Source organism: Schistocerca gregaria, chromosome 2 (assembly GCF_023897955.1).
Source record: "Schistocerca gregaria isolate iqSchGreg1 chromosome 2, iqSchGreg1.2, whole genome shotgun sequence".
NCBI lineage: Eukaryota > Metazoa > Arthropoda > Insecta > Orthoptera > Acrididae > Schistocerca > Schistocerca gregaria.
In genome coordinates this window covers 461,806,088-462,959,520 of record NC_064921.1, presented here as the reverse complement: position 1 = coordinate 462,959,520, position 1,153,433 = coordinate 461,806,088, and positions in this window count along the sequence as shown.

The following is a 1,153,433-nucleotide window of genomic DNA, read 5'->3' as shown; positions in this document are numbered from 1 at the left end:
GAAAATTGTCACTAAATGGCGCCACTATCAAATACAGATAGACTTTTACCACCAAAGATCCAACTGAGAGCTGGCAGAGAACTGTAAAACTTTGGTGCATCAGTGCTCAAAGTAACCGCTGTGATCAAAGCATATCCTGTTCACGCCATTCTGTTTGGCTATTTCCCTCTCTGCGCTTGGCTATGAAAATTCAAACAAAATTTTCCCTGGAATCACTAATTAAGCTTTTCTGCCATTAGTCTTTGAAGCAGACTGAAGTTGCTCCTAATCTCATCTTCTCCTAACGTTTGTAGTTTTGCATTAATGATGGATAAAACAATATGATAATAAGATTAGGGCAGGGAAGAGGATTTCGAATAGAGCTAAATATCTCTCTTGTGGAGCTACGGCCATAAGACAACTGCCAATCAGTGAAGTTGACGCGGAGATTTATTCGATAGGTGGACCTGTTTATTTTGTTTAGTAGTGCAGTTCGTCTGACTATGTTACTATTGTGTTACGTTAACTTTATTCTGCTTTCCAGCTGTGTTGCATGCAGGAATTTCGAGCATTTGTTCGCTAAACGTGATTTAAGAAAGAATGCTTAAAATTTATATATCTTTTGTTTTTCCCCGTTGCCTTAATTCACACTTACTGATCTTCTGTATTTGATAGAATGAATGTTGATCCATGTAAATTTGTACATTAACAAGAATTAATATTTGCGGCCTTTAGATTTCTTTACTGTTAACATCGCGCCTTACAGTACCACATGTCGAATTTCTTACTCAATCTTGTTTCTGCACTGCAGCTTACACCTTAAAAAGTTAATGACGTTGCGGTTCTTTTAACATCGTTCATTCAACAGTCAAAAGTAAAAAAGTGCAGTAAATTCACGTCTAACGTAAGCGGCCTTGGACAGGAATTTAAAGTTGGTTTATTTTTGCTTTTCAGCTCCATCATCTCCAGCTGATTTAATGAGTAACTTTAGCGTAACAGGTACTCCCTGCAGCAGTTTAGTTTAAATGCAGACACTTCCGCTCTGTGTTCGCTACTGGGCCGTAGTTTTTTAGCCGCAGCTCCACAACGGTGTTTTTCCTATCTGTGGTTATCTGAAGACTTCGGCTGAAGATGACTAGGAAACTCGTTGTAACGTTGCTAAGATACTGCCACTCAGCTTATGTCCTGAGAGTTCATTAACGAAATTCGTCGAGAGATCCTGAATTCTCATATAGCACGCTTCTGTAAGGACGAGGTTCACAGCAACTTCGAGATGCTTCAAAAACTACGAAACAAGAAGGCGAGGTTGCTCAGCAGAGTAACCTTCTTCCGAAGAGTCGGTGTAAAGAGTTGACGTCGCTGTTTGGTGCCATGCAACATCCCATCGACAGACCTACACCAAAAACATTCTACGGCGTGACAGTCCGGCCTTGGTACCAGAGGACGTCCGTGTTGCGAGGCTAGAACTTGAGAAAACTCTACGAACTCTGCTCGACTGCCTCATGCATCGTGTCCAGAGTCTCGTCCAGCACTAGAGAGTAGGCTTACAGAAACACCTTCCAGCCGGTGAGCTCTCTAAATGTTGCAAAACATTTGCAGCATGTTTCACCGGCTTCGAGAGCCTGCAGAAAGTCAGCTCTAGCAATACGAGGATCATCATCAACTGTACGGGGAAGGATCTGAATAACGTGGCGTGCTGTCAAAAAGTCTGGATTTTGCACCAGTTACAGGAATATTACCTATAATGAAGCAATCCATCCGTAGGCTACCCTCTGATATTGTTGAAGAAGTGGAGGGTCATCGACAACACCAAATACCGAAGACTACCGTTTCGGCGGCAGAAGCCACGGCAATGCAGGCCGTCTGCGGTTACGACGACCTGGTGGCCCCAGAAGCCGGCAAAGGCGATACGACGGAGTCGTTAAAATCAGCTAATTACCAGCAAATATTGGCAAATTACAACGGAGTGGAGAAAGATTCTTTACTACCTGTGACGCAGAAGGTTATTTCACTCCTCAAAACCTCACACTTAGACAAGGGAACAGTCAGAACGCTTTACCCCAGGGCAATGGTGTCGCCACGTCTCAGTGGCCTTCCGAAAATACACAAAGGTGGAGTCCAATTCCGTTCTATAGTGAAAACAATAAATTCTCCAACACAGGCCATAGCCAGACTTCTGTAACAGCTGCAGAAACCTCTCGTGCAGTTACCACACCATGTAAGAACCTCCACAAAACTTGTGAAAGTGCTCCAAGAGATGAGCCTGGACGAGATTGATCTGCTAGTCATCTTTTACGTCACACCTCTCTTCCCAAGTGTGCCATTGGAAACCTACTACATTACTAGATGGTCACTTCTGTAAGGATGCGGTCAAACTGTTCCAACGCGCACTTGGTACCACATACCATGCCTGATGATGACACGTAGCAAACAGACTGAAACGTTGGTACTAGATGATACTGTGTTTCAGTTGATATCCCGAGAAGATTTCATAATTGAGATTTGATTAATTTGCAAGTTACATGGGGTGGACACAAAATTGGATATGTTACTTTCAATTTTCTTTTTAAATACAATTATAGGAAACTTTATCTTAACGCACACTCCATGTCAGGTCCGGTTTTACTTCTTTTTTTTTTTTTTTTTTTTTTTAATTGACACATGTTCAATAAATGTTATCGCATAGTACTACAATTTCCGCTAAATTTTCACCACCAGATTTACCTCTCATGTCACGGTGGAGATACCTCTTGATCTGTATATCGTACAGAGGCTTATTTATGGCTCACAAAACTTGCGTAATACCACTGTAGAGAATCTGGTATAAAATATAATCGCTGTCAAGGAACAAAAGTTGTCTAGTCGGTCCGACCAATCACGTTTGTCTATATCAGTGTTGGTGTTACGACTTAGGCGTTTATCTGTACATTTAGCTACCTTGGAATTAGATGGCCATGTTCGACCGTCATACGTCGATCAGTTAGTCAAAGGATTCAGTTTCGGTGGATGATCAGTGTAACCTCGGTGGAGCCCTTTCTGTTATTTGACACAAGAAGTGTATACACAGGCGCAGAGTTCCACACTTTTCTCTGTGTCATCTGTTCGACACACACACTAAGCTACACATTGCACCCACTGATAAAAAGCAAATCGAGGGGGTTGGAACAATGGTACAGCAGTGGACTAGTATTCGGGAACACGGCGATTCAAATCTTCGTCCGGCATTATAAACTTTTGTTTCTCATATTTTTCTTCAATTGATTAAGTAAAATGCCAGAATGTTTCGTTATAAAAGGACACTGCTGTTTCCATCCCCCAACCTTTTCCGATCCAAGATTGTACTCCTGCTCTACTAATCTTGTCACCGATAAGACGGTCATCTTTCTTCATTATAATCTACAACACTAAGACGTAATACTTATCAATGTGTAGAAAGAAAATGATCTTGCCTGATACGGTATTCGAAGGGACCCTAATGCTGATATCATAATAGTACCACACGACGTTATCTGTCTTGCTGGATATTAATTTTCCACACAGAGAAGGGAGGTATATGCACTAAATTAAAGTGCAAGTCAGCCGGCCGCGGTGGTCTCGCGGTTCTAGGCGCGCAGTCCGGAACCGTGCGACTGCTACGGTCGCAGTTTCGAATCCTGCCTCGGGCATGGATGTGTGTGATGTCCTTAGGTTAGTTAGGTTTAAGTAGTTCTAAGTTCTAGTGGGGAGATATCTCCTACACTGGCCGTACACCTCTGGTGATCGTCGAGGGGACACTGAATAGTGCATTCCCTTTGCTGTAAAAGATGCTTTAAACGCAGAACGTGACAGGTTACAGACTCAATGGCTTCTAAGAGCAACTCCATCGAGTTAGTGAGCGTAGCCAGGAAGCCCATACGATTTTGATTTTAAGATGATCACACATAGACAGAAAGTACTAGACATGTAGTACGAGACATGTACCCCATGCCACACTTAGAAAGGTAGTCATCCAAGTTGGCAAGCAGTATTTTTTAAAGTAAACTTTGTGCTTGCATATGACCACAGCAGTTGAGTCCCATAGTGCTCGGAGCCATTTGAACCAACTAAAGTGCAAGTCAAGTAAGTAACATTTCACACCGCAGGGCAATGTACGCTGTTTTGACACCTAAAGTACTCTGTGAATATTGGAAAGTAGGGCACAGGTAACGACTGAGGTGAAGCTGCCATATCAGGTACTGAGGATATCTCAGTTGGTAAGGGCTTTGCTCACAAAAGGCAAAATTCCGGACCTGAGTCACAGTTCAGGAAACAGTTTTCATCTCCCAGAAATCTCCGCTGTAGAGTGTAATGATTACTACGGGAAACAATCCCTTTAAGATATAGGTGAGCCATTTCGCCACTATGTTCTTTATCCCAGGAGCGTTCGCCCAGTACAGTACGCTGGAGAACTGCTCCCGAAGTTCGTAAAGTAGGACACAGGTAATGACAGAATCGTGCGATAAGAAATGCTCATGGTTACTGTTGACCTGTATCGAGAACGAATGGAAACTGGCTAGATCATTGGTACATGAAATCTCTGCAGCGCAGTAGTATCTGGCTATGACGTGCTGTCGACAAACAGAAACGACAGGGACACTCCTTGCCCCGCTGTGGCGTCCGTGAAGGCAGCCTCTCGCTCGCTGATACGGAAGCACCTGCGGGTGCTTGTAGTGCTGGTCGCCAGGGGGCAGGCCGAGCGGCGGGGGACGCCGTGTAATGACGTAAAGGGGAGGCTCCGGTGGCGGCGCGGCGCGGCACGGCGCTCTATCTTGGAAATTAATTTTCTTGTCCCCGCTGGCTGCTGCTCCTTTCAAGTGTTGAAACTTGGATAAGCTCCCGACAGCGGCGGTTGGCGTGGAAACATAATACAGCCGGCCTCGGGGCGAGATCAGCCGGTGAGGCGGGGCGTGGCGGGCGAGCTGAGGCGTCTGCCGCCGCGACGCCTCCCGACGCCACCAGCTCAGATATGGCCCCAAACGTGCTCGCTGTAGTGACGCCGCTGCTACCTCTGCTGACATTTTGGCTGAGGGTACTGCAGCTGCTATAGTCCAATGGCATCCTGTCCTGTTCGTGCCGAATCCAATCTGCATTGCCAGTGCACGGTAAAGTGAGCATATACACTCCACTTATTAAAATTACCTGTCATGGAAGGATTGTTAATAACGAAATTTTACTTACTGTACCTATACAACACATGCAGTGGAGTTCATCCTTCCTATAAAGGGGCTATTCCCAATGTATGGTCCAATACGTCGCGAAATGGAAAGACAATGAGACCCTGGCAAAGCTGTGCGGTGTCTCTAGCATCCCTGTCGATTGCGTAACGTCGCTCTTTTCAGTTCTGAGAATAAAGTGAGCCCATAAAGAGGCCTAGAACAAAAGTCTCTCTCGCCATGTATGGGTGACCGCTGCTAGATTTCGCCTGATTTCATGCAACCCCACATAACATAAACCGCATGCATTTCGTCCTTCATCACAATTCTCGACAGCACACCTAACGCCAATGAAGACGCCCCAACAGCGTTTTTGATTGGAAATGTTTGATCACCCGCATATAGCTCGGACTTGGCTTCCTCTGATGTTCATCTTTCTTCGCATGAACCGTTGGTTATGAAGACAACATTTCAGAGCAGACAACTAACTGCAAACCAGGATAGAGAAGTGAGGGAAGCACAGGCAGCTTCCTCCTGTAACGAGGGAAAGGGAAAGTTGATACAACGCTACGACAGATGTCTAAGTTGGAGCGGCGACTAAGTGCAGAAACAGCTGGAAAATGTAACAAACAAAATTGTCATTTACTGCCTGGAAAGATTATCCGTGGCGATAAAACCGCATACCTATCAAACGTGTGAAGGTGGCGGTGGAAAAAAAAAGCATAGCTGACGGCGTACGAATTCCCAGGCTTTATTCATTCAGTATTTAAGAGCACTTAGTGTCTTGTAACCTAGGTTCCACATAATTTCAAACCCTTACGAAACATTTTCCCACTGACAACCAACCACATAATAATGAATAGAAAAATGACTATCGTTTACTACTTTTTCGCTGTTCACCCCGTAGAACTGGCGGATGAGCCATGTCGTTTTAATTTATTACGTCTTTACTATTAACTGTGTTCACAACAAAATTTCGCAGACAGTATCCAAATATACCTGCAAAATTGCATAACTGTGCGGCATAATGGTTCAGGAGGTATGACGTCATCAAGACTGAGCTGTGTGAAAACGAAACTGCAGAACGAAAATCGCTAGACATACAGGTAAATATGTGTACAAATATCTCTGAAATATGTTAGACATATGTGGCGCATGCGTACTCTGGCAAAGCCCCAAGTAGAAAACTCCTTCTAAACCCTTGGATCGATTTCAACTAAACTTGGTATACATATTATTTACAATCTGGAAAGAAACATTTTGCGGGTAAGAAACACCAGCCTACTATTGGGGTGGTGATTATAACTTGGTGATGTGTCAGAGTGTGGAGAGGTGGAGGTGGATAGAGATAGAGAGGAGGAGGAGGGGGGTGGCGGAAGATGAGATTAGCTTATAGAGGATGAGGAGATGAACTTAGAAGGCAGAAGAGGAGATGAAATCGGAGAAGGGCAAGAGGAGGTGTGCTTGGAGAGGGGACAGGAGATGGACTTAGAGGAGTGAAGGAGGTAATGGACAAAGAGGTCTGGAGGAGCAAATGGACAGACGTAGGAAGGAGAATCAGATGTACAGAGAGCGGGCGAGGACAATATGGACAGAGAGTGTGGAGAAGAGTCGAGGAACCAGCAGAAGGACGGGAGTAGTTGGACTGAGGGAGGAGCAGGTGTACAGACGGGGATGAGGAGGTAGACTAAGAGAAGATTGGAATAATCACATATCTAAGAAACGCTAGGTGCTCAGCTAGTACACTGAAAAGTTTATATGTGATTACCGGATACAGAATTTGAGAATCGTAGCCCACATAACAGTCAGTACTGTCATGATATATGACTTAAACGTCACTCGGCAATGAATCGAACTGAGCACGGACTGCAGAAATAGGTCCGTCGTCCACTTCAGTGCTGTACCAGAATCATCAACCGTAGTGTGTGGTGAGTGGCTACCCTGTGGGTGTCTGGCAACCCTTAACCAGATAGGTGAGTAGTCTGGAAAGGGTATTGCCAAGGGTAACAGACTGTGTGAATCGAGATAGGCCAGAAGAACACGGGCAACAGGCGGCAAAACGTTATCTCGTTGGAAGAAAACGTCACGGAGACCACAAAGGTAGTGTACTGCCATTGGTCTTGACACGTCAGGGATATAACGCTTTTGGAGAAAAACATTTTGTCTATGGAGTGCGTGATTGATTCTTTTGTAAATTTTTTTGTTTATTTTTAGATGCAATCACATGTTTATGTCACAGTCATTGCCGGTTTCGGTCATACAATGACCATCTTCAGATTCTAAAACAATACAAAAGAAATTTCATATTAAAACCTAAAAATAAGTGCAATATTTAGCCATGCTTATTAGTAATCTAACTTACTTTATGCGAAACACATATAGTTCATACCTAAGTTGGCATACACTGAACACACATATAGTTCATACCTAAGTTGGCATACACTGAATACAGGTTCATGCGTTGTCAAACTAGCTATAACATGTAAAACACAGGTCTTATATAGATATAAAAACTTTGTTAGATTTTGTTCACTCTCTTTGCGTCCTCTGTAAGATAGCTTTAATTTTTCAAAAGCCTAAAATACACAAATTTACTATTAATATTTAGGTCTATAACACCATGTTCAGACTAACTGAAATTTTAGGTGAGACACCATTGCAACAGCAGTAACCGATCTTATAACTACGCCAGACACTTGTTGTCTTATATAGGCGTTGCCGATCGCAACGCCATATTTTACCTGTTTACGTATCTGTGTATTTGAATACGCATGCCTATACCTGTTTCTTTAGTCTATACTTCATAGTGTAACATTACAGAACGAAACCATTAAACAGAAATTACTGAGTGCGACTTCCGGCAGTCCGGAAAAACTTAGATATTAAACATAGAGAGAGAGAGAGAGAGAGAGAGAGAGAGAGAGAGAGAGAGAGAGGGATGGAGACTACAGTCGTGTGTTTGCATTGCGTCTGCGTGAGTGTGTGTTTTGCGTGTGTGTGTGTGTGTAGGGGGGGGGGGGGGGTACATACATATACATCTATATGAATGTTTGTATAAACAGAAACTGGTAGCCGATCAGCCATTGCCTTGGTGTACGGTAATCGTCGTGCCCAATAGTTGCATATGGTATTCAGGTAGATATGACTTTTGTGACATTTCAGCTTGCATTTTAGAATGGTCACAAAGCCATAATCCTGATTTTGTGAAATAAATGAATAGTAATTTATGGTATGATGTGGGAATTACTTTCTAAATGTTTGCACATTTAGCGATATTGCCGTGAGCTTGTGGTTATGCTTGTACCCGCGAACTCGTGTACTCGCTTCCCTTCCTGAACGAGCCGAATCTACTTGTACCCGACAACAGACTCGAGTGACGAGGAGGCTGCAGCAGAGAAAAGTGAGTCGAGACTACAAGCACACAGAGACGGCCAGATCTTAGATGAAGTCATAGGACGCACGGCCGAGTTTTTGTGATCTACTTGACGTGAGTGCCTGGCACCGATTCTACACCATCTGCAACGCGGGTGACTAGTATTACATCCAGTGAGCTTACACTACTGTTCATTAAAATTGCTGCACCAAGAAGAAATCCAGATGACAAACGGGTATTCATTGTACAAATATATTATACTAGAACTGACATGTGTTTACCTTTTAACGCAAATTGGGTGCATAGATCCTGAGAAATCAGTACCCAGAACAACCACCTCTGGCCGTAATAACGGCCTTGATACGCCTGGACATTGAGTCAAACAGAGCTTGGATGTCGTTTACAGGTACAGCTGTCTATGCAGCTTCAACACGATACCACAGTTCATCAACAGCAGTGACTGGCATATTGGTGACGAGCCAGTTTCTCGGCCATCATTGCCCAGACGTTTTCAGTTGGTGAGAGATCTGGAGAATGTGCTGGCCAGCGCAGCAGTCGAACATTTTCTGTATCCAGAAAGGCCCGTACAGAACCTGCAACATGCGGACGAGCAGTATCCTGTTGAAATGTAGCGTTTCGCGGGGATGGAATGAAGAGTAGAGCCACGTCGTAACACATCTGAAATGTAGCGCCCACTGTTCAAAGTGCCGTCAATGCGAATAAGAGGTGACCGTGACGTGTAACCAATGGCACCCCATACCATCACGCCGAGTGATACGCCAGTATGGCGATGAGGAATACACGCTTCCAATGTGCGTTCACCGCGATGTCGCCAAACACGGATGCGACCATCATGATGCTGTAAACAGAACCTGGAATCATCCGAAAAAATGACGTTTTGCCATTCAAGCAGCCAGTTTCGTCGTTGAGTACACCATCGCAGGCGCTCCTGTCTGTGATGCAGCGTCAAGGGTAACCTCAGCCATGGTCTCCGAGCTGTTAGTCCGTGCTGCTGCAAACGTCGTCGAACTGTTCGTGCAGATGGTTGTTGTTTTGAAAACGTCTCCATCAGTGGACTCAGGGATCAAGACGTGGCTGCACGATCCGTTACAGCTATGCTTATAAGATGCCTGTCATCTCGACTGCTAGTGATACGAGGCCGTTGGGATCCAGCACGGCGTTCCGTATTACCCTCCTGAACCCACCGATTCCATATTCTGCTAACGGTCGTTGGAACTCGACCAACGCGAGCAGCATTGTCGCGATACGATAAACCGCAATCGTGATAGGCTACAATCCGACCTTTATCAATGTCGGAAACGTAATGGTGCGCATTTTTGCTCCTTACACGAGTAATCACAACAACGTTTCACCAGGCAACGCCAGTCAACTGCTGTTTGTGTATGAGAAATAGGTTGGAAGCTCTCCTCATGTCAGCACGTTGTAGGTGTCGCCACCGGCGCCAACCTTGTGTGAATGCTCTGAAAAGCTAATCATTTGCATATCACATCATCTTCTTCCTGTAGGTTAAATTTCGCGCCTTTAGCACGTCATCTTCGTGGTGCAGCAATTTCAATAGCCAGTAGTGTATTATACCAAGCGGATAATTTTTGTAAGAACATGTAAATTTCTCACAAACGTCCGCTAGATGGACTTCGTTTCTTTCTGATAGTGATGGATAGGCTGGAAGCAGCGGCGTGCGAGATTCTGCCGTCTTCCGCTCGCCATCTTCAGGCTCAGCGACGCGGCGGCCTCCCTACGTGACGTGGGTGCGCTACTCGCCAACTTGTGCATTATCTACGTCTCAGCGGCGTCCTCCTGCCAATTTATCGCCCAAAGGCATTGCCCAACATAAAACTTTCCATCGCCGAATTCTTTCGCCCGCCCTTTCCTTCCTTCTTTTTCCAACCCAGCCTCAATTTATCTCCCCACTCCATCATCCTTTTTTTTGTAAAAGTTGTGCATCCCTTCTTGAAAACGCGTCGACGGTGCATGGGAGCAAACTAAGGCTCACTATTCTCTACACGTATCTCCAATTCTCACGTTGCGCCTCTCTAGTTTGAAAGTGGGGTGGAAGCACAGGTCGTTTTCTTCTCGGGACAAGGTGGAGCTGCCAACAGAAGCAGGACGGGGGTGTAAGTCTGAACACAGAAGTCACCTGACTTTGCAGCGCTTCTTAAACTTTTCTTATTCCTCAGAAAATACAGTCGATCAAGTAAGCTGGCAAGGAAAAGGATTACGTGTGAGAGTTTCACAGCAGGCGTCGTTGTGAATTTCCTTGTCTGTGTCAAGCCCTCTAGTGGAGAATATCCCACATGCTATAGCTGTTACCAGGCAGACAGACCTGCTGTTGAGGCAATGAATATTGTGGTCTACAATGTGTACGAGAAGTTCCAGTATGTCTCTTGATTCTGTTCAGTTGGGGAAATAAGAGTTTAAGAGTTGTTTTATTGGCAGGGGAACTCGGGACGGAGTGGGATGCTTAATGTCTAGCTATTTTTCTAAAATATAAGAGGAAAAGAAGAGACCTGTTTAAGGTAAAGAGATAGCTTGCATTATACCTCAACATATATTACTTGAAAATCAATTAAAAATGTATGTTACGTATTTTTTACATTTATTTCGAAGAAACGCTTGCCGGCGGGGCAGAACTGAATAAGGCAATTTCTTGTGAAATTATTGTATAAACGATGAAATTATTGGGAACGTAATCTTAAAACTAAGACACAAAGTTGTTTAATGAACAATTTAGATTAAGAAATTGTTATCTACGAAAACATCACCAGCAATAAGAAATAATTTCATTCTCATTTCAAAAATTGTACAGTTATTTTTAATGCTACTGATGCTATTACTTTTGAATCCCACCGCCCATGCGACAGATGTATTATCTGCTCTGCGAATATTCAACATAGGATGCCTCTTAATAAATCTTATAACCCAGCTCTGCCCAGGCAGACAAGTGTCTTTGTCAAGTCTGTGTTGTAAGCCATTTATTTCTGTTTGTTGATAGGCTAGTGATCTGAAAAGGAGATGTTTTATCGATGTACTAAAAGTCCATTACTTCAGTTATGCTACCAGCTTGTCGTTTTGTTCCAAAACGAACATAGTTTTGAATTTCCCATCTGGTTTGTCAGCTCTCTCGTTAGGATTGTCCTTAGCTTTACGAACGTATTTTTTTTTACGTTTATTTGGGCACGTTAAACTCGTTAGATGACTTTAATACTCCCATTTCAGAATGTACAATCGCTCAAACAGTCATTTTACTAATTTAATGTCTAACTGCTGGCATACACTCTTCCACTCTACACCGTCTAGAAAAGCAAGGAAATAAAAGAGATACATAATTTGAAACCTACTTGCATCAAAAAACGTATAGTGAATGATAAGCAGTTTAAGATTACATGTTATATAAGGGCGTTCAAAGATAGTCGCAGTGGAGAGATCAATTTGTGATACAAGCGTATGCTGTCGTCTCTCGATTTATTGACCAGTCTCTTGTGAAATCCGTTCGCTAAGGAGTAGCTGAACTCCGAGTAACGAAATAAGCAGTACGTGACCAATTTAGAGAAAAATTTGAAAAGTAAAGTATTTAGATCGATGTCTGTGAATGAATTATCTTGGAAGACATGCAACAGCCAATTACAGCCCGCCGTGTTTTCGTGCTTTGTTGGCACAGTTTCCAAATGCAGTGCGTCGCACAACCTTATTTGTTAATTAATATGCGATATATCGCATTTCACTTAGGTGTAACATGGTATTATGGCCTGAGGAAACTACCCATTAGGCTATGCCTATAGAATGCGCCTCATGGGCCTTAATGTCATCATGATGCCTTATCGGATCATATCTACTTGAAGATTATCTGAAAGGAAATTCTTGTTGGAACAGGTTTCATACGTGGTAAATACCTCAACTCAAAGAAGAGGAAATCATGAATCATTTGTTGTCACTATAGGGCTCTTTGATGCACAATTTCTGGGCCGGTGGTTCAGCAACATTTCCAGCTCCAGAGAAATGACACTCTCGAAGCTCTGTCCTTACCATTTCAGACATTTCGATATCGGGAACAATCAAGTGCCATATGGTTCTACGTCGCTACAAGAGAAATGAAGAATTGCGCTGAAGTATTGAGGAAGTGTTTCGAAATGCTTATCAAGATGTCAACGAGGACAAAGAGACACGCAAATACGTGTGTAAAGCACGATGTTGTACTTACAGATATGATAGATCTATAATTTTTATATGTAAGTACTGCAATATGTGATACAGGCCTACTGTTTTGACCTAGAGGTACTGTGACTTTTCGGACAAGTGCCCAACGTTACAGAAGTGTCTTGCGAGAAAAGACCAGAGACGCTAATAACAGCACATATCGTAAGATACAGACTAGGAATGTATTTGAAATTGTGCACTCATATCATAACAGTGAAGAAAATTGGAAAAACGAGATTAGAGAAAAATAAACTGCCAGATCTTTGTCTGTACTGTCACTAGTGTCCAAAGTTAATTCAACCAAGAAATTTAAACATATTTCCCAAACGGGTTGTCGAAAAGGCTACAAAAAGAGACAGAACTTAACCTCCTAAAGATAGTTGACCAGAAGCTCCTGAAACACGGCCTTAGATGTTTTTTAAACAAGTAACAAAACTTGGAATATTTTGAACAACAAAACACTTCGTAGAGGATTTGGTTACCATTATCTGTTATACATGCTTTGCGGTGATGTGTTGATCCTAGAGCTTTAGGCCAATCAATCAACTAGTAAGAAAGAAGAGTAGTTCTGAGACATTTAACACAGCTCTGTGCTTTTCACCTCCCCATTGCATCCCGTGAATGATTCATAGGCTCAAGAAGTGGAGGTCTTATTAGTCACTATATACAGTGGATATATTGAGCTGCAGTCAATTAACCTGCTGGAAAAGAATAATGCACACGGATGTTAGCATTGACAAAGATGGCGACTGTATCGCATGCATCCCTGAAGAGTAGTTCTTTTGGTTGAAGCAGCACTGCTCTTTATTTCTGGGTGCTGATAATATATCTCCGACCATCAAAGATTATGTTTTGTCTCCCCTTACACTCGATCAAATCATTTACACCACACCCCCACACCCCAAACCCCTCCCGTCGTTGAGCTGATATCTTCCCACGAGTCCTTTTTATGAAGATGGCACCTATTTACTTCAGTAATTCACCTGTCAAGAACAACTTGTTCTGCCCTTTCATTGTTCAATTCAGATGTTGCTGACTGAACAGCGAAATGTTCTGTCTATGCACTGTCTTGAGCAGCCCTACCTTCTTGGGGATCAAGAGATAGAGACTAATTACCGTGAGGCTTCTGCACACAGTTTGTCAGGAAACTACATCCCCTAACTCAGACGTTTTCTTCCAGACGTAATTGGATTTCGCCTTGCAGTTAAACCCGCCTCCGTAGCCGAGGTCGCTAAAGCGCGCCTGTTTCAGTGGAGCATGGCTCGATGGGAATTGGGCGAACTTTAGAGGTGCAAGAAATTTTTATCTCTAGTTTTTAGTTGGCTGGAAAGGTGAGGAAGGGTAGAGATAATGGCGTAAAATTCGTGATCAACAGACTTAGTGGCCATGTCCTTGGCTAAAATACAAACCTGCAGTAAGTGTGAACTGTTAATAAGGATCCGTGCATTGAACGCTGACGATAATGTAGGCAGCTCCTTGCTGCTCTCCGAGAGGAGTAGGCTATGTGCCGACACCGCATTTCATCTCAACCGCTTCCATTCATCCATTTCAAACCGCCATAACAGTACAGTGCACAAGCGCTCGTCACAGTCACCCACACTTCAGATATACACCACTGATCCTTCGTAACTGGTTAAAGCAAGGCAACGGCCAACCTACATACAATCGGATCTTGCCCAGGACGGCAGTGGGCCTCCAGAAGCTCATTTCCTATACATGAGAGTTGTTAACTTGAAATTAAGGCCTGGTATCACTCTTAATGTCAAACGTTTACTCACTGTCTACCATGAAGTACGACAGAATAGTATGAGAAATCCCTGTGGCCCACGGCAGTCCCGATAACAAAAAATCAACACCCTCGTGTTACATTCTACGCTTTTAAGGCTACTATCTTGCAAGATGATTAAGGAAAATGACTGTTAATGGTCCCATCGACGGTTAGGTCGTAGCTATGCGATTATATTGAGGTTCGTACGATTATATATTCATTATGCGAAAGAAGTTTCCCCTCTAAGTAGCAGTTTATAGCACGCCATTGACACATTAGATGGATAGAAAAAAGGTGCAATTATTTTCCGTTCTCAAGAAGGTCGTGAACAAGAGGCACATAATTATAGTCATATTAGCCTTTTATCCAAGGCTTCGCACGTGTGCGCCCCTCTCCTCTCTATATCTACTTCTTCCTTCCTGTATCAGTCCAATTCATCCCCCCACCTTTATTTGTCTATCTCCTCCTCCTCACTCTATCTCTTCATCTCATCCTCTCCCTCATTTTTCCCATTTCTTCCACCCTCCCTCTCTGATCATATCTTCCTCCCCCTTCCCTCTAATCATATCCTGCCTCCTCTCTCATTTCATTTCCAGCCACACCCCTAATCATCCAATTCTACCTGCCCACTATCCCTTTGCCACTTCCACCTGCCTCAGACCTCTCCCCTTTCCCCCTGTCTCTGTCCATTTCCTCCTCCCCTCCCTCTGTCCATGCCCTCTATCCATCTCAACCATTCCCAAGCCATACTCATCGACACAGGTAGCCCATGTAATACAGTTTAATATAGCAAGCCGATACTACTGCCACAATATGCCTGTCATGCTGGGCTGGCTACACATCAGGGACTTGAAAAATCATTTATTTGTCCCTGGCATACAGGCCACCACGCAATGCTGGTCGACAATACTCTAACACAAGGACCCAGAAAACCATTTCTCGCTTCTGACATTTAGGCTGCCTTTACACTGATAGTGTACCCACTTAGCACATCTCAAGTGTAAGGCAGTCCAAATGCCACGGGCTGGAAATACATGTTTGTCGTTAACTCTGCTCCTATTAACGCTAGGAGGCCATAAACCTTAAATTGCTGACACTCGTGAGACCTGCTGTTTCTATGCCAAATTGAAATTGATTCAGGGGTTTGGGGCGAGTTCTTGTATACATATATATATATCGCTGATGTCGTTCTGTAGTTAATTGTCCAACAAGATTTGTGCTTGTGTAATTACAGAGTATCTGAAGAGCTTCTGCAACCCAGCAACGTTCCTTCAGCAATTCTCATATGGAATATTTTCCTCCAGAACCTTCCCCAGAATTGATCAAAGTGACTTGTTGATAACAACAACGTACTCTTATCTGGAAGAAACGAAGTTGATCTCTCTACCAAGATAACAAGATAACTTGATTTAAGTTTTATTTGTTTTCATAATCAGATACATGTGAATGAAGGGATGTTCCTTTCAGTGGTACCATACTAAGACCCATGTTTCATTCTGTATAAATTAAACACGTGTCCTGTGTCTGATGAGCTAATTGCTGACAGTTCCTTCACCTCAAGCCTTTCTTACCCTAACATATTACTGATGAAGTCAGAACAACGGAAGGAAATCTCCACTGTCATGGCCTCAGCCAGGCCAATGAAATCCAACCGAGCGCCTTGTCATCCTCAACAAATGGCTTCATCTGTGGAGTGGAGACATGTGGAGTCAGCACACAGCTCTTCTGTCCATTGTCGGCTTTGCAGACATGGGAACCGCTACTCCTCCTTCAGGCAGCTCATCGTTTGGCATCACTGGACTGAATGTGTCCAATTGCAGACCTCCGACCAAGGAAAAATCCCCGGCAACACCAGTCGCTGAACCTGAGTGCTCTGCATGGCAGTCAGCTATGTAAGTGGACTAAGTCACAACAAGGCTCTATTAAAAACAGTAATCAACTAAATAATAATTTAAAAATGTGTTATTATGCATTGACCATTTTGAAAACACAGCGAAGTTCCAAATAAATATATAATCTGACAACACAGAGTACCGCAGAACGCATTCTCAGAACGAGAATGAACTGAGAAAGTCTACGACTTAAATCCCTGTGATGAAAGACTGCGATTCGCGGAAGCGAAAGGTAAGACGTACACTTTTCGCAGAAGATGGAAGACTGGATTAAATTCTCGCCACACAAAGACGAACGAACCTCGAAATGAAAATTCTCGGCACCGGTGGAACGGTTTTCAGCGGAATCGGGAGCAGTAATGAGGTGATACGTCTCCGCCGTACGTGTATGCGCCGTGACATTGATTCCAATCAAAATTTGACCCGGACGGCAGGCGCCTCAGATTAGGGGGATTTGTCCCGCTGTCTGCACGCCGATGGAGTCATCCCTCTGCTGGCGCCTGACGAGGGAGCGCAGGCACGAAACGTCGCAGCTCACCAGGTTCTAGTCTCGCGTCGTCGCGAAAAGGAGCATCGCTCTTCCAGTAGTACCTAAAGCATCGGTCTTTGGAGGATAGTTATAACAACACTACTCAAACAGCATTTATGTTTATTTTCATAAAGCTAAAAGATGAGCACTTGTTGGTTTTTACGAATTAATACACAAAGAAACCTGCTACGGCATCCATTATCTCGAGTAGAGATTAAAATCACGTGATATTAATTATTGACTCACGTAGGTAGCCATAAAAGACAGGGTAAACACGAAATCCATTGATAAATTTGGGATGCTGTCAGAGGATATTTTATGAGAATTTTGGTACATACGATCCGTGTTCTCCGGTGGCCAAAAGACTTCTGTTTGTCTCTATGCCATTCAAAAGTTTCGAAACAGGTATTTCCAAAGGACGTTACGTGAAAGCTTGTACAGTCACTCGCTCTGTCTAAGCTCCATTGTCGCTATATAATCTATCAAAGCGGGAATAGTGGAAGCTCTAGACGGTTACAGATAACCATGAACACCTATGTGCGTTGCATCTGCGACATCTGTTTATCTAACCGTTTCAGTTGTCCATACGCTCAGTTATGACATTTGTGGTCGCGGCAGTTAGTGATTACCATACGCTGTGTCATATTCACTGGATCGCCAGTGCGTATGCAGCATATCTGTCGAAAACAACCGTTGTGGATTGGTGCGCCAACGGATTCTGCCACTTGATGATATCGCACGTCCCCATGTCGCCAATGTCGTAACGCAGACGTTACGCCAACTGAAGTGGGAGACACTGGAACACTCGTGCTCAAGTTCTAATCTCTCCTTATGCGTTTATCACGTATTCGGTCCCTTAGAAAAGGCCTGGTGGATGGTCTACGATTCTTTTCGGACAAGAATGTGCAGTGGACTATTAAAGGCTTCTTCACGCATCAGAACACCGCGTTTTACGAAACGGTGTTTTCAGCCTGATGCGTCTGTGGGATAACTGCTTGAACGCTCTGTGTTTTAGCCTTATTGACATACCGGTTCTGGACTGCACGGCCTCTACAAGCGGAAACTTTTTGATCGCACCTTACTCATGAAACCTCTCTTAAAGCATGAGTTGTATAGAACGTAATGCAAGAAATGTAGAGTTCCTGGCTGGATACGAAAGAGGTCCTGAAGGTAACAGACTTGCCAGGATAACATAATAAATATGATATACTGAGTAGCTAAAATCATTATGGTCGCCTGCTTAACAGCGTGTTCGGATATCTTTCGAACACAAAACACCAGAGATTCTGCGTGCTGTGGATAAGACAAATCCTTGACAGGTTTCCCGAGGTAAGTGGCACAACATGTCTGCGCATATGTCACGCAATTTCCGTAAATTACGGGCAGGTGTTTTACTGACCGCGGAACTGGCACCCGATAGCATCCCCAATGTGTTTGATATGGTTCAAATCAGGCGCCTGTGTTGAGAAATTCACTGTCAAGCTCCTCCCGTCACTGTAGCACCATTCTGACCTTGTGGTGCGTATAGTTATCCTGTTGGAAGAATCCATCGCCGTCACGAAAGATACCGAGAATGAAGGGAAGTAGGTGGTCCGCAATAACATTCACGCAGTCCACAGCTCTCATGACACTTTCAATTACTGCCACAGATACCGTGAAAGTCCAGGTGTACGTCTTCCACAGCATAACACTGCCCTATCAGCCGGCGTCCGTGGCGCCGTAAATGCGTTCGCCTGAACGACAGCATATTCGGACGCGGCCATAGGCATGTTAGTACAAGAAATGTGATTCAACCGATCAGATGATACATTTCCATTGGTCTACGGTCCAGTATCGATATTCCCGTGCTCACTGAAATCGTAACTGACAACTGGGTTAACATCGGATCATGTAGGAGTCGTCTGTTACGCAGGCCTGTGTCCAACAATGAGAGCTGAACGGTGAGCTCAGAGATTTTTATAACAATACCAGAAATATACGCTATCGTGAGATCTGCTACAGATCTCCGTCTATTATGCTTAACTACTCGGGTCAGTTTCCGACCTCCACCTATTATATTGAATGACGGACGTCTGAAATACCTTCCCCCGTACATGTAGTTTCACTTTCCATAGATGCTCAATAAAGTAACACCCGAGCAGCGACTAGCTTCGCCGCCATCGGGATGCTCTCTCCCAGATCGCTTGTGTCAGTGAATTTTCGGCCCGTAACTTCGCTACAATGATTTCCCATTCGTCTCTGCTCCAATTAGTATAGTGTCCGTACCGCACCACGCACACACCAGGCCACCAGATGCAGTTCAGAGTCGCGGTCGGCAGTGTTTTGCCTCATCGATGTAATTGGGTGTGTCACGTGGCTCCAATGTCCTCACACCTCCTTGTGACCGTCAGCGTGACAGTGCAGAGCTGATGGGTAAGGCGCACAATATCAGCGCATTTAATTCCAGACGTGTTGTGCATGAGTGCTCTTCTAAACCCAGGGCTTCTCGTTTGCTATCGCATCAAGGTATACGATGCGTTCATCGATTCGGTGGTTACCACCGCCGCAGAGTTAGCTGCTGTGAAGGACTTTGTGTTGACTAACGCCACACACCATACGTCACAGGGAATGGAAATTAGTATGCGTGCCGGAATACCATTGCTGGGATTCAGAAGAGCGGATTAAGGTAGCTTGGACTGATAAGTCCCGGTGCTAGCTGATACAGGCTCGTGGGCGTTGAACACGTGATGTGATTCACCTAGCTTGACAACAGATCTCTGCTCAAGCAGATTGCGCAATTATTCTAATCAGGAAGACGTTTGTGTAGGATGAGACAGTACTGCGATACATCGTCTCTCACAGTCGAACACACTATCACTTAACGCCATTTCGTTCATTCACCTACTGTATTCCGCAGATGACGTACACGTTCAGCAGAACTATGCACTACTACGTCACTTCCGATTTGTGTCTGTATGATCTGAGAAACCCTCGACGGATACCAGATTAACTGCGTCAGCCACCTGTAGTCCGATTAATATTTCTTGATAGTTGACGTGCGTAACTTACTGCTACAGTGTTGCCACATTTGCTAGCAGCTACCACTCGGCTATACGCGAGACCAAAACTCGGCGGGTCACTTCACAATGTAATGTTAATGTACAACGCGGAGCGATGCTGGAAGCACTCTTCGCGAGGTTAAGAAGAAATTCGAGATGCTCTGTCGACAGGTGATTTTAAATGACCAATAACAGAATTGCGGCAGACGACGCGTTTTGTAGCCCTGAGTCTAAACACGTGTCTGAATTTAACCAGAACCTCTTGATGTATGCGATTTAACCGAGAAAACGGCGGTCAACAATCTCAGGCAGAACTAACACCACAACCGCTTTGTTCACTACGATTAAACCTAACGTCTACAAGCAAACTCCAAACAGAAAAATTGCAGTTTCAGCGCTAAAAGCAAACTGTAATTTCTAGCTGTCATCGGTTCCCTGAAACTATCCTCACGCTGGCAACACGAGTTGTCAGGTAGCCAACCAAAGAACAGTCCTGGTTGCCACCTGGTTGCACAATAATGGTTAGACTGGCTGATTCCAAACGAAAACAAGATGATAGGAAGAAAAATAAGAGCAAAATAAAAATACCAATGCGATCTTGAATACTATGCTGCAAAGTACTAGAAGAAATACGTTTAAACCAATTAATTGAATAAAAATAATAATCAAAGCCCTTTGCTTTGATTTATAAATAAAGAAAATTGGTAAATTTGTTGAGATTCGAATCTACGAGCTTCTACACGTCCGGGTTTATATGCTAAGCACTGTGCTACACCACTACACTGCGTGCGGTTCATATATTTGTACCTCCGGTGACCCAGTCGCAACAATGAATTGCACCCTTCTAAAATTCGGCTGCACACAATGTCGTGCGAAGCTATATACTGTAATACGATCTCTTTGATTATAATAACTGTATATGCGACGCTGAATGTCTTCTTGTGCGGAAGGATTCGGCAGTGTCTCGCAAGTGCTGTGCATGAGACATATATTTCTTTATCATAGTTGTATGAGCGCTTATGTATGTATGTGTGTGTGTGTGTGTGTGTGTGTGTGTGTGTGTGTGTGTGTGTGTGTGTGATTTAATATTATTTTGGGTGTGGTTATTATGCGTGATAAAATGCGAAATAAAAGGGCCCGACCCAGTTTCGGGATCCAAGCGCATCAAGAAAGAAAGCTGGACAAGGAATTGAAAGTGAACTGACAAATGGTGGCAGTTTGGCAACGTAGAACGGTTCAGATGTGATGCTGAGTGTTCTTGAAGGAGGACGTCAGCTACAACGCCTACAGAGTCAACGGCTAAGTAATTTTAAAAGGACTATAGTTAGCTTCATCTTAATTATACTGAGAACCACGATGAGACCACTGGACGAGATTGTTATTTGATCAATCTCCGGGAGTCGACTGTTGTGGTTGAGCTATCATGAATCAGTATGGTTTCTCATTGAGTTCCACTATAATAACACTTCAGCACAAGACGTATGGACGCTTGAACACTTTACACGAAAATTATAAAACGTAATCTCAGTGTTACAGGTACACTTTGTAGGTCGCAGTTACTCACTAGATGTCACTAATGGCCTTCAAGTTTATGAATATAGAGAAGCACCTTTCACGACCGCTGATGTAGTTTGTGGAACATTTTTGGTTGCCACAAAATGTCATGGACTTCATATAATTAATATTGCAACGATTTTCCTAACAATACGCTTACTTCGACATTCTTATCAGTTTTCACCAAGACACCAGAAAGATCCGCCCCTATAAAAGGAGGCGAGTAGTATTGTGTTGTTAGAAGAGAGGCAGTTGTAGAAGAATTGGTAGGTCAGGAGAGACAAGTGATTTCCAGCGTCGACCAGTCATTGAAGGAGAGAAGCAAGACCAGGGTTTATCGTCCCGCCGACATCGAGGTCATTAGTGGCGGCGCTGGTCATTGGATGTTACCTTACCTAAGAAAAAAATCGATCAGGGACACTTAAACGCTTCTAAAGCGGCACTAGCCGACACCGTTGGTTATGTGCAAACACAATGACACAACCAACCACAGTTAATCGACGACCGTACAGACCTCATATACTGACGCACAGCATTGCCGACTAATGGTCGAGCATTGCGAAGGGCAGTTGTGAGAAAACCGCATGAAATTAGCGGAAGACATTACTCGTGAGTTCCGAAGTGCTTCCAGTGGTCAAGCTAATAGAATGACTACCTCTAGAGACTTAAAAATAATGGATTACAATGGTTGAGGAACTCCTTGTAAGCCATACATTTCTATAGTTAGTGCTATGCGGTGCTTGAGGCGGTGTAAAGAGCTAAGCCACTGCACAGTGAGTGACTGGAAACGAGTAACTTGGTGTTATATATCACGCTATAACCTGTGATAATCCGATGGAATGCTTTCGGTTATGCGAATGTCTACACTACATCACCTAACAACGTGGATAGTGCCGAAAGTGAAGTACGGAAGAGATGGTGCTTCGATATGAGGGTATTTTTCATGGTTAGGAGGTAGTCCCCGAATTATCCTTAAGAAAAAGTTATGTCAGAATGATGAGAACACATTTTACATTATTGTGTGCTGTGTACCCCCAGGGGAAAAATACGGAGACGAAGGTTAGCTATGTGGGTGCAACCTGTCATAAGGCAAGAACTATGAGGCGAAGGTCTGAGCACGCCGGCCGGTGTGGCCGTGCGGTTCTAGACGCTCCAGACTGGAACCGCGTGACCGCTACGGTCGCAGGTTCGAATACTGCCTCGCGCATGGATGTGTGTGATGTCCTTAGGTTAGTTAGGTTTAAGTAGTTCTAAGTTCTAGGGGACTTATAACCACAGATGTTAAGTCCCATAGTGCTCAGAGCCATTTGAACCATTTGGTCTGTGCACAATAACATTCTCGAAATGGACTGGCCTACTCACAGTCCCGACTTGATCCCTCTGGAACACCTTTGGGATGAGTTAGGACGTCGACTTCGCTCCATACCCCAGCGCCCAACATTAATACCTTCCATGGTTTCGGCTGTTGAGGAAGAATGGCCTGCCTTTTCCCCAAGGACAGACAGCTCACTGAAAGTGTCCCCATCAGATATCAAGCTGTCATAAAGACAAAGTGTGCTCATGCTCTATATTAATGCCCACTACTAGGTGTCCGGTTCTTCTGATCAGACAGCGTATTTAAAGCAATTATTATGAATTTTACTGACACAATGAGGCTTCATGAACCTATCGCAAGTAGCCTCATCCCAGCTAACTGTCCCTGCTTTCTCTTGAGTAACTGCCTTGAAATTTTTCGCTCTCCACCAATGAACGTGACGTGTGACTGGTAGTGACAGTATTGGGAAAGTTCCTGAGAGTCTGTATCCTTAATGTTCAGTTGACATGTCTGTCGATTGGAGTGCTCAGGAGGAGAAGAATATTTCTGCTGTTGGTCGAAACTGCAAGCCTTTCGGGTAACATGTTATAGGAGACTGTCACTTCGTGAGCGTCATGAATGTGCTGCTTTCGTACACACTGACATCTAGCGTTGATTGTTGTGTTCTTACTGCTAGCAATGCGGAAAATTGAAAAATGTTAAATAGTATCACACAATAGTAAGCCACGATATATAAACTCTGCAAGTTTAGAAAGTCGTAGTTCAACAATATTATGACTTTGACCAAGTGTAACTGTTTTACTGAAGCTACAATATACACTCCTGGAAATGGAAAAAAGAACATATTGACACCGGCGTGTCAGACCCACCATACTTGCTCCGGACACTGCGAGAGGGCTGTACAAGCAATGATCACACGCACGGCACAGCGGACACACCAGGAACCGCGGTGTTGGCCGTCGAATGGCGCTAGCTGCGCAGCATTTGTGCACCGCCGCCGTCAGTGTCAGCCAGTTTGCCGTGGCATACGGAGCTCCATCGCAGTCTTTAACACTGGTAGCATGCCGCGACAGCGTGGACGTCAACCGTATGTGCAGTTGACGGACTTTGAGCGAGGGCGTATAGTGGGCATGCGGGAGGCCGGGTGGACGTACCGCCGAATTGCTCAACACGTGGGGCGTGAGGTCTCCACAGTACATCGATGTTGTCGCCAGTGGTCGGCGGAAGGTGCACGTGCCCGTCGACCTGGGACCGGACCGCAGCGACGCACGGATGCACGCCAAGACCGTAGGATCCTACGCAGTGCCATAGGGGACCTCACCACCACTTCCCAGCAAATTAGGGACACTGTTGCTCCTGGGGTATCGGCGAGGACCATTCGCAACCGTCTCCATGAAGCTGGGCTACGGTCCCGCACACCGTTAGGCCGTCTTTCCGCTCACGCCCCAAGATTGTGCAGCCCGCCTCCAGTGGTGTCGCGACAGGCGTGAATGGAGGGACGAATGGAGACGTGTCGTCTTCAGCGATGAGAGTCGCTTCTGCCTTGGTGCCAATGATGGTCGTATGCGTGTTTGGCGCCGTGCAGGTGAGCGCCACAATCAGGACTGCATACGACCGAGGCACACAGGGCCAACACCCGGCATCATGGTGTGGGGAGCGATCTCCTACACTGGCCGTACACCTCTGGTGATCGTCGAGGGGACACTGAATAGTGCATGGTACATCCAAACCGTCATCGAACCCATCTTTCTACCATTCCTAGACCGGCAGGGGAACTTGCTGTTCCAACAGGACAATGCACGTCCACATGTATCCCGTGCCACCCAACGTGCTCTAGAAGGTGTAAGTCAACTACCCTGGCCAGCAAGATCTCCGGATCTGTCCCCCATTGAGCATGTTTGGGACTGGATGAAGCGTCGTCTCACGCGGTCTGCACGTCCAGCACGAACGCTGGTCCAACTGAGGTGCCAGGTGGAAATGGCATGGCAAGCCGTTCCACAGGACTACATCCAGCATCTCTACAATCGTCTCCATGGGAGAATAGCAGCCTGCATTGCTGCGAAAGGTGGATATACACTGTACTAGTGCCGACATTGTGCATGCTCTGTTGCCTGTGTCCATGTGCCTGTGGTTCTGTCAGTGTGATCATGTGATGTATCTGACCCCAGGAATGTGTCAATAAAGTTTCCCCTTCCTGGGACAATGAATTCACGGTGTTCTTATTTCAATTTCCAGGAGTGTATTTGTTATTTTCTTTGATTCGACTGTTTGTTACAGTACCCACAATCGTTTTTATACTTTTCTGATGATTTTGTTACCGCATTTCAAATGGTTGTACGTATTCAACAAATGCAACGCAGTTTCCTGAAGCCATAGGTATTCGTTACACAACGATAACTGTTATCGCGAAACAATTAAAACGCACGTTCTTTTAAGTGCCTAAAATTGTTGGGCTATTTTGTGATAACGCTGTTCCAGCCTCAATAATACGAGTATATAGAGTAAGTACATATGGAGACGAAGTCTCTAGCTGAAAGTGGTGTCGTAGCACATAACACAAATGTAGGTGGCCCCGGTCTTGGAGTAAAAAAGGTTATGGAATAATGGATGGCGTAAAGTTCCTGAATTTCAGACCATATACTAGTGACCTAAGTTCAATCTTATACCTCTTCGCAGAGTTAGGTTAATAAGAAAGCTACGATAACAGAGCCACCTCTGCATGCTGAAGTTCTCCGAAAACTGCAAACACTTTTTACTTGTGCTTAAGAGGGTACGTTATCAAAATTTAGTTTAGGACATAAATTTCTTGTAATACGTATTTCATGGCCTATTAGGGGTGATGAGATGCTATAAATCTGCCGGCAGCGTGGTTCTCTGCGTGATGCGTTGGAGCCCAGGACATTACAGGGAGATTAATGTCTCTGTTGGTTGGGCGTCAGGCGCCGATGTAAGGAGTTCGCACGCACTTTCACTATCTGTCCTATTAACCCCTTCAAGCGCTCAGGCTACAATATCAAAGCCAAAATTTCCAGGACAAAAGATCCAAGTGGGAAATACGGATCAGAGTGAGAGTCCAGAAAACATTTGTATGAAAATGTTACGTCAAAAATAACACTGGTAATTACTGCACAAACAGCTCTGTCCACGACCATGCAACAACAGCCTTTTCTACCAAGGAATAAAACTGTACAATAAATTACCAAATGGTTCAAATAGCTTTGAGCACTATGGGACTTGACTTCTGAGGTCACCGGTCCCCTCGAACTTAGAACTACTTAAACCTAACTAACCTAAGGACATCACACACATCTATGTCCGAGGTAGGATTCGAACCTGATACCGTAGCGGAAGCGCGGTTCCATACTAGCGCCTAGAACCGCTCGGCCTCTCTGGCCGGCCAAAATTACCAAAGAGTTTAAAGAAATTGCAAAAATACACATATTTAAAAAGGCAGCTAAAAAGTACCTGTTATGCAATATATTTTACACATTGAAGCGTTACTTAGCTAAAACAGAGTTAATAACAATCAGAAAATGGCCAGAGATCACCAATATGTGTGTGTGTGTGTGTGTGTGTGTGTGTGTGTGTGTGTGTGTGTGTGTGTATGTAGTGAGTGAAGTGTTATAAAACAATGTGGGTATAGTGTGTGCAGTGACTGATAGTGAGATATGAGTGAACAATGGGGCATTACATTATTTAATACGTTATTTGTAAAACAGTATTGTATACCAGGAGTAAATCTAATGATTATCTCTAACTAGAAGTCTGTAAATATATGTGTATATGAATTAGCTTATTTTAAATTGATCTAAATTTGCAAATATTTTGACATGTCCTATATCCTTGTAAAAAGAGATCTACGGCTGAATAAAGCTACTATTACTACTACTACTACTACGTCTAGAGTACGGCATCAGATGTGTTCTGTTGCAAATTTTTAAATATACTAAAATAGTACTCCTTTCTGAGTCAGTCACTCACAGCAAGCAATCAAGCCGTGTATCAGTAATAACAATTAACCCATTCCTAATGTAAGGAGAAGCCGAAAAGTAAATGGGCATTTGAGAAAATTAAGATTTATTATAATGATAAATAACTGAAACATGTATCATGTTTCTGCACAACTTCCCTGCATTTCAATGCATTTTGTCCAACGTTTCCCAAGATCTTTGATTTCGTTGGAAAAAAATTTTTTTGATTGTACGTGTAACCAATTTTGTACCACACAAATGACTCCTCTATCGGATGCACGTCGCTCGGCCAACTGCAGCCGACTGCAGACCGACACTTAAGAGACATCCAACACAAATCGACATCGAGAGACAGGCACTGTCATATGGTACTCGCGGCGTACACGCTGAAATTAAATGTAAATAATACGTCTTTTGTAGTGGTCGTCGCTCTACTGCAGTGTCAGACGTTACGAATAAATAGGAAAACAGTAGAACATCTGTGTAGGGCCATGTATTCACATACACTGTCACTTGGCTGAATGTTTATAAGGCTCTGTGGCATCACTCAAACACAGCCAAATCGTCACACTAGCTGTATATCTCGAACAAAGTTGACGTATGTCCTCACTTCGGTGACGGTTAAAACGATTCCGCCCCCGGGTGGGCTCGAACCACCAACCCTGAGAGCTTCCTTCAATCGTCCAAGCTCTGGAAATCGCTTGGTGCTAGATCTAGACTGTATAGCGGGTTTTCCAGCAATTCCAATCCCAACTCTTTGCTTTGTTTTGGTAGTCCGTTTGGTAGAATGTGGGCTAGCGTTATCTTGCTGCTGGATAACGACTTTTCGCAGTTTTCCGAGACGCTTGGGTCTGATTACAGGTTTCAGATTAGTTAGCAGCACATCACACTAGTACACACTGCTCACAGTTTCGCCTCTTGGGGTAAAATGAACGGCTCCCACACCTTCCATGTCCCAGTATAGTGTCAGCATAAAATTACTAGCTAATGATTGCATTTGAATTTCTTAACTTCTGGTGATGATGAATGTTTCCAAACCATGTTCGTAGCCTTAGTTTCTGGTTCGTGATGATGCACTCACGTTTCGTCTGCATTAACAATCTGCTGTAAAAATCCAGCTCCCTTGCCGTGATAAAGGGCCAAACTTTTACGGGAGATATCCATCCTTTGCGCCTTATCCGTCGCTGAGAATTCTTTCGGTACCATTTAGCTACTCACCTTGCACACACTTTCCGAAAATTAGCCTGTAGTGTAAGAAGGAATACGCTGAATTATAACTGGTATGTAAAGTATTGACTATTTCGTCCACCGTGATTCGTCTGTTTTCCATCATCACTTCATAAGTGACTTCCAAATTATCCTCAATTATTGACGTCGATGGCCTTTCCGATCTTTTCCCGACACACAAAGAAGTTCTTCTCGGTCTGAAGGGTTCTGTTCATTCGCAGATCTTGCTTCGCGATAAACAGCTGTCACCATACTGCACTTGCATTCGGCGTAAAATTTCCGCAGTTTTAATACCGTCCCCAAACAAAAAGCGAATCACTGCCCTCGCTTCGTCCTTGGTGCAGATCCGCAATGGAGCTGACATGTTTCACGGTTTACGACAGTAAAACGTGTAACGTGGGAGTAAGAGTGAATGACGCGTTGTATAAAATTGTTGTAGATGACAATACTTCAGCCCTGGATACTAGCAGTGTTACCAGTCCCCACGGGAAGAAATTCCAAAAGTCAAAAAAATGTTTAAAATGTCTTAAAGTTCTAGGGACTTAAATTCTGAGGTCATCAGTTCCCTAGAACATAGAACTACTTAAAACTAACTAACCTAAGGACATCACACACATCCATGCCCGTAGCGGTCGCGCATTTCCAGACTGTAGCGCCTAGAACCGCTCGACCACTCAGGCCGGCTTTCGAAAGTTCCTTGTCTCTTTACTATTTGACTTTCCCGTATATATATTTTGCAGGACACAGTAGGCGAAAATTCTCGCTGGCGAAAAGCAAAAACATTAATGAACATGGAGGTAACTCAAGCAGCTCACTTAAAAGTAATCCGTCCTATGCAAGACATGCGTAGAGGTTGTGTGTATGTACATTAATCAGACTCAGTTTTTAAGTTTATTAAAGTTATGACATTAATTTATTGGCGACGTGTTTAGGTACACTACTGCTCATCATTAGGCACCACAGACACAGTCATAAGTATTATCTGTGTAACTGACAATATTAATTAGGTTATCACTAATTTATTTTATTTTATATGGCCTTTATTAGGTCTAGAATATATACACGCCATCTTGCGTCATGCTTATAATCCATTTTAATATTCTTGCCAACAACTTTTGTATATGTTACCATTGCCAGTTTTCCAAGTCACTGACATGTGTCTAAGTACCATTGTACTAACAAGGGAACCTCCCCATCGCACCCCCCTCAGATTTAGTTATAAGTTGGCACAGTGGACAGGCCTTGGAAAACTGAACACAGATCGATCGAGGAAACAGGAAGAAGTTGTGTGGAACTATGAAAAAAATAAGCAAAATATACAAACTTTGCGATTCCTTACAGTTCGGAAAATATTCATTGACCTTGTTATTGAAGTCGCGAGCTGTATGTGCTGGATTCATATTGCCCACGGAATACATCTCTCGTATTTAATGCACTCTCGTCCAAAGTAGCGAACAGTCAACTGCTAGCCAGGGAGCCTCGTTAGCAGAAATACTCTCCCTTCCGTGCGCTGTAGTCGACTGACGTCGTGTGTTTCGATGTTTGTTTAGGTGTAGCGTCCCCATACTACGGCGCAGTTACCTCGCATCGGACGGACGGACGGACAGATAATAATTGTCTGAAAATAAAAAGTTAAACTTTTTACTCGAGAGAAGACTTGAACCAATGACCTCTCATTCTGCAGCTGCTCACGCTGACCACGGGACCATGGCTCCTGAGCTCTTGAGCACATACTCTCCTTGATGTTGCGTATGTTGCGCGTGGACTACTCAGTTTGTATATTTTGCTTATTTTTTTCATAGTTCCACACAACTTCTTCCTGTTTTCTCAATTAATCTGTGTTCAATTTTTCAAGGCCTGTCCACTGTGCCAACTTATAACTAAATCTGAGGGGAGTGCGATGGGGAAGTTCCCTTGTAAGAAGACTGCTTACGACGAAAGATTTTGTTCGTCTTACTAGACATAAAGTTCACATTCCTCAGATTAACACGCCATTTCGCATCCTAAAACCAATATTATCACCGTTCCTGTAAGCAGTGGATTAAATAATAGATCGTATTTTTTGCCAGAAGACGCAAACTCTTTCACATGACACAGAAAAGTACCTTAGAATCGAGGGCACATGCCCTGACAACCCACAGCCAGTGGAAAATTACGCGGTAGGATCATCAGCAAAGCTATAAAGAAAACACTTGTACTTGACAGCACACATTGTACCAAGAAATGCAACCTAAACACTTTTCCGTATTTATATATAACGAGGTTTATCTCCTGGCCACACAATAAATTAGAGATACCTTGCTTGCTTCATAGTATTAGTAACATAAATAATACATTATATGGCAAAAAAGACGATGTCCCTCGAAGGAGTTATGCAAATTGGTCACAATTTGATATTCATATAGGCATCGACGGAAAAGCAAAACTGTAAACTTTGGAGGCCAATGGATGAATGCATGACGCTGCAGCTCACTTTCAATCGATCTTACACGTGTTCGACTGGGTTCAGGTTCGAGTAACAGGTAGGCCCGGTATTTAGGTGATTCTAGCATCCTGAAGGAACGTGTTCATGAGAACAACACAATGAGCGCGTGAGTTATGACCCATAAAGATGAAACTGTTACCAAAATTTTGGCGGCACTGTTGCACAATTAGTTGCAGAATCTCGTTAGTGTTCTGTAGAGAAATGAGTTTGCCTACAACAACCACGAGAGGTGTACGGTGGCCCCAACTAATTCCACCCAAGAACATCATTCCAGTATCATCTTGTTGCAAATGGTGAGCATAACGCCGGATTGCTTCGACATTACCGGGTTGTCTCCAGACACGTTGTCTTCGTTTATCAGGGTACAAAAAGATCCGAGTTTAGTCCATGAACAACGTCTGAGGCCAATTCTGGAGCGTCCATTCTGCATGATTTCTATCCCACCTGTAGGGGAGCCCATGGTGTTGTAGTGTGCACCATGATGCTCGCTATGGAAATAGAGAATGGACTTTCGTATCGTGCAATCTTCTCCTAACAGTTTGAAGCAATACCTGACGTCGTGTGTCTCCTTCGAACGCCGAATTCACTTCTGGAGCATCCAGCTCACAGTTAATTTGACTCAAAAGTGATGGATGGCGATCATCCTGTGTACTCGCCGAACGTGGACGGTCTGTGAGGTGTTAAGTGCTTAACTCTGCCCGTCAACTGGAACAAATTCCATGTCCGCACCACATTACTTTGACACCGGTGCACACGTTGACCAACTTCCCCGGTTCACAAGCTTCTGTGCGTAACTTGATGATGCGAACCCGAACATTGGTCACGACTGTCGTTTGTGGTGTGATGGATGTTCATTCTACTGTTCCACACATACCTCCAGTGGGTCCCGACTTTCAAATCAAATGCTGCAGTCCATTCGAGTGTGGAGTTCTACCAGTACAAACCATTAAGGGTTACCGCATGCATGCATGTATCTAAACAACGTCTGGGGTGACCGTCCGATAGGTACAGGAACGGCCATAATAGCAACACTCCTGTACGACATACCGCGATGATGCCACACTTTTGTTGATGTGTGTATTACACAGCCACACAATCTTGACTGTAAGTACTCTAGTGATTTTCAATAGATGTGGGTTTCTGAAATATTTGTATGAAGGCTAGATAATGCATTTACAAAGGGAACACAGAAGTCAGATAGTACAATGCGGACACGTTTCTAAAAGAACAAACAAAACAGATACGTCTGACAGTTTTTTTCACATATAAAGGATGTCATCTCCAATGTCTTATAAACAGTTTGGTGATCTAAACAAGACATTTTATGAATTAACATTGCTCGTAATTTTTCCACGTACTGTAATAATGAAGAAATTGCGCAGTTAACTTAAAGGAAACTTCCAACATTTTTGATAGTATTGGAATGCGCTGTTAAAGAGTATCATAGTAATATGACACATTTTAAAGTTGAGAGTGAATTCCCCGTTTACAACGGAAGTGGAGGAACTGTCACAAATGTGAAGGTCAAACCTCTCGACTCAGCGCAGATTCGATGCCACTACGTGATGATTATACGCCAAATAAGGTGAACCAGATGTCTTGACATCCGATAATTGTCGTATTGGTATATGTAGGAGTTAACACTGTTATGAAACTTAACTTCCTGACGTATTAAAACAGAGGGCAAGGGCAGCCTCGGAGGAGTTGCTGTCAGATTAAGAGCTGAGCCGGGCAGTCAACCGATCCTGGCATTTCGCGCATGGGTTTCAGTTTAATCTGTCAAGAATTTTAAAAACTCCATTTTCCACCGTGCCTCGACAGACATTTAAGCTACCATCATTAACCAGTCTACGTCGACTAACCCGAGGGCAGGACTCAAGCAAAACACAAATCAGCTAAGGTTGTGTCATTGATTAGATCCTTTAGCGCAAAATGAAATAAATTGGCGACAATAGCATACGATTAAACAAAAACTTTGAGGTCGCAAGGTACATGCACATACTTACAGAACTGTTTAACTAAGGACAGTCTCTTGGAGAATTGGGGAACACATTCTATGTTCACATGATGCGACCTTTATCGAAGCCGAAATCGACATAGATTCCGTAAACAAAGATCTTGTGAAACGAAGCCCTCCCTGTTCGTGCATGAGATCCAGAGGGATGCAGATGACTGCGACCAGGTTGGTGCCCTGTTCTTTGAGAGGTTCTTGCTCCTAGACAGTTTCATGTTCCGTGTCACTATCTCCAGCAGTCAGCACGAAGTAATGGTCTCAGAATCAACAGACTCTAACGGAAACCGATCACCCTTTCTAAGAAATAAAGTTAATATATACGATCTAGAGAATTTTTATTATAAAAAAATTAATACTACCTTACGACTGCTGTTATATGCGAGAACCACGATTCAAAAGGTTTTAAATTCTTTATGAACCTATAATGAATGACAGAACTGTTTTCCGACACTGTATTTTAAGTTATTTAATGTAATGAGTATAATTAATAAATTACCGATTATAACTACGACATGCCTGTTAATCGCTTTATTATTGGTTGACAGCAGGCTGTTTTCCTAGTCACATTTCTCATCACTGCGATAGTAGACAACACTGTGATGTTATTAAAACAATTATTTGACGTTAAGTCTATAGTAAGCACGACGCAAATATTTACCATTTTTGTATTTGTCTGTTTGAGAACGTCATAGGAAATTAATTGGCAATCAAAGGACGTTGTGCCAATATTTCGAAATAATGAGGTTTTTCGGCTAAATTAATTTCATACAGGCGCAGTAAATAATACCAGAAGTGTCTTCTTTATCCTTTGTTTGCTTTTGCTTCAACTTTTTTTCTGTGGCTCTATACCAAATTTGGAAGCCAAATATGGTTCTATTGTCGAAGTAGTTTAAATTCGAGCATATTTATGCGTCCAAGTGATCGGATTGAATACGCTGTTAAAATACGCATTCTAGAATAAAACAGAAATCATTATCGCTTGGAACCTTAAGGCAGCTGTTTCATTAAACAAATATTGCGAGCTAGTTTTCCCTAACTGGGCTACGAATACTACGGAATGTTGGAAGGCTGTTACTGTACTTGCTTGCACAGACCAGACCACATAAATGGTTTCGAACTCAGCTTCCTCGTGACTCCTTCCCTGTCAAGCGGACGAGACATCGAGACGCAGTGAAGGACCATTACGCTCATTTTGTATCCCGCCTGGGAGACGGTGCGAGGGTAGGAACTGGAAAAGGTAATACATGTAGGTACTGCAAGAACGTGTTTTACTGGTGCAAAAACAAGGTGATAAACGATTACATAACTTTATACGTAGGTGCGATGCTGAAGCGAAGTGTCCTGGCTGGCTGCACCTGATCAAATGGCGAGAAGCAGTCGCGGAGCTCGTGGACTTCGACAGCACCGGCTAGAGGGCGCTGTCGTCGGTGTCTCTCGTAGTGCCAACTTAAGAGACTATTCCGTGGCGTCGTTGTTATCGATACCATAGCTCACTCACCCTAGTGTCCGTTCTGGCAACAGGAAAGTTGTGGTACTCTAATGAAATCGAGTGGAACTTCAAAAATTCCTAATTTGAGCTACCACATCAAGCGTACGCTCCCTTTTCTGAAGACTGGCTATGTACGGGACATCATAGTAACATTCATATCCACCACGTTACGTAGAAGCATTTTTAAACATGCTGATCAAAGGCGCTGCGATGATGATATGAAACGTTAGCTGACAGTTATCGCGCTGTTCAGACAAATGTCTCAGCAGTAGTTCTGATTGTGAGTTCTATGCCATGCCATCGTACACGTTATCTACTAATTTCTTTTCATGTCAAAAATGCTTCAAGCCAAGCGTGAAATTAGAACAATCTATGCGCTTAAATGGGCAGTGTCTTGAAAGGAGGATATAAGATTAACATCAACAAAAGCAAAACGATGATAATGGAATGTAGTCGAATTAAGTCGGTTGATGCTGAGGGAATTAGATTAGGAAATGAGACACTTAAAGTAGTAAAGGAGTTTTGCTATTTGGGGAGCAAAATAACTGACGATGGTCAAAGTAGAGATGATATGAAATGTATACTGGCAATGTCAAGGAAAGCGTTTCTGAAGAAGAAGAATTTGTTAACATCGAGTATAGATTTAAGTGTCAGGAAGTCGTTTCTGTATGTATTTGTACGGACTGTAGCCATGTATGGAAGTGAAACATGGACGATAAATAGTTTGAACAAGAAGAAAATAGAATCTTTCGAAATCTGGTGCTGCAGAAGAATGCTGAAGATTAGATGGGTAGATCACATAACTAATGAGGAGGTATTGAATAGAATTGCGGAGAAGAGAGGTTTATGGCACAACTTGAGAAGAAGAAGGAACCGGTTGGTAGGACATGTTCTGAGGCATTATGGGATCACAAATTTAGCATTGGAGGGCAGCGTGGAGGGGAAAAATCGTAGAGGGAGACGAAGAGATGAATACACTAAGCAGATTCAGAACGATGTAGGTTGAAGTAAGCACTGTGAGATGTAGAAGCTTGCACAGAATAGAGTAGCATAGATAGCTGCATCAAACCAGTCTCAGGGCTGAAGACCACAACAACACAACAAGATGCACTAAAATTATCAATCCTACTTGTTAAGCGTCCGAGATTGATGAATGATAATCGAGAATCGGTCAAACAGGCGCCTTGTTAGCCACTTCCTTCTTGGATGAGTTACGTTTCTTTAAGTCTCTTCCTATGAATCTCAGGCTGGCATGTGGTTTTCGTACTGTTTGCTTTATGGGGTCAGTCCACTTAAGGTCGCTCCGGGTAGTTACTCCCAGATATTTTATGGTAAATACTATTTTCAGCAATTTTTTATTAGTAGAATAGTTTTGCAGTAGTGGATTTTTTTCCTATGAATGGACAATATATTTCATTTACTTACGTTCGTGTTGAATTGATGGAGCCTGCAAATCGATACTGTCTTCTGACGTAACTGCTTCCTTACAAACAACCGCATCGTCTGCGAACAGTCTTAAAGACCTTCCAACGTTTCTACTAGATCAACTGTATACACTGAAAACAGTAACGGCCCTATCACACTTCCTTGGGGTACTCCGGAAATTACCTTTACATCTGTCGATGTCCGCATTCTTAACTGAATGGTAACGTGCTTGCCTCCCATGAAGCGGGCCCGGCTTCGATTCCCGTCTGTGTTGCTCATTTTCTTCGTCCGTTAACTGGGTGTTGTGTTGTCCTCATCATGGTATCATAATCATCGACGTGCAAGTCGCCCAATGTGGCGTCACATTAAATAAGAGTTGCTACAAGGAGGCCAAACCCGGATGGGACATTCTTGCCAACAGTGCGATAGGATCATTTCATCTGTACAAGGAAGTCTTGAATCCAGTCGCAAATCTGGTCCGATACACAGCGAAATCGTATTCCTCTTTCACTAAACGGCACTGCGGGACGGGCTCAATTGTCATCCCTAAGTCAAAGAACACGACATCAAAATGAACGCCGTTGTTTAAAGTGCTATGGATCTCATGGAGGAACAGAGCGAGATGAGTTTCAGAAACTCTGTGTTTGCGTATTCCATGTTGATTTTTATAGAGATTTTCGCTCACTAAAACCGTCATAATTCGTGAGCGTAAAATACGTTCCATAATTTTACAATTGGCTGACGTCAACAATACCTATATATACTATAAAAATAGGTGTACCTGTTTGTGTGTGTGTGTGTGTGTGTGTGTGTGTGTGTGTGTGTGTGTGTGTGTGTATGTGTGTTCCACATCTCCTCCTAAAGCACTGGACCGATTTCAATCTAATTTGGTATAGATATGCCTTAGTGTTAGGTGACAATCGCTCTGGAGATAAGAATTACCTCCCTATCAAAGAACAGGGTTGGGGCTGGAAAAGAAGCATAGCCCGCAATGCTTGAATTCTCAGATTTTATTCAGCAAATATTTGAGAACGACAGCATTTAGCTACTCCTAAGAGTTGTACACTTAATTTCGAATATTTACTAAGTTTTTTCTTGGTAACAATCTCTAAAAAATGATGAAAGGAAAAAAGTTTATCGTTTATTATTTTCCCGCTATAACTGCAATAAAAGTACCATGTGAGGCATAACATAACTTACTACTTCTTCCTACTAACTGTATTCGCAACACGTTTTACACGCAGTGTGCACGTGTATCACTGAAGGTAATTGCAAAATTATATCATTTTGTGATACATAGTTCAGTAGAAATGACGTCATAAGTACACTCCTGGAAATTGAAATAAGAACACCGTGAATTCATTGTCCCAGGAAAGGGAAACTTTATTGAGACATTCCTGGGGTCAGATACATCACATGATCTCACTGACAGAACCACAGGCACATAGACACAGGCAACAGAGCATGCACAATGTCGGCACTAGTACATTGTATATCCACCTTTCGCAGCAATGCAGGCTGCTATTCTCCCATGGAGACGATTGTAGAGATGCTGGATGTAGTCCTGTGGAACGGCTTGCCATGCCATTTCCACCTGGCGCCTCAGTTGGACCAGCGTTCGTGCTGGACATGCTCAATGGGGGACAGATCCGGAGATCTTGCTGGCCAGGGTAGTTGACTTACACCTTCTAGAGCACGTTGGGTGGCACGGGATACATGCGGACGTGCATTGTCCTGTTGGAACAGCAAGTTCCCCTGCCGGTCTAGGAATGGTAGAACGATGGGTTCGATGACGGTTTGGATGTACCGTGCACTATTCAGTGCCCCTCGACGATCACCAGAGGTGTACGGCCAGTGTAGGAGATCGCTCCCCACACCATGATGCCGGGTGTTGGCCCTGTGTGCCTCGGTCGTATGCAGTCCTGATTGTGGCGCTCACCTGCACGGCGCCAAACACGCATACGACCATCATTGGCACCAAGGCAGAAGCGACTCTCATCGCTGAAGACGACACGTCTCCATTCGTCCCTCCATTCATGCCTGTCGCGACACCACTGGAGGCGGGCTGCACGATGTTGGGGCGTGAGCGGAAGACGGCCTAACGGTGTGCGGGACCGTAGCCCAGCTTCATGGAGACGGTTGCGAATGGTCCTCGCCGATATCCCAGCAGCAACAGTGTCCCTAATTTGCTGGGAAGTGGCGGTGCGGTCCCCTACGGCACTGCGTAGGATCCTACGGTCTTGGCGTGCATCCGTGCGTCGCTGCGGTCCGGTCCCAGGTCGACGGGCACGTGCACCTTCCGCCGACCACTGGCGACAACATAGATGTACTGTGGAGACCTCACGCCCCACGTGTTGAGCAATTCGGCGGTACGTCCACCCGGCCTCCCGCATTCCCACTATACGCCCTGGCTCAAAGTCCGTCAACTGCACATACGGTTCACGTCCACGCTGTCGCGGCATGCTACCAGTGTTAAAGACTGCGATGGAGCTCCGTATGCCACGGCAAACTGGCTGACACTGACGGCGGCGCCATTCGACGGCCAACACCGCGGTTACTGGTGTGTCCGCTGTGCCGTGCGTGTGATCATTGCTTGTACAGCCCTCTCGCAGTGTCCGGAGCAAGTATGGCGGGTCTGACACACCGGTGTCAATGTGTTCTTTTTTCCATTTCCAGGAGTGTATTAACCACAAAGCCAGACGCGGCGTGCTACGGTCGTGAACGCACAGATAGATATAAATAAATATCTGGTTAAGGCCGGGTTTCTCCTCTAATAGGCCTATAATTATGTGCATCTGTACTACGACCCTTCTTAAAAACTGGTATTACCTGCGCTTTTTTCCAGTCGCTAGGTATCTTTTATTGCTCCAGTGGTCTAAGATAGACTGCTGCCAGAAAGGGAGCAACGGGAGTGGAATCTGTTCGTCTCAGCATTCAGTTACTGGGGTAACTCGGTCCATATTTCATCAGTAAATCAGTTTCGAGAAGACACACATACTGATGACCCACAACACCGTTCCCACTGCCCAACACGTGGCTTAATAAGTTCTGGTAGCGTTGGGAGGGGACAGGTGATGCTGGGAGGATAGTATAATGGACAGTCGAATGAAAACTGGACAGATGGACAGAAAGTATGTCAGTAAACATTTCATAATTAAATACTGTATCGCCATTTATGTCACTGTAAGACAAGACGGTCAGTAACTTCATGGAAAAATGTTCCTGGTCCGCTAGGGAACTATGATTGTAGCCAGATGTGCACCTTTGCGTCCGAAGCAGGTCTACGGCCACGAATGTCTTTCTTCGTGGTTCCAAAAATACCGAAATCGAATGGAGAGAAATCAGGACGTTATTGAGGGTGTGTAAGGGCTTCCCAGCGAAACTTCTGCAGCGTAGTCGAAACAACCTTGACAAGATGTGAGCCAGCCTTCGATGTGCCACTGGTTAGAAGCATTGCAACTATCAATTGGTGTTCAAGGTTTTCCATCCATTGATGGACTATATAGTCTGCGAATTTCATGAACTTTCATTCGCTGGGCATTTCCTCCATTATTATACTGCACGCGTCATGAACACTGGTTAAAGATGTGCCTCTGCAGAAGCACATATGCGACAAAACTGTCGGTCTTCCTCTCTATCCCTGAATTTCTCCTTTAATCTGAGTCATTCTATTTTCGTCTACGGACGTTTCTTGCACAGAAAATTGCATCCGGAAAGGGACGTTTTGGGTAACACTGCTTTCATAGCTTTAACTGAAGCTATAACAAAGTCTAACATTGCAGTTTTCGGTGACAACACTGCAACTTTCTTTCTTTTTCTATTTTTTTTAATGTCGTTTGCGTGTATTTTGACTTTTGCTTGGTACCAAAGAAAATAAAACAGTATAACAACTGTCATAACTCTCCCGTAAGATCAGTTCCACTTTCTCACAGGATTTTCTATACTTCAATACAACCGATCATCAGGATTATTCTGTCATGAACAGACCCACCTTCAATTTACAAAAAAACTATTACCTTCAGATAATTCCAACATGTCTTCGCTCAGCTCAATCTCCGAACTAGTGCCAGCGTTCCGGGTCGTCCCAGTAGCTTTCCTTCGTGCTTTACACAATGCATTTTAGGAGTTCTCATAACGTGGCACATTTGCAACGTAATCTAAACCTTTAGTCTAGAATCGTAAATCCTCTTTTAAAGTGTGAGAACAGGAATCCCCTCTGCCAGCCGCGGTGGCCGAGCGGTTCTAGGCGCTTCAGTCTGGAACCGCGCAATTGCTACCGTCGCAGGTTGGAATCCTGCCTCGGCCATGGATGTGTGTGATGTCTTTAGGTTAGCTAGGTTTAAGTAGTTCTAAGTTCTAGGGGACTGATGACACCACATGTTAAGCCCCATAGTGCTCAGAGCCATTTGAACCATTTTTGACTCCCTTCTTGTAGATATGCATTCGTTTCTTAATTTTCGCATCCGCTGTGTGGGAAAGAAAGTTCCTCTTCATCCATTATTCTGCCATTTGCTAGTTATAAACAGCTTGGGCACTTAGTCCGTTCTACACTCACTCTAAACCAATTCGTACACTGATCACTGCACCCGATAGCGATGACCGTCTTTAAGAAGACACGAATTCCTTTCCATAGTTGTAATTATTTTCGTTACCTACAGAGTAAATCAGCAGTGTAGGAGACTCATGTCGGAAAACCAACTGTGGAAATCTGATTAGTCGGAAGACCCATGGTTTTTGCTGCATCTGCAAAGTGTTCCGAAACACAACGGTCGGAAAGCCAGATCAAATGTCGGATCCTGGTACGCTGTCATCCAAACGACTAGTGTGGTCAGGGGGAAAAAAAAAGAAATGATCGTATGGCACTGTTGGCCGGGATGTCCCATTCGGCGCCCACACTGGGCGACTTAAGGCTGTTGATGAGGATGAAATGATGAAGCGGACAACACAACACCCCGTCCACGGGAGGATAAAAATCTCAGTGCCGGCCGGCAATCAAACAAGGGCCCAGTGCATGGGAGGCAAGCACGTTACCACCCAGCCAACCAGGCGACCACTGGGTCAGTGAAAGCTCTACTCAGTCACAGAGCCCGACTTGTGTAAAAGTGTACGTAGAATTGAGTAAGATGTTCCTGAAGCTCGAAAAGAACAACAACGGGAAACACAACGCGAAGAAAGATGTTGAGGAATGCCCTGATAATAGAAGATGAGACCATTTGGTTTAGCGTACTTCATTTTTGAGGAAGAAATTGGGGAACATTTTATAAAAGCAAAAAACAATTATAACTTCTCTAACAGATTATCGAGGAAAATAAATGTAGTAGTTGCAGGGAAGTGGGAGGATTGATGTTTCAGATAGTACAAGAGGGAGAAAAAGAAGCAGAAGAAGAAGAAAAAGAAAGGAAGAGAAGTATTCGTTTACATGTCACTGTATACTTTGCTGTTCTCCTCGAGCTTTGCAGGACAGTAAGGCATTAAAAAAAACGAGACAGAGTTTTCTGCAGCTGAAACTAAATTTAAAATGCGCAGTCTGACGTTCCCCAAAATTATTAATCTTCAGACAGTTTCAGTCTAATCGTTTGATAATATACGGGTACATGGTTTCAATAAATTAGGAAAAACACGTAAAAAACTGTGTGAGCTTTACTGATTCTCAGCTATTACAATTGGAGAAAACTTTTCTTCGTTTCATGAGACATAGGGATACTCTCAGTGCGACAGCATACTAATGATGCAATACAGTGGGAGTGACGATAGGCTAATGAGCGAAAATTTCATGTTATGGGTAGACATAATTAACATAGCCTGCTATCAAGAATAGCAGCATTTCAACGTCAGTGTAAATTGGGTTGTAAAGAGATCGTGTTTCTATTCGCTTATCTCGTTTCCCCTCTCATTTCCCAGAGCTAAGCATCTTGCAGTTCGTTTCACAGTTCATTTTCTTCTTTTACGACCTTCAAAATGTTACGTTCTTCCCCTTGTATATCATCATTAAACTCATCTAGCAGCTGTGGCTTTTCATCAGCGCAGCGCTTAATAACGTGTTTTCTCACTTAATACTTTTTACAGTTCCTTCACTTCGTTAACGCTTAATGAAATATTAAAGGCCCCGTAGTATTCTCCTCATTTAATCTCGTATTTTGTTATGTGTTTGAAGCATGGAGGAAAAGCATCCCTAACTTACTCTTACTGCGCTAAAAGGAAAGTGTAAGCATGACTGCGCAATTTAACAGAGTCCTATCTTCATGTATCCCTCATGGTAACTAATTGTCATAGCATTTTCACACATACACTGATTACGTGGAATATTAAAACTTCATAAAAATATAGTGATTAAATTAGAAATCAGACAAGAAGAACATAGTTTATTATATTATGATAAAACTGCGGATGTTAACTTCCTTAATTATAAAAAAAGGCAACCAACTTCATCATAAAATTCTTCATTTTAGGTGCAGCTATATCTAAAAGACCAAGTGACGAAACTGCATACACACAGTGTAACGAAGGGTTCCATTTCATCATCAAAGAAGTAAAAAAAATAAAGATGTTCCAAACTTAGCATCACAATAACAAAAAATACGCCTTGGTTTACATTAAAGCTACAGAGACGTATGCAGTACAATAAAGCAGCTGCTTTAGTTGGAACCCAATACGAACTCTTTAGATATGCAAAATGCAGTTAGTCGATATCATTATCGTCATGGACTCTTGGATTGGTCTGGAAATTCAGAACACCAGAATATGCACTCCTAATTTAGAAGGTATGTACCTGCACTTTTTGTACTATACGTAATCAGCTAGTGTGAATGCAAACATAAACGTGCCTCGTCGAATTGGCAGATATCTCCACACACATTCTCACGCAAATTCCCAGCTCAAAAAAGCGAAATCCCTCTGGTTTCTTTAGACAAATAAGTCTAGACGCCGCAGTACAGCCATAGCCTGCTTCGTGTGCCATGCACATCGTACTCACATAAACCTGCAACTGAAAATGATTCACTGAATGACCAGTTTGCATTTTTCTTGCTTTTACTATCAACTCCAGCAAGTGGATAAGTTACCTTGCCTGCATTGTGTCCATGTAGAGGAGTGCTAAAATCGATGTATTGTTACATTTTAACGAAGTCACGTTTATGAGAATGGTGTACAGTGATACGTTTCTGAAAATGTCTTGACGATAATAATTGGATTAACGAATAAAAAAACAGGATGCTGACTGAAAAAGACCTACTATATCTTCGTAGCAAACAAGATTACTAACAGGAAATCATGCTGGTTAATGTCCGCAGAGTTGATAAACAATATTTGTTTCAGCCACTTCCTATTTTGTTTCTGGACAAAATGTTATTTGTGTTGGCCAAGATAAACCGGGAACCCTGTGCATGTTTTCTATTAATTGGATGAAGTACCTTTCATAACGGCATTCGACATCTCGTTAAAATAAGTGTACACTGGCTTGCCACACCTCAAAGTTCACAGTGATACTTACAGCATAAGTAGTTGAGTAACACTCTGAATGTGAAGCGGACATCTAGCAGTAAAGTGGAGCTTGATATCCCTTTCCTAGAGAGCATAACTCTTATTGGGTTGAAGCTAGCTTGAGCAGGTGCCCTTCATATTTAGCACAAGTGTAGGATATTTTTCAGAGTTGGAGGTCAACACTTGCCGTATTGTACATGGTGTACTCCAGTTATCCAGGATATGTCGATACCGAAATATAAAGTTAAGGACGAACTGTATTCTTCTAATGAGACTCATCAAGTAGAGAACTTGAGACACATCAGTGTTCCAGGCGGGAACTTCATACGCAGAGCAAGAATTCTGCAAATACTTTGGTAAATGCAATATTGCAATCTCGCCTATAAGAAGAGTAATATTTTTGTTTCTTATTTCCTACCTAGCGAGGTGGCGCACTGGTTGGACTTGCATTCGGGAGGACGACGGTTCAAACCCGTCTCCGGCCATCCTGATTTAGGTTTACCTTGATTTCCCTAAATCGCTTCAGGCAAATTCCCGGATAGTTCCTTTGAAACGGCACGGCCCATTTCCTCCCCTAATCCGAATGTGTGCTCCGTCTCTAATGACATTGTTGTCGACGGGGTGTTAAACACTAGTCTTCTCTTCTATTATTTCCTATTTTTCTAAGGGAAATATGATTTTCTAAATTAAAGTTTCAACGGACCTCACTTAAATCAAATCTTGTTGTTATATCCTGGAGGTGCTCTGCTAGCATAAGGTATGAATATTTGAATTAGTTTACCTAAACTAAACTCCGTCCGAACAGGCCTTAGAAAGCCCAATGGTACTGACCGGCCATCGTGTCATCCTCATCCCACAGGCATCAATGGAAGCCGATATGGAGGGACATGTGGTCATCACACCGCTCTCCCGGCTGCATGTCGCTTTACGAGGCCGGAGCCACTACACCTCAATCAAGTAGCCCCTCAGTTCGTCTCACAAAGGCGGAGTGCACCCAGCTTGCCAACAGCGAGAAAACGAGAGATAATTTGTTTGAGAAAAACCGATGTAGTTCTTTCCTCGTGTTGTGAGTCAGATACTGAGAGACTGACGCACAGTCAGACACCAATTCACTTTTAGTTCGGGTATGATGGACTGCACTTAACTTTTACATATTTTAGATATTTTGGAAGACCAGTACAAAATCTAGCTTGTGAATACGCGACCGATTACCCACAGGAAATAATAGTAGAACTAAAAACATCAAATGAACTAGTCAGTACAGTTGAAGCTTCAGGAATGATCTGCAGAGGCAAAAACAAAAGAGGGACAGAGGAGGCAACATGATGGTAAGCCAGCGTACATGGACTGCTCCAGCGCGCTACACAGAAAAATCAAGGTCACATTTCTTTCTGTTTCGTACTGAGTAGCGCCTTGCTTTCGGTTTGAGGTAAATAGAGGCAACGTGTTTACTTTCGCTGAAGAAGATAAAGTGTTCCGTGTGCCTTCGAAAACAATTAGATGTTTCAATTTCTTCCTCTTCGCTGTTTGATTGAAATTAAATTTTCACGCCCTTCCCCGTTCCTAAAATTTTGCCACTCGAGGTGGCCACCTTGTCTTGCCTCATGGAACACACGGCCATGCTGTTCACCTGTTGTAAAGTGGCTTGCAGAGCATAGATGTAGTTGTAGGTGTAGACGTTTATTAATTAAACTTAACCAGCTAATTAAGATTTCCGACGCAGTATGGGGTAGCGTAATTGGCAGTTTGCGATGCCAAACTACAACGACGGCAGCCCAGTGGGAAGGCTTTTGAAGCCAATTACGGGTGAGACGGTCCGGGCGCCGACGGCTCCGCAGAAGCCTCCGGTCGCCGTTGCTCGGGCCGCGGCGTCGCGTCGTGACTGGACCCCTCCGGTCGTGAGTCACGACCACCGCCTGGCTGCCCCTCCTCCCTCCTGCCCTCCCCTCCTCCCACGCAGCGCGGATCGCGCGCTGGCTGCAGCCGGCCTCGTGTCGTTCACCCGGATGCTGACCGCCAGACGCGCTCTTGCAGCGCCGCTCGCCAGCCGGCTATTAACGGCCGCGGTAGCCAGCGGTCGCGGAAGGAGAAATTCGCAGGCCAGCTCTCCGCCGTATCGCAACGTGCCAATCTGCTCAGGTTTCTCTGCCCGTTTTCACTAGTATTCTCGCGGAAGAAGCGGACGATTAACTAGTAAAGAATACAAACGAAACAAATTACTGGTTAATTACGGAATGTGTAGGAACGGAAGGGTTTTACGTTCAGTGGCGAGCAGATCGTTAGAGACAGAGCACAAGTTTACCAGAGATTAGGGCACGGAGTTGCAAGAAATTGGCAATGGTCTTCCTCTCAAAGAAACAATCCCAGCATAGCTAATGTGATTTAGAGAAAGAACAGAAAGCCTGTCTAAGTGAATAGATACGGTTCTGAACTCCACCCCTGCTGAACCGAAGTGCAAACTTCCTCAGTTTTCATTTCCTTTTGTAACACCCAGACGTACTGTTTCAGTTTAATTCCCTACATAGTCCTAATATTAAATTACATACACTTTCGGTTCTGTGCAACAACTGTTGAACTCTCTGCATGGAATTCCTCTGACTGATGTTTCAGTCACTCAAGAGTAGAACTTTGGACATTTCATAGATTTGAAGATGTTGAGAAACTATCAGTTTTATAAACTGCAGAAATACACCATTATCAACAGATGTCACGTCGAGGGCCGCACGGTGTGGCCGAGAGGTTCTTGCCGCTTCAGTCTGGAACCGCGCGACCGCTACTGTCACAGGTTCGAATCCTGCCTCGGGCATGGATGTGTGTGATGTTCTTACGTTAGTTAAGTTTAAGTAGTTCTCAGTTCTAGGGGACTGATGACCTCAATTTTAAGTCTCATAGTGCTCAGACCCATTTGAACCACTTTGTCACATCAAGTTGATACGAAAGTTTTCAGAAAAGCTATCGCACTAAGGTTCCAACATTATGGTGGACAATTTGTGGCTGTGCATCGTCGTGATCTGCAGGAGATGCCAGCTCTTCGCTTCCCTGACTCCCAATTACATTTCAGAGTTTCTATAGTGTTTGATGAGCCTCCACGAATTGCGAGCTGTAGTTTACAAGGTTAAAAGGAAACAGATTCTGAGTGATAGTTTTTTTTCCGTTATTGTCATTTCATTCTCCCCACCCCACACTGGCGGGGACCTGTCAGCGGAGTTTAGTCGCCGCTCTTAGACCATATGAGAGTACAAAGTTTAAAACACATAAAACTGGACACGTTCGTTGACGAAGTGAATGTTTTAGATAATAAACAGACATAGATTCGGTTTCATAATTCGGAATATAATGGATGGATTTGTTGAATAAGTAAAATACTGGATCAAATGGTTCAAATTACTCTGAGTACTATGGGACTTAGCATCTGACGTCATCAGTCCCCTAGAACTTAGAACTACTCAATCGTAACTAACCTAAGGACATCACAAACATCCATTGCCCGAGGCAGGATTCGAACCTGCGACCGTAGCGGTTGCGCGGTTCCAGATTGAAGCGCCTAGAACCGCTCGGCCAGTAAAACACTGATACAGATCAAATCTCTAATGAATGATCCACAAAAGATGAAAGACAGAGTGTCAGTTGCATCAGTTAAGAAAGTAAGGAGACGATATGTTGACTGATTAAAACAAAGACATATACGAGTGAACTGATCTATGGGCTTAGAATTTCAGGAAGAGGGGTATCATGGGAAAATAACAGTCTGGGTACTGCGTAAGAGGATGTTTGCGTGGGCAGATATTTGGAGGAGGCATTCAAGAGAGTGAAGAGGAATGCCGTTACGGACGAAGCCTAAGTAATAATTATTCCATCTTGATTTTAACTGTAGCAATGACTTTCGCCCATTCGAGATTGACTCTAAGAATGGGCTCACTATCAGACGAGAAGTGATCCAGTTAAAGTGTTATATACAGGGTGGATCTGATCAAACTCGCTACTTGTGCCAGTGTAAACGGAAAACTAAAGTACGGGTATTTTATGTATTTGCTATTTTCTTTTAGTCTTTTATGTATATAAAGAAACAGACCGAATATTGTACGTGAACTGGCATGAATATAGCGGAAGATATTTGAACATAATTTCAAATGTATTAGTAAAATTTAAGAATTATGCTATTAAACGGGAAAAGAAACCTACATATAATATCTATATAAAAACAACAATAATAATAACGTAAAAAGGTCTACATACTACCATTTTACCGTCTGGCGCACAGATATCTGTTTATTCGGAATCCAGAATATGCACGCTACTGGCCCATTGCACTGTGCAGCACTGGTAGATGACACTTTTTGCATTTTGTAATTCTGGGCTACATCACTGAACAAAACTACACTACCCATCACTACACTACTGTACTTAGTATCAGAACCAAGTTGGTTGCCAGCCACTGTGGCCGAGCGGTTCTAGGAAATTCAGTCTGGAACCAAGCTGCTGCTACGGTCGCAGGTTCTAATTCTGCCTGGTTCATGGATGTGTGTGATGTCCTTAGGTTAGTTAGATTTAAGTAGTTCTAAGTCTAGGGGACTGATGAGCTCAGATGTTAAGTTCCGCAGTGCTTAGAGCCATCTGAACCATCTGAGCGAAGTTTGTTTCCACACTTGTCTGGATGGTTAGCCCCAGGTGCGCTGAGAATCAGCTCAAGATTCACAGGGGCTGCGCTGCTGTACCACCTACGGGGTAGAGATTGGAAGATGGCTGTCAGGGTCTCAGGAAACCCTTGTTTGTCCTCCCCGAGGGTTATCCCCTCACTGCTTCCAGAAGGTTGTTGTAGATGGATGTTCTGCCGTGGCGGGTCTCGTTATCCTGGTGTATGACCTCTTCTTGGTTGTCTCTCAGCCGTGAGGCCTTGCCGTTGATAAATTTGGTACCTTAGCTGTCAGTTCCTCTTCCCTATTATGTTATAGACTGTTGCATTTTCAAATGCTATTTGTCTTGGTCTGTAACATCTTGTCTAATAGCACATTTCCAGACGACGTGATCCAGGGTGCCTACTGCTCCATATTCACCGACAGGTAGTGTACAGCACCCTTTGTCGGAAGGAAGTATGTAATTCTTGTTCTTTCTTTTTTTGTTACGAAGTCCCTGGAAGGTTCTCCTCGCTGTTTCCATCCTGTACCAGAGTTCTTGCCATCTCTATCAATGAATGTTTTTATTGCCTTATTCGATACGGCTCTTTTGCCCAGTATCTCCTTTAAGTTATAATATTTGCTCTTTTAAGCCAGTATTGTGCACCTCTCTTTCCTACTGCTAGGTCTAGAGGTAGCGTGCCTAATATCACCAGTAGCGCCTCATTCTGTTCTGTTCCATACGCACGTATCCGGCGCAGGAGCACACTCCCCTGTGCTCGCTGTAGTGCCTATACTGGCTTACCTTTCTGGCTCTATGAGACCTAACACTGACCCGTAGCCCTGGATAGCGAGCAAGAATGCGTTGTTGTACTTCCTTATTGCACTTGTAAGATGCATGAGACAGGCGAAATACCCTCAGACTTCAAGAAGAATATAATTATCCCAATCCCAAAGAAAGCAGGTGTTGACAGTTGTGAAAATTACCGAACTATCAGTGTAATAAGTCACAGCTGAAAAATACTAACGCGAATTCTTTACAGACGAATGGAAAAACTGATAGAAGCCGACCTCTGGGAAGATCAGTTTGGATTCCGTAGAAATGCTGGAACACGTGAGGCAATACTGACCCTACGACTTATCTTAGAAGAAAGATTAAGGAAAGGCAAACAACTTGTCTACCATTTGTAGACTCAGAGAAAGCTTTTGACGGTGTTGATTGGAATACTCTCTTTCAAATTCTGAAGGTGGCAGAGGTAAAATACAGAGAGCGAAAGGCTATTTACAATTTGTACAGAAAGGAGATTGTAGTTATAAGAGTCAAAGGGTATGAAAGGGAAGGAGTGAGTGGGAAGGGAGTGAGACAGGGTTGTAGCCTAATCTCGGTGTTATTCAATCTGTATATTGAGCAAGCAATAAAGGAAGCAAAAGAAAAGTTCGGGTTAGGTATTAAAATCGTTGGAGAAGAAATAAAAACTTTGGGGTTCGCCGATGACATTGTAATTCTGTCAGAGACACAAAAGACATGGAAGAGCAGTTGAACGGAATGGACGGTGTCTTGAAAGGAGAGTATAAGATGAACGTCAACAATAGCAAAACGAGGATAATGTAATGAAGTTGAATTAAGTTGGGTGATGCTGAGGGAAGTAGATTAGGAAATGAGACACTTAAAGTAGTAAGGGAGTTTTGCTATTTTGGGAGCAAAATAACTGATGATGGTCGAAGCAGAGAGGATATAAAATGTTGACTGGCAATGGCAAGGAAAGTGTTCCAAAAGAAGAAGAATCTGTTAACATCGAGTATAGTTTTAAATGTCAGGAAGTCGTTTCTTAAAGTATTTGTATGGAGTGTAGCCATGTATGGAAGTGAAACGAGGACGATAAATACCTTAGACAAGTAGAGAATAGAAGCTTTCGAAATGTGGTGCTACAGAATAATGCTGAAGATTAGATGAGTAGATCACATAACTAATGAGGAGATATTGAATAGAATTGGGGAGAAGAGGAGTTTGTGTCACAACTTGACAAGAAGAAGGGACCGGTTGGTAGGACATGTTCTGAGGCATCAAGGGATCACTATTTTGGCATTTGAGGGCACCGTGGAGAGTAAAAACCGTAGATGGAGACCAAGAGATGAATACACTAAGCAGATTCAGAAGGATGCAGGTTGCAGTAAGTACTGGGAGGTGAAGAAGCTTGCACAGGATAGAGTAGCATGGAGAGCTGCATCAAACCAGTCTCAGAACTGAAGACAACAACAACAACAACATTGTACTTATAGGCACCGGAAATTTTCTCTGGCCAGTTGTTAATATTCTGTTTTGGACCTTAATGCATATCCGGCAGACGGTTCCTACATGTGCACGAAAGTTTTACCTTTCGTGGATGTTAATCTCCAGGTACCTATACTCTCCTTTTCTTTTCACGGATTGGTGATTTATTCTGATATCTAGTTCTTGATAACGTTCCTTTTAGTAACGTATAAAGTGTTTCGTGTGTTGTTGTCGTTAGTTTGCTTTCTATGCACCAGATGCTTAGTGTTTCTAGAACTACCCTACAGTTTTCCTCTAATTTAGCACTTGTGTTATGAGATACTGTAATTATCAGACTGTCTGCGTAGGCGATGCCACCTCTAATGTTTGTTATACTCTGAATATGTGCCAGTAATGGCTCGATACTAAAATACCAGAACTCTGGACCACAAACAGAACCCAATGGGCAGCCTTTGGTGACGTATTTCACAAGTTTATTTGGAGGACGTTCTAATTCCATCTGCCTGTCTATGCAATAGTCTCGTGGACGGTTGTAGAAACGCCAGGAGCAGTCCATCCGTTTAAGTCTTTTGAACAGGGCAGGCCACCACAAATTGTCAAACGCTACAGCTATATCAATCATTATGCTTACAATATACTTGTCCTCTGAAGTCTCCCAGTACTCACCCCGTGATTTATCACATACTCGGTGGATTTTTCTTTACTGAAACCGTATTGTAGGACACTCGTGCCAGCTAACTGTCTTTGGTCTCTCAAGTGGCAGCGCAGAAGCATTTCAGGTATTTTGGACAAAGCATTCACCAAACAAATAGTTCTGTAAGATTTCGATTCTCTTGGGTCTTTGTCTTCCCCTTTCTTTAATGCAATAGTATTCCAGATCGTCTAGATTCTGGGCACCCTACCCTGCAAAAGACATTCCTCACGCTGAAGTCAAACAATAAGTCCTAGTCAAGTATCGTTAAGTTACTATTCCTCTGTATTTGCGTACACCTATGGAATGCAATGCTACTATCCCTTAGTGTGTGGTTTAATCCTCAACCACAAAATAACTAAACGACTTCGCATGAACACGTCTCTTCACATGGACCATCCAACGGAGAATTCCCCAAAAGTATTGAAAAACGATTCACCTACAAAAAGTATCTATTAAGCAGCACAACACATGGTTAATCACACATAGGAAAAAATAATCTCTCACTTCAATAAATCGGAGCTTTTCCTATACCTGGCGAGTCTACGTTCTACGAAAAGCGGCGAAATAATCGTTTTCTACACAAGCCAACGATCTTCTCAAAACATCTTTCTAAATGACTTAGAACTGCTTTGAACATGCTTGAGTTGTATCCCCATCGCAGAGTAATTGAAGTATCTATCTTATCACACTCCTGACATAATCTCTCTCGAGGCTCACTACTCGAACACTACTCGGATGCTACTACTGAAATTCTGAAAGGAAAAGCCAGAACCCTTCTCTGCGAACAAACATTTCACGGTATATCTGTCTTAAACAATAAGTGTTTCTTCTTAGCATCGCCGGAAAACGTTCGAAGTGGAGAGCTGTATCGTAATTGTTATACCGTATATTTGCCGTATGCTGCAATTCAGCAGTCAGCTGGGTGTTTCAAACCGGCTGACATAACAGAACACACCTTTTCTCGACCATCAGGTGTCACATATCTACAACATTTTAACACAAAAATATAGGAAAACTATATAAACAATTTAACAAACTCTTGATACTCCTAACTCATAAAAATCGATAGTGATTTGAGGCGATACAAACAAATGACGCACTTTTTTTTTTACATCTGAAGACGATTTGGCACATTACACCCTTCATTTCTGACAATGCACTCTTAAATAATAGTCCTTTTAATTAGAAAGAACGCGATAATTATAAATTTTCTGGCAGCTAAATTCGTGTTTACTAAGTGCATCATTGCATTATGACTAAGTCACAACTTTATTTTGATTCTCTGAGATGGTGTGGGTTTTGGTTTCAAATCTAAGACAATTTTTTTGCAGGGCTTCTAACCTTAGTTACTCATTTGGTGTACTTTTAAAATGATCAACAGGTAGCGAAGAATACACAACTAAAAGAGTTCAAAACACTTTTGTAAGTCTTAGATCTAGGCTACTTTATTGTCTCTTCCTATTGATACAATAACCTTTTATAGACATACGTGTAGAGTAACATGTATTTTCGCTCTCATGGACTGACAAAACGCGAACACTCTGCTTTCTAAGTCTCACTATAATACTGCTTATGGTAAATTTAAAGCCTTAATGTTCTCAAGAAGGAGGTATAATAAGCCTTGTAATGTATCTGAGCTACAGAAGTTTGGTCTCTTGCTCACTCGAAATCAGTGAAACCTTTAATCAGGTCTAGTTGGTCTTGTGCAACTGTTAAACAACTTTGTTTCTATCACTTCCTCTCTGACAAAACCATCTAAATTGTATGGAAATCTTGCGGCAAAAATGTCAGACCCCACTTTCTTCGTGCTCTACGAAACCTATAATTTAACAAACTCACTTGCTTACTTTCTCCAAGGACAAATGTGAGAGAAATCAGAGTCATTCATCATCAGAGTTCTGAAAATAATACAAGCAGTTTTAATGAAAAGAAGTGTCCCTCTGCAGTTTTCAAATTGTGTCAGCATTCATTCTACTTCTGGCTTTCTAGGAGAGTTGGCTTAGGCTTGCCAAGCGCAGTATCAGAGATTATTTGTACTACTTGACGATCTGTGTAACAGTAGATGCCATTAAACAGTCAGTGAGGAAGGAAGAAACATAAAGCCGTAACGTCACGTTCAACAAGAGAGGCAACTAGAGAAGGGGCACATCCTCCGACTGAATAATGGCGACTCAGAAATTCCAGTGTGGCGTTTGTTTAACACACCATCCAAGCATATGCATTATGTGGCTCAGGGAAACCTGGGGAAATGCAATTCTGAATGGCTGGAGGTGGATTTGGAGTTCAAGCCTCATGAACACAAGTCCATTGCCTGAATTACTGGCACTTTGCTCGGGTACTAATAATTGCTTAGTTTCTGTAACGAGACGTTGATACAATGAGCGCACGAGCTGATAACGCTTCAGATACATAGTTCAAAATTTTGGTTCAAGTTGTTCAAATGGCTATAAGCACTATAGGACTTAACATCTGAGGTCATCAGTCCCCTTAAACCTAACTAATCTAAGGACATCAATCACAACCATGCCCGAGGAAGGATTCGAACCTGCGACCGTAGCTACAGCACGGTTCCGGACTGATGCGCCTAGAACCGCTCGGCCACAGCGGCCGGCCCAAACTTTTGGGACTGGATGCGATGTCATATGTATGAAAAAATCTTATCATTAATAATTAAGAGTATTTGCTACAAGGGAAGTTCAATAAGTAATGCAATACTTTTTTTCTGAAATTGGATTTGGGGTTTTATCCAGGATTGAGATGGACAACATTATTCCCTACTCATTTGGCTACAAAATCCTATTTTTCGAGATAATCTCCGTTCGATATGGTGGAATTACATCACCTCAATCTGAGGGCCCATGTACCCCTATCGAACCACTCTAATGCTCGACGTCGGAGCCAATGTCATGCTATAACAATAACATTCCCATCATCCACGTACTGTTCCCCGCAGAGTGCATCCTTCATTGGACCAAACAGGTGGAAGTCGGAATATACGAGATCAGAGCTGTAGGGTAGATGAGGAAGAACAGTCCAGTGAAGTCCTGTAAGTTCCTCTCTGGTGCGCAGACTTGTATGAGGCCTTGGGTTGTCATGGATAAGGAGAAGCTCGTGTGCATTTCGGTGGCGACGAACAGACTGAAACTGTTTGTTCAGTTTCCTGAGGGTAGCACAATACGTTTCAGAGTCGATCGCACCATGAGGGAGGACATAAAACAGAATGAGCACTCCAGCGTCTCAGAGATCGAACGGGTTTGCGAACCTTGTTGCGATGATGACAGACACCTCACCCAACGACTCAACGTGCTTTTGTTCTCTGCCAGGTCTCCGTGGACATTCTGCAAGCGCCTAGGAATATCTACGGTGCTCTGTTTTTTCCACCAAAAGAAACCCAATGATAGCTCTCTGCTTGGAAAGCACCTCCGTTAAAGGCGCCATTTCGAGCGCTATGTGTAGCGCTGCCATCTTTCGGAACTTCGTGAAACTATAGGGGCTGAAGCGGGAAGTTTCCGCGATGTCCCACAACAACTTCTACATTTGTTCAACAGAAACTGGAAGAGAAAAATATGTGTTGCATTAGTTATTGAAAACCCTTTGTATATGTTATGTTACATGTTGATGAGACATTCCTTCAAGACAGTGGCAATGTGTTTCCTTGTTAAGACCCTATCTATTCTTCTACTGCTGCCTCTCTCACGAGGCAAGCATGAACCAACTTAGCTGCACATAAAAGCCCCGTCCGTGGGATCCAGAATTAACTCATATCCATCAAAATTTTTCAAACTTTAAATGGTGCCCGCCTCGAGCCAAAATTCTTTTTTGGGCACAACCTCCATGATATATACAGTGCGGCGCCTGGGGGAAGTATTAAAATAGTTTCTCCGACATGCATCAAGCGAACTGGGAGAGCAGGCGGAAGAAAGAAGGCGCCTGGACGAGGAGTGGGGGAGGCGGTGGAAATAAAAGATTTAATGGGTAGCGCGGCAGTTGGCGGAATATTGCAGTTGGGGCGGCGCCAAGGCAATATACAAGGTGTAACACTTGGACGGAAGGTTCCCGAGTTAACCTAGCGGGCTGGCCCGGGCGCGGCTGAAATACGGGGGCCAAGTTGGCCCGCCAGGCCCGCAGCAGACGGTAGACGGTAGCCGCCGCCGTATACGGCCGTGGGACGGAGTTTGTTTGAGCTCTGGCTTCCAGCGGCGTCAGCGGAACAGGGTCCGCACTGCGCTCCACGTCACTCCTTACCCGCCGAGAGAGGCGTGCTGCCCACCTGGAATGCTCTACGTAGCCAATAGTACCCTGTCACACATTGCTCTGTGTTAATTCACACGCCAGCCAATACTGTGCAGCTTGAGCTGCTGTTACAGCTACGTCGAGACTATACCCACTAATCTCTGTTACGCTGAAGATGCAGTTTGTTTCCATTGTTTGTCTGCTCCGATTAATAGAAACGAGCTTTTAACGTTTCTGTCTCTTCCAGTCGAGATAACTTTATTGTCATGCGGTGCGTCTTACATATTGTCTCAGGGACCTGACCTCACAAGAAAAGTATTGTTGGTGTTTGCGCCCAAGGAAAGCTACGACGTGTCAGTTTGTACACAGTAGTACAGTTCGCCGCGCGGAGTGGCCCCACGGTTAGAGGCGCCATGTCACGGTTTGCGTGGCCCTTCCCACCGGAGGTTCGAGTCTTCCGTCGTGCATGGGTGTGTGTGTTGTTCTTAGCATAAGTTAGTTTAAGTGGTTTGTAAGTCTAGCGACCGATGACCTTAGCAGTTTAGTCCCTTAGGAATTCACACACGTTTGAACATTTGGCTGACATGGTGCAGCAGACCATAGTACACCCTGATTGGTTGCACTGGTACAGCCAGTGCACTAAGACGTATTATTTCAATACTATTTATTGATTAAAAACACGTCAATGAGACATTTGCAAAAAGGTGTAGGTGCCTGAATGTTCCCGTTCTTCCAAAGTAGATGCAGTAAATGTTCCAGAATTCGAATCAAGAAGAGCTGCCGACATGAGCATCTTAGGAACTGATATCATCCGTCCAGAGAAGCAGCTATATATATAATTGGGATTCTTTCCAGAAAGTAAGTGATACGTGTTCAAAGTTTGGGTAAATACAGGGTGAGTCACCTAACATGACCGCTGGATATATTTCGTAAACCACATCAAATACTGACGAACCAATTCCACAGACCGAACGTGAGGAGAGGGGCTAGTGTAATTGGTTAATACAAACCATAAAAAATGCACGGAAGTATGTTTTTTAACACAAATCTACGTTTTTTTTAAATGGAACCACGTTAGTTTTGTTAGCACATCTGAACATATAAACAAATACGTAATCAGTGCCGTTTGTTGCATTGTAAAATGTTAATTACATCCGGAGATATTGTAACCTAAAGTTGTCGCTTGAGTACCACTCCTCCGCTGTTCGATCGTGTGTATCGGAGAGCACCGAATTACGTAGGGATCCAAAGGGAACGGTGATGGACCTTAGGTACAGAAGAGACTGGAACAGTACATTACGTCCACATGCTAACAGCTTTTTATTGGTCTTTTTCACTGACGCACATGTTCATTACCATGAGGGGTGAGGTACACGTACACATGTGGTTTCCGTTTTCAGTTACGGAGTGGAATAGAATGTGTCCCGACATGTCAGGCCAATAAATGTTCAATGTGGTGCCCATCATTTTCTGCACACAATTGTAATCTCTGGCGTAATGAATGTCGTACACGCCACAGTACATCTGGTGTAATGTCGTCGCAGGCTACCACAATACGTTTTTTCATATCCTCTGGGGTTGTAGGCACATCACGGTACACATTCTTCTTTAAGGTACCCCGCAGAAAGAAGTCCAGAGATTTAAGATCAGGAGAACGGGCTGGCCAATTTATGTGTCTTCCACGTCATATGAAACGCCCGTCGAACATCCTGTCAAGTGTCAGCCTAGTGTTAATTGCGGAATGTGCAGGTGCACCATCATGCTGACACCAAATACGTCGACGCGTTTCCAGTGGGACATTTTCGAGCAACGTTGGCAGATCATTCTGCAGAAACGCGATGTATGTTGCAGCTGTTTGGGCCCCTGCAATGAAGTGAGGACCAATGTGGTGGTCGCCAATGATTCCGCGCCATACATTTACAGTCCACGGTCGCTGTCGCTCGACCTGTCTGAGCCAGCGAGGATTGTTCACGGACCAGTAATGCATGTTCCGTAGATTCACTGCCCTGTGGTTTGTGAAACCCACTTCATCGGTAAACAGGTAGAACTGTAACGCATTCTCTGTTAATGCCCATTGACAGAACTGCACTCGATGATTAAAGTCATCACCATGTAAATGCTGATGTAGCGACACATGAAACGGGTGAAAGCGGTGACGATGCAGTATGCGCATCACACTACTTTGACTCAGTCCACCGGCTCTCGCAATGTCCCGTGTACTCATGTGTGGGTTCATGGCAACAGCAGCTAACACATCAACTGCACCCGCTTCTCCTGTGACGGGCCTGTTACGGACCCGTTTGCGTGCTACGACAATACCTGTTGCATACAGTTGGCGGTATTTGTTTTGCAATGTGCGGCACGTTGGATGCTCTCCGTCCGGGTTCCGTTCTGCATACACCTTGCAGACTTCAGCTGCATTTCGTCGACACTCGCCATAGATGAGTATCATCTCCGCCTTTTCAGAGTTCGAATACACCATGGTCACAGTTCCTCCAACACTACACTATCACAGACATCTGGTTACACGGTGTACTAGTTGGTCTGCGTGCGGAGACGAATGCAGAATAACAATAGCAGCAAGCGCTACATGCGGACACTGCGACAGCAAGACCATACCACAACAGTGAACTACAGCCACACTCGTAAACACGGTCGTCGTCGTAAACATGTCCCTGCAGATGCTGCTCGCCGACCGTGGCCCGTGTTTGTTACAACACGCAACTGAACGTCGGAGGTTTCAAGCATCAACTTTAGGTTACAATATCTCCGAATGTAATTAACATTTTACAAATATATCCAGCGGTAATGTTAGGTGACTCACCCTGTATAGAGGGTGGTCCATTGATAGAAACAGGGCCAAATATCTCACGAAATAAGCAGCAAACAAAAAAACTACAAAGAACGAAACTCATCTAGCTTGAAGGGGGAAACCAGATGGCGTTATGGTTGGCCCGCTAGATGGCGCTGCCATAGGTCAAACAGATATCAACTGCGTTTGTTTAAATGGGGACCCCCATTTTTATTATTTATTCGTGTAGTACGTTCAGAAAAGAGAATGTTTTAGTTTTTCGCTTTGTTAAACAAAGGTGCGTGATTAGTTCAATACTGATTCTCATAAATTCCACCTCGGACCACAGTGAATCATCGAATTCCCTCAACAGCTCCACATGCAGCTCTAGGTCGTCTTGGTGTTCTTTTCTGGGGCAGTATTATTCAGTTCGTCCCCTGTGTTTACTTTTTCTCTGCTCGAGTTATAAGCCCCTTTCTGAGGATGAGTCCGATACATTTACAGATTCTGTATGAAGGGAAAATCTAAATGGTCTGATTTGTTTCTGATACTTACAATTTTTAGGTATTTATATTTATTCAAATTTTTGTTCCATAACGGGCAAAATGTTGACACTTATATTAAGTTACAACTTATCCTTAATTAACTGAATGAAATGTATTTCATATACGAGATGAAAATGATGGTGACTCATGTGTAACCAACACTACCCAGTACCATTGTTTGAAAGCCAGAAATAATGAGACCGGTATTGTTTTTCTTCAAAGTAATTTAACTTTGCTTTACATTCTAAAACTTCTGACTATAGTGATGACTCAAGTCCAACGGTGACTAAGTAGTATGGGTTCTTACTTTACACCAATGAATTTGAAGCAGATCTAAAAATCGCGATACTTGATCGGAACAGGTAGATGTAAGGTAGTCTTTTTCTCCTGTCGTTGCTGGAAAAATGACTGTTTTAAAATGAAATATTACTTGGCTCATATGAACTATTTTGTAAGCTAATGTTAGTGATAATATTATTATTAGTGCGAACTGTATACCTCAGTACAGCTACTGCCATCCACCATGTTCCTAATGGTTTCAGTGATTTTCCTTAATGTGTGACGCTACTGCCAGCTGCTTTTCAGGCCTATCGGTTCAACGGTTTCACGCTCTTCTTCGATACGTTTCCTAAAAATGACAGTGGTACCAAACCTCACCGTGTTTCACCTGCCAAGACGCGTCCTGCAGATAACGCGGGAGCTGTACATACTACAACGATGCAGCTAATTCTGAAAGTCCAGTATTATATAATTGAAGAAGTTCCTCTTTCCCAAATATGGACAGTATTACAGTTATTTTACAAACATCGTTCATTGCGTTTCATTGCCTATCTAGTAAAATACTAATTCTTACACGCTCTCTCCGGTAAAGTAAGAATACAGCATATTCTGTAAATAAGCACAATTTCTAAAAGCGACAGAAACCTGTCGTTTAACTTATTTTGAAATAGTTTGTCCTCGAAGGTCGTAATAGGGTTACAGGGTTATTATTGTCGAAAATATTGACATGACTGTCCCTAGAAACGGATACCGAAAAGAAATGGTACTTGTTTCCAGTCTCTCTGTGAGCCTCAATGAAGAAATTGACTCTTTTTGTAATGAAGAGAAGTGAGATAAACTTTGTGCTCGTTAGGTAACGGAAAATGCAACGAAGTAAGTGTTCTGTCAACGGGTGTCCTCTACTACCGCATACGAAGTATCCATCAAGTACTCGGCACACGGGCATTACATTCGAATGTCGATATTGAGCGTGCCAAATTTGTGACATTATAGCGTCGAAAAACCAAGTTGGGGGCAACATCAAATATGAAAAATATTCTGAACGTGCATTTGAACGTGGACCAATGAGATGGAAGAACACCACCCTGGATCACATGCACGGGTCCCTTTTCAGTGCAGAGTGTCGAGACGCCATATTGCCTTTATGTTATAACTTGCTTTCTACGAATGTATGTCGTTTGAAGGCACCAGAAAATTGATCTACCGGAGACCCCTCGTTTATTGGTACGTTTTGTTGTGTTAAAATTACGGGAACGTCGTATTGGAGGTTAAATTATTTTCGGACTGAAACTTGCATGTAGTTTCGAGGCTAAGGGACATTGAAGATCCATCAGAAACACATTTTTCTTCGTAATATTTTCTATAATTAAATGTCAGTAGTGAGATACCTGCGACTGAAGCCTTCAGGAGGAAGTAACAAAAAAAAAAATGGTTCAAATGGCTCTGAGCACTATGCGACTTAACTTCTGAGGTCATCAGTCGCCTAGAACTTAGAACTAATTAAACCTAACTAACCTAAGGACAGCACACACATCCATGCCCGAGGCAGGATTCGAACCTGCGACCGTAGCGGTCGCTCGGTTCCAGACTAGAACCGCACTGCCACTCCGGCCGGCAGAAAGTAACAGAAGACAATATCGTACGCTACGGAAGTTCAGTTTAGCGTAATGACTGGAGATGTAGCGTCACATAGAGATGTATGATATGTTGCAGGGTCGTGTGTCAGGACATCCACAACTTATTACTCATCTTTACCTTTTCTAAGAGACTTTCTTATTAAGTGAATGCAAGTTTATTCCATGACATCCGATATTTGTAAATATAAGTGCGCTCTCCCTCACTCGCTACTTAAGGGGGTAGGATGTCAAACGGGCCGGCATGGAGCAGGAGAGGCGCCACATGACATTTTATTTTCTACTGTCTATACTTTTACAAATAAATTCATAAAATGAATTTTATCCATAGTGGATGCTGTCGAACTCCGTGACTGTTCCTTTATGGGGTTGTAGAAAAATATCCGCTACCAGTCACAATAAAAGGTTGTTTATGGGTCACACGACCGGTTTCAGGCTTGCGCCCATCTTCAGGTGTTTATACATTCATGCACATGTTTGTTCCATTGGAGATCACTGTATAAATATAAAAAAAATATTTGCTAGTGACTACACAGATACAAATGGAACAATTGTAAGTGGTAAACCAGCATTTAACGAAAATATATCTAACTTACAAAAAGATGAAGCACCATTATTACAGTTATGCTGTGGTGATAATTTTGCCACTTAGTTACACACTTATAGTCATTTTCACGTCCATATATCGGTTTTACCAAGTATAGCTCCATATTACACTATCATGATGTGTACTCGTGAAATACACTATGTTTACATACACACATGTGGGCTGTGGTCAAAGAACTTAGATGTAGCAGGTGTAAAGATGTTGCTCACACCGGTCGTGTGACGAATAAACAACCTTTTATTGTGACTGGTAGCGGATATTTTTCTACAACCTCAAATTCATAAAACTTTGTCAGCCTGACCAGGAAGGATTCAGGATTCACACTCATAGCAGTGGAAGTGCAAAAATACTTTTTAGATATGAAATTTCATCATTTTTTTCACTTACTGTTGGCTGCATTTGTTGCTATAGGTACATTTTTCTTCAAAAGTAAGAGAGATTCTTTGATAAATTTTGCACAGCATACAAACCATACTTACAAATGAATGAAACTAGAATTTTTCAAATCTACTAAAAACTGTGGTAAAATTTGAGATAATTCACTTAAAATCAGATTTTTTCTAAACATAAAGTTTAAAACGTAACACCTCATTCATTTTTTCATAAATTAAATAAATTCTGGAGTTTCATACACCTGTAAATATGGTTTGTAAGCTGTGCAAAATTCATCGAAGAATATCTCTTACTTGTGAAGAAAAGTGTACTTTTAGCAACAAATGCAGCCAATAATAAGTGAAAAAACGATGAAACTTCGCATAAAAAATATTTTATTGCGTGTTTGGGCTTCCCCCGCTATGAGTGTGAATCCTCAATCTTTCCTGGTCATGCTGACCAAGTTCCATGAATTTATTTGTAAAAGTATAGACAGTGGAAATTAAAATGTCCTGTGCTGCCTCTCCTGCTCCAAGTCCGCCAGTTTGTCGTCCTACCCCCCTAAAGTAGCTCCCACTACTTGCAGTAAGTTATTTTGCATTTTCTTGTTTAATCGGTTATTTCTCATGTTCTAAAGATTCTGGTGAACGGAAGCAATGATCAAAGAAGAATAACCCAACGGTTTTACTAAAAATTAAGAATGATGAAGAAATTTTTATCTGATATAAAGACTGTTGTAAATTTGAGTAGCATCATTTGCAATGGTATTTTTGAAAGCTGACATCTTTACTGGTAGTGTATGGAATTTCTCTTTCCGACTTACAACATGTTCGTGGATGTTGGGTAACCATGTAAGCGACAGACAGAACCACAAGAATACATATGAGAGAGAGGAACTGTGTTTTTTAATAGCAATCTTACGGCCGGCCATCCCGTAAACAAAGTGTGTGATTTGTAACCCAAACACAGCCGACAAGTGCCGTTGGAGTGCACTGCGATCGGTTGCACCCCTTTCAGACACGCGCACTCTACGCACAAGCCGTATCGTTTCAGAGCGTTCACCATCATGCTGAACTCGGCCCGTCAACATTAATGTTCGAATCCACGACCCTTGTGCTGGCGGCTTAAGAAAATCTGAATAATAATTAAATGTTACAGCTTCTATATTATCTACTGCTATTCAAATAACTTTAGGTAATAAACGAATAAAGCTGCCAAAGCTTATAAAACATTACCACCAGTGTATGCGGTCGTTGAAAAGGTTTTTATGTTTGCTGTTTTGTAAAGCTAACTTCCACTCGTTCATCATGCACGCACGCGTTGAAAGGTGCAGTTCTTAACCGCACATAGTGCGTTATTCATATATTGTGTCTGCTATATGATGTACATCGTGGTGGACATCGTAATAAGCGTCTTGGTTCCTCCCATGCAGAAATCAGTCCCTGTACCTCATAACAAAAAATGGCTCTGAGCACTGTGGGACTTAACATCTTAGGTCATCAGTCCCCTAGAACTTAGAACTAGTTAAACCTAACTAACCTAAGGACATCACACACATCCATGCCCGAGGCAGGATTCGAACCTGCCACCGTAGCAGTCGCGCGGTTCCGGACTGCGCGCCTAGAACCGCGAGACCACCGCGGCCGGCACCTCATAACAGATAGCATATCTAAACGTACTAGATTCTAGAGACTACGCTGTTGGTATTTTGTGCATTGGAATTGCCATCAGTCGTCCTTATCATGTATGTAATTTAACGAAATCTCATGTGGAATGTCGATGTACAAGTCTTCTACTGATTATAAAGAAAATGTGCAGTAAAATAATATCGATGTCAGGGGATCTGAAAACCGCTATTATTATTATATTATTTCTTAGACGCCGATATTATAAGTCTATAAAACCTCTCGCTAGTAACTAACAAAAACCACAGATGTGAAAGGAGTGTTGAAACGGTCGAACAGTACTGCCACATGATAGTGTCCACTGCAAGTGCATGTTCTTATTATAAAATGCTAATAAGCACAAAGCGACCGTCTCATTGGCCCACGTAGTCTAACACCGTAACGAATGATAAACTTCTATCTCTGTTCCAGTCTTCCGCATGTGCGGAATTTGTCTACGGAATAAGAAGTGCGGTCAGGAAACAGCTTTGCTGTTTTCTTAACCACGAGTGACTTGCTAGCCAGAGGGATGCGCTGATCTTGTCACAAAGCCAGGTGGCGGTCTCTCTTGGTCGCTGCTGCGTTGTGGCGAGCCTCCAGGCCGCTAGTTCACTGGGCAGCCGCCGTGAGGCGCTACAATACGTTCTGCACACTTGGAACATTGTTGGCAAGAGAAGAGGAGCCAGCACAGAGCGAAAATCGTTGCAAAGCTGATTCCCTCGTCGTTACGAAATTTCTTTTCCTTTGGTGTACTTTGATAACAGTCTGTAGATTCAAAATAATCCGTATATTTCCCATGTCTCCTCAGCGCGCTAGGTCTTTTCATAAGCACCGTTACCCCGGCTGAAAGACACTGTAGTAGCTCTACTTGTATGTTGGCTAAAGTAAACATTAAAGCCATCATTACGAACTACTACCTAGAAATCAGATAAGTTACACACAAGTCGTGATGCCATATGAATCTTGATTTAAAAGTCAACTAACGATCAGACGAATATATAACGTGACAGTACCTGTTCCACGGCTGTCGAATGTCTATCAAATTGTATAAAGGTGTGATGAAAATAACTGAAACCGAATGACCCTTGCAAATATCTGTTGACCTTTTCAGACATGTTAATATTCACGGGGAATACGAAACGTACATGAATTACTGAAACTACAATGAATGTGTCTGGCCCTTATACACAGCAAGTGGACTCGTAGGAAAGTAGGAAGGGACACAGGTTTACGGCAGAAAACGTGTCTCAAATTTAAATCCATAGACGACTGAAAGCTGAGTGCGGTGATGATTACATCGAGATCAGTAATGTGTGACGTTGGGTTGTTTGTGCTCTTAATGAGATAAACAGTGGTACTAAATGAACAGGTACGACAGAGCTCGTAGTGGACGACAAAACTTTAAGATCGAGGACTTAATTTTCATAGTTATGAAGCGTGCAGGCACAAGTGAGGTTGTCGCTCTGTTAAGAAAGTCAAACATTCTACGGTGACAGAACTACAATCTGGTCTCTCGCTGGAAGAAATGTGTTCTTCGCCAGGATGCCTGTCGAGGAATAAATATGTAGACAAGAAGAATAACGATGTGGAATGTTAATAAAGTTTGTTTTATTCAATAATCTTTAAGAGCTTTCACGTAAAAATATTTTAAGGAATTACTTTCCAGCACGCCCTAGGATCTCCAGGAAGTCGTTTGGAATCAGAATTTAATTTAAATAAGTTTTAATTCTCCTTTTGACAACAGACAGTCTACCTGCTCCATTCTGATGTTACAGCAAGCAACTAAAAATGTCTCCCTGCTCCCTGACTGCTGTTAGATGGATGGTGTGTACAACTCAGGCGGTGCGTCTTTCTATTCTCCGCCATTTTAGGGCTCACATAATACAAATGCTCCACCCTATGAAAATGTGTATTCACTGCTGTAGCGCATGTTGTTCCACGATACTTCTAGATATTTCCACTCATTACTGAGTATATTAGGCAATATATATTACTTCACTAGTATTCTGTGAGCCTAATGAGTGTACAGATAAAAGTATATTTATTTATTTTTGAGGCAATCAGTCCTATGACTGGTTTTATGTGGTAAGCCACGATTTCCTTTCCCGTGCCAACCTCTTCATATCCGAGTAGCAGTAAGACCATGTGTCATTTAATTATTTATTAGATGTGTTTTACTCTCTGTCTGCCCCTACAGTTTTGCCCCTCTACAGCTGTTTCTTGTACCATGGGGGTTTTCCGCTGCTTTCTTAAGACGTATCCTATGATCCTGTCCTTCCTTGTTGTCAATATTTTGCACGAGTTCCATTATTTATTGCTTCCGCTGGCAACCTCCTTATTCCCTATCTTAAAACTTTATCTAATTTTCAACATCCGTTACTAGCACTTAATCTCAAACGCTTCTACTTTATTCCTCTCAGTTTTCCCACATTCTTTACCATACAATGCAGTGCTCCAGACGCACGTTAGCAGGCCTATGTTTTATACTAACAGACTTCTCTTGGTGAGAAATGCATTTTTGCTTGTGCTCTTCTGTTTTTTATGTCCTCGTTGCTTTGTTCTTCGTGTGTTATTTTGATTCCAAGGTAGCAGGACTCCTTACCTTCGTCTGCCTCGTGGTCCCCTATTTTCATGTTAAGTTTAATGCTAATCTAATTTCTGTTACTCCTCCTTTCTTTTATCTGTCTTCGATGTACTCTCTGTCCATTTTATGTACTCATTACACTATTCTTTCCATCCAGTGTGCCCTGTAAATGTTCTTCACCCTCGCTGAGGATAGCAACTTCACCAGTGAATCTTATCATGGACATCCTTCCACAATGAATTTTAACCCAACACTTGAACCTTTTATCTCCGTCATTGCTTGTTCCTTGAGCTATTGCGGAACAATAGGGGCAAAAGTCGACATCCCTGTTTCATACCCGTTTCAATACAAGTGCTTCGTTCTTGGGCTTCCATTCCGATCATTGCCTCATGGTTCTTATGTCTTTCCCTATATCTTACTCCCATTTTTCTAAAAATATGAAACATTTTGCACCATTTTACATGCTTTTTCCAGGTAAACAAAACCGATCAGCGTGTCCTGATTTTTCTTCAGTCTTGCTGCCATTATCAATTGCAACGTCATAACTGCCTCTGTAGTGCCCTTAGCTTTCAGAAAGCCTAAATGATCGTCATCTAAAGCTCCTCAATTTTCTTTCCCGTTCTTCTTCAGTATATTATACCTGTGGAACAGCTGGATACATGAGCTGTGAAGCTGATCGTTCAGTAGTTCTCGCTCTCTTCAACTCTTGTTACCTTCACTTGTGTTGACGATATTTTTTCGAAAGTCTGATGGTATATCGCCTATCTCATCGATTCCACACGCTAACTTGAATAGTCACTACAGAGCCACTTCCTCCAAATGATTTTAGAAATTCCGAAGTAGTGTTATCTACCTCCTCTGCCTAATTTGACTGTGAGTCTTCCCAAGCTATAGAAGTCTAATACTAGCTACCAAATGTCTTACATATCGACTCCAATTTCTTTCTCAATGACGTCATCATACAAGTTCTTCCTCTCCACCTGAGATACACGTTATGCAAACGTTTAGAACATACTCTCTCTCTTGCATGTACGATTAACTCTACACGAAATACATAGGGCATACAGATTCCATCCCCATGAGGGGGGAGGCGGATGACTAACAGACTGATGATCTTAGACGTTTGATCTCTTCATACCATTAATCAACAGAAGCAGCTGCTGCAGTTGTAGACGTAGTTATTCCCCGGCATGTCCGCCGAAACCCAACGACACCGCAATAACGCGCAGTCGTGAATTATCGGAATACATCTGCTTTAATATCAGATCTCCGTGCGCTCAGCTACTGCCTTGAGTGGACGGTCGCAAGTTGAATCTTCAGTAAGGCTCATTTCAAGTGTTGTTTTAACGATTACGGCAGGTAAAATATTTGCTGCTAATGACTCACCATATGCATCAGGAGGGTGACAGAAAATGAGTGCCTTGGAGGTGCAGGGATCAACCTTCTATGGAATGTGTGTATTAATTACCCTTCACAAAATAGGCATCGTCGGTATTCAAGAAATGTTCAAAACAAATTATCCACTTAGATCATGATCACAAAAGTTCGCACCATCAAACACGAAGATGAGTTCCTTGGAAATTACAAACCATCCAGGACGATCAGCTAAGTATCCTCTCTTAAAGAATGGATATATAATCATGCTGGTGTAATGGGATGATAACTGATGGAATGTGACGGCATGCAGCCGCATGCGAAACAGTCTGTCATGGAGCTTTCGTCAATCTCGCTATCCTTTAAGGCGTAGCTGCAGATAGTGCGATAATATGTGTTATAGGTACGGAAAAAAAGAAACATCCAGAGACTGAATTTGTCCATCGGTTCCACGTAGTGTGAACTGCAACGTCACGCAGGAGGAATAGTGTCCTCTAAAGGAGAATGATTTTTATACGCAGACCAGATATTAAGGAAAAGCAAGTTATTTTGACCAGCTATTAGCCAAAAGCAGTGCGCATACCATAGTTTCAGTTCTGTTATCTCATTTTCCCATTCTTATTTGATGTGACTTAAATATTCCATGCTGCCCTTCCAAGATTGCGCACACGAGAAAGAATCATAGGAGGCAGAGCACGTCCAGCTTCTCGCAGTACAATACATAAATTTCTAACCAATGTACCATCAAGATAAACAGTCGGAACAATTGTATACGAATGCGTTAAGGCACTGATGTTAGTTGATCTTAATGCAACTCCCTTGGTACCTCTAATTTGCAGGGTTCCACTCATATACATTTCCACTTGAAATCCCGATTGGTCGGAGTTGAAAACAAATTCCCTACTGAACGGTTGGATAAATTTGTTTCATCTCCTCTACAAATTTTCGGACCGCCTCCGTAGTTTTCTGTTCATATTCAAATTGACTCGTGGTTTGAAATTAAGTTATCTTACATTTTCCAGTTCTGTGGCACTGTTTGATGTAACGCAACAATCTACTGCTTCCCTTGAAATCACTGTAATCTATGTCGCCCGCAAATTTGATGTGCATACCGTAGTAGGTCATAATCACACACATCCTGAAAATTGTACCTAGCATCTTCGAAACGAGCAAACACCAGTTTTTGTTAAAAGTTCGCCGTGTCCGCCCTTGAATGTCCGTATTCTTTCTTATGCACTCCACCGTCATATTGCTGTGAACTTACACGAAATTTGTCCTTTTTTTTTTTTGCTGTGATGCGGGTGATCTTTTATGTACGTAATTACGTTTAGTGTCCGCTTCTGGGTTTGTCCTTTACTACGTTTCAGTAGAGACAGTATTTGTGGCTGCCTATCCGACGAGGATGATGAACTATACAACTCGACACATGTTTCAGTATCACTTTCCCTTGTGAAGGATGTATCGACATCATTGTGCTCCTGATGTACATTGTCCAAAGAGTCGAGCGTACATGACGACTCCATTTATTCCACTGACTCATATTGCAGAAATGCCAGAATTTAATCTGCCACTTTTTCCTCACTCTGCGAAATTCCTTGTGTTCCTTTCTGAGGAAATGTCCACTTCGGCAACTGTTTTTTTGCAGATATAATGCAGTTTTCGATTTGTTTGTCGCTACCATTCCTCTGCCTAGTATCAGCACCACTAATACTGTGCAGTGTTGTGAGTTACCCGTCGACTGAGCAGTTCAACTGCGCTCCGTAGCCTCCTGCTGTACTCACCATTGGACATAGAGAGCGTGTATAGGAAGAGAGTGGCCATAGGTGAAATTGCCCGTGATTGGCTGATTAGCTTTGGCAGAAAAATGGCGCCAAACGTCTCTCGCGCTTCATAAGTTCGCCGTGCTTTTGAGTTGAATTGAAGTTCAGAGGAATTTTGGAAACGATTAAAAGGTATTTGAATTATTGAGAGACTTGTTATGCGTTGTGCATGCATGTTAGATATAGTTTTATATCATTTTTAATACGTAATTAGCGTTTGAGATCTCAAAAACGAGTTTAAATAATGAAGCGTTTTGTGATGAAGCAGGTAGGCCTACATATTTGAAGTAAACGTGCTAGTAATTGTACAGTATTGTTTTTGACATCTGTAATTCGTTCTGCAGACGTTCGTAAACTATGCCAGGTTGTGCTGCATTTTGTTGTTCCAATAGTGGCGAAATTGGATTTCGCGTGTTAGCATTTCCCCGCAGGGAAAAAAGACGAAAGCAGTGGGCAGTATCAGTCAACAGGGCTGACATAAATCAAACAGGAGCCTTGTGGAAACCAACCAAGTACTCTTATCCATGCGAAGTAAGTCGTTTTTGCTTTTTACTACATATAAAACAACTTGCAATATACATAGTTAAATTTGAAAACAGGCCTGTAAATTGCCTGTGTGAAAATTATTATAACATATTATTCTTATAAACAAAGGCATTTAACGAATGATTTCGCCATATTGTCTTGTGCTTTTGATTCGGTGAGTGTGTACTCCACTACTCCACTACTGGCCATTCAAAAGTCCCACCCGCAGTTTGGCAGAAAAATGGCCGCCGTATCGTCCGGTTGGCCACTCTCTCCCTATACAGGCTTCTCTATTAGACACCTCCAGTACCGACCCCTGTTGCCATTAGCAGCCAATAGTATTGTTGCATGGTAGACAATATGTGAGGCGTCGAATGCCGTAACTACGAGTGTCATTGACCTTCCACGATTTCGCACTCAAGGGGATCTTTGGTGGATGCAGCTGCATTAAAATAGGTTTCCGGCGTGGCGCAAACGACAGGGAAGCAGTCGCCTATTAATAGTAGGATCGCGGGAGAGCCATTTGAGGGAGGTAGCTTACCTGTGTGGCCGGCCTGCAGGGTAATTAAGACGGAGCGCTGGCGGTATTGGAAGCAGGCGGGTCGGATGCGGCGCGCAGCAGAGGCGGCTGCCTGCGGGCGACAGCCGTCACCGGCCGTGGACCGGCCGTCAGCGCGCCGCCGTAATTAACGGACGGACACTGTGGCGGCCCGACAAAGGCCGCACTGTCCGCTGTCGCGGTCGCCGCTGCGCCGTTTCCACCTTCCGCTGATTTTGACACTGTGGGGCTGGATGTCGGGTACGTTGTACGAGAGCTACCGGACCGTACAGTGGATCCAAAATTAATTTTCGGAAGTTCTGTGTCGGTGTAGAAATCCATACCATCTGCCTACTGTGCTGTCTTATCAAGCGACACTGTCCAACAATTTTTCTCTCATCTGAACAACGTGGAGGAAACCTCCGTTCCCACCAGGGCAAAATCCCTTCTGTCCCACTTCATCGTGCAGCTACTTTCTCCAAGTTCTTCTCAATAGCAGCAACCCGACTCTGGATTAACCTCCCGCATAATACTTTGAGGTGACCAAAGTCGTGGGACAGCGATATCCACATACACAGATGACGGTAGTGTTATGCAAACGAGGTATTATACGACGGTGCACTGTCGGAGCAGTCATTTTACACAGATGAGTCACGTGAAGTCTCGAAGTGCTCCGCCTCTCAAATCCACCGTTGTTCGATTAGAACGTACACAAAGATAGTAGGAGTAATCCACTACATTACAGCCCCATATCGTTAACGTCGATATGCAGCAGGATTTTGGAACATATATTGTGTTCAAAACACTATTAATTACCTCGAAGAAAACTGTCATTGATACACAGTCAATATGGGTTTGGAAAACATCGTTCCTGTGAAACACAACTAGCTCTTTATTCACATGAAGTGCTATAGACAAGGGATTTCAGATCGATTCCGTATTTCTGGATTTCTGGAAGGCTTTTGACACTGTACTACACAAGTGGCTTGTAGTGAAATTCTGTGCTTATGGAATATCGTCTCAGTTATGTCACTGGATTTATAATTTCCTGTCAGAGAGGTCACAGTTCGTAGTAATTGACGGAAAGTCATCGAGTAAAACACAAGTAGTTACTGGCGTTCGAAAAGGTAGTGTTATAGGCCCTTTGCTGTTCCTGATGTATATAAACGATTTGGGAGACAATCTCAGCAGCCGTCTTAGGTTGTTGGCAGATGACGCTGTCTTTTAACGACTAATAAATTCATCGGAACATCAAAACAAATTGCAAAACGATTCAGAAAAGATATCTGAGTGGTGCGAAAATTGATAATTGACCCTAAATAACGAAGAGTGTGAGGTCATCCACATGAGCGCTAAAAGGAATTCGTTAAACTTCGGTTACACGATAAATTGGTCTGATCTAAAAGCCGTAATTTCAACTAAATACCTAGGTATTACAATCACGAACAACTTAAATTAAGTGTAAAGGTCGTGTGACTAGGGCCTCCCACCGGGTAGACCATTCACCGGGTTCAAGGCTTTCGATTTGACTCTACTTCGGCGACTTGCGCGTCGATGGGGATGAAATGATGATTAGGACAACACAACACCCAGTCCCTGAGCGGAAAAAATCTCCGACCCAACCAGGAATCGAACCTAGGCCCTTAGGATTGACAGTCTGTCGCGCTGACCACTCATCTACCGGTGGCGGACACAACTGAAATTGGAACACATAGAAAATGTTGTAGGGAAGGCTAACCAAAGACTGCGTTTTATTGGCAGGACACTTAGAAAATGTAACAGATCTACTAAGGAGATTGCCTACACTACGCCTGTACCTCCTCTTTTAGAATACTGCTGCGCGGTGTGGGATCCTTACCAGACAGAACTGACCGAGTACATAGAAAAAGTTCAGAGAAGGGCAGCACGTTTTGTATTATCGAAAAATATAGAAGAGAGGGTCACAGAAATGATAAAGGATTTGGGCTGGACATCATAAAAAGAAAGGCGTTCTTCGTTGCGACGGAATCTTCTCACTAAATTCTAATCACCAACTTTCTCCTCAGAATACAAAATTATTTTGTTGACACTGGCCTATATAGGGAGACACGATCACCACGATAAAATAAGGGAAATCAGAACTCGTACGGAAAGATACAGGTGTTCTTTCTTTCGGCGCGCTATACGAGATTGGAATCACAGAGAATTGTGAAGGTGGTTCGATGAACCCTCTGCCCACCACTTAAATGTGATTTGCAGAGTATCCATGTAGATGTAGATGTAGACGTCTCCTTGAACCGAATTGTTCCCTGTACGTACACTGAATTCATTCTCCCCACTGCAAGTCCACACACTTCTTGTGCAGCAATGGAAACCGTTCGACAGAGTGCTGGTCAGTGATGTATTTGGCAGGAAGTCAACAACCATCCCTCCGTATACTAGTTTTACAACATCATCCAATCGTTAGAGATCCACGCTGGCATTTCTTAGAAAATTGAAAGTTTCTCTCCCACTCTTTGGTCAATTTTATATTTCAGGCAATGTGGCACCTCCACGTATGCACTTCTGGAAAATTAACAGCTAGACTTCCCTTAATGTGCTATTTGTTTAGGTTAGCCAATGAGAAGCCTCTTACAGCACTCTAGCCTCGAGGTCATCCACCTCAACCAAAGTCTTGACAGAGTGGTGACCCTGCTCTAGAAGGGAAAAGAATTTCTGTTCACAACATAGGCCAGCCGCTTCTCATGGAACTTATGCTCTTTATGTATCACCGACTGGTCTTCACGTACTCTTACTGGAAAGAGAGTTCTCGGGACAAAACAAATTTCCATTGAAGTTTGGTTTGCCTGGATGCTCCATTCGTGAAAACTTCAACTCTCTCTGATTTCAGGTGTTCAGCATACCACGTTACCTAGTAAGCCTGGACCAGTGTCCTGTAGAGTGCAAAGCAATATGCGATAAACGGTAGAAAGATTTTTGTCTGTCTCCAGGCCTGACAACCCCGTGATAAGCAGCTAATACCAACTGGTAGCAGTTGATACAGTTTGCACTGTCCTTTGAAACCGCGGCCCACAGCCCACATGGGTTCAGTCCTTACACTGGATCACTGTCCTGGCCTGTCTCACTTGACTTGTGGGCACTCAGCTGAGCTACAGGGAAAATTACACGTAAAACCTCCACCAGTAAAGAAGAGGAGTTAATAAACAGGCAAACGGCTTTTGATGGCACACACTGACGCTATTCCTTACGGTCGTTAACTATATCATTAAGTTGTGGGAATTAAGTTCAAATACTAATTCTTATAAATTAGATTATGATTAGCACATGACATGAGCCAGTCTGGAGATAAAATGCCAAGTATCACAACGGTGACGTCCAAAATTACTGTAGTGCATAAATGTTAAGACTGCAAGTAACATAAGCACAAATCAGCACAAAGGAATAGAGCAGGTAGAATGAAACCGTAATAAATGAATTTAATAAGTGTCTCCGTTGCTTACGATGTGAGGATGTTGTCCACTATGTATTCAGTAGGACTCACCCGAAAAGGTGTCCAGGGTCTTACGAAACTGTGCTATCACGTTCGATAATGCAAGGGCACTGAAAACCGTTCTCGGATTTTCTCGAATATGATGTTAATACCGATGAAATTTATTTTGTTGTGTTCGTATATATTGCACAAAAACACAATACTGTTGTCAGCTTTATCCCTGCGAAATATTCTAGAGTATACCGGTTTTTAAAGTTACAGTCTTACGGAAGTTTCATTCTAATTGTGTACCTGAATATTTGGGAGAGATTTTTTTCATTGTTTTCTGATTATTATCAATGAAACTTCATCTAAAAATATTCAAATGGTATCCATCACCTACATTGCGAGACTGACAGTGTTATACGCAGTGTAATAAATTTTTGGAGTTTGAAGTATGGTTGAGTCGATGCGATTCCAAACGACTACCAAAAACTAAATTTACTAACAAAGAAATAGAGGGGCTGGCCAGTACTTACCTCAGCTCAGTACAGCCGATAGAAACACAAAAAACAACCGAAAATTTAAGTTCCTAGCTTTCGGAATAAATGTTCCTTCATCAGGGAGGAGAGAGGGGAAGGAAAGGAAAGAAGGGAAAGTGGATTTAGTTACTCACAACCCAGGTTATGAAGCAACAACCTGTTGCTTCATAATCTGGGTTGTGAGTAACTAAATCCACTTTCCCTTCTTTCCTTTCTTTCCCCTCTCTCCTCCCTGATGAAGGAAATTCTGCACTAAAATTCAGGACCATGCTAGATTTGAAACTTCCTGGCAGATTAAAACGGGGCGTGAGTCGTGCTTGGATAGCTCAGTACGTAGAGCACTTGCCCGCGAAAGGTAAAGGTCACGAGTTCGAGTCTCGGTCCGGCACACAGTTTTAATCTGCCACGAAGTTTCATATCAGCGCACACTCCGCTGCAGAGTGAAAATCTCATTCTGGAAACATGCCCCAGGCTGTGGCTAAGCCATGTCCCCGCAATATCCTTTCTTTCAGGAGTGCTAGTTCTGCAAGGTTCGCAGGAGAGCTTCTGTAAAGTTTGGATGGTAGGAGACGAGGAACTGGCAGAAGCACAGCTGTGAGGACAGGGCGTGAGTCGCGCTTGGGTAGCTCAGTTGGTAGAGCACTTGCCTGTGAAAGGCAAAGATTCCGAGTTCGAGTCTCGGTCCGGCACACAGTTTTAATCTCCCACGAAGTTTCATATCAGCGCACACTCCGCTGCAGAGTGAAAATCTCATTCCATGCTAGACGTGTTAGTGCACCAACTCTCTACACTCATTGCGCCGTTCAGTTTGAGCAACAGACCTCTGCCTCCTAGGCAGCAGAGAGAGAGAGAGAGATAGAGAGAGAGAGAGAGAGAGAGAAAGAGAGAATGAGAGACAGGGGTGTCGCAGAGTGCGGCCGCCTCCCTGCTGCCCGGCGGGATCGCAGGCAGGCGGATCGGATCAGGGCAGAGGCCGGTGGCGGGTCGCGCGCTGTGTAAACGCCGGACACGAGAGGCAATCCGTGTCGGCGGGCCGCATCGATCCTCCGAGGCTGTGCCCTGCCCTGCTCGGCGCTGGACACCCTACTGGCTGTCGCAGGCGCCTGCACGCCCTTCAGCCTGGGGCCGCCTGTGATACACGCGGGCCCTAAAATACCACACCACAAGTGGGCTTAATACGGAATTAACCACTCGATATTGCGAGACGTGGAGCGGCCAGTACTGTGTTTTCAGCCGAGAAAGGATAAAGTAGAATGGATCGGTCAGGAGAGTTCATTGACTTAGAACGCCAACTAGTCATTGGAGGGCATCTAATCAACAAATCCATCACGGGTATTTCCGTCATGCTACAGGGGCCCAAGTAGACTGTTCGTCATGTGATCGTAAAGTGGAAACGTGAAGGTACATCCACAGCTATGCGAAGGCAAGATAGTACGGCTTTAGAGGGCATCGATCCTGCGAAACGCAACTCGCCCTTTTCTCACATGATATCTTGCGAACCATGGATGAAGGGTATCAGACGGATGCCATATTCCTTGACTTCCGGAAAGCGTTTGACTTGGTGCCCCACTGCAGACTCCTAAGGTACGAGCATGTGGGATTGGTTCCCAAGTATGTGAGTGGCTCGAAGACTTCTTAAGTAATGGAACCGAGTACGTTGTCCTCGATGGTGGGTGTTCACCGGAGGTGAGGGTATCATCTGGAGTGCCCCAGGGAAGTGTGGTAGGTCCGCTGTTGTTTTCTATCTACATAAATGACCTTTTGGATAGGGTGGATAGCAATGTACAGCTGTTTGCTGATGATGTTGTGGTGTGCGGGAAGGTGAAGGGGGCTACAAGATGACTTGCACAGGATTTGTGAATGGTGTAAAGGATGGCAGGTAGCTCTAAATATAGATAAATGTAAATTAATGCAGATGAATAGGAAAAAGAATCCCGTAATGTTCGAATACTCCATTAGTAGTATAGCGCTTGACAATGCAGAGCTATATGAAGTGGGAGAAGCATGTAATGGCAGTTGTGGGAAAGGCGGGTAGTCGTCTTCGGTTCATTGGTAGAGTTTTGGGAATATGTGGTTCATCTGTAAAGGAGACCGCTTATAAAACACTAATACGACCTATTCTTGAGTGCTGCTCGAGTGTTTGGGATCCCCGTCACGTCGGACTGAGGTAGGACATAGAAGCAATTCAGCGGCGGGCTGCCAGATTTGTTACTGGTAGGTTTGATCATCACGTGTGTGTTACGTAAATGCTTCAGGAACTCGGTTGGGGGTCTTTGGAGGAAATGAGGCGTTATTTTCGTGAATCGCTACTGAGAAAATTTAGAGAACTAGTATTTGAGGCTGACTGCAGTACAGTTTTACTGCCGCCAACTTATATTTCGCGGAAAGACCACAAAGATAAGATAAGAGAGATTAGGGCTCTTACAGAGGCATATAGGTAGTCATTTTTCCGTCGTTCTGTTTGGGAGTGGAACACGGAGAGAAGATGCTAGTTGTGGTACCCTCCGCCAGGCACCGTATGGTGCATTGCGAAGTATGTATGTACATGTAGATGTAGTATCATCTACTGACGGACAGGGGCTTCGATGATTTCGGTGAGTAGTTATAAAAAGCCGCGTGGGAACAGTCTGTTCCAAAAGTGCTACAGTCTACAAACTCAATAACTGTGCGTAGGGAGTTCAAAAGAACGGTGAGCAGTGTAGAGCAGCTCCTCATAAGCCACAGCAGTTAGTGTTGTTACAATAGACTGCAAAATATAAGATATCAGACATCATCGAAACCTAATTTCACTAAGTGTCAACAAATGATATCATAACATATGCAGATGATGTGATGATAGAGGACGAAAATGAACAGAAATCGGTAGAATAGCCAAACACCTGGCAGAGATTGAATGAAGAAGAAGGAATGGAAGTAAACTTATTAGAAAGTAATGAAACTCAGAAGAAAAATTTAAAAAATGAAGGATCTAACTTGCAGTGCATAAATTATTAAATAGATGCTTTCAAGTGCCTAGGAAGTGAATTAACTAAGAAAGGAAACATCGGGGATGAAATTTCGGATAGAATAGAAAATTGTTCGAAATTTTATTATTGCGTATCGAATATAACTAGAACTGGAAAATATCTATCAAGCCAAAGATCATGATGCACAAGTAATACTGTCGGCCAATTTTGACTTATGGATCAAAATTTTGGACTAGGACAAAGAACAATCTGAGCAGAATACAAGCAAGGGAGATGCGCTATCTACGAGGAATCCTTGGTAAGACGAGAATGAAATAATACGAAACACTCTGATGATTAAGCCCCTAACTGAAACTATGGAGAGTAATAGGCTTATATTGTTTGCCATGTTAAGAGAACGTGACCAGGAAGACTTCCGAGAAGAGCCCTAGATGGACAGAATTTGGACGAAGACCAATTGGAATACAACGAACAAGATGGACAGTCAGATGAAGGATGATGTTACACCAAAATTTGCTTCGCATATGTCTGTTACTAAAGAAAATCTGTTTCCTACGGGAAAAGTGAGAACGACTGACTAACGATGCTTTTAAGCAAAAGTAAGTAACTGTTGAAGCACATTGCTGGTACTGTTCAGTTGGCACAACTCCAAAGAAGATTTTAAGTCGATCGAAACGCATGTCTTCAACACAATAATTGATATTCTGCCACCTTAATTTTAATTGGTGTAGCGTAACCAGTGGAAAGCTGAAAATTTCTGTAATGGACTAGCATCTAGGAGACTGAGGTTAACGTGTAAACAGAGTTAATAATAGATTAAATGAACATAGCTAAATATTATTTTACTAAAATTAAACACCTTTCAGGCCACTGGAAATGCCACACAGGAAATACTGAAACGTCCCCTTAGAAAACTTAATGAATTACTATGCAGATAAACCTCTTACATTATGTGATTTTCAAACAGCTGTGTAAAACTTAACGTACTCTGACATTTCTCTCTTTGCTAATTCTGATCATCACTAAACTGACACACAATATTTTCAGAGCAACGCAATCTGACTTTCAATAATCCTTACAAAAAAATGGCCCTGACTAACAATAACCTACACCTTTCATGAATTACTTACCTCACAAAAATCTTCGTTACTCGAACTACTGCAATACAGCGAGCGCCAATTTTGCCAGCTAAATAAAAGATTCTAACTATTGAAAGCACTAACTACTGATAGGCATAGTTAGCAAATAAAAGATTTTGGTAGAAAATAAACAATATGTTTACCTTCATAGTGTTCAAAAGTTATATACACTCCTGGAAATAGAAAAAAGAACACATTGACACCGGTCTGTCAGACCCACCATACTTGCTCCGGACACTGCGAGAGGGCTGTACAAGCAATGATCACACGCACGGCACAGCGGACACACCAGGAACCGCGGTGTTGGCCGTCGAATGGCGCTGGCTGCGCAGCATTTGTGCACCGCCGCCGTCAGTGTCAGCCAGTCTGCCGTGGCATACGGAGCTCCATCGCAGTCTTTAACACTGGTAGCATGCCACGACAGCGTGGACATGAACCGTATGTGCAGTTGACGGACTTTGAGTGAGGGCGTATAGTGGGCATGCGGGAGGCCGGGTGGACGTACCGCCGAATTGCTCGAGGGGACACTGAATAGTGCACGGTACATCCAAACCGTCATCGAACCCATCATTCTACCATTCCTAGACCGGCAAGGGAACTTGCTGTTCCAACAGGACAATGCACATCCGCATGTATCCCGTGCCACCCAACGCGCTCTAGAAGGTGTAAGTCAACTACCCTGGCCAGCAAGATCTCCCGATGTGTCCCCCATTGAGCATGTTTGGGACTGGATGAAGCGTCGTCTCACGTGGTCTGCACATGCAGCACGAACGCTGGTCCAACTGAGGCGCCTGGTGGAAATGGCATGGCAAGCCGTTCCACAGGACTACATCCAGCATCTCTACGATCGTCTCCATGGGAGAATAGCAGCCTGCATTGCTGCGAAAGGTGGATATACACTGTACTAGTGCCGACATTCTGCATGCTCTGTTGCCTGTGTCTATGTGCCTGTGGTTCTGTCAGTGTGATCATGTGATGTATCTGACCCCAGGAATGTGTCAATAAAGTTTCCCCTTCCTGGGACAATGAATTCACGGTGTTCTTATTTCAATTTCCAGTAGTGTATATCAGATCATGACATCCAGTCTTACAAATTTCCAGATCGTCCGCTCTCAAAACTCTGTCATGTCTCTCCCCACATCCACCACTGCTGGCGGCCCACCTCCAACTGCACAGCGCTACGTGCTGTTCACATCTAGCTTCCCTACACTACAATAACAAACATTGCAACAATGCCGACCAGCCTCAGACTACACAAGCACAGTCAGTAATTTGCATACAGAGCGCTATGTAGCGTTACCAACATAACAACCTAAACAACCTACTTACAACACAAGAGAAAATACGTATTATAAATCATTGCCTTTAATATAGACGTTAGAAAATAATTTTATGTTCTTGTTACTGGTGAAGTTGTCAGCTGATCACGTGCAGCTGAGAATTATATGTTTTCTTCAGTTATCACGTACTATTTCATAAGGTAATGAGAATAAAATATGTAGTTCATACTTGACATTAAAAAAGTCGTGTCCATTGATTGTATGGTTACATACCCCAGGCCAGTTTGTTTTTATTGAGATAATATTCTCTCATGAATACTTTTTGTTAGATCCAATTCACGTTCCCGACCAAGGCGTTCGGCAAGTTTCCGTGCAGAGGAAAGTAAATGCCAAAATTGGAAATTCACTAGAAAATATTCCGAATGGGAATTTCTTTTGTTCGTGTCCGATAGAGCAGAAGGGGGCTGTCATTTGTTTCACAAAACACTTTCCTCACTAACTTATTTTGAAGGATCAATGTGGGAAAAATCTCCGAGCAGCCCTGTGAAGATCTGTCTGTGTTTTATTGATGCGTGCCGCCAGAGAGGTCCCCCGGCTTTCCCTCGCCGTCGGCTTGTGAAATCCTGCGCGAAAACTACCCCGAGTTCGTCGTTAATAATTGAGAGACAGTTAAGAAGGTGAGGCGGCCTTAAACATTCAACTCGCTGCCTTGGCAACCTTAAGAATGCATTACATGTCTACAGAGCAGCGTCAAGTATTAATGCTGAAAACACAGTTCTGAATCTTTAAACAGGATCTGCTTAAGTGAATCACAACCTTCCTCACGCTGAATTTACCTGCACCAGCATTTCCGTGACGACATTTTCAACTTTCCCTCATTGCGCAGATCACGTTTTGAAGTTTGTTGTGCTTAAGCGCTGATGCAACTTGCGCTAAAGTGCACTTCATAGAGATTGATTTATCAGGCTGATCTAGGTCGGCTCAGTCTGGAAAAGGTGGAAAAGTAATCTCCCGGTGTCTGATGGTTACGACGTAACACATTTATACTCGTAATTGACAGTTCAAAATAATTAAGGAATTACAGTCGTCTGTCAAGTCTATGAGAAAGGAGTAAGTGATAATTTTTTCCAATATTTACCTAAAAAAAAAAAGTGTGAGCTTCGCAAAACAAACATTTAATATTAAAGTAGAGTGAACACTTTCAATATTTTATGAACGATTCCGACACAGTTATCGGATAGTATCTCGGACGAAAAGTGCACATACTTATATTCCAAATCTCATTTGACGAAATACTCTGATGTACTATTTCCCTAAAGATAATTTATAAATGTGGTATTTAAGTCATGTGTTAAGACTTACATTTGCAAATCAGGAAGGTGAGATAGATGAGTCATTTTATCCTTGTTTCTCTAAGAGTCTATAGATAAAATCTACATTACCAAACGTCTAATCTGATTCACTGCATCCATTTGCAGTTGTAGGTTGCACATCTAACTTCTTCCGAGGACAAAAATAATTTGGTTTTCAATATTTCATTGTTGATCAAATTTAAAATGCTATAATAACATATTCACTGAGAGATATCGTCTTGTGTTGAAGGTTTAACACAGTAACGTAAGTTTTACAATTAGAAACAGTGTAAATGTCTGGAAGTAGCGTAACTCACCAAACGCAGACACCCAGTCTTTATTACCCAGTGTTTGAGAATGAGAGCACTTGGTGATCTGCAACAAGCTTTACAAATACTTTCAGACTTTAAAGAGACTCTGTCCTCTGCCCCTTTCCCCAACAAAATGATGGAGGAAAGGAGGTCGACCTCCTACTACATTTTCTCTGTTCATGCAGTAAAACGGCCGCATCAGCTATGACGTTTGATTTTATTACTTCCTTGTTTCCAATCCCTTTCAGACAGAATTCGCATACACCACCGAGAGTACCTGCGAAATTATAACACTGCGCGACACATAGCTCAGGAGATATGGCTTTATAAACATTTAAGTGCGTGCAAAACCAGCTTTTGCTTATAACAGAGCACAAATTACCCTGACTGTTCTCATCCATTGTTGTCAAGAGCGCACTTAGCGACTTCCAGCATAATTTCAAATCATTTCCAAATTTCTTCTCACTTACACACTTAGTGACAAAATATACATATGAACTGATTTGTAAACTAACCAGAAGGTAGAAGCTGTTTTATGCGAGGGAGTTTGATTCTTTAAGGACTCGAGGGTTAACAGACTGTAACTAACCTACTAACATGCAACATATCAATGTAATGTTGCACTTTAAAGAAATAAAGTATTAACTATAATGATACAGATTTCCCTAACCGTTACGCTTATAGTCAAAATTAAACGAACGATTTGGTAAGCCAGCGTCCTTCTAAAACAGAAAATAGCTCACGCAAAAGAGACACAAAATTTTACGCGCCGTTATGATACATGTACAGAGACGCACAATCGTTAGTTTGAGCAGCTGCTATGAACTTAAAATATTTCTGTAAGACAGGAGTTTTAACGTCAAGAAAAACAAAAATATTCATTTCTGACTGTTAGTTTAATACTTCCAAAGTACTCACATCTGAAGAGCCTCAGGTAAAACAGAATAAAAATTGTTTTAAATTACGGAGTAGTGTTTGTTTTAGAACGTATCAAGGTCATTTACCGGTAAAACCCAGAATTGTGTACAATACTAGTTTCAAGTTTCACGACTCTGTAGATTATAGAAACATAAGCTCCTGATAGAACAACTCCGTGTGATAGACAGTTACGACCAGCAGACTCACAAGAATCGTAAATGAGGTATTATTTGGCAGAAAGTTGAAGATTTGCTTGAAACAACATGTGTTAACATACGTACATTACTTACAGAAGTATATTTCCAAAGTAGAGGTGCTGTGTTGTCGTACATTATTCTATTATTCGTCAACAAAGTGCAAATGTAGTCTTTGAGAGAAATAATTAAAACACGTGGAACAGTATGTACACTCGACGAGGGCAAAATGTGGACACGTCACATCATTTTTGGCATACCCGCACTGTTGTAGTCCAATATGGAACATCACTCAGACCTTTTCCAGGAGTTGCTCCATTGCGCCGTATCTTAACCACTTCACTTAAACTCTAAACCTGCCCTTCGACGACAAATAAGGGAAGAACATGCAACAGCAGAGTCTTCTATATTATGAGATTAAACTCTGTAAGCACTGCATTTGTTAACATATAAGGTTGTTACAAACAGTCTGCAAAGTTTGTAAGGGTATTGCAGTTAAGATTCTGCTGAGAAGTAACTGTTAAGAAAAGGATTCGATACAGTGCGCCGTTTCCGACCTACTTAGCATTGAAGTTAGCCAATCAGGTGTTTGCACACGTAAATTCAAACATTTGCACTTTCTAAAATGTGGTAATGCACCGATGTTTGTGGGTCCGTGAGTTACGACTTGTTAAAAAGCGTAAAACCACCTCAAATTTGCCGTTGCTAGGTAAGCAAAAGCTATGTTTGTTTGGTTTGAGGAAACCAAGCAAAGAATACGTTTGGTGACACTGTTTGTGGCAGGGTATTAGAATCTGCCCACGCGACTACCTCATCTGCTAACTTCAATGCTAAATACCCAGTTTTTTTCTCAACATTTATATCTAAGTGCAAACTCCGGAAGAACGCTGTTACAAGTTTTTAAGACTGTTTCTGACCACCCTGTCAATTGTTTCGAACAAGTTCTTAGCTTTTTGCGAAATATCACCTCGTGTACGATTCTTGTGTCTCTGCTCGTCACACTGTCTCTTACACTGTGTTCTTTCCTTATCAACTTGAGCATATGTCTTTAGAGTCGTTAATTTATAATCATCGATTGTACACAAATGCATAACGTCACAAATAAGTGAACATAATGGATGTTATAACAGGCACATTTCCTCTTCTTGAAATTTTTTCTTTTTTTTTTTTTGTATTCGATTTTAGCTGTTCGGGCTGTGGTATTGAAAGGAGGCGTTCTTTGCGTGAATCGCTGCTGAGGAAATTTAGAGAACCAGCATTTGAGGCTGACTGCAGTACATTTTTACTACCACCAACTTATATTTCGCGGAAAGACCACAAAGATAAGATAAGAGAGATTAGGCCTCGTACAGAGGCATATAGGCAGTCTTTTTTCCCTCGTTCTGTTTGGGAGTGGAACACGGAGAGAAGACGCTAGTTGTGGAACGAGGTACCCTCCGCCACGCAGCGTATGGTGGCTTGCTGAGTATGTATGTAGATGGAGATGGAGATGTATTCGTCTTGTCGGGGAATTATCTCCTAGCACCTTCATTACTTTGATCCTAAGGATTTACGACATATCGTGTAATACTTCCGTTTAATGATAGTACACAAGAAGCAAGTATTTTCCTACATGGCTAATGCTTCTAGCTCTACCTACTTATATAGCGAAGCAACTATTTTTTATGAATTGAATATCTAATGAAGTTATAGAGCCCCTGTAAAGACATATACAGTGTCATAATGCTCGTTAATTCTGCAGCGAACAATTTCTCAGACTGAAGCAAAGAATGTGCTAAATTGGAAGTCCAAAGCTGAAGACACAGAGTGAACTAGTTTTCCCCGGTTTGCCTCTAGGACAGCGAGTAACGAAGCGCATCTTGCGCTGTGTCACAAATCTCAAACTTTACAGTTTGCCATAGTACCCGCATTTTTATGCGAAAACCTATGTTACCAAGCATGACACACATACGGTAACAATAAGTTTCAAATCTGTTTCTGTCTATCCTGATGTATGTTTTCCGTGATTTCCACATACAAATAGCGTGATCGTTCCTGGCACAAACCCATACGCGATTTCCCTAATCTTATATGACCGGATTAATATTTCGTGTCAAATATACACATTGTTTCACAGTAACATTACTTCATTCCTTTAGGAAACTGAAATAATGATATCCCGCCAGAAAGGAAGTTATAATACACTTACAATTACAGTTGGAGCACTGATTACCTTTTCTACACCGTCGAAGATGTCTAACGGCTTAAAAAATGTTTTTGTCTCTAGGCAGTAAATGTGCTGTCTACGGTAGTTGCAAAAGGGAATTCATGGAGCATACTGCGTCAGCTTTGCTCCCTTGTTAAGAACTTAGGGTAAACATTATAGACGTTGTTGGATCTGACAGTTACGTAGCGATGGGACGATTAGCAAATGACAGGAGGAGGTGGAGGATCGCATCATACCAGTCAATACTTGTGACTTAAAAATAAAATATGTTTACTGACGCATGTGGAAAGCCTAAACATTTAAACAGTAGAAGGCAGTGATGGTGAAGATTTTAAAGTACACTGATGGTGCGAGGATTGAATAATAAACATAATTTTTTAAATATGTATCTGTAATTATACTTCTCAAAGGCATAATACGAAAAGGGAGAGAGAAAGAAATTTATTTGTTTGTCTCAGACATCACCCTCTTAGCCACAAAGAAGAGACCTACTCTTAGGTGCTGCAAGGTACCTTTGGCAATTCGCGATTATTAATAGACATGCAAATGATGATGTATCACAAATTACATTTGTAGCGTAGTCACCATAGTATAGAACAGAAGTTCCAAACCTGTAGGTCTCCCACCCACAGAGGGACGAAGAGGTGAGAGATTTACAGGAGGTGCTCAGACAGCTCTGAAAAAAGCAGAAACATGCGGTCAGGTAATTCAAAAATTTTATATTCTTATTACAGTTAGTTATTGTATCTTTTTGTAGAGCGTCACGAAGTTACTGATGACATAATGCGTTCTTCAGTCTGCGCTCTGCATTCTTAACTGAATATTGCGAGTGTACTCTGTAGTAGTAAATAGTGTTCTTGTTGCTTTTGTACGCTGAGTGAAAATGTCTGATGAAAGAAGATTGCATACTGAAGAATATATTAAATATGGATTCACGTTAATTGCAAATGACAATGTACAACTGCCACAATGTGTTGCGTGTCATAAACCATGAGTAATAACTCATTCCAGCCTGTGCGTCTCGCAAATCGTCTCGCAACAGCTCACTCGATATTGAGAAATAGACCGAAAGCATATTTTGTTGGAAAACTGAATTCTTAAAATGCATGGAACTGGCCTCTGCTGGGATCTTTCAGCTGGAAAATGAGAATGTTACTGAAGCACCATATGAACTATCTCTCTAAACAGCAGAAAACAAGAAACCTCATACTATTGGTGAGACGTCAATGTACGTGCACTTCCTGATGAAATAAAGAGGATGCGACTGACCTGAAATGTGATTCCAGGTATCAGAGATGAGTTTCAGTAAATGTGGTTCGAAGAATTTTGTGCCAGTTTCCTTTCAGTTTATCCAGGAGTGGTAAATAAAGCCTTACAGTTCTCTTACATACCTTTGTGAGACTGGATTATCGACACAAATCATAAAGAAAACTAAAGACTGTAGTCGTCTTAACGTGGAGAGTGACCTTAAATGTACCTTGACTAGTTTTAAACTAGACGTTCAGTAGCTACTTACAGAAAAACAATTTGAACCGTGTAATTGATGTACTGAATTTTTCTTGTGACTTTCATCGCATAAAATAGTGTTAGATGTGAAATGTGTTCTTCAAGTGAAAACAATATTACTTGGTATTTGAGTAAGATATAAAGACATTCCTCTTTCGGCTACCGAGTCCTTTGGAACATCATAGTCTTCTATTACTCTACATTTGATAACCCTCTTTTAATAAAGTTTTGACTGCAGATTATTGTCAAATTAAGTTTTTCGAAATAAGCAAAATAAATTAATTAATTAATTAAATACACATAGGGAGCATGAGATATTCTAGGGTTGTATAGGGGAACGCCAAGTAAAAAGGATTAGGAACTACTTATGTAGAGATTCAGTTGCGCCAACTGTCTGCACCCTGACGGTGGGTCCCTCGCAAGCCGCAACACGCCACGCCAGACGGCAGCACCGACTGCTGCTGAAAACTGGCAGCTGGTGTGGGCATGCTGCGGAGAGCGTTCCGCAGTAGCTCAGATCTTATAAGACGATAAGAGTTCCCGCGGGCAGCAACGCCGCGCCGCGCCGCGCCGTCCCTTGACGAACTATTCTCTGAGAGTTCCCACGCCTGCCAACTTCGGCGAATAACACTTCACTTTTCGCTACTATCGATCTCGCACTCGGTCGATTCAAAGGGAGGCATCAGATGCTGTTCAGAGACTTCTGGTCACCGGCCGAAGCTAAGAAGCAAGGCGAGAGCTGTGGCACACATCTCGCCTACATTCTAATGTCTTCGTTGGATTTCTATTACCACATTCTGATTCATTAAAACTTTTTATTTGTCACATTTTAGCCTGTTTCCTATACGGGCGTGCTGAAAAGTAATGCCTCAGAATTTTTATGTGAAAACTCTTAAAGCGTTTTTAATAAAACGTATGTCACTAACATTCTACAAATAAAATGGTTCAGATGGCTCTGAGCACTATGGGACTTAACATATGAGGTCATCAGTTCCCTAGAACGTAGAACTACTTAAACCTAACTAACCTAAGGACATCACACACTGCCATGACCGAGGCAGGGATTCGAACCTGCGACGGTAGCTGCAGGGCGGTTCAGCACCGCTCGGCCACAGCAGCCGGCAACATTCTACATCTTCATTCTTGAAGTCTACATATTTATTTCTTAAAATCGTCACCCTGGCGACGAACACGTTTCTCGCAACGAGAGTCCAGTTTGTTTATGCCCTCGCTCCAGAATGATTGATTTTGTTGATGCAGCCATAATATCACCTCCGCTTGCATCATCGGTATCAAACTGAAACCAACGACGGAGTACTTCGAGTTTTGGAACCAGATGACATTCGGATGGTGCCAAGCCGGGACTCTATGGATTGTTGCAGGTGTCACAGCGCTTGTGCATGGTATGGTACTTTCCTACCGAAAGAGAGGGTGCTCAGTGTGTGGACGAACTCTTTCAATTCGAAACTCGATTCAACACTCTCTTCCTCACGCAACGACGTAATTACGTTACACGCTACAATTTGGAGCCATCCAGCGGCAGAGGGCTGCAAATGTGTAGACATGAAGAACAATGATGTAGAATGGATTGGAATGGATTGTTGGATTGTTTTGGGGCAGGAGAGCAAACAGAGAGGTCATCGGTCTCATCGGATTAGAAGGGAAGTACGGGGAAGGAAGTCATACGTGCCCTTTCAAAGGAACCAACCCGGCATTTGCCTGGAGCGATTTAGAGAAATCACGAAAAACCCAAATCAGGATGGCGGGACACGGGATTGAACCGTCGCCCTCCCGAATGCGAATCCAGTGTGCTAGCCACTACGCCACCTAGCTCGGTGTAGAATGATAATAATGTTTGTTTTATTTAAAAACATTTAGACAGTTTTCTCATAATAAATACGGAGACATTTCTTTTCAGCACGCCTTCGTATAATTCAGTCTCTGTATTCATCCGTGCTTCAGGTGCGGTTTCAGGGGTCGGTTGTGAGAGGGAAGCAAGATGTGACATTTTGTCACTGTCTCTGTCCCCTTCCCTGTCTCCTACCTCAGACAGAAGTCGTCGTCACCTACTCGGTCAATGCGCCAGAGATTAGCATGGTGCTCATAATAATAATATAAGATATATGCTTGAACATAAAATTATAAATCACGTAATAACAACAAAACATGTAAAAGATTTGAAATAATAATAATAATAATACTAATAATTTGTTTACATAAGTGCTTACTACTAATCGTTCTTTTTAACTTGGTCCCTATGCGAAGAATTCTTGGAATGAAAACTTGCAATCATCTCGTAGCGCATTGGCTGCTGGGACAAGTCCCTTCTCCTTCTCTCATGGTAGCCAGCTTACAGCTCATAAAAGAAATGAACATGTAATGGGTCAATGCGTCGCAAAAATAATACAAAAGTTGTTGATGAGCCTCTAGAAGGACCACATCAAGTCTTTTCGCTTGTTTTTTGTTTTTGTTTTTTTTTTTTTAATAATGGTAATAACTGCTACGCGTAACACCACACATCAGTCAACCTTATTTTTACAAACTTACTGTTGCGGAGTACAATGTTGGTGTGTACCTAAGACTGGCAACAAATGTAAACATTCCGGAATAGCACGAAGTCGACCAAATTCCACCGAGCAGAGAGGGGCTAAGTTAAGGCGTGCGATTAGAACATGGCTTTAATATTCAGTAACTATAACAGCGCTATATTCTCAGAACTCAACTCTAACGTCATAATTTACACAGCACAAAAATCAGTCTTTCACTAACACTGCGACTATGAGAACCTTTTTGAAGCCTATGGGCATGTGATGTGTGGCGTCGAATGGGCAGAATTCGTTTACTTTTTCAGTCGTTGCTCGTTACACCGGAGAAATTAATTTTTTCATGTTTTACTTTTTAATTTGTTTTTACTTTGTAAGCATGTTTCTCTCTCCATATTATCTGGCGCACCTTCCTGCTTTTGGTTGGTTCTACATGCGGACTCACGAACCGTATCATTTTGGTTGCTGGTAGCAGTTAACGGTCAGACTGTGAACGTGCGCCATCACCTGGCTGGAACGTCCTCTGCAGGCGGTCAGACTGTAAGCCTATACATAAGCACATGCCTTCACTCAAGCAAATGAGAAGTGTGCTATGTCGACCATGGCTTTTAATTTCTAGACTCTCTAGCCATTCTTGAGACTCTTATTATTCGTTTTACTTTATTCTCTGAAATTTAGCTAAAGAATTTGGAAATTTGTATATGTAAAAATATAAATGCCTCTATAGTTGTTTCTGGATGGGGTCGGGGCCTTTAGGGAGTTCATAACACTTATGACGAATTCCGTGCCTTGGATGCCACCCTCCGTACCCCATATAACTACCATAAACAGTTCATATTATTTTCTTACATCAGCAACTGATCGCCGTATATTTACAACTGTGTTAATATAATAATACTTGCGACCATTACAGCCTTTTCTATCACTATTTAAGACTACATCCACGAGCACAACTAACTATATCTTCTACTAGTACTGCTACTACTACAACTACTACCACCACTGCGACTCTTGCACCATTACCAATTTCGCTACTGTGCACTATACGCAGCTGAGCTACGTTATAAACAGTAAAAACATTTTCATGTTCACATTTTCGCGACTTAATAACTGGCTGTTAAATTATCCCATCGTTCGACAAAGTATTAAAAACCTTCAGAATACTATTCTTGCAGCAGCGTTCGCATTTAATGAATGACTTCTGGGGATATAATAATTTTATTTGGTTCCTTAATTTGGCAACCCACAAGATCGATGTGTACTGGTGTTAGCGAAATACCTATAGAGGAGGAAACGATGTGCCACCACAATTTCCATTAAGCACAGTTCTGAACATACACAAACGAATTTCGGCACGAACGTGCTGTGCGGCTAGTCTATGGGCTCGCACTTCACTTATAGTGAAGTCCAGTCGGGTACACACTCTTGGCATAACTGCCATCTCGGTCTGACTGCAGGTCATCAATCATTGGCAGCGGAACACTATGTCGGCTATCTTTCATGCGACATGTATAGGTGCGGAATTTAAAACGATATGCCGTACTATGGCGTTTACGACTTATTTATACACTCACTCTCGTATTTCTGCGTGTTTCTTGTGAAGCTACAGTACTCGCTTCGACTTTTTAAACCCGCAGACAGCCCCAATACGACTGCGGCCGCAAATACGCGATTGGCAGAGACGTGGATCGGCGAGAAAAAAGAATGCTTCAATTGAATCTGCGGTTATGTTGTCTGTCCACGGATGTATATCGACGTATCGTTATAACTTGGACTATAAATGGACGCCGGCCGGTGTGGCTGAGCGGTTCTAGGCGCTGCAGTCTGGAACCGCGCGACCGCTGCGGTCTCAGGTTCGAATCCTGCCTCGGGCATGGATAAGTGTGATGTCCGTAGATTAGTTACGTTTAATTAGTTCTAAGTTATATGGGACTGATGACCTCAGATGTTAAGTCTCATAGTGCTCAGAGCCATTTGAACCATTTTTTGTAAATGGACTGTTACAGGAAGTTCGGATTCCATTTTGCTGTCCAGGCTGTAGTCCCTATTTTCTTAACTTTTACCAAAAGATTTCAGCTGCTTATTTCAACGCTGAGACGATGGCATCTTCAAATAAGTAGTTTATCTGAAGCCGACGCATACAGAATTATAATTACGTGCAAATAGTTTCCACCACCTTTCGTTGGTGATGTGTGCCCTTAGAACATCACCAAGTACAAAATTTAAAAAAAAATTTCGCGCTTGTCGAAGACAGTTGCACCTTTGCGATCTGTCTAAGATGACCTGATTGATACTCTACAAGGCTAGAATTCACAAGATGGCCTGGTAGTGAACCTTTCGTACATCTGGTGGACGACTCCTACAGTCCATGAAAGAGTGACGGAACACCGCAGCTACACGCGGCTGTTACAATCCAATAAATCGGCTTTTACAGAACACTGCATAGACAGCGGTCATTCTATGTGGTATGAGTATGTCTAAATTCTAGAGTCAGCTACATCTTTTTTTAGATTCGGTGCTGAAAGGAGAAGTTGAAATTCGTTTGCCTCAGAATTTAAAGGATAGAGATATCTGTTTCAGCCCGGACAAATCATGGGATCCGGTTCTTTCTTTAATAGGCTCCCATAGACGTTGCTACAGCGCAGCTGATAACTATACATCAATATACTAGCGTGAGACGATTGCATAATCACAGATTCAATTTATGCATACTTCTTTGCCGCCGACCAACGTCCGTGGCGTTTCTGTGTCTGTAATGTGGCGAGGTCCGTGCATTTATTTAAAAGGACGGAGTGGGAATTGTAGTTTCAATTTGTGTGCTCATTCTGAAGATACATGAATTTTATGCGACCGCAATAGTAGGAGATGTAATAAGGTTTATGCGTCTGGTTGGTTCAAATGGCTCTGAGCACTATGGGAGTTAACATCTTAGGTCATCAGTCCCCTAGAACTTAGAACTACTTAAACCTAAGGACATCACACACATCCATGCCCAAGGCAGGATTCGAACCTGCGACCGTAGCAGTCGCGCGGTTTATGCGTCTGCACACTCGAAATTTAGTGGACGGTGATGTCAAGGATATCTTGGGAGCCACATTTAACGAGGCAGTGCATCGCTCGTCTGACAGTGTGCGCACTCTGCCGGTTTCTTGGGCGTTGTGGAAGGCGGTGCAATGGAATCTGTCTCTGCCGTAGTGCTCTGCCTTCCTAATCGTAGGGTACGACGCGCCTTTTAAGAGGTGTCATCATTGCTGCTCACCGCGTCCTGACCGACGCCGCTGTGATCTTGGCGGAAGCGATGGTCCAGCCTGCTATTGAGTTTCGGTCCTTACGTTATAGTTACGTCAGCAAAGCACTCGCTTCTAGCTGTCTTCCTGCCGCGGCTGTTGACATCAGTCGGAACATCGCGTGGTACAGTGTATGAAACTTGATTTTGAATGATAGCATGTTGTGCTACCCGACCCTTTGTTGCAAATTGCGATAGCTTCCGTGATCTACCATGCAGCCTAACAATGCAGTGCGTCCACGATGTAAAATAGTCCATATACAGGGCGTATCTCCTAACAACCGTCAGGCGCATTTAGTCGAGTTTTTCAGCATAATTTGCAATTTCGTTTTCGCATTGTGTATCCTTTGTAAAAGTAAATCCAAAATGTCTGTCGACCTGCTTTAAATGTTACAGTTTTTTCTAATCTACATTTTCTATAAATTTCATAAATTAAGGACTACCGCCATGCATTCTGTCTAAATGTTCCGGCTAATCTCATGAATTATTGTAAGAAATTTGATACTGTTTTCCCTATGACATAGTCTGATTCACGAGAAAGGTTTTTATTACCGATAGCTATTGATGAGTGCATAATATTTGTATTTTTATCTGTTCCATATTTAATTATTTAATCGGTTTCTGGAGTGACAGCTCGTGGCAATGATGTGAAGCGGGAGCCAGTGAGCTACATACGGCGTGGTATATGCTGGGAAAAACAGTAAAGAAACTGCCGCCACTAATGCAGAAATCAGTGAAGCTTGATCAGAACCGCCAGGAGTTGTAGATTAATGTGACCCACCGAGTTTGTTTGCATTTTTCTGTCTCTATGTGCAGCCTAATCGGAGGAACTAGTGTTGCAATTTTTTATAGGTTTCCACTAACAGTCTGATCCACATAAAAGCTTTGCGTATAAGTGTAGATATTATAAACAATACGTTCGACTGTAGATACTTAGTACTAAAGATACTATAGATACTTAGTACTACCGATGCTAGCATCTAACTAAAGTGGATTTTCCAACGTCATCGCCTCTATGTTAAGTGTTTCCCTAAGAACAGGTACGTTTGTTTGGAGTCTATATTTTCCTAGACTGAGATCAAACCTCGTTCTACTCAAAATACCCACTGCAGATTTCTCAATATTCCCACGATACATTTACGGGTCTTGCTAATGACCTCGTGTACCGTCATTTCTTCGGATCACTGTATAATTTTAAGCTGCTGTCATTTCCCTCAGTTCAATAGATGGCATACCTGGCTGAACTAAAAAAGCCCGGAGACTGAAGTCCTAATTGTCGGATTAACATCCAATATACCGAACAGGCTTACGTCAAGATACTGCTCTACAAAAGAGGGCCATACTTCAGCGTCTCATTGCAGTTAATGATAAAAATGATAATGTAAATAAATAATAAGATCAGTAATAATATGAATAACAAGTAAAAAATATCCGTAGTAGGATCCATTCGGGATACCATGGAAAAATCAAACGGGGATATTAATCCTTTTCTGCCGGTTATCATTCAAGAATATTACACTTTGCTGTCCCACTGGCCTTAAGACATAAGACGCATTGTCAGATTACTAGACATAAACAAAATTAACCCTATGTTACACCGGTAATATTGTTGACTATTTTTCGTTCCCTGTCGCAGAGACAAGTTATCATGTATCAGCTAAGAAGGAAGGGCTGTAGTTGAAACACACGTGTTGTGCACTGTGATACTAGATAAATACTGACGTAGAAACAAAACTGAAATGTCTCCTGCACATTATGCCCGACTAGAACATGAAATGAGAAAAGTGATAGTAAATGCTACAAAATTAACGGTCACAGATCAATACTATTAGGTAATTGTTTTGTCTTGTGTTGTCACTCACGTACGGCTACACTCTACAGCCGAAATTTATTTATGGATTCTTCTGTTTCTGGAATGCATTCACCGAACTCAGGAACAAAATAAACGTGGTTTCTCGTACTACTAAGGTATTATTTTCGGTGGCCTCTCATTTCAATTGTTTTTCGACTTAACTGCGACCTTACTCTGTGAGCAGTTTTACCAACAATGGACTTACTGAGTGACTGGGTGCACAGTTTCCTACTCGCGTGTTTTACGCTTCGCCTAAATGAAAAAACTGCGGACCTTTCTACGCAGTCTCACAGAAACGAAGTGAGTGTACGATCGTGTTATCACGATAAAACCGAGGAGCCTCCAGCACCAGCCATAGGGGACTAAAGAAGTTCTTACGTAAGCCGAAACTTGTAAATAAACAAATATTATTGCGATATCGACTGTTGATTTTAACTTAAATATAGCATCAGATGCTGCTCTCCATAGACTATGTTGAATAAATTTATGAACGAAGTGAAAAATGTTTTTAGTGGCAGACTAAACGAATGCAGGCATGTGGCTTCAAACAAGCCGTATACTGACGGCAACTATCTCCAACTGAACATATTTAGTACGTACACAGTTTTGCAGTATCAGTCTACTTTAGAGGAAGACCTCATAGACCACATCTAGTAAAACTGACAATCATACAAACATCCAGAACTTATGGTAATGTATGACACAAACAACAAAACAGAGTTGCAAGGAAAAGGTTCGACAGTTACAGCGAATCAATTATAGTAGTTTATAATTATGAGAATTAGCAGAGATACAAGTTCGGCTCATGGGAAGTATTGCGTTATTGATTATGTATTCAGCAGTTAAGATTTCCGGGCATATTTTAAACTTGAAGAGCTACTCTCTTGGCGGTACCCAGCTGCACACGATTAGATACGTGTCGATTGGAAGCAGTGCTAATTTATGTACATGCTCAGTAATGATATAATTACGTGGTTATCTCATGGCTGACTAATGGCCGCCAATAATGCGGTTTATTGTGAGGAAATTACAGCCCAGCCACATGCGGTAAGGGCTAGAGCATCCGTTGTACACTCGCTATACGTGAAACGTGTGATTATTGATGAGCGTAAATAGCAATACGTGGTGTTCTAATTATTCACGACTCTGAAAATTTGTTGTAGCTGAAGAAAAGTTTTAAATAGTGATATTGGGAAGGGAAGGACCAAATATAATAGAAAAGACGAAATTGCGGCACCGTTTGCACAAAAGATTTGCATCACTAACGACTTGTATCTTGCGTAGGAACATCAGCAAAGTAAAACAATATCTTGATGGTGGTGAAGTCCCATACTCCTTGACGGAGCGTAGGGGGCGACGCCAGAGACCCGCACCGCTGTACTAGGCAAGGACCTAGCTGAGGTGGTTTTCCATCGCCTTCCTCCGACAATATCTTGATGGTTAGAATAAATCTGAAAATTTAGTGCAGTAACGTCTTTGATACATGGGCTGGGCAAAGAAAATGGAAGTACCATAACCGCAACACATTATGTCTAATAACATGGAAGAAAATCGTTGAGATTCAAAACAGCTTGCACTCGTCTCAGTACAGACAAATACAAGAACCGCATAGTTTTCAAGGGAATTATTACTGCAAAAAATTAACGCCTTCAAATAGTAGGGATGAAGGCGAATAAAGATGACACACCTGGCTCTCGAAAGTTGACGACAAGGTCCCGACGTTATTGAGATCTGGTGACCGTGGCGAGCAGGGGAAATGCAACAATTCACCTTCGTTCTCCCAAAACCAGTCATGGACGATGCGAGCTGTGTGAACAAGGGTCCAGTCATCTTGAAACTAACTTCGACCAGAGGACGGTTCTGATGAGACAGAATGGTCACATTATCTTTGGCAGTAATGTGACTTAGCAGAGTAACCGAGGACCCAAACCCCGAAATTTTTCACTCTAGGGATGTAAACCCAGACAGAAATTGAAAACGCTGTAAAACAAGAATCAACCGACCAAACGACATTCTTCCTTTGCTCCAGAGCGCATGTTTTGTGGCTTCGATACTACATCACCGGTTAGTGCTTCTGGAACACAAGATCGCCCAGCGATTCTCTGCTTATGGAGATCCCTTCGTTTTGTTTCGGTGTAGACAGAGTGTGCGAGTCCGACGTTCAGATCTGTGTTGATTTTGCGACTGTCATTCTCTTATTGTTGGCCACAATCCTCTTCAAAGACTGTCCATCACGGTCAGTCAAGACACAATTTCGTTCACGCTGTCACTTAGCGAATGATGTTTTACCGATTCCCCTGTACGGTGTATAAATGTTCGATACTGTGACTCTTGAAACGCTAAACACATGGGCTGTCTTGTTTATGGAAGCAGCCGCTATAAGAGCACCGACAACGTGCTCAGGCTCGTATGCACTGAAGTCCGTACTAATGCACTCACAACAACATAGAACAGTGTTCTGGCCACCACTAACACTTGCAAAGTAATTGGCACATTGCACACGTACCGTTAGTGGTCAAATACAACAGTGCAGTCTGCAGGCTTTGGCAGCATCTTCATTTATGCGCAACCATTCGCTCGGGGTTTCCATGTTCTGTCCACCCCTGTAGTTACTGACTGTTAGTAAACGCAAGTAAAGTTCAGGTATGTACTAGAGACTCTTAACGATAGACTGCGCAAGTGTTTATACAATTGTAGAATGGAACTGCGGAGACCTCAGTGTGGGAAGATGATTTCGTTTCAGTGCTGTTGAGACTTCCCCATGTCTTACAGTCATCGTGCGGATGTTAATGAGAGCCGTCAGATCTCAATAGGGCTGCAAACCTTAAATTTTTTGAAAACTTAAAATTTTGCTCCTCAGAAAGCCTAAAATGATAAAACTGCATGCGAATCATATTTGGGATCAGCCAACTAACACAAATTTGTAGGGACCTCAGGTGGTATGGTCGACCCCCCACCCCCCTCCCCCCGCTATGCTTCCGGTATTCGGGAGGGGGAGCCGCCGTCAGATCGAATCCGCCCGCCGGATTAACGACGAGGGCCGGTGTGTCGACCAGCCTGGGTCTGGTTTTTATGCTCTTCCCGATATCCGACTAGGTGGAGACCGGGCTGGTACGCATGTAACGTCTCAGTTACATTATGTGAAAACATCACAATCTTTCACATCGAATAATAACGGATGCAGACGGATGGAGCCTCACCAAATTTAAAATAACGAAGGGTGGCAGTAGAAGGGGAGGGGGAGGCGTCGACGACAGGAAGACTGCCCTCTACCACTAGCATTGTCGTAACACAGGACAACAAGGCCATGAAAGAGAAGAAGAAGGTGAAATGGAGTGACCACATGCGCTCAGTAGTAGGCAAAGCCCGTGGGGGACTTCAGTTCATTTGTAGCACAACACGTAAACGCAATGACTGTACAGATCAGATGGCTTGGCAAACACTCGTACGACCCGTCGTATATATTGCTGAAGTATATGGGAGTCAGTTAGGACTAACACGGGATATAAAGTCAATACGAATAAGGGAATAAGGGCAGCAAGGATGGTCGCAGTTTCCTTTAAACCATTGGAGAGCATCACGAAGGTACTCAAAGACCTGAACTGGCTGGCGCATGTAAATACACACGAACCATCCTGTGAAAGCTCACTTCCGTTTCAAGAACCAGTATTCAGTGTGAAATCTAGGAAAGTGCATAATACACTCCTGGGAATGGAAAAAAGAACACATTGACACCGGTGTGTCAGACCCACCATACTTGCTCCGGACACTGCGAGAGGGCTGTACAAGCAATGACCACACGCACGCCACAGCGGACACACCAGAAACCGCGGTGTTGGCCGTCGAATGGCGCTAGCTGCGCAGCATTTGTGCACCGCCGCCGTCAGTGTCAGCCAGTTTGCCGTGGCATACGGAGCTCCATCGCAGTCTTTAACACTGGTAGCATGCCGCGACAGCGTGGACGTGAACCGTATGTGCAGTTGACGGACTTTGAGCGAGGGCGTATAGTGGGCATGCGGGAGGCCGGGTGGACGTACCGCCGAATTGCTCAACACGTGGGGCGTGAGGTCTCCACAGTACATCGATGTTGTCGCCAGTGGTCGGCGGAAGGTGCACGTGCCCGTCGACCTGGGACCGGACCGCAGCGACGCACGGATGCACGCCAAGACCGTAGGATCCTACGCAGTGCCGTAGGGGACCGCACCGCCACTTCCCAGCAAATTAGGGACACTGTTGCTCCTGGGGTATCGGCGAGGACCATTCGCAACCGTCTCCTCGAAGCTGGGCTACGGTCCCGCACACCGTTAGGCCGTCTTCCGCTCACGTCCCAACATCGTGCAGCCCGCCTCCAGTGGTGTCGCGACAGGCGTGAATGGAGGGACGAATGGAGACGTGTCGTCTTCAGCGATGAGAGTCGCTTCTGCCTTGGTGCCAATGATGGTCGTATGCGTGTTTGGCGCCGTGCAGGTGAGCGCCACAATCAGGACTGCATATGACCGAGGCAGTCAGGGCCAACACCCGGCATCATGGTGTGGGGAGCGATCTCCTACACTGGCCGTACACCTCTGGTGATCGTCGAGGGGACACTGAATAGTGCACGGTACATCCAAACCGTCATCGAACCCATCGTTCTACCATTCCTAGACCGGCAAGGGAACTTGCTGTTCCAACAGGACAATGCACGTCCGCATGTATCCCGTGCCACCCAACGTGCTCTAGAAGGTGTAAGTCAACTACCCTGGCCAGCAAGATCTCCGGATCTGTCCCCCATTGAGCATGTTTGGGACTGGATGAAGCGTCGTCTCACGCGGTCTGCACGTCCAGCACGAACGCTGGTCCAACTGAGGCGCCAGGTGGAAATGGCATGGCAAGCCGTTCCACAGGACTACATCCAGCATCTCTACGATCGTCTCCATGGGAGAATAGCAGCCTGCATTGCTGCGAAAGGTGGATATACACTGTACTAGTGTCGACATTGTGCATGCTCTGTTGCCTGTGTCTATGTGCCTGTGGTTCTGTCAGTGTGATCATGTGATGTATCTGACCCCAGGAATGTGTCAATAAAGTTTCCCCTTCCTGGGACAATGAATTCACGGTGTTCTTATTTCAATTTCCAGGAGTGTATAACCATCTCCGAATTGCTTCTGAAGGGACTGTTAAAATAACGTTAGAGCCATTACAGCGGACGCAGAGGCATTCAAACAATCATTCCTATCGCGTTACATACGCTAATGGATCAAGATGAAACCCTAATGCAGTATACAACTGAAAGTACTCTCTACCAGGCATTCACAGTTGTGTTCGGAGTGTAGACGCCGACGGACACAGTTGTTTCACGTGTAGATGCGGAAGTGTCCCCATATGTCATCCTGACACAGGTCTTCCAGTACAAAGAACGTGACATGCTTGACTAGGATCAACAGGCCATCTTTTCGGAGACACACCGCTTCTGTCTTGCGGCCTTCCTACAATTCACGTTATGATTTCTTCACATTGATTATTAGAGTTGGGTAAACGATGCTTGTCGCCGTCGAACGGGCGCGAAATTTCCTGATACGCATCAGTGGCTTTTTATAATGTACTAACTTTTTTGGACGGACTCATGCAGCCTTCTCAATAATGTAATGTCGATTATGATAACACCACACCCAGTCCCCGTGCGGAGTAAATCTCCGACACGGCCGGGAATCGAACCAGGGCCTCGCCGGTCAGCAATCCGCCGCGCTGACCGCGCAGCTACTGAGGCAGACCGCGTCACGGATTTCAATACGGCATGGGGCGCTTCCAGAACAATTACGTCACACGTCACTCTCACAGCACAAGCGGAAACGATAAGTGGATAACTACGAACTAGGCTCAACAAGATGCTATCGCTTTGTTTAAAAGTCGACATATTTGGAGAAGACTGGAGAGAACAGCATTATTTCCTGCTCCTGGATTAAAGCATTTAAACAAACTTGGCAGTATACATGCAACTCCATTCCTTAAATGTTGTTATGTGGGTTTATGCAGAACAGAAAATAGATGATTTTTTTAAATCTTATGGGACTTAACTGCTAAGGTCATCAATCCCTAAACTTACACACTACTTAACCTAAATTATCCCAAGGACAAACACACACACCCATGCCCGAGGGAGGACTCTAACCTCCTCCGGGACCAGCCGCACAGTACATGACTGCAGCGCCTAAGACCGCTCGGCTAATCCCGAGCGGCAATAGATATTTATGATACAGTAAATTATATATTGGGCACGCATATATAATGAAAAATTATTCCGGTTTCGTTATATTTCACGTCCTGAAATTTTAAAGGTGAAAAGTCGTCGTTCCAAAATATTTCATGTCTGTGAATGCTGCACAAGAAAAAAAAAAATTCATATGGTTACTTGGGTCTGTCGTACACTAAATGCTTTGTAAATGAACGTTTCGCTACCTTTTCATACAGTAGAACGCGTTACAGTTTTAATTAGTTCGAAAACATGCTGCCAATAGTTGGGCGAAACATGAAGCAAGAATATAAATTATGAATTAAAAGCGTAGCAAACGAAAAAAAAAATCTGGAGAACTAAACAGCCCTAATGTAGATCTAGCACCATGAGACGTCAATAGAACGTAGGATAATCGAAAAATCAAGTGGTTCCCGAGATGTCACGTGCTGTGACGTGTATCTCTCGAGCCGTTCTAGTCGTGCTCAAACGCAATACCACTGTGCACCCTGTATCACCTCTTCTTCCTGCGGCATGGACTAACTGATAAACAGCGTGGTCAGAAACAATCAGTAAAGCTTGTAAGGATGTTGCAGAGCAGTGTAAGCTGAGAAAAAATTATAAAGAAAAAAATTAAATACGTTGTGCCATCTCCGAGTTAATTAGCACTGAAGTTAGCCAATTAGACTGTTGTGCGCGCAAATCCAAGCAGCCATCCAATTACCGTCAGTTGTTCTCAATGGGTAGACAATAGCGCACGAGAGTGTTCAGCCTTTGGCTGGGGTTCGATCCTTACTTCCGTACCATTTCGAATAGTTGTATCGCTCTCTTCTTCAGTTTTATAAAACCAAACGAAGAACACATTTGGCGACACCGTCTCTGGAAGGCCGCTTCGTGCGCGCGCAATGCGACTGATTGGTTAACTTCAATACTAATTAACTCTGAAACGACGCAACGTATCAAATTTTATTCTTAAGCGTTATTTGTCAGGCACAGCCAACACTGCAACACCCTTAGAAGCTTTTCGGACTGTGCCTTGGTTGACGAGACATCCGCAGATGAGCAGTTCAGATGTAAAAGATTTATTGCTTCAATCACGCCCGTTTCGAGCGATTTTAAGCCCATCTTCAAGTAAAATAGGAACGATGGGGCATGTGGCTGCCGCACACTGGACTCCAGGCTGCGAGATGATGACAGCCGCACGTGAAGGCGACGTACGCTATGACCTGGACTTAGAAGGCTGCCGCCTTCTCTGTAGAATAGATGGTGAAGCACGCAACGAGCAGCAGGTACTTTCAGAGTGTTTCACTCCATTTCCATACCACATCATTCTTCAGATGGCCAATATTTTCAGTTGCTAGAATATTTTGTTCAGTAGCATGCCGTCTGCTCCTGTTATAGGCTCAAGCAGATGGCAATTTGTTTTGTTGTGGCTCATATAGTTTTCCAGGACGATGTAGAATGTATGTTTTTTAAATGCAAACAGATAACTTATTGTAAATAAATAACTGTGGCATTGATATGCACACTGTTGCAACTGAAAGAAAATATGAAAACCTACAGAGCCCTCTAACAAATTTCCCTTAAGTCTCGGTACGCTGTCTCGGGCGAAGGATACTACAGAATTTTGCGAAGTAATGAATATTTCGGCAGCCGTGCATTGAAGGAAACAAATGCGTCATTTTGAGGTGTTGAACGGAAGTCTTATTTACTCGTCCCGTGTGCTTCGCGAACACGCAAATGCATTTTGTTATTACAAGCGCGTTCACCCATTCCTCTTTCTGAGTTGAGCATCGCCGGTCGCAGTGGATGAGCGGTTCTAGGCGCTTCAGTCCGGAACCACTTGGCTGCTACGATCGCAGGTTCGAATCCAGCCTGGGGCATCGATGTGTGTGATGTCTTTAGGTTAGTTCGGTTTACGTAGCTCTGAATCAAAGGGACTGATCACCTCATATGTTAAGTCCCATAATTCTTAGAGCCATTTGAACCATTTTGAAGTTAAGTATCAAAGAGAAGCGTAACGTTACAAAATTCCATTATGCTCGCTGCACGAGAATTTCACAATAACTGACTACCAATTGTGTGCTCTCGTGATTACCGGAGTTGATTCACTGTAGACATGTCACGGCGATTTTCTCTGTTAGCCCCCGGTCAGAACATCGATCGAAGCACACACTTCGGGTTGGCAAAAGTAGTAATATAAAATGCCTCTTGGCTCTGCTTGGTATCAGCGTGACAGACTTACAAGTTGCATCGGTGCCCATATCAGCACAAGGGATGGCCAAACCTCACACTGAGCAGCAACTTTACTCCTTCTTTCTTTTCGTTGAAATCGTTATGACCGTCTTGATGGCTTCGATTTTGTTATCTTTATGCACAATATTTATTCCATTGACAACAGAAGAATTTTGTGTTGTTTCACAGGTCATGACAGTCACAATATTTCTACTTCTTATCTACTTGATACAGGAATGTTTCTGTTCATTATAGGAGATACTTAAAGTATAACATCGAAGATGACTATTTAGTTTACTACAAATTACATTGTACGAAGTCATAAAGCAGAAAACAGTTGTCTAAAATGAAATCATGTAACATAGTAACATAATTCCAGAAATGAAAATAAGAACAGGGAGGTACGTTATTCTATTACATTCGCATTAACTCACAACACTCAGTGCAAGTTTCAAAGCCACGTCAGTTGAACAGCAGAGATGCTGTGTACATCTCCAAATACATCGTTATAGGGACTAGAATCTCGCTATTTGTTTTTGATTTGTTCTTCGCATGCATTCACTCACCTCATCCCGCTCTCTCAGCTGTCACGTAGGAGTAATGAGAGCTGCTGGTTGGTGATTCAGCTTAATGGGTGGTGACAAAAGTTCAGGGTCGGTCAGCAGTTTACTAGTAATAACTTTTTCTAAAATATGCTTCCTTACATATCTCCACAGGATTTAAGTATGTTCTAGAATAATACGAGAGCAGAAACAGCCTTTTCAGTTGATGATTTCAAAACGAAAACTTATGTTTCGAAAGTTCAGTTTTGAGTTCTGTTTCTTCGTTACCCTATCTATCACTAGGTGGAATATATTGTCTGTCATGTCGCTGTTAATCCGAAGACGAGCGAGATTGCTCAGTAAAAAACATCATTCAGTTGTTATGTGTTATTTTACCGTAAACCATTTCAGGCGAATACTGCAGTGAATCCTAACATGCTCGTTTTCAGCGAATATGAGAACGTTGACTCAAGTATCAGTTCAGACACACTTTTTTTAAACATACAATCGTTCTTTAACGTCACTGTTAGTTGTAACTTTCGTTTTTTCTCCAGTCAGAGGTAGCTTTAATAAAAGTTAAATTTTAATAGATAATGGAAGTGAGACTTCACAGACCCGCCAGGGTAGCCGAGCGCGCCAACGCTCTGCTTCCAGGACTCGGGTAGGCTCACGAGCCGCGGATCGAATCCTCCCGGCGGATTAACGACGTGGGCCGGTGCGCTGGACAGCCTGGATGTGTTTTTAGGCGGTTTTCCACATACCACTAGGTGAATACCAGGCTGGTCCCCACTTTCCGCCTCAGCTACACGTGTCGCGGACACTTGAAACACGTCCGCATTATTTCACGATTTACACTAGACACAGACAGTTGGGGTGCTCTGATTCCGTCCTGGGGGGTACGGAGTGGCAGTCGAAAGGGCATCCGGCCATCCCTAATGCTAACATTGCCAATTCCGTTGTAACCACGCCGACCCTGCGATCGCTGCGGGACTCTGGCGTACGCGAAAGAAAAGAAAAGGAAGTGAGACTTAAGTAATATCCTTTTTTTCTTTCAAAAATGCAGAAAATCATTTAGAGGCCTAGGTTCCTAATTTTCTTTCAGTGGGTTTCGTCTGAGGAATTTTATAATGGTGTGCCTCAAAAAAAAAGTACCATAAGAGTTGAAGTTTATACCTGATGAGCATCATTTCCGACTGCGTTTCATTAGGTCCAACTTCATTACACTACTTCTCTGACCTCTCAACTCACAAATATTCCCTTCAACTTTTCGAAGCTAAGAAGTAATGAAAAAAGAGAGGAGCCAGTGTATAGAGGGATGAGTCGACCCGTTCAGGCGGTCGACTGTCCCCGCTCTGCCGGCTGGTATCGATCGCGTCCCCGACTAGCACGCCGCGTACCACGGGGACCCATAAATCGCCCCCATGCACCGCCTGTCCAAACTGGCCCGCCCCTCCCTCTCTCCCTCCCACATGGAAGTCTGCAGGTACTCCGACTGGTGGCTTCCCTTTGTCCTCTGCTGCCTACCTTCTAAAGGTTTTGTTAACCCAAAGACTACGTCATTCTTCCCCATAAAGATAGTGAAAATGACGCGTCTGATATTTTTCTGCATGAAGACATTCGATTTCGGAACAGAGCCGAACCAAGCTATAGTCGTTCTTCAGTCTTTAGTGGTACACAATCACCGCCTATGCTAATTGAAAAGCTGACTATTTCCTGAAACTTTATGAAGACATCATCTTCGTACATTTAAAATGTTTCAATGCTGGAACTCTTATGTCGTACTAAGTGATAATTCCAATGAAGAAGAATCAAATGATGTAAGTTATGTCTTTATAATTATCAGTGTCATTAGTTCGCTTTAAGATTTGAGTAAAAGTACCAAGAGAAAGATTCCATCTCTTAAGCTCTTGCCATAGATCCAGGCGTCTGCTTCATCTATACATATTATAAAAATGTTTGTATTTTTGTATCATTGTATGAATGTGGCACATCACCTCCGAAACCGCTGGATCTATTTCAACCAAACTTTGTGCATATGTTTCTTACTAATTGGAAAGAAATACTTTGGGATAAGAACAAGCAACCTTATATTGCAGTGGACGTGATAATGTGAAAAGAAAAAGGGCGAAGAAGAGGTGGACAGACTGAGAGGGAGAAGGAAAAGACGGGCACAGATAGGGGAAAGGACGAGAGGGATACAGCTGGAGATGGACAGAAAGAGGAAAGAGGAGGAAATGGACAGAGAGAGGGAGAGGAGGAAATGGACAGAGAAGGGAAAGAGGAGGAAATGGATAGAGGGGTGGAAGGAGGAGATAGAGAAAAGAAAGATTGAGGAGGTGCATAGAGAATGAAGGGAGGAGGAGATAGCCATAGAGAGGATGGAGGAGAAGATGGACAGAGAGAGTGAGAATGAGGAGATGGACTTAAAAAGGAAAATGAAGGAGATGGATAGAGAGAGGGGCGATGAGAAGGTGGATGGAGAGAGGGGAGAGGAGGAGAAGTGCATAGAGAGGGGTAGCAGATGGACAGAGTGACAGGACGGGAGCAGGACAGAGAGAGAGGCAGGAGGAGATGGACTGAAGTGGCAGGCGCAGATAAAATGGGGAAGAAGCAGATGCATAGAGAGAGGGGTAAGGAGCAGATGGATGGAGGGAGAAGGGGTAGCGGAAGGACAGAGAGAGGATGAGGACAAGATGGACAGAGAATGAGGGAAGAAATACGTCAATAGAGAGATTGATGAGGAGCAGATGGGCTTTGACAATGGGAGATGCAGATGGGCAGAGAAAGAGAGAAGGAAGAGATAGACTAATAAAACTGGAATAAGTATGTAGCTGCGCAGTACCAGATACTCATCTCGTAGACTATAAATGGAGCATAATCTTTGTATTTACATCAGATATTGTTAGCAATGCGTTCGGTGTTGGAGTGTTGGACACGTTAGTTTTCAGTTCCATATCGTTATTGCTGGAAGATACAGAATGGTATGAAAGAGTCGTTCCACAAAACTTCTGAACTGACTGCTACTGCAAGAGAGCTATGGCATCTATCATAATGGCGAAATACTAAGGTTTTACTTAATATTTGGTACCATTTCGTCAAAAAGTTATTATTTTCTCATTGTTCTTCCACTTTCCAGCAGTGATACAATTACTATCTAACTATCACTACTCACATTACGTGCTCATCGTTTACCGGCATATATACAAATCTGTCCATCATAAATTTCAAACGACCTGTTCTCACTCTTTGCTTTTAGCAATGTTGATATAATAAGGGTCTGTCTCCCTGTATTTAACACAGATATTGGCAAAATATCAACGTTATGGTGGTTGTTAACTATATTGTATGCCAGATATTTTTCGGTGGAAAATTTCATCAAACTGAGTTTGAAAACGAAATCACTATTGCGTTTTCTCGAAGAAAGCTGCATAGAGAAGAGAGGAAATTAAGTCTGAGAACTCAAGATCGAAAGAACAGCGACGATGAGGAAGCATCTGCAAGCATAGTTTCTAAGTATCTGCTATGATTCCCACTGCTGATGTAAACACTATAGCAAATGCTGTTGCTATATTATGAACGATCAGCCAGTTCTTAATGTTTTGTGTTAAATTCGAGACACTACTCTTCATCACCACTCAAATCTTTAAAAACAAAAATGTATTTCCCTGAGTGTCTCGCTGCGTAAAAGGGAGGCAAGATACACCTTTTCTCACATAACTCATCCACTCATTTTTCTGGTTCATATATAAAATGTCCAATACTGGAACAGCGAACATTCATAATTAGACCGTACCATTATTTCACACACAACTTCCCGAATGGAGTCTGTTTCGCTATGTTGTAATATTCGTATGCAGTATTTTCATTGTAATACATATTACAGGCTAAGAGACCAGTAACTCCAGATGTCGATGTTCAACCGTCCCAAATGCTAAGATCTTTCTTTTTTGTCGCCTGGCTGAAAATCGTCCGTTGCAACCAGTTAAAACAGGGTCGACACACGGCTACGAAAGATCTTTTTATTTCCCTCTTTGATATGTGACGTAGAGCGAACTAGTAACTCCTGAATTGTTAAATCGAAACCTTTTGATATTACCCTGCTCTTAAAATTATTAGAAAATCCAGATCCAGTCCGTGGACTGGAAGTTGCAGTCCTGTGATGTCCACAGGGAAAAGTCTCGGTGTTGCAATGAAACGTCACAGTCAACAGTAACACAAAAGTCTCCTTGGTAACAGCACTGCTTATTGTCACTCAATACACCAGGCCTATTCCTTATCAAATGCTTTCTGCTGTTTTCTCAAGCAACTGTTAAGCTTTCGCTGATACGTAAACACTTCCTAACCCTTTGATACGTCAAATGTTTGTCGGTTACCACCGACAATGTAGTACAAACATTACCTACTCCTTAAGTATGATCGTCCCGTGTCCCTTCCACACCGGCTTCCATGTCTACATCTACACTTCACATATCAATATGAAGTGTTTGGCAGAGGATACCTCGTGCTGATTCGTATTATAAAATTTCTTTCTCTCCTATTCATGAATGTTGAGTGGAAGGAACGACTGTTTGCATGCGCTATTACGTGATCAACTTTATATGCACGTTCTCTATGGCATCGATACGTAGGGGGTCTTGAAGGATTCTGCGAGGGTAGGTGACCGGATAACAATGTGCAAGGATTAAATAATTAATAGGAATTTTGAAAGCAGACTTTGATTTGTTAATCAAAGAGGGACGTCAATTAGCGCCTCTTGATTCAGAATTTACGAGCATGTGGACCCCGTTGTCTTCGTTGTGTATGTGGCATGGAGCGCGAGACTTGGAAGTGAGCAGATCTGCAAAATTTCATTTAAATTCAAACGGTAGACTTCCAAACATTGGTTCCTCATCAAAACTTCATTTACTAAGTCTCCCCTGTAACCCGTAGAGACGTACCATAAGAACTGTGGAAGACCATGGATATGTGTGTGAACTGCATGACATGCGTACACGGATGGAAAGCTAGTATACAACCAAATATTTTGTCATGAGACTGGTTAATGATCGGGTACAAATTGTATCGTTATGCATGAAGGAATCCAATTTCCTGCAAAAATTTGCTTTTGACGGAAATTTCCAACTCGTAGGTAATTAAATTACAAAAGAATACAACCAAATATCGTCTTGCAAAATGCAGGGTAATATGCTCTCACTTCGCATATAAAGTTGTTAAGCAAATTTTCCTACTAATTAATTACTTCTGAATTAACTGTTGTTGAAATTTCCGGGTTGTGTGGGAGAGATACGTAAAACTTTTCCGTTCCTAACATTTTCGAAGGTGCTCCTTGCTGTGCTGACTTCTGTCGACTGAAAATGTTCATTTTTTTTTTAACTGACAGCGCAGATGTCGGAGAGCGACATAAGCACAGTGAAAAAGGGGTGTGATCATCAAAGATAATCCTTGTGAGAGACAGAACTTAAGTATGGATGATCGTCCGTCAAAGATAAAATTATTTATTGATTCTGTAGAGCAACTGTTCATGGCTTCTTTTCTTTTCTGTTAAAATTATCCCTATATCTATATATTGCGATAGCTTCTCTATAAAGCCGTGTATAATAGCTCGTCGTGGCAGATAAGGAATGGAAATTGTAAATATGGGGATAGTATTAACAGAAACAAGAAGCCATGAAACTTAATAATACATGCACCATTGCTCTATAGAATCAGTAGATACGTTTCATCTCTGACAGACAGTCAGTGCCTAAGATTTGTCTCTGACAAGATTGTTTTCTGTCGGTCACGGGTAAGCGTCGATCACTTTCCAGTTTAACAGTATATAAGTCGCTCTCCGAAGTACGGCCCGTTATTCGGCAAGCCTCAGCAGAACAAAGATCACATCTCAAGAGGTCCAACGCGACTGTGGACGAAATCATTAGTAAAGGGAAGGTTTCGAGGACCACAATCGTGCAAAATGGTATACTTACCAGCTGCTTATATACCCTATCGTGACAGCCTTCATTTTCTGAATTAAGACTCAAGCGCATCATTATCTTAAAGCATTTTAAAAGTATTGTGGCTGCTTGCGTTATTTTCACCGACAATCTGTGACGGCCTCGAGGATTTCGAGATGCAGGATGGACAAAGGAACATTTTCTTTTAGTAATTTTTGAGAATATCTCTCGGGGAGAACAGTGATCTGGCAAAATTTACTTTAAAAATGAATGCAAACGCTCTCGACTGCAAGAACATTTATTTTGTTGCAACCAGTTTCGGTCAGTTTTTAACGTCCTCAGGCCCTGATAACATGACGGCAAACGGTGGCAGTGAATGAAGCGGGTGTGACGAACGTCAAGGGGAGTTATAACACCCGCTCTATTCATCGCCACTGCCAACCATCGTGTCATGACGGTCTGCGCACGGAGGGAAACTAATGAAACTGGTTCCCACAAAATAAATATTTTTGCTGTCGATATTGTTTGTATCCATTTTTAAAGTACTTTTTTTTATTGCCATTACCTCCATAATCTCTGCAAGTAATATGTCTGAAACACGAACGGCACGTTTAACGGCCGTAACGTAGTGCTGCGAGCACGTATTCCTCTTTGTTATTCGATGGAGCAAGGCCGTTACGCTTTAGTAGCAGCGCCGGACGCCATTGCCGCCACTGTGTGACGTAAGGAGGAGCCGTACGGGAGCTCCCTGAGTGCGCGCGCAACTTAGTTAGCTGTGTTGATAGCGGCGCCAGGCGGCGCCACGCTGATTACACAAGGCATCTGCGCGCGGCCGATACTGTAATCTGCACGCCAATTTGCATCGGGCCGGCCGGCGTGGCTGCTGCTGCCGGGCGCGGCTTAGCGCCGCCCCGCTCGGCCCCGGGCTGCCCGCTCCTGTGTCCCGCGACGTCCAGATGTCCCCGGCACGCGCTCGCGGCGGGCTAATAACCTCATTATTGCTGCATAATGGGGCTTACACGGCTCGCACAGGCGCAGCCACCACCATCGGCCGTTATGGCTGCCCACTGGACGTGACGCACCTGCCGAGAGCTGCGATACGGCCCTAACTGCTACTGCATGCTCTTTCAGTCTAAATACAAGAAAATGGGAGCTACTCTCGGACTAAAGCCCATCCCACGTTGCCTGCTTTCAAAGTGTGTTATGCACAGTGCACTATATTTATACTTAGACTAGGAGAGTACCAGGTACATTTTTATATGTCTCCTATTAGTCCACCTCCTCCTTCACCCTCCTCTCTGTCCATCTGCTCATTCACCCCCTTTCTCTCCGTCTCCTCTTTCCCCTCGCTGTGTCCACATACTCCACTACACACCCCAATCTCCGTCCATCGCCTCCAGCCCCTCTCTCTGTTCATACCGTTCTCCCTCCTCTCTGGCCATCTGCTTCTCTCCTCTCTCCCTTTTCAAACCCTCACTTTTGTTCCTCTGTCCATCTCCTCCTCGCACCTTTCGCTGTTCATCACCTGCTTTCTCTTTCTCTGTTCATTTCTTCCTCCCCCTCTGTCTGTCAAACTCCTCTTCTCCATTCTTTCTCCGTATCTCTTGCACCCTCTGCTTCTGTCCAACTCCTCCTCTCCATTCTCCGTCCATCACCTACTTCACCCCTCTCTCTGTCCAGTTCCCCTTATCCTCTCTCCCTGTCCATCTTCTCCTGTCCCCTATCTGCGGCCATCTCCTTTTCCCCGTCGCTGCCTGCCCATCTCTTCCTCCACCCCTCTCTCTCCCTCCATATTATTACGCTCACACCAATAGGAGGCTGGTGCTCTCCACAATATTTCATTCCTGATTATAACTAACATGTGCACCACATTTAGTTGAAATCGTTCCAGAGATTTAAGGATCAGCTTTTTACTTGTGTGATAACGGCCTTGCCGCAGTGGATACTCCGGTTACCATGAGATCAGCGAAGTTAAGCGCTGTCGAGCGTGGTCGGCACTTGGAGGGGTGACCATCCAGGCCGCCATGCGTTGTTGCCATTTTCCGGGGTGCACTCAGCCTCGTGTTGCCAATTGAGGAGCTACTCGACCGAATAGTAGCGGCTTCGGTCAAGAATACCATCATAACGACCGGGAGAGCAGTGAGCTGACTCACGCCCCTCCTATCTGCATCTTCCACTGAGGATGACACGGCGGTCGGATGGTCCCGGTAGGCCACTCGTGGACTGAGGACGGAGTACTTTTTTTACCTGTGTCTTTGCCCATGTACGCACATATCAAATATATTTAACATATTTCTCACGTATCTTTAAAAAATTCCGCCAGTATCACTAGCGAATTTCACCCTGCAGATTGATTTTCAAGCAGTTCAACGCCTGTGACGTCGTATCTTCTGAACTAAATTTGTGCTAAATACAGTCAGTAGAAAGGAAGTAATACGAAATTGAAACGTCTTACATGATGCCTCAGGTTTTCACACATTTCAATATTTGACATCATATTTGGCAAACTGTGTCGTTCTGTGGTATATTTTTGTCGGTACATTAAGCGGCAGATGTGGATAACGTCTGCAAACACTGTTACGAGTAGAGCCCACAGCAACGAAGTAATAAATTCAAATGTCAAGAATGATGCGGTTGTTTTTCACGCATTTCCGTTTTTATGACGTCTTATCTCCTGAGCTACTTGCTGTACAATGTCACAATTTTTCTGGTACATTCAGTTATATGCCTACATATTGTCTGCAAAATATACCGCGAATTCAGTGACTGGTAAAGGATTAATAAATTAAAACATCATGCTTTTATCGGCAGCTTCTTGAAACATTCAGAGTTTGTGCTCCGTCTCTAATGACCTCTACGTCGACGGGACATTAATGTTTCTTTCTTCCTTCTTTCTTTTATTCTAATTATAAAGTTGACAATCCTGAAGAAGTGATTGGTGCGCCATCTCGAAAACTAGTGCCTTGTTGGGAGTAATTGACGTGGCTGGACACACCCAAACACGTTCGCTTTCCGGACAAACTCCTGCGTGCTCTTGGTTGACTGGGTGCTGTTTTATGGCGTTGTACTGCAACGGTGCCTTTGCGACCAATGGTCATGTGGAAAGCATTTTTTTTTCCTTTCTGAATTTATATTATATTTACTAGAAACAGGAGTGCACAACATTTGTGAACGCACAGCAAAGATGACTATATCCCGAAAAACAATATAACGTTAAAAATCGAAGCAATTTCCACCCCACACTACTAAAGAAGTCAGGCAGACGCTCCTAACGTACGAAAAACAAATACCTTAAAAACTTTCAGCATTAAATATCTTCTTCCGTTGTAAAACGTTCCACCTTTTTGTCAACGTTTACGATGTCCAATTGGAACCTTTCCACGTCAGTGCGTAATTACAGCTGACCTTGTGTTGGTACCTGAATTCTTTCCCTAGGTTCTTTGGCGGCTTTATTTATCTGAGTGACCTGACTATCAATTCTGGCGATCCCTTCTTCCATCTGGATTTCAACCTGTTGAATCTGTGTCTTAATCTCTTGTCTCAATTCCTGATTATCCTGTTTCAATTCCTGACAGTGTTTCGTCATCTGTGTATTAATATCCTGATTCTGTTTCGCTATTTGTGTCGTTATACTATCGTTCATTTTTGTAACATCTCCATGATCGCGTCCTGTCCTGTAACACTACCTTCTGGTGAGCTGTGTGTTTTCGATCTATTGTTTTCTACTCGGTCACTTACGTCGTTTACTGGACTGTGCTGTGACGTTTCTAAGTTCGATAATTGCAACAATCCGTGCTGTCTTCTGTTCTCCCTGTGTTGCTCTTTATGTTGAGGACTAGCTGCGTTTGTCGTTGAACCATTTCGTGGCAGGTACAGTTGCGTCTGTCACGGCGCTCGTAACTCCACAGAATTGTGTGCCTGTTGCTGAGGCATATTTAGAATGTGTACAAGAGGTTCGACGTATTCTAAATGTTCCCCCTGTTCCTCATTGCCTACTTCTCTTTGAACGTTTAACTGCCGGTTCATTGACTGTATTAACGCATATTCCGTCTCTGAAAATGAGACAAACAAACGAGTTTCCTGAACTCGTTCCGCTGCTAATTTTTGCCATTTCCTGCGTGGGCTGTCTATTTCTGGCTCAGAATGTGCTCTACACGGAATTTCGTATTCTGAAAATTTGGTGGTCTCGTCCCTTCGATTCCCATCTGTCTGATCTGTCTCACTTCTATCCAGATCTACCTGAGCCTGCTGATTCTGCAGTTGGCCGACTATCCTATCCTTCGGTTCACCGTCTGTCCTATTCTCAACAAGCTCGTTTACTTGCTGTTTATCTGGTTGATTCTCCTCCATCTCGTCTACTTGCTGTCTATCACGTAACCTTTTGGCTTGCGCTCTCGTTAATGTGGAAGTTTTTTCAACACACCACAACCCGATATACAAAACTGTACGACCACAAACCAGTTGGTTAAACCAACAACAACAACGTCATGAATTCTCGGCTACTGTTCTGTCTGCTTTGCTACAGACTCCAATATTCACCTGTGCGCTGGCAAAGGGCTTAAAAATGTTACTTCTTAATTCTAACTTATTTGATATGTGTCACTCAGCGTCTCTGCGTCACTCTGCGTCTGTGCCCATCCCCTGAAAATCCTATTCCCTAAGAGCTACTCAAAAATCGTAAAAATCCAAAAAAATTTCCAACACAATAACACAAGACCTTTATGCTACAATTCTGCTTTCCTCGCCACTTGTATCTATTCTGATCCTAAATCTTTGCAAATAACTCTTTGAGACATGAAAGAAAATTTTTAAAAGTGGTAATGCACTCTAAAATAAATTTTTTTCTCCAATCAACTAAATTTCTGTTTTTTTCAAAAAAGTTATAATTATTTGCTTCTCGTTTAACTTAACATTGTATAAATATCAACAAACTTTCTGTAACGCCCAAAAAAAATTTTTTTGACTGAGATTGCAACCTGCCATACCTAACTATCATCTATCACGTATTATGACACTGTCCTATCTTTGTAACCTACGTATCTTACGTATCCTGGCAGGCTCGCCATTTTGTGTCAGTGTGTGCGTGTTATGCTGAAGAGCTGTGCAATGGATTGATCTGACAAATACTCTTTGGCTCCTGCAAGAAGCGATTTCCACCCCACACTACTGCAGAAGTCAGACACATGCTCGTAACGTACCAAAAAGAAATGCCTGAAAAGCTTTTAGCAATAAATATCTTCTGGAGTCGTCTGCTGAAAGGGAAAGACACAAAAATATTATATTTTCTTACGTAACTAGTGGGATACTTGGACACTAGAGTGTTGCTAGTTAGTGTAAGATAAACATTAAACAAACGAAAGATATTATTTAGTGCAAAATGTAAGAAAATCAAGTGAAACTTTTATTTATAAACTGATACACAAATTTCCGGGTTCCTTTCAGAACAGTAGGTTCCTCTTGTGGATAGGAATCCTGTTAATGACATTTATACACAAAGTGTGGGAAAGCATCTTTATCCCTTCTCTTTAAGAATGTTATTTACTGGACAGAATGGCTGAGAGCCTCGCCTAGTCAACTTGAATAATTATCTGATTGAATTTTTCTAAGTACGGTCGAGACTGAAGCGTGAGAAATGTAATGGAGTGACGTGAATGAAGTATGTTATTTCTAATGGAGGAAAGATGGGGCTCGCCTACGCTGTAGCGCACAATACTGTGAGCTGCGATGACTGCTGCCTGCGTCGTTCGCCGCTGACAAATAACAACTCTATCTCTTTCTATCTGGATTGACCTTCGCCAATCAAACTCTCACTACGCCTTGACGAAGTCAAGGACTCTTATCTGCCCCCTAGTCTAACTATTGACGTGGTACACTAGTCAGATAACCAGTCCACGCCAATCCCGCTCAATGTTCACTTGCAGGCGCTAACCAATACTCTGTCTGTGTTCACACCGCACATTGTCACGGCCAACACAGTGAACAAACGCTTAATTGCGAGTGACTCAGTATAAAGTAGCACTCCGATTCGCTAGCAACAGTGGTGCTCTCTCAGTGCAGTACTGAGTAGAGACTTTCTTCCTAGCTCTCTGCGTAAAGGCACGAGCGCACCCGCTCCCACTGTGTGTTCCTGCTAGAAGAGCGTCACTGGAACCACTTCCCCCCTCACAAAAAGTGGAAGGGTATATCATCCGCTGCCTTTCCCTCACTCCTCCAGCTAATTGCGTCAGAAATAGTCCACCAATCAGCATTACTCTTACAAACGAGAAAATGGCTAAGCCGACCAATCTGGGAATATACAGCATCTGCATTAGATGCTTACTGTCCACTTGTGAGAACTCTGAAACTGCGCACTAAGGCCGTCACAAGAAATGCGAATGCTGGGGCTCTCCCAAACAATACAGCAGGTTTTGCTTTTAAGGTGAACACGCAGGTCATTATCCCATTTCTCTGGCAAACACTGTTTTGGTCCGTGGGCTGCCGGCCAGTCAGCGCAGCTGCGTGCTAACTCACCCTCCTGTGGCTGTCGTCATGTCTCGAATGTTTGTGTCCGTCAACCTCGACTTTTTAATCTTCTTGTGCACTTGCGATCTATTTATTACATTTGCATACCGATTAAATGGAAATATGTAAAATTGACTCTACTCTATCGAGGTTGGGCTCGAATGAAACGTCTCGACTTACAGAATACGATGGTGAGGTTGAAATATGTAAGAAATGATCAGGATACCACGCCACCTTACAGTTTCATGCACAAATTTTTTGACCCTGGCACTGTATGTTAATGTAAACGACGTAACGGTAGCCTTTTGATGGCAAACTGTGTGGCCATTATTAAGTGGAAATATTTGTTACCAAGTTGCCTTTCTTTGTCTTATATCCATTTTCTACCAAAAATAAGTACAGGAAGAAATTTTGTTACAGACATTTTGGTTAGTAAGCAAAGAATCGCACTGTGGAGTCAAAGTGTGTGAATTTTGTTTCAGCCCTCCCCTTCTTCTTCTTCTTATTCTTCTCTCTCTCTCTGTCTCTCTGTCCCTCTGTCTCTTTCTCTCCCTCTCTATGTGTGTGTGTGTGTGTGTGTGTGTGTGTGTGTGTGTGTGTGGGAGGTGGGGGGAGGACATGGGGGTTGAGTGTTCGCGCATGTGCGTTGTGTGTGTGAGGACAAAAATTCGTGCACTCTTACGCCACAGTGCGTTTATATACACAGTTGTCAGAAACAGTGTGAAAAGCTTGTAAGGGTGTTGCAGAGTAAGTTGTGCAGAGAAATAATTGTTAAGAATAATATTCGATAAGTGGTGCCGTTCACGATTTAACTAGCATTGAAGTTAGTCAGACATGCCGTTGCGCATGCAAATTCAAGCGGCCCGCTAGAGACGGTGTCGTCAAACGTGGACTTCGTTCTGTTTCCTATGACCGAACAAGAGAGCGATACAAAAAACCCAAACAAGAGAGCGATACAAAAACTGGACATAGGGCGTTAGTAAGGAATGAACCCCAGCGAAAAGCTGAGCAGTCTCATGCGTTATCATCCACGCTATAACAGCAATTGACACTAATTGTATGCGGTAAGCCGCTTGAATTTGCGAGCAAAACTGCCTGAGTGGCTAGTTTCAGCTCTAATTAACTCTGAAAAGGTGCAACGAATTTTGTTCTCAACAATTATTCCTCAGCGCAACCTACGCTGTAATATCCTTACACCAATGTAGCGTTAGAACACCAAAGGAGGGTACCGCAAAATAAAGAGAGAAATAAAAACAGAATGATGTAATAATCTTTATACCACGCAATTCTATATGGATGGTGCCGATGAGTATATCATTGTTTTTCGTTTGACAGATATTTCTGTTTGTTTCAGGTACGTAAAGTGTTTGCGAGTTCTCTGCAATCACCATAACCCACTACAACGCAGTCAGCATCAGGTAAGGAATGCCTCATTATATTTCCTCTGACCCTCCGCCGCGATTCTTCACGTAGATTCTTGATTTCAGTGAATAGTAATGCAGTAATTTCCTGATTCACTGTTGCTCAGTTGGTATTATTTTTGTGTCCAAGCGGAGCTGACACGGTGAGAAAACTATACACTTATCTTCCAACGTTAATTCCATGAAGTTTTAACTATTGTAGGACATAATTTACTGTCTCAGCGCTACTCTAACATAAAATAAGTTCTTAACTTAAAATATAATTTTCCCTGAGAGTTCTCAAAAACTCAATTTAGTTAATCGCTATTCATATTGTCACTGTTTTTAGTCTTTGTATCCTTTTCACGTTACATTTTTATTTTCTGTGTGCAGACACGTAATTTCTGCCACGTTTATTGATAAAAAATTGTGATGCCCGTCTCCAGTGCAACGTCCCATACGATACACCCTTGCGAGTGGATTACTGATACCAGACTGATTTTTAAGTCTAGATCACTATGTAAGGCGTTAATGTATAGACGGGTAACAACAGCTACACAATCCTTGTACCTACATCTCAAACGCCTAAAGTCTGTGTCACTTTCAAGCAATATTTCTGTGGTATAGAGCACTCTTAAGAGAGTTCCTGACGGATTAAAGCTGTGTGCCACACCGAGACGCGAACTGGTAGAGCACTTGCCCCTGAAAGGCAAAGGTCCCGAGCTCGAGTCTCGCCCCGGCACACAGTTTTAATCTGTCAGGAAGTTTCCTGTCAGCGCACACTCCGCTGCAGAGGGAAAATCCCGTTATGGCACTGTTAAGAGGTCTGCGAGAAGCAATTCTATGTGATATATTTCTGTTTATGACCTCTAGTTACAAAGTTGTTGTGTTTTAGAGTTATCAGAATTAGCGTATGATTAACCAGACAGTTCAATAAATTATGGAGCATCTCAACATAAGCAGTAGTAGTTTCAGGGATCCTTAGTTCGTTACAGACTGTGCCTGAACCCGGAATAAAAAAAATACAAAAGAAATACTTTGTGAATTGGCAGTTCAATCTTAAGACAAGACTGGGGACATTTGTCTTTATATATTTATAGTGCCAGACAGATCTTCACAATTTTTCTGTTAAAAGTCCGATTCCTTAGGTCCGTAGAGAAGAAATTTTTATGAAGATAGTAAGGCCATTACATTAGGGGATGAATATTTTCTATAGGATAATAATACTTGGCCACTATATCTAATTTCATGCTCGAGTAATTTTAACGTCAAACTATAATTATCAGGGATTGAGTTCTGTTTATTGGGTAGGGAATGTTAGCCCATGGATTATTGTTGCTATCAGTCCTGCTCCCAGTGATTTATCAGGCGGATGGCATCGTGCCTTAAATTAAGCACACGCAATATCGGCTTTGTCTGAGTACGACGTAAAGGAATGATGGGCACTATCTTTTGAAGCCTTGTCATTTCTGTCGCACTTGGCCAAATCTTCGTAACTTTATGATGAATGAAGAAATAATTGTTAGTGTCTCCATGAAAACTGAATATCTGCTTAGAGGAACCAACCTGTTACTCGCTTACTGTGATTTGGGATACTCATATAAAAGAAAAAGTCTGTCTCCATGAAAACTGAATATCTGCTTAGAGGAACCAACCTGTTACTCGCTTACTGTGATTTGGGATACTCATATAAAAGAAAAAGTCTCGGTGAATGGCCGGATATTCAAACACCATAGCGATTTTGCCTTTCGTAGCGAATAAGTGTAACACTGTTTTAGGCACCCGTCATAGGTTTATTCATTTGAGATGCTTTACAGGTGGGCTAGGTCTTTTTCCTTTTCTGATGTTACACGATTGGCTTCTTCCTTCAATTCGTGATGCAATTGATCAGAAGTATGGTATGTATGGTACCAATAGCTTACAAAGTACTGGTTTCAGGCCAATCTTGTAACGACGGATCTTTATGATCAGAGAAACATGGGGTGGGATCTGGTCCCTACCACTCGACTCGCTGAAACGTCAACCACGACGTAATTTCATTCTGAGTATAACAGTTGTTCTTACTGTCGGCCACCAATCTCTGTGCGTAATTATGGCATAATCCATTGACAAATGTTAATGCTGTGTTGAAAATCGATTTTCCCCATCCCTTACGCACTGTACACAATAGGAATAAACAAATGCTTCTCGGTGGGATGTTTTTCCAAATAAGTACTTCACGGTCACGTTCAAAGGTCATTGTTGATAAATCTTGTACCACGCTTCCTCAAATTGTACCGCTCGAGCAATTTTTGTCCAAAAATGGTTCAAATGACTCTGAGCACTACGGGACTTAATATCTGAGGTCATCAGTCCCCTAGAACTTAGAACTACTTAAACGTAACTAACTTAAGAACATAACACACATCCATGCCCGAGGCAGGATTCGAATCTGCGACCGTAGCAGTCGAGCGGTTCCGGACTGAAAAATTTTTGACCAAAACCTTGGCCAACTATCTGTGACGTACACAACCTACTGTAATGAAATTTTCCCATTTAGTGAGATTTTTGGTGACAATACTCGCCCTCGTACTGCCAACGGACTGAAGAATTTTTGACTAGAACTTTGGCCAACTGTCTGTGACGTACACAACCTACGGTAGTGAAATTTTCCCATTTAGTGAGATTTTTGGTGACATTACTCGCCCTCGTACTGCCAACCGCCTTGTTGAAGAGGGGGGATAATCGGACAGAGATTCATGGCACCCTCAGCCGAACGCGTATTAAAGTTGGTGCGTAGGATTTGTGAGACTGAAGACATGTCATCCGACTTTCAGAAAATGTCATCTACATAATTCCGAAGACAACAGTATGTAAGTAAAAGAAATATCGCAGAATCAGGTAAGGGTTTATGCTTCCAAGTTGTTGACAGGAATAACAGATAGAAGAATGGAAAGGAAAACTGAAAATCTCTTATGTGACTATCAGTTTGGCATTAGGAACGGTAAAGACACTAAAGAGGCAACCCTGCGTTGCGCTTGCTAACGGAAGAACGACATAAGAAAAATCAAGATAGTTTGTAAGGATTTGTCGACATAAGAACCTTTGAAGGTATGTTGATGTTTCTTACGTCATTCTTCCATTAGCAAGCTGAAATTCAGGAGTAAGCTATAGGAGCATACGCGAAATACACAATATGTACAAGAATGAAAAGGCAACATTTAGACTGGAGGATCAAGAACTAAATGCTCGTATTAAAAACTGGTAAGACTGGACTGCACTCTTTCATTTCTGATGTTCACTCTGTAATGACGGAAATGAAAGAACGGTTCAAGAGCGGCAGTAAATTTCAAAGTGAAAAATGTCAACGGTAAAATTGGTTCTTAACAATGCTATCGTCAGTGAAACCGAGGAAAATTGAGGACTTCAGGTTAAGTGGTAATCTAAGGAAAAGAAATTCACACAGGAGAGGAACCCATGGCGGACAGCATAAAAACAGTCAGAGAACTAATAACCAAAAAAAAAAAGTCCGCTGCAGAACTTGTATATGGACTTTGTTTGCGCTGGTGGAACTCGAAAATATGCTGCCCCATGCTATAAGTATTTTATGTCTAAAAATTTCTGCAAGGCATACTGTTGCATGTTCAACAAATAGTCGAATGTTAAAAATGGTTAACTCAACTGTAGACACACCAAAGAGGATCGTGCTTTTTTTGTTTTATTTATTTATTTATTTATTTATTTATTTTTTAAGACAGCGCTGTCAACCTTGCTGAGGCAGGTAATTGTTTGTTAAGAAACATAGAGTGTTTACAGGCACTTGCCCTACACGCATCGCTCTTTCAATACTTTGTACCGACTGAAATATCCATATCCGACCACTGGTTTCATTCCAGAACACGCAGTTTAGTATCATAGCTTACTGCTTAACTTTGCCGGAAGATGTTTGACAAACATTGTATAACACTTCGGCTCCAGTGTTTGAAGTGGTTTAGCACGTTAGTCATTGAAACATTTGAGACAATTATTTTAACAGCTGTCTCACGAAGTGCTCAAATAATGTTGGGATTAAACGACGTGTGAATAACCTGCTTAGTTGCACAACAGAAGAAAAGACTTTTATTAAAAGTTTTTTTGCTACCCGTCACACACAATGGGGTTACGCGCTCACAACATGCATCAGACACAGTAAAAAGTTAATTAAAAGAACAGCACTCTGACTGCTTTAACTGATGAGTAAATTCTTGCAGAGGGGCTGGTGCACATTATGTACCCTAATATACGGACTAAAAACTGAGTTAGCTCTAATCCTTATACTTAAGCAGTTTTTTCATCAACATCACGAAGAATGTATACACTATTATTTTACTGTAAAAACTGCAAGAAACCTTTAAATTTTATACAAAATGTACAGTAAAAAAATTAAAATTCGTGCAAGTTCTCTCTCTTCCGCAGTGAACCATGTGGTGGTTCTATGAGAGACAAATTGCCTGTCAAAATCGAGATTACATCAGAAACAATGTTCTCACAGAATTCTTGTCCTCGCAAATTAGATACAGAAACATGCAGGAGCATCCAAGGAAACATTTCAGATTTAGTATCGCTTATTGAAGGTTATAATGCCCTGACAGGAACAGAAAGTCGCTTAAAACCTAAAGTGAATAGCAACGAAACCCTAATGGTAAATATAGATCAGTCACCAATGGTGGCAGCGTATTTATTGCAGTAAATAACACGATAATATTTTGCGAGGCTCTCACAGATCCTGAATATGATTTACTCTGGATGAAATTAAGCATGAAAGGTCTGCAATCGGATGCTTTTCGAGAGTCTATGTCAGAAGCAGTAGTGGTAGAGCGCTACAGAGAGAATTTACATAATATCGTTAGTAATTTTCCTGGTCATGCCGTTGTAATAGTGGACGCCACCAACAACCCAGTTATGGATTGAGAGAGTCAAACAAGCAAAAAGAGTGCCAGACACAGGGAACTTCCTCGCAGATTAAAGCTGTGTGCCGGACCGAGACTCGAACTCGGGACCTTTTCCTTCCGCGAGCAAGTGCTCTAGTTTGGAAGGTAGGGGACGAGATGCTGCAGAAGTGAAGCTGTGAGGACGGGGCGTGAGTCGTGCCTGCTTTGCTCAGATGGTGAGCACTCACCCGCGATAGGCAAAGTCACGAATTCTAGTCTCGGTCTGGCACACAGTTTTAATCTGTCAGGAAGTTTCACATTCACTACTTTATGACTACACTACTGATGATAATTTTCTGTAAATAGTATCTACGATAGAATATCTAGAAGTATTTATTCAGAGCAACTTAAAGTGGAATGACCACGTAAAACAAATACTAGTAAGAAAAGCAGATGTCAGAATTAGATTCAGAGGAAGAATCACAAGAAAATGTAACTCATCCGCGAGGTATGTGGTTTAGAAGGAACTTCTTCAACCGATTGTTGAATAGTGTTCATCAATCTGGGATCCTTGCCAGTTAGGACTGATAGAAGAGATAGAGAAGATCCAATGAAATTTCGTCACAATATCGTTTACGTGGCGCGAGAGCAGAACAGAAATGCTCAACAACCTACAATAGCAGACGTTGCAAGAGAGGTGACGACAGGGAGAAAATTCGAGAAGTAAAAGAAACAATACAGAGGCGTACCAGCAATCATTATTTCCAAGAGCCATTCAGAAGCGGGATATGTTAGTGGTAGCAGAAGTAACATTCGCCACAGACTGTTAGGAGTGTTGCGGAGTATGATGTAGATGTAGATCACGAATAGCAAAGAAAACCCCACACATAAAGAGATAAACAGAATGATAGTGTACGAGAGAAACGTGATCCAAGAACCCCACGTATTACTTTCAAAAGAGAAAATGAATATTGGTTGACTTGTACCATTCAAAGTAAACCAGGTGTAATTCATAACGACGTCACCAAATAATGCTTCACGAGTAACACCAAAGTTCTGTCAACAAATCCACTTACATACAGTATCAGGTATTTAATAATTATAACATGATCAGAGCCATCACTGGTATTCCATCGGATACATCCCAACTCTAGACGACACAGAGTTCGTTCAGATACAGCATTCCATGCGCCACAGAAGGCAGATCGATAGTTCGCATGTTTCTGTCTCTCTTCCAGGAAAACAAGTAGAGTGGTTGCCGCACTATCAAATGACGATAGTGACACTACGCGATATCGAAAAAGAGATGGCTAATGGACCTTGTTAGATTAAAAGTATACGGTGGAAGGAATGGAACGGAATGATCCCACATTGTGCAAGAACATGTTCGTCCTGTATTTCAGAATAAGAGCAATTGGTCACTTCCAGAAACCTTTACATGTAATTTAAAACCTCTCTCTCGCTGGCACCCCCCCTCACAAAATGATGAAAGATGAATAGTTCGTCGCTCACTACACTTTCACTGTTCATGAAGTAAATCTTCAGTATCAGATATTACATTTTAAATTATAATTTATTTACTGCCGACTCTACTGGGTGCAGAGACTATCTACACTACTGGCCATTAAAATTGCTACACCACGAAGATGACGTGCTATAGACGCGAATTTTAACCGACACGCCGGTGGCGACACCTACAACATGCTGACACGAGGAAAGTTTCCAACCGATTTCTCATACACAAACAGCAGTTGACCGGCGTTGCCTGGTGAAACGTTGTTGTGATGCCTGGTATGAGGAGGAGAAATGCGTACCATCACGTTTACGACTTTGATAAAGATCGGATTGTAGCCCTTCGCGATTGCGGTTTATCGTATCGCGACATTGCTGCTCTCGTTGGTCGAGATCCAATGACTGTTAGCAGAATATGGAATCGATGGGTTCAGGAGGGTAATGCGGAACGCTGTGCTGCATCCAAACGGTCTCGTATCACTAGCAGTCGGGATGACAGGCATCTTATCCGAATGGCTGTAACGGATCGAGCAGCCACGTCTCGATCCCTGAGTCAACAGATGGAGGCGTTTGCAAGACAACACCCATCTACACGAACAGTTCGACGACAGTTTGCAGCAGCGTGGACTATCAGGTCGGAGACCATGGCTGCGATTACCCTTGACGCTGCATCACAGACAGGAGCGCCTGTGATGGTATACTCAACGACGAACCTGGGTGCACGAATGGCATAACGTCATTTTTTTGGTTGAATCCAGGTTCTGTTTACAACATCTTGATGGTCGCTTCCGTGTTTTTCGACATCGAGGTGAACGCACACTGGAAGCGTGTATTCGTCATCACCATACTGGCGTATCATCCGGTGTGATGGTATGGGGTGCCATTAGTTACACGTCTCGGTCACCTCTTGTTCGCATTGACGACATTTTGAACAGTGGACGTTACATTTCAGATGTTTTGCGACCCGTGGCTCTACCCTTCATTCGATCCCTGCGAAATCCTACATTTCATCAGGATAATGCACGACCGCATGTTGCAGGTGGTGTACGGGTCTTTCTGGATACAGAATATGTTCGACTGCTGCCGTGGCCAGCTCATTCTACAGATGTCTCACCAACTGAAAGCGTCTGGTCAATGGTGTCCGAGCAACTGGCTCGTCACAATACCCCAATCACTACTCTTGATGAATTGTGGTATCTTGTTGAAGCTGCATGGGCAGCTGTACCAGTACACTCTATCCAAGCTCCGTTTGACTCAATGCCCAGCCGTATCAAGGCCGTTATTACGGCCAGAGGTGTTTGTTCTGGGTACTGATTTCTCAGGATCTATTCACCCAACTTGCGGGAAAATGTAGTCACATGTCATTTCTGGTGTAATATATATGTCCAATGAACACCCGTTTATCATCTGCATTTCTTCTTGGTGTAGCAATTTTAATGGCCAGTAGTGTACATTTATCACTGAATGTAACTACGAAATTATATCCACGTAGTGCTTGACGGAGAGTACCCTGCACCACCACTAGTCGTTTCCTATCCCACTCGCAAATGTAGCCAGGGGAAAACGAATCTCTGTATACCTGAGTACGAGCCGTAATTTCTGTTATCTTTGTGATACTTAGGCGAAGTGTATGCTTTCAGCAGTATAATCATTTTGCAGTCACCGGTTTTCTAAATTTTCAAAAGAGTGTTCATCGACTTTCCTACTGTGGTTCCCATTTCAGTTCCCGAAGCATCTTCGGAACGCTCGCAACTTGTTCGAACCTGCCGGGAACAAATTTAGTAGTCCGATTTTGAATTATTTCTATGACTTCCTTTATTCGCCTTCCTCACTACAATCCTTTCATGCTTGTTCCATTTGATACAACTTACGGCAATTTTAATGGCCAGTAGTGTACTTCAGAGATGCAAATTACGAGCATAAATCCATTTTTCATCGATCTCGACTAGAAACTTCAACTAACGTCAAACAGTGAACACATTAACTCATTTGTAATGTTATCTGCCATGACAAGCTGTTCGATTCTTTAAAGGATCTGGGATTTAACAGTATTTTCTGCTCCTCCTGAAGCAACCTATACAGCGATGAAAGACTCTTTGTAGCTGAAGCAGCATTATGAGTAACAAGTGGACACAGTGAAACAGAAGCAGTTACTCTTACACGGCTCGGGACGGGAGGCGAGGTGTGGCACAAGTTACCCGGCGAGACGGCTCTCTGCTGTGCGTCGCGTGCACGCGCGCCAGAGAGGCTGCCGCTGCCGGCTGCCGCTTCTGCTGCTACGAGCGGCTCCCGACACGGCGGCATTGATTACCGCGGCTTACCGGCGCGGCCTTTTGCCACTGCCCGCCGTAATGTAATTCCGCTTTTCGGGGCGGGCGCTTTGATCAGCGCTAAACGCCGCTTGCAAATCGGGCAGGTGAGGGCCGGGCGGCCCTCCATAAACACAGCAGGCAGCGCCGCGCCGAGCCGCTCCACTCTGCTGCCCCGTCTCACTAGGCTGCCCTTACTACGGGCCGTCCACACCTTGCAGGCTCTGCGCTGCTCACTCCTTAACATTAAAATTACACAGCTTTTTGTCCGATCTAAATTCACTGCTGACGTGAAGAGGCAAAACTTGTCGCGTGATCTCCACAGCACACCCTTTTTACTTTATATGTAGTTTATGTGGCATAATACTTTAATTAATTTTATATTGCTTATTGTTGCGAGCACGACAAAAAACGACTCTGACCACTATGGGACTTAACTTCTGAGGTCATCAGGCCCCTATAACTCAGAACTACTTAAACCTAACTAACCTAAGGACATCACACACAAGCATGCCCGAGGCAGGATTCGAACCTGCGACCGTAGCGGTCACGTGGTTCCAGACTGTTGCGTCTAGAACCGCTCGGCCACACCGGCCGGGGAACAGAAAGGGTCCCAACACACTAATCTTCTGAACACCCGATATGACTTCTACATTTGTCGGCTGCCCTCCATCCAATATAAAGTGTTCGTCTTCCCAACCAAAAATCCTCAATCGAGTCACAAATTTTGCATAATACCCCATACGATTGTACTGGGTCAAATGCTTTTAAAGGAGATAGTAATACTGTACATAACTAACTGTCTTGATTCAAGACTTTCAGGATATCTTGTGATAAAAGTACGAGTTGGGTTTCACATGAAAGATGTTTCCGAAATCCACGCTGCTTGACATGAAGGAGGTCATTCAGTTCGAGACACCTCATGGCTACAGAAGAAAACGGTCCTTACATTAGAAGTAATTACGTGCAAGTACATAACCTAGCAAGTGTTCCTGTTTTTCTTTCATTTCAGTATGAAAATCTCTAAAAAGGAAATACTATGCAGCAATTTTCAATCCGAAATGAAAAAAAATAAAGAAGACGTTATTGTTTTCGGAAGAAAATCTGAATAAATCAAATTATGGAATGCCACCAGTACAAAATAACTAACAATGACATCGGTATCCATACACATTTTGAAAAGGGTGTACGTATGTGTGTATGTACACTATGTAAACAAAAGTACCCGGACACCTGGCTGAAAATGACTTACAAGTTAGTGGCGCCCTCCACCGGTAATACTGGAATTCAGTATAGTGTTGACGTACCCTTAGCCTTGATGACAACTTCCACTCTCACAGCCATACGTTCAATCAGGTGCTGGAAGGATTCTTGGGGATTGGCAGCCCGTTCATCACGGAATACTCCACTGATGTCGGTCGGTGAGGCCAACCACGAAGTAGGTGTTCCAAAACATCCCAAAGGCGTTCTTTAGGTTTCAGGTCTGGACTGTGTGCAGGCCAGTCCATTACAGGGATGTTATTGTCGTATAACCACTCCATCACAGGCCGTGCAACATCAACAGATGTTCGATCGTGGTGAAAGACGCATTCGCCATCCTCAAATTGTTCCACAACAGTGGGAAGCAAGAAGGTGCTTAAAACATCAATGTAGGCCTGTGCTGTGATAGTGCCACGCAAAACACCAAGTGGTGCAAGCCTCCTCTATGAATAACACGACCACACCGCCTCCGAATTTTACGGTTGGCACTACACACGCTGGCAGATGATGTTCACCGGGCATTCGCCATACCCATACCCTGCCACACTGTGTACCGTCACTCCACGCAACATTTTCCCACTGTTCAATCGTCCAATCTTTACGCTCCTTACACCAAGCGAGGTGTCGCTTGGCATTTATCGGCGTGAGTGGACCTAGGGATGTTTAGGAGTTTGGAAATTTCGCGTACAAGCGTATGACACAAGTGACACCCAGTCACCTGACCACGTTCGAAGTCCGTGAGTTCCGCGGAGCGCCCCATTCTGCTCTCTCACGATGTCTAACGACTAATGAGGTCGCTGATATGGAGTCCCTGGCAGTAGACGGCAGCACAATGCACCAAATATGAAAAACGTATGTTTTGGGGGGTGTTCGGATACTTTTGATCATATAGTGTATGTAAGCTCCACATCTGCTCTTAAACCACTGGACGAGTTTCAATCAAAGTTGGTACATATATAACTTACTGTCACGCGACAATCGCTGTGGGGGTAAGAACCACTTACATATTAATGGCCGGCGGGTGATATGGCGTCATGAGCAGTGAGATGTGTGAAAGACTGCCGCATAGTGCTCGTCGTTTAACTGTTTTATTTCGTTGCTACTACATTCATTCGCAATAAATTTTGTAGACAGTGTCCACATATGCCTCTGAATATTTCTGCAAAATTATAACACTGTACACATCATAGTTCATGAGATAGGGTGTCATAAGCAATAAGAACAAAACTAGACGCTATTTGGCACGGGCGTGGACGCACATTTACACATAAATATCTTGTCAACGCCGTGTTTCTCCTATAGGAATAATATAGCTCTCTCATTTTTCTAAACATTGTTGTGCCCTTAACTTTCAATACAGGTAAATAAACCCCGTAAGGATGTAATATTTTCAATCTCAATTATGTAACATCTTCCAGAACCTTTAGATATTCGCATATGCTAATGTGGTTAACTCCAAATTATCAGTCCTTTTAAAGTGTAAACCGCTGTAGACCAGACTCATATGGACGTCCACAATAACTTAATAGGCACAAAATGTTTAAAAATACCACTAAAATTGCATATAAAGTGCTGAGCCAAGCATTGGTAACTCTCAAAATTTCTACAAGCACACTAGCAAAGTGATGCTATACTTATGTGTAGTTATTAATTATTTGCACAACTTCTGTTGATTACATTCCTTAAATTCCTTTATGAATTAGTTTTTGTATTTGCAGTATACCCTTCTCCGTCACATTTCCCCAGATCTCTTTTTATGGAGGTGGACTCTACTGTTAAGAGGGGAGGCTACTGAGGCCGGAGACAATTAACATACATGATTTCTGAACAGGTAGAGCAGCGCCATTTTGTAAAATAATTGTCACTGCAATTCCTATGGTAATTGCTGCCTTGGGTGAAACGTCGTCTTTACGAATTTACTGGTAGTTTATAATATGATGCGGTCCTACCTGTATGTCCAGAAAACATTTGTGTTGTTGATGTCTTATACGATTAATCATACAACTTTAAAGGTTGTCAATTTAGCTAAACACCTTGAGGTTACAACTATGAACAACTTAAGTAGGAATCCCAAGTAGAAAATGTAGTGGCAAAGGGCAATCAAAGATTGTATTTTAGAAGAAATCTACTGCGTACAACACGCTTCTCCGTCCTCTTATGGCGTGTTTCTGAGCTTACTAGACGCGATTTATAACGGCATCATCTACCAAAATTTAAATAGCATAAATGAGCGTTTAATCAAGAGGTGACCTAATGTTGTTATGCTACAGTGCGTAAACTTAAGCGCAGTATTCAACAGCTTCCTTTCCAGTGGGCCCGGAGATTGCATGAGATCGAAGAACGACGCGTTTCGAGTACAAGTTTTTTTGATGCACCACTTATTTATTTACTCATAGTAATAAAAGTTACACGATGAGCTCGTTTCCCCGTTCTGCCGTTATCAAGTGTACCTGTGAAGCTGATACAATAGGTATAATATTGTCCCTCACGCCTACGTTAGTCTCTGTCTACATATGGCACATTACACTTACGTCTTAAGTGGTATGGAATCTTCGAGTGTAAATGTCGCTTGTCTTTTTGTTATGATATGATTACGTTACTTACAAGTTTATTTTTATTATTTGATCTTGAAGAGCTATTTTTGACAGCTTTTGGACAGTTTCGGCTCCAGCGATCCTATATGTCTTCAATGGGGCTTTTATTTCGTGGAAAGCCCGTGATTAGGTTTACTTTTTCAGATATACTGCTTTTGTGGCTTTTATATTACTTGTAGCTGTTCCATTGTTTTGTGTTTATTGTGATAATTTACCGCCTTTCTTTCCCAAAGTCAATAAAATTTTCAAGGAAATGGAAATTCACACTCACACAGAAAAATACCCATGAGACATCGTCTATGAACAGAGGAACTTTAAATATGTAAAAGGCAGCGAAAATTTTTTTGGCGGTATAAAAGGAAAAGAGTGAATTATCGCGATAAACACGAAACATTAAAACACTTATGATTTATGTAAAAACCAAAAAATACTGTCTCTGAAAAGTTAAATGCAATCACTTTCTCCGGAATAGTAATTCCATTTTAAACATATTTCATCTTTGGGTTTGAAACGTCCTCTTTGAACAATTATACAAGACTGTGCTTAAACTGAAACACAATATTTTTGGCGCAACGCAATCTGACTTCCAAAAATCCCTACGAAAGAATGGCCCTGACTAACATTAACGTATACGTTTCACAAATCACTTACCTTACAAAAATCTTCGTTACTCAAGCTACAGAAATACAGCGAGCGCCACTACTGCCAGCTAAATAAAAGATTCAAACTACTGAAGGCACTAACTACTGATAGGCATAGTTAGCAAATGAAAGATTTTAATACAGAACAAACAATGTATTTACCTTAATAGTCATAATATATATAGCAGTTCATGACATCCAGTCTTACAAATTTCAAAACTCCGCCATCTCTCTCCCCACGTCCATCACTTCTGGTGGCTCACCTCCAATTGCCCAACGCTACGCGCTGTTAGCATCCAGCTGCCGCTGCCCAACACTACAATGGCAGACGACAATGCTAACCAGCCACAGACTGCACACAGCACAACCAGTGATTTTCCTACAGAGCGCTACGTGACGTTACCAATAAAAAAACCTAAACAGCCTACTTACATAGCCCCCATGCTCCCCACAAAAAAATTTTACAAATTGTTTTGGGCAGTGGCCAATACAGATTTGAAAAAAATTTTCATAATTCCAATAACAAAGATAGGAAATGCACACACTTAGTGATACAATGTTGGTCAAAAGCTAAAAATTTCTCACAGTCCATAAAGACAGTCCTGATCGTTCATCACAGTAAAATTGTAGTGGTTTTTTGCTTTCTCAAAGTCTGAGCAGTAAAAGACAATGCACATAGAAGTAGTGGATTTCCATGCAGTCTTGAAGAAGTAGTGTTGTCCTTCCAATGGAAAGGCAGTGCTGACTATTGACATGCAGACAGGTAATGGGCCACAACAGAGCAAACCCACAGCGGAGTCAGTCGAAGTTTTGAAGAATATTGGTAGGTAGGTCATCACAGAGCAGACCCACTGTAGTCCTAGTAGAGATTATGGTATTGGTGGTCCACCAGAGGTGCAGACCCACTGCACTCCTTGTAGAAATAATGGTATTCGAGGGCCATCAAAGATGCAGATCCACTGTAGTCCTTGTAGAGATGGCTAGCAGCCATCTGTTGTGACTGTGCAGGTGCACAATCACCATCGAAGAGTCTTGCGGACAATATGGCAAGTCCATAAACCACCACTTGTGTACTCACAACGTTTTTGGAATTAGAACCAGCAATGCTGTTAACCAGTCCCTTGCTGAATTATGAACACACGTGCAAACACTATGAGTCCCTTCTTCTCACATATTGTCCATATACTATGGCCAACAGAAATGTGTGCAGTGAAATGTAACTTACAAGTTACTTAAGTTGATGAACTGGAGTCAATTACAATTTTATAACATAAGAATACAATAACAAAGGTACAAAATATATCATTAAAGAACATAATAGTACAGATAACATTTGCAGTAATACAGGCCTTACAAAAGAATCGAAATAACATATACATCAGTGTTAGAGTACATACATAAAAGATCAGAATAACTTTTGAAACATCAGCTTCACATATGAGCAACAAAACAGAACAGATAAATAATGTCTAAACATCTTTACAAAGTAAATAACATAGTATTAAGAAAAATTCTACAACATAACTCTTATCAGCTAAACACATAAAGACAGGAAAAACACAAATAAACAAGGGTACACAAACACATAGCAGAATAACACAAGAGGAAAGTGCAGGGTTTGTTTTCAGTGTAACATTTGGTACTGCAGTCCAACCCAAAACTTCATTCCATAGATCGTCCCTCTTATTTCAACATTTGCTCCAGCCCAAAAAAAAAAAAAAAATAAAAAAATAAAAAAAAAAAAATCCAAGCATGCTTTCTCTATTCTGTTCACATCCTCTTTCAAAAATAGTTTTTCTCCACTGTACACTACTTTTTTGGCCAAACCATTTTCTTATATCTTTTCAATGCGTTTCTTCCAATTCGTCATAACTTGTTCTCTTATATGGCCTACCCCATCTTAAGCTATCTTAAATCTACTGAGCTCAGATGCTAAACTAAGGGACGAGGCAATGCAGCAGCACAAAACAATTAACACAAACAGCAATGACAAAAATGGAAATTGTCAAAGCAAGCAGCAAATGCAATAACTTTTATCTAAACATGACACAGCTCAAGCAGAAAAAATATTACAGTAAAAATGGCCATGTTTAATTTCTATATCACATCTTAACACTAGAGTGACGCATCACAAAAAGAAAGTTACCAAGTCGTTAAAAAAATTAATTATACAATTCCTGTGAGGGGAAATGTCTATTTGTGTTCCTCCTTTTTTGCGAAAGTACATCATAAAATTATTCTTTACTGGGTCTGTAGACAGAAAATAGTTATATTAGTATATGTATTAAATTTTATTTTAACCAATGCTGCAGTGCAGCTAGAAACTAGACATCAAACAAAATGAATAAATAAATACATAAAGCAAGCCATGTGGCATTTCTCTCAACTAGCAAGACAATAGCCATGAAATGTTTCTCATCGTTTCATTAGGCATTTTAGTAAATATCATAAATTAAGAGTTCCACAGTATAATCATGTTTTCAAGTTTGAGGGTGTCGTATTTACGATGCTTTCTACAAATGAATGTCAATAGCGAGGATAATGGCCCCTTTTTTTTTTCGCCACCTGTGACTCTGAAAGGCACACATTAATGGCTTTTTTCCAGGCGTCTGTCGTGCAGCTGGGTGCCCACGACGCATTACGTGCAGGTGGTCACTTAACTTTCTTACCAAAATATTTACGACAGCAGTTTCCGCTACAGTGACAGTATCATATACAAATATTTCACAGGTCAAGAATTTGCTTTACAAATCTGTAGAAAAAAAATCCTATTGATATAACAGTGTCCAAAAAATTTTCGTCGGCATTGAAATACATTCACACATTTACATACATTTCATAACTCTTAAAGTAAAATTCTTGATTTCCAACAACCCTTTTCACAAACCAGAGTCCCTAACCACTACTCATTAGTCCTTACCTTATTCGTTGACACTTCTTCAATATTTCATCATAACAGATACGTAACATAATCAAATAACTCATATAGCATCAGCTTATTCATCATAAGCATACCGCAACAGCATAATACAAATAGTCATCGTAATAATAACATCATAACACCTCAGGCAACTCTCAAAATTATCGTAGCTTCCTCCAATAATTTCAAAACCTAAAAAAAAATTTCTGCTCATGTCAAAAGTGTCATCTGCCTCAAACGTACTTTAAAAATCATGATCCCATACCAAATACATCATTCAAAGCTCTCATAGTATCACAATGGTTCTGAAAAAATATGAACATTTCACGAAGTACAGACAAAATACAATTTCGTAAGTGTGAAGTTATCCAACCGTGTAATTACGTAAACATCTGTCACTGACGTAGTAAAAACAATGTTTGTCTCTCTTAGTTAAATGATCAGATAGCCATGTAATTTATGTGTTAGAGAAATATGGTACCGATGTGTAAAGTTGTATAAGCAAATACCATATTAGCTAGGGCTCCTTGTGCTTGCCAGACACATGGTACACAACGTAGGCGTATACCCGCCTGAGGATTAATGTAATTATACCCTCAGGTGTTACAGATTACAGCAATGGAATGAAATGTATCATGAAAAACTTTCTTTGTAATTCAAAAATCTTGAAAAATAAATGGCTTAAGTACAAAATTAATCTCTCAAATGCGTGTCCTGTAGCGCTAAATGTGCGTCTTGCTGTAAAATAATTCTGTGGAAGTGTCGTAGTTATCGTCCTCTGTAAGCAAAGTTCTGCTGAAGTCAATATACTTACCTCATCATAAACGAAAGTGAAATGCTTTGCGTATAGATATCGTAGTTATTACGTACCTTACCGTGATCAAGAAAGTACTATAATGTAACGTATTGTTGTGCTACGGAAAAGGCTATCTCATTGTAGCTATACCACTAAAGTTACTACTAAAACATGTTTTGCTTTCCAGAATAATTCAGAAAAAATGTGCAGATATAAAACAGATACAGCGCAAAAGCAATAATATAAGTTGTGACACTCATTAGTAGCATCGTGATATAATCGTGTTGCTGTCAAATAAACTAACCACTGCGTCATTTGGTATCTCACAGAAAGTACTTTAAATCCAGAATGTATTTTCTAGTAAACCAAAATGTTGCATTAAAATCTCATTAGCAGTACCAGTATGTAAGCCTTATAGTCCTTACATAATCGTGCAACTAACAAGCAAGAATGTACACACACAATAACACTGTGTCGTCTGTTCACTATAACAATGCATTCGTAAATACTATCTAAATATGTTCCCAAGGTTCAAGACTGGATAGTAAACATCAAAACATTGTTGCGTGTTAACAGTTTCTAAGTCTGACAAAGCATACTAGTACCGTGAAGTGAAAAATTTTATGGCAAAGACAAAGTTAAAAAGCAGATTATCTTTCAATAAACGGTTTTACATGTGAAATGTGGTGTAAACCTTTACTCGTCCTAGTACGCAGAGTTTCAACTTCAACGCAATTATCATGTTGCATACGTCGGATTCTGTAAGGTCCATTGTAGACTAGAAAGAATTTATGACTCAAGTGTTTCTTCTTATGTGACAATGAATGAGCTTTAATGAGAACTTTCTGACCAATATATAACTTCGTTGCATTTGCTTTACTGTTTAGTTTTCTCCTTTTGTCTGCTGCAGATTTTATAGTTTTAATAGCCAACTCAATTATGTTTTTGTGTCGAAGTTTACTTGTATTCGGGAAAGGTACAAGCTCTCTGATTCTGTTCGGTGGTTCTTCATTCTTCAGTACAAGAGTAGGTGGTAAAGCAGTGGAGTCATGGGGCATTTCATTCAGCACGTTTTGAAATAAGTGTAAATATCTGTCCCAATGCTGATGCTTTCTGTGACAATAAAGTCTGCAAAGCTTATTGATTTCTTTCATAATCCGTTCAGGCGGGTTACAATGTGGTGAGTACAATGAAATAAAAACAGGTTTGATTTTATGGTTCAGAAGCATGCGTGACCAAACAGCAGATCTGAATAGCGGTCCGTTATCTGAAATGACTTTACTAACGTGTCCAACTTCCCGTAAGAAATTTTTAACAAAGGCGTTGGATACAGACCGTCTAGTAGCTTTACGTAACTGAGTGAAAGAAACAAATTTTGAAGTAATTTCAACAGCGACTAGAACGTACGAAAATCCATTCGATGTTCTGACAAGTGGTCCCAAGAAATCAACAGCAGAAATTCTTTTAATTTAGAAGGAATGATAGGAAACAACGGAGCACGATGTGAGATAGTAGATGGTTTCGCCTTTTGACAAAGTTTACAAATAGACAAGACTCTTCGAATTCTCTTTTCCATATTGTTAAAATAACAAGTCGTCCGAAGAATATGACAACATTTTCGTGGGGCAAAAAGTGCATAACTGAAATGAATGTACCAAATGAGCTTATTAACAAAATCGTCTGGAATGCAAAGTACCCATAGCTTGTCATCAACAGTGCAGCGTTTGAACAGTATGTTGTGTCTAACCAATAATAATGCCGAATCTGTGTGTGTGTCTTTTCATGCAATTTGCTTTTGATGTCTTTCCAAATCGGATCTTTATCTTGTTCATGAGCAATGTCCTTTAAAGATGTGGATATGAAGTTTTCAAAGGTGACTTTCTGAATGTAAAGAGTACTGAAATTTTTCTCGAGGTTGTCTTCTGTGTTACTTTTCTCAAGCCCAGCCGGTGCGCGTGACAGTGCGTCCGCAACAAAGTTCTCCTTGCCGGGAATGTAGACTATTGTGAATTGGAATTCTTGCAGAAACAGTGCCCAACGTTTTAACCTGTCATGATTTAATTTTGAAGACATAATCAAAAAAAGCAGTAAAACATTAATTGGCAAGATCACGCATAACATGAAAAAAAAAACAAGCGATATTTACGCTCCAAAATGCTATATGGAGCACGTCATACCAGCTAAGACGTAAGCTTAAGATGCCACATGTAGTGTAGACTAAGATAGACGTAAGAACAATATTATACTATTAAGCCATATTTACTGGTACTTTTGATAATGGTGAAACGCAGACACGAACTCGTCGAGTAACTTGTATCACTGCGAGGAAAAAAAACATAGTACAATAAAAATCTTGTACTTAAAGTAAAATACGTGTGTGGCAACTAACAGTGATTTACTCTAACTTGAAAAGAATGAAAGTAAATTTACTCAGCAACTAAACAAGAATGAAGATGCACTCTTATAGTCGTCGTCTACCTTTATTCGACCGTGCAAAAACTAGGATCAAGAAAATTCAATAAATGTCGCTGTTTGACGTTAAACGTAGTTTCTGCAAGTATACAGAATCAATGTTGTGGAATATTAGTTATACGTGCACCCAGAAACGCTCTAAGTTGACGTGTCTAACCCATGCGACAGCCACAAGTAACAGAACGTCAGTTGTCAATTTCAAGTAGAATGCGTTGACTTGCACGCGTCCGCGAATGGAACTTCGTCAGACGTTACGGAATCTCCGAGACGAGGACGAGAAACGAAAGCTTCACTGTGTAGTACTAACCGACCCCATTCTTGGTCAGATCGTCCCACAAATTTATTTTATGGTAGTGGACTGTACAGTTCGCTCAGAAATAGTCGAATCCGGAATGATTGTAATGGTAGCGGCAAATCTTGCACAGAATTGACGTCCGATGGCACCTCTGTGGAAACAGCATTCCTAAAGTTATTCAGCCGTCTTTTTGCTTTCTAATCCTGAAAACAAACTCCACGCCGCAAACAGAGTGCCGTGCGCGTGGCCGAAGTGCTGAGCTGTCCTCTGCATTCCAGAGGCGAGAGATGAGGGCGTCGGAGGTGGCAGGGGCCACCGCCCAGTCAAGTGGGGTCAAGTGAGCCGACGGGCCGAAAACACCTCCGGATGTGACGTGGCCGCCGATGTGAATTCTGCACAGGACTTCCGGAGGAAAGCTTACACAGTTTGCAAGTAAAGTTCTCTTACCCCTCTGTCCTAAGCTGTACTACACGGTCCAACCACATTAATGTGGCCCCACGCACGTTTGACGTCAACGTGCAGTAACCAATCACAATCGCCAGGTGGCAGCGCTAGCAATAGAGGGTATGAAAAGCATGTCTGGAAGACAGAGGAAACAGTCCAGGCGTTGTCGTAATGCGAAGACGGAGCGATTAACCTAACGTCCATAAGGGCACGATCATATACGTTCAGGATAAGGATTAAAGCACTTCCGAAACTGCTAATTTGTAAGCTGCCGTGATTAATGTATGCCGTGCATGGCAAAATGGCTCTACCCAAAACCGGCGCCTGGGCAACAGTGGTGCACAACTGCCCACAGATGACAGGGGAGAACCACTGCTGAGGAGGTTTTTACGGGCGAATTGACGTGCAACTGTCGAACAGCTGATCGCCCAGATGAGAGAAAGATCTCTAACAGTGTCTTCTCAAAGACCATACAGCGAACGTTGCAGCATATGGGCATTCGCAGCTGGTGCCTGGCTCATGCACCCTTGCTGACTACAGTTCATCGTCGCCGAAGGACAGTCTTTTCACGCCAATACCGCAACAAGACGTGCATTGAGTTGGGGACAGGTGGCCTTTCCAGATGCATCACTCATTTTGTATTCCATCGGGCACGTCCTGCTTGAAACGTCTGAAAGCAAACACCATACAGCAGTTATGGTCTGGGGAATATTTTCGTAGCATTCCCTCGGTGATATCATCATTCTGGAAGGCATAATCGATCAATACAAGTGAGCTTCTATCCTTGGGTACCATGGCCATTCCTACATGCAGTTCGTTTTCCCTCTGCGCGATGGCATCTACCAGCAGGACAATGCATCGTGTCACACATCTCGCAGTGTACATTCGTGGTTCGAAGAGCACCAGGATGAGTTTATCGTACCCCGCTGGCTACTAGACTATGCGGATTTAAGCTCAATCAAAAATATGTGGAACCACTTCGATCAGCCTGTTCGCGCTAACATTTCTCAACCAGGAACCTAGTGCAGACGACCACGGCACTCGAGTCGTCATGACCCTACGTCCCTTTCAATACATTTCAGAATCTTATTGACTTCCTGCACCCGTCTCGCAGCTGTATAGGCTGCAAAAAATGCTCAATCAGGCATCTGAGATGTGCTCATATTAATGTGACTGGACAGCGTACTTGCTAAGTGCTAACATAGGCTGGGTGACTCAGCAGAATTGCCAACTACTAGTGCAGATGAATTTCCTTGGCACAGGGGAGGTTGCTACTGTTACTGTCGAGGACTTTCGGCCAGACTCCACACTCAGCGAAGGCAATGTGTTGCGCAATAGACGCAGGTAGTGAGTACCCCGTGGCAAGATGTTGCCTAAAAACGGGCATACCAAGCACTGTGAGAGATATCTTAGTGGAGCAAATGCAGACTTTGACAGAGCTGAAAAACTGAAGAATGAATTCTTGCAAAATATAGTGGGACAACTGCTCATACCAGCCAGTGGTTGAGCGTTAATCATGTTAATACCAGCTTCATTCATCCATAACCTGCCACGGGCCATACCTCACACATTTCCTGTGTGTAGGCCTCGTTCAGGTGGCTGGTTGTGCCTATGGAGAGAGAGAGAGAGAGAGAGAGAGAGAGAGAGAGAGAGACCAGAACACATACTATGACAGCAGAAAACAAGTACTAATAAAGGCTAGGTGTTGCAATAGATCTGCTAACTACTGACTCAGGTGAATCCTATACCACAGGTGTGTAAGGTATGGAAGATTACTAACCTCTTCATTATACAGGAGACAACAACGCATATATACAGATCTAGTAGAAATCTAAAGAACTACAAACAGTAAAACTGTAAATGGAATTATAATTAAACGTGACGTGATTGTCATCGGAGAGTTACGATAAAAACTTTATATTAGACTCTAAGGGAAATGTAGAAGTGGAGGACAGCATGCGGTGCCGTCTAGAGTTTAGGAAAGAATTGAACCTAGCCTGGATGTAGGACGACGCAGAAGGCTCAAAGTATTGCAAAACGTCTCGCCCCAGTACGGCGAGTAGTAGCAGATCGGATAGTGGCTGCACAGGAACCAGAGACTCAATCAGAGTCCCTCTCACGGACTCGCTCCTGGATAGCATCCACTGTGGCAATCTACAAATCTAAATTCTTTCCTAATTTCGTATCTTTTTAATAAAAACTTTTTTCATTTTGAGCGTGTAGTTTCCAAACGCACAAGACTGATGAATTTCGCCGGAGTTCTGTTTCTAAATGAAAGGTTTCGGATATGTGGATTGAACAAGATGGTCCATTTCCATGGCTGACACAATCCCCTAACCTCACACCCTTCCTGGTGTACCGAACCAAGGTTAGAGACCTACAGTACTTGAAGGCAAGCTTTCGCAGTGCACTGGAACATCTCGCCATGAGGTCTGGAATCGTACGTGGAGAGAATTCGAATTACGACTAGACGTTATCGATGCCACTAAGGTTCAAATGGCTCTGAGCACTAAGGGACTTAACATCTGAGGTCATCAGTCCCCTAGAACTTGAAACTACTTCAACCGAACTTACCTGAGGACGTCACACACATCCATTCCCGAGGCAGGATTCGAACCTGTGACAGTAGCAGTTGCGCAGTTCCCGACTCAAGCGCCTAGAACCGCTCGATCACATCGGCCGGCTTGCCAGTAAGGGAGCACACATTGATACGTATGAATGAGAAAACAAAACTTCCTGCCTGCCTGGATGTGTGTGATGTCCTAAAGTTAGTTAGGTTTAAGTAGTTCTAAGTTCTAGCGGACTAATGACCACAGCAATTGAGTCCCATAGTGCTCAGAGCCATTTGAACCATTTTGAACCTTGGTTGAAAACAATTTGTCAATATGTAGTATAGTTTTAAAGATATTAAAGTTTTAATTTCTAAAGATAATTTATGGACACCCTGTAGCTATAGTTAATCTGTGAAAACGCTTCACTCATTTATAATAACCATGCACTTGCTGAGATGGTCAAAGGCAGCTGTCGTCTTTAACTCTGCGTACTGACAACGCACTTTGCAGCCTCTGTAGGCCTTCTCCACGTACCTCTAACCCTAGCCAGGCCACAGATTCGTCGAGGTCGACGCTGACCACGAGCGCGCTCGCCGAGCCCTCACCGCAGTTGTCTAAATTTACCGAGAGAGGGAGAACCGCGGGCCCGCGCTGCACGTTTGCCTGCGCGGCTCTCTTGGGCGTCCTGGCGACCCCCGTGAACCGCAAATAACGCGCCACCCGCCACCCGCCGCCGTGGCGCTGTTGACACAAGGCGTGGCCTGGCCGACAGTGGGCGGCACCCCGCCCCGGCCAACACCCCCTCCTCCCCCTGTCCCTTCACCCCAACGACCTTTCCTGGCTCGGCGTCCACCGATTAGCCTAATAGCCACGGAAAGGGCCGCCGTATTGACGCCACGCGACCCGGAGGGCCATTTGTGACCCTCCCGCGAAAATACGTCGTTCCGGAGAACGTGGCCATCGCCGCCAGGGGCCGGCCGCCCACGGGCTCGCTACACTGTCTTGCACTCTCTCTCTCCCTACCTCCCTCCCTCCCTCTCACAGTGACGCCAACTTTCATGAGCAGAAGTTACACTCCGATAAGGACGTTCCTATAGCATATTCGATACGGTAGCTGGTATTGACAACAGTACATAGGACTGCTTCAATAGTATACAAGATGTGTCCAAAAAGTAAATGGAATTTTGTCACATCGGGTGACTTTTCGCGGATTATGCTGTAGTATACAAAGCTTAACTTACACAAATGTGATGTATTGCGAGTACATAGAAAGAAGGAATCTTTATTGTACGATTATATGAAAGCGGAACAAAAACTGGTGGCAGTTACTTCTGTAAAATATCTGGGAGTGTGCGTACGGAACGGTTTGAAGTGAAATGATCATATAAAATTAATTGTTTGTAAGGCGGGTGCCGGGCTGAGATTCATTGGGAGAGTCCTTAGAAAATGTAGTCCATCAACAAAGGAGGTGGCTTACAAAACAAAAACAAAAATGGCTCTGAGCACTATGGGACTCAACTGCTGTGGTTATTAGTCCCCTAGAACTTAGAACTACTTAAACCTAACTAACCTAAGGACATCACACACATACATGCCCGAGGCAGGATTCGAACCTGCGACCGTAGCAGTCGCACGGTTCCGGACTGCGCGCCTAGAACCGCGAGACCACCGCGGCCGGCGCTCTGAGCAATAGGGGACTTAACATCATCAGTCTCCTAGAGCTTAGAACTATTTAAACCTAACTAACCTAAGGACATCACACACAACCATGCCCGAGGCAGGATTCGAACCTGCGATCGTAGCAGTCTCGCGGTTCCGGACTGACGTATCTAGAACGGCTTGGCCACAGCGGCCGGCGCTTACAAAACACTCGTTCGACCTATACTTGAGCAATGCTCATCAGTGTGGGATCTGTACCAGATCGGGTTGACAGAGGAGATAGAGAAGATCCAAAGAAGAGCGGCGCGTTTCGTCACAGGGTTATTTGGTAAGTGTGATAGCGTTACGGAGATGTTAAGCAACCTCAAGAGGCAGACTCTGCAAGAGAGGCGCCCTGCATCGCGGTGTAGCTTGCTGTCCAGGTTTCGAAAGGGTGCGTTTCTGGATGACGTATCGAATATATTGTTTCCCCCTACTTATACCTCCCGAAGAGGTCACGAATGTAAAATTAGAGAGATTCGAGTGCGCACGGAGGCCTTCCGGCAGTCGTTCTTCCCGCTAACCATACGCGACTGGAACAGGAAAGGGAGGTAATGACAGTGGCACGTAAAGTGCCTTCCGCCACACCGTTGGGTGGCTTGCAGAGTATAAATGTAGATGTAGACTTTTTCGTTTTTCTTTTGGTATACATATTTTTGGCAGAATCAATATCGACTCTGCAGCGGAGCATGCACTGATATGAAACTTTCTGGAAGGTTAAAATCGGTTGCGAATCATTAACTCGAACCGGACACCTTGACTTTTCGCAGCTCTACCAGCTGAGCTAGCCGAGCACGACTCTCGTCCCCTTGTCATGGTTTTACTTCAACCAGTATCTCAAGGTAACTATTCCAGTTTCGAGTCTCGGTCTGACATACAGTTGTCATCTGCCTGTGCCTGGAAGTTTCATATCTTTATAGCCATATTCCATATTTAGTCTGTTGCCAGCTGTCAAAATGGTTTATGCATTTTGGTAGTATCGACAGTAATTAATGCATAAAAATGAATCAGATTATTTGTATTAAATTTTGATATAAGAACGAAAAAAGGGCAGCAAACGTTTGGAATGTTACATATTGCTTTGTATGCTAGGAGTAAATCGTCGGATCGTCTGTGAAGTCGCGCGGAATTACACTAGCAGCCACGGGTTGAACACACGCCCTCTCAGCGACGTGCACCCCGCGAGATAACTACCCGATGTAATGCTCCACAGATCTAATCCATGGTTATAAGTTAACGCGACCAATAACAACATGAGCTTACTGTTTTTAACCAAATGTTTCAAAAAGTCGCCTAAAACCCAACAGCCGGCCTGGGTGGCCGAGCGGTTCTAGACGCTACAGTCTGGAATTGCGCGACCGCTACGGTCGCAGCTTCAAATCCTGCCTCGGGCATCGATATGTGTGATGTCCTTAGGTTGGTTAGGTTTAAGTAGTTCTAAGTTCTAGGGGACTGATGACCTTAGACGTTAAGTCCCATAGTGCTCAGAGCCATCTGAACCACTTGAAAAACCGAACAATACCCAAGTATATTTAGTTATGAAATTTTCACTAACACGGCATTATTGGACGAAAGTGATTACCGTCGCAAGAAATTATTCTTTTAAAACTGTGTTTGAACTTTTCTTGTAGTATTAGAAACACAATTAAATAACATTTATAATTCGAGAAAAAACTTGACCCTACTGTAAAATTAATTATTTAAATAATGAAAAACTGTAGCAGTTACTTATTCTTTCTTTCTGATCACAACGCATTTCGAGAATTTATTCACATTTTAAGGTGATGTTATTTACATAAATATTTTTTGCAATGTTCTGATGTGCGATTTTCTTCGTCTCTTGCACTCTGGTTGTCGTTTTGAGGTTACATTGCACCACAATGAGCAACGACAAAACATGTTCATTGACGAACTAGACAGGGAATCGATTAAATATATATTGGCTGCACATTGTTAATATACGGACGTTTTGAGAGATATATACTTTTCCTATTGATTTATTGTTAGATATTCTGTGGATCAACAAGCTAACAGCCTGCTTACTCCCCTTAGAGAAAGAACTGAAAGGAAAACGATGCACGTTCAAGTTGCCGATAACCGCATTGCTAACAATGGTAACTGCATGTAAGTGGCACAATAAAAGGTGTCCGACGAGTTCATCGTTCGGTTTCGTCACATTTCGGATTTGTTCGGAACACTTCATGTCGGCTTCCCTGTTTTCTTCATTTCTACAAACGCCAGCGAACTAGCAGTTGTGGTGCCAAGACTGCTCGGTGAAATTAAACATTGCACTTTCTCTTGGTAATGCCGAGTGCCGATTACGTCAGCATTTTCCCCCACACGTTTCCGCGCACTGCAAAGACAAAACTACTCATTTAGATTTTTGTTCATTGTTTTCAGTAATTGTTTTTGAAGAATTCAGATGCGAAGAAATAAGACACTAGTTGACATAAAAACCGTTTTTAACGCAACTGGTGTGCTATTTCTTCACATCGGAAATCTTGTAATTACATTCACACAGCCACCCCCCAGTGCAATAGGACTCCTTCTTTGTGCCTCTCATAGTTGCTTCACACAGTCAAGGAGAAAGACTGTACTCGATGAAAGCTCAAAAAGTAATGAGACACCTTCAAACGGTGAAAGTAAAATTATCTTCTACTACAATTTGAAGAGAACAATTTCAAATATCTACCGAAATTCCGAGAAAAATACTATAATATAAAATAAAAATTTCCGCACTCGATATTGCCATTTACATATCGACGTACCGTCGTATCCAAAACAAATCCGATATATATCGACAACTTTGGGAAAAAATATCGATATATCGTTATTTTATAAGCGGCCCTAGTGTGCACTAGGATTGCAGGCGTTGTAATTGCAAACAAACAAAATGTTAATTAAGCAGCTTTAGTTTCCGAAGTATTAATTATTAATTGATTTATTTAGCGCTTGGCAGTACATGAAAATGGCGCTATAGACATAACAGACAGCAGCTACACAACAGTATCAAAGAATTAAGAATTTTCTCCGACCATACAGACTTGAAAGTAATTATGTCCCAGCATCAACACATCCTATCCGTTCTGGCGCCGATGCAGATACCTTCAGAAAGTTTCCCTCACAACAGCGCAAATGACAGTCGCTGGGAGACGCTGTATGGACTCTCTTGGGGCTCCGGAGCCACAGTCCTGAGATGTTATTTTTCCCCATTTGTGGTGGAACCTGCGCACTAGCCATGTCCAGTGCGTACCCGGTTTAGTGCTGTCTGCTGTCTTCGGTTGAATTCAGTTGAGGTTGTTATTATACACCCATTGTTGAAGCGGTTCGATTTTTTTTTAAATTCCAAATATGCATTCATTGATCTTTCGACTTGTGCTCGTGATTTTGTAGTAGTTCATCTGGACGTAGCTGTAGGCTTAGAGTTTTAACCATTTTTGTGAATCTCTGTAGTAGTGCCTATTTTCGATGCATCTCTGGAGGCACAAGTCACACACCACCGGAAGCTCTAATACGAAGTTGTGTATATGATGGTCGCAGCGATCAGTCTCATTGTGGTGTTCAGTTATATATCAGCAAGGTTGGAATGATGGTTAGTACTACATATTACACTGGGTGCTTCAGGCAATTGATATATTTTAGAAAAAATCGCCCAAGAAGAGCAACTGAAGCCTGTCAAGACAGGTAAGGCCACATGAATTGACGGGATACCAGTTCGATTCTACATAGAGTGAGTGAGAGACTTAGCCTCTCTTCTTGCAGAAGTATACCGTAGGTCCTCAAGAGAACGAAGTGCTCCTGGTGATTAGAGAAATACACACGTCATTCCTGTTTTCAAGAAATGTCGTCTAACAGACGCACAAAACTCTAGTCCTTCGTCTCTTGACGTCGGTCAATTGCTGAATTATAAAATATATTTTACAGGATCCTCGCGTATTACGACATTTCTGGAGGTCAAAAATCTCCTCCGTGGGAGTCAACATGGGTGCCGAAAATAAATATCGGGTGAAATCCAGCAAGTTCTGTTCGTCCAGGAGACACAGGAAGTGATACACACCGCCCCCCAGACAGATGTGTTCTTGACTTGCGTAAGGCACTCGGTACAGTTTCGATTGCTGCCTAATCAACAAAATACGAGCTTAGGGAATATCGAATCAATTGTGTGAGTGGACTGAAGGGTTTTCTAGTAAATAGAATAAAGCACGAAATTCTCAACGGAGATAAGTCTTCAGGCGTGAAACTGACTTCGAGAGTACCACAAAGGAAGTGTTATAGGTACACAAATTGTCGTAATATACAGCAGGGTCGTGAGAAGCAGTCTCAGAAGCTTATAAAGGTGAGGAAGAGGAGGTTAACATGAGAAATAATTGTTAAGAAAATAATTCGGTACGTTACGCAGTTTCGGAGTTCTTTAGCATTTGAGTTAGCCAATCAGGTCGTTGCGAGCGCGAATCCAAGCACTTGCACGCGATAAAATGCGGTAATACACAGACGTATGTCGGTACGTGATCTACCACTTTTTTAAATGCTCATTACCAGGTAAATAAACGTAAAAGTCGTGTGGCTAAGGCCTCCCATCGGGTAGACCGTTCGTCGGGTGCAGGCCTTTCGAGTTGACGCCACCTCGGCGACCTGCGCGTCGATGGGGATGAAATGATGATGATTACGACAACACAACACCCAGTCCCTGATCGGAGAAAATCTCCAACCCAGCCGGGAATCGAACCCGAAGCCTTAGGATTGACATTCTGTCGTGCTGACCACTCCGCTACCGGGACGGGCCATTACCAGGTAAAACGTGTCTTTTTGAGGAATGATAAATTTAAAATAAGTCTGTGCCACGCTGCCCGCATTAGCGCGCAACGACCTGCTTCAATGCTAAATAGCTCGTAATCGACGCAACGCATCGAATTTCTTTCGTAACAATTATTTCTCAGCACAACATTCTCCCCAGCTCCCTTACAAGCTCTTCAGATTGTTTCTGACCGTCCTGTATATAAATGACATACTTGACAACATCGAAAGTTCCATGAGGCTTTTCGCCGGCCGCGGTGGTCTCGCGGTTCTAGGCGCGCAGTCCGGAACCGTGCGACTGCTACGGTCGCAGGTTCGAATCCTGCCTCGGGCATGGATGTGTGTGATGTCCTTAGGTTAGTTAGGTTTAAGTAGTTCTAAGTTCTAGGGGACTAATGACCACAGCAGTTGAGTCCCATAGTGCTCAGAGCCATTTGAACCATCCATGAGGCTTTTAGTTGGATGGTGCTGTTGTATACAGAGAACTCGCTTCGTTTGACAATTGTCGCGGAATGAAGGAAGACCTGCAGATGATCGATGCTTGGTGCTGAGAGTAGAAATTCGTCATCAGCATAAACAAATGTAACAAATTGCGTATACATAGACATAAATACATGTTACTGTATGAGTACATGACTGCGGAACAGTCACTGGGCGCTACAATCTGGAGCCGAGCGACCGCCACGGTCGCAGGTTCGAATCCTGCCTCGGGCATGGATGTGTGTAATGTCCTTAGTTTAGTTAGGTTTAATTAGTTCTAAGTTCTAGGCGACTGATGACCTCAGAAATTAAGTCGCATAGTGCTCAGAGCCATTTGAACCAAAGGCAGATGCCAGATTAAGAATGTTTGGAAGAATCCTCAGAAAATGAAGTCCAAGAAAGAAGGTAACTTACTAAAACATCGTTCGACCGGCACTTGAACATTGTTCGTCCGTGAGGATTTGTACCTGATGGGACTGATAGAGGAAGTAGAGAAAATCCAAAGAAGAGCACCACGTTTCGTTACGTGTTCATTTTGATACCACGATGGCCTCACAGAGATTATCAAATTCCGCCAGTGGCAGACGCTGCAAGAGAGGTGTTCTGCATCACACTGTGGTTTCCTGTTAAAATTCCAAGTTCCAAGTCCTCCTACGTAAATCTCGCCACAAGATCGTGAAAGTAAAATTAGAGAGACTCGAACCCACACGGAGGCTTTCAGTCAATCGTTCTTCCTGCAAATTCAACGCGACTGGAGCACGAAATGGGGGAAGAGACAGTGGTGTAGGAAAAACCTTTCGCCGTACACCGCAGGGTGGTTTGCAGAGTGTAGATGTAGGTGCAAAAGTAGTTCTGAGAGATATTCGTACTTTCACACTGGCAGTAGCGGAGCACATTAGCTCTCTCCGGACGTTGTGGCTGCCACGGGGCGCGGTGATGGGCAGTGCCGGTTTGGGGTGCGGCCTTGCGGCAGTGTCTGGCGGAAGGCGAGCTGCAGGCCGCCCGCAGCGCCGCGCAATCAAGCCGGCATTGAGCAGTGATTCGGCGGCGCGGCGCTGCGCCCCGGCTGGCTGCCGCCTCCCTGGCCGGCCTTCCACAGCGGGGTCGGACGGCGGCGTAATCAGAGAGGACGGCGCGCCGCCTCCCGCCTCCCGCCTCCCGCCTCCGCCTCCGCCTCCCGCCACTCAGCCTGAGTGCCCACCCCCGCCCCCACGTCGCCCCTCGCCCCTGGCTCCGGAGCCGATCGCAGAGCCGCGCCCGATCGCTCGTGAGGCCCGATCCACTCGCTGCCCCCGGCTTCTTTCAGCGTCGCTCCACTCCCATAACGGCGGACGCACCGCCGCTCCGCACTTCTTCGCCGCATCGGGCCACCTGCCGGCGCCAATTTTTCCTTTGCTGGACCATTACAGGATGAGCATCCTCGAGGGGGAGTGTGTATTACCCCAAGCCAAGCGCCGTAGGGGATGATGCCTGCAGTTCTTCTGCGAAAACACAAAGTAGAAGAGACAGTCATAGGGCTTTAATAACTATATCGAAAAAATGTTATAGCCTACAAATATTGTTTGTTTTGATATGTTGTTGTTGTTGTTGTTGTGGTCTTCAGTCCTGAGACTGGTTTGATGCAGCTCTCCGAGCTACTCTATCCTGTGCAAGCTTCTTCATCTCCCAGTAACTACTGCAACCTACATCTTTCTGAATCTGCTTAGTGTATCCATCTCTTGGTCTCCCTCTACGATTTGTACCCTCCACGCTGCCCTCCAGGACTAAATTGGTGATCCCTCGATGTCTCACAACTTGTCCTACCAACCGATCCCTTCTTCTAGTCAAGTTGTGCCGCAACCTCCTCTTCTCCCCAATCCTATTCAATACCTCCTCATTAGTTATGCGATCTACCCATCTAATCTTCAGCATTCTTCTGTAGCACCACATTTCGAAAGCTTCTATTCTCTTCTTGTCTAAACTATTTATCGTCCACGTTTCACTTCCATACATGGCTACACTCCATACAAATACTTTTAGAAACGACTTCCTGACATTTAAATCTATACTCGATGTCAACAAATTTTTCTTCTTCAGAAACGTTTTCCTTGCCATTTCCAGTCTACATTTTGTACCCTCTCTACTTCGACCATCATCAGCTATTTTGCTCCCCAAATAGCAAAACTCCTTTACTACTTTAAGTGTCTCATTTCCTAATCTAATTCCCTCAGCATCACCCGAGTTAATTCGACTACATCCCATTATCCTCCTTTTGCTTTTGTTGATGTTCATCTTATATCCTCCTTTCAAGACACTGTCCATTCCGTTCAGCTGCTCTTCCATGTACTTTGCTGTCACAGACGGAATTGCAATGCCATCGGCGAACCTCAAAGCTTTTATTTCTTCTCCATGGATTTTAATACCTACTCCGAACTTTTCTTTTGTTTCCTTTATTGCTTGCTCAATATACAGATTGAATAACATCGGGGATAGGCTACAACCCTGTCTCACCCCCTTCCCAACCACTGCTTCCCTTTCATACCCCTCGACTCTTATATCTGCCATCTTCTTTCTGTACAAACTGTAAATAGCACTTCGCTCCCTGTATTTTACCCGTGCCACCTTCAGAATTTGAAAGAGAGTATTCCAGTCAGCATTCTCAAAAGCTTTCTCCAAGTCTACAAATGCTAGGAACGTAGGTTTGCCTTTCCTCAATCTTGCATCTAAGATAAGGCGTAAGGTCAGTATTGCCTCACGTGTTCCAACATTTCTACGGAATCCAAGCTGGTCTTCCCTGATTTCGACTTCTACCAGTTTTTCCATACGTCTGTAAAGAATTCGCGTTAGTATTTTTCAGCTGTGACTTATTAAACAGAAAGTTCGCATATTTTTCACAACTGTCAACACTTGCTTTCTTTGGGTTTGGAATTGTTATATTCTTCTTGAAATCTGAGGGTATTTCGCCTGTCTCATACATCTTGCTCAACAGATGGTAGAGTTTTGTCAACACTGGCTCTCGGTTGTCTACTCCGGGGGGCCTTGTTTCGACTTAGAACTTTCAGAGCTCTGTCAAACTCTTCACACAGTATCATATCTCCCATTTCATCTTCATCTACCTCCTCTTCCATTTCCATAATATTGTCCTCAAGAACACCGCCCCTATATAGACCCTCTATATACTCCTTCGATCTTTCTGCTTTCCTTTCTTTGCTTAGAACTGGGTTTCCTCAAAGCTCTTGATAATTATTCCATTCCAAGGTACTCTGTTACCTATAATTTAATCACAGGCTGTGGCTCCCTGGTTGCAGGTAAGGATACCCCTGTTCCAAGTAAGCATCGTCGTAGCCGGTGACAAGCGCAGTCACACACTGACCAACGTCACACCGATTCTGGTTCTTTAGGTGGCGAGACAACCCACGGCTGCGTTTCTCTCTCGTGTTCTTACGATGGCTGCGCATATGGTGTTGGTCGTTCCACTTCCGCAGCTTTCATCTCAGGTACCACTGCTGCTCTGCTTCTTGATCTTCTGTCGCAACCTCTGGTAGTGCAGTGAAATGAAATGCCTTGTGACTAGGGCCTCCCGTCGTGTAGACCGTTCGCCAGGTGCAAGTCTTTCAATCTGACGCCACTTCGGCGACTTGCGCATGGATGAGGATGAAATGATGATGATTAGGACAACACAACAGCCAGTCCCTAGGCAGAGAAAATCTTCGACCCAGCCAGGAATCGAACCCGGGCCCTTAAGATGGGCACTCTTTCACGCTGATCACTGAGCTACCGGGGGAGGACTGGTAGTGCAGTAGAGGAGGGTTAAGTTCATGAGATAACACTCTATCCGAGCCTTTCGTGAAATAGCGTCAGCAATGTTGTCCAGTATCTGCAGTTCTCTGTTGAAAGGCATTATCTCCCTGACATCGATTCTTCCGTTCCGATTCAGTTGATGCCGATCAGTATAAGAAACATCGGCATGCGGCAGACATATCCCAGATACTATGTTCTCGCGTGCCTTCTGCACCACAGGCCTACTCCGAGATCTACCATCTACCAGCGCGATGCCAGTTGCCGGCATAGAGTCCATGACCAGTCACGAAGTGAGTCAGGGCTCTTGAGCGATTCAGGTGCTTCATTCCCTGGCTCCGTTTTATATGAGGAGAAAGGTGCTCCTCGCTGTTTGAGCATCGTTCTATCGTTTCTGCTATAGACTGCGGAGCTGATTTTGAATCATCTGCTTGCTTGTGTCTGTGCTCCAGTTAAATTCAGCACTTCATGATATTGTTCTGTCTTCAGCTAATATTTCGCCTTTGTTTTAGTACCTGGATAGTGAGTGGACACATTCCAAGTGTTATTTACAAAGCCTCAACTAACACAGCGACAAAACCTCCCGTCAACCGAAGAAGTGTTTCACACTGTACCCTGTTAGCTATCCAGGCTGGTGTTACGAGCAAAAGTTTGTGGGCCCAAGTACCAGCACACTACCCCATGATCGCAGTAAAGATAGCATTATGATACATTTTTGTTGTTTGTATTGGCAGCTTTTAATCGTAACTGATGAGAATAATAATTTTTTTTCAGCGTGTTTCTGGCTCTCTTGCTCATTTCTTCAATATGTGCACCATAATTTTGTCGTTCATCCAAGAAGGCTTATAAGTACCTGGTAACAGATTTTTTTCTTGTTTTTCTTCTTGCTTCTGGAGCTTCCCTCGACAAGGACAAAAGCCACTACTCCTACGACCTCTTCATTAACCTGTGCCTTTCCTAAAATCGGGTCGAGTACTAGATCCCAAAACATCGCCGCTAAATGATTCCTGCTGGTAGCCTTGTGAAATTTCTTTTATTGGGTTCTTTCCTAAGCACGAAAAGTTAATATCTTGCATTCGTGATCATAATGAAATTTCCTCGCCACAATACAGCAGCACGCCGCTAGAGAAGTGTAGACAAGCAGTGGGGTTTGCAATTTTATTTTGACTCCTGTACCGGCGACTTACGGTACTGTGACGCTCTAATTTAACAGGTATCAGCACTTCATACATGTACCTGATGGAAAGGACGTATTAATTACGTAACTTTATATTTTGGAGATGATAATTAAAATTTTCTGAGTACCCACTCATATAAAGTCTGCCGTTTGTGCTGTCAAGCCATTAATTACAAACGCTGCACTACAGTAATTATCTATCATTAAAGAGCTTAATTCGGTGAAGGGCCTGGAACATAGTTATTTATTATTACGATGTTGCATGCACCTAGCAGAAGCACTCCCTTCTGAGGCAGGTAGTCCAGCTTTCTCTGTGCTTTCGCATGTTGACAATAAATGTGCTTTCAGTGTGACGTGTTAGATGTCGTTGACGACCCCACTCTCATAACTGGTATTTGCTTTCGGATTCTGTGAGATAATATCTATAGACCAGAATGGATAGTGTCGATGCTGTAAGAAGAACAGAAATAAAATTGAAGTAAGGCTACTCGAATGTACTGGAACTCTAATCAAACAGCTCTAAGGAGGGGCGAATCCAGGGTAGAGATTGCGAAAAATTGTCCGTTGACCTGAAGCGTTTGTATATTACCACTTACTTCAATTGTTTATCGTATTTTTCGTCGCAAAAAGCCAGATTTAATGCTGTTGGAAAAATTGAAAAAAGTTCATCATTTTTAAGTTGAGTTACGATTGCGGGGGATTTTCCAGCACTGGTCCCCGGTGTCTGCTCGGGCGGGAGGACGGTCGAACGATCGATTGTCCCCACCCTCGATCTGCTTATGACTCTGAGGCAGTAAGGTTTGGAAACGAGGCCCCGAAAGTAGTAAACCAGTTATTTTATTCTGGCATAAAAATAACTGATGACAGCAGAAATACAAGGGGTATAAAATGTACACTGACAATACCAAGGAAAGCATTTCTGCAAAATAGAAATATCTCAACATGCAGTATAGTTTCCCTGAAAGTATTTCTTTGGAAGGTAACGTGGTACACAAGCGAAACGTGAGATACAAGCTTCCGCATTTAAAAGTAATTTTCCACTCGACTGCATTTATTATTCAAATTATTTGCGACAGCTTTCGAAGCCTAGAATGGCTCCTCCATTAGCCACTTATGAACAGTTACGAAAATGATACGCAGCCCCTAATATATCTTGCTATTGTACCACACCGTTACACAGTGTGGTAAATATATGCTTCGATTGAATCTGATTTTGAGCCTCGGCAGATAAATGAATTTCAGTGACATAAACAATAACTTCCAAAAATTGTGGCTTCAATTTGGGATGCTAGACTACAACTAGTAAAACTCAACCTCACTTCAAGTTTTCTATGTAGGCAATGGATACTCTTCTCTCCATCTGGTATAAATCAGCTCAAGCTAAGAAAAGTTGAGATGGCGCTCAACGAAGAGCTCTCGCTGATCACCGACAGTCTGAAAGCTATTCTCGCCGATACTATCTGTTACCAGAACGTAGTCGCCCAGTCGACCGTTCGACAGGAGGTAACTGCCGAAAAATAGAGTAGGTTGTGTTCCAATTCGCCAAAGGGTTAAATCAAGAAACAGCCTCTTCAGACCAACCGAGAACAACGAACACCAAATTCAGTTACAAGTGAATAATCGATGGACTGCAGCATCAGAATACTTAGCCTCTGTCCATCAAGAAGATGAGAAATCTAGGGATCGCTTACTACAATACAGAAAAGAACAACAAAATCTAGAGTACATATTCTTGAATACGGATGCCAAGTACCGTGTAAGCTGTGAAAGTTATCGAGAATATCAGGTCAGCAACTCGTAACACATTTTCCCATATGTTGTCGTTCCAGGCTAATCTAGTCTGTTAGATGATGCAGTCTGTTTTGTAAAACTTTCCTTTTTTTTTTTTTTTTGAGTAATTGAGTGCGACAACTGGTTTCTTGACCAAGTTCACTCTTGCCTATTCTTCCTCCGCAGTTCTCTTCATTTCCATATAACAGCATAACTTGAACCTGCTTACGGTAATAAGGCTTCGGTCTCCCCTCTACAATTTTCAATTCTTACTTCCCTCTGCTTCCGTGAGGAACCAAATTATCGTTCCTTTATGCACCAAAGTACGTCGTACCAACGTTGCCTTCCTTTTCAGGCCATTTTGGTAACCTTTTTTCTCCCCAGTTCAATTCATAACCTCCTGGTGGTAATATCATCTACCTTTCTTCCTCCTTGAAGTTTATGTCGTTCAGATTTTAACTGTGTAAAACTCTAACCTCGACAGAACCACCGCCAGGTAAGACTTCCTAACACTCATACTGACATTCTAAGCTAAGAAATTTCTGTTTTTCAGAAATGTTTTTCCTGTTAATCCAAGTCCTCAGTTCATAACTTCTCTGCTTCGGCCATCGACAGTTACTTTGCTGCTCAAATAGTCAAACTCGTCTTCAATTTTTAGTGCCCTATTCCACAACTTAAGAAAAAGCTTTGGAGCTACCTGATTTAATTCTCCTGCATTCCGTTACACTTCTTTTACTTTTGTAGGTATTCATTCTACAACAGCTACTGATCACACTATCTACTCCGTTCAGCTGATCTTTCAAAATTTTTGCTGTCTCCGACATATTTACAATGTGATCGACAGACCTTGGACTTCTAATTTGTTCTTCCTCTACTTTAATTTGCTTTCCAAATGCCTTCTTAGTCACCTTCACTGTCTTCAGAATGTACAGAAAGAATAAAATTCGGGCAGAACTACAATTCTGTGTCACTTCCTTCTCAACTTATGCTTCCTTTACGTATACGACTCTTGTACACGGTCCAATCACATTAAAATGATCATTACCTATCTTAGAAATTACCGTGCAATAACCACACACAGACAGCAGGTGGAAGCACCAACTCTGGAGCACATGTAAAGCGCGTCGGGAGGATGAGGAAAACAGTGCAATTGATGTCGTAATGCGGAAATGGAGCGATTAATCTGACTTACAATTGGGCATGATCACTGTCTTTGGTATCGATGGTGGAAGCACCTGAGCAATAGCTGCGAAGATGTGTACGGACGAACAGACTTGCATCTGTTGAGCAACTAACCACCCACATGAACTAAGTGGCTACCAACAGTATTTTCTCAACGACTTTCCAGCGAACGTTGTTGCTTATGAGCCTCCGTCGCAGGCCCATGAGTCATGCACCCCTGCTGACTGCTGGAATTTTCACGCCAGTACCTCACCTGGATGTGCACTGAATTGTAACAGGTTACCATTTTAGATGACAGATGGTTGTTGGCGTCTACAGCATGAAACGTCTGAAAGCAAACTCCTTGCAATAATCGCCGGAGAGGTAAAGGCTGGAGGATGGAGCGTAATGTTCTGGAGAACGTTTCCAAGGCATTTCCTGAGTGATCTACTTATTCTGGAAGACACAATGGATCACCACAAGTATGTATCTATCTTTGTGGACCATGTCCACCGCTACATGTAGTTTGTTCCTCCTCAGCACGATAACGTCTAAAAGCAAGGCAGGGCAACGTGTCACACAGCTTTCAGTGTTCGTGCGTGGTTTGAAGAGGATCAAGGTGAGTTTACCGCACACCCCTGGCTACCAGACTCCCCACATTCAAACCCAATCGAGAATCTATGGGACCACCTCGATCAGTCTGCTCGCGCCATGGATCATCACCCGAGAAATCTAGCGGAGCTGGCCATCGCAGTGAAGTCGGCATTTCTCCACATCACTGTCGGTACCTTCCAGAATCTCACTGACACTGTCACTGCCCGCGTCGCAGCTGCCCGAGTTGCAAATGGTGGTTATTCAGACTTTTGACAGGTAGTCACGTTTCACTGAGGCAATAAAAGCCGTGGTGCACCTCCTAATGTCCTGTCGGACAACCTTTTGCCCTGGAATAGCAGCAAATCGACGTAGCATCGTCTCAACCAGTCGCTGGAAATCCTCTTCAGAAATATTGAGCTATGCTGCCCCTACAGCCGCCATAATCGCCGAAAGTGCTGCGGGTGCAGGATCTAATGCACGAACCGACCTCTCGACTATGTCCCACAAATGTTCGATAGGATTCATGACGGACGATCTGGGTGGCCAAATCATTCGTTCGAACTGTCCAGAATGTTCTCCAAAGCAGTCGCGAAGAATTGTGGTCCGGTGACATAGAGCATTGTCATCCGTAAGAATTTCATTGTCATTTGGGAATATGTAGTCCATGAAAGATTGCAACTGATCTCCAAGTAACCTATCATAACCATTTCCAGTAACTGGCCAGTTCAGCTGGACCAGGGGATCAAGTCCATTCCATGTAAATAGCCCCACACCACTATGTAGCCACCAACAGTTTGCAAAGTGCTTTGTTTACACTAGAGTCCTCGTCTTTGTGAGGTCTGCGCCACACTCTCACCATACCATTATTCTTAGCTACTAAACCAGAGACTGGAGACGGTTTTCCAGTTGTCTAGTGTCCAATCGATATCGTCACACGCCCAGGAGAGGCATTGCAGGGGATGTTGTGTTGTTAGCAAAGGCATTCGCGCCGGTCGTCTGCTGCGAGCCGATCAACGCCAAATTTCGTGAAATTTCCTGACGGATACGTTCGTCGTACCTCCCACATTGATTTCAGTGGTTATTTCAAGCAGTATTGCTTGCCTTTTAGCACTGACAACTCTTTCCAAACGCCGCTGCCCACGCTTAAGTGATGGCCATCTGCCTTTGCATTGTCCATGGCTGTAGATAACACCTGAATTTGGTATTCTCATTGACATTTTGGATCTCTAAATACCGAATTCCCTTACTATTTCCGATATGGAATATCCTATGCGTCTAGTTCCAGTTACCATTCCGCGTTCAAAGTCTGTTAATTCGCCGTGCGGCCGTAATCACGTCCGAATCTTTTCACATGCATAACCTGAGTAGAAATGACAGTTCCGCTAATGCAGTACCCTTTTATACCTTGTGTATTCGATACTATCATCATCTGTGTACGTGCACATCACTATACCACGATTTAGTGAACTCTGTGTAATGTGACTGGACAGCGGAAATACAGTCTGCTTGGTGAATAAGTTGTAGAAAGCCTTCTGCTGCCGATATTTTATGTTTGCCACCTTCAGAATTTCAAAGAGTGCATTCCGGTGTACATCTGCGTTGTAGGTGTTTGGAAGTGTAGAACAGTTCAGTTGCCATAACTTATACTTTCTTCATATTGTTTAATCCGTGAAGTTATTTTTCTGACACGAATAAAACATTGATTTTGAAATGAGCAGTAAAATGCATAAAAGAAAATAATCACAGTGTCCTTCTAACATTCGTAACAAATTGTTAAAATTATACTCCATGTAAACGAGATAATGTATTTCCGAATTCCTTTGAAGTACGCAGTTTCGGACTCACCATCATCTGTTTTTCTTTTGTGCTTTTGGTCTGGTTGACTGCTTCGTGACCGGATTTTCGCGCTCAGTCAATTAACATTTCCGTTGAAACTTTAGTTGTAACAGGTCCATGACTAAGGAATTTATTGCTAGCGCACTCGAGCAGATCTAATTTCGATGGATTGCTCACGCACTGCCTGCGATATGTGAGCTATAAGAGAATCTCAGACCAGAGAACAGTGTTGGCTGCAGTAGGAACTATGTGGCAGTAGGAGTAAGTAGTACCTAGCAGTCGTGTGTATGAAGTTGGCTGGGCCGGTAGTGGGGAGCGATGGCGGTGTCTGAGCGATGTGGTATAAGGTAAAAGCAGCCTCGCGCATATGTAATGCTGTTATATCAAGTACCATGTAAATGTTTTTCAAAAAATATCTCTAAGTAATAATCTTTCTTGTAAAAATTAAGTTTTGACAATCATTCATCTCAATTTAAATAATTTACTAATTTCTCCAGTCCATGGTCATCCCGATTATTGTAAAAGAAAAATCAGTTGTCCCTTTTTACACATGACAAATATAATGGCCAGCATTACACTGGAATGGGCCAGAAAAATTTCCTATAGGAGCAGATATATACGCGTCATCCGGCGACTTCATTGAGGTAAGATTTTTCAATTTATACATTGTATTATTGCTAGGTTACGGAATTTGTGTTGCCAGGCTACACAAAATATGAATGTTATCTACATCTACATCTACTTGGCTACTCTGCAATTCACATTTAAATGCTTGGCAGAGGGTTCATCAAACCACAATCATACTATCTCTCCACCATTCCACTCCCGAACAGCGCGCGGGAAAAAAGAACACCTAAATCTTTCTGTTCGAGCTCTGATTTCTCTTATTTTATTTTGATGATCATTCCTACCTATGTATGTTGGGCTCAACAAAATATTTTCGCATTCGGAAGAGAAAGATGGTTACTGAAAATTCGTAAATAGATCACGCCGCGACAAAAAACGTCTTTGCATTAATGATTTCCATCGCAACCCGCGCATCATATCTGCCACACTCTCTCTCCTATTACGTGGTAATACTAAACGAGCTGCCCTTTTTTGCACCCTTTCGATGTTTTCCGTCAACCACACCTGGTAAGGATCCCACATCGCTCAGCAATATTCTAACAGAGGATGAACGAGTGTAGTGTAAGCTGTCTCTTTAGTGGACTTGTTGCAGCTTCTAAGTCTCCTGCAAATGAAACGCAACCTTTGGCTCGCCTTCCCCACAATATTATCTTTGTGGTCTTTCCAACTGAAGTTGTTCGTAGTTTTAACACCCAGGTACATAGTTGAATGGACAGCCTTGAGAATTGTACTATTTGTCGAGTAATCGAATTCCAACGGATTTCTTTTGGAACTCACGTCGATCAACTCACACTTTACGTTATTTAGCGTCAACTGCCACTTGCCACACCATTCAGCAATCTTTTCTAAATAGCTTTGCAACTGGTACTGGTCTTCGGATGACCTTACTAGACGGTAAATTACAGCATCATCTGCGAACAACCTAAGAGAACTGCTCAGATTGTCACCCAGGTCATTTATATAGATCAAGAACAGTAGAGGTCCCAGGACGCTTCCCTGGGGAACACCTGATATCACTTCAGTTTTACTCGATTATTTGCCGTCTATTACTACGAACTGCAACCTTCCTGACAGTAAATCACGAATCCAGTCGCACAACTTAGACGATACCCCATAGGCCCGCAGCTTGATTAGAAGTCGCTTGTGAGGAACCGTGTCAAAAGCTTTCCGGAAATCTAGATATACGGAATCAACCTGAGATCCCCTGTCGATAGCGGCCATTACTCCGCGCGAATAAAGAGTTAGCTGCGTTGCACAAGAACGATATTTTCTGAAACCATGCTGTTTACGTATCAATAGATCGTTTCCTTCGAGATGATTCGTAATGTTTGAATACAGTATATGCTCCAAAACCCTACTTCAAACCGACGTTAATGATACAGTTCTGTAGTTAGATTGATTACTCCTACTATCCTTCTTCAACACTGGTGCGACCTGCGCAATTTTCCAATCTGTAGGTACAGATCTATCGATCGGTATACAATCTGGACCTGAAGACTTGCCAGTATGAAGCGATTTGAGTTGCTTCGCAACCCCTAAGGTATCTACTTCTAATAAACTCATGATAACAGCTGTTCGTGTTTCAAATTCTGGAGTATTCCATTTGTCTTCCCTGGTGAAGAAAATTCGGAAAACTGCGTTCAATAACTCCGCTTTAGCGGCACAGTCGTCGGTAACAGTACCATCGGCACTGTGCAGCGAAGGTATTGATAATTATTTTATCACTTGGTAGGTTCCACAGTGGTTATGAACCATCCGCGACCCACTACTCGCGAGTTCAGTCCAGCCGATGCCACACAGTAATTACGAAAGCGCAGCGCGGATCAGTTTCCTCCGCCCCGTGGGGACACAGCTTAAGTCTCGTGGACGTCGGTGACCCACTGGGGAGAAATAGACACGAGCGCTCCCGACTGCCGCAGTAAACCTCGGGAGCCGGAGGCGTACGTGCCTCGGCGCCGTGGAGGCGGGTCCCCCTCTGCCGAGGACGGCGCGAGCTGGAAGGCCAGCGTCGCTCCGGCGCAGCCCGGCCGCAAATCTCGACAATCAGCCGGGCGGCCAAGCAATCCACTTAGGCGTCGCCGGCCACGGGGGCGGCCGGAGGCGACTGGAGGCGGCTGGGGGTAGGCGCGGGCGCTGGCGGCAATCAGGCCGGCATTGAGCCGCGTGCGTGCCGCGTCGTCCACCCCCGCCGCCCCCGCCGCGGGCTTGTAATCACTGGCCAGCTGCCCCTGCAAAGAGCGCCCGCTTTGTGCGTCGCTGCACGCTCGATTGCTCCGCCCGCCACCGCCGCCGCCGCCACTGACGCCGCCGTCGTGTGTCTCTGCCGCATCCTGTACTGCCGTCCGCACGAGCTCTCTCTCCGTCACAGCTGCCACAGAGCAACACTCATGTCGCCAGTGGACGAACTAGAAAAAAAAAAAAATCCGTACCACTTCTGAGAGTAATAAATTTAAACCATATTTATTTATTTAATCGTATAGTAATTTTATACAATATACAGCTCATATAAAGCAAATGTTTTTATACAATGTACATATGATATTAGACAAGATTAAACCTTAAGGTCCGTATTTTTCAACCAGTTAATTAAGCTGGGTGTGAGAGTGAACAAGTCATTAGGAATTCCAGGGTATGAATGAATTGCGCAGCGTTGGACTAAGTGTTCAATTGTCTGCTCTTCTTGATTACATTCACACATTGGTGAACTGATCCAGCCCCATTTGTACCTGAAGTACCTACAACAACCATGTCCAGTCCTTAACCTGTTGAGGCGGCACAAAGGTTCCTCGGTAGGTGAAAACCTTTTGGCTTATTTGTGGGATCAAGGTGATGGGCTCTTGTTCCCAATGTTTTTGTTGACCATTCATGCTTCCAGCTTTCATTTACATCAAAACCATCCGCGATGCGTTGTCCTGCAGTAACACTTGCTGGTCTTCTTGATCGCAAGCGTTGCTGTGGCGGATGGCAGAATTCCTGGTACAGTGGTAGAGAGGGTGATGCAGAGATCTTCTTGGCCTCCCTCAGTAGAGCTTGTTTCCGCCTTAAGTGAGGTGGAGGGATGTGACTCAATACAGGTAACCAGTGGCATGGGGTTGATTTGATGGAACCAGTAATGCAGCGTATTGTGTCGTTAAGTTTTGCGTCTACCTTCAAAACATGTAAACTTTCCAACCAGACAGGTGCACAGTACTTGATGCCAGTTAAACGCAGACAGTCAGCAGGTGTTCCACAGGTGGTACCACTGAGTTTATGTAGTATGTCGTAGGTGATATACAACATGCGCGGAAACATAACTAATCAAACCATAGGTTGGTATCAACAGAAATGCCTGGAAATAAAACCACCGAAACGCTTTTTCCGTCATCTGCTTGTCGTCAGGGGAACACCAGCAAAATGTAATAGGACAGCTCGTGTTCTGTATAAGGTGACGGAAATCATGGGTTAGCGATATGCACACATTCAGATGACGATGGTGTCACGTACACAAGATATAAAAGGAGGGTGCATTGCCGGATTTGTCGCTTTTACTCACCCGATTGGGTTGAAAAAGCGGTCTACGTGACTAAGGCCATACGACGTGAAAGAGCTAGCTTTGAACACGGAAGGATAGTTGGAGTTAGACACGTGAGACATCCCATTTCGGAAATCGTAAGAGAATGCAGTATACCGCGATCCACAGTGTCAAGAGCGTGCCGTGGATGCCAAATTTCAGGCATTACCCCGCACCACGGACAACTCTGTGGCCGACTGCCGTCACTTAACTACCGTGACCAGCGTCTTTAGCGCAGAGCTGTCAGTGGTAACAGACAAGCAACACTGCCTGAAATAACTGCAGAAATCAATGTGGGACGTGCAATGAACGTATCTTATAGGACAGTGTGGCGAAATTTGCCTTTTAATGGCGTTGGTAGCAGACGACTGATGCGAGTGCCTTTGCAAACAGCACGACATAGCTTGTAGCGCCCCTCCTGCATTCGTGACCTTAACGGCTGGACCCTAGGCGACTGGTAAAACTTCACCAGGTCAGACGAGTCCCGAGTTCAGTTGGTAAGGACTGATGATAGGGTTCGAGTATGGCTCAGACCCCACGAAGCCATGGACCTAAGTTGTCAACAAGGCACTGTGCAAGTTGGTGGTGCTCCATAACGGTGTTGGCTGTGTTTACATGGAATGGACTGAATCTTCTGGTCCAACTGAACCAATCATTGACTGTAAATGTTTGTGCTACCTGGAGACAATCTTCAGCCATTCACGGACTTTATGTTCCCAAACTACGACGCGCCATTTCGCTGCGCCACGATTGTTCGCTGTGGTCTGAAGAACATTCGGGACAGTTCGGGCGAATGATATGGCCACCCAGATCGGCCGAAATCCAATCCGATCGAATATCTGTGGGGCAAAGCAAGAGATCAGTGTGTGCACAAAATCCTGCACAGGCAAAACTATAGTGATTATGGACGGCTACATAAGCAGCATGGCTCAATACTTCTGCCGGGGCTTCCAACAACTTCGTGAGTCCATGTCACGTCGAGTTACTGCAAGCATCCGGGCGAAAGGAGGTTGTCAACGCGAAAGGTGACCCCACTGTTGTTACGTTTCGAAATTGTCACCGCTGTGGTACGGGAACGGCATAGTGCCACATCACAGCTGCACGCAGTTGTTGCATTACGGCCTTGATTTTTAGTGGACTAGTCCATTGTGTTTGTCCAACTGTTGACATGGAGGCAATCAAAGAATAGCAGAGATGTGTGGTTCGTTTTCTGATGGCTGAGGGTGCTGGAGTACTCGAAATTCAACGTTGCATGTTCGCTGTGCACGGTGAACACCGCGTGTTCCTGACATGTGTGCAAGAGTGGCAGAGGAGACTCTGGGAAAGTGCACATCACGGCTAGATGATCCGCGCCCACGACTATCCCGTCGATCCATTATGTGATGGGGCAGTTTCCATGGCCTCACAAGGGGATATTTACGAATTACGGAGGTGGAAATTCGTGTTCGGATCGGTATTAGACACTGTTCCGTGCATGCCACCGCCAAATAACACTTGCATTACTGAAAAATCTGCGCGATCTGGGGGGGCAGTGGGACAGAAGATGTACAGAATGGCGTCCAGTTTGAACCAACTGGTACATTACCACGAGGAAGGGCATCGGTTTCTTCCCCGTGTTTCCATAGGGGATGAAACGGGGACTTACCGCTTACAGCCAGAGGGCAAATGGCAAAGCTAGTAGTGGAAACATCCCTAATCTCCCCTTCCAAAGACATCAAAAACTGTTCACACAAACTGCAGTAATATCGTGATGTCCTTCTTCTTAAAACGCGTGACCGAGTAATCTCTGTCACAGATTCTCTGAATTTCTTTCTAACATTCACGGTGTGTTTCCAATATTACAGAGAACTATCCAGCGCCAAATACTGCGAAAGAAATTACCGTCATTAATACTGAAAGTAGAAACGCCCCGTAGACAGCTTGGCCATCAAAAACAGAGCACAAGCCCCGATTACGAAAGGATGGCGAAAGAAATCGGCCGTGGTCTTTTCAAAGGAACCATCATAGCATTTGCTGGGCCGACTTAGGAAAATCACCGAAAACCTAAATCTGGATGGTCGGACGGTAATATGAACCACCGTCTTCCAGATTTCGAGTCCTATGTGCTGACCTCTGCGCAAACCTCGCTCGATCATTAATACTGGGTAGACAAAGAGAGGTTCTGTCGTACCATTCTTTAACAGGAGAAATTGTGAACATTGAAGTCATGACATGAAATCCGTACAGAATTAATACATGAAGTTACAGATCACATGTCCACTCTCCTTACCAACAGTGCTAGCAAAATAATGTGTGAATTAATATCACAGACCCTCCTCCATTTCTAATAGAAATGTAACATTGACCACAAAAAATTAAACATTGAACCTGCGACGGTACTACACCGCGAACTGCCGAAATAATTTAGGCAAAGACAAAGAAGAAGAAGAAGAAGACGAAGGAGAACGTAGCATAAGTATGACAAGAAATAATACTGTGAAAGTAAAGCTAATTAAATCATCTTCCACTGAAAATATTTGTACATGAATAATTCTCGCCACCGTCACGCTTTTGAAGATAAAGGTAACAGAATAATACCAGATGGTAGTCACGCAACGCTTATTGTGACATATGGTAGCTAGGCCGGACATTTATATAGTCTGGATTTAGTTCCGAGAATAGAAGAAAGAGAATCAGAGTAACTTTGTAGCAGACAGAAAATGTATGCCACAACAAGGCTCCAAACCGTAATATTTGCTTTCGCTGGCAAATGTTCAACAGATTTATGTATCCAGGCATGATACAAGACCATCGTTCATGGCTTTACACGCACCTGTACCTCTTTCTCCTACCCAACAAACGTCGCAGAAGCTCTCCTTCAAGGTATGCATTTGTCCACGAAAAACAAATACTACGTTTTTGAGTCCTGTTGCGGCATACATTCTTAATCTGCCAGGAATTTTCTCATCAGAGCGCACTCCGCTGCGGAGTGAAAATTTATTCTTGAATATATAAGTACACTGAATATGGTGTTTGGCAGACGAAGTAGTACAAAACAGGTACAGCTCTTCTCTCGGTACGTGATCACCTCCAACTATAGCGTCTCTTTCACGACGCTAAATCTACTGTAGAGAGACGCAGACAGCCGATAGGCGATAAGTAACACGGAGAGCAACGCGCCCACACCAGTCGTTAATGAGACAGATGTTCCAATTAAAGAGCCCGCCGGAATCAGTCACAATGATGAACGTTGCACAGCAGATCCGTTAAAGGTGTTACCGGCGACAGCAGCGGTCTGCCCTTCTCACCAAGTGCGCTGGTTCTCTCCTGAAACCTCTGCGTAGGCCATCAAGAGGAACAAAACGAGTTAAATTAGCGCTCACACGATTGTGTATCACGCCGACCTCTGAACTTTAAAGGTCAGAACTGCAAAACGAACGGTCAAACACGTTCATTACGCTAATCTGTAAATTACCGATCATTTATAGTGACTATTGATCAGGGCTTTGCATCATTACTTAAAAAATACGCTGCTTGTTGGAGTTCGGGGAAGATGCTTTATGTGGCAATGTAATATATACTACAATACAGACCAGCCAGTATAGTAGGATTATTTTTGTGACCCACTGTGATCGCACCTATATCTTTGAAATAACTATCAGTGAAAACAACTAACACACTGGCACTGATCCACTGATAATAACTAACAGTTGACAGCAAGAAAAAAGCATTAAGTATGTTACGTATTGAACGCTATGTGAAACCCATCTTACGACTGAAGGAGGAGACATCACCTGTGTGCACGTCTTATGTAACAAACAAATTAATAAGAGAACAGATGATCGATTTAGTTGTACACTACAGTTCCTATTCGCATTACGTTGATATTATGTTTAAGTTCTTTAAAAGGTGGCTAGTTACTAGTTTTCACAGGTTTGAGCTTACAGATTATAAACTATGCAAAATATCAGTCACTTTAAATAATTGCAAATGACTGAAAATCATATTCTCTTCAAGTAGTGGAGCTGAGGGACGGAGAGGAAGCAAGCTGAAAAGTGATGTCCACTGGATGTTAGTTTTCTGTGGCTGATGTGTTCTCGTTGTAGTTGATGATGGTGGAAGCAGTTGTAGAGTGCTATAGTGGTGATGAAGCACTATTATGCTACCAGTAAACATCGATCTTTAAACTATGGAACTCCCAAGCGTCAAAGACCTTCAGACCTTTCATTACTTCAAAAACGAGGTAGTATGTTAAATATTTGACGTCAAGCATGAGAGAGCGAAAGAGTTTATAAAAGTTCTGAAATAATATTTAAAGTTTGTTGGTAGTCGCTAAGTGCTCTGATTATCAAACATTGGATGAGGACAGTGAGGCTAAAATGCTCTCCGTTTTAACCAAAAGCTAGTTTATCAGCAGTGCGGGGTAGCCACGCATTCTGAGGCGCCTAGTCACGGTCCGTGAGGCTCCCACCGTCTGAGGTTCGAGTCCTCCGTCGGGCATGGATGTGTGTGTTGTCCATAGCTTAAGTTAGTTTAAGATAGATAAGATCTTACCACAAATTTCCAATTTTTTGGTTCTTCAGGCACGTTAGTGTTTAGATAACTATCTCTAACTGCGTGTCGTACAGTGATGTAATTCTGCAGGTACAGTCAATATTATGCACGATCTCCCAGGAGAATTTTTCAACGTTTATAGATGTGACAGGAACTATCATTCGAACCAAAGAAGTTTAGTAAACATGGGATCTAAAATGCATATCTTAAGAGCTATGAGCACTTGTTCATCTTCGCTACTGTGGAAAACGTGTCTTGTACTGAACAAGTGCTCTTAAGGTATCTATTTTAGACTCGATGTTTACTTGAAATTTTTTCTTGTTTCGATCCATACTTCCTCCTACAGAAAATGGAAAGCAAAGAGTTTGCAGTAGTAAAGATTTGTTTCACAGCAACTAAGATGGAAAAGATCTCATAGCTCTTAACGTATGCATTTTACAGCCCATGTATAGAATAACTTTTTGCTTCGAATGATTGTTCCTGTCATATCCCCAAATACTGGCCTTCTCCTAGGACACCATGTGTTGAATACTGTTGGTGGTACAGTATATATTAAAAAAGTGACAAACTGAAACGTCACGCCGGATACTGAAGTTTCACAGCTTGAGTAGCGAAAACGCAATAAGGGATATTGTGAGAGAGGAGAAGGCGGCGGGCGGGGGGGGGGGGGGGGGGGGGGGGGGGGCGAGAAAGGTTTAGTACAGATTTGAAATCATGCATACAGTTTTTTGGAAGACACTAAGCGCTTTCATTCTCAAATACTGGGTGTATATAGTCTCGACAACTCGCGCGCTGTGAGTTATGCTCCCTCAAAAACGGAAGAAAAATTAAGAGTTTAACGTCCCGTTGGCATAAGGTCATTACTGATGTATGCTGCCTCAAAACATATACACAGTATCTTACGGTTATATCTGTCTTACTAGAATAAGATTATATCTCCTAATGAGTACATTATGGTAGTATTTTAATTTTTTTAATTCGAACAATAATCATATGAAACACTGAAAATTAAATTTTTGTTGCTTCTGGAAGCTATTTGGTACGCAGCCTGCTACTGGAATAGTGCACATTGAACTATGTGCCGGGTTTGCCCGTTAGTGATACGGATCAGTGTTTCTAGATTGTCACAGCCTTGTTGTTCCATGTCTTCATCTATGCGCTCTCAGCCTACTGTAAACGAAACATTACACTGCTGTCAGTAGATACATCTCAGCACGCTGCTGCTCACTGCCGAGGCTGAAGAACTACGCAAATTGTCAGGGTTAGCTCGTTTACAATCTCCTATGGCTATAGATTCTGCTAACACCGATATGTGCGAAAATGGTGGCTGTGGTGTGTTTGAAAACAGAGTAATGCCTCGTAGCTCACATCAAAGTTCGTGCTAAGGCGGTGTATATAGAACAGAGATTGGCTAAACTGATTTTGAATGCATATTATAAGCTTCAAGCACCCTGTAATTGCATGTTCTGCTTCATATGGGGATCCGGAATATAAGAGCCTAAAACACACACTTTAATTAAAGACATGTAGAAAGAGTCAAATTAAACTTACGTGCTAATTTCAATTCTCATTACAAAACATATCACACGCAAAGATTCATTATTTAGAATCTTAGGAAAACTGACAAAGTATTGAGAAATTGCTCTATAAACATTATACAGGGTTTAAACGATAACTATTCAGAACGAAGCACATGCTTCTAGCTGAAGTCGACTCTACCAATTTGATATAAGACACTTATGACACGTCAAATTCTCCTACAAAAACTACTTAAGCTATAGTGAATGCCTACCGCATGAGAGTTTTAATATCCTCTCGCATTCTAACGCCACCAGCTTAATCGTGCACTTACGAACTGTAAAATTAATGTCTATGTAGCTTTTAGCTTACAATTTTGCGAAATTTTCCACCGTAAAATTAGCAGTTAAGTCGTTTTCATTCTTAGGCATTCTTACAACGAGACGACTGTCTTTGTGTTACATTTGCGTGGGACTCTAAACGTAATTAGTTTTCCATAGCTTGTTCAAGTGTCTTGAAATTTTATAATCCACATAGTAAAGGTTAACTTACTGACGTTAATAAAAGCCAGTGGCATAACAGGACAATAGGATATTAAATAATTATCTTACTATCAGTTATTCATCTTGAGCTGACTGTCCACAGCTCGTGCTCGTGCGGTAGCGTTCTCGCCTTCCGCGCCCGGGTTCCCGGATTCAATTCCTGGCGGGGTCAGGGATTTTCTCTGCCTCGTGATGACTGATGACCATAGATGTTAAGTCCCATAGTGCTCAGAGCCATTTGAACCATTTTTGAGCTGACTACTGCAAACCAACGTCTTGTTACATAATTGCTTAAGTTCCAATAGGACACGCGCGCTAATACAAATTTAATTATGTATATGGACATTTCATCCACCGCGGACTCGTGAATCTCGAGATTTTTGCCTGTTGTCAATATAGATATTGGCAAGATATCGGTCCAAGTATTTTCAGGAGTTTTAAGAATGTTTCAGTTTCAAGTCTGAAGTTTAATTTTTTGCATAACTTCGCATTTGCTGTTGTAATTCATGTCAAAAATGGGCATTAACAGACGGACACAGTGATAATATTCGGATAAGAAATGACAAATATTAAAACTCTTAGCCAATGGGCGTTTATGTCAGTGTTGGCAGGGGGATCTGACGTCACGTTTGCCGACATTGTGACGGAAGTTTGTGTCGGAACACTCTCCTATTGTAAGATCCTACTCGCGAATAGTCGGATCTTGTCCCAACTAAGGTTGCACAACTTTGCCTCCTATGATGTTGTCGTTCAAAAATGATTCAAATGGCTCTGATCACTTTGGGACTTAACATCTGAGTTCATCAGTCCCATAGAACTTAGAACTACTTAAACCTAACTAACGTAAGGACATCACAGACATGCATGCCCGAGGCAGGATTCAAACCTGCGACCGTAGCGGTCTCGCGGTTCCTGACTGAAGTGCTTAGAACCGCTCGGCCCGTCCGGCCGGCGATGTTATCGTTCATGCTCCTTGCTGACACATAATTGTCAGATGTGCATGTAGCCTGGCTGCTAATAAGCATTCCCGATCGCATTAATGTGCGTAATAATTATCATAAACACGTGAAGGAAATGCACGCATGCGTTACAATGTGATGCAATGCTGTGGCCCCATCTCCGACAAACGTCGGATCAGATACTTTCCTTCCTCACTTAAAAAGAACCTGTCTTTTCGAATTCTGTAATCATTTTCTCCACACCCTTGGCAGACATCGGAGCAATGTCTTTCGTTATACCCCTGAGAGTTCTGCAGAGCTACTGGCGCACAGTCAACGGTCTAGTAAGAGAGCTCTACCAGAAGCACGCGAACCTTCATAGAGACAGTCATGCTGGGGTGTCTGCTGGTGAGCTTATTCTGACGCTTACAGCACCATCTATTGATCAATTTTTTTTATGTTCCGTGACATTTACTAATTCGTCAATAATATACTGGTCGAATTTTACGTCGTTGTGACCAGTGGTTCTCTTTCTAAAGCGTTTTGAAACTGAAACTTTAATTATGGATGCCATGTGAATTTCAACGTGATGCATCTACCCATCCCTAGGAAAAAACGGACGTAAAAGTTGGACAGATACACAAACGGACAATAAAGCGTCCCTACATGCGTTCTGTTATTACCGACTGAGGTACGTACCGCCATAATCTCGCGTGGCATACAAGCGCTGTAGCTTTGTTGGGTTTTAAAGAGCAATCGAAGTTGTTTCCCGAGTTGACGGACAGCAAGTGTCTTGTTGCAAATTGTTCGTCCCGACTTCTCCTACACTACTGTCGGACTTTGGAAATGGTTTATATCGTTTATACACTACTGGAAATTAAAATTGATATACCAAGAAGAAATGCAGATGATAAACGTGTATTCATTGGACAAATATATTACACTACAACTAACATGTGATTACATTTTCACGCAATTTGTGTGCACAGATAGTGAGAAATAATTACCCAGAACAACCACCTATGGCCGTAATAACGGCCTCGATACGCCTGGGCATTGAGTCAAACAGAGCTCGGATGGCGTGTACAGGTACAGCTGCCCATGCAGCATCAACACAATACCACAGTTCATCAAGAGTAGTGACTGGCGTATTGTGACGAGCCAGTTGCTCGGCCACCATTGACCAGACGTTTCCAATTGGTGAGAGATCTGGAGAATGTGCTGGCCAGGGCAGCAGTCGAATATTTTCTGTATCCAGAAATATCCGTACAGGACCTGGAATATGCGGTCGTGCATTATCCTGCTGAAATGTAGGGTTTCGAAGGGATCAAATGAAGGGTAGAGCCACGAGTCGTAACACATCTGAAATGTAACGTCCACTGTTCAAAGTGCCGCCAATGAGAACAAGAGGTGACCGAGACGTGTAACCAAATGGCACCCAGTACCATCACGCCGGGTGATACGCCAGCATGGCGATGATGAATGAACGCTTCCAATGCGCGTTCACCGCTATGCCGCCAAACACGGATGCGACCTTCATGATGCTGTAAATAGAATCTGGATTCCTCCGAAAAAATGACGTTTTGCCATTCGTGCACCCAGGTTCGTCGTTCAGTAAACCATCGCACGCGCTCCTGCCTGTGATGCAGAGTCATGGGTAACCGCAGCCATGGTCTCCGAGCTGACAGTCCATGCTGCTGCAAACGCGCCCAACTGTTCGTGCAGATGATTGTTGTCTTGCAAACGTCCACATCTCTTGATTCAGGGATCGAGACATGGCTACACGATCCGTTACAGCCATGCGGACCGACTGCTAGAGATACGAGGCCGTTGGGATCCAGCACGGCGTTCCGTATTACCCTCCTGAACCCACCGATTCCATATTCTGCTAACAGTCATTGTATCTCGACCAACGCAAGCAGCAATGTCGCGATACGATAAACCGCAGTCGCTATAGGCTACAATCCGACCTTTATCAAAGTCAGAAACGTGATGGTACGCATTTCTCTTGCTTGCACGAGGCATCACAACAACGTTTCACCAGGCAACGCCGGTCAACTGCTGTTTGTGTATGAGAAATCGGTTGGAAACTTTCCTCATGTCAGCACATTGTAGGTGTCGGCACCGGCGCTAACCTTGAGTGAATGCTCTGAAAAGCTAATAATTTGCATATCACAGTATCTTCTTCCTGTCGGTTAAATTTCGCGTCTGTAGCACGTCATCTTCGGGGTGCATACTCGGTTTGCACGCAGTACTCGAAACACGAAAACGCTACTGCCATACGTAACAAGGAGCGGTGTGAGCCCCTGCACGCAGCCGGGAACTGTCAAGCGTCACCTGAAGAAGTACGTCAACAAAAAGCCGGGTGTCGTGCGGGGCCAGTGTGGGGCGGGTCAGCAGTCCATAATGGCTGGTGTTGCGACTGCCGTCGGTTCGCCGGTCGCGTTGAGGGCCGACACGAGTGCGCCGGCGGCGGCGGCGGCGGCGGCAAGAAGTCTGCTGTGCGCTGCCGGAGGCCTCCCACGCGGCACCCCATTAATCTCCGCCGCCCCCACCCGGATCGAACTCAGACATACGCTTCTTGCGGCCCGCGGGCCTTGCGGCGCGTCTAGGCTTTCCTGTACTTTGGCGATCCGCGTTCCAGCGCTGCCGGACAAATGACTGCACACAACGTCAAAGTGGGACTCCAGTGGGTTGGAGCAACCACTGCTGCATGGCCCTGTGCCTTTGATAACTTTTACTTGCGGCTTTTTTCAACGACTGTGGAAGAAGAATTCGCTCAAGCACATATCGTACAATACGCAAGTGCTGAGTGGTATTGACAAGGGTTTTCAGATCGATTCCGTATTCCTGGATTTCAGGAAGGCTTTTCACACTGTACCACAGCAGCGGCTCCTAGTGCAATTGCGTGCTTGTGAAATATCGTCTCAGTTATGTGACTGGATTTGCGATTTCCTGTCAGAGAGGTCAAAGTTCGTAGTAATTTACGGAATGTCATCGAGTAAAACAGAAGTGATTTCTTCTTGATGCGCCAGCCGCGGTGGTCTCGCGGTTCTAGGCGCGCAGTCCGGAACCGTGCGGCTGCTACGGTCGCAGGTTCGAATCCTGCCTTGGGCATGGATGTGTGTGATGTCCTTAGGTTAGTTAGGTTTAAGTAGTTCTAAGTTCTAGGGGACTGATGACCACCGCTGTTAAGTACCATAGTGCTCAGAGCCATTTGAACCAATCTTCTTGATGCAATAACTTACCAACAGCCGTACGATTTGTAGAAGTTTATTTTGCTTTATGATCTTCTATGTGGTACCAGTTTCGGCATTACATTCATGCCATCTTCAGGCCTCACTCGTCATAGTCGCAAAATCGCTATGCACTGAAGGAACCATATAACCGGATCCGTGAATCAACAACTCTTGGTGACCAGGCCTGGTCACCAAGAGCTGTTGCAGGACGATCGATTCACGATTTCCATTCTATATAAATCGGACGTTGCAGTCTAAATTTCTTGTAAGCAAGTCCGATCAGTGTTATTTCTAGAAAGTGAAACAGACTGTGATCAGCTTAACGCCCCCATCTGACTCACGGATCACCATCAACAGTTCACTTGCCGTCACTTCATGAGACACTGTCGGAATACATGACAATGTTGACATCAGGAGCACGACAAAGAAAAGCAGGTCGTAAGTACAGTTTTGAATAAATTCACACATTTTGGGGGCCAAAAGATAACTATTCCGTTTCCTGGTTTCGTAGTGGTCAGGACACTATTACCCCCGTGTCGAGCGCCACCGCATGTGCATGCGATAGCGACCTCAGGTACGGAGGCAGGTAATCTAAACCTAGCCAATGCTCCGTCTCTAGCCATCTCGCTTCCGACTGTACGCTCAACTATAATCTTCGTTTTACACTTTCAATGCAATACAACTGATCGTTTACGTCTAGCAAGACACTCCTGAAGCAGTATCCAGATGAGATGTTCAGATGTGTGTGAAATCTTCTGGGACTTAACTGCTAAGGTCATCAGTCCCTAAGCTTACACGCTACTTAACCTAAATTATCCTAAGGACAAACACACACACACCCATGACCGAGGGAGGACTCGAACATCCGCCGGGACCAGCCGCACAGCCCATGGTCTGCAGCGCCTTAGACCGCTCGGCTAATTCCGCGCGGCAAAGCGGTATCCTATCCATGACATTCGAATCTCGGTGGATCCGTAGTTACTATTCGCAAAGAGTTGAAGAAAAGGTGCCTGCGGGAGCGGTGGATAAGAAAAACCTGTACAATTTGTCGGCTGAAGTCGCTCTTTGATGTCTTCCAGCGATTCAGGTCAAACAACATTAATTAGCTAGAATTGGACGAAGGATAGAGAAGGAAAATGGTTATGTCATTTTCAAAGAATCCCCGACATTTCTCTTAAGCGATGCAGGTGAACCATAAGGACGTCAGAGGTCTACGCCACCCACAAGCACTTTCCAGTAGAATCTAAATGGACGTTTCTGAACGTATTGTGTAACAGCTTACTGCTCAATAGATACTGCGCATTATGGACGGCGTCAGCGATAATGGAAACTTTCGAGAAATAATTAATTTGAAACCAGCAAAGGTCGCATTAAAAAAATGAGCGAACTGACCAGTGTTTTAAATAAATTTGTGTTCATGCTTGGTTTCTGGGAATCTTCAGGTATTATATCTGCACTCATTGTGGTTACAACACTTGTTTCTTAAACATTCCCCTCACACTTTTTATGTATTCCGTGCATTTATTTTTAATTCCAGTCTTAAGTATAACACAAAATAATTTCCTGATCTTTGCCACTACTTGAAATCATCTCATTTTTTATTCCATAATAATGTTTTTTCTCTAATTTACTCTCTCTCTCTCTCTCTCTCTCTCTCGCTCGCTCTCCCTCCCTCCCTCCCACCCTCCCTCCCTCCCTCTCTTTTGCTGTTGCGGGTTCTCTTTCTCTGCACAATTACTTTCTTGTTTATATCACTGCCGTCGCTTTTATAGTTAATAGATTTTTACGTCTAGTGCTTTCGATTGCGTCCATACGATCTTCATAATACTTTCCCCCATTCAGGTTTTTTTTTACTGTCTACCGGAAGGTGTTATATCAACCATATATGTGCTGATGATTCTTTGCCTGTTGAAACGTCCCCTTAAAAAATTATAAAAGACTGTGCTTAAATTGACACACAATATTTTTTTAGCGCAACACAATATGACTTTCAGTAATCCCTACAAAAGAATGGCCCTGACTAACATTAACCTATACCTTTCACAAATCACTTACCTCACAAAAATCTTCGTTACTCGAACTACTGCAATACAGAGGGCGCTACTACTGCCAGCTAAATAAAAGATTCAAACTACTGAAGGCACTAACGGACGATCTGGACGTGTGTCCTTCAGAAACAGTAAATCTGTGATATTGGATATCATGAACTGATATATATATATATATATATATATATATATATATATATATATATATATATATATCACTTTTGAACACTATTAAGGCCAACACATTGTTAGTTCTCTATCAAAATCTTTCATTTGCTAACTATGCCTATCAGCAGTTACTGCCTTCAGTAGTTTGAATCTTCTATTTAGCTGGCAGTAGTGGCGCTCTCTGTATTGCAGTAGTTCGAGTAACGAAGGCACTAACTACTGATAAGCATAGTTAGCAAATGAAAGATTTTGATAGAGAACAAACAACATATTTACCTTAATAGTGTTCAAAAGTATATATAATCAGTTCATGATATCCAATATTACAAATTTATTCCACTTATAACTTCGTACCTTGAACAGTAAAACTAAATGCGGTCTAATGTCATCCAACAAATAAAATTCTACGATACTTCAAACCCTGATCTCAGCACTGTTACCCAAATTCCACTGCGTTGCATTCCCGAAATGCTCTCGAGACATATTTCAAGACACCGTGAAAAATTAATTAGCAGCACAATAAGAAAAATCAGGTATTAGTTTGTAACAAAACAGAATCACTGTACACCTCCAGTTTCGTTTTTCATCACATTTTGTTTTGTAGGGAATAATTTATGTTCCAATAAAGGCTACGGTATAATTGTTCTCTTGACCGTATTAACAGTTGTGTTTAACAGTATCTCTTCTTCTTTCGCTTGTCTAGAGTCGAAAATTTTCCATCGTTAGAACGTCTCCGGGTCTTTTGTTATGTTTGTTTCTACTGTACTTTCACCACAATTTATAAACATCTGGAAGACACCGCCAAAAGAAATTTAGACTACACAGCTTCTGAACACTAGTTAGTAAAATGCACACCAATATTTTTGGAGACAGTTAGACGACAGAGTGAAAAAAGTGTGCTGCAAATTTCACATATTGATAAACTGTTTCTGTTGTAAATTTTTTTCTGAAACTGTTTCATGTCCGTTATGTCCCAAGTCTTCCATTTCCATTTGACTTGTAGTAAAATACTATTTGGCCTCTATACCAAATTTCTAAGTGCTTCACAATTCTTGTCGCGGCCAGACACAGAAAGGCAGTAACCTATGGCTCGTCCTACCAGTGGCAAAATGAGAAAGCTCTCCTAGCAGGAACTTTGTAAACTTAGAATAGGAAACTTGCCCAGTTCTTATTATTTTTCATCTGCTGCCATTTACAAAGACCTGCCAACTAGTGTTTCCACAACACTAAATTGTACGTAATACGTAATACGAAGCCAGTACTACGACCTAGGCAGCGATGGCTTGACACCCAGTACAAAGATCTCAAGATGTTATCAGACCTGGATCCTGGTTAGGCACAAGATCGGAAAAAAATGGGGACAGAGACCCAAAATTGATGCCGAACAAACGCTGAGAAAGGAGAGGAAGACGTAATATGAAGCTTATTTGATTTCTAATTTTTTAATGAATTTGCAGTTTTAGACACTTGGAAACTCCAAACTAAAATTAAGAACGAGAATACTTAAAAATAACGTTTTGTGTTTTAAAAAGATAGGAAAACAAAAAGATCGGAAATTGTTTAGATTTATAGAAAGCCACTACCTATGCTGTCCAGTTTCAGTTGTTCCTAGCTGTAATCCCCAAGTATTTAGTTGAACTGACAGCCTTTAGATTTGCCTGACTTAACGTGTGACTGAAATGTAGCGGATTCCTTTTAGCATTCATGTGGACCACCTCCACTTTTCATTGCTTAGGGTCGGATGGCAGTTTCTGAGACACACAGACATTTTGTCTAAATCATTTTAAAACTAGTTTTGATCTTTTGATGATTTAATAGACGGTAAATGACAGCATCATCTGCAAACAATCCAAGAGAGCTCATCAGTTTGTCTCCTAACTATTTATATAGATTATAATATAGTATTATGTAGATATAATCTTAGTTCTTTAGTTAACCGTTCATGCATTAAGCATAATACTTAAATGATTCCATTATTACTGTAATGGAAAACGTTGTACACCTACGTCTTCGAACGCTGTGAATAGACTGAGGGACTATTAACCAAGTACTAATGTCATTTTTGGCTTGAAATGGCTCTGAGCACAATGGGACTGAACTTCTGAGGTCATCAGTCCCCTAGAACTTAGAACTACTTAAACCTAACTAATTTAAGGACTTCACACACATCCATGCCCGAGGCGGGATTCGAACCTGCGACCGTAGCGGTCTCGCGGTTCCAGACTGTAGCGCCTAGAACCGCACGGCCACTCTGGCCGGTAAATGTCATCTTTAAATCGCAATATTGTCATCATTATTTTACGCTGTAGACAGCCGCCGCGTCCACAAAGACTTCCTTCTTGGCGAATAATTGTACTTTTTCTGAATATTAATATCTGCAGACATTTTTCTTTCTGATCCTCTGCACATTATTCTCCTTCCACGGTGTTAAGTTTATCATCACGTGGCTATCTCTCTGTGATGAAGACAGAAGAAGGAGAATAAGGGTGAGTGTTGCAGGTAGCGGAGGCACGTGTCAGGTACGGCGAGCGCAGAGCTTGAATGGTATTCACTAAATGTCCGGTCCAGTCCAGGCGAATAACGCGCTTCCTCGCTGTGAAGTCAGATGGAGCGATGAAATGAACCGGCAGCGGCAGCGGCGCATTCGAGTCCGCGGGAATCGCTTGCCGCCACTCGGTGACGTCAAAGCCGACACGTCACACTTGATCAAAGAGCGGCGGCGCACAAAGGGAATCCCATCCGATACCAGCTACGGCTCAATTATCGCCGCTTTTTTACGAGCGCCGTCCCCACCCCGCCGATCTTCATCACGGAAACGCGGCCGGCGCGCTGCGGCATTTAAAACGCGTCGCAGAAAGAGCACGTTCCCCCGCTGATCGGAACCGAAAACCGGCGCCCGCCTGCGCAATCTGGTTGCGACAATCTGTCCCAAACTGGCCGCCCGCGGCAAGCTGCTGAAAAACAGGTCAAACACAAATATTCCGCGAGCAACTATCGTTAAATAAACTTTCATTAAATAGAGCGATGTTAAGTGCATCCTTAGGCGTAATACGTAACTATACGCTTCCTGTTATGGTGATGATGTGTTCACTACCATCACCAACACTACGAACATCATCATCATTACCATCATCAAGTGATAAAATACTTATTTCAATTGACGAAATAATTTTATGTAGCCGGCCGATGTGGCCGAGCGGTTCTAGGCGCTTCAATCTGGAACTGCGCGACCGCTACTGTCATAGATTCGAATCTTGCCGCGCGCATAGATGTGTGTGATGTCCTTAGGTTAGTTAGGTTTAAGTAGTTCTACGTTCTAGGGGACTGATGACCTCAGATGTTAAGTTCCATAGAGTTAAGAGCCATATGAATCATTTGAATTTTATCTATCACTACATTACTCCCTTCGAGAGAAACTGTTCATCACATACCTGTTATGAAATGTAGGATATAAGGCAAGAAATTAAAAAGAGTCAATTACAATAGCGTATGAAGGCGGCTGAATATACCGGGTGGTTATAATTAAACTTTCCCTGTTTATCACGTCATAATAAAGAAACTAATTTCCGTACGATTACGAAACTTGGTAGCATTAATGAAGAGGACATGGGGAAGAGAAATAATGCAATATTAATTCATTCGAAACACTTTTAATTTGCTGTTACAAAAAGGGCTCAATATGGCGTCCATCAGTGTCCAGAAGAGTCTGAAAGCGCTAAATTGCATTCTGCACGGCAGAACGAAGAATGTCTATAGCTATGCTGCGTACCTCTCTTGATATGCTGGGCATCAGTTCAGCACACGTGTGAATGTTCCCCATGTAAATCTGTCCAGATTGCCCCACGGCCAGAAATCACAGGGAGTGAGGTCAGGTGGTCGTGCCGGCCAAGCATTTGGAAACGACCGGCTGGTAATTCGATAGTTTCCAAAGGTAGTTTAGTGGGTGGAGTATGTGAGGAACCCGTAGCCTCCATTGCATTAATGCTCCTAATTGAGAAAAAGTAATTATTGTTTAGTTACACAGTGTAATCAATGTTAGATTCCTATCAAATTGAGAGAATAGTAATGATCTTTTAAAAATAGTATAGTTTCGTGACTCAAACAGAATCGAATCGTATAGTTTTTACCCCTCAGAGAACTCCATTTTACCCCTCAGGGGTCAATTACCCCTGGTTGGGAGGCACTGACCTAGTGAGATGAGGAAACGCGTAAAAGCTACATCCAAGCTGGTCGTTAATCCTACGGGCGGATTCGATCTCGGGCCATAAGCGGTGCTTTAACAATCACGGCTATCCCAATGGGTAACGGTAACAAATAAGTCTAGCGCGATGTTCATTTTATCGATGTGTAGTAACAGGAACAATAAACCGGTATCCGAGCAACGACAGCACTTCCTTGGCTTGCGCTGACTGCTGCCGCCATGCAGCAGTGCTGCTCACTCGCTGCTGGAATATCAATTATTACTCGGGTTTACTTCCTCTGTTAGGTACGTACTGATAAAATGAATATCGCATTGGAACCGGCCTCGATGGCCGAGCGGTTCTAGGCGCTTCAGTCCGGAACCGCGCAACTGCTATGTTCACAGATTCGTATCCTGCTTCGGGCATGGATGTGTGTGCTGTCATTAGGTTGGTTAGGTTTAAGTAGTTCTACGTTCCAGGGGACTGATGACCTCAGATGTTGAGTCCCATAGTACTCAGAGTGATTTGAACTATTTGAACATCGCATTGGACTAATATGGAAACCGTTATATCGAATGGACATGTAAAATTTCATTAAAAAAACACTTTGTTTGTAGCTGTAAGGAAATTAACTCATTATTTGGACACTGCGCTTTGCATGAAAGGCCTGATGAACCGAATTTGGCTGCATTGATTCCAGCTATTCATAACGAAAACGAAAACGCCAGAGAAAGTGCGTCTGACAACTGGTAGGAGAGACACCCGATACATACAGGATGTCCATATTAGAAGTATACCCGAACACATGCTTACAAAGAAAAAACTCGACATTTTATGTTGTTGGCAATCGAAAGAGACATTCTCCAAGCTGTGATCGTCTCCATCTCATGAATTTCGCTAAGTAACAATGTATACCCGTCTCTACAGGTTGGTGAACGGTGCAGAAGCTGAAGAAACGAAAGAAAATTTGTGTCACAGCCGGGATTTGAACCTTGGTCTTTTCTTTACTTCACAGATACGCTAACCGTTACATCACTGAAGCAACATGACTAACAGAGCTGTACGGACTACTGTAGTCCAATGTCCTCCCTAACAAACTTCAGTTCCACAGATGCTTCCCGACCTCATTTTCCAGCATGATGGCACCGCCCCACCTCCTTCATCATGGGGATGCTACCACGTTTCTTCATAAGACGCTTCCTGAGTGTTAGGTCGGATATGGAACGTCCCATTGCCTGGCGCCCTCGCTCTCCCGAAGTTATTCCGCTGGATGTCAGTGCAAGGGCGCTTAACAAGAAATTTGTTTACGGAAGCAGTGATTTGAAATGTGGATTTGAGACAACGGATCTACGCCATAGTACAGGCCATAACTTCTGTCATCCTTATTAACGTGTGGTGAGAGGTGGCGCACCATTTAAATATCTGTCGAGCTACAGTGGAGTCCACATCGAACTATACCAAGACGCAAAAAATTGTGTTGATCTGATGGAATAGCATTTTTCTTGAGACACATGAGTCTCAACTACATCTTCAATAATGGCAGAATCTGAAGAAAGGAATGAAAATTTGTGTCACAGTCGGGATTTGAAGCCGTGTCTTTTACTTACTTGGCAGATACGCTAACCGTTACATCACTGAAGCTGTATGCCTAAGAGAGCTGTACGGACTACTGTAGTTCAATGTCCTCCCTAACAAACTTCAGTTTACACCTTCAGATCATTTTCCCCTTTTAAAAGCTTCTGTATTACCGAGGCTACTGGAATAGCACCCCAGCTTTGTACGTAATGGGGAAATCAGGCCTTTACCTCAGTCATAAGTGATCTTTTGATGCGTGGTGTGTGTACTGTAAGACCTTCGGTACACACACCATCAGATTATTTGACTCGTCGCTCTAACGAAGTAGGCGAGTGTCAGCAATATGTCTCGTGGTCTTATTATGGCGTGTTTATCTTCTGCCGATAGGTCAGACGATAGAAATGCCACTTGCACGCTTAGAGTAGCAGATTGACGGTGACCAACTTTAAACAGAACTTGATTAATTTTCACACACATTTAATAAAATAATAAAAAGCATAAACCTTACTTAACTTGATTCTGTATGCTATTCACAATTGACAATCTGAAGTGCTTTGGTCTACATCTACATCTACATCCACATCTACATCCATACTCCGCAAGCCACCTGACTTTGTGTGGCGGAGGGTCTTGGTACGTTAGTCTTATTCTCACATATCTCTGATACTTTACAAATTGTCTATACATTTATCTTGATGGCTGTGTACAGAAGTATGATAATATTACTAGGCGCAGACTGAAACTTGACTACAGACTAATGCAGACTGACTAATCGCAGGTCTGTGCACTAGTTATAATACCTCGCGCGTTCAGATATCACTGCGCGAGTGTGATCCGCGAGGAGAAAAGGTTCTACGTTAGCAGCAATCTCATTGGCTGCATTACATGTTAATACGCGGATCGGCGGAAGCAGAATGTGGTCCGTCTCTAAGAAAGCGCCATCTCGTAGTGCGGAGACGGACGAGCGCTGCGCCTGCGCTGTTGTGCTTAGCGGGGCGCGCGCTATTGGGAAAGTTGTGTACGCGCTGACTACGCGGAACTATGTACACAACAGGAGGCTATTGGACTAGAGTAGTCCATGGAGCTGTGTTAGTCATGCTGCTGTGGGGATGTAAGCAATTGAACATCTACGTAAAGGCGGGAGACTTGGGTTCAAATCCCGGCGGTGGCTCAAATTTTAATTCATATCTTCAGCATGTATCATTATGAATAAAACTGTTTGAGCTCCTGTGTGCAATGTTTGACAAATAAAGTTATAAGCTCTAATAGGTACCGAAACGTAAACAAACGGTTTTGTATAGCTCTAGCCCAGACATCCTTAGTTGTGGAAGAGGGTGCCTTTTAAAGACCTGAAGGGTAGTGCATTGTAATGTTTCATCGTTACGGAAAAGTGTGTGAGTGTGAGCGCAAAGTGGAACGCAGTCCTACTTTATGAGGTGAGTCACGTGAGCAGCAGATGGGTGGGGAGCTGGGAAGCAGGCAGGGCGGTGACGTGAGGACACTGTAGGCGAGCAGGCGGTCCGGCGCTTTTACGGCCGCCGCAGCGGGGCAGCCTGCGCGTTCCCTCGGAGAAGCACCTCTCTCCTCCCCACCCCCCTCTCTTCCTCCCTAAGAGGCCTTCCTTCTGCCGCCGGCCCAAAATAATTAACTGTTAAATATTAGAGCGAGTCTCGGCGCCACCTCTCGGGGTTTTATGTGCCGCGGAGGGCGGCCGGCGAACGAAGGAACGATCTCGGCCCTAAGTGATGGCCCCGCCCCCCACAGCACACCGGCGCTGGATTTAAGCCCCGCAATTAAACCGGCCGGCCGTAAGGAAAGAAAACGGATTTCGCTGCTTATCTGCGCCGCCTTCAGCGCCTGCCGCCGCCCCCGCGACGCCCTAACCCCGAGCGCCCCGCTGCTCTCTTAAGGGCGGCGTCCGCGACTGCAGGGAGCGGGAAATAACGTTTGTTCCCCAAACCTGACGGTGGAGCGCTAATTTTCGAGAAACGCCGCGGGCAACAGCAACCCGTATGATCAATTACTGCATAACTTCATTGGAATGTATTACCTACGATGATGTAATTTTCCTACAAAATCTTTCAAGGGCAAACTAGAACGCCCGTAAAGAGTTTAACACTACGTCACCAGAGCTTCCACCGACACACAAAATAAACACAGACAACACTGAAGTGTAAATAATGTTACCTCGCTAATAAATGTAAGGGTGGTAGGGTTGGGCATTCAACATACATCTACACAGGCTGAGAGTGGTATACGTGAGTACATTGTGATCATTGGTACCCTTAACATGTACCCACGTCAGTCTGTTACTATTTTTCCTCTGTGTCGAATAGTCTTCTCACAAAAACATCACATAATTTACTACATGATATTTTAATGTTTTCTGCATAGTCATAACTACATCCAATACGTGCACTACACCCATCAGTATAGTTAATCCGTGTCGAGTCCACGCGTCCACACTTCTCTACCTGACCTACTACCCGGCGGACTATATGCTTGGCGGTATTAACCAACCTAAAAACATAGTACTCATTATAGCTATAGTTATTAGTCTGGAGATGAAACAAATACTGGTGCAATGCTATTCAGTAAACTCTCCTCAGTCATAAATAGAAATACCTGCACTTACACACTTAGCGCCCTATATGCAGAGGGAATCAATTCCCACTTCCACTGGGTTTTATGCAACCTGGAACACCTTCAAATACCACATGCAAGATTTACATATTCTCTCGCTCGCTTCACGCAAACTATTAGTCCTAGATAAATAATAAACAGGACCTTTTTGGAGTAAATTTGATAAACATAAATTAGGTTCTGGTATGTGTTATCCCTACAGGTCGTCTTTTTCGAATTATTTAAGGAAAATGTACAAAAGTTACCACCAAAGGCGTTTTTCTTGAATGACTCCACAATCGTGGCCTCCAGCAAAACCCTATCCCAGTACAAAATTTAAATACATTAACTTCCCTACAACAAGATCTTATGGTTTTTTTCTATAGCACTAACACTTTGTACATAACGAGCTAGAAAATATGAACAACTTGCGTATAGTATTTGAAGGCGTCGCAGGCTGTATAAAATCCAACGGTAGTGGGAGCTTAATCACTCTGTTTGGGTGTAAACGATAAAAACTTACAACGTACCACTGTGATGTAGGGAAAGTAAGAACGAACATTTTGATACGAGACACTTGTAGCTGACCAGGCCAGGAAAAAACACTAATAGGTCTGCAAAAGCCGCTTTAGCTACAGCGCATGTATGGCGCGAGAGATTCTGGAATATCCTCTCGATCGCTTAAATGTGTGATCACAAACTGTAAAATTGACTTTCGTATAAATTTACCTCACAGTTTCATGAAAATTTAACAGCGTAAAAATTAACAATTAATTTGTTTTGTTCCTCTAGCCCTCTAACTACGAGACTACTGTGCATGTAAGAGTTAAGTTTACATCGATTTAAAAACGTAATTACTTTTTTTATAACGAGTTGAAAATTCTTTTTCTTTTATCAGCATCACAGGGAAAGTTAACTTACTAATGTTAATGAAAGCTAGTGGCAGAAGGGGGCGAGAGGGTATTAAAAATTTCACGCTTTCCCCACTACTTCTTCTACGCCAATGTTGTACGTTGTGGACAGTTATCGTTCTACTCTCTGCACTTCCAAGGACCGTTAATAGCAGAAAGAGGATTTTTCTATCGGCGACATATTCTTCGGCTTCACAGGCAGTCATCCTAGCTTCGTTTGTCTGATAAGTAAAGTGAAACTGGAGTTAATAAGAAAACAGAAAGCACTAGGTACCCAAGTGAATTTTCTATACAAGAATATTCAAAGTAATTCCAGAATTCGCTGTCCACCAAATGTGAAAGTCCTCTCACGCTAGAGGCACAAGGATTGTCATAAAGTACCACGGTTGATACTGACGTAATTATTTGTGGACACTACGTCAACCATATTTAGACTAATCCGGAAGATGGGAAGGACATGGCAATCAAACGTAGTGCACGTAATCATTAAAGACTGCATTCATACTGTTCCATAAAAGAAGGGATTCGTAGGCAAGCGAAAAAGACAGTTTCGGCTGGCTTAAGAGAAGGATCGCTGTACCAGCGTCGCCACAGAACGAGTTTGGTCTCAGGTAGAAAAGGAGAATATATCCTGACTGTCTCTATAGAAAATTCTTCAATAATAATGTTTGATAGTTCTGAGAAGTTACGGAATATAATCTAGGGAAAAGTGAGTACGCTGAGTACGCCTTCACTGAGGATGTAATAGATACATATTAAAGTTATCAGAAGCCAGAAGAGATATATATCGTAGTAAATTGCTTACTTGAATATGGACACAATTATCAAGGTGTGTAGAATATGTTTCAACCCTAAGTGCCCGCTTAATGAAATCATTTAATAAAACCAAGCATTTATCTATACTCCCTCTCATCTCCGAAGAATTTACTGAAATACCACCCGTCAGAACACTGATGCTGGACTTTAACTCCACATTCAGGCGCAACGTAGTGATTCCACAGCTAAAACTGCGGGGTAACTATATCTTCACATGTCAGTGAACAGTGCTTGGGGAAGAGGAAGGGAATGGACACCATAGCAATCGTATCGATTATTTTAACTATTGCATTCTCGTAATGTGGAGAGAAAAATGACTATCTATATATACTCGTGTGTTCCGTAATCTACATTATCTTATTATTTCAAGACTCCTACACGAAACATGAGTTGATGGCAGCAGAAAGATCTCATACTCTTCTTCGAATACAGTTTACCTAAATCTAGCCAAACGGGTTTCGTAACAACAACGTTGGGTTTCTTGCAGGGATCCGATTTGAGTTGCACGAGTATTTCTGACACACACTCATTTGGCCTGTACCTTCCTGTTACGCGCTCAGCAGTGCATCTTTGGATTTATTCTTTTCTTTGTGCCCCTGGAAGCAGCTTATTGTAGATCGCAACAGCAACTCACGGTGCCTAGCCACTGGAAAAACAACTCAGCTTTTTCTCGTTATCAGGAAGAGCCGTTGGACAGATGAACGTAAATACACTCCTGGAAATTGAAATAAGAACACCGTGAATTCATTGTCCCAGGAACGGGAAACTTTATTGACACATTCCTGGGGTCAGATACATCACATGATCACACTGACAGAACCACAGGCACAGAGACACAGGCAACAGAGCATGCACAATGTCGGCACTAGTACAGTGTATATCCACCTTTCGCAGCAATGCAGGCTGCTATTCTCCCATGGAGACGATCGTAGAGATGCTGGATGTAGTCCTGAGGAACGGCTTGCCATGCCATTTCCACCTGGCGCCTCAGTTGGACCAGCGTTCGTGCTGGACGTGCAGACCGCGTGAGACGACGCTTCATCCAGTCCCAAACATGCTCAATGGGGGACAGATCCGGAGATCTTGCTGGCCAGGGTAGTTGACTTACACCTTCTAGAGCACGTTGGGTGGCACGGGATACATGCGGACGTGCATTGTCCCGTTGGAACAGCAAGTTCCCTTGCCGGTCTAGGAATGGTAGAACGATGGGTTCGATGACGGTTTGGATGTACCATGCACTATTCAGTGTCCCCTCGACGATCACCAGAGGTGTACGGCCAGTGTAGGAGATCGCTCCCCACACCATGATGCCGGGTGTTGGCCCTGTGTGCCTCGGTCGTATCCAGTCCTGATTGTGGCGCTCACCTGCACGGCGCCAAACACGCATACGACCATCATTGGCACCAAGGCAGAAGCGACTCTCATCGCTGAAGACGACACGTCTCCATTCGTCCCTCCATTCACGCCTGTCGCGACACCACTGGAGGCGGGCTGCACGATGTTGGGGCGTGAGCGGAAGACGGCCTAACGGTGTGCGCGACCGTAGCCCAGCTTCATGGAGACGGTTGCGAATGGTCCTCGCCGATACCCCAGGAGCAACAGTGTCCCTAATTTGCTGGGAAGTGGCGGTGCGACCCCTACGGCACTGCGTAGGATCCTACGGTCTTGGCGTGCATCCGTGCGTCGCTGCGGTCCGGTCCCAGGTCGACGGGCACGTGCACCTTCCGCCGACCACTGGCGACAACATCGATGTACTGTGGAGACCTCACGCCCCACGTGTTGAGCAAATTCGGCGGTACGTCCACCCGGCCTCACGCATGCCCACTATACGCCCTCGCTCAAAGTCCGTCAACTGCACATACGGTTCACGTCCACGCTGTCGCGGCATGCTACCAGTGTTTAAAACTGCGATGGAGCTCCGTATGCCACGGCAAACTGGCTGACACTGACGGCGGCGGTGCACAAATGCTGCGCAGCTAGCGCCATTCGACGGCCAACACCGCGGTTCCTGGTGTGTCCGCTGTGCCGTGCGTGTGATCATTGCTTGTACAGCCCTCTCGCAGTGTCCGGAGCAAGTATGGTGGGTCTGACACACCGGTGTCAATGTGTTCTTTTTTCCATTTCCAGGAGTGTATATGCCAATATCGTTGACTTCAGTCTGTTGTAGAACTATGGAACTTGTTTTATGCTTAAGAATTATGACGTTTTTGGAGAACGAAAATCTCCTTTATAAAAATCAACTATGATTCCGAAAACAGAGATCTTGCGAAACTCAGTTCGCTCTTTTCCGCCGTGGCATCGATGGCTCTGCAGACATCGGCGCTCAGGTTGGTGCCGTGCTTCTTGACTTCAGGAAGGCATTTGACACCGTCCAGCACTGTCGTTTGGTTAAAAAAATACGAGCCATCAAGTATCGGACCAGATTTGCTACTCGATTCAAGAGTTCCTTGCAAATAAATCTCAGCATGTCGCTCTTAACTGAACAGAACTGACAGACGTAGGTGTAATCCAATAAGTGCCCCAATGAGCTGTTATAGGACCTTTATTGTATACAACGTGCTATATGACTGCCGGTTGTTGTATTCTGGTTCTTTATATATTTTTAATTTATATTGAACCTGTGTTACCATCTCCTCGCGTTACGTTAGAGAATTTTCCTTGACTTTGCGTCCTGGCTGCTAATATACCAGGCCCATAAGAAAAGGTATCTTACGTGATTAATTTGGTAAACAAATTAATTATTTCAGAAATGCGCGCAACGGACACTGGTGCGAGTTTCTCTAAGGTAACACGTTCTGGGGTGGTTGTTCTTAAGGCCGTCACTATAGCAGCTGGTAGCCTCTTTAAATTCACATTGCATTATTTCTTTCATTAACTTTAGAAAATCGAACTGAATAAGGTACATCCTACACATTTCGTGTGTCAGGTGTCTGGGGAAATATTTCTAAACTAAAATGCTGACTCTCATTTAATAGATTTATGTTCTATTTTTGATGAAAACTTTAGAAGCCGACACATTACAATTTTTCTTTAGCTACAAATCTTGTCTGAATCAGCGTTACCTCTCATGGGTAGGACAATGACAAAACGAAAACGTGTAAGTAGGCTGTTTAGGTTTTTTTATTGGTAACGCCGCCGCCACGTAGCGCTATGTATGAAAATCCCTGGCTGTGCCGTGTGCAGCCTGTGGCTGGTTGGCATTGTTGTAATACTCGCCATTGTAGTGTTGGGCAGCGGCAGCTGGATGCTAACAGCGCGTAGCGTTGCGCAGTTGGTGGTGAGCCGCCAGCAGTGGTCGACGTGGGTAGAGAGATGGCGGAGTTTTGAAATTTGTAAGATTTGGTGTCATGAACTGATATATATATTATGACTATAAAGGTAAATACATTGTTTGTTCTCTATTAAAATCTTTCATTTGCTAACTATACCTATCAGTAGTTAGTGACTTCCGTAGTCTGAATCTTTTATTTAGCTGGCAGTAGGGGTGCTCGCTGTATTGCAGTAGTTCGAGTAACGAAGATTTTTGGTGAGGTAAGTGATTTGTGAAATGTATAGGTTAATGTTAATCAGGGCCATTCTTTCGTAGGGATTTTTGGAAGTCAGATTGCGTTGCGCTAAAAATATTGTGTGTCAGTTTAAGCACAGTCGTGTTATAATTTTTCTAAGGGGACGTTTCAAACGCTACACGAGTAATTTCATATATGACACATAATTTCATAATAACACAAAAAATATATGACATAATTTCATAATAACACAGAAAATACATAAGTGGGCCACACCGTCTTTAACGGGAAAATCGTCATTCATTCTTTAAGACTCACTTATCGTCATGCATGAATTACACCACTAGGAAATTTAAGGTACGCCACTGCTGAAGGTAGATAACCTCTATCAGAGAAAAAATTCTAGACAAAAATAATGTACTATTGGCGCCAAAATGAAGTGCGAACTGAACTCACAAAGAAAGTACCATAAATAATTAAATTTCGCGACAGAAATTTCTCGATCTACCATCCGATACGAAATCTGCACTCATTGAGCTAAAAGTAAAGCTTATAACTCGGGAAATAGCTACATGAACTGATGGTTCCTGTTGCATGCTCACCACCACAAAGCAAAATGTCACAAACACATTTCAGACAAAACTATTACAAGGAAATTAAAACCGTAACCTGTGTTGATGAAGGTATGTTGAATGTGTGCTATGAGCATACCCTGTCGTGAATTTTTAGCCATATTACCTTATTTCTATCTCACCAAATCTGCGAGCTGCTGTGCTCCCGCGTCCGGTCCGTCTCATGGCTGGCCCCACGGTGCTCTCCACGTGCCAAAATCCGACCAACATTCCTATTCAGACGCGGTAGTGGGGAGACTCACCTCACCCCCGCACCAACTTTGTAACCTACCCTCGTGGCTGTTTTCATCTTTGCGTGCTGCTCTGCCCTACCTGCCGTTATTCTTGTAATGTTGGCAATGACTGCTATTCCCTTAAACTGTTCCCTTTGATCCATGCTCCCGCTACATTTGACTTCCATTATACCCATGCACACTCATACAGGATGAAACAAGAAGTATACATTTAAACGGCGTGTGACGTCTATGTGAAATGATGAAAAGAAATAAACAAATGCGTCAAATATTCCTTTCACCCAGCGAAGTATTGAAGCTGCTAGCAATCAAAGAAAAACTTATATCTCGATATAGAAAACATAATTACTTCCTACTGTAACCTCAGGCAAAACGAAAGTAACGCCTCAAAGGTATATGAATGACCTAGTGAAAAACCGTTCTCAGATGACTCTGTTGTGTATAACAAATTAACAATGCCAGAAGGCGTAGAATTGAAGAATACGGAGAATAGATGAATGGAGCAGTCTCTGGAAGTTTATTCCGAACGTGAATAAGTGTAACATAGTGCGCATACATAGGAAAAGAAATCCACTACTGTGCAGCTACGCTATTGATAATAGACTGCTGGAAACAGTATCTACCATAAGATGTCTAGGAGTAACTATCCAGGGCGACCTTAAGTGGAATAGCCACACAAAACGAATAGTAGGAAAAGCAGATGCCAGACTGAGATTCGTAGGTAAAATCTTAAGAAAATGTAAATCGTCCGCAAAAGAAGTGGCTTCTAGGGCACGTGTTCGACCCACTGTTGAGTACTGATCATCAGTCCGGGATCCTTAGCAGGCAGAACCGATAGGAGAGATAGAAATATCCAAAAAAGAGCGGCGCGCTTCGTCACGAGATCGTTTGGTCGGCACGGACACGCATTGGCTGACTCTATAAGAGGGGCGTTGTGCATCAGCGACAGACTTACTGTTGAAATTTCGAGAGAGCACTTTCCAGGAAGAGACAGAAAGCATGTTTCTTCCTCTCTTATAGATTTTGCGAAATGACGACGATGGGAAAATTCGAGAAATTTGATTTAATGCAGAAGCTTGCCCACAATGATTTTTCCCACGCACCATTCGCGAGTGGGACAGGGAAAGGGGGGAAGATTCATATGGCTCTGAGCACTATGGGACTCATCTGCTGTGGTCATTAGTCCCCTAGAACTTAGAACTACTTAAACCTAACTAACCTAAGGACACCACACACATCCATGCCCGAGTCAGGATTCGAACCTGCGACCGTAGCGGTCGCGCTGTAGCGCCTAGAACTGCTCGGCCACACCGGCCGGCGACGGGGAGAGGGGGAGGGGGGGTACAATTAGTGATAACAGTAGTCTCCTCCGCCATACATTATTGGTGCTTTGCGTAGTATGGTTCAAGTGGCTGTGAGCACTATGGGACTTAACATCTATGGTCATCAGTTCCCCTGGAACTTAGAACTACTTAAACCTAACTAACCTAAGGACTTTACACAACACCCAGCCATCACGAGGCAGAGAAAATCCCTGACCCCGCCGGGAATCGAACCCGGGAACCCGGGCGCGGGAAGCGAGAACGCTACCGCACGATCACGAGATGCGGGCTGCGTAGTATGATTTAGTTGTAGATATAGAGGAGCCGACCAATATTTCCCTATCGCTCGCGAAAAGACTTCGAAGGTAAAATTAGAAAGATTTGCTCTCATCCGCAGTCTTTCCAGTACATCCTCTTCGCACGCGCCATTAGCGCCGCCTGTAACGGGAAGACATGGAAGTGACAGCAGTTCACGAAGTACCATCGCCACATACGTCAAAGTGGCTTAGAGGCAGACGTAGATGTGGACCGGAATAAGAGCACCAACGTGGTCGGGCTCGCTAGGCTGACCCGGACACCCAGCGCGGTGGCAGGAGCCGCGTGCAGCGGTGTCGGCGCAGACTCGCGCGGCGCGCGTGACGCACGGCCGTGCATTCCTGCAGCCGGCACGGTTCGGCTAGGCTCTCGCTTTCGCGTCCTTCTGCACGCGCCGCTTTTTGCTCGCAGCGCGTTCGCGATGCGCCGGGGCTCCGCTGCGAACATAGCATGCTCCGCGTTCTGCCCGCTCTGCACTCGTAGTCAACATTCCGCAGGGAAATACTTCAAGTCGCAAGTATCTGAGGCGTGTCCGTGTGTGTATGCGTGCGTGTGCGTGCGCGGATGTGTGGAGAGGGTGGACTGGAGGGGCAGAGGCAAGCCACGAGGCTACTGCTCCACCGCGATAGTCTGTATGAAATGAGATGCTCTGAAATAGGGTTTCTGTTCTTGAAGTGGGACTTGAAGTCGTAGTGACAAGAAATAATTATCTAAACCTGAAGGGCACATTATCTACGCAATTCTTCCTTTAACCACTTTTATTTCCTAAATAAAATGTAGTTAAATTAATTGATCTGAGATATTCGTGAGGACGCCAGATTAAGAACGTTTTACCAGTAGACTTTGGATAAAAAAAGGTATATCTCTGAGCTGTGTCCAGGCAGACGTCACCGACAGTGAGTCGTGAGTTGCGACTGAGGGGGCAGTATGGAGATAAAAGGCAATGTTGCCTCGTATAATGCACACTATTGACCATTAAAATCGCTACACCAAGAAGAAATGCAGACGATAAGCGGGGAATTCATTGGACAAGTTTATTATAGTAGAACTGACATGTGTTTACATTTTCACGCAATTTGGGTGCATAGATCATGAGAAATCAGTACCCAGAACTACAAACTCTGGCCGTAATAGCGGCCTTGATTCGCCTGGGCATTGAGTCAAACAGAGCTTGGATGGCGTGTACAGGTACAGCTGCCCATGCAGCTTCAACACAATACCACAGTTCATCAAGAGTAGTGACTGGCGTATTGTGACGAGCCAGTTGCTTGGCCACCATTGACCAGACGTTTTCAGTTGGTGAGAGATCTGGAGAATGTGCTGGCCAGGGCAGCAGTCGAACATTTTCTCTATCCAGAAAGGCCCGTACAGGACCTGCAACATGAGGTCGTGCATTATCATGCTGAAATGTAGGGTTTCGCAGGGGTCGAATGAAGGGTCGAGCCACGGAACGTAACACATCTGAAATGTAACGTCCACTGTTCAAAGTGCCGTCAATGCGAACAAGAGGTGACCGAGACGTGTAACCAATGGCACCCCATATCATCACGTCGGGTGATACGCCAGTATGGCGATGACGATTACACACTTCCAATGTGCGTTCACCGCGATGTCGCCAAACACGGATGCAACCATCATGATGCTGTTAACAGAACCTGAATTCATCCGAAAAAATGACGTTTTGCCATTCTTTGCACCCAGGTTCGTCGTTGAGTATACCATCGCGGGCGCTCCTGTCTGTGATGGAGCGTCAAGGGTAACCGCAGCCATGGTCTCCGAGCTGATGGTCCATGCTGCTGCAAACGTCGTTGAACTGTTCGTGCAATTGGTTGTATTCTTACAAACGTGCCCATCTGTTGACTCAGGGACCGAGAGATGGCTACACAATCCATTACTGCCATGCGGATAAGATGCCTGTCATCTCGAGTGCTAGTGATACGAGGCCGTTGGGATCCAGCACGGTGTTCCGTATTACTCTCCTGAATCTACCGATTCCATATTCTGCTAACAGTCATTGGATCTCGACCAACGTAAGCAGCAATGTCGCGATACGATAAACCGCAATCAAAGTCGGAAACGTGATGGTACGCGTTTCTCCTTCTTATACGAGGCATCACAACAACGTTTCACCAGGCAACGTCGGTCAACTGCTGTTTGTGTATGAGAAATCGGTTGGAAACTTTCCTCATGTCAGCACGTTGTAGGAGTCGCAACCAGCGCCAACCTTTTCTGAATGCTCTGAAAACCTAATCATTTGTATATCAGAGCATCTTCTTCCTGTCGGTTAAATTTCGCGTCTGCAGCACGTCATCTTCGTGGTGCAGCAATTTTAATGGCAAGTAGTGTATAATTGCAGTTGTGCGTTCTGTCCTGAATTTAAAGTTAAATGTGTACACTTCCATGACTGGAAACAATAAGTGAGTTACAGAAGAGAAAACTGCGTATCAGTTTCAAGTTATGGCCCAAAAGAGCCTTACAGAAAAAGAATTCTGCAACAAGGAAATGAAGTCCATATAACTGAACGGTGAACGAACTTCTACCCAGTATCTGGCGAACGATTAATACGTCTTCGCCTCGTAGACAAAATAAGAAATACAAGGTACTGTAAGTAATTAGCAAAACTTATAACGATAGAGAACAGTTCTGTATTTTTTTTAAATGCTATGTAACAAGCCGGTGTAATTAAGCTGCGTTTGGAAACTAAAAATCTAGTATTATAGGACTATATCCACAGGTATCACAACAGCTAATTCAACACTCGCATTTATATAATTAAATAACATCTCTTTATTACTCATTTTTTATAATTCAATTATATTTTTATCGTAACCTGCTAGAGTTTCTCTCCCTTGACCGCTGGCAGAAGCTATTAAATTACGCAGGTGAATTCCTAAAAAACAATAAAAGCTCCATTCAGCCTTTATTAAAAACCTGATTTACTAAAAAGCACTAGTGCCATTACCGGTTTCCAACCAACGCGATCATCATCAAACAACTGTTCACGTTTAAAATTACATTTAGTATATAGGGCTATACTTATTAACATTAAAAAAAAAACGAAGTAATTTTTAAAGAAATGTTGGGGGCGCAAATGTCGGGAAATACCGCAAAAGTGAATGACAGATGTTGTACACGTGACGCCACCAGATTACGTACTTCGCCACACGTGCACCTGTGGAGCCTATCGGTCTGTCACGCCTAATCGTCCCTATGCAAGTCCAGTACTCACGTCGGTGTGTCTCCGGGCCTGCATGCGCGACTTCAGCGCGTCGGGCTCACGGCTCGAGTCTTGCGTCTGGCAGGAATTTGTTTGCTGGTCTCGCGGTCTAAACTGGTTAATTGTGACTTACAGTGCAACAAAAACCTACTGTATTGCGCCACAAGTAATTAAGTATACGATTTAAACCTGCATAGCTACGACTAAATGATCTACGTGTTATTTACTAAATCAAGTCTCCAAAAGAAAAAGGAATGGAAAGAGGGCATTAACACAAAATGATAACGGGTTTTGCTTGTTCATAGCGAGGACATCAGTTTTGTAGCGTCTTTATCTACAACAGATCACATTTACATAACGTGTTCGAAAACAAAGGAGCCTAGCAGAGCGATGAGTAGCACTGCCCCTACCGGCGAGAGTAGGATCGACTAACCCAGTCGTTGCACGTGTCTCAAGTTACGTCATCTAGTGACGTCACATCTCCAATATCGAGGCCCACGAGAAAGACATGCCGTGGCACGTACGTTTACAGCGCGTGACACTGCAGGCTTTACGAGTGCCAGCTGTCTCCTGCGACGGGTGCGAGTAACTGTTCTTGACTGAGTGTTTCAACGCATCCGAGTTCTCGAAAGTACACGACAGAATTGAAACCTTTAGTGGGTATCTTTACAATTAAACTTTGATTTCCCGTGGACCTTGCAGGGAGCCGAGTGTTCACGAAGTGTGGCGGACAACCCGACTAGTATGACGTCACAAGTTCGTTGCACGGCTCGTATATCTCGTTGGCCCCGTACAACACTTTTCACCCATTTTTGGGGTATTTCCCCACATTTACGACCCCGTGTGTCTTATATTAAATTACTAGTTCCAGCGTCACCTACGCCGCTTCTGGGTGTCTTAAACGTTCGTAAGAATCATCCTGAAGGCTGCATACGAGAAGTTGGCTGTTTTTTGATGCAGCGAAAGTTCCTTGTGGTGGGGTGCTGGGCAGTAAAATAACTACGCAAAAAAAGGATTATTTTATACTGAACAAGATCAGAGTGAATAACTTTCTAAGCTAATAACTGAGTTAGTTTTTCCTTGTTTCAATCGAATCTCTTGCGTGTTTTTGTAGCACTGTTGAAGAAACTCATATTTAGCTTAATATAAACCAAGGTTCAACACTTTCTTGAACTCTGAAGATGCAGATAGTGTTAATATTACCACAAACATCTACAAATTTTGGTCACAGGTACGTCTGTATACAAAAAATGGCAGTACAAAGACAAAACTTTACCGAAGAATTTGTCTCTCAGAAAATTTACAACATGTACATAAAGGTTAGAATAGGAAGTTCTTAGTGCATAAAAGTTTCAGTGAATGCAATATGCAGGGGGTGAACAAAAATATGGAAACACCAAAAACACAATGCATTACAATGCCTAACACGGTCTAGAAAAACCATTGTCCTTCAAAATACCAGCCAGCCATCTTGGAGTGGATACATAGGGGTCCTGCATCGTTGTCAAGGGAATCTTACATCATTCGTCCTGTACAGTAGTAGCAAGTTCGTGTAAGAATGATGGATAGCTATCACGCATACTTCTTTCAAAGCAGACCACAAAAGCTCAATAATATTTATATCTGTTGACTGTGGTGGTCGGGTTGGTGCCACAATTCATCCTCGTGTTCTCAAAAGCAAGTCCCGGACGTCACGCGCTCTGTAAACAAGGCCCCTTCGTCTTGGAACACAGCTTCACTATTGGGGAACAAACGCGTACCATTGGATCGACCTGATCAGCAAAATATGACGTAGTCTTTGACAGTAACGAGACCTCGCGGAGTGACAATGGAATATCACTATATGGCCGCCGAATCATTATCGAACGCCCTCCATATTTCACTCTTAGGGCATTAACTCGGCCAGAAGTTGCGAATAGTGTGAAACAAGACTCACCCGACGAAATGACTTTCTACCGTTGCTGCATAGTCCAGGTTTCGTGATTTCGACACCATATTTTCACAGTATGAGCTTTTGTATCAATACTTGAAGGTTTTATAATTCCAACTCTCCCTGCAGTTGGCAGCTTATGGAGCTCCCTTTGTGTTGTTTTAGTTCTGACAGGATTCACAAGACCGACCTTCAGTTCTGCAATGACTTTCGCAGCTGCCGTCCACTTATTTTCCGTTGCGGTCCTCTTCACTAACAGCCTGGCACTGTCACTCAACACACACTTTCGTTTGCGTTGTGGCTTTGCTGATGACATTTTTCTGCTTTCACTGAATGCACTATAACCCTTTGATATGGTAAACTACGTGATCGAAACTATCTGGACATCTCGCTGAAAATGACACAAGTTCGTGACTCGATCCACCGGTAATGCTGAAATTCAATATGGTGTTGGGTCTTCCTTAGCCTTGATGACAGCTTCCACTCTCGCAGCTATACGTTCAATCAGGTGCTGGAAGGTTTCTTGGGGAATGGCAGTCCATTCTTCATGGGGTACTGCACTCAGGAGAGGTCTCGATGTCGGTCGGTGAGGCCTGGCACGAAGTCGGCGTTCCAATACATCCCAAAGATGTGCTATAGGATTCAGGTCAGGACTGTGTGCAGACCAGTCCATTACAGGGATGTTATTGTCGTGTAACCACTTCGCCACTGGCCGTGCATTATGAACAGGTTCTCGATCGTGTTGAAAGATGCAGTCGCCATCTCCGAAATGCTCTTTAACAGTGGGAAGCAAGAATGTGCTTAAAACATCAATGTAGGCCTGTTCTGTGATAGCGCCACGCGAAACAACAAGAGCAGCAAGACCCCTCCATGGAAAACATGACCACACCATAACACCACCGCCTCCAAATGTTACTGTTGGCACTACATACGCTGGCAGATGACGTTCACTGGGAATTTACCATACCCACACCCTACCACCTGAGTGCCGCACTGTGTACCGTGATTCGCCACTCCACACAACGTTTTTCCACTGTTCAATCGTCCAATTTTTACGCTCCAGCCAGCCTGGGTGGCCGTGACGTTCTAGGCGCTGCAGTCTTTAACAGCGTGACCGCTATGGTCGCAGGTTCGAATCTTGCCTCCAGCATGGATGTGTGTGATGTCCTCAGGTTAGCTAGCTGTAAGTAGTTCTACGTTGTAGGGGACTGATGACCTCAGAAGTTAAGTCCCATAGTGCTCAGAGCCATTTGACCCATTTTTTACGCTCCTTACACCAAGCGAGTCGTCGTTTGGCATTTACTGGCGTGATGTGTGGATTATGAGCAGTCACTCGACCATGAAATCGAAGTTTTCTCACTTCCCACCTAACTTTCATAGTACTTGCAGTGGATCCTGATGCAGTTTGGAATTTCTGTGGGACGGTTTGGATAGATGTCTGCCTATTACACATTACGACCCTCTTCAACCGTCAGCGGTCTCTGTGAGCCAACAGACGAGGGCGGCCTGTACGCTTTTGTGCTGTACGTGTCCCTTCACGTTTCCATTTCACTATCACATCGGATAAGTGGACCTAGTGATGTTTAGGGGCTTAGAAATCTCGCGTACAGACGTATGACACAAGTGACAGCCAATTACCTTACCACGTTCGAGATCCGTGAGTTCCGCGGAGCGCCCCATTCTGCTCTCTCACTGAGGTCGCTGACATGGAGTATCTGGCAGTAGGTGGCAGCACAATTCACCCAATATGAAACACGTACTTTTTGGGGGGTGTCCGGATACTTTTGATCACAGTGTACCTCAAGAAACACCAAACACTTCGGCTGCCTTTGTTACCACCAATTCTCCCACGTTCTAAATCACTTAGCTTCGACATGATGCATCACACAACTCAGAACACCGTTACTAACACGACTTACACTTCAAAGGTATTGAGAACATTACACAGGTTCCGCTCGTGGTCAACCTGTAGGTATGGCTAGGATCTGCATTTTTGTTCAAGCATGCATTTCTCGCTGTTTTCCGGACTTTTGTCCAGCATCTGTGAATGTGTGTGTGTGTGGTGTGTGTGTGTGTGCTTAATGTAAATGGTGCAATATCTTGTCCCATTTTACGTCGAAGTTTGCGTAGTGCTTCAGCAGAAAGTAAAATTAGACAAAAACCATCTGTGCCAAATGCAGAAAGACCTGAAAAATATGCCTGCAAATGATACTTCTACATGTAAGGTGAAATCTGACGAACATGTAGTAGATAAAAGCGTTTTTAGATTTACTGCTTTAAATTCTGAAACAATCCAAAATTGAGACTATTTGTTTCAATGTGAGTAAAACAAAATTTACCTGATAAAATAAATATCTAGACGGATCTAGACGGATTTGAAATATCGTAAATAATTAAACTTACGTAGGAGCACAAGAGCCAATACTGATCCTAGAATTACCTTCGAAGATAATCAGCAGGAAACCAAACCTACCTTTATAGCACTTGTAGATCCAGTCAAAGTTTCTGACAGTGTTGACTGAACTACACTACCTAATGTTAAAGGTAGCAGGCATAGAATTTGGGGAGCGAAATGTGTTTGCAACTTGTTCAGGAATAAGACTGCAGTTAATATTAGTGGACGGACATGAAAGGAAGGCAATGATTTAGAAGGAAGTAAGACAGTTTTGTACCCTCCCCTTCAGTATTTTTCACCCTTGAACAAGCAGTTAAAGCAACCAAGGAGAATTCTGGGAAGGGAACTAACGTTTAGGAAGAAGAAATAAAAAATGGATGGTTTGCCGTTGACATTGTAATTTTGTCAACGGTGGCAATGCACTTTCAAGATCTACTGAACGGTATGGATAGTGTCTTGAAAAAGACTTTATAACGTGAACTTCAACAAAAGTAAAACAATGATACTGGAATGTAGTGGAATTAAATCAGGCGATGCTGACTGAATTAGATTAGGAATTGAGACACTAAAATCAGATGCTGAATTTTGCTGTTTGTGAATGTAGCGTCGGACGGAGGAGAAACGCGTACGACGGCCAGTTCACACAAGAAAAGAATAGGAGCTTGAGAAGTGTGGTGCTATAGAAGGGTGTAGAATATGAAATGGGTAGTTACAATAACTAGTGAGGAGAGGCTTATGGAAAAGATTTGTTGCACTAGTAAAATACTTAAAGGAACTCGTTAACTTGGTAATGGAAGGATGTGTGGAAGTAAAAACAGTAGACGGAGGTAAAGGATCGATTACGGTAAGTTGGTTCAGTTGGTTGTAATTTTGCTGTAATTGTACAAACATGAAGAAACATGCATAGAATATACTATCGTAGAAAGCTGCATCAAACCACGGAAGAACACCTCACTTCAGTTTCTTTTGTAACAAACTTTTCGATCCCGAAGCACAAATAGACTTAGATCATATGTTGCTAATGAAAAGAGACGTATAAGGTAAAATATACGCAGTTTTAGTAGTTGCCAAAACGGGTTTCAAATAGGGCTGTTTGTAGAATGTCGATATATTTCCAAGAAATATCGATATATATCGGCGATATTCTTTAATATCGAGAGCCGATACTTTTATTTTATATTGTATCTATTTGCTATTTTCGGAAAATATTTGAAATTGTTCTTTTGAAACTGTAGTTGAACACTACTTTACTTTCACTGTGTGGAGAATTCTTACAACTTTTTGAGCTTTCGTCATGACCTCTCTCTCTCTCATCGTGTCAAACAAGTATAGGTGACACAAAGAAGTCCGATTGCACTGGGGAGTGACGGTGTGGTCGGAATAACTGGATTCCCGATGTGAAGAAATAGCACACCTGTTGCGTTAAAAAAATTAACCCAACTAGTGTGCTATTTGTCTGCAACAGCGTTGTTCAAACAGTTGTTGAAAATCATGAACAAAAATCTAAATTCCAAGAGTGGTCTTTGGGGTGGCTGGAGACGTGTGAGGGGAAATGCTGATGTAATCGGAGCTACCAACAGAAACTGCAACGTTCACCTTCACCATGCACATTTGACACAACAACTGCTAGGTCACTGAAGTTTACAGAAATGGACAAAACAGGAAAGTCGACTTGAACTGCTCCGGACAATTCCGATACGTGAGGAAACCGAAAGACGGACTCCTGTCATTGTGCCACTTCCATGCAGTTACCACTGATAGCAAAGTGATTATAGCCAAGCGAGAATGTGCGTAGTTTTCCTTTCAATTCTTGCTCTAAGGGGAATAAGCAGACTGCTAGCTTGTTGATGTACAAAATATGTACTAATAAATCAATGCGTAGATATACAGCTCCAAAACCGGCATTATGTTTATAATGTGCAGCCGATATTTTTATAAGCTGGTACGTCGATCTTTTTGCATCGATATATCGGTATGCTTTTAATGTTCACGATAAATCGATAGCTGATTAGATACGTTTATAAATCGATATATCGGATTCTCGATATTTTTCAGAAATATCAACAGTCCTACGTTTGAAATATACTAAATAATAATGCAGCAGCTACGGCCACACAGATGAAGAATGTAGTGAAACCGTCGCCAGTGTATTTCGCAGGTTGCTGCCCCCCCTCTGACTGACTGTTGCGAGAAGTTATTCTTGCCGCAGACTGACAACACAGCGGTAGCAGCTGTTCAGGGCGGGCGTGATTTGGCTGCAGTGACGCGGCAGTCGGGCGACGACGGAAGGCGCGTGCCTGCGCAGCGCCGCCCAGATGAATGTCTTTCAATTTCGGCTCCTGGGAGGCGGCAGTACGTGCGCTACGCACCGTCCGCCCTCCCGTTGCCTTGGAAACGCACCGCGGTGGAAATGGCCAGAGCGCTGGCGCTGCAGGCTTATTCGAGCGCGCGGCGCGGCGAGGAATGTGTTTTTCATGTCTCGGCTGGCGCGTGTTTTCATATCGCTCCGCCGTTTACCGTCTTTCGCCAGCCGTTAATTCCGAAATGCCGGAAGCCGGCTGGCTTCGCAATTCCCATATCGACGCGTCATAGCATCGTGAGGAAACGCCTCACACGCGACCTGCCGTGTTTCTGTCCGCATCGAGCTACCTAATACACATTCGCATTTCGAACTTTTTTCTGCCACCTTTTAGCTTATTCATACTAGTGTTTCCCGTAATGCGAGCAGCACTACCCATAAATGGGGTTTCTCCGTGAATAAAGGCGGCTTACTGTCCTTCACTACTTCGCTCCATACCTCAATTTCCTTTCCCTGGTCCCTCCCTTTCCGTTCTTCTCCATCCACCTTCATTTCTGTTGCTCCCAATCACTTTGTCTTTCCCACTACGTACTCCAGTTCTCCCCTCTCGTTCTCCCTACTTGTATCTCTCGACTGGGTGAGTTGCTGCAGCGGTTAAGACACTGGTCTAGAATGTGAGAGGATGCTGATTCAGATCCCTTAACGGTCATCCATATTTAGGTTTTTCATTCACTGAAAAATCCAGGATGGAATGTAACAATGTTATGAAAAGCATGATACTCACTATATGGTGGAGACCCTGAGTCGCAGCATCAGCATCTCCGCTAGATACTGAGTAGCAACTAATATTTAGGTTTTTGTGGGTCGTTTCTTTGGAAAAGAACAGGACCTACATTCTTCTTCCCATTCTTTCTCCATTCCGAGCATGTGTGGCGACTCTTAACGACCCTAACCGTCATCCCACCTCCTTCTCTCGCTCCTTCACTCTTTCCTGTTACTTCTGTTTTCATATAGAGAGTGTGTGAGAGTGAGATAGAAATAGACGAGAGGGGAGAGGGCATGGAGAGGGGGAGAGCGAAAGAGCGACAAGAGGAGGCAAAATAAGAGAGAGAGAGAGAGAGAGAGAGAGAGAGAAAGAAGATACATACCAGCACTTGGTGCAATAAGTAAAGTATGTAACGGTGGAATACGAATTAGGAATCATTATGTAGGCGATATAGGCAAGTAATGAAGGAACAGAGTGACGCAAATAACTTTGAGAAAGGACAGATTGTTATGCTCCAGCGCATGGGAACGAGCATAAACCGGTGAACCTGGCTGGCTGTTCGCGTACTTCCGGCGTAAGCTCTGTGGAAAGTGGAGGATCCACAAGTAGGTGACAAGGTGTTTGGCTCTGCACCTCATCACAGAACTCGGTAACTGGAGGCTTGCTCGCTCTGAAAAGTATGATGGGTGGCGAATATGTAGCACGTCTTATATGGATCGTGGCGAACGTGTGCCACATTTGACGACACTTTACAGTACTGGTGCAGTAATTGCAGTGCACATTGCTGAACAATGGGCTGCACGGGAGCCGATCTGTATTTCACACATATTTAACATATTTCACAGATGTTTGTACCCATCTTTCATTTGTATCTCTAGCTAATTTCGCCCTGCAATTTCTTTTTCAATCAGCTCCAAGTTTATGATGTCGTAGCCACTGAACCACGTAACTTACAATTATACAATTTTGTAGGTACATCCAATGGTATATAAAGATACTGTCTACCAAAGTTGTTGCGAGTAGAGTTAGTAGTAAAGAAGTAATAAACTAAAATATCCCTCATTATGGGGCAATTTTTCATGAATCTCAGTGTTTATGACGTCATACCTTCTGAAAATGGTTCAATTGGCTCTGAGCACTATGGGACTTAACTACTGAGGTTATCAGTCCCCTAGAACGTAGAACTACTTAAACCTAACTAACCTAAGGACATCACACACATCCATGCCCTAGGCAGGATTCGAACCTGCGACCGTAGCGGTCCACGGTTCCAGACTGTAGCGCCTAGAACCGCTGGGCCACTCCGGCCGGCCCATATCGTCTGAACCATGTGTCGTACAGTGATATATCTCTGCAAGAAAATTCAGTGATATATGTAAATACTGTTTAAGAAAGGTGTTGCTAATATAATCGGTGGCAAAGACGTAATAAATTAAAAGATCCTACCTGTTGCGGCAGTTTTACTGCATGAACAGAGGAAATGTAGTTAACGATGAACTGTTTTTCTTTTCGTCATAATGTGGGGAGTTTTAATGATCTTAAGTCTCGTAAATGTTTGAAATTATGTGTAAACTTACTTGTAAGCCGTTAGGTGGACTCATTCTCAATACTGGATGAATAAACTCTGGCTATTGGAGCGTCGTGAGTTACGGCTCTTTCTCAACTGCACCTCTTCGAGAGATAGATTCCTCTTACCTTCACAGTAGTTGTTTCCAGACAATAAGTGGTATGTGTACCAACTTTGATTGAAATCGATCCACTGGTGTAAGAGGGCATGTGGAACGTACGAGTATATACGGATACTTTTGTAATATCATTGGACATATTTGTGTTTTTATGAATGAAAGGCAGAGGGGGGAGGAGGGGAAGAATTGGAGTGACAACAAGGAAACGAAAGGAGACTACCTATTTCTCTGCACCACTTATCAGTAATATCCATAGTACAAACTGCTGCCCTGCAGTGAAGACAGCTGACGCTATAAATATGATTTTTTCCACCGTGAACAAACTCTAGAGATTGATCGATCAGAGGATATGGAACAAAAATGGTCTACGAACTTATGTCTGGAAATGTATGGCTTCCATGTTAGAGAGCATTTATTCAATCATTCATTGTTACAGAGACTGCGGTCTAATGCACGATGTACCATGCAGACACAGTTACGGTATATGTTGAAAATTATTTCCATGTGCCTCAACGCATGCGTCTCACACGTTCACATCGAGCAGGCTGCATCCGAACCGTGCAAAGGCAGCATGGATACGCTACTGCAGTGTTTTTACATCTGAAACGGGCTCTGAATACATGATACTTCTGAGGTGACCCCATAACCAGAAACCGCACAGGTTGAGGTCCTGTAACGGAGCAGGCCATGCATCTGGACCCTGTTGTCCGATCTATCGACCAGGGAAGACACGATTGAGATGCGTCCGGACGTTAAAGGCGATGTGGGCTGAAGCACCATAATGTAGCAGCTACATAACACTTCGCATCATCAATGGCACTTTTTCCAGCAGGGGAGACAAAGTAACCCGCAAGAAACGCCGATAGTTCCGGTCTGCTAGGCCTGTTAGATCGGAGGAAGACTGGTGCCAAAATACGGTCACCAGTTACCACTGGCAACACATTTCGGCTGCACCGATACTGGTGATTCGCTTGATTCGCTGTCACCATACGAAGGGGGTTCTGCATACCATCCGTCAGATGACTGTTATGAAACTTGAAGATACCACTCAGCGTGCAGGTGGCCTCATCTGAGATGGATAACACGAATCCTGGAACGGTGGCTGCCTAGTGAAGAGACCAGTGACAAAACTGCTCCCTATGCGGAAAGTCTGCACACGCTATGAGTGATAAGGGTAGTTAACGACTGTCGTGGAAAATGTTCCACACCGTCGTCTGACTTATCCAGTACTGGCGGGCCAGTTGCCTGGTACTGACACGGCGTTCGCCTTCCTCAGTGTTAGTCACATTTTCCTCCAAGCCTGCTGTCAGAACATTTTGAGTACTTTGTTTATGATTTCCTGCTTCCTGAAACGACCCTGTGTCAGACAAACAGCGAAACATTGTTGCAAAGATTGAATTAAATTGTTGTTGTCGGGGGAGATAGGTTTCCTTGCTGCCGCTGCCCGCCATATGCTTTTCCGTAAGTAAACACCATGTCGGTGAACTCTCGATTCGAGTAAGGAACCATTGTGTACAACGCAATATCATATCCACTGCAAATTGAGTTAGCAAGACAAGTGAATCGGACACATTACCAATTACTGTGACAGAAAGGGGTGCTGGGGCACGAAGTATGAGGAACAGCTAACAAAAGAAACCTGAAGGAAGGGGAAATAAGCGTAAGGATAGCAATGAGAGAAGCGTTCAATAATTTTGAAAGTAAACTGTGTCAACCGACCTGAGTACAAACCCTAAGAGATTTTGGAAGTATGTAAAATCAGTAAGTGGGTCAAAATCATCTATTCATTCTTTCAGTGAGCACACCAGCAACGAAACAGAAGATAACAGAGAAAAGGCCGAAATACTGAATCCGGCCTTGTCTCACCGAGGAAGATCGTAGCACTATCCCTCCTTTCAATCGTCTTGCAAACGTCGAAATAGCAGATATTGAGATAACCGATCGCGGAATTGAAAATCAGCTACAATCACTTAGTAGTGAAAAGGCTTCGGGACAAGACGAGATACCAATAAGATTCTATAAAGATTATGCGAAACTACTTGCTCCCCTTCTAGCAGTAATTTAGCGTAGATCGCTTGAGAAACGAAAGGTACCTAATGACTGGAAGAAAGGGCAAGTCATTCCCGTTTTTAAGAAGGGCCATAAGGCAGATCCACACAGTTATAGACCTATATCGTTAACGTCACTCTGTTGTAGAATTATGGAACATATTTTGTGTTCAAGAATTATGACGTTCTTGGACAATGAACATCACTTCTATAAAAAACAACATGGATTGCGCAAACAGAGATCCTGCGAAACTCAGCTAGCTCTGTTCCACCATGAGATCCACAGCGCAGTGGACAACGGCGCCCATGTTGATGCCGTGTTCCTCGATTTCAGTAAAGCAATTGATACCAACGGCGTTGCCATTTAATGAAAAAAATATGAGCTTACGGAGTATCGGAGCAGACCTGTCATTGGATTCAAGATTTTCTTGCAGACAGAGCTCAACACGTCGGTCTTAACGGAACTAAATCTACAGATGTAAAGGGAATATCCGGCATACCACAGAGAAGTGTGATAGGACCGTTGTTGTTCATGATATATATAAATAAAGATCTAACAGGAAGCGTCAGATACTCTTTAGGGCTATACGCATATCATGCAGTTGTTTATACCAAAATAGGAACTCCAGAACATTGTAAGAATTTGCAGAACGACCTGCAGAGAATTGGTGAATGGTACAGACTCTGGCAGTTGACCTTGAACGTAAATAAATGTAGCATATTGCACATAGGAAAGAAATCCACTACTGTACAGCTACACTATTGGTGACAAGCAGTTGGAGACAGCGCCTGCCGTAAAACATATAGGCGTAAATATCCAGAGTGATCTTAAGTGGAATGACCATAAAAACAGGTAGTGAGAAAAGCAGACATAAGACTCTCATTCACAGGAAGAATGTTAAGGAAATGTAACTCATCGACGAAAGAAGTGGCTTATAAGGCCCTTGTTCTCCCGATTCTTGAGTATTGTTCATCTACTTGTGATCCCTATCAGGTAGGACTGATAGAGGAGACAGAGAACATCCATCGAAGAGCGGCGCGTTTCGTCACGGGATCGTTTAGCTGGCGAGAGATCGTTTCGGAGATGCTAAACAAACTCCACTAGCAGACTTTACACAGAGGCGTTGTGCATCACGGAGAGATTTACTATTGAAATTTCGGGACAGCACTTTTCAAGAGGAGTCAGACAACATATTATTTCCGCCCACATACAACTCGCGTATTGACCATGAGGCTATAATTCGAGAAATTAGAGCCAATACAGAGGCTTACCGACAATCATTCTTCCCACGCACTGTTCGCGAGTGAAACAGGATTGGAAGGATCAGATAGTGGTACCGAAAGTATCCACCACCACACAACATTAGGTGGCTTGTGTAGTATGATGCAGATGTAGATGAACAGCACCACCCTCTAGGAGGAAACCTTGGATACTGCAGCTGTGACTGCATGGTATAGCGCGTATTAGACTGCAGTCTCTGTAACAAAGTATGACTCAATAAATGATCTCTAGCATGGAAACCATGCATTCCTGGACATAAGTTCATTAGACATGTTTTGTTCTGCATCCTCTCATCGACCAGTCCCTAGAGTTTGGACAGGATGGAAAAAATCACCCTGTATAATCAGCGTTGATTCGTGTGCCCTAGATCTTGCGTAAAATTTATCAATCAGAGAAGCTTGAGGACAGAATGAACGAAAATGACCATTGAACTGTACCGCCTCTCCAAACAAGTGTGCTAAATCCGCCAGAAGGCACGTTATAGCGGTGTGACGCAGACTACAGTCGCGAAACGTCTGTCGGCCGAGGGCAGCCGCGGCGGCTGCATTGTCGACGCGCGTGCCATGTCAGATGCCGGCCAGTCTTCGGAAAGACCACACTCCGCGAGAGGCTCGCTGCCACCAGAGGGGATCAGCGCGCCCGGAGCGTCCCACCGGGCATTCTCGAGCCGGCCTCTGCTCCCCTGCTGTCACGTTCAGCCTCCGGCTCGTGTTGTGGCATGTTCAGCGAGAGGTCGCCGACGCCCTGAGACCAAGTGCAATCCCAGACCGGCCAAATGAACAGTGGAAAAGAGGAAAGGTCATCAGCCACTGTGAATGCTCGTATGATCTACTCATGAGTGATAATTGTGTTACTTTCGTAGGAAACGAGTAATTGCTCATTAGCCCGCACGTGATTCGAAGGTAAATGACAGCACTGTGTTAGAACCATGAAGTCTAATCCTATTTTAACTTTCATTGTAAGCTGTAGTCAACGGATTTTGAAATAATGTTTTTTTTTTTCTTAGGCAGAAAAGACAGTAACTAAGATAGAATTCCCAAAGCAGTACTCTCCAACTTATACAAAAATCTGTTTCACATAAAAATACATATTTTTGTGAAACTTTATGTAAATATATATTTTCAATTATTTTACTAAAAGCACATAATTTGTCACTTTTATTTGTTATAATTTTTAAATTTTACAAAACATTTCGTGCGTTGGCATATTATGAGAATGCAATTTGAATGAACTTCATTCATTTCCATACTGTGTTGTGCTTGACCTCCACTACCTCGTTAACTGAAAGGGAAATCCCTTGTTTGTGATGTGGACGGCTGACGTAATTGACACAACACTCTTCTCTTCAGTCATTGCTCACCTCTTGCTTCAATGTGAGCATTTGTAAGGAACGGTACCGCAAGTGAAGTGATTTTCGATGTAATGCCGAAAGTCAGGTGAAGTGTTTGCTCTCGTTTGCAACAATATGTTGCTGATTTCAGTGGCATCTTTGAAAGCGTCAGAAGAATTCTAATCTGTCAAATATTTGGGACATCAGGCATCCAAAAATAGAGACTGTTAAAGAGAAATTTGATAATGTGTTCGAGGAAAGCGATGGATTTCATACCATGTATAAAATTGCCTGGATTATGGAAGGGGAAGTAGACATTGGTGAAATCGAAAATATATGTACCAGTGACTTTGCTTTGATAAAATATGGAAGCATATCATCATGAGATGTTTAAAGAACCTTTTCTAGTATTATGCACTGTTTCATGAAATCCGACATCGTTTTGAAATGCAAAACCTCGAGAATATTTCGTGGTTCACTGCAACAGCAAGTGGTTTCAGTGCACCACTGCGTCAGTTTGATTGGTGAGTGATTTTTTGGAAGAAGTATTTACAGTGTAATACTGAAACAAAAATTTGTTTTCTATTTTATGCATACTTCTTATATTTTTCGTACATAAAAATAAAGACTTTTGCACATAGAAATCCGTTCGCTAGTGATGAGAGTATAGTCTTCTGGTAAGATTTTACAAGGGAAGCTCAATGTCCTGAAAACCATGGATCGAGGCAGGCAGGTGGATACGGTATTTCTTGATTTCTTAAACGGATCTGACTCAGTACCATGCCAATGCATGTTATCGAAAGTGTGATAGTACGGGGTAGAGAGCGAAATTTCTGGCTGGTTTGAAAATTTCTTGGTAAAGAGGATCCAGCATGTGATCTTGGATGGAGACTCATTATCGCATGTAGACGTAACTTCCGTCGTATCCCACGGAAATGTGTTGGGACCCTTGTTGTTCATGTGGCGTATTAGTGCTGTGACAGATATTTTTAATAGTAACCTCAGCGTTTTCGCTGATGATCCAGTTATTTGTAATGGAACGTTTAGTTAGATCGTTACAAGATTTCGAAGTGGTGCAGATATTAGCTGGTTGTTTCATATGTCCAATCATGCAAAACTGTGAACTTCACGAAAGGAAGAAAAGTAATATCCTGTGACTAAAATATCAATGAGTCATAGCTGACATCACTTAGCTCATACTGATACTTAGATGAAACAGTTCGTGGAGATATGAAGTGGAAAGTATTGCACACGTTTAGTCGTAGGTGATTGGTTCAAATGGCTCTGAGCACTATGGGACTCAACTGCTGTGGTCATTAGTCCCCTAGAACTTAGAACTACTTAAACCTAACTAACCTGAGGACATCACACACATCCATGCCCGAAGCAGGATTCGAACCTGCGACCGTAGCAGTCGCACGGTTCCGGACTGCGCGACTAGAACCGCGAGACCACCGCGGCTGGCAGTCGTAGGTGAAGCAGATGTAACTCTACACAAGAGATTGCATACAACACTAGTACAGTCTGTCTTCAAATATTTCTGAAGTGTGTGGGGCTAATTCAAATTAGATACAATAGATGAAATTGAACCCATTCAATGAAGGACAGAACGAATGGTAACAGATTTGTTTGGGCAATGTGAGATCGTCACGTGGATACTGGAAAACCTAATCTGATTGACGCCCAAAGTTAGATGATAATTACACCGAGAAAACCCCTACTTACCAAGTTACAAAAACGAGTATTGTGTGAGGAAGCATGCAGTGTTGGAGGGCGTGATGAAATGTAATGCCTTCTAAATTTGTCTATGAAGACTCACCTTTTTAAATAAAACAAAAGTTATTAACATTCTACATTTTTATTATTCATACTTACACTTTTCCTTTTCAACATGGTCAATCTGTAGGCGAACACATTTCTGCCAACCAGAAACCAGTTTGTTGATACCGTTACTGTACTTCGTTGACGGAGCAATAACCTCGCATCTCTTTGCACCATTTCATCACAATCGCAGTTAAGTCCTCGAAGGTGTTCTTCAAGTTATGGAAACAAGTGAAATTCGGGTGGGGCCATGTCAGCAGTGTATGGGGGATGATCGACGTCACTAAACCCAGAGGGTCGAATTCTTGCTAATGTTGCAGCGCTCGTGTGTGGTTTGACATTGTCACGCTGCGCTGAAGGAGAGAGTGTTCTTTGTGATAACGAACTCTTCGAACTGTAAACTCGATTACAACACGCTGTTTCTCACACATCGACGTAGTTACGTTACATATGGCCATGTTACACGCTCCAAATCGGAATCTTCTAGCGGCAGAGGGCTGCAAATATGTAGAGGATAAAGGTGTAGAATGTTAATTATGTTTGTCTTATTTTACAGTTTTCGTGCAAAAATATCGGAGTCATTCCTTTTCAGGATGCCCCCACACTATAGTACCCTGCATATCGCTCCCGTAGGGACCTTAAGTGCGAGATTAAGGTAATTACCCGACTGCACAACAGCTATTCTCCTCGCTTCCTACACGAGAATGGAACGGGAAGAAACTACAATACATGGAACAGTAGTAAATACCCTCTTGCATGCATTTCGCTGTGATTTTCATTGTGTAGACGTAAATGGAATTGAAGATGCACAGCGATAAAGACATTACTTGAACTCGATTTGGCAGGGTGGAGTCTTTTGCAGCTAGACTCAGACATGTCTCACCAGTACAACGATGTAGTATTTCGACATTTCGTTGGCCGTTCAGAGAATGAGGAAATGTCGTCTTAAGTCCATCATATGGTCGACTAAAAATAAACGCTCCATGAAAGAGCTGAAAAAAAAATGCCTTAATTGCACAGCGAAATCTAATCTTATCTGCACTGTAATTTACTGCAGTTTACAGCTACATCCGGCGCTCCAGTTTCCAGACTATCGATCCAAAGAACACAAAGAGCAGTTTGTCCCTGCGTCAAACATCTGGTAGTATGTGCTTCTTTAAAACAGTGGAAAGAAGGACCCTTCATTGCAGAGACTTCACTATCCCCTTAGACCATGACTTAATTGAGGAATGTGCTCACCTCAGTCAAAGATTTCAGTCTGATTATTGACTTACGGCCCAGTTTCGTGTAGAAAGGAAAGTAATCAAAGCAATCAGTGTACCATCCTGGGAGAAAAGTTTGGTGGTTATCGAGTTTTGGAGTGGATGACCATCATGTTGAATGGACATATTCAGTTTCACATCGTTGTTCCAAAACGTTCAAATGTGTGTGAAATCTTATGGGACATAACTGCTAAGGTCATCAGTCTCTAAGCTTATACACTACTTAACCTAAATTATCCTAAGAACAAAACACATACACCCAAGCCAGAGGGAGGACTCGAACCTCCGACCGAACCAGCCGTCACATCGTTGTTGGTGGGCGAAGGAAACTGTAAATGTCCAGATGTACAGAGGCAAAGTACTACAGCCCGTCATTAGGTTTTAACGTTCGTCATCACAGAGCAAAACTTTGATTTTTGTTCACGTATATCCCGTATCTGGTAGTACAGTTTGTCAAATGGGTTCCTAACTTCGTTATAGCCATCCCTGTTCCTACAACTATGTATATTTTAGTTACAAGTGCGGAGATAAGCTTCCCTAAGTAAGCATTATTAAAAAGAATAGTTCTCTTCTTTAAGTGAGAGCTCAGCGCCTCTACCTGCATTGCAGTGGGTCCGGGTTCGTTTTACAGATAGTGTCGGATATTTTCTCCGTCCAGGCACTGGGTGCCGTGTTGTACTCATCATAATTTCATCATTATTGGCACCACAGTCGCTCAATGTGGTGTCAACTGAAAGGACAACACGGCGGCCGAATTTCCCCACTTGGGGTTTCACGGGTATAAAAGTGATACGATCACTTCATTCCAATAAAAATTTAGCACGGAATCCTAAACAACACAAATATACTTACTAAACTTGTGACGTCGCAATTGTGTTATGTATGCAAAAAACAGTGTTCCCATATAGAAATATTTATATTTTCCATATAGAAGACAGGCATTGAAGACTGGAAGGGGGAAGCATTGAAAAATGAGAGGTAACCGGATCTCCAAAATACGTCCAGCTATATTTATTGAAACAGAGTGTTGTTTTCGGTGGGAAGAATTAAGCCTGGCAATTTTGACACAGTACCCAAATGTTTTCGGAAGTGTGGATCGCCTCCCCGTCGACAGTATTTTCGTGTCCCGAGGTCTGACGTACAGTAATGAACAACGATGTGATTCGGTTTCACTGTTCCAAAATCTGGTCTTCATTGTATGTTTTCGTGGGATTGCAGTGGCGATAGAAAATAAATCCTTACGGGAAGGGGAAATCTGGTTTAAATGCAAGCGCTATTCAGTTTTTTTAAATCCAAAACGAGCATTGTTAATGCATTATTTTTTTTTTTAGAACGAAACAAAATGTTGATTTAGAGCTTTAATGTTTCGGCCGACAGCGGTAATATACGTCGCCGAATTAGCTTTATGATTTCCCCCGAGGCCTGTTCGGCTCTGGGCATTATCGGATTGTTCGGCTACCACTGCGCTCCCAAACGCTCGCGCAGTTCCACACTTCTCAGAGCTATCGCAGCGCTCTGAGTAATTGAATTGCTTCGCCGAATTTTCTCGCGCGATCTGTGACCAGAGCGGTGACCCCCAGTTCGCCACGGAGTACGTGTTTGACGAGTACCACCTGTAGCTGTACGGACGCCCTTGTGGTCACAGTTACCTGACCTGGCCACTGAAGAGGCTCATTAAGTGCCCTCTGAAGATGTGAACTTCGGTATCTGCCTCAACAATTCCGTTTCAGATTTTCTGCCATAAGACGTAGTGGAAGTCTATCCTTGCCAGTCTCCTGCTATCACACAAATTTATTTCCCTTTTCTTTCCTGTGACAAGTCTGCTATAGAGGCCACTCAGCATAGCGGCCATAGATGGCGCTACAGTTAGTTTATAATAACATTATCGCATAACCAAGATATGTTTAAGTTTTTAATTAAACACTTCTTAGGTGTTCTGTTAAATTTGCACACTTTTATTTTATAAGTGTATTACTTATAGGTTTCCAACGTCTTCAGTTCTGCCAAAAGTCTGAATTACTTAAAATCGATATTTGGATTCCCTTTATTTTGTTTTAGGTAATCAAATTTAAAAGTCGCTCTTTCATTGATTGTGCGGTTGGTTTTTAGGCGTGCACGCTGTATTAGGTTAATTTCGACTCGAGAGATCTTACTTGGTGTATCGCATTTGATAATGGTTTTATTGTTTTCCTGGCTATTAGTTAATTATTTCTGAAGTAACTAATTTATTCTTGGAAAAATTTCTCTCTATTTTTCCTTACAAGCAACTTTACTTGTCTGTGTGATTACTGGCAGCAATCTTCCAATATTTTTTATACTTTTCTGCGTATGCATTTAAGAGCACGCCCATGTGTATGTGTGTTAGTGTGTATGTGTGTGTTTGTGTGTATGTGTGTGTTTGTGTGTTCACTAGAACTCATTTCTCTACAGATTATTTCTTTTTGAGTTATCAGACGATCTGAGTATGCCTGGTTAGGTGTAAGAGAGGGCCCGAAGGCCCTAATCTTGCCAGGTAAAATATATGCATAAATAAATAAAAATAAATAAATAAATTTGATACGATCCGCAACGAATCCCTCTCCTGTACCAACCTACGCTCTCAATTATTTGCCGAATGTATTCCAATCTCTGTCTTCTACAATTTTTTCCGTCTAAATCTCCCTTTACTATCGTGGAAGTTATTCCCAGATTTCGTGACGTATGTCCTATCATCCTGTGCGTTCTTCTAGTTAGTGTTTTCCCTACATAGTCTTTTCTTTGCTGATTCTGCAGAGAACCTCTTCGATTCTTTCCTTATCAGATATTCTAATTTTCAACATTCTTCAGTAGCAGCACATCTCAAGCGCTTCGATTCTCTTCTGTTCCGGTTTTCCCACAGACCTGTTTCACTACCAGACAATGCTGTGCTGCAAATGTACGTTCTCAGGAATTTCTTCCTCAAATTATGGTCTATGTTTGATACTAGTAGACTTCTGTTGTAGAGGAATGATAGGATATAATATCATGGTTGAGATAAAAATGGTATGAACTGAAGGCAAGGATGATCAAATGGTTCAAATCGCTTCTCAGCACTATGCGACTTAACTTCTTTGGTCATCAGTCACCTAGAACTTAGAACTAAATAAACCTAACTAACCGAAGGATATCCTTGCCCGAGGCAGGATTCGAACCTGCGACCGTAGCGCTCCCTCGGCTCCAGACTGTAGCGCTAGAACCGCCCGGCCACTCCGGCCGGCGAAGGATGATCGCAATCGCTTGCGAGGGTATGGGTGGTATCTTTCGGTCACATGTTGAGTAGCTACTATTTTTTAAGTCTGACTTCGAGAATATATGTTTGCATCCCAATGTTAACGTAGATGCTGCGACAAGATTAAACACAAATGTCATTCGCTAACAGTGCTGCACTCTTAAAACATGTTGTGCGTAATATATCATTCTGACACACTTCACGTCTGCCTGTATCAACCAAAAGTCTACAGGCGTCAAAATCCTATATCTGTTCCATGCTACGAAAACAGGAATTTTATACAAAAGAATCTGTAAACCTAAGACATTGTAAATAGCCTGTTTGTATGCTGGTAGCGCTATGGGCTGTGTTAATATCGCTGAAAGTGCCCTGCGCCCTCGGCAAGAGATTCTGTGGTTGGACGAACTACCAGTTAGCGAGTGGATACAGAAGTGTATGGATATGTTATTCGTAGTGGAGATTCTGTGTTGGTAAGACATGCACTGTAAAGTGAGATGAAACTTCTTATAAGAAAAGATGCAAGGAAAGGTATTATAATGAATGAATGATTGATAATGTTTGGGTAAAAGAATTATTGACAACTATATAATTTTTGGAACTGGATGTCATATGAATAAGGTAAAATTTTCTAAATACATTCTTTGCTCTACAATAAATCTTTCTTTTGCTAACCATATGCGTCCTGGTGGTCAGTTATAGTCTATAGTAGTTAGAATTCTTTTATTTAGCTGGCTGTTGTTGCTACTTGCTGTTATTGCTGTAGTTAGTTTTATGAAGATTTTCTGTGAGTGACTTATCAAAACGAATGGGATTTGTAGTATCGGGATTCTTGATTGAAATGAGTTTAGGCAATTGACAGAGTTGGAGGTAGTTTCATACTTCTCTAATTTCAACTTTTTTTTGGATTTGTGTTATTGTTAGGATTTCTTGCAGTCCAGGGGTATTCATTTGTGTTAATTATTGTAAGTCATGTTGTGAATGTATAGAAGTCATATTCGGTTGGGCTTGTATATTGTGGGTAGTAAATAAATAGATTAAGTTTGAGTTGTCTTTGTCAGGGAAAAGTTTGAAGATCAGTGTGTAGTAAATAAATAATTAAAGACTGAGTTTCAATAGGATACCTTTTATTAGTCCCAAAATATAAACAGAACATGTTCTCAAACTACAAAGAAAGAATCAGTACCTTGACGGTGTAAAGTAGTGCTGCCAAAAATTTAGAGAATATGTGGAAAGATGGAAGGTGGGCAGATTGTATTTACTAACGAAAACTTCTTGGGCGCCCATCCGAGTGTCGGATGATCAAACTTTTTACGTGAAGATGGAGATCTGTGTGGGTTTCTTTCGGTACACTGCATTTCCTAGGCAACCATATGCTTTTCTTTTTATTAGAATGACTAAAAATGACAGACATTAGTTCAGTCCTAGCTCTGCATGTCTTGGTCAAGACCATTTAGGTGCTCCAGGAACCAGTTCAGGGCCTCTCTGTCATGTTCCCACACAACAGATGTGTCAGTGACGTAACGGAAGAAGTGTTTAGGTTAGATCGTGCAGTTTTGAGTTCCATTTCGCCAAAGTGCTCCGTAAAGACATCAGCAATCACAGAGCCAAGTAACGAGCACGTGGCTACTTAATCAGCTTACGATGGACCTCCCCCACACATTTGAAACAGGCTGTGGTGAGTACATGTCCAATTAGCTTCACTGTTGGCTCAAAAATCAATCAGCTGTCATCATCCACCAGAGGGGTACACTGTTCTAACGACTCCAGCCACTCCTGACAATGACGGCTGAGTTGCTACACCTTACAGTTGTGTGACCTGCATTGAAGAAAACGAATAATACAGCCAAAAAAATGGTTCAAATGGCTCTGAGCACTATGGAACGTAACAGCTGTGGTCATCAGCCCCCTAGAACTTAGAACTACTTAAACCTAACTAACCTAAGGACATCACACACATCCATGCCCGAGGCAGGATTCGAACCTGCGAGCGTATCGGTTGCGCTGTTCCGGACTGAAGCGCATAGAACCGCTCGACCACCACGGCCGGCAGTAATACAACCGTATGCAAAGAAGAGTTAGGGAAAGTAGACGAGACACTCTCCTTTATCACCTTCATTGAGCTACCTTCAACCAAAATTACTAGAATCGTCGGAAAAACGTCAAGGCCATCTTTGTACTACCATAAAATACGAAAGATGTGCTTTTGTCTGCAAAGGACAAACTGCTACATCAAAAATCCAATACATACAGGATCCCTTACAAGTGTGTCTTCCACTACAGTGGTCGAACATAGCGCTGCATCTCGCAACCGAGGTCGACGAGAAAGACAGGCGACAGCGCGAAGTCACAGCACGTGAAACTGTATGTCTTAAGAGCGCCGACAGCGTCTCCGGCGGGGAGCTAGTAACTACTTCAGATGAGTTTGCTCGTGTAAATGCATCCATGCTCTCGACTGCACACAACAATGTTAAGACCTCCAGTGGATAACTTTCATTGACAAAGTGATCTCCTGTGGGCCCTGTTCGGAGCCTAGCGTTCGCGAAGCGTGGCGGGCAAGCCGACTATTGTGACGTCACCAGTTCATTACGGGACCCGTATTTCTCGTGGGCCCGCTCGCGACACATTAGATGCGTACGTCTGGGCCAGTACATAAAGCTAAGTATGCAACGGCAGAACACAGCCTCATTCAGGGACGCACATTCCACTTAGAGAAAACGAATGAGTTGTACCGAGCTTGTGGCTTTTGGGAGAGCATTATTAAATAAACAGCTGAGATAATTCCTCACGACGATCTCATAAATAGAGACGACGGATACCAGCTAACGTCGGAATGGAGCCCTGCACTAGCAGCTGTAGGCCGACACCGTGCCCGCCACTTAACGTGGTATGGGATGGGGGGGGGGGGGGGGGGGGGGGTGAGGGGGCCGCCGCTCGTGTACATACCAGTAAACCCACGATTCCTTACAGAACTGAGTTCCCATGTATAAAGCATCTCCAAACTTCTGATTACACATGAGTTAATGCGACAGAAATTTGACCGTTAAGCGTGCAATCGAGGAAAAAAAATTAAGAAAAAGTTTGAAATTATGTTTAAAGTGTGTTGGAAGTCACTAAATGCTCTCATTATCGAACACTGGACGAATATAGTCTAGGTAATTTGCGCTAAGTTGTAAGTAAACACTAGTTTTTCACGCTTCTCACTGTTTATAATGCCATATCCCCTGAATTGGTACAATGAAATAACCTTACAGGTACAGTCAATGGTATATTTGGATACTGTCTGCAAAACTTGTTGCGAATAGAGTTATTAGTAAAGAAGTAATAAATTGAAACTTAATGCCTGATGCTGAAGTTCGACTGCATGAGCAGCGAAAACGTGCTAAGCGATAAACTTTTTTTTTTCCTTTCGTCATTTTTGGGGGCTGTTAGCGAGAAAAAGTTTCGTAAAGTTTGAAAAATATGTGACAAGTACGTTGGAAGTCACTAAGTGCTCTATTTCCGAATACTGGATGAATATAGCCTAGGTATTTGCGCGCCGTGAGTTCCGCTGCCTCGAAACATGCATCATACGCAGTTTCTAATTGCAGTACTCTCCTTGTTCTGTTACACCTGTAACATAAGATTATACATCTTAATGGGTTATCATAGTTGCATTTTTAATTTTTAAATGCCGTCAATAATTATATGAAACATTGAAAAACAAATTTTTGTTGCCGTTTATGACCAATCTGCCTCCGCGAGTAATGTGCGTATGGGACGCCCACGTAATCCCGAAACTTCACAAGAAGATGATGAAAGTGACGATCATCGAAACGTCAAGGAATTTCAATGCATACATCTGGCTGGTGGGGCGGAGATTCTCGTATACGCCGGGAAAGTCTAATTTAACATGTAATCTGTATTTATTGTGCATGTACCGTGACAGAGAAAATGGACCTTAATTAAGTTCAAATGTTGCTTAATTTTGAGCACATTTGCTAAACACAAGTACAATGACTTCTAGTGGACGTTTATTTATATTTCTTTGCTGCTGGTCAGTATAATTTTCATCTTACTACTGCCATACTTTCAACGCACGCAGTGTCAACACACCACCTTCCTGAAACTTTTTCAAAAACTCTGCTTCAGCATACACTGGAACTGAAAGTGCTCCCTCTTTTAACATAATTATGTTTAAAATATGTCGGAGACACGAAGAACCTCTTGCTACATATGCTGTACAATGAAATCACGTGCTGAATTTCTTCATCTTAGACTGAATGAAGTAACAAAAATTTATTGAGCAACACTGAAGCGATGTATAATGTGTTTTAAACTGGAAAACTTGTTTAAAAGACAGGCTGGACTATACACCTTCTGTAGTGCTACTGAAAGAGGGGTCTCTATCACAGGTGTAACTGAGGCTACTGAATGAAACCAGTTCCTATACAGATTGTCCGTCCTATACTCTCAGTTTAACAATGCACTATCTGCTACTACGTCCGCCTTAAGACACAGTTCTTGTCATGATAACATGTGCGTGCTCGTAGTTTCATTCTCCGTTTAACAATAGACAAAGCACTACTACTAAGTGAACCTTGGACACAGTTCTTGACGTAAAAGCATGTAGTTGCTCTAATTTGCACTATCACGTTAACTCGCATATCGCATCATCCCTATGGTAACGAAAATAAGAAGTCAGTAACCATGCTGAAAGTTCAACGATGTTAGTATTTCACTCAATACTGCCCAGTTTACCAACATTCAGTAATTTAAAGTTTGGCCTTTCCACTGCGTAGCACGGCACGCGAAATCTTGTAGCCAATCGGAAGAAAGAGGCAAAATTCTTTAAGATCTCCTAACTTTCCAGGAAAGCTGTATACACTAAACTTCAATTATTTTTCGCAGAACATGCATCCTAACGAAACGAAATTACAGTATTTTTACCGTAATACCTAAAAACAGTTCCACACGCTACTAGGTCTGAATTACGACTTGTCGAGACGAGCGCGCTCAAAAAAGTCTCCCTTCCAGAACGCGCTAAATCTATTCTGTTTGGCTGGAACATACTGTAGCCAGTCAACTTCATAGTTTTTTCGGGGACAACACGGTAATTCCTCTCCTTGACCAATCCTCATATCCTCATTTCCGAATTTACTTTAATCAAGTTTCAAACGCTCTATTTTCGTATAGTAACTAAATTGAAAAAAAAACTCATCTTTTCTAGTCTTAAGGACAGTGGTAAGGACGTGCCTCTGTTACCGTTACAGTGATTACTTTACAGTAAGCACATCGTACCGTGCATGTGGCTTATTTCTCGATTACACAATATGATTTACACGTACTGTTAACTATGGCTGGAAGGCCTGTATGAGGCGTACGACAATTTTTTAATGATTTCTATTGTTATTCTAGAAAAGCTGATAGGTCGCAAGAAGTAGACACTAGCTATTAATGGAACTCCTTCATTTTAAAAACGCGTTTCTGGAGTGGCCCGTCATCAAGTGTCCTGCCAATTTAAAAACACATTTTTACAGTACAAATGTGAACACATGCAGAATCGTATTTGTATAGGCACAATAGTTTGTAACTGAAGTTTAATTTTTTTTTACAGAAATACGTTCCACAATGCAATATCACTTCAATGGTGTCACAAAGAAGTCTTTCAGCTTATAATACGCGAAGTTACTATTTTTGATATAAGAACAGAAATATTGATATGACATAGAAAGCTAGCGGGCGAATGAATACAGCAGCTCTCAATACCGCATAAGTAACGTCGCTTACGCTGGATGGCGTGTGTGTGGTAACGATGCAGCCCGCCACTATATCACATTTAGTAAGATTTATTTTGCAATAGGAATAGATATTTGTTCATATTTTAAACTGGTGTGTATTTCATGTCAACATATAGGCAAAGTAAAGCATGTTTGAGACTAATGGTAAAAGATAAAAAATTAAAGTAAAAAGATTAAACCCACGCTTGAAATCTCAGTTACAAAGTAACTTGGTTTTATTTCACATTATGTTTACGTCACTCTGACGGAATATTGAATGAAATAAATAATGACACATACAGAAAATAATACCTAATGTCTGAAAACTGAAAACATTACGTTACTTATACTGTCATAAACCAATTACGGTTCGCATTTAAATACGATGTGTAACAGTCAGTGCATAAAGAAATGCCCCAATCACATACGCTTCAGCCCAGCAAAATTAGAGACCCTCAGTCCAAGTCCGTTACTAGTGACGATGACTTCTTGACCAGGAATGTTTTCCTTCTTCTTTATTTCAAAGACTGAGAATGAATATAGCAAAAACATTAAAGATTTTATTTTTTCGTTAGGAACAGTTATTGGGAAGAATCCTAAAAAAAAGCAATCCGAAAACAATGGAAGTAGGTTACAGTACACTTGTTCTCCCACTGCTTGAATATTGCTCACCAGCGTGGGATCCATACCAGATAGGGTTGATAGAAGAGATAGAAAAGATACAACGGAGAGCAGCGCGCTTCATTACAGGATCATTTAGTAATCGCGAAAGCGTTACGGAGATGATACATAAACTCCAGTGGAAGACTCTGCAGGAGAGACGCTCAGTAGCTCGGTACGGGCTTTTGTTGAAGTTTCGAGAACATACTTTCACCAAGGAGTCAAGCAATATATTGCTCCCTCCTACGTATATCTCGCGAAGAGACCATGAGGATAAAATCAGAGAGAATAGAGCCCACACAGAGGCATACCGACAATCTTTCTTTCCACGAACAATACGAGACTGGAATAGAAGGGAGAACCGATAGAGGTACTCAAAGTACCCTCCGCCATACACCGTCAGGTGGCTTGCGGAGTATGAATGTAGATGTAGATGGGGGTGCACCTTACGTTCATCATATGCAGGCCAGCTTCTTTAAATGTAAATATCAGTCTGCCGTCGCATTTGTGTGGGAGTAATGATAGGTCTGGACGTACCTTCAGCCTTCTCTGGATCGTCCCGGATACTGAACGACTAGAAGAGGAAAGAGTTTAGTATTGAAATACCTGTTATTCCGGACGTTATATATACACTAAGAATAGTCACCCTACAGTAGAGATGCCTGTCGCTAGCCCCACACAACCAGTATGTTTTACGTCGGCGATAACTACAGATAAAATCCATTCCAGGAAGGTGATGGCCTTTCAGTGGCAACCTCTCTCGCCTTCGTTGTACAGCCTTTTGACGCGGCTGGCTCACGTATCCTTACGCAGCACACGCTCAACGACAGGGCTTAATACCTGTGTCAAGCCTTTCTTGAGAGCGAAGATTACTAATCTTTCTCATCAGGGAGGGGAGAGAACTACTTGTAACGTGAGTCTAGAATGCTCTTTGGCATACCATAAGACACAGTGTCTATAGAACAGATCACAAGGATTAATTTTATCAATCTCCATTTTATTTAAGCCATTCTAACACATTATAAACAATTGTAAATGTCAATCAATGCAGTAGTACACTTGCACAGTTAGCATTAGATATGCACACACATAAGAAAGTTCATAAACGGTATAATTATAACTTTAAATTTATTTGGTGCTGTGATACATTTCTGCGAGATAAATCTGAACAGTTTGGGTTCAATAAAAAGTGGCACTTGAAATTGATGCCTTATTTACCTTCGTTTCTGTTAGAGTCCTTTTCAGCACATTGGTAATGAAACATAACTGCTTCGTTTCCCACTTGGAACATCATCATTAGACCTATAGGATTATGATGTATAAACTAAAGTAAGAACTGACTCCATGCAGAAAACCAATGCGAGAGTCGATAGATTTTTAGTAATAATTCAAAATCTGTCGCTGAACCAATTCTTACTCTTATAAAACAATAAAATTATTTTGAAATGAATGATTTTGGCCTGAAAAAGCATAGGAGCAATTATTCATTCACGTTACTACATCAGTATGTAATCACTGGGCGAATACCTGCAAAACGGAGGCTCCCTTCCATATTTCAGATGGATATGTGCTAATGAATTATGATGTAAAATGTTAAATGAAAGAATGAAAAAAATTAATTACTGGTGTCTGTGGCTGACAGTTTCATAAGAGATGAGGTATATGCAGTTATGTTGAAATAATGACAGGTTCGGTAAAATAAGCAGCTCATTGTATAGCAACAATACGCGACGTATTTTGAATTTTCTTGCTACTTTAAGGTGAAATGAAAAGAAGACTTGACAGATTTACAGAGGGTACTAGGCGCCTGTCTGACGTCAACAAGCCGAGTTCAGAAGTAATGAAAACGTACCGCTATGCAGACTTTTCATTACGACTATTGTAAGTAAAGGAGCTTCACTTAAATGGGTGTGATAGAAGTGAAACAAAGTTGGCATTGTAGGGCAAAATGATTACGCCAGATGAAGAGTTTATCTACTTTCACACAATTAGCCAAATATTTTAATGGAGCGGTTGATATCTGAGTCACGCTTTACGAGAATATACACTTAAAAGCGAAGAACTCCAGATGTCATTTAAATATATAATTATGTAAGCGAAGATAAGGTACGTAAAGAACTAGACAAGATCAGGATTAAAATGAAATAAATGAAATTTTTGAAAGGCATGCTTGAAGATAAGTTGTCTGCTAGAAGCAAAAATTTTATACAAGAACTTAAAACAGAATCATTTGTTAGTGAAATGCGAGTAAATAACAGAAGATGATGTGAACACAAGTAAAGGATACCTTGATATAGGGTACTAACACTACCCATGAATTGTACTTAAAATGAAATAAATGGAAAGCAATGGGCTCGGAAACAAACAGGAGGGGAAATAGGAGGATGGGGGATAGGGCGACGAAACATATTTTACGAAACCAGGAGGTTAATGGTTCTGAAAGAGGCCAAAAAGGGTTATTACAGTTTCACAAGAAATAATTCAAAACTACAATCTCTTAGGTAAATCAGTTCCAAACCCTCTTTTTGGAAGTATTTTACAAACACTAAGAGAAAACCGCTGACTTGGAACAACATTACATATGATGCTCTAACATGTATCCCTGCCGTCTGACCTATAGTGATCCTTACTTCATCCATGAAACTCCAATCACACGCTATGTTACACAAAATATAGCCTTAGAAAGGTCAGCGAATGAAGTTTTCATGAACGTCAATAAATGGTTCCTAGCTGAATCTCTGTCACCAAACCTTGAAAAAAACTTACGATATGCAACTCAGAACTTGTGAAAGTTTCCTACCATTATGTCCCTAAAATATGACGGCAAGCAGATAGAAGAAGTCGACAGTGTTAAATTCTTCGAAATACAGCTCGATAACAAATTTAACTGGGAGGAGCATACCATAGAACTGCTGAAGCGCTAAACAAATCTATATTTGCTATGCGAATGTTGCCAAGCATAGGTGATATAAATATTTAAAAAGAGCTTGCGTACTATGCTTACTTTCATTCCATAATGTCATACGGGATTATTTTCTGTGATAATTCATCAAGCCAAGCTATAGTTTTCCTAGCCCAAAAATTGCTATAAGAATTATTTGTGGTGTGAAATCAAGAACGCCCTCCAGAAGCCTATTAAGTAACTGTGTACTACGTATTGCTTCCCAATTTATTCATTCCTTACTGAAATTTCGTCAATTAAGTATAAAAGTTAATAAAACATACGTGATCCTTCGGCTACATGTCACTACTTTCTCACCGCTTGGAGCGCTAGTGTCGCTATATCTATCAAACGGTAACTATTTCCGCAACAGAGTGTGTAATGACCTTACATATTAGAATGTGACTGAACCACAAATCACTGAAATCACCATCACTCATCACTGAAAAACTACAAAAGGCAAATCAGAAAACAGAAAGACTGATAGAACTTTACTGGCAGGGCGAAGAATATGCCTCGGGAATGAGATTGTTTGTATTATTATTGTATTAGTCATGGCACTAATGTTGAAGCCTGTAATTTGACGTGCGTAAAAACTACCTCGGAATAGATTAACAGTGTGGACGGGACAGTCGCACCACCGGACGCCTAGTAACGGTCTTTTTAATATTCTTTCACTCAGAAAAATACAGCTCCAGTTTGTTTGCAGAACGGGGGTGTCTTCATTCAGAAGCCGCAATCACGCCGCTTCTTCCTTCGCACCTCATCTCCTCGAATCAAGCGCGACCGTACACACAGACAAACCGGTGGCATTTAACGTAAGTTTGCGTCAGGGAGATTGTTATTCTCCGCGGCTGCCTTCCGTTTTGTACTGATTCCCGTCCCGGACCTCATCCGTGCACTTACGGCCCCTGGGGAAATCTGCAGCAGCAACTTGCGTTCCTTTATCCCTCTGCAGCGCGTCGCTTCCCACTAATGGACTATTCCCGCTTCCGGAACGCCACGGGCGGACGTCAATGAAGCCTCTCGCTAAATAAGTTTCTGTGTGGCGAATAAAAATGAATAGCCTTCTTTTGTGTAAAGTCGTATGAAAATTTTATAACGCTTCGATAATGTTATTATTCAAAAGCAGGGGGATAATCTCGCTAAACAGCTGCTCGAGCGAACAACCTTGGGGCCCGTACGTCGTTTTCTTTTTTGAGAGCGATGTTAATTATGCAGAATAAATATGAATTTCACATCAGCCCTCTGCTAGCTGTTCATCCTCAGGGTCTATTCTGACTGACTGTAGTGTTTGTGTTACAGTAGCCAGCCCGCATCTACGCAGTTCTTAATAATAATACTAACAACATAACAGGAGGCGCACATTTTCTTTCGTTGTAAACCAGACAACATATATTCTTTAGGAACAACTCAAAAATATGTAAATGAAGTATGATCGTTATGCAGTAATCGTAGCATCTTGAAGAGGATATTCACCAAGGTTTAAATATCACTTCGAAAAAATAAACTTGTTTGTTATTTTTTGTTTGTTTATAGGTATTTTGGAGAGGCTGTACCATACTGCCGAGACGCCAAATTAAACCAATGCAATCCATGTCGGCGTGAGAACATCAATGTGTACACCTAAGTCTAAAATATAATTACTATTTTTTGTGAGATGATAGTTAAAACTTTATGCGAGGGTCGCTCAGTAAGTAATATAATACGTTTTTCTGAAAAATTTAGGATCAAATACATCATATTATTCCTCACCTTTTTGGCTACAAAAAACACAACCTCCGTTCAATGTGGCGACCTTACTCAACACCGACTCAAAGGAAGGCCTCGGCGCCTCTTGGTAACGTCACGTTAGCTAGGCACGGCGAACGCCACGTCTGTTGCAGGCAGAAACGCCTGGGCGTTTTGGATTCTGCAGTTTTATTTAGATGAAAGATTTTCTTACCATCGTAAAGCTACAAATGAAGATCATAAGTTCTGTATTACTGAATCCTGTCGAAACAAACGTAGATCAATATGAGAAGATGCTTTGCCCCATTGCAAGATTCGGAAATTTTACATTCAAATAACTATATTTACTTGATCTATTTTGTTATCGAAACTTACCCCAACCCCCATTACAATTAACTCGTTTCTTTTATTTATTTATTTATTTACTTTCGTTTGACATCGTTACTGGAAATGTGAACTAATTTACATGTGTAAATGTCCAACTGTTGCCAGTGATTAGATTACAGTAGTTTTCAACGAAAGGAATTCTAAACAGGGAACAAAATAGCTTCATACATCGAAAATACTGCTGAGCTTAAACTTTTTTAAACATGCACATTAGAAAAGATAAATATTCCCCTCTTGCAACTGAAAGGAGAAACTTTATAGGATCTTCTTCTGTCCCCCACCCCCTCCCCTAACGCGTACAATCGCAAGATATTTCATTAACATTCAGTGCTCCTCACCCCATAGTCAACCGAGATACCAGAAGAAAAGCACCAATATGTTCACAGTTGCTTGTAAAAGCAACCCAGTACAAACGTAACTTCCTCAGATTTACAAATAAGATAAAGAAGCACGAATTCTGTTGCTGCTGGACCAAGAAGTTGTTTTTGTATGTCAATCCTTAAAATAGGTGGAAATTTAAGTTCAGGAGTACGTTATTAGTTAAGAAGTGTAATGAATTGCACAATTAATTGATTGCAGGAATCTCTCAGAACAATGTGTGTTGACCAACTACCGCCAGTAGTTTCACATTTTCCTCTGTCAGAGAGGGAGACTCCACCATTATGAGTATGCCTGCAACAGACCTGGCGTTCGCCGTGCCTAGCTGACGTGACGTCACCAAGAGACGCCGAGGCCTTCCTTTGAGTCGGTGTTGCCTTACTCCATCTTACTGAAATGGGATTATGCCAGCATGGCGCCACTCGATGTCCGACCCAAAGTGTTGCTGTATCAACAACCTATCCATCATCAGAGTGCATCCTTCATTGAGCTGGATAGACGGAAGTCGGAAGTTGGTTGTAAGTTGGATGCGGAATGGAGAAGTTCGTTTCCATTTTTATGGCGGCGAACGAGCTGCAGTCGTTTCTTCAATTTTCTGAGGGTAGCGCAATACACTTCCGAGTCGATCGTTGTGCCATGACGAGGATATCAAGTAGAATAACCCCTTCGAGCCCCAGGAGACCATTTCCGTGAATATATTGCCTGAGGATGCCGCTTTGAACCTTTCCTTCGGAGGAGAAGTTGTGTGGCACCCCTCCATGGACTGCCGCTTTGTTTCCGGCTGTAAGTGATGAACCTATGTTTCATCGCCCGTGACGATGTTCGACATAAAATTGTCACACTCAGCCTTGTAACGCACAAGCAATTCCTAACAAATGGTGCTTCGTAGCTCTTTATGGTCTTCTGTTAGCCTGTGAGGAACCCAGAGACCACACACCTCTAAGTATCCCAACTGGGGGACGAGTGTGTCAGCACTAGAAACAGAGACCTCCAGTTGAGCAACGTGATGTTTGACTGTGACCACCTCGAATGAGGGTGTCCGCACGTTCCAACATTGCAGGAGTCACGGCAGTGTGCGGTCGACCGACACGCGGGACATCTGACATGGTAACAGACGACTCGCCCAACGACTCACTGTTCTTTCTTTAACTGATTGGTCTCTATAGGCATTGGCAAGCGCACGTTAATATCTGCTATGAAATGATTTTCCGCCAGTAGAAACTCAGTGACTGTTCTCCGCTTGGAATGCAACTCCGTTACACACGCCACTCTGAGGGCTACGTAAAGCTAGGCCACCTATCGGAAAACATGAAACTACAGGGGCTGAAGAGGAAATATTCCGCAATCTTCCGCAACAAAGTCCGCACTCTTTTAACCGAAACTGGCCGAGAAAAAAATGTGTTGCATTACTTACTGAACGCCCATCGTGACTAGGCCTACACTCGTGGAAAAGAACCAAATTAAAACCGCTGAAGATACCATCGCACGATTTAAATTCCCATCCTGGCCAATCACATATCGCTTTTTGTGATTCTCCTGCAGCTCTCCAGTAAAATATAGGGATGGTTCCTCTGAAAGACATCTTTCTCGATTTCGTTCCTCAATCCACACTTGGGTCCCGTCTCCAATGACATCATAGTCAAAAATGGTTCAAATGGGACTCAACTGCTGAGGTCATAAGTCTCCTAGAACTTAGAACTACTTAAACCTAACTAACCTAAGGACAACACACACATCCGTGCCCGAGGCAGGATTCGAACCTCCGACCGTATCGGTCGCGCGGCTCCGGACTGTAGCGCCAGAACCGCTAGGCCACCAGCGGCCGGCGGCATCATAGTCGACGTCACTTCTTCTCTCTCTATAATATTTCTCTGGAGTGTAGAACGTATCAGAATACTGAATCATTGTTCTGGCCACTCCTACAAGTGGCTTTCCACAAAAAATGGAGTTCGTCAAGGGACGTTACAACAGTGCGCCAGACCAACTTTTACACACTTTCTTTATCCGTGAGCGGAAACAAAGTTTTTATCAAGTCGGAAGCGCAGAGGAATGTTTGTTGTTGTTGTGGTCTTCCGTCCAGAGACTGGTTTGATGCATCTCTCCGTGCTACTCTATCCTGTGCAAAAAAAAAAAAAAAAAAAAAAAAATGGCTCTGAGTACTATGGGACTTAACATCTGTGGTCATCAGTCCCCTAGAACTTAGAACTACTTAAACCTAACTAACCTAAGGACATCACACACATCCATGCCCGAGGCAGGATTCGAACCTGCGACCGTAGCAGTCGCGCGGTTCCGGACTGAGCGCCTTAACCGCGAGACCACCGCGCCCGGCTATCCTGTGCAAGATTCTTCATCTCGCAATACCTTCTGCAACCTACATCCTTCTGGATCTGTTTGGTGTATTCATCTCTTGATCTCCCTCAACGATTTTTACCCTCCACACTGCTCTCCAATGCTAAATTTATGATCCCTTGATGCCTCAGAAGATGTCCTACCAACCGATCCCTTCTTCTAGTCAAGTTGTGCCACAAGCTCCTCATCTCCCCAGTCCTATTCAATACCTCCTCGTTAGTTATGTGATCTATCCATCTAATCTTCAGCATTCTTCTGTAGCACCACATTTCGAAAGCTTCTGTTCTCTTCTTGTCTAAACTATTTATCGTCCACGTTTCACTTTCATACGTGGCTACACTCCACAAAAATACTTTAAGAAACGACTTCCTGACACTTAACTCTACACTCGATGTTAACAAATTTCTCTTCTTAAGAAATACTTCCCTTGCCATTGCCAGTCTATATTTTATATCCTCTCTACATCGACCATCATCAGTTATTTTTCTCCCCAAATAGCGAAACTCATTTACTACTTTAAGCCTCTTATTTCCTAATCTAATTCCCTCAGCATCACCCGATTTAATTCGACTACATTCCATTATTCTCGTTTTGCTTTTGTTGATGTTCTTATTATGTCCTCCTTTCAAGACCCTGTCCATTCCGTTCAGCTGCTCTTCCAAGTCCTTTGCTCTCTCTGACAGAATTACAATGTCATCGATGAACCTCAAAGTTTTTATTTCTTCTCCATGGATTTTAATTCCTACTCCAAATTTTTCTTTTTGTTTCCTTTACTGCTTGCTCAGTATACAGATTGAATAACACCGGTTAGAGGCTACAAACCTGTCTCACTGCGTTCCCAACCACTGCTTCCCTTTCATGCCCCTCGACTCTTATAACTGCCATCTGGTTTCTGTACAAATTGTAAATAGCCTTTCGCTACCTGTATTTTACCCCTGCTACCTTCAGATGATGTTTATTAACAATAATTTAAGATGAAATTGTACTGGCTATCACTTGCGAATCACGAGGGAGCTGTTTTGTGACATAAAGTCCGATTCAAATTACATGACAGTTGACGTCTGTCACTTGTCGCTACAGTGTTGCCATATCGGCTGCCATTCGGTTAAAGGCGGCACGCAAACATAGCGGGTCATTTCACAAGTGCTGAAGTCCTGTTCATGTGACGCGGCTGCTGACAGGTATGGCGGGAACGCGAGATACTCTGTGCCCACCGCTGATATTAAGTGACCAGCGACTGAACTGCGGCAGACGAGTTTTGTAGCCCTGAATTTCTGCTCGTGTCGCAACCAGACCGCAGCCACCTGATGCGCAACGTATCCGAGAAAACGGCGGTCAGCAACCTGCTGCAGGAATATTAGTCTCGCTTGCATGTTCACTGCGTTTTAAGCTGACTTTTAAGAGCCAACTCAAGACAGAAAAATTACCTTTTCAGCTCTAAATACGAACTTAAAGTTCTCGCTTTCATCGGTTACCTGAAACTATGTTCACACGAGCTGATGCGACACAGCTGAGCAGTCCTGGTCTGCACTCGGCTATGCAAGTCATAGGCGACAGAAATAAAGAATGAGAGGAAGATAAAGTAAGTACCGTTTGAAAAGACAATACGATGGTGAAAATCATGTGACAAAATATTAAAAATGAAAGTTACATTCAAACCAATTAACTGAAAATAATAATGATCACAGTCACTTTGATATAGCTTTCAAACAAAAAATATATATATCATCTGACAAGATTTGAAACCACGACCTTAAACGTGACAGGACAGGCTACTTAACCTTCGCGCTATGGCCCAATTCTGCCGTATCGCCTTGTATTCATTCCTCTACAGAACAGGTTGTAACAATGAGTTGCTGCTTTCAAAAATTTCGGTCATATGCAATGTCGTACGACGCTTAGCTACTGTAGGCCGATTTCTGTGTCGCTAATAATCGAATTTGAGAGCCGAAACGCGTCCTTTGCGAAAGGATCGAGTAGTGTTTGGCTTATGCCGTGTACAGAACGTGCGTATTTAGTTACCATCGTTTTGTGTTTGTGCGTATGTTTCGTTCTTGGTATGATCATCATGTCTGATGAAATGCGAAATGAAAGGGCCTATCCTAGGATTCGGGATCCAAACACATCAAGGCAAAAGGCCAGACAAGGAACTGGAAGTGAAACGACCACTTGTTGTGGCAGTCTGGTAAATTCAGACGTGACGTGGGGAGCGCTGATTGGAGGAAGATAGCTCCAGTGCTTGAAGTCTCAAGTATCAGGTAATTTTCATCTGTTGAATGTACCTACACCTTTCGGTCAAGAAGATGTAGACCTGCAATTATCACAGTGGTTCCTGCTGACGATACGTTTAACAAACTCAGCCACCACGCCAGTCTGCCCTCTGTAGGTACATAGCTGTTACGAGCAAATAACATCAGTTCCCTTCCTTTCCATCCTCTACATCCAATCATGTGACGAATTTAATTTACGCTCATCTGAAGGAACAACAGGGCAAGACTAAAGAGAGAATGTAGATGTTAAACGGCATTGCCCATTTCGTGTTACATTTTTACATTAATGAAGGTCACATGGAAATTAGCACCGAAACGTTGGTTCACCATATTCTAGTTTGATTTGGCTTATAACCCAGAATTGTATGAAAGCTGACTCCAGTCATGAACCCCTACCAATGTAATCTTTAATTTGTACAAGTGCTCGACAATCACCGTGGATTACTCCTAAATGTTTCTTCTTGCATATGGATATTCTGGTTGTTCTTATACAAGGAGATGTGATAGTACTGAAGGCCTCTGTACCAACTTAGCTCTGGGTGTTGTGTGCTGTCCTTAGGTTAGTTAGGTTTAAGTAGTTCTAAGTTCTAGGGGACTGATGACCATAGATGTTACGTCCCATAGTGCTCAGAGCCAACTTAGCTGTTTTGTGCAATGCTGTAAGGGCTTTTTTGCGCGATACTCGTTGATGTTATATGGCCCTATTTTTCTGCATTGTCTTACAGTTTGTCATCGTACGCACGTGGCTACTTCGAGTAACTAACATAGTGAGCATAAATAACAAGTCGCCCTGAACCGTACCATAATATTACAGAAAATGTGAGAACTGTAGCCATTCTTTCATAACAACAGCTGACATAAGCTGATAAAAAAGTCTCGGGCCATGTGTTTCATTTGTCTGAAGAAAAGTAAAATCACAGAAATGAAGCAACAGATATCGTATCAAGTACCGAAGCAACGAGTGGAGGTTCGCATTGGATTAGAGAATATCGTCAGATCGAACTAGAGTAAGTCTTATATCCAGCTTTAGTCAATACCTATGGCTTCCTACCTTCGTGTCATGTGGTCCTGATCACTCCACAGAAGCAGAACTCTACCAACAAACTTTCAGATGTTCTTCAGGGATGCCTTTTGAGTATTTTGGTATAAAGGACTCAGGGTCTTCGGCGGCTCGTTACGCTGAAATAATGTAATTATGAGTTATTTGATTTGTTACCGCAATCACCCTTGTTTCTGCGAAAATACGTTCACAATAGTGAAGAAGCCTGTAACACGCAATAACTCGAACGTTGGACGTAAAACACAAAGCAGTGTGAGAACCCTCACACGACGGAGAAGTACTGCGATTTCGTTCCCGTCTGTGTCGCTCATACATTGCATTGACTTAACCCAAACACAAGGTGTATATAGCCAACTTCTTCAGTAAACCTATCAATAGTACAGGATCTTACAACTAGTAACGTACAACAACACATAAAGAAAAACAAACCCTAGACAGAATACAATACTGACTTCAAGCTTGAGGTCGAAGAGAAACGTGGGCGCTATTATTACCAGCAGCAAGAGCGGTGGGTGGATATTACAATTTTATTTACAAACAGGACACATTGAGCATACCGTCGACGTTCGCACTGTTGTATACTATCTTCAGTACATTCAGATACGTAGATAATCGGGAAAAGGAACCAAAGGAAATGTGGAGTTCTACTTTCTCGCTGTATATTGTCCGTCATTCTTCCTTTAATCTAGTTTTGATACCACGAGTAAACAGGTACCACGTTGGGAAATGATATCAGTGTAACACAGAAAAGAATACACTGAAGTCACTTAGCATGCGACAGTTGCAAATCTCTTGGTCTTAGCGACTCCACCAAGCGTTTGATGCACAACAAATCAACTCCTTTCAGGATAAAGAGTGTGTCGTGTTTACCAGACACAACCATAGCCAGAGTCACATCACAAGTCAGCGCCCCTGCGGACCAAGGACATTAACGCACCAGACAAAAACATGGCAACTGCCAGGAGACACCACGGTAATACGCCGTAACGGCGCCTCTAATCTTAGTTCGACAAGAAAGAGAATGCAAAAGTATCCTGCGGTAGTCCTTTCGCAATAACTACTCATTAATGGTTAGATCACACAGACCTACCTAATGGAAGGGATGTTGATCTACAGCTACATCTACACGTAGGTCTACAACTATATTACAATCCGCAAGCCACCTAACGACATGTGGCAGAGTGTGCTGCTGGTACCACTCAACTGATCCACCCTTCACTGTCCCACTGCGAATGGCGCGAGAGAAGAATGATTGTAGGTAAGTGTATGCATTGGCTCTCGTCGTGTTCTTTTCGCGAGTTCTGTGAGTAATTAATGCGTTGTTGGACACTTCGCGCTAAGTGTTCCTCGAAATTTCAATAGTAAAGCTCTCTGTGATGCAAAATGGCCCTCTTATAACGTATGCCACTGGAGTTTGTTGAACAAAAGTGTAACGCTCTCGCGCCGACGAAGCGATCCCGTGACGAAACTCGCCGCTCTTCATTGGATAGTCTCTATCAGTCCTACTTGGTAAGGGTACCAGACTGATGAACAGTACTCAAGAAACAGAACAAGCGCCTTGTAAGCCACTTCATTTGTAGATGAGTTACCTTTCCTTAAGTTTCTTCCTATGAATCTCAGTCCGGAGTCTGCTTTTCCTATTATTTGTTTTATGCGATCATTCCTTTTAAGGTCGTTCTGGAGAGTTGCCCCTAGATATTTTACGGTATATACTGCTTTCCTATCTACACGCAGTATGTTATATTTATTTACATTCTCTGTCAGCTGCCAGATCCTACACTATTCCCCAGTCCTCTGGAGGTCATACTATCTACTGCTGTTGCTACTTTCTTATAGACAATCGGATCGTCTGCGAACAGTCTTCAAGTGCTTCCGTAGTACTGTACTAAATCACTTTATCACCTGAAGACATAAAGTCTGTAAATAAAACCGCGATCATGTCATGGCATTTTGCTTCTGAAGGTTCGTCTTGATCGCATTAATTGTATAATTCACAACAGCCTGTTTCGGCCATTGCCATCTTCGTAGCTGTTACAAGCAAAATTCGAGTGGTGTAACCAACTAAGTTTAGTTAGCTGAAGCAAAGTCTACACCAGGCCTAGTGTGACACAAAAGAACTACTAGCACAATAAACAGCTAAGAATAACAGCAGCAATGTTTTTGTTTTTGTACGCAGCTCGTGATCTAGTGGCTAGCATTGCTACCTCTGTATAACGGAGTCCAAGGTTCGATTCCCGGCTGGGTTGTGGATTTTCTCTGCCAGGGGACTGGGTGTTTCTGCTGTTCCTATCATTCCATCATCATTCGCGTAAATGGCTAGATTGGACTGTGTATAGATTCGGAATTTGTACGGGCGATGATGACTGCGCAGTTGAGCGCCCCCCACACCAAACATCATCATCATCGTGTTTTTCTGTTTGTTACAGATCTGAAGGTGGCAATGGCCGACACTGGTAATTGTGAACGGTACAATTTATATGGTCAACATGGACCTTTACAAATATAGCATTAGATGATTTGTATACATTGCAAACAGTAACGGTCCTTTTTCCCTGTTCGTAATAGTCCCAGTGATATTTTCTGGGATTAAGATTGGATTATTTAGCGATACACACGAGGAGCGATTGGGCCAGTGATATTTTCTGGGATTAAGATTGGATTATTTAGCAATACACACGAGGAGTGATGGGTTCGTAAGTGTTTGTCAGTGCCTGAACGGATGTCAAACACAACTGTTGCCTTGTTGGAAGGAGCCGGTGTCTAATACGTACTTCTCGTGCAGTTCTAGAAGAAAGGGCAACATTTCCTCATCCACAATATTGAAATAGACAGCCTGGTTAATGTTCATAATAACATTAATAAATTGGTCCAAGTCACGATACGGAAAACACCCCCCTCCCCAAAAAAACATCACAGAACCACTTTCGGCCTCACCTCAATTTCACCCTCCACACACTGCTGGTTAAATGCTTCGTTGGGCCGGCAGCGTACTCCGCGCGTCCCTGCATTTGGAAAGCGACAAACTAGAATCTCGTTGGGAAACATTACAGCCCTACAGTCAGCCACTGCCAGATTCTGTGCCATTTGTCCCAGTGAAGGTGGGCACCATTGTGTGTCGTGGCATTTAGCGAGGTACCTCTCTCCAAATATCCGATGCACGCAGTTCTCTTCCGAATGTTTATTTGTAAACAGTTTGAGACAAACCTATATCCTGTGAGAGCAGCAGTTTGAAACCCATTTTCATTCGCTGTGTGGCACTCGTTGCCAATCCTTGTCAATTATGATACGGGGATGAGTCCATAAATAATTCGCAGACTAGGATAAAGACACCAGAATCGCGTGTACCAGTCTGAAATTTATTTTCCTTTTCAACATACTCTCCTCGCAACCTTAAACACTTACCCCATAGCTCGACAAAGCAATAAAAGCCTGCAACGTGGACTTTTCGTTACAGCTTTCGCATCTTATTAGTGACTTCTCGTGATACGATAAGCTGACACGGGGAAACAATGTGCCAACACCCGACAGCCAGGGCGGCCGGGACGCCCCTTGTGTGAGGTTTTCTTTTGTTTCTTTGTGCTTTCCTGGATTCTGGCATCCAATTCAGCAATAATCTAACAATACACGGGATGCATTTTGCTATGGGTGTGCTCTGCAGACAGTCCCTCGGTTCACGAAAATCGCATTATTCTTTTCGGGTACACACTCGTAGCACGCCTCCCATGTTGGTCTGGCTGCAGATCATTAAACACTGATCCAGAACTCCAGTATACCGATAACCTTCCACGTGACATATGTTGCCACCTTCTAGATACGTATAGGCGCGAAATTTAAAACGATACGGCATATTCGGGCTTGTGCCAGTTATTTATTGACTCACCGTCGTGTTTTTACAGTCACTGTTTCCACGGCATCTTGCAAACAACGGATGTAAGTCAACAACTAGATTCCGTGGTTGTGAACAGAATCGTCAAGGAGTCGCGGCCTGGAGATGTACAGGATTAGTCCCGTGATACTCCGTACCGTGCCGCTTACTTTGCAACTGAACACACAGTTCCTGCAGATTAGCGGGAGGTGGTGGTGGTGGACTCCTGATAGCATTATACGTGGCATCCAACACATTCTCGATCAAGGAAAGATCGGGCGATGCTGCTGGCCATTACAACAGTATCCACAACTGCAAGAGACGCTCGGGATGTGATATCGGTGTGAGGACAAGCGTTGTCGTGTTGAAATAGGGCACAGGTGTGAGAGTCACCGATCACTACTTCTTCACCTATTGTGAGGCTGTCATGCAGCACCCTATTAACACTAACACTGAACGAGCACCATAAGATGTTCTCCACACCATCACACAAGGCTGGCGGGACGTGTGAAGGGAAATCACAAACAGCTCCTTGCGACGTGTCCTCTGCACCTCAAGACACGGAAGCAGTGGTTGTCGCCTTCCACGGCAGAAGCGAGAGTCGTCACTGAAATTGATCCGCTGCCAGTCTGCAGGTAACCACGTGCGTCGATGCTGATACAAGGCAAAACAGGTACGACGCTCTTGTGGTGTGAGTGGCACGTGTTGTAATGGTCGGCGTACGGCTAGCCCTGTGTCATGCAACCGATGTTGCACAGAACTCTGGAGAGCCCGCTGAATGGTCGTTACTGTGGCAGTTGGATCTGTTCTCAAGTGGCGGACTATTCGTCGGATCTCCATCCTTCAGCTACTTGTCGGGTGTCCAGACCCTAAATCGCGTGTAGGCGCACGTACTTTATGCACTGTCTCCAACAACGGGCAAAGGCACAATACGGGAACAGGACCATTCAGCCTCCAGCAGGCTGACGATACGGCCCTTCTCGAACTCGTCTAGGTTGGCAACCCACTGTCCAAAGACTCGCCTGGGCATAGCGCTTGTCCACGTGATGCTCTAATGGTGCTACCCGCTTTCGTAGCGGCCGATCCGGCTGTTTTGGCCCACTTATGCTGACCGGCTGAAGTGACGTCACGGCCCCATCCACGCTCACCGAGTGTGTTGCCGATCGTGCAAACGGATTAGCTGGTGGTGTGCAGCACACCTACCCATTTGCAGTGGATCTATCTGGTCCTTCTTGGTGCATTTCTTAATCTAAACAATCTTTAAATATCTCATTTAAGATCTGGCCCTTTTGGGTGCATTTGCCGACGGGTGTGGCAGTGCGGTTCTAGGCGCTCCAGTCTGGAACCGCGTGACCGCTACGGTCTCAGGTTCGAATCCTGCCTCGGGCATGGATGGGTGTGACGTCCTTAGGTTAGTTAGGTTTAAGTAGTTCTAAGTTCTAGGGGACTGATGTCCACAGAAGTTAGTCCCAGAGTGCTCAGAGCCTTTTTTTTTTTGGGGTGCATTTCTTAATCCAAACAATCTTTAAACATCTCATTTAAGAGATTTTACTGAAACTTAATCGTGGAAGTTCTGAAAACAACCAACTTATCCCTTGCCATTTTCACAGTCACACAGTTCACTGGTAATATTAGGTCTACAACTTTGCATCCACAGGTTTGCAATGAATGGCACTAGCGGCAAGTGGTGGTGCACATTGTAGGCCGTAAGTGCCACATAATAAGCTTAAAAATTTTTAAACACAACAGCACCAAAATACTAGTCGAGTTGTTATCATAAAGTTATACTCGACTGAATATATCAAGTGAAGAGCCGTTTCTCGATATTGGCGGGAAGGTTTAATTTTCTGCTTTAACATGAAGAAATCTGCTGCTCAGGCATATAAAATGCTGGATAGGACCTTGGTGAGGTACCATTTAGTGACAGAACGTGCAAATAATGATTTAAACGCTTGAAGATCGGTGATTTTGACATCGAAGACCGCCATGGCGCTGGAAGAGAGAAAGTTTCTGAAGCTACAAAAAACCGACGGAAACGGTCACAGGAGATCGTTATCAAAAGTAAATGGTGCATTTGAGCCCAGCACTGAAGAATAAACGGTCACAAAACAGCGACATACATGAAAAGGTGATTTTGCAGAGTGACAGTACTCGACCCCAACAGGAAAAACCAGTCAAAACATTCTTGGAAATGATGAAATGGGAAGTCCTGCCCAACCGGCTGTATTCTTCAGTCACTGCTCCCTCTGAGTACCACCTTTTTTGACAAATCGCACATGACCAGCATGGCCAGTTCTTCCGGTCATATAAACCAATCTAAAATGGGATCGATTCGTAGAGACGTCTAGTCCTTTCACCACGGGGTTCGTATGCTGCCAGAAAGAAAGGAGGAACTAGTGGCCAGCGATCGCAAATAGTATGAATCATAATTTTTTAAAATTTTTGACAATTGGACCTCGAACATCCGAGGAAACGGAGTAAGCAAAGTTGGCTCTGGCTCTGGGCGCTATGGGACTTAACTTCTAAGGTCATCAGTCCCCTAGAGCTTAGAACTTCTTAAACCTAACTAACCTAAGGACATCACACACATCCATGCCCGAGGCAGGATTGTAACCTGCGACCGTAGCGGTCACGCGGTTCCAGACTGTAGCTCCTAGAACCGCACGGCCACACCGGCCGGCTAGCAAAGTTGTAGACCTAATATGTACACTCTGCTACTCGCTGTACAGTGGCTTGCCAAGTATAGATGTAGATAGAGATGAAATGAGTGAAAAAGAGACTAGATTCCTTTCGTTGGTATCTAGTTAGTTCGAAATCGACCTTCATCTAGTGTGTTCCATGCTCCAGAGTGTACGGCAGTCGTTTTCAAGAAAACGAATAATTATGAGAGCACCCGACATTGCGGCGACCGCTGTAGCCGCGTGCTCCATTCACCGCCAACGCACCTCCGCCTGCGGTGCGCTGCTGGCTAGGAGGGAACAGCGCAGCGGATTCCGGGAAGCCGCGCCGGTTTTCCGGTCGTGCGCCGGCTGCCGGCCCGGCCGCGCCGGGTTAATGCGTTTGACGCGCTTTTCCCGACCCCTGGCCTTTTGCGAGGCTACGCGTCGCCGAATAATTGGCAGTCCTGCTCGTGATTCCTGCGGTCGTACGTCCCTCCCTCACTCCCATCCCCTCCCACACCCACGCTTTGCGCGCCATCCGTTCGTCCTGCCCTACACTCGGGGACCAAATTCAATTGCCGTGGCTGCACCGGTGGCAGGGTTTAGCTCTGAGGGGAAAAAATAATAAAGTGAAAGAATCAGATTCCCTCTACGTTTCTGGGGCACACAACATCACGAAATTCATTTTCCTACAGCCCGCGCGAAGGTCTGCTGTTTTAATATTGTGTGGACAACTCTGCCAGCTAGTGTGCAACTGCATTAATAAGTAAGTCACAACTAAAAAATCGTGCTGCAGTCACCACTATGGCACGTCCGTCCCTCAGTTTGGGTACAGTCTTCTGTGAAAGGAGCAGCAGTATTCCACTGCATCAAATTCGATGCAATTATTACTGTGTATATACTTCTGGCTTTAGAAGTTTATTTTTAAAATCATGTATTCGACAGTCCTGATCGTCATCACATTATTTAATTTCATGACCGATTCAACACGTTCGGTGCCCCCGCCCCGCCAGGCGTGTTAGCTCGGGGAACGGCAGGTGGTCGATGCCACGCCTAGCGTGTTCTGACTATGGCGCCATATAGCCTATGTTTTATTCTGGGAAAAAATACTGGGGGGGGGGGGGGGGGTAAGAACCAGCAACCTCGTATTGGGATGGAGGTGATAACACGAAGATAGAAAGTCGAGGGCAAGAGATGGTCAGACTGAGAGGGGGCAGGAAATGGACGGAGAGAGGAATGCGGAAGTGTATGACAGAGAGATACAGAGGATAAAATCGGCAGAGAAAGGGAAGGTGATCTGAGGAGGACAGGAAGAGACAGGCTGTGAGAGGGGGAAGATATGATGGACATAAAGAGGGGAGGAACAGATGAGCGGTGAGAGGGGAAGGAGAAGATGAACAGAGAGAGTAGGACGAGGAGATAGAAGGGATGAGGAGATATAGGTGGCAACAGGAGATCGATTTAGAGAGGATGAGGATATGCACGCAGTGAGGAGGAGGCAATGGACAGAGTTGGTCAGGTGACTGACAGCATAGGGGAGCTATGTAGGAATTTTGCGAAAGAGGATTGGGCAGTGACAGTGGGTGGAGCAAGGAACAATCTTGATAGGGACGGGGAATACGATGTAGGTGGTGACCTGTTAAAGATAGCTACTCAGACTGGTGGCACTAATGTGCATTTCACGCAGACGTTTCAGCGTCATGATCGGCCTCATCTTAGTGCGACTGTTAGACGCGTAGTATGGGGCTGGAGAAGGCACTGATGCAGAGGGTATGGGTCACATTTCAGTGATGCCAGTTGAGTCGGTCAAATGGCCAAATGGCTCTGAGAACTATGCGACTTAACTTCTAAGGTCATCAGTCGCCTAGAACTTAGAACTACTTAAACCTGACTAACCTAAGGACATCACACACATCCATGCCCGAGGCAGGATTCGAACCTGCGACCGTAGCGGTCGCTCGGTTCCAGACTGTAGCGCCCAAACCGCTCGGCCACTCCGGCTGGTCAGTTGAGTCGGTCATTAGATCGCGTTTCACTAGGCATGGTTTGCACCTCAATAGATATGGAAAGGGGAGGCTGGCAAAACTTACAGGTGACAGTGTAGTGGGTGGTTGTGGGATCACGGATGGAAAATTTCCTGTAGTAGTTAGTGTTAGAGCTGCACCTTTTGTAGATCGAAGTTAGCTGACAGTATACCTGCTTAAAGGAAGTCCCTCTAACTAAGGGCTCACCTTCAGAGGACGTCATGTTTCCAAGTAGAGAAGGAATTAGCATATTTCATCAAAATATAAGAGGCATTAGAGATAAAGTTTGTGAACTGCTTATAGATGTTGACTCTGAAATTGTGTTATATCGGAGCACCACTTAAATAATTTCACAGTTCAGAGGCTTCCTTTACCAGAACACAGTTTAACTGACTATGTTTCAAGCAGCGGGGTGGAGGAGTGGCCATGTACATAGAAAACGGTATTCCATTGGAGTCCATAAACGTATCACAGCACTGCACTGAACAGATATTTGAATTTTGTGCAGGGGCAGCTGAATTTAGTGAAAGTAAACTTCTAATTGTTGTTGTTTATAGGTCCTCTAACTCTGACTTCAGAGCATTTCTGCTCAAGCTAGAGAGGGTTCTTGATTCATTTTATAGGAGGTACCAGAAATAAGTTACTTCAATATAAATTTTGTATATGATGGTGCAAGAAAAGGATGTTGGTAGATCTCGTAAATTCATATGATCTGATGCAGGCTGTGTCTTTTCCTACTATGGTGCAGGGGAACAGTAGCACAGCCATAGACAATATTTTTGTTCATTCTTCGTTACTGGATAGACATTCTATTAGTAAAAGGATGAATGGTCTTACAGACCATGATGCATAAATTTTAACACTAAAAGGCTTTTGAACTCAAACGAATGTCACATCTAATTACAAACTATGTAGGAAAGTTAATCCAACAGCAATAACGAGTTTTTTAAACCTCGTCAAGGAACAAGAGTGGCAGAATGTTTATAGTGCCGATAACATAGATGAAAAATGTAATGCTTTCCTTAACACATTTATCATGCTCGTTGAGAACTGATTTCCATTAGAACGTTCTAAACGGGGTACTACCAGCAAAGGGCAGCCCAGATGGCTGACTAGTGGTATAAGGGCATCATGTAGAACAAAGCGGGAATTGTATCAACATGTTAAAACTAGCCATAATCAAGCTACAGTAGCCCATTGCAAACAATACTGTAAGATGCTTAAAAATGTTATTAGTAAGGCGAAGAGTATATGGTATGCAAATAGAATAATTAATTCACAGTATAAAATTAAAACCATATGGTCAGTTATGAAGTAAGTGTCTGGTCAGCAGGACAAGGTCGACGATATCAAGCCAGTTCGTAAAAAATATTTCTGTTACTGATAAATGTGATATATTTACAGTATTTAACAATCATTTTCTGAGCATTGCTGGTAAATTAAATAAAAATTTAGTTTCTACAGGGAATTACATAACTATCTTGGCAAATGTCTTTCCGAGACTGATGTCTGAAATACTCCTCTGTGATACAGACAAGGGGGAGATTGAGTCAATAATTAAATCACTGAAGACTAAGGACTCTCATGGTTATGATGGAGTGCCTAGCAGGATATTAAAGTTCAGTGCTGCCCATGTTAGCCCTGTGTTTAACCATATTTGTAATTTTTCCTTTAGGAATGGTCAGTTTCCTGAACGATTAAAGTACTCAGTAGTAAAGCCGCTTTACAAAAAGGGAGAAAGAGGTAATGTAGGCAATTTTAGACCTATTTCTATGCCATCAGTGTTTGCTAAAGTTCATTTTATATCACATAATTTGCTATCAAATATATAATTCGGCTTTAGAAGTCGTTTAACAACTGAAAATCTATATTCTCTTTTCTCTGTAAGATAGTGGATGGAGTGAGCAAAAGGTTTCGAATGATAGGCATATTTTTTTTTATTTAACAAAGGCGTTTGATTGTTTTGATCATAAAATATTGCTCCAGAATTTGGATCATTACTGAATACGGAGAGTAGCTCACAATGGTTCACCTCTTACTTTAGCAACAGACAGCAAAAGGTCATTTTCACAGCGATGAGAATGACTGTGATGTGGGGTACTGTCAAGTGGGGGGGGGGGGGGGGGGGGTGCCCCAGGGATCAGTGTTGGGGCCGCTCCTGCTCCTTATTTATATAAATGATATGCCCTCTAGTATTATGGGTAACTCTAAAATATTTCTGTTTGCTGATGACACTAGCTTGGTAGTAAAGGATGTTGTGTACAACATTGACTCGGTTTCAAATAGTGCAGTTCATACGATCTACATCTACATCTACATCTACATCCATACTCCGCAAGCCACCTGACGGTGTGTGGCGGAGGGTACCCTGAGTACCTCTATCGTTTCTCTCTTCTATTCCAGTCTCGTATTGTACGTGGAAAGAAGGATTGTCGGTATGCTTCTGTGTGGGCTCTAATCTCTCTGATTTTATCCTCATGGTCTCTTCGCGAGATATACGTAGGAGGGAGCAATATACTGCTTGACTCTACGGTGAAGGTATGTTCTCGAAACTTTAACAAAAGCCCGTACCGAGCTACTGAGCGTCTCTCCTGCAAAGTCTTCCACTGGAGTTTATCTATCATCTCCGTAACGCTTTCGCGATCATGGCTTGTAGAAAATAAACTAAAGCTAAATCACAGTAAGACTCAGTTTTTACAGTTTCTAACATACAATTCAACCAAACCTGACATCTTAATTTCACGGAATGTGCATATGATTAGTGAAACTGAACAGTTCAAATTTCTAGGCGTTGAGATAGTTAGTAAACTGTTGTGGAAATCCCACGTTCAGGATCTTGTTCAAAGACTTAATATTGTCATTTTTACTATTCGAACGGTATCTGATGAGAGTGATCGTTCGACACTAAAATAACTCTACTTTGATTATTCTCATTCGCTTATGTCGTATGGTATTATATTTTGGGGTAACTCTTCCCATTCCAAATAGATAGTTTTGGCTCAGAAACGCGCGGTTCGGGCAATAAGTGGTGTGATTTCACAAACCTCAATATGTTTGTATTCCTTACTGTCATTTCTTGATAACAATATTAGCTTATTCCCAAGAATAAGGAGCTTTCACTCAGTTAATACTCGATAGAAGTCAAACCTACATTTGGATCGGACTTCTTTAACACTTGTGCAGAAAGGTGTGCAGTATTCTGCTGCCTCCATTTTCAATAAGCTAAACTAGAATTCAAAAATCTTAGCAGTAATCCAAGCGATTTAAATCGAAACTGAAGAGCTTCCTCGTGTTTTGTCATTCTGTCTATTCTGTCGGGGAGTTCCTTCAAAAATTAAGCTGACTCTTGTTGTAGTGTTGATTGCGTTTACTTGCCAAACTTATGGCATCACTTTTTTCGGGTTCATAAACATCTTATTTTTATCTGTTATTTCCTTTATATAGTAACTTCATGTACTGAAACGTTCCATGACCTTGGAGATTTGCTCCTCAATTTGGTCTTACGGAACTTAACGTTTAAATAAAGAAAGAAAGAAACAAATGGGGAGACGGGATTGAGATAGCGGAGCCAGAGAAGGTGGACAGAGAGAGGGGTGAGAGAAGGAGATGGGCAGAGAGGAAGCAGAGGAGGGGGACAGAGAGATTAATGTTTCCTCATACATATGTCTCGCGAATTGATCACGACGAAAAAATCAGCGAATTAGAGCTGATAGAAAAGTTTATCGGCAGTTGCTGTTTCTATCCACCATTCACCATGAAAACAGGGAAGGGAGAAAAGAATGCTCAGGTTTCTTGCTGAGTATCGTTATAGATCTAGATGCAGAAAGGAATAGTTTTGGAACTAAACTTTCGAATCCGTATTCGTTTCCAAAGAGATTATCTCTTTGTGATGACGCTTGCTTGTGTGAGCAGTTGAGTCTTTCACAGTACTTGCGGTACTCTTCATCCAGCGATTACAAGCCCTGTAAGCCAAACGCTGCTTCAACAAGTCTTTTACTGCCCCGTCGATCCAGAGTGAAAGATACAGCTAGGTTATGCTCTACTGCCTCGCCGACGCAGTCTTGCTCTCTAAAGCTCTTTTTATGCAGTTCTCCTTCGATGACTTCAGAAGACCTTGCCTGTCTGCATTTGCTTTTGGGTATATCCTATTCATTCGTCATATCGTATACAGTCGAAACTGAAAATACTTTAGGTAGCATGTATGAGTCCATTAACGAGGGAGCCACACATTATCGGAGGAATTCGACACACACTGCCATCGCGTACACCAGCTACACGCCCTGCTGTGCTAGCCCTCCGCCGTGCAACACTAATAAAAAAATTCATGCACACTCTAAATTAAATCATATTTGTCACTGTCGCCGCGTGATTAAGTTGTAATGGCCTAATCTACTATTCAGATGAGTTTGGATGTACCACGATCAGCATTATTTTTTTAAATTCCAATACAGATGGTGGGTGCCCTGCACTCTTTTTTGTGAGGGGTAACGTGGGAGGGGTGGCTTTTATTGCGGCAGCAGACTGCACGCTCTGATTTACGTACCGGTGCACATTATGGCGGGCGCACCGTCAGTTGTTAATAACTTTTATATGTATCGCGGCTCCGGAACGCCGAACTTTATTTACTACCCTGCAGGCGGATGGAGCCACCCCACCTAGCGCTGCCTGTTCCGGCGTAGTGATTTTCTCAATTGTCGCTGCGAAATCAAAGCTCGTCGAAACAAGATTTCAAGTTAATTCCGTAAGCGGCCTTTTACTGCGGGAATAAAGCGTGCCGCTAACGCTTTTACAACGCATGCCGATTGCCGCGGCTGTCGAGAAATGCGCTTTTATGTCCTGCTGCGTAATTACGCGTTCTCCACTGTTTGACGCGGCACCGCTGCGACCAATACTCGACGTGGCTCACTCGGCGCACGTTTTCCGAAGATACTTTCATAACGCAGTTACTGCCCATATGCTCAATTGCTTATATTCTGGGCTGACAAACGATACCGACAACATTTATTGATAATATTATTAATCCACCTACACGCTCCATCGCGGGGCTTGTTAAATTAGTTCCCAGGAAGTAGTAACAGTATATGACGATAATAGCTCTATTAATATGGTTTATCGGTCAGTAATTTCCCCACAAATAGTTTATCCGTTTATTGAGATATTCGCTGCTAAATATCTGTAGCACATAAGCCGCGGGTCGGTAAACGCCTTCCTGATGACACAGTTTGAAGCAGTAGACATGCGTGCTTATGTTCCATATCTCCTGTCGTCATAGTGGGGAGTACTACGTTATTCTGAAGTAAAAAAATCTAAGGAGTTTTTAAATTTCGCGGTTAACAAACCGTTAATGCAGGGGACTCGCACAAACATACTGTCGTTTGATCATGAAGCAAACTCCCGTATAGACGACTTAGAAATGAACATCCCTGGCATAGAGAAACAAGTGAAAGAGTTGAAAATAAGTCAGTCACCATGTCCGGAAGGAATTTCAGTTCCGTTTTACACAGAGTATTCTACGGCATTGGTTCCTTACTTGTCTTTCATTTATCGCGTGTCTCTTGACCAGAGCCACGTCCCAAGCGCCTGCAAATCAGAGCAAGTAGCTCCTGTACATAAGAAGGGTAAAAAAAACGGACCTGTGAAATTACAGACCAATAGTCTTAACTCTTGTTTGCTGCAGAATTCTTGAACATATTCTGAGTTCGAATATAACAAATTTCCTTGAGACCGAGAAGCTTATGTCCACGAATCAACACGGTTTTAAAAAGCATCGCTCCTGAGAAACTCAGCTTGCCCTTTTCTTACACGATATACTGCGAACTATAGATGAAGAACAGCCGGCAGATACCATATTTCTAGATTTTACGAAAGCATTTGACACAGTGCACATTGCAGGCTGTTAAAGAACAAAAGATTTGGTGGACAGGTTGGGCAGCAATCTGCAGTTGTTTGCTGATGATGCGGTAAGCTGTCGAAAGTGAACGACTTTTGGAGGATACACGATGATATACAAAATTCGTAGTTGGTGTGATGAATGCCATCTGGCTGTAGATATAGAAAAATGTAAGTTAATGCGGATGAGTAGGAAAAACGAAATCGAAATGTTGAAATACAGCATTAGTAGTATCCTGCTTGACACAGTAAAGTCGTTTAAATATCTGTGCGTAACGTTGCATATCGATATAAAATGGAACAAACATGTGAGGACTTTAGTGAAAGGGAATGGCAGGCTTCGATTTATTGAGAGAATGCTGGGACAGTGTGGTTCATCTGTAAAGGAGACCGCATATAGGACGTTGATGTGACCTATTATTGATTACAGCTCTAGTGTTTTGGATCCACACGAGGTCGGATGAAAGGAAGTTATCGAAGCCATGTAGAAGCGGGCTGCTGGATTTGTTACTGGTGTATTCGAACAACTCGCAAGTATCGCCGACATGCTTCGAGTATTCAAGTGGTAATCCCTAGAGGAAAGGTGACGTTCCTTTCGAAAAACACTTCTGAGAAAATGTAGAGAACCGGCATTTGAAGCTGTCTGCAAAATGATTCTACTGCCGCCAACAAACATTTCCCGTTAAAGACTACGAAGATACGAGAAATTACTGCTCGTACGGACGCATGTTGTTTTTGCCTCGCTCTATTTGTGAATGGAATAGGAAAAGAAATGACTAGCAGCTGTACTGGGAACTCATCGCCCCGCATCACATAGTGACTTGTGGAGTATGTGTGTAGCTGTAGATGCACAGACACAGTCTGTACTCCTTTATTTAGCATGCACCATTATTGGAAGTCTGGGAAAATAATTACTGTAATGGTAATTCTTCTGAGCAATTGCGGTCAGGGTTTAATTAAGCCGCAGTATACTTCATGAGTTTGGCATCTCCTTCTAATTTCACAGTCATCATTATCATCATCATAATCATTATCACTGACTCAACAAACTCCTGTGAACCTTGGCCTTGTAGAGAAGATTTTTCCATTCTTCCCCGTTTAGTGCCGAACTCCTCCAGTTTTTATTCCAGTTCTCCTTATGTCCTCTCTGATATCTTCCTCCCACCTTAGCTTTGGTCTTCCTAATCTCGTGGTTCCTTCTGGTGGTGCGCTGAATATCTACTTAATCATTCCTTCGTTTTCTCCTGGTACATTTCCTGCCCATTCCAGCCTTTAATGTTAGCGTAGCTGAAAATGTCTGGTTCAGTATGCAGATCATATAATTCATATTTGCCTCTCGTCCTCCATACGCCATATTCTTCCACTGTCTCAAGAATTTTGTCTCAAGAACTTTCTTTCAAATATGACCTATTGCCTTCCATTAAATTTCGTTAATGTCCATGTTACACCACCGGCCTCACTAAAACTTTGTACATCATAACTTTAGTTTTCCTGAACATCAACTTCGATTTCAGGTATTTTCTGTGGCCACGGTAGCACCTGTTGGCAGAAAATATTCGTTTTTGGATTTCGGAGGTGACATTGTTCTTACAGTTTAATTGCGATTCAATATAAATGAAACTACACAAGACATCAAACTTACGAGAACCAATTTCTATGGACGTGGGCTCGTTTGTATAATCTTTCTTAGTTACAGGCATATACTTAGTTTTCCCTTTTTTTATCTGTAAGTTCATCTTTCTAGCAGCTCTTTCAATACTTGTAGATGCTTCTTTCACTGTTCTTGGCGTTCTTGCAATCATATCAATATCATCTGCTTATACCAGCATCTGAACTGATACACACGTGAAGTCTCTTTGGTATTGATATCTGCATCTGTTACAACCTTCTCCAAGGTGGGATAATGCGTCATCCAGTCTCACTCCATTTTTTGTGATCACATAGTCAGCATTTCAATCAGATTCGATGTCTTTTCCTTAGTCTCTTTCACTAAGTGAATCCATTGCTGTATACAGCACTCTCCTGCCAATACTGTCGCAGGCCGATCTTAAGTCTATAAAGAGGCAATATGTATCAATCCCAAATTATTTTCATTTTTATAGTATTTGCCATACCGTGAAGATTTGTAAAACAGTAGTACTTCTCTGATGAAACGCACATTGATGGTCACCAATAGCGTTTTCAACATAGAGTGTAAGCCTATTAAAAAGTATGTTGGCGAATATTTTATATGCCGTATGTAATAGGCAAATTCCCCTGTACTTAGAGCACATCATAGTATCACCTTTTTGTGTATTGGGCCTATGATACCTATACTTCAATCAGACACTTTCATCTATCCAAATATTAACTATAAGATTGTGGAAATGTTCGACAAATTTCTTTCCTGCATTTTTGATGAGCTCTTCTTGTATTAGATCCACTCCTGGGGCCTTATTATTCTTCAGTTTTTCGTTGCCTGCCTTCACTTCCTCTTTCTAGCATCATCTGGCTATATTTTCCCTATTGTCTAGAACTTGAGGGTTTGTGGCCAGTTGTGTGGTCTGCATACTATCACTACAGTGGAGCTGTGAAAGTAGCTCACGTAGATTTAATGATTTAGCCCAGGACACTGACGCATAGTTTCCCGATGACGAATTTTACGGCACAACTCCTTCTTCCACTCAGGACGAAGTAAGAAAATACCATTTACATCGTGATTCATACCGACTATCCGGCATAGGATGCGTAAACCACCTCGTCTGTTAAATGTGTCAACTATGCCTTTTGATGTTCATGTCTCATCATTGTGTGGATTTCGTTGTGCTTTACATATGACAATTCATTGGTGACATCCACATGTAAGATAGTTTTGGCAGTCAGCTACGTCTTGCTTGGAAAATAGAAGCAAAGCACTTGCTGAATGCCACCAAAAAACAACCTGAATATGTTCAACATATTTGCCTTTGAAGAGCTGCAGGAAATGTGTGTATTAAAATATGAACTGAGAGACACACGTAGTGCCTTTTGTACAACTTAACGTGAGTGATTTACTTCCGCTGAGCGTGGTTAACGATCTCCATATTTCCTATTACATCGCTGACTCCAGAAATAATGTCACGTCCGCAGGCCAGAAATGAAACGACAAGAAAGCTTGGTTTCATGGCTTTCAAAACTTGTGATGGATGTAGAAAAGTAAGATACAAGCAGAAAATTTTTCTTATCTGTATATCGCTAACTGTTCGCAGCTCACAAAAAAGGAAAAAATTACATAAACCAAAAGACGTAAATAATGGTTTTAAGTGAAGTAAGCAAGCTATGAATACTGCCGCGGGCTTTGTTTGTGTTTCATCTGTTTGGTTTCCTTGATATTTCCAGATCTTCACTGCTATTGCTCACTACATTGTGTAAGCTGAACAACGTTAATGATAACAGCAACAGTTTCAAGTAGATGTTATACAGGTAGGTGGCGCAGCGTTTCTGCGCACCAGAGTCACAAGTTATTCATTGTCAAAAATACGTACGAGGTGGTCTGCTTTTGTTTGTCTACCGCTATACACCAACTGAGACCAGAAATACTACGGGCGTCAGCAGTCCAATAAATTTCCTTTAGAAATATTTTTTAAGCGCCACACACCTAGTCAGCAACATTTCTCTGAGGCTCTGTTAAGGGGTCCGTTTTCTGGAATTTCTTCTGTCAGTGGTCTTCTGTAATTGAGTTTAGGAGAACTCTGAGATGGTCTATTCAACTAGGGCACGGCCATTTCTTCCCCCACACGCTGCTAACAAACTCATTGTTGACAGGTTAACATTTCTTCCTCGCATAAGCACTACCGTAATTAAACAGTTGCCGGACATGCATAGCAACTCGGGGGAAAAAATTTACGTTTGCCCTGCTTTTCTTCGGGCATTGATTTGTATACAACGTGTCCTCATTCACTAGCAAAGAACCGCGCTGTTCCTTTTTCTTCCTTTTTTCAGGTATCTTCTATAAAAACGAAAGATTGAAGTTAGATAGCCGATGGAAGTGAAGCCTTTCCGTGCGTGCGCCACTGAATACCAGCGGTATTGGCTACCGTAATCAGAAACTACATCTCCCGTTCTCGGGACGGAATCACGAGAATGGATTCGTTTTTGTGCTGACGTACAGAACACAATTCATTTTCTGTTCGCGAGACGAGCACATTTTTCTCATAACAGCAATATTTCTTTATTTCTGGTTGTGTACTCCCATTGTCGTCTTCAAGACTCCAGCTGGTCAGAAGAAAATTTTGCTGACTTCAGCTTAATGAAATATCATGATGACGAAATCGTAGACAATTCAATCACTTGGTGAAATGGTAGAAAATGTTTGGAAGTGAGTGTGAATTATAGCTGCAGTGTGTTCGCACACTGTAAAATCCATCGAAATTGCCATCATTTGAATAATAAGCGGCTGCGTAGTATCTATGTTATTTCACATCCTTCCTTCTTGTAATACTATGAACCACCTGTTAACTACACTACTGGCCATTAAAATTGCTACACCACGAAGACGACGTGCTACAGACGCGAAATTTAACCGACAGGAAGAAGATGCTGTGATATGCAAATGATTAGCTTTTCATAGCATTCACAAAAGGTTGGTGCCGGTGGCTACCCCTACAACGTGCTGACATGAGGAAAGATTCCAACCGATTTCCCATACACAAACAGCAGTTGATCGGCGTTGCCTGGTGAAACGTTGTTGTGATGCTTCGTGTAAGGAGGAGAAATGCGTACCATCACGTTTCCAACTTTGATAGAGGTCGGATTGTAGCATATCGCTATTGCGGTTTATCGTATCGCGACATTGCTGCTCGCGTTGGTCGAGATACAATGACTGTTAGCAGAATATGGAATCTGTGGGTTCAGGAGGGTAATACGGAACGCCGTGCTGGATCCCAACGGCCTCGTATCACTAGCAGTCGAGATGACAGGCATCTTATCCGCATGGCTGTAACGGATCGTGCAGCCACGTCTCGATCCCTGAGCCAACAGCCGCAGACGTTTGCAAGACAACAATCATCTACACGAACAGTTCGACGACGTTTGCAGCAGCATGGACTATCACCTCGGAGACCATGGCTGCGGTTACCCTTGACGCTGCATCACAGACAGGAGCGCCTGCGATGGTGTACTCAACAACGAACCTGGGAGCAAGAATGGGAACACGTCATTTTTCGGATGAATCCAGGTTCTGTTTACAGCATCATGATGGTCGAATCCGTGTTTGGTGACATCACGGTGAACGCACATTGCAAGCGTTTATTCGTCATCACTATACTGGCGTATCACCCGGCGTGATGTTATGGGGTTCCATTGGTTACACGTCTCCGTTACCTCTTGTTCGCATTGACGGCACTTTAAACAGTGGACGCTACATTACAGATGTTTTACGACCCGTTACTCTACCCTTCATTTGATCCCTGCCAAACCCTACATTTCAGCAGGATAATGCACGACCGCATGTTGCAGATCTGGTATGGGCCTTTCTGGATACAGAAAATGTTCGACTGCTGCCCTGGCCAGCACACTCTCCAGATCAATCACCAACTGAAAAGGACTGGTCAATGGTAAGCCGAGCAACTGGCTTGTCACGGTACGCCAGTCACTACTCTTGATGAACTGTGATATCGTGTTGAAGCTTTATGGGCAGCCTTACCTGTACACGCCATCCAAGCTCTGTTTAACTCAAAGCCCAGGCGCATCAAGGCCGTTATTATGGCCAGAGGTGGTTGTTCTGGGTACTGATTTCTCATTATCTATGCACCTAAATTGCGTGAAAAAGTAATCATATGTCAGTTCTTGTATAATATATTTTTCCAATGAATAGCCGTTTACTAACTTGAATTTCTTCTTGGTGTAAAAATTTTAATGGTCAGTAGTGTACTTTCTAGTAGTTATTGTACAGAAATGAACGATGTCACATTACATTACAACTCTCTGACACATAACTATGATGTTTTAATGTATACCTTGCTTAGATGATAGCTTCCTGTCGATTTTATAAATTGTTCAAGTAACGTAAGTTGCACGAAGAGGTCTAGTTTCTTTCCTTTTAACTTTGGGATGAGGTAAAGTCATAGCGTCGTTTACGTCATTTACTACGTATCTGTTCTGACCTTTTGTCAAGATTTTCGTAGTGTCTGCCAGTCCTCTGTAACGTGCAGGGAGAGTCCTTTGCTGTTTAAAGAAGGAGATACGTCTTCAATGTGAAATCGTCCGATGTGTTTCGTTACTGGAGTGTTTGATTCCTGATCTAAGAGAGAAAGAATGTTGAATGTATCTGAGTCAGGAATGACCAGAGGTAGGTACAAATTTTCCTTTATCTAAGTAGACAATGGATGCTTTATGTTTTAAATGGAATCAGTTACAAACATGTACCTGGCTTTCACTACAGCAAATCAATACGGTCAACAATTTTAAAAATTGTGACGTGTTGCTGTGCCCAGTAGAGGTGTTATGTCGAAATGTAAGTTTGCTCTTGCCGAAACATTGTAGTAGATAACACCTGACATCTACATCCTTCTACCGTTATTTTGACTCACAAATCCCTCACCTGTACATTAAAACATTCCGGCTCCTCCAAAATTTTGCAAATTCTTGGAAATTCTTAATAGATGTAAACTGCGATTCGCTTTTCGCTGTCTTCTCCAACTCACATCCACTGCCAGCTCATGCATTTCCCACAGCTTCACTACCTATAGCGCCTTAGAACACGGTAAGGAAACCGGGGCACTCAGTCACACCACTTCGTCTCCTACACTCTCATCTCAGGTCCACACAACCCGTACACCATTATCACTCGTATGTAACCTCTCACTGACCTTCGTTCCTTCTGCAATTATTTCCACCAAAATATCGGACAGCTCTCTTTTCGCAACATTGAATGAGTTCCGACGTACACTGCCGGAAAAAAGAATTAGTATATCTACACAGATGATGTCGATTTTGATCTGATGACACTGATGACAGCATATGTCACCTGGGGAAGGCAGATGTACTGATAATGATTTCAGCGTAGTCCGCCAGCAAGTAGCGCAGTGGCATAGCTACCAGAGCGCCATCTGGGTCAAATCTTTAAGGGGAGAAGGACGTCAAATGGGTCGACTTGGAGCAGGACAGACACCACAGGTCATTTTAATTTCCACTGTCTATACTTTTACAAATAAATTCATGGAACTTGGTCAGCATGACCAGGAAAGATTGAGGATTCACACTCATAGCGGGGGAAGCCCAAACACGCAATAAAATATTTTTTATGAGAAGTTTCATCGTTTTTCACTTATTATTGGCTGCATTTGTTGCTAAAAGTACACTTTTCTTCACAAGTAAGAGATATTCTTCGATGAATTTTGCACAGCTTACAAACCATATTTACAGGTGTATGAAACTCCAGAATTTATTTAATTTATGAAAAAATGAATGAGCTGTTACATTTTAAACTTCATGCTTAGACAGATCTCAAATTTTGTAGTTAATTATCTCAGTTTTTACCACATTTTTTAGTAGATTTGGAAAATTCTAGAGTTTCATACACTAATAAGTACGGTTTTTATGCTGTGCAAAATTCATCGCAGAATCTCTGTTACCTATAGCAAAGAATGCGCCTAACAGAAAGTGAAAAATTATGAAATTTCGCATGCAAGTAAAAAACATTTTGTTGTGTTTTTGCGCTACCACTGGTATGAGTGTGAATCCTGAATCTTTCCTGGTCATGCTGACAAAGTTTTATGAATTTATTTGTAAAAGTGTAGACAGCGGAAATTAAAATGTCCTGTGGTGCCTCTCGTGCTCCAAGTCGGCCTGTTCGACGTCCTACCACCCTTAAAAGGGAATGCTAACAGCTAGAGCACTCAATGTGTCCCAGAAGTGAGAAGGAAGCAGACAACCACGCCAAAGAGACGTCCTTCCTACAACCAATTGAGCGAATTTGAAAAGGATCAAACTGTGGCCTTCCGAATGGGGAAGGAGGGCGGGCGGTCCTTCCCGAGAACTGCCACACAGGTTTGACTTTATGCGTCTGTTGTGCAACGTTGGTGGTATTGGTGGTCACGTGAACGTTCTCACACCCGCAGACGAGGTTCTGGACGCTCACGCAGCGCAGACGCCCATCAGGTTCGTCGTGTTGTAAGAAAAGCAGTGGCAGCTCGTACAGCTACCACAGCACAGATAAGAGGGCCTGTGAGACCAGACGTGTCAACACAAACCGTTGCGAACCGGTTAGTTGCAGTGGGATTACGGGCACGCACACCTCTAGCCCGTCTTCCACTCGCGCCAGAGCATCGAGGTGCACGCCTCACTGGTTCCGTCAGAGGATCACTTGGGAGATGGAATGGCTCGCCGTGGTCTTGAGCGACGAAAGCAGATTCTGCGTACACGCAAGTGATTGTTGTCTGGGCATACAATGTAGAGCTGGTGAGCGCCGTCTCGTAGTGTGCATTCGTGCAAGACACACTGGCCCATACCCCAGGCCGTCTGGTCAGGGGTGCGATAAGCTACCACTATCGTTCACCTTCGGTTTTTGGAAGTAACTCTAACCAGCGCTCGGTGTGTGCAGAACCTTATTAGACAAGTTCTATCGCTTTTCTTGCAACAAGAAAGTGATACGTTGTTCCAAAAGGATAATTTTCGCCAACACTGCACGCGAAATTTACCGTGCTCTGCTAACGAGAAGAAACTTCACTGGGCAGCATGATGTCCAGACTTGTCTCCAATCGAGCACATGTTGGGTATGATGCCACGAGAAGTGATTCTTGCGACTCCTCAACCAACAACTCTCACAGAACTACGTGAACAGGTCGATCAGGCGGAGCATAACATGTCACAAGACAAATTAGCAGTGTGTTCGATCTGCTGGGTGCCAGAATCGGCGCCTGCGTTGACATGCTTGGGTATTATACCACGTACTATTATGGGTGTTTTAGCATAGGGTGAGACCTGATACGTCAGAACCGCTTGTGCTGTCGATCTGTAAACGCAATCATTACATGTACTCCATATGCAACTGCAACAATAAATCTTGAGTGAACTCGAAACTTCTAAAAGCGTGTACTTCTTTTTTGTGGCAGTGTATGTCCATCGCACCAGCTGTGACTCCATCCCACTAACATCCTAGCGTAGTTGCTAAGTAAATATCGCACTGTTTCGGCCCATATCTCCTCACACTTACTCACTCACTGGTCATACCGGACACGAGAGTCCATTAACGCAGCAAAGTATTTTCGCCATCTGTCCCTGTCTTGGGCTATTTCCTTCCATTCACCTTCAATACCTAGGCTCCTCAGATCAGCCTTCACATTGTCCTCCCATCTACTCCTCGGTCTCGGTCTCCCCACAGGACGTTTTCCCTCTAAGTGCCCTACCAGTACTCTGCGCGCTGCCCTGCCTACATGCATTCGAGCTATCCGCAGCCTACGTGATTTAATAATACTGATTATGTCAGAGCTTGTACAGAGTTCGTGAACCTCTTCGTTATGCAGTTTTCGCCACTCTCCACTAATGTTTTTTCTTTTTCTTTTTTTTTTGTTTTTTGCTCCGAAAATTTTCCTCAGTATTTTGTTTTCAAATACTCGAAAAGGCTTTTCATTTTGCACAGTGGGGGACCAAGTCTCACACCCATACAGCATAACTGGTAGAATAATAGTTTTGTATATTCTAATCTTTAAACTCCTAGACAATATCCGTGATGAAAGTATTCTATTCAGTGAGAAGTAGCACGCACTTCCCGCCAGTAATCTCATTTCTCGAAGTGTTGTCCACGCCTAGATACTTAAATGTGTTCACTTTTTCAAACTGGATGTCTCCAACTCTTAACATTTCATAATCTACTGTTGTTGGCATTCTAGTAGTAACCAGGTATTTAGTTTTGTCTTCACTTATCCTTAGACTTACATCTTCACTAGCCTTGATTAACGCATTTGCATTTGCTGTTACAGATTTTTCCTATCGCTAATGATGTTTAAATCATCAGCATACCCAAAAATCTTAATATTTCCATTTAACTCCACACCCTCTGAATTATCTGCTGTCATTCGTACAATATATTCTAGGACTAAATTAAAAAGTAGCGGAGATAGGGCATCTCTCTGCTTAAGTCTGTTCTTTATTACAAATTCTTCTGACTCCAATTTCCCTACGCGTACTCTACCTTTTGTCTTTTTCAAACTCGCTTCTATAAGTCTAACATACTTCTTTGGTATTCCAAGTTCCAAAAGAATTATGTTAAATTTTGATCGCAATACTGAATCATATGCTTTTGTAAAATCTATTAAAAGATTATGAACTGGTTTATTGTATTTCCATTTCTTTTCCAAAATCTGACGCAGGGTAAATATTTGGTCTATAGTTGATCTGTTCCTCCGAAAGCCAGCTTGGTAATCCCCCACAATTTCATCTGAAATGGTGTAAACCTGCTTAACAGAATATTCGAGAAAATTTTGGAACATACTGGTAATAGCGATATCCCTCTATAATTATTACAATCCATTTTTCGCCCTTCTTAAAAATTGGGATCAGAATCGACTCTTGCCACTCTTCAGGTATCATCTCTGAGTTCCATATTTTAGTTATCACTTTGTGAACTACTTCCACCAATTTCTGTCCTCCATTTTTAACTAATTCTGCAGTTATGCAACCTGATCCTGGTGCTTTATGGTTTTTCAATTTGTTGATTGCGTCTCTTACTTCCTTTAAAGTTGGCTGAGGTATCTGGCGTTCTGCTGTAAGTATTTCGTACGCCTGCTCATTTCCTGCTTCCTGGTGTACATTTAATAGATGTTCAAAATATGCCCTCCATTTACTTAACATAGCACTGGTGTCTGTCAGTATTCCCCCGGCATCCCCTCGACTTGCGTTTGTCCTAGAACCCCTTCCTATACCCATTTATTTTTCATAATGTTTTTTGTTTTACTGTTTGTTTCCATTTTTTAAAATTTGATTGTTCAAATATTCCCTCTTCTTTGCCCATAGCCTACGGCCAACTTCCCTTCTCATTTTCAAGAACTCCTCTCGTTGTCTGTCTCCCATTCTCTCTCAAACTAATCGCGCTTTTCTTCTTTCCTCTACCAATTGCTTGCATTCCTCATCAAACCACGGTTTCCTCCTGTTCTTGTTAATTGTACCTATTGTGACCTTCGCTGACCCCTTGACATCATTCCTCACAGTGATCCACTGTTTATTTACAGCCTTGGCTTGATCTTTGTGTGTCCTGAGAGCATCAAACGTATTTGAAATTTCTATCATCTACCTTCTTCTAAGGTTTTCATCATTTAGCTTGTCAGTGTCGAACCTAACAACTTCTGCATTGTGACACCTTGATGTTGCTGTAGATAGCCGTTGGTGAACTTCGGCAACTACAAAAAGATGATCAGAACCGCAGTCTGCTCCCCTGAAAGTCCTAACATTTTCTAAGGTAGTGTGGCATCTCCGATCTACAAGAGCATGATCAATTTGGTTTCGGGTGTGTCCATCGGGAGAGACCCAAGTTGATCTTTGAATGTCCTTCCTTTTGAAATATGTGCTCTCAACAATCATGTCTTTTGAAACAGCAAAATTAACCACCCTTGTGCCATTATCATTCGAAGTGTTATGGAAACTTTCTTTCCCAATTGCATGCCGGAATGATTCCTCCTTCCCTATCTTCGCATTAAAATCACCTATGATTAATTTTGTATCGTACGAGGAGAACTCATCCCACAGTTGATCTAGTTCTTCATAAAATCCGTCTTTAACAACCTCTTCAGTGTTCTCAGTTGGTGAGTGAACATTAATTACTACTAATCTATTCCACCTGCCGGACAACACTATAACTGATAGTCGGTCACTAATGAACCTTATATCTCTGATTGCGTGAAGCACTTTTCTCTGTACTGCGAAACTTGTTCCGAAACTGTGAGCTTCCGCACCTCCATAGAAAAATGTATAGTTACCCCTCTTTATGCTACCCTCCCCCTGCCACCGAGTTTCTTCAATAGCTGTAATGTCTACATCGTACCTATCTAATTCGTCTAGTAATGTCTGGAACGTTCCTGGCCTGTTCAAACTTTTAACGTTCCATGTTCCCAACCTGAAAGTTGTTTTCGGCCTGAATCTCTTCGAAGTAGGTTCCGCCCGGATATCCGAATGGGAACCTGGTTTACCTCCGGAAAATTTTACTTCAAAGGGACCCATGATCATTAATGTTGCTGATTCCTGATGAATAGACTTGACAGTAAGAGAAGAAGAATCAGATATGCTTCATCACGCCATCGCCTGCTCCCCACCGGCTGTCCGCGACTGCTTATTTTTTGTATTCGCAGCTCCCCTTCATATCTGAAGGCCGTATCCCCTATCCGCAACCTGGGGACGCGCTGTGCCGTGGTGTTAGGCGCCCACGAGACAGGCATCTATCTCCTTGTCAGGCTATTCAGTATTTTATGTCTCTATCACTATTAACAAAAAAAAATGGTTCAAATGGCTCTGAGCACTATAGGACTGAACTTCTGAGGTCATCAGTGCCCTATAACTTACAACTACTTAGACCTAACTAACCTAAGGACACCACACACATCCATGCCCGAGGCAGGATTCGAACCTGCGACCGTAGCGGTCGCGTGGTTCCAGACTGTAGCGCCTAGAACCGCTCACTATAAACATCTCTTCGTCTCTGTCACATATACGATTCTTTTTCATATGTCATAAAAACCATCGTTGTAGGAATTCCACAGCAGCATCGACATCGTGATAACAACACGACCCTGTTTCGCTAAACGTATCTTGAGAAATAAAATTCTCCGTTTTCTCCATTACTATTTTCAATGGAGAGCCACATTCATTTAGTGGAAGTCCTTTTACAACATGATGACGTGACTCAACACTCGGAAACCTTCCACGTCAACATTAAGGCGTTCAGAGTGGGAACGAGGACATATTCGCCACCTAATACACAGCACATTTCGCGCACGACGTGCGCCGGATGTTGGCCACTGAAGAAACGCTGCAGGATGGAAGAAGCCGGGAGGCTGCTATCTGCGGCTCGTGCGGCGAGACGTGAGCGCTGAGCAGCCCAATAACGCTGCCTGACAGCACCGCCGCCGCCGCCATCAAGAAGCCGCCAACTCGGGATATGAGCGCCGCGCCGGCTGCTAACACCCGTCGGATGACCGCAGATAACTTCCCAATATCGGCCCACAATATATCGCCCTTCCGCGTCGCGGCGCAGCGCTCCTCTTGGGCATCCGGAAACCAAGGAGAGGGTGGCAGTGGGAGGGGGAGGGGGAGAGTCGGTTGGGTTGCGGGGGCGACCACTGCCGCGGAGCCCAAGAGAGAGAGAAGACGCCAGCCCGGCCAGTATCGAACTTGTTTTTAAATGGAAAGTTCACCGGACCGCATGGGACTTCCAAAGCTCTCCGACGGCTGCAACACACACACACACAAACACACACACACACACACACACACACACACACGTGCGCGCACATCTGGTCTGGCACCGAGGCTGTCATTCTGGTGTGGCACCGAGGCTGTCGTTGAATAATTTATGTAACTGGCGGAACTAATACCCGAAAATTAAATACTGATAGGGACGGAACGCAGTTAGGAATCACTCACACAGCCACCTGCGTCACTGCAAATAATCCTCGATTTTCGTTTCGCTCCGCGATAAATAAGCTGCTTCCTCGTCTTCATGTCACCTCCCATGTGTCATCATAAGGGAAGTTCTCCCATACTGGTTGTTTAATTCCAGCTTATTGCCTCAACTGCTGTCCTCGACACATAAACAATGTTTCGAGAAATTAAATCTTTCCCAGCTATAGATGACTTATATTTTGGTGTGATTAATCTCCATGGATATAGCCTTAGGCGGAGTCAACTGTATTTCATTAACATATAGTAAATGGTTAACGCATTTGGTTCTCTTGTTGATGGTGTATACTAAGGTGACTGAAGTCAAGAGATAATGATATGCACATATACAGATCGCTGTAGTATTGCGTACACAAGATATATTGGTGGAGCTATTATTTGTACTCAGCTGATTCACTGAACTTTTTTCCAATGTAATTATCATCGCACGGCGGGAATTAACAGACTATGAGCGCTGAATGACAGTTGGAGCTAGACTCATGACACATTCCGTTTCGAAAATCGTTAGAGAATTCAATATGCCGAGATTCCCGTGTCAATAGTTCGACGAGAATACCAAATTTCAGTGTCTTGAAAGGAGGATTTAAGATAAACATCAACAAAAGCAAAACGAGGATAATGGAATGTAGTCGAATTGCGTCGGGTGATGCTGCGGGAATTAGATTAGGAAATGAGAGGCTTAAAGTAGTAAATGAGTTTTGATAACTTATGATGGTGGAAGTAGAGAGGATATAAAATGTAGACTGGCAATGGCAAGGAAAGCGTTTCTGAAGAAGAAAAATTTGTTAACATCGAGTATGGATTTAAGTGCCAGGAAGTCGTTTCTGAAAGTATTAGTACGGAGTCGTAGCCATGTAAGGAAGTGAAACATGGGCGATAAATAGTTTGGGCAAGAAGAGAATAGAAGCTTTCGAAATGTGGTGCTACAGAAGAATGATGAAGATTAGATGGGTAGATCACGTAACTAATGAGGAGTTATTGAATAGAATTGGGGAGAACAGGAGTTTGTGGCACAACTTGATTAGAAGAAGTGATCGGTTTGTAGGACATGTTCTGAGGCATCAAGTCATCACCAATTTAGTACTGGAGGGCAGCGTAGAGGGTAAAAATCGCAGAGGGAGACCAACAGATGAATACACTAAGCAGATTCAGAAGGATGTAGGCTGCAGTACGTACTGGGAGATGAAGCAGCTTGCACAGGATAGAGTAGCATGGAGAGCTGCAACAAACCAGGCTCAGGACTGAAGACCACAACATCAACAACCAAATTTCAGGCGTTCACTCTCACAACGGACAAGTCAGAGTCCGGCTGCCCTCACTTAACGACCAAGAGCAGCAGCGTTTGTGTAGAGTTGTCAGTGATAACATAAAGGCAACATTGCGTGAAATAACTGCAGTAATGAGAGTGGGTCGTACAACTAACATGTCCGTTACGACAGTGCGGCGAAATGTGGCGTTCATGGGCTAATGCAGCAGGCGACCGACGCGAGCGTTTTTATTAACATCACCACCTCCCCTGCAGCATCTCTCCTTTGCTCATGGCCGTACCGCTTGGATCACAGACGGCTGAAAAACCGGTGCCCGGTCAAATGAGGTGATTACAGAGATCGAGTGTGGCGTACACCCCACGAAGCCATGAACTCAAGTTGTCAACAAGGCAATGTGCGAGCTGAAGGTGGCTCCGTGCTCGTATGGACTCTGTTCACATGGAATGGACTGAGTCCTCTTTTCCAACTGAACCGGTCATTGACTGGAAATGGGCACGTTCGGCTTCTTGGAGACCGTTAGCAGCCGTTAGTGGACTTCATGTTCCCAAACAGCGATGGTATTTTTATGGATAGCAGTGCGCCATGTCACTGGGCCACAATTTTTGGCGATTGCTTTGAAGAATATTCTAGACTGTTCGAACAAATGATTTGGCACCGAGGTCGCCCCTCATGATTCCCATTCAATAATTATGGATCATAATCGAGGGGTCTTTTGGTGCACAAAATCCTACGCGGGCAACCCCTTCGCAATTATGAACAGCTATAGAGGCAGCATGGATCAGTATTTCTGCAGGTTATCCCCAACAACTTCTTGAGTCCATGTCACTTTGAGTTGCTAGACTACGTCGGGCAAAAGTAGATCCGACACGATATTATAAGACATCCCATGACTTTTGGCACCTCAGTACATAGTTCACAATACCGATTTCGAAATAATGTGGCAGTCTAATCTAAATGAAAATCTGGACGTACATAAACTGATGCAAAACGGAACCACTTAAAAAGCCAGTAGTGCACCAGCAAGCATAAAATATGACAGTACTTCCGTGTAACACATATGAAGGCCAAACATACACATAGTAAACCAGACGTTCTGTAAGCACGAATTTTTGGTTATATTGTATCTGGCCCATTTCGGGTACAAACAAAAGCTGGCATATTTTCGATATGGTTGCATTTTACATCGCTTTATGCAATTCAATATTTCCGACCAGTTGTAGTGCCACAAGCACGTATGAATATGAAATTGTATAATTTCGAAATATATCCAGTGAACTGAATACAATGAATAAAACAGCTGACTAGAGTATCCAGTAACAGTCTAGTAACAGATTTTTGACAAAGAAGACAACACCACTCACAAATATATGACAGCAATGAAAACTACGAGGGTCAGTCAAAAAGTAATGCCTCCTATTTTTTTTTCTACGTTTAATTGTCAGGAAATTTAAATGCAATTTCATAGGTTGAAAACCACAACATTGAGGATCATTTTGTCATTTTTCAATGTAATCTCCGCCCATCTCTACAGTTTTGGTCCATCTTTGAACAAGGGCATGTATCCCAGCACGGTAAAAATCACAGCTCTGCTTCCTAAGCCATTGACGCACGGATGTTTTGACGGCCTCCTCATCTTCAAAATGAATCCCACGATGAGCTTCTTTTAGTGGCCCGAACAGATGGAAGTCTGATGGTGCCAGGTCAGGGCTGTATGGGGGATGAGGCAAAACTTCCCATCCAATTTTGACAATCTCGTCAGAGGTGTGACGACTGGTGTGTGGTCTTGCATTGTCATGCAAAAGAAGAACATCTGCCATTGATTTTGTTGGGCGAACTCACTGAAGACGTGCTTTAAGTTTTTTGAGGGTTGTGACGTATTGAACAGAATTTATTGTGCATCCCTGCTCCAAAAAATCAACCAGAATCACACCCTCTGTATTCCAGAAAACTGTTGCCATAACTTTCCCTGCCGATCGCACAGTTTTGAATTTTTTCTTCCTCGGCGAGCTTGTGTGACGCCACTCCATTGACTGCCTCTTTGATTCGGGTTCAAAAAAATGCACCCATGTTTCGTCCCCGGTCACAATTTTTTTCAGAAACTCATCTCCCTCCAAACGGAAGCGCTGCAAGTGTTGGGAGGCTATTGTTTTCCTTGCCTCTTTATTCTGATCGGTTAACATTCTTGGAACCCACCGTGCACAAACTTTTGAGTACCCCAATTGTTTAATAATCGTGATCACACTGCCTTTACTAAGAGAAATAATGCGACACACTTCATCTGCAGTCACCCGACGGTCACCACGAATGATGTCATCAACTTGCTGAATGTTGTGTGGAGTCACTGCACTCACCGGCCTGCCGCTCCGCTTTTCGTCAGTCAACGGTGTTTGCCCTTCAGCTTCCTTACAACGACGAACCCATCGTCTAACAGTGCTGACATCCACTGTCACAACACCATACACCTTCTTCAGTCTTTCATGAATGCGTATGGGCGTTTCACCTTCTGCATTCAAGAATTCAATCACACAACGCTGTCTCAAACGAACATCGATGTCGGCCATCTTACAAACTTCTGCTGTGCTGCCACCTGTTGACACAGAAAGTTACTACTGCAGTGGATTGCAGAAGAAGGTTTGAGGAATGGCGCCAAATTCAAATTTTTCACTTAACTTAATTTTTTTAAGTAGAAAAAAAATGGGAGGCATTACTTTTTGACCGACCCTCGTATTTCGAGGTGATGCAGTATGATAGGCTATCTTGCATTTCTATTAATTTTTATGTCAGTATGAGATTTGTACGTCCGCCTTCTTACAACCACTTCTCTTTTTCTCCTAAAACTAGTTTAGACAATATCTCGTGGTCATCAGTAGGTTTTCTTTTATTGTATTGACATTAAATGTAGAATTATGGCATAGAAAGATAGATTAATTTTTAGTTTTATTGATACAGGTTTTCCTGGCATTCAATACGATACTTTTTACTTTCACATTTGTTACATACCTTAGAAGTCTATTATACGTTCCCCATACAGCAGTCCTTTCTAATTAATGAAATGTTGCTACGATTTTACATTACTTCTATGTACCAAAACTTGAAATTACGGCTATAGTGCGAAGATTTGGTAAATCTTAAGAGCGCAGACTATATATTAATTGACTTTTTGTCTCAACTTTATCATGTGACTTCCTCGCAACATTTCTAAATCAAGTGATCTAGACATTCTCCACTACGTTTTATAGAAGAGAAAAGTGTGTGCAAATTTGTCTCGCATACCGGGACTAAAGAACAAAAATAACGACACGTGGACGCCTGCCGCGATTTTACTGAAATGCAAATTACGGTCAGGTCTTTCCTAGAAAAAAATCATGACTGGTGACGGGACTAGCCTACAACAAAACGATAAAGTGCAGAAAGTCACATGAAGGGCCAATACTTTGACAACATAACCGACACCGAAGGTACTGTGAAGCGCGAGTTGAACAACGTCTTAAAGAAATGCTTTACTGACAGTTTCATATGGTTGTGTGAACGTTGTGAGCATTGTACTCCAGTGGTTGGAGAATATCTACAACAAATGAGGCATTAAAACCGCAATCTTCTCTTATCTCTGAAAGGTAAGGTAGTGATATTGGACGCTGGGGTCTAGAGCGAAGAAGACGTTCGAACTCACCCCAAAGGCGTTCACTGCTTTGAATCGAAAACCTTGTCAGGCCAATACATTCCAGGAATGTTACTGTCCACAGACCATTGCCCCGCAGATGCTGCTTTATAACAAGGTGCACTGCCGTGTTGATACATAGAATTGTCTCCGCAATGTTCCTCTAGTGTACGCAGTACACAGTGCCGTAAAGTACGTTCATAACCTTCCGCCTTTAGGACTGTCATAACCACAAAAATTATCTCATCACTACCTCCTCCGTACATCACTATTGGCACTGCACATCTTCAAACCCGTCCATCGCAATGCAATAGAGTATGGCGCAAGCCATCATTTCAAATGACTGAATTCCAGTCATTCATCGTCCAACGGAAACTGCTTACACGACCTTAAGTATCGCTTCGCATTAACTACAAAACGTGGGACTTCCGAGGAGCCGCTCGGCCACTGTACCCTATCGTTTTTAACTGTCTAAGCAGAGCCATTGACCTAGCCGGACTGCTAGTAGCGTTTAAGAAATTATGAGTGATTTCTTCCTCTGATTTCGTGCGTTTCTTTATAACTACCTTGTGCAGTACTCAGCGGCCCCTGTTCATCAGTGTGTCAGGCCCGCCTGGTCTCGCTGAAGCCATGGTTGGTCCTTCCCGTTTCCATTTCACAATCGCAGCTGCAACACTCAACACGGGCAGCTTTAGAAGGGTTGAAATGTCCCTGGTGAATTTGCTACGTAAGTGCCATGCAATGACTAGTTCACGATCGAAGACACTGACTCTAATGACAGACCTACTCTGCTGTTACTGACTCGATACTGATAACAAAACGCTCCCTTCCTCCCTTTATACTGGCGGGACCACCTCTAGTGACATCAGGTGGTCAGTTCCAAATAACAGAGACGCAGTGAGATAATACACAGAGGATCCAGCTGCACCTACTGCAAGTAGGCTGTTTAGGTTTTTATGTTGGTAACGCCACGTAGAGCTCTGTATAAAAATCACTGACTGTGCTGTGTGCCATCTGTGGCTCGTTGGCATTGTTGGAATATTCGCTATTGTAGTGTTGGGCAGTTAGAGGTGAGCCGCCAGTAGTGGTGGATGTAGTGACTGACATTCCAGAGAGAGCGGACGATCTGGTCGTGTGTCCATCAGAAAAAGGAAATTTGTAAGACTGGATGTCATGAACTGATATATATATATATATATATATATATATATATATATATATATATATATATATATATATATATACTTGAACATTATTAAGTTAAATTCATTGTTTGTTCGCTATCAAAATCTTTCAAGTGCTAACTGTGCCTATCAGTAGTTAGTGCCTTCAGTAGTTACAATCTTTTATTTAGCTGGCAGTATTTGCGCTCGCTGTATTGCAGTAGATCGAGTAACGAATATTTTTGTGAGGTAAGTGATTCATGAAAGGGATAGGTTATTGTTAGTCAGAGCCATTCTTTTGGAGGGATTATTGAAAGTAAGATTGCGTTGCGCTAAAAAATATTGTTTGTCAGTTTAGTGTTGATCAGAATAAGTAAAGAGAGAAATGTCTGAGTACGATCAGTTTTGCTCAGCTGTTTGAAAATCAAATAAAGTAAGAGGTTTTCCAGCACTGTCATTTATAAATTTTTCCAAGGGGATGTTTCACTACCTATATGCAACCCGCAATGTTACATCTGGATATCAAAAAACATGTGCGAGAGATTCGTATCCTCTGGCTCTCGACACACTGAATGTTAGTCCTACAAAAAAAATAAACAGGAAATTTTTTTAGGAAATTTATTGTAGTCAAATTTTGTACTGGGGTACGTTTTCACTAGAGCCCATAGTTTGCGAGTTATTCAAGAAAGACGTTCAAAATGAATTTCGAATGGACCCCACTGCCACACTCAGCCCCCACCGGTCAAAAGTTCTATTATGTCAAGACACAAAGGAATTACAGACACTGGATGCAAGTGGGATTTGATTTAAGTCTATCGGGAAAGTTGAAAATTTGTGTCGGACTCGGAACCGAACCCGGTATTTTGGTTACTAGGTGGATGTTCTGACCACAAATCTGTCCGAGCACAGCGGTTATCCTAATGGCATGGACTATCCTAGCACACATTCTGCCAACTTATGCACATACTACCAATATTGTGCCCCTTATCTGTCATCCTCACAACTCACCGCATTTAGTCGACTCCCCTAAGGGACTGGGCATGGTGAGCATGCGCACTGAAGAGATCTTGGCCGTCCTCACCTCCACAATTTATATGTGTCGTCTAACCTTCCCGACTTGTCCGGATGGTGCAATGGTAAACGCGTCTGCCTAGTAAGTAAGAGACCTAGGTTTGAATCCCAGTACTGCACAGATTTTCAACTTTTCCCATTGATTACAATCAACGCCCATACGCAGCCAATGTTTGTACTTCCTTTGTGTCTCACTTCATAGTTGCTCTTGAATAAAAAACAGTGTCTTTTCTTTCGAACAGACGCCATATACATATATATTCTAGTATGCCTTCATGGCAGCCCTTCCCACCTCTGTACAAAAAATTGAGACTGTAGGAATTATTTCTCACATTCGATCTTTTTTCGTCTTCATTGGCTGGCCTTATTATGCCGCCGGCTTAGTCGAAAACTTGCAAATTGTAAAAGTGACACTAGTGTACATTAAACCTAACAATGTTGTGCATTTTAACAGCAGTTGTATTCGTTCTGACTACGGAACTACTTTGCCTGTAAGGGTTCAGTTTGGATCAAATTGATGACGTAATTGGTTTTAGCGTATCGTTTGTAAAAGTCGTTCTTCTTTCATTGTCCTCACGGGCATGTATAAGTAAACAATGTTAACGAAACAGACACTTATACTGGAGATGTAACAGCCTTATCAACAGAGACCAAAAAAGATCGGAAATCACTAATAGTTCGTGAAATCGGTAATTTTTGTATAGTGGTAGGAGGGAGTGCAACGACCAACATACTAGAAATTCTGACTGGTGAGGGATAAGTGTGCTTCTGAACGTCAGTTTTGTACGTTTTCTCCAGTAACTCAGAAACCTTGGCCACCAGCGGAAACGTACCCCGGTACAAAATTTAACTATATTAAATTTGCTACAAAAGGATCCTCCTTATTTTTTGTGTAGGGCTAATAGTTTGCGCGTAGAAAGCGAGAAAATACGAAAATTCGCGCTTGGTTCCTTAAGGCCATATGTAATATAGTGGTTTGCCTAAAACGATGTCGGTAGGTGCAGCTGATTCAAAATGGTTCAAATGGATCTGAACACTATGAGATTTAACTTCTGAGGTTATCAGTCCCCTAGAACTACTTAAACCTAACTAACCTAAGGACATCACACACATCCTTGCCCGAGGCAGGATTCGAACCTGCTACCGTAGGAGTCGCGCGGCGCGGTTCCAGGCTGTAGCTCCTAGAACCACTCGGCCACACAGGCCGGCGGGCAGCTGGTAGATGAACAATCATAGTAGCTCATCAGTGATCATGAAAAGCGAACAGCCGCAACGGTTATTTTGTGAGTAGTACCTTAAATCAAAGTGAGAGCAGTTCCATTATTATGATACAAAATTGAACTTCCAAAACCAAGTCATTGTGTTTGGAAGACAGAAGCCAATTCCTTTCTCTCATCTCTTACTGTTAGTTACTTAATTTGGTTTATGCTTTCATACGACATCTTCATTTGTATGAACTGAAAAAGTAAGACTCGTGAATTCGTTGCCGGAATGCCTTTTCATTGGGAAGTGTGTATCGCTGCGCGGCCGGCTATGCCCTCGTTCGTATTCGGTGCCGGTAGCGCTGCCTTTTCCACCCCCGGCTGACCACCCTAATTCGAGTTAATCAGAACGAATTAGACGCCGCGCGCCGGCGGATTCGTAAAAAGGAAGGTGGCGGCTGGCGGGGGCGCCAGCACAATGGCGCACCCCCTCCCCGTGGGCCTCTCAGGGTGCATTAGCCGGCGCCCGTATCCGCCTGCCTGCTCGTATTGCCAGCCCGAGTTCGGCACTTCGGGCGAGAGCCTCTCGCTTTGAAAACACAAAATGCAACTCTCTTCTGTTCACCTACACAGCTCTCGCGCCGACCGAACGACCATTCTCGTCGAGAGGCGCGGAAACAAGCAATGCACAATGTTGCCTTTCCTGCACCACTGTAGCGTGCGCTCGTCTTTCTCCGGCACGCGTAAATGTTTCTCTCCGCAGCCGTCCTCAGAGTGGAAGCGCTCGGTACTTGGCGTAATTGTTCCAACGCGTCAGCGTCATCAGACGAGGGGTTACTGCATTAAGCCGCGGCGTTTCAAACTAACGCAGGCATACACAGTACTAAGATCTCATGGGGCGATATCGTGAAGTTCTTATTATGATTCGTAAATTACGATGTTATATCAATGAAATTTTGTTAGTGTTGTCAGTGATCACCTCAGAGCATTACTGATTTTTTCCCCATGTAGTGCAAGAATGGACAGTTGTAGATGGAAAAAATGTGGCTCTAATGGTGACAAAGTTCCTGCATTTGAAGGTTAGAAGTGTGGTGTCACCCCCAGACACCGCACTTGCTAGGTGGTAGCCTTTAAATCGGCCGCGGTCCGTTAGTATACGTCGGACCTGCGTGTCGCCACTATCAGTGATTGCAGACGGAGCGCCGCCACGCGGCAGGTCTAGTCTACAGAGACTCCCTAGCACTCGCCCCAGTTGTACAGCCGGCTTTGCTAGCGATGGTTCACTGTTTACGTACGCTCTCATTTGCAGAGACGACAGTTTAACCTAGGCTTCAGCTACGTCATTTGCTACGACCTAGAAAGGCGCCATATTCTTAAAGAATGTATTCTGAACAGATAATATTGTGACTCATGTACCGTCAAGAGCGACGTTCATCATTAATGGATTAAAGTTAAGTATCAAACTAATTACGTCCGCTTTCTGAATTCTAATTCATTTTCATGTTCCAGCCCTCACGTCAGTATAGTTCTTGCCTCCTCACGCCAGCCTGCGTGAGCTAAAACGCGTGCATTTCGGCCTCCACTAGTAACTCGGTGTTGGCTCTTCTGCCAACACAACAAGAAGTGCTCAGGCAATCCATGTTGGGAATGATGGGATGTCGGCTGTTTATGGAAATGACTGTCCATCTTATGATGCTGTTGTGAGATGGAAAAGGAATTTCCAAACTGATTACATGTCCCTGACAAGGCAAACCAAGTGCAAAAATCAGCTAATAAAGTCATGCTCTCAGTTTTTTGGGACTATCGTGGAGACATCCTTATAAATTACCCTGCCAAGGGTAACCATCACTGGCACATACCCACAGAAATATTCTGTACAAGTTACCAGAAGCCCTGATTAAGGAACGCCGCGGTTTGCCTCCCAGAGGCATTCGTCTTTCGTCTGACACTGCAACGGCTGCAATGAGTTGCAGTTGAATGAACGAGGGCATCATATTTTGAGATCATGTAGCATTCTCCCAATCTCGTACCAGCTGATTCCTCTTGTTCCCAGAAATAAATAATCCGTTGAGGGGTCGCCGATTTGACAACGTAGATGACGTCACTAATGAAGTGGAAGATTGGTATAAGACAAAATCTTCAGACTTGTACAGTCAAGGCACTCGAAAGATCAAAAAACACTAGAAAAATGTATAAATCTGGTTGGTGACTACGTAGAGAAGAATTACTAACACAAAATTAACGCAACTCTCTATTACAATCTTTAAGGATGATAATTAGACATTTTCGGTACCTCATCCCACTAACCAATTTGCCACGCCTTGCTCTCCCAATGTTTAGGTTAAGAACACACATATTCGGATTTGCTGAAACATTCTTTATCGAATTGAAGAGGGAGTTTGAAAAAGCTTCGCCCTGTTTCGCAAGACTACATCCTCTACCCGAATGGAAATAGAAACCTGGAGTGAATTTTAAAGTCACGCACCGAAACTCAAACTTTATTTTGACACCAGTTATAAGCTGACGGTTCATATGGTTGCCGGTAGAGGTCTCTCTCTCTCTCTCTCTCTCTCTCTCTCTCTCTCTCTATCTATCTATCTATCTCTCTCTCTCTCACTCTCACTCGTTCATTGCCTAAAAAGCGGCGAGAGGATATAGCAATAATCCAGCGATAGAAGGTGTTCAGTGTTTTCTGATTCAACAGGAGAAATTCAGAAGCGTGAGTTTCGTCGCAGTGGGAGGAAAGAAGATTAGGGTTTAACGTCTCGTCGACGTCGAAGTCAGGTTTCGAGAGGGTGCGTTTCTGGATGAGGTATCGAATATATTGCTTCCCCCAACTTATATCTCCCGAGGAGATCACGAATGTAAAATTAGAGAGATTCGAGCGCGCACGGAGGCTTTCCGGCAGTCGTTCTTCCCGCGAACCATACGCGACTGGAACAGGAAAGGAGTGGCACGTAAAGTTTCCTCCGCCACACACCGTTGAGGGGCTTGCGGAGTATAAATGCAGATGTAGATGTATAAGGATGGGGAAGGAAAGCAGCCATGTCCTTTCAAAGGAAGCGTACCGACATTTGGGGAAATAACGGAAAACTCAAATTTGGGTGATTATTCTCAAAATAAAACATTTGTAGCCGTATTTTCAAGTTAAAATTGATCCCAAGTCACAATCTCCATCCATGTAGAAGAAATTGTGTTCTAATGGTTCAAATGGCTCTGAGCACTATGGGACTTAACACCTATGGTCATCAGACCCCTAGAACTTAGAACTACTTAAACCTAACTAACCTAAGGACAGCACACAACATCCAGCCATCACGAGGCAGAGAAAATCCCTACCCCGCCGGGAATCGAACCCGGGAACCCGGGCATGGGAAGCGAGAACGCTACCGCACGACCACAAGATGAGGGCAAATAGCGTTCTAAAATCGAATGAATCTTCTTGAAACTATACAGAATACCCGGACATTGCAGCTCGCTCTGCGGCTAGATGAGCTATCGGACGCCAACCGCTCTGCATCGGTAACAGTCTGCAGAGCTTCCCACGTCTCTTGAAGGGTGCGTGGGAGAGGAGTCTCCGTGACCGCGGTGGTCAAACAGGTACTCATCTGGCTTAATATCAGTGGAACAAGGGTGCCACGAAGGTGCCTGATGTCTCCATAGTGTTCATCCATCTATTATATGAGTCTTCTAGATATATGGAAGGTAGGTTACCTCGCTGAAAACTTCCATTTTCCTGTCGATGATAATATCGCAATTTGTTCAAAGTTGTCTCCAAGGATGGATATGCAATGATGAGCTTTGGTCACTTGATTTGACGCAAAAAACTTCTTCCCAGTATATACGGAGTCCCCAAATTGTTATTTCAGTATTTGTGATAGTTCCATAGCTTTCTTTCTTCCTTCATCGCCATGGACTACGGTATTTCTGATCGTGAACCCGAGTGGCTGCTCTTGCTGCAACTGCTGCCACGTTACGTCAGTCGATCTTAACCACATAGCGATATTGTTAGTTTACGTAGAATCGTAAGTATTGAATCGGTGCGTCACTGTTATTGATTACGCATGTGCTACTTGTGAATAGTTCAATATCTTATTTGATAACGCTGACTAAAGTAGGTAATATTAAGCATAACGGCGTAGCGGTAATGTCACACGTCTTCCATTCGGGAGGCACTGCGGGTCACATCTCCAGAGGCCATCCCAATATAGGTTTACCAGCGGTTTCACTAATACACTGAAGGTGAATGCCGGGATGGTTGCTCTCGAAAATTGCCCGGCCCATTTCATGCTTCATCCTTGTCCAGTCCGACCATTTCATCCATCTGTAATGGCCTCGTCGTCGACGGGACGTTAAAATCTGATCTTCATCTTGAAGTAGGTCTGCCGGAAACGTCCATCTGTTAGCATACTCAATACAAGGTGGCAACGGTGCCTTCCAATCTGCTGCGCTTAAATTCCGCTGTTCACATTCATTTTGTGATAAAAGATTTTGTATAAAATATAGAAACATGTTGTGCATGTCACTGGGTAGGGGCAGGTTCAAAATTTTTACACAGCTGCGCTGTTGTTTGTTTGTAGCAACATGGCGACTACATCACAAGAGAATTAATTTTGTGTTCTGGAATTGGCGTGGAGTCAATCCATTGTTCAAGAGCAACGTGCATTCTGCCCTCGATTCGGCAAGAATCCCCCTCTGTACGGACATGTTTATGACTGGCATACAAAATTCTTGGAAGTCGGTTGCACTGCAAAGAGGAGAACACTGGTCGGTGACGCACGTCTCATGGAAATGTCGACGGTGTCCAAGATGCGTTCACTTGCAGCTCTCGGAAATCCGCAAGGAATTCGGCTTCGTCAAACAACGGTGTGGCGTGTTCTGAATCGACGTCTGCATATGCAAACCTTACAAGTTGCAGTTAAGCAACTGCATCCCGCCGACCGTAACAGAAGTTACGAATTTTGTATTTCAGTCCTCTAGGATATGACAGAGAAAAATTTTTGCAGTTGACTCACATTTTCGGTAGACTTAACGTTTCATCTGTCGGGTAAAGTAAACTGCTACAATGTAAGAATTTGAGGGTCACAAAACCCTGGCGTCGTTGTCGAACATGAATGACGCTCACCGAAACTGAATGTGCTTCGTGCCGTTTCTGTTCACGAAGTTGGAAAGTGCGACAGGAATGCCATATAAGGACTTGCTGCAAAATTGGCTGTTTCCTCAACTTCACGAAGATTCCACTAATTTCATTTTTATGCATGACGGCGCCCCGCCTCACTTTCACCTTTGTGGAGCGGCGTTACATTAACAACACCATTCAACAACGTTGTGTTGCGAGAGGTGGACGAAAAGATGTTGTTCATTGTGTTTGCCCTCCTTGGTCACCAGACCTCACACCTTGCAATTTTCTTCTGTGTGGTCTTTGTCCCACCTACGGTAGCTACTCTTCAGGAGCTGAAAAATCGAATTGTTGTAGCTGTCAATTCAATAAACACCGACCTGTTGATTGGTGTGTGAAATGAACCATTTCGAAGTTTCGCGAGTAACTCATAGTGCTCATGTTGTGTATATGGTACCCACCGATGAGCCAAAGCATTATGACCGCCTGTTTACTTTTCAAAGGCAGCGGTTCTCCTTGGCATGGATTCTAAAAGTCCTTTCCAAAAGTATGTGGAACCAGATGTCTGCTCACAGGCCACTAAATTCTCACAAATTACGGGACGGTCGTTTGTGGGCACATAGCTGGGGCGATATCTGTCCCAGTGGGTACAGGTCAGGGGCGTTTACTGACCGAGACAACGGCTTGAGTTCACTATCATGTACTTCAAACCACTGCTGCACGATTCTGGCGTTGTGTCGCGGAGTGCTATGCTGCTGAAAGATATCAACGCCTTCAGAGAAGACTTCAACCATGAAGGGTTGCAGAAGGTGCTCAAAAACGTTCACGTAGTTGATTGCTGTCACGGTGTCTTCTAGTGCAACCAAAGGCCCCACAGAAGCCTACCTCAATGTACCTTATAGCATAATTCTGCTCTCACCGGCCTACATATGCTGCGCGGTGTACGTTTCAAGCGGCCATTCGCTGGATGATGGCGTTTAAGGACCCAAACTTCGACGTGGCGTAATAAGAAATGCGATTTATTTGACAGGTGACACGTTTCTGTTGATCAACGGTGAAAACTCGGTGATGCTGTGCCCACTGCAATCATAAGTGACTATTTCGTACGGTCTACACAGGAACACGTAGGGGTCTTCTGATGGGGAGTTCCATGTTCAACAGTGGCCTTTCAGCAGTGAGCTCGGAAACACTTGTGGCTACACCAGCTTTGAACGCTGTCGTCAGATCTGCCACAGATCTGTGACCTGTGGGTTATTACACCATACTTCAACCACTTTCCATAGGTGCTCACGACAGTAGTACACCAACCGGTTTCGCCGTTTCGGAGACTCTCGATTCCAACCGCAGCGGCACAACACGGTCCTTTGTCAAAACCGCTTAAATCAGTGGATTTCCACATTAGCAGTCCATTCCTTCGCTATAATGACTGCCCATTCGTCCCTCGCCCACTTACAGTCGTTCCTTAGTGCGTCACGCGTCCGTAACACCACTAGGAGGCATTCACCTTCGCGGTAGGCAGTGGTTACAATTAGAGCTCTTTTTTACATGCCATACCGATATCTTTCCAGAAGATGTCGATGCTACATCTACATCTACATTTATACTCCGCAAGTCACCCAACGGTGTGTGGCGGAGGACACTTTACGTGCCACTGTCATTACCTCCCTTTCCTGTTCCAGCCGCGTATGGTTAGCGGGAAGAACGACTGCCGGAAGGCCTCCGTGCGCACTCGAATCTCTCTAATTTTACATTCGTGATCTCCTCGGGAGGTATAAGTAGGGGGAAGCAATATATTCGATACGTCATCCAGAAACGCACCCTCTCGAAACCTGGACAGCAATCTACACCACGATGCAGAGCGCCTCTCTTGCAGAGTCTGCCACTTGAGTTTGCTAAACATCTCCGTAACGCTACCACGCTTACCAAATAGCCCTGTGACGAAACGCGCCGCTCTTCTTTGGATCTTCTCTATCTGCTCCGTCAACCCGACCTGGCACAGATCCCATACTGATGACCCATACTCAAATATAGGTCGAACAAGTGTTTTGTAAGCCACTTCCTTTGTTGATGGATCACATTTTCTAAGGACTCTCCCAATGAATCTCAACCTGGTACGCGCCTTACCAACAATTAATTTTATATGATAATTCCACTTCAAATCGTTCCGCACGCATACTCCCAGATGTTTTACCGAAGTAACTGCTACAAGCGTTTGTTCCTTTATCATCATAATCATACAATAAAGGATCCTTCTTTCTATGTATTCGCAATACATTACATTTGTTTATGTTAAGGGTCAGTTGCCACTCCCTGCACCAAGTGCCTATCCGTTGCAGATCTTCCTGCATTTCGCTGCAATTTTCTAATGCTGCAACTTCTCTGTATACTACAGCCGCATGGAACTTCCGACAGTATCTACTAGGACATATCGATGTATCGGTATCAAAATGACAATATCGAGCGTCAATATTTTTATTTTATATTTTTTCGAAATTTTCGGTAAATATTTGAAATAGTTCTTTTGAAATTGCAGTAGAACAAAATCTTAGTTTCCTTGTGTGAAAGGGGCTTACTACTTTTAAGCTTTCATCTCACTCAGTCTTTCTCTTTGAGTGTGTGGAGCAAGTGTAGACTGCACAAAGAAGAAGTCCGATTGCACTGAGGCGTACCGGTGTGAATGGAATAACAATATTTCCGATTGAAGAAATAGCACACGAGTTGAGTGATGAAATAGCACACCAGTTGCGTTAAAAACAGTTTTTGAACACAGTTAGTGTGCTATTTCTTCACCGGTCTTTGCAATGGGCAGAAACATGCGAGGATAAATACTGACGTAATAGGCGCTCGGCGCTACTAACAGAAACTGCGACATCTGACTTCAACATGCAATTTTGACACAACAGCTGCCAGGTCGCTAGCGTTTGCAAAATTAAACAACAGGGAAGTCGACATTAAGTGTTCCGAACAAATCAGATATGTGACGAAACTGAAAGACGTACCCATCGGACACCATTTACATGAAGTGACCATTACTAGCAAGCCGGTTATCGATAAGTTCACCATTTTCCTTTCAATTCCTGCTCTGAAGAAGTAAGCAGGCTGATGTACCGAATATCTAATAATAAATCAACACTTAAATATACCAGATGGCAGTTATATGAGTCGAGGGGCATGAAAGGGATGCAGTGGTTGGGAAGGGAGTGAGGCAGGGTTGTGGCCTCTCCCCGATGTTATTCAGTCTGTATATTGAGCAAGCAGCAAAGTAAACAAAAGAAAAATTTGGAGTAAGTATTAAAATCCAGGGATAAGAAATAAAAACTTTGAGGTTCGTCGATGACATTGTAATTCTGTCAGAGACAGCAAAGGACTTGGAAGAGCAGTTGAACGGAATGGACAGTGTCTTGAAAGGAGGATATAAGATGAACATCAACAAAGGCAAAATGAGGATAATGGGATGTAGTCGAATTGCGTCGGGTGATACTGCGGGAATTAGATTAGGAAATGAGAGGCTTAAAGTAGTAAATGAGTTTTGATATTTGGGGAGCAAAATAACTTATGATGGTCGAAGTAGAGAGGATATAAAATATAGACTGGCAATGGCAAGGCAAGTATTTCTGAAGAAGAGAAATTTGTTAACATCGAGTATACATTTAAGTGTCAGGAAGTCGTTTCTGAAAGTATTTGTATGGAGTGTAGCCATGTATGGAAGTGAAACATGGACAATAAATAGTTTGGACAAGAAGAGAATAGAAGCTTTCGAAATGTGGTGCTACAGAAGAATGTTGAAGATTAGGTGGGTAGATCACATAACTAATGAGGAGGTATTGTATAGGATTGGGGAGAAGAGAAGTTTGTGGCACAAGTTGACTAGAAGAATGGATCGATTGGTAGGACATCTTCTGAGATCACAAATTTAGCATTGGAGGGCAGCGTGGAGGGTAAGAGGGAGACCAAGAGATGAATACACTAAGCAGATTCAGAAAGATGTAGGTTGCAGTAGGTACTGGGAGATGAAGGAGCTTGCACAGGATAGAGTATCATGGAGAGCTGTATCAAACCAGTCTCAGGACTGAAGACCACAACAACTTAAATATACGGCTCTAAAAGCGGCAGCATGTTTACAACGTGCATCCGATATTTTTATAGCCCAGAATGTCGATATTTCTTCCGTCGATACATCGATATTCCGATGTTTACGATTCTCCGATTTCCGATGACGTTTTTAAATATCGATACATCGGAAACCCGATATTTCTAAAAATATCAACAATTGTGGTTATAATGTTTTGGATTATCAGTGTAGTGCCTGTGCGAACATAAAACTTTGTATCTTACTGTGTCCAGTGACAATCGCACTGTGTTCTGTTTTTCATAATTCGTCTGTAATAAAGAACTGAAATCTGTTCTTTCCTTTGGATTCGCTCTGTCGAATGCAGTAGGGATTCCATCGGTTGGCCAAGTTAGTTTTTTCGTAGAAGGTGTCTAGAAATGTACTGATTGCGAGCAAGGTCCCGTGAAGCGGCAGGCAGTCGCAGCGCGGTTTTTGCGAGTGTGCAGCTGTGCAGCGGCAGGTGGATGGTTGCAAACGGACGGCAGCTCGGCGCGGGGCGGCGTCGCTTTGTCGCGGGCGGACGCTCTAACTACCCGCGTGATCGGCGCAATTTTTCCGGAGCCGCCGGCGCAGCACGGGGACTGGCTAGCAGTTATTTACCGCGGTGTCCGCCCAAAGGCAGAAAGGGAGCCGCGCCGCTTGTCACGCAGTCAATCAAGGGCGGCTCCGACTGTGCAACCGGGAAAGAGAGAGGAAGAGAGCAGCAGCCAAACAAAACGTGGAATGAGACAGGGATAAGAGGGGGATGGGTGGCGACTGTTGGAGGAGTTCAGTGAAGGGGGTGGGGGTGGGGGTGGGGGGGAAGGGGGTGGGGAGGCGGCGTGGAGACTGCGTATCTCTCAACAGTCGCAACAAATGATCCGTAGCGAGGCCGGTCCTTCTTTTTAGTCTGCTACGTAGCTCAGCGCTCATTCATCCTCCTAATTTGTTTGGTAACAAAGAAAGACAGGTTAATGGCTGCGTCCAAAAGACGACTTTCCTTCTCTTTTCACCATGAGTTCACGCGCAGTTTCCGCTGTTAACATTACACTAATTACAACTCGCAACGAAAAGCATCATTACAGCCCCTCCATTAAATTTAGACTGGTCAGTGTACCCGAACTTTTTTTCTTCGCGTTCTCAATGGTTTCACTGATGGAGGTCGTACGCTAAAAGACGATTCTTTAGTAGGCTGCTTCATTAAAAGCAGCGCTGCGCTAATAGTCATATGAATACAACACTTCTAACAATAACCGAATAATATTAATTTCCATTTCGGCCACACGGACGTGATATAACGATAGGCCAATCGAGAGGCAAACGACAGTGATGTGTGTTACCGTACTGCGCGGTTGAAGCCTGGTGAGCAGTCAGAATATCACGTTAAGGCTGGTTTAGAAACATACTGGTTACTAGCGATTTAATAGCAATATTTTCCTCATCTTTAGTAGAAGAAACTATCGCCACTTCTTCTTAGTCTCCTTCTTTCGTCATGGTCTAGGTCATTGGCCTGTTCCCTCTTACAGGTATCCAGCCATCATTTTCTTGGTCTTCCTATGGATCTTATGCCTAAAGGTCTGAAATTTGAGGCTTGTTTCGGTAGTCTTGAAAGTGGCATTCTTTGTAGACTTGTCGCTAGCTTTCCTGACTCTACGTGATCTTCTCATTTATAGCATATATCGGAAACTCTGCTCTCATGTTTTCGTTTCTTTATCTACTTAACCTTGTGCAGTCCTTTACTCTTCTTGGAAATTTCATTTCTGGCGCTTGGATTCTACTTTCTTGCTTCTTAGTACTTGTCCAAGTTTCACTTCGAGATATCAATGTGGAAGTGGCCATTACCTAATGAAACTTTAATTTTTTGTCTTTTCTTACTTTATTTCTCAATGTTCTATTCGTAGTTCCGCATATAATTTGATATTTCTGTAGTTTGTTGACTTGGTTTCTAGGTGTGTCTTCTGATATAGCATGGTTAGGCTTTATTCTTATTTTCTACCTCTAAACAGGTTTTCTATCACCTCTGCTATCTGTTGAGGTATCCTTGTCATGTAATATGTGCCTAAAGATTTACTTATCTACATTTTGTTTCATGTGTTAACTGTCGTTGAAATGGAAAATATTCAAGAAGGTTATTACGTAAACGATTGTATTCCTGTCACACATACCTGCAGTCGGTAGACCTTTACCTACATTGTACATGTCGATTCCGTTATTTAAACACATAAACACATGCTCTTTCACATATACTAGGCTAGTTTTTTCTGGAGATATAAATTGTCTGACAGAAAAAGACATGGTCGGATGTCAATGTAACTGCGTACATGTTCACACTAGAGGCAGGTACGTTGCAATTCTTTATTATGACACGTAGAATGGCCACCAGGGTGCATTGCTGTTGTTCATGTTTATCATTGTTATGTAAGGAGTGTAAACAGCGTCAGGTATTGGGAAATCGCTGTGATTGGCATGAAGATGGGTCAGATAGAATTATCGCCACCTCACAGAGTTTGAAATGGACGTGTGTGTCTCAATTTAACCGGCTGGTCACATCGTGCAATATCTAAATTTGTGTAGTTTTCGGATGTGCAAGTGGCTCGATGTTTGACTACATGAGACGTAACGCCAAGCACAGTCGCCGGCCGGGGTGGCAGAGCGGTTCTAGGCGCTACAGTCTGGAACCGCGTGACCGCTACGGCCGCAGGTTCGAATCCTGCCTCGGGCATGGATGCGTGTGATGTCCTTCGGATAGTTAGATTTAAGTAGTTCTAATTTCTAGGGGACTGATGACCTCAGAAGTTAAGTCCCATATTGCTCAGAGCCATTTGAACCATTTGAGGGAAGCACAGCCGTCGTCAAGGTATCGGTCAATCACTTCCGATCACTGTATGGGAGGATTGCCTTACTGAGGATCTGGCGCATGGTAATCATTTCACATCTACGCCTGGCATCCGAGAAAGAGTAATGGAGCACTTACAGCATTTTGTGTCTTCCCGCACCATTCACTGGAGACTAGCAGCAGTAGGAGTAGGAAATTACCGTCTGCTGTATAAGCTTCCACTGACACAACAACACATTCGGCTACATTTGGAGTGAAAGCATTGAACTCTGATGAACGGTGTCGCACAGCGTTCTGCGATGAATCGCGGTTCTGCGATGACCATCGTCAGTGAGTATGGTGACGACGTCGAGGTAGGTCCATTCTTCCAATTGTTTCGAGAGGCAAGCGGTGGTATGAGGAGCCATCAGGGGTGACTTTAGGTCATCTCTGGTAGTGATTGAGGGTACTCTGACGGGACAACGATACGTCACGGAAATACTACTTCCTCATATTACGTCTCATGCGACAGCATCGTGGTCACATATTTCAACAGCACAATGCTCGTCCATCTGGGCACATGTCCCTATGAACTGTCTGGTCTGCAAACAAACTAGTAGGTGGGGCAACCACAGCTATGAGTATTCATATTGGGTATTAAAAACCACTTCATCTGTATTTGACACTTTATTACTTTACCACTACCGGTTTCGTGGCGCTAAAAGTCACATCTGCAGGTGAGCATATGATTACAACATCAAAGCGGAAAAGCTCTGAATCTTTTTTCCTATCATTCGTTGTCCGTCAAAACATAACACCGCTAAAAGACGGTATGTCATGGATTAAAAGCTGACAGATTCCAATATAGTGGATGGGTCCGAACAAACCGTACTATAGTGATCGCTTCTCCGATCTATATGGAACCAAGCAGAGGGGACGCGGCCGCGTACTCTGGAAATTTTTAATTCATGACATACCGTCTTTTAGCGGTGTTTTGTTTTGACGGACAACGAATGTTGGGAGAAAAGATCCCGAGCTTTTTCCATTCCAATGTTTTAATCATTTGTTAATCGGAATATTTGGATATTAGCGTCACTAAACAGGTCGAGGTACAGTAATAAAGGACCAAATGCAGCTGAAGCGGTTATTAACACCCAAGATGTCTGCTTGATGTTGAGTATATTTTGAAAAGTCAGTGCCTCACCTGAGCTGCGCACAGGCATTTGGTGCCACATACGTCTGGAACCGAATCGAGTTCTTGTCGAAGGAAATAAACTGCTAGAAAGAGGAGTCATTTACACGTAATACAACCGTGGGGAGTGGTAGGGTGGGAGAAGGGAAGTGACGTGTTAACGTAATGTGAAATTATCCCTATGGGTTTCTTCGGTATGGGGTTGTAAGGGGAAAAAGGATAATATAGAAGTTTTCGAAGACGGCGATTACGCGCTAACCTTACATACCCTTTCCTCCAACCATATCGTCATCTTTTCCCAGTATTGTTTAGCTGGAAGAGTTTTCATTCATGTTCTTTCTACATAACTCACTATATCAGGTCGAGGACACCTATACATTCTCTCTATATTTGCCACTGTTATTGCTGTTATTATTTTCGTTACTGTTCTTGCTATCATCACTATTAGTGACATCAGCAACTGCAGTGGTACAAGTACTGGCAGTATTAACTTTGTTAGTTCATTGTCATTATTATTTACACACGTTGCCACTTCAGATATTAAAACCATTTTATTACTATTGTAAAGTGGTCTAAATATACCTCGTCCTCCAAAAATCCCAGTGGACTCTTGCCGTCGTGACTAAGGCGATCTTTCTTACTGTAAGGAAAGTTCATAAAGTTACTCTCTCAGGAAACTTTGATGTTAGAAAGGTACTGTATCTGTGAAACCCTCGTCCAATGTTAGAGAGGAGGAGGAGGAGGAGGAGGAGGAGGAGGAGATTAGTGTTTAACGTCCCATCGACAACGAGGTCATTAGAGACGGAGCGCAAGCTCGGGAGAGAGAAGCATGGGGAAGGATACCGGCCGTGCTCTTTTAAAGGAACCATCCCGGCATTTGCCTGAAGCGATTTCGGGAAATCACGGAAAACCTAAATCCGGATGGCCGGAGACGGGATTGAACCGTCGTCCCACCGAATGCGAGTCCAGTGTGCTGTTAGAGAGGACCTGAAGGCCTTAATCAGATCAGGTTTGATGCATGAATACACAAAATAAATAAATTAATATCGTATGCGGTTGCTGGGTAGAATAGTAACAGCACTGATAACAATGGACCCGAAAGGGTGGATGTTGTGATAGGATTGTGGTAGGAAGAGGCTGCATTTCAAGCTCAAATGTGAAATACGTGTAACAATCTCAACAAAAATTACTTACCACCTGGTAAACACTCGGAGTAAAACTTGTTTTACCCCAGGGGGATAGCAAATTATTGTGAAGGCCCATCTTAGTGTCATATCTAAAGGCGTTTATGGTGGTTGGTGCGAGACTTCTCTGTTGTTTCATTACTACGAGTGTGATAGGAATGTAATGGGGACGAGGACATACAAGTATGGAAACGAGCAAAGTCGCGTATTAACCCAGTCCACAGAGTCGTTTGTCTGTATGGTAGACGAGCGCAGCACTAAGCAGGAAGCCCGGAGAGTTCCTCAGCGCTCGGCGGATGGCGCCGCAGCAGGGCCCCGGTGTCAGGTGGCAGGCCGCCCCCGCTGCCGCCCCGGTGCCGCCCTCGCTGCCGCTGCCCCAGGCGCAGGCGAGAGATCCGTTCCAGTTAATGTGGCCGGGCTGGGCTGGGCCCGTACGGCTCTCTTTTACTGCCGCGCTCTAAGTGGTAAATCCTGTTGCAAGATTCAGAGTGCAGTCCGCGGGATCCACTCCTAAAAGCGGCCGCACCGTGCCGTCTCCCCAGAAAGGCCATTTTGCTTTGTGCGTGAGAGGGTCATTGCTATTTCATGGCGCGGCGCCGCGCCGCTGCCCCCACTATTAGACGAGTCCGCCCGGCTGCGGCCGCGCCTGTCCCGGGCGGCCACTTAAATTTGCGGCGAATTTCATCCCGACGCGCGCGGACGTTCTCTCTGCCGTTGGGACTCTATGGACGGGAAAATTGTGATATTGCCAGCTCGCAGGAGGACATTTCGCCGACGCCGCTTATCGATGTCGCGGCCTTTTCATCGATCTCCACAGCCCTAAGGAGCCACACCCAACAGGAACGAGAAATACTGCTTGTTACCCATAATGCCAGTCACTACCGTTATCCAGAAAATAAGTGTCCGTTTGACTGTAATAATTGCCTGGAAACATTGTCTTAAAGTTGTTTCAGTCTTTCAGATAATTCCAAGCATCTTTATTCCTTCTTTGTCTGATCCTTGTCCCGTTGTTACGCACGGTGGGCCATGGGTAATCGGATGTGGCATGGTAAGTTTAAGGGGTGGCCGTATGCCCTTCCTGCCGCCACCCCATACCCCTCAGTAAGGAATTAGTGTACTACAGCTGTCTGTGTCGAATGTAAGCCATGGAATAGTGAAAATGTGTTGCAAATGTCTGCGAGTCGTGTAACTGAGGCGGAACGTGGGGACCAGCCCGGTATTCACCTGTAGGGATGTAGAAAACCGCCTAAAAACCACATCCAGGCTGGCCGGCACACCGGCCCTACGTCGTTAACCAGCCTGGCGGATTCGATCCGGGGCCGGCGCGCCTACCCGAGTCCAGGAAGCAGCGCGTTAGCGCTCTCGGCTACCGTGGCGGGTAGTTAATTCCAAGCATATTCACCCAATATTCACAAACTTTCTGCACAGTAAGATGGACTTTGGTATCTACATATCATAGGATCTGCCAAATGAGAATGGAATCAAAGAGTGCAATCGTTTGCACTTCCTCGTTAGTAAGAAGGTGCATACTAGATACAAATTTATTCAGATATAATGTTGATGTTGTTCTTGTTGCCTTCATACTGAACACTCTCCTTGCTATACTATCTTGTGCAAGCTTCCTCATCTCCGCGTATATACTGCAATGTGCAAGGGCTATTCTTTTATTAAGGTCCGACCGGTTGCGAAATAGAAACCACAGAGAACCCCAAAAATACAGTCGCCAATCCTACTTATACACTAGTCATGGAGTTGTACCAACTTTCCGCCATTTCTCTACGCTGGTCTGCAGCTACTTGTCTAAGCCAAAATGTTGTGTTGATAGCCAGCGGTTCATCGGAGCAGAGATGAAACTCAGATGGAGTTGTATGGTGGATGATCAAACACTTGCAAGCGAAACCGCTGCAGGAACGTCTTAATTGCCCCTGCAGCGTGCGGCAGAGAATAGTCATGAAGAAGGAAATGCATCACAGTTACATTATGTGGGCTGCACGAAAGAAGGCGAAACTCCTAAGCAAGCACTTAACACTTGGTGGGAGTCACTATTTTCGAGGCTTCTTTACGTATTCCTTGTGCATGAAGAATTGAAAAGAGCGACGTGACGTGATCGACTGGCGTGCCAGAGACGCTGCCCAACATATCTGGGAAAACGATGTCTGATTTTCACTGCGGTTTCCATTTCGCGATGGATCGGACGTTAATAAACAAATAGCCCTCGTAAATTCATTTGAACCTGTTTTCTATCATCAGTTCTTAGTCACTATCTACAATTTTTACGCCACACTTCCTTCCGTCACCAAATTGATGAGCCTTTTCAAAAACAGACATAATGTCTGCAGGGATACCGCAATCACCTTTATATACACGGTTACTTATAATCCATCTCGATTGCAAAAATGTTTATTCACATGAGTAGTTTCTGTTCCTCTAGAAGCATCTTAAGATCTGCAATTTCGGTTACAGGAGTAATCCGTCCACACTCAGAAACCTTCACATCGTGCGTCACATTCAACAGAATGTGACGCAGCGTGTGAAAGTTGCTGAGTGTGGACGAATTACTCCTATAACGGAAATTGTAGATCTGAAGATGTTTCTAGAGAAACAGAAACCGCTCATGTGAATAAACATTTTTGCAATCAAGACAGACTATAAGTAACAGTGATGAGTCTTTGATGCCTTCCATTCTTCTAGTAAAGTTGTGCCACAACTTTCATTCTCCCCCTGTTCGACTCATTGCCTTCTCATTAGTTATTTGATCAACCCATCTAATTTTCAACATTCTTCTGCAGCACCACATTTCGAAAACTTATAATCTTTTCTCGTCTGCACTACTTATCGCCCGCCTTTCACTTTTGTACAAGGCTACACTCGACACAAATGCTTGCTGACTACACTTCCTTATTCTTGTAATCAATGTTAACAAATTTCCTGCTTTCCTTGCCATTGAGAGTCTGCAGTTTGCATCCCCTCTACTTCATCCATCGTCAGTTACTTCGCTACCCAAACAGCAAAACTCATCTGCCACCCTCAGCATCGCCTGACTTAACTGAACTGCATTCAATTATCCTTGTTTTACGTTTGCAGATATTCATCTTATGACGTCTTTTCAAGACAACATCCACTCTTTCCAGCTACTCTTCGAAGTCCTTCGCCCTCTCTGACAGAAGTGGAGCACCGTTGGCAGACCAAAGGACTTTTCACATCCTGTACTTAAACTTTAATTCCCTTTCCAGGTTTCTCTTTCGTTTGCTTCACTGCTTGCTCAGTGTACAGACTGAGTAACATTGGGGGAGGTTATGCTCTTGCCCCACTACATTTCCAACTATTGCTACCCTTACATGCCCTCGTGATTGGAGAGTGAAGATAAATTTTCGCTCCCAGTATTTTACGTCTGCTGCCTTCAGAATTTCAAACAGTGTATTCCAATCTACATTGTCAAAACATTCCTCTGATTTTTCAAATGCTGTAAATGTAGATCTGCCTTATGATGGAAATTAGTGGGAGTGCGTCGACGTCTACATAATTGCTTGTGAAACACTTCCTCAGAAGATTTAGCGTATATTGTGTTGAGTGCAGAAAGAGTATTCTCATCAATCTGTCCTCCATTTTCGCCGAGCTTCTTGCACTGCTTGCTGCTTTCGGAACAGATATAACTGCCAGAAGACAGTTACGAAACCGTAAGTTGACAGTTCCCCATAATACTCTATGGCACCTGTTTTACAAGGTTGTCATTAATAATTCATAGCCACTCAGAGTGTTCTTCGTAATTGGCATTGGCGACCTTCAGAAATTAACTGCAAAATTGTTCCACAATAAGCCTGATAATGTCATGTGATCCATAGTCGAGAAGGACTTAACATTCAGCTTTGATATGCGCTATGTTACGTCGAATCAAAGACTTTCGAACAGACACTTCTTCGCAGTTGGAGAAAATGAGATCAGAAAGGCCAATTTAACTCTCCAATGCAAAGTTGTATTTGTATTCAAATGTGTTTATAGGAGCCAGGTATATTTATCACTACATGGAAAATACGAAAATTTGATTTAAAATATTTCTTGATATTTCGGGCTTGCAGCAGGTCATGTTGATATCTTGCTACGATATTTCGGCTGACAAATATTCAGCCACCTTCAGGGGAGTTCTTCTACTAAAAACAGCTGAATAGTCTGCTGAAATGTTATGGCAAGATTTCATCCGGCTGTAAGCCCGAAATCTAATGCAATATTCGTTACATCTGGAAACTTAAAGGATCACGTGGAGGTCAAATTCTTGTAGGGGCTATATATGAAAAAGATTTACGGTGTAAAATGGTTCAAATGGCTCTAAGCACTACGGGACTTGGCATCTGAGGTCATCAGTCCCCCTAGACTTAGAACTACTGAAACCTAACTAACCTAAGGACATCACACACATCCATGCCGGAGGCAGGATTCGAACCTGCGACAGTAGCAGCAGGGCGGTTCCGGACTGAAGCGCCTAGAACCGCTCGGTCAGAGCGGCCGGCGCATTTGCAAAGTAAAGCAATAGCAAGGCTGATACATTCATTGCACGTAAAATACAGCTCTTTTGCATTTATTATCGTTCCTTAGTATATCTGGAACACCTTAGATAGCTGAGCGTGTTAACGCACCTCTTCCAGGATTCAAACCCGCCTACCTGGATGTGGTTTCTAGGCGATTTCCTACATCCAACTAGTTTAATACTGAGCTGAAATCCATAACCTGCCTCGTACAAGTTACGCAAACGTTTGTAAAACGTTCTCACATTTTCTCATGACCATTTTTCTAGATGCATACAGACGGAATACACAGATTCCGTTTCTTGTGGAGTGGTTGCATCCAGCCACCAACTGTCACTAACAATGCAAAATCCCATACAACAATGCCGACCCAGCAGAGCGAAGGAGAAAGGTAAGGGAGACTAATGAAAACAAGATTTTTATATCTGCGGATGGCCTATAATGGCTGAGACCGATAATCGAAAACACAGGGTGTTGAGGGCATAGGTACAAACGTAGTGATGGTGTTTTAATATGTACCCAATTCGTGTGTTAGTTGTTTTTTCTCTGCCCTAATTGTCTTCCTTCAAACACAACGCATAATTTACTAAGTGATGTTTTCTGCATGGTCGTAACTGCATCACAAAGTGGAATACGCCTGTCATTATAGCCATCCATTTTGCAACCACGTGACCATACTTAAATACCGGACCTGCTGCCCAGGAGAAAGTAAACCACTAACCAACCTAAACACATACAACTCGTAGTAGTTACAATTTTTAATTTGCAGTGAAGAAAATGGCGATGAAATAACGTTCAGCACACTGACCTCAGTCCTCATCTTAAATACCTGCTCTGGTATCCTATCCCGTAAATAAAATACACTATGTGGGCAAAAGTGTGCGTTCAGCCCAAAAAACTTAAGTTTTTTAATATTAGCTGCATTGTGCTGGCACCGACTGCCAGGTACTCCATATCAGAAACCTCAGTAGTCATTAGACATCGTGAAGGAGCTGAATGGGGCCCTCCGCGTAACTCACGGCCTGTACTGAAATCTTATGCACCTTCTTGCTTCCCTTTGTTGGAGAGAAATTCGGGGATGGCGCTTGCATTTTTCAGTACGATCGAGCACCTGTTCATAATCCACGGCCTGTGGTGGAGCGGTTTCACAGCAATAACATCCATGTAATGGACTGGCCTGCACAGAGTCCTGGCCTGAATCCTGTAGCACACCTACGGGATGTTTTGGACCGTTGACTTCGTGCCAGGCCTCACCGACCGACATCGACAGCTCTCCTCAGTGCAGCACTCCGTAAAGAATGGGCTGCCATTCCCCAAGAAACGTTCCAGCACCTGATTGATTGTATGCCTGCGTGCGTGGAAGCTGTTATCAAGGCTAAGGGTGGGCCAACACCATATTGAATTCCAGCATTACCGATGGAGGGAGCCACGAACGTGTAAGCCATTTTCAGCCAGGTGTCTGGATACTTTCGGTCACATAGTGTATAGTTATGAGTGTCGTGTGCTTTTCGACGTGCCCACTGCGCCCGTTTTATTTGGTGTGCATGTAAGTGCTTGCAAACAAACCTCCAGCAGTTTGTCCTCTTGCAACATCGGCCGAACGGGAGAGTCGACGCGTGCATCCCGCTTCCTAATTTAGCCTGCAGTGGTTTCAGTTTATGCACGAGACGAGTGCCACAGAGGGATTCAGAATATCGCTAACAATAAGAGACGTGAGGAGGGGGGAAGAGAATATCTAACAGATGGGCCAGCTGTGATAAGGGAGGAAAGTAATAGTTACACACATCCTAATCACGTTCTTCTTGCCACGGAATACTTGACCGAATTATGAGAAGCTGAGACTTTCTAAAGATTTCTTGTGGTACGCTGACAGCACTTTAACAACGTAATATGCTGGTGTGCAGTTGTCATAACGACGTTAATGGCATTCATGTCTAGAGACGACGTTGCCTTTCCAGGTGAATGTTAGAAAGATCTGAAGACATGTAGAACTGAATGAAGACAATACTGAGCACAAAGTGTGGGCTAGGGATAAATGAACTGAAACGAGTGGGTGAAGAGCAGTGGCAAAGAGAACAGATCCTTCCTAATTATAGGGAGAATGGTGAAAGGGTTTAAACCACTCGAACAGCTGTGAACCTGTAAACTGAATGAATTCATTCGTGCTGTCTATCTGACACACACACACACACACACACACACACACACACAGACACACACACACAAATAAATGAATGACACACTAACAAATGCAAAAACATATTACACAAATGCAATGAGAACAAGGAAATTAGTTGTTAAGTTGACAATACTTCGAACGTCACAAGTATATATACATCAAAACAAGGAACGCTCCGCAAAACGTAATTGTAAACATATGATTGGGATTTTCGTTTTATAGAGCGAAACGACTTTTTCTTGATCAATATGTTCATCAAAAGGACGTTTCAATCTATAAAACGAATATCGATACACTTGCTGCAGAAAATGTTTACATCATCAAACTTTTGATCCAAAAATGAACTGAAAATATTGAAATGTGTAAGTTCAACCAAAAAAACGTTGAAATGTGTACCAAGACCTAAATAACCAAGACAGTCAGTGCAAAATCTTTAATTTCTATGCAATATGTACGCATGCAACACGTCCCTTAATCTGCAAGTTAAAGAGAAACGAACAAGCAAAAAGCCTCAGTAAATCAACTTCGCTTTTTCGCTTCAGTCGTTTTTACAAATCTTATTTTCCATAAGTCTGAAAATAAATTAACAGTGTTTTATTTGTAAATAACTTACAGTGAGTCAGCTAGGTGAAACGAAACCTATAAGATGACAAAGAAAACGCGCTTATTAATGTTAGTATTGGCTAAGTACCAAATTACAGTTCGTTAGTTAAAGTTTCTGGCATCGCGAGGTCATCATAATTTATGTCAGCGCATCTGTGTACCAGAATGCACAGAGGGCTTTTACTACAGCAAGCATATGTTACGAACGAGCTACTTAAATTTCAACAGTGGCAGTCAGAGGTATGTGGTAATGCGTATACACAGTCGGTGAAACGTTGAAACACCTGGACGAGGTCGCAGTGTGAAGTTTTTACAGCTGCAGGTGGCGCCAGAGTAGTCTGGACGTACGGCAGCGTGTTGCGGCAGCATAAAGTTAGTGTGCGTGTGTGTGGAGACAGGTGGTGCCCGGAGGTGCGTGCCACGGCCTGGGCTGGGCGCTGCCTCAGACTAACGGCGCCCACCCCCAGACTAATGGTGACGCTCCGCAGACAAACTCCCAGCCACCGCCATCAACTCAGCCCGAGAGCCACCGCCAGAGCCACGCTTCCCTGCTGTACGTGATCCTACGGCGTACTCTTCCGGGATTCATCGACACCATCCAACCCTTCTGGAAGAAAATGAACCAGCGTTGGAGGTGATGCTCTCATGCTGTTGCGAAGTTTTTAACCGAATGGTTTGATTGTTGACTGATCACTTGGTTATTTCCTCTCCACAGTACATCCATTCTAAAGCTAATTATTCAGATGTTAAACTATTTTTGACTTTTGAAGACTGTAATCGTAGTGAAAGGCTATTTCCAACTTGTATAGACAAGTAGGTCACAGTTCTGAGAGTCGAAGTACATAAATAGGAGACATTTATGTTAGGGACTGCGACAGGATTGTAGTCTGCCCCCAACGTTTTTAGATTTTCAGCTGAGCAAGCAGAGAGAAGAGGGTTGCAGATGAGATTATACTTCTGTCAGTGACGAGCAGCTGAACGACATCCATAGGCCTACTCGGAAAGCGGCTAAAGATGAATGTCAACGAAAGTTTAACGGGAAAAACGAAGTGCAGCGTAATTACATCAGGTGATGCTGATGGAATCGCATAATTTTTTTTTTTTGAAAAATAGAAGTATTTCTTGCATCTACTGCATCCATACTGGGGAAAACACCTCACTGTATGTGCTGCCTTTCCCCTGTTTAATTCACGATGGCCGGGTGGGAAGAACGTTTGTCGATAAAACTCCGGATGAGCTGTAACTTCTCTGATTTTATTCATCGTGGTAGTAATTTCGCGATAAATATGTGCGAGGTAGTAATATGTTGCCTGCCTGAGGTAGTAACATATTGCCCAACTGTTCCTCAAACGTATACCCTCAGCAACTAAAAAGTAAACTTCTCCGCGATACCCAACGCCTCCCTGACACTGCAGTTTGTTGTCTTTCTAACGCTCACTCCCTCTGAACGATCCTATGACTAAACGTGCTTCCATTAATTGTATTTGATAAGTTGCTTCGTTAGTAAACTTACATCTACATCTACGTGGATGCACTGCAAATCACACCTAAGCGTCTGGCAAAGGATTCATCGAACCACCTTCACAACAATTCTCTATTATTCCAATCTCGAACAGCTCGCGGAAAAAAAACGAGCACCTTTAACTTTTCATGCGAGCTCTAATTTCGCTTACCTTACTTTGATGATCATTCCTCCCTATGTAGGTGCGCTTCACAAAATATTTTCGTATTCGGAGGGGAAAACGGTGATTGAAATTTCGTGAAATCCTGTATCACGTAAGTGACACTCTTTCCCCTATTTCTCGATAACACAAAACATGATGATCTTATTTGAGCTTTCTCGGTGTACTCCATTAACCCTATCTAGTAAGTATCCCAGACCACGCAGCAGCACTCCAAAAGAAAACGGACAGGCGTAGTGTAGCCAATCTATTTAGGACATCTTTTGCATTTTCTAAGTGTACTGCCAATAAAATGTAATCTTTGGTTTAGCTTCCCCACAACATTTTCTACTTGTTCATTCCAATTTCTCCATTGAATTATATTGCCTAAAGATTGTGTCAGTGGTTTCTCTACTGTCTATATTACGTACCAATTCCACTTCGGATCTCCTCGGAAGGTTACGACTAGGTGTTTTACGGTAGTTACTGTTTCCAGTGATTTGTCTCCAATAGTGTATCGCTCTCTGGAGGACCTCTTCGCCCGCTCATACGCAGTACTTTGTATTTATGGACGTTCTCGGTCAACCGCCAGTCCCGGCAGCAACCATCGATCCCCTTCAAGTTTTCCTGCGGCGCACTACATTCTTCCGAGTTTGCAATTCTCCAGCGAGAACAGCAAAGACAAGGAAAATTCTCACGAACGCTCTAACGGTATCCAGTAGAACGTTAATACAATTTTTGGACACTAGCGGCTCTGTAATACTCCGTAATGTTACTCTTGAAATTACTTTCAATTTTGACGATTTTGTTCCGTTTGCAACAAGCTGTTGAGTTTTATCTGTAAGGAAGTCCACAGTCCGATCACAGAGTTGCATCGATACTCGTTAAGTTTGTAACTTGTTCACTAAAGGAATGTGCCGAATTGTATCGAACGCCTGCCGGAAGTCAAAGAACGTATCGGCCTGAGTGTCTTTTTAGAAAATAAATGTAGCTGTATATAAGCCTTTTCTGAAAGTACACTCCTGGAAATGGAAAAAAGAACACATTGACACCGGTGTGTCAGACCCACCATACTTGCTCCGGACACTGCGAGAGGGCTGTACAAGCAATGATCACACGCACGGCACAGCGGACACACCAGGAACCGCGGTGTTGGCCGTCGAATGGCGCTAGCTGCGCAGCATTTGTGCACCGCCGCCGTCAGTGTCAGCCAGTTTGCCGTGGCATACGGAGCTCCATCGCAGTCTTTAACACTGGTAGCTTGCCGTGGCAGCGTGAACATGAACCGTATGTGCAGTTGACGGACTTTGAGCGAGGGCTTATAGTGGGCATGCGGGAGGCCGGGTGGACGTACCGCCGAATTGCTCAACATGTGGGGCGTGAGGTCTCCACAGTACATCGATGTTGTCGCCAGTGGTCGGCGGAAGGTGCACGTGCCCGTCGACCTGGGACCGGACCGCAGCGACGCACGGATGCACGCCAAGACCGTAGGATCCTACGCAGTGCCGTAGAGGACCTCATCGCCACTTCCCAGCAAATTAGGGACACTGTTGCTCCTGGGGTATCGGCGAGGACCATTCGCAACCGTCTCCATGAAGCTGGGCTACGGTCCCGCACACCGTTAGGCCGTCTTCCGCTCACGCCCCAACATCGTGCAGCCCGCCTCCAGTGGTGTCGCGACAGGCGTGAATGGAGGGACGAATGGAGACGTGTCGTCTTCAGCGATGAGAGTCGCTTCTGCCTTGGTGCCAATGATGGTCGTATGCGTGTTTGGCGCCGTGCAGGTGAGCGCCACAATCAGGACTGCATACGACCTAGGCACACAGGGCCAACACCCGGCATCATGGTGTGGGGAGCGATCTCCTACACTGGCCGTACACGTCTGGTGATCGTCGAGGGGACACTGAATAGTGCACGGTACATCCAAACCGTCATCGAACATATCGTTCTACCATTCCTAGACCGGCAAGGGAACTTGCTGTTCCAACAGGAAAATGCACGTCCGCATGTATCCCGTGCCACCCAACGTGCTCTAGATGGTGTAAGTCAACTACCCTGGCCAGCAAGATCTCCGGATCTGTCCCCCATTGAGCATGTTTGGGACTGGATGAAGCGTCGTCTCACGCGGTCTGCACGTCCAGCACGAACGCTGGTCCAACTGAGGCGCCAGGTGGAAATGGCATGGCAAGCCGTTCCACAGGACTACATCCAGCATCTCTACGATCGTCTCCATGGGAGGATAGCAGCCTGCATTGCTGCGAAAGGTGGATATACACTGTACTAGTGCCGACATTGTGCATGCTCTGTTGCCTGTGTCTATGTGCCTGTGGTTCTGTCAGTGTGATCATGTGATGTATCTGACCCCAGGAATGTGTCAATAAAGTTTCCCCTTCCTGGGACAATGAATTCACGGTGTTATTTCAATTTCCAGGAGTGTATTTTTGTGGTGTTGAGCAATGCATGGAAATGAAACGTGAGCGAAGAGTACCCAAGAATGGAACAGATGCTTTCGAAATGTTGTGGGACAGAGGAATTTTTAAACATAGCACCAACTGGACTTTCACCTAATGAATAGACGCAGCAGTTGTTCGACTATTATTTAATCAAACAATAATTCATCCTTCCGCCTGTTCATGCGCAATACGTTACCTTTCTTTACGTCGAAGACCAACAGCTAATACCTGTACCGAGTGTAGGTCCACTGCAGATTTTCCTTATCAGTACAGTTTCCTATAGTCGCGCCTTTTCTGTGTACATCTGCGTCATTCGTGAACAGCGTCAAGAAGCTGACGACGTTTACCAGTAGCTTACTTGCAATACAATTAACTGTAATAATCGTGTGCAGCACCCTCGGTGTGCACCCAAAGCTACTTTTACGCCCCGAAAATTCTGTATGCTGCGCTCAGCTTGCAAAAAACTATTCAGTGGCCGAAACGCCCACGGAAGGCCGGCCTGCGTCGTCAAACAGCCCACAATTTCCGCCGGATCTAATTTTCCGTAACTGCGCGTGGCCGGCGAACAGCGCTCTCCCCGGCGCTACGCACGCTTCACACCTGATCACGGGCTGCTCTTAAGGCCGTTTTAATTTCCCAACTCACGCTTCTCCCCCCCTTCCCCCCCTCCCCATACCCCGTTCCACCACGTCGTACGTGGTGCTGCATGCCGCACCGCCCCCGACCGCGGCCGGTACGCAGGGAGCGCATCAGATGCGACGCGGCTGGCTACTGCCGGCTTAGTCCCCAAACAAGTCCTTAATCCTCTTTAAAGCGGCAGCTACGGCTCGCTGCCCTCCGCCTTACCTGCTTATAGCCAAGCGAGCAGTTAATACTGCGACAGGGAGGGCGCTACGGGCGTCCCCATCACTAGCGAGCCACGCAAACTGCGACGGACGGCAGTTCCCAACGAACGCCCACTGCCATTGGCTACGCATTCGACCTCGTCGTTATGCAATCACAATTACTCTCAATGCAGCTCGCCATTACCCCGACGGTGTCTCAGAGTGCCGTTTTCCGAGCGCGTATCACTGGCCTATTATGTTCTTGTTGGCGTGGAGAGTGCAAAAGGACTACAAACTATTACATACATCGGCTCTCTTCGCCTTAACCGTAAAACGCCCTAAAGATATCCACGGTATTTCAATATGCATGCAAGGAGATACCTATGTCTACATCTAAATCTACATCCATACTCCGCAAGCCACCTGACGGTGTGTCGCGGAGGGTACCTTGAGTATCCTTATCGGTTCTCCCTTCTATTCCAGTCTCGTATTGCTCGTGGAAAGAAGCATTGTCGGTATGCTTCTGTATGGGCTCTAATCTCTCTGATTTTATCCTCATGGTCTCTTCGCGAGATATACGTAGGAGGGAGCAATATACTGCTTGACTCTTCGGTGAAGGTATGTTCTCGAAACTTCAACAAAAGCCCGTACCGAGCTACTGAGCGTCTCTGCTGCAGAGTCTTCCACTGGAGTTTATCTATCATCTCAGTAACACTTTCGCGATTACTAAATGATCCTGTAACGAAGCTCACTGCTCTCCGTTGGATCTTCTCTATCTCTTCTATCAACCCTATCTGGTACGGATCCTACACTGCTGAGCAGTATTCAAGCAGTGGGCGAACAAGCGTACTGTAACCTACTTCCTTTGTTTTCGGATTGCATTTCCTTAGGATTCTTCCAATGAATCTCAGTCTGGTATCTGCTTTACCGACGATCAACAATATATGATCATTCCATTTTAAATGACTCCTAATGCGTACTCTCAGATAATTTATGGAATTAACTGCTTCCAGTTGCTGACCTGCTATTTTGTACCTAAATGATAAGGGATCTTTTTTTCTATGTATTCGCAGCACATTACACTTGTCTACATTGAGATTCAATTGCCATTCCCTGCACAATGCGTCAATTCGCTGCAGATCCTCCTGCATTTCAGTAGAATTTTCCATTGTAACAACCTCTCGGTACACCACAGCATCATCCGCAAAAAGCCTCAGTGAACTTCCGATGTCATCCACAAGGTCATTTATGTATATTGTGAATAGCAACGGTCCTGTGACACTCCCCTGCGGCACACCTGAAACCACTTTTACTTCGGAAGACTTTTCTCCATTGAGAATGACATGCTGCGTTCTCAGTATGTCAGAATAATTCACGCACACTAATCGGTACCTTCAGGCGGAGAGCCACCACCACCCAGCTCAAAAGTATTCTATTCTGCATACGTTAACTGCCTGAGCCTACCCGATAAGCGATGAAAATAACATCAAAGAGAATTAAGGGAGCTACAACACACATTTCGTGCCAACGGCTATGATGACAACATCATGAGAATGATAGCTGAAACCAAAGGGAACAGAACACGAGAAGAAGGCAAAGAAGAGAAGCTTCCGCTGGTACACTTACCATATGTAAAAGGCGTCAGTGAACGGCTAGGCAACGTCCTCCGCCGACGAGGTTTCAAACCGATTTTTCGAAGCAGTCACAGGATCCACGAAATGAAAGGTTCCACCAAGGATGTAGTCAACAATCTTAACACTGCAGGTGTTTACGAACTACGTATGAGTGCGGAGCTGCCTACATAGGAGAAACAGGGAGACCTGTCAGCTTACGAGTAGCAGAGCACGAACGCTATTTACGATTACAACAACATAATAAATCGGCCATAGCGGAACACCACCGTGACTGTGGACAACCTATCAGGTTCGATGAAGCCGGAGGACTGGCGACAGAATCGTGGATGCGAGAACACAAAATACGGGAGGCGATCGAAATTATTAAGCAGCCTGACAACATCAACAGAGAAGATGGCTACAAACTCCCGGCGTCCTGGCTGCCGGCCATCCCAGTCCAACGGGCCGCGAGCGGTCGCGGGGCAGAAGCTACACGGGACACTGACGTATCTGTACAATTAGCTGTAGAGCAACTGGCAGTCCACTTCCACGCACACCAGGAGGAATACTTGCCGACCAGAAGCCGAACGCTGATTGGCGCACAGCTACCAATCGTTGACGACGTGGACATCCACGAATAGCTTCTTTCCTTCCATCTTCCCTTACGTCATGACTAGCCAATCATATTAGAGGGTCAATTAAAAGTTTTACAACAGTGACGTCAGACATCCATAGTCTGTAATAAATAGAAGCACCTAGCTCCATGAAAAACCAGTCGTGTCCTGAGAAGGCAGTTGCAATTCGGCCGAAACGTCGGTTTTAGTTTGTAAGTTTTTAGCAATGACGCGGCATAATACCCAGAAGAGTTTTAATCACTATGACACCGGCCGCGGAAGCCTACGTTCTTATATTTATTTATTATTTGCTTTTTTCACAGATGACCTGCACCATCGAAGGTGCTGCAGGACGTGTTTCTCATTTTACAAAGACTGCGAGACCTCGGTTGACAAGTGTGTTGCTAATAATCTACGCAGATTCCCGATTAGATGAAATCTTCTAACATTTTGATTCGAATCAGTCGTCTACTAAATTAGTATTCCTGCAGCTTGGAGCTACAGTCAGGCATTGCTGTATATTGATACATATTAAATAAGACATTAATCATTAGCATACACCTTCACGTTGGTTCACACGGTTCAAATGGCTCTGAGCACTATGGGACTTAACATCTGTGGTCATCAGTCCCCTAGAACTTAGAACTAGTTAGACAGGATTCGAACCTGCGACCGTAGTGGTCGCGCGGTTCCAGAGTGAAGCGCCTAGAACCGCTCGGCCACAGTGGCCGGCCCTTCACGTTGGACTGGTATCTAATTGAGAATTATGATATTGAACCAAATAAACAAAATTCTATTACAAAAAGATTAAATGTATGTATTGGGATTATTGATATCTACAAGGGGCGTTTAGTAAGCAATGCCACACTTAAAAAAAATGCAGTATGTACTGTAGGACATCGTGGAATATTCCCGCTTCAGCCCCTATTGTTTCATGAGGTTCCGATAGGTGGCGGCGCTTTATATAGCCTTCAAAATGGCATCTGTAACAGAGGCACGCTCCGAACAGACAGGTGCCATTGAGTTCCTTTTTGTGGAAAACCAGAGCGTCATAGATATTCGCAGGCGCTTACTGAGTGTCTACGGAGACCTGGCAGCGAGCAAAAGCACAGTGAGTCGTTGGGCTACGAGTGTGTCAATGTCGCAGCACGGTCGTGCAAACCTGTCCCATCTCCCGCGTGCCGTACAACAACACACACCTGCGCCACTCTCAGGGAATCGAAGAAACGATTTCTGCGTGTTTCTCTACTCGAATATACAAACTATCTTGTACATATACATACATACTCCGATAGCCACCGAGCGGTGTGTGGCGGAGGGCACAATTGGCGCCAAAGTTATATCCCCCCCCCCTTCCTCACCCACCCACCCCCGCCCACTGCTCCATTCACGCATCGCGCGTGCGAAAAACGACTGTCTGAACGCCACAGTACGAGCTCTAATTTCCTTTATCTTTGAATGGTGATCATTGCGCGATTTGAAAGTTGGAGGTAATAATATATGTTCTACATCCTGGGTGAAGATCGGATTTCGGAATTTAGTGAGTAGCAGATAATGGAATGATCACATGGGTTCAGTCACAGGTAATGCAGGCCACAGACTTAAATTCATTGGTAAGATACTGGGGAATACAATCAGTCTACGAAAGACATTGCTTACTAAAGACTTGAGCGATCTATCATGAAATACTGCTGAAGTGTGTGAGACCCATACCAAATAACCCTAATATAGTGTATTGGACTTATACAGAACAGGGTAGCGGGAAGGAGCAAACGATCCTATCACTCACACGAGAGCGTCACGGAAGGGCTGTACCACAAGATCTGTCAGACGCTTCTGCATTTACAGCTCCACTCCGTAAGCCACCTTAAAGAGTGTGGGGGAAGGTACCTCTGTTACCAGTATCATAATTCTCTTCCCTTCTTCCATTCGCTAATGGATGGGAAAAGTGACAGCTTGTAAACGTCGAGTTCTAATACCGCTGATTCTCCTACTGTGGAAATTTAGCGAGGTATGCAGGATGATTCAGTGATGCTACTGTGAAATTTCATTGATTATGGAGAAGGGTAAATTTATCAAATGGTTCAGATGGCTCTGAGCACTATGCGACTTAACTTCTGAGGTCATCCGTCGCCTAGAACTTAGAACTAATTAAACCTAACTAACCTAAGGACATCACACACATCAATGCCCGAGGCAGGATTCGAACCTGCTACCGTAGCGGTCGCTCGGCTCCAGACTGTAGCGCATAGAACAGCACTGCCACTCCGGCCAGCCGGTAAATTTATGAATTAGAGGTAAGCGACCATGGTCCGCAAACGACACAGTCGAAAACTGTAGGCGAAAATCGTTCTGATAACTCTGCACTTCTACTGCAAGCTCTTTGCTTTACATATTTTAGGCGAACGTAATAGGGACCAAAACAAGAAAAAATTGTCTAGAAATCATGGACTCTAAAATTAAAAATTTTAAAGCTATGTTGACGTGTTCAGTAGAAGAGGTATATTTCACAGCAGTGATGATGAGCAAGTACTCATAGCTCTTAACGTATGCACCGGAAGACGTGCTCGTAGCTCTTAAGGTATACTTTTAAGAGCCCACATTTACTAGTTGTTTCTTTTTTTTTCCAGATGATCATTCCTGTAACAGCCCTAAATACTGACTGTCACCCTGTATAGGCAGTCTCTTCCCTTGGCGCGCAGTCGTCATGCTCGCTTCTCTAGAAGATCTGTCATATTCTAATACTATTCTTTAAACAGATGTAAATTGTATCCAGCAGTGATGGGAGTGCTCCCTGTGCTTATGTGTGTACATAAGCTATGAGCACTTGTTCACCTTCTCTGTTGCGAAACACACCTCTTCCTCTTCTACTGAACAAATACTCATAGCTCTTAAGATATGTACTTTAGGCCCCATGTTTACTCTACATTTTTCTCTTTTTCTGGTCCGTGCTACCTCGTCCCAAAGCATGGAAAACAAAGAGCTCGTAGAAGAGGTACACTCTCAGAGACGTCAGAAGGATTTTACTCTTCTCCACCACGGCAGAAAGTTTGTAACAGCATCACAGAATCACCCGGTATATGGGAGGAGGTAGCTCATTGCCCGACTTTTCTTCGAATGTGCGCTCTCCGCATTTCAATAATAACTCTTTCTGTGATCTTCAGCGCCTGTCTTGTAGGGACTGCCGCTGGAGTTTATTCAGTATATGTGTAACGATATCGAGCTTACTAAAGGAATCTGTGACGAAACGTGCCTCATTTGGTTGCCTGTCTGCAGGCGCGAGACATCTTGTGGGCAGAGGGTTATCAATGAAACTTAAAGACAGCACAACATACACGTACAAATTTTAATTTCGAGCGACGTTTTTTTTTTTCAAAATCACAGAAATTAAAATCACAGTGGAAATCCGATGAAACGTTGCTCAGAAGTGTCGCACTTTTCAGTTCCGAGCTCACACCTAGCGTGTAAAGATGCCTAGAACAACAGAGTCTCCTTCCAAATGTGAAGTGCTTAGTTTCATTCGATATCTTCTTACTGAGGGGTTCCACCTGATCTTATGCAGCCGACATAGTGCAATTGTCATATGGGATAGCAAAGTGCGTCAACAATTTAGGACGTACAAACGTTCATAATATAGGTTTTCTGGGAATAAGTTGAGCACCAACCAACGATCTTACTCAGCGAGTGGGTCGATTCGAGAAAATAGTCTACCAATTTATAATGAGAACAAGCGAAGAGACACGTTGCCATCAGACAGTGTCCGCCTTCATGACAATGCTATACCACATACCGCGGATGCAACAAAAACGCTACTGCAACGTTTTCAATTGGAAGTATTTGATCACCGACAACACCTCCCGGGCATGGCTCCGTGTGATTTTGATCTCTTTGCCAGCAGCATGAACCGCTTACTATGACAACAGCGTTTTGCCACAGACTACTGCCGCATACCAGCGTAGAGAATTGGCGGAAAGCACAGGCAGCTGTCTTCTATGACGAGGGTATTCGAAAGTTGGCAACACTTACGCCAAATTTGGAAGTCGGAGTAGTGACTTTGTACAGAATCTGCTGCAACCTTGTCCAACAGCCTTGCTACAGTGGTAGTATTCCTGTCAGATCAGCGAAGTTAAGCGCTGTCGAACTTTGTTAGCCTTTGGGCGGGTGACTGACAGGGTCTGCAGAGAGCTGTTGGCAAGTGGGATGCATTCAGCCCATGTGAGGACTCTTGAGGAAGTGCGTGACTAAGAAGTAGAGGCTCCGTCACGAAAACTGACAATTATCGGGAGAGTGGTGTGCTGACCACATGCCATTCAAATCAACATGCAGTGACCGTTATCGGCTGACGCTGACACTGTGGTCGGTCGACACCGAGACCTGTTCCGACAGAGTCTCTAGTTCACCCCGGAGGTGCAGCTAAATGTTTAAAATAAACCTTTTTTTACTGTGGTTTCCATTTCACACCATTAACAGGCTTCCCTTTACCAGTGAGACGGTGATACATAACAATAACATGTAGAAAACTCCCAACAGTTCGCTGATAACCTATTGTAGGGCACATGCATTCTAATGGTAGTCAAAGAGTTAATCAGTCGTTGTTGATGAGCCCCCTATGTGAATAAAGTGGGAAGAAATCCTAACATTTGGTATATAGTACCCACTGCCGTGATCACCACAGTGGTTTGCAGAACATAGCTGTAGACGTAGATGGAGAGCATATGACCTACATCGTCGCGAGCGGCTTTTCCAAATAGGACCCTGAGAGAAAGTGGGTGTTCTGTAATCAGCCTGGGTAGCTGATTTCGAGGACACAGCGGGATGGTTCCCCCACCACCCCTCCTACACGGCAGACTGCGCGACGGGCGCTGAATGGCTGATGAAATGGCAGCTGCTAGCTGCACTGCCTTTCTCCGGGCAAAAGAGCGGTAAGCCGGGAGCACCGCGGAGTTTCCATTCCCAAACAGCGGTCATCCGGAAGAGTTCTCCGCGACGCCCACTTAGCCTAATTGTCGCCTGCCGCCTCGAAAATTCGAGCCGAGGTGGCGGGCAGTGTCCGGTAGCCCTCCCGGACCGGGCGAGGGGGCGTAACCCGGCCCACCCCTAAAGCTTCCACCCCCGCCGCCGCCGCCGCCGCCGCTCCCACGCCTCCGGAAAGCCCGAGTTTCGCGGGCGCGCGCGCTTACTGGCGAAACTCCGCCGTGGAGCACAGCAAAATAAAACTTTTGTCTGTCGCCGACGGAGTTTCCCCGCCGCGTGGCGCCGCATATAAAGCTCTCTCGTTGTCGCGGTCTCTCTTCTCTCCTCTCCTCTCCTCTCCCCTGCCCTACTCTCCCCTTCGCCGCCGTTCCTCGCCCCCTCCCCTTCCCCTATGCCAGCCCGTTACGGACCGTTAGGCCCGGCGCGACTTTGCGCGGGCCAAATGACTCTCCGCCCCCATCTCAGTGTCCCGGCCACCGCTGAAGCCGCCGCTACCCCCGGAGCCGCCAACGCAGCGGCCAACGCGGCCGCCTCTAGCCGTGCAGTCGGATTTTCGCGAAAATTGGTTCCGGAGCGCGCGCTCGCCGGCCGACGCCTTTGAAGGCTTATGCGCGATTTCTCCCACAGGCCGAGCGCGCTCGGACGGCAGCACAAAACTTTTTCTTAGCGGCGCCGCCGGAGAGGCCGACTGTACCCCTCCACCCCTCACCCTCCCCACCTCCCCTCTTGTCCCCCCGCCCCTCAACCCCCACCGCTTTGCTAAGCCATGCTGCCTCCTTATCCTCTCTCTTTTGATGTGCGATTTTGGGGGGCAGATGAAAAAGGAAAAAATTAAAAATTTTAAAATCTGTTACAAGTTATCCATGCTGCTTTATCAGCACCACCAAGCCTGGAGGAAAAGGGAGGTTTTTTCTGTAGACAGCTCATTTTCCACGGATATACTCGACAAACTGTAAACCTACGAGGTATTATCAACGTCAAATGATGTACCAACTGCCTCTTTCTTCATAAAAGCGCCTCAACAGTGTGTTATTGCCGTACACAAAACTCTGCGGAAATGAGAGAGAGGTTTCATAACTGACGACTTTGTACGTAAATGCTTTGTACAACAGACAGCAGCGTTTAACTCTCTGAGTCTCTCAGAATCGAGGAGTGTACCAGGATTTATGAGAACAACAGAGCACTTCGAGTGTTAATTCGCAACACATCTAAGAAAAAGAGGAGAAACCGCAGCATGACAGAAAGAGTATACATAACTTTTAAAGGCAGAGGAAGGCGTCAGATGGAACTGTTCACCACCATGATAGCCGCGCGGGGTTAGCCGAGCTGTCTAGGCCGCTGCAGTCATGGACTGTGCGGCTAGTCCCTGCGGAGGTTCGAGTCCTCCCTCGGGCATGGGTGTGTGTGTTCGTCCGTGAGATAATTTAGGTTAAGTAGTGTGTAAGCTTAGGGACTGATGACCTTAGCAGTTAAGTTCCATGAGATTTCACACACATTTCAACATTTTATACCACCACGATACCTCTCTAATTTGTACTAAAAATGCAAGATGCTTACTTTCGTAACTTGAGAGGACTCCCATGAGAAACGAATAATCGCATGAAAGTCATACTTTGTGGAAAATTTGTAAGGACATTTGGAAGAAAAATAACGAATAAACCATGGGAAAAACAGATTTTAACTTCCACGCTAGAGGGTAACTTTCCTTAAATGCGTATCCCTTTTACTTTCCGATATACAAACGTTGATCCATGTGACGTCCATCTGCATCCAAGAGAGCCTGGAACTTCACTACAGATACCATTCCACAATCATTCCAGCACTCTCCTAGTGGGGGACCACGTAATGTTCAGCTGTCACGACGCAGCTCATGCACTGCCTGAAGGTCGCACACTGCTTCCAGCATTCTCAGCCGTGACAACAGTAACTTCTTCGGCAGTTTGAGGCGCAAATGGCTATCTGTCTTTCCCAGTAGCAGTTCCCAAATCGCTTGTCAGTGCGAATCTCTGGGTCGTGTTCTTAACGCCAGTGCGGAAAGTGGACCTCTCCGTATTCCTTTAGTGCGTAGATACTCGCGAGTGGTACTACTGCTGTTGTTTTGATAAAACAGCTTTACGAATAAAGTCCTGCTCACCTTGTCCAGACTCATGTTGACTGTCTGCAACTGTAATACACGCTGATGCCTGTGTTTCATGCCAACGTCGCCGTACCAGTACCGGCGCCTAACAGCAGATCGTGACACTAACGCTACTAACAACACAAATGTAGCCACGTATATTTTGAATATCATTCCTGTAAAGTTGGGTGACGACACGGTAAATAGTTTTTCGTCTAGTATGGTTGGTCACTTGTAACCACCCTGTACACAAAGACAGTGACGGGCCTACGGGGTTTGAATGCTGAGACTGGAAAACAGGAATTACGTTGAAATTATGCGACAGAAAAAGCAAAGAGTAAATGATTGATTCTGTTATCATAAGTAATAGAGAGTCAGCAGTTACCTTCTTCATTTTTATCATCATCGTCATCAAGTCCAGTAGATGCTGATTTAATTTATTTCTGGATTGTCAGTAAAATGCTTAAAAAAGAATTTTTCGCTTCTATGGTCATTTTGCCCCCATGAAATCATCAATAAACGTTATTTCTTATTGAGGTTCATTGGATATTTTTGAAAGAGAAAATACTTATTCAGTTCCTAAAACAGGAACAACGAGATCATTTACATCTTGTTCGCCTCAAACCAAGCAAGATCCGCCTAATGAAGTTATTGTGTCGACATCTCTAAGTTTAGCGCTCCTTACAATTGACTGACTGTGTTCAGCGTCTGCTTGTATGCAGTTTGTCTGTCCTATATAAAGACTTCGTTCGGGTGTTTTTGTACAGTGTCTCGCAGATTCATATGCCATAAGCAGCTTTGGCTCACCCATTAGCCAATACGTGTACATTGTGTGATAAACGACTAACACAGAGCAACAATGCAGTTCAAAAACGAGTGCAGAGTGGAAGTTCTGCTTCAAATAGAATAATAAGAAAAAACCAAAGTAAATTTTCCAAGAAGTATAGTATAAAATAGTAAAATTTATCCCCAAGCGTGTCTAAAACACTACAATCCTTAAAACATAAAAACAATGAGTTACCACAATGTTCAGAAAAAATTTCGCACAACCTACGATTTATTTTGCCGTTACTGATTTCTTGTATGAGCTCATCTTTACACTCACCATTACCTCAAAAATTTTTTTGGCTTAAGAGTGACAAGTTTTGATGATTGAAGTCCAATGCTTCTTGACAGAGCGTAGGGAAACGAGGGAGAACCGTATCGCCGTACTAGGCAAGATCCTAGTATAGATGATTTTCCCTCTCCTTCCTTCGACCGTAATGGGGATGAATAATGATGAACAGGACTCAACAACACCCAGTCATCTCGGAGCAGGTGAAAATCGATGACCGCGCCTAGAATCGAAATCGAGACCCCGTGCTCGGGAAGCGAGAACGCTACCGCGAGACCACGAGCTGCGGACTTCTGGCGATTAGGTCAAATGAATACGTGTCATGAACAGTAATAAAAAGAACACATATGGAAGAGGTGCCAGTCTCGACGATTTGAGTACGAGACATTAAACATATACAGTTTGTAGAAACATAATACCTTTTCCACTGTAGTCTGAAACGGGAAGCTAAGTCATTAACGTGGCGAAATTGTGACGTCGTCCTGATTTCAGTGTACCCATTGCACGCAGTATTCATCAGATGGGCTGTTTCGCAAGAATAAACCTAAAATATTCGTCAAAAGAAGTATTTTATGCCCTTCTCCCTTGATACTGTCACCCAGTCAACATACAGTATGCCAGGGTGCCCAGACGCTTTCAGCTGGAAGGATAGGGACCCAAGAGCATATACACGGTGTAACGGCTATAAGTGCAGTTTTAAAGCGAAGTTTTAAAGAAGCTCGAAATTTAGTGAAAACTCCAATGCGAGATGCTTTTAATACTTTCCACAACCAAACTCTGTCTTGAAATCCAGAGGACGGCTACCTTTGTGATGTCCAAAATATGAAAGATGTTGAAAACTGCTGTATGATAAAAGTCATCATTTCGATTGTGATATGCCTGTCTTCGAGCACCAGGGCCTCAATTCCCTTGCAAATCCCGTTTCTTTACAGGGTGATGAATTACGACTTCCATCTTCGTCATTCAGACTTGTAAGACGACACTGGAAACTTCAGTGAGATCTGTACGCTGTGGCATATGATGGCGTTTCCTTGCCACGTTCCTTCACCAACACAGTATGGAATCTTCCAGCGCTGTTTCCCTTCAAATGCAGAAACGATAACCGGACGATTCTTTATCAACGAATGACGTCATTTCAGTTTGGCCCCTCAAGCGGCGAGCAGGGTTCTGAGGTGCGAACGATTTCATTGTGTACCAAGGCAGCAAGCACTTTGGTAACAAACAATGTTTTATTTGCTAGTCTGTACTGTTTCGGAAGTCATGAACAATTTAATATTGTGATTAACACGAGTATTTCATAAATATTAATTCACCTGATGGATTTAGGCTACAGTTATCTGTGTAAAACAAACTCTTCTACCGTCTAGCATTGGCTGGATGGACGTAACTTTTCAAAATGGTAGTTTAACTGAATTTTGATACAACATAAATTCTTTTGCTGGTACTTGACACAGTTTTGGAATCAGCCAAAGGAGTAAGTCCCCCATAAACCTATTAACCTGTTATGATCTTTAGTCGTTACAGACTCTCAGTTCATGGTAGCAAAATGAATCCTAAAACAATGTGTCAGAAAGATGGTATGTTATCCATGGAATCAGCAGGCAAATCAGAAATTTAGTGCCGTTTTTATAAACATGTCTTATGTATAACTTAATAAAGTTACTTATCATCATTATGCGTTAGTGTCAAATGGTATATTCCTGGTGGCCATGGTGGACTTTGTTAAATGATTGATGATGGACTATGAAATTAACTCCAGAATGCTAAATTATCCTATCTTAGCACAGAAAAGGGGAATATGTTCACGGCAGAGCTAGGGATGTTAACGGATTCAACTAGCTTTTCAACTTATCTGGCAGCTTCAAAGACATTTAAATTAAAATGGCTTGCGTATTTGTGCTTTTTTACTTGTTAGTATTAGTACCCATATCATGTAATATAATGTATCATGGCAAGCAAAGTAACATGGTGCATGATGTCATTCTCCTAATGAAAAATCCAGCACTAGAAATTTCATGCCCCCAGAAACAACTATTTTAGCTCTACACGTACTCTCTTCAACCACATGATATTATATATTGTTTCCTATGGCTGGCATATCTCCTGGATTTTGGGCACATGGTATGGGACAACAACCTGTAAATTGCAAGATGCAGCTGCGCCGACACCTTGCATCTAAGAGAGTTCACTGCACTGGGGAAGAAGGGTAAACTTGTAAAAAATTGTGAATATGTCAAGAGGTTTTGATTTAAATGTCCCTGAAGCTGCTAGATAAGCCGAAAAGCTAGTTCTCTTTTTTCCCATCCCTAACTCCACCGAGGACATATTCACCTTTTTTGTGCTGTGGTAGAAGCAGTGTACATTCTGGTTATCCACTTTTACGTGACCATAATTTTGACATTAAACCACGATAGCATGATAACCGATGAAGGTTTTTGTCGACTCGGGCGACAACTTATCCGGTACAGGCTAATTCTATTGTCTTTCAAACCACGTTGTTTGTATCGCTGCAGCGGATAAAGCTTTCACTGAACAACAGGAAAACCATTAATTACATGTATTTCTCTACCTTCATACAAAATTTGGACCTACTCGCACAACTTTCAATTACAAAAGTGGCACACGTAAAAAGACCTCACAAAGAATGTGTTTTTTTGCACATAAAACCCGAATGAAACTATGCTTTTCGAAAGCAATTTTTCAGTTTTATAGTAAAAATGCACTTCTTATTTGTTTGAATTACTTTGCACCATTAACGCGTTTCCAGCTCACGTAAGAATGATTTTTATGTTCTACATTTAGCTATACTTTAAACCATTGTATTTGTTCCGATTCGCACAAACTATAGAAGAAGTGGCGCACTTCAAAAATCTCCCAGAGAAACTTTTTTTTTTTTTACTTAGCCGTAAGATCACAACTGTGTACGTGCAAATAGGGCCATTTGCTTTGCTGAACATTAATTCCACATTAATTTCAGATCAATTAATATCTCTTGCAAAACTGGTTACACAATATACAAAATACCTGGGCGCCAACTAGGGTTCGTTGTTCAAACCTTTCTTAATACAGGCTGTATCAAAAAGTATCATGCGATTTGGCACGTCTACATTTCTGAAACTAATAAACATATGAAATGAATTTTGTTTCTTGATGATCGGGAAACTCAAAAAGTTTTTCATACATTTTCATAGGTGTTCAGTATGCCCTCTTGAGATGCACGGCTTAAGTCAATGAGGTATTCGAATTGTTGCCACACTGCAGCAAGCATGTGTTCAGTTGCGGCTTCCACAGCTGCCGTTATGCGATGTCTAAGTTCATTCACTGTTGTTGGTAACGGAGGCATATTAACGGAGTCTTTTATAAACTTTCACAAGAAATAATCGCACATAGACAGGTGCGGTGACCTTGGAAGCCAGTAATGTAAGGCTGAACCATTCGGTCCAGTGCAACCGATCCATCGTTCAGTAATCCTTTGGTTTAAAAATTCCCACACTTCCAGATATCAACGTGGCGGTGCCCCATCCTGCTGGTAAATGAAGTCATTAGTATCAGTCTGCAACAGTGGGACAATACATTTCTCAAGCGTACCGAGATATGTGCTTTCTATAACAGTGTTCTCGGCGAAGAAAAATGGGCCATACATCTTTTCCGTGAACCTGCACAAAACATATTAAATTTTGGAGAATCCCTGTCATGTTGTACAACTTCATGCGGTTATTCCGTACCCCATATTCTCACATTATGATGGTTCACCTTTCCATTTAAATGGAATCTTGCCTCTTTCACTCAACACTAAGCGTCGAAGAAATCTATCATCCCCCATCTTGACCGGAACTGTCCCCTTGACGAATACCTTACAGTTGCTGAATTTTGTACTGTTATATGTGTAAACGTCGACGCAACACAGACATCGGGGGAATGTAGAGCTGTCGAGCTGCACGGCGAACGGATTTCTGCGGACTCCTTGTGAAACTTTGGCGGATGCTTTCGACGTCTGTGTTAGACACTCGGGGACGACCCGGCGGTTTTCCTCTACACCAACAGCCTGTTGCTCAGAATTGTTCACGCCCTCGTCTACTGCTCTATGCTGTAGGACGATCTACACCATATCTAGTACGAAAATCACTCTGAACACTTTTTTTTCACTTGGCGCCCTGATTTTACGACCCACCACCTAACTGCTTAAGGGGCGTCTTTGTTGACCACTTAGCCGCTGCGATCGGTATATGGGCGCTGATATGGCTGAACCTCCACACCGGTTCCCGCATCCGATCGCACCATTGCCCGTGTCCCGCCACGTGGAGAAGGGTCATAGTTGATCGTGTTTTGTTTTTGTCTCTTATTTTGTTTCCTTTTACTTGGTTATCTTTGTTTGCTATTTGTCTTTCTTTTCTTTTCTTTATGGCAGCTTTCCCAAACCGTTTAACAAAAATTTACATGAAGTTTAAATTTTGAAAAAGAAATACAAAAGTATAGATTAGAATGAAGAAGAGGAAAGAACAGTTATTACTGATCCGATCCGCGCAAAACGCAGAACACAAAACACTTTGTGTTGTCCCGACTACATTTCTACTGAAACTGTGTGCGCACGCTACTGCTACCTCAAGAGAACCATGCAAAACTCGAGAGTTTGCTCTTTCCAACAGTACGTTATTCACGCTCATATCTCAAATAACGTAATAGTTATGATTTTTTATAAAGAAACGAACGACTGTTTTTGATAAACCCTGTATACTGTAACATAGCTACAGTAAGACAGATGCTTGAATGACTATACGAATGGCCGCTGCTCCAGGTTAAACCAAAAACTTTTCACCGCATGTTCCTAGCTCAAATAGGAACGTAGCACAAAGAACCCACCCACCCCCTTTCGTTTTTCCTCTCCTGCCTCCTTGTTTTCCCCCACATCTGTTTAGGCCCCCCCCCCCTACGCTCCCCATCTGCCCTCGGTTGTGGTGTGTCATCTTTGTGCCGACATTTTAGTGCAGTGTTTACAGTGAGTGTTCAGCGTTGTGTGTATTTTCCGAAGTGCTGCGAACGGACATCATACTGTCACTGGGTGTGATTTTTATATCTCTTGCGAACAGACTGTCGCCATGTTCTTTAATTGTCTGTCAACTATGTCTGCTCCCTGTGTATTTTATTAGCTTTGCCAACACTTTGCTTTCTGTTTCAACTTTCCACAATTTTCCACCGTTTTACAATTTAAGTCACCGTTTTGTCGCTGCTTTTATTATTTCTTATCTTCTTCTTACGTTTTAGAAAGTCTGTAGGCTGCAGAGCAGCGTAATAAGCTGCTGCCAGCCCGCCCTCCTTGGGGGGAAATCGAAATTCAATAAAAGAAAAAAAAGAAGAATCGCCGAACGGCTGTTCTGTGGATGTCCGCTTCAAACATATTTGTTGCATCGCTTCCGCTGTGTAACAATTACATATTACCAGTATAGGGAAGTGTAAAAGAGTGTATTCCTAGAGGCCGTGATCGGCTTTGTTCAATAATTGATAGTGGACTATAAAATTGAATGATAGGATACAATACATCTTTGTTCAGCGAACATTCAGAAAAACCGGTCTTCGTGTATGTGTTTCCTCTGCGGCGGATAGCTGACACGTGTGGTCCTCCTAACAGACGTCGCCAATCTTCCGCCGGCCCGCGCACCCACGCGCGTAAGCAGGCGTCGCGGTGACGCAGCGCCGCGGCGCGCAGCGCGGCAGCCGCACGCAATTACTCGTTCCAATTAACGCGCCGGCCTGGACGGCGCTGTTTTATGCCGTGCGCGCCTCTCGTCCGTGGCAACGAATTTCTGTACGCAAAATGCCGCAGCTAAATTAAGTGAATTTCCCTCTCTGTGCTTTCCCCGCATAATAATTACGTTCCTAACACTCCTGTAAATCAACTAGGGCGATTTTGAATAGTTTCGCCAACACAATCGGAAAATCGAGCATTGCCATTGTTTTCCGCAGCCGGTTGTATCCGTAAATTACAAAAAACAAAATTATAATTTTGTACGTGGTGTACCAAAACCTTTCGATTTGTCTCTCACAATTTGTATGTTGGCGTGATGTCGCTTAGGACTCGCCTACTGGGACCTCGGATTTCGTGGTGTGTGCACAAGATCGAGTTAATAGCTTAAATTTAAAAGGTGGTTACTATCACGCATATTTTTTGTATGTGTCCTGTCAGTTCTTTCGTTATACCCAGTGGGTAAAATTAAACTTTCCATATTTAACACGTTATAATACGGAAACTAATTACCGTACGAGCACCACACATGGTAGCCTTAATGTCAAGGACATCTCCCTCCCTGCTCCCGAACAGGCCATGAACGACCAACGGTACCGACCGGCCGCCGTGTCATCCTCACCCCACAGGCGTCACTGTATGCAGATATGGAGGGGCATGTGGTCAGCACACCGCTCTCCCAGCCGTATGTCAGTTTCAGAGACCGGAGCCGCTACTTCTCAATCAAGTAGCTCCTCAGTTTGCCTCACAAGGGCTGAGTGCACCCCGCTTGTCAACAGCGCTCGGCAGACCGGTTGGTCACCCATCCAGGTACTAGCCCAGCCCGACAGCGCGTAACATCGGTGATCTAACGGGAACAGGTATTACCAGTACGGCAAGGCCGTTGGCATTGTCAAGGAGATGGGGAAGAGAAATAATGCAGAATCAACTCAGTTGTAACACTTTCAATGTGCTGCTACGATACTTAATGCCATTACACAATGACACCATCACTGTTACAAAAGGGGCTCAATGTGGCGCCCATCAGTGTCCAGAAGAGTCTGAAATCGCAGCATTGCATTCTGCACAGCAGAAAAAACAGTATCTGCTCGTAAGCTGGCTACCGCTCTTGATATGCTGCGCATCAAATCAGCACATGTGTGAATGTTCCCCTGGTAAATCCTGACCTTCAGGTGGACCCATAACCAGAAATCAGAGGGAGTAAAATCAGGTGATCGTGCCTGCTCAGCATTTCGAAACGATCGGCTGATAATTCTTTCGTTTTCAAATGTGTTTCGGAGAAGCAGGTGAACTTCACGAGCGATGTGCAGTGGGGCCTCATCTTGCATGAAAATTTTTCAGTCCAACGCGTCTCTCTCCCGTAGGGTGGGCATGACATGCTGGCGAAGAATATCGCAGTAACGCTCGCCAGTCACACTGCACGACTTTCCTCCTTGAGCGCCATCCTGTTAAGGCGGGTGCCAGGTTAAGATTTATTTGGAAAGTCCTTAGAAAATGTAGTCCATCAACAAAGGAGGTGGCTTACAAAACACTCTTTCGACCTGTACTTGAGTATTGCTCATCACTGTGGGATCCGTACCAGATCGGGTTGACAGGGGAGATAGAGAAGATCCAAAGAAGAACGGCGCGTTTCGTCACAGGGTTATTTCGTAAGCGTGATAGCATTTCGGAGATGTTTAGTAAACTCAAGTGGCAACTCTGCAAGAGAGGCGCTCTGCATCGCGGTGTAGCTTGCTGTCCATGTTTCGAGAGGGTGCGTTTGTGGATGAGGTATCGAATATAATGCTTCCCCCTACTTATACCTCCCAAGGAAATCACTAATGAAAATTAGAGAGATTTGAGTGTGCACAGAGGCTTTCCAGCAGTAGTTCTTCCCGCGAACCATACGCGACTGGAACAGGAGAGGGAGGTAATGACAGTGGTACGTAAAGTGCCCTCAGCCACACACCGTTGGGTGGCTTGCAGAGTATAAATGTAGATGCAGCTGTAAAAAAGGAAATGGGCCAATGATGAACGTAGCCGTGAAGCCACACCATACGGTGACACGTTCACCATTTAGAGGAACTTCACGCACAGTGACTGAAGGTGAATATCCTCACACCTGGCAGTTCTGTGTGTTCGCCTCACCCGTCAGAGAAAAATTAACGTCGTCTGTCTACAGGATGGTCCAGGTCAAGGAATCGTCAAGTTTAATCCTTGCGAGGAAGTGGAGAGCGAAGTCAGCAAGTCGTTTTGCGTCCTGTGGTGCAAGCTGCTGTGCGATATGGATCTTGTACGGGTGCAACTTGAGGATGGTTCGAAGCACCTTCCGTACAGTGGACCACGGCATTCTCAACTGTCGTGACACAGCAGGTGCACTGCCTGACGATCGGGAATTGAGATCAGCGCTGTCTGCCATAGCTATAGCGATTTCCTCAACCACCTGTGTTGCAACCGATCGTCGGCATCTTCCCGGATCGACGCCCAGTTCTCCAGCTGATTCGAACTCCATCAAGCTCTTCACAGCAAGTGGACAAAGAGGACTCTCCCGTAATCCTTTCTGCCGGCGATATTCTCAAAGTGCAGCTCCAGCCTTATTGTTGTTTTGATAATAGATCTTCACCAATATTGCCCTGCTCCTTTTCTCCAAGCTCATATTTACATGTCAACTGGTAGGGTGTGAGACTATGAATCACGATGACTGATCACGGCACCTAGTGGCCATAGCTGGAACTGGACGATGGCGCTGTGATGCATGGAAATCATGCACCCCATACTCTGGGCATTGATGCTACCAGGTATGGTACTCGTACGGTAATTATTTTCTGTGTTATAACGTTTTAAAAAGGGAAAGTTTAACTATAAACAATCTGTACGTAAGTATATGCGCCTTCACGCTATCAATGATCATTCTGTACAGATGATCTCTTCGTCCGACCTCTTAACGGAATCTGTGTTTGGCTGCGAGCTGTAATGGTAATGCACAGGGGACCCTACGTATGTAGTGATCGACAAATTGGGAATTTGGGTTGAACTAGAAGTGAGCTCAGATAGCGAACCATTTAAGGTGAGTACACCCGTATAGAGGGTAATCCGCGTTCGAGTCCCAATCGGGCACAAATTTTCACATGTCGCATTTGAATTTTTTTCAATGTGCCATTGCAGCTGTCAGAATCTCAATTGCGTCACGCGTATTTCTTTTCAAGCAAGTTTCACTGAGATAAACAAGTTTCTTTTCAAAACTGATTGTTGAATTAAACGTCATAGTCAATAGTCAAGTCTTTTTGTGTCCAAATAGCATATCTACTTACTGTATAACCTAATAGTTATTATTGTTTTTAATCAGACCTTTAATATGTTTAATTTAGGAAGTAGATCAGTTACAGTATGAGGGAAATTGGTATCCTCGTGGAGAGAATCGTTTTACTGGGCGAAGGGCAGACTTTTAGGAATTTATTTAGTGACCAGTTTTTATTATCTAATATACGTCCGCCTGACAGATCCAGGAAACAAAGAGGCGAGTTTAGCGCTTTGAAGTCTCTCTCTGAATGATCCAGACGGAGTGAAACAAGGGGAGAAGACCATGCTGCCATTGTCAGGACACTACCTGAGACCATCAAGTCAACCAGTGACCCCAAGCAGTTCCGTCTGTTACTCTGTATTACCAGTTGATCACAGACAACGATATACTGCTCAGAATCCTAAAAGGTAGCTTCCATGATAACCACGCTGTTTCGTTACCTAAATCCCTCGCACCATCCAACCTACTAGAGTTAGATCTTAGAAACATTAGACTACTAAATGTTAAAAGAACAGAAAGGCTATTCAGGGTGTCCAAAAAATGTTGTGACGAACTTAGAGATGTTGTAGATGACGTCTTGAGCAAAAAATCGAAGATAGGAACCGGTTCCGAAAGCGTCATCTAACGATGCTGCAGAGTGTCAAAGTTACAGGTCACTACACTACCCCATCGGCAGCAAACATGACTTTGTACACTGACGGGCGGTAGGCGGAACCTCTCGCAATGTCTATGGTAGTCATTGATCGCGAATAATTCCCACAATCGCCATTGGGGAAGATGGAGGTAGCTGCTCCGTAAACAATCCTCGTTCCCTATAAATGTGTTGCCTTGGTGGATGACACTTTTGGTCACGTATTTCCACCTGCGATTAATTTTTCTCCTGTACACCGAAAAACGTTGGAGATTTTAGAGGGTACCAGTCACGTAATGCCAGGCACCGGCAACTTCTTATCCTCGATTTTTTCCTCAAGACACCGTAGATAATCCCTCGAAGTTTGTCACAATATTTCTGTGACATCCTGTATGAGCCACCGTTTGTTCACAACGAGGAAGCGGGAAAGACAGAACTAATCTGGATAGACAAAAAGGCTCGCCGACGTCACTCTCCGCTAGTGACCATCTCAGGCGTTCTACTTAGAGAAGTGGCGAGTACAGCAAACCGATGGATCCCGCCTGTCACAGCTACGGCCTTCAGTAGCAGCTGATGAGAAACTGATAACAAACTTTCCGTAATTGCTTTATAGATGAGTGGATAGGACCAGAGGCCCTAATTTGAGTGTGTATGTACGTGCACTTCAGAGAAGGCGGCATTTTCTATATTTCTGCTATCATCTGAAATTGGCTACATTCTTGTGCCGTCGGATAAATAACAGGAATTGTGAGTTTCCTAAGCAGGTTGGCGTGAATTTTCTGAGCCGTGCTTGGCTCATGTTAGTGCCATCTTTTATTTCACATCTTGTTTTTACCGTACGGCCGCCTAGTCATTTTAATTTCAATTACTGTCACTGAATTTCTCTCTCGCCTGCCCGTGAGTGGCAGCAGCAGCGCGTATCGATATTAGCCCTGCCGTATTATCTTTGCTGGACGGCTATTACTTCCCGGTCATCGTGTGTCTTGAAGGGAGATCGCACCTGGAGCAGTTGGAGTTGGAACGCGCCAGAAGTTCAGTCGGGACGTAGCATTAGTCTGGGACGGAGCGCTAGGGAGGCGCGGACAGCCAGTACTCGCCGACCTTTCACGACACAGGATGAACTGTCTGACAGCCGGAGATGGCAGCGAGATCGACCGTTGGTCGGTCGTTCAGTTGGTCCCCTCTTTGGGGGACGTGTGTTTGGTCTTTTGACCGTTTCTGGGCCTCGTCACTGGGTCATCCTGTTGGACGTGGCTCGGCTCCTTCTTGTGCTGAGACGTCGTGGACAATGGGCAAGAGCTACAGAGTTACCTCTGCATGACTGGGTCCGAGCCAGTGAGCCCAGATCGCCGTGTCTCCCAGTTCCCGACGGACATGGAGATGAGTCGGGTTGGAGCTGCAGTGAGCTCCGGATAGTCAAGACTCGATCGACCGTTGCTGACACACGTGGTTTGCATGGCAACGACCTTGGTTGTCTGGCGGTAGTCTGTTCAGACGAAGTGTGTTTCGTCACCGACCGTCTTTCGGTTTGGTGTGTGTGTCCGCCTGTGATTTTTTCGAGTTGTACATCAGTGATTTGATTTACTAGTGTTCGAGTTTCTTGTGACAGTGTTTCGTGGAACACTATGTACCCTGTGTCAGTTCGACTGAGCAATGCTTTAAATGCTGTAATGCTGTCTGCGTAATGCAGTAGCGAGTGAGTGTTTTCTTACCGTGCTGGTGCTGTCCGCCATGGGGTGTAGTTTCACAGCCGTTGCGAAATTTATGTGTCCGTGGTTATTGTGCCTTGACTTATTAATACACCAATATTTGCAGACGAGAGTTACTGGTCTGCCGGCCGGAGTGGCCGTGCGGTTCTAGGCGCTACAGTCTGGAGCCGGGAGACCGCTACGGTCGCAGGTCCGGATCTTGCCTCGGGCATGGATGTTTGTGATGTCCTAAGGTTAATTAGGTTTAATTAGTTCCAAGTTCTAGGCGACTGATGACCTCAGAATTTAAGTCGCATAGTGCTCAGAGCCATTTGAACCATTTTCTTGTTACTGGTCTCTTCGCTTCGCTGGCATTTTGGTTGTAGTGCCGTTGGTCTGGTGACCGAAATCACATGGTTGGTTGGTTCGTCGGCTGTCTGTCGGTTGGGTTGCCTTCATATTAAGAGACTGTTGGTCAGTCTGTCTGTCGCACCTAAACGGGTGTTGGTGTTACTATTTCAGGCCGACCCTTGGAAACTTCAGAGCGCCGTCCCGTGACGGTTACACAGTAACTTCCCAGCTTGAGTTTTAGTGTTTCGGTTAATGTGTGGCCTTCAGCCGAGTTTTAATATATCCTGAATTAATGTTCTTGTCTTGTCCTTAAGGCATAAGATTGTTATTTTTTGTATGGGGCTTTCTCCCGAATTTTACATGAAACCTTTTAAGGCTTTAAGCCGTTAAATTATTGTGCTGATGTGTGGCCTTCAGCCGAGTTTAATATCTCTTAAGCTGATGGTCCTAAGATTGTCATGCTTTGCTATGGGGCCTTCAGCCGAATTTGCTTGAAATGTTTTAAGATAAAGCCTTCTGCAGTGTGATTGAAACACTTTTTATTGCTTAATATGCGATCTCCAGCCGAGTTTAGTTTAAATTAAAGTGGTAAGGTCTTCAGCCTGTTTAGATTAAATATATAGAAAATATTTTGGGTTAAAGTTTCGGAAGAACCTTTTTGCTTATGCCTTGCGTTTTGCGTTTTGAGTGTGGCCATCAGCCAATCTAAAGTTAGTTAAAGGCGGTCGATTGAGGTTTTGAGTGTTTTGAATTCTTGTGTAATATGGTGTGTAGACAAATAAAGTTTGTATGTTGAGTGCAACTGACAGGAACTCATTTTGGCCCCTTTCCACAATCTAATCCGCTCTGTCCTGCTAGCGCAGGCATTTCATTATCATTTCGGTAATATTTTTTTCCAGTGCTTGACAGCCGACAATACACTGTGGTTGTCACCAATAGGCTACCGTACTGCACAAGCATTGTCCTGTTGAAAAATGGCAACACGATACCCAATGGCTCCCCACTCCATGACGCTAGGAGTAACGCTGTCGTGCCTCTCGAAAACATTGGAAGAATATGACATCTCCCCAGGTGGCCGCCATATTCGTGGACGGTGGTCATCTGTGCTGGAGCGAAACTACAGTTCATCGCTGAGCACAATGCGATGCCATTCGCCATCAGTCTAGGCTTCCTGTTAATAGGACCACTGCATGCGCAGCCGTTCGTATTGTGATCCCACATGAGTACGCTGCTTCTGGGTCTCCTTCGTGGTGATTACAAAACATCTAATGCTGTTGATGGCTCTTGACAGCAAACCAGACGTATCCGAAAACAAATCGCCAGAATACGAAATTCCATGATGATATTCGTCTTGTATGAGTAAATTTTATTACCACAAAAGAAAACTTTTTAGCTGCTACATGTGTGCTATTGAGTCGTATGGTAGTGTGTATTGTTTATTACGGACGGAAATCCCCCGGATTTGGACAAACATCTTGCATTAAAGAGAGCTCACTGCGCTGGGGAAGTAGGGTTAGTTGGCAAAAAGTATTTTGTAATAAAATACTGCAATTGGTACTTTGCATCAGCTAGATGTGCGCTCTACCAAAACTACGGTTCTGTGGTTTTGATACACAAAATAAATTACGCAGTAACAGGAATGGTTACGGATAGTATTGGTAGGGAAAGAAACACAGACGAAAGTATGACGTCTGATATGTTTTTGTTATGCTTTTTTTTTAGGAAATTGCATTTTACAAAGCTATGTAATAAATTTGTATTTTTTGTTTTTAGTACAGCATCCCTCTGTTTTACATTACAGATCACCAATTTTTGAATAAAACCAGAATTACACATTGAAAATTTCTGTTGTGCTACAAATACTGTTTATTTTTAAGTAATTACTGTGGTAGATAACTACGTAGAACAAAAATGTTCCATAGGTCATGTGGCCCTTTATATAGCCTCACTCAGTTTCAAGACAGTTCACCGCTTCTGATTCTTAGAGGAATTTTGTAAGACACTGATCCCACACGCAAACAAAGAGATCGAAATGACGTAACGCCAGATAGGAATGCAGCACTCCTGAAATACAGGAAATGATGTGGACTAAGTAACGCTACTAGGAAGCCTACCACAGTCTACGCTTCCTTACGATAATATACCGTAGTCGTCGGTAATTTCACAACTCTACCAGCTGCATATTTACAGTGGCAGCTTCCTGTCGCTACCTTAACGCAAGTGACACACATAACTTTATTAAATAATTAACTGTCACCCTTAGACTTTAATTTTTTTTTCCTACGAGGCACTCTTGCTCAGATGTTCGACTTTGCTTTCTGACAGTGTAAGGTAGTACTTACTACTTATTCATCAGTTTCGGAGGCACAGTGTTTTCTTATCGGTCGTTGGAAGATATGCTACGAAACTATCTTCTCGTATTTCGTACGCTATTTTTGTCAGCCGCGCGGGATTAGCCGAGCGGTCTCAGGCGCTGCAGTCATGGACTGTGCGGCTGGTCCCGGCGGTGGTTCGAGTCCTCCCTCGGGCATGGGTGTGTGTGTTTGTCATTAGGATAATTTAGGTTAAGTAGTGTGTAAGCTTAGGGACTGATGACCTTAGCAGTTAAGTCCAATAAGATTTGACACACATTTGAACATTTTTTTTTTTTTTGATTTTCGTCTACGTCAGTCATGGATGCAGCCTCAAATCATACAATAATTTTGTGATAAACGGAATATTATTGGTAAAGAGAGGGCTATTAAACTCGATACGATCCTCTGTCTCCGTCATAAAAATTACATCTATTTTGATGTAGGAATTTGACATAATGTTACACTTACATGTGAATAATATTATTAATCTCATCAGGCTTTTTTTTCAAAAAAATTAACAGTTGTGGCCCATTATAGACACCAAGAAAAGTTAATGCAATGCAAACTCTGAGAATTTTTCTCTCCTTTCTACACATTTCACGACGGCCATACGCGACCGAACTGACGGCTGCAAAAAAAAAAAAAAAAAAAAAAAAAATGAAAATGTGTGTGACTTCCTATGGGAACAAACTGCTAAGGTCATCGGTCCCTAGACTAACACACTATTTGAACTAACTTATACTAAGAACAACACACACACACCCATGCGCGAGGGAGGACTCAAATCTCCGGTGGGAGGGGTCATGTCAGTCATTTTCCTTTTCATCTTTGGGAAATTTCGTTTCGAGTCTATTTATTTGCAACGTTGGATAGATGAGGTGGATTTCAGCCAGTTTTACATAACCCAGCTTGGATAGTACGAACACCGACCCAAAATAAAGAATGAAATTTTCTCTATGCAAAGCCTATCCATGTAACTTTCAGTTGAACGTGGTATACCTGTAGAATGGATTTCTTTACGAAAAGCCCCTCAAGAGAACAATAATTTTTCACTGCCATAAGAGGGAAGAGCAAACGTCTCCTAATCTCGACTTCCTTGCAAGATACAAAATACGGTTATTTTTAAATTTGTTTTTACTACGTCACATACATTTGCTAAGAAAGTGCTGTTTTGCAATATTAAAATAGTTTCCAAGACTGAACTTGCCATTTTTCACTAACAATGTATTTCTTTCCTCTTTTCAATTTTGTGACCTCACAATATTAAGCAGCCCTGAGAAGCTATCTTTTGAGATGGTTGGAAGGATTTATTTTCCAGATCATTTGAGATTTAGCAAATTTAAACGGCAATCTGTTCTATCTAAGAAAATAAAAAGTTGGCATGGTTTAGTGAATTGCTTTTACTCACTTATGTTACAGTTAAGTTGTGTCGTCTTTGCGTCAGATGTGCCGCCGACCTGTGACATCTTGTTTGCCGTCAAGGCCAGAACATTACTCTGTTATTAGATCCTTAGTGGAGGGGTGACCAAGAGTAAATTCTGGCAACAATTTACGTTGGACAAATAGATTAAGCTTACAGAATATGTCTTTATAGAACACGCTGTTCTTTAATATGTTCACGACTTTTATACATACACCTCGCTGGTTACGATTTATCATTTCCAAGTTAAGCATTGACTTCTCCATCACAATTTATATGTCTACAGTTTTTCTTCATGGAGCATGTTTTATATAACGATTCTTTTGCGTAGTGCATTGACAAAATTCACCAGTTATAAATCTTTAAACAAAAATATTAATAAAGTGTTAAAGACTCACAGCCAAGAAACTGAAAATATTTTGGAAAGGGAAAGAGAAAGAGAAGGAAACAAGAAAAGAATGAATTATCATCTAACATTCAAGTTAATCACCGTCTCTAGGGAAAAAATGTATGATAATAATGGATTTAAGACTAATTTATGTGTTTGAAAACATATGCTCGAATATAAATATTTTTTCCGAACATTCGTGTATGGCTCTGTGTATCTACCCATACTACGCTCAAATTTTAAAGAGTAAATAAGCAAGGACAGTTTTAATTCAAGTGTGCGATACGACACTATATTGTCGCAAATGGAATCCAAGAACATCAGTATGATTCGGATCTGTCGTTGCAGATATGTTATCTGATGAAAAGAATGAAAAAACAAGGTTTCCAAGACATCCACGCATGGATGAAGGACACTGCATAATAGACCATTAAACAGCCATTGGAAATAGTATCATTAAGATTAATTTCCGTAGTTGCTGCATTCAGTTATCTGCTGAGGAGAAATGAATAAAAGTGTGATATGTAACTGGGATTAAAAGTAGCTACAAACACGCTTAGTGGCACCAACTTATCAATGAAGTACAACAGCCCATGCCACTTCAGGTTAAGTATAGCAACGCAATAAGAATTCGCTTTAGTTTATATGACTCACATAAACAATAAAACCTTCTTTTCGAAACGTTACATATTCGGTTATTGCTACGAATTTCACATCTTTATTATCTCTCAGGAACCGAAGAAATTTAATCCCAAGAATCACAGGTATAACTTTAATGTAACTACATGGTGCACGGCTGATGTTATATGGTAAGGCGCTATTCCGAAAAAAAAAAAAAACTGAAAGAGCTTGGTGTTCGTTGTTCGACTGTTGTGTTTCATGCTGCCTTCGATTCTTACACACTCGCGCTCCAGTTCCCACAGTAAGGTATTATTCTGGATTTGTTGCAAATTCAACTGGCTCCTGATCGGATTATGGAACAACGGGGCGACTTTGGGGACTTACCGTATACTGCAGTAATCTGCTGTTATCGCTCGCAGATTCAGCAGCAGTGTACTATCGATACCCGTCCTCGCAATACACCTCTGCGCGTTTTATATGAACGAAAATCATAGCGCCGATATTATATATCTGCAATACAGCTACATAAATGACGTTAAGATGTAGTGACCAATATTATATATGGGGTGATACGCTCTTTCTAGTCTCAGTGTCAGAGCTTAAAGACAGCGAATAAAAATTTGAATTTATCCCCTTACCGAAAGTGTAAACGAGAAGCAAAAACTTCACAGACTTCGTCGCATAAAAATAACTGGTGTTTGCACCGACTTATATTCCCTGGCTTTCTAAGTGTTCAGCGCTGTTGGAAAGGTCTCCAATAAATTTCAACATTCCAGTGTGACGTTACTAAGGACCACCATTGAGCCAGCATTTTACAACAAGTCAGATACATAATGCCATGCAGGTATGTTAGAGTTTGCAGGCCATTGAAGGGAGAAAAGATTATTGCTGTGCTCTAGACAGTTCCTTCGTACATCATGCATAACAATTTTTTGCAGTACCTAATATTTCGCAAATAAACTTTTGTCTGGAGAAACGGTAAATTTCTGAAATTTTTTGACACACCCGTTAAATGAGATATTGTTCAGCTCGAAGGAGATTGTATCATCATGCTATAAATGGCAATTAATTTAGGACTGCTTTAGAAAGACCATAAAAGAACTGATCTTAATACACTGCCGACGTAGAGGTTATTAAAGAGAACGAACGATTGGGGACTAGACAATTATGATGGCGGAAATCAAACTTAATCTCTCCCTAGATACTATCTTAGTATTTGCCTCAAATGGTTTACTGAAAGTACAGAAAACGTGTCTGGATGACTGGAGTGGGATTTGAGCTGTACTCCTTCGTATTAGGTATCCATCGTCTGAACGTCTGGGCCACCTCGTTCGTTGCAAAAAGAAACCACCCACTAAGGAAATTTATAGAGAAATGCTTCATTGCAGTTGTGAGGAATAACTGCGTGAGAATTTATTTTGCTCTCTATAGCGGGTTGTATGATGTAATGAAACTTCATGGTACGGAATTCTAAACAGACCCGTCCTTTCGTGGGTAACACAAAATGAACTACACGAGTAGCTTCACACTCCGGGATAAAATATTCAGTCTGTTAGTAGTTTCCTCTCACAGTTTCACGTTCACTTTGATGTCTCATATTATGGGTACACCCGTATAGACAAATATTTTTAAGACCCTCTGCCGCGTTGCATACGAGCTTCGAAACTATGCTTTGATATACCATTACAACACGGAGGCTTGATGTGTGGTTGTTAAAAAAGGTATCCACTGGAAGAAATAGAAACTTTACAGTTTTAAGGATAGTAGAAAATGGGATACCATTGTTCTTGCAGACCTGTCTTTCGCTTTGAAACTGTGCAGTGTTCCTTTGCATTATTTCTCATAAGTACATCCTGTTTCATTTACCGTGTTTCATCAACGAGAGTCTGTATCGACTATCCTGTGACATTTTGTCAGGTTACTGGGCCACGTTTATTGTTTTGCAGATTTTCCGTTTCCATTGTTATGGAAGAAACTCATATTCATAAAACCACTCATTTGGCTTAACTGCATCTCAGTGCGAAAAAATACTGGTTCTTCAGTAATTGGGTGGTTAAAGATTCATAATTTTAAGTCAGCACTTGACTCATAAAAAATTGTTGGCATCCCTTCTGATACAATGTCGGCAATTACTTGCGCAAACAAAACATCTAGAGTGTCACTACGCCATTCTCCGCGTTACCTTTACCCTACAAGCTCTAGAGAAGGGACGAATGCACGAGAACGTCCGAGGAGTTTGCGAAGTGGAAGCAGAAGCAGTCAGAAGCAGCAGAGCAGCTCCTTATTCATGCTCACACATCTCATTCGTTATGAGCACAGGTCCCGAGAGGGAAGGGTCTAAGTTCTGATCATGATAAAGCAGAAAGCTCTAGTACGTCAGGGAGTTTCAGTGAGGTATATTTTCTTTAAAGCAGCTGAGTAGACCACGTTTCAGGCCTTCCCGTCTGAATTGGTTATCAGGAACCGAATGTGGTGCAACGAGTCGGTTGGCAGCCACTAGCACAGTGTGAGAGGTATTGAGTGTGATGTCGAAAAACAGCAACTATAAATTTGTGTTATATGACTGTATGGTTAGAGTAGATCTAAAATGTATACCATGAACGAGTAAAAATTGATTACACAGGATAACATTATCTTTGACTTAAACTATTCCATTGTCATTCATCTAAAACGTCGTTAGGAGGAAACAATTACCTCACAAACAGAAAGTGCGAACGGAAGACCACAAACCTGAATTCCAAAAACAGACTCTGAATCAGAATTACAATCTGAAACTTTTCGCAGATTACGTGATCACTGCAAGGCAATACTATTTGATAAAACTGTAGTACTGAGCAGTTAGATGGAGAGGGCGGAGAAAATTTGTACTTATGCACTTCACGAAAGATTAAAATGCAAACATTAAAAGGGTGTAAATAAGTACCTTATAAAAACAATGTTTAAGGATTGGAAGAAGAGGATCTAGTACCTACAGTTGTACGTAAGGAAAACGGAGGGCTTTGGTTTAATATTGGATACTGAGACGAAAGAGATTGCTTCCAAAACACCACTACGTCCTATTCTGTGATACTGCACAAGTGTGTGGATCCGTATCAAATGAGGCTAGAAAGGGATAAAACCGGGAATATTGAAAGAAGTGTGGTACGAATAGTCACACGATTAATTGATTGGAGAAACAGTATAAAAAGATACTGGAAAAACTTAATTAATGGACACGCGAACAAATACTCTATATACAGTGAGAATGTTATGATCACCTAATATCGAAATAAACCCTCCAAGGCGATAGCAGCGTCATCTGGCGAGGAATGACTACTAATCAGACACACGCACGATTCATCTACATCTACATCTACATCCATACTCCGCAAGCCACCTGACGGTGTGTGGAGGAGGGTAGCTTGAGTACCTCTATCGGTTCTCCCTTCTATTCCAGTCTCGTATTGTTCGTGGAAAGAAGGATTGTCGGTATGCCTCTGTGTTGGCTCTAATCTCTCTGATTTTATCCTCATGGTCTCTTCGGGAGATAAACGTAGGAAGGAGCAATATACTGCTTGACGCCTCGGTGAAGGTATGTTCTCGAAACTTCAACAAAAGCCCGTATCGAGCTACTGAGCGTCTCTCCTGCAAAGTCTTCCACTGGAGTTTATCTATCATCTCCGTAACGCTTTCGCGATTACTAAATGATTCTGTAACGAAGCGCGCTGCTCTCCGTTAGATCTTCTCTATCTCTTCTATCAACCCTATCTGGTACGGATCCTACACCGCTGAGCAGTATTCAAGCCGTGGGCGAACAAGCGTACTGTAACCTACTTCCTTCGTTCTCGGATTGCATTTCCTTAGGATTCTTCCAATGAATCTCAGTCTGGCATCTGCTTTACCGACGAGCAACTTTATATGATCATTCCATTTTAAATCATTCATAATGCCTACTCCCAGATAATTTATGGAATTAACTGCTTCCATTTGCTGTCCTGTTATATTGTAGCTAAATGATATGGGATCTTTTTTCTATGTATTCGCAGCACATTACACTTGTCTACATTGAGATTCAACTGCCATTCGCATGCCTCAATTCGCTGCAGATCATCCTGCATTTCAGTACAATTTTCCATTATTACAACCTCTCGAAATACCACAGGATCATCCGCAAAAAGCCTCAGTGATCTTCCGATGTTATCCACTAGGTCATTTATGTATATTGTGAATAGCAACGGTCCTACGACACTCCCCTGCGGCACACCTGAAATCACGCTTACTTCGGAAGACTTCTCTCCATTGAGAATATCATGCTGCGTTCTGTTATCTAGGAACTCTTCAATCCAATCACACAATTTCTCTTACTTTGTCCGTTAAACGACTGTGAGCTGTATCGAACGGCTTGCGGAAGTCAAGAAACAAGGCATCTACCTGGGAACCCGTGTCTATGGCCCTCTGAGTCTCGTGGACGAATAGCGCGAGCTGGGTTTTACACGACCGTCTCTTTCGAAACCCATGCTGATTCCTACAGAGTAGGTTTCTAGTTTCACGTAATATCAGTGAGCGTGCTGTCCATGTGTAGAATGGGGAAGGCGGGCGATCTATCTGAATTGGACCGAGGGCAGATTGTGTTGGCCCGGAGGAGCATTTCGGAAGCTGCACGACTTGCTTGGTGTTCGAGGAGTGCTGGGTGAGTGTCTTCAGCAAGTGGCTAAACCTAGGTGAAACCAAGTCATGACGTCGTGGTGTTGGGCGGCCACGCCTCATTACAGGTGTCGGTCGTCGTAGGCTGGGCAGACTGGTAAAACATGACGGGCGACGAAACGTGGCTGCGCTAACATCACACTTTAGTCTGGGCAGAGTATATGTGTGCCTGAACACACAGTGCATCGAACACTGCTGACGATGGGCCTCTGCAGCCAACGACACATGCCTGTGCCAGTGTTAAAACCGTGACATCAGCTACTACGACTTAAATGGGCACTTGACCATCGGAACTGGACCTTGACCCAGTGGCAGAGCATTGCGTGGTCTGATGAATCCCGATACCTTCTTCATCATGCCGACGGGAGATTGCGAATCCGTCGTCATCCGGGAGAACACCTAGACGGAGAGAAGTTGGCGGCGGCTCCATTATGCTCTGGGGAATATTGACGTGGGCATCCATGGGTCCAGTGAAGCTAGTGCAAGACAACCATGACGGCCAAGCTGTATCGTAGACTGGTTGCAGACACGACGATCATGTTTCCCGACGGCAGTGGCGTTTCTCGACATGGACAAGTCACTAGGGCAGGAGGGTGACGGAGTGATTCGAGGTACCCTGTGGCCAGTTCCAGTTATGTTCTGGCCGCCCATCTCTCCAGGTCTGAACCCGATCGAACACAAGTGGGATGAGACTGCACGTGGCGTCAGAGGTCATCACCCTCCTTCCCAGAATTTAGGGGAATTAGGTGACTTGCAGGTGTGGTGCCAACTCCCTCCAGCTTCCACGGCACAACACCTCACGGAAACCTATATAGTGAGCTTTCGGCCCTCAACACTGAATAGTGAATAGAACGTGAGAATAAAATGAGGCTGATAACTGCTCCCACAGAGACGTACAAGAAATCGTACTTGCGAATAAAAAAATGTCTAACTTAGGTGTCAGAAAGGTTTTTTCTGAAAGTATTTGTTTTGCAGTGTATCTTATATGGATGTGAAACGTGGCCGATAGGCAATGAGACAAGAATAGAAGAGAAGCTTTTGGAGCGTCTTGTTACGGAAGATCTTGAAGATTTTCTGGTGCCGGCCACTGTGGCCGAGCGGTTCTAGGCGCTTCCGTCCGGAACCGCGCTGCTGCTACGGTCTCAGGTTCGAATCCTGCCTCGGGCATGGATGTATGTGATGTCCTTATGTTAGTTAGGTTTAAGTAGTTCTAAGTTCTAGGGGACTAATGACCACAGCAGTTGAGTCCCATTGTGTTTATAGCCATTTGAACCACTTGATTAGCTGGTTAGATGGAATAAACTACTAAAGTGCCACTGAAAAGGACAGAGGAGAAAAGAGCTTAATGGCATAACTTGATTACAAGAAGGGATAGGTTGACAAGAACCAAAGAATAGTTTATTGGGTTACGGAGAGAAATGTAGAAGTAACGAGTGTAAAGGGTGAGCAACGTTTGAGTACAAAAGCAGGTGCAAATGGGTATATGGTACTGTAGTTATGCCGACACGAAAAGACTTTAACAATTTAGAATTACATGGAGAGCTGCTTCGAACCAGTCTCTGGACTGATTATTACAATATAAGAATGACAAGAGAAATATTTAGTGTTGGCAGCTTTCATGAACGTTAGGAACCGTAACTGTGCATTATAAGACGCATTTCCTAAAGACAAGAGAGGTAACTTAGAGAAATTCGAATTTGCTCCCCGCTCCATCACTCATCAGCTGCTAACAGAAGAAAAAGGGGTGGCGAGTTGGGTGGGAACTCGGATGTCCTTTACCCTCCTCAGCAAATGTTCGCAAGAGGTCACCTACATTTTTAACGTGGCACAAATGCGGACGACCTGAGTAATACATAATATCGTATAAGAATAATAATTAGTTTACAACGGTACGCATGCTACATCTCATTATCATAACATCAAGAAATTGCAGTGTAGATAAATAAAGCTTTTGTAAAGCATTCGCCGAAAATGTGAGGAGACCATGTGTGATGCAATTAATATTTGTAATAGTAACAAACTCTGACAACATATGCAAATATACAGGGTGGTCGGAAATTCCGGTTACAAACTTCTAGGACATGTGCAGGGTAGTGATTACATAACATTTTGAATAGTAACCCAAGTCCGGAAACGTATCGTTTCCGTTCTACGACAGTTTCAATGCAGATGATTATTTAATCCACACCCACGTGAGGAATGTACTTAGGTATGAACCGGTACATTTGTTGCAATCCATTAGAAAAGAATACTGACTCGTTCCCTTATTAATTACGCATTTGCACTACAACTTACACGTTATGGTTTACATTAGTCGACAACAACAAGAACCCAGCCGCAACGTACCGATGCAATACAACAGCGGCTCGATGTAGCAATAACCAACGTTGTTATACCCACATTGTAGCTCCGAAGTATGTTCTGGTACACTCTCTCCATCCCGTCTGGTATCTCTTCAGTGTCTTTGGCAGCGGGCAGAACTCGTGCCAGCAGATCTTCCTCTGTCTCTACAGGTGTCTCATAAATTAGGCTCTTCATACGACCCCACAAGAAGTAGTCCATAGGCGTTAAATCCGGCGACAGTGGCGGCCACGCGGTTGGACCACCACGGCCTATCTATCTTTCACCATACCGTCTGTTGAGATGTCTCCGGACAGCCACTGAAAAGTGAGGTGGTGCTCCACCACGCTGAAACCACATTTCCTGACGGACATTCAATGGCACAGCTTCCAAGAACGGGTCGATTACGTGTCGTAGGAAGACTAAGTATGCGGGACCCGAGAGCTCGGATGGAAGGAGGTATGGTCCAATGACATGACCGTCCAGAATACCTGCCCACACGTTAATTGCAAATCTGTCTTGAAATCCCTGAACATGCGTGGTATGAGGGTTTCAGTCCGCCCAGACATGGCTATTTCGAGCATGCAGAACACAATCCTTTGTGAACCTACATTCATCTGTGAAGAGAACTCGACGTTGAAACAGGGGAGAGTCGATGCAACTGTGCAGGAACCATGTGCAGAAGGCGACACGTTGTGGAAAGTCTGCTGGACCCATAGAGTGTACCGTTTTTAAGTGGTACGGATGCAATTGTTGCTCATGCAGAGTGTTCAAGACGGGGCTGTGACTAACAGCCATCGCACGTGCAATTGTTCGCGAACTCGTTGACGGGCTATCTTCAATGCGACGCGGTACACCTTCTTCAAATTCGGGAGTTCGGCGTCGCCGTGGAGCACCACAGTCCTGCCTCCTCACGGTGAAGGTATCCGTTTCTCGTAGCCGTTGTCTAACTTGGGCAAATAGTATGTGCGATGGAGTGTGACGGTGTGGAAAACGTTCGTGATACAGCCAACTAGCAGCTCTTCCGTTACCTCCAGCTTCGCCGTACACAAGGAGCATGTCTGTGTATTCCGCAGACGTGTACTGCACCATGTTTCCTCTGTCGGTGATGCACAGGTATTGAATCGGTCTCACAGCAAAGCGCGGACAGTAAGTGACATCTGGGGATCGTTTGACGTAGTACACGTCATCGTGTCTACCCTGTTGCATACCAGGACAGAGAACTCTGAGATGTTTCCCGTGCCCTAAGCAGTCGTTGATGAGGTACACATCCGAATTAAAACTATCGTAGAACGGAAACGATACGATTCCGGACATGGGTTCCTATTCAAAATGTTCTGTACTCACAATCCTCTCTACATCTCCTAGACGTTTGTAAGGGGAATTTCCGACCACCATACATATTCTCATAAGAGATAAGAGACGTTGGATGCGTTTTCGCTGCTGTTTCTGCAGATATTTGCAGTTTCGCTTCTGCAATGTGTAGCAGAATTATTTCTCGGTCCAAACAAATTATTTATAAAGTGGAATGTTACATATCAATCTCGAAGTGGTGTAGTGCGATATTTGTTTTATTGGTATGTATTAAAAGAGTCAGCAGAACAAGAAGAAAGCACTCCAACAGCGACTGAGCAGCGCTGCTGCACGGCGGCAGCAGTCAGCGCGAGTCAGGGCGTTGATGTCCCTGCCGGGGTACCGGAAAAAAATGTGTGTGAAGTCTTATGGGACTTAACTGCTAAGGTCATCAGTCCCTAAGCTTACACACTACTTAACCTAAATTATCCTAAGGACAAACACACACACCCATGTCCGAGGGAGGACTCGAACCTGCGCCGAGACCAGCCGCACAGTCCACGACTGCAGCGGCCCAGACCGCTCGGCTAATCAGGCGCGGGGGGTACCGGCTATTCTTCTTGTTTCACTGCTCTTATTAATATATATCGACAAAACAAATATTGCACTAGACTAATTTGGGACAGCTCTATCAAATGTGCACGTTAAATTCCGCTGTAAAAATCGTTATGTTTGTAACGGGAAACAAACCGACGTTTTCCGTCTAAACAGGGTGTGGGACGAATGACGTGACGAGCAATATTTGCTTGAGCTGGCTGCACCTACACATAACTGAAACAAAATTGGAAATACCTTCCGAAACAGCAGAATGCGTCTGACGACTCTTACGAGGGACACAACTTCCTTTGTCGGTAGTCGGCTCTACACATGGACTCACAAACCGTTTCGGATTTGTTGCCGAGGGCGTGTATGGTCAGTCTGGGAATGTTCTCTTTTACGTGACAGGAACGATACAGGTCATGTTGGTTCAAATGGCTCTGAACACTATGGGACTTAACTGCTGAGGTCATCAGTCCCCTAGAACTTAGAACTAGTTAAACCTGTCTAACCTAAGGACATCACACACATCCATGCCCGAGGAGGGATTCGAACCTGCGACCGTAGCAGTCGCGCGGTTCCAAAATATAGAGCCTAGAACCGCTCGATCACCCCGGCCGGCCAGATCAGGCCTTCAGCCCATCCAGGAGGGTAGATCATCACATGCACATCTGAAAAGTATTTTGTGCTAATCGCAGTTTCTGATTTGTAGAATTCCTTGCTGTTTTGGATGCTTTTATGCCGCTTTATTCTTCGAAATTTAGCTTGAAATTTAAAAATTCATAGAATGTGAAAACGTATAAGGGGTGGGGAGGGTCAAGAGCTGTTCCGTCCCTCGGGTCCGCGCCTGAAGTCTTGTACTATGCGTCATCTGTCACACACTTGACTCGTCGGTGGCTAATTGAGTTAAAACGTTCCTACTCTACTTCCCCCGCTTGCTCGCTCTGTTTACGGGCAGGAAGCTTCTCGCGTGGCATCCCCACTCGTCGCGCGTGAGTTGGTACGCGTACCGGTATGAGAGGAACGCGGCGCGTGCGCAAGGTTGGCCAGACTGCTTGGCGCCGTGGCCTTGGGCTGCAGTAGGAGTGCAGCGTGGCGCGCGTGCAGAGTGCATCGCCAGGAGACGCGCTGACGTCAGCGGTCCGCGGTCCGGTGGCCGCGTGGCCGGCTGGCCTTGGAGCGCCCGCCAGGTTCAAGAGCCGCAGCCGGCTGCAGCCTCCGCCTGTTGCCACGTCCCTCGGCTGCACCCGCGCCAGCGTTGTCGGAGCGCTCCCCACCTGCCACACGGTCGCCTGTCTCGTGCACACGCTTGCACAGCCAAACGTTGGTTCTACTGACGACGTTCCGCTTGCACGTTGGCACCACCGATGTTTGTTTATTTGTGTGACAGATCTTGCAGTACTTTTTGTAGAGGTTCTTCGCTTAGTTTGATTGAACATGACAGCTCTAACCCACACTCGTGAACAAAACTTTAGAACGAAACTATCTTTCGCTTGATGTGTCACTGCAAAGTAACGTGATTCCGCGGAAACTTTGACCATATGCAGAAAGAACTGCTGAAGTATAGTACAGAAAGAAATACGCAATGAGACGGACAGATTTAATACTTTTATTGAAACAATAACTACACAGAAGTCAACTGGACATTAAAAAAACGGAGGACATAGCTCTTGAAAGATTGTTTGATCACCAAGGATGGCGGCGTATGGTTTTGCAACGTGCTCCCATGCTGACTACAAGGTTGGTAAGTTCTCATGCTACGGTGTTCCACTGCTCCCCCAGTACTGTTGGCCGTGCAAAAAAATGAATTCAGGGCCGAAAGGACCCCTCAAAAGACGCAGTGGGGGAGGAGTACAGTGTCACAACAACATCGACCAGAGAGCGTACCGTGTCCAAGGACATAGAGATCAGTACGGCTGTGCAACATTGTGCTTCCCACACAATAACACCTGGAGAACCAAAACGATCATGTTCGAGAATGTTCCAGCGTACATTAAGCGTTCCTTTCTATTGCCATATGAGGGTACGTCCAGTACCATTATACAGACTGAATCTGCTCTCATACGAGAGGAGCACGTGACCCACTCTTTGCTGATCTAGTCCCTAATTTCTTAGCACCATCATAGTCGATGTTGCCGATTTGTAACTGTCAACGGAATACAACGTACTAGTCCTCTGGCAAAAGAATCACCCTCATGCAGTCCCCATGTCACTGTCGAGGGTGAGACTGAGTGCCTTGCAGTCCTGTTAAATATGCTTGCAATTGCACTCTCTGTTTGACGATGTACCCTTACTGCGTGTTGCACAATGCGGCGGTCACTTGCTGCTGTAATTGACCGTGGTCGACTGTCTCCTCTCCTTCAGGGAACAGTGCCTGTGATTCGGAACGCTCCCTGTGCACGTGAAACAACGCTGTTTGCAACACCAAACTCCTGGCCTCCACTCGTCACACTTAGTCCTTCTCCCAGTTTTCCGCTGATTATTCTCCGTAAGAAGCGAAATGTTATTTCTGGGTCATGTTCTAATGAAGAACACCAGCACAGTGCACCGTAGCTGCTCGCTGACTGACACACACTGTCTTTTCCCGTTCCTTCAACTACATCGAGTTCCGAGGTAGCCCCATTTGACTCTAATAGTGATGTTGACCTCACGGTATGTGACGTCAGTCTTTCCGGCCACGACTGGAAGACCTCTGACAAACATGAGCCTGTGCTTTCATTCATTTCCACTGAATAGTTAACACGTAAGTTACCTTATCTACGCAGCCATTACGTTTTGCAGAGCAGTGTAGATTTTCAATTCACTGTGCCACCTGTTTTCCATTTCCTCCTTGGACTCCTTTACTACCGTCATCCTCCTCAGTAACTGATTGGTCTACTTGTTATATGGATATACCAGTACGGCGACGTATGTTAGAATCTCTTTCGGGACTTGAGAATGTTGGTTGTCTTTCAGATCTCGAATTGGTTATTTCAAATATACATCAAAATTACAGAACACGCACAGTGCGATTTGAATGAGCTTACATTTTAGGACCTCCACTATGTGATCAAAAGTATCCAGACACCTCCAAAAACATACGTTTTTTATTAGGTGCATTATGCTGCCAACTCCTGCCAGGTACGCCATATCAGCGACCCCAATAGTAATTAGACATCGTGTGAGAGCTGAATGGGGCGCTCCGCCGAATTCACGGATATCGAACGTGGTCATGTGACTGGGTGTCACCTGCGTAATGCGTCTGTACGCGAGATCTCCACACTCCTAAACATCGCTAGGTCCACTCTTTCCGATGTGATAGTCAAGTGGAAACGTGAAGAGACACGTGCAGCACAAAAGCGTACAGGCCGACCTCGTCTGTTGACTGACGGACACCGCCGACAGTTGAAGAGGGTCGCAATGTGTAGTAGCCAGACATCTATTCAGACCATCCCATACGAATTACAAACTGCATCAGGATACATTGCAAGTACTATGGCAGTTAGGCTGGGGGTGAGGAAACTTGCATTTGATGGTCGAGTGGCTGCTCATAAGCCACACATCACGCCTGTAAATGCCAAACGTCGCCTCGCTTATTGTAAGGAGCGTAAGCATTGGACGATTGAGCAGTGAAAAAACGGTTGTGTCGAGTGGCGAATCACGGTCCAGAACGTTACGATCCGATGGCATGGTGTGGGTATTGCGACTGCCCGGTGAAAGTCATCTTCCAGCGTGTGTAGTGCCAACAGTAAAATTCGGAGGCTGTGGTCTTATGCTGTGGTCGTGTTTTTCACGGATGGGTTTTGCACCCCTTGTAGTTTTGCGTGGCACTATCACAGCACAGGCCTACATTGATGTGTTAAGCACCTTCTTGTTTCGCACTGTTGAAGAGCAATTCGGGGATGGCTATTGCATCTTTCAATACGATCGAGCATCTGTTCACGGTGCACGGCCTGTGGCGGTGTGGTTTCACAACAATAATATCCCTGTAATGGCCTGTCACAGAGTCCTGACGAGAATCTTATAGAACGCCTTTGGGATGTTTCGGATCGCTGACTTCGTTCCAGGCCTCACCGACCGACATCGATAGCTCTCCTCAGTGCAGCACTCCGTGAAGAATGGGCTGCCATTGCCCAAGAAACGTTCCAGCACCTGATTGAACGTAGGCCTCCGAGAGTGGGAGCTATCATCAAGGCTAAGGGTGGGCCAACACCATACTGAATTGCAGCATTACCAATGGAGGGCGCCACCGACTTGTAAGTCATTTTCAGCCAAGTGTCCGGATACTTTTGATCAAATAGTGTATCTCGGCTGACACAGGTATTAACATGGTTGGAACAGTTGAAAAAGAATATTTTGTCCCGAGAAAATAACTCTACGAGTATCCAATATGGCGACAGTGGCTTCTTAAATTGCACGTCTGAAGTAGGCCTACAGACGTTTAAGTAACACGATCACATGAAACTTAAAGTATATGAAATGCGGTACTGCAGAACGCTTCAAAAATGATAAATTACAATGTGAAGAGTTACTGACAGATATAGGGGAGAGACGAGGTCTATAGAAGTTCTTATCGAAAGAAGCTTTGTGTTAATGGGTACCTTTATAATTTTGTTTATGATTCCTCTAGTGGAGTGTCACTATACACTGGCACGAAGATTTCAATGCGTACCAGAACGGCAGACCTGTACGTGAAAATAAACAAACATTGCTTATGTAACCAAAGTTTTCGGAGGTTACAGTTAATACTTTATGACTACATATCGTAATACTGAACAGGCCTGTGAGCCGCTCGGGATAAAAACTGCTGCGGCGAGCCTCTCCTAAGCATTTGGTGAGTTACATTGGTATGCAACAGTGTCGTCCCGCGGAGTACTAAGCACACCTTTGCGCTCTCCAGAAAAACCGATAGCAGGTGGGTTGCACCAAACGAGTCACCAGCCACCCTCGTAATCAACATACGGCCCACTTCTGAGAAGAATGTGCATGACAACAGTGCACCAGTCGGACGCTTATGCGTTGTGATGTAATCCAGAACAGAGTCATACACCTCCTGGTAAAAGCGTTATCATTATTGCAGTTACCGAGCGAGGTGGCGCAGTGGTAGCACACTGGGCTCGCATTCGGGAGGACGACGGTTCAATCCTGCTTCCGGCCATCCTGATTTAGGTTTTCCGTGATTTCCCTAAATCGCTTCAGGCAAATGCTGGGATGGTTCCTTTGAAAGGGCACGGCCGACTTCCTTCCCTAATCCAATGAGACCGATGACCTCACTGTTTGGTCTCTTCCCCCAAAACAATCCAATCCAATCCAATCCATTATTGCAGTTGCGTAAGCATTTTGTGACTGACGTTATAACACGCAAGTGGAATAAATGCGAGGGGCATTCACTAAGTTCTGCATCATATTTTTTTCTCTGCCAGTTTCGGTTTAAAAAATGCAAAATTTCTTTTTGAACATCGTCGAATATTCTCGCTTCAGTCTCTACACTTTCATGTAGTTCCGACAGGTGGCAGCGTTATAAGTAGTCTTGAAAATGGCATTTGTAACGGAGGTGTATTCCAAGCAGAGAGCTGTTATTGAGTGGTGTTTGGCAGAAAATCATAGCATCGCAGGTATTCATATGCGCTTGCAGGACGTCTGCGGAGACTTAGCAGCGAATAAAAATACGGTGAGTAGCTCGGCGAGGCGTCTGCCACATCGTAACAAGGTCGCACAAAAACTGTCCGATATCCCCTCCGCTGGCCGGCCGCACACCGCGGTGACTCCTGCAGTATTGCAACGTGCCTTCGCTCTCATTCGAGGTGATCGACGGATCACGATGAAACCCCTCGCTACTTAAATGGATGTCTCTGCTGATGCTGCTGACACACTCGTCTATCAGTTGGGATACTAGGAGGTGTGTGAACGCTGGCTTCCTCGCCGCCTAACAGAAGACCATAAGATGCAACGAAGGGCCGTCTGTGCAGAACTGCATGGCGTTATGAGGCTGATGATGACAGTTTTTTGTCGAACATTGTCACAGGTGATGGAACATAGGTTCATCGCTTTGAACCGGAAACAAAACAGCAATCCACGGAGTGGTGCCACACCACCTCTCCTCCGAAAAAAAAAAGAAAGGTTCATAGCTGCACCCTCAGCCGATAAAGTCATGAGCCATGGCGACCATATTGTGGGACACTGAAGAAGCTATTCTGTTTGATGTCCTCTGCCGTAATGCAACGATCAACTCTGAAGTTTATTGTGCTACCCTGAGGACATTAAACGAATGGCTTCAGCGTGTTCGTCGCAATAAAAGTACAAACTGACTTCTCTTTCTCTTTAATGACAAGTCACACAAGTCTGTGCAACCGACAGGAGCTCACAAAACTTCAGTGAACTGTTCTTCCTTATCCACCCAACAGCTGGCGTTGCACACTTTCCGACTTCCATCTCCTCGACCCAGTGACACACACACTACGCGAGAAGCAGTACGTGGATGATGTGTATGTTGTTCATACAACGAGACGTTGGCTTTGACGTCAACCAATACAGTGGTACTGCGCGAGCATACAGCCGCTTTCATAAGGTGGCGTAACGTCGTCGCATTGAACCTAGGTTACGTTGATAAAAAAAAAAAAGGTTTTATAGCTGAGAGAATGGGGAATGATATGGTGTATTGTAATCCTGGATAAAACTGACCTGCTTTCAGAAAAAAGTGTTGCATTTCTTATTCAGTGTCCGTCGTATGTTAAATAATCATATCTTTCCAGTCCACTCATGCTTTAAGAATAACAAGTAACATTCTTCATTTGTGTTCCCATGGTATCGGTAGTAAATAGTTTATTAATTACGATACCGTGCACGCAACTGCTGAAAAACTGTTTCCTTTCGTCACGATACACGTTTCATCATATTCTGTAAACCATAGTGACACGGGAAGGGCAGTGGGCGAGGCCGTTCTCTTCTGTTCTTTGCTAACAATCAGGTATCTACGTAAGCATTTCACAGGAATTTACACCTCGCAAGGCAAGAAGTTTCTGTAGACCCTGATTTAGGGTAACTATGCCTTATAATCAGTACTCTCATGACCTAGAAATTAATTTTCAATAATGGCCTCTTCCGATTTTCATCTACTTCCAAAAATTAAGAAGCACCTTTAAGGACGTCACTAGTAGTAACGAAGGGTTGCAAACAGAGGTGAAGTTGTGGCCCCATCAATAAAATCAAACCTTCTACAGTGAGAGCCTAACAAACAGGTCTCTCATTGAGACAAATGTGCTCCTGGCTAGGGTGACAGTGTTGAGGAATAAACATGGAGGCATGATGAATAAAGATATAGAATCTTAATAAAGTTCATTTTATTTAAAATGCTTTAAGAGATTTTACATTAAATATTCGGAGGCATAACATTTCAGCACTCTCTCATAAAAAATCGTTCAAATGGCTCTGAACACTATGGGACTTAAGAGCTATCGCCATCAGTCCCCTAGAACTTAGAACTACCTACACCTAACTAACCTAAGTACATCAAACAACACCCAGTCATACTCTCTCATATCTTTTCTAATGTTTGTATAAGCAATTGAAATGTAATGAACTGATGTTCCATTCGAAAAAAAGAGCTCTACGTACAGACCGATACCATCCCGACCGACGTCTCACAGTTGGCGACGGAAGGGCACGTTTCCGACAGACACCGCGAGAACTCGGCGGATCCATTGACATGCGCTCTTTGGGCCGCTCCTTCAGCGGCTCTGACTTAGAGCGCCCCTGACACCGCGGTACAGGATGGCAGGCAACAGCTGCTCGGCCTAGTCTCATTCGCAGGCATCGACTGGTGACAGCCGCTTCCATAGCAGCTTCAACGTTAGCCACTTCGTTAGCCGACGCATCGCAGTTTCTTCATTAGCAGCATCCACGAGGGACAGTTAGAGATCAGCAGCCACTGCATTTCAGTTGGCGGTATTATTTTAGTAGCAGCCGCTAGGACCAAAAGTGTTACTTGTGTTTGTCTATTCTGACGAAGACTGATTATTTTGTACGTCCCCCTTTGCTTAGGACACATCAGTGTGATTACACTTGTGGATGATCATGTGTAAGGAAACACAAAAATTCTTTGTATTTGTACTTGTCTTGAGGTAGCGCCGAAGTGCGGATTTTCCCGTACGACCATTTCATGAATGTGACCGAGCGAGGTGGCGCAGTGTATAGCAAGCACACTGGACTCGCATTCCGAAGGACCACCGTTCAATCCCGCGTCCAAAAAATGGTTCAAATGGCTCTAAGCACTACGGGACTTAACATCTGAGGCCATCAGACCCCTAGACGTAAACCTAAATAACCTAAGGACAGCACACACATCCATGCCCGAGGCAGGTTCAAACCTGCGACCGTAGCAGCAGCTCGGTTCCGGAAAGAAGCGCCTAGAACCGCTCGGCCACAGCGGCCGCCTCCCGCGTCCGACCATCCTGATTTGGGTTTTGCGGGATTTCCCTAAATCGCTCCAGGTAAACGCTGGGATGGTCCCTTTGAAAGGGCGCGGCCGACTTCCTTCCCCATCCTTCCCTAATCCAATGAGACAGAAGACATCGCTGTTTGGTCTCCTCCCCCAAACAACCCAACCACAATACGAGTTGTTCGATTGTTCGTCGAGCGAACCGAGTATGCAGGATACCTAGACACAACACTCTCCATCTTCCCTTACGACAACAGCTGTTACTCCACTCTGTAGCCCACCTCTCTTTACCGTTGTGTACGAAGTAGTAAATAACACGTCAGTCATGGACACAGTACCCAAGAAGTGGTGCTGACAAGCAGCGTGGCTTGCCTGGCCACTGTGTACGCACCTTTACACGTACGAACTACGTAACTCACTTCAGGACAGTCGCAGAGTAAACTGAGTCCCATTCTAGTGAGTAGCTTGGATGCCGCACACGAGCTGAGATCACCTGTGTCTGTGACGTCAGCTAATCTGTTCAGCACCGCGTGGCAGCAACAGCGCGGGCCGGGTCGACGGCGTTTCCCCGGCAACCGGCCCGCCGTGCCGTTATCAGCGGAGCCCGCCGCGCCGCGTTATCGCCGCCCCCGCAGGCTGCACGTGGACGGCGGCCGCCCACGCCGCCCCACGCGCCACGCCGCGCCGCACCCGCCGCAGCCACACTAATCGATAGCCGGCGGCCATATGGGAGCCGGCCCGCCCTGCCGGCCACCGGCGGCCGGAATGCGCTCAGGCACGCGGCAAATGCGCCGCCTGCGGTGCGGCCCGGTGTGGCGTGGCGTGGCGTGGCGTGCTGTGGTGCGCTGCCGCCGCTGTGCCGGGCTTCGCGCTGTCCCCACTGGCCGCAGCACACCGGGCCTCCCTGCTGCTGCTGTCTGGCTAGTTCACTCCGGCCACCTGCCACTGTCTGTGGCTGCTTGCACTTCCTCTCAGCCACTCCGTAAATCACTTGCCTGACACCCTATCAAACAAGTACCACCTCAGCGGATGCACTGTGTGTGGTGCTCGGAATATGCCCCATAGTTATCACGATCAAATACAGAGCTGCAAGGTACTGGTTAAAGGTGGGGAGACTAGATAAGGTACACACAATAACCGGTGTGCCGATAGAAACGATACATCACCTTAAAAGTTGGCGTTTGGATACATGGCGAGGTGAGTGGGATGTAAGTGATAAGGGACGTAGACTACACGACTTCCTCCCTGACATAAGGGAGCGGTTGAGAATGAGACATATCGATCCCAGCCGCGGTATGGTACATTTCTTAACTGGGCACGGACCTAATCCCACGCACTTACACCGCGTGAGTCTGAGACAGACACCTACATTCACATGCGAGGAAGAAGGTTCCCCAGAACATACTGTCTTTTTTCTGCGGACAATACGCGAACAATAGACATACACTAAGATTACACAGATACAGACATAGATATATACACAGCAATAAGAGACGAAGAACAATGGGCACAATTAAACGCACTGACAAACAGTATTTCAAAAACAACACATGAAGAGTTACAAGCCGACACGACATTACAGACATGCCTATGTGCAGCGTAACAACAAGCTCCAGAGAGTGGACAGCGATACCCACAGTGACAGCGAAAACAGTGACAATGAGGAGGAACGGGGGGAGGAAGCTGAGGTGCGACAGTAAATAAGCAGAAGTGCTGGCGATCTAGCCAGGAAAACACCAAATGCTGTTCATGGATGGCCACCTAAAGTAGTTAATACATAGGATTAGTAATATATAGGATAAGCAACATTATTTGTCTACTAATAACCATTTGTGTGTGTGTGTGTGTGTGTGTGAGAGAGAGAGAGAGAGAGAGAGAGAGAGAGAGAGAGAGAGAGAGAGAGACTGGCGGTCAACGGCTCGAAGAAACCATTCCGAGGTATTCATCGTCAGTCACATTCGGTGAAGGTACTAACAAATCTCTCCTCTATCCGATCTTCTTTTTATATTCTTCTTAAAAAGCAACAAAATTTTATTTATATTTCAACCTTAAATTATAGTTATTTTGAAATGTATCATTTTTTGTAAATGTTGTAGATAAAACAAAAGAAAAAAAACTGTAAAAAAGATGAAAAACGAAGATTGTAAGATGTACGACCTGTTTTAAACATCAGGTAACAGGTCTATAATTTGGCAGTAAATAAAATAAAAATGTCCAGAGTTTCGTCTATTGTCTCACATTTTCAGACACACACGGTCACAGTTAGGCAGAAAGCAGTCATAATGAGGCCTTTATATGAAATAGAGGATGGGGGAAGGGGGTGGGGGGGGGGTGGACGATGGCCTTTGTAGTCTGGTCTCTTCAACCCCCACCAACCAACCAGAGGATGGGGGAGGAAAACCAAAGGATGGGTGGGAACTCGTCGCTTCCAACTGCACGGGGTATTCTGGTAGTGCAACGGTGAAAGGTGATGCTCTGCTTCTCTGCTTCTCCAGAGCAGTTGCCTTAACCGCCTCCGCCACCCTGACACACTTTCCTTTCGTACCAAATTCTCAACTTATCGTATTCTGCAATGCAGCGTCCTTCGTCCATTAACCCCGTAGGAGCTAAGACTATAGTGCATCCACAATGAAACAAACGTCAAAGAGCCGTTGCACTCTAACATAGATGTATACACGGCGAAAATTATGTAAACCGACAAACTATGGGAAGTTGTAAGGTATACCAAAACAAATGTATTTCTCCAATATCATACACTGATGCGACAAAGAAACTGGTATAAGAGATATGTAAACAGGCAGAATACGCCGCTGCGGTCGGCAACGCATATATAAGACAACAAGTTTCTGGCGCAGCTCTTAGATAGATTACTGCTGCTACAATGGCAGGTTATCAAGATCTAAGTGAGTTTGAACGTGGTGTTATAGTCGGCGTACGATAGGATCCAGCATCTCCGAGGTAGCGACGAAATGCGGATTTTCCCGTACGAACATTTCACGAGTGTACTGAAAATATCAGGAATCCGGCAAAACATCAAAGCTCCGACATCGCAGTGGCCGGTAAAAGATCCTGCAAGAACGAGACCAGCGAGCCGGCCGGAGTGGCCGAGCGGTTCTAGGCCCTCCATTCTGGAACCGCGTGACCACTACGGTCGCAGGTTCGAATCCTGCCTCGGGCATAGATGTGTGGATGTCCTTAGGCTAGTTAGGGTTAAGTAGTTCTAAGTTCTAGGGGACTGATGACCTTACAAGTTAAGTCCAATAGTGTTCAGAGCCATTTGAGACCAACGACGACTGAAAAGAATCGTTCAGTATGACAGAAGTGCAACCCTTAGGCAGATTGCTGCAGATTTCAGTGCTGGGCCATCAGCAAGTGTCAGCGTGCGAACCATTCAACGAAACATCATCAATATGAGCTTTTGGAGCCGAAGGCCCACTCTTAGACCCTTGATGACGGGAAGACACAAACCTTTACGCCTTGCCTGGGCCTGTAAACACCGGTATGGAGTTGTTGATGATTGGAAACATGCTGCCTGGTCGGACGAGTTTCGTTTCAAATTTCATCGACCGGATGGACATGTACGGGTATGGAGACAACCTCATGAACCCAGGAGTCTTCAAGCTAGTGTGGGTCGTGTGCAGTTGGCGTGATTTGGTATCCCTGATACGTGTAGATACGACTCTGGCAGATGACACGTACTTAAGCATCCTGTCTGATCACCTGCATCCTTTCAAGTCCATTGTGCATTGCGACGGATTTGGGCAATTCCAACAGGAAGTGCGACATTCCACACGACCGGAATTGCTAGAGTGCCTCTGCTCATCTTAAACACTTCCGCTGGCCAACAGACTCCCTAGACATGAACATTATTGAGCATATCTGGTATGTTTTGCATCGTCCTGTTCAGAAGAGATCTCCACCACCCTGGTACTCTTACGGATTTATGGATAGCCCTGCACGATTCGTGGAGACAGTTCCCTCCAGCAGTACTTCAGACTTTAATCAAGTTCATTCAACGTCGTGTTGCGGCGCTTCTGCGTTCTCGCGAGGACCCTACACGATAATAGACAGGTGTAACAGTTACTATGGCTCTTCAGTGTACATTGCTGTAAGGATTTTTTAAACAGGTAGAGGGTGGAAATTAACTAAACTAAAATAGTCTGGGAGGTTACGTGGGACAATGAAAACACTTTCTAACCTGTTTTACTGTGAGGATAAAAAGTAACACAAAGAAGTTTTAATTCTTTATATCCAAGAGACAAGACATTAACAGCACACAATTACTTCATTTACAGTAGTGGTTCAAAAATGACACCGTTAATTTGTAAAAAGATGCTAAACCGGTCGGTCATGTTCTGTATAACATGGTCAAAGACTGCAAGAGTGTCGTTAATTTCTATTGTTGCTAGTGCTATCAGCGCAACCGGATCCTCTTCTACTTCAACTGGGGTTTTGTAAACAAGGTTACGCACCCGTCCTCACACAAAAAAGTCCAGAGGGGTCAAATGAGAGGTTCTAGCAGACCATGGTATTGTATTGAACTGGGGACCTAGAAACGTCGGAGAGGCCTCGTCCCCCCCCCCCCCCCCCCCCCCCCGTAGCCTCAGTGGTATACACAACCCCACAACAGGCTACAGCAGTCCACTCACACAAGCGCTACCCCACACCGACCCAGGGTTATTGTGCGGTTCGGCCCGCAGTGGACCGCCCCGGAACGTCACACCACACGAGTGTAACCCCAATGTTTGCGTGATAGAGTAATTATGGTGTACGTGGAGACAATGTTTGTGCAGTAGTCGAAGACATAGGCGGAATAAGGTGAAACAGTCCGCATTCCCCGAGGCAAATGGAAAGCCGCCTTAAAAACCACCCGCAGACTGGCCGGCACACCGGACCTCGACACTAATTCCCCGAGCGGATTCGTGCCGGGGACCGGCACGCCTCCCTGCCCGGAGAGCAGTGAGTTAGACTGCACAACTAACCGGGCGGACCGCAGGCCATGGTACAGGACATCTCTACCAATCCATTTCTTTGGAAACCGTCGGTTCAAGAAGCGGCGCACAGGACGACTGAAACGTGTCGACTCCGCGTCATGACGGAACCACATGAGCTGTCTTTTAGCGAGTGGCACGTCATCCAAAAACTTTGGCAATACTCTGGCGAGGAAATTCTAGTAATGCCTGTTGCTGTTACTTAATCGCCTATTTTGGTGATATGGCCTAATTAAACAGGCACCAGCAGCATCTGCCAACACATTCACGTAGAAACGCAACTGATGAGCGCGAGTAAATGTGGCACGCGGATTAACCTTACTCAAACATGGTCGAATGTTGCTTCATCTGTAAACAGCACAGAGGTCGGAACTGTAGGACGCATTTCACACTGTCCCACCGCGCGGGATTAGCCGGGCGGTATAAGTCGCTGCAGTCATGGACTGTGCGGCTGGTCCCGGCGGAGGTTCGAGTCCTCCCTCGGGCATGGGTGTGGGTGTTTGTTCTTAGGATAATTTAGGTTAAGTAGTGTGTAGGCTTAGGGACTTAGGACTTAAGCAGTGAAGTCGCATAAGATTTCACACAGATTTGAACATTTGAGCACAAATACCACTGCGAAAACTGTGCTTTGAGTCGATAATCATCTCATTTCAGATTGTGCACACGCTGTAAGTCAAATGCGTTAATAATTCCTCATGTAGGATGTTTTTTACATTCGTTTGGTCGTCCTGATGTTATGCGCTATTGCACGTGACGAGAGAGATTACTCCCTCGATCGGACTATTTAACGCTCACAGATAATTGTGACGCTAGAGAAAAATTTTGATTTTGTTGTTCCATCCAACCTCCAAAAGATTGCTAGTTAAATAATTTTCACCCTCTATATTTGGTGGTGTCTGTTTTGTCAGACATGTCCGACAGAAGACACACCTCTCGACTGTATGTAATTATGCCAACCTACCTACCTAAGCAAGTGCCACGAAGGATGGAGGAAAGCAACCTTGATGATAAGCTCACAGAGCATTAGGGAACGCTGACTCGAATGAAACTGAAGGGGTCGGCCAAAAACTGTTAATCCACGATATCATAATTTTAAGTTAGTGAACGTTATGTTCTGGTAAACGTTCAGCAGTCATTTAAAATACGGGGTGAATGGATGTCAATGGTAAGATTCGTTGATGACACTCCTGTTAGCAGCACAAATTCAGAAGGACTTCTTGAATGGAATAAACATGCCAATGTTTGGCCCAGTGGTCTAGCCGTAAAGAGCGTACGGTAGAACGAATCCAGGTTGGACCACGAAAATTTTCAGTCTGCCTTTACTCTAATTTTCAGTTCTCAACGATGTGAGGAGACGCCACGAACGACAGGTGATTCTGCTTCCACACTACACTGTAGATCCCCTTTCCATATTTGGAGCCGGCCGGAGTGGCCGTGCGGTTCTAGGCGCTACAGTCTGGAGCCGATCGACCGCTACGGTCGCAGGTTCGAATCCTGCCTCGGGCATGGATGTGTGTGATGTCCTTAGGTTAGTTAGGTTTAATTAGTTCTAAGTTGTAGGCGACTGATGACCTCAGAAGTTAAGTCGCATAGTGCTCAGAGCCATTTGATCCACCCCTATTTGGATAACAGGGTAAGAATAGGGACACGCAATTCACAGAAGTAGCGCCCGACGGAAAGTCTTGCATTCGGCCATTGACCACCCACAGTTATTATAACAGACTAGTGATCACAGAATATTAATTCAGAGGAGAGTGAACAAACTGACGAGGAGTATCAGAGATGAGATTAGTTATAAACTTAGCTTCAAGCTCACGGACCACAACGTAGACATAGTAAACGATTTCTGCTACCTCGGAAGCTAAAAATACGCGATGGGCAAACCAAAGAGTACATAAAGAGCAAACTAGCGAAAGAAAGAGGACATTCCTTGCCAAAAGAAGTTTACTTGGATCAAGTGTCGGCCTTAATTTCAGGAAGAGGTATCCGAGACTCTACTTTTGGAGCACTGTGTCGTAAAATGCGAAAAATGAAGAAGAAAAGAATCGAAGCGTTTCAGATGTGGTGCTGTGGCAGAATGTTGAAAATTAGGTAAAGATAAAAAATGAGAGGGTTCTCCACAGAACTGGGGAGCAGAGCAAGATATGGGAAATAATGCCAAGAAGAAGCGGTGTGTGATAGGACATGTGATATGACATCAAAGAATAACTTCCATTGTACTTGAGGGAATTGTAGAGAGTAAAGGCTGCAGTAGATGGCAAAGATTAAAACATGTTCAACAAATAATTGAAAGAGATAGAATACAACTGTCCCTTTGGGATGAAGAGGTTGATATAGGATAGGGCATTGTGATGGGTTGCATAAAACCAGAAAAAGATTGGTGAACGAAAATAAAAAATAAAAACTCAAATACAGCAGTATAAAAAGGATAAAATAAAATAGTTAATACTAGACAGCTTTTTACAGCGGTCCAAATGAATTTATTTGTTACCAGCATGTGGTGCAGTAGCAGACACAACAGATACCTTGAGGAGACTTATCTTTTGTAAAGTGACGGTTGGCAATTGCTTCTGCCGACACCCTCGATTTTCCAAATAACCGTGGGTCGGAAATATACCGTTGTAGAGCTGCGGTCATCATTAACACATTCACGCGAACATGTACCAACGCTGGCTCATATTATTTCCATTTATTGCGCAGCTTGTACCACGGGTGGCTCATCCTATACTCTACGTATTAGGCTACCAGCAATGCAGCCACGAATGATGCATTAGCTATCAGCATGGGACAATGAAGGGATGTGAATACAGTTCCGTGTAACACATCAACGACAGAGCTTTCTGAACAAATGAAATGTCACATACTTTGTGATTAATGAAGTAGAAAGTTATTACATGTGATCTTTCCTTGTTTTAAAAGAATGGACTTATGTCACTATCAAAGTAAAAGGTCAATATTTTTAAATAGTAGCCTAGGACGTTTGAATACGCGCGCTATCCGATGACGCGAAAAACAAGGCTCAGATCTGGTGTGAACTTGTTAAACGACAGCTAATCGGCGACGAGAGTGCACAAGTGTCTACATTCAAACTAACATGTCGCAGTCAATTATGCTAAAGGGAGCTGAAGATAATGTTTCCAGCTGAACAAACAAATCTGTACTTCATACATCGAAAAAAGGTCCCTATCAGTCGGAAATACTGCTGCGAGCTTTCAACTCCAGGCACAGAAAGCTGCTGGGAAAAGCAGTAATCATCTGAAGGGCTGCGACAACGCAGATATGTTGCCACAGAGACATTTACAAAATCGAATTCTGTGACCGGTTGAGGCAGAGGACCGCAGCAACTGTGCCAAGTCCGTTTTAATTGTCTAGACTCTTCGTTCCCTAACTCGGTATAGCTCTCAATGTAATTTGGACAGCAGGACAGCAAGTAATAATTTGCCTTGAGGTAGAAAGACAATTAATGTTGCGTTACTCTTCAGGAACGTACGCTTTCGAAATTTCAACTGCAAACCTTGAAACTTTTTCATTAAAAATTTTACTTAAGGTGGTGAGTGAAACTGAATGCAATTGAACCTACTTTCTCTCTACTTATTCTTACTGACCCACAATATTCTAGCGCAATGCATTCTGACTGCTCAAAAAAAGGATAACCTGACTTCAAATAATTAATTCAAAAGAATGGCTCAAAAAATGGTTCAAATGGCTCTGAGCACTATGGGACTTTACATCTCTGGTCATCAGTCCCCTAGAACTTAGAACTACTTAAATATAACTAACCTAAGGACATCACACAACACCCAGCCTTCACGAGGCAGAGAAAATCCCTGACTCCGCCGGGAATGGAACCCGGGAACCCGTGAGTGGGAAGCGAAAACGCTACCGCACGACCACGAGATGCGGGAAAAAGAATCGCCCTGACTAAAAAGAAATCCTAACAATAACATGTACATTTCATTAAGCGCTTACCTCATAAAAATCTTCATTAAGCGAACTACTGCAATACAGCGAGCGTCTATACTGCCACCTAAGTAAAAGATTCTAACTACTAAAGCCACTAACTACTAATAGTCATGTGGTTAGCAAAGAAAATATTTGGTTACAAACCAAATAATTCATTTTTTGCCTTAATAGTGTGACATCCAGTGCTGACACAAATATAGTCATTGAAATCTAGTATAAAGGTATACAGGGTGTTACAAAAAGGTACGGCCAAACTTTCAGGAAACATTCCTCACACACAAATAAAGAAAAGATGTCATGTGGATATGTGTCCGGAAAGGCTTAAGTTACATGTTAGAGCTCATTTTAGTTTCGTCAGTATGTACTGTACGTTATCATGATTTCATACGAGATACTCTACCTGTGCTGCTAGAACATGTGCCCTTACAAGTATGACACAACATGTGGTTCATGCGCGATGGAGCTCCTGCACATTTCAGTCGAAGTGTTCGTACGCTTCTCAACAACAGATTCGGTGACCGATGGATTGGTAGAGGCGGACCAATTCCACGGCCTCCACGCTCTCCTGACCGCAACCCTATTGACTTTCATTTATGGGGGCATTTGAAAGCTCTTGTCTACGCAACCCCGGTACCAAATGTAGAGACTCTTCGTGCTCGTATTGTGGACGGCTGTGATACAATACGCCATTCTCCAGGGCTGCATCAGCGCATCAGGGATTCCAAGCGACGGAGGGTGGATGCATGTATCCTCTCAAACGGGGGACATTTTGAACATTTCCTGTAACAAAGTGTTTGAAGTCACGCTGGTACGTTCTGTTGCTGAGTGTTTCCATTCCATGATTAATGTGATTTGAAGAGAAGTAATAAAATGAGCTCTAACATGGAAAGTAAGCGTTTCCGGACTCAAGTCCACATGACATATTTTTTTTCTTTGTGTGTGAGGAATGTTTCCTGAAAGTTTGGCCGCACCTTTTTGTAACACCCTGTATAATCATGAATAATATTCAATTTCCAAGTCGACCATGTACAGATCGTTAGCCTACGCTAACACTTCAGACCTCTACCCTCCGCTGGCCGCGGTGGTCTCGCGGTTCTAGGCGCGCAGTCCCGAACCGTGCGACCGCTACGGTCGCAGGTTCGAATCCTAACTTGGGCATGGATGTGTGTGATGTCCTTAGGTTAGGTGGGTTTAAGTAGTTCTAAGTTCTAGGGGACTAATGACCACAGCAGTTGAGTCCCATAGTGCTCAGAGCCATTCGAACCATTTTAACCTCTACCCTCCATCAATACTAACTTCTTACATCTAACATTCATCACTGCTGGCCGTTCACCTCCAACCGCCCAACAGTACTTCCATCACTGCTGGCGACTAACTTCCAACTGCCCAACACTACTGGCGATTAACTTCCAACTTCCAATTTCAACCAGCAACAGAGTCTCTTACAAAAAAAGCGCAGTTAGAGATCCAATGGAAAGCGCTACACAGCGTTGCCAACACATAAGCAGCCCACTTACAGCCTCTCCGTGATACATTACGCCTCCCTTGTACTGTCTGCCCCTGGAATTTGTTCAGCTCATATATAACGCTCTCGTGTTTACTGTAAGTGAAGTACAGTCTAGTCGTATTGGAAATGTAGCTGGATGACCCCAAGGGGTAGATTAATCTCCGGAGTCGGGAAGAGTTTTATTCTGCATGGACAATGACCCTTTTTCAAGCGGATGAATGAGAACTGAGGCGCGTGTGTGTTTGTAGAGGGTAACTGAGCGTAATGCTACCGTGTAAAGTGTGGTGTTATAATTTTTGATGTATGGTGACGATGGAAGGAAGGAAAGGGGTGAAACCCGGTTCCGGCTCATAGCATACTGGTACAAAGTGGGCCGCTAAGGTTAACGTCCCCATCCGACAGACGGAACTTCATTAGTAGTGTCATGAGACACTGTGGAGAGGTTTGGAATGTAATCCAGGACATTGCCACAAAGTCTGACGATCAGTTCTCTTCCCTTTGCCGACTAAATATTGGCAGCGAAAATTTGATCCACCACCAGGAACGAAACAGCTTACCTCCGGGTAGAGGGCAACTCCACAGACGTTAGTTATAGAGGCAGGTCTTGCTGAATGATCCGTGACGAGACGCACCGCTCTATATGGAGCAGGGATTCCATATGAAATGAGAAAATAATGCTGGTCGTAAGCGAAATAGGGCAATGTGATAAACGGGAAGCAAATTAATATTAGTGATTCAGGTGAAGATTGGCTATCAGAATTATAGGACTTAGCTTCTGAGGTCATCAGTCCCCTAGAACTTAGAACTACTTAAACCTAACTAACCTAAGAACGCCATACACACCCATGCCCAAGGCAGGATTCGAATCTGCGACCGTAGCGGTTGCACGGTTTCCGACTGTAGTGCCTAGAACCACTCGGCCACTCCGGCCGACATTCAAGGGAAGAGATTGTAATATAAAGTTATTAGGAGATGACAGTGTGATTGAGAGCGAGTCAAAGAATTAAGGAAGGCAATAGCACTTGAATAGCAATAAACGACAGCTTGTCGTATCAAATGTTTTAACTTACTACAAATAATCTGGAAATAATCCACATATACGCAGTCCGTTGTGACAGTTCTATTGTAACCATAGTGAATAGCGCGCGTATGGATTAGAACTGTTAAGGCTGAGATGTCCGCCTTCATAGCTAAGGAATCAGGACCATGAGAGGATCCCAGGTTCGATTCCCGGCCGGGTCTGACATTTTCGCTGTTCGGGGACTGGCTGTTGTGTCGCCTTTATCGTAATTTCATCTTCATCGACACGCGAGTCGTCAAAGTGGCCTCAACTAAAAAGAATTGCACCAGGAGAGTGGTCTACCCAACAGTTGGCCACAGTCACAGGCACATTTCATTTTCTCGGGATTGAGTTTTCATTCTTGCCAAATAAAAGGTGACATTATTACTTATCACACCTTTTCTGGATTACAGTCTGCAGACCATTTCTCTTACAACTGATCATTTTAATTAATACGACTAATGATCAAAATGCATTGAAGTCGAAAAAAGGGCAGGCGCTAGACACACTGTAAAAGCTTTTAAACCTTCCACACAAATAAATCCAGGTTAATTTAATTAAATCTGCAACCGATGAAATTCTTGAAATATAATTCCAGAGAGGGAGCAGAAGGTACCCAAAGTGGCACGTGGCAAAGCTGCAAGATTTAAAACACAACTGCACGCTACGTGTGTGTATCGCTATGGCACAATTAGTTTTTCGTTTCATGCAGAGAATAATGACAATTAGTGTTGTCCGTAATTTCATATTGCCTTTCTTAATCAATGCTGAAATCTCTACTTGTAAACGATCACTGCAGCTTGTGGAACTACTAACATGTTTGCCCCTAGCGCATATCCTAACCTGCGTAGGAGTTGCGCTGAGAATTTCCATACATTAGGGGGCGTGCCACAGCCTTACTTACTCTCTTTTCTTCTTCCACTGCTGACATCCCATTGTTTCAACAAATTAGTTGTTTGCAGCTTACCTGGAACAATAAGTACTCAGTCGTATTCGTCTCAATTTTTTTTCGGCGATTAACCTGCCTTGTTGCATTAACAAGACTTCTCCATACAAGCAGAATGTAACAGAGAAAAATCTGAGAAACTAATGATGATACTTCAAACGCGTACTATCTTGGAGTACTTATAACGAATCAGCGGGACCTAACGTGAAGTCCTGCTTTGCTCAAATTGAGTGTACTACATACATTCTTGTCATCATAAAACGTTTTTTCTGACTTATGTGGCGTTACAGTGTAGATACAATGACGAGAGGTCTCCCACACTCATTACGTTATTGGAACGAAATGAGATGTTTTGTACCCTCTTAAATGGACATGAGGCTGTTTGCAGAGTAAGCACGTAGATGTAGGTGTACCAACGCAACGCAATCTATGAGCAATTACATCACCGTCGACCAGATCGTTAAAGTCTTCACTACCTAAAAATTTTGGAAGTACACATGACGAATAATACATTTAAAAAATAATTAATCATAAAGTAGAAAAGCCCATCTGTCTAACAATACATCGTCAGTACACGTAGATCCCTCTCTAGATTGTTGCACACATGACAAAATGGTAGATATCGAAACAGCCCACAGAAGGGTAGAGAAACAATTAAAATCGCTCAAAAGAGGAGAGGCCGCTGGACCTGATGGGATACCAGTTCGATTTTACACAGAGTACGCGAAGGAGCTTGCCCCCCTTCTTGCAGCGAGGTACCGTAGGTCTCTAGAAGAGAGTAGCGTTCCAAAGGGTTGGAAAAAGGCACAGGTCATCCCCGTTTCCAAGAAGGGACGTCGAACAGATGTGCATAACTATAGAGCTATATCTCTAACGTCGATCAGTTGTAGAATTTTGGAACACGTATTATATTCGAGTATAATGACTTTTCTGGAGACTAGAAACCTACTCTGTAGGAATCAGCATGGGTTTCGAAAAATACGATCGTGTGAAACCCAGCTCGCGCTATTCGTCCACGAGACTCAGAGGGCCATAGACACGGGTTCCCAGGTAGATGCCGTGTTTCTTGACTTCCGCAAGGCGTTCGATACAGTTCCCCACAGTCGTTTAATGAACAAAGTAAGAGGATATGGACTATCAGACCAATTGTGTGATTGTATTGAGGAGTTCCTAGATAACAGAAGGCAGCATCTCATTCTCAATGGAGAGAAGTCTCCCGAAGTAAGAGTGATTTCAGGAGTGCCGCAAGGGACTGTCGTAGGACCGTTGCTATTCACAATATACATAAATGACCTTGTGGATAACGTCGGAAGTTCACTAGGGCTTATTGCGGATGATGCTCTAGTATATCGAGAGATTGTAACAATGGAAAATTGTACTGAAATGCAGGAAGATGTGCAACGAATTGACGCATGGTGCAGGGAATGGCAATTGAATTTCAATGTAGACAAGTGTAAATTGCTGCGAGTACATAGAAAAAGATCCTTTATCATTTAGCTACAATATAGCAGGTCAGCAACTGGAAGTAGTTAATTCCATAAATTATCTGGGAGTAGGCATTAGGAGTGATCGTCGGTAAAGCAGATGCCATACTGAGATTCATTGGAAGAACCTAAGGAAATGCAAACCGAAAACAAAGGAAGTAGATTACAGTACACTTGTTCCCCCACTGCTTGAATATTGCTCAGCAGTGTGGGATCCGTACCAGATAGGGTTGATAGAAGAGATAGAGAAGATCCAACGGAGAGCATTGCGCTTCGTTACGGGATCATTTAGTAATCGCGAAAGCGTTACGGAGATGATAGATAAACTCCGGTGGAAGACTTTGCAGGAGAGACGCTCAGTAGCTCGTTACGGGCTTTTGTTGAAGTTTCGAGAACATAACTTCACCGAGGAGTCAAGCAGTATATTGCTCCCTCCTACGTATATCTCGCGAATAGACCATGAGGATAAAATCAGAGAGATTAGAGCCCACACAGAGGCATACCGACAATCTTTCTTTCCACGAACAATACGAGACTGGAATAGAAGGGAAAACCGATAGAGGTACTCAAAGTACCCTCAGCCACACACCGTCAGGTGGCTTGCGGAGTAGGGATGTAGATGTAGATACATACTAATCTTGTTTCGTACACTACTTTTTACCGGCGATTGTTCGAAATAAAGCCAAACTTGATCACGACGACCTCTAAGACGATGTGTCAAGTATACAAATACTTTTCCACAATCATACGCACGCACACACACACACACACACACACACACACACACACACACACACACACACACACCTAGTTCCTGGAAGCCGTCAACAAACGTCCACAGCTACGATCGTGTTAATGGCGTAGTACATAAGAGTTCGTCTGGAGGTGAGAAAAGTCATGGCATATCTCCTAATGTTGTGGCAGACGTCCTTTTGTCCGGCATACTGTAGCATTTCGACGTGGCGTGGAATCTACACGTCGCTGGAAGTCCCCTGCAGAAATACTGAGCCATGCTGCCTCCATAGCCACTCCGTCCATAATTGCGGAAGCATTGGCGATGTAGAATTTTGTGGACGACCTGACCTCTCGATTCTGTCCCATAAATGTTCGATGGGTTCCATGTCGGGTGATCTGTGTGATCAAATCATTTGCTTTAATTTTCCAGAACATTCATCAAACCAATCGGGAACAGTTGTGGCTGTTTACATGGCGCATCGCCATCCGCAAAAATTTCATCTTCGGGCAAGTGAAGTCCATGAATGGCTGCAAATGGTCTCCAAGTAAACGAACATACCCATGTCCATTCAACGACAGGTGCAGCTAGACCAGAGAAACCAGTCAATTTCGTGTAAACACAGCCCACACCATTGTGGAGTCACCACCAACTTGCACAGTGCCTTTTTGATAACTTCGGTCCATGCTTTGTGGGTGTGCGCCACGCTCGAACCCTGTCATCAACTCTTACCAACTGAAATCGCGACTCGTCAGACCGCGCCACTGTTTTCCAATTGTCTAGGCTCCAATCAATATGGTGAAGAACCCAGGAAAGGTGCCGCAGGTGATGTCGTGCTGTTACCGAAGGCACTCGGTCCTCTGATGCCATATTTCCATAACGCCAAATTTCGCCACTCTCTCCTGACGAATACTTTTGTCGTCGTCCGATACCCATTTTGGCGGTTATTTCACGCACTGTTGTTTGTCTGTTAGCTCTGGGAACTCAACGCAAACGCCACAGCACTCTCTTATTGAGTTAAGGACGTTGGTCAATGTCTTCTCCGTAGTGAGAAGTAATGCCTGACCTTCACTATTTTCGGCACGCTCTTGACACCGTGGATTTCGGAACACTGAATTCCCTAATGATTTCCGAAATGGAATGTCCCATGCGCTTAGCTCCACCTACCATTCCGTGGTCAAAGTGTGTTATTCCCCTCGTGCGGCCATAATTACGTCGGAAATCATTTCACAGGAATCACCTGAATACAAATGACAGCTCTGCCAATGCCTTGTCCTTTATTACCTTGTGCAAGCGATAATTCCACCTTCTGTATATATTCATCTCCCTGTGTCATGACTTTCGCCACCTCTGTGTACTATAAATGTGTTCTGAATGGCCATTGACATGGATCTGGAGCACCGTGCCCAGTTTATCTGTGACCAAGCCATTCGTTGAAAAGATCGTGTGCTTCCTGAAAATTGGTCAAGTAAAGCACTTGCCATCCCCCTAGTGTTAAACATCGGAGTACTTTTCCCGGAGAGATCCTAAAGGAAGTTATGCTGAGTTTCCTATTTGCCAATTGGTGATTAGATTTCTTCTGCCGATGGGGTCGGCAGCGTCCTTAGCTGCTTGTGACTTTTGGAAAGTGGTTGTAATAAATGAGGTACAAAATACGATAAGTTTAGATAAACTGTCAGCTACAGTTAGTTCGAATGTAATAACTTGCCTCCAACTTTTGCAAAAATTATTGTTCATGGGGCGTTAAATGAGAAATGCTATACTTTCTTTTCTGAAAGTAGACTGGTTTTATTTAGGATTACGATACACCGCATTATTCCCCACTAATTTGGGTGAAAACCATATTCTTCGACTTAATCCCCATTCAGCGTGACAGCCCTCCGCCGCCTTGCTGTGAAGGTCTGTAAGCCCATATGATACCAGTCTACTGTGCGACGTTGGTGGCAGCGTCTTGCTACATCAATAAGCTCCCCATCATCATGTATTGCTTCCCCACGGATTCATCCTTCATTAGACCAAACAGATGAACTCGGATGGTGCGAGACCCAGGCATTAGGGTCATAGGGTGGATGAGGGAGAACAGTCCAGGGAAATTTTCTGAGCTCCTCTTAGGTGTACAGGTTTGCTTGAGGACTTTCGTTGTCATGTAGAAGTTCGTTCGCATTTGTGCGGTGACGAACACGCTGAAGTCATTTCTTCAGTTTCCCGAAGGGGTGTTCTGCCGGCTGGCATTAGGGTGATCGGTCAGATTTGCGCGACTTTTTTGCGATGAAGACGGACGCTTCGCCCAACGACTCACCGGGCTTTTGTTCACTGTCAGGTCTCTGTAGAAATTCTGCAAGTGCCTATGAATATCTGCGGATGCTCTGGTTTTCCACCAAAAGAATCTCAATGACAGCTGTCTGCTTGGAATGAAGATCCGTATGGGACACCATTTTGAAGGTTAGGCATAGCGCCGCCATCTGTAGGCACTTCATGAAACTATAGAGGCTGAAGCGGGGATATTCCACGACGTTCCCCAAGAAATTTCACATTTTTGTCAACCGAAATTGTCCGAGAAAGAACTGTGTTGCATTACTTATTCAACGCGCCTCATGTTTACTACAGGAAACTGCCATATAAGCGGTGACCATTTGAATTCTCGTGATTAGAAGCTGCCATTATGCTGAGTGCATACCGTCTCATCAATCCCACGAATGTTTAAACAACTTTCCTCGTGAGATTGTTCCCGCACCAGCGATACTTCTTCTACAAGACTGAGCTGCGGAATAACCATCACCAGGTTAGTCCACGCAAACAAATCTCGCGAAGGACTTTCCTAGAAATTTATCCGAGCAAGAAACTAACAACTAATACCCTGCTTGTCGACTCCCTTCTGAGAATACCTTCGATCGCTTGGTCGTAACCCGTCTACGAAAATCATCCATTCATCGATGGGCTTATTGCTGCCTCCTGGTCAATAAGCGCACTTTACAAGCAAAAGACACATGTAGCCTTAACAGTCAAATAAAGACCTGTTTCATCATCGTCGTGTCAGAGCTCACACCAGCCTTCTTGTAATTTCCATACCGATTACACTACTCAACTGTTCGGATATTTAAGTTATACTATGCAGGTCATAAAAGGTATAAGCGCCGATATTTTAACGGGTGGTACCGTAGTATGTGCTCACATCAAAGTGTTGGTTGTTTTTCCTCTGTGTCGTACAGTCTTCCCACAAACATGTCACAAACTTTACGACCTAATTGCTTCTGCGTGGCCGTACTTAGGCTATGATATGGACTGCACCTAACGATATAGACTAACCGTTTCCCGTCCAGGCTCCTACACTTCAACAACCGATCTGCTGCCCAGGGAAATAAGTATTAATGATCGTTTTAAACAGTAGCGCTATTAACAAAATGACTGCAGTATATACCATATTTTCATTATGTTTGACGATGCTGAGCTGATTTTGAGTCTATCTTTTGACGATACCACTATGGCTAAATTATATTAGGACATATTTTTAAAACAGATGTGGAGATGGTCATTTCTACCGAAACTGATGTTCTGGCGTTCTAACAAGTTTGTGATCATAGACGGAAATAAATTTGGTCCTAGCATCAACAATTATTAGTCTTTAAATGAAGTAATATTTTCTACTACACTGTAGTCAGTCACAAATAAAAATATCGACACGTATGCCTGATACATTGTATATTCTGAATTACCTAACACAGTCACAACATGAATTTTCACGCAACTAATGCAGCCGAAGGAACTTCTGTTGTGCACATATCAAAGCCCACTGCATGACTATATCTACCGGGTGATCAAAAAGTCAGTATAAATTTGAAAACTTAATAAACCACGGAATAATGTGGATAGAGAGGTAAAAATTGACACACATGCTTGGAATGACATGGGGTTTTATTAGAACCACTCCAGATTGCTTGACGCGTGGAAGATCTCTTACGCTCGTCGTTTGGTGATGATCGTGTGCTGAGCCGCCACTTTCGTCATGCTTGGCCTCCCAGGTTCCCAGACCTCAGTCCGTGAGATTATTGGCTTCGGGGTTATCTGAAGTCGCAAGTGTATCGTGATCGACCGACATCTCTAGGGATGCTGAAAGACAACATCCGACGCCAATGCCTCACCATAACTTCGGACATGCTTTACAGTGGTGTTCACAACATTATTCCTCGACTACATCTATTGTTGAAGAATCATGATGGACATATTGAGCATTTCCTGTAAAGAACATCATCTTTACTTTGTCTTACTTTGTAATTCTAATTATTGCTGTACTGATCAGATGAAGCGCCATCTGTCGGACTTTTTTTAACGTTTGTATTTTTTTTTTGGTTCTAATGAAACCCCATGTCATTCGAAGCATGTGTGTCAATTTGTACCTCTCTATCTACATTACTCTGTGATTTATTCAGTTTTCGAATTTATACTGACTTTTTGATCATCCGGTACTTTATGGCGACCCTCAAGGGCAACTTAGTGCTAGCTTTGAAACAAACTGAACATCGTAACCTACATGGTTGGTGAGGATGCAGAGACAGCGGCCACGTATTTGGTAATCCGCGGCTGTGCTGGACAGTACCAGAGCAGACGGTGTACACAGGAGGAGGCTGTTGTCAGCTCCAGAGGCCCCCTCGAGCGGCGAACCGGGGAAGCGCATCTCTCGGCGCCGCTAGCCTCCGCTTGTTTCGCTCCTGATGAATGGCGCTATTGTTCAGCCCCAGTAATCACAAAATCCCTGATAAGGGCCTACGCCGCCGAAATACTGACGCCGCCGCCGCCTCCACTGCGCTTCCGTCTTCCTATATCGCTTCTCGCCCTAGCTCTCTCTCTCTCTCTCTCTCTCTCTCCCTGTGTGTCCTTTGCAGAGGCACACACACTCCCTAGAGGAGCGAAGAGAGAGAGAGAGAGAGAGTTTAACCGCAGCTAAGGCGATGGCCTCGAGTGCGGAGTGGGTTAGCCCTGCTCTCCGCCAGCAGTAATCTGGTGCGGGCCACCGCTTCTTCCTCTTTGGTGATCCGTTTCCAGCCTTCTCGCACCCCTAACGCCTCCTCCCCCCCCCCCCCCCCCAAACCCATTCACGTCCTTTCTCTCTCCCTCCCTCCCCCCCCCTCTCTCTCTCTCTCTCTCTCTCCGAATCCCCTTCCGCTACCCTAGTTCCAAGAGAGCACTTTTGTTTTCCAAGGAGAGATTTCTCGCCGGCCATTGTAATGAATCTTATATCGGGAGTGGCTACCCTGTTGCGGTACCACGTCAGCGGGTAATGTGTTAGGAAGTGCATCTCCGGCTTAGGAGTAGCTCTCGTAGAGGTGAAATAGCGCAGATAAGAGGACAGTGCCTTGTGCGGGAGAGCTGGTGTCTTTTATCGGCGCGGGTAACCTGTCCACAACACGAGCTCTTCTTAAATTACGCAGCTTCACGCTCTCCAGGTTTCTACGCAACCACTGCGTCCTACAAGGGTAACGCTACATACTCTTCGACGAACCACCTAGGCACAAGGTGTGCACCTTCCAGCTTTGAACCTTATCGAAAATGATAACGTTGATCCTCCAGTCAGCATTGATGTATGTAACTCAGGAGTATAGGATTTATCACAACTGTGTGCAAAAGTGTAGTGCGCCTCCTTGTCCACAGTCACTATTTACCAAGAAAAACTCTCAATTTTGAATTCTAGAGTGTGGATACCACCAGCAATAAAAACTTTCTACTGTTAATAGACGTTTGCTGAATTCTTTCTTACAAGAAACGCATCTTCTCCAGTGGCTCATTACAAACTAATTGCATTTGAGCAGTGAGTAATTAGACTGTATTCCTTATTTCTTGGTTGATCCAAGTGCTTGTTTTGGCACACTTTAAGATTCACTCACATGTAAAAAGAAAATACTTAACTTTCTTGGCTCCAGTTTACGTCATACCGGACAACAGACGTCGAATTCAGTGCAAAGTTACATTCTTCAAAGTGATGTATTATAGATGTTGACAGTAATCTTCTTGAAAGAAGACTGAACTTCAGTTGAATACTTGGTCTTATTTCACAGCTACTCATTTCATAGGGTGAAAACCGTTTACTATCACATATTTCTACGAATGTATTAGTATTGAACATGTAGGTTACGATGGCGTGATGAAAAGTAATACCTCTGAATTTTTTATTCTGTACTCAGTATCGCTTGAGATATTACGTGTCATTCACATTACTAGGTCGACTTTCCAACTTTTCCGACTCAACTTGCAGGCCTCTGTGCTAGAGGGCACTGTTTTGTAGCATTTAATACGGCGATATCTAAAGTAATTATGTCGGGTGCGAGACTGGGAACCATGAACTGCTGGAGGAAGCTGTTGCACTAACTTCATCAGTGTCATGTAGGAAGTCATCAGGTATAACTTTAGTTCTCATCTCGTTATAGGTAAGCGAACTCTGATGGGAAATTGGTAGACAACGGACATGCTGCGTCCTCATCCACAAAGTCATTTTTCGTTGCGGCGAAATCTTCTCACGAAATTTCAAACCCAGCTTTCTGCTCCGAAAGCGAAAATGTTTTGTTGACACCAAACTATAAATGAGAAACGATCAACATAAAAAAATAATAAAAGTCAGAGCTCGCACAGAAAGATGTAGGTGTTCGTTTCTTCCACGCGCTGTCCGAGATTAAAATAATAGAGAATTATTGTGAAGGTGATTCGATGAATCTTCTGCCAGCACTTCAGTGTGATTTGCAGAGTACACATGTAGATGAAGATACAGATTCAAATATATTATGCTTCCTGCGGCAGTATCGTGGTGTCTTTTCTGAACAGGAAAACGCTCTCTCACACATGGCACGTATCTCTATGAACTGTCTGCGAGATGTAGAGATTTTACCGTGACCACCAACTTCACCGATGCATGAGGTATCATCTCCGACGTCAGCTGCGTCTTATTGCCAGTGTCCAAGATAAGAAGGACCAGTGACAAGACTTGTGGGCCATTTTATCTCCGGAGAGGATACAACAGTTTTCTGAGTCTCGTCCAACCGCATAAGACCAGAGGAAATGCAACTTCACATTGACAAGTGGGCTGATGCCGTCAATTTTTTCCTTTTCTTATTTTTTTTGTAAATTTGACTCGATTTTGTAATCATGGAAATAACATAATGTACTTTCTTAACCCGTGAACTTTTGTTTCGTCTACGCCCCTATCCTCCTCTTCCCCCCAAGCACTCTATATTACGTGCTTCACTTTTCTTGTCAAGTACTGCATATTGACTTATTATACCAGATGATTCTGAAAGGAAAATACATTTAAATTGTTTATTGCAGACAAAGTATGCAAAATAGAAGAGCGTTATGCATGTCAGTGACTAGACAAAGGTTCAAAGTTTTAACACTGATGCGCTGTTGTTTGTTTCTACTAACGTGGCGACTACTCCAGAAGAGCAATCATTTTGTGTACTGGAATTTGCGCGCAGTGAATCCATTATTGAAGTGCAACTTGCACTCCACCGCCGATTCAGCAGGAAGCCGCCTCAGCACAAGTAGATTTATGACCTGCGTACAAAATGCTAGGAATGTGGTTGGATATAGAAAGGGAAGAGCACTGGTAGGCCACGCATGTCTGCTGAAAACGTCGACCGTATCCTTGTTGCGTTTACCCAGAGTCGTCGGAAGGCCACACGATAGGCAGGCCAGGAACGTCAACTTACTCAAAGAAAGTTTTGCCGCGTTTTGAAACGATGCCTACATATAAAGCCTTACAAGTTGTAGTTACTGCAGCACCTGGGTGCCGACGACCGTAACAGGACGTACGAAGTTTGCATTTCAATTTTCCGGGATAAAGTAGAAGATATTTTTTTCAGAACAACTCATCATCCTGGACGAATCGACATTTCATCTATTGGGTGAAGTAGACCGCTATGATGTAAGAATTTGGGGATCACAAAATCGCCCAAGGCAAAGTACCTAGTGACTGGCTGAAAGAGCAGGTGACTCGTGAATATAAGGAGCGTAAAAGAATGGATCCGCAACATTACAGACCAAAATGTCCCTCACGTCGGTTGGTGCAGAATCCTGGAACACATTTACACTTCGAATATAATAAATTTTCTTGTGCGCGAAAAGCTTATGTCCACGAGTCAGCACGGTTTTCGAAAGCATCGCTCGTGAGAAACTTAGCTTGACCTTTTCACGCATGATATACTGTGTACTATGCATGAATCGCAAAAGATATATTACATATTTGCAGATTTCTAGGAAGCACTTGTCACGGTGAAGCATTGCAAGCTGTTGATGAATGTACGAGCATATACAATAGGTTCACAGATAGGTGAGTGGCTCGGAGACTTTTGAAGTTATAAAATGCCGTATGTTGTTCTCGTAGCGAGTGTTCATCAGAAATTAGTATATAGTCTGGAGTGCCCGAGGGAAGTGTTATGGATCCGCTGTTACCCTCTCTACAAAATGGTTCAAATGGCTCTAAGCACTATGGGACTTAACATCTGTGGTCACCAGTCCCCTAGACTTAGAACTACTTAAACCTAACTAACCTAAGGACATCACACACCTCCATGCCCGAGGCAGGATTCGAAACTGCGACCGTAGCAGCAGCGCGGTTCCGTACTGAAGTGCCTAGAACCGGTCGGCCACAGCGGCCAGCACTCTCTGTACACGTAAATAATTTGGTGGACAGGGTGGGTAGCAGTATGTGGTTCTTTGCTGATGATACTGTTGTGACACCTGTCGAAGTTGTGTGACTGTAGGGGAAACAAGCAGACTTTGACAAAATTCCCAGTTTGTGCGATGAACGGCAGCTACCTCTGAATTTAGAAAAATGTAAGTTAATGCCAATGGGTAGGAAAAACAAACCCGTAATGTTAGAATACAGCATTGGTAGTTTCCTCCTTGACACAACCACGTCGTTCAAATATCTGGGCGTAATGTTGTAAAGTGATATGAAGTGAAACGAGCATGCGAGGACTGTGATAGGGAAGACAAATGGTCCCTCCGGTTTATTAGAAGAATTTTAGGAAATGGCGGTGAAGGAGACCACATACAGGACGATGATGCGATCTGTGCTTGAGTACTGCTCAAGTATTTGGGATCCGTACATGGTCTCATTAAAGGAAGACATCGAAGCAATTCAGAGACCGGTTGCTAACTTTGTTGCCGATTGCATCGGATAATTCGCAGGTGCTCTGAAGTGCTTTGGGAGCAAAAGTGTAATCCAACGAGGGAAGGCGATGTTATTTTCCAGGAACACTACTGACAAAATTTAGAGAAACAAAATTCTAAGCTGACTGCCAGACGAGTCTACTGCCGAGAACGTACATTGTGCGTAAGGACCACGAAGATAATATACGAGAAATTACGGTTCGTGCTGAGGCATTTTGACAGTCATTTTTCGCCAGCCGCTGTGGTCGAGTGGTTCTAGGCGCTTCAGTCTGCAACTGCGCGACCGCTACGGTCGCAGGTTCGAATCCTGGCTCCGGAATTCACGTGTGTGATGTCATTAGGTTAGTTAGGTTTAAGTAGTTCTAAGTTCTAGGGGACTGAGAGCCACTGAACCCTTTGAGTCATTTGTCCGTCGCTCCATGAGCAGGGGGAACAAGAGGGAAAAGACTAGTAGTGATACAGAGTACATTCCGCCACGCGCCGTTCGGTGGCTTGCGGAGCGTCGATGAAGATGTAGAGACTCGCCGAAATTGAATGTATTTTGTGCCGTTTCTGTTCACAAACATCACGTATCCTTCTTATTGGCAGAAGAAACTTACAGGAATGTCATACCCTAACAAGATTTAAAATAGTCTGTTTCCTCAATTTCAGGCAGATTTAATAGATTTCATTTTTGTGCATGGCAGCGCCCCGCCTTAGTTTTACGTTGAGCTTCGGCCTTATCTTAACAACACCGTCCCACAACATTGGATTGGAATAGGTGGACAACAAGCTCTTGCTCACTGCTTTTGGCCTCATAGGTCACCAGACCTCACAGACTGGTATTTTCTTTCTCTGTGCGGATAGATAATGGCTACGGTCTTCCCGCAGTGGATACACCGGTTCCCGCGAGATCACCGAAATCAAGCGCTGTTGAGCGTGGTCGGCACTTGGATTTGTGAGCATCCAGGCCGCCATGCGCTATTGCCATTTCTCAGGGTGCACTCTTCCTCGTGATGCCAATTGAGGACCTACTCGACCGAATAGTAGCGGCTTCGGTCAAGAATACCATCAGAACGACCGGGAGAGCGGTGTGCTGACTCCACGCCCCTCCTATGCGCATCCTCTACTGAGGATGACACGGCGGTCGGATGGTCCCGGTAGGCCACTCGTGGCCTGCAGACGGAGTGCTGTGGGGATAGATAACAGACCGTGTCTTTGTCCCACCTACTCTTAAAGAGCTGAGAAATCGAATTGTCGAAGCTGTCGATTCAATAAACGGGGACTTACTGATTCGTGTGTGGAATGAATTGGCCTACTATGTCGATGGTTCACGAGCAACGTTTGATGGTCTTGCTGAGTGAGTGGTATAGTGTCTGAGCGAACATAAAACTTTGAATCTTCTTCTAGCCAGTGACATGCGCAATGTCTTCCTGTCTTTCATAGTTTGTCTGTAACAAACAACTTAAATCTGTTCTTTTTTTTAATAACCCCGATGTTATTCAATCTGTATATTGAGCAAGCTGTAAAGGAAAGAAAAGAAAAATTCGGAGTAGGTATTAAAATTCATGGAGAAGAAGTAAAAACATTGAGGTTCGCCGATGACATTGTAATTCTGTCAGAGACGGCAAAGGACTTGAAAGAGCAGTTGAACGGAATGGACAGTGTCTTGAAAGGAGGATATAAGATGAACATCAACAAAAGCAAAACGAGGATAATGGAATGTAGTCGAATTAAATCGGGTGATGCTGAGGGAATTAGATTAGGAAATGAGACACTTAAAGTAGTAAAGGAGTTTTGCTATTTAGGAAGTAAAATAACTGATGATGGTCGAAGTAGAGAGGATATAAAATGTAGACTGGCAATGGCAAGGAAAGCGTTTCTGAAGAAGAGAAATTTGTTAACATCGAATATAGATTTATGTATCAGGAAGTCGTTTCTGAAAGTATCTGTTTGTTGTGTAGCCATGTATGGAAGTGAAACATGGACGATAACTAGTTTGGACAAGAAGAGAATAGAAGCTTTCGAAATGTGGTGCTACAGAAGAATACTGAAGATAAGGTGGATAGATCACGTAACTAATGAGGAGGTATTGAATAGGATTGGGGAGAAGAGAAGTTTGTGGCACAACTTGACTAGAAGAAGGGGTCGATTGGTAGGACATGTTTTGAGGCATCAAGGGATCACAAATTTAGCATTGGAGGGCAGCGTGGAGGGTAAAAATCGTAGAGGGAGACCGAGAGATGAGTACACTAAGCAGATTCAGAAAGATGTAGGCTGCAGTAGGTACTGGGAGATGAAGCAGCTTGCACAGGATAGAGTAGCATGGAGAGCTGCATGAAACCAGTGTCAGGACTGAAGACAACAACAACAACCCAGTTTGCGTATGCTTCTTTTCCTGATGCGTTGCTGCGCCCGCCCGGTAAAGTGATCGGCCGGCACTGTGTCGGACGCGCTGTGATCGGCAGCGCAAGAGGCGCCCCAGCGTCCGCCGGCGGCTGCCGCGGGCGCGTCGATCCGCGGCGTGCAATGCGCCGCGCCGGCCGCGAGTTAATTATGTGCGTGCAGCGCTGGTCGGCTGGCCACTCGACCGGCCAGGCACAGTGGCTGCCGCTGCCGCTGCGGCTGCTGCTGCGGCCTGGACAGAACGCGTAATTACGCAGCCGGCGGAAGAGCAGGTGGCTCCGTGTCGACCACTCGCCGCTGTAAAATGCGGCCTCCTGGCACACTTGCCGGGAGAGAGCGAGGCGGCACAAGTGTCCACTCATAACCTGGAGGGGGCGCCTCGCAATACACGATTGGCCAGCCTATGCTCCGGCAGTGGCACACTGCGGATATCTGGTCTTCAGCAATACCAGACTGTTCAGCACCTGTCATTGTACACTACTGGCCATTAAAATTGCTACACCACGAAGATGACGTGCTACAGACGCGAAATGTAACCGACAGGAAGAAAATGCTGTGATATGCAAATGATTAGCTTTTCAGAGCATTCACACAAGGTTGCCGCCGTTGGGACTTCCTACAACGTACTGGCATGAGAAAAATTTCCAACCGATTTCTCATACACAAACAGCAGTTGACCGGCGTTGCCTGGCGAAACGTTGTTGTGATGCCTCGTGTAAGGTGGAGAAATGCTTACCATCACGTTTCCGACTTACATAAAGGTCGGATTGTAGCCTATCCGATTGCGGTTTATCGTATCGCAACATTGCTGCTCGCGATGGTCGAGATCCAATGACTGTTACCAGAATATGGAATCGGTGGGTAATATGGAACGCCGTGCTGGATCCCAACGGCCTCGTATCACAAGCAGCCGAGATGACAGGCATCTTATCCGCACGGGTGTAACGGATCGTGCAGCCACGTCCCGATCCCTGAGTCAACAGATGGGGATGCTTGCAAGACAACAACCATCTGTACGAACAGTTCGACGATGTTTGCAGCAGCATGGACTATCAGCTCGGAGACCATGGCTGCGGTTACCCTTGACACTGCATCATAGACAGGAGCGCCGGCCATGGTTACTCAACGACGAACCTGGGTGCACGAATGGCAAAACGTCATTTTTTGGGGATGATTCCAGGTTCTATTTACAGCATCATGATGGTCGCATCCGTGTTTGGCGACATCGCGGTGAACGCAAATTGGAAGCGTGTATTCGTCATCAACATACTGGTGTATCACCCGGCGTGATGGTATGGGATGCCATGGTTACACGTCTCGGTCACCTCTTGTTCGGATTGACGGTACTTTGAACAAAGGACGTTACATTTCAAATGTGTTACGACCCGTGGCTCTACCCTTCATTCGATTCCTGCGAAACCCTTCATTTCAGCAGGATAATGCACGACCGCGTGTTGCAGGTCCTGTACGGGCCTTTCTGGATACAGAAAATGTTCGACTGCTGCCCTTGCCAGCACATTCTCCATATCTCTCACCAATTGAAAACGTCTGGTCAATGGTGGCCGAGCAACTGGCTCGTCACAATACGCCAGTCACTACTCCTGATGAACTGTGGTATCGTGTTGGAGCTGCAAGCTCTGTTTGACAAAATGCCCAGGCGTATCAAGGCCGTTATTATGGCTGGGTACTGATTTCTGAGGATCTATGCACCCAAATTATGTGAAAATGTAATCAAATGTAAATTCCAGTATAATATATTTGTCCAATGCATCTGCATTTCTTCTTGGTGTAACAATTTTAATGGCCAGTAGTGTAGCTACATCCAGCACGTAAGTCTATACTACAGTTTATACCGGCGTTTTAGTAAGCAGACGCAGACTTTTCTTTTTATACACTGAAGCGCAAAAAAATTTGTTATAAGCATGCGTATTCAAATACAAAGATATGTAAACAGGTAGAATACGGCGCTGCGGTCGTCAACGCCTGTGTAAGACAACGCGTGTCTGACGCTGTTGTTAAATTGGATACTCCTACTACAGTGGTAGTTTACCAAGATAGAAGTACGTTTGAACGTGGTGTTATAGTCGGCGCACGACAAATGGGACACATCATCTCCGAGGTAGCGATGAAGTATTTTTCCGTACGACGATTTCACGAGTGTAGTGTGAAAATCAAGAATTCGGTATACCATCAAAATACCGATATCTCTGCGGCCGGAAAAGGTCCTGCAAGAACGGGACCAACGACGACTGAAGAGAATCGTTCAACCTGACAGAAGTGCAACCCTTTCGCAAATTGCTGCAGATTTCAATACTGGGCCATCAACAAGTGTCAGCGTGCGAACCATTCAAAGAAACATCACCGGGGGCCAACAATTAAGATCGATGTTATGCGCCGCAAAGAATGATTTTAAATAATCTCGAATCAGCGGGCAAAGCAGAGAATAACAGAGCAGGAGTATATCTTAATTTGTAAATGAAATTTTTCTTGGATACTTAATATACAAGGCACAATAGTGTTTCAAACATGGACTGCAGTATGTGTGACTTTGTACACGTACGTTTGTAAAATATAGGGGAGTGACTATTGCCACCAAGAATAATTCAGAAGGTATGATAATAGATGAAAAGTTTGTGGGGAAAATGTTGCGTGGGATAACTGGGACCAAAATATGAGGTTAGTTTTTTGTTGCTATGTGGAATCGCGTCAGATATACGAAGGTCAACTTTATAGTCTGGTACTTATTTATAGTTTGGTACTTATTTCCTGATAGCGGCTATTGAGACGAATCCAATGATGTGTCACATTAAAGCCTTTGAAGGTCAACGAAGGTCCAAAAAGGCCATGAGTGTCCGTTTACAGAAGGTGTTCGAAGTGATTACCATTGGTATCAATGCAGTGCAGCAATTTTTTAATCATGGATTCAGTGGTATTCGTATCACCTCCTTAAAGTCAGTACCGCCATTAGAATGTTGTTTATTTACAGTGTTACATTTACACTTACACAAACATGATTTCGGTTTCAAAGTGGCATTATCAAGTGTTTCCTGATAGGCAGGTTAGACAATAACAGTGAAATACATAACAAGTGATACAGCCATATAAGAATCCATATTTGTAATGCTTACTTACAAGTCGCATTAAAATATATTCTCTAAGACTCGATATTTCTGGCAGAGCCTACTGCTTTGTTTCATTACTGAGTACACCATCTTGACTGAATGACAGTTGGCTAAGTGTCAAATTGTCTCGGTCAAAGAAATTCCTGTTGCAAGCAGGTGACTTTGTTTTAAACTTTGGACTCAATGTCTGGTAGGATAGGAAAGGTTAGGATCAATTTATTTTCTTTGGTAGTTGTTACCTCTTTGCAGTACCTGTTTATCTTAGTATACAATGAAGTTGCCTGCTCATAAACATCAACAGTAACAAAGCTTTTTATAATGTTCGCTGCATTCATAAATATAGCAGTCCAGCTAGTCACTGACATTGTTAAAAGTACATTTTAGTAGGTAAATATACGGCTTTGTACTTGAAATTAACACATGGCCAACTCTAAGTGGTGTAATTTTGCCTCAATTCAGAATTAATACAATACAGTGCAATTACTTGTCCTACTCACTCATTAATTAACCAGTGAGGTTTGAAACGATATTTATTATGTACTTATCAGCAGGCATGTAAATCCTGTTATATGGTGTACAACATTAGTGAGGAGGAAGTGCAAATAACACAGGTATGTGAAACAGATCTTGTACATAATACCATTTAAGCAACTAAAAGAATCAAAAGACTTCATGTTAAACAGGACATTTAAATTTAACATACGTTAATATAAAGAGTAGGGATATCACTTCGGCACTTATCGAAGCACGTGCTCTGATAATTCTCTCTCGTATATCGTGCTATAGTAAATATTCGCCGAATACGGCGTAGCCATCTAACGTGCCATTGACGTGTAGACTCCATTCGACGGTTTCGCAATACAACACTAATAGGAACGGTACGACTAGTATCGTCGAGTCAAGCTAATGTGAATGATGTATTCCTTCGAAGAACAAGTCGCTATGCTTCTCATTTACAGAGAATGCCACGAAATTCAGTGAGAGCTAGAGACTTACACGCTGAAAGATATTCTCAACGTACTCACCCTACATGTCATACATTTAAATATGTGTGTGATAAATTGAGAAAAAGTTGATCTTTAACGCATCGGAAACATATCCGGCCGGCAAAGGAAAGTTACTAACGGGAAAACGGAAATCGGTAGTCTTGCCACTGTGGTTCGAGATCCTTGTGTTAGTATGCGTGAAATCGCAAGGGAATATGGCTTGAGCCAGAGTAGTGTTGTTCGTGTTCTGCATCGCCATAAATATAATCCTTGCCATATCAGTCTCCGCCAAGAATTAACTGGTACAGATTGTATATGTCGCATTGAGCTCTGCCGATGGGCTCAACTTCAGATTCAGAGGGATGACACATTTATGAATTTGATTTCATTTACTGACGAGGCTACATTCACGAACCATGGAAATGTTAATTTGTATAACGTGCATTGTTGGGCAACAAATATCCATATTGGCTGCGGCACGTTATACACCAAAAACCGTGGTAGGTGAATGTATGGTGAGGGATCCTGGAGGACAGAATTATAGGCCCCTATTTCATCGAAAGAAATCGTAATCGTAGGAAGTACACCACATTCCCGCAAGAAACATTAGGTCTGTTATTGGAAGAAATACTTTCAGGAACAAGTAACAGAACCGGGTGTCAACACGTTGGGTGTCCGGCACACTTTTCGCTGATGGCTAGAAAAAAAATGTTCAAATAGATGTGAATTCCTAAGGCACCAAACTCCTGAGGTCGTCGGTCCCTCGACTTATGCACTACTTAAACTAACTTATCTTAAGAACAGCACACACACCCGTGCCCGAGGGAGGGATGGCTAGAAATGAACTGCAGAGACAATTCCCGAATCGTTGGATTGGACGCGGAGGAGATTTGTCGTGTCCGGCTCATGCGTCAGATTTGACGCCTCTGGATTTTCTCTTGTGGGGATTCGTAAAAGACATTGTTTAAAAAGACGTTCCAACTACATCAGAAGATATGATAGAGAGAACTGGCAGAGCATGTGCTTCGATAAGTGCCGAAGTAATAAGGAATACCATTCACTCCATGATAAGAAGATTGCAGTACTGCATTGATACCATTGGTCATCACTTCGAAAACCTTCTGTAAATGGACGTTCATGCCACCTTTTATACCTTCGTTGACCTTCATTGGATTCGTCTCGATAGCCGCTATCAGAAAATAAGTACCAAACTATAATATTCCATTTTAAAAAACAAAGTTAACCTTCATATCACTGACTCGACCCCACCTAGCAACAAAAATCGAACGCCATATTATGGGCCCAGTTGTCCCATGCATCTTTTGTTCCACAAACTTTTCACCTCCTATCATACTTCCGGAGCTATTCTTGGCGACAATAGTTAGTGACTCACCCTGTATTCCACAAATGTACGTCTACATAAGCACACATACTGCAGTCGTTGTTAGAAACACTAACATGCCTTGTAAATTAAGTATCCTATAAAAATTACATTTACAAATTAAGTTATACTCCTGATCTGTTCTTCTCTGCTTTGCCCGTAGATTCGCAATTATTCAAATCATTCTTAATTGTGCGACCCATATCGCAAAATGTATCGTTTGACGCGTCATTAACAGACTGACGTAATCCACCCTAATGACTTGGCTCGGCTCGTACTTTTGACGGGAGCGGAAGGTGCACGAAGTGGTTCATCTGAATATCGTTATTCCAAAGGACAGCACAGTGGGCTCGGGTTCTTCGAGAAGGACTACAGCACGAGAACATCGTATGGTTTTCCGACTGACTGTGCCGAACTGATAGATGACAATGGCTGAAATCCGGGCAGAGGCTGCAAGCAGAATGGCACCGCTAGCCGTTGTGAACAGATTACGGGAATCTGGGCTGAGCTCTCGTTTTAACGCCATACCAAAGACAACAGAGCTTGCTCTGTGTAAAACAGAGTCAACTGTGACACTGAGGTACATTCTGTGGTGTTCAGCGAATAGTCTTGCTTTTATTTTAGTTGTGACCAGATAGATGTCAAAGTGGCTTTGGATGACACGACAAAAGGGCACAAGAGGCAGCAATTTTCGATACCCGTACCTCTCCGACTTGTCGAATCATGGTGTGGCGAACTGTTCGACAGAACAAGACTGATTTGAGGCTAGAATGGTAAATTCTGCACTCATATAGTTTGTGACCAGAGTAACAAATGATATATTCTAGAAGGACAGTGTAATATCTCTGACTTCATACTACACTGAAAACGCCTCAAATGTGCAAATTCTGATTGCTCTACACTGTCTGCAGAATTCTCAGCCATACGAGTAGACAATGTCTGTGATATCAGCCTGCAGCTGATGCAACATGTGTTCCAGGCAAGGCAATAAATTCCTTAAGATACAATTTGGAGGCTGTTTGCTTTCATACTACAAAGAATGCAAGAATATATTCGTTCCTGAGGCGGCCACACCTCATACTTACGTTGATGATGACATCTGTTCCGAACGCAATGAAAATTATATATTTAATACCCGCAGCGACGCACATACAGTTTCAGAAATGTAGGTCTGGTGCTTCATAGTTCAACACATTTGGTTTCAATCACTTCATTTTAGATAGGACAATGTATAAAACCAATCTATAGTTTGAAATTAAATTTATCCCAATAGTATTTTTGTCTAATAGGGAGTAATGCGTTTACTAAGTTTAGTTGGACTTTTCCGTGGCGTCAAGAGTTATGTTTTCATCTCACATGTTTCTCTCCCCTGCTCTTGTTACGAGGGCCTCTTTCGGAGTCCTAATCCTACAGAAAGATCGGCCACAGTAGCAAGAAAAACTTTGAATAGCAATTTATTTATACTCTGTAATTTGTTATCAGTTGTACAAAAGGGTAATAACACTGACTGTGTCTCTTTTAGATCCGCTATTCTGACGGAGAAAATACCATCTATTTAATAAAAGTCAGTGATTGTTATACTTTTAGAATATTCCACGGAAGGGAATTTTAGTAGTGTATTCAGATTTTTGAATTTATCATCCTTTACCTGAACCGTCGTCTCCTCACATCTAAATTAACTTAGTTTTCTTTTTTTTTTTTTTTTTTTGTAGAGGCTAGAGTTGTTTACCATTTTTGAGTAAGTCCACGAGCGTGAACCTGCTTGTAAAGGGTTAAAAGTGCCAAGAAACTTCTATTATCTGCTTATACAAATTTCAATCTCCTTCTCTGATTCACATTTAATAATCGTTAAGCTGAGAAATTATTCACGTACTCCCACAACGTTTAATTTAAGGTCCACTTCTACTGCACGAGTACATTAATAACTTGCCCGCCCAGCTAGCCGTGCGATCGAATGCGCTGCTTCCTGAGCGGGAAGGCGTGCCGGTCCATGGCACAAATCCACCCGGCGGATTAGGGTGTAGGTCTGGTATGCCAACCGGCCTGTGGATGGTTTTTAATTCGATTTTCCGTTTACCTCGGCGAATGCGGCCTGGTTCCCGTTATTCCTCCCCAGTTACACTATGTCGGCGATTGCTGCGCAAACCCCGTTTCCACGTACGAATACGCCATAATTATTCTACCACGCAAACAATTGGTGTTACACTCGTCTGGTATGAGATGTTCCCGGGATATTCACTGGGGGTCGCACCGCACGGTAACCCTGGGTTCCGTGTGGGGAGGCGGTGGGGTGAGTGGAGTTTGGTGGCCTGTTGTACGATTGTGAACCACTGAGGGCTGTGGCGAGACGAAGCGTCTCCGTCGTTTCTAGGTCCCCGGTTTAATAAATACGTACATACATATTAATGACTAACTGATTTCAAACATAAGTAGAAAGATTATTTTCTCCAGATGACACAGTTATTATAAGCAATGCTAAACATCACGAACACAGGAATTAATATAATTTCACTTTATGCCCTGCTCTTAATGAAGTCTCCGAAGAGTGTCGCTTCTTATTAGCAAATGATTTTTCTATCATACCGACTAGAAAACTCAAACAGAAAGCTCTTTGTCTCCCGTTAACTGAATTCTGTCGCATGGAGCAAATGAAAAGAACGTTTAGTTTCAATAACAAACGGGTCGCACGACTTTGCAGAGTTAGGAGAGTGACTTCAGAGAATCTTTGGTCTTCAGAAGACGAAGAAGTTAAAAATTATATCCCAGTGTTCGATAGGAGACCCTGTAAATAATTCAAAACTTTCAAATGTGTGTGAAATCTTAAGGGACTTAACTGCTAAGGTCATCAGTCCCTAAGCTTACGCACTACTTAACCTAAATTATCCTAAGGACAAACAAACACACCCATGGCCGAGGGAGGACTCGAACCGCTCGCAAGATCAGCCGCACAGTCCATGACTACTTACACACTGGTGGTGTGGCAACTGTCATCTTAGGAAAACTGGACAGGAAGAGAAATGATTAGCAAATAAGTTAACACAGTAAACAGAAGATTTACTTAAATTATTTTTGTTCACACGTATTAAGACTCATTGCAAATAATGGAGCAAGAAATTAAGTCCAGCTCTCTGTGTCAAAAAGGAAGAGGCTCTCAACTAAAGCACAAACGACGCTGTTGAAGCCATGACTGGGCGGCGTTTGCGTAGCGTGACGCCGCGAACTGGCTCCGAGCGCGCGTGGGTGGGTGGCTGCCCTCTGCCGTCCTATATCACGGTGGCAGAGGGCGCTCGTAGACCAGAGCGCCGGCCGAGACGACCGAGCGGTTGTAGGCGCTACAGTCTGGAACCGCGCGGCTGCTACGGTCGCAGGTTCGAATCCTGCCTCGGGCATGGATGTGTGTGGTGTCTTTAGGTTAGTTAGGTTTAAGTAGTTCTAAGTTCTAGGGGACTGTTGACATCAGAAGTTAACTCCCATAGTGCTCACAGCCATTTGAACCATTTCGTAGTCCAGAGCTGCTTCAGGTGTGGCTCTGCGGGTGTGCACCATTGTGTCCGCTGCACCCCGCACGACCGCTATCGGAATCGGACAGGAAATTGCAACTTCCTGGCAGATTAAAACTGTGTGCCGGGCCGAGATTCGAATTTGGGGCCTTTGCTTTTGCCCGCGAAAGGCAAAGGTCCCGAGTTCGAGTTCCGGCCAGGCACACAGTTTTAATCTGCCAGGAAATTTCATATCGGCGCACAGTCCGCTGCAGAGTGAAAAATCTCATTCAGGAAATTGCAAATCAGCTCCCAACTTTAAAACGTCCGTGGAGTGGGATCGGTATGTAATACTACAGTTTTAATCATCGCCTTGACAAAATATAGGTTCGTAAATAAATTCTTGTATACTTAAAGGCATACACGTCTGCAGTTATGACAGATTGAGATACCGCATTACATCCTAAAATTCCGACTTCATCTATGGACTGCACCAGTTTGGTTTTTGTCCTTACAACGTAGTGCGATCTTTTCGAGCTGTACCACTTCATGTTTTGTTTTCGAAGCGGTAATGTATGTAGTGAATACTCTTAGTAGTAAATTGGCCCACAGTGTCGGCTGAGGCGGCAGCCAGGTTGCAGAAAGCGGCGAGTGGCAGTGGGGCCTTTAATTGCCGGCTTGTATTGACGGGTAGGCCGAGAACGGCCGGCCCTGAGGGACAGCAGCGGCGGCAGAGCGTCAGCGGCCGTCAGCTGCCGACCCAGCGCGGCACCCGCGGCGTCGCGTCGCCGGGATTAATTATTCGGGGCCCGAGCCGGCACCGGGCAGCCGCCACCGGCCGGCCGCCATCGGCCACGCTAATTTCGGCGCTGAAAAATGAATGAGCAGCGGCGCCGTGGCCGCCGGGGGCCGCGCGCTGCGAGTGCAGCCGGTCAGCTGGCTGTGACTCACGCCGCCGCGCCGCCTCTCATGCATTATGGCCGCGCCGCGGCAGCCAGCGCGTGACGCGTGTCCTGACACACACGGCTCCCGTCTCTGCCGCCTATCGCTCACCCCTCCTGCACTCCTTTTTCTCTTTACCCTCAACATGCGACAAGAGTCACGTCACTACTGCATGGGATGTGGTAGGGGACGGGTTGCGTAAACCTTCAGTTAGTACCTCTGCAACAGTACTTCGTAACATTGTTCTGTAATGGCAGTGTCAAGAATGACACGAACTACCGTAGGCTACCGTAGACTGCCATAAGTAACCGTAGGGTAGAGTAGTTTTCCTAGTAGCTTTGGTCAATTAAAATAAAAAATGGTTCAAATGGCTCTAAGCACAGTGGGACTTAACATCTGAGGTCATCAGTCCCATAAGAACTACTTAAACCTACCTACCCTAAGGATACCACACACGTCCATACCCGACGTAGGATTCGATACTGCGACCGTAGCAGTGACGCGGCTCCGGACCGAAGCGCCTAGAACCGCTCGGTCACAGCGGCCGGCCCAGTTAAGACCGTGACTGCTTTACATGTAAGTTCGGCGTGTCCTACACCTACTGAGCGTCACCTCATTTCGAGCGCTTTGTTTTCCGTATGCAATCAGTGTCTTACTAGATTTCTCTAGAAACCGTAAGCTGTGAAGCGTCTAGATTCTGAGTGAGGATGAAAAGTTCCCTTTGGAAAATTATAATTTACTGTGTTGATAAACCTCTTATGTTATTTGATTTCCAAACAGCTGAGCAAAACTTAATGCGCAACTCAATCTGACTTTCAATAATCCCTACAAAAGAATGGCCCTGACTAACAATGACTTATATCTTTCATTAATCACTTACTTCACAAAAATCTTCCTTATTGGAACTACTGAAATACACCGAGCGCCAATAGTGCCACCTAAATGAAAGATTCAAACTACTGGAGGCATAGTTAGCAAATGAAAAATTTTGATAGAGAACAAACATTGTATTTACCTCAATAGTGTTCAAAAGTCATAATATATATATATATCAGTTCATGACATCTAGTCTTACAAATTTCCTTTTTCTGACGAACACACGTCCAGATCGTCCGCTCTCAAAACTCTATCTCACTCCCCACATCGACCACTAGAGTGGATAATGCTGCAGCCTATCATAGTGACACGTAGCTATGTCTCTAAATGGAAAGGAAGGGGTGACAGCCATTTTTGATTGATTTGGAGTGCGACTTGTAAGTGGACGTTTTTTCTTCACCTTCCCATTTTTTCTATAACTTTTGGTGAATTTAAATTCAGAGTAAGCTGTGAATTCTTAATTGTAAGCCTTGAATGACATGTCATCTTAAATGGCATGTCACTTACTATATGTTAGTTAATGGTTGAAATGGCTCTGAGCACTATGGGACTTAACATCTACGGTCATCAGTCCCCTAGAACTTAGAACTACTTAAACCTAACTAACCTAAGGACAACACACAACACCCAGCCATCAAGAGACAGAGAAAATCCCTGACCCCCCGGGAATCGAACTCGGGAACCAGTGTTAGTTTAAATCGATGAGTTATTATGCTCCATATGCTGAAACGTGCTCTGTGGGTTGCAATACAAACAGTTTCCCAACTATTTATTCCTTTTTTTTCATGTTTTCTGAGATGGTGTGAACTTACATTAGAAAGACTGATAACAAAAGTTGGATGTTAAATCAGTTAAAATGGCAGTTTCAGAGGTTTTATATTCTGAAACTGGCGTTTTAAAAGCACTTTAGGTGATTAACATACCCAAAATAACGTTAGAAACATACGTTCGTAAAGCTAAGAATAATTTCGACTACAGATCTGAGAAATCCAATGGGAAATTTAAAAATGTGCTCACCGCAAAACAAAAAGAAAGAACCGGTATCGCACCTGAAGTCAATGCAGAGCAGATATTTTAGTCGAACGATAAAAGTCTCATTGCCAGATCATTAGCCTATCAGTCAGCAGAGAGAAATGGCTTATCACACAAATTTGGCAAACGAAATTCTCTAGTTGGGCTGGGCAGTGTTGTCGGATTTGTTATTAGACAGGCAGCACAACATGTTAATTGACAAAACGGGTAAAACATCTGGTTCACGTGCGTTGGTATTCAGTAAAGCAACAACAACAGTAACTTGGTATTCATCTTACTGTGCATTTTTTCAAAACAACATTAAAACATTTGTTTCATTGTTTGCGGTTTTTAAAGATTACACACTCCTTAATTTAAATTGCTCATTAGTCAATTTCACGTCTTAGTTTAAAGATGGTATTTCAGCTCAAATGGCTCTGAGCACTATGGGACTTACCTTCTGAGGTCATCAGTCTCCTAGAACTTAGAACTACCTCAACCAAACTAACCTAAGGACATCACACACATCCATGCGCGAGGCAGGATTCGAACCTGCGACCGTAGCGGTCGATCGGCTGCAGACTGTAGCGCCTAGAACAGCTTGGCCACTCCGGCCGGCCTACCGGAAGAGAAAAATTGTAAAAGCACATAGTGATTAACCTGAAACAAGTTACACAATATGTTGGGTGCAGTACATACTGGTAGCAAAATCTTAAGACAGGACAAGAAATGGACAACGGTAAACAAGACAGAAGACTGACAACGTAAAAAGAAAACAAAACCAAGTGAGTTTCTAAATCTACCTCGTGTTTCTGCTGATGGTGTCGCGTTCTGAGCATTTCGAGCAAATGTCAGCCGATGTATTTTTGGGCTCGTCACGTCTTACTTTACGAGAGCCTTTTACGCCTCCTCCGCGTCGACAGACTCGTATCCCACATTAGACATTTACATTTGCAACTCGGCATATGAGAAGAAGAGGCGCGTGACGTGTGGCCAGATAACAGAAATGTAGGTCAGCCCTAAGGGGCAACAGTTTCTTCTGGGCGGCGGCGGCTATAAAAAGCTGGCAGGTAGCAGGTTCGGATTTAGTCGTCGTGACGGAGCGCCGCCGGTGTGAAACTTGTCGGGTCGTTAGGCGGCTCGGGACGGGACGAGTCTCCGGCGATAAGCTAGCCTGCGCCGCCCCACACTGGCTTTATGGGGCCACCGTGGGCGGCGCCGATGCGGCCGGAGCACGCGACGCCAGACCGAAAGGTCACGGAGCCCAGGCCTACCAACTCGTAGGCAGACAACCTGATACAAGCGTGCAAACCTGCATTCTGTTGCTGGGTCGACTAAACCTACCCGCAACGGGTATCAGGTTTCGCGCGTGGCGTAATGATGTGACGTGAGCGACGGTCGTACCTGCACTGAGATAGAACAAAGTTCTAACAATCGTTACTTTGTTTCTGTATTGTTCTTTTTGGAATTTAAGCAGCGGTGACGGGCTTGACCTGTAGCGCATCCCCAGGTCTAGGTCAGATTGGAAGATAAAACTTTTATTGTAAGTTCGAGAACTCAATGAATGAGAAAAGCTGGTTTCTACGTATACATCTACTCTCTGGAAGCATGGTAAAAATGTAAATGTTGTGTGACTAGGGCCTCCCATCGGGTAGACCGTTCGCCGGGTGCAAGCCTTTCGAGTTGACGCCACTTCAGTGACTTGCGCATTGATGTGGATGAAACGATGATTATTAGGACAACACAACACCCAGCCCGAGAGCGGAGAAAAGCTCCGACCCAGCCGGGAATCCAACCCGAGCCCTTTGGATTGACATTCTGTCACGCTAACCACATTTTTTTGCAATAACAAACATAAACTGCTTCTTCCAGATTTTTTCTAAAAGACGATGATTTTTATAAAATAAAATATTTCTGAGAAACGTAAATAAGTTGACTTTTTTGTACATAATTGTATAACAATAACCAACATAAACTGCTTCTATCAGTTTTCTATATATAAATCGGTGACCTTTAAAAATAAAATATTTCTGGAAAACGTAAATAAGTGGACTTCTTGTTTCCATAATAGTGAAAGAAGATCCTGCTTCTCTCAGTACAAAACAATAACGGACCACGTTCATCTTCTTGGGCGCGTACCTCGCTAATCCCGTTATACCTCGCGTTGTTGTCGGGTACGTCTTCACGTGTGATGGTAGATCTCCTCCACTGTCCTGGTCCTTTCTTGTTCTGATACTTACAGGCAATAATTACATTCTCCTACCCCGAACACCCCAACTGGGTGGGGGATGAAGCAAGGCACTTCCTAAAAAATTAGCATAATATGTTCGGTATCTCGGATGTCTCATAAGCTGTGAGTCATGTTTTGTAGTACGGCCCAAAAGTCGAGTACATTCTTACTGCCCTCTCGGAAAAGATAAAGAACAGTCAAACCTCGAATCAAAGTCGCTGCGTTTGTCTTTGTTCGGGGATAATAGGTCATATCTGGGAGAAGTAGTTATATTGCTTGCGGCACCACCCGAAGGAGGAAGGCGATCATTTCCACTCAGCCACCGTGGGCGGACAATTGTTATGGTGTGTGGTGGAGAGTATTTTTTATACCACTGTCACCTCCCTCTCTCTCCCCCTCCCATACCTGTTCCAGTCCGAATGATCCGCGGCAAAAAAGGTTATTTGATTAGGCTCTGTGTGAGCTGAAATCTCTTTAATTTAGCTTTTGTGGTCTTTTCGCTACACTTACGTAGGAGGAAGCAATATACTGGTTGACTCTTCTAGGAAAGAGTGCTCTCGGGAGCACCTCCGTCACTCGCTTGCGCTTGCTAAATAAATCTGTCACGAAACGTACTGCTCTTCTTTGGATTTTCCCTATTTCCTCGATCAAACCTAACTGCTACGGATACCAGAGTGACGATTAATATTAAAGTATTGGTTTGTAAGCTGCTTCCTTAACAGGTGGACCTTATTTCATGAGGATTCTTTCAACGAATCTCAGTCTGACATCAGCCTTATCTGCGATTAGTTGTATGTGGTCGTTCCAGTTCATATCGCGCTATAAGCATTCTACATCTACATCTATATCAATACTCTGCAAACAACATTCAAGTGCCTGGCAGAGGGTTAATAGGACCATCTTCACAATTATCTATTACTCCATTCTCGTATAGCACACAGAAACAGAAAGAATGAACACCTATATCTTTCCGCATGATTTCCCTTATTTTACCGTGGTGATCGTTTCTTCCTATGTGGGTCGGTGTCAACAAAATATTTTCGCATTCGGAGGTGAAAGTTGGTGATTGGAATTTCATGAGAACATTCCGTTGCAAAGAAAACCGCCATTCTTTTAATGATTTCCGGCCCAAATCCTGTATTATTTCTGTGACACTCTCTCCCATATTTCGCGACAGTACAAAACGTGCTGCCTTTCTTTGAACTTTTTCGATGTACTTCGTCAATCCTATCTGGTAAGGATCCCACATGGCGCAGCAGTATTCTAAAAGAGGACGGACAATCGCAGTGTAGACAGTCTCCTTAGTAGGTCTGTTACATTTTCTGAGTGTCCTCCTAATAAAACACGGTCTTTGGTTAGCCTTTCCCACAACATTTTCTATGTGTTCCTTCCGATTTAAGTTGTTCCTAATTGTAACACCTAGGTATTTAGTTGAATTTACGGCTTTTAGATTAGACTGATTTATCGAGTAACCGAAGTTTAACGAGTTCCTTTTAGCATTTATGTGGATGACCTCACACTTTTCGTTATTTAGGGTCAACTGACACTTTTCGCACCATTCAGATATCTTTTCTAAATCGATTTGCAGTTTTGCAATTTCTCCCAGATACTTAATAGATGTGTATAACTGCTTCCAAAAATTATTTTGCAAGTGTGTGATCGCACAATAAGGATTCTTTCTGCTTCTTTATACGCAGAACATTAATTTTTTTATGTTCAGTTGAGCTACCAGCTCCTGCCCCAAACTTGGATCCACTGCTGGTCTTCCCGCATTTCGCTACACTTTTATACCGTTGTGACTTCTGTATAAATAAAAAAAAACATCATCGCAAAAGTTTAATGGAAGATCCGTCCTCACACTCTAAGTCATTGTCACAAACACACACACACAAACATGACATGCTGTTTTCTTTATGTTAGGAAATCTTCAGTCCAATTATACATCGGGTATGACATTGCGTACGTTCGTGTATTGTTCATTAGACGGCAATGTATCGAAAGCTTTTTTTATTACAGGAGGTATCTTAAAAAAAAAGTGGTTCAAATGGCTCTGAGCACCATGGGACTTAACATCTATGATCATCAGTCCCCTAGAACTTAGAACTACTTAAACCTAACTAACCTAAGGACAACACACACAGCCATGCCCGAGGCAGGATTCGAATCTGCGACTGTAGCAGTCACGCGGTTCCGGACTGAGCGCCTTAACCGCGAGACCACCGCGGCCGGCCGGGTATCTTAAGCTTACTGCATTCCGATGAGCGCTTTTGATGACTTTGTGATCGAAACGTCCTGTAGTAAAGAAAGGTTGAACAGTTTCACCTTATTGGCCCATGAGGTTGTCGTCCTGCTACCGGAATCTCGTTGCTTACGCGCTCCCATTTCCAGCTCTTCTCTTAATGTGAGCAGCCGTAAATCTTTCGACAACATGCCTCCCTGGTAGCTCGTTATAAATTCACTTTTGTACGGCCTGTGACGCTACAGACACTGCACTTCGCTGGCTAAATCTAAATACGCAGGAGGCTAGTTGAGTCGAGTTTTGGACGCGGAATAGCGCATCCCTCCTGAAGGCTGGTAGGTGGTTTTAGGGCACGTGCTCACGGATTTAGGGTTTGTTCGCCACCAGTGCGAGGCTCTAAAATATATCGTGGCCGTGAGTGTTCGATTTTTTCAGATCTGGAGTTTCAGCATGTCAAGCTTTAGTACATACTAGAGACAAATCACAAGAAATAATTTGTAATTAATGTAACTTTGCGGACTCACTGAGCTTGGACTAATTTTTCTCAGAACAGATTTGTGAACTCTACATCCGATTCCTGCATGAAACCCCTATCCGTCTCCAACAAAAAAATCTTCAAATGTGTGTGAAATCTTAAGGGACTTAACTGCTAAGGTCATCAGTCCCTAAGCTTACACACTACTTACCCTAAATCATCGTAAGGACGAACACACACACGGCCATGCCCGAGGGGGGACTCGAACCTCCGCCAGGACCAGCCGCACAGTCCATGACTGTAGCATTCCACACTGCTCGGCTAATCCCTCGCGGCCCGTCTCCAGCACTGGTTAACTGTGAGCTGCTTAACGGTTTTGCTCTGAACACTGCAGTCAGTAGTAACTAACAACTTGGCCTAATATATGGAGATCATGATGCGAACTTTTTTCCATTAGTGTATAAAATGTAAATCTCGTATGATTTGGGCCTCCTGTAGGGTAGATCGTTCGCCGGGTGCAAGTCTTCCTAGTTGCACGTCGATGGGGATAAAATGATGATGATTAGGACAAGACAACACCCAGTACGTTAGCGGAGAAAGTCTCCGACCCAGCCGGAAATCGAACCCGGGCCCTTAGGCTTGACATTCTGTCACGCTGACCACGTTTTTGTTATTTCATATGTTTTTTCTTTAAAATTTAATTGTTTTTTTATATTTAAATGATTTAGGTATTCAAACAGAACAAAAAATAGATCTACACGGATTTTTTTTTCTTTTTTTGTGTTTTTTATTTTTAGCAGACGCTCTATCCATCTTTCTTAACTTTTTTGTTTTGAATCGGGATAGCGGACTGGTCCACTCAGCTACCGGGGGCTGACCATTAGTGTATGATGACATATTAATGTTATCGGCATGTGGCAGTAGAACTTAAATTTAATTTGAGGAGTCACACGCAAAAGTAAATATTTCTAAGAAGGTGGACGTTGTCCTCAAAACGAACTGTGCCACTTCACTTTGATGAAGCAAGATCACAGATATGTCTTAGCTCAAGCGCACCTGTACAAAGAGTTTCCGAAAACATGTGGGACGATGTTTGTGAATTGTGGATGCAGAGAACCCAATTCATGATCAGGCATTGATAGTATTCACCACATGCGAAACTGCTGCCTGGAATTCTGTAAGGATGAGTAATAGAGCCACTTTTATTCACACAGTAGTACCTATTTATATTTTGTCACCGAAGCTGTAGACCTCAAGTATTCCCGAATCCTTAACGTTCTTGAAATAAGGTTTTCCACAACCCATTGTTTACAAAGAACTATACTGCTGTATGGTCAACTCTTGCAATCATTTTTCCGGTCGACATTATTAAGCAAATATGTATTTTTTAAGTCAAATTATGTACTGTTGCTAATCATTGGAGAGTCATTGAAAAACTGAGTCTCCTGATATAATGCTTCTAAAGTTCTATGGTCAGACGTTTGGTAAAGAGATGGAGATATGGTGAATGTGACGAACAAGCGTGACAGACAGATCACAGTCACTAGATTTCCTTATTCCCTGAAATATCGCAGAGAGGTTGGAGATTTAATAAAGTGAATTGGCAGACACTCATATGATCTAGAATTGTATGTCATCACCTCTCCTGTCCCTGCTGGGAAAAAACAGCTGATGAAATTTTCCATTGCGTAGCTACCACGGAGATCGTCTTCATCTCGAACATGGCCGTGGTCATTAACAGTGTAGACAGACATTCTTTGAAATTAAATATTTCAATTAAATTCTACCTGATCTTTTGATCATTCACAGTTAAAAAATTTAGTACAGTCTGCAGAAAGTGGATCTTTACGATTTACTGGTTTACTTTGTTTTAGCTTGGAACATAGCTTTGTATGCTGTGTTAGTAATTTTTTAGTCATCAGTCTTCTAACTGATTTGATGCAGCCCACAACTAATTTTTCATGTGCCAACCTTTTCATTTCAGAGCAGCATACATCCTCAATTGTTAGTAGGCCTATATACTGTCAATTTATGAGAATTAACTCTAGGTACAAATATAAAAATAACGTCGAACAAGTGCTTTGTGTGTGTTTGTGTTTGTGTGTGTGTGTGTGTGTGTGTGTGTGTGTGTGTGTGTGTTTGCTTAGTGTGCACTGTCAGATTTTTGAGCTGAAAGTGTATGAAAGTTGATTTGCTTTCCCTATTTTCTTTCATTCATCTACTATAGTATCGTTTTTAGAGTAACGTACCAGCGAGGAAAAACGTGTTTGTTGCACAAAAGGGTGTGATACGGATAATGTGCAGAGTGCAGTCTAGAGCCTCTTGTGGACAGCACTTTATAGAGTTAAGCACACTGGCAACAGTCTCACAGTATATTTACTCCTTTACGAATTCTGCTGTCAACAGTCAATCACAGCTTGAAAACAATATTAACATAATACCAAAAGGAGAAACGACTCATATTACCCGTCACTCATCCTTGGTGTGGCATAGAAAGGCGTTAGCTACTCAGCCATAAAAAGCTCTGACCACCTATCAGTAACATTAAGAATTTGATGGATAATATAATGAATTTCCAACCCAAACTGAAATAGTATTGTTCTGAAAAATCATTATATTCCGCAGAATAATTTCTGAAAGCACCATGAAAAGCTTTTCCATAAACTGATACAAGTCACAAAATTTTGTTGACTGTCTTACATTATTTAATAAGGCATCATGTTTCGAGGTACAAACCTCATCTTCAGGCTCCAGTGGACACTCAAAAAACATTTAATGAAAGCACGTATGGATATCAATGTTCGTTGCTGCGGTCATACTGTGGAGAAAGAGAAGGATGAGACCTACTATGAGCTAAATTAAAACAAGCCTTGATTTGACTGCCATTTTTTTTCTACTGCATGTTAGACTTGCCTATGATAAAACGTTTTCAGTGTCCTTTGCAAGTTTATAAAGAGTGTTTAACAATATTCAAGAAGCCATACCTATGGAAGCAACTGAACACACCAAAAGAAACCATCCATTTCATATGAACAAAGTGAACGAGTATTTAAAATTCTTTATGTGAACGGCAGACCAACAAACGAACTGATTATTCACACACCAGGTTTTCGTTCTCTTCCTGCTCGGAATGACAAAACACATACCAAGACCGCACAGAAAATCTTTAAGATATACGTGTACTTCTGTTAAATGTGGTTTTGTATTGGCATTTTAGTCTGATGATGAGGTTTATACCTCAAACATGTTGCTTAGTTAAATAATTTAAGTGAATGATACCGTTCTCGGAAAAATGTTTTCTTATTTTCGAAACAGTCACGGTCGATTAGTAGTCAGTATAGCTTTAAATTGTGTAATAACATAATTTTGTGATTTTAAGTGTGTGTTTAAGAGAGAGAGAAATAACACAGTTAAGTACTCGTATAAATACGTTGGTCGTTCAATAAGTAATGCCCCACATTTTCTAAAAAACTATTAATATACATAGACAGACGTCCACGTTGGTGCTTCACATTTGATGCTTGTTCTGTCCGCCGGTGAAGTTTCGAACCGTTCTGGCAGATGGCAGAGCCATGCTACAGCGTCAAACTGGAGTCTACATACGACTCACGTTACAAGCAGCGTGCTGTTATTGAATTCTTGTGTGCAGAAAAAAAAAACCTTGGTGAACATCCATAAACATTTGCTAGCAGTGTATGGCGTTGCTACAGTTGACAGGAGTAGAGTTGGGCAATGGGTAAAGAAAGTTACAGGCTCAGTAAATGCAGAAATGGAGCTCCATAGTCAGCCACGCTCGGTACGTCCTGTCACAGCCACTGTTCCAGACATGCTGAATCGTGCGGGTGCCATTATTCGTGCCGACCAGTGCATCGCAACTCAACGATTGGCTCTGCAGTTGTCGGTCAGCATTGGATGTGCGTCTGCAATGATCGAGATTGTCGGATATTCACAGAGGTGCTCAAGATGGGTTTCACGAATGTTCACAGCGGACCACAAGATTTAAAGAAACACCATTTCATACGATTTGTTGGAGGCCTTTCTGTCAAGAATCGTTACGGGGGCCGAAAGCTGGGTGCATCACTTTGCGCCGGAAATGGCTTTTACCATCAGGGAATACATGCTCTTCCACAACGTTGGCACACGGCCATAGAACATTGTGAAGACTACGTAGAAAAATGAGATATGGACAAGACATGTAGATGTATGTTGTCACCAAATTCTGACAACAGTAAGTATATTCTGAGAAAAAATGTGGGGAATTATTTATTGAACGACCCTCATAGCTGGATGCATGAAGGAAAAAAATACACTCAGAAATGCCATAAATAATCATGGCGTGTTTTCCGCTGAGAAGATATGCTGTAACTGTGAAACAGACTCGTTCCGTGTCATAGCAAGAGGTCGCTGTTATGGTCCACGGAATACGCAAATAACTAGCTAGCAATGCGCGGTTGTGAGGGTGTGTGTGTGTCGGGGCGGGGGGGGGGGATTCAGAAATGTAGAGGAACGGCAGGCACTACGCTAGGCGTCGTTCCGGTCCGAATTGCGACTGCCTCGCCGCCTCTGTCTAGATACCACAGCAGCGCAGAGTGTTCTCTCTTTTTTCAAAACAAACCGAGGGACGTCAAAGACGAAATAAAACGTTGACACCCGGAGCTCGGAACCATCACAGAAAGTGCAATCGCCGAGCTCTTTGACCAGGACACTTCCAAGCTGCCCTCGCCGAGATGTGCGGCGTGATAGATCTGCCGGCGCAGACAATGGACCCACTCGCCGACGTGACCGCGATCTGGGCCGAACGACGCCGAGGCCCGGCTGTTGTTGTTGCGAGCAGTCGACGGGAAAGAAAGTAGGATAAGAGCCAGAGACAGCCGAGTGCGAAGAGTTTCTCATAAAAAAAGGAAGAAGGAGGAGGAGGGGCGGTAGACGGCGCGGAGGGGGATGCCGGGAGGGGTTGGAGAGGAAGCGAGGAGAATCTGGACTGGCTCATTGTCCGCCGGCTCACCGGGGTGCCGGTGGCAGAGCGAGCAAACAAACAAACCTGTCCCCTCCTCACAGCGCACCGTGCTGGTACCACGACTCGAAGCTCGGACCGCGGACAGGGACGAGTCGCTGTGTGAGCACCGGCCTGTGGGAAATCACACGGCTCACCGCCGTGCCCGTTTGCAATGCAAATCACCGGCTGAAGACCTCCTCACGTTCCTACCTATAGCCCTGCTTCAACTCTGCTCTTCCACCCCCACTACCGCCCTGCCCACGTCACCCTCTGTCTCTCTCCCACTGCCTGCGCGTATTTCGGCTTTCCCTTTTAAATTTCCATAAACCTCTCGGCGGTCGCTCCGCCCTGCGTGACCCTACGGTTCTCTCCCTTTCCCTACAAGCCAGCCTTTATATTTTAATTGCGCGCCGAGCAGTATCTTCAGATCCACTCACGTAGCGGCGAGAGCGCTCGCGTTTGCGGTCCTCTCCGGTATTGTGTGTTTATACTTTTTAATTCCCTTCGCTTTCCGTCGTAATGGAACGTTTCTGTTTCAGATGGTAATAGTATGCAGATTAGATAAGCGGCGTGTATCGGGAGTGCAGCCCGTCCGACGGGTAAAAGAAAAAAAAAGCCTCCCTCCTCCGTCGGCTCAGCCGGCCTCTATAGGCCGGAACGGTGCGAGCAACTTTTTTTTATTCCGCCAGAACTTCCTAATCATTGCGCTGTCATCCCGACACAGAAACGGCCGCGATATTCATATTAGTCTCGGATAAGCATTTAATTGCTTCGTGAACTAGCGACAGATCGAGTTTGAGAGACTACAGCCGAAGGCAAACGACCGAAGCAGGGATGAAACGCAAGCCCTTGTAGCAAGCGTTATTACCTTCTACATTCTGAAACGATGTCAATATGTCTCATATTATGAAGCGCTTATTTCAAGTATTAATTGTGCACCTGCCACAGCATTCGTCGACAATATCTAGAGGATAGGAAATCAAAAAGAGTGACAACACAGTCTAGATCTATTTCTCTTCTCTGCAAACCAATAGGAAGTACGTAACTGACGGTAGTGCTCGTTGTACGAGTTACCAGGGCTTCTGCCCGCTCCATTTGTGAATAGAAGACGCGATTAGTGATTGCTTCAACGCCCCTGTGTACGCTGTAATTACTCCAACTTTGTCTTCACGATCACTACAAGACCTTAGGAACTTTCAGTACATTCTTAGACAGGTCACTTGTAGCTGGTTCTTGAAACTTTTTCAGTAGCTTTTACGGGATAGTTTACTTCTTTCTGTCTTCAAGCTTCTACAAATTCAGTTTCTTTCTTCTTCATCTTTCTGACACTCTCCCACTGGTCAAACACACATGTCATCAGTTGGGCGTTCCTTCTCTGTATACGTTCAATATTTCCTGTAAATTCTCTTTGGTACAGGTCCCACACACTTAGGTAATATTCTAGGACTAGTCGCAAAAGTGTTTTGTAATTAATTTCCTTTGTAGACTGATAGCATTCTCCTAGTATGCAATCATGAACCGGAGTCTGCTACCTGATTTACGTGCGACTGAACCTGTTTGATCGTTCTATTTCATTTTTTTTTTTTTTTTTTTTTTACAAATTCCTCTTCACTTCATTTCACTAACTTTTTCATCAACACGCCAGACATAACACGGACTACAATTTTTACCTCTATAGTATCTTAAGATATGTCGTGAGGCCAGTAGTACACAGTGATTCGTTGGTATCAGTTCCCAACAGTACTAGTTAGTACATTCAGATAAATGCCGAAACGTAGCCGAAGACGGTTCAAGGTATTACTAACAAGCTTTTGTTCCTGTAGAGTTCAAATTTCCGCCTTTTTATTGTTTTCTACTAATTTTTAGCAGTATAACGCTGATTAATAAACCGACTTCATTACCTAAAATTGATGTGTCAGATTATTGTTCAGGTGCTAGAATAAACAGTTCAGCAGCAAGGAAAGTAAAAAAAAAATGTTAATGCCGCAGTTCTTAATATGTCAGTAGCACATTTTCAATATGAAAAAAGTCTGTAAACTCTTGGAGTCGTGCATTTCACAAAGGAGAATAAACTGACATTCACGCCCACCCCCTCACACTGGCACATGTGCATTTTTCCGTCACGTAATTCACTGAAAATGCGTTTTGCTTGGTAAAGGTCAAATATTATTAGGATATCTGCAAATCTTGTAATTTATAGTCACTGATTTTGGGAAACTCTATTTTATTGACGTGTCACAAACGTTCCTTAGCACGAGATAGAGTTTGATTGAACTAGAATTTCATACAAATAGATAGACTGTTAATATCTAATAAAACCGCTCAAAACATCTTCAAAGCGTTAAACAGACACTAACAACAATATATTTTCTATTAAAAAGAGGAGGCGCGAAAGCCAATTTTTTAGGGGAGGAGGAAGAGGAGGGTCGCGTCGATTGTTAAGAAAATTTGCCACAATACATATAACGAAGTTTTCTGTAGTGTAATAATTGGGTTTCATGTTCATTTCCTTCTGCTTCGTGGTGCCCGTAGATTGGGTTCAGTTTTAATTTCTTTCCTGTTGTTGAATAGACGGCTCGTGTAGCAAAATTTGTTTCATTTAAATTTTGCAAAGCTCCTGTAACGATAGTAGCTTAATTATATTAACAGTAATAGCTTCGGATTAAGTTCTGGTTACCCTAAACGTCGTCTTACGAACCTCGAAGAAGTGGTTGACTTGAAGCTGAGATTTTGAACAGCAGCATAAAATGCAAAAGATGCTTTTTTGTTACCGTTGAAATTTACTTGTCACTTAAATCGCAGACTTCAAGTCATGATTACGTTTGAGGAAGTTTCTGCTGTTCGTACTACGCTTATATACGCCAATATTAAGTGAACACCCACCATAAGCTACTGACCCACCATAAGCTACTGATAAATAACGGACAAACCATTTTTAACTCATTAGTAAACTCTGTTTCGTTTTGGCGTTTTCGACGTTAAATTATTTTTATGAAAAGTAAAAATAATGGCAAATGTCGACTCGCAATTACGTGGACTGTGTAATTTCTGGAGGTGCAATCTATACCTTAATCGAAATATCCAAAAACTGAAATAAATGTGTTCTTATCTCCTATGCGACATGCTACAGATAATTCTGTGAAAGTATATCTAAAAGAAAAATAAAACATTAAAATTATTAAGACCCGTAACAAAAAATGAGATTGGCAGCAGTGAGTATAACAGAAGAGATATTTTTGTTACCAAATTGTCTCTAGGCGCTTCAGTCCGGAACCACACGGTTGCTACGGTCGCAGGTTCGAATCCTTCCTCGGGCATAGATGTTTTTGATGTCCTTAGGTTTAAGTAGTTCTAAGTCTAGGGGACGGATGACCTCCGATGTTAAGTCCCGTAGTGCCTAGAGCCATTTGAACCATTTTTGAACCAAATTGTCACTTCAGCAGAGTCTTTTCTACTGTCTCTCTTACTACGTATCGACACTTCTAAAACATTATCAGTACGTCGGGGCAAAATAGAAAAATGTTTGAGATGCAGAGACCACAGTCGCTATCAAAGCGAGGATACAGGTAATCCTATCTTTAAGCATCATAAAATAAGAAAGTTATGAAATTAATGTAGAAAAGAAACATTTGTCTGTGGGAGGTTTGTTCCGAGCTTCGTTCTGAAACATTGAGAAAAGCTCATCTTATAAATAACGTACGCTTTCTGAGGAAAGTGATATTAGCTCAAATGAGAAACAGAATTAGATTACACGTTTCCTACGTAATACGAAACCAGCAATAAATATTGTTATTGAATCAAACCAAACTCGGAGGACCGCTTCAGTTTGTATATACCAGATATCTCATTTTTGAAAGAATAACTGTAGAGAAGAAAGAAACGCAACTATAAGAAAAATAAACATATACATTTAAAAAAGCAGGAACTGACCGAATTTGCTTTAACGCAACTATCAGAAAAATGAAAATCTGCATTAAAAAAACAGGAACTGGCGAAATTTGCTTTAAATTTACGGTTTCTTCTCGACATAAAACTAAAATCTCAAGCATAAGCCAGGAAAAGAATAAAGCATGATGCTCTACGCTATTACAGAAAATTAGGGTTTGCCTAAAAATCCACGAGTAGCAAATATCACTGCTGTTTTAAGCGAAGCAAGATTTAAAATATAGCTTTGAAAATTTGGTACATTTCAAATTACTGCATACGTCGCTGTTGCTTAAAATTTCTGTAGATCTGATATCATCTGACAAGTTAAAACGGATCCCCTGACCAAGATTGGAACCTGCATGTGTCAAAAAGTGAGAGTTCCTTTCTTTTTTCATATGAGTTTAACAATTATTATTAAACCCACTCCATAAGCAAACAAGATAACAATGAATATTAAGCTATAACGCCGTGACTACGGATGCTTTTCTCTACAGTCAGCGCCTGCTGTGTATTTTAAGAAACGCGTCGTCATCTGTAGCGGCGATATACACTCAGCACCTGTTGCTGAGTCGAGAATAGCTCCGCGTATCTTCTCTTTTTTATGCCACCGGCTACGAGTTCCTTCCTGTTAACGAGCTATTTATGCTCGATGTTATTGGTGCCACATCAAATTAAAGTACGCAGCTGCTTGCAGTTTCGGCAGGATCTAATGAACTGCAGATGCCGTCTAGTTTTTCGGGTAATACGTCGGTGTTACCCCGTCGCCCGGGCCACACATCTCGCACGTTCCTGAGTATCGCGCCCTCTTCTGTGGAGAATATGGAGAACACAACCTCCTCGTGTAGTGCACGTATCAATCTCGACGGAAATGGATACATATGGCACGGCATGAGATTAAAGGGACATTACTCGCTGGATGAAAAGTAAACAAATTAATGATTCCAGAATGTGATTTTCACTCTGCAGCGGAGTGTGCGCTGATATGAAACTTCCTGTCAGATTAAAACTGTGTGCCGGACCGAGACTCTAACTCGGGACCTTTGCCTTTCAGGGGAAGTGGTAGAGTACTTGCCCGCGAAAGGCAAAGGTCCCGAGTTCGAGTCTCGGTCCGGCACACAGTTTTAATCTGACAGGAAGTTTTAAATTAATGACTGTTTCCGTGCAATTTGTTTCATGGTCAACACGGGAAGTTAGCTTTTGGTTAGGATAATATACAAACAGACGGGTAGTGAATATACTAACAATACCATACTTGTCACATCTCATATTAACAAAAAGATCAAACCACAGTACCTCTCAGCAATTTAAAGTAGCTTTATGAGGAAATAATACTGATAACATTATGTCTATCGCCATTTCCGTAATAGATTTTATAATATGAGTATGTGTATTAGTTTCAGGCAAGTGAAACATATATTTATCACGGTAGAAGATATTCTTCATGTGTTTACGAGTGGTGTACAGACGTTAGGCTGTCCTTCCAGTTGCCCAGCTCCAAGGTCTCTAAATGCTGCAGTAGTAAATGATGAGCCGGCTGGGGTGGCCAAGCGGTTAAAGGCGCTACAGTCTGGAACCGCGATACCGCTACGGTCGCATGTTCGAATCCTGCCTCGGGCATGGATGTGTGTGATGTCGTTAAGTTAGTTAGGTTTAAGTAGTTCTAAGTTCTAGAGGACTGATGACTTCAGATGTTAAGTCGCATAGTGCTCAGAGCCATTTGAACCAGTAAATGATGAAGGGCAACTTCGAGGTGGGGAAGAATGGAAACAAAGTCTATTACCTCTCCTAAGGAAAGATCCGTGTCGGGTGACTTAGGAGGAACCTGAATACTTAATTTACAATGAGTCGGACTGGCAGTTAGCTATGATGCCCAAGCACACTATCGTTCCTGGTGTCTGTAGTCTCGGGAGAGCATTGCCTTTTCGTCTTTTCGCAAAGAGACAGAGGCACAGAGAGAGAGGGGGGAAGGGAGAGAGAGAGAGAGAGAGAGAGAGAGAGAGAGAGAGAGAGAGAGAGAGAGAGCAAGGAAGTGGTGTCCTGGTTGACAAGCGTCACACAGACACTCTCTCTCTCTCTCTCTCTCTCTCTCTCTCACACACACACACACACACACACACACAATTCTGTCAATTATGGAGATACGAACGTGGGGATTATACCCACTCCCCGAACGGAGAAAATCTACGACTCGGCCGGTTGTCGAACTCGAGCCCCTTGGGTTATGGATAACACTGGTTTTATTGTATCTTGAGTACATGAAAAAGTATCTACATCGTCCTAATGTTAAACCCGAGAACCTGCACATACAACCTGCACATCGCACGTGATGTACACATTGTCCTTTAAGATTTGGTTTCAGTCGCGTAAACAAAAATATACTGATTCATATTGCATCCTATCAACCTTAGAATAAATACTTCGAGGCACTATTTGATCCAACGGTGCTACGCCCCAACTCGTAGTTGTTCACTCCATGAGCCGACCTCGCAGATTTGATTATCTACACGTTTTTGTTTTGGAGACGACTGAAACTCACCCTACAATCCGGCTGCGATAAGAGATTTTTCTTTAGGGGGGGGGGAGGGGGGGTTGTTTTGGGAGAGGAGACCAGACAGCGAGGTCATTGGTCTCACCGGATTAGGGTAGGACGGGAAAGGAAGTCAGCCGTGCCCTTTCAAAGGAACCATCCCGACATTTGCCTGGAGCGATTTAGGGAAATCACGGAAAACCTAAATCAGGTTGGCCGGATACGGGATTGAACCGTCGTCCTCCGGAATGCGAGTCCAGTGTGCTAACCACTGCGCCACCTCGCTCGGTAGACATCTTTGGATCAGCAGAATGCGTAAGGGTAAGATTCGATTCTTCATAGCGGTATCCGTGTTTATAAACTAGTACAAATTTTAGTCAATTTAGAGAAAATGCTGATTATTTTATTCAAGGGATCTGGCGGTCTCACGGAGGGAGCACTAGACTGTCACTCTAGTCCCTCCTCGACGGCCCTGACTCCGCTCAGCCTGCTGTCAAGATGACTACCGGAGACTTTTCCCGGGAGTAAAAGGCAACCGGTGCGAAGGGCCGATTACCCCTCTTCTTCCTTGTGCCGCGGCAGATACGAAGTCTGCACTCTACCTGCAGTCGGGCCAAATCTCCGGCCATTGGCTTGCGCCACAGACTTTGCTTTAACTTCATTATTTTACACAGGTAAGATAAGTGTGGCGGATAAAATCTGCTGGAGACCAATTGACGAATTCAGTAAACAGGTTAAAATGGATGTGAGTCGCTGTAGTTATTCAGAAGCGTACACAGGACGGAGTATCGTGGAGTCTTGCATCAAACCACCGCTCTGACAACAGCAACAACAGGTCAACTTCATGTTGAGTATACAACTGCCCTGTTTCTTTGTACTTGTGTTCACTCTCTCTCTCTCTCACACACACACACAAAGGCACACATGTGTATGGGTAAAGATTTTATTTTATTTTATTTTATTTTTGTGCGGGAGATGTGTTGACTCCTGTGCGGAGCAGTTTTGGTTCAGTGGCTTCCCCTTCTTAATTGAAGCCAAATGGCACAGCCGTTGCCCTGGCAGGACGCAGTGGAGCTTCGCCCACGGCCATGGCCCCGCCCCGCAGCGCCCTCTCGCTCCTCTGCGCCCAGCGCTGGAGAGAGGAGGCCGTCTCTCGCCCGAGCCCGGCCGGCAGCGACAAATTCGCGCGCACGTAATTTGACGCAGCACACTGGCGCGGCCTCCGCGGAGAGAATTATTTTTCCTCGCGGATCGCGCTGGAACCTTTTCTGGCTGGAGAAATTAATTTTGCCGGTGCGCCGGATCGCGTTTAATCTCCCGTCGCGGCGCGCCCGGCAGCACCGCCGGGACCTGCGCTTGCTACAGACGCGCTGCGCTCTCTGGCGAACTACCTGCTCGCTCTCTAACGTTAGTGGCGACGGCGCGTGCGCGCGCGCACACACACACGCGAACACACACACACACACACACACACACACACACATACACACACAAAGATTAGTGCAGGGTAATGGAGAGGACGGTTCTCTTTGCACCCTTAAATACCCTTCTTCTTTGGAAACTCAGTACCAAAAAGAATCGACAGGAGGCACTCCAGTTTTCTCTGTCATTTGCCTCTTAGTTAATCTGCTAGTAACTCCGTACATTCTGAATGTTATCAAGCACTCCAGCCCCTCTTCACGCTCTTCTACCTCTCTTTCATGCAATCTTCCCTTCTGTGAATCTTCGTTGCCGATAATTTATTTTTAATAAGTCTGCCAGCTGAGATCTTTCTCATTTTATAATTTCCACACGTTAATTATTCTCTGCTACTTCTGGAAGTACTCCCACATTTCTCCTCCTTTCACCCTATTTTTCCCACATACGCATTTCAAACATGGTCATGTACTTTTCCTCTCTCCTTTCGACTGTCCGTGATACAACTACAAAAGAAGTAAAAATTCTGTCAGTCAGATATTCAAATATTTTGGTCCTAAGTTAGCTATTGTTAATTTTTTGTTATTCTTTCCTATATACTGTTATCGGTTCTGGACGAGGATTTGCCTACGACTACGGTGACTTCCTGAAGAAGAGTAATTTATTAACATCGAGTATAGATTTAAGTGTCAGGAAGTCGTTTCTGAAAGTATTTTTATGGAGTGTAGCCGTGTATGGAAGTGAAACATGGACGTTAAATAGTTTGGACAAGAAGAGAGTAGAAGCTTTCGAAATGTGGTGCTACAGAAGAATGCTGAAGATTAGATGGGTAGATCACATAACTAATGAGGAGGTATTGCATAGAATTGGGGAGAAGAGGAGTTTGTGGCACAACTTGACAAGATGAAGGGACCGGTTGGTAGGACATGTTCTGAGGCATCAAGGGATCACAAATTTAGCATTGGAGGGCAACGTGGAGGGTAAAAATCGTAGAGGGAGACCAAGAGATGAATACACAAAGGAGATTCAGAAGGATGTAGGTTGCAGTAGGTACTGGGAGATGAAGAAGCTTGCACAGGACAGGATAGCACGGAGAGCTGCATCAAACCAGTCTCAGGACTGAAGACTACAACAACAACAACAGTGACTTCATATAAACTATATGATAAAAAGCATTCGGACACCTATCACTGGACATAACTCATCTTAAAGGTGTTCCAATGCTTTCAGATTGGGACAAAATGCAAACCTGTCGATTTAAGGAGTGTTATCATCCACAAATTGCCTCGCATTTGCTGCTTTATAACAAGGTGCATTGTCGTGCTTATACAGAACTGTTCCCCTACTGGGAGCCGTACACAGTGCTGTAAAATATGTGCATATTCCTCCAAATTCAGTATTTAGTGTTTTCTTAAGCGCAATCTAACTATGATAAAGATCCCCATATCGTAGCACCACCTCATTTGTACTGACGGCAGTTAATGTTCTCCACCAATTCGCCCAACCAAACCCTCCCATCAGTTTTCCATGGGGTATCATGTGATTCATCACTCCGTATCACTCGTCTCCAGCCATACACTGCCCTATAGCGTTGCTCTTTATACCATCTCAAACCCCGCTCAGCACTTACCTCACAATAGTGTGGCTGTATTTCTTATGCGACACTCTTCGATCACTGCATCCAAGTCACTGTGCTAGCTGGACTACTGGTAGCAGTTTGGAGCTAACGAGGAATTTGTTCCGTTGAGTTCGTCAGATTTTTTACAGTGACACTGCTCACTACTAAAAATGGCTCTGAGCACTATGGGACTCAACTGCTGAGGTCATAAGTCCTCTAGACCTTAGAACTACTTAAACCTAACTAACCTAAGGACATCACACACAGCCATGCCCGAGGCAGCATTCGAACCTGCGACCGTAGCGGTCGCGCGGTTCCAGACTGTAGCGCCTAGAACCGCTCGGCCACACCGACTGGCCTGCTCAGTACTCTGGACGGTCTCTGTCCGTAAGTACGGGGCGTCTGCTTGGCCTTGGTTTGGCTGTTGGTGCTCCTTCCTGTTTCCACTTCACAGTCACATCGCCAACAGTCGACCCGAGCAGCTTCAGAAGGGCTGAAATATCGCTGAAGGATCTGTAACTCAGGGACAATCCAATTACTAGTCCAAGTTCGAAGGCGCTGCGCTCTCCTGGCTGACCCACTACTCCGTTGCTGCTTCTCCTCTGATAACACAGTACTCCTCGCCTCTCTTTATTCTGGCGACTTCGCCTCTTGTTATGACAGATGGTCACTTCCGTATTACAAGGAGTGTCGGAAAACTTTTGAACGTATAGTGTACGTTTACATGTATATTTCGCTATTCCGCGAATCATTTGCAAGGTTTCTAGATTTTTGCTGGTATTCGATGAGAATGACGTGAGTTCTCTTCTTATTAGATGATTCGCGTTTCTTCAGTGGATAAGTTTTCACACATAAGCCTTTAATAGAGGATATGTTTGGCCACAGAGCTTCAGATTACAAGGTATGTGGTGTTTGGCTGTCAGCAGTATTGTCGTCGCCTGTGTAGCGTTCGAGAGCATTAAGTGAGAGAGTCTGGTGTTGGTCACGCTGCTGAGCAGTCTGGGGATAACTAGCAGGATACAGAGATGCAAGCGTAGAGGACTTTGAGTTTCGCCGGCCGCGGTGGTCTCGCGGTTCTAGGCGCTCAGTCCGGAACCGTGCGACTGCTACGGTCGCAGGTTCGAATCCTGCCTCGGGCATGGATGTGTGTGATGTCCTTAGGTTAGTTACGTTTAAGTAGTTCTAAGTTCTAGGGGACTAACGACCACAGCAGTTGAGTCCCATAGTGCTCAGAGCCATTTGAACCATTTTTGTTGAGTTTCGGAGAAAATGGTCTTGTAAACATTGATTTTAGAAGTGTCAATATATTCAAGCAAAGTTATCGCTACATTGCTTGCTCATATGTAATTTATTATGAGCTTCTGAAAGGCAAACTTTCAATATGATTTTCCTTTTATTGTTTCGGGGCAGTTATTTTGATTGTCGAGACGAGAGTAAACAAAATTATCTGCTCACATGGCTTGGACTCGGATATACAGATTTACCACTCCTTTGCCATTTCAATACGTGTGATACTTTTGCAAGAAGTGAGTTTTGTAAAAATTGTTGTAATTGATAAAAGTCAGTTTTATAATACAGCTCTCAGTAAGTTCAGTTTCTTTCACCGTCCCCCCATTAAAATTTTCTTCTGCAATCATGTCTCCGCATTGCACATGTCGCAACACACTTGTTCATAACTTAAAGTACGATGTGTTTCAAGATTTTCTTTAGCTGGTTTGCTGCAGCACCTCATCTTGTCTTTCGCCAGTTTCGAGCAAACCGATTTTCCGTTTCCACAAGGTAAGTCACGAAAGTTTCTTGGAACCGTTTTAACATTATGATCAAGACGCTTTAAGATTATTTACAGTCAAGCATTTCATTTCAAATTATCAGCAGGTTAAGTTCAGCGGAAGTTTAGTTCAGATCTCACTGCTTTTGTCAGACATGTTAAGTCGCACAGTGCAGTGTTACACGTTCTCGCGTGTGTCATTTATCGTTAGGAATTTTGCTCAGTCAGCTTTACTCTAATAGAAGTATTTTGGACATTTCTTCTTTCAAAGTTCTATTTATAATTTTGCGCAGGGTTTTTACTCTGTACGTTGGAAGTGTAATACACATAGTGTGGCGTCATGCATTGTAGTGCTGTTCACTGCACTGCACTATACAGAATTCCACAGGATAGTTCCTTTAGTATACGGTTTCAAGTCTACTATTTTACATTTCTTTTTTGGTAAAAAAATAACTGTTGCTAGACTCTTGTAGGAACGTACGCTGTGGTGCACAACGCCTCTCTTGTATTCAGTGTTACTGTCTTTAACCAGGAAAGACAGAAAGACCGAACAACAGTGGAAGGAAAAAGGAAACAGCGCCGTACGGCTCTAGGTGTGGACGCTGGCCGCGTGCCCAGATCGCAATCTGCCGCCCCGGAGAAGCCGCCGTGCTAATTCCGGGAGTGGGCGGCATTGGTGGGCGGCGGGGGCGGCGCGCCGCGGAGTGTGACCGGAATAACGCGCAGGTGGGGTCTGGCAGCTGAAGCGAGGCGCGGCCAGTGTGGTCAGCGCGGTGGGGACTGTTGTGCGCATGCGCACCGGCTGTAGATTACCCCCACTTGGCCAAAGAATTCACGTCTTAGTGTCACACTAATGAGGTATTTCACACCTACGTAACACTGCAACGGAGAGCTGGCCTCAGATGAGATACCACTTCTGCTTGGCTGGACCGTGAAGCTTCTGTTCTACTTCTTCACTTATGCGGCGAGTTACACGGATTTCATTTAAAAATTACACAAAACACTTCCATCCCTTAATCGCATAGTACTCGCGCACTGACGGCTCCATAAAAATCTAATTATTTATATAGACTGTTGATCTGTTCCGGTAGCCGAGGCTCTTGAAGATTTTTGCCAGTTACCGCATTGACACTGACAAGATATAGGACTTTGAGACTGTTGTAATTTCAAGTTTGAAGTCGCATAACAAATGAAACGAGAAATATTTTTTGTATGATGTAATTAGAGACTACCAATATTCTGACTTTTTTTCCTTTATTTGTGTTATGAAACCTTTCTTCATGCCAAATCTCCGCCCCTGGTAGCTGAGTGGTCAGTGCGACGGAATGTCATATCTAACGGCTCAGGTTCGATACCCGGCTTGGTCAGACATTTTCTCCTCTCAGGGACTGGGTTTTGTGTTATCCTAATCATCATCATTTCATCCCCATCGACACGCAAGCCGCGTATGTGGCGTCAACGCTAAAGACATGCACCCGGCTAACGGTCTACCCGACGGGACGCCCTGGTCACACGACATTTCCATTTTTCTTGCCAAATTTGAGATTTTACATCAAGGGGAAGTACCCTACAAGTTTTAATGAGTGAGTTTGCTACCATCAAAATATCTGACACAGGTGGCCCTAGTTTTTTAATTGCACTGTCTTAGGAGCTTAACATTTTTACACCACCAAAGGAATATAGACCTCAGTATGTGACATAAATTTCCACTCGATACGTCCTCCCGTTTCGAGAAAAATGGATTTTAACTGACAGATGGTCGTACAGAGAGTCTGATAACTAATGGAAAAACATTTCGCATCATATAATTACAAATTAACAATTTCCAAATTTTTCCTTCGTTGTAGTGTGAAATCTGTCATGATTCTAGGTCAACGGGAAGTATACTGTCGGTTTTGATGGCTGAGTTTGCGATTATCAGAATATGTTACGTGAACAGCCCTATATTTTGATCGCATTAACTAAGAAGCTTAACTTCTTTATCGCCTAGGGGCCGAAGACCTTAATATATGGCGTAAATTTCAACTTGATATCTCTACGCATTCCTCACAAAAAGGGTTTTGAACAGTCGAGCTGACAGACGTACAACAAAATGATCCTACAAGAGCTCCGTTTTTACCGAGTGTGGTACGGAATCCTAAGAATTAAAACAGCAAAAGTAGAAATGCAAAGAGCAAATTTCAACAATGATACAATAGTTTAAATCTCATCTTCATACGATGTCTCCTAATTGTGAAGTTTGTCTCACCAACGTGCTACCGTTAATGCATTTATCGTGATTCCAACTTGTGTATGCAACAACAACTCCCACCATCGAACCGTGCCGGGCTTATGATGATATGCCGTTTTTGCTAGTCTCCCCAAAATTCGTATCACTGATGGAGACCCTTGTCTAGTGGTTTCATACCAGGTGTCATTTTACGAATGTAACCAATGAGGTGAGAGTGGTGTTCCTGGTAGTTGTGGTAGTAACAATGTAATGACTGCTGTGGGTAGCAGTGATGGTAATCATTGCAAGTAACGTAATTATTACTTTATGCGATAATCAACTACCCTAATGCTATGTTTAAGATAATGCCCTACTTACCTAGGTGAAAGGCTACAACCGTAAATTAATAAAAAGCTATGTGCGGGAATAGAATGTAAAAGCACGACTTTTTAATCTATGCCATATGGTATCAGGGATATATGTACGTACCAAATATGTTACGGGACTGTTACGAACAATGTAACACCGATGATGTTTCACACTGCATTTCAGAGATGAACCCTTTGACACAAACAGTAACTTAAGCTTTTGATGTGTGATTGCCACAGAAAAAACGCACGGAGTGTTTGTAAACCGCAAACACAAACAGAAATCTCAAAGGACGATGGAAACAGTATAACTGTTGGATCGCCGAAATCGCCTTGAGGTCTAATGAAATTAAAAATAGCCGCCAGCTATGTTTTCATTGAAATACGAAACCGATATTCGCACCAAAGAACATGCGTTCCGTATGTTACTTAGTGATTGAGTATATAAAATTTTATTTGTTTATCGATATTTATTTCTTTTCCCTCAGTTTCAGCGAAACTACTTGAGTATCTTATCAAAGGGATTTTCATTGAAAATACAGTTCAAGTCGCAATGTTCAGCTAACTATTAGTGAATCCAACTCAATTATTTAAAAGATGCTGAAACGTTTTCGACAAGCTTATTGCCCTCCATTTCCCAAACTACCCATTATCTAACAAGATGTTGTTATTCGAGAACCCGTTTGTTACATTGAAGCGTCTCCTCAGACCCCGTGGAGCTATGGTGGTAGCATCATTTGCCCTCCAGTGTATTACCAGAAATACAACAAACGAAAGCCAATTGGTTGACGGATGTCTTGGGAAGAGGATGGCATAAATTACAGCGAAAACGTCTGGAAACACTGAAATTCGCTTGAAACTGACAATTTGGACGGTACTTCAAATTTGAAATTTTGTGAATTTTTCACTGCCGGAAGTACTACGTGCGCTCTATATGTAGCGTTGTCTACAAAGGATATTCGCAACTTCAAAGGCCGAAGCTACGGTCAAGCTTTATATTTACGTGAAAAGTAGATCACGTATCCAAAGAGAAAATACAATACTAGTAGTACTTCTAACACAAACAATTACAGATTAAAAATCACTCCCACTCTAACGACCAACATTAAAATGCACTTCAACACGTGGAAACATAGCCCACAGTTCTTCACTTTTACGATGAAAGAGAGCATCAACACTTGCCTTGTGAACAAACATATGCACCTCAAAACTCTTAAGAGTGATTCGTGTCATCAACTAAGAGGAAGAAGAAGAAGGCCGCTCGAATGATTGTTATGGAAGTGTATTTGTGGTACGAGTGACCTGTCCAGTCGCGAAGTAATTCAATGCTCTGATAGAAACCGTTTCGATACTCAGAGGACCTATTAGCTTCTATAAACCCGAGAAATCTATTTCTAACGTACAGAGGTATTTTTGCAGTACTGTTTATGGAAACAACGTGATTTCAACGAAGCAAACATTTACAGCGGTGAAACTATTTCACTTTGACGATCTGAAAAAGCAAAGACTGTGAATTCTTCCTATCACCGATTTCGTCCAAATTTATGCAATACACATATACACGTTTCGCCAGAAATGTAAGTGGAGTTCCAGATGACGAAGTGTTCAGAATAATGGTTTTTTTTTTTTTCACGGGTCAGACAACAGTTGGTGCAGCGGAAATAGTGCAGAACGGGAGTCCGAGCGTTGCGAAATGGTGACACTAAGCGTTTTTTTATTTTTTTTTATTTTCAGTTTTCACGTTACTTACACAGCACATAAACCGAGGTAATACTTCTTATAGTGTATTTAACATGATGAAACCCTATGTTTAAGGGAACAAATTACTTCTCTTAACTGACTCGTAGGGAGGACAAATATATTCGTAATTACACGATGAAATATTTCAAGACGAAGAAGGATTGCCACCGTGACTATTAAAATGATTTCCTTCTTAAATACACTCTGTTAATGCAACCCTGCGATGTCTAATATTATGGTCAACCAAAGAATTTGATCAAAAAGCTTCGTCGAGAGACGAAAAGATCACATCAAGCGTTAGCGTGGTTTCCTGCTAAACTGGCGATCGAGAGAACTTTTTATGAATGTAAACTGAGTTTGTTGTTGTATAGAATCTTCAATATAGCCATGTAATTGAAAAAAATCGGCATTTACAGCTTGTACAAGATGCCGAGATCGTTATTTATTCCCATGATTTCACGATGCATATCACCCCGACACATGTAAATCATCGACTGTAACATAATTAAAGCTATTTTATATGCGAAGTTCTCGTCTACGACTAAAACCGTTCCTGGGTATTTATTTACAATCTCAAATTTTCCTTTTTTGGAAATATTGATAAATACAATGTACTGACCTTCATTTATCTGCAGAGCAAAACTTTAAAAAAATTTGCAAAGCGATTCGACCCCACGACCCTCGATTTACAGTTACCTAATCTTTCCGCTGCACCAGTCACTGTGTGGAAACTGCTGAAGGTAAAGGGCTTATTTCTCGCGCAACCCTCGCCAAAAACGCTGTTTGTCTAAACGCTTGGTTATCTGGATCTATTACTTCTGTCACGTTCATTTCTGGCTAAGCCCTGTATATAACATAGATTTGGAGGAAATCGGTGCGGTGATGATGAGTAGGCGGGGTTCCCTTGTAAGTCAGTCTTAGTTACGATAGGAAATGAACAATCGTACCAGTTAAAACACTATTCATTACCCTTAAAAGAGCACACTGATCACCCTGAAACTCTTTAGAGGGTGTCTATCTGATACCAGGCGGTCTTGTGTTTCGCCACAGCTCACGTACTTCTTGACATGGGTGTGGTTTGTATGTGTCAGTCGGCTGTATGGAAACCCTGCAGTAAGACCCACCGACTTGGAGATATGGCAGATTGGCAGACGGAAACTGTCGTGTTGGAATGTGCCAGTGAACAGAGAACGAAGTAGGCCGTGTTGTTGCCATATCAAGGTGTACCGGAACATGCTACGGGTACCAACCACGCGAATAGGAGCTGCAGCAACATCCAGCACACCGAGAAGTCAGCGACTCGAGTAGTCCGCACAATGCACTAATGCTATACCGACTTAATACAGCAGGGGTCAGCCACTCGCTTTTTCGCTCATTTGCTCCGCCTTCTCATGACGCCACTTTGGTTTGTAGCGGGGCTGTGCGTAGCTCACATCCTCTTGCCTCATCTTCACAATTAGTGAGGGCAACAATCGGTCCTAGGGTACTCATCTGTTTTGTCACTGATTGTGCATAAAAAAAGTTGCAAATGCAATCTAGTGACACGCATTTTACTTTTCTGTTTCAGGTAAGTGCAGCTTCCTTTCGAAGTTCCAGTAAGTGAGCAGCAATTTGGTGGCTGTAAGTTGGTGAGTACTGTCGCAATTATTACCATTTACATTCAATTAAGTCAATATCATTGAATTTGTTGCCTTCGTTTGCCTTTACGAATCAATCAACTATCCATAATTTAATTATTGTAGACACACCCTGAAATACTGGTGTGTAAAATTTAAGAACGAGGTTAAGTTTCGCATGGTATGTTACTGCCAAGTAATGTAGTTGGATGAAATTTACACCGTACATAAGAAGAACTGCTACACTACAGCACACAAGGTACCAGAAGGAAATATGCAATGAGAATGAGCGTGGTTTTAGAAAGCATCGCTCGTGCGAAACTCAGCTTACCCTTTCCTCACATGATATACCACTAACTGAGGATGAAAGGCAACATGCAGATTCCATATTTCTAAATTTTCGAAAGCATTTCACACGGTGCCCCATTCCAATTGTCAACGAAATATGAGCATTGGAATAAGGTCACAGACATCTGAGTGCCTTGAAGACTTCTTGAATAATAGAGCCCAGTATGTTGTCCTCGACGGCGAATGTTCATCAAAGAGTACCGTAAGGAGTGCCCATTGAAGCGTGATAGGACCGCTGTTGATCTCTATATACATAAATGATTTAGCAAACAGGTTTGGCTGCAATCTGCAGTTGTTTGCTTATGATACTGTGGCGTACAGTAAGGTGTCGAAGTTGAGTGACTGTAGGAATACACAAGACGACTTAGACACAATTTCTGGTTGGTGGAATGAATGGCAGCCACCTCTGAATGTAGAAGTAGGAAGGACAAACCTTTAATGTTCGGTTACAGTATTACTAGTGTCCCGCTTGACACAGTCTAGTCGTTTAAATATCTGGGTGTAACGTTTCAAAGCGATATGAAATGGAACGAGCATATGAGAACTGTGGTACGAAAGGTGAATGGTCGACTTTGGTCTACTGGAAGAATTTTAGGAAATAGTGCTTCACCTGTAAAGGAGATCGCGCACAGGACGCTGGTGTGACCTATTCTTGAGTACTGCTAGAGCGTTTGGGATCCGTACCGGGTCGGATTAAAGGAAGGCCTCGAAGTAATTCAAGAGCTCGCTACTAGATATGTTACCGGTAGGTTCGAACAACGCGGGAGCTTTACGGAGATGCTTGGAGAACTCAAATAGGAATCCCTGAAGGAAAGCTATCGTTCGTTTTGAAAAGTGCTTTTGAAAAAATTTAGAAAACTGGCATTTGAAGCTGACTGCCGAAAGATTCTACCACCTTCAACATACATTGCGCTTAAGGACCACGAAAAAAAAAAAAAAAAGATTCGAGAAATTAGAGCTCATAAAGAGGCATATAGATACTCATTTTTCCCTCGCTCAGTTTGATAGTGGAACAGGAAAAGGAAAAGAAATGACTAGTAGTTGGACAGGGTACCCTCCGCTACATACCGTACTGTGTCTTGTGGAGTATCTATATAGATGTAGATGAACAGAAAGAACATTTTTGTTCAAAGAGAATCGCTGATATATATGACGATCCCTTGGACGTTGTAAAAGGAGGAACGTGGTTCTTAACAGGATGTGTGATCACCAGAGACGGAAGTGCATGCTCTCCAACGGACCCCACGCTGACCACAGGGTTGTGATATAACGTTCCATTCCTCCACCACCACGGATGAAAACTTTCGGCTGGTCCTTGGCGTATGTGAATGTAGTGCAATACGTCTCTCCAACGCATTCCACACGTGGTCATTGAGATTAGAGACTGGGGCGGGGCTGGGGGGAAGGGGGGGGGGGACAGCAGATCAGTCCTTTAGCCAAATAACCTCCCATTCAAAGAACTGCTCCACTTGCCCTGTTGCACACGTTCGCGCATTATCATTCACGAAAAAAAAAGTCAGGATCGAATGCATTCCTGAAGGTGCAAAGTGTCACAATAACGTTGATCGGTCTTAATGTACCATAGTCAAAGATGTGTAGGTCAGTAAGCCCACATTATGAGTCCCCGTGGTATAACACAAGAACCACCAAAATGATCATGCTCGACGATGCAGGACGTACACTCGTATCGCGAGATGTTGAAACGGGTATTGCACTTAGGAAGCCGGCCGCGGTGGTCTAGCGGTTCTAGGCGCGCAGTCCGGAACCGCGCGACTGCTACGGTCGCAGGTTCGAATCCTGCCTCGGGCATGGATGTGTGTGATGTCCTTAGGTTAGTTAGGTTTAAGTAGTTCTAAGTCCTAGGGGACTGATGACCACAGATGTTAAGTCCCATAGTGCTCAGAGCCATTTGAACCATTTGAACTTAGGAATACTGTCGCTTTCGTAAAAGATAAAGGGCGATGAAAGGAAGACTAGATTTAACGCCCCTTCGACATTGAGGTCATTAGAGATGGAGCACAAGGCAGGATTGTGTCAAAGATGGAGAAGGGTATAGGCCATGCGCTTTCAAAGGAACTGTCCCGGCATTTGCCTGGAGCCGTTTAGGGAAATCACGGAAAACCTAAATCTGGATGGCCGGACGCGGAATTGAACCGGAGTCCTCCTGAGTGCGAGTTCATTGTACTAACCAATGCGCCACATCACTCGCTGTCTCTTTAGTGGTCCAGGTGTTATGCTGTTGCCGGGAATCTTGGTATAAATGTGTCTTTCCATTGGTCTCGTTGCGTATATCTTTCAAGTGACTATTGTACTGTACTGTAGAAGTTCTTTCCTTGTATGATGAAGGTTTCATCGAGCTATGGTACTTGGCAGAGACGCATCACGTGGCAGTTACTTTCGTTCTCTGCACCAGTGTAATTTACAGGACACTCGCGTGATACGGCACCATCGATCCTGGCTAAAATATCAAAGGAGCCCAGCTGCTGCCCTCTGGAGCCTGTCATTTTATCATTCACTAAAACACTTAAACCTACTAATTTTTGCTTTGCTTGCAAAAAACACACTACGTCTTTGTTCTTCATATTCACCATGGCAACGAACACACTTCTTACAACGAGAGACCAGTTTATTGATAACCCCACTGTAGAATATTTGCTGATGGGTCAACAACCCTACCTCTGCTTGCAGCGCTTAATCACTGTCGACGTGAAGTCCTCGAAGATGTTTGGAAACAGATGAAAACCGGATGGGACTAATCGAGACTGCATGGAGGATTAACAAAGATGGCGAACCTACGGCGTCAAATTCCTGCAGATGTGTCTGCGCTCGTATGTAATCTGGCGTCGTCGGCAGGTGGAGGAGGTGCTTCGTGTGTGGACGGACTCTTCTAATACGTGGTTTCGAATTGTGGAGGGTCTCTCCCGCACCGGCATATGTTACACGCTACAATTCAGAGAGCTCTAGCGGCAGAGGGTTGTCACTTGCGTCGGAGAAGAGGAAACGTCTGCCGAATATGAAAGACTTGTAACGCCTCATCTGATGTTGAGGACATGAGGACATAATAAAAGATTCATAGGCTTTACTTTTCAGCATGCCTCATGACTGTGGTGATGGCAATTGTGCTTCAGTGATTCAGTGGCTAGTCTATTACTTTTAAATTATATTACTTTTTCATTTTGTTTATATTATTTTAATATTCTTATTATATATATATATATATTTGACCGAAACAACAGACAAATAGGCAGTCATTACTTCTAGTCGTTAAAGATAATGCAAAGAATAGAGTGAGAAAAACTGTTAGCTTCTGTGGATTAACGTTTAATTCCTCCACACAGGTATTTTGTCTAGTATTTCGCTTGATTCCTTGTCACATCTGCAACTGGCTCCTACGTGGTTCTAGAGGATTGATAGAGAGTCGTAGGCACCGTATTGATGATACCCTGAGTGCTAACGGAACGCGACTCCTTGTTTGGCCTAGCGGTCAGCCCTAACGTAGTTCTTCACGTTTTGCGGTACCATTAGACTAACAAGAACGGGTGCTTATATCCGTAATCGCAGAACGCTGGCAAAATGCTAGTTCCGGAGCTACTACTGCGGATGAAGAGTAAGCGCCCACCAAGACATGCCCATTTTGTTTCTCTTCAGCCAAATGACACCAAGGATACATGGACAGCCTCCTCGGGCTTCTACTGCTAAAGCAACTTTTCTTGTTTTCTCGGAAGATCTGTGAAAAATTGCACAACGAGACATGGAGCAGATTTCTTTCGATATATTACTATAATAGTGATACCGTAGGGATGAAAAAACGGTTCAAATGGCTCTGAGCACTATGGGACTTAACATCTAAGGTTATCAGTCGGCTGGAACTTAGATCTGCTTAAACCTAACTAACCTAAGGACACCACAAACATCCATGCCCGAGGCAGGATTCGAACCTGGGACCGTAGCGGTCGCGCGGTTTCAGACTGAAATGATTAGAACCCCTCGGCCACTCCGGCCGGCCGTAGGGATGAGAATATTGTTTCTAGAAGCTTTTGGGAGGCGACTCCCCGCAAGTGTAGTGAGAGTAGAAAAGAGGGATAGAGAGACACGGTTTGATATATAAGTGGATGGATTGCTGTTTCTGTGGGGAAGTGGGGGACAGGGGGTTAGTGACGTTTGGGAGACGTTTGTTGTCAACAAGCGAGAGCTATAATAGAAATAAGTGAGGATATGTAGCACATGGTAAGTGGGAGGGGCATTGCAGCCTTGATCAAAGGAAAGGACATGGAATGATAGTGCTGTAAAGGGTAATACGGGTAGAGGTCTACCAGGATTTCTGGGTTAGGAAGACGAAGCACGTTGAAGCTGGCGTGGAATCCAATACGAAGAGAGTGGTGGAGGTGGCTGGGGAGACAAACGGGTTTCGATCTTCGAGTTAGCAGGATGTGTAGGATTTGTGGAAATGTTCGAGGAAGAATTTGAGGAGAGGAGGGAATTCTGACTGCTGGTAGAGGGTACTTGTAGCTGAGGGAAGACGGATACAGAAGGTGAGGCGAAGGGCGTGATTGTCTAGGACGTCTAAGGAGTGCCAATGTTTTAGGGGAGCAGGAATCCAAGCTAAGCTGGGGAAAGTGACAAAGGATCAGATGAAACGGAAGAATGTAATTCCCACGTGCGACCTGCTAGCCGTTTTAGTAACTTGAGTCTACTGTGTGAATTTTGGTAGTTGGTTAGTTGATGGGGCTCTAGATCAGCTTGCAATCAACGTTTGGTTCAATATATTTCACTGTATGTGAGGTGTTGTTACGGAAGGTGAGATGAAAACGAGGAAATGGGGAAGTCGGAAGTCCTACACACACCAATAAAAGATTTGCAACACCCCGATATGTCGTCCAGGTGTCTTGCTGTTATGACTGTTTCTGCACCGATCGGTAAGTCACCGTTGACGTTGTGTGTAGGCATACGCACAGTTACCATGAGCGCCACCTACGGGTAGAAAGCCGCGCGCGATTGGATTGCAGCATTTGAGTTGAACGTGAAGAAAGAGTACGAACACACTGGAGGCGTCTGTGAAACAGTGGAGTGAACATCCATCATGTCACGTAGGACAATAGCGACTAATGATCGGGTCCGCAACATCACGTCATCCGGAGATGGCTAGTGTGCCGGGGAAGTTGTCAGACGTGTGGACCGAAGGCAAAGTTATGTGTTGTGGACACACTATCTGTGGTGTTAAACAGGGAGATGCATTGTCACCATTGTTGTTCAGTATACCACTGAACGAAGTAAGTGATCAGGCAGCGGAGAGCAAGAAACGAGGAAATGGGAATACCAAAGACCCATGTGGGGAACAAAATGGACAACACGGTCCATGTGGACTGCCGAGTCTTTGCAGAGGACATAGCAATATTAAGTGAGACAGAAGAAGACGCAAAGACACAACTCGACAACTTATGTAAGGTAGCCAGAAAGGTGGGACTGAGGATCGCCTATTACAAGACAAAGACATTAAACACCACTGCAGACTGGGAAACACCGGAAGGCACTGTGAAAATGGTGGACGAATTTAAATATCTGGAAGAATTTATAGCAGGAAGAAACAGGAGCAAGGAGAGAATAACAGAGAGGATAAAGAAGATGAGGTCAGCCTTCTGTATGACGATGTGATATATCCTGCTGAGAGGACGACACTAGGAAGAAATGGGGCAGAACAATTAGAGAAAGAAGAGTGAAAAATACTGAGAAAAATACAAGGTACCAAAAGAGGTGGAGAGAGGTGGATGCGAAGACCTGGGGAAGAATTGTACCGGAACATGAGAACAATATCAGAGGAAATCAAACTCAAAAGGGCAAGGTTTGCTGGTCATGTAGTTAGGATGAGTATGGACAGAATGACGAAGAGAGTGTGGGTGGGAAACAACAGGGAGGACAAGGGGAAAGATGGGAACCAAGTGGGTTGTTGAACTTCGGAAGGACTGGTTGGAATTGGTGATGAAGGTCGAAGGAAAGGAAAATTGAAGGAACAAATACACACCGACCAATGTGCTGGAGATTAACGACAGAAAAAAATACAGGAAAAGATTAGTGTGTCATCAGTGAAGCCGACAGGAAAAAAGGACTCTGAAGATCTCGGAAGAATAGCGGGAGAGAGGAAGAGAAAGAATGAAGAGGTTCTGGGAGAAGAATAGGAAAATGCAGTCCACGAAGGGGCTGTCCATAACGCAAGAAGAAGAAGAAGAAAGGCCGTCCAAGTTCGGCAGATGCAGAAGATGATTGATATCTACGACCTTTGAGTCAAAGTACTCTTGGGCTGAGTGCTCCAGGACCTCAGTTATCGCATCATATTATTACTAGACGATTTCACGAGTCCCGACAACAAAGGTGAGCACTACGTCATACATCGCAACACGATGGACTCAATTACACATGGCCAAGACACCGTGCTGAATCGACGCCCCAAGAACCGCCGTCGAGTATTGTTTACGGTCGAAACTCGGAACTGTTTGCACCCTGATAATCGCGGATAGGATGCTGGGGACAAGTCGACAATATCGAACGCCTCCAAATCGTACAAACAAGGTGATGGTGAACTCCTAGGGCGGGATTACATGGGACGACAGTACGCCTCCCGTGGTTGTTGACAGCAGTTTCACTGCTGTACGGAACAGACACGAGATTCTCCAACCAATAGTGGGGCCGTATCGCCAACATTTTGATGAGAATTTGACCTTGAGGGTTGATAACTCACGCGCTTATCGTGCTGTTCTCGTGAACAGATTCCTTCACCACGCTAGGATAATGAGAAAGGAGTGGCCTGCCTTTTTTCAGGACGTGAACCCAAACGAAAGTGTGTGGGATCGATTGAGAAGAACTGTTTTGGAAATCGCCAACGACTAAGTGCTCTGCGCAAATCATGCAGAATCGCCATTAAAGGGTTAGGCAGTTTGAATGATGTCATCGATTGTATATCACGACGGATTTAAGCGCATATCTGAGAGGCGGACGTTTCACCACAGTACTGACGTTGCTCAGGTGTGCTGTGAAAAACCCTCTACGCGAAACAGGCGATTTTGTCGTTACATAAATGTTTTTGTGATTACTGATTGGGACACATTGAATGCCTCAGAGCCAATTTTTGTGCTCTGTGTGTGAATTCACGAGCATTTCGTTCTCATTTAAATATATTCAGGAATTGTGAAACGAACCCTGTCGTCCAGGACCATGTGCCGCGAGGAGTGTACATAGCCACGAGATGGGGAAATTTCACAGGCTTGTATTATGCTGGATGTGGCCTAAGCACTGCAGTGTGTGAGCGAGACAGACGAGAACCTACGTCACAGGGAAACCCCGTAGACGCCGTCTGTGGTCAGGGAGACATATCAGTGTTAAATATGGTCGCCCTAAGATCGGCCATAAAGGGAAACATTAATGAAATTTATTTAATTGTGTAGTAATTCAGGGAATAAAACGACAATAATTTTAATCTACCATCCTTCATTAATTTTCATGGTGATCTCAATAAAACGTGAATATTATTGATATCTATAATAGTTTAGGATTTACTGTAAAAGTGAAATTAACAAGTTTTGTAAAAAAAGACCTGAATGCCATAATCTGAACTCTTTGGTCGATCTTAACGAACATCATTTCATACAGAAGCACATCATTAAAATGACAAACTCTGTAAATATCAACTCCGTAAGTTTATTTATTTAAAAGATACAGTAAACTTAAATTATCAGTATATTCAGTAAAGCATCGGATCATCGTTTCCTCCACACAAAACACACTGAACGATGACAGCATGACATCTTATTGAATCCTCAGGTAACAGAATATTTGTTGTAAAGTTTAGTGCATAATAGTTACTCTTGTTCTTTATTTATGTATCTGAAAGCACATTAGTGCAAGACTACTGGCCGTGACATTCAAAGTTAAGAAGGAAATTTTATTGGTTTCAAGTAAAATAATTTAACGTTAATTATTTAAGGGATATCATTGTTACTTTAATTAGAACGTGAAAGTTCTCAAGCTTTGATTATTTAAATACCTTAAAATGTAAAATAATATAGAATAAGCTGTAGCCAATCAGATGGACGATTTCAGGAAAGGGAGCTGCCCTAGTCAGTTGAGCGAAGATATTCGGCGCGCGGGAAACGCTGTCGGAGACGGTCAGAGGGACAGTGCTGGTGTAGACGCAAAAGCGGACAGTTGAGTTCTGGTCTAGACACGAAAGGGTACATTGCTGTTGGAGACGTGAAAGCGGACGGTCGGCCTTTAGGTAGCTAGGAAGTGAAACGACATATAAAACTTCGCGGGGCTTAGTCTCTGAGCGGTGAGCAGCCGTGCGCCCGGTGCGAACTCTAACTTTTCGCGAAGATAATGAGGTGGACTATTGGACTGCTAATGCGCCATGAAGTTGTCAGTGACCGAACTGTGTCAGATGGATATCCGCTCGAGTGTAACAGTAATTCTAAATACAACCACTTTCGCTATTAGTTTGCTTTGTGAATAAGCATTATTTTAACCAAATCGAAACTGTGTGGGCTACATCATTTATGGGTCGTTAATTTAGTTCCCTATATTATTACTACTGTTATTATATGTTATATTAACTTCGTGTTTCGCAAACTTGCCATCAGCCAGACAATTTAACCAAAGGGTCACAAGTGCCTAATTTAGGGCTTGTAGTGCGACTCGTGCGGTTCAACCCCAAGACATTTCGACGGAGAGGAACCGCATATGAGCCCTAGCGTTTATCAGATGACCGGCTGGAGTGGCCGTGCGGCTCTAGGAGCCGAGCGACCGCTACGGTCGCAGGTTCGAATCCTGCCTCGGGCATGGATGTGTGTGATGTCCTTGGGTTAGTTAGGTTTAATTAGTTCTAAGTTCTAGGCGACTGAAGACCTCAGAAGTTAAGTGCTCAGACCCATTTATGGGAAGTCAGCTCGCATATGCCACGAACTTCAAAACAAAGGCGGTCGTATAAAACTTTTCTTGGTGTGTGCTTGATTATTGTCGGGAGCTTAGACTGAACTTTTAGTAACGGTATCACGTGTTAAGCCAAGACGCGAACTTATCGAGGTGGATCTGAAGGAACCATTGTAAAGGTTGGAGTGTCGTGTACGGAGAGGAATGCACCAGTAGCTGTTAACTATAAATCGTTTAGGCTGACAGGAAGTAAGTGTAGGAAGACGGTTCCGGGACGATGTGGATCGTCACAGGCCGCAGCTACAGTTACCGTTGCCAAGCTGTACGTCTTCATCGGAGCTGCTGCAATCGCGCGGGTCCGCAGTTGCCGGTCAGGAATATAGAACTGCAAAGCTGTGGCTGCGGCTGCTGCTACGACCGCCGTACGTCTGCCGTATCGGGTGCCGCTATCTGCCGCAATTACTTGTTAATTATGGGAGGCGGCGGCGGCGGCGGCGGCTGCGGCGTATCGCAGGTCGCGTTTTGTCCGGCCAGGACGGCGCGGCGCCGCCCGTTCTTGCGCCGTGCTGCTGCTGCGTGCCTCGGCCAGCCCGCTATTAATCCCGGCGGCGCCGGCTTATCTGTCCGCGGGAGCCTCGCACGGCCTTCGTCTTCCGCTCGCCGTGCTGCCGCCGCCGCTGCGTTATTTAAGGCCGTGGGCGATATGTTACTTGTTCTCTAACACGCTACGTCGGCCAGCAAGCTGCCGTCGCATGGTGCCTCTGTTACCAGTAAAGTGTGGCCATCTTAGTTACGTCGACACGCGCGCTGTTGCTTTCACAGCAGAAACGGAATTGGCCTCTTTAGACTACAGCTCGTAAACATTGTCGACTGGTAACTGACACAGAAGTGGTTAAGGACAAACTGATGGAACAGTACCCTAGCCAGGATTTTCTTAAACAGTATTCTGCGGAACTATGGTGCTTCAAGGAGATCGCTCGAGATTTCTTCAAAATTAAATATTTTTTTTCATTACATTCAAGAAAATAACTAAAAAATACAAATTAGACGTTGTACGAAATTAAAACACTAAATAATAATTTTTTGAAAGAAAAACAGTCAAATGTTTTGAGATATTGTCTGTCAAAACGTGAGAAATAAAACAGATTAGGGAAATTTGCGACGCCTTTAAATGACGCTCGAAATCACGTGCAACAAGTGACACTGCACAGTCTACATAATCCGCCAGACAAATATCCTCCACTACTCTTTCAGATCCTGTGACTGTATTAAACGTTTCACTTCAATTCTTAATTGGCAGATCATGATTTCGGGTATCACTCAAAGGCATGTCAAATATTCATGTACACTATTTTATTTCTTTCTGTTAGAAAATCATTTCAAAAAATATTTGACGGTTCTTTTTTTTTCAAATTCGTTTACCTATTTTTTGATTCCCAGTTAAATATCTCGGCAATGTAACTTCTTTTGCGCAAAATACCCAGAACTTGAAGAGATGAACTTTTTGAACATTTACATAGCTTGCAGAAGTTGTCGGTGAAATATTACAGTTTTATCTCAAATCACTAATTATATTTTCATAATTTCCTCGATTACTTTCAAGCAATTATATATTTTTTTTTCCAAAACTAGACCCATTTGTTCATTTATCACTTTTGTTTGGTAATGAAAATTCAGAGAAGATAATTCCCTCAAAAAACTAAATAAATTTTCTTAATTACCCTGATTACTTTAGAGCAATTAAAACTTTATTTGCAAAACTAGAGTTCACGCTCGTCAATGTGCTACCCAATTCATCTCTGTTCCACTCTTCCATTGACTACGAAAATTCTGACAAAAACTCGTAGTCTAATTTCTACGGATTCTTGTTCCCGCTCTGCTCAAACCGTTGACCAAATACTAATCCTCTGTTCCATTCACTGATCTGGATATTCGGTACGCATGCGACACCGACTGCGAATAAGACAAAGCCAATAAAAAATGCCGTTTTAGAAGAGAACGAGGTTTAAACAGAAGAGACATTTACTGAAGGTGATATTCAGGACCTGAAAAAATTGAACGAAGCTTTCAATTAATATTTCTGTTTTGATGAACAGCTTATTAAAGATAGAAATGAGGTTTAAATTAAAAACCCATTTAATGTCAGAGCAGAGTTTTCGATAATGTCAGCAGAAGAATAAAAAATTTTCATTAAACTGACGTCTGATTCGCCGTTGGAACAAAAATTTAAATTAGTGCCCTTATCGGAAATCAGCTGTAATTCAAAAGATGGCTATCCTCAATTATTGCAAAAGGATGTGTCCGTACTACCATTTGCCACTATTTATATATGCGAAACGTTCTTCACAGCTTATGTGTCGACAAAAAATGTATACCATAACAGGCCTGATGCTGAAGTACATAAAGACTAGTTAGCATAAGTGTGTCTGAGAGACTAAGAACCATCTCATTAAAATTTAATAGTCCAGATTCATTATGTTATTCAAAATTTAAATTACTTGAAGAACTTTTGGGTTAATTGTGAAATCACTTTTTGAAGAAAATAAATGTTATATGAAATAACTCCCCCCCCCCCATGAACCATGGACCTTGCGGTTGGTGGAGAGGCTTGCGTGCCTCAGCGATACAGATAGCCGTACCGTAGGTTCAACCACAACGGAGGGGTATCTGTTGAGAGGCCAAACAAACATGTGGTTCCTGAAGAGGGGCAGCAGTCATTTCAGTAGTTGTAGGGGCAACAGTCTGGATGATTGACTGATCTGGCCTTAACCAAAACGGCGTTGCTGTGCTGGTACTGCGAACGGCTGAAAGCAAGGGGAAACTACTGCCGTAATTTTTCCCGAGGGCATGCAGCTTTACTGTATGATTAAATGATTATGGCGTCCTCTTGGGTAAAATATTCCGGAGGTAAAATAGTCCCCCATTCGGATCTCCGGGCGGGGACTACTCAAGAGGATGTCGTTATCAGGAGAAAGAAAACTGGCGTTCTACGGATCGGAGTGGAATGTCAGATACCTTAATCGGGCAGGTAGGTTAGAAAATTAAAAAAGGGAAATTGATAGGTTAAAGTTAGATATAGTGGGAATTAGTGAAGTTCTGTGGCAGGAGGAACAAGACTTCTCGTCAGGTGATTACAGGGTTATAAACACAAAATCAAATAGGGGTAATGCAGGAGTAGGTTTAATAATGAATAGGAAAATAGGAATGCGGGTAAGCTACTACAAACAGCATAGTGAACGCATTATTGTGGCCAAGATAGATACGAAGCCCACACCTACTACAGTAGTACAAGTTTATATGCCAACTAGCTCTGCAGATGACTAAGAAATTGAAGAAATGTATTATCAAATAAAAGAAATTATTCAGATAGTGAAGGGAGATGAAAATTTAACAGTCATGGGTGACTGGAATTCGGCAGTAGGAAAAGGCAGAGAAGGAAACGTAGTAGGTGAATATGGACTGGGGCAAAGAAATGAAAGAGGAAGCCGCCTGGTAGAATTTTGCACAGAGCACAACTTAATCAAAGGTAACACTTGGTTCAAGAATCATAAAAGAAGGCTATATACATGAAAGAAGCCTGGAGATACTGACAGGTTTCAGATAGATTATATGGTCTCGCGGTTCTAGGCGCGCAGTCCGGAACCGTGCGAGTGCTACGGTCGCAGGTTAGAATCCTGCTTCGGGCATTTGTGTGTGTGATGTCCTTAGGTTAGTTAGGTTTAAGTAGTTCTAAGTTCTAGAGGACTAATGACCATAGCAGTTGAGTCCCATAGTGCTCAGAGCCTTTTTTTTTTTAGATAGATTATGTAATGGTAAGACAGAGATTTAGGAACCAGGTTTTAAATTGTAAGACATTTCCAGGGGCAGATGTGGACTCTGACCACAATTTATTGGTTATGACCTGTAGATTAAAACTGAAGAAACTGCAAAAAGGTGGGAATTTAAGGAGATGGGACATGGATAAACTAAAAGAACCAGAGGTTGTACAGAGTTTCAGGGAGAGCATGAGGGAGCAATTGACAGGAATGGGGGAAAGAAATACAGTAGACGAAGAATGGGTAGCTTTGAGGGATGAAGTAGTTAAGTCAGCAGACGATCAAGTAGGTAAAAAGACGAGGGCTAGTAGAAATCCTTGGGTAACAGAAGAAATATTGAATTTAATTGATGAAAGGAGAAAATATAAAAATGCAATAAATGAAGCAGGCAAAAATGAATACAGACGTCTCAAAAATGAGATCGACAAGAAGTGAAAATGGCTAAGCAGGGATGGCTAGAAGACAAATGTAAGGATGTAGAGGCTTATCTCACTAGGGGTAAGATAGATACTGCCTACAGGAAAATTAAAGAGACCTTTGGAGATAAGAGAACCACTTGTATGAACATCGAGAGCTCAGACGGAAACCCAGTTCTAAGCAAAGAAGGGAAAGCAGAAAGGTGGAAGGAGTATATAGAGGGTCTATACAAGGGCGATGTACTTGAGGACAATATTATAGAAATGGAAGAAGATGTAGATGAAGATGAAATGGGAGGTATGATACTGCGTGAATAGTTTTACAGGGCACTGAAAGACCTGAGTCGAAAACAATGCATTTATTGCAAGCTGCAAAACAAACCAACAATTCGACGATTGAAGTGGACATAAAAAAGGCTTCAACTTACTGAGAAGACAAAGAAACAGTGTTCTAGGCGACATTCTAGTGAGACCTGTTACTATCAATAAACCGGTGTAAACACCTTGTGGTTGTTGTTGCTCTCGACACTGCTGTGATCTTCCGTGTATTCAAAGTCCAGTATGATGCAGTTCTTGCCTCTGGCCACCTAGCGTTTCCATAGTATCTATAACTCATTGTGTCTGTGGATGTTCCAATAAAAGGGATAGTCGAAGTTTCGATTACCGCCTTGAAAAATTCAAACTGTGACCATGAAATGTGCTTATTTGTGTAATAGCTCAGAAACCAGGAGTTACTTCTGCATTTATTTAAGGCCTACTAATCCATCTCCTCTTCCCTCCTCTACCCTGCCCCCCCCATATCTTCTTCCCCCTCTCTATCTCCTCCTCCCGCTACTTCCCATTCATCCCGCGAATTCAAAACATCTCCTTCCCCTTCCGTCTCTCTGTCCATCACCTCCTTCCTGCTCTCACGGTCCATATTCTCCTCTCCCTCTCTCTGTCCATTTCCTCCCACCACCCAAACTGTACAATCTCTCTGTCGATCTGCTCCATTTTGTTTCTGATCACCTTCACCTCCACTCCGTCCTTCTAGTTCATCATCGCTTTATCACCCACATTTCGTCCTCAGTTGGAAGCTGGTGGCTTTTACACCCCAACGTATTTGTTTCCAGAAAACAAGTAATATGTATACCAAGTTCGCCTGAAATAGATCTAGGGACACAGAGATTTGGAAAATATGCTTCTGTACATACTTGGGTGAATGAAAATATCGAAACCCCCCCCCCCCTCCACCCAAAAAAAAACACAACACATTACCATGCCCAAAACCTTGTAGGACAACTGTTGGCGTTTAAAGCATCCTCCGGTTGTCTCAAAAAGGATGAATACAGGTTCTGTATGCTTTTCAAGGGAACGTTATGTCATTCTTCCTGAAAAAGAGAAGCAAGTTCAGGTAACGATAATAAAGGAGGGTAACGATCAGGCGATTTTTTTCGGAAGTGGACTACAAAGTCTCAATAATACTGAGATGGTGTGACAGTGGAGGCGAGGAGGGATCCAACATTTCATCCTCGTGCTTCAAAACCGGTCCCGGACGATTCGAAGTGAGTTAACAAGGGCCTCTTGGAACACAGCATCACCACTGGGGAACAAAAATTGTGCCATGGGACGCTTCTGCTGCACCTGGCCAGCCAAAATGCTCGCCTAATCGTTGGCGGGTACGTGAATTTGCGGAGTAACCACGGGCTCTCTTGGAATACCAAAACGTGGCTGCCCAAACCATACCCCAAACCACCCCAAGTTTCACTCTTGGCATGTAAACTCTGGCAGAAGTTGGAAACAATGCATGAAGACTCATCCAACCAAACGACTTTATTCCATTATTTCACAGCCTAAGTTTCATGGCTTCAGCACCACTTTTTTCTGTTCCTTAACATTTGCATCACTGATGAGTTGATTTCTTTTCTTTCCTTTTTCTTTAATTAGGAAACCCAGTCAGTTCGCTCTGCAGTTCTGTGTTTACAGAGCCCCCTTCTTGTTGTTTTGGTGCTGACAATATTCGCGATTACGACGTTTAGTTTTGGAGTGACTTTTAAAGCTGTCGTCCTCTTATGTTACGACACAGTCCTCTTCAATGACTTTCGATCACGATCATTCAACACACACTTTTCGTCAGCGCCCTGTCTTAGCGGATGGTGTCTCCCCACTTTTTCTGTATGCGGTACAAATCTTTAACATGGTGCCTCTTGAAACACCGATCACTTCGGCTACCTCGGCTGCGGAATCACCCACCGTTCGAACACCAACAATTTTCCCGCATTTGAATCACTTAGCTCCTGCATACTGCATCACAGCTACGCAGAACACTGTTCGACCACGACTGACATCTGCAACGGACAGTGGATATTGCACAGGTGCCGTTCATGGTAAAACACAACAGCACAACCTGCAGGCTTGGCTTATAGCTGCATTTATGTTTAAGCATGCATTTATCGTGGTGTTTCCGTATTTTTGTCGAATATAACATAATTTTGGCATCCGAAACACCTATAAACATCAAGGACGTTCCTCACATTTCGGGAGTCATCTGAATTTTTTTTATTGGGAATGACTTCAAGTGAGGATATCGACTACTGTCAAAACTATTAATGCTGTGTGGTAAATTATATTGACCAAGAACAACTGGAAGGAAAACAGAGTTTTTATGTGGGGTCAAAGTTTTCAAACTCATTAACTGACTGCAAATCTTCATATAGCAGATACTTTGAGTCATTCCATTACTGCCCCACGAAAAGACGGCGTTTCCATGGCAGATGTTTACAGATCTCAATTTCGTTGGTCTAAATTCTAACGCAATTGGTTCTTTAGAAAATCAGATGTATGAGGGCATGCCGAAAAGTAATGCCTCCTAATTTTTTATTTTGTTCTTAATGTCAGCTGAGGTATTACTTGTGACTTATTCGGCCGATTTTCCCGCTTTTCTGAAGCAAGTTGCAAACCCTCTGCCACAAGAGGGCCCCAAATCGAACGCTCGACAGGGCGGTGTGTAACGTTTGCATGTTGGTGGATGAGAAACAGCGTCTCCATAGAAGAATGAAAGCTGTGTACGGTGACGAATGTATCCACATCAGTAACGTGTGTCGTTTGGTTGTTCGTCCTCTTAGTGATGGACGATGGTGGTGCTGACCTCAAAGTGCGTGACAGAGCTCGAAGTGGACGACCGCGCACGGCAGCTCAATGCAACAGAGAAAACTGTCGGATAACACAGACACAGCTGTCAGGGAAGTATGGCGTATCGTGAGAGCACGCGCAGGCTATCATTGCAGAACTGCACTACAGAAAACTGTGTGAATGGTGGGTTCCACTAAAGCGCACTCCTAACATCAAATAGAGGAGATTGGACATCTGTCAACATTTTCTCTTGCGTTTTGAGCGTCGGGGTGATGGATTCCTTAACAGTATTGTGAAAGGTGATTAAAGCTGGATTCACCACTTTGACCTCTTAAATAAGAGAGCATCAACGGTGTTTAGCATCCGCGCGGGATTAGCCGAGCGGTCTGGCCGCTGCAGTCATGGGCTGTGCGGCTGGTCCCGGCGGAGGTTCGAGTCCTCCCTCGGGCATGGGTGCGTGTGGTTGTCCTTAGGATAATTTAGGTTAGGTAGTGTGTAAGCTTAGGGACTGATGACCTCAGCAGTTAAGTCCCTTAAGATTTCACACACATTTGAACATTCTTTTTTGAGTTCCGCCACAAGGGATCACCGACGCCAAAAAGTTCATGACCATGGCATCAGCAGGCAAAGTCATGCTCTAAGTGTTCTATGATGTTCAACGTGTGGTGCATTTGGAATTAACGCCTAAAGGCACCTCATAAACTCTTCAAGGTACTTCACACATAGAGCATTTTTTCCTTCAGCGTGACAGTGTCATATCACACACGAACGCCATGACACCTGCAACAATCCGACGCCTTGGGTTCAGTGTCGGCGAGCATCCTCTCTACAGTGCAGACTGGGTCTTCATTTTAGTTAGCGATGATGCGATGCAAACAGAACTTAAGTTGTAGCTCTGTCAACAAAGTCAAATATTCTACACCGGTCGCGGTGGTCTCGCGGTTCTAGGCGCTCAGTCCGGAACCGCGAGACAGCTACGGTCGCAGGTTCGAATCCTGCCTCGGGCATGGGTGTGTGTGATGTCCTTAGGTTAGTTAGGTTTAAGTAGTTCTAGGTTCTAGGGGACTGATGACCACAGATGTTACGTTCCATCGTGTTCAGAGCCATTCAAATATTATACAGTGACGGTCTCAGCAATCTTGTCTCTCATTGGGAGAAATATATCTGTCGTCAGTGTAACTATGTGAAGGACTAAATTTGTAACTTGAAGAACAAAGATGTAGAATGTTAATAACGATTCTTTTATTTAAAAGCCTTTACGTGTTTTCACATAAAAAAATTATGAAGCTTTACTTTTTCAACACGCCCTCGTAAGTTAGCTGAGATATTTATTTTCGAAAAACGTCCTTTTTTTCCACGAAAATGTTTCGGGCTGTTTGCTGGAAGAGTGGTACCTGTCGACAATGGATTGACAAAAAATTAGAAAAATATGTTATTTCTAATTACAGACCTCAGTTAGTACACGAATTCTGTAAGAGATCGCCTATTCATCTGTAAGTCACACTCTAACTCCCGAGGGTGTCTTCAGCTTGGTTTCCGTCAGACCATAACACCATACACTGAAGAGCCAAAGAAGCTGGTACACCTGTCTAATACCGTGTAGAGTTCCAGTGAGCACGCAGAAGTGCCGCAACACGGCGTGGCATGGACTCGATCAATGTCTGAAGTAGAGCTGGAGGGAACTGATACCATGAATCCTACAGGGCTAACCATAAATCCGTAAGAGTACGAGTGGGTGGAGATCTCTTCTGACCGGCACGTAGCAAGGCATCCAAGATATGCTCAATAATGCTCGTATCTATGGAGTTAGGTGGCGAGCGAAAGAGTTTATACTGAGAAGAGCGTTCCTGGAGCCACTCTGTAGCAATTATGGACGTGTAGGGTGTGTCATTTTCCTTGTGCAATTGCCCAAGTCCTTCGGAATGCACAATGGACATGAATGTATGCAGATGATCAGACAGGATGATTACGTACGTCTCACCTGTCAGAGTCGTATCGAGGCGCATCATGGTCCTACATCACTCCAACTGCACACGCCCCACACCATTACAGAGCCTCGACCAGATTGAACAGTCACCTATTGACATGCAGGGCCCATGGATTCATGAGGTTGTCTCCATACCCGTACACGTCCATTTGCTCGATACAATTTAAACTTAGACTCGTCCGACTAGGTAACACTTTTCCAGTCTTCAACAGTCCAACGTCGGCATTGAAGGACCAAGGCGAGGCGTAAAGTTTTGTGTCGTGCAGTCATCGAAGGTACACGAGTGGGCCTTCAGCTCCTAAAGCCCATATCGACGCTGTTTCGTTGAATGGTTCTCACACTGACACTTGATAATAGCCCAGCAGGGTGATATGCAGCAATTTGCGGAAGGGTTGCACTTCTGTCACGTTGAACGGTTATCTTCAGTCGTCGTTGGTACCGTTCTCGCAAGATCTTTTTCCGGCCGCAGTGATAGCTGACATTTGATGTTTTACCGGATTTGTGATATTCACGGTGCACTCGTGAAATGGTCGTACAGGAAAATCCCCACTTCATCGCTGCCTCGGAGATGCTGTGTCCCATCGCTCAGGCGCTGCCTGGTACATCACGTTCAAACTCACTTAAATCTTGATAATCTGCTATTGTAGCAGCAGTAACCGATCTAACAACTGCACCAGACACTTGTTGCCTTGTATATGTGTTGCCGACCGCTGTTCCATATTCTGTCTGTTTGAATATCCCTGTATTGGAATAAGCGTGCCTATAGTAGTTTCTTCGGCGCTTCAGTGTATTATCGACCGCTACATGTTCTTCTAACGTAACGCACCGTTCAAATTGTTTCATACGCTTAACTCCTGTATCCGCCATTAAAGCATTTGCACTTTCGTAATCTTAATTATCGTCCCCCCAGAAAGCAAAATTGTGATATCTTTTTCCCTGCTTAATATGTGTCCTACCGTCACGATATTGTACAACACAATTTACGCCCCGTGAATATATGCTGCTTAAAGAATTTATAATTGATTTCACCTTAAAAATAACTGCTTCCTGTGAAATGTCTCACTGGATATAGGCAATGTCTTTTCTTTCACTTACACTCACACACGGTCTTGCGTTGTGCTTCTTATAGAATATAATTCGTTAACAGAATGAATAAACTGCACGTACAGCTTCAAGGACTCTGATATTGTATCTTAAAATTCTGTTATTGCTCGAGGCGAATTACGTTATCGAAAAGTCAGTTTTTATCCGAAAGCGGTTTATACGAGTGGCTCTAATCGGATTACGTGACCAAGCCAGCTGCCACCAAACGTTAAAAATACCAACGGCCTTTAGGTTTTTCCGTTCGAACAGACTTCATAAAATGAGAGAGAGGGGAATCCTGCTGTAAACGGGTGCGGAATAAGAGGGCTGAAATACAACGACTGTAGGACCGGAGGAGATAAGATAAAACTAATTCTGACGTTAAAATGGCTCTAGTCTAAAAACAAGTTGCAACGTGCTTCGCTCTCTCCTTCGTCGTACGCTTTCATCTGGCACCGAAACTGTGAGAATTAAGCAACAAAGTTCTTCTCTCAGTAACTAGTAGTGCATTTCAAAATTAAAGTCTATATAATTTCAGCGCTGCTTTCACGCATTTACAATACCAGGAATAATTTTCAACGCCATTTGTATGTGTGTTAACAACAAAAATAACAACAATACCATCCTTTTTGTATCCACTGTTGTGTAAAGGACATAGACAGGTTTTTCCACGTTTTACAATCTTCCTTTATATGATTCATGTGTTTTTGTACTTTCGTTCATGATTTCTAGCTTTACGTGATTAAAATTAGTTGTATGTTTTGTGCAGTTGAGAATAAATTTAATTCGTGTATTGTCTATTATGAAGAGTTTTTCTGATTTTTGTCTCCTTTTTTGTGAGTTAGAATAATTACTTGGTGCCTCTTTGGTGAATCCTCTTCGTCCACAGGCATTCTTTAAATGGTTTAGCACGCACGTCTGATGTCTCTTTCTTAATGATACAAATTTCTGCGTTTATGATTCAGATCTTGAGCTAAACAAACATTTAATGAAATATTCGAATGCTTGTACATATTTCTGTTGTTGTTGATTATCTAGCCACCCGCCGTGCCATACGATGAAATAATTCTACCCAATACAAAGAACTATTTTGTTTTTATTTGTACTCGTATTCTTTTTGGTTGTTCCTTTTACTAAATTTTCTTTGTATTTTTTCACATCATCTCAAAGATATTTTCTTACAGAGTTGTTTAAAACAGCATTTTCTATCATGCTCCTATTAACGGTCACTTGAACGTTTCACTTTGTCTTTATTATTTGCCTTCTTTGAATCGACATTGTATTTTCTTCTAGTTTTTTTTTCACACGTACAACTTATTTTGCTGTGCGCCTAAGTACTTTTGTTAAATAATTGCCTCTTTCTTCTATATCGGTACAAGTTTAATTTCTGATATTCTGAACTTTATGCTTAATTTCATCTGATGTATGTCCCAATTCTTAACGAAATTTTTACAATCACTATTTCTGGTTTGTGTGTGTGTGTGTGTGTGTGTGTGTGTGTGTGTGTGTGTGTGTGTGTGAGTGAGTGAGTGAGTGTGTGTGTGAGTGTGTGTGTGTGTGTGAGAGAGAGAGAAAGATGGACGTTTTTCTTAATAGCTACGTACGAGTCTTTGGTCTGCATCTTACGAGTGTCAGGTCATTTAGAATTATAAAATACCTTAAGATCGTTAAATCCCATATAAATTCTTCGGTTGTTTATAAAATGGACTCATTTCCGTTCTTAATTCCAATTTATTATTCGTGACAGTACTTCATATTTTATAAATTTTGTGCATATTCCATAACTTAGCCGAATCTCTTTGCATTTGAGAAAGTCTGTTTCAATTTAAGTCTAGTTATAACACAGTTTAGATGATTTCAAAATTAATGTTGGTGGAGCAGTGAAATTGATATTGAGTATAATTAGTATCTGAATACTACTAATAAATCTCATGTTGGTGCATTAACAAAGCTTTTTAGCTCAATGAACAATCTTGTACTGATAAGCGTTCTTTTTTCGTTTTTAGCTTACCACCATTTCTTAGTGCTGGCTTTAGTGGATTTAAACACGTTGGAAAGCTGTTTGAGTTAGTGCAACATTTTCTTCGGAAACATGATGGCGGTCAGGGCTCTTTCCTTTACATACACATCCTGTGTCGACAGACTGCCGATATCATCCTTGAATGTTCCGTTCTTTCAGTGGATCAGTTTGGAACCTCAATCTGAAACTTCCTAGCACTGTAATTACGGAACTACACTTCGCAAAATTGAGAACGGAGGACGATTTCTGCTGCGGAGTAACAGTGTTGCAGCTGGTGACGGTAATGAAGCGAACAGAACACACCGACATCACTTGACAATGTACGTTCCTCTAATCAGCCAACGGTGCCGCAGCGATTTATAGTTTCGATAACAAAATACGAAGGCTATCCACAAAGTATATTACGTTTTGGAATTAAAAATAAATAAAGTATTGGAAAATTTTTTATTATATACAGATGAAAGCCACACTTAAATACTACTTTTCTACATAGTTGTCATTTAAATTAAGGCACTTATCGTAGCGATGGACGAGCTTGGAAATTCCTTCGTCGTAAAATTCGGTCGCTTGCGCCTTCAACCACGTGGTTACCTCTTCTTGAAGCTGTGCGTCATCAGCAAAAAGGTTCCTTGCCAACCACTTCTTCATTGCTGGGAATAAGTGGAAGTCGCTCGGTGCCAGGTAGGGACTGTACGGCGGATGAGGAAACAACTCCCACTTAAAAGATTCGAGAACTTCACGAGTGGCATTTGCCGTGTGGGCCCGGGCGTTGTCGTGAGTCAGAAACTTTCCCCTGCGCTTGTTTTGTATTGCTCTTCTGAGGTTGAATTTTACGACGAAGGAATTTCCAAGCTCGTCCATCGTTACGATAAGTGCCTTAATTGAAATGCCAACTGTGTAGAAAAGTAGTATTTAAGTGTGGCTTTCATCTGTATATAATAAAAAAAATTCCAATACTTTATTTATTTTTAATTCCAAAACGTAATGTACTTTGTGGATAGCCCTCGTACATTGTAGTTCGCATATTCCATTTGAAACACCCTGCATATTCCTTGATTTTCCTAAATAATTGTAGAGAATGCCGGAAGAGTGCTCTAGCAAGGTTTCTGTGTATTCCTTTACTCACAATCAGACATCTAACACAAAATCTATACCAGTCATATTTTTTTCTGTAGAACAAGGCCCCGGGAGTAGACAACATTCCATTAGAACTACTGACAGTCTTAAGAGAGCCAGTCCTGACAAAACTCTACTATCTGCTGAGCAAAATGTATGAGACAGGCGAAAAACCCTCAGACTTCAAGAAGAATATAATAATTCCAATCCCAAAGAAAGCAGGCGTTGACATATGTGAAAATTACCGAACTATCATTTTAATAACTCACAGCTGCAAGATACTAACGCGAATTCAGTACAGCGGGATGGAAAAACTGGTAGAAGCCGACCTTGGGGAAGATCAGTTTGGATTCCGTAAAATTATGGGAATACGTGAGGCAATACTGACCCTACGACTTATCTTAGAAGCTAGATTAAGAAAAGGCAAAAATACGTTTCTGGCATTTGTAGACTTGGAGAAAGCTATTCAATCTGTATATTGAGCAAGCAATAAAGGAAGCAAAAGAAAAATTCGAAGTAGGTATTAAAATCCATGGAGAAGAATTAAAAACTTTAAGGTTCGCCGATGACATTGTAATTCTGTCAGAGACAGCAAAGGACTTGGTAGAGCAGTTGAACGGAATGGACAGTGTCTTGAAGGGAGGATATAAGATGAACATCAACAAAAGCAAAACGAGGATAATGGAATGTAGTCGAATTAAGTTGGGTGATGCTGAGGGAATTAGATTTGGAAATGAGACACTTAAAGTTGTAAAGGAGTTTTGCTATTTGGGGAACTAAATAACTGATGATGGTCGAAGTAGAGAGGATATAAAATGTAGACTGGCAATGGCAAGGAAAGCGTTTCTGAAGAAGAGAAATTTGTTAACATCGAGTATAGATTTAAGTGTCAGGAAGTCGTTTCTGAAAGTATTTGTATGGAGTGTAACCATGTATGGAAGTTAAACATGGACGATAAATAGTTTAGACAAGAAGAGAATAGAAGCTTTTGAAATATGGTGCTACAGAAGAACGCTGAAGATTAGATGGGTAGATCTAGTAACTAATCAGGAAGTATTGAATAGGATTGGGGAGAAGAGGAGTTTGTGGCACAACTTGACAAGAAGAAGGGATTGGTTAGTAGGACATGTTCTGAGGCATCAAGGGATCACCAATTTAGTATTGTAGGGCAGCGTGGAGGGTAAAAATCGTAAAGGGAGACCAAGAGATGAGTACACTAAACAGATTCAGAAGGATGTAGGCTGCAGTAAGTAGTGGGAGATGAAGAAGCTTGCACAGGATTGAGTAGCATGGAGAGCTGCATCAAACCAGTCTCAGGACTGAAAACCACAACAACAACAGTCAATACATGAATGGATATCTATACTTAAGATTAATGAGACGCAAAGAACCGTTGAATGATTTTTGCTACCTGCGCAAGTTCTACTAGGTCGAGACACTCTTACTAGTATCTACGAAGGTTTGAACTTAAATAGTGGCACCTTCTTATTCACAACCGATACAAAAGAGTTACATATTTCCACCTGTTACTGTCCTTCAAAGCAGCCGCCAGCGTTGTGTAGAGGCCGTTGCCAGCGACGTGGAAGGCGCAGTATACCGTTGGCAGAGCCTTTTCTGTTGATGGTGCGAATGGAGCGGTCTACTGCTTGTCGAATCTCTGGAACAGTTCTGAAGCGAATGCCACGAAGTGGTTCCTTCATCTTCGGAATCAAATCAAAGTCACAAGGATTTAAGTCGAATTACTGTTCATTTTCGAAGCATCACCTGTGATCAGCTTTTCGAAAGAAGCAACGACACTTCCTCCGCAACTCACCAATCATTTTGCACGACAATGCGTGGGCACATACAGCGCAAGCTGTGGCTGCTCTGTTCGCTCAGTGGGACGGGGAAGTGCTGTACCATCCACCATACTCCCGGGTATGAAGTCCTTGTGATTTTTATTTTATTCCGAAGATGAAGGAACCACTTCGTGGCATTCGCTTCAGAACTGTTCCAGAGATTCGACAGGCAGTAGACCGCTCGATTCGCGTATTGAGAGTGAATCGAAGAAAGTCGAAAGTAATGAGAATTGGGAGATCAGGATGCTTTTGCAGAAATTTTTGTCACAGAGAAACAACCCATCCGGGCTATATGAAGAGATACCTGATAAATTAGAGTTTGGAGCTCAGTTTTTTTCGGAGTTATATATGCCAGAAGGCACTTCATTGCATGGATTACAAAACTTTTACTAGGTGAGACGTTGTGCAGTTTTGTTTGTTTGTTTGTTTGTTTTATTAGTGTCTCACTGACCAGAGTTTAGCAGTGCCTTCTTATTGGCAGGGTATTCTTTTGCGCAGAAAACGGGCCCCTCCATTCACATCGTTGAATCCGCTGAGAGACAGATTCATATCCGAGTTTGTGTTGTAACAAGCTATTTGTCTCTCGCAGGTCCCAACCGGTACAGATATCACATCATCCAAAAGGTTTGCGAGTCCGGAAGGCGTCTTTCAGAATACAGAAAATCCATTATACATCCGGTCAAGTCTCCGTAGGGACTACAGAATGAAACATCAACATCTGCCTTAAGGAGCACAAGAGCAATTGTCATCCAGGCAAGACAGATACATCTGCAGTAGCAGACCATGTTCTTGGACCAGGGAACCACCAAATTCATTCCTCTGATACTACGGTTTTATCAAGATGTAATCATTATTATGCAAAGATCTCGCTGAGAGACCATAGAAATTGAAAAGCACAAAGGTAACTTTAACAGAACAGGAGAAGGACTGAAATTAGACAAGTGCGAAATAAAACAGACAGCACCAACTCTTCCGCACTATAAGCTCCATAACATAGCTAGGCTCCGCGATCTTAGGTAGCCGTCTCATGTCGTCATGGACCGAGCATTCTGCTTACTGACCTAGTTTGAGCCTTAACTGTCTTCCGAGTCGTTAAACCTCTTGATGATGCCTCTAGTGCTGGAAGACGAGGCGATAGGCAGAAGAGTATCTCCTGGACCACCGCCCAAAGGCCACAAAAAATTACTAAAACGCAACTACCGGACATGAAAGGGTGTATTGTGGGATCAATTCGGAAAGCGTTACTTTACTATGCCAAACACTCAGTTGCAGAAATAAATGGGAAATTTATCTGGGCTAAGGTTGTTTCCGTAGATGCAGTTCAGAATCAAGCGAAGATTACGGCGACTGACAGACTGCAAAGCAGCACTGGAGGCCAGCGCCTCTAGCAGACGATCATATCACACAGTGATTCCTGATACCGAACCTCTTGCAACGCGCTTCAAAGGACTGACGCCGCACCGGCTGAGAGCGACAAGTGACGCTCGTCACCTGTTACTGCCCGCAGTTGCACTTGAGCGCAGGCACGCAGGAGCGGTCTGTTAATTACGCGAGGCGCCGTGACAGCCGAATCGGTCGTCCGTCTCTGTGACCCGTTGTCGTGTGTGAATGTTACCCCACACCAGTATTCGAAACGCAATGACGTTGCGAGAGACAGATTAAGGGTGAACAGTAGAGTACTCTGTCATTAGCTTCTGCCCTCCTGCATTTAGATAACTTTCTAGCATTAATTGCTTCTGCTGTTGAGTTCATTAACTCTTGCCCAAGTCGTTGCGTTCCACTTGTAAGTTGCTCGGCTTGATGGAGAGTATTTTTATCGGCCTTATACATTTTTATCGCTCTTATACAACAGACAAAGGGTGGAGAGGAGTTGAGCTAAAATGTTTTATCATCTGCCTGTGCTCCAGCGCCCACAATAAATCCCGCAACGTGTGCACATCTGTCCATTGAGCTTGGACTGTAACTCGATAGCGTGCTAGGAGCTGTTTGTCCGGAAGCGCGCTGCTGCTACGGTCGCAGGTTCGAATCCTGCCTCGGGCATGGGTGTGTGTGATGTCCTTAGGTTGGTTAGGTTTAAGTAGTTCTAAGTCTAGGGGACTGATGACCTCATATGTTAAGTCCAATAGTGCGTAGAGCCATTTTTTTAGGAGCTGTTCGAGAGTGGACTACTAGCACTTGCTGGCAACGTTTCGTTTCACTTTCGTTAACAGGATAAACGCTCCGCCTCTCTTCACATTGAACCATCACACCTACCAACACTAAACAGCAAAATCTAGTACATGTGAAACGCAGACCCACCGAAATAGTAATGTTTATGAGTATCGAGAAGCCAGTAACCCCCATAACTGAATGTGGGATGGTGATGTGTTATGTGGTAAGACTGTCGTCTGAGTCACGAGTACAGAAAAACAGCGACGACACATCCTGCAGGAAAATGTCGTCCGTCGCGTGTCAGGAAATGTGCACTGCTGTCGCCCACTTGTTGGGCTCTGTTAGCGCAAATGAAAATACAGCTGCACGACACGATACATGACACTCAGTAACAGCCTCTACATATTTTGTAATGATATGGACATTTGGAGAGCAGTTAAACAGTGAGGTAGGAATTTTGTTATATTAGTAATTTCATGCATGAGGGCGCGCTGGAAAGTAATGCCTCCGAATTTTTTATTCTGTTCTCAGTAACGGTTGAGGTATTACATTTCACGTGTATTACTTGTCCAACTTCCACGTATCGCTGACTGAGGTTACAACCATCTGCTGCTAGAGGGCTCCGAATTATATAGTGCAACGTAGCCACACTCAGCTCATACAGGGTGTTTCAAAAATGACCGGTATATTTGAAACGGCAATAAAAACTAAACGAGCAGCGATAGAAATACACCGTTTGTTGCAATATGCTTGGGACAACAGTACATTTTCAGGCGGACAAACTTTCGAAATTACAGTAGTTACAATTTTCAACAACAGATGGCGCTGCAAGTGATGTGAAAGAGAGAGAAGACAACGCAGTCTGTGGGTGCGCCATTCTGTACGTCGTCTTTCTGCTGTAAGCGTGTGCTGTTCACAACGTGCAAGTGTGCTGTGTACAACAAGGTTTATTCCTTAGAACAGAGGATTTTTCTGTTGTTGGAATTCCACCGCCTAGAACACAGTGTTGTTGCAACAAGACGAAGTTTTCAGCGGAGGTTTAATGTAACCAAAGGACCGAAAAGCGATACAATAAAGGATCTGTTTGAAAAATTTCAACGGACTGGGAACGTGACGGATGATCGTGCTGGAAAGGTAGGGCGACCGCGTACGGCAACCACAGAGGGCAACGCGCAGCTAGTGCAGCAGGTGATCCAACACCGGCCTCGGGTTTCCGTTCGCCGTGTTGCAGCTGCGGTCCAAATGACGCCAACGTCCACGTATCGTCTCATGCGCCAGAGTTTACACCCCTATCCATACAAAATTCAAACGCGGTAACCCCTCAGCTCCACTACCATTGCTGCACGAGAGACATTCGCTAACGATATAGTGCACAGGATTGATGACGGCGATATGCATGTGGGCAGCATTTGGTTTACTGACGAAGCTTATTTTTACCTGGACGGCTTCGTCAATAAACAGAACTGGCACATATGGGGAACCGAAAAGCCCCATGTTGCAATCCCATCGTCCCTGCATCCTCAAAAAGTACTGGTCTGGGCCGCCATTTCTTCCAAAGGAATCATTGGCCCATTTTTCAGATCCGAAACGATTACTGCATCACGCTATCTGGACATTATTCGTGAATTTGTGGCGGTACAAACTGCCTTAGACGACACTGCGAACACCTCGTGGTTTATGCAAGATGGTGCCCGGCCACATCGTACGGCCGACGTCTTTAATTTCCTGAATGAATATTTCGATGATCGTGTGATTGCTTTGGGCTATCCGAAATATACACGAGGCGGCGTGGATTGGCCTCCCTATTCGCCAGACATGAACCCCTGTGACTTCTTTCTGTGGGGACACTTGAAAGACCAGGTGTACCGCCAGAATACAGAAACAATTGAACAGCTGAAGCAGTACATCTCATCTGCATGTGAAGCCATTCCGCCAGACACGTTATCAAAGGTTTCGGGTAATTTCATTCAGAGACTACGCCATATTATTGCTACGCATGGTGGATATGTGGAAAATATCGTACTATAGAGTTTCCCAGACCGCAGCGCCATCTGTTGTTGACAATTGTAACTACTGTAATTTCGAAAGTTTGTCTGCCTGAAAATGTACTGTTGTCCCAAGCATATTACAACAAACGGTGTATTTCTATCGCTGCTCGTTTAGCTTGTATTGCCGTTTCAAATATACCGGTCATTTTTGAAACACCCTGTAAATTAAGTATAATTGTAGAATGTGATGCCACACAACGTGGCACTACACAAAACTGGAGGTAATAGCATAGGTACATAGGGAACACACATGACACAGACCTGTAAGTCCACGGTATTGATGATGAGTTGAGAAAACCGACTCCAAACACATGTGCTACAAAACGCCATGTTTCCTGCCCATGTACCCCGACATCAATATGGGATATGATGACCATGCACACTTGCACAGGCCACACAACGGGTTGTGTTCTGGATCAGGTGGTCGAACAGCTGCTGGGGCATAGCCTCCCATTCTTGGACCAGTGCCTGTCGGAGCTCCTGAAGTGTGCTAGGGGTTTGAAGAAGTGCCGCGCTACGTCGACTGAGAGCATTCCAAACGTGCTCCATGCGGTTTAGGTCTGGATAACAGACAGGCCACTCCATTCGCCTGATATCTTCTGTTTCTAGGTACTCCTCTACGATGTCAGCTTGATGGCGCCATGCGTTATCATCCATCAGGAGGAAGGTGGTACCAACTGCACCCCTGAAAAGGCGGACATACTGGTGCAAAATGACTTCTCGATACACCTGACCTGTTACAGTTCCTCTGTCAAAGACATGCAGAGGTGTGCGTGCACCAATCATAATCCCAACTCACACCATCCAACCACGACCACCATACAGGTCTGTTTCAAGGACATTAAGGGGTTGGTATCTGCTTCCTGGTTCACACCAGATAAAAACCTGGCGAGAATCACTGTTCAGACTATGCCTGGACTCGTCTCGTGAACATAACCTGGGACCACTGTTCCAATGGCTATGTACCGTGATCTTTACACCAGGCTTTACGGGCTCTTCAGCGGCCGGGGATCAGTGGAATACACCTTGCAGTGTCCGGGCGGATAAACCATGTCTGTTCAGTCGTCTGTATACTGTGTGTACGGAGACAACTGTTCCAGTAGCTGCGTTAAGGCCCCGAGCAAGGTTTTCTTCAGTACTCCGTGGCCGTCTGCGGGCACTGACGGTGAGATATCGGTCCTCTTGTGTTGTTGTACGCTGTGGACGTCCCGTACTGTAGCGCCTGGACACGTTCCCTATCTGCTGGAATCGTTGCCATAATCTTGAGATCACACTTCGTGGCACACGGAGGGCCCGTGCTACGGCCTGCTGTGTTTGACCAGTCTCCAGTGGCCCTAGTATTCTACCCTTCATAAAGTAATCAATATGTGGTGTTCTTTGAGTCATTTTCAACACACAGTCACCATTAGCACGTCTGGAAACTTCTGCACACTTACTCGCTTCACCGCACTCTGACTCTGCGTATGTAGACTGCTGCCAGCGCCACCGGGCGACGACCGCAGGTCAAACGCACCGCATGGTCATACCCCGAGATGATTTTAACTCGCAAACCGCCCACCAGAGCGTTTTTTCATCATGTATCAGCATTATCCTTAATTTATGAGCATGAGTGTATGACGGTGGATAAGAAACAGCGTATTGTAAGCGATTTTCTAACCGCAGAAAACATTCCTCCACCTGAAATCCATCAAAGAATGAAAGGTGTGTACAGTGATGAATGTATCGACGTCAGTAATCTGCGATGTTGGGTTGTTCGTGTTCGTAATAAAGAAAACGGTTGTGCTAACCTCAAAGTGCGTAACAGAGCCCGGAGTGGACGATCGTTTACGGCAACCGACGAGACTCATGTGAACTCATCAGAAAAATCGACGGATAACAAAGACGCAACTCTCAGGTAAGTGTCGCATTTTGTAACAAGAGCGATTACAGTCCGTCACTGTAGAACTGCAGCACACAAACTGTGTGCACGATGGGTGCATCGAATGCTCGCTCCTGACGTGAGACAGAGGAGATTTCGCATCTGTCAACAATTTCTTTTGGATTTCGAGCGTGAGGGTGATGGTTTCCATAATAACATCGAGACAGGTGATGAAAGCTGGGTTCACCATTTTGATCCCGAAAACAAAAGTGCATCAACGGATTTCTACCACAAAGGATCGCCGAGTCCAAAAACACGTTTAAGATCGTGCCTTCAGCAGGCAAAGTCATACTCTTAGTGTTGTGGGATGTTCAAGGTGTGGTGCATTTCGAATTTGTGCCTAAGGCACCACCGTCCAGTCTCCAAGATAGTGCGAGACGCTCACATAACTGAAAGCACGAATTCGAAGAGTTGGCCCAGATGTGGAGTGTGGAGCACCGTCTTCCTCAGTTCGACAGTGCTAGACCACACACGAGCGTTGTGACACCTGTGACAAACAAACGCTTTCACTGTCAACGATCGTCCTTTCTACAGTCCCCACTTGGCGCCATTCGATTTTCATCTATTTCCAGATCTTGAAGAAGATCTTCGAGGAATTCACTTTGATAGTGTTGAAGCGATCCAAGGAGTGGTGATGTTGTAGCTCCGTCAACGAAGTCAAACAACCCACTGTGACTGTATCAACGAACTGGTGTTTCGTTGAGAGAAATGTGTTTGGCGATTTCTTTGAGAAATAAATATGGAGACACGAATGATAAAGATATAGAGTGTTAAAAACGTTCGTCTTATTTAAAAAGCCTGACGGGTTTTCACATAACAAATTCAGAGACATTACTTTTCATCACGGCTTCGTAACTTCATTACAGTCGGAAGATCCGTGTGCATTGATCAGTACTTCAGATACATAAGGAAACATTACCAGAGATCATAGAAGTTGACCATGTAAGCAACCTAATAAATAGTCTAAATCGAAAAATATATGTTTCAGTATGATCATGAAAGCTATAAAAACAGAAAAGAATTAGGCAAAGTCATTCCATCAAGTAATACATCTCTACGTGGAAATGAGCTAATAATCAGGTAAATTTCGCTCCAGAAGGCTCAGCAGGATCATATCACCTTGAGAGTCGTACAGAAACACATCTAATCAACGGGAAACTGTACCAGTGTGCTTTTATTCCTCAGTCAGACTGATAACGGACCAAGTTCTCCTATCTGCGATTTATTACCTTCATTATTTACTTAAGCCAATAGTTAACTTACCTGTATTTACATATATCGGAGAATACACTGATAAGCCAGAGCATTGTGGCCACAAACCCACTTTTGATATAAACTTGTCGAGGAGATAGCAGCCTCACCTGGCGAGAAGTGACTACTAGTTTGGCATACGAACGCTACATGTATTACCATTGAGCGTGCTGTCCGTGCGTAGAATGGAGAAGGCGCGTCTGAGTTTGATTGAGGGAGATTGTGAGCCCGGTGGCTCGGCACGAGCATTTTGAAACCTCGCGACTTGTCGTGTGTTCGAGGAGTGCAATGGTGAGTATGTTTAACACGTGGCGAAACCAAGAAGAAAACACGTCCAGACATCTTGCGGTTGGGTGGCCACCCCTCATAACAGACGTCGGACGTAGCGGTCTGTCCGACCGGTGTGGCCGTGCGGTTCTAGGCGCTGCAGTCTGGAACCGCGTGACCGCTCCGGTCGCAGGTTCGAATCCTGCCTTGGGCATGGATGTGTATGATGTCTTTAGGTTAGTTAGGTTTAAGTAGTTTTAAGTTCTAGGGGACTGATGACCACAGATGTTAAGTCCCATAGTGCTCAGAACCATTTTGATAATGAAGATAACGTACAAAGAGCAATACGTTTATTAGGTAAGGTTTGCTAACAGTACTATTTGACGATTTCAGAAAAGAAGACAAAATCAATGCCTTTCAAAGTGAAATATGCTGTGGGGACAAAAATTGTGATCAACGATAGGACAGATGATACATTTTAATGGGTTTGGTTGTGAGTACGACGAAGTCGTAGAGAAGACATTAGCGAAGACTTGGAGTATATACAGAGCAATGAATATATGTCTAAAAAGTAAAATGGGGAATGAAGAAAGATTGAAAAGTTTAAGACAACGGCAGTTCCAGTGCTTGTTTATGGGAGTGAATCGTGAGTTATAAGTAAACGTCAAGAAAGTCAAAGTACAACCAATGGAAATAAGATTTATAAGAGCAGTTAGTATATGAACAAGAGCCGACAGATTTTGAAATTAGGAAATTAGGAAAGAGCTTAATATATTTAACATCCTCAACAAAACACAAGGAAATGGGAGAAACGGTTACCTCTCCAGATATAAGACACTCGGCAGAAGAAGTCAACGGTGTTACTCTCTTTTTCTTTCTTAGTTGGACAATGAATTAGAGTATACTTTTTGAAATGGAAATATTTTCTGACTCTTAGCTGTGAGGTCATAAATGGAAGTTAGTGAAATGCTTTTACGGCAGGCTGCCGAGCAGACACCATCAGACATATCAGAAATAAACTTTCTATGAAATTTAATAGCAAATATTCTAAGCTGTATTTTCTTCTCAGTGGAAAAATTTGTCACCTTTCTGCTGCGATGGACGTCTCAAGTACAGCAGTCGTAGAGGTGGTTAACTGTTGATCGTGTCGCCTAAGGAAAGAAACTCATATTTCGATGTGCTGGGAATAACTGTTTATCAAGTAAATAGACAGGCACTGTAATTCATTTCACGTTATTTATATTAACCCAAAACCCAATTTGTTAACAAAACTGTTACAGTAGGAGCAACGATAAAATGTTTGCGTCCTCTCTTCAGCAAGACACACCACAGACTCCTCCCTTTCTGCCGACTTAAAAAGAAGAAGTGACAGCCACATGTCTCTCATCTAACAGCATCTTTGCTGCAGCGCATCGCTTCTTTTTTATGTTACGTAAGCCTTTTTAGAAACTTCCATTACATGGCCTAGTACTTGAAGTGAAGAACATGATGACCATTTCTAAATCTAGAACATAATAATTATTTTCCGAGAGCTACGCCAGTAGGAAGTTGAGCAGATCCCAACTCGCGTCTCAGATCCAAGAGCCTAGAGTCTCCCAACCATCGCCAACTGGCAACAACCAAAAGTTGCATTTTCCCCCTCCTGGAAGCGAGTGGGAGCCGCGTTTATACGCGTTCGGTTAGCGGCGAGCACAGGAGTGCCGCAATGCGCCGAGATATCGCTGGAACAGACGGACGGGTGTTTAATCGCGTATATGTAAAATTAATCGCTTTTGTGTGGCGGGAGCCTGATTTATTCGCCGCCGGAATCCCCTACATCATTCCGGCCGGAGCCGTTCTGTTACAAATGCAGTTATCAGCTAATACAGGCGCTCCACTTTTAATCACATTTGCCGGAGGAGAGGCGGCGCGCAGCTGTCTCCCCGCTTCCGGCTGCTCTTGGCGGAGCCCGTGCAGTGCTGCGATGCACCACACCCCACCTAACCTCACTCCTAGCTACAGAACCTGCCTCGTTTCGCTTTAATTGCTCTGGACAAAAGTCACAGTACTGCAAGCCTTATTAACTCAACTTTTTTTCAGCTTAAATTCTCATTTACTTGTTCCATCCATTTCATTTCATGTTTTTCTCATTACTATTAGTTTGCTACATAAGGTCGTAGCCGTTTTGTTTTGCATGTTGGTATTCCCGTTGATACGCGTGTATTTATCGATTGTCATATTTTATGTGTAGTACATTGTGGTATCGACAATTACGATGCCACGGTGTAGGTGCAAGTTCGTAGGTTGGCACTACGACACCGACGACAGCGCCATCTAGCCGGCGCGGTTAGCTCTATCAGCGCCGCTGTAGATTCTATCCACTTGATTCTGAGGAGACGACCTAGCACATTGTTTCTATTTCATAGTGGGGAGGCACTACTTGTAACTTTGTAACCTGATGTACAGCTTCGAACCTACGTGCTCATCTCCGCCAAAGTTAAGTACATAGTGAAACCATTTTGATTTGCAGTACCAAGTGTGCTACCTCACCTGCCCCTCCTAGCTTCCTACATTCGGCTGTCCTCAGTTTTCAGGAGCAGACTCACGCGTCGCCTATCCAGGCGGAATACAAAATACACTGTTGCTGTTCGAGTTTACGTATTGTCATACTGTCATCTAGAAATAGTGAGTGTAGCTGTGGACGCTATAAAATGCAGTGCCAAGTGGAGAAATCAGAGCATTTCTGACATGTTCTTCTGTTTGAGTTCACGAGAAAAAAAGCACTCTGTCTTCAGACCACGAGTGGCCTACCGGGACCATCCGACCGCCGTGTCATCCTCGGTGGAGGATGCGGACAGGAGGGGCGTGGTGTCAGCACACCGCTCTCCCGACCGAAGCCGCTATTACTCGGTCGAGTAGCTCCTCAATTGGCATCACGAGGCTCAGTGCATCCCGGTAAATGGCAACAGCGCATGGCGGCCCGGATGGTCACCCATCCGAGTGCCGACCGCGCCCGACAGCGCTTAACTTCGTTGATCTCACGGGAACCGGTGTATCCACTGCTGCAAGGCCGTTGCCACGAGTTCGATAGAAGAGTGACAAAAACGGAGGCAGCAAGAAACATTTGCACCGCGTGAAGGCATAATGCTACTGGACAGAGCAAAGCAACAAAACGGTTGTTGTAAGCAGGATCATTTTGACATTAGTGACACTCGACGTTCTGGAAGATCTTCGAGGTTTGATGAATATCGTTTACTCGCATAAATCTACAATGATCCCCGTCACTGTACTCGACGACCGGCAAATGTGATAAAGTGTGATCATTCCACCATCGTGCGACATTTGCACGCTATGGGAAAGGTTGAGAAAGACGGTATATGGTAGAGCGTGCTGTAAGCCAAAATAACCAAAATCAGTGCGTGGGCACATGTGCATCTCTACTTGCTTGTAGTCAATTGCCTTCTAAACAGTACCAACCATTCCTATCCTTTATCGTTACTGGTGACAAAAAAGGGCGTTTATATACTAACGAAAAGAAAGGAATGGTTTAGCCTAAACAAAGCAGCAACTCTCCGTACAAAAGCTTATGCGCAACCACAAAAGATAATATTATGTATGTGGTAGAACAGCGACGGTGTGGTGTACTAGTAACTATTTCCCCAATGTGTAACCATCACTGTTGACATTTATTGCCAACAACTGAGACGTCTTGCAGACGCAGTCCAAGAACAACGACCAGGAAGACTACGTGAAGTGATGCTACTCCACGGTAACGCCCGCCCGAATTCTGCTAGACGGACAAAAACCACTGTGCAGGAGTTATGGTGGGAAGTCATTCCGCACCCACCTTACTCACCGCCTCTTGCGCCGTCCGATTTTCAACTTTCCGCTCCTTATAGAATACCCCTCACGGAAGTTTCTTTCCGGATGCTCCGAACGTTCCTCGACGAGTTCTTCGCCTCAAAGCCACGTGATTTTCCCAGTTGCGGAATCAAAAAGTTATCCCAGCGTTGGCAGACTGTTCTAAATAGCTAAAGAGAACATGTCATTGACGACTAAAGTCTCTTTGATGTGTATCTGTTGTGTTTCTTAAAGGAAAAGCTCTACGAACTTACACCTCATTCCAGTAGCTCTACTTTCTGTATCAGTCCGAGCGGTAGAGCCAGAAACGTATTGTGTATCCTATGGAAAATACATTTGCCCGTGTGTTTATCGACATTTATAAGAAAATGGTTCAAATGGCTCTGAGCACTATGGGACTTAACATCTGAGGTCATCAGTCCCTTAGGTTAGTTAGGTTTAAGTAGTTCTAAGTTCTCGGGGACTGATGACCACAGATGTTAAGTCCCATAGTGCTCAGAGCCATTTGAACCATCATCAGTCCCCTGGAACGTAGAACCACTTAAACCTAACTAACTAAAGGACATCACACACATCCATGCCCGAAGAAGGAGTCAAACCTGATACATTTTAATTGAAAGTCGCTTGCCCGGTGTCGGAATGTCCAAAGGAACCTTTCATCGTAAATTAATATAACACAGGCACTGTAATGTCGTATTTATCCGCCGACTCCGTGCAAGTGACTTTCAAGTACAATGTCTCCCCTATACGGGTATATACATAATGGATGTACGAGTACAGTTTGTAAACACATGACTGACGACATATGGAAGTTTTGGTCAGGCCGTCACTCTTGCTTGAATAGCCAAACGGTAAGGACCTCTCGTGATAAGTGGAAACCAGGTTCGAGGCCCGGTCGGTCACAAGTTTTCGTTGTCATCATTCCATTTTACAGGTGATAGTTGTCCATATTCGATACTGCGAATTCATTTAATGTATCCAGAATTAGATTTTCACTCTGCAGTGGATTGTGCGCTCATATGGAACTTCCTGGCAGATTAAAACTGTGTGCCGGACCGAGACTCGAACTGGGGACCTTTGCCTTTCGCGGGCAAGTGCTCTACCAACTGAGCTACCCAAGCACGACTCACGCCCCGTCCTCACAGCTCTACTTCTGCCAGTACCTCGCCTCCTACCTTCCAAACGTTTCAGAAGCTCTCCTGCGAACCTTGCAGAACTAGCTCTCCTGAAAGAAAGGATATTGCGGAGACATGGCTTAGCCACAGTCTGGGGGATGTTTCCAGAATGAGATTTTCACTCTGTAGTGGAGTGTGCGCTGATACGAAACTTCCTGGCAGATTAAAACTGTGTGCCGGACCAAGACTCGAACTCGGGAGTTCGCCTTTCGCGGGCAAGTGCTAGAGTGGTAGAGCACTTGCCCGCGAAAGGCAGAGATCCAGAGTTCGAGTCTCGGTCCGGCACACTGTTTTAATCTGCCATGAAGTTTCACACTAAATGTATTTCGTAAGAGCTGTAGTATCCGCAGTGCCTGTTCCTACGGACATACATGTTCGTAGGAGCTTTGCATCGTAAATCGGAGTAACACAGGCATTTCAATATCGTACCCTGTGTTTTGTTTCAAGGGGAGTAAAAAAAATATTACATTCTTTCACGCAGAAAACCTTTAAAATCAGGAGGAAGGTATAAAGCGTACAATGAAATCGATCTGTTGTTCTGAAACTTTCTTAATTGGCGACGGAGAAGGCCGAGTGATATAGTGTTCTTATCCAGACGGAATCTTGCTTGTTAGAGAGGCAGACTGTTCGGTACAGGCGCGCCGATACAATAAAAGGGCTGCTGTTGTTGATGCTGCTGCTGCTGCAGCAGTTCCAGCGCCGCGGCTTCGCCATGTATCGGGCAGAGGGGCAGTTTCTTTTTGAAGAGGAATGCCGGACCGCGCTGCGCTGCAGTGGAGACGTGCAGTGAACGCGGGGGCAGACAAATGCCCGTATCTCTCTGCGTGTGGCGCCTGCTAAGCCGTCCCTTGTGGAAGAAGCTCGCCTCTGCAGAGGGACCGTCGCCTGTCTTTGGGCCCGGACGGTGGGCGATGGGCGCTGCAAAGAATTACTGCGGCGGCCGGGACAGAGAAGCGAGACGGACCCAGCTTACGTGGCCAGAATACCGCGCGGCCGCTGCGGATATCAGCTGTGGGGGGCCGGCAGAAGCCGTCGTTCGCGGTGCGGTGGCTAGAAAGAGAGCCGCTCCCTAAGAAAGGCACAGAAGTGGAATGACGGCCAGCATACACAACGAAAACGATGTCGTTAATGGTATCTTTAAAGAACCATATAATTTCCATATTGGCAACAAAACACTGAAATGACAGGGGCATGGGATAACGATATCCGCATAAATGGGGGAGTATCGCGTTCGAGGTATGAAGAGCAGTGCATTGGTGGGGCTGTCATTTGCGCTCGGATGGTTCTTGTCAGAAAGTTTCCTGCGTGATTATTACCGCATAAACGGGAGTTAACAGACGTTGAGGGCGGAATGGTGGGACACTCCATTTCGGAAGTCGTTAGGGAACTTAATATTCCGAAATCCACAGTGTCACGAATGTGCCGAGAATATCAAATATCAGGTGCTACCTCTCACCATGGACATCGCAGTGACCGAGGGCCATCACATAACGACCGAGAGCGATGGCGTCTGCGTAGATTTGTCAGTGCTAGCAGACAAACAATACTGCGTGAAATAACCTAAAAAATAAATGAGTGATATGCGACGAGAGGATGCGTTTGGAGATTGAGGCCAAATTTGACGTTAATGGGCTATGGCATAATAGATATAGATATAAAAAGCAACCTAGTACTGTCAAAAAGGGTATTCCTGGCCAAGAGATGTTTAGTAGTAACTGATAAAGGCTTTAATTTGAGGAAGAAATTTATGGGAATGTACATCTGAAGCACAGCATTATAGGAAGTGAAACACGGACTGTTGAAATAGTGGAAAAAATGAGAACCGAAGCCTTTGATATGAGCTGCTACAGAAAAATGTTGAAAATTAGGTAGATTGAAAAGGTGAGGAATGATGAGGTTCTCCGCAGAATAGACGAGGAAAAAATGTATGGAGAGAACTGACAAGATGAAGGGACGGGCTGGTAGGACACCTGTAAGGTAATCAGGGAATAACGGTCGTGGTGCTAGAGCGAGCTGTAGAGAGAAATAATTGTAGGGAAAGGCAGAGATTGGAATACATCCAGCAAATAACTGAAGATGTAGGTTACAAGTGCCACTCTGAGATGGAAATATTGACACAGGGGAGGAAATCGTGGCGGGCCGCGTCAAACAAGTGAGAAAACTGATGACCCAGACAAAAAGGTTTTAAATATTCCCTAGTAGTAGTATAACGCGTTTTCCATCATTTAAGGATCGTTAATTCACGGGTAATCTTAAATTTAAAAAACGGTACTGATGTGGCGCGGGGCGCTATCCCGTGGTCTTGTTTAGAGCGCGCGCTGCAATCGATTATAGTTAGCTGTTCTGGTGCGGGTGGCGCTCCGGTGGTGATTTGCTGTTACATCGCTGGCGTGTGTTTGCAGGGGCCGGCGGAAAGCGAGAGTGTAGTCGGTTTCCGGGTGTTGCAAAATATGTTCAAATGTGTGTAAAATCTTATGGGTCTTAACTTCTAAGGTCATCAGTCCCTAAGCTTACACACTACTTAACCTAAATTATCCTAAGGACAAACACACGCACCCATGCCCGAGGGAGGACTCGAACTTCTGACGGGACCAGGCGCACAGTCCATGACTGCAGCGTCCGAGACCGCTCGGCTAATCCCGCGAGGCCCGGGTATTGCGTGAAGTTTACTCTGCCTGGCCTGCTGTTGACTAGCGCTAAGGTTGTTGTGCCTCGCAATATGAGCAGAGTGGTCTGGGGGCGGAGTCGACTCGCCGCTGTGCTGGGCATGCGGTGGTGATTAATTGGAGCCGGCGTACTTGTTGTGCCTGCCTGCCTGTCTGATGTGGAGGTCCGGTGGCGTCCTGTGTGATACTCTGGCCCGGAGAAAATCTTGGAGTCGTCTGCCAGGTTAGGGTGTGAGGTCGGTTGGCTAGTCAGATTTTCCGCTGGAAGCTCCAGCAGCGGTTCCTAAACTTCATTCTGATGTGGGACGGCCTTGTTGGAAGTTTTTGCTGTGCGTGTGTGGCACGTTACGATATTTGTTGGCACTAATTTATTTGCTCAACTGGATTATCTTTTAGTTATCCAGCTGAGTGGGTCGTTGCCCACCCGTTCTGCTCAGTGTTACCTTTGGTAGTGCCTGTTTGTTCCTTTTTGAAGGAATTCACGTAGATGGTTCCTGTTACCTGCCCGGAGTTGCATTCATGTATGGTCTATTTGGCATTTGATGTGTTAGGTAAATTCTGCCTGAAAAAAGGCAGTTTTGGACAGTGTATAGTGAATTACTACTGCTTGGTATATGTGGTCTTCTGGAACCTGAACAACACGATATCGTCAACTTGGTTTGTGTAGCAGCATTTAGTGGTATGTTCTGTATTTTTATCTCACTGTGATACTATTAACTTGGTGGAATAGTCGCGTTTGGTGTCGTTCAGGCACTTCTAAAACTGTGGTTTGCTTATTCATGTGCATTTGGCTTTTATTGTTTAGTTTTAAGAAGCGAGAATTGTTTATTACGATCTGTGTGGGTTGGCATCCGGCACTTGTTAAGAGCGTCCGAGTTAACGGCGCCGTGGTTATCATGTGCTGTCGGGATATTATATTGTTCATTAATTTTTAAATTTTATCTTGTGTTGATATTATCTGTCGAGTGTTACAGAACATAACCAAGGTGCGTAAGTGATAGGCAGTTGTGGGAGGCATGTCGGGGAGCTCTCAGCGGTTTATTTCGGGGGCCGTTTCTAGTCGGAAGGGTGCGAAATGTTGAGAGCTCGCTCGTGTGTGATTGCGTTGGGAGTTGCCCTTGCCCTTTGGTTGTATCAAATTATTATTTTGTTATTATATTTATTGGTTGTGTGTTTCGCCTCCTTGATTTTCTGGTGCCGGCCGGAGTGGCCTTGCGGTTCTAGGCGCTACAGTCTGGAACCGAGCGACCGCTGCGGTCGCAAGTTCGAATCTTGCGTCGGGCATGGATGTGTGTGATGTCCTTAGGTTAGTTAGGTTTAAGTAGTTCTAAGTTCTAGGGGACTGATGACCTCAGATGTTAAGTCCCATAATGCTCAGAGCCATTTGAAACCATTTTTTAACCATTTGTTAAGTTCTGTAAGTTATATGCATTTTTTGTTATGTAAAAGGGTTTAGTATGGCAGTGTAATAAATTGTGTACAGCGTCTGCTGTTTGGATATTATTGGGTGGAAATCCTGGGATATTTGTCCTATAAATCACACATTCCAGTTACCATGTAAAAGACCGCTTCCTCGTACATCCTTTTCAGCTCCGCTATTGGATCTGACTACCTCCGAACCGAACGCCAGGAGCCGTAGCTTTCGAGCAGGCCAGGCTACGGGAAGGGAACCAGAACTGGGAGAAAGGCTGCAACGGCGAATGAAGAATATGAAAAAAAGTCCCTATGAGAACCTAGCCGCGTTATAGAGCACTCTCCGAAATTGGGCGATCCACTGGGTACATAGTGTTCGACATAGCCCCCCGGTCGGCCGCTGTTAAGTGACGTAACGTGAGGAGGAGGGCCACATTCCGAGGGCGTCCCGCTCGCTCGAGGGGACGGCGGAGCGCCGCAGCCTCGCAACGACCTCCGTGACGTCACCAGGCCAGGCAGTACAATATTCTCGCACGGCCTCCTGCGCCGGCAATTGCGCCGCCCGGCCGCCGCCACTGAATTTTAATTTAATGGTACGCGAGCGCCGCCCCCGCCGCCTCCGCCGCCAGCACGCCCACCCGTTGCCGACTCAACGGCCTTAAAAGTGCGGAGGGGCAGCGGGCCGACTTCCTCGCGGACGGTCCCCGTAATTTCCTCCTTCCCATCCTCGCCCTTCTTTTTCTGTTCAGAGGGCGGGAGCGGTGTGGGAAGAGGGGGGGGGGGGGGAAGAGGGGGGGGGCGGAGGCGTCGGCGACGGCATCGGTAACGGAGTCGGTGCGAGCAGCGGACCGCGGCGGACGACGATGCCTTCTGCTGCGCTCGCGACACAGGCAAGCACACCAGCTCTCGGGTTAAATTGGAAATGTCAATTTAAGTGCCGCTTGCTCTCCGCAAGGAGACAGCGTAAAATATTCACGACGCCGACGGGAAAGGAGTGCCGGCACCCGCGCGCTCCCTTGCAGTAGGGGGCTGGCGGTTTGTTTTTTCTGAGAAGTGAGGCCGAGTCGGCGGCTGGGGCCTCTGTGTCCGCCCTGGGCTGCGCGCAGACCGCCGCGCCTCCCCTGCCTGCTCAGCAGACGCGACAGACCAGCGGCAGCGCGCTCCAGACATTCTTACTCGACAGCGAATTCGCCGCATCCCAAGTCGTCACGCCAATTAGCGTCATCGGATCTGGAATACTACCAGGACACAGAACCAAACATCTAAGAGAACCGTAGTAACACCAAATCAGGTTCTGAACTTGTAGGAAACAAGCTTTGATGAGAGTCTGTCTTTAACTCAAAGCAACAGTAGAATCGAGTTTCCAGCCGCGTCGAGTAATTAAAATTACACGGGCTTTGTGTCATGCACTCCTTTATTTGTTCAAGTCTACAATAAACCAACAGTTGTTGTTGTTGTTGTTGTTGTGGTCTTCAGTCCTGAGACCGGTTTGATGCAGCTCTCCATGCTACTCTATCCTGTGCAAGCTGTTTCATCTCCCAGTACGTACTGCAGCCTACATCCTTGTGAATCTGCTTAGTGTATTCATCTCTTGGTCTTCCTCTACGATTTTTACCCTCCACACTGCCCTCCAAAGCTAAATTGGTGATCCCTTGATGCCTCAGAACATGTCCTACCAACCGGCCCCTTCTTCTAGTCAAGTTGTGCCACAAACTCCCCTTCTCCCCAATCCTATTCCATACCTCCTCATTAGTTATGTGATCTACCCATCTAATCTTCAGCATTCTTCTGTAGCACCACATTTCCAAAGCTTCTATTCTCTTCTTGTCTAAACTACACTCCTGGAAATTGAAATAAGAACACCGGGAATTCATTGTCCCAGGAAGGGGAAACTTTATTGACACATTCCTGCGGTCAGATACATCACATGATCACACTGACAGAACCACAGGCACATAGACACAGGCAACAGAGCGTGCACAATGTCGGCACTAGTACAGTGTATATCCACCTTTCGCAGCAATGCAGGCTGCTATTCTCCCATGGAGACGATCGTAGAGATGTTGGATGTAGTCCTGTGGAACAGCTTGCCATGCCATTTCTACCTGGCGCCTCAGTTGGACCAGCGTTCGTGCTGGACGTGCAGACCGCGTGAGACGACGCTTCATCCAGTCCCAAACATCCTCAACGGGGGACAGATCCGGAGATCTTGCTGGCCAGGGTAGTTGACTTACACCTTCTAGAGCACGTTGGGTGGCACGGGATACATGCGGACGTGCATTGTCCTGTTGGAACAGCAAGTTCCCTTGCCGGTCTAGGAATGGTAGAACGATGGGTTCGATGACGGTTTGGATGTACCGTGCACTATTCAGTGTCCCCTCGACGATCACCATAGGTGTACGGCCAGTGTAGGAGATCGCTCCCCACACCATGATGCCGGGTGTTGGCCCTGTGTGCCTCGGTCGAATGCAGTCCTGATTGTGGCGCTCACCTGCACGGCGTCAAACACGCATACGACCATCATTGGCACCAAGGCAGAAGCGACTCTCATCGCTGAAGACGACACGTCTCCATTCGTCCCTCCATTCACGCCTGTCGCGACACCACTGGAGGCGGGCTGCACGATGTTGGGGCGTGAGCGGAAGACGGCCTAACGGTGTGCGGGACCGTAGACGGTTGCGGTTCATGGAGACGGTTGCGAATGGTCCTCGCCGATACCCCAGGAGCAACAGTGTCCCTAATTTGCTGGGAGGTGGCGGTGCGGTCCCCTACGGCACTGCGTAGGATCCTACGGTCTTGGCGTGCATTCGTGCGTCGCTGCGGTCCGGTCCCAGGTCGACGGGCACGTGCACCTTCCGCCGACCACTGGCGACAACATCGATGTACTGTGGAGACCTCACGCCGCACGTGTTGAGCAATTCGGCGGTACGTCCACCCGGCCTCCCGCATGCCCACTATACGCCCTCGCTCAAAGTCCGTCAACTGCACATACGGTTCACGTCCACGCTGTCGCGGCATGATACCAGTGTTAAAGACTGCGATGGAGCTCCGTATGCCACGGCAACCTGGCTGACATTGACGGCGGCGGTGCACAAATGTTGCGCAGCTAGCGCCATTCGACGGCCAACACCGCGGTTCCTGGTGTGTCTGCTGTGCCGTGCGTGTGAGCATTGCTTGTACAGCCCTCTCGCAGTGTGCGGAGCAAGTATGGTGGGTCTGACACACCGGTGTCAATGTGTTCTTTTTTCCATTTCCAGGAGTGTATTTATCGTCCATGTTTCACTTCCAAACATAGCTACACTCCATACAAATATGTTCAGAAACGACTTCCTGACACTTAAATCTATAGTCGATGTTAACAAATTTCTCTTCTTCAGAAGCGCTTTCCTTGTCATTGCCAGTCTACAGTTTATATCCTCTCTACTTCGACCATCATCAGTTATTTCGTTCGCCATTTAGCAAAACCCCTTTACTACTTTAAGTGTCTCATTTCCTAACTCCCTCAGCATCACCCGACTTAATTCTACTACATTCCATTATCCTTGTTTTGCTTTTGTTGATGTTCATCTTATATCCTCCTTTCAAGACACTGTCCATTCCGTGCAACTGCTCTTCCAAGTCCTTTGCTGTCTGACAGAATTACAATGTCATCGGCGAACCTCAAAGTTTTTATGTCATCTCCATGGATTTTAATACCTACTCCGAACTTTTCTTTTGTTTCCTTTACTGCTTGCTCAATATACATATTGAATAGTATCGGGGAGATGCTGCTACCCTGTCTCACTCCCTTCCCAACCACTGCTTCCCTTACATGTCCATCGAATCTTATAACTGCCATCTGCTTTCTGTACAAATTGTAAGTAGCCTTTCGCTTACCCCTGTCACCTTCAGAATTTGAAAGAGAGTATTCCAGTCAACATTGTCAAAAGCTTTCTCTAAGTCTACAAATGTTTAGAAACGTAGGTTTGCCTTTCCTTAATCTTTCTTCTAAGATAAGTCGTAGGGTCTGAAACTAATTAGTGGGTCCTATTAATATACACACAGGTGGAGGATGTTAAAATTCCTACAGAAATGTTGATACAAGTAATAATATTACGTGATTTTCGTTATTTCTAAGAATTACATCTACTGTCTGCAGCGTTACAGGTTGTGCCCGTAAATATACAAACCTATCAAAATCTATCGGCCGATGCCCATCGACCTAATCTCAGTTGGCGTGCCTCTGGTGTCGGGCTGGCCAGTAAAACTTTATCCATCTCTGCAGCCTTCTGAAAACATAACTTCAAAAATATATACTTCCTACCCTGAATCTAATTCTACGCTACTACTAAATTAAGTGATGTTGTCAAATTCATGATAATCGTCGCACCTTCCTTCTCAAAGGGCAGATGAGACCTAGGCACATCTTCCATATACCACTGTTGATCGTTTTCCCGTAATAATTCTCTCAAGTTCTTTCCTGAAATTTTTCTAAAATAATTTCTTTATTCAAATAAATTTATTAAACAGCCCAGTACCTTACTCATTAGTGGGTCCAAACTCTACATATACATTACAATTACTGCAGCTACATTATTTACTACAGGTTGTGTGTTATGTTATTACTCCAGTATAGGCGTCTCTTGATTATGTTGTTATTATTGGCCGGCCTGGGTGGCCGAGCGGTTCTAGGCGCTACAGTCTGGAACCGCGCGATCGCTTCGGTCGCAGTTTCGAATACTGCCTCGGGCATAGATGTGTATGATGCCCTTAGGTTATTCTAAGTTGTAGGGGACTGATGACCTCAGAAGTTAAATCACACAGTACTCAGAGCAATTTGTTGTTGTTGTTATTATTGATTCTACTTGTTACTGTGACTTGCTGAGCTACTTACAAGGTCAATACATTGACGCCTGTCTCTGATTCTATACTACGTTGTGCAAATACTTTAAGTAGTCCACACTACCTGCAGCGTTCCAGGTGTGCCATTATGATATACAAACCTACATTAACGGCCGTGCCCACCGAGCTAATCCCAGTGGACATGCCTCTGGCACCAGACTGGCCCAATATCTTGAATTCTCTGAAATTTCATACTAATAGTTTATCCGGTCTTAACCTTCATCTAACCTAAAATTCTTATTACTACTGTCATATTTGCTGCTTTGTCATCATCGGTGATTTAAGCACCCTTCTCCTAAACCCGAGACGTGGCGGATCCCAGCCGTGAGGCGGCTAGCTAAGTCCACGTCACGGCGGAATAGGAAATGTGCATGGAGACTAGATTGGTTTGCTATCCTAATTATGGTTGTTCCTTTTTAACGCCCTTAGGACTTTACCTGAGATTTCGTTTGAGAGTTCATTAAGAATATGCAATGTGTCCTGCTCCTCAGCAAATGGTGCGCGTCACGAGTGGGTAATTATTGCCTTAGTTGTGATGCAGAGTCATCGATAAGGGGCACTCGTACACTACATGGTCTGGATAGCCCTCCATGGTGCCACAGTCACACGATGGTGTAGCCCGCTTCCCGAACCGGCATAGATTTTCCAGATACGGTTCATGTCCAGTAAGAAATGGAAGCAGTCGTCTGGTTGGTGTGAAATATCTGAGCTGCAGGCCCTCCCTGATATTCGGCAGCAACTAATAAGTTCTGCGCTTAGGTTCATCCCCATTCCACCGCCCCTGCCATAGATCCACATCTTTCGATTTCGGTTTTGTTTCCTTCGTGGACTCCTTTATTTTAACTATTTTCTCTCTTTTTCCTTTCTTTACTCAGTACCAAGCTGTCTGCTCCCTGATCTTTATATCAAACGGACAGAGTCCCATTAACATTAACAGTACCCCCCCCCCCTCCCAGGAGATGTTCTATATGACCCTACGAAGCGCAACAGCATATTCCGCTGCACCCTTCTCACGGCCATGGCAGGCATGACCCTCGTGAGCATGTGTGCCCAGACTCCCGAACCGTGCCCTATGATTGATGTTAGGATGCTGTTATCGTACAGCTTCATCAGGTCCACTAGTCGGTCGAAACGTATATGGCCAATTCCAATCAGGTTATTAAGTGTTTCCAGCGACCTCTGTGTCACGGTGTCAATGTGTGTCTCCTAGTTCCACCTCTCGTCGACGACTGCTCCGAAGTATCGGGCCTCGCGGCACCGAAGAACTGTTGAGTCGTCTATTCTGACTGGGATTTCTGATAAGTTGTCCTTTCAGTAGTAGGTAAGTGGACTACCTGGGTCCTATCGCCATCTTTTGCTCTGCAGCACCATGCGTCAAGATTGACATGGCCCTTTCCAACCAGCAGGAGGAGGTCGTCTGCGTAGGCTGTCACATCTAGCACCTCATCACTATTCTTCAAGCTGTCCAGAGGAGGTTCCATGTTGACATCCCAAAAGAGTGGTCCCAGGAGGGCTTAGTCGACAAAAAGCTAATTTCCTGACAAAAAGAATGCGAGTCAATCTGAAACATTAGAAAATAAGGTTTTAATGAAGATCTTCAGATCTAGAACGGCAAGCAACATTTTAACGATAAATACGTTTCCCCTTCGGGTAGAAAATATTTTTAGAGCTTTGATTTCTGACCTAACGAGGAACTCACATTTCTCACTGACGATGTATAATAATCATTCTTTTACAGTGTAATATATATAATTGAAATAGTTGAAAGGTGCATCGAAAGAACTCATAATATTTATTTACGTCCCTGCTTTTTTCTGGACGATCCTATAGGCCATTAAAAGTTTCCGATAGCTATTCGCTTCAATTCTAAATTCACATTTTCTCTCAGACAGACAACCTCTGCACAGCAGATCAGAGCAAAAGATAGCAATTTCAGCCGTAGTGCTTTTACTGGCGTCGTGCCCTGACGATAGGGACGAAAGGGAATTCATGCGGACAGACCCCTTCTTTAGCATCAGTCAGCATCGGAAGCACAATCGTACGCCAATTGCAGAATTAGCTCGTTTCCAGTGGGTAGCGATGCCCTAATTATTCGACGTTTGTTTTTTTTCTCGTTTTCTATACGGTGAACAGTAATCAGCTCCACATTCAGGGTATACTTTTTGCGCTTTCACGTTGCGAGGGCGGACGATATCTCTACTTTTTTTAACCATTTTAGAAGCAAATATTCCACAGAAAGTGCGATGAAAGGCGCAGGCCATCTCCCTCCGTCCAGTTTCAGTTCAGTCACCCACACAGATCGAAATAATGGCGCGAATATTCCAGCTTTAAATCATTGGAGGTACAGCAACGTCGTACTTCATTTTAAATGATTTCAAACAGTATTTAGTCTCTTCTGAACGTAGTTAACAAATTATTAGAACTTCACGAGTGCAGAATAACCTTTCATATCTTCATCTCATGAGATTAAAATCGGATATTTCACAGGATTTTATTTTTCCACTGTCGATCTTCAAAGCCGAGTGTTTTTGAAACATAAATTTCCTGCCATTTTTAACACAAGTATATGAATTTCTTCCTTACTTCATTAGTTGTCCTCTGTAACACATACGTCTGATGATGAGTTCGAATAGTGCAACGGTTAAAGTACTGTTTTGTATTTGGAAGAGTCGGATTAGAATCGTTGATGGACCATCCTGATTGTGATGCCGATATGAGTTTCTGTATCTCCGATTCTTATTCCAACGGAATAACGTCCAGTTTCATCTCCCACGCTGGTACATCTTAGTTTTTGTTCTGTCTTTAATGATCTCTTTGTCACCTGGAGGAAGTTTTTATGCTAATACCTCTTTTCCACTTTTGTGATAAATTTTATGTATGGCGTAAAAGAAAAGAATACAGGGCATCATACTGACTGAGGACACTCGGAGGTTAAACTGATTGTGGGTGTCAAAGTTGTGACTCAAATGTATGACACAGTAAGCACGGATAACCAATCCAGAAACTGCCAGTGCACTGCAATATAAACAGTAGAATTAATAGTAGGACCACGGCAAATCTCTCAACTTACAAATACGTAGAGTCCTATGACTAAATGAATATACTCTGCGAATGTGTAATACAGAAATCAAAAATGTCATTACTCCAAAATCTGGCGTATTTTAATTTGAATTATGAATACTTTTCACTTTCAGATAACTTATTAATATTTGAGATCAATTTCAGTGTGAGAATTGGAGATTTTTCATTATTTGTGTATCAAGTAACCAACAATGTCTATCTGTTTTGGCAGGTAAGGTCGAATGAACACTGGGCCAAGATGACGACCAGTACCCAAGTATTTTGTGGCATTCCCAGGCTGAGGGATACAAGCTGCATAAAGAGATACTGCTTAGTTTCTCGGTCAGGACGCCAGTGGGAATGGTACGATTACCCCGTACTCAGAAATAGTGCTACCTGTTTGTTTTTGTTACCGCTCGACAGTTTTGGCAAACGACACATTACTTGGGCTATATGGCATCGCTTTCACTATTAGGAGTTTTTGAGCGCAATACTGAGTTACAGTGAAGAAATAATTGTGAAATCTATGAAAGCCTAAGAAGGCTTAATGGCACTCACTTACGTATCAGGAGCTGTGTACGAAGCCGAGGCTGTCGCCAGTGCCGCAGGCTTTCACCTGGCTGTACTCGGACGTAGCTGACGTCACTCCTAACCGATGAGATACTGCTTTTGGGCTTTGTTAATTACAGTTCATGCTTTTGATAGTAGCTTGATGCCTCCTCTATGCACTCTGCTAACTTATTTTTCGACTAGTAATTCCAGCTCTTTCCAAATTATGGAAGGCATCGAAAGCAACGAGGCCCCAATCAAACCATAACTGTGTATTTAAACCCGTCGGAAGCTCAGAGATATTTTGGGGATAATTTTCGTAGAATGATTAGAACCAACGCATTCAGGTTACCGTGAACAAGAACTTGGCTGTTTCATTGGTAATAATCAACTGATGACCTTTCTTTTATATCTTAATAGTGAATATGGTGTTAACACTTCCGCCATCCATGATGAAAACACCCCTGTTCACAGATTTGCATGCATACGTTCGTGGCGTTGCACGAGCACTCAGGTACTTCGAATCGCCCACTAAATTACCCGATCTTAATCCCATAGCAAATGTCGGATACTATTTAGCATTCTGGATGAACAGTTGGAATCAACATCCCAGCAATGTAGTTGCTCCACTGGATATACTCATCGATAAGTGGCGTCCTAGCCGTATTTTTACCGTTATTAAGGCGAGAACCAGTGTTACACCGAAATTAGCGAGACGTCGGCTAGGGTGTTAGATGTTTGACCGTCAAAAATATGCAATAGCCAGTATCGGTTCGCTGGTCCCTTGTAGGTTTAGTATATGAAGCAAGCTCTTAGCCTCGTTTTGAGGGCGGATGTCATGCAAAGTATTATGACAACTGTCCACCGCGACGTTGGATCTCGCCTGGTGGCGCTGTGGACACGTGACGCGGTAACGAAAGTATGTAAACAGAGCAGACACGGATGGGGCATCACACTAGCGAAGATGTGGACTGCAAATGGGAAAATCCATGGGATAAGTGACTTTGACAAAGCACAAACTATTATTACGCAGAGCCTGTGAACGAATACCTCGAAAACGGAGAAGTTGGTCGAATATTCACCTGCTACTGTAGTGATCATCTACAAAAAGAGGTGGAAGGACAGTGAAACTGTCACTATCCGCTAAATGGTAGGATCTCCACGACTCTTCACAGAACGTGAGGTTCGGAGGCCTGTCTGTTCTGTAAATTAGGGTAGATAATGACTTGTGACATCTCTGCCGAATGCAGGTGCACGCACAAGTGTTTCGGAGCACACCGTTCATCGTACATCGTTGAACACGGAGCTCCGCAGCATGTCCTCATGTTGACCCAAAGACTTCGCCAGTTAACACTGCAGTGGTCACAGCACCATTCGGATTTGACCGTCGATCAATGGAAATGTCGGCTCTGGGTGAATCACATTTTCGCGACGGTCGTCTCCACAAATGCCGTCGTCGAGGTGAACCGCGGCTCGGAAAGTGCAGCGAGCCACGGGTGCAGGCTGCTGGGAGCAGTATTATGCTATGGGATACATTTTTCTCCGCTTGCATGGGACCTGTGGTAGTGATTGAAGATACACTGAGAGCTGTGAACCGCCTGCATTTATCCATGCTTGATATCTTCCCTGACAGCGATGTCGTCTTTCAGCAGTATAACTGACCATGACTCGATGTCAGAACCGTGCTGCAGTGATATGAGGAGCAATATAGTGTACTCACATTGATTTCTCGGCGACCAAATTGTCTACTGTAAGTCCAATGGAGCCCACCTGGGTCGCTATCGGGCACCATAATCGCGGACGCACATCAGTGGGCCTTTATTTACGCGATTTACATGACCTGTGCATAGACATCTAAGGCCCTATACCACCACAAACCTACCACCAAACTGTCGAACCACTGATAAGTAGAACAGTGACGTATTTAAATCTAAAGACGGACAAACATGCTATTAAGCAGGTGGTCATAATGTTTTGACTCATCAGTATCTGTATAAATAAAGCATTACAACCAGAGCTTTGGTTGGATAACGCTTAGCGAGATTAAACGGCTTGTAAGGCAAACAACCGCGCTCGACGTTAAGGCTATGACTGGAAAGGATATATCTTTACATTACCCGATAGAAAGACTGAGGCATCGAGAAGGGAAGATACGATGTCATTGTAACTTCGTGCACGCACACACAATCGGTCGCTCTCTAAAAAAAAAAAGATTACAGGTGCATTTCTCTCTGACAGGTTAAATGGCCACCACAGCGCTTTATTGTTGTTGCCTGATATATAAGGGGCTTGAAGAGTATCAGATGTTGATTGATCACTCTGATAGACATAGAGATGCCCCAAACTCGTGCAAGGCAGCCTTATCAGCAGCTGACAGTTTGAAAGGAGTCCCGTTGTGTGTCTCCAGCTCCATTTTGCCGGCTGATCGAGTCTTGCGGTATTCAGATTTATGGGGTATTCGGCTGTGACAGCTGCCTGATGTTGGACAGCGTGCGAACGTGAAGAGATGGCATACTCGTCTTCACAATTCTGGTAGCCCATGCTTGACCTCTACGAGGGATAATCACTGTGTTGTGTACCAAGAATATCGCAATCCTTCACATCTACGCCTGCCATCCAAGAACAACTAATAGACTCCCTACAAAATTTTGTGTGCTCCGCCGCCATTGGTCGGGAACTGGGAGTAGCCGGACTATGGAAATCCTGCCCCTTGTACAGGCTGCCGTTAACGCGATGTCTTCGGATCGGTGTCGTCAGCGGGATGCATGGACTGCTATCGAATAGTATTGCTTTGTGTTCCATTGAATCGCGACTCTGCGCTACCCCGGATAATCATCTCGGCGAATACGGAGGTGAACTGGGAGCAGTCTCATTCTAGTAGTGGTCTGGAGAGGCACAGCGATGGCACTCTTTCGTCACAGTATTGGGAGCCATCGACTGTAGCTTCAGGTCACAGGTAGCAGCAGCTGTGTTACGAACATTCTGCGTCCACAAGTGTTACCTCTCAAGTGCCAGTATCGTGACTCAATTTTTCAACAGTTCGGGGCTTGGCGTGAACTGTTTGCCTCATGTTGAGGTACATCTGTGGCTAGCAAGATCCCCAGATCTGTCCTCATCAGAACATGCGTAGGACCAGATCAGTCGTCAACTCTATCCCGGTCCGAGGTATGAAGGATAAGTTACAACGGTTGTAGGCAAGTTTGCCTCGAGAGACAATACAGCAGTTCTGTGACACCATTTCCAGCAGAATTAATGCCTGCTTCCAGACTAGATTGGATGCAACGTCACAGTAATAAACTGGCTCGTAATACTATTTTCTTTTTTTTTTTAATTTGACTCATTTCAGCGATCACTGAAGTAATGTCGTATACGAGGGTTGCCCAGAAAGTAATGCACCGCATTTTTTGCTCAGCCGAAAACAATGCTACAACTGCTAAACGTTACGTATGTGTTATTCGAACTCTCCTGAGTGAAGCTGCCAAGTTTCCGTCACTTACGACGGATAGTGTAGCTACAGGGCAGTCCCAAATGGCATCTGTAGGTGATGTAAATTACAAGCAACGTACCGTCATTGGATTTCTCACTGCGGAGAATATTCACAAACGCCTGTGCAAAGTCTATGGAGCATCTGCTGTGGACATCTGTACAGTTAGTTGCTGGGCACGGAGGGTGAGGCCATCAGATGGCGGTTCGGCGGAGCTTAACGACTTGCAGCGGTCAGGGAGACCATCCACGGCTGTCACACCTGACATGTTGCAGCAACCTGATGTTGTCATGCATCTCTTAATCAGCAAAGGAAGTGTGAATCCAATTATCCGCACTCTTGGATATTCAAAAAGTGTGTGCAAGATGGATCCCACGGTGTTCAAGGGTGGATCACAAATCGTACAGAAAAAACATTTGACTTGATTTGTTGCAGCCGGCTGGAGTGGCCGAGCGGTTCTAGGAGATACAGTCTGGAACCGTGCGACCGCTACGGTCGCAGGTTCGAATCCTGCCTCGGGCATGGATGTATGTGATGTCCTTTGGTTATTTAGGTTTAAGTATGTCTAAGTTCTATGGGACTGATGACCAAAGCAGTTAAGTCACATAGTGCTCAGAGCCATTTAAACCATTTGATTTGTTGCAACGTTTTGAAGCTGAGGGGGAATCCTTCTTTCCCGGATTGTGACAGGTGATGAAACGTGGGTTGACCATTATGAGCTGAAACAAAATGACAGTCGATGGAATGGCGCCATTCCAACTCTCCACAGAAGAAAAAATTCTAAGCAATTACTTCCGCCAGTAAGGTCATGACACCCGCGTTCTGGGACTGTGAAAGTGAGATTCTCACTGACGTGATGCCCAGAGGCGGGACCATTAAGTCAGAAGCATTTGTCGACACATTAACAAAACTCAGAATGCGCTTCCGGCGGCTTGGCGCCACTGCAACCCAGGAGATGTTGCGCTACAACACGATAACGCTAGGCTCAACACAAGTCTGAGGACTGCTGAACACACCGCAAAACAGAATTGGGCAGTGTTACCTCATCCACCCTACAGCTCTGACCTAGCCCCTCGGACTTCCACCTGTTTGGGCCATTACAGGATGCCATTCGTGGAAGACATTTTGAGGGCGACTAGGAGTTAAGCACTGGCTCCGCCACTTTACAAGGGCTGGTACCGACATGACATACACGCTCTTGTTTCAAGCTGGAGGAAGACCATAAGACGGAATAGAGATTAAATGGAAAAATAGGAGGTGTAGATAACACATCGTTCTTGTTTGTAGTTCTCATTATGTTCAATAAAGCATTGTTGAAGAAAAAATGCGATGTATTACTTTCTGGGCAGCCCTTGTACCGTCTCGACCTGTGCAGTTTAATTCCATTTTCTCTTCTCTTTCTGTGTGCTTCATTTTTTGTCACGAAGTGCATTCAGAGCACAGCGGGAGGAGCTGTTACAAAGAAATCAGCATACACTCATTCGATTCTCCTTAGATACACTACTGGCCATTAAAATTGCTACACCACGAAGATGACGTGCTACAGATGCGAAATTTAACCGACAGGAAGAAGATGCGGTGATATCCAAATGATTAGCTTTTCAGAGCATTCACACAAAGTTGGCGTCGGTGGCGACACTTACAACGAGCTGACATGAGGAAAGTTTCCAACCGATTTCTCATACACAAACAGCAGTTGACCGGCGTTGCTTGGTGACGTTGTTATGATGCCTCGTGTAAGGAGGACAAATGTGTACCATCTCGTCTCCGACTTTGATAAAGGTCGGATTGTAGCCTATCGCGATTGCGGTTTATCGTATCACGACATTGCTGCTCGCTTTGGTCGAGATCCAATGACTGTTAGCAGAATATGGTATCTCTGGGTTCATGAGGGTAAAACGGAACGCCGTGCTGGATCCCAACGGCCTCGTATAACTAGCAGCCGAGATGACAGGCATCTTATCCGCATGACTGTAACGGATCATGCAGCCTCGTCTCGATCGCTGAGTCAACAGATGGGGACGTTTGCAGGACAACAACCATCTGCACGAACAGTTCGACGACGTTTGCAGCAGCATGGACTATCAGCTAGGGGACCATCGCCGCGGTTACCCTTGAGAGTGCATCACAGACAGGAGCGCCTGCGATGGTGTACTCAACGACGAACCTGGGTGCACGAATGGCAAAACGTCATTTTTTCGGATGAATCCAGGTTCTGTTTACAACATCATGATGGTCGCATCCGTGTTTGGCGACATAGCGGTGAACGCACATTGGAAGCATGTATTCGTCATCGCCATACTGGCGTGATGGTATGGGGTGCCGTTGGTTACACGTCTCGGTCACCTTCGCATTGACGGCACTTTGAACAGTGGACGTTACATTTCAGATGTGTTACGACCCGTGGCTCTACCTTCATTCGATCCCTGAAAAACACTACTTTTCAGCAGGATAATGCTCGACCGCATGTTGCAGGTCCTGTATGGGCCTTTCTGGATACAGAAGATGTTCGATTGCTGCCCTGGTCAGTACATTCTGCGTCACAATACTCGAGTCACTACTCTTGATGAACTGTGGTATCGTGTTGAATCTGCATGGTCATCTGTACCTTTACACGCCATCCAAGCTCTGTTTGACTCAATGCCCAGGCGTATCAAGGCCGTTATTACAGCCAGAGGTGGTTGTTCTGGGTACTGATTTCTCAGGATCTATGCACCCAAACTGCTTGAAAACGTAATCACATGCCAGTTGTAGTATAATATATTTGTCCAGTGAATACCTGTTTGTCATCTGCATGTCTTCTTGATGTAGCAATTTTAGTGGCCAGTAGTCTATTTATATTCTATGTATATGTTTTGGTTTCCCTTCGTCGTGACTGTGCAGTTGACACTTCCTTTATTCGATGACTAAATACTGAAGACGGCGGTCAGCAGATTAGTCCCGGGCGCGTCGTTCGCTCAACAGCTGGCAGCGACCACTGTAAGCCCAGAGAGTGAGTGGGCGGCGCGGCTTCGCGCAGGAGGGGAGCTGTTAATCTCTCGTAATCACCGCTTCCTCGCGCGACACACGGACGCCGCGGCGGCGTGATCGACCGTATCAATAATTTGGCGCGTTCGGCGGGCAAGTATCAATCAAGCGCGTGGGCGCGGCCAGCCGGCCCGGCCTCGCGGCCGCCGCCTCGCCCTCTCCAGCGCCGGCCGCCTGGAGCACACGGCCGCGCAAGGAGCTGATGGATACCCCGCTTATCGGCCATCACTGCCTAATGTGGCTCCCCGCAGCCGGGATTAATCGGTTTCGTCGACGCCAGTCGTAATTCCTACAAACGACGGCGTTTTGTACGTGCCCGGGGGTAATGACCGGAGTACGTAGTGTGCACTATTGCGTGTGTTGACTGCTGCAGAAGTATGTGTTTTGCTCGCCGACATGTGGCGCTATTTACTTCTGCCACCAGACCTCTTGCCATTAAATAAGACTGTGACGTATTGAGCTATTTTGGCTTCACTATCAGCAAGAGACCAATAGCTACATTACAACCAATCACGTAACATATTGCACCATTTCGAAGCTTTGTTGCCACCGAAGAAAAAGGAATTCGGAGTGCCTCTACAGCTGTACCCGTAAAGGTACCATAAAAAGCGTACCATATTCATGTCGCCCACTCCGGTTCCATCCGCGACTGGCACGAGAGAGTAAAGATGGTCAGCGACACTTTCTGGGAATCCTTCTGAAGTTACTGCTGTGTTTGATATTTGTGATCAATATCTTTTCGTCACTTACAAGAACTAGGGCTCTTGGGACTATGAGACTAAACCTCTCTAAGATTTGTAGGGCCTTCCTTGTAACGTAGCTCAGTGGAGTTTGCTCAAATGGTTCAAATGGCTCTGAGCACAATGGGGCTTAACATCTGAGGCCATCAGTCCCCTAGAACTTAGAACTACTTAAACCTAACTAATCTAAGGACATCACACACGTCCATGCCCGAGGCAGGATTGGAACCTGCGTCCATAGCGGCGGCGCGGTTCCAGACTGAAGCGCCTAGAACCGCTCGGGCACACCGGGCGGCCGGGGTTTGTTATTCGTTGTTTGTGACACGTTAGCGCTAATCAAACAAACCCATGAGAATTCACGAGGCTGTTCCTTTTATTCTTCGTGATCTCTTCCCGTAACTCAACTTGGATTGGGTTCTGTACCAAATAAATAGTGTCTCTAAACTACGTTTGTATTAACTACTTTTTCTTGTCATGCGCCTGGTATCTTCATTCAACAGGATATTCATGTACTGTTCCACAGTAAATTGCTCCTACATACTGAACAATTGGGATCGATCGTGAAGTCAAAACATGTCAAGTGTTGCAACATCTTCTATCTATCGTGTTTACCTATGCTTGGAGCCAGTACGAGTATTTGCTCCAGTCACTGATCTTATGCAGCATATTACATTTTAATTGTCCAATGTAGCGATGCAAGTGCTCTGTTCATTTTCAGTTTTTTTTGGGGGGGGGGGGGGGCATTAGTTTTATTTATCGTCAACTACTGTAATTACAAAAAAAAATCCCATTTTGCGGATGAGATTAATGTTAGTGGCACGGATTGTTCTGTTGGTTTAAAAGCGTAAATACTAGCTTAAGATAGATGTGAATCACACGACACAAAGCCTGGATTAATTTCGATAAAAATGTAAACTTCCGTTTCCTTCCCTACATATTGTCTTGTATGTTAGTGTCTGTTTGTCTTCAACCTGTGATGATGGCATTGGGCTCTTTTATTACTTACAAAACAAAGCTCACTCATACGCGTCAGCTCTCATGCCTTTCAGTACCAAATTCGCAAATATTCTGCAGTGTTCCTCACACTCTGCGTAACCGGGACGTCTAAGCCTCGACACTGTTCCATGTCACCCAGAATCCGTAACACCAATTCATGACGCCACATAACCATAGCGACTGCCCGAGACAAGAACACTCGTGTGTTGTCGATGCGGTTAATGTTTGTGGTATCGGGGTAATGTTGACTGTCAGTAGATAAGTGCTTACTCTGCGATGAGTGTTGACTATTTCGCTTTTGCTGATGATCATGGATGTAACTCACAGCACTTGTTTGGCAAAATACAGAAATTTTCAGCTTCCACAGCCTTGCCGTTAACTGCAGCACACTGAATTCCTTTAGACTTATCCAGGCTGAAGAGCATTTACTCCTGAAAATGTTTTCTCCGAGTGTGACGAAATGCTTAGTTCACGTTATCGATCTTGGTGCTTGTTACACTTTATAGACGATTGTTTGAGGGAGTTAGGACAGCCGACGCCATCGGAGTTAGTAAGGTCTGTATGCTAAACAGGACAAACATGGCTGGTTTTGAGTTGGTTATCCGCGATTTTTTATTGTTGTTGTAAAACTGCTATGAAATTTTTAAGGGCTGAGTGGATGAAATATACTCACAATTGCGAGATCACGGTCGCACATTTATCGAAATGAACCGTAGAGTTCCATTTTCCTCCGTTGTCGCTGACGTGTCCTTACTCGTTCAAATCAACTGCCTCTACACACTGAGATATGCTGAAGCGTGTGAGTGACCGAAAGAGAGAGAGAGAGAGAGAGAGAGAGAGAGAGAGAGAGAGAGAGAGTGTCAGGGAGGGGGAAGGAGAGAGGGAGGAAGAGGGAAAGACAAACCAACACGCCTGAGAACCGTTCTAGACAAATTACGGACATACAAATATCACTGCGAGAAGACCTACCGAAAGATTGCTACCAGGAAAAATTTAAACAGACTTCCGATGAGCGCCACACCCTACACTGTGCTTCATGCCGGCGTGACACTTAAATCTCGCAAAGGATTTTTTAGTAATGAACTAAATGAGCCCCAGAAGGACTACTCTGCCTCCTGCCTCGCAAGAGATGCCCAGGGGCAATACATAACATCTGAAGAATACTGAATCTCATTAGGAAGCGTGGAGCGGCAGTCAAAACAAATGTAATGAAGTGGGATCTCATGGACGAAGCAGGCCACAAATGCTGTTGTGGTGAAGTCCAGAACATGGAAAATCTTCTGCAATGGCCTAACTGCCCCAAGAGGTATATCCTGGACGATCTATGGCTTTACCAGAAAGTCGCAATGCATTTGGACCAATACTACACAAAAAACTTTAAAATAAATTTTCCAGAAACGCAAGTATCAAGCAAGTCATCACCATATCTTCCCGTTATTCCGACAGGACATCCATGACAGAATTTACGTGCGGTACCTCGTTTCTTCTGCACATCTCAGCGAATTTCCCACCTCTGCGTGCGTCGAAATATTTCTCGTAAGAGAAATTTATGGCAGCCAAAGACCTGGAAAATCATGCACCAGTCAAATCCTGTTCCTCAGAGAACACAGAGAGGAAGGCTTTAAAAACAAGCAAATAAGAGACGTACCTCTAGTAAACTTAAGTTCCGCATATGACACCGTCCATCAAGAGCGCTCACGAAAAAAAGTCTACAACACATTTATGGACCGTCAATCTCCTCTCCTTATTATTGGAGACCATTTCTCACAACCATACAAAAGCGTAGGTACCATCATCAGTCTATAAAATTTCGTTTGTGTGTCCTTATTTATTTTGTTGTTACATGTTCTGTTTATAGTGCCAGGTAGCAGTCGGAATTTATTTAATTTATTTATTTATTTCAGATATCTTCAGCATCATCGTGGAAAATCAACACCCTAGACAGTTAGAATTTTTTATTCTGCCTAATTATATTATTGTCAGTTACTATCTTTGAACCATCTAGAAACTTTTAGTTGAAATTCACCACTGCTTCACAGCTGTTAAAGGATATCGCGCGAGGGATTAGCCGAGCGGTCTAGGCGCTGCAAACATGGACTGTGCAGCTGGTCCCGTCGGAGGTTCGATTCCTCCCTCGGGCATGGGTGTGTATCTGTTTGTCCTTAGGTTAATTTAGGTTAAGTAGTTTGTAAGCTTAGGGACTGATGACCTTAGCATTAAAGTTCCATACGATTTCTCACACATTTTTTGAAAGGATATCGGTAGCTTCTAGTTCACAACTGAAGAGCTGAGACCTGCCCAATTGCACATAGGCCTCCTTGCTTGTAAGTTACACCTTACTAACAGCAAATAAAATTATTTTCAAAATTGTGCCGCTGATTCTTAAATATTTTATACTGTTCTATGAGTTATTTATAGCTACGTCAAAGTGGAGATTCAAAACGTACGTTGATAGGGATGCCCTTGTCTTGTTCACTGGGACACGGAATAAAAATGGTTCAAATGGCTCAGAGCACTAAGGGACTTAACTTCTGATGTCTTCAGAACTTAGAACTACTTAAACCTAAGTAACCTAAGGACATCACACACATCCATGCCCGAGGCAGCATTCGAACCTGCGATCATTGCGGTCGCGCGGTTCCAAACTGTAGCGCCTAGAACCGCTCTGCCACTCCGGCCAGCACTGAATAAAATGCTGTGAAAATGCAAGTCTTTAAAATCATTTAGAGTGTTAACCATCCAGTATTTTATCTTGTTTGCAATGGCTGATTGAAACTTAACCTAAAAACCTGAATAACGATCGCATTGGTTCAGCTTGCTGCGGAGTGTTTGTCAAATGTATTCAAATCCTTGAAATCGACCGCTGTCAAGCGGACACGAACATATTGATTGTTCAAATGGCTCTGAGCACTATGGGACTCAACTGCTGTGGTCATCAGTCCCCTAGAACTTAGAACTACTTAAACCTAACTAACCTAAGAACATCACACACATCCATGCCCGAGGCAGGATTCGAACCTGCGACCGTAGCCATCTCACTGTTCCGGACTGCGCGCCTAGAACCGCGAGACCACCTAGGCCGGCGAACATGTTGATGAATAAATTTCAGACGTCAGCAAACGTGGATCTCCGATAGCATGTGACAAGAAAGTCACTGCTGTTGCGACAAACATTTCATCCGACAGCTACCTGTCACCTACACCCAGTCCTAATTCCTCGTTTTTGCTGCTCGCCTCTGCTTCTCGTTTCACCCACCGCAAATTAGTCGTCAAGCCCCGCGTTTGGGATGATGCTCGGTAACTGCAAAATTACTTGTCGCGTCGGCCGCAGGCGTGAAAGACAAGAGGATGGCGCCAGTGGTGTCGGGGGTGTGGCGGCGGCGGGTCACGCGCCTCGGCTCGCCCGCGACGTGTGTGCGTAACGCAATCAGACGACGTCTGCTGCCGGCGTGATTGATACGGCAATCTGTGGGCGCAGCGGACGGTGACATTGGCTGCGCGCCCTTCGTTTATCTGAACGCCGACAGCCGCGCCGCCCCGGGGCTGCGCCGGCCGCAGGCTTTCCGTCCGACAGGTGATAACGGGGGCGGCTTCCACAGTGGAGGGGGGCGGCAGGGCGCAGCGCGACAGCTGCCGCGCGTCAGCGGCCGCCGGCGACCAGCCGCTGTTATCTGCCGCCGATACGGTCCAGGGGCCACGGCCCTCGCCCGTCCGTGGCAAGCTCGGCAAGCAGCGACCGAAATAACATTTTGATATCACATAACTGCACAGTGCCCGGCCATCGCTTTTAATTTCCCCTTATAACATAGTAATTTTCCTTTCAGGGACAAGGAGAAATTTTGTCAGCATGATAACGAAATACACTGGCGCATCAAAGAAACTCGTTGTGGTGTGCGTACTGTAAGACCTTCGGTACACACACCATCAGATTATTTGATTTGTCGCTCTAACGAAGTAGGCGAGTGTCAGCAATGTGTCTCGTGGTTTTATCGTGGCGTGTTTATCTTCTGCCGTTACGTCAGACGATAGAAATGCCACTTGCACGCTTAGAGTAGCAGATTGACGGTGACCAACTTTAAACAGAACTTGATTAATTTTCACACACATTTATTAATATAATAAAAAGCATAGATATTACGTAACTTGATTCTGAATGCTGTTTACAATTGACAATCTGAAGTTCCTTTGTCTTGGTACGTTAATCTTATTCTCACATATCTCTGATACTTGAGAAAGTGTCTATACATTTCTCTTCATGGCTATGTGCAGGAATATGATAATCTTATTAGGCACAGACTGAACCTTGACTATAGACTGGTACAGACAAATGCACACCAATGCAGACTGACTAATTGGAGGTCTGTACACTCGTTACAATATCTCGCGCGTTCAGGTATCACTGCGCGAGGGTGATCCGCGAGGAGAAAAGGTTCTACGTTAGCAGCAATCTCATTGGCTGCGTTACATATTAATACGCGGATCGGCGGAAGCAGAATTTGGTCCGTCTCTAAGAGAGTGCCATCTCGTAGTGCGGAGACGGACGAGTGCTGCGCTTGCGCTGTTGTGCTTAGCGGGGCGCCCTCCATTGGGAAAGTTGTGTACGCGCTGACTACGCGGAACTATGTACACAACACTCGTAGAGGCATGCGTATTCAAATACAGAGATACGTAAACAGGCAGAAAACGGCGCTGCGGTCAGCAACGCCTTTAAAAAAAACAGCAAGTGTCTGGCGCAGTTCAAAAAAATGACTCTGAGCACTATGGGACTTAACATCTATGGTCATCAGTCCCCTAGAACTTAGAAATACTTGAACCTAACTAACCTAAGGACATCACACAACACCCAGCCATCACGAGGCAGAGAAAATCCCTGACCCCGCCGGGAATTGAACCAGGGAACCCGGGCGTAGGAAGCGAGAACGCTACCGCTCTGGTGCAGTTGTTACATCGGTTACTGCTGCTACAATGACAGGTAATCAAGATTTAAGTGAGTTTCAACGTGGTGCTATAGTCGGTGCACCAAGCATGGGGCACAGCGTCTCCGAGATAGCGATAAAGTGGGGATTTTCCCGTACGACCATTTCAGAAATGTACCGTGAATATCAGGAATTCGGAGAAACATCAAATCTCCGACATGGATGCTGTGGTGGTTAGTTCACCCTAACAAGCCAATTGCTGTTGAGCAGGAGAGCCGGGCCACATAAGCAACATTCACAGTTTATAACAACACTTTATTAACTTTTCTATGGCCAAATAAAAGTTTATCTTCAAACATTCAAAATCCTTACAATCACGGGCAACCGCCCTATTCAAACAACGACATTAATCTTTAAACAAGCATTAAATGACTTGCAATTAATTAAACTCTATACACAGTAAAGCTCCCAAAAGGAGACTTCAATAATGAGATAAAGTTTAACCAATAATGGATATTACAATTTTTTTGTCACAAAAGAAAATACCAACAGATACACCCCTTCGTGACACATTTTCAAAACAGGTAACGTCACATAGGCACGGGCAAATTCAAGTAGCAGAGGGAGGGCCCACTGGATATAAACCAGAGGCGGCTACAACCAGAACCCACAGCAAGCGGGCGAGCAGCAAGCGGGCGAGCGGGCACACAGTACACTACAACACACAAATCTTTTATAAAATCCTTTACGGATCCAAATCAGGGCCGCATGACTCGATTCGGGTAATGTGTCCGAGTCCATTTCCCACACTACAAGCCAGGTTCGGTCTTGCAAACGTGTCAAACACACCAAAACCTCTGCGTCGTGACCTGGCCTGCTCAACCACCCTCGCCTCCGATTCTCACGCGCCGTGCGGCTCTTCAGCTGTCCCCTCTCTAGCCCCCACGCCCTTCGCGGCCAAAAGCCACGTCAAACGGCCGAGCCCAAAGACCACACCAAGCCGATCCGATCGATCAATCGATACGAGCCGGCACAGCTCAGATGCAGCCGGAAAAAATCCTGCAAGAACGGGACCAACGACGACAGAAGAGAATCGTTCAACGCGGGAGAATTGCAACCATTCCTCAAATTGCTGCAGATTTCAATGCTGGGCCATCAATAAGCGTGAGCGTGCGAACCTTTCAACGAAACATCATCGATATGGGCTTTCGGAGCCCGATGACCCACTCGTGTACCCTTGATTACTCCACGACACAAAGTTTTACGTCTTACCTGAGCCCGTCAACACCGACATTGGATTGTTGATGACTGGAATCTTGCTGTCTGGTCGGACGAGTCTCGTTTCGAATTGTATCGAGCGGATGGATCTGTACGGGTTTGGAGACAACCTCGTAAATACATAGACCCTGCCTATCAGCATGGGGGCTGTTCAAGCTGGTGGAGGGTCTGTAATGATGTGGGACATGTGCAGTTGGAGTGGTTTGGGGCCCAGATACGTCTACATACGACTGTGACGGGTGAAATACGTAAGCATCCTGTCTTGTCATTTACGTCCATTATATACATTGTGCATTCCGATGGACTTGGGCTATTCCAGCAGGACAATGCGACACCCCACGCGTCCAGAATAGTTACAGAGTGCCTCCAGGAATACTCTTCTGAGTTTAAACACTACTGCTCGTCACCAAACTCCCCAGACCTGAACATTATTGAGCATATCTGGAATACCTTGCAACGTGGTGTTCAGAAGAGATCTCCACCCCCTCGTACTCTCAGGGGTGTATGAACAGCCCTGCAGGATTCATGGCGTCAGTTCCCTTCAGCACTACTTGAGACCTTAGTCGAGTCCATGCCACGCCGTGTTCTGGCAGTTTGGCACTTCTGCGTGCTGGCGAGGGCCCTTTACGATATCAGGCAGGGGACGTAGTTTCTTTTGTTGTTCAGTGTACTATATTTATTAGATCAGAATCGCTATTAGCACTGCGTGCATAAAGTAAGTATGGGATCCAACATAAATTGTACCACGAAGTAAACCCCTTATCACAGTAGTAGTCGCTCTAATGAAGGTGGCGTGCTTGTGTGCTTACAAGTAACCTCATCACAGTTATGCCATTATCCCTAAATTCGGAAAGATTTTCAGGGGGAACAATAATTTGATTTATGTACCGGTATAGCGGTTATAAGATATGTTCCAGTGTACTTTAATATGCACACACGTCGTTATACCGGTTGTTTTTTCTCTGCATCGAACAGTCTTTTCACAAACACCTCACAGAATTTACGACCTGATGTTTTCTGCACGCTCGTAACTTCACCAGTAAGTGGACTGGCTAAAAATGGTTCAAATGGCTCTGAGCACTATGGGACTCAACTCATGTGGTCATCAGTCCCCTAGAACTTAACTAACCTAAGGAAATCACACACATCCATGCTCGAGGCAGGATTCGAACCTGCGACCGTAGCGGTCAAGCGGATCCGGACTGCGCGCCTAGAACCGCTGGACCACCGCGGCCGGCAGTAAGTGGACTACCCATGCCAGTGCTGGCCAACCGTTTTGCGTCCATGCAGACCCTCTTCAGCATCTGACCTGTTGGCCAGGTGAAAGTAAACATTAACGGCTGGCCATTTGTACTCAGGGATACCACTCAGTATAAAAACATATGTCTTGTAGTAGCTATGACTGTCAGTCTGCAGATGAAATCAATCCTGACAGAATGTTTTTCAGAACACCGTCTTCAGTCATCAATAGAACTATCTGCACTTATACCTATTACACCCAGTATTTCGTGTAGCTATTGACCAAATTCAAAAATTTAAAGAGGTGACATAATCCTCACGTTACGGGATATAAATTTATGTTAAAATTGAAGGCAATAAGACAAATATTACAGTTAGATACGGTGTGTGTGTTTATGTTGAGAGAGAGTAAATGGCGGTGCGCAAATACCCGGACTTTATTCATTCAGTATTTCAGAATGAGACCAAAAAGTGATTTCCACCAAAGTTTACACATAATTTCACCTCTTTACGAAACTTTTTGTCGCTGACAACCTCCATAACCTGATCAAATAAGAAAGTTTATGGCTTATTACATTTTCGCTATTCTTAAGCATTTGATAGGACTTTTTAATTTATTACTTCTTTACTGCAGGCTCTATTCGAAATACAGTTTGCACGTAGTATCCACATACAGCACCGAATGGACCTGAAAATTTTTATCGTTGCACGACATGTAGATCAGAAGATACGATGTCATAAACACTGAGATGCCTGCAAAACTAGCTTCTTGTTTCAAACTGAGAGCAAATTTCCCAGACTATATTCAACCTGTGTTTCTTAGTGAGAGAAATTACGGACTTCCAACAATCTTAAAACATAATTTCAAATCTTTTCTAAATTTTTCCTCACTTACATGCTTTTTTGCTTTTCCTTGTGCCTTCTTCCAGCTTCGGCGTTGGGCCGGCATTGTTATTAATGGATTTGGCTTGGCTAGGTGCCAGTCAGACATTCACCTAGTGTGATGTGGGAAACCGCCTAAAAACCACATACCGACTGTTCGGCACACCGACCCTCATCGTTAATCCAGCAACACGCACGGTTATCATTTATTGCAGTAATGAGCAAGGTAAATTCTCATTTTCTGTTTTTAAGGTGAAAAGGTGTGGCACTGCAATAAAATGTACGAACCTAGTCTCAGGCATGGTTATCCATAGTAACATTTCAGTCTGAACTGGTGTTACTCAAATTATAGTTCAGGCTAAGTATTCATAAGCGCATTGGTATTCGGCGTTGAATCTCCCATAATCACTCGTTGGCAAATACCAGAGTCCATTCCACATATCCGGCAAGGTGCCAATATAATAAGTGTTTTGAGTACAAATTATGACCCAGGACTGTAGGTAAAGAAATTTAGTTTTCTGTTCTCAAAGTGAAAGTTTTGTGTTTGCAGAAGAGCTAACACCGTGTTACGAGTGGAGGCCGAAATGCAGGCGTTCTAGCTCACGCAAGGCTGGCGTGAGGAGGGAAGAACTATACTGACGTGAGGTCTGAAACATGACAAGGAATGAGAATTCAGAAAGCGGACGTAATTAGTTTGATACTTAACTTTAATCCATTCATGATGAACGTCGCTCTTGACGGTACATGATTCACAATATTATCTGTTCAGAATACATGCTTGAACAAAGTACTTATAGTAACTGAATATGGCGCATTGCTAGGTCGAAGCAAATGACGTACATGAAGGCTATGTTAAACTGTCGTCTCTGCAAATGAGAGCGTATGTAGAAAGTGAACCATCGCTAGCAAAGTCGGCTGTACAACTGGGGCGTGTGCTAGGGAGTCTCTCTAGACCTGCCGTGTGGCGGCGCTCGGTCTGCAATCACTGATAGTGGCGACACGCGGGTCCGACGTATACTAACGGACCACGGCCGATTTAAGGGCTACTACCTAGCAAGTGTGGTGTCTGGCGGTGACACCACAGAAAGAATATGAACTAATGATCTTTCGCATCCAGCTAAAGATGGTCGGGCTCTAATGTTAAACACATTGCATGACCACGTTTTCTGAACAATCGAGAGGGAAGGGAATGTATTATCATGATCATTATCAGGAAATATAGTAAGCTACACTATACGGCAGATAACGACACATATACCACTTTGGGGAAATTACACGTGAGTAATGTTAAACCTCTTGAAAAATAAACGGCTGGAAAAATTTGATGAACGTGTAAAGTACGAAACGAAAAAGTCTTACAGGAATAATTATATACCAAAGTGAATGAAAAGCACGTACCAGAACAGCTTGTAGGTGTGTTACGGTTTGTGGGACTACATGCTATGCGAGTCGAAAGAGTATTAGATGTGAACAGCATGCGGACGGTATGCGGGAACGAATTACATGTCACTGGAAGGCAGAAATGAAGTGCGATATTACTGCAGTGATCGTTAGAACGTGATAGTTTTGTTTTATAGTACCATTAAAAAGGTGATAACTTTGTAGGTGAAAAGAACGGTGAAAACTGCCACAGCAGGGCTGGTTCCACTGAGAGGCCAGATTAGTGGCGGCAGTACGGGGGCGAAGAGAAACTGCGTGGTGTGGTGTGGCGCTGCCCCGGGCAGGTGCCTCCACAGTGCCAGGCGGTCGCAGCCATTAATCTTCGCGCCCCTGGAGTATCGTATCTCGTCACACTATTGTGAGCTCCTCCGCTATGAAAGGCGCTTCGATCAAAAGTGTCCAAAGTCGCTTACACGGCGACAGGACGTCCGCATGCACCATGCCTGAAGCGACAGAAATTTCGGGACACCGGACAACCTTCATCACTCATTCTTTCGTTTATTATTTTTTCTGTAAATAACAGCGTTTCTGCTATTCAAAACTTAAATTATTTTTCTTTTTCTAATTTCTTATTTTGTGTAAAAATGCACAGTCACGCGGTGGTAACATTAAATAAAATGTTCTCCTGTTTCCAGCAGCGTCAAAATGCCATGAGATTTCGACCAAGCACACCTTGGAAATTATCAAGTGGAATGACTACTAACGGGCTGCTATATACCCTTATGTCCTCTATCCGCCGTCTGTGACGTCACCGGTGCTCAAGGCATCGCCATATGTGGACATATCTTGACTCCGAGTTCGCTGCACCCCCTTTAACCTTGGCATCACCGTATCCCACATAGTGCTGAGTTCCAGACCGCTGTCTGTATTAACGGTATTACCTAGAATCTTTATTCCTATGGTTTCTTTAATTACACAGTCCAAGAACAGGTTTCGTGAAATCTGATCTGGTGACCGCCTCCAGAGCATGCTAGGCTACAGTGGATTTTTCGGGATAATTCATGCGACGAAACCTCTCATGGTCCTTCCTACATTGTTTTTCATTGTTTCTCCGACGTAAAATTGACCAAAATTGTAAGGTGTCTTGTAGACTCTAGGTGTTCTAAGACCTTACTGCAACTTTAAGTGGTTTCAATGACTATTGAATTTTTATCGGACGCCTGAAGATCGATTTCATTTTCTGTCTTTTTAGCAGGCCGCATATCTTGCCGCACGCGGAGCCACAGAACGGCATAGAACAAGTTTTTTCCTGCTTTTTTTCATCATTCTTGCTCGAGATCATTTTATTTATTTGGTGAACGTTGTAGTCGTTATTTCTTAAGACGTTGTTTATGATGAAGACATTGTGGGTTGTCTTGTCGACAAGTGCAAATTATGGAATACGCGTACTACGATACGAAAATTTGCGTGCTGCTGGACGGAGATACTGGAATTTCCCCCGCGACGCAACTTCGACTATAATACGAGGTGTGTTCCGAAAGTAAGATCCGATCGGCCGCGAAATGGAAACCACAGTGAAAATGAAAATTGTTTTATTTGCAGTAGTTAGCCACACCTTCCAACAAAATCTCTACACAGTTGCCGCTCCGTCTGAGACATTTGTCGTAGCGTTGTACCAACTTTCCAAAACCCACATCTTAGATGGCGGCCGCCTGCACTTTTCGACGATTCCCTATGCTGACCTGCAGTTCGTTGTCTGTGCAAAAACATTGACTACATAGCCAGCGGTTCATATCATTAGAGATGAAAATCAGGCGAAGCTGTATGGAGGGCGGTCAAACACTTCCCATCAAAAACCCTTCTGGGGCGTCCTCATTGACTTTGCACAGTTGCGACAGACAACTGTCATGTAGAAGGAAATGCATGACAGTTGTATGGGCTGCATCAAATGAGGCGAAATCTCCCACGGGCATTCATACTTGGCGGTTGACCCTGTTTTCTAGGCATTTTTAAGTGCTCACTGTGCGCTCAGTATTGAAAAGACAGACGTGACACGATCAACGGGCACACTAGACACACTGTCCAACATATCTATGCAAAGCTTTATCGGATTTTCACTATGGTTTCCGTTTCGCGACCAATCGGACCTTACTTTCGGAATACGCGTCGTAGCAACAGAAAAAAGCATCTCAGCTTCTCAAGAACTCGTCGTTGGAACATGATAGGGTCAAGAATCTTCTCCCTCATGCATAGAGGCCACCTTCTGTTTGTGCTGCATCGATTTACGAGGATGAGACCCCCTTTCACTGGTTTGAGTGTAGCCCTGTTTATAAAGCACTATTATCTGCTTCTTCTTCTAGTTCACAACCAATTAGTTTCACTTCATCCTCTCTGGACCGATTAATAGTAAGGACATAGCTTAAACTAAATTATCATCCCGTTAAACTAATCGCGGACGATGGAGTTGTGTGTATGGAGATTGCAATGCTATAAGACTGCAGCAAAATGCTGGAACACCTGCAGAGGATTAATTAGCTATTGGTGCAGCTGTAGCTGACCCTAAAAGTAAGTAGGCTAAATGTAATGGATCGCACGTCAGTAGGCAAAGAGATCCATTAGTGTTAGATTACACAACTGGAGATAAGTAACTATAATCAGTAACAACCGTAATATATCTGGGAGTAATGGCCCGGTGCGACCTAAAGTGAACTGAATAGTTGCAGCAAAATCAGACACCCGAATGAGAGTCATTGGAAGGATCTTAACGTACTTTGACCCAATATTGTATTCACCGAAGTAACATCAAGTACCCCCTTAACCCATGAACTTACATTTCACGTTGTCCTCCCCTTGCTGGTGCTTCACTGTTACCTGTTAAGCACTGTGATTCATCGATAAAAGCGGTGGCTTGAAAAACAGTCGTTGAATTGATTCCTCGGTTTGTTCTTCAGTATGAGAACCCCAACGGAAGGGTTATTGAGGGCTACAGAGAAGAATCTAAGAGAGAAATGTTTGAGCACTTATTTGATAGGCGTTAAGAAGATGCATAACAAACTCCAGGGCAGACGTTATGACAGAGGCGTTGTGCAGCACGGAGGATCTACAGTTAAAATCCAGAGCTCCTACATTCCAGAAAGACCCTGGCAACATGATTACTTCTTCCCAAATACAATTCGCGAAATTCCCTAAACGATAAAATCGAAGAAATTATAATTCATATGAAGGCTTACACACAGTCGTGTTTCCCACATGGGACAGGGAACTGGATACTTACTGTGATACCAGAAATAGGTTTCGCCACACACTGTAAACGTACTGGTGGAAATCACCAACTTTCCAGAGGTATTTGGTTGTTTAGCGACAGTAGCATGAAAAAAATTCGAGAGTGGATTAATAAAAAACAGAGAAACGTTAATACGCTGATTTTAATACTCAATATATTTTATATAATTTCCTCAACTTGACTGTAACGATCTTATAACTATTTGAAACTGTCAGAAGTTATTCTTTGGGTTATTACTCAACTGGCTTTAATGTCGGTTACGTCGTCAAAGCATTGAACCTTCATGTTAATTTCTGCATTGTGTAGTTTTATGATTTTCATATTGATAACTCAAAGTCGTGTCTAAACCGTGAAATTTACTTTCAAAACTTGTTCTAAAAATTTACTTTATCTACTAACGATTTATCAAGAAGATTAACATATTTAATCACACTATGTGAGCGTGGAAGTAGTGGGTAACTGATGAAAACAAATTAGCTTTCAACAAATGGAAATTTTATTCCTAAAAACCCTTTCTTTTCTTTAAAAAAAAAAGACAGATTTAAAAATTATAATCAGAAAGCCCCCTCTAAATGTCAAGTTACAATTTATTCAAAGACAGAAATAACAATTTTTTTTAATTTTTTGTGGGCAGTATGAGCTTTCGGGCTGAGAAGCTTGCCGCTCCCTTTTAACACTGCCGTAGTCACGACCGCTCACAACAACCTCTGAAAGACTACACTGGTGCAAATCTGCAACACACCAAATTACTTTAAACTAAAAATTTTAACAACTCACACAAACACATAAACTATGCACCCCGTAGGAGGGATGCATTTAAAATAATTACTTGCCACGGAAAGTGCAACTTGTTTTTAAATGAAAAGTCTTACGGTAGTAGGGTGGCAACTTTATATACTAAAATGACCATTTAAATAAAAACCCATGAAATGCAGTCTCACATAAAATATTCAAACATGATCTATATTATGCAAATACCACCTCTCAAGATGATAGGCAAGATAAAAACATATTTCAGGAATTCGGCCTTTACACCTTATGCAATAAATTCGTTAACATCGAATCCGACAAATATGACAGAGGCAGCTATCAACGTATGGCAGATTGACAGGGGGATTACTGAACAACCCGAATCGCAGATTGCTCTAACTCGCCCCTACTACACAAGAGAAAAACGGACCACCCAAATCATAAATAACCACCTTTCCGCGGGCAAACGGAGAAGAATGGTGGGACGACCCCAAAACAAAGCGGCTGGTGACTTCACCAAGAAAACAAGTAGAATTTAGCAAGTAAATGAAACAACGTATCTCCAATCACTTAACTTCTAATAAACTGCGATTCCTGGCAAAGACCTGGCGCAGCAGCCCCAAAACGCTCTTCCGAACCGTCCGCTGCCACCCACTTCAACGGACGCAGGAAGGCGCGCCGATCTCCCGTCTCACGGCGTCTCAGTTCGCACCGGTCAACCCGATGTCGTGGTTTGACTCCTGTTGCTCTCGTGTCGACCGCGAAGCCACTACCCCTTTCTATAAGGCGCGGCCCACTGGACTCGCGTGGTGACCTCACATGCACCGACGCTCAAGGCGGACAAGTCATCTCGTGTCCCAGTGCGCGACCGACCAACCGATCGATCCAACCGCCAATGACCGTTGCCGAGCAAACTCCAGCAGACTGGCGGCCTAACGCATACTAACACTCCGGACGACAGACAGACACTGACTGCCCCACACTGACCCGGCTGACCAACCGACCAGATTCCCCTCTTGACCAGCTCAACTCTCCTTAGCGAGCTCATAGCGCCCCTTAAATGCACGTCAATGTCTTACCTTCTTCCTTTCACTCAGAGGGAGACACCAAAGCTGCGACTGCCACAGCGGCGCCACCCCAGAAACGAAGGGCGACTGCTTTACACTACGCACTGCGGCGCACTCTTCAAAACAGCAAATTTTACCACGGCTCATTGTCACCCGTGACGATTTTTTCCAGAAAGGAGTTGTCCACATTTTGCGTTCCAGTCAAATCGCAGCAGGTGTCCACTCGTCGTTACTTTCTGTTCAGCAGTCAAGGTGTGCGACACAAACTTTGCACACACTTTTCCATTCTTCAGAAAACTCTGGACAATGTCTTGCATCCTTCCTTTAGAGACGTTCATCTCGTTGTCCTGTGCGATAAGTGACACAGTAACGCTGACAGATTATCTCAGCACGTTCACTACTTCACACTACCTGTTCACAAACTCACATACCTTGTTCACAGTTGTTAGTTCATGCTGCCACCGCAGTCACTGTGCTGACGCCGCTCGCACGACAGGAATAAAACCAGTCTAAGAACTTTCTGGATAGACGGTGTATACTTTGGAGGGTTTGGTTGGCCGTACTCGCTAGGGAAAGCACGGTTTCGTTGACGTCCGCTCCACAACGCATTAAAAAAAATGGTTCAAATGGCTCTGAGCACTATGGGACTTAACATCTATGGTCATCAGCCTCCTAGAACTTAGAACTACTTAAACCTAACTAACCTAAGGACAACACACAACACCCAGCCATCCCGGGAATCGAACCCGGGAACCCGGGCGCGGGAAGCGAGAACGCTACCGCACGACCACGAGATGCGGGCCCACAACGCATTGACCGCCATCAAAACCAAGTACTTCCGCATCCATTCCAGGATAAACTGATAACCTTTCAAACTCACGGTTTCACAACATGGTTTAAGTGAGCCATTTTGTCTTCCATAAACGCTAGTAGCCCCAAACCATTACTGTATCCTTTCGATGTCTCACGGAGGATACACATTTATAATCAACAGAAAGACTGTGGTGACAGCAGAAACACAGACTTTGTAAACAAACCACAGTCTAGAAGTAGTGTAGTTTGTTGCTCTGATCAGTTTCAGCCAAGTTGGGCCACTTTAAAAACCTAAACTCTGGAAAGAGTGAAAGGTGTCACCAGCATCAGCTGATGTATGTCGTCAAAACGCAAGCGCACCATCTGGTTCCGGTGGCAGCTGTCACGCTTTCCAAGGTTTAGATTTGAACATGGTGTAGCTCCGCTACAACTGGTCATAGCAAATAAATAATACTTTTTGTATATTATGATCTCTGGGTGAAATCAGGGAACTGAAGTCACTTATTATGTGAATATGTAGAGCTGCTATTCTAAATATTGAGCACACTCTTGGCTCAGGAGCTACATGAATGAGAAGTGAATGCGTTGAAGTAAGCTGGCAACGGCTGGAAAACCCGTGCGCTAACCCATGCATTTCCATACCGCGTCCGAATAACTCCGTTTGCACACGGCAGCTGATCATTGTCGCTTGGTCCTTAAGGCCTGAAAACTCAGACTTCTAAATATAAAATCTCAAAAAGTGTACCTTCGTACGAGCTCTGATTTTTCTTAATTTTGTAGTTATGTAGGAGTCGACAAAGTATTTAGGAGTTGAGTTTGGAAAGTTGATGATTTTAATTTCCATAGAAGACCTCATCAGAACGGAAAACGCCGCCCTTTAATGACTGACTCAGCTAGGTTACCATATCCGTGACACTCTCCCCTCTGTTTCACGGTAACAGAAAACTAGGAGCCCTTCTTTGAATATTATCGATGTCCTCCATCATTTCTATCTGGTGACGATCCCATTCCGCGCAGTAATACTCCACAAGAGGACCGACAAACGTATAGAGAACAGAAATGAGCTCCGCATACTCGCATTAAACTCGCCAGAAAGTACTGTGACGTCATCTCCGAACTGGCCGACTCCGTGTGTCCGTAAACTCGACTTGTGAGTCTCCGCCGCAGCCCTCTCTCCAGCCTTTTGCCGCGTGCAAAGGGACTCGACTCGCTCAGAGAAGAGATCGACTGCACCTGCTCGCAAGTATAACCGCGGACTCGCGGCATTCCCACTACTTAAGCAACCGTTTTGAAAGAAACGCATATTACTATTACTTTGTTTATCACAATGATGATAGCAGCTTTATAGGCATTGTCAGGTGCAAATTGAAACGTCACAAAATGTCACATGTGACTAAGTGACAGAAGCAAGTTATAACGACTGATCATTTAGGAACGAATATTGTTTTGTTTGTACATACGTTTATAGATAAAACTTTTTCGAAGAGTGCTGTAAACTTATTTTTAATATCTATTCAGAGAACGTGTAATAATTACGGTGACATCTGCATACTTTCAAGGTGTCACCGAGTCTGTGACGAATGTAACAGACAGCATGACATGGTGATGAAATGCAATCTCTAAATGGTGATTAATTATTAATACAAATTACAGAAATGAATGGTAGGCTATACAACTCGCTTTTAGCCTATAAATGCAATTTACAATGACTAAATGAATACAAAAATAGTGCGATTTTTTGTAGCGGGGATTTCTATGTGCCCAGTTTTATTTTGAGGCAGCACATAGGTTTTCTCATGGTGGAGGTGGAATAAACAAGAATACGAACATTTTGTTTGCATTGCATGAAATTTGTATGTATTTCGTCTGAAGCGTGGACTATAGCGTGAGACTTATTTCAGATAGCACACGTCCTCTAAAGGCAGACATTTGTAGTTTCGTACATTGCATCAATTAATTTTCGTCTTACAACCTCATCAGTCTCACAAAATATAGATACGTTAAATGACATCTGATCCTGACAGACGGTCATTTCACCTTATCAGTGTCCGCAGCTCGTGATCTAGTGGCTAGCGTTGCTGTCTCTAGATCACATGGCCCCAGGTTTGATTCCCGGCCGGGTTGAGGATTTTCTCTGACCGGGCACTGGGTGTTTGTGTTGTCCTCATCATTTCATCATCGTCATCACCATCATCAAAATCATCATCATCATTCGTGACAGACGCTAGATTGTACTGTGTAAACAAACTGGACTGTGTAAGAATTGGCCTGATGACCACGCAGTTGAGTGCCCCGCAAAACCAAACATCATCATCATCGCCTTATCAGTGCTACTTCACAGCAACAAGATCGTATTCTCGTCTTCTGTAGTAACAATAAGTCACGGCTAGCCTCCCCCTCCAGTTCGCTTCAGTAACAATGACCGGCCGAAGAAGAAGCAACCGCAGCGCCAAAGTTCTCAGACTGGTCATACTCGCTGAACTGCAGCGGGAACGAAGGAAGCCCTTGATGTAGCTCAGGAGAAAGACAGGCCGTGGAGCGTACGGCACAAGACGTGGCACTGCAGGTCTTACGAATGCCAGCAGCCGTCTCCGATGGAGAACGAGTAACTATTTCGTACAACTTTAATCATTCTTGATTGTTTGCTTAAATAGAAGCAAGTTCCCGATGGCATACGACAAAATTAAAATCTTTAGGGGGAACTTTTTCAATTAAATTTTCATATCCCACCAGCCCAGCACGGAGCCGAGCGTTCACGAAGTGTGACGCTCAAGCCGACTTGTGTGAAGTCATAACTTCGTTGCAAGTCCCGTACAATCTATAGGCCCTGGCCAATTAGCACTGATGTAACTGCGAGTCCTTGATTTGTCAAGTACGAAAACTGCAACATTTGACTGGTACAAGCTCCGTTTCTGATGTCTATATGCTTAATCCATCGGCACGCAGGACGAGTTAGCTGATGTAAGCTCTGCGCTCTGCGATATTTGAGCTTTCACTTCCTGATATTTCACGTGGTAGAGCCATATCATCACGAGAAAATTGCCGACCGCGGTGGTTTCGCGGTTCTAGGCGCGCAGTCCGGAACCGTGAGACTGCTACGGTCGCAGGTTCGAATCCTGCCTCGGGCATGGATGTGTGTGATGACCTTAGGTTAGTTAGGTTTATGTTGTTCTTAGTTCTAGGGGACTGATGACCACAGCAGTTGAGTCCCATAGTGCTCAGAGCCATTTGAACCATTTTTTTAGAAACATAAAATTATTTCTGCGATATTTCGGCGACGTGTCACATAGAGTGGAACCAGTAGGAAACAAAAACTCTCCTAACATCACAGGCAAAAAGGTTGAGACCTGCGCCCGCAGCTCGTGGTCGTGCGGTAGACTTCTCGCTTCCCACGCCCGGGTTCCCGGGTTCGATTCCCGGCGAGGTCGGGGATTTTCTCTGCCTCGTGATGACTGGGTGTTATGTGATGTCGTTAGGTTAGTTAGGTTTAAGAAGCTCTAAGTTCTAGGGGACTGATGACCATAGATGTTAAGTCCCATAGTGCTCAGAACCATTTTTTTTCTTTTACACCTGCAGTGTATTCAGAAGATACTCATATTCGGTGGGTTTTGTGTTATACCTTACACCTCATGATTATTGCATGTTTCTAAGTACCAGCGCGTTGAGTGTCTCGAGAACGAATCGTTATTAGCACGGTTTGTTGTAATAAAACTACGGGAACGTCGTGTTAGTGGTTAAAGAATTTTCCTATTTAGTTAACATCGCGTTGTAACTCGCTTGTTACGTGAGAAAGCCATTAAAGATTCATGAAAGACGTATCGTTCTTGTTAGGATTTGTTATAATTAAACGTAAATTAATAACATATTGGCACTAAAGCCAACATAAGACTATAAGATAAAATGCAAAGTCTGTTATAAAGAAGCTCTAACCTACCGTAGTGTTTCGAAGCATCATGTGATAGTGCAGAGGTTGAGTCGGTATAGAGTTCAGTTCCGATTACATATCATTATTTTCATTCAGTTTCAAGTTTTCCAAAAGACTGTGGGACATCCTTACAAAATAAATACAAATAATTTCTGTACTACTAAACATTACGTAAATACAACTGTGTTCTCTACAAGATGTGAATTTGTTCGATTTGGTTAATTTTTATAATCTGATGTCCTCACTGACACGGACATGTATCGTTCTTTTTTGTCTTACTACATGTTCACGAACACTGAATTTTTTATTTATGTATACGACGGATAGAATGACACGGCTAGCATATCGACAACGGAGGAAATTAGCGTTTTAATAGAGCTAACGTGGGCATTTTAGCCGGCCGAAGTGGACGAGCGGTTCTAGGCGCTTCAGTCTGGAACCGCACGACTGCTACGGTCGCAGGTTCGAATCCTGCCTCGGGCATTGATGTGTGTGTTGTCCTTAGTTTAGTTAGGTTTAAGTAGTTCTAAGTTCTAGAGGACTGCTGATCTCAGATTAAGTCCCATATGGACAGGGCCTTTTTTTGGGGGGGGGGGGGGGATTTTACTCGCGTCCACTTTCTTGGACAAGCTCTATGGTTTGCGGGCCAAATAAAGCCGACAACTGCCGCTGGAGAGTGCTCAGAGCGCAAAATCACGCTAACCAGCTCGTCCCGTGTGCGACTGCACTGTCTCTCGTGACGTTGGACATCTCGTCTGCGTGCACGTATACGTTAGCTGTCTCGTCCCGTGTGCCGACGGCTTTAGAGAACGATCTCTTTGGTAGACCTGTTGCTTCTTCTACGTTTTCTGTGAATAAAATGAAGTATTTGCTTCACCTTCCTCACAGCATTCCTCCAGAGGATAAACCAAGCGATCAGTCAGGTCAACAGTGCCATTGAATATCAATGGGTGCTGTGCACATTACAAGTTATCGTCAGCTAGACTGCCGCAGGTCCACCGAGCACAGGTCTGCTCGCAGTATTAGCCAGCCAGCAGTCTGCGACGGCACAGTAGCGCTTGTGTTTTGATGCGCGCCGCTCGTTTGTCTCCGTCAGTGGACGCCTGGAGAGTGTCCTTCCTGGACGTGCAGAGTACGTGGCCAGCCGATCCGGCTTTTATTTCGCGCTGCTGTCACGCTTGTCAGCTCGAGGAGCAGCGCTCGCCTCCAGGGGGGAGGGAGGGAGATGCTGCACAAAAGGGTTCACTTCAGAAAAGGGGTGGAGGGGCGAGGGAGGAGGATGAGGGGGAGGGGGTGTGGCCACCACCGACGCTCCGACGCCAGATGCGGCCTGCTGGAAATATCTTTTATATCACATTTGCGCTGATGTCAGAGTTTCTCATAAAAATTACAGCGGCGGATGCCAGTGGTAACGGCTGCCGGCCGGGGAGCGGACAAAGAGCGCCTGGCGCAGCGGGCCGCGTTTATTTGTCTTGGCCGGACGATACGGGGTGCCGCGCCGGCCATTGTGCACACTCCAGCTACGCACGCGTGCCTCTGCACACACACGCACGCACGCGTGCGCTTTCTCCACCCGCAGACAATGTGTCTGCGCTGAGGCTGGGCCGCCACCACACTTCACAGCTGCCCTTACATTTTGACAGCAGCCGAGTGAGGCGTCCACTAGGTAGTAAAACTCCCCGAGTTTCTGTGGTTTTGTCACCGGCCGCTCACTCGCTACCACTCTAGAAATTGTTGCTTTCAATTACTTTTTAGCACGCTACATTCTATTCCAAGATCAACTGAGTCACTGCTGAGTATAGAAACAGCGGGTTTTGTGTAATATCAGTGGAAGTGGAGCAAAATTTTCGCTGTGCACAGAGGTTCTATCAATATAGGTGTATTTTCTCAGGTACGCTATATGATGAAAAGTATGCAGTACAAGATTAACCACCAGATCTCACGAGACGCGGGCCGCCAGTATAAATGGAGACAGGGAGTACTGTGTTGTCTGTGGAGAAGCATTAACAGCAGAGTGGGTCGGCCAGTAGCGCTCAGTGACTTGGACGTCGAGTAGTCATTGGAGGTGAACCGGGTTATCGGGGACATGGTCAGTCCGGGGGCAATCTGCAATGTTTGATAACTGAAGAACATTTCACGAGTTAAAAAAGCACTTTTTGGATGTTCGGTTTCGACGTCATTATCGAAGCTTACGCTTTTGAATTTGTACAACATATTATCCAACAGCTTCACAAGTGGTCTCGCACAGTATATATACAGCCCCCTACCATGAGAATCACTACATATCAGCATGTCGAATGTAAAATTATTATGTACAAACATACACTATTGGGCATTAAAATTGCTACACCAAGAAGAACAGATGATAAACGGATGCCGGCCGATGTGGCCGAGCGGTTCTAGGCGCTTCAGACTGGAACTGCGCGACTGCTACGGTGGCAGGTTCGAATACTGCCTCGGGCATTGGTGTATGTGATGTCCTTAGGTTAGTTAGGTTTAAGGAGTTCTAGGTTCTAGGGGACTGAAGACCTCATAAGTTAAGTCCCATAGTTCTCAGAGCCATTTGAACCATTTGATAAACGGATATTCATTGGACAAATGTATTATACTAGAGTTGACATGTGATTACATTTTCACGCAATTTAGGTGCATAGATCCTGAGAAATCACTACCCAGAACAACCACCTCTGGCCGTAATAACGTCCTTGATACGCCTGGGCATTGAGTCAAACAGAGCTTGGATGGAGTGTACAGGTACAGCTGAACATGCAGCTTCAACACGATACCACAGTTCATCAATAGTAGTGGTTTTATAAAATTGCATTAAGTCAATGGAAGGAATCACTTTTGAGCTTCAGACTATTACCAGTAGTCCAGAAAGTAGAAAGGCTGTGCAGAGGGGCGAAAAAAAGGGATACGGCGGTCGAGCAGCTCCTCATAGGCCACATGTTTCTAGTAAGTGGTAAACGACGCTTGTAGTGATGTGTAGAGATTGATGGCTGGAAACAAGTTACTTGAATGGTGGATCACACTGTACCTTGTGCCAGTCAGATAGAAGGAGAAGGTCTCAGGTTTTGCAAATGCCTGGATACCCTTACCTGCCATCACGTGCAGCCTAAAAAATGCTGTACTGAGGAGGTAGTGTTCCGATACGGGGTATTTTGCGTGGTTATGGAGTGGTTCCCTAATGTACTTAAGAAAACGCTAAATACTGAAGGACATGAACACATCCTGCAGCTTTGAGTACTGCATAGAGTAGAGGAACAATTCGGGGTCGATGACTGTTTGGATCAGGGACCCTATCATGACGTAGAAACTGTGAGACAAGGGATTGTGGACAGTAACAACCTGGAAGGACTGGCCTACCCCGAGTCTCGACCAGACCAACTTCACTCCAGACCCCAGCGTCCAACGTGACAACTTTCTCTGGTTACGGCTATTGAGGAAGACTGGGCTGTGTAGCGGCACTACCGTTTGGGGTAGGAAAAAAATGCTGAGCCTGCAAGCTACAGCCAGGCGCAGGCCTGGTTACAGTGAGTTACGCTCACCAGCAGTTGCGAAGTAAAATAGAGGCCACAGGGGCGTAGAACGGCCGGGAAAAGTACACGCAGCAGTTTGCATGGCGCAAGTCACAGGCAGAAGGGGCCCACTGGCCAACCTAAGTGTTATGAGTGACGCTGACATGCGGTCTGTAGCCAGTCAGCAGCAGCCCGCTCCACAGCTCGCTACCACGGACAGTCGTCTTGGCTCCCAACAGGCACCAGAGACATCCAGGTCAAGGCCCACAGATTCAGCTGCCGGATATCAGATGCTTGTTGTCACCGTGACCCAAGCCATGCCGGCGAGGACGCACATTGTAGGCCATATTGCAGTTGGCAGTGGGCATCACTGAGGCAGAGCAGGATGAATGGTGCTGATTCGGCTGCCGGCACAGCCCTGACTTCATCATATCACTTCGGCTGTACAAGGCCGACACATTAGCAGAGCTCTTGACCAGTCTCAGGGGTGGCGCCCTCAGCATTGCAGGACCTGGTGATGAAGACTGTTGGAAACAATAAATCACTTGGGAATCTCAGATGAGTCTTTACATGGTGCCTTCTACTTCTTCCCGCTACAACTGCCAGTCCTCTGCAGACACTGAGACCTCTCACTGAAAGTGACGCCAGCAGAGCTCAAGACGTTGTAAAGGCGAAGGGTAAACACACACCATATTAATGTCCTCTACCAGGTAGTAGATGTAACTCTGATTGAGAGCATTACACGTTATCTCGCTTCTCTCCTTAGAATTCTTCACTCACATAGGCTTATGGTTATTTCTCTTCACCGTAACATCATAGAAGGGAAAATAATGATGGGATGTGGAGCAGGTGAGGGACTTTTTATACACTAAATTCCCCTTTCGCTTTAAACGTGTGCAACTCCCAGTGATCTTATGTTGTGCCACGACCACAAACAAAGCACATGGCTAGACGCTGCGTGTTGTAGGCATGCACTTTAGTTTCGGTTTCGCACAGCCAGCTCTTTGTGGCTCTCTCCCATATTGGTGAAGCAAATAAGCTATTCGTTCACGTCCCCAGTCACACTTCACACTATTTCAAACATTGTATGCAAGGAATCTTTATAAATCCATACAAATTATTAAAATGGGTGTATGTACAGGGTCTTTCAAAAATGACCGGTGTATTTGAAACGGCAATACAAACTAAACGAGCAGCGATAGAAATACACCGTTTGTTGCAAGGTGTTGGATTTGCCTGACACCTTACAAATATGCTTGGGACAAAAGTACATTTTCAGGCAGACAAACTTTCGAAATTACAGTAGTTACAATTGTCAACAACAGATGGCGCTGCGGTCTGGGAAACTCTATAGTACGATATTTTCCACATATCCACCATGCGTAGCAATAATATGGCGTAGTCTCTGAATGAAATTACTCGAAACCTTTGACAACGTGTCTGGCGGAATGGCTTCACATGCAGATGAGATGTACTGCTTCAGCTGTTCAATTGTTTCTGGATTCTGGCGGTACACCTGGTCTTTCAAGTGTTCCCACAGAACGAAGTCACAGGGGTTCATGTCTGGCGAATAGGGAGGCCAATCCACGCCGCCTCCTGTATGTTTCGGATAGCCCAAAGCAATCACACGATCATCGAAATATTCATTCAGGAAATTAAAGACTTGCAGTATGGCCAGGCCAATTTTTACTGACATATTCATTCCTTCTCCACAGGCAAGGTGAAGATAAGATCTCCATTTTAATTGTCCTTCATGCATTAAGGTTCAAATGGCTCTGAGCACTATGGGACTCAACTGCTGTGGTCATTAGTCCCCTAGAACTTAGAACTACTTAAACCTAACTAACCTAAGGACACCACACACATCCATGCCCGAGGCAGGATTCGAACCTGCGACCGTAGCAGTCGCACGGTCTTCATGCATTAAGCGCTCTAACAGTTCGTCTCTGAAATACTGCACGACCCACCCCTTCCTGTACCACTATGCTTATCTCTGGATTGAGCTGTACTTGAGGACGTACTCAAATTTTATCGTCCGTCGGAATATGGTTTAGAAAACGGTTCTTACACCACATCAGTAGCTTGTCGAGTCGAAACCCATGCCACGGTTTGTTTGATCTACTGGAATACAACCGCAACAATCCGCGAAATGAATTTTTGACATGTAGTTGTTTGCAGAAGATGCAAATTGCCGACGCCCAAAAAAGTAGATATTTTCCATTTCTGTAAGACTATTATGTATAATTTCGGTTTTTCCCCCTTTAGTGAGCAGAATAATGTTGGTACATTGCGAACTCCAGATTAGTAGTTAAAGAATGACCAGGTAGCGGTTGCTCGGGCCGGGGTCAGGTTGAGCCACGGACGGCACACGTGCACACTCTCAGGGCGGCCACCGTGTGTGCCTGAGTGGTTGCGTGACTGCCGCGGCCGTCTGGGCCGCCTCGGCGGGTAGAGGTCACCCCATCAATCCAGGCAGGCCGGCGCTTATCTCTGTGCTGCGACAAGCACGCGGCCGCTCCGGCAGACTCACCTCCTGGCGATCTTCACATCTGCCCCACCAACACGCGGCTCCCAAAGGCTACGGGCACCTGTTTGCATCCCTTTTGTAATTATCAAAGTGCCACTCTCCCTCTCCAATTGTCTGCGGTGTAACACTCGTCTATTTCTACAGCCATACACCGCAACCAACCTTACAGTGAGTGACGTATGGTGTATGGCGGTCACTGTGTGTACCACTACCGCTCTTCCCTTCCTTTGTTTGAAAGAAGAACGAGTGTTGGTAACCCTCCCTGCTTTCCTTCTTGGTCTTTTCGCAACATATACGTAGGAGAGAGTAATACGAGGGCTGTTCAATCCGTACTACAACACTTTTTTTTCTCGGCCACTCTCGGTTGAAAAAACGCCGAATATGTTGTGGGACGTCGTGAAATATTCACACTTTAGTTCCTACAGTTTCATAAAGTTCCGATAGATGGCGGCGCTATACGATACGTTCAAAATGGCGTCTGTAAAGAAGGTGAGTTCGAAGCAGACGGGTGTCATTGAATTTCTTTTGGCGGCAAACCAGAGTATTGCAGAAATCCATAATCGCTTGCAGAATGTCTACGGAGACCTGACAGTGAACAGAAGCACGGTGAGTCGTTGGACAAGGCGTGTGTCATCATCGCAACAAGGTCGCGCTAAGCTATCCGATCTCTCGCATGCCCAGTGTCCGCAAACAGCTGTAACTCCTGCAGTGTTGGAACAAGTAGCCGACGGTTCACAATCAAACATCTCGCTACCCAACTTATCGTCTCTGTTGGTAGTGATGACACACTCATCCGCCCGTTGGGGTGCTCAAAGGTGTGTTCCCACTGCGTTTCTCCGCCACCTAATAGAAGACAATAATGAGCAACGAAGGACCATATGTGTGGAATTGCTGGTGTGTTACAAGGCCTATCGTGACAATTTTTTGTAGAACATCATCACAGATGATGAAACATGGGTTCACCACTTCAAACCGGTAACAAAACGGCAATCCATGGAGTGGCTCAACACCAACTGTCAACTGCTAAAGTTAGGTCTTCTGAGAATTACAAGCATACTGAACTATCAATCGAACGACGGTTTTGTAAGGTACTTTTTTCTTGAGTGGACTACACTTCCTGGGGGTCTTTCCAAATAATCTCAGTCCGTAATCTGCCATTCCTAAGATTGTGGTCTTTCCACTTTAAATCGCTCTGAACACATATCCTTCTGAATAGGCCTCGGAAATTCCAACGCTACCGACCGACCGCCGTGTGATTCTCAGTACATAGACGTCTTGAATGCGATTATGGAGAGTCATCTGATCAGCACACCGTTTTCATGACCGGAGCCGTTGCTTCTCAGTCAAGTAGCCGCTCAATGGCCTCAAAAGGGCTGAATGCACCCCGCTTGTCAACAGCGCTTGCAGTCCCGCACGGTCACCCATCCAAGTGTTTGCCAAGCCAGACAGCGCTTAACTTAGATGTTCAGACGGGAACCGGTGTTATTAGTGCACCAAGGCCGTTGGCCTGAGCACATAGTCCCAGATATTTAATGCGTGCGACGGGTTTCCGCCTATTTCTCCGTAATACGTTACATTTGTTCATGTTGATGGCCAACTGCTCCAAGAGTAGATCTTCTGCGGGTCTTCCCGCACTTCAGTTTTCTGGCGTTGCAGCTTCTGTGTATGCAATATCAATATCCGCCAACAGCCTTACGGAGCTTCCGATATTATCCGCTGTGTTATTTGTAAATGTTGTAAACATAAATTGTCTTATAAATCTCCCTTGGATATACCCGAAGCTACTTTTACGTCTGAAGATTTCTCTCCGTTAACGACGACATTCTGTGTTTTATTTGCTTGGAATTCTTCAGTACAGTCGCAAATATTATCTGATATGACATACGCTCGTATTGTACTCATTAGGCAACAGCGCGGAACTTTATACAACGTCTTCTGGAAGTCAAGCAACACACTGTGAATCCGGGCGCCGGCATCTAATACCTCTTCGGAATCGCGGCCGAACAGGGTGATCTCTGTTTTATATCATCGTTGGTTGCGGAATCAAAGCTGATCCCTATAGAGTAGGGTTTTTTTATTTTTAGAAAGGTCATACTATGCACAAGTAGTAGCTGTTTTAAATTTTCAACTCTCTGACATCACCCATCCAAGTGTTTGCCAAGCCCGACAGCACTTAATTTCGATGATCTGATGAGAACCGATGTTATCACTACACCAACACCGTCGTTCGGTTGGTCGTCTCATAGGGCGACGTATATTTGGTCCTTTCACCGTTTCCGGGCCTGGGCAGTCGATCGGTTGGCATGGAGCAGAAAGGAAGTCTCCGTCCTGCGTACTCTGGCCGGGCCAGCTAGCGGTGTGCACGCGCGGTTGAAGTGTAAGATGCTGCTTGCGAGTGCCACGAAGTTCGTCGCCCACCAATCTTGGACATGGAAGTTGAGTCCTCAATTAACCTACTATTGAGCCTCAACTGCTTGCATTTCTTCGTTTCATCCTGGTTGTCGCTTTTGGGACATTCCCTCGAGCAACAACGTGTGTGTATTCAAGTCGGCTAAGATTCCAGCCATCTTCTTGTGTAGTTAACTTAATTTATTCTCTGTTACCGAAGTTGACCAATGGTATCTTCCGCTTTGTGGCCGTTGACGTTCCGGTTGCCTGCCCTGCTCGTTGACATAGTTTTCGGCAGTGTATTTTCCTCGTGGTATTGTTGCCGTCCAGGACGGCGTGTAGTTTGACAGCTGAGGTGTTGTTGGTCTTGTGGGCGCCAATATTCTGTCTCGTTGTATTGATATCGTGTGGTCGTTTAAGTGGTTTCGTGGAACAGAACTGATTTTGTTGATTGGTCTGTTGGCGGTCTGTCGGTTGGGCTGCCTTGAGATTAAGAAGTCGTAGGACAGGTTGCCTGTCTCACCTAAACGGGCGTTAGTGTTACAGTCTCAGGCTGACCCTTGGAAACTTCTGAGCGCCGTTCCTTGTGTGCTACATAGTAATTTCCCTGTTTGGGTTTTAGTTATTTGGTTGATGTGTGGCCTTCAGGCGTGTATCAATCTCTCTTAACTTAACCTTCTTGTCGTGCGCTTAAGGCATGAGATTATTATTCTTTTATATGAGGCCTTCAGGCTGTTTAGATTGAAGATTTAGAAAATATTTTTGCGTGAAACCTCCAGAAGAACCCTGTATTTCAGTTCCTTGCTTAGGCCTTGTGTCTTGGATTTTGAGTGTGGCCTTCAGCCGATCTAAAGTTAACCAATGGGGACCAATTAAAGTTTTAAGTGTTTTGCATCCTTGATGTAATATTGCGTATTTATGAATAAAGTTTGTATGTTGAGTGCAACTGACAGCAACTTATTATGGCCCCTTTCCACAACTTAGTCCGCTCTGACCTGATAGCCCAAGCATTTCAATCCTTTTTCGGTTGAACATGCGTTCCGAAAATGGCTCAACGAGTTACTAGTTTCAGAAGCACGTGATTTCAGCAGTCGCGGAATCGAAAAGTGGGCGCACCGCTGGCTGACTGTTGTAAACAATGAAGAAGATTATACTACTGGTATTGTATTGTATTCTATGTTAACCGGGGACCTAGAAACGACGGAGAGGCTCCGTCCCCGCCTCAAGCGCAGTGGTCCGCAACCCCACGACGACTACCGCAGTCCACTTCACCCCTCCGCCTCCCCACACCGAACCCAGGGTTATTGTGTGGTTCGGCCCCCGGCGGACCCCCCAGGGAACGTCTCACACCAGACGAGTGTAACCCCTATGTTTGCTTGGTGGAGTAATGGTGGTGTACGCGTACGTGGAGAACTTGTTTGCGCAACAATCGCCGACATAGTGTAACTGAGGCGAAATAAGGGGAACCAGCCAGCATTCACCGAGGCAGATAAAAAAACGCCTAAAAACCATCCACAGACTGGCCGGTTCACCGTACCTCGACACAAATCCTCCGGGCGGATTCGTGCCGGGGACCAGGCTCTCCTTCCCGCCCGGAAATACTACTGGTAACTAGCCAGCCCGGTTGGCCGTGCGGTCTAACGCACGGCTTTCCGGGCAGGAAGGAGCGCCTGGTTCCCGGCACGAATAGGCCCGGAGGATTTGTGTCGAGGTACGGTGAACCGGCCAGTCTGTGGATGGTTTTTAGGCGTTTTTCTATCTGCCTCGGTGAATGCTGGCTGGTTCCCCTTATTTCGCCTCAGTTACACTATGTCGGCGATTGTTGCGCAAACAAGTTCTCCACGTACGCGTACACCACCATTACTCTACCACACAAACATAGGGGTTACACTCGTCTGGTGTGAGTCGTTCCCTGGGGGGGGGGGGGGGGGGGGGGGGGTCCACCGGGGACCGAACCACACCATAACCCTGGGTTCGGTGTGGGGAGGCGGAGGGGTGAAGTGGACTGCGGTAGCCGTCGTGGGGTTGTGGACCACTGCGGTTGCGGCGGGAGCAGAGCCTCTCCGTCGTTTCTAGGTCTCTGGTTACAATACAATACAATACAATATTGATAACTAAAATTTGTTTTAGGTATATCTGTTGTTTTTGCTAAACTTACAGAAAAATGCTAAGAACTTACGCACCACGTAATATTTTGTCTAAGCGCTGTACGTCCTATGCCTACGTGGCCCGTCACTTGCAGACATTTGTATGTGGAAATGAACACGCGAGCGCAGACGATATTAGCAGGAAGAATCGGCGGCAGCAACCGTGTGGCGGGGGCAGGTGCGGCGGTGGCAAATAAGCGGCTTTGCCGGCGCCCATTAGCCTCCGTGGGCGCGTGTCCGCCCTGCGCCGGTCGCGGCCTCCTAATGCTATTAAGCGGCTACGTGCGCCGAGGCGCACCAGGCAGCCAAATATAGCCGCGCCGCCCATAAGTTGCGGCTGTGCGCCACAGTAGTCACAGCCTCCGACAGGCAGTCCGCTCTGTGGGCGGGGTCCTTCGTGGGCGCCGTCGCGGCAGAGGGCGTAACCACCGTATCAATCCGGCATTGGAGGGCGACAGTCTGTAGTCTGCACAGTCAACCACTAGCTGTTATCTAAAGCAGGGAAGTCCAACCCAACCCACGGCCCAAAGCACGTATCTGCGCGGCCCAAAAAAGTGACCACCTATCACACGATCGGCAAACAGTAACAAATTGTGGACTCACCGCAAGGCACCACACTTGCTAGGTTGTAGGCTTCAAATCGGCCGCGGTCCGTCAGTACACATCTGACCCGCGAGTCGCCACTGTCGACGCTAGCAGACCGAGCGCCGCCACTCGGCTTGTCTTACGAGACAAGCTAGCGCACTGCCCAGTACTACAGCCGACTTTGATACGAATGATTGACTTGTTATAGATTCAGAGATTTCATTAGCAGAGACGCTAGTTAGAATAGCCTTCAGCTAAGTTGTAGCTACGACCTAGCCAGGCGCCACACACAGTGTGTCCATTGACAATTGATCTATATTTGTGAAGCAATCAGAATTGCAAAGAAGTATTCGCAGTTCAGTCTATAATTGCATTTGTAAATATTATTGTGCAAAGTCAAGATCGACGTTCACCGCTGAGGCTGAATTAAAGCTAAGTATTTAATTGTATTCCTGTCTACAACTTTTAATCACCAAATATGTTCCAGATACATCCCGTCAAGTATAGTTCATTTATCCTCACGTCAGCCTACGTGATCAACGCGTGTAATAATGGCCACCCCTTATGATCAGACTAAGAGTCAAATTGCGTGACAGCCTGGTCACCCTTTTTCCACGAAGCCCATAGTTCCGCCTCATACATAACATAAATAAAATAAAATAAATAAAATAAAATGAAATAAAATAAAAACACTTGTCTGTAGTTGATAACAGTATTTGAATATTTGCAATTTGAATCTCCCACCACACGGTGCTGTTCTCTCAATGGTCCCTTCTCTTATTTTTTTTCGCTGCAGTTATTCTTATTGTGAAGTTATGAGTAGCTCAGAAATACATGTCTTCTTCCAGTGTTATCTAGTCAAGCTAAAAGATTGGACGACCCTGATGTAAAGAGTACGCTTCCAATGCAGCCTCGCTGCTGCCACATCGGTACTCGCTGGTAGCACAGCATCTAGGTTTTCTGCCAGGAACATTTACCCTACAGTTGTCACAAAGCTAGTTGTGTGGACTGCTTGCAGTGTGTGAAGCGAAACAACTGTGTTCTGTGCATCATCTGACGACGATAATAGTCGTTCCGTCACGCCAAAAGTGTGGTTATTGGCAATGAGAATGAAGAAGGCGTGTGGACGCATATTTTGTATATAGATCGTCCACACTTCAGATAGCTTAATCAGCCCTAAAAACAGATCAGAAGTTATCCACAGATCTTTTTTAAACAGTTACTAATGTCGTAAGAAAATTCTCAGTTTGTCTTAAATATTATTGAACCAGAACTGCTTGATATTTCAAGAATCGACCGAAAATTACTAGCATAATTTGTCTTGAAGTTGTACAATGTGAAGCACCCACTGCCATGCACTTCACTGAAGTTGCAGAGTGTGCATTTTGATGAAAATATAAAAGCAAATCTATGGACTCCCAGCAACCGCGAAAAGAGATGCAGTGAAACACAGCACTGCTAAACTGATCTTCAACAGTCAATCGTATGTCAGGTTTTAGGAGTGATCGTTGCTCCACGCATAAAGCGACTAGGGTAAGCATCACTGCTGCTGGTTAAATGCACGAGTCAGACTCGGTGGATTTGTTTCGTCTCCGCCGGGGCTTGCGGCTAGCAGCTACGAAACAGATGGTAGGACACGTACCTCCTAAGGGTGTCTTTATGCTGCTCTCTCACTGCTCAAGGGTACATTTATGCTGCCACCTCGCCTGCATGTTCCGGCGATGATGAAACAGTGAGTCTTAACAGAACAATGGCCGCTCACTCTGATGCACGCTAAGTTTCTTGTCAGACAATGATATCAATCTGGTTTGTGTTTGGTGCTACGAGTGGCTGCTTGAAGGGTATTCCAGAAGCGCCGTTGTTCAGAGAAATGCACCTCACTTACGCACTTTTTCACAAAGAATACGTCTACATCTACATCTACACCTGCAAACTGCAATTAGTTTAATCTTGTCTTCTCTATCAGTGTAAGGGCCATATTGTCTTATATTTCTTGACACTGGTAGCCTACTTAAAACGACACATACTTTTCGTTTTTCTTCAAGGATCTGCCAACTCAGGTTTTTCTACATATAGATCTTCCAAAATAGATACGTGTTTCAAAGTTTTACTGGCCTTCAGAGTAGTCAGCGACATTGTGTGTAACCCGTTCTCTGTATGTTGTTCATTTTTTAAACAGAACCTACGACCAGCTTAGAGACAGAAGTGATGACACTTTCTGCAGGACCTGACCATCATCTTGCAGGACAATGCTCAAGGACGTACGTACAGTGCAAGTTGGCACTGATTTGTTTGACTGATGGGGCTGCTAAGTGCTGTACCACCTACTGCTTTCCCCTGACTTAGGCCCTCGTAAGTTCAACTCGATTTGTAATTGAAGGAAACACTTCACGGTATTCGCTCAGAACTGCTACAAATTCGTCGGGTAATAGAGCGCGCTGCTCGAACTGTCAACACAACTGGCACTACTAAGAGTATCCTATGACTTCCACATCGCTGGCAACGGGTTATGCACAATGCTGGAGACTACCATCGTAGTTACGTTACACACCGGCATGGTTACCCGCTACTTCTTTGCTTTATCCGTCCTTCTAAAATCTAAGCAAGTATCTGCTACTGCTCTGTCTTGAGGAATAAATTGATTCCACATGAAATTTAGGTGAAAGATGGTATCGGTGAAGTACAAAGAAGAGCAGGGAGAATGATCACAGACGTTTTCGTCTAGCGGGTGAGTGTCACAGGAAGTTTAAGAAATTGTAACCAGCAAGCTCGTACATTAAGACGACTAGTACTTTGAGAACGCTTGGAACTAGTTTTCAGGGCTTTATAAATGTTTTATAGCCAACTCATTGACATTAAACTTTGAAAAGATTCACTACATGCAATTCAGAACCTGTAAGAGGTTTCCACCCAGCATATGCATAAAGTAGGAAGAAGAGCAGATAGAAGACGTTGACAGTCTTAAATTACTGGGATTACAACTTGATAATAAATTCAGTTGGGAGGAGCACACCACAGAACTTCAGAAACGCCTTAACAAATCTGTATTTGCAGTTCGAGTGTTAGCAGACATAGGCGACATAAAAGTGAAAAAGCTTGCATACTTTGCCTACTTTCATTCCATATCATACGAGAGCGTGTAGGTATTTCTACATTCTGTTAACGAAAATATACTTCAACAAAATGGTAACGCCGGCCGGGGTGGCCGACCGGTTCTAGGCGCTACAGTCTGGATTCGCACGACCGCTACTGTCGCAGGTTCGAATCCTGCCTCGGTCATGGATGTGTGTGATGTCCTTAGGTTAGTTAGGTTTAAGTAGTTCTAAGTTCTAGGGTACTGATGACTTCAGAAGTTAAGAGCCATAGTGCTCAGAGCCATTTGAGCCAAAATGGTACCATGTGGTTGTATAGAACTGTTCAAGTCTCAAGCATGTGTGATTTATATATGCAGACTGAAGCGACGAATGAAAATTTCTACGGAGGCCGGGATTCGAACCCAGATCTTCTGTTCACTAGGCAGATGCACTGACCACTACACCACCATGGCACAATTCCACGGATTATCACGGCATGCCTTCCTCATCAGTGGGAATTCCCATTCAAGCCTCAGCCTATTTGGTACTCATCCTATACTCGAACAGCTTTGCAGTGGCTCTCCAACTGCATTCGAATGGGAACTCGGATCGATGGGGGAGGTATGCTAGGTTAGTCCGTGCAGCTGTGCAAAGGAAGTGTGCCAGGATGGCGTAGTGGTTAACCCGTCTGCTTAGTGAGCACGGGACCCTGGTTCGAATCCCAGGCTTGTTAATAACTTTCATTCGTCGCTTCAGATTGCTTGTATACATCGAAAATATACTTATTGTACAATAACCATTGGCCTGTGTCAATCATTTCTGATATTTTATGCAGGTATAAATATTGATGTGGATCCATTTTTCCAATAAATCTTGATTATTCAGAACAGCACGTCCTGTCAATAAACGTGTGTGGTCCTCGAAGAACCATTAAAGAGATAATCGAGACGTCAACCGCAGTACGCTTCTAGCGTGGGCGTTTCCAGCGAGCAGCAGCGAATATTCGGCCCGCTTTTCCGGGCGCGCACAGCTCTTGGTGCGGGCTTCCGTCCTGTCACAGAGCACAAAGAGGAGGTTAATGACGCGGCGGAGCGTGGCTCGTCGGGACCACAAGAATCCCGCTGGTGAGTTTAGTGTTTCACGCGCGAACAATACGTTTATCAAAACGGGGGCGTTACAGAACCAAACGGGCGGGACAATATTTTTGTGTCGCCATGTTGCGTGGGCCATAAATCAAAGGCGATAGTGAACACGAGCACCAGTGTTTGGAATAATTTCACGCCGCTGCCAGCGCTCTGTTTGAACGAACAGTTGTCCGACATGGGTGCTTGTTAGCGGGCACAAAACAAATGCGGGGCATCGAAATTTTAATTAAACGACACGGCCGTCAACATGTCCCGCGAAACCTCTATCATGGCAAACACAAGTGGCTGGACATGTGTTGCGATACAGAACAGCCATCCGGTTGCTTTCCCAAGACTCTTCTTTCGTTTCTTAACGAGCAATGCAAGTAGATGTGATGTAAGGTACGGTAAGGTAATTTCGCAGTGTAGGTAATTTTTCAGTATTTTCCTATAAGTTAGTTCTAATGATCCCATTCAGTGTAGTGTTTCCTAGTTTTTCCAGCAATTGGCATGGCAACGTATTCTCGAAAAGCACTACAGCTGCGCTCTAGGGCGGTCGAAAGATGAGCTGAAGAATCAAGTTACTGTTCTGTGGCACATTTCGTTCATAATTGTGAATCCATTTTAGGTCTGCTGTAAGCAAACAGTACATTTCATTTAAACACAACAGGTACATTGAGACATATGGTGATTAATAAATGATTTGATTCATGTATTTTGTGTAATATGTGACGAAAAGTACGCTACGAAGTCAACGCGTCATGGCAATCGGACTCCATCTTGGGTTACTAGTTGGGACAACTGGCAACATTGCTCTTACATCAGGTCTAATCCTTTCTAAAAGACTTTTACAGCAAATATTATTGGAGGCAGCCGGCCTCGGTGGCCGAGCGGTTCTGGGCGATTCAGTCTGGAACCGTACGACTGCTACGGTCGCAGGTTCGAAACCTGCCTCGGGCATGGATGTGTGTGATGTCCTTAGGTTAGTTAGGTTTAAGTAGTTCTAAGTTCTAGGGGAGTGATGACCTCATAAGTTAAGTCCCATAGTGCTCAGATCCATTGGAACCATTATTGGAGGTAAGTATTTCACACAGATAACTGATGTGAAGAAAAAACAGATGCGGCATGGACACACTGCTCTTTTTGCTTCATACCGCACCATGACATTTGCATAAAACAGCCTATTAAGAAAATTGTCTACCCGTGTGACAATAATTGTTGTGAACATTCAAGCTCTGAAGGTGAGGACTGATGCAGTAGGGTGAATGAAACTTTGTGTGGCGAAGTCACCTTACTGCTACTGAAGAATAACCTCACCTATTGCACAATTACCTTCCTGTGTATGGTTCAACGTTTTGTGCAGTTATGAACAGTGAAATGATAAGAAGAGTGTAATAGATTTATAAAATGCGGCTCACATTTGTAGTTACTTCGTACAATTAATTGCAACATTTTTTGTTATTTTGTTCTAATAAAACAAACATTTCTATAAATACCTTACCCTAAATTTTGGTGCTGGTCAGGTGCTTATTCAGGACATTCTGATAATTCGTAGCAAATTCCAAAATATTTTATTGCCGGATAAGTTTCAGGGCACCAAAGCATCATCTAACATATTTCGCGTTCTCTTCACTATCACCTGTAGCATAACATAGTTGAACGCCGAGTTTCATGTTCTTACGTAGCGACATATCTGTCTCGAAAAGACGTGAGACTTCAAATGCATTTAAGCGCATGGTAAACACTGTATGGACATTGTCCAAGCTCCTGGAAGCACTGATGTGGAGAATAATGTACGACAAGATTAAAAATCTCATGTCAAGTAAGTATCATAGCTTAAAAATTATTGCTTCCTATCGTATATGAAGAATGGTTCCTGATCTTTCCGAGTGGTTTTAAACTGTTCTAATACCTGAAAGAAAAGAAAATTTCTATTGAGCAGCTTAAAACAGCGCATTGTTTGGTTACAAGAGAAATAAAAATCACTGTACGTAACTACTTAAGTATAAAACATCTATTTTAGGCTTCTTAGGCCCTCATCAGGTTAACACTCAACAGTTAACAATTACGGAGTGTTTCAAAAAGAATATACGTATTACAATATGTTATATTCTCAAAACTATCGATCGCTGCGCCACTGCTCGATTATTGGAGGAACGAATGCGTTCTCTAGTTTACATTCATTGCCGCTAGATGCTGGTTATCTTCTGTTTGCTAGGTTATCGTAATATGTCGCAAAATGAGTACCCCACAGCAAAAATCATTTTGCGTACTGGAGTTTGTGAAGTTTAATTCCGTGATTATGGAGCAAAAGCGTTTCAGGCTGAGGTACCAAACTGATGTTACTATGCATGGAACATTCGCAAATGCTATCGACAGTTTGTAGACACAGGATGCCTTCGTAAAGGAAAGAGTCCTTCCCACTCTCGTGTTTAAAGCGAAATATCGCACGAATTCAAAACGCTTTCCAACTTAGTACTGCAAAATCAACTCGTCGTGCCACTCGGCAGATACAATTGCCTCCAATAGCTAATTTGCGTGTCTTCAGACGTCGGTTGGCTGTGGAGCCGTACTAGATACAGCTGCTATAGTATTTACGTCATGATGACAAATGCGTGCGGCATTTCCTGACAACGCTTCAGAATGCAGTTGACAACGATAACAGTTTCGCACAAAGCATTGTGTTCTGTGATGAAGCGACTTTCAATGTTAGCGGCAAAGTAAACAAACAGTGTTCGAATTTGCGGCCTAACCAACGTGCGCGCACTGAAAATGTGCGATATCCACCCAAATTCCTCGTGTTTTGTGCGTTATCCCACTCATGTATTTACGGCCGCTTCGTCTTTGATCGAAAAATATTTAACGGTCAGCACTACTTTGCTATGTTACAAAAATAGTTGTTACCGAGACTGAACGAGAACAGCTTCACTTTTCAACAAGAAGGGGCATCACCTCACTGTGATCACAAAACGCGTGAATATCTGAGCCATTGGACTGGTCGTCAAACAGCTGCCGATTTAGCACCTTCCAGCTGGATCCACGGTCGCAAGATGTGAAATAATGGTTCAAATGGCTCTGAGCACTATGGGACTTAACATTTGAGGTCATCAGTCCCCTAGACTAAGAACTACTTAAATCTAACTAACCTAAGGACATCACACACATCCATTCCCTAAGCAGGATTCGAACCTGCGACCGTAGCAGCAGCGCGGCTCCGGACTGAAGCGCCTAGAACCGCTCGGCCCTCTGTCAGCTTTCGTGACCGGAGCTGCTCCACTTGCCTCACAGGGGCTGAGTGCACCTCCCTTTCCAAGTGCGCCTGGCAGGCCAGGCGGTCACCCATACAAGTGCCAGCCAAGCCCGACACCGCTTAACATTGGCGATCCGACGGGAACTGATGTTAGCACTGCGGCAAAGGTGAGGTAAAGTAAGCCGATCAGTCTTGCTGTGATTTTTAGGCGGCTTCCCACATCGAAGTAGATAAGACCTTGGCTGGTAACAAAGACCGCCCCAGATACACGGTAATAAACGTTTAAGAAATGCTCTCACGACTGAAGGTGAGATTTACTCGAGACACAGAGATATTCTTGTTCGGGGGGAGTGGTGGTGTCACTGAAGACATGTGACTGGCCCCTATCACTAACATTGCGAAATACTTTCGCATCTGCGACAGTACACTTACGTCAGCTGCTTGCGATGCATGAAAATTTATGCTGGACTAGAACTTGAACGCGGATGTTCCGCTTATCGCAAGCGGTTGTCTTAACCGCTTCGGATATCCGAGAACGCCTCCAATACTGATCCAAACTTCCACTTTCAGTCCGGATCCAAGTGCCGGTCCGGCACAAATTTTCATGTGTCGCAGACAGCTGGCGTTAGTGCATGCTTGCAGAAAGCGTATCTATTTCACAACGTTCACCAAGGCTGAAGTCGTCAATGACAGTGTCTGAAGAACATACTGTTGTGGATACAGAGGGGTCCCAAAAAATGTATCCACTGTTTAAAAGTCCATAGCTGTCAAACTAATTGTCCGAGTTGTCTCATCTTTGGTGGTGTAATAGCTTGTAGTTCCGGCAATCGCCACACAAGCTTTGTACATCCCACGATTGCTACACGCAAAGAATGAGGACGACCCAGATCGTAGAATGGAGTACTGCGAGTGGTTTACTAACATGGTGCGCAACGATGAAGAGTTTGCAGAGATTATTGTGTGGTCTGATGTGGCACAGTTGAAACTCAGTGGTACAGTAAATCGCCACAATTACGTCTACTGGGCCGCCGAAAATCCGAAAGTCCATGTAGACGAAGCCGTGAAATTTCCAGTAGAAAATGTGTGGCATGGGTTGTCTTACCGGGGCTTGTTTGGGCCATTCTTCTTTGACGGCACAGTTACCGATCAGAAGAATCAGACATCCATTTTACCTGCCATCCGAGAAATGTTCAAATGTGTGTGAAATCTTATGGTACTTAACTGCTAAGGTCATCAGTCCCTAAGCTTACACACTACTTAAGCTAAATTATCCTAAGGACAAACACACACACCCATGCCCGACGGGGGACTCGAACCTCCGCCGGGATCAGCCGTACTTTCAACAAGGTGGTGCCCCAGCTCACTACCAAAATCGTGTTAAGGCGTATCTCGACGAAAATCTATCACGAAGATGGATAGGCCGTTGAGGTGCTGTGGAGTATCCACCATTTTCCCCACACCTAACTCCTCTGGACTTTTACCTGTGGGGAACACTAAAGGACGTCGTTTATTGACAAAAGCCACGCACATTGGACGAACTTCGAGAATCCATCGTGCATTCATGTGCAAATATCCAACTGAAAACGTTGCAGTCAGCAGCTCGTGCAGCAGTTCGGCGGCATCGTTTGTGTGTGGATGTTAATGGTGACCATTTCGAACACCTACAGTGATATCTTTAAGTTGGACTTTAAGCTACAGTTTCACCAAAAATGAGACAACTCCGTCAATTTGTTTGCAAGTTATGGACTTTTAAACAGTGGATACATTTTTTTGCACCCCGCTGTATACAGGGTGTTACAAAAACTTTCAGGAAACATTCCTCACACACAAATTAAGAAAATATGTTATGTGGAAATGTGTCCGGAAACGCTTACTTTCCATGTTAGAGCTCATTTTATTACTTCTCTTCAGATCACATTAATCATGGAATGGAAACACTCAGCAACAGAACGTACCAGCGTGACTTCAAACACTTTGTTACAGGAAATGTTAAAAATTTCCCCTTTTAGAGAGGATACATGCATCCGCCCTCCGTCGCATGGAATCCCTGATGCGCTGATGCAGCCCTGGAGAACGGCGTCTTGTATCACAGCCGTCCACAATACGAGCAGTAAGAGTCTCTACATTTGGTACCGGGGTTGCGTAGACAAGAGCTTTCAAATTACCCTATTAATGAAAGTCAAGAGGGTTGAGGTCAGGAGAGCGTGGAGGCTGTGGAATTGGTCCGCCTCTACCAATCTATCGGTCACCGAATCTGTTGTTGAGAATCGTACGAACACTTCGACAGAAATTTGCAGGAGCTCCATCGTGCATGAACCACATGTTGTGTCGTACTTGTAAAGGCACATGTTCTAGCAGCACAGGTAGAGTATCCCGTATGAAATCATGATAACGTGCTCAAATGAGCGTAGGTGGAACATGGGGCCGAATCAAGCCATCACCAACAATGCCTGCCCAAACGTTCACAGAAAATCTCTGTTGATGACGTGATTGCACAATTGCGTACGGATTTTCGTCAGCCCATACATGTTGATTGTGATGACGTTGGAATGCAGCCTCATCCGTAAAGAGAACATTTGCACTGAAATGAGGATTGACACATTATTGGATGAACCATTCGCAGAAGTGTACCCGTGGAGGGTAATCAGTTGCTGATAGTGCCTGCACACGCTGTACATGGTACGGAAACAACTGGTTCTCCCGTAGCACTCTCCATACAGTGACGTGGTCAACGTTACCTTGTACAGCAGCAATTTCTCTGGCGCTGACATTAGGGTTATCGTCAACTGCACGAAGAATTGCCTCGTCCATTAGAGGTGTCCTCGTCGTTCTAGGTCTTCCCCTGTCGCGAGTCATAGGCTGGAATGTTCCGTGCTCCGTAAGACGCCGATCAATTGCTTCGAACGTCTTCCTGTCGGGACACCTTCGTTCAGGAGATCTGTCTCGATACAAACGTACTGCGCCACGGCTATTGCCCCGTGCTAGTCCACACATCAAGTGGGCATCTGCCAACTCCGCATTTGTAAACATTGCACTGACTGCAAAACCACGTTCGTGATGAACACTAACCTGTTGATGCTACGTACTGATGTGCTTGATGCTAGTACTGTAGGGCAATGAGTCGCATGTCAACACAAGCACCGAAGTCAACATTACCTTCCTTCAATTGGGCCAACTGGTGGTGAATCGACGAAGTACAGTACATACTGACGAAACTAAAATGAGCTCTAACATGGAAATTAAGCGTTTCCGGACACATGTCCACATAACATCATTTCTTTATTTGTGTGTGAGGAATGTTTCCTTCAAGTTTGGCCGTACCTTTTTGTAACACCCTTCATAGACACTGTACAAATACAGGCACTGTGACCATGAATGAGATATCAGAATCATGCCTCAATACATATAACAAAACGACGCGTAGAGAAACTGGAGGAAAAAACAAGAATGACGAACAAGAACTGCATCGAGATGCTTTGATAAATTGATGTCTGGCCACTGACCTTCAAATGGAAGAGACCCTATGTGTAACGTCTGCTTGTAACTGCTCCGCACAAGTACGTCGCACACAGCTACTGCAGCCCCTTTAAGGGGTAGCGGTGAGACCAGTCGGCCACCGCACGGCAGAAAAACAGCGAGGATCGGCGGCCTGTTGTCAGGCAGCGAGCAGCCAGCCATGCGTGACCTCTGGCAGGGTTATGCAGGGCAGACGGAGCGCTGGATAGGGTAGGGAGAGCTCGCGAACGAGGGGGGCGGGGTGGTGCGGGCGGTTGTTAATGGCATAAGATGCGTCCGGAGTTTCTTATACGCGCTGCCGAGGCGGCGGGGTCATTAAGTTCTCATTAAACGCGCGGTCCATTCTTCAGGGAGCGCCGGAATGCGCCGCCTCGGCCGCCGCAGCTCTGGGGGCGGTGGAGGCGGTGGAGGCGGTGGAGGCGGCGGCAGTGGCGGCGGCGGCGGCGGCGGCGGGCAGCGCAGCTTTGCTTATTACGCGCGCCGCCCATTCGTCTCACTTAGCGCCGCTCCGCTGCAGTTCCCCCGGAGCTTATTCGCTTTCTGCTCGCCGTCCACGTGATGCGTGGGGCGCCCGCTAAGTCGCTCCACTCTTTTCCCGTAAGTCGGCACTTTTTTTTCTCTCTGTCTCTCTCTTCTGGGCCCTCAATTCACGCTGCAGTCAGATAAAGCTCCCACTGGTGGGCGGTACTGTGCCTGCAGGATTGGCCGCCATGTTAGAGATCCTGTAGCACTCTCAGAAATTAACGAGATAGATGCCAAGAGTGCTGTTTGCCTTCCCGCAAGTCGACATGTTAACAAGCTCTCGTGAAGTACTCGCGTGTAGTACACAACACCGTCGAAGCCATAACGCTCCGTCGTCGATATGCAGCTAACACCCAAACCGCCAGATGTCAGACCCTCAAATTGGCACCGAACTTTGTATATCGATAGAGTGTCAATCAAATCTCGGATTTAGTTCGCACTATGTGCTGTCGTCCGGGCCGGCCGGTGTGGCCGTGCGGTTCTAGGCGCTTCATTGTGGAACACCGCGTGGCCGCTACGGTCGCAGGTTCGAATCCTGCCTCGGACCTGGATGTGTGTGATATCCTTAGGTTAGTTAGGTTTAAGTAGTTCTAAGTTCTAGGGGACTGATGACCACAGATGTTAAGTCTCATAGTGCTCAGAGCCATTTGAACCATTTTGCTGTCGTCCGGCAGAAATGGCGTAAACGGCACTTAAAAACTACGGATCACAGGAAAAGCATAATTGTGAGTAACAAATACATGTCGTTCTTTGGGGAAGTTGGTTTAGTGTTAATCGTCCTTTCAAGGGTTGTGTGCTCATACCACAATGACAACAATTTCTTTCTCTGTGGTGGTGGTGGTTAGTGTTTAACGTCCCGTCGACAACGACGTCATTAGAGACGGAGCGCAAGCTCGGATTAGGGAAGGATTGGGAAGGAAATCGGCCGTGCCCTTTCAAAGGAACCATCCCGGCATTTGCCTGAAACGATTTAGGGAAATCACGGAAAACCTAAATCAGGATGGCTGGATACGGGATTGAACCGTCGTCCTCCCGAATGCGAGTCCAGTGTGCTAACCACTGCGCCACCTCGCTCGGTTCCTTTCTCTGTATTATGCGTGAAAGTGTTATATGCGACTATTAATCCTTCCACACCTGTGATACAATTGTTTCTTTATTCTAGCGTTCCGTTTGCTTATATTTATTCTGTGAAACTACAAACGCACTAACTGCTTCGGCACAAATAGTCTCTGGTCTGTCGCACGTGTCCGACAGAACAACACACGTATCTGTACAAATATACGCTTCAGGTTTGCTGCTTTCAACTAATGAAGCGACAGCAGAGTGCCAAAAGAACATTGTCACAAACACCGAAAAGTCCTTTTACGTGTCAGGAAAACCAGAACACCGATTTAGTTCGTGCTGTATGCAGTCGTCCATTGGAACATGCATAAACGGTAATTAAAAGTAATAGCAGAACTACAGAGAACAGGAAAGGCGTATCAGTGAATGATAATTCTGTGCCGCGCGGGATTAGCCGAGAGGTCAGGGGCGCTGCAGTCATGGACTGTGCGGCTGGTCCCGGCAGCGGTTCGAGTCCTCACTCGGGCATGGTTGTGTGCGTGTTTGTCATTATTATAATTTAGGTTAAGTAGTGTGTAAGCTTAGGGACTGATGACCAGTTCAGTCACATAAGATTTCACACACATTTGAACATTTTTTCTTATAATTTTGTAGATACCGCGTTGGTGAGTTAGCAGTCAGTACGGTAGCTTAGTGTTTTCGGTCACAATGTAGGCCCCTCTCTGTAATAAAAAAACTGAACGAACAGATCCATGATGAGCTTGAACACGTCTCATGAAACGTCCACCCGTATAAATGCAACGAATAATATAAGATTTGTTGATAAAGAAAAATATAGAAAAAAACTCAGTAGAGCGTTAAGTCGTCGCACAACAGGTCCTGTTCAAACAATGGCTCTGAGCACTATGGTACAACTTCTGAGGTCATCAGTCCCCTAGAACTTAGAACTACTTAAACCTAACTGACCGAAGGACATCACACATATCCATGCCCGAGGCAGGATTCGAACCTGCGACCGTAGCGGTCGCGCCGTTCCAGACTGTAGCGCCTAGAACCGCTCGGCCACCCTGGCCGGCAAAGGTACTGTGTTCATACACCACTGATGACGACTTATTTTAACTGAATCTGTTGTATGGGAGAACATTTTCCGGCGGAAGTACAGCTGTGAGGACGGGTCGTGAGTCGTGCTTGGATAGCTCAGTTGGTAGCCGGCACGGTAGCTGTGCGTGTTCGGTCAGAGAGCTCGCTGTTCTGTATTTAAAAAAACTGAGTGAAAGGATCAACAAAGAACTTCAGCGGATGTCATGTGACGTCCACTACGACAAAAAAAGAAATATGGTATGTAGAGCACTTGCCCGCGAAAGGCAAAAGCCCCGAGTTCAAGTCTCGGTGTGGCATAAAGTTTCTATCTGCCAGGTAGTTTCATATCAACGCACACTCCGCTACAAATGTGAAAATTTCATTCTGGAAATACTGTAGTTATTGGAACACTAATTATTAAACTATACAGAAATATTTCTTATTACCCATATTGTGTAATAAACATTTATTTACCTTGAGATATTTATCTTTCAGTGTTTTCTAAATCTCTTCAATCATTTCTGGAGTTATTTTGGTTAATGTGTGCTGCCCTGTTCGAGTGCTGTGTTGTAAACTAGTGTAGCTCTCTCCTGTTTCAAGCAATCGCAACGTTACGATGAGCCTGTCTTCTACACATATAGCATTTTTCAAGTGAGTATTCTGTTTCGTAATATGAGAGGCCTCTTTACTGAGCATTACTGAAATACACTCTCATCTACTCGTAAGAAATTTACATTACACTTGATGTCTTTCACTTGCAGCTTTCGTCACAGAGCTTCACCCAAGTATGTTTCCTTTTTCGACGCCGCTACTCTTCCCAAACGCACACAGTGTAACTGTGGTACAAGTACTGCACCTCATAATAACAAGTTCTTACTGTCCACCATCTTAAAATTTGACGAAAAATACACTACTGGCCATTAAAATTGCTACACCACGCACATGATGTGCTACAGACGCGAAATATAACCGACAGGAAGTAGGTGCTGCGATATGCAAATGATTTGCTTTTCAGAGCATGCACCCAAGGTTGGCGCCGGTGGCGACACCCACAACGTGCTGACGTGAGGAAAGTTTCCTACCGATTTCTCATACACAAGCAGCAGTTGACCGGCGTTGCCTGGTGAAACGTTGTTGTGATGCCTCGTGTAAGGAGGAGAAATGCGTACCATCACGTTTCTGGCTTTGATAAAGGTCGGATTGTAGCCTATCGCGATTGCGGTTTATCGTATCGCGACATTGCTGCTCTCGTTGGCCGACATCCAATGACTGTTAGCAGAATATGGAATTGGTGGGTTCAGGAGGGTAATACGGAACGCCGTGCTACATCTCAACGGCCTCGTATGACTAGCAGTCGGAATGACAGACATCTTATCCGCATGGCTGTATCGGATCGTGCAGCCACGTCTCGATCCCTGAGTCAACAGATGGGGACGTTTGCAAGACAACAATCATCTGCACGAACAGTTCGATGACGTTTGCAGCAGCATGGACTATCGGCTCGGACACCATGATGCGGTTACAGACAGGAGCGTCTGCGATGGTGTACTCAATGACGAATCTCGGTGAAGGAATGGCAAAACGTCAATTTTTCGGATGATTTCAGGTTCTGTTTACAGCATCATGATGGTGGCATCGGCGTTTGGCGACATCGCGGTGAACGCACATTGGAAGCGTGTATCCGTGATCGCCATATTGGCGTATCACCTCCGTGATGGTATGGGGTGGTATTGGTTACACGTCTCGGTCACCTCTTGTTCGCATTGACGGCACTTGGAACAGTGCACGTTACATTTCAGATGTGTTACGACCCGTGGCTCTACCCTCATTCGATCCCTTCGAAACCCTACATTTCAGGAGGATAATGCACGACCGCATCTTGCTGGTCTTGTACGGGCCTTTCTGGATGCAGAAAATGTTCGACTGCTGCCCTGCCCAGGACATTCTCCAGATCTGACGAATTGAAAACGTGTGGTCTATGGTGGTCGAGCAACTGGCTCGTCGCAATACGCCAGTCACAACTCTTGATGATGTGTGGTATCGTGTTGAAGCTGCATGTTCAGTTGTACCTGTATACGCCATCCAAGCTCTGTTCGACTTAATGCCTAGGAGTATCCAGGCCGTTATTACGGCCAGAGGTGGTTGTTCTGGGTACTGATTTCTCATGAACTATGCACTCAAACTGCGTGAAAATATAATCACATGTCAGTTCTAGTATAATATATTTGTCCAATTAATACCCATTTATCATTTGCATTTCTTCCTGGTGTAGCAATTTTAATGACCAGTAGCGTATGATGTCTGTGTAATACCCCTTTTATGCGCCGCGTTATGGATCTCTGTCAAAGATATTTGAGGAGTATTTGATCATAGTTCTTTATCAAAGAAATAAGGTATTGTAGTACCGGCCTTAGTCTATACTGTCAGTAGTAGTCCACATAGTGGTACAGTTGCGGCCGTGTGGATAACATAAGTTTGTAAATTATTTGACACGTTTGTGGACGTACCGTTGGATGCAGAGGAATAGGTATGATACGTAAACGTATGAGCGAATGGTAATATTGATTGCCCTCCTCCCCTCGGATGTAATTATGTAAACCGTTTTATTATACGTCTCGAACTAATAAAGCAGGATGTCTAAATAATGAAGAACTGAAACTGGGCGTACTCGCGTAGATAACACACAAAAGGACTTGCACGTTTCATGCTTTCTTCCCGCAGTTTCGCTTGTAGAAAGCGCGTGTTAGTATTATTGCGGTAGCACTGATTCACTGGAAGGATACAGCAAAATGTGGGAGGATGTGGTAGTGTTCCGGTGGCGCAGGGGTTAGCCGCAGCTGCCGCTGGCTAGTAGTTTGATACAGGCGGGCAGCAGCCGTGCTGGCTCATACGGCTGCACCCAGCACAGCACACAGAAGACAGGGCGGAGTAGATGCCGGTGTCGCTGCGGCGGTATTGCGGCGACAGCTGGTCGCGGCAAACAAGGAGCGCGCCGAGCAAGACAGTCGGTCAGCCGTGGACACTGGCTGGTAAAGCAACCTGCTGCTGCCGACTCACAAGAGGCTTGGACCAATGCGTGGGCTGCGGAAAGGCCTTTAACTGCCAAACAAGCACATCCACCTAATGCGGTGTTAGATGCAACACGTGTGGCTTAGTAATTACCTTGTGTCTGTGTCCCAAACATCTGGGTCTCAAGATATACAAAAGTAGGACTTTCAAAAAACGAAAGGTTGTTGTCTGGAAACATTTATGCGAACAGTATGACACTCATTTTGGTACTTCTCAATATACATGACGAAAACTACGGGATACCTCCGAATATCGTGTCGGACGTCATTCTTGTCGGTGTATTGCAGCCGCTCGACCTGACATGCACTCGAAAAGTCCTTGGAAGTCCCCTGAACCATGTCCCCTGAATCGTACTGCCTCTATAGCCACCCATAATTCTAAAAGTGTTGCCGGAATAGGATTTTGTGCACGAATGGACATCTCGATTATGTCCGACAAATGTTCGATGGGATTAATGTCGGGCGATCTGGGTCGCCAAATTATCCTCTCGAACTGTCCAGAAGGTTCTTCAAACCAATTCTGAACAGCTGTGACCTGGTGACATTGCGCATTGTGATCCATAAAAATTCCATCGTTGTTTGGGAACATAAATTCCGTTATTGGCTGAAACTGGTCTCCATGTAGCCGAACAGGGCAATTTCCAGTCAATGATCGGTTCAATTGGGCCGCAGAAAGCAGTCCATTCTATGTGATCACGGCTCATACCGTTATGGAGCCACCAACAGCTTGCAGAGTGCCTTCTTGACAACTTGGGTCATTGGATTCGTGGAGTCTCTTACGAAAGAAAATCGGGACTCATGTGACCAGGCCAAGGTATTTCTGTCGTCTAGGGTCCAACAGATATTGTCTGGAGCCCAGGATAGGCGTTGCAGGCGATGTGGTGCTGCTTGCGAAGACACTCGCGTCGATCGTCTGCTGCCATAGCCCATTACCGCCAAATTTCGCCGCACTGTCAAACTGTATTTGTTTGGCGCATCTCCCACATGAATTTCTTTGATTATTTCACGCTGTGTTGCTTGTGTCCGCTGCTCGTGGTCTCGCGGAAGCGTTCTCGCTTCCCGAGCATGGGGTCCCGGTTCAAAAATGGTTCAAATGGCTCTGAGCACTGTGGGACTCAACTGCTGTGGTCATCAGTCCGGGTCAGGGATTTCTCTGCCTCGAGATGATTGTGTGTTGTTGTGTCATCATCATCATTCATCCTCATTACGGTCGTAGGAAGGCAACGGCAAACCACCTCCACTAGGACCTTGCCCAGTACGGCGGTGCGGGTCTCTCGCATCGTTCCCCTTACGCTCTGTCACTGGGTATGGGACTTCATTATCATCATCATCGTGGAGCTTGTCTGATTGCACTAAGAACTCTACACAAACGCCGATGCTCTCACCCGCTGCGTTGTCCGTGGTGAGAGATAATGCCTGAAATATGGTATTTTCGGCACACTCTTGACACTGTGAATATAGGAATATTGAAATCCCTATGTGCGGTTGGTCCTGGTGGAGGTTAGAGTCCTCTCTCGGGCATGGGTGTGTGTGTCTGTCCTTAGGATAATTTGGTTGTGTAGTGTGTAAGCATAGGAACTGATGACCTTAGCAGTTAAGTCCCACAAGATTTCACACACATTTGAACATTTTTATTGAATTCCCCAACAATTTCCGAAATGGGATGTCCCATATCTTTAGCTCCAACTACAATTTCGTATTCAAAGTCTGTTAATTCCCGTCTTGCGGCCGTAATCAAGTCGGAAAGCTGTTCACATCAGTCACCTGAGTACAAATGTCTTTGCCAATGCGCTGCCTTTTTAAATATATGTACGTGATATTACCGCCTTCTGCATATGTGATTATCCAGTTACTTTCCTCACCTCACTGTGTGACATTCATATTTATCATCGAAAAGTAAAACACATGAGTCACCTACTAAAACAAACAACTGAACATTAAATACACTCCTGGAAATTGAAATAAGAACACCGTGAATTCATTGTCCCAGGAAGGGGAAACTTTATTGACACATTCCTGGGGTCAGATACATCACATGATCACACTGACAGAACCACAGGCACATAGACACAGGCAACAGAGCATGCACAATGTCGGCACTAGTACAGTGTATATCCACCTTTCGCAGCAATGCAGGCTGCTATTCTCCCATGGAGACGATCGTAGAGATGCTGGATGTAGTCCTGTGGAACGGCTTGCCATGCCATTTCCACCTGGCGCCTCAGTTGGACCAGCGTTCGTGCTGGACGTGCAGACCGCGTGAGACGACGCTTTATCCAGTCCCAAACATGCTCAATGGGGGACAGATCCGGAGATCTTGCTGGCCAGGGTAGTTGACTTACACCTTCTAGAGCACGTTGGGTGGCACGGGATACATGCGGACGTGCATTGTCCTGTTGGAACAGCAAGTTCCCTTGCCGGTCTAGGAATGGTAGAGCGATGGGTCCGATGACGGTTTGGATGTACCGTGCACTATTCAGTGTCCCCTCGACGATCACCAGAGGTGTACGGCCAGTGTAGGAGATCGCTCCCCACACCATGATGCCGGGTGTTGGACATGTGTGCCTCGGTCGTATGCAGTCCTGATTGTGGCGCTCACCTGCACGGCGCCAAACACGCATACGACCATCATTGGCACCAAGGCAGAATCGACTCTCATCGCTGAAGACGACACGTCTCCATTCGTCCCTCCATTCACGCCTGTCGCAACACCACTGGAGCCGGGCTGCACGATGTTGGGGCGTGAGCGGAAGACGGCCTAACGGTGTGCGGGACCGTAGCCCAGCTTCATGGAGACGGTTGCGAATGGTCCTCGCCGATACCCCAGGAGCAACAGTGTCCCTAATTTGCTGGGAAGTGGCGGTGCGGTCCCCTACGGCACTGCGTAGGATCCTACGGTCTTGGCGTGCATCCGTGCGTCGCTGCTGTCCGGTCCCAGGTCGACGGGCACGTGCACCTTCCGCCGACCACTGGCGACAACATCGATGTGCTGTGGAGACCTCACGCCCCACGTGTTGAGCAATTCGGCGGTACGTCCACCCGGCCTCCCGCATGCCCACTATACGCCCTCGCTCAAAGTCCGTCAACTGCACATACGGTTCACGTCCACGCTGTCGCGGCATGCTACCAGTGTTAAAGACTGCGATGGAGGTCCGTATGCCACGGCAAACTGGCTGACACTGACGGCGGCGGTGCACAAATGCTGCGCAGCTAGCGCCATTCGACGGCCAACACCGCGGTTCCTGGTGTGTCCGCTGTGCCGTGCGTGTGGTCATTGCTTGTACAGTCCTCTCGCAGTGTCCGGAGCAAGTATGGTGGGTCTAACACATCGGTGTCAATGTTTTCTTTTTTCCATTTCCAGGAGTGTACTTAGACAAGGGCGTTTTAATTGTGGACTCTAACCTTGGTGCAAGTGGGTGAACACAATAAATGGTAAGTGATGCAGATAATATACAGAGTCTGTAAGCGTAGTTAGCAAATTATTAGGACAACACGGAAAAATAGTGACACTTACAGCGTGACAGTTACAGTATTATAAGAAATAACATCGTCATAACTTCTGAACGGTATGCGTTAGGACATTTAAACTGCACTGTTGACCGCGGGGCATAGTGGTAACTATAAGCGCTGTGGTCTAGCGACGATGTCCACTTTCATGGGTTCGTCAATAAGCAAAAATAGCGCATTTGGAGGACAGAGAACCCGCATTTCTCAATCAAGAAATCTCTACACGATCAAGGGGTGACTGTGTGGTATGCAGTATCCAGTGACGGAATAATCGGTGCGATATTTGTAGATGGCACAGTGACTACCGAATAGTAGGTGAAGATTTAGGAAGATGATATCATCACCATTATCCAAAGTGACCCTGATTTCGACAAGATGTCGTCCATGCAACACGGTGCTCGCCCCCATCGAAGTAGGAGTGTGTTTGATGTTCTGGAGGAGCACATTGGGGACTGCTTTCTGGCTCTGAGGTAGCCAGAGGCCACTGGCATGGGCCTGGATTGGCCACCATATTCTCCTGATGTGAACACATGCGACTCCTTTTCTAGGGCTATATTAAAGACGAGGTGTACGGCAATAACCAGAAAGCCATTGCTGACCTGAAAACAGCCATTCAGGAAGTCATCGACAGCGTCGATCTTCCGACTCTTCAGCAGGTCATGTAGAATTTCGCTATTCGTCTGCGCCACATCATCGCCAATGATGGCAGGCACGTAGAACATGTCATAACTTAAATCTCAATATCTGTAGTGACGTTTACATGTTGAATAAAGTTGCGAACGCCGTAGTTTGTAACTAATTTAGGTTTTTTTCATATAGTTTAATAATTGTCACCCTATAAATAAAGATGTTACACAATCTCATACAGCAGTTTTGTCAAATTAAGACATGGTTGGATACCTTTCTTGTTATATGAAATAAATTGTTGATAGTGTACAGCAACCAGGCACAAATTAGTTTTAGGTTACTTTATTTAAAAAGTACCATTACCGGTTTCCAATTTTTCTCAATTCACCACCGAATGGTTTTTCATGCTTTCATTAAAACAGGTTTTACATTGGTTTGCTTTGAGTTGCACTAGGATGAACAATAATTCACAATTATAAAGTGTAACCAAATGCTGCGCTACATATTTGTGTTGGAATGCAACTTACATGAAATGTCTACCTGGTGCATTTATTCTTGCAGTTTTCTTGCAATGAAATACATTGTCAACGATGTTTGTATTTTCACAGTCGCAAACGTTACACTACATTGTAAACCAAACATCATTGAGAATATATTTCACTGCAAGAAAACTGCAAGAAAAAATGCGGCAGATAGACATTGATGTAAGCGGACTTTGAACACAAAAATGTAGCACAGCTATTTGGTTACACTTTTATAATTGTTTATCGTAGGACACCTCACAGAAAACCAATGTATAATTTGTTTTGAAGAAAGCATTAAGAAAACCGTCTCGTAATGAACTGTGAAAAATTCTAAGCTGATTATGATACTTTTTAAATAAAGTAACATAAAATAAATTTGTGGCTGGTTGCTGTACACCATCAAAAATTTAATCTCCTACTGATTTCGACTTTTGCAATTTTCAACCAATAGTGCTCTAGGGCGGGAGGGCAGGCAGAAAATCTCTCCTATTCTATTGTACTATTTCGAAATAGGTCAGTGAGATGACAGACACATAGGTACGGCCGAGAAACTACACGCTCTAAGAAAATTAACAGTAAGAACCAATCGGAACCTTGGGTTCTGAAATTCAAACTGAATGTTATTTTGCGGCATCGCCCGTGATGTATCGAAGATTCACTCTCTAGCCTCTGGTAAACGATACCTGGTTAGAGATTCCTCACTTTTCTAAAAATCGTCTGTGAATAATGCTGTGTTTTCTCGATAGAAGAAAAGCTATCCCATGTCCTGCGCTGAGAGCGTGAGATGGGTCGACACGAATACCGGCCTGCCTACCTGAGACAGCAAATTCGCCTCGGACTCTCAACATTTTTATGCTAGCCAGCGCCTCTTACCTTAGACTAGGCAGCTCGTAAGCTCCCAGCCGTGCTGTTCTTTTACCAAACTAAAAATAGAAGTGAAAAGAGGCAATAAAGGGGACGTGAACTTGAGCTACTGAAACTTGATTGCAGTTATTACGCTGTGTCAGTGATCGACTACTTGAGCAAGGGAAATGAGCGTAAAAATGTTCTAAAATTTGATGCGTGGCAGTTTGAGAGTAAACTGATCACCTAACGAAATGTAAGAGGTGGCATGGCTACGATGAATCTTTAATACTGAGACAACGTACAAGGCGTGGTACCAGGTGAGCAGCAAGAAGGGGCTAGCGCTCAGTGTGAAGTAAGACTTTTTGACAGCCTGCTGAGCAACCGACCGTACTCTAACGGCTAGCGAGGGGAGCACGCTCGGGTGCCAAAGTGGCAGGTCTTTAGCCAAGACGTTCGAGAACATTCTAGGAGGTTCTGGAAAGATTTCGGTCATTATGAAGATCTTCGTAAGAGTCAGAAGAAAGCAAAATTCCGAGAGAAACGTATCCAAAAAGTGGCTGAACAATCATTGAATGAGCTATCAGCGTACAGGGCCAAGTCAATCGGTGCCATGGGTCAGAAGGTGTCGGTACCTTGAGTGAAGCTGCGAACGATAGAGAGTAAGCAGTAACCAGGAAGCAGTACCACAGCCGAATCTGTAGTCACTATAGAGTGAGCTTGTGAGGCTGATATTGTAATAACAGGGAAAAGTCTGTGCACATTCGAGGGAGGACAACTGAGTTTCCAATAAGTATTTACGAACAGTTATTATCTTAAGTTTCCTTTTTGTTAGAAAAGAACGTTTACGATGAGTTGGTCTGTAGTAGCAGCAACAAGTAACAGTTTATACTTTCTGTGTGTGACAATACAAAGAGGAAAAAGCGATGTCTTGTACTTTTCTCCCATTATGGCTAACGTATTTTATTGTGAATTATCCAATCTAGTTGAAAGCAGAGAGCTCGCTTCGGATAGCGAAAGGTAAAACTCAGCAACCAGGAGATGCTCGAAAAGAAACAAAAATGGTTCAAATCGCTCTGAGCACTATGGGACTTAACATGTATGGTCATCGGTCCCCTACAACTTATAACTACTTAAACCTAACTAATCTAAGGACAGCACACAACACCCAGTCATCACGAGGCAGAGAAAATCCCTGATCCCTCCGGGAATCGAACCCGGGAACCCGGGCGTGGGAAGCGAGAACGCTACCGCACGACCACGAGCTGCGGACTGCTCGAAAGGACTATCATATAAAATGGTAGGTTATATTCGTTGATATTCAAAGTCATAAAGCCACTGTAAGACACTTTGAAAGATGTCCTGCAGGATGAATTAATAATTGAAAGACGTCTGCTGTGGGGGAACTATGTGGATATCATGGAAGAGTGAGTTAAATGAAAGTAGTCTGCAACTGTGTCGGAAAGAACCCATTATCCTATTGTTGCTACATTTTAACTAATGATCCTGGAGAGTATTTCATTGATTAACAGTGAATACACTCCACTTGCAGATTTGATGGCTCCAGCCCCGAAAAGACAGCTCTGAAACTGATGGCAGTGTGTGACCCCAAAGAATATACTGTCGCAAATAGAAAGTTGACAGCTTGCTGATTAAATAGAAAATTTCGTCCTCGGTAGACGTACAGACGCCAAAGGTGTTTACCAAAACTGTGGAAAGAGTTAAGACGTTTTCGAAAAATATCAGGATATTTGAGGGAGGAATGAGCATTTTGCTGGTACTTCTAAGGCTAACATCTCTGAGACGCAGATCTTTCTGGTGTACTTGAGACGAGAGTGGGGGACTCGTGTGGAAAATTTTCTCTCTTCTGATAGGTCAAACAGATATGCACGAGTCTTAATTGGCTGACGCGAGTTTTTGGCGGAATGATTCTTGTTGAGACGCCAGAGTTAGAGAAACGTCAAAGTAGGAAGTACATCTGGTTTTGGAAACTGGCGTAGAGAACATTTTGTTCTAGAGGGCGTTACAGAGAACAGTAGAGAGAACATTCATTCGATGTCAGATATCGATGGAGGGCAACTGGCTGCGTTCGAGATCCGAGGCAGCAGCCAGAATGTAAGTATTTACTCAGCAGTGTTGGGATTTAAGTGTGATCGGTGTTGTGTGAAGTTTAGGAAACTTTCGACCAATTAGAGTCGTTTCACAGCCGTAGTCTTGATTTTTAACTTTTCATTCCAGTTCTTTCGCGTTTCGGGTCGCAACGGATGTTACAGTGGATCTTCAGTTACCACTGAATTGCTTGTTAACTCGCCTGGTGAACATATTAATTCTGGTGCATGTCTAACCTCTCCTTAATACCATAGATAAGGAATTTATTTCCGCCACATCATTTGAGGTCTATTCAGTCGCGATCTCTGCGTGTAGTGCCGCTTTTACACTGAGTTTCCAACTACCTTGCGAACGAACCATAGCCTACGTGCATTACTTGTAACTGAGAAAGTTCAATACTTCACGTATTTCCACTTACTTTGGATGAAGACATTCATGATGTTTATATTTTCCCATGTATGTAGATCTTTGCAGAATAAATGTATGGTAATCGAATTCTTCTTGATATGATTTCGGTTATTTAACTGATCTCACGTCATTTGAATATAGATTAACCCAGGCCATCAGCCATACTTAATTGTGAGGGGCGTTCTTTCTTATGACAATATCGTGGTGCAAATCCTCTTTAAATAACAGACAGCTGACAGATAGTTTCAGCAGTGACATAAACGCACAATTCTTCTATTATTTATTGACACAGTTAAACTACGTGTCTTGCTCATATGTTGTCCACAGCAGGTGGTCCGGAATATCTTGTGTATAAGAAAATCGTCTGGTTTTCTAGTATATCCCCTTTAATGTGCCTGTTCTGGAAGGAGAAAAATGCGTTTTTACTGTTATAACTCAAGTAGCCACGTTCACTTTAGGTTGCCAACCTTTGGTTTTTATGACACGCAATGTTTCAATACCACTAGACATTTTTCTTATGGAAGAAATTTGTAGGTTTTATTTAATGACAACTACAATAATACAACATATGTCCTAAACTGGATTAAAGAAAAATTATAACTATACGCGACCTATAACTGTTAACAGTAATAATAAGTGAAACGGTTAGATATGAAGGCACACAAATTAAGTGAAGCAACTGCGAAATATATATACATAGTACTATAGGAATTTATACAATTTAGTTTGAAGAGACTGTCAAAAAAACTGATATATGTGCAGGTGTGCTTTCCGCCTGAGTTACTCGTTTCTCTTTGTACATTGTACCTTAGCAAGCCCCCAGAGAAATTTGGTTAGGAAGGGAGGAAGGCGGAGTAGGTTCGTCGTCCCGTCGATGCCGAGAGACGTCGTTAGAAACGGAGCACAAGGTGGGAAAAGAAAATTGCATGTATTCTTTCCAATTGTACCACACTGTCATTCGCCTGAGGCAATTTATAGAAAATACCGAAAATCCAGATCACTGTGTGCGGGGATTCGAACACAGATACTCATAATGCGTATCCAGTGTGATAGGTGATTTTATTTGCAATTTCCCATAAGATTTCTTAATGTAGTTTGAAGCTCAACGTCTATTTTGTTTATGCCTCTAGTGCCCTATTTCGAGTACCGACCTCTCCACGTCAACGCCGATCTGATTTTTTCCCCTTTCCTGTTGTTTCATTCCATCGCCTCATACGGGCGGTGGTTGGGCTGTCAGCGGATACTCGGAGGTGTTCATGATGGAAGAGTAGGGCTAGAACTTTTATAAGTTGATGGAGGATTCCGTCGAGGGCAGGCGCAATGCAAGACTAGGATCCATACGGAACGACAGAAGGAGGAAGAAACGGAAGTCCAAGCCACATTTGCATAGCGGAAGAGCCACATTTGCATAGCGGAAGAAGGATCGGATCTGGGATTTGTAGGTGCGGAGGATCGTGGAAAGGTGCAATCCCCATGTTCAGCCGTTTAGTTTATTTTACCTATCTGATTGTCTATCGTTGGTTTCATACAGAAAGGTAGAGTCCAGTGCATGTCTTGTTATAAAATCGAACAATTCTCAACTTAGATTAATACAGTTTTGTTGTTTCATTAATTGACAGGATATTTTCCAATGATTACTAACTACATTTATATAGATGCAAGTGCTGGTGCCAAAAGTTTGCTCGAATCCAGCAGTAAAGATGTAGTCTCTCACTGCCTGCAGTAGCTGTTCAGACATCGCCGTTAAAACTAGACTTTCGCAACTTTTCTCTGTGATTTTACTGAAGTGACATAAAAGATGCCTGTTCTCCTATAAATACCTACGTATCATAGATATTTACACACCAAATAGTAATGAAAGGAAACTGTTTTAATTTAAGTGTAGTAATCAACACTAAGTAACCTCCCTTATGGTCATCTGTCCGTGAGTTTTTTGTTTAAGCAGCACTTCCGCTTCAGCATGAGATTACTACTTTTGTCTCGTACTTTGCTCTAGATTTATTTAAGGTCTATTAGACCGCAGGTGGATCCCTGTGGCCTTTGGTAACGCATCTGGCTATCTTCGACAGCCCAACATCCAACTCAACAGCCCATCGGTGCAGAAGTCCACCAAACTTTTGAAAAGCCATTGATTGGTTTGGAGATCTCATAACCTGGCGAACACCGCAGGTTCCTAGAGAATGAAACAGATTATCAAAAAAATGAATGTCGCATATCTGCATTTGTTGAGATCTTCCCGTTCTGATGTTTGAAGTTTGTTGAAGATTATAACAACTATGAATAAAATCGACATGTTATTGTTAATGGTGTGAACTTCAATCCAAATACTGGATTGATGTAGCTGTATGCGCTAGCCTCTTCATCTCCCAATAATTGACAATAACAATGTATTGACAATAACAAACATTTTTTAGACGACCATGAAGTCTTTCATATTACATTTATTCATTTTCTCTATGTGGTAGTGTTGCGAAGACCACTGAAAACGGCGGTATTTCGTTGCAGCAGACATTAAACCCCTAAGATTTCCATGTTACTTAGCAGTATTATGGTATAGTAACAGGAGTAATAAAGCCCCAACAGACACTCAGATGAGAAACACACTTGATTTATCTGTTTCAGGTACGTGCACTTGTCTTCCCATGAACGATTATGTGATCATCATATGGCCGTATTGGGGTGAGTTCAAACTATCAATAGTTTAGATATCAGAATTGTTTTTAATGCTTTCTTCTGTGATTATTCCCCAACTCTATATATATAAGCAGCTGATGTGAAGTTCGTCCTCCACCATTCAGAACTTTTTGCACATCTAAATAATTGAAGATGTCGTCATTTCTTTCTGTTTCCGTCTTTCCTTGGTTGCTTTAAAATTCGTGGAGGTATGTTCCCTCTATGCAACTAATCGAAGGCAGCTCGTTAACTGCCAAGCACGTTTCACTTCTTTTATTTGTGATGCATCTACAGTGGCCTGTAATACATGTTTCTTTTTATACGTATAATAAACATATTATGTAGTAGTTATCATATGTTGCTGCTTCACATTCTGTCGTGTTTTGCTCCTGTTTTGTGTGTGTGTGTGTTTTTTTTTTTTTTTTAGGTTACAATCAACTCTTTCACATCACTAAATTTGTGCTACGAAAGCTGATTCTAACCTAAAAAACAAGAACAAAACACGACAGAACGTAAAATAGGAACATACTGTAACTACAACATAATAAGTTTATTATATGTAGAGGCCGCTGAAGATGCTTCACAAATAAAGGAAGTGCAACTCTAATGGAAATAAACAAACTGTCTACAATTAGTTGTATAGACGGAACATACCTCCACGAATTGAAGATGTATTTGCATGATAAGCTGTCATGCACTTTGATCAAAACGTTAGTGAATCAGAGGTTCCTGTCAAGGAGCTAAGAAAGACCTTGACAAAGAGCCTTAAGTGTAACTTTGAAACATTGATGTCGACTCTTCCGTTTCGAAAACCGTGTGGGAAATAGAAACCGAAATACAGACAGTTGACGGACTTTTATGCATAAATTTCCGTTTCTCTCCCACATGATCACATTACTGTTATGTAGAGCTGACTTACCACCAAATGGACAAAGTTGCAGCAACTATATTATTACCATAGCTTTTCCTACAATGTAGCACAGCACGTCTTTATATTTCGTTCAAGCACTGAATGGCTTCAGCTCTTAGCTGCGATCTTCAAAAATGGTTCAAACGGCTCTAAGTACTACTAGACTTAGAAGTACTTAAACCTAACTAACCTAAGGACATCACACACATCCATGCCCGAGGCAGGATTCGAACCTACGACCGTAGCAGCAGCGCGGTTCTGGACTGAAGCGCCTAGAACCGCTCGGTCACAACGGCGGGCTTTTCGTTACTGGCAACATATTCCAGGATGATGTTTTGTGAAAAAAACTTTGCCACTTGACTGTCACAACAAATTACTCCATTTTTCGATGCGGTACGGAGATTTCAATAGGGCATGACTTGCTTTCAGATTATATTTTGTAAAAGAACCAGAAAATAATCTTCAATAGCTTTCAAAGAGCTACAATCCTCGACCCTATAATCTTATTTAGTTAGGACATTAAAAAAAATGGTTCAAATGGCTCTAAGCACTATGGGACTTAACATCTGAGGTCATCAGTCCCCTAGACTTAGAATTACTTAAAACTAACTGACCTAAGGACATCACACACATCCACGCCCGAGGCAGGATTCGAACCTGCGACCGTAGCACCAGCGCGGTTCTGGACGGAAGCGCCTAGTAGAGCTCGGCCACAGTGGCCGGCCTGTGTTCTTCAATCACTAACTCACTCATCATAAAACTGACAGAGAAGTAACTGGAATATTCAGAAATCAGTGCTATTGTGTGAAACTATACATATTTATTTAAAAAAAGTTTTAATTATAAAGTTTGCGAGTATCAAAATATGTGACATGAGTGGACGTATCTTTTGGTTGCATTGACTAAGAAGCTTAAATATTTTACGTACCCACGGTACCGTAGACCGTGGTATTAGACACAAATTTCAACTTTATACCTTTACTCAGCCCTGCGAGAAAGGCGTCTTAACAGACGAACCGACAGACGACAAACCAAGTGATAGTATCAGGGTCCTGTTTTTACAGACTGTTATGCAGAACCGCAAAATTTAAAAAAGGTACAATTTTTGGTGCTAATTATGCATTACTCAGTCAGTCGCTGCTTATATTCGAACAGCAGATGCATCAAAAAATTTATCACTTATTCGTTTTTTTGTGTTAGTTGTGTGAGGGGCACCTTCACTTTTAACCAGCTATCCATTGTTTTCTTGCGGCAGTCACTTTGTTGGGTGGAGTACGAAGGCACAAAGAGCTCTAAGACAATCCATAATTCCAAAGAAACAGTTTCCTGGCGAGCCTGTTAGTTCACGGGCCATTGTAGATACCCTCTCACCTCTCCGCCACTTAATTCTTCTGCAAAACGGACGTTTAACTTTACAGCTGCAGTAATAACCTTGCGGAGCGGCGGTCTCTTTCCTTCTCATCCCAGTTAAATGTCATTTTGCCTTTCCCACATTCACCAACTGCACATTAAGTCCTCTGACCACATAAAAACTGATGAAAAATTGCACATAATTAGACCCAAGGTTTGGGTGGACGTGAATAAAATTGAAGAACGCAGAATGAAGGTAGCCTTTTGTCTTAAAGAATTTAATTTTCTTTTACTTCTTGCCATAATTGTTTCTTTATGATGATGGTCCTACCTCTTCATTTTCCTTTCATAAATGAAAAGCAGTTGCTGCTGATGCTGTTTCGTCTCTTAGGAGTAGAAGTAACTGTAAAGGGTTTTGTAATGTTCTTCCGGTCGTCTCCGTCACAAACTACCTCAGTACTTTGCAAGTCATAATATGCACGGCACTGCCGCAGTCTTAACAAGAATGTGGTCAGAATGGTGCATAGCCAAAGCAGTAAATCAAGTAACTTACGAGGTCGCATAGATACAGAGATGAAATCCCCTTCTCCTCCTGTCAGCCTTTTGAGTAGCGCTACTCACCACTAGTATCCAGCATTTTAGCACGCTTCTTGTGTTGTTTCTCAGCTAAAGAAAGACTCCCCCTATAACGACGTCTTACCTTGACTTCTTCTTTCTATCAAATACACTGTCATAAACTGGAAAATGAACATAATTAAATACGTGTTCAAGTTACCATTGCGTTGGATCTGACGTTGTTGTTATTGTCTTCAGCCAAAAGACTGATTTGATGCAGCTCTCCACGCTACGCTATTCTATACAAGCCTCTTCATCTCCGAATAACTATTACATCATTCAACCGTTTGGACCTGCCTATTCTATTTAACTCTTGGTGTCCCTCTTCAATTCTCACGCCCCCCCTCCCCCCCCCCCTCCCACACACACACACTTCTCTCCAACACTAAACTAGAGATATTTTGACTTGTCATGAAGTGTCCCATCAACCGATCTCTTCCTTTAATCAAGTTGTGCCACAAATCTCTTTTCTCCCCATTTCTGTTCCGTACTTTCTCATTGGTTAAATGATGCACCCACCTAATTGTAAACGTTCTTCAGTAGTACCGCATTTCAAAAGGCTCAGTTCTCTGCTTGTCTCAACTTTTCGTTGTCCACGTTCCACTTCCATACAATGCTACACTCCAGGAAAATAACTACAGGAATGACTTTCTAATACTTAAATTTATGCTCGCTGTCAACGAGTTTCTATTCTTCAGAAATGCTTTTCTTGCCATTGCCAGGCTACATTTTATATCGTCTCTACTTTGCCCATCATTATTTATTTTACTGCCCAAACAGCAAAAGCCATCTACTGCTTTTAGTGTCTCGTCTCCTAAGCTAGTTCCTCCAGCATCAACCGATTTAACTCGACTACATTCTATAATCCTTGTTTTGCTTTTGTTCATATTAATCTTATATCCTCCTTTCAAGACACTATCCATTCCGTTAGACTGCTCTTCCAAGTTCTCTGCTGTCTTTGACAGAGTTACAATGTCATCGGAACACCTTAAGGTTTTCATTTCTTCTCCCTGAACTTCAGCCCGCGTCTCGTGGTTGTGCGGTAGCGTTCTCGCTTCCCACGCCCGGGTTCCCAGGTTCGATCCCCGGCGGGGTCAGGGATTTTCTCTGCCTCGTGATGGATGGGTGTTGTGTGATGTCCTTAGGTTTGTTAGGTTTCAGTAGTTCTAAGTTCTAGGGGACTGATGACCTCAGATGTTAAATCCCATAGTGCTCAGAGCCATTTCAACCATTTTGCACAAACAACACTGCAGATATGCCACAACCATTTCTCACTCCCTTCTCAACCACACCTTCCATTGCTTGCTCCTCGACTCTCACAACTGCTGTACAAGCTGTAAATAGTCTTTTGCTCCTTGTATTTTATCCCTCTTTCCCTCAGAATGTTAAAGAGTATATTCCCGTCAATATCGTCAGAAGCTTTCTGTAAATTTACAAATGCCGTAACCTTAGGTTCGCTTTTCCTTAATCTGTCTTCTAAGAGAAGTATGGTCAGTATCAACTAGCGTGTTCCTATTTTTCTGCGGGATCCAATCTGAGCTTCTCTAATGTCGGTTTCTACAAGTTTTTCCATTCTTCTGTAAATTGTTCGCGTTGGAATTTTGCTGTTTTAACTTATTAAACTGTTAGTTCGGTAATATTCACACCTGTAAGCACCTGCTTTCTTTGTAAATGGAATTATTGGATCTGATATAATTCAGTTAAGGCAGAAATGTAAGTCACCGTTCTACTTACAGTTCAGGTACCACTTTCTGAACAAGAGATCACTGAGACAGAGTCAGTTGTATCTGACGTATTGAAAGAATGGTATGCTATTTCGAGCATCGCACTGGATTTATTAACTTTGGAAAGAAAATAAATATGAGTAGCGTGCGTTGGCGACGTGGTAGTTGGAAACGGACCCCGACCTCCGACACCAGAAGGATGAGAAAGGAAATAGCATGCATCGTTTTCAAGGAACTGTCCCACCGCCTGCTCTGAGCGATTTAGAGAAACGCCGGAAGAATCTAAATCTTTCACGTAGGAATGGGATTTCAACCGCCTTCACTCTGAAGACGAATCCGATGTCTTGCCACCATGCCGCCTCACTCGGTCTACAAAATTAGGTAATGTACGTAGACGGGGACAATAGTTACCATTAATTGGCTTTCGGAGAAATCACACTGCGAATGTGCGGGTTGCTGGACGGTCTTTCCAAAAATCTACCAAGTACTTTGAATATAAGATTGCAGCTGTACGTCACTTTTGTTCCTGTTAATTCAGAAAAGATACTCATGCTGAACGTCCCACTACCCGACACAAGCGGAATCCCAATTCAAAGTTGGAGCGCCGCATCAGAGGAGCAGTCATCAACGCCTGAACAGCGAATGTGTCTCAGACCAGCACCAATGTTTTACCCTATGTACTGGCTAGATACACGAGGATTCCTGGAGGGCAATATAGCATCAAAGCTTCACATTAAAACCATAACCGAGCGGTCCCAATCAAGCACTGCAGGGAAAGAGGTGCCGGAGGGACGAATTACGCAAATTTGATTTTAACACTAAAAGAACAGTGGATTCAGGGATGATCGTTGACGCGTCCTTTTTTTTTCGTCTTGTTGCCTCTCGTAGGCTTGTACCAAGGGAGCAAGGGGACGATGTTGTTAGGTGGCCAGTATCCTCTTTCTATTACACAAACTGCACACGTATGTTAACTGGGTTCTTTACTCCTAAGAGCAACGTTAGCCTCACTATTGGTGAAGTGAAAGTCCGCGATGTGCACAATTCTGGTCGCCATGTGCTGGCTGGAGGCTGTGACTGAAACTCCGACTCGGACTCGGTGACTCACTCAATGACAAACTGGAACTCCTGGGCGTGACAGACTGGCTCGGTGCGACAGATTGGCCCTCTGGTCAGTGGCCAAGAGGGCGTTGGCAGCACGTTTCCTGCGAGTCTGTCGTTGGCCTCTATCGACCTTCTTGTATCCTCTATGCCACATAGAGTGCTGCCGCCAGCTTACGCCAGCACACGTCCCATATCGATCGCTGTGGTAGCATTTACTGAAGTGAATTAGGCAACAATTTACAGTACCAAATTTGGGTATAATGGTGTGACAAAGCATAGGCACCAGTCCTCTGTGGTGTTTCTTGAAGAAAATGGACAGTTCAAAATACAGAGAGAATATTTCCAGTCCATATATATATATATATATATATATATATATATATATATATATATATATATATATATATATATATATATATATTCAGATAGTGAAGGTAGATGAAAATTTAATAGTCATGGGTGACTGGAATTCGAGTGTAGGAAAAGGGAGAGAAGGAAACGTAGTAGGTGAATATGGACTGGGACAAAGAAATGAAAGAGGAAGCCGCCTGGTAGAATTTTGCACAGAGCACAACTTAATCATAGGTAACACTTGGTTCAAGAATCATAAAAGAAGGCTGTATACATGGAAGAACCCTGGAGATACTAAAAGGTATCAGATAGATTATATAATGGTGAGACAGAGATTTAGGAACCAGGTTTTAAATTCTAAGACATTTCCAGGGGCAGATGTGGACTCTGACCACAATCTATTGGTTATGACCTGTAGATTAAAACTGAAGAAACTGCAAAAAGGTGGGAATTTATGGAGATGGGACCTGGATAAACTGAAAGAACCAGAGGTTGTACAGAGTTTCAGGGAGAGCATGAGGGAGCAATTGACAGGAATGGGGGAAAGAAATACAGTAGAAGAAGAGTGGGTAGCTTTGAGGGATGAAGTAGTGAAGGCAGCAGAGGATCAAGTAGGTAAAAAGACGAGGTTTAGTAGAAATCCTTGGGTGACAGACGAAATATTGAATTTAATTGATGAAAGGAGAAAATATAAAAATGCAGTAAATGAAGCAAGCAAAAAGGAATACAGACGTCTCAAAAATGAGATCGACAGGAAGTGCAAAATGGCTAAGCAGGGATGGCTAGAGGACAAATGTAAGGATGTAGAGGCTTATCTCACTAGGGGTAAGATAGATACTGCCTACAGGAAAATTAAAGATACCTTTGGAGATAGGAGAACCACTTGTATGAACATCAAGAGCTCGGAAGGAAAGCCAGTTCTAAGGAAAGAAGATAAAGCAGAAAGGTGGAGGAGTATATAGAGGGTCTATACAAGGGCGATATACTTGAGGACAATATTATGGAATTGGAAGAGGATGTAGATGAAGATGATATGGGAGATTCGATACTGCGTGTAGAGTTTGACAGAGCACTGAAAGACCTGAGTCGAAACAAGACCCCCGGAGTAGACAACATTCCATTGGAACTACTGACGGCCTCGGGAGAGCCAGTCCTTACAAAACTCTACCATCTGGTGCGCAAGATGTATGAGACAGGCGAAATACCCTCAGACTTCAAGAAGAATATAATAATTCCAATCCCAAAGAAAGCAGGTGTTGACAGATGTGAAAATTACCGAACTATCAGTATAATAAATCACAGCTGCAAAATACTAACACGAATTCTTTACAGACGAATGGAAAAACTAGTAGAAGCTGACATCGGGGAAGATCAGTTTGGCTTCCGTAGAAACGTTGGAACACGTGAGGCAATACTGACCCTACGACTTATCTTACAAGAAAGATTAAGGACTTAGAGAAAGCTTTTGACAATGTTGACTGGAAGACTCTCCTTCAAATTCTGAAGGTGACAGGGGTAAAATACAGGGAACGAAAGGCTATTTACAATTTGTACAGAAACCAGATGGTAGTTATAAGAGTCGAGGGGCATGAAATCGAAGCAGTGGTTGGGAAGGGAGTGAGACAGGGTTGTAGCCTCTCCCCGATATTATTCAATCTGTATATTGAGCAAGCAGTAAAGGAAACAAAAGAAAAATTTGGAGTAGGTATTAAAATCCATGGAGAAGAAATAAAAACTTTGAGGTTCGCCCATGACATCGTAATTCTGTCAGAGACAGCAAAGGACTTGGAAGAGCAGTTGAACGGAATGGATAGTGTCTTGAAAGGAGGATATAAAATGAACATCAACAAAAGCAAAACGAGGATAATGGAATGTAGTCGAATTAAGTCGTATGATGTTGAGGGTATTAGATTAGGAAATGAGACACTTAATAGTGGACAATCTGGATACCAAAGCACGCCCTCGAATTGTCTAGAAGGTTCTTCAAACCACTTGCAAACAGTTATGGTCCGGGAACGTAGTGCTTTGGCGTCCATAAGAATGCCATCGTTGTTAGTGAACATTAAGTCCACGAATTGCTGCAAAAGGTCTCCTAGTAGCTGAAGAGACCAGAGGACCTAACAATCACTTCATTACGTATCCACCATCTGCTTGCACAGTGCCTTGTCGGTAACTTAAGTCCAACGATTCGTGGGATTTGCGCCACAATCGAAACCTGCCATCAGCTCTTACCAACTGAAATCGGGACTCATCTGACTAGGCCGCGATTTTCCAGTCGTCTAGGGTCCAACGCTATAGTTATGAGTCCAAGAGAAGGACTGCAGGTGATGTCGTGCAGTCAGCAAAGGCACTCGCACAGCTCGTCTGTTGCCATAGCCCATTAACCCCAAATCTTGCCGCACTCTCCTAACGGACACGTTCGTCGTACGTCCCACTCTGATTTTTGCAGTTATTTCACGCAAGGTTGCTACGCAAACGTCGCTGCTCTCAGTCGTCAAGTGAAGGCCATCGTCCACAGCGTTGTCCATGGTGAGAGTAATGCCTGGAGTTTGGTATTCTCGGCACTTTCTAGACACTGTGGCTCTAGGAGTATTGAACTCCCTTACTATGTACGCAATGGGCTGTCCCATGCCTCTAGCTCCAGCTACCATTCAAAGTCTGTTACTTCCCATCGTACGGCATAATCACGCCAGGAACCTTTCCACACGAATCACCTGAGAACAAATGGCAGAACCGCCAATGCTCTGCCCTTTTATACCTTGTATACGTGATACTACTGCCACCTGCTGTCCCATGACTTTCGTCATCTCGGTGTATCCCCCAGTGGTGAAGATCTTAGTCCACGGTACAGTCTTAGTGAGACCTTTATACAACCGTCGGTGGCAAATGGCTGATGATGTTGGTGGTGATGGTGATAGTGATGTGGATGGTGGTCTCATAAGATCACACGGAACACTTCTGAGATCATCTATACGCACTATCGTTGCAATGTATTGTAGCTAGACGAGGTTATACGACAAACTGACATTTCTAGGTATATTTTACTGAGAAACTGACATTATTTCCAAACGTTGCTGACCATTTTAGTATGATTACATACGATGTACAACCTTCATATTGTATAGCCAGCCGCTATGACCGAGCGGTTCTAGGCGCTTGAGTCCAGAACTGAGCTGCTGCTACGGTTGCAGGTTCGAATCTTGCCTCGGGCGGCTTAGGGCCATAATGTATGAAAAATTTAACTCGTCTGGGACGCTTCTGAATGGAATCTAAAATCAGCTATCTAGATTTTTGTGTTGTTACTCCTATCGGAAAAGAGAACGTGCAGGAAGACAGTTTAGAACGAAACAACAGTAGTGGATTCGACAGGAGAGACCTTCTCTGCGCTCTTTCAACAATCGCTTCCCCCTGAAGTGTGGCAGAAACAGTTTCCTTCAGAAAGTAAAAAAATAGAGGTAGAGCGCAAGTTCGTAATATCAAAGTGGAAGGAAATCTGATGTATCATTTTCAAAGGACCCATTCCGGAATTATGGTTAATGGATCTGGAGAAACTACTGAAAACTTAGATCTGGATGCCCAGAGGAAAGCATGACACTAGCAGAATCTTGGGTGTTATACGTAGCGGAAATTCAGTGATGGTATAATTATCACAAAACAATGTTGTTGTTCTTTTCTTCAGTCCTGAGACTGGTTTGATGCAGCTCTCCATGCTACTCTATCCTGTGCAAGCTTCTTCATCTCCCAGTACCTACTGCAACCTACATCCTTCAGAATCTGCTTAGTGTATTCATCTCTTGGTCTCCCTCTACGATTTTTACCCTCCACGCTGCTCTCCAATGCTACATTTGTGATCCGTTGATGCCTCAAAACATGTCCTACCAACCGATCCCTTCTTCTAGTCAAGTTGTGCCACAAACTTCTCTTCTCCCAATTCTATTCAATACCTCCTCATCAGTTACGTGATCTATCCACCTTATCTTAAGCATTCTTCTGTACCACCACATTTCGAAAGCTTCTATTCTCTTCTTGTCCAAACTAGTTATCGTCCATGTTTCACTTCCATACATGGCTACATTCCAAACAAATACTTTCAGAAACGACCTCCTGTTACATAAATCTATATTCGATGTTAACAAATTTCTCTTCTTCAGAAACGCTTTCCTTGCCATTGCCAGTCTACATTTTATATCCTCTCTACTTCGACCATCATTAGTTATTTTACTTCCTAAATAGCAAAACTCCTTTACTACTTTAAGTGTCTCATTCACAAAACAATGTAGATATAAAGAAATTAAACTAGACTATTGATTTCGTTTATAAGGAGTCGTTGGGCAACCATTACAACCTGGAAGTTGCACAGCTCATGCCATGTCATTACGTCTGTGCGGTATGAGACTACTGATTTTGATTATTAGGAGTCACTGGCCAACCTGGAAGTTGCACAGCGAATGTCATTTCTTTACATTAGACTTAAGTTTCAGTACATCGAATTTGTGTCTTTTTTTCACAGAACGCCGAAGCTTTCTTCGCTCTTCCCTGGCACACTCATTTCAAACCGTCTGCGATAAGGCTATTGCTAAATGGTGTGAAGTTGTTGAGTGAAATACGGAATCGGATTTGAATTAAGGTGTCCGTTGGTAGTTGAGAGACACACTTTCAGTTCAGCTTAACTGTTCAAACGAAATGAAAAGAAATTGTTTTTCATGACTGTGCTCATTGTAAAAGTTTCGTTGCTGCTCCTTGCTATATAATATTTTGTAATTCGTTTGTTAGCCTCTATGGAAATAATTAAGTGCTTTCGTCCATTGTTCTTAGACCCCTTTGACACAGGTTCGTAATCTTCCAGTTTGCCTCGACAATGGGGCAAATACTTTCTCCGCAGATATTTGGCGACAATTTTTCTTCAATTCTAGCCTGATTATTCTTTCATTAACTCTCTCACAACATTTAATGTCCTTTGACCGTCTTTTGTGAATTATTACGCCGAGTCCTTTTTCGACTCCCTCGTCCTGAGCTCTCCCCTGCAGGAGGGAATGTAGTTGTTAATTGTCTCATTTCCTCTTTGTTTATTCTTTCTGTACAAAAGGACAGTAGTATTTATTTTCACTCTGCCTCTATTTCATGTCGCGAAATCCATATTCTGTTCACTTTTGCCGTTTCCGACTAATCCAACGCTTCAATGCTCCATTTTCGCAAATGATTTATTCACTCAGTTTATAATCCTGAGAGTCAAGACAGAGAAATTGTCAGATAACAATTTTGCTCTCTCTCTTTGTTCTACGCCTCATTCAATGGTCCTGTATTTTTTCAGTGCGTTGGTCACTTCAAAGTTTTGCCCATATGCCAGTTATTACTGAACAAATACAAAATTTACTATGTCCAGTACATCCTCGATGTCGTATTTTAAAATCTAATTATTTTAATAACTTAAGATAAAACAGAAGTTCATTTTCTTTGAACGGAACATTTTCTGTTACTTTTACGCTAAAATAGAGTCGTCCGTCAAAGATACGATCAAAAAAAAGTACAGTGAAAGGTTGATGTTTCTTGTTGAGCGACTTACATCATTTTCCGGAAGGAGATTTTCCGTCTACCACGCAGATATCCTATCAAATAAAAGTTGTAAGCATCCCACGTCTCTTATTATCTTGCTTTTCATTATAGTAAATGTCACTAAAACCAGTTTTTATATTTATTTTACCTGACAAATTTTATAATCACCTGCGCTACTGGTCTACTGTCACATCTTTTTCTAATGTTCTGAGTCATAAGTCATCAACTTACATCGCTTCATACACTAACACTTGACTTTTGGTGCTATACCACCAGTTTACTGTGTTCTACATTTCAAATTAGTAAGATCTGGATGTCTTGCGTACCCCCCATCAGGTTTTATTTCCTTCTGGTGAGAGTTTTTCCTGTTATTTTTTTTCCTTCACAGTTAATAAAATCATTTTGGCCATAAACACGCGGTGAAATGGATTTTCCACGTAACGTCAACAGTTCGCACCTCGGCTTAGTGGTCATCTTGATGGCTGCTCATGACTTTGATTAATCGCACGTGTCATCTCACTACTGACTGATGAGAAATGTCGTAGTGAATTACAGGGCTACTATAAATATAAATCATTATAAAAATCATTCATTCGTTTTCATGGTTCCGAAATACTACATTTACAAACGATTGACGCATGAATCCAACCATAGACTCATGCCTTTGCAATGTGCCCACTAGTTGGCGTTACGAGTGCATTGCCTCCACAAAATGGTGACAAAAAATAAAAAGTTTTTGTTTGTAGGAATATGTGAGATGTCTTTAGATTACAACAATGCAGGTTTCATTCAGAAGCAGTTATGGAAAAGAACCAGCATGAAAATGGAGTATTAGGCGTTAGTGTTGACAATTTAAGAGGCACTGGTTTTCTTTACAAATATTGTAAACAGAAAAGCACCGCTCAACCAAGTATGTCAGAATCAACGGTGGAGAGCGTGGGGGAAAGTTTTCTACGCTGTAATGTTTAGGTTTCTATTGGTGCCAGTGTGACATTCTGGGTCTCGGCAGTGGACAGTGCAAATTGCCTACTGCACTTACGTTCTCAACATTAAATCGTTATACAAGTTAGTGTACACGTTGTACAACATTAAAACAACAAATTACTAGTTACAACAATTGAAACTCTCTATTACCTCAACACTGTGGTAAATACAAATGAGAGAAATTCTCGTTAATCATTAGTGATGCAAATAAAGTAAATTTCTTACATCACCCATTAAATGGTCCATGTAAGGGACCTGTTCTTCAAGGGAACCCCACAACAGTGAGAGCGCAGTGTAGCTGTGCAAAAGAAGCCGGACATATTTATTTGACAATTAGTATCGCCTCACCAGGTCTGTTGTAAGATGGACGAGAATACTATCCTAAGCCTTAGTCTACGAGTTTATTTTCTCAAGTTAGTATCACAATTAAATGATTTACAATTACTTACTTGAACCAAAATGTGAGTGTCAATTTCTTCAATAACAAGGCGAATTGCTTACTTGATCCCTATGTAAAGTGTTATGTATCTCAAAATGAGTTTAACAAAGTGAATCCCACAACCGCCTACACGTTGATGCACGCAAAATACGGTAAATGACTGCTTGAGTGAAGCTCAACTGGTACAGAAGGAACTGTTTACGATTGGCAGGTACCTCAAATTAAGTGGAAGATAGTAACGGAACCGCGAATGGCTTTCTAGATCTGTGCAGCAAAAAAAAAAAAAAAAAAAAAAAAAAAAAAAAAAAAAAAAAAAAAAAAAAAAAAAAAAATGTTGACCCAAATATGTGAAATCACTGAAGAAGCTGTACAAGGTGCAAAATAGACCTCACAAATTGCACAAATTGTGAGCTGTGCAGAGCAAAGGCGGGGCTGATACTGAAAACAACACTCACTCAAGGCTCTGCAAAGTACGTCGGGGCTGCGAGACAGGGCGCCTCTCTCCGGATGCGACCTCACACCATGCGTCCCCACACCGTTTCTCTCTCTCTCTTTCTCTCTCTCTCTGTCCCTTCTCTGCAATCCCCTCCTCTACCAGAAACCCATGTATTGAATTTGAGCATTCACGACTTTCGCCACAATGACGAGCAAGAATTTCCCTGAATACGTAGGGGAAGCGTGTTAAAACTTCTGCACCATCGCATACCGTATGTCCATTAACTAACCAGAGGTCGGTACACTGCACTTGTCGTGTCGCCACTCACTTGCGTAGACATTCCCGTCACAGTGAAGATGCATCTCAATGGCTGACAACATCCGGAGTGTGAGATTCGGAAACGTTCCTACGTTTGAGACCGCACAATGGCGGATCCGTGTGTTTGCATCGGCCTACAGGATACGCAGAGTACCCAAGAGACTTCCGGTCGATATGATCTAATTTCCAGGGCCCATGCCGACGCCTAGACAATAAAACAAGCCAGCTTTCAGCCAAGCAGTTCTGAGAACCCACAGTCCAACGGGGGTTTGTAAACCGTCCCAAATTCAAGGTGCCAAGACCTCCCAGACTTCTTTCAACAAATCCGCTTGCGTGCATGAGGGAAGAAAAATTCAAAAATCTTACTCCCGAAGCCACTAGCTCTGTATTTTCGCGCAGCAAAGTTACTAAAATACTGCTACGAGATTTACAATTAAGGCCAAAGCGATATGCGAATTTACTGTCACAGCTCAGTCCAAAAAAGTCCACCGTCCGTACTAGCCAAGAACTAGGAATACCTCAGCAAAAGATTTGGAAGATTTTATGATAGCGGTTACGTCTGAAAATCTTGCAACAGTTAAAACCTAAACATTATGGCCGGTGTGTTCAATTTTGCATCACAGTGCAGGAAGCAATTGAGGGTGACAGGGGACTAATGACCACAGCAGTTGAGTCCCATAGTGCTCAGAGCCATTTTGAGGATGACATTTCGCCTTCAAGCCGATATTCAGGGCCGAAACAACCTTCCATTTGTATGGATAAGTTAGATTCTGCAAAGTGAGAGTGTGGAGCACTGAAAATCCTCGTAAACTGTGGCGCATTAAAGTGCAATGTATGTCACGGATAAAGCTGTATAGGTCTGTATTTTATTTCTTTCTATTTTATTTTCCTGTGGGAAGATTGTGATGCGTACCTCTAAACTTTGATATACTGCAGTTCTGATGGTTTCCGTAACTGCCAGCTGACTCCTAGAATTCCCCATCATTGGAGCATCGATGTTCGTCGCTACCTAAAGGACGGAGTTCCGCATCGCTGGACTGCGCATAGTGTTAAAGATGAGGTGGTTTGTAGCATTGGCATCCCCAGGTCGCCAGACTCAACTTAGCTTTGAGCGTTGTTCCTGTGGGAGTATATTAAGGACCTCGTTCACGTACCATCTCATCCAAGAACGTTGGGACAATTCAGATAACAAATCAGTGAATCTGTGATGACCATCGACAGCATGCTGCTACGTAAGGTATGCAACGAAATTCACTACCGCTTGCACGTGTGTCGTGTGACCTGAGAGGCACTCACAGAACATTTGTAGAAGTGCAAAATGCAAAAGTGGTGAACTTAAGATTATATGCACACATCAGTGATGTCTGTATGTATAATATTTCAAAAAATACAGAACTTTGAAAACGAATGAATCATTTGTGGTAGCCCTGTACACTCACGCAGGTGCGTAACGTCACACATATTTTTTATATATGATACCCTAGTGCAGGGTTTCCTAAACTGTGTTCCTCGGAACACTGGTGTTCCGTGGGAAGTGAATAAGTTTTCGAGGAAAAAGTTTTCTATTTTCCACATTTTGAATATACTAACGACTTATAATTTTATTATGATTTTTATGTTTTTAGTCACTCAAAGATAAAAGATATTTTCATCTTTTCAAAATAATGTATTAACCTTGAAAACAATCAAGGTGTTGCATCAGAGTACCAGGATTCTTAAAGTGCTCGTTCAGAGGGAAAGTTTGGGAACCTCTGCCCTAGCTCTCTGTACCTTGCTGCTAAACCTCACTTCTATCAGTAGAGAGACCTACTCTATAGTAAGTCGAAATAACGACCTCTGCTGAATGTATTTTCTACGACGAGGACGAAACGATGCCTTGATCTAATATTTTACCAATGCCTAATGGGCCGAAAAGCTTGAATACCTGTGGCACTTAAATCCGTGCTAGTCTTCGTTTTGTGATTCTCTCTTGTACCTTTATATCGCTACTACTTTTCTTAATAATATTTATAGATGAACTTTTTCAACCGACGACTGTGACTCCACAATACGTATCAGTGACGTATCTCCCACTGTTCGCATATCATCTCTATGCATTGCCACTAGTTTCAGAAACATGTTCTTCAAATCTGAACCAACATTTGACCCTGTCTTTTTTTTCTCTGTCTCTTCTACTTGGCCTGTTTCCCTACAATACACTATGTCTCAATTCTACAATTTCTCTATCACATCTTCAACAATTTTGCTGTCAATTTTTTTTTAATTTCTGGATCCAGCTTTTTGTTGGGAAGGAATGAAAATGATTAAGAAGTGAGGACACCCGGTTAATCTGCACCATAGTTTTCTCGACAATGACCTTCGAGGACAATTCGGGCAGTTGATGCACGATGCCTGCAAAATCCCGACACAATCTTCAGCAGCGTACGGGAGATTTGAGAGCAGAGGGATGGAACGGACAGCAACTTACGTTAGTTCCGTGGAAAGGGGAACGGTATATGTAACGACGCACAATATCTTACAAAAATATACTTCAAACTACTTAAAAAGTGTATCTACTAAACAGCAAACAAATTAATGCTTTTACTTTGGAATAATTACGTGGTAGTTAAAATGAACTTAAGTGACGTAGTATAGTTCGTACGACATTTGTTTATTTTATTTTTCTGAAAGACAGACTAAGTTCAGACACATACAAATAATTTCTATATTCGTAGTTTAAGATCATTTTAAAAAAGTGCTGGTGATACGAAAAGAAACATAGCGCAGTTAACGTACACATCTGGAAGCTTTCAGAAACCGGAATAATTTCGCATTTTCAATTTCAAGGAAAACAGCGGCAGAATAAGTTTCAAAGTTCACGACAAACGCCTGTGGGTACGCACACTACTGTTCCATGTCCGTAACATGTTCTGAGTTTTATTAAACTGATATCGAGTTGTATGTATGCAGACTGGAATGACGAATGAAAATTTGGACCTAGGTCGGGATTCGAACCCGAGTCTCCTGCTCACCCTGTGACAGTGACTTTGCACAACTGTACAGACTACGCTACCACACCTCCCTCCTCATTCCAGATTCCCATTCACGCCTCAGCCCACCTGGTATTCCCGCTATATTCGAACAGCATTGCATAGTCTCTCCAAATGTATTGGTATAGCATTCAGTCAAGTCAAAGGTGCTATAATCAAATGAAACTATATACGAGTAGTTGCGGAGACCTCTTCAACTCTCAAACAACTATGATGTAAACATGCAGAGTGGAGTGACGAATGAATATTTTTGTATCAAGGACAGGATTCGAACCCAGGGCTCCCGCTCACTGGGAAGATGCGCTGAACACTACGCCACCATAAACAGACTACCCTATCAAGCCTCCCTCATCACTCCAGACTCCCATTGATGCCTTAGCTCAAGTGGTTTTCCCTCTAACCTTGAACAGCACTTCAAAGGCTCTCTGAATTGATATGTCATTTTTTATGAACAATGTTTGTGGAAACGGGAAATGGAGGCATTGTCTTTCCTACCTGCCCGCGCCGCTTGCTGTGTATGACCTCGGCATTCTACTACATGTTGGTTATTTCCATGAACGTCTCTTCAGAGTCTACACAAAATTTGATCGTTTCAATTCACAAAAACTCGTTAAACAATCTGATTATTCTACACAAATTGAGCACTTGCCCAGTCACGCCTAATGTAACAGTTCAGCACACAACAGTGAATTCGCAGAAGAAATACGATTTGGAGAAGAAAAGTAGCTGCATTCTTCGCTGGGACAGACGAATAATTGTCGAGACTAAGGTGCAGATTTATGGAGAGCCGGGAGGAGCGAGATTATTGGGGCAAATTACTGGCCCTGCGGATAGGGTTGTGTGTTCTCGTTATAAGCTAATGCAGTTCCCGGGGAGCAGCCGATGCATCACGGCCGGCGGAGTAGACCGAGATGAGCGAGCGAGCGCCTGCCTTCCCCTCCCCCTCTTCCCCCCACCCCACCTAACCCTCCTCCCTCTGCTGCGTTCTCGCCTCGAGCCCGGCTATAGACTGATACATTGCAAAATCAATTTCACGGTGGCTGCCCATTGAGATAAAAACATTGTGCAATTACGGCGGGAAGAGGGCGCGCGAGCGTTCTCTCATTTCATGCAGCAGAAGCAGAAGCGATGGTACTGCCTTGGTGGGCGGATGGGGGGAGGAGGATAGAGAGAGATTCTCGTCATGCCCGCGCCCACACGCACACGCGCACACACACACACACACACACACACACACACACACACACACAGAAAGAGAGAGAGAGGAAACACTTTCTGGAACGACGAAAGACCTACATTGTCGAACACCATTTTGTGTTCGCCAAAACGGAGAAATAAAAGACAGTCGACTCTAACTTTCAAGTAAAGGACTGCTACGCCTTGTCTCTTTTCTTTTTCTTCTTCAGGTCCTGCTCGTACTTTTCCTCCTTCCCTCCCTTCTCTTGCTCCGCCTCCTACTTTTACTGCTGCAACGAAGTTGCTCTTTTCGGATTAAGTGTAACTGAACTGATATTCTGAAATACTTGTTAATAAAGGGCACCACAGCTATGCTTCAGATATCTTTGTTACGCCACAACCGATTTCGTAGTAAATGAACAATCTTCAGGTGACACAGGAAGTTCGTCGATACTCTTCGTCGGTTATCCTCACAAGTGCTGGTCTCATGAGGCATACATCTCTTATCATTACAAAAACATTAACAGGTGCACTCTGGAATTCGAAGAGCACACTGAAACTGTTGTGATTAGGCGAAACTGCTTTGGCCCGGCAACGAATGCGAGTTCATTGATTGCTCTGAGAGAAGGCTCACCCAACAAGAAGACATGAAATATTAGTTCACTTTATTAAGGTCATGAAGAAAGGATTTACTTAACTTTGCCATACTTGTTTGTCACATGAGTACTGGGTCATTTACAACTGTTATGCACCAGCAAAGCATCTCTTGATGCTCTAATCAACAAACTTTTCTCTTGCAGTACTATGTTCAACTTAGTACTAGTTCATCACAAATTTTAACACTTCGTTGGTCCTATATGATGATGCTGTCTCCGTCACATGAAGTCAAAAACTGGGCAAAGCACTTCACAGCTCGACAGTACATTGACCTCAGGGTGAGGGCGCTGCTGTTGTCATAGGACAGGTGTGGTCTGCAGGAGCACCTCTCTTACGTCGTTGCACAATGCAGCGACTCCTCGATAACGTCTGTGGCATCGATTCGTGTTGCCAATTTGGTCTGGTAGCGCTATCTCTGTACGACACGATAGAAGCGCTTCGCGGACTGCACAACCGTCAGTGCATGCAGAGAACATAACAACCTACTGTGCTGTACTGCACTGATTATACTCAGTGTGTTCTTAGAGTTCCTGAATGTGCTTCCTACCGCTTGATATGGTGATTAGACATGAGTCATGAGACCGGCACATTTCTGCCACTGTATGAGGATTAATTACGAAGACTGTTGATGAACTGTCGGTTAGGTGTTCATGTACGTATGACTCAAAAATACCTTTACAAACTTTGGTAACATGTCCCTTACACTAACACAACAAAAGGTATTTAGTAATCACAGACTTTAAGTTGCATACCTTAAGACCTATGAGCACTTGGTCAGTAGAAGGGATGTGTCCCACAGTATCCGAGATAAACACGTGCTAATAGCTCTTAAGATACGATTTTTTTTAACAAAGTTTGTAAAAGTGTTTTTGAAATCGGTCGTTGCGTAGCAAGTGAACCTAAAATACAGCTGTGATCGTTTTTACTAATATTAAGTTATGAACGTGTAGAGCACAACACGGACAATATTATTCTAAAAAAATGTTTAGCGGCCTCGGTATATGTACAGACAGTCTAATTGAAAAACCTACCATAAAAACTCTTCTGGAATAGTCTATAGAGAGACATGGTGACAATTTCCGCCTCGAATAAAATATTCCTGCAGAGCAATGACACATCTTACTATTAATACTACAGATTAAGGCCTATGATTCCTTATGAAGCTTACCGTCCTGTTAGCGAGTTGGACTAATACAGCACAGGCAGTATTGTCTAACGAAATATGCATATGCGTAACACCCATCAGAACACACAAGTGCGTATGAGGTAACACAAAGAAATGATTAAAGAACTCGCCCACTCACACAATCATTTCACTACGGCTCTCATCAATCATACTCTCAAGCATCGCGGTTATAAAACGTCGTACACTCAATCAATCCATTTGAACAAAGGTGGTTACCAGCAATGCTATTATTTAATTTTCTATATAAATAGCTCCACCGTGCGGTGCAGAACAAAATATTTTTACAGATTTCATAAATTTAAAAATTGCATTTAATTTTCTCTAGAAAAACTGTTTAATCTAGTATGTTTTACTAATAGCTTTAACTTTTTAGAACAAAGGAAATGCGTACTTGATGCACTGGGTATATCGACTTATGAGTAAACATGATTCACTTTCTTTTTAAATTAATCCTTCCTACTATTTCCAGTACACGAATCAAGTAGGGATTGTAAATTCATTTACAAAAAAATTCTTAGTAACATACTAAGATGGCCTATTAAATCTTTTTTTTAAAAATCAACAGTACTTTGTCATTGCTATATATGTTACACTTACATCCATGGTTTTTAGTCTAATTTCAATCTGTGTCATAAATATTTATGAAAATAAGACTGGTAGTTTACATTTTGCAGTTAAGACATTAATTATATGCCAAAAACTTTTTCTTTAATGAAGTAGGAACTATAATAAAAATTACACGCAGTTCATTTTTCAGAAATACGGAACACAGTACCACATGTAAGATTATCTGGCTCGTACCCCACCAGTTTAATTATGTAAAACTAGAAACATTAGAAGTAACTGCGTGCTTACTTCCATACATCTTATGATTACAAATGTCCAAAGCCAAGTAACTAAGTATGTATCTATATGAAGGTTTAAATCAAATAAGACTGAATGCGCTTCAGTTACGAGGACGTTCTGAAAAGCAATGCCTCGGAATTTCTTGTGTGAGTACCGTTGAAGATTTTTAAATAAAAGAAATGTTATCAGCACACTACAGCTTTATGCTTCACGTCTACGTATTTACAGCCCTCTTCTGTTAGAACACTCCGAATTACAGCGTGTAACATGGCGGCGAATAACATAACTATGTGGTACGCGTGAAATAGTGTGCTGTAGTCGTGTTTTGAATTCGAAGAGTTCGTCAAGACATGGAATTCCCTTTGTTATAGCATGACAATGCCAGAAAACAAACGTGCTCTGCTACTCTGCAAAAATCCGACGCCCTGGATTCACCGTCGTCGATCATCCTGCAGACAGCCTCAACGTGGCCCCATCCAATTTTCATCTCCCCTCAGAACATAAAGAACACCTTCAAGAACTTCATTTTTATGGTGATGAAGCAGTGCAAGCAGAGATGAGGTTGTGGTTTTGTCAACGAAGTCAAACATTCTACGTTGGTGGCATTAAACAAACTGGTTTCTCGTCGGAACAAATGCGTTAGTCGCCACGATGACTATATTGAGAAATAAATACGCGGGCTTGAAGAATAAAAATGTAGTATGTTAATAACGTTTGTTTTATTTAAAAAAGTTTAAGAGTTTTCACGTAAAAATTTCAGAAGCATTACTTTTCAGCATATTTCGTATTTATAACGAAAGAGTCTGTTGTATACTTTGAAACGTTACGTAGGCGAATACCTGTAAAGAACAGTCATAGTGAAGCGTATTTTATAGACTGATCTCATTAACAGCTATCCTGATAGTTATCATTCGTATCATTTACAGTAAAACGTTTTTTGGGAAAATACAGATATTTACAACTGTTCTCAATTCTCTTTTTCCTCAATAAGTAAAATTACGCTCAAAACATAAATATAAACTCTCTGTTATAGGCAGCTGAAATGGGGTAAAATTTTCCAATAATTTGCTTTGAGAGGCGTTTAAAATAAGTTAACGTCGGTATGTATTGTTAGCTGATTTTGAAGCTACAACGATTTCAAACGAAAGCGCTGGACCCGTACGCTCGGGACATTAATTAAATCATTTGTACCACATAATCTGTTTTAATTACAGAATAGAGAATAACAAATTACGCAGGGGCTGAGTGACTGCACTACTCGACGTCCAGTCGTTACCTTGCCAGCCAGTAATTGGATAATTTGTTTCAAATATATACTTAATTAGTAAATAGCCTACAAATCGACAGTCCAGAGAATGCACAGAATTTTTCGTAAAAGCGAGTGTAATCAGTGGATCTGGACTGATCGAACGCCTTCCAATGAAACTTTCATTCGGAAATTCATATTGTTATTACTATGTTCAAGACAGGCAAGCTTTATCCGTGATATAGCGCACATGACTCTACAAACGAGGTCACTAATTCACTTCTTGTGGGCTGGAATTAGATCAAAATAGAACTCTTTCGAATCCTCGTGTGGGAAGAAAATTGGTCTAGAAAAGAAAAGAGGAGAGGTGTTGGCGCAAAGCTCCTGATCAACAAACTGTGCGTTATTGACAGTTATTGAATCCCAAATTAACTCTTCCTTATCTGTTTGAATGAAGGCATATTGACTACGTTGTCAATGGAAGGAGAAGTTATCTTCGGCAGCTGTCTTAGAGCCACTCTTCGAACTTATCAATAGCACTTATCAAAAGCACTCCACAAGCACCTTGTCATATGCCTATCATTTTTTGAAGTAGATAGAAGTATTAGCCTAGTAAACCAAACAGCGATCTCTATATGCACTTATTACTTGTTTACTTGTCTCGATGCAAGTCCTCTTTTACAATTGTTTATAGCTGAGTCGACTTCAATTGACCCCTGACATTTGCAGAGGGATGGGAGCAGTAGCTTCGCCGGCCTCCCTCAACCAATAACGTATCTCCATTTTGTAGACGTGCCTATGGCAACTCCTGAGTGTTTTCACAGTTCCCCAGAGGGCTACTGTTTTCGCCTGCACACTTTACCATTTCACAGTTGAAAGTTGGTAACAGCGTTGCAAGCTGCCAAGGATCTTCTTACGCCGTCTCGACTGTAGGATGTATCAAAAAGGACTTTATAGCTTTGAAAATCCGTACAGACTTATTTATGTGATTTACAGACTTAGTCTTGATGTTATCTTCAAGGAAAATAGATCAAGCTTTGATGGCCTGGGAATTCCTAAACGCACGCTTTCCACGAACTGGTTGGCCGAGATACGTCAACTGCACGGCCTTCCGGTTCTCTTGAATTGACACCTCTTGATTTTTTCTTTTGGGGAATCATCAAGACTACCTTCTTCATGAATGCGCAGAGCTACAATCTACCTCGCAATTGAACAAGTGATGATTCACATGCTGCAGCGAGTTTGGCAAGAAATAACCTTCAGATCGAATGTGAGTCACATAACCAATGGAAGTCAGCTTTATCCCGTTTCGGTAAACGGCAAAAAAACCTTTATCTATTTTTCTTTCTAATCACACCAGAACCACATCTGTAGATTAAATGAATAAATGATATGACTCTTCAAACTTATAAAGTCTTTTTCTTTTGCTCGCTTAGCTTAAGTTTATCACTTCGCAAAGAGGCACATTTTAACTGTTAATGAGCCTTTGAACATGTGGTAACTGACGAAGACACAGATGTCAGTGCTTTACCGCACGTTATCACAAGCAAGTGCTTGAATTTGCGAGCACACAGCCTGATCGGCGAACTTCATTGGTAACTACCTCGGAAAAATGCACAAGACATCGAAATTTTCTTAACAATTACTTCCCGTTAGAGCCTCTCCCCCGCAACGCCCTAACAAGCTTTTCAGACAGTTTCTGGGCGCCCCGCATTTATGGTATGTGCTGCGCGTTGCTCAACAATAAGACGGGCAGCGTGGTGAAGGTAACAGCTGACAGGTCCTATTGTTTTTATTGTTACTTCATTCCCTGATATGACGTGGCTGTTCTTCTGCCCAAAGCATTTACAATATTTTCTAAAAAAAGCAATAATACACATAGGGCCTTTCCTTAACTATTAAGAATGGAGGTCTATAATGAAGATTTTAGGGTAAAGATTATTGTTTTTGAATTCTTTTGACGGAAATGGAAAGTGTTCATCGTAAAGCGCCAGTCGATAGACATCAAAATTTGAGAGAATGTTTAGGATGTAATGATTTTTATACAATTAAACTTCAATTTCATTCATAACTGATGTCTATTCATCGACATCAAAGCGACGAATGAACCGCACGTGTTTGAATACGCTCTAATCTTCGTTGTTTCATCAGAGAGAACTATCTCCGAATGTCGTCTTGAGGAACTTCTCTTTGTGCAGGAAAGACATGCCGTATCAGTTGAAGAATGTAGCTACTCGGAGGCTGGTGCGGCAGTACGCGTCTTCCCATCGCACCCCAGATGTTCCTTATGGTTTACAAACATAGGACCAGCCAGGCCAGTCAAGGATGCATATATTCCTAAAATTGTTTGTAGTTTGAACTGCAATTTGCGGTCTTGCATTACTATGCGGTAACGGCATTTGGTACCCTGGCCATGACAGGAATGACTAAAGAGTTTATTATTCTTGCCACAGAATTTCAAAAGTATTTCTACCGTCACATCCAGTGGTTCCCCACATCAAAACTGAAGAGGTACGGGTCGTGAGAATCGTTGCATTCTTAGACGTTTCAACAGTTCGTCCAGCTTCGATCAGAGGGCCACAAAAAGAAGCAAGACTCATCAATGAACAGCAAATACTCTGGCTCTACGCCGTTCAACTCTCTGTTATTTGAGCCGCATAGCAACTCTGGACTTCAATGTAGCTTCCAACAATTCTTTTTCGACCGCTCATGGTGATACTACCCGAAACGTGTCCGCCTGCTTAAGTGGGTGGTCACGAGCTCGCCTACCATGCAAGTGGTCCCGGGTTCGATTCCTGGCCGCGTTGGAGAACTGAGTGTTGTGTTGTAGTCATCATCATTTCATCCTCGTCACCGGCGCTTAAGTAGCCCAATGTGGTGTCGAATGAAACAAGACTTGCACTCGACGGCCGAACTTCCCCCGAAAAGGGGCCTCCCGGCCAACGATGCCATACGTTCTTTTCCATCTACCCGTAACCCCAGCCCGTATTTTAGCGGCTGTCATTCATTATTCCTCACAGCCTGTCGAACAATTCTATGATCTTTTCATAGTCATTCTGCAACGACCCGCACGTACTACTATTGTCACTGTATTGCTGGATCCACCTCTACCACCAATCGTTGTCCTACAGTGAACTATCTTTGCCGTCTTTCAGTATGACACGCTCACACCATTCTTCACATGTAAGGACGACTTTTTTCCGCGCTGAAAATATTGAAAACAAATTTACGTACGAAACATACCGCACAGGTACGGTAATACTGAAGCTTCACATTCGTATCGTTCAATCAAGCTGTTTGTGATTTAAGGCAGACACAGATCTGAGCAAGGGAACCTTTCTAACGTGGCTGGCTCACATCGCCTCTTGTGCAACACGAGGATACGGGATCGAGCCTAAGTCCCACGCATGAGCGTCACTATACCGATGAACTGTATTACTATGTACACTCCGCTGTAGACTGAGAGATACTCTCTGACTGGCTGCTCTAAGAGGATTCAGTTATTAGTTGTTACCATCCTGGTCGGGCTAGCGATACTTTAAAAACACATGCTCAATATAGAAACGTAAACAAAGATTTTGAAACCCACACCGGAGCTCAAACCTGGGACCTTCACCTCTCGCGAGCAGGTGCTCTACCAAATGAGCTATCCAAGCACGACTGAACGACCCGCCCTGACCGCATACCTTCCTCTGCTTTCTCATCTCCTGCGTTCCAGACTTCACAGTTCTGTTGTAGACTTTGAGGGACTAGCATTGCTGAATGAAAGTATATTGCCGAAAGACGGTCAAGCCACAGCAATCGAAGAGGGTACAAGAAAAGACTTTCTTCTTCAAAACATACATTTTCTTTAATTAAAGAAAGCTAGAAAGAAGAACATCCTTAACACAGTCGTGTGTTGTATTGTGTGTGTACATTTTTATATTTTGAGCGTAGGTTTTTCGAACAATGGAAGAAGTCCGGTATTGCACAAACGTTAGTCTGTTTTTCAATCGAAGCTTTGTTTTTTATTTATTAATTGCTTCTTACATTCAAACCTATCAGCTATCACTGATTAAAAGGATTTCCAATTATATCAGAGTAAAACGACCCTCTTCCGACATCCATTTTAGGGCACACATTTTTGAATTTATTACCAGTTTGAGGTATTCACCAACATACAATTATACAACAACATATAAATTGTTAGCTTTTCACTTGTTTGTTCAAAATGGCTCTGAGCACTATCGGACTTGACATCTGTGGTCATCAGTCCCCTAGACGTTAGAACTACTTAAACCTAAGTAACCTAAGAACATCACACACATCCATGCCCGATGCAGGATTCGAACTTGCGACCGTAGCGGTCACGCGGTTGCAGACTGAAGCGTCTAGAACCGCACGGCCACACTGGCCGGCTTTCATTTGTTTGTATTAAAGTCAATGAACTCACTTCCTTCATTAATTTCAGTACCCATAATTGATGTATTCTTGTACTCTAAACCTAGCTATGACGTCATATGTGCTCCTGATTCTATATATTCGAGAACAAGGGTATTATAAAGTTTTATGAGGTAATTATATCTTAGATTGCTCTGTACGGTTACTCCGGGACATCTTACTGTTGTTAATTTTTCCAGTGATTTGTCTCCAATAGCGTAATAGAGCACTTCAGTACCAAGGCGCAGGCAGGCAGTGACCAAGTCTTACGAGCGCCAATAAAAATTCACTCACGTTTTCGCATTGCGCTTGCGCTGAAAGAGCATGTGATTCGCTGCATCAGTGGTTAGGTCATCACATTGATAGTAGGTTGTGTGCAGTATGCCGATTTTATGTAACATCGTATGTCAATGGACGCTATTATTTTCCTTGATTTACTGGACTTGTCAAACCGCGGCTGCCTCGGTATGAACTGCTGTAAACTTGCGTAGCTTTTTTTTTCGCTATGAGAGGACCGCTAGTTGTTTTATTTTTAGGAGGCAATCGGAGTATGGGAGTTTTACGTCCACGTGTCTTCCACTCAAAATTGCCTCTTTCACTAGTCGATTTGCTGTCTCCTAGGATTTAGCACATTTTACTCACAAGTAAATTAATGTTGTTTTGGATTATCCCATGGTTCGACTCCCATTTCTAACCTAATATCATTTTTTATCCAACCATACCCCTCCAGCCTGTCTTGCGAGGCAACATTGCGCCGAGATTTCTGTTTTGCGGGCGCATCTTACTTAATATTTCGCCAGGACGGCGACTCTCGCTGCTGCAGGCAGGGGCAGAAGGTGATGGGAGGCGTTGCTGGCATTTCGTCCAAATGTCAGCGCGGCCCACGGCTGTAAGGCCGTGGCGAGCATTGGGGCGGCCTGCCCTCGCCCGCGGGACTGCGCCCCCTCAAAATGCCGCCTCCGACAGCGCCTCTCACGTGACTGCCCCACTTCCGATCATGGCGGCAGCCAGCAGTTGTCAAATCAGAGGCAGAACCACTGCTAAATAACGAGTTCACTGCTCGCATTCTCCATCCTGCTTCGTTATACGAGAGCGAAGAGAAACTTTCACGGTCTTACAGCAAAACAATGCATTCGTTAGGTCAAAAATGTACGTTCTTTCCGACGTAGCCAAATTTCAGTCCACTGGGCTTCGTCCGGAGTTTTTCCTCTGAGTAGATTCTACTTCTGAAAAGTGGTTCTCGAAGGTCTCCATAACTTTCCGCTTTAAACCAAACACAAATTGACTTACAAAACGGACCTTATGCACTGGCGTTCTTCTATTTATTTCATACTTACAGGATTTTAAACTTATTGTTTAGACATGAATTGAATAAAGTGCTTCGGCCGGAGTGGCCGAGCGGTTCTAGCCGCTACAGTCTGGAACCGCGTGACCGCTGCGGACGCAGGTTCGAATCCTGCCTCGGGCATGGATGTGTCTGATGTCCTTAGGCTAGTTAGGTTTAAGTAGTTCTATGTTCTAGGGGACTGATGACCTCAGCAATTAAGTCCTATAGTGCTCAGAGCCATTTGAACCATTTGAATAAAGTGGTAAGTAGAATTCTCAACAATTACGTAGCAGTGTCTAGCTAAGTTTGAATCGGTGGAAGATGTATCACTATATCGTGAGTGGTTCCACCAGATGCGATGAATTTTCGAAAAGAGAAGAACCATAGTCTTACGTGATTGTACGGCAACCTTATTAATTACATGGTATGCAGGAGACGTTTAGACTCAACAAAGTAACTCAAATTTTACATCGAACTTGAATTCTATAAAGCATACGAAACGTAACATAAATAAGATAAAAATTAACAAAATCTGCATTTGTGAAAGAAAAAGAGTAACTGTTAGCAAAACACTGTAGCTGTTAGAAAGTATAAGCTTCTTTAAAGTGACGCTGTATTTATTTCCTTCAAGTTACAAATGTAGACTAGAAAATTTAAAAACAATGCACCATTCTTGGACTGAAATTCTTAAATATGATACGGCTCATCCAAAATATGATGCACATGTGATATTGTTCTGTACATCAAAGATAGAAGAATGAGGTCTTAAAAATGAGATAGAGAAAACAAAAAACTATAGATATGTCTAACTGGGATTTTTATGTGAGCGATACTTCTAAGTTATTTATGGCATGAAACGCACGTCAGAAATAACTATAGAAATTTATTTAACTGCTTTTCGTATTTTCATCACTATAAAATTAACCAGCATTTGGTAGAAACAGTTTACAATTATGCTTAATATATTCACACGATCACGGAAATTAGAGGTACGTGAAAGACAATCATTATCTTATAGTCTTTCATGGACAGCAGTGGAACTGTTACACATTGGTTACTTCTTTGATATTTCCCATTCCAATAGCAAACCAAGCATTTGGAAATTTCCCTAACATATCGTTTTTATTGATAGGAGACATGTCTCTTCACTTAACTGAAAAACTATTTTGTCCTTGTGCACAAACTGTAGAAACATAACTTTTAAGTCATTTTCCAATATTTTTTGTACGCTGCTGGCATATCTGTAACTGCATGAATTACTTTTCCCCCCTCGACATCTAGCCAAACTTTCATCTCGTCCGCCCATATATGCTTGGTCTGTCATTATAATATTATCCAGTGTGGATTCTCCAAAGAATTTGCCATTATCCATGTTGCCATCATTCTTCCAAGATATTTCATAATCAGACTCCTCAATTTCCTTCTTTTTTGTACACTTGTCACAGTTTTAGTCACAGACACAGCTTTCTGGCTCTCCAGGTTTTGGCCAACTCCTTTTTTGTTTGAAGGCTTTTCTTTTTCAGCGATCCGTTTACTGCTGGAGAGGTGGTCTCTGGCGGTTGAGCTGCTGACATATGAAAAGGACGGCAACCCATGGTATACTGCTGTGTGGCTAGGGATGGAACGTAGGCGACAGTGTATCGCTTTTGCGAATCAAGTGTGTCATATTTTGGAATGGAGCGTATCACATTTAAAGAATTTATCTACTGCTTGATAGTGATCTCCATATAATTAATGTGATTGTAATGAATATTTCAGCAAAGATAAAAGTTTTGTGTGTATGTAACACAAATTTGATGGTTACACAGTCATTACTTGAGTAATTTCTAGAGTTATATGCACCATTATTTCCAGTCTGAAAGTGGCATTGGTCGAAATAATTTCTACCGCAAAAGTGCAGTTTCTAATGGAAAAACGAATTATGAGTAACTGTTCCTAAACAAGTGCATCATAACTAATAGAAGGAACATTTGTGACAAGCATGTTTTCTTTTTTATGAGCGTACTGGGTGTATCATTCTTTGGGAAGTTATGCCTATACCAGTATTAGGAGACCTTACACTACTAGATGAGAACACAATAGAAATTGGGTAATATGTTAAGAATAATATTTCATAATCAAGGAAAAGGATAAAATGTAATGCAACTGGAATGGGGCAAACTGTCAGAAACCAGAACTAATGAGCCCCACGTACTCAATACCTTTATCCATATTCCATACATCTATCATTTGTGAATACTTGCTGTAATGATGATTATGTGAACGTTGCCTTCAGACACACTGATTAATGTGTCATGGGCAGTTAAAAAACAACAATGGTGATCCATTTATAACAGGGCATAACGTTTTATACACAGGTACTCAGAAGATGAGAAGATGATTTAGAAAAGAAATGTGAATAGCATAGTGATTTTGTGATCGTAAAGTTGCTGCTTTGAATACCACTATTGGTAACACTCTTTCTTCTAGCTTTCATTTAAATTCCATTTTTCTTAACAAATGGGAATGCTAATTAACAAATTTTGACCCATAACTTTGTAATAAAAGTAACATATTTTACTTATATGTATATTTTAAAGCTGAATCTCTAGAAATAATAAAGGACCATACTTTGTATTTGAGATTTTCCATTTCTTCACCAAATTTTGACTTCTCTTGGATACTGACACTCCCGTGTTGTAACTAATTAAAATAAAAAGAAGTTATTTGAATTAAAAGTGCTTCAATATTAGTAAATCAACACTCAGACTTCTTCATAAAAATATAATTTATGTAAACGTTAAATTAATGATGGAACTAGTGAATTCACGATCACAAGATTGCTACACTACACACTCAGCTACAGACAAATATTTTAATAAGTTATGGAAGTTTTACGCTTAACAGAGCTCTGAAAACTAGACAAGGACGATTTCTCGAGTTCTTTTGTTTTGTTTTAGGGACTTTATGTCTGGGACTGCCCTTAAAATTTTATGAAAAAAACCGAAAAGGATCTTTGTGTAAGGTCCCCGAGTTAGTTACGACAAACATAGGAAAGCAAAGGAAGCTGATTAATTGAAGACACTTGTTCAGCAAAATAAAAGGGTACAGATCAGTAAATAGATTTCAGAGGCCCAGGAAAATGGAATCCGACAACTCGTTCATAATGGGAGAAAGATGACTGACGCAAAAGTAATTCTGTGAAAACTCAAAGGGAGTGTTATACATGTGCTGTTGATTACAACTAAGTACTTGATTTGTTGAATAATATTGGAAACTCCATAATGATAATTGATGGAAGGACTGGTCTTGCAAGTCAATAAAACTAATGTTTTGCACATAAACTGACGAAGAGATCCTTTTCTGTTTGATTATGCTTCTGAGAGACAAATCGTTGCAAAAATGAACAATAATAAGCTATCTAGGAATAACCATCTGGAGGACCTAAAGTCACATAACTTCATAAAACTGGTCATATGAGAAGCAGAAGATAGCTTGAGATTCGTTGGGAGAATCCTAATGAAATATAGCTCTTCGACAAAAGAAGTGGCTTGCATAAGTGTGGTTGAGTCCGTTGTTCCTTTCATATTGAAGTCACTATAAACTTTCGTTGCAATAATTTGTTCAGGAAGATGTTTAAATTAAAGAAGAAGCCCACTATTAGTCGTTTTTAGTTACAAATTATTATTAATCACTTTGCTTCTTGACACCAATTGTTAATGAACGAAAGTAATAACTATTACAAAAAAATTGATCAATTGCGTTAGACACTCCATCGAAGATTAAAACAGTTTCAGTACTTGGTTAATAATTTTGCTTGTAATTGTCACGTCGGTATTGCGCCTTCGACATCCAATCCGAAATGTTAATCGATTCTTCCCCTCACTCCTGCGACAGCCCTATCCCATTCAATCCTATCTCCGTTACAGTCGCATTCAAACTTAGGTGGAGTCACTTCACCTGGCTGTCTCTAACTGCATTCCACACAGTGGTAATGTGGACAACATGCAAAGGTCAACAGCAACTACGCATATGCCTTTCATGCAGTGTTCAGAGAAGTGCAATACTCTTCTGAACAGTTCCTTTGCCTTGCTATACTTTATATTTTAACAGCTACATCAAAGGGGCCCTGAGATTGGGGGAATATTCAAACATTCGTTTACATATAAATAATTTCAGTCACCTGTGAATTAATAAAAATGTTAGGTGATATCTGAAGTTTCTGAGGATATGGTCACCATACGTACCTTCCTGCTGAAAACAATAAGAGATTTTATTTAAAACTGAATATTCTTTACAAAAGTATATGATAACTCAACTTTTAAAGATGAGGACAACTTACGCTCTGAACTTGACGCAACACGGTAAAAGAACATGAAAACTGAATGAAATTAAACTTTAAGGAATTTGGAATTGTAAACACAATATGCAATGTCCTATTTAGAAGTCTGTCTCTGCTAACTTAACAAGCAATACAGCAATATAAAACCGAGCGAGGTGGCGCAGTGGTTAGCACACTGGACTCGCATTCGGGAGGACGACGGTTCAATCCCGCGCCCAGCCATCCAGATTTAGGTTTTCCATGATTTCCCTAAATTGTTCCAGGCAAATGCCGGGATGGTTCCTTTAAAAGGGCATGGCCAGCTTCCTTCCCCGTCCTTCCCTAATCCGATGAGACCGATGACTTCGCAGTTTGGTCTCTTCCCCCCAAATAACCCAACCAACTCAACAATATAAAAAACCAATAGGAAATTAAAATTTTGAGAATCTTCATGACATTATTTTCATTTCTTTATTTTGATTAAATATTCTTGGCTGATGAGGTGTTGATACTTCTGAATTATCCACAACAGTTGTAATGTTACAGGTTCCAGGCATTCTGTCTCGTAACTTCTCATATCAGATATTTTTATAAGCTTTCATTTATGTGCGTGGGTATGTAATTTGATGCATCATACTAATAAAGCAGGAAACAAGAGAAATGGAATGAGTAAAACACCTAACTATACAAAGTACTTACATAGTATATAATAACTTTTAATAACTATGAATATTCAAATCTGAAATATAAGAAACAAATATAACAGAAATTGTTAACAGAAGTATCACAAAAACTGTTAATAAATCTCAGAACAACGACAAACACAATAAAATTCCTACCACAGGTCAGAACTGAAATTTGAAGTTCTTAATCTGGTATGAGGAGATTGCAGCTATGTCCATAACTTGTAGTCATCACCGTCTGTAACAAGCGTAATTGGTGGTGACTAGACCAGTTTTTTCAAGTTCCAGATATGTGGAATTTTCCTCAAGCCTTCCTGGTTCATAGAGCGTGCACTTACACAACATCTGGATAGCGAAGGTCTGGCAGTCGTAAAGTCCCCCAGTATACTCCAATGCCTTCTCTCATACTTTCAAGTTTATTGGGAAAATAGTGAGTTTGCACTTACACTGTTTGCTGCACGAAGAATGTCTTCAACTTTGTATTCACAGTTTGTCATTTGAACCTGGAGTGTACTGCTTTCTCTACATTTTTAATTTCGATCACTTCTTTACCGATGGAGAAAGGTAAAATCTTCATGTTTCTGTAATAATGTCACTACATTCCTTATTGAAAATATCTGTAGTGGTGCACAATGCCGTTGACCCATGTAGTACATTATTTAGCACTTCCTGAAAGTTTAAAGTCCTAAGCATTCTGAGACTTGTGGTAATACAGTCGATACATTTGCTTTAATTCCTTCTTCACTTGTTTAGCTGGCTTTGATGCAGAAGATACAAAGCAGTATAACTGTATTTCATACCATGTCTAATAAGTGTTTGTTTCCATATTTGTAATATAAATTGTAGTCCATTATTAACAGTACTTCATTCACATGGCCTACACTTAGCTGTTGTATTTCACTTAGGAGCGAAACCTGTAAATCTTGAAAGCATTTTCACAGGCAAAAACTCGTTATCCAGCGTTTGTTCGTGGTAACGACCCAATATATCCACTGCTGCTAGTGCTTTAAGTTTTCTTTGTAGATTCGAATACACTGGAGCTCTGAATGGCATATTTGTTACTTCAGTTGAGTGACTTTCTTCACACACTGAAGGAACTCATCTCATTAATTGATCCATGTTGTTGAAATGTCAGGAGTCCTCTAATTCTCTGTACATTTTTTAGATTCAAAACAAACACAATTAACACTGTTATGTCGTATGAGCTGATTGATGAAGTCCTCAAGTACACAAAGAAACCAACATGTATGTGATGGGTTATGTCTATAGAACTGGATGTCGTTTGTCACAGCACAGTATTCTCTAACCTTCACCTGAGGTAATATCACTCCGATTCTTCTTAACCCTAAAAGTTTACACCTCTGAAACTGTCGCATTAATTGTACGCTAGGGTTACAGCGGTCCTCAGTTATTGTCTGGAGAAACTGTCAAAATATAGAATATGTTATAATGAAATCGGCCTCTCATATATCAAACGCATTGTATTTCAACTCTCTCGTTTATTTTTTCAATCAATATTAATATTAACGCACGCAAAATGCGAGACAGAGGAAACCTCATGGAAGCTTTTCAATGATGTTCAAATGTTCAAATGTGTGTGAAATGTTATGGGAGTTAACTGCTAAAGTCATCAGTCCCTAATCTTACACACTACTTAACCTAAATTATCCTAAGGACAAACACACATACTCATGCCCGAGGGAGGACTCGAACCTCCGCCGAGACCAGCCGCACAGTCTATGGTTTTCAATTATGAAACTTGAAAATGATTTGGATCTAAAGGCGTTAACTGCGCTTTTAAATTAGACGAAATAAACATATTACACAATTTTTTGGAATGTTCTCAGTTATTCATAGATTCCTACATTTATGATTTCTACTCTCTTGAAACATAGACTACAACGTTATCCGCAACTGGTCGGCCTCTTCTATTACGGTCAGCTGTATTCCGACAATGACCATTCTTATCGTGGACGACTGTCATTTCTTCATCACTGCCTGGCGATTCGGCAGACTGATCAGTTTCGGCATTATCCATAACTGCTGCAGGAGGATCAGCTTCAGAATCACTATTATCAGGACAGTCAAAATTAGTTCAAATAGCTCTGATCACTATGGGACTTAACATCTGTGGTCATCAGTCCCCTAGAACTTAGAACTATTAAACCTAACTAACCTAAGGACATCACACACATCCATGCCCAAGGCAGGATTCGAACCTGCGACCGTAGCGGTCACGCGGTTCCACGCTGGAGCGCCTAGAACCGCACGGCCAGGACAGTCACCTAACGTCACTTTCACGACTGATCTCTTCTAGCAGACCATCCCGTTTACCATATTCCGCTAGTAAAATATCATTTCTGTGTGCCATTTTCACATAAATGTTCTTGATAATCAGCGGCAGAATTGTTACACAATGTGTACTCCAGGTCACAGTGATCCTTTAAAAAAAATCTGTAAAATCAGTTAAACAATAATGTCTGAGAACTTGGAACATTTGTCGTTTACTAGGTCTCACTCAGTGCTGAATTTACATTGTTGGCAGCAGGCTGAGTACGTGCGGTGGTGCATGCACAGTACCAATTGAAAACTTTTGGATCAGACTGACACTAGTGTACACATTTTTTAGGGTTCAGTACGGGGAGAGGGGAGGCAGCTTTGGTTCCTCTGCCACCACCTCGCTATGGTGCAGTTTGGCAGTAGCGGCTGCAGGGAAGACACGTGGCGACATCGCGGCGTGAGTAATGCGCCGGGTCGCGGCCCAGCCCGGCCACGTGGCAGGCGCGTGATGGAGTGCTGACAAACACGCCGGCCAGGCACAATTAATGGCGGCCGCGATGGACGTTGAAAATTTTATTGATCTGCTGATACGGAGTGGGTGGTGGACGCGGCGAACCGAGGCGGTGTGCGCCGACGAGTGGCCGGCGCTGTCTGATGTGGAGGGCAGCGGCGCCGGCGCTGACAGCAAAACTGGAGGGCATCCTGTAACGGATGCTACACAAGCGGCTGCACTATTACATGACTCTCTTCCAGTGTTTCATCATGACAATAAAAAAATTCATTGACAGGTACAGGGACCATCTCATACTGTGTTTAGCGTACTGGGTACTACAAGAGTTGTAAAACTACGATAGGTTACCGTAGGCAATCATACACAAGGGTAAACTATGGTAGTTTCCTTAGTGGCTTTGATCAGTTACGATCGTAAGCGCGTTACATGTACGATAGGCATGTTCCATACCTATCAGGCGTCACCTCATTTCGATCGCTTTGTTTGCATATGCGATCAGTGTGTTAGTGAACACTGTTTACGGCAAAATTGAACTTATCAATGTTCAGTTCACATTTTACCCGAAAATTGTTGATTTGTAACGTGGAAAATTGGGACGTTGTAGTTAATATAAGAAACAAAGTACAGATTTATCATATGGGGCTGAAAAAAATAAAAAAAGACGCTCCATTTTTTTGACTTAGCAGCGTAATGGGGCCCCTTAGGAACATGGCTGCTAAGGAGTGGAAGAAGACAGTGTGCATACCATGTACATATCGGGGGTAGTCGTTGCCGGTGTGGAAAGGCTACTTCCGGATGCCGTGAAGAGTACAGGGTGCAGCCAACTGCAGGCGGTGCCTCATGGTACCAATGACGTATGTCGCTTTGGATCGGAGGGATTCTCTCTGGTTTCGGACGGCTAGTGGAAATGGTAAAGACTGACGGTCTAGCTTGCAAGATTAAGGCGGAGCTCACCATCTGCAGCTTCGTCGATAGAACCGACTGTGGTCCTTTAGTGCAGAGCCGAGTGGAGGGATTGAATCAGAGGCTCAGGCGACTCTGTGACCGTGTAGGCTGCAGATTCCTTGACTGGCGCCATTAGCTTCTGGGTTTCCGGGTTTCGCTTAATATGTCAGGAGTCAACTACACACAGGAAGCGGCTACACGGGTAGCGGGGGCTGTGTGGAAGGGCGTTGGCGGTTTTTTTTAGGTTAGAGGGCCTCAGTGAACCACAAAAAGGGGCGTCCGTCTAAAAGGGGGCAGGTAAAACACAGTAAGTTACTCGTAGAAACGATCGGCATTGTAGTTGTAAATCGTCGTAGCTGTGTTGGGAAAGAACCAGAGCTCCAAGCCCTAATAAAAAGCACTGAAGCTCAAATAGTTATAGATACAGAAAGTTGGCTAAAGCTGGAAATAAGTTCTGCAGAAATTTTTTCAAACGATCTAGCAGTGTTCAGAAAGGATAGTTTAAATGCAATTGGTGGTGGAGTATTTATAGCTGTCAGAAGTAGTTTGCCTTGTAGTGAAATTGAGTTTAAATATATTACTTCTTTAATACTAATTCTATTCGCAACGTATTTCGCATACAGTGTCCACATATATCGCAGAACGTATCTACTTATTGAAGACCCTCGCGGTTTCCCGTGATTTTCCTGCATCTTTGAAGGGGAATGATGAGACGGTTCTTTGAAAGGACGCTGCCTATATTCTTTCACATTCTTCCCCAATCCCAGGTTGTGCTCTGTTTGTAATGACCTCGCCGCTGATGCGGCGTCGAACTTTAATAATCGATTTTCTATCTTCAGTTACAGATCTAACGTCCAGACATGTATCGCATAACGTCGACTGCACATCATTTCAGTCTTTTTAACTATTTTCATTCAGTTCTTAGTGATAATACCAAGTCATTAAAGAAAAAAAACAATTATAAACTTAATTTTACGCCCTGGTTATAAAGAGGGATAAAATTGGGTCAAGCATAATAAAAGGTAGAGGATAAAAATTGACCAGTTTGCCAGTGAGCTCTGGCTACTGCTGCGGGCCTCAGCCAGCTGAGAGCACCCACTCGCTCTGCTTGCTCCAAAGCTACTACATGTGTACGCAGCATATTGCCGCTCATTAGCATATTGCCCGTGTTGTACCTGTAATAACATCCCGCTACGGGTGATTCTGTTAGTACATGGCAAACACGCGCCAATATCAAGCGACAGAAGAAAATTGCCAAATGAGGTACTTCTCAAAAAATTAACTGTCACCTCACCTGCTGAGTAAATACAGCGTTATAATTAAGCACATTTCTGACAGTTAGAAGACGGAAAATGGGCAGGGGGCTCAAATAAGGAGATACAACATAATTTGAGCAGAAGAACACTTCTAGCTCCTGATAAACAGACTCAGAGTTGCAATTAATATTACCTTTACGACGATTAAAGTCTTTCTTGCCTCCAGGAGAAAAGAAAGGAAGATATTTCACAGGGTGTCACTGGTTATACTATAAGTTGTACATAAGTGGATTGCACAGTAAAAAATGGTTCTGAGCACTATGGGACTTAACATCTATGGTCATCAGTCCCCTAGTACTTAGAACTACTTAAACCTAACTAACCTACGGACATCACACAACACCCAGTCATCACGAGGCAGAGAAAATCCCTGACCCCGGCGAGAATCGAACCCGAGAACCCGGGCGTGGGAAGCGAGAACGCTACCGCACGATCACGAGCTGCGGACAATTCCACAGTTAAATAAAAGCCTTAGAGACCAACGATTGACCAACACCGTTGGTGCCACTTTCGGTCTTCAAAACAGCTCAGACCCTCCCAAGGTTCCACGAAGTTCAATGTAATCTATGGTTGAGTTGTACAATATCTCCCCCCCCCCCCTTCCTTACGTTTAGGACAAATTTTTTTTATTCAGTTACATTTTTTTTAAATTAGAGAGTTGTGGGGTTCAGAAAAGAAATATGATTTTATCCTTAAGCTCTTCTAAACAAATTCCCAAATGTCTAGAAGAGTGATTATGTGAATTTTGGAGAACGCAGTCCCATAATTCAGGGTGGGCAAATTAAAGTGGCCTGGAGAACAGAGTTCCAGGGTACAAAGAAACACAGCAGAGGAAATCAAATACAGTACTAACCTGTTTACATCAGACGTTGAAAGTGACCACCATTCATTTCTTGGCACTTCTGGGTCGTGATCAGCAAGTTGCTGAAGGCGGATCGGAGTTGGATTGCTGTGATTGCTGCAGTCTCATTCGTAATGTTCTGGTTCAGTTCTTGAAGACTATGAGGGTTGTTGTGATACAGAAATGACCCTTGGATGCCTTCCAACACAAAGTAGTCGCACTCTGACAGGTCAGGCGTCCTAGATGGCCAGCTAGGGTCCAATCAGACTGACCTCTGCTAACAATTATGTAGGCCTGAAGATTGTGTAAATGTGCTCCAAGGTTCGGCCAGCTGTACAGGCAGTTGCTCCGTCCTGTTGGAAGTAACTGTAGGTCTCTTCCTTCTCCGTTAATGCCGCCACAGATGGTTTCAAAATGTTGGCATGTAACGCACCGAAGTACGAACCACTTTTACTTGCACCATCTTGTACAATGGATGACTGCGCCGTTGGACGAACATTGAAACCCGGAGCGTTCCCATTAGCTATCCCTGTCACCTTCCCAGCAGTGGATTATAATGAGTACTCAGAACGACGATATGAGCACACAAATAAACTCTACCAAGGTACACAGTCGTCTGAATTACGTGCGTACTCTGTTTTTCTCCACACATAAATGTGTCCTGAGCTAGCGAAGAGCTTAACACTACGGATAAAATCTTCTCGACTCCCATCTGGTTCGCTACGTTCAAATTCCGTGACATTTCGATGAATGTAACTCTCATTATCTTCTGGCGAAGTGTCCAGATTATGCGGGCGTCCCACATGCAGTGAAGAGCCAAAGAAACTGCTGCACCTGCCTAATATCGTATAGGGCACACGTGAGCACGCAGAAGTGCTGCAACACGACGTGGCTTGGACTCGACTAATGTCTCAAGTAGAGATCGAGGGAACTGACACCATGAATCTTGCAGAGCTGTCCCTAAATCCGTAAGAGTCCGAGAAGGTGGAGGTCTCTTCTGAACAGCACGGTGCTATGCTCAATGATGTTCATTTCTGGAGAGTTTGGTGGCCAGCAGAAGTGTTTAGAACAGTGTTCCTGGAGCAAAACTGTAGCAGTTCTGGACGTGTGGAGCGTCGCATTATCCTGCTGGAATTGCCCAAGTCAATCGCAATGCACAGTGGAAGTGAATGGGTGTACGTGATCAAACAGGATGTTTATGTACGTGTCACCTGTCAGAGCCACATCTACGCGAACTAGGTGTCCCATATCATGCTAACTGCACACACACCACAACATTACAGAGGTTCCACCAGCTTGAACAGACCCGTGCTTACGTGCAGCGTCCATGGATTCATGAGGTTGTTTCCATACCCATACACTTCGATCCGCTCTATGCAATTTTGAACGAGAGTCGTCCGACCAGACAACATGTTTCCTGTCATCAATAGTCCAATATCGATATTCTTGGGCCCATGCGAGGCGTAAAGCTTTGTGCTGTACGTTCAAGGTTTCAAGAGTGGGCCTTTGGCTCCAAAAGTCAATATAGATGATGTTTCGTAGAATGGTTCGCACGTGACACTTGCTGATGGCCCAGCATTGAAATCTGCAGCAGTTTGCGGAAGGGTTGCACTTCTGTCATGTTGAACGATTCTCTTCAGTCGTCGTTGGCCCCATTCAGCAGGATCTTTTTCCAGACGCATCGATGTCAAGGATTTGATGTTTGACCGGTTTCCGGATATTCTCGGTTCTCTCGTGAAATGGGCGTACAGGAAAATTCCCACTTCATCGCTACCTGCCTAGTACCACGTGCGCCGACTATAACACCACATTCAGACTCACTTACATCTTGATAAATTGGCATTATAGGAGCAGAAAGCGATCTAAAAACTGCGCCAGAGACTTGTTGTCTTATGTAGGCGTTGCCGGCCGCAGCGCCGAATTCTGCCTGTTTATGTATCTCGGTATTTGAATATGCTTGACTGTACCAGTTTCTTTGCCGCTTCAGTGTATATACCTTACCGGTGGCCCGACTCTCCCCACCCGTTTCCTCAGGCGCGGTGTTGAGCTACTTCATGTTATACCCTTTTCACCTCTGAACCAGTAATCGTGCTAGTGGAGTTGGTTGGTCGGTTGATTCGCGGAGGAGGGGGGCGGGGTGGGGGTGGGAGGGGCCAAACAGCATGGTCATCGGTCCCATCGGATTAGGGAAGGATGGGAAAGGAAGTCGGCCGAGTCCCTTTAAAGAAGGCATCCCGGCATTTACCTAAGGCGATTTAGATTAATTACGGAAAAGCTAAATCAGGATGGCCGGAAGCGGGTTTGAACCATCGCCTTCACAAATGCGAGACCATAGTGCCTACCACAGCACCACCTCGCTAGGTACTTGTGGAGTCTGAAAGACCACGGCACTTGTAATTTGTAATATTTCGCACTTCAAGTGGAAGACATCATTAGGAAGTAGAAGCACCGGAGACCAGGTGATGCTTGATCTTCTGAAGTAGCTTCTTTTTCTTATATAAATTCATATAGTTTGTCAATATAACCTTTTCCTTCAACTTTTTTTTCGAAGTTCTCGCATAATTCTTTAATTTAAGTTTGTGTTCTGCAGGCAAATACACAAATCGGTAGCCACTTTGCTGGCAAAGGACTTGTTATTGTTTACTTATTAATCATTTTGCCTAACCAGACTAGGACCTTAATGTCTTCTCTTATACCTGACCAACAGCAACACACACCATGGATATTTTAAAACATTCCCAGTAATAATAATCATAGCTGACACCAATAATAATAATAATAATAATAGAAAAGGGCATTTTTAATGATGTGCATCAGCTTAACACATTTGAAGCCATGTTTAAAATGTTCAGAAGCGGAATGGATAAAGGAAAAGGAGAGGACTGAAATTTAAGTCGCCGATAAGTGGTAGCGAAAAGTTGTGGGGGAGGGGAACTGATGAGAGTGAGCTGCACAGAGTATGGGAGAGATGGATAGTGTGAAGGAGGTGACTCATTCTGAAGTTTAGATGGAATTAAAATTTCTCTGATATTTTGAGGAACATTGTTCCGTAGTCAGAAAGTGGTTTAGAGTCATGGCATTGTTATGTGATGGTACAGAAAGTAGTTTTCTTTGTTGAGAACGAGTCTTTCTGCTATGCTTTTCAGATAGTAGCTCAAGAGTTGAAGACAAATAAGAAGTAGTGCAGTTGTAACGTATCTTTCATATATGGCAGATAACAGTAAGATAATATTTCAATTTTGTTACATATACACAATGCCTGAATAAAGGACTGCCTCCGGAAAGACAAGCTACAAATACGACGGCACGATCTGGTTAGTAATATTACAAACATCGACATACAATCAAACTTTCTACCTTATTGAATTACCGTCATTTGCATTCGTACACCATCGCATATCATGACCTTTCGATGTGGCTATTTAGCGTCATCTATAATTGAAGTCTTGTTAACCGTGAAAATACTATACTGACTTCCAAGTAAGAAGTTGGTAATGAATAATAATTCAGACTTCGTAAAAATAGACCTGCAGGTTCGACTTGCGGAGAATAAAATACCCAAACGACACGACGCGATAAGCAATCGGTCATCTGACTTCAAACAATGTGCGCACAGTTTCCTGATACATCTACCTGATTAATATAAGATCGACAAAAAGAAATCAAACCGCTAGTAACAAAATTTCTGTACAATAACTGCAGACCCTACTATACATGAATAAAATTCTTTCTATTTGATGAATCACATACTACGCAGGTAATCCGTATCTCCTAATCCATTGAGTGAGTAGCTGGAAGAGGACGTCTCTGTTTTGTGACGTAAGAGTATTTTACAGATTGATGGTCCTTCTTAAAAATGATGAAAAACTTCTTATATGATACGCTTCACAGTGTTCGAGAAGAGTAAGCATAGAGTATATTAGCCTCTATGCTTATCTGTACTTGTTGTTGTGGTCTTCAGTCCTGAGACTGGTTTGGTGCAGCTCTCCATGCCACTCTATCCTGTGCAAGCTTATTCATCTCCCAGTACCGACTGCAGCCTACATTCTTCTGAATGTGCTTAGTGTATTCATCTCTTGACCAAGAGATGATTTTTACCCTCCACGCTGCCCTCCAATACTAAACTGGTGATCCGTCGATGTCTCAGAACATGTCCTACCAACCGATCCCTTCTTCTGGTCAAGTTGTGCCACAATTTCCTCTTCTCCCCAATTCTATTCAATACCTCCTCATTAGTTATGTGATCTACCCATTTAATCTTCAGCAGTCTTCTGTAGCACCACGTTAAAGCTGCATGCCCTCGAGAAAAATTACGGCTTAGTTTCCCCTTGGTTTCAGCCGTTCGCAGTACCAGAACAGCAAGGCCATGTTGGTTAGTGTTACAAGGCCTTAGCTATGATAATTGTTCGAAGACTGATGAGATACCGTCGAAAAGGCTTACGTCACAGATGTATCGCACACAAGGATACATCGCCGGTTGCAGCCTGGCAACTATCCTATTCAGTGTTCCATTACCTGTATCGGTACATTTTTTTTCATCCTCTGTTATGTTTTCGGATGAAATTTTCAAACGAGCTCCTTATGCCCTTTTTGTCAGTGTACTGAGCGAGGTAGCGCGGGGGACCTGCACTCAGGAACACGACGCTTCAAATCCCCGTCCGGCCATGCCGATTTTGCTTTTCCGGAGTTTCCCTTCACTGCTTGAGGCAAACGCCGGGATTATTCTTTTGAAAGGGCACAGCCGATTTTCTTCCCCATCCTTCCTTAATCCGAGCTTGTGCTTCATCTCTAATGACTTCATTGTTGACGGGACGTTAAACCTTGATCTTCCTTTCTTCCTGGCCTATACAGTAGCTCTAGATGTTCCTGGTAACTTCTGAACTGTTGCACCAGCAATTTGGGGTCCAACGGTTTGATTTCGGTGGCAGTATGCAAAGCATGACATTATTTTATTTATTCATTTATTTCACCTTTTCATATTCGGGCCTTCTGGCACTCTCTCACATGCGACCACTGTTTTAGGAGTACAATACTTTTGGCATAAGGTAATTTGAATAATTATGATAAATGATAATAATATGCTAGTGATATATTGTTTGTAACCTGAGAATCAACAGCAATAATGCTTGTGCTGAACTACTACGGCGGTTGCTAATAATTCATATTCTTTTATAACTGCAAAGGTGTTTTGATGAATAGATGGAAATGAAATATTTTCTATATTACACTACAAACATAGTTTTTTTTCGTTCTGATAGAAAATTGCCAAAATGAATACCAGGGTAATGCCAGGTTTGTCAGTTAGTTCTAATGATAAATGTCATTAACGCGCCTAGTGATAGCATCAGTATGTCTAGGAGAAAAGTAGGAGGTTCACTGTTTCCACAGGATGTCGTGTTGCAACAAACCTGAAGTGATCACCTGTGTCCTTTCTGTTCAGTACACTTTCTCATTTTCCAGCTCCACTCACCGCTTCTTACCACAAATGCGTGAGTTTTGAAGGTAGCTAAAGGTTTCAGATCGTGGTTTACTTTAATCGTCGTTATTTTTTTCTTGGTTTTTTAGTATTGATTACGATATTAGCACATTTTTTATCACAGTATAGTTTGTACGGGTATAATGGACACAAACCCCATTTGGGGATCGGTCTAAAATTTTGAGGTTTCAAAAATGTTCTGCAGTGCATAAAAATAAGAGATTTTCGTACTATCTTGATATAAATGAATAGTGCCAAGCAAAAATTTTTCAAAAAGAATAATATTTTATGGCTTAAGATATTAAACGCAACCTCATATCTACACCTACATGACTGGTCTGCAAGTCACTGTCGGCCGCTGTGACCGAGCGGTTCTAGGCGTTTCAACCCGGAACCGCGCTGCTGCTATGGTCGCAGGTTCGAATCCTGCCTCGGGCATGGATGTGTGTGATGTCCTTAGGTTAGTCAGGTTTAAGTAGTTCTAAGTTCTAGGGGACTAATGACCACAGCAGTTGAGTCCCATAGTACTCAGAGCCATTCGAACTTTTTTTTTTTTTTTTTTGGACTGATGACCTCAGATTTTAAGTCCCATAGCGCTTCTAGCCATTTGATTTTTGCAAGTCACTCGTAAGTGCCTGCCACTGGCGTACTGGCAACTAAAGATATTTCAAGATTATGGTAGAAGATGAAACAAAACGTGTCTTCTGAGTTGAAAATCAAGCTCCGGAACCGTGATGTTTATACCAAAGTGCTTGAATAGATCCACTGTAGATGAGATTTTTTTCCTATTCCTTCATTCATTTGCAGTGTCCGCTACCGAATACCTGATAGCGTATCACCCACCCACTTAGTACACCAGAACATACATTTCTGGAACAATGGTCTGCGGATAATGCTGATAACAGTGCAGTCGACATTCGCGGGCGCCGTGTAGAGCTGGTCGGGCCCTCAGGCTCTGCAAGGCGGCATGAAAATTCGCAGCGGTAATCTCTTCTCCAAACAACAACAGCTCGCAGCTTATCTGAATTATCGGCGCTATCATCGGGGCAGCCCGCCCGCTCGCCTCTTCCACAGGTAATCCCCTGAAATTAGTTTCGGCGAAAATGTGCTCAGCGGATACGGAGCAGATAGGCGGGAGCCTGCGATCTGGCCGGGGTTCTCGGCGGAAGCTCACGTATCGATACCTCAGCTGTCGACAAAAACACACGCTTCGGTGTAGGAGTGGGGGAGGTGGGTTGGAGGAGATACGGTATGCTTCTATTATCACGTTAATATGCTCTGCAGATAATCATTTTGTCATCAGTTCTCGCCCCGATCAGTTTCTCTTGCCATTCTCCTAGCCCTTAAACTAGAATATCTGTCGATACACTAGGTCTTACTACTTCTTAAGAAATGGTAACAGCAGGATAAGTACTAGTCTAAAATGGTTAAAATGGCTCTGAGCACTATGGGACTTAACATCTTAGGTCATCAGTGCCCTAGAACTTATAACTTCTTAAACCTAACTAACCTAAGGACATCACACACATCCATGCCCGAGGCAGGATTCGAACCTGCGACCGTAGCAGTCGCGTGGTTCCGGACTGAGCGCCTAGAACCGCGAGACCACCGCGACCGGCAAGTACTAGTTTAACAGAACCGCAAGTAGAGAGACAAATCGCTTCCGTCGAAACAAATAGAGTAGATTGGGGGAAGACCCCAACTTAAGGCTTGGAGTGTCAGAACGTTAGATGGAATGGGATGTTTAGATTCGACGCTAAATTGGTGTTGACGGAGGAGCCTTTTCTGTGTGTAGGTCAGCTGGTATTATGCTACCATTTTTTTTTAATTTTTTGTGTATGGTGTAGCTTAGGCATCTCACCCGAGCATCAGAGTGAGAAGGCAGTTATATCGGAAGCAGAATACAGCGCTAGTTTTTTTTATTTATAATACAATACTTAACTCGGAAAACAAATTTAATAGATTACAAAGACGAAAATATAAACGAAATGTATAAATGGGTTTAGGAAACTAAAAAATATCATCATTGCTTCCACATGAAATCAGAGCTTTACAATAATTGCATAAGTTTTCTTCTTGTGTACAGATTTCATACAACCACCTTTTGTACATGACAGACTGAGTCCAGTGGTTCATTTTTATTGTAGTAGTGCATGGCACATTGAGCACAATACCCATATGATTGGCTAATCCTAGATGACCTTGCAGTAGAGTTCTTGCTTTTGGACCTAATTCGCTGTGAGCTAGCTCTTGCCTCTTCAATTCGACTGTGTACTGTCACAACTTGAGCTGTTTTCTTTCTGCCCTTAGATGATAACGGATGCAAGACAGGCACAGTCGTAATGACTTCAGAGGATGTTTCTTGCATCGGGTCATTTTCAGTCTCTGCTTCAAGTGTGCCGTTGTCTGTCTGTGGGATAAGACCCCGACCAGAGTCGTCTGCTGTCGAGTTTATCATCATTCCTGTCTACCTCAACCGCAGCAACCATGTCAGAAATTTGAAGTTTCCTCTGGGATTAGTCCTGGGTTGAAAGGGTACAAGCCACAAGTTTCCAAACACAGATTGAGCAATGGATGGAACTGCAGATTTCTTTCAGGCTTCTCTGAGGAATGGCGGGAACAGTACACTTGAGACATTACGCCCAGTCTGAGGCAATGTCTAATTGCACATTTCCCTGTGGAAAGTTTATTTTTACCGATTAGAAAACATACTTATCAAGAGACTGAAGATAGTGCATTAAATAAGGAGATAAACAAATCAAGATCACATCATTACCCGTAGCAAGCTGTAGCAATATCAGGATTAATAGAGTGTAGTCTATGCCCATAGAGAACCATTATTCTTTTTCGTTTCCTGTTGCATCTATCTCATGAATATTACGGAGCTGACATACCCTGATTTCTCATTCATAAAAATGAGCCGATCTGACATACATCTCAGGCTTCTTTCTTATACCCCCTCCCCCTCCATCCTTTCTGTTTAGATGACGAACAGTTGAATGATGATAAAGAAGTTGCCAGGAGAATAACTGCATAATTACATGAGATAGAACAGAATTTAGCTGTAAGAAGGAGCTGATTACATTGAACATTAGTTTAACGCTTTTTCTTTCTTTCATTTTTTTTTTAATGAACACACCGCCATTTGACTGTATTGCTGTATTTTTGTTACGAGCCAGGTTTCAGCGTTTTATGTCACTTTCAAGTGACTGAGTTCATGTCAACATAATTGGAGAACTGTTTAGTAACACGTGGGAGGAAGGGGCGTTGTGAGAGTCTGTGGTGAAGCGGAGTAGTTGTAAGCATTGTCACGAGGAAGAAAAAGTGTCAGAAAGGAAGACACGAGAAGGACCACGACTACAGTTCAACAGTTAGTAATACAAAATACATGCTCAACAATATATTCCGAAACGAAGATACATCCGAGAGACAAGGATAAATCAGAACGAAAATTGCAGGTAATCAAGCAACGTCTGAAAATTCAAAGACAAGTGTCCCTGAAAATGTCGTTGCGGCTTACATGCGTTTGATACCGTTCTACACTGCCATTTATTGGGTAAAACACGAGCTTACCGCGTATCGCACCTGTTTTGTAGCGAAACCCAGAGTTTCCTTAATGACACAATTAAAACATTGCTCTTCGAGGGACAAAATTTACAGATGAAGAGGTAGGTTCTGGAGTATTAGAAGGAACGATGCTAGGACCGTACCTGATTACAATGTTTATAAATGATGTTCTAGATAAAGTCTGAAGCTCCATTAGTCCGTCGAAGACTGTACAATAGTCTGTAAGTAGCTAAATCGCCAGGAGACAGCAGCGAATTTCAGGAACACATCCAGAGAATCGCTAATTGGTACCAGCAGTCTCAGCTAATCATGAATGTAAATAAATGTGATGTACTGCACACAAATAGACAAAATAATTCACTACTGTTTGGTTAGACTATGGGAAGAAATCAGTGGAAGCACTACCTACCGTAAAATATATTGGGAGTAACCACATGGGACGACATAGAGCAGATTGAAACATAACATAGTCCAATAAAACTAGATACCAGGCCGAGGTCCATTGGAACAATGTAATTCATCTACGAAAAACGCGGCTAACAAAACACTTGTTCGACGGATTTTTGAGTACTGCTCATCGCAGTCTGGGACTCTTACTTCGAGGATTAATAAGTGATTGAGATCCAAGGAAGAGCGCTGCATTTCTTCGGGGGACTATAATACATTTCAAAAGCCACATTAGAAAAATCGCATGAGTTTCATACATATGTGTACACGCTGTCTCGAACCACTTTACTATTACAGTACTTTCCACGAATTTTTATTATCTCGGAGTAAATCTTGTTGAAAAATCTGCATGGAAACACATCACCTACGATTTCCTTTGTTCCGGAACTGACTGTCGGCTTTTCAGTATCATCAAGACGTTGCGAAACATTTATTACTTGTAGTGTGAGAGTCAAGGGATGTGTAATCAGAACTGCAAGGGAAATATTCCAAAAATTCTTCCCTGACGATAAAGTGAAGGAAAAAATCACGCCGGCCGAGGTGGCCGAGCGGTTCTAGGCGCTACAGTCTGGAACCGCGCAACCGCTACGGTCGCAGGTTCGAATCCTGCCTCGGGCATGGGTGTGTGTGATGTCCTTAGGTTAGTTCTGTTTAAGTAGTTCTAAGTTGTAGGGGACCGATGACCTCAGAAGTTAAGTCCGATAGCGCTTAGAGCCATTTGAACCATTTTTGAAAAAATCATAACGCCAAAAAATATTTATTATAGAGTAATAAAATACATTTGTTCAGGTAATACATTTATGTGATTAACGTTTGAAGATCATAGAGTAATGTAAGATCGAGATAAGCCATTGCAAATGTGAAATGCTGGTACATTAATAACCGGTGTAATTGCCACTACGTTGATGAAAGCATGAAAACGTGAGTGCTATTTGTTATGCAGGTGCCGTATGTCAGTCTGTGGGATAGTGTTCCACTTGGTCGGTCGATATAGGGACGGTTCATGCCGTTTGTGGATCACACTGGAGTTGTCATCCGATGATGCCCCATTGGTCCTCGATTGGAGGCAGATTTGGGGATCGAGCGGAGCCAAGATGAAATGTCGACACTCTGTAGAGCATGTAGGGTTACGTCAGCGGTATTGACCGAGCGTTATCCTCTTGAGAAACACCTCCTCTAATGATGTTCATGAATGGCAGAAAAACAGGCCGAATCAGCAGGCTGAGATATAGTTTTGCAGCCAAGGTGTGTGGCATAATCATGAGAACGCTCCTGCTGTCACACGATGTCGCATCCCGCACCATAACTCCAGGTGTCCCGCAAACACACAGGTTTGGTGCAGGTCGTCAAGTAAGCTGCGGCCATCGCTGACACCGAGAGAGAACCAGCTTTATCAGAAAACACAACAGACGTCCACCCTGCCTTCCAATGAGCTTTTGCTTGACACCACTGAAGCCGTGTTTTGTCAGTGATTTGGAATCAGTGGAATACACGCTACAGGGCGTCTGGCTGCAAGCTGTGCATAAAATAATCGATTTCTAATAGTTCGTTGTGTCACTATGGTGTCAATTGCTGGTGAAACTGCTCCTGCAGGCGCAGTACGTTGCACCAGAGCCATACACCGGAAACGATGGTCTCCCCTCTTTGTAGTGCCACTTGGCCGTCCGAAGCCCGGTCTTCTTGTCATCGTACATTCTCGTAACCACGGCGGCCAGCAATCATGCACAGTGGTTACATTCCTGCCAAATCTTTCTACAGTATCGCAGAAAGAGCATCCAGATTTACGTAAACGTATTAACAGCCTCCTTCAAACTGAGTGAGGTGCCTATAATGGCATCTTTTTCGTCTCAAAGGTCATCTTGACTAACATTAACTCGCCACGTCCAGTCTCAAACGTAACCAACGCTCGCAACTGTTACAGCGGTTAGTTAAACCAAACTTTATTTGTATCCTCATAGTGGCACTAATAGCGCCACTCTTAGGCGACTAACACAAAATCCGAGTAAACAACGTCTTTCATATTAGAAACATGCCTATCAACTTTCGTTCATGTCACACAGCTCCTTCTTAGTATTGCATTTTTTTTCCATCAGTGTATGTATCGCCTGTGTAATATAAACCACAGGATGTCCATACGCATTGACATGGAAATAAAAGGGGGTCTCAAATTTGCATTGTGTCAACCCTTTTTTTTTTTAAATGACAGTAGGTCTCACATTTTGTTGACGTTCTCAACCTTATGTAATACATCAAAATTACACAATGCTGTGATTGACTGTACAATTGGTTTCGTTTGGACATTTTCGACTTTAGTGAAAGGGAATGATGTGACAGCCTGTACTATTAACTGACTTTCGTGGAAGAAACCAACATTTTATCGCCGATTTCGAGCAAAGAAAAAAAGATACCCTCTTCGTTTTTCCAGCTGTTTTAACTCGCTATCTCAAATTCGACAGCAAGGAACTAAGTTACCCGCCCACAGACGATCTATGCACTCAAGCTGAGTTCTGTCGTACATTCTATCCTGTCGCTCTGCTCTTTTTTGAAATCTCTAGTATTTCTTGTAGTGATATAAATAGTAAATATTTACCCATTACATTGAAGTCTTTCATTTTTGGCTTCTACCCTAAAAAATTTGCACAAATAATATGTGGCATACGTCAAAGAATGAGAAACAAAAACTGAAGATGAGTTTATGAACTGGAATCTGTCGTGTAAAACACTAAATAAACCCGTTTCATCACTAGTGTTATATGAGTTTTACATCAGTTACATTCCGCAGCTTCGTTAACAAAGGAATAAATATTGCGAATTTATTTTTGGCCTCTTGTTTACACTGTTGATGGCCTGATATTTCGGGGACAAACGCTCTAATTAATCCTTTGTGGGAGCGACTCCGGCGTTTACACTCGTCGTGTAGCAGCTGCCTTTAATTATATCCGCAAAGGCGGCGTGGAAGGCCGGACTAGAGGGCGGGAAAGGCAGATCTCCGCGTAATTTGCATTTCCGGACCAACTTCGGCTCTTTTTTAATCTCGCATAAGGCGTAGGTTAATTAAAAATACTTCGAGCAATTTATAAAGTCTTACGGCGCCGAAAATATCACCGCACTTGATGATGACTAGGGTCGCTCTACTGTGTCTGCGTGAAGGTTTGCGGGTAGTTATGGGGATCAACGTACTTTCGACATTATTCTCATGGTACAGCCCACTGCAGCCGTTTTTGTTAGGCATATACCTCTCCCTTTCCTAGCGTTTATATCGTATTATGGGGTCCGCTGTTTCACTGATCTGTCAAATTTATTTAATTGTAATTTTTATCGCGGTACCTTTCCCGTGTCGCACAATCATCAGTAAAGATGAGAAAGGAAAGTCATGTTTCCCATCTGCCTGTGAATCGTGTAAACTTTGCTCTGTCTGCTATCGTGCTTTAGCTGTTTGAGTGTCGTTGTTTTTAAGGCGGAGAATGCATACTAGAACACCATTCGCCGAAACGAGCGAGGACAACCGCTTAACCCCTCTCAGTCCGGCCGGCATGCGAGACCAACGGACGTTCAACAGCCGCACGGTCCCGCACCGTGTCCATTCACCTTCTGGACTTTCGAGCCCGAGCGATGCACGTTAAGTTACACGAGCAAAAAAAAAATGTTCAAATGTGTGTGAAATCTTATGGGACTTAACTGCTGAGGTCATCAGTCCCTAAGCTTACACACTACTTAACCTAAATTAGCCTAAGGACAAACACGCACACCCATGCCCGAGGGAGGACTCGAACCTCCGCCGGGACCTATACGAGCAAGATGATTGCGAGTTTTATACCCGTTAGTAATTTCCTGGACCTGCCAAAGTTAGTTCTAGTTTCTACAGGTGAAGACGTATCCAAATCTGAAGTGGAACGCCGTCTGTGTGGAAACGCAAACTTTCACGGCAAATTTCACGGACGAAATCTTCTCAGATTATCAACCAAGTGGTGACTGTGATATGAAGCAAAGTTTCAACTGGTTTTCTACCTGTTATCTTCACACGTAACCGGAAGAAAAGGCGTAGTAATCTCGTTGACACATTACTTCAGGCGGTCGCTGCCTCTAACCCGATAATTCGAAAATAACACAGGCCAACGAAAATTTTTTTTGAAAAGCTTTTTTACTTTGATAACTGATCTTTATAGATTTTTATGAGCTAAATCCAGATATAGCCTTACTTTTTATATCACCCATAGTTATCGAGCAATATGCTTTTTATTATATAATATAAAAATCCTACGCTATACAGTAAACGGAGAAATTCAAAAATGGTTCAAATGGCTCTGAGCACTATGGGACTTAACTACTCTGGTCATCAGTCCCCTAGAACTTAGAACTACTTAAACCTAACTAACCTAAGGACATCACATACATCCATGCCCGAGGCAGGATTGGAACCTGCGACCGTAGCAGTCACGCGTTTCCGGACTGCGCGCCTAGAACCGCTAGACCACCGCGGCCGGCACGGAGAAATTAATGAAAACTTTGTTACAACATAAGCATGGTTTGTATTTACAGTAAACTACTTAAAACAATGACATGTGTTAATAGAGGTTTCATTTGTCATTTGGAATTGGTCTGTATTTCCTTTCTCATTTTTCTTTGAAGCTTCTTGTGTAGCTTTTTCTATGATGAGTCGCTTGCTTCACTTCTCGGTGAAGTGACCAACAGCAGTCCCTCATCATGTCTGTGTTCCAGAGGCCTTGGTAGCGTTTTCTCATCACTTTAATTTCCTAGTGGAAACGCTCTCCTTGCTCCTCACTAACATCCCCAGAATTGTCCGGGAAGTAATCAAGGTGACTGTTCAAAAAGTGAACTTTCAGGCTCATTAAACATCCTAAAGTTTTAAACTTCTTTACCATTGTAGCTATAATAGAAACATATTCTGGGTCTTTTTCATGTCCTAAGAATTTTGTAACGACTTGCTTGAATGATACCCATACTTCTTTCTCATTTAAAGTCATTGTGGATTCAAAGTAAACATCAAACATTAATTTCCTAATGTCAGGTCCGACAAAGACACCTTCTTTTAGTTTAGCTTTTGAAAGATGTGGAAACTTTTGGCAGAGATACTTAAAACATGGTCCATCTTTAGGAAAAGCTTTTACAGTTGGTTGGGTTATTTGGGGGAAGAGACCAAACTGCGAGGTCATCGGTCTCATCGGATTAGGGAAGGATGGGGAAGGAAGTCGGCCGCGCCCTGTCAAAGGAACCATCCCGGCATTTGCCTGGAGCGATTTAGGGACATCACGGAAAACCTAAATCAGGATGGCCGGACGTGGGACTGAACCATCGCCCTCCCGAATGCGAGTCCAGTGTGCTAACCACTGCGCCACCTCGCTCGGTGGAAATTTGGTAAAGCCACCTTGCTGACCAAGGAGCATGCATGTTATTTTTAGATCGCCTCGTATCACCCAATCATGAACAGAATAGCCTATTTTACTTAGCACTATTTGTAGGTTTTCATAACTTTCTTTCAAATGTACAGAATGTCCAACAGGTACAGATGCAAACATGTTACCATTTTGTAACAAAACCGTCTTTAAACTAGTTTTGGATGAATCAACATACAGCCTCTAGTCTCCTTTTTTGTATTCAATACCAAACTCATTCATCAGACCGGGAATGTCTGAGCGGTACACCAAATCACCTTCTTGTTGAAAAAACTTGGAAAATTCTGCTCTCTCTTTCTATACATGTATATGCTGGTTCCAACTGCCAATAAATTATTTTCTTTTAATCTACAGCCAAGCAATTCAGCTTTTTCTTTCGTTAAGCCCAGATCCCTCAGCAAATCATTAAGCTTGGTCTGAATAAACGATTTTGCTTCTAGACTTTCTGTATTATAATGAAATTCATCATCTTGTTCATGTAAACCAGAATGTACATCAGGAACTACTTCTTATGGAATAGAATTGAAATCATCTAGTTGTCCAGGAACCGGCAAATCTACACCATGCCCTACTGGTCGCACGCCGGACGAAAGGTTAGTGTAGCTTATTACCTTCTTGTTTTTAGAATTATGACCAGTAATATCAACAATGAAATAGTAGCAATCATCGGAATGATTTCTTGACTCCTTCCATATCACAGGAACAGCAAATCTAAAAGCTTTTTTCTTCTTTTTTTGGACCATTTTCTCAGATCTTCAACACACATCAAGATTTATCTTGATCACCAAGTTTAGATCCGAAGTATGATAAATAAATTCAGCTGATATGAACACGCTGGAGCACATCTTGGACCCTATCGGAAACCAGATAAGCGCCCACGAGCCAACGGCCCATAATTCGGGGGAATTGATTGACCTGTGTGTCAGGTGACGCATACGTCCTAAAACCTACTAAGAACCTGACGAATAAATGACATCCATAATCGCTGATTATAGCTTGTAGAAACGTATATCCACAGATATGTCTGTGAAAATACACAATTTTAATTACTGTTGTGTTAAAAAATAAGGGACAGGGTCAGTGATACGGTTTTTGAAATCATCATAATTATCTGTTATAATTCCTGTTGTTATTATTATTGTTTTGTTGTTTATGTGTTTTAAATTACGGGAAATGAGGGCTAGTATGGTCCACTTAAGTAAAATTCGTATAAAACTTTGTTGTTGTTTTGAAATATGGTATGGCTGCAAAAATCCTTTACTTGAACAGTTGTTTTGATGTATCTGGTGTTAAAAAAGATTACTAACCGGAACGACAGACAACAACTCTCTGACTTACAATTCGAGATGTTAAGAAAGTGTCTGGTAATATGGGCGTTACAATAAAATATAAGTTTTTAAATAAATACAAACGAATTAATCTGTTCACATATGAAAAGTACAATGTAACCCAAATAACAGATGGTTAGAAAACCTTTCAGCTTGTCTTAGAATGAAAATGACAATCACATTAAACTTGTTTAACGAGGGTTTCTGTAACACCGTTCTGGAAGCTTCTTTATGAAGTGTTGACAGAAATCTCTACCTGCCAAGTCCTACTCCTTATTAAAAATGTGAGACAGTTTTAAATTTTATGCCAAACTTAAAGCCAATTTTTGAAACTCAGTCTTTAACCTGGAAGCTAAATCTCTCACGTGTGCTGTAGGCATTTATTTGTTATTTTCCTCAAACGTTTGTTTGGAAAACACGATCCGAGTGCCACAGATATCTGCTGATGCTGTACAATAATTTTAATCTCCTTGTCATTTTAGTTCTAGCAACATTAAAAAGTCCGGCAGCAGACCTTTCAGTCATTTCGCCTTACAAAACATTTGAAACCTCTTGTCTCACTGTCGTTTATGACGCTTCTCTTTGAACTTTGGCATCGAGACCAGGAAATAAAAGAAACTTTGCTTATATGAACAACACCACCCGACTTTGGTATGGCCCAGACTACCCGAATGACACTGCACATTAAAACATACCAGAAACAGAGACTAGCTTCGTTGAGCGGAATTTCATTAGTACGATACAATCTACTTACATATTACAACTAGCATGAGAATTTTACTTCCTGTGCTTTAAGGGTGTAAGCCGATGCTGATAATTACACAGTTCGCCGGCTTCCACCATCAGACTAATAAAATTTACTTGTGGCACAAACTTGATAGCTACGTCATTTAAGTTCTAGAAAACGGCAGAGTGGTGTTTGCGCTTCATTCCAATCACTGCATGCGTTCGCTTTTACGCGGAAAATCCGATAAACACAAAAAGACCCCATTCTACCCGCCGGCCCATACAGACCGCCTGATCCTCGTCTGTTATTACCCATTAGGTACGGAGCACCGTTTTATTGGCTTCACTACACAGTTCTCTTCAGGATGAGTGTGATATTGACGTCCACAAGAGCTTAACATGTTGAGTTTCCCTTCTCCCGTGTTTTTGCACTGTTACATGTGCATCCTGTTTCGTTCGTAGTAGCAGTTCCTTACGTATGAGGTTAATGTTTCTTTTATAGTAGCAGAGGTAGTTTATACAATTGGCGTGACCAATATGAAGGCTGTTAGAGGACAATCAACATATTAGACTCTTAATTTCAGTGTCTGACTCATGTTTGTGTATCATAAACGACGTTTTTGTGTGGAATCAGTAAATCTGTCAGAGTCTCTCTTGTATAGGAGGTGTGGCTGTAAAATAGTGGGAACATTGCCGTAAAATAATTTATTTCAAAAACATTCATATTTAGCTAGTGTCACCCTCAACATACTCCTCTCTTCTAGCCGTAAAACCCTCCCTGTTAATTTTCCATTAATGGAAACGGTGTTGGAACTCTTTCTCTGTGAGCTGCTTGATAACGTGGGCCGGCTTTTCTTTTACCGCTTCAACGGACTGACATCTTGTTTCTCTTAATGCAGATTCGAGCTTGAGGAATAGATAAAAGTCACATGGTGATAGGTCAGGAGAATGAGGTGGGTGTGCTAACATTTTACAGAAAATGCGGTATAAGCCGGTGCGTTGTCTTGACGCAGAACCAATGCCTTGTTCTTCCACAATTGGGTTCGTTTGTTTTTTCCTTACTTTTTTTTCACGGAGTTCAGCAAGGACCTCAAGTAAGTAAATAATGTTAGTTAATAGTTTGACCTTCAGGAAACTAGTGAACATACACAATTGAATGACATCGAAAAAAGTCATCATCGCTTTGAATCTTGTGTTGTCCATTCGTGCTGTTCTACGCTGTGGGTAAAGTTCGCCCCTCCCAGTGCTGGGACTAGAGCTTAGGTTCTGGATCCTAAGTGAATAACTAAGATCCGCTACATGTTATCACTCTTTCCAAGAAATTATTATCATTTTCAATGGTGTACACAGTGTCAGTAAAAATATTTTCGCAAGCTACTTTTGTTCGATGATATTCGGCACCTGTTTCGCACGCACTTTTCTCGTGTTAAACTGGTTACGTATATTTTGCCTTACACATTCTTCGTCAATTCCTCCAGTTTCAGCAATCGATCCTATACTCAACGGACTGTCTGATCGAACCAGATTATCTACTTTTTCGACATTTTCATCCGTCTGTGATGCTTAAGGAGTACCGTGAGTGACTCATCTTCAACATCTTTTCGGGCTCCTTGGAAACACTCAAACCACTCAGATGCAGGCGAAACTTATAAACGATCTTCAACATACAGTTCTTTTAGTAAAAGATAGGTTACAGCAGCAGTTCTTCAAAGTTTTATTTGAAACTTCACGATAATTTGTTGCTCTATTATTACATATCAGTTTTCCGGAAAAACAAATTAACAGATCTTCCACAAACGAAGGCCACAACTATTGGTCTACGGACACCAGACTGCATTAGACTGAGAAGACTTCACGCTTGTCAGCTATTGGTCGTTCATCTTTGGCTCATGCGAACTTACTCTGTAACAGTATGAGTCCCGCTATTTTATAGCCACACCTTGTATATTTAAAAGTGCACAAATTACAGCTTGTTACATTGCGAAGAGCAGTGCGTTAATGCTATTCAGCACTGTGGTGATTCGTCGGATGTTAGAGGAATAAACAATTCAACTAGCCTTTGACAGTGTGTGTTGAGTGACTTCAACTTTAACGCGATTTCATTGACACCCATATTGTGGAAATGCTCCACAGATAATTTGAAAAATCAATTGCAGGAATTACAGAAGAAATTTTCAATTATAAATATGATGGGCTATGTTACGCTAAAATATGGTCATGATCTGCCCCTACGTTCTTACACTTCAGGCCATTAAAATTGCTACATCAATAAGAAATGCAGATGATAAACGGGTATTCATTGGAGGAATATATTGTGCTAGAACTGAAGTGTGATTACATTTTCACGCAACTTGGGTGCATAGATCCTGAGAAATCAGTACCCAGAACAACCACCCCTGGCAGTAATACAGAGCTTGGATGGTGTGTTCAGGTTCAGCTGCCCATGCAGCTTCAACACGATACCACGGTTCATCAAGAGCAGTGACTGGCGTATTGTGACGAGCCAGTTACTCGACCAGACGTTTTCAGTTGGTGAGAGATCTGGAGCGTGCAACATGGAGTCGTGCATTATCCTGCTGAAATATAGGGCTTCGCAGAGATCGAATGAAGGGTACAAAAAAAAAAGTGTGTGAAATCTTATGGGACTTAACTGCCAAGGTCATCAGTCCCTAAGCTTACACACTACTTAACCTAAATTATCCTAAGGACAAACACACACACCCATGCCCGAGGGAGGACTCGAACCTCCGCCAGGAACAGCTGCACAGTCCATGTCTGCAGCGCCCAAGACCGATCGGCTAACACCGCGCGGCAATGTAGGGTAGAGACACGGGTCGTAGCACATCTGAAATGTAACGTCCACTTCATAGTGCCGTCAATGCGAACAGGTGGTGACTGAGACGTGTAACCAATGGCACCCCATACCATCACGCCGGGTGATACGCCAGTATGGCGATGACGAATACACGATTCAAATGTGCGTTCACCACGATGTCGCCAAACACGGATGGGACCATCATGATGCTGTAAACAGAACCTTGATTCATCCGAAAAAATGACGTTTGGCCATTCGTGCACCCAGGGTCGTCGCTGAGTACACTATCGCAGGCGCTCCTGTCTATGATTGATGCAGCGTCAAGGGTAACCGCAGGCATGTTCTCCGAGCTGATAGTCCATGCTGCTGCAAATTTCGTCCAACTGTTCGTGCAGATGGTTGTCGTGTTACAAACGTCCCCATCTGTTGAGTCAGGGATCGAGACGTGGCTGCACGATCCGTTACAGCCATGCCTGTCATCTCTACTGCTATTGATACGAGGCCGTTGGGATCCAGCAAGGCGTTCCGTATTACCCTCCTGTACCCACGGATTCCATATTCTGCTAACAGTCATTGGATCTCGATCAACGCGAGCAGCAATGTCGCGATACGATAAACCGCAATCGCGATAGGCTACAATCCGACCTTTATCAAAGTCGGAAACGTGATGGTACGCATTTCTCCTCTTTCCACGAGGCATCAAAACAACGTTTCACCAGCAACGCCGGTCAACTGGTGCTTGTCTATGAGAAATCGGTTGGAAACTTTCCTCATGTGAGCGCTTTGTAGGAGTCGCCACCGGCGCCAACCTTGTATGAATGCTCTGAAAAGCAAATCATTTGCATATCACAGCATCTTCTTCCTGTCGGTTAAATTTCGAGTGCTACACGTCATCTTCCTGGTGTAGAAATTTTAATGGCCGGCAGTGTAGTTCGGTCGAACTTCAGCAGACGAAACTTCCAGCCAGATGCCAGCCTACCATTAGGTCTCTTGCATACCGAATTGATTAATGTAGTTTATATGATTTTAATATCTGCAGTTGTGGATAATGGTTATGCCGATAGCGGCATTCCCAATGTAGATTTCGTTTCTCTTGCTTGTGCAGAAGTCTAAGAACAGAGAAGCGTTTTGAATTTTACGTATGAATTTACCTTTGTTAATGACTGCTATCTCCTTTGGACAAGAACTAGTCGACAGGGTTGTGTAGGAGGTTGGAGCCCGAAGCATTCAGGCGGCGTACGGAGTTGCTCGCTTGCGCCACCTCCCGGCTGCAGCTGTCTGCGCGCCGCGCCACGGCGTGTCGGCTTAGCGGCTGACGGCATTCGTGAACGATGTGACACGCGCCGCGACCCCAGGCCCCCCTACACCGGGATAAACTGCGCCGGAGATGTCGCTGACGTGGCATAAACCTATTATGGACGGGTTTTTCGCTATATTAAACTTGATCTTACAGAACGGCGAGGGGAAATGCCGCGAGGAACGAAGGGGGAGACATTCGCGAGGGCGTCGAGTGTGAGGAGGCGAACTATGCAACACGCCTGGCGCGCCGACAGTGCGGTACAATTTCCGAACGACGTACGGCGTACAAATCGATCAGCAGTTGCTCGGCGACTGTCCTGTAGTACCGAACACAGCTAGACAGCCTCACTTGACACTAGGACCGCGGCTGGGTCACTTGTGATGCATTCCTTAATTCATTGGCCACTATTTTGTGTTAATGAATTTTTATGTCACCATACAAAATAAGATAATAAATTATCATATTTAACCTTAACCTTAAAAGAGAAAAAAATCTAGATTCATTTAGAACCGCGGAAGGAACTATTCTGATCCCAGTCCTGCATGTTCGTTTTCAGATCATTTGCTCAACAAATACACTTTTGTGTCACTACCTGATGACGTTGCAGTTCTCCAGTACTGCAGGGAGGGAGACGAGGTTGAAGCACGACTGTACGTGAACGCAAGTATCGCACATTTTTTTACGAAATACGGTGCTTGTAGTGAATTCTAACTATATAAATAGTGTAGATGCAGACTGAAGCGATGAATGAAAATTTGTACTAAGGCCAGGATTCTAATCGAGGTCTCTTGTTCACTAGACAGACGCGCCAAGCAGTGCTTCACCGTGGCACAGTGGCATAACACAACGGTACGGACTACTCTTACACGCTTCCCTCCTCGACCCTGATTGCACTATGCTCTACAGCCTATAAGCTCCCTTCCCCTTGGAGATTATATGGGTTAATTAATGATTATTATGTTACAGTCCTCTTGTTGTAGTTGACCGTGTATATCGAGACTTCGTTCACTGATAAATGCAATGGTATGGTACAAATGATGGAGACACATTAAGAACTGGTAAAATTTAATTTATTTCCTTTATCACACTGCACAAACATAAATACTCTATTATTCAAACTGGGTCCCACTACTGTTAAACATAGAGATAAATCCTTCGCTACGCAACCGCCTTTGGCTCACGCAGCCTACACCCTCCACAACGTCTCAACATCTGCCTCTACTTGCGACTCTCTGCACCACTGGGCATTGTCGCCCTCTAAAGAACAACCACTTACAGATACCACACACCAGTACCCTCACAAGCTCACTGGTATTCCAAAACACTCGAACGGCCCTGCAGACGCTCTGCAGCTGTAATCGCATAGCACGTTAGCTTTGAATGAAAGGAGGGATCCTGCCTGAAATCGTATGTTTTAATCTAATGAAACTATGTGGTACCAGAGGTGTTATCAGGTATCAAACATATATGATGCGTATATTCATCATAGATATCTGTGACTTTATAAGGTCTCTGGAACCAAATAATTTCATTTAATTAAATAGCATACAAGTTTATTATGGCAAAACGTCTAAAAACAGAAGAGGACATTTTAAATGGCGTGAATGAAATTTTGACTCACGAACCTAAGGGTGAGCAACTGGAATTTTCATCTGTGGAAAAACTGCCACAAACTGTACTTTCAGATTGTTCATCAAAAAATAATGTTAAACCACATCATGGTTTATTGATTACCGATGAAGAAGGTATGTGTGTTTCTGTATTTATTTTATAACTGTTTATCTGTCTGCTGCACAGACATATTTTTCAATTGCAACGATTATGTTTATACTTCGGTGTAACCATACTTGAATGGGATAAAAAACATCGCAGGTGACAATATTTTCTCCTCCCTGTCTGTCTCGGAAACCTTGAAAGCAAATGATACAAGCATTGAGGGTTGAGGGAAGCAGGTAAATACCAGTGTCTAGCAATAAAGCAACAAGAGATTGTTGTTGGAGAAGAAAGATACGACACTGACTGTTTTTAGGGAAAGAGCAGCTATGAATGTCCTGATTCTCCGTACTGTGCATGCTTATGTGAAAACTGAGGCCGGTTTGAAAAAGAAGCTGGATACAGTTACATTTTATAGTTGCTGAAAATATGGAATGGACGTGATCGACGAAGTGGCTCGTAAATACTTAGTCAAAGCACCGCCCTGACTTTGGCCTGTTCAGACATTTTACAACTTGTTTGATTTGCTTAGGAAGACTGCGCCGCTCCCGAAGATATGCCTGAGTGACAAGAGAAGCTAATACATTCCCTTGTAGAGTCTGACTGCGCTGGAAACAAATCATTTGTAAAGTGTCAAAGGTGTAAAAAAACATGTCTGCAGTTAATGCACATCAAACTACTATTATTTGAGCTTATTATGTGATGCCGGCCCATAAAGACACCCAGCAAAGATGAGTACGTTTTCTTAATAATATTCGGTAATTTGAAACGAGAGAATTTATTTTTGTTGATTTTATAATAAAATGTCAAACACTTTTAAGACATATATTCATTGTTAGCCCCAATATCCCACTGACGCAGGATAAAAAGGTAAAGATACTGAGTCATAAGTAAGCCAGCCGCGGTTTAAGATACGACGAAATTTCAGCGGTTCTAGTGTTAACCTGTATCGAACGAGGCAACGCAGTGGTTTTACCCGTCCGGCCACGCAGATTTAAGTCTTCCCTGGTTTCACGAAACCGCTTTAAGTGAATTTTGTGAAAGGTCCTTGCAAAAGACAACGGGGGGGGGGGGGGGGGGGGGGGGGAGAGCGGGGGATTTCCTGCCCGATTCACGTATTCACGTCCAGGTCGACCACGTGCACGTGTCCCATTTCCAATTTCCATCTGTAATAATCTCGTCATCGACGGAACGTTTTGAGCTTCAGCATGAACTTTTCTGGATTACTCCCTCTTTTTTCCCTGTGATAGGAGACACCCTTCGGCTCCGTTTTATTAACACTCTTCATGAGCAGTGCAGCTGCCTCAACTATGGCTGCCTACAAGACGTACTTTTAACTTGTCGCTTTAATCATGTTGTCGGCGAGCGCGTTAGCCTCAGGTAAGAGTTTGTACGCTGCAGTAGTTTTAAGTTAACAGCAAATATAACAAGAGTCTCAGTTTTGGCTGCTCTTGTTAAGAGCAAGCTAAAATAGAATAACAGCGATACTCAGTTTTCAGAAAAATAGATGTTTGACTCAGATCCATTGTAAAGTCTTAGAATGTGTTCTTCTTAAACGAACGACGTTGGTTACCGAAGGTTTATCGAAGGTAGGAGGCTTTTTTTAATCAAAATACACTTGGTTGATAGTAACTGCTGCATAATATGGAATAGTGCTATACACTGTGAGTGTTAATAATTCTGACAAAGCTGTAGTTCATGTTACATGTTAGATATTAAACACTCTTTCAAGGACTCACTTCCGTAGCTCTGTTGCTTGAATGTTCCCTCTGTTATCATCGAATATCATCAGATATTGCCCACATTTCCCTGGTTGCTGGAATACACAGTAGGGATGACATGGTGTGTTTGTCGTTGCGAACCACAACGCTGACGTCACAGGCGACAGTACCACCGCTCAGTAGCCCACTACTTTCATAAACTGTTGTCCTGTCACTGCGTTTCTGAGTGTTTTCAGTGTATACACTGTTATTTAGGTGTACGTGGTATTTTATCAGTGATTGATGATCAAGTGCAGAATTACGCTACAGCTATTAATGTATGAATGGGTCTAAGACTATATTTTGAAATGTTTTCAGTGAAAGATGTGAAAGATGACGGTTTTTGTGTGGTCACGAGTTGTATTAACCACAGCAAACAATGAAAAAAGCTATGAGTTAAGTTTAGTATACTTCACTAGAATAACGAAACGAAACGAGAATAAATGAATGCTTGTAAACGTGCCGGTTCATTTACAGCTGATAATGATTGAGTGTGCTGGATACATTTTGGTGATCCGTATTATGAAAGGTATTTGAAAAGTGAACAGTTGACTCTTCTTCTGAAACGAAACTCGAAGAGTGATACTGTTCCAACTGTATGTCACCTGTCTTCTAGTGTTTTTAGGGGGCAGTAACGAGCCCGATAATGACAGAATAATTCAGGGAAAAAACGAATTTATCCTACTGAAACAAAAGCAATTTAGCAGGTAAATGTATCACCAACTAATCAACAAACTAGAAGTAGGGAGAACATTAACTGTGAAGACAACCAACAATGTTAATGCGACAATAAGTGTTTGTGACAAGAATTCGAAAACACGGAAAAACAAAAAAAATTAATGTAAAAAGATACACATTTACAAAGGCGCCTCTATCGGTTTAATGCTGAGGTACTTAATCTAAAACATTATCGCAAAGTAGTTGAGGGTTCTTTCTCAGACTGTCAAAAACAAGTAATAGATGTCCGTTGGAGGCATTGTCCCTGCATTTCACCAATAATGGAAAAAGTAGCCTATATAAATTTTAGAAAACAAACCATCTTTTGTATATTTCATAACCAAAGTTTGGTACAAAGAAAAACTTTCAAAAAAGGCAAACTTATGTTTTATGTCAGCAGTAAATAAGTTAGTAATAGTAATACGCTATAACACGAAAAATTCCTATTGAATTAACAATTGTGTAAATGTTAAACATATGTGTGCAGTTTGCCTGTAAGGTTCTGTGCGGTGCGGTGCGTTGAGGCGAAAGGATCAGCGATGACGTCACCGTTCACAGCACATCTGCGACTGATACTTGCAATGCATTCCAGTAACCTTTCATGTTTCCTGTATTGTGATAATGTTGCGTACCTTACCGGGAGAGTGATGATGGTGATGTTTGGTTTGTGGAGCGCTCAACTGAACGGTCATGAGCGCCCGTACAGAGTCCCAATTTTGTACATAGTCCAATTTTTACACAACCCAGTCCAGCCACTGCACGAATGATGATAATGATGATGAGACGATGAGGAGAGCGCAAACACCCAGTCCGTAGGCAATGAAAGTCCCCAACCCAGGCCGGAATCGAACCAGTGATTTACAGGCAGCTTACCAGGACACTGCCACTCCGACCTCAGTTCTCGACGTCGCGCTGGCTACAGCTACAGACACACACAAATAACACCACTGACCCTTAGGCGGTTCTCCACCCGCGCTACTAGAGTTTACCAGAGATGGGACAATCTGCAGGAAAAAAAAGAAGGAGGGAGGCCGTATTAAAGTATCCCGAGGGAGCACCTGGTCCCGCGCGTTGCGTGCGCAGTTGCAGCTGCCGAGGAAATTTTCGCGGAGTCTGCACGGGCGGAGCGGCCAACAAACTTCTCGAAATTAGTTAATTAAACTGTATTCTTACGCAGATATCTGCGCCGGTTTAATTAAAATGGGACGGCAGGCTGGCAGGCGCAACAGCGCAGCCAGTGGCTCCCCGATATGACCACCAGCTTGCGCGCGGGCCGTCTTACAGGGCTACCAACCTCCTGCACACAAACATTTCTCTAGGCCTGCTCCACTCTCGACAAACAACGGTGCTTTTCCTATAGCACAAAATAATGTTGGCATCATTTTACCGACTCAACACAACAACTTGCAGTAAATAATTTCGATATTGGAAAAACTTTTGAAAAGAACAAAATTTATGGTACGTTCAAGAACTCATTCTCCAGCACGGCACACTGTTTTAATTACTCCCAAATGTAAGGCACATCAAGTACAAAAAATGTCAGGTGCGAGTTGACACGCGCACTGGGATAACAATTTAATCATGTATGCAGACAGTTCTTTCATTTCGGGAATCCAGAACCTCGACGATTTTTGCCTGTTATGGACATTGATAGTGGCAAGACATTGGCTTCAGGGGTACCAGGTCCTTCGAGGATGTTTTAATTTCAAGTCAGAAGTCAGACAACAAATGACAAAAGAAATATTTTTTCGTGTGATATAATTACGAATTAATAATTTTCTAATCTTTTCCTTCATTTGTGTTGTGAAATCTTTCTGCTTGCCAAATTTTATTATTCTATATCAAAGGGAAGTACCTAATGAGTGAATTTGGAAATATCAAAATACGTGACATAAATGACCGTACGTTTCGTTTGGACTGACTTAGAAATTTCACTTGTTTATATCACCAAGGGACTGCACACCTGGATACGTGACATAGATTCCAACTTGATGGGTGTATGCGTACCTGAGAAATAGGGTATTGGGAAGTTGGACCGACAAACAGTCAGACGAACAACAACGCGAACTTATAAGGTTTCGTTTCTACCAGACGAGGTACGAAACCCTAACAAGATCAGAATAACACAGCTATTAAAAAACGTGTAGGCATTATTCACCTGGAGCACAAACATAGCTTTTCTTCAATCAGTGCTTCGCAGTGAAGGAATTTGTTTGTTGCAGCATAGTCACATTCTGATGTACTACATTCTCCACAGAGGTTGATTCAAGTTCGATTACCAGTGTTGTGATAGTTATAAATTTGATCCACCAAGGAAATCGTAGAGATAACCTAGACATGGCTTGGGGAGCATGACCTACTTAAGTGGACTTTGAGGCTGAGAACTGCTGAACTGACACGTCTTCCATTCACGGATTATACTACTTCCTCTGATTTTTATTGCTTTCTTGGTCGTAGTTCATCGCCTCTTTTCGAGGTCGTTTTACAGCAATCATTGCTCCTTTCATAGAATGACGTTACTCTTTGCAGCTATTTACAGTCGTAGCTAATAGTCGCGTGTGTAGTTAATACTGGACGCTCCCATCCTCTAGACCTGGTGACCTAGTGGAGCCGACACGGTAGCTCAGCATGTTCCACCAGGGAACTAACCACGCTCGGTAAGAAAAAAACGGTGAAGTCTTCATTGATGGAATCTGAGACATGTCATATGACATCCGCTCATAACTCATCAAGAAAAAACGACGAATAAAAAAATAGAAATAGGGAAAGATGACGAAAAATAGTCTAGACTGCAACCTTGTAAACCTAAAAGTCGCGGGATCGAATCTCAGTCGGACCATGGAATATTTTATTCTACCTTTAATCTAGCCTGAACCTCTCAAGGATATGAAAGTTCGACGACGCGTGAACGGAATTTCATGTCTCCCGGTTGGGGTACACAGGAGGGTTAGGGACACGCAAGTCGCCGATGTGGTGTCCAACGGATAGATTGCACAAGGCCTTTTAGGCACAAAGAACTTTTTGTAGTCGTGAACTGAGCTTAGCACCATTGTTTTCGCCACCTGTAATTTTGAGAGGCATTTCTAAATGCTTATGCTTCATTGTTGTACGTCACTATTAAAATCTTCCGTATTTTGAAAAGAACTAACCAGGTTTCAAATTTTCATTATTTATACTCAAATCAAAACAACTTTTGCATCACCCCGGTTCATAGAACTCCTGAAGATAGACATTGACTGTGGATATTGTATCACATACACAGTCCCTTTGACTGTTTGGAGATATCACTAAACCCGCCCAAAGACGTAAACAACCATGCATGAGCAGTGCCTAGACGGAGGGGGTCCGATAGCTGGACACATCCAATCAATCCACCAGAAAGGAGGTACACTGTTCGTCTTGTCTGTAGTTCAACCATGCCTAGACGGTCAATACCGCGGTTCGATCACGTCCTCATTGTTACTTTGTCCCAGGAAGGTCTCTGAGAACAAGGGAAGTGCCCAGGCTTCTCGAAGTGAGCCAAAGCGATGTTGTTCGGACAAGGATGAGATACAGAAAGACAGGAACTGTCGATGACATGCCTCGCTCAGGCCGCCCAAGGGCTACTACTGTAGTGGATGACCGCCATCTACGGATTATGGCTCGGAGGAACCCTGATAGCAACGTCAGCATGTTGTATAGTGCTTTTCGTGCAGCCACAGGACGTCGTGTTACAACTCAAACTGTGAGCAATAGGCTGTATGATGCGCAGCTTCACTCCCGACGTCCATGGCGAGGTCCATCTTTGCAACGACGACACCATGCAAGGCGGTACAGATGGGTCAAACAACATGCTGAATGGACCGTACAGGATTGGCATCACGCCCTCTTCACCGATGAGTGTCGCATATGCCTTCAACCAAACAACCGTCTGAGACACGTTTGGAGGCAACCCGATCAGGATGAACCCCTTAGACACACTGTCCAGAGAGTGCAGCAAGGTGGAAGTTCACTGTTGCTTTGGGGTGGCATTATGTGAGGCCGATGTACGCCGCTGGTGGTCATGGAAGACGTCGTAACGGCTGTACGATACGTGAATGCCATCCTCCGACCGATAGCGCAACATGTTAGCGACGCATTCGTCTTCGTGGACGACAATTCGCGCTCCCATCGTGCACATCTTCAGGATAACGACATCGCTCGACTAGAGTGGCCAGCATTTTCTCCAGACATGAACCCTATCGAACATGCCTGGGACATATCGGAAAGGGCTGTTTATGGACGATGTGACCCACTAACCACTCTGAGGGATCTACGCCGAATGGCCGTTGAGGGGTGGTACAATCTGGTTCAACAGTGCCTTGTTGAACTTGTGGATAGTACGCCACGACGAATACAGGCATGCACCAATGCAAGAGGACTTGTTACTGGGTATCAGAGGTGCCGCTGTGTACAACAATCTGAACCACCAGCTCTGGTCTCGCTGTATGGTGATACAACATGCAATGTGTGGTATTCATGAACAGTAAAAAGGGCGGAAAAGATGTTTATGTTCATCTCTATACCAGTTTTCTGTACAGGTTCCGGAACTCTCGAAACCGAGATGATGGAAAACTTTTTTGATGTATGTAAAATTTAATTAACCGTATACTCCAAATTATCTAAATTAGATTATAGGCTCGAGGTTTGTAACTCATTGACAGCTATTGAAGATGATTTCCTGTTTGTTCTACAAAAGGTAATCTGAAAGCAAAGCCGCGCGGGATTAGCCGTGCGGTCTCAGGCGCTGCAGTCATGGACTGTGCGGCTGATCCTGGCTGAGGTTCGAGTCCTCCCTCGGGCATGGGTGTGTGTGTTTGTCATTAGGATAATTTAGGTTAAGTAGCTAGTAAGCTTAGGGACTGATGACCTTAGCAGTTAAGCCCATAAGATTTCACACACATTTGAACATTTTTTGAAAGCACGTTGCTACGGAAAGACTCACACACACACACACACACACACACACACACACACACAAACAAACACAAACACACACACATACAGTACCAGTCCTGCAGCCATTTTGCACGAAGACATGGCTTATTGACATCTCCGTACCGCATCTAAAAATGGAGTTATTTGTTGTGACAGTAAAGTGGCAAAGTTTGTTTCACAAAACCTCATCCTGGAATATGTTGCCAGTAACGAAAACTTTCGAGTTCAAAATAAATTCAAGTTGGTCGAAGGAAGATGGAAGAGAATCGTTGAGGGTTGCTCTAAATTGTGAAAATATGTCCTTTAGGTTGGTTCAACAAAGATTGTGAATTAGTATTTAAGAAGTGTTACAAGCGCACTGTGGACTCGCGATGGGACTTGGATGCCTACCTTTTCAGAACAGCGTCGTTCGCATACACCGTTCTTGCAACAGAAATATCCGAGTATATCTCAAAGGACGCCTCAGAACTCTTCTACATCCTTCTACAAATGACTAGGTTAACTAGCAACCTACGCTTCGAACAGCGATGGTCTGGCTGCAAGGAAATGCGATGATCTCGCTCGCGTCGGATGTACTGCGTTTCACTTCAAAGCGACAACGAGGACAACAACATCACACGTACAAGACACGTCCAACTACTTCATTTGCCGTTAACGCTCCCTCACTATCACAGCAGTCATTTCCTGATGCGCTGTTCGTGGATGTAAACTTTTAGACATATCTTTTGATGCGTTTGAGCAAATACTCTCTAACTGTTTCTAAAGCTAACGGAAGATTAGAAGGACGACAATTTTATTAGAAGACGAAGTTGTACAGCAACTATTAAAAATTAACGAAAGGGAGTCGGAGCAGAAATCGATCTTGAACGTCGCAAGATTGGGTCCAGTATCTTACTGTGAGGAATATCGCACAGAATGGGATTTACTAGTGGCCTGGAATGTATTTTGTGTCAGAGAGCCCTGTCGTTAACAGGAAACAGCATCGACGTTTTCCGCAACACACTGCGCGACGTGGGAAGTTTGCCAACCGCGCATCCGCGCTGCGGTGATGTGTTTGCACCGTGCCAGGGCTGACAACATGATTGATGGGCTGCAAGCGCGACACACGGATTCAAACAGATCAGGCAATGCCGGTTTCTTGTTCCAGTGTCTCCGCTCATACGTCAGCGTCCCTACACGTGCCCTGCCTCTTCTGCAAGCAAATTCTGTACCAGATTCATTTGCATGCTTTTAGTCTAATAGGCACACCGTGTCATACGTCCCTTGCTACTTCTGTCTGTGGACTAAATCGACAAGCGGAGTAGTAGCAAGCCGTACTGTTCTGCGCTAAGACAGATGGGAAACTGTGTCCTGCAATACGTGAAGCAGAATGGCCCGTTGACCATTTAAGTCCCTCTGTTCACACACAGGCTTATACGAGATGGCCAGTGATTACTAATATTTCAGGATTTCCCACGGAAAATAGAAGCGTGGGTAATCAGAATGCGGCTTGCAATCTACTCCTTTAGAATACGCGTTCAGTGCGTTAACAGTTTCACCCCTTCGCTTGGAAACATCAAGCATAACAGCATCAGACAGCACGTGTAAGTCACCCAAAACAGTACGGCTGCAACGACATAAGTATCTCAAATACATAAGTGGGGATAACAGCTCGCTGGAGACAATTTGACTGATAAATTTATGTTTTTAATTTCTAATAAGTAAATGAATAATACCCAACGCAAAATACATGTTGTAAAGAACACAGGAAAGAGGTTGAACTTGGGTAAAACTCGCAAGTTAGCGCCGTGTTGATGCGACAAGTGAATTGCTGAATTGGTCTCATTAGCGACTGTACTACAAATACTTTTCCCACTCCTCTTTGTCTTTAAGCTCCTGGGCTGGCTCCTGGCAATATAGTTTAACATATACTGCCGGTACATAATACGCTCCACTGCAAGTAATGCAGGCATTGCCAATATTTTATTAGTCGCCGCTTAATGCAATAAATATCTGATAGTATATTTTTATATGTACGTCAGCTCTGTTTAACAATAGAGACCGACAGCGAGAGAGAAACGGAGAGGGAGACAGAGAGAGAGAGAGAGAGAGAGAGAGAGAGAGAGAGAGAGAGAGAGAGAGTAAGCTTTTCATCTATTTACAAATTTCGGTTCTTCTTTGATAACAAGTAAAAAAGACTCTGCAGCGGAGATGTATATTGCTCAAGTGAAGGTCTAATCGATTTGCAAAATAAATGAACGTAAAATTATGAGATAAACATAGTACAGTCGTTCAGTTCCGAGACCAGGCGCATATTCACCGCGGTATGCTAACGTCCCGGTAAGAGACAGTTGAGTGCATGCACTTCAAGGAGAATTACGGTTGTTCTGCAGTACTGAAGATGATCCGAGGTATCTCGACAGGATCATAAACGGAGAAGAAACATGGTGTTTCCAGTGCGATCTGCAACTGGGGCCACAATCCTCCACCTGGAAAACGCCAACATCGCTACGACGGAAAAAACCGTGACAAGACAGGTCAAAAGGTGAAAGTGATGCTTGAAATGCTTTTTATTATCACTCTATTTACTTATTCAAATGGAATTGTTGACATGTTGTACCCAGAAGGTCCAACAGTAAAGAAAACCTTCTGTAAGCAAATCCTTGAGCATTTAGACGATTCATTTCGTTGTAAGCATATTGAGCTTTGGTGTGGGAAGAATTGGCTGTTTATGCACGACAACACTCCTACGCGTCGCTCTGTCCTCATCTTAGAGGGACTTGTAAGGATATGGTCACCGTTACGGCATATGCTCCGCACTCACCTAACCTCGCACCATGTGGTTTTTGTCTCTTTCCCCACTGAAAGCACTCCTACGTGTGCGTAGATCTCATTCGACCGAAGAGATCGTGACTGCCACAAGAGAAGACGTAGGGGGGCTTTCCTTCCATCATGTTTCAGCCGTGCGTCTACCAGCTGTACTGAGTTTACAGTCGTGCTTAACGGACAGCGGCGAGTGTTTTGATTGAGGATGGGGATTTGTTTACGTGAAAACCATGGTCGTATGGAGTAAAGGTCACAAGCCAATTTAAAAAAATCGTAGTGTTACGCGGCATCTTGTGAGGGATACGGGTCCTTGAGGGTGCCCACTCTCCAGTTGTCAGTCTCAAAACTTAATGGCTGTAGTAGAATAGCACTACTTTCAAAACCATGGAAGAAGACATGTTGCCTTACATCACAGCCGGTGCAGTTAATGATATTGAAGCTTGAAAAAATTCGGCGTAAATGAAAGAGAACATTAAGAAATCAGCATTGGTGCAAATTTCGTGTGAGATTTGTTACAAGAATGTGACTGAACTGCCTATAAAGTGCTGCTCATTAAGAAATATACCTCCTGCAGTCTTTCTCAGGGCTCTAATAAGCTGAAGCAGGCAGTAACATTCCAAAGAAATGATAAAGTTACTGTAACTCTGGGAAGATATTCCTGTTTCTCTGTTCCACAGGCAGCTTTCTTTGTTGATCCATGCACGTGATTTTCGGTCAGCCCATATTATAAAGAAAAACAGTAGAGAGACGAAAGGACACTGACGATTTCTACCTTCGAAATTAGCTGCGAGTGCGAATTGTTCGCCTTAAGATGTGACCAAACCTACTGCAAAGGCACCATGCTACTGTCCATATCAACACACGGCTTCAGCAGTTGCGTATTTAGTGTGACTTTAGTCTGGAGATAACCGTTGCACTGAAGTGACAAAAATTCAGGGATGCCTTCTGATTCCGTGTCAGACTAGTTTTTCCGAGCGTAGCGCAGCAACTCGGACGTGGCATGGACTCAACAAGGCATCGAAAATCCCTTGCAGAAATATTAGGCCACGCTGCCTCTATAGCCGTCCATAATTGTAAAAGTGCTGTCGTTGCATGATTTTGTGCACGGAGTGATCTCTCGTTTACGTCCCAAAATGTTGGATGGGATTCACGTCGGGCAGTCCGAGTGACCGACCCATTATTTCGAACTGTCGAGAATGTTCCTCAAACCAATTGCGAACTATTACGGTCCGGTGACAAGGCGCATTGTCATCCTCAAAAATTCCATGGTTGTCTGGGACCGTGACGTTCAAGAATGGCTGCAAATGGTCTCCAAGTAGCCGAACATCCAGAGGACACGGTCCATTCAATGTAAATACAGCCCAGACCATTATGGAGCCGCCACAAGGTTTCACAGTGCCTTGTTGACAAATTGGAAAAAATGGCTATGAGCACTATGGGACTTAACATCTGAGGTCATCAGTCCCCTAGAACTTAGAACTACTTAAACATAAGGACATCACACACATACATGTCCGAGGCACGATTCGAACCTGCGACCGTAGCGGTCGCGTGGTTCCTGACTGAAGCGCCTAGAATCGCTCGGCCACTACGGCCGGCGACAACTTGGATCCATGGCTTCGTGGGGTCTGCGCCACATTCTAATCCTACTGTCTGCTCTTACCTACTGAAATCAGGACTCGTCTGATCAAGCCAAGGTTTCCCGATCGTCTATCGTCCTACCGATATGGTCACGAGCCGAAGAGAAGCGCTGCAGGCCAAGTCCTGCTGTTACCAAAGGCAATGGCGTCAGTCGACTAAAGCCGTAGCCCATTAACGTCAAATTTTGCCGTACTATCCTAAAGGATACGTTCGTCGTAAGCCCCACATTGATTTCTGATCTTATTTCACTCAGCAGTTTATACTAGCAGTTGAGTTTTCTCATTTTGAGAAGACAGAAGGAGCGATCTGTTTTACTTGCTAAAAACATTCAAAAACCAAGATCACATAAATTTCTTACTTTAAAAAATCGATTTCGAGGGACTTTGTTGTCACCTTCAGGTCTGTGACAAAGTGTATGTGCATGGGACATGTCTCACAGCATGAGTTGAAACGTAATATCTGAGATAAAAATTTTAGCGTGGCATTACAGAAAACGGAAGTGGAATTGTATATTTTCATATTTTCAGAAATCTTTTTATTATGAAACGTGCTCATTTTAAGTTGAATCCCACGCCACCTCATCATGTAGACGATGTCTGTCGAAATCGGTTGTTTTAAACAAAGAAATGTTTATGCAATCTTGGCTTTGGAGTGTTCCTAGTAAATTTCATACAGTGTTGCTTGTCTTTTAGCACTGACAACGCAACCCAAACGTCACTGGTCTCGGTCGTTAAGTGAAAGCCGTCGGCGTCTACGTTTTCATGGTAAGAGTTAATGTCTGAACTTTGGTATTCTCGGTACACTCTTAACACTGTAGATTGTGGAATACTGAACTCTCTAACGATTCCGAAATGTGTCTAGCTCCAACTAGTATTCCGCCTTCAGTATCTGTTAATTCCCGCCATGCATCCATAATCATGTCGGAAGCCATTTCACATTGATGAGCTGAGTACAAATGACAGCTCCGCCAATGCGCTGCCATTTTATACCTTGTGCACGCGGTACCACCGCCATCTGTATACGTGCATAATGTTATCCTACGACTTTTGTCACTTCGTTGTATACCAAGGGAGAAGGTGGGAAACTTGCGAATGAGGACGTGCTGAGAATAGCTTGCTGGATAACGGTTTCCGGAAACTGGAAGGATATCTGCCACTTGGTGCGGGACGGGTGCTCTGCGAACGCTGGACACCGAAAATTCAAACCGTTCTCAGAAATGTTTGCCAAATCGTCTCGCGACTGTTGGGCTCTTTGTGGAACCAAGGTGGCTGTGGAAACTCTGAGGCTATTTTGCAAAGATAAAGCGAAGATCCCTCGGCGGTTGCCAAACGTGAGACACAGCCAAGTTAAGCCGTTCTCGGAAGTGTTTGTCACGACGCATTGCGACTCCCGGAGTTGTTACGGATCTTTAGAAGTTCTGGGAACTCCGAGGCTATTTTATAAACCGAGAATGGAAGCGTGTCTTTAGCTGCCATTGACTGTAATATCTGTCGCCCCCAGGCAACAGTTATATCCTAAAATTTCTCTGGCAGAAACAGAAGAGGCAGTGACGTTGTAGGGAACTGAGTGACCAATGATAGCTCGTCGGTGTTATTGTTTATGAGACAGACACTCGAAAGAGGGCAGAGGCTAGAAAAAGAATTATGAATTGGATCTTTCGTAAAGCGAACTGGCTCAAGACGAAATGGCTATGGGACTTAACTGCTGTGGTCATCAGTCCCCTAGACCTACTTAAACCTAACTAAACTAAGGACATCACACACATCCATGCCCGAGGCAGGATTCAAACCTGCGACCGTAGCGGTCGCGCGGTTCGGGACTGTAGCGCATAGAACCGCACGGCCACGCCGCCCTGCCGAGGCTAGAATTTGTGTGTCGGGATACAGGAGCGAAAAGAGTAGAGAAGCCAGCGGGTGCTTTTGTGCTTTTCCTGGGTCAGGGCCGGCAGTGTAATTGTAAAGTGATGACAGTGCATTGGGAGGCAGCCCGGAGAACGAGAGGGTAGTCCAGCAAGGAGTGATGAGAATGGAGAGGCGCAGCAGACGTTCTGTAGTTCTATTTATGGATGGAAGCATGTAATTATGATTCATCGAAGATTGGGGGATACGTAGTTTGTGAATTTTACTAGCTGTCAGGAAGGACTGGTTCTGTCTAATGGAGTAACGGGGGCTACGTTACACCTTATTTGTGACAGTGTAAAGACGGAACATTTATTAGACAGTATAAATACAGAGACTAGATGAAGCCGTACTTGTCAGAACATAAAAGAATCGAAATGTTTATTAAAGTATGTAAACAGAACCCTTTTCATTTTCAATTTATGTTTCTGGGTTTCTTTAACAGTTAGCCTCTCCACCCGGAAGTGTTTTTATATTCTATGTGTCGTCGATTCTTTTTAAGTGTCCGACGTAATCTTTGTGTGATGATAGGGTATGATTTTATAGAGTGCCTGTATTTTGGCACTGATTTCCCTATGGTTCGACGATCCTTATGAACGGGCGAACGGTCTTCGCGACTGTCAGATAGTCCAATGGTTCCCGTGTAGAGTGGTTAGCTTTGTGTCGCGCGTGCATATTTTATAGTGATGATGGCGACCCAAAACAATTAGAATTATCAGTACTTGGAGAATTTGTATTAAATGCTGCCTAGAACAGTGAACCCAATTTAAGTAGCATACTTAAGGGAAGGAACACTGAACAGTAACTGTAAAAAAAATATTTTGCGTATGGGTAAGGTAACGTTTTAGTCATCGTCACCATTCTAATTTCCCGATCAGCTCAGACATTTACCTAAAATTTATCTGAAAATATCGCTTCGGCCCACTTCCATTTTTCCCGCTCACGGTGTTCACTATGCTACTCCAGTATCTGAAAACGATAGTGGGAGACCGCAGAAAGACTTTCAGTAATACAGTATTGTGCAGTAGTGGTAAAAAAATATTTGGGTGGTGGGGGATAGAGTGGGAGCCTTAATCGTAATGTAGTTCGAGCAGCAGAATAGCTTATGTTTGCCTCTTTGCCTATTTGACTACGAAGAGAGAGGTCTTAACGATATACTGGACACTTTCCACATTCTCTGCCGTTCCTATATGCTTCCGATCTTCTGGCAATAGCCTGTTTATTCAGCATAAAGACCACACCTGTGCTAATTCAATTGCACTCACAAACGCATTCACCCATCTCAAGAGAGTCGATTAGCATTCGGCGATCTCAATGACTCAGGTGACACCTTATTCCCCATACTTACTAATACAGTACGACATTCGGTTATCTGAGTTTCACACAGCGACTTCAGATAACTATTTAGAGACTTTCTGCTGCAGCGTTTTCTTGATCGTGCTCGCTGAAAACGTTGTTGTGTGTGCAGCTATAACAGAACGTTAAAACCGAGCGCCACTGTGCAGTGAGTAAGACGGTCCGCATTCCTGTTCAAATCCCCATCCGTCATCCAACTACAGACTTCCTGCAGTTTTCCTAAATATCCCAAGGAAAATAATGGAACTGTTCATCTGAAAAGGGCAAAGACACTTCCTTATCAGTCTTTCCAAATCAAAGCTTATGTTGCATTTATGGTGACCCTGCACTCATTTAATTATTTATTTCATTAACTACACAGGGTAACCCTGCGCCTTGAAATACAAGGTGGGTCAGATGCTTCTGAATCGAACACCAAAGACTTCTCATTATTAAAATGTTATCGATATACTGTTGTTAATGCTTTTTTAAATAATGCAAAGAACATAACATATGAAAATTTCTCTGGGGTTACAGAGAATTGAATGTTTAACAATTGTTGAGTGGGTCTATATAATACATTTCTGCCTATTTGATGAGAATATAATTTATATAATGCAAATGACAAAGAAACGAAAAGTAATACAATAAGTGTAGTGAAAATAAAATACAATATGTAGAGGGAAGCGATATACTATATGTATGTAAAATAGTCTACGCAGCTTGATGATTACTAATAACCTATTTCCGCCTTCTTCAAGCGAGAAGATCTCCGTAGAACCTTGAGCTATTTGTGTTTATATATTTTTATTTTGTTTGTGAATATTGATATATTACTTGGAGTGTTGCGTGTCAGGGCACTACATGCTATTCAGCACTACATACTATTCAGAAGTTGTTTGCTTGTCTTATTGTTGGTAGCTGTGGTAAATTCTGTGTGATACCTTAGATACATACACCTGGTACTATGTAGATTAAATATATACTATATACAGAAAAAAGCATTTGATACATAAAATTCAATGAGTGTAGCTTTAAATAAAGAGAAAAATATGCTTCTGTCTACACATAATAAGACGAATAATACATCATTGCTTGTGTGTAGTATACTTTAAACAATATGGAATGTGTCGCTGGGGAGGAGGAGCCTCGGAACAAAAGCCTTCTCCTTCCTAGCGACGTTACTTTAGTAATAGAGTCTAAGTATGTGGTGTCGGTGTTTCTCTGTTTTATGACTGTTACTGCCTTTTGTGTTGTGTGCGATTCTGGTATGGCCTGCAGAGTCATGTGTTGTTGGTTTGGGTTTTTTAAGTGTTGATCCCTTCGGAGTCATGTTCACTTAGTGTGTTGGTTCCTTCTTCGGTTTCGGAATCTGTGGTCGTGCTTGTGTCCCTCCATGTGGTTTGTTGTGTTGTTCGTTCCTGTGTACACCTCCTTCCATATGGGTTGTGGCGCTTCCATTCTTCATGCAGTATGTTCGATACAAATCAGCTACACTATTGATTGTGTTCTAATCATAGGTATTACGTATTATTCTGACGATGTCACTGTCGTTCTGTATAGGTCTCGCGTGCGCAAGCGTGTTCCATAGCTGTGTGACATGTTCTGGTACTGTACTGGACGGGGCATTAAAACCCAATCGTCTCTCCCTTGCCTGGTGCCCTTTGCTGGCAAATGCAAACAGAAATAGCCGTCAGGATCGTGCCGAGCAGAGGTGCGGTGGAGAGGATCTTTTTAAGCATGAAAGCACCGAGGAAACATTATTCGCAGTGTTATGTTTATTAATCCGAAATACAGAATTGTCTTCCTGGCAGCTTTGTCGGGAGGCGGCGGACGGCCCCTGGCGGAAATAGGAGGTCTGTATCTGCACAGCAGTAGTGTTGCGTAAAGGACAGCTCGGGTCGCAGCCGTAACCGACGTTGCCCGCGGAGGACGGCGATGGATAGCAGTCCCGCGAGCTGATCTCCGGAACGCTCTCGTTGATTCGCGCGCCTAGCAGACTTCCCTCATTGTCGCCTGCAGGATCTAGGCGAGCAGCAGAACACAGATTAAGAAAGACGTTGTATTGCTGGCACTTTCTGTGCGCTCTTCTGCCGTGGACGTAGAACTGACATCAGGTTTACGAGTTTTCTCGTATAGACAGCTCTCCTAGTGGCTTCAGACTTTGGTAGCTACGTCTTCCAGACTCTATTTTCTCTTGCATCAGTGGCTATAAATATACTGTTGCGTTGTAACTAAGACATCTATTACACACCGCTCTGTCACCAGTATGACGGCATCTGTCTGTTGCCATGATGTCATTGCGTTCCATTTGTAGACTTCAGCGCTCGTGGTGGTGGTGTGTTGGGGCTTATGGGCGCTCAACATCGAGGTCATCAGCGCTCTGACACACATTAAAAGGAACGAATGTGGAGAGACCTAAGAAAAGTAAAGCACACACTCAAAGAAAGCAGGAAAAGAAGGAAAATGCTACATAAGAAAGTAAAACCTAAGGAAAGGGGAAACATAGCAACAAGAATGTCACAGGAAATTGTTATTGGCTGGCTACCTACATAAAATATGGGCGAGCGTGTCACACAGTCAGCAAATTAAAATCCTCTCCCTAAAATCTTTGTAAAAACATTTGACATGACACAAAACTTTAAAACTTGAGCCACATTCGTCCGAGTGTTGCCTAAGAGAGATAGCAGGTCCGCTGGCAAGTCAGCCGCGGCCCGCTGGTCAGAAAATAAAACGCAATTCAATAAAACGTGGCGCACTGTGACCTGGACCCCGCAAGCACCACACATTGGAGTGCCCCCTCGCCGGAGCAGGAATCCGTCGATGGGGCTGAAAGGAAGTACACCACACACGCGTTGTTTTTTTTTTTGTCATCTGTCTACTAACTGGTTTGATGCGGCCCGCCACGAATCCCTTTCCTGTGATAACCTCTTCATCTCAGAGTAGCACTTGCAACCTACGTCCTCAATTATTTGCTTGACGTATTCCAATCTCTGTCTTCCTCTACAGTTTTTGCCCTCTACAGCTCCCTCTAGTACCATGGAAGTCATTCCCTCATGTCTTAGCAGATGTTCCATCATCCTGTACCTTCTCCTTCTCAGTGTTTTCCACATATTCCTTTCCTCTCAGATTCTGCGTAGAACCTCCTCATTCCTTACCTTATCAGTCCACCTAATTTTCAACATTCGTCTATAGCACCACATCTAAAATGCTTCAGTTCTCTTCTGTCCCGGTTTTCCCATAGTCCATGTTTCACTACCATACAATGCTGTACTCCAAACGTATATCCTCAGAAATTTCTTCCTCAAATTAAGGCCGGTATTTGATATTAGTAGACTTCTCTTGGCCAGAAATGCCTTTTTTGCCATAGCGAGTCTGCCTTTTATGTCTTCCTTGCTCCGTCCGTCATTGGTTATTTTACTGCCTAGGTAGCAGAATTCCTTAACTTCATTGACTTCGTGACCATCAATCCAATCCTGATGTTAAGTTTCTCGCTGTTCTCATTTCTACTACTTCTCATTACCTTCGTCTTTCTCCGATTTACTCTCAAACCATACTATGTACTCATTAGACTGTTCATTCCGTTCAGCAGATCATTTAATTCTTCATCACTTTCACTCAGGATAGCAATGTCATCAGCGAATCGTATCATTGTTATCCTTTCACCTTGTATTTTAATTCCACTCCTGAACCTTTCTTTTATTTCCATCATTGCTTCCTCGATGTACAGATTGAAGAGTAGGGGCGAAAGGCTACAGCCTTGTCTTACACCCTTCTTAATACGAGCAATTCGTTCTTGCTCGTCCACTCTTATTATTCCCTCTTGGTTGTTGTACATATTGTATATGACCCGTCTCTCCCTATAGCTTACCCCTACTTTTTTCAGTATCTCGAACAGCTTGCACCATTTTATATTGTCGAACGCTTTTTCCAGGTCGACAAATCCTATGAACGTTTCTTGATTTTTCTTTAGCCTTGCTTCCATTATTAGCCGTTACGTCAGAATTGCCTCTCTCGTGCCTTTACTTTTCCTAAAGCCAAACTGATCGTCACCTAGCGCATTCTCAATTTTCTTTTCCATTCTTCTGTATATTATTCTTGTAAGCAGCTTCGATGCATAAGCTGTTAAGCTGATTGTGCGATAATTCTCGCTCTTGTCAGCTCTTGCCGTCTTCGGAATTGTGTGGATGATGCTTTTCCGAAAGTCAGATGGTATGTCGCCAGACTCATATATTCTACACACCAACGTGAATAGTCGTTTTGATGGTATGTTATCTATCCCTTCTGCGTTATTTGACGGTAAGTCCTCCAAAGCTCTTTTAAATCCCGATTCTAATACTGTATCCCCTATCTCTTCTAAATTGACTCCTGTTTCTTCTTCTATCACATCAGACAAATCTTCATCCTCATAGAGGCTTTCAATGTATTCTTTCCACCTATCTGCTCTCTCCTCTGCATTTAACTGTGGAATTCCCGTTGCACTCTTAACGTTACCACCGTTGCTTTTAATGTCACCAAAGGTTGTTTTGACTTTCCTGTATGCTGAGTCTGTCCTTCCGACAATCATATCTTTTTCGATGTCTTCACATTTTTGCTGCAGCCATTTCGTCTTAGCTTCCCTGCACTTCCTATTTATTTCATTCCTCAGCGACGGGCTACGCAACCCGCAAACCATCTTACGCAATCTTGGCAGCGGGCCAGCGGTGGACCTATCGCTCAGGCGTACGCGCGCCCTGGTAAGGCTCCCCGCTGGCAGCGCCAAATATTCTAAGTCCGATTCAAGGCCACCCGTTATCCGACGTCTGTATAAGCGAGCGACCGCAGCGCAGTGGCTTAGTCGCGCTGCTGCTGCTGCTGCACAGGCAACTGCATTGTACGCTGCCAACATGCCTTACAGGAGATATCGTCGTCGTTCCAGACAGACAGTCTACAAAACAGTTGAGAACATCGAATTTGCTACAACATCCGGAGATAAGAAGAGTCGTATACCACTGAAATCTGTGGCTGCTCAAGCTTTGCTGGACGGACCTTCTGTGTTTTGTGGTTGTCGCCTTAATTTTAGTCTAGATATTAATGATTCATTTGATCATGGTAATGGATGATTTTCAGTAGCTATTGTACGTGGAGGTACAGGAGTACCTAATGTTGGTGAACTTGAAAGTTTTGTTGATAGAGTATAAGACTGACAAACAGCGTACGTGCTTATCTAGTGAGGCTAGTATGCGCGTACAGGATAACACGATCCGGAAAACAACTGAGCAACCAACAGAATCCCCTTGTTTCGACCCATCCGTAAAAACAGCTACATAGTCGTGGTGCTCAGATAAAATGGCAGAAAATGCTGCATTAAAAACGGTGGCAGGAGTGCAATCTGTCTTGTACTGCAATAAATCTAAAATCACTCCGGGCCTCTTCAGTAACCAGGGTGGCAGGCGGTTAAAACCCTGGATTTGGGGTTGTACAGACTCCACACCGAGGGACTCTAGTACACGTTACACACGGATCCCAAACGGCAACGTAGCCCGGGGACGGTGGGAAAAAAGGCGGTCCAGAGGTGGATGGGCAACAAGATGGCGAGCAGGCGAGCTGGGAGCTGCAAGAAACTTACAAGCCTGGCGCACCAGCAGGAGCTGCCGCCGGATGGTAAGTGGCGGTTCCCCAGCCTCAGCACAGAGGCTGGGTATGGGACTGGTCCGATAAGCAGCCGTGGCCAGTCGAATCCCAGCATGGTGAACAGCGTCAAGGATCTGCAAATAAGAAGGCCACGCTGACCCATATACTGTGCACCCATAGTCCAACCGTGAACGCACAAAAGCTCGGTAAAACTGAAGGAGACGCACCCTGTCCGCTCCCCAAGACCTGTGGCTGAGGCACTTAAGGATGTTGAGTGCCTTCAGGGTTCTGGCTTTCAAGTCACGTAGGTGTGACAGCCATGACAACCTGGAGTCAAAAATTAGGCCCAGAAACCGCACTGTGTCTCTAAAATGTAGGACAGTATCCCCCATATGCAAGGCAGGCAAAGTAAAAAGATGACGAGAACGATTAAAATGAACACAAACACACTTACCGGCAGAAAAACGAAAACCCGTCTTTGCAGCCCACTTCTCTAACCGCCGCACTGTTAGGTGCAACTGACGGCTCATGGTTGCAACACTGGAGGAGGAACAGAAAACAGCAAAGTCGTCCACAAATAAGGAGCACTGTACTGGACTCCTCACTGTAGCCCGCTTGTCGTAATCGCTCAACATCTGGGCGTTCTGCCGGTCATTGACTGAGTTGGCTTGGCTTGTAGAGTCATCAATGAAGAACCAGTGATACTATTTTGAGGTACAACAATTGCAACTTGACAGCTAACGGACATACTGTTGCCACAGATCTGTTGTTAACCAGCAAACTAGGCGTGGGGACCATTGCAGGAAGAAGAGCCCTAGAAGGAATCCGTGAAGGATGTCTCTGACAATGAACTAACCTCACAGAAAAAAAAATAGTCACCCACTGAAAAGAGCACACTCTTAGCTATCGAGCGATGTAAATGGTGTGAAACTGGTACCAGGCCGTCTTGCAACCTTTCAATGCTAACGTACGCCACGGCAGTGACGTGGTGTCTTTGTGCCAGTCGGTTGTGTGAAATCAGCGCACTAAGCTGGGTCGACGTGGAGAAGTGACAGAATGGAAGAAAGAAGCTGTCGTGTCTGGACGTGCCCTTTTGCACACCTTCAATTAAGTTGTCCGATTTGTTGGTGCATCAATGCCAACTGTGCAACGTGTCTACAAGGAAAGATTTACCACTTGCATCCATGTAATATGACACAAGAATGGAAGAATGGTGGTAGGAAAAAGGTTCTAAGGAGTGTCACCCATTGTGAATTACAAACGGTTTTAAACACCACAGGACGTGCTCCTATCGTGCAGGTTCATTACAATCAGTTTCGGAGCGAACCTCTGGAAGGGAAGTGTGTGCAATGGACATGGTACTTCGCCGAAGGACATTGCAAACAGCGTTACTGAAAGCTACACAGTTTTAGTGGAACCGGGCTGTAGCTGGCTGGTGGCATGCGATGTGGTCCGATGAGTCGCGACTTCGTCTGCTTTGTCAAATGATTCAAGACGATGAGTGCACCAACGGCCCTATGACATTTTCAGCCCAAAGTGTATGGAAGTTGTTGTTAGGTTCAAAGGTGGTTCTGCGATATTTTTGGAGTGTTTTCTGTTTCATGACCCTGATCCATGTATTCAGGTTACCGTGAACACGAACCAGATTACTTATTTCTACACTCCTGGAAATTGAAATAAGAACACCGTAAATTCATTGTCCCAGGAAGGGGAAACTTTATTGACACATTCCTGGAGTCAGATACATCACATGATCACACTGACAGAACCACAGGCACATAGACACAGGCAACAGAGCATGCACAATGTCGGCACTGGTACAGTGTATATCCACCTTTCGCAGCAATGCAGGCTGCTATTCTCCCATGGAGACGATCGTAGAGATGCTGGATGTAGTCCTGTGGAACGGCTTGCCATGCCATTTCCACCTGGCGCCTCAGTTGGACCAGCGTTCGTGCTGGACGTGCAGACCGCGTGAGACTACCCTTCATCCAGTCCCAAACATGCTCAATGGGGGACAGATCCGGAGATCTTGCTGGCCAGGGTAGTTGACTTACACCTTCTAGAGCACGTTGGGTGGCACGGGATACATGCGGACGTGCATTGGCCTGTTGGAACAGCAAGTTCCCTTGCCGGTCTAGGAATGGTAGAACGATGGGTTCGATGACGGTTTGGATGTACCCTGCACTATTCAGTGTCCCCTCGACCATCACCAGAGGTGTACGGCCAGTGTAGGAGATCGCTCCCCACACCATGATGCCGGGTGTTGGCCCTGTGTGCCTCGGTCGTATGCAGTCCTGATTGTGGCGCTCACCTGCAGGGTGCCAAACATGCATACGACCATCATTGGCACCAAGGCAGAAGCGACTCTCATCGCTAAAGACGACACGTCTCCATTCGTCCCTCCATTCACGCCTGTCGCGACACCACTGGAGGCGGGCTGCACGATGTTGGGGCGTGAGCGGAAGATGGCCTAACGGTGTGCGGGACCGTAGCCCATCGTCATGTAGACGGTTGCGAATGGTCCTCGCCGATACCCCAGGAGCAACAGTGTCCCTAATTTGCTGGCAAGTGGTGGTGCGGTCCCCTACGGCACTGCGTAGGATCCTACGGTCTTGGCGTGCATCCGTGTGTCGCTGCGGTCCGGTCCCAGGTCGACGGGCACGTGCACCTTCCGCCGACCATTGGCGACAACAGCGATGTACTGTGGAGACCTCACGCCCCACGTGTTGAGCAATTCGGCGGTACGTCCACCCGTCAACTGCACATACGGTTCACGTCCACGCTGTCGCGGCATGCTCCACTGCGGTGGAGCTCCGTATGCCACGGCAAACTGAGCGACACTGACGGCGGCGGTGCACAAATGCTGCGCAGCTAGCGCCATTCGACGTCTAACACCGCGGTTCCTGGTGTGTCCGCTGTGCCGTGCGTGTGATCATTGCTTGTACAGCCCTCTCGCAGTGTCCGGAGCAAGTATGGTGGGTCTGACACACAGGTGTCAATGTGTTCTTTTTTCCATTTCCAGGAGTGTAGATAGGCGGTGACCAGTGCATGCCTCTTCTACAACTTGATGAAGCGAGGGCTGTTGACATCCCATCTTCCAGGATTACAACAGTCCTGTTGATAGGGGCGAACGCTTATGTCCCAGGTTTGATGGCCAGTCAGGCACCCTATCGATTCTCGACAGGCCAGCTAAGTCACCTGATATTAGTCACGCAGACAACGTGTGTGACTATTTGTGACAGTGGATGGAACCTAACAGTCACGGTCACCACCATCTGGTAGGTCTACGGGACCAAACCGCAGACGAGCGATTCAGCTGGATACGAGGTACCTCAACAAACTTGTCGGCTCTCTTCCTCATACAATTTAAGCCATTATCGAGGATAGAGTCTGTATTACACGGTACTGCCGCGATGTCCCTTGAGCTTGACAATTTTTTTTTTCCGGTATGCCAGTCAACCTGTTACTGGAGTTTAGAATGACAGAGTAGCGCAAAAAATGCTAGGTAGGGCACAAGTGCTACACAGTTTCGTTTTTATCACAGTGAGAACTGCTATTACGGTACTATTCATATGTACCTACAGGGCCTCAGAGCCGACTGCACAAAAACTGTAATACATATACAAAATAGACACAATCAGTAGACAGAGCACCTCTCCAAGTTTTTAACTCCAGATGGGCACCGTCTGTGATGTGGAAAACGTGAATACATGTATGCAGTTCATAGAAATACGAGGACTACTACAAAAGTAAGGTCCGATAGGTCCCGAAATGGACAGTGAAAATTCGATGAAGCTTTGCACAGATGAGTTGGGCAGGTATCTGTTATGTCCGTCGATCGCGTCACATCGCTCTTATTAGTTCTGAGCCCATAGCGAGCCCATTAGGACCCCTGGATCAAAAGTGTCTCCTGCCCGGTATGGATGTCCGCTGCGAGGTTTCGCCTGATTTCATGCTGCCACACATAAAGTGTCTGTCAAGCATTTTCCTCTTCATGAAAGTTCTCGGCCGCACACTGCAGAGACAAAGAGGATGCCCCTGCAGCGTTTTCCATGGAAATTGTTTGATCACCCAACTTGTAAAAAAAAAAAAATAAAAATGGTTTAAATCGCTCTGATCACTATTGGCCTTAACATCTGTGGTCATGAGTCACCTAGAACTTAGAACTACTTAAACCTAATCAACCTAATGACATCACACACATCCATTCCTGAGGCAGGATTCGAACCTGCGACCGTAGTGGTCACGCGGTTTCAGACTGAAGCGCCTAGAACAGCACGGCCACACCAGCCGGATCCCACCTTACAGCCAGAAAATACTTCCTCTAATGTTCATCTATTCCCACATGAAAATCTGCCTAGGAAGATAACATTTGACACAGACAACCAAATCCAAGCCAACGTAGAGAAGTGGTGGAAGGGTAGACGGCTGTCTTCAATGGCGAGGACATAGGAAAGTTGGTACAATGCTGCGACAAATGTGGAGGTCGCAGCGGCGACTACGTAGAAAAGCAGATGGAGGATGTAGGAAACTCTTCCAAATGAAACATTTTTGATTTTCGCAGCCTTTCAATTTCCGGAAATAACATACGCTACTTTGCGAACGGCCCTCGTAGCTCCGTCTGCTGCCTGCGAAGACGCAACGACAGCAACCCACTTTGGGAATGTGTTATCTGGGTCGAAATTTCCTGGTAGATTAAAACTGTGTACCGGACCGAGACTCGAACTCGGGACCTTGTCCTTTCGCTGGCAAGTGCTCTACCAAAAGAGCTACCGAAGCACGACTCACGCCCCGTCCTCACAGCTTTAATTCCGCCAGTACCTCGTCTCCTACCTTCCAAACTTCACAGAAGTTCTCCTGCGAACCATGCAGAACTAGCACTCCTGGAAGAAAGGATATTGCGGAGACGTGGCTTAGCCACAGCTTAGGGGATGTTTCTAGAATGAAATTTTCACTCTACAGCGGAGAGTGCGCTGATATGAAACTTCCTGGCAGATTAAAACTGTGTGCCGGACCGAGACTCGAAATCGGGATCTTTGCCTTTCGCGGGCAAGTGCTCCATCAACTGAGCTACCCAAGCACGACTCACGCCCCGTCCTCACTGGGTTGCCTATCTGGAGGCACGGACAAAATCGAGGCTGCAAAATGGACTCTTCCACACAGCCCAGCCACATTAATGTGACCACTACGTTAGAGGTCAACGTGCAACAGCCACGTACATACGGCAGGTGGCAGCAGTAGCAGTGCGTGGTATATAAAGAGAGTTTAGAGAGCACGGAAAACAGTGCAGTCGTTGTCGTAATGTGGGAATGGAGCGATTTATCTGACGTCAAAAAGGAGATGATCACTGGCTTTCGGGTCAAGAATGGAAGCATTTCTCAGAAATTGGTTCGTTTGCAAGGAATTCGGGTGCCGCTGTGGTTAAAGCATACACTGCATAACAAAATGGTAATATCCAAAACCGGAGCCGAGGCAACAGTAGTGCACCACTGGCCATCGACTATAGGGATGTACAAGGACTGAAGAGGTGTGTAGGGGCGAATAGACGTGCAGCTGACATCCCAGATGAACCAAGGGGCTACCAATAGAGTCTTCTCATCGACCATTCAGCGAAAGTTGCTCCGTTTGGGCCACCACAGCGGCAGCCAGTTTCATGCAGCCACGATGACTGCTGTTCATGGGTAACGAAGGCTCGGATTTGGATGCCAGTACTTCAACTGGACGTCCGCTGAGTGGCGACAGGTGGCATTTTAAAATGAATCACTTTTTATGATCCCTCGAACAAATGATCTTTCGCGCGAACGGCCAAACAACAATCGCCAGGACTGACCAGGCCGGACGAGGGAGGGATCCGGTCTGGGGAATGTGTTCTTGGCAGTCTCTGGGTAATCTCGTCATTCTGCAAGGCGCAGTGGATCAACACAAGTACGCATCTACCCTTGAGGACCGTGTCCGCTCCCACATTCAGTACGGTTTTCCCTGGTACGATGGTATCTACTAGCAGGATAATGCAACGAGCTACGCAGCTCGCATTGTATGCGAAGGGTTCGAAGAGTACTAGGATGAGTTTACAGTGTGGTAGGTCCGCTGTTGTTTTCTATCTACATAAATGATCTTTTGGATAGGGTGGATAGCAATGTGCGGCTGTTTGCTGATGATGCTGTGGTGTACGGGAAGGTGTCGTCACTGAGTGACTGTAGGAGGATACAAGATGACTTGGACAGGATTTGTGATTTGTGTAAAGAATGGCAGATAACTCTAAATATAGATAAATGCAAATTAATGTAGATGAATAGGAAAAAGAATGCTGTAATGTTTGAATACTCCATTAGTAGTGTAGCGCTTTACACGGTCACGTCGATTAAATATTTGGGCGTAACATTGCAGAGCGATATGAAGTGGGACAAGCATGTAATGGCAGTTGTGGGGAAGGTGGATAGTCGTCTTCGGTTCATTGGTAGAATTTTGGGAATATGTGGTTCATCTGTAAAGGAGACCGCGTATAAAACACTAACACGACCTATTCTTGAGTACTGCTCGAGCGTTTGGGATCCCATCAGGTCGGATTGAGGGAGGACATACAAGCAATTCAGACGCGGGCTGCTAGATTTGTTACTGGTGGGTTTGATCATCACACGAGTGTTACGGAAATGCTTCAGGAACTCGGGTGGGAGTCTCTAGAGGAAAGGAAGCGTTCTCTTCGTCAATCGCTTCTGAGGGAATTTAGAGACCCAGCATTTGAAGCTGACTGCAGTACACTTTTACTGCCGCCAACTTTCATTTCGCGGAAAGAGCACGAAGATGAGATAAGAGAGATTGGGGCTCGTACAGAGACATATAGGCAGTCATTTTTCCCTCGTTCTGTTTGGGAGTGGAACAGGAAGAGGAGATGCTAGTTGTGGTACGAGGTACCCTCCACCACGCACCGTATGGTGGATTGCGGAGTATGTATGTAGATGTAGATGTAGATACTCACATGGACACCATAGCTTCAATCGAGGATGTGTGGGACCATCTCGATTGCCTGTCAGTGGCTTCCAGAAGCGCACTGACGCTCTTGCTGCACGTCCGAGCTGAAATTGTGGGTTATCAGCCTTTTTACTGGTAGTCAAATTTATGAGAGCTGACCGATGTACTGACGAGCGTGCCTTCTAGTGGTGCACATTACGAATACAATCTTAGAGAAATGTTCTAACCAGCACTATGCGTCTTACTCTGTATGTCTTGTAGTTTCCGCGCAGATGTCCTCTGAATCCCCGGAGATATTTACGAATAACCACGTATAACTGACTCCTGAGGCAGTGTCACTAGGGCCAATTTACAAGCGACGGTGCTTCAGACCATTTTGAAGGTCAGAAAAAAAGATGTCGGTTGCATTGTTAGCTACTCGACGGTGTGTACTGTCGTTGTTGGACAACGCGTGGAGTGGTGCAGGATGTGTCGGGCTGTGAGCGCCGGCAGTGCAGTGTCGGAGCGACGCGAGAACACGCCGGCTTACTTCCGGACGCGTGTGAGCCGCGCTGATAGCGGTGTCGTGTTTGCCCCGGGAACACCGCCGTCCGTCACAGCGGGCGGCGCCACACGCACTCGCGGGCGCTAATTGGTGGCGACCGTCCGCTTAATGATTAAAGCGTGTCAAGTGCTGCGACAGCCGCCGCCGCGCCGACCAATAAAACGCCGCCGTTTTGAGGACAATCTGAATCCGCATTACGCCCCGCCCCGCGCCCGGTTTGAGAACCGCCGCCTGCGCGTCCTCACCCTCTCTCGTTGCTGGGAGGGCCTCATTACAGCAGGCCGCCCCTGCCCTCAGCGAGGCTGCTCACTTTTCAACGTGGAAACCTCGGCTGGAACGTCCTGAGCTCGTTTACTTCTATATCTGCGTAGAAAAGAAATCTACATATTCTCTCGCACGGCCAGGAGCTAGAGATCGTTACACGCTGCGATACTGAAACTTCCTCTCAAATAATGTGTTACAATGATGCTATAATTATGACATAGCAAGAAAATCGGCCCCGCAAAATAAAAATTTGTTAGCACAGAATATTAGCATTAGAATGTCTTTTCTACACGTAGAAGTACAGAGCGAGCCAGAAGTTACGTTGATCTCGTCTCCCTTCCTAACGGCTGAGAGATGTTTAGCATTTTGGAGGAATGCATGTTGACACGTCCCATCACCATAGAAGACTGAATGGTTGTGGCTGTCAAGCTTCCTCTGTACGCAAAAGAACAAAGATGGCGTCATTCTTGCGACTTACCACTGCACAGCAGCTGAGAGCAAGAAATAGTTGTTTCCTGTGGGTAAATGTTTATGTAGGGTTTAATAAAGATACTCTACAAGAATACTGAGCTAGGTGGCGCAGTGGTTAGCACACTGGACTCGCATTCGGGAGGACTATGGTTCAATCCCGCGTCCGGAAATCCTGATTTAGGTTTTCCGTGATTGTCCTAATTCGCTTCAGGCAAATGCCGGGATGGTTCCTTTGAAAGGGCACGGCCGAATTCTTCCCCATCCTTCCCTAATCGGATGAGACCGATGACTCGCTGTTTGGTCTCCTCTCCCAAAGAAACCAACCAATCTACAAGAATATTAGTTTTCGTATTTCCTATCAAGTCAAAAATCCCAAAGAAAGGCTTCCATGTACATATATAGGAAGTGGCTAGTCGGGTGACGTTGAAAAGTAGTAGAAAGTCTACTTTTGTATGAAATAATGGAGCTTACATCAGCGTTATCCATTTTACGTATTAAATTATTCTCGTGACGTCACAATAAGAGACTTCTGTACAACGCAGTACAGCTGCGATGCGTCCAACTGGCTGATAGCATTATGATCAGTGCCGGCGCTGTGAACGAGTGGGGAGAGCGATGCTTGTGTGGAGGGGGCAGGGGTGGCGGGGGTGGCCTTATTTATAAAAAAGTGCTAATGTTGATCTCAATGATACCCAGAATTACCGTTGTGCAAGTGACCAGATGCTATGATGGCAGAATTATTGGAACGACCTTGATGGTACGGAACCGAGCGAGGTGGCGCAGTGGGTAGCACACTGGACTCGCATTCGGGAGGACGACGGTTCAATCCCGTCTCGGACCATCCTGATTTAGGTTTTCCGTGATTTCCCTAAATCGTTTCAGGCAAATGCCAGGATGGGTCCTTTGAAAAGGGCACGGCCGATTTCCTTCCCAATCCTTCCCTAACCCGAGCTTGCGCTCCGTCTCTAATGACGTCGTTGTCGACGGGACGTTAAACACTAACCACCGCCACCACCTTGATGGTACGTAAGCGCTGATGCTAATGTCACAGACATATGACAAGCGCGAATGCCTGAGAACCGGTTGTCATGACCTTGGAGATTTAAAAAAAAGTACTAGCAGATGCTGAGTCAGCGCCTTCCACCAGAACATACTCTGACCCATTAGTACTCTAAATTTAAAAAAATTCAAGTTTTTATTAATGTACTTACTATGTACACACTCTGAATATTTTCTCGTAAATACATGGTCGTAATGTCGTCCATATGATACAACACAGGCCTCAGCCCTTTTCTTGCTGTTAGCTGCTACCTTTTTGATCGTCGCCACACTAATGCGGGATGTTTCGTCTTCGATGTTGTGTTTCAGCTGGTCGACAATGTGAGGGTTCTTGCTGTAGACGCTATGCTTCAGATGTCTCCAGAGAAAAAATCTAGGGGGAGATTAATCTGGGGATCTTTTTTTTTTACTTTTTCCAATGGAGTTTCCCTACTACAAAGGGCCAAGACACAACAATAATGGAATCTAAAAGACCGGAAAAGTGTTTACAAAGGACACACTCTTGTTGTATGTGAATGATTCAAGTCGTCGAAGAAGTCTGTACGCTTTCGAGCAGGACGAGTTGAATAGCGGTGTGACGTTCTAAGAATATTTTAATTACGTATAACTTGGTCATTTGGTAGACGTAACACGTACGAAGAACGTTGAGGGGCGGGTATGCAAAGACCTTCTGCAACAACGGGGCATGCATCGAGAACGGGATGTCAGAGCTTTGATCTTTCCTACATGCAAAGTTTTCTGATCTTTTAAAGCCTCATTAGGATGAATGTTGACACAGCTCTTTCTGCTGGACTGTTCAAATACGATGATATTTGTACTTATTGATCAATTTACCTGTGAAATCAAGCATTTTTCTTCTCAATTTTCGTGGAAAATAATTGAAATTAGAGATCTAAGCCTAAATAATTTGGAGAATTGTAAGAGGACCTTGTGGTGTAAACCCGAAGTGTGACTTTTGTCAAGTGAAAACTCTATGAGTTCAATCCGTCGTGAGTAGAAACTTGCATGGGTGAAGGGCCAAGCCATAATGTGTCTCTGAATATAAGATAATAAAGTCGAAATCGTCCATGACTTGTTTATGTATTTTCTTTGCAGGTAACAAATCTCATAACAGCATGTAAACTTTAAGAGCTCTTTTTGCTAGAAGCTAAGAAGCAATGTATATCAGTCATTAAGATCTCCAAATAAAAGTTCTAACTTGTGGTCAATTTCTCTTAACTAGAAACCTGCGGGCGGGGGGTTGGTCAGTCCGTAATGGCTCTGCAGGTGAAACTGTAAAGCCGGTACCGTTCACGAACTGTGTGTGTGCTTTTTTCTGAGTACTGAGCTACATATGTTATTTTTAATGACATTCAATAAAACATTGTCTTAATTGTTTAACAGAATTTACAGTTTTCCTATAATTTCATTGACGATCAGAGTCAACGTATGGTAAGGAAATAAAATGCAAATAGACCCTTTCAGGAAACACTCCCTCCCCTCCTTTCCGTGCTCTAGCCCACACGTTAACGACAGTATAGGGCGTAATAATGGTGGAGAGACGGCTGCGGATTGCAAACAGCTTGCCCCCTGCTGGTAGCGGCGAGGGGTAGGCAGATGGGAAGGCAGCAAGGTTCCCCAACGAGCAGTTCCCGCGAATGAGTGCCGCCGGAGACAGCTACGGGAGTGTGACACCGGCCCTTATTGTCTCGGCCTCCGTCCCCATACAGTGGAAGCGAGACCGGGGAGCGAGCTAACAGCCTGCGTGGCCAGCTCCGGTGTTTGGGTAGGGTTCAGCCCCTTACACCTGTAGTCGGACACAAAAGTCTGACGTTATCTCACGTTTCTGGACAACGAAGGCTTTTTCTTATGTTACTCGTTTCCCCGAAGGTAGCTGAATTCTAATAACTGAAAAAAAATTCATCAGAAGAATAATCGTCACTCTTCTACGTAGCGACAAGGACAATTTATTTTCGTCTACACAAACTACAGTATTTTGCTTATCCTGCGTGGCATCCTATCCACGATTTCTTCTTTTTACATTAAACCCCAGAAGGCTCCAGTACCTCATCGAGGTTTCTCTTAGCACAGCACAATTCGCTCTTCGCTTTGTTCGAGGTCATTCCGTCTGCTTGGACTTTTCCCAAAATGATAACCCTCTCCCCTTTAGACACACACTACTGGCCATTAAACTTGCTACACCACGAAGACATGCAGATGAGAAACGGGTATTCATTGGACAAATATATTATACTAAGACTGACATGTGACTACATTTTCACGCAATTTGGTTGCATAGATCCTGAGAAATCAGTACCCAGAACAACCATCTCTTGCCGTAATAACGGCCTTGATACGCCTGGGCATTGAGTCAAACAGAGCTTGGATGGCGTGTACAGGTACAGGTGCCCATGCAGCTTCAACACGATACCACAGTTCATCAACAGTAGTGACTGGCGTATTGTGACAAAACAGTTGCTCGGCCACCGTTGACCAGGCGTTTTCAGTTGGTGAGAGATCTGGAGAATGTGCTGACCAGGGCAGCAGTCGAACATTTTCTGTATCCAGAAAGGCCTGTACATAACCTACAACATAGGTCGTGCATTATCCTGCTGAAATGTAGGGTGTCGCAGGGATCGAATGAAGGGTAGAGCCACGGGTCGTAACACATCTGAAATGTAACGTCCACTGTTCAAAGTGCCGTCAATGCGAACAAGAGGTGACCGCGACGTGTAACCAAATGACACCCCATACCATCACGCTTCCAATGTGCGTACACCGCGATGTCGCCAAACACGGAAGCGACCATCATGATGCTGTAAACAGAACCTGGATTCATCCGAAAAAATGACGTTTTGTAATTCGGGCACCCAGGTTCGTCGTTGAGTACACCATCGCAGGTGGTCCTATCTGTGATGCAGTGTCAGGGGTAACTGCAGCCATGGTCTCCGAGCTGATAGTCCATGCTGCTGCAAACGTCGTCGAACTGATCGTGCAGATGGTTGTTGTCTTGCAAACGTCCCCATCTGTCGACTAGGGGATCGAGACGTGGCTGCACGATCCGTTACAGCCATGCGGATAAGATACCTGTCATCTCGACTGCTAGTAATACGAGGCCGTTGGGATCCAGCACGGCTTTCTGTATTACCCTCCTGAACCCACCGATTCCATGTTCTGCTAACAGTCATTGGATCTCGACCAACGCGAGCAGCAATGTTGCGATACGATAAACCGCAATCGCGATAGGCTGCAGTCCGACCTTTATCAAAGTCGGAAACGTGATGGTACCCATTTCTCCTCGTTACACTAGGTATCACAACGTTTCACCAGGCAACGCCGGTCAACTGCTGTTTGTGTATGAGAAATCGGTTAGAAACTTTCCTCATGTCAGCACGTTGTAGGTGTCGCCGCCGGCGCCAACCTTGTGTGAATGCTCTGAAAAGCTAATCATTTGCATATCACAGCATCTCCTTCCTGTCGATTAAATTTCACGTCTGTAGCACGTTATCTTCGTGGCGTAGCAGTTTTAATGGCCAGTAGTGTACATTACCCTGCCACATTAACATCAGCACCTGTCAAAAGGCCGAATAACCATCTTTTACAGAGCGTACCACTGCGAGACAAGCAGGAAGAGGGTCAGTGGGATTCTGGAAGGTACCGATAGGTAAGAGGAGCAATGCCGATTCCAGTGCCGTGTCGGTAGCATTCTAGGTTGAGGATCCATGCCGAGAACAACGCTATCGAGATGGTCCAACAGATTCTCGATTAGGCTTAAATCCAGGAAGCCAGGGGAGTACGATAAATTCATACTGGTGCTCTTCAAACCACCTACATAACATTGCTGACTACGTGACACGTTGCGTCGTCTTGGTCTTAGATACCATCGTGCTGAGGGAAAAAAAACTTCATGTAGGGGTGGACATTGTTCCAAAGGATGGATACCTAATTGTGTTGATCCACTGTGCCTTCCAGAATGACCACATCATCGACGGAATGCCACGAAATAACTCTCCAGAAAGAATGCACCCTCCTACGGCCTGCACACTTCCAACGATTAAAGCACGGTGCTTGCTATCAGATGTTTCACGCCATTGGAGCGTAAAACGTGATTCATCTGAAAACAGCACCTGTCGTCACTCAGTGAGCGTCCAGTTTCGGTATTGTCGTGTAAATTCGAGCCTTGGCCACCGATGAAGGCAGTCAGCATGGGTGGATGAACCAGGCGCCCATGCGCAGCAACGATCGCTGAATGGCCTTTGAGGAGACACTGTTGGTAGCCACGTGGTTCATCTGGGTGGTCAGCTGTCAACAGCCACGTGGTTCATCTGGGTAGTCTGCTGTCAACAGCTGCACCTGTATTCGCCTGGACACACCTCCATAGCCGAAGTTCGCCCGTGCTATCTATGGCACATGGTGTACGACAGTTGTCTCAGACCCGGGGCTGGATAGTGCCCTTTTGCCGTGCACATTTTGGATTAATTACAGGAGAATGCAAACATTTTAGAAAACCTAGCCGTCTCGGTAATGCTTCCGCCCTTGGGAGGACAGCTGATGAGCATTTGGACATCAGATAAATCGCTCCGTTTCAGCATTAATGCAACGACTGCATTGGTTCAAATGGGTCAAATGGCTCTGAGCACTATGGGACTTAACTGCTGAGGTCATCAGTCCACTAGAACTTAGAACTACTTAAACCTAACAAACCTAAGGACATCACACACATCCATGCCCGAGGCAGGATTCGAACCTGTGACCGTAGTGGTCGCGCGGTTCCAGACTGTAACGCCTAGAACAGCTCGGCCACCCCGGCCGGCCGACTGCATTGTTTTCCGCGTCCTTCCACCGTTAATTCTGCCACCTACTGTCTGTGAGTGTTAAACGTTGGCCTCGAATATAGGTGGTGACAACATTAATGTGACTGGACCGTATTTTTCTCTTGTAGCCTTCCAAAACTGTTAATTTTCTTCGGCATACAAGAGAAAAATAATCTGCAGATTGTAATTAGTGTCGAAATCAGTCATCCAATAAGGCAAAAAAACAATGCATTCATAGGATACAAAGCGAGTCTACGCAACGGCAACCTCCATATATACATAGGCATGCATATTCAAATACAGAGAGATATATAAACAGGCAGAGTACAGCGCTGCGGGCGACAACGCCTACGTAACACAAGTTATCTATGGTCATCAGTCCCCTAGAACTTAGAACTACTTAAACCTAACTAACCTAAGGACATCACACAACACCCAGTCATCACGAGGCAGAGAAAATCCCTGACCCCGCCGGGAATCGAACCCGGGAACCCGGTCGCGGGAAGCGGGAATGCTACCGCACGACCACGAGCTGGGGACATAACACAAGTGTCTGGCACTGTTGTTAGATCGCTTACTGCTGCTACAACGGCAGGTAATCAAGATTTAAGTGGGTTTGCACGCGATTTCATAGTCGGCGCACTAGCGATGGGACACAGCATCTCCAAGGTACCAATGAAGTGGGGATTTTCCAGTACGACCATTTTATGAGTGGACCGTGAATATCAAGAATACGGTAAATTATCAAATCTTCGACGTCGCTGTGGCCGGAAAAATAGATCCTGCAAGAACGGGACGAACGACGACCGAAGATAATCGTTCAACATGACGGAAGTGCAACCCCTCCGCATATTGCTGCAGATTTTAATGCTGGGTCATCAGCAAGTGTCAGCGTGCCAACCATTCAACGGAACATCATGGATGTGGGCTTTCGGAACTGAAGGCCCACTCGTGTACGCTTGATGACCGCAAAGCTTTACGCCTGGCCTGAGCCCTTCAACACCGACATTGGACTGTTCATGAGTCTAAACATGTTTAATGGTCGGACGACTCTCGTTTCAAATTGCATCGAGCGGATGGACGTGTACCGGTATGGATCCGTGGATTCTGCATGCCAGCAGGGGACTTTTCAAGCTGGTGGAGACTCTGTAACAGTGTGGGGCGTGTGCAATTGGAGTGATAGGGGACCCCTGATATATCTAGATACGACTCTGACAGGTGACACGTACTTAAACATCCTGTCTGATCACCTGCATCCATTCATGTCCATTGAGCAATACGACGGATTTGGGCAATTCCAGGAGGACATTGCGACAACCCACTCGTCCAGAATTTGCTACAGACTGACTCCAGAAACACTCTTCTGGTTTTAAACACTACCGCTGGCCACCAAACTCCAAAATAAGGATATTATTGGACATATCTGGGATTCCTTGCAAGTGCTGTTCAGAAGAATTTTCTACCCCCTCGTACTCTTATGGATTTATGTACAGTCCTGCAGGATTCATGGTGTCACTTCCCTCCAGCACTACTTCAGACTTTAGTCGAGTCCATGCCATGTCGTATTGTGGCACTTTTGCACGCTCGCAGGGTCCCTACATAATACTGGGCAGGGGTACCAGTTTCCCAGGTTCTTCAGTGAATATGGGATGGTCAGAAATAGTGTGCTTGTAACGGTGCTGCAAAGTAGGTTCTTCTGAGAATTAATTGTGAAGAAAAAAATGTGATACGTTGCACGGTTTGCGAGTTAATTAGCATTCAAGTTACCCCATCAGACCTTAGCGCACGCAGTATCAAGAGCCCTTCAAATATAATTAGTTGTTCTGGTGACATAAATGAGTGCGCAAGAGACTGCTCAGCCGCTGGTCCGGTTCCAACCTTACTACCTTGCCATATCTATTACTATCTCATTCTCTCGTACTGTTTGACGAAACCAGACGAAGAATTCATTTGGCTATACAATCCCTCGAAGCCTGCTTGTATTTTTTGAGTGCAAAGACCTGATTGGCTAATTTCTGCGGTAATTAAATCGTGAATGGCGCGAGGTAGCAAATGTTTTCCTTAGCAATTATTTCTGAACACATCCCACCCTACAACATCCTTACAACGTTTTCACACCGCTATTGACCATACCGCATATATAGGGTGTGCCACCTTACTATGTCATCTCACGTATTTCCGAAATGAAACAAAACATGAAAAATGCTATTGGCGAGGGATGCAACGATGCGAGAGTCTCACAAAGAATGGGGTGGAATGCATGATCCATAGAGGTCAGCGAACACTACTTTCAACATAACGTCAGGTTTTCTAAATTGCACATGTATGTTTTACTACAGAAATGAAAACTAGAGGTACAATTAGTAATGGCAGACATGGTTTCACAGTTATGAAACTCACACATTCTGAAATAAGAGACTTTAAAGGACAGCAACGGCGCCGTTCTTTCTGCCATAAATGCGCAGGCGAGTGTTGCCATTACTATGCTGGTGGCTGCTGATCACGTAATGGGCAGGAATGCACAGTCCATAAAAGTCGACTAACATTAATCTCAAGACAAAGTTAAGTTGTTTAAATGACTTATGTATCTTTTTTTTTCTACAGAAATGAAAATTAGAGGTTTAGTGATAAGAGGTTTTAGTATCCTAGGTGGCATGGAGCCCACAGAAACATCAAGTTTGTGCATGACGTCCAGCACGGAAAACGCGCTCATATATAACCCATAACGTCAGGTCTGATGAACATGCATCAACTCAACAGTTGTTCGAAGCGTCCACCATTTGCATCCTTAGACTGGTGTAGGCGGTAAGCAGGGCAGTGTTGCACAGACTGTAATGTTTCCACAGACAGTACCGCACACTCAGCGGTAATATCTTGTTGCATATCCTCTGGCATCGTTCTGAGTTCGTTGTACAGACACTCTTTCACAGCATCCGGAAGAAAGTAGTGTAACGGTGTCACGTCGGGGACCGGTCAGGCCATCTTACAGGACCTCTTCCTCCTATCCACTTATCTGGAGACATTGCATCCGAAACTTCGGTGGAAACACGTGCATAGGGTGCTGGAACCACACTGATAGACGGATTTCCACTCCCAAGTTCGCCATGGGCAGAGTGTCTTGCAGAAAAGATACGTATAGCCGTCCGCTTAATGTTCAGTGATAAAAACGGGGACCTAAAAAACGAGAATCGATAATGCCGCAGCAAACGTTGACGTCCCACTGTTGTTGATGAGCAAGCGTGCCAAGTCAGTGGGGATTTTGCACGGACCAGCAGTGCACGTTGCGCATATTCACGTGACCACGATCTGTGAAAGAAGCCTCATCCGTAAACAGTGTTTCTCTAAGGAAGTCAGCATGACCTTGCGACAACTGAAGTGCAAAATGACCGAATTAATTGCGGGATTCTAAGTTCAAATGGATCTGAGCACTATGGGACTTAACATCTGAGGTCATTAGTCCCCTAGAACTTAGAACTACTTAAACCTGACTAACCTAAGGACATCACACACATCCATGCTCGAGGCAGGATTCGAACCTGGGGCAGTAGCGGTCGCGCGGTTCCAGACTGAAACACCTAGAACCGCTCGGCCACACCGGCCGGCCTGGATTCAAAGTCATTCCCTTACAGTTCTCACTGGAGTGAGATATGATGCAGGTGAAACGTATGATTATGCAAAATTGTCCGTACACCACTATGGCGTATTCCAGAACCGCGTAAAATCTATTGTGCGATCATCTCAGGATTGTGCACTACAGCAGCCAGAATAGCAATTTCGTTGTCACTGTTGTATGTGCGTTGACGGTTTCTCGGTGCCCGGCTACCTGGTTCCATGAGAATTTTGCACATGTTGCAAATGGTACGACGTGAAGGATGCCGTCGATCTGGGTAGCTTCACCGTACATAAACATTGTATCTAGTTTGACTTCATTACTAAAGATCGTCATATCGACGACAGCAAATGCCACAAGCAGCATCAAAACAGGAAATCACCTTCCGAAACGCACATGAAATACCTCACAGTGTATTTTCCTGTTTGACACCGACAGCAGTACAGGAGGCCCGAGCAGGAGACACTAATAGTCTGAACAAAAAAAAAATCAAATGGCTCCAAGCACTACGAGACATAACATCTGACGTCCTCAGTCCCCTAGATTTAGAACTACTTAAACCTAACTAACCTATAGACACCACACACATCCATGCTCGCGTCAGGATTCGAACCTGCGACCGTAGCTGGAGCGCGGTTCCGGACTGAAGCGCCTAGTCTGAACAGTTTAGACAGAACGTGCCTCCTGATAATGGCCTATTTACAGTAGGTTGCAAGACAGTACAGGCAAGCCTTGCAATGCGCATTATGGCAGAAACCGTTGTCATCCTTTAAAGTCTAATATTTCAGGAAACATAAAGTTCAGAACAGTGAAACCAAGTCTCCCATCACTAATTGCCCCTCTCGTTTTCATTTTCATAGAAAAAACATACATGTCCCATTTAAGAAAGTGTTGAAGATGATGTTAGTTGTCCTTTATGAATCATACATTGGTACCCATTATATAAGAATCTAACGAAAATGCGTCGCAGCCCATTGGCGTTTTTTACATTTGTTTCTTTTCGGAAATACATAAGGTGGCAGGGTTAGGTGAGAAGCCCTGCATGTATCCAACAGGATGCATAAATGTCACCTATTGCCCACACATGGTAGTTTTGGACAAAACTAGAAGAGATAGTCGAAAATTATAGGTCTGTAAGACATTACCTGTTGAGATATGGGCCATTTTCCCGGTGATGAGTAACATATAGCATTCTGCGGTGTAGGTCGTCTCAAGAGATGGCATAATAAATCACCATAATGAGCAAGTGTGGGCAGATGAAAATCCTCGAGCAATCATGGATCTGACACATAAGCATCCTTTCGTTATCAATGCATGGGCAGGAATTGTGACTGAGACACTTTACCAAACAGATAACAGGTGTGGTGTATCACCGATTTCTGCTCCATAGAGTACCAGCGCTGTTGTAGCACGTTACGCTTGCAGAAATACAACGACTGTCACGGAATAGTACATCATCGCAACGTTCATGGGCGATGGATTGGTAGAGGAAGTCCGCTGACATGGCCTCCCTGTTCACAGTATCTGAACCCGTCTGATTTCTGGTTACAGGGACATTTAAAGGCGTTGGTTTACGCCCAACCCGTCGACAATGGGCAACCGTTACAGGATTTTAAAAAAAAGTTCGATTGTGTGTGAAATCTTATGGGACTTAACTGCTAAGGTCATCAGTCCCTAAGCTTACATACTACTTAACCTAAATTATCCTAAGGAGAAACACACACATCCACGCCCGAGGGAGGACTCGAACCTCCGCCGGGACCAGCCGCACAGTCTATGACTGCAGCGCCTGAGACCGCTCGGATAATCCCGCGCGGCTTTACAGGATCAGTGTATGTGATGCTATATGAATGGAGCCAGAGTTATTCGGAGCGCATGATTCACTGCGATGAAGGGTTAAAGCATGTGTGGACAATACATGGTAATCACCCGCTGCACTGCTCAAAGTGTCTGCTTCCATGTGACAGACAGATGGAGATAAGGGCGGCAGATTAGCCAATATCTCAACAAAGTATTGATTTCCTGACATATAAATATATAAATTTTTCTTCTGTACCACCTCCTGCAGAACTAAGTGATTCTTTTTTTAAAAAAAAAAAAAAAAAAAAACATCACGTCATGGAGAATAACTTTTGCCAGAAGAAAAATGTTCTCTGCCGCTTCCATTGACACTGTTGTTGTTCTCTTCAGTCCTGAGACTGCTTTGATGCAGCTCTCCATGCTACTCTATCCTGTGCAAGCTGCTTCATCTCCCAGTACCTACTGCAGCCTACATCCTTCTGAATCTGCTTAGTGTACTCATCTCTCGGTCTCCCTCTACGATTTTTACCCTCCACGCTGCCCTCCAATGCTAAATTTGTGATCCCTTGATGCCTCAAAATATGTCCTACCAACCGATCCCTTCTTCTAGTCAAGTTGTGCCACAAACTTCTCTTCTCCCCAATCCTATTCAATACCTCCTCATTAGTTACGTGCTCTATCCACCTTATCTTCAGTATTCTTCTGTAGCACCACATTTCGAAAGCTTCTATTCTCTTCTTGTCCGAACTAGTTATCGTCCATGTTTCACTTCCATACATGGCTACACTCCAAACAAATACTTTCAGAAACGACTTCCTGATACATAAATCTATATTCGATGTTAACAAATTTCTCTTCTTCAGAAACGCTTTCCTTGCCATTGCCAGTCTACATTTTATATCCTCTCTACTTCGACCATCATCAGTTATTTTACTTCCTAAATAGCAAAACTCCTTTACTACTTTAAGTGTCTCATTTCCTAATCTAATTCCCTCAGCATCACCCTACTTAATTTGACTACATTCCATTATCCTCGTTTTGCTTTTGTTAATGTTCATCTTATATCCTCCTTTCAAGACACTGTCCATTCCGTTCAACTGCTCTTCCAAGTCCTTTGCCGTCTCTGACAGAATTACAATGTCATCGGCGAACCTCAAAGTTTTTATTTCGTCTCCATGAATTTTAATACCTACTCCAAATTTTTCTTTTGTTTCCTTTACTGCTTGCTCAATATACAGATTGAATAACATCGGGGAGAGGCTACAACCCTGTCTCACTCCTTTCCCAACCACTGCTTCCCTTTCATGCCCCTCGACTCTTATGACTGCCATCTGGTTTCTGTACAAATTATAAATAGCCTTTCGCTCCCTGTATTTTACCCCTGCCACCTTTAGAATTTGAAAGAGTGTATTCCAGTCAACATTATCAAAAGCTTTCTCTAAGTCTACAAATGCTAGAAACGTAGGTTTGCCTTTTCTTAATCTTTCTTCTAAGATAAGTCGTAAGGTCAGTATTGCCTCACGTGTTCCAACATTTCTACGGAATCCAAACTGATCCTCCCCGAGGTCTGCATCTACCAGTTTTTCCATTCGTCTGTAAAGAATTCGCGTTAGTATTTTGCAGCCGTGGCTTATTAAACTGATAGTTCGGTAATTTTCACATCTGTCAGCACCTGCTTTCTTTGGGATTGGAATTATTATATTCTTCTTGAAGTCTGAGGGTATTTCGCCTGTCTCATACATCTTGCTGACCAGCTGGTAGAGTTTTGTCAGGACTGGTTGTCCCAAGGCCGTCAGTAGTTCTAATGGAATGTTGTCTACTCCGGGGGCCTTGTTTCGACTCAGGTCTTTCAGTGCTCTGTCAAACTCTTCACGCAGTATCGTATCTCCCATTTCGTCTTCATCTACATCCTCTTCCATTTCCATAATATTGTCCTCAAGTACATCACCCTTGTATAAACCTTCTATATACTCCTTCCACCTTTCTGCCTTCCCTTCTTTGCTTAGAACTGGGCTGCCATCTGAGCTCCTGATATTCATACACGTGATTCTCTTCTTTCCAAAGGTCTCTTTAATTTTCCTGTAGGCAGTATCTATCTTACCCCTAATGAGATAAGCTTCCACATCCTTACATTTGTCCTCTAGCCATCCTTGTTTAGCCATTTTGCACTTCCTGTCAATCTCATTTTTGAGACGTTTGTATTCCTTTTTGCCTGCTTCATTTACTGCATTTTTATATTTTCTCCTTTCATCAATTAATTTCAATATTTCTTCTGTTACCCAAGGATTTCTAGCAGCCCTCGTCTTTGTACCTACTTTATCCTCTGCTGCCTTCACTACTACATCCCTCAGAGCTACCCATTCTTCTTCTACTGTATTTCTTTCCCCTATTCCTGTCAATTGTTCCCTTATGCTCTCCCTGAAACTCTGTACAACCTCTGGTTCTTTCAGTTTATCCAGGTCCCATCTCCTTAATTTCCCACATTTTTGCAGTTTCTTCAGTTTTAATCTACAGGTCATAACCAATAGATTGTGGTCAGAGTCCACATCTGCCGCTGGAAATGTCTTACAACTTAAAATCTGGTTCCTAAATCTGTGTCCTACCATTATATAATCTATCTGATACCTTTTAGTATCTCCAGGGTTCTTCCACGTATACAACCTTCTTTCATGATTCTTAAACCAAGTGTTAGCTATGATTAAGTTGTGCTCTGTGCAAAATTCTACTAGGCGGCTTCCTCTTTCATTTCTTAGCCCCAATCCATATTCACCTACTATGTTTCCTTCTCTCCCTTTTCCTACACTCGAATTCCAGTCACCCATTACTATTAAATTTTCGTCTCCCTTCACTATCTGAATAATTTCTTTTATTTCATCGTACATTTCTTCAATTTCTTCATCATCTGCAGAGCTAGTTGGCATATAAACTTGTACTACTGTAGTAGGTGTGGGCTTCGTATCTATCTTGGCCACAATAATGCGTTCACTATGCTGTTTGTAGTAGCTTACCCGCATTCCTATTTTCCTATTCATTATTAAACCTACTCCTGCATTACCCCTATTTGATTTTGTGTTTATAACCCTGTAGTCACCTAACCAGAAGTCTTGTTCCTCCTGCCACCGAACTTCACTAATTTCCACTATATCTAACTTTAACCTATCCATTTCCCTTTTTAAATTTTCTAACCTACCTGCCCGATTAAGGGATCTGACATTCCACGCTCCGATCCGTAGAACGCCAGTTTTCTTTCTCCTGATAACGACATCCTCCTGAGTAGTCCCCGCCCGGAGATCCGAATGGGGGACTATTTTACCTCCGGAATATTTTACCCAAGAGGATGTCATCATCATTTAATCATAGTGTAAAACTGCATGTCCTCGGGAAAAATTACGGCTGTAGTTTCCCCTTGCTTTCAGCCGTTCGCAGTACCAGCACAGCAAGGCCGTTTTGGTTAATGTTGCAAGGCCAGATCAGTCAATCATCCAGACTGTTGCCCCTGCAACTACTGAAAAGGCTGCTGCCCCTCTTCAGGAACCATACGTTTGTCTGGCCTCTCAACAGATACCCCTCCGTTGTGGTTGCACCTACGGTACGGCCATCTGTATCTCTGAGGCACGCAAGCCTCCCCACCAACGGCAAGGTCCATGGTTCATGGGGGGAGGCCATTGACACTAGACGTCCGTTTATATTCGTTATGCCCCTGAGAAGCTGTGGGACATAGGCACTTGGCGGTGTGTGTTTGCTTCGTGCACTGCCTGTAATCTGGTCATCTGTTCCGTATGAAAGGGGGTACACGAGCAAAATTAAAGTTCTTGATTCCCTTCAAAAACATCTTCCTCCGCTTGGTTACATCTACCCTTAAGGTTCATTGCTGAAACACTCTATCAGTTTATTGGGGCAGTTAGTGTCGTTTACGTTAGTGAAGAAGCTCTCGTAGTCGATATCGACATAACATTTTATGGTTTCGAAAAGCCATTATAAGCGCGTCGAAACACCGGCTTTTGTTTAATGTTTGTTACATGTTACAGTGTGAAGTGGTGTTCAGCTAAACACGATTTCGTCTACGTTGCGATGTCATACAGTCACCAGTTGACTTACACACGTCGTTGTTTATACGTGCGTGCCGAAACAGTCGGTCTTATATTTCCATTACCAACAATTATTGCTAAAACGTACCTTCGCAGAATCGTTAAATTATCATTTTGACGTTACAGACGTCTGACAGTATTCAACAGTATGGAATTTTTTATGAAAGACTCTAGAACACGTATAAGTTAAATATGGTTACTCTGCACTAATTCAGCTCGATCTTATTTATGTAATTAGAGATATCAAAACAGCTACTAGTACTGATCGAGTTTTTGGCAGAACAAGTACTAATCTTTTGCCTTACAGCCCCGGGGTTTTAGAGCTGGTTGATGTACCGTACACAGTTTCAGCGAAACCGAATTTTCATGTGAAGTGACTTGTTTGGAGCTACGAATAATCTGCTCCGGTTGTTTGCTTGTCCAACGTTATGTACACAATATGCATCGGCAGCGAGAGAAATGACATGTTTTTCTGCACCCTTTCCTCTCACTGGAATCCATTTGCTCATTAAAGCCCACTCGTTAAAACACGGGCTGATAGTAGCCCCTTCCAGGAACAAATGAACAGAAATCGAACCTCTGTATGACAGTTAACGGCGGCTGTCCTGGCACATCCGCCATTACCAGCTGAAATTTGGACCGGAAATCTGCTCACTAGACAACGTACCATTACACCGTTTCATGTGTCACAGGCAAAGCGAATCGCTGGATGAATTATTATTCTGCCAGATAGCCGTTCTCTAACGCATAACGGCAGCAACGATTGTTGTCAAACAAACACATACACACACACACACACACACACACACACACGCACGCATACACTCTACGCCATAGATCCTGGTTTACTGCGGCGAAACCAGTAGACAAAACATTGTAAGCGAACAGGAAGTGTGAGTAAAAACGCCCCCAGTCACGATTTGTACGTATTTTATTTAATCACACGATGTATATCGGACATTCTCGGTACATCGTCAAGTCTAAATTGTATTAGAAAATAATCTTTAGTTCTGCTCTTTGTTCCTTTTATGAGAAGGTTAAATTTTAAGTTTTGTATTTCGTGAAACATCTGTTGAAAATATGGTGAAAAACAGCAGGAATACCAGTGAAAAACATTCCAAACAATGAAGGAAGAACATAATCAAGCTTTTCACGCCATCAAACGTTGGTTTATCTTTCTGTCGTCGCACATCACTGCACTAAAGGCACACATTCGTTTATACATTTTAAAAACAATTCATAGATGCAGTTTAACATGACTCGATCAAAGATGGAGCTCACCACGTAGTGTCAGTGATCTCATTATTAATTAAACTGACATATGAAATAAATAAATCTGAAATAAATCTTCAGAATTACTAAAATAACTATGGACAGCGGAATCTGTCGTTCATTTAACATAGATTTTGTGGAGGCATATTTCCAGTGATCCTAACAGACCCCAGATCTGTTAGAACAACTGGATATATGCCTCCATAAAATGAAAAAGCCTGAATCTATGTCAAATTCACAGACAAATTTCGCCAGATATAGTTATTTTAGTGATTATAAATTTTTTTTGTTTTTATCAGGTCTTGCTTCCCTTAGCAGTAAGTAAATTACCGTAATTATCTCTTCCACTTTCATTCTTTTGAACCGAAAATAGTTGTCACCGAATGCCTCTTCAATCTAAAATCTTCTATTCACTTGAATTTTATTCTGGCCTTACAGTTTGTCACGCTTCACTCGGCCTCCCAGTTGCTGGGAAGGGAGCTTGTATCGACACAAATTATGCTGCGTAAGATTATTCGGGCTCGTCAGTGTTGGGCGACACTCCTTTTCCACACAAATACTGTTCGGATGAAGTGAACGGTGTTGCCAAGTTATTTTTATGCTATTAAAAACAACCATGGAGGTAACACAGTGGACACAATAAACGAATGAAAGAGATGAGTTAAAGGCAAACATATTCTCAAAACATGACTCCTACGTCCCGTCCTATGTCTCTTCTATGTACTTTTCATTTAGTCTTTTAAGTCTCTTTGAGAGCATTCACTAATATTCTTGTGTGACTCGGGTTTTCTCAACAGACTTCTCCTCTCGCTGGCAGCGTTTAATAATGTCCACTTCAAAGCGTAACTTCGTGTTTCACAGACATATGAAGTTTGAAAAACATTTAGGCTGTATTATAGAACTATGGCGTACCTACTTGGCTTTATTACGAATCCATCGAAGACGCACTGAATGCCTGCTAAACTGGGTAAAATCTTTGAACCATAATGATCAAATTACGTACAATGTAAAAGCGCAAAACGCATGAGAAGAAATAATGAAACAGAACATCGCGGAAGTGATTTTTTATTAGGAAGTTACCGTCAGCCCCTCTTCCCCGTCCCTTCCCCCCTCACTTCCTGTCCGCTGTTGTGGCCGAGTGGTTCTAGGCGCTACAGTCTGGAACCGCGCGACCTCTAGGGTCGCAGGTTCGAATCCTACCTCGGGCATGGATGTGTGTGATGTCCTTAGGTTCGTTAGGTTTAAGTAGTTCTACGTTCTAGGGGACAGATGAGCTCAGAAGTTAAATCCCATAGTGCTCAGAGCCATTTGAACCAACCCTCACTTACCACACTGTCATTTGAATCTCCGATTCAGTTCAAGCAGTAGATATTTCGACTTTTGCGAATTTCACATTTTATTTCCTGCAGCGTTCATTTCATGTCGAACCAGTTGGCTTTACGAAAGATCCAACATTCATAATTATACACTGATCTTGGCAAACGGTTAGTATTTGCCCTTTGTACAAAGCACATCCGCCGTAGGCGGTATTACATGATCATGTCAGTCAGATTTCGTTCATCAAAATCGATGTTTTTGGAAAGCCTGCAAATGTCATTCATGATTTAAATAATAAAAAACTGCACGTTACTTAGTTTTTCATACACAGTACAACGTGTTAGGAGAATTTATTATCATTTTCGAGTGCTTTTGTTTACTTGAGCATTTTTTTAATGATGTGTGCATGTTCGATTTTCTGTCCCTCTTGCACTGTAGTTGTCTTTTTGAGGTTATAAAGCATTGTGCCTCCTCCATTACACAGAATATGACACACACGCAAGTCATCTACTTATACTGCGCAATCCAGCGTACGGTGCATGGCAGCGGGTACCCTGTACCTCTACTAGTCAATTCCTCCCTTATTCCACTCGCAAATAGAGCGAAGGAAAGACGAGTATTTGCCTCCTTACGAGACCTAATTAAAAAGATAGACGGGTTAAGAAATGATAGGATCAAAGAGTTAATGAAGGTGGAACCATTACGAGAAATAAAGGTTGACATGGTATGGACACGTTAAGAGAATGAAGGAGAAGAGGATACCCAGGAGGATACACGAGATGAAACTGGAAGGAAGGAGACCAAGAGGAAGACCGGGAGACAGATGACTGAAAGGAGTAGAGGAATGCGTCCAGAAGAAAGGAGAAGACTGGACCAAGGTGAAGGCGGAAAGATGGTGGCAAGACAGAAGACGATGGAGAGACCTGTGTTGCATACAGACCCGCCAGAGGCTGGAAACTGACCATGATGATGATGATGATGATGATGATGATGATGATGAGTCCTAATCGGCCTAACCTTATCTTCGTTGCCCTGAAGCAAAATGATTGTTGGCGGTAGTAGAATCGTTCTACAGTTAGCTTCAAATGTCCGTTCTCTAAATTTTCTCAATAGTGTTCACCGACAAGAACGCAGCCTTCCAACCAGGGATTCCCGTTTGAGTTCCGGAAGAAACTCAGTTAACACGTGCATGTTCTTCCGACCTAGTGGTAACAAATCTAGCAGCCAACCTTTAACTGCTTCGATGTCTTTCTTTAATCCGACTTGGTACGCAGTATGCAGTCCTCTGAGTCCTATACACAGTCTAATTTACAGATGAACCGCACTTTCCCAAAATTCTCCCATCTTTGCGCCCGTGACAATGTCAAGCAGGAACTACTATATCCGAATATTAGGGTTAGTTTTTACAACCCATATTCATATTTTGTCACATTTAGAGCCAACTGCCATTCGTCTCACATGAACAAGAACTTTTGTCTAACTCATGACTCCTCCTACAGTCACTCAACTCCGACACCTTCCACTACATTTCCATATCATCAGTAAACAACCGCTGATTCTTGCCAACCCTGTCCGCCAGATGTTGTTGTTGTTGTTGTGGTCTTCAGTCCTGAGACTGGTTTGATGCAGCTCTCCATGCTACTCTATCCTGTGCAAGCTTCTTCATCTCCCAGTACCTACTGCAACCTACATCCTTCTGAATCTGCTTAGTGTATTCATCTCTTGGTCTCCCTCTACGATTTTTACCCTCTACGCTGCCCTCCAATGCAAAATTGGTGATCCCTTGATGCCTCAGAACATGTCCTACCAACCGATCCCTTCTTCTTGTCAAGTTGTGCCACAAACTTCTCTTCTCCCCAATCCTATTCAATACTTCCTCATTAGTTATGTGATCCTCCCATCTAATCTTCAGCATTCATCTGTAGCACCACATTTCGAAAGCTTTTATTCTCTTCTTCTCCAAACTATTTATCGCCCATGTTTCACTTCCATACATGGCTACACTCCATACAAATACTTTCAGAAACGACTTCCTGGCACTTAAATCTATACTCGATGTTAACAAATTTCTCTTCTTCAGAAACGCTTTCCTTGCCATTGCCAGTCTACATTTTATATCCTCTCTACTTCGACCATCATCAGTAATTTTGCTCCCCAAATAGCAAAACTCCTTAACTACTTTAAGTGTCTCATTTCCTAATTTAATTCCCTCAGCACCGCCTCATTTATTCGACTACATTCCATTATCCTCGTTTTGCTTTTGTTGATGTTCATCTTATACCCTCCTTTCAAGACACTATCTATTACGTTCAACTGCTCTTCCCAGTCCTTTGCTGTCTCTGACAGAATTACGATGTCATCGGCGAACCTCAAAGTTTTTATTTCTTCTCCATGGATTTTAATACCTACTCAGAATTTTTCTTTTGTTTCCTTCACTGCTTGCTCAATATACAGATTGAATAACATCGGGGAGGGACTACAACCCTGTCTCACTCCCTTCCCAACCACTGCTTCCCTTTCCTGTCCCTCAACTCTTATAACTGCCATCTGGTTTCTGTACAAATTGTAAATAGCCTTTCGCTTCCTGTATTTTACCCCTGCCATCTTTAGAATTGGAAAGAGAGTATTCCTTTCAACGTTGTCAAAAGCTTTCTCTAAGTCTACAAATGTTAGAAACGTAGGTTTGCCCTTCCTTAATCTAGCCTCTAAGATAAGTCGTAGGGTCAGTATTGCCTCACGCGTTCCAACATTTCTACGGAATCCAAACTGATCTTCCCCGAGGTCGGCTTCTACTAGTTTTTCCATTCCGCCAGATAGAAGATAGTATCGGTCCTGCCACACCTCACTGGGGCCCTCTTCACGATACTCTCGTATCTAGCATCTGATGAACACTCGCCGGCGAGTTCTATTACTTAAGAAGTCTCCGAGCTAATCGCATGTCTAGAAACATTTCCCATCCACTCGTACCTTCGTTAACAGTCCGCTCTGGACTACCGCATCAAATGCTTTTCTGAAATCTAGGATTACAGAATCTACCTGTTGCCCTCCATCCACAGCACGAGCTATGCTGATTCGTGGACATTAGCTTTTCCATCTAAGAAAAAATTATTATGTTCGAACTTACATGCTCCGTCTTATGGACCAAGTGTAACGCCGAGACAACATGAAGAGTCACAGCGTAATGCTTTTTTATCACATTCACTTGATGGCACACGCTGCACTGCCTGTTCCGGCAGCCACATTATCCTCGGGTGTTCGACATCTCGATGTCCAGTAGGCTTGTAGTTCGTGGCGATTCTAGATAGACGACATCAGTGCGCTCTCTCTAAATGGATACACCAGTTGACTTTTTTCGATTTTGCCTCCCCAATCGAAAATCTGTAGCTCTTGTCTTATTTCTCTCTTTGGTATGTTATTCCACCAGTGTGTAGCCTTTGACTACCCTGAGAAATGTCATCTCAGGTGACGCAATTTTCCATGTATCTGTCTTCGAGAGTACCCACATTTGACCCTTCCATATAATATCAGCCGTACCACCATTGATTTATGAAACATTAGTTTAATTTCCTTTCTGACTATATATTTCAGGGTTCTATGAACTGCCTTTTTTTTAATTTACTGATTAATGGCTTTTGGGCATCATTCATAGAGCCAGCCTCAGACCCATAAAAAACAACCATTATTCTTCAAACTTAAGTCAAACTGACACATTTACTACATTATAATGTAAAAATATTCTCTTTCACTGTTTTCTTATTTGACCCTCTATTATAAAATCGTGTAGGAGCTTATACACTTAACTCTTTCGTTGCTAAAGAGTTTTAATTTTTGTCGGTAAAGGATATCTTCTCCGCCTCGTGATGACTGGGTGTTGTGTGGTGTCCTTAGGCTAGTTCGGTTTAAGTAGTTCTAAGTTCTAGGGGACTGATGACCATAGATGTTAAGTCCCATAGTGCTCAGAGCCATTTGAACCATTTTTTTTTTTTTGGTAAAGGATATCAATAAATCGTCACATGCTATATTAGTTTCTTGATACCTTCTGTGTCAGCCGAAGAAAGTGTGATTAAAATGATCCTCAGTGCCGCGTTCACAAGAAGCTGATGTGATCATGTTAAGGCGGTAGAGATGTCACCGAAATCTCTCGTGATTGAATCGAAGTTGTGCCATTCTCTTTATAAAGTTTCTACTGGCGCCAGGGATGTGATGGGAGATTAAGTACCACTGCTGCATAATGTTTCCCTTTAATTCTTTAATTTTATGAAACGACTGAAGGTTTTCATTCCATCAGGTCGTGACTGTCGTTCTTGTGGTATGAAGAAGTCGCCGGTTGGCACTTTATCATAGTTCACTGAACCATTGTATACGGCTTTCTTGGCCAGAGTATATACTTTGTAATTCCCTTTATTCCGCTGTGCGCCTTCACCCACAAAGTGATGGTCATCTTATTTAGGCGGAAAAGCTCCTGACCTGCTACTATAATGCAGCATATTAGATAATTTTTGGTAGTTGACAACTCAACATACATTTTTTTTAATTTATAAAATGTTTTTTCTATGTCGATATCTATTTTTGGGGATATTTCACATCCAACATAGTTAAAGATGGATGCTTTTTTGCCATTTATCTCAATTTTCGAACCGTTCCCCGGAAAAGCCATAACTTTTGATTTGTGTGGAGATACTGTCAGTCTATATTCCTCTTCTATATTTCTTAACATGTATAGAACCCTCTGTGAACTATATTTTGCACAATTATCTGTTTCACAATAACAACGTGATCTGTGCGATATTTCCCAGCCCGTAGTAATTTTCTACTCAGACTGTAGGCAGAAGCTGACGCCACCTAACTGCAGAAACGAACTTAATTGCATGTCACGATGCCCCAAGCACTTAAGCCTGAAGCAAATGCAAAACACCATCACACAACAGTCGAAGCGCTCTCCCTTCGAAGAATTTAGCTCCTCAATGATCTAGTTATCACAACAAACGTCTTATTTCTTTTTTTATATATATAGTCTTGTGACTGGTTTGATCTGGCCCGCCACGAATTCCTCTTCTGCACTAACGTCTTCATCTCCAAGTGGCAGTTGCACCCTACGTCCTCGTTGGTGTATTCAAGTCTCTGTCTTCCCCTACAGTTTTTGCCGTCCACAGCTCCCTCTAGTACCATAGAAGTCATTCGCTGATATCGTATCACATGTCCTATTACGCTATCCCTTCTGCTTGTCAGTGTTTTTTGTACGTTCCTTTCTCCACCCAATCTTTGGAGAACCTCTTCATTCTTTAACTTATAACTCCACCTCATTTTCAACATTCTTCTGTGGCACCACATCTTAAATGCTTCGATTCTCTTCTGTTCCGGGTTTCCCATTGTCCATGATACATTGCCATACAACGCTGTACTCCAAACATAAATTCTCAGAAATTACTTCCTCGTTGTACGGCCTATGTTTGATACCAATAAATTTCTCTTGGCCAGGGATGTCCTCTTTGCCGGTGGTCTGCTTTTTATGTCATCTACGCTGCGTCCGTAATGGGTTATTTTGCTTCCAAAGTAGCAGAATTCAAAAGCTTCATTTACTTTATTACCACTAATTTTGATGTTATGTTTTTCTCTATTCTCTGCTACATCTCATTAACTTTGTCTTTTCCCGTTTTATTCTCTAGCCATATTCTGTACTTGTAAGTTTGTTCATACCACTCAAGATATCCAGTAATTCTTCTTCAAATTCACTTAGGATAGTTGTGTCATCAGCGAATCTTACCATTGTTATCCTTTCGCCCTGAATTTTAATCCCGCTCTTTGAGTTTTCTTTTCTATCTATCGCTTGAGTCTTTTCCCGCAGTTACGCAGGGTGAACCATCGTTAATCGGATTTGGCATGGTAATGTTTAAGGGGTGGACGGTTGCCCTTCCAGCTGCCACCCCGTACCCACAGGACTGAATTAGTACACCCCAACTGTCTGCGTCGAGTGTAATCCATGGAATAGTGCGAAAGTGTTCAGATGTCTGCGAGCCGTGTAACTGAGGCGGAACATGGGGACCAGCCCAGTATTCACCTAGCAGGAAGTGGAAAACTGCCTAAAAACCACATCCAGGCCTGCAGGCACATCGGCCCTCGTTAATCCGCCGGGCGGATTCGATCCGGGGTCGGCGCGCCTGCCCCAGTTCAGGAATAAGAGCGTTAGCGCTCTCGGCTACCCTGGCAGGTTTTAAACAAAAATGGTTCAAATGGCTCTGAGCACTATGGGACTTAACATCTGTGGTCATCAGTCCCCTAGAACTTAGGAATACTTAAACCTAACTAACCTAAGGACACCACGCACATCCATGCCCGAGGCAGGATTCGAACCTGCGACCATAGCAGTCGTGCGGTTCCAGACTGAGCGCCTAGAACCGCTAGACCACCACGGCCGGCGGCGGGTTTAATGTTTTCTTTTATTTCAGTTATTATTTCTTCGACCTAAACATTGAACTGTATTGGCGAAAGATTGCATCCCTGTCTCATACCCTTTTGAATCCGAGCCCTTCGTTCTCCCTATCTTGTTGCCCCTTGGTTTTTGTACGTATTGTATATAACCCTCTTCCCCTATAGCTTACTCCAGTTTCTCCCAGAACTGCCAACAAATTGTGTAGCTACCATTTGACACTGTCGAACGCTTTTTCGACCTCTACAAATTCTGTCAAAGTGTCTTAATTTTTTCCCCGTCTTGTTTCCATTACCAAACGCAATGTCAGAACTGCCTGTATAGGGCTTTTGCGTTTTCTTAAAAAAAAAAAAAAAAAGAAAAAAAAGAGTTCAAAAGGCTCTGAGCACTATGGAACTTAACATCTGAAGTCATCAGTCCCCTAGAACTTAGAACTACTTAAACCTAACTAAGATAAGGACACCACAAACATACATGCCCGAGGCAGGATTCGAAGCTGCGACCGGACCAGTCGCGCGGTTCCAGACAGTAGCGCCTAGAACCGCTCCGCCACACCGGCCGGCTGCGTTTTCTTAAGAGAGAGTGGTCGTCATCTAAGTGATCCTCTGCTTCCTTTACCGTTCTTCTGTGTATTACTCTTGTCAGCAGCTTGCATGCACGAGGTGTTCAGCTAACTGTGCGAAAGTCTTCGCACTTACCTGCTCTTGCTAACTTCAGAATATAGTGGATGATATTGTCCGATAGTCTGATGATACGTTGCCAGCCTCATAGCCAGAAGGTGACACAGATAGAAATTCGTTGAACTTGGTATATGATGAAGGATGTAAGCGATGATGAAAGAAGAAAAACAAGTAGACTCATTTTTCTCTAAATTACTGTTGAAAGGAAGAACAGTACAGAAACGAATGATGTTAGAGGAGTTCATTTTAATCGTGCTCATCATCTCTGACACTGCACAGTGCAGTTCGGTGACGCCTCGGCCCTTCGCGAGGGCCCTGCTCCTCAGTCGTCACCCCGCACCACACGGCAGGGGCAGCAGCGGGCTCTGTGCAGTCTGCCCTGCTCTGCGCCGTGTTCCGTCCCGTGCCCCGACGGCTGCTGGGGAGCACAAACAGCGCGCCATGGCGGCGCCGCCGCCCACCCCCTCGTGTCGCGGCGGCCAACTTCTCCCGGCCGACCGCAGCCCGGCGCCGTTCCGGCTCGTTATTCACACGGGGTGGGCAATGCTTCACCCAGCCACCAGCGGCCGCCGCCCTCCAGTTCCTTCCACAGGCAATCGACCACACCGAACCCCACCAGAAGACTGCTGGACGCCGCTCGTAGCGTATGCTAGCTCTCGTAATTACTGTGCAATTCGGACCGATTCATAAGTTTTGCAAATTTTTCCTAGACTCTAATTCCCTGTTGACTATTGCGTCATAAAAAGGGAACGAAAGAAAAAGGTTTGAAAAAACTTTTTATAGCCAAGATCACATTATTTTTACTATTGACGATCACTTTCTACAGTACAAACTGATCAGTAATATAACGCATTTACACTATTGGCACATTAAAATTGCTACACCACGAAGATGACGTGCTACAGACGCGAAATTTAACCGACAGGAAGAAGATGCTGTGATATGTAAATGATTAGCTTTTCAGATCACTCACACACGTTTGGCGCCGGTGGCGACACCTACAACGTTCTGCCATGAGGAAAGTTTACAACCGACTTCTGATACAAAAACAGCAGTTGACCGGAGTTGCCTGGTGAAACGTAGTGGTGATGCCTCGTGTAAGGAGGAGAAATGAGTACCATCACGTTTCCGACTTTAATAAAGGTCAGATTGTAGCCTATCGCGATTGCAGTTTATCGTATCGCGACTTTGCTGTTCGCGTTGGTCGACATCCAATGACTGTTAGCAGAATATGGAATCGGTGGGGTTCAGGAGGGTAATATGGAACGCCGTGCTGGATCCCAACGGCCTCGTATCACTAGCAGTCGATTGACAGGCATCTTATCCGCATGGCTGTAACGGATCGTTCAGCCACGTCTCGATCCCTGAGTCAACAGATGCGGACGTTTGCAAGACAACAACCATCTGCCCGAACAGTTCGACGACGTTTGCAGCAGCATGGACTACCAGCTCGGAGACCACGGCTGCGATTACCCTTGACGCTGCATCACAGACAGGAGCGCCTGCGGTGGTGTACTCAACGACCAACCTGGGTGCACGAATGGCAAAACGTCATTTTTTCGGATGAATCCAGGTTCTACTTACAGCATAATGACGGTAGCATCCGTGTTTGGCGACATCGCGGTGAACGTGCGTTGGAAGAGTGTATTCGTCGTCGCCATACTGGCGTATCACCCGGCGTGATGGTATGGGGTACCATTGGTTACGCGTCTCGGTCACCTCTTGTTCGCACTGACGGCACTTTGAACAGTGGCCGTTACATTTCAGATGTGTTACAACCTGTGGCTCTATCCTTCACTCGATCCGTGCGAAACCCTACATTTCAGCAGGATAATGCACGACCGCATGTTGCAGGTCCTGCACGGGGCAATCTGAATACAGAAAATGTTCGACTGCTGCGCTGGCCAGCACAATCTCAAGATCTCTCACCAACTGAAAACGTCTGGTCAATGGTAGCCGAGCAACTGGCTCGTCACAATACGCCAGTCACTACTCTTGATGAACTGTGGTATCATGTTGAAGCTGCATGGGCACCTGTACACGCCATCGAAGCTGTGTTTGACTAAATGCCCAGGCGTATCATGACCGTTATTACGGCCAGAGGTGGTTGTTCTGGGTACTGATTTCTCAGGATCTATGCACCCAAATTGCGTGAAAATGTAACCACATGTCAGTTCTAGTATAATATATTTGTCCAATGAATACCCGTTTATCATCTGCATTTCTTCTTGGTGTAGCAATTTTAATGGCCAGTAGTGTACATAATATACATTTTCCAGCATGAGTTGCGAAAAAAATTTTGTTTGACATTAAAAGCGAGGAAATGGAAAACGTACATTTTCAGATCATCAAAAAGTTTTTAATTATAAATCGTCTTTCGATGTGAATTTATCACTCGTGCGATATCGTGACTATGGTCAAGAATATACTGCTCGTTATACACAGGCCTGTCAAAAGTAAAACGATGTACAGATGTAAAGCACCTTGCTCAAATCGGCATGTTCACGCTAACGTAACGCACTGACACTTCTAAGTTCTTACATTGCGCGACATATAATGTAAATTTGTAAAATTGTTACGTTTACGTGGCATGTTGTACACATCGAGGATACAGCTCACCCGAAGTATACGGTGCAACTGGATAGCAGCGGCAAAAATAAGACTTGCACATAGTTGCAGGCACTATAGATATCTTAAAATCAGAACGTAAATTACTTTCTTTTTACATATTTTTTGTGAATAGTAATTTAACATTGTAACACAGAAAAAAAACGCACACGCACATGCACGCACGCAGACATCACCACCGCTACTACCACCAGAGACACATGGGGCAAATGAAAGGGACAGGAAATCTTACCTTGAATCGTCGCAGGGAGTACATTACTTTGTTTCTAATCAAACTTTCGACTTCCACTTCGTCATTTACTGTCATAATCTTCTCATTTTCTGTATCTGATTCACCCAATTTGATGCATGGTTTCTTTTAGTTTTTACCTGTCTGTATATTGTTTTTCTCCTCCTAGTAACTTTCAGTATCGAATTAACTATTTACGGAATTAATATTCCAATATGTAATACTACTCCATACCTTCTTTCGACAACGGTTCTCCACAGATTTATTTTTCAATTTATTATTTCCAATTCTTCTCATATTTTTACTTCACCTCTCCGTTTATTACACATTATCAAAAATAAAAAAATTAAAAAAAGGTCAAATGGCTCTGAGCACTATGAGACTTAACATCGGAGGTCATCAGTCCCCTAGAACTTAGAACTACTTAAACCTAACTAAGACAAGGATATCACACACATCTATGCCCGAGGCAGAGTTTGAACCTGCGACCGTAGCAGTCGCGCGGTTGCGGACTGAAGTGCCTAGAACCGCCAGGCCACCGCGGCCGGTACACACTATCAATTGGTGATTTATATTGATATAAAATGTAACTGGTCGCTTTTTTAAAAAAAGTCTGGATCTGATTTATTATACAGTTAATTAGATATCAAGCCGTTGCAGGTTCATCATGAGGGGGAGGTGCTGCAGAAGCGTCATCTTGGCCACGTGCAGCTAGACACCGTGGCAGTGGCACTGCACTGTCCTGTTGTGCAGTCAGAGGTGAACACATTCCGCTTTTAACCTGTCCATGTTTGCCCGTTAGCCCGCGCCCGTACCCGCGCATTAGCAGCAGAACGGGCAGGCTACTATACTTTCACCAGCCAGAGTGGCCGAGCGGTTCTAGGCGCTGCAGTCTGGAACCGCTCGACCACTACGGTTGCAGGGTCGAATCCTGCCTCGGGTATGGATGTGTGTGATGTCCTTAGGTTAGTTACGTTTATGTAGTTCTAAGTTCTAGGGGCCTTATGACCTCAGCAGTTGAGTCCCTAGTGTTCAGAGCCATTTGAAACATTTTTACTATACTTTCATCAAAAATAAGCAATGGCAAACCTAAGCAGGTTACTGGAGTCCTGCTAGTCTCCCCGGCCTCCCGCGGTGCTATGCTACGTAGAAGTTTATTCTGCACGCTGTCATTGTAGTGTTACGAGTAGGATTCGGAAGTTGATGAAAATACTCTAGTATCAAAACACGGGGCTCAATGAAACGTGTCCTCTTTTTCTTGTTCAGCATATTTCGGGCTTATTTATTTATTTCAAGATGAATAGTTTTCTCTGAAACTCCAGCCTCTTTCGACTTGTACTGGTCTTTATCAGTTCGAACCATCATCAGGTCGCGTCTTGTGCATGTTTTATGTGGTAATGAGAACCACTTCTGAAATTCGAAATCCTTTGCACTAAGAACCTGAGATGTCTGTTGTACCGCAAAATCAACTAAAGTAGGTTTTCTAAACCGAGTTTCTCTAATCTTAGTGTGTTCAAGCCAAATATGACGCCAGTTATATCAGTTTTAATTACTTTTTCCGGGACGTGTATTTCGGGTTCGCTAAATTCATTCTAAGTGGCCAAAATAGTCTATTAGAAATTCTCCAAATACATTTTAGCAATCACGAAGTATGTTTTTCTTATTATGTTAATCAAAAATGTACATGTCTGTAATAAGAAACTTTTGCCTCGTACTAAGTTTTCTATAGCACTACGTTGCAGATCATCAGAAAGTGGTTTGTAATATCCACTGTCCCACATTTTTCCTATTTCAGTCAATGTTTTCTCTACATTTAGGAAGACTATATACTGCTTAATGACTTCAAATCCTTAGAACACATTTCCACACACCTGTCGGCCACAGAGTCTTTCTCCTCTTTCAGAATATTTATGGATTGATGAAACCGCTGGTAAAATTTACAAACATGTCGTAACATACTCGAGGTTTCCGCTTGAGTCTTTAGTAACTTTTTACATAATTTACATTGCTAAACACCTACCGATTTATTTGAAGCTGCCTTATAAACACACGACCATATTTCCCCGCTGTACTTGCGCTCTGCTTCGTGACTCGTATACATTCCTCAGTTCTTAATTTCTCCTCAGTTTCGATTAAGTTTTGTTTGCTTATTTTGTTGCTTCCACTTTATGCATAAATGAGCTGCAGTGAAACTCGGTAAGCAAACTTATTCGTTGTTAGTCACGTTCAACTGATAGTACAACCTGTTGTGAGGTGCAGCAGGCTGAACAGGTCCCGGGAAGATTGGGAGGCTAGCGGACGCCCAAGGTAAGCTGCATTAGCCACTGTACTTCAGTACACTTGTACTCTTGTGAAACTTCCTGGCAGAATAAAACTGTGAGCCGGACCGAGACTCGAACTCGTGACCTTTGACTTTCTTGGGCAAGAGTTCTGCCATTTGAGCTTGCCAGGAAAGGCTCAGAAGGTGTTCTCACAGCTTTAATTCAGCCAGTACTCTCGTGTCTCCGTTGCGGCAGGTTGATCTTCTGTAACGGTTGCGGCTAAGATAGGGATAGGCAAGCCGGAAGAGGAATTTCTTCACCTCTGGGTATGTAAGACAATCTCATTCTGATAATAGACATTTTGCCATCTCCCTCACTTACACACATGTGTTACACACACGCACACACACACACACACACACACACACTCACTCTCTCTCTCACACACACACACACACGCAGAGAGAGAGAGAGAGAGAGAGAGAGAGAGAGGGAGAGAGGGAGAGAGGGAGAGAGGGAGAGAGAGAGAGAGAGACAGACGCGCGCGACGCTGTGTGTGTGTGTGTGTGTGTGTGTGTGTGTGTGTGTGTGTGTGTGTGTGTGTATAACACATTAGCCATCTAGGTGTCTATTCTCGAAACTTTTAAAGCATGCAATCCTGTTGGTGGTTCTGTCTGCACTTTCCCATTTTTTCAACTAGTAAAAAGCCCCGAACAATTTACTTTACTGCAGTATCTCAGTAAATATTTCTCAATATGAATAAACGTTGCATCTACAAAACAGAGTTAGAAAAAAAGCTTCTCCTTCGTTTTAGATTTTCCCCTTCATTTTAATTCTATTAAGTCGGCTTTTTGTGTGAGATTTCAAAGAATACTGAGTCATAATAATGAGAAACTGTGTTTTTTTTTTTTACATAAGGCTACGACAGACACTGGCGTATTTGTAGATTCTCACAATTTGTCACCAAAAATATATTTCGTAAACCAAATAGATTGGTGCACGTAACGCTTGGCTTTGAATGCTCTGCCTTCCTAAACGCAAGGAGCGAGCGCGGCAACGACGGGATCCCGTTCGAGTGACAAGGCATCCGGGAGAATTTTGCGCCGGGGCGGGACACCTTGACAACGCGAAGTCCGTTTGACGCCTGTCCTGTTATCGCGCGCAGCGGCCGACAGGCACCACTCGAGTACAGAATGGAAATCTGCAGCCCCGCGCCCCGGCTCAAATCTGTCTGCTGACGCGCGCCTTTCACTGATCCCGCGTCCTGTGTCGAGTTCGTGACAGCGCGAAATAGCATTCTACGCAACAGAAACCTGCAGAGTGCAAGTGGGAAAAAGAGTCGAAAGGATTTAAAATTTCATCGACTGTCGGATCATTAAAACAGGAGTTTATTTGAGCAAGGATGGAGACAGAATTCTTCCCTCTTATTACCAAAATATCTATTGTAGAATTGGACAGCAGTGATTTAGAGAAACCGTGGAGAACCTGAAGAATAACGTTCGGACAGAGGATTGAATTTTACTGTTCCAAAGTGTGAGTCCACTGCCCAAACCACCGTGGAGGGTCAACGCTGTTAGCTTAATCTAGATCAGTAACTAATGAGGTTTACATTGAGATTTTTAGGAATGTCCACAGAATTATGTGATAAAAAGAAGATGACTGAATAGTTTGAGATACGATGATAGATGAAGATTTTGGAAATTTGTGGTAAGGTCTTATATGGGACCAAACCGCTGAGGTCATCGGTCCCTGAGCTTACGCTCTACTTAATCTAACTTATTCTGACTTACGCTAAAGACATCACACACAACCATGCTAGAAGGAGGACTCGAACCTCCAACGGTGTAGCCGCGCAGACCGTGACAAGATGCCTGAGACCGCACGGCTACCCCGCTCGCTGCCTATATAAGATGCTAAACAGTAAGTGAACTATAAAATAAGAAATGAGAAGATTCTCAGCAGAGCCGGTGAGGAGACGGACATATGAAATTTGTGGTAAACTCACTGACGAGAAGAAGGGAGAGTGGTAGGACATTTGTTGGACATCAGAGGTAACTTTCTGGTAGTAGATGGAACCATACGTGACAAAACCTGTAGTCTAAGAGTTATATCAGAACAAATGCAACAAATCATTGACAATGTTGGGAATAGTTGATATTCCGATAGGAAGAGATTTGCACAGGAATAGAAATGGTGGCAGGGCATACCAAGCCATTCAGAAGATGCCGGCGCGGTAGCTCAGCGTGTTCGGTCAGAGGGTAACGTGCGCTCTGTAATAAAAAAAACTGAGTTAACTGATCAACAACGAACTTAAATGGATGTCTTACGACGTCCGCCCCGAACAGTTGAAGCGAAAAAAAAATAAATTTGACGAACTCCACGTTAATCTCGAAAACGGTTTATCAAATTGGGCCAATGCAGTTATCAGTCACGGTGCTACTGATACGAGCAAAGTATCATTGCATACAAATGTCGAACGATTTCGGCAGACGTTTGACTTACTAAAGTTAACGGAAAGTCTCTTTCGCTGTGGATAAGTGCAGCATGATGACCAAAAATAAAAGAAATAACTCCACTACCCAATTACAACATTACTCGTAAAATTTTGGGGCGTTTCACATAATGTAAATAGCGATAATACTGCAAAACGAATGAAATGATGTGTACTCGTAGTTTCGGTAGGTGCGAAAGTGGACGGAAAACATATTTGTAGGCAGCCATAGGTCTCTTACATCTCATTATACCTGGACTCCTATAACAAAGAGATCGATACTGTAGCATATTTTAGTGATGTTATCGGTTCGTCGTCAACCACGGACATGGTACGTCTGCAGCGGCAACAGACGTGCAGTTCCGTACTGAATATTTCCACGCGTTCTGTGTTAACGTGCAGCATTGTATTCGCTTGTTAGCATCGTAATAGCCTTATTACTTTTCTGATTACTTTCGCTGATATCATTTGACATTCCGTTTGGTGAAATAAACACGCCACGCAGAGAAACAAAGATCACAACGAAAATGAATCACAAATGTTACGTTGTCGGACACAATGGTCTTCTAACTAAGGTACTCGGAACCTGCGCTTGTAAAATTTTTATAGTGATTGGACAACAGTGAACTGAATCTAAGATGTGGCGAAGCACATTCTCTGATTGGTTGTTGCTATGATAGCCATCCTGTGAGCAACAAATTTACAATGTAGTTGTCATAATGATATGGGTATAGTGGGTTACACCGTTTCCTAAAATGTTGGGAGCACATATCGGATATGCCTAACAGCAGAGACCTTTGAAGAGATTCCTAACAAGGATCGTTGAAGCTCAGACACCCCAAACTAAAGTGTAATAGAAAATCGAGTTTTCGGAACAAAGGCGAAATTGCTCCCGCTCATCCGTGCCGGGTCAATTTACAGAACTGCTGTTCGAGGTATCCCGGCTAACAGCTGTCTCTACTGTATACTGTCCATTCAAAGAATTCCGAGACTGATCGTATTCCGGCGTATAAGCTACGTCAGCACAGTAACTACGTTGGCCTCTTGAACTAATGACAGTAAACAACATATGTGCCTTCGGAGAGTCAACTGTGACCAGGCACTGTTACGCGCTGGAGGTCATGCCGAAGTGTGTCAAAGTTGCTGTGTCTCAAATCGCAACTGAACCCCGTCACTAATTCACTTGTTCAAGACATTCTCTAGAATGTTTTGAAGAAGAGATAAGTATGCGCAAAGTTTGTCCCTCACGCCTTGAATAACGAACAAAAACAACGATGCGTGGACGCTCCCGCAACTTGACTGAAATGCAAACCGCGAACAGTTCTTTTGTGAAAGAATCGTCGCGAGTGACGAGAGTTGGTGTTGCGAAACTACCACAAAACGAAAAACTGCAGAAATTCATATAGGACTACAGGCTCAAAGTTTTGACGACATAACCGACAATCAAGCCAGTGTACCACGCCAGTTTAACAACATACCAAAGAAAGACTTTGCTGACCGTTTTACCTGGTTATGTGAGCATTCTGTGCGTTGTACGTAAGTGGGGTCTGGGTGGGTGGCGGTATTATGTAGAAACACGTGAAGCGTTAAAACCACCATTTTAGCTTTACTTTATTTTTTTTAAAAAATCCAGCTACGAAAGTTTTTGGTCTGACGGGGTATGTCTCCAGTGGAGCTGAGAAGACTACGGTGCGGGTGTTGGAAGACATGTATACACTTTTTTCTCTCACTCAGTGCGTGAACGGAGCAGGTAGCCGGCTTTTGTGGCCGTGCGGTTGTAGGCGCTTCAGTCTGGAACCGCGTGAGCCCTACGGTCGCAGGTTCGCATCCTGCCTCGGGCATGGATGTGTGTGATGTCCTTAGGTTAGTTAGGTTTAAGTAGTTCTAAGTTCTAGGCGACTGATGACCACAGATGTTAAGTCCCATAGTGCTCAGAGCCATTTGAACCATTTTTTGGAGCAGGTCAGTCAGTGCCTATTACTAATTCAAAGTTACTTAAGTCAAGTTCTATACCGTACCTTGAAGAGCATGACGGATGTCTGTCACCAACTATTTTTCGTTTTAAATCATCTTTCTACGTGTTCATGCCGATCCAACTGTTTGTGTAAAGTGATAGTCGCACTTTTCATCGACTGACAACAGAATCAGTTACCTCGGCATAATAAAGGGCAGCTGTCGATATGGTCGCTGGCGCCAGACATTCACGCATGTAACTTAACACCGAGGTACAAAACCGCTTTGGGCATCGGGAAAAAGAACCATGAAATGCACATAGAACAGGAGCTCTTTGGCGGAACCCCAGAGTGGATTTGGCAGCCACAGGTGTGTAGTGCTATAAATCGTTTCACAACTCTTCCTTATTACAGGATAATTGTTCATATTTGGGACAACACGAATTTTTGTAAATAAGGTGTCGCTATACGCTGAATGTTTATGGCTGAGAGCACTATTGGACTTAACAGCTGAGGTCATCAGGCCTTCAAAAACTATGCTCAAGATTTTCATATCCCCTCTCTCGCTATGAGCAAATTATGAGTCCTATAGAAAAAATGAACAGGACATTCTTGTAGAAAATTTAATGTAGACAAATTTTGTCCTGGGATACGTTTCCTTAGAGACCACAGTTTTCAAATTACCCAATGAAACAGATTTTAGGATCATTTTTGTACGTGTTTCTTTAATAATTCGTAGACTGCGGCCTCTAGCGAAAACCTATCCCAGTAAAAAATTTAACTATATTAAATTTCCTACAAAAAGATTGTGTTCATTTCTCCTGTATGACTAATGGTTTGCACATTGCGATGAGAGAGTATAAAAATTTTACCTGTGGCTATTGAAGGCATTATGGGCTGCAAAAAAACCAATGGATAGGGGCAGCTGAATCACCCTATATATCTTTAGATTGACTGTGGACAAAACGTCCGATATAATAATAATGAATTATGCATGAAACTAGCTATTTTGTTTAGTAGTGTGTAAGTAGATTTTAGACTGAGAATGAAGAGGAAAGGTTTGAGGACCGCTTTTGAATTTAAAAGGACTAATTTTAACTTACAGTGATTGGTTAAACACATGAACTTATTTTCTACTTCTGCTTTTCTGCTACTGCTATATGTCTGACCTTTATTCTGATATGAAATGTAGGTCTGTGTTCATTCTGGAGGTTGTCTTGAACACTGCAGTGCTATAATTGCCTTAGTTTTGTTTCCTCTGGTATGCACTTGCTTTCCCCAATCTTAGATGTGACTTATCTGGGTAAAGGAAGACTCCACACGAAGGTATTTTTCTCATTAACAAATCATTGTGCAAGGTGAAAGGAACAATAGGTGATGGAAAAACATCTCAAGATCGATTTGGGACCTTTAGATTTGAATCTTGGCAGCTAACTTCTGAGTCACGCCAATTGACTCAGTCAATTAGGCCTACATACTGAAAGCCATCGGCTATTTATGTTCTGCATGAGTACGCGAGGTGGTTCAAGTGGCTCTGAGCACTATGGAACTTAACACATGAGGTCATCAGTCCCCAAGAACTTAGAACTACTTAAACCTAACTAAACTAAGGACATCACACACATCCATGCACGAGGCAGGATTCGAACCTGCGACCGTAGCAGTCGCGCGGTTCCGGACTGAAGCGCTTAGAACCGCTCGGCCACCGCGGCCGGCGCTGAATGTTTATTAATATCCAGTTGCGTAGTTTGTATGTATGTGTTTGTCTGCAATGTGTGTTGAACAACGTGGCCGCACAAGTATTGTGATTATTAAATAAACGCATTTCGTATACAAATGTCCGAGTTCCGGCATATTTTATTTCGATTCCCCCTCTCACTACATTTCCAGTTCATCGCACAGCCTGTTTTTCTGTCTTAGGTAAAAATCAGATTCACGAAACTATTTTACAGGAATCCGCAGCGTCACATGTTGGTATATTTCAGAGCGAGCCACTCAGTCCTGCACCTTGGTGCATAAATGCATGCATGAGTCTTTGGCGCCAGTGATAATATCGTAAGATTCCTATCCTGCTACTCAGTTAGCTGATTGTGTGGACAGGATGTGAAAGATAACACTTGAAACGGTTAATGTAAATGGGAATAGTGCCACGAAAGCCAAGATGGATACTTTTCAACCATTCCATTGATCCACGCTAGGCCCAATACATCAGTGTTTTCTTCGCGTCGTTTCAGTGTCAAAGCTCATACGAAAGAATGCTATCATTTCAATTAAATCTGTGTGCAATAATAATGTGTTTCGTGCAGATCGTAGTCTGCAGCTGCACACGCTCTGAAGGAGTTTTGCTTAAAGAGCAGTTACCTCGCGTGTTTGCTGGAGAACCAAGTGATGGTTTGACAGCTACACTGTGCCGTTCTCTACATGGGGTACCTTCGCTGTGCACTCCCTCTGCAACACGTATTACGTGTCACCCGGCCGCAGTGGCACTTCGGGCATATATGACCGCTGGTGTCGCAGCCATTTCGCAGCCGCCCGTTAAATTTATGGCGCATCAAATGGGAAATGGCGGCAGTAGCCTAGACAGCGGTAGTGGTCTCCATTATTGGAGTCCAAAAATGTAACCCAACCAATTCCGTTACCAGAAATTGATTTCGTCTGAGAGTTTAGCATAAGCAGGGTTCTCCGATGGTTGCACAGTGCGTAGTAAAGTCCATGTAAATGTATTTCTAGTTCACAGTCTATCATCACGTTTTCTTTTTGATTTTCTAGTTTTTTATCCCTTCCGTAAGGCACTTATTTGAAGAGTACACGCATTGCATGTCTGCTCATTGACGCTCCTAATATAAAACTGAGAGATTCTTGTACTCACAGAACTTAGTAGCAGCACAGAAGCTTAGATTGTGCGTCTGCATTAGGTATTACTCATTGATACACTTGCTCGTACAATGTAATAAGTAGAGCACCTGCATTGGTGGGTCATAAACTGTCTGACGGATTAACTTAGGGCTAATGGACCCCTACTGGATTCCTATCGTTGTAAATGACGCGACCTGTTTCCCAATCTGATTTCGTGCTACGCCTCTAATGACATCGTCAACGGGACGTGAAAGCCTAAATTTCTTTGGTTTTTTGTTTCATAGTATGAACCTCCACCCATAGACAACATTTTTACTAAACGTACATAAATACGAGAAGAGGAAGAAGAAGTGCCCATTACTTTCCACTGCAGTAGCAAATAATATTGCAATACAAACGAAATCATGAGTTCACCTGCCTTACTCGTATTACGTGGAGTAGTCGTATGCCGAAATTATGGAGAAGATGAACGACCTTACACAGATATCTTCGGAAGCAAGACGTCGTTGTTTCAGGGAATTGTTGGGGAAGTCCAGCACACAAAAACTCGAGGAAAACTGTGAAATTTGTACTGCATAACGTTATATGTTGCCGGCCAGGGTGGCCGAGCGGTTCTAGGCGGTCTGGAACCGCGCGACTTCTACGATCGCAGGTTCGAATCCTGCCTCGGGCATTGATGGGTGTGATGTCCTTAGGTTAGCTATGTTTAAGTAGTTCTAAGTTCTAGAGAACTGATGACCTCATAAGTTAAGTCCCATAGTGCTCAGAGCATTTTGAAACATTGTTGTTACATGTTCTGGAAAATTCGCAATAGCTAGATAAGGATGATACCGTAGTGTTCAGATTGCTAGTGGAGCAGGAAAGGATGCTTCGAAGAACAGAAAAGAAATGTTCTCCGCTGAGTACTGTGCAATGACCTTCGCTATACACATAAATGATTTTTTTTTAAATTTTATTAATGTGAATAATGAAAGATGGTCATAGATCATGGCATGTATCCTTTCTAGAGCCTGAGTTACAAGAAAATTTGTGTATTTTCTTATCTTACAATCGAAAAGTACTGACCTACTCTACTGGATGTATACGCACCTTGATTCATTATTTACACGATCGGATGAATTTCATAGTGCATATTCTTACTGCAATGTAGAAATGCGCAATATTTTGAAGAATCTATAATTATGATGTCTGATGAGCAGTACTAAGATAACTGTTATATCCTTTTAATTTCGTGTTAAGATAATTTTAATGATTTTCTATTGTCTTACTTTTGTCGTATTTCGGCACTTTCGGCTGTATTTCCTGCGTCCTACATTTTGTTGCAACTGAAACGGTATTATCTGGCCAAATTTCGCTAGCGTGATTCTGAAGGATTAAGATGAACCTTGTTATCTGCTTTGAGACTTATAACGTAACACCATGTTACATGCGCATTTTCATGGCTTAAAATTTCTTAAAGTGTTTTACAAATACTTAAGCAAATGACTTCATAATATTTTATCCATTTAATTAGTTCAAAATGTTCACATGTGTGTAAAATCTTATAGGACTTAACTGCTAAGGTCATCAGTCCCTAAGCTTACACACTACTTAGCCTAAGTTATACTAAGGACAAGCACACATACCCATGCCCGAGGGAGGACTCGAACCTCCGGCAGGACCAGCCGCACTGTCCATGACTGCAGCATTTAATTAGTAATTTCATGAATTTACGTATCTGTAGGCAATTCGCTCACAAAATACTTCTCTTGCATGTCACTTCTTTTGCTTTCGGACAGAGCTTCGAATCCGGACTCTTGCCTTTTACATGCAGCTCTCTAGCTAATAGGTCTGTCACGGTGTGACTCATGGCCCAACGTAGGTAGTGTAAGGCATTCTTGCTCGCAGACGTTTCTTTTGTGTCCTATACCTGTCTTTAAAATTCGGAAGAAAAGGGAGAATGGCAGACTGAGGCTTTTAGTCGAGACTTGAATGAGGCGGTGTTCGGCTCAGTCGACTTGCCCCCGCAAGGCAAACGTCGAACTTCGAGTTCGGTCAGGGCGCGCCCAGTCTGAAGCCATCAGGAACACCGAGCGAGGTGGCGCAGTGGTTAGATACTGGACTCGCATTCGGGAGGACGACGGTTCAATCCCGCGTCCGGCCATCCTGATTTAGGTTTTCTGTGATTGCCCTAAATCACTCCAGGCAAATGCTGGGATGGTTCCTCTGAAAGGGCACGGCCGCCTTCCTTCCCCATCCTTCCCTAATCCGATGAGACCGATGACCTCGCTGTCTGGTCTCCTTCTCCAAAACAACCTCCCCCCCCCCGGTCAGCAACAGCAGAGGCAGCCTTTAATGGGCTTCCGCCCAGTGCCAGTGTTGTCTGCTGTTGCTGCCGTGGGCACCAGCATTACCGCTTCCTGTCCAGTCCAACTTCAGGTCGTACTTGCAGACGTAGTTAACCTTGACCTCTCGCTTAATCACTGGGATTATGGTCACTAAATTGACAGAGATGAAGGACGGGTGGGAAGATGACAATGCTACGTAAAGAATAAATGTAGTCAGACTCAAATAGATATACAAGGTGCATTACAAAGAATCATCCAATTTGGCATGTCTGTATTTCTGAAACTAATAAACATGTACAATGAATTTTGTTTTTTGATGAACGGGAAACTCTGAAAGGTTTTTTCACACATTTTCATAGGTGTTCAATATGCCCCCCTTGAGAAGCACAGCATATGTCAATGAGGTATTTCAAATTGTTCCCAAACTGCACCGAGCATGTCTTGATCTACAGGTTCCACAGCTACTGTTATGCAACGACTCGGTTCATTCATTCCTGGTAACGGAGGCGCAGAAGCTGTCTCTTATAATCCACCACAAGAAATAATTACATACAGTCAGATCCGGTGACCTTGGAAACCACTAATGTAATGCTCAATCATATGGTCCAGTGCGAGCGATCCATCGTTCAGTAACCCTTCGATTTAAAAATTCCCGCATTTCCGGCAATGCCCCATCCTGTTGGTCTCCAACTGCGGAAAAAGAAAGTTCTCAAGCGTATCGAGATATGTGCTTCTTGTAACAATGTTCTCGGCAATGAAAAATGGACCATCAACCTTTTCCCGTGAAACTGCACAAAACACATTAAAGTTTGGAGAGTTTCTTTCATGTTGTACAACTTCATGTCATTGTTTCGTACCTGATATTCTCACTTTATGACTGTTCACGTTTACATTTAAACTGAATGTTGCCTCGTCAGTAATCCTAAGCGTGGGAGAAAACTTGTCATCTTCCATCTTGCCAAGTATGAAATTACATAACTCCACACGCTGCTGTTCGTCACCTTCCCAAAGAGCTTGCAGCAGCTGACTCTTGTATGGTTTCATGTGTGAACGTCGACGCAACACACGCCAGACGCACAATTGGACATGCTGTGCTGCCGAGCTGCACGGCGAACGGATTTCTGCGGACCCCTTGTGAAACTATGGTGTTTGCGTTGGACGTCTGTATCAGACTCTGTGGAACGGCCCGGCGATATGCCTTTAAGCAGACAATCTGTTTCTCGCAATTTTTCGTGCCATCACCTTATGCTCTGTGCTGTAGGAGGCTCTACAGCATACCTAGTACGTAAGTAACGCTGAACAGTTAATACTGACCCGCACTGCGCAAAACGTAGGACACAAAACGCTTTTTGTTGCCCCGACAGCCCAGTTTTGGGCACACACTGCTGCTACCTACTTGGAACCAAGTAAGACTCGGCAGTTTTCCCTTTCCAAGAGTATGTTGTTCACGCACATATATCTAAGAACATAATAGTTATGATTTTTTGTAATCGGATGATTCCTTTTGATGCACCCTTTACATTGAACGAAGCCCTGAGTAACACACACTGTTATCTCACTTTATCAGTTAACAAGATAACACTGAAATGAGTGGCAAAGTTTGCTTAAGCTTTCTAAATTTAACAGACTATGGAAGTGGCAGTCACTGTTAGATCGACAGGCCTTTTTGGCTTAGATGTGTAATGAGGCACCGACATTTCATCTCTAGTCATAACAGAGCCCAGAAAGTGCTCACTTTCCAATGCACATCGCTTGAGACACTTGCTGGCACATTTGACGCAATTTTTCTTGGGCTGCTCTATCAGCTGTTTTGGGACCGATCTTGCACGCAGTTTTCAGTATTCCATAGTTTACCCTAGTGTCTCGTATAAGAGAGAGTTTTGGACCGTTGTGGAAACACCGCAGAAATTCATCCACTCTCAATCGGCGGTCTTGACTAACAGTTTCCTTGATTTCTTTAACTAAGTCATGAGTCAAATTTTAAGGTTTTCAACTCCTCTGTTCATTTTGGGTGTTTGTTGTGCTTCCACTTAACTCCCTACTCCGCTTAAAGACACTCGTTCTGTTCATAACACCTTCGCCATAAGCAATTTGTTATTCCTTACGCGAGTAAGAAGCGGATCACAGCACATGGCTCGCACTTGGGGGAGTTTCTTACTGACATCTTTCACGCGAATGGACACTACAACTGAGTTTACATACTACTGCGTTCCTGCGATGCTCGTTCTGCGCGGAGGATTTCCCTCTCCCAATACTACTCAGCATTTTCAATCCTCAAAAAACAAAAAAAAGCACGAGCTGTTTTAGTCACAGTACACTTACTTTCTGAACATGCCTAGAATACAGAAGGCGCGGAAGTATCAGTGCAAGTAGACAGTGTTCGGTCAAGATTTCCGTGATGTGACACTTTCCCTCGGATGTATAAGAGGAGCCGTGCGGCTTAAAGGCGGAGCTCGTGTGGCCCGGTGGCGCAGTAAACAGCACTTGCTATGCAGACGTTCGTGCAGCGCTTACCCCGGGCTGCCAGCTGGCGGCAGCGGCATTCGCATCTGCAGCCCGCGCCATCCCGCATAGCGGGCGCGGCAGTGGGCGGTAGGCGCGTCACGCGTGCAGCGCGCCACACGTAGCGGCGCGGCGGCCAGCAGCCAGGCAGCGCCACTCGACGCGGTGCGTGTCGCGCCCACCTGCTCGCACAATGGCCGCGTAATTGGCGGGAGAGAGGCGCCGCGCCACGCCGCCATTGTAGCCTCTCGCGCCATTACACCCCTGCGATGACCCGGGGCCGTGCTCGCCCTGCCCGCCCCTCGCTCCACACACAGCGCACACACAAACGCTCGCAGACACAGATGCGCGCACGTAACATCCCAGGTCCCAGTGACGGCACCGAGGTCTGTGTTCTGAACCTCTTCCTCACTGTATTACAATCTTTCTGTTACGACTTCTGCACCACTTGTTAGCAGCAGACACAGTGGCTGCGCCAAAGACTGAGACGGCGTGGAGTTTTACAATTATTTATTGAAGTTTCCTTACAATTTCTCCGTCGTCGTCGTTGCCCAGCCCTGCGGATCCCTCCACCTGGCTGTTGCTATGTAGATTCTCCGACAATGCGCGCAACGCGCGCCGCTGATCGCACTCGGCAGCCTCAGGCCACCTGTGCTCCGCTGAAGCCAGGATGCCCTGTGGTTAAGATCAACTCGTCGACGTGAGATCAGCTGCCGACACCTGCTGCACCGGCGGCTGGGAAGCCGTAAGTCGCGATGTCCATGAGGTCCCGTCATGGACGGACCACGCGCCGCGAGGACGGGTTGCCGTGAAGTCCAAGCATCAGTTCCCGGCGGCGCCTGTGACCAAGACCGCGCTGCGGCCGGTCCTGTTGGAAGTTCTCACTGGAGTTACACAGCCACGGTGCCGACCGAACTCGGACCGACCTCCAGAGCTGAAACTGACATCTGGCGGCGAACAGATGACTCCTGCGAGCTACAACGGACTTCCGGAATCGTCACCTACGACGATTGAACATTCGGACACGGACCACGTCCATCCTCAGATCCGAACTGCTTCCTAATCGCTTCTGTCTCTTGCTGCCTGCGCTCCACTATTTATATCCGCCAGTAGGACGATTTTTACCTTCAGTGGTAGCTTTTTGTTATTACTCCCGCAGCATATTGCAGCGTAACTTATCGTGCTGGCCTCACTTCCCCTTACTCAGCACTCTCCAGGGTTGCCTCGGTGCTCTGTCTGCGTGGGTCCTCGCGTCAAGTCCGCAGCTCGTAGTCGTGCGGTAGCGTTCTCGCTTCCCGCGCTTGGGTTCCCGGGTTCGATTCCCGGCTGGGTCAGGGATTTTCTCTGCCTCATGATGACTGGGTGTTGTGTGATGTCCTTAGGTTAGTTAGTTTTAAGTAGTTCTAAGTTCTAGTTGACTGATGACCATAGATGTTAAGTCCCAAAGTGCTCAGAGCCATTTGAACCTTGCGTCAACTTGTTGGTAGACTGCTGCTGTCAGCAAGGCTATCTGTGCAGCACGTACTTCGCATCACCTCGGTCATTGGCGTGCCTCTGTTTTGCCATTCTCCACTGCATGAAGAAACGCTTACTACATGTGGCCGCAACAGTTCTAAGAAACGTCAAACATGTACACTATCTGATGAAAAGTATCCAGACACCTATTAGTGGACATTTATGACAGTTGGAGCTCTGATGGTAACAGTTCCAATGAGGTATCTAGATGTCTGTGGAGGAATTTCAGCCCACTCTTACTCAAGGGCCGAAACCAGAGGGGTTGGCCACTGAGATCTGAGGCGAAGTCGACAATCTGACTCAGTGCACAGGTGTGCCACTGGGTTCAATCAAGGCTCTTGGCAGACCGGTCCATACCAGGAAGATTATTGTCCACAAACCATTGCCTCACACATGCTATCTTGTGACTGGGTGTCTTCTCATGCTGGTACAAAGGTCATTACCTCCAAACTACTTCTCTACTGTACGCAGTCACAACACTGTAAGATCTGTTACATCTTTCTACATTTGCTATTTTCTTAAGCGCACTAAGAAAACCACACCCTAACTAAAAGAACACTACATAGTACCACCATATCCGTACTTTACTGTTGGTACTATACATGATGGAAGATAACGCTCTCCATGCATTCAGCAAACTAAAACCCTTTCATCTCAGTGGCGTAGAGTGTAAACTTGATTCAAAGCATCCGTTTCCATCCATCTACTATGCAGTGGCGTCGCTCTTTACAACACCTCGAGCTTCGCTTTGGACTGACTACAGAAATGTGTGGCTTCTGAGCAGCCCCTCGACCACTGTGGCCCTTTCTTTTTAACTACCTATGTACGGTCGTAGTACTAACAGGACTACGACCGCCTTATCTTGGTATAGCTGTCGTTACTCCTTCGCGTTTCCAATTCACAATCACATCACCAAAAATCGAATTGGGCAACTTTAGCCCACTTGAAATATTCCTGATGGCTGTATCACACAATGCAGCCTTTCACTGCCGATATTCGCGATATTGCTGATATTCCATTTATGTGTATAAGGGAGTGGTCCAGGGCATAAATATCTTACTTTTCATCTGTGACTTCATCGGAGGCCTTAACCACACAGAAAGTCGTTATAGACTCAAAACAAGCTCAGCAAGCCGAACTGTTTATGTGTATCCACTCAACGTCACGTCATCAGACGGCTGCCCTGAATCGTGGAGTTGCGCCCAAGTGTGCTACGGAGCACGTAGAGGGGGGAAAATTGGCACTGTTCGTTTCATTTAGCACAGAGGCTCATTGATGACGCCACGAATGGACCGTTCCGTGGCTAAAATTCGGCTTGCTGAGGTTGTTTTGAGTGCTTGACAGCTTTCTGTGTCTTTAAAGCCTCTGATGGAGTCTCCAGCAGTCGGAGACGAAACGTTAGGCAGAGAATTGTGCTTTGTACCACGATCTTACGCCCATAAATCAAACACCAATAATATCTTGGTGGATTTGTTAGGCAACATCCAATGAACAGCCCATCTTCGAAGTCACTTGTCTCCTCTTGCCGATCCATTCTATAGTTACTGCATCTCTACTGATAACAGAACACTTTCCATCTTCTTTTATACTGGCGTGTCCGCCTCTCGTGACAGCTTTTCCTCAATTTCACATTACGAAGAAGGGTTCGGATGATTTTCATCATATACTACGTACGCGAAGGAACTTATTTTCGTTACACCTAGAATGTTGAACTTTTATCTTCGTGGTTAATTGTTATCATTCTGTTACATGTTAGCAACTATTCTCTTCATAATGAAACTTTACAAATGGCGTTATATCACTGGCAACAGTAGCGACTATAAAACAGGGAGTGTTTGTGAAATTAATTGTAAAAAAAAATCAGATCCCAGGCTGACACTCATCAGAAGAATATTAATAAAACGTAACTTAGCCACAAAAAACGATTCGCAGCACATTCATCAACCAACACTATAATATTTCTCATTTGTGTGGGACCCTGGCAAGTTGGATTAATAGAAGATATTTCTGTGGTAGAACTACAAGAGAGGCGTTGAGGATATCGGGAGGGTGGGAGGGGGGGGGGGGGCTACTGTTGAAATTCCTGGATCATTCGTTCGCAGAAGAGTCGGACAACGCATAAGTTCGTCCCACATATGTCTCGCGAAATGATGCCGAATAAAACTCACAAGAGTATTTTTTTCCTTTAGGCCACTGACACATTCAGAGCAACTGTATAAGACGTAACATGGGCAACAATGAACTATCCTTATTACATATCTCACGTACTGATTGTGATATTAAGATGAATAAACGCCCATGGTGGGAAAGACAGATCATCTGTCCATATACGAGTGATATAGGGTAGGGCGTATCTCATAATGTTGCGAAGTACCTTCGCCAAGAATAGTGCAGCTTCTTGCGGAGTATGTATGTACAAATTCAATCTGAAAAATTCTTGGACAGGCAGAGACATATTGATTTTTATTAGAGCAAAATCTGTTATCTATCTACATATACCATTTTAGGTGAACGGGTTGTTTCCGACAGTTTTCCAGCCAACGAATTACACGGTAGAAGTATTATCCCCCAATGTCTTCAAACTAAGAATCACGACGCTTTAAAGAAGCTTAAAACTTGTCCTACCACAAATGTCTTTAGATGCAGAAAATGTGGAAAGCAGGTTTTAGACACAAATTAAACACTGCTGTGCTTGCTTCTAATTTTCATTATGTATTTCAAGCCTGATATAAGGTAAAACTTCTTTAATTCTTCAGTTGCACTACCCTCTGCCACGTCAGTTCATTATTCGTATCGAAGGAATGAAAAAAAGAAAAAGAAGAAGTTTTCAGTGATGGAAACGATTAGTTGAAATATATAAGTAACTTACGCAAATCAATTTTATCCATTTTTCTGCTATAAATTCCGGATATCTCCATCACCAGATTGATTTATTTAAGTTAACAATAAACTGAATATTCTTACATAACACTTTTCTAAGCCACTTCGCATCTCTGATACCAAACACCAAAAAAGGATTTTAGAAAACGTTATGGCTACATGTGTGTTTGATTCAGTATACAAGTTATTTGCAAAGTAAGGTCCGATCGGTTGCAAAATGGAAACCACAGTGACAATCCAATGACGCTATGCACAAATGTCAGGGCAGTGTCTCTAATATCCACTCGCCCTTTTCAGTTCTGAGAGCACAATTAGCAATTAAAGATGCTTAGCAAACAGTGTCTCCCACCAAATATGCGTGTCAACTGAGAGATTTCGCCTGATTTCATCGTTTAACCATACAGCAGAGTTGCGTGCCCCCGGGTAAAATTGCCGCTTTAGTTTCCCCTTCATTTCAGCAGTTTGCAATATCAGCGCAGCAAGTTCGTTTTGGTTGATGTTACAAGGCCAGATCAGTCAATCATCCAGAATGTTGCCCCTGCAAGTACTGAAAAGGCTGCTGCCCCTCTTCAGGAATCACACGTTTGTCTGGCCGCTCAACATATATCTTTCCGTTGTGGTTGCACCTACTGAACGGCTGTCTGTATCGCTCAGACACGCAACGCACCCCACCGATGGCAGTGTCCATGGTTCATGGGGGGAGAAACTGTTGCAAATAAAGCGTTTTTGATTTCCACTGTGATTTCCATCATTGAAATTTCCTGGCAGATATTCTGTATGTCTCTATCTGTAATTTCTATTTTGGGTCTTCCTCTAAATCATCTTTAAAATGCATATGTTTACTGTTAGTCGCATGTGTATTGACTGTCCAAAGTGAAAAATGGTTCTTCTTCGGTTTCTTAATCGATTTTAGTTTTTTGTTGTTCGGTTTCCTGCGACTTGGCGTACCAATCTGAAAGCAATAGGAACATGACAAGTGCTTCAACAGACTGCACTAGCAAAACTATTCCAGAGACTGACTTGATACTTGACTCATCTCATTGTGGAAGTTCAGCTTGCATCAATGCCATCTCCGATCGAAGCTGAAGGACTTTGTCTGCTACATGAATTAAGCTACAAATTTCTGGCTTAGACAGAAACGTCAGTCCAGATGGGTAGGTGTTGGGTTACATGAGAGCCGAGGATGATAATGGAATAACCGGATAACTATTCACCGGAAAGAGGCGAAAGTACTTTAAAAGACAGTCGTCTCAGCACTTTAACCGACCTATCTGTATGCTCTCCCCAGCAGGGTTTTACGTGTTCCGCAACTCTCCTCTGTAACACTCGTCCTACATTCATCGGCTCGAGACGGGCAGAAGTTGCGACTTTGGGGGTCCGGCCAGGGCGTGGCTTGCCTTATTCATCAGCCGGTGACTCACCTGCGGGCCGTCTTTTATGCATCAGGCCTCGCAACTGGCCGTTCCTCACTTGTGGAGTTATTCCGCTATTTGCTCTTCTTCCACTCTCTTTCCTCCTGCTCCACCTTCGGCACGTCTATTGCGCTCCCTTCGCCGACTCCTTTCTTCATTTCTTCCAGCTTTAGCCGAAATGGAATTTACATCCAGCGGCGCGGCTGTTCTTTTCGCCTTATATTCTGGCCTCTCCGAGGTGCGCGCCAACTTCCATCGGGAGTGGCACCTCCCCTCCTGCGGCGCCAGCGCAATGTTCCCTCCTCACAGCGGGCCTCCGTCTTGGGCTATTCCTCGGCGGGCCGACGTCGCCGCCGCCTTATTCGTTTCCCGGTGCAACATCGAAATGAAAGAACAGCAAATCTGACTGAGGAGAACGAACAGGGTGTCGCAGTGCCGTGAAGAAAGACCACTGTTGTGCTACGTGTTGCAAAACACGACACGCTGTAGCAAAAGAAAAATTTAATTCATCCGTTAAACATTCCCTAGTGAAATGGTTCAGGTAAACGGTACCTCCTACCGTTTCTCAAACACTGTGATTAAAGAACTTAGCGCTCATCATGTAGAGGGTTATTTTATTTCAGGAACAATCATCCAAATAGCAAACGTTTTGCGATGTTATTGATTTTCGACTAAGGCAAAGCAAACTTATATGCCTTCCTCTACGACACTACCTAACCACAAGTACTCATTAATACGCGTGTATCAACCATTCAACTTTATGCCGGTTAAAATTCTGCTGGGGACTTTCCACTGTATCTAAATGTATGTGGAGGAATGGCAGTCCACTCTTCCTCGAGAGCTGAAACCAGGAAGGTAGTCATGTTGGACGTCGGGGTCTGGTGCGAAGCCGATGGTCTAAATCATTACGAAGGCATTCCAATGTGTTCAAGTTGGGACTCTCCGCGATCCAGTTCATACAGAAATGTTTTTGTCCGCAAACCATTGCTTAATGTCAGGGTGTATTGTCATGGTGACAAAGTTACCGCCTTTGAACAGCCCCTCTACTGTACACATTACTCAATGCACCAAAATGTCTTCATGTCCTTCTACATCTGGCGCTTTCTTAAGCACAATAACTGGACCATACCCTAACAACGAATCGTACCCATACCATTACACGATTTCCTCTATACTTCACTGCTGGCAAAATACGCTGCTGCGACTGAAGTCATGGGATAACGTTATGCACATATACAGATGGCGGTAATATCGCTTACACAGGGTAGAAAAGGGCAGTGCTTTGACAAAGCTCTCATTTGTACGAAAAGATTTCCGACCTAATTATGCCCGCAAGACGAGAATTTCGAGACTCTGGATGCGGAATACCAGTTGGAGCTAGACACATGGGATATTCCATGTCGGAAATCCTTAAGGAATTCAATATTCGTAGACTCGCAGTTAAAGAGTGTACCGAGAATACCAAATATCAGGCATTACCTCTCACCGCGTGCAACGCAGTGGCAGACGACCTCCACTTAACGACTGAGAGCAGCGGCCTTTGTCACTGCTAACAGACAAGCAACTCTGCGTTAAATAACCGCAGAAATCAATGTGGGACGTACGAAGGACGTATCCGTTAGGACAGTGCGACGAAATTTGGCGGTAATGGGCTATGGCAGCAGAGGTCGATGCTAGAGCCTCTAACAGCACAACCACTTGCAAAGCAGGTTAGAAATCAGATTAATAATGTTCCTCACGCAGCATATGTTCACTTTAAGGGGCAACAACAAAGTTATTGACTGTGGATAGTATCGTCAGAATGGAAATAATGAAGTCACTGTAAAAATGTCATTAATTTTGGCACTTATCTTGAATGGATTCCCACGTAGAATTCGTCGAAGTTGTTATGGCTCATCTTGTTGATTCTGGGTGATTTCACTTTAACTGCTAGAAGGTCCAGATCTGTATTTTAGAAACATTTGATGACCTAACAAATGCGTTTTTCAGGAAATTCTTAATGATCAAACAATACCAGATCAGAACAATGGTATGGTAAAAATAATTTTTGACTTAGTGTTCACGATTCACATTTTTATTAAACTTCTTGTAAATATACATATACTTCTTCTTAATTGTCTCATCATCAAGAAAACAGTTTTGTATCAATCTTCATATATTTAATTTCCACTTTAACCAAACACAAGACTTAACTGTTCTTTTACAAAGCGAAATAATAACTTAACTTCTGCAAAGTGAAACAAAAACTGCTCTGTGCGCATTCGCACCAAAACGGTTACAAGCAAGTCAATGATTATGACAGTCTCACAGAAATGAATACACACAAGAACCATATCACTGTAATATATCGATACATCGGAGTACCTACACATTAATAAAACCAAATGTGAATATTGTTACAAAAATATGTCTGTGACTTAGCAGAAAAGTAGTACGATATTACTGGTATCGAGAACTGGGGTTGGAGTGACTTAATGGTCACGTAAATAAAGAACCATTACAAGCGTTTTCAAACAGAACAGACTCCTGGGCTCGTAACCACATCGATTGGATCCTAGACGGGTGGAAAACCGTTGCCTGGTTAGATGAGTCGCGATTTCAGTTCTTAAGAGCCGACAGCATGATTCGAATGTGGTGCAGACGCTACGAATCCATGGATTCAAGTTGTCAACAAGGCACTTTACAAGCTGGCTCCATATTGGTGTGGCGTGGTCTGTGTTTGCATGGAATTCACTGGGTTCTCTGGTCCAACTGAACCGATCATTGAATGGAAGTTGTTATGTTCGGTTATTTGGAGACCATTTGCAGCCATTTATGGAGGTCTTATTCTCAAAAACAAAGATGGAATATTTATGGATGATAATACGCCATGTAACCGGGTCACAAGTGGTCGTAAGTGGTTTGAAGAACATTCTAGACAATTCGAGACAATTATTTGGTCCCCTAGATTGCCTGACGTGAATCCCATTGAACATTTATGGGGCATGATCGAGAGGTCAAAAAAATGGCTCCGAGAACCATGGGACTTAGCAGCTGAGGCCATCAGTCCTCTAGAACTTGGAACTACTTAAACCTAACTAACCTAAGGAGATCACACACATCCATGCCCGAGGCAGGATTAGAACCTGCGACCGTAGCGGTCGCGCGGTTCCAGACTGTAGAACCGCTCGGCCACCCCGGCTGGCGATAGAGAGGTCAGTTCGTGCACAACTTCTGCAGCGGTAGCACTTCCGCAGCTATGGACGGCTGTGGAAGCAACATGGCTCACCATTTCTGCAGTGGATTTCCAACGACTTGTTGACTCCATGCTTCGTCGAGGTGCTGCACTGCACCGGGAAAAAGGAGATCCGACGCAATATTACGAGGTATCTCATGATTTTTTAAACTACAGTGTATATCCTTGGAGATAACGTGTTGTAGGCATTCATCGAAACTTGACCCTTTCACCACGTGGTATAGTGTGATTCATTGCTGTAAACAATCGTTTCAATTCATTCATTGTCCAGTGGCGACCGGCTGAAGTCGCTTAGCAACGACTTCAGAAATGCGTGGCATATCAGGAGCTGTTTGACCAGTACAACACATTCTTTTTTTACTCGCGCACTGTCAATGTGCTACCTGGACTACTGGTTACACTTTGGATCTCACGAATAAATCCTTCCACTTGTTTCATGCGATTTTATACGACCACCCTCCGTGATGCTCCATGGTTCGTGTCCGTCAGTACATGCTGTCTCCTTGGTCATGGTTTAACTGTAGCTGTTCTTTGAGTTGTCTGCTTCATAATCACAGTTCCAATAGACGAACTGTGCCATTTCAAATGAAATTAAAGGTCACAGCTGGATTTATTACTCAGGTGACATCCACGGTCGAAGCGACTGGGCTATCCTAACTGTTCCGTTCTGCAGTAACAGCTTCTCCGTTGCGTCCTGATTTCTAATGCATGCAACCCTAACATTAGTCTCATACTCTCTGATATCTACTTGTTCTGATCGATACCCTACTGTTTCAGTAGGTAGTAGTTCTCCTACAGCATAAAGAAGCTGGAGATCTGTGCTGTCGCATAAAGAAGAACATTGTAAGAGGTCCATGATTAAGGAATTTGTTGCTAGAGCACTCGAGCAGATGTAATTTCGATTGATTGCTCACGCGCTGCCTGCGATATGTGAGCTATAAGAGGATCTCAGACCAGAGAGCAGTGTTGACTGCAGTAAGAACTGTGTAGCAGTAGGAGTAAGTAGTTGCTAGCAGTCTGGTGTATCGTGTTGGTTGGACCGGTCGCGGGGAGCGATGGCGGAGCCTGAGCGATATAATATAAGGTAAAAGCAGCCTCGTGCATATGTACTATTGTTATGTCAAGCCCCATGTAAATGTTTTTAAAAAATCTCTTAATAATAAGCTTTCTTATAAAAAATTAACTTTTGATTACCATTCATCTCAATTAAAAGAACTTACTAATTTCTCCAATCCATGGTCATCCCGATTATTGTAAAGAATAATCAGTTGTTGCTTCTTATCCATGACAAATCTATCGGCCAGCATTGCACACGGCTGTGCCAGAAAAATTTCTTATAGGAGCAGATATATACGCGTTATCCGGCGACCTTATTGAGGTAAGAATTTTCAGTTTATTCAGAATGATCTTTCAAGGCCATGAGGCAGCGCTGCTGACGTCCAAAATTCACTAGTTTAAATTCACAGTCATTATTGAAAGGTTATAAGTGAGTCACATTTTTTATTGTGAGTTTAGTCTCATTGTATTATTGGTAGGTTACGAAATTTTACTGTTTGGAGGTTATTAGACATATTATTTATCTGTGGGGAGGTTACAACATTCTTTCCAGTATTGCCAACCACTGCAGGTCCCCTATTCACAGTCATAGGTCCCTACTTTCAGTTCATTTTCTGGGAGGCGCTTTGCAACCGAACACAGGGAGGACACAATGCTGCGAGTAGTGAGTTGCGCGGCGGGAAGCGGTGGGGACCGTCCTAATCGAAAATCCATCGCACGGCGCAGGACGCGGTTCTTATGTTGTCCGGCGCAATTCCATTTGGTAACGCAGGGCTTCTGCTGGGGCGCGCAGCTGCGCCGTCCGGGGCAGTCGCCGAGGAAGCCGGCTTCCACCTGCCGCTGTGCGAGCCTCTAATGGCCCCAGAGAGGGCCGCGCCGCACGGCCTGTGCTGCAGCCCCGGCGTTTTTCACGCCCTCAGGCCGTCCAGCCGTAGATAACGCCCACAAAGAAACTTCTCCGAACAGCAGTGGCGAGATAAAGCCGTTTTTCATTCATAATTCTTTAATGGAAAATGAAAGATGAGCTGTCACATAACGCAGAAAGGTCGTAATACGGCGGACGCACTGAGAGTAACTTTTCAGACCGTATGCTGTAGACATAGTGTAATGCAGTTACTCATAATAAAATTACAGAGCACATACGCTGTTCAGTCTATACATTATGACCACCTGCGTAGTAGACGTATTGGTCTATCTTTGGTGCACCATACAGCAAAGATTCTGCTTGACACAGATTCGATAGCTCCTTGGTAGGTTTCCGGGGGTAGCATCAGATGTCTACACACAGGTCACGCATTTTGAATAAATTTCGTGACGGCAGTTTGACGACGCGGAGCTGCCATCCCGTAACATTCCATAGGCATTCCATCGGGTTAAGATGAGGCATATCTAGTGGTGAAGACATCAATGTAAGGTCACCATCATGCCCCTCAAATCATTAATAAGGACATTTACCCTACTGGAAAATGCCTTCGTCATTGTATTCCTCAGTATGGTACCTTCGATTGCTACCATATGTCCCACGTGAATATGCCCCATGATGTAATATTTCTTCCAAGGGCCCGCGACCCCGGCGCAGAGCATGTTTAGAGCAGTGTTCGCCTGGATGACAGTATATCCGAACAGGACCGCCGTCGACCTGATGACACGTGAGTCATCGAACTAGGCGTCACGTTTCCATTTATCCAGGGTCCAATCTCCATGATTTTGTCCCCACTGCAATTGTATCTGACGAAGTCGTCGGATCAACATACAGTCGGTTGACGAGTTCAATGAGACGTACTGTGCTCCGAAGTACTGCATCATCCTTGCACTCTGTCATCGGATCTGTCACAGATTGCCGCCTGCCTTGATTTACAAAGAAGCATGTCTCCGATCTCCACGTTCTGTAATGAGACACGAACGTCCAACACCTTCTGACCTACTCGTGGTTTCAGCATTCTTCAACCACTTCCCATAGATGCTCGCGACAGAATTACGCGAACTGCTAACCTGCTTCACCGTTTCTCTAATACTCGACTGGAGGCGCCGACCATAACTATCTGCTCTTTGTCAGAGTCACTTAAGTCAACGAATTTCTCCATTTGGCTGTTGTATCATCGCTACTCCCACGCCATGTAAGATATCCGCCCAGGTTTTATGCGTTGAAACCAAGCTCAAAAATTCTTTCCAGTATGTAGCTTATCTGGAAGACGAAAAGCGTGGTTTCTAAATAACGCCACCTGCAGTAACTGCCGTCGTCAAGAAGATGTCGCCTGTGAGATCATCTAGAAGTGAGAGACTTCCAAATGATGGTCCATTGTCCAATGAGCTCATACGTAGTACATTAGGTCCTTACGAATGAATCATAAACTGTAACAGAATTGAGTTTCAATAACAGTGAACTAATTTTAAAAGATACCCTCGGCTATTAATGCTATTTTCGTAATATAATAACCACTGGGGCACGTCACAGGTGGATGTAGTGTTGCAGACCTCTTCTGGAACGTATGGCACATTTTTTGTTAATTTAAAAATTCTCAAGTATTTCTAGGAATGGTTATATCTGATTCCACTAAGCCGCATGCAAGTGGTAACGCAGTGACTTTAGTAAATGCTACATTCCAGACTAAAATTTTCACTCTGCAGCGACGTGTGAGCTGATATGAAACTTCCAGGCAGGTTAAAACTCTGTACTGGCACACAGTTTTAATCTGCTAGGAAGTTCCACATGTTACATTATTTCGTTGTCATATTGTTCAAGGAAAATTGTACAGTTTTCCCTTGGCAGCGGCGGTTTCGCGATGTTTTGCCGTCTTGTGGGGAAGTGAAACTCTACAAAACACCGTCGAAATAGATTACTCGCTTTCTTATACAGCCCTCAGTGAACTACAGAAAGGGATAGTGCTGCCACTAAGCGCAGCACACAAACATGCCTGCCATACACTTGCCCGATAACCGTCCAAAATTCCCACAAAAACAGCGCTTTCGCCTGCACACATCTTAATCTCAACAGTAAGTTTGAGTCTTGCACTTCATGGTTTTCTTGGATACCATTCACTTTTACACGCTAGGGCAAGTAAAGGAGAGTACGAAGAACGTGACGACACTATACTGTAGGTGTATGCACCTATACTTCGTCTGCGGGCCAAAATACATAAAATTACCAATTTCTGCGCTCTACGATAAGAAAGAATGGTGATACATCAAGGTCAAAAAGGTGTTACAACCTTTATAATTGATGGTTCTTGAACTAAAAGGGATGAAATCTTGTGCTACATGCAGCCATAGAGTTATGAGTTCTCTGGTGCAGTTGCCTTGTCTAAACATTGTCGTTGAGTCCTAAGCTGTTAACAGTTTGTTATACCGACGAAGTCTGTATTGGTTTTGAAGGCTTCCTACGTCCATATTCGCTGTGGTAATATAAAAAGACGCACGTGGTTACCTTAACGAAATATGCTTGTCTTCAAGGTACGATAATTATCTACCTTGAAAAAATATTGAATGGGTAATTATCAAACGTGTAAGACTCAGTAAGCTTTGTGTATTTCCCGTCAAATTTACTTATTGGGGCACGAGACGTTCTCAATATCAACTAATCAGCTGTTCAAAAATAAAACTTCTTGAACCTTGCGCCATCTGGATAAATTTTCGCGGGAGGTTAAGATTGTAGACAAAGTATAAATACATGTATGTAGGTCCCACCTTTCTGAGTTTTCAGTCGATTTTTCGGCGTTACCACTCCTCTTGTGTACGCAAGTAACTGATGGAGCATGGTGATAGTACTGTTCCATCCAGCTACAGGAGATTACCTTCTTTCGCTGGCTAAAGGCGTAGTGAGTCAACCGTTACTGCAGCCTCTATGGAAGGCCGTGTGCGCGAAAGAACAACACATGCGTGGGTTGCTCGGAGGAGGCGGAAGCCTAAAGAAAATGGAAAGTGAAAGCTGGCCGCGAAACCCAGCCGCCTGACACGAACTAATGTGAAAGACCGGGATTAGCCGACAACCAAAGGGCTGACGGATCTCAGTGTGGTTTGCAGCAGATTAAGCGATCTGCGTAGAATGAGTGCCGGCCTATCGACTGATGGTAATTCGTAATAATTGAATTCCTAATACGAAACTCTTGCCGATGCTTGAATTTACGTGCGAACTGACCTGTCGTTTACGTTCCATACATGTTCGATGGGGTTCATGTCGGGCGATGTGGGCGGCCAAACCATTCATTCGAATTGTCCAGTATGTTCTTCAGACCAATCGCCAACAATTGTGACCTGATGACATCGTGCATTGACATCCACAAAAATTCCACTGCTGTTTGGGAACATGAAATCCGTGAAAGGCTGCAAATGACCAGGTCACTGTTTTCCAGTCGTCTGGGATCTAACCGATATCGTCACGAGCCCAGAAGAGGCGCTGCAGCGAAGTCGTGCTGTTAGAAAACAGACTCGCAACGGTTTTCAGCTTCTATAGCCCATTAACGCGTAATTTAGCGATACTGTCCTAACGGATACGTTCATCGTACATCCCGCATTGATTTCTGAGGTTATTTAGCTCTGTGTTGCTTGTATGCTGGGACTGATAGCTCTGCGCAAACGCCGCTTCTCTCGGCCGTTAAATGAAGGCTGTCATCCACTGCGTTATTCGTTGTATCCGTTGTGAGAGGTAATGCCTGAAATTTTGTAGTCTCGGCACACTCTTGATGCTGTGGATCTCGAAATATTGTATTCCCTAACGATTCCCGGAATGGAATGTTCCATTCGACTAATTCCAACTACCATTTCGCGTTCCAGGTCTGTTAATTCCCGTCGTGCAGCCATAATCACATCGCAAAACCTTTTCACATGACTCACCCGAGTACAAATGACAACTCCGCCCATGAACTGCCCATTTATAACCTGGGAAAGCGATCTGTATATGTTCATATCGCCAGCCCATAACTATTGTGACGTCAGTGTATTTGTCGGGTTTAAGTTACAGAGCAATAGAGTATTGAGCGCAGTGGTCGGCAGTGCGAGCCGACTGTGCGAGCGTTCCGCGAGGAAGTCCTGACTACACAGAACTCTCCTGACCACGATGGACACGTGTAACGTACTGAGGACATTGCTAAGAAATGGTTTAAATGGCTCTGTGGGACTTAACATCTGAGGTCACCAGTCCCTAGAACTTAGAACTACTTAAACCTAACTAACCTAAGGGCATCACACACATCCATGCCAGAGGCAGGAATCGAACCTGCGACCGTAGCGGTCACGCAGTTCCAAACTGAAGTACCTAGAACTGCCGGATCACACTGGCCGGCCGCAGACATTGCATAGGTGGCGTTAGTGGTACAATACAACAGCACAACCTGCAGACTTGGCCAGTATCTGTACTTATGTCCAAACATACATTTCTCCCAGCGTTCCCATATTTTTGTCCAAGCCCTGTATATTCGATTACGACGATTGCTTTAGGCTGTCCTGTCTCCATGTTCGAAGAGTATAATCAGTTTCATGATACTTTTACATAAATGCATATTAGTATTCCGATTTAACTGTTTTTGTCTCTACAATTATTTTGCTGTCATAAGTATGAAACGTTGGATCACAACTGAACTTTAGAAAAGCATGGTATATATATTGTGTGTATCACTAATTACCTTCTGTATCTAGTAAAGTTATGTTACGGGATTTTAACTTTGGCAGTTCGTAATTTATGCACGATTATAGTACTTAACGTAGACGTCAGCATTATTTCTTAAGCTGTACAAGATATTAAAAGAAGGTTTCGTCTAAAAAGGTTAGACGAGTATTTTGTTGTACGATGAAGCAGCGCAGCCAGTGCTCCGTTATGAGATGCGTACATGGCAAAGATGGCAAGACTGCTTGCTTTCATCAGATTCCATCTTCAAATTTATTACATTTTTCAGTCATTTTTTTACATTGTTTCACTCCGAACGTTGATACTTCTTAAACGTATGCACACCTGTATGCAGGAACTATAAATGTCATTAAAATGCAACTTTCCGTTAAAAGAGATTGTCGTTTGGAAATTTTAGTAGAAATTTTGAGTACTAGATATTCGGAGAGGTAGTATCGCCCTCGCACTAGTTGAGTACTAATACTTTTCCAAAACTTTCTTAGTCATCTTGCATCATTTCTTAAAAATTTTGGATGGTCAGGTTACATGGTAATTCTGTATAATATACAAATGCATGCGTGTTAACGAATATGATACGGAGCACAAGGCAGTACTGCATCCCGCAGCTTAGTCACACTACATAGTTCTGAATATAAAAATATTCTGCGTTATTCTATGCTCACCATAGACGCAGGTTACCTGCTACACAACCAGCAACAGTTTTACGCTTCTCAACAAGGCATCCAGATGTTTCCTCTGTGACCGTCTCCCTTTCTTCTCCTCTTCAGTATGCTATTTAAAACCGCGGAACGTACGCAGAACACGCAAGATCTACCGGCGCCCCAGTTACGTGTACCTTTACCGTGCATTCCGGTCTTATCCATCATCAACACAGACCGAGAAATGTCCCGCACACCGCAAAATTGCTGCGTCGCGTGTTTTATGGAAGGCAATTTGCACTCGTAATGTACATATCAAAAAGCTAGATGGCTCCCAAAGATAAATTTCATAAAAACTTCTATATACTTTTTCAACTATATTCACGGATGCTCGTGGTTTCTTGTGTCACTGTAGGTCCGTTAAGGATACTATTAAGTTCAACTATTTCTGAAACTGGACTTTGGCTAATAAGAGGCGGTGAGAGTAATGGAACAAAAACATATCCTGCCAAAGGAAAGTAAACTACCCAGAAGACATGGCTGGATTTCACTGTAACTTCGTCGAAGTGCACAATATCGGCAGATATATAAATGATTCCAGCTGCACTTCTTTGTGACAGGTAGAATGGCCAGCAGCGTGCGCTTGTGTTCTTCGTGTTTATTACTTTTACCAGGCCAGGTAGGGTATATAAGGGGCGTGACCAAGGTTAGATGTTGAGGGAACACTGCAGAGGTCACGGAGACGACGCTTACTTGTGTGAGACCACATTATCAGTACCTGATGGAGTTTGTAAGGAGGCTGGACGAATCGTGCAGTATCCAGATTTGTAGGACACTTCGATGTGACAATAAATTGTAAAAGATAGGCAGTTTTTACTATATTTTCATAGTAGACAAGTAGAAAAGATGAACACCACCAAATATGGCCCTTTAGCTCCTAGACTTCATACAACATGGTATTAGTTGGGCTCTTCTTCTATGAGCCACTGACAACACACAACGTAGGACGTTACCAAACGTGTTTCTCGAGATACAACCGAACATTGAGAGCGTTTTCTTTTTTAAGTTTATTGAATTTCAATTGAACTGTTTTGTAAACTAGAGTCTGTAGTGAGAGACTGGTCTGTACTCTGCAGCACGCCTGTTAAGGAGGCGACTAGCCGGGCACGAATGGTCGCGCTTGCTCGCCGCCTGAATAGTGAGCGCTCGCTATAAAAGGTCTCTGTCAAGCGCCGTCATACTGTATAGTGCAGGGAAAGTGCAAACCGTACGCACTCTTCAGAGGAATAACGATGTGTTAAGTTAACCACAGTTTCAAACGCAAGCGTACATACTTACGTCGATGTTTAGACCCACATACTTGTGGCAGTAAGTTTCTTCCGCAATGAAGGTAACGAAATCTACCCATAGAAACTCACTGACAACGTCACCTCAAAAGAGTATTTTTAAATTAGCATTGCTGAGAAACTGGTACAAGATGCTGATGCTTTAGTGAAAAGCAAAATAACTAGTATTTATTGACATTTTTAATAGGTCCAAAAGATAGTCGCAAGTTCATGTCAATTTAAATGTCATCCGAAAAGAACAGTCACCCTAAGGCTTCAGCATTCGTAAAATACAGTTTTTCACTCTTACACTATGTGATTAAAAGTATCCGGACACCCCAAAAACACAAGTTTTTCATGTTAGGTGGATTGTGCTGCCACCTACTGTCAAGTACTCCATATCAGCAACCTCAGTAGTCATTAGACATTGTGAGAGTGCAGAATGGGGCCCTCCTCGGAACTCACGGACTTCTAACGTGGTCAGGTGATTGCGTATCACTTGTGTCATACGTCTGTACGCGAGATTTTCACACTCCTACACATCCCTAGGTCCACTGTTTCAGATGTGAAAGTGAAATGGAAACGTGAAGTGACACGTACAGCACAAAAGCGTACAGGCCGACCTCGTTTGTTGACTGTCAGAGACCCCGACAGTTGGTCATAACGTGTAATAGGCAGACGTCTATCCAGACCCTCACAAAGCAATGCCAAACTGCGTACTATGACAGTTAGGCGAGAGGTGAGAAAACTTGAATTTCATGGCCGAGCGGCTGCTCATAAGCCACAATCAAGCCGGTAAATGCCAAACGACACCTCTCTGGGTGTAAGGAACGTAACTATTGGCCGATTGAACAGTGGAAAAACGTTGTGAGGAGTGACGAATCACGGTACACAATGTGGCGATCCGTTGACAGGGTGTGGGTATGGCAAATGCCCGGTGAACGTCATCTGGCAGCGTGTATAGTGCCAACAATGAAATTCGGAGGCGGTGGCGTTATGGTTTGGTCGTGTTTTTCATGCAGGGAACTTGCACCCCTTGTTGTTTAGCGTGGCACTACAACAGCACAGGGCTACATTGATGTTTTAAGCACCTACTTGCTTCTCACTGTTGAAGAGCAATTCAGGGATGACTACTGCATCTTTCAACACGATCGAGCAAATGTTCATAATGCACAGCCTGTGGCGGGTGGTTACACGACAATAACATCCCTGTAATGGACTGGCCTGCAGAGAGTCCTGACCTGAATCATACAGAACACCTTTGGGATATTTTGGAACGCCGACTTCGTGCCAGGTCTCACCGACCGACATCGATACATTTCTTCAGTGCAGCACTCCTTGAAGAATGGGCTGCCATTCCCCATGAAACCTTCCAGCGCCTGATTGGACGTATGCCTGCGAGATTGGAAGCTGTCATCGTGGCTAACGGTGGGCCAACACCATATTGAATTCGAGCATTACCGATGGAGGGCGTCACGAACTTGTAAATCATTTTCGGCCAGGTGTCCGGATACTTTTGATCAGATACTGTAGGTGCCCATTTTCTTCGTTTGATCAGTTGATTGCCATTTCTCATCAGTACAACAGTTTTAGGACACAAAGTTGCCATGAAAGATATTAATTAGTGACCGTCAAGCGATACATCTTCGTAGTACCATTGGCGCACGTAGAATAGACGCTTTGACAACAGTTTACCGCGCGGAGCTGCCTTGTTCCGATTTCTCCTCCCCCACTCCCCCCCCCCCCCCCCCCATTCCATCCCGTTCCCGTTTCACTCTATTACTCGCCATGAGCCAGCCGTTTACTAAGTTCTGGGGCCTGAGAACGAGCCAGCTCGCATGAGCAGATCGGTGAAGAGGCCTCCTCTACAGCTTAGTAGGAGATCTAGCTTAGGACGAATGATGATGATCCAGTTGTGAGATAGCCAGCCCACGGCGTGATAAGGCACGAAGCTAATTATTAGCATGAAAATGATAGTGACAGCCTTATTTGTAGCGTATCCTGAAGACTACGTTAGGGTTAAAAATGATAATTTGGAACTGAATTGGCGAAACGCCAACTCAAAATAATGAAATTTGATTCTGTAAGAGGCTCTCATAATACTGTAACGTTCTCTAGCAACTGGGCTGTATCATTACGTGAACTATAATACATCAAGATCTAGGGCCTTATCTCGTCCTGTAGGTTGTCACTATTTAATGCCTATTGGGCTTCGTTACAGCCGGCCGCAGTGACCGAGCGGTTCTAGGCGCTTCAGTCCGGAACCGCGCGACTGCTACGGCCACAGGTTCGAATCCTGCCTCAGGCGTGGATGTGTGTGATGTCTTAGGTTAGTTAGGTTTAAGTAGTTCTAAGTTCTAGGGGACTGATGACCTCAGAAGTTGAGTCCCATAGTGCTCAGAGCCATTTGAACCATTTGAACTTCGATACATTTGCCGTATTATTCATGATGCTTATATCTGCAAGTTCAAAATAAAAGATGTCGCCGACAGAAAAGCGCACCCTAAGAAGCCAGCTGGCATCTCACTGTTTCCGCTGTAATTTGGGTCCTCACCTGAGCCACAAAAAAGTCTTCGTCCCTGGTAACAGGTCGAACGCCAATTTCTCCACTTTTCCTTTCTTACAACCTTCCCTCCTGCTATCCACATTCTGTCGTGGAAATCTCTTTAAAAAGTAAAATTTCTACATGAAAACTCCTACTTCAGATTAACCTAACCTCTTAGCACAATTATCGGGACAACAACGTAAGACGACTCTTGATTTCAGGGAATTAGCAGACGCCATATAAAGACGAATAATAAAAAGAAATTATCCAATTGTCTCAATTTTTTTACCTCCGAGAGACAACATTTGTGTAGCCACATATGAAAAAGATAGCAATAAAATCGACTACTAATAATACTGAGGAAATAATACTGAGAGAACTTATCATTTATGGCCCCAGCAACAATCCATTATAGCGACATAATTAAACAAGTGGAAGTCTGTTGTTTGTAGTTACTATGGCCGCACCTCTAGGCAGTCTTTAAGTTCACGTAGTTGCGGTCTTCAGAGAGCTGCTTTTGGTGAGGTGTCAGCAGGCAGCTGCACACCTGACCTGACATTGTTCCTCTCTTAAAGTTTTGGGCGAAAGTTTATAATACGCATAGTCAGTAATTTTTAAGGCTGCAGTAGCTGGAAAATCATTGGATCAACAAGTCTGTTCTGATTATTATGCATCCAGCAAACATAACAAAATAAAAACATAAACCATCGCTACAGAGTTAATGTCAGTTAATAAAATGTTCTTCATCAAATCAGTGTTTTTGGTTATTTCACTACTGAGTGACGGTCTCTTCCTGTACACGCCGCAGCTATATTCACCTCTGAGACTAGTGCTCACTCATTCTAAACGATTCTGCTGGAGTTTCCAAAACGGCAGCCGAAGCAAAACCTGCGATGGCACCGCGAGGTGGAGCTACTATCGTGTTGTTCGTTGCCGAGCCGTTTCGCAGAGCCGCATTGGCTGCACTCGCCATCGCAAAGCTTGCCCACACACAGTGTCGTCCTTCAGTGTCTGTCAACCTGCTGCCTGGTTCTGTCTCACAAAGGATGAGCTTTCGTATCTCTTCCATCCCTCGTGCTCCCACGAAGAAACGTCCCGATCAACTTATTTACGAACAATTACGTGGTTCAGAAAATTACAGAGACTTTGTATGTACTTTCAGCGTATAAAATAGAACATGTCATTCTTATTTGGTTATACATTCAGTGTTTAAGAGTTTGTAAAATAATATAAGGAGGTGCTGTTTGAATATGCTCTTCTTGTCCGATCTTCACAAGAGGGTGTTCACCTCTCTGTGTCTTCGGTTGCTCCGTGAAAGACATGAAAGCGTCCTTCTTCCCAACCTGAAGGAGGTGTTATTGGACCAAATTTCGTAACCTTTAAAAGAAAACAAAAAAATGCTTTACCAGTAAATTAGATCATTCACAATACATTTGTAGGATAACTGAAATTCTTATGTTGGTTAAATGACGACAGAGACAATTCCACGACATTCAGGATTCTGAGCTACAACTTTTTTTATTCATAAATCTCTTTGTTGTGACGCGTGCCACAGCCTCTGGTGATTAGTCCACCCTTCGATCGCGAATTGTTGATCGGTACCGCATAGATATCAGGCGAACCCAGACACCCAATCACCGGTGGTCCTCCATAGAAGTCGCTAACAATAACGGATCACGTTGCACGTCATTGTCACGTGCAGCCGACGGAGAGATGACGCCGTATCACTTCGCATAGCACCAAATGGAGCTGAGGCACGGAATCATACTGCTCAGCGGTCATTAGGTGCTGTATCACTCTGCCCAACTACACAGGCCGCACTCCACGGCGTACCTGGAAGTTCATGATTCGGAGTTCACGGCTGCTGTTGAGTTCGCCATCCCAGATTCTGCCTAGTCGCAATACAGAAACGCAGCGCAAATCTTCGAGCTGGTCTGCTGCCGACCACAACAACCCCAGCCACATATTGTTAACAGGCGGAAGTGATTACTCTTCGACAGCTACAGTAGGAGAGAGACTGGGTTGTACATTTGAACTTTAACCAATGACAGGACTTCATAGACTTGCATGGTACACCAGACCTGAGGTTAATTCATGTGTCACTGGAAACAGCACTGTTATCAACCTGCAGTTACGATCGCAAAAAGCGTGCCTGATGTGAAATGAGGCGTGCGCCCCAGTAACCTGACGTCAGAGACACCTTGAATGAAGTACAGGCACTTGTCGACTTAGGACAGGTTATTGGTTTCCACTCTGTTGAGTCATCATCAGAACCAGTATCTTTCTATGAAAGTAACACCTGAAATATACGTCTATTGCCCATCGTGGTCACATGAGAAAAGGACGGCTCGTAAGGGTCGAAACTGGTACTGTCATAAAAAAAAAAACACTTTCTTTTTCAAAATAGATCACGTGCTCTACTTTGTCAGTTTTCATTCTTACAAGTGAGCTGTGGTTGCAAAACGAGCAGGCGTCATGTTGGATCAACTGTTTGTGAATCTAAAGTGCATTATTTGAAAATTTTCGTATTTGAACTACCCTACTGCGAAGTTACGAGGTCGGTCAATCGCAAAGTTACCTGTGCAGAAGTGAGACGTCCCAATGAAATTAACCACCACGATCATTAAGCCTGGATGTGAAACATGAGACTTGTCAGTAATATTTGAGCTCGCAGCTCCTGCCTCTTCCTTCTTCCTAATAAGCGCCACGGCACACCGTGGCGCCAGGCGGCGGGCGGCGCGTGCGACTTTGTGGCGGCTGATATCGAGCCAAAGGGGAAAGGCGAGGCGAGGCGAGGCGAGGCGAGGCGAGGCGGCTCGCGTGTCGCTTTCTCAGCCCCCCCCCCCCTCCCCCTCACCCACCCACTGCAAGTTGCTGCACTAACGACCTTCCTGCCCGCTGCCGCGCCGATATTGGCGCAAGTTTTCTGAGTGCCAGTAAGCGAGCCCTCTGCAACTTGGTCTTCTCTTGATCAGCGAATCTTCTGGCGCTCCCCCGCCTGCAGACCCCTCTCCCCCCCTCTACGCCCCCGTCCCCACACCCCTACCCAGGGGCCTGGACGGCCGACTCATTTCCTCTAATTATCTCTGCGGCTCGGCGGTGCAAGCCACCGGGACCTGCAGAAATGCCGGCAGCGGCATTCCACACTTGTCGACAGCCCTAATCTTGTAATCATCTCGCGCCGTCTAGCGTATGCTGCCCATGGCCGATGTAAGTCACTACACAGTCTTTCACATTCAGACTAGTTGGGGGCTGCATATCCAGTCTAATATCTGTATTAACGGATCGTAAATTTTGATGACAACACGCACCTTTTTACTGTCACCGCGATCTCTCCGGTAAGCTCAGCTGACAAACTGTTACTAAGCCAGAACATTTTTTTTTTCTAACTCCGCAGCTGAGTGTGCGTTGATATGAAACTTCCTGGCACATTAAAGCCCTATCGTAGGCTCGAGTCCCGGTCCAGCATACAGTTTTATCTGCGAGGAACTATTATATTTGCGCAACAGAATTAAAGGATCCCTTTTTCCAAACGTCTTAGCTGCCTCAGTGCTGTGTGCAACATTCCTCTGCAATGGTGGCGCCATGCGAACTCCTCCTCGAAGACGCTTCAACCAGCAAGGTGTCGATATATGCGAGAGAGAGTTAATATGAGCTGTGAGGAAGGTTAATGCTGTTACACTGGCACCAAGTTTCATTACAATTCCGCCAATGCCACGAACTGTCACACGATGAGAAGGTCGTCACAACCCCGCTTACCCACATTTCTTTCGACGTCACTGCGATGGAGGTCAGAACCGTGAACCCCAGCGTTGCAATCGCGTAGTTTCCTTATAGGTGAGGCAGATACATCACCGCTCGGAATCGACACGAATGGGCTCAGGCGGTGGCACAGAGGACTTCAACGAAACCACTGAGTAATGTGGCCCTTTCCCTGGACATTGATTCCCTCACATTTCGTGGTTGATAATAACAGCTCGCAGTGCGATGAGCAACAGGGAGGTGATCCTTTTAACCTTGAACACTGCTGACACCCTCGGACTTTTCGTCCCCTCTATTAGACTGCTGCATTCCCACTGAAAGAGATCGCCCTGTTGGTCTTTCTCTGGTGTACAGGTAGAAAACACTAGGAACCGTCAAAAACCGTTCAACTAATCATCTTGAGGTTCTTTTGTTTGTGTTTGCTTCAACAAACTCATGTGTTTCTGGATGGGGTCGACCTTTAGCAAAACACGATTATGTTTTTTGTCCCCAAACATGTTTCACTGCAGTTGCAGCATCATCAGTGTTTTTTTTTTTTTTAATTTTATTGTTTCTTACCACATGGTGTGGTTTTCCTGCTATATTAGGTTTTAAAGTGTCTGTTCTGTTTACAGTTGGTGATGTTTTTCTTTTTCTTCTTCTTCTTCTTCACCATTAAGTTCTGTTTATTGAGTTGTCGCTGTCAATACAGCAGGAAAACCACATCATGTCGCAAGAAGCCATAAAACAGAAAAAAACCACTGATGATGCTGCAACTGCATTGAAATATGCTAGCCAGCCGGAGTGGCCATGCGGTTCTAGGCGCTACAGTCTGGAGCCGAGGGACCGCTACGGTCGCAGGTTCGAATCCAGACTCGGGCATGGATGTGTGTGATGTCCTTAGGTTAGTTAGGTTTAATTAGTTCTATGTTTTTTTTTAAATATTTGGGGATAAAAACAAAATTGTGTTTTGCTGAAGGAGGAACCCATCCAAAAACATATCCATTCAACTAAATTTGAACGTGATCAGAAGCGGAGAAAGGTACTTGCGATTTTTCAGCCCTCCTGATTTCCATCCTCCTGTGACGCGATCGCGTGGGAGTGCAACACTAAAATGTTCGTGAATAAAACATCAAAGAGTACATCTAAGAACCTGCAGTTCGGCAACACCCTCAACGCTACCCATAAAATTTTGTTGAGAGCGTTAAAAATATACCTGTCAGAAACTTCGGCACCAATTCAGACTGTCCCCCGCTCGTGGTCTATTGGCTAGCGTTGCTGCGTCTGGATCACGGGCTCCTGGGTTCGACTCACGACCAGGTTGGGTATTTTTTCTGCCCGGGGACTGAGCGTTTGTGTTGTCCTCAACATTTCATCGTCATCATTCGTGCCAGTGGCTAGATTGGACTGTGTATAAAAGAGTTGGTCTGTGTAAAAATTGGGATTTTGTATGAGCGCTGATGCCGCGCTGTTGAGCGCACAACAAACCAAACATCATCATCACCAATTTAAACTGGTGGGCGATCTAGTACGTAAATGTACGGAAACGCAAGTTCTGTCGGAGTTGCCTTACCTCCACATGTCCACTATGGCGCTGGCAAGAATTGTGGTGAAATTTGGTACCAATGTGACATCCCACCTTACAGCTCAAATGAACTTCCTAGCTGTGGCCTTTCTTTCGTACTTGTCGATTCCTTCCTATTTGAAGCTTCGCCGAACCCGTAGGAGACGTCGTAAGGCGTTACGCGTTTTCATCATTACAGAGTACGGTTGTGCGCACCCTTGAGCCAAATTACAAACTTACAGTTCGCAATGGGATGCCATTACGAGGCTTTGGATAAGTGAGCCTTTAACTTCTTGACGCAGTGAAGAAACCCACTTAACAGAGCACAATGGCCACTTTGTAGTGGTGTCGATGCTGTAGAACTGATACTGTCTAGTCCTCTTACTGTGAAGCGATGTGTATGTGCTATTCGGTTGTACGGAATCAGCACAGTAAGACGGGTGAGCGTAGTGATGCGATAGGATTACAGAAATTAGCTGCAGTCTTTGGACGAGCCCTTGACAACTAGGTGATTATAGTTCCCCGATTAGTTCACATTTTTTTAGCGTCATCAGTCCACCGACTGCTTTGGTACGACCCACCAGGAATTTATGTCCAATGTCAAACTCTTCATATGAGAGCAGCACTTACACTCAGTGTCATTAATTATTTGCTGGGTATGTCACAATCTCCGTTTTCCTCTCAAGCTTTAACGCTCTACAGCTGCCTATAATACCTTAGAGGCTATTCCATAATGTCTTTATCCATGTCCTACAATCTTATCTTTTCTTCTTATCAATATTTTCCACACCGTTCTTCCCTCATTGATTTTCCTCTTCCTTATTTTGTTAGTCCACCAAATTTTCTACCTCCTTCTGTAGAACCATAAATCAAATACACAGACTCTGGTCTATTCCGATTGCCCGCAGCCCATGGTTCGCATCCATGCAATTCTGTGCCCAAGACGCTCGTTGCTGGCATATCAATGCGTGTTGTCCATGTGTTTACAAGCATTTATGCACCAGTTTCAGACATGGAACACAGCATAAGAACAGTGGTGGTAAAAAGAAAATAATTGGCGGGGATTGGAGACAAGTCTCGCACCTTATCAATGACAGTCGGTTACCAACCCAACACGAGCTGCTGATGCCTGTCCGCAGCTCGTGGTCGTGCGGTAGCGTTCTCTCTTCCCACGCCCGGGTTCCCGGGTTCGATTCCCGGTGGGGTGAGGGATTTTCTCTGCCTCGTGATGACTGGGTGTTGTGTGATGTTAGGTTTAAGTAGTTCTAAGTTCTCGGGGACTGATGACCATAGAAGTTGAGTCCCATAGTGCTCAGAGCCATTTGAACCATTTTTTTTGTGCTGTCTCAATTAGTTTCCGAGTGAACTTTGGGGAAGGAACTGCACGAGATGGATTAGTGAAGTCGCGTACCTCAAAAATGCCATTGTTCACACCTCAATACTGAACTGGACTGGCTGACTCGAGGAGTATGGTGTGGTGGCGATTTTGCCTCTTTTCAAATGACGACGTGTCAAGGGCACTGACGACATGATGAGGTGTTTAACCTGCAGTAATTTAGGTCTGTAGTTCAGGCCGAAGGCGTGTCTGAGATGTTCTGGAAGTGTTTCTCATGCCATGATTTTGGCCCACTCATTTACCTTAGCGTGAACGTAAAATAGGAAATCTGTCACAACATGTTCGGTGACAAAATGTCGCCCTTCCTTTTACATATCCGTGATGGGTATAATGCAGACATTCACGTCTTCCAAAACGACTACAGCAGTGTTAACAGGTCTGCATGCCTGCGTTAACGAACACACCGGTACCCTGTCACTCCCATTATACCATATGCAGAATGTCTGTGACTATTCGTAACAGTGGGTTGAATATAGAAATCAACCACCACATAACGTGCTGGCTCTAGCTATCAATGAGAGGCATTTTTTGGGAATGGCAAATCTGAAGACTCTTGTTCAGTCTTTTCCTTGCTAAATTGAACCCGTTAATAAGGTTAGAGGCGTTTCACTTGTAATTAGCATTATCTCTCCGGCGGTGACTGAATATTCATCCATTGTGGCCACTAACTGCCGTTACCACTGCTTTCCAGCAAAATTTAGAACAGTATGGCGTCGTAAAGATGTGGAGATTCCATCTAGGGAATGAACGAATGACCAAGGAATTATAGTTGCACACAAAGTACTCTGCTCTTCACACTGTGAGGTAGCTGAGTAGGTTTAGTAAGCATGACAGCATCTCGTAAATCTCAGGGAACTTCAAAGCTAGACGCTACAAGAAACGTGTACTGTATCGTTAAAAAACTGCCTTTCAAATTTCCGAAAGCGTACTTCCAAATCGAGTCTTCAAAACGGATCATTTCTTGTGTATGCAGCAGTGCTTGATAAATTTTTCTGTGCTGTGTTCACAGAAGCAGGGCGGTCCTCTCCAGAAGAAGAGGAGCAGAAAATATGTCTACCGTTTTATCAGGTAGAAGGTGTTGTTCCCCTCATTACCCGATGTATTTTTGTTCACTATTACCTTCTCCTCGCGGAACAGCCTTTACCGTAAAAAGGAAAAATTGGCGTTTTTGGGGACTGACGACAGCCGCTTCTCCCATGCAGCAATCTTCTATGAAACGGGAATGGAGCGAAAGCTTATGGGACACATTAACTCTCCGCCACACATCGCGCAGCAGCATGCAAAACACAAATACAAAAATATAAACCAAGCAAGTAAATAAGCTGAACTGTATCTTTCATTTTACTCTCATATTAGGGCATTACGTGTTCCCATATTGAGCACTGCAGCCTTGCATTTTAATTACTAGTTCTGTGAATTACAATGGCTTGCAAATTAAACTTAAGATAGGATATAGTTTTCCATGCGCTTTAAGATGTGTTTTTAGGACAGTCAACAGTAAACCACTAATTCTGGACGACTGATTCAATCGTGCAATAATTTGTGATCTTCGCAGAGCCTCAGCTTGTATCTTTTGCTAACAACAGAAACTTCCTCTTCTCTATAACCTGTTAGAGACTGTTAATTCCCGCAGCCGTGTTAGATAATATCGTACGTTTGGTAGAATTTTCGGTTAGGAGGCGCCCGGGACAGAACTGTACTGTACCATCGTACGACGACAGCAGAACACGGTCCTTCCCTCCCTGGAGGCAGCGCTTCTGCGCCAGACAGCCAGAATTAACGGCGGCCTATCTGCTGAGGCGCCGCAGGGAACATCCTCTTCGCCAGCAGAAGGGTAACTGCGACACCTACAGTGGACATTCACTGGCCAAACTGCGCTGTTAGAACTAGTTGTTCGTTTCCCTTCCCATGCTCCACCAACTCGAAGGATTTCTGTTGTTCCTTACATTGCTCTGATAATCCATTCTACATCCAAATGGCTTCTGACTGTTAAGTCTTGGCAATGCACTTCATTGAGATTTACGTCGTTTGCATTAACCAGCCGAATCATCAAAGTGATCATTGGCGACAGCTTACTTCAAACAGAGTTTAACATTTAAAGAGCGAATTAAAAATTCTCCTTCAGTCATAAATAAGTTTTATTGTGTATTAATCTCATGTTTTGAGGATGAGGAATTTTGGTTAACACAACGCACGTAAATCGCAGCTTGGAATGCTGTATTACAGCAAATATAAAACGGAAGCTTCGGCTCAAGGCGCATTTTCAATTTTCAAATTATGATTCAACAGCGCAGATTGAAAATAGCGACACAGGTCTTGACATATGTTTAAAACAGTTAGTCCTGTCCAAAGAAATCAAATTAACGGAATCTCATTTAATATTATGAAAATCGTAATGTAAATACGGGTACAGCCAAAATGTGCGAGTACGCGCATAATCAGTTATCATTTGATGACGTGTAAGAATACAAGTACATATCGGAGTTCAGTCCTCAATGATTTAGTGGCATCTTAAAGAGCTATCTGTTGTCATCCTCCATGAAATGGGCCGACACCAATTAAACAGTATTTTCACTGACTTAGTTACACCTGCTGCATTCCTTAATGCATAGTGTGTGAGCAAATATGTAAATATTATGGTAAATGGTGGTGTCTATTCATCAAGAAAGCCATTTACAGGACCGTTATTTTGTCACTTAGATCTTTTTAAAACGGTTTTCAAAGATTCCTCTTATTTTCAATTACTCTTCAGCAATGTGCTCCAAACCGATTTCATTGCTATAAAATTTAGACCACGTATACTATATATGTACAAGTTTAGCATATCATCTGTCGAGCGATAACATCAATATGATTCTCCCTCATTTCCCGAAGCTCTTAGCTGGAACAGTCTACCCAAATTTCTCTCCCTCAGCAGTTTCTATGACGGAAAACATCAATTTTGTACGTCTATAAATATATTTTGTATCTATCATTGTCACTATCATTATTATCCCTGTTATTATTATTATTATTAGAGGCTGCAGCAGAAGTAATAATATTGCTGATCTTAATGTTACCAATTCTTAGTCAGTACTGTTATTCAAATGGTTTTTATACAGATTCATATCCTTTTTAAACAGGTTAACACCATTTTAATACTATTTATAATATTAAAATTATTGTTATTTTCCAAGTTACTATGATGCGTAAAAATTTTTGGTAACATTTTCGGAGAACAGCGATCGTGTAAGCTACATTAAATTAGTGAAAAACCGTGTATATCGCAATAATTGTTTTATTTAAAATGATCGGTTTCAGCCTAGTCTTAGTCCATCTTTAGAATAGCACCATCATCTGAAGTTGACGATGTCCAGAACAGTCAGTAGACTATAAAATAACCATTGCGGTATAGACAGTTTTTCACTAATTGTATACGTATACAAAAGTACTATGTGCGAAACCGTGGTCTGAACTAAAGGCCATAGTCTGATCATGTTACGCAAATAAATAAATAAAGAAATTCTAAATTATTCTCAGTTTCGGTAATAACCTGTCTCAATTTGTCCTTCATATGTCGAAGAAGACACCTCTTTCTGTTTCATGCGTCGCTTGTTGATCCTTCTTACATTTTTTTTCTTATTTCAGTTGACAACTGACTAAAACAGTTTGAACCTGTTATTTTTGCCATTACTCTTGTATATCTGTAAGTTGTATTCGTTTCTTCCACTTTCTTCACACTGTATTTCAAACGTACGTATTCGCTTTTCTCAATTTCAAGATTTCTCAGTTACAAGGATGTGTTTCTGCAATTTTGTTTCATGCAACTCTTTGTATGAATATAGAAGCTTCTTTGCGTTATCTTTCTAAATAAATTTTATTACTTTGTTGTCTCATTTTCATGAGACATTCTCTAACTGTGTCCGACGAAAATAATACTCTTTCTACACATATCTTCATAATATATTCTTTGTGTGCCACTGAGTTTCTGAAAAACTTTGCGTATGAAATACCTCTGCTACAGTGAAGACAAGATTACGCAAGAAGAGAGAAGCAAGAAAAGTATCATATGCAAAAAGACAGGTTATAAGTTCTGCATGCGAGGCTTTATCGTGGTCCGGCTTACTTCCGGCGCTGGTAAACCAGCGTCCTACTAAAATATCCCCCTTCCAAATAACATTAATCTGAGTAATAATCGTATAGTGTAGTAGCTAATCTAATCTGGGATATCATTCATGAATCAATAAATAATCGCTGTCCATATACTAAAGCAAATAAACTGTAATGGAAGTTAATTTGAAATTTAATAATCAGTGCTTTTCCTACTGCTAATTTGCAGCTCTGTATTATGATCTCTGGTAAGCTCGCTAGTTATATTGTAGTAAGTTATTGTAATGTGGGAGATCGTCTCCCAACCCAGATTCTGTAACGACTGACCATAGAGCACAAACAGTTACCAAATCACAAAAAAGATATTCTCTGACGATGAAAATAAAACTCGGAAAACCAAAAAAGTAAAATTGCTTCATCCTTTACCATGTAAACAGTACATTCTTCTTTGATTGACGCTGCACTGGTTATATAATCTGTGGCGAATGAAATTACCGATAACGTGTTCCACAATATACTACACTACACGTATAGATTTGCGAGTACATTAATGTTAAGTACATATCGCTATAAGAAACGAACGTTATTTGTTTTATTAACTTTGAAATGTTGGATCTACACTCATAAAATCCTAGTAAACGAAATCAACTTTGTAGTGTCACTTACTTGGTAGGCACGCACAGCCTGCACAGAAATGTGAGGTCACTGGAAGAGAAATGAAGAAAGGAACGTGTCCTGAGAGGCAGGCTCACGACTGCCGCGTAAACCGCCCTGCCGGGAGGAAGAGGGCGGGCTGCCTGCTTATAACCCATGGCTTGATTAAATGGCGCCGCTATCGACAGTAAAAAAGTCTTCAGAGAAATTCATTCGAGTGGCAAAATAAGTTGGATTTTTTTCCTTCTTCCCGTGGTCGTACTTATACTAAAGGCCGGACGCTGCCCTAAGCGACAGAGACAGCACTCATTCGTTCCTCCTCATTACGCGCCCACGTCCTTCTTATTCTTTCTTCACAAAGCACTTGGTGATAGCTCGTATCGTTGCCATTTCCATCAAATATAGGATTCGGATTCATTTCTCGTTTTAATCTGCAAATAAATCTGGCGTGCAAGCAGTCGGCGAAATTACTTCTTTGTTAAATACATTGAATATTCCACTTGTCTCGAAGTTACAGTATTTCGCTCGATAGCGTCTAAAATTAACTGCGAATTACTTATTTTCATTACACATTTCCTTTTTTAGTAAATACTTCGTAAAACGTCGTAGAACGATAGAAGTTTACCGCGGTGCCCTTTACGATTCTTTCTGGTTTTCTTCTTGTTCTTTTCTTATAGGAGCCATACCGAGCGAGGTGGCACAGTGGCTAGCACACTGGACTGGCACTCGGGAGGACGACCGTTAAAACCTGCGTCCGGTCATCCTGATTTAGGTCTTCCGAGATTTCCCTGAATCGCTTCAGGCAAATGCCGGGATGGTTCCTTTGAAAGAGGACGGCCGACTTCCTACCCCATCCTTCCCTAATCCGATGGAACGATGACCTCGCTATTTGGTGGTCTCTCTCCTGAATCAGCCAACTTATAGGAGTCATGCCTTTTGAGATGTAGTAATGTGATGATTTCGAGATCGCTATAAGTGAACACACATTAAATGGAAACGGAAATGCCGTGTGGTTAGGGCCTCCCGTCCGGTAGACCGTTCGCCTGGAGCAAGTCTTTCGAGTTGACGCCACTTTGGCGACTTGCGTGTCGATGGGGATGAAATGATTATGAGAAGGACAACACAACACCGAGTCCCTGAGCGGAAAAAATCTCCGACCCAGCCTGGAATCGAACCCGGCCCTTTAGGTATGATATTCCGTCGCGCTGACCACTCAGCTACCAGGGGCGGACACAAATCAAATAAGACAGCGATAGAGGAGGAATCGATAACTATTACCTAAGAATACGTTGAAATCACTTAACAAAATAAAGAAATATTTAATGACGTTCCTTGTACAAGGATTATAATCGAGCAGTTTCCAAATACTTTTCTGTTGTTTAGCGATATGCCACTTAGACGCTCTCACCGCGTCCACGTTGCATTTTACGTAACGTTACATTAAGAAGGGCAGCATCTCATAGGATCCTCTCTGATGACTACGGCCCGCTAGGTTAGCAATGCCATGGAGAGGTAGTAAAATGTTATTTTCTAAGAATGTAGATATTTTACCAACTTCCGGGAGGTGTACTCAATAGCAAATACTGAGAATGAAGAAAAAGGTTCTTAATATGCTGTGAGTGGTCCGCACCATCAAAGATTTTTACATTAATTTTATTGTTCAATGAAATAGAACGAAGATACAGTAATGTATGCCTCGGGGCAGGAACGACGATAAACAATCATTTTCTGAAAACTGGCGAGATGGAAGTCATTTTTATTAAGTACAGGTATCAGTCTTTAAATTGTATTTTTCTCATTTCGTGATTCCATCTAGGCGAATTTTTAAAAACGTAGATACTTTCACAAACGAGCAGGTAACTGTTAGTGTCAATAACTTTTTAATGTGAAAAATGCCATGCGGCATTGTGGTTCGGAAAATACTCTTAATTTAGGAGCGCCTGTAACTGCCTGGGTTAAGTCAGTTCAGAGATCAAAGGAAGGCGAAAGCGTACCACTTCCAACAAGGACAATACTTAGTACAGGTACTGCGCTGTTCAAACTAACAGTCAGCTTGATGAGAACTTCACTTTAGCAAACGTAGTCAGAGAAAGTGGCAGTCTGAAGTACCTAATTGGCTTATTACACTTGCTCCAACGTATAGAAATGGTAAGAGCGTTGTCGCTGATCAAAGGTGCAAAGTTTCACGATCCGTATACTTCATTCGCAACACACAGTCCCACAGATAACCAACCAACAGCCCAACCCTCTCACCGTCTCACAAATTTTGGCCCTATGAAAGAATATCTTCCTCTTAGCAGCCCCTCCCTCTTAGGACGAGAAGGGAGCGCTAATTGGAAGCAATGTTCTCTTGGGAGACGCTGGTAGTCATAACTCACTTTCTCACGTTCCCCCGGGTTCTCGCTTGGAAAGAAAAACTGATCGCACACTACATCCCGACGGTTCACTTATAACCGTTCTCGACTTACCAAAGCTAACAAACTGAAGACGCATTCAGCCCTGTATGTATTCTGACCGTTAGACTGTTCCCGTGGCTTACTTACATTACTTAAGACGAAAGCCAAGACAGTTATTTTAAAATGCAGTACGGCTGATGTCCTTCCCCAATCAGAGCTCGGCCTCCGTCTCGAATGACATTACCGTCGACGGGGCTTTAACGCCTAGACTTCTTTCGTTCATATTTAGAAACGGTCGGCTTAAAATAATCGTCATATCATCATCAAGTAGATTTCAAGTGGTTCTCCTAAATAATTTGGAGGGAATTCCGAAATGGTTGTTTGCACAGGACTACAAACTGTTTCCTTCGCGTAATTCTCGTTTCAAAAGACTTGTTTCATGAATTGACGTCACATTCCCCGACAATTTTGCACAACAAATTACATCAAAAATGTTGTGATTATAAGAGAAACGCGATACCACAAGGACATGCTGAAAAGTAAGGCCTCCGAATTTTTACTGTGAAAACTCATTAAAGGCCTTTAAATGTAACACTCGTTATTAATATTCTGCATCAGCACTCTTCTCGTCTACATATTTATTTCTCAACGTAGTAACCATGGTGACGAACACATTTCACCCGATGAGAGCCCAGTTTGTTGACACTGTCACTGTAGAACGTTTAACTTTGTTGACGTAAACACAAACTCACCTCTGCTGTCATCGCTTCATCACTATCACAGTTCTTCAGGTTTTGGAAAGAGATAAAAATCGGATGGAGCCCAGCCGTCACTGCATGGAGGATGATCGATGACAGTGAGTCTAAGGCGTGGGATTGTTGCAGATGTCGCACATCACATCAGTCATCACCGTACACAGCATTCATTTTTCTATGGCCAGCAAGTGGAGGCACGTTTTCTGCGGTTTGAATCTCGATAACAGCAAGCTGTTTCTCACCCAATGGCATAGCTACTTATGCACCACCAGGCGTGAGAGGTAGTACAGCGACTGATATTGAGAATAGAATAAAAAATTCAGCTCGTTTTGGGAGAATTAAATGTTCAAATGTGTGGCAGTTCTTAAAGGACCAAACTGTTGAGGTCATCGGTCCCTAGACTTACACACTACTTAAACTAACTTAAACTAACTTATACTAAGACCAATACACACACACATGCCCGAGGGAGGACTCGAGCCTCCGGCAGGAGTTGGGAGAAATAAACAGCATATTTGGGTTGTACGCAAGTTCAAATACAATAACCCACAAATAGGTCAGTTTTTCTTGACAAACACTTGATCTCGGCTCCTACTCATTTCACGTTTAGAGTTAATCGCAGACCTGGGTACGTGACGTCACGCAGACTCGGTAGTAGAGCAGAAAATGGAGAAAAGTTTTTTTTAAAAATATTTGTTCAATATTCTTTTTAGTTATTTTGTGAAATTAAATTTTTGATTGAAAGACATCATTTTTACTCCAGTGACTGTTAAATTTTTTACTTCCGCTACTGTAGTTTCGGCCATAGGCCATTATCAAGTGCAGATGTTGTGGCTTTAGGCCATGCCTACTTTATACAGGCTGACACATTTATGTCGTTGTCATTTGCTGTTATATACACACATATAAATGTGTCAGCTTGTATGAAGTAGACATGGCTTAAAGCCAAAGCATCTGTACTTAATTGCAATAGTGGAAATAAAAACTTTAACAGTCACTGGCGTAAACATGATGCCAGTTATGAAATGTTGGTTAAATGTTTGGTGTTAGCTTGATTTGTAACGTATCCCGCAGCCTAAGCAAGCCTGCAAGGTGAATTCGCGGTTGCGAGAAAGCGGAGCCAAAAAACGTAACTCCATAAGAAGCTATCACGTTCCTCATGAATTTGGAATAAAGTTTTCCATCCCTCACATGTGGCGAGACTGAGACGTTACGCATCCTTTCCGGTGAGTGGATGACAGAAGGAAAATGAATAGGTGTCATGTAAGATTAAGTATTCGTGAAGTTTACGAGGCATATTGTTGGTTTCGTGCTTAAACTTGTGTATTACGAATACAGGCTGCTTAATTGCAGCACCATTTGAAATAACGTACCAGGTGGCTATAATTACAGGGCAGCTACGCACAGAGATCCAGTGTAGGTTGTAATTACAGTATATTTTTGCAAAATTTGTGGTATGGTCTTACGGGAACGAACTGCTGAGGTCATTGGTCCCTAAGCCTACACACTACTTAATCTAACTTAAACAAACTTACGCTATGGACAACACACACACACCCGTACCCAAGGGAGGACTCGAACTTCCGAGGGGGGGGGGGGGGGGGGGGGCAGCAGCACGGGCCCTGACGAGGCGCCCCTGACGAGGCGCCCCTGACCGTGCGGCTACACCGCGCGGCTAATTATAGTATGGCGGCAAAATTTGGTAGATAAGCTAATGCGTTAATTCGGAACCGATTTATGCTGGGAAAAAAATTAGCTCCAATTTCGGCCACCAGGTGCAAATCTTGCACTGTGCAGCATCTCCTAAATGTTTCCGCTGCTCATATTGAACAAAATGTGTAAGCAGCGATTAGCAATAAAATCAACAGTATGTCTTTCTGACTTGTTGACCTTTCCTGCCACATCCCGTTCCTAATACACTACATACGGAAACATTTCCGAACGTCTTTCTAGCGTTCACAACGCCAGACTTGCACCGGGTTGCCAAAAGTGGAACTAAATTTTTCCCAGCGTTAATCGGATCCACATTGTCGCATTGGACTATTTTTGCCATTCACTCTGGACAAGTGTAAGAAGCTGCACTTTAATTATAGCCTCCAGGTACCTGTCACAAACGTGTTATTACCACTACTGTTGCACTGACGGGAGATATGAAGTCTGTCCATCGTCATGGTACCTTTTCATCTCTAGTGATCGCGATCTCTAAGAGATAAAATCGAACCGTACTTCGCTCCCAATACAAGTGTTTTACACAAAAGCCTCCCCTTGAGTAATGAAGTCGAGAATTCGTTTAGGTCTGTTCGAACGACAGTGAAGAATCTAGAGATATTCTACAGCCTGTTACGTATCGCTCCCCTGTGGATTGTGAGGACAAGATTAGATTAATTACACACCCGACTGTAACGGGTAGCAGCCCGAAATGCATTACCATTTGAAGTACCCTCAGTCGTGCACTTCCCAATGAACTGCAGAGCACGTGGCCAGATGTAGATCTGACGCGAGGATTTCACGCTTCTGTGACGGACGCAGGCCTCCGCGCCAGAAAGACGCACGTAGCCGCCGGCTCTTCCCATTCCGTGGTGCGGCCTGCAGAGTACAGCTCCCCCAGGCCGACACCCACCAACACTCCTTGCCCAAGGCAGCGACGCTGTCGCTGTCGCGATATCGCCGGCTGGCCCGCCCCTCCTCGGAAACAACGACACGGCTCGCTTCCGGCACAATTTCCCGCGTGGGATTGGCCGCTACACCAGCAAGCCGTAGAGAACGCCTTAAAACTCTGCCCCTTACACGCCACCTCCCTCCCTCCCGCCGCTACAGCAAGCTAGGGCACTCCTATATCAACAGGGGCGGAACCCCGCAATGTTGCCGGAAATATCGCGTCTTTGTGCTGCGAGAACCACAATATTCCCGTAATCACGGTGGTCGCTTTCTTCACATTTCCTTGCGTCGGCGGCTCCGGCCTTCCAAATCTATGTACAGTACAATAGCTAATAAAGAGTAAGACGAAGTTAAAGAGTTCCCTCCAGTTCTCTCATCGGACTAATATACACGAATTTTTGGTTTTCAGCCTCGATTTGAAAATCATATCACACAGTTTGATGGAGACCCCCGGTTCGCCACGTTACATAAAGAACAACAAAACCTTATTGTTTCAAGCGTATATTTTTTGGATAAATAAAATCTTCATACTGTAAGTCCCAATAAAGTGAAAAACGTTTAACAGGAAAACTCGGCCAGTCTCATACATTTCTTTTCTTTTAAAGCGAAAAAACGATCGTTACTACGAAAGGATTTTGCTTCTGGAACGAACAAACGTAGCTGCTTTCTGTTGTCGTCCTGCTACCCATATTTATTGACTTATCTCCCTTTTTGTGGTCCCATACGTCTATCAGTAAAAACGGAACCCCTGTACGATCGCTTAGTTACCCGTCTTCCTTTTAAGGATCTTTCTCTGGGTCGGGTGAAGTATCACGGTGAAACCTATGTTGCATATTGAGCTTCTATGTAAATGCAGTCAGAAGATACGGGCGTTTATGTCACATATACTCGAAAATTCATTCATCAAAACCTATAGGGTTCATCCCGTTAACCTAGAATCATGAATTTTGGTAAGAAGCAATGTTTCACTGTAAAGGTAAAGGGAAAAAACAGCGAAAATAGTTAATTTGCAATTATGTCGCATAAAACATTCACTATGAGATCAAAAGTATCCGGACACCCCCAAACACACCTTTTTCTTATTAGGTGCATTGTGCTGCCACCTACTGTCATGTACTCCATATCAGCAACCTCAGTAGACATCGTGAGAGAGCAGAATAGGGCGCTCCGCGGAACTCAGGGACTTCGAACGTGGACAGGTGACTGGGTGTCACTTGTGCCATACATCTGTACGCGAGATTTTCACACTCCTAAACATCCCTGGGTCTACTGTTTCCGATGTGATAGCGAAGTGGAAACATGAAGGGACACGTACAGCACAAAAGCGTACACGCCGACCCCGTCTGTTGATTGACAGAGGCCGCCGAGAATTGAAGGGGGTTGTAATGTGTAGTAGGCAGACATCTGTCCAAACCATCACACAGGAATTCCAAACTGCATCAGGATCCACTGTAAGTTCTATGACAGGCGAGAGGTGAGAAAATTTGGATTTCATGATCGAGCAGCTGCTCATAAGCCACCCAACAAGCCGGTAAGTGCCAAATGACACCTCGCTTGGTGTAAGGATCGTAAACATTGGACGACTGAACAGTGGGAAAACGTTGTGTGCAGTGACGAATCACGGTACAAAATGTGGCGATCCGATGGCAGGGTGTGGGTATGGCGAATGCCCGGTGAACGTCATCTGCCAGCGTGTGTATTGCCAACGGTAAAATTCCGAGGAAGTTGTGTTATGGTGTTGTCGTGTTTTTCATGGACAGGACTTGCACCCCTTGTTGTTTTGCGTGGCACTATCAGCACCTTCTTGCTTCCTACTTTTGAAGAGCAATTCGGGAATGACGATTTCATCTTCCAACACGATCGAGCACTTGTTTATAATGCACGGCCAGTGGCAGAGTCGTTACACGACAATAACATCCCTGTAATGGACTGACCTGCATAGTGTCCTGACCTGAATCCTACAGAACACCTTTGGCAGGGTCCGTGAAGAATGGACTGCCATTCCCCAAGAAACCTTTCAGCACCTGATTGACCGTATGCCTGTGAGAGTGGAAACTATCATGCCTAAGAGTGGGCCAACACCATATTGAATTCCAGCATTTCCGATGGAGGGCGCCATGTACTTGTAAATAATTTTCAACCAGGTGTCCGGATACTTTTGAACACATAGTGTACCTTTTGGTCATTACAACTTACATTGATCATCTTTCAAAACCACAATAGAAAAATATTACTACATGCAAACATAAAATACAAATTGTAGTCATGTTTTAGTAAGTAAATAAAAATTATTTCATTAAATCTTCTCAATTTACATACATAAACTGAAGTCCTCTGCACATTTATTTCTGTCTACGTTAGTCTCATAACGGTTGTAGAGATTTTGATAGTGTCTCGGAATTCCCGGGACCGATATCTAGCAGTATAGGTGTTAATAAGGAAGAAAAATTGTCGTGATTCTCTATTCCCGGGGTGGATCAATTGTCTATAAATATAATAAAGTTTATACAGAACCCACAGTGCACGAGACCTACTCACAGTTGGGCAATTTTTTCATCTACACCGAGAGATGTAAGTAATGATTGTCACTACTGCTAAGTTACTATTTGTCTGCGCCTACTTTGTCAGGTTTTGAATTTGGTTATGTGTGTGTCGATATCACTGAATTTTGTGCAGAAACTGTTTCGGGTTTTACATTTATTTTCTTTATTTTTTTATTGAATTTGAAACACAAGTAGGCCCTACTGCAAATTAATTTTCTCATGACATACAAATCGACAGTTGTTGTAGCGGCGTCACTGGATGAATTTGTTCGACTCAGTGCTGATGTACTCGTATGTACATGGCCCTATAAGACCGTTTGGAATCCATTTAAAAGATCGCATTGCTGCAGGCGGCGACGACGAGGACTGCGTATTTGAGAACATTAAAGTTCCTGTCCTGCCCTGTGCGGAACTTACGAAAAGTATGTGCAGTTATTTACATGTGCAGCGAACGACGAAATGAAGAGCCTATGGACGACATCGAATAATTTGTCAAACATATATTTTTTCCCCAAACAAATTGGTAAACTGTGTATACAGACCTTCACTGTTCAGAAAAATTTAGAAGGCAAACGAACTACATTCTCTTTCACATGAATCGTGTAATAAGAAATTCTTTTGAAGAGGAAAATATTCCTGACCCTTAGTTTCGTGTTAAGCGTTTGTCGTTGTAGTTAAATCAAGAGGACGACTGCATGCACATAACATGTATGAGGGCTTCTGTTCGGTGCACCCAGTAGCACATCGTTCAGAAATTCGTGCTTTTCACTCTCTTATTTTAGTATCTACCTACATAATTCATCATATTATTTGAGGAGGAGTCTTCATTTTCCATCAATCATTCTTTGCTTAAACCGCGAATAATGTAATGGAAAGCCAAGGACATCGTTACGGCCGTATAAAGAAAGTGTCTACAGTGACTATAGTTAGTACAATTTATATTGTCACTCGTGATACGATGTGAATTAAGTAGCGTAACATTACTTCGGAAATAACTAGAATTTTAAATAATCTTACACCACCGTATTTAGTTCAAGAAATGTGTGTGAAATCTTATGGGACTTAACTGCAAAGGTCATCAGTCCCTAAGCTTACACACTACTTAACCTTAATTATCCTAAGGACAAACACACACACCCATGCCTGAGGGAGGACTCGAACCTCCGCCGGGATCAGCCGCACATTCCATGACTGTAGCGCCTTAGACCGCTTGGCTGATCCCGCGCGGCCCACATTTAGTAACTTTTGATTACGTTTTATGGTAATATTTCACAGACAAATCTAAAATTATTCTTAAGCGATTGTAGCTTAATAAACTAACACAATTTCCACTACCTTTGAGTTAGCAAACCCTTTAAAGCTTACGCCCTACATCCCATTTATGCCTTATAGAGTGACCTGTGATTTTATATAGCTCAAGATAGCCTCCTGGCACTATATAAGTATACTATCTCGCGGTGGACATTGTTCATAATGTTTTGGCTGCTCAGCATAATGTATCAGACAATGTTATTGCTGTTTCTATTGACGTATAACCATGTAAAACCCTTTGCTGTATTTAAGAGTACTATAAGTTTGCTTGATATGCCTGCCTCCATTTTCCATTCACAAGATGCAGAAAGAAAGTTAGCTAAATTTGAGGAACATTTAAGGAAAATTTCATAAAATACTCTTCTTTACCTTGAGAGACACGAAAATAAACAAATGGAGTAGGATGGAGCAGGCAACATTCAAAACTGGATAACGTAATCATGAATGCAGTAAATATGAAATAGAAACGAAAAAAGTTTGTACTGTAGCTAGGCGAATGTGGAAGTCCTTTCCTGGATTCCAGGTGATATGGGAAAGCAAGATGTCGATTCAGTTTAATGAAAAGCTGAGTAGATGACATTAGGAACCATGTAAGCACACAGCTAAAGACCGTAAGACATGGAGAAGTTGAGGGCAGGCCTTTATCCAGTAGCTGAGATCAGACGTCTGATGATGAGACTGATGCTCTCTGTGACGAATGTCTACCCAACATTTGGAGGGTTGTGGTGTAGTCAAACTGCGTCGGTAAAGTGCACCACGTGTTCACAACTATTATTTGTGTGACAAATGAAGATACATAAGGAACACCATCCAATTCATCCAATAGTGTACTGTAGAAACAAACCAATCTGTAATTAGACTGCTTGATAAACTTCTCAAAAAATACTTATACTTCTGAAAACAGCTGTCCAGTACATCATATTATGGGTCCGATTGACGAAATTAAGGAGAAACCAATCATTGACTCTTCCCATTTGGTTTCACTATATATTATAATCTATACTCCAATGTTCCATTTAAAAAAGCGATCGAAATAACAAGGAAAAGTTTCCTTAAGTAAAGTAAAAATTCAACTCAAGAGACCATTTAACTCTACGAACTTTTACAGTTGATTACAAGTTTCAACTGTTTGGCTTTTAACTATGAACTACATATTCAAAACAATGATCTAGCCATGGGGACCAGCATGTCAGAGACTGTGGCTGACTTTTTTATCGATGACCTAGAAAATAAAATTTTAAAATCTGAGCACCTCATTATGGATAAAATTGTTCTATAATAACAGTTACCTAGACGATATGTTGTTACTTGTTAATGGTTCTGAGGGAGATATAGAAGAAGTAGTAACAAAGAACAACAACGCCCATAGAAGCATTGAGTTTCCTGCTGAGCACGAAGCTGACAGGAGTTTGCAATTTCTCGGTTTGCACCTTAAAAGGCAGGGCAAACAGCATCGTTTACCGTTAACAGGAAATCTACAGCGACTGATGCTGTGATTTCTAATGATTTATGCCATCCACAGGCTTATGAAGAACCTGCCTTCCATAGTTTAGCGCAAGACAGTCAACAAGCCAGTGAGAAGGACGGATATACAGACGGAACTAAACGCCGTTAAGATGATAGCGGTTGATAATGATTACAGTGTAAATATTGTTAATAAATTGCTGCGTCAAGATAATAAGAGCAGAAAGAATAAACTTAGCGAAGAAACAATGAAAAGGGTCACTATGCCGTAATATGGAACTGTCTTGCAAAAAGACGCGAATATTTTTAAACCGTATGGTGTTAAAATAGCGTTTCAGACAAACAGTCTAGTGAGGTATAACCTGAAACGTGGCGTCCGTAAAAAAGATGAATATGTTAGAAAGATAAGGAAATTATAAAATTCTGTGCCCATCCTGTGAAGCGAAGTGTATTGGACAGACAGGAAGAACATTTTAGGTCAGATGCAAGAAACATAAAGATGTCTTCAGACCGGGTAGTTAAAACAGATCAGCTGTTGTGATTCATGTATACGAAACATGTCATTCCCTCAAGGAAATAAAATATCACTCGGAAATATTATACTTACAAAGAAAGGGAGAAAACTCGACTTCCTGGAAGAACTGGAGATCGCCATACATGAAAAATAACAGGCGATATTCTGAATGCGCGAGGTAATGAAATCGGAATGAGATTTCTTAACGCCTATGTAGAATCATTTTAACACAGATGCGCAGTTATAAATTCGCATTGCCACTTTAGCGAAGTAGCTAGAAGATGACGACCTACACTTAGAAAATGGGGAAAATGTTACGACCAAAGAAGAGCATTAGGGTTGAGCCAATAGCTGCGTCTACGCAGTATCATCCCGAACATGTCAGTTCACAACAAACCCTGGAGCTCTGCCTCAGCGTCAATTCGACACTATTGGAGTCCACAAAGGATCAGCAGTGTGATACGTGAGATGAGACGGCTACGGAAAAAAAGTCGTCGATTTTAATGTAAGACGGGGCCATAGTGCAGCATATCTTTATTTCATTTTATTGCCTGATCGCCACAATTGTGTTGATAGTCTTCCTACTGTTTTAACCACATGAACTTATTTTTACAACCAGACAGTGAGAGCATTGTCTCTCGAAACGCGTTGTTGAGTTCTCTGTAGGACGAACATTACGGTTGACTGCTACCAATGATTATTATTGAACTAGACTTTAAGTTTCGATCCGTCGAAATACAGCAACTATATCTGATACTCTAAAAAATAAAAAGCAGTATCACTTCTTCGAAAGCCTGAATGAGTAGCATGTGACAACGTCAGCAGATTGTCAAATATTCTATTCACTCTGCATCAGCGACAGTTCGCTCTGGTCTTTTCCTCCATTTGTGTAATAGCGCACATGATTATCGCTACACCGAGCCGTGAGTTTCAGCCACGCCTATATTCGGCTAGAAGCGTGTACTCGCTTCATGGCCGAGGCGCTACTGAATGGCAATAAGTAAAATTGCCGACGTAATTACGCGACTCAAATATACCGCCAGCTGCCGGAGAAAAACGCAAATAATACGAACGCAGAGAATCCACGGCATTGTTCGCAGCACAAAAGAGGACAACATTAAAAAATTTAACGGGGCAATTTTTATGCATTTCCTCCACTAGGACAGAACAGCGCCATCCGCCCGGCTGGAGTCGTTCATCGGCGACAAAAAGCCGTTGCTGCTAGCAGCCGGCTGCTGTGTCCCTCGATATAGTTGTCACTATTGCCTGCGGGATGCGTGCTCAGCCCCCGAACACTTTGCAGGTCATATTCTGGGATTGACGCGACAGGAACGTCATCCACATTCGATCGGCCTTGCAAGATTCACTCTTAGATTCATTACGTTGTTGTCCCTAACCCGACTGAACAGATATGTACTCGTAGATTCGTCAGAGACAGTGTGAGACGAAAGAAAAGGAAAAACGGTTAGAATTTAACGTTCCATCGACTTCAGTGGCTGCTGCGGTACAGTAACGTCTGAGTTGATAACGAAGGAAACTAACGGAACAATGTTTACTTAACTATTCCGGTTGTTACTAGATATTTAAAGAAACCTCTTTTATGGGTATAATTTACCCCGATTACTCATCTCTGACAGTGGCGAAAGGGTGTAATCACTGTACGATACGGAGGGAACACTGTTACATGGCCTCACTCACATTTCGCAAGGAGCGGTCCCTAAGCAATGTTATCAGTGTTTTGAAAGCATTTATAGTGAAGTAGGTTTAAGGTCCCAATTGACGCATCCCAATTGACGCACCCTGCAGCCATTCACTTTGATGGAGCTTTGTTTCCGAGTAATCTACGAGAAAAGTTTTTTGAAATTTCGCGTGATGGTCTACAGCTTTAAAAAATTAATAACCAACAAACTATCGGATAGTGTGATGGTTAATGTACCAGTCTCACAAGCAAAAATGTAAGTTTGAATCTCGTGAGGTGCTTCGAATTTTTGTTTTGTTTTTTGTTTTTAAATCTTTTTCCAGATGACTTTAATCACCATTATTATTATTTAGTTAATTTTTAAAATGCACTTTTTTATTTTAATTCATTTGCCACGTCATTTTAATATAAGTTTGAATCTCGTGAGGTGCTTCGAATTTTTGTTTTGTTTTTTGTTTTTAAATCTTTTTCCAGATGACTTTAATCACCATTATTATTATTTAGTTAATTTTTAAAATGCACTTTTTTATTTTAATTCATTTGCCACGTCACTTTAATATCGTATTAAATTCTTCATTTGCTCTCATTTTTCTTCCTATCCCTATTTTCCACTTTGAAAGTTTGTTCATGTGATTTTATTTTTATCTTTTAACTTCGATTTAATTTATTCCGTTTTAACACACTATATTTTCATCTTTGTTATTGCATTCATTATCTCTGTTCATCATTTCACTTATAATCCCTTCTTTCGTTTGAATTTACATCTGCGTTATTTTGTCCATAGTGCAATAAGGATTTATGTTTTCAGTGTTTGTACGACGATTATCGTCTAAAAAATGTACATCTTGTAGTTAAAATCACATTTTTGACAAGATAGCACAGTCAACATACACAAATTATTTCATATTTTGTTTCTTAATAATTAAATCCAAATACTGCAAGTAGGAAAAGAGTGACAGCAAGAAAAAATGAGAGCATTTGAAAAAGGTGTGACAGGAGAATTCAAATAAGAAAAATTACGTTTAAACCAATTAACTGAATAATGACAATAATGATAAAACAATAAATGTTTAGAAATAACATAAAAATCAAAGCACCTGACGAGATTTAAAACTAGTACCTTTTGCAGGTGAGGCTTGTACCTTATTCAATACACTATCAAACAGTGTGTTGGTAACTACTGAAACTCTAGAGCATCATGCAAAATTCCGAAATTGGTTTTCGTCCATTACTCACGAAGAACGACGCACCATTGGTTTGATACCTCGGACACTTTACTTTCGTCACTGTATAGATCGCTTCAAAAAGTCGATCCCACTGCTGGAGACTTCTCCTCGCCAGAGTAGGCGGACCTGGTTGTCTAGTTGTGAAGCGCCTGCCTGGAAACCGAAACGTTGCGCGCTCGAATATAGGTCGAAATACGGAGATTTTTATTGTGCTTTTAAACTAGCCTTGACGTGCCTGGACCAACACGTCTATCGGATTCCAGGTTAAAATGTAAGTCTCCTTTTCCCCAGTAAAATTATTGTTGCAGGTTAGGGATACCCAAATGATATACCAGCAGCAGACCGTTGACCCACACGAAATTATTATTATTATACTGCGCTGAGTGAAAATTTCGAATTTCACTCAGGGCAGCAGTGCTCATTTCCTATCATTTTTTCCTCTTTCTGGCTCAATACACTTTCTGCCAGATCGGAATTGGAATCCAACTGCAGCAGCAGATCAGCCGCAGCTTTTTCCGCTAAGAAACTGAGATGGGTTATTTGTGTTACCAAAGTAGCATTCTCTTTGTACTGTTAGGTTCTACATGGCCCAGACACAATAATGTGACCACCGCCTATGTTCTAATTCAATGTGCAATAACCATTTACAGACTGCATCTGACAGCACTAGCAATGGAGTCAACATAAAACGTGTGAGGAGGGAAGGACCCACTAAACAGTGCAGTCGTTGTCGTACTGTGGAAACGGGGCGATTCATGTGAGGTCCAAACCTACGAGATCGTTGGCTTTCGGGCCAAGCATAGAAGCATTTCTGGAACAGCTAAGTTTGTAAACTGTTCACGTGCCGCCGTGCTCAAAAAACACTGTTGCATGACTAAGCGGCGCTATGCAAAACCGGTGCCCACGCAGCTGTTGTACACCACGGACCAGGTGACAGTGGTGAATAACGGCTGCGGAGAGGCGTACAGGCGACTATACGTGCAGCAGTTGAGCGACTGACCACCCAAATGAACCAAATAAACGGGCTACCAACAGAGTCTCATCAGCGATCGTTCAGCGAACGGTTCGACGTGTGTGCCCCCGCAGTAAGGGCCTGGTTCATGCACGCAAGCTGACTGCTGTTCATCGTTGACGAAGTCTGGGATTTCCTTGACAGTACCACAAATGGATGTTAATTGAATGACGACAGGTGCCATTTTCAGACGAATCACGTTTCATGCTTGTCGGACAGATGGCCGTTGGCGTGTTCGGTGTGATACGTGTGAAAGCAAACACACTGCAACAATAGTCGGGAGTGTCCAGGAAGGAGGAGGGAGAATGTTTTTTGTGCCATTCCCTGGGTTATGTTGTCATTCTGAAAGACACAATGAACCAACACAATTATGCACCTATCCTTGGGGACCATGTCCACGACTAAAAGCTGTTTGTTTTTCTTCGGCAAAATGCCATCTACCAGCAGGACAAAACGATGTGTCACACAGCTCGTGGGTGGTTCGAAGAGCACCAGGGCAAGTTCACCGTACTCCCATCTGAGACGCCCTGCTAAACCCGCAGGACAGGACAGGTAGTTTAAGTTGTGGAAAGGGGCCAAAATAAGAGGCTTTCAGTTACGCTCGAACATAAAACCTTGTATTTTATCAGACATTACAAGATCCAAGAAATTAAAAAAAACACAGCTATAGTTTTGGAACTTACTTAGTGAGAGGCTGAATACCCGTAAAATCTCATGCCTTAAGGGCAAGACCACTTTAATTTAAGAACGGCTGAAACCCAGTAATTTAAAGCTCAACCAAAATCAGAAATTTAAAAAGCAAAGCCTTATCCTAAAACAGTTCCCTAATTAGGCTGAAGGCCCAAATAATCTGACACTGTAAGAGCAAACAAATTCAAAATCGACTGAAGACCCAACACTTAATCCTCAATAACATTAATTTTTAAAATGCCAAAGGCTTTACGGAAGACAGTTCTTAAATTAGGCTGAAGGCCCAGACCATCTGACGCCTTAAGGACAAAACAACATTAATCTAAAAATCGGCTAGAAGCCATACAAGTACAAACAACAAGAACAAACAAAAAATTGCAGTACAACCAAGGGCGCTCAGAAGTTCCGAGGATCGGCCTGGAATTCAAACACTAACGCTCGCTTAGGTGCGACAGGCAGTCGGCCCAACCATTGACGATCCGACGACAACCCAACCGACAGACAGTCAACGGACCCACCGACAAGATAACCTCCACTTCACCCGACAAGCGCGTAACAGGAAGTTCAATGGAACAACGTAGAAGGTATTGGCGCCCACAACCAATTATACATTGAGCTGTCAAACTACACACCATGATGGACAACTACAACACGATGAGGAAAATACACTGCCTGAATTTACGTCAACGGCCAGGGCAGGTAATCGGAACATTAACGGCCACGAAGCATAAGATTCCATTGGTGCACTTCAATCCAAATAACCAAGTACAGTTAAATTACACAGGAGAGTGGCTAAAAGTTGCCAACTTGAAAACGCTCATTGAGGCTCTCACGAATATCCCAACAGCCGACAACGAACTCCAAAAGGCACAATGTGGACAGTCGTGTCTTGCTGGTATACTAAATCAAAACTCAACTTCCATGTCCAGGATAGGTGAACCACGAACCTCGTAGCTATGGGAACAGCACCACACACTCCAACACTGTATAGAGGCCGCCAGCAGACTTGGCTAAACTACGCACCGCGGAGATTTCCTCGCTGCTCCACGCCAACCACAAAACTGCCCACACACTGCCCAGCTGGAAAACATAAGCGCCAGGCCAAAAATAGTCCAAGGTGCGAATGTCGGTACACGCCGTTGCTGCCACCTGCGGAAAGAGAGGATAACAGCATAATCGTGATAACTGCGGGAGACTAAACACAGAATAACAACCAAGGTTTAATCCAACGTATAGCATAAACCAGCCACAGCTCACCATTCCCACCAAACTCTCCCGATTAACACCCTGTTGAGAATATATAGGACCACCTCGACCGGGGTGTACGCACCGTGTGGATCCTCAGCCGAGATACGAAGCAAAGCTCGCCGAGGCACTGGGGTCGACATGGCTGTCGGTACAAGAAACTCACTGACCCTCTTGCTGGACGTGTCGTTGCGGTCCGACCTGCAAAATGTAGCTGTTCAGTCTTTTGACAGTTGGTCACATTGTTGTCACTGGACAGTGTAGTTGTGTGATGTCCTTAGGTTAGTTAGGTTTAAGTAGTTCTAAGTTCTAGGGGACTGATGACCTCAGATGTTAAGTCCCATAGTGCTCAGAGCCATTTGAACCATTTTTTGAACAGTTTAGTTTACCACCAGGTCCAGTGGCAATGCAGTAGTAATAAGAGAGTGTATGCTGTCCCTATGACGTGTTCACTACGTTGGTTCCGATATTTTCCCGTAAGCTCTCTTCATAGCTATATTTGCGGCCTTCTTTCTACACCTATCATCACTAGTTCTTCATAGTCTCTCGTAGAATAGGCTCTGAGCACTATGGGACTTAACATCTGTGGTCATCAGTCCCCTAGAACTTACAACTACTTAAACCTAACTAACCTAAGGACATCACACACATCCATGCCCGAGGCAGGATTCGAACCTGCGACCGTAGCAGTCCCGCGGTTCCGGACTGAGCGCCTGAACCGCTAGACCACCGCGGCCGGCTCTCGTAGAATAAGCTAATGGGAGAAGGAAAACACTGTTCTTCTTCTACGTGTGCCCGGATGCCCTTCCAGGCACCACCCTTCTTCTCGGGAGGAAATTCGTGCACCTCATCTGTCTGCGTCTAAAATAAAACGTGTTTTTAAGTATAACGTCGTTTTCTAAATGTTTGTGCATCAGGTATCTGAGGGGAGACGTGCTACCCAGACTGATTTTTACGTAGTGGGATGTGGGAAACCGCTTGAAAACTACATCCAGGCTCATCGACACTCCGAGTCTCGTCGTTAATCCACTGGGCAAATTCAGTCCGAGGTCGGTGCGCATCACGGAGTGCCGGATACTGAGCACTAACGCGTTCAGCTATCCGAACGTGTGCGAGAAGAAAATTTATTGCTGATAAATCGTTTATTATTGTCTGTTGAAGTTTTCTTTAAGTTATGGATACGTACCGTGAATATCTGACTTTGGTGCTCCAAAGTTAATCCATAGATGGTGTACTGAATCCAACGTGTTATTACTGAATTTTTGTCTAGTATGCAAATTTGGTTCCTGATTGCAGATCGATTGTATATTCGTAAAAATGGAGAGTTAAAATATATAACTAGGATTATTCGCTTCCTACGTTTTGTTAAAACAGCTTTAACCGCTGCAAAATTATTTCCCTGGTATGTCACCTTATGTAAATTCAATTATCAAACGATAGTCATTAAAAGGTTTCCTACATTTTCGCTGAAATTTTTTCTCTAATTTTGTATTACAATTGTCACTTGTCTTTAACAGAAAATTAAAAAAAAAATGGCGAATATTTTGAGAAGTGGTAGTACCAAACAAGACAAAAAAGTCAAATAAACGTTGTCTCTAACATGTATACCTTAAGGGTTATGAACACTTGTTCACCTTCGCTATTGTAAAACACGTCTGTTCTATTGAACAAATGCTTCTAACTCTTAAAGTATGCGTTTTACAGCTTGTGTTCACTGGACTTTTTGTCTTGGCTGCTACGACCTCTCAAAATATTCGACCCTTTCTTTACCACGCTGTATCCCTGTAGGTAAAAAGTCTTGTGGCTCACCTTCCTTATATTCTTTAGAAGTAAGCACTCAGACGACTCAGATGTAATACTTTAAGTGCTAGTAACAGTTAGGCTAATCGAACAGACGTTATATTTCGGCAGATGGTCATAGACCAATTGGTTTACAGTCTCATAACATTTGATTCATTTAGAATAATACAGTTCTTTTCTTCCTTAACAACGCATGATAGTAAAATATCGGAGAAACTGGCAAATCCAGCGGCATCTTCTTCTGCGGCTGACTGCCGGCTGCTGGTGCTTCCGCGACTGGCGCTAAACAGACCCGTTGGTAAAGAAGTATACCGTGCTGATCTCTGCTGCCCTCGCCCTGTGACACTCAAACAGAAAAATAAAACAGAGCTATGTAGGGACATGTACTACTTTGGCCGTAAAACAGTAAAGACACTGCTTAAAAATAACACAGACTCACCTAACGACACTCAGCTTTCCAGAAACGTAGTGCGCCGAAAAGTTTGGCACGCCACAGGTTGTCTATTCAGCCATGCAGAGATATGAAGTCCATTACTTTTGTTACATACATTATACTTGTTTCCCCTCTGAACTAGATTGAAAAGATACAGCAAGTCAAACATTTAACATAAAGCACGTTGCAGGTTATCACGGAGGGACTGAAGAGCTTAGAAAATTCCCAAGTGGAATTTCATTTTGGTTACGGTGTAACACGTTTCCTGGCTGCTGATAAATACATTGTGGTAAGATTGGCTTGGTAAAATCTGTGCCGCACCTTTTGCTGACGCTTACATTGATTTCTCGTCCAATATTAGAATGAAAATCGATGTAATATAATTACAGACTTGTTAGAAATTTCACCTAATCATTCTACAATAACTACACTTTTCCTCGGATTTTATATTCATGTTTTATTTTATTTACTGTTATCCAGATGGTGAAAGAATTGACTAAATATTTTACATGCCTTTAATATTGTAGTAATTTAGATCTTTCACTCGTGGAAGAACCCTGGAGATACTAAAAGGTATCAGATAGATTATATAATGGTAAGACAGAGATTTAGGAACCAGGTTTTAAGTTGTAAGACATTTCCAGGGGCAGATGTGGACTCTGACCACAATCTATTGGTTATGACCTGTAGATTAAAACTGAAGAAACTGCAAAAATGTGAGAAATTAAGGAGATGGGACCTGGATAAACTGAAAGAACCAGAGGTTGTACAGAGTTTCAGAGAGAGCATAAGGGAACAATTGACAGGAATAGGGGAAAGAAATACAGTAGAAGAAGAATGGGTAGCTCTGAGGGATGTAGTAGCGAAGGCAGCAGAGGATAAAGTAGGTACAAAGACGAGGGCTGCTAGAAATCCTTGGGTAACAGAAGAAATATTGGATTTAATTGATGAAAGGAGAAAATATAAAAATGCAGTAAATGAAGCAGGCAAAAAGGAATACAAACGTCTCAAAAATGAGATCGACAGGAAGTGCAAAATGGCTAAACAGGGATGGCTGGAGGACAAATGTAAGGATGTAGAAGCTTATCTCACTAGGGGTAAGATAGATACTGCCTACAGGAAAATTAGAGAGACCTTTGGAGAGAAGAGAACCACGTGTATGAATATCAAGAGCTCAGATGGCAGCCCAGTTCTAAGCAAAGAAGGGAAGGCAGAAAGGTGGAAGGAGTATATAGAAGGCTTATACAAGGGCGATGTACTTGAGGACAATATTATGGAAATAGAAGAGGATGTAGATGAAGACGAAATGGGAGATACGATACTGCGTGAAGAGTTTGACAGAGCACTGAAAGACCTGAGTCGAAACAAGGCCCCCGGAGTAGACAACATTCCATTAGAACTACTGACGGCCTTGGGAGAGCCAGTCATGACAAAACTCTACCAGCTGGTGAGCAAGATGTATGAGACAGGCGAAATACCCTCAGACTTCAAGAAGAATATAATTATTCCAATCCCAAAGAAAGCAGGTGCTGACAGATGTGAAAATTACCGAACTATCAGTTTAATAAGCCACGGCTGCAAAATACTAACGCGAATTCTTTACAGACGAATGGAAAAACTGGTAGATGCAGACCTCGGGGAGGATCAGTTTGGATTCCGTCGAAATGTTGGAACACGTGAGGCAATACTGACCTTACGACTTATCTTAGAAGAAAGATTAAGAAAAGGCAAACCTACGTTTCTAGCATTTGTAGACTTAGAGAAAGCTTTTGACAATGTTGACTGGAATACTCTTTTTCAAATTCTAAAGGTGGCAGGGGTAAAATACAGGGAGCGAAAGGCTATTTATAATTTGTACAGAAACCAGATGGCAGTAATAAGAGTCGAGGGGCATGAAAGGGAAGCAGTGGTTGGGAAAGGAGTGAGACAGGGTTGTAGCCTCTTCCCGATGTTATTCAATCTGTATATTGAGCAAGCAGTAAAGGAAACAAAAGAAAAATTTGGAGTAGGTATTAAAATTCATGGAGACGAAGTAAAAACTTTGAGGTTCGCCGATGACATTGTAATTCTGTCAGAGACGGCAAAGGACTTGGAAGAGCAGTTGAACGGAATGGACAGTGTCTTGAAAGGAGGATATAAGATGAACATTAACAAAAGCAAAACGAGGATAATGGAATGTAGTCAAATTAAATCGGGTGATGCTGAGGGAATTAGATTAGGAAATGAGACACTTGAAGTAGTAAAGGAGTTTTGCTATTTAGGAAGTAAAATAACTGATGATGGTCGAAGTAGAGAGGATATAAAATGTAGACTGGCAATGGCAAGGAAAGCGTTTCTGAAGAAGAGAAATTTGTTAACATCGAATATAGATTTATGTATCAGGAAGTCGTTTCTGAAAGTATTTGCTTGGAGTGTAGCCATGTATGGAAGTGAAACATGGACGATAACTAGTTTGGACAAGAAGAGAATAGAAGCTTTCGAAATGTGGTGCTACAGAAGAATACTGAAGATAAGGTGGATAGATCACGTAACTAATGAGGAGGTATTGAATAGGATTGGGGAGAAGAGAAGTTTGTGGCACAACTTGACTAGAAGAAGGGATCGGTTGGTAGGACATGTTTTGAGGCATCAAGGGATCACAAATTTAGCATTGGAGGGCAGCGTGGAGGGTAAAAATCGTAGAGGGAGACCGAGAGATGAGTACACTAAGCAGATTCAGAAGGATGTAGGTTGCAGTAGGTACTGGGAGATGAAGCAGCTTGCACAGGATAGAGTAGCATGGAGAGCTGCATCAAACCAGTCTCAGGACTGAAGACAACAACAACAACAACAACTCGTTTTCTGTTTAGGTGTCACAAACAATCAAAACGAATATAGTCCAAGCAGCAAATACTAGTAACTATCAATCCGAAGACGTCACATTATTAATTAATAAAATTCTTGTAAGGAAGCCTTCTAAAATGTGACGAAGTGCATTCATCAGTATTGTGCGTATCAGTCCGAGTAATTAAATAGTAAGGATTTTCAAAAACACTACTTATTTTGAAACGACAGTTGTGCATGGTATTGAAAATGAAGTTAAAACTACAGCAAGGACTTAAATATAAGGGCGATCAAAAAGGTTCAGTTTGAGGGCGTTGCTGCAGAGTATATGCAACGCAGTACGACCTCCGTGTGTGTATATAAGCACCGACATTTAGGCAACGGTTTAGTGTTCGTGTCCTTCAGACCTGCGTATGGTAAATGCGGAAACGTGAACTATGGCGTCGTTATTAGCGAATGCATCTACAGATGATCAACGTGTTGTTAGCCTTGTCTTAGGTGCCAAAGGAGAAACACCAGTACACATCCGTCGGTAAATGACGTATGTGTATGGAGCAGCATGTCGGTCGGAAACCACCGCTGTGGAATGATGTTGCTGCTACATGACAATGTACGTTCTGATATCGCAATGTCAGAAAGCATAAGTTACGAAAAATATCTAGAGCACCCATCCTATAGTCCTGAACTGTCCCCATGCGATTATCATGACTTCGGTCTCTTAAAAAATACCTTGAAGGGTCGAGGATTCATATCGGACAAGGAATTGCAGCAGGCACTTACGGATGTCTTCAGGCAGCAGGATACTGTGTCTTACTGTGTCTTCAGCCTGGTACGTCGGTGAAATGATTGTGTCAATGCTCACGGCGATTTTTCATGATTCTCTTGCCGATTCCGGACTGTACTTTTGGATCGTTACTTATATTAAACTTTAACAGCAAACATTGCTGCTGCGTATCATCTCAGAGTCATGTTGCAGAATCTGATAGACACACACGTCAAAATAGTTTTCATCACCCCGGTTCCCAGAACCCATGTAGATAAATGTTGACTGTGGATATTGTATCACACCATACTCCCTTTGACTGTCCAGAGATGTCGCTAAACTCGCCCAAAGATGTAAACAACCATCCATGAGCAGCGCCTATTAGAGAGGGAGGTTCCGATTGACGATCAGTTTCAGTCATTCCACCAGGAAGAAGGTACACGGCTCGTGATGTCTGTAGATTAACAAGGCCTATACGGTCAATACCGCGGATTGATCGCGTCCGCATTGTTACTTTGTGCCAGGAAGGGCTCTCAACAAGGCAAGTGTCCAGGCGTCTCGGAATGAATCAAAGCGATGTCGTTCGGACGTGAAGGAGATATAGGGAGACAGGAACTGTCGATGACATGAGTGGCTCAGGCCGTTCTAGAGGACTACTACTGCAGTGGATGACCGCTACCTAAGGATTATGGCGCGGAGGAACACTGGCAGCAACGTCACTATGTTGAAAAAATGCTTTTCGTGCAGCCACAGGACACCGTGTTACGACTCAAAATGTGTGCAATAGGCTGCATGATGCGCAACTTCACACCCGACGTCCATGGCGAGGTCCATCTTTGCAACCACGACACCATGCAGCGCGGTACAGATGAGCCCAACAACATGCCGAATGGACTGCTCAGGACTGCCATCACGTTCTCTTCAGCGATGAGTGTCGCATATGCCTTTAACGATACAATCGTCGGAGACGCGTTTGGAGGCGCCTTACACAAACTGTGCAGCGAGTGCAGCAAAGTGCAGCCCGTAGTAGTACATCAGTCACATTGTTAGTAACATAGTTAATAGCCCGTAGCAGAGTACATTGTAATATTGTTAAACATATTGTAAATAGCTGCAACATAATACTGTATCAATCTATGACCCACTAATCGAATTAGGAAGTGGGTTATTATGTATAAATATAATGAATTGGAAATTAAAAAAAAAGTGAAGGTTCCCTATCGTTTTGGGGTGGCATTATGTGAGGCTGACGTAAGCCGCTGGTGGTCATGAAAGGCGCCGTAGCGGCTGCACGATACGTGAATGCCATCCTCCGACCGATAGAGCAAAAATATCGGCAGCATATTAGCAAGGCATTCGTCTTCATGGACGACAATTCGCTCCCCCATCGTGCTCATCTTGTGAATGACTTCCTTCAGGATAAAGGCACAATGGTGTGCATGTTCTCCAGACTATAACCCTATCGAACATGCCTGGAATGAATTGAAAAGGACTGTTTATGGACGATGTGACCCACCAACCACTCCGAGGGCTCTACGCCAAATCGCCGTTGAGGAGTGGGACAATCTGGAGCGTCAGCGCCTTGATGACCTTGTGGATAGTATTCCACGACGAATGGAGACATGCATCAATGCGAAAGGACGTGCTATTGAGTATTAGAAGTACCGGTGCGTAGAGCAAATCTGGATTTCCACTTCTGAAGGCCTCGCTGTATAACAAAATGCAATGTGTGGTTTTCATGAGCAATAAAAATGGCCGAAATGATGTTTCGGATGTGTGTGAATTCCTAATGGACCAAATTTCTGAGGTCATCGGTCTCCAGACTTACACAGTACTTAAACGAACTTAAACTAACTTATGCTAAGAACAACAGACATACACCCATGCCCGAGGGTGAGAATCGAACCTCCAAAGCTCCAGCGGGAGGGGCCGCGCAGTTCGTGAGATGGACACCTCTAAGCACGCGCCCACTGCGCACGGCAAATGATGTTTATGTTGATCTCTATTCCAAATTTCTGTACAGGTTCCCGAACTCCCGGAACCGTGGTGATGCAAAAAGTTTTATGGTGTGTGTAGTTTCGTCTCTGCTTTCCCAGTTCCCTAAAACGTAGTGAGTCTCGGACGGATCTGAAGGAATAGAAACTCATTAAAAGCCGCGCGGGGTAGCCGCTTGGTTTGAGGCGCCTTGTCACGGTCCGCACGGCTCCCCCCGTCGGAGTTTCGAGTCCTCCCTTGGGCATTGGTGTATGTGTCGTCCTTATCGTAAGTTAGTTTAATTTTAGTTTAAATAGTGTGTAAGCTTAGGGACCGATGACCTCAGTAGTTTGGTCCCTTAAGACCTTACCACAAATCTCCAAAAATAATTAAAAATACATTCATGATTGTCATTATAAAGATTCTCAATTTTAATGAATTTTACACATCACTTGTGGATATTTTTGGAAATTGTTACACTTACCCACCACACCCAAAACATGTTCTTATTTGCACTATAATACATTTCAAAAATGTGTGAAGAGAAGTAGTTTAAAGACAGATCGAGAGAAACTTATTTTTCGACTACAAAGAGGAATGACTGCATGAAAATGCGATCCCTACTCACCAGGTGGGGTAGTAATGAGTCTTTGTAATAGCTCCCTGCTGGCAGACCTAAGTAGAAGTTTTGGGGTTCATTCTGTAAAAAAATGTGCGTAGCTATTTTGCCATAGAATAATAAGTAAGAAAACTTAAAGAGATAGACGTAAATTTTCTAGAATTGTTAATTTCTCAGTAACGTATGTGAAGTTCATGGGTATACTCGGCTACACGACCTGTATTGGAAAGCTTGTAGTGCTGTGTAGGAGTGGGGCAGGCAGAGCGCAATGAAACGTTCCACTGGCGGGCAGTCAACAGGCGGGCGACGTGCCAGTCGTAAAGGGGAGTTGTGGGTCGCGCGCTCACCTGTTTCCCGTGGCCGCAAATTGGCGGTGCGGCTGCACCAAGTACTGGCGCCACAAAAACTATGCTAATTTATGGAGCGAGAACAAAAACAGCCGCTGCGGCTTTCCGGGGGCGCACCGGCTTTTGCGGCCGAATCAAAGCAAACACTGGCTAGAAAAAAGCGCCGGACTGCGTGCCAGCTCGGAAAAACCACACAGCCCTCAGTCCGTCAGCGAACGCATCGCAGTCCCGTAATCGACCCTGCTCCGATACTCGACCACACTGGCCGTCATTTCCAACAGACGTTCTGTACAAGTTAAGCATATGATTGAACAGTGTCCATCAATATAACCGTCTGAGGTCCACGAAAAAAACCTGACCGCTGGCAGTCAGTCAACGAACACTTCGCAGTGCCGTATTCGCCCCATCTCCGATACTAGACCACGCCGGTTGTGATTTCTGATAACCGTTCTGAACAAGTTGAACGTATGAATGAATAATTCCTATCGATATTGTTACCTGTACTCTAAGAAGGAAGCCTGACGGCTCTCAGTGCGTCAGCGAACTCCTCGCAGCCCCACGATGGACCCTGCTCCCATACTCTGCCAAGATGGTTGTCATTTCCAGCAGCATCTCTGCAGAAGACAGACGCGAGATGCCCAATTGTTGTTTACGAATCAAGAGCTATTCGCGATTTTTTTTTTACGATTTCTTCAGAGCTTTTTTGAGCTGAAACGTTCCAGAAGTTTGATACTATCTTAGATTTTATTTTTGTACGAGCGAACGCGGCATTGCTTCGGAGCTGTATGTATGGGACTTGTATATACAACATGAACTCCTACCCCTCCCTTCTCCTCTCCATCCCCTCTTCACCCCTCTCTTTATCGATACCTTCCTCGATCCCCCCTTTCTTTGTGCGTCACCTTCTACCCCCTCTCTCTGCCATCTTCACCTCCCACCTCTGTACGTCCATTTCCACCCCCTCTCCCTTCTGTCCTGTTACCCCTCTCTCTGATCTTCATCATTATTTATTGTTACTGCAAACGAAATCTGAATTGGGAATTCGGTAAATCGGATGGGATCACTGGCATACAAAGAATGACAGACACCTCCCCAACTCATGGATGGGTGAGGATAGTAACTTCAATGACAGTATTTCACATAGTTTTAATCTGTGGATGGGTAGGTTTACAAAGTATCAGACGATTCATACTCCATAGGAGTAGCAAATCATAAGCCGATATTTTTTTGTATTTGTGGCGATTCGCAGCCTCCAGATGTTTAATAACCGTAAACATGGTCCGCAGTTGACTGTAATGTAATTTTTAATCGTGCGGTTAACTAATTTCGACTACTTGTCACTGTCAAGCACCTGTAAAACCAACTTGGAAACTCACTACATTGTCTGCATACATCGCCACGTATAAATAACACTTTCACACCTCAGTGCAGTAAAAATGGTTCAAATGGCTCTGAGCACTATGGGACTTAACAACTCAGGTCATCAGTCCACTAGAACTTAGAACTACTTAAAGCTAACTAACCTAAGACATCACACACATTTATGCCCGAGGCAGGATTCGAACCTGCGACCGTAGCGGTTATGCGGTTCCAGACTGTAGCGCCTAGAACCGCTCGGCCACCCCAGCCGGCTGTTATTTATACATGGCAATGTATGCAGACAATGTAGTGAGTTTCCAAGTTGGTTTTACAGGTGCTTGACAATGACAAGTAGTCGAAATTAGCTAATCGCACGATTAAAAAGTCGCCTTACAGCCTACTACGGACCAAAGCCGATAAGCCATAAATACAACGTTCCTGCTTTCTGCAAAACTGACGGCGAGGAAGAAATCAAAACAGCATACTGTAGAGTATACAATTTATGTTTAAAAGAAAGAATATACATCGGAGAAACAATTTGTCTAATGGTTTCTACGCCCACTTGTCGTTGTCGAAACTGACATTATAGAGATTTAAAAAAGCTGCTTTGCATAAACGAACCACATTCGTCGAAAAATCCCTGCGAACTTTGAGTCGTGAACCAGACAAAAGAGCTTCGTAACTCTGTAAAGACCGTACTTGCTGCGGGTTCAGCGTGCAGCACTTTTCTAGCACTTGCACAGTGCGTGAGAATACTTAGGCTGCCTTTACGCGAAGGCTGCCTTTTACGACCCCAGGCATTTTCCAAAGTCGTACCTGTAAACAAGAAACTTTGACGATAAATGCTGACTGATCCTTTGGCCAAACAAAAGATATGGAGGAGACATTTTAGTTTGCAGTTTGTCTGTAAACTCTTCTTAAGCATTGAAAAGTCACCCATTACATATTCGTGACCGCAGTCCTCCGCAATATGAGACGAAATAAATATCCTTACTTATTATTAAATCTGTTACAGTCGAAGAAACAAGTTCAATATACAGCCACAAAAATTTTTCGTCATTTTCCCAATCACACTATCTGACTGGTAACAAAGATAATTTTTTTTCTAAGTCCGAGATCATTTCTTTCTGGCATATCCTTCTTTTCGCTAAATGAATATTTATTGTAACTCTAGCAGCTTATGAAGTTTAGTAGAGACAAATGGTTTCTTCGATGTTGCCGGCCGGGGCGGCCGAGAGGTTCTAGGCGCTACAGTCTGGAACCGCGCGACCGCTACGGTCGCAGGTTCGAATCCTGCCTCGGGCATAGCTGTGTGTTTAAGCAGTTCTAAGTTCTAGGCGACTGATGACCTCAGAAGTTAAGTCCCATAGTGCTCAGAGCCTTTTAAACCATTTTTTAATTCGTTGTTAAATGAATGTTTCACTTTTATATCATGAGTACTATTTTTCTTCTTTTTCTTTTGCCTCTGTCCCACATCTACACGGGGTTGGCATCGTTGCCATCGGATTTGGTACAGTTGATTTAGTGGGTCCCCTCCTGTCGCCACACCGTTACCCGTCACGGAGTATGTGCACCCCAGCAGTCTGTGTGCTGTGTTACTCATGTGAAAGAGTGCTAAAGTTTACTAAATGTTTGTGAATCGCGTAACTAGGCAGGACTTGGTTACTAGCCCAGTATTCACCTAATCGGATGTGGGAAACAGCCTAGAATCCACATCCAGGTTGGCTAGCACACCGGCGCTCTTCATTAACCCGCCGAGCGGAATCGATCAGGGCCGGCGCACCTCCCCGTCCCGGGAGCGTCGGTTTAACAAGTACGGCTCTCCTGGAAGGTATATCAATAGTACTATTGAGAGGTTCCATGCCCTCTTTTGCATGTCTTCTCTCATTTGCATCAATTTTATTAATTTTCTATGTCACTGCACGGTGGTAACAGGCCGAATAAGGTTATTGTAGTGGGAGTATTTGTACTGAGAGCTCAAAAATACTTTTCACTTGATTCCTAAGCATGCTGGGTTACTTCTCTGTGTGGACGTCGGAGGACGCGGCACACTGCATTTCCGGTTGGAGGCTGCACTTCCCCGAATCCTGAGGGGTTCGTACAATGGGCTTAAGCGCCTGGCGGAATGACTGACGTCGGTCGAGTTTCGCCTATTGTATGCAGGGCGAAAAAACCTGGAGACGTCAGAGTCGCCGCAGTTTATGTGTTTACCGTTACGGCGCGTCCGGAATGAAGACTCCTGGCACCGACTGACTGCATTGTCCTCTGGACTCTGAGAATAGTTGTGGACCGTGCCCTGCTGGTGCGACTGTCTGGCGCCGGATGGCCGGTGGTCTAGGCATGTTGTTTCCGTAGCCGGTCAAACGGCAAGGTCAGTGCCTCAGCTGAATAGCAGTGGCATGATTGTTCAACTTAGGCTAGTTGACGTCATAATGCCCTGCTCGAAATTGGAGGGAACGGTCGCTATTGGCGCGAATGACGTTCTGAGACAGTGTGGGGGAATTTTGGAATCAGCACTGAATGCTGATTCGCGGTTTTTTCAATATTGGCTTTGCTCTTGCGTTGAGCCGGCGCAGGGGATTCGGGATCTGATCGTCGGAGTCAGACGGTCTTGCGACTTAGTCGCACTTTTTTCGGAAGAACTTAGAATTAACGGACAGCCTTCGAGGCGAGGGGTTGAAACAGAGTTGCTGAACACCAAACGTCGGTGCCTACATCATCAGAAAGCTGCCTACCGACGAGCTGCTACAAATTTCGGGACTGGTAAAGTATTTTGCGGCCCTGGCATTGTAGGACCTACCAATTTTGTACTGAAGTCTTCAGCAGCACACGCGCTCGCTTTGCCACAAGTCCACCTTGCTTGTTTCTCCATGTCATACCATGTGAGCAGTCACTACTAATCGCGATACTGCAATATAGTCGAGAGAGTAATATTTGATTGATTAGGACCTCCAGTCATTATCGTCAAGCAATTGCATCACAGAGAGTAGGAGCCCTTGTTCTCGAGTCAACTCTTATTCCCATAATAGTTCATTATACTCTATTCTTTAACCTATTGTTTGTGTCGATAATTATGAGCCTTTATGTTCTGATCTATAATAAATCTCATTGCAATATTTAAGCCACATATCATTTCGTAGATATATGCAGAATCCCATTTCCTGTTGTTTATTATGATAAAATTATTATTTTTTTTCTCTGAGTAGATTACGATTTTTATTAAATTATTATGAGTGTGCACTCCTTACCTTACCAACTAACAGGGTCCACCATGATTTCCCTTCATTACCGTTGTGAGCATAATTAATTAGGTGGTAGGTAAGGAGAGGGTCGAGTGCATGTCTCGTTCTCATGCAAAATTCTTCAGAATTAAAGAGGTACACACTTTTCTCCACCCCGGCACCTCGTATAATCAAAGACACTCACGTTCATTTTTATTACATTTAGGCCATTATGCTATCACTAATATGCAAATGACAAACATGCAGCCATGGACACAAAAACTGCACGCACGCATTGTTTGTAAATTGAGTCGTTCCGAATCATTTTAATAGAAATAGTGCTAATGATTTATGAAATGTATAATTAGTTAACTAATCAGAGCACAGCAATCAGTCGTTCTTTTCTTGCAGGTTTCATTCGGCATATCTAGATTTCGGGTAGTTCCTAGCCATTATCAATTCACCATTTCATAGTATCCATGCATGTTCTAGTACGTCGTCCCCTGTAATTCTCACTTCCGTCAAAGGGCGACTGATTGTTGTGCTCCATCATTTGAAAGTCATATCACAGTATTTGAGTGCACCCACATTCCTAATGGTTCAAATGGTTCAAATGGCTCTGAGCACTATGCGACTTAACCTCTGAGGTCATCAGTCACCTAGAACTTAGAACTAATTAAACCTAACTAACCTAAAGACATCACACACATCCATGCCCGAGGCAGGATTCGAACCTGCGACCGGACCGGTCGCTTGGCTCCAGACTGTAGCGCTAGAACCGCACGGCCACTTCAGCCGGCCACATTCCTAATGGAATGTAAGCTGATAACAGACTGTTTTTGAAGTGTTATTGTCCAGTTTTTCTAGAAACAAAATTGATGTAATTTCCCAGTATGAATTATTGACGATTTTTGCGAAAAATGGAAAGCAGGCTCTCAATATGGCCAGACTCAACTTTCAGTCCTCCAGTACTCTTGTTTTGCTCTTCCAAATTTCACGTAGTGACTCCAGCCTCTTGTCCCAGGAAAATGGATTTCGAGTGGATTTGCTTAATCTCAATGTAATGATTATTTCAGACAGTTTCTGAATTGAATTAGTCTGTATCACAACACAGCTTAAACTTCATTTCCATCATATTCATTATTTATGCCAATGATTCCTTTATTGGATTTTTGGCAAAACATCTCACTCATCTTTTATTTTTTAAATTCTCTTGTCTCAGTCCGCTGAGGACTGCCACAGTTACATGATTGTGAACCTTGTTTTCAAACTCGGTGTATTCTTTTATCTTAAGGGAAATCTCGTGATCGTCCTCGAACCTACTTCATGTGTCATTTCAAACTCTTTTTCTGAGTTTCAGTGTATCCTGTCCCTACAACTTCGATGCCCTGGCTATAAATTCTTAGTTACTTCTTACATACAGATAATTAAAAGCAGCTAGGATCTGTATTACAAATCGCTGTTGTCCCAGAATGAAATTTCCTTCTGAGGCGGAGTTTGCGCTGAATCGCCACTTCTTCGTAGATTAAAAGTGAGTACTGAACACAGAGGTTCGAAACTGGGACTTCTGCCGTTCGCGACCAAGTGCTCCATCGACTAAGCCTTCCACATACGACTCACGATCCGTCCTTATTTCCACCAGTACCCCTTCTCCTATCTTCCAAATTTCGCAGTTCTCCTCCACATCTCGCGAGGAAAGGTCATAGGTTCGAGTCTCAGTCCTGCACGCTGTTTTAATCAGCCAGCAAATTTCGATCTCAATTATTGTTGCTGGAAATAATGTCATTACTGCAATTAAAGAAACATCATAACTGCTTCAGTCACCAACAATCAACACTAATCATGAAAAATTAATACTACAAAAGACCTTAAACTCCGTCTATGTCTGCAGCTACTAACAACACCCACAGGTTTTCTCTGCTGTCGTGGTGACTATTTTGTCTATCATTTTAATTTGTTTCACTGATGAAACTGTTCTAGGTATCCCAGACCATCAGCATTTTAATGGAAACTGCTGTCCAACGACCATGTGAGCTCGAACTGGAAGATGGGATGATGGTCGGAACTGCAGAGATAGGCGTGATTGGATAGGTGCGCTACTGGCTGTAGATTGTAGGGATCCGCCCGGTAAATGAGAGTGCCCGATTAGAGCACTACTCTAACTTCCCTTTGTCACTGCAAACTTGTGTCGACAGAAGCTTATAGGACACCTAGCAGCCGCCGCTCCTGCGATGGCCGTATCCTAGGAACTTCTTGACCCAAAAAAAAAAAAGGTTCAAATGGCTCTGAGCACTATAGGACCTAACATCTGAGGTCATCTGTCCCCTAGACTTATCACTACTTAAAGGTAACTAACGTAAGGACATCACACACATCCATGCCCGGTGCAGGATTCGAACCTGCGACCGGAGCGGTCGCTCGGCTCCAGACTGTAGCGCCTAGAACCACTTGGTCACAACGGCTGGCCCTCTTGATCCACATTTTATCCGTTACATCTATGCTTGTACGCTATATAAATATGGTTAATGTGTTGCACCGTTAGTCCGTCGAGTTTTCACTGGTAAAGTACCCATACCACTTAGAAAAGTGTAAGAGGCGTAGGAGAAGGTACCGAGTGGTTATAATTAAAGTACTCACGGAGGTCCAGTGTGAGCCGTAATTATTTTATGGCAGCGAAACATGGTAGACATCCAAATGCATTAATGCGGAATCGATTTACGCTGGAAAAATATTAGTTCCAATTTTGTCCATCAGCTGAAAATCTGGCGCTGCACACTGTTTGTATGGCGGCATCACATCCACGCTGACAAGTCACAACGTGAGTAAACAGTACGGTTACCGACGAGAGAGTCCGTGCGCTGTTAGTGAAACCGTTTTATGTGAACGGCAGCAATTACAGTGCTGAATTGAGGAAGTATCGCCTACTGAAACGTTTGGGGACAATCTAACCTCCGTAAATGCTTTGAAGAATATGATAATGAAATTCGGAAACACCTGGAAGCGGAAGGCGTCCTATCTAGGTGGAAGTTATTGACGAGGTTGCTGTCGCTGCAACTGACCATGCAGCACGTGTGCTCGTGCAGTCTCTCGAGAATTGCCCATCCCATGATCAAGAGTACAGAAAAGTTTGCAGTCTACTTTACACCGGTACCCGCCCGAGATCCACGGTGCTGTAATTAAAACCTGATGATCCGTAGATACATTCTAAATTTGCTCTTCGGTTTCTTCTATGGAATAAAGAGGCACATTTTACACTACAAGATGCAGTAAAGACAAAGAACTGCCAAATTTGGGGTACTATAAAACGATGCGTTGTACAGGAAGAGCGACTGCACTCGCCGTGTGTGGCTGGCTGTGTGGTGCGGATTCAAGAGCAGCGTAAATCTCGATCCGTTCTTCTTTTGAAGAGAATAAACGCAGAGGGCCTGTCACGTGTACCGTGACGTCTGTACGTCACCGAGGTCTCCTTGTACAGCATGTGATTCCCGCTTTCGAAAATGCAACTGCGAAGACCAATGTTTCCATGCTACATGGGGCAATACCTCATGTCGCTCGCCTCGTGAAAGATTTGCTTAATGCTATCTTCCACAAAAGTGTTATCTCCAGAGGTTTTCAGATTCATGGCCTGTAAGATTTCCTGATCTATATCCTTGTGACTAAAGGAACACTTTGCTCCGATTCCGCCGGAATTGCTGCGAGCAACTACTGATCACGTTATTTTACGGATGCAGCGTCTCGTCGACGTCTCCGGTATTCATATTGAACAAATTGTGTAAGAGTCAGTTAATAATAAAACCAACAGCATGATTTTCTCACTTGTTTGACCTTTTCTGTTCACGTCCCGTCCCTAATCAATGAAATATAGAAACAGATCATTCTTGCAAAAAAAATGGTTCAAATGGCTCTGAGCACTATGGGACTTAACAGCTATGGTCATCAGTCCCCTAGAACTTAGAACTACTTAAACCTGACTAACCTAAGGACGTCACACAACACCCAGTCATCACGAGACTCCTTCTTGCATTCACAGCACCAGATTTGAGCGTGGTGGCCAGTATTGAAACCAATTATTTTGCAGCGCAAATCGGTTTCGCATTAACGCTTTAGAATATCTACCAAGTTTCGCTGCCACACGGTAATTACAGCCCACACTGGATGTCTGTGAGACGCTGCACTGTAATTACAGCCACCTAGCACTGGCAGTTGCGCTGAAAAGCTGATCATTAGGACATACAAGCAGCAGTACACTTCACTTCCACAGAAGATTAAAACTAGTTTGGAGAGCTTTTGGCAAAGTAAATATTATTTCTTCTTTCAAAGCACAGTTTCCGGTTTGTCTGAAAAAGAATTTTTACGATCAGTGCTTCTTTACTCTCTCAGTACTTTTGACTTACGATGGTCAGATGTGCCACAGATCTCTCAACTGTTGAAAAGAAGGCATTACACATTAATACAGCTACCTTTAAAAAATTCGTTTCCACAGGTAAAACGGTTCTTTTAAATCAATTTTTGAAAAATATGTTCATTCTGTATCACACATCTTTCTGAAGAGGTTGATATATAAAACATACATGTTAGAGGAAATGTAAGACACGTTATTTGGTAATAAGTGTACCAAACTGCAGTGCCATGCATCTTCACGCAGCATTCTTATATCGCAGGTCATTGTATTTCACTCTGTGGAATTCGAACGTGTATATTTTGTAATGGATGCCATCACACCTGCATTCAGGACTCTGTAAATTAAAATGTCCTGTGGTGCGTCTCCTGTTTTCAGTCGGTCGGTCTGTCATCCTTCCACCCTTAAAAAAAACTCACAATTAATTCAAATAAAATGGTTCAAATGGCTCTGAGCACTATGGGACTTAAAATCTATGGTCATCAGTCCCCTAGAACTTAGAATTACTTAAACTTAACTAACCTAAGGACGTCACACAACACCCAGCCATCACGAGGCAGAGAAAATCCCTGACCCCGCCGGGAATCGAACCCGGGAACCCGGGCGTGGGAAGCGAGAACGCTACCGCACGACCACGAGATGCGAGCACAGTTAACTCTGGGTGGGATTATTTGTGGCCGGGAGAATAAGAATTCTTCAGAAAATTTTATCTCTTTAGTGCCTACTAGCGAGTAACTTTCTCTTTTGTGTGACATAAAATTAAATATAGGGAACATGAAACCAGTGAAAGCCAGAGATAAGGAAAACAGTAGACTTTCTTCAATCCTTAGGTCCCAGCATTTCTTCCTCTGTGAACTTTTTACAGCTTTACTACCTCATGCTTTCTTTCCTGCGAAAGAATCTATTACCTCAACAAAGTTCGTCAAACGTTTTGCTACATGAAAAATCAAAATGTCGTTGTCTAATTCTGAAAAAACCTGTTAATACGTATATTACCCAAGAATGGTGTGGTTTCTATTTGATTACGTCTGTTTTATCACTGTCTGCTAGACAGTACGAAACACGCCTTTCTAGTATTGCAGCAATTGTAAACACACGTCAAATAAGCGAGACTGTTTTGGCACAAATGGTCACTTCTATCTAGTTCATGTACAGTCGTGGACAAAACGAGCGAGACCCCTCACCTTTTCGTTATGCTGATCCGCACAGCTTTAAAGTCTGCTACACAGCATAACAGGCAAGGCGACGAAGTGCTACCAACATACTATGCAAGTTCGCTCAGCTGATGTGCTGAGATAGCTAGCACTGGCGAAACTCGAGCTTCGAAGACGCCACAGCATCGTCTGCCACCACCTCGTGGGAAACGAAATACCTCAAGTATAAGCCAATGTGTTGTATTCGCTTATCTGTGACTATGAGTTGGATCTAAAGTGTGGTTATGGATAGTACGTACGCTCAGATTGAGAATCCAACATCATCTACGAAGACAAGGGGAAATGAATTAGGCGTCCTTTTTCTTCCGTAACATCAAATTTATTTTAGTTATTCTTTCTTAAATGAACTGCGCAGAAAATCATTCACCAGAAGTGAATAACTTTTTAGTAACACCAGATGATATCAACAGCTTGCCGGCGAGTGATATCCGTGCGCTCAACGGCGTCATATCGGGGACCGCGCGATTCCTTGCGCCGTCAGTTCGAATCCTTCCCCAGGGATGGATGTGTGTTAGGATAGGTAGGTTGAAGCAGTTCTAGATCTAGGGGACTGATGACCTAAGCAGTTTGGGGGCATAATTCTTAGAGCCATTTTTGACCTTTCGCGTAAATGTTCTTTACCTAAACGGCCGTATCTTTAGATCGCGTTGACATAGCTCACTTTTTTACACCACCAAGGGACCGAATACCGCAGGAAGTGCGATACATTTCCTATTATTATGTCCACCCTTACTCGAGGAAAACGGGTTTTAAGGGTTTGGTAGACAGACAGACGGACAAGAAAATGAGATTAGTAGGATTCCATTTTTACCGATTTATGTGACGAAATCCTAACAACGAAAATAGCTACCAAGTTACTGAAGATGAGAGCCACATAATAATTCCCCCACTCTTTAATGGAAATGTTTCAGTTGCAGTCGATACATCAGCATATTAATCGTAGCTATGCTTTCGATCCAAATCACGTTTACAGGAATGCAAATAAAATCCATTTGCCTATACACGTGGTAATTCAGATCCCACTATTAATGCCACCGCGTTTTAGATGTGCGACCATTCCCATTGCTAGCTACCTTAAGGAACACTTCGGCTAATGAACGTTTCCTGGCTGTGGCGCGTCTAATGGAGAGTTCGAAACATTGTAGAATACGTTTGGCAGCTACGTCGCCGTTTATTTCCTGGGGTGGTGCAGAATTATGCTACTAAATTTACTCGCTAATAACAGTATTTTGTTATTTCGATAAACATCCAGAACGATTGTCACATAAGCGGTGACATGAAGATAGACAATTCATGTTTTTGAATCCAGACAGCTCTTTGTAACAGAAACTGCAGATCATTTTGCCATTTTCATTGCGAAATTTCCGGCTTATTCATGTCTGGGGTAATAATAGAGGGCTGTTTGCATGGGTTGTCTGCTAGCGTAGTGAAAGCTGTTTGCTACTGTTAGAGAGGTCTTGTTCGTTTTCAGTTCTAATTTCGATGGAGGCAGATAGACTATTAGTAAAGGAATTTTAAGAAATTCTCGAGCCCCCAATACGTTTTATTGCTACCTTTATTCCCACTCAGCGATCTGTGAATGTCGATATGAAACTCTTGTAGAATTTCATACTTGTTACTGCCTACTTTTTCCGCTTATGTCAATAACTGAATTGACTTAAGTGTGGCACTGAATGATTTTTAACTGAATTTCGTTATGAATCTTCACGCATTGCTAAATTTGCGCACTTTCATGGTAGTTCAGCAACGGTAATCCAGTATGACTGGTCTGAACGTAGACACAGACCATTTCACGGCCGAATGCGTATAATATTTTGCTAATTCGTAACGATCTGTGGTACTTTATCTTACTAAAACAGTTATGTTATCTCGATAAGTTCAAATGGCTCTGAGCACTATGGGACTCAACTGCTGTGGTCATTAGTCCCCTAGAACTTAGAACTACTTAAACCTAACTATCCTAAGGACATCACACACATCCATGCCCGAGGCAGGATTCGAACCTGCGACCGTAGCAGTTGCACGGTTCCGGACTGCGCGCCTAGAACCGCGAGACCACCGCGGCCGGCATCTCGATAAGCTGAAATTCATTTTTGTTAGTACAGGTCATACTAAGTAGCGTTTCTTCTTTCATTTATATCTTATATTTACGTGTTGTGTTTAACACACTAATCAGCATTAATGTAGTCTTACACATGATTGAAAACAGTCTGACAAATTTCGGATAGTTTTTCAATTTCACGCCTGTTTACGGTATGTTGGTAGCACTTCGTCGCCTTACCGGTTATGCTGTGTAGCAGACTTTAAAGCTGTGCGGATCAGCATAACGAAAAGGCGAGGGGTCTCGCTGGTTTTGTCCACGACTGTACATAAAAATCACGACAGAATATAATTGATAAAGTATCAGTATCAATTGTCATTTGCACCTAATACGAGCAAAAAGTTTCATGTTGGGAAATAGTTTCACATTTCGTTCATACGCTCCATTTTTCAAGAATGAGATCAAAAGTAGTAGTAACAATATTTTTTATAATTTTGGAATCGTCATATTCTGCCACGTAATTTATGCGATGTTCCTCTTCCTCGTTCTAACAAGCAATCTTGTCATCACTAATTCTGTAGCTATTCATACCTCTGCCGAAACGTATTGTCTGGTTTACTCGGCTAACCCTACCAGTATCACTAGTTCAATCATCTCGCGTTTATTCTCCCGAACTATTCCGAGTATAGAATCTTAGCGGCTGCTAACAGTGGACTGTACAACTGTCCCTTAGTACTGTAGCGATCTGACAAAGATTTTCTTGGATACACCAAGAAGGTAATACGTAATGTTTTTTACCTGTTGTTGGTGTTAGTCGTTTATTTCCACTCTCTTAGTCTCAGTCGATGGGTTTCGCTAATTATTATAACAATGTTGATCATACGCCCAGCCAGTCAACCACATAAACAGACAGCGATTGGTGTTCACCCGTTTGAGTTAGCTCAGCTCGTACAGCTCGTTCTCATTGGTTTGCGGAGAAATTTTTTATTTCTTGATGCGACGGGGATTCCCCTGGCAGAGACATCATGTAACCTAGGCATGCATTCAAAAATCAACTTATGATGCATTCATAAATCAACTTAGAATGTGTTGAAAAATGTTCAAAAGAAACTGAGACACGTTTCAAAATCATATGAGCGATCAATAGACCAACATGCTCTGAATGATAGGCGCTTTGTGAAACAAGTTTTTTTTTTTTCTTCAAGAATATTAATTTGGTGCCACCTGAAATTGTCGCCTGGGCCAAATACCCTGGTTTGTCGCCCCCTCCCAACCCCCCCCCCCCCCCCCCCCCCCCCCCTCCCAAGCTCCGGGCCTGCCAAGTGAGACGGGGCAGACCGAACCCGTGAGATATTAATGTGTCCTTGATATCAGGAACAACGATATAACTTCCTCAAGAATTCGATAAGAACAAGATTTCTAAAAGTACGTGTAATATAATTGTTTCGGAAACTGTACGCGATGGATTATGTCATTATTGACCGGTTTCTGAAAGGCGGGGGGGGGGGGGGGGGGGGGGGAAGAGATATCCAAATATAAAGCAGTCACAAAGGTAGAGGGAACTTAAGTCCAGAGAGGTCTTCACCCTCAAAGTAAATTCTTGCCCTATCAATTAGAAGCGACCATAAAAGTTGCGACATGTAGACGGGGCTGAACAACCAGCACTAAGTAAGCGGGATAACGTACAGGTACGCTCTTGACGTCGTAGGATAGCCGTGCGGGATAGCCGCGCGGTGTGAAGCGCCTTCTCACGGCCCACGCGGCTCCTTCCGTTGGAGGTTCGAGTCCTTCCTCGGGCATGGGTGTTTGTGTTGTCCACAGCGTAAATTAAAGGTAGATTAAGTAGTGTGTACGCCGAGGGACCGATGACCTCAGTACTTTCGTCCCATAAGACCTTACCACAAATTTTCAATTTCCAATTGCTCCAGTCTCGATGCTCAATGTATACGAAGGTATGTCTTCAGCGCCTGCGAACAATCATTCACAGTTGCTATGGGGATATTCTAAATAGTAAACAGTAACAATACTTCGACTGGTGATATTTAAATTGTAACAACTATATCACGAAGCTGAAATGAGAGTGATTTAATTTTAAAATATCTGTGTTTAATATACGATATACTGTAGACTAACAGTTTGTATACACTTTCCCTGGATCGGCAGATAACGAATAAAACCAATTACATAAAGACAAAAATAAAAAATTTCATAAAATGCGTTTATAAATTGCTGTCCACCGCACGAAAGTCCACAACCAAACTGTAACAGTCCAGTGAAGAGCAACCATACACGTCAAATAGCTTTCATCCGCAGATCCGCCGTCCTTGGGCGCTTGTTTTTTGTTCCCGGTAGGGGGAGCGGCGGGATTTTTCGCTCGGCTGTCGGGCGGCTGGATTTGGCGAAGCGAGTCCGTGAATGAGGGCCGTGGGCCGCGCCGCCATTAGGGCGGCGCCTGTCAGCGGCCGTCAATAGCCGCCTCCGGTTGACACTCTGACTGCGACTCTGCCTGCCACGTGACTGCTAATGACGCCCCCGTCCTGCGCCGACCACTCGCTCTGGCCACTTGTTCGTCACAGTCGGCGCCCGTGGCCACCGTGTGATCGCGCGCACGTGTGCTGCTTATTAACGTCTCACCTGGTGGACTCCGGACGCAGCTATTCTACGTGTGGGCTGCAGCGCACAGTGCCATTTGCTCCTATGGTTGTAACAGGCACTTAACTTTATTTCAACTAGTCTGACCAAGCGGTTAAATTGTGAAGAGAGGTGTCACATATTGTGTAATGACAGTCATGGGATAACGATGGCCGTAATATCGCGTACCTATTGTACAAAAACCCAGTGTATAGGCGGACCTGTCATTTGTACTCAAGTGATTCATATAAAAACGTTTCCGGCGTGATTATGGCCGCACAACGGGAATTAACAGACATTGAACACGAGATTGTAGTTAAAGATAGATGCATCAGACATTCAATTTGGATACCGTTACGGAATTCAATATTCCGAGATCTGCAGAGTCGGCCGAGATTTTCTGGTGTTACCTCACCACGACTGTGCACTGACCGACGGCTTTCAGGCTTTCACTTAACGACCAGCGTATGCGTAGTCTTTTCAGCGCTAACAGGCAAGCAACACTGTGTGAAATAACCGCAGAAATCAATGTGGGACGTACGACCAACGTATGCGTTACGACATTGCGGCGAAATTTCGCGTTAATGGATTATGGCAGCGGACAACCAGCGCGAGCGTCTTTGCTAACAACACGACATCGCTGGCATTACTTTTGCATAGGCTAGTGACCATACTGGTTGGCGCCTAGACGACTGGAAAACTGCGGTCTGGTCAGACGAGTGGCGATTGCAGTTGGTAAGAGCCGATGGGAGGGTTCGAGTGTGGCGCAAATCCCGAGATCCATGGAGCGAAGTTGTCAACAAGCCACTGATGGTGGCTCCATAGTGGTGTGGTCTGTGTTTACGTGGAACTGGATGGGTCCTCTGGTCACACTAAACCGATCATCGACTGGAAAGGCTGTGTCGCCGGATGTACTCCGTGGCCTGATACAAGGTGAAGAGCTCGGCTCTAAATACTGAGGAGTGTGCCAATGACGAAGGCACACCACCTCATGGTCAGTCCAAGAGCCATCAGTGTATACAAAGGTACTATCACGAAGTACCATGGGAAGGTCGTGAAGCTGGAGGCGATAGAGGCTGGAGTAGTGTCCTTAGGAAGCGAATTTTGCCGCCAAACAACAACAGCACCCCACGTCACCGGGCCACAATTGTTTGCCATTGGTTTGACGAACATTTTGGGCAATACGAGCGAATTATTTGTAGAACCAGATCCCCCGACATGAATCGCATCAAACATTTATGGGGCATGATCGAGAGGTTAGTTCGTACACAACATCCTATATCAGCAACACTCTCGTAGTTACGGACAGCTATCGAGACAGCATGCCTCAGTGTTTGCGAAGGTTGACTTCCAACGACTTATTCAGTCCATGCCACGTCTCGTTGCTGCACTACACCAGGCAGAAGGATGCCCGAAACGACATTACGAAGTGTCCCATGACTTTTATCGCCTCAGTGTATTTAATTGACTACGATATGAGAAGTAGACTGCACACAAAGTAAAATGGCCTGCACAGACGACGGCGTGGTGGACACACAAAAGAAGGGAAGGGGGAGTGACAACGAGATAGCGGTGATAGTGAAGGTGCAGCTGAACATCTGAAACTCGGGCACAAACGCATATTTCGAGCAATTTGCAAGCTATAACTAGTATCTTTGCAAACGATCACCTTATGTCACTACTAGCTATAACTCAACAAATGCAGACATTCAAAGCCAATACTTTCTCACTAAAGTACCGAAAAATAAATCCACATAAAAATATATGTATGTATGTATGTTCCACACCATCTTCTAAACCACTGGAAAGATTTCAACCAAACTTACTACACATATTACTTAGGCCTACTGCCTGGAAAGGAACACTGTTGGATCAGGCGTTTACGAGATTTTTCTCGCTGATACGTCCGCAAAATGATAAAAGGAAATAGTTTATAGCTGAACATATTTTCGCTCTTCGTTTAACAGCAGACACGACGCCTTAATTTAGTACTTCTTTAATATTACTTTTATTTGCAACACATTTTCTTGGCAATTATCGCATAAACCACTGAATCTACGTGCAAAATTATATCATCGTACGAGACACAGTTCAGGAAAGATGTTGTCATCATAAACAGAGATGCATGAAAAAGAAACAACAGGGCGAAATTCGCTAGAGATACAGGCTAAAATATGCGTTAAATATATGTGACTGGTGAGTGCATAGCTAAGGCACAGACAAAATAACTCAACACCTGAATCAATTTCAACCAAACTTGGTATACATATTACTTACTATCCTTAAAAAACTATGAGGTCGTAGTATTTTGGCCACTTCTTGAGGAATAGAAGAAGAAGTTAGCAGGGTTGACGTTTTCCTTTCCACTTTCCTTGTGAGGTCTTTGTCAGTCTTCCGATACATTGGTTCATTCAACAAGTTATAAATCTTCTGTTTATAAACCTCACATGCAAACAGCGAGACTGCGTCTCCCTTATCAGCTGGTAAGACGTAAGTTTCGTAGTGCGGCCCTTTCCGTGGCAGAAATGTTGCTCTTCTGAGGCGGAGCTCCCGTGAGTGCACGATATGTTTCAGGTCTTCTTTCTCTACCTCCTGATCGTGATAGAAATTATGGATCCTAGTTTAGGTGAAATATTTACCACTAGTTAGATCTCGAATTGATGAGAATCACAAAACTCGATCATTAATCCGTAAATACCGCCTCCACCTGTACCGCCTCCACCTTGGAGCTCTCATTAGGCAGTGTCCTGCAGGGAAATTAGCCTCAACGAAGTTCTTCTCGTCCTCCTGCCGGCGAATCCGCGAGGCCGCAGTTGGAGGGCAGCCGCCGTTTCTATTTAACGGCTCCTTTCTTTTATGCGATCTGGTTACAGTGAAAGGTCTGAGGTCCTTTTGTAGCGCGGCCCTCGTATAACACGGGTCGGATCGAGTAACTGAAGCAATGGCAGTGAAGTTCCGATGGGCGACCGCGGTCTCCCTCGGGACCAGCCGTAATAAAGCGGCCCGAGCGTCGTCGGATTAGTGTCGTCTTCCCCATCTCTCGCCGCACCAAATTCCATCACAAGATTACTTCCTCGGCAAACTGCACACCCACCCAGCGACCACGCCCTCCTCGCTTTGTTGCATCCGTCGCCTGTTTACCGGTGGCCGCAGCGTTTGCGCGTTATATTGAACAGCAATATCTCTGGTGTAAGCGTTTTGTTCTGTGCATGTTGCCAACACCAAATGCAAACTGTCAGTGTATAACATTGTTTTTTGGGTTTTGATTACACTTACTTGACCTGTTTTAACGTATTTATTTATTAGTAATTGCTTGGGATGAGAAAGGGAATGCGTCAATTGAAGAAAAGTCCCACAAAGAACTAATTCGAATTATCATACAACGCAAAGTCGCTGTTCGTGCTGAAGAACATGTAATACGGCGTAGTAAATAGCTAATATCTTAGGGCTAATTTAAGTGACTTTATGTATCGTGAACGACAGACATTACTAACGTGGGGCTGGCTTGAGTCCTTCAGTGATACAGACAGCAGTATGATGTTAACTACAACGGAGGAGTACCTATGGAGATGCCAGACAAATATGTGGTTACTAAAGAGGGGCAGTACCCTTTCCAGTAGTTCTAGGGCCAACAGTCTGTGTGATTGACTGATCAGGTCTTGTAGTATCAGTCAACATTACTTTGCTGTGCTGCGAACTTATGAAACGCCAAAGACCAGCGTTCTTCATCGGCCATCGTATCAACTAGCCCACGACAGACAAAAATGCGGCGTGACCGACTTGCCGAATGGCTCGTGTGGAACGGGCATCTCGGGGAGCGTGCGCGCCGTACTTCCCAGGTATGCCGTAGGGCTCGATCGCAGGCAGTGAGGAGGAACTCCTGGCACTTTGTAAAATTCGGGTATTGGTCTTTCCGGCCGAGAAAAACTGCGCCATCAGCAGGCCTATGAGAGTCTGTAGCGATACTGCACAAAGGTTCATTTACAGGGGGCATCCACAGCAAAAAGATTGCAGTCCCCTGCAAAGAAAAGATGTTCATGTCAACCAAAGAACGGTGGGGCAGTCTTCTCTGTATAAAATCGAGCCCTTTCATGTTGATGGCTGGTACCAGAAGGCGCATAGATATTATTGACAGGAGTGGAGAGAGTCGTAAACGCTATACCGCTGGCAGACAGGTAAAACATGATGTTATCGATCAAGTTGCCTTCGGGTACACAGACAGCCAAGATGCTCGACGTGAGAGGCGTAGAAGTCATACCCTGATATCCGTTGTAGCACTGCTATATGAAACTCCTGTGACGGTACAACGTCTACTTCCGAAGCCCATATCATTTCTTTCAGGAGATGGATCTTGATTGGCGTGCGGACGCCGTTGGTATTTAGTGTCGCGATACAGTGTGCGTGGAGCTACCGGAGTAGGGCCCACCAGTCGGTGCTGTGAGGATACGGGATCACCCGACGATACGCGCTGGCGCCCCCCGGTCAGCGAAAAAGTTGACTGACATCAGCAGGTCGCCGCCCGGTAACGGCGGAGACTCCTGTACGGGATCTGTTGTTTCTTCAAAGCCCTCGCTACAGGTCAGCTGTGAGTCCGTGGCCACGGAAACCACATATTCGACGCCTGCTGACATCGCCAGATCGGGTGCTATCGTTCCTTCTTCCGTAGGGACTTCAGAGGCAGGGACATCGTGTTCCGTCGATGTGAGAGCTGGTGAGGGCCGCCGTTCCAGAGACGCACTAACGACGCCTTCGTTCACGATCTGAGACGCTGGAACATTGATTTTCTCAATAAAGAACGTATCATCTGGACAGGGAGAGGAGTCCCGTCCTACCTCGTACGGCGCCTCCTTTCGTCGTTTAAGGGATCGTTGCTTATGCGATCGCACTTCCGCATCCGAAGGCCGGAGAGAGTCGTGCCAATCAGGAAGGAAAGAAACAATCGTCCAAAGAGTCACGTCAGACATCAGCGTCGGCCACTGGCGCGGCCGGAAGAGCAATCGAAGCTGAGGAGAAGAGTGTAATATCGTCAGTCATCTCGTCCGCAACCGGTTCACGAAGGACAGAAGACTACCCATCCATCAGCTGTTCACGTGGTTCCGAGAGCCGTCGGGCGGCCGGCGTCGGCTTATGCGCCGTCGCGTATGTGGTCGGAAGTATCGTAGAGGACGAGAGAAGTATCACTCCTCCATTTTATAGTTGCGTTATCTGTCGCTGCAGATATTCAGATGTTATGTGGCCCTCTTTCCCATACTCAGAACAAGTACGCCGCTGTCCGTCGTAAACGATTATGTCCCGACAACCACTGCTGGTCAGATAAGACGGTACATGGCTGCGCAGATCAATTGTGACGTGAAGCACCCCGTTAAGATCTGTCTTATGATCATGAACACTGCCGTTTGGCCGGAAAGCCGCTATGACATCCTTACCTCGAATGGCAGTTCAAACACGGTAAAAGTTCTAATGCCTAATATTATCGCCTATACCTAGTATTATCGCGAAATGTGGGAGAGAGTGTCACAGAAATGATGCAGGATTTGGGCTGGAAATTATTAAAAGAAATGCCTTTTTCGTTGCGACGGAGTCTTCTCACGAAATTCCAATCACCAACTTTCGCCTCCGAATACGAAAGTATTTTTTTGACACTGGCCTACAAAGGGAGAAATGATCACCACGATAAAATAAGGGAAATCAGAGCTCGTGCGGAAAGATATAGGTGTTCGTTCTTTACTCGCGCTATACGAGATTGGAATAATAGAGGATTGAGAAGGTGGTTCCATGAATCCCTCTGCCAGGCACTTAAATGTGATTTGCAGAGTATCCATGTAGATGTAGATGTAATCCTGCATGTTCCACTTTGACGACACTGCCGTTACCAGAGTCCCATTTTGGTCAAGTTTAATAGGCGCCCGCACGCAACATCATTGATCATTTCAACGTAATCTGTGTTACCGACAATCGCTAGGTGAATACCCGGAAGTTCCGATGGTGGGATCTTTGCCCCCTAGTGGAGGAAACGTTCCACGTCTAAAGCTGTTGGTCGTGCATATTGTGGACAAAAGCTGGAACGAAGTGTCGATTTCCTGTATTTGTTTGCCGTTTTGCCGGCGTGCGAAGCCCGCGAACGGGCTAAGTCGCAATGTAAACCAATACGAGCTCACATGCTCCGCAAACTTAAGTACGGCGCGTCCCGAGGCCTACGACAAAGGCAGGCCGCGGCGCGTACGTCACGAAGGTAGTCCTACGCTCGCTCGCTCGCTCACTCAAATCAGCAGATAAACTACGTTTCTACAACTGTTAACTCGTAACTAGGCGTGTCTCCTACTGGAAGCCGCTATTATGGAATCTTACAGTTATTAGTCCTATAATGATGGGAAGTCCATGGCCTACTTATAATTTGTTACGGCTGTACTGGCGTACAGTAAAATGAAATCATGCTAAAAGGATTATCAGTTGCATAAGGCACCACTTCCAGCACGTAATGAGTACTGTTAAGCAGAAGAGAGTATATGCTGTAAAAAGGCCGATCGAGTATTGATCTTAGATTAAATTTTGCTGTAGTACACAGTGGTTCAAATGTCTCTGAGCACTATGGGACTTAACATCTGAGGTCATCAGTCCCCTAAAACTTAGAACTACTTAAACCTAACTAACCTAAGGACATCAGTCACAGCCATGCCCGAGGCAGGACTGGAACCTGCGACCGTAGCGGTCGCACAGTTCTAGACTGAAGCGCCTAGAACCGCTCGGCCACATCGGCCGGCAGTAGACTGGTACCATGGGTACATACAAGACCTATTAGTAAGACGTCGTACGGCCGTCGCATTGAATGCCAATAAAGTTGAAAAATACGGTTTCGTAGCCAAAAGACTGAGGATTAATGTGGTGTATCGAAATCCCCAATAAAACCAACCTCCTTTCAGAAAAAAATGTTTTCCGTTACTAATTGAACTACCCTAGTACCTGTACGCTATAATAGGTGTATATGATTTTATTAATTTTTGACTAATTTTTATTTTTTGTATCTGATTCAAACTCTAGAAGCGATAGTGAAAAATCGGACAGTCAGTTACTTCTGTGGTTCGTGAGCTCGCTGTGTGACTTTCGCTGCGCATGTTGCGTGGGAACTGTGAGAGATTAGTGTGGTCGTCTGAGCGCGTTGTTTGCATCAGCGCAGAAAGCCGTTGGTTGGGGAGGAGGAGGTGGATGGGAGGGAGGGAGGAACGGAGACGGCGATCGCGTGTCGCGGCTGTCCGCGCCGTCTGCGCTAATGATGCCGCGTCTCGGCCGTAATTAGCCGCGTCCATTGTGCGGGACGGGCTGGGCGTCTGCTCCCAGCGGGCGCCGCGTCCGCGCAGGGTCCCTGATCTCCCAAGGACGCGCCAGTGGCAGGGACAGCTAGCAGTAGAGTACGCCGATGACGGCGTGGAAACACGCTCTACTGTAAAGTCGTCGGCACGCGGGACGAGTTAGCTTAGCTAGCGTGTACGTGGCGGTCTACGAATTTTGTGACGTCGCTTCCTGCTATTTCACTTTCAGGAGCCATTTCCTTGCTTGAAACATAAAATGAGTTCTGCAATATTTCCTCGATATGTTACGTGAAGTAGAAGCAGTAGGAAGCAATACCGCTCCCGACACGACAGGTGGAAGGTTTGAGGCTCCCAAAGCAAGACGCCATATTCTACTCGTCTTGTTCGGTAGAAGCCCATATTCGGTGCGTTTTATCTTGTACCCCATAAATATACGCTCTTTAAAGTACCAGCACATTGAACGTCTCGAGAACGAATCATTATTGATACCATTTGCTGCAATAAAACTACGGAAAACGTCGTATTGATGGGTACAGAATTTTCGTTTTTAGTTATTATCGCCTTGTAACGTTATTGGATAGTTTTATTTTTTACTATCGAACCATTCGGGAAAATCTGACAACGCAATTAATATAATGCCCCTAGTATAGCACTTGTACCATCCAATGTACTTCAGGAACTACACAGGATGATTCAGCTGCCCGTACCTATGGATCTTATGCAACACCCAACACCATCAAAATCCACGTGCTACATTTTCATAATCTCTCGCTCGCTATGCGCAAGCTACTAGTTCTACAGAAGAAATAAAGAAAATGTTTTTGTAGAAAATTTAATGTATTTAAATTTTGTAGCGGGATACGTTTGTGCTAGAGGCGGTAGTTTTCGTGTTATTCAAGAAAATCCTAAAAAGCTACCTACAAACGCGTTTTTCTGTAATAACTTGAAAATCATGGCATCAGTCGCAAACCTATCTCAGTAAGAAATTTAACTACATTAAATTTCTCACAAAGATGCTCCGTTCATTTTTTTTCTGTAAGACTGGTAGCTTGCACATAGTGAGAGAGAGGATATGTAAATGTCGCACGTGGGTTTTGAAGGCGTTTTTGGATGCAGAAAACCCGTAGGTATGGGCAGGTGAATCACACTGTATGTGACTATTCAAGGCTGTGTCATGCATTTATCCTGTAACGAAATAATCGTTCCATTCGTAAATCCCACTACACAAAAGATCTATGTACGCTAGACACTCAAAAGATTTCCTCTAAGTGAAGGTATACTGATTTGTGGTAGCCTGCCGGTGTGGCCGAGTGGTTCTAGGCACTTCAGTCTGGAACCGAGCGACCGCTACGGTCGGAGGTTTGAATCCTGTCTCGAGAATGGATGTGTGTGATGTCCTTAGGTTAGTTAGGTTTAAGTAGTTCTAAGTTCTAGGGGACTGATGACCTCAGATGTTAAGTCCCATAGTGCTCAGAGTAATTTGAACCATTTTTGATTTATGGTAATTGCGATCCAGTTCCGATAAAATGGAGAAAACTGTATGTTTCTAAGTGATCAGTATGTTTGCTGTTTTATGTGACACTTTTTCAAAACTTCCCTGCCGCCTACAAACGTGCCTGAAGTGTAAAATAACGATTTAAATGCGGCTGAAGAGCGAAGAATGCCTGACATATCAAAGCGATTATGCAAGGATGCTCGTGCCTCTGTGCTCAGATTCAGTGGAAAATGTATACTCTGATTGAGTGCAGTCTGGGCTGGGATTCCCTGAGTAAATTTACGCTCCGAACACGTAGGACCGCGGAGCGGGTGGGCGGTAATTCATTAGGAGAGAGCCAGTTTTAGAGTCGGCACGTCTTGGCTGTCTCGTGGGAGGAGGGGACGCTCTGCTGACGACGGCTGGTGAGTCCCCAGCTGAGCACACAGTCGCCGCAGCGCCCCATCTCGCGAACACACACGTCGACGGCGCCAGCATGGCGACGCCGCCCCTGTGACGGCAGCCACTGTCCCCGTCTGCCGACGGCGCGCACGTGACCCGGAATCCTGGGCAGCGCGGCTGCGACGCTGACACACCAGTTTGTAGCTGATCCCCGCTGGAGCCAAGCTTCGTTTAAGGCAACGAGCAAAGGCGAGGACCCGTGTACACACACACACACACACACACACACGTGACGTCTCGGTGGCGTAGTGCAGAGTTCCTCGCCATCTCCGAGACGAAGGAAAGCTATTTGGCGGAAGATACACGAGAAATTTTATACTGCACCTATATCTTGAAAGCAGGTTTCATATGTTACGGCAAACACTTGCTTTTACAGCGCACTCGAGACGAGAGGGAGGGCCACGCGGTTATGCACCTTCTACACTTACTTTCTTCTTTGCTTTGCAATATACAACGAACAAAATACGATCGTACCGATTTTCGGACTAGATTTGTGACTGGAGTTCGGAACTTTATAAGGGACTGGCGAACACCGCAAAGCTTTGCAATACGTTGCTAAACATGTTGGGATTGGATATTCGAGGGTCATGCAGAAGGTGAAGAACGACTGCGCACCACATCCAGTGCAGATCCCCCTACTAACGTGATTCCAGTGGTAATCAGTTAGCTCCTTCCCACATCTCAGTGTGAGCCCAGTTTTGTTCCCGAGCGATTACGCCTCTTTGTTGTGTAACCTTTAGAAAGACCGGCATCCATTGAAAATATCACAAACTGCAAAGTGCGTAGGATCACTCGTTTTCTAAAGGCACAAAATGTTCGGTTTATTGAAATTTATAGGCAAATAAAGAACGCTTATGGTGATAGTACAGTAACAGTTCATCCGCCCAAAAAGTTGATTTGGCAATGGGCAAGCTGGGAATTTTGAAGTACAGGTTGTTGCAAAATCCATCGTCTTCATAGACTTGGTGTCTCCTGACGTCTTCCTATTCCAAAACCTGGAGAAATGTGTCCAATGCGAAGCTATTAGCAAACTCTACAGGGTATTTAGCAAACCCTGAAGAACCGCTCTTCGAGGATGAAATCTGGTCAGCGGAAAGACACTGGGCAGAGCACATTTACCTATATAGGTACTGCCGCACTCGAAGAAAATAACTGCATTCTAGATCTACAGGATCTACATAACATACTTTAAGCGCCAGACCCAGAAATTGTCACTTTGGCCTCTTCTTCTCCCTAGCGTTTATCTCGTGTAATACGGGGTCCACTTCTCAGTATTTGACAAATTTTATTTTACAATTTAACTTTGTGATTGATGCCGTTCCTGATGCCACTGTCGTCAAATAACCTAATGGAGAGAAGTCGCGGATGCCATCTGTGAATCGTGTAAATTTTGTGCTGTGTGATCGTATCTTAACTGTTTGTGTACCGCATTCTGAGACAGACTTTGGAGACCAGCACAACATTTGCCTAAACTAGCGAGGGAAGCCGCCTAAAAACCACACTTAGGCTGGCCAGCGCGCCAGTCAACGGTCATTAATCCGCCAGGTGGGTCAGATACAGGTCGGGTTCACCTCCTAGTATCGAAAGCCACCTTGCTAGGCATTACGCATTAGGCATTAGTTTGAGCTGACATAGACGAAAATTTGGGTGTTTAACAGTTTCATCGTGGATGTTGTCCGGAGTGTTAGTGGAAGAAGAATTTAAAGTCTCGCCTGCCAGCATCTGGTCGTCACCAACGTTGAGGCCCAGAAAATAACGGAATGTTAATGAGATTTAGATTGGCCAGCTCACTGTAAATTTCCCTTCATTTGGCATGTATGCAAGTGTACACGTTGCATGTATTTCAAGAGGTAATACTTTGTGACCATAAAGCGATGCCAGTAATATGATCTCCGGATGATTGCTGCCAAAAGTTAAACCAATAATTCAGTGCAAAAGTCGTGTAATTTTTTCAGTTAACAAACATTTCAAAAGAGTAACCAAATCACGATAGCCATCTCTATGGTGACGGAAAGTCGCGATTTAGATAATTTATTCTATTCATCCACAACATAGTCCTTGGCAGTAAATTAATTCTTCCAGAATGAATCTTTGACTCTGTAGTGGAGGGTGCACTTTTTTGAAACTTCCTGGAAGATTAATGGCCGCACCGGGATCAGAACCCGGAACTCTGCCTTTCGCCTCAGTGCTCTTACTATTGGAAGTATGCAGGTACGAGTAACGACTCACCTTCATAATTACAGGTATCTCTTCTGAAACTTGACAGGATCTCTGCTCATACCTGCTCTTTTAGCACAGTTGAGAGGTGCGGTCAGAAGTGAAGCTGTGAGGGCACGTTGTGAGTCGTGTCTGGGTAGCTCAGCTGGCAAGAGCATTCAGACGAAAGGCAAGGTTGCTGGTTCAAGTCACGATCTGGGATACAATTTTAATCTGCCCATAAATGTCATCTCAGTTCCAGCGTTGCATCCAAATGCCGCACAAATCCGGATAGTACATGATTCGATGATGCAACAAGAAGGAGAATAGCATTAACGCCCCTTTATAACTCTATCAGGTGTCATCAGATGATCAAAACGACGAAAAAGTACAGAGAAGGGCAGCTCGTTTTGTATTATCGCGAAATAAGGGAAAAATGCTTCAAATGGCTCTGAGCACTATGGGACTTAACATCTGTGGTCATCAATCCCCTAGAACTTAGAACTACTTAAACCTAACTAACCTAAGGACATCACACACATCCATGCCCGAGGCAGGATTCGAACCTGCGACCGTAGCAGTCGCGCGGTTCCGGATTGAGCGCCTAGAACCGCTAGACCACCGCGGCCGCGAAATAAGGGAGATAGTGTCACAGACATCGTACGTGAATTGGAGTGGCAGTCATTAAAACAAAGGCGTTTTTTGTTGCGACGGGATCTTCTCATGAAACTTCAATCACCAGTTTTCTCCTCCGATTGCGAATACATTCTGTTGGAACCCACCTACATAGGGAGAAGTGATCATCACGATAAAATAAGAGAAATCAGGGCTCGCACGGAAAAATTTAAGTGCTCGCTTTTCCCGAGTGCCGTTCGTGAGTGGAACGGTAGAGAGACAGCATGAAGGTGGTTCATTGAACCCTCTGCCAGGCACTTTATTGTGAATACCAGAGTAATCACTTAGATGTAGATTTGAAATGACGTTGTTTCACACGAGTATGCGGCATCTTTTTCACAGTGATCACTCAACATCTCACTCTGTTGGTGTTCCTTATATACCTCACTAGGCCTGGTAGGAGCATAAACACAAATAAAACTAATGCACTTTGGTTACCATTCTACCTGTCTCAGCGAGTTACGACTCTAATGATTTATATATCCACTGGCATTCTGTACACGTAAAAAGTTGCACGGGTATTCCACCATGTTTTTTGGCTGCTTCACTATTTTTGGTCAAGAAGTGTATCTGCTTCCTCCACACTCCATGTACGAACCACTGTTGAGGTGCTATGACTCGGAGTCGAGAAGTCGGCGATTCAAATCCCCGTCCAGCCATCAACACTCAAGTTTTCCATGCAGGATGTCAAAATAAACAACTTTCAGTCGTCTAGTTTCCAAGCTTATTTTATTTGGCTTCCAATTCCAGCGTTTTACTTCGCCATCTTCCCTGACCGACGTGTAGGAATATTCTACCTCGGTTCTGATCAAAACAGGGGCCAGCAATACTGGTATTAGTAGATTTTTGCTCTGCCGACTGTGAGACAACCTTCAAGTGAAGCGATCGCTATAGCAGACTTCTACTAGTACCAGTACTGCTGGCCCTTGGTTGGATCAGAACCGAGGTAGAGTCCTCCTACACGTCGGTCAGGAACCTGAAGATGGCGAAGTAAAACACTGAAACTGGTAGACAAATAAAATATGTTTGGATACTAGACGGCTGGAAGGTGTTTGATTCGACATCCCGTATCGAACAGCCGAGCCCGGCAACCATCTCTAAAAAGATGGACATACAGAGACTTATGTTTTCCGTATTTTTCCTAAATCGCTAAAGGAAAATGGTGGTCTGGTCCCACTAAAATGTCGCGGCTGCGTCCCCTTCCCAACCCTTCTCCAATCTGAGCTCGGTTTCGTCTCTAATGGCATCTTCGTAATGGGACATTAAATTCCACTCCTCATCGTTAAGTATCTGCAACGCAGAGGAGAGTCCTCCTGGTAACGAGAGTACGCAAATGACCGCCAGAAATACCCATGTTGGTCAATGACCAGCAGGCGCGGCTGCGACGCGACGTCCCACGCAGCCGCGGCGTTGCCCGTCGCGACGCATCGTGTCGCCTGCCAGTTTAGCGTGCCTTGGCCCCGCTCTCCCGGAGGTAATTACGAGGCATGAGCAGGTGCGTCAGTGAATATTATGAATCTGGCTCGTGGGCTTCGCTCTGAAAATAGGCGGAGTATTTCTGCGCCGCGGGCAGCCGCCAGCCGGAAACGGCGCCAACACAGAGGACGCGGCCAGCGCTGCACCGGCGGGGCCTGACCGTTCTTCACAACTCGGCTGCTGGAGCGACAGCGGAAATACCATATCTGGCATTCAGCGGCTCCCATTTCACCTCTTCACTCCCTTTAAAAAAAAAAAAAAAAAAAAAAAAAAAAAAAAAAAAAAAAAAAAATACAAAAAAAAACCACATTCATTAAGGCATAAATGGAAGTCCACATATGTGAACCTCAGGTCCCAATTGTCGTGAAAATGTAAGCTTTTGGGAATGAGAGTTCGAGCCTCGGTCCGGCACACAGTTTTAATCTACCAGAAAGTTTCATATCAGCACACACTCAGCTGCAGAGTGAAAATCTCATTCTGGAAACATCACCCAGGCTGTGGCTAAGCCATGTCTCCGCAATATCCTTTCTTTCAGGAGTGCTAGGTCTGCAAGGTTCGCAGGAGAGCTTCTGTAAAGTTTGGAAGGTACGAGACGAGGTAAGGACGGGGCGTGAGTCGTGCATCGGTAGCTCCTTTGGTAGAGCACTTGCCCGCGAAAGGCAATAGTCCCGAGTTCGAGTCGTTGTCCACGACACGGTTTTAAACAGTCAGGAAGTTTCATGGTAGTTTTTGCTTTGTATTTTCATTCCCCTTTCTTCAATAACAGTATTTTATCTAGAAACATACATTTTTTGTTTGAAACAGTAAACTGTATTTGGCAATGTACATTGAAAATGCTATGCTTAAGTTAATATTTTTAATTATATTTGAATAGTTTCCAATACAGGTTCCTGACGATGCTACAAAAGAAAGTTACAAATGAAAGAAAATAATAATCATCGTGTCGGACTTACTTTTGCCCGCCGTGGCACTGCACCTCTGTGTGGCATGGATTCAAGAAGTCGTTGGAAGCCTCCCGGAGCAATATTGTGCCATGCTGCCTGTGCAGATGTCCATAAATGCGAGAACGTTCCCCGCACAGGATTTTGTGCACGATCCAATCTCTCGATTATGTCCCATAAATTACTTGATGGAATTCATTTCGAGCGATCTGGGTGGCGCAATCAGTCTCTCAAACTGTCCATAATGTGTATCAAACCACTGGCGAAGGAAAGTGGACCGGTCACATGGTACACTGTCATCCATTAAAATTCCACCGTTGTTCGGGAACAAGAAGTTTGCAAATGGCTGCAAATGGTCTCCATATAGCCAAAAATAGCCATTTGCAGTCAAACATTTATTCAGTTGGAAGACAACCCAGTCCATTCCATGTAAACACAGCCCACCTCGTTATGGAGACCCCACCAGCTTGCACAGTACCTTATTGACAAGTTGGCTCCATAACTTCGTAGGGTCTATGCCACACTCGAACCCTGCTACCAGTACTTACCAACTGAAATCAGGACTCATCTGCCCGGTTCACGGTAACCATGGTAACCATGGTTACCAGGTGTACGATCAACTTCAAACTAACACACGAATCGTTCCACACGAGGTCTTGCACCCTAAGAACTAGACTGTCCACACTCTCGGAGCATTGGTCTATAAGCGGAAAAATACCCCTATCTACCGAGAAAAACTGAGTGAATGTCCACTTGTGTAGACCGAAGGAACGGAGAGGATAAATACATCCACTCCGCTTTGCGTTTAACTGTATATATATAATCCGTAACTATAATAGTATCCAAATGTTGAGCACGACTTCGAAAAGAGAACACATTGCCCTATCAGGGTGTCGGAGGGACTTCTGAAAAGCTTCAGCTTAATCGCAAGATATTTGGCGTACAGCAGTGGCAGGAACATAAATGTTAGAAGAGTTCTAATAGCTAAGATATACATCTGTAAGAAAATAACACAACTGGTAAACCTCTTCCACAAAACAATAAATTTTTAATAGGGGATATGGTTACCCCTAACAGCCACACATGCTGCACGGCAACGTGGCGTGCTCTCTACGAGATGGTTCAAGAGCTCTCTTGGCAGTCGATCCGATTCCTCAGCAAGAGTGGTGCAGAGGTCTAGAAGTGTCCTTTGTGAAGGCTGACTGGATGCATTTCGCCTCCTTAACGCGTCCCAGGCAGACGCAGTGACCCTACTGGCCAGTCCATACGACAGATATCTTCACTTTTAAAAAAAGTCACCTACCAGATCAGCTCGAATGCGGACGTCAATAATGAGTAGTGTGGATTACCTGCACCTCTGAGAAGGCGAACATGTGGTTGTGGTTTGATGTTTCCAATTCGACAATATGCGGGACTGTCTGTTCTGGTGTTAGAGTTATGCACACGGTCGGACGTCTGGCTTTATAAATCCCGCTGTTCTGAAGCTCCGATGCACAGTTTGTCGGGAAACAGCAATTCATGAGGCAACTGCAAGCTCTGCAGCCAACTGTGTAGCCGGTGTACTGCGATTTCATGGGCAGTAACGGCCACATGGTTCAAATGGCTCTAAGCACTTTTGGGACTTAATATCTGAGGTCATCAGTCCCCTAGAACTTAGAACTACTTAAACCTAACTAACCTAAGGACATCCCACACATCCATGCCCGAGACAGGATTGGAACCTGCGACCGTAGCGGTCTTGAGAAAAATCAAGATACTTTCGTACGGTCTAGAAAATGTGATCGAGAACGTAAAACGGTACCGAAATTTTCAGAATTATTGGTACAAGCTACAAGAAAAGACTGATAATGTGCAGTATCTACAAAAACCAAAAGGAGACAGTAAGAATGGGAAACCAAGAAACAAGAGCTCGGATTAGATAGGTGTAAGACAGGAATGTAGTCCTTCGCCCGTTCTGTGTAACGTCAATGCAATCACGGAAGTACAAGAAAGGGCCAGGAATGGGATTCAAATTCAGGGCGAAAGAATTTCAATGGTAAGAATCGAAAGATTCGCTGGTGATGTTGCTTTCCTCAGTGAAAGTGAAGAAGGATTGCAGATTCTAATGAATGGAATGAAAAATCTATTGTGCAACCGCTATGGATTGAGAGTAAACAGAAAAAATAAAGTGAAGACTACCAGAAACGAGATTAGTGAGAAACATAACATCAAAATTGCAGAACATGAACCAAATGAAGTGGAGGAATTCTGGTATCTTGGAAGTAAAATGGCACATGATATTCGAAGCAAGGAGGACATAAAGTTAAAACTAGCAAAGGTAAACAGGAGATTCGTGGCCAAATAATATCTTCTAGTACCAAACGTCGGTCTTAATTTGAGGACTAAACTTGAGAACTTTAGAGTATGTTTACTTGGAGCACAGCACTTTTGCAAGTCAATCATGGACTGCGGAACATAAAAAAATGCAATTGAAGCTTTCGTAAATGTAGTGCGATACAAGGATTTTGAAAATCAGATGTCCTGAAAAGTTAAGTTTGAGGAGATCTCTGCAGAATCGGCAGCGAGAGGAACCTGTTGACAAGAAGAAGAGACGACAGGACTTGTGTTAATATATCAATAAAAAATTTACACAGCACGTGACGAAGGTGTAGAAGACAATTATTTGTTGGACATACTCCAGTCACTGTATGTTCCTATAATTTTTAAGTACCTGAGTTTAGATACCACTCTGAAATGAATACGTTGGCGTACGAGAGGAATTCGTGGAGATCCGTATCGAACAAAACAAGCCAGAAGACTGATTATACCAAATAAAATGAACTATGATGGCCAGGGCCAGCTTATATATTGTCATGACCTATATTAATAGAAATATATTTTTTCTTATATAAGTAAACCTATCCCTGTGTACTGCTTACTACTTTCCATACAAGTGTATACCACTAAATTAATAGTGTCTGTTACAGTCTAAACCTGTGATGGTGATTATCTATGGGGTACAGTTATTCGATGTATGTTATGACAATACTCCGTCACATCTTAATAATATTTGTTTGCTGCAGTTATAGAGAACAAGCTCTTTATGTACAGAAATTTAAACTTGCGAATTCACAAAGGTAAAGAGGTGAATGGGTAATTATACAATCAAAGTTAACGCCTCATACTAATATTTGTGACTAACAACTCTTAGGGATGCGAAGCGGGACGGCGGTTTTTATTCAGCGGAAGGTGAGAAAATGGCAAACTTTGATTTGAATTTACATTATTCAGGGCTAACAACCACAACCCCAATAATTGAATAATGCTCTCTTCCTTGGGCACCATAGCATGTTGAATCAGTATCTGATACAGAGGACACACAAAGAAAGAATACGAAGTAATGATGCTTGTGTGAGTAACGAGACTATGTTACAGAAATGCTAAAAAAATGTGAACTACCAGACGAATTAAGAAACGTAATATGTTCTGAAAACCCACTTAGAACATTAAAAGCAGCCTCATTCAGCGCAGAATCGATGATTATTCTTCAGACGGCCATTAGGACTCACGTAGCAACCGTGAATACTATGTATGCAAAAAACCGTTCTTCCCAAGGTGCACCTTCGGTAATAGAGGTTATGCACAGTACAAAAAAAACTGCAGCACGCTTTTCAAAATATAAATTTAAAATCAGTTTCCAATCAAGAAATAAGTATACACCATGTGACATAGAGGAAGGAGGAGGGTGTAATACTATGAGTGGTGTAACTCGAAGAAACAATGGTTATATATACCAAACCTACCGTGCCGTTTCTCCGTATTATCTTAATACTGCTGACACTTTGACTTCAGTGTACTTCAGTAGAGGGGATTCGATTTATTTTATATTAAATACTGTTCAATAGGTTGCTTCCCAATAGGGCGCTCCAGCGAACATGATTTCAACATCAAAGGCGAAAAATCTTTCAAAATTGAGGCGGTACGATCAGTATATACATCTATATGAGGTACCTATCTATGTTTAAATCTGCAGTGTTTGATTAAAAAGAGTAAACCGAAATCTGTAGCCAGTAGTGTTACCTGTAACATTTTGTTTATTGGAAAAGTGCTTTGGTTCTAATTAAGAAGCACATTTTAACTTTGAAAAAGGAGAATTAACTTTTTACTTCAGTATGATCATACACTATAACTTCCGCGTTCTGTGTGAGTAAACTATCCGCCTACAGATGTACTTCAAAATTCCTGGAATAATAAGACGTTTCTGCCCGTTAATGATAGGTATCTAGATGCTGAGACTCAGGTGACCATTACTTACAAAGGTATGCTCGCCATTAGCGTCCATTTACTTTGCAAACCAGTATCTTTGTTGTCAAAGGCTAATGTCCATTCTACTATAGAAATTTCGATTTTCAGAGATGTGGCATATAGAATACACTATAAATTACGCTTTCAGGTTCAGGAGCGTCACGTCAGTAACACTGTGCGCTTTCGAAATCCTGGACTGCGTGACGTCAGATATGGTCCCGAAGTGGCACTAATTCCTCGATCATCGTATTGTCTCCGTGGTATCATTTCATCAAAAAATCCGAGCGTCCATTAAGTACGAAATGAGAAAATGTTGTTTCCACGTATTCTGTAAATTAAGTCTGCGGTTTAGGGGCAGCTTTTGTTCTTGCGAATGGCGCTGTAATTTAAACCGACTGTCAGAGTTTCATTTGATGCCTGACAAATAGCGTCCGCATATGTCAGAGAAAGCCTGTAAGCTTTGCATAATTTAACACGCTTTTTTTCTCTCCGCCGCCGAGTTAATTACAACACAGCAATAAAATTAATAGCGGCCTCTCCTTTCATGCTTCATTTAACGAGTTTTCCATGTTCTGACAAATTTGTTTACTGTCTCGGAAAAAAAAGAAAAAATTGCAGTGTAAATGTGCGGATTTCTATTACCTTTTACGTTTCTTCAGTCTATGGATTGTTAGTTTTGTAAAATTATTAATTTATTTTCCTTTTTTCATCTCGAATCTTAACACCCGCCGATTTTCGATCTACTTCACATTTATTTATTTGTATTAAAGTTTGTGGAAACATGAAACTCCAGGAAGAATGCATATGGCTGAAGTGAACTGAGTAACAGACATTACATACATGACAACATACAAATGGCATGTGGATATGAGAATTCATTATGGTGAAAAGGCCTCATGTTTTGTAATTATAGCGTCTACGCTAGTGGCGTGTGACCAGCAGAGATACATACATATACAGTGTATAAAAACATAATACCGACAAATTACGAGCCGATACAGAGTGTGTTTAGAAGAACAAATTGAGAGTAAAAACAAATATTCTGCACCACAACCAACTACGCAACAGAGCATCGAAATTATAGGATTCTACTCCTGTCGTAGTAGCAACCATTTGGCAACAAACACGCGCCCATTCAGCGACGGAATGTGGGCAGAGCTGTTCTCTCCCACAGGCGATGATGCGCTAGACGCCATGTGTCCCAGTTTTCTCCTCGAGGCACACTGTTCAACCCTTACAATCTCATTGGTATAATTCTGTTACATCTAGTATATCCGTCGAGGATCTTAATTTTTCCGCCGGCCGGGGTGCCCGAGCGGTTCTAATCGCTACAGTCTGCAACCGCAGGTTCGAATCCTGCCTCAGGCATGGATGTGTGTGATGTCCTTAGGTTTGTTAGGTTTAATTCGTTCTAAGTTCTACGTGACTGATGACCTTAGAAGTTAAATCCCATAGTGCTGAGAGCCATTTGAGCCATTTTTTTTAAAAAATTTCCAGTTTGTGTGCGAAGCTACACACCACAAACAAAGTTTGCTAGAGAACCGCGACCTACAAGAGTTTTGACACTAAGGGGACTTGAAACATGCAGTTCTCCACAATAATAAAAGAAAAAAAAATGTGTGTGATTTAATCACACATGTCGTACTCTGAATTCACCAAAACTTCGAATGAGGAGCTTCATTCTTAATACCAAAACTTCAGAAATTTCTTGGAGCTCATCTTTCCCCTACGTGACTCAAATTGTACGTGTATGAAGGAAATCTACATTTTAAATTGCCTCAGTGGCAAGATCTGGCGTACAGATCGAACAACTCAGATAAACTCTCCGGTAATTTGTCCCCATAAAAATGGAAGCGAAATGTCTGTCAGAAAATAGAAGAGTTTTCAGTTGAAGATCATTTTTCCTTATCAGTTTCTACTATAATAGTGAGGAATTGTTTAATATAAATAAATAGTCAGTTACGGGTACAAAACTGTAAATGACGAACGTGAAACCATATTGCCGAAAATAACGACGCTCATATTAGTTTTAAAACGAAATTTGTGGCTAAGTTAAGGATTCCATGGCATGACGGATGCACCCTGTTACCTTGAACAGAACGTGATCGACAGACGGAGATCTAAAATCATGAGTGCTCCAGAGAAGGAAAGTGTGTTGTGACGCTTGCTGTCCACAGTGTATATTAATGACCTGGCAGATTTTTGTAAATGATACAGTTATCTGTAAGCAAATTTTATTTTAAACAAGCTGCACAAATACCCAGTCACATCGTGAAATATTATTTCATTCATACCTGTTATTTTTTAGCAACTGTTATATATACACAGATAAAAAAAAATGTTTTGCAGCACCCCGGTTCCCAGAACTCCTGAAGATAGACGTTGACTGTGGATATTTTATTACGGAAACAGTCAATTTGACTGTTCAGAGATGTCACTAAACCTGCCTAAAGATGTAAACAATCATGCATTAGCAGCAGCTAATAGACGGAGGGAGTCCAATAGCCGATCAGTTCCAGTCAATCCCCCGATTAGATCGCGTCCGCCTTGTTACTTTGTGCCAGTGAGGCTCTCAACAAGGCGTCTCGGAGTGAACCAAAGCGATGATGTTCTGACACGGAGGAGACACAGAGAGACAGAAACTGTCGATGACATGCCTCGCTCAGGCCGCCCAAAGTCTACTACTGTAGTGGGTGACCGCTACCTACGGATTATGGCTCGGAGGAACCCTGACAGCAACGCCACCATGTTGAACAATTGTTTTGGTGCAGCCACACGACATCTTCTTACGACTCATCATGCGCAATAGGCTGCATGATGTGCAACTTCACTCCCGACGTCCATGGTGAGGTTCAAGTTTGCAACAACGACACCATGCAGCGCGGTACAGATGAGCCCAACAACATGCCGAATGGACCACTCAGGATTGGCATCATGTTCTCTTCGCCGATGAGTGTCGCATGTGCCTCCAAGCAGACGATCGTCGAAGACGTGTTTGAGGGCAACCCAGTTAGGTTGAACGCCTTGGACACACTGTCCACTGAGAACAGCAAGGTGGAGGTTCCCTGCTGTTTTCAGGTGGCATTATGTGGGGCCGACGTACGCCGCTGGTGGTCATGGAAATTGCCGTAACGGCTGTACGATAAATGAATGCCATCTTCCAACCGATAGTGCAACCATATCGGCAGCATATTGGCGAGGCATTCGTCTTCATGAACGACAATTCGAGCCCCCATCGTGCACATATTGTAAATGTCTTCCTTCAAATTAACGACAGCTCTCGACTTCAGTGGCCAGCATGTTCTCCAGACATGAACACTATCGAACATGCGTAGGATAGATTTAAAATGGTTGTTTATGGACAACATGACCCACCAACAACTCTAAGGGATCTACGCCAAATAGCCGTGGAGGATTGGGACAATCTGGACCTACAGTACCTTGATGAACTTGTGAATAGTATGCCACGACGAATATAGGCATGCATCAATGCAGTAGGACGTCCTATTGGCTATTAGAGGTACCGATGTGTGTAGCACTCTCGACAACTACCACTGAACGTCTCGCTGTATGGTGGTACAACATGCAATGTATGGTTTTCATGAGTAATAAAAAGGGCAGAAATTATGTTTATGTAGATCTCTATTCCTATTTTCTATACAGGTTCCGGAACTCTCGGAACCGAGGTGATGCAAACCTTTTTTTGATGAGTGTATATTTCCGTAGGTGCAACCACAATGGAGGGGTAACTGTTGAGAGGCCAGACAAACGTGTGGTTCCTGAAGAGGGGCAGCAGCCTTTTGAGTAGTTGCAGTGACTACAGTCTGGATGATTGCCTGATCTCCCCTTGTAACATTAACTAAAACGGTCTTGCTGTGCTGGTATTGCGAACGGCTGAAAGCTAGGAGAAACTACAGCCGTAATTTTTTCCGAGGGCATGCAGCTTTACTGTATGGTTAAATGATGATGGCGTCCTCTTGGGTAAAATATTCCGGAGGTAAAATAGTCCCCCATTCGGATCTCCTGGAGGGGCCTATTCAGGATGACGTTTTCTACGGATCGAAGTGTGGAATGTCAGATTTCTTAATCGGGCAGGTAGGTCAGAAAATTTAAAAAGGGAAATGGATATGTTAAAGCTAGATATAGTAGGAATTATTGAAGTTCAGTGGCAGGAGAACAAGACTTCTAGTCAGGTGAATACAGGGTTATAAATACAAAATCAGATAGTAGTAATGCCCGAGTAGGTTTAATAATGAATAAAAAAAATAGGAGTGCTGGTAAGCTACTACGAACAGCATAGTGAACGCACTGCTGTAGCCAAGATAGACACGAAGACCACGCCTACCACAGTAGTAAAAGTTTATATGCCAACTAGTTCCGCAGATGACGAAGAGATTGATGAAATGTGTGATGAGATAAAAGGAATTATTTAGATAGTGGGAGAGACGAAAATTTAATAGTCATTGGGGACTGGAATTCGATAGTAGGACAAGGAAGAGAAGGAAATGTAGAAGGTGAATATGCACTGGAAGTAAGGAATGAAAGAGGTAGCCACCTGGTAGAATTTTGCGCAGAGCATAACTTAATCATAGCTAACACTTGGTCCAAGAATCATGAAAGAAGTTTTCATACATAGAAGAGGCCTGGAGACACTGGAAGGTTCCAGATACATTATGTAATGGTAAGACAGAGATTTAGGAACCAGGTTTTCAATTTAAGGCATTTCCAGGGGCAGATGTGGACTCTGAACATAATGTTATGGTTATGAATTGTAGACTAAAACTAAAGAAATTGCAAAAATGAGAAAATTTAAGGAGATGGGACCTGGATCAACTGAAAGAACCAGAGGTTGTAGGGAGTTTCAGGAAGAGCATTAGAGAACGATTGACAAGAACGGGGGAAAGAAATACAGTAGAAGAAGAATGGGTAGCTCTGAGGGATGAAATAGTGACGGCAGAAGAGGATCAGGTAGGCAAAAAATCGAACGCAAATAGAAATCCTTAGGTAACAGAAGAAACATTGAATTTAATTGATGAAAGAAGAAAATATAAAAACGCAGTAAATGAAGCAGGCAAAAATGAATATAAACGTCTCAAAAAAGAGATCGACAGGAAGTGCAAAATGTCTAAGCGGGGATGGCTAGAGGACAAATGTAAGGATGTAGAGGCATATGTCACTAGGGGTAAGATAGATACTGCCTACAGGAAAATTAAAGAGACCTTTGGAGAAAAGAGAACCCCCTGTATGAATAACAAGAGCTCAGATGGAGAAGCAGTTCTAAGCAAAGAAGGGAAAGCTGAAAGGTGGAACGACTATATAAAGGTTCTATACAAGGGCGATGTACTTGAAGGCAATATTATGGAAATGGAATAGGACTTAGATGAAGATGAAATGGGAGATACGATACTGCGTGAAGAGTTTGACAGAGCACTGAAAGACCGAAGTCGAAACAAGGCCCCGGGAGTATACAATATTCCATTAGAACTGATAGCCTTGGGAGAGCCAGCCCTGACAAAACTCTACCAGCTGGTGAGCAAGATGTATGAGACAGGCGAAATAACCGCAGACTTCAAGAAGAATATAATAATTCCAATCCCAAAGAAAGCAGGTGTTGACAGACGTGAAAATTACCGAACTATCAGTTTAATAAGTCACGGCTGCAAAATTCTAACACGAGTTGTTTACAGGCAAATGGAAAAACTGGTAGAAGCCGACCTCGGGGAAGATCAGTTTGGCTTCCGTAGAAATGTTGGAACACGTGAGGCAATACTGACCCTACGACTTATCTTACAAGAAAGATTAAGGAAAGGCAAACCTACGTTTCTCGCATTTGTAGACTTAGAGAAAGCTTTTGACAATGTTGACTGGAATACTCTCCTTCAAATTATGAAGGTGACAGGGGTCAAATACAATTTGTACAGAAACCGGATGACAGTTATAAGAGTCGAGGGGCATAAAAGGGAAGCAGTGGTTGGGAAGGGTGTGATACAGGGTTGTAGCCCATCCCCGATGTTACTCAATATGTATATTGAGCAAGCAGTAAAAGGAACAAAACGAAAATTCGGAGTAGGAATTAAAATCCACGAAAAAGAATCAAAAACTTTGAATTTTGCCTATGACATTGTGATCCTTTCAGAGACAGCAAAGGACCTGAAAGAGGAGTTGAACGGAATAGACAGTGTCTTGAAAGGAAGATATAAGATGAACATCAACAAAAGCAAAACGAGGATAATTGAATGTGGTCGAATTAAATCGGGTGATGCTAAGGGAATTAGATTAGGAAATGACACACTTAAAGTAGTAGATGACTTCTGTTATTTGGGGAGGAAAATAACTGATGATGGTCGAAGTAGAGAGGATATAAAATGTGGACTGGCAACGGCAAGGAAGGCGTTTATAAAGATGAGAAATTTGTTAACATCGGATATAGATTTAAGTGTCAGGAAGTCGTTTCTGAAAGTATTTGTATGGAGTGTTGGCGTGTATGGAAGTGAAACATGGATGATAAATAGTTTAGACATGATGAGAATAGAAGCTTTAAAAATGTGGTGTACCAGAAGAATGCTGAAGATTAGATGGATAGATCACATAGCTAATGAGGAGATACTGAATAGAATTGGGGAGAAGAGAAATTCGTGGCACAACTTGACTAGAGGAAGGGATTGGTTGGCAGGACATGTGCTGAGGCATCAAGGGACCACCAATTTAGTATTGGAGGGCAGCGTGGAGTGCAAAAATCGTAGAGGGAGACCAAGAGATAAATACACTAAGCAGATTCAGCACAATGTAGGTTGCAGCAGGTACTGGTAGATTGAGAAGCTTGCACACGATAGAGTAGCACTGACAGCTGCATCAAACCAGTCACTGAAGACCACCACAACAACAAAAGCATAATGCCATGATATGTCCACCAACGTACATACAGTTTGTGAGTATTGTAGTTACAGATTGATAATTTACATAATTAAGTCACAGCCACAGATATATCAAAGTATAATGTGAGCAGCAAGAAACATATATAAAAGCATATACGTCTTATATTTTACACACATGTGTAACCAAGGCCTAAAGATTTATAACATTCCAAATTTTGTAGAATTAGGAAGATGACAAATTAACTTGTTGAAACCGGTAAAGTGAAATAAAAATACATATGCAACTGACGACTGAATTTTATTTAAGTCATGTATAGCTGAATAACACAGAAAAAGCAGTGAAATAGTATCCTGTGAGTACGAAAGCAGAGTAACGAGTGAACATAGAATCAATGATAGGTAAGGCGGTGACTGACTTCGGGCCGTGGTTAGGATATTGAAAAAGAGATAAACCTGCAAAACACACGTGCTTCTGATCCTAGAATATAGCTCAAATATGCAGGACTCCTAACGACAGATTAACAGCGAGTACTGAACGCATACAAAGATCAGCACGAATGTAGGTTTTTCTGATCGACGAGAGAACTTCACGGAAATACTGAAAAACTAGAAACGGTTGGCTCTCCTGTGCCCCCTATCCGATAAAATTACACTATTTTATTGCTGCATAGTGCGGGGTTTATGGCTTCCGCAACATGCTTTCCTGTTCGGAGCATTTGCATTTGTAGTTAACAGCTCAAATGCAATTCCCAGTTTATGCAGCTTCCAAAATATAGTTTTGGTGCTGATAGGGTTCATGGGTGAGACATTCTGTTCAGTGACTGTCGTCCTCTTGTTTTTAGCCACAATCTCTTCAACTGCAGTCCGTCACGATCACTCAACACGTTGTGACTTAGCGGATGACGCTTATCCGCTTTCCCTGTATGAGGTACAAATCTTCGATACGGTGCCTCCTGAAACAGCAAACACTTCGGCTGACCTGGTTAGGGAACACCCACCGTACAAGCACCAACACGTTCAAATTCACTGAGCTCCGGCATAGTGCACTCGCAACTACACTTTTCTGACCACGACTCACACTCTCAAGTTAGTGAGGACACTGCACAGGTGCCATTCGCAGTCAAACACAGCAGCGCAAGCAGCAGTCTTGGCTGGCATATTTCACTTATGTCAAGTATGTATTTCTCGCTTTGTTTCCATATTTATGTCCAACTGCTTTATTCAGTTCTGTAAGCAATCATTTCATGACTTGTCATATACCACACCATCCCGTTTATCGAGAATATTGTTTGTGACACATGGAACTAACCAAGCAACTAACCAGCTAAGTAACTGGAGGCCTCCCATCACTGCAGAGCATTACATTTTTGATGCTGCTTTCTCTCCATTTAGCTATTTAATATACCACTAACACATTCGCGTGCACGTTACGGTCTAAAGTGCTTTTGATCGCTGGAGGACCTAAGGTGTCAGAATGACACAAACACCGGAAGTCCAGCCATCTGCAAACGACGGTGTTTGATCGTCGTTGCAGAAGGGTTCGTACTTGTTAGAGTACTCCAGACCGCGGCCATCCCGCGCTGCAGACACATAGTGTGGTCTATTAGGCTGTGCACGAAGCTCTTCTATCAACTGTTTTTACACACGGTTCACTGTCGTAACTGTATGGCCTGTTCGACCGAGGACGTCACGGTATGGTACGCCCTCTTCTCACAGATTAATATATCTCCTCGTTTTGCAGATTTTCACTGACAGATTTTCGTATCACTTAAATGCTCAGTCATTTATGATCCCTTTTATGATCTTATCTGTAAGAAACTGAGGAACGTCAATAAGTTAGCTATCAGCACACTATCCCACACATGCTGAGAGTTCGGATTCTTTCATGCCAGTCATCCTAGTGTTGGAATTATCATAAATGTATATTCTTTTTTCCTGGGAGACCGTAGTTCAATAATGTCAATATCTGTCATGACTTTATTAAGACCGAATACTTGACATAAAACATAATTTTTCCCAGTCCTTAAAATTTTGGTAAAAGAAAATAAGTTCTTTATGTTTCCTACTACTCCAGTTTAAACAGCGAAACTTGAACAGAGAACTGTTGATTAAAAAAATAAATAAAAAACGGAAACAATACAACAGTAAATTAAGTGTAATGAACTTTCATGTATTTCACTGTAATTTCTTTAAAAAGAACACACTATTTCCACAACACTTTCGAAATTTAATCAAATCTCTTTGAAAATACCGACTGGTCTAATGAAAATTTAGGAACATCGGTGTGGATCATTTTTGTGTTTCACTTGTTTAGATTACTTAGTTTATAGTTCAAAATTTACTTGCTGCTACTGAAAGTGCGTTTAATCATTATGTATTATTTCGCAGGTACGTTTGGCTCCGAATTTGCAGTTTTTTTCCTGCGACAGTATTTCTGTAAGTAAATTTCTATAAAAATAGACTTGCTTGATTTCGAGTGCTTTTAATTTTTCTTCACATTACAAAATAATAATTATTGGAATTTCTGTCACTCTAACCAATAGAATTATAATGAGTGAAATAATTACAAGAGAGCGCCAAGTGATCCAGGCACTTTAAAATAGACGAAATGTCACCTATTCTTCATTAAGGATTCATAAAGCAGTTAGCAGTCGATGACAGGAGAAAATGAAGTTAGTATACACTATAGCATTTTGTAACTGATTGCGCATAATCGTCCCGTGTTGCCAATGAAGTTGTTTAGAATTACTATATTTCAGCCCATGTCAGAAGCGTGTCTCTTTCTTTGGTACATTTCGGTGGTTGGGAATTGACTAATGATTTACTTTCATGTCCGTCTCCGTAGCGTAGCGGTAGCGTTTCCGCCTACCACGCAAGGGGCCTGGGTTCGATTCCCGGCGGGGGACTGGGTGTTGTGTGTCCTTCATCATCATTTTCATAATCACTGACCCGCAAGTCGCCGAAGTGGCGTCAACTATAAAGGACTTGCAATACGGTAGCCGAACTCCCCTGCATGGGGCCTCCCGGCCAACAATGCCTTACGATCATTTCATTTCATATGGGTACTCACTTGATTGTGTGTAAGGCGCAAGGCAGATCTTGACTCACTGAGCCCCGTTTAAGCTGTAATTTTCCATTGGAGTTTCCTTTATCGCTTGCTATTGGTGGAAATCGGCGTACAGGAAATTGACAGGCGACTGCAACGTAGCGCTGTTTACTAAGTTTTTAAGCGTACATCTGCTGCTGCGTCTATGCCGATCTCAAAAACATGGTGTAACATACTCAGCACCAACGTTACTCACTTTCACTTCATTGTATTTATTGTGAACACTGGGAACAGCAGCGTTCCTTGTGGATGACAATAGCTCTAATCGTCTGTGTCACTAGTATGGGCTATTAAAAAAAAAGCACCATACATCTAGAGTCGCCCTTCGGTTGATAATTGTCAAAATCCTCGGAGGAAGTTCTTGCAAGAAGAATATCGCCTTCTTCCACCAAATTACTTGGTTTGCTTCGCTAGTGTGTTATTCAGTGTGTGCTTCAGTTTGATAAGTTACTCAATGCCTTTAGATAAATAGAAAAGTATCAGGTTTTTGAAACCGTATATCAATGAATACTTCAACCATGTCTTAAAAAGTACTTACACCATTGATTAAAAGCTCATATGTGCTCGTAGCAAACTGATATATACGGTGTATTCTAATCCGACTCTGCATAAAGAAATTTAAATACTGTCAATAAAATTTTTCTGGGTGTGCGATCGCATTATCAGTTATCAAATTCCGACGTTTCGGCAACTATTGCAAGACACCTTCCTCTAAATATATTGCTAATTGATGAATGCGCGCTAGTTTAAGTATTTATATACTATTGAGGAGTGCTGTCATTGGAGATAAGGGTGAGGAGGAAGGGTATTAGGTGTTCTTTTATTGGTCTTTGCATTGCGTCTTGTCATTGGCGGAAATAGACGTTTTCTATTGGAGTTTCCTTTATTGCTTGCCGTTGGTGGAAATCGGTGTATAGGAAACTGAGCGGAGACCGCAGAGTAGCGCTGTTTACTAACTGCCTAGAATCGGCTAGGGCGGCCAGCACTGTGTACCCTCCGCCGCTGTGGCCTCCTGCGCGGCTGTTAAAGCTTTGCGAGAGCTGTCCTTCGGCAAAGCTGTCACTGTTGGCAGTCAAGACGCTGGGAGTCGGTATCCGTCTTCTCTACTCATGTTGTCGGGTGGCTTGACTGTTTCTATAGCCCCTCTGATCTTCCTCCTCAAGCTATAAATGGGTGTTTCGCCAATAGATGGGCCTCTCGAAATTCAATCTTCATCCTGCACTGTTCCTGGTGTTCTGCCACCGCTGATTTGTTGTATTGTTTGAGACGGATATGTCCCTCGTGTTCAGATAACCTTGTGCCTATTGGACCCCCAGACTCGCCTACATACACACAGCGGCGGAGAGTACACAGAGTGATGACGCTTCCTAGACGATTCTAGGCAGTTAGTAAACAGCGCTACGCTGCAGTAGCCGCTCAATTTCGAATACGCCGATTTCCGCCAATGGCAAGCAATAAAGGAAACTCCAATGGAAAACGCCTGTTTCCGCCAATGACAAGACGGAATGCAAAGAGCAATAAAAGAACAGCACTCCTCCATAGTATATAATGAAACCAGCGCCTATTCAGTTAGCAATACACCCTGAGGAAGGCGTCTTGCAATAGTCGCCGAAACGTTGGTATTTTATAGTTGAGAATGCGGTCACAAACCCACAAGAATTTTATTGACTGTGACAACGGCCGTGGAAGCCCACGTTTACAAATTTAACTACGATTGTTTACACAGGCACGCTATTGTCTTTTAAACTGTGTTGTCTTGAACGGCAAATGCTCATCAGGAAAAAGATGAAATTGGAAGTGACACGAGAGAGCGTCACAGGCTCGCGTAATCTACATATTAATGGCTTGTCAGGCGTTGGGAGCAGCATCCTAAATAACTTGTTGACAGCATAGATGTATAGATAGTTAGCCATGTCCTTGAATAAATGCAGTGAATTGCAGACTCAAGCACAATGACTGGTCGGTCTAAAGAGTGACAACGTGCAAAATAATGTACACCAGCAGGAGTAAACGCCTGATATAGACGCACTAAGTATACATTTACTGAATTGTCGCTGCAGTTGGTCACATCATCAGGTATCTAACACTAGGTCTGCGAAAAGTTTTTGATGAACTAAGCCGAGTATACAAAACTAAGTTTCTAATGTGTCTGAGACAAAAATCTTACAGCTACACATCTTGACTTATGGCCCTGAGAGACTGACTTTGAACGGGGAAACTGTCCAACAATTAGAGCTTGCTTAGAGAACTTAGTAGGAACACATGATTGGCGTTTCTAGGTAAGATGGGAAAAATAACCAGAAGGGTCGCAAAATTAACTGACACGGGAAAAGTAATTTTTTCTGTGACACAAATGAAATTGAGATGTGCGCAACATACAGCAAAGCGAATGCTTGGAAGATGGATCAAATAAGATTTTTTTGCTGGACAAGATAAGGTCAAGGCGAATACTTACTGTAAGGTACGTAAATGTCATAAGAAAACACAGATGAGCAAGGTGGAAGCATATAGCCGGGGATCGTAACCTGCGGAGAAATCTGTACGTGCCCTTTATATATTAGTGGATGCTCTTTATCCATTAGTGGATGGCTTTTGTCGGCTAGTGGACAGCGTTTACTCATTATTGGGTGTTCTTTAGCCATCATTGAATGTTGAATGGCGATAGAAAAAGACAGCATCGTATGCGTTGTTAGTTGACGATGGTGGTGTGTATCACATCTTTTCCGTTTTTGTTCGGACCGATTTTTGCTGTCCTTCATCTTTTCCTGTCCTGTGATAAGTTTTTCATCCCTGCTTAACTACTATATAAAACAATCTCTACAATCTGCCTTGCGTATTCAACCATTTATGCGATATTATTTTACTCCTACACTCTCCTTTCTTTGAACTATTCCTGACTGCAGTTGAAGTGACCCACTAACCTGTCGTTTCTTTCGGATGGGCAGGATATTCACAGTTTGTCACTGATTCGGCCCACCCCTCCGCAAATACAGTGTGATTTTACTAAATGGGGACAAACTGCACAGGATAAAGACCAAAGAAGGTCAAATAGTATAAGGTCGGAAATGCGATCCAAGGGAGGTACACTCACATGATGAGGGAGATTCAAGATCTTTGACAGTGCAAGGTTAAATGATTGAAAGCACAGACTAGAACACCGGAGAAGAGTGGAAATGTTCTGTCTGTACTAGTGTTTTAACAGCATAGTGGCAGCGAACCATCGGCATCAGTTCGGCCTCAATCTGTGGTCGGAGTAGATGTCGAAATAACTTCGCATGGGAATCTGGAAGTGAGCTGTAACACCATCATATAGTAGCCACAGTATCCTTCGTATATCCAAAGGCACGTCTTCCGACGGGGGAGGAAGGGTCACCCGCACTTGGTGGAGTTCTTCCTCGCCTGTGAAGTGTTTGGAAAAATCATTGTTCCTACGAAGTGGTCGCTTTAATCCACTCTCAAAGATTTAGGCGGAACTGGTGCTGATTGTTCGCCGGCATATCAGTAAAACACCAGTACAGACAGAATTTTTCCACCCGCTTGATGTGTTCCTAAGTATGCTTTCGAAACCTATACGTCAAAGATCTTTGATCCAAATCTTCTTTATTTCATGTGGTTTCTCGGTCCTACCTGTAAACACACGAACCGGTGGATAAACGCTATTAGTAAAATGGTTTCGGGAAAAGGATAGGAATGGGGATGTCATTTCCAACTATATCCCTAACGCCTCCCAGATTAGCCCCTATACTAAGGAGAGTCAGGCTGTAGTTACGAGGAAAGTTGCAGAGGTGAGTGGCAAAATCGTTAAAACAGAAAGATTTATTTTGGTATGAGCGCTTTAGAAACTGAACCATCCTCAGAAAACAACATGTACAGGATGTAGCACAAAAACAGGCACCAGTACAGACTGCTCGCCAATTACGGACCAGTTCTTGCCCGGCCTGAGTAGAAACAAAAAATAGATAAACATAGAATAACTAGATACTACAGAATTAACAAATAAGCTAATGAAAGGAACAGCTTAGAAACTGTGAGAAATCTAGTCGTCGGGTCCGGTATCTCGGGCACCACCCTGAGTACACACTGAGGTGACAAAAGTCGCGGGATGGCGATATGCACATGTACAGGTGGCTGCAGAACCACGTGTACACGGTATAGAAGAGCAGTGCATTGGTGGAGCTGTCATTTGTGCTGAAGTGATTCATGTGACAGAGATTCCGACGCGGCCGTGGCCACACGACGGGAATTAACAGACTTTAAAGGCGGAATGGTAGTTGGAGCTAGACGCACGGGACATTCCATTTCCGAAATCGTGAATTCAATTTTCCGACCTCCACAGTGTCAAGAGTGCACCGAGAATACCAAATTTCAAGCATTACCTCTCATTACCGACAACGCAGTGGCCGACGACCTTCACTTAGCCACCGAGAGCAGCTACGTTTGCGTAGTGTTGTTAGTGCTGACAGAGAAGCAACATTGAGTGGAACAACCGCATGAATAAATGTGGGACACACAAGAAACGAATGCTTACAGGATAGTGCCGCGAAATTTGGACTACGGCAGCAGACGACAGACGCCTGTGCCTTTGCTAACAGAACGAAATCGCGTGCTGCGCCTCTGCCGGACTAGTGACCACACCGTTTGGACCCTCGACGACTGGAAAACCGCGACCTGTTCAGATGAGTCCCGATTTCAGTTGGTAAGAGTTGGTGATATGGTCAGAGTGTGGCGCAGACCGCACGAAGCCATGGAGCCAAGCTGTCAACAAGGCACTATGCACGTTGGAGTTGGCTCCATGTTGTGGGCTGTGTTACATGGGGTGGACTGTGTACTCTGGTCCAGCTGAACCCATCTTTGACTGTAAATCGTTATGTCCGGCTACTTGTAGACCATTTGCAACCATTCGTAGACTGCATGTTCCCGAAACAACGATGGAATTACTTTTGAATACATTGTGGGAGTGAACAGTGCTCAATGTGTTGCAAATATCCACTATCAAAATCAGTCTTGATCACCATTTATTTATTACGGTGACTGGTTTCGGCCACAACTGTGGTCATCTTCAGACCAATGAGTATGACCACAGTTGTGGCCGAAACGGATCACCGTAATAAATAAATTGTGATCAAGACTGTTTTTGATAGTAAACGATGGAATTTTTGCGGATGACAATACGCCACAGCCGGCCGGTGTGACCGTGCGGTTCTAGACGCTACAGTGTGGAACCGCGTGAGCGCTACGGTCACAGGTTCGAATCCTGCCTCGGGCATGGATGTGCGTGATGTACTTAGGTTAGTTAGGTTTAAGTAGTTCTAAGTAGTAGGGGACTGATGACCTCAGAAGTTAAGTCGCATAGTGCTCAGAGCCATTTGAACCAATACGCCATATCGCTGGACCACAATTGCTTTCCTTTGGTTTGATGAACATTATGGGCAATGTTAGCGAATTTGCCGACATGAATCCCATCGAATATTTATGGGATATAATCGAGAGGTCAGTTCGTGCACAAAATCCTACACCGGCAGCACTTTGGCAGTTATGGACGGCTACAGAGGCATCATGACTCAGTATTTCTGCAGCGGACATCCAACGATTTGTTTAGACCTTGCCACGTCGAGCTGCTGCACTACACCGGGTAAAGGATGTCCGACACGATATTGTGAGGTTACCTCAGTGTACATTGGGCATATTACCAAATTTCAGAGGCATCATTACAGATCGCCGGTATTTCGGATCACTGGTAACACATGTACGCCTCTGAACAAGAAGACCACACCAGGGAAAATCGTGTGAAAAGACTTCTGGCATCCATAAGACCATATAAGCACAATAGGACAGGGGAGACATGGTAAAACCAGAGAGACAATACCCGACAAATACGAGCGCAGGTGGTTCAGATAGACAGTGAACTAGCTGCTGGATGCGATGGCGTTTTGTTTGTCCGGCTGGAAGCGGGCGTGAAATCAAGTTAGGGTGGCGCCGGGCGAAACTTTGTTGCAGTTGTTTTAATTAATGTGGTGTCAACGGGGTCCCATTCATCGCGGGGCGCGCGCGCCCGCTCTGCGATCGGCGATATTTCCGCCCCTGCGAGCCCTACACGAGCCGTCCGCTCCATCAATGTCGCCGAGTGTGTGTGTGTGTGTGTGTGTGTGTGCGCGCGCGCGCTTGTGCGTGCGTGTGTCGCTGCAGCAGCAGCTGTTGCAGAGGCGCTGCCCACCCACAGCGTGGCGTACCTGCGCAGTGGTTGGTTCACCAGTAGTCGCATTACCATTGTCGAGCTCAGCAGGGTATCCGGCAGGTTTTTGTGGCCACTTTGTCTTTCATTTATGATGCTCTCTGAATCAAAGATGCGGAGATATTTCTTTCCCTCTTTACTGAGTCTCTTAACACCGTGTGATTCACAGTGAGTTGCCGAGCGGTTCTAGGCGCTACAGTCTGGAACCGCGATACCGCTGCGGTCGCAGGTTCGAATGCTGCCTCGGGCATGGATGTGTGTGATGTCCTTCGGTTAGTTAGGTTTACGTAGTTCTAAGTTCTAGGGGACTGATGACCTAAGCAGTTAAGTCCCATAGTGCTCAGAGCCGTTTTTGAACTCACAGTGAAAAACAGACATGTATTGCTTTACGACTTCTGTTAAAATACGATGCGCGCACTTCAAATGAGAAGAGAATTTGTGGAGATTAACACAAATACAAGTCATATTCAAATAAGCTGGTATCAGACATTGAGCAGGCTTGACTGACGCAGCTGCCGATACACCAATGGCACCCTGATATTCTCAGGTTCCATTGTATTGGCACCTCCGCTGCTCAAAAGATTGTGCCTGACACTTCTCAAGCAGGAAACTTTTCCAGACCAAATAATTTCATCTAATTCAGCAAGAAACATAACTATGACTCTAATTAAAATAAACATATATTTTTATACATCACGACATTGTAGACACCTACACAAGTGAGTTTCAGTTGCTACTTATTTTTTTTAACTTCGGACTTACACGAACTAACCGTTATGCGATATGTAACTTGAGAAAGTTCCTTTGGCGAGCTATGACTCTCGAGAATTAACGAAAAAAAGTACTTCAGTGAGTTCTATAGTTTTCGGAATGTAGCTTGATAAGTTTGAAATTGTATCCCGGACAGAAAAATTTCGTCTGTTTCAATAACGTTCAGGTCTGTCAGGAATGACGTGAGTAGATCAAGCACCTCGTCTGAAAGACTATTTCTCGCCGACCTTTAAATATATCACCTAAGCTATGAAGAGATAAATGACGTTTAGTGTTTCAAAAATAAGGAAGAGCAGCGGACCCACAGAATAAATTTGAACTGCACGCCAACAAAAAAAGCATTGATCTATTTAGTTGAGTTGAAGAGAAAACTATAGTTTTTTGTGTTTTACGAAGCACAAGTTCTTAATAAAATTATCCGAGACTTTTTTTCACGTTTCTTCGAACTCAGTGGACACTAACCTTGTTATCCGGCAAATTCTGTGTACAATGAAAACTATTCTACAACATAACGAAAGCTCAGTAGATAATTGGAATTCTTAGTAAAAAGACTTATTCGATTTGATCAATTAGAAATAGTAGGTGAAAGATCGGAATGACTCTCTACTGTAGTCATTGTCAAGTTGTACACTTACTGCAATCTGCTGTGGCAGCAGCAAATCGAAATTTCCACATGTTTTATAGTGTTCGCTATCAGCAGCAGCTGGTTCCCTTGACAACTCTCCTGTTCCGCTACACATTGACCTCAATCGCATTTAGAAGTAAACATGAAACGTGTTGGTTTGGAAAACACCAACACCGACAAATAACAATTCTGCTTCTAATTCTTGGCAGGCTAGTTAAGTTCGCTAGCAAGAATGTGATCTGAAATGTCTGAACGAGCCCAAATTGAAATAGCGACTTTACTTCAGTGTCGTATACCTACCTGGAATTTACTCTCTCCTGAGCGGCGAGGGTTCAATAGTGTTCTACCGCATTTGAGACTAAAGAATTCGATAAAGAAGAAACCTAGAAACCTTAAAACCTTCTCCTTTTTTCGAGAATAAACGGAACTCAGGAGGAAACTACGTGCAGAGGGTCGAAAGAAATCTCTTTCCCTACTGTACGAGAGATGTGTAGCAGGCGCCTAACTTCAGACAACCGGAACCACCGCACAGTTACGCTGGCAGCCGCGCTTAGGGCGTCGACTTCATCTTGATTAGGAAGGATTTGCCACATCCAATCAATATTTACGATTTGTAATTACGTTCACTACCCACTAACAGTTTTTGTTGTATTCGCAAACATCTATCGAGGCTGCAATCTAGATTTAAACAACTTAGTGGAAACTGGAGGCCCGATGTGTTGCCTCCGATACTCATTATTTTCTCCTCAGAATTATGACTACACAATCTTAGGTAAAAACACAACACTCATTGAATGACTCACACATAAGTTTTCGCAACACAACATGTAGTATCAAACGTGATCTTAACCCTATCCATGTGCCTCGCTGACAATAATCTAGCTAGCATGCACGAGGTCGTGCGAGTAATGGCTCCAATTTTTTTCTGTGAAAACTAGTAAATCTTTTAAAGTAAAATAAACATCATTAACATTCTACATCTTTATTCTTCATGTCTACATATTTGTTGTAAAGGAAACTAAAGAAAAATTCGGAGTAGGTATTAAACTCCATGGAGAAGAAATAAAATTTTTAAGGTTCTCCGATGACATTGAAATTCTGTCAGGGACAGCAAAGGACTTGGAAGAGCAGTTGACCGGAATGGACAATGTCTTGAAGGGAGAATATAAGATTAATATCAACAAAAGCAAAACGAGGATCATGGAATGTAGTCGAATTAAGTCGGGTGATGCTGAGAGAATAAGATTAGAAAGTGAGACGCTTAAAGTAGTAAAGGAGTTTTGCTATTTGGGGAGCAAAATAAGTGATTATGGCCGAAGTAGAGAGGATATAAAATGTAGACTGGCAATGGCAAGGAAAGCGTTTCTGAAAAAGAGAAATTTGTTAACATCGAGTACAGATTTAAGTGTCAGGAAGTCGTTTCTGAAAGTATTTGTATGGAGTGTAGCCATGTATGGAAGGGAAACACGGACGACAAATAGTTTGGACAAGAAGAGAATAGAAGCTTTGGAAATGTGGTGCTACTGAAGAATGCTGAAGATTAGATGGGTAGATCACATAACTAATGAAGAGGTATTGAATAGGATTGGGGAGAAGAGGAGTTTGTTGCACAACTTGACTAGAAAAAGGGATCGGTTGGTAGGACATGGTATGAGGCATCAAGGGATCACCAGTTTAGTATTGGAGGGTAACGTGGAGGGTAAACATCGTAGAGGGAGACCAAGAGATGAATACATTAAGCAGATTCAGAAGGGTGTTGGCTGCAGTTGTACTGGGAGATGAAGAAGCTTGCACAGGATAGAGTAGCATGGAGAGCTGCATCAAACCAGTCTCAGTACTGAAGACCACAACAACAACAACATATTTGTTCCGCAACTTCGTCACCCTGCCGACGAACATACTTCTCCCAATGAAAGACTAGTTTGTAGACACCGTCACTGCAGAATGCTTGACTTCGTTGACGGAGCGACAGCCTCACCTCTTGCACCGATTCAACACTACTGGAGTCTTCCAAGGCGTTCTGTAAGTCCTGGAAACGCTCCAAGCTCCGTCGCACACGTCTAGATTAGCACGACTGTTTCCTTCATCACGAGCACGACCAGCCAGACATCGCGCATCACTAATGTCAAGACAATCATCACCGTCACAGCTCTAACTCAACTACGAATTTAAATTGGAGGCACGTTTTTTGAAGTTTGAAACTCGATTACAGTACGCTATTTCTCAAGCACCCACATAGTTACGTTACACGCCGCCACGTTAAAGGCTACAGTTCAGAGCCGTCTAGCGGCAGAGGGTTTCAACTTGCGCCAGCAAAGCGGGACAGACGGCCGCCAGTTGAGTGCGGACAACGGAACGCGCGTCCGAGCCAGCCGGCTCGGTCGCACCGGGGCCGGCCGCTGGCTGGTCGGTGGGGACCGCCCCGGCGGCCGCTCCCAACAGGACGGATACAGTGGCGACGACCCCTGCAACGACAACGGATTCTGTCAGGCAAGATAATGAGGACAGGAGCACGAGGAGCGGTACACGAATGCAGAGCGGAGGACAACGTACGTCGAACCCCTGTGACGAGAGGCATCAGCTAACACAGAACGATCGGCAACAACGGGAAATACAACACATGATTCCGCAAAGTCAGGAAGTATAAGACAACCGCACTAGTACAGTTCCTCCTTCACAGTCTGAAGAACAAGCAGACGACGTGGAACAATTTTCTCCACCAGAAGACGACGACGAAATGGAGGGAGTCTCCTCTGAAGAAATTTGTACCATGCAGCCCACCGACGGAGAGGGCGCTTTTACACTAGTTCCCCAAAGAAAACGACTCAACGCTTCTCCTAAGCAGAACAACTCTCCGAAGCGACAACGTCCATAAGAACTGAAAACTTCCAACCGTTATGCGGCTATTGCGACGGAAGATACAACAGATGCTCCAGAACGTATGGACCAGCCGAGTGATGTCAATCTCGAAGCAGATAAAGAGGGACAGATGGAACTACATGGAACTCAACAAGACGCTGAAAGCGAATATTGACGGCAGTCTTAAGGTCATCTACCAACGAGACCGGATCAAATATCACTTTGACTTCTATGAAGATCAACGGCGGGCCATCAATTTCGTTGTGTCGAATGACATCCACTTTTTTACGCATCAGGCCGCGGAGGACAAGGACCTCAAAGTGTTTGTCAAACGTCTACCTGCCGAAGTTACGGAGGAAGAACTGAATCCCTGATAGAGAAGGGTTTCCCTGTCACCAAAGTCCATCAGTTTAAAAATCGAGACGACAACACGAAGGAATTACGACCTCAAGATGCTTACTATGGCACGTTGCCAGCCCAAAAGGAAAACTACAAGATTTATGACATCAAATACCTTCTATATACTAAAGTCGTTATTGGAACCTACAACAGATAAGAAGGACCTGTTCAATGTCGCCACTGCCAGCGCTTCGAACATACAGCTAATTATTGCAGCTTGCCTGCTCGCTGCGTTCGATGTGGAGGGCAGCACCGATCTTCAGCATGTACTCATCCCCGAGGGGCTACGCCGAAATGTGCTAACTGTAAAAACGACCGTCCTGCCACATGGCGTGGCTACCAGAAGTACCAGGAACTTCTCAGGAAGTACAGACAACGGTCTTCCCCGCAGCCCTCTCAGCGGAGGACTCGTGTAATACGGAACTCCAACCTGACGCCACACCCTCCCCCCCACCGTCAGCAAACACCACAAGAACAGCCGGTGTCGACACGACAGCCAGTAACACAGCCTCCTCCTGAAGCACTTCCACCTCTACAGCACCGCCAGCATTATTCATACGCCCACGCAGCATCACCACGCCGACCGGAACCGGAAACCTACGTCTCACCAGCTCATTTGATGGAATCCATAGTTCCAACGCTCCCTGATGTCGCGAAACTTCTCACCGCCGTGCAGCAACAACTGGTGGGGATACTTTCTTTAATTGAAAGAGTATTGAAGGCCTTTGGAACAAGATGGATCGCCCTGGGACCACGAGAAACCTGAAAATCTGTATATGGAACGCCAACGGAATGAAGCACAAGAAAACAGAATTCACTGAATTCTTACAACGTCACAAAATCGACATCGCACTTGTATCGGAGACGCATCTTCGTCCAACAACTGAGCTCAGATTTCGTAACATGTACGTCTATAGAACGGACAGACAAGGCCAACGAGGTGGAGGGACCGCAGTTCTGCTTAAAAGGGAACTGCGGTACCATCATGAAACACTAACACACCTACAACATCTGGAGGCTACAGCAGTAACGGTTCGATCGGCGGCAGGCAACACCACTTTCATTGCGGCGTACAACAGCCTCGGTAAAAACATGGTGCCAGATGACCTACGGAGTATCTTTTCCAATTTTGACAAAATCTTCCTAGGAGGTGACCTTAACAGCAATCACATCGCGTGGAATTCTCGGCGTACGAGCCCTCGTGAACGAACTTTGATTGCCATGGAAGATGAACTAGGTATCACAGTCCATGGCGCACGAGAGCCCACACGGATTCCTTACGTCGATCGGCAAGAAGCAGACGTCCTAGATATTGCTGTCATCAAAAATATTGAGACGAACCTCCAGCTCCGCACCGTCGACGATCTTTCGTCTGACCACCGACCTGTGATCAGCATAGTGGAAAACGCAACGGCCAACCTTCCGCCCCCAACCTCACAAACTCTGAACTGGGGTCAATTTCGGGCATATCTTGACAACAATGTCTGCCTGACACAGGACGTTTCAGCACCGGAAGCCATCGACATCGCGGTACAAACTTTGACGCAGAAGATAAATGTAGCCAAACAGAGGGCAACTACTCACACGGCCTACCCTGTAGTAGCTTTCGACGAGTTCCCGCCTCTACTCCAAGAACTGAAGACACAGAGAAACAGAAGCAGGCGACGTTGGCTCCGCTATAGAAACCCGATCGATCGACGAGAAACACACGTCTTCACACGAGAACTGCACAGGAGAGCGGCCGAGTGGCGACAGCAGGTCTGGGAAGATAAGATGGATGAATTCTTACTTCGAACCAAGAACGAATGGCAGGTAGTCAAGAACATACGACACCAGCGGCCACCTAAACGAGCCATCAGAGGATCAGATGGCCTCCTCTATGACGAACTCGCCCAGACAGAGCTGTATGCTACGACTTACCAAGAACAGATGTCTACACCGGCGACCCCCGTGAACGACGTCCGCCTGCAAGAAGAGGAAGCCGTCGTCACAGCATAATGGACTGCTTTTCGTACTGCGACTCTGCAGAGCCGCCCACAACTCACCACACCAGCAGAGATCCGTAAAATTATCCGGAAGACTCGGAATAATGCGCCGGGCAACGACTCCATAGGCAACACCGATTTGAAACAGTTGCCCAGGAAGCCAACTGTGCTCCTTACCCGAATTCTCAACAGCTGTCTTCTGCAGGGATATCTTCCTACGGCATGGAAGACGGCTCGAGTAGTTCCAGTGCCCAAGCCAGGGAAAGACGCAGCAGAACACAACAGTTACCGGCCAATTAGCCTCTTGCCGATCCTTGGCAAGGGGCTCGAGAGAATGCTGTTGCAGAGGCTCCATGACACGCTTACAGCGCATGATGTTATACGACCCGAACAATTCGGTTTCAAGGACAAGTTATCTGCCGAACATCAACTTTTACGGATCACCGAACGGATACAAGAAGGATACAACAAACAGCACTTCACGATTGGTGTCTTCCTTGACATCGAATAAGCTTACGATAAGGTGTGGCGGCCCAACCTTATCGTCAAACTGCATCGCACTACCCCTATTGTGGATTGTTATATTAGACTCATAGACAGCTTTCTGCAGGACAGGAAACTGTATGTCCGAGTCGACGATAAAAACTCAGAAATGAAACTGATCTCGGCAGGAATTCCGCAGGGCTCTGTCATTTCGCCTCTACTTTTCAATTTATATATAAATGACATCCCAACAGTCCCCCTTGTTACGGCGCGTTTTTATGCGGACGATACGGCCGTTCTGACAGCTGGACGACACTTGGACCAGATAATCGCTAGGATGCAACGCAAATTGCTGTAATGGAACGCTGGGCGCTGCAAAATAAGATAACGATCAACCCGACGAAGACGGCAGCCGTTCTTTTCACACGGAGGAAACCAGTTCTGAACGACAGACTGCAAATAGCTGACCAATTTATCCCATGGTCGCCGGGAGTGAAGTATTTCAGTGTCTACCTTGACAAAAAATTACTCTTTACGCAGCATATTGACGATAAGAAGACGGCAGCCCATAAGATGGCCAGGTCATTGATTCCATTTCTGAAAAGTAAGGTTCTCAACCCTAAGACTATACTCCAATTTATAAGGCAACGATGGAACCCACTATGTTGTATGGCTCCACCTCGTGGGGAGCTACGTGCGTCTCCAACTACAACAAACTCCAAGCGCTGCAAAACATTTGCTATCGATGGATCACAGGAGCTTCGTGGTGGACAAGAAACGTCGACATCTGCACCGCACTCCACGAGACCACTATACAAGAGAAGGTCCTTGACAAGGCTCTACGAGTTTTTGACAAGATCGATGCCCTTAGGGACGAAGTTCGACAATTAGAATCGGTAGGAACGGTAAACCCTGCAAGATGACACAAGTATCGAGTACCGAAGTAAATAACGTTTCACCCCCCATAACAGCCTTGACACATTTCACCCTCCACAGGAGATAGACGTCACCAAACACAGCAGGCTAAAGGACCCATTACGTGCCCAAGCTTAACTGAATGTGTAATAAATAAAGTGTTTTCCTTTTATCCTTACATCCCATCCTACAAGAATAAGTCATCAAGGATGATCTCTTCAGTCCACACTACACACTATATTAAAAAAAAACAGACGGGCGAGTAATGTGCAAGAGATTTAATACCTCAAACTAATTTGTGAACGGAATACAAAATCCACAGCCGTTACATTCCAGCACGCTCTCGTATTTCAACTATACGTTAAAATATTGACAATCCAATGTTGTGTCTGTAATACTAGTTGACCGAATACATAGCCCAGTGCGCATGGAAATATCTCAATGTCTTCAATACGATGCAAGTTACTGCCACAAAAAGAAACAAACGACGTAAGTTTATTATAAGAACAGAAAATACAGCAAACGCTGCGAATGCTACCACTATAACATCTCCTAAAGATACCAATTAATCCTCTCATTTATTGCTTTCCCCTGTTTCATTCAACTACTGACTGATAGTATCTCTGAAACTCTTTGCACCTACTGAATATTTCAACTTACCCAGGTTCCATATCTTTCATTTCTTACTTTTCAGAGATAGCTCCGAAAGTTAAGGTAGGTGGAAATTAACAGTTATGGGGAATGCACTTCGATTATGGGAAAAAGAAGAGAAAAAGGAAAAAGTCCCAAAATGGGGAATGGGGAAAGGAACGTAAGTGTACGCCCTCTGAGGAAATTCTTCATACATAGTGTACAATTTAACCATTGCTAATTCTTGGTTTAAGAATTTTGAAAGAAAGTTGTTTAAGTGGAAGACACCTTGGATTTCCCAAGGCTTCCGATAGACAACGTATTGGTAAGACAGAATCAAAACCAGATTTTACAAGACCAGACGTTGACTCGACCACAATTTATTGGCTATGAACTGCAGATTAATACGGAAGAAATTGCAAACAATATAGTAAATTAAGGAGATGGAACCCTGCACAAACTGAAAGGACCAACATTTGTTGAGAGATTAATAGGGAACATTAGGAAGCGATTCACAGGAACAAGGGAACTTAGACGTTCTTACAAAAACAGAAAAGAAAAGAGAAAAACCAGAGAGAACAGCATGTGGTCCAACCGAACCCTATTAAATACAAAACGTTTATAAACAATATATTTTGTAATCTTCCGACCGGGTACTGATCAACCAACAACGCAGCTGCATCTGACAGTTTCAGTGTTTTTCCTTAGTTTCTTGCATATCTGCAGATTCGGGTCGTTTGAGGAAGAAATCTTCGGAAAATTCAGGTTTTGATATTTCCATTGTCCACAGAACCAGCGGTGCCGTCTAAACAGACAGTCAACGGAGTCGGTGAACCGTTGGTTTCGGTGGTGACTTGAAATTCGTATTAAAAAATTGTCTCTGAGCACTATGGGACTTAACATCTTAGGTCATCAGTTCCCTAGAACTTAGAACTACTTAAACCTAACTAACCAAGGACATGACACAACACCCAGCCATCACGAGGTAGAGAAAATCCCTGTCCCCGCCGGGAATCGAACCCGGGAACCCGGGCGTGGGAAGCGAGAACGCTATCGCACGACCACGAGATGCGGGCAAAAATTCGTATTATTCAACTTTAATACACCATAGGATTACACTAATGAAATAATCATCTATGGTATATAAGACAGTGGCCATCGATCAGTGAATTTAGTTATTTTTATAAAGCACTTTCATATTATGTATTTCCTCTATCGATATATGTAAATTATGGCCAAGCAATAAAATAGCTGAATTTACTCCTTATAAAAGAAGTTGATTCGACAGTGATCAGAAATGCATAGAATACATTTTTAAAGGCATGCAGTACTTGCCCATTTATTTTTTTATATGATCGTAATATTCACAGGAGGTTTGGTATAGCTTCAGGCTTCTTGTTGCAATAGACGGTTGTCGAAAACGTGGGTAATGTATCCGACCACGTGACAAACACATGACACGTGAAGCATAGACGTAAATATAACAAATAAAAACAGACAAAATATTTGTGGTCTACATTAAACGAAAACATCATTGTAATAAACGCGTTTGTTAACTGCACCGACGAGAAAACAAAAATCGCATCACCAAGGAAGAATTGTGCGACATAAACGGAAGTTGGCAGGCATGTTTCTACATCTGAAAGATGATGTTCACTCAAATTTAGCACGAGAGGCATAAGTGTGGCGCTAGTTAGCACACTATGGGGTTGCAAATGAGGCTTGCGCAAAATGCACCCTGTAACAGTCAATAAGCATTAGCTACCTTTGAGATTGGACGTGGTGAGTTGATGTTAGTCATCAACGCCTTTAGGCGACAAAGTCACCATTATCAGCACATCACTCAGTTTGAAAGAGGTGGAGTAATAGAGCTACGCAGAAGCTGGAAGTTCCTCCTCCGATATCGCAGAAAGACTTGGCAGGAATGTTGCGACTGTGCATGTTTGCGAGGCAGTGACGATCACGAGACTGTGCGGTGGCAGGACCGGGCTTCGGAAGCCACATGGCGCTACCAAGATCTCTCGACCTTAGTGATCGGCGTACGGCTCTGGCACGTCGCACTGCATCTGTAGCAGCGAACTGAGCAGCATCTGGCACCATAGCGACACGAATTGATACAAATCGGTTACTTCAAGGATAGTTGCGAGTGAGACGCCCTCTAGCGTGCATTCCACTGCCTCCACACCACTGCTATTTGCGACTTCACTGGTGTAGAGCGAGATCTCAATGGACGGTAGGATGGAAGGCTGTTGTGTTTTCTGTTCAAAGCTGGTTCTACCTCGGTGGCAGTAATGGCTGTCCTGGTTAGAAGGGGGCTAGTTGAGGGACTCAACTATCCTATCTGCCTGATAGACAGACTGGATCTACTCCAGAAGTTATGGTCTGGAGTGTGCGTTGGTATGACAGGAGGGCGCTGTCGTGGTTATCGCACGCACTCTACTTGCAACTCTGCACGTCAGTCTGGTGATTTCTCCATTTACAAACAGAATTCTAGGAGTGTTTTCCAACAGGAAAACCCTCGGTCACGTGCCGCTTTTGTAACCCAGGATGCTTTAGTGTGCCGACTTGTTGCCGTGCCCAGCTTGTACACTAGATCTGTCTTCAATGAGCTCATAGGGGACATCATCGAACGACATCTCCAGTGTGATCCACGAGCAGCATAAACCGTCCTTGTATTGACCGACCAAGTGCAACAGGCATGGAACTCCAACCCACAAACTGACATGAGCTGTGTAACGCAATGCATGGACGTTTGTGTGCTTGCATTCAACATTCTAGTGATTACACCTGTCATTAATCTACCAGCATTTCACATTTGCTGTGTTTCATCTCATGCTTACATTAACCTGTGATCTTGCAACGTTAATCACTTAAATATGTTACCTAGACAAACGTGTTCCCGGAATTTCATTACTCTACATTAACTTCTTGTTTTAATTTGTTTTCCGTCAGTGTATATAGCGTACATGCATCTTGTACGCGTGAAAGATCTTTGTCGTACTAGGGAACTTCTATATCTCTACAAGATGCAATAGTAAAGGTAACGAAGACGAGGATCGAACGTGATTTATCGAGTTAAATTATACTGCGTGTGGGTTTCCTCTTCTCACCGTCTTCAAATGCTCGTTAGCTGACATTGGGGAGCGATAATTGTAAATCAATTTCGGCAATTAATCAAGACCGTGCCAACGTTAATGAGGCTGGCAATTTACGTCAGCACAGTAACAGGTACAAAAAAAACGGCCACCCCAGACAAATAAAAACAAAACAAAACAAAAAATAACTGGCTCCTGATGATGGCAGAAGCTGCGGCGGCTGTGATCTCGTCACAAACAGACTGCATCGCCCACCTGCCTTCCCAAACATCGTTAAAGAAAAATCGCTCGAGCGCTCCGCTGCAAAGTTTTGTCCCTGAATAAATGAGGAGGGCAGCGCGCAGCCCGGGCGCCCGGACCGGGCCCAGCTGTTTATCTTCTTACGGCAGAAATTACCCGAGCTGCCGGCCGGCCGGAGCAGCGTTAATTACAGCAATTTACCCAACACCGTTACCCAGTGCTCCCATTGTTTTATGCTGCGTCCGCGAGCTACGCCTGTGTTCTTCGACGCCCGCCGTTTCCTCCTGTGAGAGCAGCGGCCAAGTCGGCAGAGAATGGGAACACCGTCCTACGCCCACCACCCAGCTCCCCATTCTCCTCCTGCCCCCCGGAGACGAATCTGAAACAGCAATAAACGACTGTGCCGGCGCGAGCATTTCCACGGCCAATTAATGCGCCCGCCAAACAAGCGGAGCTCGCCAATGGCGCAATCTGGGAGTCTGCTCAGATAAGCGAGGCGTTCCCAGGTGCCGGCGCCTCTGCCTGGGCCACGCGGCTGCGAGGTGCGGGGCGGAGGGTGCGCGGTGCTGTGCGGGCGTCCCAGATAGCGCGCTGATTAATAGCCGCTCGGCGGGTAGCCTGCACAAAGGGGCGCTCTGTGACGCGCCGACCGCTGTCCGGCGCATCGCGCGGCTGCGCTGGCGGCACACCACGCAGTTGCCAGCACACGTGACCAGTTCACTCGTTCTTTTTTTTACATTTCAGTGGCGAATTACTAAATACATTTATTTAGTTATTTACCGTATCAGAAGGAAACAACATACTCAGTCCAGTCACGTTAATATGACCACTGTCTATGTTCTGCGTCAGCGTGCAATAACAACGCAGCGCCAGCAGTGGAGGGTATATGAAGCGTCTCGAGGGGGACACGGAAAACAGTGCAGTCGTTGACGTAATGCGGAAATGGAGCCATTTACCTGACGCGCAAAAGGTCATGATAATTGGCTTTCGGGCCAAGGATGGAAACATTTCCCAAAAGGGCTTACTTTGTAAACTGTTCTCGTACCGGCGTGATTAAAATATACCTTGACTGGCAAAATGTCGCTGTCTAAGAAATGTTCCACGTACGGGCTCCTGTTATGCAATGGAAAACTGTCACAGTGTGAGCACCACACAGTTACGCAGAAGAGTAATCGATCATATTTATTAATTAGGCCCGCCTGACCAAAACTATTGTAGGGAAGAAGTAAATATAAAACTTTCTGGCAGATTAACAATGTGTGCCGGACCAAGAGTCGAACTCGAGACCTTTGCCTTTCGCGGGAATGTGTTTTACCATCTTAGCTACTCAAGCACGACCCAGGACCCGTCCTCCCAGCTTCAGTTCTGCCTCGTCTCCTACCTTCGAAACTTCACAGAATCTCTTCTGCGAACCTGCAGAACTAGTACTCCTGTAAGAAAGGACATTGCGCAGACATGGCTTAACCACAGCCTGGGGGATGGTTCCAGAATGACATTTTCACTCTGCAGCGGAGTGTGCGCTGTGAGGACGGGTCGTGAGTCGGGCTTGGGTAGCTTAGATGGTAGATCTCTTGCCCGCAAAAGGTAAAGATCCCCAGTTCGAGTCTCGCTCCAGTACACAGTTTTAATCTGCCAAGAAGTTTCAAATCAGCGCACATTCCACTGCAGAGGGAAAATCTCATTCTAGAACTAAATACAATCCTTGGATTTAGCTTATTAATTTATTTACTCTTCTTTGTGTCACAATTAGATAAATTGCCGTTAATTGTCGGTACAAAAGTGAATATTTATTCACGTAATTGTGTCTGAAATGAAACACATAGCCTCTAAATCACGGGTGGACATGAATGCGGCTCGCGAGCCGTGCCGTACACGAGTGCCGTAACGCTCGGCCTGGCTGTCCCAATTGCCCTACTGCCGTCACAACGCCGATGATGCTGGCCCCTCTAATTGGCTAACAACATCCGGCGTGTAAGATTCATAAATATTCCCACACTGGAGCCAGCAAAACAGCGGCTCCACACATCTGCATCGGGATGCACAGATTCGTCATGGTAGTAATATTAAGGAGACATGCGGTCTCTACGCTAGAATTTCGAAGGTAAATGCCGACTTGAACGGACAACGGAAACAGGACAGTTTTCGGCCGAGCAATTCTGTGCAACCTATAGTCCAACAGAGGGCTTTAAACCGTCTCGTATTCATACCACTGAGACCACCCAGGCTTTTCGCAAAACATCCGCTCAGGTGTGCCTCAGGGAAGAAAAATTTAAGAATTTTTACCTCAGAAGCCACTAGCGATGTATTGCCCTCCAGATAAGTTCGGAAAACTGCGGAATTTACTTATCACTGCAATGCTATACTGGACTGTGCTGCCGCAAGCCGCACCTCTGTAAGTCCGTGTTACCTGACGAAGCAACTTGTGAACGAAAAAAAAAAATGATTCGAATGGCTCTGAGCACTATGGGACTGAACATCTGAGGTCATCAGTCCCCTAGAATTTAGAACTACTTAAATCTAACTAACCTAAGGACATCACACACACCCATGCCCGAGGCAGGATCGAACCTGCGACCGTAGCAGTACCGCGGTTCCGGACTGCAGCGCTTAGAACCGCACGGCCAGCACGGCCGGCCGTGAACGATCGACTAGTTTGTATTTGGTATGTTGAAAAGTAGCTGCACTGATGAAGTCAGGAATGAGGAGGTTCTCTGCAGAACCGGGGAAAAAACAACTTCATTAAAAATACTGATAATAAAAAGGGACAGGATGAGAGGACTTCTATCAAGACGTCAGGGAATAACTTCCATGGTTGTAGAGGGACTTACAGAGGGTATGAATTGCAGAGAAAGATAGAGACTGAAATATATCCCCCAAATAATTGAGGGCGTGGGTTGCAAGTGCTGCTCTGAGATGGAAGATTGGCACAGTACAGGAATAGTTTAGGGGCAGCACCAAATCAGTCAGACGGTAGGTGACTAAAACAAAAGAAAAAAGAACTATTTCAGTAACGAGAAGATAAGCTAATAAGGTGAATGATCAGAGGAGACGGCAGAAGGAGAATGTAACGGAGAAAAAGAGTGGTACTTGTCAGTGCTTGAAGGAGATGCCTCAGATATTGAATACACGTAGAGAGGCTTTAGTAGAACATAAAGAAATGAAAGTCATTGTAAACAGGTCAAGAGAATTGTGACTGCAAATAATCGGTGAATGAAGAACAGCTGCACTTTAGCTTGGCGCTTTGCTAAAGTGTCTGTTCGATCGCAACACAATAGTTCAGCGCAGTGACCGTATGCGGATGCAGTACCTGCGTTTTCCGTTTCGATATGCCAATATTAGTAAAAGAGACGTACGCAAGCTCCTTGCACTTTCTGAGGAAGAAGCGACACTCCTAGAGAACAACTTCACCTCCTTAAGTCAACATTACACAACGAAAAAAAAGTGGACGATCTACTAGAATGTGTCCGAAAAGGGAACTTCTTCAATAACCGTGCAGGCTTGAGTAATGTGGCAGGTCGTAGATCCCCCCGTCTTGCGACGGCTGCGGCTGCGACTGCGGCTTTAGGCCGAGCGCGCACTCCCGTTCCGGTGACCCGGCCGCCCCTCTGTTTTCCCCATTGTGTGCCCAAGACAAGAGCCCGCGAGAGGGCGCTCTTATTTCTTTGATTGGCGGCCGCAAGATAAAACCCTCTCCTTCCTTTGTATAACGATTGCGGCGCGGTGCGGCCCGCGCCGAGTGGATCCGCTCGGTAAATACCGCGCAGCGGCGTGGCCAGCTCAGTCCGCCAGTCAGCCAGCCAGCCAGCCAGCCAGCCAGCCAGCAAGCGTCTTCCTCGGCTCTTCCCCATCTTGAGCGGCCGCGGGTCAAACGGCGAGCCGCGCCCTGCCTTCTTCCTCCAGCGCCGGCTGGCCTTTTTGTTCGCCGACAACAGAGTTTAGCCCCCCCCCCCCCCCCACCGCTGCAATAAAACACCGCGGACAGCGAGGCGTCCCGGCTGTAGGCAGTTCACTGTTACCCAGCAACATACGAATGAAGTCCAATAGTGCAGAGTGCTCTTCGCAGTTGAATTCATCAGAAATCCTCCCAGATTGTGCTGTATCCTGATGGCAAAAATGCAGTTACGAAAAAGGAATGAGGGTATGATCTATGGGACGGGAGTTTCTACCCAAGTAGTAACTACACCTAAGGTCGTCGGCTATTTGATGCAAGTATTCCAATCTCTGCCTTCCTTTACAATTTTTCCTCTCAACAGCGCCCTCTAGTACAATGCAGTTGATTTCCTGATGCTTTAACACAAGTCCTAACATCCTGTCCAGTTTTCTTGTCAGTTTTTCCCAATGTTTGTTTCTTCGACGATGCTACGGAAAACCTTGTAGTTTCTTGTCTTATCATTCCACCTAATTTTCAGTATTCTTCTATAACGCTGCCTCCCTAAAGGTTCGACTCTCTTTTTTCTCAGTTTTCTTGCAGACCATGTTTGACTGTCATACAATGCTGTTCTCCAAGCGTGCATTCTCAGAAATTTCTTCTGCATATTAACGCGGATATTTCATTACAGTTGATTTCTCCTGACGTGAAACAAAATGATTTAAATGTAGACGCTAGTAACTCAAGCAATCAAATGAAAACGAGACAACTGGATAAAAAGCAATGAACTGTTTATTCTTTAAAAAGTTATCACAATAACCGTTAATACAATTATTGCACTATGAGACAAGAAAGTCAGTGCCTTCATGGAAAAATCTTTGTGGTTGCCCATGTAACAGTGGTTGAACCCAGGCGTGTTCTTCTTCTTCCGAAGGAAATCGACAGCCACGAATGTCTTTATTCAGGGCTCCAAAAACATGGATATCTCATCTGGAGAGATCGGAACTGTACGGACGCGCCCACATGGTGCGTAAATTCTTTCTATTACGTTGCAGAAGTTTCAGTGGGTAAATCTTAAACATCCTCCATAGACTTCCATTCTCTCCCCATGCGATTTAGATCTTTTTGGAGCCCTGAAAAAAAGTATTTGTGGCCGTCTATTTGCTTCTAATGAAAATGTGCACGGCTCGGTAAAATCATGGTTCCGTAGGCAACTGCAAACAATTTCCCATGAAGACATCGGCGGTCTTGTCTCATAGTGGGTTACATGTCGCGCTTTCGTTTCACTGCCTCTCATATATCTTCCAACTATTCTCTTTAGATTGTCATTATTACGTTTCTGTTATTTTTGTTCGTTGTCGACTAAGCCTCTGTGCTAAATTGTTTCCTTATCTAATACCGCACATCTTCCAAACCCCTCTGACGTCACTATTTAAAATGTTATTCTTGCGGAGATCTTATCTATCACTCTCTCCGTTGTTACTTGAGAATAAAAATGTTTAAAACTATGCACTTATCTCATACCATACAGAAGAGGAACTATCTGACTTCAGTTTCCTCTTATATAATCCTTCCCTGCCTATTGTACGAGGGCTATTCTAGAAGTAAGAATGATTCGTCGCGAAATGGAAACCACAGTGAAAATCGAAACTGTTTTATTTTCAACAGTTAGCTACCGTTTCCAGTTATTCGCTCCTCCTACATAGCCATCCGTCATAGCACTGTATAAACTTTCCAATACCCTTGTTAGAGAACGCAGCCGCCTGTCCTTTCCGCCAATCCTCTACACTGGTCTGCAGTTCGTTGTCTACACCAAAATGTTATTCTTATAGCCAGCGGTTTACGTGAGCAGATGAAACTCAGAGATAGTCAACATCGGATTGAATGGTGTGCGATGAAACACTTCCCATCGAAAACTCTGCAAAGAGCGTCCTCGTTGCCCTGCTGTGTGTGACAAAGAACTGTCATTAAGAAGGAAATGCATGACAGTTACTTGATGTGGGGTTGCATGAAATCAGCCGAAACCTCACAGCGGGGATCCATACATTAGTTCCAGGCATCTTTATGTGATCAGTGTGCGCTCAGAACTGAGAAGAGCGTCGTAAGCTATCTACAGGCACACTAGAGACACGGTCGAACAGATCTGTGCAGAGGTGTTTTCCATTTCGCGGCCGACCGTTCCTTACTCTCTGAGTAGCACTTGTTGGTACTTCGCTGTCGCTATTATTCGAAGAAGTCTATCAACGCGAATAGACTCTCCGTAAACCATCACAAGCTGCACTGTACTGGTAGATAGATAGCAAATTCCTGGTGTGCGACAGTTGTAGAATCCTTCCAGGAAAGGCCACTTATCTCACTGTTCCGATTAGTCTCCATATTAACAGGTAGCACCGAGTTTCATTTCGCAGTTCTCTTACCGTTTCCACCGCTTGTATAACTCGAATGAGTCTTAACGTCGCTCCTTTTTCGGGTTCGCAGAACTAAACCGTAATTCACGCGTGTCTGCTAGCCTTGTTCCAGTTTCTCGGTCTCCCGACGGACCTGTACCGCAGCAGAACTGGATTACGGGGACCCCGGTCCGCCGACGCGGTCTCTCGCCAGTTGAAAAACCGGTTCCTCCAGGAGGCGAGTCGAGCAGTGACTGGCCGTATGATAATGGCCCGTCCGCGACCTGTTGGTCCCGCGCCTCGGGCATTCCACCCGCACGAGAACACGCGATGAAGACGCCGGACATCTCTGGAAGCCCTCTCGCGACGCGAACGCAGCAGTGACACAACCGTCGTTTGCATTATGAGTCGTTAGTCGAGATCACTGCATTCGCTCTCGGACGGTGGCAGCTGACTGGCATCGGGTCGCCTCGGCTAACCTCGGCTCACATTCGGGAAAAAAAGTGAAAGAGAAACAAGCACGCGACTACTGTGCGGCCCAGCTGCTGACCAGCGAGGCGCGTATCACGGACCCCTCTTTTTGCTCGGCGCGACCGACACGAGGCATGCAAATAACGTAAATAATTACTTTCATCGCGTTCCGCTCTTGATTAGCCTCGCTAAAAGCGCTCCATCACTCGCCTAATTCCTCCGGCCACGCCTCGTCGGCAGCCAGAACCGGTCTTCCTTGTCCGCCAACTGAGCAACGTTGCGACCCGAGCTGTCAAATAAATACGCCGCCGAGTTTCCCGATTTCCATAACGAAAAATAAAGCCAGTTACTGAGCGCCGGTAAATAAAATGAAGGCAATAACGTATCGTACAGGCAGTGTATTTTAAATGATCTGCCATCCGAAAGCGGCTGAGTTAACAGGCGTAAACGGTTTATGAAAACAGTTTTACTCTGTTGTGGCGCGTCGAGTCCTACGTTTCTGGTAATGACGTAACTCTGTTTTCACGTCATCGCCATGTGAAACGAATAACATCGAGTACGAGACGCCAAACGTGTTCCGATTTTGATGTAAATCTCTGAAATGCGGCTTGCGGAATTGCCTGCCTGGTTTACTTTCTCCACCCCCCCCCCCCCCCTCTCCCCCTGCTCCCATTTCGGTAGCGATGATTGCACGGTTTAGTCAATCCAGCATTTTACTTCATGTGCTTCCAACAATTTTACTGTTTTTAAACCAAAAGAGCTGTGAATTCTACTTTTGTGCGGCGTAAGGATATGCCCGTCTCCTAAAAACGAGGTCTGGATCTTTGATAGAGGTAATGCCAATAAGGAAAAATGTTCCTGAGCGTTGAAGCAATCACCCCACCGACGCACCAGGTTGAACGTGTCTGCTTCGTAAAACACCATGAAGAAGTCCGTAAGTGAGTTCTGCACGTTCTCGTCCGACAGCAATCGTAGAGCCATCCAGGCCTTTTTTAAGGGACCGAAGGCGTGATGATCACCTGGGAAGACGTCAAGGCTATAGAGCGGGTGCTCGCGTGTCTTCCACATGAGTACGACGGGCCTCTCAGATCGACTGGCGTCTTGTGTTGAATCGCGACCAGCATGGAACTTGGTGCATTTTCACAACGGTGGTTTTCGACAGACATACTGCCCCATACAATTTCTTCGTTGTCTGATGGATATCTGCCGGTGTTTGTGTGATTCGGCAACCAAGAAAATAGTATGAGCATTTTGGTACTGTTTGGAAACAATTGGTAATAACGTCGCCATAGTGCTCGTTCCTGCATTTACAGCACGCACTTTGTAAAGACACGAATGTTACACTAATCCATTGCCAGTCACGCTACTTCGCATATGCCGGCCGCGGTGGTCTCGCGGTTCTAAGCGCGCAGTCCGGAACCGTGTGTCTGCTACGGTCGCAGGTTCGAATCCTGTCCTTAGGTTAGTTAGGTTTAAGTAGTTCTAAGTTCTAGGGGACTAATGACCACAGCAGTTGAGTCCCATAGTGCTCAGAGCCATTTACGTCGCATATCTTCTGTAGCAATACCCTCAAATTGAAATTTTCCATTGCCTCTTATAGTTACAGTTCTGGAAGTCTTACTAGCCTTCGAACAAATCACCTGCATTGTGCATTACCTGTTGCCAGCTACTTGAGAATCGTAGAATACCCTTAGCAGTGCCATTTGTGTTGATATATCGACTGGAGTGGTTTACTGCCTGGCCAACCTGTGTAACAATTCTGAAGTGAATACCATGAAATGCTCCGTTCAGTTTATTAATCAAGCCGAAGTGACACGAGCTTAAGTACGGGGAGAATGGTGCATGGTACAGGACTTCTCAACCCCATCGATCGAACAAATCTATCATAGAATGAAATTTTCTCTCTGCAGCGGAGTATGCGCTGATATGAAACGTTCCGGCAGACTAAAACTGTGTGCCAGACCAGGACTCGAGCTCGGTACCTTTGCCTAGGCAGTTTCAAATCTGTCACAATTTGTGCCATATGCGCCCGAGCATTTCCCTGCAAAATAATGGGCGGACCTGCAGAAAACTTCGCCGCTTCCTTCTCTAAACTGATCCAGGCTGTGTTCCATAAATGAAATACAGTAAAACTTTGAAATATGTATCTATTTTGCGTAAGATGTATATAAATAGGTGCCACTAGTGAAGTTCCAACTCTCTTGTCGCCAGGACACACTTTGAGTATTTGCCACATATGGCTTTTATTCATTGGGAGATGGTGATGACAGAACAGTGAAACATATGGATTCGAAGAGGGTCAGAAGTTCTCAATCAAATATTGGTGGGGAATTTCCAACAGCAAAGTTATTTATCCCACATGTATTATTTTAAAAATGTACCTTTACAGTGAAAACCTGTGAAATATGCCAAGGCCCCTACAGGCAGACAACTGGCCACGGAGGTGTGTCAAGCGCTTACCTACCTGCAGGCGCCGACCGTGGTGGTCTCGCGGTTCTAGGCGCGCAGTCCGGAACCGTGCGACTGCTACGGTCGCAGGTTCGAATCCTGCCTCGGGCATGGATGTGTGTGATGTCCTTACGTTAGTTAGGTTTAAGTAGTTCTAAGTTCTAGGGGACTAATGACCACAGCAGTTGAGTCCCATAGTGCTCAGAGCCATTTGAACCATTTTGAACCTGCAGGCACTTCGGGCTACTTCACAGATTTTCTTTGTAGGGGGTACATTTTTAAAGTAACCAATAACTTGGGCTGGTGTCATTGAGAGTTTTGCCGAACTGGTAGGTTTTAGAGACACTCTTTGCCATTTTATTCACGCCTGCATCACTGTTGCAACTCATCGTGATCACACCACAGAGAGCGTGAAACAGGTGCACTGAAAAAGTACAAGGACCCTTTATTGCTTCGTTTTGTATACTGCCTGAATAGGCGGTGTGTGGGTCTGTTCCTGTGAACTGCTTCTGTAATGTAAGCCAAGAGTGAAGGAAGCGAGGAGGAGCAGGAAAGGTGAAGCACTTCGGCACTGCATGTAACTTTACACTTTTAATAGAGTCAAAAACACAAGTAAATATCAAATGCATACATAACTTTGGGTAGGATGAGCACGTATGTGTGAAGCCGTAGTCCATGTCTAATCCTGTGAAGCTAGTATGACTGTTCTGTATAATCTCAAAACTAACAAATACTCGTTGCTGTCCAGACTTCAACTGAACGTAACCAATACAAAGTCTCGATAGGAAGCTAGCCCATTCGGCAGTAGAAGCGATATTTCTAGGTCGTCTGCTCTTGATGAAAATGGGAGAAATCAAGACGGCACTCCCTGAGTTCCTCAGCGTCGGCCAGAGGGCGCTGTGGTCGGCGTGGTCAGTCTTCTCTCGTAGTGCCAACTTACGAGAGCGTGCACCTACGTTGTGGCATCGTAACTATTGACGCCACACTTCTGATCACGTTCAAATTTCGTGGAATGGTTCTCAATGGTCCCTAGTGGTTCAGTCCAAAAATGCTCGAAACATTTTCCTTCTTGGTGGCTTGCCAACACCTATGTGAAAGGCTAAAGGTCAGGGCTTCCGTAGAAGAGAAATGAAAGAAACGTCGCTGAATCTCCGCAGTAATGTGAAGCAAACGTAGTGGTCTTGAACTTGATGTCTGACTTTCGATACTTGCAGAGATCGTCTTACCATCATTGCATCCTAAAACATTTTTATAATAAACAATTCCAGACTCAAAGTTTCTATCTGGCAGTTTCCTCTTTCCGATTTTTCCCAACTTCGCAGATTCTTCTGGATACTTCGATGGACCATCAACCGTGGGGAAAAAGATGTGGCGCGGACCAGTTTAGTTGTAACCAAGATGTTTTTTTTTTCAGCCGTTCTTTTCCTTACAGAAGTATATGAAGAAATAAACACGCCTGGCAAAATTAAAAACTACGCACCAGATCCAGTTTTGTAACGAGGCTTGATGCTGTTTCAAAATATAAACTAATTTACATATAGAAGTACGAGGCATCTATTGGAATCACAAACAGGGTAGTAAATACTTTATTTACGAACTAATGCAAGACTTCTTTTCCCTAATATTGATCGGTAGTGTCATGTGCCTCGTTGTATTAATAGTTCATTATCGTCATATTCTGCGTAGACGCAAAGAGCCTGAAGTACCTCATGCGATCAGGGAATGTGAGATCGTTGGTAGCGAGTGTCCTCGGGACAGGTGCCTGCAGTTCTCCGGTCTACAACATACTGCTACAGTGAGTAAGTTATGCATCCACACGATGGTTTATTCTCTCCTTCTCTTTCATTTCATAATCAAACAACACAACGATGTACCCAGTAATTCGGCATGACCAAATAACACGAAGATAACTGTGTCCTCAGGTTCGGATCTGAAATAATGACAAGACGTGTGTTTCTCAGCTGTGTATCGCGACATATTGGTGTGTCACAAATAGGTGTCAGATGTATCGTGAGGTTTTTGATATCTTCTAATCTTCCGCAGCAAAAATATGTACCCCACAAAAAATTTATCCCCAAATAGTATTTTGGAGCAATAAATTTGTAAAATCTGTATATCATATCCTTTCAATAATAAAAATCATTGTTGAAAGGCAACTGGCAACAGACGTCAAGTACGTGTAAATTATGGGTCTGTTTTTTTTTTTCTACGAAAAAATCACATTTAGGGGTGACGCGGAAGTTTAAAAGGTACTTTGGGGCACACCAAAGGCAAAAAGGTTGAGAAACGGGGGGACTAGACAACAACTTCCTCAGGCTGTGTTGGATCCTACTTAGGCAGGACACAAGTAATACATTAATTAACCACATTTTTCCCGTTTCAGTGGAAGAAAATCAGGGGTGAAATAGTACAGAAAGTTGCCATGTGTGTAGGGCTAAAAACGTATACCTTCCAGACACACACGTATTTAAGCTGGAACCTCTGCAATTACCGGTGCAAATTATTGATACCGGTTCAAGTTACGCCACGCACATTGCAGGTCAGTGGTCAACGACAAAAATAACTTAGAGTAATACCGAAGGGGAATAAAAGGCAAAATTATAGGTGTCTGGCGACGTAGTAAATACCTGCACTGCTTTATTGCCCGCTGCTACCGGTAAACAAGGTATAGCAGCCTACTAAAACTTTTTTTAGTTGCTGCGGAACCTTAGTGATCAGAAATATGAAGGCAGTCGTAAATTATTATATCTAAGTCACTACCCAAAGTATTAGGTCCAGTGAGTCATTAGTTTTCCAGGGAGCCAGTATTGTTTTCTTTAATGTGGATGTGTGACGGCGTAGGACTTTTCGTGTCCCTAAGCAACACGAAACATCCATGTCACGTCGCAATATTGTCCCAGCCTCATTCAGTTACGTGAGACACAAATACACGCTCTGTTTATTACAAAGACATCGTACTAGGTATATTTTTGTTTCGACTGTAAATCTAATTAGTGGTACTAAATTTGTAATGGCTCCTATCGAAAACCAATAATGTTAAAGTTCTAGTGTCATTCGTTTTCACACATTTCATCATAACACAAGCTTATTTGGAAATGATATATTGTACCTATTGCCGTAAAAATATGAAACATTCTTAGAATAACGTAATGTAAGGTGAGAAAAAGAAAGCAAACATCTCTTTGAAAGCAAGTAACATAACAATTTTCAGCCGGTCGGGGTGGTCGAGTGGTTCTAGGTGCTACAGTCTGGAACCGAGCGACCGCCAGTTTGATGCCTCGGGCATGGATATGTGTGATGTCCTTAGGTAAGTTAGGTTTAAGTAGTTCTAAGTTCTAGGGGACTGATGACCTCAGAAGTTAAGTCCCATAGTGCTCAGAGCCATTTGAACCATTTGAACCATTTGAACAATTTTCGTATACTTATATTATTTTCGGATTTCTGTTTACAAAATAACAATGTAACAGTTAACAGAATACTGACACTTATAGGAGGTGGAAACTAAGATACAGCAATTGCGCTTCTGCCTCCCTGACATAAGGCCTCTGTCCTTGCACGTCACTCTGCGTTCGTTGTTCCGGTATTCTATAAATACACCACTATTCTTTTCTTGTTTTCCTTCTTAGCGCACCTCTACTATACATTTATAAGCTGTATTGCTGTGTGAAAAATTGTATCGAAAGAAGAGGCAAGTACTTGGACTGATTATCACTTTAAGGTTAGCATAAAGAAACAAATCTTTCCGCGCCAAAACTCCTACGGAGTCATATCCTGGTGATCTAGCAGGCCAGGGCAATATGTCGATTCTCTGTAGAGCTTATTGGGTTTCAACAGCGTAAAACACCGCCTGGTATGCTGTTCATCAATGCAGCACAACAATCATCAAACTGGCGTACAGATTTGCAGTCACAGTACGTAGGGTAACCAAGACAGTGTTCCTACACCACAGATCATAACTCCAGATGTAAGTCCAGTGTGTCTAGCACGCAGTCAGGTTAGCCACAGGCCCTTAATTGGCCTCCTCCTAACCAGCACACGTCCGTCACTGGCACCGAAACAGTTTTTATCAGAAAACACGTCTGACCTCCACCCTGCCCTCCAATTAGCCTTCACTTGACACCACGGAAGTCGCAAATGTCGGTAGTTTAGAGCCAGTGGAATGCAAACTACAGTGTGTCTAGCTACGCTCTTTGTGTGTTCAAATTGCTGCTGCACATGCAGTACGATCCCCCAGAGCCATACACCAAACACGTCGTCTTCCCTCTCGGCAGTGCCACATGGCCGTCCGAAGCCCGGTCTTCTTGCCACCGTACGTTCTCATGATCACCGCTGCCAGCAGTCATGGCAATATTTCTGCCAAGTCTGTCTCCACCATTGGGGAAGGAATGTTCAGCTTCTCCTACCCTAATTACACGACCTCGTCCAAACTCCGTGAGATACTGATAATGTAGTCTTTATCGCCTTAAAGGCCTTCTTGACTAACACCAGTACACATTCAAGTAGCGATAGTTGCGCCACTCTTACGCAACTGCCGCTCTGCAGTAACCTACTAATGGTGCTCTCGCCTTTTTGTTTTGGTGTTGATATGTCCCCTTAATTTTGGTCACACTCCTGTTCAATGAAGTCTGTCACGATCACACGATCACTCAACATACACTTTCGTCCGCGTTGTGAGCTGGTGACTGATTTTTTTTCTCTTTCCCTGTATGCGATATAATTCTTCGATTTTATGTCTCTGGAATCGCCAAACTTTTTGGCTACCTTGATTGCGGAAGAACCCCCCGCGAGTATCAACCAAGAATTGCCCACCTTCGAAATCACTTACCTGCGACATAATGCACTGAAACATACACAGAAGACTGTTCTGACCACAACTGAAACTTTGCAGTGTATTGAGGGCATTGGACAGATGTCACTCGTTGTCGAATGCAACACTGTAGGCTTGTCGGCATCTGCTTTTGTGTTCAAGATGTTCAATCACGCATTTCTCGTGGTGTTAGTATGTATGTACCTATTAAACCGGGGACCTAGAAACGACGGAGATGCTTCGTCCTGCCGTAGCCCTCAGTGGTTCACAATCCTACAACAGGCTGCAGCAGCCCACTCACCCCACCGCCGCCCCACACCGAACCCAAGCTTATTGTTCGGTTCGTCCCCCAATGGAGACCCTCAGGAACGTTTCATACCAGACGAGCTAACCCCAAATGTCTGCGTGTTAGAATAATTATGGTGTACGTGTACATGGACATGGTGTTAGAATAATTGTGGTGTACGTGTCCATGGACATGGTGTTAGAATAATTATGGTGTATGTGTACGTGGACATGGTGTTAGAATAATTATGGTGTACGTGTATGTGGACATGGTGTTAGAATAATTATGGTGTACGTGTACGTGGACATGGTGTTAGAATAATTATGGTGTACGTGTACGTGTACGTGGACATGGTGTTAGAATAATTATGGTGTACGTGTATGTGGACATGGTGTTAGAATAATTATGGTGTATGTGGACATGGTGTTAGAATAATTATGGTGTACGTGTACATGGAAATGGTGTTAGAATAATTATGGTGTACGTGTACATGGACATGGTGTTAGAATAATTATGGTGTACGTGTATGTGGACATGCTGTTAGAATAATTATGGTGTATATGTATGTGGACATGGTGTTAGAATAATTATGGTGTACATTTACGTGGACATGGTGTTAGAATAATTATGGTGTACGTGTACGTGGACATGGTGTTAGAATAATTATGGTGTACCTGTACGTGGACATGGTGTGAGAATAATTATGGTGTACGTGTACGTGGACATGATGTTACAATAATTATGGTGTACGTGAACACAGTGCTATAGACTTTGTTCACATCGTCTCGTATTTAGCGTTGTCTTCGGCACAATAAAGGACCATACTCTACTGCGAAAAAACTCCCATTACCTTAACACCACATCATCCGTACTTCACTGTTGACACTACATCAGATGGCATGTAACGTTCTCCACGTATTCACCAAACGCAAAGCCTTCCATAAGTTTGACATAGAGTATAGCACCATTCATTGCCCAAATCACTCGTTTACAATCATCCACTGTCCAGTGCGTCACTCAGGTGCCATTTAGCATTGAATGCAGAAATGTGGGCCATACGAGGAGCTGCTCCACCATAGAACTCCATTCCTTTTAGCTCTCTACGCACGGTGATTGTGCTGGCTGGACTTCTGGTAGCATTTTGGAATTTCAGTGTGATTTCTTACGCTGTTTCTATTCATTTTTTACAATGTCCCCTGCCTGGTCTTGGTTTCGCTTCGGTTGTTCCTTCGTGCTTCCGCTTCACAACCATATCACCATTAGTCGAAATGGGCAATTTCAAAAGGGTTCAAATATCCCTGATGGACTTGCTACTTGACAGCTCCACGTTCGAGGTGCTCAGCGCTCCTGACTAACCCATTCTGCTGTTACCGACAGCACCATACTCCCCTCCCTACCCCCTCCAAATCTTCTCTTATACTCGTGGCACTGCCTCTCGTGACATAATGGTCAATTCCGCATTACCTACTGGTGTCCTTATGCTTTTGATCACATAGTGTAGATAGATGCAGATTTTATAATCTGCCGGCTGGAGTGGCCGAGCGGTTCTAGGCGCTACAGTCTGGAGCCGCGCGACCGCTACGGTCGCAGGTTCGAATCGTGATTCGGGCATGGATGTGTCTGATGTACTTAGGCTACTTAGGTTTGAGTAGTTCTAAGTTCTAGGGGACTGATGACCTCAGAATTTAAGTCCCATAGTGCTCAGAGCCATTTGAATCATTTTATATAATCTGAGTCGTGGCGTCAGTGGTCTAACTAACATCTAAATAAGTAAGTAATCACTGTCATACGTGAGTGATATGACTGCCTGTGGTAAAGTTATGTGAAGAAATTACACTCTACAGCTAGTATTAACGTCGAGCAATAAATCCTCTACATTATCCCCACTATCTCCTGTCTCTCTCTCTCTATCTATGTGTACGAGTGTGTGTGTGTGTGTGTGTGTGTGTGTGTGTGTGTGTGTGTGTGTGTGTGTGTGTGTGTGGGCAGGTGCCGCAGGTTGCCGGCCCATTGAGTGCGTGGAGGCGGGGTTCCGGGGTTCGAAGCCAGGCCTTTTGTGCGTCCGGAGCGGCGTTTCCCACGCCACATCCACATCTACACTGTGATGCGACGGGCCCCATCTGCAGCGCGCTGCGCTCAGACCATGTACGCCGTACAATGTTCCGCTAAAATTTTACTTTCCGGCCGGCGCTTTCCGTGTTTACAACAGCGCGAAAACGCAACGCGCCTGCCTCGTCCGCCAGCTGCAGTATGTGGGAGCTGCACGCTCAGCGAGTCTGCTTTTGGCCGACCGTGAAACAAGCGCACTAGCGTTTTTAGCCTTCTGTGTTAGTTCACAAGCTCCATTTGATGCGCTAAAAGACGGCGGCGCACATGCTTTGGCCAGCGTTAGTGGCGAAGGATTCTTGGATGGTTTAGACGTTTGGTGAAGGAGCACCGGAAGGAGTCATGTTCGTTAAACGATTTGCGACACAGTATCAGTGTGTGAACGAAATTTTTTTGTACTCAGGTTTTGAAGACGATCATCATACAACTAAATTAAGTGACTGGTATAAAATATTTTGATTCTCAAATGTAATAAATATTTTTAAAAATTCATTCAATAACTTGGAATTTGTGTACAGAGCGAATGAAAGTGGAAGGACCACTTAACACTAAATTCAGGAAAAGCGCTGCCATTCTGAGGTTCAGTATATTAAGATTCAGTAAATGAAGATTCAGTAAGGGTCGTCCAACTACAAAGGAAGTAATTTACAAAACCGTCATTCGAGCAAGACTTAAAAATATTGCTCATCAGTCTGGTATCCATTCGAAATAGGATTGAGGATCCAAAGAAGAGTAGTGAGTTTCGTCACGGGTTTATCGAGTAAATGCGAAAGCGTCACACAAATGCTCATCCAACTCTAGTGGCAGACTTTACAAAAGAGCCGTTGGCAATCATGGTATTCTTTACTGCCAATACTGCATGGGCGGATTCTCCGATAACGGTCAACCGATACATTGTTTCAGCCTATGAGCGTACGTATAGACCGCGAAAAGACCATGCAGGTAAAATCAGAGAGATCGAACACACACGGAGGCTTACCAAAAATTTAGTTCGATACCTCATATTATAGTACTACGTTAATAAGCAGTAGATGGTGTTGAGTGAAATCCTTTTCCGATTTGAAGTAATACTGCGTCTGCGACTGCAGCAGGAAAGGGCGGCGTGACAAGGGAACATAAGTTCCCCCACACGCCATAACGTGTCTTTAGAAGTATAGATGTAGGAAGTGTGAAAATAAAATAGTGAGCGATTAGTTCGTCACGAAAGCATGCCCCTTATGTGATCACTGTACTCCACATCTTAACAAGTTACTACACCCAGGTTTTTGACTCAGTTGTCTGATTCTACTAGTGACCTACTGGTATTGTAAATGTGGATTACTACTGTATTGTCTTTTGTCAGTCGCATAATTTTACTATTCGAACAGTTAAAGTAAAATAGCAATCTTTGTATCACTTTGAGTTTCTCCAACAGTATTTGAGTAGCACCTCACTACCGGATAAAATGGAGGATCCTGCCAGCAACACTGGTAGATGTGCTTTAATCCAATGAAACTTCATAGTTCCAGAAACTTTTTCTAGTTTCAAACATCTACGATGTCCAGGGTTGTTAAGTTAAACTTTCAAACCGTTGTAGAAATAACACCACTGACCAAAATGACTTCAAATTGCAAAGGAACACTATCGGAGAACGGTGAAAACGTATGGCAGAATAAAAGTAAGTAGTTAAAAAATCTAGTAATAGATTATGCTGTAAGCATCATAATTTAATAGTGGTAGACTACAAATGATAAATAAATCATACAACAATGCCTAAGGTGTACGTTTGAAGTTAAACAAACTGTAATGACCAGTGTGCCATACACCATGGCAAGGTCATATCACATCGGATGGGAAAAATCGTTTCTTAACTGTCCTGATGTCAAAAACGGCATAAAATGCATCATGCACATCGGTTTTTAATTCGCCAGAGGCCAAAAACCGCATAAAAGACATCAATCAAAATCCAATCGGATTATTAATTTCCGTGTGACTGGCGCAAAACATGTTCAATATGCAGTCCATCGTTTTCTGCAACAAGTGGAAATCGAGAATCAACGTATTCCACACCTGATCGAAGTGTTTCCGGTGTCACGTTCAGGATGTGTTGTCAATGGGTGCCTTCAAATGCAGCTAAGTTGGCAATCGGAACACTGAACACAACATCTTTCAGATAGCCCCACAGCCCGAGGCCACACTGATTAAGATCAGTTGATCGGGACGGCCAGGCTGTAGGGAAATAGCGGCTGATAATTCTCGCATTTTCGAAATGGCGTTTGAGCACCTGCTTAACTGGATTTGAAATGTGCGTAGGTGCGCCATCTTACATAAAAATGACCCCACCCGCACATCCACGCTACTGGAGAGCTGGAATGACGCAAAAGACACTCATAGCGCTTACCAGTGACCGTACAGGTAACAGGACCTGAAGCACCTGTCTCTTCGAAAAAATATTGCCCTATGATAAAAGATGCCGTAAACCCGCACCTCACACTGACCTTTTAAGGATGAAGTGGTACTGGTCGATTTGCGTGTGGATTTTCCGTTGCCGATATTCGACAATTCTGTGTAATGACATATCCTCTCAAATGGAAGTGGGCTTCGTCTGTCCACAAATTCTTCCACGGCCAATCATTGTTCACTTCCATGCGAGCAAGAAATTCTAAAGCAAAGATCTCTCTTGCTCGCAGATCAACAGGAAGCAACTAGTGCACATGGGTAATTTGGAATGGATAGCAAAGAAGGATGTTTCGTAGTATTTTAAGCACCGTGCTCACGGATATGTCCAATCTTCTGGCAATTCTCGGTGCACTACACGTCTCGTCTCCTCCTGCACTGCTGTGGCCACTGCTTTCACTGACGTCGTATCAATTCGATTCGTCCTTCTACCAGGTTGCACAACAAAAGAACCCATCTTTTCGAATTTCCGAATCATTTTTTCCAGCCCCATGGCAGTCATCGGACCAACGCCTTTTTTCAAAGCCTTCAGTGTGCGAAACTTCTGCAGAGCGGCGAGTGTACAGTCGTCATTCTTGTAATACAGCTTTACAAGCAGACCGCGATCCTGCATTGAGACAGTCATAGCGAAAGCCGCAGACGCGAAAGGAGGAAAAACCGTGTACCCACCGTGTTTATACCACTTTCAATGGGTCGTGCGTATGACAGGTGTTTTCATTTGTGCATTCAAACACATACAGCGCCATCTATTCATCAGTTTTCACACTATTTTATTTTCGTCTCCCGTACTTTTCTCCAACTCTCCGGTAATATTCTGTTGCAAGTTGACGTCATTCTGACCAGTGGTGTTACTTCGACAGCGTTTTGAAAGTTTAACTTTATCATCTCCCTGTATATAAATAGACTGAAGCAATGAATGAAAATTCGTACTAAGGCCAGGATTTGAACCCAGGTCTCCCGCTGAGTATGCCGATACGCTAACCCCTATACCACCTGGCACAGTGACTCTGTGCACGTGCATGTACTATAACAGCATGCCTCACTCCTCAGTCCATATTTGCATTCACGCCCCAGATCACTCGGCTGGGAATTTGGGTTGAGGAGCGAGATGTGCTAGGCTAATCCATGCAGTTGTGCGGATCCACTGTGCCAGGGTGGAGTACTGGTTAGCACATCTGTCTAGTTAACAGGAGACCTGGGTTCGAATCCCGGCCTTGGTATAAATTTTTATTCGCTGCTTCAGCCTGCTTATATTTGTCTCAGCCTTGAAAAAGTCTCTGGAAGCATAAAGTTTCATTTGCCTTTGGAACAGCATTTACGCACTTAGCTTCTCTACCTTGGGCTCAAACCTGCAACAGACAGGGAGAGAGAGGGCGTTGATAACGCGCTAGTTCTCCCGCAAGTTTCCGCCTTTAATTATGAAACAAACAAACGGGTGTCTTAGAGATGCACCTTCATTGCGGCAGTACCCACAGCGGGACGCGGGGACGTCGCACTTAGACTTCTCCGCCCGCGGGCGTTTTCATTAAGCGGCGCTACCCGGGCAGGTCCCGTCGAGGTGGAGGTGGCGGGGGAGTGTGCAGTTCTGTGTGCGCTGCATAAACTGAGACTGCGCGGCCGCCGATCGCTCTCGCTCCTAATTGCCACAGCCCGGCTCCGGCTCCGACGGGCTCCGAAATTACGGGCGCGCCGCGGCGCAGCGCTAAACAAATCTGTTCGCTATTTGGCGCGCGCCGCCATGCAAATGAGCGAAATAAACGCGACCGCCAGCTGCGATCCGATACGTAATACAATCAAACGAATTTATGCGCGCCGCGCGGGCTTAACCTGCCGCGTGACAAACGCGCAGCACCTCGCCGCACCGGCTTTAAAACGCAATTATTCTGCCCGGACTAATTGCGATCCCGTGTCCCGGCTGCGAGTGGGATTAAATGAAAAAAATAGAAGGAAAAAAAAGGCAGTGGCAGAGGAGGTAAGGAAGTGAAGCTTCCGAAGACAGCGCGGCTTTCGGGCGTGGACTGGAACGCCGTCCCTGGACCGGGCGTGGGAGGCGCCATGCATTCGTGAAGCCCAGGCGGCAAAACGTGCGTACAGCACTTATACAGTCCGAGGACCACAAATGTATTTCAGCCGAGGAAGCAGTAATATTGAATTTGAATCTAAATTGCGTATCCCTGTGAGAAATGAGAACCTGCTTTGCCCGAGCGGGAGCTTACCCGGTGCGTTGCGCGCTGCAGAACGTGTGCGGCACTGTAGCGCATGTTTGAATTCGTTCTCGGTAGAGTTGCGCTGTACCAAAAATGCAGTTCAGTAGTTTTGCTACAGTACATAGATGACGTGGTAAGTCGTAGGATGCATGTTGGGATTACATTCCCCTGGAGACATACTGAGTTTCAACTTCATCTTCGATAAGGATAGAAGTCAAAGCAATAAATTAAATTTTTTTGCCAAGGTCTGGACTTAAACCTGGATATTCTGCTTACTAACATGGGGTGCTATTCTTGTATTAGAGAGCCTCGGTAGCACTGGCGACCTACGATGGAAAAATCAAGATGAGCGAAGGCGTGAAATGAAGTTTGTGTCAGGGAGGGCACTGGGGTAGGGTAATATGTGCCGGTGCGTTAGCCGCAATGCCAGAGTGGTGTATTGGATAACACATCTGCCTGGTAACTAGGACACCTGGGTTGGAGTCCCAGCTTTGCCTCAAATTTTAATTCACTATTTCAGCTTTCATACTTATCCAAGATAACCGAATTTGTGAGAAAGAAACTAGGTGGCGAAAACTTCTCTTTGTTTTTTGTTTCTGTGACACAATTAAACCCGTACGTCTTTCAATGTTTGTTAGGCCAGTGTGTACGTTATATTGTTCCAAAATATAAATTGTACCTCATAAATAATAAACATTAGTTAACAGAATAACTTCTGCACTTTCATGTAAACAAAGCAATTACAAAAAATGGTTCAGACGGCTCTGAGCACTATGGGACTTAAAATCTGAGGTCATCAGTCCCCTAAAACTTAGAACTACTTAAACCGAAGGACATCACACACATCCTTGCCCGAGGCAGGATTCGAACCTGCGACCATAGCTGTCGCGCAGTTCGTGACTTAAGCGCCTAGAACCGCTCGGCCACTTCGACCGCCAAAGCAATTACAGGGTGACAATTATAGAACTACATGAGAAAACGTAAATTAGTTACAAACTACGGCGTGCACATACACTCCTGGAAATGGAAAAAAGAACACATTGACACCGGTGTGTCAGACCCACCATACTTACTACGGACACTGCGAGAGGGCTGTACAAGCAATGATCACATGCACGGCACAGCGGACACACCAGGAACCGCGGTGTTGGCCGTCCAATGGCGCAGCATTTGTGCACCGCCGCCGTCAGTGTCAGCCAGTTTGCCGTGGCATACGGAGCTCCATCGCAGTCTTTAACACTGGTAGCATGCCGCGACAGCGTGGACGTGAACCGTATGTGCAGTTGACGGACTTTGTGCGAGGGCGTATAGTGGGCATCCGGGAGGCCAGGTGGACGTACCGCCGAATTGCTCAACACGTGGGGCGTGAGGTCTCCACAGTACATCGATGTTGTCACCAGTGGCCGGCGGAAGGTGCACGTGCCCGTCGACCTGGGACCGGACCGCAGCGACGCACAGATGCACGCCAAGACCGTAGCATCCTACGCAGTGCCGTAGGGGACCGCACCGCCACTTCCCAGCAAATTAGGGACACTGTTGCGCCTGGGGTATCGGCGAGGACCATTCGCAACCGTCTCCATGAAGCTGGGCTACGGTCCCGCACACCGTTAGGCCGTCTTCCGCTCACGCCCCAACATCGTGCAGCCCGCCTCCAGTGGTGTCGCGACAGGCGTGAATGGAGGGACGAATGGAGACGTGTCGTCTTCAGCGATGAGAGTCGCTTCTGCCTTGGTGCCAATGATGGTCGTATGCGTGTTTGGCGCCGTGCAGATGAGCGCCACAATCAGGACTGCATACGACCGAGGCACACAGGGCCAACACCCGGAATCATGGTGTGAGGAGCGATCTCCTACACTGGCCGTACACCTCTGGTGATCGTCGAGGGGACACTGAGTAGTGCACGGTACATCCAAACCGTCATCGAACCCATCGTTCTACCATTCCTAGACCGGCAAGGGAACTTGCTGTTCCAACAGGACAATGCACGTCCGCATGTATCCCGTGCCACCCAACGTGCTCTAGAAGGTGTAAGTCAACTACCCTGGCCAGCAAGATCTCCGGATCTGTCCCCCATTGAGCATGTTTGGGACTGGATGAAGCGTCGTCTCACGCGGTCTGCACGTCCAGCACGAATGCTCGTCCAACTGAGGCGCCAGGTGGAAATGGCATGGCAAGCCGTTCCACAGGACTACATCCAGCATCTCTACGATCGTCTCCATGGGAGAATAGCAGCCTGCATTGCTGCGAAAGGTGGATATACACTGTACTAGTGCCGACATTGTGCATGCTCTGTTGCCTGTGTCTATGTGCCTGTGGTTCTGTCATTGTGATCATGTGATGTATCTGACCCCAGGAATGTGTCAATAAAGTTTCCCCTTCCTGGGACAGTGAATTCACGGTGTTCTTATTTCAATTTCCAGGAGTGTACTTTATTCAACATGTAAACGTCGCTACAGATATTCGGATTTATGTTACGACATATTCAATATGACTACCACCTTCGGAGACTATGAGACATAGACGAATAGCGAAATTCTACATGACCCGCTGAAGTGTCGGAACATCGATGACCTCCTGAATGGCTGTTTTCAGCTTAGCAATAGTTTTGAGGCTATTGCTATACACATTGTCTTTAACATAGCCCTAGAAAAAGTAGTCGCATGTGTTCAGATTTGGAGAATATGACGGCCAGTCGAGGCCCTTGCCAGTGGACTCTTGGTACCCCAGAGCCAGACTGAGGTCCCCAAAGCGCTCCTGCAGGACATCACTATGTTGCTTAGGTTGTGTCGAGCTCCGTCCTGCATGAACCACATCTTGTCGAAATCAGAGCCGCTTTGGATAACGAGGATGAAATCATCTTCCAAAACCTTCACGTACCGTTCGATAGCCACCGTGCTATCAATGAATATCGCACCGGTCATTTCGTGACTGGACACTGCATACCACACAGTCACCCGTTCAGGGGAAGAGATTTCTCAATCGCTAAATGCAGATTCTCTGCCCCCAAATGCGCCAATTTTGCTTATTGACGAACCCATCCAAATGAAAGTGGGTTTCGTCGCTAAGCCAAACGATACTAATTCCCAATATGCCCCGCGGAACCGAGCTGTTTGAACGTAGTAATGCAAACCGTTCAGAAGTTATGACAATTTTATTCCATTTAGTTAAATAATTGTCAGCCAGTGGTTTTGATGCAAGTGTCCTACAGTTTAAGTGCCAAAACATAAAGGAAGGAAGGAAGGAAGATTGGGCTTACCGTTCAGTCGACATGGAGGTCTTTAGAAACGGCGCACAAGCTTGGACTGTGTCAAGTATGTGGAAGGAAATCGGTCGTTTCTTTTGGCAAACTGATGTATATGTTATCTTTTCTTTTTTTTTTACTACAGTATCCCAATTTTTGGTACAAACCCGCAACTAATCATTCTACACTTTGATGATTTCAGTTTTCCTATAAATAGTATTTACTTACAAATAACATATAGGAGCATAACTACGTAGAACAAAAATATTCTGTAGGTTACGCAGCCCTTTATATACCCTCTTCACTCAGTTTCTAGACGGTTCACTGTTATCTATTTATAGTGGAATTTAGTAAGACGCTGATCACATGCGCAAACAGAGCGATTGAAAAGAGGTGACTCCTGACAGGTATGCAACGCTCCTAACGTACGTGTGACGTGGTTACGATCTTAACTGACCGAAGGTACTGGAAAAACTGCCGTAGTCTACCGTTGCCTATGATGGTTTTACAATTCTACGTAGACGTCGACGTTTCTTACGCAAAATTGCAGTCCTACTGAAGCACGTGCCTTTCATCCTACATTACCCGTCAGCATGGACAATACACTGTCCTTCGGATGTTGATAGGCAAAGTCCTTCCGACCTCGCCAAGGGAGATAACCTCACTGGACAAAATTTTGGTTAACATTTTCAAAGATCACAGTGGTCGTTTCAGGGAGTTGCTGGAGGCGGTAGAATTGGTAGCTTCTTGGCGATCATCTGACCCTCTGCAGCTGAAATAAGTCTCTGTCCTGAAGTGGTGTGTGTGTGTGTGTGTGTGTGTGTGTGTGTGTGTGTGTGTACCATCCGGATGTACAGAATCTGCACAACAAGATAAGACGGCGGAGAGACATGACAGAACTGCGGAAAGGAACTACCGTTTTAGGGCCAATATTGTGAAGCAAACTGTAGGCAATGGACATTTTTCGTCTGATACATCGCAAAATGACATTGCTAACAGAGTCACATAACGCTGCACATTCCAATGGCCGTATAACACAAAAACTCTAATGAAACTGACTGGATGTGTAATATTGTCCAAGGAGACACGATTTTGTCTGTTTACAAGCGATGCAAAGCGTCGAGGGCACTAGCAGCCCAATGTGAAGTTTAACAAGCTGTTTGAGGAGGTTGCACTTCAGACTGGAGGTCGCTCTATCAAGTCCTGGGCATGTTTCTTCTGCTGTGCCTGGAGCCGACTCACGCAGGTTACTATGAACAAGAACCAGAATGATTATCTCGTGAACAGCGTGATATACTCGTAAATAAAGATGGTCTCTGGGTTTTTATATCATCTCTTGCCAACAAACTCTTCCATTTTTTGACATCTGCTGCAAGATAATAATTATTATATAATGATTATACAGAATGTACGGATGAACTTTATGTATGCATGTTCCACATTTCCTCCGAAACCACTTGATTGATTTTAACCAAACTTTGTACACTTACCATTCATTGCCTGAAAGGAATTATTGTGGGGGTAAGACCCACCTACCTATGAAAGGAATGGGAGTGGGGGTGAAGATTAGTGCCGCTAATGGTGCGAGGGTACCCATACTTCATTCAGCCATTATTTGAGAATGAGAGCACTTATTGATCTGAAACAAACTTTATACATAATTGCAATCCTTTTGAAATGGACTGAGAGAGGAGAGGGGACTACGTGGGCAGAGAAAGGAGGAGAGCTAGGAGCAGAAAGAAATGGGCAGAGAGCGTGGATAGGAGTAGATGGACTAATAGAAAATTGGAATAAAAACATACGTGGCCAATGCTGGGTACTCTGCTAGTTGATTAATAGAATAAAGTTCGGTGGTCTAGGAGGGGGGTCAGTAAGACTTATTTTATCATCATGTTCTTCTGGCTAATCTAGATCATTTATAGCTTTGTGGTGGAATATTTGTATATTGAAAATCTGTATTCACCAACTGTCACCGCTATTATATGACCACGGTGGCCTAAAATCATTTCCTAAACCTTGCTCGACAGCTTTACTTCGAAGGTAGGCAAAGAGTTATTGGGAACCATTGTTTAGTCACAGCCGTCATTAGGGACCCTTCATCATGCTTCATAGTTGGATACATTCAGTCTGAATTTTAGTCTGCGTTATAGATCCTCCGTGTTTTCATTAAGCTGTTTTAGGAAAATATCTCGATGGTTTCCTAGTTTTCTCTGCATCCTTCCCTTGCTATGTTTCTGGTGACCTCGTCTTCGACAGGACGTTAAACCCCAATCTTCCTTCGTTCTTCATCATGTTGAGAACAAAATGTATCTTTTGTTTGCAATATGCGTCTCTGCGCATGCAAGGGTAAGGTGTTCTAAAGTGTCACGAGTAAGGTTCCAAACAAATTGCTTTGGGAAAATCGAAAAACGCGAGGTCATGCGCTACTGACAAATCTCTCAGCTGTTGACCATTATGACGAGACACACGACGCAGTGCTCCTAAGTGGGTGCAGGGATTTATTTGCTGAATTAGGGAACTCTCACAGGCTTTCCATTTGTTAGACTGTGAAGAGCCAGACGGTGTTTTCAAATTTGGGAATTTAGCACTACTGTCAAGACATCATCATCATCATCATCATCATCATCGTGATCATTATCTTTCTCATCATTTCCTGTAGTGGCCATTTTCCCAGCAGCTGTATATAAATTGCAGTTGTTTTAAAGAAAATCCCTTTTGCATGCTGCACACCAAAATTTTATTTTTGTTTATGCACCCAGACTAGTTTCGCCTTTTTTTACAAGGCATCTTCAGTGGGTGTCCTGAAATATTACATGATTTGTCCGTTTTACACATTGGTTACAGATTTAAAACAGTTCCTTAATGTTTTTTTTACAAAATGGAAAGGTACTTACAGGTAACTTCTGATTCACTGCATCCAAGCAAACTGCTTTTTCTCATCTGGCAACCAGGTGGACATCTTACAGTTCACTGTTTTCGTTACACATCATTGTAACTGCCATCTTTTTAATACAGAGATTCATTTGTTTTTCTAAGTGTTACCAACTGTTTTCTGAATATGTGTGTGTGTGTGTGTGTGTGTGTGTGTGTGTGTGTATTAGAGAGGGAGAGAGATTTCTTATTTTTTTAAATTATTAAAACAAGAATAAAAAATAAGAATAAAAAATAAGGGTTTCCGTTTTGATTATGGCCCACGGGAAAGAACAGATTTTGAACGCGGAATGGTAGTTGGAGGTACAAGGATGGAATATTCCATTTCGGAAATCGTTAGTGAATTCAATATTTTGAGATCAACAGTGTCAACAGTGCGCCGAGAAAAATAAATTTCAGCCATTATCTCTCACCACGGACACCACGGAGAACGCACTGGATGACCCTTCGTAGTCTATTAGTCTGACAACTATATGCAAACGCCGCTGCTGTATGTCGTTGAGCGAAACGGCTGGAAAACCGTGGTCACGTCAGATGAATCTGATTTCAGCTGGTAGGAGCTGATGGTAGGGATCTAGTGTGCTGCAGACCCCACGAAGCCATGGAACCAGAATATCAACAAGGAATTGTGCAAGCTGGTGGTGGCTCTGTAATGATGTGGGGTGTATTTACTTGGAATGGACAAAGTCTCCTTGTCAAACTGAACCCATCATTGACTGGAAATGGTTATGTTCGGCTACTTGGAGTTTTTCCGAGTCGATTGAGTAGGCCAGTTCGGTTGGGGACTCAGGAGGAGCCAGGTCCGCGCAGTGCCAGAACACGCCGGGACCGCTGGCGGCACACATGGACTGCCGGATGGAAGGGCTGTGGTCACGAGGGTGTGCGACCTCGTCATAAACCGGATCCAGACGGCTTTAAGATGAGTGCATTTCAGTCCAAGCAGAGAAACCTCCACCATTGTGATATCTCGCAATTCTCCAGTGACTTGCGTTCATGTTGCTGCTCGTACTGTCGCCGAGGCGAAGAGCAGCGAGTGGAGAGCTTGGGGAAGGCGGATCTGATTAGCTATTCTCGACTTCTTACTACTGTTTACTGCGTTCAACGTATTACAATTTGTTAAGTTCAACCGGCCGTAATTTTTCTTGCCTGGTGGCCTCTAACGCCCCAGTTTCCTGCCCTGGGTGTTAGTATATGTAACGGCAGAGCCCTTTTCCTCGCCTTGCCGCTGCTGTCCGGTAAGGCCTATAGTTTTGACAGCTTTCTTGATTGTAGGCCGGTTGGTGATTCTTTTACTCTAGGGGTAGTGATTCCTTTCTCGTTCCGGGCGCTCTAAACACAGTATTCTGCGGACGTAGCGCAGACCGCCTGTTCCGGCTTTGGCGTATTGTTCCATCGCTGCATTTGGTTTATCGGACGTCAGGTAGCTTCAGCAAGATTATCATTAGTCATTCGGTAGACTGCAACTAGTCTGAGTTACCATCTTGTGAAGTGAATGTCACTCTTAGCTGCCTATCTCATCGCTCGCGAAAGTGTTTGTTGCCGAACCTGAGCAGAGGTCGATTCCTGGAGCACCGTCTGTGGCCCCTTGGTTCTTGTAAGACATGTGTTTTCTAAAAGGACGTCAGATGGCCAGCAGTTCAGTGTAACGCTGCTTCAGCCCATGCCTTCTGCGGGTATAATCTGCCTCAGTACCCTTTAAGGAACTTATGTATTGGTCCTTGTGTTTTATTATTGTATTATTTATTACAATACCTTGCAAAGTCTACATTAAAGGTTATATATGTCTAGTTATTAGTTATGATCGCCTTCTGGAATAAATCTAGCAGTGTAGTGTTCAGTGGATGTTAAGGGTTGTGTTACAATGTTTACCATCGTCTTATTTCATCCATTTGATGATCACTTGCTTGTTTTTTAATTAACCTTTGCTGTTTTACAGCAGGTTTCTAATTTTCTTTATATTGTTGCCGTTCCTGGCGTGTAAGACATTCAGCCGTGATTGTGGTCATTTGCCTTACAATTCTAATTTGTTATTTGTATTTTAGGAGTAAGCCTTAAAACCTTATTTACTGCCATTCCTGTCGTCTGATGCCTTCTGCTGTGTTTGTGGCGACTTACCTTTAATATTTAAATACCTGTAAGTTGTAAATTGGAGAGAGTTCTTAAACAAATCTTAATTTATTGCGATTCTTCGCGTGTACGGCCTTCAGCCATGACTGTGGTCACTGCCTTGAAATTCTAACTTGGCATTTGTGTTTACGCAGTAAGCCTTTAAAACCTTATTTACTGCCATTTCTGGCGTCTGATGCGTTCTGCCGGGTTTTTTTGGCTAGTTGCCTTTAATATTTCAATATCTGTAATTTGTAAGTTGCAGTGAGTTTTAATAATTCTTAATTTATTGCCGTTCCTGTTGTGTAAGACTTTCTGCCCAGATCACAGTGGCTTGTTTTTAAAGCATTATCTGCTGTATCTATATTTAATGGTGATTTGCTAAATTGTAACTCACTGAAAACACTATTATTTACACAATTGCTTATTACTTCATTAATAACGTGTGGTATTTTTGTTTACTGCAGAGTCTGGAATTACTGGTTTAAAATAAGTTGTGTAACTGTAAAAGGCAACCAGTAATAACTGATTATGGCGCCGTTACAATCGTAACAGAATCCTTCCTTCCCTTGACAACCAGGTTTCAGAATCCCATCGAACATTTTTGGGACATAATAGAAAGATTAGTTCGTACCCACATCCTGCAACTGCATCACAAGTTAGGGACTGCTATGGACGCAGCATGGATAAATATTTTTCGCAGTGGATTTCCAACGGCTCGTCGAGTCCATACTACGTCGAATTGCTGCAAGACACCGGCGAAAAGCATGTCCGACGCGATATTAGGAGGTACAGCATGAGTTTTACCACCTCGGTGTAATTCTAATAAACTGGTAGAACAGCATATAGAGGACCTAAGGACTTGACGATACGGCTACACCCATGGAAGAGGCATCGGAGTCTTACCTCCACTGTAAGTCCGTAGGATGAGCTCACCACCTCAATTAACGCAGATCTATTGTTGATTCCCAGCTATTCCGTAGATGTTACGTCACTACGGCAACAACAGTTAAGTTCATTGCGTTTATTGTTAAGTAAGGAAACACGCTCTGGAACCGCGGTTTTTTTTTACCGGGGCTCCCATATTATTCTGGCCAACCTGTGTGCGCTGTGGCGCGGCGTGTAGATAGCAGATGGCAGGGTAAGTGGACGCGAATCCGGGCCGGATCGATGGCGTGGCCCCGTCGCCATGAATATATCAGCGCCGATTTATCGGGCCCCCGCCGCCGCCGCCGCCGCCGCCGCCGCCGCCGGGCAGTGCCTGATTACAGCCCAGCCGGGGTCAGCGCCGCAAAGTAGCGCGGCTGCCCGCCTGGCCTGCCTGCAGTACGCCACGCCTGTCCCCTGCTGAGTTACGCACCCCCTTACATTCCTCGCCGCTTGATGCGAGGGTACTGATCCCGCGATTCATTAAGACTGCCGTCAGTGCTCACACGTTTCTGAATGGTTCAGTCGTCTTCGATTTCTTGTACTTTCCGTTTTTTCTCGCCATTCATTCTTTATGCAGAATGTCGTTCTCACTCCTTATTTCAGATGTCCTTCAGCCTCACTCTCGTTCATAGACTCTTGCCTTGCCACTGTTTTTAGTTGGCGACGGCCTCCAATCAAACATTCGTCGGCATGGGATTGTCGCTAGGTAATGACTCCGTCAACACAATTACGTTAGCAAAACGTAAAATGTAAACTACATTTGTAACATTTACATGAAGTGAAAACTTAACCTTAGATCAGAGACGCTAAGAACAACACAAAACGTGCCTGAGAGACAGCCTATATCCCTGGTCCTTCAAATGACTACGCGTCACAAACGACGTTTCGAGTGACGCCTTTATGCGGTTTCCGTACGATCGCAACACAAACTCACGAAGTCAAACCCGCAGTGACCATCATGCCCGCCCTTCCCTACAGGTCTGACGTGAGCGATGAGATAGGCAGCCAAGAGTTGCATTCACTTCACAAGATGGTGGCAGTCTAAAGAATATCTAATGACAGTCTTGCTGAAGCTGCCTGACGTCCGATAAACCAAATGCAAGAATGGAACAACACGCGAAAGCCGGAACCGGCGGACTGCACTACTCCACTAGAATACTGTGCTTAGAGAGCCCGGAACGAGAAAGGAATCACTACCATCAGAGTGGAAAAATCACCAACCGGCTTAGAATCAAGAAAGCTGTCAAAACTACACGCCCTACCGGACAGTAGCGACAAGGCGAGGAAACGTACACAGGCGTGCATACACTAACCCCCAGGGCAGGTAACTGGGGAGTTGACGGCCAACAGGCAGCAAAAATACCGCTGGCTGAACTTAACAAATTGTAACAAGCTGAACGCAGTCAATAGTAATAAGAAGTCGAGGAAAACTTATCAGATCCGCTTTCCCCAAGCACTCACTCGCTGCTCTTCGCCTCGACGATATTACGAGCAGCAGCACAAACCCAAGTCACTGGATAATCGTGAGATGTCACAATGGTGGAGGTTTGTCTAGTTGAATTGAAATGCATTCATCTTAAAGCCTGTTGGCTCTGGTTTACGACGAGGTCGTGCACCCTCTTGACCACAGCCCTTCCATCCGGCAGTCCATGCGCACCGCCAGCGGTCCCGGCAGACCTGGCTGCTCCTCAGTCCCTACCAAACTGCTCCACTCACACGACACGGATAGAGTAACAGTTACTACATACCGACAACCACCGCTACTGCCACTAGCGAAACCAAGTGGCGTCAGTCAACACGAGAAGAAGACAAACAACCGGAACCATGCCAACTAAAGGATACGGTCTGGCCTCCAACAGAGGGCGGAAACCTACCAACAGCACCAACGAGAGCCGCAGAACCTACAAATCTGACGGTGCTCCTGACCACAAAGATCCAAACGCCGTACAGCACGACTCTACAAGAATGACACGGCATGGATACATATGACATTTTAACAGTATCATTCGGATTTTTTCTAGCGTCACGCTGCACACCGAAAAATCTAGGAAGTGCTACTGCAAGCTTACGTATATAATGAGCAGTCAAATGAAGACGAGACTGACTATATAAACAGCACGGCGCAGACATTGGGAAGGCAAGTAGGCGTTTGCTTAGAAATGCCTTTCTTTTAGAATCAGGAGGGAACTGCGCGAACGTTCACCGCCGTGCCATTTGTCTGCTAGAAATGTTCGACGTGAAGTCAGCGAGTCGTGTGTGAGTTCGGCTTCAATGTGGAGGCCGCGAAAGAGCAACAACGAGGTGAACTGTGGCTTTTGATTTTGGAAGGAGTGTCAGGAAGAAAAATTCATGCCCAAATGTCTGCTGTGTATGGCGAACACAGTAGGTCACGTGCGTGTGTATTTGCGAGTCGAGAATGTCGGGTGTCATAGTAAGACAGCAGTCCACCACGACAGCCTCATCGTGTCATTACCCCTCCTGTCATTGCTGCGGTGGGTGCTGCCTTCAGAAATGGCCGACGGTGAACTGTGGAAGACATTCACTTGTTGGATATGAGTCACGGTACCCTCACAGCATCATAAGTGGACAGGAGGCTCCCCACAGCCTGACGGACGAGCAGACGTTGAATAGAATGTCGACATCACTGCACCATCTGGAACAGTATTACGATAAAGAATATTGTTCCCTGTCCTGCCGTGGGAAATGAAACATGGTGTCATCATTTTGAGCCGGAGAGCAAGCATCAGAGCCAGCAATGGAACCACATGGATTCACCGCCGCCGAAACTATCCATAGCCGTGCACGGTAGTTCCGGGAAAGTCATAACGACTTTTTTCTTTAACTAAAAGGCCTATTCGGAAAGTAAGGTTCCATCGGTCGTAAGATGGAAACCACTGTGAAAATCAAAAATGTTTTATTTGCAACAGTTAGCTGCACCTTGCAGGTACTTCTCTACATGATCGCCGCTCTGATTTAGACATTTGCCGTAGCGTTGTACCAACTTTCCAATACCCTCGTCATAGAAGCAAGCAGCCTGTGTTTCCTCCCAATCCTCTACGCTGGTCTACAGCTCGTTGTCTGTGCCAGAACGTTGCCTTCATAGCTAGCGGTTCGTGTGGGCAGAGATGAAACTCAGGGAGAGTCAATTACGGGCTCTATTGTGGGTGATCAAACACTTCCCATCGTAGTGCAGGAGCATCATCATTGCCCCTTCAGAGTGCGACCGAGCATTGTCATGCAGAAGAAAACTTATGACAGTTATGTTATGTGGCCTGCATGACATCACGCGAAATCTCTCACCAAGTCATCGTACTGGAGCGAGATTGTTGTTCTAAGCATCTTTACTTGCTCAATGTGCTCTCAGAATTAGAAAGAGCGACGTGATGTGATAGATGAGCATACTAGAGCCACTGCCCAACATATCTGTGCAAAGTTTCATCGTATTTTCGCTGGGGTTTCCATCTCTCACCCCATCGGACCTTACTTTATGAATAGCCTCGTACAAGTGTCCACTGCTGACTGACTTTCTTGTACACGACCCCACAATTAACACACAGAGGTACGTGGACCACAACACATTGCAGAAACTGAAGTGCGTCGTCAAGTCGAAACCCCGAGGACCGTTTACAGACGACATCATTCTAATGCAGGCTAAGGGCCGTCCACATGTTGCCAAAGTTGTTCCGACTACGCTGCATACGTTTCTGTGAGAAGCCTTTACACATCCTCAATACAGTCCCGATCTCTCTCCATGATTTCTTTTATTTGGGAGGCCTCAAGAAATTCTTGGCCTTGATTTGCTTCAGACGACGAGGTGCACGCCAGGGTACAATCTGTATTAGCAGTTATGACGATTACTTTTGGATTAATTAACAGTTTACTTCCTTTTTTTTTCATCTGTGTCGTTTTCGTTTGACCTTCCCTTACACGACTTCCGTTTCTTGAAGCGAAATTCGCTTCACGCATCTGTTGATGCGCGCTTGTCGGCACGTGGCGGCTCTCAGATCCCTGGGGGGGGGGGGGGGGGAAGCAACCAGAAAGACGCCGACAAAGTTGCTCGTAATTTTATCCCCTGCAAGTATGCAAATCCGGCGCCGCTTAATTCCCGCCGCTTGTTTCCGCGGCCGCGCGTCCCGTCGCGGGCTGAGTGACGGCATTAGCCCCAGGAGCGAGCCCGGCGGCGCCCGCCGGCTGCGCCGTCGACGCGGCGTCGCCGAGAGGTGCGACACGCGCCATAATTTGGCGCTAAGTGGTCTCCGGTTCGAGCCGCGATCGATCGCCGGCGCCGGCCGCTGCGCTCCGCGGCGCTCGCCCACTCGGTGGGGACAGCAGCGGGGGGCGGCGGCGCGGCTCCAGAGTCGCCCCATGAATACATCAACATGTAAATGCCGCCACGCCGCCGGCCTCACTGGGGGATCAAAACTATGCTCATCTGCATACTATATATTCAGGTTCAATGAACACCGCAGCGGCGGAAAAGCTGCCACCCCCCCCCCCCCCCCCACGCCACCCCTCTCCGCCTCTCCGGCACCCGCCGTCTGCCGCTGGCCCGGACTGCGTAATGTGTGTCAGCGATAGCATCGCGTGGCCTGGTCTCCGTGCAGAGTGTCAGCGGGCAATAACTCAGCCACGGCCGCCGCGCGCTCTCCTCGGTGAACCGCGCCGGCCTCGTCTGTAAATCGCCTCTGTGTCCTCCCCCCCCCCCCTCCTACCCCAAACCCACCCTCCGGCACCCGACTTCCTTCCCGTTCCCTTCTCATCCACCCTCCTTCGTTTTGCAAAGAATTGCAGAGTCCTGCCACTGGGTTAGATTTATGGGCGTCGAAAGAACAAAACGGTATCTTCCCCGCAGAACGGGCGCGAATACCGTATTATAATGCGAGTGCTGCCTCACTGGGAAAGATCCATTACTCTCGAGCGGCATTGCGAAAAGAAATACGTTTGCGACTCTTCTCCCCCCTTTTGCGTGCCGCTTCTCCCTGCGTGCCTGTCTATGGAAACACTCTCGATGCAGAAGTAAATATCTACCGTCCCCTGACACGCTAGTAAATATACGGCGTCCCCTGACGCCTTATTGCCGATCTGCTGGCATCCGCCTACGCCCCATTGTTTCGATGGAAGCCACAGAGCCGATACGCTGTCATACTTGTTGCCTATGCCACAAACATATATGTTAATAATGTGGCACACTTTCTTGGATCAGGTCACTGCTTCACTGAAGAAGAGCAAAGCACGGGTGTCAGTAACATCAATGCCTGCCTTTCACGCAACGGATTAACGCTTTACTGCAACAAACAGCCATGCATACAGTTTATGACGCAAAATTATGTAAAAAGCGAAATTTTACTGTCCGAAGGTGGTCAGATAGTGAAGCCAACCATTTTAAATCCTAAGGACTGAGAGCTTTGTCGGAAGTATCTAGTGCAAAACCTGAATAAGACTTACCTCCACTTTCTCTGAAACTGTAACGCGAAAAATTCTCTCACTCTTACTTTCGTATGGCGTTAGGATAACTGTATTTACAGAGAACCTTCTTAGTACAGGGGAGGATGGCCAGACTAGTCAACGATGTCGGTATGCGAACTTCGTGTAGGCAGTTGTTCAAATATCTCGGAACTGTAACTGTGTGATCCCTGTACACATATTCCACCATCTCATTTGTTATTGGTACTATTGGTTTATACACAAGAAACTGCAACATTCATTCAATCAAAACTAGAAATAAAAATAGTATTTTTTTTGGATAACACTTCCCTAAGTACCGCATAGAAAGGTGTTCACTATTCAGCAGATATTTGCAGTAGTGGTCTAGCGGAACTGAGAGCATCGAGATCCAATTTGAAACACTTGTTCTAATCTGTTCAACAGTTCATCACAGTATTTGAAAACGTTTCTCTATGACTTTGTTATTTCTTCATATGCTTCGTGTTTTTTCGTCTTTTATTGATTTTTCTTTAATTGTGTGTGTGAAATTTTTTGGGACTTAACTGCTAAGGTCATCAGTCCCTAAGCTTACACACTACGTAACCTGAATTATCCTAAGGACAAACACACACACCCATGCCCGAGGGAGGACTCGAACCTCCGCCGGGTTCAGCCGCGTAGTCCATTTAGGCAGCGCCTTAGACAGCTCGGATAATCCCGCGCGGCATTCTTTAATTCTTTGTTGATAAAATTCGTAATCACCAGACTGTAAACAATGTACTGACACTTTCCATGAACAAGTAGCTGCGGCTCGTGTGGTCCAACTGAACCTGATAGATAAATAAATTCATAAATAAATGTCTTACCTTTGAAAGTTTCTCCGATTCCTAGATTACAGCTATGCAAATAAAAGAGTGCAGATTAGAAAAAATAAATAAATAATGCTTAATCTATGTCGACGAAACGATAGTGTATGCCAAGAAAATGGATAAAGACGTAGCCTGACCAAGTCCTATCTTTAAGTAGGGTAATAAGATCAACGCGAAGAGCTACTGTACATGCAACCACGCTGACAGCAGAAGCAGACTCGGTTACGAAGGGGGGCTTTTACAATTTTTCATTGCCTCCCCTCCTCTCCAAAAATGTAATTTGCCATCACATCCCAATTTAATGAGCCACAAATGCCTTGGATTCTACGAACGCCAGATGCCTTGGATTTTACTAAATATAATTATAGTAAATTGTCTGCATCAGTGCTTAGCGCAGTGCCTTTATGCCTTTACTTCTTTGCGTGAGGCGGCGGGGGGGGGGGGGGGGGGGAGGGGGGAGAAATCATGACGCTCCAGATTCCTAGGACACCCCCCCCCCCCCTCTTAAATCTGATCTGCACCTGACTGACATCAAAATTGGGGAATAAGTACTGTCTCCTCGTACAGACAGAACCACTCCTATATAAAAATTAGTTTGTTTTGTGTAAATGCAGATCGCGTAAGACCCAGCTTCCTTCATTATTTCTTGAGATCCACATGTCAGTAAATTGTGGGATTCAGGTTGACACCATGTTTCTTGTCTCCCAGGAAGCCTTCAGTACAGCTCAGCACGGTCCTGTAGCAAATAGAACAAGCGCGTGCAGGGTAGTCCTACAGGTATGGGAATAGACTGAAGTCTTCTTAGCGAGTTATACGTCGTCGTTGTTAACGGAAGTCCAGCGTCATATGCGAAGGTAGCGTGACAGCGTAGCTGGTGTTCTCCATACATTTCAAAGATCCGGTGGATAACGTCTATCGTTCTACGAAGACGATAGTTGTAAACGGAAAGGGGCATTGTTAGATCCATGTTAAGAAATGTGACTGGAGATCCAGATGACAACAAGCTTTGGAGCTCAAATTAACACCATGTTTATTAACTCCCAGAAAGTCTTCAATGCAGCTCCGCAGCGTCCTGTATGAAACAGAATAAAGTGGATAAATGCTAATAGACGAAAATATCCAGTGTAGTTTGATAACACGAACAGCGACTGATCATTTAAATTAATCAATAGGATAAAGTTTCCAGCAGTTCCTGCCCGGAGTGATGTAAAGTGTAACGGCCACACAAAATTGGTAGTGGGAAAGACCGATTCCAGGCTCATAAATATTGCGAGAACCCCAAGAACCCACGCGCGAAAGAGGTAGCCTACTCAACCTTAATGGAGAACTGTTAATTGATCCGGGAAAACTACTGAATTGGATTAACTAAAGACACGGGAAAAACTGAAGAAAGAGCAGTGTGAGTTGTCACGCTTTTGTTTAGTCAGTGTAAGAGCGTCACTGAAGCACGCAACAAATGCAGGGGGAGGGTGATACTACCACGGAGACGCAGTACTTCGCAGGGAGCCATACTTACAAAATTCCTAGAGCGGACATCCCAAAATGAGGCAAATAGGATGTTATTTCTCCAACACAAATATCGCATAAAAACCACGAGGATAAAACCAGAGCAATTCGGCACTATTACAGTAGAATCCCATGTACGATCAGCAAACCAATTTAGAAGGGGGAAAACGATACTCTTATGCTGCACTCTCTCTGCCACCATTCAAAAGCTTGCGTGATACAGATGCAGATTCCTTTACTGAAGATTTATTTTAAAATACAAGCACTTTCAGCACAAAGGTAGTCACTTCAGACACATAGGGTGGGCAAAATGAAATTGGCCCGGAAAACGTTTCAAGCAACCCAGCTTAAATTATCTGCACACAGGGCGGATGATGTAAGCCGGGCTGCCTGTCTTAACATTCGTGAAACGCATTCCGGTCCAATTTCATTTTGTCCACCCTATAGGACTGAAGCGGATCCCTTTGTGCTGAAGATGAGTGTCCGCTATGCGGAGATCCTAAGTTAATTTCCCGATATTGCCAGGGATTTCTCCTCGGCAAGAGGATTGGAATGAGATGCGTTCGGCCTCGTGATGCCAACCGAGGATCTACATGTTTCAGAAACAGCGGCTTCATTGTCAACAAAGTCGTTGAGGGTCCGGAAAGCGTTGTTTAGACCCATATCTCTCCATACTACAACCGAATGATGCCATCAGCAGAAAATGATACGGCTGTCGGTCTGTCCTGGTTGACCTGTCTGGCCCAGAAGTGGAACCTTGCTTTAATTTGGCTATGTATCAGAAGACAGTTCTCGTTCTCATCCCACTTTGGTCTGTGTTAGTTACTTCAGAGATCTCAATCCGTATCTGCACAAGCGAAGTGATTAGTCGGAAGGAGAAACGTCGGTTATGTCCTTTCTGACGTACATCCCTACAGTGACGAGCAAAACCGGCTGCTTATTACAGCCGGCCGCTGTGGACGAGCGGTTCTAGGCGCTTCAGTCCGGAACCGCGCTGCTGCTACGGTCGCAGGTTCGAATCCTGCCTCGGGCATGGATGTGTGTGATGACCTTAGGTTAATTAGGTTTAAGTAGTTCTAAGTCTAGGGGACTGATGACCTCAGATGTTAAGTCCCATAGTGCTTAGAGCCATTTGAACCTTTTTTTTTTCTTGCTTATTACAGAAACAGGCATAGAAACTATTTGTAAACTGACCAAGAAGATCAAAGAGTGTCTCAGATCGGCAAAGGACAAAAGGGGCCCTCTCTCGATGTCGGGAATATACCATATACCATGTATACGTGGGAAAATCCTTGTTGGTACATGTCATCAGTGCCATGATCGTCGACCATAAACGGTATTGCAGTTTGGGACATGTGGAGAAATCAGCCGTGGTGGAGCACGCTCTGTATGAGACCAACCACATAATAAAATGCTCAGACACGCACTGTAGAGATAAACTTCAGTGCCCATTTCTTCAGGGTAGCCATAGAAATTCACAAACTGCTGGATTCCCTGGTGCAGCGAGCAACCGTTGCAGGTCACAAGGGGAGACCCACGCCTGTACTGACCACGGAAATGCCCTTTGACGTAGTCAGGACAGGTCTGCCCGCAGGCTCGCCTCTGCTCTGCCATCAACAATGGAGTGTTAATGTTTGACAATGCTAGCCATTCGTGCTGGCGGAATGTCAGACAAATCGTTAAACAAACACCGGTCGAAGATTCCGAGACTGAAGACAACAGTCAATACGCCATCAAATGGCCGCGACAGCCTCACAGTTTTGTATTGTGTACAACAGTCCAATCAGTAGGTGTTGTCATCCATTTGTAGAGTCACTGAAAAATATATGACACAGAGTGCTTCTCACGGTACTACGTACTGAGACTCCTAGTAACAACGTCACATGAATGTTAACCGTCCGTACTTTCAGAGGCAGCCACTGCCCAAAAAGGATCTATAGGCTGTTGAAAATGACTTAGCAGTTGAAATCGCTTAAGCCATGAGGAAATTTACGTGAGCATTTTACTTTATTGTTGGAAGGTCTGAGATAGGTGCAATTAATAGGCTGCCGATCAACCTGTTCCGCTGATGTAAGCATTTTTAACACGAACTTTTTCCAGGAAGTTGCTGAATACCATTATAACAGTAGCGCTAGTGAAAGATTTCGAAACCACGGCACCGAATCAGCCTTTCGATAGGTTGACTACCTGTGTGCTCAGAAGATTCCATACCCTGGTGTGAGTACAAGGGCATCCGATGATGTGACCTCTTGCGGCAGTAAATGCGCTCGTTTCGTAAGTAATTCAGAGAAGTGAAACAGTAATTATCACAGTGGTGATCCTGGGCTATCGGATTACTCAGCGAGTGTTGCGGCATTTCCCAGTAGCACAATAATTAACCACAAGGATCTGCGAGTGCCACCGCCATCGCAGAAGACGGCTCAGTATCATTCCACACAAACGGGACACGTAAAGTGGCTTATGCAACAGAAACTTCCCGATTAAACCGACTAATCAACGTCAGTTCTCAATTCATCACAACAGTATGGCAGGTATTTCAAGAATAATGATCCATATTCGTTCAATATATGTGTAGCATCTGCTCCGACTTCCGATGCAGTCTATGTAAACATCCTTGTAATGGGACGTAGACTGAGATGATACTTTAATTGTCTTGAAACCCATAGAATGTGTCTGACGTGATGTCCTATACGGAGACAGTAATGTGTGTTGCAAATTGCGCCGGCCGCAGTGGCCGAGTGGTTCTAGGCGCTTCAGTCTGGAACTGCACGCCTGCTACAGTCGCAGGTTCGAATCCTGCCTCTGGCATGGATGTTTGTGCTGTCCTGAGGTTAGTTGGGTTTAAGTAGTTCTAAGTCTATGGAACTGATGACCTCAGATGTTAAGTCCCATAGTGCTTGGAGCCATTTGAATTTGTTGCCAATTTTGGCAGTGGCCGAGAGATTGTGCCCCATATATCCCCGATGTTACACAGATAGATTTAGCAAGCAGTAAAAGAAACCAATGTAAATTTGGAAAATATATTGAAGGAGAAAATTACAAATATTAAGGTTTGTCGGTGACGCGGTAGTTCAGTCAGAGACAGCAAACCATTTGGAAAAGCAGTAGAACAGAATGGGTAGTGTCTTGAAAAGAGATTAGTGCCTCTGAGATGAATTATGACTTGACACTGTAGAGTAGTAGATGAGCTTTGCTATTTTGTCCGGAAAAAAGAAAAGATATACAATGGAGACTGACAGCAGCAAGAAAAGCATTTCTGAAACTTGCTAACACCTAATACAAATTCAGATCTTACGAAGTTTCTTCTGAAGGTACGTGGAGTGTTACTTGTAAGGAAGTCTAATGTGAATTATAAACAGTTCACACAAAAATAGAACAGACACTTTTGAATTACGTTACCACGGATGAGTGCTGAAGATTAGATGAGTGGATCGATTAAGTAACGAGGAGATCGAATAGGAAAGAAAAGAAATTTATGGCACAAATTGAGTAAAAGAAGGTATCAGTTGATGGTATACATTGTAAGGCACGGTCTCGTCATAGGGTGTTAAAAAATTCCGAGCGTTAACTGAAAGATATTGCAATGGAGCGAACAACAAGTATACGTCGTTAAGCAGCAAGGTGGTGGAAACGTGTGGTGACCGAGAGTTAAGCATGCGTCAGTACATCCGTGACAAAAAGAGAGAAAAAAAAATGTTCCTGAAACATTGTTACACCAGATATTATTTGAAATACGTGATGTTGTGACATCCTGGTGTTTGCAGTGAGTTAGTAAACAGCAACACCGCAGTAGAGCAACTTGTCGGTCTCAGTGCACATCATTAAGCGTTGCATATGGAGAGAACCGGGAGTCATGCACCCCATTAGTTTCCATTCTCCGGGGCTACATGGAATCTGAAGTGTGTTCTACTACTGTGGACTCAGACGAGGGATTAGTTACAAACATTATTTCAGCAGCCACACACGCACTGAAAGCGCCATACATTATCCATCAAACACGGGACGCCCTGCTACGCCGGTACCGGCTCTGTGGTGAAGTTAATGGTGTTCGTTTTGTATATTTATTGTAACAATGACCAGAGCAACAAAGAGCTGAAAGACAGTTAGCATGGTTTTATTGTCTACCACATCCAACGACCTCCTGGTAACTCCACATTCATTGAATATATATCTAACTCGTGGTTCCTTAACTAAATATATTTGCTGTTGCCTTCGTCATCGTATCTGTCAGTTTGGGCTGTGAATTTTTGAACACATCGCATATATATTTAAACACAAACTCCTCATATTATAATGTTTCCTTTAGCAAAGATGAATGAAGTGTCAAATACACTGGAGGCCTAACTTCCTTATTTTCCTTTAACGCGGAAGCTCATATGAGATTATGACCTTGGTTTTATGCCCTGAAATGTTACCGCTTTAAATGAAATATGAGTCAAATGTAAGTACATACAGTCCAACTGTTAAGACTGAAGTTTCAGAGTGACAATGACTTTCGCAAAATGCATCGCAAGAAAGGAGGTTTAATCAGAGTTAACCAAGACAAAAACTGAAATTAAACTCTTCACTGTAGTAGACTCATGCATCTACTGACTGTTTATGTAAAGAAATTATGTCTAAAAAATACATCTGTGCTCTACACTAGCTAATAATCTGTAAAAAATCGTTGTCTTGTATTGTAGCAGGAATTATGGCGATGGCTCAGCCTCCACAAACAAGAGTCTTGTTGAAGTTCCACAGCGACATAAATTTTGCCAGCATAGCTAAAAATTCTCAAATCACATAATTCTGAGCATTGTTAATTCAGGCTGCTTCGCCTCAGTCTTGGGTACAATTTAAATGACTGGGTTACGCTTCGAGAAATATTTCTCTAACGTAAAATGTGGAGATAGAGAACACGTGAAAGATTCATTGAACAAGGACCAGGGAGGAGAATAATAAATACACATGAAAAGATGCATCATAGTAATACCCAGTTCAATAAAGCACATGTTTTACATCATTGTTGGGTATAAGAGACAAAGGAAAACTACGAAATATTGTTGTTAATTTCTGAAGCATTGTCTTCCGAGAAGAAGAGCAGTGAGATAAGTCACTTGAAACCTTGAAGGACTGAATTAGAAACGGCTACTGATCCCCACATGTCCTAAAGGAGTTGAAAATGTGAACAAAGATCTAACGTTCGCGTAGCAAATACCACTGCAAAATGTAGGCTATACCGTGAAAATATCACAAGACAGAGCGTTTGTACTACGACTAACACCAGCAAAGGCAGTTGTGCAGCAACAGAAACAGGAGACGAGTTGTATTGTACTGTGGCCGCGATGCTCCCCAAACCGAAACCTCTTGCAGAGCATTCTGACTGTCCAGAGCCTGTCACAGCTCGCTCGTCCTGTCAAAGTAAAACTTGTAGTTTCTATCGAAAGATGCATCGCGCTAGTGGATAGACAGAGGACTGTAAAACTTTTAGATTGACATGTGACTGTCGTATGGTGTTCAGTTACGATGTAAGAAGGGTGTTCGTGCCAAAGAATTGTGACGGCTGCTAGCACATTTCAAGTTTGCGATTGGTTCTGTAGGCAGAGGGAAGTATGCACCACGCCATCTATCGAGGATTGTCGGTACGCGCAGGTCGCATATAGGAGCGGCGCACGCTCATATCCGGTGGCGTGTGGGAGTCTAGCGGGGTTCGGCCAGTGTGCTGTGGACTAGAGGCAGTGGACTTGGGTTTCTGAGAAGATACAGTGGTGGTGCAGGGCACTATGGAACTTTGTTTTGAGGGCGGTAACTGAAACTTAGTGTGGCAGTAAGCAGTATTCATACAGGAGATGATGAGAGTGGCCAGTATATGGAAAGAAGAACATTTTGGTCATATTGTGCTCACTGGATGGTTTATTGCATTGGGAGTAGGAGAAAGACATTGTGGAGAGCTATGCTTATTGTTGATGTTATCTTAAGAATGTGGTATATGTAGTGTGTTCTGCACCTACAAATTACAAGATAAAGAACTGTTCTTATACCGCAATTTTAGTGAGATAGGTGCCTTGACCTCTCTTCCATCTAACCGGTGTTGAATTCAGTCGCTAAACGTTTGGTGTATCCATACTAAGGGTACTCACATGTGTTAGAAATTCGGTGTGCGTGGCAACCTGTTATTCGGAGCATTATGGTTTCTTTTCCAGCATATATCTTAAACCACAAGCGTGATTTGTGCATAGTTGTTATTTTGCATAGCATTTTCAGATTGAAGCGTTGTTAGGCCCTCCGCAATTTACCTTAGGCAAACGCCCTTGATTCCGTTGCGATCTGGAAGTGCAGTTGTGTGGCATTAATGGAGTGTGGGTGCTCAGATTATTTAACAAACTTTTTTTTCTTTTTTCTTTTTCAAGGAATCCTCCCAGGCTGAGGTGCTTCGGATTGTAGTTCGTAAGTTATCATGTTCGGGGTTGTTTAGCTGATAACTTCTTAGTGGTTTAAATATTAATGCATACAGGAAACGTCAACTGTATTGATTACGAGTCGTTTTGTATGAGTCAATAAGAGAACATTTATGTTACTGCCGAATTGTATTAATATTAGCTCTTTTTTCAGATTGCCACCTACACATTAATCTGTCTTGCCTTTGTTACAGATGGATTACTAGTCAAATTAGAATAAGTGAACTGAATTTCAGTGAAGGTGTGATCCACGTTTCTGATTATACACTGTATATGACACTGGTCAAATTTTTTTCATTTTTCTTTATGCGGAGGCCACAGTGGAGTCGTCTGATTATGTCTGGCATTTCTGAAATTATTTTATATCCTTCATGAGCTCTTAAAAATTTAAATAACAATATGTATCAAGATATTTTACACAGCTGTTGATTATTTTCCTAATGTCAAAACTATTACATGTTAACTGATGTTATATTTAAATGAGCTTGTCTTTTGATAAATGTTTCTTGATTGGCTTGGTTTTTAATGGTACAAACAGTAGATCTTTTATCTCTGTGAGTCCGTCTTTATACCGGTCGGTTTCAAGACTTCAACTGTTCGATACAAAATGTCAAATCAAAAACACAATCAGTTGTGTATACATTCGATTTCAATTTAATTTTTGTGACCAGTTTCGGGGTGTACCACTGTTTTGGGTGATTTTTAGTAGTTAAATGATTGCACTGTGACGTTAACAGAGCAAAAATTTATCTCCTCTTCTAGATCTATAAAGCACAGCGTATGTATGTGTGTATGTACAGGATCTCGATTTAAACCAAATTTGGCACAGAAACAGCAGGCTTACAAGTATCAGCCCTGTGCGGTTTCTAATTTCCTAGCTCAAACAGGAGCATAAGTATAGAGAGCCTCTGGCGTACAGGCTGCTCTGCACGACAGGCGTATCGTGTAGGAGTATCAGCTGCCTGATCGACCTGCTTTGCAGGACAGCCTATGTGTCAGTGGAAACAAACCGTTAACCAGTTCGCAATATGTACACCTGGCGTGCTGTGTTGGAGTAGTATCAGTCAGCCTTACCGGCCTGCTTTGCATGGTAGCCTGTGTGACAGCAGCAAGAAATGATTTCCCAGATTCTAATGCTTAGGCTAAAAGACAGGCATGTTGTGCTCGAGTTGTATTAGTCTAAACGGTGGGACTGATAGACAGGGACAGAAAGAGAGGCAGGAGGGGATGGATAGAAAGAAGGGGTAGGAGGGCAAGGACAGAAAGGGCGAGAGAGTGGGGGAACTGACAAACAGAGTGTTGAGGAAGAAAAGCACGTTACAGAGAGGTGGCAGAGTAGGTGGACGAAGAAAGGGGTGGAGATGTGAAACTGTCGTCACTTTAATGCCATTTCTGCGATTAAAAGCGCAATCTGTACGCAAATTAGCCCAGACTACCATACCATTTCTCCCAGCAAGTTTCATATAACGTTTTTTTCTCCACTCCAAGGGTAGAGGTGATAGTTGTGGCTGAGAAGACACCATTCAACATTTGGCTAGTGATCCAAGCATTAACAGGATATAGGCTTCGGATTAGGCTCTTGAAATTTGGTGTTATATTGTCTCGCTTCTCTGTTTACGCAGCCCCCTGGCACCGCGGACTGATCCCCGCGTCACCCCGCAACGTCAGCTCGGCTCGTCAGTTCCCAATGCCTCTGCGAGAGGACGCCGGCTCTGCCTGCAGATAATTTGCAGTTTGCCGGTCCGTGGCGTGCTGAGGCAGCAGGCCGCATAAGCGCCGCGCCGTTAAAATTCAAAGGCGCCGCCGGGCAGCCGCCTTACCGAAGCACCGGCACGACGCCTGCCCCGGGCAGTGCCGGGTTATCAGGAGGCTACCAGCTCCGGGGTTGCTGGCCACTGGAGCCTCCAGCTCCCAGCTGGCGAACGGAAAGCGCCGCTGCCACGCGCTTCGCCGCTCCATTACGCGCCGGTCATCGCATGCACTTTGCATACATTACGCACCATGCAACGCCACACAACGCTCGCGGCTTTGCTCCCTGCGGCCGGAGATATCCCAACGTTCGGTTTTCGCTGGCGCGCCCCTCTCACACCTGATGGGCTGCAAGTCCCTAGGGGCGGCCCTAACGTCCCGCCTACGCCGATCTGTGTTGCCTGCTGTTGGCTGGAGGAAAGGCGAGCTACAGTAACCACACAGGTGGGAAGCGCTTGTAGCTGCTTAACATCTGAACGCACTGCACCAGTCTGCAGTATAATGCACCGGCAAGTATAAGTAATTATCTATGGAAATCAGTCTTCAGAAGACAGCAATAGGTGGCGAAGTTTCGATCACTGTGCTTCTTCCCACTACCCATCTTCCCATCTAAAGCTGTGACACTGCCGATGAACGGCTTTTTATATGAGACACGCCACATTATAGTTTGAAACTTGTGTTTCTCCCGGCGTACCAAATGTTCAAATAACTTATCTGAATACAGCTGGATAAGGCTTCACCAGCCGCCGATATTTCGACATGTGTGCATTCCATCATTTTCAGGGCACATATTCAAATGAGAGTCCGCCCCAAAGCTGAGTGATCAGCGTGACGGATTGCTGTCCAAGGGGCCCAGGTTAGATTCCCGGCTGGGTCGAAGCTTTCCTCCGCTCAGGGACTGAGTGTTGTGTTGTCTTCATCATCATCTCATCCCCATCCAGCACGCAGGTCGCCCAATGTGGCGTGGAATGTAATAAGACCTGCACCAAGGCGGGCGCACCTGCCCGGCAAGAGGTCTCCCAGCCAATGTCGCCAAACGCTCATTTCCATTTTCCATTCAACGAGAGAGCGCCGTGCAAGGAAAACTAAAACCTCAGCAAGCAGGGCTACGACCACCGAGAACCATGTAAATGTCTTGAGTGCTTAGCACTCCGCGCAGTTTTAACATTTTTATTAAAAGAAATCTTCTAAAGATTTAAAACGTTTAGTTACCAAACCATTATTCGGAAGCATAACCCATCGTCCGTGGCATATTGTGTATGTCCATAGCAATGACATACATGCCAGTTAATAAGATAGCATACGAAGTCTGCCCTGTCACATAGAACGTAGGTTCTCGTGTATGTTATTACTGCTAAATTTTAGGCAGTCATAATTCTTGATGGAATACATAAAACTATATGTTGTGATAGGACTAGAGTTGTGAAACTATTGTAGGCTACCACAGACTGTCATAACTAAGCGTAGACTGCTGTAGTTTTCGTAGAACCTTTGGTCAGTTAAGCTCGTATCCTTATTACCCGTACATGAGATGTGTCGCATACCTATTGGATATTACCTCATTGCGACCGGTTTCTTTACGTATGCTATCAGTGCCTTAACAGATTCCCCTAAAATCGGAAGCGGAGAACCATTTTCACACTGTGTGAGGATACGCAATGGGCCGGGTAACATACCGAGCATTATTGTTCTCCATAGTTACCCTCCAGTCTGTTACTTAAGCATAAATAGTACTAATAGCGAAACTGAAACTGTGGATGTTTAATTCAGGTTTTATTTGAAAATTGTTGATCTGTAACGTGAAAAAGAGGTATTTTGTAGTGAAAATAGAGGAAACAATACAGATTTATTATATAGCACTAGAAAACGCAATTTTCTCCACAAAAAGGTAAAATAAAGAAATTGTGAGAATAAAAATGTCAAACATCGCTATCATACTTCACCGAAATCATATGAAACATGTTTCTCTTAATCATTGCCTTTGATCATAATGAAGAGGGTTCATTTGGGTATAAAATAACAACAGCAATTAAATACACGTTTTTTTTATGTTTGCGCATGTAAATTGCACTTGCATGAAAAGTAATTGTTTTGGTTACATAAAGCGCCGAAGTAACACTACCAGCTAATTTTAATTCCTTATAAAATTCAATTTATATTCTGTAAGGATGTAAAATACACATGGACTAACAGTGAATGATCTGCAAAACAAACACCCAAAAAAACAAAGAGAAGTCGTCGGCCTCCATTTTCTCCCAAAGACATTCTTTTATGTTTCTTTCTCTAGCAATTCTACCAACACTACCGGTAATAGTACCATTTACAACGTTATTTATGTAAATTACCGAAACACTGAACCGTATTTTCGGTAGAGCGCAATTCTAGATAGGACAGATTTCATATCCTACCGTATGAACTGACAAGCATGTCATTGCTGTAGGGATACACCAAATGCCACTGACAATGTGCTACACACGCAAATACCGATTTGGCAAATTGGCAAATAGTCGTTCCAACTCATCGTTTTTAGAAGATGTCCTTTAATAAACCAAAAACCATAGTATGGCGTATGCAGAAATGCGAAAAACACACACACACACACACACACACACCGTGAGCATCTAACCACACACCCAAAGATGGCCAACAACGTGAAAAGTACACGGAATATTAATTACCAGCACTGGAGCAAGCAGCATTAATTCCGTCCCATTGTACTTAAATTAGCGAAGGTGCAGGGTTGCAAGCAGAATTTAAGCACAAAACTTTCGTCTGGTACAAGGTCACCTGCTAATTTAAGCTCATCTGCTCAACTGCTTCCAATATCTAGAAATGCACGCCTGAATCTCTCTGTTCCACGGGATGACCAGTACCTAGGCAACGTTCAGCAATAGCAGATATGCTAGATTGTTGTAAGGTTATGCTCTAAGAACCAGTCCCTGAAGATCCTGATCTAACACATCCGCTTTACCCAAACCAAGATCATCCTTCAAAAATCCTGAAGGGGTTCTAAATTTAAGTCTTATGCGAAATACGCTTTTCACACTGATGTTCCCGCATAATAGGACCACTCCTGTTGGGAATGTCATTGCCTAAGGCAAAATGGTCGTACACTTAGCTGCCATCCGTTATGTTCATCAAAGTCACGGCTGGTCTATACCACGATCTTATTTGTCTTTCAATAAACTATTCAGACGAAAGGAGAATTCGAGGTTGTTCTTTCTGAAAGCATTCTTATATGCTGCTCCTGTGTCTCTTACTTCTTCATTTCTTCGGTTTCGTAAAAACCTCTCAATTGGAAAAATCAGTCTACTTACACAACTTAATACTTCACACCATTTTGCTAATTACGTCATTGTTTTGTAATAGATATGCTGCTTTACATACGTAGCGAACAAGAGCTTTTCCTCACATTCTTTCGTTAAATAGCTCTAATTTGTGTAATTCATATTTAAGTACTAAATATTCGACGGAAATAGTGCCATTATGGTTTCAGTGCTGTGTTTTAATGCGTTACTTTTGCACGTATATATCCTTGCTAGATTATGAGTAGACGAGTGAAAAAGTAATAATATTAACAACTGCAAAGACAAAACAAGCTTTCCAGAAAAAGAAACATTAATTACGCAACGAAATGGGATTTCAGTTAAGAAAAACATCTGTCAAATGCTTGGTGTGGAGTGTATTTTGTGCAGATGTGATATCTAGACACTGAAAAAGAGAGAAAGGTACAAAATGGAAGTATTCTAGATTAGAGTTTGGAGGAGAATGGAGAAAACAAATCTGTAAATTAAGTGAAGCACAGTGAAGTGCTGCTAAGCATAAAGTAAGGAAGAACTGTACTAATGCGGTTAAAAGGAGGAAAGCAGACTGGGTGAGACATATACTGTGTTCTCTAAGGAATTAAAAAAAAAAACTTTATGGATGGCTGTGTATATTCAGTAACAGATATATATCCCATAAGTTGTGACATTTTAGAGATCTCATGTTTTCGCTATCTTAAGTATTCGAGAGAGTTTTAACCAGCATGTTGAAGAAAAATTTTGAAACCAAATGTATTTCTCTCACCGGCGTTAATCTTTGAAATCAAATGAGTCCTCAGTGCCTGATCTGAGAGACCTGCCTAGAAAAGTATTCGCCGCAAGGAATACATTAGGAATGCCGTGGAAAATATAGGCAAGATATTTCAGTTCTGAATCCTAGAACCTATGGATTAAGGATCCAGTGTTTCTTTAGTGAATTCAAATTGACGGGTTACGTCGATCTTATCATCAGTTCTCGGATGAAAATATTGGCTTACATCCATACCCTAAGTATGCGAGTAAACAAAATTGCAGAAATTTTGTAGTAGAGTATCACTTTGTTCGTATGTGAGCTGCAACTGATTTGCGTTGGAGTACTAGAAATAATAACGGCAGGAATTTCGGTTTTGAATGGCTATGTAAAGCATTCAGAAGTCAGAAATGACGCAACACGCCATAATGTGAACAGAAACGGTGACATAGGTCTGAAGCAAGGAGTCGTTACAAAACAGATTGTGTTTTATCTATGAATGATAGATGAGCATGTTTTGTACTTTGTTTTAAGTGGGGCCAATTGCGCAACAGTTTACGAAATACTAGAATAAGTGATCTTTGTTTCAGCAACGGAAAATAAAGCTATTAAAACCAGATGTTCCAGTCTGTCGAGCAAAAAGAGCCTAAAAGACCTTTAAAGCGCGCCATAAAATCTGGAAATGGGTTTTTTAGTTAAAGATAAACAGTATCGGAGAAAAGCAGAACTTTCCTTTGGCTCGTTTTTTCAACGACGTACGGTGGGCAAACGTCACAAGTCTATATTAAAATGCTTTCTAGTTTTTCCTGGATATAAATGCCCTGAGGGAATTACACTGCTTCACGATGATTTATTGTATTCCACCTTTGCCATCCCTATCGACTGATGTTACATTGGCATACAATATAAATTTTTATAGGGACTATTTAAAAACGTTTTATATCATAAATACGATGGAAGGATTGACCCTTTACCACGTACAGTCTTCATAATTTTCTCCCTTGTTTATTCTTCATCATTAGAAACGGAATTTTGAGAACGCATGTTTTCTTGTCTCCTTTAGCAGCTACAATAATGTTGTTAGTTTCAATATAGTCCGCTTTACGTCGTTAGCTTCCAAATAGTTTTGTCATTTCGCTCAGTTTTCCCATTAAAACGGATGTTACAAGAAATAAGTTGTGTGCGAGGTCCAGAAAAAGTGAAAATTACAGGCTAAGGATGTGACTATATTTTTAACAAAACAACGACAACCATCTGCAAAATTTATTTGGGGAAACACTGTTTGTTGTCACAGTCATTGTTTCTCACACCTCTCGAATGCCATTTACTCAACGACCGCAGTAACTTTAGCGGTAGGGGAAGTTGAGCTGCTGTGGAAGGAGTAGACCGCAGCAGTGGACGCTGTATGTGGGACAAAACATTCGAACACGGATACTGAAAAAATTAATGGTGACTTTCAAAGTCATTATGCTAAAAAGTAAGAGTGATCCATAAGTTGGAAATTTGCTCTTCCACTTGCACACCGCAAAGAACTATGAAATAATTTTTTCGTTACGCAATATTGTTACCAATTAAAGTCGTTTTTAGTTAGTTATTTAGCTACTGTTGCATGTTCCATGTAACATTTTGCACGATAGAGCGTAATGATGTGAAACGAGTCATTTTACTTTCACATTGCAAATTAATTTGCACATACATTAATATTCCCAACATTTCTAAGTCTTTTACACTCCTGGAAATTGAAATAAGAACACCGTGAATTCATTGTCCCAGGAAGGGGAAACTTTATTGACACATTCCTGGGGTCAGATACATCACATGATCACACTGACAGAACCACAGGCATATAGACACAGGCAACTGAGCATGCACAATGTCGCACTAGTACAGTGTATATCCACCTTTCGCAGCAATGCAGGCTGCTATTCTCCCATGGAGACGATCGTAGAGATGCTGGATGTAGTCCTGTGGAACGGCTTGCCATGCCATTTCCACCTGGCGCCTCAGTTGGACTAGCGTTCGTGCTGGACGTGCAGACCGCGTGAGACGACGCTTCATCCAGTCCCAAACATGCTCAATGGGGGACAGATCCGGAGACCTTGCTGGCCAGGGTAGTTGACTTACACCTTCTAGAGCACATTGGGTGGCACGGGATACATGCGGACGTGCATTGTCCTGTTGGAACAGCAAGTTCCCTTGCCGGTCTAGGAATGGTAGAACGATGGGTTCGATGACGGTTTGGATGTACCGTGCACTATTCAGTGTCCCCTCGACGATCACCAGAGGTGTACGGCCAGTGTAGGAGATCGCTCCCCACACCATGATGCCGGGTGTTGGCCCTGTGTGCCTCGGTCGTATGCAGTCCTGATTATGGCGCTCACCTGCACGGCGCCAAACACGCATACGACCATCATTGGCACCAAGACAGAAGCGACTCTCATCGCTGAAGACGACACGTCTCCATTCGTCCCTCCATTCACGCCTGTCGCGACACCACTGGAGGCGGGCTGCACGATGTTGGGGCGTGAGCGGAAGACGGCCTAACGGTGTGCGGGACCGTAGCCCAGCTTCATGGAGACGGTTGCGAATGGTCCTCGCCGATACCCCAGGAGCAACAGTGTCCCTAATTTGCTGGGAAGTGGCGGTGCGGTCCCCTACGGCACTGCGTAGGATCCTACGGTCTTGGCGTGCATCTGTGCGTCGCTGCGGTCCGGTCCCAGGTCGACGGGCACGTGCACCTTCCGCCGGCCACTGGTGACAACATCGATGTACTGTGGAGACCTCACGCCCCACGTGTTGAGCAATTCGGTGGTACGTCCACCTGGCCTCCCGGATGCCCACTATACGCCCTCGCTCAAAGTCCGTCAACTGCACATACGGTTCACGTCCACGCTGTCGCAGCATGCTACCAGTGTTAAAGACTGCGATGGAGCTCCGTATGCCACGGCAAACTGGCTGACACTGACGGCGGCGGTGCACAAATGCTGCGCAGCTAGCGCCATTCGACGGCCAACACCACGGTTCCTGGTGTGTCCGCTGTGCCGTGCGTGTGATCATTGCTTGTACAGCCCTCTCGCAGTGTCCGGAGCAAGTATGGTGGGTCTGACACACCGGTGTCAATGTGTTCTTTTTTCCATTTCCAGGAGTGTATTTTTTATTTTATTTTTTATTACGAAAATATATATTGATGCGATTTAGTAATACCTACCCACCGCCTTTCAAACGTTATGGAAATAGAAATTCTTCTGTGGAATAGAAGGAATTCTCAAGGAGAAACTTTCTCAGTTCGTTTTCAAATTTTACTTTGCTGTCTGACTGACATTTCATATCACTGGGTAGGTGATCAATTTTTTTTTTTTTTTTTTGCAGCATTGTGCAGCCTTTTTTGTGCTTAAGACAACTTTAACACAGAGTAATGAATGTCATTTTTCCTTCTGATATTGTAATTATATACGCCATTGTTACTCTTGAGATGTAGTGGATTACCTACAACAAACTTCATGAGCGAATAAATATACTGTGAAGCAGTAGCCAGTACGCCCAACTGCTTAAACAGATGTCTATGAGATGATCATGGGTGATCACCATATATTATTCTTACAGGCGCAAATGTGGGTATACTAATTCCTAGTCGATAGGGACCTTTCGAACTCTGAAGTTTTTCACTTTATTTATTCTTTCCTCACCATGTGTTACACTCATCACTGGTGTAGTACTCCTAGATGTGCAGAAGTGAATATGTTATGTCTTTTTAAAACTGAGGGTGAGACCATTCACAGAAAACCAGCTAATGACAATTCTGAGAACTTCGTTTACCATTTCTCCAGTTTCTGTATGTGACGAAAGATCGTTTGTATATATGAGGAACAGCAGTGGGTGTTGAACCTTGGGGAATCCCATATGTAATCTCTCCCCAGCCAGAATTATGTCCCAGGACACTACCATGGACAGCAAGGTCGCCAGACCTCTCCCCAACTGAGAACCTTTGGAACATTATGGGCAGGCTCGTCCAGGCAGCTGAAGATTTTGACGATATAAGACGAAAATGGGACAGAAGTTGCACGATGTCCATCAAGAAGACATCCAACAAAACTGTGAATCAGAACCAAGCCGAATAACTGCCTCCGAAAGGGCTACAGTGGACCAAAGCGTTGTTGACCTGCTCAATTTAAACACTCCCTTCTCTTGAATAAGTGTCCCATTTTTTTCTTGAAACTGTAATCATTTGTTTTCGTTTATAAATGCATCACATCTACTGATTTCCCTTCCAATCGGATAATTCCTTCGTAGTGAGTCATTATTTGTGTTAGGGTATATTATATTACTAAAAAATACTTTTACATCATTCACTTGTATCATATTATATCTATAATGCACTACGCATTCTCTTACTCACACACACACACAGCACACACACACACACACACACACACACACACACACATGTTTGATTGGTAACGGAATGTGGACGGTACTTACCCATTCTATCAAATTCTTCATGTCGTCCCTTTTGCCTGTCTGAAAAAGCTGGCTCAGCTTCTCACCACAGTAAATGAGTTATGACCGCGACTGATTGAAAAAGGTTAGAGTTCTCCGACACAGATGCTGGGCATAGGATTTCACAGTGAGCGTCGTTAGACCACAAAATTCGTTTTTCTCTCAAAGACCAGCGAACAATGAGAGCGACTGCTCTTCTCGGATACTGTATAGAACCTTTGGCCCCGAGAAAAGATTCTCGACAGACCAGAGAGGCCCAAGTTAATGATAATCCTAACTGTATCTATGTAGCAAGTTCTGGAAGGAACGTTCTTGATAGTTGAGTTGCCAGATTGTGGAGTCGTTTTACCTCCAATTTCAGCTTGCAAATGTACCCCTCCACGTAAAAGGAGGCATCTCCTACGCAAAGGATTGGTTTTAACAGAACTCTCCATATTGGCAGTAATTTATTACTATCAGTACCATTATGAATATACACATATCAAAAAAGTTTTGCATAACCCTAGTTCCCAGAGCTCCTGAAGATAGACGTTGACTGTGGAAATTGTATCACAGACACAGTCCCTTTGACTGTTCAGAGATGTCACTAAAACCGCCAAAAGATGTAAACAACCATGCATGAGCAGCGCCTATTAGACGGAGGTGGTCCGACAGCCCATCATTTCCAGCCATTCCACCAGGAAGGAGGTACACGGCTCGTGTTGTCAGTAGTTCAGTAACGCGGTTCGATCGCGTCCGCCTTGTTGCATTGTGCCAGGAAAGGCTCTCAATCAGGAAAGTGTCCAGGCATCTCCGAGAGAGCCAAAGCGATGTTGTCCCGACATGGAGGTGATACAGAGAGACAGGAACTGTAGATGACATGCCTCGCTCAAGCCACTCAAGGGCTACTACTGCAGTGGATAACCGCTACCTACGGATTATGGCTCGGAGGAACCCTGACACCTACGCTACCATGTTAAATAATGCTTTTCGTGCAGCCACAGGGCGTCGTGTTACGACTCAAACTGTGCGCAATAGGCTGCATGACGCGCAACTTCACTCCCGCCGTCCATGGCGAGATCCAACTTTGCAACCACGACACAATGCAGCGTGGTACAGATGGGGCCAACAACATGCCGAATGGACCGCTCAGGACTGGCATCAAGTTCTCTTGAGTGTCCCATATGCCTTCAACCAGACAATCGTCGGAGACGTGTTTCGAGGCAACCTGATCAGGCTGAACGTCTTAGACACACTGTCCAGCGAGTGCAACGAGGTGGAGGTTCCCTGCTGTTTTGAGGTAGCATTATGTGGGGCCGACGTACGCCGCTGGTGGTCACGAAGGCGCCGTAACGGCTGTACGATACGTGAATGCCATCCTCCGACAGATAGTGCAACCATATCGGCATGCCTGGGATAGAATAAAAAGGGCTGTTTTACGGATGACGTGACCCACCAACCACTCTGAGTGATTTCTGCCGAACTGCCGTTGAGGAGTAGGACAATCTGGACCAACAGTGCCTTGATGAACTTGTGGATAGTATGCATCAATGCAAGAGGACGTGCTAGTCAGTATTAGAGGTACCGGTGTGTACAGCAATCCGGAGTACCACTTCTGAAGGTCTCGCTTATGTTGGTACAACATGCAATGTGTGGTTTTTATGAGCAATAAAAACGGCGTGAATGATGTTTATGTTGATCTCTATTCCAATTTTAAGTACAGATTCCGGAACTCTCGGAACCGAACTGCTGTAGAACTTTTTTTTATGTGCGTAAAAGCAAAAGTCTGAAAATCTCTTGTACTATGACACATATGACCGACTCTCAGTCACCCTCACGACACAAATAAAATTTATATTCAGTTTTTACGGTCATTAATCAGTAAAGCTTTTCCGGTAATTTTCAGTCTCAGTGGTTTCCCTGGATTACTTCCACGTAAGTATGGTGTACAGGATGACCCAAAAGTCCATTACGATTGAAAACACACTACCTCACCGAATAATGTAAGCCGAAATTGCAAAAATTGACACCCATGCCCGAAATAACAAAGGGTTTTATTGAAACCAAAAACGAGTGCAAAAACCAGTGAACCGACTGCGCTGGACAGCAACACGTCAGTGATGCAGCAAGAGAATCTTGTATAAAATGTCAGCGAGTCGCGTGTGAGGCATGCTGATACGTAACAGAACCGCCTCGTTCCTAACCTGGCTGATAAAAAGCTGCTGGAAGGAAAGACTTTTATTCAGGATGGCGCTTCACTCCATGTTGCTACATGCGTGAAAGATCTCTTGCGCTTATCGTTTGGTGAGGATCGCTTGCTGCGTGGTGTCACCGCCATACACCACACTTGCTAGGTAGTAGCCTTTAAATCGGCCGCGGTCCGTTAGTATACGTGGGACCCGCGTGTCGCCACTATCAGTGACTGCAGACCGAGCGCCGCCACACGGCAGGTCTAGAGAGACTTCCTAGCACTCGCCCCAGTTATACAGTCGACTTTGCTAGCGATGGTTCACTAACTTCTACGCTCTCATTTGCCGAGACGATAGTTAGCATAGCCTTCAGCTACGTTATTTGTTACGACCTAGCAAGGCGCCACATTCAGTTACCATTGATGTTGTGAATCATGTACTGTCACGAGCGACGTTCGTCATTAATGGATTAAAGTTAAGTATTCCAACAGCTACGCCCGGTTTTCTCAATTATAATTCCCTTGTCATGTTCCAGACCTCACGCCATCCTGCGTGAGCTAAAACGCGTGCATTTCGGCCTCCTTTACTAATACGGTGTTGGCTCTCCTGCCAACCACAACATGCTGAACCACCACTTCCGTCATTCTTGGCTTCCCAGGTCGCGAGACTTCAGTCGGCGTGATTATCGGTTGTCGGGGTTAGCTCAAGTAGGAAGTCTGTCGCGATCGTCCGATCTCAGTATGGAAGAGAAAAAACCACATCTGATGGCAGTTTCTCACCTCCCTTACCGATATGCTGTAGAGTGCTGTTCACAACATTGTCCTACCACAACACGTACTGATGACGTACGACGGCTGTACACGTTGAGCATTTGTTATAAAGAACATAGTCTTTGCTAAAAAGGAAGTTCTTGTGCCAATTATTGATTTTGTATCATATAAAGCGGCATCTTTCGGTCATTTTGAGCACTTTGTTTGGTTTCAATACAACCTGAAGTCATTTCAATCAAATTTGTCAATTTTTAATTCTCTGCCTACATTATTCCGTGAAATACTGAATTTTCAAATGTTAAGCGGCTTTTGTGTTGGTCTGTATAGTGTGGCATAGAAATGTGAAAAGTTTTTGCACATCACACTTTCTAGTTATTTATCTGGATCTTTAGTCTTCTGATTGTTCTGAAACAGTCCTACACACATCTGCTAGAGTGAACACATTACGTAGCCGTACTACGCCGTTGTTTTACGTTGCCTTTTGCGTCTCTTTGCCGCTGCTGAGAGGCGGTCTTCGTAGCACTAACTGTAGTCTCTCATTTGGAGAACAGTACCATGACTCCGTCTCTTCGCCCACCCACGTCCCTGGCATCTGTCTTTGTGATGCATGGCGAGTACTTCCCATTAGGTGCTCCTGGCTGCATCGACTCGAAATAAACCGCTAATGAAGGACAAGCACGAGAGGCCGACGAACCTGTGTAAGCGCCATCGATCCCGGCTCTCGTAGGCCTCTCGCGTTACAGACAGTAGCTGCAACTCAAAGCATGAACTCGAAAATCCTCACATTTCCTTTTTTTCCCCTTTCCCCCTAAGATTTAACCGCTTCCGCAATCGAATTAAACGCCGGCAGCGCCATTAAATTCAGCGGAACTGCGAAAATGCTGAATAGAGAACATCCCCCGGCTTAAAATTGCATTAGCGCAGCGGCGAATTATTGGCGTTCAAGCCTCGCGCTCGGCTACTAATTAACGTCTGATAGGACTGCGCGAGTTTATACGCCGGCGCGCAGTGCTGCAGCGCCCATGACGTCACAGACAGTGAATACTACGCCCCCGCTCTCTCGGCTTCCTTCCGTCTTTTCCATCTCGTTCGGACCAGTATCACAGGTATGTGTGGAGCACGGATATGTGGACCGTTTTCCTCGCATTGCTAGGGCACTAAATTTACCCCGTTAACAGATTTTACGAAACGCTTCGCTGAATATCACTCGTAGTCGTCCCTTCCCTTCTGGTGTCACTAAGGTCATCAGTCATAAGGTCATTGCTAAACTGTTCCTTCTTATTTACCATTGGTCATCAAAACATTTATCCATATTCTTCCACTTAAGTTAGAAATGTAATTTTTATTTTTTACGCCCACTGATCTACAGGGTGTGGACAAAAAATATGGGTAGACCACGAGAAGTGCACGCTTGAACAAAAACGCAGATGTTAGCCAAGTCTGCCGGTTGTGCTGTTGTCTTTGACCACGAGCGGTGCACGTGCGATGTCCTCAACACATCGCAGGTCTCAGTCGTGTTCTCTATAGTTGTGAGCACATTTTGTCGGAGCTCAGTGCATTCGGGCGTGGGCAAACTGTTGCTGCTCAAATCGTGAGTGCTTCCGTAATCTAGTAGTCGAAATTTTCGTGTTTCAAGAGGCACCGTATCGAAGATTCATACCGCATAGAGAGAAGCGGAAAAACATCATCCGCCAAGAAACAACGCAGACGAAAGTGTGTGTTGAGTGACCGTAACGGGCGGTCATTGAAGACGACTGTGACGCAAATTAAAAGAGCGACAGCTTCAAAAATCACTGTAGAGCCGAATGACGCACTCGCGAACACTTCCAGCACCAAAACAGAACGAAAGGATCTCCATAAGCTGGCAACTGCACGGCGTGTTGGAATTCTACAGCCACTCATCAGTGGTGCAAATATCCGCAATAGGAAGACGTGATGTCGAAGCCGTAAACATGCACTATGGAGCAATGGAAGAAAGTCATTCGTTCGTACGATTGTTGTTTGACACTGTAGCCAACTTCTGGCCGAGTTTATTTACTGTGAGTGATCCATGGCGGGGGTTCGGTGATGATTTGGGAAGTCATATCGTGGTATCGCAAAGGGACCACGGTTACTCTGCAAAGATGCTATGACCATTTCGGCTGATGAGGTCCTTCCCATGGTGCAGTTTTGCTGAGAAACAGATAAAATTCTGGTCGTACGTAAAATCACTGACGGGTCGATATCTTGTCTCCAGTCACTCGTCAACCTGTCTGGGGTGACAAGAAAAGAAAGCAAAAGGAAAGTGAAGTTTTACATTTCAAGTTTAAGAAATAATTCAGGCAGAAGGATAGTACAAACATACGGTCCCTTAATTTTCGGATAGTCTCCCTGTTGGAGGACTCAGTTAGAGACATAGACATCCACGACGTACAGAAGTAACTGAAGGAGTTGCAAGCATATAAGTCGACAGGTCCAGATGAAATCCCAGAATACTTTACAGCACTTCTTCCTTTCATAGACTCCGTTTATCGTGAATCTCTCTCCCAGGGCAAAGTCCGGAGCGAATGAAAAAAAAGTACAGATGACACTTGAATACAAGAAAGGTGAATATACTGACCCACACAGTTATACCAATATCATTTATATCAGTTTGCTGCAGAGTTCTTGAATAATTCCTGGGTTCGAATGTATTTAAAAAATTGTTCAAATGGCTCTGAGCACTATGGGACTCAACATCTGAGGTCATCAGTCCCCTAGAACTTAGAACTACTTAAACCTAACTAACCTAAGGACATCACACACATCCATGCCCGAGGCAGGATTCGAACCTGCGACCGTAGCGGTCACAGGGTTCCAAACTGAAGCGCCTAGGACCGCACGGCCACACAGGCCGGCTCGAATGTATTAAATTTACTTGAGACAGAAATGCTTATGTCGAAAAGTCGTTTTCGAAAGCATCGCTTTTTATCACATAATATCAGGGGAACCATGAATGGAGAGTAACAGCAGATACCATATTGATGGATTGCCGAAAAGCGTTTGTCACGTTGCTCCACTGCAAACTGATGACGAACATCCGAGCGTGCAGACTAGGTTCCATATGTGGAAGTGGCTAGAACACTTCTTAAGTATTATACCCTAGTACGTTGTCCTCGACAGCGAGTGTCCATCCAAAGTAAGAGTATTCTCAGGAGTACTCCGGTGTGATAGGACCGTCCTTATTCTCTTTACATATAAATGATCAGACGGACAGGGTTTGCAGCAATTTGCTGCTGTTTGCTGACGACCCTGTGGTGTACGGTGAGGTGTCGTCATTGAGTGATTGTTAGAGAATACAGAATGACTTAGGCAGAATTACCAGAGGTTGAAAATACCGCTTCAGTTGTAAAGTTCTTTTACTATCATATGACCGGTTTCGGGCTCTTATAAGCCCATCTTGGTGCTGTGAGCCCCGAGCGCCGCGGTTGACGTCTGCAGGAGCGGTGTGCTACCTGCAGCAGAGAACATGACTCCCACCTGAAGATGGGCGTATAAGAGCTCCGAAACCGGTCGTGTGATAAAAGAACTTTACAACTGAAGCGGTATTTTCAACCCCTGGTATAATGCTCAGTTGCGGATGTTCCTCCAACAGGATTGTTTGTTAGACAGAATTTTTTGCTGCTGTGATGACAAACAGCTTGCTTCATATGTAGAAAAATGTAAGCTAATGCGGATGAGAAGGAAAACACAGTCTCGTAACGTTAGAATACAGCATTAATTAAATACGTAGGTATAACGCTACAAAGCGATAGAATTTTAAGAAAGCGTAGCTCATCTATAAAGGTGACGGCGCATAGTACACTAGTGTGACCCATTCTTGAGTATTTCTCAAGTGTTTGGGATCCCCACGAGGTCGGATTAAAGAAAGACACTGAAGCAATTCAGAGGCGTGTTGCTAGATTTGTGACCGGTAGGTTTGGTCAGAAAGCAACCTTCTCTTGGCGAAACACTATTGATGAAATTTAGAGAACCGACATTTCAGGCCGACTAGAGGACGTTTCTGCTGCCGCCAACTCGTTTTTCAAGTAAGGACCACGAAGATAAGATGAGATAAACGAGGTTTCGTACGGATGGCTCTAGACAGTCGTTTTTCTTTGGCTCTATTTGCAAGTGGAACAAAAAAGGGAGTGACTGGTAGCAGTACGTGGTACTCTCCGACGTGCACCGTACGGAGTATGTACTCGTATATATATATGACGTAGGTGCAGAATGTTCGTTCGCCAGTGGTAATGCTGTATTCCAAGAAGGGCACGCACTCACACAGCTTGCGTCGTTCAAAAATGGTTCAAATGGCTCTGACCACTATGGGACTTAACATCTGAGGTCATCAGTCCCTTGGACTTAGAACTACTTAAACCTATCTCAGCTAAGGACACATCCATGCCCGAGGAAGGATTCGAACCTGCGACCGTAGCGGTCGCTCGGTTCTGGACTGAAGCGCCTAGAACCGCTCGGCCACAACGGCCGGCTTTTCAAGCATATCTAGACACACATACTAGTGACACTTTTCTCCTTGAACAACCAATCTCAATAAAGTTCTACTGTCAAGAGTAAATTGTAGGCCTGCTTAGAGGTTCTTTAGCGTATTCGGTGCGAAATTTATGACGAACACTTGTTGCAAAGTTCGTTTCATGAAACCAAAAACGACAGCGAGCAAGCTGCACACCAGTGAAAGTAGCCACTTTAACTGCGCATTACCCTGGCCCCTCCTAGTGACAGATGGGGTATTAATGCACTATGTGAATGAAACATGAGGTTGTCTGCTGCAAAATGACGCGTTTTTCTTTAATTACTCGAAAACCGTGTAAGTATCAAATTTAAGGCATCGCACGTTGCATAAAACTTATTGGTAGCTGACAAGTGCGAGAATTATCGCACCATCAGCATAACAGCTTATGCATCCAAATTCCTAACAAGAATAATACACAGAAGAATGAAAAAGAAATCTGAGGATGTGTTGCATAACGAACAGTTTGGAGCCGGCCACTGTGGCCAAGCGGTTCTGGGCGCTTCAGTCTGGAACCGTGAGACCGCTGAGGTCGCAGGTTCGAATCCTGCGTCGAGCATGGATGTGTGTGATGTCCTTAGGTTAGTTAGGTTTAAGTAGTTCTAAGTTCTAGGGGACTGATGACCTCAGATGTTAAGTCCCATAGTGCTCAGAGCCATTTCAACCATTTCAACAGTTTTGCTTTATGAAAGGTAAAGATATCAGAGATGATATTCTATCGTTGCAGTTGGTAATGGAAGCAAGAGTAAAGAAAAATCAAGACACGCTCATACCATTTGTCCCTATAAAAAGCGTTCGACAATGTGAAACGGTACTAGATGTTAGAAATTCTGAGAGAAAAAAGGATAAGGTATAGGGAGAGACGGGTAATATACAACATGTACAAGAGTAAAGAGCGAATAATAAGTGGACGATCAAGAGCGAAGGCCTCAGACTAAAAATGGTGTAACAGGGATGTAGTCTTTCGCCCCCGCTGTTGAATCTGTACATAGAAGAAGCAACGATCGAAATAAAAGAAAGATTCAGGAGTGGAATTAAAATTCAAGATGAAAGGATGTCAGTGACTCAATTCGCGGATGACATTGCTGTTGTGAGTGGAAGTGGAGAAGATTTACATGATCTGCTGAATGGAATGAATAGTCTAATAACTACAGAGTATGGACTGAGAGTAAATCGAAGAAGGACGAAAATAATGAGAAGTAGTAGAAATGAGAACAACGAGGAAATTAACATCAGAGTTGATGGACATGAAGTAGATGAAGTTAAGGAATTATATATACTACGTAGGCAAAAAAAAAGAAAAAAAAACAGTGACGGACAAAGCAAGGACATGAAAAGCTGACTTCCACTGCCAAAAACGACATTCCTAGCCAAGAGAAGTCTACCAATATCAAACATAGGCCCTAATTTGAGAAAGAAATTTCTGAGAATGTACTTTTGGAGCACAACAGTATATGGTAGTGAAAAATGGACTATCGGGAAGCCGGCAGTTGTGGCCGAGCAGTTCCAGGCACTTCAGTGCGGAACCGCGCTGCTGCTACCGTCACAGGTTCGAATCCTGTCTTGGACATGGATGCGTGTGATGTCCTTAGGTTAGATAGGTTGAAGTAGCTGTAAGTCTAGGGGACTGATGACGTCAGATGTTAAGTCTCATAGTGCTCAGAGCCATTTGAACTGTCGGAAAACTGGGACAGAAGAGGATCAAAGCATTTGAGCTGTAGAGGAAGACAGAGGTTGAAACACATCCACCAAATAATTACAATTGAATCACTCTGTATGAGGTCAAGTTGGCGATATTTCCTTCTGAGTAGCTTCCAGCTGTTGTAGCTGCTATTTGCTCCTCGAATTGCAATTACTCTCGACAGCTGCAAGTGGTCACAGAACTGCCATACTGCATTAGAGAATTACTTTGTTAATACGTCTCTGACCCCAGCTGGTGTGGCGTGCGCAGCAGCAGTAAGGCTGCGCTATGCGCCGTGCGGCCCACTTTGCCTGTATTACTGGGCCGCGACGTGCCGTGCCGCTGCGTGCTGACGAGGGCGAGGGTGGGCGTGTCGTCGCGTGACCAGAGGCTCTGGCGTCGCGGCGTCTGTTGCGCACTGCGGCAGCGACGACGCCGCGACGGCTGTTACGTGTTGCGGATAGCACGCTGCCGGCCAAACTCTGCCGCCTCCGCCGCTCCCAACTTAACAACAGCGACGCAGAATAAAGACGGGATTAGTCGACCACAATTTTGAAGCACCTGGCAGTGAGGGCACTTCGGTCAGCTTATCGTGATATTTCAGGAAGACACGCTGAACCACTTGATATTATATGCACAACTGTCTTGAAATCATTCACTGTGCGATGCACTTTCCTTAGTCACCACTGTACACGTTTACTGTAACTTCCCCGCGTGTTTCAGGTAATGGGCACGGCAGGCCAAGTGCAGTAGTATCGTGATAGGGCGGTACAGCTAGTTTTCTCTATTGAACTTTGTGAGAACCACGATGTGCTCAAGCCTAATGCACGTTAGGAATAATTCGATACTGGTGGGTGTTGATTATTTCATTTGCAAACAATAACTTTATTATACGAGTATATGAAGATGGTAGCTGTTCTTTCGGACATGTCCGAAAGAACAGATACCATTTTCGTATATAGTCCAGGATAACAGGCCATTGACCTTTGTTCTTCTGTGCTGGATGCACACGTATTGCCCGAACTCTTATGGACACGGTAAGATTGTATGCCGCGAGGAATGAGTGTAATGGGCAGAGGCACTACGAATGTAGTGTTTGGACATTAACTTGGGAATGTGGGTCTCACGAGGAGCATGCAAGGAAAAATTCGTGCAGTCGCACTATTCACTGTGCTCTCCGTGGCTCGGCTGGATAGAGGGTCTCCCGTGTAAGCAGGAGATCCCTGGTTCGAGTCCCGGTCGGGGCACACATTTTCAACTGTCCCCGTTGATATATATCAACGCCTGTCGAAAATTTAGCGTCTTGACTTAATTATTATTTCATTATTATACGACGGCGTGCTGAAAAGTAACGTCTCCGAATTTTTTTATGTGGAAACTCTTAAACTCTTTATACAAAATAAACATTATTAATATTCTACCTCTTCATTCTTCATTTCTACATATTTGCTGCCCTCTGCCGCTAGACGACATCGAATTGGAGCGTGTAACATGGCAGCATGTACCGTAACGATGACGTTGCATGAGAAGGAACAGCGAGTTGTGAACTGTAAGAGTTGTCCACGCACTAAGTGCACCTCACTCACCATTAAAATGGCGGAAGACCACAGACGAGCGCTGCGACATCTGCAATACTCCGACGCTTTCGATTCATTGTTATCGATCGTGATCCATGCAGTCCCAACTTGGCCACATCCGATTTTCACGTTTCCAGGACTTAAAGGACACTTCCAATGACTTTAGTTTGATAGAGATGAAGCGTTAAAAGCAGATGTGAGGTTGTGACTCCGTCAAAAAAATCAAACATTCTACAGTGATGTATCTCTCGTTGGGAGAAACGTATTCGACGCCAGTGTCACTATGTTGAGAAATAAATATGTAGCAATGAAGAATAAAGATGTAGGTTGTTAATAACATTTGTACTGTTTAAAAACCTTTAAGAGTTATCACATAAAAATGTTGGGTCTCCACATAAAAAATTCGGAGGCATTATTTCTTAGCACGCCCTCGTATGTAAATTTCATATTTTGAGTATTGCTGCTTTCATTGGACATTATTATCCTAATTTTTAAGTTAATGAACAAGAAAGATAACTTTGTAAATTTTATAAAACTGTTCACATTTGCACTACATTTTGGCATATTTACGTAATAAATTCATATAAAGTTAATTTAAGTAGTGTCGTTGCCAAAGACGCAAACAATTACAAATAGATTTTCCGCCTAGAATTTTAACCCCTCTCATCTTTCAATCTTGATACTTTGTACGAAGAGTACTTGTAAGGAGTCTTGTGAAGTCGGTTGAGAAAGTCGGAAATGTTTGTGAAGTCGAATCAAACAGTGAGAATGCTTAGCTCATGTGTGCAGGCGGTAATAATTTTACTGCGGATGTTGTACAAGCGACAGTAAAAAATTACCGTTTCAGGGAGTTGCTGCAGCATATATGCAACGCAGAGCGTCTCCGATGTATAAGAACAGACATGTAGGCAAGAGATTAGTGTGGTATTCGTTCCTTTCCGGGGTAGAAAAGTTAATGCGGGAATGTGATGGTAGTCTATTTTGGCTGCCCGAGGACAAACACTGGTTCACATCCGTGGAGAACACGTATGCGGCAACAAGTGCCTCGGAAACCACCGTTGCGAAATGGTGCACCAAGTTCCGTGAAAGGGTGCTGCTGCTTCATGGTAACGCACTTCTCCATATCGCAAATGTAACACAGCAGTAACGCCACCTCAAGTGGGAAACCTTCGAGCACCCGCCCTATAGCCCCGACCCTACGTCATGAGATAATGGCACATTCGGTTCCTTAAAAACGGCATTAAGGGATCGACGATTCCTGTCGAACGAGGACGTGCAGCATGCAGTTACGACTTCTTCTCGCAGCACGACACGGTGTATTACCAAACGGATATCTTCAACCAGGTGCCTCGGCAGAATGATTTTCCCAATGTTCACTGCAATTTTGACTGACTGGCATACTGATACTGGACTGTACGGCGCTCTAACGGAAACTTTTTGATCACCCCTTATACAATTATTGTGGGCCAGTCGCTTGAGTTCTTAGAAAACAGAAGCTAAAACGAATGAATTTTTATTATTCAGAACCGTAACGATTTTGGAATCTTCAGAATTCTTTCTGGAGGACAAATTCGAGACAACAATCGTACCCTAATTACACAACGGAGCCAATATAAAATTAGCTAAGCACGTAATTCGAAATAATTCTTTGTGGACATGACTAATTTTAAAAATACGAAATCTGACTTGCTTGATGACCTTAATTAAACGTGACATGCCACAATACGAGCCAGTTTTCTTTCAGACATCCTGTTTCGGCTCCGTCATACACAATCAGCGATTGCAGAAACCATTGTCCCATAGTCATTGCTCTAATTGTCGCAAACGGTATGGTTACATAGTCAAAAATACAGTGTGTTGTTGTTATGGTCTTTAGTCCAAAGACTGGTTTGCTGTAGCTCTCCATGCTACTCTATCCTGAGCAAGCCACTTCATCCCTACAGCCTTCTGAATCTGCTTAATTTATTCATCTCTTGGTGCCCCTCTACGTTTTTTAGCCTCCATGCTTCCCTCCGGTACTAAATTGGTGATACTTTGATGTCTCAGAACGTGTCCGATCCTTTCTTCTAGTCAAGTTGTGCCACAGATTGCTCTTCTCCCCAATCCAGTTCAGTATCCCCTCAGAAGTTACGTTATCTACCCATCTAATCCTTAGCCTTCTTCTGTAGCACTACATTTCAATAGCTTCCATTCTCTTCTGGTCTAAATTATTTATCACCCATGTTTCACATCCTTGCATAGCTGCTCTCCAAATACTTTCAGAAAAGACTTCCTGACGCTTAATATACTCGATGTTAACAAATTTCTCTTCTTCAGAAACACCTTCCTTGCCGTAGCCAGTCTACATTTTATATCCTTTCTACTTGGACCATCCTCAGTTATTTTGCTGCCCAAATGGCAAAACTCATCTGCTCCTTTAAGTGTCTCATTTCCTAATTCCCTCAGCATCGCCTCATTTATTCGACTACATTCCATTATCCTCGTTTTGCTTTTGTTGATGTTCATCTTATAGGCACCTTTCTAAATACTGTCCATTCCGTTCAACTGTTCTTCCAAGTCCCTTGCTGTCTCGGACAGATTTACAATGTCATCGGTAAACCTCAACGTTTTTATTTCTTCTCCCTGTATTTTAATTCCTATTACAAATTTTTCTTTGGTTTCATTTACTGCTTGTTCAAAGTACAGACTGAATAACATTGGGGATAGGCTTCAGCCTCGTCTCACTCCCTTCTCTAGCATTGATTCCCTTTCGTGTCGCTCGACTCGTATCACTACCTTATGATTTCTCTACAAGTTGTAAATAGCCTTTCGCTCCCTGTATTTTCTCCCTGCCACCTTCAGAAATTGATAGAAAGTATTCCAGTCGACATTGTCAAATGCAATAAACAAGTCTACAAATGCAATAAACGTAGTTTTGCTTTTCCTTAACCTTGTTTCTTAGATAAGACGTAGGGTCAGTATCACCGCGCGAGTTCCTACACTCCTACGGAATCCAAATTGATCTTCGCTAAGGTCGACTTCTACCAGTTTTTCTATTCGTCTGAAAGGAATTCGTCTTAGTATTTTGCAAAAATACAGTGTTAGATATTAAAATTGCAGCACCAGGAAGGATAGCCAAAAACTAAAATTTACGTATTGTGCGTGTACACTAAGGTAGCAAGAGAAGGTGGATAAGTTTGTAGTTACGATATTGCAGTGCCTGTGTTTTTCGAAAAACAATGCAATGTTCCTTCGGACATTCATACATGTCCGAAGAAACAGGCACTGCGACGACTACAGCCGTAATGAAATACATGAAATGTATTGGCTGTATTGGCAGTTGCGAATATGGATAAATATCAACTGTGTAATTGAATGATAACAATGAAAATTTGTGGATGCATGCATGTTCGAAGGAACAGTGCATCATACTTCTGAACAACACAGGCACTGCAATACCGTATTTGAGCACCGATACTGGGCAAGCGACTTTCAAGTAAAATGGCTCTCCTGCATGTACATGCGAGTATATATGGTATACATAAGAGTGCAGGTCGTAGACACATTGGGTCTGGCCGTGAGTTGTGCTTGGATAGCCTAACAGTAAGATGACCGCTAGCGATAAGCGGGAAATGCGGCTTCGAGTTCAGGTCCGGCACAAATTTTCACTATCGTCATTCCATTATACAGCTGATGGTTAACCATATTCGGAACCGCGAACACATTTCATGTAAATTTGGAAGTGGTTTCGGAGTATGTTCGGTGCGAAAATCAGTACACAGAGCTTCCACCTCTGGCGGCAACGACAGCTAGGCATCGAGTCGAGCTGAGCTTGTCGGCAGGTAAGGATACGTCATTCCACGTTGCTTAAACACGATGCCAGAGCTCATCAGTCATACAGTAGTGCCTGGTAAGTAATGGCATACTAGTGCCTCAGCAACCCACTAGGAGATATTTTTACTGAATCAAAGATCTGGAAAATGTACTGGATACGGCAACAGTCAAATACCTTACTTATCCAAAAAAAATGGTTCAAATGGCTCTGAGCACTATGGCACTTAACATCTGTGGTCATCAGTCCCCTAGAACTTAGAACTACTTAAACCTAACTAACCTAAGGACATCACACACATCCATGCCCGAGGCAGGATTCGAACCTGCGACCGTAGCAGTCACGCGGTTCCGGACTGATCCCCTTAACCGCGAGACCACCGCGGCCGGCCTAACCTTATCGAGGTGGTCACGACTGTGCAAGTAACTGTCATGATACCGCCACAGAGCCTTCGAATGTAGACCACAACAACCAGCACTGAAATGTCAGAAATGTAATACGTTTGCCGGCTATCGAATCAGAGGTATCGTGGTTTCTATCCAACGAGCCCTATACCACCACGCAAGGTCCTGTCTCATCCGATGACCACAAATGCAATCTGACAATGATTTCCTTTTTTTTTATCCATCACGATGCTATACCCAGAACCGAAACTCGTCTCAAAAGGTGACGTGGTGCCTCGCTGTGTCCAGAGTTGTCGCTGAGTGCATCGCTGTTGACACACCTCTACCTCTCTCTGCTGCCGCGTCGAGGGAAGCTGCAACAGTGGTCGCCTCACAGACAGTTCGTGGCGCTGCTGCTCGTGTCGGTACTTGTCTTGAAGCAAAGCAATTCCATTTCCTGACTCTTTTCAAATTTATACTGGTGCAGTTCTATTACGCACTGAAAACTCTTTGTGTCCACGTAGGTAGAGCTAAGAGGCACACGGTGTGTCTTTACAGTGCTCGACGACCGAGTGAACAATATGTCTCTCCCATATGGCGCTAGCCGAGTGGGGCCCGTGAGATCCTGCATTGGACGGCGTTGTAGAGTCCCGATGAAAGCGAACAGTATCGCAAACGATAAACAGCAGTCTCGACTGGCAACGATGTTGCTTCTGACGAATTCTATTCTGGCACGTGCTGATAAACCTTTCTCCTTCTTGCAAGAGACGTGATGTGGTCTTCTTAGAACCAATATTCAAGGGTGATTTGCAAATGAGAAACCGGCTATGTAATCATTCTCCATTTACAAAATGTGGATGGCTTAACTCCTAATTACTGCATGCGGTTACGCTGAAACGCTAACCATTCGCAGTTATTAGCATTTATTACATTTCCTTATTAATTTAACATTTCTTGTACGCCTCCTTCTTGGCGTTGCGTCTGTAATCACCATCAGACCGCTACGAAAATTTAGCCTATTACTCTTTTGCTGTAGCATAAGAGTATGCATAAAGATGATTCTGCCAATGCAATTGGCGAAAAAAGTCACAGGAAAAGGAGAGAAATACGCAGTTCTTGTACCATGGACACAAAGCATTCAGACCCCATACACACAATCATCCTGACGGATCTCGCTTTCAACTTAAAGGTATTGCGTGTGCGTCCCCGATCAACAAATCTCAAGAGAAGACCATTAAGCTCTGAAAAATGAATCTTTCACTGTCAGGTTTCTCCCACGAGCAATTTTATGCTGTTTGGTCAAGGTCAGATATTCAGAAAATGTATTCATTGTTGCTACTGAAGATGAAACTAAAAACGTTGTTCAAGGACAAATTTTACTTTGACATTATGAAAAGTACTTTTAACTTTGTCTATGTGGTGAAGATTTCTTAAGCTTCTAAATGTAATCAGTTACGTTTCACAAAATACACACAAGTGATTTATTTTCTTTTTGGAAGACTGTAATGAGTAAGTAAACAAGAACAGATCGTACTCAGCCAGTTAAAAATATTTCATTTGTCTCTAATTATTCAGAATGGAAGTAAACAATCTGAAAAGCTTTCAGGATGATGCAGGGGAGCTAGCAGTGATAAATAACTGTTGAGAAAAAAAACTGCATACGTTGTGCCGTTTCAGAGTTAATTAATATTGAAATTAGCCAATCAGGCCATTAAACCCGCAAATTCATGCGAACTGCCAGAGACGGTCTCGCCAAACCTACCCTTCGTTTAGTTTCCTTAAACCGAACAAGAGAACGATACAAAATTTGGACACCGGGCTGTAGTAAGGACGGAAACAAAGCCAAAGGCTGAGAACTCTCATGCGCTATCAGAACAACTGACAGTAATTGCAACAGTGTGATTGGCTAACCTGAATGCTAATTAACTTGGAAAGGGCTCAACGTATTCGATTTTCTCTTTTAAAGCTATTCCCGAGCACAACCTACGGCAACACCCTTACAATATTTTCAGACTATTTCTGATCAACCGATAATGTGACGACTGTAGCTCCACATACACAGTAGAACAGAGCCTAAGTGTACAAAATAAATTGCATTCAGAAGTGCACAGCACCATGTGTACAGGTATGGATGTTTTCATAATGCAACCATCAAGTTCAAAATGTGTTCAGATGTGTGTGAAATCTTATGGGACTTAATTGCTAGGGTCATCAGTCCCTAATCTTACACACTACTAAACCTAAATCATCCTAAGGACAAACACACACCTATGCCCGAGGGAGGACTCGAACCTCCGCTGAGACCAGTCGCGCAGTCCATGAGTGCAACCATCAAGTACAGGGCAGATTAAACATAACGTCCCTTCCAGCTTCCATGTCCACACAATGGCTAACTGGGTGATTGTATACCCAGGATATTGCAGATACTTTCGTCGATAGCTTCCGGTGTCACAGAATTACAGATACGTGATGTAAATGAAAGACTCGTGGTCGCACCAGCAGAAGAAATATTAGCTATGAAACAGCAGAAAATTAATGATAAACTAGTTAAACCTCCTTGGCTGTCTGGTCAGTGCGGTTGACAGCTATTCGGGGGACCCGTGTTCGATTAACGGTACTATCAGGATTTTTCCTTCGTAGAGGCACTGCTACGGCATGCACTCAACTTTCTGAATCCAGCTCAGGAGCTATTCGGGATCAGAAGCGGTTGCAGCGTCAAGAAAACCTGTAACGAATGGGGGAGCGGTGCGCTGACCACGTGCCTCTCTATACTGCATCCAATGACGCCACTGGGGAAGGACGACACGACAGTCGGTCAGAAACAAGGCTCAACTTTATTTAATTTCGTTAATAAACCCAGCAAATCTCACTGTTGATTTTTCCTACTGAGTCGAAGCTCAGCGTCTGTACTGACCGACATCAGTTGGCTGCAGTAAAATTCTTCAGACAGTATCAGCTAACTGCTATCAATATTTCAACGTAAAGAGACACTATTTCTTTGTATCCTGTGAAATCGAAACGAAATTAGGAACACTTCTAACATCTCATTAGGGTTAGTATCAGTCTGTGAGCAACGAATATAAGTGAACAGCAAACAACTGTTATTTTTTAAAAAGCGAAAATAGAAAACTTGCTAGAGGAGACTATAAAATGCGTACCGTTGCGTTAAGCACTAATAAACCCAACAAATCTTCTAGGTGGTCATCGACATGATGGTGAGAGGAACGTTATTTTTGCGCAGATGCGAAGCAGTTTCAGTAGTGGAGTATATCATGGCGATGCTTACGTAGACCGAAAGAGTTTCAAGCGCGCAGCGGAACTGCCCCAGTGTGTATTTGAAAAGAGAGACTACAGAACAGCTGATAGCGCGGAATTCCGGCGTTTACACCGCGCTGCCTCGTGTTTCTCAGTCCCGCTCTGTGTTTAAGTTACGCCGGGAAAAACGCGACCCGCGGGCCGCACCAAAGGCTGCCTGCAGCTCGTGTGTGAATACGGGAGCGGCGTAACCAGAGATACTGCGGTTCATTGTTCATAATCGGCACCAGGGAGAAACATCATATTCCGCTGCATATTTTACGCTCAATTCTTTTGCAGACCGCGCGCTTTTCTCTGAATTTTCTGCCTTTTATTAGCTACGCCTCGCACTGTGATTAGAGCGCAATTATTCTTCTTCCTGCCCCAATGGTACAGACCAACTCACATAATCTACTCCCGTCTTTGAGAGCGGCAAATGTAGTTCTTCGATTTACTGTCGGAATCATTTTTATCATTTCCTTTTCTCTCTTTTTCTTTACTCTTCTATGTAGTTAATTTCCAAGGAAGGTTTGTTTACTTACTTTAAACTAACTACGTGAACTAACTGAATACTCCCAGGAGGAGTCCTTTAAACCCCCTACTCGTATTCTCCATCTCTCCCTTCAGACAGAGGGGCAATTACACTACTGGCCATTAAAATCGCTACACCAAGAAAAAATGTAGGTGATACACGGGTATTCATTGGACAAATATATTATACTAGAACCGACATGAGATTACATTTTCACGCAATTTGGGTGCATAGATCCTGAGAAATCAGTACCCAGAACAACCACCACTAGCCGTAATAACGGCCTTGATACGCCTGGGCATTGAGTCAAACAGATCTACCCATGCAGCTTCAACACGATACCATAGTTCATCAAGAGTAGTGATTGGCGTATTGTGGCGAGCCAGTTGCTCGGCCACCATTGGCCAGACGTTTTCAATTGGTGAGAGATTTGGAGAATGCGCTGGCCAGGGCAGCAGTCGAACATTTTCTGTATCCACAAAGGCCCGTACAGGACCTGCAACATGCGGTCGTGCATTATCCTGCTGAAATGTAGCGTTTCGCAGGGAGCGAATGAAGGGTAGAGCCACAGGTCGTAACACATCAGAAACGTAACGTCCTCCGTTCAAAGTGCCGTCAATGCGAACAATAGGTGACCGAGACGAGTAACCAATAGCACCTCATACCATCACGCCGGCTAATACGCCAGTATGGCGATGACGAATCCACGCTGCCTATGTGCGTTCACCGCGATGTCGCCAAACACGGATGCGACCATCATGATGCTGTAAACAGAACCTGGATTCATCCGAAAAAATGACGTTTTGCAATTCGTGCACCCAGGTTCGTCGATGAGTACACCATCAGAAGGCGCTCCTGTCTGTGATTCAGCGTCAAGGTTAACCGCAGCCATGGTCTCCGACCTAATAGTCCATTCTGCTGCAAACGTGGAGATGGTCGTTGTCTTGCAAACGTCCCCATATGTTGACTCAGGTATCGAGACGTGATTGCACGATCCGTTACAGCGATGCCCATGGAAACTTTCCTCATGTCAGCACGTTGTAGGTGTCGCCACCGGCGTCAACCTTGTGCGAATGCTCTGAAAAGCTGATCATTTGCATATCACAGCATCTCCTTCTTGTCGGTTAAATTTCGCGACTGTACCACGTCATCTTCGTCGTGTAGCGATTTTAATGGCCAGTAGAGTGTAATAGAAAATTGGTGTAATGGACAGATGCCGCTCACTGAAGTGTGTTCCAGGCAAAGCTTAAGTAATACCATTAGCTTAAAATAATCTTCTGCATAAAAGTACTTACAAGTGAACCCCTTATTATACAGGCTATGAGAAATTTGCCGTTGTACTCTTCTAGAAATAATAGAAGAGAGTCAGTACATAATATTTTGGATAGGAATCAATGTCCGTGAATGTAATCAAACGATACTACAGAGCGTCAAAGTTACTGGCGCCGGATTATGGAGAAGGATAAATGCATCCATTTGGGATAAGCGTCCCGGTACCGGAAACGAACGAGTCGAAAGATATAAGCGAAAACCTTTCTGATACCTCTGATAGTGGAATACGTGCACCGGTACTGTTGTTATTGGGTAGGCAATTTTCAGAGGTAATAGTATGGACAAAAAAATAATAATTAAAAAATTAAAAAAATTCTAGTCAACTTGGGATCTGTAGAACACGTACCTTAAGAGCTATGAGCCTTGTGAAATATGTGTCCTCTATCTAGAGAATTTAGTGTTCATCTAGAGGAGATGTGTTTCGCACTGACGAAGATGAACAAGTACTCATAGCTCATCGTAGATGCATTTGGAGCTCATGTTCACTAGATATTTTTTCTTCTTGTGGTTCGTACTACCACCTCTGAAAGTTCCATACCCTACATTCTTAGCAACAACAATAACGGTACATATATTCCACTGTCAGAGGTATCAGAATTATTTTAGTTTCTAACTTTCGACTCGTTCATGACCGAAGCAGGAATTCTTATTTCAAGTTGAAACATTTACCCGTCTCCATTATCCCTGAAAGTTTGTACATCATTATGCAATTACTCTGCGTATATATACACTTACAGGCTCTGGCCCCTATAACTTTGACGCTCTGCAGCATCGTTGGATTCATATTCAAAGTAGTATGTACTCACACCCCTTTACAAGCATCAGAAGTCTGTAACGGGAATTTCGGAATATCCTTCTCTTATAGTCATCCGTCCGTTGTTTAGGGTATTTAAAACAACAGTTTAACATTTTTCAAATTTTGTAATAAAATATAATAGTTCCTTTAAGCTTAAAACTGTTACATTTCTACAAAGTGGTTACTGACGTGTTGCCAGAGAAAATTATACATTTACTGTTGGCTGTGGAGTCGGGTCACTAGCGGTAAGGGCATTTTCCGTTAAGTTGCACCGTTTTTGTGTATAGTAGGCAGAAGTTGCGGAATTCATGTGAGCAACGATAAATGGAGGCATCTTTGCATAAACTCTTGTTTTCAAACGTATAAATATTACACAAGCCCATGGAAAATGCTTTGTTTCTGTAAATAACTTTCTTTTCTTGGTCTAGTCATGAAATGAACTCAGGAACAATGACTACTTACCTTCTTTCCTCCGTATAAATATTACACAAGCCCCTGCAACATGCTTTGATTGTGTAACAAACTTTTTTATGTTCGTCTAGTCATGAAATGAACTCAGGAACAATAGCTACCTACCTTCCTTAGCCTCCTAAGCTATTTTATGGTTCAAATGGCTCTGAGCACTATGGGACGTAACATCTGAGGTCATCAGTCCCCTAGAACTCAGAAGTACTTAAACCTAACTAACCTAAGGACATCACACACATCCATGCCCGAGGCAGGATTCGAACCTGCGACCGTAGCAGTCGCGCGGTTCCGGACTGAGCGCCTGAACCGCTAAACCACCGTGGCCAGCAGCTATTTTATGTTTTAAATGATTACATAATAAGTGAAATAACATCACATACCTCTCAAGCTGTGAAATTTCATTTCGTTTCCTCCTCCGATTCTAGGTGCTTCACGTTTCTGTTAGTTGCCGTGCACCGCATGCTGGAGTGACGACGAATTGCTCAGTACTCCGTCCCTCCCCCAAATCCTGAAGCCTTGTTTGCTTTGTTCCCTCTCACGTATTTACTCCCCACTGAGGTGACGTTTCGTATGCTGCGAAGCGTGACATTCAGAACAGAAATCTTAATCTACTACACTGAAACAGTTTGGTTATTTCATCGTAACATTACTTTTATATAGAATAACATCGATTTCGTTAAAACCAGTTTCAAGACGCCATACAAAATATACATGCAGACGATACAAGAAACAATATCGCTCAAGAATGAACAACGACATTCAAAATGGAACAGCGCGTGATTCAAATAAAGTTACTTTCCGACTAAAGGCAGTAGTTAAGCAAACATTCATTAGTACTCCATGCCTGTTACAATTGTTAGCAACCGATCGGTCCTTACTCATGTTCTGAACAAAACACATACCTGGTTTGTGGTCTCCTGTGCTAGATCAGTGTTTCTAGAATCCAGAACACGTTTTAGTGCTCAAGGAATTCAGATCCCATCATTTCACACATTTTATTAAAGTTTTCGTTGACACAGAAGGTAGTGGGATCGTTACAGGCTGTTCTGATGCCTGCCTTATTTAAGACTTTCTCCATGTATAACATTTAACAATATGTCCAATGTAGTTCAATACCCAATGAGATGCGGAGCTACAGTAGAGGTAGAGAGGTCCAGAAAATGTATGATTACGCTCAGCATGTACTGTATGGACGTAAGAGTCGCACGAAGAATCTTCAATCAAGAAGTTGCCTGCTGGCGAGTACCGTCACAATTAATACTGACCCGCAAGCGACCAGGAAGGCACAGCGGTCTTTAAGATGTGCCCATCTTTAGAAGAAGATAAATCAGCCGTGAACCTTCCTGATTGTTCGATTCAAAGACAAACTTCTTGGAAAACACTGAATCGTCTACGCAATACCAGATCCAGAAAGAGAGTTTAGATGTGTCAGTCGACTTATGTCGAAGATAACGTTTGTTCCATAAAAGATTTCTTGACACGTATATTCAATATAAATTCTCGAGCTTTCAACGATTATCTCCATCGTCTTCGTCGGGGGCAATTGACTGCCACAACTGCTGCTATGGTGGCCTCGTACAGCCCACAGAGGGCTTGTGATTCGTCGGTATTTAAGTAATGCTGTCGGAGACGGTGTCAAAGCCTGCGCTGGTGAACCCAACGACCTCGTAGTAGCGTAAACGTTGCGAGAAATATCTCTGGCTCTTCTGTGCATCAGAGACAGAAGAAGATGTCTCCCTCCTAAGAGTCGGCTGGCGGATTTCCCGGGTATTTCGGTATTCATCTGCAGGTTTGTTTATGCATTCCGTAGTCAGAGTCAGCCCGAACCAGTACTGGTCATCACGTCCTTCATACGACGCGCATTGCCGACGGCAAGTTTACTGTGTTACCACGAATGATTTTTAAAGCGGACTTTTACGTGTCTTTTCAGTAGATCAGTCCCAAATTAGTGTAGTGCGATGTTCATTTTATCGATGTATTGCTAGAGAGACAGTAAAACACGAAGAGGAACCAGTACCCCGCCAGCTACAGCACCACCTTGGACCGCACTTGCTCCTACCGCCATACAACAGCTTCGCTCAGTCGCTAGTGGAGTACTGATTACTCCTCCTGTTTTACTATCAAAGTTCATACATATCTATGAAATGGACATTGCTCTACACTAATTTGTGACAGTTCTCGCAAACGAGCAAGTAAAACTTATTTTTTAAAGATCGTTTTCTTTGAAGTGGGAAACAAACCGACGTCACTTTCCATCGACAGTGGGAGCCGCATTGAAAGATGTGATGAGCAGTACTTGTTTGGGCTGACTTCAGCTACACATTGCAGAAACGAAACTGCAAATACGTGTCGAAACAAGAAATAAAATAAGCGTGCCGACTGTTAGGAGAGACACAGACTGCAGACTGAGGTGACAAAAGTAATAGGATAGCGATATGAACATATACAGACGGAGATAGTAACGTATAGAAGGACATTGCATTGGCAGGGCTGTCATTTGTACTCTGATGATTCATTTGAAACGGTCTCCGACGTGATTATGGCCACACGAAAGTAGCTAACAGACTTTTAACACGAAATGGTACTTGCAACGAGACATACGGGACATCCCATTTCGAAAACCGTAGATAATTCAATATTCCGGGAGTCACAGTGGCCGACCGGAGTGGCCGTGCGGTTCTAGGCGCTACAGTCTGGAACCGAGCGACAGCTACGGTCGCAGGTTCGAATCTTCCCTCGGGCATGGATGTGTGTGATGTCCTTAGGTTAGTTAGGTTTAATTAGTTCTAAGTTCTAGGCGATTGACGACCTCAGAAGTTAAGTCGCATAGTGCTCAGAGCCATTTGAACAAATTTGATTCACAGTGTCAACAGGTAGGTATTACCTATCACCGCGGATAACGCAGTTCAAAATGGTTCAAATGGCTCTAAGCGCTATGGGACTTTACATCTGAGGTCATCAGTCCCCTAGACTTAGAACTACTTATACCTAACTAACCTAAGGAAAACACACACATCCATGCCCGACGCAGGATTCGAACCTGCGACCGTAGCAGCTGCGCGGTTCCGGATTGCAGCGCCTCAAACCACTCGGCCACAGCGGCCGGTGACAACGCAGTGGACGACGGCCTTCACTTAACGACCGAGAGCAGCGCCGTTTTGGTGCCAGCAGAAAAGCAACACTGTGTGAAATAATTGCACATTTCAATGTGGACCCTACAACAAACTTATGCGTTAGGACAGTGCAGCGAAATGTAGCGTTAATGGCCTGTGGCAGCAGACGACTGACGCGAGTGCCTTTGCTAACAGCACGACTACTCCTGAGCTCGTGACGATATCGGTTGGACCCTGGAAAACTGTGCCCTGATCGAATGAGTCCAAATTTCCGTTGGTAAGAGGTGACGGTCGGGTTTGGGTGTGACACAGAGACCACGAAACCATGAACCTAAGTTTTCAAAATGTCACTGTGCCTGTCAATGGTGGCTCCATAGCATGTAGGTTGTATTTACACGGAATGGACTGGGTCCTCTAGTCCAACTGAACCAATCGTTCACTGGAAATGGTTACGCCCGGCTATTTGGAGACCATTTACAGCAATTCATGGGCTTCTTGTTGCCATACAAGTCACCGGACCCGAACTGTTCACGACTGTTGTGAAGAACATTCTGGACAATTCAAATGAATGGTTTGGCCACCCATAGAACATTACACGAATATCACCGAATATTTGTTGTTGTTGTTGTTGTTGTTGTTGTTGTTGTTGTGGTCTTCAGTCCTGAGACTGGTTTGATGCAGCTCTCCATGTTAATCTATCCTGTGCAAACTTCTTCATCTCCTAGTATCTACTGCAACCTACATCCTTCTGAATCTGCTTAGTGTAGTCATCTCTTGGTCTCCCTCTGCGATTTTTACCTTCCACGCTGCCCTCCAGTACTAAATTGGTGATCCCTTGATGCCTCAGAACATGTCCTACCAACCGATCCCTTCTTCTGGTCAAGTTGTGCCACAAACTCCTCTTCTCCCCAATTCTATTCAATACCTCCTCATTAGTTATGTGATCTACCCATCTAATCTTCAGCATTCTTCTGTAGCTCCACATTTCAAAAGCTTCTATTCTCTTCTTGTCCAAACTATTTATCGTCCGTCTTTCCCTTCCATACATGGCTATACTCCATACAAATACTTTCAGAAACGACTTCCTGACACTGAAATCTATACTCAATGTTAACTTATTTCTCTTCTTCAGAAACGCTTTCCTTGCCATTGTCAGTCTACATTTTATATCCTCTCTACCTCGACCATCATCGGATATTTTGCTCCCCAAATAGCAAAACTCCTTTACTACATTAAGTGCCTCGTTTCCTAATATAATTTCCTCAGCATCAACCGACTTAATTCGACGATATTCCATTATCCTTGTTTTGCTTTTGTTGATGTTCATCTTATACCCTTCTTTCAAGACACTGTCCATTCCGTTCAACTGCTCTTCCAAATCCTTTGCTGTTTTTGATAGAATTACAATGTCATCGTAGAACCTCAAAGTTTTTATTTCTTCCCCATGGATTTTAATTTCTACTCCGAACTTTTCTTTTGTTTCCTTTAGTGCTTGCTCAACATACAGATTGAACAGCACCGAGGAGAGGCTACAACCCTGTCACACTCCCTTCCCAGTATTTAGGGAACATGATTGAGGGGTCAGTTCGTGCAGGAAATCCTTGACCGGCGAACACTTTCGCAGTTATCGACGGCTGTGGAGGCAACATGGCTCACTATTTCTGCAAGGGGCTTCCAACGACTCGTTGAGTTCATGCCACGTGAAAATGCTGCACTACCCCGTCAATATAAGGTAATTCTGTAATTCTGTAATCCTACGTGTCTAATGCACCCTCACATGTTATACTTAGTTCTACTGTGCACAGATATGCGTCAACTTCGCGCCGAAACTCGCAATGTTGCCATTTGCAGCGTGGGCAAATCCCTCACATGCGGTCAGTGTGGGAATTAAGGCCGTCGAAGTGAGACGGTCGTCACACCAGCGCATATCGGGAGTTCGAGTGAGGCGTAGCGAGCCGGGGGACAGGCAATTAGCAGCAAGTGGCAGCTCAGGCAGATTAGACGCGGCGCCGCGCGGCCGCTGGCCGGCAACTCCGCCGCCCGCTCCGTGCCTTTTTAATCGGCGGCCCGTCGGCCGTCCAGCGGCCGCCCCTGCGGACTTGGCAGCGACGCCCGCCTGCGGCCGGCGGGCTAATCGCCTAATGGTGTCCGCCAGCCGGCAGCCGGCACCGGCCACGGCTAATCTAGTTGAGAGGCCCGGCCCAGCCCGGCATAGAGGCGGCCCGCAGCCCTTCCGGCGCCTCCCTACAGTAGTAGCTGCGCCGCCGCCGCCGCCGCCGCCGCCCCCGCACGCTCCTGCCTGCTTTCTTCTTTTTACGTCGTGTTTTCGCGGTGCGAGTGCCGGGGCGGCTGGGGCGCGCCTCGCGCGTCGTGTTGGGGAGAAACGCATACTGGCCGCTATTCAGTCGCCTCGCGCGCCCGCGGCGCCCCTATACAGGTGTGACGAACCTTATCAGCCAGCCCGCACCGGGCTGCTAAGCTATAAGGATCGCGCTCGCTGGGGAGATGCATCTGACGCATTCGCCGCGGCTCTGTTACAGAATCCACGCCCTCTGAAAAGTTCCTGTATTCCGAGGAAACAGCCACAGAGGGGCTCACTTACCTTTCTGGAACAAAAAGTAGGTTCGTACTAGGCGCATCTTAAAGCATCGGATACGTATTACAAATATGACTGACGGTGGTCACTACCTTGCACATCTGTATCAGTATTTATGTTGTGTACTGCCTACTCGTCAGACATGGGGTACCTAGGAAACATGCTTTGTCGGGTCGCTAGACAACAGTTCAGGCAAATCGTATTAATGAAGTTCATTACAAAAGGAAATGGTTACAGTACTTAACTTCGTGAGATACAGATGTGTCGCGAAGAAAGAGAGACAGACAGACAAGAAATCCCTTCACTATATACAGTTCGTAATAAAAGAGACGTAAGACAGTTCCTAAGTCACCACTATACAAGTGCCTATTCTTGATGCCGCTGTGGAAGTCGTAGAACTGCTAGTCTTCAATTATGCCGCGGTCATGCGGCGCGACTCCTGTTCGTGGCGAGGGCGCTGCCGTCGGGTTGTCGTCCTAGAGAGGGGTCGGTCCATGTGCAATTGGCTGACGTCTTCTTCAAGGGCCATTCTGCTGTAACGTTTCCGACCGGACAGTTGGCGCTTGACTTTGCGCTGGAATAATTTATTGAGAAACAGACTGCGCGCGTGAACAAGGACCCGCACATAACTCGTTGTCTCTCCACTGTGAAACAATCACATCGGCATAAAAATATACAAACACACGCACTACACATGCACTGCCTGAACAAAAGTACAAGGACACTTAATACTGGATAATAATATAGAGTATATCCTCCCTTCCCATTTATAACGGCTTGAAGTCTACTGGCCAGCCGGTGTGGCCGAGCGGTTCTAGGCGCTTCAGTCCGGAGCCGCGCGACTGCTACGGTCGCAGGTTCGAATCCTGCCTCGGGCATGGGTGTGGGTGATGTCTTTAGGTCAGTTAGATTAAAGTAGTTCTAACTTCTAGGAGGCTGGTGACCTCAGATGTTAAGTCCCATAGTGTTCACAGCCATTTTACTGAGGATACTCTCAGTGGGGTGCCTCAATGTCTGCGCAGAGATGGAAGCTCATTCATCCTCAGAGAGGATAGTGATGATGGAATTCGAGTCTGCTACGAACTCAACAGTTCAAATATGTATATGTACGTATGTCAGAAAAGACACCACTTTTCGATACAGCAGATATGTATATATGTAGGGTGAGTCACAAAGAATGCTAATATCTTAATATGTTATTCTACAACTAAAAATAAAGATAAAACTTCGTAAAAACATAGGTCCGCAAATGTTTAGTTACGTAATTACGACTAATAAAAGATTTTGCCTGAAATCTAGCAACTTCGCTAATATGAAGCCATCGTAAAACTGCACCATGTTAAATTAAAGCACAATTACATTTATTTTGCTGTTATTGGTGTGTTGAATGTGATAAAACATGTCCCAGACGTGTATCTGCAGTAGTTTTCCAGAACATCCAGAGAAGCAAAGACGTAATTTCGTAAAATTTGTAATTTATTACACTGCTGGCTATTAAAATTGCTACACCACAAAGATGATGTGCTATAGACGCGAAATTTAACCGACAGGAAGGACATGCTGTGATACGCAAATGATTAGATTTTCAGAGCATTCACACAAGGTTGCCGCCGATGGCGACACCTACAACGTGCTGACATGAGGAAAGTTTCCAACCGATTTCTCATACACAAACAGCAGTTGACCGGCGTTGCCTGGTGAAACGTTGTTGTGATGCCTCTTGTAGGGAGGAGAAATGCGTACCATCACGTTTCCGACTTCGATAAGGGTCGGATTGTAGCCTATCGCGATTGCAATTTATCGTATCGCGACGTTGCTGCTCGCTTTGGTCGAGATGCAATGACTGTTAGCAGAATATGGAATCGTTGGGTTCAGGAGGGTAATACGGAACGCCGTGCTGGATCCCTATGACCTCGTATCACTAGCAGTCGAGATGACAGGCATCTTATCCGTATGGCTAAAACGGATCGTGCAGCCACGTCTCGATCCCTGAGTCAACAGATTGGGACGTTTGCAGGACAACGACCATCTCCACAAACAGTTCGACGACGTTTGCAGCAGAATGGACTATCAGGTCGGAGATCATGGCTGCTGTTACCCTTGACGCTGCATCACGGACAGGAGCGCCTGCAATGGTGTACTCAACGGCGAACCTGGGTGCACGAATGACAAAACATCATTTTTTCGGATGAATCCAAGTTTTGTTTACAGTATTATGATGGTCGCATCCGTGTTTGGTGACATCGCGGTGAACGCACATTGGACGCGTGTATTCGTCATCGCCATACTGGCGGATCACCTGGCGTGATGGTATGGGGTGCCATTCGTTACACGTCTCGGTCACCTCTTCTTCACATTGACGGAACTTCGAACAGTGGGTGTTACATTTCAGATGTGTTACAACCCGTGATTCTATCCTTCATTCGATCCCTGCGAAACCCTACATTTCAGCAGGATAATACACGACCCCGTGTTGCAGGTCCTGTACAGGCCTTTCTGGATACAAGAAATGTTCCAATGCTGCCCTGGCCAGCACATTCTCCCCAACTTAAAACGTCTGTTCAATGGTGGCAGAGCAATTGACTCGTCACAATAAGCCAGTCACTACTCTTGATGAACTGTGGTACCGTGTGGAAGCTGCATGGGCAGCTGTACCTGTACACGCCATCCAAGTTCTGTTTCACTCCAATACCCAGACGTATCAAGGCCGTTATTACGGCCAGAGGTGGTTCTTCTGGGTACTGATTTCTTAGGACCTATGCACCCAAATTGCGTAGAAATGTAATCACATGTCAGTTCTAGTATAATATATTTGTCCAATAAATACCCGTGTATCATTAGCATTTCTTCTTGGTGTAGCAATTTTAATGGCCAGTAGTGTAACTACTTGGTCCATAGTTTATGAGGACAAAGTCAATACTCGTGAGGCATTACTGGCTCGCATTATGAATTCAATAGACGAAATTAAGAACAATCCTGTGAAACTGAAACGAGCAACCAAATCTGTTCATACATGTGCAGCTACCTGCAATGAACTCGATGGAGATATTTTTGAACATTTATAGTGAATGTACTATGAAATTGTATGTACATTGTACAACTTCGCCGGCCGGGATGACCGAGCGGTTCTAGGCGCTACAGTCTGGAACCGCGCGACCGCTACGGTCGCAGGCTCGAATCCTGCATCGGGCATGGATGTGTGTTATGTCCTTAGGTTAGTTAGGTTTAAGTAGTTCTAAGTTCTAGGGGACGGATGACCTTACAAGTTAAGTCCCATAGCGCTCAGAGCCATTTGAACCATTTATTATACCTACAGAAAAAATGAACCAGAACTTTAATGTAGTTAAATTTGATACTTACACGGTTTTCGAGTAATTAAGGAGAAACGCGTCATTTTGCAGCAGACAACCTCATGTTTCATTCACATAGTGCATTAGTACCCCATCTGTCACTAGGAGGGGCCAGGATAATGCGCAGTTAAAGTGGCTACTTTCACTGGTGCGCAGCCTGCTCGCTGTCGTTTTTGGTTTCATGAAACGAACTTTGCAACAAGTGTTCGGCATAAATTTCGCACCGAATACGCTAAAGAACCTCTAAGCAGGCCTACAATTTGCTCTTGACAGAAGAAATTTATTGAGATTGTTTGTTCAAGGAGAAAAGTGTCACTAGTATGTGTGTCTAGATATGCTTGAAAAGCATAGGCTCGCGACGTTTCAAACGGCAAGATTTCCATACGTGCCGTAGAAAGCCCGTAGCTCAGTTCTTGCCAGTTGTAAGGTCACATTGGCACCAGATTTCGTCACAATTCTGCTCAGTGCCACCGTGGACGTATCACGCGATCGTTACTCACATGACACCGCTTCTCACGGAGTTCCATGATGGACGTCAGAACGACGTCACCCAGCGTTGAAATCACGCAGATTTCTTATAGCTGGCCGAGGAAAACATTTCAGAAATACCAACGCAGAGAATCGAGACGAAAAGGACTCAAGAGATGGCACGAAATACGACAATGAAACCATCCCTTCCCTTGCGCCATCCACTTACGGTCATTTAGCTGTCGAAAACGACAATTTGCTGTGCGATGTGCAACAGTAGGACGTTCTTGATAACTCTGACACTGGTGACAACTTCCGGAAGATACAATTCTTCTGTGAGAACCCCCCCGGTGTGTCCAATTTTTCCTTTTGTGTACGGACCGGAACCATTAGCGATTGTGCAAAACCATTCGAAGTAGTTTGACTGTGATCTGAATCAGTAGAGAGTGCTTATGGTTTTTCAGCCCTCGTGTTTCGCATCCTCCTCTGTTGTGACTACGAGGGAGCGCGATATTGACACACGCCTGGTTATTTGGTTCAATTGGCTCTGAGCACTATGGGACTTAACTGCTGTGGTCATCAGTCCCCTAGAACTCAGAACTACTTAAACCTAACTAACCTAAGGACATCACTCACATCCATGCCCGGGGCAGGATTCGAAACTGCGACCGTAGCGGTCGCGCGGCTCCAGACTGCAGCGCCCAGAACCGCTCGGCCTCTACGGCCGGCCACGCCTGAGTAAAGAGGCTAAGTGTCCCTCTAAGATCACCCATCACATTGACACCATCGGTGCCACCTGTGCACCTCTCTTGTGCACTGTAAAAATATACGTGTACGAGGGGCGTTTCAAAAGTCCGTGCAAAAATACAAACTACTTACGCGTTTGGGGTAAACCTTTTTTATTTTTCGACATATTCTCCTTTTAGACTTACACAATTTATTCAACTCTATTCTAATTTGTTGATCCCTTCCGAATAATAAGAATTGTCCTAGTCTGCAAAATAGCTATTAGTTACTGCAGTAACCTCCTCGTTTGAATAAAATCCTTGTTCCGCCAGCCATTTCTTCAAATTGGGGAACATATAGTAGTCTGAGGGAACGAAGTGAGAAGAATAGCGGACATGTGAAACGAGTTAAAATGCTATTCTCATTAATTATGCGACCACAACTGCTTAGGTGTGCGCTGGTGCATTGTCGTGATGAAAAAGGACTTTTTTGCGGTCCAATCGCCGGCGTTTTCTTGCAGCTCGGTTTTAAAACGGTCCAATAACGATGAATAACATGCACATGTAATAGTTTTACCCTTTTCCAGATAGTTGATGAGGATTATCTCTCGCAAATCCCAAAAGACAGTCGCCATAATCCTTCCGGCCGCAGGACTGGTCTTCGCCTTTTTTGGTGCTGATTCTCCCTTGGTAACCCAGTGATTAAAATGTTGTTTGGTCTCAGGAGTGTAGTAATGTATCAATGTTTCTCCACAGTGACGAACCGACGTCTAACGTCCTGCGGATTCTTCCCGATCAGCTGCAAACCGTCCGCAGCTCGTGGTCGTGCGATAGCGTTCTCGCTTCCCACGCCCGGGTTCCCGGGTTCGATTCCCGGCGGGGTCAGGGATTTTCTCTGCCTCGTGATGACTGGATGTTGTGTGATGTCCTTAGGTTAGTTAGGTTTAAGTAGTTCTAAGTTAGGGGACTGATGACCATAGATGTTAAGTCCCATAGTGCTCAGAGCCAATGAGCTACAAGCCATCTTTGTAACACTTCACACGATTCCTCCGTCGGGCATGGGTGTGTGTGTTGTCCTTAGCATAAGTTAGATTAAGTTACATTAAGTAGTGTGTTAGTCTAGGGACCGATGAGCTCAGCAGTTTGGTCCCGTAGACACTTACCACCACCACTCCTGTGCGCCTGAGGTAGGCAGCCGCTTCGACATGCCTCTGTTGGGTAGCGCTACGCTGCTGCTGTAGTGATCGCTTGCGTGGATGGTTTTAAAAAAGGTTATTTCTTTTACGCAGTGTATTTTAACAAAAGCAAGGGAGATGGAAGGGACGAATGGAAAAACTCGTAGAAGCCGACATCGGGGAAGATCAGTTTGGATTACGTAGAAATATTGGAACACGTGAGGCAGTACTGACCTTACGACTTATCTTAGAAGAAAGATTAAGGAAAGGCAAACCTATGTTTCTTTCATTTGTAGATTTAGAGAAACCTTTTGACAACGTTGACTGGGAAACTCCCTTTCAAATTCTAAAGATGGTAAGGGTAAAATACAGGCAGCGAAAGGCTATTTACAGTTTATACAGAAACCAGATGACAGTTGTAAGAGTCGAGGCGCATGAAAGGGAAGCAGTGGTTGGGAAGGGAGTGATACAGGGTAGTGGCCTCTCCCCGATGTCATTCAATCTGTATATTGAGCAAGGAGTGAAGTAAACAAAATAAAAATTCTGAGTAGGTATTAAAATCCATGGAGAAAAAATTAAAACTTTGAGGTTCGCCGATGACATTGTAATTCTATCAGAGACACCAAAGGACTTGGAAGAGCAGTTGAACGGAATGGACAGTGTCTCGAAAGGAGGATATAAGATGAACATCAACAAAAGCAAAACGAGGATAATGGAATGTACTCGAATTAAGTCGGGTGATGCTCAGGGAATTAGATTAGGAAATGAGACACTTAAAGTAGTAAAGGAGTTTTGCTGTTTGGGGAGCAAAATAACTGATGATGGTTAAAGTAGAGAAGATATAAAATGTAGACTGGCAATGGCAAGAAAAGCGTTTCTGACGAAGAGAAATTTGTTAACATCGAGTATAGATTTCAGTGTCAGGAAGTCGTTTCCGAAAGTATTTGTATGGAGTGTAGCGATGTATCGAAGTGAAACATGGATGATAAATAGTTTGGACAAGAAGAGAATAGAAGCTTTCGAAATGTGGTGCTACAGAAGAATGCTGAAGATTAGATGGGTAGATCACATAACTAATGATGAAGTATTGAATAGAATTGGGGAGTAGAGGAATTAGTGGCACAGCTTGACAAAAAGAAGGGACCGGTTAGTAGGACATGTTCTGTGGCATCAAGGGACCACAAATTTAGCACCGGAGGGCAGCGTGGAGGGTAAAAATCGTAGAGGGAGACCAAGAGATGAACACACTAAGCAGATTCAGAAGGATGTAGGTTGCAGTAAGTACTGGGAGATGAAGAAGCTTGCACAGGATAGGTTAGCATGGAAAGCTGCATCAAACCAGTCTCACGACTGAAGACAACAACAACAACAACAACAAGGGCAGATCTGTTGTTGTGTCTAGCAGGTGACACCGCCTCGCAGAACGACGTCAGGTGTATGACAACACCGTAAATGGGGGACTTGCCGTTAGGAAGGACTCGTTTAGCCGAAGCCGCAGCGAAAACCTCCCACTGACCGAAGTAATTGTGTGTGTCGTCCGTTATGGGTAGGTGTGCGCGGCTGGTGCAAGCACCTGTGGGGGGCACGTGCGACTGGCAGGCGCGGCAGCCGTCCAGCCGGCCGTGAAGCCAGCGCCGGCGGACGAATTACGGCCGGCAACGCCAGTGCCGCCGGCGGGGAATCCGCTTACCGCTGTCACCGGCAGGCCGCGCCGGCAATTGGCTGCGATCTGGGCCGCTCCAATCAGCGGCGATTCGCTCCGGCGACAACTTCAATTACCTACCATTCGACATGCGCCCGCCGCGCCACCCCGCACCGTGTGCAGACGTGCCGGCTGTACCTGCTGCCCGCCTGCCCTTCTTGCCCTCGGGGCGGGCGTGGGCTGCGCCGGCGGCCATCGGAAGCCGCGACTCGGCGGGGCGCCGCTCGATCGTCTGGAAGAGCGGCAAATGGAATCTCGGCTGGCAGGCGCCCGCTGCGCCCGTCCGTCGCAGAACACTCGGCTGCACACGCATTCTTTTCTAATTTACCTCCTGCGGTGTAGGGAAGAAGCCGATGGAAGCCGCTCCGCGGCATAAAGAGCGTGTTTTTCGGAATTGTGTTTCTCGCATGCTATCGGATTTGTGCATTGTCTCGATTTGTTTCTTGATCAGGTTCGTGGAAACTGCAATTATTTGTAACATTTAGTTTTAATTAACTAAACACGTTATAACACACTAACGAAGAACCGTAGGACCGTCTGCGGTTACTGGTACTGCGGTAGCGTTCTCGCTTCCTGCGCGCGGCGTCTCGTGTTCTATTCCCGCCGGCGTCAGGAATTTTTTCTGCCTCAAGATGACTGGGTGTTGTGTGTCTTCCATCATCCTCATTCACTTGCAAGTCGCCGTAGTGGCGTTAAAGAACTTGAGGAGCGGCTGCCGAACCAACCCGCGAGGGGTTTCCCAGCCACCAATGCCACACGCTCATTATTATTATTATTATTATTATTATTACCGTAGGAGTACCAAACTTGGTAGCACTGATGTCCAGAGTATGGGGCGCATGATTTGCATGCGCCACAGCGCCACCGTTCAGTTCCACCCACGGCCAGCATCTGCCGTGACAAGTCATCGTGGTTCATAGTCTCGCACACCAGTCGCAGTGCACTTGCTGACGTGTCAACATGAGATTGGACTAAAAGAGGGGGGCGTCATTGGTGAAACTCTATTATAAAAACAACTGTAATGCTGCAACTGCACTTCGAGACTATCGCCGGCTGAAAGGATTATGGAAGCGTCCTCTTTCTCCATCTGCCGTGCGGAACATGATTGAGGAGTTCGGATCAACTGGAGAGCTGGGCGTCGCTCCGGGAAGAGGCCGACGACTTGCACCACAGCTGGTTGATGCAATCGCTGTTGCTCTGGCAGACAACGCTTCGCGCAATTCCCGATCGCCAGGCAGTGCGCGTGCTGTATCACGACAGTTGAATATCTCGTGATCCACTGTACGAGAGGTGTCTCGAACCATTTTCGAATGGTAACCGTACAGGATCCATATCGTACAGCAGTTTGCACCACAGGACGCGCAGTGGCTTGTTCACTTCTCTCTGCACTTTCTCGAAAGCATTGAAGTTGACGAGGGCTGGCCCTGGACCGTCCTATGAGCAGACGAAGCTCAATTTTCTCTGACGGGTGAGGTGAACACACATATTTGTCTAGTGTGTGGATCTTCACCTCCAATCACTGTACATGAAGTTCCTTTGTATGGTGAACGTGTCGCTCTACGGTGTGGCTTCACAGTTACATTCGCCATTACCTCATCCGTTTTTGAAGAGTTTGGCGCTCAAGGACCAAATACTTGCAGTATACCTGGCCAGCCTTACTGCGATATGCTTCACCAGCATGTCATACCCGTCCTACAGGAGAGAGATGCATTGAACTCAACAGTTTTCATGCACGATGGGACCCCACCGCACATCGCTCACCTGCTTCTCGGAAACACATTTGGAAACAATCGAATTATTAAAAAATGGTTCAAATGGCTCTGAGCACTATGGGACTTAACATCTGAGATAATCAGTCCCCTAGAACTTAGAACTACTTAAATCTAACTGACCTAAGGACATCACACACATCTATGCCCAAGGCAGGATTCGAACCTGCGACCGTAGCGGTCGCGCGGTTCCAGACTGCAGCGCCTAGAACCGCTCTCCACAGCGGCTGGCTCGAATTATTAGCCGTTGGTTTCTAAATGCTTCTCCGACACGATCGCCTGACGTCACTCCATGTGATTTCTGGTTGTGTGCGTACATGGACAGGGTTTACCATGTGAACATTCACACCTAAACTGATCTGAAGCGCAGCATATCAAGAAAGGTAGCCAGCATACTAACGGACATGCTTCCTTCTGCTGCACTTTCAGGCTCTTCGGGACACTGATAGGAGCCATATTGAGCCCCTTTTGTAGCAATACTGGTATTGGTATGTAATGGTATGATGCACCGTAGCAGCACATTAAAAGTGTTTCACTTGAATGGATTCTGCATTATTTCTCTGCCCTATGTCCTTAGCATTAATGCTACCAAGTCGGATCCTCATACGGTAATTAGTTTCCGTGTTATAACGTGTTAAGTGGGGAAAGTTTAGTTATAATCACGCAGTACCTGCATTGGAAAAGTGGGTCACTGGGCATTACGGTGGAATTCACTGACTCATCATCCATCAGCACTTTCTTATCTTCATGGTCAAGGCATTCGTCAAGGCAACAGATTCTCTGGCAATTATCCTTGTTATATTTCGCTGTCAGTACGAGCACATTATCATCAAGGCTGTTCCCACAGTTCTCCCCACCTAGTGGGCGGAGGAATAGGAATGTGGAAGCCCTAGGGGAGAGAGGAGGGTGCTGACAGGGGAAGGGGTGGCCTTCATGACAAGAAAGCGCTGCCGCTGATGTCAGGATTCCCAGAATGGCTGTGGTGCACGTGACTGGATGCGAATTCTGGGATGATACAAAGGTGCTGACGCAGATGTCAGCTAAATATAACAAGCACAACTGCTTGAAATCGGATGTCATCACCTTGAAGATAAGCAAGTTCTGATAGATGCTGAGACAGTGAATTTTACCAGAATGGCCAATGACCCATCACTCAGTTTTTCAACGGACATCTGTTCAGGTTGGATGCAAGTGGACTAACGAAGCAGGTTTTTAATGTGTTTGACAGCAGACCTAATGTCTCTGCTAAATTCATCTGCTGATCTTCTGCTTTTGGCGTCGACATGTGTATCTGAAGTAATGTTGCCTGCATTGGCTGGCTGTTGATTCTGATAAGGACAAACCTATCACCGAATTGTTCGCAGTAACTCACTTTCTTCCTACATTCATATTCATAGCGAATCGTACTCACATTATTCCAGTTTCTGCTGCTGTTGATGCAACCTGCTACTCGTCTGACCAAAAATCCTTCTTCCCATTTCACTTCATTAAGCCGCACTATATCTTGACTGAGCTTTTACATTTGAAATTTTAGATTTTCAATCTTCCCTACTCAACTTAGTCTAATAACATTTCTTGCTCCAATTCGTAGGAAGATTCCCATTCGTTGGGCAATCAAACGTTTTGTCGTGGTCACCCCCCCTTGGCCGCCCTCTCTTGAAGATCCGAATGAGGGACTAATCCGAAAATCTTTTGCCACTTGAGAGATCATCTGACATATTTTGCTCAAGTCACACCAATATCCAAAAAGAGAAGCAGGAGTAATCCGCTGAATTACAGGCACATGTCAGTAACGTCGATTTGCAGTAGGGTTTTGGAACATATATTGTGTTCGAACATTCATAATGTTCGAACATAGTATATGTTCCAAAACCCTCGAAGAAAACTATTTATTGAGACATAGTCTGCACGGATTCAGAAAATATCGTTCTTGTGAAGTAATGAGTGCTATCGACAAGGGATGTCAAATTGATTCCATAGTTTTAGATTTCCAGAAGGCTTTCGACACCGTTTCTCTCAAGCGTTTTCAAATCAAACTGCGTGCCTATGGAACATCGCTTCAGTTGTGCGTCTAGATTAATGATTTTCTGTAAGAAAGGTCACAGTTCGTACTAATAGACGGAAAGTCATCGAGTAAAACAAAATTAATATCCGGCGTTCCCCAAGGAAGTGCTAGAGGCACTATATTCTTCCTGATCTATATTAACGACAAAGCCCTCTTGGATTGTTTGCAGATGATGCTGTCATTTACCGTCTTGTAAAGTCATCAGATGACCAAAACGAATTGCAAAATGATTTAGATAAGATATCTGTGTGGTGCGAAAAGTGGCAGTTGACTCTGAAATATGAAAAGTGTGAAGTTGTGCACATGAGTACTAAAAGAAATCCAAAGCTGAAGGCTGTAAATTCAACTAAATACTTTTACTTTTACAAAGTAAAAATCGGAATGACTACATTGAAAATGATGTGGGTAAAGTAAACCAAAGACTGAGATTCATTGGCAGAACACTTGGAAGGTGCAACAGGTCTACTCAAGAGACTGCTTACGCCACGCTTGTCCGCACTACTCTGGAGTATTGCTGTGCGGTGTGGGATCCGCATCAGGTGGGACTGGCGGATCACATCGAAAAAGTTCAAAGAGACGCGGCTCGTTTTGTATTATCGCGAAATAGGGGAGATAGTGACATGTTACGTGAAGTGGAGTGACAGTCATTAAAACAAAGGCGTTTTTCGTGGGGCGAGATCTTCTCATGAAATTTCAATCACCAGTTTTCTCCTCCGATTGCGAAAACATTCTGTTGGCACCCACCTACACACTAAGATATGTTCATAACGATAAAACAAATCAGGGACCACACAAAAAAAATTAAGTGCTCGTTTTTCCCGCGCAATTCGAGGATGGAACGATAGAGAGACAGCTTGAAGGCGGTTCATTGAACCCTCTGGCAGGCACTTTCTTGTGGTCACGTAGATATAGATCTTTCCAATTACAGACCACATTTACTGTGGGCACTAATGAAATGTCCTTAATTTTGTGGTTCCCATTGCCTTCTGCATCCTCGTACTGTTTGTAAGTGCTCATTCTTCTCCTATGCAGGCATTTTCTAAACACAAGGCTATCCACATATCCGTACTCTTTGACAACACCACTGGTAGGATGAGGGTGGCTTCTCATAAGGAAAGTATTTAGCCACCATTACTTATTATTTTTCTTCAAGGTCCACGCAGAGCATGGAGTCAAACTAGGTTTTCAAGTGGTTATGATTGCTAGAAAAATGGGCTACCCACAGACCACTGTAAGGCTTTTTGCAGAGCTGAAATGTTCGTGTACATAAACGATGTACCGAATGGGCAAGTACACTAATAATCGACCCGGAGCTTGCTTGAAGCCTATTAATCGAGGACATTTTATAGCCAAATATTTCGCCTGAAAAGTGGAAAGAGGCAGTGACTAAAGGTTTCTCATCACCTGACTACAATCCACCATCCTACACAGTATGGAGCAATCTACCTGATTACCCTTCAGTTGGACGGCAATCTACATTACTAAACAGCTAAAACGGTGCACAGTTTCACTCGCAGATTTCCTGTCTAACGGCTTCCAAGGGCAATTCGATTTGGATTTTCGATATTTTATATATAAGGGGCAATCGAAGGAAAACATAAATAAACGATTTATTATTTCAAAAGTAATCGCCATAACTATTAATACAGTTATCCCGCTGTGAGACAAGAAGGTCAGTACCTTCAAGGAAAAACGTTTTGCGGTTTGTTGCGAAACCATGACTGTCGCATAAGTGCACCTCCACTTCGGGAACAAATCAACGACCGCAAATGTCTCTCTTCAGGACTCCAAAAATATGAAAATGGCTTGGGGAAAGATTAAGACTTTATGGAGGAAGTGTAAGGCCTTCCCAGCAAAACTTCTGCTGCGTACTCGAAACAACCTTGGCAACACGCGGGCGGGCATTATCCTGCAACAGAATGATGCAGTCCGTCAACATTCCTGGGCGTTCGGAGCTGGCAGCATTCTTTAGATTCTTGCAAAGTATCCACGTACAGTTGTGCGCTGATTGCGCCACCGTGTTCCAGGAAGTCAATGAGCAGCGGGCCCTAGCAGTCAAATAAAAAAATCATCGCGACTTTCACGGAAATGCCGTGCTGCTGCTTGGACTACGCAGCAGAAGTTTCGATGGGAATCCCCTGCACATCGTCCAGACAGTCCCCATCGCTCTGCATGCGACTTCCATATCTCTGGAGCCCTTAAGAAAGGGATTGGTGGACGTCGATTTTCTTTTACGATGTGGTGCACGCGTCTGGTTACAATCATGGTTTCGTTGCCAACCGTAAACATTTTTCCACCAAGTAAAAGACCCTCTTGTCTCACAGTGGGACTTCTGTATTGACAGACCTTGTGATTATTTTTGAAATGACTTTTTCCTCTTATAATTATTGACTGAATTTAAGAGTTTAAAATGCTGTCATATTCCACTCGTTAAGATGTGTAATGTTTCGTTAAAGGTTTAGACCAACAAGTCAGCCGCGCGGGATCAGCCGAGCGGTCTATTGCGCTGCAGTCATGGACTGTGAGGCTGGTCCCGGCAGAGGTTCGAGCCCTCCCTGGGGCATGGGTGTGTGTGTCTCTCCTTAGGATGATTTAGGTTAAGTAGTGTGTAAGCTTAGGGACTGATGACCTTAGCAGTAAGTCCCATAAGATTTCACACACACACCAAGAAGTCAAATACTAAAGTTAAAAATCGTGTATATGTCTTGAGGCAGCGTACCTCAGGGCGCGCTGATTACCCAGACTATACTTATCCTATATTTGAGAATGAGAGCACTTAAGACTTACAACGAACTTTATACATAATTTTGAACCTTTTAGATACACGTACTCGGCGACACCAACCACATTTTCAGATAATATCCTCTTATAACCCTGATGCAACTGCAAAATTATGTACTTGTACGACAAACAATTGAGAAGATGTGACGTAATAACCGTAGAGATGTATAAAAAAAAAAAAAAAAAAAAAAAAAAAAAAAAAGCAGAGCGCAAACTGCCCACACTGTACTCATACAATGTTTCATAATTCTATGGCAGAGGCATTGGTACGAGTATTAAGCTACGCTACAGAGCCAAAGAAACTGGTACACTAACCTAATATCATGTAGGGCACCCGTGACCACGCAGAAGTGCCGCAACATGGCGTGGCATGGACTCCACTAATGTCTGAAGTAGTGCTGGGAGGGAACTGACACCGTGAATCCTGCGCGGCTGTCCACAAATCCGCAAGAGTACGAAAGGAAGGAGATTTCTGAACAGCACGTTGCAAGGCTTCCCAGATATGCTCCAAATGTTCATGTCTGGGGAGTTTGGTGGGCAGTGGAACTGTTTCAATTCAGAAGAGTGCTTCTGGAGTCACTCTGTAGCAATCCTGGACGTGTTGGTTATTGCATTCTCCTGCTGGAATTGCTCAAGTCCGTCGGAAAGCAGAATGGACATGAATTCATGCAGGTGATGAGACGGGATGCATACGTTAGTATCATCCGTCAGAGTCGTATCTAGACGTATCAGGGGCGCCATATCACTCCAACTGCACACGGCCCTCACCATTACAGAGCCTTCACCAGCTTGAACAGTCCCCTGCTGACATGCATGTCAACGGATTCATGAGGGTGTCTCCATACCATTACACGTCCATACGCTCTATACAATATGAAACCACACTCGTCCGACCAGGCAACACGTTTTCAGTCATCAACAGTCCAATGTCGGTGTTGAGAGGCACAGGAGAGGTGTAAAACTTAGTGTCCTGCAGTTATCAAGGCTACACGAGTGGGCCTTCGGCTTTAAAAGCCCATATCGTTGATGTTTCGTTGAATAGTTCACACGCTGACACTGATGGCCCACCATTGAAATCTGCAGCAATTTGCGAAAGGGTTGCACTTCTGTCACGTTGAAAGATCCTCTTCAGTCGTCTCGTAGGTCCCTTTCTTGCAGGACATTTTTTCGGCCGCAGCGATGTCCGAAGTTTGATATTTCACCGAATTCCTGATATTCATGGTATACTATTTGAAATGGTCGAACTGGAAAATCTCCACTTCGTCGCTATCCCGAAGATCTTGTGTTTCTTTGCTTGTGCACCGACTATAACACCTCGTTCAAACTCACTTAAATCTTGATAATCTGCCATTTTAGCAGCAGTGATCGATCTGACAACTGCGCAAGACACTTCTTGTCTTGTACAGGCGTTACCGACCGCAGCGCCGTATTCTCTGAATACTCATACCCATACCAGTTTCTTTGGCTCTTCAGTGTAGGTGACCGAACTTGACAGTGACGTATGTGCGCTGGCATCGCTATTAATAGTATAAATATGTCTCTACACCAGACACACACTCGTTACACGTGCCTACTGTAACCAGTATACTTACGACTGCACCCAACATCTCGTAAAGGAAAGGTAGCCACTGTGCGAGAAGAAAGGAAACAACGCTTTCAGAGGCCTGCCAGCCCACAGTGGCGCATCACTGGCTCTGCTGCTACCCTCGCTGCCTGCCCTGTGTTCCTGACGGTATCTCGAGCGATTCACTATAGGGCCGGCGCGTGGCAGCAGCGAGCAAGAAGTTCGCCTCTCCGCCTTTGGCAGGCGCGATGTAAGCCGCTAACGTCACCCGGCAGAAGGGTACTCGCGCGTGGCGGGATGTGTTGCACGGAGTTTGCGCAGGCTTAGGGCCCATGGCGAGCAACGGAATGCGACGGCACGGCTCCGCTGACAAACTGCTTTGCTCTGCAGGCCTATTTCCACGGGACAAAAACGTATATAAGTTTTGTGGAGGAGAGTTGAATACGTTATTATTATTATTATTATGTGCGATTAGACCCTGCTGGATGATGCAATGCTTCTTGATTATTTTTCCCTTTTTTCACACTGCTCTCATTTTTCTCTGCATGGGTTCTCTTCATTTTCTCTGTGCATTTTGTTCCTGCTATCTTCGGAGTTTCGTTCTCCTACTTAACTTCTCATCCCTCAAGTTTCTGCTTAGATACAGTTCTGTTCAAAATATCTAAATAATTTATCTGAGCTTTTTCTAGGACCATTTTTGACCTCTGGTAACCAGGGTATAGTTTTAAGTCCTTATATGTATTTAAGAAATTTGTGAGTAAGTCTTGCTTTGGGAAGCCAAGAGAAGTGCCCATAAAATTTAATGTGCTGCAAAGTTGGACAATTTCTCAGTTGTTTGACGAGACTGTAGTCTAAAGCCCTCTTCTGTTTTCTTTGGCTCTAGTATCTTTCTGATGGGTTTTCGTTCTTCCTTTAATAAGTTTTCTAGGTCACCTTTTGTGTTGGCTGTCAGGATTTTACTGGCATACAGGACTTCAGGTTTTAATACTGTATTATACTGCCTAATTTTAGTGAAATGATAATTAAATGGACACCCTAGCTGCAAGCAGGCGTTGATATACTTCATTGGGGACATGTTGGAAATGAGTGCCCCGACCGGGACTCGAACCCGGGAACTCCTCCTTAAAAGGCAGACGTTCTAATCATCTGTGCCACCGAGGGCACAGAGGCTAGTGCACGTGCAGGGACTTATCCCTTGCACGCTCCCCATGAGACCCACATTCCCAACATGTCCACACCACTACATTCGTAGTGGGCCTAGTAAATGATTGGCCATCATATTCATTACTCGTGGCAGATTAATCCACCAAGTCCCGTACGAGTTCGGGCATAGCGTGTGCGTCGGCACAAGAGTAATGAGTATGATGGGCAAACATCTCACTTGATCGTTCTGTGGAATTGTTGCTCGTATTGATCGTGAGGAAGGTCACAGTCAGCGCTATCTAATTCAAGATCTTAATAGGTCCACGCGACTAGCGCTCGAGAGGACAGACACATTGACCACTCGGCAGTGTAAAATCGTACAGCCACGTCATGCACTTTCACTTAGTAAATGGGCCTTCAGAGTGGAATTGTCGAGAGCAGCACCGACTGTCAGCATGTTGACCGTTGTTGCAGCTTCCCTTGACATGGCACCGGAGAGAGGCGCGCTCAGAGTGATTCAACAACCAACAACACTAGATGCAGAATCAGAGCCAGTTCATCTTTTCAGACATATTCAGGATCTGCATAACACATCCAGATGGACATATCCGCGTATTGAGGGTCCCAGGAGATATAACGTTATCAGAGTGCTTTCGCGATCGTCATACAGGCCAAATAACTGTCATGATGGTGTGGAGCGCTATTGGCTGCCAAACACGATGACCTCTGGTTCACAGAAATGGTAATTTGGACAGCAGCAGTAACATTTTTGACGTTTCAGAGCCAGTGACTCAGCTGTGCCTTGGAGATCTCTACGACGTTGTCTTTCAGCAAGATAACGCAACACAACGTGTTGCCGATACTGTCATGGCGTACCTCGATATAGCGGTGGTTCGACTGTTCTCCTGGCCAGCACATTGCGACAACAGATCATGCGTGGTCGAGAGACTGCGACACCTCCACTCGCAAGGCACTACGATACAGATCAAGTAACTATGATGATGGTATGGAGTGCACTGGGTACCAAAGACGATCACCTCTAGTTCAGCAGTTACATTCTGGCGTGTTAAGACTGCTGGGTCTGCTACATCTTCGAGAGTTCTGTGACGTTATTTTTCAACAAGATAACGCAACATCTCGTGTTGCCAGTATTGTCCTGACGAACGCGTTATAGAGGATGCTCTACTCTTGCTCTGGCCAATACATCGCGATAACATCAGATCAGCCATTGGCGAGAGACTAGGATGCCATCAGCAGGCAGCAGCTACGACTGACGAAGCTGCATGGAATACCATACCCGTATCTTAACATCGCGTATGGATTTAAGTGTCAGGAAGTCGTTTCTGAAAGTATTTGTATGGAGTGTAGCCATGTATGGAAGTGAAACGTGGACGATAAATAGTTTGGACAAGAAGGGAATAGAAGCTTTCGAAATGTGGTGCTACAGAAGAATGCTGAAGATTAGGTGGGTAGATCACATAACTAATGAGGAGATATTGAATAGAATTGGGGAGAAGAAGAGTTTGTGGAACAACTTGACTAGAAGAAGGGACCGGTTGGTAGGACATGTTCTGAGGCATCAAGGGATCACCAATTTAGTATTGGAGGGCAGCGTGGAGGGTAAAAATCGTAGAGGGAGACCAAGAGATGAATACACTAAGCAGGATTCAGAAGGATGTAGGTTGCATTAGGTACTGGGAGATGAGCAAGCTAGCACAGGATAGAGTAGCATGGAGAGCGGCATCAAACCAGTCTCAGGACTAAAGACCACAACAACAACATCTGTCCTCCAAAGTCAGTCCGATTCCATGCCTATCCGGGTGGCACGCTGCCAAATTATGCTGCTTCAACTTTCAACTCTCTGCCAGAGTTCTACAATGATAGCGATTGCCGAGTGTTGCAACTAGTCTCCAGAAACACTTGATCTGATGTTGTCGCAGTGTGCTGGCCAGGGCAACAATAGAAGAACCTCAGTATCGAGGTAGGTCAGGACATTACTGACAACACGCTATGCTACGTTATCTTGTTGAAAGATAACGTCACAGAGCTCACGAAGATATAGGAGACCCAGGAGTCACGTGAGATATTTAACTCCTGCAGGCCAAATTACCGTCTGTGTGAACCATAGGTCATCGTTTATCGTACCCAGTAGCACTCCATACCACCATAACAGTTCCTTGGCCTGTGTACGATGACGAATGCAGTCTGATAACGTTCAATCTCGTCGGATATATCCACCTGGATCATTAAGCAAAACCGGAACATACCTGAAGAGACGAACTGGTGCCACTCTGTATCTAGTGATGTCGCTTGTCAGCATTTTGTAGTAAATTTGGCACTGTGAATACCTCCAAATCACCTACAAATTTAATCGTGATTCCTTCCTGTCACACTGTATACGCAAAACAAGTCAAATTCAGTGATATGTTATCCTCCCTTGTAACGAAATTTTAGTGGCCATCAGTGACTGCAGAACGCCGCATAATCAGATAGTGCGTGAGTAGAACTTCATCTGTGATAGTCGTTTGCTGAAGGTGGTGCTTTTTCGTTTCCCCTCTGGCAGATTACGCTCGGCGTGCACCTCAAGCACGCAGGGCGGCGTCTTGTGTGTCGGCGTGGCACGGCACTTGTATTGATTCTCGGCACCGCAAAGGGCGGCTGGTGCCGCCTCAGCCTAAGGCGCTTTGCCGAAGACGGCGGCGGCTGCGGCGGCGGTGAGACGTCTCCTCTCCAGCACACACACGAGATCGGCAGACTGCCGCGAGCGCTCACCGTCCACACCTCACATACGCCGGCTGACGTCAGTGCGAGCCAGGGTGGCATATCATGCGTTGCATTTGTTGTGCCTTCCTCACGTCAGTAGGCTTCCTCTCAAAGCAAAGACCGACTGACACTTTCGTAGAAAATGGGATGCAGTATCGCTTAAGACACTGCATGATTAACATTTCATTTCCAAATCTCGCCTGTTTACCCGTTTCTGTAGCTACTCTGTACTTCAGGGAAGGAGGTAATGGGTCGGTGTTTCCCTTTGCAGAATGACTTTTAGAGACTTGAAGAATGGTGCAGACTTTGGCAGTTTTAATCCTGAACGTCAATAAATGTAACATATTGCGCATACATAGGAAAAGAAATCCACTATTGCACAATTGCCTGAAGCTATAACCACAGCAAAATACCTAAATATCCAGAACGACCTGAAGTGGAATGGCCACGTAAAACACATACCGGGAAAACAAGACGACAGACAGATTCACAGGAATAATCTTCAGGAAATGTAACGTATCCACGAAGAAAGTGGCTTAAACCCATTGCAAAGGAACTTCTGTAATCAAAACTAGACATGATTGTCTTAATGGGATTTCAGCGATCGTTCATTAATTAAAAATATGGCGTTTCAGTCTTTGATAGCTATTTGTTTTTCAATGACCGGTTTCAGGCTAGCTGCCCATCTTCAGATCATATATTGCAGTTACAGAGTAACTTGTTCTGTACTTACAAGTTACTCTGTAACCGCAATATATGATCTGAAGATGGGCAGCTAGCGTGAAACCGGTCATTGAAAAAAATAGCGATCAAAGACTGAAATTCTAGATTTTTTTGAAACTTCTATAAGTCCGAACAGAAAGCAGCATCTTGCAGGAGAACTGTAGGATGGAGCAGGAAATGAACAACGGTAATGTCTACGTCCTTCTCCTTACTCTGATGGCAGGAAAGCCCCTATGTTAAATACTTCCGTGAAGTGTTTTTGGAACTGAAAAATCGGGTAGTTACGTGATCGGGAGCCAACCTGGGTGTTGTAGTTGTGAACTCTGAGGAGTGGAGGACTCATTCGAGAGTATAACTGGTATCTGTATTCTGAGATGTAGTTATCCACGGCATATATCTTCCAGCGTGGAAAGCTAAGGCAACTGCAAAAGGCGTTTCCCGTACATGGATACTGAGTGCTCAACGGCTGTATGGTTTGATAAGAGAATGTTGCCACGCTATGGAGACGAGGTCCTAAAACTGGGTTGCGTGGTCAAGGCGCAAATTGGACGGTTGGTGCCTTAGTGAACGATAAGGTCTTGGCAAAGTTTTCATCGTAGCTAATACATTATATTCATATCCGTGGGAATTTGTTAAAAAAAAGTGTGTCGTTTTTCGGTGACTCCTTAACTCCTGACTTGGAACTGTACTTTATAAAGTTCCCTCTTAACATTAAACGTTCACTGTTAGACGTCCAAATTTGTTGCAAATAAGTGAGAAACACTGAGAATGTAAAATTTTATATATGTTTTGAAAGGACAACTTCATATCGAAATTGAATTTACTTAACTTGTAGTGGCGTCAGCATCTAGGATTCATATGCAGTTGATAATCTTAATGAAAATAGAAGTTGATCCAAGGTCGTCTTTCGGCGGTGACTGAAGTATAATTCATTAATTTCTTCATATCCACCTTTCATTTACACTTCTTTCAATGCAGTAGACATATCATGAACATTTTCCACAACAGATATTTAGTCTTAGTGCTAGAAGCATCCAGAACATTCGTAGGTCAAACTGGTCTTGCATAATCTTCGCTTTTAATAATATTTAAGACAAATCAAAAATATTTTTCAAAATTACGAATGTTAAGTCACATCATAATTGGTTGGTAATTTAAACAGATGTGAGTCACATTTTCCTTAAGTTACGTTAAATTAGTTTTATAAAACATTTATGGAAAGATTAATTCTAGTGGCACAACCCGGTATCGTGCAAAAGTACCGATATGCGCTCTAAGACAAAAAAAAAAAAAAAAAAGAGGGACGCACAGCCAAAGAATTATCGGAATGAAACGCAACTCGGTAGATGTGATGTATATTACATATAAACAAAAAATTACAGTTTCAGGAAAATTGGATTACTTATTCAAGAGAAACAGCTTCATAAACGGAGCAAGTCAATAACACCTTGGTCCACGTCTGGGCCTTATGCAAGCGGTTATTCTGCTTGACATTCATTGATAGGGTTTTTGGTCGTTCTCCTAAAGGATTCGCACCAGACTGTGTCATATTGGCGTGTTAGATCATAAAAATCCGAAGCTGGTTGTTTGGAGGGCCCTACGGACGAAAGGAATGTTTGACTCTTGTACTGTGAATCGTTTCCTAGTAAGAGTTCATAATTTTAATTTCGATTATAAAAAGTTAGTTACTTGAAAAGTTGAAATATTTTTACTTTAAACTCTCCAGCATCCACTACGTTTGCCCAAGGAAAACAGTAACGGACAAATGCCCGCTAAAACGTTTTGCACAAACTATTACTCTTTTTACAAAATTTTATTGACATTTTCGCTCATTTCTGGGTCGTGTTTCGCAATTACACATTTGATTTGATCGTTCAATTCTGGAACCGTTCTCTGTTTGTTCACATAAACTCGTGATTTTGCGTCACCGCACGGTAACAGTTAAGCGCCATCATGTCACAAGCTCTTTATGGCCAGTGCTGGTGCGCATGGCGTGAGACGGTTAAGACCTGTAAGTTTCCTCTTCAACAACGCGCGTGATTCGTGTGTGGCAACGCAGGTCTCGCCATACCGCTCGAACCAGTTTTCGAGGTCTATTCCCTGCATTTGTAGCCAAAGAAACTCATCGTGTCACGATAACGTACACTCTTCACCATTACTGCATTGCTTGTGACGTTCTCGAGAAAATGAAGCCTGACTCCCTCAACACACAGTGAATCTTCGTGCACGTATCGGCCGTTGAAGTGTTAGGGAATTTTTTTCGTCGAGCTGAATCCGAAAGCAAAATTCGTCGACGTAGCCGTCGAGTTAAAAATGCACCTGAATGCTAAAGGCGACACTCTTCGTGAAACTCTCATTCACATTTTGGTTTTCAGGTATACATTTGGCGATTTCACGCCATTGCAAATAGTCTGCTGGCACTAGTTGTGACGTCAGTTGAACTTTATAAGACTGTAGATGAAGATCCTTCGACATCATTTGCTACATAGTGACCCTCGATAAATTCTGTTCTCGTTATGGAGGTTCGTGGATTTTGGGCTCCTGGGAAAATATTTTTAGCAGATCAGCTTTCGTGTAACATCAGCAAGTGAGCCAATTTACTCAAAAATCTGAATTAACAGTCGAATTTTCAATGAATCGTGTATACCGATCTAAAGCTGTACACAATCTACAAAATGTGTATAGATTACACGTATTTATAACTATTTATACATTGTGCACCATTTTCATTCCGATCGGTTGGCGACGATTGCTACTACAACAGTGCGATTAGTGAAAATGAATCGCTTAACCATAGAACAACGCACTGTCATCGTCCAGATTTCTCCTTCACCATAACAACAGTTGATTTCCTCCATTATCATTGTCGAATTTCGTCATCTGTGCATCTGCAGTGATATTGGACTTGGCACAAACATCTGTTCTGCTAGCAAAAACGAACGATATTCTGACCAGCTTGCTCAGTTGTGAAATGCAGCTAGCTGTAATTGAAGCATCGATGCTAGGTACCGTAATCCCAGTTCTTGTCTGTAGTCTAGTAAACAAAGTAAGGCTTGATGGAAACAGTATTATGTGTGTGGCTCGACAAAATACATGTTCTCACGCAAAACGGAGTTGAGAGCTGTCCGCGAAATTTGAAGCGTCAGTTTCAAGCATGTATGATAGGATTGCTTGCTTCCTCCTCCTTTCGTACTTGTTAAGATTCTTTACTTAGGTTTTTGCCTGAAAAAGCAACTTCATCTCTAAGAATTTGTGCTACACGTGAAAAAATTACATTGCGTTGTGTTTCTTTGTTAAACTATCAGTTATCTACTATATAGTGCACTGTCTCGAGCCTTAGGTCACATGTAGGTAAGGTACAGAGGCAGAACCGTTTCTAATAGGTTCATGCTTAATAAAGCATTTTCCCGTAACTTAATGGCTGCTTTACTCGTGCAGGAGTTAACAGACAACGTCTTCATTTTCTGATGCCTTACGCGAGCGGGACAATAAAACAAAAGGAGGTGCATTGTCAGGAAACTGCTGCGAAATACAGTTGACAGACGCTTTGTTCTAGGAATGGCATCAAACAGTCAGCGTAAGTAAATTTCATGTGGTGCATATGGATAGGAGTGAGGAACCGATATTTTTCGGTTGCACCGACATCGGTCACTCAGACAAATCAATCCTGACCGTCATATACCTACCCTTACCGATAAATGACTAAATAATGAGAAATTTCAACTTAAATCAGTAGTGATTAAGGCAGATATTAGAATAACCTTCATTAGAATAACCTTTTTTGTTAAGTGGTCGGACTACTTTGGTGTCGTCGTTCATCTCTTCCTGTTTTCGGTTGACCCCTCCATCTTTACAGTTCTTTCTCTCTGTTGATAGACTCCGAGCAACTTCTGGCTGTTGCAACAATAAACTGCAGTCGCATTACCTTACTTACTCCACGAAAATAGGGAAGTGTGTGTTAATAATGGTGATATGGGATTGACGTATCGTAATCATCTAGATAATTCGCTATAGTCCTTTCTCTGGACGAATGAGTACTCCTGCAGGAAAACTGTTCCAGAATGAACAGTTTCTAGCCACTAAAATCATTACGTAAAACTACAACACCTAACTGTGCCCTAGTTTTTAAACCATGTAACGAAATGCGTTTGCGCAGGAACATGAGGAAACTAAACTATACCTAAATCATTAAGGAACAAGCGTTTGAATTGGACCTTCATAGAAGCTATAACTAGCCTTGAAGATATCTTTCGCATATGCAGACGAAACGTTGAGTTTCTGTGAGAGCGTCATTCGCCCACAGAATCCCGGCACATTTCAGTACCTTTACTAGCTCACTTTAGATGATGAAAGACATCTAAAAGAATGCTTTCAACGAAATGACAATACGTCAGTACGTTTTTCTATTTGTGTCGTCATTTGTCTGACTAGTTTGATGCGATCCGCCACAAATTGCACTCACAATAGTCCTCGCATCCAAAGTCCTCAACTATTTTTTCGAATGTAGTCCAATATCCTTCTTCTCATAGAGTTCTTACCCTCTACAGCTCCCTCAAGTACCATGGAAGTTATTTCTTGAGGTCTTAACACCTGTTCTACAATTCTCTCCGTTCTTCTTGTCACTGTTACCCATATGTTTCTCTCTTTGCCGATTCTGTGTAGGACTTCATCATTTCTTATCACTGATTTTCAACACGACGCCATATATGAAAACGCCTTGATTAATTTTCCGGTTCCTCCACAGTCCATGATTCACTGCCCCACAGTGCTACGCGCCAAAGGTACATTCACATGACTTTCTACCTCACATTAAATAGACTCTTTTGGCCACGCATGCTCTCTCTTCCTGTACTAGCTTGCTTTCAATGCCGTCGCTGCTTCACTGATCATGTGTCATTTAGCTTCCAAGACAGCTGAATTCCTTCACTTTGGCGACTTCATAGCCCTCAATTTTGAGGTCAAGTTTACCGAAAATTTCGTTTCTCTCAATCCTCATGTCCAAGGCCTTAGAATGTATAGCCCACGACTGTCTAACCGACTACCTAACTGCCGGCAGGAGTGACCGAGCGGTTCTAGGCGCTACGGTCAGTATCTGCGCGACCGCTACTGTCACAGGTTCGAATCCTGCCTCGGGCATGGATGTGTGTGATGTCCTTAGGTTAGTTATGTTTAAGTAGTTCTAAGTTCTAGGGGACTGATGACCTCAGCTGTTAAGTCCCATAGTGCTCAGAGCCATTTGAACCATTTTTAGACTACCTAACTACAAATAACAAACTATACGAAAACCAGTCATGCTTCTGTAAACATCGCAGCAGACCATTGGACTTAATAATGGTGAAGGATGATCTGAAGTCGTGGATGCACAAGAGGCCACTATCACTATTAGACTTCAACAAAGCCTTTGACACTGTCTACTCACTAGTATGACATTTTACTTGCCAAACTCATCAGCATAAATTGCTCGCCAAGGGTATTACTGTGGTTTTACTCATACGCAACGTCTCTCCAGAAATTTGGCACCATCAAACCACTATGAAGGCAGGTAGTATCAGGAGTCCCCCAGGGTTCGATAATAGGCCCTACACTTCATAACTGTACGTAAATGATGTGGCATCAGTTTTGTACCGTTGCAAACACCACATGAATGCTGAAGACCTCCAGTTGTATCTAAGTGCAAAACCTACAAACCTGTAGCTCTGTGTGCACCATTAAAACTGGCGCAGGATACAGGGCTAAAGCACAACCCATCCAAAACTCAAGGGGTACTGGTTGGTCATTCTAGGCTCGTTAGCCTGAAATATCGCGAATCCCTGTCCTCTTTAACACTAAATAGGACAAATATCAACTTCTCTTCTTCAGCAAAGAGTCTAGGAATAATAATAGAAGAAAATCTAAATTGGACTGAACACGTAACTGCATTGTGCAAGAAGGCACCCGCGTCAATCCATGCTCAAGAATGTAAAAAGCTCTTCCCTCTTGACCTGAAAAATGAACTTGTACAAACACTTATCCTTCAGTTATTGATTACAGCAATGGTACCCTGCAAGGCCTGTCCCGGGAAAGATCACGGAGCCTGTAACTGGCTATGAATGCCTGTGTTCTTATATCTGTGATGTTCGACTCTTAATCTACATTTCACCATCATATGCACAGCTACCCTGACTAGGTGCAGACAGGTGCACAGATTTCCATACCCACTGTCTTCTCCACAATCTTATCAGCGAACATTGTCCCTCATATCTCTCCTCGACCTTAAGACAAGGCAGAAACGCCATTTCTGTCCCATTCCATCATCCCAACCTTCTCGAAGTCCATCTCAGTAGCAGGAACCCGACTCCGGAACAAATTCCCGCGCATTGCATTAGGACGAGTAACGATATATCTGTTAATAGGATTACCATTTTCCCTGTACGCACTCGTTAGCCTTGTACAGCCCGCTTCCAAACTCTGATCTACCTCATTTCTAAATATTCTTAACCGATATAGCCTCTATAAATCGCTATATCAGAAAATAATTTACTCACACTGCCACGTGAGACATTCAAATCATTTTAATACTGGTTGTCATATTAAAATTGGTATTTCTAAGTCAACTATGATGTGAGACAGGGCCTAGATGGCCCTTGTCAGATCAGGTTAAACAAATAAATAATAAATAACAATAAAATTAATTTCGTCTTCCTTCAGTTTATTCTCAGTCCACATTCTTTGCTCATGAGACTGTTGATTCTCTTCAACAGGACATGTAGTTTATCACTTTCACTGACAGTGTCAACAGTGAATCTTATCATTGATCTCACTCTCGAATCTTTCAGTTCAAGTAAAAAACAAAATTACGTCTTAAGAGCAGGAACAATGTATGGATAACATCTGAAGGGATAACGTTTGTAGTCGAGGAACTGGAAGCGAGCTAGAGTTCTCAGGAAACAATCTGGTGGCCAAACGTAATGGAAGCCTACGTTTGGACAATTCCCACGTCTACAGACTGAAGAGTCTCGCGGGGCACATGCCCTACTTCGGCGGTGTCCTGCATGTGCACGTGTTTGGATCGAGGCAATTTCGTCCTCTTTCCGGTCTCCATCTTTTAGGCGGCTACGCGCTGCACAGCGTACGCTCTTGTTTCGTCCGGACGCATCTGCAAACACGCCACGTCGCGGTGAAAGAGGGCCCGAATCAAAGGCAGCCTGGCTGGGCTGGGAATGTCCCCCGTTCGACAGCAACTGCCCGCCCAGAGAACTGCCCCCCCCCCCCCCCCCTCACCCTCCCCTGACCATAGTTGCGCGCCACGCGTGTACATGGCCGGGCGTGTTTGCAGTGTTCGGCTCGTTTGAAAGCGCTCGGGCAATCGCGCCGCACCCGGTTTTGCATCGCTCGCGTGCTGGTCCGTGTGTGCCGTGTACACAACACCGCCTGCCTGCACCGAGAGAAAATATTTCCCCTCCCGTTTTTTCATTGCAAACATATTTGCACCGAAACTCGTTCGTCTCTCACTGTGCCATACAACAGACGCAAAAACCAGAGGCTGAAAATCGTGAAACTCCGTGTTACTAATCGTAATAAAAGTACTATCCTTGTATACAGCAAGACAGTTCTCGGGTAATTTTAGCACACAAATTAAGAAAACTAAAAGAGAAAAAGCAGAAAGAATTTTCTCTCTGGAGCGGAGTATGCGCTAATTTGAACTTTCCTGTCAGATTAAAACTGGGTATCAGACTCCAACTCAAACCTGGGAACCTTTGCCTTCCGCAGGCAAGTGCTGTGCCATCTGAACTACTTCTCTATCCTCACAGCTTTTCTTTGGCCAGTACCTTCCAAGTTAGATGACAGGTACAGGACTGGAGGGAGCAAAGCTATGGGGTGATTCGTGAGTCATGCTTGGATAAATGAGCTGGTGGTGCAGTGTTTAGCCCATTGGACTCGCATGCTAGAGGACAGCAATTAAGAAATCCCCTTTCGCCCATCCAGATTTCCTTATGTGGCTTAAGGCAAATACTGGGACGGTTCCTTCTGTGACAGTGTGTTCGGATGGCCTAGAGTTGGTGAGACATGCTCTACTGATGACAGGTATGTGTGAAGCAGAAGGAGGCAGCCCCAGCATACAAATGCCCTTTATTGTTTACTAGCCTTTCCCAGCATCTTCGCCCTTGCATGCATTCGATATATTTACTGAACTTACCTGCTCCTCACGTCTCTGGATCCACCTCTTCCCCCCTCTGACTCTCCCCTTCACCTCCCACTTCTGTGTGTCTGTCCTACCCACTCTCTCTATTCATCACTTCCTCCCCCTTTCCTTGTCCATTTCCTTCCTCCTACCTCCCTCTGATCATATCCTCTTCCCATTCACTCTGTTCATCTTCTCCGCTATCATCTCAACCTATCCCTAACCAAGCTCACTGGTACATGTAGCCTCTGTAACACAGTTCAAAAAGAGGCCAGTAATAGTCCAACGGAACTTGCCTGTCATGCAGGGCAGCCTACATATTGGGGGCCTGGAAAAAAGCATTTCGCCTGATATGTAGGCTGCACTGCAAACCAGGTTGATTTGACAGGCCGATACTGTTCCCAAACAATATACCTGTCATGCAGAGCAGCACATACACCAGGGTCTCGAAAAACATGTTTTTGTCTGTATTTCTGCTCCTACTGGAGCTGGGTCATAAACCCCACTGTGCTGATACTCATGAGGCATGCTTTTTCGGTGCCAGATTTGATTGCAATTTGATTCAAGCATTTCCGAGGAGATCCCAGACATAGACATGTACAAATACTTGTCTTTACGTATATAACAGGCAGAAACAGATACTTGGTCACAGGTGTTGGTTTCTGGAATCTCAGCGAGTGTAGCAAATACACCACTGTGGCACAGCTGTCCACACAGTGGCATCCTCATCAGCAGCAGCACATGCCAAGCATCCACTGCTGCTGCATCAGGCCCTATGAATGTTTGGTGTAACTAAGCCCCTAGAGGTCTAGCTACATCATATGCTGTTGTACTGGCGAAAATGGCCAAGTGACCCAGTTCCCCAAACTCCACACTGGAAGATGGACGATTGTGACTGGGTGCTTCAGACCCACTGATGCAGGGCACAGGAGACCCAAGTTCAGGCATCAGAAGATGTGAAGGCTGTTGTATCCCAGTGAGTAGACCTGCGATGTCAGCACAGTGCAAGCCCGCCAACGGCCAGGCAGCAGTCGACAGCTCGAGGCCCAGTCAGAGTGCTGGCAACTGTTTCAGGGCTATGTATCTTCGCGACAGCTTCCTACACACGGTGATCCTCGTAACAAAGTCTAGCTGTCTGATGATGACTGACTGGCCCTGTGAGGATAAATGACTTTGTCAGGAGGCTGATTATGTGGAAGACGTGGCACTGCCGCATTCTTACAACAAGCAGAAGCTTAGCGAAGGGTGGCCAATATCCAAGAACTTCGTCATTCCCTCGCGGAAGTACGTCGGAATGCGCGAGCGCCTGGCTGCTGAGGGTGCTATATCGTTATTAGTCGTCGACTGCGGCGCCAGAGCCCAAAACAGTGCGCTCGGTACTGTTTGATTCATTACACTTTCAAAGGGTACGAATGATTATCTTCCCCACCCTTCCCTAACCCGAGATTGCGCTCAGTCTCTCATCGCCCCATTGTCAATGCGATGTTAAACTCTAATCTTCCATTCTTCATTAAACCTAAGGAAACTTAACACCTCGCTCCACACTTGATCTTATAAGCAAAGAAACTCGTATGTAGAACATCTGCAGATAATCAGCGCACACTTGTATCGAGACAAAGCTAGATAACGTTAAAAACATTTCTCAGTACTTACTGTGAAGTAACAGAAGCCATGATCAACTACAACAGAACCAATACAGTGAAGTAAAGGAAAAGTCTGAAGCATGACAAACAACAATGGTTGCCCACAGCAACAAACATACGAAGTCTAGGGTTAGATGTCGCACCAAACTCAAGAGAAGATGTAGACTACCAACTGCTGCTCACTGCTGAACAATTTTGAACCTTCCAGGCAGTCTCGATACAAGCCAGAAAGGAAAACTAATGAACAACCTCATCTTACCGACAACGTATTACATAGAGCCTATTCTTCCACGTGTGCAGTCGGTGATTGGACATTGATATTCCGTGGAAATATTGTCAAAGTAAAATACAGCACACGAGCATTGCCTGAAGCAAAATTCAAAGCATTACTGCAGATGGCATGGGTAATATTTATGAGGCTATTTCAAATGTAATATTTACGTACATCCATGCACTTGTTCAAACTATTTCCTCGCGCAGGGGGAGGGAAATGCCTATTAGCGGTTTTCCCAAAAGATGCAAACTGTAACCCTCATACTATACGGCGGGTTCTTGAATGTCGCTCTTTCCACCATAAAGATATGCAAGGTGCAACGTGCACGGTGGATTTCTTAATTTCAATTAAGTCTCCTTAACTGCATTACGTTAACTGTAACACACTAAACGGAAAAAGCAGTGACATCTCGTCAGGTACTGGTGATACAGAGCACCCGAAGTGAGTTTTCTTTGATTTCCGCAAATCATTTCACGAAAGTGATAGGTTAGTTCCTACTAAAATGCATGGACCGGAACCTTGCTGTTTCTATACCGTCGACTAAGACTTGTAAAATAAATACTTACGCTGCATGATATTGTCTTTAGTATTATTATTGTTATTATTATTATTATTATTGTATTCATTTTATTTTCGTAGCTAAATGTTGTATTGCATAAAAAATGCTTGGATTTCTTGAAGCGTAAATTCAGAGGAAAACATCGAGCTTTCGGCGACTACGTCAATCGTCTTCCTTAGGACCAACTCGAAAGCTCGAGGTTTTACTCTTAATTGACGCGGAAAGACGTCAGGGAAGGTTTTATACAAGGGTGCTGTCGCGAAAGACTTCATTGTCAAACTTTTTACTAGGTCGATTTTCTTCATCAAATTTTATGACACATTCAGCGACCCTATTTCACTGACAACGAGCTTCCACAGAATGAAAATTAAAGCAAATAGATAAAAATAAAACATTAAATTCAATGTGACATTCACGGTATCCCACGTGACGAATTAAATTAAGCAGTCAAGAAAACTAAAGGGAGATTGACGGAATATTCTAAGATCCTATCCACAGGACGCAGTTTGTAGGCGTTGCTGGTTTTTACTACGGTCAATACGATGTTTGAGTTCTTTTAGTTTGTACGGCTTTTTTCCTGAAAGTCTCGTTATTTTTGGTGCCGTCTTGAGATGAAAGTGTATTCAGCAATACGTAAGAATCAACAAGCGTCTTTGCCATACCTCTGGTAACATTTCATTCCTACATCGGAAGGTATAGTGCGCCGTACGGAATCTGACAGATTATGAAGCCCAGTTCTTTTCAGTTAAAAGAGGAGGTATGAAATGGGATTGTCTGCTATTTTATTTACATCGAAGGGAAGCAACCTGGAAACGTCGATCGCAATTTCAAATTTATTTCAGGATATTACATCCAAGTCAAAATCATGAAGGCCTAGTGGGCGTTTTAATATATCTTTGTGTATCAGAGAGAATAACGTCGATGTCTTGCTAGACACGAGCGGTGTACCAAATATCCCGTGGGCGGGTCTGCAGTATCTAGGTCCTACAATTATATCCCATCTGCCGCCTTTCCCAACATACTGAGACCATGGGCTACACGCCTGCCACAGGGTTTTAAAACTCCCTCGGAAACTCAGGCCTCGAATCAAGTGCAAGAATAATATTGAAAGGGGTGCGAGGAGAAGGAGCCTCGGCAGGGCAGGGTTGGTTGGATTAGGCGGCCGACTTGGAGGGCACGGCGCGATACGCAACACCCAGACCGGGCCAGCCGCGTGCGCTATTTATTGCTGCTCGCCCCACCCCTCGTTCGGATTCCATGGCGTTCCTTGCTCCTTGTTTCCTAGCAACGAAACTGCAACAACTGTTTAATTAAAATACTTGTAAGACTGTATTAGTTTATGAAAGCAGTTTGCCGCCCCGCTGCAGGGTAGCTGGTTTTTAGGAACTGCGGTTACTCGTCCCTGGCACGTTCTCTTAACCCTTCCTCTCTCTTCCCCTGTCCTCCACCTTCCCGCCTCCCATGTTACTCCACGCTCTCTCCCTTCCCCTCCCCCAGCTCCCGCCTCACGTGCCCACCCTTGCATTCGCGATTTAGCGCGCTGCAACATGTTGCCTCCGGTGACTCGACACCACACCGGTGCGGCCTAAGTGCTCTTCCGCCGGGCCCATACGGCGCGCCATAATTAGTGAATTAAGTCCTTACGGCATCGAACCGTGTAAAAACTAATTACGGGAAAGGTAAGCAAACGGTACCGAAAGTTTGTAGGCGAGACGCCAGCCGGGGTCTGGCCGACCGCCTGGTGATTAAAGCGCCGCTACGAATCCAAACGGCCCGCAAGAATTTTAATACGCTGCGCGCCGCCCCGTCGACAAATGCAAATTGCTGTCACCGCAGACAAATAGTGGCCATTCTGTTAATGCTTATTTATTTTGTCGCGCCCGTTCGTGCCGACTGCTCTCCTGTGTGTGTGTCAATGTCTGCGTGAATGTGTGGGTGGAAATGGGTGGGGGCGTTTCGCGCGGGAATAGTACATAGGATTGAATAAAGTCTCGCGCTAGTGTATACCTGACCGCAAAATGAAATTTGTCATGGTCAAGGGAGCACGGTTGACTGTACCGCCAACTAAAGTCCAAATGTAATACAGTCGTGTTTTTCACTGTACGTGCCACATACATGACACGCGGTAAACTGCACGGAAATATTCATTTCTAGTTAATCAATATACGTAACTAATTCAGTTCAATTCTACCGTCAAAAGGTATTCTCTATAAATGATAGGAGAACAGTGGCTAGAATGGGACTCTTAACGGGAGTTGGCACATCCTATATCGACAATGTTAAATCTCATTATTTTGCTTTCGGTATTTCAGAAATCATCGTAGCAGTGGTCATGAAACATATACAGGATATTACGTTCTTAGAATACAGAACTAAAATTATTGCATTTCCGCCAGTGGTTTGGGCAATTTGCGGGTAAAATTTAACATCATGTTTTTATTTTAGTTTATTATTCTCAGTGTATCTATATCGAAATACCCCGTAAACTTTAAACTAAAATCGAGTATAAAAGCAAAACAGAATTGACAATAACTCAAATGGTAGAGGTGACATATCCTTCCGAGCCATATATTACGCATGAAGATGTTATGAACAAAATCAATATTTTACGCATATAGTAACATACAAGAAGAGTGGAATGAAATAAAAGAAATCGAAGGTTCTTTCACGGAAGACGTGAGCTATACTTTCCCATATTTCGGTATTTTCATGAACTGTCATTAGAGAACTAAGTAGACGAGAATATATTTTCGCCTACTTGTGTCTTCTTTTTCACTGTGAGGACGAAGTAATTCTAAACAAACTAGGAAACGTTTCACTGTCCACCCGCAGAAAGTTGATATAATAATCAGGTTCTACGTGTAACATTTCCATTAACGGGTTTCCAGTTTTATATTGCTCATTTTAAATCAATTTCTGGCCTATCGTCTTGTTTTCATCTTCTTTAAACACATTGCCAGAGGATATGATATAAACGCTTTATCTGTCTTTTTAGACATTTACACTGGTGCCAAAAGTAACGTCAAATAAACAAGCTTTCTTGGTACGTGTACGTATTTGTTTGACACATCCGTGGCTACATAGGAACGAACTTGACAGGCAAGTTTGCTCTTTTAGGAAGGCTTTAACAAGTTCATAAAAGTTTCACTGTCCATTAGAAGGAAACTGTTGTAATCATCGGTTTCTGAGAGTACTACTTCCTTTAGCAGTTTATCATGGATATATCTCATATTTTAAGCCATTCTCTGGAACAGCGTCTTTTTTTTCTCTTCTTCTTTAAACAGAAAGCCAAGTCAACGTCAGAAATGCTTTGTCTGCACTGTGGCCTTTCTCACTATCAAAATACACACAAACACTAACAGCGTCTGCTTCAAAGTGAGGTTAAAGTGACAAACATTGTTTGAACTTGTAAGGGCTTGCTAGATAAGAGCAATTTTGTCAAACACATTTGATCGTTTACGAGAACCTTAACTCCTCCAAAGTAGCTGTTTGAAATGTTTGTCGATGTATGCGTGAAGATAGACTAAAGCATTGTCTACCGCCACCAGCTGGAGTTGCTGCTTCCCATAGGTGGCGCACTGCAGCAGAACTTGTTCCGGCTTGTTTGTACGCTAGTAGATATCGATGAGAGAAAGTGGAAACAGACAAGCGTGGGCACCGGTGGATGGTGTGGTTTCTTGGAGGGAACGAGTCACTACTTCTGACATCCAGAAGAGGTTAGTAGCCATATGGGGGGACACACCATTAAGTTGCAGAACCGTGTTTTATTGAGTATTAGAGTTCAGAGAGGGCAAGAACTGTGCTGAAAAACGCAAAAGCACTGGGGATCCAGCAACTGCACGTAAACGAGACAGTGTCCAGCGTTTCGATCAATACATAATGGGGCACAGGCAAGTCATTGCTTATGAACTAGAGAAGGAACTGGAGAAGGCAACAGGTCTGCCACGGGGAAACCTGTATACTATCATCCATGAAGATCTGAAGATGAAGGAGGTGTTTACTCCATTCCCCCACCACTGTGCTGAAACAGGAGAGTGTAGATGTATGCCAGAAGTTGGTGCAACAGTATTAGATCCAGCTGAGTTCTCTGATCGTCTGGCCAACGTCTACGAGTTATGGATCTTCCACGAGACTCCATAAAAGAAACGCAGGTCTTTGGAGTGGAAGCGTACTAGCAACTCTCCTCCAAATAAGTCACGGCCGGGGCTACCCGTGCGATGGCGACTGCGTTGTGGGATCCCGAAGTGATACTGCTGGTGAACTGCATCTCTCTCAGTACGACGCTCAACGGTGATCGGCACTGTAGTTCACTGTACCACCCCGGCGATGCATTCAGCAACTTGGTAGAAGGGTCCGTGGCGTTCTGCTCCAACACGGCTATTCACGGCTACATGGCAGTCGCCAGACCATTTCCACTGTGCGTGAACTAGCGTTTACCGTGCTGCCAGCAAGTTGTCCGCGAGTGACGCCGGGATGCCCCCAACGAGTGATTGGCGGCGCAAGTACGGATGTTGCCAGATTATTGGGAAAAGCGCATGGATAATGGGGTGGAATACCGGTAATATAATCTGTATCCGTTTTTTCAGTAAACGTTTCCTGTGAATACAAAATAATTGTAGTGGCAATCGTTTCTTAACGCTCCAAATAAGTCGGTTCTACAGCGTGAGCGAGAAGTCCCCTTACTCTCTAGTGCCGAATGCTAATTGACTTGCTTTGTTTTAGCTCAAGCACTTAATTAGGAATTAAGCGTCCGGTACATCGGTATGTTCCCCATCATGTTGTAAACACATTTCCACACGCCTCCCTTTTCTTCATGACATTTTTTTGTGCATGTTCAGTAAAATGTTCGAATGTGTGTGAAATCTTATGGGACTTAACTGCTAAGGTCATCAGTCCCTACGCTTACACACTACTTAACCTATATCATCCTAAGGGCAAACACACACGCTCAAGCCCGAGGAAGGACTCGAACCTCCACCGGGACCAGCCGCATAGTTCATGACTGCAGCGCCTTGGACCGCTTGGTTAGTTCCACGCGACAGCATGTTCAGTATTGTAGGTCGAAATGCACCCTCAACAGCATTGCGCAATTCTCCGTTTGTGGCGTAACGACGTGCAGACACACGCGCCTTGTTGACTCCCCATAACGAGTTCTCAGGTCTGGTGAGTTCAGAACTTCTTGGTGGCCATTTGGAAGTACCTAGTGTTGCTAATGAACCACGACCCATCCACCGTCCTGGGAATTGTTTATTTAGGGACTCGAGAACTTCAGAAGCGTAGTGAGAAGGCGCTCCTTCTTGCTTCAACCACAAGCGTTCTGTGAGGCCACTTTCCTTAAGCTGAGGTATTAACCATGTTTGTAACATGTGTAAATAATTTGGTTCAATCACAGTCCCTTCAAATAGGTGCGGACCAATCAGATGTTGTGTGTTATCGCTGCTCATATCATTGAGTGAGAAGGGTTCCTTTTTAACTCGAATGTGTACTGAGGATTCTCTTTGGCCCAAATGAAAGTATTTCCTATGTTAAATGGGACATTCATCTGAAAAAAAAAACTCGTTTACAAACTTCGGTCGAAAAGGTCTTTTTCTCATGTGATCTTGCACTCTTTTCCCCAGTATACGGGGTTCCGAAGCACTTTTACGTGTCTTCTTCACAGGGACTCCGGCGCAAGTTTCTTCTCGTGTCTCCTTCCTTTCACTCAGCGGCCTGTCTTTTGACATTGCCGCAAGCAAAGGTACATATTGAAACATCCCCTTAGAAAAATTTATACATGACTGTGCTTAAACTGACACACAATATTTTTTTTTAGTGCAACCAGTCTGACTGTCAGTAATCCCTACAAGAGAATGGCCCTGACTAAATTAACCTATACGTTTCACAAATCACTTACGTTACTCAAACTTCTGCAACACAGCGAGCGCCACTACTGCCAGCTAAATAAAAGGTTCAAACTACGGAAGGCACTAACTACTGATAGGCATAGTTAGCAAATGAAAGATTTTAATAGAGAACAAACAATGTATTTACCTTAATATCATCAAAAGTCATAAGATATATAGCAGTTCATGACATCCAGTCTTACAAATTTCAAAACTCCGCCATCTCTCTCCCCACATCCACCACTGCTGGCGGCCCACCTCCAACTCAATTTGAAGAATTGGTGTCTATACAGTTATAAATTTAGAACATAAGAATACAATTACAAAGGTACAAAATATATCATTAAAGAACCTAATAGTACAGACAACATTTGCAGTAATACAGGCTTTACAAAAGAATAGAAATAAACATATACATCAGTGTTACAGGAATTATGACATAAGCAAATACATAAAATAATGAGAACAGTTTGCGAACCATTGATTTCATACATGATAATTGAAACAGAACAGGATTAGTAATGTCTAAACATCTTTACAAAGAAAATAACATAGTATTTGAAAAATTCTACAACATAAATCTTATTAGCTAAACCCATAAAGACAGGAAGAACACAAATATACAAGAGTACACAAGCACTTAGCGGAATAACAGAAAGGGAAAGGACAGGGTTCGTTTTTTTTTGCAGTATCTTGCAAACAAAACTTTCTTTACTTCTTGGAGATCTCCCTTCGTTCTTTACTATTTCAAAAAGTGCTATCTATACCTGCTTTCTGTACTTTTTTCGTAAAACTTCTCAATGCATTTCTTCCAATTCAGCGCAACTCATTCTCTTATATAGTCTACCCCTCTTAAGCTAACTTAAATGTACTGTGCTCAGATGCTAAACTAAGGGACGAGGCAAATGCAGCAGCACAAAACAATTAACGCAAACAGCAATGACAAAAAATGCAAATTGGCAAAGCAAGCAACAGTAAATCTAAATTAACAGAGAAGTTGCAATATTACTAATATTATGAGCCAATGGGCAGCAACAATGCAAACTAGCCACAAACTGCACACAGCACAGCCAGTGATTTTCATATAGAGCGCTACGTGGCGTTACCAATATAAAAGCCTAAACAGCCTACTAACAATATTTTCCAATGGAGAAGTGTTGCCTTTGGCAGTGGAGCATATTAAATCTTTGCTGGTATGCTTCCGTAATTTTCCTCATTTTCTGCCCTGTGTTTTGTCGTTCGTGCACCCACACACTTTTCACAAATCGCTCCTCAATAGTGTAACTATGACCGCTCAAGTCTGCCATGGCTAAAAAGTAAAACGCGACTGCGACTGCTACTGCAAAAACATGTAAACATGAATTCCAACACTTGATAAGAAGTAGCTACCGACATACATAATAATATTTGATGCTAAACAAAGATTCATGGGTACGAAGATTTCTCGCCCACTCTGTACATTCCAGTCAACATTTCTTCCATACTGTATACCAGAGCAACTATATCGTAGGGGTGGAAGATCGATCGGTTCAGACCGATACGAATACTTTACTTAGTTCTGAATAACCGAAATTTTTAGGTTTTCTTTGGCCTCGGTTATAAGAGGTGTCTTTTTTCTACTGATGACCGAGTAAAAAACAGAAATATCAATTAGCCTTAGGAGCAGTGCTAATTTTTTTGTTTTGAATTAACTTTTTTTAAAGGAGTAATTTTTGTTCGTAATATTTGCATTGGATTGAAATATTGCGTTATTACAGAAACTGAGAAAAGCGATCAGTGCTATTTTAATAATAATGCTGAAAGAAACGAGCAACAAACACGTGGCTTAAGAATTGATACAGCACTGTTGTGACAATAATGCCCCTGTTGTCGTGTGTCGCGGCTTAAGGTATGCGTGTACATACAGTGTGCAAGAGTTGCCTCCACCTGATTTATGCTCTAGTTTCTCGCACTAGTCGCGAGACATTCGATGAATTGCAGAATATTTTTACGAAGTGACGTAGCAATTAAATACAATGCTTCATTTGATTAAGAGATTGATTTGTCTTCCATTTCTATGAAATAATAAAAGAGGAAGGAAATTATGGTAACAGTAATACATTAAAAACTTCACAATAATTCATTCATAGCATACAATAAAAATAGAAAGTAGCTGGTCTGCTGCATGTGTCTACGTAACATGACTTCATCTGCTTGTAGCGCTCGTAAACAGACAAATTAATACAAAAAACAGAATTCTTCAATCCCAGTTTTCACCCTTTAATACGCGATTCCGAATGGTGGACGGACTAAGTTTTGTTTTATTTGTCTATTTAATTTAATATTTTGATTTTATGTGTCTTGAAATAGGGAGATTCAAAATTTTTCAATCTTCGTTCGATTTATATCTTTATTGCAGGAAATAATAGTAATTAAAAACAAAAACTGTTGTTTCAGAACCGATTATTTCAAAGATAATCGCCATCCCTACTACATTAAATATATTCATAATTGCGAATATGGACAAACATCAGCTGTGTAATGGAATGACGACAGTGAAAAATTTGTGACGCAACGGGATCGAACCCGGATTTCCCGCTTATAGCAATCAGTCGCTTTACTACTTCCCTACCCGAGCAGGACTCACGTCCACACACAAACTTCCATATGTCGTCAACCATGAGTCTACAACCTCTACTGGTACATCCATTATGTATATTTCCCTACTGGGGAGACACTTGTCCTGAAAATTTCTTGCCCAGTATCGGCGGATAAATACGATACTGCAGTGCCTACGTTATTCAGAATTACAATGCATGCATGTCCGATAGAACTTTGCCCCGTAATTCGGAATAACACAAGCAATGCAATATCGTAACCATCCATACTATGCCGTCGATGAAGCTAGACGTGTTTATATTCCAGAGCAGTGCGTGGACTCTATTATGAAGCAAGAGTGGCTTATTGAGACGGTGTGAAAGTATCGGTGTGTTCCACCTATGAGTCCCGCCCCTTCCAAACAGAAGCAGTAACAGCGTGCTGGAGCACGCAGCCACTAGGCAGCCTCTGAGCACGCGGGCGGCGGCTTTGAGATGAAACGCCGGTCGCTAAATACCAACCCACTCTTTAGCGACGGCTCATTGGCCTCGCCGAGAGCCGGCCGACATTATTCGGCACCGTTAGGCCGCTGAATGCTGCCACAGGTGCCTCCCAAGGACGCCACGTTCCTGCAGCCGTGCTCCAACACCTGAAGCAATAAACCACCAGTCGCAAGCCACCCGGCGACGCTGAATGCAGTATTAACAGGCGCCGCTAAACTTCAAAGCGCCTAAGAGACGGTATAACCCAAAGACCTAATCGTAAACTACTCTAATCCGTAAGGCTTGCCATTGTTAATCCCGTCTATAACTACCGACCTGTTCCACTACTGGCATCAGTCTCCAAAATATTTCAAAAGGTGTTATACTTCATAGCGGTATAGCACCTGAGCAACAATAATATCCTTAGTAAATCACAGTTTGGATTTCAAAAGAATTGTTCACCTAAAAATTCCGATTACTCGTTGATTCAAACAATTTTGCAAGCGTTAAATAACAAAATAGCAGCGGTTGGTATGTTCTTTGAGCTAACTGATATATTTGAGCGAATCACAATATCCTCCTAGACAAATTAAGGTTATATGGAATTGGCAATATCACCAACAAATTAACTCTCTCATTTTTCCAGTGGGTGAGTTAAACTGATGAAAAGTCTGCAGATTGAAGTTTGAAAAGATAAAGAACATTGCTCTGTTTTAATAACTGGCTTGCCTTCTTTTTTTGTCAAATGTAGAAATTTGGAATATCTTAAGAGTGCCAATTTTATTCACACTGAGCAATCGGACTTCAAGAATTGAATAACAGGCTATAAGCAGTCATTACAGTTCGTAATTGTCTCGGTGAGATGGCTACAATGACGGCAAAACAGCTACCGCGCAAGCCGATTATTTCCGTTCATATAACAAAATTCATTAACACTTCCACTTGGAAACACTGACACGCACATCTTAACAGATCGACGCCAGGAGGAGGAAAGGTAACGAAGGAAGTGACAAAGGACGGCTGTCAGACAAACGACGGATATTGCCTTAGAAAGACACCTTTTTTACTAAACCGATTAAACACTATGACCTTGTGCATCACATACGTGAGTCTTTTGATCACACATAGCACACTTCATAGTCGAAGTATTACATTTGCTCTAAAAAAAAAAAAAAAAAAAAAAAAAAAAAAAAAAAAAAAAAAAAAAAAAAAAGTTCTACTAAAACGAAAAAGAGAAAAATACTACTATATTGTTACAGTATCCAACAAAAAGAGAGTGGAAAAATGCACTTACCAATTCCACCAACGTAATGAAAGGAGATTGTTCTGACTGGGGGAAAATCTCTTTCGGAGTTACACAATCTTTAGCCTTATATTGTTTGTCATACATCTAAAAGACCTTCTGTCTAATATACAGTAAGCAAGATTACTTATTTTTGCAGATGACAGTATGTAATGTGTCCCTCAAAATGTATTAAAAACAAGAATGAGTGATTTCATTGCGCCTCCGAAAACTAACTGTTCGTGAAGTGGGTTCAAATGGTTCTGAGCACTATGCGACTTAACTTCTGAGGTCATCAGTCACCTAGAACTTAGAACTAATTAAACCTAACTAACCTAAGGACATCACACACATCCATGCCCGAGGCAGGATTCGAACCTGGGTCACGCGGTTCCAGACTGAAGCGCCTAGAACCGCACGGCCACACCGGCCGGCTCGTGAAGTGGGATACATCACACAGACCACAGCGGGAGTGGGTAATGTGCGAATTAAACTATATGTCATATTTGAGTAAAACTCCCCACTAGAGAATGATCTGAGCTTTTACCTTTAAGACTTATTTTATGCTGAAATTTGGCGCAAATATCGTCGTTGGACAGTAGATAAGTTGGGTGACGGCGGTCCTTCATAATATGTAGTACAAAGCGACAAAGTTGCACTGGACAACAAGAATTATCAGAATTCGTAATTAAAGAAACTTTGTGTACAGGTTAGACTTGAAAAGTTGCAAATATGCATATAATACCACGTTGATAGCACGTTATCGACACATCACCAAACTATTCGCTTCCCAATATAACCAAGGTGCTAAAATACAAAACAGATTTTTACAATGATTAGTAATGATTAAGGTACTTTCACAATGAGACAGCGACATATTCAAACTTAAATATGAACATTATTATTCTAAAGTTACATAGAGTGGCAAAATGGTGATCGTACATGTCTCAAGACAAGAGAAGAAGAAATGGGTTACAAAGAAAGACACCAAGTGTACCACGTTTGTTTTATAAGAAATGATGAACGAAACTGTTCAATCAATTTTAATATACATAGGTCAAACATATATATTTTTCCATCGCAATGTTTCAATTACTGATGAAATTAATTTGTTATACCTAGTATTGTAATCAGTACGAACATATGTACATTCAGCAACAGAAGAAATGGTAAATAATTTTCTTAAAAATGTTGCCGAAAGATTTTCTGAAAATAGTCACAATCTTAATCTCAAAAAGACAACATATCCAGCTCTGCAGAACTAGAGATATTACGTCATTGATAAATGTAGCACCTGGTGGTGAAGTAATAAGTAGGGTGACCTAAAAACAAAAATCAAGTATCTAGCTTGATGAGCATTTAAATTGGAGAAAACTCATTTTCAAGAGCTTAAAACAAATTAGCTCAGCCATATTTTCACTTAGAAATCGGTATGTTAATATATTAGCATATTTTCATTGGCATTGAATAACTTCCTGGGTAGCCCACCTTCAAAGGACAAAGTTTTTGTTGCCAAAACGTGCTGTAAGAATAATATGTGGTGTTCACCCATGATCATATTGTAGACATCTGTTTAGGGAGTTAGTCATTTAGATTGTTACTTCACATTTTATGTATTTCCTCATGAACTGTGTTGTACCTACGTACTACAGTTCAAACGGTACAACGATATACATAATTACAGTACAAAATAAAAATACCTGAAATTCATTATTGCACATTAAGATGTCTTTAAAACAAAATTTTTGATCACCTACTAAATGACAGAAAATGTCTGACTGTATACAAGTAATGCGGTACGTGTCATCCGACACACATCAAAAAACTTTTGCAGGCTTCGGAACCTGTAAAGAAAACTGGAACAAATACCAACATAAACATCATTTCCGACCTTTTTATTGCTCATGAAAACCACACATTGCATGTTGTACCACCGTACAGCGAGACCTTCAGAGGAGTTAGTCCAGATTTATGTACACGCCGGTAGCTCTAGTAGCCAGTAGCACGTCTCCTTTCATTGAGGCATGCCTGTATTCGTTGTGGCATACTGTCCACAAGTTCATCAAAGCACAGTTGGTCCCGATTGTCGCACTCCTCAACGGCGATTCGGCGTAGATCCCTCAAAGTGGTTCGTGGCTTCCGTCGTCCATAAACCGCCATTTTCAATCTATCCCATGCATGTTCGATAGGATTAGTGTCTGGAAAACATGCTGGCTACTCCAGTCGAGAGGTGTCGTTATCCTGAAGGAAGTCATTCACAAGACGTGCACTATGGGAGTGCGAATTGTCGTCCATGAAGAAGAATGCCTCGCCAATATGCTGCCGATATGGTTGTACTATCGGTAGGAGGATGGCATTCACGTATCGTACAGTCGTTACGGCGCCTTCCGTGACCACCAGCGGCGTACGGCGGCCCTACATAATGCCACCCCAAAACAGCACGGAACCTCCTCCTGGACACTGTGTCTAAGGCGTTCAGCTTGACCGGGTTGCCTTCAAACACGTCTCCGACGATTGTCTGGCTGAAGGCGACACTCATCGGTGAAGAGAACGTGATGCCAATCCTGAACGATCCATTCGGCATGTTCTTGGGCCCATCTGTCCCGCGCTGCATTGTGTCGTGGCTGCAAAGATGGGCCGCGCATGGACGTCGGGAGTGAAGTTGCGCATCACGCAGCCTATTGCGCAGTCTGAGTCGTAATATGACGTCCTGTGGCTGCACAAAAAGCATTATTCAACATGGTGGCGTTGCTGTCAGAGTTCCTCCGAGCCATAATCTAAAGGTAGCGGTCATCCACTGCATTAGTAGCCCTTGGGCGGCCTGAGTGAGGTATGTCATCGATAGTTCCTGCCTCTCCGCATCTCCTCCATGTCCGAAAAACATCGCTTTGGTTCACTCCGAGATGCCTGGACGCTTCACTTATTGAGAGCCCTTCCTGGCACGAAGTAACAATGCGGACGCTATCGAACAGTGATATTGACCGTGTAGGCATGAGACGTATAGCTGCTTCTTGGTGGAATGACTGGAACTAATCGGTCGTCTAATAGGCGCTGCTCATCGACGGTTGTTTGCATCTCTGGGCGGGTTTAATGACATGTCTGAACAGTCAAAGGGACTGTGTCTGTGATACAATAGCCACAGCCAACGTCTATCTTCGAGATTTCTGGGAAAGGGCGTGATGCATAACGTTTTTTTTTTATTTGTGTATTTCGTAGGAATTACCATAATTATTAAACTGTGTTCCTTTTATTTTCTACTCCAACATTATGAGTAGTTCCTAATTTAGAAAGTAGACAAAACAACTACGTTGTTGTTGGTTCTGTCTACCTCGACTGCTACTAATATTACATTAATGATTTTTTGGTTTTTATCTGTATGCAACCGAATAATTGCAGTATTCCGTCTGTCATACGCGATTCGCCAAAATTTAGAGAAGCTTATTAAGTGTAGCTTGAATTACCTTCATATTCTCACTGAAATGCAGTACGTTGAACTTGCATATTGTGCCATCGAAGAATCTTTATTTGCTAATGGAGGGAAGTGTACGTAGGGAAGGGGGGAAGGAGGCCGGAGGAGATAAAAATTGTAGATACAGATCCACAGTCGAATACAATAGCACATTTTATAGCAGCTACAGACGAAGGGTTTCACACAGGATAGAATAGCGTGAAGAATTGCTTCAGACCAGTCTTCGGACTCAAGACCCTAACAACATATTGTGCCACGCGACTTATGATAAGGTATAGGCCCCAGCCATCATGCCAGTGATAAATTTTCAATCTTACAACTTGCACTAAAGGCTTTCAATCATGCGGTTATTGTCTTGCTGTCTGCATGCACCAATCAGAAATCTCGTCAGCACACAAACTTCACACATACCGTTCCGGGATGTTACTATATTTGTTTTGTGCTGTGTTTAAAACAGTAGGTTGTATTTATGTGGTGTCTAAGGTCAAATATCTCGTTCCCCGACATTCTGAACTGAAATAAGTCACCGTCGGCGTGATGAACTCATGTGTTTGTGTCTGTGTATGTGTGTGTGTGTGTGTGTGTGTGTGTGTGTGTGTGTGTGTGTTCCGCTATTGGTACTTTTGTGAATCTTTTGCATCTTCTGAGTTCCTCAACATTTTTGGAGGTAAGTAACCCTCCAGTCCCCGCCATTCAAATTTATTTCTTTTTGTGTGGATGAAGGGAGGAGGGGGGAGGGGGAGTAAATCTTGTACATCGCCTAGATATCTATTAATTGAGCTGTAGGTCTTCAAATTCTTGTTTCGTTCGTTCTGTTGCTGCTTTTCTCAGTTGTATTTTGCCACCAACACGAAAGGTGCATGAGGAGAAATCTATTAGTATAACAAGCTACAGATATTCTAAAACATTTTTTTTATCAATAACACCAATCGTTGAGCATATGTCTTATGAGCAGACGTACCGAAGAGTGTGTCTAATATAACATGTTACTATTAATAATTATATCTGCTACTCTACCACACTAACGACAACAGTCATAGTCCCAGGATTATAACGCAGATTTCACGTTTAAGGACGGTGTGACACTATCGTGTTTTCGTTTCTGAAGCGATCATGGATCAAAATACTGAAGATCGATAGTAAGTTTAGAACCACCAGCCAACTATCGCCATCGGCTATGACTGATAAGCTATGCAACATCGCGGATGATGTTTAATGAATGGAAAACGTACGCTGACAGTTTTATTTTCACTGCCTTTAAATAGGATACCTTCAGCAGAGAACATTTACTGCTTGCTTATTTCTGCCGGCTCTTGAAGGACATCATTCACTACCTGTTGCAGTGATATCAGTAATAGTAAATACTGTGATAGGTGACCACTGGCTGCCACCGGTTCCATTTCGTTTATGGTGATGGTTTACAACTTGCAGGTCGCAAGCACTTTCTAATAGCAATTATAGTGGTGAACTGTCGAAATGCTGTATGTCGAATGGCAAATTGCATTATTTTCTGAAAACTACTATTTCAAATTTGATTTATAAGGGACAGTTATATGAAAACGTAGACACATGAAAAAAAGTGAGTAAACCGTTTGTTATTTCAAAAGCAATCTTCACAATAATGTTAATAACAACTGTTAATACATTTATCCCACTGTGAGACAGGGCGGTCAATGCCTTCATGGAACCATGATTGTAACGATAAGGGCGCCCCTTCGTCCTAATCAAATCGACAGCCACAAGTGTCATTCTTCAGTGCTCAAAAAGTAAGGAAATCACATGTGCAGAGATCGGTACTGCATGGAAGACGTGTAAGGGCTTCTTAACTACAATAAACATGGGGGTGGGTCAACACGTTGCCAAGGTTGTTTCGACTAAGTTGCAGAAGTTTCGCTGGGAAGCCGTTACACATTTTCCAGATAGTCTCGAACCCTCCCCATGTGATTTTCATATTTTTGGAGCTCTGAAGAAATATCTTCGTGGCCTCCGATTTACTTATGACGAAGAGATCCATGCCTGGGTGCAATTATGGTTCCGTAGGCAACCGTAAACATTTTTGCATGAAGGCATCAGTCGTCTTGTCTCACAGTGGAATAAAAGCTACTTCTTTATTCATCTGTCTCGTTTTCATTTGACTGTCCCTTAATACATACTGGTAAGCTTCCGCTTTAATCGAGAGTCGAAAATATGCAGCAATGTAGTGTCTTGCGGGTCAGCCTACTTGTGATTTTCAGGCGTTGTAAGCGAGTGCCAAGAAATGTACATAATTTTGTCTAGCATTAAGCTACACTGACGAAAAAAATCACAGCACCAAAAAGTAATTGATGTAGACTGATGAAATTTCGGGAATACGTTTCTGTAGGTAACATATTTAAGTGATTAACATCAAAAAAATTACAGTTTAATGTAAGCGCGAGATAAGTCCTTGCAACTGGGAATCGCTGGCACATGAATAACCAGTGTAATCGTCAAAACCTTGAATGAAGTCTTGCAAACGTGCATGCATTGTGTTCTACAGGTACCGGAAGTCAGTTTGTGGGATCAAGTTTCACGCCTGTGGCCTTTCGCCGGTCAATACAGGAGGGCCAGTAGGTGACGCAGGAGCTGTCGTTCCGATGATGTCAGATACGTACTCGACTGGAGACAGATCTGGTATATGAGCAGGCGAAGACAACATTCCGGCACCCTGTAGAGCATATTGGGTTATAACAGCGGTATGTATGCGAGCGTTATCCTATTAGAAAACACCTCCGGGAAAGCTGTTCTTGAATGGCCGCACAACAGGTCGAATCACCAGACTGACGTACAAATTTGTAGTTAGGATGCGTTGAATAGCCACGAGCGTGTTCCTGCTGTCATAAGAAATCCCATCCCAGACCACAGCTTCAAGTGTAGGTCCAGTGTGCCAGACTGTTGGTTTTAGGCTCTCCTTCTAACTAACACGCGGCCATCATTCTCATCGAGGCAGAAACAGATTTCATCAGAAAACACAACTGACTTCTATCCTGCCGTCCATTGAGCTTTCACTTGACACCACTAAAGTCACAAGTGGTGGTTGTCTGGGGTCAGAGCCATGAACGCTTCGGGACATCTGGCTTGGAGTTGTCACTGCTGTAACAAATTTGTAACAGTTCGTTGTGTCACTGTGGTACCAAGTGCTGCTCAGATTCCTGGTTCAGAAGCAGTACTATGCACCAGAGTCATGCGTCGAACACGATGGTCTTGCCTCTCGGTATTGCCACGTGGCCGTCTGGAGCCCGATCTTCTTGCGACCGTACATTCTCCTGACCACCACAATGTACAGTCGTTACATTACTGCTAAGTGTTTCGGCAATATCGCAGAAGGACCATCCAACTTCTCGTAGCCCTCGTTCAAACACAGTGAGATGTTGATAGTGGTATCTTTGTCTCCCTAAAGGTATTCTTGACTACCATCAATTCACCACGTCCAATCTTAAAGATAACTAATGCTCACGACCGTTACAGCGTGTATGTAAAGTAAATCTGACTCGCATCCTCATAGTGGCGTTACTAGCGCCTCTCATATTCGACTAGCACGAAATTTGAATAGACATCATCTTTCAGATGTAGAAATGCGCCTATCAATTTTCGTTTATGCCGCACAACTTCTTCTTGGTTTTTATTTCTAATTTTTTTTCGTCAGCATATTTAGACTGCGACGTACACCATATAACTGATGAAAGTAGAGGAACCTAAGGGCGAACATCACAAGTCAATGTACTAGCGAAAAAATACTCATTTATGTTTTCCTTATTGGTACTCTTGTTATTTATTCATCTGACTGATGTCCCGTTGCAAGCAGTTTCATTTTAGATGCTTGCGTATCATGTGTACAAAGTGGATCTATTTACTGTAAGTGACTGTCAAATTTTGTAGCGACTAATGTGCCGTGTTCATATTGTTGATGATGATGGCAGAGAAGGGAGAGGGAGAAACACAGAATGAAAGAAAGTAAGATTTTGGTGCACCGTCCCGTGTACGATGAGGCCATCACTGTCGGAAAACGAGCTTGGATTCGGAAAGAATGAGTAAGAGATATGTGCCACATCTTGTTCACGGGAACCAACCAGCTATTTACCAGAAAACAAGAACAATTCTAAACATTATAAACAGCCTGAGTTTCGGAGCCAGCTATTTTTGCATGCGAGGCCCGTGTCCAGTGACTGGACCACTGCACAATCTTACTCGAACCGCTATCGAATGCCGCAATAGGGAGCGCCTCATTCTACGAGATGCAACTGACAGCTTTGAAATTTGACTCAGACATTGATACATACTCTGGTGACGTAACTTGGCGTCACCAATTCTTGTTCTCCTGCCAGACAAATACTATCTACAAAAGCTTCTCCCACCCCTTGCATCTAAACAGTGTTCCATCAACCGCTGCCCAACCACGTAAGCATGTCGGCGTCCGAGGTTATGGTAGCGAGTTTTTATTTAGTCGCGGAGAGAGGGTTTTCAACATTCTTCGGCCATGCAAATACTATACTACAGCTTCATTTGTCATCACTTTCTTCGTAAACGACATCTCAGACTACAAAAGCTATCACGAAGAGTCCTCACTGCACTATAGATGCAGATAATCAGAACATGTACAGTAATTCTGATTTCTTTTTTCCGTACAAGTTTAATACCGATAAAAGTGTTCCTTATCATTTGCGTATACGACAGAAGACATTTAATGACTTATTTCATCATGGCTTTCCTTCTTTACATTAGCCAAGGACTAGGAAGTGAAATACACAAAAAAAGCATGGGCGATAATGCCAGAATATCAACGGCTAGGTATGAGGCCAACAGAATAGTCAAAAACTGACGCAAGAATATTAGTTGTCTGGACTTTAGAAAATAGTAGTTAGTGTGAATATGGGTAGAAACAAATACAATCAGGACGGCAGAGGCTTGCTAATAAGGCTGCAGTAAAGCATAAGAAACAAAAAGAAAAGTTCAAGATAGTCCTTGCTGTCAGTAAGAAGACGTACAGAGGGTTATGGCAGACGATTAGTAGCCAGATAAGAGCGCTGTGTTTCTGACTTTTCCTTCAGTGTTGCTGGACGAAGGAGCAAAAAGATGTAGGGGTTTTATTTTACCCGTTTCGTTAGAGAACACCCCAACATTTTCATAAATTACACAGTTTTTTTTAATGATTTTATTGTACCGCGGCTAGTTTAGGGCCTGAGCCTATCGTCAGGTGGTAGCACTGACTTCTTTGCAAAACTCTGGGCACTTCGTTATATTTTAGGAAACAAAAGTAAAACTTGCAAAGAAGTCAACGCTACCAACTGACGAAACTAGTTATGGCACAATAAAATAATTTAAAAAAGAACTTGTGGCTATTAGCAGTATTTTCTGTTGTGTAACGTAGGTGTTCGATTAGGATTTGGTTTGGGATTAAACAAGACTGATTATTCGGATCTGTTTTCGATGACCGTACCTGGAAAAACTATTTTAAAGATGTGTACGTTGTCATGTGTAACGAGCAGCTTTTATGGAAACAAGGAGACTCTCGAAATTCGCGATACAATTATGGAGCCAGCCATGAGAACCCAAACTGGCGGTGTTAACACCGTAGTAGCCGATTCCTGACGAACCCCCTTCCAGTTTAAGCACATTTCTTGCGTATTTACTGCGAAAAGCTTCAGAATCAGTTTTACGTTCCTGCAATCGTCTTTTCAATAGATTTAGAACACTGTTAAAAATTATATCGTTCCGTTTAAGAAAAAGCATAGTTGCTTAGGCATTTCGGTTGGGATTAGCTACACAGCAAAACTGTATGCTGTTTCCATACTACTATTTGTCGAAGTCCTCATTTAGATACCTTCAACCTTTTACAAAATAAAAGGTATGTTACGTCTTACGCGAATCGCCCAGTTCTCTAGTTCCAACAGTTTAAGGGATCTGACATCGCCGGATGAAGGAGACGCAGCAAACTGTACAGTTTCTTAAAATTTTTAAGATCGCAGTGAGACATCAGATCACAATTTGCTGATCACCGCTTCCGGTTGGCTAAGAACCATCCTCAAATCATACTCAATAAAGAATCAGTACCTATGTGTAATGCTGGCCACGACACCATCGTTAGTAAGTGTAACGCAGACCCTGCTTACTAAAGAACTAGTAGTTGCGCACAATGGTCACCATAACGCCGTCGTTAATAAATGGTGATTACTAAGAAATCGCTACCTAAGTAGAATATTAGCCACATCATCGTTACAAAGTGTAGGTCTTCAATAGAAAAAGTTGGTCAAAGCATGGGCGCCGTCCTGTGTGGCTGCGGTTCTAGGCGCTTCAGCCTGGAACCGCGCGAGTGGTACGGTCGCAGGTTCGAATCCTTTCTCGGGCATGGATGTGTGTGATGTCCTTAGGTTAGTTAGGTTTAAGTAGTTCTAAGTTCTAGGGGACTGACGACCACAGATGTTAAGTCCCGTAGTGCTCAGAGCCATTTGAACCATTTTTTTTGAGAGCATGGGTGCTCACGTATAACACCAGAAGACTAGTCAAATGATACTTCATGCGTGAACAGCCATAATTTGACCAACTAGTAGACTTGTCCTCTGGCGGTTTTATATGTAATCAGCCACTCTTTGACCACATTTTTAACACTGACGAATTACAGTTTTTAACAATGATGTGCCCAACATTGTGCTGACTTCTGGTCATGACCGTATAGTAAAAAAAAAGAAAAAAATGCAACTGTGTAGTTAAGACACAACTACAATTACAAAAGCTGTCCAAAAACGCATACACAAAGTAAGAAAATATTTCTTGGAAAAATATGAAAGTCTTAATTATCTAATCTGTTGACTTTCAAACAATTCAATGGGGTTTTGAAACACCTGTACCTCTTGCAGATCACTCTCAGCTCTTGTTGAGCCTGTGGTGTCACAGCTAGGTGGTAGCCTTTAAATCGGCTGCGGTCCGTTAGTATACGTCGGACCCGCGTGTCGCCACTATCAGTGTTTGCAGACCGAGCGCCGCCACAGGGCAGGTCAAGTCTAGAGAGACTCCCTAGCACTCGCTCCATTTGTACAGCCGACTTTGCTAGCGATGGTTTACTGTCTACATACGCTCTCATTTGCGGAGACGGCAGTTTAGCATAGTCTTCAGCTACGTCATTTGCTACGACCTATCAAGACGCCATATTCAGTTACTATAATTACTATCTTCAGGAATGTATTCTGAACAGATACCGTCAAGGGTGACGTTCATCATTAATGGATTAAAGTTAAATATCAAACTAATTACGTTCGCTTTCAGAATTCTCATTCCTTGTCATGTTCCAGACCTCACGTCAGTATAGTTCTTCCGTCCTTACGCCAGCCCGCGTGAGCTACAACGCGTGCACTCGTAACACGGTGTTGGCTCTTCTGCTAACACAAAAGAGCCCAGGCACGAGACTGTTCCATAGTTCTTCGGATAAAAGGAGGCACGCTCAAAGACTCTTGCGCCTGTTGTGCCTAGTTCTCAAAACTTTGTGCAAAATCTTATTCAGTGTTAACTAAAAAAAGCTGTCCAGTGTTGGGGGAGAGTACGACAATACCGCGAGAATTAGAAGAAAAATATTTTTTATCGCAGAAAACGAAATTCGGCGCAGGGTAAGACGATACTTTTTTAATTAGAAGTTAATACTCCTGCCTATGATGCAAGATAGTGAAGAAGCAAACGACATTCAGCCAGATTAAACCGTTTAAGTCGGCTGTCCAAGTTCGTGAAAAACTTATTAAACTCGACTTAGACTTTTAATTACTCATTATTGGATTGTTTGCCTTGCGCGGGGGTGTTTTCCATCGCGGCTGAGACGGAAAAACCGGGAGAGGGGAAAAAATTAATAACTGGCGCTGTTGTCACCGCCTCCTGGCCGTCCGTCAACAGGGCTCCGCGACGCTGCGACGCCGCGACGCCGCCGTGCACTTGCCGCTGCCGCGTGCGGACCCAGCGCGTCCAACACCACAGATTTCCCCACAACAGCTAACAATAGCCTCGAATAACATACATGCAACTGCCAGGCAACGTATTTGGAGTGGAGAGTATTGTTTTACGAAAAATACTTTACTTATCATTTCGAAGAAATTAAGGTGCGATAGTGAAACATGATGTTAGGTGTTAGTCCTTATCTATGTATTCTCCCTTCAATGCATCCCATTCTTCCAACGATGAGGAACGGTGGAGACCTTGGTTGTTGATATCTACACCTTCCACTTTCCCTGTTCAGGCAACGTTACACCTCGAGTCCTTTAGGCGTAGAATGGAGAATATGGGGAGTGAGGCAAAATTTTAATATCCTACACTGAGGTGACTAAAGTCATGGGATAGCGATATGCAAGTATACAGATGGCTGTAGTACCGCGTACACGTGGTGTAAAAGGGCAGCGCATTGGTGCAGCTCCAATTTGTATTCAAGTGATTATGGCCACACTACGGCAAGAAAAAGAAATAAAAGTGAGATAGTGTTAATACCTTCATCCTTCTTTACCTCCTCTGCATTACTGCAGATGACGTGTCGCTGAGCACATTTGTGCTGTGCATGCAGTACACGTGAGGTGCCTAGTTGTTTCCACTGCCCTGTGTGGAATACGTAAGTTCTTGTACACTTCACTAACCTGCTGTCTTCATGATGATGATGTCCCCAGCGCAGAAAACAGCACGCAGGTCGTGGATTCTTTTTCTTGAGCCTGAAATTAACTTCGCAAGGAACTGCTGCTACGAATAAACTATAACTCATTTGGGATGCCACTCGCGTTTTTATTGATATAGACACGAGAAACTATTCTTGATCACAACGTAATGAACATATCTTTCCACAGTCATTATATCTGGCTAAAATAACATGAAATACAACCTTCCACAGACAACATGTCTGTACCTAGCGACGGTCGGAGCTGTAGTAAATAAAATTGCATGAAACAAATACTGCTATAACAGACAACATGTCTGTCTACTGGAACGGTCAGAACCGGAGAGCGGACTGGTCAGAACTGGAGAGCCGGACTGCTCGAGACACTTCACGCGCCAAGCCAGCAAGGCGTGACCCGAACACCACCGAAGTGCTACGGCAGTAATATCGTCAGTCTTTTGTTTTAGTAATACTTTGATTTTAACAATTTTGAAATGACTGATTGATAGCTGGCTGTTGAGAGATGTTTATTTAAAAAATGAAGTAATTTGGATGACAGGTTTAATTAATAGTAGCATCTAAAGTTTAACGTTTTGGCGCCCTATCACCGAACACAGCACCCAATCACAGAGCAGCAGCATCATGCAGGTGGTCTTTCTCACGGGAATGGTACCGAATCTAACCACTGTCACCGGTACCTCATCCCACATTGCGTCATCTCTATGCTTCTTGCATCTCCACTGCCCTGGGAAGAGCTTCCTGGAGCCTAATATTATGGCTGAATAAGCCAGAAATATTACAACACGACGGGAATTAGAAAGATTTTGAACGCGGATGGTAGTTGGAGCTAGCTGCATGGAACATTCCATTTCGGAAATAGTTAGGGAGTGCAATAATCGAAGATCCACAGTGTCAAGAGTGTGCCGAGAATATCACATTTCAGGCATTATCCCACGCCATGAACACGGCAGTGGCCGACAGCCTTCACTAAACGACCGAAAACAGCGGCGTTTGCGTACAGTTGTCAGTGCTAATAGACAAGCAACTCTCCGTGAAATAGCCGCAGAGATCAATGTGCGACATACGACGAACATATCCGCTTGGACACTGCGGTGAAATTTGTCGTTAATGGACTATGCCAGCAGACGTCCGACGCGAGTGCCTTTGTTAAAACCATCTCCTGCACCACATCCCCTCGCCTCATGACCATATCGGTTAAACCCTAGGCTGGGAAACCGTGGCCCGGTCGGACGAGCCCCTATTTCGGGAGGTTAGAGCTGACGGTAGAGTTATAGCGTGGCGCAGACTCCACGAAGCCATGGATGGCAGGTTGTCAACAAGGCACTGTGCAAGCTGCTGTTGACTATATAAAGGTTAGGGCTCTTTTTATATGGAATCGAGTGGGTAATCTGGTCCAACTGAACCGATCATTGACAAGAAACAGTTATTTTTGGCTACTTTGAGACCATTTTCAGCCTTTGATGGACTTCATGTTCACAAACAACGACGGAATTTTAATGGGTGACAGTGAGCCAAGTCACATTGTCGCAATTGTTCGCGACTGGTTTTAAGAAAATTCTGGACAATTCGAGCGAATGATCTGGCTACCTGTCGAACATTCATGGGACATATTCGAAAGTTCAGTTAGATCAGAAATTCCTGCATCGCCAACTCTTTTGCAATTACGGACTGCTACGAAGTGCAGCATGGTTCAATATTTCTGCAGGGGACTTACAACGACTTGTGGAGTCCATGCCAGGTCCATTTGCTGCACTACACCGAGCAAAAGCACCTCCGACACCACATTAGGAAGTATCTCGCGAAGAGTGAGCTGGGATGTTGTTGTGAGGCAAAAACACCCCTTAGGATTGCTTCCCGTGACGTTTCAACTTAACAGACTCCCTTAACCTCACCAGGTGATAGAACCAGCAATAAATAAACCAACAACAGTATTTTCATCTCTGATTTATTCCAGAACCAACCTGTGTCGGCATTGCATTCTGTCATCTCCAGGCTCTTTATGGTAACATAGTGACTGAGCTTATATTGCCAGAGTAGATACTAATTAAATAACGAAAATTATTTCAACTGCTACGATAGTGATAATCAGTACTAAGCAACCAGCGAAAAAATGATTCTCTCGGAGCACAAGAAAGACGACCACGTTCCTCTTTAAAAGACTCTGACAGAAAAGTGGGAACACGTTGCCCTCAGTCATTCCACCTTCCTCACCAAAAATTTTGGCATGTGAACATGTTCGAGCTCTTTTACGTTATAATACTCTAAATCATTTTGCCCAGTCTCTCTTTGTAGTGAAGCCTTCATAATGAGCATCTCCGTCTTACAGCTACTGTCTATATATGCCTCTTCCCAACTGTCTCCGTCCTCTCCCATTGATTTACAGTACATCCCACTGGCACTGTCTCCTCTCTCACTTACACTGTTTCCATTTGTATTTCTTTCCAAGTGCCACTGTATCCGCCACGCCTCAGCAGCTCAAAAATCCTGGAGGGGGAGGGCGGGGGAGGCAACTCATTTTTCTCGTACGCCCAAGATCCAAAGTGCGTTCTCCCCTAAACGTATCTAAGTTCGCCCGTCTGGTACGGTCCAGACCCCCCCAAGCCTATTTATGGTCTCCACTCATACCACTTTTTCATTTTCACTGCTACCATCTACACCCGTATCTTTCCACCTTTTATTGCTGCTGTCTCTCACTGGCCATCAGTATCTCCCACTGATGTCGTCTTCTTCCATCTCCCTTTCTTATCCGCTGCCCACCATCATCACTATCTTCTCTCTCTTTCTCTGCACTAGCACTGTCTCGTCTCACTTCCATCGTCACTCTGTGCTACTCCCTTTCAGCACAAATATGTTCGATGTAAAATCTTTGGGGAGGATGGCAGGATGGGGATTGAAGCAGCTCGTGCCTCACTTCTCAGTCGGAGTCTTAAAGAGGAACACATTCACCTTTTTCACCTTTTTGACAGATTTATATACTTTGATACATATAAACAATAAATAAGTACGAATAATTTAAAGTTAAAACAAAATTGTTTGCTTTAAATTTTTTCTGGATTCTCTGCTCATCAATCGCAATTCATCGAAAACGCTCGGCTTGTGAATTATATCTTAGAAGAGTTATGAGAAACATTTTACTGAATTTTAAGTACTCCCAGTTTTACGTAATTATTGGCAGTTATTTTAAGTTCTTTTCAGGTAGGTTAAGATCCTTGTTACCTATTTTTTTCACAACAGCAAAGCTTTGGGTGTATTTATGTAGGCACGATGTGCCAGTTAAATAGTAAATGTGTCATAAAGTTTTATTGGTCAAGAAATGTGGTCTAAAAACATAGTTTGGTGACCTCAGGACCCTTACGATGACCCTATACGAACCTTTCCATGTGCTCACTATGTAAGCTACAACTACATTTACGCCTCAGACAGGATATTACGTGCATATTTTACGTACATAAGTACGATAACTTTGGACCTATGGATCTCGGCAATGGATAATGATATCGAAAAATGTTTCAAAGTTCCCCGAAAACATCATGTTACGAAGATATGGAAAAATTTCGACAGTCTGTATGAATAGAAATTGCAGAAGTGGCCTTTCCCACAACTGGTACTTCCCGTCCACAGAAATCACACTAAAGGACACCATACGGGTTTTTCGACGTTTTCTCAGGAAGAGCCAATGAACAAATAGTGCTACTTTAAGTCGCCTAAGTTCCACCCTAGAACACTTCTAAAGCAAAGCAACCGATTTGCTGAATTTGCCTGGGGAGGTGGAGGTGCGTAATGTTCAAATTTTGACGCTATAGTGCAGGGTAGCTAAAGTATCCCCGTTCTTCCGATAGATATACAAATGGTCACTAGGCCAATGGCTGTCCAAAACGATTCATCCCTCTCTTTGATAAATAGAGGACGAGATATGACCCCTGAAAAATCGTGTGGAACGTATTGGTACTGTTCACTTTCGGTGTTACTTTGGGAGGATTCCGTCACGACAGCTGATGCAGGCGCTGCCCGTACCTTATCTCCAGCGTTCAGAGAGCCGCCCCAGCCGGCGCGACGCACGGCCTCGCTACCTGCAACCGGCGTAAACAATGCTCAACAGGCGGGACACAGGACGCGGGGCGGCGCTCTCCGCGGCTGCCGCTGCGTCTGCGCCTGATCCAGAAATAACGACGTGCTTGTGCGGGCCAGTCTCGCAAGCATTCGGCTAACGACCCGGCTCACTCATGTCTGCAGTGTGACCCGAAAACGGCAGTCCGTAGAGGTGCTGCACTAACCCTCAACTCAACTGCAGCGCAAAACAGACTTTCTGGTTCGCTAGAGAGGGTGTATATACCATACGTAGATTATTTCAGCCCTTGTATAATTTCACAAAACGCAACTGGTGCTTGAGAAACTTGTACATGAGTGAAACAGTTCATCAGAGACGTGTGACGGAAAAGTGCTGTTCTTTTCCATACTTCTAACGTGGTTCTCTCTTTCCTGGAGACTGCAAATAACGGGAAATTGATCATGGTGGATTTAAGAAATTCGTTCTTAAATGTTTTTACCTGGATACGCTACTGTCAGTGTTCAACGCTATCTCACTCAGGTGTAGGGCAATGTGGAGTAAACCACCTTTGCGTGAACCAAAGAATGCATTTTGTGTGAGACTTCATACTTTAACTGTCTGCGTCTTTTTGTGCAGAAAAAAAGGTTTGCTGCCCCATACTTTGCTAAGATGGACGTTAAAAACTTCCATAGAATACATCCAGGCTGGTCAGTGTACTGAACTAAACATTTATCTTCCTGCACCTGTATTTGTCATCTGCCTGAATCACATCTCAGCTGAGCAATTTATCATTTTTCCTTAGATAGAAGAGCTTATAGGAAACTAATACGATAAAATACATAAACTTTCAGATGTTTCCATACATCCTCGTAATATAAACAAACTTACCAACATGACTGGTGAGCCAGTCCTTAAACGAGGTTTTGGAAGCTGTAATGCAAACATGGCTAACAAAAGTTTCGGAAATTCAGATACTTTGTCTTATACAGCCGTCAAGCAGGGGCGTGTGTGTCCGTATCCCTCCATACTCTTGGCAAGTCGCGGCTGTTATGATTCGCGGAATGGCCTTGGACATAAGAATGTGCTAATGCTGATGTGGCATGATACACGGTCCCCCTCATCTCCCCTCCCTCCCTTGGCCTTGGCACATGGTTTCCAGTTTGACCTTGCAGACAAGGATGTGCCGCCGCCGCTGTCGGCGAAATATAACATGCACATTTGTTTCAGCCGTAGTATGACAACACAAATCAGAAAGGGCTGAAGCTGATGCCAGCAAACTGCTGGCCCATTGACTTACTACTACCGTGTTGTACATAATACATTCCGTGGCAGATATCGATGTAGGGCTTTGCTCAATGCAAAAGTAGCTCGGGTGCGTAACAGTGCTGATACTAGGCAGGAAAGTGGAAGAGGTTTTTACCTCACCAAACTAACAACTACGAAAAGCATAACAGTTGATTAATTCAATTCACTAAACATTCTAGACCCTCCATATAATTCCCAGTGACATCATAGTGCCTCAAAAGGCCTTTTTCCACTACACTACACACATCCATATCGTACCAGTGTAGGCCTCTACAAGGAGTCGTGGCCGTAATCGAGCTGTTAGCCGTAAGAAGATAGCTCGGAATTTCGTCACCATACTCATCTTGGTACACAGGTACGGCCGTTTTGTCAATTAGCAACAGTATTATCGAAACCTCGAACACTTCGACAGCACAGCAGCAAGTTGCATACATGACACCTGGGGCGTCTGCTCACCAACAAGTCCACCCGGGTACGTAGAAATACTGGTCATCCATCCAGCGACTGGCATAAAATCAGTGGTTTGTGTTGATCAGAGTTATACCGTGAGGCCGTAGCCACTCAACCGCCATCCACTGGAGCAGCTATCTCTGTTCACCGTCCTCCAGGGTCACTTACTTGCGGGTCAAGTTCTAATATCGATTGATCGAGGGTCGAACTGAGTCCTGGCATGCCGCTGATCCAATGGGCGCCCCCCAATGCCAGAGGTGAGGCCGGGGGTTTGTTACCGAAGTCTCCACTAGCTGACGCTGCACCTCACTGTCTTGTGGGAATCCTTCCCTCGTAAGGTAGCCACACCAGTGGGCCTCACTGCGCGTAGCCCCTCCAGGGGCCATTGCGATAATGCATTTTGCACCGAGGTCCGTGGATCGACACCCGCTGGAAGTGGATATGAATTACCGCAGTAAACTGTTGTAAATGAATGAACGAATCAACTGTCTTCAAGCTGAATGTGACTGGAACTACCTTCCTTATACCACAGAGAATCCGATACCCTACAACAGCTTCGAGATTCGAGGAAAATAGTCATTGCCTTGTGTCAATACAATGTGGACTAAATTGCTCTCCCCCGACCGATTTCCCTAAAGTGGTTTCTAGGTCTGAATATTGAAGTCTGGAACGCATTAGGAACGCATGACGTCATTCATGAGCCGTCTGACCGACTGGCAACTGAACTCTTGAACCTCAAAAAAATTATTCAAATGGCTCTGAGCACTATGGGACTTAACATCTGAGGTCATCAGTCCCCTAGAACTTAGAACTACTTAAACTTAACTAAGCTAAGGACATTACACACATCCATGCCCGAGGCAGGATTCGAGCCTGCGACCGTAGCGGTCGCGCGGTTCCAGACTGTAGCGCCTAGAACCGCTCGGCCACTCCGGCCGGCTCTTGAACCACAGCACAGAGAGCATGTCTCAGCAGTATCAAGGGTACGTGGCAGCTAGAGCAATTACAAATCGTATCAAACACTCTGGTGTTATTGAAGAAACGTTTTAAAACGTATCATAGACTTCAGAATTTTTGAACTACACATTTTGAAAACTGTGACGGATTTTGATTGAGCTTCACTCTGTTCTGCCACCTGTCTGGCAACCGGCTCATGATAAATCTTCTTATTTTATTTATTGTGCGTAACATATGGAATCAGGTATTGGTACCTTAGAAGACTCTAAACGAAAGTTCATAAATGGTGTAGAAGGAGCTATCAAATAGATTTGCTCTTTGTCAACACGAAATTGATGAAATACGGCTGCAGCATCATACACGTCTTTCTAAGTTTAAGTAATGATCTCATCTATTGTTATAGTACTTTGTTTGTTAGCATAAGACAAATTTCTTCATCTGGCGCTGTAAATACGAAAAACATCATCACATCCGAGCTGTTAAAGGTAATTTACCCCGAACTTTGGGTTGCCGTTAAATTTCATAGCTTCTTAGATAGTTTTCTACAAAACTTGACGTTGATGAACTAATCACACTATTGCAGTCCAATGCTTTAAATATTTCTTTCTTAAAGGTGGCCTACGTCAGAACAGAATTCCACATGAAATTATTCACCAACAACAGATGAATTATATTATGTTAGGGATATTTTGCGGTAAATACAATGATACTAAACGTGAAAGTAATTGTGCTAAGTTGTTTAAGGAATATCAAAACCTCTTATGGCTATCTTCATTTAATTATGTGACACAATTTCATATGGCAAATGCTTCGCATTAGCCAATTTTGCGATTGGTTGCAAATGCCGCTTGTAAAATATGGCGAATCTCTATATTGTGTCCTCGGTTTAACAAGCATTCTGAGTTTGTAATTGTGATTTACTGAATACCAAGTTGCCTTTTCCGCACACTGTCTTGAGGTAGAAGGCCAGCTGTCATCTGTCGGAAATCTCGCTTTTGTCGCAATGTTTGTATTTATAATTGCTGAGTCACGTGTTCGTAAGTTTTGCAGTTGAGAGCGCGACAGATCAAAATGCTAATATCAAGGACTGTAAAAAATTGTTTATCGTGCGGATTAAAAAAAACTAGCACAAGCAACACCAAAGAATATTATAAAACAGACTCAAGACACGACAAAATAAATCCAACATGTAAAAATCAACATTAAAACAAGTTTACTTTGGTTTTCTGACATGAGAGGGCTAGTCAACCATGAATTTGTTCTGCAACTACCTTGAAGTACTTGAAATATCGAAGAGGAACTGCAAACACAAAAGTACTTTGTGGTGATCTAATGATTAGCTAATCCACCAGGACAATGCTTCCGGTCTCAAATGTTGGATGAACACCGGGTGGCAGGGCAACGTAGCGCAGCGCAGACCACAGGCAGCCGCAGCGGTGACGACAGCCCGATGCAAAAAGTACCTGCGGGCAGCGGCCGCGCTACTCAGGATTCTCGCTATGTAGGGCCATTTCGCGCTTGCTCGGGATCATCAGTCGAAAGCAGGACTCTCGCTCTATCGAATGTCTTACAGCTCAGAATCCGATTTACCTGCATAAGCAGGCTCAAGAAATGTGAAGGAAAATTAGCAAAAAAATGTGTGTGAAATCTTATGGGACTCAACTGATAAGGTCATCCGTCCCTAAGCTTACACACTACTTAACCTAAATTATTCTAAGGACAAACACACACACCCATTCCCGAGGGAGGACTCGAATCTCCACCGGGACCAGCCGCACAGACCGTGACTGCAGCACCTAGACCGCTCGGCTAATCTCGCGCGACGAAAATTAGCACCCACTTCGAAACTTGGTGTGGTGCAATAGATAATAGACACATAACCGTGATTAAAACAGCTAAACCGGTTTTTCTTTTAAAACTAAAAAAATAATTTGTTTCATTCTACTAATGGCAACATGCGATATGAATATCAATCGATGTTGGCTCAATTGGTCGATTTACTGATAGAAACGTTTTCGCCAATATGACATCCAAGTTGTACGCAGTGGCATTCCTGTAGAAAGTCATCTAAACTGATGATTTCGAAGATTAACACCATCTTCTTCGTCAGCAGTTTTAACTCTGATTTGCCGTGGCCTGAACATCGAAGATAATTTATACGATCTTCGTCAATAGTTTGTTAGTGGCAGGTAGCCGCGGCGAGTGACAGACCTGCGCTTATACACGCTGCGCCATTAGTAATCACGCCAGAGCCACAGGCGCAAGAAACAAAGCTTCCCTGTTCAGCCCCGTCCTGTCTATGCCGCCTGTGCTCCACTAAAGCCGGTCAAAGCGGTGAGAGTTGGGCAGTTTTTGGCCACAAACAAATTGGCAACCGTTTTGAACTCAAACTGCTCTGCGGATCTGTACTCTACATTTTGTTCCTCATAACGTAAACTGTAAAGGGCCCAAAAGCACATCGTTTTTAGGACACAGAAAATGGTTCAAATGGCCCTGAGTACTATGGGACTTAACTTCTGAGGTCATCAGTTCCCTAGACTTAGAGCTACTTAAACTACCTAAGCTAAGGACATCACACACTTCCATGCCCGAGGAGGACACAGAAGACGTAAAAAAATCGTCGAACGCGTTAAAAGAAGTTCACCAAAACAACACTCCGACCTCACTTATGTATCCCGATGGTTGGCGGATGGGCAGCTGATTTAAAATAATGTGCATTGTACGCACCTAGCAGAACGATACGTTACATCTCTCCGCCCACAGGAAGTATGTTTCATGAAATTTTGTATCCTAAATCGTATTAATACTGCTATGATGCGGCACTTTTCTTGGCCTCCTTACTTTCTCAAATATTATATGCCGTGTGGCTAGAGTCTCCCGCCTCATTTATGAAACGAGTTTAGGGTGTGATGTGCGCAAGATTGACAGTGTTACATGGTTATTTCTTTTTTGTTACAGGTGCGTGACTGCACATCGCTCCCCTGGATCAGTACAGTGAGTAATGAAATCTTTTATAGCGCTTCTGCGATGCAAAATCGTTTGGTAAAGTGCTTCTGAAAGCCGTGAAGTTGTGATCTAAGTTTAGTCACTGCCTCCTACAAACTGAAGGGCAGTTCCTAAGCTTTATTGACAACAGACTTCAAGCGGAAAGTTCATTTAGACCGTCTTTATTATTGCTTAAATGTTCTAATGGGCTTAATGGGCTAAAGCTCATACTGAAAGCAGCTGCGTCTGCAACGACACCCGTTCTTATGGTGAATTCGATACAATACCCTCTCATTGCCCAATGTATGTAAGAACACACGTTGGGCAATGAGACGGATATAATCAACACAGATTCTCAAACTATGACGACAATGTCAACATACAAGTACAGTAGCATCAGTCATAATATATGAGAACAAATTAAGAATAAAAATGAATCACAGTAAGCCTGATTTTACGCTTAAGGAAGACGGAGCTAACCCATACTTACTTATGGTCGCTCAGCTAGACAGAATAAACAAGCACAGCAAATACCGCTTCATTGTATTTCCGAATTGTCTTCTTGTGCGAGACGTTCCCTCTCTGTGAAAGATTCACATATGATGAACTTCTGCTCATGCAGGGTGTAAAACATGCTCCGATGGTATGGTGTTCTTCCTGACGCGAAAATGACTTCTTAGTACAATGGAAGGAGTGCTGTGAAGGCTACGTGTCCCCCAATTTTGCAAACTAGTGTAAGAGTTAAGGTGTTCTGTTTTTAACGTGTACACGGAGAATGTTGTAAGTTCATACCACCAAAGAAACAATTCTGGAAAGAACAGTAATACTTTATTAATTTACAAAAGGGAAAGCGAACTTAATGGTTGCCTAGAAATGCATGTCGAATGAATACAGCACGTACCAGCCCTCTGTTCGGGAGCAGAAAGTAAAATACAGCGCTGTATGCGTAAATGAAATACATGTACTGTGAACATTCTTTCATCACACAACATTTCCTTGAAACACCAAACACAGTTTCCACTACACAAGAAAATTATTCCACGTCAACTGGTTGTGAAATCCAAATGATAAACTATCTACACAGAAGGAAACACATGAATACAAACAGAATTAGTTAATCAGTTTTGCTCCAAAGAATTGCATTCCGTGCCCATTTATCAAAACATTATCAAATTTTCGCCGCTATTAGGACCGCCAATCCGGCTCTGGAAAGATATTTAGCGCCCCCCTCTCCAGACTGCGATCGCAAATACCACTACGTAATCCTCTATTATTAGGTCCATCTATGCGCTAAAATGCCCGAGTACTCTCGACCCGACAACAATCGTCTACCGCACATGAAATTATCCAGTACCTCACCACCGTGTCGGCAGGATGGCAGATCGCTGCCCGGGCTCGCTCTCATTCACCGATTCTCCTGCGCTTTCGTTATCTCGCCACAAGCCCACCATGTAAACGCCGTTCTCCGTCCACGTCCTGGTCATTCCCTTGTTTAGGTCCTTCCGACTGTAGGCAGGCAAAAACATTCGCATGCTTGTTGGTAAAACTGTTATCCAGGCAAATACCCGTCACTCGGTATAATGCACTCTTTCCAAGATTACCTGCGACTTCATAGCCCCCCTCCCACCACCCACACCAATAGGAGCCATCTACATTCCTGCCACCTCGTTCCCACTTCTCGCTTATCGGTTCCTCTCGAATTCGAAAGGCAAATGGTCAAATGTTGCTTCATCTCTCATAAAGTAAAATTGAGATACTGTATACAAATGCAACTTCCTCAATGAAAATCCAACAACAGTATCGAGACATTGGAGAAATTAGCAGCAGGAGTGGCAGAAGCAGCAGAAATTCTTTGTATGACTGTGATAGTTTCCGCACTGCGGCAAGAGTAGGCAGTGCGAACTTCTGGCTGGCTACTCGACGTGACATCTTGTACGTGACATACTCCGTTTTTTAACACATAATATAAACCTAAGTATTGTCAAGTCTTTTCTTGAAGTACACTGAGGTGAAAAAAGTCATGGGACACCTCCTAATATCGTGTTGGACCACCTCCTGCCCTGCGTAGTGCAACAACTCGACCTGGCATGGACTCAGCAAGTCGCTGGAAGTTCCCTGCAAAAATAAAGAGCCATGCTGCCTACATAGCCATCTATAATAGTGGAAGAATTGCCGGTAGAGGATTTTGTGCATGAACAGACCTCTCGATTATGTCCCATAAACATTTGAAGGGGTTCATGTCGGTCGATCTGGATGGCTAAATCATTCTCTCGATTTGTCCAGAATCTTTTTCAAACCAGTCACGACAAACTGCGAAACCGTGACACGGCACAGTGTCGGCCATAAAAATTCCATCACTGCTTGGGAACAAGTAGCTGAACATAACCAGTTGTAGTCAATGATTGGTTCAGTTGGACCAGAGGACTCAGTCCAGTCCATGTGAACATAGCCCACGTCATTATGGAGCCACTACTAGTTTGCGGAGAGTCTTATTAAGAACTTGGGTCCATCGTTTCGCGACGTCTGCGCACACTCTAAACCAACCGTCAGATCTTAACCAACTGAATTCTGGACTCATCTGACCAGGTAGCGGTTTTCCAGTCGCCTAGGGTTCAACCGATGTGGCGCTGAAGACGATGTTCTGCTGCTCGCAAAGGCACTCGCGTCTGTTGCTTGCTGCCACAGTCCATTAACGCCAAATGTCGCCGCACTGTCCTGACGGATACGTTCATCGCACGTCCCAGATTGATTCCTGCGGTTATTTCATGCGGTATTGCTTGTCTCTTAGCACTTACAACTTTATGCAAACGTCGCTGCTCTCGGTCGTTAATTGAAGGCCATCGGCCACCGGCCACTGCGTTGTCCGCGGTGGGAGGTAACGCTTGAAATTTGGTATTCCCGACACACTCTTGACGCTGTGGATCTCGGAATACTGAATTCCCTGATTCCCGAAATGGAATGTCCCATACTTCTAGCTCGAACTACCAATCCATGTTTAAGGCCTTTTTTTCCCTTCTTGCGTTCATAATAACTTCGGAAGACATTTCACGTGAATCACCTGAGCACAAATGACAGCTCCGCCAAGGGGCTCTGCGCTTGTGTAAGCTCTTCTATCACTACATGTATATGTGCTTGTCGTTATCCCATGACTATTGTCACCTCATTATATGTATCAGGAGTGTACCCATACATAGAAGTCAAACGTGCACGATAAACACAACAAATAAGAAGGAACTAGAAGGTTTTGATTTGTGGTGCTACAGAAAAATGCTCAAGGATAGATGGGTATAGTTAAAAATGTTTGATAAAATACTCATGCCCGTGTTGGGACACTCGACAAAGTATTTAAAAGAGACGAACGCTATGTTCATTCCTTAGGGTATTAATAAGAAACACTAAAAAAATTCGGACGTCTCATCGTTCCATTTATGTACTCTGAAATTAATTCTTGTATATGCTACACATGTTTTTCTCGTTTATTGTTACGTAGGTGAGGCCTGTCTCCATCATTAAGTTTAATTTGGGTGATTGAGTTTGAACGGAAATATATACATGTGGATGTGATCTCTGTAAATTAAGGCTGAAAGCTCTTGAAATGCCTCTCAAGCGTTGGTTGTTCTGTCAAAGCTTATAATATTGGAAGCCCAGATTTCGGGCGGAAAGCCACATTCTGAGGCTATGCAGTTCATCGTCAAACAATCTGCCAAACATGAAACATTTTTACGTTCGCGTTTAACGCTCACTAAATTTCCAACATAAACACTCCCAACTTCGGCATGAGCAAGAAAAGGCAAACCAAACACCGATTTTCCAACATCAGTATAATAATTACAAAATTTCTTCGTTTGCAATCGTAAGAGACCCTAAAGGCTGAAATTTGGTACGTCAAACAACGTCCAACTTATGTCCTCATTAACGTGATATGCTCCACAGGAACGTTACAATCATTTCTGACTTACTAGTCACATACGACAAGTAGGAACTGGCATACACAGCACAGCACTCGGAGAAAGTGACTAATGGTAACAGTCGTACCAAATAATTAGTGCAAACATTACCGAGTAGCAAATAGAACACTCGCATGCAGTCGGCTTGTTTGTAATATACCTCATCTCGCGCAGTAGACCTGTTTCCTGAAACAATGCTGAATCAGATCTCGCGCAGAAGGGCAAATAACAAACCTTTTCGGCCACAATCTGTTCCCACCCACTTCACCAAACGGTACAAAAGCGCCGAGACAGCGGACTAGGAGGAACGTTTCAACACTTCCAGGACCAACCAAATTTAAAATGCTATCATAATCTACTCACTAAGAGATATAAAATGTTAGAGATTTAACACAGCATGATACATATTACAGTTAAAAACAGTGTATATATCTTGAGGAAGCGTAACTCACCGCACACAAATACCCGGACTATCTGCAACCATTATTGGAGAACGAGGAAACTTAGCGACAACCAACAAACTCACTAAGAGATATAATATGTTAGAGATTTAACACAGCATGATACATATTACAGTTAAAAACAGTGTATATATCTTGAGGAAGCGTAACTCACCGCACACAAGTACCCAGACTATATGCAACCATTATTGGAGAACGAGGAAACTTAGCGACAACCAACAAATTTTATACATAATTTCAAATCTTTATGAACATTTTTATGTCTGGCACCCTCTACGAAATGATGAAAGGAAAAAAGTTTAACGATTACTACAGTTTTGCTGCTCGTGCTGTAAAACTGCAGTATAAGGTACTACTTTTCAGTTTACACTTCTTTACTAGTAACTCTATTTGCAACACTTTTTAGAGACAGCGCCCACATATACCTCTGAATGTATTTGCAACTGCACGACACACAGATCGCGAAATATGACGATTTATACATGGGAGTTAAAGTCTCCAAAGAGCAAAGAGTCTTCAAAAAATAGAGGGGCGGGGGAAAGGGTGGAGGTTGGAAGGAGAGGTAGGGTTACTAGTTAATTATTAAACTGAGTAAATAGGGAGACAGAGAGGCTGCATTCTTAAAGATTTTCGCATCATTTACTAAATGTAAAACCAATATCCCGGCTCCTAACACATATGATACACTGTTTTGTAGCCATACATCGTATGGGACCTGATATTTATGTATGAAACGACCAGTGGAGTGGTAACACTATATGGGAGTGGTAACGCTATATGGGGCGATTAATTTACCGCTACGGATATTATGCAACCCGCGATACCCTCAAAAACCATGCATAATATTTCATATTCTCTCGCTCGCTATGCGCAAACTAACAGTGCTACAGAAAAAAATGAGAAGAACTTGTTTTGTAGGAAATTCAATGAAGTCAAATTTTTTACTGGTATGTTTTTCGCTGGAGGCCAAGGTTTTCGGGTTATTCAAGAAGAATGCGTGTGAAGGTCACTTTTTTTTACGTTTTTCTCAAATAATTAGGAAACTAAGACCTCCAACGAAAAAGTAACCCAGTACAAAATTTAACTCAGTAAGTTTCCAACAGAGAAGTCCCACTCATTTTCTTTCTGTAGGAGTAATAGTCTGCGGGTAGCAAGCGAGAGAATATCAAAATCTTGCACGTGATATTTGAAGGTGTTGTGGGTTGCATAAAACCCACCCTGTGTAAAGGCCATGCATAAGCGGGTGTTTGTGTGTGTGGGCGAGGAGGGGGGGGGGTGTTTTACTTCGTAGCGAGATCCTCTCAAGGACACCGGGACCGGGTGCCTGGAGAAAGGAGCGCGAGCTGGAGCTCGTGTTATTATTTTTCGATGTCCGGCGTGGCGCTGCAGCGTGGGTTGCGGCGCTATCTGTGTCCGGCGGAACACCTGCCGGTGATTGATGGCGGCCGCTATCTGGGCCGGAAGAAGCGGCCGGCCCAGCACCCTCCACCGTGGGAAACCCAACCCAGCCGCGGGGACCTCCACGTCGGGGCACGCCTCACTGCAACGCTCTTTTATTCCAAGCGACATCACAAAGACGATCCTTTGCCTAAGTCTTGTTGCTCTTGTCTTCACTCTGAAAACTGGTTTGATGCAGCTCTCCATGCTACTCTATCCTGTGCATGTCACTTCATCTCCAAATACCTGCTGCAACCTACATCCTTCTGAATATGCTTACTGTATTCTTCTCTTGATCTCTCTCTACGACTCTCCACTATCCACGCCCCTTCCCCCCCTCCCCAACACTCAATCACCTCTCTCCAGTACTAATTAGTGGTCCCTTGATGTCTCAGAATGCGTTCTACCAACCGATCCCTTCTTCTAGTCAGGTTGTGCTCCAGGTTCCTTACCTCTCTTATTCTATTCAGTACCTCCTCATAACTTAAGCAATCTAATCTACCAACCTAATCTTCAGCATCCTTCTGCAGCGTCACATTTCGAAGGCTTCAATTCTCTTTTTGTACGAACTGTTTATCGTCCATGTTTTAATTTCATACACGGATACAGTCCATACAGATGCTATCAGATAATCTTCCTAACAGTTAAATCTATATTCGATGTTAAATATCTCTTCTTCAGAAACGCTTTTCGTGCCACCGCCGGTCTACATTCTGTATCCTCACTTCTTCAGCCAACATCAGTTATTTTTATGCCCAAATAACAAAACTCATCTACTGATTTAAGTGTCTTGTTTTCTTATTTAATACCCTCAGAATCACCTGATTTAATTGAAATACATTTCCTTATCCTTCTTTTGCTTTTGTTGGTGTTCAACTGCTCTTTACATGTCATTACAATGTCACCGGTGAACCTCAAAGATTTTATTTCTTCTCCCTGAACTTCAATTCCTACTCCAAAATTTTCTTTCGTTTCCTGTATTGTTTGTTTAATGTGCAGACATGAAATCGGTGATAGACTATAATCCTGTCTCACTTGTTTCTCAACCACTGTTTCCCCTCCCCGTCATGTCCCTCGACTTTCGTAACTGCCGTCTGGTTTCTGTACAAGTTATATATAACCTTTCGCTACCTACTTCTAACCCCCGCTACTGACAGAATTTCAAAGATTGTATTCCCCTAGGCATTTTCAAAAGCTTTCTCTAAGTCTTCAAGTGCTATATACGTAGGTTTGCCTTTTTAACCTAAGGTAAGTTGGAGAGTCAGTATTGCTTCGTGCGTTCCTACATTTTCCCGGAATCCAAATTGATCTTCCCCGAGGCTGGCTTCTACCAGTTATTCCATTCTTCTGCAAAGAAGACGGCCGGTGTGGCCGAGCGGTTCTAGGCGCTTCAGTCTGGAACCGCGCGTCCGCTACGGTCGCAGGTTCGAATCCTGCCTCAGGCATGGTTGTGTGTGATGTCCTTAGGTTAGTTAGGTTTAAGTAATTCTAAGTTCTAGGGGACTGATGACCTCAGATGTTAAGTCCCATAGTGCTCAGAGCCATTTGAACCATTTTTCTGTAAGGAATTTGTGATATATTTTGCAACCATGACTTATTTAATTTATAATTCGGTAGCAACAACCACACCTGTTACCACTTGCTAAGCCTGCAGCCTAAGCCACACTCCAGGAATATCTATGAAGTGAGCACAGATCCTGCGCACGTTGCCGATACTAAATCGAAACAGTCAAGTGACGTTGCTGTGGCGCTTTTGGTTACATCTTGCACTATGACCTAAACTTTAATTTTACATGTATTTGCTCCAGTTTCATATCTTTATTTATTTGCGGTAGTAATGCTGATAAATGGTTGCTGCTGCAGATGTAAATGTAAAGTCAGTGAAGCAGGAAAATTTACGTTCCTGAAATAAAAACCACAGAGCTCTAATTAGTGGTAAGAGATAGTTTGTAAATATCGAAGCATAGTGGAATTAAACCATATAGTGATAGTGATAATTTATGTTACTGCATGGCGAGTATAAGACAAGTGCTAGGTAAATTCGGCACAGTGGAGATTTTCTTACAGTCATTCCATTTCAGTAGGGGCGTTCAATAAGTAACGCAACACTTCTTTTTCTGGGCCAGTTTTCGTTGAAAAAATGCAAAATGTGTTGTCGGACGTCGTTGAATATCCCGCTTCAGCCCCTACAGTTCCATGGTGTTCCTATAGGTGGCTACACATAACCATCAAAAACCATGTAAGATAACTAGAAGAGATAGAAAAGATCCAAAGAACTGCGTTTCGTCAAGGAATCATTTAATTGACGAGAGAGAGTTACAAAAATGCTCCAAAATAATCACTCACGGACGCTAGAGGAGAGGTGTCAAGCATCACGAATAGGTTTACTGCCGAAATTCAAGTGTATACTTTCCTGTAAGAGTCAGACACCATACAGCAGTGCACAAAACGTAAGGATGAAAGTAACTTTCAAATGTGTTTAAATTGCTAAGGGACCAAACTGCTGAGGTCATTGGTCCCTAGACTTATACACTACGTAAACAACTTAACGCTAAGGACAACACTCACACCCATGCCAAAGGGAGGATTTGAACCTCCGACGGGAGGAAAGTAACTTTCATTTGACGTATCGCTCCCAAAGTAACATATCCCGATAAAGCTTGGACCACACATAGAAAGAACTGCAACAGTATAGTACAGAAGGCAATCGAAAGAAATACATAATGAAATAGGAGGAAATGACAATTTTTTTTCAAAAGACGATTATTTCCGCGATTTATCATGGTTTCGTAGAAATTACATAATGGAGGACATGGTTCTCATTAGGGTGTGTTGTCACTATGGACGGCAATTCGTAGTCTGCCACGCGCTCCCATACTGCCCCAGAGGTTGGTAAGGAGTTGGTGCATGTGAACGGGCTGCAGTACGTCCCCCCAACGCATCTCAAACGTGCTCAATGATATTTAAGTCGGGGGAACGGGGAGGCCAGTCCATTCCTCTAACATCGTCTAGTCCTAAGAGCTCTCCACCTGCGCTGTTCGGTGCGACTGCACAGTGTCATCCATAAAAATTATCAGAGTCGAAGGACCCCTCGAAAGACGCACGTCGAGAAGGAATACATTGTCGCAATAACGTCGACGGTGAACGTACGTGACCAAAAATTTTGGAGGTCAGTAAGCGCATGCAACATTATGCTTCCCCACACCGTCACACCTATAGTTGCGAAACTATCATGTTCGACAATTTTTCTAGCTCATTACGTGTTCCCTCTTCTCGCCATAAAAGGCTACGCCCACCATTGGCAGGACATGATCGTTTTGGGTCTCCAGGTTTTATGGTCACAGGAGACATAATGTTGGACTGGAGGACTGACCTCTGAAATTTTTAACGCCATTCCGCCACCGAACAACGTTTCTGTGATCATGTACTGACACCTCATGTGCGCCTATTCGAGCGTGCATTGGGCGATGACTTTATTTTTGTGGATGACAGTGGGCGACCGCATCGAACAGGGCAAGTGGAGGAGCCTTTGGAACGAGCGGGTATTCGGCGAATAGATTCGGCTACCCGTTCTCCGGACATGAATTTCATCAGTGTACCTGCTGAATGCGTTGGGAAGATGTATTGGAACACCTCCACATGCACCAACATCCATCTAGCAGTTGTCAACAGCACTGGTTGAGGAATAGAATGCCCAGGACAACAAGAACTACTTACGAGCCTTGTGGGCAGCACGGGAGCTCGTTGCTGAAGATGCACTGCCGTCAGTGCGTTCACTGTGGACGTCCCGTACTGTAGCGCCTGGACACGTTTCCTGTCTACTGGAATTGTTGCCATAATCTTGAGGTCACACTTTGTGGCACACGGAGGGCCCGTGCTACGACCTGCTGTGTGTGACCAGCCTCCAGTCGCTCTAGTATTCTACCCCTCATAACGTCATCAATATATTTTCAACACACGGTCACCATTAGCACGCCTGAAAACGTCTCCACACTTACTCGCTGCACCGTACTCTGATATGCACCAACACACCTCTGCGTATGTTGACTGCCAGTGCCACCGTGCGACGACCGCAGGTCAAATGCATTGCATGATCATACCCAGAGGTGATTTAAACCGGCAAACCGCCCACCAGAGCATTATTTCACTATGCATCAGCATTATCCTTAATTTATGTGCACGATTGTAGATGCTGATTTAGGTGTAAATGAATATGCCGCGGCCTAATAACCCTGTAGATTTTATATACGATGACAAAGGACACAAAATATTGCAGACTTAGCCATTATTCTCTCATATCGTACTGAGAAACGAAGGTTGGATTTCCTTATCCCGTCAGCGGCAATGTCGTTAGAGACTGAACAGTAACTCGCACTGGACAAAGACAGGCAGTTATCTCTAGAATTATCAACCTTAAACGAATAAGAAAAAGTACATGAAATTTAAATCTACTAACCGGACGTCAATTAGAAACTCGCGACGCTCTAAAACAAAGTGCGACATTTCAATGTTCTCGTATTTCTGCATACATTTTTGGTTTCTTATGTATACGTGATCTGGACTCGCGCTCTGAATTACAAACACATTTAATCAGGAACTCCTCTCTATAAGCCAGAATCCTGACGTTACACGAATCACTCCCTGTCCTTTGATACGCCTCAGAGGAAAATTAGGCCAGCCCTTTCGCGGTACAGCGGAAGCCGTCTCGTAGGTTGCTGCGACATTTGTTGACTTATTCGGATTATCCGATTAGAGCAACAGATGAAGGTCACTTGTAAGGCACTCCAGGAAAGCAGGAATAGTTGATTTTGGAAGACAGGGGGAGAGGGCGGCGTGTTTTCTGAGGAAACACCAGCGGCCTGAACGACCTGGCAAAGTTTATCTGTCCAAAATATACGACGACTGCGAAATTGAGGGAGTTCGCCCGCCCGCCCGGCTCTTACGCTATAGAAACAACGCCGCGGGACGTTGGTTCTGCAGCCCTCGTGAAGGGAATGAAGTAAGCCGTCGAGCATAACATGCAAAAACCAGCTGTTCCCTATTGAAATTCTTTGATTGAAGTTAAAGACTCAGTGCTGTCTCTGGGAGACATTTAACGAGGCCAAACACGGTTCCATTTTATTCTTAGCTCAGCTTTCCTACAAAAGGCTCAAGTGAACTGCTCTGTTCGCTAGATACATTAAGTTACTACACCGAAATATATGTCAGTCATTGATCAAGCACTGGAATTAAAGATCAGTATTTCTCTTCATTGCGAGGATGACAAAACTCACAAAACTTCTCGACTAGTTCGCTATATTAAGAAAATTTAAAAAAAAGGATAAATCCGAACTCCGCCGACATAATTTCATAGATTGTTTAGAAATATTTTCTTAGTATTTGGGTGTTAGAAATGCTTGGTCTCTGGTGGCTCGTTAAAACGTTCTTAGATTTGTTCGAGTTAATATCGCCCTCCTCCCTATATCTTTGTACTTTATTGCACTGAAAATACTGCACGGCAGTGTGGATGTCGACAGTACCTTTTTTTTTTAGTAAACTTTTTGCATTCACGAACAATACATGCTGCTAAAGACATTAATGCTCGCTTTACTGCTCGTCTTCAGGCTTGCATTCAATACTGTTCTGTTCTGTCAGGAGATTGTTTTTGTTACTTGTTTGTTAACAATGATACACAAAAGTATGGTTAGGTTTACTAATGAAGGATTGGCCGATATGTACTTAATGTTTGGGCTCAACGAATGGAATAGAAATGGAAATGAGCGTTTGGCGTCGTTGGCCCGGAGGCAGCTTGCGGGCAGGTCCGGCCGACTTGGTGCAGGTCTTATTGCATTCGACGCCACATTGGGCAACCTGCGCGCCGGATGGGTATGAAATGATGATGAAGACAGCGCAACACTCAGTCCCCTGACCCAGCCGAGAATCGAACCCGGGCCCGTAGGACGACAATCCATCACGCTGGCCACTCAGCTATCGGGGCGGACAACGATTGGAGTGTAGGAGTTGTGGGGCGGCGGGTGGAATTTAATATGATTGAATGTAATGTAGAAAAGATGCATTTCCAGGCACATGTACCATATGTGGGGCGGCGGGTAGAAATAATTGTTAATGAAATGTTCCTATGATTTATTTAATGCAGTTGTTTGCCGTTCTCAACACTGGCTCTCTAACTATAATATTGGCAACCAGAACGTGATTAGCAAAACGTGAAGCCTGTAATTAGAATTCCTAGTGCCCACTTCAACTGAGAAATACACTTATAGCTACAGCTTATAGCTCTGAGGAATTAGGAGATTGTCTGGGATTCATAATCAGAAACGATTGACTCTAAAAGGTTCACTATATTCTGAAAGTCACAGACCAAAAAGAATTCACACAATCCATCTACCAGAGCAGTTCAGATTCTAATGCGCTGATGCAACTGTGAATGCTCGCCATAATTTGATGATAATGTTCATCAAACGCCACGCTAAATAATGGTAGAATGTCTGTCCCGCGGCGGCACGTGAAAATACGACATACGCAAACTGAATATAGATCAGTAAAGTCATCCCAGAATTAACACTTCACTCGAAAACGATTTAATGGTTACGCGTATCCCGAGTAACTTATTACGGCATCCGAGGCTGTTTATAGCAATGATACCGACGCGACGCGACTCCCGGCACAGGTGGTGCGCTGATCATCGTCTGGAGGGAACTGGGGCCTTTCTTTCTCGCGCAGCGTTCTTATATATAAAACCGCGGTGCGGACGGCTAAGTGAACGCCTGATTAATTCCGCTGTCCCGACAAGCCGCTGGGCTAGTAATGCACCACTTCACGTTATCAAAAAAAAAAATCATTGCTTCCTTTGCTGATGGCCAATGAAGCTGTCAATTTAAATGTGCAATCAGCACACAGGTAAGTAATCATAATAAAAGTCTGACGTGGCTAAGTCAAATATTTTGGGCGAGAGAATTAATTTAATTACACTACACGCAGTAGACGAGCTCTGAACTTACCCTTTGGAGATACGCTATCGCTATAGTTTTATAGTTGTTCTGTTGAAACTTCTCACATCTTTATGATTATAGCGGATCTCCATTCTACTTAAATGTAAACATCCTAGCTTTATTTATTCACCTACTTAATCTGTCTTGCTTCCTTAATTTTTAAGACGAAAACCAGAAAATCATGAATTGCAACTAAAATTTTAATTTGTTAGATCCAGAATACTGTTTCTACTAAATTATTATGCAAACGGAATCTACATATGAATTTTTAAGTTTCTAGCTCTTTTCTGTTGCGCCAATGATTTTTACAGAAAAACGTTCAAATTTCGAAAATAGTTAAAGTTAATGCACTGATATTCAATACATATTGATTTTGTATTACTTCCGACATGCTAGAAACATTTCAGGTCCTTTACTTGATTTTTAAAGTATTGCGCAACATTTATGACGTCAGAGCTAGTTACAGCGGACTGGTTGGCACACAATGGAAAGACTGATGTGAATTTATGCGGCGTGAGAAGGCTGCTTCCCTACAGAGTGGCACCTCGACGCTATGCTGGGCTGTTCTCGCAGCGATGGCAACCACGTCACAGTACACCGGTATCAGTACATTGGCACTTACGAAAACTTGGCTCCATCTATGTTGTGGTGATTGCATAGCACTGGTTTTCTGACTAAGGTGGTGGCATTTTTCTCAAAAACGAAAGAATTACTCAGAAAACCGAAGTGGTAATCTCGTCACAGTGACAGCACTGTCGTGTTTATGACCGACAATCAGGGAGTGGAAATTAATGCCGGTTACACTCCCGTATTCTTATAAGCGGAGTGGTGTCTCACGCCACCCGTCATTACTACGTTTGGAAATTACACAATTCACAGAAGACAAAAATCTAATTTAAAAGTCGGAATGCAATATCCACTGCTATGTTTACATCTTAGACCTGAATCTATTTTGCTAACGTGATCAAATATCGGTTTCCGAGTGTCACTTGCCTAAAACGAACGAATTACGTAAATATGCTGTTCCGATTTGGTAAACTCTGTGTAGTCAGATTATAGAGAGGTGAGGATGTTCAAGAAGAGATGTTCAAATATTTTATCCATGCAAGGTAGTTTTATTATTCCTGCCGGATCTTGCGCCTCATGGAAAATAATTGCGACTTGATCATTGGCTAAACATTATTGTAATGAAACATTTTAAACGCTTAAAATGGCTAGAAAAAATTCGGGATGGGAACAGGCATTACGACCAATCCACAAAAAGTAATTTACGTGATGCGCCAAAGTATTAAAATTATTGTATGTATTGATGAAAAGCAGTATTCGGCCGGCACTTGGCTGAATCTCAGGTTTTCGCTGGAACTCTGCCTTGGCTTAGTTGATCAACAGCAGGTCCGTTAGGTCAGGAAGACATACTGCGGAGAATTGTAACGCAGTGATTTTGTCAAGCATATAACGCACGTAGTGAGGCCACAGCGTCTGCCGAAACCTGTGCCCGCCGGCAAAGGAAGAGAGAGTAATAAAATTAATCTTTTAATTTTAATCACACATTCAAACTCCCAAAAAAATCCGAGTAAATTGATACCACACTTAGACCCGTTGGCCAATTAATTAACAAGCCATCAATGTTAATAACTCATTTAAAGCTACTAAATTCATTTTACCAGGTCCGCGGACACTACCAAGATATTGTCTACATAGAGGATCATGGGTTGCAGGGGGCAGGATAATTTTGGCACTTCCCATTTATATAATATAGGTTACGACCAAGATGGTGACTCCTAGCTTGGTTTACTGGCCGTTATGTCGTACTATCGTTTAAGCCACAGTGTGGCACAGACATACAAAGTTTTCTGCATTCTGGGAATCCGCACCAGTTCGAGTAAGTCGACATGAAGGCAGGAGCTTGTCCGCTCAAGTCGGCCAGAAAACCAGGAACGTTGCATCTCCAGTCTCTGTTAGGTTGGCTACAAGGGCCTTTTCGTACACCGCGGAAGTGCATTGCAGATCATCAACCGACGCTTTAAGTAGCTCTACTGCCTATTCCGTTGCAGTTACTAAATGTGTCGACATCGCGAGGTATTTCGTGCTGCAGTTACCGCTATTTTGTTGCGAGTTTTGTTTGCATTATCTTGGGAGCAGCTTTATGTTAGCGATCTGCGAGTTGTTCGTGATATTTAGAATTACGAAGTACTGTGCAACTACGATTGTTGTGTTTGTGCTACGTTTGCACCGCGAGATACCGGCGCTTCAAGTCGACATGTAGCGTGGTAAGCTCTATTGCCCTACCCGCGTGACTGTGATCGCATTCTTGATCCATGGCTAGTTTCTCTCGTAATAGTGATTTTTGTTAATTCGTTTCAGCTGTCTCTCTAGGAACTGGTCTTTACTCTGAATACGTTATTGTTGATGTGAACAGGTGATATTTTGGCTTCCCACAACAAGTCTATTGCTCGCCCAGCGGCTGCTTTATTGTGAGTAACAAAAAAAATGGCTCTGAGCACTATGGGACTTAACATCTGAGCTCATCAGTCCCCTAGAACTCAGAACTACGTAAACCTAACTAACGTAAGCATATCACACTCATCCATGCCCGAGGCAGGATTCGAACCTGCGACCGTAGCAGTCACGCGGTTCCGGACTGAAGCGCCTAGAACTGCACGGCCACCGTGGCCAGCTGTGAGTAACAGTTCAAGGAACTTGTGACAGGGTTATCTCTCATTTACGTGTCCATTTCTAAACACATGCATTGCGAGATTACGCTGACTTTCGTTAGTCTGTAGCTTCTATGCTGTCCCTCTTTGTTAACCTGTTCTTTACTAAGCGACGAAACGTCTTCCGTAAGAAACGAAGTCCAACATGACCATACTCAGGGCAAGAACCCACAGTGGTCCTCTACTGTTATTCTCATCTTCACTGTCATCCTTTAAGCGTCGTAAGTTATTTTAGCATTTACTGTGTATTTTTCTCTCCATTGTCCCACCTTAAATCTCCACCTCCGAGGCTGGCTTAAAGTTTGGGTTTTCTATGTCTCTGCTGCGAATAGAAACCTGTACAAACATATCTAAGAACAAACTTTATGTATCACAAATGCATACAACGTTCTTATAGAATGATACATTCTTCATTCAAATAGAGGTGGGACAACGAAGGAAGTGAAGTTTCTAAATCTATGTCTACATGTAGTCCGCAAGCCATCTCGCTGTGTGTGAGCAGGGAACATCTGGTCCCCCTATTATTTTCCCCCTTGTCTGTTCCATTCACAAATGATGCCTGAGAAGAGAGATTGTTGATGAACTTCCATATGAGCTCTAATTTCTCTGATTTTCCCAGTAACCTTTCCCATGGCATACAACCAAAGCTCTCTCGTAACGGCTGGTACTGGAAGATTGTTGAGCGTTTCCGCAACGCTCTCGCGCTTGCTATAACATCCTGTGACGAAACACGCCGTTCTTCCTTCGACTCTCTCTATCTCTTCTGTTAATCCCACTTGGTAAGGGACGCAAACTGATCAACGGATCTCAATAGTCAGCCGAATAAGTATTCTGTAAGTCACTTCTTCAGTGGACGAATTACATTTCCTTAAGTTTCTCTCAATGAATCTCAACCTTGTGTCTGCTTTTCCTAGAATTCGTTTTATGTTGTCATCGCACTCTCCTAGGTATTCACGGTTGTTATTGTTTACAGTGATTTTTGGCCAAAAGCGTATTCGAAGAGTAATGGATTTCTTCTCCTCTTCGTTCCTAGCGATATATGTACACAAAAAGAATGAAAAATTGGAAGTACATATATTATAAGAACACCAATTAGGGCGGGTAACGACTCACATAATGAAGAAGTGTGTCACGCTCTGGTACTAAAAGCATCTGCGTTCCTCTCTCCGTGAGACCCGTTTTGAGAATAAAGCATTCGCTAAATTTGAGGTCAGAAAACGACCTACCGGCGGAGAAAAGTACTCGTGCACGAAGTTCCGCTAAACAAACATTTCCTCTTCGCTCAGCAGGAACGGATAATGAGGTCATTAGAGGCAACCTGCATGCTGGTGCGGGAAGCTAATATTTGCATGCGATGTTTTCCGGCTTTTCGAGGACTGACTGTACCGGCCCTAATGAGAGCGGCTGACGCCGCACGAGTCCAGGGGCCTCGCCGCCGTTTCTTCTCCTCAGTCGGCCTGTTATTATTTTCATTAATCAATAAACAGTACTCAAGTGTCTGTCACGACAAACCACCCATGTACATCCAAAGTAATCAGCAAAACTTCTTTCGATCACAGCCAGACTCGTGTAGAATAGAAGAAACACAAAGCGCGTTAGAAACACTTATAGTTAAAAGTATACATAAATTATTCTTGGGGTTACTAACCATAGAACGTTAGTTACAGGGGAATAACAGAATCTCTGTACTTTATTAAGTTTTTCCTGTGCATAAGTTTTCCTGTCAGAAGAGAAACAGGCATTACTTGTGCACCATTTACGTGTCACTAGATCCGCCAGTCATTAGTCTAGAAAGTTCCTACACTATCGTACCAAAATGAACAGAGTACCTGCATTACATACAGGGGATGGACTAAAGTATGGAAACACCGAAAAACATATTACATGCCTAATATGGTGTAGGAAGCCCACTGACAATGAAAACAGCTTCCAGTTGTCTCAGAACAGATGTGCGCGGATCCTGTTTGGTTTTGAAGAGAATCTTAATACCATTATCCCTGCAAAATAGAGGCAAATAAGAAACCGTAAATACCTAGAAGAGTGTGATGACAACATAAAACGAATTCTAGGAAAAGCAGACACAAAGCTGAGAGTCATTCATACAGAGTTGCTACCTTCTGGAAATGCTGACCGGACACGGGAATAAATGAATGAATGATGAGGATGGATGGAGACCATGCACCCTTCTCTCCAATGGAGATAACAAAGGGCCAATAATATCTGGCAACTGTGGTGACCAATGGAGATTCAACAATTTATCCTTGTGCTCACTAAACCAGTCGCCTACGAGCTGGGTGAACAGGGCTCATGTCATCTTGGAACACAACACCACCTCTGGGGAACAACGTTGCATCATAGGTTGGACCGGCCAGCGAAAATGGTCTAAAAATCATTGGAAGTAACGTGATCTTGCAGAGTAACCAGGGGACCCATGGAATAGCATTATATGGTTGCCTAATTAAACATCAAACTCCACCATGATTCATCCATGGCGGCAAGCAGCGTGCTTCGTAAGTATGGGACAGCGTGCGCCGGACGTAAACTCGGCCAGAAGTTGGAAACATTGTGAAACAAGACTCATCCGAGCAAATGACTTTCTTCCATTGCTCCATCATCCAGGTTTTATAGGTTCGGCACTACGCTTTCGTTTTACAGGCATTTGCATCACTGATGGGTGATTTTGGAATTCTAGCTCACCCTGCAATTTCCAAGATAGTGGAACTCCTTTCTTGTTGTTCTGATGCTGAGAAGGTTTACGATTGTGACATTCAGTTCTGTATTTACTTATTCGGGTGTCTTCCTTTTATTTATCGACAGAATCGCCTTGGGTGGCCGCCTTTCACGATCACTAAACATACATTTTCGTCCGCGTTGTGACTTAGAGGAACCCACTTCACTTAAAACATAATGACTCGCAACTACAGAGAAGAGCGTACTCACCACGATTGACACTTGCAATAGCATTTTACAGGTGCCGTTCGCGGTCGAATGCAACAGTGTCAAAATGTTCAAATGTGTGTGAGTTCCTAACGGACCAACCTGCTGGGGTCATCGGTCTCTAGACTTACACACTACTTAAACTAACTTATGCTAAGAACAACACACACACCCATGCCCGAGGGAGGACTCGAACCTCCGGCGGGAGGGGCCGCGCAATCTGTGACATGGCGCCTCAAACCCCGTGGCCGCAAAGCGCGGTCACAACAGTCTCACCTGCAGGCGTGGCTAGCCTGTGCATTTGTGATCAATCACACATCACCCCTGTGTTTCCATAGTTTTGTTGAATCCCTGTATGTTACCCGTGTCCTAAATCGAAAAAAAATACTGGTGTGGTTTGATAAGCCCGATCAATTTCTGCTACAATGGGCAAATCTTGTATTGCACTATGGCTCTTGATAAGAGTAACTCCTGTAGCGCTTTTACTCGAATATTCAAACAGCCACAGCTCCTACTTGCTAGTTGACACCTATCTCGAGTGATCTTGTCACAAATTTAGTACCCGTCATTGAAATCGAGTGAAACAATAAGAAAAATCATTTTCATTTCAAATTTATTGCAGCGAGCCAAGTCATAGAAAGAGCTGAGAGAACTTAGTGGAAACTCAAGTGTGTTTATTACTGGATAAGTGAATTCATGAGCGCTGCTGTCAATGCACGGTCCTTTTGCCACTGAGGTTCCGTCCGAAGACATGGTCGATAGTAAGTGTGGCCTCGTCACACAAGATCGTCAACATAAGACTGGTGAAGCTGTTGAAAAGCTATGGAGCTCATATTAACGGGTAGATATTATGCGGAACGAAACACTGTGTATGTAGATGCTGAAAGCGCGACGCTTTATATGTTTTCTGAATACAATGGGACAAAGTTTATCGGATTATAGAAAATCCGAAAACTCAGTAAAAAATATAGAGTGGCAAGGGTTAAATGCCGTAAACATACACGTTATATTCAGTTTCTCGTAAACACACGAACTCTACAGAACACTGACGGAAAACTATAGCAACACGAAGAAGGACATAAACGCAAGTTTGTAGGCGTGTTTCTACACCTGAAAGACGTTGTCTATTGCAATTTCGCACCGGTCCCATATACTATCAGATTTTCTTTAAATACAAGCTGTAACGGTCATGAGCGTTAGTTACCTTTGACACTGGACGTTGTGAACTGATGTGTGTCAAGAATGCTTTCAAGGTGACAAAGACTCCATTATCAGCATTTCACTGAGTTTGAACGCGGTCTTTCTCCGCTACTTTACAAAAACTTAGCGGTAATGTTGCCACTGTACATGACTGCTGGCAGCGGTGACCACGAGAATGTACGGTCACAAGGAGAGGGGTTTGCGGACGACTAGGTGGCACTAGCGAGAGGGAAGACCATAGTTTTCGGCGTAAAGCTCTGACGCATCGTACTGCATCTGCAGCAGCAGTTTGAGCAGCAGCTGGTGCTACGGTGACACAACGAACTGTTACACATCGGTTACTTCAAGGACAGCTCCGAGCGAGACTCCCTGTAGCGTGCATTTCCCTGCGTAAGTTTCATTGAGACAAAATTACTTTGACAAACGAATTTTGATTTTTGCAAAATAAACAGATTTTTAAAGTTTTTTCTATGAATCAGTGAAAACTTGTAAAGAAAACTCGAAAGTAAAAACCTAATGGAAAACTCGCCTGATTCACATAAGTGTCATCGCTATGATATGACCTACAGTCAAAAAGTATGCAAGATTTATGTCATCAACCAATAAATCTCACCTGCAACTACTAGTAAAATGTCACTTTCATCGGGATCAACGTCAGAAACAGTATATCCTCGCTGATTTGGAATTCGTGATAATGCAGACAATTCTACTGTTCTGTAATGAAACGCAGCCGTACTGTAGCGGACATCCTTCGTCCCATTCACATTTATTTTAAAATGTCGCACGCATCCCGTTTCTTCTCAGTCGCTTTATCCGTCCCGATGACGGGCTGTACACGCATCACTATTCGTCACAAACAAGCAATAATCCACTCGTTGAAGCACCCCAGACGAGTTGCGGTAAACTCCACCTCTGATATCGTTTAAAAGTGTACTGAATGATCGTACAGTACACTACAGTAACGAAGATGAATATTAGGATCACGCACAAATTGTTGATCGTAATTACATGACGTAGCATGGAGACAGCAATTTGAGCACTTGAATGTAGTAGATTTTAATAAAGCCTTTATTGGGCCAAGATTGTTACTGATGTTTACTGTACGAGTAACTCTGTAGAAATATAGTCCAAACAAAGTCGTGTACCTTGCGACTTCCAAGGATTTACAAGTATAATATACTGATAATATTGTTATTATTGATATTATATTTTTGTTTAAGTCTCTCTGTACAGTGTTATAAAAGGCTCTAAAATGTAAACAAGCACAGAAATTAGTCATGCGTTACAGAAGTATATGAATATAAAAATCGAATACAGAAACCAAAAAGTTGTAGGAAATATTACTAAATGCTGTTTGTAAGTGACAACTGAACATCGCATAAAGTATGTGATATGCATTGAACTGCGCCTACGTAAAACATATGCGCAAATCTACACATTTGGTACATAAGCAACTGTAGTTCTTAAAGTACTCTTTACCTTCTGCGACGGCGTTTAATATTCTTCGACGAGAGACGTGTAGCGTAAGACGCTTCCTAATGTATCGACTGAAATTTACAGCAAAACAAGGTGAGAAATGTGTTAAACGGAGATGCATAGATTTTGCTATGAAATATTACCTTTAGAACACGAGTGAAAATTTTGATTCTCCTTTCTTTTAAATCCTTTTAGACAAATTTCACTGCAAAGCACTTGGTGGTTCACAGAACTTCCAGGGCACACGAAATTATGTAGCTGCATTACAAAAATAAAAATAAAATCTATCTTCTGGATCTGGCAGATAAAAAGAATTATGCACAGCCTACTCATTCTTTTCTTGCTATAATCTGTAAATTGAAGTTCGAACAGCGATCCTGTCTGTGGAAGTGGCTTTTTCCGCCATATCGGCACACAAAAACGCAGTTTACTATTTAACAGGCTACCGTTACTGCAACATACGGCAATCTTCGTAGATTCTAATGTATTAGTTATATCATCCACCGATTTCGATATTCGATGTCCAGCGAAAAAGGAACGTGCCGGTCGTATCTGAACACGGCATTGTCAGTGGTTTAAAAGGCACGCTGCGTAATGACGGCGTAACTTCGAGAAACTTCTCGTGACTTAGGTGTGCGCTCGCTGTTCAGTTTGCAGGCAAACTATTTCGCTAGTTAATAATGCTCTTCTCCGAGTTGTGTCGCGTATCATTCTAGGAAGGTACGCGACAGGTAGAAAGGCCATGTACAGTTTTACACTAGTAAAAACATTTTCTCCTGACCAGCTGAGTTACACAACTCGACAACAACCGTAACGCAACAGGTTTATTTACACCGCTCGATCAACGACGCGCGACAAATGCGTAAACTGCCTCCCTCGTCAGACAAGGGGAATCCGTAGCCAACTAGGGGACTTTTTATTTTTTTCTAGGCCGGCAGAAATTGTCCGTGGTGGCCCGGCGGCAGGGGGAGGGGCGCAGTTCCGCCCCGCACCAAGATGGCCGCAGTTGGTGCCCCCTGTCAGAATTCGCGCGCCCGCCCTGGGAGGGGTACAGGCAGTGGGAGGGGGCAGGGGGAGGGGAGGGGCGGCCCTGGCGGCACGCCTACCCCACTCTGCTGCTGCAGCCGCGGCCGCCGCGGGCGTTGCCAAATTTCGAGGCAAGCCGGCGCAGCTCGCAACGTCCGCTGCAACAGGTTCAGGTACACAGGTAGACGCTGCAGGCTGCAGCGAGAGAGCCCACGCTGCCCCCAAACGTGACAGGACACGCCACGACTCGCTTTCTCCCCCGCGTTGCGAAACTGGCCGGACACATTCCTCTCTCTTCGCAGGAGGGCTCGCCGACCTTCGTACCGTTGGCTTCTTTGTAAACCGAGACTGTACCACAAAGATAATTACATCCGTAAAATGTGGACTTTCACGGACGGAAATGTACTTACTAAAATATTCCTCGCTGTTACGACGTGGTTGAACGAATTTCTTCGAAAAGCCCTACGTTTCGTCCATTTATTCGTCACACATTTTCAAGGGAGGTCGTAATTACCACAGAACACAAAAATATCAGAAGTGTAAAGGCCATGTTACGGTGGAGAATGTGTGACCGATATTAGCGCTCCGAGTGGTCTGGCAGGGAACTTCGAATTCGGGGAAAACATGGTGCGATAATCTGTATTCACAGAATTTGGATTTTATGGGTGGGTCTGATAGTCTGGTGGCAAAGTGTATTTATATTGCAATTTCACCCTAATGGCTTTTTTTTTTGAGTGGAAATTATGTTCGTAATTAAGACCTTCCTGTATATATTGTACTCTTCAATTGCAGTGTAAATATGTTGCTCGTATTCTGCTTAGTTTTTCTCTCATCCTTAATATTCGGTGGGGTAAATGAACCCATATTTCTTTTTATAACAGAAATTGGTTTCGTCGCACGGTATTCTGTGGATTCATAACTATTTACTACTGCTTACGTATCCGTATGTGAACTGCTCAATTTATATAAACTGTAAGTAAAATGCTCTTATTCTACGTTATTTCTATTCCCATCCGTTTTACGTACTCTTGCATTTAATGGAGGCCACCGAAATTTTCATTAACTTCTACTAAAATATATGGTCTGCAGCACTGTTAATAATGTGTGAAAATGTTTGCGTAACTACTGTCGCATTTTTAGCATTTGCAAGAAAGCCCTACTCACCAAGATACAAAACGTACATATCTACATCTATACTGCGCAAGCCACCGTGAAACGCATGGCACTCAGTGAAAGAAGCAACACATTCGCATTACATACTCATTCCGTGAAATAAGTAATAATTTTGAATATTAATACTGTCAAAAGCTGCTAACATACAGTTCTCCATTAAATGCGAGAATCTACGTAAAACGCATGCAAATAAAAATAACTTAGAGTACGAGCAATATACTTACAATGCGCTTAAATCGAGCAATCCCCACACAGATTCGTGAACAATACCAGAAACACGTAGGTCCACATAAAATCAAGCAAGGAAAGCAGCTTCTGGTTTACACGAAAGAAAAACAAGTATGGAATCATTAACGGCACCCAATATTGTGGATGCAAGAAGAACTCAACCAGAATACGAAGAATAAATTTAAGATGGAGTTCAAATATTGCAATACAGGAAAGAAGTAACAGGAAACACAATGTAAATTTATGGTGCAGTTGAAAGAGTGCAACATACACGAGAAGTAATCGGATACACAATGTGACGAAGGCAGCTTCTGTTATGATGAAGCGAAAACAAAAATGAAAGACTATAAATCACCCCCTAAGAAAGTGAGATAACAGATTGGTAAACTTGTCCTGGCGGTGAACCAACCTCGTTATACAGAAAGTTTCTACATGAGCTCCACCTCCCTGATAACTACTATCAATGTTCGATCCACACCATGGTTTTCTACTGCGCGCAATAACAGCCCAGTCTAAAATACAGTAGCGACTAATGCTGGGAAAATTGCTACCGTCCTACAGTTGAAGCGTCACTGGCGCCCCAAACGGTGAGAAGGCCAACAACTTCGTATCATCATATACGCCATAAGTGAGATATCTACTTTTAATTATTTTTAAACGTAATTTATCAAATAGTGATTATACACTGTCCAGTCAGATTAATGTGATTTCCTGTCAAGAGCCTGAATAACCACGTTTTGCAGTGTGAACCGCTGCGAGACGTGGAAGAAGAGGGAAGTGAGCTTCTGGAAGCTACGGACAGTGATGCGAAGACGTGCCGACTCCAGTGACGTGGCTAGCTCCGCTAGCTTTCTCGGTTGAGGATTGATGCTGCGAACGACCCAATCGAGGTGGTCCCACAGGTTCTCGAACGGGTTTAAATCCGGGGAGTTTCGTGGCCAGAGGCGTACAGTAAACTCAACCTGTGGCTCTTGGAACCACGCACATATACTGCGAGCTATGTGACACATTGCATTGTCCTGCTGGTAGATGCCACCCTGCCGACGAAAAAGAAGCTGCACGTACAGGTGGACATGGAACCCAAGGATGGATGCATACTTATGTTGATCCATCATGTCTGCCAGAACGACAAAATCGTCCAGAAACGCCACGGAAACATTCCCCAGAGCATAATGATTCCCCCTACGGCCTGGATCTTTGGTTGCAAGTCGTACATGCCAGCGGCCATTTGTCCTATGGAGCACAAAACGTGATTTATCTGAAAGACCATCTGTCACCACTCAGTGGACGTCCACGTGTGGTACTGGCGTGCAAATTCCAGCCTCCGTCGCCGACGAACTGCACTCATCATGAACAAGCGCCTGATGCGGACGTCCATGCAGAGCAGCGTTCGCTGAACGGTCTTTGACAATTATAAAAGACATCATATTTACGCCAGTGACTGTAACACTTTCTTTATTTCACGATTGCAATTTCGGTCGTAGGCCATTGTCAAGTGAAGATGTTGTGGCTATTAGGTCATGTCAAGCTAAAATGAGCTCACACATTTATATGTCGTTGTGTCAAGACCTACCAGTGAACAAAAGCACGGTGAGTCGTGGGCGAGGCGTCTGTCACGATCGCAAAATATGCTCGCGCAAATCTGTCCTATCTCTCGCGAGCCGGCCGGGCGCAAATAGCTGTGACCCCGTGCAGTGTTGGAACGTAAGGACACTCTCATTCCACTGATCACAGTCACACACCTCGGTCCACGACTCAACGTCACTTTGGTAATGCTGACAAACTCATCCACCAGTTCGGGTACTAAAGTGTGTGTGTCCTCTGGGTTCTTCACCGCCTAACAGAAGACAACAAAGAGCCTTACGAGGCTGATCCTGACAATTTTGCGTTGAACATCGTCACAGGCGATGAAAATGCCGGTTCATCACTTCGAATCGGAAACAATACTGCAATCCATGGCGCCACACCACCTCTCCTCCGAGAAAACGTTACTAAGTCGCACCATCAGCCGGTAAATACGAGGCATGTTTTTAAGTAAGGTCCGCTTTGTTGTAGACATTAGTAGTTCGCGCGCATACCGCAACGGGCGCGTGCGTCGTGTACCGGCATGCCTCGGGAAGAACTGTGCTCAGTTTTAGCTCAGTAGCTAACCTGTACGGTTCTGTTCTGTGCTTTCAAAGTGTAGCGATGAAGGACCATCTGGACGGGATTGATTGCGATTTGCGAGGCTGACCGTGACAATATTTTGTCAAAAACCGTCACACACGATTAGACATCGGCTCATCTCTTTGAACCGGAAACAAAACGACAGTCCGTGGAGTGGCGCCACATTTCCTCTCCTCCGAAGAAAAACGTTCAAGCTCCACCCTCAGCTGGTAAAACCATGGCGTCGCTCTCCAGGTATTTTAAAGGGATTATCCTGTTTGACGTCCTCCCTCATGGTGAAACGATCACCTCCGAAGAGTATTGTGTCACTCTCAAGAAACTGAAGAATCGACCTTAGCGTGTTGGTCGTCACAAAAATGAAAACGAACTTTTCCTTATCCGTGACAACACAAGGCGTAACACAAGTCTGCACACTCGGGAGGAGCCCACAGAACTTCATTGGACTGTTCTTCCTCAGTCACCCTACAACTCGGATCTCCCACCTTCCGACTTTCACCTGTTCGGCCCACTCGCATAACGTGGATGAAAGGGAGGTTACTGATGGAGCAAGACCTTTGCTCCGACATTGTCCAGTACCATGCGTGCGTACAGGCCCTCCCAGTAAGGTGGCGCAAGGTCGTTGCACACAACGAAGATATTGTATTAAGAAACAGAGTTTTGTTGCCAGAAGAGAGGAGAATAATGTGGTGTATTGGAATCCTGAATAAAAACCAACCTCCTTTCAAAAAAAAAAAGTTTCATTACTTATTGAACGGCCCTCTTATTTGTGAGTGGTTGTGGTTCCCTTTTTTTTAAAAAAAAAAAAAAAAAAAAAAAGGTGACAGGTAATTGCAGTCATAAATTACAGCATTCAAAGAATGAGGAATCATATTCAGTCTTTAGCATTAGCACACATTCAGCACTTTCACTGTCATTTCAACTGGTGGCAGTTCAGCATGCACATTCTCTTCTTTCCCAGACCCAAATTAATCATTCAGTAAATCCTTTATGTGTGCTCCTTCCAGGGTAAATTACGTGGACCGGAGAACAGTCCCGAACAGCGACATTGAAAAATCCTTCACTGCCTTGTTATTTTTGTCAGTTCCAGCCTTCTAAACGCATCCTTAGGGAGTTTAAGATCTGCCTTTATATCAGACACCAGATGTTTGCCGTCATATTCTTGTTCTGCTGTTTACTGATTTATTTTTCATCTGTGTGGTTAGGGTCGGGAACGTGACCCAACCCATCCCCTCTCTACGAGGAATCCAGTTCCTAACCTATACCCATTCTGTTGAAGACAATTCGGAGCATGTTACCATATTTCTTATTGTGATTCTTTTCTCGAATTCATTTTCCATATACATCCTGTGTTCAGTATGTTCATCGCTCCTAATATTGTTAAAAACGTAACTTGTATTTTTGCCCATTAACCAAATAACTGCGTTATTTTTTGCCTGAGGTTAGTAACTTTCTTCTGGTCCGAAGAGAATGTAAGTCGGTACATTGTTTGCTGAAGTTCTTGTTATTTGAACAATTTTCTCCCTGGTCCACCTCCAGTGGATAATCCGATCTCCACATGTGTAACGATGAGGCACGCTATCAACGACGTTGCATTTGCTGCAGAGGTTAGTGTCACTTAAACCGATAGCAGAGAGACGCTCATTAGCGATGATAATGTTATTGACTACCTTGTACCAAGCTGTTGTCACGTCAGACGAAAGAACATCACTACCGATGTTTTTCAGGCCACATTCCATGCTATTGCAGCATATTTAGTTTCTATGTTATTTTTCCTTTCATGTTTCCGTCTTTCAGCTAAATTCGCCTTTGCTGTAACGTTTTTGGGGTTTAAAGCCTTTTTGCTGAGATAGCTTAGTTTAAGATAATACGCCCTAATGTGTTTTAGCTGAAAACTTATTTTTTTGTATATTTATCGATGGCTGTACACTTTCTGGCCTGACAATGTCGTATAGTTTTGCTGTAATGCACCCTGGATCGTTACACATTATGCTCCATGTTCGTTTGACATACAGTGCCATCGCTTTAGACTTGATGTCGGTTAGACCCGTTCCTCCATTGTTTGGACCCAAAACTGCTATCTTCACTGGCACTCGAAACAATTACGCTTTCTGATGATTACGCCTACATCGTCCGCGTAAGCAACTACCACGGTTGGTTGACGATATCCAGCATGGATTAAATAACATTTCTTAACTGTCTTTTCGCAAACAACTTCTTCTTCCCTCCAGGGATTCGCTTGTGATTTTACACACCATTTCCATTACATGCAGGTGTTGATCGAACCTCCCGGTAACAAATCTACCAGCGCGCCTCTGAACTGCCGAATCTCGCTGTTTCGTAGGCTAAGCTTGCTCTTCATTGTCCGTTATTCTGAATGGATCAATGAACCGAGAATAAATAGATTCCGCAGAAAATGTTCCGTGAGTCGTTAGTCGCCAGCTGGAAGCGGTGCTTACGCTTTCCCGTCGTAGTAACGTGTAAAGGCGGAGTAGCGGAGTGTGCTGTGTGTTCGTAGGCTGGCCGGGACGACTTTCGCAGAGCTGGACAAGCGTTGACTGCGCAGTTTTACTGCGCGTGCCGCTGCGGGGAAGTTAGTGCTTTGCGCTCGCCTCGGAGAAACTACACAGAGGGCGAGCGCGCGCGCTATGTAATCAGCATCCAAATTAGACTTTCATTTTCCTTCCTAAAAGAGAAGGTAATTAGCGCCGCGGACTCGTCTTCCTGTTTCGCATCGAGCTGTATCGCAGCGCGCGCGCAGAGTAAAACTTTTGTGACAACTTGTGCCGCAGAATCAAATTAGCGTTTAGCTTTCGCTTTGTGGCGAGTTTTACAAATCCAGTTTATGAATTGGAACACAGTTCACGTGCTGAAGAAAGGTCCGACGGCGAGGCTAATTGCGAGGCGCTGTCGCACTCGCCGTAGGGTCGCCTGCTCCTCGCCGATTCCGTATTCACTTCTCGCTCCGCAGGTGCCGCACCTACGTAAACTCTCAGCGTCAGATGGCTTTCCTCGAGTTCTCAAAACGTTTTTACTCATAGTTTGCTTGTCAACTACACGCTAGGGGGAAGACAGGAGGGTACACTAAATAGGGCAGCAAAGCATTACCAACTGGCAACCGTCAGACACGGAGGTAAGAATATCTTTCTGTGGTCGACATTTATGCACAGATAATACCCGTTGCTTTCCAGTTTTATAGCGATATCGATATTCCAAATGACTGAATGATGTACAAATGCAGACTGAAGCGACAAATGAAAATTTGCACTAAGTCTTGGATTCGAACCCAGGTCACCCGTTCGCTAGGTAGAGATGCTAATCACTACGCACCCTGGCACAGTAGCTTTTGCACACTTATACATACTTCTATATCACGCCTCCCTCCTGAGTCCAAATTCCCATTCATGCCTCTGCCCATTTGCAATTCCCCATAAACTCGATCCACATCCAACAGTATTGGAATAGCATCTTATAATCGAACGAAACGGGAGATCCTGCTTTAAACCCAGACACAGGTGATTTAATCAATTGTTATTCCAATACGGTTGGAGAGCCTCCGCAGTGCTGTTTAGGGAAAATAGCAAGTCGACTGAGAAGTGAATAGCAGATTGGACCGAGGAGCAATGCGTGCTAGGGTAGCCCGTGCAGCCACGTGCTGGGGTGGCGTAGTGGTTGGTGCATTTGCCTAGCGATCGTCAGACCCAGGTTTGAATCCCAGCTTTGGTACAAATCTCATTCGTCACTTGAATCTGCTTATATACATCATAGATGTTTGAGACTTGAAAAGGTCTCTGGGGCCATATTGTTTCGTTTGACTGAATCAGCCGCATCTCACACACACCTATAGAAATGGGACGTATCTCCTCAATAAGACAACCACCTCTTTATTGTGCTTCGTATTTCTCCTTTAAAATTTATATTCTAAACATGAGAATCGTATTTTAGAAAACAATTATTTGACTCTATGTATTTAACATATATGCTCTAGAGTAAATACGATACAGTCGTACTTCATCATGCGTTCCGTTTACACGTCTGAAATGGCAGCAGCTAACATATAGACATATGTCTACAAGAGTAATTTTCATTGTCTGGCCTCGTTAGGTTAGTCTTCTGTAATAGCCTTATTTAACTGCAGTATTTACGGAATATTCGCGGCATCAAAAACATAAATACAAATAGACGAGTAAAAGGAGACATTGAAATAACGCAGTTATTTCCGTCCTAGATACTCGTAAGAAGACTATAAATTACACTAGTGTAATCGATCCTTGTGGTCTAGTAGTATAACGTGTAACTGGAAACCGAAAAGTCGCCGGATCGAATCCCAGTCGGACCACGCAATATTTCTGTCTGCCTTTAATCAAGGTTTAACCTCTCAATACCTCGAAAATTGGCTTGGTTCGGACTCCACGTTGAAGTGTAGGTCGCCTTTCGCAGTAGGACTGCTACTATAGGTCAGGAATACCCAAGTCCCCAAAGTGCTGTCAAATCGAAGGAAATGCAGCAGCCAGCTGAGCCACCCCGAATTATTATTAGTCACTAAGGTAACGCATCTCTCTTTTTCTAGTTTCTTAATTTGAGAAAACACAGATGGACTGTTTTCAACGTATAGTCATTACATTTAGCAGACAGAACCGTGCAAAGGCTCTGAGCACTATGGGACTCAACATATGTGGTCATCAGTCCCCTAGAACATAGAACTACTTAAACCTAACTAACCTAAGGACATCACACACATCCATGCCCGAGGCAGGATTCGAACCTGCGACCGTAGCGGTCACGCGGTTCCAGACTGACGCGCCTAGAACCGCACGTCCACAACGGCCGGCAACAGAACCGTATCTATTCAGCGAAAAGCACTGGGAAACTAGGTAAACTATCAAACTTCCTGGCCGATTAAAATTGCTGCCCAGGCTGTGGCTAAGCCATGTCTCCGCAATATCCTTTCTTTCAGGAGTGGTAGTTCTGTAAGGTTTGCAGGAGAGCTTCTGTTAAGTTTGGAAGGTAGGAGACGAAGTACTGGCAGAAGTAAAGCTGTGAGGACGGGGCGTGAGTCGTGCTTGGGTAGCTCAGTCGGTAGAGCACTTGCCCGTGAAAGGCAAAAGTTCCGAGTTCGAGTCTCGGTCCAGCACACAGTTTTAATCTGCCAGGAAATTTCATATCAGCGCACAGCAGAGTGAAAATCTCATTCTAGGTAAACTATGTCCACAGGCCCTGGCGGGCTCATCGGTGCTGGCCGCCGTGTCATCCTCGACCAGTGGAGTCATGCGGGGCGATATGGAGGGACGCGGGCTCAGCACACCGCTGTCCCGACAGTTGTCAGTTTTCGTGACCTGGAGCGGTTGCTCCTCGCTGAGGTAGCTCCTCAGATAGCATCACGAGTCTGAGCGCATCCGGTTCCAATCCTCCCACAGAGGAAAGGTCCCCGGCACTACCGGGAATCAGCCGGCCGGTGTGGCCGAGCTGTTCTAGGCGCTTCAGTCTGGAACAGCTCGACCGCTACGGTCGCAGGATCGACTCCTGCCTCTGGCATGGATGTGTGTGATGTCCTTAGGTTAGTTAGGCTTAAGTAGTTCTAAGTTCTAGGGAACTGATGACCTCAGCTGTTAAGTCCTATAGTGCTCAGAGCCATTTGAACCGTTTGAACTACCAGGGATCCACTTGGCAGTCAGTCGCTCCGACCACTCAGTTACGTAGAAGGACACTGCTCAAATACCATGTTCACGTCTCATTATGATTGAACACTAATTACTTTCCGGGTACGATTAGAAGTGCCATTCTCTACGACATTAAGCGTGTGCAGTGCAATACCTGTCTCGTGCACTTTACGCGTGATATCCACGAAAGCGATAACCCAGTGAATTCAATGGACAGCAGATCTCCGGAAGGATTTATCAGGTAACATTGACCTTACGGCAATTCATATAGAGTGACAATTTTTGAATTTTATGAAATAAAATCGTCATAACTTCTGAACGGTTTGCGATAGGACGTTCAGACTGCGCAGTTGGCGCTGGGCATTATGGGGATTAGTACGGTTTGGTCTGGTTTGGCTTAGTGACGAAGCCCACTTTCATTTGGATGGGTTCGTCAATAAGCAAAATCGGCGCATTTGGAGGACTGAGAACCTGCATTTCGCAAACGAGAAGTCCTTCATCCTGCATGCGTTACTGTTTAGTGTGCCGTGTCCAGTCACTGAATAATCTGTGGGATATTCCTTGAGGGCACGCTGGCTACCAAACGGTACGTGGAGGTTTTGGTAGATGATTTCAACCCCATTATCCAAAGTGGCCCTGATTTCGCCAATATATGATTGATGCAAAACGGAGCTTGACCCTACCGAAGCAGGAGTGTGTCTGACGTCCTGGAGAAGCACTTCGGAGACCGCACTGTGGCTCTGGGGCACCCAGAGGCCACAGGCAAGGGCCTCCCGATTGGCCGCCGTGTTCTCCGGATCTGAACACATGCGACTCCTTTTTGTGGGGCTGTATGAAAGACAAGGTGTGCAGCAATAACCCTAAAACTATTGCTGAGCTGAAAACAGCCGTTCAGGAGGTCATCGACTGCACTGATGTCCGGACATCAACGGGTCATGTAGAGTTTCGCTATTCGTCTGCGCCACATCACCGCCAATGATGGCAGGCACATCGAACATGCCATAATCTAAATCCGAACATTTGTTGTGACAAATGTATACACGCCATAGTTTGTAACTAATTTACGTTTGTTTCTGTATAATTTAGCAATTGTCACCCTGTACGTAGACATAGAAGCTTATAATGAGACTGTCGTGATTTCAAAATTTAATAGTACCGACGTAATCTACAATATCACAGTGTGCATCGGGCTATCCAAGACCACGGCATAACTAAATCTCAAGTACACGGAAGAACACTGTTTGTTGCGCACGTACTGACAATTCTGAAATCAGTGGAGTGTTGGCGAAAGTCTGCAAATGATATAGCTCATCTCATTTTGAGTTACACAATAACTTAGTCATAGCACAGATAATACTCACTCACTTTGTCACACACACATCTGAACTACTAATTATGAATCAAGCAAGATAATTACTTGTACAGCGAATACTGCTCAGTTTTTGATTCTTCCTGTTTACTGCAATGGACAAACAGAAAGTGGGGCAGAAAAACAATCAAGTAAAACACGGATACATTTTACTGACTTTAGTGAACGGTAGTGCCTAAACTGATAGTAAAAAGATTCTTATTTCTTGGGAAAGTAGTATTTACAGAGAAGAGGCTCACTTACCTGGGTGGTTGTCGTCGTGTTTTAGTGGCAGATAATCTCCAAGTCTTCAAATGGTTCAAATGGCTCTGAGCACTATGGGACTTAACATCTATGATCATCAGTCCCCTAGAACTTAGAACTACTTAAACCTAACTAACCTAAGGACATCATACAACACCCAGTCATCACGAGGCAGAGAAAATACCTGACCCCGCCGGGAATCGAATCTGGGAACCCGGGCGCGGGAACGTTACCGCACGACCACGAGCTGCGAACCCCAATTCTTCCATCTTCGTTTTATGGCAATATCACATCATCCTAACATTCCTGTATATTGTCATTTTACAGGTAAATTTCCCTTGTGAATTTATTTTATTATCACAAACACGTGCTGCTGCTGTATTCCGAGCACATCACGCAACAACCAGGTACCATGGGCTGTGACAGGACTCAAAGCTGTTTCTGCCTAGCCAGTGCAGCTCCCGTACAGCTACGTTAATCTGTTATACATGCGGCATTTTCTTTCACTACATATTTAATCGTTTCTATACAATTAATCTTTTGAGAGAATTACTCATCAAAATAATAAAATCAGCATTTCAGGAAAATGGTAATATTTGTGCAGATAGTTCTTTACGCATCTAACATACGGCGTTACTTGTTATACTCACAGCATAGCATACTGGCACCTACTTTCAAGTATCTCAGACTTCACTATGAACTGAAAGTTACAAATATACGAATAAAATTTATGCTGTATCTTCATGTTTTAAAACAGACTGTATTTAAATGAGTACTACTGACTTACTTAATTGCGTCATTAGAACCTCTTCAGGAAAATACAGACCCACTATTGTTCGTATTACGTACCTCTGTTCGAATAGTGTTGGTTGCATTCACAGCTGTTCCGCACATGGTGCGAACATACACGAGGAGGCGATTTTCTATAATAAATATGTAGTAACATCAAGTCGCCTCTTGACAAAATGTTAGTCTGATGCAATGATTCACAGTTAGCTCTTAATGAATATTAAGTTATTGTATTCAAGTCACCGCGCACATTTCTGATCGTTGGGATGCTGTAAAACGATGCCGAAGCTGTGTCAGGGGTGATAGTAACAAAACATACATACCTACAAAATTTTGATTACAATTTGAAGGAAAAGAAGGAATAAAGGTCATTGCCATTACGCTTACACGTCGGATAATTCTGTTATCTAGCTATAGTTTTCCTTTGATATCCTTTCAAGAACAATAAGCTTCTAAGACGACACTACTCTATTGTATAGTGCATTATCTGCACAACCTCTGCTTCATTTGCGTATCACTGCACGAAACGTTTCAGTTAGTTTTGCACGAGTTTTAATAGCCCTTCTCTCTTTCCCTCTCTCTCTCTCTCTCTCTCTCTCTCTCTCTCTCTCTCTCTTTTTCTCTCTACCTCCCCCCTCCACTTCTCTCCCTCTTCTCTCCCTCCCGAGGAGAAGTAGCCCAGATCCATCTTCTAAGAGCTTTTTTTTTATTTTTTGTCTCAGCAAAGACCCCCCTTGTCCCATGCTGTCGTAATTTGAAGACATTTTTGTCCCAGCAGTCGGGCTTCTACGTCATTTGGCGGTGTAATTAGAAAAGTCTTTGTCTCCGTTGTTATACTCTTCCGTCCCGTATCCCTGTTTATTGGATTCCAGAGATCATTCAACGAATCAGTTGGCAATTCGTCGCGAAATAAGGACAAAGTCACACATAAAAGAAAGAAAGAATTTGATAGTTGTTCGTGCTAATCTTTCAGATAGCGGTGGTTAACATTATTACAATTCGTATACGTTACGTCAAGACAGGATTTAACGTGGGAAGCAAGCAGCGGATGTTTGCCCTCGAATAATATGGCAAACTGATTTCCAGGAGACGTCATTTATAAAACTTCAATCTGATATAGCCTATGGTAACGTTGTACGTCTTAGATGGCTAAGCTAGAATGTTGTACAGTAAACTGAACGACAGATTTCTAACGAGAGGTAACATTCTTGTTACAAAGAATTGTAACCAGAATCCCTTGACGATTCTGAAATCGTCTGCCTCACTCATTGAAGTTAAAGAATTAACTTCGCAAGGGCAAGTATCACGACGCACTAAAACGCATGGACGCAATTTCGTTTCTTCCTTATGGTAGAGAGACCTAAATGGAACCTAAAAGACGAGTGGCTTTGACCAAGAATTCAAAATTCCGCAGAATGATGAATGGAAAAAAAGACCAGTCGGAACTTTTGCAAGTGAATGATTTATTTTGCCGCCATAGGTTTCGGCTATCAGTTCACTCCTAACTACATCTGTGCACTACGAGAGTATTTATTTAGTTGTTTATTGATGAATTTAGCTTATCTGGGGCAGATCTAGGTAGCCAAGAGCAAAACACAGAATCGTCATGTCCAGTACGACAGATCCAACAGTTCGGAAGATATTGATTAAAATGTGCAAACTTCCATATTCGATTGTATTTTAATCCGAAATTCCTTTTACATTCTCTGGAATTCTAATCAATGTATCGCCGTGCACTAAATAATAATAGCTTTCTGTAATCTGTACATTCATTTTGAACTGCCCTGTATTACGAAAACATTAAACTGGTTAATAGGTGGACGTAGTAATTAAATTCTGAGGATTCTGTATTCGCGTACGGCTTTGCTGAAAATATCGTGTATTAAACCGTCGAATCATTTGAAATCGCCCTGCACATTCCACTTATTCATCAGAAGAGATGTAGAATAGTTACTTTGTCAGCTGACGGAAGAGTGCAACTTACGGTGAGAAGGTTCAAATGGTTCAAATGGCTCTAAGCACTATGGGACTTCCTATCTGAGGTCATCAGTCCCCTAGACTTAGAACTACTTAAACCTAACTAACCTAAGGACATCACACACATCCATTCCTGAGGCAGGATTCGAACCTGCGACCGTAGCAGCAGCGCGGTTACGGACTGAAGCGCCTAGAACCACTAGGCCACAGCCGCCGGCACGGTGGGGAGGGAATGAAGTTGAACGTCTGTAGCTTGGACGCGTCTCTCCCTTTCCCGTTTCACTCTTCAGATCCGGCAGTCTGGAATAGAGATAGGGCATAAATTTTATTCACCGTGTCAGTCATTTCGACTCGGAATCCCTCTGCTCAGAGGGAACGTTACGGCGAAATATGGCAAATCCATTTTCTTGTATGTCTGCGGAATGACAAGATGAAAGTTTACGGAAAGTCTCATGGCGCTTGTGTGCGGCCTTATGGCTTCCATCTTATAAAAGCGGCGCGGGAAAGCGAAGTTCCCGCGGCGCGGTACGGTTGTCTTTTACAGCTGGGCTGACCGTAAGCGGATTTACAACCTGTAATCCCTTCACCGGAAATGTCGTCGGCCGCAACTGCCCGTGCAGACACGCAGCCTGCAGACGCGGTCGCGAGAGAAGCGCCTTGCGATGTGTCAGAAATACACGTAGCACCTAGCTCTCCAGTGACTAACCGGGACGGATTTTCTCTCAGGCGTAATGCAGCAGACGCAAAAATAGTAGGTTTTCAGCAACGGAACCAATGAAAAAGTATTTTATTTGGGTGTATCTGCTTCAGTTTCATGAACATTGTTTCTCGTTTGCTTTTTAATAGACATCCAAATTTATAACGAGCTACGCTAACTCGTCGTTTACGTAAGACGCTGTTCTTATTTGTTTAATCTCATAGCTGCACAGTTAAAGGATTACTTTTTCAAAACGCCATAATTGTCCCACATTGCGACGCAGAAGTTTGAAATTTGACTCAAAGTTGCCTACAACTGTAATACCCTACGATGCCACCCTCTGTTTCGACGATGACTTAAACAGAAAGAGGCCGATCTTAGAAGTTCATGAAAGCTATAAAATGTGTTAATGATGTCATATCGGCACCGAAGTTCACCACAATTCAGGCCAACCTCACCGTGGAAGCGTCACACGATGGGAAGGTCGTCACAACCTCTCTTACACCCTTTCGTTTGACTCCTCTGCGAAGGAGGTCACCACCACGACCCGCTGCGTTGAAATCACTCGATTTACTTATGATTGGCCAAGGAAAACATTTCAGACACGCTTAGAATCGACACTAAAAGACCTCAGGAGGTGGCATAAAGGGCGTCAGTGGAACTACCCCTTTGCGTGCGGCGTTGATTCCCACACATTTCGCTGTCGGAAATGACAGTTCGCAGGGTGACGAGCAACAGGAAGACATTCCTAAAACCCTTTGACAGTGCTGATACCACCCGCACGATCCTTCTTTCTTCCTTTCTTTGGCTTGTACCGTTTGCCGTTTTTCCCGCGGATACGCAGGGGCCGGCCGGAGTGGCCGAGTTGTTCTAGGCGCTTCAGTCTGGAACTGTGCCACCGCTACGGTCGCAGGTTAGAATCCTGGCTCGGTCATGGATGTGTGTGCTGTCCTTAGGTTAGTTAGGTTTAATTGGTACTAAGTTCTAGGGGACTGATGACCTCAGCTGTTAAGTCCCATAGTGCTCAGAGCCATTTAAACCATTTGATACGCAGGGTCGGCTTGGTTAATCGGATGTGGCAATGTTAGTTGAAGAGGTGGCCGGATGCCCTTCCTGCCGCCACCCCCAACCCCCCGAGAAGGAATTAGTGTACCCCAACTGTCTGCGACTAGTGTAAACCATGTAATAGTGTGAAAGTTCAAATGGTTCAAATGACTCTGAGCACTATGGGGCTCAACTGCTGTGGTCATCAGTCCCCTAGAACTTAGAACTACTTAAACCTAACTAACCTAAGGACATCACACACATCCATGCCCGAGGCAGGATTCGAACCTGCGACCGTAGCAGTCGCACGGTTCCGGACTGCGCGCCTAGAACCGCAAGACCACCGCGGCCGGCTAGTGCGAAAGTGTTCAGATGTCTGCGAACCGTTGAACTGAGGCGGGACGTGGGGACCAGCCCGGTATTCACCTAGGGGGATGTGGAAAACCGTCTAAAAACCACATCCAGGCTGGCCGGCACACGGGCCATCGTCGTTAATCCGCCGGGAGGGTTCGATCTGGGGCGGCGCGCCTACCCGAGTCTAGGAAGCAGCGCGTTAGCGCGCTCGGCTAACCTGGCGGGTCATGATTCAACCCTTCTCTAAGCCGGCAGTTCCACCGAACGTGATCATACCCCCTGGAGGGCACCGCGATTGCCTTTTTTTACTCTGGTGTACACTGTGGAAGCATTAGGAAACATTAAATATAGAACGCAATCCGAAGCGGAAGTGGCTGTTTGTAATTTTTCACCCTCTTATTTCGCACCTTCCTGTGGCGTGGTCATGGAGGAATGCGACATTGACACATTGGTGAATGAAACGGCAAAAGAAGCCTCTAAGACGCCACTCCCCAGTTCAGCAACACCCTCGGTGCGACCAGCTCCAGCTTTCATTGAGGACTTTAAAAACTACGTGCGTGGAGACATACTCTGAAGAGAGTCCTAAGCGCTGCAAGTGGGCTATACTGCTGCTCTGGCGCCTGCTAGTAGGCATGTAGAATCAGAGGAGCGTCAAGGGGTTGGCTGTCAGCAAGCGCCTAGGACTCCATCGCAGTTTGTCTCCGGTTCTGTTCCCTCTCATCACCGGTATAAGGGCTGATTAGAGTAATTACAACAGCACCACAAACTCGCACTGCTATCAACGTTCCGTTTGCGCCTCACAAGCCGTACCGACTCTGTATTTGTGGACCTGCGCTGGGTTGCAGCGTCTGTCTCGGTGTCTGTAACCAGGCTATCAACGACCAGTTAAAAAAAAACTGTGGGCCTGCTTGAATAAGGAGAGGTTACAATGGCTTTATCATCAACTTGTCAATCGGATCAGTGCATGTATCCAAGCTAGAGAGGGTGCATCATGGTATATACACTGAAGCGCCAAAGAATCTGATATAGGCATGCGTATTCAAATACAGAGATATGTAAACAGTCAGAATACGGAACTACGGTCAGCATCGCCTGTATAAGACAACAACTGTGTGGTGCAGTTGTTAGATCGGTCACTGCTGCTACAATGGCAGGTTATCAAGATTTAAGAGAGTTTGAACGTGGTGTTAAAGTCGGCGCACGAGCGATGGTACACAGTATCTCCTAGGTAGCGATGCAGTGGGGATTTTCTCGTACGACCATTCCACGAGTGTACCATGAATATCAGGATTCCGGTGAAACATCAAATCTCCGACATCTCTGCTTCCGGAAAAGATCCTGCAAGAACGGGACCAGCGACGACTGAAGACAAGCGTTCAGCGTGACAGAATTACAACCCTTCCGCAAATTGCTGCAGATTTCAATGCTGGGCCATGAGTAAGTGTCAGCGTGCGAAACATTCAACGAAACGTCATCGATGTGCGCTTTCGGAGCCGAAGGCTCACTAGTGTAACCTTGATGACTGGATGGCTCAAAGCTTTAAGCCTCACTTAGACGCATCAACACCGACACTGGATTGTTGATGACTGGAAAGATGTTGCCTGGTCGGACGAGTCTCGTTTCAAATTGTATCGACCGGATGGGCGGTGTTCGGGTATGGAGACAACCTCATGAATCCATGGACCCTGCACGTCAGAAGTGTACCCTCCAAGCTGGTGGAGGCTCTGTAATGGTTTGGGGCATGTGCAGTTGGACTGATATGGGACCCCTGATACGGCTAGATACGACTCTGACAGGTGACACGTGCGTAAGCACCCTGTTTGATCATCTGCATCCATTCATTCCATTGTACACTCTGACGGACTCAGGCAATTCCAGACATGAACATCACTGAGCGTACCTGTGACGGCTTGCAACATGCTGTTCAGAAATCTCCTTTCTTTCGAACTCTTGCGGATTTATGAAGAGCCTTTCAGGACTGATGATATCATTTCTCTCCAGCACTACTTCAGACATTAGTGGAGTCCATGCCACGTCGTGCTGCGGCACTTCTGCGTGCTCGCCGGTGATCTACACTATATTGGACAGGTGTAGCACTTTCTTTGGCTCTTCAGTGTATTTTGTACTCACTCCGCTCTACAGGTCCCAGAAGGATGTAACGGGAATTTCCGAACGGACTGTGTATCAGAGATTCCACGACGATTTCTGACAAGTTTCCCCTGGGTGTCGCTGGTGCAACGTGGCCGCGGCGCGAGCAGCTGTCCCCAGCAGACAGTTGGGGCCAGCGACACGGAGACCCTTTGCCTGCTCCCGCCGCCTGCCGCAGCGGCCTCACCGGCGGCACACTTGCTGATTTCTCGGCTGGCCGCGCATAACCTTGAGAATGCCTCGCGCCACGCTCGCTCGCCCTTCGCAGTCCATTGCCACTTCGCCCAGCTCTCTCCAGATGCTCGTGTCCAAAGACCGACTGCACTGACCTTGGATTGTTAACCTTCGTTACTGTTGTCAGCACTTATTCTGATACGCTGATCATCTGTCAGATATGGGACGCTCGAAGTGCTTCCTGACTCTCCCAAGGCAGAGCTGCAAATTGTGGCTCTACTCTTTTTATGCTAAGGCTTTCATATCTTCATTTTTCTCCCCTCTTGTACGTTATTTTTGGTACTTATTTTATCATTTTCATTCTTTATTACTAATATTTTATTTACATCTAGATGTCTAATCTGCCATTCACACATCAGTGCCTGTTACGTGGTTCACCGAACCACTTCAGGGCTCTTTCTCCTCCGTTCTACTCTCGAACAGTGGGCGGGAAGAGTGAACGAAAACTTTAATCTTACCGTGCGAGCTCAGGTTTCTCTCATTCTATTTCGATGATCGTTTCTCCTTATGTGTGCTGTCGTCAACAAAATATTTTCTCATTCGGAGGAGAGCGGTGGTGATTGACATTTCATGACAAGATCTCTCCGCACCGGTAAACGCCTATGTTTTGATGATTGCCATCCCAGCTCAGGTATCTAATCCGTGATATTCTCTCTCCTATTTCTCCGTAAAACAAAACGAGCTGCGCTTCTTTGAAACGTTTTCGATGTCTTCCGTCAATCCTAACTGGTAACGATCCCATACCGCTCAGCAGTACTCTAGCAGAGGGCGGAAAAGCATAAAGTAAGCAGCCTATCTAGTAGACATGTTATATTTACTAAGCAAATCTTTGGATTGCTTTCTCCACAACATTTTCTGTGTGACCGTTCTAATTTCTGTTGTTCACAATTGTAATACCTAGATATTTAGTTGGATTGGCAGCCTTTAGATTGTGTGATTCATCGTGAAGCCGAAATTTAACTGATTTCTTTCCCTATTCATGTGCATGAGTTCAAACTTAGCATTATTTAGAGTCAACTGCCACTTTTCGCACCATAACATATGTCTTATCCAAATCATTTCGCAAATGGGTTTGATCTTTGATGATGACAGCATCATTTGCAAAGAATCTAAGAGGGCTTCTCAGATTATTTCCTACATCATTTATATAGATTAGGAACATCGGAGGTCCTGTAACACTTCCTTGGGGAGAACCAGACGTAACTTTTGTATTTTCTATGGTTTTTTGTCAGTTACTACGAACTGTGGCCCTTCTGACAGGGCACCCTGGTTCCAGTCGCACAACTGAGACGATGTTCCGTAAGCACGTAATTTGATTAGAACTCGCTAGTAAGGAAACAAAATGCTACAGCGTATACTCCTCATAACAAGACAGAAAACCTAACGGTCCGCCTCCTAGCTTGAGGGAAACTGTTAACGGTGTCTGTTTAGGAGGCGCAGTAGGCGGCTACGGACTCCTCCAGGCAGCAGGACACTGGGTGTCACCAAACGAGTATCTTTAACCTGGTACGTCGGTGTGACGATCGCCACACTGCTCACGGCGATGTTGCCCTGTTAGCGTACCTATTCTGAACTGCACGGCCTTCGAACGGAAATTTTCGGTCGACTGTTACAGGAAACTGCAAACAAAAATAAAGCTGGCACATGACGAGAATTCCTGCTTTGCGTAAATTAGTTTATCCCTGATGAAAAAGACAGAATGTGATCTGAAGTTCGTATTTCCACTTCTACGTATAAGTCAAGGCAATATTTACTTATAACAATGGAACTCAGCCACTGTCGGAGACGAAGGCTGCTTCGTAGTTTGACGGTTCAGAAAAGCATTTGATCTTATCCAAACAATCATCGGGTATTCTATATTCTGATGTTTTCGTAGAATCAGGAATATTTTCGAAATGTTAAATCTGACGATAAGACACACGAGATTTCAGTAGTGAATTCACTGCCTCGCAACAAATTCTTAAGAAATGCAGTTTCTTTACTACAATGAAAGTAATTTTCATCTTAAAAGTAGCAATTATCTCACAAATAATCATGTAAGCTAAGCGTAGCATTTGTAATGCACGCCATATTTAGGAAAGGTAAAATTTTGACCGTGATAAAGTGTCACACAAACCTAGAAGTCTATAATCATACGATTATACAAAAATAGCAACAGCAAATGGGAAAACTAAAACAGTAAAACAACAGCGAACAATGCAGTGCTCACTCTCAAAAGTGATGGTATGAGCTAATGAATTTCTAACCGATTTTGACATGCCCTGCCATACGAAGCTTTTCTGATATTCTTTTCTATGGAACAGGAGGTGTGTCAAACGTACATAATTATTTCTTAAGATCACACTGGGGTGGATCGAAATACTTCGCACACATTATTTTACGGCGTCACAGCGCTATGCGTAAATACAGAGCAAATTGGTAATGACTCCTTGATCCAGTATCCCTCGATTTCCACTGCTTTAATGAATCAAACTAACTTAAGTAAAACAGCTTCAAATGTCTGATTACTTTACAAATGCGTTAATGTGTTACATATTTGACGTCAAACATGTAGAACCTTTATGGTCGAAGACATTGTAGATTTTTACGCTCCTAAATGTTTATGACGTCATATCTCTTGAACTATGTGTCTTATAAAGATTTGGAGGTGATTTTTCAAGTATCTTCAGTCGTACAAGTAGATACCGTCAGCAAAATGTGTTGCGAATGGAGTTAATTGTGAAAAAGTAATAAAACGCCGTGCCTGATGCCGATGTTTTACTGCATGACCAGTGAAAACGTAGTAAGCTATAAACTTTTCTCTTTTTATGATTTTGTGTGGGCTGTTGGTGAGAATAAGTTTCGAAGAGGTTCTTACTTATGCGTAAAGTTTTTCAGAAGTCGCTGAGCTCTCTCATTGTCAAACACTGAATAGATATATTCTGGGCAATTTGCGCGTCGTGAGTTACGCTGTCTCAAAATACGTCCCATGTAAGATGAGTATGGGTGGTAAACCTGCACTCTGTTGTGTGGCATTGCCTTATGCGTCACTGTGTGCGGTTGTCGACGCTGCTCAGTTACAAACTTAGCCCGCATCGGCGGCTACGAGGTCAGCGCGGCAGACTAATAAGCATAGGAGCCCGGGCTCGATGCCCGACCGCGTCGGAGATTTTCTCCGCTCGGGGACTATGTGTTGTGTGGTCCTGATCGTCGTACCGTCATAAATGACGCTAAAATCGTCACATGACAAGTCTAAGCTTCTGTATCTTCCTACCACGGTATGGCTTGGCCCTAATGAATGTTCTGAACTGTCGAAACACACTGTCGTATCTTCCAATGTGAGATGGCTGTGTTTACATGTCCCGAAATCAAATTTAAAAAAATGCTCGACAGTTTTCCACTCATCTTCTTGACGTCCCCTTGTGGTCACCCCGTTCAAATGGTTCAAATGTCTCTGAGTACTATGGGACTTAACATCTGAGGTCAACAGTCTCCTAGACTTAGAACTACTTAAACCTAACTAACCTAAGGACAGCGCACACATCCATGCCCGAGGCAGGATTCGAACTTGCAACCGTAGCAGCAGCGCGGTTCCGCCCCTAGAACCGCTCTGTCACAACGGCCGGCTGGTCACCCCATCACGACCGCTTTAATACGAGCTTCTGAGTGGCTGTCTTACTTCTGTTCTCCCTCCGAAACCTGTTTCTAACCCCATATACTCACTCTAGCTGTCATTTCCCACTTGATTCACTCTAGGGATAAAACTGCATTACTCCAGAAGTCAGTTTCCAGTGCGAGTGATACTGACTTTGTTTCCTGCTCGACCTAAAATCCTGTGCACCACAAGTGGCAATATTGTTCAACGGAAACGAACCTCGTTGGCCAGGTTGGGAACTGAGCCTATTCTCCAGCAGCTGTAATTGCGAATATTTGATACCAGGCTCCACCGACTTGAGTATTAAATATTCTTCTGGTCAGTGCAGTTGTACTTGAAATGTAAACCACTCGGTTAAGTCGTCTCAAATTTCTCCCAAGCCTCACCTTAACAAGAAATACAATACTGCTTCAATACGTTGTATGCCAGAATTTAGTGGACACTCGTACCTATTTAAAAGGTGTTCCGCATGCCCGCGATTTTTGATGTGATACTTCACATGACTTCTAACGCACCACTTACGATCGTCCTATCCAGTTGACTAACATTAAAATATTTTGGACTAGTCCTCGACCAGCCAACGTGGAAACCTCAGCAACTAACCATCCAAAAGAAGGGCCAACCCGCAATAGACTAAAACTACTAACAGGCCAAACTTGGCGATTATACCCCTCTACTATTCTTCGCACCAACAAAACCCTGATCTGGACATCCTCTGTTATGCAAACGTTGCATGGATGTCCACACTACCATAGTTCCCTAACCGCAAAATCCTCAAACGCAGTGCACTGTCTCGCTTTCCGCATCCGCTTACCTTCTCCCACATGGATCCTCTAGCATCTCATGAAATTCGAGTCGCCCCTCACCCAAATCGAACACTTCTGCGTCTCCTACACCATCCGCAAACTAGATTCCTATAACTCCATTGTCTCCCCTATAGTCACAAGACCTGGTGTGCCGCCGTGCCTTTACAAACACGTCTTAACGTTCTCACTCTTACACACAACTCATATCCCATTCCAATGCAACTTCAACCTACTACCTTTCCCACATCATGAAATCTTCTCCGATAATTATCTTAGAGTACTCCCTCGGCCATGGGTCTGCGTGTCATCCTTAGCGGAAGGTAGTTTAAGTTACATTAAGTAGTGTGTAAGCTTACGGGCCTATAACCTCAGCAGTTTGGTCCCATAACACCTTACCAAAAATTTCCAATTTCAGATAATTATCCCTCCCACCACCTATAACTATCCCCACTTATTTCCACTTCAGATCAGGGTACCCCACTCTCTTCCCTCTCTATGTCACTCATTGCAGTGCTTCATTTCACGAACACTGCCCTTTAAATTTTCATTTTAAACTTTTAAACGTCCATTTTTACCTTTTTATCTTTACCTGTCACACTTTTTATTTTGATTTTGAATTCAATCGAAGAAAACAACTCAGTATATTTGTAATCACATCTTATTATACTTCAAAATCTTTTTATATTTTTGTATCCATAAATATCATTGGTCATTTCTTCACAATTTTTGCAAATGCTGTAGGCTACAAGCGGGATACTACACTTATAGAATCCCAGCCCCCTCTCCCCCCTACCCCCATCCATATGGGGCGAGGGAGATGAAATACCGGCCAGAGTGGCCGAGCGGCTCTAGGCGCTTCAGTCTGGAACCTCGCGACCGCTGTGGTCGTAGATTCGAATCCTGCCTCGGGCCTGGATGTGTGTGATGTCCTTAGGTTAGTTAGCGTTAAGTAGTTCTAAGTTCTAGGGGACTGATTACCTCAGATGTTAAGTCCCATAGTTCTCATAGTCATTTTTGGAGATGAAATAGCAATAAAGAAAAATATAGTACCTCACTCGTGTCTGTATCGAGTAGCAAATTCTTTCAAACATGGTCCAGTTAGATGGAAACTTAATCGAAATGTTTAAATTTCTGATATATTTGTTCTAACTAGAAGTCAGAGCGGACAGTTCTCTCTCAAACGGCTCCTTTGTGGATACATCTTTTCTGGAACGTTTTTACTTCTGTTATCATACACTTAAGCTCCAAAGGGTCTGATATAGACATGCGTGTTCACATACAGAGATATGTAAACAGGCATAATACGGCGCTGTTGTCGGTAACGCCTACGCAAGACAACAAGTGTCTGGTGCAGTTGTTACATCGGTTACTGCTGCTACAATGGCAGGTTATCAAGATTTAAGTGGGTTTGAACGTGGTGTTATAGTCGGCGCACGAGCGATGGCACACAGCATCTCCGAGGTAGCGATGAAGTGGGGATTTTCCCGTACGACCATTACACGAGTGTACCTTGAATATCAGGAATCCGGTAAGACATCAAATCTCCGACATCGCTGCGGCCGGAAAAAGATCCTGCAAGAACGGTGCCAACGACAACTGAATAGAATAGTTCAACGTGACAGAAGTGCAACCCTTCCGCAAATTGCTACAGATTTCAATTCTTGGCCATTAACAAGTGTCAGCAAGAAAACCATTCAACGAAACATCGTCGATATTGGCTTTCGCAGTGAAGCCCCACCCGTGTACCCTTGATGACTGCACAATACAAAGCTTTACACCTCACCTGGGCCCGTCAACAGCAACATTGGACTGTTTATGGTTCAAATGGCTCTGAGCACTATGGGACTTAACATCTATGGTCATCAGTCCCCTAGAACTTAGAACTACTTAAACCTAACTAACCTAAGGACATCACACACATCCATGCCCAAGGCAGGATTCGAACCTGCGACCGTAGCAGTCACGGGATTCCGGACTGAGCGCCTTAACCGCGAGACCACCACGGCCGGCGGACTGTTTATGACTGGAAACATGTTGCCTGGTCGGAAGAGTCTCTTTTCAAACTGTATCGAGCGGATGGACGTGTAGGAGTATGGAGACAACCTCATGAATCCATGGACCTTGCATGTCAGCAGGGTACTGTTCAAGCTGGTGGAGGCTCTGTAATGGTGTGGGGCGTGTGCAGCTGGAGTAAAATGAGACACCTGATACATTTAGATAAGTCTCTGACAGGTGACACGTACGTAATCATCCTGTCTGATCACCTACAACCATTCATGACCATTGCCCGTTCCGACGGACTTGCGCAATTCCAGCAGGACAATGCAACACACCGCAAGTCCATAATTTCTACAGAGTGGCTCCAGAAACATTCTTCTAACTTTAAACACTTCCACTGACCACTCAACTCCCCAGACGTGACATTGTTTAGCACGTCTGGGATGTCTTACAACGTGCTGTTCAGAAGAGATCTCCACCCCCACGTATTCTTACGGATTTATGGAGAGCCCTGCAGGATTTATGGTTCCATTTCCCTCCATCAATACTTCAGACGTTAGTAAGTCTCTGTCACGTCGTATTGCGGCATTTCTTCGTGCTCGCGGGAGCCCTACACGATATTAGACTTGTGTGCCATTTTCTTTAACTCTTCAGTATATTTTTCACGCTTGACACTTTTCGTCATAGATTATGAAACACCATCATCCAAAAAGTTCCGAGACTGCTTTTAGTCCCGGCGTCAAAGCGACCTCAGCGCAGTAAGTACGTCGGCAACTTGAACTGTCTACTGTAAACGACAGACATGCAGTTGATGGTCGTGCGGCCGTAGTGTGGCAATGTTGTTGTGTCACAAACCGCAATCGCAGTGAACCAACATATCTAAATCAAGCGTTCAAAACATTCTCCGGGATGTTTGGAGGAAGGGAAGTGTCTGCCAAGTTTGTCTCGCACGTTTGAATCGCCAGATCATTAACAAAAATTAATGAAGAAATGACCAAAGATGTTTATGGATGCAAAAATTAAAAAAAATTAAAATAACATAAGATATGATTACAAATATACTGTGGGCGTTCCCCACGAATTGACTGAAATGCAAAACGTCGGCAATTCTTTTCTGGGAAAAATCATCGCAGGTAAGGAAACTTGTTGTTTTCAGTACGAACTTGCTACAAAATGATAAAAGTGCAGAAATTCACGTATTGGGTAGGTGGTCTGACACGCGAGTTCACTAGCTTTAAAAGAAGGACGTTTCTGGCAGTTTCACGCGTTTGTACGAACGTTATGTGCTCTGTACGCAAGTGGGAGTAGACCATGTACTACACTTGAAGCTTTAAAATCGTCATCTTAATTTTCATTTATTTTTCGTTAACCCACTTTCGAAAAGTTTTCGGACTGACACGAAATGTTCTGTATATACTTCCATCAAGGCGACTTCACACTCCAAGGAGAAGAATCGACGCCGTTACAAGATTGTTGCCTTGGCTCGAAAGAAAGTGTCTGGATATTGATGCGTACTTGTTCGCGGTCTGCACGCCTATGTACTCCCGATCATAAATATCGCCAGCCGCACGGGGCGCTCCGTGGCAGAGCAGTCGCTTGAGTGCAGGGAATAAAACGGCCCTTTCGGCGCGCTGTAATACTGCGCAGGCGCTGCCGAACAACCCTCCATCTGATGGCGGTCGTAAAGAACAGCCGAGCTAGCAGGCCCCGGGTGACGTCATATTACAGAGCAGTCGGCAGACGTGTCCCCTCTTTGCCTCTATTTCCCTCCGTCTGACCCTCCTCATGATTTTCTCATTCTTCTTTCTCTGCGTTACTTTATTTCTTCTCCGCTGAATACCACTACAAACAAAGTCACACTAGGAGTTTACGTCAACACGAAAGAACCGGCGATCTTTGTCGTAATACTCAACGACGTCCAGGCAGAGCACTATGTCACAGGACCACAACATCATGAACGCACAGTTCCTAGTTTCGATTACTGGTGGTACGCGAACATCGTCTTGAAATATGACCGTACTCGTTTGGTGAATGCATCCTTACATGTACGAAAATTTTATGAGAGTCGAAGAAGAATAGAGATCTTGAATAAACTATGTAATAGCGCATCAGGGTAGAAGCAATGTAAACTTGGAACTTGAGTAAACTTGGGCGTACATCATTGTGGCAAGCCTCCAGCTCGACTTTATGTCACACCTTAAGAAGCAACGTAGTCAACTTCAGGAAACAGTAGAAGGGGACGCATCAGGTGAAATAGAAATGATGTTGACTAGTTTTGCAACGAGGACGGAATATCGTGTGTGGTGTAAACATTATACATATGTTGATGACGCACTAATGCGTAAAGATTTTAAAGAAGAATTACTGTAAGATGAGAGAATAGAGCCAGTTTTCACGAGACAGAATATTGCACTCTGAACATCGTGCAATGAAATGTTGCGTTGATGCGGAGGTGTTACGTTTTTCACAGTTTCTGTGTGGCTGTAAAAAATTCGAAGAGTTCTTTAGTGGACTTCCAAAGCCACCGATCTCCACTTCTGCAGCAGTTTACATGGGCAGGACTTAGGAAACAGACTGCTTTAAGTAATGTTGAACATAAAAATGTCAAGCTTGGTGTTGTGATTCCGATGTGTGAAAACAATTATGGCCACACGGCGTGGAAACAAGTGTAAAAACAGTTACTCTGGTTTTTTTGCAGACCAGTGTGATTATATACGGAACACTACCGTGCGGCAACAACTACATCGAAAGCGACAACTGACTTTTAATTTGCTGTTACACATCTGCATAGTCATTCCACAAGCCAAGTTAAGCTGTATAGCGGAGGATACGTCTTCGCTTCCCTTCTTGTTCGTCTCGTTAATGGTGAGCATGTAGAACGATCGTTGCTACTGCTCTTTAAGTTTGACTACTTGAACTTTTCGTGAGGTAATCGTAGGAGGAAGCAATCTACTGGTTGTCTCTTCTAGGACCGTACGCTCTTGAAATTTTAACAATTAGCCACATGCACAGCACCTACTTAAGAGATCATTATATCCAACTCGGTCTTGCGATAACTAGGCGAAGAGAGTACTTGGTATATCTTCCACTTAACGCTCTGAATGCCACCCACGTAATATCACGTTGTCTTCAATGTTGGCAAGAATGCCATGTCCGTAATATTACGGTCACAACATAGTACTGAGAACTTCCGTGCCGTAATATTATGGATATGTTATTCTTTCCAACGTTGAAGACTACGTCATTAAGAGTCTGGTTCTGAAAGTGTACATCTTATACTTTATGTTAGAAATAAATGTGTGTGAGGTAACTAACATAAAAGTACATATAGATTCCGCGTGCAGTCACAAAATAATTATATTTAAATTATACACTCTCGAGAGCGTGGTATAGGTGATCATAAAGAGAAGTATGGTAGCTGATCAAATGGCTCTGAGCACTATGCGAATTACTTCTGAGGTCATCAGTCGCATAGAACTTAGAACTAATTAAACCCAACTAATCTAAGGACACCACACACATCCATGCCCGAGGCAGGATTCGAACCTGCGACCGTAGCGGTCGCTCGGTTCCAGACTGCAGCGCCTAGAACCGCACGGCCACTCCGGCCGGCAGCTGATCAAAGGTGTTCGGATATCTAACAGTGAACATTGATGTGAGGTGTGTCCATTATTCGATTTTAGGACTCTTTAGCTCTACTGGGGACACTTTCAGTGAGACGTCTGAATGTGGAGGTGTGGCAGCTCTTTCTTCCACTAGAAACAAGGAATGTAGTGATGTTGCACAATAGAGGCTGGAGCGAATTCTATGATCTAATTCACTCTAAAAGTGTTACACTGTGTTCAGATCGGGACACTGAGCAGATCAGTTAGTTTCAGGAATATTATTCTCCACCAGCCGTTGCCACAGAGATGCCGCTGTATGGCAGGGTGGATTGTCATGCTGACACACTCATCCTCTCTGAATTGCTTCTCTATTGTACGCAGTCATTGCCTCTCCAGGCATTCCCCAAACCCAAACCCCCCCACCACCGGATTGCCAGTGCGTATGGCAAGTTGCATCACTCCAAATCACTCTTTTCCAGGAATCCAACGATCAGCGGCTTCGATCTTCACGCCTTCACAAGCGTCACTTATCCCATTCACTGTGGAAATGTGTGGCTTCCGATGAGCTGCTCGGTCATTGTACCCCATTCATTTTAATATCCTAAGCACAATCATTGTGCTAACCGTGCTGCTGGTAGCAGTTTGGAACTCACGACGGATTCCTTATGCTGATTCCATTCAGTTTGTTATAGTCACCTTCTCGAACGCTCGACTGTTGCTGCCATTCAGTTTGTGAGGTCTTCGTAGTCTTAGTTTAGCTGCTGTTGTTCCTTCGCGTTTCCATTTCAAATCACATACCACCAACAGTCGACTTGGACAGCTTTAGAAGGACCGAAATGTCCCTGAGGGTTTAGTTCCTCAGGTGTCAACCAGTGACTAGTACAAGTTCGAAATCACTGACGTCTTTCGAATACACTATTCTGCTGTTGCTGCTTCTCCAATGACAGCACAGTACTGTCCACCTCTCCTGACATCTAGCAGTCAATTTCCCATTAAACAATGGTTCCGAGATACTTTCGATTACATACAGGTATTCGAGCCCACACGGAGACTTGGCAGCAATCGTTCTTCCCGCGAACCATACACGACCGGAAAAGGGGGAAGTGACAATGGGACACAAAATACCCTCCTCCACATACCGTGAAGTGGCTTGCTGACTGTGGCTGTAGATGCTGACGTACATAGTGTATCCTGTTTCGTCATTTGCCTGATAAGCAAAGGAAACCTGCGAAATACTCGATAACTAAGGAATACCTCCAAAATACCTTGGTCGGAACCAGGTGGTTGGAACTACTTTAATTTGTTTCTGGGACAATAACGCACTTATTTTGTACATCTTTGATGACTTACTCAGAGAGCTAAACGGGGTGTTGTAGGGCTTGCAGCCTATATTCCCAGTCGAGAGTCTTTGCGAAGGGTTTCACTGTTGCGACGCTCCCTTGATGACCACGGGAAACCTGCCGGAATCCTTGGTAGGAACCGGAGGAGTAGTCTTATTCAGACAACAGTCCAAGGACTCGTACCAGCAATAACTGGCGAATCATACCGCTACTTCCAGCTGCTGGACACGAGCTGTGACTTATCACACGCAACGCTCAGGTCACAGAAGTTAAATCAGGTGACCAAGAGGCTGTCTGTACCCATTTTATTTAATCTTGGCCGGATGTGGGAAGCGAAGGTCGATAGTCACCGAGGATCAGACTATGTGTGCACCGGTGCTCAGGTTCATGCTTGTTCCTTGACTTGAGGAAGGCGTTTGATACAGTCCCGCACTGCCTTTTAGTGACAAAATTCGAGCTTGCCGAGCATCGGACCATATTTGTGACTGGACCCAAGACTTCTTTGCAGTTGGAACTCAACACGTCTCACTTAACGAAACAAAATCGACAAATGTAAAGGTAATCCAAGGAGTACCACAAGGAAGTATAATGGTACCGTTACTGTTTACAATATTTATAAATGATGCAGTGGATAACGTTTGAAACTTCACGAGGCAGTTTGAAGACGATGCGGTTTTCTGCAAGAAGGCAGCAAAGTCAGAGGACTAGTGAACTGCACGAACACCTGCAGAGGACTGATGAATGGCGCAGGTACTGGCTGTTGACCCTGAACATGTTACGAATACATAACAGAAGAAATCCACTACTGCACAATTACGTTGTTGGTTACATATTGTTGGAATCAATAGCTACCACAACACACTCAGTACTTAGTATCCGGAAAAGTGGAATGGCCAAATAAAACAAATAGTAGAAAAAGGCGATGTCAAACTGAGATTCGTCTGAAGAATCTTAATAAAATGTAATTCGTCCATGAAAGAAGTGTCTTACAAGGCACTATATTACTAATTCTTGAGTAAAGCTTTTCAGTCTGGGAAGCTTACGTGGGTGGACTAGTATGAGAGATAGATCTAGCAAAGAGTGGCACGTTTTGTCATGGGATTGTTTAGTAGGAGCAACAGAATTACACACGCTCAACACCACGGAGAGTCTTACTATTGACTTTCCGAAAGAGTACTTTCCTCCCACAAATATACCTCTCGCGGAATGACCGCTACAAGAAATTTCGAGAAACTAGACTTAATACGGAGGTTTAGCGACGATTATTCTTCCCACACCTCACTGTGAATGGAACATGGAAAGGAATATAAGTTTTAGCATGTTCAGATACACACCATCAGGTGGTTTGTGGAATGTAAATGTAGGTCTCTCAAACAGCGAAGTTTGTGTGTTATTATGGGCCTCTGTGATCAAGTGTATCAAGGGTGGGACAGAGGAATTCTTGTGAGTAAGCGTCAAACAAAATGTTCGTGTGTGTGTGTGTGTGTTTGTGTGTGTGTGTGTCTGCTTGTTTTTTTTTTAAAATTGTGTTAGTCCTGATACAGCTCCATAGAGTTTAACTAATAACAGGCGTTAAACATCTGATGCGTAAACAGAGTGCTCATGAGCTATTCACTGTTGCCTTTCAGGTAGTATCCCTGATGACGTTCGTAACACAGATTTAAGGTGCGTGAAGAACAGCAGAATGTTTGACGCTTATTCTTAAAATTACCACTGGCTTGCCCGTGAGGCACTTCACCCCAGAAACACGATAACGTCTCACATACTTCACACTTTGAGAGAGACCTAGAAAAGAGGCGTAGTCCATCACAGAGTGTCCTACTGTTAATATTTCCGAAAGAGTACGTTCCTCCCACGGTCCGAATCTCAGTGACATAGACTTTTGCTTCCCGCATACGATCAATAGCAAATCGTATTTGTAGAGATAACCTGTCTGTCCTCATATATTTAATTAGTTATGGATGTCACGCATCATACTGTTCGTCATGAGTTAAGACCAATTCATAGCTGGCGAAATGGAATGAGACGGGACGGTGCATCAAAATGTTCCGAAATGCATTTCAAATGGCGGCTTTCACATGGTACATTTAACCGAATGGAATGGGATGGGACGGAAGGGGACGTCAACGTAAAGATTTCCAGGGATAATTATTTTGATGCTACATTTGTGGTGAGACGCTGGCGCCACCTGTTAACATCGGAAGTTAGGCTGTAATTGTCGCGCTCATTCCTGCTATAGGACTCGATTTCGTGCTTTTGTGTCTTCGTAGTCCATTATTGTTTGCTTTGTTTTCGTGACTAACTGCAAACGTTTCATGACAGCCTCGTTATTTTTTCCATGAGTGTTCTTCCATAAAGTGGTCACATATCTGAAAGTGTTAATGCTTTAAATTTTGTAACACACTAACAACGGAGTAGCAGCGTTGTGCACAAACAAGAAAATTGTTGACCATTTTCTCTCAGTAACATCTAAAAGAGAAAATCTCAGTTCCATTGAAGGAGAAAGTTATTATTGTTAAGTGCAATTTAGAAAGAGAAAAACTTTATCACGTACTTAAAAAGGCTCAATATATAGTCTCATAAATGTTGTTTAATGGGTCTGTGTATATTATATTTCTTAGAGCTAGAAAATGTTGGTCTTTTGAAGAGTTTGGACGACACTCGTTGTATTGTTTGCTTCTCTGCAGTTTACAGCTGCGAACTTTGGTTTACTCATTAACGAACTCTATTACTGCTAGTGCCTTAATTTCTATTTTACACCGTGCCTTCAGAAAGTTCCGAAGACTGATTTCATTCCTAAGGTAAAAATGACGTCAGCCCCGTAACTGCAGTGGCTGGTCGAACTAACAACTGTAAACAACAGGTGTTCATTCGGCACGTCAGTTGTGAGCAAGTAGTTCTAAGCAATGGGTGGACGGCCGCCTTGTGGCAATGTTGTGTCATAAAACGCAATGGAGTAACATCTCTAAATGAGGTATTTAAGACATTTTTGAGAATGTTTCAAAGAAGAAAAAAGTATGTGTGAAGTTAGTCCCGCACATCTTCACTCACGAACATAAACAATGAAGCATAGATACCTGCCGGCGCTTGATTGAAATGCAAACTGCGGAAAGTTCTTTTCCCCAGGATCACCGCGGTTGACATGACCTACCACAAAACAACAGAGTGCAGAAATTCGCACGGAGGATCAACTCTTTGAACAGACGTTCAAGCCAGTGCGAAACGCCAGTTGAAAAGCATCACAAAGAAGGACTTAAAAGAGAGGTTCAAATGGTTGTATGAACGTTCTGTGCGTTCCACTCAAGTGGCGGAAGACTACGTAGAACTGATGCATTAGAACCACCATCTTAACTTTTCTCTGTTATTATTTAGCTAGTTTCGAAACTTTTTGGACTGGCGGGGATTTTTCCGACTTTTTGTGTCACGGGTGGCATCTCGTGATCTCCCGGCCGGGGCAGGGAAGCATGTGAGCCCTGTGGCGTACGTTACAGCACGTGACACTACCGGCCATACGAGCTGCAGCGACTGTCTAGGCGGGGAGCGAGCTTCTCTTTCAGGCCAGTTTCATACTTCGTATCAGTGCACTTAAATACACTTGAGCTCCCGATGACAAAGTTAAGGAATTTAAAGGATACCTTTTTATTGGAATACTGATCTGTGCATCGACCCGCCAGCCTATTCGAGAGCGCTAACGCCCTGCTTCCTGGACTCGGGTAGGCGCGCCGGCCCCGGGTCGAATCCGCCCGCCGGATTAACGCCGAGGGCTGGTGTGCCGGCCAGCCTGCAAGTGGTTTTTAGGCGGTTTTCCACATCCCTCTAGATGAATACCGGGCTGGTCCCCCCGTCCCGCCTCAGTTACATGACTCACAGACATTTGCCACACATTCGCATTTTTCCACGATTTACACTAGGTGTAGACAGATGGGGTGCTGTGGGTACGGGGTGGCGGCAGGAAGGGCATCCGGCCACCCTTCACATTAACGGGCCAAATCCGATTTAACCACGCCAGCCCCGCGCACAATGCGGAACCCAGGTGCAAGCGGTAGATAGAACTGATCTTCTGTGGACCCCGACTGTAGCCGAGCATTTGCGATAGATGTCGTGCAAGGCAACTTGTGTGACGTCACAGGTTCGTTACGGGGTCCGAATTTCCATTGGGCCCAAGGTCATATGACAGTGACGAGGTCATACGACAGTGACGTAGCTTTCCTGTTCCTCAGACGTCCAGTGTGCATTGTCCTTCAGGTAACGTAGAGGACACGCCCAGCAGATATTGGTGGCGCTGTGAGTCAGCGGCCCCTAAACCTCCCTCCGCCTCCTGCACTCTCCCGCTGCCGCTGGAGTACTGTGTGCACAAAGAGAGCAGCCGCGGCCCATCATCTCGCCGCCGGCAGCCAGACCGGACACAGCCTGCACGCCCAGGCGCGCACGCCACCGGTTCCATTAGCCGCCATTACTAAGGACTTGCTCTCCCTGTACCAATTCCGGATCGCTGCCCCCTTATTACCTAGGCGTGCTACGAAACGTTCACACACCGCCACTCCGTTTTCGCCACGACAAGTGCACTTACCATTCACTTTCGCCTCACTCTTATTAACTCAAAAAGTTAAATAAATTGCAAGTGTAATTACTCTTATTACAGCATACGCCTTTACTACAGTTATTGAATGACTTGCTCCCAGAGTTGTAAAACTACCGTAGGCTGTCGTAGAGTACCATAACTAAACGTAGGATCTGATACTTTTGCTAGTAGGGTTTGTCAGTTAGGTTCATACCTGTTTTACATGTACATGTACATACCTATCAAGAGTTATCTCATAACGATCGCTTTCTTTACAGATGTGGTCAATGTCTTCCCAGATTCCCCTAAAAACCGGAAGGCGTGAACCATCTAGAAACTGAGGATATGCCTGGAACCGAGTAACCTACGGAACGTTTCTATTCTACATAGTTCTCCTGTCTGTTACTCGTAAATAAACAGTATTTATAGCAAAACTGGAATTTTTAATGTTTAATTCAGGTTCCGTTCGAAAATTATTGATTTTTTAACGGAAGCAAACGGATGTTGTAGCAAAAATAACGAAAACAAACAGACTTTTCACATAGCTCTGAAAAACCCAATTTCCTCAAAACAAAGGTAAAATACGAGTAAAAAACAGTAAATCAAAAATACGTCAAACATCGCTTCAGTACTTCGTCGAACTTACACAAAACATGTTTCTGTTGGGCTGGGGTTGGGGAGTGTTTGGGGAAGGAGACCAGACAGTGAGGTCATCGGTCTCATCGGATTAGGGAAGGACGGGGAAGGAAGTCGGCCGTGCCCTTTCAAAGGAACCATCCCGGCACTGGAGCGATTTACGGAAATCACGGAAAACCTAAATCAAGATGGCCGGACGCGGGATTGAACCGTCGTCCTCCCGAATGCGGGTCCAGTGTCATGTTTATGTTATTCATAAACAACTTTTGAGATTTATCATTAATAACAGGAAACTCTACTGAACACAAAATAACAACAATAATTAAGTATATTTTTATGTGTGTGTATGTAAACCATAATTACATCAAAAGTAATTGCTTTGGTTAAATAAAAGTGCTGAAGTTACGCGATCAACTAGTTTTTATTACTTATAAAACGCAGTTTAAATTCTGTGAGGATATAAAATACACAACGGACTAACGCTGACTGATGTGCGGTTCTAATCATTAGCATAACAAACAACCAAACAGACAAAAAAACAAAGTGAAATAGTCGGTTCCCGTTTTCTCTCTTACAAATTAATTTGCATTTCTTTCCATACCAATTCTACCAGTGCTACAGGTAATTTTACCATTCACTCCGTCGTTTATGTACCGCAACCACCGAATCGTAAAGCGCAACTCTACTTGCTCCAATTTAAATCCGTAGAAATTTGACGTAATTCCATGACCAGGCTCAATTATGCACATGGTGCCGCTAACTGGATACTGCTTCATCCTCTTCTTAAAGTTTTATGCACATTGTCAACGTAATGTAATCAAAAGTCGCCATCAAATGGCAATTTGTTCACACTAAACGAGACGGCAGTATAACGCCGCGTCGCTTAGCTCAGTACTGAATGCCGAAAGTGAAAATCGTAGAACCATTCATCTAAAAAAAGTCGAAATGTACAGAACTAAGGAGATGAAGGGATGAATGAATCATAATCAGATTTATTAAAGGAACTAGCAAAAGTAGCAAATCTTACTAACGACCAAAGTAAAATTCGCATCGGGTTTACTTGATATAGATTGTATAGTAAATTTTCCACTCTGCTGAAAATGAAAAGAATAGGAAAGGCGTCCAAACATTTCAAAACCTCAACCTTTATTAGTTAGAAGAAATGTACTGTCTAATCAAAAGCATCCGGACACCCAGCTTAAAGTGGAACTGACCACTGTTCATGGTGATTCAGCTTCCCTACTCTGGGTCATATGTAACCCGCAACGCCTTCGAAAACCATGCGCGAAATGTTTATATTCTGTCGCTCACGAAACGATACTATTAGCCTCATAGAAAAAAAATGAGCAGGACCTCGTATCGTTCTTTATAAAAGTGTAACGTTCTTTAAAAAAATATGGGTTTGTTTCCCAATTAATATGAAACGCATAATGTTTGTGCCAAGCATATTTACTGTGTGATGTGTTGTTGAGCAAATGGTGTGATTAATCAGTTTTACTGTAATAAAAAAATTAAACAACTTAACCCGCAAAACCAATACGCAATGCTCATAATGAAATCAATCCCTCCGAAATTTACCCAGCCAGTTCTATGGCCCTGTACAATACACTAGTAAAATTCGCTGTGGAAATAAACAATGAAAGACATTTTCCTTAACTCTAGAGTTGCAAAGGATCTAATCTTGGTATTCAATCTCTCTCCACAGAAGGTACAGAAAATATTTAATCTTGGCGCAGCAAAGCGCAATGCTGGCCATAAAATACCTTCATACGAATGACATCAGTACATGGGCTGATAAATGAATCAATCTCTTTGCAAATGTTTAGTGAAAATACTGGGTATTGGCTCAGCGCTGTGCAAAGCTGCCCACATTGAAACTATTACAAACGTTAATACTTTAATATTTTTCTGATTGAAAAAGATTTCTTTTAGAACAATTTTTTTTTTAATTTAAGTAGACACGACACATTTAAGAGGATGAGGTACTGATGGGGGAATATGCTGAGACCGAATGCTTCAGTTTGAAAATTGTATTTAAAAAAAAGGTTCACATTCACAAAATCAGATATGAAACATTTTACATTAACTTCAAAATAAGTGAACTTCTCAACTGTTCTACAATTCTCGCTTACTGTTATAATTAAAAACACTCGGATTTTTACATAAGAAAAAGTCTGACATCGTTTGACAATGTAGATTTCAAAATTTAACTTCTTTGTCTCAGGATTACAAAACACACAAAATATTACAAATGGGATATATCTGCTCAATCTATGCATTAAATCTGACGGAAAATACTTGGTTGCTACATTCAAGGGTCAGTATTGTAAAAATCAGCCAAATCCACATATCACGTAGCTGCGTACTTAAAACTAAATGTACAAATTTTCATTACCTTAAAAATTTGTTCCAGTTGCTTTGAGTATCACTTCAATGTTTGATAATCTTATAGCCTCACATACTAATAATAATACACGCTTTACACATTTATAGAAATAACTACGACCTAACATATACTGGCTTTGTGTGAGCATAAACAATATCATTCATCACAGCATTTTTTTTAAAATTGTATTATGCCGCGTCCATAGACCAACAACTAAATTCTGACAGCTAGCTACTAGCTCTAAGTCATACATCCTACCTATGACAGAGTGCAACGGCAACTGCCACTGCGCTGCACGCGTTCCTACTTACAGTCGATTCTGCCACTAAGGCAATATCTTTGGTTCAGCGGTATCAAAGATACAATCTCTTCTACGTACGACAACCATTTTAGATAATTTTTCATGAATTACATTGCAAAATCGGGCTCCACGAACAGGTGGACCTCTCACAACCATTTTGTAGGAACTTTAATATAGTTAAATTTTGTAGTGGGATATGTTTTCGCTGGAGCTCATAGTTTTCGAGTTATTCAAGAAAAACGCCTTTGAAGGTTGCTTTTGTAAGGTGTTCTTGAATAATTAAGAAGTTACGGCCTCTAGCGAAAATGTATCCCAGTACAAAATTTAACTACAATAAATTTACTACAAAAGTTGCTGTCCATTCTTTCTGTAGGACTAATAGTTTGCGTGTGGCGATGGAGGGAATGTAATATCTTGCTCATGGTATTAAAGGCGATGCGGATTGAATCACACCCACAGGTAAGCGTAGCTGAATTACCTTGAATGTTACGAGAGATGGACTGACCGACGGGGAGTACTGTGTTGTCAGTAGAGAAACAGTAACACGAGACTCGGCTAGTTAGGAAAGCTTAGTGATTTCGAACGTCGCCTAGCCGCGTCAAATGAGTAACATTTCCATGAGGGCCAATCCACCTCTTTCGTGGCTGCCCAAGTCGGCTGCTGGTAAAGTGACTGTGAAGTGGAAACGCGAAGGAGCAACCACGGCTGAACCAATACCACGTAGACCTTATATACTAGCTGACAGGGACAGCCGAGCTTTGCGGATGGTGGTCATAAAAAGTCACATTAAATCAGCGGAAGGAGTCACTCGTGGCTTTGAAAGTTATCCCAGAAGTCCAAACTAGCACAATTACTGCGGACAGGGAGTTAAAAAGAATGGGGTGCAGTGGTCGAGCAGCTGCTCGTAAGCCCCACATTTCTGTAATCAGTGCAAAGCGAAGCTTGAGGAGACGTGAAAGGGCGACGCCGCTGGACGTTGGATGTCTGGATACAAGCGATTTGGAGCGATAAGTCTCGATACACGCTGCGGCAATGCGATGGGTGTCTGAGCTTGGCGAATGCGAGGATAACGTCCCCTCCCATCAGGTGTGGGACAAACAGTGACGTCCAGGGGAAGCGGTAGTATGCTATGGGGGTGTTTCTTCGTGGTTCAAATGTGGTCCTCTTTTTGCGCTTAAGGAAACGCTAATTGCAAAAGCATATGAACACGTTTCAGTGATTCGTATACTGTGAACTGGAACTGAAGAATTTGGAGACGATGCTTGTTAGTATCACCATGCCATTGCATCCCATCATAAAGTATCATCTGCAAGGATATGGTTTCTGGGCCGTATCATGCATGTAATGAAGTTCAGACCTGAACCAATGGAACACCTTTGGGATGAGTTAGAATGTAGACTTATTTCCATGCACAGTGTCCTACGTCACTGCCTTCTTTGGTTTTCACTCATGAGGAAGAATAGCAGCCTTTACCCCAAAGACATCCAGACGACTCATTGAAAGCCGGCAAGGGTGGCTTTGCGGTTCGAGGCGCTACAGTCTGGAACCGCGCGACCGCTACGGTCGCAGGTTCGAATCCTGCCTCGGGCATGGATGTGTGTGATGTCCTTAGTTAGGTTTAAGTAGTTATAATTTCTAGGGGGCTGATGACCTCAGAAGTTAAGTCCCATAGTGCTCAGAGCCATTTGCCTCACTGAAAGTATCCCCAGCAAAGTTCAAACCCTCATAAATGTAAAGGATCGACACGACCAATATTAACGTCCACTAGCAGATGTGTGGATACTTTTGATCAGATAATGTATACGCCGTGCGGGATTTGCCGAGAGGTCTGCGGCGGTGCAGACATGGACTGTGCGGCTGGTCCCGGCGGAGGTTCAAGTCCTCCCTCGGGCATAGGTGTGTGTGTTCGTTCTTAGGATATTTTAGGTTAAGTAGTGTGTAAGCTTAGAGACTGATGACCTTGGCAGTTAAGTCCCATAAGATTCTACACACCTTTTTTTTAGATAATGTATACACATACCAACACAATTTTGCGTTCGTCTATGCAGATACTGGAAAACCTAAATAGTTTTTCTGATATTTGATTTCTTTAGAGGAAGAACTGTCACAGGGAAACATCCAAGTACTGACGCACCTCTAGCACTGTGTCAGTACACATGAAGCAAAGGAGAGGACGTTGTTTTGGGTGACCGGTATCTTCTTTCTACAGCACAAACGTACTTGTCGATTAAATGCTCAAATGTGCGTGCATTTCTAAGGGAGCATGCTGAAGTCATCGGTGCCTAGACTTCCACACTACTTAAACTGAATTACACGAAGAACAACACACACACACACATCCATGCCTGAGGGAGGGAGGACTCGAACCTTCGGCAGGAGGGGCCTCACAATCAGTGACATGACGCCTCTAACCGCACGGCCACTCCGCGCGGCACGCATGGATTAACGCGGTTCTTTATTTACGAGAAAACGAAGTTGTTACTTAACTTGAATAGAGTCCATATGTTGTGATACAAGCTCATCGGTAATAATCCCCCTACAAACAGTATCACTATTCTCACTATGGGTTAAGTGCAAGTCCCGCTATGAACACTAATCTCGTCGCAATGGACCGTCGTAGCCTGTGATGTGAACTGACAGACGGCAACTGGAAATGTGAGCCAGTGAGACCGTCCGATCAGCGGCGGCGGCCTATACACTTGCTGTCGAGAGGGTGTTGGGGGCTTGTTGTCAGTGTGTCTCTGTCCTCTCTCGTGGCAGGCGTGCTTCATTCAGCACCTACTATCGATCTTCGCACTGCATCTTTGCCGACCGCTGTGCTGGTGACAGCTTACGCGAGCACAACTTAAGGGGACCATACCTTGGTTCAGGTCGAAAAAATCGATTTTCGGTTTTCATCATATTTCGATAGATTAAGGTGTTATTTAAGTACTCTGAAAAGCCTTTTCTGAAAAAATTTTTTCAAGCATTTAAAGACCATTTTCCTATCGCATATGCTTATTTGCCACGCCCAGTTTTCTGTCACCCACTTTTCTGCATATAAAAATGGTTCAAATGGCTATGAGCACTGTTGGACATAACTGCTGAGGTCATCAGTCCCCTAGAACTTAGAACTACTTAAACCTAACTAACCTAAAAACATCACACACATCCATGCCCGAGGCAGGATTCGAACCTGCGACCGTAGCGTTTCTGCATATACTTTAGATATTTATATACCCTACATTGCACGTTAGGGATTTTTTTTACTCCCGAGTGTGTTTGCTATCCTTGAAATTCAACGGTCGGTATTCTTTTGTTTCTGCCGTTTGTAAACAACACCCTTTCAAATACGCGGTTAGTTTTGTTCAAGTGTGATTGCGAGTAGTTGCTATACTTACGTTTGCAGTGCTTGTTTACGTGTGTTTTCTGTATTTATTGAAGATGACGAAATGTAAAGGCATTTTCAAGAAACGACAATTTAGAGGAAACAGGTTTCGACAGCTTTTTCTACAAGAGGTTATGTCGCCTGGCAACAATGTTTCTATTTGTAATTCTTCAACAAGTGCATCATCAAAGGAGCTCTCACCATTTCTCTTCCCTCTACTGTTAGTACAGGAATTAAACCTATTTTCGGAGACTTGGCTCATCCTGACCTTCTAAGGAAATGTCTGCATGGGCAGACACAGAACGCAAATGAACGTTTCAACAGCATAATTTAAAACCGCCTTCCTAAAACTGTATTTGAAGGCATGGATACAATGAAACTAGGAGTTCATGATGCTGTTATTACATTCAATTGTGGTAATATTGAAAAGTGTTGGGTACTGAAAAAGCTGGGAATTAATCCTGGTGAAAATATGATCACTGGGCTGCAACAGTGATAAAATGAGGATAGCCGATGCAGGCAGGTCTGCATCTAATATGGCCAAGAAAGCAAGACAAACATCCAGGAAGGTGAAAAAGAAGCTGGAAGACCTGCTAGAAGCCAAAGAAGGGCCATCATATACAGCAAGACAGTTTTAATTAACTGTAAGTAACAAATTTCAAAAGTTTTTTCTTTAAAGTCAATTTCCCGCAAACTTAAATTTTCAGGACATATACCTCATTATATCAGAAACTATCATAGTTACATGAATAAAATTTTCAGAGATTTTGTATAACATAAAAGGCCACCTCTGGTACTACGTTCATTAATATTCCCCCATTAGGCAGTTCAAAAAAAAATATTTCCTGCAAAAAAATTAATATTTTTAATAAATTAAAAAAGTATTTATTAAAAACTATAAAATGTATAAAGTAGATTTTAGTACAATTGGCTCTGTTAGCATCATGTAACATACAGTAAAAATATTAAGGTCCTACATCAAATAGTTTTTTTCAGAAATGGGTCAAATACTTGCCTAAATTAACATGGGTTAGATAGGCAGGGTGTGGTCCCTTTAAGCAAAGTAAACAATGAAATAAAGATAAGGAGCCGCAAAAGAAAAAAAAATCCTATATTACAACATGAGTGAGCGCGGAGAAAGTGGAAACGTTCTTCCCAACAACCCTTGATGTTTACGTCGGGTATCGTCCTGTACCGCAGACTATCTGTGTGAATGCCGCCATTGCAATGCATTTATGAAAAGTTTTGCCGTTACTATCCGTGACGTCCAATATGAACGATCTTAAGACATTGTCAGATAGGGTCACTGTCCAGTTGCAGGAGGCACGGAAGCACGGACTGTGAACCAGTTACCATCGGAGGTGCCCAGAAGTCAGTTGATGTCAACCAGCACCAGGCCTCAGCTGGAAGGCGCCAGTTCCCTGCAGCTTCATCACTGGACGCGGCCCACAGATCAGCAACTAGCAGAGGCAGCGCATAGGTGCAGATGAGACTGGATGGCCCACAATAGGTCAACAGCGGGCGTGGAAGAGGCGTCCCCAATGTAAGCAGCAATCGGTGACAGATACTGCGAAGTCTCGTTGTGGCTATTATTTACGCTTGCTCACCTTGGTACAGGATCCAGACAGTAAGCGTCAGGATCCGGCGTGTGGTAACCACGCTCGCCACAGTTCGGTGCAGAGGCTTTCGCCATGGCGACTCAGCACTTTTCGAACTCTGGCAGCAGTGTTTGAAAGACAGCCGGCCCGTTCGCCAGGCTGCAGATTGTGGAGCCGGCTTGCGAAGATTGTTGCCTGACAACATTTATGTTAAAAGGTGTTAAATGTAAACCTTTTACTCACTCCAAAAATTTGTCTTCCATATGGCAGTCGCATACACTGAACTGTCAGCTACAGATACGTACTTCCGAATGCACTTTCACTCACTTCAACTGAATTACTGAAATGATTTCAACAAAGTGCAGCACCAGTTTTCCCCTGAAGACGCCGAAGATAGCATGCAGAGCACATTCATGGACATGTGCGTATTATCTGCCGCCAAAGAGGCAGGCGTACTAAGCAACTCATTTTGTAACATCTTAACATGAAACTTTGTGGCAGATTAAAACAGTGTACAGAGCCGAAATTCGAAGTGGGACCTTTGCTTTTCAAGGGCAAGTGCTCTGCCGACTGATCTATCCACGCACGACTCACAACTCGCCATAAAGCTAATGCCGCACTAGTTTCCTGTTCGATAACTTCCCCTGTTGAAATATTCACTAATAGATGCCATAATTGGATCCACTGTACCCCCACGAGTAATCGGGGCATCATGGCGAACGAATATGAGCCATAATAAAACATAGTATCACAGTGATGTCACTCATCTGTTACTTTTGTAGTTGGTATGTTGCAAAAAGTCTACAAGAGACGCCTCGCAAGATGAGCTGCCATCTAAACTTAAATATTTAGATGCAATAGCTTTATATGTTGTCAGTCGTCGCAGAAGATGTGACTGCCTGCACAAATTATCGATTCATACAATTACTATCAATCATCCAAGTGAGGGAAGTATGTGGCACCTTTTAACATACTTCCATATTTCTGTCTTCAACACAGGAACTTCATAATATGGAGTTTTTTTTATTGTAGAGCAACGAATATTTCACTACCTAAATTATTGTTAGTTCACTGTCCAAATGGCCCATACGACGTGTTCACTGCACAGTTATCAGATATTATAACACAGGGACGAAACGGAAGACAGTAAACCTAATGGCTGCGGCGCGATTACGACAAAAATAGTCTAGTGTGACAGGAATGCTAATGACAATATCCACGATAGAAATAAGCCGTGGCCCATTTCACAGTGACAGTTGAGGGCGGAAACTTCACAAAGCGATAACGTCAGCCCATATTGGCACTTTCAATTTGGATGTTAGTTTTGTTTCTTCCGCAGCAAAAATCTGTAAACTTCATCGGAGAAAATAGTCTATATTGAAACTGGCTCACTGTCATACTTCAAAAAAAATGGTTCAAATGGCTCTGAGCACTATGGGACTTAACATCTATGGTCATCAGTCCCCTAGAACTTAGAACTACTTAAACCTAACTAACCTAAGGACATCACACAACACCCAGTCATCACGTGGCAGAGGAAATCCCTGACCCGGCCGGGAATCGAACCCGGGAACCCGGGCGCGGGAAGCGAGAACGCTACCGCACGACCAGATAGTTTAACGTTAAAAGTGCTAGCATATTTCACCCGATAACGCCTCCACTACCTTCCTCAGCGGTGGAGTCGGGGGAGGAGTGTTTACGGAGCTTCTGCAGCTTGGCAAGGTCTGATTTAGGGAAGCGACATTCTGAACACAGATGGCACAAAGGGGATTTGTGTTTCGTTTCACACTGATTACCCCAGAGGAGACTTTTGGTCTCTATAAAGGTCATCATAAGCGTATGACAAGTGTTCAAAACTGTGCAACAGACTGGCGCCAACGTTTTAGGCCTGTAATTGTGTGCATCCGTTCGACGACCCTTCTTGAGACCGGGAATAGCCTCTGCATTTTTCCAATCACGCAGATCGCTTCGTTGCTCCAGAGACCTGCTATGAGACACACACTGAAGCGCTAAGGAAACTGGTATAGCAATGCGTGTTCAGATGCATATACATAAGCAGGCCAAATACGGCATTGCGGTCAACGACGCCTACATAAGATAATAATTGTCTGGCGCAATTCTTAGATCAGCTACTGTTGCTAGGGTGGCAGTTAATCAAGATTTACACTATGTGGTCAAAAGTGTCCGGACTCCCTCCAAAACATACGTTTTTCATATTAGGTGCAATATGCTGCCACCTACTGCCAGGTGCTTCATTCAGCCACCTCAGTAGTCATTAGACATCATGAGAGAGCAGAATGGAGCGCTCCGCGAAACTTACGGACTTTGAACGTGGTCAAGTGTTTGGGTGTAACTTGTGTCATACGTCTGTACGTGACATTTCCATACTCCTAAATATCCCTAGGTCCACTGTTTCCGATGTGATAGTGAAGTGCAAACGTGAAGGGACACGTACAGCACAAAAGCCTACATGCCGACCTCTCTCTTGACTGACAGAGACCGCCGATAGTTGAAGAGTGTCGTAATGTGTAAGAGTCAGACATCTATCCAGAGCATCACGTAGGAATTCTATACTGCATCAGGATCCACTGCAAGTACCATGACAGTTATGCGAGAGGTGAGAAAACTTGGATTTCGTGGTCTAGCGGCAGCTCATAAGCCACACATCACGCCGACAAATGCCAAACGACGCCTTGCTTGGTGTAAGGTTAGTTAACATTGGACGATTTAACAGTAGAAAAACATTGCGTAGAGTGAGGAATCACTGTACATAATGTGGCGATCCGATGGCGAGGTGTGGGTATGGTGAATGTCCGGTATATGTCCGGCGAATGTCATCTGCCAACGTGTGTAGTGCCAACAGTAAAATTCGGAGGCGGTGATGCTATGGTGTGGTCGTGTTTTTCATGGAGGGGGATTGCTCACCTGGTTTTGTTTTGCGTCACACTATCACAACAGAGGCCTAAATTGATGTTTGAAGCACCTTCTTGCTTCCCACTGTTGAAGAGCAGTTCGGGAGTACTGATTGCATCTTTCAACACGATCGAACACTTGTTCATAACGCGCGGCCTGTGTCAGAGTGGTTACACGACAATTATATCCATGTAATGGGTTGACCTGAATCCTATAGAATATCTTTGGGATGTTTTGGAACGCCGACTTCGTGTCAGGCCTCACCGACCTACATCGATACTTCTCCTCAGTGCAGCACTCCATGAAACTCCAAGAAACGTTCCAGCACCCGACTGAACGTATGCCTGCGAGAGTGGAAGTTGTCATCAAGGCTAAAGGTGGACCAACACCATACTGAATTTCATCATTACCGATGGAGAGCGTCACGAACTTGTGAGACATTTTCAGCCAGGTATCCAGATACTTTTGGTCACACGGTGTGAGTGAGTTTGAACGTGATGTTACACTCGGCGTATGCGCAATGGGACACAGCATCACCGAGGTAGCGATGAAGTGGGGATTTCCCCGTACAACCAATTCACCGTGTACAGTGAATATTAGGAATCCGCTAAAACATCAAATGTCCGACGTCACTGCGACCCGAAAAAGATCCTGCAAGAATGGGACCAATGAGGACAGAAGAGAACCGTTTAAAGTGACAGAAGTCCAACTCTTCCGCATATTGCTGCAGATTTCAGTGCTGGGCAATCAACAAGTGCCAGCGTGGTAACCATTCAACGAAACATCATCGATATAGGCTGTCGGATGCGAAGGCCCATTCGTGTACCCTTGATGGCTGCCTTAAACAAAGCCTTACTCCTGGCCTGGGCCCGTCAACACCGACATGGGACTATTGATGACTGGAAACATGTTGCCTGGTTGAACAAGTCTCGTTTCAAATTGTATCGAGCGGATGGATGTGTACGGATGAATCCATCGACCCTGCGAGTCAGCATGGGACTGACTCTTCTAGCTGGTTGAGGCTCCTGTAATGGTGTGGGGTTTGTGCAGTTGGAGTGATATGGGACCCCTGATAGGTCTAGATACGACTCTGTCATGTGACACGTACGTATGAATCCTGTCTGATCACCTGCATCCATTAATGTCCATTGTGCATTGTAACAGATTTGGACAATTCCACCAGGAGAATGCGACATCCCACACGTCCAAAATTGCTATAGAGTCTCTCCAGGAACACTCTTCTGAGTTTAAACTGCCCAGACTTGAACACCATTGATCATATGTGGGATGCCTCGCAACGTTCTGTTCAGAAGAGATTTCCACCCCTCGTATTCTTACGAATTTATGGACAGCCCTGCATGATTTACGGTGTCAATTTCCTCCAGCAACACTTCAGAGGTTAGTCAAGTCCATGCCACGCCGTGTTGAGGCAATTCAGCTTGTTCGCGGGAGCCGTACACGATATTAGGCGGGTTTACGAGTTTCAGTGTATAACGAGGTTGAGAAGAGTTGCTGTACCGAGCGTAAGCACCGTGTTTGATAACAGTGGGAGCATCCCCCGCAGATGCCGCTAGGCCGTCGCACGCCGTGAGCACAGCGAGCCCAGACGTCGGTCACCGCAGTACAGTGACCAGCGTATATATTGGTCGTGTCTGTCCCAGCCGAACCGCGGCCTGCACTGCCGGACGCTAGACCGCACAGCTTCCGGGAAGCTGACCGCCAGCCGCTAGCCGCTGGCTGCTGCGTCACGCCCACGGCTACGCAATTTCCTGTCCGCTCGCATCATCGCCGAATTAGCGCTGCCAACTCATATTTTCAGCCGCTGTGTTTTCCTTTGCTATAACGACAAATAAATGTAAGGACTTGAGGAAATACGCAGGGGCAACAAAAATACAATGTTCTTGTCATCTCTGAATTATGGCTACGTACCTTGTGCCGTCTCGTTGCCTAAAGCGGCTATGAGAGTATACGTTTCGTGGCATGGTGACACGTGCTTTGTACACCGACAGGAGAAAACAGTCGCAACACCAAGAAGAAGTTGTGCGACATAAACAATAGTTGGTAGGCGTGTTTCTACATCTGAAAGGTGATGTCTAGTCTAATTTCGCGCCAGTCGCAGAAGAGTGTCGGTAGTAGCACTATTATGAGTGTACAAAAAAGGTTCGCTTTAACTAGACGCTCTGACGGTCGTGAGCATTGGTTTCTTTCGAGAATCTACATGGTGAGTTGATGTTAGTCAACAATGCCTTCAGAGTAACAAAGAATCCATTATGAGCGCGTCACTGAATTTGAACGAGGTCGTGTGGTAGTGATACGGAAGCTGGATGTTCCTTCTGCGATATTACAGAAAGACTTGGCGTAAATGTAGCCACTGTACATGGTTGTTGGGGTGTAGCAACGGGGGCTACGAGAATGTACGGCCGCAAGAAGAGTGGGCTCTGGACGGCCACGCGGCGTTAGCGAGAGGGAAGATCATCGTGTTCGGCGGGTGGTTCTGGTGCATCATACTGCATCTGCAACAGCAACCTGAGCAGCAGTTTACACCACAGTAACACAAGGATCTTTTACAAATCGATTATTTCAAGGACACCTCCGAACGAGGCGCCCTGTAAAGTGTATTCCACCTGCGGCTTCAGTGGTGTCAAGCGAGAGCTCATTGGACGGCAGGATGAAGACCTGTTGTGTTTTCTGATGAAAGCTGGTCCTGGTGCCTCTGATGGCAGTGTTGGTTAATTGGAGGTTGTATTGTATTGTATTGTATGTTAACCGGGAACCTAGAAACGACGGAGAGGCTCCGTCCCCGCCGCAGCCGCAGTGGTCCACAACGCCACGACGACTACAGCAGTCCACTTCACCCCTCCGCCGCCCCACACCGAACCCAGGATTATTGTGCGGTTCGGCCCCCGGTAGACCTCCTGGGAACCTCTCACACTAGACGAGTGTAACCCCTACGTTTGCGTGGTAGAGTAATGGTGGTGTACGCGTACGTGGAAAACTTGTTTGCGCAGCAATCGCCGACATAGTGCAACTGAGGCGGAATAAGGGGAACCAGCCCGCATTCGTCGAGGCAGATGGAAAACCGCCTAAAAACCATCCACAGAATGGCCGATTCACCGGACCTCGACACAAATCCGCCGGGCGGATTCGTGCCGGGGTCCAGGCTAATTGGAGGTTAGATGAGGGCCTGCAACTAACCTGGGAGAGCCTGAAACTAACCAGTCTGCGTGCTAGACACACTAAACCTGTAGTTGGAGTTATTGTTTGCGATGCGATTTCGTATGACAGTAGGAGCACTCTCTCGGTTATCTCACACAGCATGACTGCAAAATTGTACGTCAGTCTGGTGATTCGATCTGTTGTGCTGCCATTGCAGCACTCCAGGGGGTGTTTTCCAACCGGATAACGGTCGCCCACATAGCGATGATGTAACCCAACATACTCTACAAAGTGTCGGTCTGTTGCCTCTGCCGCCCGATCGCCAGATTTGTCTCTAATCGAGCACTCATCAGAGGACGGCTACAGTGTCATCCACAAACAACTTTAACCATCCTTGTATTGGCCAAATGAAACAGGCTGGAACTCCATCCCTCAAACTGGCATCCGGCACCTGTACAACACAATGGATGAATGTTTGCGCGTTTGCATTCAGCACTCTGGTGGTTATACCTGTTATTAATGTACCAGCATTTCACAGTTGCAATGGTTTATCTCGCGCTTACATTAAACTGTGCTTTTGCAATGTTAATTAATTGCATATGTTACCTAGACAAATGTATTCCAGAAATTTCATTACTCTACATTAGTTACGTTTTGGTGTAGCGATTTTTTTCCGTCAGTGTATTTTGCACTCTCCTTGCTGCTGTTGGAAGCTCCATTTTTCCCATATTTGCGAACTGAATTTTTTAAGACTCTGATATGTGCAGATTATGTAGTTTTAACAATTCTGCCTGTTTGGATGGTGTAGGCAGACTGTCATGAACAACAAGTTAACTGATGTAAGTGTTCACTAAAATCTTGTTTCGTGTAAAAATGACGTGAAAGCAGGTGCGAGTGAAATATGAAAAGTATGGAAAACAGTGTATATAATTACAGTTGATAAATAAGGCACATGTTTTTACAGGGAGGAATAACGATAGGATTTAACGTTTCATCGACAACGAGATCATTAGAGAAGGAGCACAAGTTCGGATTATTTCAGGGATTGGAATGGAAATCTGCCGTGCCCTTGCAAAGGATCTTCTCGGCACCTGCATGAAGCGACTTAGGGAAATTAGGGAAAATCTGGATGAAGCGACTTAAGGAAATTGCGAAAAACCTAAATGAGGTTGGTCAGATGCGGATTTGAACCGTAGTCTTCCCGAACGCGAGTCCGGAGTATTAACTACTGCGCCATTTCATTTAGTCGTTAGTAAAGGACACACACAACATCTACTGAAGCAAAAGTATCCTCAAATATTAGCAACCTCTTTTCCACTACTTTGTAGATGACATGTTGTCAAATGATAAAAGCTGTAAAAACAAGCCGACCTGTAGAAATGCATTTACTCAACTAATGTACTTTCACATGAGCAATCGAAACAAAATAAACAGAATGCGAATGTTATAGTTTTAGGCCTAAAATAGAGAAACAAGCACGATCTTGGAATTATATTTTAGAGAAATAAATCGAGATGCACAGAAGATAACACAGTCGTCGAAACATGTTTGAATAAATAGTAAAAGAAATACATTAAGTTTCGCAGAAGGGAGAATTTAAAAAAAAAACGAATTTGCAATCTCCAGTGTCAGAAAGGGAACGAGGAATAGTTTCAACTGTAAGGATAAGTTAGGACTTGGAGACTCATGAAACTTCTGTCGATTGCATTCTCCATTGCAACCGGTTCTCTCTTAATTCTTCGTTTCCATCTAGCATCCTCTTCGACTACGTCCAACGATCTAATCTTTGTCTGCACTATACTTTTTGTCATATCTCCTTGACCGAGGTGGCTAACGCACGTCTATGAGGTAAGCCAGTTGGAATCCTCGTGGTGAATGAAACTATCACTACCAGTATTTTGCCGGTAAGGAGAGGGGAGATGGTGGCGTAAAGTTCCTAATCGCCAGTCTTTGCGTCAATGTTCTGCATTAAATACCAGACCTCTCCTCAGTGTGCCATGAAGTAAGAGCGTGTATCACTATTGACGGTGATCCGTCCGTCGGATTGGGACGTTAAACTCGGCGGCACCCCAGGTGGCATTCGAGAACTGTAGGCTGTGTGCCGGCCACGTTCTCTCATCATCACCATACGTCACAAACACGACACACACATAAACGAACACCGTGTTCGACAGGTCGCTGAACCAACCCGTGGGATATCCGAGTCTAGAATGGCATAACCATTTTTTACTTGTGTTCTTTGATGGCCTTCCCAGTTCCAACTTCACTACACAAGCGAAAACGTAAAGTGTCTGTTTCCGTAGGTGAACGATCAGCACATCTGATTGTCATAAGGAGAACTTGGGTTAGATTGTAGACACTACCAGGGATTTTTTCTTGATAGCCGAACTGGCTGACTTCGTCGCAGAAGTTCTAAGAGAAATAGTGGCTCTAGCTCCCGGAAAGCTGACAGCGGCAAGGAGGGGGCGGATTCTTAACAACAAGGCCCTCTACAACGCAAAAAAGTATACAGTCGTAGGTTCAAATTAGCTGAAACTTGAAAGGAGACATCGCTTATCTGCAAGAAAGTTGTTATGAAACACTCAAGTTAGAAATTATGCTTAAAAAATTATTTGAAGACATATTAGCAACAATGACTCTGCGATCTGTATATGATCAGATTAAATAAAGAAAAAATAGCGTACTGTTTGTTTCCGAACGCAGTAAGAACACGTTGGAATAAAGGTGTGCTTACTGTGAACGTCACGTGAACTTGCAAAGGACTGACGGAAGAGAAAATGGCAGGGCGCTAGGAGAGAATCTCGTGATACCGACGGCGAAGAAAGAGGTGTGAAAACGAGAGCCGTGGCGTGTCGGGTGTCTGGGCCGCGAAGCGTAGCAGCTCCTCAGTTACAACAAACCAGACAAGCCCAGTGCGCCAGACTGCCTCCAGAGCGCTAAGCTGTTCGTGCAAGACCTTCGTGCCCATACACACAACCAGTAACATCCGAGGTTGAAGCTAGGACGGAAAAAACAAGTCCGCAGCAAAAAAATTTCACTCTAACTTCCGTTGTACGCCATAGCTTGTGTGGCCTTTCAGGAACCGACTCAGTAATCATCTCCATACATCTTTGCATGTTTAAAATAACGTACAGCTTATGCTGTACTTCCGATGTTATCTGATTTTACAACTAATATGGCATAAACTCCGCCTTTGCGACTGTAACAAAAGTCTTATTTAGATCAGACGCGTTTCACATTATTTTAAAGCATCTTCAATAGTCATTTTTTACGTTCCTACTTCATTTTCTAACGTTACTTTACTGACACAGAATATATTAACATTTTTATGTATTGTCACATTCACCTAGTAAGACAGGCCTAAAAGACATGTAGCTCATTTACATTGCAGTGAAGGCTCCTTGGTGGTGCGAAACAGCAAAAATCTATCAAAGAAAATGGACTACTTCACTGTGATTGAACTTAACAGTCATTTAAAATAACGTAAACGACTTACTTATATAAGAGCCAAGGTCGCTTTGCGTTACTGACAGACACCAGATTTGCCTTTGTAAATCGCTGTGTTTGTCTGTAAAGATCTATGACCGAAATATTTACGTGTGTGTGTGTGTGTGTGTGTGTGTGGGTGGGTGGGTGAGAGAGAGAGAGAGAGAGAGAGAGAGAGAGAGAGAGAGAGAGAGAGAGGGAGAGAGAGTGGTGTGCCATATTGCTTATATTCTACGAAATATGAACTTCTTCAAAAGCAGTCAACACTGTTGTAAAACGACATTTTAATATAAGACTGTAACCCAAAACTAAACTAGCACTTATCTTAGTAAGTTGTCTACGTCGTCATAATTCGTTATTAGGACCATTTACTGTAAAGTAGCACGTTTTGTTACGTCCTGTTTTGCTACAGGACACCGTCATTCCAAGGAATATTCGTCACAACGAAAATCGGGTAAATATCACATGTACAGCATAAACTGTATGTACATTATATGCCATCTGATGATGAACATGTCAGTTCGAAACCGAGAACGGCGCTATTTGTTCTTATTAAATGGTATTGTTTACCGTAGGTGGTCGCTTTTTTGCCTTATTGTAAGAATTAACCTGCATTTTCAGACGTCCACCGTCTCACCGTATCAGTTCTCGGCAAAATAGCAATCATCTTTCTGTGGTACATTAAGAAGTTTCTTTCCCGTAAATACAAGAATTTAGAAAAAAATGTTCTTAAGCCATTTCTTGATGTCATTGTCACTTTACAACTTAGAGAGAAACTAAAAAGGAATGACTCTTTCACCTAAATTGTATGTTTAGAGCATCAGGGTACCCTCAAGCTACCTTTAAAGTATAAGACTTACTTATCTATTACTATGGCGGCTACGACATTTTTGAAAACCACCATTTTCTGTGTTTGGTTATGGTAATTTATGTACTACTTTTTAACTGAAATATGAGCTTGGGCTGAATCACTTGAAATCAATGGACAAGAAAAATCAGTAACTTGTGTGTTAAAAAGTCTTTTGAAGGAGATTTGTCTAGAAAGTAGCATGATACGGAAGTGAAATGTGGACGATAAACAGTCCACACCAGAAAAGAATAGCAGCTTTTGGAATGTTCTGCTTCAGAAGAATGCTGAAGATTGGGTGGGTATACCAAATAACTAAGTAAAAAACAATGATACGAATCAGGGAGAAATTTGTAAAAGTTCAATAAAATAAAGCGTAGGTTAATAGAACACATACAAAAGCATCAAGTAAAAACTAATTTGATAACAGATGCCAGTGTGGGCGTTCAAACGTGTTAAAGAAGACCATAGCAAGCCAGTCCAAACTGATGTATGTTACAGCAGATACACGGAGATAAAGCACCTTGTGCACTATGTACTAGCGTTCAGAGCTGCGTCAAACTAGTGTTTGAACAAAAGACCACAACAACAGACTTGTAGATTTCTTGCGACAGGATGCGACGGTACGACTCCTTACTATTATTACGAAATGAGTGTGCTGCAATAATACGAGGGTCAGTCAAAAAGTAATGCCTCCTATTTTTTTTTCTACGTTTAATTGTCAGGAAATTTAAATGCAATTACATAGGTTGAAAACCACAACATTGAGGATCATTTTGTCATTTTTCAATGTAATCTCCGCCCATCTCTACAGTTTTGGTCCATCTTTGAACAAGGGCATGTATCCCAGCACGGTAAAAATCACAGCTCTGCTTCCTAAGCCATTGACGCACGGATGTTTTGACGGCGTCCTCATCTTCAAAATGAATCCCACGATGAGCTTCTTTTAGTGGCCCGAACAGATGGAAGCCTGATGGTGCCAGGTCAGGGCTGTATGGGGGATGAGGCAAAACTTCCCATCCAATTTTGACAATCTCGTCAGAGGTGTGACGACTGGTGTGTGGTCTTGCATTGTCATGCAAAAGAAGAACATCTACCATTGATTTTGTTGGGCGAACTCGCTGAAGACGTGCTTTAAGTTTTTTGAGGGTTGTGACTTATTGAACAGAATTTATTGTGCATCCCTGCTCCAAAAAATCAACCAGAATCACACCCTCTGTATCCCAGAAAACTGTTGCCATAACTTTCCCTGCCGATCGCACAGTTCTGGATTTTTTCTTCCTCGGCGAGCTTGTGTGACGCCACTCCATTGACTGCCTCTTTGATTCGGGTTCAAAAAAATGCACCCATGTTTCGTCCCCGGTCACAATTTTTTTCAGAAACTCATCTCCCTCCAAACGGAAGCGCTGCAAGTGTTGGGAGGCTATTGTTTTCCTTGCCTCTTTATTCTGATCGGTTAACATTCTTGGAACCCACCGTGCACAAACTTTTGAGTACCCCAATTGTTTAATAATCGTGATCACACTGCCTTTACTAAGAGAAATAATGCGACACACTTCATCTGCAGTCACCCGACGGTCACCAGGAATGATGTCATCAACTTGCTGAATGTTGTGTGGAGTCACTGCACTCACCGGCCTGCCGCTCCGCTTTTCGTCAGTCAACGGTGTTTGCCCTTCAGCTTCCTTACAACGACGAACCCATCGTCTAACAGTGCTGACATCCACTGTCACAACACCATACACCTTCTTCAGTCTTTCATGAATGCGTATGGGCGTTTCACCTTCTGCATTCAAGAATTCAATCACACAACGCTGTCTCAAACGAACATCGATGTCGGCCATCTTACAAACTTCTGCTGTGCTGCCACCTGTTGACACAGAAAGTTACTACTGCAGTGGATTGCAGAAGAAGGTTTGAGGAATGGCGCCAAATTCAAATTTTTCACTTAACTTAATTTTTTTAAGTAGAAAAAAATGGGAGGCATTACTTTTTGACCGACCCTCGTATCAAGGCATGCTAATACATGATCTCGTCACTTTGTAGCGGTTTGGTCTAATACTTGGATACTGGAATGAGTTTAGCAGAGATTTTATGAACAACGGGAATAGAAAGCAAACCTACGCTTATCGTGTGTACGGGATTTTCCCAGACAGTCCTGGGTTTTTAGCACTGTCCGGGAATTCAAAAATTTATTGAGAAGTTTGTGACTGTCGTAGATTTATTTCATTTTTAGACCTATATGTCCAACATAGCGTTTTTTAACATTCTGTAACGGCTGTGGAACCAGCTCTGACGTTGATGGGGAGGCATGGCTAAAGTTTCCGTCATAACTTTCAAAAATGTTCAAATGTGTGTGAAATCGTAAAGACTTAACTGCTAAGGTCATCAGTCCCTAAGCTTACACACTACTTAAGCTAAATTATCCTAAGGACAAACACACACCCATGCCCGAAGGAAGACTCGAACCTCCGCCGGGACCAGCCGCACAGTCCATGACTGCAGCGCCCTAGACCGCACGGCTAATCCCACGTGGCTCACAACTTCCCATTTACTGTTTCTTTTCGGGTGTGAAATAACTCGTCTGCGCATTTCTGATCATTCTATTCGTTTTCTGCCTATCGTTTAGCGATGGGAAAAAGAAAGTGTGTGTTTAATGTTAATCTGCAAAAGCCTATCCGGAAAGTCACTCCTTTTCTTGCAAATGTTGTGTGTGCTGAACTAAATGATTTTACTATTTGAGTTAGTATGGTTTGCCACCTGAGTGGCCGAGCGGTTCTAGACGCTACAATCTGGAACCGCGCGACCGCTACAGACGAAGGTTCGAAACCTGCCTTGGGCATGGATGTGTGTGATGTCCTTAGGTTAGTTAGCTTTAAGTAATTCTAAGTTCTAGGGGACTGAGGACCTCAGCAGTTAAGTCTCACAGTGAAAAAAAAAAAGTTTCTATGGTTTTATTTTGTTGATGTTGTTGTGATGATGGTGGTCTTCAGTCAGAAGACTGCTTTGATGCAGACCTCGACGTTGTTCTATCCTGTGGAAGCCTCTCCATTTCCGAATACCTACTGCAGTCTACATCCATTTGGACCTGCTTAGAGTATTCATATCTTAGTCTCCCTCTACGATTTTTACCCCACGCACTTAGTTCCAATACTAAATTGGAGACCCCTTGATGTCTGAGAATGTGTTCTCAACTGATTCCTTCTGTTAGTCAAGTTGTGTCACGAATTTCTTTTCTCCCTAATTCTATTCATTGTCTCCTAATTAGTTACGCGCTCTAAACATCCTATCTTCAGCATTGTCCTGACTCACAACAGATGGTTCTGGACAATCCCCAACATTTAAATTTATATTCAGTGTTATCAAATTTCTCTTTTTCACAATCTGTTTTCTTTCTATTGCCATCCTAGATACTTTGCTGCGCAAATAGAAAAACTTACTGACTGCTTCTAGCGTCGTATTTCCTAATTTATCTCCGCAAGCATCGTCTGTGCTAATTTGACTGCATTCTGTTATCTTGTTTCACTCTTGTCGATATTCTCTTATATCCTCCTTTCAAGACAATGCCCATTCCGCTTAACGTAAGTTTCGAATTTCTAAAACCTGCCTATAGCCCATACGAATATTACAGCCTATAAAGTAATGCAGGTTTACTTCAGGGAATTCCCACATGATCTATAGGTCATAATTGTTCATTCTGGGCTCTCATTTATAACCAGTTCGTTGTAATATCGAGATACAGTGAGGTGGCAAAGTGTTTAAGTCACTGGACTTGAATGTGGGATGGCCACAGTTCACATTCCTGTCCAATTGTCCAAACTTAGATTTTCCGTAACAACTTAAATCGGGTGGAGGGGTGGTTCCTTTGAAAAGATTACAGTCGTTATCTCGTACCATTGTTGTTCAGTCCACTCTTGTATTGTGGGTCTAGCGCTCTGATCGTCGAAGTCAATCAAACTGTAGTCTTCTACAACACTCTTTTTTTCCGAAGGAACCGATACCATGTAGTGACCGTTACTCAGTTTCGAAGTAGAAAACTCGATCATGAAGGCCATTTATTCAAAATGTAGTATTTGGTAACCGAGGCTACTCTTGGATTCGGATAATCATTTCCAGGTCCCGACAAATGCTCAGTTTCGAAGCAAGAATGTCGAAGCCGAATGTCATTTATTGAAAAGTTTAGTATGTGGTAATCGACGCTTTCTTGAGTTCGGGAGGGGCCAGTTTCAAATCCTATGCGGCCGTTGCGATCCACGCTGCCTGTAGTTCCACTCCACTAGAGCTCTTCAGGCGACTGCTTGTATCGAACCTTAAAGTCACAGTCGCTTCCTTCCCCCACGCTTCCCCAGCAAAGATGGCGAAGCATCTGTGGTTACCTGGACATCGAAGAGATGTCACATAAAGGGGAAGGCTGAACTTTTAACACCAAAGTAGAAAACTTACTGATTGCCCCATGGAGGCGAGATAGGATCGCTGATGTTCTCTATATACATAAATGATTTGGCGGACAGGGTGGTCAGCAATCTGCGGTTGTTTGCTGATCATGCAATGGTGTACGATAAGGTGTCGAAGTTGAGTGATAGTAGGAAGATACAAGACGAATTAGACAAAAATTCCAGTTGGTGTGATGAATGGCAGCTAGCCCTAAATGTGGAACAACATAAGCTAATGCGGATGAGTAGGAAGATCAAACCTCTAATCTTCGGATACAGTGTTACTGGTGTCCCACTTGACAGGGTGAAGTCGTTTAAATATCTGGGAGTAACTTTGAAATGGATATGTGAGAACTGTGGTAGAGAAGACTAATGGTCGACTTCGGTTTATTGGGAAAATATTAGTAAAGGGTGGTCCACCTGTAAAGGAGACCGCATATAGTATGCTGATGCTAACTATTCTTGAGTACTGCTCGAGTGTATGGGATCCGTACCAGGTCGGTCTGAGGGGAGATATCAAAGTATTTCAGAGGCGGGCTGTTACCGGTGAGTTCGAACAACACGCAAGTGCTACGGAGATGCTTAGACAACTCAAATGGGAATCCGTGGAAGGAAGGCGACGTTCTTTTTGACAGACGCTATGGAGAAAATTTGGAGAACCGGCATTTGAAGCTGACTCCTAAACGACTCCACTGCCTCCGAGATACATTGCGTGTAACGACCACAAAGATAAGATACGAGAAATCAGGGCTCATACGGAGGCATACACACAGTCGTTTCTCCCTCGCTTTGTAGACAACATTCCATTAGCACTAATGACAGCCGTGGGAGAGCCAGGACTAACAAAACTCTACCACCTGGTGAGCAAGATGTATGAGACAGGAGAAATACACGCAGACTTCAAGAAGAATATCATAATTCCACTCCCAAAGAAAGCAGGTGTTGACAGATGTGAAAATTACTGAGCTATCAGTTTAATAAGTCAATTCTTTACAGACGAATGGAAAAACTGGTAGAAGAGGACCTCGGGGAAAATCTGTTAGGATTCCGTAGAAATGTTAGAGCACGTGAGGCAATACTGAGCCTACGGCTTATCTTAGAAAATAGATTAAGGAAAGGCAAATCTATGTTACTAGCATTTGTAGACTTAAAGAAAGCTTTTGACAACATTGACTGGAATACTCTCTTTCAAATCATGGACGTGGCAGGGACAAAATACATGGAGGGAAAGGGTATCTACAATTTGTACAGAAACCAGATGGCAGTTATAAGAGTCGAGGGACATGAAAGCGAAGCAGTGTTTGGGAAGGGAGTGAAAAGGAGTTGTAGCCTATCCCCCCCTGTTATTCAATCTGTATATTGAGCAAGCAATTAAAGAAACAAAAGAAAAATTCGGAAAAGGAATTAAAATCCATGGAGAAGAAATAAAAAGTTTAAGGTTCGCCGATGACATTGTAATTCTGTCAGAGACAGGACGTGGGAGAGCAGCTGAACGGAATGGACAGGTCTTGAAATGAGGATATAAGATGGACATCAACAGAAGCAAAACGAGCATAATGGTATGTAGTCGAATTAAATCGGGTGATGCTGCAGGAGTTAGATTAGGAAATGAGACGCTTAAAGTAGTAAACGAGTTTCGCTATTTGGGGACCAAAATAACTGATGGTGGTCGAAATAGAGAGGATATAAAATGTAGACTGGCAATGGCAAGGAAAGCGTTTCTGAAGAAGAGAAAGTTGTTAAGATCGAGTATAGATTTAAGTGTCAGGAAGTCGTTTCTGAAAGTGTTTATAAGGAGTGCAGCAATGTATGGAAGTGAAACGTGGACGATAAATAGTTTAGACAAGAAGAGAATAGAAGCTTTCGAAATGTGGCGCTACAGAAGAATGCTGAAGATTAGATGGGTAGATCACATAACTAATGAGGACGTATTGAATTGAATTGGAGAGAAGAGAAATTTGTGGGACAACTTGACTAGGAGAAGGGATCGTTTGGCGGGGCATATTCTGAGGCATCAAGGGATCACCAATTTAGTATTGGAGGGCAGTGTGGAGGGTAAAAATCGTAGAGGGAAACCAAGAGATGAATACACTAAGCAGGTTCAGAAGGATGTAGTTTGCAGTAGGTACTGGGAGATGAAGAAGGTTGCACAGGATAGAGTAGCATGGAGAGCTGCATCAGACCAGTCTCATGACTGAAGACCACAACAACAACAACATCTGCGAGCGGAACAGGAAAGGAAATGGCAAGTAGTACTACAAGGTGCCCCCCGCCACGCACCGTACAGTGGCTTGCGGAGTACCTATGTACATGTTTATATAGATGTGAATGACGGTGCACGCACGCATGCGTCTCGTAAGCTGTGACATGTTACACACAAGCAGTTAGAGGGCGAGCGGCGGCGTCGCTGTCCATATACGAGAGCATCAATTTTTGCTCAGACGACAGCAGTCGTTTGGAGGGAATATACGAGGCGTTTTACACTGGCAGTTGGTAGCAAACTGATAATTCGCCACGGGGCAGTGCGGGGGTCCCCCCACGGGCACGCCGGCGGACCCTTATTACGCGGACCACAAAGTGGCGCGCCCGCTATCGGAGGTCGTAAAGCGGGCCTCCGCAGCCGGACCGACGCACTAGGCCGCACCGCGCCGCGCCACGCTCGGTTATTCATTACGGCCGTCGTGGGAAATATCGGCGATTAGACGACGTAACAAGCCAATTCCTGGGCGGCCGCCTCTCCTCTCCGCTCTGCCGCCGCCAGTTTTTATCGCGCTCACATCGGCCACCTCCCCCCTTCGGCCTATTAATCCTCGCCCCCGCGGCGCCTGCTCTTCGCGAGGGTGGTCCTCTTACACACATTTCACTCCCAAGGAGTCCCGCGTCCCTCTCTTTCCGGGGACGCCGGTTTGGCACGAGCGCGGCGCGCCCTGTCTCTCTGTCTCTCTTAATAATGGCAAACATCATAAACCGGCACCGGTTTATTTCGCGCAGCGCCGGAAGGGGCCAGGGCTAGGGAGGGGCTCGCAGTCGTAAACGTCCGATTGATGGGTTTACACGGCTACAATAAATGTTGTACGACCTTTTTTTTTTGTCTCCCTTCCCGCCCCTCCCCCTCCCCACGGCCTTCCCCTCCCGCTCGGTTCTGCCGGCGAGCCCGAGGCAGTTTTGTGTTCGCAAATTGACTCTGCCGCGCTGTGAGTCATATCTGCGGCCGCCCCTCGTCTCGCTCCGGCTCTCCTCGCCGCTGGATATTAAACTGCACGCCGCCGACGCTGCCTGCTCTGCGCCGCGCCGCTCTTTCTCCGGCTCCGCTGCCCGGGTCAGCTGGCTCCCTTTCACTTAATAGCTACTGAAAGCGCTGCCCCGACGCCCGACTCATTCGACGTCGCTCTTACAGAAACGCCCGCCGGGGGTCGAGAGGGGGGGGGGGGGGGGGGGAGAGGTGAAGGCGTCATTATACGCGCCAGCGTCCGTATCGGTGCGGGCCAGCTCGCATGTGAGCCGGCGGACGTTCTATTCGCTTCCTTCCACTGCACAAGCTGTCGCCGTTGGAGCAGCAGAAAAAAGAAGCACGCCGGCATCCTACATCGGATAGAGGTTCACGTGGAATACAGTCTCAGAACCCTGTTCCAGAATGTCAATGTTCGCTTTGGAATGTTTCCCTGATGGGAGCGTCAGGAGTAGGCCGGTGAAAGAGTCCAGTAGTCGATCCATAGCTTTAGCTTTTTGCTGCCTTTTGTGCTTCTCTTACCTTTTTTCATCGCGGTCGCCGTACAATACCATTGCTGCAAGATTCTTGCTATTCAGTACCCTTGAACCGTGACGCAGCTTCTTCCCCGCGGATTTCGATCCGTTGTGTCCAAGATGGTGAAAGAGACTTTTCTTGTTCCAGTGGAATACCACACTCAGAGACGTTGAACTCAATGTATTTCCTATAATGTACAACTACAACTTTTCTTAATGAATTGACTATACATGCGTTACAATCGAGCTAGATGGTGCCGTGCGTCCGTCTCACACGGGACTCAGAGCCATAGTACAATGAAAAACAGAACATCAGCGCCGTGATGACTTCTTTGGTGTCGCTGGAGGTCACGCGAGCACCGTGCCTTTCCCTCGCGCCGGCCTCTGTGACCGAGCGGTTCTAGGCGCTTCAGTCCGGAACCGCGCTGCTGCTACGGTCGCAGGTTCGAATCCAGCCTCGGGCATGGGTGTGTGTGTGATGTCCTTAGGTTAGTTAGGTTTAAGTAGTTCTAAGTACAGGGGACTGATGACCTCAGATGTTAAGTCCCATAGTGCTCAGAGCCATTTAAACCTTTCCCTAACGGGTCCACGGAGTAAACGACTCAACACAGCAGTTAGAAGCGCCAGTCGACGGCCCGCATTGCCGACAGCATAGGATCGGCACAATTCCGATCTGCACAAGCCATCAAAAAACCTCCTGAAAGTGGGGTGCTTCCTACTTGCTAACTACCTCAACCAGCGAGTGTTTTTCGTCGACCAATGGATATCAGGAATGTGGAACATCTCTTTCTGTGAATGACATATTATACCTCAGCTTCTACCATTAGTCGCACTTCTATATGAAAATGACGCACTTTTTCACCTCCGGCTCAGGAATAAAAGATGAAAAGAGGTCAGGAGTAGTATAGCTATGACTATTTTGGTCTACATTTTTTACATTTATGAAGTCACATGACTGAGGCCATCGACTTAATCACTGCACAAAAGTAAAAACAAAGAAAATGGGCTGGAGTTGCCATGCAGAAGGAGAAGGTGCACCACATTTCCTTACGTGCCGTACTCTTCCATTCTCCATTAAGGGGAGGTTAACTATCTTGGGTCGCAAAAAAGCATGTTCTTTGAGAATATTTTTCTGGATGTTTTATAAATATTAATGTCAAATTTGGTCAAAATGTTTATTGATATATCCTCTTCAAACTGGATTTTTTCGACCAGAAATGTCGAAGAGCAAAGACGGAAATGCCCGCAACAAAATTTCGATGTACACCTCCACGCGCGGTATGTCATAGGTCGCCGATACGGCGAGTCTTGAAACAAATATCATTTCGGCTGTCTTGTCTACGGAAGCACCCACCACAAGAGCACCAACAACTTGCTCACTCTAGGATTCACTTAATTCCGACGTAACGCACTCAGAATTACACAGAACACTGCTCTGGACACAACCGACAATTGCAATGCATTAAGGACGTTGCACAGGTGTTATTCGTAATTAAATACCACAGCGCCACCTGCAGGCTCGGCTGGCATCTGCATTTATGACCAAGCTTGCATTTCTCGCGGTGTTTCCATACTTTTGTCCAACCCCTGTTTAGCAGGGCACGGAGCTGTGTCCTCGACGGCCAGAGCCAGCCAGTACTCTGCCAGCCCGCAGCGCGACGTTTTGACGTCTCGCCCGCCAGATGCAGTCGCAGCCAGCGGCGGCCACAGCCCCGCCCACGCGCCTGCTCCTCTGCCAGCACCAGAGCGGCACACATTGCGTCACGCGCAGCCCTGAAATACTCGCTGCGGCTCGCACTGACGTCTCTCAGCGACTGAAAATATTCCCACTTTTATCTCTGAACACAGCGCCCGCCCGCGTCCTCGCTGGAATCGAAGCAGTCCGCAGATCTTAGTATCAGAACGCAACTGCAGCATTTATTTATACTGTGTAAGCCACCGAGATATGCGAGGCAAACATGATTCCAAGGACATACATCATTTGACGAGCTTGTTAATTACCCATGAAGGACTGCATGATGAACTACTGCTTGCACGAATATGAATGGAAACTACACTACTGGCCATTGAAATTGCTACACCGAGATGATTCATGTGATAAACGGGCATTCATTGGACAAATACGTTACACAGGAACTGACATGTCATTACATTTTCACGCAGTTTGGGTGCATAGATCCTGAGAAATCAGCACCCAGAACAACCACCTCCGACCGTAACAACAGCCTTGATATGCCTGGGCATTGAGTCAAACAGATCTTGGGTGGCGTGTACAGGTACAACTGCCCATGCAGCTTCAATACGATACCACAGTTCATCAAGATCTGGACAGTGTGCTGGACACGGCAGCAGTCGAACATATCCAGAAAGGCCCGTACAGGACCTGCAACATGCGGTCGTTCATTATCCTGCTGAAATGTAGGGTTCGCAGGGATCGAATGAAGAGCCACCGGTCGTAACACATCTGAAATGTAACGTCCACTGTTCAAAGTTCCGTCATTGCGAAAAAGAGGGGACCGAGACGTGTAACAAATGACACCCCATACCATCACGCCGGGTTGAGATACGCCAGTATGGCGATTATGAATACACGCTTCCAAATGTGCGTTCACCGCGATGTCACCAAACACGGATGCGACCATCACGATGCTGTAAACAAAACCTGGATTCATCCGGAAAAATGACGTTTTTGCCATTCGTGCACCCAGTTTCGTCGTTGAGTACACCATCGCAGGCGCTCCTGTCTGCGATGCAGCGTCAAGGGCAACCGCAGCCATGGTCTCCGAGCTGATAGTCCATGCTGCTGCAAACGTCGTCGAACTGTTCGTGCAGATGGTTGTTGTCTTGCAAACGTCCCCATCTGTTGACTCAGGGAACGAGGTGTGGCTGCACGTTCCGCTACAGCCATGTGAATAAGATGCCTGTCATCTCGACTGCTAGTGATACGAGACCGTTCGGAACCAGCACGGCGTTCCATATAACCCTCCTGAACCCACCGATTCCATATTCTGCTAACAGTCATTGGATGTCGACCAACGCGAGCAACAATGTCGCGATACGATAAACCATAATCGAGATAGGCTACAATCCGACCTTTATCAACGTTGGAAACATGATGGTACGCAATTTCTCCTCCTTACACGAGGCAATGCCGGTCAAATGCTGTTTGTGTATGAAAAATCGGTTGGAAACTTTCCTTATGTGAGCTCGTTGTATGTGTCGCCACCGGCGCCAACCTTATGTGAATGTTCTGAAAAGCTAATCATTTGCATATCACAGTATCTTCTACCTGTCGGTTAAATTTCGTGTCTGTAGCACGCCATCTTCATGGGGTAGCAATTTTAATGGCCAGTAGTGTGCAATTGTCACCACACGTCGGTGTAATTTCTAATTTTTATAATTTCATGTTCATGGACAGCATACAAGTTGCAGCCTACGTAGAGTAAATACACCGAGGTGACAAAACTCTTGGGAAACCTTCTAATATCGTTTCGGTCCTTCATGTCCATTGTGCATTCTGACGGACTACGGCAATTCCAGCAGGAAAATGCGACACCTCACACGTCAAGAATTGCTACAGAGTGGCCCTAGAAACACTCTTCTGAGTTTAAACACTTCTGCTGGCCACCAAACTCCCCAGATATGAAGATTATTGGCGATATCTGGGATGCCTTGCAACGTGCTGTTCAGAAGATATCTCCACCTCGTCGTACGTTTACGGAATTATAGACAGCCCTGCAGGATTCATGGTCTCAGTTCCTTCCAGCACTACGTCAGTCGGGTCCATGCCACATCGTGTCGCGGCACTCTTGCTTGTTTGCGGGGCCGTACACGACATTAGGCAGGTGTACCAGTTTCTTTGGCTCGTCAGTGTCTTATTATTGTTATGTTGGTTTCAATTAACATTATTCAGGTTATGTTATGTTATTTTAACCGGGACCTAGAAACGACAGAGCGGCTCCGTCCCCGCCACGGCTGCAGTGGTCCGCAACCTCAAAACGACTACCGCAGTTCACCTCACCTCACTGCAACCCCACACCGAACCCAGGTAACCCCCATGTTTGTGTGGTAGAGTAATGGTGGTGTACGCGTACGTGGAAAACTTGTTTGCGCAGCAATCGCCGACATAGTGTAGCTGAGGCGGAACAAGGGGAACCAGCCCGCATTCGCCGAGGCAGATGGATAACCGCCTAAAAACCATCCACAGGCTGGCCGGCTCACCGGACCTCGACGCAAGTCCGCCGGGTGGAATCGTGCCTGGGGCTGGCGCTCCTTCCCGCCCGGGAAGCCGTGCGTTAGACCGCACGGCCAACTGGGCGTGCTATTATTCGGGTACTTCATGTCCGGCTGCAGTTCCATTGTCCTCGATGGATTACCAGAGCCTTAAAAGATTAGTTTAATGGAAGAGCTGAAGAGAGCCAACGAAAAGCGGCGCGTTTCCTCACTTGGATCGTTTCGCCAGCGATAAGTTTACGGAGATGCTAAGGAGACAGCAGTGGAATACGCTACAACGGAGGTGTTGTGCATCATGGAGTGTAGAAACTGTAGAAACTCTTACAGCTTACGTTCCGAGAAGAGTCGGATAACAATGTACTTCTTGCCTCGTACATCTCTCGAAATGACAGCGTGAAAATCAGAAACGGAGGTTTACCGACAATCATTTTTCCAACGTAGCAATCCTGACTGGAACAAGGAAGAGGGAAGTAACGTATCAGATGTACTCCCAGCACACACTCAGTCTGTATGGTGGCTTGTGGGCTATACATGTAGAATATTCGTAACGTCTGTGGCTGATCAGAACACGCAGGGCACAGTGGGACGGGACATCCAATTAGCCAGCAAGCCTCCTGAGTTAGAGGTGACGAGCACCAGAGGCCGCAGTAGGCAAGGTCGCAGCCGGGTGCGGCTGAGTTCCGTGACTGCGCTGACGTCACGGCCGGCGGCAGCGGCAGCGGCGCTATCACGCGACAGCACGGCGGGGCTGGGCGGGGCGACGGCTTATCGGGTTATCTGGACGCCGGCCCGCGGCCCTGAAATACGGGGGTCGCCGCCCCCACCTGGCCCGGGAAAAGGGCGGAGCGCGGCCAGAGGCGCTCGCAGGTCGCGCTTCCCGCAGCGTTGGTGCTCTTCTGCGTTGCTGGCACCATAAAAGTGGAGAGCAAAAAACAACGTCCAATCAACATGAAGCATACCACGAGGACCGTTCAGTAAGGAGTGCAACACATTTTATTATCGGCCAGTTTCGGTCAAAAGATACGGAGTTCGTTGTGGGACATGGTAGAGTATTCCTGCCTCAACCCCAATAGTTTCATGAAGTTCCGATAAGTGGCAGTGTCAAGCGTAACCTTCAAAATGGCGTCTGTAACGGAGTTTCCAAGAAGAGAGCTGTCACTGAGTTTTTGGAGGGAAAACGAGAGCAATACAAATATTCGTAGGCGCTTGCAGAATGTCTACGGAGACCTGGAGGTGAACAGAAGCATGATGAGTCATCAGGAGAGACGTCTGTCACCGGAGCAGCAAGGTCGCGCAGGCTTGTCCAATCTCCCACGTGCTGGCCGGCAGCACAACAGCAGTGACTCCTGCAATGCTGGAACGTGCGGACATTCTCATTCGAAGTGATCGACTGGTCACAATCAAACCCCTCGCTGCTCAACTGGACGTTTCTGTTGGTAGTGCTTACATACTAGGTGTGCGCTCACATGGTTCCTCGCCCCTACAGAGGACGACCCCTTCGCACTTCCATTTGTTTGACTCAGTTTAGTATGCACTCCGCGGGAAGCAGTACGTTGATGATGGGGATGTTATTGATGCAGGAAGACTTTTACTCCGATGTCGACCAGTAGACTGGTACTATGAGGGCATACAGGATCTCAGAGTTAGGTCGCGTAAAGACGTCGCTTTGCATTAAGTTGAGAAATAAGGTTTTGTAGCCAAAAGAGTGGGGAATAATATTGTGTATTGGAATCCTGAATACAACCAACATGCTTTTCGAAAAAAATGTGTTGCGTTAGTTATTGAACGTCCCTCGTACAGTCTTAGACATGCAAATTAATAGCTCTTCAGCGCATCCGTAAAATTAGGTAGATGTTACGAGATTCGGAATCGCCAATACAAGAGGAGGCAGACAGTACTGTGGTGTCAGTAAAGAAGCTGTAACTGCAGAGTGGGTCGGTGTGCAGATTTCAGTGACTTCGAACGTCGACTACTCTTTGCTTGTAGCCTGAGCAACAAATCCCTGAGAGACATTTCAACCCTTCTAAGGCTGCCCATATCGATTGTGGTAATGTCACTGTGACTAAATTAAGGCCAGGCAGGTCTCATTTGCTGACGGTAGAAAACTTCGGATACTGCGAAGGGTGGTTATAAAAATCGCAGGAAACTAGCGCAACGTATGATTTGTGAGCTCCAAAATACTACGATATCAGCAGCGGAGCTAGCACATTGATTGTGCGGAGGGAGTTGGAAGACCAGAGTACAGTGAACGAGCACTTCCTAATAATCCAGGATTGAGGTGGTATAAAGAGCGATGCCTCTGGGCAATGGATGACTGGAAACGTTGATTTGTAGTGAAGATCCCGGCAGCCCGATGGAAGAGTTTGGGATTGGCTGCTGCCTGGACGCCGTTAACTCCCAACACTTGTAGTGCCAGCGGTGAAGCAGAGATGAGGCGGTGTTTCACATGGTTACGGTGACGTCGGTTATTGTGCTTAAAAAAACGCCAAGTGTTGAGGATCTGAACACGTTTCACAATATTGTGTACTCCGTACAGCAGAGGAACCTTTTACAGACTATGGTTGTATCAGCTTTACGGTTCTCCCCTGTCATATTGCAGCATATCAGAAGCTACGGCTTGTAGGAAATAACGTCCCTGAAATGACCTGACCTGACCTGGGCGGAGACCGGTCCTAAACGCAATGGAACACTTTTGGGATGACTTAGAACGTCGATTTAGTTCCACAACCCAGCGTCCAACATCGCTACCTTCTTTGGTTTGGAGTCTTGAGAAATAATCGACTGCCATTCGCCATGTTTACAGCATCATGATGGTCGCATCCGTGTATGGCGACATCGTGGTGAATGCACATTGGAAGCGTGTATTCGTCATCGCCATACTGGGGTACGACCCGGCGTGATGGTATGGGGTGCTCGTCTCGGTCACCTCTTGTTCGCATTTACGGCACTTTGAACAGTGGACGTTACATTTCAGATGTGTTACGACCCGTGGCTCTACCCTTCATTAGATCCCTGCTAAACCCTACATTTCAGCAGGACAATGTACAACCGCATGTTGCAGGTCCTTTCTGGATACAGAAAATGTTCGACTGCTCCCCTGGCCAGCACATTCTCCAGATCTCTCACCATTTGAAAACGTCTGGTCAATGGTAGCCGAGTAACTGGTTCGTCACAATACGCCAGTCAATACTCTTGATGAACTGTGGTATCGCGTTGAAGTTGAATGGGCAGGTGTTTGATTCAATGCCCAAGCGCATCATGGCCGTTATTACGGCCAAAGGTGGTTTGTTCTGGGTACTGATTTCTCAGGATCTATGCACCCAAATTGCGTGAAAATGTAATGACATGTCAGTTCTAGTATAACATATTTGTCCAATGAATGCCCGTTTATCAGCTGCATTTCTTCTTGGTGTAGCGATTTTAATAGCCAGTACTGTAGTTGTTTCATCGTGTCAGTTTCGGTATGATAAAAGAGGAACTGAATAAATTAACTTTCAGTCTCCCGTTTATGAAGATACCACCTTTTTAATTGAAGTATCTACAGGCTATTTCATTTGTTCCCCCACGTGACTTTTTTATACCCTCATCTCCAGCCACCCCGTCTCTCTCTCTCTCTCTCTCTCTCTCTCTCTCTCTCTCTCTCTCTCTATCTATCTATCTCTATCTCTCTCTCTCTCTCTCAATCCTGTGGAACGCGTTTAGTCCAATCTCGGCCGGAAAAAACGATTTGGCAGAAGAGTTGTACAAATATAAGAATGTCAGTTTCATCAAAAAGAGCGATGTTTACCTGCTACTTTGCCTGCCCTACTAACTACGGCAGCTCTGGTAATGCTTTGCAGGTTTGCAGCACGTGAGTTGGAGAGCGCGTCGCTTGCTTCCCACAGAGCCGCTCTGTCCGCGGCGCTTGCTTCCCTTTTTCGCGTCTCTCTGGCTCGCGCAATTGTTTAGCGAGCGCCAGCCAAATATTTTAAAAGTTGTCCATAAACCTTGTACAGTTAACTGCGGCTAAGCGGATAGAGCGCCTTTGTTTGTTTGCTCAGGGCGGAGCAATCAGGTGCGATTAGTGCGTTTCTGCGTAATTGCACGCCAGCCGCGGTGCCATCGCAGCCGCCGGGTCGTATACTGCGCTGAGTATAGCGGCTCTGCTTCTGCTCAGGACAGCACAACGCACACTACGGTTGCTCCGACACTTCTCTGTCAGCCTTTGACGGTGTTTTATAATCACTTATAGCTGCTACTCACGCATTCATTTGTATATTTATTCCTTTTCCCGCTAATTTGTTACATGTGTCGGAAAGCAGAGCGGATGGCAAGGTTTGCAGAACAAAGAACAGATTAAAAGCCAGAGATTTGCCATAAAACAGTGTTGGCGTAGTACCCTACCTGCTCGTATAGTCTAATGAGCAGTGCACGAGCTTGCGAAACTGGGAGGTTAACTAGACGCAGATAAAATCCACGAAGCAGATTAAAGAGGCTGGTCTGATACATTGGTTAGTCTCAGAGTGTCTTTAAGACGGTTTTTCGCGTTCGTTTAAGCGAACGTGGGGCTGATTCCCAATGTGCGTCTTAGATAACACGACACACGCAGAATAAGGTTTACACCATTTACAGACAGAAGGCCCTCTCGACTTCCCTCCCTTAGGTAACCATGGCTACTGTGGCATCAGGAAGTGTAGCCGGCCTCAAACTTAAAATAAATTTTTAAATCATGAAAACAGTGGACTCTGTGCAGCGGGATAAAGGCTAAGAAAAAGAGTGTTATGACAGTAACCTCTGGTCGATTTCTGTTTGAGATAAAATGTTATACATGGCTCATTAACTCGACTGACCCGACCTCTGTGGTTTATTGAGGTGAACGTATGATGCTCAGTTAACAGATTAAAGTAGTCTGGCTGTTCACAGGTAAGAGCAACAGCTTATATTAATAAGAATATTGCCTACAGACATGCTCTCTGTCAACGGCATCAGTTTGATACCAAGAAAGGTAGCGATACTGGGTTTCATAAATTAGTTACACAAAAGAAACCTCTCATTGTGGAAGAGGTAAATGACTTACAGAAAAGTTTGATACAGCACTGAACGCAATAAATCTTCAAATGTTATTTACAAATGTTCATTGTGGCTACCTATTCTAACACGACAAATCTCCCATCTGTCCTGTACAAGCTGGCTTACGTTACGTGGTTTCTGCTCAACCGATATCCGCACATAATGCCTATTCACTTTACGGCAGGTATGAAAGGTGGCTTCGTCACTGAAAACAATTTTGTTAAGAAAATCATCTTCAGTCACCATTTTGTTAAACATTTCTACACAATACTCAGTTCGTTTTTGTTTGTCACTTTCTCTTATAGATTGCAAAAGATCCAATTGTAGGACTTGAATGACAGGCGTTTCCGTAATACCTTCAACACTGTAACACTAGGCATATTGAATTCTAAGCTGGCACGCCCCGTAGATTTAACCGGACTACGAATGTAAGACTACCTAAGTAGTTCAATTGCTATGTCAGAGACTACCGGCCGAACCTGACCCGGCGCCCCGTGTCAAAAACAGCCACTTTCGGTGAAACGATTCTACCAGTCAATAACAGTATGTCTTTGAGATGGTGGCTTGCGATATTTAGTCCTGAATTGTCTCTGAACTTTGGTAGTGAATCTGGATTCGTGGAAGCATAAACAACGCTGTGCACTCTCTGCTCCGTTATACGACTTCATGATGACTGTTGGAGTTACTCATTCGCACATGCCACCCAGTGGGTGCATCGAGGACTAACAGTATTAGGTAGGAACAGACCTTGGAGGTACACTGCATTTAGTACCGTATAAAACATTTCTGTAACTTATTTACCCTCTTCACAATTAAAGGTTACTTTTATGTAATTAATTTATAAACTACCTGTATTTTGATTGTCTATCAATTCTACAGCTACAAGATGAGTGGAAATAACATAATATACCACTCGGGCTGTTCATGTAAACGAATTTGTGAACGTGGGAGGTCTGGTAGAAATTCCGTACCGTGTTTATGGTTTTCGTATGAAACAATCTGTGAACATATCTTCAGATATGTCATTTGGTCGTGAAAGCCTTCATACTATAATCTGTGAGCAGTACCACACACAGAATTCCCTTGATCGCAGGAGAAATTAGGGGAGAACTTAAGCCAACGTTTATTACTATGCACAGAGACTGTACCTGCATACTGCAACGAGAATTTCGGCGCTATCTTCGTGGTACGGACTTCTGAACCAGGCCGGCGCAGGTGGTACCAGAATTCCAACGAATGCGTGTGGCATCGTAACGAATCATTAGTCCAAGCGTTCAGGGACGTATTGCAAAAATTATTAACTGAAAATAAAAAGTAAGAGCGTATTGGTAATAAAATTTTATATAGAGTTTCCTATTCATGAAACTCGTTCCAAGAAGACAAACATGCTCAAAAAAGTTGCAAAAATGGTTTTCGCAAATAAGTAAAAAACTATTGCTGTGATCGGCAAAGTTGCATGGCTTGAAAAGATCTTTCGACTGCTATTTTGTAAGCATCGATTGCTTTGTTACGTTTTGAGATATATAAAAAAAACCGTTAATAACCGAGTTCTCTATGAACATTCACGTTCTAACACTTGCTTTGCACTGAAAGTATAGGCCGCAGTAAGTAAAAGAAAGTCCTTGTATGAAAAACTAAGAAAATATTAATTATTCTTCGATATATAACGATTTTTTGAAAACAAACCTACAACCCTCCCAAACCAGTTATCGAAGGCGCCTTTTTTAAACATTTTTCGGTCGGGGCTATAGTTTTCACTCGTTTCAGAAAGACTGTTTTTTGTAAATTTACGGGATTTTAGCCTTATATCGAGCTTTATGAAAAACAGATTCTCTTTAAAGTTTTATTTCCTGTATGCACATATCTTTTTTGTTATAAGGTAATAATTTTTGCAAATTTAACATTAGACCCTCTCATAACGTTTGGACTACCTGGAAACAGAAACGAACAATAAATATCGTGTGTTTGAAAATGCTTCCATAAAATTTCAATCAAAGGCTGGTCTTTCAAAAGAACAGTCGTTATAACACTCTGCTCCCTGATACTGGCCATCGAGAAATAGCCTCTTGCTCGAGCACGACTCTTGGGCTTTTTGCCGTTTGGCTCCAGAGAGTCTCTTGTACTCATTTCGTCCCATGTCGCCAGCCTAACCGTTCTCTGTAGGCTCGCTCTTTCCCCGACAAAAAGAAAAACGTCTTCCCCAATACTCATCGCTACATACATTTGTAAACTTAATGGCCAAAATTCAGTGGAAGGATTGGCTGGACGTCACGAGTTAACTGACTTTGCATGAGGGCTGATATTCGGTACACCAGAGCTTAATAGCAAAATCACGAACCGCACCTATTGACATCTCCGACCACTGTGCCCAACGAAGTTACATTAATTTTCACAGCCAGGCAATATACCGTGGGGGAGGATACTGGAAGCTCAATGTAAATCTTCTCATCACTCAATAACTTGATGAGCTGATTCAGCGGCAATGCCGGCAAATCTTTCAAGGCAAAGATAGACACTACAACAGTCTGGAATGGCGGCTCTACAACGTAAAACCACAATTGCCGCTTACATTATCATCTATTTAAGACAAAAATATTTCTGTCAGTAACAGATTGTGGAAGTTATTATTAGTGCCTTCAAGAACTGTATCCGGATTGAAATATCCTTAACGCTGACACTTACTCCAAAAATAAAAAAAATACGAAGAAAAAGTTACGAATGTTGGGCAACACCACCTACAAGGTGTACTTATATCCAAACCGAAAGACACGACCTAAGATGAAATTCCGTCAATCTATCACATTTTACGATCTGTGCGATGGGGCAACTCCAAGACGTTCGGTAATGTCTACCATAAATTCGGACAACAGTTACATACACCATACGAACGCACCTTTATTAACAAGCAAATACCAATGCACAATTACGCAGGAAAATACTACAGGAAGTAGAAAACAACACCAAGCCGGAAAACGAAATCTTTCTTGAAGAACGCATCACGGACGAGGAAGTCAAACTTGCAGCTTCTGAGGCACAGAAAGGGATCCTGGTAGTATTTCCGCTAAATTTTACCAATAATTTTGGTACGTTATCTGAGTATGAGGCCTATCACAATCGTTAATGCTGACTTCAAAATACTAGCGCGAGACGTCAAACTGAGGATCGAATCTGATCTCGGTAAAAGCCCGCGAATGTATCAGCACTGAGACATACCTGAGCGAAGCGTTATAACTGCATCTTGTTCACTCAGATATTTAATCTGCAAAGCTGCAGAAAGTAAAACCAAAGGTGGCTTACTATTCAGCGAATTGAAAAAAAGACTGTCGTTCGCAACGGCCACGAATACCTACTACGGACACTCCAGGAAATGGATTAGGAAACTTCCTCGATCGAAATGGATCGTCATCCAGAGAGACGTACACAATGATCACCTCAGATAAATCCCAGACCAATGAAAAACTCCACAAAATACACCTTAGTGAGACCGACGACCGCATTATACTTGTATGTAGAAATGTTGATTCATTAATCCACAGATTTACTTTTTGACACGTAGATGATAAGGGGAATTTCCTTCGTCATAAATTGACAGTGGCCGACAGGACAACTTCTGCAAATGCATATATAACGGAATTGATTCGACCGGAAAAACTCAGATACTCAAGAACAAAGAACAATACTGAAATTTGGATGTAATCTGGATCACATACTGTATACATATCTGTAAATAATCATAACCGAGCAACAACGTACCTCGACTGTTGAAAACGTACACTGAAAAATCACGACATATGCCAAATATACGAAAAGATTTGGCAACGTGCTAAAAATAATGACCATGCCATAAACAAAGCAAGAAGAAGGAGGAAAAGGAAAAGAAAACTATCAACTGTTGGCAATGACAATGCTGTAACTCTACCCTATAAAAGAAATAATTATTGTGAAACTATTTAATGCGTCGAATAACAAAGATATTTTTTGTGCCCTACTTGATGTGAATATATCTGTATTATGCTGATAAATTGTGTTGTTACTATCGATATTTTCTGAAAAAAACTTCGGCCGTATCACATGCTTGCAGGCGTTCAATAATCACTCGCAGAGATTCCTTGTTTAGCCGCAATTAAAGCCCTTTGGGTAGGATGGAACAGCTTTCATCTTTAATTTCCACTAAAGCCTTTATTTATTCTGATCTGTTTCACGGGTTATCAGTGAAGAGAGTCGTTGTTTATAGCTAAAGTAGGTAACTCCAGACGGCGGGAGGATCACAGGAGCACAGGGCTCATTAGTTACGGGCTCTGTGGCAGCCGAGCCTTGGGACTTAGTGTCGAAGCTCGGTGTAATTTGTGAGTTGTGGCCTCACAGCAGATTTATACATCGAGGGGATTAGGAAGGCCGCGCCGTACGTCTCGCCGAGGTCGCGGCTTCCCTCCGCCCCCGCGGCGAGTGTGGCCGCTTGTGGGCGGCTCAGTTATGGATGCTACTTCTCGTCTCCGTGTTTACCCTCAGGTAACGAAATTCATTAGCTACCGATACGCACATGCTCAAATGGAGGTAATATCGCGTATACAAGCTACAAAAGGGCAGTGCATCAGCGGAGCTGTCAGTTGTACTCAGGTGTTCCATGTGAAAAGGTTTCCGACGAGATTATGGCCACACTACGGGAATTAACAGGCTTTGAACGCCGAATGGTAAATGGAGCTAGAAGCGTGGGACACTCCATTTGGAAATCAGTAGCAAGTTCAATATTCCAAGACCCACAGTGGCAAGAGTGTGCGACAATACCAAATTTTAGGCAATGCCTCTCACCTCCGGCAAAGCAGTGGCCGGCGGCCTTCACATAACGATCGAGAGCAGCGGCGTTTGCGTAGGGATTTCAATGCTAACAGAGAGCAACACTGCGTGAAATAACAACATAAATCAATATGGCTCGTGTCCTTACTGGTTGGCACAATTAATGAAATATTCAGGGCTATTATGCCGTGGTCGAAGGGATTGCTATAAAGCCCTACATTTCGTCCGCTATGGGGAGTCTCTTAAGCCCGGTTATAGAAAACTTCTTTATAGAAAAATTCCAGCAGCAGGCACTGGAAACTGCAAACAAGAAACCGAATATTTGGTTCCGGTATGTGAATGATACTTTTTTTTTTTTTGTGGCCGCGTGGCAGGGAGGAACTGGATCGTTTCCACAAGCATGTGAAAGGGGTCAAACCGAAGATTCAGTTTACCAATAAGGAGGCAGGCGGAAGATTAATTTTCCTTCATGTGCTAGTTTTCAAGAAAGAATATGGTAGCTTGGGCCACACAATTTAACTAAAACCCACGCACACAGACCGTTACCTACACCGGGATTCGAACCACCCCCCACACCAAAAGCGAGACATCATAAAAACATTGGCGGATAGAGCAACGAAAATCTGTGAACCAGAGCTGCTTCAAGCAGAATTAAAATATCTCACCAGTGCATTGCTCAAGAATGGCCTTTCTTTCGCTGATGTGAAAAGAGCTTTAAGACCACCGCATAGAAATCATAGTGATGCTCAAGCGCTGGTGAAATCGAAATGAGCAAGCTGGTGTCGGCTCCATAATGGTGAAGGCTGTCTTTGGATCCTTTTGTCCAACTGAACCCATCATTGACTGGAAATGGTTGTGTTCGGCTATTTGGAGACCATTTGGAGCCATTCGTGGACTTCATGTTCCCAAACATTGAGGAATTTTTGTGGATGACAATGCGCTATGCCACCGGGACACAATTGTTTGCAATTGTTTTGAAGCATATTCTGCACAGTTCGCGCGAACGATTTGGCCACCCAGATCGCTGGATATGAATCTCATCAAACATTTATGGGACATAATCGAGAGGTCAGCTCGTAAACAAAATACTGAGCAGGCGAATCTTTCGCGATGATGGGCAGCTGTAGAGGCAGCAAGGTTCAATATTTCTGCGGGGGACTTCGAACGACTTTTTGAGTCATGCTACGTCGCGCTTCTGCACTACGACGTGCAAAAGGAGGTCCAACAGGAGTTCAGGAGGTAGGCCTATCCCATAACTTTTGTCACCTCATTGTTCAATATCATCCGTAAGCCTGCACTATCCTCACCAAGACGTTGGCGGATGCTATAGGTCTCATGACATACAAACATTTTACAAATGCTGAGATATTAAACAGTACCTCAATAACTAGAAGCAAAGAAAAATCAAAGTGGGTTATAAAGCGTTTTTTAATTCCTGCTAGTAGACGTATTGTAGTGGACAGATGGGAGATACAACCGAGCGAAAGGAATGTGACAAAATACTGAAAGATCGAAGTCAAAAAAAGTCGCCTATAGTAGAAGCCCCTTCCCCAGAATGATTGAGACGCTTGGGAGAACCAGGTATAATAAAACTATTTCACGTCTTATGCAATGTGTATGAGACAGGCAGATCATTCTCAGGCCTTATAGAAGAATGTGTTAGTCTCAGTACCAAGGAATCCCTGTGATGTAAGTTGTGAATATTATAGAACCATCTGTTTAACAAGCCATGGTTGCAAAATACTGACACAGATAATACTGACACACTGGTAAAGGCGTCCTCGGCAAAGATCATGTCTGGTTCCGAAAAAAATGTTTAAACGTGTGAGCCGATAGAGACCCTACGACTTGTCTTAGAAGACAGACTCAACGAAGAAACATTTCTGTTTCCAGTTTTTGTAGACTTAGAGAAAGCTTTTCACATTGTTGATGGGAATAACCTCTTTGAAATCCTGCAGGTAACAGGGATAATGTACAGGGAACGAAAAGTTATCTACAGGCTTGAATAGAAAATAGACAACGACTAGAAAAGTCAAAGGTCATGAAAGGAAAGCAGAGATTCAGAAGGGTGTCAGATAGAGTTGTAGCCTATTTCGGGATTATTGAGTCAGGCCATTGAGCAAATAGTGAAACAAACCAAACTGAAATTTGCAAAGGGAATCAAAGTTCAGGAAGAAGAAAATAAATACTCTGAGAGTTGCAGATGACATTGCTACTGGGTCAGAGATAGCAAACGAGTTAGAGGATCAGCTAAACGTAATGGATAATGTCTCAAAAAGAGGTTATACGACAAACATCATCAAAAGTAAAACATGGGTAATGCAATGCAATCGAATTAATTCAGGCGATGATGACGAAATATGATTACGAAATGGGATATCAGAAGTAGTAGATGAAGATTTTTTTATCTGGGCAGTAAAATAGCATAGGATAGCAGAAGTGGAGAGGATACGAAATGAAGACCGGCAACAGCAAGAAACTTTTTTGTGAAAAAGAGAGATGTACATACATCAAAAAACGTTTTACATCACCCCGGTTCCCAGAACTCCTGAAGATAGACGTTGACTGTGGATATTGTATCACAGACACAGTCCCTTTGACTGTTCAGAGATGTCAATAAACCCGCCCAAAGATGTAAACAACCATGCATGAGCAGCGCCTATTTGATGGAGGGGGTCCGACAGTCTATCAGTTCCAGTCATTCCGCCAACAAGGAGATACACGGTTCGTGTTGAGTGTAGTTCAACCATGCCTAGACGGTCAACACCGTGGTTAGATCGTATCCGCATTGTTAGCTTATGCTAGGAAGGGCTCTCAACAAGGGAAGTGTCCATGCGTCTCGGATTGAAACAAGGTGACGTTGTTCGAACATGGTGGAGGTACAGAGAGACAGGATATGAATCGCTCAGGCCGCCCAGGGGCTACTATTGCAGTAGATGACCGCTACCTACGGATTACGGCCAGGAGGAACCCTGACAGCAATGCTACAATGTTGAATAACGCTTTTCGTGCAACCACAGGACGTAGTGTGCGACTGAAACTGTGCGCAACCGGCTTCATGATGCGCAATTTCACTCCCGACATCTATGGCAAGGTCCATACTTGCAACCACGACACCATGCAGCGCAGTACAGATGGGCCCAAAAAACATGCCGAATGGATCGCTCAGGATTGGCATCACGTTCCCTTTACTGACGAGTGTCGCATATGCATCCAACCAGACAATCGTTGGAGACGTATTTGGAGGCAACCCGGTCACGCTGAACGTTTTAGATACACTGTCCAGATAGTGCAGCAAGGTAGAGGTTCCCTGCTGTTCTCGGGTGGCATTATGTGGGGCCGACGTACGCCGCTGGTGGTCGTTTAAGGCGCCGTAACGGCTTTGCGATACGTGAATGCCATCCTCCGACCGATAGTGCAACCATATCGGCAGCATATTGGCGAGGCATTCGTCTTCATGGACGACAATTCGCGCTCAAATCGTGCACATCTTGAGAATGACTTCCTTCAGAATAACGACATCGTTCGACGAGTGGCCAGTACATTCTCCAGACTTGAACCCTATCGAAAATGCCTGGGATAAATTTAAAAGCACTGTTTATGGACGACGCGACCCACCGACCAGTCTGAGGGATCTACACCAAATCGCCGTTGAGGAGTGGGACAATCTGGACCAACAGTGATTTGATGAACTTGTGGATAGTATGCCACGACGAATAAAGGCATGCATCAATGCAAGACGAGGTGCTACTGAGTATTGGAGGAACCTGTGTGTACAGCAATCTGGACCACCACCTCTGAAGGTCTCGCTGTATGGTGGTACAATATGCAATGTGAGGTTTTCATGAGCAATAAAAAGGGTGGAAATGATGTTTATGTTGATCTCTATTCCATTATTCTGTAGAAGTTTCAGAACTCTCGGAACCGAGCTAATGCAAAACTTTTCTTGATATGTTGTATTACCATCGAATATAAACTTCACTGTTAAAAAGACTTTAAAAGGCTTAAAAAGACGTATTAGATTGGAGTCTAGCCTTACATGCAAGAGAGACAAGGGCGATAATCAGTTCAGAGAACAAGAGAAGTTAAAATTTGAAATGCACTGCTAGAGAATAATGCCTTTGTTTCGATTGAAACATCGGATAAACAATAAAAAGGTGACGAATCGAATTGGGAGAAAAGAAATCTATGGCACAACATGACTGAAAGACGCATCCTGAGGCACCAATGAATAACGAATTTGATAACAAGGGGAAGTACTGTGGTGATAAAATATGAAAAGGCAGACAAAACTTTGACTCACAGTAAGTGTGTTCAAATGAATGAAGGTTGCAGAATTCATGCAGAGGTGAAGAGGCTTGCACAAGATAGACTAGCTTGGAGTGTTGCAGCTGACCAGTCTTCGGACAGTAGACCACAACAACAGGCGTAGTGACTGTCATTCACAAACGAAGACAGTAAAGTGGATAGAAAATTGATGAAATAAAATCCATCAACTTCCAAGACAGTAGATTATTTTATTAATCAATGTACATCTCGAACTACAGCGTCATCTAGAGTGTTTTAATTGGCTACCGAAGCCCCTTAGTTTTTTCAATAGGACAGAACGCGTATTTGTGAAAGCTGATACTCTCTTGCGTTTTGGAATCTCAGTGAGTTTACTCTGCAAACTTACAGTTTTGTGTACAACGTTCATTTTAATCGAAAACAGTATAGTACGTCTGCAGTGCATAGAACGTGAGACAGAAATCTCATTTTGATGTTACATGCAAGAAAGCAGCAAAATTCCCAAATATATATATGTTTCTGCCCCGCTTACAGTGTAATGAAGGTCCTACAATGACCTTTAGAATGCCTAAGGATGAAGCCGTGCTTCGAATCATACATTAGCTGACAAAAATAATTTACTAATGACAGTAGGCAAATATTATGATTAATTTTTATATTCTTAGCTACGTCTTTGTTTGTGTAGCCGTCTTTCGCTGATACTGCTTACAGCACACAGGTTAAAAAATTGGCAGTATGCTGCCGAAACGCGTCTTGCTAATAAGTTTCAGTAAAAAGCCATTGACACAGTGAAAATTGTTTCGTAAATGCTTAACGGTATTCAGTTAATGTTAGATGTTTGTTGATGGTGTGTTCTACAGCGTGATTCCAAAAGCATTTTACAACTTCACATAGATATAGAACTTTATTGGGACTACTAAAACATGTGGTTAATGAGCTTTATTGTAGAAAAATATTTCAAGCTTCATTCACTTATTGTTGTAGAAGCGAATTCCACCACTAGGAACGTCAGAAAATTGGAAATCCTGTGGTTAAGAAGCTATCTTATAGGAACCGTTTCATTCACTTATTGTTGTTGAACCGAGTTCCGCCGCTAGGAAAGACAAAAAGTTTAAAGCCAAAGTGGCAGCATTCACAGGACCTGACGTGGTCGTTGCGTATTTTGGATGGAATAAACAAAGTCAGCAACAAGGGTTCAATGTAAATTTCATATCGAGCAACACAAGTAACCTCGTAGTAGGCTTACAATTTACTCCTGACATCAGAATTTAATTCAGAACGGTTATAGTGTTTGTCATAGCAAGTTGCCACCGAGTTTCTGAGGCTGACATGGAGTGAGTGAGTGAGTGAGAGAGAGAGAGAGAGAGAGAGAGAGAGAGAGAGAGAGAGAGAGAGGGAGGGAGAGGGAGAGAGAGAGTTTTGTTCGCAGTGCCAGGAAATCAACGTTTCGTGCGTCGCGTGTGCTTGGAGTTCCTCAACCGTCTGGAAAGTGTTAGGAAAATGACTGCACCTGAACGCGTACAAACTGAAATTGCAGAAGAGATGTCAAATATTCTGAATAAATAGCAGCAAAAAACTGATTTTAGATGGGACATTTGCAATGTGACAAATGGCAGTCACGTTCAGACAAAGTGTTAAGTAGGCTGTTTAGGTTTTCTTATTGGTAACGCCACGTAGCGCTCTGTATGAGAAATCACTGGCTGTGCTGTGTGCAGTCTGTGGCTAGTTTGCTTTGTTGTCTGCCATTGTAGTGTTGGGCAGCTGGATGTTAACAGCGCGTAGCGTTGCGCAGTTGAGAGATGAGCCGCCAGCAGTGGTGGATGTGGGGAGAGAAATGGAGGAGTTTTGAAAAAGACTGGATGTCATGAACTGCTATATATATATTATCACTTTTGAACACTATTGAGGTAAATACATTGTTTGATCTCTAACAAAATCTTTCATTTGCTAACTATGCCTATCAGTAGTTAGTGCATTCATTAGTTTCAATCTTTTATTTAGCTGGCAGTAGTGGCGCTCGCTGTATTGCAGTAGTTCGAGTACCAAAGATTTTTGTGAGGTAAGTGATTTGTGAAAAGTATAGGTTAATGTTAGTCAGGGCCATTCTTTTGTAGGGATTATTGAAAGTCAGATTGCATTGCGCTAAAATTACTGTGTGTCAGTTTAAGCACAATCATGTATAATTGTTCAAAGGGGACGTTTCAAAAGTTAAAGTGGAAGTTATAGTGAAAGTGAATATATGGGATGAAACGTATAGTATTTTGCTATAAGATGACACTCTACTACGTGCATAAGCCTTCTCAATGAAATTCTGTATGTAAGTAAAGTCGTAATCTCGTTTTAGAAACACGTTGTATTGTCTTTTCAGCGATAAGAGTAATTGTCTGGATACGGGCAACAGTTGAGAATCTTTACGAAATCCAGTATATGCGGCTGGCCCAGTGTCTGCGACTACAAGTCATAAGTGTATGATTATGTGTAGGCCTGAGAGGTATTTGGCACTGTCGTGTTAACTCTTCAGAATCTCTCTGGAAGAGCCACTAGCCGCTTGCCCTGTGTAGATACGAGACCGCGCCGGTGACAAGTTAAGGCCTTGCGTACCCCCCATCGTCGCTAATACCCCCCAGCTGAGGTGGCCCCTGTGCCGGATGACGTCGCGACTCGGTGATGCTAAGTTATCTTCGAACGTAGCTGGATCAGCTAACCTCCAGCCGTCACTGAAGTGTCAGGCAGGAAGTTAGGTATTGCTGCTGAAGGAGAGATGAGAGGTCCCACTGGCCTCTGCCACGTCCTCTTATCATACGTCTAAAGGGTGCTTCTCAAAGAGCGGTACAGTCTGTGGCGGAGGGTACAGAAAGAGCCAGAGTTTGTCCTCCTTTCTACTCCATTCACTGATGACGCACAGAAAAAATAACTAAAGATAATCGTCCATATAAGCAAGACTTTTCAAAATGGCTCTGAGCACTATGGGACTTAACATCTGTGGTCATTAGTCCCCTACAGCTTAGAACTACTTAAACCTAACTAACTTAAGTACATCACACACATCCTTGCCCGAGGCAGGATTCGAACCTGCGACCGTAGCGGTCACGCGGTTCCAGTCTGAAGCGCCTAGAACCGCACGGCCACACCGGCCGGCAAAGACTTATCACTATCATGCTAATTACACGAGTTGAAAGTTTGATGAACTATGGTACAAGGGGCATTACACAAAAATAAATAAATAAATAAATAAATAACCGGAAAACTTTAAGAATCTATTACGAGAATGGAACAACACTTATTTATTTTTCAACGTAATCACCCTCAAGTTCCATGCACTTACGCCAGCGCTGGACGAGTTTCTCAGTTCTAAGTGCAAAGAGTTCTTCTTATGCACAGCTGCCTGGGCTCCCTCATTATCAGCGAACCTTGAGCCACTAAGAGCTTCTTTCAGTGGGCTGAAAATGTTTTAAACTGAAGGTGCCAGATACAGGAAATATGAGGGTGGTGGGGGGGAGGGAGAAAGGGGGGAGGCATGCAGACGAACTTCAGTTCTTCCTTCACTCATTCATGCGCCTTTATTTCATATCCGACGTCAACTGTTTTGGAACCCAACACGCACACTCTTTCTTGAACGTCAGTACTTGAACAATATGGTGGGCTGATTCGAGACTGATGTTCATCGTTGCTGTAATATTACTCACAGTTATACGCCTGTTTTCCCGTGTCAATTCATAAAGTCTCGCAATGTTGTTAGCCATTATTGCACAGACAGAGTATCAGGGACGCGGCGAATTTTCTACTGTTGTTACTACCCGTTTGAACTTAAAAACTACCCACTCGTACACTTTTGTTCGATTCAGATAACTTTCACCATATTACACCGCCATCCGTCGGGGAATTTCGATTGGTCTGAACGCCTTAGGTAACAGAACTCTAATGACGCTCCGCTTCTCCACATAAGCGAAAATCTGCAGGGGTGCCGATTTATTGTTTCACTGATCCCCAGCATCCCGTTCGCGAGACAGGTGAATCAGCCGCATCTGATACTATTTCTAGGCCACCATCTAAAGTCAGAGAAGAAGCACAAACTTTATAGAAGTTCATTACTTTCATACAGCTTTTCGGGTTATTTACTGAACGGTGCTTATTATGTTATCTCTCTTGACTCTTCGTGCAACCCTCTCCTGCCGTTCAAGACGTCTGATTCTGCTTGATGCATAACGTGGATTCCTGAGCCTCTCTATGGGCTTCCAGAATAACTTCAGAAATCTTCGGCGAAATGCCAACATCTCATTTGACTTTCTCCTTTCTGCTACTTCAACCTGGTACAGGTCATAGTCCAAGAAAATGAGCATTTTGTAAGAAACCTCCTACGTGAATAAAACACAACTCACTATGTTTCTCATTCTGTCGTCAGCTTTGCCGCAGCTAGATTCGCATGACTGATTCATCTCTTGAGATCGAAAGCTTTATATATTAGAGGACTGATGTCAGTCCAGTGATTGTCTTCTGCTGAAGACATGTGTTTTCACTTGTCTGTGTTCACTTCCATCTCTTCTTGCATCATTTCTAAAGTTTTCTTCACAGTTTGGTTCTCCTTTGTCGTCCCTTTGAGGTTGACGTCCTGAACTAAATGGCTCTGAGCACTATGGGACTTAACTTCTGTGGTCATCAATCTCCTACAACTTAGAACTACTTAAACCTAACTAACCTAAGGACATCACACACATCCATGCCCGAGGCAGGATCCGAACCTGCGAACGTAGCGGTCACGCGGTTCCAGACTGAAGTACCTAGAACCGCACAGGACACACCGGCCGGCGCGTTCTCAACTACAAGTAAGTCCTCAATGTACTCATATACTTCATCTGGCATCCCGTACCAGCCAACAGTGCGGAACTTTATCGGAAGCTTTCTGTAACCAAGGAACAAGACAGCACCCTGGTCTCCGGTATCTACAGCTCTCTTGATCTCGTCAACGAGAAACCGAGTTTACCTCTGACCGAAAGGTACTTACTGAGTCGAAGCTGATCCTTAAAGGCCAGCCGGTGTGGCCGAGCGGGTCAGTCTGGAACCGCGCAACCGCTACGGTCGCAGATTCGAATCCTGCGTCGGGCATGACTGTGTATGATGTCCTTGGGTTAGTTAAGTTTAAGTACACTAATGGCCATTAAAATCGTTACACCAAGAAGATGACGTGCTATAGACGCGAAATTTAACCGACAGGAAGAATATGCTGTGATATGCAAATGATTAGATTTTCAGAGGATTCACACAAGGTTGGCGCCGATGGCGACACCTACAACGTGCTGACATGAGGAAAGTTTCCAACCGATTTCTCATACACAAACAGCAGTTGACCGGCGTTACCTGGTGAAACATTGTTGTGATGCCTCGTGTAAGGAGGAGAAATGCGTACCATCACGTTTCCGACTTTGATAAAGGTCGGATTGTAGCCTATCGCGATTGCAGTTTATCGTATCGCGGTATTTCTGCTCCCGTGGGTCGAGATCCAATGACGGTTAGTAGAATATCGAATCGGTGGGTTCAGGAGGGTAATATGGAACGCCGAGCTGGTTCCGAACGGCCTCGTATCACTAGCAGTCGAGATGACAGGCATCTTATCGACATGGCTGTAACGGAACGTGCAGCCATGCCTCGTTCCCTGAGTCAACAGATGGGGAAGTATGCAAGACAACAACCATCTGCACGAACAGTTCGACGACGTTTGCAGCAGCATGGACTATCAGCTCGGAGACCATGGCTGCGGTTGCCCTTGACGCTGCATCGCAGACAGAAGCGCCTGCGATGGTGTACTCAACGACGAACCTAGGTGCACAAATGGCAAAACGTCATTTTTTCGGATGAATCCATGTTCTGTTTACAGCATCATGATGGTCGCATCCGTGTCTGGCGACGTCGCTGTCAACGCACATTGGAAGCGTGTATTCGTCATCGCCATGCCGGCGTATCACCCGGCGTGATGGTATGGGGTGCCATTGGTTACACGTATCGGTCACCTGTTGTTCGCACTGCCGGCACTTTGAACAGTGGACGTTACATTTCAGATGTGTTACGACCGTGCCTTTACCCTTCATTCGATCCCTGCGAAACCCTACATTTCAGCAGGATAATGAACGACCGCATGTTGCAGGTCCTCTACGGGCCTTTCTGGATACAGAAAATGTTCGACTGCTGCCCAGGCCAGCACATTCTCCAGATCTCTCACCAATTGAAAACGTCTGGTCAATGGCGGCCGAGCTACTGGCTCGCCACAATACGCGAGTCACTACTCTTGATGAACTGTGGTATCGTGTTGAAGCTGCATGGGCAGCTATACCTGTACACGTCATCGAAGCTGTGTTTGACTAAATGCCCAGGCGTATCATGGCCGTTATTACGGCCAGAGGTGGTTGTTCTGGGTACTGATTTCTCAGGATCTATGCACCAAAATTTCATGAAAATGTAATCACATGTCAGTACTAGTATAATATATTTGTCCAGTGAATACCAGTTTATCATCTGCATTTCTTCTTCGTGCAGCAATTTTAATGGCCATTAGTGTGGTTCTAAGTTCTAGGGGACTGATGACGTCAGATGTTAAGTCTGATAGTGCTCAGATCCATTTGAACCATTTTGATCCTTAAAGTGTTGTTGCTCCTGCTGTACGTTCGAGAAATTACAGAAACTGGACAAACCAAGACAGACATTAAAAGAAATTGGGTAGACGCTACTCGAACCAGTGTAAACGGAAAACTGTTTACCTTATGGGTACCTAACTTTGTAGGAATGATGTTCAGACTCTGCGCCTGAGGATTTGCGTTATTACTAGTGTTAGCGCCATGACGTACCTCTAGGCGCCGGCACTGGTACGTAGACGTAGGGTTGAAACAAAAACAACAGCATTAGTGCTGCTCCTCTCCGCGGGTATTGACACATTAGAGGAAAACGGAGAGGTTCTCCTCCGCACGGTGCTTGAAGAAGATGATTCGGAATACATAATTAACTGGCGATTTGGGAATTGCTCCTAGGAGACGCCCACAGCCAATCGCGCCGCAAATTGTTGCAGAAGTTACTGCTGCCATGGCGGAGAACGCTGGTCGCAATGTGCGATCTTCAAGCAGAGCACGAGCTGTGTCGTGACAGCTGAACATTCCATGGTCCCCCGTCCGAAAAGTACTTCGAACAATTCTGAAATGGTATCCGTAAAAACCTCACATTACTCACTAAATTTTGCCACGTGACTCAGACAGTCTAGCTGACTTCGCTCTCACGCTACTCGCAAGGGTTGAAGTTGACGAGAGGTGGTCTTGGAACACTTTATGGAGTGTTGAAGCGCACTTTATGAGTTATTTCTGTTTGGCGTATCCTTGCAAACGTTTCCACAAAGTTTAGTTACAACCACGCTGCACACCCTTTCAAGATGTACTGACAGCAGTCTGAGGGATAATTCCTTAAACTGTACGTTTGGAGCGCACAGTCATGTGGAAGAGAAATGTGTGGCGTCGGAAAATTGGAGATGTTAATATGTGCCTTTGAAAAGTAGTGTCATGGGAGCAGGGAAAAAAACATAAAAAAGATAGATAAATTACGTAGCGAAGAGGTACTAGAAAGAAAAAGAATAAACCAGAGGTCTATGAAAAACCTGTACCAGATAAAGAAGAAACAAGTTAACTGCATACGCGCTAAGGTTTGCGAAAATGAGTCTCAGAGTGAAGAAGCAGTAGAGCGTACAAGTTGTAGCTGGAAACTGAGATTGGTATGTGTTCAATAAATTGCTCGGTGTGTAGAGTGTGGGAGGAACACGGAGATAAAAAGATTAGCTTAGGACGGATAAAAATAGATGGCTACATCAAACCAGTTTTAAGTTTGATGACATTAAAAAGTAACGAGCGATAACACCGAAAATACGCGTGCGCGGCGTGTGGGCGTAGCGGCAGGAAAAACGGGGCACTGCTAGAAGTCATTACGCGGTCCGTCCGCGCAGATTATTAGCGTGCTCAGATTGGGCGCGCAATAAATTAATTTGCTTGCGCGTGTCGTTAGGACGCGCAGATAACACATGTTCTGCGCAAGCCGAAACCACACAGCCATAACGGCGACTCGCGCCATTTTTGGGCGAGTGCCCCGCAGTGCCGCGTCGACAATAGAATGGGCAGCGCTGGCTGGCGGTGGCGGAATGTGCTCGTTAGAGGCTCGCCATCATAAATCAGGCATTACGCCGCCGGCTGTGCAGTATTCACTTTGTGTAAATCACATTTTTGCCCGGCGTTATTGCCTAAGTGGGTCGAACCGCGCGCTCCGGTGCGCACGCCCCCTGGGGGATTGCCCGTACTGTGCCGCTGCTTCTGGGAAGGTACTGTCGTTCCCTCATGATTGATCACTGTACTTGTTGTCGACTGCGCTAACATTCAGCAGCGACCGTCACACTAGCTTTTCTATCGACGCCCAGGTTATCTATCCAAGTCGGAAGCAATAAATACGATGACAACATTTCTTTTTTCAAGAAAAACAAGGCAATTATTATCGACTTTATGACCGTGATCCAGCTATTAGCAACGCTGAATACTGTTCCCTATTCGATTCCGGTTGGTAAAATTGGAGATTCGCTGGTGGGCATCAGGATTTGAAGTTCTAACTATCACATGGAGCCAAATGAGCCTCTACTTGATAAGTAAGCAATTGTTACATTGGCATATCAGCTGCCGACGTTGCGTTAAATCAAAAAGCTAGCATAGACGTGTGAGTCGTACGACCATCAATCTTCATTTTCTGTCTGGTGTAGAGTGGTAGACAGAAATCAAGCTTTAACAAGCTGTTGGCAGCGCTCTTGAATGATGGTGCCACGTAACGCACGAAGAACTCTCGAGCTACTCCACTTGAGACATGTCTCAGTCACTTGAAAATCTATTGTACATCCCAACAGATGCGGTTCATCAATGAACAGGTTTCATTGGAATACAAAATGACGCCGGCTGGAGTGGCCGAGCGGTTCTAGGCGCTACAGTATGGAACCGCGCGAGCGCTACGGTCGCAGGTTCGAATCCTGCCTCGGGCGTAGATGTGTGTGGTGTCCTTAGGTTAGTTAGTTTAAGTAGTTCTAGGGGACTGATGACCTCAGAAGTTAAGTCCCATAGTGCTCAGAGCCATTTGAACCATTTTGAACAAAATGACGCACCACAACGCTTCACAGCTTCTTTCCAGTCTACGACGTGCTTCCTCCTCACAATGAAGGCAGTAACTTCCAGTGTTATATTATACAGGTCCTTCGACATCAACGGAGCACGAGCACTTGGTGGGCAGGAGTGCTGTGAGGTTCAAATCAAATGGCTCTGAGCACAATGGGAGTTAACGTCTGAGGTCATCAGTCCCGTAGAACTTAGAACTACGGAAACCTAACCAATCTAAGGACATCACACACATCCATGCCCGAGGCAGGATTCGAACCTACGACCTTAGTCGTCGCGCGGTTCCCGACCGTCGCGCCTAGAACCGCTAGGCCACACCGGCCGGCTTGTGAGGAAAGGGTGTAAGGAGGAAGGGGTGGGGACGAGAGGAATACTAACAAAAATAGTAGCACGAACTCGTAGAGCGGAAAAGTAAGAATCGTGCTGTACCTGATAGAATGGGCTGCTTTCTGTACTTTTCAAAAAATGTGACAGGTTCCTTAAGTTTAGGCACGTTAGCTTAATAATAAGAATAAGCCTAGTTTTTAATTAAAGTTGTCTGCGAAAACGATACTGAAGATACGCATCTGGATACAAGATGGCCATTCCTGGGGAATGCTCTTACAGAGAGTGCTCCCAGGCACGACTCGCTACCCATCCTCACAGTTTCAATTACAATCGCCAGCCATGACTGCAGCCACTGTCACCAGCTGTTGGCGACGGCTACCTTACAGCAGTATGCTACGGTACCGAACATCGGCTTCTCTTGTGGGTGGGTAAAGTAATTCGTTCACATGATGGTTATAATAATTTAAACAGATCATCATTAACAGAAATGAAAATAAAAACAATTGTGATCTAGACCGTTATGATTTATTCTTATCTTTAACTGTGTTCTTTCGCTGCGACAGGTTTTTTCTAAATCTATCAGTTTCGTGGTACCAGTAGTGAGCGAGGAGTTTACTACGAACTTGTTCTTCTGATCCAAGCGAAAATAATGTAGGAAGCATGACGCTAAAGGAATGAGATTGAAGTCGAACGATAATATGACTTATGATTATACTAGCTATATACGTGGCATTGCCCAGTGATGTATTTATTTCAATCTTCCGCTAGTTCATCTCCTCCTTTCCCCTCCCTCAGTCCATCTCTTCCCTAACCTTCTCTCCGTCCACTTCCCCCACCTCCTCTCTGTCCACCTCCTCCTCCCCCTTATCTGTGTCAATCTGATCCTCCTTCCTCTGTCAATCTGCTCATTTCTCCTCTCTTTATCTCTTCCTTCCCCCTGTAATGCCACCTTCTCTTTCATGTCTCTTTATCAGCCTCCTCCTCTCCCTCTCTTTGTCCACCTCCTCGTCCCCTTCTCTCTCCCCCTCCCCTTCCCTTTCAGTGTTCATCCTCTCCTTCCCTTCCATTTCTCTGTCAGTTTTTTTCCTTTCCCTCTGTCTGTTCATCTCCTCCTCCCCCATCTATCTGCATATCTCTTCCTTCCCCTTTCTCTGTCCTTCTCTTCCTCTTTTCTTTCTCTGTCCATCTCCTCTCTGTCTATTTCCCATCCCCTATATCTGTGCATTTCCCCCTCCTCCTTCTCTGCCTCCTCTTCCTCATCTTCGTCCTCCTATCTTTTCCTGTATCCTCCTTGCCCCTCGATATCTTTCCGTCTCCTCCTCCCCCATCGCTCTCCACACCCAAGCCAGCATAGCTCTGGTGGTTCTTTTCGCTACAGAATTTCTTTGTAGATTGTAACTAATATGTATCCCAAATTTGATTGAAATCGTCCCAGGGCTAAGGATGAGCTTTTTACCTGTGGCTCTGTTCACACACGCACGTGTCAAAAATATTTCAAATTTATTTAAAACAGTTCACAAACATTTGTACATACATTTCACGTGTATGTCTAGAGAATTTCGCCCTGCAGTTATATTTTCACCCAGCTCAACGCTTATCTCCTCAACTGTGTGCTGTTCAAAATGGTTCAAATGGCTCTGAGCACTATGGGACTCAACTGCTGTGGTCATTAGTCCCCTAGAACTTAGAACTACTTAAACCTAACTAACCTAAGGACATCACACACATCCATGCCCGAGGCAGGATTCGAACCTGCGACCGTAGCAGTCGCACGGTTCCGGACTGCGCGCCTAGAACCGCGAGACCACCGCGGCCGGCTGTGTGCTGTACAATGACCTATATTTGTAGGTACATCCAGTGTTAATGTGGCTACTATCTGTTAAATGTGTTCTGAATAGAACTGGTAGTGTAAAAGTAATAAATTAAAAACGTCAAGCGTGGTTCGGCAGTTTATCGAGCATCAAAAGGTTTGCGATGTAATATCTCCTTAACTAAATGTCGTACAATGATATAACTTTTGTGGTACATTGTCCGAGCTCGTGGTCTTGCGGTAGCGGTTTCGCTTCCCGCGCACGGGGTCCCGGGTTCGACTCCCGGCAGGGTGAGGGATTTTCTCTGCCTCGTGATGACTGGATGTTCTGTGTCTTTCATTATCATTTCATCATCATCGACTCGCAAGTCGCCGAAGTGGCGTCAACTAAAAAGGACTTGCAATACGGCGGCCGAACTTCCCCTAATGGGGCTTCCCGGCCAACAATGCCATACGATCATTTCATTTAATTTCATTTCTGGTACATTGAGCGGTTAATGTGAATATCGTATGCAAAATGTGTCACAAATACAGTTAGCATTAAAAAAGTAATAAATTAACACGTTGTGGTTTTCGGAGTTTTTCTACATGAACAGCGAAAATGTAGTAAGCCATAAATTTTTCTCCTTTCTTCATTTCGTGCGGCCATCAACGAGAAAAAGTTTCTTAAAGGTTTCAGATTGTGTGTAAATTTTATTGTCTCTAAGTGCTTCCATTTTTAAGTACTGGATAACTAAAATATGGGTTTTCGTGCGTCATGGGCTATACTGATTTTCCTTCCCCACCCCACTGATACATGGGTGGTTGTTACCCCCACGGTGCTTCTTTTCATGCACACATATATAAATATTTACATACATACATACATACATACGGACATCCGTTTTTACAATTTGTATGGATGTAACTTATGAAATAAATTTTGTTTGTTCTGGTCACCGTCAAAGTACGGCTGATCTGAGGCCTCTTAGTTTGCACCCATTCCTTACCCTGCTCGACACGTTTCTGTATGTTGTTTGCCGGCTGACTGAGAAGAAACTGACCTTTTTTCCGTTCGGCCGCAAGAACACTTCTCTACTACACGTTCTAACCGACGCGACTGAGCTGTTGGTAGATGACAAAGCCTGTCATAGGATAAGTGTACTATTCAACGTTGGATAGCAACAGTTTAACGCTACGACTCATAGCTTCCTACTATTAAGAACAGTCTAAATTCTGTTTATTTATTTACCCGTAGAGTGGTTATTGGGTTGGCTCTGAGCACTATGGGACTCAACTTCTGAAGTCAGCAGTCCCCTAGAACTTAGAACTACTAAACCTAACTGACCTAAGGACATCACACACTTCCATGCCCGAGGCAGGATTCGAACCTGCGACCGTAGCGGTCGCGTGGCTCCAGACTGTAGCATCTAGATAACTGCTTGGCCACTGCGGCCGGCTGTAGTGAACTGAAAACAGAGCCTTTTGTAACAGGCAATGGCCTATAATGTAGAGTAAATAAATATTCTTGGTCCCTTGTGTCGAAGTATTCCCACCATAACATCCTTACGATAGCCTCGATGATTGTTTTTTGTCCCTCTCTTAGATTTCAAAATAAACCAAATATTTGATCACCCGACGGCAGTTTTCCTTTATCCCCTTTCCATAAACCTCTACATTCACTCCAGATATCCAGGTTACCCTCACTCTCCACAGTCCCTTCCCCTTACCTCACAATCCACATTATTGATTTTTCTGGATTCCAAATTTTCTATTATCACCTTTATCATTGACTACGCACAATCTTCCTCTTATCCTCCATCTAATATCGCCTAGTAAGAAATGTGGACATAGTTCTTGCGTTTTTTACATTCTTTTTGCTAGCACCACCACCTATGGTACCACAACAAGCAGTGCCAACTTCAGAAACACCACCCGTTCTCCGTTCATATCAGGCAGAGCGCACTAACTAGAATGGTAGCTCCAGACAAGTTATATATAATAGTGAATTTTATCAGAGTTTTTTTTACGCCCATAAGTCTGTGTTTTATATTAAGCTGATGGGTGCTAGCCGTGGAAGCAGTGTTACTGTAACTTCTTTTCTCCTTTCAGGAGGGATGACAGTAAAACAAAATCACCGTCATAATGCTTTCTATAAAAGATGCCGTGCACTGGAACATTAACACTGAAACTGACTACACGTATTATAAATACACACTGCTATGCTCATCATTAGAAGTCTCTACATATCGTGATATTCAGGCCCCTGTCCTTGCCCCTCCTTACCCCCACCCTGCCTACCACACCTGAGTCAGCTTCCATTGTGCTATAGATGATCTGAGAATTTGCCCACTTAGTCAGCATAATTGAAACAACACTGCTACAACCTTTCTTATTGTCATTCATACAGTGGTGAACGTTCCACGCAGCAGAATGTATTGCGTGCACTTAAAGGAACTAAGTTAATGGATATGTAAGAGAAAAAATTCTTCGAAACATTTTGGAACCGAAACATATGGAGACGACAACTAATTACTCAAAACCATCAATGAACATATGAATAACTCCAAAACCCTCAGACACGAAACGGAAAAGAAGCGTTTTATTCTAGAAAATTTTGGAGAACACACGGTCCCTAAAATAACTGTCACCCGGTCAACACTGTAAACTGCGAGAGAAGAAGAATCTTCACAGAGGAACAGAGAGAGCAGAAGAGTGAATGATGCATACTAAGAAGAATGGAAGGGAAATGTGAACCGAAGAAGCATATCATCAGTCTATGTTCTACGTGCTCCACGGTTGCCTTTAATGAATAATAGTAGTAGGAGTTGTAGTAGTAAGTGTAATAGTGCTTATAACTTACCACCGGGCCGGTAGCAACTCTGCATACAAGACCTTACAGGTGCTCAACGACTGCGTATCAAGGAACAGCTTGTCACTTGTTTACAGGCTGTTGCCAGGCAACAAACTCCTGAATAGCGTCCGTTTCTTCGGAAAAGTCAGAGATAACCAATATATTTTTAAAGCCGTGATCATTTTAATACTATATTCCAGAAGATTACCGCAAAATAAAGAAAGCTGCTCCATTTCCTTTTACAATTTCTTATTTTATCAGATTTCCAACGTCAGAATCATGTGACAAATGACTACTGAAAGCGCAAGTAATATACACGGAAGAGAAAGAGAGGGGGGATAAGATAACGCAACATTTATAACAGTTATAAATATATTATTGATCTTATACGTAGAATTAATACAAAATAATCGTACAATGGTAACTGCAGATTTCTTTCCTCTTCCCTGTCCGAAAGCTGACTTCAGGCGAATGTGTGCACTGACTGCAGATATCTGCAATAAACTGCATTTGAATATTACCGTAAATGTATCTCAAGAAGGGTAAGGTGCACTGAAATTACCCATCAAGAGACTGTATAACTATGCGGTCTTGACTTTAAAAAATTATCGTGAATATATTTATTTAAGGTAATTTATTCCGTTTTCCGTCGTTCTTTAGTTGCTTCAGAATTTACGGAGGCATCTTTCGCCTTTCAAAATAAATGAATAGCAGTTTGTTTTTCGCTTCCTTTGTTTCTGAAGTATCTGCAGTGACCTCTATACATGTTTGTCTTTATATATATAATGAATGCATATGTACAGCAGTAGTTACAAATATGTTACTGCGTCACATTTTTTTTTTTTTTTTTTTTTTTTTTTTTTGTAGCTTAGAAAGAGCTTTGGTAACACAATTTACGTGAGGGTAAATTATCGTTTGCTGTTACTTACGATTTAACTCCACAAAACTTGTTATACAGAAGCTAATTCTAATCTGAAATACAAGAGAAAAATATGAGGAAACGTAACATAGTAATGTATTTGTAACTACAGCATAATGAATTTATTATACAGGGTGAACATTAATTAAAAAGACAAACCTCAGGGACGGATTCCTGACTGGAAGTGGAAGGAAAATGGTCCCGTGAAAACGTGTCCGAAAATGCACCATTGCCACAATAGATGACGCTGACGAATGGCATTACCTGTGACCAAGTGCCGTTTGTTACTTGTGTGTTGCAGGCTGTGTGATTGACTCAGAGCACTGTAGGCGGCAGAAAGGTGCGGTATTCATGCCGGGAACAAGACGAGATGGTGTCACTGTAGAGCTAAGCAGATGGAAAAACGGTCGAGAGGCAACACGGCTATACCAAAGCAAGTAGCCTCACCGACACCAGCGACACCACACAACATTGTAACTCTGTGCCCGTTCGTCTGTCTGACAGGACGCGTGCTCACACAGACATCAAAAAGAGCTTGAAATGTTGTGCGAAGTGGTTGGTATCTGTGAGAGTACTTGAACTGATGTAGGCGTGTTGCCTCTCGACAGTTTTCGTCTGCTTAGCCGTACACAAACACCATCTCGGCTTGTTCCCGACAGAAATATCCGACCATTCTGCTGCCTACAGTACGCTGCGTCAGTCATACAGCCTGCAAAAAGCAAGCAACACACGACACGTAGTCAGAGAAACTTTAAGTCATCAGCCAGATCTACCGTGCCAAAAATGCATTTCCATACACATCCTCTTAGGACCTTTATTCCTCCGTTTCCATTCAGAAATCCTTCTCTGCAGTTTATCGGTTTTCTTATGTTCACACTGTATATACACTACTGGCCACTAAAACTGCTACACCACGAAGATGACGTGCTACAGATGCGAAATTTAACCGACCGGAAGAAGATGCTGTGATTTGCAAATGATTAGCTTTTCGGAAAATTCACGCAAATTTGGCGCCGGTAGCGACACCTACAACGTTCTGACATGAGGAAAGTTTCCAACCGATTTCTCATACACAAATAGCAGTTGACCGGCGTTGCCTGGTGAAACGTTATTGTGATGCCAGGTGTAAAGAGGAGAAATGCGTACCATCACGTTTCCGAATTTGATAAAGGTCGGATTGTAGCCTATCGAGATTGCGGTTTACCGTATCGCAACATTGCTGCTCGCGTTGGTCGAGATCCAATGACTGTTAGCAGAATATGGAATCGGTAGGTTCAGGAGGGTAATATGAAACGCCGTGCTGGATCCCAACGGCCTCGTATCACAAGCAGTCGAGATGACAGGCATGTTATCCGCATGGCTGTAACAGACCGTGCAGCCACTTCTCGATCCCTGACTCAACAGATGGGGACGTTTGCAAGACAACAACCATCTGCACGAGCAGTTCGACGACGTTTGCAGCAGCATGCACTATCAGCTCGAAGACCATGGCTGCGGTTACCCTTGCCGCTGCATCACAGACAGGACCGCCTGCGATGTTGTACTCAACGACGAACCTGGGTGCACGAATTGCAAAACGTCATTTTTTCGGATGAATCCAGGTTCTGTTTACAGCATCATGATGGTCGCATCCGTGTTTGGCGACATCGCGTTCAACGCACATTGGAATCGTGTATTCGTCATCGCCATACTGGCGTATCACCCAGCGTGATGGTATGGGGTGCCATTGGTTACACGCCTCGGTCACCTCTTGTTCGCATTGACGGTACTTTGAACAGAATATTCTCCACCAATTGAAAACGTCTGGTCAATGGTAGCCGAGCAACTGGCACGTCACAATACGCCAGTCACTACTCTTGATGGACTGTGCTATCGTGTTGAAGCTGCATGGGCAGCTATACCTGTACACGCCATCGAAGCTGTGTTTGACTGAATGCCCAGACGTATCAAGGCCGTTATTACGGCCAGAGGTGGTTGTTCTGGGTACTGCTTTCTCAGGATGTATGCACCCAACTTGCGTGAAAATCACTTGTCAGTTCTAGTATAATATATTTGTCCCATGAATACCTGTTTGTCATCTGCATTGCTTCTTGGTGAAGCAATTTCAGTGGCCAGTAGTGTATAAAAACGAATATGTATTATAGGCCACTGAAGATGCTTCATAAATAAAAGAAGCGAAACGAGCATGACAAAAAAAGTCCCTCTCATTTAGTTGGAAAGACAATCCCAGAATATTCAATGAAGTTCAGACCGTCTTCTAGCTTACACTGGAGTGATCACAGTCATTAACAGAAAGGATGTCAATATATGGGAGGTGCACTTCAACGTACAAGCTAGCTCGATCCGCGGAAGCAAAGTTTCATTTTGCCGTGAAGCCTTCCGGCACGGCGTGGGAGGGTCTGCGCTAACTCGCGGGCTGGCTGAGCTCTGCGACGCCCGTCAGCACTTAAAGCGGAGCGCGCCACCGTCTGCGAGGCCGGCCGCCGGCCTACCACTACACCGTCTCCAGCGTCCAGCACTGCTCTCATCTCCTTGGTTACGACAAGTTGCGCAGGACCTATTTTTCGCCACTGAACAACTTCTTTTTTGTTATTTTCGTTTGGGCCTACTTAGAACCGTAGGACTCGTTTTGATTCCTTACAAGGGTCCTCTGTTTTTTCTTAGTCCAGAAAGCTTTCATTTCCTGCCTGTGAGCAAGCTACCCCTCCTCTGTCCACTTCGGTCTGCTGGTTCCAGTGCTCCAGTGTTCTTTCTGCTGGTACAGTACACTGGAAACACTTCTTGTTGCGTGAGCTGTCCGAATTTGGACCGGTCCTTATAGTTTCTGATGTAATTTCAAGTTTCTGCAGGTCTGATTTCACTGTGTTAATCCATTTTTTCTTGGAGGCTTTCCCTCTGCCTGTAGTGATGAGGATGCTATTGGTTAGTCTGCACAATTTCATACGCATCAAATATCCATAGAACCCATGTCGTCTTTTCCTAATAGATGTAATTATGCCTTGTTTAATATGGTATCGTTCTCTGTTGTGTCTGGTACTGTAGGTATCATCCTCTTCTCGTATTGGCCCTAGTCTTCTCCTCAGGGTCTTCAGTGCCATGAGCTCTAGTTTCCTGAGCGGACCCTTGCTGTTTATCAAGAAACATTCAGAGGCGTTCATAACGGAAGGCTTTACTAATAAGTCACTGACTTATGCAGCTTATTTTATATTTCTTACACAGACACCAGGCTACTACGATTCAGCCGGCCGGAGTGGCTGAGCGGTTCTAGGCGCTGTGACCGAGCGGTTATAGTCGTTTCAGTCCGGAACCGCGCGACTGCTACGGTCGCAGGTTCGAATCCTGCCTCGGGCATGGATGTGTTTGATGTCTTTAGGTTAGTTCGGTTTAAGTAGTTCTAAGTTCTAGGGGACTGATGACCTCAGATGTTAAGTCCCATAGTGCTCAGAGTCATTTGAACCATATGAAATTCCGCTTTCATGACTTCTTGCTGACTTCATTCACATCTGGGGCTTACTTTGCATACACTGCATAGGAAACGCATGTACAGAAGTAAACTGCCGTTAATAATAATATTAACAACAATAAGAAGCTAAGGAACACTGGTGCACATGTACATATTTTAAAAGACTTATGACCCTATAGAGAAGCTGACTTTATTCGAAACCTTGAAAGAATATGTAACAGATAACCAACAACAGGAAGTCTCTTAATTACGCAAAAAAAATATATAAAATCCAAAGTAAAGCTCATGGATGAAAGTCAGATACATCCCTGTTTAACTGTACTCTTGAAACAGTGATCGCAGAATGGAGCAATACATCGGCAGAATATCAGCAGTTTAGCCCTGTAGTGGAGAGGTAGGACAAAAAAAAACAGAACTATCTAAACAAGCACCAGGAAAAGCAGGACTATAAATCTATTTTGAAAACCTAGTACTAGTGACAAACAACAGGATTCCACAATCAAAATTATGTACAAATTTTTGAAATATCAGCATAACAGATGAGTTTAAGTAAAAATGTGAAGTCATAGAGCATAAATAAGAGGCGGAAAAGGCGTTAGAGGAAAATTACGGAAGATGTACTTCGCATTCCACTTAACAAAATGTATTTTCCACAAAAAAACCATTCTCTGGAAATGCAAAACTGCGTCATTGCAAGTCAGAAAGGCCATATGCATAGTAATACTAATTTTAGGGTTTACAAATAAAAAATAGAAAATCAGGAAAAATAAACGAAAGATTGTAAGGATATAAGGAAATAGAAAAACAGCAGAAACATTATGTAGAAAAGATACAGATGAAATTAGGGGAGAAAGACCAGTGTTGTATGGGCATATACAAAGGATAAGTCCTGGCAGACTCACAAGAAAAAATTATAGAAATAACGACAATAAAAATAAAATGCAAATTAATGGCTGTTATCTCTAAGCTTTTTTTCTACATAACGCCGTATAGAGTACATCAGTACACAAATATTCAGTTTCAGTTTATAGTTTCTTGGGTTAAGAAATCTGAAACGAGAGCCCTGCACGTTTCGGATGCGAGACGCCAAGATTTACGTCTCGTCAGGTGTAGACATTAGGCTCAGAAGAAGCAGTGTTATACGAGCAAGCGCGCCCTGTGACACAATTGAGTTGTGGAACGCGTATCGGTAACTTTTCGTGCATCGTCACTGCCAACGAATGAGGCGAAAATTATGGATTGAAAAGCGTCTCCACAATTTTCATAAATTTCTGGCTGTCTGCGCAGCAGACCTCCGCTGGGTTCCACGTAGTGCGACCTTTTGTGGTATAACCTTCAAATTACGAATGTTGTATAAAGTTACGTTTAGTCAGCGGGCGTCTAACTATGGCTGCTGCAGATAAATCCCTGTATCGAGTTCGGAAATGTGAGATAAGAGGCAGAGTTAATGGATGTCAGAGAAACTGTAGTGGATGTAAGGAGTTTTATTTTGGTTAGTTTGGCAAGGAATGCGAAGTATAAGAAACAAAATCAAATTGCATTGACGTTTTTTGTTAATAGTTATTACTGCAAGCTACAGCGAAGAAACCGTATGTTGCCGATATTGACGTTTTACAATTTCGTACGCCGAATTACGTAGAGCAATGCTGCAGTTTTCCACTAAACCAACTCCATTTGAATAATACAACAGACAGATAAATGCGGAAGACAATGAATATTCTATTCCCCTAAGACCACGCAGCCACCTTCCGGGATGAGTTCACTTCCTTTTTCCGCGCTGGAAGAGGCTCAAGAAACAACTGTGTTTTTGCTGATCGCTCGTTCAGAAAACTATGTATTAGAATAACATCTTTTAAAAATAAAAATATATAAGGAGAGAAGACAGTCAATATACGACAAAGATGGTATCACTATACATATTTTCAACAGCACGTGAAAATAACGTGCAGGTATAACTTGTAGGTGGGACTATGGGGAATGGCTGCTGGGTATTTCGTTTCGAGGTGGATTTTAAAGTCTGCAGTGGTGGTGAGCGTAGGTTTCCAGCACTATAAATTTGTCTTCCTCTTCTGAAAGACCTTTAAAAATAAATTATGATTCAGTGGTAATAAAAATGTATTAAGTAGGTTTATGGCAGTGCGGGTTGGCCTCCGCAGCTGAGTGGCCGCCGAGGCGACTGCTGTCAGGATGACGCAGGTTCGATTTCCGGTACCGTCAGGGATTTTTCCTTGCTGGGAAGATTGGAACGTGGTACACTCCGCCTCATGGTGCCAGTTGGCAAGCTCTGTGACAGAGCAGTGGCGGCTCCAGCTCACAAAAACTGACAACCCGTGACCTCAGCGCCCCTCCATACCGCAGCCAATGACGCCATTGGTAGAGTATGACATGGAAGTCGGTCGGTATCGATTTGACCGCCAGTACTCGTGGACGGAGCTCACGTATGATAATAACAACGTGAAGACACTGTTGCTGTTTTTAAAGGACGACGGGGACAGTGAAAGGCGTGTTGCTTCGCTGAAAAGGGAGAAAATAACATTAGAAAAGTATTATTTGAGAAAGTGAAGATTGAAAAGATGTGTGAAGGAGCGGAATATTAGCAACGGAGCGTGCAGATAGAACATTAGGAAGACTTTAGTCAGCAGGCTCGGAAAACATGGGAAGACCATATAATTGTAACTGAGAGAATCAAGGAATTATGTACAACGTTGCTGTTGAATAGCGTTTCGAGGAGAGGGCTATTTTTAATTTTAGTATGAGTGTAAACCGCGTAGGTTGTGTAGCTACAGACAGCATGATATTCGCTGGGTAGGGCGCGGAAGAGTATCGTGGTTAGAGATAATGATAAAAACAAGTGGGTTTTGCGTTTCAGAGCTTGAAGACAGGTTTGATGCAGTTCTCCACTCTTGACTATCCTGTGCAAGACTCTTCACCTCCTCACAGCTACTGCAACCTACATCCATTTGAACCTGATTACTATATTCGTCTCTTGGTTACCCTCTACAATTTCTATGCACACACTTGCTTCCATAACCAAATCGAACATTTCTTGAAGGGTCAGGATTTTTTCCCACCAATCGATCCGTTCCTTATTTTTCCCCCAACTCGATTCAATATCTCCCCATTGCTTAACTGTTCTACCCATCTAATTTTCAACATTTTCCGGCAGCAGAATATTTCAAAAGCTTCTATTTCCTTCTTGTCTAAAATGTTTATCGTCTGATGTTCCAGTAGAAGGCTACACTACATACAAATGCCTTTAGAAAACACTTCCTAACAGTGCCGTATTTGAAGAATATCCATATGGAATCTGATCAGAAATTTTAGTGGGGAAGATAACAGGCAACGCAAAGAAATTAGGAGAGGATGGTATTTTACGAGTTGGGAAACGAGGAAACTAGCAAGCGGTTGAAGAAGAATGGTGTATTAACGAGAGCGACGTTAAATGTTACGATGTAGTAAAAGCAAGGATATCGTCCGGAGTACCCCAGGGAAGTGTGGCAAGACTGTTGTTATTTTCTATATACGTAAATGATCTGGCAGACAGGGTGAGCAGCAATCTGTGGGTGGTTGCTGGTAATGCTATGGTGTACAGGGAAGTGTCGACGTTGAGTGACTGTAGGACGATACAAAGTGACTTACACAAAATTTTGTAACAGGTGTGATGAATGGCAGCTAGTTCTAAATGCAAAAAAATGTTAAGTTAATGCAGATGAGTAGGAAAAAGAAACCTCTAATGTTCGAATACAGCATTAGTAGTGTGCTGCTTCACACAGTAACGTCGAATTAATATCTAGGTGTAACGATGCAAAACGATACGAAATAGAATGAGGATGTAAAGATTGTAGTATGGAAGGCGAATGGTCGACTTCGGTCCATTGTTATAATTTTAGGGAAGTGTGGTACGTCTGTAAAGGACAAAGTATATAGGACACAGGTGCGACCTATTCCTGAATACTGCTTTAGCGTTTGGGATCCTCAGCAGGTCGGATTACAGGAAAACAAAAAAGCAATTCAGAGGCGGGCTGCTATATTTGTTACCGGTAGGTTCGAGAAACACGCAAGTGTTACTGAACTTATATGGGACCATCGAAAAAAGGCGAGGTTCTTTTTGAGGAAAACTATTGAGAAATCTTAGAGAATCTCCATTTGAAGTTGGCTGCAGAACGGTTCTACAGCCGCCAACGTGCTTATCGTGTAAGGACTACAAAGATAAGACAAGAGAAACTAGGGCGTACATAGAGATATAAATAATCGTTCTAGCTGCGAGTGGTACACGGATGGAAATGAGTACTGGTGATATAGGGTACCGTCCACCACGCACCATACGGTGACCTACGGAATATAAAGGATGGTCCATTGACAGTGAGCGGGCCAAATATCTCACGAAATAAACATCAAACGAAAAAACTACAAACAACGAAACTCGTCTAGCTTGAAGGAAGAAACCAGATGGCGCTGTGGTTGGCCCGCTAGATGGTGCTGCCATAAGTCAAACGGATATCAACTGCGTTTTTTAAAAATAGGAACCCCCATTTTCATTACATATTCGTGTAGTACGTAAAGAAATATGAATGTTTTAGTTGGGCCATTTTCTTCGCTTTGTGATAGATGGCGCTGTAAGAGTCACAAACATATAAGTACGTGGTATCACGTAACATTCCGCCAATGCGGACGGTATTTGCTTCGTGATACATTACCCGTGTTAAAATGGACCGTTTACCAATTGCGGAGAAGGTCGATATTTTGTTGATGTATGGCTATTGTGATCAAAATGCCTGTGCGATATATGCTGCTCGGTATCCTGGACGACATCATCCAAGTGTCCGGACCGTTTGCCGGATAGCTACGTTATTTAAGGAAACAGGAAGTGTTCAGCCACATGTGAAACGTCAACCACGACCTGCAACAAATGATGATGGCCAAGTAGGTGTTTTAGCTGCTGTCGCGGCTAATCCGCACATCAGTAGCAGACAAATTGCGCGAGAATCGGGAATCTCAAAAATGTCGGTGTTGAGAATGCTACAGCAACATCGATTGCACCCGTACCATATTTCTATGCACCAGGATTGCTATCGTGATCCACCGACAACGCCTGACAACATGGGTCAGCGCATTGTCAATGCATGTGCGAACATTACGGAAGGCGAACTACTCGCTGTTGAGAGGAATGTCGTTAGACGTATTGCCAAATTCATTGATGTTGACGGGCATCATTTTGAACATTTATTTCATTAACGTGGTGGCCGCATCTCGTGGTCGTGCGGTAGCGTTCTCACTTCCCACGCCCGGGTTCCCGGGTTCGATTTCCGACGGGGTCAGGAATTTTCTCTGCCTCGTGATGGCTGGGTGTTGTGTGATGTCCTTAGGTTAGTTATGTTTAAGTAGTTCTAAGTTCTAAGGGACTGATGACCATAGATGTTAAGTCCCATAGTGCTCAGAGCCATTTGAACCATTTGATTAATGTGATATTTACAGGTACTCACGCTGTAACAGCATGCGCTCTCAGAAATGATAAGTTCACAAAGGTACATGTATCACGCTGGAACAACCGAAATAAAATGTACAAACGTACCTATGTTCTGTATTTTAATTTAAAAAACCTGCCTCTTACCAACAGTTCGTCTAAATCGTGAGCCATATGTTTGTGACTATTACAGCGCTATTTATCACAAAGCGGAAAAAGAGGTCCAACTAAAACATTCATATTTCTTATCGTACTATACGAATATGTAATAAAAGTGGATGTTCCTATTTAAAGAAAACGCAGTTGACATCCATTTGACCTATGGCAGCGCCATCTAGCGGGCCAACCATAGTGCCATCTGGTTTCCTCCTTCAAGCTAGACAAGTTTCGTTCTGTGTAGTTTTTTCGTTTGACGCTTATTTCGTGATATGTTTGGACCGGTCACGATCAATGGACCACCTTGTATAGGTAGATATAGATGTACAAGCGGAAATTCCTGCTAGGTAAACAATTAGCACTGACTCTCTCTGTAGTACCGCGGAGCCGCAGACCTCGTTGCTCGCCGGAGGTCGACGTGACGAGTGCGCTGCGCGGATCTTACGGCGCTGCGACGCGATGGCAGCGCCTCCGGTGGTCTCGACGTAGGGAGGCCGTTACGGCACGCGGCGTGCCGTTCCAGAAGCAGTAGCCCTGTTTTGCACGATGTAAGCGTTACGACGTTATCTCGCGCGAAACGCTAACTGTTTCCCCGGAGTTAGCCGCAAGTGGCAACTTGGCCTGCATTAACTGCACGCCCGCAGTTCTCAAGTGCAGTTGGTTGCGCCGCGGTTACGAACTTGCTGCCAGGCTGCAGAGGCCAAGTCAGCGGCGCACCGTCCAGTAGGGACCAACTGAAAACCCATCCAACATGGCTTCCTCCCGCGCTGTCATCCTGCTTCTTTGCATCATCAGATAATAGGGCTGTGACAGTCGACTTAACTTCGCTACTGTTTATGTTCGTTATTGTCGAAAAACACACACGTAACAATGTATTCCTTACTCATTACTTTCGTTACTCAACGTCGTTACCTACGTAGCCATTATACATAAATACTTCTTTGCAGTTCGAGAAATTTGTGGATATAACAATGCTCGAGAATGCTCCATTTGAATGGGCTCTCTTTCCTGGACAGTTTATTCTTCATACTGACGAACAATCACCATGTCTATTATCGCAGTAATGATAACAACTGAAGGCGCAAGAATTGAAATCCTTGTAATGCGGTCGCCAGAACGCAGAGTAGTCCGTATGTACTTTGAAGAACCAGAGGGCATCCCACACTCTCTCTACCTAGCTGCTACACAAGGACCAAATACGGACTGTTTCAATAACTTATGTAGACTTTACCCTGCGTACTTTTAAAATGGGTGATCAAATGAAGAACGAACACCTGCCACAACGGGACTATGGATTGGTTCCTTTCAAACGTAATCGCCAAATAAATCAGTGTACACCAATGGATCAAAAATACATTTTCGTCAAATATGACCCAAACAAATGTAGAACACACGTAAGTCTCTTAAGAGTCTTTATGAACACAGTCCATGTAAACGTACTGTCCCCTGGCACAATTACAGTTTCCAAGGTGTCAAGATGAAGTTACATGACTCTAAAACATATAACGTTCTTCACATATAATCGGAAATAAAGTGGCCAGATGAGAGTAGGATTCGCACACTAAGAGTTCTGTACAAACTTAATTAAGTTTATAGGCAGTTCGTCCGTTCCAGGAATCGAGAATCTCTACATTTTTGCCTGTTATCGACATTGACGCTGGCAAGATATCGGTCCCGGGAATCCCAAGGTTTTCGAGAACATTATAATTTCAGTGATATAAAAACGACTTAAAGTCTCGCAGGACGCAGCCGACCATTATAATAATAATAATCAGTAGTTTTGCATTCAGGCTGACTGGATCGCAATGGTAAAAGTGAAAAATCAGTCAAGGAATGAATTCACAGCTAGTATGAAAGGTTTCGTAATTTATTCATCATCAGATTCCCAAGTCTAAGAATGTTTGTTCCATACATAACTTGAAACTCCATATCTACGTGCACCAATCGCTCCTGGAAATGCGATGATGGATATATTCGGAACACGCCATCTGGCCAATAAAGTAATTCCTTGCCTTATGTCTGACTTTCTCCGTTGCGACCCAGCCAGCTGGAATGCAGAACTACAGAATGTTTTAATTTCAAGTTTGACGTGAGATAACAAATGTCAAAAGAGAAGTTTTCCTTGTGTAATATACAATTTTTGGATATTTTACTTTACTTGAACTCTGAAACCTTGGTTCTTGCCAAATTCCATGATTCTAGGTGAACGGAAAGTACCCTGTAGGTTTTGATGAATATCAGTATTTGTGACATAAATGGCGCTACTTTCTGCTAGTATTGACTTAGCAGCTTAAATTTATTACACCGCCAAGGGCCTGTAGATATTAGTATGTGACACAAATTTTAACTTTATACGTCTACCGGTTCCTCAGAAAAAGGGGTCGTAACAAACGGACGGACAGACACATAGTCGGATAACAAGGGACAAAACAATTTTGTCTGATATACTTACAAATTTACAGTTTTCGGATTTTTCCTTCGGATTTGCTGTGAGTCTTTGCCTTTCGCCAAATTTCATGATTCAATCCTATTCAATACCTCGTCATTAGTTACGTGATCTACCCATCTAATCTTCAGCATTCTTCTGTAGCACCACATTTCGAAAGCTTCTATTCTCTTCTTCTCTAAACTATTTATCGTCCATGTTTCACTTCCATACATGGCTACACTCCACACAAATACTTTCAGAAACGACTTCCTGGCACTTAAATCTGTACTTGATGTTAACAAATTTCTCTTCTTTAGAAACGCTTTCCTTGCCATTGCCAGTCTACATTTTATATCCTCTCTACTTCGACCATCATCGGTCATTTTGGTCCCCAAATAGCAAAACTCGTTTACTACTTTAAGTGTCTCATTTCCTAATCTAATTTCCGCAGCATCACCCGACTTAATTCGACTACATTCCATTATCCTCGTTTTGCTTTTGTTGATGTTCATCTTATATCCTCCTTTCAAGACACTGTCCATTCCGTTCAAACGCTCTTCCAAGTCCTTTGCTGTCTCTGACAGCATTACAGTGTCGTCGACGAACCTCAAAGCTTTTATTTCTTCTCCATGACCCCTAAGAAGCTTCAATTTTTTTTTTTACACCACCAGGGGACCGTAGGTAGACAGACAGGCAGACGAACAACAAATGATCCTGTGAGGATTCCGTTTTTATCGATTGACGTATGGAACCCTAAAAATTAAGACAGATGACTGGAACACGTCAAAAAATAAGTAATGATCCTTTAATAGTTTGGTGGCAAGAAGTGTGTACAGAATACATTGTTCGCAATGGTTAGGTTGATGTCGCCGCCGTAGCGAGCCTTTTCTCGTGACGACAGTGCCACTCCACCAGTGGCGACCAGGGTTATCGCCAGATTCCCAGGCTTCAGCGCCTGGGGTGAACACGCGCGAGCCTGGACCGCCCCAGCCTGCCGCACCTGTTAGGGGATTCCCCGAGCAGCACCAACTGGCGGAACAGGAGCGTCCCGGACCTCTGCGGACTGGCGGCGGATCCAGCGCGCCCTCGACGCGGCTGCTAATTTGATTTGGAGCAGAAGCGGCGGCGGCGGCGGCGACGGCGGCAGCAGCGTGCATGCATTTTGCATCCGGCGCGGTGGCCGTCCGTCGGTCCTGCGGGGAGGAGTGGGTGGGGAGGGGGTGGGGGAGGGGGAGAGGAGGAGAGGAGAGAAGAACCCCGACCCCGTGGGCTTTGTTGCCAGCGCGCCGCCCCCGGCGCTCGCCAGCCTCCGTTCGTTCGTTTCGCCGTCCATTTAATTTAATGTGCACTGGCTGGCTCGGCCGCAATCACTGCGCGAACAAAGGGCCGGCCCTGTTTGCTTACAAAAGGCGGCCGCGGTGACACGGACGCCGCGGATGCATATTTATTGCGTGTTTACGACAGGGCCGGGCTCCACTCACTGGCTTTTTCATTATATGTATATTTTTTGACGGTAGGAAAACTCTGGTTATTAGCTGGCACTAAATTTAATCGTACCACGCTAGTGCTCCTCAGTCTTCCTCTGTTGACTCCATGCCCAGCCCCACCCTGCATCCCTTTCTCACACGGTCTCGTCTCGTTTTCTTTATTTCTAATGTGTAGCAGCAAATTACTCTTGACTACACCAAAAAACAACACGAAACTCTCCGTTTATTTGTTAGCAAGTGTTACTCGCTGTTGTGCCTGAGGGGAGGGTTCACAGGCAACGGCAGTATTTGACACGTGCACTTCCATTTCTCATAACCTGTGCATAGCCCTGCGACATGGGACACATAATGGCAGATTCCCAATAACAGGAAATAAGCATCGAAATACGGCGCCATCACACACTAAAACCTACAATCTTCTGTCATACAAGAAGGTTTTCTTTATCGTCCGCCGGCCGGAGTGGCCGAGTGGTTCTAGGCGCTACTGTCTGGAACTACGTGACCGCTACGGTCGCATGTTCGAATCCTGCCTCAGGCATGGATGTGTGTGATGTCCTTAGGTTTAAGTAGTTCTACGTTCTATGGAACTGATGACCTCAGAAATTAAGTCCCATAGTGCTCAGAGCCATTTGAACCATCCGTCCACTTATTCTGCCTTTGCGTTTGTGTCTTATTATTTTGAGAGATAATATTTCTTTACTCATCCTTTTTATGCGTGCATTTCATTTTCTTCTGTTTTCACGGATTTTATTTCGTAGTTCATAGATGCTCAATTCATTCCTAATATTATTACTCTTAATTCTGTCTAATCTATCACATTCTGTTACTGTTCTTAAAAATTTCACTGCTGTTGCCTGCATTATATTATCTTGTTATTGGTATGTGATCCGTGAGTCACTTCCATAAAATAAAGTAGAAACAGCTAGGGTCGTACAAAATTCGAATCGTGTCTTTTTCCATTGTTTTTTCAGACTTCTGTTGATTGCTCCACATATACAGGGTGGACCGTTTTAATCCGTAATGGGGAATAAATTGGTACGGAGACGAGATGTAGCAAAATGTTTTAGATAAAAGTTATACGTGGCAACAGTGTCACGCATTGCTGCTAATGGCTGTGACCTTGAACGCAATTTTCAAGGTGATATGGAGGTTAAAGTGATTTTTTATAGTGGGAATCCTAACATCCGATTCAAGATTTGAAAAGAACGACAAATTTTACGGGTAAAAGGATACATTATTCGTCATGGCTAGTTCGATGAAGGTCAAACAAGGAAATATGATTTAGTTCCAGTAGGGATTAATTTAGAATAGAGGAGGGATACAGCAAAATACAATGTTAGATACAATCTGGAAGGGGCATCCCAAGGAATAAGAGGTCAGGGGACTCATTCAATGACCTGTAAATCAATTATCTACGTTTTATTTATGTTTGTTCTGTCTTGTAGATGCCACAATAAGATTTATATGCTATAATGCATTTATCTTTACCAATAAACACGTTAATTAAAACATAAAGTTCAAATTTATGTTTACTCTTTCCCGATCCGACGTCACAAACAGCGATTATTACGAAACGAAGCTCAATCTTCCAATGACCTTCGATAATTGTCTTTAAAATCATGGTTACTGGTATTGATACCTGACCTTTATATCCCTTGCAGTCTGCATTTAACATTGTATTTTGCGGTATCCCTCCTCTACTCCGAGTTAATCCCTACTAGAACTAAAAAAATATTTGCTTATTTGAGGTTTCTGAACCTTGTCATGACCTTGAATAATCTATAATACGTAAACATTTCCGCTTTTTTCAAATCTTAAATAAAATATTAGGGTTCTCATTTTTAAATCAATTTAAGCTCCAAAACACCTTAAAAATCATGTTCAAAGTCTCGGCCATTAGTAAAAACGCATGGCCCTATTTGCCATTTGCAACTTTTATCCACAACATTTACCTGTATCTCGTCTCCATCCCGATTAAATTCCCTACTGTATATCATGTTCGTAAGTAACATGATATCCTAGTTAATGTGTACCTGTAATTCAACTATAGATACTTGCATATGCCTCAGCCGCAGGTTACAGTTTAATACCAGCAGGCCACTTTTGTGACATAAAGAGATCTTCCTCATAACCACCTTCGGACGTCTCGTTTGCTTTGAGCATCATGTTTAATCCTCTTAATTCGTAGATACCACAAATCTTTCACTTTATGTAGTGTTATCTGTCTCATTTTGATGTTAAGCACGTCATTATTCGCCTTTCTTCTACGATTCATTACTTTTGTGTGTCCGTATCTCAAATTCTGTGAAAAGTAACGTGCCCTTTCCAGCTCTCCTAAATCTTCTTTACTTTGCCTGGAAGTGCAGTTCGGTGCTCGTCCCGCAACTCAACCTGAAACTTTTATTCCTGTTCCGAAAGTTTCTTTTTCTCCCCCTCGGCAACTTAACAACAGTGGCGATAAGCTCTAATCCTACGTCACACTCTTCATGCCATGAGTTCGCCCTTCTTGATCCACTACTTATATTCCTCCTGTTTGGCTGTTGTGTATGTAAAATAAACTGTTCGCCATGACTTCAGAGAAAAAATCTGTATAAAGGTAAGCGGCCATTGTAAACTGGCACACAGTGATTCCCTTACCTATGACGCGCTCCATAAACATCGTCTTATGGTGTTTCCAGGATGAATTTTCGGCCTGCAGTGGATTGTGCGCTGATATGGGACCTCCTGGCAGATTAATGCCGGACCGGGGCTCGAACCGAGGCTTCGCCTTCCACGGCCAAGAGCTCTGCAATACACACCCTGTATCCCCCACATTACCTCATCCACTATACCTCAAACTTCACGGTAGTTCTCTCGCATATCTGAAAGGATTAGCATGCTGCGGAGAGATGGCATAGCCTCAGCTTGGAGGAATGCCTCCAGGAGGAATTTTCACTCTGCGGCGGAGTGTGAGCTGATTTGAAGCTCCTGGCAAATTAAAACTGTGTGCGGGCGCCGAGTCGTGCTTATGTAGCTCAGTCGGCAGAACACGTCCCCGTGAAAAGCAAAAGCACAAATTTCTAAACTGCCAGGAAGTTCCTTGGTATTTTTGTGGGTACTGCATTTTACGTTGCCATTTCTTGCCCGATTTCTGGTTTGCCATGGATGACATGAATTTTTGCACCATAGATCTAAAAATTTATTTGAGCTGTGCCGTGAATATGAAATAAAATAACTGTGGCGAAGACATTCCTCTGTACCACTGACTAACATATAGAGGGCGTAGAAAAACTACGTATTCAAAATTTTAGATAGTTTGTGCGAGACAAAATGTAACTTTTCTATGCTATAAAATGTCACAGGTGCACCGTTTTCCCGCTAGGGGCCGTGAAAATTTTGACGCTAGTGATGCTCAGAGGCACACTGCCGTGTGATGAACATTTTTTTAGTGAAGTTGTTTAAAAGACACAAGTAGCATCTGCCTGATAATGAGTGCCTAACACACCCAAAACATCCACGTCTTTCACGAACAATCGCTGCTACTTCAGCCAAACTGACAACCAGCTCTTCTGGACACTCTGTCGGCGTTCCTATACCAAAAGCTTCATCTCGCGACGGAACAGAAATACTTAGAAAGTAATAAATATCTCTAGAACAAGATTCATCGAACAACAGTTTGAACATTGTCTCTGAACATCACTAATGATAAAACCTTCAACACCTAGCGGGAAAACGTTGCACCTTTACATTTTTGTCTCATACAAAAAGTGATCGTCCACTGTCATGATAAGGGAAAATTTCTGTGGACCGATAAAGAATGGGAAATGTGACCTAACTTGCTGAGGACACTGGATGTAACTGACGACTAGAGATGAAATATGAGGGTAAAAGCAATCGGGGGCCTAACAATTGTGAGTAAGGTACACTGAGGTGACAAAAGTTATGGTATACTTCCTAATATCGTGTTGGATCTCCTTTCGCCAGGCGTAGTGCAACAACTCGAAGTGGCACGGACTCAACAAGTCGTTGGTAGCCCCGTGCAAAAATATTCAGCCATGATGCCTCTATAGCCGTATATAATTGCTAGCGTGTTGCCGGTGCAGGATTTTGTGCACCAACTGACCTCTTTATTACGTTCCATAAACGCCGAATGGGATTCATGCCGGGCGATCTGAGTGACAAAATCATTCGCTCAATTTGCCCAGAATGTTCTTGAAACCAATTGTGAACAAATGCTGCCCGGTGACTTAGCGCACTGTCATTCGTAAAAATTCCATCGCTGTGTGGCTGCTAATGGTCTTCAAGTAACCGAATATAATGATTCCCAGTCAATGGTCGGTTCATTTGGATCAGAGGGCTGAGTCATTTCCATGTAAACATAGCCCACATAATTATGGAGCTACTACCAGCTTAAAAAGTGCTTTGTTGACAACTTGCGCCATATTCGAATCCTACCATCAGACCTTGCCAACTGACGTCAGGCCTCATCCGACCAGCCCACGGGACTCCAGTCGCCTAAGGTCCAACCGACTCGGCCACGACTGCAGGAGAGACGCTGCAGGCGATGTCGTGCTGTTTGCACAGGCACTCGCATTACTCGCCTGCTACCAGGGCCCATTAACGCCAGCAACACTGTGCTAACAAATACGTTCGTCGTACGTCCCAGATTGATTTATGCGGCTATTTCACACTGTGCTGCTCGTCTGTTAGCACTGACAATTCTAAACGCAAAAGCCGCTGCTCTCGGTCGTTAAGTGAAGGCAGTCGGTCGTGTGGTGACAGATAATGCCTGAAATTTGGTATTCTCGACGCCCGCTTGACATTATGGATCTCGGAAAATTGAATATATATATATATATATATATATATATATATATATATATATATATATATATATATATATATATATCCCACAACTTTTGCCTCCTCATTGTATGTACCAGACAACATAATGAACACATTCTACAGTAAGAAGCTCGTGATCCTGAGGATGACTTTGCCTCCCTGAGAATATACTTGTAGCCATTTGCGCAGTTTCTCCACGTGCTAGCTTCGTGTCGCTGCTCGGAACGGACTTTCATCTGCGTGATTGTAATAAAAATGGATTGCCAAACGCTGTGTTGTGTGCGTGGCCCTCCGCTGGGCCAGAGAGGGCTTGCAGCAAAGCCCTTATAACGGACGGCCGCCCCCAACGCGAGCCCGCCCTAGGGAGCTTCGGCCAACACGAAAATATCGCCGCGCGCCTGCCGGCATTTGTCACGCGGCTGACGTTCGCCCTGTGACGTCAGCAGGGCCCACCCCCGCCTCTCCCCCCACCCCGCCAACCGTCTGACAGCGCATTTTAACCCTAAAAACACTACAGGTACGTGCCAGTTTGCTGGAAGTCAATCAGCTGCTCAAGTTCCTAACATTGCACATTTCGTACCTACAACAAAGCCGATGTTTCAGCAAGTGCGCTAGCATTGTTTAGCAGCGTCTTTTAAGACGACAGTGTATTAGGTTGGCGCAAAAGTTCATGGCGTTTTTCCATAAGTTTAATCAACACAGCGGATACACAAAACAGAGACTTCAGTCATCAATAATATATTCCCCTTCACTATTTACAACAATCTGCCACGCTGGGTAACATTTCGATTCCGAGACTGCAGAAATCATCTGGTTTTGAGGCGAAGAACTCGTCGAGCCATGTTCGGAGCGCATTTTCATTCGGAAAGGAAGTTCCTTGAAGATTGTTCGACAGAGAGTGCAAAAGGTGAAAATCTGAGGTAGTAAGATCGGCGAATAAGGCGGGTGCGGAATGACTTCCAAACCTAACTACTTTATAATGTTTTTTGTCAGTCTAGAAGAATGCGGGCGGACGTTACTGTGGAGTAGCATCACTTCACGCAGTCTTCCTGGTCGTTGTTCTTATACTGCGTCTGCAAGACGTCTCAGTTGTTGGCAATAAGTGTCAGCAGTGATGGTTGCAGGTCGGGGATGCAATTCGTAGTACACCACACCGTTGCTGTTCCACCAGATGCATGACATTGTCTTTTGTGAAAATTAAAATAGATCGAAGATGGACATTCTTTAAATTTCTTTTCGGCCTTAGGTGCACTCGACTTGAGCTTCTTTTGTAATCAGACGAACCTCCTATAGTAGCTGTTTAGTCTCATTCTGGTATGATGCTCTCAACAGTTCTGGTAGAGTCCTTTCTTAATTCCGGTAGCACAGCTAGAAGTTAACATATACTGGCATGACAAAAGCCACAGGCTAGCGACATGCACATATACAGAAGGCGGTAGCATTACGTACACAAGTTATGAAAGGGCAATCCATTGGCGAAGCTGTGATTTGTTCTCAGATAATTTATGTGGAAAGGTTTCCGACGTGATTATGGCAGCGCGATGGAAATTAGTAGATTTCGAACGCGGAATAGTAGTTGCAGCTAGGCGCATGGAACATTACATTTTGGAAATCGTTAGGCAATTCAGTATGCCGAGATCCATAGTGTAAAGCTTGTGTCGAGAATACCAAGTTTCAGGCATTACCCCTCACCAAGAACAACGCAGTAACCGACGACCTTCACTTAACGACTGAGAGCAGCGGCGTTTGCGTACAGTGTTATCAGTGTTAACAGAAAAGCATAACAGGGTGAAATATTCGCAGATATCAGTGTGGGACTTCTGATAAACGTATCCGTTGGGACATTGTGGCGAAATCTGGCGTTAATGGGCTTTGGTAGCAAACGAGCGATGCGAGTGTCTTCGCTAATAGCACATTCATCTGCAACGCCTCTCCAGGCGTCGTGATCATATCGGTTGGATCCTAGATGACTGGAAAACCGTGGCCTGGTCAGATGATTGCCGAGTTTAGTTGGTTACAGTTGATGATAGGTTTCCAGTGTGGTGCAGATCCCACGAAGCTATGGACCCAGGTTGTCAACAAGGCATTTTGCTAGCTGGACGTGGTTCCATAACGTTGTGGCTGTGTTTATGTGGAACAGACTGCGTCCTCTGGTCGAACTGAACGGATTATTGAACATCTGCACTCATTCATGGACTTCTTGTTCGCAAACATTGATGGCATTTTTATGGGTGACGATGCGCCATGTCATCAGATTGTAGCTGTTCACGATTGGCTCGAAGAGTCTTCAGAATAGTTCGAGTGAATGATCTGCCCACACTGATCGACTGATATTAATGGCATCGAACGTTTATGGGACACAATCGATCCGGTTCCGGCAATACTTACGCACTTATGGAGGGCTGTAGAGGCATTATAGTCGGCCGTGATGGACGTGCGGTTCTAGGCGCTTCCATTCCTTAACCGCGGGACTGCTACGGTCGCAGGTTCGAATCCTGCCTCGGGCATGGATGTAGGTGATGTTCTTAGGTTAATTAGGTTTAAGTAGTTCTAGGGGACTGATAACCTAAGATGTTAAGTCCCATAGTGCTCAGAGCCATTTTTAAAGGCAGTTCAAATGGTTCAAATGGCTCTGAGCACTATGGGACTTAACATCTGAGGTCATCGGTCCCCTAGTCTTAGAACTACTTAAACCTAACTAACCTAAGGACATCACACACATCGATGCCAGAGGCAGGATTGGAACCTGCTACCGTAGCAGCCACGTGGCTCCGGACTGAAGCGCCTAGAAGCGCTCGACCACAGCGGCCGGCGGATATGTCCGAACAGACATCACATATTGAAACGGTACAGTAGTTTCCGCTTTATAAGCAGCAGGTTTCGCTGCTCGCTCGCACCGGGAAATACAAACAGAGGCGGCTCCGCCGCCAATTTTATTGCACGACGGGGCCGGCCGTGGGTGCAACAGAACCATACGGACGGATGGAAAGAAATGTGTCAGGCTTCATAATACGTATTTATATGTGTCGTGTATTATGCATTTCTTGCACGTGAATGTGAATCTGCACATAAACTTTCCTAATCCTCCTCACACCTTTCCGTAAAGCGTGGCCAAATCTTAGTTGGGGACTAGTTCCGTAGAATAGTAGTGCCAAGCTTACTCCTGGGAAGGGATCAGAGAGACAGCACAGGCAGGTAAAAGTCAAAGACTTTCCAGTGTCACCAGATTTGGGGTGGAGAGGTTGGTCACGGCCAAATACTTCGACCACCCTCTCTACCGGGGCCCAGGAAGACCTGCGGGTGCCCGCCATATTCTGGGAGTATTACAGAAGACGGGTAAGTGAGCAGACGTGACCTCAGTGCGTCTGTCTCAATGTTCACGCATGGAAGAGAGTTGTTTGAATATTTGTACTAATTCTTTTATTTCCAGCTTTGTATTGTGTAAGGCAATGAATGTTCTCGTGTAATTCCGGAAATTTGACGCCCTGTGTTAAAGTATCCGGTCCCCAGTTTGCTCGTTATCCTCCTCACATAGTGGATGTCCCATGTAAAATATTGGGAGAGATTGGTGGTATACATTTTCCAACGCAATTCCGTCTTGCCCGTACAAATGTGCGTGCAGATTAGTATATAATGTACCCGAGCTTTAAGTCGTAAATTGTAATATCTATAAACTGGAAAAATTGCTGCAATCGCTGTAAAATCGTGTGATAATGTTTAAAATAAATAGGTAATCAGTTGTCATCAATCTTTAACATACCTTTAAAAAATCACATAGGAGTCCAGTTAAAGGAATTAATTTAAAAATAGAAGATATAGAATGCAGGGACCCACACATCAGCGTGTGAGCACTCCAGCCCCTTGCCTAGTATAGTACAGAAAGGGCACGCTCCCTAGGTAGCGCTCTCAAGCTCCCCTCTCCAGTTATCCGTTGCGCAATTTTCATTCAGGGCTTGACGACGTCAACTTTCATCTGGCATCCCTACGCAAGGAGGTTCGACGGTAATCTTTCAATACATATTTAGAATTTTTTTGTTTTTCTACTATCGAGTAGCTGACGTGTGCCGTATGGAAGACGGTGTCTGTGTGTGTGTGTGTGTGTGTGAGAGAGAGAGAGAGAGAGAGAGAGAGAGAGAGAGAGGGGGGGAGAGAGAGGGGGGGGAGGGGGAGTGACAAGAGAGAGAGAGAGAGAGAGAGAGAGAGGAGTGACAACAGACGGCTCTGTTTCTCGGGCCCAGGACAAGCCAGCAGTTGGCAGCGTGCACCAGGTGACGGACGTGAGTATTTAGCGCGGCCAGCCTTTGAGGTTATTCGTGACAGAGGACGCGGGCAGTCGATGTTTGTGCTGGCTGCGGGCGCTGTGGCGCCAGGAGGCGCTCGCTATCTGGCCGCGTCATCAGCGCACTGTTGTGTCCGTCTGCTGAGTTCGTAGGCTGCGTCCCTTCACACCGGTCCAAACACTCCAGAGTCAGGTGGGAGCAGGCTGCCGCACCGCACACACGAGTAGCTTGGTGTCCACTGCCTGGTAGCGCACTCTGGGCGTGATCGTACCTCGTGACCTAAAATAGCGGCTATAATGGGAAGCACGGCACCAATGACAACGTGAGCATCACCGGTACCAAGCGTAAATTTTGCACGTTTTTATAATGATTGGTTCTTTGACTGGTTCAATGTCTTATTCTATCTTTCCTCCTCTTTATCACTAAAAGAACTTAGCGCCCGCTGTTTGGCTCGGGTAGACTCTACGATCTGCACCGATCTTTTTATTTTGTTTTAATCGAATCTCTATGTTGTTCACAAATTCAAGACCTTCTAAACTTTTCACGATAATTAAGGTGATAGAAACGTGATCTTTACCGAATGTGCTTTAAACTAAAAAGCGATTCTGGTAGCTGGACTCCAATGTTTTCCTTAATCATGCCTTTTGCGTTCCTATAGAGATATTTCCCTGGAAACTTTCATTCCCTAACATATATTTCTTTATATCAAATCGAGAAGTATAACACTCATTTTCATAGATTTAGCTTTACAAATTTTTAATGCAACGAGATACTTTCTTAAAATTTTTCACCTTCTTAGGAACTGAATTACGGACAATTCCTTCGTAAACTGTGCCTCTAGTATAAGATCCATACTCTCTCCAAATTTCAAGTTTCTATCCTGATCTGTTTGGGCTGGGCGATGATGAGTAAGTGAAACAGTCAAATCTGATTTCAGCCCGTTAGAGACTGAATTCCAAAAATGCTGAAAAACGTATTCTTTTTGTTTGTAACCGCTTAGGGAAATACCAATTATCATAGATTTAGCTGTAAAAATACTTTGTTAGTTCTTCAAAAATTGCCTTCATAGCCACATTTTTCAAAAAACATTTCATCCTCTATTTCCCCCCCTCCGGAGTCGAGTTTCGAAAAATCCCTTCTTAAACGACGCCTACTTTATGACCTCGACATCCTCTCCAGATTTCAAGTCAGCGTTGTGCTGTGGGGCATGATGAGTCAGTCAGTCAGGGTATTGCATTTAGATACTCTAATCAGCCAGAACATTATGACCACCTACCTTATAGCCGGTTTGTCCACATTTGGCACAGGTAACAGTGGCGACGCGTCGTGGCATGGAAGCAGTGAGGCCTCGATAGGTCGCTGCAGGGAGTTGGCATCACATCTGCATACACATCAGGTAATTCCCGTAAATTCCGGGAAGGGGTGTGATGAGCTGTGACGCGGCGTTCAGTCACATCGCAGATGTGCCCGATCGGTTTCAGATCTGGCGAGTTGGGGAAGTCAACTGAAACTCCACTGTGTTCCTCGAACCACGCCATCACTCTTCCGACCTTGTCACATGTCACATAATCTTGCTGAAAAATGCCACTGCCGTCAGAAAACATGGTCGTCATGAAGGGGTGTGCGTTATTTGCAACCAGTGCAGGATAGCCCTTCCACGTCATGGTGCCTTGCACGAACTCCACAGGACTCATGGATGCCCACGTGAATGTTCCCCAGAGCATAATGGAGCTGCTGCCAGTTTGTATCCGTCACGCAGTACAGGTGTGGAAGACGACGGATTCACGGCCTCCCATCGACATGATGAAGGCTTCGGGATTTATCAGACCATACAACGCCCTGACACTGCGTCAACGCTCAGCGCTGATAGTCACGTGGCCAATTCAGTCGTAGTTGCCGATGACGTGGCGTTAACATTGGCACATGCATCGGCATCGGCTCCGAAGGCACATCGTTAGGAGTGTTCCGAGCACAGTGTGTTTCAGAGACAGCATTAGAGTCTGATGTTAGTTCCGCCACAGTTCGCCGCCTGTCCTGATTTACCTACATGCCCAGCCTACGACGTCCGACATCTGTAATGGGGGTGGCCCAACACAGTGAGGTGTGTTGAAGATACTCACCACAGCACTCCTCGAACACTCAACAAATCGTGCCGTTTCCGAAATGCCCGCGCCGAGCCCCCGGGCCGTCACAATTTGCCCTCGGCCAAATTCAGATGGATCGCGCGCCTTCCCCATTCTGCACACTGATACTACATGCGCTGTGCGTGTCGGACTAGCAATCATTTCTCGCCAAGTGACTCTGCTACCACCTGGACGGTATTATACCGATAGTAGGTCGGTGGTCCTACGGTTCTGGCTGATCAGTGTATATAGATACCTAATACTCACAGAGTCACGGAGACCACGCGTCGGCAGAAATTATCGTAGGCAGCGAAACTCGGCGTGCCAATGCGTTAATGCGGAACCGATCTACGCTGAAACAAACAGTTCCAGTTTTGGCCACCAGGTGTAAATCTCGCACTGTACAGTATCTCCTCGTCGTCTCTGGTGCTCATATTGAACGAATTACGTAAGCAGCAGTCAGTAACAAAATCAACATTATGCCTTTCTCACCTTTTTTTTTATCTTTTCAGCCTACGTCCATTTCCTAATCCGTTACATGTAGAAACATTTCTATTTGTTTTTATTGCGTTATCGGCGAGAGATTTGAACCCGATGGACAAAACTGCAACTGATTCTTTTCCAGCGTAATCGGTTCCGCATTAACGCATTAGAATATCTATAAAGGTTCGCTGCCATTCGATAATTACAGCCCACATTGAATTTTGGTAAGTACCCGTGGTCTAGGGGTAGCGTCTTTGCTTCATAATTAAAACTTCTTCGGTCCCGGGTTCGATCCCCGCCACTGCCTAAATTTTGATAAATAATCAGCATTGGCGGCCGAAGACTGCCGGCATAAGAAGTCAGCCTCATTCTGCCAACGGCCTTGTCAAAGAGGGCGGAGGAGCGGATAGAGGTTCAGGGCACTCTCTTGTCCTAGGGGTGGGAAATTGCCCCTAAATGCGAAAGAATCAGCAATGATCAACGACATGAGGATGCAGAAGGTAATCGAAACCACTGCATTAAAGACACGTAACGTGTATCCGCAGGATATGTGGCCTGTAGTTGAAGAAGTGTCATGATGATCTCTCCATTGGCAAAAGATTCCGGAATAGTCCCCCATTCGGACAAAAAGATTGAATAATCAACGAAAGGATAATGTTCTACGAGTCGGGGCGTGGAATGTCAGAAGCTTGAACGTGGTAGGGAAACAAGAAAAGGTGAAAAGGGAAATGCAAAGGCTCAATCTAGATATAGTAGGGGTCAGTGAAGTGAAGTAGAAGGAAGACAAGGATTTCTGGTCAGATGAGTATCGGGTAATATCAACAGCAGCAGAAAATGGTATGACAGGTGTAGGATTCGTTATGAATAGGAAGGTAGGGCAGAGGGTGTGTTACTGTGAACAGTTCAGTGACCAGGTTGTTCTAATCAGAATCGACAGCAGACCAACACCGACAATGATAGTTCAGGTATACATGCCGACGTCGCAAGCTGAAGATGAACAGATAGAGAAAGTGTATGAGGATATTGAAAGGGTAATGCAGTATGTAAAGGGGGACGAAAATTTAATAGTCATGGGCGACTGGAATGCAGTTGTAGGGGAAGGAGTACAAGAAAAGGTTACAGGAGAGTATGGGCTTGGGACAAGAAATGAAAGAGGAGAAAGACTAATTGAGTTCTGTAACAAGTTTCAGCTAGTAATAGCGAATACCCTGTTCAAGAATCACAAGAGGAGGAGGTATACTTGGAAAAGGCCGGGAGATACGGGAAGATTTCAATTAGATTACATCATGGTCAGAGATTCCGAAATCAGATACTGGATCGTAAGGCGTATCCAGGAGCAGATATAGACTGAGATCACAATATAGTAGTGATGAAGAGTAGGCTGAAGTTCAAGACATTAGTCAGGAAGAATCAATACGCAAAGAAGTGGGATACGGAAGTTCTAAGGAATGACGAGATACGTTTGAAGTTCTGTAACTCTATAGATAAAGCAATAGGGAATAGCGCAATAGGCAGCACAGTTGAAGAGGAATGGACATCTCTAAAAAGGGTCATCACAGAAGATGGGAAGAAAAACATAGGTACAAAGAAGGTAGCTGCAAAGAAACCATGGGTAACAGAAGAAATACTTCAGTTGATTGATGGAAGGAGGAAATACAAACATGTTCCGGGAAAATCAGGAATACAGAAATACAAGTCGCTGAGGAATGAAATAAATAGGCAGTGCAGGGAAGCTAAGACGAAATGGGTGCAGGAAAAACGTGAAGACATCGAAAAAGATATGATTGTCGGAAGGACAGACTCAGCATACAGGAAAGTCAAAACAACCTTTGGTGACATTAAAAGCAACGGTGGTAACATTAAGAGTGCAACGGGAATTCCACTGTTAAATGCAGAGGAGAGAGCAGACAGATGGAAAGAATACATTGAAAGCCTCTATGAGGGTGAAGATTTGTCTGATGTGATAGAAGAAGAAACAGGAGTCGATTTAGAAGAGATAGGTGGTCCAGTATTAGAATCGGAATTTAAAAGAGCTTTGGAGGACTTACGGTCAAATAAGGCAGAAGGGATAGATAACATTCCATCAGAATTTCTAAAATCACTAGGGGAAGTGGCAACAAAACGACTATTCAAGTTGGTGTGTAGAATATATGAGTCTGGCGACGTACCATCTGACTTCCGGAAAAGCATCGTCCACACAATTCCGAAGACGGCAAGAGCTGACAAGTGCGAGAATTATCGCACAATCAGCTTAACAGCTCATGCATCGAAGCTGCTTACAAGAATAATATACAGAAGAATGGAAAAGAAAATTGATAATGCGCTAAGTGACGATCTGTTTGGCTTTAGGAAAAGTAAAGGCACGAGAGAGGCAATTCTGACGTTACGGCTAATAATGGAAGCAAGGCTGAAGAAAAATCAAGAAACGTTCATAGGATTTGTCGATCTGGAAAAAACGTTCGACAATATAAAATGGTGCAAGCTGTTCGAGATTCTGAAAAAAGTAGTGGTAAGCTATAGGGAGAGACTGGTCATATACAATATGTACAACAACCAAGAGGGAATAATAAGAGTGGACGATCAAGAATGAAGTGCTCGTATTAAGAAGGGTGTAAGACAAGGCTGTCGCCTTTCGCCCCTACTCTTCAATCTGTACATCGAGGAAGCAGTGATGGAAATAAAAGAAAGGTTCAGGAGTGCAATTAAAATACAAGGCGAAAGGATATCAATGATACGATTCACTGATGACATTGCTATCCTGAGTGAAAGTGAAGAAGAATTAAATGATCCGCTGAACGGAATGAACAGTCTAATGAGAACACAGTACGGTTTGAGAGTAAATCGGAGAAAGACGAAGGTAATGAGAAGTAGTAGAAATGAGAACAGCGAGAAACTTAACATCAGGATTGATGGTCACGAAGTCAATGAAGTTAAGGAATTCTGCTACCTAGGCAGTAAAACAACCAATGACGGGCGGAGCAAGGAGGACATCAAAAGCAGACTCGCTATGGAAAAAAAGGTATTTCTGGCCAAGAGAAGTCTACTAATATCAAATACCGGCCTTAATTTGAGGAAGAAATTTCTGACGATGTACGTCTGGAGTACAGCATTGTATGGTAGTGAAGCATGGACTGTGGGAAAACCGGAACAGCAGAGAATCGAAGCATTTGAGATGTGGTGCTATAGACGAATGTTGAAAATTAGGTGGACTGATAAGGTAAGGAATGAGGAGGTTCTACGCAGACGGAGAGGAAAGGAATATGTGGAAAACACTGATAAGGAGAAGGGACAGGATGATAGGACATCTGCTAAGACATGAGGTTATGACTTCCATGGTACCAGAGGGAGCTGTAGAGGGCAAAAACTGTAGAGGAAGGCAGAGATTGGAGTACGTCAAGCAAATAATTGAGGACGTAGGTTGCAAGTGCTACTCTGAGATGAAGAGGTTAGCACAGGGGAGGAATTCGTGGCGGGCCGCATCAAACCAGTCAGTAGGCTGATGACCCAAAAAAAAAAAATAAAAGTAGCTGCACTTTAACTATAACCATCCGGTACCAATAAGACCCAGTACTTTAACCAACTGAACTCCAATGTATTATACGGCCTCCCACGCCTGACTCCTTTACAAATGAGTTAATGTCTTAAATATTTCCCTTTAAGCGCGTAATAGTGACAAATATTACGGATGGTTTCAAATTATGTGTGTAGTATGTTGGAAGTAGCTAAGTGCTCTCATGACGAAACTCTGGATTAATATAGTCCGGGTGATTTGAGCTCCATTTTAAGCAAAAGCTAGTTTTCACACATCTCAGTTTTTTATGATGTCACATCTCTGTGACTATGTGTAATACAATGATATAATTTTGCAGGTTCATTGAATGATGTGTACAGATACAGTCTGCAAAGGGTGTTGCCAACATAGTAGCCAAGAAGTTGTATATTAAAATATAACGCCTGATGTTGAAGCCTGACAGCAAGAAGAGTGTATTTTAGTCAGACATAAATTTTTTCTTTCCATCATTACATGGGGGATGCCAGTGACGAAAAGTTTCGTAAATCTTTGAAATTATGTGTAAAGTTTGCTGAAATTCACTAAGTGCTCTCACTCTGAAACATTGGAGCTCCGGAATAGCGGTTTAATAATATAGGTGGCCTACGCCTTCAGTAGCTGCCCACAGCTATTTTAAGTTCTTGTTTACGACTACCTAGTAATTTTATCCGCGTTTGGTGCCTGCAGTTCCAAGACAGCTCGTTGCTGGTTCTTCTGGAAAGGATTTTCCATAGAATCGTTTCCTCATTTAATTGTTCTACACTGGTGTCCAAAAGAATTTTTCCTTGAGTAGGTTATCGGAGAGGTTACATAAATAAAGAAAGATGAATCATAAGCCTTTTGGCGTATCATGCTGTCCGCGGTGTGTAGCTAGAAAACTTTTCGAAACGTAGACGTACGTTAAACAGCTAAACAAAACAAGAAAATTTATTCCATAATAACAGTACAAGTAATACGGCACGTTTAGTCCTAACTGCCAAGGACATTAGAGATAGTTTATGCAAGTCTGGACATCTCTCTGGCCAATTTATTCGTTGAATATCCTCTCGGGCGAGAAATATCCCTCCAGAGGACAACTTGATGTGGAGAGGACTTACTAACCATAATGGGTGTCTGAGCCAACTGTAGCCCTGTAAAGTACTACAAGTGGTTGCAGTATATCATATCCACAGCTCTGAAAGATAGCGGTAGACCTGAAACCACCCAGATGTGAAAACTGCACTCACAGCCAACGTTATGCCTCTGCGCATAAGGATCCGGCCACCACCCAACAGTTTTCTTTGTACTATGTTTCCGTAATTGTACCAGATGCCGCTATGATCCCAGAGGAGTACGGTCGAGCACCAAGCTCCAAATTGAAGTTGGAGTCATCTGTGACACAAAGTTCCGCACTACACTTAAAAATTAACAAAAATCCGTTATTATTTGATTACTGGATTGCCTATAAATGACTTAAATATATGGGAGTATGCGTAAGGTGTGATTTACAGTGGAATGGCTACCTAAAAGTAAACACACGAAAGGCAGATGCCGCATCGTGTTCTGTTGGAAGAAAGGGAGGTGTACTTCCCTCACAGTGAAGGTCGCTTACAAGATCCTCGTTCGACCGATACATGAGTATTACTGCCCAGTCTGTGAATCTTATCAGTTAGAATGAGTGAAGGAAATTGGGAAGATGCAAATATGAGCACCGCCTTTCATCACTTTTTAGTTTATTAAGCGCCAAAGCCTATGGAAATAGTGATTCAGACCAGTGTATCACCTTATGGGTAACTGTTAAAATTCCGAGATTGTTTTTTCCTATATGAGTCAACATACATTTCGTGAAAAGATCTTGAAATAAAATTAGAGACTTTGAACTCTTACGGAGGATTGCCAACCATTCGCAATCGGAGCGGGAGAGAAGGGCTGGTGACAATAGTACACGAAGTAACCTCCGCCACTCACCATAAAGTGACTCGAGTAGTGTAGATGTAGCCGAAGACGAAGAGCCCTTTCTTTCATTAATTTATAGTCAAATTTGTACGTTGGTGACTACAGAGCAGATCATTTCATGTGTGCACTACCTGCACTGCCGCAGATCTGTCGTATAGATCAAATGTTGTGGTCTTCGATGTACATTTTGTCGTCAGACTGCTAGCCTCTGAAGCAACTACTATCCTGCAGGTACATGTCATCCAGACATAGCTTAAGTCTGGGATTACTCACTCTTACTCGACAATCCAATAGACTGAGAACAATATTTCCTGTGTCTGGATATCGTCTCCATAGTCTTGAAACAGGTAGTCTTTAAGGCATGACGATGTGATCCTAAGAGACTGCTGTCGTTGACAACATGAAAAAACTGGTTCAAATAGCTCTGAGCACTATGGGACTCAACATATTAGGTCATAAGTCCCCTAGAACTTAGAACTGCTTAAACCTAACTAACCTAAGGACATTACACACACCCATGCCCGAGGCAGGATTCTAACCTGCGACCGTAGCAGCCCCGCGGTTCCGGATTGCAGCGCCAGAACCGCACGGCCACCGCGGCCGGCTGACAAAATGAATCTAATCACTACTTACGCTTTGTTCTTCGTTATGTTTAAGTCTGATCGAATATTTAGTTTGAATACAAACACTACTTTCCGTTTTCTGGAGAAATATTACAGATAATTTACGGCGACTGGTCACCTTTTCTTTCTCCCCTTACAGCTTTTCCCGATTGCCATTAGTTTCTAAACACTGGAGTACTATTTTTCGTTTTAATAGTTCATCTCTCCATTTAATTCATTATAGTCTTCCATTATATCACAATCCAACTCCGTTCATTTTATTCCCACCTAACAGTGCGAAATGCTACAGTTATTACAACACTAGCTTCATACTCGAGACGCAGGTAGTTCAAACCAAAGTTCACTCGGTTCCAACATCTTTTTTTTTTCTTTAAGTTACTTCAGGTGTTTGCTCAGAAGATCCAACAACGCTACTGCTGAATTATTCCTCCTCTGTTTCACAACTGACCTCGTGCTCCGGTGATGCTGACCTCCATGTCGAGGAATGTCAACCTGTAACATCCCTTCTTTCTTCTCGGAACTTCCCCAGGGCCGCATTTCCCTAGCGTGCAGTACTGTTCCCAGCAGAACTTCGTTCGCAGTTCTGGGTGAATGTTGGAAGAAGCTGTTTCGTCTGTGTGAATCAGCTCCTTATGTTCTCCTTGCTTCAGAAATATCCTGTCGCATTATTACCTATGAAATAGTATTCTATATTTTCTTCTTCCATGAATTACACGATTTTCATGCTTACGTAAGTCATTATTCTCCCTTCCGCTGCACTCCATCACATTCGCCCTTGTTAAGTTTACTCATAAACCAGATTCCGTGCTAAGTAATTTGCTTCTCTTATTAAACTGGATATTTAAGTAGTCCATAAATTCAGCAAAAAGTTCTATACCACCTGTAGCGCCGGCCGCGGTGGTCTCACGGTTCTAGGCGCTCAGTCCGGAACCGTGGTACTGCTACGGTCGCAGGTTCGAATCCTGCCTCGGGCATGGATACGTGTGATGTCCTTAGGTTAGTTAGGTTTAAGTAGTTCTAAGTTCTAGGGGACTGATGACCACAGATGTTAAGTCCCATAGTGCTCAGAGCCATTTGAACCATTTGAACCACCTGTAGCATTGAATTTCGTTTTTATTCACACTCCAAACTATCCTTTCACTGATTCTTTAACATACAAGGTAGATATCGGAGGAGATAATACGATACTGTTCTTTACATCGTTGTTGAGTTTAAACTCAGTGATTTGTGGAGGACGATTAATCACTCATCTTCCATGTTTATCTCTTCATTTTCATAGGCTTTGTCAGTCTCTGATAGTCCATTTAAAGCGAAAGCCTCCTGCATCCTGCTGAACTGTGGACTGAAACTAACTGTCTCTCTCCTATGTTCCTGCTGTACCCCTCCTAGTAAAGTTGGGCTCTACCAGAACTACGATTCGGAACGCAACTTAAATGACGAAGTAAGTACTAAGACTGCCGGTAGTACTGGTAGAACTGGTAGGAAAGAAACGTAAGCGAACGTGTAATAGACAGAATGGGAGCCAACGACTTGTCTTTATGTTTGTGTTTGTTTTGCACATAATTAGAAACGCACATCATTCAGTGTTACTCTACTATGTATTTCATATTCTCGCAGAATATAAATTGCATTTTATAAGCAAAAAAATTAGTTTAAAGCGTCACTTTTACCCTTTTATATAACCAAAGCAGTTACTTTCGATGTAAGTACAGTTTACATGCACAAATTTTAATTAATTTAGAGAGATCCGCTTCAGTTGTCCTAGTTATTTATTCAAACCACGACCGGTATTTTCAGGTGCATGATACTGTAACATACAAAGGAGAGGCGGGCAGAAATATAATGTAACATATGTGTAAAAACTATAAGAGTAGACTGCCGAAACAAGACAACTTACCTATTGTATTCAGTAACACACAACATACGGTCAGGCCAGTCAGTACAAGAGCTCTAGTCACTGCATGTTAGCGGAACTAGAAAAAAGGGGAACGACCCAATAGTCAGACTGGCATAAAAATATACGCCCAGGTGGGTGGGACCAAGTAAACAGAGGCCGAGAACAAATACAGTACTCACATTGTCCGCCGCCGGGCAGCCGCACAGCATCAACACCAACCACTATTGTGTGAAGGGTCACACCGGAAGTCTGGATACGCGGTGCGGCGCAGGCGCCTACGGTGGACAAGCAAGTAAACTGACGTTACCAGCGATGATAGAGAAAATCTGGACTGACTGGTCCGAGTACTTACAGTACTCCATCTAAGGGCAGAATAGAATACGAATCTACTGTGTAATGCCAATAGGCTAAATTACTCTTAAGCATGTGACAATATGCGACGTTTTTGGGCAACAAGGCAATGTTACATAAGTAATATGAATGAACAAGGTATAGAAACAGTGACAACAGTGATATAAATTAATGGTAATATAGACCACGCTAAGTAAATTGTCACGTGTGTGGTACATTATGGGCTGAAGTGACAAAATAAAATATATAACATCCATCACAAGTCTAAAATGACGGTGAAGTAATGTAAACAGCGAAATGACAAAAGTGATCGGACTGGGCGCCATACGTTATACAAAGCAATAATGATGTGGAAAGATGGCTAAGAGGGAAAGCGACTAAACGAATGGGAGAAGAAAATTAGACTGAACCTCACAGACTAGCAGAAATATGTGCCGTAATAGGCAACAAGGCAATGGTAGACAGGCCAAATGAGCGAAGAGGGGAGTATTCGGTAAAAGCTGTGGTTAAAAAGTAAACTGTACCAAGTGAGTCATCATATATGTAGGATGAATTATGAGCTCAAGTGAGGTATATAAAAATGTATAAATATAAGAAAAACCATAAAAAATTCTAAACTGTAATTGCTGTGATGCTAGGAGATGAATAGCAATCAGCATGATCGGTTGAGCGCCTTTCATTACAGTGTATAAAATTACTATTGTTATTTTGCACTTAATATAACGTTATTCATTCCTGTTATTACTGGCGAATGCGAAAGCTTTTTTATATAAGTTCCATGAAGTACTGAAGTTTGATATATTTTTGTTTAGCAGTTTGTTTTTATTTTACCTTCCTGACGAGGAAATTGCGTTTTTTAGCGCTATATGATCAATCTGTATTGTTTCCTTCATTTTTACTGCAACATCTGTTACACATTACAAATCAACAATTTTGGAATAAAACGTGAATGAAATGTCAACAGTTTCCATTTCGCTATAAATTCTGTTCATTCTCAATAACAGACGGGGGTTAACTATGTAGAACATAAAAGGTTCCGTAGATTACCCATCCCTTTACATATCAAAGTTTCTAAACAGTCGCCCGTTTTGGTTTTTAAGGCACTGATCGCATATGTAAAGACAGCTATCATTATGATGTGACGCCCGATACGTATGTAACACACCCATCGTACGAGTAAGGCGGGCACGATCTTAGTTGATCAAAGCTACTAGGGAAACTATACTCCATTCATCATAAGATTAAAACTCATGTGAACATTACACTATGTATTCGTCCGTGTTTGCTGGAACCTCGTTGGATTTCGTTTCAAATGGAATGGAAGCCAATCTGTTACGAAAACACTCAAGTACTATAATGAGGGTTCGTTTCATCCGGCGCTTTTCGCGTACACTCATTGAAGGGTGGTACGCGGCAGAACTTAACCGGTGCATTTAACTTGGGCAGCACTGGCCAGGCAAGAGATGTGAACAACTGCAGTAAAGAAGTAAAACGAGGCGAGCAGAGAAACAATGTAGCTTTGAATGTCGTTTAATTTATAAACAGAAGGGAATAATATATGTCAAAACTCAGACGATACGCTTATTAGACGACTGGACGGAAAACATAACATGCTCTCACTCTTACCTAACATACAATTGTAATTAGAAACGAGAGAGATGAAAATCCCTGGCTTTAATAAGGGTAATTTTTCTGCGTGAGCTACGTATGATGTAAATACCCATTGCTGATTTCCCATGTTGTTAAATATTGAAGCCACTGAAGGGTTTCGCATGTAGTTAAATACTGAAACCACTGACAGTGTTACAGTGAGAAATACAGTATATTTCAGTATTACAACATTGATACCGAGGCGATCAGCAACAGAATCCGAAGCCACCAAAAATTCCACATTTTCTTCTTCTCTTTTATGACGTGCTGTTCTGCATTTCGCCATCGTTCGGCAGTGACGTGTCACGAAGCTTCGTGCATTAGTTCCGGTACGTTTGTCTGCTTCAATTTCCTCGTGACAAATCCCTTAACTTGGGTCCAGATCAACTCTGTTGGCTTCAGATTGCAGTGTTGCGGTGACAACTGTAAGAATGCAGTATTTGTAAAGTGTGCTCAACGCAGCGAAAATTATTGTTTTCCATGTTTCAACGACGCTTATCAGTCTGTCTTACAGAACAATGTGCAGATTCAAATAAAGATTATTCAATTTTTCACTTATCTCCAACAAATTTAACTGTATAATGCTTCCTTAACTTCAACGATCATTTATAAAATACCGATAATTAAGAAAGTATATTCGATATGAAAGCGAGCATTTTGCGTGCTATATGTCACTGGAAACTAGAAGACGTGCATTTTTCTTGAAAATGATGGTTAATTATGAGTTAATTGACATATATTTGATGAATTACATATTTAAACGATTTAGGTATTCAACCAGAATAAAAAAAAAGAATTATAAACTACTACCAGTTTCGAACCGCTGTCCGACTGAAACACATAGTTAACTTTCTACGACGCTACCGTTTACAGCACGCCATAACTGAAGTACCGGTTCTTTTATTGATTCTGTTTCTCTAAAAACGTCAAGGACGATTTTTCTCTGTAATCTTGTGAAAAACATTAAGAACAACTAGTTTCTCATTGTTAACGGTGTTCCGCTCACGTGTCTCGCTACGAAACAGAAAGTAGTGTCATCCATTTTCACAGTACGTATGAACAGCGAGACAATCAAACTACAAGTTGCGTTTACAGAGACTGTGACTGTACACGATTCTTGCAATAAAAATTACGCAGCTTAAGTATGATTAAGAGTCCATGGTAGTTAGTACTTCAGAATGTCTAAATGTTCTTTCACAGTGACATAACGAAATGTCGTGTGGCTAGGGCCTTCGCCGGCCGGGGTGGTCGAGCGGTTCTAGCCGCTACAGCCTGGAACAGCGAGACCGCTACGGTCGCAGGTTTGAATCGTGCCTCGGGCATGGATGTGTTTGATGTCTTTAGATTAGTTCGGTTTAAGTAGTTCTAAGTTCTAGGGGACTGATGACCTCAGAAGTTAAGTCCCATAGTGCTCAGAGCTATTTGAACCATTTTGAGCTAGGGCCTTCCCTACGGTAGACCGGTCGGCCATTGCAAGTCTTTTGAGCTGACGCCACTTCCGTCACTTGCGCGTCGATGGAGATGGTACAATGATGAAGACGACGCAACACCCAGTCCCTGAGTGGAGAAAATCTCCGAACCTGGGCCCCTTTGCATGGCATTCTGTTGCGCTAATCACTTTTTTTCCTTTATCTCATATTGTTCGTGATTACTCGTTCTATTTATTCGGGGCGGACGTCCCATGGGGCATGTTCAAGTTCATCATCGTTCCATTACCTCAGTTTCTTTTTTTTTTATTACAGAGGGCGGGTAATCCTTTGACCGCGCCGGTGCCGCTCAGCTACCGAGGCGGACAGTGACATACTAATATGATATGTAATACATATGTTGTACCTACTTCCAAAGAGCGGAACAACACCATTGTACGGAAGATATGGCTGCTGACCAATCATCGCGTTTGTATTTGTTTGTATCAGGTTATTATTATGATGAACGAAGAACAGTGTAGTTTACACTTACTTATGGTAGTCTACCAAAGTCCACGGTAGTTTCACAACTCTGTCCCAGAGTTAACTTACTAGAGAAGATATGGAAACGCAAAACCTACTAGAGAAGATATGGAAACGAATTTCGTTAAGTCGAAGGAAGAGTTGAGGGTCACTGACCGCAGAGGACGAGAAGGCAGACGCCACTGAGCGAGGACCTGCTACGGTCACTGTGTGTTCCGACTGCGGCCAGTGACAGCAGGAGCTGTCTGCGTGTGATAAGCTGCGTGAGTTACGGCCGCCCGCGACCGCCACCGCCAGCGCTGCGGTCCTGATCGGCGTGCGTCCCCCGCGTATTAATCAAAGCGTTGGGAGCACTAATTGCGCCGTGGAAGCCGCGCTAAAACAGAATTCCTTCATAAAACTTTACGTCCGGCTCATAAAGGCGCCTATCAAACGGCGGCTCGCCGGGCCGCCTGTTATTTTTGTTCGCTCCTTCGGCAGCGGGCGCCGGGCGTCAGTGATGAACGCTCCGGAGCGTTTAAATTATTTAATCCCGCTACAAGTCGTGAAATAGTGTCGCGAACGGCGCACCGCCATCGCGTTTTACGGGCCTGTAACTCAGCCCGCGTGTGCCACTGTGCCCTAATAAACATACCTTCCAAAGCACTCGCGGCGAAAAAAATTGCGCAGCGTAAACAAACAGTCCGCCCCTCGGACGGAGATAAGCTCTGGGTAAATGTCACGGAACATCCACACACTGCGCAACTGGACGAGCCGGGCCAATATTTGTCCTTTTGAAAAACAGGCAGTTACCAAAATAAAACGAAAAAGAATACAAAAATTTGCGCGTTGCTTCAGAATAGGGCTACTGGCGCAGTGTTATTCGCCATGCAGAATGTTGGGCGAGTGGTCCCCATCATGGTGCTCTTGATAAGCATGGCGATCGCGACAGCAGGACGGCACGTGTTATCGTGGTGGAGAACGAAAAAAAATGCTGCGCTATAAAATATTCATAAACTCAGCTTACCTCTTAAAGCTTCTGAATACGTTGTATTCGCAGCACAGTGATTGAATTCCCGAGCTCATTGACGGAGCGGAACACTTACGCGGGATATCCCCAGTTGCGCGAATGTGGCTAGGTGGTACGCTGCTCTTCTGATGGGCAACATTGATGTTCAGATTCTTGCTTCGCTATCCTTTTTAATGTTATGCACGGTTTCCCAAAAAACAGAACGCCATTGTGATTGCTGGAATAGTCCACCAACAAGGAAACAACCCAATTCCTCTGCATCCTTCTCCATCAAAGACACCGAGCACGGTGGCGTAGTAGTTTGCACAGTGGACTCGCATTCGAGAGGACGACTGTTCAAACCCGCGTTCGGCCATGCTGATTTAGAATTTCTGTGATTTCCATAAACTGCTTAAGGCAAATGCCGGGATGGTTCCTTCGAAACAGCACATCCCAATCCTTCCCCAACCTGAGCTTTGCTCCGTCTGTAATGACATCGTTGTCGAAGGGACGTTAAACACTCATCTCCTCCTCTACCATCAGATACAGCTGGTCTCTCATTTCCGGAGATGTCGACGTCAGACATAGAAATCTCGAGCTGCCTTCTTTCACACTGTGGTCTCTGCAACGTCCTGAATCAGTTGACAAGCCTTGCCTTCCTCTCAGAAGGTACAATGGCCCCCCTTTTACAATTTTAGCGTGTGTATAACTACAGTGACAGCTTGTAATATGTATCATGGTGTTTGTGATTCTAGGAATGATAACGCTATGTTTTGGAAGATATCTGAGAAAATAATTCTTACCAGATATATGGACAAGTTATTGGGACATTGGCTGCGCCATTCGGGAGCAAGTAATTTGGCAATGGAAAGAAAAGTAGAGAGAAAAAATTATAAGGGGACATTAACATTTTAATAAGAAAAATTTATAATAGAGAATTTAGGTGTAGCACTTAAATAGGATGGTCAGGGTCAGTCTGAAAAGCTACTAATGGTGTTGCAGGTTAGATTGTGCTGATAAATAATTGCTGAGAAAAAAAAATTGATGCATTCCGCCGTTTTCGAGTTAATTAGCACTGAAGTTAGCCCAGGAGGCCGTTGCGAACGCAATTCAAGAGGTCCGCGAGAAACAGTTAGTATCGATTGTTCTCATAGTGTAACTGATAGCGCACAAGACTACTCAGCCTTTGGCTCGGGTTCACTCCTCGCTGCCGTCCGATATCCAGTTTTTGTGTCGCTCTCTTGTTCGGCTTTAGGGAACCACACGAAGCATACGTTTGACGACACAGTCCGTGGCGTGCCGCTTCTATTTGCACGCGCAGCGTCCTGACTGACTACGTTCAACGCTAATTGACTGGAAAACGGGGCAACTTAACGAAATTTTTTCTTAAGACCTATTTCGCAGCACAACCTCATCTGCGACAACATTACAAGCTTATCAGACAGCTTCTGACAATCCTGTACATGTACGTTCATGTTGGAATAGTTAAGTATGACATGAAGTTTGTCATAAACCCACTCAAAATGTTGATCACTTTTTAAAAAATCAAAGGAATTAAACGAATAAAGACAGTGGAATTCCATGCTTACACGTAGCAACCTCGTAATACAGCTGGCAACATGAGGACCATAAAGACGAAGTAAGAACAGTTTTCACTTGTACGGGGCCCCACAGCCAATTTCGCTCGCCTTACACATAAGTAGAACATAAAGGAAGAAAATAAGAAATGTATCAAGTTCACTGGAAAATGCTTGAATTTTTACCGCAGTGTTAACTAATTAACGCAGAAGAAGAGCCATACAAATTGTTAATTTTACAATGTTAGTAGACACTTAGGTTCACAGATCTGTCTTGTTGTCACCTTCTTCTTTTTCCTGCCGTCTAAAAGTGTGAAGATGAAAATTTTTGTCTACAGCCAGATTTGGAACAATTACCAGTGATTCGATCGCCACAGAGTGAACGAGAGTTTGTGATCTTTCTTGTAGAGGCGTAACTTTGTTTCTATTAGTAGACTATCAAGTGAACCAAAGATATCACCTTCTTAAAATAATCTTCCAATTATGTTGCACCATTTGCGTTTGTCTATGAACGTAGGTCTATGAGAGGTAGAACTTTATGAGACCAAACAGTGCAGTTTTTCCCTGTGGTTCCCTCTCCAGACAGACTGCCAGTCAGTAACATTGTGTAGCGCAGCAGCTGGATAGGGCGAGTTGTTTAATCAAAGCGATACGTCTCTGTGGAAATTCTGATCGTGTCTTTTCGCCCAAGAGTTTGGTCGCAGCAGGAATTTGAAATATTCTTCGGCAAGAATGGACGTCATTCGCTAAACATAAGAATGCAGCAGTAACTTAACTTCGTCTTTCAAGACAAGAAGATGAAACCCTCACTGGGCCTAACATTAGTGTAGGGCTGTCTCTGAGCACGACTCGAACAGTTTACGTCACAGGTTGGAAAATTCCGGGTTCTGTTCGATCTTTCGAATGGCCCACAGTCTAATGAGTGTTGTTGATACTATGTCTACTACGTGTCTTAAAGTTTTCAGTGCACTGTGGAGTTTAATAATAAAAAAATCTGTGAAACTGGACTAAAATGTCTTCTGGGGTGCAGGGATTAGGTAACAACGGTAACTAATACATAAATACGAGATTTCGCTCATGATTCTTCCTATTTCTCGAGAGCTCGTTCTGCCATCTTGTAACGTCTGAACGTCTATTGCGATGACAGATCTTGTAGTTATAGTCTCGCAATACCGATTACAGTTAGTTTACTACCATATATTCCATATATTCCATTTGTTTAGTATTCAATTCTTGCTCAAATCTCTTCATTATTTCATCTGAATGTTCCCGTCGTGTTTTCAAACTGATTAAAATATGATAACGTTTTTACGTATTATAATATGTACAAAGGGATTGAAACGCTATTTTACGACGCACTTGACAAATCGTTATTCTCTCCTAACGCAATAAAACATACTACTAAGTTTAGAACTTAATTTTTTTGGAGGACTACATTTTCGCCTTTGCTTTTTACCTTTACTTAGAAATCAACATAAATGTTTATCTATCCACATGTGAGTGGTACTGTATGAGAACTCTTATTGCAAATTTGTTCATATACAACAGCAGTTTGCGCAGTGGTAGTATTTAATGCATTTTCCCTTCGGGTTTCACGAAATTGTTAAGTTTAAGTAGAGGCGTAGCTCATTGTTCTGGATAGAGTGCCTAATTATGGCTGGTTCACAGTTTCTCGGAAATCCATTGCATTCGTGACGCGCTCGTCAAATGCCACGTAATTGTGTGGACAGGATCAATACTGTATTGAGCGCTGCGACATATCGGGAAATCTCGAACCTTAAACATTAGTTAGTGACTAGTTAGTGAAGACTGTGTTTTCCGGAACGTTTCCCATCTACCAAACTCGTGCCAATAATTGCAGTCAGCAATGTACTTTTCCTATGCGATTGATGGTTGCAGAGTGAAATGTGTTATTAGCAGTGTGAACAATCTGTAATATACAAATACGTTAATGCTTCGTGCGTACAAGCGTCACGAATAATTTGACGTGTGTAAGTGAAAGGCGAATAATTTCATTATTTACAAAAACAGGAGTTCTATGTACCTATTGCTGTATTTTATTTTGAACCGCCAGCTTGTTCCCCTAACCGTGCGACGAGTGAGCGAGCTCCTGACGGGAAGCGGCTACTAGCAACAGCTGCGCCGACCTTGCACCGGCACAGCTGCGTCCCCCGGGGCTCCGTGCCTGGCCCTGCGAATCAATCAGAGCCCTCCGCCGCCGCTGAGGGCTGTTCATTTGGCAGCTGTCAAGCTGCGTCACCGGCTGCGCGCCGCGCCGCGCTCCACGCGTCACCTTCACTCCACAGGCGCAGCGACGGATCTGCCACACCTGCCTTCTACACACCAATATAGAATCGGGAAACTAGGAAAGAAAAGTCAAGACACGTTCATAGGATTTGTCGACCTGGAAAAAGTGATGACGATGTAAAACGCTGAAAAATGTTCGAAATTCTGAGAAAAATAGGGGTTAGCTGTAGAGAGAGACGGATAATATACAATATGTACAAGATCTAATGGGCAATAATGAGACTGGACGACCAAGAACGAAGTACTCGGACTAAAAATGTGTAAGACATGGATGAAGTCTTTTGCCCCTTCTGTTCAATCTGTACTTCGCAGAAGTAATGATGGAAATGAAAGTAGGGTTCAGGAGTGGAATTACAATTCAGTATGAAGGGATATCAATGATTCGATTCACTGATGACATTGCTATCCTGAGTGAAAGTGAAGAAGGGTTACGTGTTCTGCAGAATGGAATGAACCTTCTAATGAGTACAGAATATGGATTGAGAGTATATCGAAGAAAAACGAGAGTAGTGAGAAGTAGCAGAAATCAGAACAGCGAGAAACTTAACATCAGGATTTATGGTCACAAAATAGATGAGGTTGAGGAATTCTGCCTCTTGGACAGAAAAATTACCAATGACGGCCCGAGCAAGGACATCAAATGCAGACAAACACTGGCGAAAGGAGCATTCGTGGCCAAGAAAAGTCTACTAGAATTATTAGAATCAACCATTGACTCTAATTTGAGGAAGAAATTTCTGAGAATGTACGTTTGGAGAACAGCATTGTACAGTAGTGAAAGATGGACTGTGGGAAAATTGGAAAATTATAGAACAGAAGCATTTGAAGGGTGGTGCTAGAGACGATTGTTGGAAATTAAGTGGACTAAGGTAAGGAATGAGGCGGTTCTGCGCAGAATTGGAGAGGAAAGGAATATGTGGAAAACACTGATAAGGAGAAAGGTTCAAATGGTTCAAATGGCTCTGAGCACTATGGGACTTAACTGCTAAGGTCATCAGTCCCCTAGAACTTAGAACTACTTAAACCTAACTAACCTAACAACATCACTCACATCCATGTCCGAGGCAGGATTCGACCCTGCGACCGTAGCGGTCGCACGGTTCCAGACTACAGCGCCTAGAACCGCCCGGCCAACCCTGCCGGCTAAGGAGAAAGGACAGAGTGATAGGACATCTGTTAAGATATCAGGGAATGACTTCCTTCCATGGTACTAGTGGTAGCTGTAGAGGGCAAATACTGTCGTGGAAAACATAGAATATAAACATCCGGCATATATTTATGGAGGTAGGTTTGCAAGTGCTACTCTGAAGAGGTTGGCATATGAGAGGAATTCGTGGCGGGCCTCATCAAACCAGTCAGAGAACTGCCGGCCAGAGTGGCCGAGCGGCTCTAGGCGCTACAGTCTGGAACCGCGAGACCGCTAAGGTCACAGGCTCGAATCCTGCCTTGTGCATGGATGTGCGTGGTGTCCTTAGGTTGGTTAGGCTTAAGTAGTTCTAAGTTCTAGGGGACTGATGACCTCAGAAGTTAAGTCCCATAGTGCTCAGAGCCATTTGAACCATTTTATTGAACTGATGACTCAAAAAAGAAAAGAAAAAAAGAAGGAACGAAGAGTCTTGTCGTGGCAATAGTAAATAACATGTTATAGAGCTACCAAGACGCGTGAAGTGGTTAAAATGCCACGTGCCTTCGGTCAAGCACTTCTCGGTCATTGCCAAGTGATTGACTGCCCTTTAGCAGTCATTCCCTTCGATAATGGTCGAGAAGTGCTGGCCGGAAACCTTGTGGCATTTTAGCCGTCTGAAACGGCTGGAAGCCCGAGAACGTTTTGTTCGACTTCAAATTAGTCTGTACAACCTCATGGATATTGTCACACTGTACCCTTCAGAATAGAAGGCCCGACGGGGCAAAGACATAGCTACATGGAACAATAAACTCTCCTAAATCGTATGTGCCCCACAATGAATGGTCGTTGTGGCTGAGTTCAGTTGATATGTGACTGTTCCAGCAGTTAACCTCGTTGTCTTAAAATGGTGTTCTGAAGGGATAATTTATTTATTAACGTATTTTTTTAAATTGCAGTGACCTGCTATTCAGTTGTTGCAAAGTTGTGGCAAAGTTTACACGAATATGAAATGTTGTAAAGTATGTTGAAAGCTATTATTATTTAATATATTCCTATTGTGAGTGTGATTGGTAGCGAAATTGAAACCACTCTGAAAATCAAAAAAATTTTTAGCTACACCTTCCAGATACTTCTGTACACTCTCGCCGCTCTGACGGAGACATTTGTCGTAGCGTTGTACCAACTTTCTAATACCCGCGTCAAAATTCCGCCAATTTTCTACACTGGTCTACAGCTCGTTGTCTATGCCAAAGTATTATTTTCATAGCCAGCGGTTCATGTGAGCAGAGATGAAACTCAGAGGGAACCAATCACGGACTGTACTGAGGGTAATCAAACAATTCGAATCGAAAAAGCTTTCAGTTGTGTGGGCTGCATGACATCAGGGGATATCTCACCAGGCCCTCATACTTGGCGGTAGACCCTGTTCTCTAGGCATCTTTATGAGCTTAGGATGCGCTCATAACTGAAAAGAACGACGTGACGCGATCGACAGGTATACTGGAGACCTTGCCAAATACATCTGTGCAAAGCTTGAGCGGATTTTCACTGCGGTTTCCATTTCGCATCCGATCTAACCTTACTTTCCGAATAGCCCTCATATATTCATCCAGTATTCGACAATGAGAACAGTTGGCGACTTCCAACGAACATTACACACAACTTCAAATATTTACGAAACTTTTCAAGCTGACACTCCCCTCTATCCACCTCCCCACACATACACACACAAATTGATGGAAGGATGAAAGTTTATCGCTTACTACATTTTCGGCGTACATGCAATAAACCTGTAGGTTCAGACAGGACGTTTTAATTTAATATTTCTGTACTAACGCTTCTATTCGGAACTCGTTTGGCAGACAGTATCCATATATATGGCTGAATTTGTCTGTATATTCTAAGATTTACAGCTCCAATGGATACACTTATATTGTGGCTGTTCATTTGTCCACAGCAGCAGGTCCAAGGCGAAAGTGATTTTAAACTAATAATTAACAATGAAAATGTATTGTGTGACGCTTGCTTATTATCACCTACCGCAAAATAAAAACATGTTGCTTCATTTCAGTTGACGCTGGCAGCGTTGCCACCATTCTACTATATTTATGAGAATCGCAGGCGCTCCAGAACATATGGAACTGCTGCTCCCATCAGTGTCTGGCCAAACTCACTGGAAACTTGTCACAACCGGCCACTTTCTTTTATTGTGATGGTTTCTGACGCCACTGTTATAGTGTTAGCCAATTAATAGATAAGAAGTTCAAACTGACATGTGAATCAAATGATCATTTGTACAATTTCTAGTAACATTGAAGTACAGATTTCAGTATAATTTAGTGGTTCAAAATATAAATCGGTAACATTCATATATTCTCGTTTCTTTATAAATGCACATCATTTTTATAATACGGTAATTCAGCAGTATTGACATAGAGAGCCGGCCGCGGTGGCCGAGTGGTTCTAGGCGCTTCCGTCCCGAACCGCCCGACTGCTACGGTCGCAGGTTCGAATCCTGCCTCGGGCATGGATGTGTGTGGTGTCCTTAGGTTAGTTTGGTTTAAGTAGTTCTAAGTTCTAGGGAACTGATGATCTCAGATGTTGAGTACCTCAGTGCTCAGAGCCATTTGAACCATTTGACGTAGAGATAAAGGGTTAAAATATGCAAAAACTAAAATCACTACAAAAATCTCAAACTTATGTAGAATCTAAACGAAATGGGCATATATACAGGATGATTATAATTAAAGTTAAACTTTCAAATCGTTGTAGTAATAACACCACTGGTCAGAATGACATCAAAATGCAACGACATTTTATCGGAGAAAGGGGAAAACGTATGGCAGAAGAAAAAAAAAGTGTGAAAATTGATCAATAGTTGTATGTATCAGAATACGTAAATGAAAACACCTAAAAGAGAAATCAGACACGAAAGTTGAATTACACAAAGAAGCCTGATAACGTAAATAATTAGAACTAAAAGGATCGTAACGGGAAGAGGCAGAGTCAAGCAGTAACAGTAGTGGTGGAAAGTGTCTGCTCGTTACATCGGAACCAACGTTCGTTATGGGAAAGTTTAATTTGTGATGAACGCAGAGCCTTACTTCTCAGGCAAACGACTAAGTAAAGAAAGGGTGCTCAAAATCAATGTTTGATTTACAAAAAGGCTTCCACAGAGAAATATCGCAAGATCACCAACGGCACCAAAGTCATACTGATTACTAATACAAATAAGTCAATATGTATAAGTTTCGTATTAATACGCCATACATTTTCTTTCATTTCGAATAAATAGCAGTAGCCATAGAATTATCGATATTATAGTGGTAAGTATTCCCTCTAGACGACGCCCAAAAGTACACTAAATTTTAATTCATTTTATGAGGCTGGCTGTAACATAGATTATGAACCAGAAAGGAATACAAACACGTTTCTTGATTAATTAAATGTAAAAGATAAATATTTAAAAGTGAAGACTCAAAACGATATGTAAATGTAAGTCGTTCACCATTGGCTGATACGATGCCTTAGGTCTGGAGTACTCCCTCTATACCCTACGTAACTCGTGGCCGCTTAGCCATCAGCATCAGTTACAGTGACTGACGCCGCCACAGCGATTCAGGGGCCATCGCCGTCATACTTTTATATCATTGACTTCTCTATGTAATATAGCACTTTTACCTCTGCTATCATAGTACAAACTCTGAGGGTGGCTGATGATTAAAAGGCCGGAACCGGTTGCGATCAAGTGTGTTTTTAAATAATTCCAAAGTCAGACGCCAGTCGGGTGCCACTTACCCACGTGATGTTTGCCTGATGCGAGCTCATGGAGGGGGGGGGGGGGGGGGGAGCATAGACGAGCGAAAGGCGGAGTTAACGCTGCTGCATAATCGCTGTCGGGTTAACGGCGACTGTCAGCGCGCAATGCGACACAGCAGGCAGGACGCCGCCCGCTGTGCATTAGTTTTATAACCCGCGCAGTCGCGCGCCCGCATCTCCTAGTATGGCGGCGGCGCCCCTTTTATTGCGTTCGACGCCCCAGCACGGCGCAGCTCTGTCCGCTGTGATGCTCTGTAATCTCTCGCCGTTATTCGCCGAATCTCAGTGGCCTTTCAGCTGTCAGCAGGGGTGCTGCTAGGGGGAAACACCCTGTTACCGGCTTCCTTCTTCCTCAAACAAATAAAAAGACAACCGTACATTGGACAGTAAATTTTATTTGTTGTTTCAAAACGCCAAAAATGTCACACTTCACGTACACAGTTGTCGTCGTTCGAATTTCCTTCACCTTGCACGTAGGGTCACAGAAAAAGTATCGATACTTTTTGGTATCGAGTACTTTCACTTCGAAAGAAATACTTTTTCTTACTCGACACTTTTCAAGTGATACTTTTACTCGTATCAGTGCTGCATTATTTGATCAAAAGTATGTGGACACCCTCGTGGACACCCTCGTGGAACGCTTATCTGATCGCTAGATGTCACGACAGGCGGACCCGACAGAATAAAAGGAGTCGGGGAGCACTTTGCCGTCAGTAGTGAAGCATTAACACGGTGAGATGGTATGGAGATGTAAGCGTCTTCGAACGCTGACTAATAATCGGATGCCACCTGTGTAGCAAATTTATCAGGGGCATTTGCAGGGTGTTTCAAAAATGATCGGTATATTTGAAACGGCAATACAAACTAAACGAGCAGCAATAGAAATACACCGTTTGTTGCAATATGCTTGGGACAACAGTACATTTTCAGGCAGACAAACTTTCCAAATTACAGTAGTTGCAATTTCCAACAACAGATGGCGCTGCGGTCTGGGAAACTCTATAGTACGATATTTTCCACATATCCACCATGCGTAGCAATAATATGGCGTAGTCTCTGAATGAAATTACCCGAAACTTTTGACAACGTGTCTGGCGGAATGCCTTCACATGCAGATGAGATGTACTGCTTCAGCTGTTCAATTGTTTCTGGATTCTGGCGGTACACCTGGTCTTTCAAGTTTCCCCACAGAAAGAAGTCACAGGGTTTCATGTCTGGCGAATAGGGAGGCCAATCCACGCCGCCTCCTGTATGTTTCGGATAGTCCAAAGCAATCACACGATCATCGAAATATTCATTCAGGAAATTAAAGACGTCGGCCGTGCGATGTGGCCGGGCACCATCTTGCATAAACCACGAGGTGTTCACCGCCAGTTTGTACCGCCACAAATTCACGAAGAATGTCCAGATAGCGTGATGCAGTAATCGTTTTGGATCTGAAAAATGGGCCAATGATTCCTTTGGAAGAAATGGCGGCCTAGACCAGTACTTTTTGAGGATGCAACATGGGGCTTTTCGGTTCCCCATATGCGCCAGTTCTGTTTATTGACGAAGCCATCCAGGTAAAAATAAGCTTCGTCAGTAAACCAAATGCTGCCCACATGCATATCGCCGTCATCAATCCTGTGCACTATATCGTTAGCGAATGTCTCTCGTGCAGCAATGGTAGCGGCGCTGACGGGTTGCCGCGTTTGAATTTTGTATGGATAGAGGTGTAAACTCTGGCGCATGAGACGATACGTGGACGTTGGCGTCATTTGGACCGCAGCTGCAACACGGCGAACGGAAACCCGAGGCCGCTGTCGGATCACCTGCTGCACTAGCTGCGCGTTGCCCTCTGTGGTTGCCGTACGCTGTCGCCCTACCTTTCCAGCACGTTCATCCGTCACGTTCCCAGTCCGTTGAAATTTTTCAAACAGATCCTTTATTGTATCGCTTTTCGGTCCTTTGGTTACATTAAACCTCCGTTGAAAACTTCGTCTTGTCGCAACAACACTGTGTTCTAGGCGGTGGAATTCCAACACCAGAAAAATCCTCTGTTCTAAGGAATAAACCATGTTGTCCACAGCACACTTGCACGATGTGAACAGCACACGCTTACAGCAGAAAGACGACGTACAGAATGGCGCACCCACAGACTGCGTTGTCTTCTATACCTTTCACATCACTTGCAGCGCCATCTGTTGTTGAAAATTGTAAGTACTGTAATTTCGAAAGTTTGTCCGCCTGAAAATGTACTGTTGTCCCAAGCATATTGCAACAAACGGTGTAATTCTATCGCTGCTCGTTTAGTTTTTATTGCCGTTTCAAATATACCGGTCATTTTTGAAACACCCTGTAAAACGCTCTAAAGGCATCAAGTCACCCCTTAAAATTAAAAAAAAAAATTACCATGCCACATCCGATTAACCAGCAGACCCCACAAGTCGGGATTAATGCTTCGATAGAGAGAGATTGGGAATTCTTCTTCATATGTTTCACGAATAAGTTGATGGCAACAACAGGTGTATCTTTAGTTTCGCTTCACAGTACTCCAACACATTTCAGTCATATTATTTTTTTGTGGGGGGCGGAGGGGGGGGGGGGGGGAGGGTCGGCTCATAGGGCGATACTTCCAACGAGAGTAGGTAGAATTCGATGGCACTGCCAGTCGTCTGAACTAATTTTTATGTGTGAGGATATCTAAAATAATTATACAGCGGACATTAAAAATGCAGGGGCTGTTTATCTACGCGTATGTATCTTGGAAACATGCAAAACTATTCGTTACCGTCTGCCACTCTCTGAAAGAATGCGACAGTCTATGATCAAAAATGTTTTCGTGTTAAGAGAAATAGGGGAGAGTATTTCGTGCATTTTCTATATAATATAAGGCCACTGTCACTAATTTCCGTGGGTTTGTAATTCTAAATAAATTCTTTCAACAATACTTCGAAAACGAAGTATTTGCAAACACACTTTTCCTCTTGACATTCATCTCTCATTATGCTGTGAACCCACTACCCATATAATTTCGTTAAGTATTTCTGGTGCGTCCTTTGTAAGTTCCATGGTTAGTTCATAGGACGTACAATGTGACGACTACACAATTGTCTCTGCAGCCTGAAATAATCCTGTTGCACGTAATTTTATGCAATGCATGCAGTACTTCCCACGCCGTATTCTCGCGTGTTAGCCCAAACAGAGTCACTTCGGTAATTCGCAGTAATAACAAAAAGAAGAATCCACCCTTTGAGAATAACTGCCCTCTACCTGGTTATCAGATACTGAATTACGATATTTGCTTATGAAATCACTGTGCAAACATTAACGAAAACAGTGGAATAACAGTTTAGAAACAAGAGGGTACGGCTGCAGCAGAAATAACCGACAGCAGCTGGCAAGTATTATGCAGTAATTACACACAAATTGGTAATAACTGTTAGCAATTACGCATTAAGCTCACTAATGAAACACATTGTAGTGCATTTACGGCGGGGAATTTTCGATTTAGTAAAAGGCAGACCGCGTGCTCACAGTCGCGCTGTGCCATATTGCATCGCGTTACACAAATACGCAGAATGCGACCTTTTCGTTCGAGTTTGGCTTCACCGCGAAGCGACCGCACTTTAGCCATTATCCTCACTGCAATCTGAACACCGAACGGCCGGGGTGGTATAATGCCGCTTGACCCAGGCTGAAGTAGTTCAAAGTTCTTTGGTGGATGCAATTTTTATCTCTGCAACGGTCACCTAAGAATCCCGATCACTCAGTTGTGTGTCCTGGATAAACTGCTAAGTAGAATTCGTGGGAAGAAACAATAACACGACGTTGATGATGATGAGTCAGTTATATAAAATACCCGATTTTCTTTCGAAAACTCATTGGCCTAAAAATAAGATACAAATTCTTGAAAAGGCGTGTGTCGATGATAACATCCCATGTAAGAAAGCGCGAACTGTCAGAAAATTGGACCGGAAGGAATCTGAATAGTTTGAAATATGGTACTATAGAGTATGCTTAAAATGAAAGAGGAAATGAATATTTAGATGAATTTTATCCGTAGTGGATGCTGTCAGACTCCGTGACTGTTCATTTATGGGTTTGTAGAAAAATATCTGCTGCCAGTAACAATAAAAGGTTGTTTATTCGTCACACGACCGGTTTCGGGCTTGCGCCCATCTTCAGGTGTTAATACATTCATTTACAATGTTTGTACTGTTGGAGATCAAAAGATGTAAGTACAGATATATTTTCGTCAAATGCTGCCTTACCACTTACAGTTGTCCCACTTGTATTTATGTAGTCACCAGCAAATAATTTTTTTGTATTTATACAGTGATCACCAACAGTACAAACATGTAAATGAATATATAAATACCTGAAGATGGGCGCAAGAACGAAGCCGGCCGTGTGACGAATAAACAACCTTTTATTGTGACTGGTAGCTGATATTTTTCTACAACTCCTGAATATTTAGAGTTTAATGTTCACATGGGCGGCAAGATTATGATAGACGTAGCGAATAGATAGTGGAAGGATGTGGAAGGAAACTGAGCACAGCTTTTCAAAGGAATCACCCCCGTATTTACCTTAAGCGAGTTAGTAAAACCACGGATAACGTAAATCCGGATGGCTGGGCAGCAATTTGAACCACCACTCTCCAGAACACGTGTCCAGTGCCTCGCAAATGCGTCACCTCTCTCGGCTCTAAGAGTTAAGTGAAAAATAAAGTAGTCATAGCAGATACGTAAGAAAAAGGAAGGGATGAAGGGACTCTGAGGACAACTCTCACCAAAAAAGATACAGGTTAGTGATAAACAGACGACGGCATCCACGAACTGTCGGAACTGGAAAAAGCAGTATCATGTTCAAAAGCCTTTATCCAAAAATTTAGCAATATTTTCACATTTGAAATACACCAGCAACACACAACACACACGATTTTTGCCATGATTTTACTGGTTAGATAGCAGTAGCTATTGTGGAGGTTTCGATCTCTGTACCATAAATGGTATAAGCCATCCTCAGATTTATTATTTTTGACATCTAAATAGTTCCGTGATGCTTATCAAGTATCACAGTGTTAGTTCAATGTCTACAATGTCTGCAAAACTACGCCAGCCATACAAACAATGCTTTGTACAATCCAAGTGTCACAATGCTATTTTCCACAGAAACATATTCGTCGAAATCGTGCTCAAATGTGAGTGTTGTTCTCCAGCTAAGTGCCACAAAGCTATTTTCATCCGTAAAAACATCTGGCGAATACGCACTGCCTAACTGGCAACTGCCTTTCAAGTCAGCCCTAAATGACGTGAGGTAACAAAACTAACCCGACCAAACCTATAACTGCCGAAAGCACACGTTGCTTAATACACTAAGCTAAGTATGTCAGTATCTAAACAGACACTCTGAATTGCTGCCAGTTAATGAAAGAATGAACTTGACTTCATTCTGAACTTCTTGTGTGATATCAGGAAGGCCATGCCAAAATGTATGGGTATGTTTATCCGGGGTAGTTGTAAACACACAGTAAACTGAGCGTTATTATCCCACCCGAGAACTCACCATTAACGTCCCCACAGCAGCATAAAACATGCATTTTGCTAATGGTAGACAGCACGATTTGAGTACTGACAGTCCCCATCCATGGTTCAGTGAACATTTCATCGAAGTGTAATGAATTTTCCACTATCTGACAGTATGATGTAGCTTTACCAATAGAAGATGGGGAACACCACGTACTGCATGATGAAGTTTATACCCAGGATGGAGTCGCTATAATCTTTGGGTGACTTTGAAAGTATAGCAACTCTCGTTTTTACTATATGAATGCGTATTACTATAGCTCAGAATGCTATTTCATCGAATTGTCAAGTAGTTTCCAATATGTGACAGCAGAAAATGACATATTTTGAATTGTAAGGTGAAGTTAATACCTTAGCATAGACTCAGTTTGTTAATTCTCATCGACAAGTGCGCTTTAAAGTCTAAGATCAGCAGATTATATGTGTTTTGCAGTGTCAGAGAGCCAGTTTTTATGTATTTGGATGAATGTACTGTGTTTTGATAATGCTTCGTACAAAAACCGAACTACACTTGTCTACAAACCGATAATTTACTTCAGTAGTGCCAATAAGCAAGACACGTGTATTTCAATAAGTGGTGCACACAATTTGAATTTGGAAATATTTAACTGAAAGGTCCATTATACTTGTAATGTGTGGTACAGATATCAGACTCTGATCGTCAACAAGTGATGCTTAACCTATGAACTTTATCAGTAACGTCAATAAGCAATCTCTCTCTCTCTCTCTCTCTCTCTCTCTCTCTCTCTCTCTATCTCTATGTGTGTGTGTGTGTGTGTGTGTGTGTGTGTACTTTCTTAAATCGTTATTTGTTGTGATAAATAATTTTATTTCAGTGACAAAGATTAAATTTTCTGGATGTACCCCTTTTGATTAGAATTTGGAGGTTTTTCAGTATTTGATTATTAGAAGTGTAGTTTTAGTGATCCTTTGTACCATAGTTCCAGTTGGCACATATTGCATCATTCATCAAAATTTCGGTTTATATGTACATATTTGGAATAGGGCTACTAGAAAATATATATATATATATATATATATATATATATATATATATATATATATATATATATATATATATATATTCTAGTAGCCCTATTCCAAATCACAAATAAAAAATTATTAGGCTGTTTAATAATATAAATTGTATTTTATAGGGGAGAACAGGGTGCATTATCTTCGTCCCACCTTAACTGATGCCCACTAAGGTGAAACAATACTTACAAACTTGTTAAAAAGATAGCTGATTGCAGTTTGTTTTATGAACCGCCAGTAGCATAACCTCAGACTGAAATACTAACAACGTTCACTAGTTTTGAACTTGGAGATGCCAAGAAATACTTGACAAGCATCTTAGAACAATTTATATGTGTGAATATTTAACTTATGGATTCATTTTGCGAAACGTCAAGTGTAAGTATAAAAAAAGGAACGAAGCACGTTTGTCCACTAGCTGAAAGCAATTCAGACTACCAATTTATGTGCTTACCTGCTTGGCGTTGTACTCTAGCCAGAATGTGTTTTCTGTAGTTACAGGTTTGGTCAGGTTAGTTTTCTTATATCACCTCATTTAGGCCTTACGTGGAATGTCAACTTCCTGTTCAGCAAGTTATTTTTTTAGTCTTTTATTTTTAGTCAAATGTGTATTGGCATGAAAATGGGATTGGGGCACTTGATATAAGAGTTCACAACCATATTTTAAACACCTATGTGATAGGTGTGTGTGTATGCGAGTGTGTGTGTGTGTGTGTGTATGTATGTAAAAATAACATTGTGATACTTGTCGCAAACATTGCTTATGTTGTGTTACTGACGTATTTTTACAGACATTTCAGCCGCTGAATTAACACTGTGAAGCTTTATAAGCACTGTAGAGCAATTTAGATACGGAAATTAATTATTTTGAGGATCTGGTGTGCGTTACAACAAGTATGGAACACTACTCCCGCTTAACCTGTAGTTTTTTGACGCAAACACTGTGTGCCTGTGTGTGCGTGTGCGTGTGCGTGTGCGTGCGTGCGTGTGTGTGTGTGTGTGTGTGTGTGTGTGTGTGTGTGTGTGTGTGTGTGATTGACTGTATTTTAGATGTTTAAATACTGCAAGTTACAACTTATATGTAATTTTTTGGATAAATACTTCTGAAAATGACGCAAATATTTCAGATCCTTGGGGTACATACGAGTAATTCGGCCGAGATGGTGGCTCAGGGTCAAAGTCTGATTGGCAGTTTCATTTTCATGGGCTGTAAAGTAGTGGGATGTGACTGAAGGAAACAGAACTGAAGGGGAGGCTAAGTGAGGGTGGGGAGGAGTTACAAAATGCTACTGAACTTATTCCAGTAACTTAGGTTCTTTTCACTTTCTTAATTTTTATGTATTTTTTAATTTTCCATCATTTTGCATTTTTTTAATAATACACCACTGCCATCTAGAATTTCTAGATTTTCTATCTGTGTGATCATGAAATTTTGAGTTTTCTGGCAATCTGCCTTCTTGGATTTTTAATTTCTCACCACCGCAAGCTACTACAGCGCTACGACAGTAGAGTCGACTTGCTATGTTTGAGTCGGCATCGATACACTGCTTAAACAGTTTAAAATTCCTCTTAATTATCCCTTTTTGTCTACAGAAACAAATTTCTTTTTTTTTTCAGCCTTACGGCTGGTTTGTGCTAATCTCTATGTAACCACCTTACCCAACATTCTGTCTATTGTCTGGCCTTGCTATTTGTCCACTCAGCTGCTCCTTCCGCGACCAAGTTCAGTCCTAAACAACCAACTCACTTCTTTTTTCTTCTGGTGAATATCTTCCACAGACTCATTTTCTCACAAGTTCTCTTTAGTACTTCTTCATTTCATACTTCAGTCGTGGTGTTAATTCCTAACAATCCTTGATAGTGGCGCATTTCAAAAGGTTCCTTTATTTCCCTCGGATTACAAACGGTGTACGTCCCACTTCTGTACAATGCTGTGCGCCAGATGTCATACAAAAGCAGCTCTTATGCTGAAGAATCCTTTTTCGCCTGTGCCGATTTACATCTTATATCAATCTCATACCGGGCATCCTGTGTAATTTTACAGTTTAAATAAGACAATTCTTTCACTCCCTCCATTACGGCTTTATTCCCATTTTGAAACTAAGCAAATTAACTTTTTCCTTTCTTCTAATCTTCACTGCCTTCGCCTTTGTTTTGTTCTTGAGCCACATTCTTTGCAATTTTTTTGTTGATGTTTTTCAACAAGTCTGAATCTTATTTACTTTCGGCTGTAAGTGTTACGTCGTGTGCATTGGTATATGTTTCCCTTGCACATTTCTTCTCTTCCGAAATTTCCTTCACTTTTTTCATTGCTTCATCGGCGTAGACGTTAAAAAACAGCGGCGATATGATGCGACTGTGTCTTATACCGTTCTCACCGTTCTTCATATGAACCTGTGTTTCTTTATCCTTCACTTTTGTTACCCCCACCTAGTCACGGTGGATGCTGTAGATTACTCGTCTGTCTCTGTACGTTAGACCCAGCTCCTCACAACTACGGACATTTTATTACGTCTTACATTGTCGTATTACTTCTCCATATCCCCAAATGCTAAGAGAGTGTTCTGACTTCCCTTCAGTCTTTCTTCCATTTCAAAAGGGGAAGCCAAAATTACTTCCCTGGTACTTTTGCCTTCTCTGAAATCAAAGTGGTCTTCGTCCAGAAAGATTTCAACTTTTATTTCCAATCTTCTGTAGATTATTCTGGTCTAGAGTAACATTACCTGGGAATCCAAGGATTGTTTTCACGTTTCTCTGTTAGTCCCTTTTTTTGGTAACATGGGTTATAAAGCTTTTCTGGAAATTTGTTTAATTATTTTGTGCAGCAACACAAATAAACTTCTGACTTTTACTCCTCTTTCAGTTTGTTATAACTCTGAATGTACGTCACGGACTTCCACTGATTTATTTAAACTAAATCCAATCAGTTCACTGACGAAATTTGACTTAGTACTGCAACACCTATTTCCTCCACACGCTTCTATCACACTCTGGGCAGTTCTTCTTCATCGTGTAGGTCATTCATTTACTGCAGCCATCTATCTGTGCTTTTTTTTTTTTTACGTCTGACAGAGGAATCACATTCACGATTTGCAGGTTACCACATTTGCTTTCCACTTCGCTGTAGCTGCGTTTTATATTCGCCCAGGATTGTGGCGTTTTTCCTAGTGTACACGTATCTCTCATCTATTGTGATTAAGCATTATGTTATCTATTAATCTCAGAATGTCACTGAAACTTTCTTCACTGTCAGCCTTCAAGTTAAAAAGTAGTAACGATGATTTATAATTAGCTTTGTTTTTAAGCTGAACTATGAAAAAACACGAAATTCCACAACCAGTAAAAAATTTTCATCAGAGATAATTAAAGGAAACATATGACCCCACGTATTTTTATGTTTTAACACTAAAAAGCGAATGAAAATACGATCAGTGGCACTAGCTGACACATTTATCAAAAATTCACAACTGTGAAAGCTATACCCTCCTTTTTTAAAAAAAATCAGACATCAATCCGAACGCGCACCTGCCATCGTGTATTTAATATTCGTGTTTGGCCAGGGTGTTAATCCTTTGGTAATCGTATAAATGATATTCATTGTTGTGAGCGAATGCGTGTGCCTTTGAATCGAGAGTTGCGATTTGATTGCTTTTGTCCAAACGCATCATTTATTAAATGATCTGATAGTCGTAATTTAATATTCGCTCCGTGGCTGATTGAAAATCATTACGGCGGATTTTGAAAAATACGCGATGGGGTAATGATTTATGTCTATACCATGAATCAGTGCATCGTCTGAATGGCAAATCAAGCCAAATTGGCCACTCGTTCATAGTACTCTTCCCCTACAGGCTTCAAGGTGCACATCACAGATTTGGACAAAACAAGTAAACCACAAATGTAAGAATTTCTGTAACATTGTGTAACCATGCATATTATAAAGTTCTCACACGAGTGACTTGAACAGTCTTCACTGTATAGCCAACTTATTCTCCGCAATTCAGCAAAAGTCAGTTTGTACACCTCTAGCCTTATTGCAGCCACAGTGATTCTCATTTGTGAGCCAGCAAATTAATTTAATGTCTTCTTTGTTTTCTTTTTTATACGGCCGTAAAAAGGACGGACAAAATAACATAAACACTGAATGAATATGGTGTACAATCTTCAATGACGGTTAAAATAGTCTGAAATCCTCCGGAGGACCGATGAAAAGACCATGAACGGCGATGAATGAACTTGTGTACTTTTTATCACTACTAAACTTCTGATTTCTTGAAAGATGCTTACGGCGGTACGCTATTGGCTTCAGTAGTTCTACAATATACAAATTCTATTACTGAGAACAGGGAAGACGGAAGACATATTATTCTTCCTCGTGTTTATGAAACCAATCTTTAACATTTCAAGATATGGTAGTGAGGACGTTGTCACCTTGGAAGATAAAAATCTCCTACCGTAATCGATGTCTACGAAAATGGATGATCATGATAATCTAAAATGGCAAGCGAGCATTCTACCACATAGCCACACGACCGGTCCAGAAAACCCAAACTTCCCTTAGTATGTCAAAGACGGCCGGAAAACTTCAACGTCGATTTTCTCGAGAATTTTGGAGAGTTCTGAACTTCACGCACCATAAATATAAATAAATACAAAAATCCTACAGCCATGTGGTTGCCTTGTCAGTAGCACCCAGGATAAGAACCGTTCCAGGCACCGCAACACTTGCCAATCAACAAACGGTTTGAAAGTTTACACAATAGTTATCAGTTCTGATATGCTCTCACAATAGCATACATTTCACGAATATTCATTAATCTGAAATTTCGACAGCACAGAATGACAGACGGAATTCTTCAGCAGTTCAAAAGAAAGTCACAAAATTGTACAAACTTCTCAAAATTGTTGGTTACACCAGCTCTCATCACTTTCCAATGAGTCAGTTTCTCAGCGAAAGTAAACTACGACACAGAAACGTAGGTCCTCGCCCTATGATATCACTGTTCGAGACGCGACCGCAAATCGCTCTTGTGTCAGAACCCGCGATTGTGCTCTGTATGATTGTCTAGAACATGATGTATCAATGAACTTCATATCTTCGTGATGATGGCACAACAACTTGCGTCTTTGACCAATCACCAACACAAAATTTATTGAAAACGCTTTACAAACTTACTATTTTTCGAAAACCAAATAAACATAAAATTTTTGTCTTCGCTATTATCAAGGACAGAACCAAAGATTTTCCTCCTGTGCCACTGTGGTCGTCAGTCAGAAGACTGATTTCATACAGGTGTCCACGCAACTCTATCTCGTGCAAGCCTCTTCATCTACAAATAACTGCTGCAACTTACATCCTCTTGTACCTACTTACTGTATTCATCCTTCAGCCCCTTTACAGTTTTACCCCATCAAACTCTCTCCATTGCCAAACTGTCGAGTCTTCGATGCCTTAAAGAGTGTCCTGCCGACCGATCCTTCCTTTTAACCAGGTTGCACTATGAATTTCTTTTTTCCATGATTCAGAACCTCCTCATTAATCACTCGATCTACCCACCTTATCTTCAGCACTGTTCTCCAGCAACACAATTCATACGCTACTATTGAATTCTTATCCGAAATGTTTATTATCCATGTTTCTCTTCTGTACAAGGCTACACTCCAACAAGTACCTTCAGAAAAGACTTCCTGAAACTTAAGTTTACATTACGTTTTAAAAAAGTCATCCTTTTCAAAGGTTCATTTCTCGATACAGCCAGTCCATGTTTTATGTCCTCTCTGCTGAAATCATCATCAGTTATTTTATCACTTAAATAGCAGACATTATGTACTACATTTAGTGTCTCATTTCCTTGTCTAATTCTCTCAGTACAGAAAATTTATTTCGCTATATTCTGTAATCTTTCTTTTATTTTTGTCGACATTCGTCTTACTGCTTTCAAAGAGTATATTCCAGCCAACATTGTTAAAAGCTTTCTCTAAAGCTACAAATGTTATGAGAGTAGGTTTTGCTTTCTGTAACCTATCTTCTAAGATAACAGTAGGGTCAGTAGTGCCTCACATGTTCCCAAATTTCTAGAGAACCGAAACTGATCTTCCCCGATGTCTACCAATTTTTCCATTCTTCTCTAAATAATTCGTGTCAGCGTTTAATAACCATGACGTTAAATTGATGGTTCGGTAGTATTCACTCCTGAAGCACTTGCCTTCTTTGGAATTGCAGCTGTTACATTCTTAAGTTTCCACCAGTCTCATATATCTTGCACACAAGATAGAATAGTTCTGTCATGAGGTATCTCCAAAAGATTTCAATAATATTGAAGGAATAAATGCCTGACATTGTGTCAGTCGTTTGAGACGATCTGAAGGTTATTTATTGTTGAAGAATCAAGTTTGCCAAAATCGCTTTTTATTACTATGACAGGTTTGGACAGTGTATGCTGGGACATCACAACACGCAATGTGTTTGCACGGTGCATCCAAAACCCGATTTCGTAAGCCGATTTCACAACTGTTTGTGGTTAATCAGTATAACACTCCCAAACAGATTCTGCAAATCAGTTTCTAGCTCCCGGTTTTCCACTTCCACAATATATTTTCACTCCTGTGTAAACGCACAACCGTTTTTGAAAACGTGTTTAGACTGTCAAGTTTATCTGATATGGACGATGTGACTTACTGTGCGGTGAAGAAGAAGCAGAAATATTAGACTCAGCATAAAACTGTCTACCTCAAAAATTTTAGTGGAGAGAAATAGCTGACCTAATCAGAAACTGGAACAGCTGCTTTCCAGACGCCATATTTAGATGGTACAGCAAATCCGCTGCAGACCTTGGCATGTACACACGACAAGGGAAAACGGTTTCTGAAATTCGGTTTTCGTCTTTCGGAAGATGTGTCTTACGTGAACATGGTGGTGTTGCATGTTTTACTTATGTGTAATTTCATTTGTGACGTGCTGATGTTCCCTGCCATTTTTTATTACAATCTGACGCAATATTTTCAATATTGTAACAAGCGTGTACATCTAACACTGTTACAAGATCTGATGATGACAATGTAGATGTGTCGAAACTGGTCATAGTAATAAAAAGAATTGCTAGCGATCTTGGAAAATTTGATTATTCAAAAATAATATAACGCTAAAGGAATATTGTCTAATCCAGAGCTCTCATTTCGACTTAGGTCTCTCAGTGCTCTATCAACTACTTCTCACAGTGTCATATCTCCCTTCTCGTCTTCATCTGCTTGCTCTTCCCTTTTTATAAAACTGTTTTCAAGTTAATTTCCAGCTTATAGAGCATCTTTATTTTCTTTTTAACTTTCCGCTTTTCCTTCTTTGCTTGCTACTTACTTGTAATCTGAGCTCTCTATAGTGAGAGGTTGCTTCTCTTTTCTCCAAACATCTCTTTTATTTTGCTATATGCAGCATCTACCTTCCATATCTTCCATCTAGTTAGGCACGCTTCTACAACTTTGCATTTGTTCTCTATCGATTTCTGCGTAGTCAATTTGCACTTCTTGTCAGTCTCATTTTTTAGATGTACGTATTCCCTTTCATCTGCTTCATTTACTGAATTTTTATAGTTTTTCACACTTTAATTAAATCAAATATGTACTGTGTTAGCCAAGAATTTCTACTGGACCTTATATTTTTACCTAAGTGATCTTGTGCTGTCTTCGGCATTTCATCACTCAAAGCTATTCTTTGTCTTCTGTTCTATTCCTTTCCGCTGTTCCAGCCAATTGATGCCTAATGCTCTCTCGGAAACTCTCAATATCCTCTGGTTCTTTCAACTTATCCAGATATCTTCTCCTTAATTTCCTATGTTTTTGCAAGTTCGTCAGTTTTAAAATACAGTTCATAATGAATAAATTATGGTCAGAATCAACATCGCTCCCAGAAATGTGTTACTACTTTAAATCTAGTCTCAAAACCTCTATCATACTAGTACGTAATGAATCTGAAACGCCGGCCGGTGTGGTCGTTTCTAGGCGCATCAGTCTGGAACCGCGTGACCGGTACGGTCGCAGGTTCGAATCCTGCCTCGGTCATGAATGCGTGTGATGTCCTTAGGTTAGTTAGGTTTAAGTAGTTCTAAATTCTAGGGGACAGATGACTTCAGATGTTGAGTCCCATATTGGTCAGAGCCATTTGAACCAATCTGAAACCTTCCAGTGTCTCCTAGTCTCTTCCACTCTTCCACGTATAGATTCTTCTCATATGTTTCTCAAACGAAGAGTTAGCGATGATTTATATTATGCTTTGAGCAAAATTATGCTAGGCGGATTCCTCTATCATTCCTTTACCCTAGTCCATATTCTCGTACTATTGTTCCTTCTTCTTTTTCCACCTCTTCTAAAGTTTCTATGCGAAACATTCAAAGGACCACTAATGAACATGTTGGAAGAAATGGAAACCTATTTACATACACACAACTAACCACTAAGGAAACGTAGCGAGCAAATAGCTAAAACATAAAAAATACACTTAAAAATTTATTGAAACTATCAATCAAGAAAACGGACATAGACAAAAAATATTTCGAAACAACCACTGATTACACAACGCCATCAATGATACCACTAGGAAAAATTATAGAAATTACAGCATGATAAACAATACTGGTTGTAATCATAAAATATCGCTGGTGCACCTGTCAAACAACCTGTCACATGATTATTGCTGTAAAGGAAAGAAATACAAGTTGAAAATTATATCAGACAACAAGTCATATCTAGTATACCCGGCCGTTATTACTCCAAGAACAATGAAGACATTAATCAAAAGAAACAGGCAGGGGCAGAACCACGATATCGTATTCATGTCAAACCCATGTGACGTATGTAACAAATTTTATAACAATGTTTTCTAGTTAATACTTCGCTATGATGTTAGATGTATTGTAGCAAAATTGTATGCTATTTACCTACACATAACCTGACGATAGGTATCTGCCGAAACAGGCCTACTGTAACAAATAAAACGATCTGGATTAGCAGCATTTTTGAAATCGTAATTACATAATTCAAGTTTTAGTTAATCTTCATTGTCTCCGAAAATGTTTCAACTGTTGTTTTTGTTGTGGTCTTCAGTCCTGAGACTGGTTTGGTGCAGCTCTCCATGCTACTCTATCCTGTGCAAGCTTCTTCATCTCCCAGTATCTACTGCAGCTTGCATCACTCTGAATCTGCTTAGTGTATTCATCTCTTGGTCTCCCTCTACGATTTTTACCCTCCACGCTGACCTCCAATACTAAATTGGTGATCCCTCATGTCTCAGAACATGTCCTACCAACCGATCCCTTCTTCTAGTCAAGTAGTGCCACAAGCTCCTCTTCTCCCCAATTTTATTCAATACCTCCTCATTAGTTATGTGATCTACTCATCTAATCTTCAGCATTCTTCTTCAGTACCACATTTCGAAAGATTCTATTCTCTTCTTGTCTAAACTATATATCGTCCACGTTTCGCTTCCATACATGGCTACACTCCATACAAATACTTTCAGAAACGACTTCCTGACCCATAAGTTTATACTCAATGTTAACAAATTCTCTTCTTCAGAAACGCTTTCCTTGCCATTGCCAGTCTACGTTTTATACCCTTTCTACTTCGAACATCATCAGTTATTATGCTCCCCAAATAGCAAAACTTTTAAGTGTCTCATTTCCTAATCTAATTCCCTCAGCATCTTAATTCGACTACACTCCATTATTCTCGTTTTGCTTTTGTTGATGTTCATCTTACACCCTTCTTTCAAGACACTGACCATTCCATTCAGCTGCTCTTCCAAGTCCTTTACTGTCTCTGACAGAATTACAATGTCATTGGCGAACCTCAAAGTTTTTATTTCTTCTCCATGGATATTAATACCTACTCCGAACTGTTCTTTTGTTTCCTTTATTGCTTGCCAATATACAGATTGACTAGCATCGGGGAGAGGCTACTACCCTGTCTCACTCGCTTCCCAACCACTGCTTCCCTTTCATGTCCCTCGACTCTTATAACTGCCATCTGATTTCTGTACAAATTGTAAATAGCTTTTTGCTCCCTGTATTTTACCCCTGCTACCTTGAGAATTTGAAAGAGAGTATTCCAATCAACATTTCCAAAAGCTTTCTCTACGTCTACGAATGCTAGAAACGTAGGTTTGCCTTTCCTTAATCTTTGGTTCAAATGGTTCAAATGGCGCTGAGCACTATGGGACTTAATATCTATGGTCATCAGTCCCTTATAACTTAGAACTACTTAAACCTAACTAACCTAAGGACATCACACAACACCCAGTCATCACGAGGCAGAGAAACCTTAATCTTTCTTCTAAGATAAGTCGTAGGGTTAGTATTGCCTCACGTGTTCCACTATTTTTACGGAATCCAAACTGATCCTCCCCGAGGTCGGGGTCTGTCAGTTTTTCCATTCGTCTGTAAAGAATTCGCGTCAGTATTTTGCAGCTGTGACTTATTAAACTGATAGTTCGGTAATTCTCACATCTGTCAACACCGACTCAGGTCCATCAGTGCTCTGTCAAACTCTTCACGCAGTATCATATCTCCAATTTCATCTTCATCTACATCCTCTTCCATTTCTATAATACTGTCCTCAAGTACATCGCCCTTGTGTAGACCCTCTATATATCAATTATAAAGCTTCTCGTGCAGCAGCTGACTATTATTATTTTGCAAGACCATATAAAATGGTATTGCGATTTGTGAACGGGAAATGACGGTATTTATTCACATGTTGTGTAATTTGATAGCGATTGATATACGGTAAATGATTTATTAATTCACAATATTCGTGTGTGGCTTAAACAATGTGCAGAGCTTGCATGTACGGCAATTTCCAGTCGGGGGAACGCGTTCTGTAGGACACGAGGCCACTGAGGCAAATCTTACAGCTCGCTAATCGTCGATGGATATCACTACGTTAGAGGCTGCCGACGCTGGGAGTCTGTTGGAGGTGTGCCAATTTAATTTTGCAAAGATCACAAGGTCGAAACACTTGCAGAGACCTTACGGTAGAGGAAAGGTCATTGCATTGCAGTTTTATCTCGCACGATCTGCGTACGTTAGGCAGTGCGCCCGAGTAACGGCTGAGGTGATTGCTGGTCTGTGTTACGTAGGAACGGCGCCCCGTGGAAAGGGCAGCCAGCGCGAGCTTTTTTACGGTGCGTGGCGTGGTCCGCCGGCGTCCTTGGCCCGCACAATGGGCTAACGGGCCGAGCCGGGCGCGCGTCGCACGCTCAGCTGACCACGGCTGCCTGCAGACCGCGGCGGATAACGAAGCCCGCCCCGCGCCGGCAGCCGGCAGCCTCCAGCTTCTGGCCGCAGCTGCGACGGCCGACCCTCCAGTTAGAGGCGGACTGGTGGCCGCCCGCCAGGTGGAAGCGAGTAGCAGCCCAGCCGAAATGGCATGCCGCGACCCCGTATACATGCACTGAGCTGACAGAAGTTCCGGGAAGGCGATATACTAAATGTCTTTTTCCAAAGCTGTTTCATAGAGGAAGACTGCACTGTAGTTCCTTCTCTAGATTGTCGCACAGATGACAAAATAATACATATCGAAATAGACGACAGAGGGATAGAGAAACAATTAAAATTACTCAAAAGAGTCAAGGCCGCTGGACCTGATGGGATACCAGTTCGATTTTACACAGAGTACGCGAAAAACTCTACCATCTGGTGGGCAAGATGTATGAGACAAGCGAAATACCCTCAGATTTCAAGAAGAATATAATAATTCCAATCCCAAAGAAAACAGGTGTTGGCAGACGTGAAAATTGCCGAACTATCAGTTTAATAAGTCACAGCTGCAAAATACTAACGTGAATTCTTTACAGACGAATGGAAAAACTGGTAGAAGTCGACCTCGGGGAAGATCAGTTTGGATTCCGTAGAAATGTTGGAAAACGTGAGGCAATACTGACCTTACGCCTTATCTTAGAAGAAAGATTAAGGAAAGGCAAACCTACTTTTCTAGCATTTGTAGATTTAGAGAAAGCTTTTGACAGCGTTGACTGGAAAACTCCCTTTCAAATTCTAAAGGTGACAGGGGTAAATACAAGCAGCGAAAGGCTATTTACAGTTTGTACAGAAAACAGATGGCAGTTATAGGAGTCGAGGGGCATGAAAGGGAAGCAGTTGTTGGGAAGGGAATGAGACAGGGTTGTAGCTTCTCCCCCATGTTATTCAATCTCTATATTGAGCAAGCAGTAAAGCAAACAAAAGAAAAGTTCGGAGTAGATATTACATCTATCCAGAAGAAATAAAAACTTTGAGGTTCGCCGATGACATTGTAATTCTGTCAGAGACAGCAAAGCACTTGGAAGAGCAGTTCAACGGAATGGACAGTTTCTTGAAAGGAGGATATAAGATGAACATCAACAAAACCAAAACGAGGATAATGGAATGTAGTCGAATTAAGTCGGGTGATACTGCAGGAATTATATTAGGAAATGAGACGCTTAAAGTAGTAAATAAGTTTTGCAATTTGGGGAGCAAAATAACTGATGATAGTCGAAGTAGAGAGGATATAAAATGTAGACTAGCAATGGCAAGGAAAGCGTTTCTGAAGAAGAGAAATTTGTTAACATCGAATATAGAGTTATGTGTCAGGAAGTCGTTTCTGAAAGTATTTGTATGGAGTGTAGCCATGTATGGAAGTGAAACATGGACGATAAATAGTTTGGACAGGAACAGAATAGAAGCTTTCGAAATGTGGTGCTACAGAAGAATGCTGAAGATTAGATGTGTAGATCACGTAACTAATGGTTGGTTGGTTGTTTTGGGGAAGGAGACCAGACAGCGTGGTCATCGGTCTCTTCGGATTAGGGAAGGATGGGGAAGGAAGTCGGCCGTGCCCTTTCAGAGGAACCATCCCGGCATTTGCCTGGAGTGATTTAGGGAAATCACGGAAAACGTAAATCAGGATGGCCGGACGCGGGATTGAACCGTCGTAACTAATGCAGAGGTATTGAATATAATAGGGGAGAAGAGAAGTTTGTAGCACAACTTGACAAGAAGAAGGGACCGGTTGGTAGGGCATGTTCTGAGGCATCAAGAGATCACAAACTTAGCATTGGAGGGCAGCGTGGAGGGTAAAAATCGTATTGGGAGCCCGAGATATGAATACATTAAGCAAATTCAGAAGGATGTATGTTGCAGTAAGTACTGGGAGATGAAAAAGCTTGCACAGGATAGAGTAGCATGGAGAGCTGCATCAAACCAGTCTCAGGACTGAAGACCAGAACAACAACAACGCGAAGGAATTTTCCCTCCTTTCTTCCAGCGGTGTACCGTAGGTCTCTAGAAGAGCGTTGCGTTCCAAAGGATTGGAAAAGGCCACAGGTCATCCCCGTTTTCAAGAAAGGACGTCGAACAGATGTGCAGAACTATAGACCTATATCTCTAACGTCGATCAGTTGTAGGATTTTGGAAGACGTGTTATGTTCGAGTATAATGACTTTTATGGAGACTAGAAATCTACTCTGTAGGAATGAGCACGGCTTTCGAAAAAGACGGTCGTGTGAAACCCAGCTCGCGCTATTCGTCCACGAGACTCAGAGGGCCATAGACACGGGTTCCCAAGTAGATGCCGTGTTCCTTGACTTCCGCAAGGCGTTCGATACAGTTCCCCACATATAGTCGTTTAATGAACAAAGTAAGAGCATATGGACTATCACACCAATTGTGTGATTGATTTGAAGAGTTCCTAGATAACACAATGCAGCATGTCATTCTCAATGGAGAGAAGTCTTCCGAAGTAAGAGTGATTTCGGGTGTGCCGCAGGGGAGTGTCGTAGGACCTTTGCTATTCACAATATATATAAATGACCTTGTGGATAACATCGGAAGTTCACTGAGGCTTTTTGCGAATGATGCTGTAGTATATCGAGAGGTTGTAGCAATGGAAAATTATACTGAAGTGCAGGATGATCTACAGCGAATTGACGCATGCTGCAGGGAATGGCAATTGAATCTCAATGTAGAGAAGTGTAGTGTGCTGCGAATACATAGAAAGAAAGATCCCTTATCATTTAGCTACAATATAGCAGGTCAGCAACTGGAAGCAGATGGTGTTGATAGAACAGAAGAGAAGATCCAACGGAGACTCCAGTGGAAGACTCTGCAGGAGAGACGCTCAGTAGCTCGGTTCGGGCTTTTGTTGAAGTTTCGAGAACATACCTTCACCGATGAGTCAAGCAGTATATTGCTCCCTCCTACTTATATCTCGCGAAGAGACCATGAGGATAAAATCAGAGCCCACATGTGAAAAGAATGTTGTGGAGATGGGAACAGTTAGAAAAATCGAGGAGTCGCTCGGTGACCCTGGAAGGCTGTACGCAGTGAGTTTGAGTCCTCTGGGGCAGAGACGATGTGGAAGTGTATTTCGGAAGTCAGAAATTAGTATAGTTATTCTCCACGTGTGAAAAGTTCAGGATGTGTTGCGAGGTCGTGGAGAACGTCTTAGACTATCGCTTGTTTTCGAGGTGGCATCGCTGTTTAGCTAGCGTGCACGGAACGGTTTTAGGAAGTGGCCGCCTAGAAGAATAAGGGAAAGTACGAGATGCTTCCAATAAGTAATGCAACACTTTTTTCTGAAAGCAAGTCAGTTTTATTCATGTTTGCAATGCATCACATTATTCCTCACTCTTTTGGCTACAAAGCCCTATTTGTCAACATAATCTCAGTTAAATGCGACGAGCTATCATTATCGATTCTCCATAACCCCCCCCCCCCCCTCTCCCCTTTATCCACATATGCTTCCCGTGGAATGCTTCTTTCAGCCGCTCAAACAGAAGGAAGCTGGAAGGTGCGAGATCCAGGGTATAGGGTGGACGAAGAAGTACAGTCCAATGAAGTTCTATGAGCTCCTCTCGTGGGCGCAGTCTTGTGTTTCAGAATGAGATTTTCACTGTGCAGCGGATTGTGTCTCCACAACATCCGGGAGTGCTAGTTCTGCAAGGTTCGCAGAACAGCTTCTGTGAAGTCTGGAAGGTAGGAGGCGAGGTACTGGCAGAATTGAAGCTGTGAGGGCGGGTCGTGAGTCGTGCCTGGGTAGCTCAGATGGTAGAGCACTTGCCGGCGAAAGGCAACGGTCCCGAGTTCGAATCTCGGTCCGGCACACCTAATCTGCCAGGAAGTTTCAAAGAGAAGTTCTCTTGCATTTTTGTAGCGACGAAGACACTGAAGTTTCTTCAGTTTCCAGACGTAGCGCAATACACCTCACAGATGATCGTTGCACCATGAGAGAGAACATCAAAAAGAATAGCCTATATAGAAACCCAGAGGACTTTGCCGTTTTTTTCCGGTTCGAAGTGATGAATCCATATTACACCGCCTGCGTCGATGTTCAACAAAAGATTGTCAAGATTAGCCCGTTAACGTGCAAGCAATGCCGTACAGTTGGTCCTTCGTTGTTCTTTATGGTCTTCTGATAGGCTGCGTAAAGATGGTACTTCGTTGCCCTTTATGGGCTACTGATAGGCTGCGAGGAACCAGCGGCCGCACGTGTTTGTGCACCTCAACTGGTGGACGAGTGTGTCAGCGCTACCAACAGAGACGTCTAGTTGTTCAGCGAAGTGTTTTATTGTGATCTGTTGGCCACCGTGAATGAGAGTGTCCGCACGATCCAACATTGCGGCAGTCATATGTCTGTGCGGTCGGCGGTATGCGGTAGATGGATATAGTTTAGCGTGACATTGTTTCGATGATGACTGACGCTTCGCCTAACAACTCACCGTGCTTTTGTTCACTGTAAGGTCTCCGTTGGCATTGTGAAAATGCCTATGGGTATCTGCGATGCTTTGGTTCTCCCCTAAAAGAAACTCAATGACACGGCTCCGTTACAGACACCATTCTGACTGCTAAAAACCGGAACTTCATGAAACTACAGGGGCTAAAGCGGGAATATTCCATTATGTCCCACAACAAATTGCTCATTTTTAACCTAGATTGGCCGGGAAAAATATGTGTTGCCTCACTTATTGATCATCGCTCTTAGCTAAAAGGAGGTATTATCTAGCGTACTTGGTAACGGTTGACTTCTAATGTTAACAAACTGAGTTTTAATCCGACAGAAATTTGAAGGAAGTGTGAACTTCTTTTGTGTTTTCTTATATCTTTGACGGTGCATTGTAGCCCTGTGTTGTTTACAGAAGAGATGAGAAAAACCGGTTGGTGACGTCGTAGAGACTGACGAGGGTTTCTTGTGCAATCTGGCGGTCGAACTTGTGAGTCAGGGCACTAACCAGAGGTATAGCGGAAGTGACTAATTTAACGCTCTCTCGCGTTTCAAAGCGATGCTGGCGACCCTGATTTAGCTTGATAGCATAAGTGGAGCTTTGCATAGGAATTACCTAGGTCCATCAACAAACGTTTCGAAGGCAGTGTGTGGGGCAAAACGACACAAGATTTGTCTCTCGCACCGTATGGCGCTACGAGTTCGTGGACTCTGGCTGCAGCCGTTTCACCAGACCCGACGAGTATATCTTCCCTTCACAAAGACTTTGCATTTGTGACAAGTCATAGTGTACAAATCGTATACGTTAATTACAGGAGGAAATGGGCCAACAACGAAGAGGGTAGCGCCGTGTTTAACAAGGAATGTTAGAGCCTTCCCTCTGACACCTGAGAAGTGCATCATCTGTCAGGTCGCATGGTGCACTTACAGTAAAATAGAGACCGAACACCTATGTATTTTTCACGTACACTATGGAGCGTCAGAGTGAAAGAACTGAGAGATCACAAAATATACTGGTGACCCAAAAGTCTGATAACATTTGAAATTTCAATGCTTCATTGAATAACGTAGGCAGAAAGGTAAAAATTCACATACATACTTGAAATGACATGAGGTTTCAGAGAAACCAAAAAAGTACATAAAATTACCAACATATGGCGCTTCTATGATTCAAAAGCAATAGTTAGCATAATAACTAACTTTTAGCAACGAAAACCTTCTTTATGATAAATGCTCAACATGTTGGCCTTCATTCATCAACAGTACCTGCAGTCGAGTGATAGTGTTGTGAACAGTACTGTAGAACATATCAATAGGTACACTATGTGATCAAAAGTATCCGGACACCCCAAAGACGTATATTTTTCGTATTAGATGCATTGTACTGCCATCTGCTGCCAGGTACTCCATATCAACGATCTCAATAGTCGTTAGACATCGTGAGAGAGCAGAATGGGGCGCTCCGCGGAACTCATGGACTTCGAACGTGGTCAGGTGACTGGGCATCTCTATTGTCATATGTCTCTACGCGACACTTCCACACTCCTAAACATCCCTAGGTCCACTGTTTCCGATGTGATAGTGAAGTGGAAACGTGAAGGGACACATACAACACAAAAGCGTACAGCCCGACCTCGAATGTTGAGTGACAGGGACGGCCGACAGTTGAAGAGGGTGGTAATAGGTAATAGGTAGACATCTATCCAGACCATCACAAAGGACTTTCGAACTGCATTAGGGTCCACTGCAAGTACTATGACAGATAGACGGATTTAATGATCTAGCGGCTGCTCATAAGCCACACATCACGCTGATAAAAGCCAAACGAAGGCTCGCTTGGTGTAAGGAGCATAAACATTGGACGATTAACAGTGGAAAACAGTACAAAATGTGGCGCTCCGATGGCAGGGTGTGGGTATGGCGAATGCCCGGTGAACGTCATCTGCCAGCATGTGTAGTGCCAACAGTAAAATCCTGAGGCGGTGGTGTTTTTCATGGAAGGTATCGATGTCGGTCGGTGAGGCCTGGCACGAAGTCGGCGTTCCAAAACATCCCAAAGGTGTTCTACACCACCACAGGCCGTGCGTTATTAACAGGTCCTCGATGGAGTTCAAAGATGCAATCGCCATACCCGAATTGCTCTTCAGCAATGGGAAGCAAGAAGGTTGCTTAAAACATCAATGTAGCCTTGAGCTGTGATAGTGCCACGCAAAATACCAAGTGTGCACCACTTGGTATTTTGCGTGGCACTATCACAGCTCAAGGCTACATTGATGTTTTAAGCAACCTTCTTGCTTCCCATTGCTGAAGAGCAATTCGGGTATGGCGATTGCATCTTTGAACTCCATCGAGGACCTGTTAATAACGCACGGCCTGTGGTGGTGTAGAACACCTTTGGGATGTTTTGGAACGCCGACTTCGTGCCAGGCCTCACCGACCGACATCGATACCTCTCCTCAGTACAGCACTCCATGAAGAATGGACTGCCATTCCCCAAGAAAGATTCCGGCAACTGATTGAACGTATGCCTGCGAGAGTGGAAGCTGTGATAAATGCTAAGGGTGGGCCAACACCATACTGAATTCCAGCAATACCGATGGAGGGCGCCACGAACATGTAAGTCTTTTTGAGCCAGGTGTCAGGGTACTTTTGGTCACATAGTGTATGTTGAGAAACTGCCGCCGGATGTTGGCTTCAAGTATCCCTAATGAGATCGGACGATTGAGGTAGACCTGCGACTTCGGGTAACCCCAAAACCAAAATTTTGGGAACCTGGGAGGCCAAATATGACGGAAGTGGCGCCTCAGCACGCGGTCCTCACCACACAATGTGCGCAAGAGCTCTGTCAAACCAGTAGTAGCGTTATGGAGGGGGCGCCATGCTGCAGCAGGTGTTTATCAGCCAGGCTAGGAATGATATGACTCCCTCGCTCTCTACAGCTCATTTTATACACGATTCCCTTGCGGCGCCACTGACGTATTATCTCCAACGCCATCCGTTAGCCATTTTTGCAGTCGTTTTTGCATTCAGTAAAACCCCATGTCATTTCACACATTTCTGCGTCAAATTTTACCTCTCTACTTGCCTTATTCCGTGAATTAGTGCATTTCCAAATTGAAACCTGGTACTTACTGGAATGAAGGAAAATGTCGGAGGGAGGGCCCACCAATATATCTTTCTTTTCAAACAGCCTGGTTATTTCACAGTATACAACCATAACGGTTTGTTTTATTTTTATTGTTTTTCTTTTTTTTACAGAGTTAATAACCTCGCAAAATGTACAACAGGGCCGGACCTGGAGCCCGCCTGTTATGGGACCAAACAGCGGTGTTTAATATCGTGCTGGATACAGTCTCTCTTATTAAATGCCCTTCTGCAACACATGAAATCGATATAAGTACCATTAATGACAAGAGTGATTCAATTACTCAAAAAAGATGATGTAACATTTAATTTGAAAGCTGTATGTCGAAAGTTTCGGGGATAAGATGCGCACATGTGCTTAAAGATTAAACAGGTTAGGAAACAATAAGATAATGATAAGGCTTACTCCAAAGTAACCAACTTCTTAATTTCGATCGGCGACCAAGGTGCGATTGGATCCCAACCCGTCCCTTTTGACAATCTTATTTTGACTAAAGCCCTGGCGACAGTTTGCAGTTAATATTTTCAAAGTTAAGCTGACTGACAGTTATCAAGACTGCTCTGAACGAACGTCTTAAAACATTCCCTGTGAACACTTATTACAAGAGAACTCACTCAGCGGAATCGCAAGATCCAGCTAAAATACACCAATAATGACCCGGTCTTTCAAACACATCAACCCACAGCTTAGTACAACAGGTTGCTCAGATTATAATTAATGACTGAAAAATGTAATTACAATCCACGAACTGTACCAGTTAACATCTAGATCTAACCACATGGTCCCTCTTTTGTTTAACGACAACCTGTACCTTAGTACAATTGTTTCGGCTGTATTTTCGACCAGGAGCTGATTCATTAGAACATTAATGATCGGGAACAAACCAGAAAGGAAAGGCAATACAATAGCGGGACAAACTTTTAAAAGACAACTAGTGTCTTAGTGCAATACTACGGCGTATATTTACGACCAAAGAGCCGACCGAGTAAAACTCTGAGGGTCGGGTGCAAACCAGGAAATAATAAGGAGGGCAGGTAGACAATGAGACAAATCACCACGAGGATTACAGAATGGTACTCCCCTTTATCAGCAAGCAGTTCCATGGATCCTCGGTGCGTCACAGCGGTTACTGAGTGGTGCCGGTGACAGTCAGATAGAAGAGGGCAGCCAGGCCGCGAGCGGTCGTCCGACACGAATGTTGCCAACGAACCGACGGGATGTCAGCCTGCTGCTTGCAGTCGACGGTGACCTGTGAAGTACTCCGGTATCTTCGCTCTGCGCAGGCCCTCATCGCGCAGCTCGTGTGTTTGGCCCCTCGGACCTCGTGACCACCTTTTGACGCGACGCTACCGCCAATCCTCAAACTAGGTCCCTCTCCCTCTCGGGCCAGCGAACCCTCTATATATACCGACAAGCAAAGACCTTCTAAGGGTACAACCCACAGATACCAACTTTTCCTCATAGATATTGACAATGGGGCAGCAAGAGGGATAGTCGATACTACACCTGAGCCAGTGGCGCAAGACAGGTCTACAAATTCAATGGCGCCACAGCTCAAAAATGTTAACGGACTTTTGGGTCACTCTTACAACAAAAATCCAATGAGCGAACGGTGTAACTTCTTTACTTTTTTTAACGCTTTTAAGAATTAATTTTATCGCCATGTTCCGTGAAACAGCCATTTGCTGCTTTCTGTTTGGAGCTGTAATACTGGTGGCAGAAAAAAGAAAGTAATCTCGAATGCTTTTCCCCTAGCGATGTTTAACATTTACCTTCCTCGTATGCATAGATTTATTTTAACGAGTACATAAAATTAAAATAGTGTAATTCCTAATAGCCTCAGTCATTTGCACCTTCCAGTCTTCATGCGACGAATTAGCCCTCTTCGTGTGGTGTTCATAAACACAGTTCGTTTGCTACATCTGAAGATTTATTTGTATCATCTCCTCTTTGACTGCAACTAACCATCCTTTGTATTACATTTTCTTACAATCCGGCGATTTAGTATGGCACAGTTAAAAAAGTCTTGCAAATTTTGCAATGAACTTCACACGGCTCTGAGCACTATGGGACTCAACTGCTGTGGTCATTAGTCCCCTAGAACTTAGAACTACTTAAACCTAACTAACCTAAGGACATCACACATATCCATGCTCGAGGCAGGATTCGAACCTGCGACCGTAGCAGTCGCACGGTTCCGGACTGCGCGCCTAGAACCGCGAGACCACCGCGGCCGGCGTACTTCACATGTTTCTGTGTTTTCAAAAATGGGTCAAATGGCTCTGAGCACTATGGCACTTAACATCTGAGGTCATCAGTCCCCTAGAACTTAGAACTATTTAAACCTAACCAACCTAAGGACATCGCACACATCCATGCCCGAGACAGGATTCGAACCTGCGGTCGTAGCGGTCGCGCGGTTCCTGACTAAAGCGCATAGAACCGCACATCTCACACATGACAGATGGGATTTAAGCTGGAGGAAAGAAGAGGCTGATCCATTCGCCCAGTATCCTCGCGTTACAACAGCTATTCCACCTGCACTGTTCCTTGCAGTCGCGTATTGTCATCCTTAAAAATCAAGTCAGGCACCGCTGAAGAGACACATGTGGCGAATGAGTACAGCTTCACAATACATTGGCGCGCGAGCATACCATGTTCAAAGATCTGAAGGCCAGTACCCCGACGTAACATTATGCCTTCCCACACGATAACACATCGACCACCAAAACCATGATTTAGACAATGTTGCTGGGTACATTAAGTGTTTCCACCTCTCACCATATGAGAGTATGTCAGGCATTGTTTTCTGAATATGTAGGGGACCACCACGAATCGTGGTGGCTTCAGTGTAATTACTGCCTTCGAATAAAAGCGTCATTTCTGTTCGTCTCAATAAGTACTTCTTTCAGTTGCCTTCTGAGACAGGACGTTGTGGCCGAGCGGTTCTAGGCGCTTCAGTCCGAAACCGCGTTGCTGTTACGGCCGCAGGTCTGAATCCTGCCTCGGGCATGGATGTGTGTGATGTCCTAAGGTTAGTTAGGTTTAAGTAGTTCTAAGTTCTAGGGGACTGATGACCTCAGATGTTAAGTCACATAGTGCTCAGAGCCATTCGAACCTTCTGTACTATAGCGTAGCAATTCTTTCTACGTATGATTCAAGTTTCAGAGAGCTATGTTATTTCAAAATGACAAGCCATGCAAAGGTGAATTTCGAGCTTAAGTCTTGCACACATACAATTGTTGACACATAAAGTCTAAAATGTCCTCTTAGTCTGTCGCCACCGCCATTGGCCGATGTAGAATCTTTCATGATGACGAACGGCTTCCGCTGATATTTCATGTCATTACACTTTAATTAATTCCATCCCATCGGTCCATTCATTTCAGATGGCGGTTTGTGTAGGTACAGTATTCAGCGAGTCACTTTTTGAATTTAATATTATTTATTGTACCATTAATTAGTTTTCAAAGCACCGCTGCCTAATCATCAAATGGAAGTATTAAAGGAACATTATTTTCTGAACTGTGTGTAGTTAGACGCTAGGTTCATGATGCTGGTGAAAACAACATAAAGTTAGGCATGAGTTAACAAAACGTTTACGAAACGGAAAGATCGGTATGCTTTAAGATACTTATACACTGCACTGCGTCTTGGTATCCACGACAAAATTCTCTCTGATGATGGATATTTTTGCCATCACACAAACACACACACACACACACACACACACACACACACAGACACACACACACCCATGCATACAGACAAAGATCAACATATCCATCGAACTGAAATTACTCTTGCAAAATGATGTCGTTAGTCAAAGCAAAAGTCTTATAAAAATGAGAAACTATCTCATCCACTTTATCATAAATGCTATGAACCATTTCAGTTGAAGCTTACTCGTATTCGACTTTCATCATCGAATCGGTGGTCATGTGAAACAAGTCAGCTTAAAAATATCAACTACAACGTTATAATGACTTTTCATATTTTACTACAAGTGACAACGTGTAAGGGAGCGGTCACTGTATGTGTTTATAACAATGTTAAATATTATTTCATAAATTTAACAATGGATACTTCCGGCCTGTCTTTTATGATGGAACCATGAAGCTGATAAAACGAGCTTCGAAACTTAGCACCTTAAGCACTTTCAAAAATGATAATATTAGTGCCAGGTAATATTTTGTAAAATTATTAGAAAAATCTGAGACACTTTATAACACTGGGAATTCTCGATTCTTCTGGCGCACCAGCGACGTGCCTGTGAATTTTATATAGAGTTCAGTGCTTTGCTGAATGCGCGAAACAATATGCGTTTCGCACAAAATGAAAAAAAAGAAAATAAAACCAAAAATTAGTCGCTAACTTTTATAATTTCGATTTAACTGCAAACGAGCATGTTATCACTGGACGAGGTTTCACGGGTAACAACTGGCAATGAATTAATTAGAGGCTGGCGGAGCGCGCAGCTCGGTTTTCATTGTGTTGTTTTATAGGCCACATTTCACGACAATAATTCTACGCGTTTCGTGTCAAATTAAACGCGCACGTCCGCAATATCGCACGTGAGCGTCGATCGTGTGTCAGGAGACTCGCTACATCCATTATCATACCTGAAAATGTTTAATTCCCCGTTCGGGTATTTAGTACACGCTTACGCCATGGAATCAAATCACTAACAGCGCGGCGAACTTTGTAATTAATTTGTGAATATGGGTAATTGAGTTTCAGTGTTTCACTGACATTATAAAAAAGAAAATGAAAGATTTAGAGGTCACCATTGTACTCGTTATTCGCGTCTAGAGATGTGTCACAAACAGTCCCAAATGGCGTATCAGAATGTCGCACACAGTGAATTCAGACAGCACCTTATGAAGTAGTAACTGGTATCGCACACGTCAGAAGGACCGATAGTAAAGATGCTTCCATAAGAGCGGAGGCCTTCGCGTCTGTTGTTAGTAGAGGTGTAAACCGTAGGTTCAATTACCAATTTGTGCTGTAGAATTTTCCTCGCCCTACGTTTCGACTTTCATGCTGAAATCTACATTTAAGGGAAAGATGGAATTCTCTGAAAAAAATTTCATCGTAAAAATTAAAGTGATATTGATTAAATCTCATAAACACACAGATTATTCTTAGCTTCACGAAAACGCATAAACTGTGCTTTATTTTCAGATACCGAGACTGTACATTGCATATCAAACGAGTTGCAACACTGATGAATAATATGTTGTAGAATTTTAAAGCGTAAGATCTGATGTTGACAGCATTCTCTGTCGAAACTGGTCATCCAATAAAATGTTTTTATTTTAGGGATCTTGGCTTGTAAAGTTTTCTTCAGTTATCATACACTGCGCCAGACTGACAATGTTGGGAATGTACGGTAAAATTTTGATTGTAGGCTACTTGGAATTAAAAGAAATTGAAAATCTAATTTCTTCATGAAATGTTGTCCCTTTCCACCAAACTTTTATGTTTTATTATTAATGATATTACTCTTGCTACATTCGTGATGCTTTCAGCGCCATTTGGCGCAGAATTGTTTTCTTTCCCTAACAATCAGCATTAGGTATGGTTGTTCATTGTCAAGTGTATGTACCTTACCTGTATTTACTTTTTGCTATCACAGTTTCTGATGATGTCGTCAGCTGACAGATTGTACTGTGTTGTATTAATTAAGTCAATAAATTGCAAACCAGACTGCACAGTCATCATAAATTCTTAAAAGATACGAACTCTGTAAGAAATTTTTGTCCTACTTTCTGAAAGATTTATTTTTTGCGCGAACGCTTTTACTAGCATAATCACAAATGTATTTAAAGTTATAGCTGCATACAAAAACTTTAGTTTAAAATCCGTTTTCGCGTCTCTAAAAAAACATCGTCCTCACATTGTTACAGTCTTTCTGCATCTTTTCTGTTGAGCCTCAAAGCCTTCCATGCTCAACAATCAGTAAAACAAGGATAGTCACACCCAAATTGATAAAATAAAAATAGTAATAATGAAGAAGACATGTGATTCTTACGCTCGATTTACACCGTTAGGAGCCTCTGGTTCCGACGAATTTAGGAAATCGCCTATTTATCGTCTTTTACCCTGTCACTGTTTGGTAATATAACTTAATGTGCACCCTATTAGATGCTTTAGAGTCGGCAACATATAATACACGCCAAGGTTCATCTTACACACACGTTATAATGAAATCCCACATCCATTAAGAAGCTACTTGGGTAACTAAGGGTTCTTAGATGGCCCTTAAACACGCAGGTACCTGCCTGTATTACTACCCATAAAGCTGTTACATGAAAAATTTTATCATTCATTTCTTGGAAACAATGTATACAATGTGTTCGTATACGGAGTTAACAAGACGACAACGTAAGAATTTACAGCAGTTTGAATGTCAACGATAAATCACAGCTACAAACCGAAAAAGAGTGCATAAGTCATTTATTGAAACAGTTAATTGACACAGAAAAACAGTAATAATAATTTATAGTAGTTTAAAGCAAATTTTCGGAATTTCTACAATCCATTTCTACGCATTTTTCAACTACCTTCCCAACGTTACATGTAATTCTGCTGCAGACGAGTCGCGCAATATCATAGAGGTAATATTCCCCCAAGACGAGCGACCATTTCGTCTCTAATGTTTATTTACAGTATTTCTCTGTACACTTCTCTTTTATTCACCTGCACGAGTGTATAAAGTGCGGTCCAGGGAACGTAGTGTACGAACATCACCGGTGTGTATCCATCGTCTAGGGATGTGGAAGTTATATGATATTTTACAAGATGAGTGGAATATGCAGATGTTCCATGTCGCTGGAAGAATATGTATGACTCATCCTGCAGACAAAGAAACCTCATCTAGCAGAAGTACAGTACATCTTGAAGGAAGTCTCTGTACGTAGCCCACATGACGATTCGCAGAGGGAACATCTCAATTAATCGTTTATCAGTCACACTACACAATACACTTGCAAAGAATCATTGCTGAGATTGTTTCTAAACAAGTATGTGTACATTCCGGCAGACCATGAGATCCGATGTTTTGATGTTGAGAATGCGTATATACTCTTCATGACAAGGAGAAAGATAATCTACAATGCATAATTCGTAAACAAACAAACACTTTATCAACGTAACCAGAATCTGCCAAAATGTGGAGCTGTATCACAAAAAACTGCAGTCTTGTTTCACTGGCAAAGCCTCCAACGGCAGTTTTCTGTTCCAGAGTGTGTGTACAGTCCCACTCACGTAATGGTCGTTATTCTGGTGTCCTAATAACCGGGCTTGTATCGCCTGTATCATAAGGTAGTTTCTGTTCGAAGGCTATACAGTCCAAAAACGGTATGCTATCAGGCAAACTTGCCGTGAACATTAGCACAGTCATCTCACCAACGTACAAGTTTGAAGATACCAGTGGCCGAGCGGTTCTTCAGTCTGGAACCGCGCGACCGCTACGGTCGCAGGTTCCATCCTGCCTCGGGCATGGATGTGTGTGATGTCCTTAGGGTAGTTAGGTTTAAGTAGTTCTAAGTTCTAGGGGCTGATTACCTCAGCTGTTAAGTCCCATAGTGCTCAGAGCCATTTTGAAGATACCAGTGGGGTAAAACTCCAAGGTCTTGCTGCGTGAAAAATTCCGCAACTGCCTGCCGCACATCGTCGTCGGACAACAACTGTCGACTCTACAAGATCTTTTTAGTGGACCGAAGGCGTGATAATTGCATAGGGCGGGTGCTCAAGTGTCCTCCACTTGAGCTCTGCGTTAAGACATTTGCGATATGGGAACGTGCTTTGTCATGAAGCAGCGTGGAACTTGGCGCAGTTTTCTACAATGGTGGTTTTCGACGGACATGCTGCCCGATACACACGTTCTTCATTTCCGATAGGTGTCTACTGGTGTTTGTCCTTTGGCAGCCAAGGAAGCTATTATTGTTGTTTTCGGGGTATACGAGCGCTCAGCGGTGAGGTTGTCACCCCTCGACAGTCAAAAAAGAAGCAACAGCAAGTTAATCCCGTTTGGACGTATTTGGTATTAACATCGCCATAGTTCACGTTTCCGCATTTACTGCACGCTCTGTGGTAAGACATGAAGGCCATACTGATCTCTTGCGACGTTTCTGTGCTGATATATCAGTATCATTGTCGTAGTATGTGCCGTATACGCTGCAGCAACGCCCCCAAAGGGTATGCTTTTGATCGCCTCTCATACAGAGTTTCTGTCAACAGATTAATTTATAATAATTCAGATTTAAGGATTTCGAGTATGACTATTAAAGGTTGCTGCTTGAATGGTGAACACAATCTGAACTCCGAACTTAATAAAATTCATTTACTGGTAAAAACAATGTAAATGAGTATACTGTTCCTGTGCACTGCCTGCGCAACATTAATAGCAATAACTCAGTAAAAGGAATAAATAAAACAATAAATAAATGCTACCGCGAGTCCGGTATGCTCACACGCAGGCTGTCCTGCGTCCCTGGTAGTACTGCCAAAGCTGGGAAAATATTGTTTCTGCGGAATAGTGTTTTCATTATACTTTTAATTTGGATTCCGAAGCCATTCCTTATGTCGCTGAAGTCAAGTTTGGTATCCTGTTGACAAGATGGCTAATTGTGACTGCTTTTATCTGAACTCGACAGTAAATAGTTTCGTATCATCTTTAATATGATGCTGTAGTCACTGGCTGGGGTAAATACCTTAAAATATGTTTAGTTGTTTGGATAACTATCTCTAAATCCATACCTTAAAAGAAAATAAAATAAGAATTCAAAAATAGCCGAATGGGAAACTGTAACAGCGCTTTTTAACAGCTCTGATATAATGTTAGTAATAAGCCACACAAGACTTATTCTTAACACGTATTGGATTTATACAGCAGACTATACGACAGGAAGTTAGAAACAACAAAAGCAGTGGTAGGAGGAACACGTAAATTTAAATATTACCTTTGCCTTTTTCGCTTGCTTTCTCCGCCATCGCACCTCACTGCAGTCCTCAGTCGGCAGAAATCGGTAGAAGTCGGAAGCCATCGGTCAAGTAGCGTATTTACTTCACTATTCGCACTCCGCCGCTTAAGTAGCCTAGCGCAGTAACAGTGAGAAAATGAGCGGGTGCTATGTGAAAGCGTACTGTTTTCTCATAACTCATTGGACGTATTGTATGTTGGTTAGTGGTCGTTTCTTCGTGACGCAACTTCGCCAAAATGCCACTATGAAAATGGCTCTGTAACTACAACGCGCGTATGCAGTAGTAGGCGGAGGGAAAGTCTCCTTACCGTAGGCAGAAAATAAGAACATGACTGTAGGAGAACTCACGTATCTCTCCTAGTTAACGCCCAACACCGAAAATGCAGATAAAATACCTTCTACACCAGCCAAAATTTTTCGCCGTTTAATATCCGTTGATAACTTGCACCGTACTTCTGAGTCTGAATCTGTTACTACGTTACAGAAACTACATTTAATACGTATTGATCAAATAGTGTATTTATTTCTGATTGTATATAATTGATTCGATTTATAATGAAAATATTGTAAATTGCTGGGTAATAGCCAAGGGAACTTTACTTAAATGTATCGATAGCAACGGCGAAATGACAGCAGTTGTGCCGTTGTTTATCTTTGCTTATGGAGACTCTCTGTAGTGATGCTAGCAGAGAGGAGGCAGAGCAGCTTGAGTCATGAAAGAGCGTGGTGTGTGGAAGTGTTTGTTGGGCGCTCCCGCAGATGGGGTGCAGCTGTAGTCATTTCAGTGTAGGCGCGCGCTATTCGTTAACCTGCGACTATTGAGAGCACGGCAGGAGTGAACAGGCGGAGTAAGTTGAAATTCTAACTGTTGCCTGTCCCATAATTATCTGTGGCTCTGAAGACAACTCGGGGTTCTCATCCAGCAGCTATACCAGCTTCAGCTCAGCATCGTCGTCGGCTTCATGCTCTGTCGTCCGCACAGCTACATCGTAACACTGTTAAGTGAAAAGTTATAAACTTACGTAGGCATTACCCAGTGGCATTTCTTTCACAAAGTATGTCTAACTTGAATAATAACTTGCAGCAGTTAAAACTTAGGGCACCTGTATTGTCATTGTCCTCAGACATTATTACCAGCCCGCATCTCGTGGTCGTGCGGTAGCGTTCTCGCTTCCCACGCCCGGGTTCCCGGGTTCGATTCCCGGCGGGGTCAGGGATTTTCTCTGCCTCGTGATGGCTGGGTGTTGTGTGATGTCCTTATGTTAGTTAGGTTTAAGTAGTTCTAAGTTCTAGGGGACTGATGACCATCGATGTTAAGTCCCATAGTGCTCAGAGCCATTTGAAGCCGTTATTACCAGGCAGGATCCCTTTCCTATCCATGCAATCACGGAGTGTCGTAAGAATACGAAAATTGTTTAACTATTTACTGCCAAATGTTTTTTTTATTCCAGTCTTTGATCACAACATAAATTCCTTTGATGATCTGCCAGTTTTGTGTGTTTGCTGATGACCAGTTTCGGTCCAAATTTTCTGCCTCGGTAACTGTTCTTTCTTGTATTGCATAACTGAGGCTTAACTAAATTGCAGTTTTGAGTATTAACTTCATTCCGTTATAGTAACGTAAAAATTCAGTGGCGAAACTAATAACTAAAGATACAGCAAAAATTAAGCATGCACATTTCATTTATTCTGTGTTAAGCTTAGCGAGTGATTTCTGCTGGCTTGGTACGTATCTTATTGTTGTTATATTAAAAGTGAAATCAGTTGCTATTAGCTTAAAGTAAGCTTAATTCAATCTTTCAATAATCCAAAGTAAATTGCTTGCCTTTTTCTAAATTTTGGATTACATTCCATAGAGGTTACTGAAAGTAATTTTCTTTTTTTTACATAAAGTTTTAGTTAAATTTATTTAACCAGTAACTCCATTTGATTTTACTTCCGAAATTTAATATTTTATAATACGTAAATGCAAACTCAGTACTTTCTGATTCATTTATTTTCTCCTGAGCTGTTGTGCTGTGGAAAAGCGTCACAACCTTCTGTTGCCAGTGATTATTTGCTGAAATTTCTTTGCCATTATCTTTCATAAGATATTGGAGATTCATTCCCCTAGCCCGGGCTGGCGACTATTTAGTTATACGCGTTTCAGCTAATCAGTGTTTTCTATGTATTGTAAGTAATTTTTGTATTAAATATTACGTCGTATCTCCCCCCTCCCCCCTTCCCCCCCCCCCCCCCCCCCCCCCGTGTGGTTCGTGAGCGACTGCAGTACATTCCGCCAATTTCAAAATTATCATCAGTATTTTGATCAGGTTTAGAATAGATTCGTTCTTCAGAACTGTCTATTGTACACATTACTCCAACTAAGCGGTGTTATTTTCCTTCGGTAACGATAGACTTACTCACTGTAAAGTTTCATTAGACATATGCGATCGCAGTCAGTTATATCCCAATCCAGTAAGCCGATTAGGAAGGGGCTGGTTTCAAACTGTTAGGCCGTCATTCTTGTTTGGAAATTTCAGGGCATTTATTGCGTCCTCAGTATGCCTGTAACCTCGTCCGTGCCCGATTTCGCCATCCCGTCGTTTCGGCCCTGCTCACAAGAGCTGTACACGTCACCTGTAAGTAGCCGTATTCTCCACAGCTCCTGAAAACTGTGTGAACATTTCCACATCGTTGTGAGTATAATCATCCCCTATAATACTTACCATTCGCTCGGAAAAACAGTGTATTTGTGACTATGTGCTATTTCTTTCCTTTGCGTCTTTTTCCACTATGTACTGAGTAAAAAAAGAGCGAGTGATGTGTTTGAGAATCCAGTAGATGTATCGCGCGAGCGGTCACCATAGCGTACGTTTAGCAGCCGGTCGTGGAGTGAGCTGTTTGCGTGCAGAAAGCGCGAACTGCAGCGGCGTGGCTGCGGATGTGCCGGTCTGGCAACCGCGGACCGCGCCAGCTGCGGTGTCGGGTTCGCAGCCGGCCTCGGGTCTCCCCCCGCTCTTTCTCTCTCTCTCTCTCTCTCTCTCTCTCTCTCTCTCTCTCTTCTCTCTCTCTCTCTCCACCCTTCATTCAGTCTGTATCTATTAAAGCAATACCTCTGTGCATAGTTTCCCGTACCTCAGTGACATATCTTTTTTCCTTTTATGGCTCTATGGCTTAGGACTTCTGAATGAGCAACATTTAATCATTTAATGCAGTGCTAAGTCGACTAATTCATACTTCTTCTGCAAATAACGATTATTTGACTACCAGAAAGACGTAGTTTAGTATTTTCATGCAAAGTGAATTACCGAACACTTACACATGGTTCTACATGAATTGTAGTACGCTATCATGTCGGAAGTTGAGGTATTGAGAATCGTTGCAGTATTAGAAAATGGCTCAAATGGTTCTGAGCGCTATGGGACTTAACATCTGAGGTCATCAGTTCCCTCGATCTTAGAACTACTTAAACCTAACTCACCTACGAACATCCATGCCCGAGGCAGGATTCGAACCTGCGACTGAAGCGCCTAGAACCACTCGGCCGCATCGGCCGGCGCTGTATTAGAAATACAATACTTACACAAGGGGTGCTGACAACTAATGCCTCCGATTTTCTTTTATATATGAAAACAATTAAAGCTTTTTAAATCAAAGAAACTTTATTGACATACTATATCCTCATTCTTCATGTCTACAAATTTATGTCTCGACAAAGTCACCACGACGACGAACACGTGTCTCCCAACGAGAGATCAGTTTGTTGATACCGTCGGTGTAAGAAGTTTGATTTTACTGAAGGAGCCATAATCTCATCTCTGCCTGCACCGAACCATCACTATCAAAGTGAAGTCCTCGAAGATATTCTTTAATTTTTGGAAACAGATTATAATCGGATGGGGCCGAATCGGGACTGTATGGAGGATGATCGATGACAGAGAAAACAAGGTATCGTATTGCTGCAGATGTCACAGTGCTCGTGTGTGATCTGGCGTTGGTATATTGAAGGGGAGAATTCTAAATTCGATTACAGTACCCTGTTGCTCAGGCACTGACACAGTTACATTACACACCGCCGTGTTACACGGTACAATTCGGAGGCCTCTAGCGGCAGAAGGTTCCAACTTGCATCAGCGAAGCGGAAAGTCGATCGAATAGCCGGCATAACTTGTAATATCTCAACCGATACTGATAACAGGATAAGATATTCTGATACATTTCTTTTCAGCACGTCCTCGTAATTTAAGCAGCAACCAACTAAAAGTAAGGTTTGAAAAAAATTATGTTGGCTAAGTCAAGCCATCACCGGTTACGCATTTATCACAGATACACCACTGACCATTAAAATTGCTACACCACGAAGATGACGTGCTACACACGCGAAATTTAACCGACACGAAGAAGATGCTGTGATATGCAAATGATTAAGTTTTCAGAGCATTCACACAAAGTTGGAGACGGTGGCGACACATACAACGTGCTGACATGAGGAAAGTTTCCAGCTGATTTCTCATACACAAACAGCAGTTGACCGAAGTTGCCTGGTGAAACGTTGTTGTGATGCCTCGTGTGAGGAGGAGAAATGCGTACCATCACGTTTCCGACTTTGATAAAGGCCGGATTGTAGCCTATCGCGATTGCTGTATATCGTATCGCGACATTGCTGCTCGCGTTGGTCGAGATCCAATGACTGTCAGCCGAATATGGAATCGGTGGGTTCGGGAGGAAAATACGGAACGCCGTGCTGGATCCCAACGGCCTCTTATCACAAGCAGTCGAGATGACAGGCATCTTATCCGCATGGCTATAACGGATCGTGCAGCCACGTCTCGATCCCTGAGTCAACAGATGGGGACGTTTGCAAGACAACAACCATCTGCACGAACAGTTCGACGACGTTATCAGGAGCATGGACTATGAACTCGGAGACCAAGGCTGCGGTTACCCTTGACGCTGCATCACAGACAGGAGCGCCTGCGATGGTGTACTCAATGACGAACCTGGGTGCACGAATGGCATAACGTAATTTTTTCGGATGAATCCAGGTTCTGTTTACAGCATCATGATGGTCGCATCCGTGTTTGGCGACATCGCGATGAACGCACATTGGAAGCATGTATTCGTAATCGTCATACTGGCTTATCACCCGGCGTGATGGTATGGGGTACCATTGGTTAAATGTCTCGGTCACCTTTTGACGGCACTTTGAACAGTGGACTTTACATTTCGGATGTGTTTCGACCGTGGCTCTACCCTTCATTCGATTCATGCGAAACCCTACATTTCAGCAGGGTGATGCACGACCGCATGCTGCAGGTCCTGGATACAGAAAATGTTCGACTGCTGAACCTGGCCAGCACATTCTCCAGACCTCTCACTAATTGAAAACGTGTGGTCAATGGTGGCCGAGCAACTAGCTCGTCACAATACGCCAGTCACTACTCTTGATAAACTGTGGTATCGTGTTGAAGCTGCATGGGCAGCTGTACCTGTACACGCCATCCAAGCTCTGTTTGACTCAATGCCCAGGAGTATCAAGGCCGTTATTACTGCCAGAGGTGGCTGTTCTGGGTACCGATTTCTCATGATCTATGTACCCAAACTGCGTGAAAATGTAATCACATGTCATTTCTAGTATAATATATTGTCCAATGAATACCTGTTTATCATCTGCATTTCTTCTCAGTGTTGAAATTTTAATGGCCAATAGTGTATATTTTCAGTTCGCACTAAGAGATTTCTGTGGGATCCTGCACGGCCCTCGTTTTGAAGTCGTTACTTGTCTGGTGTCGGTATGTATGTATACGTGCCACGAATCGTGCTGTATTTCTGTTATGGATTTTAAAGGTAACAGATTTCTGCACATGCATTACTTGAGAGTTGTTTAATTCTCTGTATACTGCTGTCACACACACACACACACACACACACAAACGCCGTTCCATGTTTAATGGCAGCACACACACTCGACATTTACAGCTGGACGGCGTTTTGCAGAGAAGGTGGAAAGGGCGGGTTCGAAGCAGTACTATGGAGGAAGTCGTCTCCATCCGTGCACCTGCTTTAATAGATTGAGGGAGTCCATGGAAAAACTAAATTTGCGTGGACAGACGGCGACTCCAACCACTGTGCTCCCGGGAGCGAATCCATAGTCATACCACCGCAGCACTTCAGCTCGATTCCAAATCCGAGGTCAGCCAGTGTGGGCCTGAGACAGGTGCTATAGAGATGCAACTGAAGTTTATACACACCATAGCAATTTTAGCGGAAAGGCAGAGACCGTAAAGTAAATATGAATGGCAACTGGCACAGAGAGAGGAACTGCAGTCATTGCTTGCTTGTAACGGACTATGTCGCAGAGGGCATCGCGCGATAAACAGTCATGCCCCGTAACGAGTTCATAATGCCCTTATTTATTGCCGGACGGAGTGGCCGAGCGGTTCTAGGCGCTACAGTCTGGAACCACGCGACCGCTACGGTATCAGGTTCCAATCCTGCCTCGGGCATGGATGTGTGTGGTGTCCTTAGCTTAGTTACATTTAAGTAGTTCTAAGTTCTATGGGACTGATGGCCTCAGAAGTTAAGTCCCATAGTGCTCAGAGCCATTTGAAGCATTTTTGAACCTTATTTATTATTTGATTATTTATTTATTATTTATTACTGCGCGACTTTTCAAAGTTTCTAGAACACATTGGAAGTAATTGTATTTCATTAAACCACACGCTATAAATTACAAATCAGCACAACAACTTTATTTAGTTGCATCCTGACAAACCCGGCTTTGCCTTGCAATTCATTTCGTCAGTCTTGTATTAGAAACGAAAACAAAATAATGAATTGTGTTTTTACTGTATATAAAAAAATATTCATTTGCATGTATTGATGAGAACGCCTTTGAAATTATGAAACAGTCGCATAATGTCCAAATGCACCAGTATCCAAATTAGGAAAAATGGTATGAAAAACTAATTTTCTTGCAGTAGATTCGATTTTAGATGATCCCAGACAGTTTCTGCATGCTGGGCGCAACTGCTTCGCGTGTCTACAGCGCTGTTTCGTAAGCGTCTCTAAGCCAACGACTCTTCATAGCTTTATAATCAGCTACTGTTTTCGTTTGGGGCATGGATATGAGTGATGTCCTTAGGTAGTCCTTAAGTAGTTCTCTGTTGACCTCAGATGTTAAGCCCCATAGTGCTTAGAGCCATTTGAGCCAATTGTTGCGAATAGAGGCAGTAGCATAGAATTAATAAACGACATGCATGATGCGGCAATTTTTCACGCATACTATTGTTTATGACATCATATCTTCTGAACTACGCTGAGCAGGTAGTTCTTACCCACACAGTAATTGCTGCCTCACAGTAAGGAATAACTGTACTAAGTTTCGTTGAAATCGGTCCAGTGGTTTAGGGGGAGATGTTGAACATACGCAAGTACATCCATTTTTACAATACGTGTGGATTCTATTCTTTTGCTTCGCATTACTGCATGAGACGTTCCTTCCGTCCGCGCCTCGGAGCTTCCGCAGCGCCGCACCAAGTTCCCGACGCTGCCGCAGCCAGGGTCCAAGCACTCTTACCGACTGCAGGCGAGCGGGACGAATTACGCGACGTCCACCTTCGCGGATTTAATTGGAAACGCTCATAGGCGGACTCGGATTAATTTTCTGCACTGATAAACACGTGAAATCATTCTGAATAAGGATGAACAGCCTCGCTTTGATCCGCAAGACAGGGTTAAAGTTTCGCAGCTCCAGAGTCAATAATGAATACCGTGCAGAAGTCCAACCGAGATCCGACCATCAGACTGGAATACGTTCGCCGCTGACATTTCAGTGCACCGCCTCCAGTTGTCCACTAGCAGCTCCCGTCGGTAGCCGCCACAACAGCAAAACAGGAATACAGTTCAGGAAAGGCTCCCACAAAAATAATCGCTCTCAAATTTACATGGACCACAAATGCAGGGTGTTTGTAAAGTCGCTTACCAGTTTCCACTTGAAGACTTTATCAACTATAAACAACATGAACAAAAATTATTTCTTGATACAAATTCAGTTCACTGCAGTGTGATGACCCTGCAAATGTAAGCAGGAGTCCCATCGTTACTGTGTACCTCGAAACATCCTTGATAACACATCTGGAGTTATATGCCCACACCTGCAAAACTGTGGTTTTTCAATTGTTGAAGATTATTGATTTTTCATTTGTTACGCTTCGAACTTGATAATCTCCTACATGAAAAAGTCCAGTGGGATCAAGCCACTTCCCAGGAGAAGTGGCACTGAGATAGACCCAGAAGTCAGTAGCAACAGCTGTTCTTCCTTCTGTTCTTTTATATAACCGGCAAAGAAGTCAGTTTTTAACATTAAGACAAACATAGTAAGGAACTTCTATTAATAACTGGTTTATACTAAACCTCAAGAAGTCCGTTTCGTTCACTATAACCGAACCATTCAGCCAGTTACTGGCTCCAAGATCTAACGTAGGGGCCGTGCTTATTGGGCATGTGCATACTCGTTTATAGTAAACATTCGCCTAGAAAAATGGAACGTCCAACACGAGATCCACGTATCCCAAGAAATAACTCGGCTGATCACAAATTATCAGCACATTCCGACTTCTCAAAGACCAGAGACGTTTATTATAATACTTAACGTAACACTTTTCTTCTAAAAACATACCGTATTATTCCTCACTCTTTTGGCTAAAAAGTCATATTTCTCAACAAAATCTCCGTTCAATGAGATGCATTTACCCCACTTTACTGGGAGGGCCTGCATGCCGGCATGGTGAAGTGGTATGGGTCGACGTCGTGGCCAACGTCTTATTGAATCAATAACCTCCCAATCATCCACGTACTGCTCCCGCGTACTGCATTCTTCATTGGGCCAAACAGGTGGAAGTCAGAAGGTGCCAGTTCTGGGAACACACCTCTGAGTACACCAACTGGTGAACAGGTGTGTCAGTACTACCAACAGGGATGTCCAGTTATGCAGCAAAGTGTTTGGGTGTGATCCGTCGATCACCTCGAATGAGACTGTCACACGTCTCACCACAGCAGGATTCACATCTGTGTGCGGCTGGCCGGCATGCGAGAGCCCGGACAGGATTAGGCACCCTGTTGTGATGATGATAGACGCCTAGTCCAACGACTCACCGTGCATTTGTTCACTGCCAGATCTCCGTAGACGCTCTGCAAGCGCCTATAGGTATCAGCGATGCTCTGGTTTTCCGCCAAAAGAAAGTCGGTGACAGCTCTCTGCTTGGAACGCACCTCTGTTAACGACGCTGTTTTGAAGGCTACATATAGCGCCGCAACCAATCGGAATTTCATGAACTTCTGGGAGCTGAAGAGGAAACATTCCATGGTGTCCCAGAACAATTGCCGTATTTTTTCGACCGAAACTGGGCGAGAAAAAAATGTTGCATTTCGCCCCTCGCACACTACTATAACGCCACCTGGTACTTAGCGTCCTGGACGTGGTAGTGTCACAGTTGAAATAGGATGAGAAGGTGTCACAATTGAAACAGAAGGAAAAGGTATTAGAAATAACAAGACGAGATTTAACAATCTAAGTTAAATCCCTGGGCTAGCAGGACACAGAGGATGAGGTTATGTTTGTGGAAAGGGGCCAAAATACGTTACTGTCAGTTGCACTCAACATATAAACTTTCTTTTGTTAAAACACACAATCACACAAGCAAGAATCACAAACTCTCAAGGTTTTAACGAAATACTTCCTTTGATTTAATTTAGATCGGCTGATGGGCACATAGAAAATCCAAGGCTCAGGGCCTAAGCAAGGAACTGAGGTACAGCAGTTCTTCTGGAGGTTTCACTTCTCTAGAAAAAAAATTATCTTAAATATAAATCGGCTGAAAGCCTTAGCTTAAATTTTTCCCATAGAACTCGGCTGAAACCCACACATTAATCAAGAACAGTGTTACAGCTTAAGGCCGAGACAAAGATTTTAAATGTTTAATCTAAATAGGCTGAAAAATCGGCGGAAGGCCGCATATCAACAAAACAATTTAACGGCTTAAGTCCTAGAAAGAAGAGCTTTGAATCTGAAAAGGCTGAAGGCCTTATCTTATAATATTTCGTGTAAAACTCGGCTGAAGGCCCCATACTAAAGAACAACAATCTTATGACTTAAGCGCAAGAAAAGTATTTTTAATTTTTAATTTAAGAGAGACGTGATAGCAGTTGAGGCTTGATAGTAGGTTAAGTGAGCACTCAACTTTTTAGTGTCCAGGATCGGTGGGCGACGAACTTCGTAACCCTCGCAAGAAGCGCCTAACAACTCCAACCGCGCGTGCACGTCGCCAGCGGCTCCGGCCTGCCTACGCCTCACGGAGACTTCCTCGCTGCTTTGAACCGACCGACTGCCTCAGACACGGTCAAAAGACCAATTACACCTTGGCCGATGAGACGACCGACCGTACGACCAACCAACGGTCGTTCCAGCTCCAGTCTCCTTCCCGTCGGGCAATGCATTTGTGTCCCCAGCGGTCGGCAAGTACTGTCTGTCGGCACCTCTCTGGCGCTCCGTCCCCGACGCTGCTCCGTGCCCGACTGCACTCCGGGTCCGTCTCCAGCTGACTACCAGACACAGGACGACCCGGAAAGGCTATCGGTCGCTCTAGAGATGGTACAACAGTGCACTTATCGATAAGCGCTGCTGCTGACACTCACGGGCAAGTAAGGCAGAAGTTAATGACGCCAGTAAATGGAATAAGAAAACGAGGCGGCAGTACCGTAAAAGGAGATGAGAAACAATAAATGGCATGAACACGACCCGCGCACGGCTCACTAAGGTTTGCAGATGACATCGTCCTAACGGCAAATGATTTTGAAGAACTACAGTTGTTGATACCGCGTCTCGCCTCAGAAGGTCAGACCGTGGGGCAGAGCATAAATGCCTCGAAGAGAAAAATTATGTCTAAGAAATGGAGAACAGTAGGAAGAGTACAACTCAAAACAACGCTAATGGACACGGTCAGAGAATAAATCTATCTTGGCCAGCTTGTAAATATGTCGGGATACATCGTATCTGAGATCTTTCCGAAGCATCAATTCGGGAGGACGACGGTACAATCCCGTCTCCGGCCATCCTGATTTAGGTTTTCCGTGATTTCCATAAATCGTTACAGGCAAATGCCGGGATGGTTTCTTTGAAAGGGCACGGCCGATTTCCTTCCCAATCCTTCCCTAACCCGAGCTTGCGCTCCGTCTCTAATGACCTCGTTGTCGACGGGACGTTAAACACTACCCACCACCGAAGCATCAAACTAGGCTGGCAAGCATTTGGAAGGCATTCAACACCCTCCAGGTCAAAATGGTAGAATAACTACCAAAAAAGAATTTTTGTCAGGGACTCCTCTCCATTTTGACTGCAGCTACGAGACCTCGTCACTTCAAGACGGAAACAGAACTGCGCAGCGACGCAACAATACACAAGACCAAAACTTAGAACTGCATAGCGAAGGCATGGAAAGGTCTCCGTTGGAATTTACAAGCAAATAGAAAAAAGCTCAGAAGACATTAAATCAGTTACCTACGACAAGGCCATCCTGGAGGCAACAACCACTGTGAACTGGCAGTGGGCCGGCAGTGCTGCCAGAAGAAACGATGAACGACAAAGGGGGTCTAAGAGACGGAGACAGAAAGACAAGCAGACGGCGCGGAGGACTGCCCAGCCGATGAGACGAAGACCTACGCAGAAAGGCTGGGATCTACTGGCTGAATACCACCTAAGGCCGTTTCTTATGAAAGAAGAAGCTGCAGACATACGTGAGCTCAGGACTTGAAAGGCCACATCATTTCATGACAGAAAAGGCTGCTACTGCTGATGATAATGATGGTGGTAACACCGCGCGAGGGCTGACGATAGCCTCCCAGGGTTCACGAGCCCCCAGAATGCTCCAAGAAGTTATTTAATGTTTAGTGCCTCCAGCTAATCAGGCTCAGGAGCAGAATGTCGGCATTTGCGTTGGCCATTTCATGCCCCCGCTTATACCGCTTCTAAAAGGTCCTGCTTTCCGTCAGCTTTTTCAGAAGTCTGTCTGCAAAACACCAGCCTTCATGGGAAGCTGCTCGACATTGAGCTAGCTCCTTATACACAGCCCACCATACACTGAGGAGGCTTAGAAAAATATCAGCCGAAAGACCAGCCCATCGCCTCCAGGCTGCGAAGAACCTTTTTCCATCGAACTCACAATAGCCACAAAAACTATCAAATAGCGCGGTCCTGAAATGATACGTTACGTGAGAAGCTGCTCCACAATATTCACTAGTGGGATTATTTGCTTCCATTGTCAGCAAAGACCACCTAAATATCATTTTTGCGTACACGCTCTCTCTAAAGGACGCAGGACACTTACAAACATTAGGCTAACCGGACTATTCCCAAAGCTGATAGCTACTCGTTTGAACAGTCTAGCACACTTATAGGTGTTTTCACGATCTTGTTTTACATTCATTTCAGTAATTTTGAGTTCAAGTACGCCACGTTTGTACGTGTGTTTCCTACAACTCTTTAGTGTTCAACCCATTCGGATACGCCAGAATGCTACTCCTCTCCCTACAAATGTTTGAAGATCACATTTCCAGATTCCACCATCTAGTATAAGCTATATCAGGCTCTTCCAACCGATCTAACGTGATGTTTTAATGTATGCTATAGTTCTGTGGAGTGTGTTGTGAAATTTTGCTCCATCCACAGAACCAAATTTTATATGTTTTGTAAGAAATTTGCGCCATTTTGCTGTTTATTGTTCGTTTATTTTGCACAATCATTATTCGGCTTTATAGCCACTCTGAAGTGACAGACGAATGTAGATCACTGGAATATATTGCTGTTAAGTACTCCATAATGTGTGTTAATAGTTTTTCACGGCGCACAACAGTCTCATATGCTGTAGTAACAAAGCTAAGACCAGAAATATGTTTTTTTTCGAAAATGAGATGTCACAGTCGCGTCAGACATGCTTTCATATTTCAAAATGCACTTGAGAATTGCTATAAAACCGGAATCATGTTTTTATAAACAAAATGAAAAATTAACAGACAAATGGCGGAAATTTATTTCAAAAAGTTCTACACGACTGTAGTCCTCCACGAAGGACAGATTATTAAATTTTATGGGTTTACAATACAGGATGCTTACTACGGGTTATCTGTTAATGTTTAAACTGTTGCTTAAATTAGTAAAATAATATTTTACTAGACATAGTTTCACACATTATATGGAAATAGAATAATAAGTTTAAAAATATATATGTATCGCTGAATAGAGTTCCGCAGCTGGTCAGTGGTTCTGACCCACTTGACCCGGTTCATCGCACTAGGCGCCAAAGGTAGGTCAGCCATAATCACATTGCCGACCCTGGACAAACACTTGTAAATTCCTGGAGATATGACTCAAATTACATTAGCGTTGCCAACTTTCCCGTACTGTACGAGGACTCCTGTATCCTTCTGAATTTTTACACCAAAACTCATCTCATATTTTTATTGTGTTCGGGAGATTGAATCTCTCATATTTAAGAAAATGACACCGATGAACAGTTAAACCTGCTGCTTATTATTAAAATCCTTTTTCTGGGTAATCGTTACAACACCGCTTAGTCGATATGGCAAAGTAATATCGACACAGTGACTACATCGATATGCAGTGAACGCAAAACAATGTTTAACACGCCGTCGTGTCGCGAGTCACACTACCGTTTTCTTGTTGTTTCTTGTTAGAATGCAGTCGTATTAGTTTTCATTCCTCCTAATCAGAGTAACGCAACATGGACGAACCCAAAACTCCGACGAAAAAGAGAGGAAACCGCTTACGTACATATCAGAAGAAGGTTGAAGAAATTCATTTAAAGGCTAATCCGGTAAAAGATAACAACTATGAAGTGTATTGTTTCTTTTGCAAGCATGAGTTCAGCATAGCACACGGTGCTAATGCAGACACTCAGCAGAACGTCGTAACCGAAGCACACAAAAGTAGAATTATTCGAATTAATACATCTTTTAAGGTATCCGGATATTTTCAGTGACCAAGTAACAGTGTTCCTTTTCTTATGTTGGTAATATTTTTTTGGAAACTTCACTCTAGAGATTTCAGATTTAACTTCAGAGGAATCCTGTAATACTACTTCAGTTTTGTTAAAGAGACTTTTGTAAGGAAAAGTTACTCTTTTCTCGAGGCAATAAGCTCAAAGTTTAAAATAAATTTGGTCCTTTCAATCAGAAGAGAATTAAAAATAATCTTGTTGAATTCTGTAATACTTTTCTTATTTACGTTGTAGAAAAAGTAAGCATTTTTTACAATGCTACAATTCAGTCCTTAATCCCACTGTTCGTGGAATTCTGATAATTTTAATGATTTTCAGAACATGCTTACTCATATTCAGCTAGACATAAACGAGGATAGCTCACACGATCGATTTAGTTCTTTGAAAGACACAATAATAACAAAAATTACCATTAACGGTAGCACAGTGGAAATGTGTGTATCTGTAACGATTGAGGCAGAGGCTAGAAGTATTAAATCCCAGGAGATAAATAAGATTCTTGGCGTGGTTTTCGGTATACCGACATGTAACACACACAGAAAGAACTTTTTCTTTGGTTTACATTAAATGGTCTGATGAAAGGAGCTGATGTAATGTAGATTTAATGAAATCTGAATTATACTTAAGAGTTAATTTTGATTACACATATGAAGAATTTGCTAATTTTCTAAAGAATGATAAGAAACATTAGGCTGCTGCCAAAAAGTAAGCAAATATAGTTTTAAGTAAGAAGTTCTATGGACCTTCAGTTTGTAATTGTTACGAAGAAGTTTTTTGGTTGATGAAATAAACCTGTTTTAAGATGGTAAAAAAGGTGTTACGCCTATTCATTTTGTCGGTTCAAACTCTCCCTTATTTTGACAGAAAAAGTTGGCACTCCTAAGTCGGATTATTTTCCCCGACACATACAGTCTTTCAGCGAAAAGTTGTCTGATACAAATAAAACCATGATGTATTAAAAAAATCTTAAGGAAATAAGTCGGTGTACTGCAGTATTTAGATATTTTGTTTGCGGCAGGGATGTGTGTAGTGAAACGTACACTTACATTGTCGGCTTACCTGCATACAATGGTCTGGCGGTCGGGGCGGTGACGCGATGCATGCGACCTTCGCTTGTCAGCGGCATCTTATTGGTCTCAATATAAAGCTATGGAAGTTTTTGCAGAGGAGAGAGTCCAACCGTGCTTGCACTGTTTTTTAAATATAAAACGATGCAGACTATCCACGAGCCAGTCTTCATTTAGAAAATTTCGATACGATTTATTAAAATCTATTTGTTTGCAATCGATCAAATTTCTGCACATACAGAAAGATAGGGGTTTGTCCTGGATAGTTGTACATAAAAAAAAGCACAAGAAGATAAGTCCCCGGACGCCCTCAAAACTATGTCAGAACCCGGACGTACGACAGCCCTAACCAAAGGAAACGGATTGTTGATGTAGCCATCTCTCTCATGTCTCTCACCGTCTGTACCATTTCATTGCTTCTTTTAATTCCAGTAAGAACACTTTGTAATATGGGTGTTCTAGGCCTCTCTTGAGTTTTTCCCAGTGTTCTTTCTTCTAGGACTTTTTTGTATGAAGATGTTACGTCGAATTAGGTGTGCAATTAATTTATTTCTTCTTCTCTGTGTTACATTATAGCTCGATCGAAATAATTATGCTCCTGACTTCGAGCGTGGAAGCGGGTGGTGGTGGCAGCTCGCCTTGACCAATGCACATCACATCGGTGCTGCAGCAACAGTTGTGCATTTCAGTTCTGCATATGTTCCACATTAACGAGCAGCATTGGGTTTGTGTAGTGGGATGGTAACAGCTCCATTTCCTGCCCACTTTCGCAACTAGTTTCAGACATTCTGTCTCGTAAAATAAACACGTTTCATAAAGAAACAATACTAACAGCGAAAACGAATCATGTTGTTACGTTACTGACGTGAAACTACGTCAGTAGTTGACTGGGGTAATCGACGGTTGAGGTAACAGAGACATGCGACATGGTTCAGGATAACACAGAGTTTCAGCTATGTTGCCAGTAGTCCCGTATTTCGGGATCTTGCACAAGACGCTAAAATCCCGTATTTAACATTTTTCACTAATTTGTCTTATTCATATAACTCATTTATCGAAATTACATCTAAGTTGGGCTAGTACGTCGCTGATTAATACACTGTATGAATTTAATCCGTAACACTTTTGTCGGAATCACGGTATGGTAAATTATATTCCTTATTCCTCATTAGACAACGCATCTATGTGTGAATTTGTGCTGTTTGAACTGCAAACTAAGTCAGTTGACAAAGTAACTTAAATAATACAGTCTTTGTATTGCCAAACAGTACTGCCAAGTTGTAGAATTGTTTTTTTAAACGATCAAGTACTAGCTGCAGTTTCGGAACAGCAGCAATTTCATGTAGACGATAGACCTGAGTCGTTAACAGTCGACATTCGACATTAGTTGTTTACTGTGCATTTATGATTAACATCGAAGTAATATTATCAGAATCATCTTCGAAGCAAATAAAATATGTTTCTTTAGCAAGATGGGAAAATTAATAGAGGAGTTACTCTAAAATGACTAACTATTTTGGTTACTGCATAGTGTACGTCCATCCCTTAGAAAAATAATTTGTTGTTATCCTTGCTGTCCCTTACTGGGAATGTTCTAGAAGCTGACAACCGTAATCGCGACCAAGCTCTGACTGGTTGTTGCTTTAAACAAATAGCTGTCAATCACTTTGTTATTCTAATTAGAGTATAATTAATGCCATCCTCTTTAATTTTTCTTAGTATTTGCTCTTTGGGCATTCTGTCAGTCCAGAATGGTTTTATAGCTGTTCTTGATCTTCACACCTCTGTTGCCGTTGTTTTAGTCTTCAGTCCGAAAATTGGTACGCTGTAGCTCTCCATGCTACTCTATCCTGTGCAAGCCTCTTCATCTCCGAATAACTACTGCAACCTTCATCCTTTTGCACTTGTTCGCTATACTTGTCTCTTGGTCTTCCTCTTTAATTTTTACCCTCCACACTTTCTTACGATACTAAATTGCTGATTCCTTGATGTCTCAGAATGTATTCTGTCAACCGATTCCTTCTTTTAGTCAAATTATGCCACAAATTCTTTTTCTTGCAGAAATTGTGTTCAGTACTTCCTTGTTAGAAATGCGATCTAGCCACCTAACCTACAGCACTCTTCCGGCACACCACATTTCAAAAGCTTCTATTCTCTTCTTCACCAAAATGGTTATGGCCCACTTTTCAGTTCCATACAAAGTTACACTCTCGACAAACGTCTACAAAAAGACTTCCCTACACTTCAATTTTCTATTCGATTTTAACAAATTTCTCTCTTTCATAAATGGTTTTCTTTCTGTTGCTGGTCTACATTTTATATCACCTGTTCTTCGGCCATCAACAGTAATTTTATTACCCAAGTAGCAAAAGTCATCTGCTTCTTTCACTGATTTAATTCAGCTACGCTCGATTACCTTTGTTTTGCTTTTGTTGATGTTCATCTTACATTCTCCTTTCAAGAAACCATCTATTCCATTCAAATGCCCCTAAAAGTTCTTTGCTGTCGCTGACAGAATTACAATGCCCTCGTCAAGGCTCAAAGTTTTCATTTCTTCTTCCTGAACTTTAATTCCTTTTGTAGTTTCCCTTACTCAACGTACCGATTGAATAACATCGGGTATAGGCTACAGACCTGTCTCCCAACTATTCCTTCTCTTTCACCCATTTCGAATCTTATAACGGTTGTCTGGTTTCTGTACAATAGCTTAACATTCTCTAAATAAATATTTTCATGAAATTCGCTCTTATTTTTTATTAAAGTGTTTTAATACAGAAGTGAAGAACAGCAGCCAGTTGCAAAATACATAATTTATTGCAGAGATAGATTTAGATTATAACATGATCATCATCGGTGCTAAAAAAACAGTAACAGAACGAATCAAGAACAGGTACAATATATATATATATATATATATATATATATATATATATATATATATATATATATATATATATATAACGCAGTTAAACGAATTCATATCGGTGTGAACAAAGTGATAATATACCATTACCAGAAGATTCATATAGTAATAACTACACAAGAGAATAAAAATGTATCGGCTGACGCTAGCATTTACATGGCAGAAAAAAAACTCAAACCGTTGCTCACAATCAGCGCAGACAACGAGGATATGCGTTATCGAGAACGTGTAGTGCACTGTACTGGAGTGTACATCCGAGAAACTACAGCCAGTTTTATTGAAGCCCATAACCAGTAAATGAATTTAAAATACCGTATATCTGGGATATTCAAATTACGTAGTGAATATTTATGAATTTATAAGGGCGAACAACAGAATTTAAATGCAAATAAAGTCATAAAGGACAGGAGGCGTCATCCGTGGGACTACATTACGACAGAACCAAGTCGAATTTTATAATTAGCCTAAAATTTTGTAATTACTCTAATGGATTAAAAATACATTAACAAAATTTTATTCAATGTATTTCAGTATTGCTTGTCAAAAGGTATAAAAAGATATTGTGAATAAAACGCGAAAACTCTACAGTAATGAAAAATAATGGTTCAAATGGCTCTGAGCACTATGGGACTTAATATCTGAAGTCATCAGTCCCCTAGAACTTAGAACTACTTAAACCTAACTAACCTAAGTACGTCACACACATCCATGCCCGAGGCAGGATTCGAACCTGCGATCGTAGCAGTTGCGCGGTTCCAGACTGAAGCGCCTAGAACCGCTCGGCCACCGCGGCCGGCAAAAAATAACGTAAGTAAGTGCCACAAGAGTCATAAAAATGCCAACTTAGATTATATTCGAGAGGTAATAATCTAAAAAAGCTTATGTTAAATAACCTAATGTTTAGATGTATTTATATTTACATACTTGCATATTTATGTCCGTTATACAGCTTTGAAGGTATTGCTAATAGGTATAACAAACCACTCTTTCATGAGGGTGTTTTATTAGGAACTAGGTTTACTCGTTACGTAAGAGGATTTTTACAAAAAGAGCATAACCAACTTTTTGAAAACTTTTAAAATTTTGTTAAGAAGATTGTTGTGGTAAGAGTGTACATACCAATGGCAAAAACAGCTACGGAAGTTTTTTTTCCATTGTTCGGTATTTCTCCACCTCAGTGGTTGTGGCATAACATCATGTCTTTATTTGCAATCAGAACCATTAAGTAAAATACTCTTATTTGGGAAGGCGCGTTTCGTCTCTGCAATTTGTTCTCCTAAACGTTAGTGAACAGTTTCATGCATCGGCCGTGGCTACTCATTCAGAACATTTTAACAGGAAGCCTCACAGTTACTGTGTTATAAATGGTTGGCTCTAAGGAAACGTGATATATTTCCAGAGGCAGTCAATTGCTGCTAGATGTCAGAGAGAGGGACAGGGAGAAAGGGATGGAGCGCAGGAGTTGGTAGTCTGTACTTGTATCGCGGCCGAAATGTAAGAGGTGCGGGGGAGGACGAGCCATCGGCATGCGGTTAATGCAGAGGCAGCAGCGCGGCCACTTGCCGATTCCGGGCAGGTCCGCGCCTCGCCAGCAGCAGCAACAGCAATAGCAGCCCTCCGGCTGGAATTTACTCAGGGCTGGCGGCTGGAGTCTGGCGGCCGCTGACGCAGCGACTGCGCCGGGCTGCTTCCTCCGCCTCCGCTCCGCCCCCGGCAGTCGGCGCACGTCCCACGGCCGCAGGCCCTGCCCTGCCCCGCTCCACGCCGCGGTCGATCTAATCGCCGTCCCGCCGCGCAAGAAAGGAGCCGCCGCCGCAGAAAGAGAAAAGGCCCCTCGATGGATAAAGTTCTTTCCAATTTCGCCGCAGCCGCTCGACTGGGTTATTGAGTCGGCGCGAGGCGCGACGTTGTGTCTCCGGGACGTCTGCCGGGCGCGCACCTGACACAGACCGCGCCACCTACTATTCCACCAGTTGTGGAAAAGTGCACTGCATGCGTGGCACACTGCGAGCACTAGTCATCGAAAAAAATCATGCTGGGACCATGGGACTTGGCGAGGATGCTGATTTCTTAAAACGGTCCTATCTTATCTTTCTTAATAATATTAGTTGAGATAGTTTCACGAAATCCTTCGCTTCTTATTCTTCTTATCTTGTTCTACCTCCCTCCCGCCCCCTCCCCACAACCTTGCACGTTCTTCACCTGCTTCAATTTTCGGTGTAAAATCTTCTTAATATATTTTCAGGAGGTGGTGCCCCACAGCTACACTACTGGCCATTAAAACTGCTACACCAAGAAGAAATGCAGATGATAAACGGGTATTCATTGGAAAAATATATTATGCTAGAAATGACATGTGATTACATTTTCACGAAATTTAGGTGAATAGATCCTGAGAAATCAGTACCCAGAACAACCACCTCTAGCCGTAATAACGGCCTTCATACGCCTGGGCATTGAGTCAAACAGAGCTTGGATGGCGTGTACAGGTACAGCTGCCCATGCAGCTTCAACACGATACCACAGTTCATCGAGAGTAGTGACTTGCGTATTGTGACGAGCCACTTGCTCACCCACCATTGACGAGATGTTTTCAATTGGTGGAGAATGTGCTGCCCAGGGCAGCAGTCGAACATTTTGTGTATCCAGAAAGGCCCGTACAGGACCTGCAACATGCGGTCGTGCATTATCCTGCTGAAATGTAGTGTTTCGCAGGGATCGAATGAACGGTAGAGCCACGGGTCGTAACACATCTGAAATGTAACGTCAACTGTTCGAAGTGCCGTCAGGGCGAACAAGAGATGACCGAGACGTGTAACCGATGGCACCTCATACCATCACGCCGGGTGATACGCCAGTATGGCGATGACGAATATACGCTTCCAATTTGCGTTCACCGCGATGTCACCAAACACGGATGTGACAGTCATGATGCTGTAAACAGAACCTGGATTCATCCAAAAAAAATTACGTTTAGCCATTCGTGCACCCAGGTTCGTCGTTGAGTACATCATCCCAGGCTATCCTGTCTGTGATGTAGCGTCAAGGGTAACCGCAGCCGTCGTCTCAGAGCTGATAGTCCATGTTGATGCAAACGTCGTCAAACTGTTCGTGCAGATGGTTGTTGTCTTGCAAACGTTCCCATCTGTTGACTCAGGGATCGAGACGTGGCTGCACGATCCGATACAGCCATGCGGATAAGATGCCTGTCATTCCGACTGCTAGTCATACGAGGCCGTTGAGATGTAGCACGGCCTTCCGTATTCCCCTCCTGAACTCACCGATTCCATATTCTGCTAACAGCCATTGGATCTCGACCAACGCGAGCAGCAATGTTGCGATACGATAAACTACAACGCGATAGGCTACAATCCGACCTTTATCATAGTCGGAAACGTGATGGTACGCATTTCTCCCCCTCACACGAGGCATCACAACAACGTTTCACCAGGCAACGCCGGTCAACTGCTGTTTGTGTATGATAAATCGGCTGGAAACTCTCCTCATTTCAACACGTTGTAGGTGTCGCCACCGGCGGGCGCCAACTTTGTGTGAATGCTCTGAAAAGCTAATCATTTGCATATCAGAGCATCTTAAATTTCGCGTGTGTAGCACGTCATCTTCGTGGTGTAGCAATTCTAATGGACAGTAGTGTAGTATTTGCACTACCGGAAAGAATTAGTACATCTTTTTAGAGGTTTCCAGTTCACTCAAGATTTATTCTTGCAACAGTACACATGGAGTACTTAAAATGGTTATATGCACTAATCAGTAGCACAAGCAGTTCTCATGTATCTGGTATCGATCCTTGTTGAGACACCCATATTAGTACGTATTGTATCCTCCATGGGCCACAGTGCATGCACTGACTCCGGCATCCCTGCGATCGTACAGACGGCGAATACTTTCCTCGGATACGTTATGCGACGCCTGCTCGACCTGTTCAAGTAGTTCTGTTAGAGTTGTTCAAATGTGTGTCAATTCCTAGGGGACCAAACTGCTGAGGTCATCGCTGCCTGGACTTACACACTACTTAAACTGACTTACGTTACGAACAATATACATACCAATGCCCGATGGAGGACTCGAACCTCCAGCGGGAGCGGCCGGTTAGAGTTGTTGGTTGACGAGTTGCATGAGTCACGTCTCGTCCCATCATCTCCGTCGATTGGAGACAAGTCCGGGGATGGTGCTGGCTAGGGAAGTTGCTGAACTTCTTGCAGAGCGTATTGAGTTTCACGCGCAGTGTGTGGGCCATCATTATCCTTCTCTGCCAACGCATCACCTTCCTCCTGCAATGATGGCAAAAGAACGGGTCTAACAACATTCTGCACGTGCCGCGTGCCCAGTGCTGGTTGACGTTCCCTCCAGACGCACAAAAGGTGAACGGGCCTGAGATGGGGCCAGTGTGGCTTGGACGAATGCGCTCTACGAGACAGCGCTCACCAGGTTTATGACTAACGTGCAGACGACAGTGAATTGTGTGCAGGCAGAATCTGCTTTCATCGTCGAAGCCCGCCTTCCAAGCAATCCTCTAATGGCATCAGTCGAGCCGTGCTGTAGCGCGACTGTTATACGGGATACAGATGTGCGTGCCCGTAGTCCCACCGCGAATAACCGGTTCGCAACCGTGTTGACACGTCTGGTCTCACAAGCGTTTTTATCTGTACAGTGGTAGCTGTACGACCTGCCACTCTTGCCCTTACAATACGACGGGTGTCTGTGCTACGTTGACGTGCAGAATCTCTTTTACGGGCGCGTGAATGTACACGTGACTACTGATGCTTTGCACAACTGCCGCAGCACGTCCGTCTTCTGTGGTAATTCTCGGAAAGGACCATCCCGCTACCAGGAAGGCCACAATTTAAACCATCTCAACGCGCTCGGTTGGCTGTAAGAAGCACGACAGCGTGGCATGGTTGCCTGCTTGTTTCACACAGCTGCACCACACTGAGCAGTTTGGCTGTGAGCACTCCCTATTAAATGGTAAAAACAGATGGCACTCACATAGCTATGCCACTGCATTACCTGTTGGCGGACGACGCTGAATCCATTAAATCTACTATCACCCCCCCCCCCCCCCCCCCCCAGGTGGCTTATACTGTCATTGGATCAAAACAGACATCGTATTTCCAGGTGTACTAATTTTTTCCGGCAGTGTATTTGAAAAATGTCATATTACAGTCTGGACGGGTGGTAGAATTCTTTATTGACACAAGTTCCGGTCGACTGACCATCATCAGGTTCATAAAATTGTTAACGGCTTCAATTTAGGCGAAATATAAATCATTATCGTCGAATGTAAAAATCATGGATTAGACACTGCTACCATTTCTCTATATAAATTACATCGTCAGTCCATAAAAACAATGCTATGTAGTTACTCATCTATGTTATAACAGTAATCGGCGTAACGTTGTGAACAAGGTACATACTACATAGAGCCGCTTGCACAGCTGATCACCAGGAACGAGTACACCACCTAGCACGGTTTTTTATAGACTGCCGATGTAATTAATATTACGATATTATAACAGTATGTAGTTCATGGTCTTATTATTTCACGACAGAGATTTTTTTTTTCGCTTGACATGAATCTATAAATACTTTTGTGAACCTGATGATGGTCAGCTGACAGAAACTAGTTTCGCACATAAAGAATTCTACCAGCAGTTCAAGGCGGTAACGATATTTTTCAAACTTTAAAAATCTTCTTCTCGAAACCTTAAATTATTTCAGCAATAGTAAAACAATTGTTTTTCAAAAAAATGGGAAATTTGTGGTAAGGACTATCGGACCAAACTGCTTAGGTCATCGGCCCTAGGCTAACGCACTACTTAATCTAACTTAAATTAACTTACGCCAAGGGCAACACACACCCATGCCCGAGGGAGGACTCGAACCTCCGACAGGGGGAGCCGCGCGAACCGTCACAAGACGCCCCAGACCGCACGGCTAAACCACCCGGCAATCGTTTTTCAGAATCTTATGAGTGCCTCTCGTCTCTCTTTGTAAACTGTAGCGGTGGTCGTCTCAACGCACTGATCCTGAGGTTTTCCAATCTTCTATTACTTCTACCACTGCCAAAACTATTCTTCTTTTCGTAAAGTAATTAATTTTCCACAAATTTAGTCCGCTCTTGTCCCTGATTCCATATTCGTTTACATACACTATGCAGCAAATAAAACAAATGAAACAACACAAAAATAATATAGACATCTTTACAATGCATTCCGGCGACACGCTTAACTATTGAGACGTTGTTCTGTAATTACAGGGAAGGCTTAAAATGTGCGCATTACACTCTGTAGCTCTTGTAAGACGAAAACTTGAGAATTAATTAAGTTAATAACCGGCAAGGCAGGTACTACTTCCTTGTTGGAAAGTAAAGAAAATATTATCATGAGATCGTCTGTATCTCTATCGTGGAGGTGTCGAAATTCTACCTTACTACAGGTGTTTCTGCTGCCAGAGTAAATGCTGTAATAATAGACTGGAAGAAGGCTACAAAACAAAAGTAGCGAACTGAAAGCAAGGTAGCCTTGTTACTGCATGGGTCGACAACAGTCCACATTTCTCTATCGGTCTTCCGTAGGATGAATAAAAGATACGAGAAAAATAGCAGAACGGAAAATAACGTCCAGTTCTTAGAGAGCCATGTCTAGTGAATTATCAGAAGTAACATACAGGAGAGATCCTAGCTGGCCATGAGAAATGAAGGGTGCGAAAACAAAGGGAGGCGAGCGCGACTATTCTTAACAGATCAGAATTGTGAGCGCGTTGTGCAGACAGCTCGCAGTGCGAGCTGAGTGCTCACGTAATTACGGTGGGAAAAGTGGGCGCGTGCATACTTTCGCAGTGTGACCGAAATTCTGCTAACGTAATTTTACATGAGACTGCTACAGAATTAAAGGAAACTACTCCATGTTGAACATCATGGCGGCAACTTTCGCATTAACTGTTAAGCAACACCTCGGTGAATCTGCCTACAGATGAGGATCATTTGAGATGTTCGACCGAAAGGGGGCCGGAAAGGCGTTTTTCCGTGTTTTTGTAGTCTCCGAGCAAATGAAGTAGTTCCTATAGACAACCTCACCAGCGGCAGCACTGGCCGTTCCTGCGGTGTATCGGCTGGAGGGAGGGAAGACGCTTCAGCCTTACGTTGGGCACCCTATGATGGGGCCAGAAGAACGCCTCCCGGGGAAAAAACTGTTTCTTCCGTACGGGCGCGTCTGTGACCAAGATTTGAGAGCAATGGCCCATCTTGTGGCTGTGTTAAACTATTTGACTGGCTGATATTAAAATTAATCCGCCACACCATCCGATGGGCTAGTACCTAGGCAATACACTGGAGGGTCAAGATGGCCTAAGAAAATTGACAACAATTTAAATTTGGCTAATAAGTTTTTCCACTTGTTAACTAATTACGCACTCGATCCGAGACTGCTACCACTGGATTTGTAATTTAGTCTTACGTACGAACCCGTGATTAGAGACAGGGATTATCAAGTAATTAAGTGTTATTCGCTTGTAAAGGCCTGGACTAGACATCAACTGACTCCTCTTCAATTTCATGTTGTACATCGCGATAAAGTCTCACCTTATATCTTCTCTATATGTTACCCTTTCAATCCGACTCATTTTTTCCATCTGTTAATCATTTGGCAGAGACAAGGGATAAAGTACTCTACTTTTGGACCGTTCAGGAAATCTTGCACCTAAAAGTCACCCAGTCGTTATTCTGGAAACGTTCCCTTATCGCTTCGTCTTGACAACAAACCACAATCTTATCATAAGATTTCAGTAGTCAGTTTCTCTGACGCTTTGCCCCTTAAGGACATAGTCTGTTAGCTTCGCACCGCGACTTTCCAAACAGAAAAAGAAAAAAAGGCTGAGCCTCACCATAACTGCTGACGTTTGTATCTCACTGATCCTGTTATTACATATCGATAAAAAGAATAACACACTAGACAAATTTATGACAGCTCTGTCGAATTGTCACGTAAAATTTCACGTCAAAAATAAGTTATTTTGTTGCTGGAAACAAACCGACGCTTTCCATCGACCCTGGGCGTCGCAAGAAATACGAGATGATCTGTATTTGTTTTGCCTGGCTCCAGCTAAACGTCGAAAGAAAGAAATCGCAAATATTTAACGAACTGCAAGATAAAATGCGCCTGGTGGCTCTTAGGGAAGAAATCGTATTATTATTTACAAATATAGCCATATGTAACTATATATGTAGCAAGAAAACTCCGAAAAAATGGCTGGAATTTTTGAGAATACAGTGAAGTTCATTTACGGCAATACGAAGAAAACAAGGTACATATGGTAGAAACTGGCTTAAAGAAATTGAACAAGAGTTTATCAAGAACAACACCATAATTTTTTACAAAAATTTTCAGAGAAAACCTAGCAGGATATCAAATATCTGATCTGGGCTTTCGCCTGCCTTACGGATCAATGGAAACCAACACAAGAGATAAGTGTCAAATTTTAGCTACGTATTTTCGCTCATTTCTCAACTGCGAGCCTCAAAGAGAGCAATTAGATTTTGAAAAACTCCCAAATAATCCTGATTCAAAACCACCATCTCTTAAAGAGGTACAGGAAATAGTCAACTCTTTGACGAACAACGAGTCTCTCGGGGAAGACGGAATCATAGCAGATATAAGAAAATTGACAATAATCTCACACAAGCAACTCACAGAATTATATCAAACATTTGCGAAACTGAACAAATAACTGCAGTGTGAATATGTGCAATTCATCCTCTACACAAAAAAGGAACGAAAACCGATCCAAATAATTACAGGGAAATTTCTCTACTCCCTATACTATACAAAATTCTTTCAAGAGCCCGGTTTAGTCGACTAGAATGATAGACGGACCAATTAATAGGAGAGTATCAGGCAGGATTTCGCAAAGGTCGATCTTGCACTGAACAGATGTGGAACCTAAAGACAATCTTTCAAATCAAAAGACGTAGAAATACTGTGGTAACTTTTGTCGACTTTAAAAAGCTTATGATTCCATATATAGCCAAAATACTACAGGTACAACTTCCAAAGTTAAATTCATGGGACGAACGTCAGAAGCATTTCATATTGACGGTGTTCACGAAGGGGAAGGCCTCGCCCTCTTTTATTTAATATGGTTCTGGAAAACAATGTGAGAACACGGGAAAAGGAGCCGGCCGTGGTGGCCGTGCGGTTCTGGCGCTGCAGTCCGGAACCGCGGGGCTGCTACGGTCGCAGGTTCGAATCCTGCCTCGGGCATGGGTATGTGTGATGTCCTTAGGTTGGTTATGTTTAAGTAGTTCTAAGTTCTAGGGGACTTATGACCTAAGATGTTGAGTCCCATAGTGCTCAGAGCCATGGGAAAAGGAAAGAAAGGGATTTCATCTCGCGATTAAAAAAGAGCACAGAATCAGTGTGAAGCGTCTGGCTTTCGCGGACAGTCTTGCCATTCTAACTAACGATACAGAAGAAGCCAAACTTGCACTGGAGAAGCTTCACGAAATCTCACTGAAAACTGGCCTAAAAATCTTCTACGAGAAAACTCAATACACGGAATATAAGCCTGCAGATTATTTCCTCATTACAACTCAGTTGGTCCCTTCAAATATCTAGGACAAAACTCCATAGCCAATGAAGAACGAATCTCCAAATTACGGTAAGCATATAAGCTCACTTGGAATCGCTACAATAAAAAAATCTATTTCTATCAATGCAAAACTACACTCCTGGAAATTGAAATAAGAACACCGTGAATTCATTGTCCCAGGAAGGGGAAACTTTATTGACACATTCCTGGGGTCAGATACATCACATGATCACACTGACAGAACCACAGGCACATAGACACAGGCAACAGAGCATGCACAATGTCGCCACTAGTACAGTGTATATCCACCTTTCGCAGCAATGCAGGCTGCTATTCTCCCATGGAGACGATCGTAGAGATGCTGGATGTAGTCCTGTGGAACGGCTTGCCATGCCATTTCCACCTGGCGCCTCAGTTGGACCAGCGTTCGTGCTGGACGTGCAGACCGCGTGAGACGACGCTTCATCCAGTCCCAAACATGCTCAATGGGGGACAGATCCGGAGATCTTGTTGGCCAGGGTAGTTGACTTACACCTTCTAGAGCACGTTGGGTGGCACGGGATACATGCGGACGTGCACTGTCCTGTTGGAACAGCAAGTTCCCTTGCCAGTCTAGGAATGGTAGAACGATGGGTTCGATGACGGTTTGGATGTATCGTGCACTATTCAGTGTCCCCTCGACGATCACCAGAGGTGTACGGCCAGTGTAGGAGATCGCTCCCCACACCATGATGCCGGGTGTTGGCCCTGTGTGCCTCGGTCGTATGCAGTCCTGATTGTGGCGCTCACCTGCACGGCGCCAAACACGCATACGACCATCATTGGCACCAAGGCAGAAGCGACTCTCATCGCTGAAGACGACACGTCTCCATTCGTCCCTCCATTCACGCCTGTCGCAACACCACTGGAGGCGGGCTGCACGATGCTGGGGCGTGAGCGGAAGACGGCCTAACGGTGTGCGGGACCGTAGCCCAGCTTCATGGAGACGGTTGCGAATGGTCCTCGCCGATACCCCAGCAACAGTGTCCCTAATTTGCTGGGAAGTGGCGGTGTGGTCCCCTACGGCACTGCGTAGGATCCTACGGTCTTGGCGTGCATCCGTGCGTCGCTGCGGTCCGGTCCCAGGTCGACGGGCACGTGCACCTTCCGCCGACCACTGGCGACAACATCGATGTACTGTGGAGACCTCACGCCCCACGTGTTGAGCAATTCGGCGGTACGTCCACCCGGCCTCCCGCATGCCCACTATACGCCCTCGCTCAAAGTCCGTCAACTGCACATACGGTTCACGTCCACGCTGTCGCGGCATGCTACCAGTGTTAAAGACTGCGATGGAGCTCCGTATGCCACGGCAAACTGGCTGACACTGACGGCGGCGGTGCACAAATGCTGCGCAGCTAGCGCCATTCGACGGCCAACACCGCGGTTCCTGGTGTGTCCGCTGTGCCGTGCCTGTGATCATTGCTTGTACAGCCCTCTCGCAGTGTCCGGAGCAAGTATGGTGGGTCTGACACACCGGTGGCAATGTGTTCTTTTTTCCATTTCCAGGAGTGTATATCTGCCACAGATCGTCGCTTATCCCGCTTTACAGGGTGGACAATCCTTTGAAGTCCACGTTTTGTGACGAGGTGCGTACGTCCAAGACTTTGTCGCACACTCGTGGTTTCCGTGTCGTTCAGCAACTGTTTGTAGATACTCACGAAGTAGCACGTGAACTGCCGACCAGCCTCACCGTTCCCAGACGCCCGTTCCCAAGCGCCGGGCGTTATCATTCTGCGCTTTATAAAAATCGCTTATGTCAGTGAATATCAGTGGCTACCCCCAACTGTGGCTCGTATCGCGTCCACAAGACACTGCCTCACAATTTACGGAAATTGCGTGACTAGCGCCACACACCTCCGAAAACCTACCAAGGACTTGACGAGTCCATGCCACGCAGAATCGCTTCTGCGTTGCGTTCTAACAACGGAGCAACAGGCTATTAAGCGTATTTCGGCTCATCGGTGACATTATGTAAGAGAATTTAACTAATTTTCGACCGTGGCTGTCTCAAGTAATATCTAAAGGTTTTTTAAATTACCGCTACCATTCACAAACTTTGTTAACTACTGTATTATTTATTTGTTTTGCTACATGTTTCGAGGGAATACCTCATCTTCAGGCTACATGGCATTACAAAAGCAATTTCACGATAAGACCATACTGATGTTACATAGGCTTTTCATAAAAGCTGTGGTTATCCTGTGGAAGAAGAGGAAACTTAGTGAGAGGCGATGTCACTTTGGAAGCTGGACTGATATTTTCTTGAAAATGTTTTGTAACGGTCACTCACTTTGTTGTTCTGTCGTGGCAGTCTCGTTGTGAAGAACTGAGGTGTTTCCATTTTCGTGGCTCTCTTGATCACTGTTCATAAAATTTCACTAACGTAACAGTAACTTGTAAACATGATCACAAAAACTAATCTGTAGTGCAGTAGACAAGACGACGGTCAAAATACAGCTGGTTTCGATTTGACTATCGATCTGTCGATTTATGTGGTGTCAGATGTTTACATGTCTTCTGCAAGTCTTGTTATCGTATTACAGATGTAGGCTGACAAAATACATTACAAATTGAGCACCTGTTACAATATTACTGTACAAATCATTATATAAACTATTTATTTTACATATTTCTAAGTTATTGCTGGGGCTAGAGTCAAATGGATGTCGTGTTATGTATCTTTTATTCTAAGAGTGCTGTAGTGAAATTGGAAAAGAAATGTGAATTTTTGAAGTTGTCATTTCATTCAGGATCTCGTTATTCCCCATGTGGCCATGGATTAATATTTTCATTTCTTCCAAGATGTCCATTTTTCAGCTCTTTTCTAATTTATGCAGTACTTTGAGATCGTTGGCTATTTTAAGATTGTGTCCTGTTTCATTTATATGTTTCGCTATAGTGGTTTATTCGGTTTTTCAAGACTGAAACAGTCAACGTGTTCTTTAAAGCGGATTTTAAAATTTCTTCCCGTTTCGCCAAAGTAATATTTGTTGCAATGACTGCATGTAATTTTATATATTTCTGCTTTGTTAGGTTTCTCTGTGGGATGTGAGATGTCATGTGTCAGTTTCTTCTTTAAGTTGTTGTTGGTGACAAAGGTGACCCTGATCTCTCTCTTTTTTTTAAATAGTTTGGCTATTTTGTCTGATTGACACCTAAATATGGTAATGTTATATACTTGGGTTTTGGATGTTGTGTGAGGAAGCTGGGTCACATTGTTTGTTGTTATTTTTAGTTGTGCATTGTGATAGTGTGTCTTTTTCATGTTTGTGATAGCCATTATTATGTGAAATGTATTTGATAGTGTTCATTTCTGTCTCATAGTTGGTAGCATTAAGTGGGAATTTCTGTACTCTTTTTAAGAAGGATGTGAATTCAGCTTGTGTATGTCAGTTGGGATGTGTGGAAGATTTATTAATGACTGTGTCTGTATATGTTGGTTTTCTGTATACATTGGCATTTAGGGTTTGGTCTGTGTTACTTATTGTCATGTCTAGATTTAATTTTGTTATCTTTCTCGTGCTATATGGTGAACCAGATACTGTTGTGTAAATTGTTGAATCTGTTTAATAGAGTTTCTATTTCTTCAACAGTTCCATCATATACAATGAATTTGTCATCAACATATCTGCAGTGTTGTACTACTTTCTGGGTTATTATGTCTTTGATGTTGATAATTTTATTTTCAAAGTGGTTAATGAAAATTTCTGCAGTGATTCCACTTAGAGAACTTCCCATTGCTAGGCCTACATCTCGTTTTTACATTTTGCCATTAAATGTGAAATAATTGTGTGAAAGAACAAGCTCTAGCAATTCTGATAATTCAACTACTTCAGCTGTGGACATAGTCTTACCTTTTAATAAATTAGTTTTGATTATATCTATGGATTCTTTGATGGGTTTGGTGCTATATAAGTTTACCATGTCAAGGGAGATGAGCTTTGCATTGGATGGGATATCAAGATCTTTAATACTTTGAATTGCTTGGCAGCGATTTTTCATTGGAAAAGAGGTCTTAAATTTAAATTGTTTTTGTAAAATTGAATGCAGCTTACGCATAATTTCGTAGCCTGGATGTTTTATAGCATTGACCACTCGTCTGATTGGGATATTAGTTTTATGGATCTTGGGCTGGGCTCTTAACTTTGGGGCTGTTGAGTTCATAATTTTTGATCTCTGTGTTTCATCCCTTGTTAATAAGAAGCATGTTTTATTCCACTGTTTCTTTAGTTTATTTTTGAATTTATGTGTGGGGTCATGAGAGATTCTTGTATGTGGTTATTCTGAAAGAACTCAAGTGTTTTGTTTATATATTCATGTTTGTCCATGATTACTACTGTATTGCCTTTGTCAGATTTTCCTGCTGCTGCATCACCGTCAATGAGCTTCTTGTTGATGTTTTTAAGTGACTGGTTCTCTTCTTTAGCTTCTTTTAGTGCATTATTGATAAGGTGTTTCTCTATTAATTTGTTACTTTTATGCCCTATTACTGTTTGTTCATTTATGTTTAGTTTGGCTATATCTGCTGCCATTTTGACTGAGCAAATGATGTCTTTAATGTTCTGTTGATTGAGCTCTGGTTTTAGGTTATGTTTAAGGAATTTGTTTAGTAGAGAGAGTTTGTGGTTGTTAAACTGAATGTTTGTGGAATTGACTACTCTCGAGAAAAATTTGTGGGAAGTCTGACTTTTGGTGTTGTAAGTGAGGTAAATGTTTGATTGTCTGAGTTGACCTAGTTTCTTCATATGGGTTGCTTTAATTCTGTTGTTTAACCATTTATTATACAAAGTTTCGATGTACAGATGTACGATAATTTGATGCTGATTCGTACTTATGTATGTATCAGCTTCAAATTCCCGTAGTCAGTTAATAGATTCTCTTTTTCCTCAGTTAATTGTTTGGTGCACTGGTTACAAGCAAAATAGCTGAACAGCGCATGGTGTAAATTTAACACCGCTGAAATGCGGCTGACCAGCAGCCAAGGCGATGCTTCATCGTGACAGAGAGAAAACTGTTATTCCCGTTTCCATGAGATGTTTAATATACTACTGTTGTCAGAAATAAGTGCCTTATTTTCTAAAACTTGACAACAGATGATTAACAGTAGCCAGTGTGTTTACTTGTGCGCTAGACGGTAACGGTTTTCGTTCTCTGTGTTGACAGGTGAGTGGGTGGCCACTATAACCTGTCGCCTGCCAACCTACCAGCTGTGCGACTACTAACACGCAACAGTTCAGCTAATAAGTAAGTGTAATAAACAAGTTCTATGATTATTGGAAAATGTAACTACTGTGCTGAACTCTCCCATCTCAGGAATAAAGTACGGAATTCCCATCACACAACTAGAATGTCCGAAGCAAATGGAATTATCTTCTAGACAAGAGAATGAACATGTTCGTATAACTGTGGTATCACTGATATAATAAAATATTGAGATCCAACAAGTTTTAATACGTTATAACACGGCAACTAATTACCGTACGAGTATCAAACTTGGTAGCACTAATGTTAAGGGCATGGGGAACAGAAATAATGCAGAATCAATTCAACTGAAGCACTTTTAATGAGATGCTACGGTACATCATACCACTGCATACCAGTACCATTACTGCTACAATAAGGACTCAATATGACCTCCATCAGTGTTCAGAAGAGTCTGAAATCGCAGTATTCCATTCTGCACAGCAAAACGGAGAATGCTGGTTACCTCTTTTGATACGCCGCGTTTAATATCAGCACATGTTTGGATGTTTCCCTGGTAAACCCTGTTCTTCAAGTACACCCACCACCCACGATCGGGTGATAATTCGATCGTTTGCTAATGTGTTTCGGTGAAGCAGATGAACATCACGATCGATGTGCGGTGGGGCCCCATCTTGCATGAAAATGCGCCTGTCTCATGTAAGGCGGGTTTGACATGCTAGCAAAGCACATAGCAATAACGCTAGCCAGACACGCTGCACGTCTTTAGTCCTTGAGTCCCAACCTGTTAAAAAAAGGAATGGGCCAAATGATGAACGTAGCCTTGAAGCCGCACCATACGGTGACACGTTCACCATACAGAGGAAGTTCATGCATAATTACTGGAGTTGAAGATCCCCACACTCAGCAATTCTGTATGTTCACCTCACTCGTCAGAGAAAAATGAGCTTCGTCTGCCCATAGTATGGTCCCAGGCCATCCCTCGTCAATTTCAGTCGTTGCCAGAAATTGGAGAGCGAATTCGACATGTCATGCTGCAAGCTGCTGTACGATATGGATCTTGTACGGATACCATTTCAGAATGGTTCGAAGCACCTTCCGTGCAGTGGAACAAGGCATAACCCCCTGTCGTGACACAGCACGCGCATTTCCTGATGATCGGGAACTGCACGCAGCGTTATGTGCCATAGCAACAGCGATTTCATCAACCAGTTGTGGTGCAGCCGGTCGTCGATCTCTTTCCGGTGCGACGCCCAGTTCTCGAGTTGATTCGAACTTCTTCATCATGTTCTGCACAGCAGGTGGGGAAAGAGGACCCTTCCGCAATCATTTCAGCCGGTGATACTCTCGAAGTGTTGTTTTAATAACAAAGCTTCACCAATAATAGCATGCTCGTTTTGTCCAGGCTCATGTTGACACTTCAACAAGTGCACTGCGACTGGTCAGGTGTGTGTGACAATGAATCACGATGACTGATCACGGCACCTAGTGGCCATATTAGGAACTGCACGGTGGCGCTCCGATGCATAGAAATCATGCACCCCGTACTCTAGACATTAATGCTACGAAATTTGATACTTGTACAGTAATTAGTTTAATTCTGATAACGTGTTAAATAGGGAAAGTTTAATAATAACCGCTCTTTATATACTTTGCGTGGTTATAAAATCCATAGAACAGTGCGTGGTGGAGGGTCGTTCGTATCAGTATCATAATGGTTTTTCTTTTTTTTTTTTTGCGCTTTCGCGTTTAGAGAGAAGGAAAAATAATTGTAGGGCTCTGTAGGCACCCTAATCTCACTATCTTATTCTCATGATCTTCCTTGCAAGAGATTATGGGATCAGAATTGACTCACAGTCTTGTTGCAAATCTCATTCTCTAAACTGACCTAACATGCTTACGGGAAAGCTACGTCTTCGAAAGATCGTCGTTTAACTCCCTCGTGCTTATCTGTCTTCGCAACCTTTCTCTGAATTTCGTTTTTACTGTCATTCCTTTTTAATAGATACACCAAACACTGGAATAACATCCTACAACAGCAAGCATTGTCGTCTTGTAGGCAGTTTTCCGTACAGGTAGCCCGGAATCTTCCAAAACCGTTCTCTCAAATGTAATTTTTCTCTTTGATTTCTCTAATACATAGATTCTACGCCCTTGTCCCATTTCACACTTCTTCCAGTAATTATGTATACGAACCCCTGTCACTGTTACGGGCATTTGAAGAGAGCTGTCATTCATTATACAAAGTGGAAATTTTGACCAAGACATGCAGCATTTCCTTATTGTCGCCGAAGCAGTTTAGCGTTGTTACCTGGCCCGAAAGGCACATAAGCGGCATCAGACGTTATCACATGAAGAATACGGAGAGACCGCATGCTCGTGTGAAACAACGTTATCAGCAAGTGATTGAGATTAAAAGGGTCTCATTGTGGACCATCATATGGTCGCCTGGTGGAATCGTGCAATATCCAGATTTGTGGGGCATTCGGATGTGACAGTGGCACGATGGTGAAACGCATGGCAACTAGAGGCAACAACATACTCGACGTCAAAGATCTGGTTGACCACGTCCGACCATTACAATGGAGGATCGCCGTGTAGTGCACCAAGCACAGCGTAACGTTCTCACATCTGCACCTGCCACCCGAGAACGAGCAATGTGCCGGCCGTTGTGGCCGAGCTGTTGTAGGCGCTTCAGTCCGGAACCAAGCTGCTGCTACGGTCGCAGATTCGAATCCTGCCTCGGGCATGGATGTGTGTAATGTCCTTAGGTTAGTTAGGTTTAAGTCTAGGGGGCTGATGACCTCAGATGTCAAGTCCCATAGTGCTTGGAACCTTTTTTTGAACGAGTAATGGATTCCTTGCAGTATTCTGTCATCCCGCACCACTGAGTGGAGACTAGCAACAACCCGACTAGGGAATCACTGTCCCGTGTGTAGCCTGAGTTAACAGCTGCGTTTTGGGTGGTGCCAATACAAGGAAGCATGGATTGTTGATGAATGGTGTCGCGCTATGGACAGCGATGACTAGCGGTTCTACGTTATCCAGGATGGTGGTCGTAGGCAAGTGTGGCCTTCCCAGTTGTGGAGAGATACAGCACTATTACTTCTGGCGTTCTGGTGTGGAGAAACGTCGGGTATGACCTCATGTCGCGGATGGAACTGATTGAGGGTACTCTGACGTCACTGACATCAAGCGTCCTCATTTGTTACCTCTCATGCGATAGTATCGTGGTGCTATTTTTTAACAGGACAGTGTTCGTCCACACGTAGGACATCTCTCTATGAACTGCCTGCGTAGTGCAGAGAAACTAAAGTGCCAACAGAACCCCAGGCCTGTCCCAGATAAAACAAGTGTGGGACCGACCAGGGCCGAGCTACAGCAGCTGTGGGTCACCGTGCCTCAGGAGAAAATATATCGCCTTTATGACACCCATCCCAACCGAATCAGCGCAAGCATATAGACTAGCAGGCTAGAAGGGGTTCAACCTAATGCTGATAAGTGGGCTTACACTTCCAAGTCCTTTGCAAATTTAACACGAATTTGCAATCACTGAAATAACCTCACATACCTGACATGTTTCATCCGTTTTCCTCTTGCCCTTCTGGATGTTACACTTCTTTTGTCAGCCAGTGTATTCTTTCTATTCCCTCAGAAGTGAAGCATAACTCTCCGCCACAAAATATACTGAAGCATCAAAGAATATGGCATAGGCATGCGTATTCAAATAAATAGATATGTAAAGTGGCAGAATATGCCGCTGTGGTCGGCAACGCCTATATAAGACAACAAGTATCTGGCGCAGTTGTTAGATCGGTTACTGCTGATACAACGGCAGGTTAACAAGATTTAAGTGAGTTTGAACGTGGTGTTATAGTCGGCGCACGAGCGATGGGACACAGCATCTCCGAGGTAGCGATAAAGTGGGGATTTTCACGTTCGACCATTTCACACGATGAAGTGGGGATTTTCGAGCACGACCGTTTCGCAAGTGTACCGTGAATATCAGGATTCCGGTAAAGCATCAAATCTCTGGCATGGCTGCAGGCGGAAAAAGAACGGGACGAACAAGGACTGAAGAGAATCGTTCAACGTGACAGAAGTGCAACTCTTCCGCAAATTGCTGCAGATTTCAATGCTCGGCCCTCAACAAGTGTCAGCTTACGAACCGTTCAACGAAACATCATCCATAAGGGCTTTCGGAGCCGAAGGCCCATACGTCTACCCTTGATGACTGCACGACACAAAGCTTTACTCCTCGACTGGTCTCGTCAACAGCGACATTGGACTGCTGATGACTGGAAACATGTTGCCTGGTCGGACGAGTCTCGTTTCAAATTGTATCGCGCGGATGGACTTGTACGGGTATGGAGACTACCTCTTGAATCCATGTCAGCAGGGGACTGACTCTTCTAGCTGGTGGAGGCTCTGCAATGCCGTGGGGCGTAGCAGTTGGAGTGGGATCCCTGATACTTACAGATACGACTGTGACGAGTGACACGTTAGCACCCTGTACGATCACCTGCATCCATTCATGTCCATTGTAAGTTCCGATGGACTTGGACAATTCCAGCAGGACAAGGCAACAGCCCACAAGTCCAGAATTGCTACAGAATGGCTCCAGGAACACTCTTCTGAGTTTAAACACTTCCGCTAGCCACCAAACTCTCCAGGCGTGAACATTATTATATCTGGAATGCCTTGCAGGGTGCTCTTCGTAAGAAATCTCCACCCTCTCGTACTCTTACGGTTGATGGACAGCCCTGCATGGTTCATCGTGTCAGTTCACTACTTCAGACATTAGTCGAGTCCGTGATAGGTCTTGTTTCGGCTCTTCAGCGTGCTCTCGGGGCCCTACACGATATTGGGCAGGTGTAACCTTTTTTTTCTCTTCAGAGTATAAAACTTCTTCGTTACATCAAAATATCTTCCCTTTTTGACGGTAGGAAGCAGTATAATAAATTCGCTTCAGACGAAATCTGGGTAATTGGAAGATTGTAGAGCTGTGCTGAAGTTAAGTCATTGCTTCGGCCAATGTGCGAGCAGTCGCGGTGAAATCGCGGGCTGATCTTGATCGCCGTGCCTCTGCTTATCGTACGGACCGCCCAGTTTCAATGCGCCTTTTGAGCCAGTGGCTGCTATACCGTTTCCCGAATGGTTTCCCGTGAACCCACTCTGAGTCCATCCTTCTTCTCTCAAAACAAAAATGTTTTCGCCTTTTTCAGTGCTGTTTCACTTTCCTTAATCCTCTGTTTTGCCTGGTTTTGTGTAACAAGGGATCAGTTGTTCCCCTTAAAGCCACATAACTGATTATTCTTAATTTTTCCAAAGCCCTTCTTTCCTCGAGTGTTATTCGTCTGGAGTCCATAAATGTGGCGCCCATTACTCACTTAGCTTCTAATTCTGCATTCAGGGATTTACGTATCTGTACGAACGAGGCGCTTAACATCACAAAGGTCTCAAACACCTTAATGACACTGTAGTCTGTCATCGATCAGGGTAGTATGAATTTTATCGTCCACTTCTTGTGAAGAAAGTTGGGCGTCTGAGCTGGAAGTGCTGCAGCTCTATTTGCATTACGTTTAATTTGGTTTACATGGCTTTCATCATTTCACTTTTTGAACAAAAATGTTTTACCAACGCGCGACACTCATCCTTATCCGTTTCGTACGAAATTTTTGTCATCCATCACTAAAACAATAGCAAAAAAACAGTAGTTTCAGAACGTGAACGAAATTGCTACAATCATCATTCGTACCACTGGTACAGTTCGTCAACAAAACAAGACACTGTTTACCACAGTACACCACATTTGCTTATTCATCTTTGTAAGATAATAACAGTTTCATATCCCGCATGTTTTCTAGTTCTTAAACTGAATACACGAAGAACGAATACGTGTTTATGCCATAACATCACATCCATTTACCTTTTATTAATAGCGCTGCACTGTTTCCCTCTGATGCAGATGAACTTTTAGTACGAACAGAAGTTAAAACATAGACCTTGAAATCAATTATAATAAGACTCAAGTATTTTACAGATAACACGTCGAAAAGAAAACGGTACAAATGAAATCGTAGATCCAGATGACAGGTTTGTGTATTTTGGGCAGCTAATGGCGACAGCATGTCATCTCCGACACTGGACGTTACACAGTGACAGAGCGTTGCACAGTCTGATGAATCCCGATACCTTCTTCATCATTCCAATGGGAGGGCGCCAATACGTCGTCTTCCAGGGAAACAGGAGACAAGCTAGCGGCGGCTCCATTATGCTCTGGGGAACATTCACGTGGGCATCCATGAGACCAATGGCGCTCCTGCAACGCACCATGACGGCCAAGGGGTATCGTACACTGGTTGCAGACCACGTATGCCCTTTCACGACGATCATGTTTTTCGACGGCAGTGGAATTTTTCACAAGATAATGAGATAGGAGTGTGATAGCGAGTTCCAATTGATGTGCTGGGCCCACATCTAGCCAGATCTGAAGCCGATCAAACACATCTGGGATGTGATTGAAAGTGGCGTCGGAGCTCATCGGCCCCCTTCTCGGGATATTGACGGGAAGTAGGTGACTCCTGTGTGCAGATGTGGCGCCAATTCAATCCAGTGACCTACCAAGGCCTCATTGCTTCCATGCCACGTCGCTTCGCTGTCATCCGTGCCTAAGGTGGACATACCGGCTATTAGGCAGGTGGTCATAATGTTCTGGCTAATCAGTGTACAGAATATAAGAAAATATCTAGAGGGTCACCTACTGAAAAATTGCTCGATTACATTCGGAAACAGGCCTTGATGGGTGTTGTTGGACGCCGTAACGCCTTCGAAGGACTAGGTAAGTCTTATATCCAGCAGCGGTAGTACGAAGTAAGGCAGCATCTCTTACATAAGAAAATTCGCCTCTTAAAGTTGAAAATGTTTCTGAATCTGCTGGTGGGTTGAAACTGTCAATTGTATGCTTTTAGAGCTTTCTGTGCCGAGGGCGGTAATCTTAGAACAGGTTTAGTCCGATTTGACGGATGTGCATACGCAAATGTGTCTCGGTGTTTCTGTGTCTGTATCAGTAGGGCTCCTTGAGAATACAACTGATTGTACCTTGCTCTACGGCAGGAAAGAAGACGGAGATGAAGCTACAACAAAATTTCAGGTCATTTTGTGTGTCCGTTTTCCACAAAGTGTCAATCGTAAGAATATGTCTTGAGTTACTTGAGGTAAACTTCCATAAATTGTGCATCATTTTTATTCTGTCTTAAATCCATTTTTGCCTTTTTTCGCATTCAAACCATTAAGAAAGGGCTATTGTTAAATGCTAACACAGA